The sequence below is a fragment of the Erithacus rubecula genome, assembly GCF_903797595.1.
Source record: "Erithacus rubecula genome assembly, chromosome: 24".
NCBI lineage: Eukaryota > Metazoa > Chordata > Aves > Passeriformes > Muscicapidae > Erithacus > Erithacus rubecula.
The window spans coordinates 1767030-2895211 of NC_136676.1; the positions used below are offsets into that span (position 1 = coordinate 1767030).

The 1128182-nt window shown below is 49.0% G+C and overlaps 41 protein-coding genes and 3 long non-coding RNA genes across 75 annotated transcripts in view; 17 read left to right on the forward strand and 27 right to left on the reverse strand.

Moving 5' to 3' along the window:
- Positions 1–6984: 6984 nt before the first annotated feature.
- CAMK2N1 (calcium/calmodulin dependent protein kinase II inhibitor 1) lies at positions 6985–9525 on the reverse strand. 2 transcript variants are annotated; one of them, XR_013776768.1, is made up of 3 exons: positions 9174–9525; positions 7916–8358; positions 6985–7047 (listed from the first exon to the last, which is right to left on the reverse strand). XR_013776768.1 is itself a non-coding variant. In XM_079326100.1 (2 exons), exons 1-2 carry the CDS (start codon positions 9331–9333, stop codon positions 8288–8290), a joined length of 231 nt encoding a protein of 76 aa, XP_079182226.1. In that variant the 5' UTR covers positions 9334–9525; the 3' UTR covers positions 6985–8287. The 2 variants fall into 2 exon arrangements, 1 of the variants encoding a protein (XP_079182226.1); XM_079326100.1 differs by having other exon boundaries at positions 6985–8358.
- Positions 9526–11659: 2134 nt separating this feature from the next.
- MUL1 (mitochondrial E3 ubiquitin protein ligase 1) lies at positions 11660–15306 on the reverse strand. Its single transcript, XM_079326088.1, has 4 exons — positions 15143–15306; positions 14956–15043; positions 13990–14110; positions 11660–12957 (listed from the first exon to the last, which is right to left on the reverse strand). The coding sequence occupies exons 1-4, from the start codon at positions 15260–15262 to the stop codon at positions 12237–12239; spliced, it is 1050 nt and encodes a 349-aa protein (XP_079182214.1). The 5' UTR covers positions 15263–15306; the 3' UTR covers positions 11660–12236.
- Positions 15307–16613: 1307 nt separating this feature from the next.
- On the reverse strand, positions 16614–17960 carry FAM43B (family with sequence similarity 43 member B). The gene has a single exon (XM_079326363.1). It carries the CDS (start codon positions 17617–17619, stop codon positions 16729–16731), a length of 891 nt encoding a protein of 296 aa, XP_079182489.1. The 5' UTR covers positions 17620–17960; the 3' UTR covers positions 16614–16728.
- Positions 17961–20470: 2510 nt separating this feature from the next.
- On the forward strand, positions 20471–22888 carry CDA (cytidine deaminase). The gene is made up of 4 exons (XM_079326099.1): positions 20471–20747; positions 21026–21137; positions 21399–21456; positions 22118–22888. The coding sequence occupies exons 1-4, from the start codon at positions 20573–20575 to the stop codon at positions 22229–22231; spliced, it is 459 nt and encodes a 152-aa protein (XP_079182225.1). The 5' UTR covers positions 20471–20572; the 3' UTR covers positions 22232–22888.
- Positions 22889–24222: 1334 nt separating this feature from the next.
- PINK1 (PTEN induced kinase 1) lies at positions 24223–33532 on the forward strand. Its single transcript, XM_079326076.1, has 8 exons — positions 24223–24573; positions 26228–26518; positions 27502–27605; positions 29190–29372; positions 29744–29907; positions 30847–30974; positions 31725–31961; positions 32361–33532. Exons 1-8 carry the CDS (start codon positions 24253–24255, stop codon positions 32619–32621), a joined length of 1689 nt encoding a protein of 562 aa, XP_079182202.1. The 5' UTR covers positions 24223–24252; the 3' UTR covers positions 32622–33532.
- Positions 33533–34756: 1224 nt separating this feature from the next.
- Positions 34757–39484, forward strand: AGMAT (agmatinase (putative)). Its single transcript, XM_079326079.1, has 7 exons — positions 34757–35234; positions 35794–35996; positions 37142–37190; positions 37326–37521; positions 38285–38464; positions 38692–38776; positions 38878–39484. Exons 1-7 carry the CDS (start codon positions 34864–34866, stop codon positions 38949–38951), a joined length of 1158 nt encoding a protein of 385 aa, XP_079182205.1. The 5' UTR covers positions 34757–34863; the 3' UTR covers positions 38952–39484.
- DNAJC16 (DnaJ heat shock protein family (Hsp40) member C16) lies at positions 39438–51782 on the reverse strand. 2 transcript variants are annotated; one of them, XM_079326073.1, is made up of 14 exons: positions 51540–51782; positions 50270–50336; positions 49089–49419; positions 47769–47953; positions 46532–46636; positions 45844–46002; positions 45394–45524; positions 44982–45165; positions 44630–44812; positions 44370–44446; positions 44047–44127; positions 43864–43962; positions 43259–43426; positions 39438–42849 (listed from the first exon to the last, which is right to left on the reverse strand). In XM_079326073.1, the coding sequence occupies exons 1-14, from the start codon at positions 51704–51706 to the stop codon at positions 42453–42455; spliced, it is 2334 nt and encodes a 777-aa protein (XP_079182199.1). In that variant the 5' UTR covers positions 51707–51782; the 3' UTR covers positions 39438–42452. The 2 variants fall into 2 exon arrangements, with proteins under 2 accessions (XP_079182199.1, XP_079182198.1); XM_079326072.1 differs by having other exon boundaries at positions 41772–42849; positions 43259–43429.
- A 2327-nt stretch (positions 51783–54109) lies between these two features.
- On the forward strand, positions 54110–60392 carry CASP9 (caspase 9). The gene is made up of 11 exons (XM_079326370.1): positions 54110–54161; positions 54319–54465; positions 55296–55515; positions 55945–56025; positions 56187–56218; positions 56748–56924; positions 57603–57692; positions 58284–58431; positions 58776–58955; positions 59123–59232; positions 59860–60392. The coding sequence occupies exons 2-11, from the start codon at positions 54334–54336 to the stop codon at positions 59950–59952; spliced, it is 1263 nt and encodes a 420-aa protein (XP_079182496.1). The 5' UTR covers positions 54110–54161; positions 54319–54333; the 3' UTR covers positions 59953–60392.
- A 1126-nt stretch (positions 60393–61518) lies between these two features.
- On the reverse strand, positions 61519–63544 carry LOC306812085 (chymotrypsin-C-like). The gene is made up of 8 exons (XM_079326356.1): positions 63488–63544; positions 63274–63365; positions 63099–63196; positions 62889–63014; positions 62672–62808; positions 62446–62591; positions 61679–61831; positions 61519–61581 (listed from the first exon to the last, which is right to left on the reverse strand). Exons 1-8 carry the CDS (start codon positions 63525–63527, stop codon positions 61564–61566), a joined length of 810 nt encoding a protein of 269 aa, XP_079182482.1. The 5' UTR covers positions 63528–63544; the 3' UTR covers positions 61519–61563.
- Positions 63545–67851: 4307 nt separating this feature from the next.
- Positions 67852–69440, reverse strand: LOC306811983 (chymotrypsin-C-like). Its single transcript, XM_079326167.1, has 8 exons — positions 69384–69440; positions 69170–69261; positions 68994–69091; positions 68784–68909; positions 68531–68667; positions 68297–68442; positions 68009–68161; positions 67852–67917 (listed from the first exon to the last, which is right to left on the reverse strand). Exons 1-8 carry the CDS (start codon positions 69421–69423, stop codon positions 67900–67902), a joined length of 810 nt encoding a protein of 269 aa, XP_079182293.1. The 5' UTR covers positions 69424–69440; the 3' UTR covers positions 67852–67899.
- Positions 69441–70139: 699 nt separating this feature from the next.
- EFHD2 (EF-hand domain family member D2) lies at positions 70140–75386 on the reverse strand. The gene is made up of 4 exons (XM_079326489.1): positions 75179–75386; positions 72116–72263; positions 71250–71384; positions 70140–71129 (listed from the first exon to the last, which is right to left on the reverse strand). The coding sequence occupies exons 1-4, from the start codon at positions 75373–75375 to the stop codon at positions 70995–70997; spliced, it is 615 nt and encodes a 204-aa protein (XP_079182615.1). The 5' UTR covers positions 75376–75386; the 3' UTR covers positions 70140–70994.
- A 1230-nt stretch (positions 75387–76616) lies between these two features.
- On the reverse strand, positions 76617–97274 carry FHAD1 (forkhead associated phosphopeptide binding domain 1). Of its 2 annotated transcripts, XM_079326491.1 has the most exons (28): positions 97090–97274; positions 96699–96905; positions 93960–94218; positions 92447–92526; positions 91946–92170; positions 91463–91586; positions 90935–91065; positions 90171–90236; positions 89684–89776; positions 89003–89101; positions 88545–88628; positions 88052–88204; positions 86926–87121; positions 86544–86614; positions 86099–86236; positions 85212–85319; positions 84932–85021; positions 84538–84763; positions 84007–84088; positions 83535–83650; positions 82723–82882; positions 82342–82429; positions 80003–80138; positions 79084–79205; positions 78697–78750; positions 77856–78076; positions 77290–77455; positions 76813–77029 (listed from the first exon to the last, which is right to left on the reverse strand). In XM_079326491.1, exons 1-28 carry the CDS (start codon positions 97183–97185, stop codon positions 76946–76948), a joined length of 3675 nt encoding a protein of 1224 aa, XP_079182617.1. In that variant the 5' UTR covers positions 97186–97274; the 3' UTR covers positions 76813–76945. The 2 variants fall into 2 exon arrangements, with proteins under 2 accessions (XP_079182616.1, XP_079182617.1); XM_079326490.1 differs by lacking the exons at positions 78697–78750; positions 92447–92526; positions 93960–94218; positions 96699–96905; positions 97090–97274 and having other exon boundaries at positions 76617–77029; positions 91946–92276.
- A 33551-nt stretch (positions 97275–130825) lies between these two features.
- LACTBL1 (lactamase beta like 1) lies at positions 130826–145863 on the reverse strand (the record flags this gene model as incomplete). Its single annotated transcript, XM_079326087.1, is given in 8 exon segments — positions 130826–131804; positions 134336–134441; positions 137432–137504; positions 137506–137680; positions 139039–139196; positions 139842–139951; positions 141473–141617; positions 145843–145863. Coding segments are annotated over 8 exon segments (1767 nt in total).
- A 34709-nt stretch (positions 145864–180572) lies between these two features.
- Positions 180573–185066, reverse strand: LOC306812089. Its single transcript, XR_013776794.1, has 3 exons — positions 184605–185066; positions 182236–182346; positions 180573–180859 (listed from the first exon to the last, which is right to left on the reverse strand). It is a non-coding gene; the product is annotated as an uncharacterized lncRNA (long non-coding RNA).
- Positions 185067–216508: 31442 nt separating this feature from the next.
- On the reverse strand, positions 216509–340164 carry EPHB2 (EPH receptor B2). 4 transcript variants are annotated; one of them, XM_079326068.1, is made up of 16 exons: positions 339913–340164; positions 304270–304334; positions 299755–300439; positions 263482–263637; positions 260645–260980; positions 243233–243357; positions 234234–234396; positions 233637–233745; positions 232967–233031; positions 230304–230426; positions 229664–229911; positions 228987–229202; positions 225390–225539; positions 221630–221823; positions 220677–220832; positions 216509–217800 (listed from the first exon to the last, which is right to left on the reverse strand). In XM_079326068.1, exons 1-16 carry the CDS (start codon positions 339995–339997, stop codon positions 217692–217694), a joined length of 2985 nt encoding a protein of 994 aa, XP_079182194.1. In that variant the 5' UTR covers positions 339998–340164; the 3' UTR covers positions 216509–217691. The 4 variants fall into 4 exon arrangements, with proteins under 4 accessions (XP_079182194.1, XP_079182192.1, XP_079182193.1 ...); XM_079326066.1 differs by having other exon boundaries at positions 232919–233031; XM_079326067.1 differs by having other exon boundaries at positions 232967–233034.
- A 20189-nt stretch (positions 340165–360353) lies between these two features.
- C1QB (complement C1q B chain) lies at positions 360354–362903 on the reverse strand. The gene is made up of 3 exons (XM_079326096.1): positions 362823–362903; positions 361556–361715; positions 360354–360923 (listed from the first exon to the last, which is right to left on the reverse strand). The coding sequence occupies exons 2-3, from the start codon at positions 361713–361715 to the stop codon at positions 360355–360357; spliced, it is 729 nt and encodes a 242-aa protein (XP_079182222.1). The 5' UTR covers positions 362823–362903; the 3' UTR covers position 360354.
- Positions 362904–363909: 1006 nt separating this feature from the next.
- Positions 363910–365180, reverse strand: C1QC (complement C1q C chain). Its single transcript, XM_079326090.1, has 2 exons — positions 364967–365180; positions 363910–364753 (listed from the first exon to the last, which is right to left on the reverse strand). Exons 1-2 carry the CDS (start codon positions 365163–365165, stop codon positions 364197–364199), a joined length of 756 nt encoding a protein of 251 aa, XP_079182216.1. The 5' UTR covers positions 365166–365180; the 3' UTR covers positions 363910–364196.
- Positions 365181–367470: 2290 nt separating this feature from the next.
- On the reverse strand, positions 367471–369344 carry C1QA (complement C1q A chain). Of its 3 annotated transcripts, none has more exons than XM_079326094.1 (3): positions 369187–369344; positions 368313–368501; positions 367471–368184 (listed from the first exon to the last, which is right to left on the reverse strand). In XM_079326094.1, exons 1-3 carry the CDS (start codon positions 369293–369295, stop codon positions 367616–367618), a joined length of 867 nt encoding a protein of 288 aa, XP_079182220.1. In that variant the 5' UTR covers positions 369296–369344; the 3' UTR covers positions 367471–367615. The 3 variants fall into 3 exon arrangements, with proteins under 3 accessions (XP_079182220.1, XP_079182219.1, XP_079182221.1); XM_079326093.1 differs by having other exon boundaries at positions 368313–368531; positions 369187–369314; XM_079326095.1 differs by lacking the exon at positions 369187–369344 and adding an exon at positions 368914–369061.
- A 49088-nt stretch (positions 369345–418432) lies between these two features.
- On the reverse strand, positions 418433–473187 carry EPHA8 (EPH receptor A8). The gene is made up of 17 exons (XM_079326104.1): positions 472899–473187; positions 460649–460713; positions 449703–450366; positions 436655–436810; positions 434777–435112; positions 431792–431916; positions 431509–431671; positions 429993–430089; positions 429295–429362; positions 428725–428850; positions 427826–428011; positions 427171–427232; positions 426595–426804; positions 424573–424722; positions 423561–423751; positions 421834–421989; positions 418433–420587 (listed from the first exon to the last, which is right to left on the reverse strand). The coding sequence occupies exons 1-17, from the start codon at positions 472981–472983 to the stop codon at positions 420473–420475; spliced, it is 2955 nt and encodes a 984-aa protein (XP_079182230.1). The 5' UTR covers positions 472984–473187; the 3' UTR covers positions 418433–420472.
- Positions 472252–895519, forward strand: UBIAD1 (UbiA prenyltransferase domain containing 1). 7 transcript variants are annotated; one of them, XM_079326086.1, is made up of 3 exons: positions 472252–472255; positions 890509–891061; positions 891891–895519. In XM_079326086.1, exons 2-3 carry the CDS (start codon positions 890539–890541, stop codon positions 892376–892378), a joined length of 1011 nt encoding a protein of 336 aa, XP_079182212.1. In that variant the 5' UTR covers positions 472252–472255; positions 890509–890538; the 3' UTR covers positions 892379–895519. The 7 variants fall into 7 exon arrangements, with proteins under 7 accessions (XP_079182212.1, XP_079182208.1, XP_079182209.1 ...); XM_079326082.1 differs by lacking the exon at positions 472252–472255 and adding an exon at positions 889311–889812; XM_079326083.1 differs by lacking the exon at positions 472252–472255 and adding an exon at positions 889405–889443.
- Positions 529039–538679, reverse strand: ZBTB40 (zinc finger and BTB domain containing 40; the record flags this gene model as incomplete). Its single annotated transcript, XM_079326168.1, is given in 12 exon segments — positions 529039–529193; positions 529682–529870; positions 535288–535429; position 536026; positions 536030–536055; positions 536058–536193; positions 536196–536279; positions 536283–536469; positions 536471–536562; positions 536564–536617; positions 536620–536800; positions 538660–538679. Coding segments are annotated over 11 exon segments (1080 nt in total). The 3' UTR covers positions 529039–529193; positions 529682–529713.
- WNT4 (Wnt family member 4) lies at positions 674998–690498 on the forward strand. Its single transcript, XM_079326479.1, has 5 exons — positions 674998–675230; positions 686128–686363; positions 688275–688406; positions 688725–688867; positions 689666–690498. Exons 1-5 carry the CDS (start codon positions 675154–675156, stop codon positions 690131–690133), a joined length of 1056 nt encoding a protein of 351 aa, XP_079182605.1. The 5' UTR covers positions 674998–675153; the 3' UTR covers positions 690134–690498.
- Positions 714997–739445, reverse strand: CDC42 (cell division cycle 42). Of its 2 annotated transcripts, none has more exons than XM_079326097.1 (6): positions 739346–739445; positions 728221–728362; positions 724468–724540; positions 722353–722462; positions 722060–722257; positions 714997–716411 (listed from the first exon to the last, which is right to left on the reverse strand). In XM_079326097.1, the coding sequence occupies exons 2-6, from the start codon at positions 728323–728325 to the stop codon at positions 716322–716324; spliced, it is 576 nt and encodes a 191-aa protein (XP_079182223.1). In that variant the 5' UTR covers positions 728326–728362; positions 739346–739445; the 3' UTR covers positions 714997–716321. The 2 variants fall into 2 exon arrangements, with proteins under 2 accessions (XP_079182223.1, XP_079182224.1); XM_079326098.1 differs by lacking the exon at positions 714997–716411 and adding an exon at positions 717020–717896.
- On the reverse strand, positions 742519–745610 carry LOC306811986 (uncharacterized protein C1orf50 homolog; the record flags this gene model as incomplete). The annotated part of the gene is made up of 5 exons (XM_079326169.1): positions 742519–742710; positions 743361–743492; positions 744478–744564; positions 745398–745464; positions 745576–745610. The coding sequence occupies 5 exons, from the start codon at positions 745608–745610 to the stop codon at positions 742519–742521; spliced, it is 513 nt and encodes a 170-aa protein (XP_079182295.1).
- Positions 745594–752991, forward strand: P3H1 (prolyl 3-hydroxylase 1). Of its 3 annotated transcripts, XM_079326069.1 has the most exons (15): positions 745594–746286; positions 746665–746817; positions 746982–747171; positions 747621–747752; positions 749068–749207; positions 749882–749971; positions 750082–750134; positions 750485–750606; positions 750759–750886; positions 750993–751088; positions 751196–751346; positions 751802–751919; positions 752101–752176; positions 752332–752472; positions 752543–752991. In XM_079326069.1, the coding sequence occupies exons 1-15, from the start codon at positions 745609–745611 to the stop codon at positions 752660–752662; spliced, it is 2388 nt and encodes a 795-aa protein (XP_079182195.1). In that variant the 5' UTR covers positions 745594–745608; the 3' UTR covers positions 752663–752991. The 3 variants fall into 3 exon arrangements, with proteins under 3 accessions (XP_079182195.1, XP_079182196.1, XP_079182197.1); XM_079326070.1 differs by lacking the exons at positions 752101–752176; positions 752332–752472; positions 752543–752991 and having other exon boundaries at positions 751734–751816; XM_079326071.1 differs by lacking the exons at positions 751802–751919; positions 752101–752176; positions 752332–752472; positions 752543–752991 and adding an exon at positions 751739–751758.
- Positions 753147–764601, forward strand: LOC306812113 (uncharacterized protein; the record flags this gene model as incomplete). The annotated part of the gene is given in 9 exon segments (XM_079326391.1): positions 753147–754440; positions 755299–755463; positions 761771–761892; positions 762211–762313; positions 763242–763406; positions 764078–764443; positions 764446–764502; positions 764505–764555; positions 764558–764601. Coding segments are annotated over 9 exon segments (1296 nt in total). The 5' UTR covers positions 753147–754217.
- Positions 766922–776090, reverse strand: YBX1 (Y-box binding protein 1). Of its 4 annotated transcripts, none has more exons than XM_079326058.1 (8): positions 775746–776090; positions 775350–775413; positions 772068–772101; positions 769938–770027; positions 769418–769720; positions 768987–769066; positions 768619–768896; positions 766922–767297 (listed from the first exon to the last, which is right to left on the reverse strand). In XM_079326058.1, the coding sequence occupies exons 1-7, from the start codon at positions 775900–775902 to the stop codon at positions 768650–768652; spliced, it is 975 nt and encodes a 324-aa protein (XP_079182184.1). In that variant the 5' UTR covers positions 775903–776090; the 3' UTR covers positions 766922–767297; positions 768619–768649. The 4 variants fall into 4 exon arrangements, with proteins under 4 accessions (XP_079182184.1, XP_079182186.1, XP_079182185.1 ...); XM_079326060.1 differs by having other exon boundaries at positions 768619–768884; positions 775746–775978; XM_079326059.1 differs by having other exon boundaries at positions 767049–767292.
- PPIH (peptidylprolyl isomerase H) lies at positions 779035–788448 on the reverse strand. 2 transcript variants are annotated; one of them, XM_079326217.1, is made up of 10 exons: positions 788347–788448; positions 787934–787998; positions 787405–787428; positions 786868–786912; positions 786415–786457; positions 784387–784479; positions 782801–782888; positions 782018–782058; positions 780768–780848; positions 779035–779230 (listed from the first exon to the last, which is right to left on the reverse strand). In XM_079326217.1, exons 1-9 carry the CDS (start codon positions 788410–788412, stop codon positions 780780–780782), a joined length of 534 nt encoding a protein of 177 aa, XP_079182343.1. In that variant the 5' UTR covers positions 788413–788448; the 3' UTR covers positions 779035–779230; positions 780768–780779. The 2 variants fall into 2 exon arrangements, with proteins under 2 accessions (XP_079182343.1, XP_079182344.1); XM_079326218.1 differs by lacking the exon at positions 787934–787998 and having other exon boundaries at positions 788347–788431.
- Positions 792905–794974, reverse strand: HIPK4 (homeodomain interacting protein kinase 4). Of its 2 annotated transcripts, XM_079326460.1 has the most exons (3): positions 794832–794901; positions 793395–794540; positions 792905–793225 (listed from the first exon to the last, which is right to left on the reverse strand). In XM_079326460.1, the coding sequence occupies exons 1-3, from the start codon at positions 794844–794846 to the stop codon at positions 792914–792916; spliced, it is 1473 nt and encodes a 490-aa protein (XP_079182586.1). In that variant the 5' UTR covers positions 794847–794901; the 3' UTR covers positions 792905–792913. The 2 variants fall into 2 exon arrangements, with proteins under 2 accessions (XP_079182586.1, XP_079182585.1); XM_079326459.1 differs by having other exon boundaries at positions 793395–794974.
- LOC306812153 lies at positions 795292–797283 on the forward strand. Its single transcript, XR_013776805.1, has 2 exons — positions 795292–795415; positions 796054–797283. It is a non-coding gene; the product is annotated as an uncharacterized lncRNA (long non-coding RNA).
- On the reverse strand, positions 801425–808260 carry SRM (spermidine synthase). Its single transcript, XM_079326089.1, has 8 exons — positions 807983–808260; positions 807725–807845; positions 807437–807529; positions 805902–806055; positions 805241–805324; positions 804784–804929; positions 803875–803997; positions 801425–803340 (listed from the first exon to the last, which is right to left on the reverse strand). Exons 1-8 carry the CDS (start codon positions 808252–808254, stop codon positions 803323–803325), a joined length of 1011 nt encoding a protein of 336 aa, XP_079182215.1. The 5' UTR covers positions 808255–808260; the 3' UTR covers positions 801425–803322.
- Positions 810305–825342, reverse strand: EXOSC10 (exosome component 10). 2 transcript variants are annotated; one of them, XM_079326011.1, is made up of 25 exons: positions 825113–825342; positions 824133–824269; positions 822875–822998; positions 822305–822409; positions 821748–821913; positions 820905–821016; positions 820554–820629; positions 820316–820426; positions 819686–819829; positions 819182–819372; positions 818339–818495; positions 817600–817748; positions 817273–817323; positions 816437–816548; positions 815754–815804; positions 815133–815211; positions 814849–814970; positions 814451–814546; positions 813756–813830; positions 813251–813335; positions 812978–813051; positions 812258–812438; positions 811734–811795; positions 811034–811107; positions 810305–810474 (listed from the first exon to the last, which is right to left on the reverse strand). In XM_079326011.1, exons 1-25 carry the CDS (start codon positions 825239–825241, stop codon positions 810444–810446), a joined length of 2694 nt encoding a protein of 897 aa, XP_079182137.1. In that variant the 5' UTR covers positions 825242–825342; the 3' UTR covers positions 810305–810443. The 2 variants fall into 2 exon arrangements, with proteins under 2 accessions (XP_079182137.1, XP_079182138.1); XM_079326012.1 differs by having other exon boundaries at positions 812258–812435; positions 825113–825273.
- Positions 826268–889209, reverse strand: MTOR (mechanistic target of rapamycin kinase). Of its 3 annotated transcripts, none has more exons than XM_079326062.1 (59): positions 889098–889209; positions 887899–888062; positions 887409–887517; positions 885961–886193; positions 885406–885606; positions 884584–884718; positions 883882–884157; positions 883448–883556; positions 882456–882642; positions 882143–882271; positions 881046–881290; positions 880659–880874; positions 879406–879611; positions 878812–878934; positions 878410–878499; positions 878230–878322; positions 877604–877738; positions 877148–877277; positions 876719–876969; positions 875908–875949; positions 874776–874862; positions 874045–874212; positions 872562–872674; positions 871944–872106; positions 871604–871696; positions 870802–870948; positions 869842–869984; positions 869084–869246; positions 868824–868969; positions 853590–853665; positions 851611–851750; positions 849181–849281; positions 848245–848360; positions 846831–846908; positions 846357–846464; positions 844227–844352; positions 843498–843629; positions 840487–840602; positions 839133–839250; positions 838159–838365; positions 837576–837676; positions 837151–837247; positions 836445–836543; positions 835824–835946; positions 835040–835222; positions 834332–834466; positions 833878–834052; positions 833518–833653; positions 832705–832852; positions 831939–832061; positions 831429–831511; positions 830389–830461; positions 829813–829887; positions 829192–829327; positions 828863–828928; positions 828639–828719; positions 828281–828361; positions 827751–827856; positions 826268–827265 (listed from the first exon to the last, which is right to left on the reverse strand). In XM_079326062.1, exons 2-59 carry the CDS (start codon positions 888016–888018, stop codon positions 827250–827252), a joined length of 7608 nt encoding a protein of 2535 aa, XP_079182188.1. In that variant the 5' UTR covers positions 888019–888062; positions 889098–889209; the 3' UTR covers positions 826268–827249. The 3 variants fall into 3 exon arrangements, with proteins under 3 accessions (XP_079182188.1, XP_079182189.1, XP_079182190.1); XM_079326063.1 differs by having other exon boundaries at positions 887899–888053; positions 889082–889179; XM_079326064.1 differs by lacking the exon at positions 875908–875949.
- ANGPTL7 (angiopoietin like 7) lies at positions 861975–867981 on the forward strand. 2 transcript variants are annotated; one of them, XM_079326379.1, is made up of 5 exons: positions 861975–862526; positions 864045–864148; positions 864461–864655; positions 865387–865585; positions 866444–867981. In XM_079326379.1, exons 1-5 carry the CDS (start codon positions 862154–862156, stop codon positions 866611–866613), a joined length of 1041 nt encoding a protein of 346 aa, XP_079182505.1. In that variant the 5' UTR covers positions 861975–862153; the 3' UTR covers positions 866614–867981. The 2 variants fall into 2 exon arrangements, with proteins under 2 accessions (XP_079182505.1, XP_079182506.1); XM_079326380.1 differs by having other exon boundaries at positions 862049–862526; positions 864048–864148; positions 866444–866744.
- Positions 895520–963207: 67688 nt separating the features above from the next.
- Positions 963208–1001412, forward strand: DISP3 (dispatched RND transporter family member 3). The gene is made up of 21 exons (XM_079326101.1): positions 963208–963292; positions 978944–979862; positions 981070–981289; positions 982756–982892; positions 983319–983453; positions 983689–983849; positions 984179–984318; positions 984995–985140; positions 986558–986719; positions 987433–987594; positions 988016–988138; positions 988737–988873; positions 989355–989536; positions 989985–990115; positions 990908–991080; positions 991750–991876; positions 992654–992799; positions 993130–993289; positions 993703–993816; positions 994784–994950; positions 996191–1001412. The coding sequence occupies exons 2-21, from the start codon at positions 978953–978955 to the stop codon at positions 996551–996553; spliced, it is 3996 nt and encodes a 1331-aa protein (XP_079182227.1). The 5' UTR covers positions 963208–963292; positions 978944–978952; the 3' UTR covers positions 996554–1001412.
- A 14792-nt stretch (positions 1001413–1016204) lies between these two features.
- Positions 1016205–1017990, forward strand: LOC306812167. Its single transcript, XR_013776811.1, has 3 exons — positions 1016205–1016333; positions 1016752–1016937; positions 1017393–1017990. It is a non-coding gene; the product is annotated as an uncharacterized lncRNA (long non-coding RNA).
- An 18126-nt stretch (positions 1017991–1036116) lies between these two features.
- On the reverse strand, positions 1036117–1041422 carry LOC306811879 (F-box only protein 2-like). 2 transcript variants are annotated; one of them, XR_013776756.1, is made up of 6 exons: positions 1039983–1041422; positions 1038798–1038924; positions 1038611–1038706; positions 1038137–1038272; positions 1037092–1037744; positions 1036117–1036976 (listed from the first exon to the last, which is right to left on the reverse strand). XR_013776756.1 is itself a non-coding variant. In XM_079325948.1 (5 exons), exons 1-5 carry the CDS (start codon positions 1040224–1040226, stop codon positions 1037610–1037612), a joined length of 738 nt encoding a protein of 245 aa, XP_079182074.1. In that variant the 5' UTR covers positions 1040227–1041422; the 3' UTR covers positions 1036118–1037609. The 2 variants fall into 2 exon arrangements, 1 of the variants encoding a protein (XP_079182074.1); XM_079325948.1 differs by having other exon boundaries at positions 1036118–1037744.
- Positions 1041423–1042044: 622 nt separating this feature from the next.
- Positions 1042045–1045630, forward strand: LOC306811878 (F-box only protein 6-like). Its single transcript, XM_079325947.1, has 6 exons — positions 1042045–1042114; positions 1042299–1042597; positions 1043201–1043327; positions 1043986–1044081; positions 1044413–1044548; positions 1045229–1045630. The coding sequence occupies exons 1-6, from the start codon at positions 1042101–1042103 to the stop codon at positions 1045373–1045375; spliced, it is 819 nt and encodes a 272-aa protein (XP_079182073.1). The 5' UTR covers positions 1042045–1042100; the 3' UTR covers positions 1045376–1045630.
- An 890-nt stretch (positions 1045631–1046520) lies between these two features.
- On the reverse strand, positions 1046521–1052335 carry MAD2L2 (mitotic arrest deficient 2 like 2). Of its 2 annotated transcripts, XM_079325949.1 has the most exons (9): positions 1052267–1052335; positions 1050397–1050448; positions 1050055–1050173; positions 1049652–1049723; positions 1048714–1048814; positions 1048504–1048598; positions 1048328–1048401; positions 1047289–1047381; positions 1046521–1047004 (listed from the first exon to the last, which is right to left on the reverse strand). In XM_079325949.1, exons 2-9 carry the CDS (start codon positions 1050434–1050436, stop codon positions 1046963–1046965), a joined length of 636 nt encoding a protein of 211 aa, XP_079182075.1. In that variant the 5' UTR covers positions 1050437–1050448; positions 1052267–1052335; the 3' UTR covers positions 1046521–1046962. The 2 variants fall into 2 exon arrangements, with proteins under 2 accessions (XP_079182075.1, XP_079182076.1); XM_079325950.1 differs by lacking the exons at positions 1050397–1050448; positions 1052267–1052335 and having other exon boundaries at positions 1049652–1049778.
- Positions 1052336–1052375: 40 nt separating this feature from the next.
- Positions 1052376–1065557, forward strand: DRAXIN (dorsal inhibitory axon guidance protein). Of its 2 annotated transcripts, none has more exons than XM_079325946.1 (7): positions 1052376–1052552; positions 1059361–1059836; positions 1061152–1061339; positions 1061706–1061817; positions 1062170–1062259; positions 1062491–1062580; positions 1064546–1065557. In XM_079325946.1, the coding sequence occupies exons 2-7, from the start codon at positions 1059377–1059379 to the stop codon at positions 1064656–1064658; spliced, it is 1053 nt and encodes a 350-aa protein (XP_079182072.1). In that variant the 5' UTR covers positions 1052376–1052552; positions 1059361–1059376; the 3' UTR covers positions 1064659–1065557. The 2 variants fall into 2 exon arrangements, with proteins under 2 accessions (XP_079182072.1, XP_079182071.1); XM_079325945.1 differs by lacking the exon at positions 1052376–1052552 and adding an exon at positions 1052860–1052995.
- A 6289-nt stretch (positions 1065558–1071846) lies between these two features.
- Positions 1071847–1081551, forward strand: AGTRAP (angiotensin II receptor associated protein). The gene is made up of 5 exons (XM_079326371.1): positions 1071847–1071975; positions 1077624–1077658; positions 1077867–1077978; positions 1078553–1078751; positions 1080794–1081551. Exons 1-5 carry the CDS (start codon positions 1071949–1071951, stop codon positions 1080898–1080900), a joined length of 480 nt encoding a protein of 159 aa, XP_079182497.1. The 5' UTR covers positions 1071847–1071948; the 3' UTR covers positions 1080901–1081551.
- Positions 1081552–1083464: 1913 nt separating this feature from the next.
- LOC306811956 (uncharacterized protein C1orf167) lies at positions 1083465–1100974 on the forward strand. The gene is made up of 20 exons (XM_079326105.1): positions 1083465–1083544; positions 1088370–1088413; positions 1088983–1089199; positions 1089372–1089547; positions 1090074–1090171; positions 1090530–1090716; positions 1091148–1091329; positions 1091641–1091827; positions 1092001–1092223; positions 1092799–1092968; positions 1093136–1093232; positions 1093625–1093767; positions 1094330–1094541; positions 1095273–1095417; positions 1097381–1097645; positions 1098191–1098299; positions 1098547–1098754; positions 1098852–1098987; positions 1099693–1099803; positions 1100514–1100974. The coding sequence occupies exons 4-20, from the start codon at positions 1089483–1089485 to the stop codon at positions 1100571–1100573; spliced, it is 2598 nt and encodes an 865-aa protein (XP_079182231.1). The 5' UTR covers positions 1083465–1083544; positions 1088370–1088413; positions 1088983–1089199; positions 1089372–1089482; the 3' UTR covers positions 1100574–1100974.
- A 57-nt stretch (positions 1100975–1101031) lies between these two features.
- MTHFR (methylenetetrahydrofolate reductase) lies at positions 1101032–1112352 on the reverse strand. Of its 2 annotated transcripts, XM_079326107.1 has the most exons (13): positions 1112176–1112352; positions 1109582–1109833; positions 1109389–1109475; positions 1108316–1108554; positions 1107904–1108014; positions 1107540–1107733; positions 1106837–1107087; positions 1105954–1106088; positions 1105531–1105711; positions 1104970–1105152; positions 1103536–1103637; positions 1103204–1103323; positions 1101032–1102717 (listed from the first exon to the last, which is right to left on the reverse strand). In XM_079326107.1, exons 4-13 carry the CDS (start codon positions 1108542–1108544, stop codon positions 1102520–1102522), a joined length of 1704 nt encoding a protein of 567 aa, XP_079182233.1. In that variant the 5' UTR covers positions 1108545–1108554; positions 1109389–1109475; positions 1109582–1109833; positions 1112176–1112352; the 3' UTR covers positions 1101032–1102519. The 2 variants fall into 2 exon arrangements, with proteins under 2 accessions (XP_079182233.1, XP_079182232.1); XM_079326106.1 differs by lacking the exon at positions 1109389–1109475.
- A 161-nt stretch (positions 1112353–1112513) lies between these two features.
- CLCN6 (chloride voltage-gated channel 6) overlaps positions 1112514–1128182 on the forward strand; it is a 16857-nt gene continuing 1188 nt past the window's right edge. The window contains exons 1-23 of one of the 2 annotated variants that reach the window (XM_079326219.1): positions 1112514–1112617; positions 1113308–1113367; positions 1114397–1114462; positions 1114961–1115026; positions 1115554–1115620; positions 1116010–1116116; positions 1116348–1116474; positions 1117059–1117126; positions 1117221–1117279; positions 1117911–1118043; positions 1118425–1118538; positions 1118801–1118967; positions 1119828–1119954; positions 1120300–1120426; positions 1120745–1120898; positions 1120993–1121152; positions 1121299–1121405; positions 1122008–1122194; positions 1122616–1122773; positions 1123575–1123731; positions 1124378–1124485; positions 1124882–1125007; positions 1126305–1128182. The exon at positions 1126305–1128182 is cut by the window's right edge and continues 1188 nt beyond it. In XM_079326219.1, the coding sequence (XP_079182345.1) occupies positions 1112540–1112617; positions 1113308–1113367; positions 1114397–1114462; positions 1114961–1115026; positions 1115554–1115620; positions 1116010–1116116; positions 1116348–1116474; positions 1117059–1117126; positions 1117221–1117279; positions 1117911–1118043; positions 1118425–1118538; positions 1118801–1118967; positions 1119828–1119954; positions 1120300–1120426; positions 1120745–1120898; positions 1120993–1121152; positions 1121299–1121405; positions 1122008–1122194; positions 1122616–1122773; positions 1123575–1123731; positions 1124378–1124485; positions 1124882–1125007; positions 1126305–1126385 (2604 nt within the window). In that variant the 5' untranslated portion in view covers positions 1112514–1112539 and the 3' untranslated portion in view covers positions 1126386–1128182. The remainder of the gene's footprint in view (positions 1112618–1113307; positions 1113368–1114396; positions 1114463–1114960; positions 1115027–1115553; positions 1115621–1116009; positions 1116117–1116347; positions 1116475–1117058; positions 1117127–1117220; positions 1117280–1117910; positions 1118044–1118424; positions 1118539–1118800; positions 1118968–1119827; positions 1119955–1120299; positions 1120427–1120744; positions 1120899–1120992; positions 1121153–1121298; positions 1121406–1122007; positions 1122195–1122615; positions 1122774–1123574; positions 1123732–1124377; positions 1124486–1124881; positions 1125008–1126304) is intronic. The other variant, XM_079326220.1, reaches the window with a different exon arrangement.

Below are 1128182 nucleotides of genomic sequence, written 5' to 3' on the forward strand. Positions count from 1 at the left end.
ATCCCAAGGCGTGGCTTTGGGGCCGTGGCTCCTGCTCACTTTTCCTCTCTCCTTGAGGCTGCACACGCTGCTGCCGCTTATGCAAGCGCCGGGAGCCTTGTGTAACAATGCTGCGGGCGGGGCACGGCCGCGGGGTGGGGTCGAGGGGCCCGCGGGCATCGGCACACCCGGAGCATCCCTGTACCCCTGTATCCCTGTACCCCTGTAGCCCTGTATCCCTGCATCCCTGCATCCCTGCATCCCTGCATCCCTGTATTCCTGTATCCCCGTATCCCTGCATCCCTGCATCCCTGCATCCCTGCATCCCTGCATCCCTCTATCCCTGTACCCCTGTACCCCTGTATCCCTGTACCCCTGTACCCCTGTACCCCTGTATCCCTGTACCCCTGTATCCCTGTATCCTCTATCCCTGTATCCCTGCATCCCTGCATCCCTCTATCCCTGTATCCCTGTACCCCTGCATCCCTGTATCCCTGCATCCCTGTATCCCTGTACCCCTGCATCCCTGTATCCCTGTATCCCTGCATCCCTGTATCCTCTATCCCTGTATCCCTGCATCCCTGCATCCCTGTATCCCTGTATCCCTGTACCCCTGTATCCCTGTACCCCTGTATCCCTGTACCCCTGCATCCCTGTATCCCTGTATCCCTGTATCCCTGCATCCCTACATCCCTCTATCCCTGCACCCCTGTATTCCTGCATCCCTGCATTCCTGACATCCCTGTATCCCTGCATCCCTGCATCCCTGCTTCCCTGTCTCCCTGCACCCCTGTATCCTTGTATCCCTGACATCCCTGTATCCCTGCACCTCTGTATCCCTGTGTTCCTGCATCCCTGTATCCCTGTATTCCTGCATCCCTATATCCCTGTATTCCTGCATCCCTATATCCCTATATCCCTCTATCCCTCTATCCCTCTATCCCTCTATCCCTGCATCCCTGTATCCCTGTATCCCTCTATCCCTGCATCCCTATATCCCTATATCCCTCTACCCCTCTATCCCTGTATCCCTGTATTCCTGACATCCCTGCACCCCTGTATCCCTCTATCCCTCTATCCCTGCATCCCTCTACCCCTCTACCCCTCTATCCCTCTATCCCTCTATCCCTGCATCCCTGCATCCCTGTATCCCTCTATCCCTGTATCCCTGTATCCCTGTCCAGGCTGTCCCTCAAGGTCGTTCTCCAGGGTGCATTTTCCTGGTGTTCGGGGCTGTAGGATGGATGCTCTGAGGTCCTGTGGCTGTTTGTTCCTGGCTAGAGCCAGGGAATGTTGTAGCAGAGCTCCTCAGCTGGGGATGGAACTGGGAATGCTGGTACACCTGGAATGGGTTGGCAGGGATCTGTGCTGAGCAGGGGTGGTGGGATGGGGGGCAGCTCCCCAGTCTCCCACAGCCCAGCCTGAGCCTCCCCTGGCTCCTGAGGTGCAAAGTCATTTTCTGCACCAAACCCTATTTTTGCTGCTCGTGGGGTCCCCCCAAGCTCCCTCCTCATTCCTCCTTCCCAGCACCCGCTGCCAATCTGGGACCAAACCTGTTGCTATGGAAACTGGTTATGGATGCTGAGGATGCTGCCAGGGTCTCATCCTGATCCTGCCTTTTGCCTTTCCTTACCCTGCAGCTCAGGGATGGTGCTTTAGCCTGGGATGAGGCTGGGATCTGCCTCACCCAGAGAATCCCAGGAGGTTGTTCATTGTGGGGGTTAAATCCAGCTATAAAATGTTCTACCCCTGTGCATTGTCACATCCAGTGGGAATAACCCAAGGGCAGCTTTCCTAAGGCAGTTCCTCCAGACCCAGCCATCTCTTGTGGTTTTCCACCCCTCTGAGGATGCTGTAGGATGTTGTGACTGGGACTGGATTGCACCCAGGTGGGAACTGAGTCTCATCCCAGCTCCAGCAGCACCCTCCAATGTGGTGTCCTGGAAAAATGCTTCACCCCACCCTGGGCACACCCTGCTCTGTGTTGGCTTCCCTTGTCTGTGACCCGTGGGAATTGGTGCTTCATGTTTAAAACGATGCTAAGATGAGAAAATACTAATTAATTAGAGCTAGTTGGAAAATCCCAAGTGCTTCCTTGACGTGGCATCAGCAAGAACCTCCTCTCTGTGTGTGTTTCCCCCTCCAAAAATATATATATTTAAAAAACCACTTTAAATACTTCAATGGTCCCTGGGCCTGGCTTTTGTGGGATACTGGAATGCCCAGCTCTTGTGAAACCATCAGGAATTTGGGGGGCTTGAAGGGGCTGCTGCAGGCTGAGCCCCACCACGTGTGTCTTAGTCACAGAGTATTTATTTATATTTGAGCATGTTTGGAGCAAAAATGGGAAACAGGAGCTGTGGGGGGGGGACACAAACAGGCTGCACAGGCTGCCTGGGCTGAGTCAGAGCTGGATCAGCCCCATCTCCACACCCGTGACTCACCGCCGGGTATTTCAGAGTCTTGTGTCACATGGTCTGTTTGGGGATTTATTTTTGTAGTTTGGTTCTTTTCCTTTATTTTCTTTTATTTCCCCCCATCCCTAGAAGGGGCTGATGCTTTGAGTTGTGCACACCAAGGGCTCTGAGATGTTCCCTTTTGCCCAAAAAGGGTGAGCAGGGTGGGATGCCTGTAAAGGAAAGGGTTCGTGCTGGTGTCACATTTATATCTGCAAAAATTATAGATATATTATTGTATGTATTATATAATGCTTTATGTATTACATAATATTATATGGCCTTATATAATATAATACTATATATATTAATAATGGAGGTGTTGTAGCATGGAGGGGAGCCCAAATTCCTCTGGTTTTCTTCATATTCCTTCATGTTCCTGGTGTTGCACCACCAGCACGAATTTACCAGGGCAATTGCTACCAGGCAACTCCTGCTGAAACTCAGGGGAGGAATTGTCTTGGAAAAATCCGTGGCAGGGAATCTTCTTCCAAAGCCAGTGAGGCTGGGAACTGGGGCAGCCCTGAGAAGGCAGTGGCCATTCTCACCTGCCCACCAAGGGTCTGAAAATCCCCAAATGTGAGGCAGCACAGACACCCCAACCTCCCAAAAAAATACAATGTCCCTCCCAAACACTGACCATTTCTCTGGGAGGGCTTTGGCCAGGTTGCAGAGCCTGGTGCTGTTCTCAGGTTTGGGTTTTATCTGAGCATCTGCTGCTGCATTTATCTCCGGCTGGAACTTCTCTTTTTTTTCTTTTTTTTTTTGGGTGAGGTGTCTCCCACTTGTTATTGTCATGCAACAGTTTGACACCTGGAGCGGTGTGTAAATGAAGATGTCTGATGTTTCCCTCCTAAGTGTTTAGAATATCCTAGAAAATTTTAACTCCAGGCTAAATGGAAATGAGGAGCCTGGGGAGACAGGCAGCTCCACTCCCAGGCTCCCCGAGGCAGCAGCAGCAGCAGAGATTTGGGGATTTTCTTGCAGAATATTCCCAAGGTAAGGAATGCCACGTCATGGGAGTGTCTTCTCGACCCTCTATAAAATTCCTGGTGAGCCCAGGAAGGATGCTGCATGTTGGGCAGCATTTCCCTGTCCTCTGGAGATGTTTAGCTTGGGCTAGGACACACAAAATTCCAGCCAGAGCTCAGCACAAGTCTGAGCAGCTGAGTGGCTCGACCAGATTTGGGGGAAGTGCCCCTGTTCCCTGTAGGGTCCTGGTGTGGGGATGTCCCTGGGGACACCAACAGAGCTCAGGGACAGTCCTTCTCTGCCCTGCCTTTCCCCAGTTTTGCTGCTCTGTGGATTTCCCCGTTTTAAATTTTTGGGTGCCAACATGTGTCCAATGTCCTGCCTGAATAAAGCAGCTGGGAGCACAGAGCCCCAGTGGCCTCTAGTGGCTGTGGGACAAAGATCCCAGGGAAGGGGGACCCACAGCCCCCCAAATCCCCCTGAAGAAGCAACACTGGGGGTCCATCCCATCAGAAGCCTCTCTTGCCATGGAGAAACACAAAGGTAAATCCCTCAAAAATTCTCCAAGGCCATGACTGGTGGGGGAGCATCCAGCAGGATGCTGCTGCCTCCCAAATCCCTCTTGGCAAGCCCCATTCCCTGGCAGGCATGGATGGAGATTTTTTTGGGCAGCTTCTGGGTTTTTCTCATTAAAAAGCAGGGAAAAAAGTCAGGTTTTAAGGAGGGTGAAATTTCTTTCATGTCTTTTTCAGGTTTTCATTTTTCTAAGGCTTATTTTCTGTTACATGCCACAATACACAACATAAACCCCAACGGTGAAAACAGTTGAGCAAAGAGATCAAAAAGGGTTTGATACTGTTCAAATTACTGTTTTTGTGTCTTCTCCACCAAAGGTCACTAAAGCTGCTTCCTTCTGAGTAATTGTGATTTTTTCAGCAAGAGAAGATGGAAGAACTGACCCATTTTATTCCCTAAACCCATGGCATTCAGGGGCAGGATGGAGCATCCCCTTCTGCAGTCCATGCTGTCCCTCCTCTCTCCCCCCCATGATAAATAAATTACTTTAGGAGTGCTGGCCTAGTTTAACATGCCCTAGTTTTGATGGAGGAGGGGAAAGAAAAAAAAAAAAAAAAAAGAGAATATTTATTTTGGGCAGTTGCTTCATGGGTGTCCTTTTGGGAAGAGCTTTGGGGGACTCACCCACTTCCTCTGCTCTGCTTTGCCCTGACTGCAGCACACTACCCTCAATTTTGGTTTCTTTTTCTGACTTACTGCCTCGGTGATGCAGGAAATGAGTGGTGGGGATGCTGATGCAGCCCCAAAATCGTTGTGCATCACTCTGAGCTCCTCAGGACTGGATTCATGCTGGGGGGGCTTCCAGGGGCTGATGCCTTAAAGCCTGTGGAAAATGAGCAGCTTCAAAGTGAATGAAGATCCACCCTGGATCTGGGTGTAAATGGTCAGAGTTGGCTTTGCTGCAGGAGCAGCTGTGCTAGCACCTTCCCCCCATGCCAAAATCCCTGGGAAAATGAGATTAAACCGTGTGGCTGGGCATGGCAGTGGGATTTCACAAGTGCTCTGGGTGTCACTGGGACCTTTGCATCCCGCTGGTCCCTCCCTCACCCCGCTCTTCCAAAGGTGCCAAGTTTCCTCCGGTAAATAAACCTGCAAGTGGCTCTTTTCTATACATTTTATTTTTTTCCTCCTTTTTTTTTTTTTTTTTTTTCCCACCCCTGCCAAAACAAGCAGCCCATATGGGCAGGGTTGGGTGGGGATTTTTGCAGTTTCCATGGGGATTTGGCTCCGGAGCCGCTGGGTGCTGGCTCCTGGGGTTTGGTTCGTTTTTTTTTTTTTATTTTTATTTTTTTCCCCTCTGATCCCTGTAACCGGAGCGTGGTGGTGGCACCAGGCTCCCTTCCCGGCTCCGGCATCTCCCAGCCAAGGTCACCGGGGAGACCGTAGGCAGCCGCCGCCTGCGTTGGGCCATCTGTTAAATAATGTATGCAATAAACTCCTGCCCCGGGGCCAGCTTAATCCTTAAATCCTCCTTCAGAACAGCATCTCCCGCCCGTGCGGGATGCCCGCCTTGGTCTCTTGGGCGCATCTTTCCCCTCCACCCCCGGTGGATCCCCCTCTCCTCGCCCCTCCATCCCGCACCTCCCGCTCGCCAGCTCGCCGGGCTCTCCTGCTCCATTATTTATGTGCCGTGCATGAAAGATGCATATAAAAGAGCGGTTTATAATTTAGCAGAATCTCCTCTTCTTTCAGCCTCCCTTCCCCCTCTAGCTCAGGCTTTCTCTGGTTCATTGCTGGCCTCTCCCGGGCATCCCGGTGGGTTTTGGGGGGATCCCGGGGCTGTGCCTGCTCCACATCCTCGGAGCACCCACAGATGGGTCTGGCTTTCAGCGTGGTTTAAGCGCTCAGAGGTCTTTTGATGTATGGAATAAAGTGGGAAATTTGGTTGGGCAGACTCATAGATCAGGTTTTTGCTCAAAAAAAAAAAAGAGGCTTTTTGGTAAAATTAATTAACCCAGTGCTGCATGCAGCCCATGGTTTGTGTTTAATGAGCTCCCAAGCGCCGTGTCCTCAGCACATGTGGGATGCTCTGCTCCTCTCTGGCTGTGTCTGCTCTCCCAGAGCCCTGGGCTCACCCCCAGATGCTGACTGGGGCAAAACCCATTAATTTGAGAGAAAAAAACTCCATTCTGGGAGCACCTCGTGCTTGGGAGGTGCAGCAGATCCCCCAGCACAGAAAATCCTGGGGCCAAAAATGTGTGTGCTGAGTCCAACCCACCCAGCCACGACCTCAGAGCTGAACTTGCTGGGGAAAAAATGAAAATAATTGGGGATTTTTTCAAGGGATCAGTTTAGCAAAGCTCTTCATCATATCCTGGATGTGGGAGAGCCTGTGTTGGTTAAAAATGGAGCAATAAATAGCAAAGGTGGTGGGGAGGGGAACGTTGTGCAGCCTCCACACCCCAAAAATGGGATCCCAGCTCCATGTGCCACCCCAAATTTACCCATCTGCCCCCTACATCATCCTTTACAAATCCCAGCTCAGCAGCATTCTGCTTTTATTGCAATATATTATTTTCTTTGCAATAAAATCCCACCCCTGGACCTGTTTGCCATCCGTGATTAGATTCTTGTTCCCCAGGCACGAAGGTTGGCTCGTGCCCTCGCTGGTGTGGGCAGAAGGGATAATGGCCTTTTTTAACCAGGATTTGGGTTTTTTTGGGGGAAGGAAGGCAATACTAGAATGAAAATGCCCATTTTCCACAGCTTTTCCCATCAATGAAAGGGAAGCCACCTTTTATTTCCCATCCACTACAGTCACTCCCAGGACCCAAGGTTGAATTATTCCATTTAATTTGTGCCCCTGAAGCATTTTCCTATCAAACTAAAAAAAATCCCACAAATAAATACAAATTACAATTAGTTATTCAGCATGAACAGGGGTCTGTAACAGAGAGTGGGGAGGCTTTCCTTGGTTATTTTGGGATTATTTGGGTGGACAGGGGGGGATGCTCACGGCGCTGGGCCCTGGCAGCCCACGGGAAAACACGGCAGATCCGCATTTATAATTTTTTTTTCCGTTTTGTTTCATTTTCCTTTTTATTCGGACATTGCAGAAATAGCCCTGTGTAGTGGATAAAAGTGCAACATACACAATATTTAAGAAAAGGAGGAAAGAAAAACCTGCCTTGAGGTCTGTCAGTCAATGCAAACAGAAACAAGAACCAAGCCCGGGCGCCAGAGGCGCTTTTTTGTTCCCCCACCCATTTTTTTTTTCCCCTTTTGTTTTTATGCACATCATGCAAAATAGTTAAAAAGAAAGATTAGAAAAGAGAAGTCAGAGAAAACCCCACGAGAGATCGACCGAGCCCTAGAAAGAGCAGAAAGCTCCAAGTGCTGCTCGTCTCGGGGAGGGAATCGCTGCCCTCCAGCATCTCCAAGTGTTTGGCACTCTTGTGATTACATTAAATAATTTCTTTTATAGATATGTTTTAATACAGTCTATTAAAGAGAGAAAACTGCCACAATATAAGGAAAAAAAGAAAAAAAAAACCAAGATCACCCACACTACAGACTGCATGGTAGTTAGAAAAGCTGAGCACCCCCCCCCCGCCCCCCTGTACATATAAAATCTGTCCCTTTGCTCACAGCAACCAAGAAGTACAAGCTTTAAAAAATAAACCAGCAATTCTTCCTTCAGGCCTTTCCTTTATAAAAGTTTTGGTTTTCCCCCTCGAGAACCTTAAAACGTGACTAAAATTAAATATATATATATGTCTATTTTATATAATTTCCCAACATCCAAAGACATCAACATAAAATTAAAAAAAAGAAACTCATACAGAAGGGGATAGCGTGGTACATCCAAGTGCACGGATTCATTTTTGCAAGATTAAATAATGTAAACAAGGTGCCCGCTGGGAACAACCCTGGCCGGAGGGAGACCCCAGGGGCTGCTCCCCCCCATCTCCCGCTGCCCCCTTTCCTCTTACCCCCCGATCTAGCGCGGCACAAGGTTCATCAGCCCGACAAAAGCCATCCCGACTAATTCAGAGCCGCGGCGTGACTCCTCCGTCCATTCCTCGGGGCGAGGGCTTTGAAGCGGGTGACTATTTTCCCGATTACATATATATCTCTATATTTTAATTTATTATCATTTTTGGAATTCGTGGCTGGGCTGTGCTCGCTCGCCGCCCTCCCCTCCGCGCGTTCCGGAGGGCAGGACGTGCGGGATGCGGACGCTGCTGGGCATTCCCGGCGCTCGGGCGGTCGCTGCGGTGTTTTGGGGTTATTTTGTGCCGATCACCCGTGCCATTGTAAACCGACCCCACCCCGGGCTTCAGCCCAGCGTCCCCAGGGAGGCTTTAAACACCGGGAGGGGCCTTTTCGGAGAGGTTTTGCAGCACATCATCAATTCTATCGTCTTCAATAACCACTAGAAAGCAGAAAGAAACAGAAGCGCGATGAATTTTCTGTCGCCGTGCTCCCCTCGCCCAAGGTGACCCTAGAGGGTGTTGGAGGGGTCCCACATCCCTGGTGAGGCTGCTGGCGAAGCGACACGGAGCCCGACCCGCCGCAGGGTACCTGGAGCACCGTGCCCCGTCCCCAGGGAGCGTCCCCAGCATCGCACCGGCACCGGCGCCCTGTCCCTGGGGACACCTGGCAAACGGTATGTCCCCAGGGAAGGTCCCCTCACCTCTATGCCCTGCGGATGGTCCCCAGGGAATGATGCCCTGTCCCTGTGGAAGGTTCCTGCCGCCCTGTACCCGACTAAGTGCTCAGGGAACAATGTCCTGTCCCCAGGGAAGGTCCCGGCTACCCAACACCCTGGTGACAGTCCTTGGGACGTGATGCCTGACACCCTGCAGCGAGTCTGGTGCATCATGCCCCGTCCCTGGGGACGGTTCTCGGTGCCCTGCATCCCCGAAAGGTGCTTGATGCCCCATCCCTGGGGAAGATCCACGGAACACGATGCCGAGCATCCCTCAGAGAGCCCGGTGCACCATACCCTGTCCCCGGGGGCGGTCCCCAGTGCCCTGCATCCCTGGAGAAGGTCCTCGGGACGCGGTGCCCGACATCCTCAGGGAGCCCGGTTACCATGCCCCGTCCCTGAGGATGCTCCCCGGTGCTCCGCATCCCCGGGAAGACCCCCGGCACACGATACCCAACACCCGCGGGATACCCGCTGCATCCCACCGCATCCCGGGGACCGTGCAGCTCCCTGCGCGCCCCGCTCCTTCCAGCACCCACCTCTCTTGCTGCGGCCGATCTGTCCCAGCTTGGGCGGCCGCTTGCCCTGCCCGCCGGCCAGCAGCCCGTCGCCGCCGCGGAGGCGAACGGGGAAGGGCAGCTGCCCCACGGCCGCGTCCCCCGCCAGCTGCCCCTCGCCGTAGGGCGGCCCCTCCGACATGGGGGCGGCAGGGGGGGACCCGCCGCCGCCGCCGCCCCCCGACAGCCTCCCGGGGCGCGGGGCCCGCGGGCCCGGGGCAGCGGCGCAGCGGGCGCGGGGCGGCCGCCCCGTCACATCCCGGCCCGGCCGGCGCTGCTCGCGGTCCGCGGCTGCGGCGGCGGCTCCGGCGGCGGCGGCGATAGAGGAGCGGGAGGCGGGACCGGGCGGGGCGGGGCGGGACCGGCTCGGCCCCCGCGGCACCGGCGGCGGCACCGCCCCGGCGGGCTGGTCCCGCACCCCGGGGATCCCCGGGACTGCTCCGCCGCCTGCCCCGCAGCGTCCCCGGGGAGCGCGGAGCATCCTCAGGGAGCCCGGAGCTGTCCCGGGGCATCCTCGGGGTGTTCACTGCATCCCTGGAGATCCCAGAGCCGCTTAGCAAACACCCTGCGGAGCCCGGAGCTGCCCCGCTTCATCCTCATTATTCCCCAGCCTGCCCCTCAGCATCCCTGGGGAGTCCGGAGCTGCCCTACAAGGACCCTCGGGGAGATTAGGCGGCCCCACGGCGCTTCTGGGGAGCCCAGACCACCTCACAGACACGTTTAGGGGTTCAGAGCGGGCCCCCAGCCACTCCTGGGAGGTCTGGAACGAACCCCTCCACATGCCTGGGGAGCTCAGCCCTGTTCCAGGAGCACGGGGCACGGCCCAGCAGGAATGAGTCATCCTGGGACCTCTGGCACTTTTGGCACACTCTTGGGGGGCTGCAGCGTGGGGGGGGCTGGGTGTGCTTGGCTGTGGGCCGCCAGGACCTGTCCCTGCACGAGGTTTTCGTGGGGCACTGCAGGAGGATTTGGGAGTCACTCTGAGCTTTCCATGGGTTTTTCTATGGAGAGCTGCCACAACAGTGTGGGTCATCGAGGCTATTGCCTGGCAAGGTGAGTGATGGGAAGGTTTGGGATAACATTTTGGGACAGACCACAGCTATTTTGGGGTGTTCAGGCATCTGTGGTGCATCTCCCACAAAGTGGGAGGACGGGAGGACCGTAGCAGCAGCAGCAGCAGCAGCAGCGAGCCTGTTTGTGTAAGGCTGAGTGACAGGATTTCTCTGGAATCAGGAGCCTGGCTCATTTTGGGGTTGAGCAGAATGGGGGCACAGAAAGGACGGGGTGCCTGGAGGTGCCAGGGCTGGGGTGTGCTGTCCTGGGGCTGCTTCCATCTCCATCTCGTTTGCTGAAATCCTCAGCCCCCAGAGCTGCTCAAGCCTCTCCCCCTCTCCCCTGCACCCCCACCCGCCCCCGAGCTGGCAGCTCCTTACATAAGGTTGCGGCTACGCCCGAGATATCACAGGCAAAGCTTGGAAACAGGAGGCGAAGGGTAACGGGAAAGCACAGCCCCTCCAAGGCGTATTTTTAGGCTTTGCCTGATGCTCCATTCCTGGGCAAAACGCCAAGGCTCGAGGCCATGTCCTGCTCTGGTCTGAGGGGATTGACCTCCTTGCTGTCCCCAGTGAGGGGACGAGGTTTTTTGGGGTGGTTGGTCCCCTGGAGAGGAGGATGACCTCTTCCAGCAGATGGGATTCTGTCGTTCCCATCTGGATTGTGGGTTTTTGGCTGCAGTGTGGCTTTTTGAGCTGTGTTCTGGCTGTTCCCTCTGGAATTCTGTTTCGAGGGCTACCTCACCCTGCAGGCAGCCACCGCCATCTACAGCCGGTGGGATGCGGCCCTTCCCCGGCACCGGGATCACCAGGGACCCCTCCTCCTCCTCCTCCTCCTCCTCCTCCTCCTCCTCCTCCAAACCCGCCGTGGCTTTGTGCCTCACGGCCAAAATGGTCTTCGGACACCGCCCGGCTGCTCTGGTTAATGTTTAATGAGGAAACAACCCACCATTTTCACTGTTGAATTCAGGGGGTTTTAAATGCCAGTCGACGGGAATGTTTCTTTTTTAAATGTGCCTGGGGGATGTGAATGGCTGAACAGGGGTGCCCAGAGGCTGTCTCAGTCCTGGAGTTTTCAACTGCCCCTACCTCATTCCCCAGGAATGTTTCTCTAATTGTCCTCCCCATCACGTTGTTAATTGCAGCATCACTTTGGGTCCATCAACCCTCTTGGGTGTATATGGGATTAATGGTAAAATGGGGGTGTCAGGGAAGGGAATTTTCCTTTTTTGTGTCAGTTTGGGGAGTTTGGCACCACCTGTGTCATTAGGGGACAGTGGTGATTGTCATGTCCAGTGCAGGGGAAACAGGTTCCCCCCTCAGCCAACCTCCATCATGGCTTGGGATGATCCAGGCTTAGTGTCCACCTCAGGGAGGACAAATCTCACCACTCCTGTGGAATATTAGACACAGAGACACTTTTCATCCTATTTTATTACTTCACACTCCATTTGCTATCCCAAGCCAAGCCAGGCCAAGAGCACAGCCATCAGCCACAGCATTCTCACATTCCCATCTTTATATCCTGGTGTGACAAAGCCATTTTGGGGGGATCACAGAATTACCTGTGTTCACACACCCTGCTATGAGCTCTGACAGCCCCTCCTGCTCCGTTAGGCCTTGCAGCCCTCTGGCAGCCTCACAGGAATTCTACAGCCTCTCAGAACGCTTAATACACTTTATTTTTGTTTTCCCACATTTTTAGCAGCTGGGTAAGGGGCTGCAGGCTCGGTAAGCATGACACGAGCCCTGAGAGTCCAAACCATAACAGAAGAGCTTCAGCATCTCACCCTTTGCAAGGAATCATCTCTCTCAAAAACACCTCCAGAGCACAGCGTGAGCAAGCTGCAGAGTCACCTTTTCAGACTCAGCTTTGCTCCCCTGCTGAAGCACTCACTCCCCCAAAATCCACCACCCAAGCAGCGAGGTGAAAAAACCCCTTTGCCAGTGGCAGCTTTAAATCCCCAATCTCCCCCCGGAGAATCACAAACCATTAACTATTGTACAAAGGAACCATCCTGGTGATGCCCTGCCTGCAGATTGGGCACCTTTTGGGCTCGGGCAGAGCCTGGTAGCACTCGTGGCAGGAGCAGACGTGGCCACACTCCAGGAAGACGCAGGACCTGGTGCTGCTCAAGCAGACCACGCAGGCGTTTTTGAGAATCTCTCCGCCCTCGGCGCTGGCCAGGCGCTCCTGGGCCTGCCGGAACTCCTGCTGCAGCTGCCGCAGGCGCTGCCGCTCGCGGTGCTGCCGGTACTGCCTGCGCAGCAGCAGCAGCAGCACGGTGCAGCTGGCAAAGCCGAAAATCACCGTCAGCACTTTCCAAAACCGCACGGCAGATTCCTGTTTCTGCAGCAAGGAGTCGAAATCCAAGGAGCTCAGGTAGTAGGGCATGCCCTGCTTCGGGGGCTGCAGCTTGATGGTGGCGTTGTCCAGGACCAGCTCTCCCACCCCCGTCAGGGCCGTGCCCACCTTCAGCATCTGCTCTGTCTCCTGGATGCCCTTGGGCCGCTCCCCGCTGATGTAGTGGCCGATGACGTCCGTGAAGGACTGGACAGAGGGGTGGAATTTCTCATACACCGTCTCCAGGCTGAGCTCAGTGGCCTCCAGAGGCTTCATCACCCGCACAGTGACCCCGGCGCTGTCCTCAGCAGGGGCCAGGTCAAACGGGGTGGTGTTGGTTCTCTGGTGGATGATCTTCTCGTAGTCATTCCTGGGGAGGGACAAGGGGGGAAGTGAACTGCCTTCCCCGATGGGAAACACAGCCTAGGATGGATCTGCTGGTTTTGAGGACTCTCAGTGGAGTTTCTTTGATGGGGGTCTCTGGAGAACACTTTTCCCCTCATGGTACTATCCAGGTGTGCATTAGGCCACTACACCCTCACCTCAGTGTTCCACAAGTAGTGGGGGATTCCCCCATCCCCATCTACTTCCTCCTCACCTGCTGTGGCATTCCCAGCTGTGGCCATTACAGGCCCAGGGAGAATGTTAAAGAATTTTTCCAGTCTAGCTTTCTCAGCCTCAGCTAGGATTTTTCTCAAGCTAGAGGCTCTTTCTCTACAGTAAACATAAGAGAAAGAATCATAACAAAAGATAAACACCTGCTGGATCTGTAAGAAAGCCTGGGACAAGAGGTGTCTCCTTGTCTAACCAATTAATTGTCTGTATTTTGTTTTTCATGAATTGTCTTATCTAAAGCAATAGCTTCCTTCAACAAACAGCTCTTTCTTGTTCTTTCTTACACCATGCAAGAGAGTGCCATGTTACTGTGTCCTTCCAAAACTCAGTAACCCCTATACAGTAACACCCAGCTGTCAAAACCATCCCCTGAGGAGAAGCACCAGGTGTCACACATCCCAATTGGATAAGTGTTACCAAATGCTTATCAAACAGCATCACTGGGCTCTGTTACAGCAGTTCTGGGTCCCCTGGGTGTGGGGATCACCCGAATCCAACTAATTTCTGCTCTGGAAGTGAAGTTTTATTGGAAACGCCACCCTCTGGCCACCTCTGTAACAAGGTGGGGCTGAGCAATGTTCAACCTGTGTTGGGTTACTTGATGTGCTCTTCTCCTCCAGCCCCTCTGTGAAAGCCCTAAAATCAGCCAAACATGCCCTGTTATGGCAGCTGTCACTGTGGGGCTACTTTGGGATGCAGCTCTGAGGCACTCTGGCCATGCCTGATGCCATTTCAGGGTGTCAGACCCCAGGGGCAGCAGAGGTGTCTGAGGGTACCAGGCACATACCAGAGGTGGGTGGTTCTGTTCCACACCATCTTGTGCTCCTGCAGTGTCAGCCTCTGCACCACACCCTTGCAGTTCTCCACAAACTGACTGCTCAGGGTCTCCTTCACCGAGCGCACCACACCTGCAACGGGAGAGCTTGGGGGAGGAGCTCATCAAACAAGACCATGGGGAATGGCTTCATACTGACAGGTTTTGATGGGCTGCTGGGAAGAAATCCTCCCCTGTGAGGGTGGGGAGGTGCTGGCACAAGTTCCCAGAGCAGCTGTGGCTGCCCCTGGATCCCTGGAAGTGCCCAAGGCCAGGTTGGACAGGGCTTAGAGCACCTGGGACAGTGGAAAATGTCCCTGCCATGGCAGGGGGTGGAAATGGATGAGCTTTAAGGTCTCTTTCAACCAAAACTATTCTAGAAAAGGGTTAAAAAGTGGTTAAAAGGGTTGTCAGGACCTGATGGGCACAGAAGGAGGAGCTGGGGATGAAATCCCCCAGTGAGGAGCAGCTGTGGGGTGGGATGTGCCCCTCACCCCCGTTTGGGGCACTGCTTTGGGTCCTGTTTGAAAGGAATTCAGGGATCTATCTCTATAAAGAAACTGTGGGTCTGCTGGTAGATAAAACTAGATACTGAGAGATAAAAGAAACAATGGGAAGAATCATAAATTCTGTATGAATTCCACTGACTAGCACAAGGAAGAGGAAAGGGGGGTGGGGTTGTACATTAGAAGGGGTTTTTAGGTATCAGGTGTTCTGGGAAGTCTGTACCTCTCAAGTATCTCAGCCAATGGGGAAAGAGAGAGGGAAATGTGGGCGGGAAATGAGGATAAAAAGGAGGCTGCGTCCTCTAGCAATCTGAGAAACTCCATGTGAAATGCCCGCGACCTCTTCCTTTATTCGAATAAAGCTACAGGACTCCTCTGCCTCCTTTCTGGACGCAAAGCTCCGGTGTTTGCGGATTAACCTTCCTGACCCTACCTTCTATGACCGCATAGGGCACGCATCGCCCGGGCATCTCCAGCAGCAGGGCCCGCAGGTCCCCGTCCAGCCGCACCTTCCTGGCGCCCTGCGGGGAGCGAACAGAGGCCGCGGCTCAGCCGGCGCGACCAGGCCGCGCCTCGGGGAGCGGGCCCATGCATTCCCCCGCCGCACCCCCCGCACGCACCTGGAGCCCGCGGGCCACGCGAGCCTTCTGCCGGTACACGGAGTAGAGCAGGGCGGTGATGGCGGTGCTGGCGGTCAGGAGCACGGCCTGTACGGCCGAGGGCCGCCCGCCGCCCTCCATGGCCGCCAGGCCTGCGTTGCCACGGCAACCGCGCGGCGCGCCGGCGCGTGGTGATGACGTCACGCGGGCGCTCTGGCAGCCGCAGCGCCGCCATCGAGACGGGGAGTCCGCCAAGGCCGGGCGGGGGGACGCCGCAAAGCCGTGTTGGGGTGCGGGGCTAACACACGGTGCACCCCCACAGAGGCTGCGGCCCCGCGGAGCTTTAGGGGGATCAACTCCATCCCGGCGAGCTCGGGGGGGCGGGACAGGTCGCAGCCTCCCCACCCCTTTACACCCCGCCTCCACCCTGGGGTCTTGGGGAAGACAAACTCCCAATGTCCTGCCTGAATACTGAATAAATAGCTGGGAGTACAGAGCCTCAGTGGCCTCTAGTGGCTGTGGGGCAAAGGTCCCAGGGAAGGGAGATCCAAAGCCCCCCAAAGAAGCAACATAAGAAGCCTCATCAGTATCTGAGGGGATATTAGCCCAAATCCCAGTCATCCCTTAGCATCTTGTCAGCTGGCCCCAAATCCTAATGCCCCCGAGTGTGGGAGGGAAATATCCCCCTTATCCCCCCTTCCACCTTGGGGGTGAGGGGGCAACCCAAATTTCAGCCTTCTGCTAAGTTTGGGGGAGCAGGTGTCAGACCAAAGCATGGGGATATCTCCCCACATCCCAGCCCTATAGCCCCCTGGGGAAGGGGTTCTGACCCCTCCCTGGGCTGTGGGGCAGCAGCAGCACATGTCCCCTCCACTGCGAGGGCTCAGCCTCAGGATGCAGCCCCCAGCCCCATTTTGCAGGGTCCTCTACCCCTGCCCCACAAAGGGCCATGGCAGGGTAGCAGGGACACAAGATCCCCCCCACCCCCAGCCCCAAGCATCTCCTTACCATCGCTTATTCTGGGAAAGCAGCAAAAGGGGAAGAAAAAAAATAGCAATTTTTCGTAAATTATTGATCTTCAGGTCCTTGGTGCTAATTTGGAGTGTGGCAGGGGGGTGCTCTCCAGTTCTGCTCTCCAGTGGGGTCCAAGGGGCCAGACCCCCATCACTGCTCCCCTAGAGTGGGCGGCAGAGCTCTATATTTAAAAAATCAAGTTGCCATGACTACGCAGAGCAGCTCTCCCAGCCCTCGGTGCTGCAGGAAAGCAGTATGGACCCCGCAGCCCCCCCATCCTTGGCTCGCCTTGCCTTTTGGGGGGTAAACACAGCACAAACCCCCCAAACTGCCTCATGCCGAGCTGAACTCCATCATCCGCCAGGGTCGGGCCGAGACACAGGCGCCGTCACACCGCAGAAAACACACATTCATTTTATTGATGCGGCCGCTGAGGAGGAGGCACAGGTTCGTGTGCAGGGCTGGGGGGGTCCCTGGGGTGCAAACCCACCCCCACCGTGGTTCTTCCTGCACACGGAGGCGCTGCCTTGTCCAGATGGCCGCCCGAGGAGGGTCCGGCAGCGGGCTGGGCTGCAGGGCGGGCAGCGGGGCCCTCAGCACACGGGCGGCCGGGGCCCGCGCAGGCTGCAGCCCCTCATGTCGCTGGCCAGCCGCAGCACGGCCGCTCGCCCGGGGTCCCCCGGGGGCGCCCCGCCGCCCAAGGCCTCCTCCTCCTCCTCCTCCAGGATGGAGCTGAGGCGAGGGGCGCAGCGGGCGCGCTCGGCCGGCGGGCGGTAGGGACACTTGGCGTTGAGCAGCCTGCGCAGCGGCACCAGCGGCACGATGGCGTCGCCCAGCAGCTGCTGCTGCACGTGGCGGAAATCGCTCTGTCTCTTGAGGCGCTTGAACTCGTTGAAGGCCGAGGCCGAGGTCTGGTAGAGCAGCAGGGCCATGGCGCGCGCCTTGTCGGCCTTGGACACCAGCACGGCGTGGCAGCGCAGCACCACCGCCTTGTTCTTCACCTGGTGCCGGTACACCCAGGCGAACACCTTGGGGTGCCGGCGGTCGGCGGCGCAGTAGGTGATGCGGTGCAGCAGGTACGCGTGGCCCGGCCGGCGGGCCCCCTTCTCGCAGGGCGTCATGCGGATGCCGTGAGGGCCCAGCGTCAGCTTCATCTTGGCCCCGCCGGCGCCCGCCTCGCTCTTGGCCCAGATCTTGCCCACCGCCTCCTCGGTGCAGCCCTCGCCCTTGGCGTGCAGGGTGACGGCGTTGCCCAGGTACCGCACCGTGTACGTCGGGTCCTCCTTGTTGAGCTCCACTTTCTGCCGCTTGCCGCGGAAGACGCTGCCCAGGCGCTCCAGCGGGCACTCGGGCAGCAGGTCCGGGCAGGAGCGGAGGAAGCCGGCCAGCAGCGCCGCGTAGCTCAGCCCCGGCCCCAGGCTCTTGCCTTTGCACTTACGTTCATTTTCCACCAGCACGAACTTGCTCCGGCGCCAGGGCAGCATCTCGGCTCCGCTCCGCTAATCCGCAAGCAGCGGGACCACCCCCCCCTCCCCACGCCGGTTCGGGGGTGTCCCCGCGCCCCCCGCGCAGGGGGTGAAGCCGCTACCCCGGCGGCGGGACGCGGCCGCCGTACCCGGTCCGGCTGCCCACGGAGGATGCGGAGCCGCCGCGTTCCGGGTGCCGCCTGCGCCTGATGCTGCGGGAGCGACGGCGGCGGCGGCTGCGGGAACGCGGCTCTCCGTGGGCTGCTCCACCTCCCCGAGCACGCGGGGAGCCGCCGGTGAACGGCCCCCGCCGGTGAACGGCGGTGAACGACCCCTCCGGTGAACGGCCCCACCGGTGAACGGCGGTGAGCGACCCCTCCGGTGAACGGCACCCTCCGGTGAACGGCACCCTCCGATGAACGACCTCCTCCGGTGAACGACCCACGCCGGTGAACGGCGGCGAACGGCCCCAGCGGTGAACGACCCCCACCGGTGAACGGCACCCTCCGGTGAACGGCGGTGAACGACTCCCACCGGTGAACGGCCCCTCCGATGAACGACCCCCGCCGGTGAACGACCCCGTCAGTGAATGGCCCCTCCGGTGAACGGCACCCGCCGGTGAACGGCCCCCCCAGTTCCGTGTGTGCCCCCTCCGTGCCCCAGCAGGAAGAGGAAACTGGGGGGAAAATCAAGCCCCTTATCCCCATGCATCAACCAGACCCTCAGTGCCGAATCCTGCCGGTGTGAGGGGTAATTCTCTAATTTCCCACCCGGGGGAAACGGGGGGGAGATGATTTTGGGAGGGTCAGATGATGGATTCTAACATTGGAACAACAAAAAGGTGGATTTTTTTATTCCCCCCAAATCGGTACATTGCACAAGGATGTGTGCCAGGATTTGCAGATCCTGCAGGTTTGCTGGCATTTTTTCCTCCAAACCTCCCATTTGCCTCTGTTATTTCCAAGCAAGTCAGACCATGCTTCTCCTCTCCTTTTGGGCTGAGCTGTCTTTTAACCTGTTGCTTTTATCTCTGGCCAAGGCCCTAGGACAGCTTCTCTCCAGGAGAAATGGAATGTTATTTCCTCATGGCACAGCTCAGGGGGGATTTCTGGGCAGTACTGAGGTTTCAGCCCTGCAGTGGAGTCTGAGGCTGCTCAGCATTCAGCGCCTTTGGCTCAAACCATGATTTCCTTTTTTTTTTTTTTTTTTTACCATCTGGATCCAAAGTAGGGAGACCCCCGGGCTTGGGGGTGCTCTGTTCGCCTTGGGATTGAAAAATTGGGAAGGAAAAAGGGGTAAAATAACACCACATGCTCCCACTTTTAGAATATTTGGGGAAGAAAACCAGGGTGGGGTGTTGCAGGGAACAGGAAGCCATTTCCCAGCAGCTTCCCAGATTTTCTGCAGTTTGAGTGAAGCAAATACAACCTTAAAATAGCAGCTTCACAGGCAGACAGCACCAGCCCCACTCTCACTGCCACGGCCTTGACAGCCTCATAGGTTTTTGCAGCCAAAATAATAAAAAATGCATGAATTTGTCTGTTTTTCATATTTTCTGATGCAAACATAGGCTGTGTGGCTTGCTCCTGATGCAAGGATGGTTTTGGGGAGATGGCAATTAGGGAATTAGTGCTAATGAGGAAGATTTCTATCCATGCTAACTGCTATCTTTCATAATTTCTATTCCTGCCCTCATTGACTGAGGTGAGGGCTGTATTTACTTGCTTGGTATTCAATTGAGAGGGCAGGAGTGAACCCACACTGAAAGCTTCTTTATTTACACATCCCACAAGTTGCCCTAGGACTGGTTTTCCTTTTTTCTCCCAGATTTTGGTGGGGGGGCAAAGGAGACTCTGCACCACATTTTATATAGGGGAAAACACTGAAAAATGAAAAAAAATGAGTTGTGGGCTGTTCCAGGGTTGGCAATCCCTCCTCTCACTCACTTCCCTGGCAAGCAGTGAGCTGCCATTGCTGGGTTCCAGAGGGAACAAGCATCCTCATGGTCTGTGGGAGATGAGTTTCCTGGTAACCCCTTGGACAATACAGATCTCAGCACCCCAGCTTTGGTTTCTTGGGGTGTCTGTGGTGATCCTACTGTCCCATGCTCTGTTTCAGTTCCCAGAGTTTCAGCCCCATCAGGAGTCACTCCCAGCCTGTTGTGGCTCCTCAGCAGCGACCCAGCAGCAAGATTTGCTGGGAAAACCAGCAGGTGAAATCCAAAACTTCCCCAAATCCAACAAATGGGATAAAAATCCCAGTGATAAATCTCTGGGGGCTGTGAAACCCATCCTTGCAGCTAGAAAATGGGGCAGGAAGCTCCTTGGGCAAGGGGAAAAATAGAGAAATCTTTAATTAAAAAGCAATTTGATGATCACCCAGGAGCCCTTTGCCTTGTGTGGGCTGATTCCCGTGGAGGCACCAGCCAAACTGAATTTGGGCTACAGCATGAGGGCATCTCAAAAAAGGCTTTTGACCACCTGTGTCTTCAGCCAGTTTCCCCTGCTGCCTGTAGTTAGAAGACCTGGGAAAATGTGATATATAAGATATTATTTTTTTGTGCTTTCCATCATAGTAATTTATTTCTTTTGATCTCAGTGATCAGGAACTGTTGTCCCTTCCCCCCTCAGGAATGATTTAATGACATTTTCCTGTGGAGCCACAGAACCAGTTTTGAACTGAGGAGGAAAAAAAAGCCTCTGGGACAGGGGTGGAAAAATGCTCTGCCGGGACGGAGAAAGGAGGAAGTAAATAATGAAAACAGGAGAAATTGGAAAAAAAGAAACAGCAGGCAGGGAGAAGATGTGGGAATCGCTGAGCACGATGCTTTGGGGGCCAGGGCTGTCCCTGAGGATGCTTCCCGGGGCAGAGCTGCGTGCCGGGGCGTTATCCCGCCGTTCCGGCCAGCCTGTTTTCCAGGCGAGGAAATATTTAACCGCGGCGTCAGCGGGCAGGGCAGGCGGGTGCAGGAATGGAGGGAGGCGGGCAGCAGCCGGTCCCCGGTGTCCCCTCGGGCCAGCCCCAGGGTGACCATCTCCAGCTGCTGCTGCGCCGCAGCCGGGAGGCCAAAAAATGCGCTTATTGTCCCTACAGCCGGTTCCCGGTGGGAGCCGCGCTGCTCACCAGCGGCGGGCAGATCTTCTCGGGTAAGATGGGGACCTGAGACCACCCCCCCCCGGGGATTTTGGGGAGCCCCCAGCAAGCTTTGGGTCATGTGTGAGGGTGTAGCGGGGTCATGCCGGGGTGCTGGTGGTGCGTGTCCTCCCCCGCTGCCTCTTGGCAGCCGCCATCCCGGACCAAGCCAAAGATCACAGCAGATGGGAAAATAAATAGGGGAAGCGGGAGAAGTGGCTTTTCTTCGTGAATTCCCTGAGAAATGAGCTGGTGGGGTTTGGCGTGGCTGATGCCGGGGTTGTCCCTGCAGGGTGCAACGTGGAGAACGCCTGCCACAGCCTGGGGGTGTGTGCGGAGCGCACGGCCATCCAAAAAGCCATCTCCGAGGGGCACACCAGCTTCAAAGCCATGGCCATCGCCAGGTGAGGGTGCTCCGAGAGCTGCACTGCTGAGGGGTGGGATGGGGAACCGGCAGGAGAATCCCTGCTGCTCCTCAGGGACTGCTGCTGTGGCAGCAACCCCGTCTTTTGGGGAGGGAAATAAAGTTTTTGCACGGTGGTTTTGGAGGAACTGGGGGGCAAATCTGTTGTGGCTCTGTATTTATTGGGGCGTGAAGGTCTTCTGCTGGTGTTCTTCCCTCCCCTGACCTCAGGACTGAGCTCTGTGCCCTTCTCCTTTGGCAGTGACATGGGAGACCAGTTCATCACGCCCTGTGGTGCCTGCAGACAAGTGATGAGAGAGGTGACAGCTCGTGTGGGGCTCCATGGTTCATCCCCTGACCCCAGACAGCATCCCCTGACCCCAGGCATCTCCCCCTAAAACACCAAGGAGGCTGCAATCCCCCACCCTCAGTCCCAGGGCTGGCTGCAGGCTCCTCAAATTGTGTTATCTGCTGGGAAAGGGGTATTCCAACCCTGAGTGGGTGTTCAGTGGGAATCCACCAGCTTACCCTCCCCAGGGGGGTTTATTCCTCCAGGTGCAAGGTTTCGCCCTCGAGTCCTTGCTCTGGTTCTGGCAAGCCTGAAAATGGGGGTTTTCCTGTAAAAGCTGAGCTTCCCACAGATCCTTTCCAGCTCTGTGTCCCTCTTCTACAAGAATTCCAGCACCAACAGCCCATTTTTGGGTTGCTAATATTTAATGGGTTATGGGGCTTTGCTTGAGGGTCAGGTTCAGCAGGTTCAGAGGTACCAGAGCTCATGCTGGTGGGGTAAAAACACAGGGTCTAAGCCCAAAATATCCTCTGGGGGAGGAAATGCTTGTAAGCCAACCCAAAATACATGCACTAGAAGGGGATGCTCCCTGTGAACCTGAAAAAAATGGGGTATATGAGTAATTTGGGGAAGAAATGCAGATTCTTCCCTTCTTCTCCCTCATTATGCTTGTTTCTCCTGTTCTCCTCCAGTTTGGCACAGACTGGGATGTCTACCTGACCAAAGCAGATGGCACTTACATTGTCAAGAGGCTGGAGGAGCTGCTGCCACTCTCCTTTGGCCCTGAGGACCTGAAGAGGGTCTGAGCAGCGTGGCCACCACCAGCCTTGGCCCTTAAGCACAGGGAACAATGGTTTTCCCCAATTTCCTCAGCCTGTGAGCAACTTTTTGGGAACAACACAGGGAGAAATGTGTTTGATACTGTTAAGTTGCCTGTTCCTCTGGTTGATCTTCTGATTCAGTGTTGATTCGCAGACTGCAGCTCCACCTTGCCCCAAGGAAATGGAAAAGTCAAATGATAGAAATTCCCTGTTATTAAGTAGCAAAAGCATCCAGACATCCCTGTAGGCAAGGGAGGGCATGGGTTTGATGCACAGCTCAAACAGGCTTTGGTACAGAAACCACTCCTGAATAATGCAAAATCATTGCTTGGGAAAGTACTGGATCCTTCAGCTCTGAAGAGAAGTGAAAGCAAGAAGGAAAAGGTCCACCAACCCCAGAAGTAATTAGTAATTAGTGAGCCAGTCCAGATTAGGTGGATTGTTGGAACAGGATGTTTATCACACTGAGCGTGTCCTTTGCTCGTTTCTCCCCAGCTTGTTTTCCTTGCTTTTATTCTGTCTGGGGTGAAGAAGAGGGCAAGGTGTTTTTGGGAACTTCTGGGGGTTTTGTGCCTCCAGGGTAATGCCACTTGTTGATCAATATTATATTGATTTATAATACAATGATAAATTAATTCATTACATTTCCCACCCAGTGCTGGGTTGAGCATTTCTGCCATGCCCAAGTGAAATAAAAGCACTTCTGGTTTATCTCCTGCAGTTGTAGCAAGTGATGAAACAGAGGTAGTGGAGTCCTGGGGCTGTCTTGCAGCCCTGGTGGGGCTGGGGAGAGCTGGATGTACCCTGGGAACCTCATGAGGTTCAACCAAGCCAAGTTCAGGGTGCTGTGCCTGGGTTAGGGTGACCCCCAGCACCTACACTGGCTGGAGGATGAACATTCCTGCTGGGAAAGACTTGGAGATGCTGGTGGATGAGAGGCTGGATGTGCCTTGGCTGTGGGGCTGAGCCCACAGCATGGGCAGCAGGGGAAGAAGGGATTCTGGCACAGGGTGCCCAGAGAAGCTGTGGCTGCCCCTGGATCCCTGGAAGTGTCCAAGGCCAGGTTTGCATGGGGCTTGGAGCAAGCTGGGATAGTGGAAGGTGTCCCTGCCCACGGCAGGGATGGGACAAGATGGGCTTTGAGGTCCCCTGCAGCCCAAACCAGTCTGTGATTCTGTGACTGGTGATTCCACACACTGGGCTGTGCCCTGGCTGTTGCCAGGGCAGTGCCGTGCTCCATGCCAAGGCACTCCTTCCTGTGTCCTCCTGCCCTGCATTGCACAAGGCTGCACCCTGCTCTGTGCCCTGCTCTGTGCCCGCTCCATGCCCCGTTCCATGCCCTGCTTGATGCCCCACTCCATGTCCCCTTCCAGATCCTGCTTCATGCCGTGCCACATGTCCCATTCCACGCCCCCTCTGCATCTCATTCCATGCCCCCTCCACGTGCCCTTCCATGCCCTGTTCAGTACCCCACTCCATGCCCGCTCCATGTCCCATTCCATGCCCCACTGCTGTGCTCTGCTCTCTGACAGTCCCCATGCCCCATTCCATGCCCATTTCCACACTTTGCTCAGTACCCCATTCCTTGTCCCTCTCCATGTCCGTCCCCATTCCCTCTCCACCCCGGTCTCCATGCCCCATTCCATGCCCATTTCCACACTTTGCTCCGTGCCCCATTCCCTGTCTCACTCCATGTCCCTCCCCATTCCCATTCCCATTCCCATTCCCATTCCCACTCCTATTCCCATTCCCATTCCATCCCCATGCCCATGCCCATCCTCGTCCTCGTCCCCGTCCCCGTCCCCGTCCCCGTTCCCGTTCCCGTTCCCGTTCCCGTTCCCGTCCCCGTCCCCGTCCCCGTCCCCGTTCCCGTTCCCACTCCCACTCCGTCGCCGTTCCCGTCCCGTGCCGGGGGCGTGGTCCCACCTCCCCGTGAGCGTGTTCCTGGGCGGGGTCTCTCCCCATTGGCCCGCTCGGGGCCCCGCCCCCGCCCAGTGGCGGCGGCCATGGCGGTGCGGCTGCTGCTGGCCCGGGCCCTGCGGCTCCTCCCGCGGTGCCGCCCGCCCTGCGCGCCCCGCGCCCCCCGCGCCGACCCCCGGCCCAGCCCCGGCCCCGCGCCCGCCGCTCCGCCCGCGCCATGGAGGCCCTGGCTGGCCTGGCTGCCGGCCGCCCGCCGCCTGTTCCTGCGCGGCCCGGCGGGCGGGCTGGCGGCCGCTGCGCGGCGGGGCCGCGGCGGGGTCTGCCTGGCGCTGGCTATGGCGCTGGGCCTGGTGGAGCCGCGCCTGGAGGAGCAGCGCCGGGCTGAGGCGGCGTGTCGCCACATCCAGGTGGGAAGCGGCCCGGGCGCCCCCCGTGAGGGGGAGGGGGGGCCTTGCTGAGGGGGAGACCTTCAGTCACCTCCTAGAAGGGCACAGGGGGTCGTAGCCTTCCAGACATGATGAAAGAGAGGGTGGTCCTTGATGTGTGGAGCCTCTTGAACCGCCCCCATGAACGTCACAGAGTGGCAGTGCTGCGGGGAGTCACTGGGAACCCCGTGAAGGGGAGGGGGATCCTTGCTTTGGGTAGTCCCTCAGACACCCCCCATTAGATATCGTCCATAAAGGGGAGTGGGATTATTGTGAGGAGCCCCTCAGACACCCCTCATGAGGGGAAGGGGGATCACTGCTGTGGGAGCCCCCCGGACACCTCCCACCTCACCCCAAAGGAGGGGTGCTGGCAGCAGCCCCACAGGTGCCTCTTTCTCCCCAAAACCAGGGTCCTGGGGAAGCCTCTTACTCAGCAGCCCCTCATCACCCTAAAGCAGGTACTCTGAAAGCAGGGGACCCTCACTCACTGTCCCCCCATGGAGGAAAGGTGTTGGGGCCCTGGAGATGGGGGTCTCATGTTCCAGGATTTGGATGTTGGTGCCCAGGCCCATCCCCTCTGCCCTGTGGTGCTGGGCCTGGCCGTGCTGCCAGGGCACAGGGACGGATGGTGCTGAACATATTTCCTGGGTAAAAATAGACCACTGGTGCTCAGAGCCAGCTGTCACCTGCTCCACCGACCAGCAGACACATTCCCTGAAGTTTCTCAGGATGCTTTCTCTGCTCTGTCCTTGCTGGGTTGTTCCATTTGCTGTCCCTGGGTCTGTGTCCAGTGGCACATCCCTGGGCTGTCACTGGTGCTTTGGGGCTGCAGCTGACAGAGAAAACCACTCGTTTGTATCAGTCCAGGTGACACCTGGGGCACCACCAGACCTGTAGAATCATAAACTGAGAGGGAATTCCAGAACAGCCTCCTGTGCATTGTTTTCCCACATCTCTTGATTTCCTCCCCCAGCTCCCCCCCCATTTTGGGTTTACTCTTCCTCAAACTAACCAGCCCTCACAGCTGACTGCCACAAAAAGGCCATTGCTTTTCCTGTTACTGCTTTTAATTGGATTTTCTTTTAAATACTGTTTGCCTGATGTATTTATGGAGAGGGAGAGAAGTGTAATAATGCATCTGTTTTCAGAAGTGTTCAGTTAAACTTTTCTTTACATGACCACAGAATCATGGAATAGTTTGGGCTGGAAGGGACTTTAAGGCACATCTCTTTCCAATTCTACCATGGACAGGGACATCTTCCCCTATCCCAGGTTGCTCCAAGCACTGTCCAACCTGGCCTTGGACAGTTCCAGGGATGGGGCAGCCACAGCTTCTCTGGGCAAAACATATTTGTATTCTAGGTTGGCAAATGACTCCCCCTCCTGGTTCCTCTTCTTCCCTTGAAAAGGCCACCTTTAAAAAAGACTGGTTTAGGGGTAAATTTTATTGAACAAAAATATATGGCCTGCAGATGGTCTTTCATGTGGTTACAGCGATTTGAACCCAATGGTTGGAGTCTGAGACTTTCAGATTGGACCAACCACCAGGACATGTAATGCCACTGAAACACCAAGCCCTCCTTTGCTGGGAAGTCTGGGATAACTGATCAGGTTTTTGTGTTCATATTCCTTTCAGACCGTGTTTGTTGGGAAGAACAAGCCGCAGAAAGATCCCCTGAGCTCGTTGCGCTGGCAGGGATTCAAGCTGGAGGAGTATCTCATCGGCCAGCCCATCGGGAAGGGCTGCAGTGCTGCTGTGTATGAGGCAGCTATTCCCTTCTGTCCCCGGCATGTGGAGAGCAGCCATCTCCCAGCTGTGCAGCAGGACCCTGCCTCAGCTTCCCAGGGGGCTGAAGAGGAGCCTGTAGTGAAGCACCAGCCAAAAGGGGCTTTTCCCTTAGCTATCAAAATGATGTGGAACATTTCGGTAAGGAGTCAGCGCTGAATCCCCCGTGGCTGTTCTGGGAATTCTGGCTGGAATGTTTAATCTGGAGTGTTGAAAGCACTAATTATGGAGTGCAGGATGAGTGTGTCACAACAAAGCTGTTGGTAGGTGACACTGGAGACGTTGAGTGTTAGTGAAGAGTCCCAGAGCGAGGTAATTAGCATTCATCATCCTCTGGAATCCTCACTGAGAGCTGCTGCTGCTGCTGGAGCTGGTGGGTATGGAGGTGATGCTTTGGGAAGAAAAGGTTTTCTGAGGCTGGCTCTATTGGAAAGGTCTAAGAAGGGCAAAGCCACTGCTGCCAGTGATTTAGGAATTGATGTCCTGTCAGTGTCAGGACAGAGGTGGGTTTTCTTCCTGAAGATTCAGTGGTCTCAGGGTGCACAGTGACCTGCCTGCTGTGTCCCCTTGCCATGAGGTGACTCTTTCCCAAGATGTCCAGTGTTTCCCAACCTGGGTGACTGGTGATCCAGTTCCTTAATGTGGCTCTTCTGTGTTTAAAAAAATTCCATGTAGCTTTCCCCACTGATATGAAAAATGACTGTTACAAGAGAATCTTACAAATGCCAACTTCTGGAATCCCTTGGACTCTGGAAGTACCCTGGCATTTACCTGTGGGCTCTTCCACTTGGGTTTGGAAGTTGAAAGTGAGTGCTAAGGTGTAGTTTGGATTGCTGACAGTCAAGGATGCATTTGAAGAGACAAATAGATTTCTTTCTGCCCTTGCACCCTCCCTTGGTGAACTCTTTAAGTAGTTAATTGCCTTCCTCAGTTTTCAAGGGAGGGAAGTCCTGGAATCTGGTCTCAGTTGATCCAGCTCCAGACACAGTGCCAGCATCAGGATTATCTGCCTTCAGCTGGCATTGAGGCCACAGTGCCAGCATCAGGATTATCTACCTTCAGCTGGCATTGAGGCTGGATGATTTTGGAGCTGAAACCAGCATGGGGTGTGATTGTTGTTGCAGGCTGGTTCCTCGAGTGAAGCCATCCTGGATGCCATGGGCCGAGAGCTGGTCCCAGCCACGGGCCTCGCCTTGTCTGGGGAATATGGAGCTGCCTCTGGCCACAGGTATGGAGCTGGCAAGGTGCAATTTGCACTGTTAAGAAGGTGGGCAGGGCTTTCTAGAATAACTGCTGAAAGCAGGTGAACCTGGGGATTTTTGTGTTTGTTGGCATGCAGGGAATTGCATTGCTAAATTGTGTGGTGGAGAGGAGGTTGGAAGGGTGCACCAATAATTTGGGAGCATTTGAGGTCCTACCAGGGTCTGGTGGGTAACTGTGGCTGTGTCTTTAGTTTCCCTGTGTTGAAATGTGTTGGCATTTGCTGAGGTAAAGGCTGGAGGAGCCACTAGTTCAACCATTTAAATTTTTGTTGTGATGCATTTAAATTGTGCCGCTGCAATCGGTAACAGTTTGAGTGTACTAAACATCAAATGATTTCACTCTAATACAATTGGACTGTGAGGTTTGAGAACTGGTTTGGTATAAAATGGGTGATGGACAGGGAGGTTGGAACTGTTGTAATGCAGGAAAACTGGTGAGAAGGAAAATGGAAATGACTCTGTTCCTACTCTTTGACCTGAGTGGGAAGTGAGCAAACAGCATGAAGATGGAAAATTTCATGGAAAATTCTAAATTACTTCAAGTTAGCTATCTTTTTGATCAGAAATGCATCTTTTTGTTCCATTTGAAACAATGGAGTCCACAGCCCAGATTGTCTGATTTAAATTTCAAATCACCCTGGCTGCCAATACAAATGAATAATAAATGCTGTGCCCGTGGCTGGCTGGGAATGCAGTGGAGCAGCCAAAGGGATATTTGACATTCAGGGGATGAGAGATCTGTGTTGCAGACAAATAGGTAACCTGCTTTTCAGGGTAGGGAGAGCTTCCTGCCTGTGCTATAAAATAGAGGGTCTAAATTGATATTCCCAGTGTGAAGTTGACCTTTTTTATATCTAACAAAGTAATTGCATTTGGGTGTTATTCTCTAGAGCTGCTGTAGCTCTTTTTTAATAGAGAAGCAGCCTGTGCCTGGTTCTGCCTTTGTCAGCAGTATGGAAGGGTTAGTGGGGCTTGAGTAAAGTAAAAGCTGCTTGTTATGTCTGAGGGTTTTTATCAAAGCTTTGTTTGCAGTGCAGGTAAAGCACCTTATTTCCTGTTTGGCCATTGTGAATAGGGAAATGCAGTTACAGCAGAGCCCCTGTGAGGCCTTGGCTGGCTCAGTTTGCTCTGGGAGGCAGTGGGGTGGATTCTGAGCTCTGGAGAATGTGCTGGGAGATGCCCATTGCTGCAGTGGGTCCATGTGGGCTGCAGATGCTCTGCATCCACCTGGGAAATGCAGGGCTGAGATGCTGGTTGGGAAATGGGCCATGGAACTGCTGCCCATGTTCTTGCTCAGTGAATGCATTCCAGGATGTGAATGTTTGACTCTTTGCTTAACGTGCAGTCCTGTAATCCACCCTGTGCAGCTTTAATCTCCCTCTGATGAGGCTCCCAGTGCAGAACAAACGTGTTTGCTCTCTGCTGGGGAGCCCTTTGGTGTGGAGAACAGGCCAGAATAATGACAAATAATTCCAGCAATAACAGCAGCGTGCCTGTGATCCCTCAGAACCAGCTGAGGGATTGGTGCAATCTGTGGTGTCTTTGCACAGAAAACCTGTCCTTGGGAGGAAGAAGCTGCAGCCTCATCCAAATATCATCCAGGTGATCCGGGCATTCACATCCTCTGTCCCTCTGCTGCCTGGAGCCTTTGCTGACTATCCTGATGTGCTCCCACTGAGCCTGAACCCCAGAGGGATCGGCCACAGCCGCACGCTCTTCTTGGTGATGAAGAAGTAGGTGGGGAGAGGCTGGTTAACGTGACTTGGGTGCTCTGTCCCTGCAAAGCTTGGGGCTGGGCTGCTGCCAAAGAGCAGAGTATGCTCTTGGAAATGCCTCCAGGACCTGTTCCAAGTCCTTGAGGTTCTGACTGTGCTTCCACAATGAAGACAAACCGTTCTTTTTAATAATTACCCCAAATTGAAGTGAGAAATGTGGAGTTTGTCCCCATTTGTCTGCCCTTCTAAGCCTGAACTTCACCACTAGTCTGAGCACACTGTTAGAGATGGAGTAGAATCAGTAATGAGATGAGCCAGCACTGGGGTTGAACTGCCTGTGATAAGCCTCCAGGATGCTAATTCCCATTTTTCCCCCTTGTTCTGCATAGTTACCCCTGCACACTGCGCCAGTATCTGCAGGAGAACTCTCCAGATGTTCACCTCTCCACAGTGATGATCCTGCAGCTCTTGGAAGGTGTGGACCACCTTGTTCGACATGGAATAGCACACAGAGACCTCAAGTCTGACAACATTCTAGTTGAATTTGATTCTGGTATGTAGATCCCTGAGGATAAATTCCAGTTAATTTACAGAAGTGATTTGGTCACATTGGTATTCAGGGAAGTCCCTCCCAGCTGTGTGTTTTGGGAGAGAAGCATCTAACCTTTTGAATAATCTCAGGTTTAGTTTTTAGCTCAGTGTTTGCTGTCACTGCAGCAAGTCATTGATCCTGTGTGTGCCTGAGGTTTTGGGTCATTACCATGGACATAGTGTATTGCTGAGGTGATGGATTGCATGAGCTCAGCCAGCACTGACTGGAGAATCTGAGAACACCACATTTGGGATGCTGCAGGAGCCTTTGCTTCAGGCTCTTGGCTCTGTCATCTCAAGCTAAAATGTACAGGGAACCTATTAAAATCCCACTGCATGGCCAGGTTAATAGTGCTGCACCTGGGATGAGAAAACAGGGCTTGGAGGGAAGGCTTGCAGCATTTTCATTGATGTGTTCTCCTGTCAGCCTCTAACAGCAGTTTTAATTACCTGAGCTCTTTTTTTCTACCTGAGCTCTTGAGATTCAAATTGGCAGGAAGCAATAGGAGGTGGGCAGATCTGTGTAATTAGGAGTGGAAAAATTTGGTTGAAGAGTATCAAGGAGAGAGACAGAGAGCCACTCTGCCTTCCTGGAACCCAGCCCAAGGGGCAGGCAACACAGAGGATTATCTGTTCATAGAATCATGGAATGGCCTGGGTTGGAAGGGACCTTAAAGTAAAGCTCTTCTCATTCCAACCCTCTGCCATGGACAGGGACACCTCCCACTAGACCAGGTTCCTCTGCTGAATATCTTCACCCCCAGTCTTGGTGAGGGGATTGAATGCCCCCTCAGTCAGTTTGCAGAGAACACCAAGCTGGGTGTTGATGTGATGTGGGGTTTGGTGCTGCCAGCTGCTCCCAGACTGAACCCTAACTCTGGCAGCTCTGTGTTGTTCACAGCTGGCTGTCCCTGGCTGGTCATCACTGACTTTGGCTGCTGTTTGGCAGATGAGAACATTGGCCTGAGGCTGCCCTTCACCAGCTCCTACGTGGATCGGGGTGGCAATGGCTGCCTTATGGCACCTGAGGTAAATCCCTCTGTAGCACTGCTTTGTGCTGCTGGTGTTCTGCTTCTCCTGTTGTCAGGACTAAAAGTTTTGGTGGCATAGAAGGTTTGTGTCCTGCCTTGAGTTAGGCTTGGTGAATATCTGTGCTGAACTATGTCAAATAAATACCTTGAGTTCCAACAGGTGAAACATAATAGGTGTTAAGAGGCAGAATCAACCTTTTCTTCCCACTCCCAAATTTACTCTTTAGTCTTTATTCAGGTCCCTTTCCATGTAACTGTTAAGAATTTTATGCAACAGTCCTTGTGTTGCAACAGTAGCTTTTGGCTGAAATTCAAGGCGGTTGTGAAATTATTTACAGTTCTTTTTTATTTCTCTGATGATAAGCCTAATAAAAGCCAGGACACCCTTAACTGTCTGCTGGACCTGGAGCACCTTGCCATGGTGTTGATTGTTCATCTACAGGTCTCCTGTTTCTATAATTCCTGCAGGAAATAGCCCTGGGGACTCTGGGAATGCTGGGCAGGGGCAACAGCTAAAGCCTCAGTTCAGTGTTCAGACTCCTCCCAGCAGCCCAGTGGGCTGAGCAGTGCCAGAGGCTTAGAGCATGCCAACAGGGAATATTTACACCACAGATGCAGGTGCAGCCCACCTTTGGGTCCAGTTCTAAGTTTATTACAGAGAAAATGCTGGTTTGAGCATTAAAAATAGAATTTCAGCACAGAGGCTGCACTCGAGCTGTTTATTTGAGCAGCCCCCTCTCTGTGGCAGGTGATCACAGCATCACCTGGTCCAGGCACAGTGATCAACTACAGTAAAGCTGATGCTTGGGCTGTTGGAGCAATTGCCTACGAAATCCTGGGCCTGCCTAATCCTTTCTATGGCCATGGGGACTCAGCTCTGGAAAGCAGAAGTTACCAGGAGGATCAGCTGCCAAGCCTGCCCAGCCATGTGCCCCTCGAAGTGAAGCAGGTGATAAAGATGCTGCTTCAGAGAGATCCCAACAAGGTAAGAAGCTGTTGCCTTTGAGATATCCTCTTTGGAAGTATCCCTGCTGGATTGTTTTGCCTTGGAGGGCTGTGGGTGCAGGGGTTAATCCACATCTCACCATAGGATCAAAGGACAACATAAGGGTCAAGGCCAAAAAAGTCTTTGCTGAGTGGTGCTGAATCATTTCAGGGATTTCAGGAGATGTTTGTGTCGGGACCAGACCTCACACTGGATGGTTATACACAACATTACATATATATATATATATATATATATATATATTTATGCAGTAATAGTCTCAAAGAGCTTTCTAACTCACAGGGTGGTGCCTTAGGGGGGTTTTGGAGGTGGCAATGCTCTGTGCTGGTGATGTGGCTGAGTGCAGCAGCATCAGCTGATCTCCCCTTCCTCTTGCAGAGGTTGTCTGCGAGAGTGGCTGCAAACGTGCTGCACTTGAGCCTCTGGGGTGACAGTTTTGTGACATCCAGGACCCTGAAACCTGACCAGATGGTTGCCTGGCTGCTCTGCCAGTCTGCAGCCACCCTGCTCACCAACAGGCTGGCAGAGAAGAGCCAGGTAGAAACCAAAATGAAGATGTGCTTCTTGGCAAACCTCGAGTTTGAAGACCTCTGGGCAGCAATATTCCTGTTGTTGGCTTGGAGAAGCCAGTCTGGGTGAAGGAACTACCTGGAACATGAGCATGCCACATAAATGGCACTTTTTAAAGGCACATAGGAACCTGTCCTTTCTGTCTGTCTGGAGTCCTGTAGTGCTTTAGGGAACAAGCTGCTGGCCTGTGTTTAGGAGCTTGAGTTTCTCTCTAGCAAGTGTTAACCATGCTGCTTTTCTGTCCCTGCTAGAGGAGATGCCCTTGCTTCCTTACCCTCTGGGGGGGAGGGTGTGTGGACCTTGCAGCTGTCCAGAGGTATGTGGTTGGTTTTGCTCCCATTTGGGAATTAATTGACTCAGAAATTGTGTGTTGAAGCAGATTCCTTTCAGAGGGGTGGCTGGGAGGAGGCAGTCTGGCTGCATCACAATTTAAGCAACACACAGAAATCCAAGCTGACAAAGTGACCTGCAGTCTCTGATTTTGGGTAACCAGAGTGATTTGAGACTCATTTTCTTCTGAGCTGTGAAATGACAGCCTGAAAACCTCCTGATGAGATGCTGCCTGGTGACGTGAGCATCAGCAGCACTAAAGATCTCTCAGTTGTGGGCAGGATAGTGGAAGCACATCACCTCAAATCCCACTTCTCATTGTTCTTTCATTGTAGCACTGTGGTGACAGCTGCCCCAGGGTCCAAGGCTGAGTCAGACTCTCCAGTTAGGGACAATGCTCCCAACAAACTGAGGCTGGGCAGCAGCCCCTGCTTAAAGAGCTTAATGTGATGCTCTGCTCTTTTACCTGCCTGTGTTTCCTTCAATAAATTCATATCCTTTGGTGGGGAGGATGGGAGACATCAATATTTAAATAACAACAGCCATGTTTATGAAACAGCATTCAATTTCATGGCTGTAATTGTGTTTAGAGGAACTTGGGGAGAAAATTATTTATGCTTCTTGCACAATAAATTAAAGATTAAGCTCTGTGGCTGTGTGGGTTCTCTCAATCCAATTTGGGCTGTGGAGTGTTGGTTCTGGGGTGTCATAAATGTGAGTTCAGCTCTTTCTGGTGCTAAACTGTTGAGCATGGTGTTTTACTCCAGGTGAAATTTCCCAAAGAGGAACAGACCTTGCCTTGAGGATGTGTTTTGTACTCTCCTGCATGGTAAATCACTGGCTGCTCCTGCAGTTTCCAGGTGGATGACAATGGCTGATGCCCCTGATCATCACAGGGTAACCTGTGCTTGGGATTCTGCACATTGTTCTGGTGCAGCAAAGAGCACAGAGCCTATGGAATTGGGGGAAATGAGCTCTTGGGGGGAAAAGCTGTAAGGAAAGACCTTTGTAGCATTGATCTGACCCAGCCAGAGTGTGTGCTGCTTCAATGTAACTGAGCTCTTGCAGTGTGTTTCTGCTGCCTTTGCTTTGTGTGTGCCTGGGTCTGGCAGTGAGTCCCATGGCCTGGACACTCTGGGGAGCTTTATGAGGAGTAGATGCTGTTGCTGTGTGGTAGATCTGTACTCTGAGTCCTTTTTTCTGCCATGAACATCATTCCCATGCCTTTCCTTCTCTCTCCCAGGTCCAGGCTCTATACAAGTAGGGAGTAGAATTAGGGGCTGGAGCTATCCAGTATCAAGTGTGTTTATATTTGCTCAAACAGGGTTTTATCTGCACTAATGAATTCCACTGGTTTGAAACTTGCTTCCCCTGGAAACCATTACAGTTCTGTCCTCAAAAATGGCCTAAAATGCTTGTCCTGCAGCTTGTCCCTCAGGTCCTTAAATCCCTGTTAATGCTTCCCCTGTGCCTGCATTTTGCCCTCCTGTGGTTCTGCTGAGGTCAGACTTCCCTTTTGTTTTCTTTCCCTTCTGCCTTCCGCTAACGAGACTTTTTTGTGATTCTTCAGCATTCTGGGTGCTTTTGTGGAGTGCAGGTTAAAAGTGCAGGCTGTTAATGCAACAAATGCTGCCATGCTGTCTGTCTGCAAATGCCCTAGGGGAGCAAACTGGGGCATCTCCCAGCATGTCCCTCCTGCCCTGTCCAGCTAATCCCTGCACAGGCTCTTGCCCCTCGCTGCAGTGTTTGTTCCCAGTGTTTGCCAGGACTATACCATTGGAAAAGGGGTGGCTGGGAGGGTGAATGTGGAGGCTGGGCTGGATTTCTGTCCTTCCCTGGGCAGTGGAATGTCTGGTACACTTTGATCCCTGGAGGGAGGCTTGGCAGAGATTGCTGGTGCCCTGCCCAAGCTGGGAACAGGCTCCACAGCAGCCCTCGCTGTGTTCCTGGTGGGACAGGGGGTGGGAGCCTGTGGCTCAGGATGAGGCCTCTGCTCTGGGCTGCCTGCAGCCAGCTGCTGCCCCGAGGGGCTGGGCTCTGCGCCCCCAAGCTGGCTGGGACCACTGTGGTGACCTCCTCACACCACAGCCTGCAGCCCCCGACCCTTCTGGCCACCTCCAGCTCCCCAGGCAGTGCATCTGCAGGGTTCCTGCAGCCCCTGGTGCCAGGGAGCAGAGCCCCCAGCTGCTGGAGCTCGGGGTTCAATGTGCCCCCCAGTGCCCAGCTGGTGGCCCGGCCTGTGGGGGTCTGCTCCATGATGAAGCTTCCCGTGCAGGAGTCAGCAGAGGGACTGGACGTGGCGTTTGTGGGTGTTCCGCTGGACACGGGCACGTCCAACCGGCCAGGAGCCAGGTAAGGGCAGCCACTGTGGATCCTACAGCTATCCCTGAGGAAAGCCCTTGGGATTTTGTGCCCTGACACCATGAAACCTTTCATGAGAGATGCCCCCCCTCCCTACCAAAACCCCTGTTATCATTTAGGATTTCTGTTGGTCTTTAACTTTACTAGATGATCGGTCTTTTCTCACCTAGAATCTTAAAGTAATTGGGTAGTTCTCAACTTATAATTTTACTGGTTAGAATTTCACTGCCCCTAAAATCTATAAAGACCCCTTGCTGTGCTATGTATTCGGATTTTGCTGGTAGAACCCTTCGAAGAAATAAAGCTACTTTGGGAACTTCTACAGCAGCTCCCGAAGTCTCGTTGCTAGCTAGCTGACAAGCTGACCCTCTGCCTCGGGGCCCTGGAGCTCTCCAAACCCCGCAGCAGCCCGAAGCTGGAACCACCCTAGCGCAGGCAGCTACAAGCCAGGAAAGCTGCTGCTTCCTCCTGGGCACGGAGCAGGGCTGTCCTGTGGTGAGAGCCGTGCTGGGAGCCATGGCTGCTGTTTCCCAGCCGTGCCCTCCCGCAGGTTCGGGCCGCGCCACATCCGCGCCGAGTCCGCCATGGTGCGGCGGATCCACGGCAGCACGGGGGCGGCGCCCTTCGACTCGCTGCGGGTGGCCGACATCGGGGACGTGAACGTCAACCTCTACAACCTGCCCGACAGCTGCCGCCTCATCCGACAGTCCTACCAGCGCATCGCGGCCTCGGGCTGCGTGCCCCTCACCTTGGGTAAGGAGCCTGACACTGCCTCCGGCAAACTCCCTCTGCTCCTCCTCCCATCGTTCAGTCCAGGCTTGGCAGGATGGATCTGCCCCCTGCCTGGGCTGTTGTGCTGTATCGTGGGTGAATTCCCAGGCTCTCTGCTGAACAGAAGGTTCTGTGATGCCTCTTCCTTTGGGTCAGAAATGAGGAGGATGGGTCAGTCTGTAAAAGTGGCTGAAAGCAACAACTCTTCCCAATACAAACTCTTATATAGGATTTTTACAACAAGCTAAGATGCAAGCTCAGACCTATTAGAATTCCAGTTTCTTAGCACACCAGGTTACATATAGAACTATACATACAATCTATCTTGTTCTATCTGAAAAATGTAACAATATTCTCACTATAGCTCTATTATGTCTAAGTCCTGTCTACAACTGTGGGCCTGGAGCCTCCACTGAAGATATTCAACCTTCACTAGAACACACCCTGCTACTGTGGCATTTGAAACCTTTCACTTACTAAAAGCATTAGAACTCACCCTAAAACTTACTAACTTAAATGTCTACTTTGTGTGTGAGTGGCTTAATGTACTTCAATCCATCCAAAGGCTTTAATTCAATACCTGCACTCTGACTTCTCTCTGATGAATTCAGAGAGACCCATGACTCACTGACTCCAACATGTAAATACAACCAGTGATGTGGTTTTGGTGTTCAGCACCTGTACCCAAAGCAAGGTTTTGTCCCTTGTGTCCCTCCAGCTGAGCGAGCACCAGGCTTTGCACGAGGCTTGATTTGGGTGCACGTTCAAGTTCGCAGCTGTTACTGCTTATGCTGGAGGCAGCGAGTGTGTGGAGTAAGGAGGGGCAAGTCACCAGTTACAGTGTCCTCAGAAGCTGATCAAATGTCTATTTATATGCCCAATCAAGGGTCCTGCTCCACAGGCTGTCCCTGCATATCTGGGCTTCCCTACAAGGAAGATCAGGAGAAGACAGGATCCAGGAGAGGGAGCAACCTGCACCTGGGAGTGTTAGTTTTCCTTGGCAATGAAGCCCGGCATAAATAAGTGCAGGATAAATGCCAAGAGGGAAAAATTACTTGGGAACAAAAGTAACGAGTGCTGAGCAGCTCTTGTAGTGTATTCCCCCTCTTCCCTGTGTCCTGTTGCAGGTGGAGATCACACCATAACATACCCAATCCTGCAGGCCCTGGCGGCAAAGTAAGTTTCTAATCTGGAAACGGAGAGAAAGGACCCGGCCAAGAGCCTCAGGAGGGCTCCCGATTCGCTGTCCCTGCTGTTGGCAGGGCCACCGTGCAGGGGCCGGGACTAACGCGGGCACCGTGTCCGGCCCAGGCACGGTCCCGTGGGCCTGGTGCACGTGGATGCTCACACCGACACCGGGGCCGGGGCGCTGGGCGAGAAGATCTACCACGGCAGCACGTTCCGGAGGTGCGCGGAGGAAGGGCTGCTGGACTGCGGCCGCGTGGTCCAGATCGGCATCCGAGGCTCCTCCTACGAGCCCGACCCCTACAAGTACTGCCGGGAGCAGGTAGAGTGATTCACAGCGCCCTGTGCCGCGGTACCGCCTCACTAATGGATGGCTTCAGCAGGGAAATCAGTGCGTTTTCTGCCTCTTCTTCCATGCCGCTCCCAGCTCACTCAGGAGAGGTAGAAAGTGTGGGTGGGAAGTTTCCAGGTGCATTTTGCAGCTTCGCTCTGGAATGAGGGTTGTTCCTTTAGACATTCCCCAGCAGGGAAGGGGATGCTCCTTGTTATAAGTACATGTTATATTATTTTCACAAATATTAAAATGAATGCTATATGTATAATGTTGGAAAACTTTCTTTTAGTTCTGTTATTAACAAAACTTAGAAAAGTAGTGTGATAAATATATATTTTTATTGAACTATAACATGGTGATGTAAAAACTTTTTGTTCATGTTACTAACTCAGAGAATGGTTAAAAACATAATCAGGAAGTTCTTCACATTCTTGGATTATCAGTGACGGACACCAGAACTCCAGGGAAGGAATTTAGTGATCTTCCATTACCAGGGAGTACTGGCAGGATGGAACCACAAGGAGAAATTTTAAAAAAACATTGATTTACAGATTGGGGGGGAATGATTTTGAATAATGCATAAAGATCTATGAATATGCAACATGTTGATGCATTTAAAGTATTTTCTAAGTTAATGGCTGAAGCCCAAGCACCCAGCCATGTAACCTTTTGCTTTATTGTCTGTCTCCTCTTTCATTAAAGCTTTTAACATTTAGCAGGAAAGTGAAGCTGCTTGTCTGTGCTCCCGCAGGGGTTCCGGGTGGTCCCGGCTGAGCAGTGCTGGATGAAATCCCTGGAGCCGCTGATGAGGGAGGTGAGGGAGCAGCTGGGGGACAAACCGATGTACATCAGCTTCGACATCGACGGGCTGGACCCCGCCTACGCCCCGGGCACGGGCACGCCGGAGATAGCCGGGCTCACACCCGCGCAGGTCAGTGACTCCTTCCCCTGGTTTACCCCGTTTTGCTCCCTTTAAAGGAGGTTTCACCAGCAAAATGGAAATTTAGGAAGGCCAGGAAGTGTTTCCTCATGGTGATGAGGAAGGAAATGTGGAACTGATTTAATCTGTAGAGGTTGGGTTTCCTTACTGGAATATGGGGAAAGCACCTGTCTGCTCAGTCAGATGGTTTTTTTTGATCCCAACCCCTTTTCCTCTAGGCTTTGGAGATCATTCGTGGCTGCAAAGGTCTGAACATAGTGGGGTGTGACCTTGTGGAAGTGGCACCAATATACGATGTCTCTGGTGAGTCTGAAGATGCCTCAGGGCACAGGCAGCTGTGGGTGAAAGCTGTTGGATGTACACAAATGTCTCCCTTTCTTTGTCTTGTTTTTTTTTTTCTTTAGGCAATACAGCCCTTCTGGGGGCAAACCTACTGTTTGAGATGCTGTGTGTCCTCCCAGGAGTGAAGACACTGTGAGGGCAGTTCCCACAGCCCCTGGGGCAACACTGCTTTGTGTCCTCAGCCAGGCTTCCCATGTTCCCTTCCCTTCAGCCAGCATGAAATAAACACCATTTACCACTAGAAAAGGTACTTTTAAGCTGGGAAACTGTAGGGAATGGGCTAGACACCCCATTTAACTGGGGGCTTTGGAGTTAGCCTGGGAAAGGGAGAGATGAAACTAATGCCATTTTGCCTCTGGAATGATTCACCCAGCTCACAGGGCTCCTGGAAAAACTGTCACTGGTAAAAGGTTTGTCCCATTAGGAGGTTGCAGGACAATGAATGTAGAAAAAGGGAGGACATGAGCCTCCTGCTGTGAGTAGAGAGATATTTGACTAGATTTCCTGCTGGTGGAATAACCAGAAGTTTTATATGATAGGAGCAGTTTAACACTCCTGGAATTTCTCAGAGGACATGGAGGTGAGGTTACTTTGTACATGGAGACACAGAGCCACCTCATCACACATTAAAATAGTTTATTTTGGTTGCAAACCTGTAATTGTCTTAAATGACATCAGTGCCTGTTCACAAATACAAAAACAAAACAAAACAAAAAAGCCCAAAACAAAAAAAATCCCAACCAAACAAAAATCCCCCCAAAATAAAAAAAAAAAAAAAAAAGAGACAAGTTTGCCAAATAAGTTAATTCCCTCCCCCTCCCAGTATCAAAAGTGCAAAATAGGTACCTAGTTCTCAGTCCTACTTGTCAGGCTGTGCTTGTGTCCTGGCTCCTGGTTGCTCTGGGTGAAGGGCAGACAGGGACAGGGAGGAGTTTGGAAACAACCTCCACTCTGGGGCCTGTATCCCTTTGCCTCAGCTCTGAGCACTGTGCCATCACTCAGATGTCACTAGGAAAGTGCACTAGGACCAAATCTCCTCAATCTTTGGATTACAAATCACCACGTGTGGAACAGAATTGCTCAAGTGTTTAGAAGAAGATGGGGGTGATGGCTGCTGGGAGGGCAGATCCTGGATAAGCAGCTCTGGCTGTGGTCTCAAAACAGCAAACACCTGCAGTGCCATGCTGGCACTGCAGCCAGCTAAACCAGGGGTCAGAGCAGCTTGACTTTTGCTTCAACCCAGGTAAAATTTTCCATAAAAATCCAGGAGCTGTGCTCCTGTCCAGCCACAGCTGGCACAGGTGGACTGAAGCAAGCACTCCCTCAGTTCAACTCTGGCTGAAAGGGGAGGTTACCTGTGCTAAAAGGAAAAGAAACCCAAGGATTCTGGCAGCATGTAACACACATAATGGATGTGAAGGCCATAGAGCCTTCTCCCCTTCCTCAGAGTTGGGCTGAATTCCCTTGCTATTGCATAACTAGGCACTTTTTTTCATGAGTTGAGAGTTTTCTCCTTGTTTCTAATCAGCTGAAGAGACAGCAGAGATCCAGAGAGCATTCTTCTGCTACTGCAAATGTTTAAGACATTATGTGGAGCCTTCTGCTGGGCTAAAATCTATTCCAGCCACATCCTGCATAGCAAGCTGTGGGAAAAGTGCAGGAATGCTGTGGTGATTGCTCCAGCCAGGTGGAAATAAAAGTGTAGAAGCATCAGGCTGGTGTTTCACTCCCTCTCTGCTCTCTGTCAGTGCTGCCTGTGCACCTTCACAGGACCTTCACAGGAGCTCCTGGGCAGGGAGAAGACCTCACCTTCCTTCCCTCTGCTTCAGTGCCTCATTCTGCAGCCCAGAGTGCACTGGGCTGGAATTAACTACCCTCACATAGGGATCGTTTGTAGCATGGCAGCCTTTATTTGAACCAGGTTTTACAGGGGATCTGAGGTACCTGTGGGGGTTGGAGCATGCCAGTCTGCTCTCAGGATGGGGAAATGCAATGAGGCAAGGCTATAGGAGCAATTAGGGCATGTAGGGAGGGCAGTGAATGGAGTATTCCCTCTGTGCAGGATCAGCAGTGAGCTCAGGGGTTGGCAGTTACTCCTATGAGTGGCTGCTCTGCTAAGATGGTAACTAAGGTGGCAAGGGCTGAGTCTGGAATTAACACCACATGTTCACTGAGTGCTCTGTGTTCCAAACCCTGTGGCAAAGGCCACTGGCCCCTATCCCTGTGCTTTGGCAGTGCCACAGGGCTCCAGATCCACAGGAGAAGGAGTCCTGGGTGCCAGTGTCAGCCCCAGAGGAGTGAAAAGGAAGGACAAACCTCACAGGATTTCAGTCCTGGCCACAAAGAGAAGCCCTGCTGCCTCACTTGGTCACTTGAGAAGTGTTAAGCAGCCACGAAGCTGCTGCTTGTCCTCCCTCAGCCTTACCCAGGGCCACCCTTTCCCTGTGGTGTTGGGAGCAGCTGTCAGGGCACTGCTACAGCAAAGCACAGTACAAACCCAGGACTGTGCAGCTGCTCTTACCTTACACACCCCCACTGCTTCCAAAAGATGAAATAAATACCCAAACAAACACAAAGCCAAGGGAGCAGCCTGAGTGTGGAGAAATGGAGGTTTGGGGCAAGAAGGAAATGGGTGAGAGGCTGAAACCCAACATCTCAACCCCCGACTAAACCAAAGGAGCTTCACACGCACGCAACAGTCTGATGATACAGCACTTCTGGGGCAACATTTCAAGAATACAATCATTGAAGGATGAGGTTCCTCCATACAAAGGAAGGTTGGTTTGTACTACAGCTGGAAAGGTGTTTGCAAGGAGCCCGGGTGGCTCCCTGGCAGCTACGTAGATTTTTACACATCTACTGGCTCATAGCAGCTCACGCCTACAATCTGAGGACGCAGGTAAAGTTATGGCTCTAGGATACACAGTCTAAAATCGACAGAAGCAGAAAAGGCATCTGAAAAATCAACGTGACATTTAAATGGCTCAACACTTTGACAGTATTTTACGGCCATGCCCTTTCCCTCCCTGTTATGGTTCAGCCAGTGAACCAGGTGGAACCATGACACGAGGAGCATGAAGCATGCAGATTGCCCACAAGGCTGCACCACGGGGAAGTCCCAGCTAAGGTTTGCTACAAGGGAGATCCTCCTGACTGGATTCTGCATCACTTACCATGGGGAAAGCCGACTGCCTGGTGGGAGGAGGCCTTTTGGAAGGGCAGGGCCTGGAGGGTCTGCAGGGTCTTGCCAGAGTTACACCATGCACCATGGGCTAAGCACACGGGGACGGGGAGGGAGAAGCGCGACCCGCCTGCGGCACCGGCTGCGGCTGCTCCGGACACAGGGAAGTCACGGATTTCTTCAACCGAGGTAAAACGAGGTGGGATGGGGGCGACTCGGGAAGCAGATGTGGCAGGACAAGAGGGGCAGAACAGACTCGTTGGCTCTTGGGTTTTGTGGTGTCCGAGCACGGCGGGGCGGCTCCGGACGCGGGACGTGTGTTCTAGTTGGCGGCCCCAGGAGAGTTCACCTAAAACCTAAGGTCCATTTATCACGCTTGTTTGAGTATTCCTGGAAAGAGCTGTCCCTTGTCATCTTCATAAAAAGTTTGTCCCCTTAGAATCTCTGTAAAATCCCTCAGTCTAGTGCGGGCCACGAGGGGATATAGAACCTCTGTAAGGAACCCTCTAGAAGGCGTTCCATCCAAAAGGACAATTTGTGTAATTTGTTTTTAATGGATCTAGATCCTGGGCTGGACGAGGATTTCCCTCTGGCTTCCGCATGTTGTGAAGCATCATAATCCTTGCATGATCCCAGGGTTCCCCCCTCATCCCCTGATCTGTGAGGCTTAAAGAGGCAGAAATATTTCTTGTGGCCATTCAGAGCCAGGACATAGCCTGTGTAGTCACGCTCGAGGAAATGCTTGTCGTACTGGTTTGGGATGGGGGCTGCATCCTGTGCAAACTCCAGCAGATACTCCAGCCACTCTCGGTGCTTGTCCAGGCTGAGGAAGGAGAAGTGAAGAGAGCTGCTCCTGGGGGAAGAGCAGAGAAAACAGTGGGATTAGCATGTGTCCTGGGTCTGGCTGGATTCCTACTCAACAGGTAAGGAATTGTCAACAAGGGTAGGGCTGTGCTGTGTTGTCACAGCTCCTTTTTCAGCTCAGTGTATGCAGCAGTGTCATGCTTTATATTTGTCAAAACGGATACAGCTGAAGTGGCACCAGCAACTGACCCCTCTGGCCACCATCACCAAGTCTGGCTGGGAACACCAAGTCTGGGTTTTTGGTGCCTCATTGCCACTGATGAGGACAGAGGCCACTTCACCCACCAGAAGCATTCACTCCTGGCAATGCAGCCAACCCCGCCCCTCAGGTGTCACCAGGGCAGCATCACACAAGTGGTTAACACTGCAACAGAAGCCTGGGAGAAGGCCCAGCCTACCCTGTGAATGTGTAGACTTCCAGGGCAAACTTCTGGAGCAGGGGAGTTTTGGTGGAGTTGGACAGGATCAAGACGACGTTCATGTGCCCTGGCCTCAGGCGCACCAAGTTACTGGTGTAGTTGATGTCTGTCAGCTCTGTCACCTCAACAAAGCCCTTCTTGGGAATCCTGCTGCAACAAAAAGACTGAGTGAAAGGGGGACAAGGGATGGGAGCAACTGAGAATGGAGAATATGAGCAACTGAATATGGAGAAACTGAATATGGAGAAGCCTTTAATGCCGAGCCATGCCTGTGCCCTGTAGCAGAGGCCAGTGTAACTGGTGCAATGGCTTGGTTTGCACCTCCCTCAATGGGTCAGACCTTTGCCTATCCCCTGAGGATGCTGTCTTGGGCAAACTTAGTGGGAATTGTTTAATTAGCAGATTAGTGTCCCCTGTCCTTGCTGGCAGCAGTCCTCCCTCCTTGCTGTGCCTGCACTGCCCTGCACAACAACTGTACTATGTGCAACTTCAGCACTTCTCTACTCTCCACTAACCCTCCCTGCACAGGTGCTCCCTGAGTAATGCTTCTGCAGGAAACATTCTGGAGAAGTTAGAGAGGGAACCTGTTACTCTCTTTGCTGAAGCTCGCGTCGTTCTTCTCTGTCTTTGCGGCCGTTTCTTCTTTCCCCGAGGGTGGAGTGTCCCTTGTGTCACTCGAATCACTGCAGAGGAAGGTGATTTTGTGTGTGTTTAAGGTGGGGCTGGACTGAGGAGCTGTCCCTGAGGGCATTTTGGTGTGTACTCACCTGAAAGCCTGAACAATAACAGTGCCAAAGAGAATGAAGAGTGCAGAGAAGAGCAAGGACAGGAGTGGCATCATTTCTCGCCTGAGGGGAAGATGTGCAAGCAGCAGTTAGGTCTGTGAGTTCACATTTTCTGCCTCGGTTTCGGTTCCTGCCTATGTTAGATAACATTGTGTGCCTGCCCCAGAAACTCAGCTTGTTTCTTGGGTCTTAAAGACCATCATGTTTTTGAGTGCTGTCCTGCTCCCACTCAAAAGGAGGCTAAAATTAGATCTGTTTTAAAATAAGGTGACAGTGAATACCAACAATGGATGCCCAATCCATACCAGTTACTGTGAAACAAACTGTCCCAGCAGTCTGAGATGTAGTCCAGTGTGGAGTAGAACCATCGGATAAGGAACATCTGTTCAAAAAGAATGAAAAGCAAAAAACTAAATGACAAAACTACTATAAAGAGCCTCAACAGGTTCAGAGCATGCCTTGTGTAAGCAAGAAATCTTCTAAGAGTTTTATCTTGTTATTTTAAAATATAAATAATGCCTCTGAACAACCATAATGGGACTGTCTGGAAAGGCTGTGCACTTACAGGAGCGAGCTCATCATTCAGGTCTGCCACAACGGTCTCTGATGAGAGAAGGCCAGGGTCTGTCCTCAGCTGGTCCAGGAGATCCAGCAGGATGAAGTTGTCCTCTTTGCTGCCTTGCCAGGCCTCCTCCAAGGCTTTATAGGCAATCTTCCCTGCATTATTGCGTCTCTCCAGAATGACCACCTGGATGAGCCAAGAGCAGATGTCAGAGAGAAAGGGGCTTCTGTTTTCTTCTAGACAGATGATTCATTTCAAACCACTGCCCAGAATCAGCTATCAGATCAAGGTACAGTATCAATTAAATGACAGACTAAGAGAAAAAGAGATTAAAAATATAAAAGGAAACCCTCACAGCTGATCTTCCACGATATTTCTCCTCATCCATCAGCAAGGCGTCTGCAAATTCCGGCTGCCGATCGCTGTAGACGTGCACAAACTTCAGTGTGTCTTTTGTGTTGGCCACAGCAAAAGTCAAAAAGGACTCATAAGCCTCAGCAAACTTCTCTCCTTCCCCAGTAAACAAGACCACGCAGTGCCTGGTGACACAAGAGATGCAGGATTAAGAGCCAGTCTGGAGGTGAGAGGGAATGACCAACCCCTTTCATCTTGCCAGAACAATCCCAGTGAGCCAGAAACTCCCTGACAGTGTGGGTATTGAGCATGATCCAATGCAGTCACTGCTCTTTTCCCTCAGAACCAAACCAAAAGTGACTCTAGGAGCAACCCCAGAGCCTTGGAAAACAAAACAGGAACATGTCACTTACTTCCGCTGACGGTGAGACTTCTTCACAGGACACAGCTCCTGAAACAGCCTCTGGCTGGTGAGTCTGGCCACCATGAGGAACTTATTCTGGGAAAGGAAGTCATCAATGAGCTGCTTCTTCATTTCTCGTGCCTGGCAAGGACCAAGAAAGCAGAAGTCAGAAATGAGCAGGAAAAGGAGGGCAAAGCTGTTGGATGTTCTGGAGAAGGCTGCCAGCCCAAGATGTTTTGAGGCCCCAAGACTGGGAAGTTACACATGTCCCCCCTCCCCAATAAGCTGGAGTACCCCAAGCTTCCTCCTAACACTCCATCTCCTTCTCCAGAGCCTGAGGTTAAGCTGAGAACAAACACTTCCTCCAAACTGCACCACTGCCCACCCCTGATGGGCAGCCTGGTCAGAAAAGCCCCGTGCCCGTTTTCCCTTAGCTCCTGGGCCAGGCTCTGAGTGACACCTGCACAACGTCGGCGGGCCGGTCGATGTGCTCCTTGAAGATCATCATGGTGGGAGTGTAGACGTTGATGTTGTACTGGCTGGAGAGCTGCTCAGTGCCCCGGAGTCCCACGTACACGTACCCAAAGGACAGGTGATCCCGGTAGGCAAAGGCTGTCAGCTGGGAGGGAGGAAAGCCCCAGCAGTGTTGATGTCACAGAATTAGCATTTTCTCCCCCAAGTGCCTGTGGTGACTTTGCTCCATGAACAGATCCTGCTGTTTGGATGCTGTCAAATGTGCTGTGAGAGGTACAAGCCCCTCCTCTTCCTCATTGAACCAAATTATGTGTTCTCTTAGTCATTGTGCCGGGATCCTCCATGGATCCACAGCTTTATTTGCAGCCTGACAGGTTGAAGGGCAGCAGGGACTTCTTAGGAAATGGGATTTTCAGCAACTCAAATATGCCACAAACATCTCTCATTCTCAACAAACCTGTGTTACTGCTACCTCTGAAACACACCTGCACCTTCACACCCATGAAGGGTAACTGTGTCAGGACAAAGAAACAGACTCCTGGCCACGCCATTTACAACCTGCACAAAGCACCTTGCTCTCCTCAAACCAGAGGCATTAGTCCACCTCTGCTCACAGCAGTGGTGTGTTTTAATTTGGAACATCTGGATTTATAAGTCAACAATGCAACAATTACCTTGTACAACAATGGCACAACTGGCATGTGATCAAACAGCAGCACGTGGGGCTTGTTGTCTTTTCTCCAGTCAGACAGAAAACTGATGTAGTTTTTATCTGTAATCTTCAGAGAGAAGCAGACCATTAGTTTAACCTCTAAGCTGTGAGATACCAGCAACACTCTGCAGTGAGGTGTCTAAACGAGGGCTGAGCCTGAGTCCAAGTGAAGGAAGCAGACTATGGGTTGGTCTTTCCAACATATATTCCTGATTAATGAGTGAATTAAAACTATCACTCTTGACCTCACTCAGCCCTCTTAGTTATTGCAGCCTCTGTTGATGCCATTCCAAGTCAATGCCAACAGCACTGTTATTCTCCTGTTTGTTGAGACCATATTCTATATATATATATATTTATAAAAAATGGGAAGCCAAGGATTAAAAGGCACCTGAGCCCTCCATTAAACCTGCTCTGTTTCATGTGTGATACCTCTCAGGAAGGACACAAATGGTTGCAATCACTGTAGAAAGGGAAACCATCCTTATTTTTTGGGTGAGAAGATGCCCAGAAGATACTCCAATACCCAAAAGACAAGTCACGAGTCTGTTGGGGAAGGTGACCTCTGGTAAAGATGCCAAGGGAAAATGAGGTGAGGTGAACAGAGCTACAAGCAGAGGCCAGGCAGGTGGGAGTGCTGTGGGGGCTGACCCAGTCACATCACAGGGGTGGTGGGCATTTTAGGTCTCTGTCAAAAATCACCAGAAGGCTGAAATACAGGAATTTTTTATCACTTAGGAGGTTTTACTTATGACTTTCAAAAGGCTCATGCTGCCAGCTTGTTTCAAAGGTCTGAAGGAAAACTGGACAAAACAAACAGGACTTTGTGTCAGTGAGTTTTAGCAGACGTGACCTATGAGGTAGTGAGCAGTCCCTAATTTGCTGGGTGAAATGCTGAGAAAGCAAAAGAGAAGTGAAATCCAGCAGGTTCCTGTCCTAGGGATAGCTTGGGTAGAGCCCTGGAAGCTGTGGGGTGTCACAGCTGGGGTCAGCCACCACTAGAATCAGTGGTGTGATCATGTAATAGCAGGATCAGCTCTTTTCAAGGACAAGTGATACAGAGCTGCAGGGTTTGGAGCTTTGTGCCACAGATCAGCTTGGAGCCTGAATTAAACAACTTAGCCACTCAAAGAGCCAACGAGAGGGGGATCTCCAGGCAGAGAGGAGCAGCAGCATGTGACAGCCTTGCTAGGACCTACCTTTTCAACAAGATTCCCTGGCAGGAGGTTCTCCACAAACTGCCGCAGGTTTTCACGAACCACAGCGTTGTGGAAGAAGGTTATTTTACCATTGATGAGCCCCAGCAGGGTGGGAGTGCTGTGGGCACCCAGGTGATGGGCGAGGCGCCGCTCGTACCCCGCGTGAACGACGCCGATCCCTGCTCCTGGAAAGGAGAGCACGGGATCACCTGCCACATCCTGTCTTGGGCTGCAAAAGGATGTGGCAGCAATGTGTATTGCTGTTAAAACCAGGTGGGGCAGTGATTTCTTATCTCTGTGGCACATATTATCTGCTAATGGGCCATCTTTAAACTAGCTTTAAATCATCTTTATCTCTTCCACAGCCCACCCTTCATCCAGGAGGTATCACCTGTTAATGGGCCATTGTTGAGAACGGGGTGTGGCAGCGATTCTTATCACTGTGGGAGATATCTCCTGTTAATGGGTCATGGTTAAAAACTGGGTGTGGATTGTATTCTCTGCTAATGGGCCATCTTTAAACCAGCTGGGACAATCATCTTTATATTTCCACAGCCCATCCTCCCTCCAGGAGATATCTCCTGTTCATGGCCAGTGAGTCCCAGTGCATGACTGATAAAATTCCATCATCCCACTGGGAGATGCTCCAGCCAGGGGAGGAGCCAAGCCTTTCCTATCCAGATAAAAACTGAGATTTTGGACCTTATTTCCACTGCATTCCAGAGGAAAGCCAGACCTTTCCACATCATCCCTGGAGCTTCAGAGGAAACTGCACCTTCTCCAGGAGCACTGCTCCAGCTGAACCACATCTGCCACTGCAGGAGGATGCAGCCACCATTGAATGGGACTGCTGCCACCACCCTGACTGACTGACAGGGTGTCAGCTTGGATTCTGACTCTGGCAGGGTTTGGGGATTGTTCTTTGTAATACTGCATTTCTATTTTAATTTTCCTAGTAAAGAACTGTTATTCCTATTCCTGTATCTTTGCCTGAGAGCCCCTTAATTTCAAAATTATAATAATTTGGAGGGAGGTGGTTTACATTCTCCATTTCAAAGAGAATCTCCTGCCTTTATTGGCAAACATCTGTCCTTCAAACCAGGACACACCCCCAGCAACCCAAATGCCCAGTGGAAAAACTGATGACCTGCTCCTTTGCCCAGCACCCTCCTTTGGAGTTAGGAATGTTTGGGAGAACATTAGGATAAAACCCTGAGGAAATCCATGGGGTTAAAACTGGGTCACACAAACCTGAAGGCAAACGAGTGCAGCCTTACCAGGCCAGAGACACACACCCAACCCCAATAACCTCAGCCTTACCCAGAGCCTCCAATTCCTGAGCAACTTCCTTCCACACGGGCTCGATGTGGATGCAGCTGAAGCACCAGTCTGAGGTGATTTTAATGAGGTAAGGTTTCTTGAAACTATCTGGCACGATTTCACTGATGTAGTGGGAAAAGTGGAGCAAGTACTTCTCGTCGGAGGTGTCGCGCCTCTCGGAATTGAAAGGGAAATGGAAGAAGGACTCGTCGAAGTAGAAGCCATCGTGGAAGCGATGGAACTGGCGATGCTGCTGCTGAGAGAAGCCCTGGCTCTCCCCAGCATCTCCGTAGCGATCAAAGTTTGCTCTCTTTTCCTCGTTGGAGAGAATCTGGAAAGCAAATGATGGAAAAATGATTGCCTGGAAGTATGAGGGGAAGTGCCCTGACTGTAAGCCCTCAGTAAATAAGGAATGTGCAGCCTCTGCACGTCAGACACATTAATATTTTGGAAAAAGGAAACATCACATCCTTTTTAGGCTTTTAGGTAAAAAACCTTCAAAGCCCAAAGAAAAGGAGCCCCTAAATCCAGACTGCTGTAGCTACTTTTGTCACCAACAACTCATTGGGTCTGAACATCTTGTGTTCTGAGCACAAACACTCTTTTCTGGAGTGGCTTTTGCTGGTGTTTCTTTTAATCTGGAGGGTTCAGAAAGTGCCAAAAGTTTCACTGAGCAGCCAGAAGCCCTGCAGAGAAACTGCATTTTTAGCAGGGAAATAAGGATTTATTTTGATTTCCATGGGCTTGGCTGCCACAAACTGGAGCAACCAATTGCCAGAACATGCAAATAACTACTGCTAAGAATAATTTGAGGTGACTGAATCCCTGTGATGATGAATGTTGTTTACACCACCCCCAAATGCTTTTATGTATGTGTGACACAGTCAAGACACTGCCCAGCCAGGCAGGGCTTGGGGAATACCCACTCCTTCCTCCTCTGAGGGTTTTTAGGCAGAACAGGGCAGACCTGTAGCAAAGTATTTACAGCAGAAACCATGCTGGTGACCCCAGTGGCTCTGTCAACAAAGCTGAGGAAATTTTTTGGGTGGCTAATGTCCACCTCCAAAGAGTCAATCACCTTTCCCACACAGAAATACACTGGGAAAACACAAAGCCATGGATGGAAAACTAAGGTCACTTAAAGTTAATGATAGCAAGAGTTTACAGGAAGCATGTGTTACCTCATAGGCCTTGCTAATCTGGATGAATTTGTCCTCTGCTCCCGGGTCCTTGTTTTTGTCAGGGTGCCTATGGGGCAGAACCAAAGGAAAAAGGGTCACTGGGGGAGCTGCTGGCCTCTGTTTGGAGTGAGAAGGACATGGGCAGAGAGGGCGTGCAGTGACATCCCCAAGGCTGAGATCACATTTATACCCAGCAGGTGCTGTCCCTGCCCAAACCCCATCCCAGAAGGCAGCACTGGGATGTGTGCTGTGTGCCTGGGACCTGTCCCTCAGTCTGCTCCATCCCCAGCAGCCTGAGCCCAGGACACAGAGCGTGTCTCCTTCCTAGCAATGCCTCCCTTGGCTGCTGCCCTACATAACTACTTGAATCACCTCCTGCCATGGCCTCGGGGATGTGTCACACAGAACAACATGGGCTCTAAAAGCTGCAGGTGAGCCTGCTTTATTCATTTTATTTCCATGCCATAAGCCTGCCCCTCACCACACACCAACTGCACGAGGGGCTGGTGACATTTGTGCATCCAACACATTTCCCTTCCACAGCACAGGGACAGAATGGTCCTTGCACATTGAGGTATCAAGCTGAGACTTCAAGCCTTGTCTATTAGAATTTACCAGGGAGAAATTTTTCTCCCCCAGCCAGACTCCAAGAGAACCTTTTCCCCCATCACTTCACTCTGGGAGAACTTTTCCCCCTTGTAGCCAGACTACAGGAGAACCTTTTCCTCCATCACTCGACTCCAGGAGAACTTTTCCCTGCACAGCCAGACGTTGCGAAAACTTTTCTCCCTGTAGCCTGATTCTGGGAGAACTTTTTCCCTTTGTAACCGGACTCTGGAAGAACTTTTTTCCTGCTGCTAAACTCTGTGAGAATTTTCCCCCAACAGCCACAGTTGAGGAGAACTTCCCCCCCACATCCCCGTAGCCAGACTCTGGGAGATTTTCCCATCCTAGCCAGACTCTGGGAGAACTCTTCCCCCCATAGCCTGATTTTGGGAGAACTCTCCCCCCCATAACCTGATTTTGGGAGAACTTTCTCCCCTCGCTAGCAGACTCTGAGTGCACTTCCTCGCCCTCAGCCAGACTCGGGCGTGTTTCACAGCACGCTACCGAGCACCTCGGTGTGCCAGGCTGCCAGCCGGCCTGCGGGGACAGCGGGCCGCACAGCCAGGCCAGGCGGCGCTGCCAGCGCGGGGCCTGGCGCTGTCACCGCCCCCACAGCAGCCCCCGCTGCCGGGGCCGGCCCGGGGGACGCAAGGGCAGCACGTACCATTCCCGGGCGAGCCGCTTGTAGGCCTTCTTGATGTCGGCCTGGCTGGAGCTCCGGCCGACCCCCAGCACGCGGTAAGGGTCGAACTCTCCCGGCGCGGCCGCTGCCAGCGCCGGCAGCAGCAGCAGCAGCAGCAGCAGGAGGAGGCAGCTCGGTGGCCGCTCCATGGTCCGGCGCGGCCCGCGGGCGCACGGAGCGGACGGGCCGCCCTCCCGCACCGAGCGCCGCCGCTTCCGGCGCGCCCGCCCGCCGTCCCCATGGAGACCGAGCGCTTCCGGAGCCGCCGCGCCGCGCCGGGCTGGGCCCGCCGCACGGGCACGGAGCACGGGAATGCGGCGGGGCCTGCGGTGGGATCGGGATGGGATTGGGATGGGGGTGCTGGCAGCCGGCAGCGCCAGACGGGTCCTGGCGGGCGGCGGGCCGGGGATTGTCCGCTCTGCTCTGCGCTGGCCTCAGCTGGAGTATAGAGGACAGGTGTGGGCACCGCAATATAGGAGAGATTAAAGTGCTAGAAAGCGCCCACAGGAGGGCAGTGAAGGGCCTTGAGGAGAAGAGGAGCGGCTGAGGGCACTTGGTCTGTTCAGCTGGAGCAGGCTGATCACAGTTACAACCTTTACAACCTCCTCTGGTGGGAAGAGGAGAGACAGACACTGCTCGGTGACAGGACAGCACCCAGGGAGCGGCTGGAGCTGTGCCACGGAGGGTTAGGTTGGATTCCAGGGAAAGGTTCTTCCCCAGAGGAAGCACTGAACGGGCTCCCCAGGGTATGGGCACAGCACTGAGCCTGTGTGAGTTCAAGGAGCATTTGGACAACTCTTCTGGGCACATAATGTGACTCTTGGGGTGTCCTGTGCAGGACCAGGACTTGGACTCGAGGATACGTGTGAGTCCCTTCCAACTTAGCACGTTCTGTGATTCTGTTTTGGTTTTAGGTTAAGTCGTGTTTTTCCAAAGTCAAAGACTTCTTTCTTGTCTCTTGCTCTGGCAGTGAGGAGATTCACACTGGGAGGGAGCACAGATGGGACAGGTGATCTGAACAGCCAAAGGGATATTCTGCACCACAGAGTGCCCAGTATATAAACTAGGGAGAGTGACTGGAAAGGAGCTGATCTGGTTTCAGGAAGGGGATCTGACATCAGTCAGCAATTGCATTGTGCACCACTTGTTTTCCCCTTTATTATTGTTATTATTGTTACAATTTACCATTACTACTGTATTTTACTTTATTTTCAATTATTAAACTGTTATTTTCCCAACATACAAGTTTTACTTTGATTCTCCTTCCCGTTCCATGGGGTAGGAGGGGAAGAGAAGGGGAGAGTTGAGCAAGTAGCTGTGTGGTGCCTAATTTCCAGCTCAGCTTAAGCCACAACAGTTGTCTTAGTGACTGTGTGTTGGATGAATGGCTGGTGAGGTGGATCGGGGGCTGGTTGGGTGGCAGAGCTCAGAGGGCTTGATCCACTTGGTCATCTGCAATCAGTGGCTTCCCCAAAGATCAATACTGGGCCCAGTCTTAATCAACTTGTTTATCAGTGATCTGGACAGAGTGATGGAATGTACCCTCAGAGGGTTTGGTGATGATATGGAACTCGGGAAGTGGCTGATCCACCAGAAGGCTGTGCTGCCATTCAGCAGGACTTCGAGAGGCTGGAGAATTGGGCAGAGAGAAACTTAATGGTGCTCAACAAGGGCAGATTCAGGTACTGCCCTGGGGAGGAACAACCCCAAGTACCTGCAGAGGCAGGGGTGACCTGCTGGAGCATCTCTGCACAGTCCCTGTGGTCCCACGCTCAGTGAGCTGTCCCTGAGCCAGCAGGATGTCCTGGGGGCCAAGAGGCTCAGGGTGCACTGGGAGCAGCACTGGCAGCAGGTCAGGCAGTGACCCTGCCCCTCTGCCCAGCCCTGGGACACTCCTGGAGTGCCGTGCCCAGCCTGGGCTCAGCAGTGAATGCGAGAAAGTGCCTGGAGCATCTCCCTCGCTGAGGGAGCAGGGGCTGCCCATCCTTGAGAGGGGACACAGCTGAGAGGGGCTCTGCCTGCGGGGCAATGGCACAGGAGCAACGGGCAGGAACTGATACGCAGGAAGTTTATCTGAACATGAGGAAGAACTTTGCTGCGCGGGTGACCTAGATAGAGTGTAGAATGTCCATCTCTGCAGATATTTTTTAAAAACCCAACAAAACACCGAAACACAAAAGGACGGAACTCTTTTTCGTTCGCTCTGGGCTGGCCGCTCTGGACCACGCCAGGGCTCTTCCAGCCTGACCCCGTGTGTGATTCTGGCACTCAGAGGCGGTGGCGCTTCCGGGCAGCGGGCGGCGGTTCCGGGGCTCGGCGGCGGCTCCGGGAAGGGACCGGCGGCGGGTCCGAGGCAGAGCGGCGGTCCCGGGGCGCAGTGACTCCAGGGCTGAGCGGCGGTTCCGGGGCTCGGCGGCGGCTCCGGGAAGGGACCGGCGGCGGGTCCGAGGCAGAGCGGCGGTCCCGGGGCGCAGTGACTCCAGGGCTGAGCGGCAGGTCCGGGCATGGAGCGGTGGCTCCAATAAGGGACCGGCGGAGGCTTCGGGGCTGAACGGCGGCTCCGGGTACTGAGCGGCGGTCCCGGGGCACTGAACGGCGGTGCCGGTGCTCAGCGGCGGTGCCGGGACTCATTGGCGGTGCCGGTGCTCAGCAGCGGTGCCGGGGCATTGATCGGCGGTGCTGGGGCACTGAGCGGCGGTCCCGGGGCTCATTGTCGGTCCCGGTGCTCAGTAGCGGTGCCGGGCATTGGTCGGCCCGGCAGCCCCGGCTCGGCGCCATGGAGGAGCAGCAGCGGCGGGCGCTGAGGCGCGGCCGGGCCCAGCTGGTTGCGGCGCTGCGGGTGGAGCCGCTCTGGGAGCCGCTGGAGCAGCGCGGCCTCTTCACCCGGCCCATGCTGGAGGAGCTGCAGGTGGGTCAGCGAGCGGGACACGGGGCACCGGGGCGGCCCGGAGAGGTCTGTGCTCCCTGAGAGCCGGGGCGGGCACGGCGGGGCAGCTCCTGCATCCCCTGAACCCAGGGACAGGCCCAAGGGAGGGTCCTGTGGGGTGGCCCCCAAATCCCCTCACTCTAGTGACAGACATGGGAGGGATTGCCTTGTGGCCTCTCAAGTCCAAGGGAGACTCCAAGTGCCCTCACTCTGGTGACAAGCATGTAGGGGAACTCCATGTCCCTTTAGCCCTGGCTGTTGGCCCAAAGGGATGGCTCTGTGTCCCCTCACTCTGATGACAATGCCTGGAGTTGGTCCTTGTGCAGATAAGACGTTTGAGAACCCCCCCCCACACTTGTCCCTTCTTGTCCCCAGCCCCAGGCAGTGCCAGGTGTAAGGGTTTCTCTGTTTCTCCATCCCAATATGATTACACCCTTAGGGCGTTCTTGTTACAGGTGCTTGGGAGTGCTACAGGCTTGGGGGTGCTACGGGATTGGGGGTGTTTTTACCCCATATTGCACTCTGGTGACAGCCCAGGGATGCCTGTTTGTCCCCAGGGGCCAGATTTGGGGTGCTCCCTCTCCCCCTTTACCTCTAGACTCCTTATTGGGCTGGGTGACCAGTGGTGACCATTGTTGTTGGAGGGGGTCTGGTGATTGCTGGGGGTCTCTATTTCCACTGGGTTTTGCTGTTGTTTACCCCATGTCCATGTCCTGGGTGTGGATCCCACGTTGCCCTGCTCGTTGCTCAGAGTGGTTGAAGGGCTGCCCAGGCACTCATGCACACCCACTGTGGGTTTTTCTCCTCTGCAGAGCGCTGGCAGCCGAGGGGAGCAGGCCCGGCAGCTGATCATTGACCTGGAGACTCGAGGGAAGCAGGCTTTCCCTGCCTTCCTGTCCATCCTGAGGGACACTGGGCAGGGCAGCCTGGCCGAGATGCTGACCCAGGAGTGCCAGTCCCCACCAGTGCCACCGCAGCTGCCCCACCTGCGGCCCGTGGAGCTGGAGCTGCGGGGGGAAAAACAGCAGAAAAGTCAGTGTTGAGGGTGTGGGGTTGAGGGTGTGGGGTTGAGGGTGTGGGGTTGAGGGTGTGGGGTTGAGGGTGTGGTGTGTGTTTGGCAGCACTGGGAGGTGGCAGCTGGGATCCCTCTTGCTGTGGGCAAGACTCTAGGAAGTTATGATTTTTGTTATCGTGATAGAGGGGACTGTTGGGAGGATCATGGAATCCCAGAATGGTTTGGGTTGGAAGGGACCTTAAAGCTCATCTCATTCCATCCCCTGCCATGGGCAGGGACACCTTCCACTATCCCAGGTTGCTCCAAGCCCTGTCCAACTTGGACTTGAGCACTGCCAGGGATGGGGCTCCACAGCTTCTCAGGGCAGCCTGTATGTCCTGCTTTTCAGCCGTGGAGCCTTTTGAGCTCAGACTCATCCTCTGTATTTTTGTGCCATGTCATTACAGATGTGACCCCTCATGAACGTTTGTCTATCCCAGTCCAAGCTGAGAGTGAAGAACCTCGGATACCTCCTGTGCCAGCCCGGGGTAAGCCACATTCCACTCCTAGAGCCACAGCATGCCAAAGGCTCATTTGCAGTGTGGTGGGAAGGGGAAATTCATGTGTGTTGGGAAGCACATGAACTCTAACAGTGTGGTTTTGTTGTGGAGTGTGGTGAACTGAATCCTGTGTCTGTTTTGTGTTGTAGGTTCAGCTGCTGACAAGAGGAGCCGTGACCAAGTTAGTATTTGAGAAGGCTGGAAGTGTTCCCTACTGGGCAAGAGCTCTGTGCCTCATGGGTGACTCCAGAAAGTATTTCTGGAGGAGCTGGTTCTCACTTTGTCCTACCTGAGCAATTGCTCTGTGGCTGTAACAGGACTGATGGTCCCAGAGTGGGTCAGTCATTAGCCAGATCCTCCTTAAGATTACCACAGTGATAAAAAAAATTGTTGGCTCCTTTTGGTGAGGTTTGATAATGATGCTTAAAAGAATTCCCCAGAAATTTCAGCTTGCTGTTGAACATGCTACAGAAAAACAGCAGCTGGTTTTCCACAAAGGTTTTTCCCAATTCAGTGGGTTGTTTCTTGCTCCTGGCTGATGATGAGATGTGTGTGGAGAATGGGTGCTCCTACCCATCCCTAGGACTAGAGAAATGTAAAAACTCTGAAATGAGCCACTTTAAGAACTGGCATTTTATCCTGCTGGATTAGCCAGCAAGCACTAGGAATAAAAATATAATAATAAATTAATTGTGACATGTCTCTGCCAGGAATATGAGATGAAAGCAGATCCCTGTGGACACTGCCTGATCCTCAATAATGTCAACTTCTCCAGAGACTCGGGGCTGTCCACCCGAGAGGGCTCTGACATTGACTGTGAGAAGCTGCAGAGGCGCTTCAAGGCCTTGCACTTCACCGTCCTGACCCAGAGGGATCTGAAAGCTCAGGTGAGGCTGGGTGGGTCCTGCTGACATGAGGGATGAGAGGTGAGCCCCTGGAAGTGATGGGAGGGCTTTAGGGGATGTGTCTTGTGTTAGCAGCACACCAAAAACCTCCCACAAAGAGACAATGGACCACTTGCATCCTCTTGCTTTATTGTTGTGCTACAGTTGCAGAAGGAGAGAGGACCTTGCTTATTTTTATCTCTGCATGAATGTGGAATCTTGGTTGTGATTTGTAGGGATTTGGTGAGGCTGTGTTTTTGGGATAGTTCAGACAGCTGCGTCATGTCTGTCTGTGCCATCCTTGGCTGTTACTGGAAGTTTTGAGGGGAACTTGATCAACTGAAAGTAAAATATGTTACTCTGCTCACCCACCAGCTCCCAATCAGAAGCAGAGGATTTAATCAGATAAATCATGTGGAAATATGCTTTGGTTTGTGGTGTTGTGTTGTAAAGAGTGTAGAGAGATGAGAAATCTGTGTGATTAAAGCAGCCAGTGTTAAGGGCAGAGATGCAGAAGTACTCACTCTCTGCCAGTGGCTTTTGCCAGCTGTACTTGTGGATTATGTTATCATGTGGCAGAGATTGACTGGATCTGTGGCAGTGCAATTAGAACAGGGCCTGGCAGTAACCTGTGGCTGAGATATTGTTCAAAAGACTCTCACTGTGATGTTTTCCACACAGGACATGGTGTTGGAGCTGCTGAAGCTGTCACAGCAGGACCACAGTGCTTTGGACTGCTGCATTGTGGTCATCCTTTCCCATGGCTGCCAGGTGGGTTTGTCCCATCTCCCTTTGTTCCTTAGGTGAGGGAGGGGGTTAATTGCCTGGCCTGTGGTATCACACAGGGTGAGAGGGAAGTGGTCTGTCAAAATCTTGTTCTGCCATCACAGTACATTTCAGAGAGTTACACCCTTATTCTGGTGTGGTCTGATCCAGTGGTGCCAGTGGACAAGTGTTTTCCATTTTGGAAGTTGGGGCTAATAATTTTGAATTCCTTCCTGTTCTCCAGCTCTGTCAGGGAGATGCTATTAGCAATAAAGCCTGTTTATTCCAAGACAGTTCTTGAAGGATGAGAATAGTCATTCTTAGGGAAATGGTGCATGGGATGTGCCAGTTGTACCAGAGGATGAAGAGCTCCTTTGCTGGAGGATTCAAGTTGGATAATAGAAGTTGAATTGCTGGGTTTTAGTGCATTTCCAATGTCTCCTGGATGTCCCCTCACACTGACTTGGCAACAGAGATTCCCACAAACACCAGGATTTGTTCTGCTACCTTTATGCCATGAAAACCTGATGGGAAATGGGCTCCCTCAGAAGTGGCCTTGCCTTCCATGTCACTAGCTCCTGCATTTTCCTCTTGCAGACGAGCCATATTCAGTTTCCTGGAGGCGTTTACGGAACGGATGGAAAACCCATTCCCATAGAAAAGATTGTGAACTATTTCAATGGGTCCAATTGCCCGAGTTTGAGAGGAAAACCCAAACTGTTCTTCATCCAGGCCTGTGGTGGAGGTGAATCTTTGTGTTGGCTCCAGTAGCAGAGATGTGGTCAGGCTGTGCCTTTGGCTCCCTTTCTGTTCATTGACTGCCCCTCTCTCCAGCTGTCTTCTCACACCAGCTGCCTCTTACCATGTGCTGAGAGGCTGCTCCACCTCTTCACACACAGTGAGGAATTTTGTATAAACCACCAATGACTTTGACTCAACCTGTGCAGCCCAACAGCCAAAAAGCCTTGTTTTGTTCTAGGGCTTTGTCCTTTACTTTGCCCATCTTTTCTTAACCTCAGATGATTCACAACTGGGAATCTCTTGGGTGGGATGAGTGTTAGGAGCTGTCTTGTTGCTGCTTTTTTTCAGAACAAAGAGATCAAGGCTTTATAGTGGATTGTGACTCACCTGAAGCTGAAGCTCCTGGGGGTTCTCTGGAATCGGACGCGACCCCGTTTCGGGTTCCATCGGATCATGGGGATGAGCCTGATGCCATTGCTAGTTTGCCCACACCCAGTGACATCTTGGTTTCCTACTCAACTTTTCCAGGTGAAACAGCCTGTGCAAGAGCATGAGGGAATTAACAAAACAGTCAGAGCTTCATGGCCAAATATGGGGGCAATTCAGGACAACCCAGCTCTGTGGAGCAGCAGGAACTTGTTGGGACAAGAACAGCAGGTGGGTTCTGGCACAACATTCTCCTTCTTTCTCTGAAGGTTTTGTCTCCTGGAGGGAGAGGTCGAGTGGCTCGTGGTATGTGGAAATGCTGGACAGTGTGCTGCAGCAATATGCCCATTCAGAAGACCTGCTCACCATGTTAGTGAAGGTAAATGTCCTTTTTGTTCTGCTTTTTGTTGATGAAGGAAATAGTCAGGGATGTGATCAGTTGGGGCATGGAGGCCTACCCTCAAAAATGGAGTGAGGATATTGAGTGTTGAGTTTAGGGATGGGCTAATTGGAAGTACTGCAGAGAGGTTTAATTACAAAGAAAGTGTCTGGCCTCCATCTTCCAAAAATCACTGGAGGTTTCTCCAGTGAGAAATAATCATGGCAATAGAGGATTTCCTTAATCTTTCTGAAGAAATTGCTAAAAAATATCATGGCTTGTCCTATCCAAGCTGATGGGATTTGGGTGCTCCTGTAAGCTTGTCCTGGGGGTGGAGGAGCACAATGCACAGGGTTGTGGAATGAGTCTGGCTGATCAGCATCTTCCTTTATGAGACTTGTTGACTCAATATTTCCAAAGCTACATACAAATGTAGGTGCCCCAGATACTTTTTCTCTTCTCTTCTCTGTGTATAGGAGAAAAGGCCAATGTGGAGGGAGAGAGGAACTTACAGAATCACCTTGTTTTCTGGTTGTTGTTGTGCTTCTTTGGCCACCTTGGCATGGCAGCCATTGATTTCAAGGGATGGGGAGAGCATCTCATTCCTCAGCCTCTCTTGTGTTCCAGGTGGCAGACGCTGTCTCTGCCAAGGGCAGGTACAAGCAGATCCCGGGATGTTTCAATTTCCTCCGTAAAAAATTCTTCTTCATGTGTGACTGACACTCCAAGCCCCCTGCCAAACACTGGAGATTCTTCCTGTGGCTGAATGAAACCTGTGCCCACCATGACTTGGTGTCAGTGCTCCCTGTGGTTTTGCCTGTGTGTCCAGATGTTTGTCTGGAGAAATGTGATCTGCGAGCGCTGGCTTTGCCGTGGAGTGGAGATGAGATGGAGATTGTGCTGTGCCAATGGGAAGTGTTGTGGATGGAGCAGGAAGTCCCTTTGCTGGAGAACAGAGCCAGAGAAAAGCACTTCTGGCTTGTCCTGACACAGCCACGCTCAACCTCAGAGTGTTTTTCTTTGCTGATCATGATGTTTGTGTCCTGTGCTGCCCGGGTAACTGATTGAGGGGACCGGGGTCTGATGTTCAAGTGAAATGGGATGAGTTTTGCAGTCCATGTTTCTAATAAATGCAATTAAAGAGCAAATCTTTAGCTGTATTCAGTTGGTTGTTTCATCTCCTCATTGCCGTTTCAACAGGTCCTAAAGGCTCCTCTGAAGTGGGAGGAGTAGGAACCAGCACTCATGTCTGCACTGCTTTATGTAGTGTCTTAGATTGCAATACATGATGTGACCAAAAGTATGTATTCTCTGCTAGTTTTACCCCCAGGGCAGTGCTGGAAATCCATGGTGGGGAGTTCTGGGCTTCAGCTCCTGCTGGAGAAGGGGAGAGTCTGCATGTGGTCCAGCTCCCACCCCAGCCCGTGGCTCTCCTTCCAAGATTATTTGTAGGAATTAATTTTAAGTTCTTACCTGAGTCCTATAATCTTGATTTTTATCTGCAGCAGTTCTAGAAATAATTAGCTCACAAAAAAAATTGTACTGCTCAAGCAGACAAAGTCAGAATCCAAGCTGACACCCTCAGTCAGTCAGGGTGGTGGCAGCAGTCCCATTCAATGGTGGCTGCATCCTCCTGCAGTGGCAGATGTGGTTCAGCTGGAGCAGTGCACCTGGAGAAGGGGCAGTTTCATCTGAAGGTCCAGGGGTGCCATAGAAGGGTCTGGCTTTCCTCTGGGATCCAGTGAAAAAAAGCTGCTTTGGTGTTCCAAATCTCAGTTTTTATCTGGGTAGGAAAGGCTTGGCTCCTCCCCTGGCTGGAGCATCTCCCAGTGGGATGATGGAATTTTATCAGTCATGCACTGGGACTCACTGGCCATGAACAGGAGATATCTCCTGGAGGGAGGATGTGCTGTGGAAAGATAAAGAACTTTGCCCCTCCTGGTTTTAACAGATGGCCCATTAGCAGAGAATATCTCCCACAGAGATAAGGATCACTGCCCCACCTGGTTTTATCACATAGTGATAGAACACATATTTCTGGTAACATCTTGCATTGCAACCCAAAACAGTTAAATATTACTTTTCCACATAGTAAAATACATTACTTGCTTTGTTTAGTTGCTTTCTTTTAAGAGGTAAGGTGACTCCAACTAAACCAGCTGTGATGAAACACTAATAAACACGTTTGTGAATAAAATTTTTTATTCTTTTTTTTTAAATTCTTACAGCCCCCTAATTCTTCTCCACCATGTCCCCTCGAAAGAACCACATGAGACAAGCTTAGCACTATTTCCTTTATTACACTCAGTATTTGTGCTCCATGCTGTGTCCTCAGTTGGTGCTGATTTTCTGCCAAAGAGAAGACACGGGGGAGGTGATGGTGAGACTGCTGGCAGTTGGCAGTGTGGCCAACCCCCTGCAGGGGGGCAGAGGAAGGGGCACCCACCTCGTTGATCCAGTCGATGTAGGCAGACACCCTGGTGAAGACTGTGGGTTTCTTGGCCATGTTGCATTTCAGGCCAGAGCCGAAGCTGACGATGCCCTCCACCTCCCAGACACCATCCTCACGCTGGCAGTTCAGGGGGCCACCAGAATCACCCTGTGTGCAGACAGAGTGTGAGCCATCAGCCCTGGGCAGCACACCTGACATCCCACACAGCTCCCGCCACTGTCACGGACAGGTACAAGAATTATGAAAGAAAGGCCTTATGAAATCAGGCCTCTGCTAAAATTGCCAAAGCTGGCCTGTCATTTCTTCTAAGTGCTGCTAACAAGGGACTTGCAAGTTCCCATGTGAAGCTATTTTGAGAACAAGTTCGATTAGCACAATATATTCTGAGGGTGAAAAACAAACACACCTGTATAAACAATAAGATTTGTCCCATGAGAACCCACAAAGGAAAAATATAAATATATCTAGAGAGAAAATTTGATAGACATATACCATAGCTCTTACCAATCAATGAACTGAGTTTCACTGTATTCCTGACCAATTAGGTTTTACACAGTGCCTTCTGATATTTCCTATAAATATGAGTTTTATGAATAAAGAATTGACTTTCTGCATGTCGAAAATGGAGTCTTGGCTGATTTATTTCAATGCTGTCCCCTCCCCTCTGTGCTTCCCATGTCCCCCATGGCCCTGCACTGCTCCAGCAGTGCTGTCAGTCCTGCCCTGGGCTGGGGCAGGCACCCAGCAGTGCCCACACTCACGTTGCATCCCGAGACGACGCCGTCGCCGCCGGCACACACCATGGTGGTGCGCACCATGCTGCCCCACCAGTCCCACTTGGAGCAGGTCTCGTAGTCCACCACAGGCAGCAGGGCCTGCTGCAGGGCATCAGCCAGGGGCCCGTTGGCTGCAAGGACAGTCATATCTCACACTCTGCACACCCCCTCCCCAGGGACCCCCGGGCACCCTCCTGGACCCTCTGCTTACTCCTGATGCGTCCCCAGCCGGTGACATAGCAGGGGTAGTCGCTGGCCAGGACCTTGCCAGCCTCAGGCAGGCAGGCGGCACGGACGGTGTCACTCTCCTGCACCTCCTCTGCCAGCTTGACCAGGGCAATGTCGTTCCTACAGGAGGACATGAACTATGAGGATGTGGTCCCCAGGTTTGTTGCCCTCCCACACTTACTCGTGGACATATTCCCTACAAGACAAAGATGGAGTTCCATTTCTCATGGACGATGGTCTTCTCCACACCCACAGCCACAGAGCCAGCCTCATCATCCACTGTCAGGTCCTGCTTGCCCAGCACCACACGGTAGGTCAGGGAAGAGCTGCCAGAGACAGAGGGGATGTCAGTCTCCACAGGTATCTCACCCTCTTGGTACAGACCACCTCCCCAGCACCCCAACACCCACCTGATGCAGTGGGCAGCTGTCAGCACCCACTGGGGGGCAATGAGGGTCCCACCACAAGTGTGGTACCATTCTCCAGAGCGGGTGTACTGCAGTGAGATCTGCAGGGGCAGAGGCACAGGGTCAGAGCAGGAATGTCCCCATGCCTGTCCCCATGCCCATCCCTGTGCCCCCTTACCTGCCAGGGCCAGCTGTGGGCTACGGCATCAACACCTCCCACCACGCGGGAGCTGAGCTGCGGCGGCACGGCCGGCTGGCCGCATCCGTAGGCTGTGTGACACCAGGCAAAGGGACATCAGAGGCTGCCTGTGCCTGTGCCCAGGGCGGTGCCAGGCACGTGCCCCACAGCCCTGTCCCCCTGCCCCAGCCCTTGCCCCAGCCCCTGCACCCACCGTAGCCCAGCAGCACGACGAGGCAGACGGCTCCCAGCATGGTTGTGGTGACCAAAGGTGCTGCACTGGGGCTGCTCACCCCTCTTATAGTGTGCACTCTGCTGGGGACCTTGGAGTGGCCCCTCCTGCCACTGCCAGGTGGGGACTGTCCCACGCTGTGGGCACAGGGGCTCCTCAGTCTCGTGGCCCCCTCTTATCGCATTCAGCATCCTGCCTGGGAATGGCCACATCTGCCTGTGGTGTGCTGGCTCCAGGCTGGGACGTGGCAGGGACAGCCAGCCCTGCTCTGGGAATGGGCAGGGTTCCTGCTGGGGCACAGCTGGTGGGCAGCCCCCCACCCATGATGGTGCCAGTGGGGTGCAGGTGCTACCCCCAACCCTGAACACCCACTCCCCCAGGACACTCCCTGCCCCCAGCCCCTCCATCTCTCAGGGAGAAGGTTCTCCCTTTCCTGGAATGTTCCTCACTGAGTGTCTTTGGGTCCCTTTCGGTTGTGTGCACATCCTTGGCATGTTTGGGTGCATGTTTGTGGCTGCTGCCTTAGCTGTGGCATCACCTTGGGCTCTGGTGGTACCTTCTGTGCTGGGGAAAGCCTGGGGGCATGTGTCTGTGCTTGAGGATTTGGGGGGTTTTGCTTTGCTTTTTTGTCATTTTAGATTGTTGTGTTTATGGTTTGAAGCTGCAGAAGCTTATTTGAGGGTTTTTTTGTATCTTTGTGTCAGGGCAGTGGTGGGGGCCAATGCCCACATGTGGCTGGAGAAGAGAACCTGGACATGTGTGACACTTTTGCCAGAGGGAGCCAGGGCCACCCAAACACCCCAAGGAAGTCCAGCAGGAGCAGGGATGTGGCTGGAATGGCCTTGCCTCAGCCCAGGGTTTTTTCCCAAGAGCTCTGTGGCACATGTGACCCCTTCTCCATCCCCTGTGGTGTAAGATTCTGGGTTACCCTGTCTTGTGTTGGCTACTTTTGTACAGAGCACCATGTTGTACAGGCGGTGCCAGGGCTGATCCCATCTCCCCTGGACCTGTTTTCCTTTGGGAAAGGTGACCCTGCACTCTCCCCCTTGTTAATTTCCCTGCTTCTCTCAAGGGAGCCTTGGGACTGGGGTGTCCCATGGGCTGGGGGTACAGGGAGCTGGTGCTTGACTTTGGGCAGAGATGGCTCCATCTTGTCTTTTTCCTTCTTCCATGATATGGACTGCAGTGGCTTGTCCTTCCCTGGGATATCCTTGGTGGAGGTGAGGGCAGAGCAGGAGCACTGCAGTGGCACAGGGGTGGTGTTGTGGTGTGTGGCGGAACTGGAGGACGGTGGGGGTTCAGGCAGGAATGGGGAATGCTCTTTTGGGTTTAGTCTCGGTTTGAAAGACAGGTGTTTATTAAAAAGGCTGGATTCTTTCTTGAAATGGATGATGTAAACCCCCTCCCTCCAAATTATTATAATTTTAAAATTAAGGAGCTCTCAGGCAAAGATATGGGAATAGGAATAACAGTTCTTTACTAGGAAAACTAAAATAGAAATAAAGTATTACAAAAAACCCCAACCCCAAAACACTGTCAGAGCCAGAATCCAAGCTGACACCCCGTCAGTCAGTCAGGGTGTTTGCAGCAGTCCCATTCAATGGTGGCTGCAGTCCTGGAGTGACAGATGTGGTTCTATTGAAACAGTGGTCCTGTAGAAGTGTGCAGTTTTCCTCTGATGGTCTAGTGGTGATGTGGAAAGGTCCTGTTTCCCCTGGAATCCAGTGGAAAAAAACCTGCTTTGGTGTTCCAAATCTCAGTTTTTATCTAGGTAGGAAAGGCTTGGCTCCTCCCCTGGCTGGAGCATCTCACAAAGGGGTGATGTAATTTTATCAGTCATGCACTGGCACTCAATGGCCCTTTAACAGAAGATATCTCCTGGAGGGAGGATGGGTTGTGGAAAAGATAAAGATGATTGCCCAGCTGGTTGGAACACACAGCCCATTAACAGGGGATATCCCCACAGAGGTAAGGATCACTGTCCCACCTGGTTTTTTAACAGATGGTGATTGAATACATATTTCTGGTCACATCCTGCCCTGCAAGCCAAGACAGGTTTACTCCATGGGCCCCACTGCTCTTTCCCCTCCTCGTGTTTCAGTGCTGGATGTCCCTGAGGGGAGCCCATGATGGGGACTGGTACCAAGTGTAAGGGCCATACTTCCCCATGGCTCGGTGCCATCAGCATCAGAAGGCTGCTCAGTGTCAGGAGAGTTTGTTCATGTGTCCCTGGGTGTCCCGAGCTCTCACTCCCAGGAGTGGGTAAAGATCACTTTCAAGGTGTAATTTTGATGTAAGTGATTGTATGAGTGCTTCTATTTCAACAGTTATGCACTTCACAAAGTTTTACTGCATTCTCTTAAACTTCCCCTTATTCTCCCGTATTGTTAAATATTTAGTAATGGACATATCCTATAGATAGTATATAAAATGTTACACATTTAATAAAAATAAAGCTTACACTTCTTTAGGTTAACTTGTAGATTTAATGTATCAGTTATAAATGGTGTTAACAGAACATAATGATAAATAACAACTAACATGTAAGTATAACAAATATTCCTTCAATTCTCTGCAGCCTTAGAGACTAAAAGCAGTTGAAGCTGAAGTCACTGGATTTGTTCAGCTGGAGGAGGCTGAGGTCAGACCTCACTGGAGGCTGCAGCTCTGATCTCTGCTCTCTGTTACCTCAGGGAATGGCTGCAGCTCTGTCCAAGGAAAGACTGGATGTTTGAGAAAGGTTCCTCACCCAGAGGGATCACAGCTCTGCACCACCTCCTGGGCAGGGGGACACTGGTTATTGGGGTGACATGCACTGCAGGGGGATGCCCATGCCTGGCTGGGTGGGGCAGGACTGATGCCCCAGCACAGAGGACTGTGGCATTCTGGGGCCTGGTCTGGGGCTCCTCCATCCACCAAACCCCCTCTGAGAATGGGACACAATGCACAGATACACCCACAACAGGCTGTGACACCAGGGTCCTGCACCCCCAGCCCCAACAGCCGTCCCCATGGCACATGTGGGTACACACAGAGGGGACAGGGGCACCCCACATTGCCCAGCTTCCCCTGGACAGCCTGGAGCTCTCCCTCCCAGGCAGCAGATCCTGCTGCCAATCCCATGCCTGTGTCCCAAGCACCTGGCCTCACCCTGCTGTGCAGAGTGGCCACCTCCACACATCATCTGACTGGCAGGCCTTTAACTGCCTTTGGGGTGATCCCTGCAGATCCTTTGCCACAGCACATTTCCTGTCCATCCAAACCATTTCCCACCCTGCATCCCTCTTCACCTGCTAAAATGTTGGTCAGGCTGCCAGGTGCCAGGGGGTCCCTGGAGATTCCCAGGCTGCCAGGGCTCACAAGTGCCAGGGCTCGTGGCAGTGCTCTTGGGCCCTGGTGCAGGTGCCAGTGTTGCTCTCTGGGCTGGTGATAGTGATGCTCAGTGGTCCAGTAGCACCATGACTTCTAAACCAGGCATGTCCATCATGTCCCCTGCCAAGCTTGAGGTGCTGCCACCCATCCCTGCCTGCTCTCCACCTCCTCACCCCATGGGGATCACAGCCAGGCTCCAGCAGGATGGGATGATATGTGATGGATGGCTCTGCCCGGGAGCTCACAGTGCAGCACCCACCCCCATTTTCTGGACAGCCCCTTCACACCTGTTCCCACCAACACGTTGCCTTTTCCCTGGAAAATTTCCCTCTCTCCTCCAGGGCAGCCCTGGCTCCTCCTGGGAACCCCACAGCTGGGGGTTCTGTCAGCTGCCCACACCCACCTTGTTCCTCCAGCCACCACGGAAGGAGATCCATAAGATGCTCTGCTCCTGGGCCACATCACAGGTTGCAGAGATGGAGCTGACAGTGCCATACAGCTCCCAAGGGCTCCATCTCCAACAGAGCTCCTGCAGGCACCCTGACCACTTCCCAAACCAGTCAGACTCTCTCAAGCCTCCCAAGGCAAATCCAGTTTGCTCAAGACCCCCATTTGAAAGTCAGCGCTCATCTAGGCAGTGCCAGTGAGGTCTCCTAAAGCACCCTGGGAGCTACCAACTGTTCCAGATAATCCCTAAGGGCTAGCTGGAGCTTCCCTAAACAACCTGTATGGACCCCAGCCCTTCTCCCATCCAATTACTTGTTGAGCCCTTTGGCTCAGCCATGGCCACAAGGACTGGAAGCATCTTGCAGGGTGTGCCCGACAGCTTTCCCAGAACCCTGCCAGCCCCACTGCAAAACAGGGACAAATTCCCCAGCACACAAGCAAGACCCAGCCCTGGATGTGTGTCCCCAGCTCCACCACATCCCCTCCCCCCCCAAAAAAAAAACGAAACAGCAAGACCAGCACAGCACTTTTGCTTTTGGCTTTTATCAAGAGTGCTATCTCCTCATGCCGCGTCCTCAGTTGGCGCTGATTTTCTGCCAAAAAGACACAGGGGGTCACAGTAAGACCCTCAGTGGGGCAAGAACAGCCCCTGTGTGGTGTGGGGGCAGAGGAAGGGGCACCCACCTCGTTGATCCAGTCGATGTAGGCAGACACCCTGGTGAAGACTGTGGGTTTCTTGGCCAGGTTGCAGCTCAGGCCGGAGCCGAAGCTGACGATGCCCTCCACCTCCCAGATGCCATCATCGCGCTGGCAGTTCAGGGGGCCGCCAGAATCGCCCTGTGTGCAGACACAGCGTGGGCCATGGCTCCCCACTAACTGCCCTCCTCCCTCCTGGCCACCCACCAGCACAGCTCCATCCCCTCTTCCCCAGTGCCCACGGTTCAGACCCCACTGCTGCGCTCCCACACTCACGTTGCACCCGGAGACGACGCCGTCGCCGCCGGCGCACACCATGGTGTCACGGACATTGCTGCCCCACCAGTCCCTCTGGGAGCAGGTCTCGTAGTCCACCACAGGCAGCAGAGCCTGCTGCAGGATGTCAGCCAGGGGCCCGTTGGCTGCAAGGATAAAGCCAAGCCAAACTTGTACCTCACAGCCCGTGCCTGCATCCCCTTCCCAAGGACCTGCTGGGGACATCCCACTCACTCCTGACACGTCCCCAGCCGGTGACATAGCAGGGGTAGTCGTTGGCCAGGATCTTGCCAGCCTCAGGCAGGCAGGCGGCACGGATGGTGTCACTCTCCTGCACCTCCTCTGCCAGCTTGACCAGGGCAATGTCATTGCTGCAAGGAGACACGAACCATGGTCCCTGACCATGAGAACAGGGTCTCTGGCCCCAGGGACAGGGGTCTGTGGCCACGCCACCCATGACCCACCCCCAATGCATCCCATTCCCTACATGATGAGGAAGGAGTTATATTTCTCATGGACGATGGTCTTCTCCACACCCACAGCCACAGAGCCAGCCTCATCATCCACTGTCAGGTCCTGCTTGCCCAGCACCACACGGTAGGTCAGGGAAGAGCTGCCAGAGACAGAGGGGATGTCAGTCTCCACAGGTATCTGACCCTCTTGGTACAGACCGCCCCCCCAGCACCCCAACACCAACCTGATGCAGTGGGCAGCTGTCAGCACCCACTGGGGGGCAATGAGGGTCCCACCACAAGTGTGGTACCATTCTCCATAGCGGGTGTACTGCAGTGAGATCTGCAGGGACAGAGGCACAGGGTCAGAGCAGGAATGTCCCCATCCCTGTCCCCATGCCCATCCCTGTGCCCCTTTTACCTGCCAGGGCCAGCTGTGGGCTACGGCATCAACACCTCCCACCACGCGGGAGCTGAGCTGCGGCGGCACGGCCGGCTGGCCGCATCCGTAGGCTGTGTGACACCAGGCAAAGGGACATCAGAGGCTGCCTGTGCCTGTGCCCAGGGCGGTGCCAGGCACGTGCCCCACAGCCCTGTCCCCCTGCCCCAGCCCTTGCCCCAGCCCCTGCACCCACCGTAGCCCAGCAGCACGACGAGGCAGACGGCTCCCAGCATGGTTGTGGTGACCAAAGGTGCTGCACTGGGGCTGCTCACCCCTCTTATAGTGTCCACTCTGCTGGGGACCTTGGAGTGGCCCCTCCTGCCACTGCCAGGTGGGGACTGTCCCACGCTGTGGGCACAGGGGCTCCTCAGTCTCGTGGCCCCCTCTTATCGCATTCAGCATCCTGCCTGGGAATGGCCACATCTGCCTGTGGTGTGCTGGCTCCAGGCTGGGACGTGGCAGCGACAGCCAGCCCTGCTCTGGGAATGGGCAGGGTTCCTGCTGGGGCACAGCTGGTGGGCAGCCCCCCACCCATGATGGTGCCAGTGGGGTGCTGGACAGCCCTGCTGCTCCCAACCCTGAGCACTGACTCCCCCATGACACCACCACCCCCAGGCACAAGATCTCCTTATCTCACTCTTGATGTGGGCAAGGCCAGCCCAAACCCCACAGGTGCCACAGAGTGGGACAGGCACAGGTATCAGCAGCTGATGGCCTTCGGTAGCCCCACACCCCCACACCTGGGTCATGCCCTGCTGCTTCCCATGCCAATGAGCCACAGCTCAACCCTGCTCAGTGCCACCCTCTCCAGTGGGAATCGTGTGCCCACGGTCAGAACCCACTCCCCAGATTCCTTCCCCCCATGCCAGACCCCGCCACAGACATGCCTATCCCACAGCTACACCCCAGCAAACAGCACTTAAGAAATATAATTATTAAAACTATAAAATTATATTAAGAAATATAATATTTATTTGGGACTAAATTAAAAAAAACATAACACACCCCCTATGCCGCCACTTGGGGGACACTGTGGGACAGATGTGGGTTTTTACAGCCACCCACAAAGACAAGAGCCTCAGTGACCAATGGCAACCATTTGTGGCCACCACACTCATCCTGCCAGGCTGAACACAACATGAAAAACATAATACAGCCCCATGAGCCAGCAGCTGCCTTTCTGTATGTCTTTGACCAAAATAAAGAGAGACACAGCTCCTGGGGGGCTCCTTGCCAGTGGGGTGGGCACCCACCCCCAGCACCACACACACACACACACACTCTCACAAAGCCCCTCTCACAAAGCTGGCCCTTGCCATGGCTTTTGTCACTGGTTTCACACACAGCAATACCAACAGACACCGAGGCAGCACGGCCACCACAACACCCACCATGGCCAGCTGTGCAAGCCCCCACCCTGCAAACCTCCCAGTGCACTCACAACACACAACAGTCTGGGCACAGGTGTGCCAGGGACAGACACTCTGGACACAGCTCCCCTGGGACTCAGCAGCAGCAGCCCCCAGTGCAGCTGTGGGCAGAGAATGGGGTGCTGCTCAGGGTGGGGGCACGCTGGGGAGGTGGGGGGCACGAACAACACCTACAGACACCATAGCAAGAGGGGAGGGGGGAGCTGGGGCTGACTGGGCTCTGCCAGCAAGGTGGGTGCTGTGCTGAGCCCATGCCAGGGTCCTGCCAGCAGCACAGGTGGCACAGAGCTTGGGCATCACTCCTGGCATGGCTGGCACGTGGCACAGGCAGCGCTGCCACTCTGGGCACCGCTGACCAGTCCTGCCCAGCCCTGTCACTGCGTGAAGTTGGACTGCAGCTCCTTGAAGGCTGCTTTCCTCTGCTTTAGCTCCTCTGCCTGCTTCTTCTTCTCCTCCTGCTCTGCCTTGATCTCCTCCTCAAACTTGCTGGCTTCATTGATGGCTTGTGCCTGCAGATGGAAACGTCCAGCTGTGACCTCTGCCAAGCTCTCCTACCCACCCCAACATATCCTGCTACCCAGCACCAAACTGCCCTGCTGCATTGCCATCCTGCACTGGCACCTCCTCACCTTGGCCTCAAAGAAGTTCTTGGCACCTTTCACCCCCTCTGTGGAGACATCAATCTCGGAGAGCCGGGCCAGGGCGTGCAGCCCACTGTCCTCCTGCAGCTCACCCGCTGCTGCCTTGCGGAAAATCAGCAGGAACTGCCAGGGGACACGGGAGCATTGAAACACTCGTTCTAGAAAACTAGGATTTTAGTTACCTGGCTGAAGGTAATTAAAAGTTAGAAGTTATCTGAAACTGAAATAATTGATTGTCTGTCATTTTATGTTTGCTTAGCTGCGCTTATAATGGGAAAAGACAAAACTAGTGAGCAGATCTAAAGGAATATAGACAATGCAACCAGAACCTATTCTTTGAAAAATTGGACTATCCCCAGAATTCATTTCTATTGTCATTGATAGAAAAGGTCAAGAGTTTAGGGTGAGGAAGACTCACCTTATTTCCTCCTTTTAAGACTCCTCCCCATGAAAACGACCCCAGACTTAATTTAATAAGTCAATCACACATGCTTAATAGTTATTCAAGCTAATTACCAATGGAGAGGCTGTTATTATGAATATGTATTTGTTTGAACCCTTTGTCAATAAATAGAGTCTGTGATCACCTGCGATTTTGCAGTGTGTATTAGAGGATTACCTCACGTTGCTGCCCAGTGCTGAATAAACATTCACTTTCTAACTTTAAATTGTTAGAGAGTCTCTTATCTGTCACAGTTGAGTATCAGTATTAGAACCAATACTCTTATTTTGGTAAATCAGCATTGGCTCCCAATGAAGACCCCAAAGCCACCATGGTCTCTGCCCACCTTCTCACCAGTCTGATAGTGGCTGGGGACATCTCCCTGCCAGCGTGGAGCCTCCTATCCCCTCACCTCCCGAAAGCTGAGCTTGCTGTCCAGGTCTTCATCCACCTCCTTGATCATGTTCTTCAGCCCCAGGTGTGTCTGTGGAGCCCCCAGCTTCTCCATCATCAGCTTCAGCTCCATCAGGTCAATGAAGCCATCTTTCCCTGCGTCATACCTGCAGGATGGCAGCACAATCCTGACATATCACCGTGGGGCAGAGCCCTCACAGCCCCACACTGACCCCCCAGCAGCAGACCCCTGTGTGCTCTCACACTGGCTGGGAAGCAAAGAGGGAGCAGCAAGGATTTGGGCACTGATGTGTCCGGCAGCTCTCCAGACCACAGGAAAGCTGCTGAGCCACTAACAAGCCCCTGGAGCACTATCCAGGATCGTGCCTGTGTCCGTGTGCACTTGGCAGGAGAACCTGCCAGGATGCTGCCAAGCCTGCTGCCAGCTCCCTGTGCCAGGAGCCTGAGCTCCCCTTGGCTGCAGCATGGGATAACAGGCCATGGGGCTAAGCCCAGCGGGCACTGCTGCCCATGGCACCCCCTCCTCCTCACTGTGACACCTCCAGCGACCCACCCTCACTGCCCAGAGCCTGTGCCATCCATGCTCCACCTCTGGCCAGGTGCCTGGGCTTGGCTGAGACCTTTGGGCACAGCTCTGCTGACTGATTCCTACAGAGCTGTCAGGAATGCCCCTCCTCAGACTCCCCCTGTGGCTGTGCCACAGTTCCCTCCAGTTTCCAGGAACAGCCCTGCCCGCTGCCCGCGCACTGGGGGCTGTGCCAGCTGCCGTGGCACAGCGACATCTCCACAGGGAGCCAGCAGGGAGCCACGCTTTGTACAGCTCCACACGCTGTAGGTGGGCAGCTACACACTGCACCCGTTGTGTCAGGGCTTTTTTTTGGTATCTTGTCACTGCAGCAGCCACGCAGAGTCTTGGCTCCCCCTGCTGCAGGTCCGTGACTCATCTGTACCTCCCCTGCTGCTGTCTGCTCTGTCTGTGTCTCCAGCAGCACCTCCCTGATCTGCCAGGGACACAAAATGGGGCTGGTCCTGCTCACCCCTGCTGCTGGTGCCATCACCCTCACAGTGGGGCGATGGGCACACATCCCACATGATTTTTGCTTCCAATACCCCTCTTGGAGCATAAGATCATAGAATTGTAGAATGGTTTTGGTTAGAACAGATTTCAAAGACCAACTCATTCCAACCCCCTGCCATGGGCAGGGACACCTCTCACTGTCACAGGCTGCTCCAAGCCCCGTCCAGTCTGGCCTTGGACACTTGGGGCAGCCACAGCTTCTCTGAGCACCCTGTGCTAGGACCTCACCACTCTCACAGGGATGAACTTCCTCCCAGTATCCCAACTAACCCTGTCTCCTGTCACTTTTGAAGACTTTCTTCCTTGTCCTGTCACTCCCTGCCCTTGTCTAAAGCCCTTCTCCATCCTGCATCCCACAGTTTCTCCACAAGGGGTGAGTTGCCTTGCCTGACTTGGCCACTTCACGCCACACAAGCCACCTCCCCAGATGCAGGGCACTTCCTTTCTCTCAATCCCCTCCTCCTTTTTGGGGATACCAGCATCCTGCATCTCCCAAAGGAGAGCCAAACCCCTTCCCCACATCACTTTACCCTCTACAGCCGGATTGCCACATCCCGAGGACAGCGTGGCAGGGCTTTGCTCCAGAGCATCCTTCCCTTGGGAGACCCCCCCCAGCTCCCAAACCTCCCGAGTGCCTCGCAGCCCTGGCGCTGCTCCTTTCGCTGCAGCGACACGCCGCAGCTGCCAGAGCAAACACGTCTGCTCCGCACGGCGCTCCCCGCCTGCGCGGCGCCGACCCCCGCCCTGCCATCTGCGCCCGGAGCTGCCCGGCACGGCCACCGGCACCGGGAGCTGCCACTGTCCCCGCCGCAGGTTCCCTTCTGCTGCAGGGCACGGCTGGCAGCAACCTGCGCGTCTGGCTCGCTGCCATGTGCTGGCGGTGGGTGCCAGCCCCGGGAGGACACGGGATGCTGACCCGCCAGGGATGCTGACAGGGCGCGCCCTCACCCCATGCAGCCCCCCAACCTTGTGTTTCGGCGGCCACCGCCTCCAACCCCCCCCCAGTTCCTCCACTCGGGTCCGAGCAAGAACACCCAGGACGCCGATGCGGATCCTCCCTCGGTGCCAGCGGTATTGGCATCTCAGCCCCCGCCTCGCCCGGACCCAGCCGTGCCTCCCCGCTTTCCAGGAGTCGCGCTGTCTCCACGCCTCCTGCACAAAGCACCCAGCGCGGGATCCATGGGGATGCTCCGGGCTGTCCCGCTCGCCCCTGGCTACTCCCGCGCATCTCAGCGTGACCACGGCTGGAGTCACCCCGATTTCTGTCTCCCCCTGGAAACTTCCAGGGCTGGAGGCTCGCTGCCAGCTCTCCCCCCCTTCCCAGGGGCCGGGGGCCGAGCTCGTGCTCCGAGTCACGCTCCGCCACGCGTGGTGGCACGCAGCGCGGGCAGGGATGCTGAGGACACGCCAGCCCGGCCTCTGCGGCCCCGGGAGCTGCGGGGATGTGCGATCCCTGGGTGATGCGACACAGGGAATGTGAAGGTCCCTGTCCCCTCTTTCAGACCCCTTTCTCTGGCCTCTGCACCAGGGTACCCCCTCATGGGGAACAGGAGGTTCCTTCTGCAAGAATTTAGGGGCGCTCAGGAACGGCTCCTGCAAGGAGCTGGGGGAAGGTGTCCCCAGCGCCAGTCTTTAGAGAGGTTTTGGGAGGAGAGGGGTTGGCATCCCTTCTGAGAGGGGCAGGAGGGTGATCCTTCCTTCAAGGAACTGGACGTGCCTTGGCATCCCTGCTGCGCGGAGCTGGGGCGGGGAGACTCTGACAAGGAGCCGGGGGATCCCTCCCGCAAGAGGCTGGGGTGCATGGGGGTCCCTCTCCCTTAGAATAAGGGGTCCCGCCCGCAGGCGCGGGGCGGGAGGCGCTGGGGCGGCTGGAAGCCGGGACACCGGGGATGCAGGAACCGGGATGTGCTGGGTGCCGGGGGTCCCCCGGCTGCCCCGGCGCTGCCACCCGGGGACCCCCCTCTCCCCGCGCCCCACACTCACTGTCGGAAGAGTCGCTCCATGTCACGGAGCTGCCGCCGGGAGAACTCGCGGAATTCCCCGGCGGGGCTGAAGACGCGGCGGCCGCTGCCCCCGGGCGAGCCCTCGCCCACCGCCCGCCCCGCGGGGCTGCCCGGAGCCGGTCCCGGCCGCGGTCCCCGGCCCCGCCGCCCCTCCGGCTCCTCCGCCGCCGCCGCCATGGTGCGGTGCCCGGATGGCCGCGCCGCTCCGCCCCGCTCCGCCCCGGGGCCGGGCTGCAGCCCCCCGGCTCCCGCGCCCGGCCCGGGGGGCTCGGCTGCCCGCCCCCGGACCGCCCCGCCCGGCTCCCGCAGCCATCGGGGGGAGTCCGCTCCCCGCCGCCCTCCATCCCTCCATCCCTCCATCCCTTTATCCCTCCATCACCGTCCCTTCAGATCCCCTCCACAGGCAGCATCGGCAGGGCTCATCCATCCCCCGGCGGGATCAGCCTGGGATCATCCTTAGGTCCAGCATCACCGGCGGAATCCCCCCGCGACTGTCTTTAGGGTCCTTTCAACCCAAACCAGCCCATGATTCTATGAATCCATAGACTCGAAGGAGGGTGTGGAGTCTGGTGCACTCACAGCCACCTGTGCTCTTGCCATCTCCAACCATTACTGACCCAGAGTTTGCCAAGGATGGTGTGGGAAGGATACACAGTCATGGAGCAACCCAATACCTCCAGATACACCTTGCAGAGGATGCCCACGGCATCACCTTTAACCTGCACAAGCATGTGAGGTCATGCCTTGCCCCAAAGTCAATGCCCAGGCATTCAGACAGGGAAGCATCCAGCTTCTCCCAGCACAGGGAGAAGGAAAGCCAGGCCACAACAATTAGCAGAGCCCCACAGCACTGCCATTGCCACTACGGATCGGCCACTGTGCACACATGGGTGCCTTGCATGCCCAGAGACATTGCAGCCCTGCATCTGCCAGCTGCAGCTCTCTGTGCTGCTTCCAGACCTTTTTTTATCCTATTTAAAAATAAAGACCAAAAAACCCCAGAGGGGCTTTGCTCACATCCAAATTATCCTCAGCTGAAGAGGTCTGCAGAGGACTCGGCACATGGGCTGCAGGGATGATGTGCTGGAGCTGCCTATTGCCTGCAGGGATTCCCTCCCCTCCCAGAGCACTGCTGCTGCCCAAAATCCAGGCTCTGCTCTCTCCCTTGCTAATGATAAGAATCAGTAAGGGAGCCTGTGCCATTACCCCACCCCAACAGCACATTGCTCTCATCCCCAGCTTGTCCTCATGCTGCTGCTGTACTTGTGTAACTGACACAGATCCTCTTCTTCCCCCTTCCCTGGTGGCAGGTCCAGCATTCCTGGGGTGTTCCAGGAATTCCAGAGTTCCATACTACATCGTGCCTTATGTTCCAGTTTCCCCAAGACACGATGGAGACTGGAGGACACAGGAGTTGAAAGGAATATTTCAATCCACGTTGGCTTCAGGTGCTTGAGGCCATTTCAGCAAGGACAGGGCACAAGTGCCTTCACACACACTGGGCTGTGCTCACACACACAAATACACACACATGTACACTGGACTGTGTACTCACCACCTTTTCCACTGCCATAAATCCCACCACGCTCTATGGCACATTGTACAGTCACACCAGTGAATCCAGGAGATAAACTGGAGCTCCTCAAAATGCACCCACACCTCACAGCACCTCCACCCTCACAGAGTGCACAGCAATGGCCTGTTCCACTGCAGGCCATCACCACTGAAGGTTCCTGTGCTGCTGCTCCTACGAGCTCCCTGGTTTGACAGCATTTGCCACACACTTCTTGGCCTTCAGCTTGCCTGAGCAGAGAGGCTTTGTGGCTCCAGGCTGCAGAACAGAGACAACAGACACAGCAATGAGAGCTCAGCATAACCTGCTCTTCTCCCTTGCCCTCATACATGGCACAAACTCATGGTACAGGTGTCTGCACCTCCTCCCACTTCATCAAGAGATGCTGCAGATGAGTGTTGGGGGCACAGAGCCTTCAGCCTCCTGGGATGGTCTGACTGACCACTCTGTGCATGGAGCTGGCTCCAGGTGGAGCTGGCTGTTGTATAAGGAGCAGGAGTTGGGTGTTGCCTTCTCACCTTGTGCCTTTTGGCCACTTGCTGCAGCCTCTTCTCCTGGTCCTGCTGGAGCTGCATCCTCTCCAGAGCCTCTCGCAGCAGAGCCTTCTCCTCTGCCTCCCTGTGGGCTTCATCCTCCAGCCTGGACATCTCCTCCTGGCACCTTCTCAGGGAAGCTTGGCTCTGCCTGTGCAGGACAGGAGAGGTGGATTCTGTTGGTCTTTTGTCCTTATCAGCCCCTGATCCTCAGCTGTGCTCTCCCATACCTCCCTTGGTCCTGCTGGCACCGACCCTCTGCCCCAGCTGATCCTGCTGCATTCCCAGGCTCCAACTACCCAAGACAAGAGAACTTGTCAAGGCTTTCCCAGCACTGACATTGCTCAAACAAGTGAGGCTGCAGCAGGTACCACTGCAGAAAACTGGGAGTGCCTTTCCCCACTCCTCTTGACATTTGTACCATGGTCACAGACACAGACTGGTCCCAGACAGACACAGGACTCAGCAGTGTCACATCACTCCTTGCCCCAAGCTCCCTGTCACTTGGCATCCAATTCCCAGGTCTTGTTCACATCCCTGACTTTCCATACCTGAGCTGCTCCACACTTCCCTCATAGTCTTTCAGCCTTTCTTCTTTTTTTTCCAGGCAAACCTGGAGGTTTCTGATCTTTTTGTACAACAGCTCCAGGGTGTTCTGTCTCTGCAGTCCCACTTCTGCCCCTCTCTCCTGAGCAAGGTGCTGCAGAGGCTGCATTCCTGACAGCTCCTTCATCTCCACCAGGCTTCCCAGAGCACCAATTACATCAAGGTACTGTGGGAAGAAGAGGGAATGCATTATTTACCAGGTCTGCTGCATTCCATCACACTGCTCAGCCATCTGCTCTCTGTCTGCTTTCCTGAGGAGATGAAAGTGTCCCAAGGAAAGTAGGTTTGTATTCTATTCCCAGCTGCACAGCTCACTGGGATTGGATTGCTTCCTTTACTAAGATGACTGTTTTCCCTGCTGAGTGCTTCCCTGCCTTTTTTGGAGGGGAGAGACCCCCTTACCCAACCCACCAGCTGTGTTACCCATGGACCCCTTCCCTGACAGCTCCCTACATTATTTCCCAGGCTCCCTGATGCACCATGGCATGTTCTGGGGTCCTAGGATGTCCTGGCAGACACACAGTGGACTCTGGGTCATAGAATCATAGAATAGTTTAGTTTGGAAAGGGAATTTAAAGGTCATCAAACCAAACCCCCTGCCATGGACAGGGATGTCTTCAACTGGACCACAGAGCAGTTCAACATTCCTGCAGCATCCTGATGTGACACCTCTGAAATGTGCTCAAAAACATCTGAGCTCTACACACAATGGGCATGTACACACACTTTACACATGGTTTACCACACCTATCCCTGATGTACCATCTGCTCAGCCAAGTCTCTCACCTCAGCCATTTCCAGTGTGCTGTTGGTGATCCCAAAGGAGCCCCCATTAGGAACCTGCACAGACAGGGAAAGACCCATGGAGCCCACTCTGGGCCTGGTTTTGGGTCAAGTGGCCTTGAGCCTGCCTTTCACCTCATGAAAACCCCACCCCAGTGTGGCCCCAAGCCTCCCACCCTGCCCAGCCCATGGCATCCCTGGTGCTACAGCAGGCAGTGTGCTGGTCCTGATGGAGCTGCCCCCTCTGCAGGAGCACTGCCTGCATCCACCAGGCTGCACCTCCCACCCTGATTTCTGATGTAGCACCTCTGAAAACCCATTTCTCCCCTTCCCAGGGTGGACTTTCCAAACAAAGTCCCAGGCACTACAAACCTCACATTGCCTCCCTGCCTTGCCAGCCCTCAGTTTTTCTCCCATCGCAGGTTCCAGCTCAAGACCTCTTTGCTGGACTATTTTCTCTGGTGAGTCTTTCATTTGGACCACCAGTGGCACTGAATTGCTCTTCACAGCACCTGGATGCAGAAAAAGCAGATGCCAAATTGTTCCACTCTCCACACAATTTTGAGGCTGCCCAGCTTTCCCAGCTGTTGGGAAGGATAAGGATTTGACAGGAAGGTCTCACAAATATGTATCTATAACAAAAAGATGTTTGAATGTAGAATAAAAAAAAAATGAATAAAAATGATAGCAAGTTTTGATGTGGAAGAAAAGAATTGCTGAGTCAGTTTTACTGGCTAACTAAGAAGGCAAAGAGCAAGTAAATTGGAGAGGACTTTTATAACTCTGAGAAAAAGATAAATCCATCTGAAACAAAATATGTTTTTACCAAGCAAAAAGATTTTCACAGACAAACAAGAAAAGCAATGTTGCACGTAAAAGAAAAATCTCAGAATTTTCCCCTGTAAAAAAACCTGAAAAACAGCTTTTAGCTTAAATGGTAACTTTTAGTGATTAGAAAATATTAACATGAATATGGCAATGTTAGTAGTTAAGATAAGCTATAAGTAATAGTAAAAGTGTTGATTGGTTGTTATAAGATGCACAGCAGAAAAATAAATATAATGTTTTGTAATATGAATAAAACAGCTTCAGGACACAAGGCTTGCCTATAGACAGCAGGTGGGGAGACCCTGGCACAGGGTGCCCAGAGCAGCTGTGGCTGTTTCATCCCTGGAAGTGCCCAAGGCCAGGCTGGATGGGACTGGGAGCAGCCTGGGATAATGGCAGGTGTCCCATGGCAGGGGTGGAAAAGTCTTTAAAGTCTCTTCCAACCCAAACCATTCCATAATTCCAGGAGAGCCCTGCTGACCTGAGCAGTGTCTCTTCTCCAGCACCTTCACTCTCTCCCGGAGCTCAGCCAAACCTTCTTTTTGGTGCTGGATGGTTTCCTCATGCCTCAGGCCTCGGCATCGCGCACCAAGCTCAGCCAAGTCTGGTGGTGGCTCCTGGAAGAAGACAGGCTCTTGCCCAGTCTGAAGCTCAATGTAATCAATGTAAAAAAAAACAAAATAGTGAAACTCAATGTAAACACAGCCTTGCTGCCAGGCACTGGGCACTTGGCACAAGAGAAAAGCCTGGGGAGCATCCCCATGGACTTGGTGGGGTATAAGAGACTTGTCAGAGACCTCTTTCCTGCTCTGCTGTGCCATGGTCATGATATGAACCCTGCAGATGCTCTGGAGAGCAAGGAGCGGGATGGTGCATAGCTCTGAACAGCCATGCTGGCAATTTCCCCTTGTCCTTTGCACCACCACAGAGCATTTGCCACCTACACAAAAACACCAATGCACTTCAGAGACTGTGTCGCTACACAAACTTGGACATCATCCTCTGTGTGTGCACTGCCTCTCCCAGCCCCATCCAGACTCCTCAATATGACAAACCCAAAAATCTGTGATGGGGCTTGGGCCACAGGGCTGTGCCCTGTGATGTCTGCAGACCCCAGCTCCTGTCTGGCGGCTGTTCCCCCACATCCCTGCCCATCCTGCTCCCAAAGGGCACCCCCAGCACTGGGATCTCCCATCCCCATACCAGTATGGAACAGGACAGGCAGTGCCTCCTGCCCACCTGTATTGGGTGATGTGGCCAGCAATGTGCATTCTGTCCCCATCTGCTGCAGCTGAGTGGGGCAGTGACCCTGATCTCCTGGCACACATTATCTGCTAATGGGCCATCTTTAAACCAGCTGGGGCAATAATCTTTATCTTTCCCATGACTCACCCTTCATCCAGGAGGTATCACCTGTTAATGGGCCATTGTTAAAAACTGGGTGTGGCAGCGATTCTTATCACTGTGGGAGATATCTCCTGTTAATGGGTCATTGTTAGAAACCAGGTGTGGCAGTGATCTTTATCTCCCGGCACATATTATCTGCTAATGGGCCATCTTTAAACCAGCTGGGCAATCATCTTTATCTTCCCACAGGCCATCCTCCCTCCAGGAGATATCTCCTGTTAATGGCCAGTGAGTCCCAGTGCAAGACTGATAAAATTCCATCATCCCACTGGGAGATGCTCCAGCCAGGGGAGGAGCCAAGCCTTTCCTACCCAGATAAAAACTGACATTTTGGACACCAAGGCACCTTCTTTCCACTGGATTCCAGAGGAAAGCCAGACCCTTCCACATCATCCCTGGAGCTTCAGAGGAAACTGCACCTTCTCCAGGAGCACTGCTCCAGCTGAACCACATCTGCCACTGCAGGAGGATGCAGCCACCATGGAATGGGACTGCTGCCACCACCCTGACTGACTGACGGGTGTCAGCTTGGATTCTGACTCTGGCAGTGTTTGGGATTGTTCTTTGTAATAATGTATTTTTATTTTAATTTTCCTAGTAAAGAACTGTTATTCCTAATTCCCCTATCTTTGCCTGAGATCCCCTTAATTTCAAAATTACAATAATTTGGAGGGAGGGGGTTTACATTTACCATTTCAAAGAGAAGCTTCTGCCTTTATTGGCAGACACCTGTCCTTCAAACCAGGGTGGTTTGAGTGTCACCCCCAGTGCTGGGATCTCCCCTCCCCATCCCAGTGTGGCACAGGATGGGCAGTGCCTCCTGCCCACCCATCATCTGGCTGTGAGTCAGTGCCCGGCCCCCGCAGCCAGCCGGGCTCCTGGCACGCTGCTGGCTGCCACCTCCCTGTACAGAATGTACAATTCCAACAGTCCCTCCATCTGCTGCCGCCACCACCTGTGAGTTCTTCCCTTTTCCAGCCTCGGGGAAATCAAATAGGGATTTGGCACAGGAGAATGAGAAGGGTTTCTTCCTGTGCTTTGCAACAAGCTGCCCCAACTTCTGCACATCCAAGCCTAGAACTGGTTCTGCATTACCTGCACAAAGCTCGGCAAGCTGGGAAAAGGAAGGAATGCTTGCACGTCGCTATTCCCTCTAATTGGCAATTAACACAGCCATTAGCACTCACAACACTCAGTTCCAAAGTGCAGTGCAAACATCAGCTCATTAACCAGCCTGCTGGGGGCCTGGCTGCTGGATCACAGCTTGGGAAGGGTGCTCACAATCCCATCCCCAGGCAGCTCCAGCCTTGGCTCTCACCGTGATGCCAACAAACCCTGCCTGCCATGGCTGCTCCTGCCAAACCCACACTCACTGCTCCCCATCAGGACTCACCCCTGGGAGGCTTTACCCACCTGCACTGGTGTCCTGGGAGCATCCTCTGGGCTCTCCAGGGTTTGCTGGGAAGCATCCCTCAGCAGCAGGCAGCGCCTTTGGGCTCGGCTGTGTGCAGAGACAGGATGCTGTGGGTGATGGATGAAGGTGACCCAAACAGCTTGTGGAGAGCAGACCCTGGGCACCCACTGATGACTACCACGGTGTGGGTGGGAACTTGCTTGGATACAATGCCTGAGTTACACATCTACTGGCATGAGCTGCACTAAACTCCCAGTTCCTTTGTCATGGATTCAGAGCTGAGCTCCATCCTGGTACTCTCACACAAACCCTGAACACCATCAGCTGCTGGGGACAGACAGAGTGGCATCCTTGAAGCCTTGGGTGTTGTCAGGGTGTACCTTAACTCTTTAGCTGCTGCTTTCAGGGCCTGATCTTTCTCCTCCACAAGGCTGGACATCTCGGATAGCTTCTCTCTGAGCTGGTTCACTTCCCACTCCTGGTGTTTCAGCTGCCTCTGGCTGTGCTCCAGCTCCACCTTCTGCTCTTCACTCAGCTCCCCTAAGCACAGAACAGTCCCGTGGGATGCTGGCTGACTCATCACCCAGTCCTGGGAGATCTGCAGCTGGTGCACCCTCATGGAAGCAACAATGGGCTCATCCCTGCTGAGCCCTGCCCTGCCCTGCTCTGCCTCAGATCCAGGGCCATGCCAACAAGACATCCTGCTTCACTAAATCCCAGTATCTTTGTGGAGGTATGAGCCAGGGTAATTCCTTGCTGTGGCAGTTTTCCTTCAGCTTGAAAGAGGACAGGTCACCAGCATTTTCTGGCTTGCATCTTTTGCCTCCACACATCCCCCATGGGCTCTGTTCCCATGTTCACATGTCCTGCAGGAATCCCAGCTCTCCCAGTTCACTGCCTTGGAACATCTTCAGCTCCAAGAAGTTCACCAGTGTGATTTTGAGCTCAGTTTTTTCTATCAGTCTACCTTTTTGTCTACCCTGATTACTCTGTTCTCTCATTGTCACTATTACTTAGCTAAGGATGGGGAGAAATTCATGTTCCCAAAAGGAGCAGACTGCCTGTTTTGCCCCCAGCAGGACAAAGCATTGCCTGAGAATGGTGACATCAATTTCCTGGGATGTGTGTGCTCCCACTTCACCATGACTGTTTGGAGGAGGATGGGGACCATGGCACAGTGCACATCACCCACCTCTCATGTCTGACATCCTGGCTCTGGTTTCTGACAGCTCCCTGGTGAGCCTGCTGATGATTGCCTTCTTCTCCAGGAGAGTGCCCTGTGCCACTGCCAGCCCCTCCTGCAGTTTTCTGGGAAAGATCAGTGCAGATCTCACAGCCATTGCCATGCACATCTCCCTGTGCTGCATTCCTGGTTAATACACAATCCCTTTTTGCCTTCTTTTGGTCCCCTGGGGTCACCCTGGGGTGTGGGATTGGCCACAACACTTGCTCTTACCTGGAGCCATCCATATGGGATGGCAGATCCTCGTTTGCCATCCCTTTTGCTCTATGCCCTTAGGATCAGCCCAGCAGAGGGGCTTGAGTCCTATCTCAGGCTAGAAAGGTCTTGGGGCAAGTGATGTTGGATTTCCTTAGGCTGTCTCAAGGAGTGATCTCTATCCTTCTCCAAGCTTCTCTGATCCCCATCAGCCAGTGCTGCTCACCTGACACAAACATGAGACTCTATGGCAGGACAAATCTCCAGCCAAGCTCCTGATGCTGACCTGTAGGCTTCACACTGAAATCCTACAGCACACACAAAAAAAAGGCCAATTACTCCTCTGTAACACCTATATGCTTGTTGCTTCTGCTACACAAATAATTTCTTTCCTGTGGCAGCTCTCAGGGCTGAGGACTGTCTCTGTGACATCCATGTCCCTGAGAGCCCAGTTCCAAGGCCAGCCAGACAATTCTTGACATCCAGCCTTGCTTGGGATTGCATCTGCCTTGGGGCAGCCCAAAGCACCCCAGTCTTGTCATTTTAGAGGGCAAAGAGCCCTTATCCAGTGGCAAACATGTCTGCTCTCCAAAACCACCAAACAATGAAATGGCTTCTGCAGGGTCTCACAGAGCTTGGAAAAACCTTCCTCCAACATCTTCCCAGTGTTTTCTATAGCAGCAAATTCACTGCTCCATCTCCACACACATTTCATGTTAATCCAGCTGGTCCCTGCTCCCATACAACCCTTACCTACCTTCCATTCTTTCCACAAGTGCTGCCTTTTCCTCCTCCAGCACCTTCTGCTGCTGAGTGGCCTCCAGCAGCCTGTCCTCTAAAGCCAGGATGGTCAGGGAATGCTGCTTGCTTTGCTCCCTATATCCTGCTACTTCTTCTTGCAGTTTGTGCCTCTGTAGCTCATTTTCCTCTTGCACAGCCCTGAGCTGCTGGTCCTGCTGAAGCACCTGCTGCTGTAACACTGCCTGGGAAATGAGACATGGGAGTTTGGTTGGAAGTGCTGGGGGTTTCTTTTGGGGTCACCATCAACATCATCTCTCCTGGATGGTGGTCACCAGAGTGAAGGGAAGGATTTCAGGGATGGGGCAAGCTTCTTCTCCAGCCCTGCATCCTCCCCCTGCACAGGTCAGTACCTCTTGTGCAGTGATTTTCTTCAGCTCATGCAAAGCTTCTCTCAGCTTTCCCTCTGTCAGTTCCTGCTCCTCTGCCTTCTTAGCTGTTGCCTACCAGAGGAAATTAGCAGTAATTAGGATAGCCAGGAATCCACCTTTCTTTCTGAAGACCTGCTCTCTGTGTATTTGGGGGTGTGGGGAAACCTTTCATCCACTGATTTGAGCCCCTGGAGCATCAGACTACAGCACTTTCCCTTTTCTTCATTCCAAGAGTCAGCTACTCTTCACCTGCCAAGCTCACCTCAGCCATGCTTCTTAGGTGGCTCTCCAGCTCTTGGATCTTCTTCTGTTCTTCCTCCACAGATTTCTTGCACCTGTCCTTCTCCTCGCTGACAGCTCTCTCCAGAATCTGTGAATCAACAGCCCACAGATTCACCTCAGGAAAAATGACTCAGCTCCAAGCAGGAAAGCATCAGGGAGGGTCATTGCTCTGGAGCAGAGGCAGGTGTGGGAGAAAAGGCAGGGAACCCAGCTTTCATTCCTCTTTCATGAGGTAACTCAGTGAAAGAGAGGGTGGGAGCATCTGGGGGAAAGTACAGCTGAGAGACTGGGTAGGAATTGCTTGGCTGCTTCCTGCCTGAATCCTTAGAAAACTGAACACCAGCAAACCACCTGGGTGCCCATTCCCAAGGTGGCAGACACAGGAGCAGACTGGAAATTGTCCTGCAAGGCCACCATGACCACAACACACCCATTCACACCCTGACTGTGCATCCCACCCCAGAGCCTGGTGAGGGGCTGGGGGGAGCTGCTGCCCCCCTGCTCCACAGGGATCCCCTTTTCCAGCCAAAAAGGGCCCCCAGCATGGGGAGGGAGGGATGGAGAGAAGGCTTGAGAGGAAGCAATGCAATGTTTCTCTAAGCTCATGGATCATGATGCTCCTTGCCCTCCCCTCTCTCCCAGTGACTGACTGGCAGCTGTGCCCTGATGTTACCTGCAGGTGTTCCCCAGTTCCACCATGGGAACTTTTGGGAGTTTACATCACCTGGATCCATATGGGAGGATATCTGGTCCCTTGGGATTGCACTAAGTTCAAAGCTAGATGTTCCTCTTGTTATCCAACACTTACAGATATCCATTTTTCCTGCATAACATTCCTTTCCTGAAACACCACCCATGTCACTGTACCTGCCTGCTCTCCTTGTCCTTTTCCTGGATAATTTGCTGGATTTTTATCTCTAAGTCTTGCTCATGTTTTTCTTCCAGCTCCTTTGTGTGCTCCTGCAGCAGCTCTTCCTGCAGCTCCTGGAGCTTCTCTAATTGCTCCTACAGGGAGACACGGAGGTATTAAAGGAAATGTGTCAGCAGCAGGGCAAGAAATAAACCTCCTGTGTTCATTCACTCACAATAAAATTCACAAAAGAGATCTCCTCTCCATGCTTGCTGCATTAGGGATGTGGACACACTGACTGTGGGCTCTGTGTCCCTCACCTCACATTTTCTGTAGGCTCAGGGTTCTCAGCTGCTGCACATCCCCAGTCCAGGTGCCACTGGCTGGCTTGGGACTGCCATCATATTTACCCACAGAAAGAGTCCAAATCCACCTCGTTTATGTGCACAAATATTTCTGTACCTGCAACATCTGATTCCTCTGTGCCATCTCCTGGATCCTTTCTGAGAAGCTCCTGAGAGCAGCCAACAGCCCTGCAAAAGTCAGTGGAGCCTCAGTGTGTGGGGTGCTCATACCCCATGTCATGGATATCTGGAAAACTTCTCTGTGGGAAGGATGGTCAGGCATTGGAATAGGCCCCCACTCCTGGAAGTGGGATCCCATCACCTGGGAACAGTGCTGCTTTCATGGCTGCACTCTGTGGCCTTGGAGGTATTTCCCAGCCTTAAAATCCCCCTGATTTTGTGATTTTCTCCCCAAGGAGGGGCTCATGCTGGACTTTCTCCTTTACATCTGGCTTTCCAGGACAGCCCACATTGCCAGGGATGCCCAGCAGCACACAGACCTTTGCCAGAGGTGTTCAGGTCCATCCCTGCTGTGTCCAGGAGCTGCTCTGCACCCTCCAGCCAGGACAGGACACCACGAGCCATGTCCACCACTGCTGCCCTGATGGCTGAGATGGGGGGATCCAGGCACAGCATATCCAGCTGCCCCAGCTGTTCTTGCAGGCTGGAGCTGCTGCAGGGGCTCCTCAGGCACATCTGGAACAGATGGAACCAGTGGGGAACAAGTGTCCAGTGTCACTGACCTTCAGAGACTGGCAAATGACATTTCTGATGGATGGGGCTTGGAGCAACCTCATCCAGTGGAAGGTGTCTCTGTCCATGGCAGGGAGTGGAACTGTATTGTGTTTTATTTTTTAAAATATTTTTTTATGCTAGAGTTGAGATAAAATGTTTGAGAGATGGTATTTCTTGTTTGGACTCAGATGTTTGTTAATTCTTATTTATGTTACAGTGAGTTTTACAGTACTTCTAACTAACAACTTAAAAATGGAGATGTGGGTTTTTTTTTTGTTTGTTTGTTTGGTGTTGTTTTTTTTTTTTTTTTTTTTTTTTTTGTTTGTTTTTGTTTTTTTACAGGGCATTTTAAGGTCAAGTGGTTCAATTAAGAAATGTTACCTAAATTGTTTTACTTCTAAGTAACAACCTGTGGTCTGCAATGCAGGTTTTTTATCCAATTACAAAAAAACACTTAGACCCACGAAGAAGAAAGACAAAAACCTTCACCCTAAAACTTCCATCTTGCTGTTTATATATTGCTACATTCTAAAACCTTAAATTTAAGTTTTCCACCATGTGATACCACACACTCCTATTTAAACTACACACCCGTGATCCCAGTTCTATCATTCAATTTTGGAAGCCTTCTCCATGGCTTCCAGGTCAAAAAGCAGTGCTTTAAAGGCCAGTGCCTGTCAGCACAGAATGTCCAAAACTCTCATTACCCAACAGGACAGGATGGGCTTTATGGAAAATCTGTGACAAACTCCTGGGAGCAGCCACATGAACACCCAGGGATGATGCTTTGTTTCATGGTTATATCTTCACTCTGACTTTTCCTCAGGCCAACAGAACACCCTGTGTCCCTCTCCCAGCTGCCATTTGCTCCTCAGCACTGAGAGGGCTGACCTGGAGCTCCTGCAGGGAGTTCCTGAACACCTCGATGTTTGCAGACACCTCCCTCTCCTTTGCCAGCCTGGAGCTTAATTCCTGCTGCAGACTCTTCTCTCTCTCCTGGCTCTGTTGGTTCTCTTCAGAGATCTGCCTGATCTTCTCTATCACCTGGCAAAAGTGAGTGGAGAAGGAGGATGAGGCTGTTTTCCAGCTGAGGAGCCAGGGATCATCTCAGAGCAGCAGCTGGGGTTGCTGCAGCCACATCTGACCCCTGGGCTTGTCCCTGCTGCACAGCACTGACCCCTCCGAGCTTTGGGAGGCAAAAAGGACTTTGGGAGGCAAAAAAGGACAAAAGGGCTGTGTCCCCTTCACGTCAAGGAGCAGGGCCATTAACCTGGGGCAGTCACAGTCCCATCTGGAGCAGGCACCACGGCCATTCTGCAGCAGCTGCCTGCAGCCCCTCGGGGCTCTGCAGGCTCTGAACATCTCTGGGTGTCTCCAAACTCACCTGCTGCTCTGCCACAGGTTCTCCTGTGCTGCCAGATGCTGATGGAGAGCAGGCTTGCACCACTTGGCTCTTGAAGGACTCCAGCTGCAGCAGGGATCAACACATGGGAACAAACACCAGCAATCACTGACAGCTGCTCTGCTGATCACTGCTGATCCATATCTAGCACCATGTTATCTGCAAAGGGTTGTCCCTGCCCAGGGCAGCAGCACCCAGGCACTGGGGGGGTCACTCTGGCTCCAGACAGCACAGCTAAGATCAGAGATTCCTTCTCTGTATTCTGCTGCCCACACAAATTCTGTGGATAAGCCTTTTATACTTCACCCACTGACAGGATAAGTCCCGTGCCAGGGTTTGGTGCTCAGGTTGCTGGGTTTGTTTCCACAGCACATCCTTCCCCATGGGAAGCTGCTCCCCTGTGCTGCCCACACTCCCTGGGCATTCCTGCCATTCCCTACCTGCTCCCCAACTCTCTGCACATCAGATCTCAGCAGGAGCTCCCTGTGCTCCATCTCCTGCAGCTGCTGGGACCAGGCTGCCTTCAGCTCCTCCTCTGCCTGCAAAGAGAGCTTTGGCACCTCAGAGTGACATCCAAAACCATTTCAACCACTGTTCCCATCAGACAAGTCCAAATGTGCCTCTGGAATACCAGGAGACAGAGATATAGGGATATAATTATATATTAATATATATATATATGTAATTTGGGAATGAAATGGAATGGAATGGAGTGGAATAGAATAGAATATGAATAGAAATAGAAATAGAAATAGCATAGAAATAGAAATAGAAATAGAAATAGAAATAGAATAGAATAGAATAGAATAGAATAGAATAGAATAGAATAGAATAGAATAGATCCTGCAGCAATCCTGCTGCAGGGACTGGGGTTGCAGCACTGACCCTTCACAGCACTTTCTGTCTGAATTTTGCCCCTGGGGTTGTGTCCATCCTTGACTTTCCCACCCAACACCCACACAGGGCACTCTGCCATCTATTTTTCTTCCTCCATCAGGCTCCATGGTAGAGCTCAGGACAGCTGGATGCCCTGCCCATCCAGCCTGTGCTCCCAGGGATTGCTGGTCCCCATCCCACCCCCCTGGACCTGCCCCCTGTGTGTCCCCTGCTGCCAAAGGTACCTTGGCTTTCTCAGCCAGTTGCTTTTGGACACTTTCCTGCTTCCAGATCTCCCTCTGCAGCCCCTCCAGGTCCTGTTCCAGTTCCTTGATGCTCTGCAAGAGCCCAGCGAGGGCAGGGGTCTCACTGGGGCAGCTGGGCATTGCCCCTCTGGATCACCTCCATGATCTCCACTGTTCTTTCCATCAAACTCCCTGTGTTTACCCTGGAGTTCTCTTCTAATCTGTATTTACTGTGGTTATACCAGCTCACTAGTGGAATTCAAACTGATTTCTGATCACATCCCCCCAAGCCCCCTCTCCCCCACCCTCCCCTCCACACCCAAACCAGTGTTACAGATCCAGCAGAGTTTACACTTGCCCAGGTCTTGTGCCCATCATGTGCCTTTCAGGACAGGAGCTGAGCTCCAAACAGCTCCCTCACAATGCCCAGTTAATTATTCCCTGTGTTCCTGCAGTCACTGCTAACCCCAAATGACTTTTGACTCACATTTCTGCAGGAGATCAGTTCTTGCTCTCTGAGTTCATGCTTTGCTTCTTCTTTAATTCTTGAGCACTAGAAGGAATGGCAACCAAGGAAAATAACCAACAGGGCAGAGATGCCATCACTCCTGCTGTGAATGGGACACAGACACAGGCTGCCAGGGCAGGGGATGTGTTGCCATCTCTGTAGGGATTTAAAATACACTTGGGACAGGGTTTAATGGTGGCCTTGGTGGTGCTGGGGTAATGGCTGGGATCTTACAGGTAATTTCCAAGCAATTATTGGCTTCTCAGACAATCCTTGTGATCTCTTTGCACATTTCAGCAAACACAGCCTCTCCCTTATCATGCTCCAAGTTCTGCTTGTCGAGGAGGAGCTGCACCCACAGAGGAACAAACTGCTGCAAAAGCCACTTTCTTTAAGGACAAATCCAGGCTGGGCACAGGGAGCCCCATGGCACAGTGTCAGGGTTTCCATGGCTCCTCAGGAGAATCTTGGCAGGAATATTTTGTGTGTACAAACAGCTCACAGGAGTCCAGGACACACAGTACCTGATGCAGAGCAAGGAGGGAGATGCAGCTGGGGAGGGAGACCCTGACCCATGGCATCATGGCACATCCAGACATGGACCATCACCACCATATCCCTGCCATACAACTGCTACCATCCTCACCAGAGAGAAGCACAACCCTTCTCAGCTGCTTCCCACCTTAATCCCCATGTCAGACAGGGGATCATAAATTACTGAGTCCCTCATTAGTGCTGCCAACCTTGGCTGAAACCATGGCCAGCTGATTGTCCTTCTCTTGGTTCTCCTTATTCAGTTTTTCAGTCTCTTGCTGGAGTTGCTGGATTTTCTGCTCCTTTTGCAGGAGTTCCCTTTGCATGTTGCTCACCAGACCTGAGGAAAACAACTCTGGTCAGAGATCACCCAGGTGTGACATTAAGATGGGATATTGGGAATAAATTCTTCCCTGTGAGGGTGGGGAGGTTCTGGCACAGGGTGCCCAGAGAAGCTGTGGCTGCTCCATCCCTGGCAGTGTCCAAGGGCAGGTTATCCCCCTGCTCCAGGGGCTTGGAGCAGCCTGGGATAGTGGAAGGTGTCCCTGCCATGGCAGGGGGTGCAATGAGGTGGTCTGTAGGGTCCCTTCCCACCCAAACCAGTCTGTAATTTGATGATTTCTACAAGCCACTAGGGAGGATTTGTTGCCTGTACAGTTTAGCCAATGCTTGCTCCTTATCCACAGCCAGTCCCAAACTGCTTCTTGCCCTGACCCAGAGCCCCAGGTTTACAATACCTGCACTCAAAGCCTGGTCCCTCTTCAACTTCTCACTTTCTCTCCTCAGCCTCCCGATCTCCAGGTCTCTCTCATGGAGGGACTGGCTGAAAACCTGGTTTGAGCCTTTCTGCAGGTCACTGACCTGCAAAACACAGATTTCCCTGAGCTCCTCACCAGAACATTCACTGTCTGCTACAGCCCCTTTGGAGAGAGTCAGCTGGAACTTCTGGTGTGGTGGGACTGCTCCTGAGCATCCTCAATTTCCACCTTAAATGTGCTCTGGCTGTTCCTGCTGAAATCCTAATGCCAGAGGCATTGAGGATTCCAGGATTCCAGGATTCCAGGAAGGAAGGTGGGTGAGAAGGAAAAAAACCTCCCTCCCTCATTTCCCTTGATTTCAGACACACGAACCTCTCCTGCCCAAACCTGGTGTCACACCACAAGCACAGCTGTACCTGAGAGGTGTTTTCCCTGCTTGGTACCTGTGAAAGCCTCCAGTACCTGTTCCCTCAGGGCTCTGATCTCCTCTGTCTGGGCTCCCAGCTCTTGGTAGAAGGTGAGCAGCTTCTGGCTCAGCTCAGCCTCGTTCCTCACTGCTGCCTGGGCCAGGCTCTTTGTCATGGCTGTGATCTCCTCCTGCAGCTCTCTTATCACCACATCCTTCCCCTTTAACTCTGCTTCCAAACTAAAAAGGTGACCCATTTCCTTCTCCAGCAGCTTCTCACCCTGTGGGTGGATTCAGGTGCCACTGGTCAGTCTGCAGCCACAGGAGCTCCAGGCCACCTGCCCAGGGCCACCAACTCATGGCCATCAGCAAGGAACCTGCTGTCCCCAGCTTCCCACACCCTGCAGCCACCACTGTCCCCCTCCACCCACTTTGGGACAGCCTCCACCCTCTGCTGGCACTCCTGGTGGGACACAGACATTTGGCAGGATTCACCTGCTCTGCCAAGGACCAGGACAGGGTCCTTACTCCCTCCCTCCCTCCCTCCACAGAATTACCTGGAGATCCACCTTGTGAGTCCCCAGGGAAGGGGCTGCCCCCACACTGCCTGCACCATTGCCTGAGAAGCTGGCTGAGACTGGAAGAAAGCAAATTATCAACATGAGAGGTGGTTGCAGAAATGCAGAAATGCTCCCTGCAGCATCATTTTCCCTTGTCCCAAAACTCCTCCAAGGCAGTGGCCACTATTCAGGGCATGAGTTTGCTTCACAATTGGTAGAGAATAAAAAAAAAGACACTTAGAGTGTAAACAGTCTGCACAGAAGAGAGAGTTAATTCACCTCTGCAACCAAAACAGCCTCAAAGCAGCAGAGACACAGCAGAGAGAGACTGCTCTTATTTTTCAGCACTGCCCAGACCCTAGGGAAATGTGCTTTTTGGCCTTCCCACATGGGAATAGCTCTGCTTGCTGCCATTAGAGCCTGGGCATCCTTTGGGCTGTTCCCAAAAAGAGGAGTTTGTGCTACCCTGGCTGTGTGTCCCTCCCTTTGCCCTCACTGTGGTTTCCAGTTCTGCACTTTGGCATCTCACTCTTATTGCTTGTGGCAGCTCAAAAATCCCAACCCCACAGCAGGAAAGCCACAGCCCTGTGCACCAGGCCACAACATTCATGGCAAATGTCACATTCTCCAGCTGTGCTGCTCACCCAGACCCTCACATCTGTCCTGCTCTGTCACACACTTTATTTCCAGAGGTGCATCAGATACAGGTCTATTTTAAAGTGCCTTGTGGGAAACAGAAAAGGTCTAGAACTCTCAGAAAGCTGTGTGAAAGCAAATCTCAGGATGGAGAAATGCAAGAATGCTGAAGATGCAAGGACAAAAAACAATAGGGCTGTGAGCTGTGGAGAGATAGGCCTCAGGAAAATATGTTAAGCAAGATAGTAGAAATGTGTAAGTTTAATAATGAAGCTTTATCCAGTGTTTTAAGCTACTACAAGCAAGCATTGTTCAAAGCATGATGTATGTGCAGATTTATTAATTGGCTGAGCAAACACTTGTTAGCTTTTAACATCATGCTATTGGTAGAAAGTTGTTAAAAGACTTTGTAACAAAGAGAACTTGGTCTGCTGTGCCAGCAGCTGAAGCTGTTCCATTCCCTTGCCTAGCTCTGTAAAACGAGACTGAAAATGGTGATGGAATAAAGCTTCAAGACAGCTGCTCCAGCATCCCCATCCTATCCCAAAAAAAACCCCAACAGAGTCTTCACCTCAAAGGAGGAGAAAACACCACCTCAAACAGGAGTTGGGAACAGGCAGGTAAAGTCAGTCATGGCCCTTCTGAGCAAAAAGGAAGAGGAGATGTCCCTCTACAAGGGCAGCATCCCTTGGAATGTCACAGCCCATTTCCTCCCTGCCCCAAATGCCACCCAGCACCACACACGGGCTCTGATCAGCTCCAGGGGACAATGCCTCACACCCAGTTTCTCAACACTTGTCACTTCTCTGCTGCAACCCAGTGGCTCTGTGAGGACACCAGGACACAACAGGCTGTTTTTGGCAGGGTGGAGTACCTGCTCTTGCTGCAGAGGTTTCCAGAGGGGTGGCACTGGCCGTGCTCCCGTCCCGGGCACTCGCAGGGCGCCTGGGCAGCAGCAGCTGGGGCACACACCCGGGGGCTCTGGGCACCCCACTGCCCAGGGAATTGGGGGGAAGCTGCCACTGCAGCCAGGGCAGGCACACAGGAGAGGCAGGAGTGCAGGGTTTGGGCTCTGCCACCAGCTGGAACTGCCTGCTCCACCCCGTGCGACGTTTCAAGGGGGGACAGGACACCTGTGGTAGGAAAACACCAGGTTATCTGCAAGATTTTAGGAAATGTTTTAGCTCTGGTGCACCATGTTGTGGAAAAGCCAGGCACAGATCTCAGCAGAAGCACAATTTTAGTTTTTTCCCATTTCCATTACTCAGATTTTAATCAAGGCATCCAGATGCTTTGCTGAAACAAAAGAAAATTATTGAGGTTTTCTGCTTATTGGGATTTTCTACTATTTGAGCTTTCCCCTCTCCATCTGACTGCCCTGATTCTGCACATCATTTGCACTATCCAGCAGCACTCCTGTCACAGCTCTCCTGGCTCACACATCCTCCTATCCCATTGTTTCTCCCATTCTCCCAGACAAACCAAAGCCTCTCCTTGGGTTCCTGTCTTCCCATCAGCTGGGTCTGTCACACTGGGAATGAGGACACTGTGCTGCTCTCCTGATGAGCCTTCCAGGACAGTGGGGACAGGCCACCACCAAGGTCTCAGTTACAAGAGCTGCATTAAACACCTGGGGTCTGACCTGGGAGTGGCTCCTTAAACCCAGGCTGTTAATGGGACCCCAGACCACAGTGCAGGCTCCTGCTCCTCCAGCACCTTCTCCTCTCCCAGGGCACATCCCAGACCTTCTGTTTAGCTCATGCTACTGGCTCACAGCAGGGTTGCACAGAAACCTTTCCCTGTCCCTGCCTGGGCACTGCAGGATGTGATTCCTGCTCAGCACATTCCCCTAAGGGTCCAGAGGCTCATGGAAAAATTCAGCCTGGATTTTTCCCAAGCTGTTGACTTTCTCAGAGACAAAACAAGGGAAGGAACAAAGAACAACACACATAAACACCTGGTGTAGACCACCAAGTCTGATATTTTGCAGAAAGCATGTTTTCAAAGAGGTGTTGCCTTCTTTGACCAATGAGTCTTTTCTACTTTGTTTTTCATGATCTCCCTTATATAAATACCATGGCTTTTCAATAAATTGCTTCTTCTTGCTCCTTGGAAGGAGTTGTGTTGCTGTATTCTTCCTCTGCTTCCTCACCCCTCAGCAACAATCCCTCTCCCTGTCAGACACTGCACACCCAGGTTCCCTCCCTGCAGGCAGCAGGCTCAGGCTTCAAAGCTGCCCCTCCAGAGGAGGATCACAGAGCCTGGAGTGAGGAAAAGGCTCCCCATGGGCAGGCTCTGATCACTGTGCAGACCCAGCTCTGTGCAAATCCTGCCTTGGAGAATTCACTGCTTGCTGCTCCAGCACCATCCAGCCTTACCTGGCAGCACCTTGGATTCTTCGAGTCAAAATGATAAAAATATAATAAATATATTGGGGATTATCAGTTCATTTGTTTTGTTCGAAACTCTGCTTCTCTCTTGTTAAGTGGCTTGGGAGGAAACATAAAATGTAAATAGAGGGAAAGGATATTTTCCGGGTCTTCCTTTGCTAATGCACCTCTGTGCTGTGCTTTTCCATTTTCCTATCAAACTGCCTGGGTTTCTTCAGCAGAGGGAGCTCCAGCTTCTCATTTCCTCCTCCCCCGGGACAGGAAAGATGTGTGCTAATTATCTACAAATAATTTGATGGGTGAAGGGATGGGTGTTAATGTCTTTGAAATGGGTCTTAATGGCTTTAATGACTTTGGACAGGTTTGTTGCAGAGCCCAGAGAGTTTGTCTCCTGACACAGGCAAGGGTCTGCACAAGGCTGAACTCCTGAACTTTGGAGCACAACAGTAGGTTCAAGGAGGGGATATGGGGCAGGTGGTTTGGGAAGGCTGTGCCTTCCTAGTGCCTCAGCCAGTGGGGAAAGGAAGAGGGAACCATAAGCCTGGGAGTTGAGGACAAAAGGAGTTTAGGATAAAAGGAGTTTAGGATAAAAGGAGGCTGCACCCTCTGAAATCCCTAGAGAGAAAACCCCACGGGCATGTGCCTCAGCAGACTCTCTCCCTTTATTTGAATAAAAATGAAGGACTCCTCTGTCTCCTATTTGGACATAAACATTTTCCTGACACCCACTTTTGGCAAATTTCCTCAGGACCTCTTAGACGAGCTGGGAGTGAATTTTTGCATCTGGAGCCTTCCCTGGGCAGCAGCACTCACTCACCCACCCACCTTCCCCAGGCACCTTTCCCTGAGCATCCCCACCCTTACTTAAGCATCCTCACCCTTATCTGAGCATTCCCATCCCAACCTGAGCATCTCCACCCACCTCTCCCAGAGCAACCCCACCCCTACCTGAGCACCCTTATCTTTCCCTGAGTATCCCCACCCTTACCTGGGTATCCCCATCCCTACCTGAGCACCCCCATCTTTACCTGGGAATCCCCACCCACATTTCCCTGAGCATCCCCACCCTTACCTGAGCATCCCCACCCCACCTTTCCCTGAGCATCCCCACCCACCTTTCCCTGAGCATCCCCACCCGTACCTGAATATCCCCACCCACCTTTCCCTGCCCATCCCCATCCCTACCTGGCCACCCCACCCACCTTTCCCTGGGTATCCCGTACCTGGCCATCCCCCTCCAGCCCCAGCTCGAAGGACGCTCCCGCGCTGCCGAAGCTCAGGATATCCCCCGGCCTGACCCTGACGGCCGCGTTCTGCACCTGGCAGCTGTTGACGAAGGTGCCGTGCGGGGAGTTGAAGTCCCGGAGGATGAAGCTCTTGTCCGAGGCGGAGAATTCCAGGGCTGCATGGCGAGCTGCTACCCCTGCGGACTGGAGCAGCAGGGAAGGTGCTGGAGGCGGCTCCAGGTTCATCCCTGCTTTGCCAAACCCCTTTTCTAGCCCTCAATCCCAGCACAAACTGGGATTAAACCCCACACTTTGCACAGAGGTCTCCAGCACATCCTCTTCCCTCCACCCTCCCCCCGTTTTGGGATGCTCAGCGCCTCTGCCTCACCTGCAGGACGATGTCAGCCCCTCTGTGGCTCCCGATGCTCGTGGTGCCGGATTTCAGCTGGAAAAAACCCTCTGAGCTCTTTAGGAAAGCTCGCATTGCCCAACCCCCCCACTTGCAAAACTTGCACCGAACGAATAAATCCTGAGCCAGCAATTTCCACCCCCCCAACACACAACCAGAGCCACTCAAACATTAAAATTGTACAAAATGATCCCAAAAGTGGCTCTGTCCCAGCTCAGTGTGGCTGCAGTAGCCTTGGAAACCTCAGCCACGCTGGAGTTCGCTGCTGCCTGCCTGGCTGGGTTTTTCCTCCTTGATTTGTTTAGTTGGTTTTTTTTTTCCCCTTCTTTTTCCAAGCAACTGCCCCAGCAGCACAACACAGCTCCTTGCTGCATGGCCACAATGATCCCATCCGTGGGAATGTGAGAAACGAGATTTGCAGTCTGGAAGTTTCTTTTAAAAAAGTTTAGTAAGTGAGAGGAAAGAGGGATTTGTCTTTGCAAACAAGCTGTAGATCTGTTGGTAGATAAAAAGAGCATTGAGAGATAAAAGAAACTATGGGAATGATTCCAATGATTGATGAATGGAAAATTATATTTGCCTTTACAAAAAACCTGTAGTTTTGCAGATAAATAAAATGATGAATGATGAATGATGAAAGAAACAATGACAAAACCCCATGAATTTCATAAGAATTAAGTATGGTTATATATTAGAGGGGAATCTTAGGTATCAGGTGTTCTGGGAAGTCTGTGCCTCTCAAGTACCTTAGCCCATGGGGAAAGAGAGAGGGAAATTGGGATAAAAGGAGGCTGCATCCCCCAAAAATTTGAGAAATCCCAGGGGAATGCCCCATGGCCTCTCCCTCTATTTAAATAAAGTAAAAGGACTCCTCTGTCTCCTTTACCAACATAAAACTCTGCTGTTTGTGGATTAATGCTCCTGATATAAGGGATAAAAAAAAAAAAAAAAAATTAACCAGCGCTGGGATGCCCTTGGCTTTTGGCTAAAAAGCACAAGTAAAGTGGGAGAGTGTGATCTGTAAACTGTTACATTACTGAGGTACAAACATATTCATGTTCTTCATACATTATCCAGACATTCTTGTGAGTTTTTGATATTTCAGCAACTCTTCGGTTCATTTTCTTTACAGTCTGACTTTTCTGCACTACACACTGTAAAATATGTTTTATTTCTTCTTGTGTCTGTACCCTGGTGTTCCACATCCTCTGATAAAGGGTTAACAAATTATTCTGTGATTCTTCTCCAGTGCTCTGCTTTGTCACTGTTTTCTTATCTCTTGGAGAGGTCAGTCAGCAGTTGTGGGAACCAAGAGAATTATTTCCCACCATTCTTCCAGTCATATAGAAGCACTCTAAACATTTTGTATTTTTGCTAAGGCCTACAATATAATCCATTAATCACACCACTATTTCTATAACCTATACATACTGTATAGCTCATATAACCTGTACATACTTAAACTGATAGATCATATTACATTAATGAACAGCTAAATAGAATTATACATTGATTATATATATTATATGTAACATAGATAATGATTATATATAGACAGATTATAGAGATCTGAATATCTATATATACTGATATTATATTATATGATTACATATCCAAATAAATAATTTTATATCTGTCTATCTCTATCTATCTATCCATCTATCTATCTATCTATCTATCTATCTATCTATCTATCTATCTATCTATCTATCTATCATCTATCTATCTATCTCTATATCTATCTATTTATCTATCTATAATGTTATATATATAGACAGATAATATATATCCAAATATTTATGGTCAATATTAGCATGCATAGGCTAATACATAAATGTGAAAGCCAATATTACATAGTAATTTTTAACAATCCCAAACCCCACAGGGGCCCTGCCACCTGCCAAAGCTGCCAAAGAACCTTTTGCCTTCATTTTACTATTTTTTTTTATTTCATATCATGCTCTCACACACAGAGAAACCGGTCTTGCAACCTCAGGCAAGGGGATAAACATTGTTGTCAGGTGGATGCTGTCACCCATCAGCGCTTCTCCATCAATATTCCTCTGTCCTAGGCTGCCACACCCCTTTTTCAACAGAAGAAAAAGGAAAAAAACCCCACTTGCCACCATCAACACCCAGTTTGCCCTCACCAGCCCTGCAAGATTTCATCGTGTTCCTTTTTGAGGTAGAAGCAGCACATTTGGCCGATCAGAGCTGTGAAAAAGTTCACTCTTTGGAATTTTTCCAAGTTAATAAGGGATAAAAGGGACAAGACGCAGTGCCGGGTGTTTGGTGCCTCGGGGGACACCTGCAGGCGACAGGCGGTACTGCAGCCACCCCGGCGCGCATGCGCACTGCCCCAGGCTCACGTGACAGGACACTCAAGATGGCGGCGGAGACAGGAACCGCCATCATTCCACTAGGAAGTCACATGATAGGAAGTGACGTATCACATGAGAGGAAGTTACATGTCATAACACTCACAATGGCGGACGGGAAGAAACCCGCAGCGCCACACTCAAGATGGTGTCGGTGTACCGGAAGTGACGCCAACCACTCTCAAGATGGCGGCTCGGGCGCAGGACCCAGGCTGTCCTTCCCAAGATGGCGGCCCTGGCACAGGCTCCAGGCTGTCCTTCCCAAGATGGCGGCCCCGGCACAGGACCCAGACTGTCCTTCCCAAAATGGCGGCAGGCTGCGCATGCGCTTTGGGAAAAGCCACATACAATTTCAGGCAAGCAGGAGAGCTTGTTTTACCAGTAAAAACATTTCATTTCTTTAAAATGCTCAAAAATATGAAGGCTCGAAACCATTTCTTCACAGAATCCTGGAGTGTTGAGGTTGAAAATGTGATAATTGATAAATGATTCGTGTTAATCATAGAAGTTTTGGAGTTTGTATAAATCAGTATACTTAAAATAAGAAAAGAACGTGGACCTAGATAAAGGGAAATATATGATTAAACCCATTCTGTTTAAATCCCCCTGTTATGAATACTATGTATACCAGTTTGTAAAAGAAAAAAAGGTATTTTCCATAGTCTGAAAGTTTTTTTGCAGAATCAGATTTTCTGCCTTTGTGTAATCAATCACAAACTATCTGCTAAAGATCAGACTTCCCACTTCTGTTTTTCATTTACCAAGACCAGATGACCAATTGTTCGAAGAGCTGTTTCAAGAAGTTTGGAAGGTTCTTTGACCACCACTGCTTACCTTGCAGAACTACTACAACAAAACAATAACAATTATTGATTGCTACAAGGAAAACCATCCTATAAAAAGGGAGCTGCAAACCAAGTTGGCTGGAAGTGTGGAGTGGGTGGTGACCCCTCATGTTTTCCCCAGCACTCCTTGTTCTGTCTATATAAAGTAAACCAACCTAAATTTTGCAGAATATCCAGATTTTGTTTCTCATTTATAACAGAAGGGACTGTGAGGGTGATCCAGTCCCACTTTCATCGCACTTGAGTGCCCAAGACTGTTTCCAGATGACTTTTGAACATCTCCAAGGATGGAGACTCCACAATCTTTCTGAGCAGCCCATTCCAGTTCTCAGTCACCCTTTTTTAAATCTTTTAGTTCAATCAGTGAATTTCTGACTTGCCCTCACCTAGGAAATAGAAAAACAGAAGCTTTTGCTATTTTTTTTTAAGGAAATTTCAGTGCTTTTCATGGAAAAAAAGGCAATGCTGATGGGGTTGGTGTTATCCCTGGGTAGGGCTCTGCTCCCCATGCAAATCCAAGGATCCCAGAGTGCCCAGCAAACACTGAGCACACAAAGGTGGGATTGTCCTTGGGGTAACATTTTAACCACCAGCAATAAGGTGATTTGGTTTATAAGCAATAAAAAAATCCATAAAAGCAACGGCACAGCCATGGAGAATCTGCATTAAATATTTTGCATTACTGCCATGTTCTGATAAAAGCTATCATCATTAGGATAGGAATACTCTTAAATCTTTCCAGTATCTTAACTTTTTATTTTTCCAGAAGTCTGAAACCCAGATCCCATGTTCTCCTCTGCCTGGGATATTTCACTATCAGGCACTGGAATCAGAATAAAGGTATTTTACTGCTGTTCTCATTCCTGTCACGGTGAAACACTTTTTGACCAAATCAATAAATTTTCTGTTTTGCTATTCCAGTGGATGAGGCAACACAGCGAATCCCAATATTCCTGTTAGCAAATACCCCACAGCTTGGTGTCTCCCAGCTGGGGCCTGAATTGTCACTCAGGTGATTTGCCCCAGGCAATTTTGGCTTTTTGGGTATTTCATGGTAAACATCCAACCCCTCTCCTGGGAGATACCTGGGGAAAAATGTGGAAAATCCAGTGCAGAGTGAACAAGGTGGTGATGGGTCTGTGGCACATCAGGTGGAGGGAGATTAACTTCTTTAATCTGGGAAAGGAGAGAAGAAAATTGTGAGGGGGGCAACTGAGAGGGACAGGGAGTTATTTGCAGATCCAGTAGCACATCTGTGATACTTTCAAGGATCCATGGTTTGCTTATGAACTGTCTGGCTTTTAATACCTTTGGATTTTTTTGTTTGGTCTTTTTTTTTTTTTTTTTTTTTTTTTTTTTTTTTTTTTTTTTTGTGATTTGAAACTTGTACCCAGTGCAGTGCTTATTTGTAGGTAAAAACATGTCTTGGTTTGAAAAATATTTATGTTTATTCTGAGCCTGCTAAGGCTAAGTTCCCTTTGTCTGGTATAATTGGCCTCTGTGTGCTCTAAAGCTGCTCCTTGTCTTTGATCTCTTGTTGACTCAGACCTTGGTTCTTCACAGAGCTCTGGTGATGGCTCTGAATGAGGTCGGCAGGGACAGATGTGGCTGAGCGGGCACACAAAGGCACAGAGAGCAACAGGAACTTGCAGGGATAATGAAGGTGCCACTCCAGCAATCCAAGTGCTGAACAGGTTGTTTTTGGGGAGGTTGTAAGGTCTGAACTGTGAAAAGTCAACAGCAGAGAGCTGTGAATTCACAGAACATCACACACAGAATTCTTTTATTTGTTCCAGGAAGGAAGTGAATCGTGCCAAGGGGCTGTCCCAGGGTAACTCTGGGTATCTCAGGTGTGCTGAAGATGTGACCAAAACCTGGTTTGTCATTGCAGGTCTGCAAAGGCCTCTGAGGGACATGGAGATGCTCCAAGGGCTGGAGCCCCTCCAGAGCCAGGCTGGGAGAGCTGGGGGTGCTCACCTGGAGAGGAGAAGGATCCAGGGAGAGCTGGAGAGGGACTGGGGACAGGGATGGAGGGACAGCACACAAGGAATGGCTCCCATTGCCAGAGGGCAGGGATGGATGGCATATTGGGAAGGAATTTTTCCCTGTGAGGATGGGCAGGGCTGGCACAGGGTGCCCAGAGCAGCTGTGGCTGCCCCTGGATCCCTGGCAGTGCCCAAGGCCAGGCTGGACAGGGCTGGGGGCAGCCTGGGACAGTGGAAGGTGTCCCTGCTCATGGCAGGGGGTGGAATGAGATGAGCTTTAAGATCCTTTGAACAATGATCTCAGGCACAGGATGGGATTGTTGAGGTGTCTGTGCAGGACCAGGAGTTGGACTGGATGGTCCCTTTCAGCTCAGAATATTCCACAATTCTGTGGTCCAGGTGTGAAATCCATTGCCATGAGTCCAACAGAATTTTCTCTCCTCTCCCTGTATAGGGATGTAGGAAACATTATGAAGTTCATGGGAAGGCAAGTTTAGGATCCCATTAGATTTACTATAGGATGTTCAGGGGAGGAAACAAAGATGAGGAAATGGAGAGTATGATGGAATTTAAAGAGAGACAAATACAGGGAACAAAATATAAGGCTAAAGGAACAAGAGTGGCCAGTGCTGTGTAAAGAGCTTACTGGGGAGTGATCAGCACACTGTGATATAATTTCTCATTAACCTCCATTCCTAAATCCTTTCCTGGGTCAGAAACTGTTTATTCCCTCTGCTGGGAGGTCTGAGAGCCCCCCTGGAGTGGGACTGTGGGTGAACAGCTCATGTGCCAGGGCTGGAGCTGTGTGGTGTGTGGGGATGTGATCCCAGGAGTGTCCAGCCTTGGGAGCCAGCAGTGCATGTGTGTGAGGGATAGAAAACCAGAGGATTTGGGTACCAGAGGCTCAGAGGGCCCTGGATAACTGCTGGAGAGATCTTGGAGTCTGCAGGGGTCACTGGGGAAGATCCAGGAGCAGTTACTGCATTGATGTGCAGCTACTGGAGATACACACTCAGTGCTGCTGAGCCTGGTGGGCCTGTGGCAGCCTTCCCTCTGTTGGGATCCCAGATTCTGCACCTGCCCACGAGAAGCAGCACCAAAAAAGAGTAAAATCAGTTAAATTAGTCAGGGACTGTCTTTGAGAGTCACTTGTGGGATTTGTGAGTACAGGATGTCAGGAGGTGGCTTGGAAAAGAGGCAGGACAATGAATGCAAATAAAACAGGAGCCCTGCCTTGAAGAGTTTATGGCAGGAATAATGTTTGTTCCGTGTGAAATAGGGGCAATTGCAAATTTTGATCCTGAAGCTGGATCAATCAAACCCGACAGAGGGCTGGGTATAAAACACTCTTGTTTGAGGTGAAGTTTTATGGGAGGATGTGGGTGTTCAGTCAGGTGGTATCCAGGTTATTTGGGCCTTCTCACTCACAGCCTTTCATCTTCTCCTTCATAAAAATAACAAATTCATTCCAACAACACTCTGGCAGTTGGGCTGAGGATTGTTAATGTTTGTTGCCTGATAAAGCTGTGCACAGGACTGTGACATAATCTCTGGGTCTTGCAGAAGCTGTGTCCACTGTCCCCAGGTGGGTCACAGGAATCAGCACCCCATGGACACCATGGGCACCATCCCTCCCCTTGGGGATCCTCTGGGACCCTGCTCTGGAAGGGGATGTGCACACCTGGGCCAAAGAACCTCGGGAAAGTCCCTGGGTTGGTGACAGAGGCACATGAGGCAGAGGAAAGTGAAGGAAGAGATTTGTACAGTGATATTAAAGATTTGAGTGTGGAGAGGGACAGCTCAAATCTGCTCTGTAACAGTGACAGCACCCAGGAATGGCTGGAGCTGTGTCAGGGAGGGTTAGGCTGGATTTCAGGAAAGGTTCTTCCCCAGAGGGGGCTGACACTGCCCAGGGAATGGGCACAGCCCCATCTGCCAGAGCTCCAGGAGAGTTTGGACAGGGTGGGATTGTTGGGGTGTCTGTGCAGGACCAGGAGTGGGACTGGATGGTCCTGGTGGGTCCCTTCCAGCTCAGGATATTTTGTGATTCTTTTACACCAAACACAGAGACAGAATCATGGAATGGTTTGGGTTGGAAGGGACCTCAAAACCATCTGATTCCAGCCCCTTCCATAGGCCTGGATCTCTGGGCTGACTCCAGAGCTCACGTTTGGGATGTGCAGCTCTGTGGGTGCCTCTTGCTCTCTTGGTTCAGTGTGTTAGGAGGGAAAGGGGAGAAACAGGGTGCAAGTGCCACCAGGAGCCACAGGAGATGTGTCCCTGTGAAACCAGAGCAGATCACACAGATCCACAGTGAGCTGTGAATCCACTGATCCCAGCAGATTCATAGTGAGATACAGATCTACTGATTCACATTTGGTGAGCTACAGATCTATTGACCCAGATTTGGGGGGATCTTCAGATCTAGCTATGGATAAGTAGATCCATCCATTGATACCTCTGTGTGCTGTCTTGATCCACACAGCTTTATATTGAATTACAGATTTACATTGAAATACAGATTTACATTGAAATACAGATTTACATTTTCCTACAAAAGCAGAAGCAATTCTTTCCAGGTCATTCCTGGCAGGTGCTTGTCTGATTTGTTCTTAAGGCCCTACAAACCTGGGAAATTTCACAATTTCCTCATAAATGTCCAAAGCTTCACCATATCTGTTACTGAAACCTTTTCTCTTTGAATCAACTCTTTCCTGCAGTTCCCAGAATGGGTGGATTGAAAGGAACACCTTGAGCTGATCTTGGGCAGGGACACCTTCCACTATCCCAGGCTGCTCCAAGGCCCATCCAAGCTGGCCCTGGACACTCTCAGAGATGGGGCAGATTTGTTAATTTTTATCAACTCACTATAAATCCAAGGGCTCTTTCCATCCTCACCTCAATCATGTCTATGTTCTGCTTTTTTTTTTTTTTTTTTTTTTGGTCCTGTCTTATTTGTCTGTCCCTCCAGGGACACTTGTTCTCTCTGGAATCATAGCAGCTGTTCCATGTCTTCCCTGAGGTGCAGCTCTCAGGACAGCAGGAAAGCGTTTGTCAAACTACTTATTTTATTTTATTTTATTTTATTTTATTTTATTTTATTTTATTTTATTTTATTTTATTTTATTTTATTTTATTTTATTTTATTTTATTTTAAAAATTAAAAATAATATTCTAAATTTTAAAATGCTTATTTATTTTTTCCCTGCCTTTATTTCTCTTGTAAGCCACACGAGGGCAATCTTATCCTGTCATTGTGGGAAATGAGCTCAAAATTTGAACGAAAATAATAACAAAAACTTAGAGCAACAAGGAGAGCTCAGCTCCTACTGCAGGGTTGAGTTCTTTCTGTAGAAGGAAAAGGAGAATGTAGCTCAAGGCTTTTAGAAAGATGTTCTGCCAGATCTCTGGTCTCAGAGAGAAATTCAGCTGAGTGAGGAACTGCCCTTGTGATGCAGAGTCTCTTCAGGAAATGTGGGAAATTGGTTAAAATCAGATTTTGGTGGGATAAGAAAAAGAAACATCGCCAGAGGAGGGGGAAAAACTACAACTGGTTAGAAAGGATTTTGCTGCTTATGGTCCTGAGCACAAGGTAACTGTGCTGTGCATGGAATCATGGAATTGCTGAGGTGGGAAAGGAGCCCTCAGATCCTTGAGTCCAAACATGAACCCAGAACTGAGAGAAGAGAGGAACAAGGGACCACAAAGCAGGAGGTGAGACCATTGACAGCAGTACAATTTCTGTGCTGAAATGACATTTTTGTGTGGCACTTTGGGCAGGCACAAACTCCCTGGAACAGAGAGGGACAAAGGGGAAAGGGAAAAGGCCAAAAAAGGGAGAGAGGCAGGAAAAGGCTGAGCAGTTTGGGGAAGGTTTTTGGGATGTGAGGTCTCAATGTCACACAAGAACAGGAGAGCACCACATGAAACAATGAGGTTGCAGGCTCAGAACACACCAAAGAATTTGTCTCTTCCCACAAATGATAATTAGCTGTGGATCTGTTACATGTTAGATATTTACAGGTGTTTAAAAAATGAATGAAAAAGCTCATGGAAGAACAGCCCATGGAAGGCCACAGAGAAAAATGCAATTCCATGGTCAGAACAATCACAGGATCAACTCCATACTTTTGTCTTGTTCTTTATCTTTCCTTGATGCATCAGATGGCTTTCCAGTTCTGAAAAATTCTGGAAAATATAAAAGCTAAAGGCCTGCTGTGGAGGGCAGTGATGGAGAGTTTTGGTGGGTGCCTGGAGTACAGCCAGGGTCAGCCCCCTACACATTAATTTAACTCTTTCTGTCTTTCCTGAGGAGAAATCTAGAAATCTTATTCTGATTTTTTTTTGGTGTTATTAATAAATTTCTTCTTGTACCTTTTTAAGTTTTAAGCCTGTATTGTCTTTACTCCTAAATCCTATCTCTAAAGGAAATTAAATATTTAAAATTGGCAAACCCTCTAGTCCCACTGTGACACCCAGCCACTCTTGTCATGGGCACAATGGGGATTTGGGGAAGTGGACAATGGTGTTTATTCTGCTTACCCAGCTCACAGCTGCCAGTTCTGAAGGCAGAGCTTGTTGTTATTCACATGATAAAATAATTTTAAACATCTCTTGTCAACTCACTGTTTTTTGACTTCCGTGACATCATTATCATCCCCAGTAGACTCTTCTTATTAAAAAAAAATAAAAAAGACATCTGTGTACATTTTCAGAAATGCTGAGAACTCAGAATCTGTTCTCACCTTCGGGGACCTTGACAAATGGTTTGTCATAAAATCAGTGGGTTGAATATGCACAACCTGGCGATGGGCTCTTGATGAACCCATTTCCAGGGCTTGGAGGAACTCTTAATTTGGGGGGAGCTGCCACTCCAAACTGTCAGGTTACACTTACGTGGAGCAGATGTGCTGCACATTGATTTATTCATGTGCCCAGAGTGGAACATCTTTCTAAATAAAAGTGAAATGCAATTTTAGCCCAAGGTCATTATTAGTATTCCTTATTTTGTGCTTGTTATACAAAGCCCATCAACTGCATCTCAGTGATCTCAAAACCTGCTTTGGGATTGTCTAACCTACTCCACACCTTATATTTCTTTGCTTTATTCCAATTGTTAAATTTCTACTTTTTTCCCCTCTGTTTCATGAGACAAAGCTTTTTTTTAGGGTTCATAGCAGAGCAATCCATCCCATTACAGTGGATTTTAATATTCTGACTGGATATTCCTTTTTTCCCTTGGCTTTTGGGTACCTTGGTGTTTTTTTTGTTTTTGTTTTTTTTTTTGGACATGTCCCTCAAAGGATTTCTGTAAACTTTCAGTGTAACCTGAGGTTTGGACTTAAACCCAGGCATCTCCCTCATCCTCTGGGATGACAAGTTAGGGTTAGGAGCAGAGTTAAGGCTGGGGTTAGGATTAGAGTTGGGGTCAGTATTAGGGTTGTGCTTGTGCTGTTTGGGTCAGTTTTATGGTTAGTGTTATGTTTTTTTTTCTGGTGAGGGTCAACATTAGGTCTTAGGTTAGTGTTTCGTTTCTGGTAATGTTAGTTACAGAAATATCAGTGTCCTGAAGGTGCATTCAAGGTGATCTCCATGCACCTAACAGATTTGGCAGCTGCAATCTGCATAAAACTCTCTTTTTCTTATTCATCACTGGGCTCAGCGTTCACATTTAGCCAGGATTCCTGAATTTGTGTTTTATTTTTTAACTTTAGGTGACTCTTGCCTAGGTATTCTCCAGCCTGATCACATTCAGCAGCTGTTGCATCACATTCACAGTCTTTTGTGTTCCTTTTCAGTATTTGGGATCAACCCCTTTGCATTTCAGCAAGCACTTGGGGTTTGAACCTTCTATTTACCCTGCAGAGTTTGGAAAGGAGTGGCCAGGACAGGCTGGAATCCTTCCTACCCTGGGGATGAAGGAAGGTGGGAAAGGGCAAATCCATGGCTGTGGCTGGCAAAGAGGAGCTGTGGCACTTTGGGGTGGAGGACCAGCTGTGGGTTAGAGAGGGTTAATAAATGTTTGAGAAGTATTCTCTGACCAATGTTCTCTGTTGGCATGGAGACCAAGAAGAGGAGAAGGAGAAAAAGAAGATAACCAGGGAAAAAAACCCACAGCTGTGGAAAGTCTTTTTAGAAAGGTCCTGGGAAGAATAAGGGTGGAGAACTTTCCACCTGTGATTGTTATTCTGAATAATTGTGACCAATGAAGAAAGTGTGAACTGTGTAGGGGGTATAAAAGACAGTGCAGTGTTGTAATAAACAGAAATTAGGCACAGTGTGCATTTTGTGTGTCACACCTGCCCCTGTAGTGACACAGCCATGCCTGGAGAGGTGACTGCAAACAGGTGAAGCTGCTGGGAACGTGGCAAACAAAAGCTGATGGCTGGGCTGGGGCTGTGGGGGATCCTTTCCCTGGGCATGGAGAAGGTCAGCAGCAGGTTTCTGACAGAACCAGGCAGGGTTTCCATGTCTGGGGAGAGAAGGGGGGTGAATTCATCTTGCTCTGTTTGTACCCTCACACCAACAGGTTAAACCACACAAGTGTGTTTATCACAGAATCATGGAATTATTTAAGTTGGAAAACCTCTCAGATCATCAAGTCCAACCATCACCCAGTCTCACTGTCATGTTCACCCTAACCCATGTCCCCAGCTGCCACATCCACATGTTTTATGAACACTTCCAGGAATGGTGACTCCACCAGTGCCAGTGCCTCACCAGCTGTTCTGGGAGGAAATTTTTCCAATATCCAACCTAAACCTACCCTGGCACAGCCTGAGGCTGTTTCCTCTCATCCCCCTTGTTCCCTGGAAGCAGAGCCTGTCAGGAAGTTGTGGAGTTATTATTTTATAAACCATTAAACATCTTCTTATCTGGGTCCAGGGTAAAGATTTCCTATCACAAAGCAAATGAATGCCAAACAACCCCTGAAATGTTATTTTAGCCCATTTTTAACAACATTCCCCAGACAGCCCTGTGGATGTGCCAGAAAGGGGTCCTGTGACCTGTTCAGAACTTTCCAGATGCTGCCTTGAGCTCTGGATTAATGATTTCCCTTTCTCCCATTAATTTGACTCAATTTTCCTTCTTCTGTTCAATGCAACCATAGCATTCAGGGATGGAACTTGATCCATGTGGGCCCCTCCAGCTCAGGATATTCCATGAATCTAGGATTCCATAAATGGGTGCTCACACCTGACTCTTCCCCTGCAAGCTCAGCTGCCCCAGAATTCCTTCAGAGACCCTCTGGCATTCAATAATATTTAGCAATGGATCATATAGAAGGTGTTTAATGATTAATGGTATTTGGAAAAATATCATATACCCTGAGAAGTTTCACGCTTTCTCTATTCCCATGCCAGCAAGTGAAGATTTGCAGAGTGAGGTAATTTTATTAAACCAACTGATAAAACTGGAAAAAAGAAGAGAAATGCTTTGGAAATCCACCATCTTCTTTGAGTCTTAACCAGAAACTGAAATTTCTTGCCAAGTTCTGGATGAAAATAGCTGTGTTGAGTTTCACTTAATTTTTAAAATCAGTTTGGGATTAAAGGATGGTTGGTGAAAATGTGGAGTGTGGTAATAATTATTGTGGAGTAAAAGATATTTCTGGAGCCAGGAGCAAATAGTGGGAATCCAGAGCTGGTCTGTGAATTAGCTCCAGGCTGCCCTTGGGGATCCATTGGCCCTCACTTCTGTTCAATTCCATCCCAAGGGAATGTTCCATGCTCTGAAAGGAGCATCTCTCTTGCATCTGTCCTGGGCTCCAGATTTTGGACAAGCTCTGGGAGTTCTACAAGCTGCTTCACTGCCTGTGAATCCCTGAACAAACTCCCTTCCCACACATTAATTACAGGTTTTGCTGAAGAAAGTCTAAGGAAAGACAGAAACAAATGGGAAGAGATATTTAGACATTTTAACAATCTCTTCCTGTGCCTAATGGAAGAGGGTTAAATGTTGAATTCCATAACTCTTCAAAACCTTTGGGTAAGTACTGACTGAGGCAGTTACAAGTTGCTGCATTAAGTGTGAAATTGTCCAGTCCCTGCTGGAAAGGCCTGACTTTGCCAGGGCTGGAAATCCCCAGGGTGATGCTGCTTTGGCAATGTGAAGGGGATTGAAATGCCTCTGGATCATGACACCCTGTGAGCAGGCAGGATTTTATCTGTGGGATCCACACAGAGCACAGTCACCCCAGATGGATATCAGGGTACAGATGGGTAGTTAGTTAGGAAATCAGATTAATAAAACAAATACAATTTACAGCTGTTAAAAATTAACAATGCTGTGCTCAGGATGTCCTGGACATTCCCTATGTGTGTCTGTGCTATCTAATGAATATTTGCATCTCTGTTTGGAGTCTGAAATTTGGGGATTTGGTATGATGGAGTTTTCTTTGCTGCGCTCACAAATCCCTAGACTGGGATATCTCTGATCAAAAACCTTTGAGTTAAATATTCTCCACTTCCATCAGACCTTTTGTTTTCCTTCTGCACTTCATAAACATGGAAACACATCCCAAAATCCTTGGTGTGCAAATGCTGCTCTGCAGTGATCACCACATTTTTATCCTATGGGCCTTCCATGCATGGATATGTGTTCCCTGTTTGGAAAATCAAATGGACACCAAGCCAAGGATGTCCTGGGAATGCAGAGGCATCCCTGGAGAACAGCCTGGCTTAGCAGGACCTGCCTTTAACTGGCTGTTTCAGGCAACTTTTCATCACCTTTCCTTGCCTGCAGCAGGAGATGGGAAGTCAGGCATCAGTCCCAGCAGGAAGGAACTTTTGGGCATCTCAGATATAAAGAATGTCCAGGAAAAGAGGTGTGAATTGATGATCTTCACATGGAATCATCAGATGGATTGGGTTGGGAGGGACCTTAAAGATCAGCAGGTGGGGTTTGCTCACTGCTGCACTGGCCAGAAAGGCAGAAGCAAGAAAGGGTTAATGCTGGCAGTGCCCAAGGCCAGGCTGGACAGGGCTTGGAGCACCCTGGGACAGTGGGAGGTGTCCCTGCCATGGCAGGGGGGTCTGGATGAGCCTTAAGGTCTGCCCCAGCCCTAACCACTCTGTCATTCTCTGATGTGATTCTACAGCATGAGTGTGAAATTTCATCTCAGCAACGAATTTCTCAGAGTGCCTAAACAAGAGCTGGAGGAAGAGTCTGGGAACAAACACTTATTTCTGTTTAATAGCTTTGCAAACCTTCCTCCTCATAGGGACAGGCTGGGAACCTGGAGGTGAGAGGCCAAAACACCACTGTACTCTCAGTCCAGATTGATTCAAATGTAAGAAATTCACTGATTTGTAAGAAATTCACTCATTTTCTTTAAGACATCCTGGCAGTCATTAAGCTGTTGCCACGGGTTTGGGGTAAAAAAACCCCACAAATTTTCCAGCATATTTTACTTCCTTGTCTTGCTGAGTACTCACATATTTGGACTGGACTGGATGATTTAATTAATGCACAGCTGAACATTAATTTTTGTTCAAAAATAGCAAAACCTAAGAAACTTCTCGGGCCCAAGAAACACAAATAAATTATTTAAGTGTTAGAACCCATTTGAAGAGAGCCTGAGGAGCACTTTGCCTGTTCTGTTGTTGGTGGATTTGTGGGTCTATTTATTTATTTATTTAAAAAAAGGGGCAGAAATGGAAATTTGAATTCTCTCCTGTAACTCTGGGTTTACTGATGTAAAAATCCTCCTCTCCCAGGAGATGGCAGAAGAGCCCTGATGATGGCCAAGGACAGTCACTGCTGAGTGATGGATGTTTAAACACTGGGAAAAATCTGGGAGCTGCTGAGCTCCAATCCAAATGATCAAAATCTTACAGATTTACAACCAAGGCCTTTCCTGCTGTCTGTAAATTCTCCTGCTCTGCACACTGTGATGTGTCAGGGCTGGGTTTGTGTCACAGGTCCCTGTGGCTGGAGCAAAGGGAAAATCATCTGGGAGCAGAGGAGGGTGGAAAGGGCTGCACTGGGTGTTGGGAAGATGTTGGGCCAGGAGTGATGGGATAAAAGTGTCAGGTTTGAATTTAGGACTGGGACTGGAGGACTGGATTCCTGGAAATGAGATCACCAAAATCACATTTTATAGGTCTGTGGGTGGGAGAGGATGGAAGCTGGGACTGAGGGAGCCACAAAGCTCCTGCTCCTGGCTGTGTGTGAGGCTGTGGAGCAGAGAACAGAGAATTGAGGTGGCAGCACTGTGTTGGGCTGGCTGAGAGAAAGCTGGAGCTGCTCCAGCTCAGGAGTGACACCTGCAATGTGATGTGGAGGTGCCTTGCAGGCTGCCTGGTCAGAGAATGCCAGACTGGTTTGGGTTGGAAGCACCTAAAGCCCATCCCATTCCACCCCTGCCATGGACAGGGACACCTTCCACTGTCCCAGGCTGCTCCCAGCCCTGTCCAGCCTGGCCTTGGACATTTCCAGGGTTGTGGCATCCACAGCTTCTCTGGAAACTGTGCCAGTGCCTGCCCACCCTCACAAGGCAGAATTCCTTCCCCAAACCCCCCAAACTTGCCCGCTCATCCACCAAGGAGCTGTGGCAGCAAATCCTGCCCAGCCTGTGAAGCTCTGGGGGCACCAGCTGGCCAACAACCCAAAGATTTTAGATGTTTTAGATGCCACCTCCAAGGGCAGGGACATCCTCATTTTCTGGGGTGTTTTTCTGCAGCTTTTCTGCTGCAAGAAACTCTTCAACCCCTCAATATCCTCAGCCAGCTGTCCCACCTCATGCTCACACACACTCTGCAACTTAAGGGCTGTTTTCCAGCAAGATGCTCTTGATCTCCCAGCCTGAACAGTCTTGAGCTCCATGAATATTTAACTGCTTCATAGGAAGCTGAATAACTTTAGGAGGCAGGAGAGGAAAAGGCTCGTGGTAAGAGGTTTCAGTTCTGCTGTTCAAAGGGTTTTGTGCAGGGGACCAAAGGCTGAATCTGAACAACTTTAATTGGCTTCTGCAGTTTCCTAAGTGAGTTCAGACTAATATTACAGGTCTTATAGATATTTTAGATGTCCTCAACCAAAATAAGGAGGCTGAATGCCAAGGGCATGTTTTAGACAAGTGCAGAATTCACCAGGCACCAGTGACCTAACCCTGCCCTCCAATGAGGCTGTGATGGAGGAAGAGCCAACCCAACCTTCTTCATCCCAAACTATAAAATCTGCACTCCCAGAAGTTGCTCTGTGGTTTCTTTGTTAAAAAAAAAGTCAAGGTTTAACCAGGTTACCTTATCTGCTGCATTATTTAAAAAAAAAAAGTTTATTTTGTTTTATCCCTGAGGCCTTTGCACGCCTTACTCTTCCTGCAGTTTAAATTTAATGAATTCAAGAGTTTTCCTGGGCATCAGAGGTAAAATGCACATACTGAATGATACAAAAATCTTCTTTTTTTTTTGAGGCATATAAACAGCTGCCCTTTCATTTTAACAAAGACCTTGCATCTCATTTGTCAAACAGAAGTGCAACACCACTGCAAATAAAGATCATGTGTGGAAAAAAAATCTCACTTGCCAGATCAAGAATCTAAACTATGTAACTGTTTCCAGGATTACCGTGGAAACCAAATTACCACTAAAAGGAGATGAATCTGTCTCTGACCCTGAAATGCTGTAGTGAAGGATTTTTGTTGTTACCCATTAGCTCTGCCTAGGAATTTCTTCAAGCATTTAGGAATTCAACATTAATTGCCTGTGAGGGTGAATAAGCCATGAAGTTACCTCCACAAACCCTCTCCCAGATCAAAGCAACACCCAAAACGAAGAGAAGAAAGAGATTTTTGGTATTTTCCAAGCTGCAATTTGCATGATTCAGGTGCAATTGAGTATGGGGAATATTTCTGCCAGAACATGATTGGCATCCACAGGAACCATTGTCCAGAATTTAACAACTTTGGATCGATCTCTGCTAAAAAAGTTGTTAAGTTTAAAGAAATTTAAAATACAATTGTGTTCATCTGGATCAGCTGATCACTGAGAAACAACCAAAGACCTCAGTGAAGAGAATCTTTGAGTGGGGAACAAGGACAACTGAAATATAAACTGCATAATATATAAAAAAATATCATTTTTTTCTTAGAAGTGAAACCCCCTTTCTGTATAATACTTATAGACCCTTTAAAAACATTTTGCTATTTTTTCCTGGCTGCTGTCCAGGTTAGGGGAGACTTTCAGTGGAACAGCTCAGTGGGGAGTAGAAAGGGGTGTTCAGAAAACAGAACCAAAGCATTTTGTCAGATCTTTCCCCTGTAAGCCCAGCTCTGTCTCTTGCTGCCACCAATCACTTGGGTTTTCTGCTTAGTAAAATAAGTTTCTAGATTTAATTTGGAGATTATTATTTTTTTTTAATTTCAGCTCAAAATTCTTCCCATTTTCTTGAAGTAAGAGGTCAAAGCTGTGTTCAGTGGGGAGTGGATTCTCTGATGCTTCATGAAATTTCTGTGAAGAGTGTCCTCCCTTCAGGGGGAGATAAAATGTGCACTTGGAGGAGCCTGGGCTCAGCTGATGATGCTGTGGAAGGGGAATATGTAGAACAAAGGTCACAAAAAGGTGGGACAGGACAACTGGCAGCTGGAACGGCAGGAGCTGGTTCTGTCTTTGGCAGGAATCAGTCTCTGCTGGAGCTGAGGTTAATGATCTTCTCACCCCAGCAGGAATCTGGGAGAAACCTGGTTGGGATCTGAGGGAAACACCTGGACAAGCAGCTCATTGATGTCCCTGTGTTAAAACCCCTTATTTTGTCATAATGCAGAATCCTTAGTTCCTGTGTCACTTTTGTTCTGTTTTGTTTTGTTTTGTTTCTGGGAATGACTAAATATCTGTGTTCTAATTAACTTGGAATTAGTTATTGTGAAAAGTGAAAATAGTTCCAGTGTCTGTGTGTCTGGACCATCAGCTTAGACATAGTGGTCCCACTCTGGATGTAAACTGTTCTTCAAGTGATTAAAATCCCAGGAAATTTATACTTATCATCACAACTACCATGAAAGTGATTTTCAGGAATTTCATACTTGATTGAATGGAGTAAATCAATTTATATTTGGGGATTCAAAACATAAGTACACCTGTATAAACACACACCATGTGGTGCACTGGATGGTTTTGGTTATCCATTGATTATTCATTGATTATTGAAAGAATGAATATTTTTGTTGGGTAACTCTCAGATAAATGAAAAAATGCCACAAAGTTTGTGAGCCATTTCTTGTCCATACACGAGTACAATTATAGGTGTTTGTCACAGGTGGATGGTTGTGGGTGGATCAGCAGGGGGAAATTGATGTGAAAACTCTCAAACTGTCCAGGACTAAATGAGATCCAACCCCCTGTGCAATGCAGTGCAACTGAAAATGGGGTAAGAAAAAATAATTTCAGCTTCCTGAAATAGCAGAGAGGAGCTCCAGACTCACTTCGTGGACAGACAAGTGAAAGCAGAATTATTTGTCCTACCTGTCCCACAAATGTTGAAAATTACTTTGTTAAAGGGAAAAACTAATCTACATTTAATTTTCAGTGGGACCACTTAAAATTAAATGGTGTTGAAAACACGACATTTTGTTCTTGCTCTGTCTTTGAGAAAATGAGATTTTTAGCTCCACTGTGGATTTTTCATTATTTTGCACAAAAAAACTTACAAACCACAAACAGTTCCTCTTTGGGATTATGTGTCTTCTTTCCAGCTGACCTTCCCCAAAAGCATCCTGGCACTTGTTGGAAGCAAAATAAATGAACAGAAACCCTTCTGCAGTTGGTGGTCTCTTTTCATCAGTGAAGGGAACATCAAGAAAACATCTCCAGGCATGTCCTGCAGGAGTTCTGAAACAGAGATCCACCAAACCCAAATGGCAGCTGAGTCCTCCCATGATCTGGGTTTTGGAATCCTTTCCTTCTGGATCTCACTCATCTTCTTCATCAGCCATGTGCTGCTGTAAAGACCTTGCCCTCTGCATTTCCAGCCTAAATAGAATCAAGGAAGGTTGGAAAAGACTCAGCTGAGGTTGGAAACACCTCCAAGATCATCAAGTCCAACCATTGACTCAACAATACCAGGTCCACCCTCAACTCAAGTGCCACACCCACATGGTTTTTGGATCCTTTCAGGGATGGTGATTCCACCATGGGCAGCTGTGCCAGTGCCTGACCAACCCCTTCTGTGAAGAAGCTTTTCCTGATATCCAACCTAAACTTCCCCTGGCCCAGCCTGAGGCTGTTCCCCCTTGTCCTGTCCCTGTTCCCTGGAGCAGAGCCCAACCTGGGGCTGTCCCCTCCTGTCAGGGAGTGGTGCAGAGCCAAAGTTCCCCCTGAGCCTCCTTTTCTCCAGGTTGAGCCCTTTTCCCCAGCTCCCTCAGCCTCTCCTGGGGCTCCAGTCCCTTTCCCAGCTCCATTCCCTTCTCTGATGTGATCCATGTCTCTCTTGTCCCAAGGATCTGCACCTGCCCCAGGATTTGAGGTGCAGCCACATCCCAGCTCTGCCCAACCTCAGCTGCTGATCCCTCCCAGAGCCTGGACAGCACAGACATGGGGTCACTGCTTCTTTTAGTCCCCTAAAAGTGCCCTGAGAGCCTCCCAGCCATTCATGGAGCAAGAGGACATGGAGAGGTGACTCTGCATCACTGCCCAGCACACCCTGACTCCAGACCTGTGGCTTTGTTTGCAGCAGAGGATCCTCAGCTGGGGAATCCCAAAGGACACAGCCTTAAACTGCAGCAGGGAAGGTTTAGCCTGGGAATTAGGGAGTTCTTCAAAGAAAGAATGATTGGGCACTGGAAGGGGCTGCCCAGGGGGGTGGTGGAGTCACCAGAGGGGGTTAAGGAGAGCCTGGATGTGGCATCAGTGCCATTGTCATGTTGGTGTGGTGGTGTTGGGTCAGAGGTTGGACTCAGTGATCTCAGAGGTCTTTTCCAACCTGATTGATTCTGGGATTCTGAGATTTTAGGATTCTGAGATTCTGGGATTCTGGGATTTTGGGATTCTGGGATGCTGGGATTTTGGGATTCTGAGATTCTGGGATTCTGAGATTCTGGGATTCTGGGATTCTGAGATTCTGGGATGCTGGGATTCTGAGATTCTGGGATTCTGAGATTCTGGGGTTTTGGGATTCTTTGATTCTAGGATTCTGGGCTTCTAGGATTCTGGGATGCTGTGCTCACTGGTTTAGCTCTCACACAGACCAGCTCCTCTTTGGCCTTGCTGTTGGGGGCAGGGGTCTAGCTGAGGAATTCTGGGTCATGTTTTTACAAATGCAAACAGAATATTGGATCCAACTGTCTGAGCACCTTCCAGAGGGCAGAACCTGGCACTCCCTTGGCCCCACATGTCTGTGGGTCACTCACAATGGGATCAGCAGGTCTGCAAAACAAATATGTGGAAAATCAACCAGAACCATCAGCCCCTTTTAGCAAGAATGACTCTTCACTGCAAATGAAGATGAGATCTGGTTTGGGGGGGGGTTTGTTTTCCCCACCCTCCTCTTTCCCCCTCCTCCAGGTGATGGACATTGCCAATTCTGCTACTCCTGATGGAGATTTATTCCAGAATAGCTCATCAGTGCTCACTGCTGACCATGCCTTCCATGTTTTCATCTTGGCAAGACCATCCAGGAAGGACAAACCCAGGACCTGCTCATCAAAAAGGTTGGGGTTTTATTTTTGTATTAAAATTCCAAACTGAGATTTCACCTGTGCTTCTGTCTACTGAGATAATGAATATCATTACATCTCCTCACCAGGTCCCTGAGATGACCTCCTGAAAGACAAAGACCTTGTTAAAAAAAAAAAAAATTAAAAAGGCTAACAGATATTGGAGATGTAGGTGTTTTCATTCTTGTTATTTCACAAAAGTTAGAAAATCGAAGGGAAATTGGGAAGAGCCTCCCAGGGAGCCTTGGCTCAAGCCTGTGGTGGGGCTTGCAGAAAATTGTTCCAGATGACAACATTATTATTTACATCTCTATAGTGGGGTCGTTTAAACATGGGGCTATTAAAGAGTAGAAGGAGGGAACAGAAGGTGCATTTTTATTTTGAAGAAAGGGGACAAAATGGAGATGGGAAAGGGAATGTGAATTTTTTGTGAGATGGAGATGGGAAGGGCAAGCAGCCATCCCAGGTTCAGGCTTCAAGCACCTGCTTCCTCAGCCTCTGCCAGGGCCATGAGCCTTTCTGAAAAGGGGAATCTTAAATAATTAAAATCTGAAATCTGCTCAGCGAGAGAAAGAATGAGCAGCTCTTACAAAAGATTGTATTAAACCTATATTTGAGCAGAGTTCACACTGAAGGAAAAGACCAGCTGGGGAGGGTTAAAAACCACCACAGGGACATTGTTGTGTGTGATAAATTCAAGTAATTCCAAGGGAATACTACACATCAAAATAATCCACTCATACTTAGGGAAGAAAAGATGTTCAGGCTCTTCAGATTGCCCTAAATTGTACCAAAAGTGATGAGAAGTGTTTTTGTGGCTCTGCTGCCAACTCGTGCTATCTTTAAAAACAAACCCACATGTTCTGCAATATTTTGAGCCTAAAAAAGTAACTCAGCTGTGAAAAAAGCCAGATCTGGCTGTGTGGATTGCGTACTTCCCACTTACCCATATTTGAATGTCTTTCAAGTGTAACCTTAACTGAATAATTTGAGTTTATTGTGCTTGTTTTGAGAAAATTATCTCATCACAAAGCAATCACAACATCCTTGTAAAGCTGATTGGGGAAAGCCACGTTCAGAGAGGAGTTAGGAATTGTTCCCTGTCAAACCAGGGTGTTGCATCAAGTGTGATTCTTCAGGAATCTGTGTGACCCAGCATGATCCAATATTTCCATTTAACACCTTGTATTGAACAGACTTTGCTGACATTTGCAGATGAAACCAGGCTGTGAGAGATGATTTGTACAGGGAGATGTTTCAGAGGAAGAGTTCTGGATCCTGGAGGTGCAGTCCTGTATTTTTTAAGGTATTAAACATGAACAGGTACATGCCAGGAAATCCAGCAGCAGTTCAGCTTTGCAGAAACATGGGGATTACTATGGATTATATTTTGATGTGGGATATGGAATTGAAAGAAAAAAAAAAAAAGGGCAGGGACACCTTCCACTGTCCCAGGTTGCTCCAAGCCCTGTCCAGCCTGGATTCCAGGGATCCAGGGGCAGCCAGAGCTGCTCTGGGCACCCTGTGCCAGGGCTTCCCAACCTCACAGGGAAGGATTTAATCCCAAAATCCCATCTAACCCTACCCTCTGGCAGATTTACAGCACAAAAGTTATACAGTTCCCTAGACTTCATGGGAATTACCTGCAGGAATATTTGGAGAATGCACTCAAATAGCTCATAAGGAACAGAAGGATTCAGACTTTCATTCAAAGTCAAAAAAGCACCTTGTATTCTGGGACCACTTCTTGTGTCCTCAAAATTATAAAATATAAAAAGCTATATATAAAAATTATATATATTGACGCAGCAGCAGATGACATTTGCCACAAACCTGAAGTGAAAGGAAGAAGATTGCTGGATTCTCCTCTCTGTGTTCTTTCCTGTGGATCCAGCTGCAGCACAGAGCATGAGCACAGTGCTGTGCTGGGGCTGTCTGTGAAAATCCCTGGGATTAACAGGGACACTGCTCCAAATCCAGCTCCACCCAGTGATTGGTGTCACCTTCTGTCACCCTGTGGGAAGCTGCTACTGCTCTGCTAATTCCCAGAGAAATCTGGACCCACAAATGTTCTGATGTAAATATAATCCTCAGAGAGAGATGCTGGGATAACACCCCCCTCCCACAAATCCTAATCCCAGGAGCTGAAATTCCTTAACATTGTCTTCAATGCTGGCCCTCTAAAGTGGAATAGCACACAACACTTCTGGGCTTTGAACTTTGATTTTATTTTGTTTTTTCCCCCCAAATTCCTGTGAGACATGGTCACCATGATCTGCTTCAGCTGCAGAGTCTGCAAAGCTTTTTCAACCCTTTGAGGGCTGGGTTGAAATCCTAATTTAATCCTTTGTGAGGTTACATAAGGAATGGTTCTCAGGAGAAGTGTTCATTGCTTTTTGAGGCCAGGATGAATGTGAGGGACAGGTCCCATGTGAGTTCTGGCCTCTATTGTGGTGAGGTATGAAAGACAGAGGAGTGACCTCTGGGAGCAGGAAGGTCACCTGCAGAGCCCTGAGCCTGTCACAGTCTCAGTTCATTGCAGGGCAGGGTGGGTCACTGCACACCCTGAAGGAGGAATCAGAGGATCACAGAACAGTTTGGAGGTTTGTCTTCCCCACCTTCCTCTTTCCCCCTCCTCAGGTGATGGGAATTGCCAATTCTATTACTCCTGATGGAGATTTATTCCAGAATAGCTCATCAGTGCTCACTGCTGACCATGCCTTAAGGATCATCACATTCTCACCTCCTGCTCTCAGGTGTGTCAGCACCTTCCATGTGGAGCCACAGAATGTGCTGAGTGAAGGGACACACAGGGATTGTCCAGTGCGACTCCTGGCCCTGCACAGACACCCCAAAAATCCCCCAGTCACTGGGAGCAGTGTCCAAACTCTCCTGGAGTTCTGGCAGCCCTGAGCAGTGCCTATTCCCTGGGGAGCCTGGGCAGTGCCAGCACCCTCTGGGTGATGTCTGGGTATGTTGGGTTGATGTGGCCAGCAATATGAATTCTGTCCCCATCTGCTGCAGCCGGGTGGGGCAGTGACCCTGATCTCCTGGCACATATTATCTGCTAATGGGCCATCTTTAAACCAGCTGGGGCAATCATCTTTATCTTTTCCACAGCCCATCCTCCCTCCAGGAGATATCTCCTGTTCATGGCCAGTGAGTCCCAGTGCATGACTGATAAAATTCCATCATCCCACTGGGAGATGCTCCAGCCAGGGCAGGAGCCAAGCCTTTCCTACCCAGATAAAAACTGACATTTTGGACACCAAGGTACCTTCTTTCCACTGGATTCCAGAGGAAAGCCAGACCCTTCTATGGCACCCCTGGAGCTTCAGAGGAAACTGCACCTTCTCCAGGAGCACTGCTCCAGCTGAACCACATCTGCCACTGCAGGAGGATGCAGCCACCATTGAATGGGACTGCTGCCACCACCCTGACTGACTGACGGGTGTCAGCTTGGATTCTGACTCTGGCAGTGTTTGGGATTGTTCTTTGTAATACTGTATTTCTATTTTAATTTTCCTAGTGAAGAACTGTTATTCCTATTCCCATATCTTTGCCTGAGAGCCTCTTAATTTCAAAATTATAATAATTTGGAGGGAAGGGGTTTACATTCTCCATTTCAAAGAGAAGCTTCTGCCTTTATTGGCAAACACCTGTCCTCCAAACGAGGACACTGGGTGATACCCTCAAATGATCTCTGCCTACCTGCAGCCAGAGGAGTATTTGCCATAGTTAGTTCATAAAGATTTCTCAAATAGTGATTGAGACCAGGAGCGAAATCACAAGTGGGAAATTGTGGCAATTTCAGCCACAACCTGCTGTTGTTTTATCTCTGTGGTGAACCACAAAAACAGCAGCAAAGAGATGCTTATGCCATATTCATCCAAACCACCCAAACACCTGAAACGGCATTTTCTTTGTCTTCAAGAGACTATATTTGCATATATTTACATGAATTTACAGTTTTGATATACATTTATCTCCACAAACAAAATATTTAAAAAATATATTTACTTCACAGTGTAGGGAAAAAATTAAGTTTGTTCTCAGCTTCCAAATGTAAAATAAGGATCAGAAAATGCTTTCCAGTTGTTCAAATAAAATAAGCATTAGGAAAATACAGCCTTAACAAAACAAGAAAAATACATCCTTATGCAATGTAATTGCAATTTCCCATTTTAGTATGCTTGGCTCTGTTGTCTCAGTACCTGCTTTTTTTTCTAATATTACAAAAAAAAAGGCACAGATGGCACCTGAATTTCCATTGCAATAAATCAGGAGGAAAGGCATCACTGTAAACACATCTGAGGCAGATTTTTCCCTGTGCAAAACAGGAAAATCCAGCCTTGCTGGACGCACAATCAAAGGACTCCTCAAGATTAATTCATCTCCTGTAATTTATTTGGGGTTCCACAATCCAAATTCTCTCTCTGAGGACCAGGGAAGCTGTGGCTGTCCCATCCCTGGAAGTGCCCAAGGCCCTGGACCTTAGAGAAACCTGGGATAGTGGAAGGTGTCCCTGCCCTTGGGACATCTCTACAACAGATGGAAAAATAAATTTGTTAAGATTTGTCAGGTCATAAAAAAAATAAATAGCCAATTGGGAATCCCTTCCCAGGTGCTGAGCTGTTATAAATCTTTTGAAAGATGTGAGTCAAAACTGGAAAACAAAAATTTTAAATAAAATCTGTATGAATGACAACTGGCAGTGGGAGCTGTTGGAGCTCTGTGATCATGGACACAGCTCCCAAACCACAATGTCCCAAAAATGGGCTGAGAAACCCCCAGTGTTGCTTTGCCCATGGGGACAGCACAGTCCCTTGGGCAGAAATTGGAGCTGTAGGAATTGCTTTGCCAATATTTTGGGTACAGGGAGGGAAAACAAATCAATTTTGTTACTCGGGAATCCTGTATTTTTCCTGCTCACTTTTTAAATTAAGAACTTTTAGGGAAGTTCTCCTGGGGGTCAGTGTCAGAAAACATAGAAAGTTGAAAATTCCCAGGCTTCTGGGTTCCAACAGTGTGACGGGAAAAGAATTAATCAGATGTACTCCATGATTCACCTTCCCACAGAAGGCAATACTTACATAGTGTGGATAAATTCTGCAAAGCCAAACCCCAGGTTTAGAGCCTCAGGATCCTCATGTCCTTGTCCCACTTTTCTCATCATGAAGGTCCAAGTGCTAAGGTTTTAGAAATGCTCCTGCTCTTTCCTTCAATTCCAAGTTGGGCTGATCTAACCTGGCCACAGGAATTTCTGTGGATGACAGAGCTCCCACTCACAGCATGGTTCTCTACATTAGATCAGGGTGGCTGAGCTTTTATTACCAATCCAAATATTGAATGGAATATTCAGTGAGAGGGTGGAGGTGACCTATGCAAGGGATGCAGAGAAATTTGGGGGAGAGAGCTTTTCCTAAAAGCCACCTTGAACATCCCAGGCTGCAGTTTGTGACTGTTGCCCCTTGTTGGATTGTCTGGTGCCATAAGCTCTCTTCTGTCCTCTTTGCCATTGTCCTCCAAGTAGATGCAGCTGCTGGTAAATCCATCCTTCAGCCTTCATCTGAGATCCCACCACCTCTCCTTGTACTCCCTGTGATCCAGGCATGACCATGGAAGTGCATTGCCCCTGGAAGAGCTCAAGGCCAGGCTGGATGGGGCCTGGGATAGTGGAAGGTGTCCCTGCCCAGGGCAGGGGTTTGGGAATGGGATGGGCTTTATGGTCCCTTCCAGCCAAACCATTCCATGATTCCATGTTTGTCATCCTTCAGTTCTTCAGCATCCCAGGATCTTCCTGGGCAGCAGGAAAGAGACATGGAGACACATAGTGAGTCAATGAACCAGAGAGATTTTCTCAAAGAGCTGGGAGTTTATGGTTGTGTTCTCCTGGAGCCCTGAGTCCTGAGCAGGAGGATGAATCCAGGTCAGATCCTGTGGCCTTGATCTCTTCTCCACAAGAGCTCAGCTGCTCTGCACTGGGCACACTTTGGGTGCTGGGTTATCAACAGAAAAGAATTTGCATTTCTCTGAAACAAAATTTATAGGAGGTTATGATCCCTTTCAATATTTAATATTTTTTACTCAAGGCAAGCCAGCAGTTGAAGGGGGTGGGCACTTTTATCCCACACTCCTGGATATTTTGATGCTTTGCAGAGGTCACACTGCTCCCACTAATCTTCCTTTGTGCATGGGAACAGGGCCAGTTCTGGTTCATTTATTGTGCTGTGTGTTTTTTAAAGCTGAATTGTTTATTGTGCATCGGATTTTAATTTGCTTAGTGGCTTCATGGGATTCTGAGTTACATTATTTGTCGGGAAAAGGACTTTGTAAAATTATAACTACTGGGCCCTGTGGATTCCCTGATGTAGCACTTCAGTGCTGATATGCAAAGATTACAAAATAATCAGGCAGTGCTCAAACAGAGCATTGTGAGGTGTGAGGATTTCCTCACCGTAACTGGAATAGGAAGGAATTTCTTAGGGAGAAACTGCATCCAGCTGTGAAGGGCTGAAATCCCCATCCCAGTCTTCAACTCAAGAGAAAAGTGACAGTGTCTCTCTTGATGATTTCAATGTCTGCACCAAAGCTGGGCAGAGAAATCCTCCCAAAAAGCAGCAGGTCAGGAGTTCCTGTGTCTCTTACCTCAAAAAACACATTCTGGAGAGGGAATATAGTGCTAGACAAGTTTTCAAGGACAAGGAAATGAGAAAGAGTCTGAGAAAAATCAGTCTTCAATATCTTGTTGTGTGAAGAGAGTCTGTGGGGCTGAGTGGAGACTTGGCCCAGGGACTCTGTCACACAGCTGAGGAATTTCAAAGATTGTTATTGACTTCTGAGGTCACCACTCAAATTCTGAGTGTGCTGAGGGACCAGCAGAAACACTGGGATGAGCAAGAGCATCAACCATAGGAGCATTCCCTGCCAGCTTCCCCCAGATCTAACCAGGCTGCTAATTCTGTTTTTTCATAATGAGAGCCCCTTCCTCAGAGCACCAGCAATGTCACAGCATGGTCAATGTCCCTGGTGTGGCCATGAGCACTTGGCACACACCAGGTCCTGCTGTGAGGGTCTCCAGGGTGGTTGCTGCCCTTACAGGCAGCTCTGTGCTCACCACTCAGCCCTGCTCCTCTCAGGCTGGCTCTGCCAGCCCCTCTCCCACACCTTGTGTTCAAATATTCCTCTCTTTTTTCTTCCTTCTCCCTCTCACCCTACATTGATGGAACCCCCAATTTTTATTGGATTAGTGTGCTTGTTTCAAGCATTCCTTTATTCTGAGAGGGCTCCAGGGTCTACTCTTGCAGCTGGTCATGGTGTCACAGTGACACCTCAGCACTCAGTGACTCAATCCCATCACAGGAATTGGGCTGAACCCAAACCAGCAGCAGCCAAACACTCTGGCCAAGAGAACTGGCACTGGAATGGTGAAGATTTCCCCAGATTTGCCAGGAGCTATGGCAGCTTTCTCCCATAAATTGTGGGAAACAGCTTATTTGTCACCCTGGAACTGACCTGCCCTTCCCAGCAGAGCTTGTTTCTCCCTCCTCTTGTTTGGGGGCTGCAGGGCACAACATTTTCCAAGTGCTTTTTGGGGAGCACTTTGCTCCCATCTTTCCAATTTTCGATTTAACCAACTGCTTTTCTTACATCTTCATCAGTAGATCCAATAATTAGCTGAAAGTGATTGGAATTTGTGGCTGGACATTTTTATATTCTGCTCCCTGTTGTGCTCATTCCCTCCTCCTGCTGACTCCTCTCTTCCCATGTTTTTCCACAACCTTTTGCCAGCAGGATGCTCTCACATCTCACCCACGGTGCTCAGGTGGAGTTGAAATTAAATGAAATGTGCCTGCCCATCCCTAGCAGAAATATCACCTCTTGGAGGGATAAATTGGGAACTAAACAGGAGCTGCTGCCAGGCAGAGCTGGCACCAATCCACAGTCCTGATAATTGGGTTGGAATTGGGAATGGCTGCCAGGGGAGGCTCAGCACTGCCCAGAGCAGTTACAGCCAGACCTTGAGTGGGGAGCAGGGGGAGAAGATACTCACCTGGGCTGGAGGGAACAGAGTGGGAATGAAGGAGAAGTGCAGGAATTCTGAGAGACAGACACTGCAAGAATCCCAGGATCAATTAGATTGGAAAAGAGACCATTGAGTCCAATCCATGACCTGAGACCACCCATGGCACTGAGAAGGATTGTGTGACATCCCTGTGAGAGGGTGCATGGCACAGATCACTTCAGGCTTGCAAGAGGTTTGGAGGAGCAGCAGGACTGTCCTGATGTGTAAGGGTGATAATCTGTGTGTCTTGGCTCGGGGTGAATGCCCAGAAAATGCCATGAAGGAACCTCTGTGTGTGCAATGGGCAGGCCTGGGAGACTCTCAGTGTCCATGGTAAATAATTAGACCTTTAATTACAGGTTGCATACACCATGCCAGTGATAGCTGGTGACTATACTTCAACTATGCTGTATTCCCACAATTCCTGTTTGTATCTGCAAAATCCTGCCCGGGGGGGAAAGAGATTTTTTTTTTTTTAAATTTCTGTTTTTATGTCTTTGAGTGTTTCTGAAACATCAATTTACTTTTATTGATTTTCATAATTTTTTGTCACCTTGGCTAGTGCTGGAGACTGTAATATAACAGTATTTCAACTCTGTGTAGTAATGGACCATGAAAATAATTTTTGGTCATTAGCCATGAGGGGCTGGGGTGGGTGTGCATGTTGAGGAAAAAGCACTTTTCAGGACAAGGAGTGGATAATGTGAATTTGGGAGATAGGCTCTGGAGCAGAGGGATGAAAGGATGGGCTGAAGTGACCAGAGACAGGGAGCTTGGAGCAGTGAGGGCTGGGGATGAATGGGGCACAACTGCAAAGGGAATGGGAGGAAAGTCCTCAAGAATGAGGTGCAGCTGCAAGAGAGAATGGGAGCACAGCCATCCCTTGGTGCATATCAGTATCAGTGTGACCCTCACCTGAGCTGACACTCCTGAAGGAACAGAGGAGAAGAGATTGGCACAACTGATATGGTGTTAGAACAGCACCACAGCAAGCACCACCTTGTTTTGTTTTGAGCTGTGCACCTCTTGTCTTCAGGGCAGTGGTGATGAGCAAGGTGAGAACTTTCCTTACCTGAGAGCAGATTCTGGAAGTGTTTCCCTTCCAGCTGAAGAGATGCTCATGGCAGCAGGGCCTGGGTCCAGCTGTGGGCTGGGGAAGTGTAGAGTGTGATTCATCAATTTATTCCAATTATACCCTTTGACCTGAGATGAATCCACTGCACTGACTGGAGTCATCAAAACTCACTGAGAAAGGAGTTCAAAGTTCTGAGATGTAGGTGTTTATATTTTTCCAGATTATTCTCATTCTTAGTGATCCAGAGTCTTTTAACTTGCAGACTAACTAGAGTTTAAGGGAGACTGTTACAATATTATGTGGTTTCATTAGTGCTCCTTAGGGCAGAATTTGCTCTCTTAAACCAATAAAGTAAGTTTTGTTCTTGTCTGTTTTGGATGCTGGGAATGTTAATGAAGCATTTTCTATTTGTTTGGTTCCCTGATGAGTAATTCTAAAAACATCTTTAAGCACTGTGTTTCTATAGGCTGTTGCAGACACATTGAGTCACTTTTTAAAGCACAGATTCAGTGAAAAGTCAGCAGATGGGCAGATTTTGCATGTTTGTTGTACGGATTGTGGAGCCAGTCTCTGACATGGGTGAAATAACAGTGGGATATTTTTAAATTCAGCAGCAAGTGTACACAAAGCCCAAACATTATTCATAGTGGTTACTTGGATTCTGTAAAAGTTCGAGTAAAAAAAAAAAAAAAGAAAATTTACAAACAGCTGTTAAAGCTGGTGTAAAACACCTGCTAATTGAGTCAGGTCACCTCCCTCTCCCCCCTCCTGATGACAGAGCTGGTTCTGCTCTTCTCAGGAGCTGCTGTGGCACAAAGTGACAGAAAGAAATTTGGACTCAGGGTTGTGACCCTGTCTGCTCTCCATGACTGACTGGACCACCCCAGAACTCCAGCTTGTCCTGTCTGCCATGCACAGGCTCTCCCAACCCTCTGCACAGATCTTTCAAAGTCCCCTTTTCCCCTCTGTATCAGGGAAAGGTTCTTCTGCCCACACTGAGCTCTTGTTCACCCTCCCAGGGTGAGCCAGGCTTTGGTGAGATGAGCTTTGCTGCAGCTCAGGAAATGAGTTTGACTCAGGAGTGGCAAAGAACATAATTTGCTGTTAATGAGAAGGAATTAGAGCCCCCAAAATGTTGGTGAACAAGTATGAGGGTGCCTCACTAGAAAAGACTTCTGATGGAAAATTAAAACACCTCCAGCTCTCCATCACACAGATGGAGGTTGTCCAGTGTGGTGTTACCTCCTGGCCAATAAGTGACATGGGATATAAAACCTAATTTTTTCTTGGAAGCTTTTGGGGGTAAACAATCACTTCTTTTGTTTCAAAGCAAGAAGGACAGCCCCACACAGAACCAGAATTAAACCACTCCAGGATCTTGCAATCAGACATCACATCCTTGGCTGTGTCAGGAATGTCATGGCAGTGATATTTCCTCAGGAAATCAGCAGCAAATGTGCCTGAGCTCATCCCTCTGAGCATGACCACACAGGACAGTGGCATTTCCACAGGTTTTATTGTTGCTACAGCCCAGACTAAATGTTGGAACATACAGTGATGTACAAGGTATGGGATGTGATCATCTACAAAGTCCAGAGGAAACCAACACAGCAGCAGTTCTGTAAGGCAAGTTTTGCATGGTCCCATGTGCTGATCAGGGAACTGAAATTATCTGAGAAAAGGCAGGGAATTTCTGGGCCTTCAGTGATGGTCTCTCTATTCAAAACTGAAGCTGAAGAACAGCCCACAGAGTGAAAACACTGAGAGAAACAGAGACAAGGGACAGAGAGGGTGTTTTTCTCATCCTCTCTGAGGCATATCCACATCCAAGGGTCTGTGTGGACCAGCAGCAGCAGGATATTGCTCTGCAGTGAACATGTACTTTGATTGTACAATTTTCTATAAGCCCTTGTGCAGTGCCCCTGCCACACTTCCCTCTGGATTTCATTGCTGTGCAGCCTCTGTCATGCCCTGCAGTTTGGATATTCACTTTAAGGTCACAATTATCCTACCCTGCCCCTCTGCTTGCTTTTATTTCAGCTCCACTCGGGGCTGAAACCACAATATCCCCTAATTATGAGGAGGCATTGAGGAGCCAGGACTGTGCATTTGTGATAGTCCTGTCTGCCCTCGTGTCTGACCCTGTCCCCATCACAGTGAGACAGTTCTGGCCATTGACAGCACAGAATCACTGATTTACTGAGGTTGGAACAGATCTTCAAGGTCATTGAGTCCAGCTGATCCTCCAGCACTGCCAGGGCCACCACTAGCCATGACCCCAGGTGCCACATTCCCACACCTTTTGAACACCTCCAGAGATGGTGGCTCTACCACTGCCCTGTTCCAATGCCTGAACACACTTTCTGAGAAAAAAAAAAATCCCAAGATCCAACCTAAACTTCCCTTGGTGCAATTGGGGCTGTTTCCTCTGCTACTGTCCCTGTTCCCCAGGAGCAGACCCCAACTCCCCTGTCTGTCCCCTCCTATCAGGGAGTTGTGCAGAGCCAAAGGATCCCTCCTGAGACTCCTTTTCCCAGCTCTCTCAGCTGCTCCTGGTACCCCAGACCCTTTCCCAGCTCCATTCTCTTCTCTGGACATGCTCTTCAATGCTTTTATTGCCATGAGGAGCCCAGAACTGACCCAGGATTTGAGGTGGGGCCTCCCCAGTGCCACAGGGGGACAATCACAGCCTGGTCCTGTCTCACACCATGGTTGGGACTGCCCAGCTGCTGTTGGCTTTCTTGGCACACCTGTGCTCCTGTTCAGCCACTGCCACCAGCACCTCCAGGGCCTTTTTTCATAACAAAATGCACCAGTGGCTCTGTAGGTGCAAGGGCACTGTCCCCAAGGTGGTTCTTCCCACTGATGCTCCTTCCCTCAGCATCTTCACTCCCAGCTGCAGAAAACAGCCGGTGCATTTGCATCCAGACATGCTGCCCAAAACATACAGAAAGGTTCCCGTGCATTCCTGGATTTCCACACCATGCTCGCACACTTTCCTGGATACTGAGATGGTCAGAGTTGAGTCCTGCTGGAACATCCCACCTCATGTTCCTGTGCCCCTGCTCCCAAAAGATCTTCAGCTTCTACACTGCTCCAACACTCTCTGAAGGACCAGCCAAAAAGTCAGGACAAGACCACATTGCTCTGCACTTTTCAAAGTTTATGATCCAGGAAAGAAACAAACCCTCATTTCCCAGGAATCCCAAGCAGGGCCTGGTGTCAGATTGGTGCCATTATTTAGCTTATAATGCTTTTGGAAAACCCAGGTAAGGGATCTTGTTTGTGATAGACAGGCTCTTGAAAAGTCCTGGAAAAATCCTTGGACTGATAAAGAGACATTTTCTGAGAGACCCAGGGAATTCTCAGCCCTTTGATGATAGCAGTTGATCACCACAGTGGTCATCAAACAGACAGTATAAGAGTGGACACTTCAATGCTCTGCTTTTTTTTTATGGCATCCAAACACATCCATCCAGCACATTCCCACTTCTTTTTCCTTCAGGTATGTCCAGGTGCCAGCTGTCCTGTTGTGCACTCCTGGGAGCCAGCGACAAACCAATAAACCCTTCTTAAAAACAGGAAGGATTTGTTTGGCAAACGAGTCATTTGCCTCCATCCTTCCCTTTTCAATGGAATCCACGAAGCCACACAGGCAGGAGAGTCTGGTAAGACACAGATTGGGAGGCAGCTCCCGGGGTGGCAGGAGGAGAGGGGTTCAGCTGTAGAACACGGGCTTGCGCAGCACACGCACCACGTTGTAGGTGTTGAGCCCCGGGGCGTCAAAGCCAGGGGACAAACCCTTGCGGTCGAAGGGGTAGAAGTTGAAGAGCTGCCCATTCTGTGTTTCCAGTGAGATGGAGGCAGAGCCCAGGTGCAGAACACACGGGAACTCCTTGTCAAAAACGACTTGGAAAACGCGATCTTCCAGGTGGTGGAGCTTGATTGTCCGGTACTTTTCGGGGATCAGCTGCTCCACGTGAGGCCCAAACTGCTGCATGACCAGCACCCCGCCAATCCCAACTTTGATCTCGTAGAAAGTCAGGTTGGAATAGGTGTAGTAGCCAACGTAAGGGATCGGGTTTGGAGGAGGAACCAAGCTTTTGTCGGCCTCCCTGAACGCTGTCTCCATGGCAGGGATGAGATACTCGTACGTCTGGGTCACAATGTCCCCACCCTGGGGTCTGGGCCCTGCCATCAGCACGATGAAGCTCAGGCGGAGCTTGGGGACGAGGGAGAAGGTCGCTGAGTACCCATCAAGATCCCCATCCTTCCTGATGACATCATATCCCAACTGCTCATTAATCTCCCAAGGCGTGCCTGTCTTGTTAGCGAAATATTCCACAGAACACTTGAACAGGGGCGTCAGCATCGTCTTCACCGTGTCAGGCTCCAGCAGCCGGCGGTGGTAGGTGCCCAGGAACACCATGGCCAGCTTGGCCAGGTCGGCAGCTGTGGAGTACATCTGCCCAGAGGGCCTGTACCAGCCCAGGTCGTAGAGCGGGGCGGGCTGGCGGCTGCCGTAGAAGCCCACGGCCATCTGCGCGCGCACGGGCGCCGTCATCTCGAAGCCGGTGTCCTCCATGCCCAGGCGCTCCAGGATGTTCTCCGAGACCCAGCGCTGGTACTGCCCGTCGGCGGCGTGCTGGGCCAGCACGTGGGCCAGCAGGGAGAAGGCCAGGTTGCTGTAGTGGCATCTGGGGAGGGACAGGAATAAATGGGGTGTTGAAGTGTTTCGTGTTGATGGTGTGTTTGTGGTGGTGATGTCTGCCCTCGTGTCTGACACTGTCCCCGTCGCAGTGAGACAGTTCTGGCCATTGACAGCACATGAGGTTGGAACAGATCTTCAAGGTCATTGAAGCACTGCCAAGGCCACCACTAGACATGACCCCAGGTGCCACATTCCCATGGCACATGGTTTGGTCCAAATTATTGCCTCCCACCCACCTTTTCAATTTGCCCTGAATTCTCTGTCGATCCTACCTTGTGCCAACCCCCTGCTTGGAATTGCCCCTCAGAAATCCCCTAAAACTGGACATTTCATTAGTCCATGTGGCCCAATTTCCCCCCCTACCTCCCTCATGATACTATTGTGAACCCTGCCTTTTACCCCTCCCCAGAATTTCTCTGATTTGCTGATGATTTGTACCCTCTCCATGAGCCTCCCCCACATTTCAGCTGTTGCACACTCGCATTTTTTGTCTTTTGCCCCCAAATTCCCCAGAGTTATAAAATCCCTTTTTATCCTATGCAAAAGACCTCTCCCTCCTCCTGGCCTCCTCAGAGCACAGACTGGCAGCCAAAAAGGCAATGGAGGAATTGCTCTAGCCACACCTCATGTCATCCTGCTCCCTGGGGTGTGACCCACTCTTGCTGTAATGGCAGAGCTGATGCAGCTCCAGCCAATGCATCAAATGGGATCAGCTGTCCATCAGTGATAGGCAAAATCAGTGGCTGGGTCTCTCTTCTTTAGGGAAAAAAATCACATTTTATGGAATGACAGATGAAGGGGAGACAGGGAAAAGCTTCATGTTGTTGCCATGATTTGTTGTTAAATCAAGAAAGAGAAATGTTTTATGGGAACATCAGCAGAGCTGTTCAACCCTGATGTGCAGAAATAGCTGAAGATGGAAAAGAAATATCTCCTCTATATTTGCATAGCCTGACTTGCTGTTTATAATTGTTCACCATCCATTCTTTTTAAGAGCAGCATGGAGAGTTCCAGGTGCTCACCTTAAAGGTCTCAAAATCCCGGGTAAACCTCTTTGGGGATTTGCCATTGGATAATCACTTAGATACCTAAGCTACCTTAAGATGGTAAAAGCACTTAAAGAGCACTTAAAAGCCCACAAAGCAGCATCCAGCAATGTGGAATCATTAAAGAAACCTGAGTACTCCAGTCTTTAATAACCATGAAGTGATTGAAGTCTTCACACTTGAATGAAGTTTAATGGCATGAAGATATGAAGGGGCATTTTTTAAAAATACATTTTCAAAATTAATTATATTTTCAACCCATTTTATTTTCAACAGTTTTAATTGTGTGAAGCCACACATCTCATTGAGACCTATTTCGATCATAAATTTGGTACCACTTCGACCTTTTCCAGCCCATTTAGTTGAATTAAAGCATGGTGAGCATACATATTCTTACCCTAAGAATAATCACATTCTGTATGTAAAACCCTGTATCTGAAATGGAGATGAATTTCAACATAGAAAAATATGTTAAAACATCTATATCAGTGAAAGGGAAGTTCCTTTGGGAAGAATTCTATGTTAGCTGGGAAGCACAAGCAGGAACAAGGAGAGAGAGTGGAAACTCTCAACATATCAATTAATAAGGCATTGAGAGACTATGAGGGGATGTCCTTATTTATCTTCATGGGGATCATAAAATAAAAATACCGATAGAGATAAGTTACAATAAAGGTATAAAAATACCAAAGAAGATGATGATATTAAAATCCTAAAATCCTTTAAGGAATGTCTGTTGTAGCCTCCTACATGATGTGGGACAGAACAAACACAAGTGACTGGTAGATCCTCAGCCATTCTGGGTAAATTATTTCAGACTGTAACTAATTACCAAACAATTTTGTAGTCTTAGGAAGTTTCTTCCCGGTTAACTGGAATACTTTCCCTCATCAGCTGTCCACAGATCCTGTTGGAGGCTGTGGGGAAGTGTCCAAGGCCAGGTTGGATGGGGCTTGGAGCAACCTGGGATAGTGGGAGGTGTCCCTGCCCATGGCAGAGGGGTGGAAAAAGATGATCTTTAAGGTCTCTTCCAACCCAAATCAGTCTGGGATTCTATGATTCCATGATATTTTTGAGTGTTTGCAACCCAGGTAACAGGTTACAGAAATTGAAACAAGCATTCATAGACATTTAGATCATTTAGAGACACACAACTTGCCACAGACATGATTTTAACCGAAACCTGTGATGATTTAAAATATTTAAATTAAAGTGCCTTTTCACTTTTGAAAACCTGCATCATTTAAGGCTCATTAAGTGAAGTATAGCAGTTTAATTTGGTTCATCTGGGCTTAAAATTTAAACCTAATCCTAACACCTCCAACAGTATTTTTTTCCCAGCCCCTGACAGGTGTGCGGGGAGATGCTCTTTGGGAATAACTGCATTTTATCTACTCTCCATGGAGGCTGGGGATGGGATGAGGATGGAGAACACATCTAGACCAAAAGCTCCTCAATGAATTTATCTGACCTGGTTCCTGGATCAGCCACCAGGATGTCATCTTTGAGCAGCGTGAGCGCATCCTGCGTGCTGCCCTTCCAGAGCAGGCTGGTGGATCGCAGCCTCCTGGGCAGACCTGTGCCATGGGAAAGAGAGAAATCATGGGAATGCTGGCTCTGGGGAAGAGAGAACAAAGGCAGGATTCAGTGGCAACATGGAAACACCAGGGGTGGACACGAGACACAGCAAGGACATGGCATCAAGTCATGGACTCCTGACTCTGGGTTACCCCTGTCCTACCTCAGCATCGACTCTGGGCAGCTGCATCTCAGTGGAAACACCTCCATGGGTGATGGAAATTATCCCCAAGTGTGGTTTGGAAGAGAGGGCAAATGAGGTGTTGGGAAATCCCTGTATTTCCTTGACAACAAAAGTGTGTCATAGCCCCTTTTAACAGGATTTTCTTCTTCACCACAGATGGCCTAAACTTCTCTGGACAACTCCAGACACTCCAAAAGTATTTTTATCTTCCTCCTCATCTTTAGCAACTTTTATTCAGGGTTTCTGAATATAGAAAAAAACCCAAAGTTCTTTCCACTTTTAATTATTCTCTGTTTGTACATGCAGAAAATATCTTAGTTCTTTTCACTTTTCATTCCTCACTGAACGTGGATTCCCTAAAATTTGAATTTGAATCACCTCAGCTCCTCTGCACAGGATCTATGGTTTGCCTAGGTCAGGACTTGGATCACTTTTGGAATGGAACACTTGCTGCCATTTGCAACTTGCTTTGATGTGGAGGTTTGGGAGGCAATTGGGAAATGTATGTTTTTGACAGAAAAACAACTCACAATTGTATGCTCAGTGACCATGTCTTAATCATGGATTCACTAAGGTTGGAAAAGCCCTCCAAGATCATGGACCCAACCATTAACCCAGCACTCCCACCACTTAGTGGTGGGTTAGTGTCCACCACTAACCCATGTCCCCAAGTGCCACTATCATGTTTTTTGAGCACCTCCCAGGATGGTGACTCCACCACTTCCCCGAGCAATCTTTACAACCCTTCCCCTGAGAATTTGTTCCCTAATATCTGATCTAAGCCTCCCTTTGTGCAACTTGAGGCCTTTCCTTCTTGTCCTGCATCCTGGCAAAGCTGAATGAGGCCCCATTCTTTTGTGGCACCAACACTTGTTTTTCTCAGCTGGCCTGAATTTGGCATTTGAGCTGGGGTGGGAGCACTGTTTCTGCCCCTGCTCTGGGGTTATTTGTGCAGCTGCATGACCAGATAAGAGATGCACTGACATCTTCCAGGGGACAATGGGCTCCTTTATTATGTACTTGCCCCAATGGCAGCAAAGAAAACGCTGAAGCAGTGAGAGAGTTCAGTTCTGTGACAGCAGTGCAGTGTCTCCTTGAGGTTCATTGGAAATGATAAACCAGAGCACAAAATAATCCACAGTCATTGATTTCTACCTCATGGGCTGCTAATTGAAGTGACAAGCACGTTGTTAATAATTTACAATTGCATCCCATCCTGTCATTCGTGTGGATTTGAAAATCACAGTTTTAACAAGCTGGAGCTTCCCTCCAGCAATGGGCCCATTGAGTGCTAAGGAGAAAAACCTTTGGAGTTACTTTTGAAATATGCAATGGAGAGCCCAGATAATGAGGATCTATTACAGATCAGTTTCCACTGGAAGAATTTAGATGAAACCCACATTACAATATGTCATGCAGTGGCTTTGATCCCAGTGCTAAGCAGAATTTTTTCCTTTTTGCGGTTTGACATGCAGCAAACGGAAAGTGGAACTGGAACATTCCTTTGATTTGCAGTTGGGATTTTGAACTGTGCATCTCCTTCTGCTGAGTTGTCAGGGTTTAAGGGTTGGTGTGTCCCATGGGGGTGCTCTGGGAAATTTGGGCCACATTCTAAAATCCAAAATTACACAGGAGCATAAAAGGAGCTGAGCAGGGGCACAAATCCAGCACAGTGATGGAAGCAATGGAAGGGCCACACATTACCAGCAATTATGACCAGGTACCCTTTTGATTATGCTCCTCACAACATTTCTGGGGTGCACTTCACACCTCCCTGGGTAGCAGGAGCAGTCAGAGCAGCTTCAGGTGCCCATAAGAATCAGAGGGGACCAGGCAGAATTGGTGCCCCTGAAGACAACATCAGGCTGGATGGAGCAACACCTGGTCTGCAGGGAGAGGGGCTGGGCAGGGATGTGGCCACTGGCCACTTTGGGTTGATAATCTGCTTCTTTCCAGGTTTCAGTATCATTCCATTTTGGGGAGCCCTCATTTTCATATTGGCTTGCTTCAAATGATGCTGTACCCCATCCTGAGGTCCTACAAGTTGCAGAAATGCTATTTTGATTTTACATCCTAATTTTAGAGCATTTATTCCAATCTGGAAAAATGCAAATGTTACAGAGATTAGCCAAAATACTGCTCATGATATCAGCACAGTCTCTTTGGCTGTTTTGTAATCTCCCAGTCAAGTATTAGCAGCTTTGTTTCTGAGAAAGTTTAAAGTTCTTAGTCCTGTGAGCTCCTTCTCTCTTAATATACGAGTTCCCCAATTCTTAAGGTAGCAGCAGATTAACACTTCTCTGACAGCAAATGCCAAGCTATTAATAGCTCAGGAATCCTGGATCAGGAACCACACTGACAGCTAAATTTAGCTCAGCAATCAAGATCTTTCTATTCAAAGCAAAGAGATTTGACCCTCAACTCTACATCTCAGAAAAATGAGAGCACTCTGGAGGGGAAGACACTGTTGTGCAATTGGAGGCTGATTTCATGGCATGGTATCAAAAAGAAGGGAATCTGTGTTCACCTAAAAGGAATCTGTGTTCACCTATCAGGGGAAAAAACTTCCTCATCCCAGCCCCTTTCCTGGCAGGTGTGCTGGACAAGAGTTTCCTTTGAGCATCCTCTGATGTTGCTGACTCTGCTTCCAAGGGCCCTGCCTGGTCCCTGGTAGGAGCACAGGGCAGGGTCCAGACTGGGAAAAAAATCCCCCAGCAGCTTTTTTATTCCTGGAATATGGTCTGCTCTGCCTGTGGAGTCTTTCCAGGGCAGAAGGGCCCAGGGACACTCGGGGAGCTGCCTTACCTGAGAGCTGACTGGCCATTCTGCGCAGGGTCACCAGGGATGGCTTCAGTGGCATCGAGCCTTTTTCCAAAAAAAACCAGCCCATCTCCTGTGTATCTCTGCTCTGAGTCCTTGAGCCTCCCCAGAGGGTTCTTGATAACAAAGTTCTGGGCATAACGCTCCAATGGGTCGTCAAGGGATGTGACTTTTCCTTCCTCCCACAACTTGTACAACATAATGGTGGGGAAGATTTTGGAGACGCTGGCAATTCTGTTAGGGAAGAAACATTTGGAGAAATTCAGCATTAAGAAGCCCATGAATCAAAAGGAAAGGAGAGATCACTGTGATTTTACATGACGCATTTGCTCATTCCAGAGGGAATGGCTAAAATACAGGTAGGAAGCTTGAATTAATATTTTTAAATATGAATCTTTATAGACTGCAACATAACCTCTGTCAGTCTCCAGCAGAGCAGTGGGCTGCTGATCCCTCTATTCACTTGGCATTCATAAAACGACATAAATTGTAAATCACTGGTGAGTAAATACCACAAAAACTCTCAAGCAATTTATTAGAATTCTAAGGTTAAAATCACAGAATCATTTAGGTTGTGAAAGACCTTTCAGATCACTGAGTTGCACCATTTACCCAGCAATACCAACATGTCCCTAAATCCAGTTTTCCACAGTTTCCAGTCCATCCAGGCCGTCCCTGTGGCGCAATCAGTCAGCGCGTTCGGCTGTTAACCGAAAGGTTGGTGGTTCGAGCCCACCCAGGGACGTGGACCTGATTCCTGGCCCATGCTGGGGGGTTGGAACCAGACCCTGGATGTGCCTTCCAACCCAAATTATTCAATGGATCTGGAGGAAAAATAGCACGAGGTCATTTTACCATTATACAGATAGGGAAGGCACTGATAATCACAGCTGCTGAAACTGTCAAAAATTGTTCATTCTGAAGACAAATTTTTGAAGTCAGAGTGCAGCCCATGTTTCTTAGATAACACAGTTACAATTCACTGAAAATTGATCTTTAAAGGAAGGAATCATTCCCTTCTTTTTTTTTTTTTTTTTTTTTTTTTTGGTTTTTTTTTTTTGTTTTTAGCAAACATTAAGAGCTTGATTATGTCTTAACCTAAAAAAAACCAGCCAGTATGAGTTTTGAGTTTGACTTCACTGGGATGATGAGCAACCTTATGAGTTTACTTTATGTGTTCTGTAGATATTCATCCCCAATGCCAGTTTTTATTAAACTGACATTTATTATTATTTTTTGAATCCTGTGGCACTGTGTCCTCTGTTTTCCAAATCTGTGCCAGCTCTTGGTCTTCAGGTTTGTGCCTTGGCCATGAAGCCATTTCCATGTAAGTAGTAGTATGTTTTCAGGTTCTTTAGGGTCATTGCAATTTAAAATATTGCCAGAAATAAATGACAAAACACAAGTAAATCCAAAATAACTCAGTAAGCCACCAGCATGTAACAATGTGGGAATTCACTTTGTCTCAAAGAGTTCCAATATAAACCAGCAGAGTTTCCTGCAGTTTGTGACGGCGTCTCCATTGGCAGAGATCAGCTCTCTGTAGGTGTGTGTGCCCTTTCCTGGCTGCCTCACCTGGCCAGGGGTCTCACCTGTAGATGGTGTATTCATTGGGCAGCCCTGAGGTGGGGTCAGAGCCGTTCTTCTTGCCCAGGTTGCCCGTCCAGAGCACGGTGTCGTTGTAGATGACGATGGCTGACATGGCTGGCAGCCCCGAGCTGTGCATCCTCTGCCTCAGCATCTGATCCACCTGGAGAGGGAGGGAAACCATCAGCCCCCAAAGGAAGGGTCCAACAGAAGGCCCAGACAGTCAGAGCAATGCTGCAGTATTTCCTCAGAGCACATGGAGCCTGCCAGAAGTTCAGGCAGTGCTGAAATATCAGATCCTTCTCATATTGAGGATTTAATGACAGAGTACCACACCCTGTTCCAGTCAGATGCAGGTCTTCTTCCCCTTCCCTTGAGTTATGTACAAACACATTTTTAATTTTTAAACAGGGGTGTGATGAAAGCCAGCAAAGAAAGAAAATAAGGAACTGGGCATTGGCTGATGAATTGGAACCAAGACTACCTGAGCCAGGTATCTCCAGGACATGAGGGCTGCCTAACAGAGGAGCAGATGCCAAGAGCTGTTATTTTTTGCTGGTGGAAGCTCTGATCAGACCTTCTGATGGACAAGTGATGATGTTTGTCCATCCCAGCTCACCCTCTGGGCAAGAAAACTGCTCACTGAAGGAATTTTACACATCCATTTCTAGGTTTGCTGTTCTCCCCCTCCCCAACTCCCCACCTCCTTCCCCAGGGATGTTCAATGGCAAAATCCTCCGTGTCCCCTGTACCCCTGCAGAAAAGCAGCCAGGAGCTGTGTGTCCCTCTGGCCCCCCTCCCCACAGACCTTCTCCAGTGCTTCCTTCAGGATGGGGAGGGGGTGCTCCAGTGGGACAGGCTCGGGATAGCGGGGACACATCTGCACAGCTTCTGACCTCACTTCCATCACAGATGGATCTGCAAAACAGTTTGGGGTGACACAGGTGACTTCCACAGACACAGGGACAAGCTTGAACCTCAGCCAGCAGCCACCACAAGCTTTCTTGCTTGTGCTGGGCTAAGGGACCCTTCTGCATAGGGAAGGGACAGCACTGAATTATTTCTGTCTGATGTAAAACAGGGCTGGCAGGGCTGTTATTGCTTATTCCAGCATGGGATGAACACAGGATATACTTCAGCTAACCCTGCAGCCTGGGAGAGTAAAGAGCTGGGGCTGCAGAAGACTCTGAGGTGCTGGTTTAGCCTCCCTGGAAGGGCCTGCCCATGTCTAGAGGAAAATCTGAGCTGGAGTTCAGGAGAACAATGAAAAAGAGCATTCCTTGTGCATCATAACCTCAGAAATGGGGCCAGGAGTGACCTGTGAGGGCCACTTCAAATCCAGCACTAACACTGGGTAGGTCCCACACCCACTCCATTAGTCATCTCCTGAATCAGCTGCATCCTCCATATCCCACAGACAGCTTACATTTCTGAGGCCAGCAAAGATCTTCAAACTCAGAGAGATGGGAACTCCCTTACTTGAAGACACTGTTTTCCCAGCTGATCCCAAGGTGTTCATAAACACAGCTACCCTGCTCTCTCAGCTGGGGACAAAAAGATGCCATTTTCTTGCTTACCAGGTGAACATGAAACATCAGAAATAGGGATGAGGAGAGAAATGGCACTAGGAAATCCTGGACATGGATAGGGATGGATACACACAGCCTACAGGCAGCCTGGTACTCTGAGATAAAATGTGTGGTTTGAAACCTTTTCAGACCTTGGCACAGGGTGCCCAGGGAAGCTGTGGCTGCCCCTGGATCCCTGGCAGTGCCCAAGGCCAGGCTGGATGGGGCTGGGAGCAACCTGGGACAGTGGAAGGAGTCCCTGCTCATGGCAGGGGTGGAACAGAATGGCTTTAAGGTCCCTCCAGCACAAATCATCCTATTATTCTGTGATTCTATGAGTTCTAGTGTGAAGCAGGGGTCTTTAAGCCAGGGCAAAGATTAGGGGAATAAGAAAGAAAGCAAACCCTGAAGCTGAAGCACATGGTAAGGTATAAAAAAATCCCTGTATCTAAACTAAAGTAACTGGAGTAAGAACAGGAAAAAAAAAGGAAAAGAAAAAGAAAAAGAAAAAGAAAAAGAAAAAGAAAAAGAAAAAGAAAAAGAAAAAGAAAAAGAAAAAGAAGAAAAAGAAAAAGAAAAAGAAAAAAAGAAAAAGAAAAAGAAAAAGAAAAAGAAAAAGAATCTAAAATAATGTGCCTCCTTAGCAGCTATCCAAATCTAGACCAGGCTGATGGAGCTTCTTTGGACACCAGCAGAGTGACCTGGCACCTCCATCAACCCAGCCTCGCCTCCTCTGTGGCCTTGCTTTATTACTCTCTGGGGAAATCTGTGTTTGGGGAAGTGCTCTTTGGGGAGACATGGGAAGAAAGCTTCTATTAATCTTCCAAACCTGTGTGTCATACCACGAGCAAGGTTAAAACCCTGTACTCACTGGGCTCTGCCTTGGGGAGGCTGTACTGCCACAGGAAGCAGCCGGTCATGGCCACGGACAGCAGGAAGAGGAAGAGAACCAAGAAATGGATCCACTTCACCTCCATGGCAGTGAGCTTGAGGATGCTCCGGCTGCAGGGTGCCTGCTGGGAGTGGAGAATGAATGGGAGAGAGGGAGAAAACACCTGTGTGTGTGTCAGCTCTGAGAGAAGCCCCTGTGCTGGAGAATAAAGCTGCTGCAGGGACAGGACTCAGCTGGTGTCCTGGTTACAATGCAAAGATGTGCCCAAAAGTCTCTATTCTATCACCATCTGCTGAAACCAGGTGGGGCAGAGATCCTTATCTCTGTGGAGATATCCTCTGCCAATGGGCCATTTGTAAAAAAAAGGTGGGGCAGTGTTCTTCATCTTTTCCACAGCCCATCCTCCCTCCTGGAGATATCTCCTGTTCATGGCCATTGAGTCCCAGTGCATGACTGATAAAATTCCATCATCCCACTGGGAGATGCTCCAGCCAGGGCAGGAGCCAAGCCTTTCCTACCCAGATAAAAACTGAGATTTGGAACACCAAAGCAGCTTTTTGCACTGGATTCCAGAGGATCAGAACTACCAGACCTTTCTACAGGATCACTGCTTCAACAAGACCCCTTCATCTGCACTGCTACCACCACACGAACTGACAGGGTGTCAGGTTGTGTTCTGACTCTGTCAGTGGTGTTTTTCTTTTGTACTATTGCATGTAATTTAGTTTTCTCTTTTTTCCTATTAAATTGTATTTCAGACTTGGAGATTCTCACTGGTTTTGCTTTCCAAACCCTTACATCTGGTCTGCTGGAAGTGTCCCTGCCCATGGCAGGGGTGGAATAGGATGAGCATTAAAATTTCCAATCCAAACTATTCTGGGATAATTTCAGTACCATTGCTGCACCAGCGTAGGGCAGATGAGCCCATGTTGGGGTAACTGGAACCAGAAATGCTTTCCTGGTTTTCAGTGAGCTCTGTGAGCCACTAACTCTTGTCCCCTTGTTGGTTCTTGTGGAGCACCAACCACTCTTTTGCCTTCTCCTCTCCCTGCAGATGAAGCTCATCATCCCAGCCTGGCAGGAGTCTGAGTTGCAGCTCCCACTTCCTCCCTTCTCAACCACCATGACTTATACCTGGATATCTTTCCAGCCCTTTTTTTCCAGTTCCAGAGTCCAGCATCTGTTCATGGCTGCCACCAGCCAGACCATCTGAGCAGATCCATCTTTTCTAGATGAATGATGGAATTTTTCATTCTGTGCTGCCCTTACCCTTCTCTGTTGTGCCTGTAAATTCCATTCTATCACGTACCATCTGTAAGCTTGGCATTTACAGATGCCATGTTTTGGGAAACTGCCGGATATTTGAGTGTGTGCAGCTCTCACAACACTGGAGACCATCCAGGTTGGTGAGAGAACCAGATCAATGTTGAAGAAAAACAAGGAACAGATGACAAATGAGGAGGTGCCTGAGCCTGAGCTGTGCTCCTTCACTGCCTGCAGGAGGTCAGGAGGGTGCTTTTGAAAGTTTGGCAATTAATGTTATAAAACATATGGCCTGCCATTTGCATCCAATATGCTCCACATTCCTAAGCTGTTTCAGGTTGTCTGGACTCACTTGTAGGATAGACAGATTGAAATATTCCCTTTAGATTTCCACACAGCCTTTCTCCCCCCCCTGTTTTTGAGATACAGGGTAGTTCCTGCAAAAGCTTCTGCAAATCATCTGAGCCTTGTCACTCACAGCCAGGGAATCTGCAGAGCCTCTCCCAGACTCACACATGATTCTGTGGATCCAGCTGGGTTTTCCAGCCTTCACTGAAACTTTGGGTTGCAGTTCCACTTTCTGCATAATAACACTATAATAATAACAATATATCATAATTTTTCCTGAAGGCCTTCAGCCTAGTCAGGCATTCCAATAGGAATTCTGAAAGTAGCTTATGCCAGGTTCTTCCATAACACAATTAAAATTCAAGGATGGCTTAAGACTGTGCAGGTGCCTGCAGACCCAGTCACACCTGAGCACTCCAGGTCCATATTCCAGCCTGTGACTTGTTTCTAAATAGGGGAATGTCATCCTGACACCAATCCCATTTTTCTTTGGCTGTGCCAACCTCCTTCAGGGCTTTAGCAGGCAGGAGATTCCATCACTCAAGGAAAAGCCTGTGCTGAGATCTCTGTAATCCCCTCAGGCTGGCAGGGCTCAGTGTGTGTTCAGGGATGCCACCTGAGCTGTTTTCCTGCAGTCAGGAGAGGGACAAGGCTCTCTGCCCTGGAGTGGTCATGAGGGACTTTTTTGATTTAGTCCCATCTTAATAACATTGACTCCACCAATTTTCAGTTCCTCTGCCCATTTTTCTGCCTCTTTCCTTGTTTCATGGAGAAGCCCTGATTCCTGAATCCCAGAGAACAAGGTGAAAAGTCTGTTTTCTGGTGTATTCCTCACCTCATGGACTCCAACTCCCTGGGCACTCACTGAGGACACAGAGATACCAACTTTGAGCTCATCTTTTAGTCCAAATTCTCCTTTACTTCATGTGGACCATGAATGCTCTGAATGGCTCTTTTTCCTTCTCTGCCCTGTGATCCAGTGGGAATGCAAAGAAACCCTGACTAGAGATATGGATCTCTCCTTTATTGATGCAACACCAGATACCTGAAAGTGTGAGAAATATTCATCCACTCCAGGAGATGCTCTACCCTCCCAGCTACCTTTCAGGGAAAACACCACTTTTTCTGCACCTGGGAGACTGTCAGGCAAGCAGATGGATACATCCCTATAAACACTCATCACAATTCCCACTCCAGGACCTGTCTGCTCTCACCTTCCTCTGGTTTCCCCCTCACTCCATGTCTCTGTGACTGTCACTGCTCACAGCACAGACACAGCAAGGCAGGGGGAGGGGGACACTGAGCCCTTAAACATATGCAAATGAATGCAAACACATGCAGGAATGAACATACAAAGCTTCCCATGGGGACAGCTTAGCTGTAGGATACTTTTTTCCCCCCTTGAGCTTTAGAAAATTAGGATGGAGAGAAAAATTGGGGATTCCCCATGGACCACCCAGGTCACTGTCCGGCCCCAGCAGGTCAAGGCACATCTCAGCAGGGATTAGGGAGAGCCAGAAACACCCCCAGCCCCTCACATACCACCTCCAGGAGCTGCCTCAGTCCCAAACGCTGCTGTCCCTCATCCAGGTGTGTGGGCACCTCAACAAACCCATCCTGGTCAGCCAGAGCCCCAGGCAGGGGGGAGCAGGAGGCCTCAGCATCCTCCAGAGGCAGCTCTGTGTCACGGGCAGGTGCTGCTCTGTCACTGCCTGGAGCACTGGGTTTATCTCCCCAGGAGTTCTGCTCCAGGTTTACGTCCCTGAGAGTTCTGCTCCAGGCTTATCACCCCAAGAATTCTGCTCCAGGATTTTGTCCCCAGGAATTCTGCTCCAGGTTTATCTCCCCAAGAGTCCTGCTCCAGGTTTACATCCCCAAGGGTCCTGCTCTGGCTTTATCTCCTCAGGAGTTCTGCTCCAGGTTTATCTCCCCAGGAGTTCTGCTCCAGGTTTATATCCCCAAGGGTCCTGCTCCAGGTTTATGTCCCCAGGAATTCTGCTCCAGGTTTATGTCCCTGAGAGTTCTGCTCCAGGCTTATCACCCCAAGAATTCTGCTCCAGGATTATGTCCCCAGGATTTCTGCTCCAGCTTTATGTCCCCAGGAGTTCTGCTCCAGGTTTATGTCCCCAGGAGTTCTGCTCCAGGTTTATGTTCCCAAGGGTCCTGCTCCAGGTTTATGTTCCCAAGGGTCCTGCTCCAGGTTTATCTCCCCGAGAATCCTGCTCCAGGTTTATCTCCCCAGAAGTCCTGCTGTGTGTTTCCCCATCCATTTGGCCCATGCAGGCCCTCCAGAGAGTGCTGCTGATCTCCCCTGAGAAAGCAGCTTAAGTGACAGGGACAGGATGGCGTTTGCACAGGAAAGTGCCCGAGAGATTGGATGTTAATTCTGCCTAATGCCTCTGTGCCATGTGTGTGAATCACAGCTGAAACCAGGAGGGCTTCACCATCTATTTATAGCAGCTTCATCTCCTCCTGACATCTGAACAGGAGGCGATTAAGCAGGAGAGGACCAGTCCCTGAGTGCCTCCAGCAGCCCTGGGCTCTGCTCGAGGGGAGGGGACGTGGGGAGTTAAGCTGGGAGCTCAGGCACTCTCTGGGCTTAATCCTGAACAGCCTCCTGGAGTTCCCCCACAGTGACAGACAAGGCAGTCATTCCTGGCTCACAGGACAGAGATGGAGATGGGATTTTTTCCCCCTTTATCTGCCAGGACAGTGGGAGGTGCACAGGGGGTCCTTACCCGCAGCTGTAACCCCTCCATGGCTGCTCAGCGGGCTCTTCTCATCCCTTGTGCTGCTGGTCCCCACAAACAAAGGGTTTATAAACCCCTGTGCTGGAGAGAACAGAGTTGGTGCAGGAAAAAAAGCAGTGAGAGCCAAGAGGTAACAAAGCCCCGGTTAACAAAGCCCTGCTCAGGTGAGCAGAGCTGCAGGGACAGACTGGCTTTGGATAGGGACATGGGGATGGAAAGAGGTGGCCTTTGAGGTCCCTTCAACCCAAGCCATTCTATGAAATCAACCACAGTAACCACAGCAGTCAAACCCTCAGTAACACCTCCCCTCTCCCTGCCTCTGGTCTGACAGCATCTTGTGTTTGCTCCCAAGCTCTGGCACTTCCCATTTCCCTTGACCATCCTCACCTCACCTCCAAACACAAGAAACTGAAGCTTTGAGACCTTCAGGGCTGACACATTTTCACTGTGGCTCCTCCACAGTGGGGTCCTTCCAGCCCCCCTGCAAGGTTCTGGTTCCCTCTACACAGCCAACAACACCCCCTCACCCTTGGGATCACACTCACAACCAAGGGACTGCATGACAGGATTGGGAGTGCCAGGATAATAGCACCACTACCATCTTTCCCACAAAATCTCCCATAAAATCTCCCCCATCCATCTACCTGGCAGCAGCAATTCAACCCCCAGCCCCCCAAAAATAGCTCTTACCAGCCTTGCTGCTACCTCCAGCTTCCAGCTGAGGAATTTGGGGCTGTCCTGCAGCTGCAGATGTTAAGAGCATCTGAAGCACTAATCCAGCTGCCAGCCTCTCTGAGTACAGATTAATGGGCCAGGCCTCACCCCTCCACAAGCAGCACAGCATCTGTCCAGGGATGCAGCCAGAGGGAGGATTGCTGGTGATTTCTCTGGTACTGCAGAGTGGAAAATGAGGAGCTGTGGTGTGGGTATCTGCAACATGCTGTGACCTGGAAATGAGAATAAACTGATATTATATTATATTATATTATATTATATTATATTATATTATATTATATTATATTATATTATATTATATTATATTATATTATATTATATTATATTATATTATATTATATTATATTATATTATATTATATTATATTATATTATATTATATTATATTATATTATATTATATTATATTATATTATATTATATTAGTCATGTTCCATTCCATTCCATTCCATTCCATTCCATTCCATTCCATTCCATTCCATTAAAGAGAAGGGCGTGGTTATGCTCCCAGTCCCATTCCAGATCCAGGGGCATTATGCACCTCAGAGATCTGTTCCTTCCCATCCTATTCCTTCTTCAGATCTTCATAGGTAGAGGCATTCTCCTCAGTTCCATCCATTCCATTCATTCCAGTATCTCCAAAAACAGCCCAGAATCTGACAGTGCCCAAAATATCCAGTGGAGCCACGTGCCTGTGCCCCAGAGATGTGCCCAAATTTTGGTGAATGGGGCTGCTGATGACCTCCTGGCTAATTAGAGTAGATCAGGCTCCTCATGGTTTTGTTGCTCCCCATTTCTGGGAGCTCTGATTTCATTCTGTCCCTGCTACCAGCATTCTCTATGGTGGCTTCATGCCCAGTTATCCCACACATACCAACAATCCCTTTAGCCTGGGAACGCAGTCAATGCCTCAGAAATGTGAGTCTGTGCTCTCAGAGGTCCCTTGTGGTCCCACTGCTCTGCTGGGGCTCCATCTCAGGTTATAAATGGCCAGTCTCCTCCATATGAAATATCTGTGTGCTTTTTTGACAGACCTGCTGTGCCAAAGATTCTCTTCCCAGTTTTGTAGTACCTCAGTTAAAGGCATCCCTTTCTCAGTGCTGGGTTTATTTTCACATCATTTTCCAGAACTAAAAGGAATTTAAATCCTATTCTATGCCTGCCTTGTGCTCCCCCAGCCCCCAGCATAGAGAATCTCACTCCTGTATTTTCACCAAATCTATGGATGGAATTTCAACACTCATCCTTCAGTGCCTTGGTCCTGGTTCTGACCAGCACAGGGTTGATTTTTACAGTAGCTTGGAAGGGGCATGACCAGGACCTGAGGGTTGTTCTGTACCACCTCATGGAATTGCTGAGGGCAGGGAAAGGGGCTTTTCTGGGAGAAGGTGGAAAGGAGTCCCTTTCAGTCCAGGAAGTGGTTGGGTATTGTTTATTATTGGCTGTTTTTTTTTTCCAAGCGAATAATTTCTTGCACTTTTTGTCTTTAGCTTTATTGCTGTTACTGTTCATTTTCTTATCTCATGGCTGTTTCCAGTAAATTGTTCTTGTCTCAACCTGCCATCTTTGTCATACCTCCAATTGTCCTTTTCAGTCACCCACAGGTGAGGGAAGAAGGAAGCAAGGGGCAGCCAGGGAGCACTAAATTGGAGAATTCCATTCCTAAACTGCCACAGCCTCCCAAGCCAAAGGTCCTAGGGGAACTCACACCTGGCTGGTAATGGATCTTTGGAGATGAAAGGATCAAAAGTTGTGGACTTGGGTCCCACCTGAGATGTCAAACTGCTAAAAAAGTTTTGTCACCGTTGGCTTTCTGCAGCAGAGTCTCAGATGTCCTGTTCCAGAGGAAAAAATAAATATTGGAGTGCTGCAGCAATGGGAACAGCTTGAGCTGGGTGTCTCTGCTGAGGGACTCTGAAAAAGAGATCCCTGAGCTTTTCTACCCTCACAGTTTGTGCACGTGCTCTTCATGCCTCCAGTGGTGATTTTTGGTCTGGGGTCTTCTCACACCTGGTTGGTCTCTTTCTGATTCCATGTACACAGGCCACTGACTTCTGTTATATTGTGGAGTTGCAGCTTCCACTGATGGTTGGAGCCCCCTTATCTCCTGCTCTGTGCTTCCTGGGAGCTTAGGAGCCCAAACCCTCCCTGATTTAGGGAAAGCAACAGCTCAAATATCAGTGTGTTATCAGCATTATTCTCCTACTGCATTCAAGACACTGCTCTGTACACAGCAACAAGGAAAATTACTGGGAAAATGAACTCCATTCCACCAAAAGCACATCTGGGTGAGAGTTCAGAGCTCATGACTTGAGGCTTCTGCAAATCCAGCTACTCAGACTAAGAAAGGAAAGCTAAGAAAGCAGCTAAACCACACAATGTTATAAGTCTGAGTGATCTATTCTGATTTAAAATTTGCTTCTTAAGCCAAACAACTGATATTTCTCAGCCCATCCCTGGGGGGCCTGAGAGTGGCCTGAATGGTTTTCCAGGGTCTCCCAGCTTGGAGAACCCTCAGAAGGGCAAGAAGATGCTGTGGTTTCCAGGCAGCTTCTCCCTCCTGCTCCCAGGGCATCCCTGTGACCCAGGGAGCTACAGCCAGGAGGGAACAACAAACAGGCATTGCAGGCAGAGGATTTTGTGTTTCATAACAGCAAAGGTCAATCTGTGGAATAGCTCTGACCAGGAGTGGGATAGGGAGTGACCAAAACAAACAAACAAACAAACAAACACAGACAGGTGGCTGAGGGCTGTTTGAGCTTCTCCCCCCACTCAGCACAAAGATCTGCCCAGGTCCTGAGCTGCCTGGTCTGGCTGCATCAGTTTCCACTGCCAGCCAAGGAATGCTGATCACCAGGTGTTTTGCACAGAACCACAATGCCCACCAGGCTCTCCCCATGGAAGAAATAATTCCCCATGGAATTATTTTTCCATCCCTGCTCAGAAACCAGCTTTGGCATTAAGGTAAATAATGCAGAAACTTTGCAGGAAATCAGCAGTGGGGGAAATTGCCCCCTTCCCTCCTGCAGCACCTGCCGGGCCCCCACACCTCTCCTGCTTCCAGAAACTCCTCTTTCCTCTTGAGTTCCTCTCCCATCCCATTTCCCCAGCTGAATTTGGGGATGCAGCTTGCCATCCCACGTGGGTTTTCACAGGAAGGATTTGGGGGGCTGGCCCCAGTCAGCTCCATGATCAAGACTGAGCCCACCAGGGAAGCTGATGGCTTCAATGTGAAAATGTGTGAAAGCATTTCAGAAAGGGAAGAAAGCAGCAGATGGGAGGACAAGGAGAGTGAAGTGAGGAGTGCAAGAGGAGCAGGGAGGTGGAGCAGGAGGGGCTCCATGGGGCAGGAGATTTTCCCTGCAGCCCAAGGAGGACTCGGAGCAGGGCAGATGCTCCCTGTGCTGTGGAGGGGACCCTGCCATGGCAGATTCTCATACAGCATCCCATGTGGAGCCACTCCATGGCAAATGGATATTCCTGAAGAAAACACAGCCCATGAGGGACCATGCTGCAGGTTTTCCTGAAGGGCTGCAGGCTGTGGGGCCACTGTGCTGGAGCACAGGAAAGGTGAAGAGGAAGGAACAAGAGGAAGAAACCACTTTCTGCTGATCCTGACCTGCTGCCCTCAGTGTCCCTGCCTTTTTTTGGAGGGCTGATTAGGGGAGTTTGGAGTGAAGAAGCAAAACTGAATCTGAGAGAGGACTGGGGAGTGAGGAAAACGTTGGTTTGGTATTTTTCTTTTTGTTTCCCACTACCCAAATTTTAAGGCAATAAATTACTTTTCCCCAAATTGTCTGTTTTAACCTGTGACAGTAATTGGTGACTTCCTCATCTTATCCCAGGCCATGAGTTTTCTTGACCCTTTTTTCCCCAGTTTTTTGTGGAAGTGAGCAGCTGGATGGGAGTTTTGCTGTCAGCCAAGGCTCTCTCATCACCCCAGCCATGGCAGGGGGTTGGAATGGGATGATCTTTAAGGTCCATTCTACTCCAAATCATTCTGGGATTTTATGATTCCATGATCACATAAGGAAAAGCTCTTCCCTATGGCTTTCCCCCAATACTGTTCTTCAATCTCTCTACCTTGAAGGATATTCCTGTCATTTTTTTGCCAAAATATCCTCACACAGGGCACCATTTGTTGAGTTGTGGCTTTTATTTTTAAAGCCAAGCAGATATTAGTTGCTATAAAGTTGTTTATTGCAAAGGCACATCAGTCTCGAAAGGCAAAGAGCCACAAGTGTTAAAGTCCATGCTAAAGGCTTTAATTAAATCCCTGCACTCTGATTTCTTCAGAGAGACCTTTTATTTACAGACAGGTCTTGAGGAAGGCCCCAGTTGCTGCCCAGCCCCTGTTTCAGAGCAGGTCCCTGCACAGGGAACATGGCAAGGTCAGGTTCTGCTGGCTGGAGGGGACTGATATTTCATGATCAGATTTTTTTTATTGGCAGGAAGAAAAAGCATCTCAAACAAAACAGTCTGAGCAGATGAATCAGGCCCAGATGCTTGAGCAGTTAAAGCAGGAATTAGAAAATGAGCAAGGGAGGCTCTCAGTGGTGATGCCAGGAGAGCAGTGACATGTCCCAGGGACAGGGGCTGCAGTGTCCCCCCTGCCTGGGCTGCCAGTGTCTCACAGTGACACAGGGGGCTGTGGGGGAAGGTAATTGCCAGCTCTAATTGCCCTTTGAACCAGGAGGGGTGTGAGGGGGGCTCTCCCCTCCCACAGCCCCACATTGCAGAGCCCAGCCAGGACTTTGTTGTCCCACTGGGTGTCCTTTGTGTCCTGCCAGGCACCATTGTCAGCCTTTGTGTCCTGTTACCAGCTGGTTGGTTTTATTGATGGCTTTGTGTCGTTGAAGTGAGCTTTGAAAGTCAAAAGATGGAGCAGAGTTCCAGAGGGGCTCCAGCTGCACTTTCCTGTATCCAGGATTAGTGGCAATGGCTCAGGTGGCAGGGGAGGGGTGGCCAGCAGGGCCATTTGCTGTCATTGCCCAGCTCAGAAGAGTCAGAAGCCTAAGAGCAAATATTCCATATTGGAGGCAGCCAGGACATGTTCTCAAAGGTTTCTTCAAAGCAAGTAATACAGAGGCACAATGGTTTTACTTTTTTTGGTTTTTTTTCATATGTTGTGATCCCAGACTTTGGGATTTTTTTTTTTTTTTTTTTCCTAACAGATTTGTGATAAAATCAAACAAAACAGGGAACACTGCTAAGGATTGGATATGTCTCATTTCCAGGAGGATTTTCCAAGGCCCAGGAGTACCAATGGTCTGGGCCAGCCTCAGCTGGATCCTCCCCCTCCCCTGCTGTCCCAAGGGGCTGCACTGAAGCTCCAAACCTGAGCCTTTGCTCCTTGCCTGGGATTTGCTGTAACTCTGCTGTCCCCACTCCCTGGCAGTGGATTTCACTGATGTTGGCCCTGTTGTGTGAATTGATGCTGGACCTCCTCACCATCCCCAGCCCTCTGATGAAGGAGACTCTGGACTGTCCCTCCCCAGGGGCTGCTGGAATCCCTGACTGGCCATGGCATCATCCCTGGCTCCCAATCCCTCAGGAAGCATGGAGCCCTCTGACTCCTTGACAAGAGCAAATTCCTTTCTATACATTTCATTTATTGAATGCATTTACATAAAACACTTTTTTTTTTTTTTCTTTCCCATCTTGCCCACATGTTGAGACAGAAATTCTCCATGCTCCTGGACTGCACCCAGAGAGCAAAAAGAAGTGTCCTGGATGCCACAACCTCCCTAATTATGCACACAGGAGAAAGTTCAGCCTTTGCAGCACTGAAAAGGAATGGAGGCCCTCTGGAGAGGGGCTGGGGGTGTTCACCTGGAGAGGAGAGAGATCCAAGGAGAGCTCAGAGCCCCTTGCAGAGCCTAAAGGGTCTCCAGGAGAGCTGGAGAGGGACTGGGGACAAGGGATGGAGGGACAGCACACAGGGAATGGCTTCAAATGGACCAAGGGCAGGGCTGGATGGGATATTGGGCAGGAATTGTTCCCTGTGAGGGTGGACAGCCCTGGCACAAGGTGCCCTGAGCAGCTCTGGATCCCTGGAAGTGTCCAAGGCCAGGCTGGACAGGGCTGGGAGCAACCTGGGATTGTGGAAAGTGTCCCTGCCATGGCAGGAATGGGACTGGATGAGCTCTAAGGTCCCTTCCCACCCAAACCATTCAGGAATTCTATGATTCTATGATCAATCTCTGCAGAAAACCCCCCGTTCTGGCTTCAACAGGGGCTTCCCTCAGTCTGTGCAGTGACAGCAAAGCTGCCACCACCCCACACGGGGCTGTCACAGCTGGGCCCAGCCTGGGCTCCTCTCCCCTTTCAGAGCTGCTCTGAAGCCTGCAGGGAGCTGGGCTCTCACTGAGCTGTTTCAAAGCTCTCTCATTAACTGCTTGCCAGCAGCCAGCTCTCCCATAATGGGGATCGCCTCTGGAAATTGCAGCCCCATAGCAACAAGGAGTTTAATGGTTATTATTCCTAAACGAAGGATACAGCTTTGCTAATCCACCTCGTGCCTCCAGCACAGGCCCTTGGAAATGATGATTTCCCATTGCAGGTAAGGCAGGAAAATACACTCAATCACAGGAGTGTTAAAATGACACAGCCTGGCTTGGCAGAGCAGTTTTTAATGTTTCAAAATACTAGATTTATAAATATTTTAAAATTTCTTTTTCACGGAGTCAAGTGAACATACAGGAAACCTTGATGTGTTTCAAAAATTGAAAGGTATTTATTTTCCTCACAAGAAAAAAAGGGAAACCTGTTTTCAAGGACAGGACTCACTTCACCTGGTCTGCAGCAGAGACTTTTTGCACCCTGTGTTTGTGCTTATCCACTTAAGTTTTCCTGTGTGCCCCATTGTACAGTAATACAGAACCCCAAAATCCCAAACTGCTTTGGCTTGGAAGGAACCTTAAAGCTCATTTCATCTTCCCCTGCCATGGGCAGAGACACTTTCCCCCATCCCAGATTGCTCCAAGCCCCGTCCAACCTTGTTGTTGGATGCTGCTGGGAACCAGGGAAAAAGCAGCCTTGAACCCTTGGGTTTCTCAGGCTGCTCAAGAACAAGAAATTATAACAATGATTAAACACCTGCAGGGTGTGTGAAAACTGTGATGTTTGGCACAAAGCATGTTTTCAAAGAGGTGTTGCCTTCTTGGACCAATGAGCCTTTTCTATTCTGTATTGCACGAACTACCCTATATAACTGTGGTGTTTCTTTAAATAAAGCTCTCTTTTGCTTTCCATTACACCAAGAATTATGTTGCATTATCCTTTTTGCTGTTCTCCTGTTGCACAAATACAGCACAACCTGGCCTTGGACACTGCAGGGGTGGGGCAGCCACAGCTGCTCTGGGCAGCCTGAGCTCATTGCCACTGTCCTTTCTCTGCACCCCAAAACCGGCTCCACCCTCTCTCCAGCCCTTTCAGGCTGTGGAAGGTGCAGTGAGCTCTCCCCTCATGTCTACAGCTCTCCAGCTCTGTCCTTCTTCCCCTGAGCCCACCAATCTTCCCCTGGGTCCAGCAAGGAGCCCTGCTGCAGCACCACTCATTCCCATGATCTTTATGCCACTGGCTCTCACCATTTCCTTCACCATCAACTTAAGAAAATACACAACTTGCCACTACAGAGGCCTTTTTATGCAGCTTTGCCAACATCAGGGAGGGTGAACCAGGTGAGGGGTGGGCTCTGCTTTCAGGTAACAAGTGACAGGAATAGAGGAAATGGCCTCAAGTTGTGGCATAGAGTTTTAGGTAGGATAGAAGGTAAAATTCCCTCTAGAAAGGGTGGTCAGGCACTGGCACAGGCTGTCCAGGGCAGTGGTGGAGTCACCATCCCTGCAAGGATTCAAAACTGTGTGAATGTGGCATTTGGGGACGTTGTTTAGGAGCAGACCTGGCAGCGCTGGGTTGATGGTTGAACTTGGAGATCTTAAAGAGCTTTAACTATTTAACTACACACAGTGACTCCAACTCTATCACAAGTTTGGAAGCTTTCTTCAGGGCCTCAAGTCAAGTGTTGTCAAGGGGGACAGTGCCAGAAAGCAGAAAGGTCAAAAATCCCAGGGATCCAACAGCACAGGGTTCCCCTAAGGCTGTGTGCATATTATGGGCTCTGTGCTGAGTTGGGACCCCTGGGCTGGGTTTGTGCAGCCCCTTCTCACACTGCCCACTCTGAGAAGATGCTGTGGGTGCCCTGTGCCCCAGAGAGGTGTCCCCAGGACGTGTCACCTGCAGTGTGACCTGGCTGCCATGGGCTGGGGCAGCGGCGACCTGCGCTGCCCTGCTCTGGGTACTTTAAATAGGTCAACAGCAGGTGACTGGATGAAATTACCCTTCATTTTATTGTAAGGGAGCTGCAGACGAGGCCCTTCCCCGTGGCTAACAGCAGGGATTGCCAGTGACAATGTAATGATTTTAATCCTGCAGTTTTCATTAACTCCTCACGTGCCATGGGCCTCAGCCTGGCCACAAGGCAGCACCAGCAGGGTTGGGAGGATGAAGCCACTGCTCTAAATGTGCACAGGGACACCTCCCAGACACCAGTGTGGGACAAACCCATCACTGGGCACTTGGTGTAAAGCCCAGAGCCTCTCTCTGTGCCCCTCTGGGTCAGTGCAGAGCTCAGCAGCTCTGGGACAGCAAAGTGCCAGTTCAGCCCAGCAATCAAAATATCTCAATTTCTGGAGGAAAACAGAGAACAACACAGCTCTTTGTGTGTCACTGGGTGCAACTGGACTTTTATTTGTCTTGACTTGAACATCAGGGTATGGACATGGTGCATAACAGGACAGCAGGGGAGGCAGGGGTGGGGATAGAGTGGTGGAGAAAATGATGCCAGATCATGGGTGAACATGAGGGCAGGGCTGTCCCACTGGGGAAAAAGCAGGTTGAGGGTTCAGAATGAGCCCAGAGCTGACTTGTGCTGTCAGGAGCTCAGTGAGGTGTGTGGGGCAGGTGGTTGGTGAATCCCCACAGTGTGACTGAGAGGGGCTGACTTGTCTTCATCCCCTGAATTCTGGTGTTAAACCCAGCTGCCCTTTCCCCCAGCCTCCAGCAGGCCCTTTGGAGATGCAGGGCTGACACAGGCAGCTGCTTTTCCATCAAGCAAGGTCCCCAGTGACTGTGCAGGGACCGTGCAGGGCAGCCCAGTTTGTACTGGAACCAGGGTCAGATGGTGTTTGAGGTGCCAGAACAGAGCAGGAGTGCAGCTGGGGTGATCCACTGTCTCTGCAGCTGGGGCACTCCAGATCCCAAAGGTTAACCCACAGAGCAGGGAGGAAAGGGTGAAACAAGGGCAATCCAGCCAGTGGAGCAGCTCCTGCCACCAACAAGGGGAGACATCCTCTCCTCCCGTTCATCTTCCCACCTTCCCCACTCTTTCTTGACCCCAAGCCCAGTTCCCCCAGCATCTCCTGTGCTTGTCCTTTCTGCAAGGGGTTTCAGCTGCCAGAGCCACTGCAGGAGACCCCAGCACCTCTGAGGTGTGTGCTGAGCACCTCTGGAGCAGTGGAAGGTAAGGCAAGACCTCCCCCTTGTGCTGAGATGTCACAGCAGATTCACAGCTCTAGACAAATGCTGCAGGTGTGAGATTATTAAAGGAATGCTCTTTTAAGTCCAGAGAAGAAAATTTCTTTTGCTTCAAAAGGTAGGATGAACTTACTCATGTCCTGGAACAGACTGGGGGAGACACTGCACCTCCATGAGCTGTGCCTGGGCTTTTTAATTTATTTTTCCTAGGATGTCCTTCAGAATGGAAGGATGTCCTGAGGTCAGGAAGTGATTTAGTCCAACTTACAACTCAAACAAGGCTCAGCACTGAGGTCACACCAGGCTGCCTAAGGCTCTTTCCTGTTAGGTCTTGGAAACCCAAAAATTCTTCTGGTCTTCTGACAGCACGGTGAGATTCCTGGGATTGTCCTGTAGGGCAGGAGTTGGACTCAAAGATCCTTGTGGATCCCTTCCAGCTCAGGGCATTCTGTGACTCTATGAACTGGTTTTGTATCTTAGGCTCTTTGGAAGGTTCCTTAAGGAACACAAATTGCTTGTGTCCCACTGCTCTGACCTTCAGGGACATGACTTTATATCCCATTGTTCTGTCCAGGTGATGGGCTAATGTGAGCAGTGGTTCCCAGCCCAGGAAGAGGGGGAGCACCATTGTTCATGCCCACCCTGCAGGAGTATAAACCCAGTTGCACATTATTCCTTTATTTGTGGAGCTCTTCAATGCATGACAGCATATTTATTAAAAATATAATCCTAAAAATATAAAATATAATATATATAGAAAATAAAAATAAAAATAAAAATAAAAATAAAAATAAAAATAAAAATAAAAATAAAAATAAAAATAAAAATAAAAATAAAAATAAAATATAAATATAAAAATATAAAATATACGTATATGGGGCTATATAAAAATATAGCCTTAAAAATGTGCTTATTATTTTATAGAACAACAGAATTATTAAGGTTTGAAAAGACCTCCAAGATTGTCAAGTCCAACATTTGACTGCAGCTATAAATCCTGGTTTCTGCCCTGTTCTACTTCCAGTTCCTTTTTCTGTCCTAACAAACAAAATTCCACTGGTGAGGAGCACAGGGAAAAGGTGGGATGGTGGAAAGAATTGGGAAGATGTGCAGATGGCCTTCAAAGCTGGTACTGACAGACACTGCCCAAAAAAATGTGTTTGGGTGGATTTGATTTATTGGTAAATGATGAGCAACTTAACACATTTTAATACTTTACTTTCCCAGAGCAATTCATACAAAGCTGTTTCAACAAAACAGAAGGAAGAAATAACATCCCCTACAAAATACTCACAAAGCTCACAATAAATTGTTATTTTCCTTTGGAAGAAAGAGAAATAATTTAGTGTTACTGTTTGGATGTCAGTAAGGACCACTGGTCTCAGGAGATAAGGATGAAGCCCATAACAAGGTACACTCATAAATGTTTTATTCTGACAGAATATTAACAAAAAAAGAGATCTGAATAGAAAACTAAAGAATACAAAACTATGAGCATTTCTTTGTGTGGGTGTGAGGAATGATGCTGGCAAAGAGAAGAGGTAAATTCTTAAATACAGAGAAATCTAAGGTACAAGGAAACATAAGTGTGAATATAAACACAGACACTTCTGAGCAGGGCTTGGAGAAGCCAAATACAGATTTCTGCTCACTCAGAGGTCAAATCATTGGAGGAAGAAGGATGATGGCCAGCAAACTGAACTGCAGCTGTCAGTCCCTGCCTTGCTCCTGTCCATGTGTCCCTGACAGAGGGAGGAGATGCTGATAGTGCAGGAGGGACAGCAGGAAAACCAACCAGGCAACCCCATCCAGGGCCATGGGTCCTGCCACTAGGGACCACAGCACTTCCACTGTCCCCATCCTGGCAGTCCCTCCAGCACACAGACACTGGGAGCTGCCAGGAGACTGATGGTATGTGCTGGTTTGCAGATGAATTTGCATGAATTTGCATACATCTCCCTCTCAGTTTGCATTCATTCCCTGCAATGCCTTTAAGAACAAGTAAAACATTGTCTGCTCTGAATGAATCAAATTTTCTGCTTTAGTTTTCTTTTTTTTTTTTCTTTTTGCAAATACACAAATGTGAAAAATTCAGCTACTGGTTAATTTATTTTCTTCCATTTCTATTGCTTTTCCCACCTCCCTTCCACCCTCAGCTACCATAGTGATCTATTCTTCTTTTTTTACATTATATGAAAATTGTTATCAGAAATTATTCCCATAGTTGTGCACAAAGCAAGCAATATCCCAAACTGTAGAATTCACTGTCCAATTTGCACAACACTGATGGTTCACAGGCTGATCTTAATATGCTCCACTTTTCATTTCCTTTCCTGGAAGAGCAGGTCTCAATGCTGACATCTGCTTGGAGAGAAGTTTTATTTTATATAATTCCACAAAATTAAATATTGAGGGACAATTATCCTGATGAGGAGTTGAGTGGAAGACCATGGGCTGGGAATGCTCATTCTGCAGGGAGCACTGTGGCTCTGGGGAGCAGCAGATATTTTGGGGGACATGGTCACTGTGGGAGCTGATGGAGTGAGAGCTAATGTTTTTTGGATTTTTTTCCCAATATGCCACCCTGTTGTCTCTTTGGTGTCATTCTCCAAGTGCCCTCCAACAATTTTTGGGCAGCCGCCCAGCATCATCTTGGTGTGATAGCACAAATCAGCTCCTTCCACCTGTGCTGGGGCCAGGGTCAGAGCCTGACCCCTGAGCCATCTCCTGACCCCTGACCATCCCCTGACCATCCTCTGACCCCTCAACCATCCCCTGAACCCTGAGCCCTCCCCTGACCATCCCCTGACCATCCCCTGACCATCCCCTGACCATTCCCTGACCCTTAAACCATCCCCTGACCATCCCCTGAACCCTCAACCATTCCCTGACCATCCTCTGACCCCTCAACCATCGCATGACCCCTCAACCATCCTCTGACCCCTGAGCCATCCCCTGACCCCTGACCATCCCCTGACCCCTCAGCCTTCCCTTGACCCCTTCAACCATCCCCTGACCCCTCAACCATCCCCTGAGCCATCCCCTGACCCCTGAACCATCCCCTGACCCCTCAACCATCCCCTGACCCTTTAACCATTCCCTGAGCCATCCCCTGACCCTTCAACCATCCCCTGAACCCTGAGTCCTCCCCTGACCATCCCCTGACCATCCCCTGACCATTCCCTGACCCTTGAACCATCCCCTGATGATCCCCTGACCATCCCCTGAGCCCTCAACCACCCCCTGACCATCCTCTGACCCCTCAACCATCCCCTGATCCCTCAACCATCCTCTGAACCCTGAGCCATCCCCTGACCATCCCCTGAGCCATCCCTTGACCTCTCAGCCATCCCTTGACCCCTTCAACCATCCCCTGACCCCTCAGCCATCCCCTGACCCCTGAACCATCCCCTGACCCCTCAGCCACCCCCTTCCACAACTTCTGTGTGTTTGTCTTGCTCTGGGTGTAGAAGGGGCTTTGGGGGATGGACAGGAGCAGGGGATCCCAGCACTGAGTAGAGGGATCTGGTAATTCCTCTGCTCTGGTCCCAGTCCCTGTGCAGCCCAGTTTGTGGTTTCCCTGATTTGCCATCAGAGTGCACTGTTGACTCGTGTTCCCTCTGTCCTCCTGGTCCTTCCAGGCTGATCCATCACTTCCCAGGCTGAGCTGGTCACCAGGGCTGCCCTGCCCTGGCCTGGAGCAGTTTGGGAGGTTCCTGTTGGCCCAGATCTGAAGTTTGTTGAGGTTCTTCTGGGCTACAGCTCTGCCATTCCCATGCCAGCTGCTTCCTCATCTCTGGTGTTGCCTTCAAACAGAATGAGGCTGCACCTGGATTGTCACCCAGAGAGCACTACCCCAGGCCATTGCTTAGACACTCAGATTGTCACCTGGGACTCTCAGATTGTCACCTGAAGTGAATCAACTCCAGTGTGACTGTACCCACTGCCCTTCCTTAGGGATTGTCCATTGCCACAGCCTTAATCCAAGATTTTTCACTGTATTAACTCAGGCTGTGTCAGGAGGGTTTAGGCTGGATATTAGGAAAGGTTCTTCCCCAGAGGGTGCTGGGCACTGCCCAGGGAATGGGCACAGGCCCAGGGCTGCCAGAGCTCCAGGAGAGTTTGGACACCATTCCCAGGGATGCCCAGGGAGGGATTGTTGGGTGTCTGTGCAGAACCAGGAGTTTGACTGGATGGTCCTGGTGGGTCCCTCCCAGATCAGGACATTCCATGATTATACACTCCATAATTCCATGTCTTTCCTGAAACCAGTCTTCTGTTCCACCACCTCCAAGTTCCTTCCAGCTCCTTCCATTTCTCTGCTTCCCTTCCACTCCATGAGTCCTCCTTGTTGGATGCATTTCCTGGCTGGAGTCTGACCCTCCTCTCCTGGGATCACTGACCATGATCTGGGGCTCCCTGCCCCTTCCTGTGCTTTGGGACTGTTTGTGCTGGCAGCAGATGGGATTGCCAAGCACTCCCCAAGCCCTTCCCTCCTGGGGGAATGTTTTATTTGGGAGGCTGGAATGCATTCCTGTTCTCCCTAGTGAGGTATTATCCCCCTTGTCTGCCACCTCAGGATGTCCTTGCACTGCTTTGTGTGCAGCAGGGAAAAGGCAGGAGCATTTCCAACACCTGTACACAGCTGGTTCATGACAACTATGAGAGGGAAAATCTCCTTCAGTGACCAGGAGAAGACTGTTTAGAGTCAGTGGGACAGAGATGGGGATGTTCTCTCATTTCCCCCTTTATATAACATTGTTGAGATGGAATTTTCCTGGGTTTTTTTTAAGTCACAGGTGAAATACTTCATTATTTGTAGCTGTGCCCATTATTAACTGTAAACCACAAATCTAAACAGGTACCTGAGTTGTGTAATCAAACTCCTGAGGAAAACCTGAAGATTGCTCCAAACTTGGCATATAAATAAATACCAGCAGAAAGAGGTGAGGCCCTCTGAGCCAGGATTTCCTTCTGAGCCAGGGGACTTGGCAGAGGGAGTTCTGAGCAAGGACCCACCTGAGGAGCTCAGGCTGAATTATTCCAGTCCCACAGAGGGAGGATGGGCTGGGGATGAAGCTGATGGATCAGTTACCTACTGATCCTGTTGGTAACTACTCAAGTTTTAGCTACAAACAATATATAACAGATGTTTAGAGTTACTTTGTCAAGCTGTATATTTTAATTAGCAATTTGCTCTGCTGTTTTTAAAACTCTAGGAGGGCAAACTGTAAATATGATCTCTAGCCAAGAAAAAAAAATCCCACCATAAAATCCATTCCTCTTGCTTCTCTGGAATCAGACATTTTGGGATTTGGCCTTTTTCCCCATTTCACCTGCAGGTTTGCTCAGGTTTTCAGCAGTTTGCTGTTTTTCCTTGTGCATCTCTCAGCAGGCAGTGCAGCACAAAGGGTTAAACAAGCCTGGGAGTGTGCAGGGGACGTGCTTGACTTTCATTACTGGTTATGGCACATAAGACAGAGAACCCAGCATGTCCTCTTTAAAGGAAAATTGTGTTCCTCTGCCTGCTTTAAGTGTGTCAGCAAAGCAGTTGTGAAGGATGCAATTTAGTGAGTCTTTCAAAAGCCTTTGTCAAAGTTCCTCCTGAAAGTCACAGAGAGCCAAAAGCATCTCACAAAACTGAGTCCCAGCCAGGCAGGGGCTGAACAGGGATCCCCCTGCTGTGGTCTGGGGGCTCACAGGTGAGCCAAGAAAATGAGAGGCTGCTCCTCAAATTAAATGTAAAAGAGGCTCAGGGGGATCTCCTGGGTCTCCACAACTCCCTGGCAGGAGGAAGCAGCTGGGAATAGGGGGTTGGTTGGGCTCTGATCCCAGGGAACAAGAAAAATGGTTGGATATTAAAGAAAAGTCCTTCCTGGGCACTGAAAGGGTGCTCAGGCATTGGCACAGGCTGGGGTCACCATCCCTGGAAGTGTTAAAAAAACCCAACCAGTAGAACCTTTGTGCTGTGGTTTGGTTTAATGGGAGTGAAGTCATCTGAAGGTTGATGATCTTTGGGGTCTTTTCCAATAATAATTCCCTGATTCTATGAGATCCACCCCCTCTGTGGTTTCCCCCCTGCCCTGGCTCACAGAACTGTGTGGGCTGTCCCCAGGTGAGCACAGCTGGCTAAGGGACAGCAAAAGAGAAGAGTGATGCTTGTATCAAGCCCAGGGCCCAGCAGAAACCTGTCCCCCAGCAGAAACCTGTCCCCCAGCAGCTCTGGCAGGCAAACACCAGTGTCTGTGCTGTTTCTCATCATGTTACCCCAACAAACACACCAGATCCACAAGAGGCCCCAGACAAGGAAACACAGGCAGCAGAAATCAATCTCACTCAGGCTTACTGAGGGTGGGGCAAGAAACAGTCTGAAGCAAAACATCACACTGCAATAAATGTTGACTTCTGGGTCGAAACTGCTGCCCAAAAAGCTCTTATCCTTGACAATGATGAGCACCCAGGGAGGGATTGAGATGACACACCCTTCCTGTGCTGCATTTGGGAAGGTGTCAGCTGCTGTGTCCTTACAATCCCTCCCTGGGTGCTCTGGAGGTGTGGAAAATGGATTTTGGGTAACAATTTATGGCACTGTGCTCCAGCCAGGCACTGCAGGCTGGTGTATGTGCATGTGAGGATGCAGGGGGGCAGGATCAGCTTCCCTGGAAACTTAAATTAAATCAAATTTTCTGCTGCCTGGCAGCTTCTCACAGTTTTGGTAAATTCACCACAGCCACTCCAGACTCTTCCCCTGTGGGACAGAACCTTTCTCCTGCATTCCTGCAGAAGTTCCTCAGGCTGCTCTGCATGGCTGAATAGAGATTTCCTGCACAGAGCTCCATCCCTCTGCCCTGAACCATGGGGTGTCTGTCCCAGCTTGCATGTGCATCTCAGGGAAGATGCATTTCTGCAGCTGTTTTCTGTGCACAGTGAGGGGTGAGCAGCCCTAGGGGTTAGGAAAAGGCCTGGCTGGCTGATCTGCAGGTCCCTGGCAGCACAGGGAGGAAGAATCAGTCCCTAGAGAAAAAAAAAAAAAAAAGAAATTAAAAAAGAGGAAAAAATTCTCGATTTCAAACTCCTCTTTGACTTTTTCTGCAGACAGAAAGTGCCTGGGAGAGATGGGAAACAAGGACTTGGGGAGCAGGGAGAGAGACAGAGGGCTTGGGAAGGAGGGAAACACTGCCAAAAATCTGTGTCTGCAGGCAGCAGGAAGGGACAAGTTGAGACCTGAGGATGACACATCATTTTCTGTGATAAGCTGGTAGGCTGTGAAGGGACCAAAGGCTGTAAGTCCCAGAGCTGGAGGTGCTTAATTCCCAAAGCTCCAGCAGTGCTCAGCTCCCTGGGGAGCTCAGCAGGGTTTTTGTGTGCCCTCACCACAGTGTTCATTGCTGGAGCAAACCTGAATTGGGGTTCTGGGATGGCTTGGGATTGCCTGGTGGTGCAGTGGGGCCATGGAGATCCACAGAATCCTCCCTCTGCACCCTCAAGCACACGATTTTGGGCACCTGAACCCTCCTACCTGCAAGACCCTGCATGTTCTGCTTGTTTCACATGTACAAAAAGGGCAAGGGAGCTGCTGGTTGTAGGAGATTCAGCAGAGCTGTGATTAAATTACAGACAAATCCAGCTTTGATTTCTGCTCTGCTGTGCCTTCCTCCCCTCAGGGTCAGAGGGGACCAAGGAGTGAATGGAATTCAGCTGCAGGGACAGACTGTGGCACTCCACCCAAATATCCTGTCCAGAGGCTCCAGCTGTGCCTTGTCTCCTCCAGAGAGCAAATTTCTGTGTCCCCCAGCTAGAACCAGGCACAGAGCAGCCAAGGGCAGCAGCAAGGGACATTCCTGGATGAGCACAGGGACTCTGGCAAGGGGCAGCCCAGGAGGACCTGGTGTGGAAAACTCCTCCAGAGCTGATGGAAGGAGCTCACAGAATCCGTGGAATGAAGAATGGTTTGGGTGGGAAGGGAACTTAAAGCCCATCTCATCCCACCCCTGCCATGGCAGGGACATCTTCCACCATCCCAGGTTGCTCCCAGCCCTGTGTAACCTGGCCTTGGGCACTGCCAGGGATCCAGGGGCAGCCACAGCTGCTCTGGGCACCCTGTGCCAGCCCCTCACCACCCTCACAGCCAGGAATTCCTTCCCAATATCCCATCCAGCCCTGCCCTCTGTCCATTTGAAGCCATTCCCTGTGTCCTGTCCTCCATCCCTTGTCCCCTGGAGTCCCTTTATGCTCTGCAAGGGGCTCTGAGCTCTCCCTGGTGCCTTCTCCAGGCTGCCCAACTCTCCCAGCTTTTCCTCACAGGGGTTCCAGCACTCACCTCATGTCCCCTTCCCTCTCTGGCCTTACTCCTGACCCATGGAATAACCCCAGGAGCTGGAACAAGGAGCACAGTGAGTCCCAGTTATCCCACTTCTGTCACCAAATCCTCCCCCAGGTGCACAGTGCTGAGGGGGCTGGAGGACACCATCAGAGCAGGTCAGCAATGTCAGTCTGGCTGCACATTGGGAATGTCACCTGGATTGTTCCCTGTCCTGGCACAGGTGCCCAGAGCAGCTGTGGATCCCTGGAAGGACCCAGGGTCAGGCTGGATGGGGCTTGGAGCAACCTGGGATAGTGGAAGGTGTTCCTGCCATGGTGAGGGATTGGAATGAGATTAACCTTGAAATCCCTTCCAACCCAAACCAGTCTGGGATTCTGTGATTTTATGATTCCGTGCTCCAGTCCCAAAATACCTTTTTTTTTCTGATTTTTTTACTTTTTGGGTGACTTTTGGCACATGGTGATGGTTGACCAGGGTTGGTCACCAGCTGCTCACCCAGTTTAATGAGAGCCAACACTGGCTTTTGTCTCTGTGCTGAGCTTCACTCCTGGAGTGGGAAAACACTGACCTGTCACAGGATGCTGTCACCTGGGCTTGAGGCATCTGGGAACTGCATTTTCAGGACAGGGCAGAGCACTCTGATAAAGGCCACCTCAGCCTTTCCCACTGACTCAGATGCTCCTTATTGTGAAACACGTCCCTCTTTCCCAACACTGTAGTCCCAGCCAAGAGGATCATGCAAGAGCCAGGGAAAAACACTGAGGAAAAAACAGGGTGTAAAAGAGTTTGTCTAAACAAGTTCCCATCACAAATCCTGATTCTAAGTTCAGCAACAGTGAAAAATAAAAGATGCATTTCCTCCAGAGGTGAGATGTTGGTGAATCATCCTACTGCCCCCAACCACTGAGACCAAGGCAGAACAAATCCCTTGAGGATGGAGGAGAACAGTCAACAGATCAAAATTCAGCAGTTCCCAAAGACCAGGAGGCTCAGAACAATGACCTGCAATTGAGAACAGACAAAATCGCACCCAGCCATCAGTGCTACCAGCCAACAGGGGAGACAAATAATTCCTGTTTACAGCAATAAAGAGATTGGTGCTGAGCAGGGAACTCATCCATTCACACCTGGGCTCACCCAAATGCCCCACTAGGGCCAGCTGATTGCTCCTGTTCAGGTGATTTGTTTCCCAGTCAGCTCAGAAAAGCTGCTCAGAATCGTTTTGATGTGCTTTCAATTACTTCTGGAGTCAATCGATGGGGGCTCTGGGTCACCTGGGAATCTGGGGGAATTTTAGCAGCACCACTAATGGCAGCAGAGGGGCTGGAGCTTCCACTGTGAGTGCTGCTGCTCCTCCTGACCTTTCTGGTCATTGTCCAGCTGCATTGTGTTTGTACAGGACTTCAAAATCCCCTGCCTCGTGTACAGGCCCTTTAAACATCTATTTAACCCTGAATATTCCCCCAGACCCCACTGTGTTCCTGGAACTGTGTCCCTCCCACCCCTTCCTGCCTTGCACAAATTCTAATATTCATCACAGAGCTCAGAAGTGCCTTATGGCTTAATAAAATCTGTCTCAGTCAAGGGAAAAGATTTAGACAGGAATCAGCTCACTCAGCAGAGGAAACTGTTCTCCTAACAAACTCATCAAGCCATTTCCCATAGGAAACCAGTTCCAAAGGCACGTTGGCAAGCAGCAGCCTAAGACAAAAGGAGATCAATTTGCTGAATAAATTGCATGCTGCAGACAGGAGGTGACATAATAGTGGGTTTTCTTCTTGTGGCAGGTGAATTTCACCCTGGCACAGGCTGCCCAGGCCACCTTAGATCACACAAAATCATTTGTTAAGGAAATAAAGTTTTGTGCTGGATTATCAAACCCTAGACAATGTGGAAAAGGGGGAGGATTTGCTGTCTGATGCCTCAGAGCTGCAAGGAGTTAATTTATTTATAAAAATCCCCTCTGCAAGGGACTCAGTGAAGATGTGGAAGGTTCCTCACAAATAATCCACAGAGCCTGGAGCTGCCCAGCACACCCAAGGGCTGCTGAGGTCTGGGGGTGAGGGTGGGAAGCTGTGGGGAGCACGAGGGAGCTGTGACAGCTGAGATTTTTGCCAGCACTGGGTCTCAGCCCATGTCCTTTGGTCGTTTGTAAATTGGTAATCAATACTAATGTTTACTGGAGGTTTTTGTGAGTGCAGAGGCTGCTGAGCCATCAGAGCACCCTGGAGTCCTTCTGATGGAAACTCTGCTTGGTTGGTCCTGCCCATAACTGATCTCAGGAAAATGCTGCCCTTGGCACTGATGATTTCTTTTTTTTTACTTTTACAAGGAGTTGCCCAGAGAAGCTGTGGCTGTCCCTGAAAATGTCCCAGGCCAGGCTGGACAGGGCTTGGAGCACCCTGGGACAGTGGAAGGTGTCCCTGCCTGTGGCAGGGGTGGGACTGGATGAGTTTAAGGTTCCTTCCAACCCAAACCATTCTTTATGGAAAGTTTCTAAGCATTTCTAACCATATTCCATGTTAGAAACCATTCTATCATGGAATATGTTATTTCTAGCCTTGCTGTCTCTCACATAATCAAACTGTAAGTTGAAGTCACTGCCAGAGGCACCACAGAAATTCTGTGTAAGTACCTGAAAATCAGGCACTTATCTCAACAAATTTCCCCTGTGGCTTCCTGCTCGTGCTCTGCCAGGGAAATCTTCTCTCCCTGAATTTCCCTGACACATTTTTATGTAGAGCCCCTGCTATTCCAGCTCTTCCCCTGGAGACAGATCTGCAGACTGGGGAGCTTTGATCCCCAAAACACTGAGCAGGGTTTTTTGGTGGGGAGCTGTGCCCTGCAGCCCTGATCCTCAGTGCTGCCAGCACTGCCAGGGCTGCTGGCACAGCCTCCAGCCCTGCTTGAGTGGCACTTCACTCACCAAGTCCCCAACAAAGGCAGGGTCACACATGGTCACTGTAATTAAGGTCTTTATTTTCCAACACGTTTCCCTGTCAGCCTTGCTCCTGAACTTTTGAACTTGCCTGGCATTGGGCTGGGGTTCCTGGGGATGCCTTGCTGCCACATTTTTATCCCACTGTTGTTCCCACTTATCCCCATCACCTTGCTGCTACTGGATACCCAAACCCCACAGCTGATGGCTTTGGGCAGTGAGGTGGAAGCTCTGGTGTCACACCCTGACCCCTGGAGCTGTGATTTTATATTCCTGGGATTACCCTCAGCCCTGTATGACACAGATCTGGTCTAACCCTGCATCCCTGGGATTAAAGCCCCCTACACACAGCTCACAGCTGCACCTGGGCACACCTGGTGTTCCCACTCCGGATTTTTCCCTGCCAATGACAAGGACTTGGCACTTTGCACTGAACAGGCTGTCCAGGGAAGTTGTGGATTCTCTATCCTTGGAGGTAACCAAAAGTCATCTGGAAATGGTTTTGGGCAACTAGACTTCTTTAGCTGGGGTGTCCTGGTTTGAAGCACAGGTGTCTGCCAATAAAGGCAGAAGCCTCTCTTTGAAATGGAGAATGTATAAACCCCCTCCCTCCAAATTATTATAATTTTGAAATTAAGGGGCTCTCAGGCAAAGATATGGGAATTAGGAATAACAGTTCTTTACTAGGAAAAGTAAAATAGAAATGCAGTATCCCAAAGAACAATCCCAAACACTGCCAGAGTCAGAATCCAAGCTGACACCCGTCAGTCAGTCAGGGTGGTGGCAGCAGTCCCATTCAATGGTGGCTGCATCCTCCTGCAGTGGCAAATGTGGTTCAGCTGGAGCAGTGCTCCTGGAGAAGGTGTAGTTTCCTCTGAAGGTCCAGGGATAATGTGGAAAGGTCTGGCTTTCCTCTGGGATCCAGTGGAAAGAAGGTACCTTGGTGTCCAAAATCTCAGTTTTTATCTGGGTAGGAAAGGCTTGGCTCCTCCCCTGGCTGGAGCATCTCCCAGTGGGATGATGGAATTTTATCAGTCATGCACTGGGACTCACTGGCCATGAAGAGGAGATATCTCCTGGAGGGAGGATGGGCTGTGGGAAGATAAAGATGATTGCCCCAGCTGGTTTAAAGATGGCCCATTAGCAGAGAATGTGTGCCACTGAGATCAGGGTCACTGCCACACCCAGTTTTTAACAATGGCTCATTAACAGGAGATATCTCCCACAGGGATAAGAATCGCTGCCACACCCAGTTTTTAACAATGGCCCATTAACAGATGATACCTCCTGGATGAAGGGTGGGTCATGGGAAAGATAAAGATGATTGCCCCAGCTGGTTTAAAGATGGCCCATTAGCAGATAATATGTGCCAGGAGATCAGGATCACTGCCACACCCAGCTGCAGCAGATGGGGACAGAATTCACATTGCTGGGCACATCCTTTATTGCAACCTAAGACAAGGGAACATTGGACTAAACGACCTTTAGAGATTCCTCCCTGCCCCAGCCAGTGTGAGATTCTGTGATTTTCTGCTGTTTCACTGAGGCAAAACCCAGCCCAGCCCTGTGTACAGATGTGCTGGTTGGGGCTCAGCTCAGCAGCCTTGAGTAGCCCAATGCCACACGTGGCTAATTCAGCTAATTCAGAACTCAACACCACAGGGTGCCTTTGTGCTGCAAGCTTTCTTAGCTTCAAAACCCCATTAGGTAAAAATAAGATATAAATAATACGTAAATAAATAATAATAAATGCATAATAATCTATATTAAATATATAAATAAAATATTATAAAATATTATATTGAATATATAATAAAATATATTTATATTGTTGTAATTAATAACAAATTAACATAATTTATGATAAAGGATATAAAATAAATGTATAAATTGTATAGAAAAACAAGGATTAATATATAATAATAGATTATATTTTAATTTTTTTTTAAATATGCATAAGCTGCAGATGCTGAGAGGAGGTTTAAAGAAAAGTTTTATTCTGTTCTTACATCTTGCCCAAGGCCTGCACTCCTGGTTTGGTGGGAGTTGTGTGGCCATCTGGAGAATTATTTGCAGGACAGCTGGGTTGGAAGTTGAGTCCACACTTATCACCCATCTGAAAATTAGACTTATCGGAGAAAACTAAGAAATAAAACATCTCCTTCCAAGCCAGCAGTTCAGCTGCAGCAGAGTGAGCCCCGAGATGGAGCCACATCTCCAGCTGCACACATCTGGAGCCAGCACAGCCACGTTTGGAGCTGGCACCTCCTGGACTCCAGCAGAGCCCTGGCTCTGGTGTGACAAGTCCTGCTCCCCCTTTTCATCAGGACATTCCTGGGTCAGGGCTGTTTCTCCCTGCTCAGGTTTTCAAAGGCTCCACATCAAAGTCAGCCCGTGGGTTCCTCAGTTTCTTTCATATATCCCACAATGGTCTTGTTAAATCGCAGAAACCTTTGTGGCTTTTCTCCTTTCTTTCCTTTCTTTCTCTATTATTTTTTTAAATAATCTTTTCATTTAGGGGGAATTGATAAGGAAAAGTGGTTGTTGGGGGAAGGAAATTTCTTAAAACACTCTTAAAGTGTTTCTTTAAGAGTCTTGCTTATCAAAGCACTGGAAAAGAAGCACCAAGGAAAATGCAAGCAGATGGATGAAATGCTTTCCTTTTATATATTTTTTTTCATGTAGCTTTAGAGATGTGCCTTTGATTTTCTCATTCTTCTCCTATTTGCCCCCAGTTTGAATCTACAAATTTCAGCTGGAGAACTGGCCATAATCATCCCACTGACCCACGGAATGTCCCTTTCTTTTTTTTTTTTTTTTTTTTTGCCTTAAACTCCCACATTACAGGATCAGAATAAAACACTTAAACCCCAAAGTCCCATGTTTATACTGGGTCCCTTGAGCCCACAGGAACATGATGCAGCTCCAAGAAGTCCAAATAATCCAGGGGCTCACACTTGGTTTGAAAGGTCTGAGCAATTTGGGCACACTGGGTTCTGTTAAGTCATCTGAGTGTCTGTCAATAAATCCTGCCAGCTCCCACTCACCTGTGACAACCCTGCCCAAATTCTCCAGGGTACCACCTGCTCCCAGGCAGATCTCTTTGGAATTTGCCATCATTTTTTAAACTTTCTCTGAATTTTTCTCCCTTCTGACATGAAATGAGGTCTTCTCTAAACTGTTATTACCACTGCATCTTCCACCACCTCAAGTTTTCAGTCTAAACTTAGTCTGTGAATCCATCTCTGTCTTTCCTTGCACCACTGCCATCCAACTGCTTAAAACATCTGCTCTGTAGTCTGAGTCCCCCAGAATATTTACAATCCTTCAGATCATTATTTTTCTTCTGGGTGATGTCAGTCCTGGTGTTTCAGCCCTCCCAGGGGATGTCTGCTGGGTGGGAGATGTGACTGGGTGGAAATGCTGCTGGGCTGAGCAAGTCTCCTCACCTGCACCAATGCAGATCACAAAAATAGATTGATGTGAAGCAAAGACCCCCAAAGGGCAGCACAGCCCCAGCTGTGCCAGCAAGAGCACAGCTGGAGGGATAGTGGTGTTCCCACCCTCACAGCATTCCTGGGGCTGCACCTGGACAGTGTGAGGACACTCTGGTGAGGTCAGAAAAGCCTGCAAAGTCCAGTGGAGGGTCACTGAAACGTCCCAAAGTGCTGAGTGTGTGGTGTGGGAGGGTCCTGGGGCTGCTTGGAGAAGGTCTGTGGCAAAGGTTTGATAAAAAAATATCTTTGGTCCTGGGAATTTTCAAAACTCGACTGGACAATGTAATGAGAAACCACAGAATCAGAGAAAGGCTTGGACTGGAAGAAACCTTAAAGATTGTGCAGTTCCAGCCCACTTGCCATGGCACTCCTTACACAAAGGCTGCTTCAAACTCTGTCCAGCCTGACCTTGGACACTTCCAGGGATGGGGCAGCCACAGCTGCTCTGGGCACCCTGCTTTGACTTTGAAATTAGCCCTGGGGGCAGATTAGGATGTTAAAGGTCCCTGGAGGGTTTTTCCATCTTTCTGTGGCTCCAAGAAAGGCAAAGTCAATGTTTAGGGCACACTGTACTCCTCAGCCCCTGTAAATGCACCTTCTCAGATCTTGCTCACCCCGAGTGTGCCTGGCTGCAGGTGTGACCCAGCTCTGCCCCAGAGCTGCTGTTCCATTGCAGGTGTACAGCCCCAGGCTGGCAGGAGTGCAGGGATTGCACCAGTCCTGGTCATTTCTCAACAAGTTCAGCCAAAGGAAGGCACCAGGTAATCACCCTCTGGGAACAAGATTCCCAGTTTCCTACAAGATGTGCTGTTTGCACTCCTCTCCTGAGCTCTCCCAAGGCTCCTGCCAGGGTTCCTGTGCCAGGAGGAATTGCCATATCGTGCAAGGACATCCCTAGATCTGCCTACACCCCACACCTTTGCCTGGCCCTCTTTTCCCACCTGGTAGGAGAAGCCATGCTGGGAGGAACATCCACGTTTTCCTCTGGTTCCAGCAGCCATGCCAAAAGAGGGAGCAGATGCTCTGAAAGCAAAAGTTGAAAGGGGAGATGACAGAATATTCTGTGTTCCTGTGACATCTTGGGTCAGTTCTTGTGTCTGCACACAGCAAGCAGCTGCTGGGAGGTCAGGGTGGGGGTACTCAGAGTACTCAGAGTCTGTCTGAAGGGTCTGGGTTTAAAATCAGATATCTCAGGTTGTGAGGCATTGCTGGATGTGGTGTGAGAGCAGAAAAGTGTTCACAAGCTTTCAGAGGGTGGGGGGGATGTTATCCCCTCCTCTGCTCATTCCAAACTGCCTCCAGCATCCTGGTGTTCCCACCTGCAGGAACACGGCCTCTGGCTCTGCTCTGGATCCAGACTGGCTCTGTTTTCTCAAATCTGCCCTTGAGCAATTGCTCAAAACTTGTCTTGGCTGGGGATCAAGCCCTGGGACAGCAAATCCCAATCTCACATCTCATCACAGCCCAAACCGGTCCCGGCAGCAGAGACACCTCAGTGCTCACAGCCTGCTCCCTCCCTGACAACACCCACCCAAACCCACAGTGTCTCTGGCATCCTGTTGGTATCACAGGAGACCAATTTTCTCAGAGGCACAGAGTATTTCAGTAGTGAACCACCAGAGCAGGGTTTGGCAGGAATGTCCCAGCCCACCCAGAGCTTCCTTCTCCAGGGCAAAAGCCAAGCACTGATTATCCTGCCTGGGGCTTTGTGGGCCCTCTCTTGTTGCCATTCCCAGTGGGTGCAGTTTACAGAGTCCACACAGTCATCAGCAAAGGGATTTTCAGGCTGATCCCTGCAAGGGCTCCCATGGTCCATCCCCATGCACAGCCTGGAGCAAGGACAGGCACTTTGCTGTCCTCAGGTTCTGTAAAGGAACAAGAGAGATGGAGAGAGACTGGGGACAGGGATGGAGTAACAAGGACAAGGGGAAATGGTTTCCCATTGACAGAGGGCAGGAATAGATAGGATATTATGAATAAATTCTTCCCTGGGAGGGTGGGGAGGCCCTGGTACAGGGTGCCCAGAGCAGCTGTGGCTGCCCCTGGATCCCTGGCAGTATCCCAGGCCAGGTTGCACAGGGCTTGGAGCAACCTGGGACAGTGGAAAGTGTCCCTGCCCATGGCAGGGGGTGGAACAAAATGAGCTTTAAGATCCTTTCCAAGGCAAACTACTCCATTCTATGTTTCTATGGCCCAGGAAAGTGAATTGTGTGGGATGGGAGTCACAGGAGCCTCATGGGGAATGTGGGGGTGGCACAGCCTGCTGGTTGTAAGCACAGAGATGGCTTAAATTCTTGTCTGCCTGGATTTAAGACATCCTCCTGAAGCTGCAGTTCTCTGCTGCCAGGGCTTGGCTCTGTGCCTCACTTAAGTTGAGCTGGAGGTGGGGACAGCACCCAGAGCCTTGTAGAAAAGCCCAGTGGGGAGAATATGTGAAAGTACACCAAAAACCCATGTGATTCCCCAAATGCAGAACTGCCCTTTTCCAGGAGAGTGCCCCAGCCCCAAGGAGGGTGTTCTGATGGGGCTGGGGCACAGCTCCCCTGTCAGTGTTTTGCTGGCAGGCTGAGAATTTACACTGTGCAGGGGGATACAGGAGCATGGTCCTGGGGTGGGTGAAATGTGAGTAAAAACCTTCCAGAGGCAGAAAGCACAGGAAAGAGCAGTGGGCTGGCAGCAGGATGGGAGGGTGGAGGGAAGCTCATGTAAATTCCCTTCTCCAGAGCTGGAAAACAGGCTGGCCACCCCTGCTGCTTCTGCAGACACAGCACAGAGCAGAGGAGGCTCTCCTGCCCTCAGACACCTTCCTGGGGAGAGCACCATCAAAAGCAGGGGATTTTTGTGCTCAAATAGCATTTCCTATCAAAAAGGTTTCCTTGATTATTTCCCAGCACAGTGCAAGTCTTTGCAGTAGCCCAAACATCACAGGAGGAGACTGAGGGACTGGCTGTGAGGCCAGCTTAGGGCACCCCCATCTCCTCGATGCTGAGCTTAAATTGTTCCTCTCCAGCACCAGCCAGAGCAGGAGGGAGCACTTGGGAATCACCAACACCCCCCTGCCCTCCATCCATGGTCTCCCACCCAGTAATCACCAAACACCCCTGTGTTGGGTTGATGTGGCCAGCAATGTGAATTCTGTCCCCATCTGTTGAAGCCAGGTGGGACAGTGATTCCTTATCTCCTGGCACACATTATCTGCTAATGGGCCATCTTTAAACCAGCTGGGGCAATCATCTTTATCTTTCCACAGCCCATCCTCCCTCCAGGAGATATCTCCTGTTAATGGGCCATTGAGTCCCAGTGCATGTTATTAAAGTTCTTTTTTTTTACCCTTATGATTCCCTGTGATCCTTCTGTGATAGGTGTAAGGAGCCAGGGACAGGATCCAGCAGCAGTGTGTGGGATTGCCAGTCCCAAAAGCTGCCAGAAATTAGGGAACTGGGACACTGGTTAGAGAATCAGCCAATGGAGAGACACACACAGGAGCAGGGTGAAGGAATGTGTAAGGAATGTTACCCAAAGAATTCCCTGGGAAGGACAGAGAATCAGAAAACTTAATGCCTAGCCCAGGAAATGAGGAAGAAAGGAATAACTGAACAAGAAAGAAGGAATGCTCCAAGTAAGGAGAGCCAGTCACATGCAGGGCTTGGGATACAGGGAAATCATGTTGGCTGGGGTCAATATTCCAGCAGGAGCCTGAGCAGAGCTCTGAGAATTCAGCATTTCTGATTGAGAGGAGACCAGGCTCTTCTCAGATTTGGCTTTGTCCCTCATCAGCCAGAGGGACAGAGGGAAGGGCATGGGTGGGTTCAGGGTGGGAGCCCCCTTTGCTCTGGGACCATGGGCACGGCTGGGCAATCACCTTGGCCCAGGAGCACGAGGAGCTCTCACACTCAATGTGCTTCCCCAAGGCCCCTGCCAAGGTGTCAAGGTGAATATCAAACAGTCCTGAGGAGCCCCAGGAATTGGGCTAAGGATGCAGTCACCATGGCAACAGAGTGGCTTTTGGTTACGATATTGAGTGATGTGTCACATTCATAAAGTCACAGCGCTGAGGCAGCGCCTCCGAGGAGCCTTTAAAGAACCCAGGAGGGAGCAGAGAGAGCCAGGGCTGGGCTGGGGCTACTGGGACTGACATTACTGGGACTGAGATTACTGGGACTGGGGCTAGGGCTGGGACTGCTGGGACTACTGGGACTGGGGCTGAGATTACTGGGACTGGGGCTGGGGCTGCAATTGGACTGGGGCTGGGCTGGGCTGGGGCTGGGGCTGGGACTACTGGGACTGGGACAGCTGGGACTGGGACTACTGGGACTACTGGGATGACTGGGACTGGGACTGCGACTGGGACTGGGACTGCAACTGGGACTGGGACTGGGACTGGGACTGAGACTGGGACTGAGACTGCTGGGAATGGAACTCAGACTCAGTCTAGGTCTGTGAGTGGGACTGGAGTTTGGACAGGGGTTGGAGCTGGGCCTAGGGTTGGATCTGGAGCTGGGTCTGGGGCTGCTGGCTCTGATGGTGTTTATTTCTGGGCAGAGGTGTTCTCAGTTTACCTCCTTCCCCATAAAAGTTGGAGATTTCCATTGTTATTCCACACTGTGACATGCAGAGAGGTAGGGAAGTTGAAAAGCCAATGATAGATCCAAACCACCAGGCCCTACTTTACATTCATGCCATGACCTTGTTCAAGATTAACCTTTAGGATAAACCTTCCTGAAAAGAGCTGAGCAGAGGCATTTTCTCCTGTTAACAGGAGGTGATAGAATTGTGGAATGTCCTGAAATGGAAGGGATCTACTGGGATCATTGAATTGAAGTTCTGACCCTGCACAGACACCCCAACAATCCCACCCTGAGCATCCCTGGGAGCAATGTCCAAACCCTCCTGGAGCTCTGGCTGTGCCCATTCCCTGGGGAGCCTGGGCAGTGCCAGCACCCTCTGGGGGAAGAAACTTTCCTGAAATCCAACCTAACCCTCCGTGACACAGCTCCAGCCACTCCCTGGGTGCTGTCACTGTCACAGAGCAGAGAGCAGTGTCTGGCTCTCCTCTTCCCCTCTGAGGAGGCTCTAACTGTGATCAGTCTCCTCCAGCTGAACAGACCAAATGCTCCCAGCTGCTCCTTACAAAGCTTCTCCTATACCTTTCCCCATCCTTGTGGCCTCCTTTGGACACTCTCTAAGAGCTGAAATGACACTTTAATTTACTTACCATGTTTATGTTTCTCCTCCACTCCCTGAAGGTGCAGGTGTTGGTTCCCTGAAGCCCCAGTTTCATTCACCACACCAAGTCCAGAGCCTCTCTGAGCTGCAGCAGAGCCCAGCCCTGGACAAGTGAGCTGCCCTACACAGAGATCCTGTGGCACATCCTCCACTCTCATCTTCCCTGGAGCCCAGCTGGTGCTGCTGGGCACAGATCTGGCAATGCAGAACGTGCCTTGCTCTCACCCTGCAGCACAGAACTGAGCTGAGCTCACCCCAGAGATCTCTTGTTAAGTCTCTGCCCTTTGGATGTTGTAGTTCTTTTTTTCCTTACCCAGTAAATGTCAGATGTAAAACACCTAAACAGTCAGAGCGGAACCTCAAGGCATAGTTTTTGTTTTTGTTTTTTTTTCCCAGCAGTGCTAGAGTGAAGAGATTTCCCACCTGCTTGTTCCATAACCTGTAGATTTTATGCTCAGTTTCAAAACATGCACACAATGTATTGATGCTCCTTCTCCAATTTCAAATGCTGACTGAGAGTGAGGGTGGTGGGGACAGGTACTTCTGTTCTCCCTTGCCCAAATAACTGCAGATAACTCCAGATCCCAGCAGGGATGTAGGATTTGTCCTTTGTGCCTCGAGCAGGTGCTCCCATTGCAGGATACAACACAGCTGTCCGTGTTTTATAAGAAGACAGAGGTCTAAGTGTCTAAACATAGGAATAAGTTTCATGCTCCAAATCCCAATTTCACAAGTTGCCCAAGTGCTGCTCTTGGAAAGACACGTGAACTCATGTGGAAGAAGCTCCACACAACCTGTGTCATTGCCATCTCCAGGCAGAGCCCTGTGCTCAGCATCATCCTTGGCACCAGCCCTGCTGCCTGAGCTGCTCTTTCCATTCTCACTCCAGGTCTCCCCAGCTCAGCACTGCAAATTCCATCCCTGCTCCTCAATTTGGGAGGTGCTGCACACCACAGAGCAGGAGTCCACCATGAATTTAGCCAGAAGAACGTTGTCATGATGAGGGATGAGCGTGTGGAGGAGGAAGGAGTTGAACATTAATAACAGTGGACAAGACTTGTCTGCATTGATGGATGGTTCTAGTACCAGGAAATCAAAACAGATTTAGACTGGACTCGGGATAATTTGCAAATTGGGCCAAAGCAAATGAACCCATGAGAACCTCTTTGTTTCTCTGTGCCCCCAAAACAGCATTGCAGAGACATAAAAACAAAGCTCTTTTCCCCACTTGGATCCCAAATTGCTGTTTCATAAGACAGACCCTTTGAGGTGTCTGTGGGGTGTGTGTGAGGAGGTTTTGGTGGAGAGAACTCCCTGCAGACCATGCAGGACCTGCCTTGGAGCAGATGGAGGCTCCTGGCAGGAAGCACAGCCTGCAGAGGAGGGGAATGAAAGAGAAGGAGCCTCTACATCCTGGCTGCAGCCCTGTCCTGCACTGCCTGCTCTGTGCACAAGGGCTTGGTGACCTTTGGTGGCAGCAACAGGGGCAGAACAGGACTCAGAATTAGGTCAGCCAAAGAAAGGGGGAGGAAAGGTCATTTCCCTTTGTGGGTCTTTCTGATTCCTACTACCTAAATCAATAACTTAAAATGCTTTAAATATATATATTTTGATGTTTTTATACGGAATTTGGCACTAAAATAATTTCTCCAAGCTGAGTCAGTTTAGTCCACAGCAACCAGATCTGGTGGGGGCCATCCCTCCCTGATGATCTTTGAGGTCCCTTCAAACCCAAGCCATTCCATGATTTCTAGGATGATTTCTAGGATGACTTCCATGATATTTGATCTTTATCTCAGCCTCTGAGTTTTCTCATTCCTGATCTTCCAAATCTTCTCCCCTCCTGCTGCAGGGAGCAGTGAGTGAGCAGGAGTTTTGCCACTTACAAGGACCAGTGTCCACTCCTTACCAGAGGTGTAAGTCTGCCTATAAAAATGTTTTCATTAGACTTTGTCAAATGTTATTTTCTCCTTTCTGCCTGTATCTGCTCATCAGTGTGTAATTAATTAATTACCACTCCAGCCAGTGGTTCACAGGTCTGAGCTGTGACACCCAACTTGGCTTCAGTTCTCAGCTCCCAGGGCTGACCACAAGGATGTCCAGAAGAAATTCCTACACAACTTTTATTGGAGATTTAAACTTTGAAATGCCAACTTGGTTTAAATAATAGAATCCCAGACTGGTTTGGACTGGAAGTGGAATCAAACCTCGTCCTCTTCCACCCCTGTCATGGACAGGGACACCTTCCCTTGTTCCAGGTTGCTTCAAGCCCCACCCAACCTGGCCAAAATCTGAAGTTATGAAGATTCCATTAATAACACTTGCAGGAAGTTTTTCTACCACCAGGGCTATTCTGTCAAAATCAGTTCTCTAAGAGCTCTCTATGAGAGACAAACAATCCTCTTTGCCAGCAATAATCCCATCAATGACATGGTGTTCTTCAAGCTGCTTTTTCCTGAAATACAGCACAAAACATGCACATACATACACACACACTTTTTTCATCCTTATTCAGCAATTTTCACCTCACATTTGATCTGTGTCATTACCAGAATTTTGGTTTCTAATGTACTCAAAAAATCCTTTGCTCTATTGATTGCAGCTGTGGATTTTTCACTGGGTACCTTGAACCCCTTCATCAATTTTCTGTTCTGTTAAGTGTCTCCTTCTCAGAGATTGTCAGGTATCACTCCCCTCCTCCTGTTATTTAGAGCTTTTCTTTCTCAATAGTTCAGCCCAAATCCCTGGGAGCTGGGGGCTCAAACAGCAGGAGCTACTGTTGGAATGAAAAGATGGGCCCTGAGGAAAGAGGAATGTGGGACAGACAGATGGGGCAGGATGGAGGGGGGTGGTTTGACTCAGATACCTTGAGGGTCTGGGAAGAGAGGGAATGGATGTGTGCCTGAGAGATGAGATTGCTGTTGGCAGCATCACAGGCTGGGAGTGAGGAGCTGCGACAAGCAGTTTACAAATGTGAGCCATGGGGGTGTCCCCTTGGTGTGCAGCTGTGCTCCTGAGCTGCTCCAGCCACTGGGGAGCTCTGCAGTTTATGGGGCTGGTGACAGGCTGTCACTTCACTGATGGAGGCAATGCTGGCCAGCTGCAGGCAGGGCAGGCAAAACACAGGGAAGGAGGAGAGGGAGTGGAGAAAGATGCTCAAGGAGCAGTAAAGTCAGTGGTGGACAAAGGAAACACAAAACACTCATAAAGAGGAGAGCTATCCAGAATTAAAGAAAGTGAAGTACGAGCAGCATGAGGTGTGAGAGGGTTTGGGAGAAATCACATCTCCAGCAATGGAGTCCTTCCCATCCCCCAAACATTGTTCATACTGAGAATAATGAATGCTCCCATCTAATGAGAGAACAGGTGGGGAGCTCCTGCACCATCCCTCTGCCCTTGCTGGGTTTCTGGAGCACATTCCCTTCCCCTGCCCCACAAAGGAATTGTCTTTGCAGCCCATTGTAGGCAGTGAAAAGCCTCAGCCTAAAGCCAGAGAAGCCACTGCAGCACTTTGTGCAAAATGTGGAACACATCCCTGTGGATCCCAGAACTCCAATCCCTCTATTCCCACACTCAAAGATGGAATTTATGCTCCAAGTCCAGTGGCTGTCTTCTCCTCCTCAGAGCCACAGAATCCCAGTCTGGTTTGGGCTGGGAGGGACAGAAAAGCTCATCTCATTCCATCCCCTGTCCTGGGCAGGGATACCTTCCACTATCCCAGGTTGTTCCAAAATTGTTTGATCCATCCTGGCCTTGGACACTTCCAGGGATCCAGGGGCAGCCAGAGCTGCTCTGAACATTGTGGTGGTGCTCAGATCCCCTTCCTTGGTCAACCTATGATCCTCATCCTTTTCCACCACTACCAAACATCCCTCTGCAATTTTCCTTACAACAAATTGAGAGGAGCACCAACATCTGAGCCTGTCAGAGCAGTGGTGAGCCAGCAAAGCAGCCTGTCATGGACAGCACCTCTAGCCAGGAAATCCTGCTTGGAATGTGGCATGGCTGGAACTGAGCCAGAAAACAGAACTTCCAACCAAAAACCAAAACCTGCAAGTCCAAAGTTGTTCCAGCTGCACCTGCTGCCCATTGTGCCTGGTTCTGCACAGCTCCACACACAGTAAGTTATGTAAATAATGCCTTCAGATACTTCTTTTTTATGTTTTCAGACTGTTTATACACAGCTTTAAGCATAAAATTGTGGAAATGGGGAATGTAAAAGTGTGGTTTGGTTCATGGAACATCTGGATTCTGCACATGTTGCTCCTGTGTTGTTTCTTAGGATGAGAATTTAAGGGTCAGGACAGGAGGAAGTGGCCCCAAGTTGTGGCAGAGGAGGTTCAGATTGGATAACAGGATTTTTTTTCATGGAAAGAGTGGTCAGGCACTGGCACAGACTGTCCAGGGCAGTGGTGGAGTCACCATCTCTGGGAGGGTGCAAAAAAATTTTGTAACTGTGGCACTTGGGGACCTTTAATGGTGACCATGGCAGTGCTGGGGCAATGGACTCAATCTCAGAGAGCTTTTCCAACCTCAGTGATTCCACGATTCTGCAAATTCCATGATCCAGCAAATGCAGAGGATAGCAAACCTTCCAGGTGGGCAAACCACACTCACAAAGCTGTATCCCATTTTCTGACTGGTTGGATGTGCAGGGGGCTTATTCTCCTTCTTTGGCTATTTAGTCCCAAAACTCCAGTGCATTTTGAAAAGTAGGACAAAGAAGAGACTTCTGCAGACAAAAAGTGCACCTGGAGAGAGGAAGGGAAGAGGAACATGAAAAACAGTCACCCAGTCCATAGGGGGAATAATAAAAAATGTAATTGTCCCTTGCAAGCAGAACTTCCTGGGTTTTTGAGGTCTGTATTGATTGATTCAGTTATTTTTGTGTGGATTTTGGTTGGTTGGTTAGGGTTTTTTTGTTGCCTTTGACCTGGTTTGTTTTTTTAAAACCCCCCCAATTTTTTTTTTTTTTTCCAAAAAGATGAATCTAACCTTGAAAGAATTTTCAACCTTTAAAACCAAAGCTATGGAGCTGTGAAAGGAGCTGTTAACCAGGAGTAAAAGACATTTCCACACGGGTTTTCAAGTAGTTCCTGAGGCTGCTTTTCCAGTGGACTTTGCATCAGTCCTTATATCCAAACCAGCAGCAATTACCAAGAAGATTAGAAAGTTGCCCATTGGTGTCAGGAACAGCAGTCCCAGAGAAACAGTCTAATTAAGAATCAAATAATCCAGCATTTAGATAAATGCAGAGCAGCTTGATTGGGTCAAACCATCAGAGCTGCTGAAGGGAAAAGTGTGTCTTGTTAACCTGGAAAAGTTAATAAAATCCGAGAGCAAGGTGACCCAAGTGCGTGTCATTTCCTTGGATTTTGAAAACACTTTTTATAAGGTTCCTCATAAAAGACATAAGGAAAATAAATAGGTATAGGAGAGAGGGGAATGAGTCATAATAACTGATTTCATTAAAAGATACAAATCAAAGAACTGCAATGGAAGTTTGCTCCCCAGAGGAGCAGAGGTAAGAAAAGGGTTGTGCCAGTGTTGTGTTTTGTAGTCTTTAATTAAATATTAAAACCAATGTTAATTATATTGTTAATGGAAAACATGAATTTAAAGATATAGGAAATGCCAAACATCCAACTTTTGTAACAAGGCTCTGAACTGTCCATAACTTTAAAATTAATTTCCTTGGCTCTTTTCCATAAACATCCAAAGAAACTTCTGTTAAAACCAGCAATGAACCACAGAGATTTTATCTGAAAAATGATAAGAACAAGGAGGATTTTTTTTTTTCTGTTTGCCTGCCAGATCCAACAACCTGATGCTGTTCTGGGCTGGAATAACCCTGCACAGGAAAAGTCATATCAGTCACTAAATTTGATGTCCCCTTCTGGAGCTCTGGGGAATGACAACTGTCCATGAATTCACACATTAAAAAAGTTGAAAGACACACACACACAAATGTCCTGGGTACTTCAGTTTCTTGTGGGTTCATCTAAGCAAACAGAATATTCTGAATATTGGGAAAAGAAGAAAGAAGATGTGTGATTATCTGCACTCTGGTCACTCATGGAGAAAAGGAGGACTCAAAGAGGAGCTGGTAAGTGAGTGTTTCCTTTACCTTCACTGAAGATGGTGAGATGTTGAAGCACAGCATCTTTCATGGCAAATAATAAGTCAGAATTATTTCAGGTATCCCATCCAGGTGGGTGCTGTGCAACTTTCAGAGTTCCTGGGGAAAAATACAACAAAACCAAAACAACAAAAAATAATCCCCTAATGGTTTGGGTGGGAAGGGACCTTAAAGTTCATCCCATTCCCATCCCCTGCCATGGGCAAGGACACCTTCCACTATCCCAGCTGCTCTCAGCCCCATCCAGCTTTGGGCACTCCCTGGGATCCAGGGGCAGCCACAGCTTCTCTGGGCACCCTGTGCCAGGGCCTGCCCACCCTCACAGGGAAGAATTAGGAAATGACAGATATATCTGAAATGTTTCAGTAGAAATAGTGTAAACTTGAGGCCCCTGCCTTCTCCATGGAGGTTGTCAGCACTGTAATTACCATTCAGATGTTTCCTGGGAGAGGAATAATGACAAATGGCCAATCTATTTTCATTTCATATGATAATAGACAAATCCTGGGTTGGAAAGGACCCATGGAGGTGTCGTGGTCACCTGAGCAGGTCTTTAAAGACCCATCCTGCTGCTCCAGTCATGTTTTGGCCACCCCCAGTGACAGATCCCACAGTCTGAACCCCTCTGCTGGTACCTGGCCAGAGTTTGCTTCCCCACTGGTCCTGGCAGGCTGAAATCCTGACAGGGATTTGGAGAAACCAAAAGTTCATGTGATTGCATGAAGGACCTGCTGCTCCTGTCCCTTTGCAGTGATGTTTATACACTAAGAATCATGTCTGAACTCCATCTGCAGTGTGACTGATACCAGAATGATCCCAATATCAGATGATAAAGAGGAGTTTAAATAGGATAAATAGACTGGTAACTTCCTCAAGTGCTCTCTGGAGCTTGCAGAACCAAACCCACACCAAACTAAGCTTCACATGAGAGGGAACCAAGAGAATGGAGCAACCAGCAATGAGGGAACAAAGCCTTCTACAATGGCAGGTTTTGAGACATCTCTTGAGGGATGGGCCACAGGGGACCTGGTGAGACACTGCCCTAGCACCAGGAGTCCCAGTGCCTGCCATGGAGTTTTTAATCAAGCAGCATGAAGGAGAGGTTTGTCAGATCTCCAGTGACAGTGAGGAGAGGCACAGCTGATACATCAGACTGATTAAAAGGTTCTTTTTCTCAGCTAATGATGCAGGGCTGCAGCAGTTTGGTTGAAGGAATTACACTCATGCTCACTGCTGGTTGTTTGTGGGGTGGGGATGCCTTGGAGGAGCCTGGAACCACGTTGGGATGGACACAGACACATCCAAACCACTTGGAGAGACTGGGATGTAAAGAGACAGGGAGGCAAGGGCAGTGGGAAGAGAAAGGAGACACAGAGGGAGGAAGAGTTTCCTGTCAGTCTTTCAGGCTTTCTGCTCTGAGCTGAAACCATCCAATGCTCTGCCCACCAGCTAGGGGATAACATCCCAGCTTTGAAAAAAAAAAAGCCAATTTTCCTAATTCTTTGGCCATGATTCTGGCATTTTAGGGCTTAGATCTGGTTTTTTTGCTAGTTCTGACTGGAAAAGCTGAGCATTTCTTATATTCATTCTACATCAAAATACCATTTTCATGGTCATGTTTCTGGTTCTTTGACACTGTTCATGGTGACTTCTGCAATAGAAATAAGAACAAAAACAGAGCATGAAATTGCAAAAGATGGCACAGGATTTCAGAGCTTTTCTAGAAAGCTGAGGAAAATCCAAGAGAGAAGAGGATGAAAAGATAAAAGTTCTTTAATTTTGTATGATGTTCTAAAGCCAATGGCAATTTAAGCATGGAAGTTGTCTTTCAGAGAGGATGGATGGTTGGAAAGATGGAAGAGTCCTCCTGAGAGGAAAGGCTGGGAATGCTGGGGGTATTCAGTGTGGAGAAGTGAAGGGAGAGTTTAGAGCCCCTTCCAGAGCCTAAAGGGGCTCCAGGAGAGCAGGAGAGGGACTTGGGGAGTTCCAAAATAAGAGGGAATGGCTTCCCACTGCCAGAGGGCAGAGTTAGGTGTGATACTGGGGAGAAATCCTTCCCTGTGAGGGTGGGGAGGCCCTGGCACTCACAAGAGCAGCACAACGAGATCCTTGCTTCCATGGGGTTCCAACACCTCAGCAGGGCCCCCTGAGCTCCATGAGGCCCCACTGTGTCACCCTGGAGGCTCCTTGAGGTTCCATATCCTCACTAGGGTGTCTTTGGTTCATTGGAGCTTCTCTGAGTCACATTGGAGCCCTGGTTCCACTGGGTTCCATAACCTCACAATGTTCTCCTGGGCTCCAAGAGGCCTCACTGTGTCACACTGGGGCCTTTGTTCCAAGAGATTCCACGGCCTCACCTTGTCTCCTGGGTTCCATCAGGCCCCCAGTGACCCAGGAGAGCCTTGGTTCCCTGAATGAGCAGAACCTTCCAGCATCTCCTGGGTCCCACAAGTGCCCACTGTGTCCATTAGAGCCTTGGTTCCATGAGGTTCCAAACCCTCATGGTGGTTTTGGCTCCCACAAGGGCCCCGCAGTGTGTCACTTTAGCATTTTGATTCCTTGAGATTCCATAGCATCAACATGGTCTCCTGGGCCCCATGAGGCCCCGCTGTGTCACACTGGAGCCTTGGTTCCATTGGATTCCAAACCCTCACCATGGTCTCTTGGTTCCATTGGGTTCCAAATCCTCACCATGATCCCTTGGTTCCATTGGGTTCCAAATCCTCACCATGATCCCTTGGTTCCCTGACCTTCCAAACCCTCACCATGGTCCCTTGTTTCCATTGGGTTCCAAACCCTCACCATGATCCCTTAGTTCCCTGAGGTTCCAAAGCCTCACCATGGTCCCTTGGTTCCCTGAGGCTCCTCGGTCTCACATTTCAGTTCCCTGGTTCCATCACCTCACAGCAGTCTCCTGCTCATTCCATGAGTAGCTGCTGTTTCAAATTTCAGCCTGAGTTCCATGAAATTCCATGATCTCCTTGAGGCTCCATGAGGCCTTGCTGGTGCCCAGAGCAGCTGTGGCTGCCCCTGGATCCCTGGAAGTGTCCAAGGCCAGGCTGGACAGGGCTTGGAGCTTGGGACAGTGGAATGTGTCCCTGCCCATGGCAGGAGCTGGGAATGGATGGACTTTAAGGCCATTCCAACCCAAACCATTTCATGGCCAGGACTCTCTGATTCCTGGGAGGATAAATGGGCAGAATAACCCTCAGGACACTCATGGTGTGGGCTGAGGAGCTGTTGGACCCTCAGCACAAAAATCCAATGGTGAGAAGTGAACTCAATGCTCCATGACTGATAAAGTGACACTTGGTGACAATTTAAGAAAAACTCAGTTCTGAGGACACTAAGCTGCTCAGGAGTCTGCAGCAGTCACTGCTCTGAACCCCAGAGAGGGTCATATGGATACTGGTGAGGATTGTAACTCAAAGAAAACAGAAGTGGTGGAATAAATAACAGAGATGGGCACCTGGTGTTGGTCACAGAGCAGTGTGTGAGCTATGTGATGTTTTGGTAAAAGCATGTTTTCAAGAGGTGTTGCCTTTTTTGGACCAATGAGCTTTTTCTATTCTGTATTGTGCAATCTATCCTAGAAAAGTGCAGTTGCTTTTTAATACAGCATCTCTTTTCTGCCTTGGGAAGAAGTGTGTGTTGCTATATTATTCACAGTTCCTAGTCTGATAGTGACAGGGTCATTTTGAAAGGGACCACAGTGGGATTCTCTGGGCCAAGAACACTCTGAGCAGGGTCATCTACATCACCTGGCACAGGACTGTGGCAGGTGAAATGAAAAATTCTTCACTGCAGGAGTGATTGGGCACTGGAATCATCTGCCCAGGAAATGGTGGGATCTCTGTCCTTGGACACGTTCAGAAAAAGCCTGGACTGGGCACTCAGTGCATGGTTTAGTTGATGAGGAGGTATTAGGCCATGGGCTGGACTTGATGATCTCAAAGGTCTTTTCCAACCTGGTTCACTCTGTGAAAGGCTGGAACGGAGCCATGGAAGGCTCACAGGTAATGGGAACCTCAGGGATGCTGGAAACCAGTGGATGGAGGGAGGTGGTGCCTTATGTCAGCAAGAAGAAATGGGGAAATGAAATATTGAGCTCTGGCAGGAGCACAGCAGGGCCAGGAGAAAAGGCTGGACAGGACAGGAAAGTCTCAACAGCCTACTCTGCACTCCCAGCTCCAAACTAATCATGATTAGTCCCCTACAGTTATCAAATGCATGGGCATTGATGGGAATTATGGGAGCCTTTAACATCTCAAAAATGGATTGAAAGGTAATTACAGCTAATATGGGCTCAGATATTTTAGGTGATGGATTTCTCTGCAAAAGTCAAGTGTAACACTGCTTTAAACTTTGTTCCTGTGTGGTTATGAAAGTAGTAAAATTTGAATAAAGTGCAATCTTGAGCTGCCTTTTCTCACTTTAACTTTCAAAATGGGCAAAAGTAGGTCTAGAATGAAGGTTTGGAAGCTTAGAAAGGCAAACTTTTAAATCTAAGGAAATGAATTATTGAGTCTGACTAAGCAGCTCTGGGATCTGTGAGCGGAGAAGGCACAGGTACTTAAAATTCAAAATTCAAAAGGGAGAGAGAGCAATGAGAAGAGGAATGTTTGAGAGGTTACAAACTGAAAAAGAAAATGACCAAAAACCCACCTCACATAGGAAATTAAAATTAATAATAGCAAATGGCACTTAAGCCATAGAAACTAAGGGGAGCCAAGAGAAAATTAGGACAGACCTGAGACAAAAATGGGTCAGAAGTTACTTGTTGCCAATCCTGAAAATCTTATTTACCACAATTAACAGCAGCACCAAGGTGATAGCAAGGGCATTAACAGAAATCCCAGGGTAAATAAGGGTGGGTCACGATGTCATCTGAGGAGAAGCCACAGTTTGGCCTGATTCAAGAGAAAAATAAACCACTGATTTCTACCTGGACCAGTCACAGCAGTGTCTGAACAACAGATGGAGTGACGACCATGGATAATGATTATGGAAATCAGGGATAATCCCCATAATGGGGTAACAGATTAAACACCTCTGTCAAGAAGAGGGTGAAGCATGGCTCAGGCAACTGTAGGCTCTTAGTTGGTTTCAAAGTTATGGAACAAGAACAGATAAAGCCAGGGGAGCAGGGAGAAATGTATAAAGTACAAGATGATTTAACAAAGCTAAATTGTTTCTGGATAATTTAGCAGCATTTCCTGGTAGGATCAGTGCTGCCATGCATAGGACATACATGAACTAAATCCTTTTCACTTTCTGTGAGAGCCTAATAAATTAGCCATGGATTTGGGCTCTGCAGCTGAAAGTGAATAAAAGGAGTCTGCAAGTGTTCCCACTGAAGAGGCAATTACCACAGAAGGGAATGGTGGTGCTCAGTTCTGGTTCCAACAGGACATGGAAATGTGGGGAAAAGTCTCCTGGGAGAGATCTCTGGAGAGAAAACTCCTCTTAGGGCAGAGGGAAATCTCTTTAGTATGGGATGGTGAGCAAAGACTAAAATTAGATCTGAGCTTCATGACTGGAATGTGACACCAAACTGGGAAGTGCTACCAAGACTGGCACAAGAACTGGATCTCACTCTGAAATGGATCATGTTTTGGATGAGGAGACATTGAAGAGCACAAAGCAGACTCGTGTCCTTAGAGAGTCTCAATCAAGGCTGTCTTTTTTGATACTTGCTGTAAAATAGGGGGCCAAGAGTTAAGAAATAAAAATGCATGAACTACAGGCATAAGGAAGGCGCAAAAGTTTTAAGCATTTATAGGTTGCATGTGACTTTTTATTTTTATCACTGGACCAACCAGCTCTGACATTCATTCAAGACTTGTTGTACAGTTAAAGAATCCCAGAATGGTTTGGGTTGGAGGGACCTTAAAGCCCGTCTTGTTCCATCTCCTTCCATATGAAGAGAGGAATTATGAACAAGAAGGTTGTTCTGTGCCCTGTGTTCATAATTCCTCCAGGGGGAAATGCTGATGTGACAGAATTTAAATCCCATGTGTGTGTCAGTAGGAACTGAGGGGTGGATCTGCAGTGATTGCTGGAGGTGGATCATGAGCCAGTTTGGACTGGGATTAGGAGAATCTTCCCATCTCAAGAATAAAGTTCACCATGGCTGGCAAGTCAGCATTTGTCATTGTGAGGCTAGGAACTGGCAAAAGAATAGAGCAACACCACTCCCAAGCAGCAAGAAGAGATGACTTATTGAAAAGCCATGGCATTTATATAAGAGAGATCACAAAAAACAAAGCAGAAAAGACTCATTGGTCAAAGAAGGCAACACCTCTTTGAAAACATGCTTTCTGCAAAATATCACGAGACACTCACACAGCTCAGTGCTCAACACCAGGTGTGTATCTGTGTTTTCTTTCTACCTTTCCTTGTTTTGTCTCTGAAAAAGATTCCCAGCCTGGGAAACATCCAGGCTGGAGCTGAGAAAAGTCAACAGTCTGGGTAAAAACCAGATTAGGTTCCCCATGAGCCTTCAGCAGTGTCCACAAGCATTCACCTAAAATCCAGTGTCCAGTTCATCATACCCCAGTGATGGGATCAGAGTCAGAGAATTTCCCAACTCCTCCAGCAGCTGCAGAGGTCTCAGAGCAGTCAGTGAAGCACTTGGGTGTTCCTGCAGCATGGTCTGCATTACATGACTAAAATATTATAACAGCACTGACCAAGAGGGACATCAGCCCCTGGGCAGCCCCAGTCATGGTGTGACAGGACCAGGCAGTGACTGTCCCCTGTGCTGGGCACTGGGCAGGTGAATCCTGGGTCAGTTCTGGGTCAGGAAAGACATTGAGGGGCTGGAGCATGTCCAGAGAAGGGAATGGAGCTGGGAAAAGGTCTGGGGCACCAGGAGCAGCTGAGGAAGCTCCTGGAGAAAAGGAGGCTCAGGGGGAATCTTCTGGCTCTGCACAACTCCCTGAAAGGAGGGGGCAGCCAGGAGGGTTGGGCTCTGCTCCAGGGAACAGGGACAGGATGAGAGGACATGGCCTCACACCATGCCAGGGAAGGTTTATATCGAATATTAGGGAAATTGTTTTCATTGGAAAGGGCTGTCAGGCACTGGCACAGGCTGCCTGGGGCCATTCTGGAGTCACCATCCCTGGAAGGGTTCAAAGGGTGTAGTGGCACTTGGGGACATGGTTTTGTGGTGGTGCTGACAGTGCTTGATGATGTTAGAGGTAATTTCCTGCTATTCGATGCTGCTGGGAGCCAGGAAAGAAGCAGTCTTGAAGCCTTGGGTTTCTCAGGCTTCGCAAGGACAAAAAATTATAACGATTAAACTCCTGCTGGAGGCGTGAGAGCCATGTGAGTGTCTCGTGATGTTTTGCAGAAAGCATGATTTCAAAGAGGTGTTGCCTTCCTGGACCAATGAGTCTATTCTACTTTGTTTTTCACGTACTACCCTATGTAAAGTGCAGTGTTTCTTTGAATAAAGCTCTCTCTCTCTTTTGCTTCTCCATTGCAAGAGGAGCTATGTTGCATTATCATTTTCCCTGCTCTCCTATACCCACAAATACAGCAATTTCCACCCTCAGTGACTCTGTGATGTTATGAGTTCCTCCTTAAGGGAGCCTGGCAGTAATCCTGCAGTCCCTGTGCCTTGTGGGGCACAGATGGTTTGGTTGTCCCTACCCCCTGCATCTCTTCATCCTTCTGCCCCACCTGCCTCCTGTGGAACAATTAGTGCCTCTTTTAATGAATCACAATCTTGTGGCTCAGTCATCCTCTGTGACACACATGATACCAGGGGAGCAGAGCTCCTGGTGGAACTGCTGGCAAAGATGGAATAAAAACCATTCATTTTGATATTGGAGCATTTTCTGAAGCTTTTATAAAATTCACCATCGTTGTGAAACTGCTACAGGAGCTGCTCTGCTCAACCCATCAGCCTGCAGAAAATGCTTTTCCCTCTTGAGTCACATTTGGTGTCACGAAGCAGGAGCAAATGTTTGAGTGAAAATGCTCACAATAATAGAGGCATTTTATCTACTAGAAAGAGGTACAGGGTGGTTAGGGCATTATCAAGTCCTTAATGTAAAAAATGCTTTAGATAGAGGGAAACTGGCAAAAATGGGAAAATTACTCTTTATCAAGATTATGAAATACTTTCCATTAACTGGATCCAACATATGCTCCTTGTTCTACGCAATCTATCAGATTTTAAGGAAGATTTCTTCTAAAGCTAATAAAACCATTTTTGAAATATTCACTCTTTGCTCATTTGCATTTGCTTACAGAAAATTGTGTCTACTGTAAAGACAGCAAAGCAGTAATTATTTAAATTAGTTTGATAGATGTTTAGCAATGCTTTGATTAAAATATCAATTTTAGATACCAGTAAGTTTGTGAAAAGCAGAGCGTTTAAATGATAATGAATTTTTCTTCAAGAAATAGTTTCATTCTGCACAAATGATTTGGAATGAAAAGCCCTTTTCATATAAAAATTTCAGGCACTCAAACAATGGAACCAGAGCAGAACTGAGGTCAATCTGGTGACCCAGCTGGATCATTATAAGACAGAAAAGGGGCCCATTTCTGTAAGATGAAATATGGGTGGATCCCCCTCCACAAGAGAAGAGTTTTATTATGTGGGTGATGCCCAAGTAACAGCTTGGCTGGAAAATTTTCCTGTAAGGCTGACAGAGTTTGCTCAGGGATGGAGCTGAAGGTCAGTGGCAAAAGGCAGAGCCAAACCAACACATCCATGGGGGCACCCGAGCCCAGGCCACCCCAGGGCTCCTGTTCCTGCTCCTGTTCCAGCCTGCAAGGGCCAGAGAGAAGCAATTTCTGGGGATCTATATCCTGCTGGTCCAGCTCTGTGCATTCATCTGCCTGGATAAATATTCATCTAATCTCTACATCAAAATATTCCACAATCTCCCTGCTGACTCTGACCTAAATCCTGTTATGCAAATGAAACTGAGTCGTTTCTGTCCTATCCATAATGGGTTTGGAACCAAAGCTATTTGTGTAAATCAGCTCCTCCTCTGGATAAACATCTCAAATCCCTTTTTTCCCCCCTTGTAATTCTCTATCCAACTGGTCTCCCTCTCCCCCAGCTCTCTAAACTGGCAATATCATTCCCACTGTGATCCTGCCCTTTCTGAGCACAACACAATGATCACTGCACACACTGAAAGAAAGGCAGAGAAATATTTACCCAGAGCAGCTGTGGCTGCCCCTGGATCCCTGGAAGTGTCCAGGGCCAGGCTGAACAGGGCTTGGAGAAATCTGGGATAGCCAAGGTGTCCCTGCCCATGCCTGAAGTGGAATGAGATGGATTTAAAGTTCTTTTGCAACTCAAACCACTGTGGGATTCTATGATTCCATGATTCTGTGATATATAAATGCTTTTTCCCCCTGTGTTTTTTTTTTCCAACAGCAATGTGTTCATGCACCTTAGGACCCATTCTTCTTGCCAGGTGTGTTCTACAGCATTGCCACCAAACTTCATTTTCCCTGCCCAATATTTTCTGGAATATTGATTCTTACCTGGAAAGAACAGCATGTTGAATTGATGTGTAACAAACCACACCTACATTTTTCAGGGCCTTTTCTCATCTTCTCAGGGTTTTGCTGAATTTTAAGCTTTTTTCCCCACCTTCAAAAGGAGTGGGCAGTGGAAGAAGATATCGTGACACTGGTTAGCTGGAGATGAATTCTCATTTGGAATATGTAAGGTTTTGGTGAGAGATTCAAACTGCAAATGGGCAGCCAGGGGTAGATTTGGTCTCTGGATTGAAAGGATTATGATTTAAAGTTCAGAAATGTTGTGAATGACAAACCAGGAGTGACTCCCTCCTCCAACCTGGCAATTACTTTAATGCAGAGGGACACAAGCCCTGTTACCTATTGCTGCCTGAGCAGCCAGCCTGGGAGCAGTAAATTAGATGTGGAGCTGGCCAGAAAAACAGGATTTCTATCTTTTCTCAATAAAACTGTGCTTCTGAGACAATAAATTTCTGAGTGAACAGGAGCAGTAAAGGTGATGTAGGTGTCTGCTGCACTAATGAGCAACATGCCAGGCTCTGTGCCACATCATGAACCCAGGCAGGGCTGCACCACATCCTCACCAGAGATTTAGTGCAGCAAGCCTCAGATCCTCCTAAGCAAAACCCCAAATGGAAATATTTAGAGCTTAGTAAAGGATTTTTTGCTAACGAGACTTCATTTAATTAGCAAATCTGTGAGCAGGGCTGATCTGCTATGAGAAAATCCTGTTTGGCTCTCGCTGTGCTGATGTTTGCTGTTGGGTAGGAACACCAGGGAAGTGAAGCAAGCCCACAGCCAAGCTGCAGTAATCACTGAAAACTGTCTGGAAAACTGTCTTTGCTGAATTTCATTTTCCCATTTTTTTCTCAGGCAGTCTCCCACGCCAGTTTTCAAGTGAGGGCTGAGCAATGTTTCACTGTTTGATCCTCCACAAAGCAGCACCTTCAGTATTTCTTTCACTGCACAGCTAAAGGGACCTTGCTGCATCAGATTGCACCAAACAGCTGTGGAACAGAGAGGAGCAGACAGATGCTAAAATGAAAATAATTCAGCAAAGCCATTCCCATTGCCATGAGCTCATTGTGAACCCTTGGGAATTTGTGCCAGCAGCTCACAGTCCCAACCACAACAGAGAGAGTCTCAAAAGCCATTCATAAGGAAATGGCTTTATGCTGATAAAGAGCAGATTTAGAAGGGATATTGGGGAGGAATTGTTCCTTGGGAGGGTGGGCAGGCCCTGGCACAGGGTGCCCTGAATCCCTGGCAGTGTCCAAGGCCAGGCTGGACAGGGCTTGGAGCAACCTGGGAGAGTGGAAGGTGTCCCTGCCATGTCAGGGGTGAAATGAGATGGGATTTAATGTCCCTTCCAACCCAAATCATCCTGTGATTTTGTGATTCCAAGAGATGTCAGTGCCACACCATCCTCACAAACAGCATAATCATGGAAAGTGGTAAGAGATTAATCACTGCATGTCTCAGAGATCAGCTCCCACTGACTCGTCCTGGTTTTTTTTTTTTCTAGTGAGCTTTGCACTCTCCAGAAAGATCCATGCAGATATTTTATGACCAAATCCACAGTCTCTTGTTTCAGCTGTTGTCTGAAAGAGGCAAATTGGCTTTAACAAGCTCATTATCACAGATGAGGAGAGGAAAGAAAGTCCAGCTGCTGATGGTGGAACAGACAACATATCTCCTCTTGACCTTCAGTCCCCTTCACCCCTCCACCCTCTGTCCCTGGAAAAATCCCCACCCCATCGTGCCATGGTGTGAATCAGCACCTTTCTCTGGAGCTCTCCAATTAAGATTCAGCACTGCTTGGAGAGCAGCAGTCGGCCCACACTGGACTAATTAATTTTTCCTGCCTGAGTAATTACAGTCCAGAGGTGACCATGAAAGCCAAGCAAATCAATTTGTGTTTTACTGAGATCCTCATCAGTCACGGAGCACTAACCAAGAAGAAAAAAAATGACCAGGGACAGAGCTGGCCCCTGAGCAGCAACCAACAAAGGTTGCTCTGAAACTGCTAAACTTCGGTGCTGGCAAATGTAGTCTTCAAAATGTTTTTGTTTTGTTTTGTTTTTTTCAGGTTTTTTTTTGCCCAATCACTCTGCTGCTCATAAATTTAAACTCCATCTCCCTCACTGGCACTCACATTCCCTGCAATTGGCTCATTCCAGTCAAAAACCCTTCAAAGCTCAGTTTATGAAGATGAGCACAATCGTTTTGCAATTCTCTCAGCAAGTGTGTGACTTTCCCACTTTCCAAACAGAGGCAATCTGCTGCTCTGCTGAGCCAGTGCAGTACCACCAGCAGCTGAACCTATCTCCCAGGAAAAGCTTTCCCAAATGTGCCAAGGATGTAAACAGACAGCTGTCTCCACACACCACTTGTTGATACACTTGTGAAATGTCTTGCTCAGCCATAACAGAGAACATCCCAGAGAAATCTCGTCTCCTGAAGCCAAAGATTCCATCTAAATTTCTCCACGGAGTTCAAGCAGTGTTTCACTGGTGGTATGATGGAGAAGATCAAGTTTTTTCTGCTCTGCAAAGAACTGGACCACAGGGCTCTCCCAGGGGATGTGAGGATTTGTGGACAGGAGTTGTCTCACCTGGAATGATGCAGGTGGAGTGGAAGTGCCAGCTAGGAATGACCTTTAACATCCCTTCCAACTCAAACCATTTTAGTTTGGGATGTCTCAGGATGCCTCATCCCTCAGTGGGGTCAAGGAAAGCCACAGTCAATCCCATTTGTCTTCCTCAGCACTGATCAGAGAGGAAGTTACTTTCCCTTAATTTGCAATGTTGCCCAGGCCTCATCTGCAATGGAATCAAGCTCTTGGCAGACATCCCACCTGAAATCACAGCTCCCTCAGCACGTCCTGTGATTTTTCAGCAAATCTGAGAGAATCCAGTGCTGTGAGGTGAGGGAGCTGGACTGATTCAGACTCTGGGATGTCACAGTGCATGGACACACCTGAGCAAGTGGAGAAGGCTGCTCAGGTGCATCTGGCTTTACCTTCCTCTTTAAAATAAATATCTGTGCCTGCAGACATGCCTGTGGGGGTGTGGGATGAGCCTCACTCTAAGCCCCTTGTACAGATGGTTGTCTCTGGCAGTTACGTCAAGGCTTTGAGGGTACTCAGATGTGGCATCAGCTGCCTGCTTTATTTGTGCCTTTGGAGCTGTTGTGCACACACAATGGAAATCTGCCAAAGGCTTTCCAGGATGCTCCTGTCACAAGCAATCCTGCTGCAGCCATGTCCATCAGGACTCATCAAAGGTCAGTGGCAAGGGTCTCAAAGCCAGGATCAGCCAGGAGGAGAACGGGATGGAGTGGGGAGAACACTTCTGCCCTGATATTGATCTCCACATTCCCTTGTCCAGCAGGCATTGGATGGTGGGGCAGCATTGCCCTGAGAGATATCACCCTGCTGCACCCTGCACATGGATCCTACACCCTGAACATGGACTGGTTCATGAAGAAAATGTCACTGCCTGGGGAGGAGCTCAGGTTTGTCACTGAGGTTCCATAATGGAGCTGGATGATGATCAAAGTGATCATCAGAGGCTCTCTGCCCAGATTTGCACAGTGATAGGGATTGCTCCATCCCTGGCAGTGTCCAAGGCCAGGCTGGACAGGGCTTGGAGCAACCTGGGATAGTGAAAGGTGTCCCATGGCAGGGGTGGAACAAGATGGGCTTTAAAGTCCCTTTTCAACCCAGACTGGTCTGGGATTCTGTTTAAGTCCATGGCCCATCATTCAGAGAAGCCACCTTCTACAAGAAGCTGATCCTATTAACTGCACTGCAGTTGGCATTTGGGTTTTTTGTCGTTTTGTTTTTCTCCCCGTGCACAGAAGCTGGTTGGGGTTTTATTTGGCCACCCAAAATGATGGCTTATTTCCAGAATGGACTTTTCCTGCCAACACATTTATTTTTAGACATAATTGCTCTTCAGTTCCTCCCAATGAGCGTGCTTTGAGGAAACGCTGCCTTTGGAAAGGCCCAAGCCCTGAGTTCAGCAAGAATTTGCAGAGAGGAACGTAATCGTTGGGATTTTTCGCTGTGCTCTTTCTCCATGCTTCCTCACCATCATCCCACTGCTGTCAAGGCAAAGACCTGGTTTTTTTTTGACTCTCCCAACCTCAGCAAAGCGCAAACCGAGGCAGCCCGAGGCGCTCTTACCGCGATGAATGGCGCGCCAAGAGCTCTTTGTCCTTCAACGCCACTCTGAGCGTGGCAAACCCACCCCGTGGCTCATGGAGGATGATAAAAACACCACAAATTATTTATCAACATGGTCATCTGAAAGCCAATTGGTGGTGGCAATTACCAAATTTGCACCCCAGACTAATTACCTCTCACTGTAAGATAAGAACCTCCCCAAATTTCGCCCGCCCCTCGCGCAATGGCGCCAAGAAGATGATTTCTCTTGACGTGATGAACTTTTGAACCTGATGGAAAAAATCTTTTTTTTTTTTTTTACAAGAGAGTCATCGAAAGTTCATTGCCCTTTCTCACATTTGCACCACCAAAGGGACATAAGGAAAAACATCAAGTGTAATATCCGTCAATGTTAGTGAGGCATTCAGAATATATCACCGATGCATAAATAACCCCCATGAAACTCCAGTGGCAGGGGGAGATTCTGGAAGAACTGAGATACACAACAATATTTAATTATAAATTGCATCAAAATTATTGTCTTTACTCATCAAAGGGTGTCTCACAAGCATTCCTTTGGTTCAGATGTGAGCCTGAAATCCTGGGTGCCCCCATCCAAAAGATTGGGATTTTTCTTGGTTGACTGGCTACTTTTTCCTGCCAAAGCTCATAAAAATCCAGACACCAATTTACTTAACACGAGGGGTGTGAAATCCCCACTTAGGGAAGGTGAAATTAATTGGAAAAGAAAAAAAAAATCATAAATCCAGGCCACTGAGCAGTTTGAATTGGCGAGCTCTCCTGTGACCTTGATTTGTTGTGGTTTTATTTTCCTGAAATGTTTTTCCCAACACAAGTTGGGTGGAAAAATCCACTGGAATCACCAAACATTGGGTTTTCCTACCTTTTGTACAGAGCAGCGGGTGTGTACTCTTTGTTTAAGGCAAAGGCTGATGGAAAATCTTCCTGGTAGGAGCAGCAGGAGGAAGTGGGTGGGAGGAACTCCAACTCTCTCTAGGGATTAAAGACTTGGAAGCTTTTTGTGCTTTTCAAAGCAACACCTCCCACTGTCTATTCTTGACTTGAGGCTGTCAGGGTCCTCTGATCCTCAGTGCAGACCATGGTCACCATCCCCCTGTGCTCCCCTCAGCCTCCCCAGGGCTGTGTCTGAGTCTGAATCCTGCCCCATGGGGTCTCTGCGGTGCAGAATCACAGAGTGGTTTGGGGGGACCCTGAAGATCATAATTCCTGTTCCATGAATGGCCCATGGGCCACGTCCCTGCTGCAGCTTTTTCTGAGAGTCTCCAAAATCTCCCAGCACAATGTTGGAAGCCAGGGTCCAACTATGCTTTGTTCATAAAACAATGTTTTGGAGCCTTCACAGAGACTTGCTTTTAAGAATTGTTTTCTACACTGATATCTAGGACTATGTTTTTCAGCTCTCATTGAGACTTGTTGATGTGTCTCTGAGGAACTCAGAGAGGCTTCTGTTTCAGACTCCAACATCTCCCCCTCCTCTTTTGAACCATACAGATTCTCTTAACAGATTTATTAATCATTGATTAATACAGATTAATATAGATTCCCTTAACAGATGTATTAATCATTGGAAGCTGCTGCTGCCAATACCTGTGTTAAGAAAATTCTCTGGAGCACTTCCACTGCTCCAGAATCCCAGGAATTCTGTGGGTCAGGGATGATCCATGCAAGAAAGAAGTTCAGGCTCACATGCTTGGTGTTGTCTGTGATGAGAGACTCTGGAGACTCTCAGACAAAACTGCTGCCCACAAGGCTGTGGATAGAATGGGAATGAGTCGCTTCCAATTCAAACCCCTCTGTAATCCTACATCAAAGGACCCCAGCAGGGCAGAGGTTCCAGGCACAGACAGCAATAGGGAGGCTCAGAGAAGCCCAAGAAGGATATTGGCTGTGGTCTCACACTTAGGATGAGATTATTTGTTGTTGGATGCTGCTGGGAACCAGGGAAAAAGCAGCCTTGAAGCCTTGGGTTTCATAGGCTGCACAAAGACAAGAAATTATAACAATGATTAAACACCTGCTGGAGATGTGAGAAACATGATATTTTGAAGAAAGCATGTTTTCAAAGTGGTGTTGCCTTCTTGGACCAATGAGTCTATTCTATTCTGTATTGCACAAACTACCCTATATAAGTGTAGTGTTTCTTTAAATAAAGCTCTCTTTTGCTCTCCATTACACCAAGAACTATGTTGCATTATCCTTTTTGCTGCTCTCCTATAGCACAAATGCAACAATTACTCTGACAGCCTGAAGTCTAAAACAGATGTTAATTTGGAGAGAGCTAAAGGCTCCCTAATCTTCAATCCCTGGAGAGATTCTTCCTTTCAAACACACACACATGTTAAATAATATGGGTAAAGTACCATCACATGGAGCTTGTAGGAAGCTGGAATCATTGCATCCCCATTTCTGTGCCACTGGTGAGGGACCCATTCACTGCTTCCATGTGCTCACTGCCAGCAGAGCTTCTATTCCTGCTGCTGAAAATGCACATTTGCTCTTTGAACAACAACCTCCCTCCCAGGGAGCTGTGTGGGAGCATGGGGAGAGGGAAAGGAGGAAAGAAACTGTCCCAACTGGAGATAGCCCCAAATTGCTGCCTTGCTGCCAGCTCCCAAGGTTTGTCAAAATATATCTGGATGGGGAACATTGTGTTGGGTTGATGTGGCCAGAAATGTATATTCTATCACCATCTGTGGCACATATTATCTGCTAATGGGCCATCTTTAAAACCAGCTGGGGCAATCATCTTTATCTTTCCACAGCCCATCCTCCCTCCTGGAGATATCTCCTGTTCATGGCCAGTGAGTCCCAGTGCATGACTGATAAAATTGCATCATCCCACTGGGAGATGCTCCAGCCAGGGCAGGAGCCAAGCCTTTCCTACCCAGATAAAAACTGACATTTTGGACACCAAGGTACCTTCTTTCCACTGCATTCCAGAGGAAAGCCAGACCTTTCCACATCATCCCTGCACCTTCAGAGGAAACTGCACCTTCTGCAGGAGCACTGCTCCAGCTGAACCACATCTGCCCCTGCAGGAGGATGCAGCCACCATTGAATGGGACTGCTGCCACCACCCTGACTGACTGACGGGTGTCAGCTTGGATTCTGACTCTGGCAGTGTTTGGGATTGTTCTTTGTAATATTTTAATTTTCTCAGTAAAGAACTATTATTCCTATTCCCATATCTTTGCCTGAGAGCCCCTTAATTTCAAAATTATAATTTGGAGGGAGGGTGTTTACATTTTCCATTTCAAAGAGAAGCTTCTGCCTTTATTGGCAGACACCTGTCCTCCAAACCAGGACAAACACAAAAGACAACATGGAAATCTTACCCACAAGGTGTGAACATCCCACTCTCTGGGATCCAGCCACCACCTCCATGGATCTCAGAGGGAGAGGGAAAGGGGCAGGGAACAGCTCCAAGCAATGCTGGCTGCAGGAGTAGCCCTGTGCTGGCTTGAGGATGTGATCAGAGACGTGTGGGGTCATTAAACCCTCCCTTAATCCAAGCTTTGTGTCAGTCCAGAGCAGGCAGCCCTGACAAGGATCTGCTGTGGGAAAGGAACAGGAATCAGCCTGGGACACCCAGCTGACTTTCACAGCTCCACCGTGGAGACAGGCCATGGAATAAAGGGGAAAAAAAAAACATACAAGTGCAGCAGAAAGAAATCTGAGGCTCAGTGAGGAACACTGAATTATTAGAGAATTATCTGGCAGATATGCAAGGAGCAAAGTGCTGAAATGGAGATGCTGTACTTGGATAGGAATGGACAGCAGAAGGCACGGGAAAGGGCACACAGAGCTTTGAATCAGCTTAATATTTTATATAAAGAGCAAGACACCTTAAATCATTATGTCTGATTGAGAGTGGCAAAACAACTGAGCAGCAGATTTCCTAGAGGGAAAACCAGCTTTTTTCTAAGTGATACAGAATGCAACCATTTTTTTGGTCTTTTGAAAAGCTGCAGAATTTAAGTTAAGGAGGAAATAAAGTCAGAGCAGCATCTCCTCCAGACACCAAGGCAGCAGAAAAAAGCAGAAATGTGCACAAATAATTATTTCCTATCTTCAGGTATTTCAGACATCTTTTGTTTATTGAAAAAAACAAGTGCAAACTCAAACATTCTTTCCATGTACCAGTGAAAAAACAAATTAGGTTTACATCTTTCCAGTGAAATAAATTAATTATTGTTTAATCTTCCCCCTCTTTCCCCCCTCTAATAAATAAATGCGAAAATAAATTAAAAATAATGTAAATATCAATATAAAATATTAATATAAAATTTAAAATAATAATAAATATAAAAAGGGCTATTTAATCTGATCAAAAAGAGTTTTCCATATTTATTCCCTGCTGCCATTTTCACTCCACCAGGCTGTGCTGTCCATGTGGATTTATTGTCACAGCTCACTGAGACTCGCTGCCTGTTACCAGGGTTTGGAGCATGTTTTCTTTGTAATAACCCATTGCCATTTTCTACACCATCCCTGGATTTATGACATTATTTATTCTCTATAAATTCCCATTGCTTTTTTTTTTTTCCTAATGGCAATTTCATCCTTTGTTTCCCAGACCTGAGGGCTGGGGGTGCAGAGCTGAGGGTTTGTTGCACTCAGTAAATGAAATTATTGACACACCTCCAGCACACACATCCATGTGTGTCCAGATTTGATGCTAATAACACATTTGAAAAGAAAAAACTAAGAGTCCAGGAAGGATGGAAATGAATAAAAAATTGCATTGTGTGTTGAATCCTTTCAACCAGAAAAAAACAGGATATTTTTTCAAAGTCCAACCAATCCTCCCCCAACAATTGCAAGAGAATCATCTGCCTGACCAGCCAGACCAGTGACTTGTGACATTTTCACATGGAATGATCTTACCTTTGGTTCCGAATAACATCTGTAAGATATTTACATTTGGAAAACAAAAAGAAGAAATCATACTTGGAATTTTTAATTTATTCTACACTTACTCGTGGGATACACGAATTTGTGGAACCAAAAAGGGTCATTTTCAGCCTCATTAAATTCCTCAGGGATCGTGTGCATGGTTTTAATTTTTTTTATTTGATTTAGCAAAACCAACAAAACTCAGCCAAAAAAGAAATTTCATTTTGATTTGAGCATCCTGCCCTCTCTCTATGGTTTGGTAAATGAACAATTGATTATTCCCTTTCCACTGCATGACCACTGACACTGCATTTATTTCCCTCTCTGCAAATCTTCCCATTGAGAGCATTCCCAGCTCCATAAATTCTCATGAATAATGTACTAACGAGCATAAATGTGACACTTTCATATATGTGGCCTGATCTGATTAATTGAGATCCACAACATCCTATTATCTATGTTATCTCACCCTGGCAGTTTATATATATTAGATTGACCTGAAATACACTTTTAATTGATTTTTATCAACAAATCTGAAGATCAGTGGTTTGATTTTACTGTGCTTGTAGTGAGCCTGGATCTTCACTTAAGTTGAGCTGTATTTCATACTTTGATGGATTTTCCATTAAGATCACAAGAAAGAACCTTATTTAGACATTAAAATGTTAAACAAAACATTGCATAAAGGACTAAGACAGGAGAATGCAAAACAGTAAAGTTAAAATTCTTATTAAAAAAAATATACATCAACAACGACCAAAAGAAGTTTGATACAACAGAAAATAAAATTAATAATAGAACTGTGAAACAGCTGGGCTAGGAATTAAAAAAAAAGGAAATAAGTCCAAATTCAGTGCTAATAATCAATTAAAGTGTGGAAGGAAGGTGCTTGATAGAACATTACAATTCTTAATTTGAGCCCCTCTAAAGAACAATATTTATCTCTATTTATCTGAAGGAGGAATGAAGCCTCAGAGCCTCTGGTTGGAGTTGGGAAGGGTCATTTCTGAGGGATGCTGGGGGATGGCCCCATTTGGGCTCCCAGACTCATCTGCACAAAGCCATGGCAGGCTCAGGCTCACAGCACTGGGAACATATGGGAATTCATATTCAGCATATGGTAATTGCAGATTCCCTTGCAAATGTGCCTGGGAAGACCTGAGGAGTGAAAGCTTTCAGTGTGTTTTGCCACTAAAAGTTGGGATTTGGGAAGGAGTTACAGCTCCTAAAGGTGCTGGGGGCTGTAGGAAATTCACTTGGTATGTGCCTGAGCAAAAACATCATGGAAAGGGGAGCTCCTGGTGGAAATGGCCCAGCAATGAGCCCAGATGCTTCTTGCACTTGGTTTGGCTGCTGAACGTCCTGAAAGCAAAGTAAAAAGGATAAAAAAGCCTTGATGAGCACAACCAAGTCCTTGATGGGAGAACTGAGGCTCTCACTGACTTATTTTGGTGGCAGAGGGATGAGGGAGGCTGGAAAGTACAAAATGAAGGGGGCAGACCCAGAGAGAGCTGGAGAAAACATGAAAATATTGGATGTGAGGGAGGAGTTCCTATTCCTACTCCTATTCCTATTCCTATTCCTATTCCTATTCCTATTCCTATTCCTATTCCTATTCCTATTCCTATTCCATTTCTGCATCCTATTCCTATTCCTATTCCCATTCCCACTCCCATTCCCATTCCCATCCCTATTCCTTCTCCTATTCCTATTCCTATTCCTATTCCTATTCCTATTCCTATTCCTATTCCTATACTGGATGAGTTTAAGGTCCCTTCCAAACCAGTCTCGGATTCTATGGAGGAAAAAAAATTGTCAAAACCATGGAAATCATATATAAGAAAATATACAAGAGGAGGGATAAACACACAAAAATGGAACACTGCAGACAGTGGATAAAATGCCTTAAGAAAAATGCCTTCTATCTAATAATCATTGGTAAATCAACTATTATACAGGAGTCTGCAACCCAGAAAAAGCCAAGGAAAGGAAGCACAATAGAAGCACTGCCTCAAAATATCAGATTTTATACATTTATGACACCAGCACATTCCAAAAAGGCAGGCATATTTTTTTTTTACAGCTCTGACTAGCACCAGATAAGGGAAAAAACAGGCAGAGGCAGACAAACAAGCAGGAAATTGCATGGGAAGTCAACATCAATGCTCTGGGAATGAGCAGAGCTACAAAGACTTCACTGCATTGAGCCGAGGGAGAAAGCAAACCCAGAGCTAAGCAAAGAGAAATTAAAATTTCATGCAGGGTCTAAGGCAGTATAAGACACAAATACACCAGAAAGGATATTTATCAGCCAAACAACACAGGGATTGTTACTTTCAGCAGTAAATTAAAGGAATGCTGACATGAAATCAGAGAGAAATATTCCATACAAACCCACAGGAGTGAAATGGGTAAGCAGACATAAAATATTCAGTCAGGATCATGCATCTGCCAGCAAGGGAGAAATTGTTTCTGCTACCCAGAACTGCAGATATTGGTGTAACTTCAGAGCCAAGAGCTCCAAGATGGAACTGACCTCCCACACCTCCTTTTGCACAGAGAGGACCCTGAAGGAGCTGTGGAAACTGATGGCACAGAGAGCATCAGTTGTGGCACAGGGAAACCCACCAGGAGCTTTGCTGGGGTCTTTTAGGGAACTGTGGAGGTGGGAAAGCACTGAGAGAGGTGCCCAGAGCAGCTGTGGCTGCCCATGGATCCCTGGAAGTGTCCAAGGCTGGATGGGGCTGGGAGCAGCCTGGGACAGTGGAAGGTGTCCCTGCCCATGGCAGGGGGTGGAACAAGATGGGCTTTAAAGTCCATTCCAGCCCAAACCATTCTGGCATTCTCTAATTCCATGATTATTCCATGATTATTCTCTGATTCCATAATTATTCCATGTTTATTCCATGATTATTCAACGTTTATTCCATGATTGCATGAACCACAGCACAAACACCAGGACACCTGGAGGGTTCACTGCTGGTGTTGCAGGTGAGAGCAAACACATCCCCAGATCCCAGAGACTGGGAAGAGGATCTCAGGAACTCAGGAAAAATCACTCTGGGCTGGAGGCTGACCCTCAGGGTGGGCTTGATCAGGAAAGGTCAAAGTGACCCCAGCAGTGGGTCCCTGGCCCTGGCTTTGTTCTGGGTGGAGCTGAAGTTCAGCAAATCAAGGTTCTCCTGGGGCAGAAATCCAGGTGCTTGGAAGACTGGACAGTTTTGGGGATCATGATTTACTTTGGAGCCTGAGCTCACATGGGGGTCTCAAGCAGGGGTTGCTGAGACCTAGATCTGGATCTGCTCCAATTCACTCTTTAGGACCCTGTAACTTCTGAAAATTGCAGCTCTACATTCCCAGGATAGATTCTGATTACACAGCAGTTTCCTCTCAGTGTTTTTCCACTGAGTTCTGCCTGACTTGCATCAGTGTGATGGGAGGGAATTCTCAACTACTCAGCACTCACTGCTGTGCCTTCCTGGGGTGTAGTGGATAAGCCTGGGAGGGGATTTGGGGCTGCTGTTGGCACCAGCTGGTTTTCAAAGCAGAGCAGTTACTGGGGGAATGGATGGCAGGGGCCAGAACAGCTCTGTGCTGTCACCTTCCCTTCCTGGAGCAGGAAAGGAAAAGCTTACAGCCTGGGAAATCTAAGTTTTCACACTAGACACATCCAGCTGAGATTCCTTTTTAATGGCTTGCTCTGAGAGTAAGGAAGCAGTCTGGAAACAGCCCAGGCAAGACCAGTTTCACATTTGGACAGCAGCAAATCCCCTCTCCAATGTCACAGAACCATGGAATCTTCAGAGCTGGAATGGACCCACAAGGATCACAGAGCCCAACTCCTGATCCTTGCCAAGACAACCCAAGGATCCCACCCTGTGCCCAAGAGCTTTGTCCAAACACTCCTTGATCTCTGTGCCAGATATTTTGCCTCTAGCTACATGAAAGACTCATTGCTCTGTTTTTATCACCAGGTTTGAGTGCAAGTGCTCCACCTCCCAGAATATCCAGTAAAGTGTCACCTCTCTCAGGTTTGTCAATGGTCCTGTGCTCAGGATCCTCCCTGAATTGTTTGCAGGTTCTTTCTGCACTCAGTGGAAGGTGTCCGGCACTGGGCATCACAGAGGCACTGGAGGAGAAGTGCCCTGATCTCACACAGGGCTGGGAGGTGAAATGGGGAGCTGAGAGGGTTCCTGGTGCAGCAGGAGGAGCTGCTGCCCCAGGCCAACCTGGCAGCACTACTGCTGAACCTCTGCCTTCCTTGGGAAGCTTTTCAGGTGTGCCCAGAGAAGTCCTTGGGAGCTGATCCTGACTCCTTGGATTTTAGCTTTTATATTTTTCTGAATCTCTGCAGCTTAGTGTGTAACTCTGAAACTTCATATTAGGTGTTAATGAGATTTCTTCAACTCCTTCCCAACCAGAGAATCAAGGACAACTGGTAAAAAGCAGAAACAGCAGCTAAAGGAAGGGGGCAAGGCGGGGGCTGAGACTTCATAGCCTGGAGCTGTGGTTGGATAGCTGACCCCAAGATGTGGGGTCAGTTTTTACACTTATAAAAGTGTAAAAACTCGTGACTGGGATCCATCCTGGATTTGACTTGAGTGTAGCCCCAGCCACACTCTTGCACTGCCCACAGTGGATCCTTTCAATAAATTCCTATTTTATTCTATTTTATTTCTTCTACTCTGTCCAGTCTCTGTTCCCAGGCAACAATCCTGACCCCATTATCTGTTCAATAGGTTTCCAACAGAGATCAAGTCTTACCCCAGATGAAGACAACACTGTTCCCTGAAATGGCCACTAGGGTGGGAGGTGAACTTTAATTTAAGGCAATTAATGCCTTTACTGCCTTCCTAGTCCCTGCTCTGTGCTTGCTCTGCTCATGGGTTTGGGGTCAGGGTGGGTCCCTACAGCTCAGAGCCCCCTGGTCCCTCTCAGGGATCCTTTTTTCCCAGTTCTGCTCCTGTGGCTTGTAGCCCTTGCTGCTCACCACGGGCTCTTGGGAAGAGCTGTCCCTGCAGGAAATGAGGCTCCCTCCGTCCCCAGACCCCTTCAGGTATTTCCAGGACCCCATGAAAAAGGAAAAGCGAACAATACAGCTGTGTGGTGCTAGGAGGACTGGAGCTGGTTTAATTCCAAGGCTTCCCATCCACCTTGCCTGCTGACATTTTGGGGCTGTGTGGGCTGATCCTGAGCAGAGATCAGAGCTGGAGGATCCAGGCTCTGACCCAAAGATCCAGGAGGACCCCCCAGCTCTGTGCCCTGGCTCCAAGCACACAAGTGTCTCATGACCGCAAAAATATTTGCCACAGAAACATCAAACCCAAGCTTCTCCTGACAGATCCAGGCAGAAATTCCTTTTTCCTTTGGAAAAGAAGTAGGAGGTGACAGAACCAGACACACAGATCCGTGACTATGAGCTAAATTATTGATGTTCTCTTCTTTATGAGTCAAAGTCTTTATTGCAGCTGAATGTTGGAGTATGACAGCCAATGGTCTGTGCAGACTGTTCACTGCATTATTTATATCAATCATCTGAGCTACACCTTGTTCTCTTGATGGGGGCTCTTCTAGGGTTGAAAGATCACTGCAGAGAAGAATTTGTGGATAGTAATTAAAATAAAATCAAGTTCATTATCATAGGACTTGATCCTTTCACTGATTTACAATAATCCTTTACATATGTGATTTTTTTTGGGTTTTTTGTTTTGTTTTGTTTTGGGGTTTTTTTTCTCCACTTTTTTTTTTTTTTTTTTTTTTTTTCCACAGGATTGTCAAGGGAATAATATTCCCATAAAAACAGCTGGGATTTACTCCCAACACAGGGTTCAAGCTGGGGGTTGGTTGCTTAGACACTGAAATGCCTTGAATTTCCATCTCCTCTTCACAATTGCTTGTCAATCCATTGGACATTGATACCTCCATGAATAAAGAAGGAAAATCATCACTGAAATTCTAAGCTAAAATACTCAAACACATGCACATATAAATTTACAGCATATTTTAACTAGAGAACAAGTTAGTGACAGAGTGGATAATTTATTGCTCCACTTGAGGATTAATTATTCAGACTAAATGGTTTAAGCAGGGTAACAATGATACTTGTTTCTCTTGTAGACATTTACCAGGCACTAAACAAGTTCTGGGCATGTTTTCCCTTTTTAAAGTAATCAATATCTCTCTTGTTTCTTTACCTTCATATTTACAGCCAAGCAGGATTATTTGGAAAAGGTGGGACAAAGTGTTTAGAAAGGAAAGCCACAAGCAAATGCTTCAAACTTTACAATTCACATTTATTTTGAAAAAATGTTTTGTTAAAAATACTCCTACAAAGGCATTGGAGCAGCAGGTTTCTGTTTCCTTTATAAATACATCTGATTTATTTCTTTATTTCTTTATTTATTCTCGGTAACATCGAAAGACATCTGACAAAGCCAGGGAAGCCCTGGGCTGAATGGAAGACACATCCCTGTGTAACAAGGACCTGCACGCGATCTCCTCATTCACAATTTAAAAAAATACAAATGCTGTCATGAAAAGTGTTCTGTTGTCCTCAGGGTCACGGCCAACACATGGGAAGAGCAGGAACCCAGGACTGGGCACACCCTGGAGCCTGGCTGGATCCTGGGGCTGGTGGCAGGGGAGGACAGGACACAGTGGTGACTGGACACCCTCATCTTTGGGTGGCTGAAGGACTCACCCCATTTCCCCATCCAGCTCTTTCCATAGCCACGACCTCGAATTCAGAGCCTGGCAAAGTCTCCTGTCCCTGAAAACCCTCCCTGTGCCATTGGCAGTGTGATGGGTTGATGTGACCAGAAATGTGAGCTCTGTCCCCATCTGTTAAATCCGAGTGGGGCAGTGACCCTGATCTCCTGGCACATATTCTCTGTTAATGGGCCATCTTTAAACCAGCTGGGACAATAATCTTTATCCTTTCCACAGCCCATCCTTCCTCCAGGAGATATCTCCTGTTCATGGCCAGTGAGTCCCAGTGCATGACTGATAAAATTCCATCATCCCACTGGGAGATGCTCCAGCCAGGGGAGGAGCCAAGCCTTTCCTACCCAGATAAAAACTGACATTTTGGACACCAAGGTACCTTCTTTCCACTGGATTCCAGAGGAAAGCCAGACCTTTCCACATCATTCCTGCACCTTCTGAGGAAAACTGCCCCTTCTCCAGGAGCACTGCTCCAGCTGAACCACATCTGCCACTGCAGGAGGATGCAGCCACCATGGAATGGGACTGCTGCCACCACCCTGACTGACTGACGGGTGTCAGCTTGGATTCTGACTGTCAGACAGGCAGCTTCTCCACAAACCCTCCAGGGAGGGACATCTGCCACCAGATGCTGTCACACCCTGGGAGGACCCCACAGCAGATCACAGGAACCAGTGATGGAGAATTCCCTGCCACAGCTTCCCTGTACCTCACTGCCACCTCCCTGTCACCCCTCCCTTCCCTCTGGGACATTCTTGGGATTTGGTATCAGCTGGGAAAAGATCCTCCCTCCAAGGAATCTTTTGGAATGGGAGCATGGACAGCTTCATTGGCTCTTCTGCTCCTCAGAAGCCCATGGATGGTATAGGAAGGGGGTTTGGATACCTGTGAGATAACTCTCATCCTGAGAGGGGATATCTGAGCTCCCAAACTCACCTATGTCCTGCTTCCCAGGGGCTCTCTAAGCTCCCAAATTCCTGGTTTTGCACCCCAGGGGCTCTCTAAGCTCCCAAATTCCTGGTTTTGCACCCAGGGGCTCTCTGAGCTCCCAAACTCCCGTTTCCTGCTCCCCAATGCTCTCAGACCATGGCTCAGGGAAGTGAGAAGGGCCATGCCTTTATTTGGGACATGCTTGGAAGCACCAGGCTCATTTATCCAGCAAGAACTGTGACATCTCAGGTCTGGCTTCAGGGGCTGGAACATCCCCAGGCTCCCCAGACTTAGACCAGGGTCTCAAAGCTCCCTGGGTGGACTGAGTTCACATCAATACAGACACAAGGCCAGCAAAGCCTTTCCAAAGCAATGCTGGAAACACAAATCTTGTTCTGACACTGATGGATGTGCTCCTTCACCTGTGGCCAGGGCTGGACTCTTTTCCCAGGGAAACACTGACCAGGCATCTGGACACACCAGACCTGCTTTGATACAGCTTTTTACTGCTTTATCCAGGAAGATCTGTGATGTGAGGTGGATGTTTCTAGGAAAAAAGGGAGGAAAAGGGGGGATTTTTTCATGGGAAGAGCTAAGCAGAGGTTCCCTGCAGAGATGAGCTGAGGCAGCTCCAAGGAAGGGAATCCAAACTGAACAAACCAGAGAAAGACAGAGCTGAAGGAGGAGGGCAAGCAGTGACAAAGAAAAGGGTGCAAGAGTGTGGAGAATTCACTGGAGGAGGCACCCAACAGAAATCTCCAGTGCAGGGGCTGTGGATCCACAAGAGAAGAAGCAGATGCAATTCCCCATCCCTGCAGGGTGGCAGGGGATGTGCTGTGATGAGAGGAGCACCCTGAAGAGGGGAGCAGCACAGCCAGGGCTGGGGCAGGAGAAGCTGGGTGATGCTGGAGGATGCACCAGGAACTGCTTCTGGTCAGGGCACCCACAGACCTGCAGCTCAGTCTCCAACTCCCTCACCCTCCAGGGAGGCTTTTCCTCCTCCCCTGCTCAAACCAGGCTCTTCACAGCTCAGATCCCACCTGGGGGACACAGGGATGGCCACACTGCTCTGTCCCTCTACCCATGGCTGATCTGGGCAGGGGTCACTTGCCTGGATGCCTCCACTTTTAAACAGCTTGAAAGAAAACTCTGGAAGGACGGATGGTCAGGATGGCTTCTTCAGACCTAAGGAACCCAGCCACACCTCACAGCCTCACCCTGAGCAAATCCTGGCTCCAGAACCATGGAGGATTTTGGGAACTCCTGCCATCTGAACTTTATTTCTCTGTACTTTCCCTGTGGAAAGCCTGGCTGGGCTCTAGGACACACTGGAGCTGCTCAGGTAGGGTGGGGATGGTGACAGTGGTCACTGGGAGCTGGGCTGGCCAGCACAAAACCCAGAGCCCTGAACCTTGGCTGCCTCACAGCAGGGCTGGACTGTCCTTCACCGAAAGCTGTGATTTTCCCAATGCTCCTGGAATCCTAGACACAGAGGCTGGGATTTTTAGAGGAAAAAAGACCCATCAGAAAGCTGATAAACCCTCCTCCTGGAGATCAGAGCCCAGCCTGGGCCAAGCAAGAAGCACAAGTGTACCAAACCTGTCCCTTCCCTGGTCCCTGCAGCTCCCAGGGTCTCCAGGGACCCTGCCCCACATTCCTGCAGAGGGACAAAAACCCCTGCCCATGCCAAAGAGCTTTCCACTCGTGCCACCAAGGCAGACCAAGCAACAAAGGGTTTTAATGCCTGATCTAAGCTGTCCCCAGGATATAAAGAACAAATTCAGAGCTGGGCCAGCACTCAAAACCAAACTCTGCACTTAATCCCTGCCTGGATCTTGTCCTGGAGCCCTCAACACTCAGTGCCTGCTCTGGGGCCCCTCTGGGATTTCCCTGCACTTCCCCAGCCCAGCTCTGAATTGCTCCATTCCACCAAGAACTTTTTGCCCACTTTAGAAGCTTGTCCAGTCTCCTTTCCTGCATTTTAACCCTTGAGGCAGCTCTGACACCTCCATTTGGACTCCCAAACCAGCAGCAGGTCACAGGCTGAGCCACCCAATGCAGGGGGACAAATCTCCCTGTCAGAAACCAGCCTAGAGCAGAGGAAGGACAGGCATGTGTTGCAAAGCCCTCCTAAGGCTCATGAGAGAAGGTTTGAGTTAAAAATGCTTCCACAGAGAGCTTCTACATCCAGCACATGATGGATCACCCAGCCAATCTCCCTTTTTGTGCTTTTCCAGCTGTCTGAGGCACTGATGCCCCACTGCAGCTCTGAGCCCCAGGGATGCCTTGGGATACACCAGAAATTGGGAGGAGGAAGCCAGTGGTTTCCTCTGACATGGGAAACCCTCTGGCTCCACACTGAAATCCTTCCCCAGAAAGAGTGAAAATGGAAAATCAATGATGCCTGATGGAGTCTTTGGGCTTTTAAGAGCTGTAGAATGTGTCATTCCCAAGAACACAAGGATTTCTGCAGGAATCCTGTTACACACCCTGTGCCCCCAGGCGTCTGGGACCCAGAAAAACTGCAAGAGGTAATTTTGTGTCAAGGAGATTATTCTTTAAAAAGTTTGTCCAGTCACCTGTTCAATCCCAGAATAGTTTGGGTTGGAAAGGACCTTAAAGCTCATCCCATCCTACCCTCTTTCTACTATCCCAGGTGCTCCCAGCCCCATCCAGCCTGGCCTTGGATATTTCCAGGGATCCAGGGGCAGCCACAGCTGCTCTGGGAACCTGTGCCAGCACCTCCCCACCCTCACAGGGAAGAATTCCTTCCTAAAATCCAATCTAAACTCATCTTCCTTTAGCTTAAAGTCATTTCTCCTTTTCCTATCAATCCATCCAGTGCTGTGTATCCAAGTTCCACCCTTTAATCACTGGAATATTCTGGTTCTGCTTCCCCTGACTTCAGGCTGTTCCTGTCAGGAGCAGTGGCTGCTGCTTTCTCACCTTCCTCACGTATTTACCAATTTCAGGGCATGAAAATGAATTTTTTATCATTGTGGTTTACCTCTGCCAGAGCCAAGAATCAAAATCTATTTATCTTTTATACCTCCCACAGACTTCTGGCTCTTACAGAAGCCCTGATCTGGCTGGACTTATCTATGTATTAATATCTTCATTTCTGTGTATCCCTTTTGAGTGGAGGGGAACAAAAGCATCTCCAGCATTTGCAGAGCCAGCACATCAAAAATTCACTGGCTCATGACCTTGTGTGAAGGCTCCTGAATGCCAATATTTGAGAGCAATCAGAGATTTATTCTCCACCAGCAAAGGCCAAGCCAGGCTGTGGGTTTGCCACACCATCTGTCCCAGACTGATTTTATCAACCTCCATCTCCCAACCCAGCCCACTCAACCTGGAAGTGCAGACCAAAGGCAATTTGGGAAAAGAGGAATCTGGATGCCAGCTCCATCCTCAAGTAGAGTAACTCTCCCCAGTGCTCATGGAATCCTGGGATGGTTTGGGTTGGAAAGGACCTTAAAGATCATCTTGTTCCAACTCCCTGCCATGGACAGGACTTCTCCTTGAACCCTTAACATTAGTTTTTCCTAACACAGCTGTTTGGCTTTTAAAGACAACATTTATTCCTTCCCTCCCAGACTTAGCTGGAATAAGCAAAGGATGGGTAATGACACCTGTGAAGAGCTGCAGAATGACCCCAAAGGTCTAGGGAAAAATTCCTGAAGTTTACTGGAACAAGAGAGCTGGAAATGGATCAATCAAGTTGGGTTTTTTTCATGAAGGCAAACTGGGTTCCTGATAAAAAATGAGGCATGCAAGGCAGAGCTGGGGTTTGATGCAGGGGTGGCAATGGGGGCACTGGGATGCCCCAGTGGGATCAGACAGGAGAGAGTGGCACTGCTGCTGCACTCCTGCACAGCTCACAGAGGAACTTCTTGCTGAATTTAACAAGGAGAAAAAAAGGGAGAGATACTGCTGAATAAGTTTCAAGACAGCAGGAATGCAGATTCAGGAAAAGATTTGTGGGGAGAGAGAACTTCTTGCTTCCAGTCCCAAATTTCTTCAAATAACATTTGTTAGTGGAGTTGGCAGGAGTTAACACACAGGGACAGCAAGGAGGTAAATTCCAGGAAATATTTGGAGAGTACAGGGAGTTTTCTAGGAGAGCAGTGGAAGATTGGAACACAGAAGAAAGCAAACACAGGCCAAGGTTGTGTCCTGTATTTGGGAAGGGCAAATTACAAGAAGAAAAGACATCCTGAACAAGTTCAAATAAAAAAGGCCAAAAACGTGACTGCAGATTGAAAAAAGTCGAATCCTGTAAGTGAAGAACTTGCAAATATGTAACATTTTTGAGGATGGAAAAAGACCTACATTAAATCAGCCTCAAGTCAGACATGCAGGAAAGAAGATGATTTACAGTAAAACCATAAACTCCAAAGCAAAGCAGACAGCAGTGACACTTCCAGTACTCTGGATTTGGACATCCAAGGCAGTCCCAGATTTATTGCATCATCAGAGGCTACAACTGTTAACAATGCAGCAGAGTTCAAGCCCTGACTCCAGCATTCAGATAAATCAGCCTGGCAAAGAGAACAAGAAGTTTCCCCAGCTGCTCAAACCCTCCAAGAGGTTCTGTCTACACACCAGCCTGGGTGATGATCCCTGGGAAAGAACCTTTCCTTTAACCCAGAGGGCAAGAACAGCTCCAGGGAGTGTGGGGAGAGCCCTGGAACTGCTGAAGGTGCCTCAGCCCAGCTCAGCCCAGCTCAGCTCAGCTCAGCTCAGCTCAGCTCAGCTCAGCTCAGCTCAGCTCAGCTCAGCCTAGCCCAGCCTAGCCCAGCTCAGCTCAGCTCAGCTCAGCTCAGCTCAGCTCAGCCCAGCCTAGCCCAGCTCAGCTCAGCTCAGCTCAGCTCAGCTCAGCCCAGGGAAGCAGGAGCTGCTCCAGGGAGGGAGCAGGGTCCTGGCTGGGCAAAGGGAGGCTCAGAGGAGCCAGTGGGGCCAATCCTGAAGGCAGAGCTCCCCAGATGAAGCTCTGCTGTGCCCTCAGGTCCTCTAGCCCCTGCCTCACCCTGGCCCCTGCAGAGGAGCCCTGGGATGATCCCAGTCCCCACTGGGATCACAGCACCAAAGGAACCTGCAGCAGAGGGGAGCCCTGGGACAGCCCCGTTCACCTGGAGCACACAGAAACCCCAGGCAGGGATTGCTGCCTTTGGAAGGCTGTCATGGGGAGGAGAAGCTTCTCAGCTGCTGAAAAGCACAAATCCCCACCAATTCAGGAGAGGCAGCTCTGAGGGTTTGCCAGAGAGGAGAGCAGATCCTTCAGGGGGTGTGCAGCTCACAGTGCCCTGCTCTGTATCCTCACAGCCACCAGGACAAGTGATTCCTCATGGTTCAGCTGTCTTACAGGTTTGGTTTTCCTTCCTCCTTCACACCCCTGGGCTGTAATTCCAGCAAATGGGCTGGTGGCAACAGCTCCAAATGACCCACAAAACAGATTTTAACTTTTTACTGCCCACACATGCTTTGCTTCCTCTGCTCTACCCTGTGATGCTCTGCAGATCTGAACTCATCATTGCCCAACCTGCTCAGCATTGCCATGGGATGACCCTCAGCAGGAGATGGGGAGGGGAGAAGGGAAGGGCTGGGAGGTAGCTCAAAAGGTAGAGGGGAAATGTGAAAATTGCAGCAAGCTGCCTGAAAATCCCCACGTGATGATTTTTGTTAAGTACCCACACATGCACACATGCACATGCACAACAGCATTTCACAGTGTCAATGTCAGCAAGTGCCTTTCCCCCTTTTCCCCTTGGAATTTTCCATCAGACTCCCATTCTGCAGCAGCACACTGGAGACCCATGACATAAATATGTTATTGTCACTCCAGTGCCTCTGCCCTCACTCTGCAGCATGTGCCAGAGGCATTTACAACCAGAGCACTTGACAGGAACTCTGTGCTCCCAGGAAAGCTGAGGGATGCAGAAAGCTGCAGTGTTTTCTGGACCATGTCTGTTTTAGTCCAGCTCTCCATTAGTCCTACACAGCCAAACACAGATGTCACAGCCATGTCTGGTACAAACAGATGGGAAGGTGTTACTTTCAGCACCACCACCACGGGATTTTTGGTCAGAAGAAGAGATAAGGATGTGCTTTCTCTGTCCTGCAGCTGGGGGCTGTGGCACTGGCACCTGTCCTTCACAGTGGGCTGGGTCTGGCAGGTAGATATGTCTGAAGCAGCCAGGGGGGACATTCAGTGCATTGAGACAAAAATTCTCCAAATGAAGAAGACCTGAAGTGCCCTGGGTGGCTCTGGAGGGATGCTGCCAGGGCACTGCTGCTCCTGAGTGTCTGCAGGAATGCAGGGGGTGGCAGAGAACAGTCAGGAATTGTCTGGGGAGGACAAGTGAGGGGCATCATGTGCTCCTTCCACATGGCTGCCCCATGGGAATGTGCTGGTGAGTTTTGTAGGAAGAGTTCTTGTGGCAGAGTCTGTGGCTGGGCACTGGCACAGCCCCATCCAGGCAGCTCCTGTGCCTGTGGCACAGTGACAACAGCTCCTTGTCACAGCACAGCACCCACAACGTGGGACAGACACCAGGGGAGGCTGCCACACCTCACCTGCAGCTCCTGCTGTCCCTGTGTGCCTCTGCAACACTTCCTGGGGTTACTCAACCCCAGTGATCCCTGTCCTGTCAAAGCTGAGCCATCATCTGACCAGGGGTGAATGCTTTTTATATGCAAAGGCATTCCAGGGATATTCCAAAGGCATCCCTTTGGATACACAGGCTGCACCAGGCTGGATTTAGGGCTCTGCCCACCCAGGTACCACCTGCACAGCCCTGTAGGGAGGTGCTGGGGCTCACAGGGGATGCACTGACTGAGCACAGTGACACCCAGCACACACCCCACCACACAGAGCTGCAAACACCAGCACAACACTGCTCTGGGGATTTTGGATGAACAGGGGCTGCAGGGACAATTCCTTCACTGGAAGCTCCTGCTGCTGGAGCCCCAAACCCTGGCACAGGGCAAGAGCTCAGGAAAGAAATCTTGCTTGTGCTCTGATGCCACTCACAAGGGCTTTGTTGTTGGAGCTGGTCTGGCAGTAGAAAATGCTAGAAGTATTTAATAAATGGCCTCATATTTTACAAGCAGTCTGGGGAGATGATGTCTGGCCACAGAGGTCTAGACAGCTTGGGATTTTCATCCACAGCAGACATTTTCCTCTTGGATTCTGCTCCTGGAAAATGCAGCCAGGCAGCTCCCAGTGAATGTGCCTTCAACAGCCCTGGCTGCCAAAAACAAGAGAGGCCAGGAATGATGTGGCAGTGGCAGCCAGGGGCTTGTAAGGCCATGGGCAGGAGCAGGGTGGGGAAATGCCACATGTGGGCACTACAGAGGGTGTGAGCTGGTGCTGTGCAGGGAGAACAGCCTGATTCTCACTTGCACTCCCTGTGCTGGGCTGGTGCCATTCACACACCCCAAAGACCTGCTCAGGAACCAAGAAATTGTTCTCAGTTTTTATAATCCCATTGATTGGTCATTCAGCTTCAACCACAGCACTCTGGAGAGCTGGGATTAAGAGTCTGCTGTCCCAGTTTCTCTTTGATGTGGGGGACTGAACCTGAAGCTGCATCACCCACAAAGGGACAGGGTCCCCAAGGCACAGCTGGCACCTGCAGGGACCATCCCCACCTGCAGACAGCACAACCCCCACCCCAAAATGCTGTGCCACGAGCTCCTCTGAGAGGACTGGGTTTGCCCTGCCTTTCCCTGCACCAATCCAACACCTTCCTCAGCAGCCAGACATTTCCAAAGGGCTCTGAAGCCAGCTGGAGTCATCATTCCCTCACAAAACCCAAACACTCTCCCACCTTTCCCTCCCAACCTCCCTGTGATGCTGCTCACACCCAAGCTGAGCTGGTTTTTTTTTTTTTTCCTTGGCAAACACCTGGAACCCAAACAGCCACAAACATCTGTGGTGCCACGACCAATTGGAAAGAACAAATAAGCAAACGGGAGGAAATGTGCATATAAAAAACCTTTTTCTCCTGTCATATGGTCAATAAGCTGCAATTTTTCCTTCCACAGGGAAGGGATGATATGATGCTTGGAGATGTCATTTCTTTGTCATTTAAAAAAAACCCAAAAAAACCCAAACCCTCAACCAACTGAAAATTTCCAACCCCAAACTCACAAACTGGTGTTAACAAAACAATGTAAAAGGACAAATCTCCCAACAATGACAACTGAAAAATAAAGGTACACGTCAGCATTTGTAATCAAAAACTACTACATACTGTACTTGGGAAGTCTTCTGGGAAAAGATTTCATTGGCATCTAGAAAGGACAGCACTAAAAGTCTGGAGCAATGATATGTGTGAGACACGATGCCACTGGAGGGTGGATGGACGGACCCTTAGGAAACTGTCACTCACAAAACTGTTCCATGACAAGAGAAAATAAGAGATGTAAAAAGGATTGGTTTTCCCCATCCCCACCCCCCCACCCTCCCCAGGCATTACAGATTCCTTCTCATTTGTTGGAAACAGCTTCCTCTAGTCTTAGTTTATTTGTTGTGTTTTTGTTTTGTTTTTTTTTTAAAAAAAAAAAGTCTTCAGCTTTTGAAGAAGTCCATCAGTTTGTGAGATGCACTTGGTTCCACAGCACCAAAAGCTTCAGCTCTCCCCTTGGAGCAGCTCTCAGGGGCTCTGGGGAAGGGCCTGGCTCAGCATCCCCAGAGCCCATGACAGGAAGAGATGTGCTTCTCGTGGCCTCTCCTTGCATTCCTCTTCCTGGAGAAGTCCCACTGCTCCAGAGGTCTCTGGTCCAGCTGCAGCAGCCTTGTGCAAGAGGAAACATGAAGCTGCTTTTTCTCTTCCTTTGGAGACTCCCATTGGTCTTGGAGCCCTTTTCAAGAATGCAATTGCTTTATTATTATTTAAAAATATTTTGCAGTCTGCTCGTTTTGTTGTATTTTTTTTTTCAAAATAGCTGTCTTTTTTTTTTTTTTTTGTTCCCTTTTTCCATTGCTTAAATTCTAGAAGCTCTTGGTGACTCCTCATTGCTGAGGACAGGGTGTTCCCTCCTGCTGCTGTGATTCTCAGAGCAGCTTCCAGTCTGTGCAGAACACTCAGGACCTGGAGCTTGGACACACAGGGGCAAAGGGGAGCAGGGCCTCAAGGAGGAGGAGTGGGAGGACAGGCAGCTCTCAAACCTCCACAGACTGGATTTGGTTCATCTGTGCTCTCATCACCTGGATACTGTTCAGGATTTTCTTCTGGTGTCCTGCTAAAGTGACCCCGACTCGCAGAATGTCCCTTTGGGAGGAAAGGAAACAAACACAAACATCAGCAGGGATTTTCTCACAGCACAGCAAGATCATAGATGGTATTTAAAATTAACTTTATACCCAAACCATTCTGTGATTCTGAGTCCATGAGACAGGAATGTAGGGAGCTGAAATATCCACAGATTTCCTCCATGAATACAACAAACAGATGCTGTGAAACTTTCACTCTTTAACTTTTTGTTGCTTACCCCAATCTTTGCACTTTCCACCTACCTGCAGCACCCTCAGAGTCCTGAACCTCAACAGAGAGTGTGAAATCAAGTGCCACAGGCTCTGCTCTCTGCTTCTGAGTCGATTTGTCTGACATTTTTTACTCTTGTACTGTTTTGGATTTTCTTTCATTTTGTGACACACTAACCTGTTTTTTCTACCCCTGGAGACACAGACAGGGATGTCCTGCCTCTCCTCAGTGTAGCTCTGACCCCCATATGCAGATGATGCTGCTCTTGATGCTTTTCCTTTCAGCTGGTAAGACCATGAAGTGATGAATATTTGCACTTATCCTTTTGTTAAATCATGGCAAATCTCATTTTTGGGCAGCTTCTATTTTTTATAGATGCAGACATCTGAGAGAAATAAAAGTTATGCCAAGAGCATGAGTGTGGCTCTAAATTGATCCTCTCCATATCTCCAGCTGAGTTTGCTCTCATTTTCCCCTTGGTGAATAAACCTCAGTCATGAAATCTTCAGATCTTCTTCTCCCCATCAGGGGATGGGAGGCCACAAAACCCAAATGTGACTTGAAGGAATTTCAGGTGTCTTTTGAGCTTGAGTGTTAGGAACAGATGTTTAAAGGGAAGAGTGGCAAAACCTTTGCCATGTTTAGAGTAGAGGTTATTGAGCAAAGAAGGGCAAAGAGGAGCTCCAAAGAGTGGAAAAAATTCTTCATCCTGTCTGTAAACCACAATAAGACTGTGGCTCTGCACAATTCTGTGATTCCAAACCTTCTGCCCTGAACATTAAATATTGGATTGGATATTGGGAAGGAATTATTTCCTTTTTGGCCAGGGTGGATGGGGCTGGGAGCAGCCTGGGACAGTGGAAGGTGTCCCTGCCCATGGATTTAAGATGAGCTTTAAGGTCCCTCCCAACTCAAATGGTTCTGTGATTTTTGGAATAATTGAGTGTCCCAGATGTCCCAGCCTGCAGACAAACCAGTGAGAACTCTTTCCTGCAGGTCTCTGTTGGGACCATGTGGATTTGGTGAACTGAATAAGTTTGCAGGAAACACTCACACTCTGCTGGCTCTCCAAATTTGGATGAACCAGCAGCTCCACTGACTCCCATCAACTTCTGCAAAGGCCACTGAACATCAGGGGTGGTGTCAAGTCCTGTTACACAATTTTCCAAGGAAGAAGGACTTGGGCTGTCCTCTGTGTTGTACATCCAGCCAAGCAGGTGAGGAATGTGGGATGGAAATTTGTCAAAACTGGTGGGACATGAACTGAGGATGCTCTTGGGATTGTGGTGAAGGCTCTTGGAGAAGACTTGAGGGACACTAAGGGACTGGGAGAGGTGGCATTCAAGGGATAATGAGCATGACTGTGAAAGAACTGCCAGCATTGCTGGACTGGCTGCATCCTGCTTGCTGTCAGATATTGCAAAGGCAGAACCAGGCAGGGCTGGGCTGTGGTCTGATTCCTCTCTTTGGTCAAAGTTCTTGCCTACCCTTCACATTTCATGGGCTGTCTTTCTGCTGTATAAACACAGCCAACACTGTGCCCCAGTCAACCCCAGGGCCTTGGGATTGCACTGCAGATGTCCCAAAACAGTCAGAACTGCCATGGGGACTTCTCAGCAGCAAATAAGAACTTAAAAGCAGAGAAGGTCACAGTGACTGTTTGAGTGAATGGATTCTGACTAGATTTAAGCACCAAATCCAAAAACCTCCCAGGCCACCAGGCTCAGAGACACTGCAGCCTTACACACAGCTCTGATGCTTGGCCCTTTCTGAGGGTTTCTACAATACCTGCAGCCAGCCACAAACCTTTCAGCAGAGGCATCAAGGTCTCAGCCAGCCCCAAGGGATTTCCAAACCCACCAGAAGAGGGACTTCAGCTGCCTGATTTCTCTGAAGGACTAGCTGAGAATGTGTCACTGTAGGATGGATTTTGTAGATGCAGGACATTTTTTAGTGGATGCAGCACAAACTTGAAACCAACCTCCACAAAAGGATCTTACCAAGGTGTGTGAGGGGATGTGGCAGAGGCTGGAAGAGGCTCTGCTCAGTGTGGCAGAGCAACAGGCTGAGACACAATGGCAAGAAACCAGAAAGATCCACCTGAACATGAGGAAGAACTTCTTCATTGTGTGGGTGGAACAGACTTCCCAGACAGGGTGTGAAATCTCTTCCCACAGATAAAATCCTGAGTGAGGAGCTCTAGAAATCCCTGCTGGAGCAGGAAGGTTGGACTGGAACACCTCCAGTGGTCCCTTTCAACTGTGAGCACTCTGTGATTCTGCCTTTCTCAGGCAGAACTCTTCACCATGCTTGTCTCCATCAACACATCAGCCATCCAAGAGGACTGCAGTTCAGAAAGTTCAGAAAGTTCAGAAGTGCTCTGGAGAAGTGTCTGATGCCAGCCTGAAATCTCTGTTTCATGTGGTGGTTTGGACACCAGTGGCAGAGATGTTCATTTTCACAGTGATAGTGGGGAGAGGAATTCTGCAGGTGCAGAGTGACAGATACACAGTCTGGAGACTGAATAAAAATGGCTCCACAAAGCAACAGTTCTATAAAAGTAAAACTACATCATACAATAATAACATCTAATTTAATACCAATTGATGCAAAACTGCTGGGACTTTCCCTTGTGCTTTGGGACTCAAAACCTGGGCACTTACTCTACAGTCATCTGAGATACTACATCAAAGGTGGTGAAACCAGCACTGGCAAAGCTCTCCTTGTACTGGCTCATCTTGATGGCATCCAGCCACTCATCCACAGTGTTGAAGCTGGTGTAATCTGGGATTGTGCGGTCAAGGAGGGGAAGGTTCATCCTGAAACACAGAAATGGGCAGTGAACTGACCAAGAGCTGCAAGCACAACTGCTCCTGCACCCTCCAGCAGCTGGATCAGCATCACTCACAGTGCAGGCACTGCCCTGGATTGTGGAATTCCACCCAGGAATCACTGTTGTGCCAAGGGAAGGACTGTGCAGATACCAGGGAAACCTTTTTGGATTGGTTCATGCAGGAGAGGCAGGAGCCATCAGAGATGAGGGATGCAGCTTTAAATCCTGGCTGCACAAGGGGACACAGATCATTCTCACCCAGGAGCACTGCTGGTGCAACCCACCCAGCCCAGGGAACTCCACACTGCCTCAGGGGGCTTTACCTGCTTCCAGTGCAGTGGGGCTGGAACACCAGAACAATGCCACTGCCCCAGCATCCCCTTGTTCATGAAACCAAGGTGCTCCTCTGGGTGCACTGTCCAAGAGCTGCCTGTGCTCAGCAGAGCTGCCCAAGGAGAGGGACCTTGATATCTGTGGATGCCCCAAGCCTGGCAGTGCCCAAGGCCAGCTTGGATGGGGCTTGGAGCAACCTGGGATAGTGGAAGGTGTCCCTGCCCATGGCAGGGGTGGAATGAGATGGGCTGTAGGGTCTCTTCCACCCCAAATTCTGATTATATCTTCCTTTAATGCTATATAAAGCATTATTGATCCCCATAAAGGATCAAACACCGGCCAAGCTCTACAGTAGCTCCTGAGAGGTGCAGGGACAGTGCCACCAGGACCCAGAGGACACCAGACCTGTCCAGAGGAGCCCAAGGACAAGAGGAAGACAGAAACACATACCCAGAGGAGAGAGGTGCCATGGCTTTCAGGCTGTTGGGATTTCGGATCATTTTATCCAAGGTGTTGACAATCTGCCCGAATTTGGGCCTGTGGTTTCGGTCCTTCTGCCAACAGTCCAGCATCAGCTGGTGCAGGGCATTGGGGCAATCCATGGGGGGTGGCAGCCGATAGTCCTGCTCGATGGCATTTATCACCTGCAGGAGGAGAAGGGGGCATCAGTGCAGCTGGGATAAAACCTTGACATGATGAATTCATCATGTGCCTCTCCTTGGGTCCTGAGGGTGACTGACACAACTGATTGTGTTGGGTTGATGTGGCCAGAAATGTGAATTCTGTCCCCATCTGCTGCAGCTGGGTGGGGCAGTGACCCTGATCTCCTGCACAAATTATCTGCTAATGGGCCATCTTTAAACCAGCTGGGGCAATCATCTTTATCTTCCCACAGCCCATCCTCCCTCCAGGAGATATCTCCTGTTCATGGCCAGTGAGTCCCAGTGCATGACTGATAAAATTCCATCATCCCACTGGGAGATGCTCCAGCCAGGGGAGGAGACAAGCCTTTCCTACCCAGATAAAAACTGACATTTTGGACACCAAGGAATCTTCTTTCCACTGGATTCCAGGGGAAAGCCAGACCTTTCCACATCATCCCTGGAGCTTCAGAGGAAACTGCACCTTCTGCAGGAGCACTGCTCCAGCTGAACCACATCTGCCACTGCAGGAGGATGCAGCCACCATTGAATGGGACTGCTGCCAGCACCCTGACTGACTGACGGGTGTCAGCTTGGATTCTGACTCTGGCAGTGTTTTGGGATTGTTCTTTGTAATACTGTATTTCTATTTTAATTTTCCTAGTAAAGAACTGTTATTCCTAATTCCCATCTCTTTGCCTGAGAGCCCCTTAATTTCAAAATTATAATAATTTGGAGGGAGGGGGTTTACATTCTCCATTTCAAAGAGAAGCTCCTGATTTTATTGGCAGACACCTGTCCTCCAGGTGGTCCAGGAGGACAGGGCTGTGCCATGGCCTGGGTGTGCTCAGCCAGCAGAAACAGCTGGATCTGCCTGCAGGCCAAAACTCCATGGGGAGCACTCAGACCCCAGCCAGCAGAGCCAGGCCCAGCAGAACTTAGTTGCAGTGTGTACAGAAGAGTTGTAGCACACCTTGCCAAAATCACACTGCAGCTCCAGGCTCATCCAAAAAGGGTCTGGGTCTCCTTCCTGCTCCACACAATCTGTGGAAATGCCTGTTCTGTCAATGTTCACTGGAACATGGGCTGGAGGATCCTCTTCAAGGGGAACTCCATTTCCCTGCCACTCTGCACCTGCACCCTCCATCCCCCCCAGGTGACAAAGGAGGATGCAGCTGCTCCATTCTCCCAGGACCATCTGTTCCTCTGACAGAGGCAGGCACAGGCAGGACTCTCCTGCTTCCTTGGCCAGGCACAGGCACTGAAGGAGGAGCAGAAGGAGCCTTGGACACCAGAGATGGGCTTGTGCATGGCAACAAAACCCAAAAGGAAGGACAAAAACCAGAACTGAGGATACTGCAGACATCAGGAGCAGATCTGAAAATCACCAACTGTCCATGTGAATGAAGGAAAAGGGAAAGAAGAGTGACAGAACCTCCCTCAGGGATCCTGAGGAAGAACCTGGCTATTCTCACCATGGGATCAAGGCTGCCCTGGCTTTGCCCAGCCATGTCTTGCACAATTCCAAAACAAGATCTTCCTGGTGGGATTCCCTTGGCTGAGCCCCCATCCTAGGGAAGTCTAGACATACTTGTGGTGGTGGGCATATTGCTGAGTAGGAAAGCTACACAGAGAAAATGAAGAATACTGGGAATGGGAGAGAAGCAGGGAAGAGCTGGTGGCTGATCCATGCCAAACAATGCAGAGTGTGAGGAGGGGCACCTGGCAGGGTTTGGGATGGTGGCTCCAGGCGGGGAATGGACTGGGAGGTGCTGCAGGCACTGCTGTGTGTGGCCAAGGTGCTGGGCAGGCTGATCTGAGCACTGCTGCTGCCAAAATTTGCCAGGTGGAAGAGACCTAGTCCTCCCCCAGCTCTGCTGCCCTGGCTGGACAGGGGGTGGCCCCACAGAGCCTGTGAAGGTCTGACCAGAGGTGACTCCTCCACAAATCACTGACAGGAGGGAGCTGGGGAGGGTTGGTCACTTCTCCCAGGTTACAAGTGGCAGGACTATACTAAATGGCTTCAAGTTGAAAGTTTAGACTGGATGGTAGAGAAAAATTTTTTCATGGAAAGGGTTGTCAGGCATTGAAACAGGCTGTGCAGGGGAGTGGTGGAGTCACCATCCCTGGAAGGCTTCAGCAGGGGTGTGGATGTGGCACCTGGGGACAGGTTTAGGGTGTTTAGCAATGATCCCAGAGCCTTTTCCAGCCTCAAGGATTCCATGGGCACTGAAGTGCTTTGTGCAGCTCAGGGATCCTCCCAGGGGGTGCTGAGCCCCAGAGCAGCTCCCTGGGTGCCAGGGCAGGGCAGGGCCAGGGTGGGGAGCAGCACCAGGCAAACACCAAGCACTCATCTGTGCTCCAGGGAGCCCTGCTGCCATCAGCCACATCCCAGAGCAGCCCCAGCTCTGAGTGAGCTCTCCCAGCAGCTGCCCCAGGCGTTCACACCCCAGGGTCAGGAGGGCAAGCTGCCCTCAATACCCGCCACGCTCCACACAGCAGGAGCAGCTGGGCTTAAGTGGGGACAATTTATGGGGCATCGTGTCCTGGGGCACAGAAAGGGGGAGCAGGGGCTTGGGAGAGAGCAGAGGGAGGTGCCAGGGCCCAGGCACAGCTTTGCCATCCCTGGTACAGCTCTGTTATGCCCAGCACAGCTCTGCCATCCCTATCACAGCTCTGCCATCCCTGTCACAGCTTTGCCATCCCAGCACAGCTCTGCCATCCCCAGCACAGCTCTGCCATCCCAGCACAGCTCTGCCACAGTGGTGATAAGAGCCAGGATGAGCTTTCTGCATCCCCAAGGTCCCCCACCTTGGCATCACATCCCAAAGATTCATGAGGTGAGGCAGGGCAGCTGTTCTGAGAGGCAGAGTTAGAAGAACCTTTCTGACACACACATGCAGGTGCAGCATCCTCCCAGCACTCACTGCCACCAGCCAGGGGGGTTTGAGCCCCAGGTACCACACCAAGAGGAGCAGGGAAAATGGAAATGGCCCTGCTGAGGGCAGGGGCTGCATTCCTGGGAGCAAGGACTACATGTAACTGTTTGACCTGAATTAGAGCAATGAAATATTTAAAATCCTCATGGTTTTGGTTTCCAGCTGTGTTTAAGTTACTTGGCTTCTTACAGACCACAGTCCAAGCTTCCCAGGGGAGATTTAATGACCATCTAGCAAAAGATATCCTTGACCACGACAGGGGGTTGGAAGGAGATGATCTTTAAAGGTCTCTTCCAACCCAAGCCATTGTGTGGTTTTGTTACAGACCTTCCTGGAGTGTCTGTGATCCCAGCAGATGAAGCTCTGCTCCAAAAGGTTCTCAGCTCAGGGAGGTTCTCTGCTCCTTTTCCACCCATCTTCTCCTTCCCTTTCCCACCACCTGCCAATACCCCTGGGCTGCTCCCTTAACCCTGTGCAGTGGGTACTGTGCCATCCCCAATCCCAGAATAAATCCCCAAATTATTCCAGTGCTGCTTCCACACATCTGCCCCAACAGAGAAGGCTGTGACACTCCACAGGCTGGGCCAGGCCTGGCAATGCTCCCACTGTAGTGGCTCCCCCAGAACTCACATCCTGGTTGGTCATGTCCCAGTAGGGTCTCTCTCCATAGGACATCACCTCCCACATGACAATTCCATAGCTCCAGACGTCGCTGGCCGAGGTGAACTTTCGGTACTGAATGGCCTCAGGAGCCGTCCAGCGGATTGGGATCTTCCCCCCCTGCAGACACAAACAGGCCATGGGAACAGAGACAGCAGCAGCTGAGCAACAGCAGTGTCCACAGTATCTGTGTGATATTCTGGTCAAACCCCAGGAGGGAGCACAGGGTGGGTGTGGATTGTCCAGCCACACTGGAAGCCTTCAGTGATGATGATTCTCCCCATTTAGTCCCACCCCAGCCATATTTTTGTCTATGAGTCCTTATTGTATCATCTGGTGCCACTGCAAAGAGTTTGGCTCTGTCTCTTCATTACTGCCCTGAAGGTCACTTAGAGGTGTCCCCTCAGTCTCCTCTTCATCACCTTTACCAAGGCCAGCTCCTTTCCACTGCCTCCTGCTCCAGCGACCCTCAGCATGGCAGAATGCACATGGTGCTAAAATGGTCTTTGGTACAAAGTGAATGGCCAGGAATGTAAAAAACCCAAATTGATCTCCCTCCATCCTTCTGCTGTCACCTGGCTACCTCCAAAGCAGAATAAAGGGAATTAGAACACCTTCCTCTTCAGCCTTCTACAGCTTCCACCCTTTGAAGTCAGCACTACACCATTTCTGGGTGGAGTCCTGCTGTCCCAGTCTGTCTGTGGATGTACACCTGATCCAGCAGGTTCTCACCCTTCAGTATGGGATGGGGGTCACTGGTGGGAAATGGGAGGGACTGGGTGGACACTGGGGTCTCTGCCACCCATCTCTGGAGAAATCAGGACTCTCTACTCCCACTAAGCACAGCAGTGCTTGTCCCCAGGGACTGAAGGCTCTGCTTAAGCCCTTCTTGCCTCCTGATTTTCAACCAGGGGCTTTGGACTTCAGCCATTCACTCAAGGGACTTTCTGAAAGGAAAATTTTCCCCTGTGCAGAAGAAAATAAGCAGAAGTGTCTGTGTTTTGTAGCTGTGAGAAGATTAAAAAACATTATATTTTGTCAATGAACAACTGCCATGTCTTATTAAGGGTCTCCCAGGACTTCATAGTACTCAGCCCCAGTACATGCCAGAATAATGAAAAAAGATAATGTTCCTTAATCTTCTCACAGCCACAAACCTCAGACAAAATACTATGTTTTCCATCAGAGGGAAAGGTGAAGCAACCCATACTAAAGAGGATGTCCTCTCCATCAGGCAGGCTTTTGACAGAACTCCTGGCAAGCAGTGGATTTTAAAAATGGCTACAAAAGAAACTCCTAAAGTAGAAATTAGACTTTGGAGGATTCTTGTGGGAACTCACTTCTGTGAGACCTCCCATCTCTGTGGGGTCTGAGCTGGAGTTTCACCACTCTGAAGGCTTTCCTGAGGTCCAGCATGAACCTCCCAGGCCAAAGCTTGTGGCTTCTGCCCAGCCATGGACACAGGGTCACTGGGAGAATGATGATATAAAACTATTTTGCAGAGGAAGAGACTTCTGATACAGTAGGTGCACATAGTCTGTCACTATGGATAATAAATGTCCTGCTACAGTGCCCACAGTTCAAGGAGAATAAATTAGGGATGAGTAATTTATTACTAGAGAGAAAAGCTACAGGCACAAAACCAGGGCTAGAGAACAGCAGTAAACAACATGCATTTAGTTAACAAAGGGAAATTTAATTGGCTGTAAAGAACATGTTGTGAAAAATAAATATTATTAGTGTTTGCAAAAACCATTGATGGCTGTGTAAGATGGATGAGTTGATGTCTGAAGCTACAGGGATGAGAATAAACCCACACTTTTTCAGGTGTGTGTTAACTATTCAGCTAGTGATAAAATTTACTGAGAGCTATGCCAGGCATCTCATCACTGCCAGCTTCAAAAGAGCCAGGAGAGGTGATTTCCACAGGTCATGCCCCAGCTCTATCAACACTGATTTCCAAGAATTCCTGCCGTGGGCATTGATGCTGATGTGCTGTGCAGAATGTTTCTGTGTGGCATTTATGAGGAATCCTGGCTGAGCTCTCACTGAGCAAAACCAAATAATCCTCTGGTCCTGAGGCACCTTCTGCAGGCTGGTATGAGCCACCAGGTCTTGGTGGCACTTGTGTCTATGGCACCAAGGTGTTCCTGGGGAGGTTACTGAACATGAAGTAATTTTTAGGAGTGTTTTTCTGTTTAATTTGGATACTCTCTGGAATAGCAGTATTTAGTATCTGGCATCACCCACACATCCTACACTTCAGTCTGTCCTTGCTGGGGCTGAGCCAGTGAGGTGACATGAGAAAGGACAGCAGGACAGCATGACTGGACAGTGATGGCAAAAAACCCAGACTTGCTGCCCTGGCAACAAACCTGTCAGGGCAGTATCTCATCTCAAAGGATCTCAGGTGAATCACACACAGGGAGCTGCAGAGCCTGAGGCCAACTGTAATGGGTTGATGTGATCAGAATTACGGATTCTGTCCCCATCTGTTGCAGCCGGGTGGGGCAGTGACCCTGATCTCCTGGCACATATTATCTGTTAATGGGCCATCTTTAAACCAGCTGGGACAATCATCTTTATCTTTCCCATGACCCACCCCTCATCCAGGAGGTATCACCTGTTAATGGGCCATTGTTAAAAACTGGGTGTGGCAGAGATTCTTATCACTGTGGGAGATATCTCCTGTTAATGGGTCATGGTTAAAAACTGGGTGTGGCAGTGACCCTGATCTCCCGGCACACATTATCTGCTAATGGGCCATCTTCAAATCAGCTGGGCAATCATCTTTATCTTTCCATAGCCCATCCTCCCTCCAGGAGATATCTCCTGTTCATGGCCAATGAGTCCCAGACTGATAAAATTCCATCATCCCACTGGGAGATGCTCCAGCCAGGGGAGGAGCCAAGCCTTTCCTACCCAGATAAAAACTGAGATTTTAGACACCAAGGCACCTTCTTTCCACTGGATCCCAGAGGAAAGCCAGACCTTTCCACATCATCCCTGTCCCTTCAGAGGAAAACTGCACCTTCTCCAGGAGCACTGCTCCAGCTGAACCACATCTGCCACTGCAGGAGGATGCAGCCACCATTGAATGGGACTGTGCCACCACCCTGACTGACTGACGGGTGTCAGCTTGGATTCTGACTCTGGCAGTGTTTGGGATTGTTCTGTGTAATACTGTATTTCTATTTTAATTTTCCTAGTAAAGAACTGCTATTCCTATTCCCATATCTTTGCCTGAGATCCTCTTAATTTCAAAATTATAATAGTTTGGAGGAGGGGGGTTTACACTGTCCATTTCAAAGGGAAGCTTCTGCCTTTATTGGCAGACAACTGTGCTTCAAACCAGGACTCCAACCAAGGGCTTTTCAGGGACATGTGTGTTTTCAGACATGTTTGGAGGAAGGCTCAACTACCAACAAGAACGACAGGGAAAATCTTCAGCTTATTTCATTTGTCTTTCTCATTCAGACCTTTCCACTGCTAACACCTTGAAGAATTTCAAGAGGAGATCCCTCCTTTCCCTCTCCCACTGCTCCCCTGCTGGAAGAGCAGCCTTACCAGAGCGCTGGTGTAGGTGGGGTCGGAGGTGTCGTCCTCCAGGAAGCGGGAGAGGCCGAAATCCGACACCTTGCAGACCAGGTTGCTGTTGACCAGGATGTTGCGGGCTGCCAGGTCCCGGTGCACGTAGTTCATGTCTGCCAGGTACTTCATGCCCGCGGCGATGCCCCGCAGCATCCCCACCAGCTGGATCACCGTGAACTGCCCATCGTTTTGCTGGGGGACACAGGGGCACGGTGACAGCAGCACAGCACAGCCCCTGCTGGCCAGGAGCCTCTGTCCACACCCGTGAGCACACCCCCTCCCAGGGACAGTGGGGAGTGCAGACTCACAGGGGGTGGGAGGCACCTCACACACCCCAAGGACACTGCTACCCACCCTGCACAGGAGAGCTCAGAAGGGCCAATCTATTCCTATTACCCAGCTCCAACCCAGAACCAGAAATATTTAGACAGAGCAGCTGTTACTGCTGCTCTACTAGGACAGACACATTAGAAGTGACAAACCTGGTGTGTCATCCCCAGCTCTGTTCCCAAAATACAGACCTCTGGATATTCAGCAGCTGCCCCAGTGACAGGGGATGGTAGGCAGGGAATGCCACTGGAAATGAAACCTTCCCCCCAAATCCCCTCTGTGCCAGCACAGCCTCTAAAGCTGCACACTCCCAGATCTCATACCCGCAGGAAGGAGTCCAGGGAGCCATTCTCCATGAACTCAGTGATGATCATGACTGGAGAGCTCTTGGTGACCACCCCCTCCAGGTGGATGACATTGGGGTGGTCGAACTGCCCCATGATGCTGGCCTCACTCAGGAAGTCCCTCCTCTGCTTCTCTGTGTAGCCAGACTTGAGGGTCTTGATGGCCACAAAGATCTCTCTTTTGCCTGGAAGCTTGAGATGCCCACTGCACACCTCTCCAAACTCCCCTGTGAACATACAGCAGGGCCTGTCAGCCTCCCACACCAAGGGACCCCTGGCCCCAGCTGTGCCTGCCCTGCCCATCTCTGAGCTCAGCACCCACCCCTGATCCATCCCTGAGCTCACTATCCACTCCATATCCATCCCTGAGCTCAGTACCCGCCCCTGATCCGTGTTCCCTCCCTCCCCACCCCTCCAGCTGCAGCCATCCATGAGCACTGCACAGTGGATTATGTGCACATGAGAACTGATGGCCTTGCTTCTCCCACACTGGAGTCCCCTGCTCCTTCTAGTCCAGCCTGGGGCTGAGCAAGGTCTCAGTGGCATCAGGCTAAATCCTCCCAAATGCTGGCACCATGGAGGAGCCTGTGCTGCTGAGGGTCACTCCCAGGTCACCTACCTGCCCCAATCACCTGCTCGATTTTGACACAAGAGATATCGATTTCTTTTGCAAACTCCCTGACAGCCTCATTGGGATCTTCATAGGTGAAAGGATCGATATAAATCTTCATCCCTGGAGTCACTGTGCAAAGGTGAGGGAGAGAGTCAGACAGAGGGATGCAACTGGAATGGTTGGCACCAAGGAAAAGAGAAAACTGAGTGATGGTTTTTTTTACCTCAGCAAGGTGCAGAATCAAGGCTTGAAGCAGACAGAGAGGAACAGTTTGAGAAGGAACCATACAGAACCATGTTTCACAGGACTGTTAAAGCTGATTTTAATGAACACTGGCCCACAAGTAATTGTTGGGGCTGTGGGGAGCTACATTGTGAGCCTGGACTACAAACTGCAGACAGACTCTTCTGTGGGGGATCTGTGACTCTTCCAGGAGCTGTGCAAGCAGGAGGGATAGTCCAGCCTGCCCTGTTCTGACTGCCACCACTGCCCAAGGTTGAGTTCCCTCTTGGGAGCCCCAAGACAGTAGTGGGACACACTGTGAAAGTCACAAAAGACAGGTTCCTCTTGCCAGGCTGAGCAGGAACACAGTGACAGGTCATGGCCAAGGCCCCTGGTGAGGCTGGACTGCTGCTGCACATCCCAGCCACCTGCACTGTGGCACAGCTCTGACCTGTGCTTCAGCCCTTTCCATCCTCATTTCCTGGCTCACTCCAAAAGGGGCAATTTGGAGAGCAGAGCTCACAGCTCCCCAAACAAGGAGCCCCACACAGCACCAGGCTGAGTCCCAGGACTGGTTGTACTCAGGGCACTCTGCAGTGCTCACAGGCTCCCTGGGAAATCTGCTGCACTGTCTGCACAGCCACCAGTGCTGGGCACTGAGCCCTGGACAGCTGAGCTGGGTGAGGAAGGACTCAAGGCACCCCAGGCTGTACCAGCTCTGCTGCATCCCCTGTCACCAGGTCTGCTCCAAGTGATTAAACCATCCCAGCCTGGAGCTGTCATATCCCACACCATGCCCTGGGAGAATGTGTGAATGTGTGTTTGCAGCCCAGACTGACAAACAACTGAGAGCTGCATTTACATAATGTCTCCTGAAAAGTGTCATTTTTCCTGGTAAGTGATAGCGAGGCAGCAGCAAGGCTGCTGGGGCACAGGGCTGCAGCTCTGCCTTTTGGGACATGTTTCCCAGGTAAAAGCAGGAGCAAATGAGTCCTGAGTGGAAACACTACTGGTGTTTTCCCTGCTCTGAGCAAGGCCTGGATTTGTACAGGAACAAAGTATTAAAAGGGCAGAAATCCTGAAGCTGCAAGTAGAACATGAGGAAAATCACAACTGAGATAGGAATAAAGCAAGATTAGATCAACAGGTCTCTAGTGATTCAGGGACACGAAGGCACAGTTTAATCATGGAATAGTTGGAAGGAATCTTAAATGACCTCATCTCATTCCACAGACACCTGCCACTATCCCAGGCTGCTCCAAGCCCTGCCCAATCTGCCCTTCTTCTAGGGATGGGGAAAGAGGGATGCACTGGGGTGAGGCAGGGTGGGCAGTGAGGCTGAGCAGGAATGCTGACTGTGAGGGAGTGCCTTGCACAGAGATATTGGAAGAGGGAGGCTACAAGAGAGGGCATGTTAGGTATTGTATGATATACCTATATATAGATATATCTCCTGTCTTCTGGGAATCTGGGAGCACTGGGATGGGCTCTAGCAAAGCTCTGTGGGTTCCTGCAGGGATAGGTCAGGGAAGGGGTCTCACTGCTCCCAGGAGATGGCCAAAGCTCAGGAGCTGGAGGAGCAGGACACAGCATGGTGCCAGAGGCTGCAGCACAGAACACAGGGATGCTTCAGGGGGTGCTGGCTGTCACAAAGATCTGCAGGATGTGCTCAGGCACCTGGCAGCACACAGGGCTGGGAGCAGGGCTGGGGGATCCAGAGCTGCCCTGCTGCAAGAGTCGGTCTGAAGTTTCTCTGATCTGCCTCAAAACTCTCAGAGACTGAGACCTGGGACCCCACACTCGCTCTGGAGCTGAGTTCTGGCCTGGCCCAGGTGGATGTTGGCCAAGGGCTGTCTGTAGCTGTGCCTGGTGCTTGCCCAGGGCTGTCTGTAGCTGTGCCTGGTGCTGCCAAGGCACGAGCAGGGTGCTGCTCATAGCACCCTGTTCCTGCACCTGTTCCTTGGAGCAATGATCTCTGCATACAATACTCCATAAATCTCCCCACATTTTGGCCAGAGGCCATTTGCTTTAGAACAGGATTATAAAAAGTGACTTTCTTAAAGAGACTCTGAGATCTCTTTCTCCTCAAGGGATTGAAGACACATCTATCATCGGACGACCGTGAGGATGTGTCCCGTCTGTTGGTAGCTACATCCCATCCTCTCTCTCTCTCTCTGTGTCTCTATTACAAAACTGAATTGTTTTCACTCAATAAATTGCATTGCTGCTTTCTGCTGAACAAACCCTGAGTCTCTTGCTGTTTGTCTTTGGCACCCTGGGGTTGAACAAACCATCGCGACTCCCGCTGGGGTTGAGCAGGTGGTGACACCCACCCACCCACACCCACCCACACCCACCCACCCCCACCCTGCAAGCCCTGAGTGAACAGGAGCACCAACCGAGCAGGGAGCGGCCCCCCAGGGCCGGGGGGGGCCCCCGGTACGTACTGTGGCCGCTGGTGTAGTGCTGCAGCTTGTCCGTGTACTCCGAGTCTGCCCGCTCGAAGCCCCGTCTTCTGGAAGGGAAGGGAGAGCTGAGCACAGCATGGGCCCCTCGGGCTGGGGATGGGCTGGGCACACCTCTGTCCCCTCCCTGGGACATCCCTGTCCCCCTCCCAGCACTGGGTGAAGGGGCAGCCCCAGCTCAGGGCAGATGGGAAACACCAGCAGCAGCTTTGACTCTGGGGGATTCTGGTGTCCAGCACTGCAGGACAGACTCCAAAAAGGCAGAGAATCACAGAACCAGGATGGTTTGGGTTGGAAGGGACCTTAAAGACCATCTTGTTCCATCCCCCTGACATGGGCAGGGGTGTCCCTGAGCCTGCCTGGGAGCAGCACCTCCAGCACCCTTGGTCCAAGCTCTGTGCTGAGCTATGGCCAGAAGCTCCTGGGCACCAGGAGGGCTCTACCTGCACCTCCAACTGCACATTGACCTTCCAGCTCCTCTCCCCCACCCTCCATCCCCCAGCCAGCCAATGCTGCAACCCCCTGACATGTCCCCTGAGCCAGCCTGGGAGCAGCACCTACAGCACCCTGGCTCCAAGCTCTGGGGTGGGGCTGTGTCCCAATGGAAGTGGGAGCTCCAGGAGATGGAGAGGGCTGTGCCAGCCTGTCCTACCTGCTGCACACGATGCCAATGACCACCACAGCGATGAGGAACACCAGCCCTGCTGCCGAGGAGCCGATGATGAGCGGCAGCTTCTCCTGCACGCTGGTCTGGTACTCAGCTGGCACAGGGGGAAAAGGGAACAGGTTACTGTGTGAGGTCATCCAAGTCAGAAGATGGCCCTGAGCACAGGCCATGTTTGATTCCTGGCATGGCTTTGGCTTGGGACAGTCAGGACTGTTCTCTGTGTCCCAGAAGGAAGGCTGGATGGAGCTATTCCTTTCCAATCCTGTGGATGCATGCTCTGTCTCGTCCTTGCCCCCAGGGCCAGAAAACTAGCTTGACCTGTTTTATTTAGCAGCACAAATTTAGAAAATTAAGACATGGCTCTGTGCTTGTCATCAGCAGCTGTGCAGGTAGAAAACATCAATTTTGCTTCCTCTACATCCAGCTGAGCAGACACATCCCCACAACAGAAACCTGGGCAGAAATAGGGTCCTTCTCTGCATGGAACAAGCACCCATGGGACTGACAGCAAGAGAACAGCTGTGTGTGTATCTCCACATGTCTCTAGACCCCGAATTCCTGGCGAGGCAGCTGCAGACTCACCCTCAGTCATGGTCTGGAAGTACATCTTGCCGCTGTAGCGGCCGTAGCCAGCCACGGTGCGTGCCCGCACCTGGAACACGTAGATGGTGCCAGCCTTCAGGTTCTGCACTGCCACGGTGTTGGTGGGGCTCTTCACTGTGGTGGAGTTCAGCTCGCTCAGATCCTGCCAGGAAAACACAGATCCATCATCAGGAAAGTCAGTTTAGCATCAGGAGCTGTGCTTCTGGGAGAAGGGAGGGCAGGAGGCCAGGGTGGAGAGAGCAGCAGGGTGTGAACAAACAGGTCTGAACAAACAGGGACACAGACTCAGGGATGGGACCATGGATATCCCTGGGCTGCTCAACACCTCTCAGCAAAGGCTCTAAAGAAGGCAGCAGCTACAAAACTCACAAGGCTTCTCTCAGCCTTGAGGTGGATGGAGATGGGAGCTTCTCCCCTCTTCTGTGCCTTTCTCTTGGCACTTTCCTCCTCCTCCATCCTTTTCTCCTGTGCTTTATCCAGACTCAGCATTGGCTCTTTGCTCTTCCCCAACTCCCATTTCCTTCTGCCAGGAGGTAAAGTCCACCTGAACACTGGGTTTGGGCCTCTGGAGAAGTTCTGTTCCCACCCCACTGCCCAGAGCCTCCAGGGATGAGGCACCACAGCTTCTCTGGGCACCAGGGCCTCCCCATACCATCCATCCAACCTTGAACAGAGCTCATTTCATGTCTCAAGCTGTTAGCTGAGCAGTGCTCTGGTGTGGGTGGTGGGAAGAGAGGGCTCTGGCAGGATTGTTTCTTCAAGTGCCTGGCCAAACCCAAGGGATGGAAATGCAAACCCTTCTGCAGGGAGTGCAGGGGAGCTCTGGGTTCCATGTAGGGGCATGGAGGAATAGGGAATGGCTTTAGACTGAAACAGAGCAGGGTTAGATGGGATATTGGGAAGAATTTTTTCTCTGTGAGGGTGATGAAATCCTGGCACAAGATGCCCAGAGAAGCTGTGGCTGCCCCTGGATCCCTGGCAGTGCCCAGGGCCAGGCTGGATGAGGCTTGGAGCAGCCTGGGCTATGGAAGGAGTCCCTGCCATGGCAGGGGTGGAGTGGATGGACTCTGAGGTCCCTCCCAGCCCAACCACCCTATAATTCTATTAAACACCTGGGAGACCTTCACTATCAACACTATTCAGGAACAATTTTCCCTTCTAAAAACTACAATATCTGTTCTATGCATCTGGAGCTGGTGCTGAAGGTTCCTGATTGTCACTGGGCAATCAGACTGACAGTGAAAAGCTCAATTACAGACACACAGAGACCAAGGAAAGATGACCACACAGCAAACTCATGGCCTCGTTTGTCTGATCAGGACCCAGCACTCCCTTGGACCTTTCCCAGGCAGGCAAGGAGAGAAATAGGTCAGGAAATGTTTACAGTTTTAGAGCTTGGATGAATCCTCCCAGGCCCTTGGAGGGCACTAACAACACAGTTGTTTTAAAACCATTTGTCCAACTCTTTTGGAGAACCTCATCCCTGCTCCTGCAGGACTTTAAATGGAATATAATGGCCAAGCCTACAAGGTGGTTGATAGCCTGGGAAATTGATGTGTGCTTGGCTGAGGAAGGTGTGCCTGTGATGTGCTCTCCTTTAAATCCAGACCACAAGCAAAAACCATTTACACCTCCCCACCCTCCCTTATCAAACCTCTTCTTTCTCCTTGGCATCACCTCTCCAGAACCTGCACATTCACCTCAAACAATCTCCCCTTTCCCCTCTCTGGGATTCTCCAGCAGACCAAGTGCATCCCTGGAGGTTTAAAACCCAAGTTCAAGCAGAGTATTGTGGTGTTTGGGTTTTTGTTTTTTTTTCCTTCCTGCTGATTTTGTTCTGAGTTTGGAAATCCTAATTCAAAATAACACACTAGTTTGATTTTGAGTCCTCATCTGGTTCAGTCAAATTGAAGCCGAAACCAAAGTCTGATTAACAAAGAATCTCTTGAAACATAGATAGGCTGTGAGACCCCCAAAGGATTTACAAAAATTGGTTCTAAAAAGTCACATTTTAAAAAATTAGAGAGTAAAAAAGCCAAGAAAAAAATGTCAACTGAGTGAATTTGGCAGAGTTCCCCTGAGTCTGCACAGTGGCATCTGCCATGGCCCTGGGGGCAAACACAGCAGGGCACAGCCATGCCAGGGCTGGCTACCAAACCATCACAGCTGCATTTTGGGATGCCCAAGGGAGGCAGCAGGGTCCTGTCAGCCCCACTGGGGCTGCACTGGGGCACCCACAGCACCTGAACCCTCACAGGGACCCAGCACTTGCAGGGATGTAACAGGGTGGTGTTTGCACCACTTCATTACAGGTTTGTCTGAAGTTTCTTCAGAGCCAGGATTAAAAAATAGATGAAGGAAACTAATTTTCTTGTGTTTGGGATTGGTTGTTTATTAAATCTTATCTAAAGTACAGAGAGTTCAGCAATACTCTTAGCCACCAGCTAAAAGTGAGCAAAATGGAGATGAATCCAGCTGCTACAAGGTCTTTTAAAGCTAAACAATCCAATAAAGAATTAACACCTATATTATTTATACTTTTGACCCAATAGCCAAACTCCCATGTCCCTCAGTGCAGCACTACCAGTCCAAGCAAAAATTACTGCCTGAAAGAATGAAGAGAAGGAAGATGAACACCAAAAGAGACACCACCCAAAATATTCCATCTTGTCCCATACATATTATTCTATCATAAAACCCCAAATTCCAAACCCTTCACCATGTGAAATCACACACTTCTATTCAACTACACACCACTGATTTTAACTCCATCATCCAAATTTGGAAGCCTTTTCCAAGGCCTCAGGTCAAAAGCAGTGTTCTCCTGGGGGTCAGGAAGCACAGAAAGCTCAAAAATCCCAATTTCTGGGATCCAACGTGGGGACAGCCCAAGAACATTTGTGCCCCCAGCCAGGTGTCCCATCAAGTGGGAAAAGGGGAAATGGCCAAGGATAAGTTAGATATAAGGAAACATTTCTTCATTAGAAGGGTTTTCATCTATTGGCACAGGCTGCCCAGGGCAGTGCTGGAATCCCCATCCCTGGAAGAGATCAAAAAATGAGATTTTGCTGCACTTGGCAATGTGGCTTGGTGGGCACTGAGGTGTTGGGTGAAGGCTGGACTGACTAATCTTGGAGAGTTTCTCCAACTTTAATTATTCTGAGTGTCTGAAAGCCTGTCCCAAACTGAGTCCTGCACAGTGCTCAGCCCCAGTGTGGCCCTGGGCAGGGACTGGGACTGCAGGCAGGTTACCCCAGGGCTCCCTGGCAGGGTTTCCTCTCCATCTCCTTGAACTCCCAGTTTTACTGGGACAGAGCCCCCCTCCTAGAGTGTTGGGAGTCAATGAGTCAAGGGTCTTTCTGAATTCTTCAAAGAGAAATCAAAGTGCAGGGATGGAATTAAACCCTCTAAATAAATTGAGGTATATTAAGCCACTCACACATAAAGTAAATGTTTAAGTAGAAGTTAGTAAGTTTTAGTATGAGCTGTAATGCTTTTAGTAAGTGAAAAGTTTAGATTCCACAGTAGCAGTACAAGTTCCAGTGAAGGCTGAAAAACATGCTATTGTTTCCAGGAGAGGCTCCAGGAACATAGTTGTAGACAGTACATAAACATAATAGAGCTATAGTAAAAATATTGCTTACATTGTTCAAATAAAACAAAATAAGTTGTATGTGTAGTTTATACATAACCTGGCCTACTAAGAAACTAAAATTCTAGAAAGTTAAAAAGCAGCAGTCTGAGCTTGCATCCTAACTTGTTAGAAAAATCCTATATAAGAGTAAATATTAGAGAAAGTTGGTACTTTTAGCCTTTGGCTTTTACCAAAGCTTTTAACCATCTTCTTATTGACACAGGTTCTTGCCATTGCCTTTTACTATTGCCTTTTAAATCTAATGCACTTTGTAATTGTGTTGGGTTGATGTGGGCAGCAATGTGAATTCTGTCCCCATCTACTGCAGCTGGGTGGGGCAGTGACCCTGATCTCCTGGCACATTATTATCAGCTAATGGGCCATCTTTAAACCAGCTGGGACAATCATCTTTATCTTTCCCGTGACCCACCCTTCATCCAGGAGGTATCACCTGTTAATGGGCCATTGTTAAAAACTGGGTGTGGCAGCGATTCTTATCCCTGTGGGAATTATCTCCTGTTAATGGGTCATGGTTAAAAACTGGGTGGGGCAGTGACCCTGATCTCCTGGCACATATTATCTGCTAATGGGCCATCTTTAAACCAGCTGGGACAATCATCTTTATATTTCCCACAGCCCATCCTCCCTCCAGGAGATATCTCCTGTTCATGGCCATTGAGTCCCAGTGCATGACTGATAAAATTCCATCATCCCACTGGGAGATGCTCCAGCCAGGGGAGGAGCCAAGCCTTTCCTACCCAGATAAAAACTGACATTTTGGACACCAAGGCACCTTCTTTCCACTAGATTCCAGAGCAAAGCCAGACCTTTCCACATCATCCCTGCACATTCAGAGGAAACTGCACCTTCTCCAGGAGCACTGCTCCAGCTGAACCACATCTGCCACTGCAGGAGGATGCAGCCACCATTGAATGGGACTGCTGCCACCACCCTGACTGACTGATGGGTGTCCCCTTGGATTCTGACTCTGGCAGTGTTTTGGGATTGTTCTTTGTAATACTGTATTTTTATTTTAATTTTCCTAGTAAAGAACTGTTATTCCTAATTCCCATCTCTTTGCCTGAGAGCCCCTTAATTTCAAAACCATAATAATTTGGAACAAATGAGTTGACATTCTCCATTTCAAAGAGAAGATTCTGCCTTTATTGGCAGACAACTGTCCTCCACACCAGGACAGTAATAAATAACGTTTTTAGCAACTATTAGCTGTTATGCTTATTCAAAATAAACTGACAAAATAAAAGCCAACAGGTCCAGAGTTAGTGCCTTAGAGCAGCAGAAGTCAAAATCCTCACACCAGGCTTTGGGCAGCACTGGGTGAAGGGGCAGCCCCAGCTCAGGGCAGATGGGAAACACCAGCAGCAGCTTTGGCTCTGGGGAATTCTGGTGTCCAGCACTGCAGGACAGACTCCAAAAAGGCAGAGAATCACAGAACCAGGATGGTTTGGGTTGGAAGGGACCTTAAAGACCATCTTGTTCCATCCCCCTGACATGGGCAGGGATGTCCTTGAGCCTGCCTGGGAGCAGCACCTCCAGCACCCTTGGTCCAAGCTCTGTGCTGAGCTCTGGCCAGAAGCTCCTGGGTACCAGGAGGGCTCTACCTGCACCTCCAACTGCACATTGACCTTCCAGCTCCTCTCCCCCACCCTCCATCCCCCAGCCAGCCAATGCTCCCTCTCCAGCACTGCCTGCACACATCAAACGGCTCCTTCCCCCTCTAAGATCTTGCACTGGTGACCAAACTGGGCTGAATGTCTTCACACAATAACAAATGGTGACTCTGAGCATCATCAAACCCAATCATTTTGCATAATGAGAAGGGCTAATTACTCTTTGACACTACAGTGGGTCTCCAGTTCTCACACTCTGGGAGGAGTTTGGCAACTTTGGATAAAAACTGCTACGCCCTTTCTAAATGAAGACAAGACTTTTTTAATAAGACAAATGTTGGCAGGTGCCTCTTGAAAGTGAAAAAAAAAAACCATTAAGTCGAGGGCTGCAGAGAGCAGCCACGTCAGGCAGTGTTTGTGCAACAATCTGTGCAGATCTGCTCCAACTCCACCAGAAAGAAACTCATAATGCTGCCTTTGCACAGACACTTTTAATGGCATCTAAGAATAGCAGTGTTATAAATAATCTGTGAAAGGAAAACAAAAATACACCTTTTGTTTCAGGTATTGTGAACAGCTCTTTTCTGTTGAATCAAAAATAAATGCTTCTATTTTTTAATTTAATTTTTATGTCTTTATATAGAAGAGAACTTTTTAAAAATGAAGAGCCAGGGTGCTTTTTATACTCAATGTGTATGCTGCTACTCTTCATTTCAGCTGTTGTCATGAAAATATAACATAATTTTCTGCTGGGGGAAGAAAAAATTCCACCAGAAACACCTTAACCAGCTCCAGAGATATTTGCTGAGCATTCAGAAGCACATGGGACAGTTTGTAATGAAATATTTGGAAGGAAATCACCTCTGCACAGACTGGCAGTGGAGTGAGAACACACCTGGGATGTGTCACACAGCACATCCAGCTGCTGGATTGAGGGCAAGAGCATGGCACAGCCAAAGCCCTGCATTTTGGGATTGTTCTCAGGGACCCAGTAAAGGGCTTTTGATTGCAGAACTCAGCACTGCAATGGCTGGACTGAGCTGGACTCAGCTGTGCCCAGCAGCAGAGCAGGATCCAGGGTCCCTGTGCACATACAAACATCAGGGTTGGGACATGGAGCTGGGCCTTCTTCAAACCAAGAACCAGCAAAAAAAAAAAAGATTCCCTGGGGTTGAAATGACTCTGCCCTGCTCTGGTGAGATCCCTCTGCAGGGCTGGTCCCAGCTGGAGCTGCTTCCCACTGCCAGAGGGCAGGGATGGATGGGATACTGGGCAGAAATTGTTCCCTGGGAGGGTGAGGAGGCCCTGGCACAGGGTGCCCTGAGCAGCTCTGGATCCCTGGCAGTGCCCAAGGCCAGGCTGGACAGGGCTTGAAGCAGCCTGGGATAGTGGAAGGTGTCCCTGCCCATGGCAGGGGGTGGCACTTGATGAGCTTTAAGGTCCCTTCCAACCCAAACCAGTCTGGGATGCTTCTATGGTGCTCTGAAATACCAGCACAGGGAGAAGTTCAGACCAGCTCTGCCCTCTGTGCCAGGCTTAGTGCCCCATGAACAGCACTGCCACCTGTCCCCATTCCCAGGGACACTAAATACTGAATATTCTCAGTTGGAAGAGATCCACAAGGATCATCAAGTCCAACTCTGAAGTAAATGGCCTATGCAGGGATTGAACACAACCTCAGTGATATCAGCACTATGCTCCAACCAAATGAGCTCATCTCAGGCTCCTGCTGTTCCTAACTTTGACAATGGATGAGGTGTGGCTGCCTGCAAAGACTGGCCACCAACAGCAGCACCATTTTTAAGACAAAAATTCCTTTTATTTACAGCCTCCCTCAGAAAACAGAGGAGAGAGAAGAAAGACAGAGAGTGAGAGACTAAGATCAAGTAAGAGGAGAATGCACTCCCTGAGATCTTCTGCCTCTACACTGAGGGTCCACAGGGAAATTACCCCTCTTTGCTTCCCAGATCTGTCTTGTTATCTACTCATCCATCTTGCCACATACTCTGGGATCATTTCCAAGGGTCAAAATAAATGGCTGTGATTTATGCAATATAGGTCAGGACCTATTTAACAGCTTACAAAGGAGCCCCCCCCTCCTCCCCATTCTCCCTCTGGCTCTTGGTGATGAGAAAATAGGTCACAGGCAGGCAGTGGGGGGGATTAATCATTTCTTCCGGCAACTGCTGGGAAAAATATTTTCAGTTCCATTTAATCATAAAGCTTTTTAATTAGTTAGTTTGCAATTTATGATGTATAGTTTATAAGCTCTTGTGCAAGAGGGCAGATTCCTGGAAGGAGAAGTCTCCTGCTCCCCATCTCCCCTGGGCTGCACAGATGAAGTTCAGCCTGGCAGGGACCAGGACCAACCTTCACGTGGTGCTCAGGTCTCTGAGCTGCCACTGGTGGGATGTGTTGGAGTCAGTGAGTCAGGGGTGTCTCTGAATCCTTCAGAGAGAAATCAGAGTGCAGGGATTAAATTAAAGCCTTTGGATGGATTGAAGTACATTAAGCCACTCACACACAAAGTAGACATTTAAGTTAGTAAGTTTTAGGGTGAGTTCTAATGCTTTTAGTAAGTGAAAGGTTTCAAATGCCACAGTAGCTAGGTGTGTTCTAGTGAAGGCTGAAACACACTGATATCTTCAGTGGAGGCTCCAGGCCCACAGGACTTACACATAATAAAGCTATAGTTATAATATTGTTACATTTTTCAGATAGAACAAGACAGATTGTATTATAGTTCTATATGTAACCTGGTGTGCTAAGAAACTGGAATTCTAATAGGTTAAGGAGTGGTGGTCTGAGCTTGCATTTAGCTTTTTGGAAAAATCCTATATAAGAGTTTGTATTGGGGAGAGTTGTTGATTTAGCCACTTGCTTTTAGCCATTTGCTCTTTGCCAGGTTTTTGCTCTGCTGCTGCCACTGCTTTTGCCATTGCTGTTTGCTATTGCCTGTTGAGACTGATGTGCTTTGTAATAAGATGTGCCTGGTAATAAATAACCTTTTAACTATTAGCTGCTTGCTTATTTAAGATTACCTGATGAAGTAGGAGCTAAGAGCTCTGGAGTTTGGTGCTTTAGAGCACTAGAGGTCCAGAGAACCTCCACAATGGACACCCTGAGATCAGACTGAAACCCCTCTGCTTGCCTGGACAGGGAGGTTGTGGAAGTAGCAGGTTCCTCAGGGATGAAAGAGCCAAAGCTGTGGGACCCCTTCACACTGGACCCTCCATGGAAGCAGGGGACACCTCCTCCCTGTACAACATCTGGGCTCAGGATGCTGCAGAGATGCCAAACTCACCTTTGGTGTGAATGCAGCCATGGACAGCACTCCAGAAAATCTCCAAGACTGGACATCCACTGAGTGTGCTCCAGCCTGGGACTGGATGTTCCCTGTCATTCCCATTTTCTACTGATGCCCCAATGAAAAAAATCCAAACACCCTGGAGCTTGGCTATCTTGCTCTCCCTGCAATGAGTCCACTCGCCACCAGTTCTCAGGAGAAGCTCCTGAATGACCAGTGGATTTTCTACACTTGGGCCACTGGAACCATCACTGGACCCCAAGGATTGATGGCCACTGTCACCCATGTGACCAAATGAAGCAAGAGAAATCTCCTACTGACCAACCACTGCATGCCCTTAAGTGAAGCTCTGCACCCCTTCCTCTCCCCAGAAGCTGTGGCTGACCCTGCCAAGGTCCCTCAGTACCTTCTCATAATACTGCAGCTCATAGTCCAGGATGACTCCATTGGGCTGGTCAGGCTGGGACCAGGAGAGGGTGATGCTGTCCACAGTACGGCTCACCTGGTGCATGATGGACACAGCAGAAGGGGCTGGAAGAGAAACATAGAGTGGGACAGTCAGACACCTGCACAGGTGTGTTCACCTGTTCAGAGCTTTGGAATTCACTTCCTGCACTGGGAGAGCTGCCCAGGGGTCAGGAGATGCTGGATTTTGCAGTTTGAGAGAGCAATGGGGGGAGAAAAAAATGGTTCTGCTGAATTGGTAGTTAGAGAACAGAGGAGAGTGTGACAAGCAGGAAAATGCAAAAAGAGCCCATGGTTGGAGCAGGTACAGCATTGTTCCACCAGGAAAAGCCCCACCAGCCCCATCCCAGCACTCCTCCCTGCTTGCCCTGGGGAAATCAGTGTTTTCCACTCTTCCATTTGCATGGAGCAGCTTCCCAAGGCTCAGGCAGGCTGGGCAGTGAGCTGCACAGGCCAATGAGGGGAGGTGCATCCAGCAGCCTGAGCAGGCAGCACAAAGCTGACCTGACACACTGACAATGGAGAGCAGCCTGCACACAGGACAGCCCAGCACTGCCTGTCCCATTCAGCACAAACTGCTCTGCCAGCTTCTGTCTGCCCTGCCTGCCCTGCCAGCCCTGCCTGCACACAACACAGCTCAACACTGCCTGTCCCATTCAGCACAAACTGCCCTGCCAGCTTCTATCTGCCCCTGCCTGCCCTGCCAGCCCTGCAGACAGCCCAGGCAGCTGCCATGGTCATGGCCAGGTGGGCACCACGCAGACCTGGCTGTGCCACACCTGGGAAAGCTGCCCAGGGAGCTGTGCTGACAAGCCCATGGGGCAGGGAGCAGAGTGTGGGGCTGCTGCCACCTCCCTGGGAAACTCTGAGCAGCCCTGGCCCAGTGAGCCAACAGCCCAGGGTGATTTCAGTCCTGCAGGTCAGGAAACTCATCACTCTGCAGCTGCCATCTCTGCTCTGTGACAGGACAGCACCCAGGGAATGGCTGGAGCTGTGTCAGGGAGGGTTGGGTGGAGATCAGGGAAAGGTTCTTCCCCAGAGGGTGCTGGCACTGCCCAGGGAAGGGGCACAGCCCCAGGACTGCCAGAGCTCCAGGAGCAGTCAGACAGGGTGGGGTCATTGGGGTGTCTGTGCAGGGCCAGCAGTGGGACTGGATGATCCCTGGGGGCCCATTCCAAGCTGGGATATTCTCTGATTCCAGGGTTCACAGCAGAGCAGGTGACACCCACCCACCCTCAATGCAGGGCTGACCCCCACAGGTGCCTGTGTCCCTGCTCCCCCAGTGTCTGTGCCCTCCCTCTGTGCCAGCACATCCACACCAGTGCAGGGCCATCCCACACCAGCCCTGGTGCCAGACCAGCCCTGCAGAGCTCAGGCTGCAGTGGAGGTTAGCCCTGGCACATCTGTGAGCACAGCACTGCTGCAGCAGCCCCAGGGCACAGGGGAGGCCTCAGGGGTGGGACAGGACTGCAGTGGGAGCATGAAAGCTTCTCCATCACTTGCATGCCAGGCCAAATGGATGCAGAGAGCTTTGCACTCAGATGGGCTTTTCCCAAGTCCAGCCCTTACAATATTTCATGGAAGAACAACTCATTTGACAGCTCAGAGAACAGCCAGGAGGAGCAGCACCCAAAGGAAGGCACCTCTCACCCAGCTCCAGGCTGGCTCCCCTTGGCATCAGGGGCACTGACAGGAGCTGTGCCAGCTGGGACTGCAGTGGTGAGTGTGGCCTCAGCATGTTCCTGCACATCACAGTGAATTACCACTGAGCTACTCCTCTCCAACACACCAACAAAAGCCATTTCCTGATCCACTGTCTGTCTCTTCACTGCTGCTTCTCTGACCCATAGCCCTGCAGCTCCCAGGATGCTCAATGTCTGGGTGCCAAGGGGCTGGTTGGGGTAACACAAGATCTGCCACACACTGCTGCACCATTCCCCTTCACCTGCCTGGGCTTCCCCACTCCTGAAGGGAGGTGTGATGTAGATCAGCCTCAGTAGTGTTGTTGAGCTCTAGTTTTGTCCAGGAGAACAAAACTAGAAGGACTGCAGAGAACTTCCATCCCTGGAAGTGTCCCAGGCCAGGCTGGACAGGCCCTGGAGGAACCTGGTTTGGTGGAAGGTGTCCCTGCCCATGGCAGAGGGTGGGATGGGATCTTTAATCTCCCTTCCAACCCAAACCATTCCAAGGCTGAGGTCAGCCTTCCATCCATCTCTGCTTAAGCAAAGCCCCATTACCCAACAGCCTGACACCCTCAGTGTCACCTCAGCCCTCCCCTTGCTCTGTGACACTGCTCCCCTCCCACCCTGACATCCCCATCCCACTGCTTCAGGCCACATCTTTCCAAACTCCTGGGAACAGTTTCTCCCTGGCAGGAAGATGAAACACAGGTAATGTTTCTGGAGCCTGTCAGCTCTTGCTGGAGCTTGCTGCTTCCTTGTCAACATGGATTCCATAGGACAGCTGTGGTTCCAAGACAAACATCTCTGTCTCTGGGGACAAGGCTGGGAAGGGAGATGTGACTGTGCTGCAGATGCCCTGAGGCAGGATGGCACTGGATGAGGGGAGCACACAGCCTGTGGTGTCTCTGCCACCTGCTCTGGGAACTGATCCCACACTCACACACTGAGCTTCTCCAGGACAGGGACCCTGTACAGCCAGAGCTGTCCCACCACAGCACCAGGATGAGGCAACATCCCATGGTTCAGGCACAGGTTCAGTGCCTTGCAGCTGGAGAAGCTCCTCAGCTGCAGGTTCCTCCTGGTAGGAGTGAGTCTCTGGGATGTGCTTCCAGATGCACACACTGCAGCCCAGGCTGGGAGCACAGCATTCCCCCAACACCTCCTGCCCCTCCCTGGGGAGATGAACAGGACAGCAGCTACAGCAGCACCTGTGTGACTCATGTGAACCTGCTCTGCTCTGGCTCAGCAAACGATCCTAATGGATGAGGCTGGGCTCATCTAATGAGCTTAATGAGACAAATGTGCTGCATGGTGGGAGGAGGCAGCTGAGATGAAGGACTGCAGCAACCTCAGCCCTTTCCTGCACCTGGGGCAGGGGAGTGGTTCTGGAAGGGCAGGAACCTCCCCACTGCAGCATCTGCTCCTCTTATCACAGTCACCAGGGCAGTGCAGGAATGAAATCACAGGTCAGCAGTGATCTAGGGATGTTTCTGCTCCCACAGGCTGGCAGAGTAATTTCAAAATCACATTATTTTGCTTTTGATGAGACCTAGTGAATGTGACCCCCTGGATGGGGCTCCCCCAGGCTCTCTGAGCAGCAGCCCCCAGCTGCTTTGCTCTTGTTGGGTAAGAAACTTCCCCTCACATTCCACTGGGATTTTGCTGGCTGTGTCTAGTGGATGTTTCCACTGTTCTCTCCCTCCTCCTCTGCAGCCTGCCCAGACCCAGCTCTCAGCTGCCCTCACCTCTCATGCTCCAGCCCCAGTTAACCCCATTGTCCTGCTGGACCTGCTCCAGTTTGTCCATGACTGGGAGCCCCAGATGTGGCCCCAGACTGCTGAGCAGATGGAAACAATCCCTCTCTTGTTTTTTTTGCTAACAGAGCACAGCACTGTGCAATGCCACAAAACATGGTCCTTGTCACACCCTGAGTGCCAGGTGAGAGCCTGGGGTGCACAGAGAGGCTCCCAGTCCTGGGAATCAGGGCTGGGCTGGCACTGGATGTCTGGGCTTGGAAGCAGTTTAGAGCAGCCAGGCAGACCTCAGAGTGACTTTGCTGGGTGCAGTCAGCAGGAACAGCTTCAGCTGGATCCTGACACAATGGCCAGGCAGCTGACTGTGCCCTGTGATGCACACAGCAGATCAGATGGGTACAGTCCCCACTCTCAGAGCCTTGATCACCCTGGGATGTCACCATGGAGGTTTGAACAGAGGTGGATTTATCCCCATGGGGTCTCCAGGGGCAGGTGTGTCCCAACAGTGCAGAAAACAAACAGACCTTCCTTCATTCCACAGTTGATGGAAACACTGCTCCTGACTGAATCCCTTAAGCCTCAATGCCATTTGATTTCACATATTTTGAGTTGGAAAGGATCCAAAAAGATCACTGAGTCCATCTCTGAGGTGAATGGTGTCTATATGGGGATCAAACCCACACCCTGGCATTATCAGCACTGGGCACTGAGGCAAACCCAACCACTGCAGTCCTTCAAAGGCACTTTGTGCATCCTCTTGATCAGGGATGGCCTCAGATTCCTCACACTGGAGCCCTGTGGCTTCTCTGAATTGCTGGAGAAATAAACCCCACCAAAACCACCACTGGAGTGTAAAACAAGCTTAATGAAAATCCACTCATGTACAAAGGCAGCGTGTCCCACAGGGTGACCCCTCTGGGGCTGGGGCACAGCAGGGATGCAAGTGACACTGCCATGGTCCCCACCCTGAGCCCTGCAGGGCCACAGGACACTGCTCACAGCCACACCTCTGCCAGCCTGCCCTGGGGCTCTGGCACTTTAATTTAACCCAGGGAGCTCAGCAGAATTCCCTGGCTGGGGGCAGCTCTGCAGCACACACAGGGCACTGCCTGGGCTCAGGAACTGCAGACACTGGGCAAGGATGGGCTGCAGGAGGGCCCCCCATGCTCAGGTGTGGCCAGCAGAGCTGCAGGGCCAACCCCCTCCCTGAAGGGATCAGCAATGGCAGAAACCCAACTGTGTGCTGGGAGGGGATTCTGCTCCTCTGCTGGGCTCTGGGGAGACCCCCCTGCAATGCCCTGGGGTCCCAGCACACAAAGCACAGGGAGGAGCTGCAGCCAGCCCAGGGGAGCCCATGGACATGTTCCAAGGGCTGGAGCCCCTCCAGAGCCAGGCTGGGAGAGATGGGAGTGCTCACCTGGAGAGGAGAGAGATGCAAGGAGAGCTCAGAGCCCCTGCCAGGGACTGAAGAGGCTCCAGGAGAGCTGGAGAGGGACTGAGGACAAGGGATGGAGGGACAGTGACACAGGGAATGGCTTCACTGCCACAGGACAGAGATAGATGGAAATATTGAGTAAAAATTCCTGTCTCAGAATGCCCAGAGCAGCTGTGGCTGCCCCTGGATCCCTGCAGTGCCCAAGGCCAGGCTGGATGGGGTTTGGAGCACCCTGGGCTGTGGAAGATCTCTCTGGCCATGGCAGGAGGTGGAATGGGATGGGCTTTAAGGTCTCTTTGAACCCAAACTATTCTGGGATTCTAAGACACTTCAAGACATTGTCCTTCCTGATTACCTCCAGATAAAATCCCAGTTTTTTGTCATAAAGCACATCCCTTCTCTGTAAACAAGCCCCACCATGTCCTGCCTCCCAGGCACTGTAGCTGAGGCACATCCAGCATTGAAACCATGTTTTCTAAAGGGAAAAAAAGGAAAAGAGATCACAAGTGATGGTCTGGGCCCTGATTATGAAGCTGAAGCCACTTTTCTGAAAGAGCTTTTTTTTTTTTTTTTTTTTTTTTTAAAGAGCTTTTGCTGAAGATCCCAACCAGGCACATCTCTCCTTACAGCTCCACATCTTTGACTGAAAGCATGTCCAGCTTTCCCTGTGCCTGTGACAAAAGGATAAAACCTCCCTGGGCACAGAACCAGGCAGCTCCATGGCTCCAAAGCTGCACCTCAAGGTTACTTCAGCAGTTTGTGCTGGGGGAAACCAAACCCCAGGTGGCACAAATCCATCACACAGAGGCAGCTTAACCAACTCTGACCCTCCACAAGAGGCTTTGGGGTCTGTAAATAAGGATTTGCCTCATCTCCTGCAGGGACAGAGGGAGTGCTGGTTGCACCACGAAGCCTCAGGCTTGGCATAGTCAGAATTTAATTTTCATACAAATGGTTGTTTGTTTGGGACTTGCTGGAAGCACTAAAAAGTATTAAGGGAAAGAAGGAAATGGAAGAAAACAAGAAGGAACCAAATATGAGTTTTCCAGAAGAAACAATCACTTTTTAATCACAGGAAAACCTGAAGAAGGTCACACCAAACTCAGGGCAGTGTGATGAGGCAGCACAACACCACCAGAAATTTAGCAGAGAATTGGGAAAAGCTCCATAACACTGAGGTCTGAACATCTGCACAAACCCAGGCAGAGTTAAAAATAGCTGAAACACCTGTGGGTGACCCCCTGAGTGTGCTACAGACACACCCCCTGCTTCCTTTGAGGACTTCAGACAATGCTGAGCCCACTGTGCCTCTGGGGAGGTTTTCCTCAAGCTCTCTTTGAAAATGCACCTTTTATTTTCAGGTTAAAATTTATAGACTCCAGTTTCCAACTGCAGGAACTTTTTTGGGTTTTGGAGCTAAACGAAGTCTAGGAAAATAATATTGTCCTCATGGAAGAGATGAAAGATAATGAAAATGTTTCCTTTCTGTCCACGGAGGGTTGAAACTGGAGGATTTTAAAGTCTCTTGTAACCCAAACCAGCCAATAATTCTGTGATATTTAAGTAGTTTCCTGAGCACTTCACACATTTATCAGCCTGATGACTCTCTCTCCTTTACATTTTCCATTTTTTTTGTTAATCTCCTTTCCAAAAACAAACCTCAAAACTGACTTCAGTACCCAGGGTCCATCTCTCAGAGACAGCATCCACCTCCTTGCTGAGGTCTGATATTCCTGAGTGTGTCCAAGGTGACACTTCCCTGCCTCAGCCCAGCCCTGCAGAGCTGCTCTTCCCTCTCCACTGGGATTTTCTGGCTGTGCCCCCCCAGCTCAGGGAAGGGAGGCTGTTCCTGCATTTCCTACCATCCCAGTCCTGCTGGGAGAGGGATGAGATAACCTCAATGCATCCAAAATTCCAGTAATTGGTAAAACTCTCTCTGAAGCTCAGGGAAATTCATTAGGAGAATGCTGACAAAAAGCAGCAGGGGGGCATCATACAATGAAGAATTGTTTTGGGGCAATGAGAAAGAAACAGGCCTGTTTTCCTCCTTGTTTCTATGTCTCTGATTTGAGGGTTCTTAGGCAGCTCATGTGTTTGTCTCTCCAGCCCATCCCCACCACACCACAGCTCTGAGCAGCTCCAGGACATCTCCTAGGACATCTTCCTCTTTTATTCAACAGTAGCTTCAATCTGGGAGCTGCTCCTTTCTCCCAGCTCTGCTTTTTCAACATCCTGAGGTCACCTTCCTCCTATCCCACCTCTATCTGCCTCATCCCTGGAAGTGTCCAAGGTCAGGCTGGATGGGGATGGGAGCAACCTGGGATACTGGGAGGAGCCCACTGGAGGGGATGAAATGAGATGATTTTAAAAGTCCCTTCCAACCCAACCCAGTCTGGGATTCTGTGATTTTATGATTTAGTGATTATGATATTTTGGTTCATCCCATCCCAAAGGACCCATCAGGGCATCCTTGTCTAACAGATTTTGATAGCAGAGGCCAATTTTCTGTGTCAGGTCCTGGCTCGTGGGCTGCCAGCACTGCCAGTGGTTTTTGTGCCTGGCTCCCAGTGAACCCAGCCCACATCCAGCTGCACACTGGCCAAGTGCCCATGGCCATGACCTCTAGAAGGTCACACTGTGCAGGCTGGGAAGATGGACCTCTGCTGTAAAGGAAATAAAATGGGAAAAGCCACTGCCAGGAGGCAGATCAGCCCTGCAGGGAGCAGCCCAGGGGTTCAGACTGCACTGGCAGCATCTTCTGGGAGTGTCTGTGGGACTGTGTGGCTCCAGCCTGCAAGGGGGACACAGCATCTTTCCACAGCTTGTCTTTCATAATCTTTAGGCCCATTTGGAAGGCTGACATGCAATCTGCCCCCCAGGCTGCAGCCAGCCCCCCTTCACCTGCCAGTCCCAGGGCTCAGCCCTGCTCCTTGCTGGAGGGAACTGATGAGACCCCGGGAAAATCAAAGCATCCCATTCCTGTGCTGGCTTAGCTGGGAGAGTCAGGTTTCAGGCAGCAAACCCCCTATCTCTGATCACTTTAATTCCACTAACCCATGTCATGTCAGACAGAGTCAACATTTGCTCTGGAAAACACTCAGGAGGCAGAGAAAGCAAAGCCAGCCCAGCCCGTGGCCTCTCCCCGGCAGCTCTTTGAAATGACCCAGGGGAAAAGGGAGGTGAACAGCTGGGAGCTCTCCAGCATCTCCTGGAGCCCTCCTGACAGATCTCAGGCCCTGCAGTGTCAGGTTACCCACGGGGAAACTGCTTTTATTGCAGAGGGTCAGCAGGGAATTGTGGCATTTTCAATTAGCCGAGCAGCAGCGCCGTGCTCAGGGTCAGGATTAGCTGTGTGACCTGGGGCTCAGACAGGGAAATGCACCACCATGCTGCAAGGCAGCAGCCAGAGCAGAGCCAGGGACAGCCCAGGGAATGGGACATGTGGGGGAGAAGGGTCTGTTAGAGCAGAGTTTCTGCCACAGCATCTGGCAGGGGGTGCCTGTGACTGTCCTGCCACTGTGGCAAAGGGGAGACTTGGAAAACCTTGTGGGAAGGGGAAAACTTCCCTCTCAGTGCCTTCACCCAGAGGGAGTGGGTAAAACCCAGGCAGCTCCAAATTCCCTGTGGGTCCACAGCAGGGCATTGCCCAGGACAGATCCCCACAGTGCTGCTGTGCCAGGACAGAGCTGTCACCAGCCACAGAACAAGGACACAATGCACAGGGCTCTGGGCTGGGATCCAGGCTGGCTTTGAAGTGGGGCTGAGCTCTGTGTCTCCAGCCAGGACACTGACCCACACTCCCACACACCTGGATGGCTCCTGGCTCACCTGCAGGACACCTCATCCAAAGCTCTCCCTGCCCCACTGCACCCCAGTCCCACACAGCCCCCAGCAGGTCACTGTCACTGGTACAGCAGTGTCCCCACTCCAGGTGCCACCACTGACCCCAAGGCCCCAGTGTTTTGTGCTCCTGTTCAGCTCAGAGTCCAAACACACACAGGTATCCAACTGAAAATTGTTTTCCCTGGTTAAAACCTCCCTCATTTTTTGCTTTTCTGGGTAAAACTCTCTGCTGCCATTTAAGTACCACAGCCTTTCACACCAGGGGCCCTCCTGGAGAATGCATCTGGACTCAGATGCCTTCCTGCAACACGAGACTGAATGCAGCACAGTGAGGAATACCTGGATGAGGAAGGGAAGAATGGAGGATTCTCCCAGCCTGCCCTCCATGGTGACCCTGCTCTGCATGGGAGGGGAGGCTGGAGACCTCCAGAAGCCCTTCCACCAGCACTTGTGACTCTCCTGCTGAAAGGGTTCACTATTCCTTGGACTAGTACAACATTTGTTCCCCCCACCAATTCCTTTCCCAGTTCTGTCATGCCATGCTCAGGAGCCACACACACTTTTGGAACCAGAACAGAAGGTTCTGTCCACTTTTGGATCAGAAAAACAAGGAATGACAGCACTGGGGCTCTTTAATAAGCAGCATTTGCCCTTAAAGGAGAAAAAATGCTCAGGTCTGGGATATTCCTGGACTTGCTGGAGCTCTGGAAAACTGGTGTTACACAGTGTGTGAGGTTTTTGTTCCAGGGGTTCTTGGCAAGGTGGCCCGATCAGGCTGGTACCCATGCCGTGTCAAGTGTCTGGAACACTTCCCAGTGGGGCCAGCCTGCAGTTCCTTCACTCTGTAACTACAAACGCTGGAAAATCTTAAAAACATGGCAAAGCAGCCCAAAGCTGGTGCTGGCTGCAGCCCCACTTGAATGCAGGCAGGCTTTGGTGTAGATTACAGCCTCTAAAGCAGTTGCTAATGTCACAAGCCCAGGGACTTGGCCGGGGCAGTGAGGCTTTGGCTGTGTCTGACTCTTTGTTCAGCCCCATTTGCATGTGCCACCCGGCCTGCAGGGCTTTGTTCCCACAGGAGAAGCTGCTCCAGAGCATCCTGGCACCTCCCACACTGCTGCCAGAGCAGCCTTGGGGTCACACAGTGCCAAGGGTGGCCCCACCTCCTGCACCCCTCTGCACGTGGAAAACTCACCTGCTCCAGAGCATGGCATGAACACAGTGGGACCCCCAAAACTCCAACCTGCCCTACAGATCTTCCATAAAATTATACTCTCCCAAAATGTGCCAATTAACTGCAATGATAACTATCCTTAGGAACAACCTGACTTCAACATTTCAAACACAGAAAGTTTAGAGTTACAGTCCTGGAAGAGTGGTGGCTGCTGCAGAGCAGAATGGATCACAGAATGGTTCAGGTTGGGGGGAACTTCCCACCCCCTGCCATGGCCAGGGCTACCCCAGGCTGCTCCAAACCCCAATGTCCAGCCTGGCCTTGGGCACTGCAGGGATCCAGGGGCAGCCACAGCTGCTCTGGGCACCCTGTGGGAACAATTCCTTCCCAATATCCCATCCAGCCCTGCCCTTGGCAGTGGGAGCCATTCCCTGTGTGCTGTCCCTCCATCCCTGTCCCCAGTCCCTCTCCAGCTCTCCCTGGATCCTTCTCCTCTCCAGGTGAGCACCCCCAGCTCTCCCAGCCTGGCTCTGGAGGGGCTCCAGCCCTTGGAGCACCACTAAGTGTTGCTAATTTATGACTGAGCCTCTTCCCTGGCTCTTTTGCATGGCAAACTCCACAAGGTTCCCCGTGTGGAGGGGAAAATGTTGGAAATACTGGTTTTTTTTTTTCTCTTGGGAAGAGCATTCCCTGTCCAGCCCCAGCAATGCAGCTGCCAGGGCAGGGACAGCCCCAGAGCAGCCTGTGGAGGGCCAGGCACTGTGAGCATCTTCCTGCTTCACAGTGGCACACAGAGGCTCATCCCTTCCCATAGGGACCCCACTAATCCCCAGGGACCCCAAAAATCACTGAAGGATACATCCAGGAAGCTGCAGCAACCCCTACAGCCTGCCAGCCTCCTCAGCTGCCCCAGGGCACTGCCCCAGGGCTGTGATTGCCAGGGGCAGCAGGAGAGATGAATGAACCATCTGGAACTCAGGAGGAAAAGGTGAAGCTGGAGCCTGCCCATCAGCTCCCAGCACAAAGCAGGGATGTGGCACACTGGGGGGAGCCCCTGGCTCAGCAGAAGGGACTTTCCACCCCATCCATCACAGACAGAATCTTGTCTTCTGACCAAAGGCAGCTCCAGATGCACTGGAACAGGTTTCTGAAGCCCCAGGCAGGTGTGGGAAAAAATGATCCTCAAACACAGGGTGTAATTTATGCAAGAGGGAAGCCTGGGAGTGAGCAGGAGGAGGAGCCAGAGATGGTGGCAGGCAGGGAAGGGCATCTGCTTGGGAAGCTGCAGCAGTGCAGCCCAGCCCCTGCTCTGCCAACATCCCCCCAGTGCCCACCACAGGGGCAGGAAGAGGCTCCTGAAGAGCAGCAGCTGGCAAAGCTCCTGCCATCTGCTGCAGATGGCCCCCAGTGGCACAGGAGAAGAGATTTGGGCATGGCAGGATCCCCCCTGGGCACCCACTGCCAGCTGCTGCAGGCATGGGGGGGCAGTGAAGGCAACAGTTTGGGACAACAAGAGAGGGGAGGAGGGCAGCAAATGCCACATCATGTTCTGGTGGCAGCCAGGGTGAAGATGGGAGTGTGGGTGAATGGAAAACGAGAGAGAGAAGACATGATGGAACCAGGATGGTGACATGGGGCCATGGAAAGCAAGGTCTGGGTGTTCACTGGGCTAAGAGAAGCAGCCAGGAGGATGTCAAGGGTTCAGGAGGTTTGGAGTATGGGACTAGGCTGAATTGTCAGAGAAACACATCCAGGGAAGTCCCCAAAGGATGAAATCTGGGATTTAAGTGACCTCAGGACAGCAGCCCAGCCCAGCAGACCCTCCAGCCTGCTCTGTCACACAGGGCAACTCCTCCATGTGTGAGATGCCTCCAAAGCTCAGGAAACTTCTGCTTTTCCCCCTTTGCTGTCAGTTTTCAGCACAAGAAGCACTCCACCAGGTATGGAAACATCAAGAAGTAGGAAACTACTTCTCATGGACCTCAGTCACCTCAGCTCAGCTGAGGCTTTCCCACTCAGGTCACTGTGGTCTCCCATTTATGCAGCTCCTGGAAAGACTTCACAGAACCACTTGCAGCTTGCAGTTTTCCAAATCAAATGTTTTACTGGTGTCCTGACAGACAGAGTCTCCTGTATTTCCTTAGAAAATCAGTGATTTACTTGGGAAAAAAAAGCTTGGACTTCATGGGCTGCTTGTCTCTTGATGGCTCAAGACTAATTCTCTTCCTGAAAGGTTTTTTTGGCTAAAGTCAGGACTAAATTGGAGGAAAATTCCCATCTCTAGAAGTGTCCTAGGCCAGGCTGGACAGGGCTTGGAGCAACCTGGTCTAGTGGAAGGTGTCTCTGCCCATGGCAGGACTTTAGAGTCCCTTCCAACCCAAATCATTCTGGGATTCTCTTATAAACAAATACCCAGAGCTTTGAAGCTCTGGAAAGCTCATTCCAGCCCTTTGAGGTAATTCCTGCACTTTCTCAGGTTCTGGTTTCACAGACAATAACTCTTGGCTGCAGTAGGGCCCAGCTGAGCAGCATGAGAGGGAATAGGAGGAGCCACTGCTCCAGAGCAGCACAGGCTCTGCTGGGCCTCCCTCACAAGGAGGGAGCCAGACACATCCTGTGATGCACAGTGAAAGTGAGAAGATAAAAGCAAGATTCCCTGTGCCCCAGGCAGTACAAGTCTCCTGTCCCATCCAGCCAGCAGCATCACTAATGTGACAGGCACACAGCAGGCTGGGCTGGCTGCTGAGGAGCTCTGGTCAGACCCAGCTTCACCTGAGCTGCTCCCTGACCTCTCTGTGCCCCTCTGCTTTGCCAGCAGAGCTCTGGGACCATGGCTGCAAAAATAAATCCTCCTTTCAGGTGCTCTGCACATCCCAGGATCTGTGGGTGAACTCCTCAAGGTCTGTAACAGCATCAGGGGGCTCAGTGCAGTGCTAGGAGACCCCAGCAGAGCAGGGCATGGCCCATGTCCCTGCTTTGGACTGTGGTCACTGTCCTTGAGCTCAAGGGCCCCTCCCCAAGTGACCCTGGGGCACAGCCTGGGCTGTGACAGCCTGAAATTCAAACCCCACTGATGCCTGGCATGCACCTGGGGCAGAGGGGGAACTGCACATCTTCCTGGCCAAGAGACCCAGAGAATCATGGAAGATTGGAAAAGACCTCCAAGGTCATCAAGTCTGACCTCTGATTGAATGTCACCTTGTCCCCTAACCCACATCACCATATTGTCACATACTGCTGTAAAATTCCACCCAGAATAATAATGCAAAAAAATCAACAACTTTTCTGGATCTACAGAGGGGGAGAAATCATCTTGCTGGGTTTATTAGGACAGTGATTTCCTTCCCCACACACTCCCTGTGTTCCCTCTGTAAGGGCCATTTATGGCTCTCTGTGGCTCTGTTTGCAGCCAAGAGCCTCTGACATCAGCACTAATCCTCCCTCCTTATCCCCTGTGACAAGAGCTGCTCACAAAAGGGACACATTCCCAAGAGCCTGGATGCTCTCTTTCCACCACCACTGGGAGGTCTTGAATTTCTTTCTGGATACTCCAGAGCCCAAGGCTTTTTCCTCCCTCCTCAGCAAGAAATGCCCTTCCCACTGCTATTAACTCATCCCTGCCCATGGAGCCCTTTCCCTCAGCTCTCCCAGGACACTCAGCCTGTCCCCAGTGTGGATGGAGCCTGCAAACCCTCACAGCACCCTCACCCCTCCCAAAGAACAGCCACATTTTAGTAGTCAGAGGCTGCCAGCAAGAGCTGGTGCCTGGCATGGCTCTCATTAGTCAAGTGTTGTTATCCAGAGCCCTGGGCCAGGCTCAGCTCCTTGACCCCTTGGGATGGCTCTCAGCCACCCTTTTGGCACAGCTCATCTGTTGAGGAATGGCTGGGAAAAGGCTCTTGGTGGCACCCAGGCTCTGTCACAGTCCCTTCAGACAGGACTGTGGCACATGGAGAGCCCTGGATTCACTCCTGAAGGGATGCTGAGCTTTGGGGCATGAGGTGCTGCTCAGAGTGGGAGAGGCAGGAGTGCAGGTGAGCTGAGGATGCACAGTGTGAAGCTGGAGGTTGAGGAGGGCAGAGAGAAAAGCCAGCCTGGGCTCAGAGGTGGCAGAAGGGGTTGCCCAGGAAGGCAGGATCATGTTTATGGGGATCCAGTTTGCTGGAAGGGGTCACAGCCATGGGATGATGGTCACCAAACCATCACCCACCCTGTGCCACCCACCTGGCCACACCCAGATCCTTCCCTCCCTCTGATCTAGAGGATGTGTTTTCTTACTCTCACAGCAGATTTTTCCTGGGTTCATGGAATGGTTTGGATTGCAAGGGACATAAAAGCTCCCACTCCCTGCCATGGGCTGGGACACCTTCCATTATGCCAGAGTGCTCTAAGCCCCATCCAGCCTGGTTCTGGGCAATTCCAGGGATCCAGGGGCAACCTGAGCCAGGGCCTCCTCACCCTCCATTCCCAACAGTCCATCCAACCCTGCTCTCTGGCAGGGGGGAGCCAGCCCCCCTTATTTTGGCTCTCCAGGCCCTTAAAAAAGGGGGTGCTGAAGAACTGTGACACCTGAAGGTTTGGGATGCTGCAGGTGATGAGGTCTCTCTCCTCAGTCCTGCAGCACAGAGGGTCCCCCTGAGCCCCTGGGGGAACCAGGGGGGTTTTCCTTGCTCCCTGCAGGGCTGCAGGGTGGGGTGGGCACTGTCCAGCTGTGGCAGGAGCACAACCCATCACACATCCAACAATGCAGTCCCAGCTGGCTCTCCATGCAGAGAAGGCTCATCCTCCCTCTGCTCCCTCTCCTCTCCCCCAACACCCTCCATTCTCCTGTCCCAGCTCTGCCTTTGTGTCTGCAGCTTCTGTTACCAACTGCTAATGATCTACATCAAGGCTGCCAGGCGGTGCCCAGGGTAAGCAGAAGAATTCAGAGCCTCTAATTACAGAGGAATTAGCAAGCAGACAGTTAGTGTTTAGTGCTAATGAATAGATACATTAAGAGAGACATCACACAGGCTAAGAAGTGTGAGCCCTGATAATAAAGGGAGTGTCAAACCAGGAAAACACAAGGAGGAGGATCCAGGGGACTGAAAAGGATTCGCCAGCAGCTCGGCTTGCTGGTTCTGCTCAGGTGGGAGCAGCCACGAAGGTTCAAGCACAGCAGAGAAATGCAAGTACAAAATCTGAGCATCAAATTATTAATCCATACTGCAGGGCCACGGTGGGAGGGGAGCAGAGCCCCGTTCCAGCTCCAAGTGGGATTACAGCCACCCCATCTCCATCAGGTGAAGGGAGCTGGTCATCCATCCTCTCCTTCCTGGGGGCACACCTGTCCCTGCCTGGAGCCAAACCACAGCTCAGCCTGTGCCAGACCTGCCCTCAGGGCTCCAAAAACACCCTGGGCTCACTCCCAAGGCAACTCCAGACCAGAGGGAACCATAGTGGCTCACCCAGAGGCATTTCTGCCTCTGTCCTCACCCTCTGGAAGTGATGCCCACCTGCCCTACTGCTGTTTTACTCCACACACCACCCCTGACAGCCAGAACACACCGTGGCCTCCAGGCAATTCACCCATTCACCAAATTCAGCCCTGGGGCTCAGGTAGTGTCCAGAGCAGCTTCAGAGGGAGCAGAATCTCTCCTGCTCCCAAGCAGGGCTGTGCCTCCCTGGCACCCTTCCACCTCAATCCTGTTAAGCCAAGCCCCAGCCCCAGCCTGTGCCCAGCTCCAGATGGCTTCCAGGTGGGCTGGGAAGGCAGCCCCTGGCCAGCAGCTCAGTGGGCTCCCTGCCACCAGCACAGCTGCCAGGGCACTGCTGGGAGCAGCACTAGAGCCACTCTGACCATCCCTCCCCCAGCACAGGCACCCTGCACACAGCTGGAGATGCTGGATGAAACCCTCCCTGCTCTGTGCTTCAGCTGCTTCCCCAAGTGACTCTGCAGTGGCACAGGAACTGGAGCAGATGCCCAGACCTTATCCCAAACATGCATCTCCCAGCCTCTCTTCTGTGCAGCTCTCATTTGCTTTCTCAGCCTGTCCTGGCTCTCTCTACAGTGCAAACAGGGACTACAGCTCCTGTCAAAATGCTGGAGCCTCCTCCCCTTCCCTGCCCAGGAACCAGGAGTGTGTCTGCAACACTCTGCTGGTGCCTGCAATGGCTCTGAGGCAGGACCCAGCACTGGAGAGTGATGCTGTGACACCAGGGGACAGTGCCACGAGCTGTTCTGTCCTCTGCCATCATGGGGAGGCAGCTCTGCCTTGGGGCACGTCCAGCTCTTCACTGAAATAAGGGACATTTCCACAACCAGGGCTTGAGATTCACTCAGAAATCACTGGGCTCTATCATCACCACAAGCAGCACCTCAGCTTTCCTCTTGTCCCCTTCTGTCTTGGTTTGCCATACAGGATGTACCCAGCAATGTGCATTCTGTCCCCATCTGTTAAAACCAGGTGGGGCAGTGACCCTGATATCCTGGCACATATTATCTGCAAATGGGCCATCTTTAAACCAGCTGGGACAATCATCTTTATCTTTCCCATGACCCACCCTTCATCCAGGAGGTATCACCTGTTAATGGGCCATTGTTAAAAACTGGGTGTGGCAGCGATTCTTATCCCTGTGGGAGAGATCTCCTGTTAATAGGTCATTGTTAAAAACTGGGTGGGGCAGTGACCCAGATCTCCTGTCACAAATTATCTGCTAATGGGCCATCTTTAAACCAGCTGGACAATCATCTTTATCTTTCCACAGCCCATCCTCCCTCCAGGAGATATCTCCTGTTCATGGCCATTGAGTCCCAGGGCATGACTGATAAAATTCCATCATCCCACTGGGAGATGCTCCAGCCAGGGCAGGAGCCAAACATTTCCTACCCAGAGAAAAACTGAGATTTTGGACACCAAGGCACCTTCTTTCCACTGGATCCCAGAGGAAAACCAGACCTTTCCACATCATCCCTGCACCTTCAGAGGAAACTGCACCTTCTCCAGGAGCACTGCTCCAGCTGAACCACATCTGCCACTGCAGGAGGATGCAGCCACCATGGAATGGGACTGCTGCCACCACCCTGACTGACTGACGGGTGTCAGCTTGGATTCTGACTCTGGCAGTGTTTTGGGATTGTTCTTTGTAATACTGTATTTCTATTTTAATCTTCCTAGTAAAGAACTGTTATTCCTAATTTCCCTATCTTTGCCTGAGAGCCCCTTAATTTCAAAACTATAATAATTTGGAGGGAGGGTGTTTACATTCTCCATTTCAAAGTGCAGCTCCTGCCTTTATCAGCAAACACCTATCCTCCAAACCAGAACACCTTCCATCCCACAGAGGCTGAACCACCACTACCTAGACATGATACCCACCTAAAACAATCAACACCTCACCCTTTTTTTCCCCTTCCATCCCACAGGGGCTGACCCAGCACTGCCCTAAGACAGCACCCACGGCGCCGAGCAGGCCGGGGCCTTACCGGCCTGGTTGGTGGTGATGTTGACGGAGGCGAACTGTGGCGAGAAGGGGCTCTGGTCGGTGACGCCGTTGACAGCCTGGATCTCGAAGGTGTACTGGGTGTGTGCCAGCAGGTCGCTGATGTAGACACGGGGCTCGGTGAGGCCCAGCTGGCGCGGGGTGAACTGCACGTTGTCGCCGCAGCGCGTGCAGGCCCCGCGCGCCGCCCCGCAGCTCTTGCAGATGATGTTGTACACCAGGTCCTCGCGCCCCCCCAGATCCCGAGGGGGGCTCCACTCCAGCATCAGGGATGTCTCGTTGACGCTGGAGATGACGGCTTGGGGGGCGGAGGGGATGGCTGGAAGGGGACAGATGGGGAGGGGTGAGATGGATGCATGTCCTCCTCCTCCTCTTCATCACCATCCCTATCTCCATCCCCGTCCCAATCCCCATCCCCATCCCCATCCCCATCCCCATCCCCATCCCCATCCCCATCCCCATCCCCATCCCAATCCCCATCCCCATACCATCCCAATCCCCATCCCCATCCCCATCCCCATCCCCATCTCCATCTTCATCTCCATCCCCATCCCCATCCCCATCCCCATCACCATCATCATCCCCATCACCATCATTATCCCCATCCCCAGAAACACCTAAAATCTATGAAAATTCCAAGGAAAAGCATAAGGAAAAATTCAGCACTGAAACCCAGAGAAATGCCCAAAAATTCACACTGAGAAATTAAAAAATCCCCTAGAAACTGCACAAAAGATGGCCAGAAGAACTCCTAACATCTGCACAACAAATGGCCACAAAATCCAGAAGAGACAGGAAGGTGTGAGATGGCTGCATGCCCTCCTCCTCCCCATCCCCATCCCCAAAAACATCTAAAATCTACAAAAATTCCAAGGAAAGGCATCAGGAACAATTCAGCATTAAAACCCAGAGAAATGCCCAAAAATTCACACTAAGAAATGTAAAAATCCCCCAGAAATTGCACCAAAAAATGGCCACAAAACTCGTAACATCTGCACAAAAAATGGCCACAAAATCCAGTAAGATTCCAGGAATTTTTGAGGAAAAAACTGGGAAAGTGATCATGCAAAATATCCAGAGGAAATGTGGCTTAAAATGGCCCAAAAAGCCTGGAAATCACACGAAAAATGGCCCCAAAACTCCTGAAATCCATACTAAAGCACCTTAACTCTGCCAAAATTCCAAGGATTGCTGGGAAAAGCATCAGGAAAAATCCAGGAAAAATTCAGAATCAAAATCCAGAGAAATACCCAAAAAATTCACACTGAGAAATGCAAAAATCCCTGAGAAATTGCACAGAAAAACTCCTAACATCTGCACAAAAGATGGCCCCAAAACCCAGTGAGATTCCAGGAATTTTTGAGGAAAAAATTGGGAAAGTGAGTGGACAAAATATCCAGCGGAAATGCAACTTAAAATGGCCCAAAAAGCCTGGAAATCACAGGGAAAATGGCCCCAAAATTCCTGAAATCCATACTAAAACACCTAAACTCAGCCAAAATTCCAAGGATTGCTGGGAAAAGCATCAGGAAAAATCCAGCATTAAAAGCCAGAGAAATGCCTAAAAATTCACACTAAGAAATGTAAAAATCCCTGAGAAATTGCACAAAAAAATTGCCAGAAAAACTCCTAACATCTGCACAAAAAATGGGCACAAAATCCAGAAGAGACAAGAAGGTGTGAGATGGCTGTACACCCTCCTCCTCCCCAAACCCATCCCCATACCCATCCCCATCCTCAAAAACACCTAAAATCTATGAAAATTCCAAGGAAAGGCATCAGGGAAAATTCAGCATTAAAACCCAGAGAAATGCCCAAAAATTCACAATGAGAAATGCAAAAATCCCTGAGAAACTGCACAGAAAAACTCCTAACATCTGCACAAAAAATGGCCCCAAAATCCAGTGAGAATCCAGGAATTTTTGAGGAAAAAAATTGGGAAAGTGAGTGGGCAAAATATCCAGAGGAAATGCAAGTTAATATGGACCCAAATGCCCAAAATTACTCAGCATGAGCTGAGCTGGGTGCTTGTCTCAGTGTGAGGGATGTGTGCAGCAACAATGAATGAATTAATTAATTAATTAATTAAACACTGCTCTTACCCCAGGTTAATTTGATTGTGTGACATCCCTGCCAAAATTTACCAGTTATTGTGTGTAGTGTCCCCCAAAACCCCAGTGGGACAGAAACCTTTGTCAAGCATCCTTTAGTACTTTGATTGTGGGAGTCCAGGTTTCCCTGGATGCCTTGAGACCCCTCTGGCAGAGGTCTCAGAGGACTCCTGGGGACTGGATTTAAGTCCCTGGAAAATATTACCATAATTGCAGGAAGAATTACAAGTTTTTGTTAGAAAAGTGAATTTTTAGAAATGTTTATATCAGGGAGTTTAAGGTTAAGATGGAGGATTTTGGGTGTGGTATGTCTTTTCTTTCTTCTTCTTCATGCCATCCATGTTAGTGCCAGGATGGCATCACTAGATTGGTCTGGGACAGAGTTGGACAGTGTAATAACAATGGAAAGTAATGGTAAATATTAAGTATGTAATTTGTAGTATAAAGGATAAGTCCTGCCCCAAGGACAAGCAGTGTGCCTCACATCTCCATGCTGAACAAACCACTGTTAGCTAGAGAAAGAATTTCTTAGATAAAACCCAATAAACAACCTTGCAAACCTCAGCAAGCAACCTCCTGCATCCTTTTATGGGAAAAACTGAACTTTAAACCCCTTACATGTCCTGCTGTGGGGAACTCAGGAGACCCCAAGGCAGTGCCAGTGACCCCATTTGCCCCCTGGTGCCCTCCCAGCTCCCAGCCCACGTACTGGTGCAGGGCATGTCCAGGGGGTCGGCGTCTGCCCGGTAATATCCATTCCTGCACACGCAGTTGGTGGCTCCTTCTGAGGTTGTCCTGCTGTTGATGGGGCAGTGGACACAGCCCTCATCCCCCTGGCTGGCCTTGAATGTCCCCGAGGGGCAGCCTGCAAAGGAAGGAGAGCAGGGTGAGCAGTGAGAGGATTGTTCTGCTGCCAGAATAACCCCAGGGGCTCTGCAGGGTCCAGAGGAAATGCTGACAGCTGGAGGGAGCACAGGAGAGAAGGAGCAGAGATGGTCCCCATTCACCAACCAGGAGTGCAGAACAGGGATTGCACCAGTGCAAAGGGGATTTTTAGCCACTGCCAAGATGTGGGTGACTGGGCTAGGTCAGATCATGGATATTTCCCACCAACAGTGACTGCTAGGGAGGGTTTAGCCTGGAGATCAGGAAAATTTCTTCCCCCAGAGGGTGCTGGCACTGCCCAGGGAATGGGCACAGCCCCAGGGCTGCCAGAGCTCCAGGAGAGTTTGGACACCACTCCCAGGGATGCCCAGGGTGGGATTGTTGGGTCAAGGGCTGGATTTGATCCTGTGGGTCTCTTCCAAGTCAGGATATTCTGTGATTCCACAGCCACCCAAGGAGCAGGGCATGACTCAGGTGTAGGATGTTGCCCACAACACCTCCCCACTCCTTTCTAAGAGCTCCTTGCACTCAATACCCCACGTGGGTGTTTCTCCCACTCATTTTTTCATTCCCTGCAAATGTCCTGCACCTGTTTTCTCATAAAGAGCCTGTGCTGTAACCACATGCTGCAGGAACACACTGCTGCTCTGTGCTTGAAGCCAAGCTGTCATTCCTGATGCCACCCCACATTTCCACTGCTGATGGACACTCAATCCCCATCTGCCTGGTCCATGACCTCTAGAGTTGTCCAAACCTCTGTCATGCTCCACACTGCATAACAACATTCACTATTTTATTCTCTTCTTTTTTCAGCAATGCCCACTTTTTTTTTTTTAACCACCACTGTGAAAGCCCCAAGATCTGAGTTGTGGGGGACACTGGGCCAACTCTCAGCTCATCTTCATGCAGGTCTGAGTGAATTGCTCTAGTGGAAGTTGTCCCTGCTCATAGTAGATGGTCTTTAAGGCACCTCCAAACCCAAACTATTCTGTAATTCCACCATCCCATGAACCTGGGGTTGTTTTCTCCCATCTGTAACACCTCAAGTCTTTTGAATTCCAGCTGCCTTCTCATTCCCTGGCCATGCTGTCTCTCAGGGTCCTTTTGCAACTCCACAGAGTTTTGTCATGACTTTGTAGATGTGGCACTTGGGGATATGGCAGTGCTGATGATCCTATGGGGGCATTTCCAACATTAATGATTTTCTGACTCAATGTTACAAATAAATTGCTGGTTCTGCTGAGCAGTGCCAGTGGGCTGGGCTCTCCCTCCAGGGCTCTGAGCCCTTCACAGGTGAAGAAGATGCTCCATAAGCAGCAGCCACCCAACCCCACGTGTGTCCAGTCCCACAGGGTGCCTGCAGCAGATGGTGGTGAAGGCTGGACCACACTGAGATCCATATCTAAGAGATATGGATAAAATAATAAAATCACATCCACAAAGTCCCTTCCAAGGCCAGGGGTCACCAGAGCCCAAGGAAAAGCTCAGCTCTAACCCTTCCTCCTGTGTGGTTCCTCCTGCTGTGACTTTCTGCTGCTGTTCATTCCTACCCAGCCTGAAGGGCCTGGGGGGAGGCAGGTGGTTCCTGAGCTGGAACAAGTTTAACAAACTTCACCTTCAGTTGCCTGCCAAGGCTCCCAGGAATGAGGCAGATCAGAAAACAGCCTGGGAAAAACATTCACTGGGGTTGCTGTGAGCAAGAGCCATTGCTAAGAATTTGCTATTTTTTATTTGGGAAAAAGGGGGAAAAAAAAGGTTGGATTCTTTTTTTTCCTTTTTTTCAGTTTTCATCTCCTTTCCTCCAGAATTATCCTGAGTTTTCAATGATAAAAGCTCTATAGAAAAATTCCATCATCCTTCCTGATGCATTGTCCCTTCTTCCTCAAAGGAGCTGCTGAAAACCAGAATTCTCCTCATGCTCATGGATCTGTGCATTGATCCCTCTCCCATCCCTGACCCACCTCCCTGGGACCAGCCCATCCCAGAGGGAGTGAAGCTGTTGGGAGAGGTGGCTGGGCAGTTCTGCATTCCCCAGAAGTGATGGGGACATGATAACAGGCTGCCTGCACTAATACCAGTATTTGAGACACACAAAAGACCAACACATAAAATTGCTCTCATCTGACAGCCTGGGTGAAATGCAGGGTCATTCCAGTGAGGATGGTTTCAGACAGGGGCCTCTTTCACCTTCCTGAGGTTTATTTTCAAAGTAGCTGCTTTTCTATAATGCTGCTTCTGCATCAAGACAGTGAGACATCCAAAAAGTGCCCAGGCTGTGGAGTGTAGTGACTGCTCCAAGGGATAAAAACATTCCCCACATTGGCCCTGGAACAGGTCAATGGCTGGAGAGGGATAAAAACTGAGGCTCAGTGTTTGTTTTTATAAAAATACCAAGCTGGCACACTGAAACTCTTTCCATGAGCCACCAAAACACAGCCAGGAGTTCTGGCAAGTCCCTTCCTCCCCAGTAGGTCCTGCAGGGGATAAAATAATCCTGGAAAAAATCAGAACTTCTCCAAAGTTAAATGTTCTGAAATCATGTGGAAAGACAGGAAAATTGCTGAAATTTGATGCAAAGTCCTTTTTAAAATTGATTTATATTCCTCAAGTAATGACAACTTCCAACAGTAAAATAAAAGAACATTGTGTTCAAAACTCTAGATCTTCGCCTGGGTAAGAAAACAGATTTTCTTTAGGAATCCACCCAATTTCTTGTACCCAGAGTACACAGCAAATTAAAAGTGGAATCTTCACAGAGGGGCTAAAACCCCTCCTGCCTGACCAATGGGAATGTTCTCACCATGTGCTGGAACCAGGGAACATCCTGAGCTGGGAGGGACCCACAAGGACCATCAGTACCTGAACAGACACCCCAAAAATCCCACCCTGTGCCTCTGTGCATTGTCCAAACTCTCCTGGAGCTCCGGCAGCCTTGGGGCTGTGCCCATTCCCTGGGCAGTGCCCTCTAAGGGAAAAACCTTTTCCTGACACAGACATGAGGACACCCCAGTTTCCTGCCCTGGGAGGTGACAGCAGCTTTGGGACATTGCTGCTTTTAATTAGGCTTGAAGCAAGGACATCCCTGCTTGGAAAGAGGGAATTGAAACAGCAAAAGCACAGAAATTTCTACTTTATCCAAGCATCTTTCATCCCTGGAGGGTGATTTGGGTGCCAGTGGCTCTGTCCCCATCACTGCAGTGGTTTCCAGCCCCAGGGGATGGCACCAGGGGCTCACAGGAGCTTTGAGTGCCACAGATCAGGGATGCTGGGCATGGCTCTGCAGGCAGCCTGGGGCACTGCTGTGCCTCCCTCCAGCCAGGCTGGCAGTGCCCAGCCTGCTCCTTGCTCCCATTCTCTCACCCAGGGCAGGGCCAGCTGGTTCTGCTGGGAAGGGACATGGTTTAGGAATCACAGAATAAACTGAACTGCAGGGGAGCCCAAGGATGGTGGAGGGAACTTCTGAAGGGAAGGGAATGCTGTGGGAAGGGTCCTGCCCTCTTGCAGGATGTGGGAGGCAAGGCCACCTCTGCTGCTGGCACCTCAGCAGGGAAAGGCACCCAGGGCTCAGGAAAAGCCTTTGGCCAATGTGCAGGAGGGGGGTTCCCTGCTCCTTGGTGCCTCACTGCCTCTAACCAACTCTGTAATTAATTCAGTGTGAGCTGGGCAGGCTCCAGCCAGCCTCCCCTGCATCCCAAAGTGCCTGGGAACAGCTCTGAGCAAACAGCTCCCTCCTGCAATGAAAGTCCCTCCAATGGCACCTCCAGCCCAGCCCAGGGCTCTGAGGAAGGAAGGATTCTCCTCACCCCTCTGTCTGGCCCTGTTTCTCCTGGCAGCAGGGATCCCTGAACTCAGAGAGGCATTTTTAAAGGCTGATGGAAAGCAGGCAGCCCTGGCTGTCAGGCTCTGCCAGGAGCCTTAAATCCCCATCCTTATCTCCCCTCTGGCTCCTCTCTCCTGTGGGGCCAGGGCTGGGGGCTGCCTCTGCAGCTTCCCCTTGGCCACATCCTGCTCCTGCCCTCCTCTGTGGGTCTGGGGTCCCTCCCCCTGCTTTTGGGATCTGTGCTCTTTGTGTCCCTGCTCCCACTCATCAACCCACAAACCCCATGGGGTGCCTTGGCCCCACACCACAGTGCTGCTCCCACTCCAAACCCACATCAAATGAATCCCACTGATATGATCTCAGAGAGAATAAAGTAAACAATTTCCAGGAGGAGCATGGCCAGGACACTGAGGGAGGTGTTTTCCTTTCCCTTGCCAGGCACTGGGGATGCAGCCATGGCTGGGCTAGGGTTGCCCAATTCAAGGGTGATATCCAGTGGTGGGACACCAAGATGGTCATCCAAGGGTGCAGGAGAGCTGGGAGGAGCTGGATGGGGTAACTGGGGATACTGGGTAAGGGGGGATCTAACTGCACCTGCTGAAGATTGGCTCAAACACTTCCCAGGGTGCCAGACACTGCAGCACAGGGCAAAGACCACAAGGTCAGACAGGACATTATGAAAAGCTCCTTCTCCAAAAGATGGGGCTGAGCTGGGAGAGGGGGGTAGAGTCCCATCCTTGGGGTAGATGGAGCAGAATTCCATGGCTGGTGGCAGCCCCAGTGCAAACAGGCACTGGACAAGAGAGGCCAGAGGCTCCCTGAGCAGCACTGCTGGCTCTCTGCTGGGAGTGTGTGTGGGGTATTTAATGCAACCATGGAATCACGATGGTCTGCCTTCAAAGGGACCTTAAAGCTCATCTCAGGTTCAATTACCTTCCACCATCCCAGGCTGCTCCAAGCCCCATCCAGCCCAGCCTTGGACACTGCCAGGGCAGCCACAGCTTCTCTGGCCTCCCCACCCTCAATTCTTTCCCAATTTCCCATCTAAATTTACTCTCTTCCACTTTAAAGCCATTTATGATATTCTCTGCAGAAATATGTCTAACCAACTCTGAATTTCCCCCTTTTTCCTTTCATCAGCCATATCCTGCTTGGAAGATGAGGTGGGTGCTGACATTGTCACTTTTCCCATATTTTGCTCCATTCAGTCCTTTGCACCTTGACCCTTATTTTCAATTCTGCATCCAAACAGGACTCACTTTGTCTCACTTGTAAATTTGTCCCTCCTCTGCTTGTCCCTGTCCTCTTGGTGAAAGGGTGGCCTTTGGACAACCCAAAGCAGCAATGCTGCCTTTGGATCCACTTCCAGCTGTCCTCTGGTGTCCCCAGGCTGGAGATGCTGCAGGGAGACCCAGCCAGGCCTTGAGCAGGCAGGGGGTGACACCTGAGCCTCTGGATGCTGCCAGCTTGGGAAGGGCAAGGAGCTGGGACCTGCAGGTGCCAGTTCTCTGCACTCTCCCTTCCCAGGGCTGCAGGGGTCCTCTGGTTTCCTTAGGGATAAATTTAATTAACAGCCTGTGCTGTTACCTCATCCTCAGATAAGCAATTAATGCCATTGCCAGGTGCTGTCACTGCCAACAGCTCTGACAGCATTTGGAGAGAAGGGGAGGGAAATACAGGAGGGAAAACAGGGTTAAATGAGATTAACTGGAGGAGAACCTCCATGATGTGGATTGCAGAATTGCCAATAAAGGGAATGGTCCCAATGCAAACATTCCTGTTTAACCTCACCATTCTCCATGGGACAGGAATGGAAACAAGACAGCACAGGCTGCAGAACATCCCCCTGGCTTACAGACATGTCCCAGTGCCTGGGCCAGCACCCTGCAGCTCACCAGCAGCTCCAGGAGATGCCCTGACTCCCAGCTCCTGCCACAGGCACTGGCCACTCCAAACCCCACATTGCTCTGGCCATCCAAACCCCACACTCCCTGCAGTGCTGCTCCCCACCAGCCACCCCACCCACCCCCAGCTCCATCCCAAAGTGCCCTGCCAAGGACTCCCTGCTTGTCCCCAGCTCAGTAAGTGCTCTCATCTCGTTCTCAGCATCATCTCCTGTGTCCCTTGGTCCCCAGGAAGAGGGGCAGAGCTGGAGCAGTGTGGGGCTGTGACAGGACCTTAGTGCTGGGGTGTTTTGGAGAGTAATGCCCTGTTCTGGGAACTCCCCAAAACAGAGCCCACAGACCACACTGGAAGGTTTGGCAAGGCACAAACACACCCTGACCTCTGGCCAGGCAGTGCTTGGCCCAAAGCCCCACAGAGCCAAGGATCCAGCCTGTGGACACCATGGAACAAACCAAATCCAGGCAGGTGCAGCTCCCTGCTCCCCTGAGAGCCTCCCCAGCCTCAGCCCAGCCCTGGCACCTCTCTCCCACACAGTTCTTCTATGTTAAAGCTAAAGGTGTTTGTTTTTACATTGTTGTCAAAAGATGCTGGAATTATTGGAGTGGTGAAGGTACAGGACATTTTTTGTTTTATTTGAATAGATATCACCTATATTTAGTGATTTGTTATTGCTCAGATATGAGTGAACACTTATCCAGGTGTCAATATTATGGATTATTTTATATATTATACATTATTATATATATTATACAGCAGTCTCCAAGTGCTGTGCTCCAGCAGCAGAGCTGAGCTCTCTGCTGTGAGAGGTTTCCTGGGGGCTCCCAGCACATTCCCCCTTGCAGCTTCCCGGGTTCACAAGGTCACCTCCCTCCCTTCCAGCACTGCTCAGGCATCTGGTGAGCCCAGCACACCTGTGGGCAACACACCTGTGAGTGCTGCAGGGGGAGGGACATCCATCAGTGCTGATGGGATTGGCTGTCACAGAGAAACTCCTGGAATTCCTCACCTGCTTCAGCCTCCCCAGCCTGTCACGGGCTCTTAAAGAGAAATGGTAAGTTTTCTGTCCCTGTCTGAGCATGGGGGGCTGGGATGCTGCCAGCATCCTCAGGGTACAGATGGAGAAAAGCATAATGCAGCATTTATCCTGTCAGGGCCATCCATACACAAAGGGAGAGGAATTCCCTGGCCCTGTTTGGGGTCAGGCTCCTCTCCCAGGTAACAAGCAGAAGAGGAAACAGCTTCAAATTGTACCAGGGGAGGTTTAGGTGGAATATTATGGAAAATTTTGTGATGGAAAGGATGGTCAGGTATTGGCACAGGCTACCCAGTGCAGTTGTGGAGTCACCATCCTTGGAAAAGCTCAGACAACATGTGAGTGTGGCAGCTGGGGACAGGGGTTAGTGGTGGCCCTGGCAGTGCTGGGTTTGTGGTTGGATCCAATCTTAAGGAGCTTTTCCAGCCTGAATGATTCCATGATTCTCTGGTTCTGCCCCAAGGAGACAAGGATCTGTGTGTGCCCATGCAGAGGTGGCTGCAGCCCAAAGGATCAGCTCACTGCTGACTCCCAGAGCCCCCCAAGAAACCAGGGGTGAGCTCAGAGCTGCAGTGCCAACCTCCCAGGCTTGTCTGGCACACACACAGGGGACCAGGGGCTGGACAGCAGCACTGCTGGCAGCCCTGCATGGAGCAGGGGAGTTCTGGAGCTCTGCTGTCCTCTCTGGGGCCCCAGCACAGCAAGGAGCTGCTGGAGTGAGTCCAGAGAAAGCCACAGAGAAGCTCTGAGGGATGAGCCCCTCCAGAGCCAGGCTGGGAGAGCTGGGGAGAAGGATCCAGGGAGAGCTCAGAGCCCCTCCAAAGCCTGAAGGGGCTCCAGTAGAGCTGGAGAGGGGCTGGGGACAAGGGATGGAGGGACAGGACACAGGGAATGGCTTCAGATGGACAGATGGCAGGGCTGGATGGGATTTTGGGAAGGAATTCTCCCCTGTGAGGGTGGGCAGGGCTGGCACAGGGTGCCCAGAGCAGCTGTGGCTGCCCCTGGATCCCTGGCAGTGTCCCAGGCCAGGCTGGATGGGGTTTGGAGCACCCTGGGCTATGGAAGATGTCTCTGCCCATGGCAGGGGTGGATTGGGATGGGATTTAAGGTTCTTTCCAACCCAAACCACTCCAGGAGTCCACGATTTTATATTCTTATTTTAAACATGCTGCTCAGGCCAGCAGCACATCCCTTTTCCCTTGATGTAAACACTGAAGCACTGCAGACTCACACAGTGTCTATTCCCAGCCAGCTTTCTCCAGAGTTCTCCTATTCTGTGACTTTGTTTGGTCTTGTTTAATTGTTTCCCAAAGCTCCTGCCTGGGAGAGCAGTGCCTGGGGAGGGAGGAGATGTTAACCATTACAGGAACCTTCCCAAGGACCCAACACAGGGAAAGGAACGAACCAAGCAAGCAAGTGGTGACATCAAAGTTGCACTGATGGAAAACCCCTAATCCTATAAACCCTTCCTGCTTTAATTGGTGTTAAAACAAAGATAATCTTATCTTAGCCCTATAAAAGAAGGGAGAGGATGTTCTTTCTAAAAGCCTCTCTAAAAGCCCTCGTAAACTTGACAAACATTCCATGTTCCCAGCCTGAGGAGAGCAGCTTTAATCCTGAAGGAAACAGGGAAGCAAAAAGGGAGCATTTCCTTGACAAGAGTTTGAAGTGCCAGCCCTGGCACTGTCCCTGCTGGGGACAGGAGCAGACACACCTGTGGACACCAGTGCAGGGACCAGGAAATTCCAGGTGTGGATAAACCTGGCACAGATTTGTGTCCCTACCCCAGTGCTCTGAGTGCACCTGGGGCTGCTCAGTGTTTGTACCTGACATGGGGGGTCTCTGCAGGAATCCCCCCTGACCCAGTGACCCCAGCACAGTGTGCAGCCAATGGTTCTATTCCCAATGGTTTCATTCCCACCAATGGTTCTATTCCCAATGGTTTCATTCCCACCAATGGTTCCATTCCCACCAATGGTTCTATTCCCAATGGTTCTATTCCCACCAATGGTTCTATTCCCACAATGGTTCTATTCCCAATGGTTCTATTCCCACCAATGGTTTTATTCCCACCAATGGTTCTATTCCCAATGGTTCTATTCCCAAATTGCTCTGCCTTGGCTCCCCCAGCACCAGAGCCCTCCCAGCCCACACTGCCCATCCTCAGGATACTGCTGAGAGTCAGGCTGCTCAAGGACCAGAAATTAGAACAATGATTAAACACCTGCTGGAGATGTGATGTTTTGCATAAAGCATGTTTTCAAAGAGGTGTTGCCTTCCTGGACCAATGAACCTTTTTTATTTTGTTTTGCATGAACTACCCTATATAAGTCTAGTGTTTATTCAAATAAAGCTCTCTTTTGCTCCTCTATTACACCAAGAACTATGTTGCATTATCCTTTTTGCCAAAATGCACAACCTTTCCTTCCTGCCTGCAGTGAGGGGAGCAGTTGTGGGGAGGCAGCATGGCCTAGGAAGGGCACAGAGTGCCCTCTGTGCTTCCCAAAGTGCCCTTGGAAAGGCAAAACCCAAGGAGAACCAACTCTCCTCCAAAAAAACCTCCCAAATGCACTGGCAATGAAGAGCTGCTCCAGTTTGGGGTCCCCAGCACAGAAAGGAGTCCAGGGAAGGATGCTGGAGCACATGGTGGGCAAGGAGAGGATGGGGATGGATGTGAGCCTGGAAAGAGAAGGCAAAGGAGAGACCCTGCTGCTGCCTGCAGGGTGTGAGGAAGGTGGAGCCAGACCTCAGAGGGAGGGCAAGACTCTGGCTGGCACATGGAAAATTTCAGCTCCACACAAGGATGTTTTTCACCATGAGGGAGGGACCAGAAGCACAGGAATCCACATCCTCAGAGACACTCCCTGGGAACTGAGCTGCCTTTCTGCCTACAACCAACTGAGCCTGCACTTCTCAAGGTCCTGGAATCGTTTGTAGGAGCAGACTGGGAAAAAAAATCCCTTTTCCCTTTGCTAAAGGGAATTATTTTTGCATTTGAAGCGAGGTCCCCTCCCCACAGAGGAGCCCCTGGTGCTGTCAGCAGCGTGGCTCAGGGACTGCAGTGCCAGCCTGTGACTCCAGCTCTGCTCCATCTGTCCCTGCCACCTCAGATCCCCTCAGCCCCAGCAGCCACACTCCTGCTGCTCAGGCTCAGCAGGATTTCCCCAGCAACCTGAGCTGCAGCACAGAGCTGAAGGTGGAACACTCTGCTTGTTCTTGCAAAGTGAACTGCAAGGATAACCCAAAATCCTGTATTGCAGGCACCCAACCTGCCAAAAAAGCTGGGGCTGCACTGAAACAGGCCCCTCATGGCTGGGATCAGGGCTGGAAAAACCTTCTGTGAGATCCTTGAGGCCAAATACCAACCCAGCACTGCCAGAGTCACCAAGCACAGCACCCATGGGTTCACTGAACAATCCAGGGACTGGTGATTCCAACATTGCCAGAGCCACCAAGCACAGCACCCATGGGTTCACTGAACAATCCAGGGATTGATGATTCCAACATTGCCAGAGCCACCAAGCACAGCACCCATGGATTCACTGAGCAATTCCAGGGATTGGTGATTCCAACATTGCCAGAGCCACCAAGCACAGCACCCATGGGTTCACTGAGCAATTCCAGGGATTGGTGATTCCAACATTGCCAGAGCCACCAAGCACAGCACCCATGGATTCACTGAGCAATTCCAGGGATTGGTGATTCCAGCACTGCCAATGTCTGGTCACCCTTTCTGTGAAGTTTTCCCTAATATCCAATCTAAAGCTCCCCTGGCCCAGCCTGAGGCCATTTCCCCTTGTCCTGTCCCTGTTCCCTGGAGCAGAGCCCATTCCCCCCTGGCTGTCCCCTCCTGTCAGGGAGCTGTGCAGAGCCAGAAATTCCCCCTGAGCCTCCTTTGCTCCAGGCTGAGCCCTGCCAGCTCTCTCATGAGACTTGTGCTCCAACCCCTTGACCAAGAAATTCCAAGGAGGGAAAACAAATTGCTGTAATCAGCACATGAATTTTTGACAGAAAGTAGGAACCACAATGTGATGCTGTAGAATGGACTCTGAGAAAACCACTGTCACTGCAGCTCTTCCCAAAGAGCCCCTTGAACCATCCTGGTGAGAACCACCAGTGTGGCCACATCAAGATCACCCTGTGCCAGGGATGTGTGTGTCAGCAAAGCTGAAACAGGGATTTTAGACATTATTTCCTAGGAAATCTTTTCTAAAGCCTCCCTGTGTTGCAGGAGTGTAATGACTGCCACAATTCATGGCTGAACAAACACCCAGGAGCAATTCCCACTGTCTCCATTCCCTGTGCACTCTATGTGTCATTGAGGGCTGGGAGGGATCAACATCAGAGGGAGCAGGCTGAGCCCTGGGTCCCCAGGCCCCCATTCCACTGATAACTTTCTCTAAAAGGATGCTCTGATGAAGGAAAAACAGCAGCAAATAATTATCTCTCTAAATCCATCAGGAGCAGTGCTCAGTGGAGGGATCTGAGAGCCAAGCATGCCAGAAAACAGATGGGAAGAGGCAATTTTCAACAGCTCATAATTCCCATTATTTGGGTGGGTTTTGCCTGCATCCATCAAAATGCACCTTCCACATCTGAAAACGTTCTTCCACCAGATTTCAACCTTCCAAAAACCAGATTTTCCTGCTCCCACTGGAAGGAACTTGAGATGGAAAAGATGTGAGGCCACTCCAAGAGAAGGCTGGGAGATGCTGGCTGGTGTGAATGTTGGACCCAGCCCCTGCCTCTGTGCATTTAGAAAAAATTCTGTAAATCAGGGTTTTCCCTGCATCCCACATTTCCTGGCAGCCAGCTCTGGCATGAGCATGGAACAGGTTCCCAGAGATGCCCACCAGGCCATCAAGGGCAGAGAGTACAAATGAACCACTGTGAATAATAACCAAAATATCCTCAAATAAAGTTGCTGCTGCCCCCAGGAAAAAGGCAATTCAGATTTTTACAATAAAAATTAATTCAGAACCAAAAATGACAGTGAAGGAGTAAAAATGCATCTTAAAAAGTCATGAACTGACAGCAGTGGCTTTAAATTAGTCAGCAGGAATACAGCAGTTGGAAAAAGCAGTGGAAAGAACAGGGCCCTTAAGATTAACAGCAGCAAGATGGAAATCAAGAACACAAGAAAATTGAAGCCACAGTCAAGAGATGGGCCTGTCCCCAAAATATGGGAAAATCATCCACTGTGCCACAGAAGAAAAGAGATATTTAATCACAGAGTGTGTGCATGGACAGGGATTGTTGCATAACCAACTAAAACCTTCCATTCCTCCTGAAGTAGGAGCAGTATCAGCTGTGGGATCCCAGAGCTGGATTAGAGGGGAGGGGAGAAGAGAAAGAGAAGAGGAAGAGAAAGAGAAAAGAAGAGGCTCCAGGGAAACCTCACAGCCCCCTCCAGGACCTAAAGGGGCTCAGGAGAGGGATTTGGGACAAAGGATGGAGGACAGGACATAGGGAATGGTTCCCACTGCCAGAGGGCAGGGATGGGTGGATATTGGGAATTGCTGGCTGTGAGGTGGGCAGGGCTGGCACAGGTTCCCAGAGCAGCTGTGCATCCCTGGCAGTGTCCCAGGCCAGGCTGGATGGGGTTTGGAGCAGGGCAGGATGGTGAAAGGTGTCCCTGCCCATGGGATGATGCTTTAAGATCCTCTCCTATTCAAATCATTTTGGGATCCTCTGAAGGCACAGAGTGCCCAACACCTTGGGTCAGGCCTGGGTGTGATGTGAGAACTTGCACAGCCAACACCTTCCCTCTGCAGCCATGTGAAAACACTGAGATTTTTGGGTTCTTTAGCTCTCAGACTGCCTCAGCACCAAGCTCACTTGGCTGGGAGGGTCCCAGCAGTGCCTTCCAGGGCCCTTCAGTGCCTTTCCCCAGGTCAGCCCCTCCCAGAGCCCAGGCAGGGCTGACACCAGGATTCCCTCTGTCTGCAGAGGGAAGGGGCAGCAGCTGGGATAGCTGGAAAAGGGGCTGTGCTTGGAGAAGGGTTTTCTTCAAAGCACAGAGCTCCTGGAGCAGCTCCAGGCAGAGCTGGGAGCAGCACAGATGGCAGAGCCCTGCTAATCCACACGGGCAAGCCCAGCCCAGCTCCTGGGCTGCTGCCAAGCCCAGCTCAGTGTGCACAGCCCCACTGGCTGTACAGATTAACCCAGCCCAAAAACGGCCTGTGGGGACACACTCTGAGCTCTGAGTGATGAGCAGTGTGGGACTGCAGCAGAGAGCCAGGCTGGAGCATGGGATGCATATCCCTGCTGCAGTCAGTGAGCCAGGGGTCTCTCTGAATCCTTCACAGAGAAATCACAGTGCAAGGATTGAATAAATTCTAGAGTGAGCTCTAATGCTTTTAATAAGTGAAAAGTTTCAAATGCCAGAGTAGCAGTGAGTGTTCTAGTGAAGGTTGAAACACACTGATATCTTCAGTGGAGGCTCCACTGAAGTTGTACACAGGGCTTAGACACAATAGAGCTATAGTGAGAATATTGTTACAATTTTCAGATAGAACAAGACAGATTGTATGTATAGTTCTATATGTAACTTGTGTGCTAAGAAACTGGAATTCTAATAGGTTAAGGAGTGCTGGTCTGAGCTTGCATCTTAGCTTGTTGGAAAAATCCTATAGAAGAGTTTGTATTGGGGAAGAGCTGCTGCTTTTAGCCATTGTGGCTTTAGTCACTTGCCTTTTGCCTTTCTTGCCTTTCTGCTTTGTTGCCATTGCTTTTTGAGACTGATGGGCTTTGTAATAAATAACCTTTTTAACTATTAGCTGCTTTGCTTATTTAGAAGATTACCTGAAGTAGAAGCCAAGAGCTCCAGTTTGGTGCCTGTAGAGCACTGAGGTCCAAAATAACCTCCACATAGCCCAGCCCTCTCCTGCTGGAATTCTCACCAGCAGAGTGCAAACCCCTGAAACTGCCCAGCCTGACACATCCTCATCCTTCACCCCAGCAGGAATGTGCTGCAGCACAGGGATGGAACAAGGAATTGCCTGATTTGTAGGGGAGCACCTCACTGGTCTCAGCAAGGAGTGTAAGGGTTGGGCTCTTCTCCCAGTAACAGTGATGGGACAAGAGGAAATGGCATCAAGCCATGCCAAGGAGGGTTTAGATTGGATATTGGGGAAAATTTCTTCATGGAAAGGGTATTGGAGCAGGCTGCCCTGGGCACTGGGGGATTCACCTCCCCTGCAAGTGTTCAAAGAGGAGCTCAGGGACAGGGTTTAGTGGTGGATGGACCTGGCAGTGCAGTATTAATATCTGGACCCGAGGGTCTTAGAGAACTCTTCCAACCTGCTCCTGCTTCTTTTTGGCTCCAGCTGCAATACCACAGAGCCTGGGTTTCCACAGGAAGGCAGTGCCATGGGCAAGGACACACAGAGTGACCACAGGCAGCTGGCAGGGCAGAGCTCTGCTGGGCAGGACAAGGAGCAAGAGACCTGCTGTGCCATCAGCAGCTGCCAGGGCTGAACACAAGCTCCTCCAGCACCTTCAGGGGGCTTCAACTCTTCCTGCCCTGTGACTTCTGCCCCACTCTGAAGTACCTCAGGCACTAATTCTGTTCCTGTGATGTCACAGCAAGCCATGGTTCAGTGTTCCCCCTGCTGTCCTTCCCCACAATAATCTCAGCAATGGGGTGGGAAGTGCAGGTGCCTCATGTTGCCCTCCTGCCCTGCTCCTGCTGCCTGGCTGGTGTAACACGAGGGAGGGATGATGGATGGATGGATGGATGGATGGATGGATGGATGGATGGATGGATGGATGGATGGATGGATGACGGATGAATGGATGGATGGATGGATGGATGGATGATGGATGGATGGATGATGGATGGATGGATGGATGGATGGATGGATGGATGGATGGATGGATGGATGGATGGTGGATGGATGGATGGATGGATGGATGGATGGATGGATGGATGGATGGATGGATGGAAGATAAATGGATGATGGAGGGATGGATGATGGAGGGATGGATGGATGGATAAAGGGATGGATGATGGAGGGATGGATGATGGATGGGACCTATGTGAGGAGGTACCAACAGAGTGATGAGAAAACTCACCAAATCCCAGACTGGTTTAGGTTGGAAGGGACATTAAAGACCATCACATTCCACCCCAGCCACAGCAGGGACACCTTCCACTGTCCCAGGCTGCTCCAAACCCCATCAAAGCTGCCCTTGGGCATTTCCAGGGATCCAGGGGCAGCCACAGCTGCTCTGGGCACCCCGTGGCAGTGGGAGCACTGGATGATCTTAAAGGTTCCTTCCAACCCAAACCACTCTGTGATTCTCTGAGTGGTCCCTGCAGGCAGTGAGAAGCAGCCCCAAGCAGGCAGAGCTGCTCCAGGGAAGCCCAGGGACCAGCACAGCACAGACCAGGCTGTGTGCTCACAGCAGCAGCAGCAGGGGGCTGCAGGCAGCTCCTGGTGTGTCCCCCAGGCTGGACAGGAGCCCTGGCCCAGCCCCACAGCCTGGCTGGGGCACTGCTGGGGCTGGGGACTGTCACCCTGCAACACCCACAGAGCAGGGCAGTGCCTGAGCTGCCACCACTGCCCCAGCCCACTGCTGCACAGCACTGCCATGGAACTGGAACCCAGCTCTCCCAGAACTGCTCTCACTGGTCCAGGGCTGAAAATTAAATTAAAACCGAGACAGGGACAGTTAATTAAAGCAGATTAGTGCGAGACTAATTAGGGACGCTGACACTGCAGCCATCAAGCCCTGTGATGTTAATTAGCTGTTCATTAATGTCAGCTCCCTGTTCAGCACAGAAATATGAACTGCTGATCTCCTGGGCTTCACGGGCAGCTCAGCACACGGGATCACTCGGTCACCTCCCATGGGGACACGTCCTGCATGTCAGGGACCCTGCAGGGACACTGCCACCAACAGCAGGGCCACCAACAGCACTGCCACCAACAGCACACTGAGAGCCACCAACAGCACACTGAGAGCCACCAACAGCCTCACTGCAGGGACACTGCCACCAACAGCACTGCCAACCTCTGCACACTGAGAGCCTCACTGCAGGGACCCTGCAGGGACACTGCCACCAACAGCAGGGCCACCAACAGCAGAGCCTCCCTCTGCACACTGAGAGCCACCAACAGCACTGCCACCAACAGCAGAGCCACCAACAGCACACTGAGAGCCACCAACAGCACACTGAGAGCCTCACTGCAGGGACACTGCCACCAACAGCAGAGCCACCAACAGCACTGCCACAAATAGCAGACTGAGAGCCACCAATAGCACTGTCACAAACAGCACACTGAGAGCCTCACTGCAGCAGCAGGACCCTCATCAGCATCAACAGAGACCCTCACCAGCATCAAGAGAGACCCCCCCCACCACCCAGCACACCAGTGTGCTGTCCCCAGCCTGTGCCCCATAGCTGGGAGGTGTCCCCCCCACAGCACCAGGCCACCCCTGTGTCCCTAGGAGCACTGGCCATGTCCCTCATGGCCACCATCCCCCTGCCACTGTCAGTGCTGCCCAGCACTCCCTAAAACTGGCCCCCACTGACTTCTACAAGATGGACACACCTTGCTCCTCCTCATGCAAAACCTTGAAGAAGTACTAGGAGGCAGAATTATGGAATTGTTCAGGTTGGAAAAACCCTCTAAGATCCTTGAGTCCAACTGTCACCCCAGCACTGCTGTGCTCATCACAAACCCACGTCCCCAGCTGCCACATCCACATGGTTTTTGAGCACCTCCAGGGGTGGTGACTCCATCACTGTGCCAGTGCCTGAAAACATTATTCATGCAGGAATTTTTCCAATATCCAGCCTGAATTTCCCCCAGAATAGTTTGAGGCCATTTCCTCTCCTCCTGTCCCTGCTCCTGTGACAGTGCCAGTGTCACCACAGTGCTCCTGTGCCTGTGCCAGTCCCAGTGCTGAGCTGTCACCCGAGGAAATGCAGCTGCAAAGGAGCATCTCCCAAAGATATTCCAGCCCCCAAACCTTGCTCATGCCTCAGTTCCAGCCCCATTCCCCACCACACACCCAGAACCAAGCTGCACCTTCACATCTCACTGTGGAAAATGCAGGGGGGTGCTCACACACCTTCTCTAACCCATATCCTACTCCAGAACCACAAGAAACTCTTTGGATCCAACACCAGCACCATGGGATACTGGAGGGTGTCCCTGCCCATAGCAGGGGGTGGAAGAAAATGAGATTTAAGGTCCCTTCCATGCTGTGATTGTGTGTTTTAGCCAGCTCTGGAGGAAAAAAGGTGTCTCTCTCCTGTGGCTGTGCAAACTGGGGATGGGTGGGATCCAAGAGGGGATGTCCCAACAGACCCAGTGCTCCTCCTCCCCCAGAGTGTATTTAGAGCTCTCAGAAAGAAACAAAACTTGTTTATCTTAACGCTAATCAATTTATAGCAATCAAAATAAAACCCATTAGGAGCCATTCTCCATTTGAATTTCAAAGAGGCTTCTGACCCCAGGAGGCTCCCAGCTGATTGATTAGAAATTTCTGACACTAATGTGTGTCTTCCAAGGGTCCAGTGTGGCTTTAATTCCTCCCTCCTGAGACACTGATCGTGTGTTAACATCTGTCAGCCTCTGCCTGCACTTAGGGGAGGGGAAATTCATGAGCACATGGAGTTGCCTGGCACAGCTGGGGGGAAGGCAGCACTTGCTGGCTTAAACAGCTTCCAGGAATCCCTTGGGGCAAATCATTTGCATGATCCTTTTCTCCTTGGGCAAAAAAAAAGAGCTGGAGTGCACCAAGAAATGCAAAGCGGTGATGCAGGGTGGGGGCAGTGAGTGGAGGGTTAGAGCTCAGGGCTGGGATTTGGGTTTTGCATCCCAGCTTTGCCCCTGACTCCCTGTGTCCCTTAAAGCCATAAAAAACAGAGGATGGGCTGGGCTGGAAGGAACCTTAAAAACCATCTCATTCCACCTCCTCTGCCATGGGCAAGAACACCTTCCATTCATCCCTGACTTCCTCCAGAAAAACCACAGATGGCACAAGGAAAAAAAAAAAAAAATCTCAAACCCAAGACATGCTCACATTGTTCCCAGGCTTTTGTTTTTAACCATATTCCCAGTTTAGAAACTGCAACCTTCACTTTTGGTGGGCAGGAATTTATACCCTTCAAGGGTATTCTATGACCCAAAGTGGATTTGGGGTCAGTCCTGGGCAACCCTGCTCCCCCTGGAACAGCAATGAAACAGATGGGAGAGGTGATTTCTGTCTGGAGAAGTGATTTCTGTCTGGAGAGGTGATTTCTGTCTGGAGATGGATGCACAGAGGAGCCTCCATCCTCCAGGATGGAGCATTCCTGATCCAGCAGTGGTTTGTGCAGTGATGTGCACACCTGTCCCCACCTGGGGACAGCCTTAAAGCACAGAGCTCCTGGTGTTGGCACAGGGTCCTGCCCAGCTGGGGAACATTTCCTGCACCTGTGATCCCCTGCCAGACCTCCTGCTGACCACACAGCCCTTACTGGAGCTGGACACACACTGATGGGCATTTTTTTGGTGGGGAGATTGAAATAATTGATGCAACAAGGGAGGGATTTGACCCATCACCCCAGAGCTCTGTGTGTGATGCAGGAAAGCTGAGGGTGGTGAAACAGGCTGAGGGTCCATCCATGGGGGGACAGCACAGGACAGTGCAATCCCTCACACGCTTTTTCATCTCCACAAAGGGGTGGAGAAGGGTGGCAGCAGAAGGGGTAACTCTGTCCCTGCAAGGGGAAGCAATGAGAGCAGCAGGCAGAGGCTCCCTGCTGCCTCCCCTGCCATCCATCCATCCCCTGTGCAAGGACCCAGCAGCTCTCACTTTCAACAGATTAAAGCAGCTAATCTGGCTAATGAAGGCAAATCAGCCCAGGGCTGCTGCTCTTCCCTGCAGCAGGGGGGGCACAGCAGAGCCCTGCAGCCCTGCTGGAACCTTGGCTGGTTCTGAGCCACCACCCCAGCAGAGAGCAAGGACACCTGAGAGGAGGCACTGGGCTCACAGGAGCCTTGGGCCCTGCCCCAGCTCACCCAGGAGACACTGCCAGGTGAGAAGGACACTGAGAATTGCTGTGGGTGTGCTGGGAGAGGGTCCTTGGCAGGGCAGGGCAGGGCTGGGTTGGGTTGGGGTGTTGCTGCATCACAGATGGCCCCAGAGCAAGGAACAGGATGGGTTTAATGTCCCTCCCACCCAAACCAGCCCATGACCCAAAGGATGCTGCACTGGGGATGGGCTCAGGCCAGGGGCACCTCTCCAGCAGGAACCATTGACCAGGTCACACCTTATGGACACCTCCCTCCTTCCCCAGTGTCACAGTGCTGTCACAAGGGATGGGGGCACAAAGCTCCCCTCAGTGGGTGCTGCCAGCAGGACCAGAGCAGAGAGGGCACTGCCCATGCTCCCACAGGCACTGCACAAATTTGGGGTTCAGGCTCCTTCTCCCATCCAAGTGCTGGATCCTCAGCCAAAGCACAGCACCCAGCAATGAATCCCCCCACGAGTCTGGCCTGCTCCAAAATGTGGAGAATCCCTTCTCTCATTAGCTTGCTCTAGTGGTTAACCACTTAGAAACACATGCCTAATTTTAAAAATTTGTTTACCTTCTGTTTAACCCTCCCAGTTCTTGTTATCCCTCCCTTTGGCAGATCAAAAGCCCTTTAGAGGCTCAGCTTTCCTTCTGGTAATCATCTCACCTAATCTTCATTATGAGAAGTCACTGAGCTTTTCAGTCCCCAGTGGAAGAGCATTTTCCATGGCTCTTGGAACCACATTTGTCTTTCCCTGCAGCCCCTCCAGGTTTATTTTCAATATTCCACTTGCACCTGGCAGGGCAGGGTGCTCTGCTCACCTGGAGGCATTTTTGCTCACCTGGAGGCATTTTTCTGACCTCAGGCTACAGGACAGGCAAATTTTGCATTTAATTCCTCATCTGAGATGTAGCTTGGCATGACCTCCCAAATTTCCTTACTTGCTGTTTTATCAGCAGAGATTTCCCACTCCCTACCAATCACAGCAGGTCTGGATGCACCTGACCCATGCTGGGCTCTTCCCTCATGCACCTCAAGATCATATTTAGAATATTTCAGCTTGGAAAAGCCCTCTGACATCATGGAGTCCACTTAAACCATGTCCCAGGTGCCACACCAACAGAGCCCTGGGGAGCCTCTTTCTCTTTGACAACCCTTTCAGTGACGAGATCTCCCTAATATCCAATGTAAACCTCCCCTGGCACAATCTGATTTTTTTCCCTCCATTTCATCACTTTTTACTTGAGGAGCAATCCCAGCCTGGCCCCAGCACCTTTCCAGGGTTTGCTGAGCCTGCAGAGCAGAGTGGTGCTTGGCTCAAGCTGGCATCATTGTCCTGGCACAGGAGGATCCATGGCAGCCCAGGGATGGTGGGAAGGCACCTCTGGGGTCACAGAAGGGCTCAGGGCAGCTGTGTGCAGCCAAGCCTTGGGAATTCCTGAGGAAATTCCTTCCTGCAGGACCTGGCAGCACCAGTGGGGGCTTGGCTCTTCCCTTTTATCATGGCCCCACACAGAGCTGGGGCTGTGAGATCCCTGCTTGGGTTTCCTTCCCCAGCCTCCCCCCTGCACTGAAATCCAGCCAAAGCAGCAGCAGCAGCTCAGCCAGACCCCTCCACCATTGCACACAGCATGAGAATCAGCCCTGCTGCTCAGAGCTGGGAAAGAGACACCACAGGAAGGCTCTGGCAGCCCCAGAGCACTGAGAGCTGCAAAGGAGGCCAAAAATCCCCACCCAGGCTGAAAATCAGGATATGCTGAGCTGGAATGGACTCACAGGGATCACCCAGTCCCACTGCTGGCCCTGCACAGACACCCCAACAATCCCACCCTGTCCAAACCCTCCTGGAGCTCTGGCAGCCCTGGGGCTGTGCCCATTCCCTGGGCAGTGCCAGCCCCCTCTGGGGAAGAACCTTTCCTGAAATCCAACCTAAACCTGACAGAGCTCCAGCCACCCCTGGTGCTGCCCCTGATCACAGAGAGCAGAGATCAGTGCTCTCACAAGGAAACTGAAACTGTGCTGAGTGTCCCCTCAGCCCCCTCCTCCGCAGGGACACCCACCAAGGGTGACCCCACTGCACAAAGCACAGATGGCACCCCCAGACTGGCACATGGGGGCAGATGATGCTGGACAAGCAGCTGCCCTGGGGGCTGGGGGTGACCAGTGACATGGGACAGACTCCTGGTGTCCCCAAATCAGCCAGAGCTGCCACAGAGCAATGGGAAGATCTCCAGGTGCTGAATGAGTGGGCAAGAGCACTGCAAATGAAATTCAGAAGTGACAAAAGGAAACTAATGCACTTGGGGGAAAAGAGCCCTAATTATACAAACACAATGATGGGCACTAAATTAGCTATTAACATGCAGGGAGGGGATCTCACAGCACTAGAGATAATGCTCTGAAAACAACGGTTCAAAGCTCATCCATCATCAAAAAAAATGAGAAAATGTAAGGAATGATGAAGAAAGGAGCCCAGTGCAGAGCAGGAATGTCATTAAGCCATGCTGGAGGAAGTGCTGGCAGTGGTGGTCACCTCCAGCCAAGGGTGTGAGAGAGCTGATAAAAATGATCAGGGACACAGAGCAGCCTGCACATGGAGAGTCAATCAACTCAGAGCTCCACGGGAAAAGAGGCCACTCATGGAGGGACATAAAGCCATCAGAGGGTGGGAGACAGGAATGGGAATAGATTGCTTGCAATTTCATACAGTGTGCAAGGACATATTTTAACATGGTGCATAATTAAATTGCATAACTTACTGCCACAGGCACCCTGGGCAATATGCACAGCATGGTAGGGGACAGGAGGAATCATCACTCATCCACCCCTTATTTCTCTGCTGTCTGGCCAGTGCAGAGCTCCAGGGTGCTGCTGGAAATGTCATGTTTATCCCCAATACATGGGGACTGGCCCTTAGACACCTCCTGGATGTTTCTGGGTCTGCCCAGACCAGCTGCTTGGCACCTCTGGGACCCTCCAGCTGCCAAGAGCTGCAGCCAGCAGCTGCCCAGGAGACACAAGCTGCTGGATGTCACACCCCAGCCCCACACAGCTCCTGCTGAGCCCTGTCAGCAATGCCACACTGGAGCTGAGAGTGAAGGGGCTGCCAAACAGAGACTGCAGGGCAAGGGACAGGTGCCATCTCCCCATGAGAACAGCAGGACCCCCAGAACCATGGAGATTGCACTGAGGAACCTGGCTCTGTCCCTGGAACCCCAGCATTCCACAGTGTCACACTGTGGGGTGTGAACTGTGCCCCAGACCCCCCAGCATCCCATGATATCACACTATGGAGTGTGGATTGTATCCCCAGACCCCCCAGCATCCCATGATATCACACTGTGGAGTGTAGCCTATAACCCCAGCATCCCATAATGTCCCACTATGAACCATGGACTGTGCCCCAAGGCTCCCAGAATTCCATGATGTCACATTATGGACTGTGGATTGTATCCCCAGACCCCCCAGCACTCCATGATGTCACACTATGAATCATGGACTGTGTCCCTGAGACCTCAGCATCCCATCATGTCACATTATGGACTGTGGATTGTATCCCCAGAACCCCCAGCATTTTATAATGTCCCACTATGAACCATGGACTGTGTCCCTGAGACCCCATTTCCCATGGTGTCACACTATGAACCATGCACTGTGTCCCCCATTTTCCATGCTGTCACACTCTGGAGCCTGCACTGTGTCCCCCATTTCCCCATGGTGTCACACTATGAACCATGCACTGTGTCCCCCATTTCCCATGGTGTCACACTATGAACCATGCACTGTGTCCCCCATTTCCCATGGTGTCACACTCTGCACCATGCACTGTGTCCCCCATTTTCCATGCTGTCACACTCTGGAGCATGCACTGTGTCCCCCATTTCCCCATGGTGTCACACTATGAACCATGCACTGTGTCCCCCATTTCCCCATGGTGTCACACTATGAACCATGCACTGTGTCCCCCATTTTCCCATGGTGTCACACTATGAACCATGCACTGTGTCCCCCATTTTCCATGCTGTCACACTCTGGAGCATGCACTGTGTCCCTGTCACCCCAGCACCCCCAGCCCAGCATCTCTGAGCCCTGCTCCTTGTCCCTGCCCAGTGCTCATTTCTCAGCAGGGAATGGGAGCTGCAGAATTAACTGGAGAAGACAGAGCAGTGTCAGGCTGTTAGAGGCTCAAAAAGGATCCTGGCTCCCCTGAGCCCCAAGGCTGAGCACTCACCATGCCCATTTAACAGCCCAACACTTCCAAGGCAGGCAGGGGCCTCCCCACTGGCTCTTCCTGCCTCACCTGTCCCTCAGGACACCATTAGCACCTGGAAAGGGAGAGGCCATGGCCTGGGCAGGGCTGGGGGCTGCAGCACAGCCTGGGCTCCTATTTTTGGAAACAGCATCCCAGAGGGCTGCAGTGGATGCTGCTTGTTCTCCTGCCAAGCCCTGACTGCTTGGAAAGTTTGGTTTGGAGTTATTCAAGCACAGAGAGGGGGTTATTGCTTAGGAGGGGGGGGGGGTGTTCAGATTTATTTAGTTATTTTTCTGAGTGTGTTTCAGGTGAGGAAGGCCCGATTTGGGCTGCCCTGCAGGAAGGGGATGCAGAGTCATGGCTCACCCAGCAGAGTTATTGAAAAGGGTGTGCTCAGCCAGGCAAGACACCCCTTTCTCCACAGCTCAAACACATCCATCCCCACTTTCCACCCTGTGCTCCCTCTGGCTGTCCCCACCAGGCAGGAAAACCTGGACAGGGGCAGGCAGGGCTGCTCCAGGAGCCAGCCCAGGAGGCAGGACAGCCCCTCCTGCCCCCCAGCTGCTCCCCAGCCCAGAGCTGATGATAAAGAAACCTCTGTGCAGCTCCAGGGAAGTGGGACTGCACAGGGCACAAAGCCTCCTGCAGCTGTGTGTTTGCAAACAACCCAGCTGAGCTGTGAAGAGGGGCTGAAAGCAGTAATTGTCTTTAATTAAAGGAGGTTGGAGGCATCTCAAGCTTTGACAAAAGACATTTCCAGTCTGCTAGCAGCTCCAGCACTCGGTGCTGCTGCAGCCACAGGGGTTCAAAGTGATGGTGACAGTGGGGACAGGGGGACAGCAGTGCCAGGGCAGAGCCACATGTGCCCAGGGCAGTGAGCAGGACACACCTCACTCCAAGGGGGATGCAGGCAGCCAGCAGGACTGAATACCTGGCACCCCTGGGAACCCAGATGTGGGCCAGATGTGGCTGTGTGGGGAGCCAGCCTGAGGCATCCCACCCTGCTGCTGGAGCTGGCTGTGTGCAGTGTCACCCCAGCCCTGCCCTGCACACAGCCAGGCCACAGCCCAGGCACCAAGAGCTGCTGCTGCACCTCCCCCTGGGCTAATTAACGAATCCTGCTCGTTAGGCAGCTCCCTGGGCTGGCACAGAGCTCTGCTGTGGTGTTACATCCTTCAAAGCTCATGTTGGGCTCCACAGCCTGAGCTGACACACACAGGACCCCCACCCACCAACCCTTCCCAGGGAGAAGGAGGAGAACCCCAGCCAAGCTCTGAGCACAGGGAGATTAACAGTGTCCCCTGAGGCTCAGGGTACCACAATGCCTCCCCCTCCTCCTCCTCCTCCATCCCTAGGCTGAGGCTCCCCAGGGAGGGGCTGCTGCCCACCATCCATCCTCTGCCTCCTCCTCCCACCTTTGCTTTTGGCCTTCCAGCACATCAGCATGCAGGAAAGCACTGCTCTGGTTTCCATGGAAACCCCATCACGGGGAGGGGCACCCCCAAAATGTATGGAACAGTCAGTCTGGTGTGGCTTTGGTGGTCCCACGTGTCCTGCCACCCCACCCTGGCTTGGCAACACACTGCTGGGCTCCCCACAGCCCTTCTGGGGTCAGGAAACTGGGGTGGGGGGAGGAATTCTCAGAGAAACATCACTGCCTCTCTTCTTGTTGCCCAGAGCAGCTGTGGCTGCCTCTGGATGTGTCCAAGGTCAGGCTGGACAGGGCTGGGAGAAACCTGGGACAGTGGAAGGTGTCCCTGCCATGGCAAAGGGGGCACTGGGTGAGGTTTAAAGTCCCTTCAACCCAAACCATTCCAGGATTCTTCAGGCAGGACTGAGCACAGCACATGGTTCAGTCTGATCCCTCTGCTCTGCTCTGCTCTGCTCTGCACACTCTGCTCCAGCTCTGTCCCCTTCATGCCATGCTCTCAATTCTGCCTTGCACCTGGAAATGCTGAAAACCAGCCCCTGGACAAGGGGAAACCCCCACCATGGCTCCTGCAAAGATGCAGAGAGCCAAATTCACCCAAAATCACAGCCCAGGGGACCCACCCTGTGTGCTGGGCAGGTCCCCATGTGAATATTTTTGCCTGGGAAATCCTGGAAAGAGCAGCCATGCTCTAATTCAAGAAACACAAAAACAAACTGGGATCACTTCCATCTGTGCCAGACAGCAAAACTTTCAAGAAGAAGGAAAAAAAAAAAAAAAAAAAAAAAAAAAGACCCGTGTTAATTATAGGGTATCACAAAGATACACACACTCAGATTTGTCACTGTTTCCAGATTAGCTCTGCACATGGTGACAACATGAGTGAGCACGGGGCAGAGTGACATTCCTCTGCTGCTTCTAATCCCCTTTGGGAGGCAGGAACAGCTAGCAGAGTAACCACTGACTGAGGGTGAAGCAGAGCTCCTGCCAGCTCCTTTTATAGAATCCCTGTGGCTGGAAAAGCCCTCTCAAAGCATCCAGTGCAATCATTAACCCAGCACTGTCACATCCTCCATACACACCTCCCCAGGTGCCACCTCCAGCTGCTGTTTAAACACCTCTAGGGATGGGGATTCCACACCTGCCCTGTGCCAGCCCCTGACCACCCTTCCCATGAAGAAATTTCCCAAATATCCAACTGAATCTACCCTGGCACAGCTTGAGGCTGTTTGCCCTCATTGTCTGGGAGCAGAACCTGACCCCACCTGGCTGTCCCCTCCTGGCAGGGGTTTGTGCAGAGTGAGAAATCCCCCTGAGCCTCCCTTGCTTTCCTGAGCCCCTTTCCAGCTCCCTCAGACTCATGCTCCAGACCTCTCTCCAGCTCTATTCCTGTCTCTGGACACACTCCAGGAAGGTGCTCAGGCTGGGATTTGCCTGCATGGAAAAGCAAGCTGGAGAAAACCTGGAGGTTATTTTTCCTACAACACCTCCCTCATCTCTTACTCTCCAGCTGGTGCTACAGGTTCATTCCCAGGGTGTAAACTGAGAGTAAAACATCACCATTCCTGCCTGGACCCATGGCAGAGCTGATGGTACCTGTGAAGGTGAGAGGTGGCAGTGCTGGCTGCCCCCAGAGCAGGAAGGCTTTAATCCATCACTGGGGTGCACTGCAGGGAAAGGGGAATGAGAAGCTTCTCTGTGTATGAGTCATTCCCCAAATGTTTCTTCTATTCCTGTTTTCCCTGCTTTTCCTCACTCTGTTTCATTAATGAGGCTGCACTGACAGGCTCAGAATTAATTCTGCTCAAGGAAATTGCTGCAGCAGGAGCATTTCCACTGGGACAAACCCTCCTGAGCTATCTTCAGCTCTGGGAATCCTCTGGGTGATGGCTGGCATGAGGAATCACCTCCTTCTCCTTCCTGGAGATCCCTGGAGCCACAGGTGGCTCTGTAGGATCCCAACCCATCCAGGCTGCACTGAACTAACCTGGAGGCTTTGGGCATTTTGATATTTGAATAACAAACCCTTTCTCATGTGGTCATTCACTGCTCTCTCTGCTGCTGTTCCTGTGCAGCTGCTGGTGTAACAACCACAGAGCTCTTGGGATCATGATGTTTTGGAAGGAAATTGCTGGCTGTGGTTTCAGCCTTAACAATGGTTTTGAACACAGGGTCTCTGTGAGCTCCAGAAGTGTCAGTAGTCTGAAAGTGCCAAAAAGACTCTAAAAGAAGGAGGCTGCCATCCTTAAAAGCTGTCAGCACTCAGATCCTGAAGACATTCCCCCAAAATGCAGTTTGAATTTGCTCCTGGTCATGGGTCATTTCCAGCCTGTGGATCTCCAAGGGGGCTCTCACTTGGTGGTGGTACCCACATGGAGCTGGGGGCCAGCCCAGGTGCCTGGGGAGCAGAAACCACACCCAAGCACAAGATTCCCTCTGGCCAACTGAAAACATCCATTTCTGCTGAGGCCTCCTCTCAGTTTCTGACAGCAGGAGCAAAGCCAAACCCCCTGGGTTACCTGCAACACCTGGGCAGGTGTCACTTCAACATGCTGAGGAGGAGAGATCTCACTCTCTGAGGATGCTGCTGCAGACACCTGGAAAGGCTTCACAGGCTGTCACAGTGTCACACAGGTCCCTTTTTGGGTGCCAAAACACAGAGCTGCTGGCTCCAGGTCTGACCACAACCCTTTCCTGCCTCCTCCCCCTCCCAGGCTGCTTTTCAGACCCAATGATTTTTTACTTTCCTGCTCATGCTGCTCCCTGTTCCCCCTTTTCCAGACCCCAGTTTCTGGTTCTACAACCAGTTTCCCCAGTACCTGGAGTCCAGCAGAAGCAGCTGGGCAGGGGGTGGCTGCTCTGGGGGAGGAAAACTCCAAATTCCTGCTGGAGCTCACAGCAGGGAGAAGTCAAGGATGTGGTTCAGAGTTTGGGGAGCATCCAAAGAATGAGGATGGGGAAGGGTCTGGAAGGGGGGGCAGGAGGTGTTTAAGTTCCAACCACCCACACAAGCACTGGCCATCACTCAGCAATGTCACCAAACTTAAGGTCTCCTTCAAAACATGACAATAAAAATGTCTTTTCCTTGGCCAAACCTAATTAAACCTTGTTTGAAGTTTGGTCTGTGTTAACAGAGCCACTGTATGAGCTATGAACACTTTGATTCCATTTCCCAACCTTTATGGAGACTTTTCTGTACATTCCCAGTGATAGATTATGTTTCTAAGGCATATGGGGAACAATAATGAGTTTCCCTGGAGCTAATTAAGCTAATCATGGCTTATAGATTAAATTCTCTGTAAGGTTTTTACCTTGTGTGGCTGAAATCAAAGAGCTGTGCTCTTACTGAGCACATCTGACTCATCTGACATCAGAAAAAACTTTAAATCAGCACAGACAATGTTGGAGGGTATTTCCCAAAATTAAGTGTTCAACACAATCTCTTGGCTTTGGTCCAACTTGCTGAAAATTTTCGAATGTAAAAGAAAAAAAATCCTCAGAAGCAGTATTTTCTCCAATTTTCCTCAAGTTACATATGATGAAGAATATTCTCTTCCTGCCCTATAGAAACCCAGCACTGTGAGGAATTCAAGGAAAAAAATCCTCCTTACCCCCAAGATCTCTGAGCACTTTCAATCAAAGGAAAAAGCTAACAGCAAAAACCCCACATTCCCTTCATTTTATGGCAATAATGAGTTAAAATCCTGGAATCCTGGGCCTGAATCCCAGCTATTCATTCCAGCTCCTATTAATGTTTACCACTTTCCTCAGAAAAAAAAAAAAAAAAAAAAAAAAAAAAAAAAAAAAAAAAAAAAAAAGGAGGGGGGAGCAGGGGAAAGGGAGGCCAAGGAAGGAGGGAGAGGAAGAATAAATTCTGCTCTGCCACTAGCACAGATCTCTGCTCACATGGGTGCAGCAGCAATGTGATACAAAATGCTGTTTCATCTGTAAAAAATATGTCAGGGAGAGATTTTCTCCTGGGTGACATCAGCTCCAGGGGAGTGGGGGGACAGAGGGGACTCTGCTGGCACTCACATCTCAGCACAGTGGGATGAAGGGAGCAGCCTGTCCCAAAGTGGGAAGGGGGCAGAGACCAACCCTGCAGCTCTTCAAGGTCCCTTCCAACCCAAATCACTGTGAAACCTGGAGCAGAGGGATGAGGGCTGGGGCAGACTGGCAATGCACAACTCCTCCATGGCTCTCTGAGGAATGGCCATCCCTGCCATCAGGAAAACACTGCTGGGGTTTGCTGGACATGAGATCTCCATCCTTTCCTCCATCCCAAGGGATCTGTGAGCTGCTCACACTGATAAATGAGGAGATGCTGTTGCACTCTGGGCTCCCCCAGGCTGCTCCAGGTCACCCCAGCATCCTGCTGAGATCTTTCCTGCAGCATCACAGCAGGGCTGGGAAAGCTCTGCAACCTCCTGCTCTCAAAATCCACTCTCACATCCTGGGAAACCTCATCTCCTCCCTTCCTCTGTAGAGGAAAGACTTCTGTGGAAGGTGTCAGTCCATTCCTTGTCTTGAAAGCAAAATGAGAAAGGAATTCTCCTTTCCTTTGTTTCCCAAGAAGGTGCATTTCCCATTCCAAAGTGAGTGGTGCATCTTCCCTCCTCTTGCCCCACTCCTGTGACCCTCCCTGTGAGATCAGCATCTCCTGGGGCTTCACAACAAGCAAAGCACTACCTCAGCCCCCTGTGTGACACCCCCTTGCTCTGCCCAGCTCCCCTGGTCCCATCCCCAGCCCCCAGACCCAAACCCCACCAGGAACGTGCAGAGCACCAGGCAGGTGCAGAGCAGCTCCCAGAGCAGCTGCAGCCTCCAGCCCTAATTGGATTCACAACTTGGAGAGGTCAGCAAGAAGAATCAAAGGCATGGAAAGAAAGAAGCTGTATTCTTGCTTCCCAGACAGAGAGGGAGGAGAAGGAGAAGCCCCAAAAGCAGCATCCAACAATGCCACCAAGCCCAGGCCGGCTGGGAGCATTCAAATTGTCAACAGGGCTGCAGAAAAGGCAGACAAATTCCTGTTTTGTACTTGGGAAGCAGCCAGGTGATGTCATCAGCCTCGAGGATGATGGTGGAATACTTTCCATTCCAGCAGTAACTCAAGATGTTAAATAGCAGCCACTGGAGTTGAACATTGCTCCATCAGGCTGTCAGGGCAGCACCCAGCCCCTGATGGGCTGGGGCACACTCCACACTCACTTCCCACACGCTGGGAGGCAACAGGGTGTTCCAGAGATGGAGGAAAAGCCATTTGCTAAATGAGGCAGTTGTGGCTATTTTAGGATTGCAGGGTCAGTACCCATCAAACAAAGCAGTGACAGCTCCAGGACTGGGTCAGCACAGGATTAAAGGGAGGCACTGCCAACCTGTGTGCACTTAGGGAAAACAGATTTCAGGCAAATTAGCCTTGTGGGGGTTTTTGATGCAATTACAAGATTGACTAGGGGGGGATAATGGCATTAATGTCACACACCCAAACCTCTGCAGAGCCTTTCCCTGGCCAGCACATGGGATATTTGGATTCTGAAATCAGTGGCTCCACTGACACCGTGGGACATCCTTGATGAATTAAAACTTGGCAGGCAAACACTGAGGATCTGAGCAGGGCTGCTCCTGCTGCAGCCAGCACATGTGCCTCTGGGCTCTTTAACATTTTTATCAATGACCCAGCAGAGAGCCCAGAGTGTTCCCAATGAAGTTAGCTGCTGACATGTGGTAAATACTGAGAATGAAGGGTTCCTGATGCAGCAACCCCTGGGGAGCTGGGCACGAGCATCTCACTGTCAAATCACACCTACAGGGGCAAGGATGAACTCCCAGCTCTCCCAAACCCACAAGGAAGGATGAGGATTCTTCAGAAGCACCCAGAGAAATGCCACTGCCAGAATGGTTAAACAAAGGGGGGCAGAGGGAATCTCAGCATCCCCTCCAGAGTGTCTGAGTGCCACGAGCAGCCTGTGTGTGGGGAGCTGCATCTGCCAAGGGAAAGGCTAAAGCAGTGCCAAGGGCTGGCAAGAGCCAGAAAAGTTGGCTGAAAACCTTTCCAGAGGAGCATGGGCCAAAGATGAGGCAGGCACACAGAGCACAGAGGTGTGGGGCTGGAGGGGCTCCCTGAGCTGGGAGCACAGTGCTGTAAGGAGGCAGGGAAAACCTCTGGAAGCATTTACTGGGCAGCTCTCTGTCTCTGGAAACATTTCCAGAACAATTGGCTGTATCTGCTCCAGTTCAAGCAGGAATGCTTCCTGGAAGAACTCGATTACCCCTAGAGCTTTACAATTTATTGGCTGGGCCCAGCACTATCAGAGGAGGCCCAGACCCCAAACAGGCCCAGAGCCATAAATAGCCTCTTATCATGGAAACATCACGTCCTGTGGGCCCTGGCTGCCAGCTCTGTGCTGGACAGGCCCTGCTCCAGCACACTGGGAAGCTGCTCTGAGCCCTCAGCACAGACCTGGGCCCCTCCAAATCCCCAGCACAGCTTGGCTGCTTCCCACCCACTGTGCTGGAGGGATGGCTCAGGGTCCTTGTCACACAGTTGTCACACATCTCCCACACACAGTGGGCTGGTGGCAGGTTTGCTGCTCTGGGTATCAGAATCATGGCAGGGAATGGGACCCTGCTGAGACCTGGGGCTCCACCTTGAGATGCAAAATCAGAGAATCCCAGAATGGTTTGGGTTGAAGTCTTAAAAGTCATCCAGTCCCATCCCTGCTGTGGAGGGACACCTTCCACTGTCCCAGCTGCTCCAGCCCTGTCCAGCCTGGCCCTGGACACTGCCAGGGATCCAGGGGCAGCCACAGCTGCTCTGGGCACCTCCCCACCTTCAGACAGGAATTCCTTCCCAATATCCCATCCAGCCCTGCCCTTGGTCCATCTGAAACCATTCCCTGTGTGCTGTCCCTCCATCCCTTGTCCCCAGTCCCTCTCCAGCTCTCCTGGAGCCCCTTCAGGCTCTGCAAGGTGCTCTGAGGTATCTCTGGAGCCTTCTCTTCTCCAGATGAGCACCCCCAGCTCTCCCAGCCTGGCTCTGGAGGGGCTCCAGCCCCCTGAACATCTCTGTGGCCTCCTCCTGACTCAGTCCAGCAGCTCCACATCCTTCTGATGCTGGGGAGCCCAGAGCTGGAGGCAGCATTGCAGGAGGGTCTCACAAAAGTGGACCAGAGGGGCATAGAACAGAGAAGAGAGCTGAGAGCACAGCCTGAAAGTGACCTGGCTTCTCCCCATCAGGTGACAGCTCCTTCCCTCCTCTGAAAGCCTGTGACCCCAAGGGATGATACCAGATGTCTGACAGCCAGAGAGTGTCACCACCAGCTGGTGCAGGGCAAAACCATCCCTGGCCCTCCCAGAGCAGCACCCTCAGTGCTGTGTGAACACAAAGAGAATGCAGGGAGCAGAGATACCCTGCTGGGATGGAGAGGAGCTGCAGAGGGCATGGAGGGCTGAAGTGCTGGGAGCAGAAGCCAGCAGCTGCTGTCCCTGAGCAGGCACAGCAGGGTCCATCCCTGCCCAGCCAGGCTGCAGAGCACAATGGCTCTGCCTCTGCTGGGGCTGAGAGCAGCCAATGCATACAGGAGGGAGAAACGTGTTCAGTGTGCTGCATGGGAGGGGAGGGGAGGGGGAGCCAAGACAAAGAACAGGGAGATGGAGAGAAAAGACACAGGCAGGGAGCAGAAGGTGAAGCAGGGAGGATGGGGCTGGGGGAGCCAGGGAGGAGCAGAGAGGAGCAGGGAGGAGCAGAGCCAGCCCCTCACAGGGCCCTGTGGGAGCAGCAAGCCAGGCCCAGCAAAATGAAAATCTCTTAACCACACAGAATTGTTAACTGCCCCCAAATCCTTTTGTGCTGGGGCTGTGAGCTTAGAAGAGCTTAAGCTGTTAGATGCATGAACTTCCTCCATAAATATCCCTGGTGCATGCTGCTGTGAGCAGGCTGGGGCATTATTAGCCAGATGAAAAACCACCAGAGAAAATGAGCAACTCCTCCCAGCTGCACAGAGGGGCTGGCCATTCCCTGGGATGCCCTTCTGCAGCTGGAGCCCTGGGTGGGGCAGGAGCTGGCCCCCCATGCTCCCTGCCATGTCCTGTTTAGGTGCCTGAGTGAGTGAGAGAAGTTCTCCCCCAAAGCCAGCTCGGATTTGCTTTTGTTTTGCTTCTGGAAAGGGGCCCAGATTCCCTCCCAGCCCTGGAAACACGAGCAAACCTGCCAGCCACATGGAGGAGGGTGTCCCCCAAGGCAGGCAGCTCCACTGCTGCCTCTGCAGGAGCAGGGGCAGGGAGCTGGTGGGAGAGGGTCAGGGATGCAGGGATATATCCCAGGAGGGGTCAGGGATGCAGGGATATATCCCAGGAAGGGTCAGGGATGCAGGGATATATCCCAGGAGGGGTCAGGGATACATCCTGGACATCCTTCCTGAGCACAGCAGGGGCCACCAGCCCCTTCCCAGCCCTTTGTGGGGCTCACTGGGAGGGATGGGATGGGATGGGATGGGATGGGATGGGATGGGATGGGATGGGATGGGATGGGATGGGATGGGAATGCCAACTCTGTACCTGGCTTTCCTCCCAGTCCCCACCCCTCTTCTGGGGGCTGACAGGGAGAAATGGAGGGGGTGTCCCAGACTGGCACAATCCTGGGGTCCCATCCAGCCCTGATTCCATCCCACATGAGAATGGGTATGGGAAGAAGGAATGGGGAAGGCAAAGGCAAAGAGTGAGGGGGAAGGGAAGGGAAGGGAAGGGAAGGGAAGGGAAGGGAAGGGAAGGGAAGGGAAGGGAAGGGAAGGGAAGGGAAGGGAAGGGAAGGGAAGGGAAGGGAAGGGAAGGGAAGGGAAGGGAAGGGAAGGGAAGGGAAGGGAAGGGAAGGGAAGGGAAGGGAAGGGAAGGGAAGGGAAGGGAAGGGAAGGGAAGGGAAGGGAGCCCCAGCAGACCATGGTGTGATTGATGAGGGAGGCTGCACACACAGCTGACGAGGCACTGACCTCCCAAAATCCTGCTGCTGCCCAGACAAAGAGAGAACCCGCCTCTCCCTCCTTCTCCACCCCTCCTGCTCCTGCCTGCTCTGCTCCCCCAGCCCTGCAGGGTCCTGGCAGCTCTGGGACATGCCAGGGGACTGTCCCCCCAGAGGAAGGCACGCCGAGCAGGGCTGGGTCTGCTGGGGAAAACCAGCTAAGATGGAAAAGCTGCCATGAATCACTGGGGCTTTCTGGTGATGCTAAGGATGCTTAACAGGGGAGCTGTAAAACCCCTCTGCCCTTGGAGCAGGGATTAGGCAGCTCAGTTTCAGCAGTATTTCCCTGCTGTCCCATCCCTGCTCAGGCTGGCAGACACTCGATCTGCCCCAGCTCAGTGGGAAGAGGCTTCAGTGCCTAAGTGAGGAGTAGCTGAAATCATGGATATTAAATGATCCCCACAGCACAGCAGGACCTGAATTTTGGTGCATGAGCAGCCCAGCCACCAGCAGCAGCCATGGAGCTCTCTGCACACAGCCTGGAGTCCATACTGAGCACAGCCAGACTGCCCATTCCCCTCTCCAGTGTGTCTGTGTCCCATCACCAGCACCTTCCCCACGTTTGGTTCTACCTGGCCACCCCTTCACAGCCAGCAGAGAGGAGACACAGCTCCTCCCTTGGCTCTGCAGTGACCTCTGACACATCTATAATTGATCTCAGAAGCCCTGGCTCTGCCTGGAGTGTGCTGATGCTATCAGAGGGATTTGGATGTTCAGCCAGGACAGGGGGAAAAAGATCCTGTCTGCACTCTGTGGTTTGCTCCATGCATGGCACAGCTGCAGGTACCCATCACACAGCTCTGCCCATCCCAGCAATGCCAGGAGCTCCTTTCTCAACCTTCCTGAGCCCATGTGTAACTGGACAGGAGCACAGACATCAGCCCAGGGAGGGGGTGCTGAGCATCTAGCTGTCCTGGAGCCACACTGGCTCAGCAGGCACTCACAGTCTGCTCTGAATATCTACAGCAGAGCAGCAGAATATCTACAGAGGCAGAACATCTACAGGGCAGGAAGGCTCAGGCTGTTGAGGAGCACAGGGGCCAGGCAGCCCTGAACCATGTCCCACCCTGGGCCATTTGCACCTCAGCAGGAAACACTGCAGACAAACTGCATCCTCCCACTGCAGCCTTTTGGGTGCACTCCCACTCCCCTCATACAAGAAGAGATTCAGCCCATGCCAATGCACACAGCAAAAATAACAGCACAACAGCCCCAGTATTTTGGAATTTTTGGAAGGCAACTGCAGATTTGTGACATGCACCACATGTGTGTCCCTCCAAGACCTGTAGAGAATGAGTGGCACCAGCAAGAGGTGACAGCCCTGACCCCAGTGGCCCTGGGGAGCTTGAGATGATGCACAGCCTCTGCAAAAGCTGGATGAGTTTGGGACAGGAATTGTTAGATGCATGAACCTCTGCCATAAATATCCCTCGTGCACATGAGCAGGCTGGGGCACTATTAGCCAGATAAAAAACCCAGAGGAGAAAATGAGCAACTCCTTCCAGCTGCACAGAGGGGATGTCCATTCCCTGGTGTGTTGGGTTGATGTGGCCAGAAATGTGCATTCTGTCCCCATCTGCTGCAGCTGGGTGTGGCAGTGACCCTGATCTCCTGGCACATATTATCTGCTAATGGGCCATCTTTAAACCAGCTGGGGCAATCATCTTCATCTTTCCCATGACCCACCCTTCATCCAGGAGGTATCACCTGTTAATGGGCCATTGTTAAAAACTGGGTGTGGCAGCGATTCTTATCCCTGTGGGAGATATCTCCTGTTAATGGGTCATTGTTAAAAACTGGGTGGGGCAGTGACCCTGATCTCCTGGCATACATTATCTGCTAATGGGCCATCTTTAAACCAGCTGGGCAATCATCTTTATCTTTCCACAGCCCATCCTCCCTCCAGGAGATATTTCCTGTTCATGGCCATTGAGTCCCAGTGCATGACTGATAAAATTCCATCATCCCACTGGGAGATGCTCCAGCCAGGGGAGGAGCCAAGCCTTTCCTACCCAGAGAAAAACTGAGATTTTGGACACCAAGGTACCTTCTTTCCACTGGATTCCAGAGGAAAGCCAGACCTTTCCACATCATCCCTGCACCTTCAGAGGAAACTGCACCTTCTCCAGGACCACTGCTCCAGCTGAACCACATCTGCCACTGCAGGAGGATGCAGCCACCATTGAATGGGACTGCTGCCACCACCCTGACTGACTGACGGGTGTCAGCTTGAATTCTGACTCTGGCAGTGCTTGGGATTGTTCTGTGTAATACTGTATTTCTATTTTAATTTTCCTAGTGAAGAACTGTTATTCCTATTTCCATATCTTTGCCTGAGAGTTCCATAATTTCAAAATTATAATAATTTGGAGGGAGGGGGTTTACATTGTACATTTCAAAGAGAAGCTTCTGCCTTTATTGGCAGACATCTGTCCTCCAAACCAGAACATCTGGGATGCCTTTCTCCACCTGGACCTCTGGGTGGGGCAGCACCATGGTCCCCATGCTCCCTGTGAAGACGAGTGAGGAGCTGGGAACACAACCAGCCCGTGCCACCCCTCCCAGGTGGTTCATGCAGATCCCAGATGCAAATCCCAGCAGCAGAGCTGAACCCCTGGACCGTGTTACCTCTGCAGACGGTGCCGTTCTCCACCGACTCGTAGCCAGCCCGGCACATGCAGCGGCCGATGGGCACCAGCCACTCTCCATCACCATTGCAGTACAGCTTGATGGGCACATCCACCTCCTCAGCATTGGCAATGCACGTGCCCCTGGCTGCCACCAGCGAGGTGCTCTCCGCCCCCGACAGCGTCTCCTGGAACACGGCCCCGTTCTGGATGACGCGCGGACACTTGCGGTAGAAGACGCGGACGGCGATCAGGGACATGCAGCCCCCGTAGTCCTGGAAGGCCAGGTAGAAGCCATTCCTGGAGACAGGCCCGAAGCTGCGCACCTCCGTGTTGATCTTCATCACCCGCCCGCCCAGGTCCACCTGCGAGAAGCTCTCGTCAGCAGCAATGGTGTCCACCTTCATCCAGGGGTTCTCCATCCAGCTGGGGAAAGTCTTGGTGGCCGAGTCAACGTCTGACTCGAAATAGTAGAGGTTGAAAGTCTCCTTGCAGGAGCCTGGCACGTTGGGGATGCTGCTGCAGTCCCGGACAGAGAATTTCATCTCCACGTGGATGCGGTGCGCCCCTCGCCTGCGGATGTACTTGGTGCGCAGCCAGTTGTTCTGGCTGGACTCGAAGACGTTGCACACCTGGTAGGTGCGGATGGTGTTCATGTTCTCGTCGTAGCCGCTCACCTCTTCCCACTGTGGGCAGGACGCACACACAGTCAGGGGCTGTGCTGAGCTGCTCCCCCCTCCTCACCTCCTCCCGTCCCCACTGTGTGCCCAGCAGGTTCTGCCAGCCCCAGCTGCCCCTCTCTGTGCCCAGCCCACCCCACAGGCTGCCCCAGAGTGCCCAGCACCCCCCTGCAGGTGCCCTGTACCTGCCTGGGCAGGGTTTGACCCACACACGCTGTGGGGACACCTCAGTGCCACCAGCACCATGCTCCATGCCTGGAGTCAGGGTCAAGCCTGCTGCTGCTGGGGCAGCAAGGCCACTGCTCTGCAGGAATGGTTTTGCAGGGGCTGTGCCCATGGCTGTGCTGCAGGGCTGTGCCTGTGGAGCAGGGACACGGTGCCTTTAGCACAGGGATTCGCACCAGGGCCACACACACAGCACACAGACCTGGATCCCTCACTGGCTGTGACTCTTCCCCGTCCCAGGGGCAGGATGGGACAATGGCCAACCCCACTGTGTTCCCAAAAAGGGAGGTGCTGGGTGAGTCCCTGTGGAGCCCTCGTCCCCGTCCCTTTGAGGGCCAAATGCTCTGGGGTTCCTCCAGCAGGTGTCCTGAGCTGGATCTGTGGAATGCAGACATGCCCACGAGCTGTGCCATGACAGCAACATCCTTCTCACAGGATAGCTCAGAGCTGACAGGCTTCCCCATGGGAAGCTCCCCCAGCTGACTGACTGCCAGTTCTGGAGGAAGCTCTGCAGAATTACAGAAGAGAATATCCTGAGCTGGAAGGGACCCACAAGGATCATCAAACCCCACTCCTGGCCCTGCACAGACACCCCAACAACCCCCCCTGTGCTTGAGAGTGGTGAACAAACACTCTTGGAGCTCTGGCAGCCCTGGGGCTGTGCCTGGGCAGTGCCCAGCTCCCTCTAGGGAAAGAACATTTTATATCCAGTCTAAACCTCCCTGACACAGTTCCAGCTGTCCCCTTGGGTCCCCACAGTGCTCAGGGTGCTGTGACATCTCCTGGTCTTCTCCAGCTCTCTGCCCTTTTCCCAGGCTGTTTTTCCCCAAATCCTCCAGTGCTTGTTGTCTCTGTGGAGGATGGGGATGCTTCAGAGTGGGAGATGCAGGGCATGAGCTGCAGCCTGTAACCAGCCACTCTGTGGGGAGCACCAACAGAGAAGGGTCTTTGTGGGGGGAGAGCCCTCAGCTCACAGAGCATCTCCCCCTGCCCAGAGTGATCTCCCTGCAGCCCCATCCCCACCCAGAGCTGCTGGCAGCAGGGCCCAGAGTCCTGCTGGCATGTAACACAGTCCTGGCCAGCTGGAACTGCTCCTTCTGAATTTGTCCATAAACCTGCTCAAGTGGAAGCTGAGCTGTTTCCCATGGATGTTACACCCCCAGCACTGCCCTGCCCTGGATGCAGGATCACAGCAGCCAGGGCAGGGCAGAAGCACAGCCCAGATCCAGTGCCAGGACCAAACCCAGGGACAATCCTGCAGGAGCAGGGCACCTCCAGCCCCTCGGGGTGTCAATGGCCTCACAAGGGCACCCAGGACTGGGGAGGGAGGCTCAGGAGATGGGAGGCAGATTGCTCAGGCACAGCAAGGCTCTCAGCCCAACAGAAGGCTGCCAGGGAAGATCCCCAGCAGCTCCAACCACCTCAGATTGGCAGTGCCTGTAAATCTGCTGCCAGGGCTGGGGGAGAAGAGCATCCTCACAAAACACAGCCAGAGCATTTGCTTTGTGGACAAGAAATCCATTTGGTGTGTTAGTGGGAAATTGCAGGATCTCCCTGCTTTTCAGAGGACTGGCTGGGAGGGGAGTGAGGGAATCAAGGACAAGGCATGCAGAAGCAATTCCTCCCCTTGCCCTGCTCTGATGTGGCTCTCCCTCCCCTGGACCACTCCAGACACTCACCTTGGCAGCCACCAAGAGCAATGGACCCAACACACACCTGCCCAGCCCCCAGGGAGGGTAAGAGCCCAGAGAGCCCAGCCTTGCTCAGGCAGGAGCAGCATATGGTGGAATGAGGGTCTCCAAGGCTTGGGATGACCAGGAGATGCTGGGACAGGGCTTGGGGACATCCATGAATGGCACAAGAGCTTCAGAGCCAGACATACAGCAACTGTTTGGGCTTTGGGGTCTCTAACAATCCCCAAAAAGGAGCACACAGAAATCTTCCAGGTGATGCTGGCTGCACCCAGCCAGGCCAGTCACCTGTGAGTGGGATGCAGGCCACAAGAGCACTGCAGAATTGTCACCCATGATGAGCACAGGGCAGGGTGTGATGTGCCCATATCCCCCCTAGGGCCCAGCCCAGAGGTGCAAACAGGTGACTCCACTGCACTGCACTGTCCAGGTGGGCATCTCCACCCTGGTGGGGGAGCTAGGAGCACCCTGGGGAACCCAGCATCCTCCCACACCCCACAGCACCCTCCCACACCCCATAGAATCCTCCCACACCCCATAGAATCCTCCCACATCCCTCCAGACCTCCCTTTTCCCAGATGGGAGAGAAAGTCACCCCTGTGCACCAGCCCCTGTGCTTCCTCCACGCTTAATTAGGAGCCTCTCCCTTTCTCCTGGCTCTCTAATTAACATGCCTGGAGCTCAAAAGAAGGCAGCAGCACAATAAACCCAGGGAGAGGCTTCCAGCAGGCCCTGGCCTCATTAGGGCTGGGCTGGGGAGCAGGAGCAGGGCGTGCTTCACATATGGAAACACCACAAACAAGAAAGGCTGGGCCAGGAGAGAAAAAGACTTGACCTCTGCTCCCCCCCTTTGTGTGCCCTTCATCCCCCTGGGCAGGCACTGGGGCAGCTCTGCCCTTTATCATGGTGATGGGCACTGCAGCCAGGCTGCTCCTGCTCTGTGTCACCTCCCTCCCCACACCAGGCTTTTCTTGGCTGCTTCTTTTCTTCTGCCAAGTCAGCTCAGACTGGGGGCATGCTGTCAGCTGGGGGTGAGGTCCAAGGAAATGTCTTCATCCAGCTCCTGCAGAGGGTGGGTGGAAGGCAGGATGGAGCCTGAGCCAGCTACAAGGGCACGGGGAGCATCTCCAGGGTTTGGATTGAGCCACCCCAGTGCAAGGGAGCAGCTCTGGGGCTGGGCACTGTGGCTGCTGCTGGGCACTGCAGGGTGCTCTGTAGCACCTTGATGCCTCATGTGGGACACACAGATGGCTGTGTTTGAATAGCTACAAAAAAACCTTTGGTTTTCTCCCATGAGCAGAAGGGTGCAGAATTCACAGAATTACAGAATGTTCTGAGTTGGAAGGGATACACAGGGATCACTGGGTCCAACTCTTGACCCTTCCCAAAAATCCCACCCTGGGCATCCCTGAGAGCTTTGTCCAAACTCTGCTGGAGCTCTGGCTGTGCCCATTCCTGGCCCTGGCAAAGAAGACAAACCCACCTCTCTGTGGGATGCCAGGGATGCTGGACAGTCCTGTCAGGACCAGAGCCCAATGCCCTCATCCTGCTACAGGTGACAGGCAATGGAATAACAAGTGAGACTATGGGGACAAATGATGGTGGCCTTGGCAGGTTGTTTCTTGCCCTCCTCATTTTTAGGTGGCTGCAGGCCAGCTCTATGGACAGTAGGATCCCTCCAGCACCACACTGGTTTGACTCTGTGGGGTGGGAATTACACCCCACCAACACCAGGGTATTTTTTGAAGTATCCTCTCCTAGAAAACTACTGGAAACCTCAACTACCACCTCCTCTTGTGCTCTTCTCACATGGCCAAGGCACTCTGCATCAGTGCCTGACTATTTCTGGGCCAAGCCTGCCACACTCATGAGCAGCAGAGAGCCCAGAGCAGCTGCAGGTGCCAGCAGGTGCTGCCTTACCCCTGATGGAGGATGCACTGTCCAGCCCAGCTCTGCTGTCGCTGTTGTGGAGTCCATCAGTGTCTCTGTGGAAAGAAGGTGAAACATCTCATCACTGGATGCTGATGAAAGGACTGGAGATGGAGAGGAGCTAGCCCAGGGCTGCAGGGCTAGAGCCCATCCCACCCTGAGCCTTTTGGCCACAGCTCAGCCAGGGCATCCAGGTACTGATCCCTCCACCCACTGCCCACTTCTCCCCAGCCCCACCCAGAACCATGCAACCACAGAAGGTCAAGGCTGGAAATGACCTCCAAGATCACCCAGTGCAACCATCAGCCCAGCTCATCACTAAACCACGTTCACAAGTGACACATCCACACATTTTCTGAACATCTCCAGGGATGGGGATTCCACCACTGCCCTGTTCAATGCCTGACCACCCTTTCCATGAAGGAATTTTCCCTAATATCCAATCCAAACCTCCCCTGGCACAGCTTGAAGCTGTTTCCTCCTGTTCTGTCTCTCCTTGGCAGCAGAACCCAACCCCCCAGATGTCCCTTCTGTGCAGAGCCACAAGGTTCCCCCTGAGTTCCTTTTCTCCCTCCAGCTCCCCCAGCCACCCCTGGTGCTCCAGCCCCTTCCCCAGCTCTGTTCCCTTCTCTGCAAATGCCCCTCAATCTCTTAATTTTCATTAGGGGCTCAAAAGTGACCCCAGGATTTGAGGTGGGACACAGGCAATGTCTCTTCCATCCATCAGCCAAACTGGATTTTCCTCCTCTCAATCCCAAATCCAGGCACCCCAGCCCAGTTCTATCCTCGAGAAGGGATCATCCATCATCTTCTGGTTTCCTTTGCCAAAAGCAGAATGTTTTTTTTCTCAGCATTTTGCACAGTGGGGAGAATCCTCAGAGATGAGTAGGATGTGGGAAAGAACAGCACTTTCAGGCTTTAAAACTACTAAAAAATTAAACCACTGTTAAAGCTGGTTTTCCAGATGATTTGGGTTGAAACAGGTCAGGTGATGCTACCACTGACCAGCACAGACCAACAAAGCCTCTTCACCTTTCCTGCAGCTCATGATCCTTCCAGCACTGGAATTCTGCTCATCCCAAACAGCTGTGGGCTGGTTTAACTGCACTGATGGCAAAGGAGGATGCTCAGGTTATACCTGGGCCAACATGAGCAGGTGAAGGTGCCAGTCCCATCAGAAATCAGTGGGACAGAACCTTAGAATCATGGATGGAAAAGTCATATCATTGATTCCAATCATTACTGCAGCACTAAACCACATCTCTAAGCATCTACACACTTCTTTAACCCTTCCAGGGACTGCTCAAGTCTTTTTTGGACCATCCCATGAGTGGTTTCCACATCTGGGTGACTCTCTGTCCTCCAGGTCTGCAGCCACATGCCCATTGCAACACAGGGATTTTTCTGCACCACAGCCAAGGCTGGCAGTTTAAGAAAACAGGACAATATTCCTGAGTTTAGGAAATGCAGTTTAGAAATTCCACCTAAATGCCCCAAAACACCAAGGCTGGACACGAGGGGAGTGTGGTGGGACAGAATGCACAGGGCAGCACATGGCTCTGTGCTGAGAGCATGGTGATGCCCAGAGAGGAAATCCTGACAATCCTGATTTCAGCACATGCCCTGGGGATGCCAATTGCACTGGCAGGGATATTGGGAAGTGCCAGAATGGTTGGGGTTGGGTGGGACCTTCCAGCCCACCCAGTCCCACCTTTCTGCCATGGGCAGGACACCTTCCAGTAGCCCAAGCCCTGTCCAGCCTGGTTTGGACACTGCCAAGGTGGTCCCAGGATGGGAATGGAGTTGCTGGATGTAACCATGTCCTGCTGTCCTTCTCCCCACCAGAAAAACCAGAATTCTGCCACAAACCTCCCAAGAGCATCTCCACCTTCTCCACTTCATCCCACTGAACAAAAACAAAGCAAGGAAAGCTCAGCCTGGAGCAGATCCAAGGCTGGATGCAGAGGTGACAACTGCTCAGTGTGTGTGAGCTCCCCCTTCCCCAGTGGCACCCCAAAAAGTGCCTTGGCAGCACTGTGCTCCCTGCACCTTCTCCTGGCAGTAAATCCTCCTCAGACTGTGGCTTGCTCATTACTCCTGGTTCAAGCCAGTGGTTTCCAGTTCACAGGAAACCAGGATTTCAAAATTTGGTTTTAGTCCAAGAGTAAAAAGCAAAAAAATAGTTCTTTTCAAATTTTTCCCACTAGGAAGAGTTCTGGAAAACAGCTAATCCTGCAATGTTGTGGGTCAGATTTACAAAATTTCTTTTTAAACTGAGTATTTGTTTACATAGGTCAATAATAGTGTTTACTTTATCAGAGGATCTGGTTTTTTCATTAAAACACCAGTGGCATTTGATCTGAAAGGAAAACAGTATTTTTCACCCAGTGCTAGCAAGAAGCTTTAAAAAAACCCCCTGAATTTGTTACTTTATCTTAACTACCACTGACAGTGGTGCACAGTAAGTACATTAATAGCAGTGACTAAAATGGAAAAGAAGATATATTCTAAGTCATTACAAACAATTCCCCAAATAAACTTCATATTCTGCAGCATTTTGCATTTCTAAAAGCCTTTTATTTAATGAAAGCCCTGTGCAGTGGGAATGTGCTCAGTACAGCACTGCCCCCACCCCTCACCCTCAGCTCAAGGATCCCCCTGGAGCTCTGCATCCACTCTGGCTGGCCCAGGCACAAGGAGGAGAAGAAATTTGCAGGGTTTAAGCAAGTTTTTCCAATGGCAAATTATCTTCCCATAAAAAACACCAGATATTCCATTAATTTTAGTCTGGATTTACACCATTCAGCTGCCAGCTATTGGATTTCCTTTTCCTTCTACAAAGACTCTGCAGTCCAAACCCTTTCCCTCTTGTGGTGCTCACGGGTGGCAAATGATCCATCTCCAAGACAGCTAAATTAGCTCAGCTTCCTCCTCCTCTTCCTCCCCAAACCAGGTTCCTGTCTCTGTTTATCACCCTCCAGGTGCAGGGGGTGCCAGCTCTGTGGTCCCCATCACACACAGCTGTATCACTCCAGTGTGTCCCTTTTGGGGCAGTTTTTGCACCAAGCTGCTGAAATCCTTTTGGGGATGGGGTTACACTGAGCACAGAGTGCCTGGGTTATAGAAAATTGGGGATAACTGTGAAGCACAGTGACCCTGAGCAGGGTCAGCACAAGTGGGTGTGATCAGAATTTTGGGACCTTAAAGCTCATCCAGTGTCACCCCCTGCCATGGGCAGGGACACTTTCCTCTGTCCCAGGTTGCTCCAAACCCTGTCCAAGCTGGCCTTGGGCACTACAGGGATGGGGAGTCTGGGCCAACCTCTCTGGGCAACCTGTTCAGATGCTCAAGGACTTTCCTGAGTGACAGGTGACAGACCCAGGGACATCATTTGGACAAAGTTCTGAGCCCCACACAAAATGTGACAAACCCCAAGGCACAGGAACCATCACCCTCCTCTGTGCTGGGCTGTCAGCAGCAGCTCCCCTGCCCTACCTGGGGACACTCACACAGCTGCATGGGCACACAGCAGGACCAGCTCCTGGGCTGGGGACAACAAGCACAGAGCAATTCCAGCATGGAAAAGCTCAGCTGTTCATGCCTTGACCACCTTGGCACCTTCACTGGCTGTCACACCTTCACAGTGCCATCCTGCTGGCTTGGCAGCACCAGGTAACAGGGTGATTGCTGGGAAGGATGGATCAGGAAAACCTTAAAAATATGATTGCCTAGCAAAAGATTTTGAGAATATGGAAACCATGAGCAAGAATGAAATGAAAGCCACCTTTGAGATACTAAACCTAAATACTAAGTAACTAGAAGACAATATGATGGCCAGGAAAGTAATCACCTCTTGATAGAACAATGGCCCAAAGGTCAGAGAAGACCCTGCTGGATTGGCAGAAGGGTCCAAAGAGTCATTTTTAGGGTTTAAAGTATAATACATGATGTGATGTAATGATTCTTACAGGCTGTATGGAAATGCTGTAGGATTTGTATCTTGTATTAGATTGGTTAGTAGAAATTAAAATATTCAACACAGAAAAAGATTTATTGTATTGTAAATGGAAAAATCACTCTCTTACCTCTCTTAGACTCTCTTACCTTGCCCCCCACTCTCTGTCTGCCCTGCTCCCAGCAGGGCCCTTTTTACCCAGCCCTATGCAATAAACCCCAAGTTTCAAGACCTGGCTTATAGAAATCTCTGTCTGTCACAACCATCCTGACCACTGTCACATTGTACAGTCTCCTCCAGGTGATGCCCTGGCAGCCCATGAAGCCCCTCATGCAGCCAGGACATGCAGCAAAGCCACCAGAGTGGCAGGGTGGCAGCCTGGCTGTGATAGCTGCAGCCTCTCCTCAGTGCTGTGCTTCTCCTCTCCCCTCCTGTGTGTTTATCTGCAGCTTCACATGCTGCCCACAGCATTAGGAATGAATCTGCAGCTGCTCCAAACCAGCAGACTCAACTGTGGCTGCTTCCCACCAGAGCCATGCTCCCCCAGCACACTCAGGGGTCAGTGCTTCTCACCTGGAGATGTTTTCTCTGAGCAGCTCCCTGCCAGCCCTGGGGGCTGTCCCCAGCTCTGGGGGCTGTCCCCAGCCCTGCTGCCTGTCCCTGGTGGACAGAACTGGGAGGGGAGGACAAGTCTGGGATGATGCTGGGTGGCCAGGAGTGGGGATGGGGAGTGGCAGGAGCAAGGACAGTGGCAGAGGGTGGAAGGGATGAAGAGAGGAGCAGTGCATGCTGCAGACACACTTCCCTCCGTCCAGAAAAATGACTTGCAGGGAGTTTTGCCAATCCAGACCAATTTAGAGCATCTGGACCCGAGTTTCTCAGAAGTCCTGGCAAATGCTTTGCATTCACAGGCTCCAAGCTCATCCAGATAAAGAAACAGCTGGACAAATAAATAGCCCCACAGATAGCTGGAGCCTCCACCCTCATTTTTCCACCCACAACTTTTTCCCTTTCCCTCCTCAGGCCAGCTCCTCTCTCAGGGTAGGACACTTGCCAGGATTTTAATATTATCAACACAGGGTGCAAGCTTCACAACCACATCAGCTGTGGCCAGTGCTGGATGTGCAAAGCAGGCAAGAAACCTCCAGAGACAGAGGGAGATCATTCCTTGTCACCTGTTGGGAATGCTGTGGGAGGAGATGACTGCCTGTTTCAGGGGAACCTGAGATACCAACATTAAAGCTCACAGATGCAAATGTAAAGTCAAATGTCCCTTACATGACCTGGCAGCCACCTAAAGCACCTCATCAGCTCCAGGCTGGAAAGACACAGGGTGCCAGAGCCCAGGCAGGTGGAGCAGGAGCAGGACAGGTGAGAATGAGCTCCTCCACATTGAAACTCTGCTCCTGGAGCCATGTACCTGCTCCAGGCACAGCCAGCACAGCCAGGACATGATGAGAAACTCCTGTGTCCCCACCCAAGCAGCCCTTGCCACAGGATCCCTTCACCCTTCCCCGAGCTGAAAGGCCCCTCTCTGCCTCCTGTGCTTCCCTGGAGCCTGCTGATATTTGTGCCAGGGGGAGCAGAGGGGGCTGAGCAAGGCATGGCCCTTCCCTGCAGCCCCAGCTTTGCTTTGCCTGGCCAGGGGCCAGCGGAACAGGCTGAAACCCAATCCCCCAGCAGAGCTGGAACAGCTCCCTGCTTTGTGAGCAGCTACAGGACTCTGGGCTCTGCACTCAGGGATCCCCTCAGCTCCAGCAGGGACACTGAGTGATGGGGGGCTGAGCTGGGATGGGGACCCAGAGCCCAAAGGCCACCCCCAGGTCATGGCAGTGAGCACAGCACTGAGGGACCTGCTCACCCACAGCCTTTCCATTACCTACAGGGCCTTTCCATGAAAAAAATAGGTGCAGCCAGACTCAGAGACACAGGAATTAGGATGATGACCATCATCTTCATCACACAGAATGCCTCTGACCTGCCCAGCAGGACCATGGAGCAGGGGGAGCTGATACTGCACAGCACTGGCAGGGGAAAGATGAAAGGTGTCCTCACTCTGGGGTGGCATGGAGCATTCCTGGCTCCTCAGCTCCCAGGACATCAGTCACAGCTCCTGCAAGCCCTGTGAGCAGGGGCAGCCCAGAGGCAGCAGGGGATGGAAGCTGCTGGGGCTCAGCAGAAGCTGCTGGCTCACTCTCACCCAGCTGCTCCTGACACTTGGGGTCAGCACTGGTGTCAAACAAGGGCATGGCCCCAGAGCTCTGCCCTTGGGACAGCATTTCAGCAACTCCAGGTGAAACTCCCCCTGCATTTCAATGAGGGAAATGCCATGAGCTGGGCTATGCTTTCCCATTCCCACCAAAATCCCTCCCTTACTCTGATTGCCTGCCCTTGTCTGGACCATCCTCAGGGACCAAACCCAGGGATGGCATCACTGTGCAGAAAGAAACCACTGATCCCAGCCTTGTTAGACCAGAAAACACACCAAACTGGGCTTGGAGAGAGCTGTACCTGGCCATGGGGACCAGGGCAATGCCAATGAGGGAGCCAGGGCTCAAACCCAGCAGTCTCTTCCCACTCCTCCTCTCCCTGTGCCAGCTGTGCTGACTGCTCCACTGCTGGAAGCTCAAAGCAAGGAGAAGACAAACTCAGCAACAGCCCATGGGGCTCTGCAGGTCACCCCAGCACGTGTCCTGCTTCCCCAGCACTCAGCTGACCCTCAGCCAGTCCAGGATTCAGCCAGTCCTCAGTCCCTGCTAAAGAAGCAGGTGAGGCTGGATGTGAGGCAGGTTCCACCTGGCTGCCACATTATCCCTCTCAGGGCTGTGGATGCATCCTGCCTGTCCCAGCTCCCCACAGCAGCTGCTCCAGGGCTCAGCAGAAGCAGGACAACCCCACCAAAGCTCTCTGGGAACCAGGGACACACTGGGGCATCAGCCCCAAAAGGAGCTGAATCTGTAGGTGGTCTGAGTTCAGGGCAGGCTGCTGGGAAGAGACAATGCAGATGCCAAAAGGCAGAGAACAGAGCCCCTCCTGCTGCTGCTGGGAATGCAGGAATGAGCAGACAGGCAGGAATTTAACAGCCACTGCCACTGCTGATGTCTCTGTGGTGGCACTGACCCCATCAGCTGTGAGACACCCTCAGGGAGGGAGTCCCAGGGTAAACATCCATCTCATCCAGGCCCAGCAGAGACTGAATTCCCCACTAAGGCTTTTTCCAAGAGGATGGAACAGGGCCATGTCCCTCCTGAGAGGCTCCAGGTCTCTCTGGCTCCCCTGGGATGGGGTGCTCTGGGAGGTTGGAGTGCCATGCCCTCCAGAAACTCCCTCCAGAGCTGCCCCAGCCCCAAAGGAACCATCAGCCTCCACCATGCCCTGGTCCAGCATGGCACAGTCCCCCCATGGGGAATGTCACTGACACTGGGGTGTCACACTGGTGCCCAAACTGAGCCACTGCCTCTGGTGTGCAGCAGCAGGGGCCATGTGCAGCTCCTGGCTGCAGCAGGCTGCCAAAAAGCTGCTGTATGACACCATAACCTGCTCCCACCCTGTGGTACAGGGTGTGACACTGCCCAGTCCCCTCTGATAGCCACAGCCACTCTCCTGCATCCATCCACTGTCCCCAGACTGTCCTGTGTCCCCAGGGTCACCCAGGAGATGTGGGATGCAGCAGGAAGCCTGGAGGCTGCACAGCATCACTGGGTAAGGAGGACACACTTGGCTCTTGGACATTTCCTCACTAACCCCTGCCCATCCTTGGAGGGGACCAGGAGGGGTGACACGAGCCCAGGGCATGGCAGTGTGGCCACCTCTGTCCCTCCTCCCCTTGGGGCCACCCCTTCCCCACAGTGGGGACAGTGAGCACAGCCAGTGCCACCTCCCAGCACTGCTGGCACTAAATGAGGTTTTGTCACCCTGCTTGGTGGCACAGGCTGTAAGCAACTCACTCCCAGCAGGCTCCAGAGTCCTGCTCAGAATCCCAACTGAGCTACCCTTAATGGGCTTCAATTTTAATTTTCTTTTATTGGAAAACACAGATGGTGACCCCCCCCCTCTCTCTCTGGCCTGAACATACACAGGATAATAACATTTACAGGGAAAGATGTTATCTGCAAGCCAAAGCTGCAGCAGAAGCCCCAGAGCCCTGCAGTGACACACAGCTGTGCCCCACAGCCTGCCCAGCCCACCCAGAGCCACCAGTGGGGGGAAACAGGACCAGGAGCCAGACAAGAAGCATCAAAGAGCAGGATGAGTCCCTGGTGCAGCCAGGGAGGGACCTGGGCACCCTCCTCTGTGACTGGATGGCCAAAGCTGCTGCCAGCACTGCTGCCCCAGAGCCAGCCCCTGCCTGCAGCCCAGCCAGCTGCTCCAGTGCCCCTGAATGCAGGCACCCTGCAAGAAATACATGCAGAGCTCAGCATGGTGTGGGGAGGTGATGGCAGTGTGGGGACAGGCAGGGACAGGCAGGGACACATAGAGACAGGACAGGCAGGGACAAACAGGGACAGGCAGGGACAGGCAGAAACAGACAGGGACAGGAACAGGCAGGGACAGGCAGGGACAGGAACAGGCAGGGACAGGACAGGCAGGGACAGGCAGGGACAGGCAGGGACAGGCAGCGACAGTGACAGGCAGCGACAGGACAGGCAGGGACAGGACAGGCAGGAACAGACAGGGACAGGCAGGGACAGGACAGGCAGGGACAGGCAGTGCTACAGGCACCAGGCTACACCTGCACCAGGGATCCAGGATTAGGGTCCCCCAGCAAACAAGAAACACCAAACACCTCAGGGCTTGTGCCACATGGACACCCAAACACCAGAGCCTGTGGATGCTCCTGCTCCTCTGGCACTGCTGCCCCCCTCGTGCACCCCCACACACCCAAGAATGGGGTCAGCAGAGATGCTCTGTCACACACCTTGGTTCTGTGCATCTACCTGACATTCCAAGTTTTGTCTGTTGTTACTGACAAGATGGGAATGTGCTCCTGGTTGGCAGCTCCAAGCAGGAGCTGCTGCCTTGCTTTTGTCAAGCATGGCAGGGATCCTCTGGTCAGCAGGGGGCTTCAGCTCAGGCTCCTGCCTGGAGGAAGCTCCTCCCCAGGACAGATGCAGGGAAGCCCAGAAATCCCTCAAGGAGCTTGGCTTCTCTCCAGTCCCTCCCAAGGCCAAGGCATCTCCCCACTGCCATCCTTTTCTGTCTCCAGGGCTCTGCCAGGAATGCAAACCCTGCATTCCCCCCAACCCCACCATGGCACATGAAGCACCAGAGGAGCCAGCAGCTGTGCCTGGTGGGAGGTTCTAGTGAGAGGCAAATGTTTCCTTCCTTGGGAAAACCCCATTTCCAACACCTCACCATGGAGAGGGCTCCCCTCCTCCCCTCTTGCACACTCCTGCACCCTCAGAAGCACTGGGCTGAACTGAGGGATGCTCTGTTGGTGGGTGTCACTGTGCAGGTGATCCCACACAGGAAAGGGATGTGCTGCATCCCTCCTTTCCATCCATCCATCCATCCATCCATCCATCCATCCATCCATCCATCCATCATCCATTCATCATCCATCCATCATCCATCCATCCATCCATCATCCATTCATCATCCATCCATCATCCATCCATCATCCATCCATCATCCATCATCCATCCATCATCCATCCATCCATCCATCCATCATCCATTCATCATCCATCCATCCATCCATCATCCATCCATCATCCATCCATCATCCATCCATCATCCATCATCCATCATCCATCCATCATCCATCCATCCATCCATCCAATCCATCATCCATCAATCCATCATCCATCCATCCATCCATCCATCATCCATCCATCCATCCATCCATCCATCCATCCATCCATCCATCCATCCATCCATCCATCCATCCATCATCCATCCATCCATCATCCATCCATCCATCATCCATCCATCATCCATCCATCCATCCATCCATCCATCCATCCATCCATCCATCATCCATCCATCATCCCTCCATCCCTCCATCCCATGGCTGTGAGCACAGATGATTTACCTGCTGTACAGGTACACACATCCCCAATCTGCTCCCATGGCTGTGGGAAGGGATTTCTGCACACATCAAACACAAACACACCCGGAGGTGGAAAAAGGGCAATTTCCACAAGTTGAAAGGGATTATTAGGAAAAATTGATCGGGAGGGAAATGTAAACAAAAACAATGAAGAGTAATTACGGCTTATGGCGGCTTTGCCAAAAATCTCATAAATCTGGGATCATAAAAGGAGGCGTCTTGAGTTTAAAATTATCTTGGCTTGGAATAAAAGGAAAAAAATTGCAGTAAAAATAAACATATTGTATAAATTAAACCCAGGGGAAGTTGGCAGCAGTGAATTAGCAGCTCTGAGATGCAGACAGTTGCGAAAGGATGTATCAATGAAAAAACTGACTGCCAGGAGACAGAAAAAAGGGAAGAAAAAAAAAAAAGTAATTATAAATGCACCAAAATCAGAGCTGTGGAAAGGCCAGTCCATGGGGATGCTCAAGTGTGAAGGCAGCAAACACAGACACACCAACCCAAACAAGGGCACAGCCAGAGGGATGAGCAGCCGTGGGGACCTGCAGGAGCCAGAGATGCCAGGAGACACAGACACACCTGAGAGCCCTGGCTGGCAGGAGAGGGCAGGTGCTGAGGTCAGCACAGCAACTCTGAGTCATTTCCTGATGGCAGCATCAGCCCCAGGACAAACATTTGCTCTCCAGCAGCAAGGTATGGTCAGCAGAGCCCTGAGCCCCACAGGGCAAGGACAGCCCAGCACCAAGAGCTGCCCTGTCCCCTTCCAGCAGCCTGCGCTGTGCACCAAGCAGGGACAGAGCACTCCCAGGATGGGGAATGGGTTTGGAGCATCACACAGGGCTGGTGGAAGGGAGCTCAGGGGTCTTGGTTCAACCCCATCTCCACCAGCAAACTGGGACAGCTGTGGCTCTGGGATGAAGTCCTCATGCCTCAAGGACTGGCTCCCACATCCAGCTGCTCACAAAGACTTCCTGGACCTGGAGCACCCTAAAGCAGCAAGTGCTGCTTTCAAAGAGGCCATGGTGGCTGTACAAGCACTGCTGCAGAGTCCATCCTGGTCCCTCAGGAATGACCACAAAATCCTGGGGGGAGGAACAGCCCAACAGGTCCCTGAAAATCACAGCAATCGCCCAGACAACTCAGCCAAGAGTGAAACCAGAGAGATGGCCAGGACACAGGAGAGCAGAATGAGCAGCAGGGAGGGTGAGTGAATGCTGAGAGCTCTGTAGGCCAAAATCTCAGTGGTTCACAGCCTGCACTGGGACCTCCCTGCTCTGCATCTCAAGTGCTTTGTGGAGGTACAGCAATAGAGCCACATCCTGAACCAGCCTTGAGGATCAGGCAGCAGAAATATCAGATGTAGCCATGAAGCTGTGGCTGCACTGCATGGCTGGGGACACCCCCAACAGCCCCACAGACACAGGACAGCAAGGACAGGCCACCAGGAGTGTCCCCAACAGCCCCACAGACACAGGACAGCAAGGACAGGCCACCAGGAGTGTCCCCAACAGCCCCACAGACACAGGACAGCAGGGATCCAGCAGTGTCCTATGGGCAGGGACTGAGCTGGGGAGGGACAGACCTTTCTCTGCCTTTTCCCATCTCTGCCAGCAGCAGGGATTGCTCTTCTCCAGAGGCTGCCAGTGGAACTGAGACAGAGCCCCTGGCACTGCAGGGACACTGAGCATGGCAGTGCCCAGAGACACCCCAGCACTTGCAGCTCCTGCTGTGACAGTCCTGGAGCCAGGCTGTGGTTGTCCCTCTCCCTGGCACCCCAAATCCCCAACACTCTTTGCATGGATGCAGCTTGAGGAGCCTGGAAGGATCCTCCAGTTGCATTCCCACTCTGCAGAGAGCATCCCTGCATCTTCTGAGGATGCAAAGGATTCACAGACAAGCCCTAACAGCTTTGCAGGATTTAGGGTTTGCTGCCTGAGCCTCATAAAGGGACCACACTTGCAAAATTTAGTTTGCAGGGTGACTGAGGTGTTACCTGACATCAGCCTTGACATGGGAAATCAGGTGAAAAGTGCTGTGCAGTGAGTGCCCCATCCCCCAAATTCCCTACTCAGCATGAAGCAACCTCTATAAATCAATGTCTGCAGGAGGAAAACACGTGAGGGAGCAGCAAGTTCATCCTCCCCTTGCTGCTGCACTCCCAGTGATCCCTGAACCCCCCAAGTGTGATGGGAAGGATCTCTCCTGATGTCCATCCACTGCTCAGGGAGGGACTGTGACCTGTGGGAAGTGCTTGGGTACCCAGGGATGCACCCAAATCTCAGAGAGCAATAAAAGAAGAGCAATAAAATAATATTAAAACACTAATAAGAGCAATAAAAGAAGAGGACACTGCTCCTCTCCCATTGCCCAGCACCACACTCAGCCCTCTGGCACCTCAGCACCCCCATCCTCTCCCAGCACAGGGAGCCCCCAGGTGCTGCTGCTGCTGCACAATGATCTGAGCCATGGGGGCCAAGCCATGGGAACCCCAGCACTGCTGCAGTGGGAATTTGTGGCAGGAACATGGGCTGAGTGGCCACTCTGATGTCCTCAAGACCAGGCAGAGCAGGAGGTGGCACTCTGTGCATCACTGGCACATCACAAAAACAGCGATGAGCCACCAGGGCCAAGGGGAGCCCAGAAGCTGCCGTGTACCCAGAGCTCAGGTGTGACCCAGGGCAGGGTGCTGAGCACCTTGGGGCTTCCAGTGCTGCCAACCCTGCAGGAGGTGCCTGTTCCCATAACCCAAATGCACAGGGCAAGGCACCCCAAACCCCATGTGCTTGGCAGGCAGGGAAGGGGGTACCAGCCTGTGCCCACCCTGCCAGGAGGGTTAATTTAATCAGATATTAAGAAGAAATTCTTAATAAAACCCTGTGAGGGTGAGGAAGCCCTGGCACAGGCTGCCCAGGGAAGCTGTGGCTGTTCCTGGATCCCTGGAAGTGTCCAAGGCCACTGGAGGACAGGAGTGGACAGGGCTTGGAGCACCTGGGGCAGTGGAAGATGTCCCTGCCATGGCAGGGGTGGCACTGGATGAGCTTTGAGGTCCCTTCCAACCCAAACTCTGTGACTCCAGGTCTGCACCCCATGGTACTGCAGCAGCCTGGGCAGGGCAGAACATGCCCATGGGGTGAAAAACACCTCCCTGATGCAGGAGCAGCACCTGCCCCTCCTGCAGGAGATGTCTCCTTGTCTCCTGCCTCATCCTGCCTGCAGAGCACAGGCCAGGGGATGCTCTGGGCTGCTGGCCCCATCCACCCCCTCACACTGCCCAGCATTCAGAGCTGGAGAAAAACCCCTTGGCTGAGCCTTTGTCTACTTTGCTCAGAGAAAATAATTAACTCTTCATGTAGTTCTGGGCTTCAATATTCCATCCAACCCAAACCACCCTGGGATTCTGTGATTTAAGGAACTTGGTGAACCCTTACACCCCACTCCAAGCATGGCACATGTTATAATACACACATGATAATACAACAGAGTAGTGCCAAGCCTCAGCTCCACACCCTCACTGTCCCCAGGCCATGGTGTCCCCAGGCTGGGACTGAGCAGGAGCCTGGGAAAGGAGCCACAGAGTGATGGGAGGGCTGGGGGCAGGGGAGCATCCCTGCAGGAGTCAGCTGTGGTGCTGGGAGGGTGTCCAACAGCACCACCAGCCCTCTGGCACCTCTCACCCCTGGCAGCTTTTATTACCTGCAGACATCATGGATTTGCTCAAGGTCACTCGTGTGACAAAGCTCCCAAAGCAAAATAGAACACAGGTGACAGGATGGACACCCAGAGAGCTCTGCCACCAGCAGCCAGGTGGGTACTGAGAGGTGGCACATCCAGCTGGGATGGAGCTGAGCAGCTGCTGCCCAGAAATAGAGCATTCCCTGCAGGGGTGGCACAAGGCTGGCAAATTCCCACTCAGAGCTGAGGGAAATGCCTGCTTTGGCCAGCCCACCCCAAAACCAAGATGTCTCTACTCCCTGCAGAGCACAGAAACATCAGACCCTGGAAAACACCACCCAAACACACAGGGACTGAACAGTTTTACCCCTCTGTGGTCCAGGGCACTGAGCCCCCCAGGCAGGGCAACAGGGCTGGCTGTTCCTGGCCAGTGGCAGGGAACAAAGGCCAGCTCCTGGCTCCAGGACCCTGAGCTCAGATGGGTGACAGGGGAACATCTGCTCTGACCCTGGGTGAGGTTTTCCCCAGGGTTGGTCAGGCAGGGTGGATGTCCAGAGGAAAGTAGCATGGAAAACCCCAGTTTGTGCCATGGGAAGGGACCAGGGGCAGCACAGGGGAATGCCAGTGATTCTGACAGCCAAGATGGTTGTAGGAAGATGCCAGAAGGATAACCCAGACCTTGTGTCCAGGTATCTTTCCACTCAAGGTGTCCAAGGCCAGGTGGGACAGGGCTTGGAGCAGCCTGCTGTGGTGGAAGAAGTGTCACCCTTGGCAAAGCTGTCACCCCAGCCAGAACGTGCCTGGGATGGCTGGATTAGCCAGAGGGAAGAGCCCTGGGGGCACAACCAGTTTATGAGAAATCAGCCACCTTTGATCTACAGATTGGAGCAATAGTCAATCAACTCCACCCCTGGGTGATCTGCTGTACAGTTAATTAGACACGTTATTAAAAATACACTCTCTACCAGGCTGAGTTAGTCCAGCTTCCAAGCCACAGAGTCCTGCCCTGCCTAATTAAACAGCCTTTCCAGATTAACAGTCCTTCCTCCAGGCCAGCAGACAAGGCAGCAGACACTCCTCATCTCCTCAGCAGGGCCAGCAGTGGGCAGGATTCCACACCTTGAGTCACCACCATTAAAATGATTTATTTTTATTTTGATTCTCCTTCGGCTGTGGACACCACAAACAGATCCAGGGCTGGTACCACAAAGCCAGGACATGCAGGTGTGTCCCAGCTCACCAGCCCAGGCCCTGACCAGCTCTTTCACTCCAGGAATATCCCATTTCCAAGGTGTTTTCAGAGCTAGAGGTTCCCTGGTTATGCCCATAGCTGTGCTCCCATACACAGAGTGACCATGCTCAGACCCACTTCTGCTCCCTGATGTGCTGAATTCCCTCAGGTGTAACCAATCCATCCCCTCCAGCCTTTGCTGCTCTCCCAGCACTGGGATTTGCTGCAGATGGGAATCTCCCACTTGGAATACTTTATTTTGACCAACCTGTAAATCCATCTTTTGCTGGAGCACGTGGGAATCCCTCCTTGCTCCTAATGCTGCAGAACTGCACATTAAAGGTGTGAACCCTCTGCTTTCCTCTTGGGGTGACTCATCTGTTGCCTGGTTTGGAAGCACCAGGTGCTGCCCATGTGTTTTTCTCCAGCCCTGTGCATCCCCCCTCTCCAGGGAACCCCCTTCCCTGCAGCCAGCCTGAGCTGCAGCTCCATCCTCAGGGCAGCTCTGTGTCCCATGGTGATGTACTGCTGCTGCCCTGTGTCCCCAAATTCCACATCTGAGCTCAAGAGAATGGCTGAGGCTGTGTCAGGGAGGGTTAGTTTGGATTTCAGGAAATGTTTTTTCCCCAGAGGGTGCCTGCACTGCCCAGGCTCCCAAGGAATGAGCACACCCAGAGCTCCAGGCACAGGGTAGGAATTGCTGGGGTGCCCTGAGCAGAGCCAGGATGTCCTTGTGGGTCCCTTCCAGCTCAGGAAATTCACAGAATATGAACCCCACATTTCCCCTGGCAGCACAGAGAAGCACAGCTCCCCTTGGAGAGCACTGCTGAGAATTTATCCTTCCCCTTGGCTCACAGCCCTGTGGGGTTCCAGAGCTGCTCCCAAGCCAGCAGCTCCAGCTCACAGGAGACTGCCCAAGAGCCTGGAGGGGACCCTGCAGGCTGAGCCCCCCTCCCCACACCCTGACCCTGCCAGCTGGGAGCCTCCCCTCATCCAGAGGCTTTTATTAGAAACACGCAGGCTGCCGGTGGAATCCATTACACAGCGTTTAGGACGAATCATTTGTATTTCACAGCCCTCAATCCCTCTGATTTCACAGGGAAACGGCTGTTAAAGACCAGCAGGGAGGGGCCAGGGGGGAGCAGGGGCTGGGGGAGCATCCCCAGATCCGGGATGGAGCTGCTCCCACACCTGGTCACCATCCACAGCATCCTCCGTGTGTGAGATGCTCTGGAATGAGGGAGGAGGCAGCTCTGCTACCTGCAAACAATCACCCCATCTGAGCCAGTTGGAAGCTGGGATGGGATTGCAAATCACTGCTCCAAGGAAAATCCCCGAATCATTTGGATTGGGAGAAACCTTAAAGCTCATCCTGTTCCACCCCCTGCCATGGGCAGGGACACTTTCCACTGTCCCAGGCTGCTCCCAACCCTGTCCTTGGGCACTGCCAGGGATCCAGGGGCAGCCACAGCTGCTCTGGGAATCTGTGCCAGGCTCTCACCACCTTCACACTGGAGAATTTCTTCCCAATATCCAACCTAATCCTTCCTTCTGGCAATGGCATTCCCCCTTGTCCTGTGACTCCATGCCCTTGTGAACAGAACCTCTGATGATTCCAGTGTTTATTGTAGTATTCTGGATGTGTGCACACAGGAAGGCTGTGAGCCATCCCAAAATAAACTTATGGATTAGCTCCTTTCCCACCTCCTCCCAGGTGCTCCTTTCCCCAGCCTCTGGGGACAGGATCTCTGGGGCAATGGGGATCCATGGCCAAATGGAATTGGCACCATCAGGCAAAGTTATTTGTGTACCACCAACACCTGGGGCAGAATGAGAACCAAACCCATGGTTTAAACCATTCCCAGAGAGATGCAATTTCATAAAGAAAAAGCTGGAAGTAATGAAGGGAAAACACAGCCCTCACCCACGCTCAGCTACGTAGAAGGGATCTCATCCCATAAAACAAGAACAGTGACTCATCCCATAAAATGAGAACAGCAAGTCACTCCAGGGTGGACATCCTGACCCATGAGAGACCATTTTAAAGCACAAATCGTGACTTGGGATGCTCAGGTTGAATATTAAGAGATGATTTAGGACACTGCTTCCCCAGGGGGGCTGCCCAGCCCTGAGCCTGGCCACCAGGGACCTGGGGCATCTCCAGCACTGGAGGATTCCTGAAACTGCCCAAACCCACCTTGATCACCACTGCAGCTGGGACAGGCAACCAGAGCTGGGCATCTGATCACAGATGGAGCTGGTAAATCCTGCTCTTCTAGAAGGTGAACACAGCAGGATCCCAAATCACTGCTACATCATGATCCCAGGCACTATCTCCTTCAAACACCCAGTGCTCCCTTTTTCTGGCAAATGGAACTACATCTGCAGTTCTACATTTTGCCCCCAGGAAGGTCTTCTGAGAACATCATTCCACACATCTCCACATTAACAGCACCTCAGCCTAATCCAGGGTGTTAATCTGTTGAGTATTAGAACTTTGGTGGGAGGATAAAATAGCATTTCTTCCTTTTTATTGTGCTTTGGAGCAAAAATCCAGCAGATGCATTAAGCCAGCAAGGCAGGAGGAAGGCAGGGGCTCCCTAGACTAACAGGCTCAGGGACACCAGCACTGTGCCTTGGCATTCCACCCCAAAAACCCAGAGGCTCAGCCACCCTTCAGTGGTGCCAAAAGGACTCTCCCTCCTTGAACTGCAGCAATGCAATGAAACAGCAGGACCTGCACAGCCCAAAACCAAGAGACATCTGCAAACATCTGGCAGGTGCCACCTTCACAGTGAAGGTTTTGCCAGGGCAGTGGGACCTTCTCCAGCAGCTGATAAAGGACTGTGTATCCTTTCAAATGTCCTCTTAAATCCACCATCAGTGCTCCTTCCTCAGTCCTAAAACACCCTGTTAGCTCACCTGATACCATGTTTTACCCAGGGCTGAGGAAGTCCTGGACTCCCCTCTCCATTTGAGCAGGAAATCTGGGCAGGGCTCCTGAGGAGGATGGTGAGAGCCACCAGAGCACATCTCCTCCATCCCTGCAAAGGATGGGATCCAGCCACACCATCACTGCCATCAATCCATCAGCTGGGACTGCTCTGCACTGCAGCCTGGAGCAGATGGGGAGCTGGGAAGGGGCTCAGCCTGGAGAAAAGGGGATCAGGGGGGCCCTTGTGGCTCTGCACAACTCCCTGACAGGAGGGGACAGCCCCAGGTTGGACTCTGCTCCAGGAACAGGGACAGGGGGAGAGGGGACAGCCTCAGGCTGGGCCAGGGGAGGCTCAGGCTGGATATGGGGAAAAATTCTTTATGGAAAGGGTGGTCACACATTGGCACAGGCAGTGGTAGAGTCACTGCCCCAGAAGTGCCCAAAAACCACGTGGATGTGGCACCTGGGGACATGGGTTGGTGGTGAACAAAGCAGAGCTGGGTTAACAATTAACTCTGATGACCTGGAGAGCTTTCCCAACCTCAGCCACTCTGTCATTCTGTCAATTGGGAAGTTCAGCAGCACAGGATGCTGGAAAAGACCCCTCAGCTCACAGTGGCTCAGCTGAGGCCCCACTGCATCAATATGAACCACAAAGATGCTGAGGACATGCCTGTCACATGTGGTGGAAAGCCAGCACATGATGCCACAGTGCCTGACCCAGCTCTCACCAGCCTCTCCCCTGCCTGCAGCCACTGGTACCTGTCAATATCTGTCACTGCCCCACTGGATCACACCCTGCCAGCTGTGAGGAAAGGCTCATTACATAATTTTAATGCACTTTGTGCATTAAAGACCCTGAGGTCTCCAATTCTGGAGCTCATAATGACACAGAGTGCTGAATCACTGGACTGGAAGCACAGAGCTGCCCCAGCACTGCAGTGTGTGTGGGACAAAGGGAGAACACACCAAACCTGAAATGGCTTTGCCTGTTGAGCCAAATGTATCAATTTCCAAAGTCCCATCAAATTTACAACCAGAGTCAAGCAGGAAACAGGAGCAAAAAGTACAAATGGAAAACAGAAGGGTATGGGACTAGATCTTGAAGGTCCCTTCCAAGCCAAACCATTCTAAGATAGCATAAAAAAATTTTAAACTACAAATAGTTTGGGGTTTTTTAAATATATATATAAAGGCAATCTAGGAAAACAACTTCAACCAAAACCAGCCTCAGAGCAACAAAGTGTTTGTGACAACCACACTCACAAAAGCAGTGCATGAGAAACGGAAGGAGAATAAGAACAATCCATATTTTATTGTGACTGGCAGGAAGCGAATAAAAGAAACCTCTGGAAAAGCCACATCTGAAAACAAGAAAAAGTAATGATGATGTTCTTATCAGCACATAGAAAAAATGGTAAGTAAAAATTTTAAAATTCATAGAAACACAGAGAAAAGCATTGAGACAGCCCAGGGCTGGAGGTGCTGTCACTGACTGGAGCCCTGCTCAGTCCTGTTGCACCCCCAGGGTGATGAAGGGGTTATTTTATTGCACTTACAGGCAGAGCTTCCCCCACTGCAGCTCCTGGGCTGGGATGTGTTGGGTTGATGTGGCCAGAAATGTGCATTCTGTCCCCATCTGCTGCAGCTGGGTGGGGCAGTGACCCTGATCTCCTGGCACACATTATCTGCAAATGGACCATCTTTAAACCAGCTGGGCAATCATCTTTATCTTTCCCATGACACACCCTTCATCCAGAAGGTATCACCTGTTAATGGGCCATTGTTAAAAACTGGGTGTGGCAGCGATTCTTATCCCTGTGGGAGATATCTCCTGTTAATGGGTCATTGTTAAAAACTGGGTAGGGCAGTGACCCTGATCTCCTGGCACAAATTATCTGCTAATGGGCCATCTTTAAACCAGCTGGGCAATCATCTTTATCTTTCCATAGCCCATCCTCCCTCCAGGAGATATCTCCTGTTCATGGCCAGTAAGTCCCAGTGCATGACTGATAAAATTCCATCATCCCACTGGGAGATGCTCCAGCCAGGGCAGGAGCCAAGCCTTTCCTACCCAGATAAAAACTGACATTTTGGACACCAAGGAAACTTCTTTCCACTGGATCCCAGAGGAAAGCCAGACCTTTCCACATCACCCCTGGAGCTTCAGAGGAAACTGCACCTTCTCCAGGAGCACTGCTCCAGCTGAACCACATCTGCCACTGCAGGAGGATGCAGCCACCATTGAATGGGACTGCTGCCACCACCCTGACTGACTGACAGGTGTCAGCTTGGATTCTGACTCTGGCAGTGTTTTGGGATTATTCTTTGCAATACTGCATTTGCATTTTAATTTTCCTAGTAAAGAACTGTTATTCCTAATTCCCATATCTTTGCCTGAAAGCCTTTTAATTTCAAAACTATAATAATTTGGAGGGAGGGAGTTTACATTCTCCATTTCAAAGAGAAGCTTCTGCCTTTATTTGCAGATACCTGTCCTTCAAACCAGGACACGTGGTCAGGCAGTTTGTGTCTTCATTAGGAGAGTGGGATGTTGTTCCACAGCCCTCCAGAGGACAGGGCTGCTTCCTCCCCTGAGCAACCAGGATTCCTGAGCTCATACATAACCAACGAGCCAGGGAACGTCTGGCTGGGATTCCTTCAAAAATCACACACGTTTCCAAGCATTTAGCAAATAACTGAGACTTTGGAACAGATGTGATGGGGCCACGTGGTGCCCAAACAACTCCGGCTGTTTTCTGCACAGACAATGGCCTTGTGGAGGTGGGAGAAGCCCCAGCCATCGTTTATCTTCATTTCTGGCCATTTCAGTGATGACACTTCCATAAACAAGCCCAAGAAACCGTGACCACATCAAATTCCTGTGTGACACCTCCACAACAGACATGAAAAATCAAATTCTTGGACAAGGCACTATCAAAAACCACAAGGAAACTTCCCAGCCTGGTTCCTGTACTGGTCAAAGTTTGCAGTGGTAACTGAGCAGTGGAATAAACCTGGGTAGGTCTTTCCAGCACTGTTTGCAGAGAGTGTCACTGGAATACTCCTGTCTGAGTGACCACCACCGACAGAGGTAAAGTCACAGACCTCACAAACTCAGTGCTCATTTTCTGGATATTTTATGGACACTACAGGGATGGGCCATAGACTGAGGGATCAGAGAATCACCAGGGTTGGAAAAGCCCTCCAAGATCATGGACTCCAACCCCAAATCTAGTACTGCAGGCTCCCCACTAACCCATGTCCCAAGTGCCACATGCACATGCCTTTGAGCACTCAAGGGATGGTGACTACACCTCTGCCCTGGGCAGCCTGTGCCTGGGAATGCTCTCTGTGCATTCCATCTGTGTGGGGATGAGCTCCAGCTGGGGTTAAACCACGACAAAAGAGAGAGAACTAAAAAAACCCAACACATTTCACAGTGCCAGACCCAAGAGACTCCAAGGAGTAGGAAGCAAGAGCCCAGGAGGGGATGCCTGGAGAAGAAGAAAGCCCTTGAAGACACTAATGCAGAGCATCTCAGAGCAGAAGGATCACGTCTGGTGGATACACCAGGATTACAACGTGAGGGAATGGCAGCACTCAAGGTCTCGCTCGCTTTGAAATCACTTCTGGGGAAATAATGAAAAAAGCTGATGTAATTCTAATCATAAAGAATTAAAGAACAGGAGTATAATTAGCACCAGTCAACATACTTCTACAAGAAACAGGTCTTGTCAAACAAATCTGATTTCATTCTTCACTGAGATTACAAGTCTGATTGGTGAGAGGAGCCGTGTTGGAGGCAGGGGAGTGTCTGAGTGCTGGAATCAGGAGATGGCAGGGCAGCCTGGGGAACAGAGCCACTGTGCCAGCCACTGCCTGCACTCCAGACCTAAAGACATGCTAAAAAAGGGGTTAAGAACTGATGAGAAGTCAGAATCCAAGCAACAGTTCCTAGTGCTGGACCTCGGTGGGTTCCACAGGAACCAGCCCTGGATTAATTTCATAGGCAGCATGATGGGGAGGGATGAAAGAAACCACTGCTCAGGTGGGAGATGCCCCTGCAGCCCTGCAGAGCCTTCTCAAGTGAAGGATATGGGATTCACCTCCCTTGGCATTCACCATATGAAATAATAATGCTCCTGCTTTCATGCAGCTGTTAATTTTCTCCAGATAGTAACAACAGAGAGAAAAAGGCCTCTGAGGACAGGCTGATGATTGAGACCAGCCAGCCAGGGAGGTGAGCTGAATTGCCCTCAGCAGGATACTGGGGGGGGGGATTGCTTCCAGCTTACATTAGAAATCCCACTTTTGTGATAATCATTAAATTGTTCAAATTATCTTCAAAGCAAATTCAGGGGGGTAAAAACCTTAAAATGAATTAAACTCAGTGGTGAAAAGCACTGGAAAGCCTGGTGTCCTCCAGCAACTGCCCCTGGAGCTAGTGTGGCTGAACAGATGAAAGCAGCAGGCAGGAAAAGCTGCAGATGGCCCCAGTGACAGGGTGGCACTGATCAGGGACAGCCCCTGTGCCCTGCTCTGGTACCACAGCATGGATGCAGCTCCCACCCAACAGATGTTTGCTGGGGAAGAAACAACTGGATGGCTCCAGTCCCTCTGCAAACAGGCTGGTGTCACCTACAGGACTGCCACCACAGCTGGGACATGCTGGCAGACAGGAGGGTCAGGGCTCTTCCTTCCAAGAGATGACTGTCCCAGGCAGGAGCATTTACACTGTCCCCAAGGAATGACCAAGGTGTGCACACCCACCTCAGGGATGCAGCAACCAGGATAAAGAACATCCTCAGCACCACCAGTCTCCCACCTGGGTATCCATCCACTCCCTGCCCCTCAAAATTCAAAGCACCTCAAGAAAGTCCCATGGATGATGTTAAACTAGGAGGTTCTCCATGGGTGATATGAAGGCCATGGTGAGGAAGGTGAAGGAGGAGGTGAAGCTGAAGCTGAAGGTCAGATCACACCTGTAGCTACAAAGACACCACTTGGTCTCCAGACTGAGCTTTAGGTTTTTAAAAAGGTTTTGGGAGTTTTAAGTCTGGAGCATTACTAAGCTACAGCAGAGACAACACAGTGTGCTAGGAGATGGGAGATGGGAGAAGGAGTTCCAGGTCCCTGCCTGCCCCAGGATTAGGGGAAATTCTCAGACACCTCAGCAAACAGCAAAAGGCCTCAGTGCTGGGGAGGGAGCAGCTGTCACTGCCTCCTGGGCTCTGACATCCAACACTGCCTCTGCCAAGCCAGCCCAGTTGGGTTCCCCCACTAAAGCAAGCAAAAACCCCATTCTTTGGGGGCTGCTTTATGTCACTGCCTCCCCCCAAAAAGGCTTAGTCAAAGCAAATGCCAGAGCCATTAAGTGTGAAGGACCTCACAGCCAACACAGGAATGCTGGGGCTTGATGGACTGTTTATAGAGTCTTTTATAGGAAGGATGGGTAACCTAATCCCAACTACAACATTTTTTATGTTGCTCTGTGAGGGTTCAGCTGTGATTAAACTGTTGGCACAGTCCCATGGCACATAAAACCATGGAGACCAGCATGTCTCATCCCCACCAGAGCCCTGTGAATGCAGGCAGCAGAAGTACTGCAAGTATTAAAGGCTGGTGAGCCCTGCTTGGGGTATCCCTGCTCACACCTCCACTGGCCTCCTGAGCATGAGACAGCAAAATAAAATATCTCCAGTGAATATTTACTCTGACCACAGCCCAGAGCAGGGCAAAGGGTAACCATCCCTGCAGGGCTTGGTCTGGGTGCAGGAGATGCAGCAAAACCACACTCTCAGCTGCAGGCTTTGGTGTTTGCCTCTCCCAGAAGCAGCCCCAGGATGAGCAGGGAGCCCCCCTAAAACACTGGAGAAATCCCACAGCAACATTTGCTGCTGGGCTCAAAACACTTGACTCTGAGCCAGCCTCACTGAACTGAGATGTTCCAAGTTGTGGATCTCCCACAGGACACCAAACACCCCAGCAGACACCAAACCAAGCCCACCCAGACCAAAGCACAGGGCATGCCCATTTAACTGTCCCAGAGAAAAAGAAAGATGTGGAGGCAGAGAGATGGGAAGGGTGGGAAATGCCAGCCCAGGGTCACAGGCAGGTGCAGCAAAGCCAGGCTCTGCCCCAGAGCCTCTTCTCAGCTGGAAAGGGAAAAGCCTGGGGGCTGGGGCAAGGCCAGAGCTGTGCCACACTGCTGAGCACAGGGATGTGCATCCTCAGAGTGTGACTGCTTGATGCTGGACCAGCAGGGTCTCCCCAGCACTGCTGGTGGGTGGGATTTCTTCAGGCAATGTGAGCATGAAGTTTGTTTCATTTCATTTTTATGGAATTGGAAGAGAAGCCAGGTTTGCCTTTTCCTTATTTCTATTTTTTGGCTCTGTTGACTCATCCATCAGTTTGTTCACCCTCATGACACTTCCCTGAGATGATGCAGCATCCCCACACCCACCCTAGGTGGGCTCTCACCCCCAGCCCTCCCAGAAGTTACAGCTCTGCAGCAATGTGCTCTCCCTGGCTTTTCCTCTGGGATGGGACTTGGGCAGCAGTTTTATTTTAGTCCTGGGTGAGTGCATGGCACATTCCTGCCACCAAAGGGAAGGAGGCTGCAGAGCAATCCCAGGTGCATCACCTGAGCCTGTGCACTCCCAGGGCTCCCTCTGCCAGCACGGAGCTGACATGCCAGCAGGCACATGGGCAGCTGGGTGGTGGCACAGGGTGGCCATGTCCCCACTGGCACCCCCCATGGAGGGCTGAGCCCTTCTCCACCCCTCTGGCTACTGAGCAGTTCAGGGCTGCTGGATGACACACCCAGGGTTGACCTCACAAATCTCATTTTTTTTCCCTTCTCCCTCTGTAGCCCACACACTGAGGACCTCCCAAACACACAGCTCAGCTTTTCAAGGGCTCAGCACCCACAAGCAGGAGGAGCTCAGGTCCTATTTAGGCCACCCAAATTACAGGGCAAGGTTTCTGCTGGAGGGTGACCTGCTGTGCCTCCCTCAGCACAAAACCCCATGGGCAGCCTTTGCCATCCCATCCAAGACACCACAGGGACCTCTGGGCTCCACTGGTCCCTCCTGTTGGTCCCAAATGTGCCACTCCCAAACCCACCCAACCCCTGGCAGTGTCCCCTTACACAACCCCTACTTCCAGTCCAAAATTCAGCTCCCCTCCCTGCAGCCACACCTTTTCTGGTGCCCAAGGGAAAGTGGGGGAGAAGCAGAGTGTGGGAGGCAGCCAGGGGAGGCTGACCTTCACCCCCAGCCCCAGATAAGGAAGGATGGGCTCCTGGAGCAGCCAGGGATCAAAGGCAACGCCGCAACCGTCGGCTGGCTCAGCTCCTGCCTTGTGCCCATTTCCCTGCCATGTGCACAGCCACCAGCTCTGTGCTGCTGCAGGGCACAGCCCCCTGCTCAGCAGCCTGGAAAAGCCTCACCTGCACCTGTCTGCACCTTCCTCCTGGTGCCATAAACCAAAAGAGCTCGGGGAGCCAGCCAGGCACTGCTCCTGAGTGCTGCAAGCTTTAGGCAAAGCTGGGAAAGGGACCAGCTGAGACATGGGAGTAGCTGACAGTAAACTCAGCATTTCCAGAGGATTTGTTTCTATCCAAAGCTGCTGCTCTGAAGAGAGAACAGGTGTCAGTCACACCAAAATCTCATGGCAGCTATTCAATGTGATGGCATAAGTTTGACATCAGATTAAAAAAAAACCTAAAAGCAATGTGAGCAGCTTCTCTACTCTCTATTTCACCTACAGCCATGGAAAAAGAAAGGTGAGGAGGCAAAAAGAGGAGAAGAGCAGTGTATCAGGGCTGGTTCTGTGCAGTCACACAAAGCAGCAGCTCCCCATCACTGGGGATGCTCCAGCAGCCCCAGGACAAAGCCACATCACAACTCTGCCCCAGGTGGGCTCAAAGCAGCACCCACCCACCCCTGGATGGCTCCAGCAGCCCTGCCTGGCCTTGTCCCCCCTGCAGACCTGTGAGCTGCCTGCTGCCCTGGGCTTTGTAGTGAGTGTGACAGGAACAGAGCCCTGCTGCCTCTCCAACACCTCCCACCAGCCAGACACCAACCCCTGCTAATGCTGCCAACATCCTAATTAGCACCTTCCCTGCCCTCCCTGCCCCTCACTGCTCTGCAGCTGCCCACACTCTGAGCCTGGCCAGAGGTGACAGGGGATGGGGACAAGCCCTGGAGGTGCCCTGTAGCCCTGTGGGTCTGTGTCCAGGGATTCCCACACAGCATCACACACATGCCTGAATTTACCCTTCCTGAGGGTGGGACAATCCATCCCCCTGCAAGGCAGGCAGGAGCAGTGGGGCTGTCTCCAAGTTTCATCGAATCACAGGATGGTTTGGTCTGGAAAGGACTTTCCAACCATCTCCTTTCAACCTTGCTATGGGCAGGGACACCTTCCACCAGACCAGATTGCTCCAAGCCCTTCCAGCCTGGCCTTGAACAATTCCAGGGAGTGGACAGGGCATGGCCAGGGCAGCTCCAGGCTCTGCCAGGGGAGTGCACTTGCCCACCCACCCATGCACTTGCCCACCCATGCAGCTATTTGCAGCTATTTCCATGGCTGGAAACTATCCCTGGTGGGGCTGCAGCCCTGGGTGATCAATCCCCTGCCACCAGCCATTCCCCATGTCCAGACAGCAGCTGTCTCTGCTCCCCAGGCAGTGAGAACACATCCCCAGCTTGCTTTCCCTCCCAAGCAATGCCCAGGGAGCCACAGACCTGCTCTGTTCACCACAGAGGTGCCACAATGTGCATGCAAAGGCTGGAAAGGTGGAACCAGCCTCACACACCTACAAGGGCACTATGCAAGCAGTGCTGGGATCCTGCAGGAGGGATCCCTCCGAAGAGATGCACAGGAAATGCTTTCCCAAGGCTGCCAGCCCCCATCCCAGCTCCCAGCCTGGACATCTTGTTTCACTCCATCCTCGCTGCCCCCAGGTCAGGCATTTCTCCTGCTTGCTCTGTCCCCTGATACCAGATGGGATTAACAGTAAAACAAGGCTGAGATTTATGAAGTGAGGCTGCCTGTGAAGGTTTCCCAGTGGCACTTGTGGAGGCTGGAAACAGGATTACAAGCAAAGCAAATGACAGAAGGCAATGTAACCTCAGCATGGTGAGACTGCCCCTGCCCTGCCCCAGCCCAGCTCATTCCCAGAGCTGTGCACTGCCTGGGGGCTGCCTGGCCACCACAAACCCCCTCCTGATAGCCCAGGGCTTTCCTGAGCCCCCTCCACAGCACCCAGCCCTGATCCTCAGCAGCTTTTCTGCCTTGCCTCAAACCAGCTGCACAGGCATTTGTCAGACCAGAGCACTTCCAACTCTCCTGCAAGAGCACAAACAGCTGCTTTGGACACATCTCATCATTCCATGGGGACTTTATTGCAGTGCCTAAAGGAGCTCCAAGAGAACTGGAGAAGGACTTGGGTCAAGGGATGGAGGGACAGGATAATGAGGAATGCCTTCCCACTGACAGAAGACAGGGACAGGCTGAATATCAGGAAGACACTCCTCTCTGAGAGGATGCTGGGGACGTGGCACAGGTGCCCAGAGCAGCTGTGGCTGCCCCTGGATCCCTGGCAGTGCCCAGGGTCAGCTTGGACAGGGCTGGGGGCAGCCTGGGATAATGGAAGGTGTCCCTGCTCAAGGCAAGAATGGGACTGGATGGGCTTTAAGATCCCTTCCAACCCAAACCAGCAATGGTTCTATGATTCTAGGACCAAGCTCCCCTCCTGGGCCATCACTGCCACTCTACTGCCAAGGCAAAGCTTGCAAGAAGACAGATCTCATGAGAAAGGTTTGGAGCCAAACTCACAGAGGCATCACCTGGGGACAGTGACCTGCAGGAGATGGGAGCCAGCAGCAGGGGATGATGATGGCAGCTCCACCCAGGAGCAGCAGCACGTCCCTGGAGTGGGGAGCATGGAAACAGGCAGATGTGGGTCCTGGCAGGACACACTCCCCCATACCCACACCTGTCCTGTGTGAAACCAGCCCCACACCTGGAGGCACCTCACAGCCCACTCCTGCCTGGTCTGTGCTCAGACACACCCTGTCCCACCCCCAGCAAACAGCCCAAAGTGTTGGGTTCAGTGGCCCCTTTGCAGGAATCAGTGGCCTCCTGGAGGCTCAGAGAACAGACCAAGGAGCATCCATGGACTGCCTGTCCTCTGCTCCAATCAGTCCTGCCCTGCCCTGACAGACTCTGGGACAGGCAGAACCTGCATGTCCCACCCCAGTGCTCCTCACCCACAGCCTGTGCACCAGGTCTGCACAGGAGGGAGATGCCTTCTGTCTCCTGAACCCCTCTGCTGAACCTGTGCAGGCTCACAGAGGGTCCTGACAGGAGATGTGGAGGGTCCAGCCTCCTCTCTGACCCTCCTCACCTTCCCAGGCTCTCCTCCCCTCTGTCTCAGGTCCCTCCAAGCCATGACATGGACACAAACCAGAGCTCAGCAGGCTCCAGCAGGGCTCCACACACTTTGGGGACACATTTAGGGAGCAGGGAGGACACCTGGCACGGGGCAGGGCTCAGCTGCTGGCCATGGCCAGGACACAGCTTGTCCTTCAGCCTGCTGCAGCTGGGTGTCCCCATGTCCCCAAAGCTTGGCTGGGGGCAGAGGGGATCCCAGAGCTTGTGGCTGCCCCTCCCCTCCCGGGCTGGGGGCTCAGAGGCAGCTGCAGGAGCCCAGCAGCCCAGCCCATTGTTCCATTGTCTGGCCCTGGGAGCACCAGCCTGGCTCACAGTGTCCCCTGTGCCCAGGGAGGGGCCACCCTGGCCACCCCCAGCCCAGCCAACAGCCCCCCAGGGGAACCCAGGGCTCAAGGAAACTCCTCTCCTCCCCAATCCCAGCCAGATATCTTGGATCTGAAACTCTGAGGAAGATGAAGGCAAGCACCAACAGTTTTCCAAGAGACCTTCCCCTTGCCTGGCCATAGCCAGATCCAGATCCAGGAGCCCCAGACACAGAAGGTTCAGCAAGGCCATGAGCACCCAGAGCCAGGTGGATCTCCCAGCACCTGGCCCTGGAAGCTGCAGATGATCCTAAAAGCCAAACTGGGAGCTGGGGGCCAGTGGGACCCCCCAATCCCAGGGAAAGCACCTTCCCCTCGTGTCAAACTTCCCCTGCCATGGGAGGCTGAGCCAAAGGCACTCCTGGTTCCCATCCCACCTCCAGCAGTGCACCAGGATGCTCAGGGGGCACCCCAGAACCAGGGTACCCCATATCCCTGTATTCACCCCACCCTGCCTCCACTATCCACTGCTCCTGCTGGGAAACCTCCTGCTTGAGCACTCCAGAGGGAAAAAATATAAAATAAAGGATCATCACCCTCTTCTTTACACCCCCACAGCCCAAAGCACCTCTGTGCCCCCTCCCTCCCCAGGCTGCATCTCTCCTGCCCCCCTCCCCTGCCCTTCTCCTGTACAAGCATCTCCACTCCCTTTCCCAGTCTTTCCCAGTTCAGAGCTGATGCTTTCAAAGAGCCATCCACAATGACTTTAAGATCTCTTTCTCAAAATGCTAATAAGTAATTTAAAGACTGCCACTGTGCATGCATGGGTTTAGGGTAATTTTTTCCATCTGAATCCCTTTTCATTCATCCCTGACTACATTTAATCTGCCACTTTATAGCCAGGCTATCCAGTGTCATGAGAGCCTTTTGCAATATTTTCAAGACAACTGTTGTTTTTATCATCCTGAATAATTTTGTATAATCTGCAAACACTCTTTGCTTTCCCATTCTCACCCCTCTCTACTTTATGAATACATCACCCAGCACAAGCCTCACGTTGACCCCGTCCAGTGGGAAAACTGACTCTTTGTTTCCCCTCCTTTAAGCAGATTTTAATCCATAAGAGAGCCCTTCCTCTAAAATTACTGCTCTGGAGTCTCCTGGATCACCCAGGGAGATCTTCTTAAAGGATGCTCGTCCCATTTACTCTGGCTCAAATATTCATTTTATTGACTTTTTGTAAAATGTGAGTGCTCCTGCCATCACTTCAGAACAGTGTCCCAGCCCTGCCCCACTCCTTGGCAGGAGTCCCTTTGGCCACTTGGGGTGGCACTGAAGCCATCCCCCTCCTCCCCAAGGGCTCCATCCTGCACATTTAACTTCCCAATACTCATTTGTTGAAGGGAAACTTGGGGGATAAGCAGTTTCTTTTCTCAAGTTATTTTTCGAATTCCTCTCAGCCTGCCTTATATGGCTTCACATTCAATTCCTGATTTTTTTATTTTCTCCTTTTAGATACACTTCCATTTTCTGAAGAACCTTTTTTTTTTTTTTTTTACCTCCAATGACCTCCTCCAATTTACCATTTAATCAAGGTTGGTTGGTTTTAGGTTATTTTTAGGAAACTCATGTTAAGTGGCCACATGAATTTATTCTGAGGTTTAATTTAATTTCCTACATCGTGGGCAAGTATTTTCCTATTTTAGCTTCTCCCTTCAGCCAGCTCCTTCACTTCGCTTTACTCACAGACCATTACTATGTGGTGTTTTTAAGTGCTGGCTGCTTTATGGATGCCATGGTCTGACTCTGAGAGAGGGAAGGTGGAGAGAACATCATTTATTGGATCAACTGATAAAGCTTCACCAACTTTTAGAGCTCCCCAGCCCCTCCTCATGCCCGTTGGGAGACTGAATCTGCTCCCATGGAGCACATCTGATGTCTTATGTGTGGTTGCTTGGGTTTAAATCCAGAGTTCTTCCTCCTGTGAGCTCTCCAAAGAGCCACATCTGCTCTCAGCCACTGAAACTATCATTTCTGAACGTGACATTTAGGGAGGCACAGAGCAGCCCCAGTCACAGTTGTGTTTTCTGCCCCTGTGGCCTGCTCCATCCTCCTTTAATGCCTGGAAATAGGTGCCACACTCCCTGCCAGACCTGATCCTGCTTCTTTCATCCCCAGCAAGGAAATTCAGGGCGGGGCAAACAGCTTGGCATGATCCTCACTCACTCCTTCCCCTCATGCTGATAATCTCACATGCTGATTGTCTCAGGGGGCTGCATGTCCTGCACAGCCCCCCTGTGCCTGCACCTTGGCACAACCTGCCATCCACCCTGCACACACTGTATAAAGACATTAACAACATGGCAATCCCTGCACTCCTCTTCTTCCTCACACCTCCCTCCTGCTGCCTCCTGGCCTCCAAGGGGTCCCTGCCCACCTCCAGCACTCCCAGTGCTCCCAGTATCCCTGGCTCCAGAGCCCCCTGTGAACCCCCCTCTGCTCTGCTCCCTCCAGCCCACGCTGCACTCATCCCTTATCACAGGAGGCCCCATCCTTTCCCTTATCTAAGGCTGAACTTTTGCCTCTGAGGATCTCCCTGCTCCCCCCATCCCAACCCGATCCAACTGGCAGCTGTGCTTCACCCCATAAACCACTCTCCATAAACCACATCCAGGTATGGGAGGGACTGCAAACCTTGATGAGGCTTTTCCTTGGTGAAAATGGGATTTTGGCAGGGTGGGAACCCCTCATCACCCTCCCAGCAGAGCTGGTGTGTTTTGGGGCAGGAGGGTCAGGCTCTTGTTCATCCCTCACCCCAAAGCACTCAGGGAGCTGTGACAGCCTCCACTATTTACCCAGCTCCTCGGGCAGTTTCAGAGTGCCCACCCCTCTCTGCAGCAGCTCAGGTATGTGCACACAAAGGGCCCTGACTAGTGCAGGCAGGTCCTTAGTCTGTCTCCAAGGGGACTGCTGCTCCCATCCCTGGGGACAGCCCCAAACCTGGGCAGCATCCCCTTCCACCCTCTGCGGGGTGAGCTGGGGGACAGCAGTGGCCAAACCAACCCTGAGCCCTGTCCCCTACAGCCCTGTCCCCTACAGCATCTCCTCCCCATGCTTTTGTCACCCAGAGAAGCTGGAAAATCAGCAGGGATTGAGAGGATTGCTGCTCCTGCCTGGAAAAGCCACAGAACAGAGCAGCAAGGGCAGCAGAGTGAATGTTTAAATGAGGCACCGATTTATTTGGTCTCCAAAAGGAGCTTTCCCTTTTGCTGCCCCTATAATGCAAAGGGCAGGTGGGTGCAAGGAACGTTCCTTGTCAAAAATTAACCCAGGAAATGGAGGGGAGGAGAAAGCAGCAGGAGGGAGATGAGTGGCACAGGGCCAGGCCAAAACCACAGGCTCTGCTCTGCTCCTCAGTCCCACTTATCCCAAAACATTTGCTCCTCTGCTGCTCTTGGGAGAGTGCTGCAGATCTGCAGCTCAAGCTCACAGGATCAGACCCTGTGTTTTTCCCTGGACCTGCTGTTTTCCAGAGCATGTCAGGTTTGCTGGGAGGCTCCTGCAGCCCCCCCTGGTCCTGGCACACCTGGATCCACCTGCATGGAGCACCAAGGTCAAAGCAATGCTCTGTGTGATGGAACCCTGAAGGGATGGCTCAATCCTTCCTCTGTGGAGACCAAAAAGATGGATATCCAAACCATCCTGTGTCCCTGGCATCTCCCCACAGCCCATGTGGAGGTGCTCAACATTGGTACAGGAGAACAGAATATGTTTTAATATTGCAATATGTTACAGCATGAGTGAAATTAAATATAGCATATACTACAGAATCACAGAATATCCCAAGTTGGAAGGGACACACAAGGATCATTCAGTCCAAATCCTGATCCTGCATAGGACTCCAAACAATCCCACCATGTGTCTGAGAGTGCTGTAAATATTACATTTATTATAATTCACTATTAAATACACAGAAGCACTGCAGTCCTGTCTCCAGCTTGCTTGGAGGATGAGCAGGGACGTCCATGTCCAGCACCTCAGCCACACCACACCCTGGGAACACCCACCCCAGGAGTGGGCACAGCCCTCCTGCCCCAAGACTGGGCTCAGGATTAGAACTGCCCAGCACAGCTGATGCTCCAAATCGAGTCCCCTGACCATAATCCTGTTTCCCAGCACAACTCCATCACCCATGGAGCCTGCTGGCTCCGTGCTGCCCACACCCTCACTGATAGCAGGGCCATCCCCTGTCTCCTTTTGCATTTTTGGCACAGGGCTGGCTCTCCTCCAGCCCATGGCAGCTTGCCAGCACCACAAGGTTTGTGAAAAGTTAACTCCACGGGGGTGAGGAGCGTGGTGGGGTTGCTTTTCCCTGCTGGCAGGTGAGCTGGGCAGGCTGCTGGTTTGGAAACGCCTCAGTGTCCTGCCCAGCTGCCCCAAGGAGCCGGCAGCCCCTGCAGCCACGCCGCAGGAATACAAAGCGGGGCCGGCCCCACCAGCCGGGGTGGGATCCAGACCCTTCCAGGACTCCTTTGTTCTTGACTTTCTGCTTTGGGGTTTTTTTTTTTTTTTTTTTTTTTTTTTTTTGAAAAACACACAAAAAACTTTCCTTTGAGAAGCCTGAACTTTCTCAGCTGCGGACATGTTACCTTCCAACCGCCTTCACAACTATAGGCAATTCCTAACCTCTGCTTTATGTATGTTGTCATCCACCTCCCTGTTTTCCATATTGATTTATGTTTTACGTTCTTTTCACATTTCCTTTTAACAGAGCCGGCTTTAACCAAACAGCCTTCCCTCCCAAGCCCTAGCCATGCATTCTGCTGGCCAGTGAGCAATCAACTTCCAATTTCCATGCACACTCCTGTTTATATTTCCTTCCCTATCGGCTTTGTTTCTAATTAAGGATTGTTAAATGCAAGTGAATATATAGCGTGCAGAGAAATATAAAGCATGTAGATAAATAAACACCCCACACACAGCCACACTGACTAAGGCTGTGCTTTCAACCACGGATCCCAAAGCACTTTGTCATGTTCATTAACAAAACCTCGCGGCTCCCTTGGGAAAGACGCTTGGATTATTTTACGCCTTGTAATTAGGAAAACTGAGGCACAGAGGAGACAAGTGAAATTACCCGCAGTACAGAAATGCTCTGTGACAGAGCTGAGAACAGGACTCAAGAGGCAGGATCCTCCAGAAGGGTGGTTTTCCCCTAAATACGCCTTTCTGCCCCCATTTTGGCCCTGGGAATGTGCTGGGGCTGGTGATGGAGGAATCGCCGCCGTGGAGATTCCCTGCAGCTGGGAACACGGTGGGTCCAGCCACCACTCCATGGCCAGTGACCACTGGGTCCATCTGTCCACACCAAAGGGATCCAGAGCATTCAGAGATGCAGGTGGACACCACACCAGGCACTTGGGAAGAGGCAGCTCCAGAAAGAAAGGGGCAGAGGCACGCCCAAGGAGCTGCATCCCACACGTTTTCACCTCGCCAGCTCTCCACAAGCCTTTTCCTGGAAGGCTGGATTTCAGGGAGCTGAGAGTGACCATCACAGCCCCACCAAACACAAAGGGGAAGAGGCAACAGTGGGGGAACCACACCAAACCAACATAGTCAGCCCTGCTGGAAGCCCACTGACCATCTCCCCTTGGAGCCTCCACCTCAGGTGGGTGAACCCCCACTTGCACTGGCCAGCTCCTCGTTCCTACTTACACTCCCCATCCCTTGGTGTCTGCCTCGCCTGCCAGGACCATGGCAAAGCCGCTCATGTTCCAAAAACACTCACAGGAGCCCCGGGAGCTGGGCACTGACCCGCAGCACCTCTGGGGCAGCAGGAGGAGCGGGGTGGGCTGCAGGTGCCACCCCATCCCTGCCCATGGCACCTGGCACAGCACACTGGGCAGTGCCACTCGTGGGCCCGCTGGCCAAGCCCAGAGCCCGCTGGAAGTGTCAGGGCCACCAGAGGACGGGGCCAGACGTCCTGCACGGACACGTATGCTCTCACAAACACGCTCATCACCCCAACCCTCCCCCCCATAATTAAAACCATGCTAGGCTCATTTGAATAGCAGAGCTGGCGAGCACTCTCCGCTGCAACGTAAATAGTCCTATTTATGCCAAGCTCCCATATTGTAAATATCACGATGTATAGCTGGCCAACCCATGAGTCATCTCCCAAAACTCCAACTTAATAAATGGTGCCTCATCCATGTTCCAGACGGTCCGAGTGGCTCCCACCGCCCGGCACACGCAGGGCCAGCAGTGGCCACCCAGCCGGCCCAGCAGGGCCAGCGGAGCCACCCAGCTCCTCCAGCACAACCCTCCACAATGGACGGGCATCCCTGGAGCAGCCGGTTTTTGGCCTGACACCTGGCCCTCGCCCCTGCCCATCCTGGCTCGGTGGCAGTACCCAGGGTGTGCACGCAGCGGGCAGGAAGGGCTGGGATGCTCGGGGGATGCAGAACGAGTCCCCCCTCGCACGGAGCCCACCGCGGGGCTCCCACCCAGCCCCGGCTCCCCACCTGCCGCCTCGCACCGCTTTGTCTGAGCACCGGGGAGCTCGGCGGGGAGGGAGCTGGGCTCCTCCCGGGAGCGCTGCGAACGCTCCGGGGAGCCCGGCCGGCAGCTCCGGAACGCCGGTAAGGCCTGGCGGGCGGAGGGCACCGCAGAGACCCCGCCGGGAGCGGCGGCGGGCACGGGGCGGTGGATGCCGGGCATCCCCCGGGACCCCCGGCGGTACCCAGGGATGGAGGGATGGGGGGAGCAGCGCGGCCGGGCACCGGGAGGGTCTGGGGGCGCGCAGGAGGGGCACACACCGCACACCGGCGACACCTCCAGCAGGGCTAGCACTTCCCCAAACTTCGCCTCCCCTCGCAAGGGCGTGCGGCGGGGAGGGGTGGGGGGCAAAAAGGAGAAGTGCCATCCCCCCTCCCCAAAAAAAAAAAAACCGGGGGAAACCCAGAGGGGGCTCGCCCTACCCGCAGGGCCCCCGCCCCCCGCGCTCCCCCTCCTCCCTTACCTTCCACGGCGGCGAGCAGGGGCAGCAGGGCGAGCGGCAGGCAGCAGAGCCACAGCGGCCCCATGGTGCGCGCCGGGCCGGGCATCAGAGGCGGCGCGGCGGCCGGCGCTCCATGGAGGCGGCGGAGCGCGGAGCCCAGAGCCCAGAGCCGAGCCCCTCGCTGGGGCCGCCGCCGGCGCGGGCACGGCCGCGGGCACGGAGCGCTCCGCCGGCCCCGCCGCCGCGGCCGGGCCGAGCCACCGCCGCCGCCGCGCGGGGGACGCGCCGCCCGCCCCGCCACGCCCCGCCACGCCCCGCCCGGGGCCGCGCTGCCCGCGGGGCTCGGGGGGCGGCGGCAGCGGGGGGCGGCGGCGGCGGCACCGGGGGCGGCGGGGCGGCGAGCGGGCGGCGGGCGGCGCGGCGGCGAGCGGGCGGCGGATCCCCCCGGGCCGGCGATGGTTCGTCCCGGAGCTGTCGATCATGCAGAGAAAGCCGTGATTTCAGCCCAAATCCGCCGCGGCGGGGCTCGCTGCGCCGCCGGCACCGGCCAGGGGGCGGAGGGGAGGGGACGCGAGGGGGTCCCGGGGGATGCCCCCAGCGCCGCCGCGCCCGGAGCGCCGCCGGGATGAGCCCCCCGCGGGATGGGCGCACCGCAGCCGCGGCGCTGGGGAGAGTCCCTTCCGGAGACACGGCAGGATAAAATCAAAGAAAGAAAAACCCGAGGAGTTGGTAAACGCTTGTTGTGGGCAGCCCTGAGCCCCCGCAACCTTCTCCTGCCCCATCCCCCTGGAGCCGGGCCCGGTGAGGAGAGAACAGAAATCCACCCAGTTCCCACGTGGAGCAGTTGTGAGTGGGTCACAAGCCCCGTTGACACTGCTGGGCTCAGGCAGGACCTTCCCAGAGGGTGGAAGGTGAGACTCAGCTCCAATTCTGCATCACTCAACAAGCCCTGATGCCTGGGAACCACCTCTGCCAACATGTGTGGGCACCACATGATCCACACCTTCTTCAGGACACGGTGGGGGGATTAGTCCCTTCCAACCCAAACCGTTCTGTGAATCTATGATGTGACTGCTTTGCCCCAGGTGGTCCCTCTGCTATCTCCTCACCCCTCTAGTATCCACGTTACTCTCAGCAGTGCCCTCTGCTCACCACCCAAAGCTGTGTCCCAATTATTGCTGGCTGGGCAGAAGGTTCAGGTGCATCCTGCAGGAAGCATTTCTGTCCTGGAAGATCTTCCCAGGCAGGTCACACCCTGCACAGGGATCTCTACACAAACTGTGCCAAGTTCATAGGCCAGGAGCTGAACACCCTCTGGACTTCAAGGATGGATTCCTGTCCCTCAACTCATCGAGGAATGATGCGAAAAAAACAGTCTGGGCTCCACTCTGCTCTTCCTTATCCCTTTGTTCATCAGCAGCTTGAGCACCTTGTGTTCTCTGCCTTGACCACCACAGGAAATGATTCCACAGCAGTGGTTAGTGGAGGGCACAGCTCTGTGATGGTGCTGGCCACATTCATGAGCCATGAGTCCAGTGCAGCCAGCCACAGGCTCTGATCTGCACTGGGAGCTCCTGGCACTGCAGGTGTTGCTGCTCATCCAGGTTGGCCCCACATCCAACACGAGAACCTGTGGCCCAGCTCCATCGTGTGTGGAGAAGCTCTCATCTTCAGAAATTCTTTTGGGATCACCCTTGCATTGAGGAAGGAGGCTGAAGGCCAGGACAGCCAGTGGCCTTGCTGCTCCTTCCTTTTCCTTCAGATGTGCTCCTCTCCAGGGCAGGAACCCCAAGGATCCCCAGCAGTTACCAACCATTCCAGCACTGTGTCAGCCTCCCACACTCCCTGCTCTGGAGCAGCAGCATTTCCTATCAGATGTCTGAAAGCACTCACCATTCCAAACTCCTCATATCCTCACTTCAATCCTCCCAACCTCAGAGCTGTTGTGTCCTCCATATCCCAGAGGTTCCATCCATTCTCCAGAATGGAAGCCTGGAGTCCAAGAGCAGCAGCCCTGTGTTTGCCAGTGCCCACCCACACCCTCAGGGTTTTCTTGAAGCTCTCCAGGACTGCACTTCCAGACACAATGGGAATTTTGACCTTCTCTCTTCCCTTTTGAACTCCCCTTAGGCTGTGGTTGATGGAGATGGATCTTGGACTATGCAGACCTGTCTGGCTGCAGCACCAGCTTTGAAGTTCTTACATTCTCCTGGAGTCTGCTTTGTGCCCTGAAGATGCTCTTCAGGGCCAGTCATGAACTTGTGAGCTCTGGTCCCACCTCACACCTTCACTCTGCTCCCAGTAAGAGCTTTCTATGACTGTTGCATCCTTTTGGCACCCATGGGAAGCCTGCCAAGGTTCCACTGCCACCCTCACAAACTTCTGTTCCCACCAGTTGTCACCAGTACCCACCTTCTGACCTGAGCTGCCCTGGTCACCATGCCACAATATTGACCAGCACCAAGTGACTCCAATGAGCTCCTCCAGTGTCCTTCTCTGCCCCTTCCACTCACTCTGCACCAGGTTTAGGGGTCTCAGTGGAGGCTGGCTATGGAGCAGAGAGCACTGTGAGTCTCACTGCTGTCCTCAGCCACACTGGGAGCTGATGCTCTCCTTGCTGCCATCTGGTGACAGTGTCACACGGGCATGGCCACCACCAGGCAGCCTGGAAGTCTGGTCACACTGGTTTTGCTGGTCCTTGCTGCCCACTTGGGCAGCTCTGCCACAGGACACTCAAGCCCTGCTGCGAGGAGCATCAGATACACCTTGATGGGGGTCACAAAAATGGCACAACCACCCCTCCAGCTACACCCACATGTTCTACATCAAAAGATGGTTCCCAGGCCAACAGAGCCAGGAGTGATGACATCTAGGGGATATTAAAACAGCTTCGATGGTGGCACATTTTACACTGCATTTGCAGTTCCTGATGCAGAAAGAAAAAGGTCATTGGCATGTGAAGCCCTTGGCTCATCACATCTGGGGGAAGTGGCTCCCCCTCACCCTCTGTGGGGTTAAAGATGTGCAGCAGGTGACAGCTGGGAGTCAAGGGAGGCACAAAGGAAAGCAGCAAGGGGTGACACAGAACTGCCAGGCAGAGTCGAGGCTCAGTGCAGTTGTCTTTGGTGATTCCAGGGAGCCTCAACACCAGAAAGATTCAGGAGGTGCTTCTTTGGTCCAAGGAAGCTGCTTGGTCAATCTCAGTGCCCCAGCTGGAGAGGGAGGTTTCCTTGGGATGGCAGAGATAGGGAGTGAGTCCCATGCTGGCACCAGGAGTAAATCTGCCTGTAAGTCCCACCAAGAGCAGACAGGGAGCTGGTCCAGGGCCACTGAGAGATGCCCTGCAGAGAATCTGCCTTGGTTCTGAATTGGCACCCTTGCTCCTGAATCAGCACCCTTGCTCACACCTCTGCATGCAGGAGGAAAGATTTCCAGCTCCTGGCTGCATCCCTGGGGCTCCAAGGAGCCTCGAGCTTCCAGGGGCAGGTTGGGAGGAGGAAAACACGAGCATATTTGTACAGAAATTGGAGTCTCCCTGCAGCAGAAAATCCCATAAAAGCAAAACCCAAGTGAAAAGCAGCTTCAGCTGTTCTGGCTCTGGCTGTGATGGGCTTGGCCCCGGGCCAGTGAGTTAATTCTGCCTATTAACTAATAGTATAGTATTGTCGGTAAAGATTCATTGCTAAACTTATGTTTTTAAGATATCACTTATCATTTAAACACTTAACTCCTGATCCCCAACATGTACAGGCACCATGTAGCCCTGCAGCCATGCTGCAGATAACCAAAGCCACCGCTGGCTGGGGAGGCCGGGCAGCGTTTAACCCTTTTCCCCCTCTTTGTTTGAATGATAAATTGTTTGGAGTAACACTTTCCAGAGGAGAGCAGGCCCTCCCACTCAGGGACCGCTTATTATCACCTACTTAATGTTCCCCAGCTCAGCAGGGATGGAGGAACTGTTTCCAATAGGGGATTTTTCTAACCTCTGTGAAGGGTGTGTGAACAGCCAGAAACCCCATGGATATCTCTGATTGCAGCCTGTCACCACCCAGGGCCTCCCTCTGTCCTTCCTTGCCTTCCCCAGCCACCCCAAGTGCTCTGCAGGCTGGGGACAGGCGGGTCTGGTGCTTCAGGAGGAAAGGTGGGAGCAGCAGGGCTCCTGACCTGCAGGCTGAGCTCTCAGTGCTGCCCAGCACCTTCCAGCTCAGCATCCTCACTCTGCTCTGTGCCACAAATCCACAATTCCCAGGGATCCAGACTCATCCCGGAGCAATCCAGCTCCTTTCCCAGTTACACCACTCACTGCAACCCCACCGGGATTGGGGGGTTTCTCTGCACAGATTAAATAAAGATTAACCTTTTACATCCCTGTTTGCTGGCTGAGGGTGCCTGTCCCTGCAGTTTCGTGCTGAAACGCGACACTGGACAGCCCCACCTCACTCAACCTGTTTGTCCTGTTGCAGGAGGGGGAACCAGCAGCTCCTTCTCTCCTCTGGCATTTCTGAGCTCTGTGCACGGGGGATCCCTGGGGTACAAACCCTGGTACCCTGAGTGGGGTGAAACAAAGTCAGAGGATGGCACTGAGCATCCCAGGAACGAGGCAGAGCACAGAAAAACTCCCAGGATTTAATCCCAGCTGCAGAAAGGATGGAGGATCAAGGTGTGCAAGGTAACCCTATTTCTATTGCAACATCTATAAATCTGAGGATTTAGAGCCTTCAGCTAAATTAAGAAGGAAAAGTCAACTGGTAGATGGCAATAATGATTTGGAGAGTTCTCCCCTCAGAAAATGAATGAAACTTTTGAATGGTAGCCATGGGAACAAATTAAGGAGAAGAGGCACTTTTGAAGCATTTAAAATTGATTTTAGAAATGTAGAATTGAGCAGGAAATTTGGGATGTTTTGTTCAACAGATTGTTTGAACCCAGGTTGAGTATTAAAAGTAACTTTTGGGGAAAAATGAGTTCATAAAAGTATCTTCTTGGGGGCTGCAAAGATGTCAGATCTTATTGAAAAATTTGTTTTGGTGAATAAGTAGGACCATATAGAGGCAGGAAGGAAAACAATTATAAAAAGAAGGCAAATTTAAACAAAACATTATATATTTATTTTAAAATAAAAACAAGAATTTCCAGATTTATAGATTTATATAATCATTAAGGTTGGAAATTACCTCCAAGATCATCAAGTCCAACCTTCAACTGAGTACCACTACTTTTCCAGAACATAGAGAAATGTGCCAAACAAATATATGAACTATTACTCTATGTTTCAAAAAAGTACATTTTAAAAGTCTATTTAGATATACAGCAAAGAAAAGGTGAAACCATCACCAGAATATCATGTTATATATAGAAACTTAATCCAAAATACTTTACAGCCATGAGGCATGACTGGCAGAAGATGGGGTTTGTATTCTGGAAAATATTTCCATTTTAGTTCTTGGTTATAGCCAGAAATAACACTGTTAAGAGAATAAATCTGCCCAGGGATAACCTGTGATGAAAAACTGCCAGGCATTACCTACTGACAGGGGTAACAACATAAAAGGATGCTCAATTTAATTGCTGTCATTTGTAAAGGTTTGTAAAAGAAAAGGATGTAACCCAAGCTCTTTTGTGGCAGGGAACCCAAGGTCCAGAAGTCTTCCAGAAAATTGTTTTAAGGTTGTTCAAAGGAAGGTGGAAAAGCTGAAAAGTCAAACTCAGGTCTGTGTTTAATACTGTAAAATTACAGGGTGGCATCCTTGAAATTGAGAATGCTGAAATGGCATTTAATAGGAAACTGGGGAAACCGGGGAGAAAACTACCTGGGTTTTGTCAGTGCTGGTGTTAAATAAAGGAGCTTTGCAAGTGCTTATGGACACTATGAAAAAATGCAACATTATGTGTTCCATTTAAGGCACTTGTGAGCAAAATCCCCCAGTGCTCTGAGGTGACAAATACAGGATCAGAGTGGGGAACTGCTCTTTCCTTCTCAGAGGTGCTGCACAAAGACCCGAAGGAGGCAACCACATCTCCTTCCCCAGCACAGGGGTGGGAAACACACAGGTTGGATGGGGGAGCCCTGGGTGGAAGATGTCCTGTCCATGGCAGGGGGGCTGGAGCTGGGTGATCTCTAGGATTCCTTCCAGCCCAAACAATCTGTGACTCTGCCCAGGTCTTTCCAAAGGGAAGCAAGCTGCAGGAGATGTGGTGGCACAGAGAAAGCAGAGCTGTGTGCAGCCAAACCCTCCCCAGGGTCTGGGGAGGAAAGGTCAGGAGTCAGCAGGAGCAGGGCTCGTGCTCTGTGATTAGCATTTCCCATTCTCCCTTTGGGTCTGGGTTATCCATATCATTAAGGTCTGGGAAATGTGGCTGAACTGGAACAATTCCTGCAGAGGGATACCAAATGCATGCACAGACTCCTGATGCTGATATTGACTGGCTTGCCCTTTCTTTTATTGAAGATTTGTGAGGATAATAGTCTAACAGCAAGGTATGATAGAATAATGGAATTATAGAATGGGGTGGATTCTCATAAGCACATGGGGCTGCTGATTCCTTCTGCACACCCTCCCTGAGGTGTCCCTGCTCCTGCAGCAGGGCTGAGCCCTCACCCTCCTGTCCTGGCACCAGGAGGGGATGGGGTGCCTGAGGGGTGCTGTGGGGGCCATAAAAAGAGACAAACCCCCTGTGTTAGAGGGCAGCTGAGCACCCCTGGTAAGTGCTGTCTTCCAGGGGGCTCCTCCAAAGGGGAATCCTGCTCCACAGCCCTTCAGAGCCCTGCAGAGTGACCAAAACACATGGTCAGTGCCATCTGTTCCTGGCATCTGCTGGGCCTTCCAAAGGCTTTCCTTTAAGTTCCTTGCCAAAAGTTTTTAAGGAAAGCAGGAAGCCTGGGGGAGTCCAGGGAGTTCCTTGTCATTTTAATTGCATAAGAGATGGTTGCAGAGAGGGGTTAACAGAAGGAGGTCACCAGCCTGTCCTGCAGGGTCTGCGTTGTCATGTCCAACAACCCCAGAAGTGGCAGCAATAGGGATGAACAAGGAGGTGACACAGGATAAGTGATGCCATAGGGAAAACAGCCATAACTTCACTTGCACAGTGACAAGGCTGCTCCCTCCTTCTCTCTCTTCTCCCTGGAATAAACCAAAGCCATCAAATGACACTTGTGTGCTGTCCAGAGCCAGGGTCTAAAAGATTGGGGTTTGGGATCAAAGGAGGTGATTCTTCACACAAAGACCTTTGAGCTTCTCAGCAGAGCTGGGACAAAACTCACAGGGATTCCAAGTGCAGGCTGGAAAAGTCCTTGGAATGGAGATCCTGGAATTCAGAACACACAGGGAAATCCATGGAAATTACAATAGCTGGGAAGTCATCAGTGCAGATCTTCCTGGACTCCTACAGCCCCCAGCCTTTCTTCTGTTAAAATTCTTCCTGGTTCCTCAGGAGATGTTTTGGATGCTGGAGACTTGTTCCAGGGGCTGCACCACCCTCTGCACTGAGCTATGGCACAAGTGCAGCGTGGGGACCTCCAGCACACCCCTGTCTGTCACATCCATGCACCCAAGAGCTCGTTAATTCGGGTTTGCTTTGTTTTCTTCTTTCTCGAGGTGTGTTCTGTTCTGTCTGCAGAGCTGGGAATGTCAAGACCCGGAGTTTCTATGCCAGTGCTGGGGTGGGGACCTCAGCAGGAGCTGGGGGAGCTGGCACAGCACCCTGTGAGAGGGAGCAGAGCGGAGCAGGAGGCAGCAGGAGGGGAGTGGATGGATTTTTGTGGGTGCACAGCAAGCACTGAACCTCCCAGCACTGGCATATGGAGGCAGGGATGTGTTGGGCTGGTGCTGTGCTGAATGCACTGCTCAGCAGGAGTACTGGGGAGGAAATAAATCAGCCCCTGATTTACCTGGGAGGACAGATACTTCTTCTCAACTGGTTTTTAATTTGGACTCAATTTCCAAGCGGCTGTTCAGATGTCTCTGAGATAAGTGATCTGTGTAACGTCTGAGTCAAACAGGATTTTCCTTCTTTTCAGACAGCAAAGCTGTGCTCTGTAAGTGGATGTTCCAGCTAATGAGGTGTTAAGTGTAGAGAGAATCACAAGTACTTGAGGGCAGGATCCAGCTGGTAGTGAAACCAACAACCTGCACCAAGATTGTCCTCAACTTCAGGAACAACTTCTGAGGGCAGGAGCAAGGGAAAACCTGGGAAATAGGTTCAAAAATACAAAAACACAGCCATAGGTCATGCTACAACTGCATCGTGTGGCTGCACATGTTCCCTTTCCTTGGGCCAAGGGAGGAGGACAAGGGAGAGGCAGCAACAATGGCTTTTAGCTGGCAACCAGGGGCCAAGTGGGAACAGCCCCAAGAATCCTGAAATCCTGAAGAAATGTCCACAGAATATGTGAATCCTGTCAGGGATGTTTGGCACAGATCTTGCTCCCTGAAGGGATGCTCTCTGGGCCTGAGCTGCTGTGCTTGCAGTGTCTGCAGTGCTGAGAGGAGCAGGGTGAATCTTGAAGCCAAATTTATCATCTGCCTGCTCTGTTTGCCTTTGGAGCACCCCAAAAAGCCCAGCTGGTGTCTGTCCCTCCACAGCAAAGCCACCTCCATCTGTTCTTGTGCCTGGGAGCAGCAGGACCTCCTGGCATAGGGCTCCACAGTGACCTGGCCTTCAGGACAATTCCACACCCCAGAAGCAAAAATCACAGTGATATTCTCTGAAAGGGACTTTGCTGGTGTTCTGCTGTGGACACAGGCTCAGCTGGCACATCAGATGGACACCAGGGTTAGGGAGTAAGCCCAGGAGGAGGCTGAAGGAGAGCAGATGGGGCAGAGAAGGGTGGATGTCCTACAAATGCAGTGTCAGGACACACAGATGTCTTAGCAAGGGAGCTGAGCAGGGAGGATCAGAAACATGCAGGTGAAACACAGCAAGTTCCCTAAAACAGCAATAGGTGGCAGATGTTCTGCTTTGGACATTCCAAGTAGTGCTGAGAGTTCCACAGGACCTCATGGTGGGTGGCAGAACACTGTCAGCTCCAACACTCAATGCCAGGAATCCTGGGGTTGCAGGAAATCCCCCTGGAGGCTTTTTAGGACCTGCCACATCCACCCTGACCTAGTGCTGATGACACTGCAGGAGGCTGGACCAGAGCCCTCACAGAGGTTCCCACCTCCAGAATTTATGAGTGTCTCCTGAACTGATTTACTCTGGGACACAGGTTGTGCAGCAGCAAAAGGAACAACCTGCAGTCCCTGAAGTGATATGGATATGGATATGGGGATATGGATATGGGTATGGGTATGAATGTGGATGTGGATGTGGATATGGATATGGATATGGATATGGATATGAATACATGGATATGGGTATGGGTGTGGATGTGGATGTGCATATGGATATGGGTGTGGATGTGGATGTGGATATGGTTTAGTGGGCATGGTATTCAGTCAAAAGTTGGATCTTGGAAGTTTTTTCCCATCTTAATGATTCTGTGATTCTATTGCTGTCCCACTGCAGGAGGTAGATAAAGATGTGTCTCTGGAGCAGGGCAGATCTCAGGAGCAGGGATGGCATCAAGGTTCCAGCACTGCTGTTGGCTGAGCAAGGTCACCAGGGCATGGAATAACACAGGACTGGCAGCAAGCCAGCACCTCTCACAGCACTGGGGTTTATCTTTAACAGCAACAAGGGCAGCAAGCCCACTTTGCTGGGAAATACCTGCCCGGTGCTGGGATCCTACATCCTCAGGCAGAGCATCCTGCGGGAGCTGAGCCGTGTTATCTGCCCGAGGGGGATTACGCTGTGCAAACGGCTCGTTGGGGATTGTATATTAACAGGATATGCTCGGCTGGTTGACAGGAAGCAATAAAGTAATTTGAAAGAGACTGGGAGAGAGTGTGTGAGTTCCTGCGTCTGTGTTAAATCATGGCTCTAGATAAGCAAACAGAGGCCCCGGAGCGGCAGGAGCGCTGCCAACAGGGACACGGCGCTGCCAGAAACCTCCGGGAGCTGCCGCAAGCCCGGCTCGGGAGCAGGGGAACAAACCATGGGATTGCAGCTGGAGCTGTGCTGTGCCCTGCTTGGGATCAGCATGGAAACGATGGGATTGCAGCTACAGCTGTGCCATGCCCCGGTCCGTCCTGCAGGATGCTGCCCCTGTGCAGGGATGCAGGAGTGCGAGGAGAGCATCCCTCGGCAGAGCACAGACCTGTACTGCTGCAGGAGCCCGTCTCGCCCAGCTTCAGGAGCTCCGGGAAGGGGCTGCTCCTCCCAGCAGCTCCAGGGCTGCCGGAGGAAGGGGAGGAGAGCCGAGAGCACAAGTACGAGCAGCTGCAGGGAGCGACACTGGGCGAGCTGCTGAGACAAGGATGGGGCAGAGGCCGAGGGGAGCAGGGGATGTCAGGGTGCCAGGGTGTCAGGATGTCAGGGTGTCAGGATGCCAGGATGCCAGGGTGCCAGGGTGCCAGGATATCAAATGCCAGGGTGCCAGGGTGTCAGGATGCCAGGGTGCCAGAGTTCCAGGATACTGGGATGCCAGGATGTTAAGATGTCAGGGTACCAGGATGCCAGGGTACCAGGGTGTCAGGGTGCCAGGATGCCAGGATGTCAGGATGCCAGGGTGCCAGGGTGCCAGGATATCAAATGCCAGGGTGCCAGGATGCCAGGGTGCCAGGATGTCAGGATATCAAATGCCAGGGTGCCAGGATGTCAGGGTGCCAGGGTGCCAGGATGTCAGTGTGCCAGGATGCCAGGATGTCAGGATGTCAGGATGTCAGGGTGCCAGGGTGCCAGGATGTCAGGATGTCAGGATGCCAGGGTGCCAGGATGTCAGTGTGCCAGGGTGCCAGGATGTCAGGATGTCAGGGTGCCAGGGTGCCAGGGTGCCAGGATGTCAGTGTGCCAGGGTGCCAGGATGTCAGGGTGCCAGGATGCCAGGATGTCAGGATGCCAGGATGTCAGGATGTCAGGGTGCCAGGGTGCCAGGATGTCAGGGTGCCAGGATGTCAGGGTGTCAGGAAGCACCAGGCACTCTGCATTTGTCACCTGGCCTAGTTCAGAGTCCCTGCTGTGTGTGTCAGCAGCACAGCACCTGGCACGGTGCTCAGCCTCCCACATCCTGCTGGAACCTCCACAGCTACATGTCAGCAGCATTTATTGCTCTCAGGGAGGCTCTGCTAGCCTCCAACAGGGGATGTTTGAGGTCTTCTGACGCAATTTTGGATCTTTTTTTGTTAGGGATACACTTTCACACACGGTGTGACTGCCCAGAACTCCCTGTCACAGGATGTGAGCTCTGTGGGATCAACAAAATATGTCTGCATTTGGTAGGGACTGAAGACACTCAAAGCACTCTCTTCAGAATAATAGAAACAAATAGAATAGAATAGAGAATATATTAAATAGAATAATAGAAATAAAAGATCACACATGCTGCCTTCCACCAGAGGCAAAAAGATCCAGCCCAGGGCCTGGATGAGTGTTGAACCTTTTTTCCCATGTGCCAAGTGCTCCTAGCTGGGTGATGGGCAGGAAGTGGGATGGAGCAGCCTGGTCTGGTAGAAAATGTCCCTGCCCATGGCAGGGGAGATGGAACATGATGACCATGAAGGTCCCATTGAACCCAAACCATCCTGTGATTCTATGAAAGTTCCTTGGTTTGTGTCAAAAGCTGTATCTCTCTCTGAAGCTCCTCAGCCTGCCCTTGCCAGAGAGGATCTCCTGGTTCACAGAGCAGTGCACAGTGTACCTTGGGCACCTGACCAGCACCTTCTCAGGCCATGAGCCCTCACACTCCTGCTCTGCTATGAGGAGGCTTCCCTGGAAGCTGAGGCCATGCATGCCAAAGTGAGTCCATGCCAGCACTTTTCACAAATGTTTGTTGCATTCCTTGGGGCATCACAAGCCCTCCTGGCTGAGGAGAAAGGGGTGGCTGAGACAAGGCTAAAGCAGATGTGTCAGTCAGAGACTGTGAGGCAGTGCCATGTCCTCCACATGTTCCTCATTTGCTTTTTCAGCATTCCCTCCCTGATCCCTGCACTAATTCTGGATCCCCAGGGGAGTCACTGGTGATGTTCTTGCACCCCTCCTTTCTCCCACGCACCTCACGAAATTTTTGGAATATCCAGGCGGGACAAACACAACTTGTTCCTGCCTGTGCAAGAACTGCTCCAGCTGGCTCTTCCAAATGCAGCCAGGCCAGGCACAGCTCAGAGTTATCTGATGGTCACACAGCAGCCAAACCCCTGAGCCCTTCCCACAGACCTTTCCTGCTGTAACTGGAAGCTCTGGCTGTGCTGGGGAGCCAGCTGGCACCTGGCTGAGTGCGTGGGCAGTCCCCAGAGCTGAGGTGTCACCAGCAGCTCAGGTGATGTGCTCTGCAGCCCTTCCCACAGCATCACTCAGCAGGCTGGTGTGGGTGGCCCGTGGTGGCCTTACCCTGCACCCTGCTCTGCCTGGCTCTGTCACTGTCTCGCCTTGCAGAGCCTGGCTCAGACTGCCTGACCTTCATCACCAGCTTGGCACCAGGAGTTACCTGACCTGCTCCTGAGTCATCTCTGTGCTCAGCAGGGAGCAGCAGCCTCCAGAAAATGGATGTGCCTGCTGCTCTCCAGCCCAATCACAGGGCTTGGGAGCTGCTTTGGAGCTCCCCGGGTGGGAATTGGCTGCCACCACTTCAGTCCTGCAGGCTTTCCTCAGCCACGTGCTTGAGAGCCTGAGGGACCCTGGTGGGGCTGCCCAAAGCCACATCCCAACCTCAGCCCCACTCCTGAGGCGACCTGGGACACTCTGATCCCCTTGGCCTCTCCAGCATTTTGTTCTCCTTCCCTGACACCCCCACCCAGCTGCAGGAAAGACACGATCTCCCAGTTGCATGACCCAACCACCTCACAGCAGAATTGGAAGGGGTCCTGGAGCCAGGCCACTGGAGAGGAAGGACCACTCCCTGCACTGGACCTGCTCCAGGCTGGAAGGAGACACAAGCTGCCTTGGCTGCAGTAATTAAATCCTTTGCCCAAACGAGAGAGAACATCCCATCCTCCCCACTCCCCCCACAGTGCTGCAGTGTGCAATCCTTGGCATTGCTAGGCGAGTGCATCAGTCATTCCCCAGGTGGGTTAGGCTGGGCTTAAGTTGTTTGGGCTCTGTCCTTGCTATGTCTGAGACTAAGCAGGGCTCCCAGCTCCTCTGGGCCAGCTGTCCAAACACTCCTAGCACATTGACCCAACCTTTTGGATCTGCTATCCCACAGCTGAGCACCTCAGTCTGGCTCTCTGAGCCTGGGGAAGCAGGGAGACAATTTCTGGTGCAGACTGATCTGGTTTAGACACATCCTTGTGCTTACCATTGCACAAAGGCTGCAGGATGGGCAGGAAAAAGAAGAGGCAAACCCACGGGAGGTAGGACATTTGCCATTCTGCAGCACCAAGAGCTGGGTATCAATGTGTGCTATTACTGAGTCAGCACCTCCTGCTGGGAAGGGACAGGTGTTTCCTCCAGCCCAGACTGAAATATCCTTGGCTTTCCCCTGTTTTGGGAAGACACTCTGGTCCTGTTAGCTTGGCTCAGCTCGTGTGGGACCAAGCACCACTGTGAGCTCACTGGCTGCCCACCTGGCCAGGTCACCTCCATCCTCCTGCAGCCCCAGCAGTGCTCCCAGCAGGTCTCCACTGCTGAAGGAACTCCGTGGAAGATGTTCCTCCGTGCCCAGGCTGCCAGCACGGCTCTCCTCCCCACCAGCCTCTCTCCCTGCCCACCTTCCTCCCATCTCATCGCCGGGTACCCAGGGGGGCTCAGCAGCCCCGCAGCCCCCTCCCCCAGCAGGCAGAGCCTCTTTCCCCCCTCCTCTACCCGGCCATGGCTGGTCCTTTCTTCCTTTTCATGCCTTTCTCCCTCCCTGAATGCGCTCTGCTTGCTTTGGCGGCGGGGGGCAGCGAGAGCCGAGCCCCCCCTCGCTGCCGGGGATCCCCCGGCAGATGGGGCCGGGCTGTGAATGTGCACAGGGCTGGGATGTGAATGTGCACAGGGCTGGGATGTGAATGTGCACGGGGCCGGGGTGTGAATGTGCACACAGTGAAGCCCCTAAGAGGATTTGCTGGTGCCCCTTTCATTGCGAGCCTTTGTGTGCTGCTCGCTGCGGTGGGACGCCCCCCGAGTTCTCCCCCGGCTCGTCTCTCTTCCACTCCAGAAGAAAAGAAAGTGCCTATAAAGGCCTTGTTTGTGCGACTTGTTTGAGAGGAACATATTGCTGTAGGTGCCGCGGGTCCCGGCGTGACAGCGTCGCCCCTTTGAGAGCCGGGGACGTGCGGCTCCCTCCTGGGAAGGTCCGAGCGGGCGGCTTAGCCAGGCGCTGGGAAAAAAGGTTTCAGTTGCATTTCAATGTCCATTGAACCCTGAATCCCCGGCGATGGGTTGTTTTGTTGGTTTTTTGTTGTTGTTGTGGTTTTTTTTTTCCCCCAAAAGATCTGCAGACAGACAAAGCCACTGAGGAGGAGGAGGCTGGGAAGATGCTTCGTGTCCAGCAGTGGGTGAAGGACCTGCTACACCCCAAAATCTCATCTCGGAGCGATGCACTGAGCTGGCAATGCTGCTTTTCCAATGACATCTAGTGGTAAAGCCGGGGAAGGAGGAAAACGCCGGCTGGATTTTCCTGGCTGGAGCGCGGCGCCTCCCGCTGCGGCATTTTGCCCTTTGTATGGCAGCAGACAGCCCCCAGTGAAGAGGGAAGCACAAACAGCGGCACAACAGCCTCGGCAGCGCCGGGATGTCAACCAGCCCACCCTGAAACTGCTCCCTGCGCCTCGTCTGGCATTTCCAGGGGCCCTGGAGGAGATGTCTGGGCTGGAAATGGAGGCACGCAGACAGCAGCACACCCATCTTGTCCTCTCTGTGCTCCAGCACATCCCCGTGCGTGCTGCCAGCGGCTCAGAGGGAGCTGTGTGACACACAGACACACAGGGCTGGCCTGGGGATGTCCCCAGAGCAGGCAGAGTGCTCACAGCAGTGAGCAGAGGCAGTGGCCCTGAAGCACAGAAAGCTCCAGGGATGCTCACAGGGCAGCTCACCCCAGCTGAGGTGGCCCCTGGGAGCTGTGGTGGTCCTGACAGGGGGGTGGCAGAGGCTAAATACCAGCTGCTCACTGCTTAACCAAAGTGTGTTAGTATGTCAGGAAGAGCCTCCATACCTCAGCAGACACTGCAAAACCCACTCTGGAGAGGTTGGTCATTAAAGTCTCCAATATAGCCATTTCTTACGGCTCACTGCACAGCAGAGCACCCACTCTGCTGGACCATGAACTGCTGCTGGGTGTTGTCCCAAGGCAAAACAAACAGCCTCTTCTTTCACAGCCTCTTCTGCAGCAGATCACCTTGGCTTCCCTGGCACAGGGTGCCCAGAGAAGCTGTGGCTGTCCCATTCCTGGCAGTGTCCAAGGCTGGCTTGGATGGAGCTTGGAGCAGCCTGGGATGGTGGAAGGTGTGCCCATGGCAGGAGTGGAACAAGTTCTCCTGCAACACAAATCACTTGGCACACAGGGCATGCAGGAAAGATGCACCTGAGGATGCAGGAGGGAGTGAGAACTTCAGGACTACACAGACAACAGAGCAAAGAGACCAGAAATACAGAGACAGGAGGTGGCTTTGGTGGTCCTGCAGGGAGGAAGAGTGGCTGTAGCCTCTATGGATTCTCACAGCTTGTGCCCAGAGCCTGTGCCACATGTGAGCAGCCAGATGTGCAGCTGAACCCAGCCCATTGGGATGGAGGGTGCTGTTCAGCTAGAGGATGAAAATTGCAAAAGGAAACCCAGGAGGACATTCCCTGTCTCCTGTGACAGTGGCTCCAGCTCCTCTGAGCAGTACTGTACAAAAGAGATGCCACAGAAAAACCAGTATCAAGCTCCATCCCAGGGGTGTGCAGGGCTGTCCAGCTCTGTCCCAGGGATGTGCAGGGCTGTCCAGCTCCCTTCCAGGGCTGTCCAGCTCCATCCCAGGGCTGTCCAGCTCCCTTCCAGGGCTGTCCAGCTCCATCCCAGGGGTGTGCAGGGTTGTCCAGCTCCATCCCAGGGGTGTACAGGTTTGTCCAACTCCATCCCAGGGGTGTGCAGGGTTGTCCAGCTCCCTTACAGGGATGTCCAGCTCTCTCCTGGCTCCCCTGGAAATGCCACCCATGACCCATTGCTGTTCCCATCACCCTGATGACCACACATGCCAGCATCTCCAGACAAATTCTCTGCTGGCACTTCATGGGAACAGAAGGGAGCACTGGGCAGTCCCACACAGCCCCTGGGGAGCTGCCACCCAAGCCCTCCTCCCAGACCACCTTCCCTGCTCTTTCTGAGGAAGCCAGGACAGCAGGCTCACAGATATTCCTTGTTTACAAACCAGATGGGAACTCCAGGTATGTGTCCATGCATGCCACATGCATTTTCATGGGGACCCTTCTCACACAAGGCAGTGTCTTGCTGTGCTGTGGGCTTAAAGCTGCCTTACTTGATTTTTTTTTTTCCTTAGAAGCAAGATTTTATGGCAGAGTGAGGCTGCTGAGTGCAATCCTGGCCTCTTCCACATCCCACCTGGCACTGCCTGCTGGGATGTGCTGTGGGTGCTCTGCATGGTGCTTGTGTGTTTTGTGTGAGAATACATGTGAGCCTCCATCCCACCCTGGGTGAGGCACGTGGGTCCATTTGTGACAGAATGGGGCTGGGGGCTCATCTCAGCCTCAGGCAAACCCACACAGGGCTGCAGCAGGATGGGCTATGGACCAGAGCAGGGCTGCTGCCCTGCAGGGAAACTGAGGCACCTGGGCCAGGCTGTGGGTGTGTCACTGGTTTGTCCCCAGACACTGATTTGTCCTAGGACACTGCCAGCAGCCAGCAGTGGAAGAAAAAAACCTTTTCCTCTCCTTTTTCTTGGAGAAAACCTCTGGAGAGCAGAGCAGAGCTGTGCAATGCTCTGCCAGAGCTGCCTTGTCACAGCCCAGCTCTGGTCTGGGGATTTTGCCAAGAGCTGGTCCTGCACAACAGCAGAGGATGGCAGAGCATCCCCATCACACAGAGCATCCCCAGAGTGACAGGGGATCCCAATGGCATCCCCAGAGTGACAGGGGATCCCAATGGCATTCCCAGAGTGACAGGGGATCTCAATCACATCCCCAGAGTGACAGGGGATCCCAATGGCATTCCCAGAGTGACAGGGGATCCCATTGACATTCCCAGAGTGACAGGGGATCCCAGTCACATTCCCAGTGACAGGAGATGGCAGTGACATCCCCAGAGTGACAGGGGATCGCAGTGTCATTCCCAGTACAGGGGATCCCAATGGCATCCCCAGAGTGATAGGAGATCCCAATGGCATCCCCAGAGTGATAGGAGATCCCAATAGCATTCCCAGAGTGATAGGGGATCTCAATCACATTCCCAGTGACAGGGGACCCTCAGCACAGCAGAGCATCCCGCTTGCCTCCTGCTCTCAGTGGGTGGGGACAAACCTGAATTCACTGCAGTGCATCCCTCAAGGGGTTAAGGACACGCACGGGGCCAGGCCGTGCTCCCACCCGTCCATCCCGCATCCCTCCCTCACCCCTCCTTCATCCCTCCAGCATCCCTCCCGCACCCTTCCTTAATCCCTCCAGCATCCCTCCGTCACCCCTCCAGCATTCTTCCCGCATCCCTCCCTCATCCCCTCCCGCATCCCTCCCTCATCCCCTCCCGCATCCCTCCCGCATCTCCCGCCGGGGCCCCGGGCGATGCCCTCGGCGCCGGGCGCAGGGCAGCGGAGTGGAAGGAGCCGAGCCCCGACGTTCGGGCGGTCTGTGCCTGGAGCTGAAGCAGGCCAGGCTTCTCATCCCGCACATCCCCATGGAAACCTCGGCCCCGCCTCGCACCCGCGCCGGGCTGCAGGTCACCGGTGGCCGAGCAGGTCCGGGGGACCGGGGGGATGTCCGGGGGAAAAGGAGCGCCCCGATACCCGGGGGAACCTGCCGAGGCTGCCAAAGCAGGGATTGAGCCCTTCCTCCCACCCCCACCCGCAGCCACCCCTCTCCGCAGCGTTAGGAATTCCCCGCGTATCCCCAGGCAGCATTCCCGGGAATCCATTCCTGGGGATCCATCCCCAGCCAGCATTCCCGGGGATCCATCCCCAGAGATCCATTCCTGGGGATCCATCCCCGGGGATCCATCCCCAGCCAGCATTCCCGGGGATCCATCCCCAGGGATCCATTCCTGGGGATCCATCCCCGGGGATCCATCCCCAGCCAGCATTCCCGGGGATCCACCCCCAGGGATCCATTCCTGGGTATCCATCGCCAGGTAGCATTCCCAGGGATCTATCCCCAGGGATCCATCCCCGGGGATCCATCGCCAGGTAGCATTCCCAGGGATCCACCCCCAGGGATCCATTCCCGGGGATCCATTCCCCGGGATTCATTCCCAGGGATCCGTTCCCGGGGATTCGTTCCCGGGGATCCACCCCCGGCAGCATCCCCATGATCCATTCCCTGGGGTCACCCCCAGGCAGCATTCCCGGGGATCCATCGCTAGGTAGCATTCCCGGGGATCCATTCCCGGGGATCATTCCTGGGGATCCATTCCCGGGAATCACCCCAGGCACCATCCCCACCCCCCCTGCTCCAGCCCTGGAGCATCCCAGCCCCCTGGTCCAGCCCAAATCATCCCATCCCCTCGGGGTGCGTGGGTGCCCCCAAGGGGGGCTGCAGCCCAGGATCGCCCCCACCCCGGTTCTGTGCCCCTTCCTCTCCCGCCCAGCGCTCGAATGGAGTCCCCTGAACGCTCCATTTGAAGCTAATTCCGGCTGAAATCTGGTTTGCTTTCCAGCGTTGCTGCTTTAAATCGGAGAGCTCGCCCTTGCAGCAGGAGGTGACATGCAGATGCACATCACAGCCCGTCGGGGCGGGGGCTGGGGGCGCGGAGCCGCCTCGGGGACACGCCGGCTATTTTATGAGTAATTTAATATCTGGAACACAGACTTTTCATTCCCAGAGATCTGCTGGGGAAAGAAAGAGCCTTTCTGCAGCCCCGCGAAGGCTGTTCCTCATAAGGAAGCAGAGCAGGAAAAAAAAAAAAGGGCTGGGATTTAACTCCTTGGTGGCCAGCCAGAGCAGAGCCTCCGGGCTCCCGGTCCCTGCAGAGAGCCAGGAAAAGCAGGAATTCCCTGCGCACCTCTGGGAAGGAGACAAGCCAGGCTGTGTCGATCCAGGCAAAAGAAGCAATTGCTCCTTCCCATTCAAATTCAAATGCAAGCCTGGGTGAGGGTGGGGGGAACAAACTTAACCGCAGCCCTGAAGAGATTTGGGGTTGGAGCTGATGTCTGAACTCAACCTGCCCACTGCCTTCTCCCAGAGCTTGTGGGCACAGCTGAGTCCCCGTGCTGCCCGTCCCCCGGAGCTGTGCCCGCCCAGCCGGTGGAGCTGGATGAGGGTGAGGATGAGGATGAGGATGAGGGTGAGGATGCTGCTGCTGCCAGGTGAGGGCTGAGCCGGTCTCCAGTGCCACCTGCCGGCAAATCGCCCTGAGCCGGAGCCTCCGAGGGGGTGACACCAGCCTCGGTCACTGTCCTGTGCTGGGGAGGGGACATCTGACAAGCCCGGAGCTGGGGGGCCTAGAGAGCTCAGGGGTGACCCTCCATTAAATCCTGTCCATATCACACTCACCTCCCCAAAACCTTTTATCATCATCCTTTTTATCCAGACCTTTCCAAATCCCTGACTCACACAAAAATTCCTGAATGTCCCGTGTCCACCCCCAAGGGATGGGCTGGGGGCTGCAGACAACCCCACCCTGGGGCTCCTCAGCTTTAATTCATCTGCACATTTCACATCTCTGCTATTGGTAAGAGCAGGCTGGGAGGGCTTGGCTGTGCTCCAGGATGTGTGGGTTCAGTGCTGGGTTTTGGGGGTGTCCTCCACACCACCCCCATCACAGCATTCCACTGCTTGGCCCACACTCACCTGCCTTGCCTTGTCACAACCTTTGACAATCTTCTGTGGGTATTTCTGTCACCACCCCCCCCCCCCCAAAAAAAAAAAAGCCTAAGAGAGGTTGGTGTCCCCAGATCCTGCTGCTGTCAGGACTCTCCAGTTCAGCACCATCCCCAGCATCTCCCCAGTGGCCCCAGTTTTCCCACTATGTCATTTTCCTGACCCCTGCTGAGGGCTGAGCTGCTTCTCCCTGTTTTCCTAACCCTGGGCTGGGACCCTTTGGGTGTCTCTGGACAGAGATGCTCGGCCTGATCTGCAGCAGGAACTGTGTGATTTGTCTTCCTCTGCTCAGCAGTGATGAGATGCTAATGAGCCTGGGCTGCACCCAAGGGGACAAGAATCAGCACCCTGGTTATGTGAAAATTATTGAGGAGGCAAAGGGAAAATCCTATCCAGAAAGGAACCAGTTGTGCGAAGAGCAGTCATTTATTGTGGAAGAATGACAAAAGAGTTTCCAGGGATGCAGAGGCTGACCACAGCAGGCTAAGCCTGAGGGAAGATGAGGAAGCCCGAGAAGATGCTGTCAGAACCTTCCAGCCCCACCAAGGAGTTCTTCTCCGTGGGCTCCAGCCACACAGACTCATTCGCGGCCATCTGCAGCACCACGCCGCCCGTGGTCACCTGGAAACTGCTGTGCACAAAGTCACAGAAAGTCACCACCCTGTCCCCCCTGCTGGAGCCCCGGCCCTTCTTGAGGCTGAGGCACAGGTTTCCGCGGGAGGTGACGTGGTAGGTGAAGAAGTAGGTGCCGGGCAGGCGGCAGGTGAAGCGGCCGTAGCGGCTCTCGTAGTGCCCGTTGGCGTTGGCGAGGACGCGGTCGAAGCGCACGGGCTGCTCCCGCCGCGGGTAGGAGCTGATGCTCCTGGCGGCTGAGAACGCTGACTTGAAGGTCACCTTGTAGTCACCAGGCTCTCCCATGGGGCCAGGCATCCCCATCATACCTGGCATGCCAGCTGGACCTGGGGGGCCAGCGGGACCGACTTTTCCAGGTGGGCCTGGGATTCCTGGGTCTCCTTTCTCTCCTCTCTCTGCTCCACCCTGGCCAGGGGGTCCTAGGAAAGAGGAGGAAGTGTTGGATGCTGTTGGGAGCCAGGGAAAAAGCAGCCTTGAAGCCTTGCCTCTCTCAGCCTTCACAAGGACAAGAAATTATAACAATGATTGAACACCTGCAGGGTGCATGAGAGCCCTGTGCGTGTCTCATGATATTTTGCAGAAAGCATGTTTTCAAAGAGGTATTGCCTTCTTGGACCAATGAGGCTTTTCTATTTTGTTTTTCATGTACTACCCTATATAAAGTTCTCTCTCTCTCTTTCTTCTCCATTACACAAAGAACTATGTTGCATTATCCTTTTCACCGCTCACCTATAGCATAAAATCCAACAAGGGAGAGTCTTTGTGGTCACAGCCAAGCTCCATTTCTCTGCAGAGATGGAGCCTGAACAAAAATACCTGTTCAGGGTGTGGGTCAGTGGAGATCCCTGCCCAACAGGCAGGTGTGACACCCCTTTCTGTCATCCCCCTCCTCCCCCAAATTCCTTGGGGTGCTCCCTCATCCCCACCTGACAACACCTCAAAGAACGGCTGGAAAGGGGTTGCTTTCCCAGAGCCATGTGCCTGGCACTGCCTTTCCCTGCTCTTGGCATTCACAAGACAATGTTTTACCCACCTGCAGCCTCTTCCTTACCTTGTTCACCCTTTGGGCCATTCTCTCCATCCCTGCCATCGCTGCCAGGATGTCCTGGTATTCCTGGGATGCCTGGGATGGTGCCATAGGTCTTGCAGAGTGTGGCACTGGCAAACTGCTCTCCAGCCAGGCAGACCAGCATGGCCCATAAGGTCCACATCTGTGGGAGCATGGAATGGTGTCAGGGTGCTTTTCTGGCTGGTGGGGGGGCTGGGGAAGGCACTCTGAGCTGCTCCGAAAGACGGTGACTGCAAGCAAGTCTGGGTAACACCATCAGGGAGGGAAAACATCCTACTGCAGAGCCAAATCCACTCTGCTGCTAGTCCTGGAGAAAAGGACCAGAACTCTTGGGCAAGGCAAGGCTTGTCAGTCTCTCTTAAATCCCCAGTTTACAAGTGCCCACAGCTTCAGCCACACAAATATTTGGGACAGGTTATCTCAGAGATCTAGTGTCCAACACGGCTATGCTGCTCCCTTGTGGGATAAATTCTCCATCTCATCTCAGGACCAGGGTAAAAATCCTTGCAGGGTAAAGTCCTTACCCATGCAGAGCAGTTTCATCATCTGCAGGGGAATGGGTCTTGCCTTCTACCAGCATGTCTGAGGGATATGCTGATCCTTGAAGATGACAGTGGGCCCCCAAACCTCCCTCCTCCATCCCACAGCTTCCCCTTGTGTCCTGTCACACAGCTGCTCAATCCCAGAGGCATTTCTGTATCCAACAAACCTTACTGGGACAGTTATCTGGGCCTCCATCCCTGGGATCTTACCTTCTTCCTGCCCTCCCTGCCCAGCTCCTTCCCCCAGGTCCAGGTGTGGGGTAAGCCCCAGCCATATGGGGGCTGTATCTGCACATCCCAGCCACAGCTCCCCCACCTCAGGTGGATTTTCCCAGTGCTGGAGCTCTGGTGCCACCAGAATAGAACGTTGGTGAGCTGGATCCTTCAGGCACAGCTGTTCTGCCTTGGGTGTGGCAGGCACAAGGGCTGATCCACAGCTCCCAGCCCATCAGAAGACAAGAGCAGCAGAGCACCCCCAGACTGATGCACCTTTCAGTCCCTGATCACCCCTCTGGATCTCTGCCATCTCTACTTTCATGTTTTCCTTCTTCCAGGTGGAGCCCAGCCCAGCACCTCCACCTCCCATTCCCTCTCTGCCCCAGAGCACAGGGCAGTGCCAGCAGTGCAGGTGACTGTCACCCTGCCACAGCTGGGTTCCCTCCCTGCTCCTTCCTGCAGGGGAACCTTGGGCTCAGCCTGGCTCTTACCTTGAGCTCCTCGTTGGTCAGGTGGGGAGATGGAGCAGGACACCCCAGCAGGACACCCCGGCGTCCTGCTCAGAAATGCCCTCAGGGAGAAGCAGAAGTTTGCTGCAAGGATTATTGTGAAAGGATCTGGGGCACATCCCCTTTTTATCTTTAGCTCCTCTGCTTTTTCGTGGCAGTTTCAGATCCTCCATGAATGCAGTTGTCAGCTGAGCAGAACAAGCTATCCTCAAATAGCACCCTGAACCCCTGAAGCCACAGCCCTGCCCTGGAGGTCCCTGGGTTCTGCTCAGGGAATTCCCCTGCTATGGGGAATGCTGTTGGGAGCTCCAGATGGGTTTAGGGTGACCCCTCTGCAGAAAGGTGCATGCACTCAGCCAAGCCCCCTCAGGCTGCTCTGCAGGCCCAGGGGATGCTGCAGGGTGTCAGCATCCATCACCTTGAGCCCATGCCCCTGACTCTCCTGAATATTGTGCTTGGGAAGTGATTTTACCCTGGGAAAAGCATTCCCAGTCCTGCTTTGGCTGCTGCCTTGTGGAGGTGAAGCACAAGATGTTCAGAGAGGTGACTGCCTGTTCCACCCTGCAATGTGTGACACCAGGAAAAATCCCTCTTGGGTTTTGGTGGGCTCTGCAGCCTCCACAGCCATGAGCTCCTTTGGTCTGGCTCAGGAAAGCCAGAGTGCTTCCCCTGCCCCGTCCTGGTAGGGAGCCCAGGGATGTCCCATGGTTTTTGGGTTTCCTTTTCAGCCTGTGCCCCTGTGAAGCTTTGGAGGGAAGGGGAGAATCAGGGCCCTGCTTGGAGGAGTGTTGGTGCCCTCTAGGTAGGGACTGTGTGGGGACATGGGAACCATCCTGTTCCTGCAGCAGGGTCCAACCAAAGCCAGGTGTGGGTGGAGTGTGAGGGTCTGTGATGCCAGTGAGGCTTGGGGACATGCTGATGCCACACAGATGGCCAGATGTGCACACCACAGAGAGGGAGGACACGAAGGAAACAACACACTCCACCAGGTGCACTGAGGAAGGTTTTATTGACACTCTCCACAGCCAGATCATGGCAAAGTGATTGCTGCAGGACACCTGGATGAACCTGAGGCAGCCCAGCTGGAGAGGGGATAAACACAAGAGACCTCAGAGGAAATGTGGGGTTAGCAGGGGGGATTGACATGGCACTGCCAGTGGAACCAGGAGCTCAGCACCATCACTCTGGCTGCAGATGCATCCAGATGTGCCAGCTGCCAGTGCTCAGCCCCCAGAGCAGAGTGGGTCTGGCTGCTGTGCTCGATGCCCTCCCTGCAGAGAAACTGAGCATCAGGACGAGCCCAGCAATGAGCAGTGTGCTCAGGGCAGGGAGAAGACCTCAGGGTGTGCTGGTGCTCTAGTCTGGGAAGAGCAGGAAGCCTGAGAAGATGCTGTCAGAGTTGGCAATGCCCACCATGCCGTTGTAGTCGTTGACCCCCAGCCACACCTCGTCTGCAGCAGCCAGGTGCAGCAGCGTGCCCCCAGAGCTGACCTGCATGCTGTTGGTCTTGTGGTCGCAGAAACTGGCCATCTTCCTCTGGTTTTTGAGCAGGATGACACACAGGTTGGCTGTGTGGGAGCTGTGGAAGACGAAGTAGTAGAGCCCGGGGAGCCTGCAGGTGAACTTGCCCGTGGTGGTGTCGTAGTCGTTGTTGGTGTTGGTGATAACGTGGTTGAAAACCACAGGGACGTTCTTCAGGGGGTACTGGCTGGTCTGCCTGGTCACTGAGAATGCTGACTGCTGCTTCTGCTTGAAGCTGCCTGGCAGTCCTGGGGGTCCAGCAACTCCTGGAACCCCAGGGATTCCCATTGCACCTGGGTGCCCACGGGGGCCAGGCTTGCCTGGGGGGCCAGGGACTCCTCGTTGCCCTTTCATGCCCTTGGGCCCCTGCTGTGTAGAAGAAGCTGAGATACCTGTGGGGTGGTGGGGGTGAAAGGGAGTGAGTATCAATGGCAGGATATGGAGAGAGACTTCTCCAGCCTCTTCCCATGGTCAGGAGGGCGCTGCTGCCTCTCCCACTGACCACAGAGGATGCTCTGCACATCCTGCAAGCCAGGACACACCAGCCATGCAGTACTCAGTGCCCCCTGCAAGAGCCCAGGTGGTTTCCCTCCTTGCTCACTCACCTGGTTCCCCTTTGGCTCCCTTCAGCCCATCCCGGCCATCCCTGCCTGGCAAACCTGGCATGCCTGGCAGCCCTGGAGCTCCATAGCAGCTGGGAGGGTTTTCTGCAGCCACAGCAGAGCTCAGATGCAGGAAGAGGAGGGTGAGGGACAGAGAGAGCTGCACCCAGAAACTCTTCTCCATTTTGGTGTTCTGTAGCATGGAAAGAGAAAGAAAGTGCTGGAGTGAGGGGCCAGGGCAGGGTGGCTTGCAGGGCATGGGGAGAAGGAGACTGGATGTACCAGGAACACCTGGATGCCATGGGTGTGCCCTCAAGGTCCCACCTACACACACTGCAGGGCAGTGGGGAGCTGGATGTGTGGAGATGGGCCCCAGGCTCATCTCCAACCCCTGATGGCACAGCAGGAGCTGGACTGTCAGTCTGGATGGAGCCATGAGGTCTGAGGTGCCCATGGCCAGCCCCAAGCCCTCTGAGTCCAGCGTCCCCAGACCCTGGAGATGCACACACTGCTGCAGACTGTCACCCCTGCACACAGCTGATGTCCCTCCTCCTCCAGCAGCATCCTGAGTGTCCTGGCTCTGTGCAGCAGGGTCAATCCTTCCATCAGCTGCTGTGTCCTGTCTCCATCACACCTGCACAGCCCCTCAGTGCCTCCATCTCCTTCCTCTCCTCCTCCTCTCTCATCCACGATACCCTGTCCCTCTCCAGCAGTGTGCCATGCTGCTGGACCCCCAGCCCCACCCCCCAGACCCTGCAGCACTCTTACCTCAGGGGGGAGCAGGCAGTGCTGGTCCTGCTGGGTGTGCAGTGCTGCCAGTGCAGCGCTGGGCGCGGCTCCCTGAGGGGAACTCTCAGCTGGGGAAGGGCAAAGGGCCCTTGGGAACACAGAACTCCCACCCCAATTTCACATCCTCCTGCCTGGTGGCTTCTGCTGAGCCAGCACGCTCTGGGCTGCCCAGCAAAACCTGTACTGGTGCCACTGGGACAGGAAGGGCTGCAAGGACAGAGGTGGGGCACAGCTCAGAGAGATGGGCACAGCCCCCAGCCTCTGCAGGGAACAGCCCTCCCCAAATCCCCTGCTTGTCCTCTTACTTCCCTTGTTTCTGAGCAGAGGGCAGCCTGGGAGCAGAGCCTCAGGCCAGCTCCAGCAGGTTGGAGATGACTGTGGCACTGAGGGGCTGCTGCAAGCTCCCTGCCTGCCTTTGATGGAAGATGCTGCACCCCTAAATAGGACTGGAAAATGTTTCCCTGTGAGAATTTCTGATCTGCACCTTTCCCCATTGTTGATCTTGGTGGAACCTTCAAGTGTTCCTGTATACAGGTTACAGAGAGGTGAAAAGAGCATGGCACTCTCTTGCATGCAGCAAGAAAGAGCAAGACACAGCAATTTATTGAAGGAAGCCATGGCTGTAAATAAGAGACTTCGTGCATAACAAAATATACAGTTCATTGGTCAGAGAAGGAGACACCTCTTGTCCCAGGCTTCCTTACAGATCCAGCAGGTGTTTATCTTTTGTTAGGATTCTTTCTCTTATGTTTACAGTAGAGAAAGTGCCTCTAGCTTAAGAAAAATCCTAGCTGAGGCTGAGAAAGCTAGACTGGAAAAATTCTTTAAGATTCTCCCTGGGCCTGTAGTGGCCACACCCCATGACCCACCAAGTTCTGCTGAGTGCTGGACTCAGTGAGGCCCCAGGATCCCTCCCTGGGGTGCTGCTCCTCACAGGTGACCCATGAGGGTCTCCTCCTCCTCCTCACTGCTCCAGGAATGGGGATACTGAGTGCCCAGTGTTTGTGGAGCAGCTCCCCTGAGGAGCAGTCCCAGGCACCTGATGCTTCCTGACCAGCCCAGCCTGCTGCATCTCCCTTTCACATCCCCTAAACCCTCACAGCTCCATCACCATCACCCCACAGCCCCACCAGTGTTCCAGTGTCCCTGTCCCTCCTTGCTGTCATGCCACAGGACCACAGCTGCCCTCTGCCTTCCTGGGAGAGCTTGGCTGCCAGCTTGGGACTGTGTGGGTGAGTTGCAGGATCTTCTGCCCCTGTTTTCCCCTGCAGGACAGCTGCCTTGGGCTCAGCAGAGGACACATAATCCTGTCCCAAATGTTTTTTTCCTTCCTGGAAGTGTCAACTCTGATTGGACACTCCATTCCCTCCTGTCCTGCCTTTGCAGTGCCTGGGACAAGCTGGAATCAATTCTCTCCCTGGACAGCTTGGGAAGGGGTCCAGGATGGTTTGGGGAAGATGCACGAGTACAAAAGAAAACCCAAGGAGTTATGGTAAAATAAGCCTTTATTTATATTGATGGGGAGGTTGTGACAGGATGTGCCCCAGTGCCAGCAAGGCTTTTGCAGTGGTTAGTGGAGCAGAAGCAGTGGCAGGCAGTGATTTCCCACTCAGGGGCAAAGAGCCAAAGCTGGTGACAGCTGGCAGTGGAGCTTGAGTGCCCAGGAGGAGAAAGGGGTGAGAGCCCAGAGCCTCCAGGACAGTGTGGGCAGTCACAGCCTGGCCAGCTGTGACACTGCTGGACACACACAACACTTCTGGATGCTGTTTGGAACCACCCCATGTGCTGTGGCACTAAAGCACCCCACACACCCAGAGGGGAGCTGCCAGGCTGGCAGACACCCCAGGGTGCTGTGAGAGTCCCTCAGGCCGATTCTGGGGACACCAGGAACCCGCTGAAAACACTGTCAACCTCAGAACCACTGTAAATGGAGCTGCCCCGGGCAGGGTCAGTGCTCAGGGACACCTGGTCACCCCGGGCCAGGCTGAGCACGCTGCTGCCCGAGTTGACCTGCAGGATGCCCTGGCTGTTGTTGTCACAGAAGCTGACCACGCTCTGCCCGTTCTTGGTGATGCTCAGACACAGGTCCCCGCTGGACACCACCTGGAAGGTGAAGTAGTAGAGCCCGGGAATGCTGCAGGTGAATTTCCCAGTCTGGGGGCTGTAGGAGTTCTCCTGGTTGGTGATGATCCTGTCAAACACCACAGTGGTGCCGGCGCGGGGCGGGGACAGCCTGGAGGCAGAGAAGGCAGGACGAGGGTGCTCCAGAACATCACCAGCTATGCCTTGCAGCCCTGGGGGCCCTGGGGGCCCTGGCAAGCCCAAAAGGCCAGGATTGCCAGGGGGGCCTTGCATGCCTGGGGGGCCAGGAAAGCCTGGGTCCCCTGCATCCCCTTTGGGTCCCTTGGTGCCCGTGCTAGGCGCTGCTCTCCCTGCAGAGAAGGGGAGGAGAAGGAGTTCAGGCACATCTGGCATCTCCTGAGCTGCTCCCACAGCCTGGGATGCTCCCACCAAGAGGCTCCCAGGCCTCCTGCACCCAACATCCCCAGCTGCCTCTTACCTGGCTCTCCAGTGTCACCCTTCTGGCCTGGCCTCCCATCTCGGCCAGGGACTCCAGGGGAGCCGTTCTTGCCATCTGGAGCCTTGCACACTCCCTCCTCCAGCAGGGCCATGCCCAGCACTGCTGCCAGGGTGCTGGCTGCCAGCAAGAGCCCAGGCTGCATCCTGCCTCCTACAGCACAGGGATGAACTGGGGATGGAGGCAAACACACAGATAAACCTTGGTCACAGACACGCAGGTGCCACAGATCTACTGAACTGTCCAGCATGAATAACCACACACCACGTGCAGTGGTGGAAATAAATTCCTGGAAGGGTTTTGAGGCTGTGTGACTCACTAATGTCACTGGAAATCTCTAGAATGCCCATGGCAGAGCTTTAGCATTGAAAAGCCCAGGACATGGAGCATGGCACAAACCCTTTCCTCCATGTCCTGGGCATGGGTAGGGGCACTCAGATGCCTGTAGAGAATGTTTATTCCAGTTTGGGGAAGGAGCACTGCTGTGTGAGGCAGTGGGATAGAAAGCACAAGGGAGAAAAGGATGCAAAGACACACGACAGTGATAAACAGGAAAGGAAAGAAAAGCAAATGGGATCCAAACCTCCAACATTCAGAGCTGGGAGAGAGGACAAGGACCTATCCCAAAACCTGAGCTTCTCAGCTTGGGACAAGCCTGCAGAGCCCAGTGATGTCCAGAGTCACACAGAGCAAGGACAGATTCCTGCAGATTCCTCTTCCCCCCACGTCCTCGTCTCTGTTTTTCTACTTTTAACCCTTGTGGAGGGGGAAGTGAAGAACGAAGGAGGACAGGGAGCAAGGACTGGAAAGTGGTGGCAGAAGAGGGGAATGTCCCCAGGTGTTTGTGGTGACTTACCCTGGTGCAGGGGCTTCAGACAGCAGCGTGAGCAGCAGCTGTGTTTGCTGGAAGTTCTTCTCTGGGAGTGGGGAGGAAGAGCAGAGGGGTGGGAAGCATGAACTTGCATGCACTGTAGTTTTGCCTGGTTGAAGAAGGGATGTGTTGAGTTTCACTTTCTAAGAGAAGCTTGTTCCCCTTTCCATGCTCGACTTTGGCTTTACTGGAAACATTCTGGTTTCAGTGCAGGAAGAGTGCAGTGCCACAGGGTGCCCAGCCTGGCCCAGCACAGGGGCTGGTGGGGACTGGGCACAAAGCAACGTGACTGGAGGATGCCCACAGGTTGCTGGGGTGGCAGGAGGGGCCAGGTGATGGAGTGCCAGGTGTCACAGCCACCCACAGGATCCCCAGGGCAGCACAGGAACCCCTTGGAGGTTCTGCCCTGTGGGGTGATGGGCAGTGTCTCACTGGCAGCCAGCTGTGCCATGGTGCTGACCCTCCTGGTGCCCACCTTGGCACTGCACTCAGATGGAGCAGGACCCAGCAGAGGATCAGCACTGCCTGCATGGATCAGCTGGGCTTTGGGGAATTTGGTTGGATACCAGGGAAAGGTTCTCCCCCCATATGCCAGAGCTGCAGGAGTGTTTACACAAGGCTCTGAGGGACAGGATGGGATTGTTGGGGTGTCTGTGCAGGGCCAGGAGTGGGACTGATGATCCCTGGGGGTTTCCTCCAACTCAGGATAGTCCATGGTCCAATGATCTCCTTCCTGCTGCCCTCACTTCAGTGCTTTGGGACCTGGTGGCTGGAGTAGAGTGGGAAAAGATGAGGGTGTCTGGCACTGATGATGCTCTCAGACCCCTTTGGGTGGCTGTGCCTTGCACCAACCACCTCTGGGCAGCCCCAGGAGCTGTGTGTGCCCTTGAGATCTGCCAAGTGAAGCACCAGCATCTCCCATCACTGAGTGCAGGGAATGAGCCCAGGGCTGCACATCCAGCTCTGCTAAAAAAGAGCCCCAAAATGCCACCAGTCCCCAAACCCCATCACATCAGGGATGGGAGGTGCCACAGTGACTCCAGCAGGTGAACATCCTTGGGACCACCCAGACCCCCCATGGGGGACACAGTGGGCAGTGAGAAGGGTCCCTCTCATCCCCTTGAGTGTCCTTTGAGAGTCCTGTGGCAGCTGCCCCGTCCTGGGGCTGGAGCTCAGGGAAGGATATCCAAGGAAAGAGGGTGGTAAGCAGACCTGGGATTAGGGTGGCTCCAAACTCAAGGCGGGTTGACAAGCCCCCTACCCCCCTGCTTTTGCTCCCTGCATTCCCAGGAGAGGTGTTGCATCATTTCCCAAAGAGCTGAAAAAGGCAATGCCCAAACTCAGTCCAGAGACCTTTGCCAGCAGAGATCTGTCACTGAGCTGGTCTTTAATTCATTGACTAGATGACTGCTTTATGCAATATGCTACACATTTTTAATCACAATTACAACCCATAATAAATCAGATGCCCAGAAGAAATGTGATTTTATTTTATCAGCAGAGTTCCCCAATCAACCTGACCTGTAACCATGTCAAGACAAGATGACAGGTGAGTTGAAAGGACCCCCATTCAGCAAACAGTGTTTCTGGACAGTAATTGTATTTCTGTCCTATTGCTCTTTCTTAATATACAGCCCAAATTAGACCACTCCATCATTCCATCCAGCATTGATTGATGGCTGTGTCCTCATGCTCTGTGTCCTTTCTCTGCTGTCCCCTCAATCCCATCTCAAGGCTGAATTATTGGCTGTGGGTTTCCAGCATCTCCTGGAAGCTGGTGTTGGTCTGGGTGTTCCCTCCCCCAGGTCCTGGGGATTTCTGAGAAGTGTTTAGCCCCACTCACTTGACTTTCAGAGTTGCTGTGTCCAAGCCAAGCCTTACTCTCCCATTCTCTGAGCATCTCCTCCTCCTTCTCTGGATCTGCAGCTGAGACATCCCAGACTGGTTTGGGTTGGAAGGGACCTTAAAGCTCATCTTGTTCCACTCCCTGCCATGGGCAGGGACACCTTCCATGTCCAACCTCAGACATCTCCAGGGATGGGGCAGCCACAGCTTCTCTGTGCCAGCACCTCTCCACCCTCAGAGGGAAGGGATTTGTTCCCAGTGTCCCACCTGTCCCTGCTCTCTGGCAATGAAAGCCATTTACAGTGACAGCCATGGCTCCAGAGTGCTGGCCACAGGCAGCCAGCACAAGCTGTTGCCATCCCAGAGGCTTTGCAAACTCACAGAATTTACAGAGTTCACAGAATCACAGAGTTCACAGAGTTCACATAATTCACAGAGTTCACAGAATCACACAACCACGAGGTTGGAAGAGACTTCCAAGATGATCAAGTCCAACCCAGCCCTAACACCTCAACTAACCCATGGCACCCAGTGCCACATCCAGTCTGTTTATAAACACATCCAGGCATGGTGACTCCACCATCCCAGGGCAGACCATTCCAGTACTTTATTATTCCTTCTATGAAAAACCTTTTCCTAATATCCAACCTAAATTTCCCTTGGTGCAGCTTGAGACTCTGCCCTCTCATTCTGTCAGTGCTGCCTGGAGAAGGAGACCAACCCCCACCTGAGCACAGCCACCTTTCAGGGAGCTGTAGAGAGTGATGAGATCACCTCTGAGTCTCCTTTTCTCCAGGTTCCTCACAGGGTTTGTGTTCCAAGCTCCTCGCCAGCCTCGTTGCCTCTGCTGGACACACTGAAGTGTCTCAATGCCCTTCCTAAACTTAGGAGATAGAACTGGGCACAGCACTCGAGGTGTGGCCTCAGCAGTGCTGAGTACAGAGAAAAGCTGTGACTGCCAGCACAAAAATGTCCCCAGCCTGGGACCCTGTGGTTCTCTTTGGCTAGGAGAGGGGATGGATGTGCAGGGAGAGGGGATGGATGTGCAGGGAGAGGGGATGGATGTGCAGGGGATGGGTGTGCAGGGGATGGATGGGCAAGGAACAGGGGATGGGTGTGCAGGGAGCAGGGATGGATGTGCAGGGAGAGGGGATGGATGTGCAGGGGATGGATGTACAGAGAGCAGGGATGGATGTGCAGGGAGAGGGGATGGATGTGCAGGGGATGGATGTACAGAGAGCAGGGATGGATGTGCAGGGAGCAGGGATGGATGTGCAGGGGATGGATGTACAGAGAGCAGGGATGGATGTGCCGCGAGATGGCACTGCTGCCTCAGCCACGGCGGTGTCACCTTCCGGCGTCGCGGTGTCACCTGCCAGCACCGCCCGCCTCTACCCGCAGTGGGGACAGGATCACCCCGGTGTCCCCAAGGGTCCCACGGCATGTCCAGCTGCACAATGTCCACTCGGACACCTCTGCCAGGCACCCCGCTTGGCACATCAGAGCCAGGATAACCCATCTGCTATAAATACTTATTATGGTGTTGGCTTTTTGCAAATATTAAAGTGAACACTATGTTAAAATGTTTTTTTAAATATAGTTTTCTTTCAGAATAACATAAACTAATAAAGTGTATTTATAGTAAGTAAACTATATGCTTGGTAGTTGCTTTATTAATTGAACAACACCCAGTAAAGACACCCACTACTGATACACCAGTTACCAACACTGACCATCTATAAAATTTTAAGATCACAACCCAAATAAAAAAACTAATAAAAAAAATACATTTAAATCACAACCAAAATCCACACATGCTCTAAAAAAGGAAACCCAAAAATTAGCCGTGTTCCTAAAATATGAAAAATAATTTATAAAAAAAAAAAGAAAATGTACATTAATATCCAACAAACAAATAAATTTCAAAAGTGTCTCCAAAATAAGTGTGCTCTTAGCTAAATGCCAAGCACCTGGCTGTTATAACCTTTTACTTTATTGTTTGTCTCTTACTGTCTTTTATTAAACCTTTTAAAATCTACCAAAAAAAAAAAAAAAATTTGAAATAAACCTCGTTTTTCACACCATCTTCCCCATCACCATCTCCCCAGGGTGGGGGTGGTTTGGCTCTCCCCAGGACTGGGGGCCAAGAGGGGTTTGCTGGGTGAGGAGCAGCCCGTGGTGGAGGTGTGGGGGCAGGAACAGCCCTGCTGGGCTGCCCTGTGGGGCAAGTGCATCAGATTTCCCCAGCATGGGGCAGGGGCTGAGATGATGTCGGGGACCCCTGGATGACCTGGAATGGGGCCAGGCCCAGTGCAGAGATCACTGGAACAGCCAGAGGATGTAGATGCTCCAGGTGTCACAAAACCACCCCCAGAGAGGATGGTGCCTTGGTATTTGGGGAACCTGAGCACTCAGATGAGCATCCACACAATTTAGGGCACTCTTGGCTCTGCTGCACACCCAGGAACTCTGCTCCAGATGATTTTTACCCCGAGAACCCCTCCTCCTTTCCACATGGAGCAACTCCTTCCCCTCTGGCTGCCCCCCCAGCTGGGGGTGCCAGGTGAGGGGGGTCAGTGCTCCCCCAGCCCTGCAGCCCCTGTGGAAGGGACTTGGCCCCTGCAGAGCCTCCCCAGGTCCCCAGTGCCTGCAGGCACACACAGGCTGCTGACAGCACACAACAGGAGGGATGTGCTGTGCTGCCTTCCCTGCTGGGGATCCCTGGGGTGCTGAGCACTGACAGCAGGAGCTGCCAGGGGAGTAGGAATCAGGCAGCTGGCACGTACCTGTCACTCAGTGGGAGGCAGTGATGGAGATCAGCAGTGCTGGCAGGTGTGGACACTGCTGAAGGCTTGTGGAGAACCTAATCTGTTTTTTACCCAGGTTGTTGGCTTTCCTCAGCTCCAGCCTGGATCTTTCCCAGGCTGGCAATCTTTCTCAGAGACAAAACAAGGAAAGGTAGAAAGAAAACACAGATAGACACCTGGTGCTGAGCACTGAGCAGTGTGAGTGTCCTGTGATATTTTGCAGAGAGCATGTTTTCAAAGAGGTGTTGCCTTCTTTGACCAATGAGTCTTTTCTGCTTTATTTTTTGTGATCTCCCTTATATAAATGCCATGGCTTTTCAATAAATCATCTCTTCTTGCTGTTTGGAGGAGGAATGCTGTTGCTGTATTATTTTGCCATTTCCTAGCCCCGCAGTGACAGGCAGGTACCTCACCACCCTTTGCTGCCAGTCACCAGCATCCCAGTCGGCCTCCTGCACCCACTGGGAGGGGAGGACACACAGCATCCACCTTTCTGCAGCCACTGGTGGCTTAATGGTGCCTGAATAACCACCCAGATGGATGCTGCAGCTGTTGAGCTAGGCTGTCCCAAAATAGAATCAGAGAATCATGGAAGCAGAAAGTTTGGAAAGATCTTGGGGTCCAAACATTAACCCACCAGGTTAATGCCAGCTCCATCACTGAGCCATGGCCCTAAGTGTCACCTCCAGGGATGGTGACACCACCACTGCCCTGGGCAGCTGTGCCAGTGCCTGACAGCCCTTTCAGTGAAGGAATTTTCACTAATATCCAACCTAAACCTCCCCTGGTACAACTTGAGTACATTTCCTCTAGTCCTGTCACTTGTTACCTGGGAGAAGAAACCGATCCCCAGCTGGATCCATCCCCCTGTCAGGAACTTGCAGAGAAAGATGGTGCCCTGGAAGGATTTTGTGAGATGTCAGGTGAAAATCAGGCTGCAAAGGGACTTGTCACACTGAGTAACACTGGGTGTAACACTGGGTGCCACACTGGGTATCACTGGGTGCCACACTGTGTCACACTGGGTGTCACACTGTGTCACACTGGGTGTCACATTGGGTGCCACTCTGGCTGTCACACTGTATAACACAGGATGCCACACTGGGTATCACTGGGTGTCACACTGAGTAACATTGGGTGTCACACTGTGTCACACTGGGTGTCACACTGTATAACACTGGATGCTACACTGGGTATCACTGGGTGCCATGCTGTGTAACACTGGGTGCCACACTGTGTCACACTGGGTGTCACAGTGTGACACTGGGTGCTACACTATATAACACTGGGTGTTACACTGTGTATCACTGGGTGTCACACTGTGTCACACTGGGTGTCACACTGTCACACGTGGCTCCCCTGCTGTCCCAGGGGGTGAGTTATTCCTATGAGGGATGCTGGCACAGAGCAGGTGTGAGGAACAAACACAGGTATGTGGTTCAAGAGCCAGGATTTCACACTCCAGCCCTTGCTGGCTGTCTCCTGTCATTGAAGCACATCTCTGCTGGCTCATGGGACAAGAGCAGATAGATGAGTGCTGAGCAGCCCTGGGCAATGCTGGGAAAGCTTGTCCCATCCCTCTCTCTCTTGTTCTCTGTTAAGGATGTCAAGGCTTGTCATTATTCGACATCTATTGGTTAATTTGGCTGATTGTTCCCCATTCTTTAACGTATCCATTATTTATTTATTCTCTGGTGTAACAAGCAGTTGCAGATTGATCACTCTGGCATGTAAATGAGCTGCTCTAGTGCTTGTCACTGGAATTTGTAGATTGGAGGAGTTTGCAATCAAACACAGCCAGAATCTAAATTACAGCATTTTAGGCAATAATAGCAGGGAGAAGACAGGAAGGATGTGCCATAAATAAGGTGGTATCAGAGCAGGGTGCCCCGAGCTGTGCTGACAGCATGCCAGGAGCCCCAGGGTGAGCAGCAGGAGTCCCTGCCCTGCTGAGCTGGGCTGGCCTGGCAGGGCTGGCTCCTTCCCCAGGGAAAAGGGCAAACAGAGGAAGCAAAAGGCTTTTGGGAGTGGTGGGGCCTGGCTAAAAACCAAGGACTGCTCACAGTGGTCCTGAAGAGCCCAGCGCAGGGTAAGTAAGTAAGGGAACCTCAGAACTCTTGAATAGGATAGTTATTTGATTGCCACCAATGGATCATTTTTGGCATCTTCCCACCTCCATCAAAAGTCAGTGGATGCACCCAGGATGAGACTCTGTCCATCCCAAGGTCAGTAAGAAAGATCACAGCAGGTAGGTAAGGGATCAAAGCTCCCCAGGCCCTCCTGCAGGCAGTGGGCACAGCTGGGGTGGGATCAGGGAGCCAAGCTGGACTTTTGCAACAGGGGAGAGGAGCCTGTACCCACCCATGCCAGGGCATACCTGGAAGTCCTGCCAGAGAGGAGTGGTGTCCAGCAGGCACAGTGCTGTGGATCCCAGCAGAGCTGCAGAAAGGGCCTCAGGGGTCCCCAGCTCAGCTCTCTGCTCATGGCAGAACTATTCCAGCATTAGATCAGGATGTGGGTTTGCCTGCTTGAGTCTGGAAACCCCTCAAGGACAGAGATCCCCATGGCTCCAGTGACCTGTCTTAGAGCTGGACCACACTCAGGTGAAAAAATGTTTCCTGATGTCCACCCCAAATCTCTGAAGGTCCCCTGAGTGCCCACCATCCCTAGTTACACCATTTGGCATCACTGGGATGTGTTTGGCTCTGTTTCCTTGCAATTATTCCCAAACAGCTGCAGCAGAGATCAGCTCCCACCTCACCCCCCTTCCCCTGGCTGACAGTGAGGTGGCCTTGCTGCTGCTGATCATAAGGATGAACAATTTCCCCTGAATTTGCCACACTCCCCCCAGTGCTGCAGTTCAGCTCATAGCAGTTTATGCTTTGTTCACACTCAGTCTGGTGCCCACTGATTCCCACCGCAACCCTTTCCCTGCTCCAGCAATGAGCCCTGAGGCTGTTCACCCCTTAAGGAGAGTCCTTGGTATCTCCTAAATATGCCTAAAGGTTAAAAAATAGCTTGAAGTGCCATTTTTACAAGACAATGAAAAAGAATCAGTTATTGTCCTTCCTTTCCCTCTTGGCTTTATGCTATGGTTTCAGGAAACGAGGCTCTGAGAGACATCCTGGTCATGGTGGGGCTCCCTTCAAAACCCATAGGATGGCCATACTGGAGGGGAGGCACAGCCCCCTCACTGGGCTGTGAGCTTTGGTGCTCAGTTCTGGTTCTGTGGGGTTTGGACTCTTTGGGGCCATTAGGCCATGATGAGACCACCAGGAATCTCTCCACCAGGCAGGGATGTGCTCATCCCAGTGGATTGGGAACCACCAGGCATTTGTTTGCAGCACAGTTGTGCTCCCCCACTGGACTGGGATGACCAGCATTGATCCTTGCTGCACCCTGTGCTCAGATCTAAAAGCTACTGGAACATCATGCCCCTTGCCAGACTTATCTCCATGCTGTGACCTGCTTTCCCTGACATCAGGCCTTGAAAATGCAGTGGAAGTTTCCTGCAGGTGAGTGTCAGTGTTAACTGGATCATGGCAGCTGGAGGTCTGTGCTGGCTGCAGCCAATTACACCTCATTTCTGTTCCAACTCACTTTGCACAGGGGCTTTTCTGGGAACTCAGCTCCCCTCTACCTGACCTTGGCTGCTGGATCAATGTGAACTCCCAGGCGCATTTGCCTCCTCTGGCCCATTGGGGGGTGGCTGATTGCTGCTCCTGAGGCTCTGATTGCCCATAGTCAGCAGAGCCCCAGGGTGTGCCTCGGGCTCCATCAGCCACCCCAGCCCAGCCCAGCTTTGCCAAGGACTATCCACAGTGCTGAGCACACTGGGATGGATGGCACAGCTGGGATGGATGTTTCCAAGGCACTCAGCCTGCATTCAGCCTCCCCGTTTGTCTTGGGTTGATGTGGCCAGAAATGTGTATTCTATCACCATCTGCTGCAGCCAGGAGGGGCAGTGACCCTGATCTCCTGACACACATAATCTGCTAATGGGCCACCTTTAAACCAGCTGGGCAATCATCTTTATCTTTCCCATGACCCACCCTTCATCCAGGAGGTATCACCTGTTAATGGGCCATTGGTAAAACTGGGTGTGGCAGCGATTCTTATCCCTGTGGGAGATATCTCCTGTTAATGGGTCATTGTTAAAAACTGAGTGGGGCAATGACCCTGATCTCCTGGCACATATTATCTGCTAATGGGCCATCTTTAAACCAGCTGGGACAATCATCTTTATCTTTCCACAGCCCATCCTCCCTCCAGGAGATATCTCCTGTTCATGGCCATTGAGTCCCAGTGCATGACTGATAAAATTCCATCATCCCACTGGGAGATGCTCCAGCCAGGGGAGGAACCAAGCCTTTCCTACCCAGATAAAAACTGACATTCTGGACATCAAGGTACCTTCGTTATACTGGATTCCAGAGGAAAGCCAGACCTTTCCACATCATCCCTGCACCTTCAGAGGAAACTGCACCTTCTCCAGGAGCACTGCTCCAGCTGAACCACATCTGCCCCTGCAGGAGGATGCAGCCACCATTGAATGGGACTGCTGCCACCACCCTGACTGACTGATGGGTGTCAGCTTGGATTCTGACTCTGGCAGTGTTTTGGGATTGTTCTTTGTAATACTGTATTTCTATTTTAATTTTCCTAGTAAAGAACTGTTATTCCTAATTCCCATATCTTTGCCTGAGAGTCCCTTAATTTCAAAATTATAATAATTTGGAGGGAGGGAGTTTACATTTTCCATTTCAAAGAGAAGCTTCTGCCTTTATTGGCAGACACCTGTCCTCCAAACCAGGACACCGTTCCTGTGCTCTGAAATATGCACACCTCAATGGAGGGAGTGTCTGCTCATGGCAGAGGGTTGGAATAAGGTGGTCTCTAGGGCTGCTTCCAATTCGAGCCATTCTGGGTTTTGATGATCCTGGCCTGATGAACACAGACCTTCAGCAACTCTGACTTGGGTGGCTCTCTGGCTCTATTCCCCAAGCAGAGGGCAGCAGTACCTGTTTCCTCAATCCTGGGGTGTTCCACATGCTTCCCACATCCTCTGAGGCACTTCCATTATCCTGCCTCCATAGACACATCCCAAACTCTGTGCTCCTGCCATGAGCCCACCCTCCACTGCTTCCCACAAGCACACAGCCCCTTCCCAGCTTGGACAGGAACTTCCATTTGCATCAGTCACCCAGAATTCACCCCCGTCCACATCCTCTTTGGACCCATGTCCTTGCTGCCAACTCAGAAGTAAATCAACCAACACCTCAGAGGCAACTCCACACTTTTCTTTGTTGGGCAATTGTGTGGCAGCCCCAGCACTGACTCCTTGGCCTGGAGTTATTCTTCACCTGGACTTTTAATTTCAGAGCTGCAATGAGGGATGGGAAGAATCACAGCTTCTAATTGATTACTGACTTGCCTGTAATTGATGCAATTTACTGCCAGTGTGCCTGGTTTATTGCACTGTGGGGAAGGTCACTCTGAACACTGGTTTTCCAAACACTCCAGTGAGGAGGGCAAAGTCCTGAAACAGCTCCACATTCCAGATCCAGAGGGAAGTTTACACTGAAATATCACTGATGTTGGAGACAGGAATGCCACAACACCCCACAGTGGGGTCATGCAGCTGAGATTTATTGATGTTCACCCCCTTTTTTAAGAACTTCATATAGGAGCTTTTATATCCCTTTTATAGGGGGTCCCAATTTCCTGTGCCTACAAATGTGATTGGCCAAGGGTCTGAGCTCTGCCCAGCTCACTGGCCAATCATGTGGGGCATTCCTGGCTCAAAGGGATTGGCTGGGGGCCCTTGTCTGGGTTTGAATTCAGCCAATCACGTTCATTCCTGGGCAGTTGTTTATTTCTGTTATCCAACGGCTGGGCTGGTCAGTCGGTGTGTGCCATGCCAAACTCTCTGTGGCTGCCACAGTGGGGGGGGGGGGGGGGCTGTAATCCTATATATAATCCTATATATATATAATATAATATAATATAATATAATATAATATAATATAATATAATATAATATAATATAATATAATATAATATAATATAATATAATATAATATAATATAATATAATATAATATAATATAATATAATATAAATAAATATATGTGTTTATAAATATAAAATCCTACATTATGTTACCAGAGTGGACAACAACAAAGCATCCTGGAATAGCTGCCTCTGGACAGCAGGTCCTGCTCCTCTGGGTATTGGGAAGGAATTGTGCCCTGTGAGGGTGGGCACAGGGTGCCCAGAGCAGCTGTGGCTGCCCCTGGATCCCTGGATGTGTCCAAGGCCGGGCTGGACAGGGCTTGGAGCACCCTGGGGTAGTGGAAGGTGACCCTGCTCATAGCAGGGAATGGGGCTGGATGAGCTTTAAGGTCCTTCCAACCCAAACCAGTCTGGGATTCTGTGATTTCATGATCTGATCTTGTGGACATAGAGGTCCCAGCATGAGGCCAAGCACAAGGTGATGCATGCAGGGCCCTACAGCTGGGCTTCATGTGGGATTTCACATGACAAAAAGAGTCCTTTTTTATTTCCAGGTCAGATTTACCCTATAATGGGATGATTTTGATTTCAGTAGCCTTCATGAGGGCGATTCAGGGCTGGGCAGTGGGATCTCTAAGCTGCTCAAATCCTTCCAGTAATGCCTAAATTTTTTTGATTTAATTTATCTGGCGAAGTCAAATGAAACTTCTCATTTGCCACAATGATACAAGGAGATCACAATTTATGCCTCCCATTCTCAGTCCTGAGGTGGATGGATTCCCAAAAATCCTGCATTATTGGGATATGTGTCTCTTCTCAAGTGTCTCCTACTCTGCTCTGATGTAGCATCCCCTGGGTAGAGCCATATCCTTGCACTTGGAGATGGATGTGCCTCACCAGGGCTTAAGAGGGGATTTACAGAGACTTTCAAATTATCCCCTCACTAATTAACGAGAAGGTTTCAGGTTCGGAGCATGCACTTAAATAAACTGCAAAAGTGCATTTCATTAATCTTAATTAAGGATTTGAATACGTGGAAGCCTCTGCTCAGGCCCTGTGATTGATGGCAGCTCTGTCACCCTTGTTGGCTTCCCTGCCACTACATGGGGACAGGGACAAGGACCTGTCTCTCTGCCTGCTGCCTCCACATCCAGCCTTGGTGCCATTCTGGAAGGTTTGAAGTGCTGGATCAGAATGTGAATGAGTGACAATTCTTGCTCTAGACAGGACAACTCCCCTGAATTTAAACTCTGTGTGTTTGGGTGTGCAGTCACTGCAGCAGAGCGTGCCGATAGCCAGGGCTGGCAGAAAACAGGCTTTGCAGAGAACTGAGGGGAAGAACTGGGCAAAGTGGGCAAGAATTGCACTTTAGGCAGTGCAAAGCACCATCCACATCCCTGCAGGGCTTGGGCAGCTCAATTTAGAGAGCAGAGGCTGTGATAAAAGCTCGTTTGTGCATCCACAAAGGTGCATGAAGGGACAATGGCAGGAGGGGGAGCTCAAACACCACCCTGGGGCTACCCCGGGACTCCTCAGAGGAGAACCATCGAATGTGCAGAAATCATGGGGGCACAGACTGAGGTTCCTCCCGAGGAACAACCAACCTGTCCATGGCCCCTTCCAGAGCTGTCCCAGCTGAACCATCTGTTCCAGTGTGGGGCTGTGAATATCATCACTGGAAGTGGCTCCCCATGTCACCTTTGGACCAAGGACGTTTCTGCCCTTTGAGACAGGTGTGAGACACAACGTGGGATGTGGGGGAAGAACATTTTTTTTACTTATTATGGATAAATTTGGTGTCTGAGCCCCGCTGCTGGAAGGATCAACATTGCACACACCTGTATGTGTATTTATATTCTCCCCACTACACCTGCACCCTGCTCAGCCACAGGAGCAGCAGGATGAGGCAGTTTGGTGGTGCTGATGTTCATGTGGGTGCTCCTGGTGTGTCTGTGAGCTGTGAGGCCAGGCAGGTGTCCAGGTGTACACAGGTATAGAGCTGTGCATGCAGTACAGGTGTGTGCTGTACACATCTTCAGCCTCACTACTGACACAGAACAGGGCACAGGCAGCTGCAGCAGCCTCACATCCCTCAGCTGTGCTCCCACTAACAAAAAGCACTGAACCCAACAATTTAGTGAATAAAAGATTGGGAATCAGCAAAGGAGCTGCCCACACTTGTCCCTGCTGCAGACCCTGAAGTGCTGCATCTCTGGGTGTACGGGCAGGGAGAGGAAACAAGAATCTTTTTAGAGAGAAGAGCAAGAAGCTGTGCCCATGGTGTTCTTCCAGGAGACAAGCATTCTGCTGCTCCTCTGGGATGGCCCAGCTCAGAGCGTGGCACGCACAGCCTCTCTCAGGCACTCTGTGCTCTGGAGCTGACACTGCTGCAGTGTGCACTCACACCTGCCTCCTCCACAGGAAAATCCTTGCTCTCTCTCTGGCCATTCCCCTCTCCCAGACAAGAATTAGGAAGGGATGCTCCCTTGCTTTCAGGAGCTCTGATAAAAATGTGTTTGTTAAAGCTCCACTTCCCTGAGTGATGACATTAAGCATAATACTCAGTTTCTGCCTAAAGAGGTATATTTTTTTCTCATCTAGTGAAGGAAGAACCTCAAAACCATTATTAAAAGGCTCCTGCCAGTTTAGACATAAAAGCTGGGAGTGGCAATCCAAAATCAATAATGGTTTTTAATTTAGACCTGATCTGAAGCTGGAATAGATTTGGGGCAGAGCACACTTACCAGCACCCCCAGGGTGATGCTGAGAAGCATTTCTAAATTTCTGGGAGACTCATGGACACTGGACTATGGATGTCGTGTAGGGTGGCAGCATTTCCCTGGTGGCTCTGGGCTCCAGAATGTCCTAAAGAGCAGCTGTGACCTTCTGTCAGCCCTGTCCTCTGGCTGTCTGGGGATGGGGCCCCTTCCCTTGTGCTCTGCCTCAGGGCTGTGGCTTTGACAGCCTGGCCCCTGGGCTCTGCTGCAGCTCCTCAGCCTTTATTAAATATCACACTTTGCTTCAGATGCTGATTAATTTCTAATCAAACCTCTTTGCCAGTGGCCATCTTCAATCCTCCAGGGCTGCACTGCTGAGGATTCTCTGTCTCTGTCACTCTGAGGTGACATTGCTGCTGTGCCCATGTGCTTCAGCCTTTCTCTCAGCAGAGCTCTCTGAGAGTTACAGGGTCCCAGACTGGTTGGGGCTGGAGGCAAACCTAAAATTCATCCCATTCCACCCCTGCCATGGGCAGAGACACCTTCCACTGCCCCAGGTGCTCCAGCCCCATCCAATCTGGCCTTGGGCATTTCCAGGGATCCAGGGGCCCCTGGATGTGTCCAAGGCCAGGCTGGACAGGGCTTGGAGCACCCTGGGCTGGTGAAGGTGTCCCTGCCATGGCAGGAATGGGACTGGCTGAGCTTTAAGCCCACACCAGTCTGGGATTCTGTGATCCCTGCAAATCCAAACCCTTCCTGGAAGCAGGCTGTGGGAAGAGGAGCTGTTGCTGCCTGTTGGTGCTCAGGGAGTGTGTTTGAATCAGATTGAGGACAGATAAATCATCTACATGCAAAGAGCTTTCCTTGTGCACAGCTGGCTCACCTGACAGATTTGGGAATCAGGGAGCTGGGGGAGGTTTGTTCTACCTGAGATTAGAGAAGGGTCTGACAGTGCTCACTCTGCCACCAGCAGTGAAGGATCCCTGTGAGTGAGGAAAGGCACTGCTGGGACCTGCCCTCCTTGCAGAGCCCAGAACCTGGCAGCACCCATGGGCCAGGGAGGAGCAGGAGGATGAGGATGGTGTCTGTGACACACAGCCCTCCCCAGATGGGCTGTGCTGGCCATGCTGGTTGGTGATCTAATATATGTTATGAAATAATTCGTGTTAGTTTGTAATTAATGTGAAATAAATCATGTTTGTATAAATAAAGAAAATAACAAAGAAACTTTCGAGCATAAAGCTGCAGAGGGAGGAACAGGGATTGCTTCATTGCAACACTGCAGCTGCCAACAGAAGCTGAAGAACCTAAAATTAGCAAGTTAACAGAAGTGGCTCCGGTGGAGATTGCTCTTTCAGAAACTGTCCAGGGAACACCCAGGCGATGAGCACCCAAATATCGATGATTAACATAACCGGAGTCATCAGGGAAAACGACATCTCAGTGCTTGGTTTCCCTACGCCAAAATCTGCATTCACCAAAATCTGCATTCGCCAAAATCTGCATTCGCCAAAATCTGCATTCATCAAAATCTACATTCACCAAAAACTGCATTCACCAAAATCTGCATTCACCAAAATTTATCTCTTCCCAGAAATGTTTTTTTCCAGCCCAACGCAGAGAAAGAAAACAACATGAATATGCGAAACTACGAGAAGAACGAAGAACTTCTGCTCCAGGCTGGGAAAAACGATAAAAACAGGACAGACCAAGACGGCTGTGTGAACAGTGGGGGATCCGATGCGATATTTAACTGGGCTTGATCTCTTTATTATTTATAACAGTGGCATGCACAGGGCTGGGCCCCTCTCTGTGTCTTCCCAAACCTCCTGAGCTGCTGCTCGCACCCAGCCCTGCACAGAACTCCTGTGACAGATGCAGGCAGGGAGGAGCTGGAAACAGCCTTTTGTTAACCATTTTTAGCAGTTCTTTTCAAGGTGCGTTTTGCCAGCAGAAACTTCAGCGTGCTGTTTATCCCTCCGAGGGGAAGGCTGCTCTTAGTGCAGAAGGAATCAGCGTGGATGCAGCTCCTCCGAGCCTTCAAAATGCCATTATTAATTCATGATCACATTCATTGGGAGAACACCTGCAAGTGTGGCAAATTTGGCTGCTTTAGTCATTTGGTGCTAAGCTGTGGGGAAGGAGATTTGTGAGTGCAGATCCAGGCTTGGCCTGCACAGACAGAATGGAATGGCACTGGGAGCCTGGCAGGGATGGGTTCACATCCCACACCTTGCAGTCATTGGGCACAGAGGTGGAGTCAGGTAAATATAAATATAAATATAAATATAAATATAAATATAAATATAAATATAAATATAAATATAAATATAAATATAAATATAAATATAAATATAAATATAAATATACATAAATAGAAATAGAAATAGAAATAGAAATAGAAATAGAAATAGAAATAGAAATAGAAATAGAAATAGAAATAGAAATAGAAATAGAAATAGAAATAAAATATATTTACACTCTATAAATATGGGTACAGCATGGACAGGCACCCACTCCCAAGCATAAATACACCACTTACTGATCTCTCTGCATTTGTCACTGAGGATTACAACTCAGAGAGGATTTTTGGTTTTTTAACAAAAAATGAGCCATGGGGAAATGTGCCTGTGACACTGAGAGTGTTTCGAGTATTTTGGCAGTTGACACACAGCTTGTCTTCCTGCCTGATTCCTGGCTGCTCTGCCAGCAATCCCTGATGGACAAGCTTTGGAGAGAATATGCAGTGGAGGCTTCCCAACACTGGAACTGGATGAGGGGCAGATTTTGGATGGTAGCAGGAGGGTGTCCATGCCCACCCTCTCCAGCTGTGGAGCTCCATGTGCTCCATGCTTTGCCCTTTTTGCCTGGAGTGATGATCCAGCCTGGTCCCCACTGCCAGCAGCAAACCAGCCCTCCACAGGGAAAGGGAGCAGTAGCTGCAAGATTTTCCCAAGTGGTGGTGCCCAGCAGGAGCAGGGTGGGTTAAGTGACAGCAGAGCTGTCACAGGGAAGGGACAGCACATCCCAGCCAAGCCCAGAGTGATGCAGCTGAGGAGGAGGGAGTGGGAACATCCTGCATTCCACTGAGGCTTAAACCTGCAGCCCCACAGACACAGGAAACATGCATGAGCCACATGAGAGGGGAAAAAAGAGGAGGGAGGTTGGTCAGAAAGGCTCAGAGCTGCAGCTGCAGCAGCACAGGGCACCGGGAGATGCCCTGGACCCAGCAGAGCCAGGCTGGGAGGATGGCAAAGCACAGGCTGATTGGAATATTTGCTTTGTTGTGCTGGTACTAATGAAGGGCTTTGAGGCACAGCAGCAGTGACAGTGTCTCCTCAGCTGGAGGGGGCTGGTGTTGCTTGCTCAGTGCTGTGATCCATTATTTACAGCACAGTTTGTGCACAGCCTCACCAGCAGGCATTTAACAGGGCCAAGGCAAGGTGACACACAGGGAGAGGAGGTCACACCTGTCAGAGGGGCTGTGTCCTGCACAGCAAGGGGTCAGCAGGGCAGCACACACCACAGAGCTGCTGCTGAGGTGTCACAGAGGGGAGTGAGCTCCCTGCCCTGTGTCTGAGCCCAGGAAGATGTGATGTGGCCAGTGCTCTCCCAGTGTCCAGCAGAGGATGTTTTTGGTGCTGCAGGCAGATGGGCTGCTGCAGGTCAGGCATGAGTGATACAAAGACAGACCCTGCAGATAGATGCCAGGCACTGGCTGAGGTGTCATTCAGGTGTCACAGAAGGGTGATCTGAGACACTGCCCAGTGTCCCATCACACCAGCACAGCCAGAGCACAGCAGGGCTCATTCATAAAATGGCATCAAAACATGCTCAGGAAGAGGCTCAAGGACCTGAAATGTGCCCAGGGGAACCAAACATACTATGTAAATATGGATATTCTGATCTTCAGATCCATTTGCTCCTGTGTCCACTCAGCCACTGTCACAGGTGATGTGAGCTACTTTTGATCCCACTGCTCCTGCTCCAGGTGCTGCCACCATACCAGTTCAGGGGGTTCTGAGACCAGTAAAAGGAGGATATGGACCTGCTGAACAATGGGAAAGAACACAAAGATGTTCAGAGGGCTGGAGCCCCTCTGCTCTAGAGCCAGGCTGGGAGAGCTGTGGGTGTTCACCTGGACAGGAGAAGGATCCAGGGAGAGTTCAGAGCCTCTTCCAGAACCTAAAGGGGCTCCAGGAGAGCTGGAGAGGGACTGGGGACATGGATGGAGGAACAGCACACAGGGAATGGCTTCAAATGGCTTCAAATGGATCAATGGATGGGATATTGGGAAGAAATTCTCCCCTGTGAGGGTGAGGAGGTCCCAGCACAGGCTGCCCAGAGAAGCTGTGGCTACCCCTGGATCCCTGGCAGTGCCCAAGGCCAGGCTGGGCAGGGTTTGGAAGAGCCTGGGATGGTGGAAGTTGTCCCTGCCATGGCAGGATGTATTTTAAGGTCCCTCCCAACCCAAACCAGTCTGGGATTCTGTATTCCTGCTCCAGCTCAGAGTGGACAGGATGGGTGATGGGAGGAGGCAGGAGCAAGGACAGGGGACAGCATCACTTGATCCCTGTGGCTGGATGGATGCAGGAATGCAGGAAAACCCTTCCTAACCCTTGATGTTCCCTGTGCAGTGGGAGGCTGTGCTGGGTGCAAGGAAACCACCCATGTGCTGTTTGTGCCTGGAGCCAGCAATCAGGACCAGGATGTCACCCCTGGGGAGGTGGGGGTGACACTGATCAGTGACTGGGGAGCTCTGGCTTGGCCTGAGGGTTGGCCTGAGGCAGCTGGAGCTGCAAGCACCATGTAGAGCCCCACGGGATCTGATCCCTCCTGTGACACCCCTGAGCAGGTCTCTCCTCTCTCCTGTTGCTGCCTGAGCTGAGCAGAGCTCCAGGTCTCTCTGCATAGCACAGCTCTGCTGCTTTCATGGTGAGCTAATTCTGGAGTCACTAATTTAATGATGATTAATGACAGGTACACCACCTTTTCCTTCCTCCTTTTATCGATTGGGGAAAAGAAACTGGAGCAGAGCCGGATATTAATTAATTCTCTCAAGTGGAGGGGAAAGTAATCAGACTGAAATCAGATTGAATTTAGGACTCGTGGGTGAGCAGGACAATGTGCTGAGTGATGGAAATGAGAGATGCCCCAGTCTGGCTGGGCTGGGAGGGACAAGGCTGAGATTTCCCAGAAAGGGCTGGCAAAAGTGGGTGCAAGGGACAGGACCTGCCCACCTGGGGCACACAGCCGGACCCCAGGAGTGGGGTCTGAGCAGGAGTGGGGATGGTGGGAGTTGGGTGCAAAGCTAGTACAGGTTGGCCTGGGTGGGTTTATCTCAGCCCTGCTCCCCTTTGGCTCTCTTTCCTGCAGGCTGGGATAGTGGAAGGTGTCCCTGCCCATGGTCCTTCCCAACCCAAACCAGCCTGAGATTCTGTGACTGCCTGAGCATCAAACCAGCTGAGCTGCCACAGAAAGTCACATTTTGCAAATCTCTGTGATGGTAGATTGGGTTTGTTTCACCTGGGAATGCCAGAACAGGGCTAATCAAGGCTGGGGAGTCAATCAACCAAGCATCTAAGTGTTTTAAAACCACATATCCTCCAAGAACATCCATTTCACCTTGAGAAAACACCTCCTTCCCTGCAAGTCAGTTCCCTGGCAGGGCAGGGCTGAGCCTCACAGCTCACTGAGGCTCCAGCAATCTCCCAAGTATTTCAGCATGACTAATGGCTTGTGCCTACCATACAAGGGATTTAAAACCTGTATCCTATTCAAGCAGATCAGACCCACAAGTGCCTCATTTCCAATAGCATGCACTCCCAGCCATCAGGCAGGAGACATTCCAGAGTGCCCCTTCCCTCTGCAGTCCAGTCTAGTGTCACCTCACATTAGGGCTGGGACCATGAATCCTAAACCTGTGACCCCAGTGGAGCAGTCAGCGAGGCTGTGTCAAAATCTTTTGACATGATGCTTCAAAAAAGAATCTTGAAGAAAATGAACCAAATTAAATAAATGCAATTAAACAATTTTTCGTCAGAAGAGAGGTTGCTGGCTGCACTCACTCCAGGGTGTGAGCAGCCATGTGTTCATAAGGAACCAGAGAGAGTTTTCTGCTGAAATCTCCAGTTGGGCAAGGCTGTGTGGGTCAGGTTGGGTTGGACTGAGCCAGCAGTGAGGGCTGTGCTCAGCTGGGCTCCCTCCAGCTCTAGGGGGGAGTGCAAGGCAAACAGAGTCTTTGGGATGGTTAGGAAGAGAGACAGGAGCAAACCTGTCTCCTGCACAGGCAGTAGAGACTCATTTAAAAGAATCACAGAATGTCCTGAGCTGGAAGGGACTCACAGGGATCATCCAGTCCCACTCCTGGCTCTGCACAGACACCCCAACAACCCACCCTGAGCATCCCTGGGAGTTTTGTCCAAACTCTCCTGGAGCTCTGGCAGCCCTGGGGCTGTGCCCATTCCCTGGGCAGTGCCAGCACCCTCTGGGGGAAGAACCTTTCCTGAAATCCAACCTAACCCTGCTCTGACGGCACTAGGGGGGACAGATAAGACCCTTCTGCTGCCTCCTGCAGCCTGGTGTGGTGGAAATGTCCCTGTGCCAAGGTGTGTTGGAAGCCTGTACTATAGGTCAGATTTGTCATCTTGTCAGATGTGACAAGGGGTCACACGTGCCACCAGTGCTCCCATTGGACAACACAAAAAAAACAAAACCAGCTTTGACACTTGACACAGCTGATGCTTCCATCCTTGTGAGAATCTGTACAAAAACTTTCATTGGTTCTTGGTCTAGGGTTATCATGCTGACCAAGTGCTGTTGAACTCGTGGTGACAAGGCAAAAAGCTCTGGTTGGTGATTCCATCTTCTCCACTGTTTTCCCCACCTGGAAATAACATTTTTAGTCTTAGATGTTGAACTGGCTCGTTGTTTTTAGGGGTTCTTATCACTGAGTGGTATCCCATGAGCACTTGCTGTCATGCACCATTTTGGAGGGGGCAGTGGAGGTGGGTGTGAGAGTGGGTATGGGATGGGGTGAGGGACAAACAGCTAAGAGTTAATTGTTAATTAACAATTTACAAAGACATAAAACATCAACAACCAATAGCCAACACAAACATCAACAATTATGGTCGACTGGGTGGACACACATCAACACAAACATCAACAATTCATGAACAATGCATGCATAACTTCACTATATTAACCAATATAACCATAACTATATCAATGTTATAACACTATAACTATGTTGTTATATATAATATATAACTATATTAACCAATATAACTATATTAACCAACATAACCAATAACTTATCAATCCATGCCCAACATCAACCCATTTATAACACCTTGTCCCCAGCAGGAGCCAACAGGAGCAGCCCTGCCCTGTCCCCAGGAGCCAGCACAGCCTGTCCCACAGCTCCATTGCTCTGCTCAGGGCTGGGTACCTTGGACCTGGTTTGTGATTTATTATTGATTGTCAGGAGTGGGGAGGGCTCTGCAGGACACAGAGGATGCAGGCTGTGCTCCTGCAGCAGCTCTGCTTTGTGATAAAACTTTAATAAATTGAAAGACAGAGTTTCCATTTCATTGGTAATTAACTTCTGCTGCTGTGTTCCCTCCTAATTGTCTCTATTACTCCAGATAAAGCTGAGATCAATAGAAACCAAAGTCTGGAGGCTGGGAAAGTTGCAATCAATTAATTATCTCTCTCTTGCATGCATCCTCCATCTGCTGGTAATCAAACATGATGGGCTGCTCCTCACAGGGATCCTGGGCCCCCCTGGCTGCTGCAGTCCTGGGGGGACTTTGCAGTGTCCTGGGGCAGGGAGGGCACAAGAACAGCTCTCACTGTGCCACTGCATCTCTCCTGAGCCTCTCCAGGGTGGATTCCATGAGGATTCCATCATCCCACTCCACTTCTGCCAGGGCAGGCTGCCTGTCATTCCCTCAGGCTCTGCAGTTTGTGCTGGGACACAGCCACCAGGAAAGACCTGGAAGGCAATGATGTGACACATCTGCAGGGCTGAGGAGAGCCAGTGCTGCTCTCATGGTCTCTGAGAGCCTCCAGCAGCCTTTGGCTTGCTCCATGGGCTGAGCCACCCAGGGCCAGCTCATCTCTGCATCCTCTGCAAAGGCTGGAGGATTTCTCACTCTCCTGTTTCTGCTGCATGCAGAAAGTGCTTTTCTGGGATGCTGTCAGCTCTCCCAGCAAAAGCTGTGCCTGCTGGAGTGTGTCCAGAGATGGAACAGAGCTGGGGAAGGGTCTGGAGCACCAGCAGCCATTGAGAGAGCTGAGGGAGCTCCTGGAGGAAAGGAGGCTCAGGGGAACTTCTGGTTCTGCAGAACCCCCTGACAGGAGGGAGTGGCTCTGCTCCCAGGGGACAGGAACAGGAGGACAGGGAGTGGCCTCAGGCTGTGCCAGGGGAGGTTTAGGTTGGATTTAAGGGATTTCACACATTGGCACAGGCTGCCCAGGGCAGTGGTGGAGTCACTGTTCAAAAACAATGTTCAAAACCCAGTGGATGTGGTTTATTGGTGAACATATCAATGCTGAGTTAATGGCTGGGCTTGATCTTAGAGGGCTTTTCTGTCATTCTTTATGATTTTATCCCCAGCAAGCTCCTGCTGTGAGCCAGGACAGCAGCAAGTCACATCTGCAGCCTGTGCTGTGCTGGTGGCCAGGCCCCTCCTGTGACCTGTGTCCCTCGGGGCTCTCACAGAAAACAGCTGTGGACACTTGGAAAGGATTTATATTCATTTATCCCAGTGCTTAGAGGAAATGATGCCTTGCCCATGGAGGGGGCACAGCAGCCCTGGGACTGCTGGCACAGACACAGGGCTGGCTCCTGCTGCTCCCTGCCAGCAGCTCCCTGCAGCTGGAGAGTTTCTCCCCATCGTGTGCTGGTGGGTGCTGCCACATTTGCAGAGTCCCTGATGACAACAGGTTTGGAGTGAGATGATCTTTAAGGTCCCTACTGACCCAAACCCATCTGGAATTCTGTGATTTTATCTTTCCCCATGCTTTGGGTTGTGTTTCAGGGTGTGAGGGAATCCCTGCAGGAGGGCTGATGCTGATGATGGGTCCCTGTGTCCCCACAGCCCATCAATATTCCCCTTGCAGAATTCCCCTCTCTGCTTTTCAGATCCCATTTTCCCATTTGCTGGCATGTGGGTGCTGCTAAATTGAGAATTTAAGGAGAAGCACTCAGGTGTGCTGCACTGAATTTCAACACAGCCTTCCCCCTTCCCAGCCCTCATCTGCCAGAGGAGCTTTGCAGGCACAAAGCTGCCCTGGGATCCTTCCCAGCACAGCCTGCACACTCCCATGGGTGAGCAGAAAGGTTCAGCACTGCCCTGGCTTCCATCACTCTCCAGGGGACAATCTGTGGTCTTGTCCTACCTTTTTAGGCAAAATGAGTCTTTGGGTCACCCTAATCTCTTCATTTTCCTCTGGCAATGTTTCCCCAGCAGTATCAAGGGGATCCTTCCTGGCCTTGTGGGTTTATTTTATATTATTATATTATTTATATTTTGTATTATTATTTTATTTTGGTGTCTCATGAAGGTGTGGGATGCAGGGAGGAGCTGGCTGGAGTTTCAGTGTGCTCAGCCAAGTTTTGCACTTCTCCAGCTTTTCCCTTGGCACCTTTCCTCTTCTTTAGCCCTTGAGCGTTTTCCACATTTTGGATTGCAGAAACTATCCCTACTCCACCTGTGGATGTGACTCCTCCTCTCTTCTTGTGCACCTACTCATCCCTGATTGCTTCATCTAGGCCCCCCCAAAATCATCCTTTGCCCTCAGAGGTTCCTACTGCCCTCTGAGAAGGAAACAAGGGGTCAAACCACAAAAAAACAGGGGTCAAGGAGAGACTGGATCACCTGAGCTCAGCCCAGTTCTCTGCAGTCAAGGCAATCCCAGAATACCAGAATGATTTGGGTTGGAAGGGAACTTAGAAATCATCTCCTTCCACCCCCCTCCAATGGGCAGGGACACCTTCCACTGGACCAGGCTACTCCTCATGGATGTTTGCTCCAAAAACACATTCACTGCACTTGGACTGGTAAAATGTGAAGGAAAAGAAGGTATTTCTGCCAAGCTTGACAGGTATCAAGGAAGAGAACTGACAGCAGGCAATTTCTCTGGGGAAAATTCCAGCTAATCCCAAGAGAAAGTGTACAAAACCTATAGTACAGAGGGAAAATAACAGCATTTCTGGCTGGGGGAGCTTCATCCATACCTCACTTACAATGACAGATGTGTCAGGCCTGACTGATCTTAACCTGTGCATCATTCCAGCTGTTTCAGTGCTCAGGCAGGGAAGAGAACCAAGAGACTGTGTTAGGGGAAAGAAAAAAAAATTATAATGGAAGAGATGGTTTCTGGCCCTGCAGGTGGCCAGCAGGAGCTGACAAAGAGATGCTGGCAGGCAGTGATGGACCATCCCTTTGAGCCTCTCCAGGGGATGCTGTTATTCTGTGTGTGATGCAAACCAGCATTTCCAGCACCAGGTTGACTCCTTCCTTGACCCTTTGCTTTGGAATTAATCCCAAACCTCTTTGTCCCATTCTCCCTGCTTGGGAACCCATTCCTCTTTGTGTGTTTGTGAATCTCTTAATTTCCCATGTCTCTATCTGGTCACGGGCAGTTTATGCAGATTTCGTGTGCTGACAGAATTGTCTCTGAAATGGGATAATCCCTTTCCATATTTAAGAGATGGGGATCTCCTTTCTGGACCCTTGCTGTGTCAGACCAAGGTCCCTGTGCTCCTCTGCTTCCCAAATCCTCCCAGCACTGCTGCCAAGTGCCAGAGCTGGAGATAATGATGTGAGTAAGATCTTAACAGTGCCTTGTACGTCCTGCAAACTGTCTGGTGCATTGTGTGCCCGAATTAGCCACAGACTATTGGGAATCAAATTAGATTAGGGGAAGAAAGAGATATCAACTACCCTTGATCTCTGAGGTTTGAGACCAATTGTTTGTGACTAAGATCTTCACCAAGCCTGATTTGAGAGGCACATATAATTTGCCTGGAGTGAAACAAATTAATGGAAAAGCCTCTCAAATGAGGTAAATCCATTTTGGGGTCTTGGTCATGGTTGTTAGTCCATAACTGCCTCTGCTATCTTTCAATATGATAAACCACACTTTCAGGGCAGGATACTTTATAAACCTAGAAATGGAAGGAGTGTTTAAAAATCTGTAAAACTTCTGCACTGCTGCATGTTAACAGGAAAAATGCTCTTTTAAACACTGCACCACAGCATTGCCAGCTTTGAAACATCTACCATGTTAAAACTGCAAAGTGAATCAGTTTCACAGAAATTAAAAGAAAATAAGGTCCAAATGCAGAAAATAAAATTTTGCCCAGAGTTGGGCAAATTGAGTGTCAAATCATTATGAATGGGATTAAATACTTTTAAGAGCAGCTTGTTGGCAGCTTCACAACTAAGGATGTAACTCCCTCCACACATTAGGAGGTCAGATGGTCAGGAGTGTCACCTCTCCTTAGTGACATTGGTCAGGAGTGTCTCCTCTCCTTGGTGACATTGATCAGGAGTGTCACCTCTCCTTGGTGACACTCTGTTAGAGGACAGTGGGAGCACAGAAAAATAAAGTTAAACCTTTGCATGATGTTCTGAACACCCTCTGATCAAGGAGATTCCTGCACCAGATTTTTCCAGGGGATAAACACAAGGAGGTGTTGGAGCAAAATGCTCCTGAAGAGTCCCAAACAGCCAGGACTCTGTGGGACTCAGGAATTCCAGAAGAATCAAATCAGCTACAAACTCCAATGTGTAACCTGAAATGGGTGTTGAAGGTGACAGTGTGACACTGAACCACACAAAATTCCCTGTGGCCACCTAGACAGCAGATCACCAGCAGGTCTAAGTGCCACACCAAACAACTGGGACAACTGCAGGAGCTGAATAGACACCTTGACAAACAGAATTTATTAAGAAAGTGCCTGGGATTTTCTGTGCAGGTCTCTCAGACCTTGGAGAGATCTCTGAAAAGGAATATAGAGGACTCTGTGGACAGCACCATGTCCTTGGGTCTCTGTGCCAAGGGGCCTCAGAAGAGGCTCCTGAGCTAAGGGACTCAGCTTTGAGCACTGATAATGAGCTCAGAGCAGAGAAAAGCAGAACTGGGATGAGATGTCCAGTTCCATGATGGAAGGAAGAGCTCACCATCAGGGTCCTGGCAGAGTCCCAGGCTTGGCAGTGTGTTTGTAACACCAAAGAGAAAGCTGAGGCAGCGATACAGATCTATTGAGAATGTTCAGATCTGAAAGGGAATATAAAAAGCTGCAAAGAAAGGCAAAATAATGATTGGCAGGGAGATAAAATGGCCCTGAGTCCATGGCCCAGCCACAAAGTCATTCAGATGGAAAGGAAACACCAGCTGAATGCAATAACAGGCTCCAAACTAGAAAAAGAATTCAGAAAGAATCTTGCAGCTATGTTAAGCTCCCTGATGGTACCTTGAAAATGTCCAGTAGCAAAGGGAAAGGGAAATTAATGAAGTAAAATATTGAGAGTAACAGGAAAACTTTGCTACAGCTCCAGTGACCTGAACAGCACAGGCAGTTCTGGCCTTGGCACCAAAAACTGAGTTCTTGCAGCAGAAATGGGGCCAAAGGAGAGAGGTGGGGTGGTGGGAGAGGCAGAGCAGGTACATGAGGAGAGGTGGAAGGGGTGGGGAGATAGGCTGAGGGATGGTTTGGAGTCTGTGCAGCCCTGCTGGGTGTGATGGTGAAGCTGGGATTGGGAAGGGATGTGTTTTGATTTGCTCTGGGGGTTCCTGTCCTGCCACGAGCTGTGGTGCTGTGGCCACCTGCAGTGTGCTCCCTGCTGGTCCAGGATTTAACTTCTGCATGCTGGACAGGCTGGGCAGGTAGCCACAGGCTCCTCAGTGCCCCACCAAGAGCTGCAAAGGGACTGGAAAAAAACCACACACCGTGAGCAGGCAGCAGTCCAGGCAAATCCAGCCACTGAGTTTGCTGGAAAATTGATTCCCTGAATTGCTCCTTGCTGCAGATAATGAAAATGAGAGAAGGGATTGTAAACTGCTAGCAGGAGAGAAGGGCTGATTTGCTCTGCCTTGGGTTTGATGGAGTTTGTCAAACCTCTGGGGTGACACTGGGGTGCAGTGGCACCATCCCAGACTGGAGAAGATGTTTGCAGGGCTCCACATGAGAGGGGTCTGATCTGCTCAGAGCTGCTGCTGCCACAGGACAACTTCTCACAGGCTGAAGAGATCCCTCAAGAACCTTCTTCATGGATCCTGATCTCCCCTGGAGCCAGGGCTCACCCACTGGGACACAGGACAGAAATAATCTTCTGTCCCTGCTGTGCCCCCAGACCAGAGCTGGCCAGGACAAGGTGCCAGAGTGGCACAAGGGGTGCTCCAAAATTTGGGCATCCCCAATGGCCTGTACAAACCTGCCCCATTTCTGACTCTGTGCCCTCACACGAGCAGCAGCTCCATGTGCTTTAAGTCATGATTGTGGATTTACTTTAATTCTTAATTTGAAATCCTGTATCTTTTGTGCTCCTGGCTCCCATCCCTTCTGCCAGCTGTAGCCCATCCCTGCTCAGCCCCTCTGCTCTCCTGGGCATGTTGCTGTCTGCCTGTGCCCCTGGAACCTGCTCTGCTTTATCCAATGCCCCATCTCACCTCTGCAGGCTCTGCCAGGCACTCCACCTTCTCTGAAGCAGAAATTCACTCTCACAGCCATTTTCAACTCTGCTCTACCTTTGCTGTTCCCTTCCTGCCTTTGCACTCACCCCCTCCTGCCCATCTGCTGCCAGCCCCTGAGTCCTCCTTGTTCTCTGTTCCCCCAATCCCTGTGGGCATTCCCTTCCTTTGCCTCCCACCTGAATCACAAACCCCTAATTGCTCCCACTGTGCTCCCCTCTGATCTCCCTGTACTACACCCTGCCCATGCCTTCTTCTCTTTCTTCCTAACACTGTCTCCTCCTCCTCTCATACTCTTCCTCCCCATTGCTCCTGATGAAAAAAATCCAAAAAACCCCCCAAAAAACTCCACACCCACAGCCCTGTCAGGAAACACCCTATAGGGAACAGGCTGGGACTCTGCAGCTGAGCTGCTGGCAAATACACAGTGGACTGTGGAAGCAGCAAAACCATTTTTTTTTCGTTTCAGTGCCATAAATTGATTCCACTTAGGGGCCTTTTGTCTCCCTTTCCCAGCACCCCCAGCACCTCCCGGGGTGTTTGTGGAGCCCTGAGGAGCAGCATGGTCACTGACCTGCGTGGGGAATGCCATGGCATCCCCCAAGGACCTGAGCTTAGAGTGAAGCAATTAATTTTCACAGCTGAAAACCCTTCACATTTCATCTCACTCTGAAAAAAAAAAAAAAAAAAAGTGCTGATAAAGCCACAAATTCCACCAGGAGAAGGGTTATCTTGACAGTCAGCCTTGTTTGCTCTCCTTCCATGCAGCTTCCCCCTCTGGCAGGGCAGAGCTGCATCTCCCCTGGCACAGAACTGCACCCAGAGGATGCTGAGCATGGGGTGGGCAGCAGGTCCTGGTCCCACTGACAGCTCTCTGACATTTCCCCCCAGTGCTGGAAAGCTGCAGCTCAGCCCACCAACCCCTCCCCTGCTGCCAGGAAAGATGAAACCTGTTTGTTCACAAATACTGTGTTTGCCAGGGAGCTGAGTGGGGGAGTGGGGATGGGAGTACTTGAAAAGCAAATGAACTTATGTTTTGTGCTTTTTAAGATGTCTAACAGAGTACAAAAGTTCATCTTTAATAGGAGGGCAGCACAGAGTGCTCAGAGCTGCGGTTTGACACAGATACAGAGCTCAAATGCCTTTGAAGTATCTTCTGATTCCTCATTCTGCCTGAAGTAACTTTAGATTTATGCAGCAGATGGGAAATAGTCCCTCGTTACGTGGCTCTCCACTTCAGCACTGACTCCAAGATAAGGCAGCCTCTGCATCCTCAGAAGCGTGCTCAGTGCTTTAGTCTTCAGGGGCTGAGTTGGTAGTTTGCATATTTTTCCCCCCACTGTTTTTTCTCTAAAATTAGTCTTGATAACTCCAACATGTTGTTAGACTCTTCAAAGGAGAGCGAGGAGGAGAAAAGTTTGTCAGTGGAATAGAGGTGATTCATTTCAATGAGTTTCCAAACAGCTCTGTGTGTTTTGGGGGAAGAGCGCTGGGGAGCGGCCTCGCCGTGACCCCAGCCCGGCACAGCCGCCTTTGAAGAGTCACGAAAAAAGGGTTTTCAGCACTAAAACCACACCCTGAGCGTCAGGCGGGGCCCGGCGAGGGGAGCAGCTCCCCGAGGGGGCGGCAGGGAGAGGCCAGAGTGTGCCGGGATGAGGGGGGATGCGGGATGGAGGATTTGGGATGGAGGATTTGGGGTGGATGGGGGATGTGGGATGTGGGATGGAGGATGGAGGATGTAGGATTTGGGATGGATGGGGGATGTGGGATGGGGAATGGGGGATGTGGGATGGGGGATGGAGGATTTGGGATGGATGGGGGGTGTGGGATGGAGAATGGGGGATGTGGAATGGGGGATGGAGGATTTGGGATGGATGGGGGGTGTGGGATGGAGAATGGGGGATGTGGAATGGGGGATGGAGGATTTGGGATGGCTGGGGGGTGTGGGATGGAGAATGGGGGAAGTGAAATGGGGGATGGAGGATTTGGGATGGATGGGGGATGTGGGATGGAGAATGGGGGATATGGGATGGGGGATGGAGAATGGGGGATGGAGGATGGGGATGGAGGTTGGAAGATTTGGGATGTGAGATGGGTGATTTGGGATGTGGGATATAGGATGCAGTGTGTGGGATGGGGGATGGAGGATGGAGGATGTGGGGTGTGGGATGGGGGATGAGGGATATGGGATGGAGGATGGAGGATGGAGGATGTGGGATGTGGGATGTGGGATGTGGGATGTGGCACTCAGGTTCTCTCTCACAGATGCTTTAGGACACTCAAGTGCCCTCCCAGAGTTGTTTTAGACCTCTCACTGCTCCCAGTGTTGTTTTAGGGCACTCAGGTTCTCCCCAGAGTTGTTTAGGGCACTCAGGTGCTCCCCAGAGCTCGGATCAGGTTGTGCCTGGCAGGTGCTGGCTGGGGCAGAGCAGTGATGCCATGGCAGCTGTCCCCAGGAAAGCTTGTCTATTGTATCACAAATACCTGCAGTCATTGAGATTGTCCAAACACTGATTATCCTGGCAGGACTTGCAGCTGTGATGGAATTGGCTTTGTTTCCATCTTTGAAGTTTTCCCCACTGACCATATGCTGAGGGTTGGGATGTTTACCCTCCTGCATAAAAGCCTCCTTTCACAAACAGCTTGGCATTTCTGCTTCTTGCAAGATTCCTGGAGTGCACCATTCTGGAGCATTGCCCTCCTCAGACCCTGCCCAGAAACTTCTGAGGTTTATTTATATTGATATATTATATTTGTATTAAATATAAACATTATATATGTACACACACATATGGCATGACATCGTGCTCAGCTGCATGCCCTGGGCCACATGACCAATCATAGAATACCAGAATGGTTTGGATTAGAAAGAACCTTAAAGTTCATTCCCTTCCACTGTCCCAGGGTGCTCCAAGCCCTGTCCAGCCTGGCCTTGGACACTGCCAGGGATCCACAGCTGCTCTGGGTAACCTCTGCCAGGGAATCCCCACCCTCAGAAGAGAGAATTTCTTCCCAATATCCAGTCCTGATATCCATCCTCATACCTAACATCCTAATTCCTAGTATCTGGGATGGGCACTTTGCCTGTTTACTGCTGCCCTGTTGCAGCCAGACTGCTCCTGCCTTCTGGTTAAAATCCATCTCAGCCCAGTACCCCAGGCACCCCTGAAATTGCCTGTGTGGGTGGGGAGGAGATGAGGGTGTTCCTGTAATGGGGACAGCTCCTCTCTCAGTCCCTCTCCTGTGCTGTTCATCTCTTTGTGTCGGGTGTGCAGAGCTGGCTGATCGACACACTATTTATGACTTGTTTGTACAATAATTGCTGCTTAAGATAAATGATTCATAAAGTCCTACCACAGTCTTGGAAATGGTGTAAACAGTGAGAGCAGCTGGAGGACAGCAGTGGGATGCTAATGAGGGACCACCGTGGGGAAGGAAATGCAAAAGGACTGGGGAGGAGGGGGATTAATGCAGCCCCTGGTGCTGAAGAGCATCCAGTGCTCATCCTCAGCTCAGGGCAGAGCCCAGGCTGGAATCCTGAAACAAGAGGGCCTGCAAGAGTCACTGTGAGCCAGGAGGGCAGGAAGGATCCAGCACCAGAGCAGGAGGGCAGGGAGGATCCAGCACCAGAGCAGGAGGGCAGGGAGGATCCAGCACCAGAGCAGGAGCCAATGTGACAGCTCTGGGATAGAGCAAGGACACCGGGGACAGGGCCCCAGGACAGCTGGCACTGGGACCAGAGAGCCACCTCAGCTGGAATGGGGCGTGTGAAGAGCAGCAAAGGTCACCTGCTCACTGCTCACCTATTCACCTGTTCACTGCTCACTGCTTACCTATTCACCTGTTCAACTGTTCACTGCTCACCTATTCACCTATTCACCTGTTCACCTGTTTACCTGCTCACAGCTCACTGCTCACCTGTTCACCTATTCACCTGTTCACTGCTCACTGCTTACCTATTCACTTGTTCACCTGTTCACCTATTCACCTGTTCACCTGCTCACCTGTTCACTGCTCACTTCTCACCTATTCACCTGTTTACCTATTCATCTGCCCACTGCTCACTGCTCACTTACTCACTGCTCACCTATTCACCTATTCACCTGCTCACCTGTGTACTGCTCACCTGTTCACTGCTCACCTGCTCACCTATTCACCTGTTCACCTGTGCACTGCTCACCTATTCACCTGCTCACCTACTCACTGCTCACTGCTCACCTATTCATCTGTTCACCTGTGCACTGCTCACCTATTCACCTGCTCACTGCTCACCTTCTCACCTGCTCTGCTCCACCCACTCTGCCTGGCTCCAGGTGTATCATCTGCATTGACAGGACACAGCAGATGGGCTGGAGAGGTAAAGAGTAGGGACAGCCCTGCCCAGGTGCCCAGGGCAGCAGTGGAGCCCCAGCCTCTGGAAATGCTCACAAACCATGTGGGTGTGGCACTTGGGGACACGGTTTAGTGGAGAACAGGGCAGTGTTGGGGAATGCTTGGAGTTGATGCTCTTGGAGGGCTTTTACAGCACTAACAATTGCATGATCCTATGAACACAGCTGCTCCCTGCAGGCTGCATCCCCTGCCAGCTCTCTGTGCCACCAGAGCGAGTGTCAGGAGAGGACAGGAGGTGGCAGCAGCTCTCAGCACTGCCAGCATCCCTGTGGGAAGGCCAGACATCCCAGCCAGGCTGTCCCAGCACCCTGGAGCAAAGGGGGGGCTGCTGTGAGGGTCACACTGCTGGGGTTCCATGGCATGGCAGTGCCATGTCCCTGTGCCTTTGGAAGCACTGCAGCTGATGCTGAGCTGGAGGAGCAGCTCTGACCTGCAAATCCAGGGTTTAGCTGAGCTCCCAGGGAGCCAGAGAGCACAGCCAGCCACCATCATTTACCCAGAGCAGAAGGGACTGAGCATCAGCCTAGTGCTGCCTCTGCTGAGCCCCAGGAGCTGTGGGACAAATGAAGAAAATGACAGACTAGAGGGAAATTAATAGAGCAGAAAATTTGAAATGATGTGGAAATAATTCGCCCAGTTTAAGGAGAACTCCTTGTATGTTTAATTTCAGAATGCAACTGTTTTCGTGTTGCTAAATTACAGTATCAAAGCGAGGGGCCCTGCCTGGAGCTGATGGGACATGGGGACATTCCCATGCCTGTGGTGAGCTCTCCCACCTGGAGCAAAGGAAGGGCTGGGGTGACCTGTGTTTGCCATGGGCTAGGGGGCCAGGAGCTGTCGTGGCAGTTTTGGAGAAGCCCAAGTGCTGCTTGTCACCTCCATGCAGATTTGTCCCGTTAACCTTTCATCCCTAATTTGGCAGCTGAGGGGGAGGGCAGGGGGTGTGGGGGCTGGGAGGTGCCTGCTGTCTCCTTTCCCCCACTCCCCCACTCTGCTCCCTCTCTGTGTGGGGATTTCTGTCCCCTCTGCTGTGCACAGCGAGGCTGGGGAGCTGCAGGAGCCAAGAGGGGTGGAAAGGGAGGAGAGGGACACTCCTGAATCCAGCTGTTGTGGGGGTCTGGCCCCAGCTGATCTGAAAAGTTCTCCCATCTCCTGCATCCACCTGAGGGTGGATCTCTCCATCTCCTGCATCCACCATCCTGAGTGCTGAGCCAAAAAGGGAAGAGCACCCAGGACCCAACTGCTTCTGCCAGAACCTGGAGGACTGGAGTGAAACTCTCCCTGGCTGGGGATTTGAGGTCACTGGGGCAGGGGCCACAGAAAGCAGAGACTGCAATGAGCCAGTGAAGAGACAGATCCATGATAATGGTGCTCCCTGCATCCCAGCCCAGCTCAGATCCCCTGCCCAGGCCATGGGCTTACACTGCCTGGGAAAAGGGGACATGGGGAAGGGGACATGGGGAAGATGCTTTTCAAATGCTGGAAATCTATTGGGAAGTCCCCAAGGAGCCTCAGGGAGTGAAGAATCAGCTTCTTTCCTGACAAAAGAAGTTCTCAAGGTGTCCTTTAGGCTTCAGAGCGCAGAGTGAGATTGATCTCTGCTCAGTCCCCCAGAGAAAATCACCAGTCTGGATTTTCTCTTTCCTCACACATAAATGGGCAGGAGCTGCCTACATGTCCCTGCCAGGGGAACCAGGAGCAGGAAAGAGGGAGAAGGGGCAGAGGGGGGCATCAGTGCCACATCCAGCTGTGTCCCCCCTCTCTCTGCAGCAAGCACAGCTGGCTGCAGGCTCCTGCCATGCACCTTTTGTAATCAAGAGGGGTGGAAGTTTCAGCCCTCCTGGGAAACAGCCAGGCTTGCCAAGGCTGCAGGCACAGCCCAGTGCAGCCCTGCCTGCTCCAGTTTCCTCCTGCTCAGTGCTGGGTGTTCCCCCAGCACAGGGAGCTCAGTGCAAGATGTGGAAATTGCACTTTTATTACAGCAGATGGAGTCAGAACCCTGGGAGAGGAGAGGAGAGGAGAGGAGAGGAGAGGAGAGGAGAGGAGAGGAGGGAGGAGTAGGAGAGGAGAGGAGAGAGAGGAGAGGAGAAGGAGAGGAGGGAGAGGAGAGGAGAGGAGAGAGTCGGAGAGGAGAGGAGAGGAGAGGACGAGGAGAGGAGAGGAGAGGAGAGGAGAGGAGAGGAGAGGAGAGGAGAGGAGAGGAGGGAGAGGAGAGGAGGAGAGGAGAGGAGAGGAGAGGAGAGGAGAGGAGAGGAGAGGAGAGGAGAGGAGAGGAGAGGAGAGGAGCCATCCTCTGCAGCCAGACATCCCCTCTGACCACAGCAGGGCACAGAGGGAGTGTCCTGCATGTCCCCAGGGTGAATATCTCTGCTCTGATTGCCTGGACATGGGTAACCAAAGGTTCCCCAAGTCACCCCCTTGCACACACCAGCTGTTTCCCCTTTGGTACACAAACCCCTGAATTTCCTACCTGGATGGAACCTCTGGTGCATCTCCTGGGCTGGGGTGGCTGTTGCTGGTGCTGCCTCACCAGTGTCTGCTGTCTTTCACTTCCAGCATTTGTAGCATGGAGAGGTGGCCCCTGATAGTCTCTCACTCTGTCTGCAGGGGCCCTGTCTCTCTTCCCTGGGATTCTGAGCCCCTAACTGAGCTTGCTGGGGAGCCCTGGCTGAGTGTGGTGCATGGCCAACACGTGCAGATGAACTGCACCTCAAATGCATAGAGATAAAAAGAGACAGTGAGCCCTCTGTGCATGGAAACGTCCCCAAACTGAAGTGCAGGAGATGGAAAACAGTCTTGGATTTGGCAATACCTTATGACAGAGTCTTGTAGCCCTTGAGGGGGTCTGGGGGAATGGGTGAGGGACCACAAGGAGCTGCAGCTCCCAGGGCAGAACTATTGAACCCAATGATCCTGACCCAGAGCTGTCAGCTGCTGTCAGCTGGAGCTGGAAGAAGACAGGCAGACCCTAAAGCCTGGCCACAAGATCCAAGAATGACAAATTCCAATTGAAAAAGGATCTCTGAACCTGGTGAGGCGGGATTGCTGTGGTTGGGACAGACTTCTCCCACAGTGATCCAGTCCAGGAGCTGGCTGGGAGGAGGACAAGCCCGGGAGAGCAGGGTGTGTGCCTGCGTGTGTGTGTGTGCCAGAGCAGCCCCTGGCCGCTCGCTGTGTTGTGGCAGCAATAGCGTGTAAAGCGCTGTCTGTGCGAGCAGAATCGCGTGTCAAGCGCTCCCCGGGGCCGCGGGATCGCTGCTGCCCGTGCGGGGCGGGGGCACAGCAGCGGAAAGGGCTGGGAGAGCATCCCTGCAGGCAGCACACACACCGGGCAGCGAGCACTCTGCTCCCAAAATCCATCCTGCAACACAGGGGCTGGGGGAGCATCCCTGCAGGCAGCACACCCACCGGGCAGCGAGCACTCTGCTCCCAAAATCCATCCTGCAACACAGGGGCTGGGGGAGCATCCCTGCAGGCAGCACACCCACCGGGCAGTGAGCACTCTGCTCCCAAAATCCATCCTGCAATACAGGGGCTGGGGGAGCATCCCTGCAGGCAGCACACACACTGGGCAAGGAGCAGGCACTGCCAGGCTCCCCAGATTGGTGACATGCTCCCAAAATCCACCCTGCAATACAGAAGCTGGGAGCAGCATCCCTGCAGGCAGCACACACACTGGGCAGGGAGCAGCACTGCCAGGCTCCCTAAATTAGTGACATGCTCCCAAAATCCACCCCACTAAGACAGGGGAGACAGGGACTGGGAGCAGCATCCCTGCAGGCAGCACACACACTGAGAAAGGAGAAATCACTGCCAAGCTCCCCAGATTGGTGACATGCTCCCAAAATCCACCCTGCTGAGACAGGGGAGGCAGGGGGAGCTGGGGTAAGGAGTGGGTCAGTGCATTTAGGCTGCACATCTCAGCTCTCCTCCTGTCATGACTCAGTTTATTCCAGCAGACTGGCTTGGAGCTGCAGTGTGCTGGAGGTCATTCCTGCTCCTACACATCCCCTCCTGTCAGTGTGGGCAGGAGGCCATGGAAACCCCTGTGCCCTTGGGGGGCATGGAGAGCTGGGGGACACAATCCCCACCTGTTACAGGTGTCTTTGCCATCTCTGGGGGTAGGGCAAAGGAAGGACTGGCAGGAGAGGCCACCAAGCTGGGGCTGATCAGGGATTGCCACGAGGCCGGGGCACCCCTCACCCTCCTCCCCGGCCCACAGAGGGTGCTGAAAGGTTCAGGGGTAGGGGCTGAAAAGGTGATTGAACCCTCCAGACTCTCCCCCACAGGTGTGGAGTGTCAGGCAGCAGCCAAGGAACACAGCACTTGCAGGCAGACAGAAAAATCATCACTGCAGCCGAGTGACAGTCTCTGAATTGGCACTTGTTGAAGGTCAACCTGTAAGAAAGGCCAGAGCTTTTCCCAGAGCAAAGAAACCCTGGAGAGGATGGGACTGGATTGTTCCAGCAGGGAAAGGGCAAAATCACAAAATCACACAGTCCAGGGGGTTTGTGGGGCTGGGGCTGTCATGAAACAAGATTCAGCCAAGGATTTTTGTTGGAAGGGCTCCCAGGAGATCCACAGTCCAGCCCCTAGCTCTAAGCACAGCTACTTCAAAACTAGATCAAGATTTCCCTTGAGCTGAAAATCTTCACCAGTGCAGATTTCTTTGCCCTCATCAGCACTGCCTTGGAAATTTTACACATGCACACAATTAACAGCAGAGCTGCCATTCAGGGGGTCAAAAGGCAGAGGAAAGTTTTCACCTCACCTGCAAAATTACCCACCCCTTTTCAGACACTTGAGCATTTACATTTTGGCAAAGTTCTGGTGCTTTGGATGCCTCCTGCAGCTGATTGCTCTGGAAGAAAATCAAGATCCTGCCAAGCATGAGCCATGTTCTCAGGTGTGTGGATGGATTTAGGAAGGAATGGCTGCTCCTGCACAAGAAAAGCTGAGGAGAGCTGGGATGGAGAGTCTTAAAACTAAAGGTGCACAACATCTCCAAGGTTGCACAGGGACAGAGAGAGGCACAAAGCACTGAAGGCTCTGCTGTATCCCCTTCTCTCAGCCCCCCAGAGCAGCTCTGGGAAGCTGTTAGCACTCACATTGTCCCAGATAAGTGAAAATTTGAACAGTAGGAACGTCCTTGCTAGGTACAATTAGCTGCCTGAAATAGCCCAGCAGAATTCTCCAGAGCCAGGCATGGTCATTAGGAAAATCATCAGGATCTTAGTGAAGAGAGAGCATTTGTCAGCCTGTTTGGGAGCCCACCTGTGAGGGTTTTGGACCTCTGGTGCTCAGGCAGCACTAACTTTGGAGCTTTTAGGCTCTCACTTCATTGGGTTATCTTTTAAACAAGCAAAGCAGCTAATAGCTAAAAAGGTTATTTATTACAAAGCACATTTTATTACAAAGCACATTAATTTCAAAAGGCAATCGCAAACAGCAATGGCAAAACAGTGGCAAGTGCAGTGGCAATAAGCAAATGGCTAAAAGCAACAATTCTCCCCAATACAAACTTTTATATAAATTCTTTCAACAAGCCAAGATGCAAACTTGGACCACCACTCCTTAACTTATTAGAATTCTAATTTCTTAGCACACCAGGTTATGTATAGAACTATGCATACACTTTATTTTATCTGAAAAATGTAAGCGACTTTCTTACTATATCTCTATTTTATCTAAGTCTTGTTTACAACTGTGGGCCTGGAGACTCTTGCTGAAGATATCAGTGTGTTTCAACCTCAACTAGAACTCCTCCTACTACTGTGGCATTTGAAACCTTTCACTTACTAAAAGCATTAGAACTCACCCTAAAATGTCTGCTTTGTGTGTGAGTGGCTTAATGTGCTTCAATCCATCCAAAGGCTTTAATTCAATCCCTGCACTCTGATTTCTCTCTGAGGAATTCAGAGAGACCCATGACTCCCTGACTGCAGCAGCCACGCTGTGTCCCTGGGGCAGGAGCAGGGACAGCAGTGTCCTTTGGTGCAGGGGGTGTCTGGCTGCACACCTTGAGCTCATCCCCACTCCAGGCAGGTGCAGCCAGCTCTTCCCAGCAGATCCCACCGTGCCCAGCCCCAGCCCTGGGGTGGGAATGAGCCCTGAGTGCCAGCTTGGGGAGGGGGAGGCAGGCAGATGCCAGCTCACTCCAGAGCTGCAGGACATGGCAGGGTGTCACAATACAATGCAAGACTCTCTTTTCTTCTTCAATTCTTTATTCACATAATGCATTTTTATCCACTTCTTACACGCCTTGTGTTTGACTCCAATTAGCTATTTTCTTCCTACTTCATTTATTGGTCAGAAGCTGATTTTGTGTGTACCTGCTGAGGTTCAAGTGCTTACATTTTTCTTTTGTGTGTTCTCATGGGACAAACATTCCTGCTTACCCAGGTGCACTGTTTTTTCACTCAGGAATAGTTTGCTGTGTTAACCAACTTCTTCTTGGTTTTGCCTGGGACCTTGCGAGCTGCACTTACGAGTGACAGGCTAACTTTTAATTTAGCAGAGCATGCCTGATTTTATGAGGCCTTTCTTTTATAATTTGTCCACTTGTTAGGGCAGCAGGGGCTGCTGGTGGCTGGGGCAGGGCAGGGGCAGGAGCAGCAGAGGCTGGCTGGATGCAGCAGCAGCAGCAGCAGCGGGTGGTTAATCAGCCAGCTGCTTCCGTGACTGAGCTCTGAGCTCACAGCAAAGAGCTCCAGAGAGGAAAAAAGCCTCTCCCTGCTCTCTCTGACTCATGAAAGAAACATCAGGGCTAATCGAATCCGGGGCAGCACGCCACAGCCAGGGCGCCTCATTCATGTTTCATGCTCTGCTCCGCTCTGCCACGTAAAGGAGGGTGCAAAATCAGGGGAGCCCTGGTTGGCATGGGGAGAAGCTCAGGAGAGTGAGGAATGGCCAGGGGACAGGAGAGCCAAGGGCTGGGGCTGTGGGAGGGACCTGCCAGCCAGTCAGGGATGGCCCAGGTGAGTCATTGCTCACCCTTTCCAGATTGTGGCTTCTGCAGGTCAACAAGGCAAGTGGGAGACTGGAGCTGCTTTTCCTGGGCTCTGGATTTGGGCAGCTGCTCCTCAGTGCTGCTAGAGGTGGGTGAGAGCCAAAGAAGATGAAGGCTAGCAAGGTGAGGAGAAGGCAGCACCTGTGACAGACAGTGGCTGAGAGGTGTTTGCCTCTCTTTAGGGGCTTTACCCTTGTCTGGAACAGGGATCCTACTGGTGTGAGGTGTGGTGTGGGGCACAGATCCCATCAGCAGGGACACTGCTGCTGCTGGAGGGGCAGATGCAGGCAGGACATGAATGAGACCCTTGACTGGAGCTGGGCTCAGGTGCTGGAGCATATCCAGAGCTAGGGAAGGGCTGGAGCACAAATCTGAATAGAAACAGCTGAGGGAGCTTGGGCACTCAGTCTGGAGGAAAGGAGGCTCAGGGGGATCTCATCACTCTCTGCATCTACCTGAAAGGAGCTTGGAGCCAGGTGGGGTCAGGCTCTGCTCACAGGTACCTGTGCCAGAGGAAGTTCTGCTTGGATATTGGAGATTTCTTCACTGAAAGGGCTGTCACATTGGCTCAGAGGTGGTCACCAACTCTGGAAGTTCTCAAAAACTTGACAGATGTGGCACTTACAGGGTGCAGGGGTGGCCCTGGCATTGCTGGGTTTAATGGCTGGAATCAGTGATTTTGCAGGGCTTTTCCAACCTCAGTGTTTCAATGATTCCAAGGTTTCTGCTGTGCAGCAGCAGAGCAGTTTCTGTGTGAGGAGCTCCAAACTGCAGGAGTGGTGGGGGAGGCTGATGAGCAGGGAGAGGTAAAGCAGGGTGAAAGGACAAGCTGGAAGTTAGACAAAGGGACAGGGAGCCATCCCCACTCCTCTTGGAGCTGTGGCAAAGGCACAGAGCACCAAGACAGGGAATTCCCATTTGTGGTGCTCCTCCCCAGCCTGCTCAGACCTGTGCAGCAGCTGCTGAGCCTGTCCCTGGGAGAGCCTGCTGTTCCAGGTTCCCATCCCCCAGCAGCACTTTCTGCTTTGCCCTTTCATGGAATCACAGAATCATTAATGCTGGAAAAGCCCTCTAAGACCATCAAGTCCAGCCATTAACCAGCACTACCAGCTCCTCCACTAAATCATGTCCCCATGATTCACTCATCTTTTAAATCCCACCATGGATTCTGACTGTGCCAATGCCTATCCACCCTTTCAGGGAAGAAATTGGGGAAATCCCAATATCCAACATGGCCCTTTCTTCTTGTCCTGTCTTATCCTTCCACGTGGCTCAGGGATGCCATGGAGATGAGTGCAGAAGCAGCTGGTTTTGGTGCAATGTCACTGGTGCTGGCCCAGACCTGTCTGCAGGACATTCCATCCATCCCACCTCCCTTCCAGCACTGCCTTGCTTCCACCCTTTGTGCTGGAGCACAAAACCCAGCAGGCAGTGGCAGCTGGTGGGTCCTGTCCTCCCCAAGGTGTGTCTTGGCCCTCAGCCAGGTGTCCTGAGCCCTTGGGCTGGGCTCTGGGGGGAATCAGGTCCTTGCTGTGGCCAGACATGGGCTGGAAGCTCCAAGAGCAGTGTGAATGCACCAGTGAAAAGCCTGGACACCCCTGAGCAATCCTGCTGCCTCTCTGCTTTCAGCCAGGTGCCACCTCCTGGGCTCCCAAAGCTTTCCATCCAAAACTGATCATTCCTTTTGGCACCAAGGGCACTATCAGGAAGAGACACAGGGACACTGAGACAGACAAACAGACACTGAGACAGAAACAGGGACACACAGACACAGAGACAGCCACAGCAAGATCAGCACAGGTGCCTCCCATGGACACTGAACATCCTTTAAAAACTGTGTCACCCCAGCTGTAATGCTGGCCCTTGAAAACCTGCCCCAGGTGCCAACCCTGTGTACCAGTGCACCCTTTCCTAAATTCCACAGTGTCCCTCAAGCCCCTCAACACCCCTTGAAAAGTTGTGGGATGTAGAAAGGCTTGAAAAGTAAATGTGGATATAGACATGTAGTGGATGTGAATATAGACATGGTGGTGGACCTGGAAAATTGAGAACTAATGATGCAGGAGTGGAGAGAAGCAGTGGGTATTGACCCTCTTGTCTCCCCAAGACTGTTTCTCCAGGCTGGTGGGGAAAATGCCTTAAAGCTCATTCCATCCCACCCCAGCCATGGCAGGGACACCTCCCACTGTCCCAGGTACTCCAAGCCCTGTCCAGCCTGGCCTTGGGCACTGCCAGGGATCCAGGGGCAGCCACAGCTGCTCTGGACACCTGTGCCAGCACCTCCCCACCCTCACAGGGGAGAATTTATTCCCAATACTCCATAAAACCTTCCCTCTTTCAGTTTGAAGTTACTCCCCTTTGTCCTGTCACTCTCTGCCCATGTAAAAGTTAATATCTCTCTTCTTTGTAAGCCACCTTTAAGGCCACAATGAGATGTCCCAGTTCCAGGCTGTGAGAATAAAGGTGTTTTCAGACTGCACTGGAGCTCTGGGGCAGGACAGGGTCCAGCTTTGGATTCCCAGCAGGGGCAGGATGGGCAGGGATCAAGGACAGGATCAGTCCCTGCTCCAAAGCAGCCATGTCAGGTCTCTGCTGCTGAAACGAGGATGTGTGGAAGCTGAGGATGAGATTTTGTCAGTGCTGGGGAGAGGATCAGACTGAGGGCAGAGCTTTGCAAGGGAGCTGGTGACTGTCAGTGCTGCAGGGCTCATCAAAGCTCCCCGAGCTCCCAGAAGCAAATCCTGAGCATTGCTCAGCCCAGCCACGTCTGTCTGTCCATCCCATCCTCCCAGAGGTGGGCATCTCTGACAGGCTCTCTGCAGAGAGAAAACAAAACACAGCTCCCCCAGCCCAGGCCCCCTCCTGGATACATGTGTGGGGAATTCCAAATGTGCTGCAGCTCTGCTTTTCCCAGGAAGGAGCTCTGTGCTGCCATCCTCCTGCAGGCAGTGTGCTGTCCCTGCCACAGCTGGGCTCCTGCCTGCTCTCAGGACACTCCCAGGGAGCTGAAACAAGTCTCAGAATGTGGGACTGGGAGAGATCCTGCCATGGCAGGGACACCTTCCACCATCCCAGGCTGCTCCAAGCCCTGTCCAGCCTGGTCTGGGACACTGCCAGGGATCCAGGAACAGCCAGAGCTGCTCTGGGCACCTGTGCCAGGGTCTGTCCACCCTCACAGGGGAGAATTTCTTCCAAATATCTAGTCCTACTATCCTAATATCTATCAGCATATCTAACATTCTAATTGGGATGTTAGATATCTGGAATGGAATAGAATAGAATAGAATAGAATAGAATAGAATAGAATAGAATAGAATAGAATAGAATAGAATAGAATAGAATAGAATAGAATAGAATAGATATAATATCTGGAACGGGCACTTTGCCTAACCCTGCCTTCTTTCATTTTAAATCCATTCCCCTCTTTTTCTATCACTCCATAAGCACCATGGAATCCCTGAGCAGCCCAAGATGTTTCACTGCTCTCAGTGGGCTGTGAGGAAGATGAAGGAGAGGGGGTGTGAGCCTTTCAGGGTCAGGAGAGCAGGGGCAAGGGAAGGGAATGGAAACCAGAGCAGGTGAGCTATGAAAGGTCTCATGCTCACTTTCTCCCAGGACAGCACCTGCAGCTCACTGCAAGCTGGAAGCAGAGCTCTGCCCGCAGGAGCCATCCCAGCCCCCTGCTCCCTTTCCCCTGGCTGTGAGCAGACACAAGCTGAGGCTGCCACCCTCTTGTGTGCAGGGGCACTGCTGCCTCAGGGCTGTCACTGTCACCCTGCAGCCTGCACAACCCCCTGGCTGCTCCAGGGGTGCAGGACAGGAACAGCTCAGGGTATAGCCCAGGGGGACATGCTGCCCTACTGCTGAAGGGCCAAGACCCTACTGCTCAAAAGTGTGCAAAAAGCTGTGTGATAACATTTAGGTGCTTTATGTGCAACATTTATCAACGAATTCTGCTGCTTGGAGAGGTTTCATTGCCTGGAAATTTCCTAGGATGGAGCAGGGCTGGTGAAAGGTTTGAGTCTGGAGGTTCCTGTGCAGTGTCATGTTTATGGTGTGGTTGTCACTTGTCACAGGTCAGGCTGTCCTGCAGCACTGTGTGTCCCATCCATGTCCTGGATGGTTCTGCAGCCTGTCCTCACTGCAGACTCTCCTGCTGCCTCTCCTCACTGCAGACTCTCCTGCTGCCTCTCCACTGGCAGCCCCAGCTCCCATCTGAGCAATCCCAGCCCAAGCACAGCTGTGTGCTGGTCACTGCCAGGCAGTGCAGGACATGGAGGAACAGAGCTGAGCTTCTGCCTCAGGAAACAGCAGGAAACAGAGGCAGGAGCAGCACTGAGGGGATTCACACCTGCCCTCAGGCTGGATGTCCCTTACCCTGACAAAGCCTGAGAGGGGCTGTGCTGGCAGTGACAAACCATGCCTGTGCCTGTTCCCTTCAGTACCAGAGCCCTGATAAATGGAAGGGCCTGGAAAAGCAAGGATTGAGGGAGGAAGGGCAGGTATTGATAGGAGCAAGGGCTGGGAGTTTATTGCTTGGTGAGGACATGCACAGAAATGTGCCCATGGCCAGAGAAGGGGCCACACACCAGCAAGTCCCAGCAGAGCAGACAAAGGTTTCACCAGAGTTTTTGTTTCCTTTGCAAAGCCTATGCTCAATAAACTTTTGCCTCTGCTTACAAAAAGCCCTTTCCACACCAGGCACATCTTATTTCAGCTACCGCCCCACCCAGGCTTACCTTGACTTCCCTGTGCTCCTTATCTCCCATTCCTCCTCCTGCCTCACCCATTTCACCCAAACCTGTCCTGTCCACCTTCCCTTTCCCACCACCCATCTCTCCACCTCCCCTGAAGAGCTCCACTCCCTGGGTAAGGTGTTTCTGTGTGATGTTTGCACCTCTCAGTGACAGAACTGCAGCAATGGGGGTGGCAGAATTGTGTCTCCTCTGAAGCATCAGGAGTCAAGGAGGCAGCTGCTCTGCTCCTGAGACCCTGCAGAGCCCAGAGATTTGCAGGTCCCCAGGTTCACCTCTCCCCACACTCCAGCAGAGTCACATCAAAGAGCACAGCCTTTTGTTTAGGCCCTGTTTGAAGTTTGCTGCTAATTTTTGGTATGCACGGGGTGGTGTTTGGCTCCTGCTTGTTCCCAGAATAAATGCTCATTGCATTGCTCTTAAATGATTGGAGACCTCCAATTTTAATCTTTTATTCATAATCTCCTTCCAGCTCAGACACAGAAAAAACATGTAAATTCAAAACCTGCGAGAATTGAAAATTTCATAAGTGCTGCTGACCCTTCGCTGGCAGCTCTGAATGTGAGAGAAATAAAGGAATTGTAATGAGGAGCCTCATTTTTGATAACAGGTTTAGAGAACCCGGGCATTAAATGGGGTTTCACACATTCCTGCTGTGTGTCCATGAGATGTCATCAGTCCTGCTGCTCCTGCTTCTTCTTCATCTCCTGCCTCTCCATCTCCTGCCTCTCCATCATCTCCTGCCTCTCCATCTCTCCTGCCTCTCCATCTCTCCTGCCTCTCCATCATCTCCTGCCCCATCATCTCCTGCCTCTCCATCTCTCCTGCCTCTCCATCATTTCCTGCCTCTCCATCATCTCCTGCCTCTCCATCATCTCTTGCTTCTCCATCTCCTGCCTCTCCATCTCCTCCTGTTTCTTCATCATCTCCTGCCCCATCATCTCCTGCTTCTCCATCATCTCCTGCCTCTCCATCTCTTCTGCTTCTCCATCTCTCCTGCCTCTCCATCATCTCCTGCCTCTCCATCTCCTGCCTCTCCATCTCCTGCCTCTCCATCATTTCCTGCCTCTCCATCATCTCCTGCCCCATCATCTCCTGCCTCTCCATCATTTCCTGCCTCTCCATCATTTCCTGCCTCTCCATCATCTCCTGCCTCTCCATCATCTCCTGCCTCTCCATCATTTCCTGCCTCTCCATCATCTCCTGCCTCTCCATCATCTCCTGCCTCTCCATCATTTCCTGCCTCTCCATCATCTCCTGCCTCTCCATCATCTCCTGCCTCTCCATCATTTCCTGCCTCTCCATCATCTCCTGCCTCTCCATCATCTCCTGCCTCTCCTGCCTCTCCATCATTTCCTGCCTCTCCATCATCTCCTGTCTCTCCATCATCTCCTGCCTCTCCATCATCCTCCATCATCTCCTGCCTCTCCATCTCATCACCTCTGCACTGAGGTGTGAGCTCACCTGGCGATCACCTGCTCACTTTGGGACATATCCTGCCTGTGTTGCCACAGTTGATCCCCAAACTCATGTTCCATTGGTCACCAAGCCCATCCACTCAGTCTCTGTCCTCCCATGTCCCCTCAGCTCCCATTCAGGCATGAAGCCACTGCTCCCCATGGCCTGCACCACATCCCTCACCTCTCCTCAGAATCATGCAATCATAGAATCATGGAACACTCTCAGCTGGAAGGGACCCACAGGGATCATCCAGTTCAACTCTTGGCCCTGCACAGACACCCCAACAATCCCACCCTGTCCAAACTCTCCTGGAGCTCTGGCAGCCCTGGGGCTGTGCCCATTCCCTGGGGAGCCTGGGCAGTGCCAGCCCCCTCTGGGGGAAGAGCCTTTCCCTGATCTCCAGCCTAAACCTCCCCAAGCACACCTTCTGCCATTCCTTTAGTCCTTGGTTCACCCACGCTCTGCACCATTCTGTGCTTGGGAAGGAAGATTACCTGCTGTTACCTGCTCAGTGCCACCCCCCTGCCCCCTCTATCCACTGCCCTCTCCCTGCAAGGACCACTTTTCAGGCATTGTGAGAGGAGGTTTGGAAGGCAGGGAGAGAATGAGACATATGATGAGTAATAAGAAATCTTTAAAAGACTCCAGGGTCAGGCAGACAACAATGAGTGCTGGGAACTATTTCAAAACCTTCTTTCAGCATTAGCAAAATGAAAATAACTTGTCATGGCTGGGATTTGAGATCAACAAGTTCCAAAGCCCTTTTCACAAGTTTCCCACGTGGTGTGCAACCCCTTTGTCCTTTAAACTCAATTTAAAAATTATTGCTTTTTAAATTTTTTCTTCCTGGAATAAGCAAGGCAGTGTGTAGGGAAGTACTAGCAGCTCTGGATCCAGAAACTTTTTTGGCACTTGCAGACTGCCTGCAATTCTGTTCTGGAAGGACCATCATAAGCAGGAGATGTGCACTGGGATTTCCCAAAACACATCTGCCAGGAGTTTTTACTCAGGAAATTTAAGAGCTTTGTTGTTTGACTGGATATTGGGGATTTTTGACAGCCTGTTTAGAAGAGGTTTCTGTGGGAGGGACCCAACAAACTGCTGAGGGTGCAGAGATGAGGATCCTGCTCAAACCTTCCCACCCCAGGCCCCAGGGGATAGGAGATGATCCCTGAGGAGCTGGGTGTCCCCTGGCACTCTCCTCGGAGTGGGATGCTTCAGGGAGCATCCCATGGACCAGTGTGCTGGACATCTCATGGCTGGAGGTTCTGATGGGCTCTTTAGTGCAGATTTACACCCAGAGGAGAGAGGGGGTCCCCCACAGGCAGGGCATGAAGTGCCTTTGCCTTTCCTGTGACAGCAGGTGACAGCTCTGACAGCCTGACAGTGTGGGACCTGCCTCTCTGCCCTGAGCCCTGCCCCATATTCCCAGCTCTGCAGAAGCCAGGGCAGCTGCAGTCCTGGCTCATCTCTCCCCAAGCCTGGCTGGCTTGAGGTGGGGAGACACTGGGCACTTCTGTCATCCTGGGATGAGCTGTGCTGTTATCTCAATCCTTGGTGGTGGATTTCAAGACATGACCTATGGGACACTTCAAAAGCCATGCAGAACTTAACCCATAATCCTTCCAAGAGTTAAAGCAGCAGCTGGGGCTGATATTTCTATCTTACATCAGATTATCCTAAGTCATTTACTTGGACATGATTCTAAACAACTGTGCTAAAAGCAAGGAGAGTAGGTGGTGTGGGAATACAGCCTTCCTTGGCAGACTGGGCTGGTATGTGATCAGACAGGAATCATATCAGGAAATCCAAAGCTGAGTGCACCATCTGTTCCTGCCAGCCCTGGGGTGGATCTGACCCCTGAAACCTGCTCAGGGCTGGCACAGCCAGGGTGTGGGGGAGAGCTCAGGCAGGGCTCTGCAGGTGCTCTGCAGGTCCAGACTGCCACCTCCAGGCACACAGAGCTCACAGAGCATCATTCCTGATGGTACAGCACACAGAGCACACAGAACACACAGAGAACAGAGCACACAGCACACAGAGCACACAGAACACACAGAGAACAGAGCACACACAGCACACACAGCACACACAGCACACACAGCACACACAGCACAGAGCACAGAGCACACAGAGCACACAGAGCACACACAGCACAGAGCACACAGCACAGAGCACACAGAGCACACAGAGCACACAGAGCACACAGAGCACAGAGCACACACAGCACACAGAGCACACACAGCACAGAGCACACAGAGCACACAAAGCACAGAGCACACAGAGCACACAGCTCACAGAGCACACAGAGCACACAGAGCACACAGAGCACACACAGCACAGAGCACACAGAGCACACAGAGCACACAGAGCACACAGAGCACAGAGCACACAGAGCACACAGAGCACACAGCTCACAGAGCACACAGAGCACACAGCACAGAGCACACAGAGCACACACAGCACACAGAGCACACACAGCACACACAGCACACAGAGCACACACAGCACACAGAGCACACAGAGCACAGAGCTCACAGAGCACACACAGCACACAGAGCACACAGAGCTCACACAGCACACAGAGCACACAGCACAGAGCACACACAGCACACAGAGCACACAGAGCACACAGAGCACACAGAGCTCACAGAGCACACAGAGCACAGAGCTCACAGAGCACACACAGCACACAGAGCACACAGAGCTCACAGAGCTCACAGAGCACACAGAGCACAGAGCACACAGAGCTCACAGAGCTCACAGAGCACACAGAGCACACAGAGCATCATTCCTAATGCACAGCACACAGAGAACAGAGCACACAGAGAACACACAGCACACACAGCACACAGAGCACACAGAGAACACACAGCTCACAGAGAAGACAGAGCATCATTCCTAATGCACAGCACACAGAGCACACAGAGCACACACAGCACGCAGAGTTCCCAATGCCACAGCCAAAACAGGAAATGCTGCAAGGGAAATGCTTCTGAATGAGTTACTGGAAGCCTGGGGTCATGCTGGTGTAAGTAGAAAAGAAAAGCTGTTTTATCAGGGAAAGACCAGCTCTCAGAGGTGCAAGATGGGATAAAATCCTCTTGGGGGGATATTTAAAATCTTGAGGGTTCTTTGGGTACAGGAAAGAGTATATTTGCTGGTATGGATGAACCAGGATGTCCATCACCTCTCCTTGGATGGAAGACCCTTCCCCAGGATCCTCTTCCCAAGGGGTTTCCACAGAGCCAGTTTCTCTCAGCCATCAGCATCCCTGGGTGCCAGCCTGGCCAGATGGGAGTGCAGGAGGTCTGAAAACTTGGCTCTGTGTGCTGGAGAAGTGATGGGCCTTTGCCAGGACTGCCATTTCATGGCAACTTCTTTAAAAATGACTCAACTGTGCCTTATCTTCCTGAGGCTGTGAGCAGGGTGATGCCCTGGGCATGATGCTCACAGGTTTTGACAAAGTGATGCTGTAGTGGCTGTGGGCCCCTCCCCACACAAAGCCATGCACAGCAGCCTGGCTGAGTGCCCCTGTCCCTGTCCCTGTCCCTGCCAGGTGCCAGCACCCTCCATCCTTCCAAATGTTTGGTCTGGGACAGTGACAGGTCCCAGCCTGCCCAGGCTGTCCCTCTGTGCACAGGATCATCACTGCACCACCAGCAAGGTGTGATGCAGTTGCTGCCATGTCTGCATGATGAGATGTGAGGGTCTGAGCAGAACCTGCACAGGTGTATACACTGCATAGGCACCTGGAGATGACATTCAGAGATTCCTTCTGACCATATTTATCACAAGATGGTTTGGATTGGAAGGAACCTTAAAGCCCATCTTGTTCCCCACCCTGTGCCATGGGCAGGGACACCTTCCACTGTCCCAGGCTGCTCCCATCCCACCCTATGCTTTTTGCTTTTATAGGGCATCTTCTGAAAATGGTGCTTTTTTGAGCAACTCATTTGCTGGTAAATCCTTCACTAAACTTAGCTGAACAATCCTTAGCTGGAACACTATTAAACATTTGCAGGAAGAATTTTGGAAGCAGACCTACAGCATGCTTCAGCTCAGACTTTGGGGGAGGGGGGCTGAGACTTTACTGGTTTGATTAAAAAAAAAAATAAAAAAAAAAATCTGCATTTCCAGAAGGAGGTAAGGCTGAGTCTGGGAAAACCTGCAAGACACCCCTGAGGTTCAGAGGAGCCTTTGCACATGAGATATCTTGTTCTTGCCTCACATCCTGCACGAGACACTCCTACACAGCAATGACCTTTTGGTTTTGGGGAGTCCCCTGCCAGCATCCCTCCTCCAGGAGCCTACAAAACCCTCTTGGACCTTCCCTGTCCCTGCCAGGGGTACTCCTGCTTTGCAGGGAAGCATCCTCCACTCCTGGGAGGCTTTCTGGGGCAAGAGAGGGGGTGACAAGCTGAGCATCTCAGTGCTGGCCCCCTGGAGCAGCTGGGGTGTCCCCTGTCCTCACTGCACATGGTGACAGCTCTGTGCAGCCCAGTGACAACAACAGGCAAGGAGATGAGTCACAGAAAGAGGGATTTTTATTGTCCAGGAGGAAGTGCACACTCTGAACATAAAAGACAAACCCTGCCCCACCATCCCCAGAGCCAGGAGCAGCCCAGTGACCCCACGCTGCAGGATGTGACTCAAGAACCACCCAGAAAGGGGCAATCTGGCAGCTCCCAGCTCAAATCCTGCAGCTCACCTGGCTGGGGTTGCCTGGCAAACCCCAAGAACACAGGTGTGGCACTGCTCTGACCTCTGCTCTCACCAGTGTGTGCATGACAGAGTCCCAAATGTTGGGAAGAGAGGGCAGGGCCAGCACCCAGCCCCCTGTGCTGCAGGGTGGGGTGAGCTCCCTCACCTGCTGGCTGTGGGGGGGAGTGTGCCAGGGCTGGGTGCAGGACACAGGGTGCAATACAAATGAAACAACACATTGCTTCTGTCCCCTTTACAAAAAGCTTCCATAGGAAGAAGTAAAGTGCCCGCCATAGTCAGAGAATCCATCAGGACACGAGTGCCCTGCATGGACAGCCAAGCCAGCCTTGCACAGGCTGCTTTAGCCAGGATTATTGCAGCTGAGAAATGGCTTTAACCCACCCCCCACCCCCCCAGTGCCCAAACAGGGCTGGCAGGAGCAGCCTCAGGCTGCATCCCACCTGCACCCGCATTGCAGTGATGCTGGGGTTGCTGTGCCCGTGGCAAGGACAGGGTGCTGAGGGCCAGGCTGGACCTGGCAGGGAGTGTGGCTCCCCTCCAGTCCCCTCCTGTCACCCCCCACCCCAGCCATGCTCCCAGCAGATTTTTTTTTCTTTTTCTTTTTTTTTTTTTTTGCAGTGAGTTCAGCCCCACGACTGAGGCTTCTGTGCTTTGAGACCATTTTGTGTACTTAACATCCTACTTCAGTAAAACAGTTCCCAAACCCATAGAAATTTGTATTTACACCAAAAGGAGCTCCCAGCTCACAGCCTGCCCTGCTCCCCAGTTCATCTGCAGCTCAGTCTCTGGGCCAGCTCACCCAGACAGATGCTCCTGTGGAGGACAGAGCACCCTCCCAGACACTGGGGTCACCAGCAGTGAGATCATCTGTTCCCAGAGCCTCTGTCCCCAGCCACAGGATGCTGTGATTGCATCTGGAAATGCTGCCAGGACCCCTTGTGTGCAGGTGACCTGGCAGCCAGGTGATGGCACAGCTCTTGGGTTTCTCTGGCATAACACAAAAACAAAGAATTGTGTCTCTGTCCCTCTGGGAGCACACTCTCCCATTCCTCCCTGTTCTGGGGGAGGCCAGAACATTTCTGCTGGCAGAGAAACCTGAGCTTGTGGCCATAGGAAATATATCTGACTGCCTGGAGGGCTGTGCTGGATCCGTGGAGGAACAGGGCTGGTGGGTTAAAGAGGTGGAGAGTGTCGTGCAGCACTCCAGCACTCAGATCTCCAGGACAACTCTCCTCTGAGCTGGGAAGTAGGGTCTGAAGGCAGAGCCAGCTGTTCCTGGCACTGTCACCTTGCATTCTGTCCCCTGCCCTCCTGCTCGTGGCAGAGGTGCCCATGAAGTCACCCTTGGGCTGGTGCAGTTCAGGAGGTGCAGGCTGGAGCAGGCTGGGAGGGGTGGGAAGCAGGGCTGTCCCTGCTGTGTGTGCAGCCCTGCTCAGCTCAGAGGAGCTGCTCACTGCCTGATCCAAAGGAGCTGTGCCACAGCAAGCCCAGCCTGCTGCTCCTGGTTATTGCTGATGTGCCTGGTGCCCCTCACCTGCAGGAGCAGCTGGACCATCCCACTGGGTGAAGGAGTTGTCTCCTGTCCTGCATAGCTGTGGGGAGACACCCAGCGCACAGGGGAATGGCAGAGTCATGATGTGTCCTCTTGGAAGGCTGCTCCCCCCTTCAGGTGGGGCAAGGAGGCAACAGGACCACCAAGGTATCTGGAATACCAGTGCTGAAATCAGAGATGCTGGCAGGGCTCCAGATCCTGGTGCCCCTGTTCCTGCTCACCACCCTGATGCCCCTTTGCCAGGGTGAGTGTTGAGGAATGCCTGATGCAGCCCTGCAGAGCCTGTGATCAGAGATGCCTCCTGGGGCCATTTGTGTTCAGCAGCTGGGATCTCATGGCCTGGATGCTGTTCAAGATCTTCTTCTGGTGGCCCATCATGGTGATGCCCAGACTCCGAACATCCCTGCAGAACAAGGACACTGTCAAGGACCCCTGTGCCACTCCCAGGGTCACCCAGGAACCTGTGCCTGGCTCCTTTCATTGCCCAGCAGCACAGGGCTGGTCCTGCCAAGGGTCCATGGGTGTCCTCCCAGGCACAGAGAGGCTGCCACTCCCGTGGGCATGTCCTGCTGACACAGCCACTGTGACAGCCTGGGGACCAGGGCAGCATCACTCCTGACAGGCTGGGAGGTGACAAGATCAATGCTGTGAAATTGGATTCAGTTTTAGTGACATGCCCTCAGATAACCCAGTCAGAGAGAAGGATGGATGATGAGCCTTCCCCATTCAAAAGATTCTCTGATGTGCATGAGAAGCAAGGATCAGTATCAGCTCAATCCCAGAGCAAAGGCCCAATGTACAGCCCCGATCAATGCAGTGACAACCCTCTGTCTGTGTCTCTGTGCCTTCCCTGTCACTGCCACAGGAACCCCTGTCCAGCAGCTCCATGCCTTGGGACAGGGAACAAGGCTCCTCAGAGGTGCACAGGCTGCTGCCAGCCCTGTCACTACTGCTAACAGCAAGGGATGAGGGCTGCAAGCAGGTATTAGGGCAGGAGCTGGCACAGTTGCCTTCTTTTCTGGTACTGCTTGGATGCTCCACCTTGGGAACTCCCTAGGCAGGTGGGAGATCTAGTTCCTTACAGCAGTAGGGTGGTGGGACAGATCTTCTCTGACTCTCCTTGCTTAACCCACCCTTGGCCATGTGTTAATGACCTGCCAGTGGTGTCTCCCTCCTGGCTGTACTGAGCAGGGAGCAGGAGTGCACAAAAGCACAAGGCTCCAAGGTGATGCCCAGCTATGGTTGTTTCCCAGAGATCCTAGAGAAGCTGTGCAGAATAGCACAGCCACACTCTAGTCCAGAGATGCCTTCTGCAGGGAAAACAAAGATGAGGGGCACCAGGAGACAGCAACCTCCTACCCGACCCTGCTGTGACCAGGAGGTTGTGCTAGGTGACCCTTGGAGCACTTTGCAAGCTAAATTACCTCCTGTGGGCCTGTGGTGACATTGGGGAGCCACCACAGAGCTCACAGCCTCTCAGTACAACTCTCACACCTTCCCTTAAAGCTCACTGTCCCAAGCCTCAACACTAGAGAGACACCTCTGGCACAGGGAGCAGCTAGAAGGAGCCAGCTGAGGCAGGGTGGTCACGGTGTGAGCTGGGGTGGTGCAGGACAGGCAGCCAGAGGTGTTTGCTCCCTGCTACTCACTCGAGGTTCATGTGCATCACCATGCCCAGGGAGGAGTACCCGGCCATGGCGAAGTTGTCGCGGTAGTGCCCCAGGCGGATGGAGTCCAGCCAGTCCTCCACACTCAGGCAGCTGCTCACCTCCAGCACACCCCTGTCTAGGCGTGCCTGGGAGAACCTGGGGGCAGAGCACAAGGGGTTAAATGGAAGACCTGGATGGAGATGGAGGCTTCAGAGGGCTCTGAAATGCTGTTCATTGCACAGGTTACAGCAGTTGTGTGTCATGAGCTGCTGGCTGCTCTGTTCTATTGATGTTACAAAGCATTTATTTCTTTCTCTGCTGTGCATCTTATTACATTAAAACCAATAATGACCTTTACCATTACCTATAGCCTATCCTACTACTAACATCACCATATGGATGTTACTATTTGTCGCTGTATGCTGAGAGTGGTGTATAATAAGGACAAACAACTTCTTAAGCAAGAGAAAGAAAAGAAAGATTTTATGGAAAAACCAAACCATATTTATAGAGTGGTTTGCAGGTCTCGAACAGGACAGTAATTCATTGGACAAGAGGAGAAAACATCTCCTGTCATGTACATCACAAACTGTCCCTCAGTCAACACCAGCTAATCTCTGTTCATTAATTCCTTTCTGTTTACCAGAAAGCCTGGGAAAAACCACCCAGCCTGAGAAAGAAAAAAAGAACTCAGAACCTGAGAAAAGGCCTGGCAAAAATCTGCCTAGGCCTTCAGCAGTGTCCACAACTATTTTCCAATCACCAAAGTTAGTGTGTTACAGTTTAAGCTAGTAGTTGTTTTTCAGTTCTCTTGCAGTGGAAAATTCTGAGATCTTTTCTCTACTTGCAACGTGGCATTTTTGTTTGTCTGTGAAAATCCTTCTGCTTGGTAAAAAATTGTCTGTTATAAGCCACTGTTATATATGTGATTGGTGCTAATCAAAGTACAACTATATTAGCAAAATTGTTGCTTTATAATCAATAGAAAAATTGTACTTAATTGTTACAAAGCTAAAAGGATAATGGTTAAACAAAGCAGATGGAATCATCCTCCAAATGTTTAGTGGGAGTGAGGATAGTAAGGGTATAGATCTAAGACCAACATCTAGAAATAAAACTTTCAACCTTGAATTGGGCCAATTGAGACCATTCTAGGCAGTAGACACTGAACAAAGGCATGTTGTGGGAACATATATTTAATTATATAACTTTAAGTTTAGTGTCCCTGCGCTACCTGCAAGTTCACACAGCGAACACTGAGGAAGACCCAGAGCCTTCATTGGAAACAAGACCCTGAAAGGAGGAGAGACCCCTCACCACTGGTGAAGCATGGCAACACAACACAGTGATGTGGATTTTAGGAATAGAAACGAGGAGGAGCTTTCTAGAAGATTCTGTATGAATATGTATTAGTAAAGAGTATATAAGTGAGATTTTAGCTTGATTTGGTACGATGTGAGAGGAATGGTCCTCAGAGGTCGGGATATCCCTGGTCAGTTTTCCTTATGCTTTATTCACTAATTCAATTACAGTAAATCACTCACTGCCAAATTTTGTATTCACTTAGATCTATGTAACTAATGATTATGATTGCATTCATTTATATACAACAACTGTTATTAATAAATCGCTGCTAAATTCAACCCTGTTGTTTTGATTCACTGGACAAAACAAACATACCCACATATTTATACCACCACCACGCCCTGCCCAGCAGGTAGCCTGACCTGTAGGTGGTGCCCGTGCTCTTGAGGCTGTCGGGGTTGCGGATCAGCTTGTCCAGGATGCCCACGATGTGTGCGAAGCGGGGCCGCTCGCCGCGCTCCTTGTGCCAGCAGTCCAGCATCAGCTGGTGCAGGCTGCTGGGGCAGCCCATGGGGGCAGGCAGGCGGTACCCTTCCTCCACAGAGTTTATCACCTGCAGGGGAGACACCAGCTGATGGGTGGATGGAGCTGCACCGCCACGCTGCTCCCAGCCCCGCCAGTCCCTTGCTTCTTCACAGGAAATTCTTTGTGGCTTGGGTTGCAATAGAGGATGTGGCCAAAAATGTGTATTCTGTCCCTGTCTGTTAAAACCAGGTGGGGCAGTGACCTTGATCTCCTGGCATATATTATCTGCTAATGGGCCATCTTTAAACCAGCTGTGCAATCATCTTTATCTTTCCACAGCCCATCCTCCCTCCAGGAGATATCTCCTGTTCATGGCCATTGAGTCCCAGTGCATGACTGATAAAATTCCATCATCCCACTGGGAGATGCTCCAGCCAGGGCAGGAGCCAAGCCTTTCCTACCCAGATAAAAACTGAGATTTGGAACAGCAAGGTACCTTCTTTCTACTGGATCCCAGAGGAAAGCCAGACCTTTCCACATCATCCCTGGACTTTCAGAGGAAACTGCACCTTCTCCAGGAGCACTGCTCCAGCTGAACCACATCTGCCACAGTAGGAGGATGCAGCCACCATTGAATGGGACTGCTGCCACCACCCTGACAGGTGTCAGCTTGGATTCTGACTCTGGCAGTGTTTTATGATTGTTATTTGTAATATTTAAATTTTTATTTTAATTTTCCTAGTAAAGAGCTGTTATTCCTAATTCCCATATCTTTGCCTGAGAGCCCCTTAATTTCAAAATTATAATAATTTGGAGGGAGGGTGTTGACATTCTCCATTTCAAAGAGAAGCTTCTGCCTTTACTGGCAGACACCCGTCCTCCAAAGCAGGACGGTGTGGCAGCACTCACATCCCGGTTGGTCATGTTCCAGTAGGGTCTCTCTCCGTAGGCCAGCACCTCCCACATGACAATTCCATAGCTCCAGACGTCGCTGGCCGAGGAGAACTTGCGGTAGGCGATGGCCTCGGGAGCCGTCCAGCGGATCGGGATCTTCCCTCCCTGCAAAAACAATCAGTCAGGGCTCAGCATCCCCAGCTCTGCAGCTGGGACAGCTGTTGGACAAGGGAAAAGCTGGGGTGGCATCTTCTAAAAAGGATTGAGGAGGTAATCTGCACGAGGTAAGCCCAGGGGTGTACGTGAAGGACACTGCAAGGTGTTCCCAGCAGAGCAAGGAGAGCGCTGTGCTCTTTTACAAGATCTTCATGCACAATTTGGTCCCCCAGTGCTCAAGAGAGGAGGAATTCACAGTGATGAGGATGAGCCCTGGGCTACACAAGCACAGAGCTGATTGTGTGTGCAAGCAGAGAGCCTGACCTGAGCAGACAGGGAGAGTGATGGGATGTGCTCCCTGTCCTCCCCTGCTTGCACAGGCAAGGACTGAAAAGGCAGATGCATTCAATTAAAGGACCATGCTGACAAAAATCAGCAATATATGGACTAAGAGTGCTTTTAAGCTGGAAATGTGGCTGCCAGCCACCTGGAGAGGGAAGTTGCAGTGTAGGGGACATCAGGTGGGCATCCCAGAGCACCTGGGGCAGGAATGCCACCACCATTCAGGGACACCTGTATAGGGAGAGCTGCCTCTACCCAGCTGAGTCCTGCCTGCTCTGGCACGTGCCTTGATAAGGACTGAGAATGAACAATCTGTCTTTTGGGAGAGTTCCTTGGGGGAAGCAATCTCCTGAGCATGTTGAAGACAACACAGGAGGAGCATAAGTTTCTGAACACAAAAGAAATCTCATTTGCAGGATACCCTGACTGAGACCAAACAGAGATCCTGACTCTGCATCCTTGTGGTTCAGCTCTACCCACACTATGCTCTATCCAATCGTCACTGCACCAAGGTACCTCAAAGCACCAGAAACCAAGCAGTAGGAACCTTCCTCAGAGTTAAATTCTCTGGAAAGACATGCTATTTCTTGAGATGCCAGGAGGAGCAGATGAATGCAGACACACACACACACAGTGAGCTCTTCTGGCTCAGCTGCTCCACTTTGCTGAAGCCAAGCAAAGACCATGATGGCCATGGGTCATGGTGCACTCATCCCCCAGAGCTCAGCTCTGGTGGGACGTGTTTAGCACCAGCTACCCCAATGGAGCTGAAGCTCTTTCTGCTTCTGTAGGCTTGGTCTTTCTGGGGAATGATGCTTGGACTCCTCTACAGCTCCAAACTACCCTCCATCAGGAACAATCTGTCCACAGATGTATTTCAGGGGAGCACACTAATTCTCATGGCCAGAGAAGAGCTCATTTTATTTAACATATTCTATGTATTTCAGGGAAATATATTTCATTTTGCTTCTGATGATCTCCCATGGAGGAGGACATCAAGAAACAGAGCTTCCAGGTTGGCCATAAAAATCATGTGGTTTCATGAACAAGTGTGTTTTGCATGAAATAAAACAATAGGCTGCAGAATGAATTCTCCCTTGTTCCATATCCATGAATGAGGCAGAAAATTGCAAAACCAGTGTGCATCCACAATACTGGAGGCTGGATCAGAACACCCTGCTATGGATTGATGGCTCCAGGACAGCTGAGGAGTGGCTGAAGCTACACAGTGAAAGACTCCAGTGGAGACAGAAGCCACACACCCCCATGGGAGCAGCTGGCTGGGGATGCTTGATAACTCCCTGCCCTCCCACCCCACTGCTCTTTGTCCACTGCATGCTCAGTTCTGGGATGTCCCTGTGTGAAGGATAAGGCATTCAGGCTCAGCAGCTCTTTGGGTTCAAGCTGCTGGCCCAGATATCAGCAAGAACTGACAGCACCATTCCTACCCTACCTATTTGGACTTGAGACTCTCTGACTTTTCCATGTGTCAGTGGCCTGGGGCAACAACCACCAGCAGAGCTGATGTGAGCCACCCACCGTGGTGGTGTATGCAGCATCGGGGTCGTCCTCCAGGATTCGGGAGAGGCCAAAATCTGACACCTTGCAGACCAGGTTGCTGTTGACCAGGATGTTGCGGGCTGCCAGGTCCCGGTGCACGTAGCCCAGGTCAGACAGGTACCTCATGCCAGCCCCAATGCCCCTCAGCATCCCCACCAGCTGGATGATGGTGAATTGCCCGTCGTGTTTCTGGAAAGGAAAATACCCCAGAGTTTGCTGGTGGTGCTCAGCACCATCCTGTTGGTGCTGCTGTCATTAAACCAGCCCCCCAGTGCCTCTCATCTTTGGCTTAGTACCTCCTCTGACCCCAGTTCTTGTGCCCCTGCCCACGTCCTGCCCTCTCAGTACCTCTGACACTGCTCAGGCAGCTGTCCCTGCCTTGGCAGTGTCACTGCAGGGAGCCAGATGTGATGCCTGGAGCCTGGGTCTGTTGGAGAGCTGAGCCCAGCACCCACAGCTCTCTCTGACACAGGGGTTTCAGTGGCTGTGAGGCTGAGGAGCAGGAACCAGCCCCAGGGCACGTGCAGTGAATGAAAACACAAACTCTCTCCTTACCCTGAGGAAGGTGTCTAGCGAGCCGTTCTCCATATATTCAGTAACAATCATTACCAATTTGCCTGCAGAAGACAAGGGAGGTCAAGTTAGCAGAGAAGTCACCTTTTTCCAGGAAGCCCAGTGCCAGGTCTTTACTGGGAGAGACATGGATTCAGGTCTGTGGGTCTTCTGCAGCCCCTCAGACTGGTGTCAGAGAGCACTGGGCAGGACTGGCCCAAGGATGGGGATGTGGCAGCAACCCAGACAGGAACCCCTCCCTCCAGGTGCTATTGATATGGCTGGGACAGTTTCGTTACCCTGCTGGAATGTGCATGCCATTAGTGTAAGGCTTTGCATCAGAATGTGCCTTTTTGGAGGAAGACTTCAAATTATGATTCAATACAGGCAGCCTTTAAAGTAAATGCCTTTGAGTAGGACATCTCCCAAACCAACAGTGATCTGGAGCACACTGCAGAGCATGATGTGGAACTGCCACAGGGAAGTTTGTCCTGGAAGAGAAGGCAAGGTGGCTGCTCCAGGTAAATGCACAATTCTGAAAAGCCAGTGGGGCAGTGCAGGATGGAGTTTGCCCAAAGTGAGCCCTGACCCCCATCTCCCAGGGTACCCACAGGGAGATGCATCCCAGCAAACACTCCCTCCCCTGCCAGCCACATACTCCGGGTGACCACCCCCTCCAGGTGGATGACGTTGGGGTGGTCGAACTGTGCCATGATGCTGGCCTCACTCAGGAAGTCCCTCCTCTGCTTCTCTGTGTAGCCTGCCTTGAGTGCTTTGATGGCCACAGGGATCTCCCTCTTCCCTGGCAGCTTCAGGCGGCCGTAGCACACCTCTCCAGACTCCCCTGCAAGGCAAGGGAAAGTGGGAGCCTGGAGCACTCACCCACCAACACCATGAATCATCCAGTCTGTCAGCATGCCCACTGCATGCCCCAGCCCCTCTGGGTTTCAATCCCCTCCAATCCCTCCAGGATTCAATCCCCTGAAAGGATTGATCAGCTCTGGCTTCCAGTTCAGGGAACATCAAAACCCACCTCTCTCTGGTGGCTGTCACTGAAGGCAGTGGGCCAAGGGTAGTGATTACAGTGGCACTTGCTTTACTGCTTTTAATGATCAAATTTGAGAGTCTCAGAGCAGACAGGATGACCTTCATCATTCCTTTGGGTTAAGCCCTCAGGGTGCTGCTGGTGAAGTCCCAGCTCCAGCTCTGTGCTGTGCTTCCCCAAAATCCCTTGTTCCTATGCAAAGTTCCCTTTTGTTCTGAAAATGTACCATTTCACTTGCAACTCCATTTGCATCTTGACACCCTGGGTCTTTTCATGGGTGCATGCAGGGACACCCATGGGGACAGGCTGAGCCATCTGCTGTGTCAGATGAGCCACCAGTGCCACACCTGCTGGCTGCTCCAGAGGGTTTATTTCACTCCCCAAACCCCACTCTACCCAAGGATAAGGAGCAGATGAAGCCCTGCTCTTATCCAGGGGCACAGCACACCCTCAGATCATGGATTTCCCTGGGCAGACACGATGCAAAGAGGCAGCTGGGCCCCAGGACTCACCAGACCCAATGACCTTCTCAATCTTGATGCGGGAAGCCTCTATTTCACGGGTGAACTCGTGCACAGCCTGACACGGGTCCTCGTACGTGTGCGGGTCCACGTAGAACTTGGACTCAGGGAACTTCACTGCTGGGTTTAAACGTGGAGAGGGGAGATCAGCACTCTGAGGCAGCCCTGCTGGGAGCAGGGACACCCAGCAGCAGGGCAGAGGATGGGCAAGGGTAGCACAGGCTAGCACAGCACAAGGAACACCGAGTCACTCTTGGGGCAGCACTGTCCTCAGAGCAGTCCAGGACTTCACTGCCCGGGTGTTCTCCACATGATTGTCCCACTCCATCCCACTCTGCCCCTGGTCTGCTGCTCTCTGGGATGATCCTGCTGCACTCTCAGTGCACACTGTGTAACCTTCCAGCCCCATTACCTGGGATCAGATCACCCACTCAAGTCTCTTAATTCATGTTCCCAGAAGGAGGCAAAACCCTTCCCCCTGGACACCACAACACTGTCAGGGGGAATCAGCCCATCTCTGCCCATCCATGGGGCTGGGGTCCTTCCCAGAGAGTGTCCTACCTTGTCCATTCTGATAATGCATCTTCTCCTCATCAGAGTCCTGGAAAGCCTTGCTATACCCACAGTGCCTGCCATGAGAGGACAAGGGTCAGAAGAGAAGCCCCCATCCCTCACTCCCACAAACATTCCAAAAGCAGGGCAGAAGGCAGTGCATGCTGGGGCTGTGGGCTGCCACAGAAACCACTTGGCCATCCACCAGCTGCACCCCTGCATCTCACTGGCCTGACACTTTGGTCTGGATCAAAGCACTCCCCAGGTGCTCCCCAAGGCTTGGCAGTGCTAACAGCATGTGTGCTGCACGTGCCTGGCTCAGCCATGCTCATACAGAGCACACAGTCTCCCCTGGATCTGTCTGCTGTAGAAAAGATCCCTCCACTCCTGACCTACCCACCAGTCCATCCAGACAGCTCTTGTACTGGTAGTAGTTTTGGTACTGGTATTGCTCATGCTACTGATATTCCACATATATTCTGATTTATTACTATTCTGCCTGCTGGCACGAGGGGAAGATCTGGAGACTGGCTCTGCCTCAGGGAAACTGGTGACCCTTAAATGAAGTCTCTTGGTTGCTTATTAATCCTGGACTTATGGATGATCTGGACAAACTAAAAGGAGAAAAGTTGTGCCCAAGTTCTCCCACCCCTCCTGTCCTGATGTAGATCTCCAGAAAGTCCCAGTAGCCTCCACAAAACCCTTACCTCTTCTTGCAGATCAGAACCACCAGCAAGGCAACGAGGCCAGTGATGAGGGTTAGGCAGATCCAGACAATGGTCATCGTGTCATACCGGAGAGACACTGGGAAAAGCAGGGTGGGAAGGGGCTGAGCTGGAGTGGGAATGCACTGCTCAGCCCAGGAATGGACCTACCCCATGGTCTTCAAAGATAAAGCCTTGGGCTGACAATGGGGTCATGGTCTTCAGAGATGAAGCACTCTCTTACCTATTCCCAGTTTTGAGGCTCTGCCAGTGCACAGGGACCATTTGCATGTGGGGAAACCAAGGAGAGATCTGAGAAAGCCATGGTGACACAGCAAACAACTGTTTGGTGACACAAACTTCTCTCTACAGAGAGAAGACTGGAGCCTCAGGACCTCTCCAGGTTCTCCCTGCCCTAACTGCTACATCCTTCCTCCCTCTTCTTCCTAATGTATAAGAATAGAATCATGGAATCATTAGGGTTGGAAAAGACCTCTAAGACCACAGAGTCCAACCATTAATCCAGCATTGCCAAGGCCATCACTTAAACATGTCCCCAAGTGCCACATCAACAGATTCGTCGAGCACTTCCAGGCATGGTGACTCCACCACTGTCCTGGGCAGCCACTTCTTTCAGTGAAGAAATATTTCCTATTATCCTAAACTCTGTTTTAACTTGAGCCTGTTTCCTCTTGTTCCAACCACATCAGGAATGCAACCTCAAGCAATCCCTGCAGGTTGAAACCACAGGGGATTTGCCTCCAGACCCTCTCCCTGCGTGGCAGAGGGACAGTGGCCATGGAGAAGCACATCACTAGACTCCATGCTCCCTGCTGTTGGGAAGGATGGATCAGGAAAACCTTATAAATATGATTACTTAGCAAAAGATTTTGAGAATATGGAAACCATAAGTGAGATTGAAATGAAAGCCTTCTTTGAGATACCAAACCTGAGTAACTAAAGAACTAGAAGACAATAGGATGGCTGACGCAAAGTAATCCCCTCTTGATAGAACAATGTCTTATGCTGGAGAGCAGCTCCAAAGGTCAGAGAAGACCTTGCTAGCTTGGCAGAAGGGGTCCAAAGAGTAGTTTTTAGGGTTTAAAGTATAACACTTTATGGTAATGTAATAATTCTTATAGGCTGTATGTAAATGCTATAGGATTTCTATCTTGTATTAGATCGGTTAGTGGAAATTAGGATATTCAACACAGAAGAATATTTATTGTATTGTAAATGGGAAAATTGCTCTCTTACTTCTCTCTCTTACTCCCTTCTCTTATTTCCCTCTCTTACCACTCTCTTACCTCTTAGAACTCTTACTACCCCCCACTCTCTGTCTGCCCTGCTCCCAGCAGGGCCCTTTTTACCCACGCCCTATGCAATAAACCACAGTTTCAAGACCAGAACATATAGAGTGCCTGAGTTTGTCCTGATCACCATCCTCACCACCATCCCATTGTACAGTCCCCTACACCCTGCCCCACTCTTCCCACAGCCCTCACCTGCACACACCCACCTGGCTTCCCCGTTTCCACCTCCACAGTCTGGCTGAACCTCCCGCAGCCCGCGGAGGTGCGAGCCCGCACCTGGAAGATGTAGCGGGTTGCAGGCTTGAGCCCAGAGATGGTGGCAGTGGTGCTCTTGGATTTCAGGGTCGAGTAGCTCTGCATTTCCTTGTCCTGGGGAAGATCAACAATAAAAACCTCCTCTGCATCAGCACAGTGACCACAAAGCCTCCCACAGAAGCCCCTGGTGCAAGGGTGGCTGACGGAGGGGTCTCTCTGAGAAATAAGTGTTACCTTCTCGTAGTACTTGATCTCGTACTCCAGGATGATGCCATTGGGCTGGTCTGGCTCTTGCCACAGCAAGGTGACACTGTTCTGGCCCGTGCTCTCCTGATGCACCACCACCACCTGTGACGGGGCTGGGGACCAGACACAGTGGGTTAGGTGCCTGCTGGGGTGGGGGGCAGCAGGAGACAGCAGTAGGGAAAGGTGGAAACAGAGCCCCAGGCAGGACTCCTGGCTTAAACCAGGCTTCTGGTTTAATAAAAGCCCATGTAGAGATGAGGATGGAGATGTGTGATGGGGATTGCAAACAGGCTTTTCCTTGTTTGGGCTGCATCAATCTGTTTGCCATGGAGTAAAGTAGCTCTGGGAAGATGAGAGAGGAGGGTGTTGTTGGATACTGCTGGGAATCAGGGAAAAAGCTGCCTTGAAGCCTTGGATTTCTCAGGCTGCTCAAGGACGAGAAATTATAACAATGATTGAACACCTGCTGGAGATGTGATGTTTTGCAGGAAGCATGTTTTCAAAGAGGTGTTGCCTTCTTGGACCAAAGAGTCTTTTCTATTTTTTCTGTTTCTGTTTTGCATGAACTACTCTATATAAGGGTAATTTTTTGTTAAATAAAGCTCTCTTTTGCTTCTCCATTACATGAAGGACTATGTTGCATAATCCTTTTTGCTGCTCTCTTCCAGCTCAAATGCAAGAGGAGGGCACTGTCCCAGCACAGGCAGCAGGGGACACTGGTGATTTGCTGTGATCTGGAGCCAGAAAGGAGAAGGACCAGTGTGGCTGCAGGTCATGGAGAACCCTCTGTCCCCTCTTGTTCTACCTGGGGTAAAGGGACATGAGCAGGGGAAGAGAGAAAGGGGAGACCATAAGGGTGGTCAGGGTCTGAGCACCAGTCTAAAAGTGCCCTGGGGGTGCTCTACTGCCCTGGGATATTTGTCATCTCCCAAATCCTGAGTTGGGAGCCTGTGAATCAGTTCTTATACCTGTAGCTGTCACTGAACTGTAGCTGTCACAGCTGGAGGAACCAACTCACCAGCCCCTTTTCCTACTGGGAAAATATCCACTGGAAGTTCCCCAGAGTGTAGCAGGTGCAGGGATGGCCATGTGCAGCCATTGGGTCTGGCTCATGGGAAGGTTCCAGGCCCCACTTGTGAGCTTCACTGTCAGCTGAAAATTGGGATGTGGCAGCTCTGGGGAAGACAGAGCTGCTGTGGCCATGGCTGCAGTGCAGGGATGTCACCAGAGCAGCACAGAGACCAAAACAGGCCACAGGGGCTGCAACAGCAGTGAGGCACCCAGGGCTGAAAGGCAGCAGTTGTAGCTCTTTGGGGCTGGCTCCTCTGAGAAGCAGAAAATGCTGCTGGCACAGAACACCTTGGGGAGATGGGACAGGGTGGGATGGTGGGAATCAGTTAAACATGAGCATGTTTTACTCCAAACAGCCCAGGGAATCTGTGCTGCATCTGCCTACCACACTCAGCCATTGGGGCTGGGGGGACAAGGATGACCAGCAGGTCCCCCATGTCAGGGTCCCTCATCCTCCTGGAGGGCAGGGGGCTCTGCCATATGCAGCAGCTGGAGCACAGTAGCTGAACTACCAAATTCCCTACCCTGCTGCTTTCACAGCACCTGCTCAGAACCCATTTTACAGCTGAGTGGCTAAAATAGGAATATTCAGCACTTCCTGAGAGCATCTCCATCTGAGGCATCAGGCTGAGGCAGCTCATCAGCACTTGGAGGGATTGTGAGGGATCAAGCCAGCAGGACTGAGCCATTTCCACATGCTGCAGAAGTGCTTCAGGCTGGCATCAGTGACAGAGGGACCTGTTCTCATGCCAGCCATGAGCTATCCAGCAAGGCTCCCCAGGTTTCTCCCACTGGTACCCCTGCCACGAGAGCAGAGGGGGCTCAGCATCACAGGAAGTTCTTGTGGGCTCATTTCATACTGGGAGGACTGACAAGGAGGGTCAGTCCCTGCTCTGATCTCTACCCACAGAGTGCTCTATCATGGAGCAGAGTCCTGTCCTACCTGGGCTAGGGCACTGCTTGGAGGAATTTCCTGGGGAAAGGTCATTTTGCAGTGAGGAATTTGCAAAGGTGAGACATGCACGGGAGAGACTTTTCCCAGCAAACATTGCTGACACTTGCCAGTGCCAGGCATTGGTGTGAGATAAGAGCAGAGTATGAACTGCTGCCTGGCCCTTTGGGAAGGGTCAAAAGGCAGGAGGATCAGCCTGAAACATTCATGCTCCACTTAGTGTTCCTGTCAATAAACAAGTGTTCTCTGTGCCCCCTGTCTCCTGCAGAAAAGGAGCCTCCAAAGGTGGCTGCAAGCTGAATGAAGGGAACAGAGAAGGAGAAAGGACACCATGAAGCAGAAGCAGAGAAAAGCAAGAGTTACTTTGGGCAGAAAGTTGTACCCAGCCCATCCCAGCTCCCTGAACCCACCTCCAGCAGCAGAGAGGACAGGGGCCCCATTTCCCAGCCATTCCAACCCATCACCACACCACCCTTGTGGACACCACTGAAGGCTCAGGCAGGGTTTGCTAGGCCTTTTTCAGGATCTGAGCTCTTTTTCTCACACTGGGAAACCTTTTTCCCAGGCTGATACAGTTTCTCAGCTCCGGCCTGAGCCTTTCCCAAGATAATAACTTTCGGAAAAAACAGAAAGGAATTAATAACAGAGATTAGCACCTGGTGTTGTCTGAGAAACAGTTCTCGTGCTACATGACAACATGTTTTCTCCTATTGTCCAATAGACTGCTGTCCTGTTTGAAACTTGTGAACCACACTGCAAATATGGTTCAGACTTTCAATAAAATACTTCTTTAGCCTCACAGCTCAAGAAGTCTTAGCCGTTATTATACACAACTCCTAGCTTATACTACAACAAGTCTTTGACTACTAGAGCAGGTTCTGGCTCTTTCAGACCCCAGCTGGAGCAACATCAGCATTCCCACCCAAGGAGGGTGGGTCAGCTCCTCCTACCTGCCTGGTTTGTGGTGATGTTGGCCACCGCGGCTCTGCGGGACTCCAGGCTGAGGTCGGAGACGCCGTTGACGGCCTCCACCCAGAAGGAGTAGTTGGTGTGCGCCAGGAGGTTGGTGACGGTGAGCGCTCCCTGCACCAGGCTCATCTGCTGGGGCACGAAGCGGATGCTGCTGCCGCAGGCCTGGCACGGCCCCGCCGCGCCCGCGCAGCGCCGGCACCGCACGTTGTACACCACGTCCGCGCGGCCGCCCTTGTCCAGCGGCGGGCCCCACTCCAGCGTCACCGAGGTGCCGTTCACGCTGGAGATCAGGTTCACCGGGGCAGAGGGAGGACCTGGAAGGGAAGAGGGGATTGATGCTGAGTGTTGGGAATGGTGGAGGGTGGGGTCCTAGGTTACAATGCAAAGATCTGCCTGATAGGCCAAAAAAACTTAATAACTCGTGAGAAATGAAGAGTTATAGTGTGTTGGGTTGATGTGGCCAGAAATATCTATTCTATCCTCATCTGTTGAAACCGGGTGTGGCAGTGACCTTGATCTCCTGGCATGTATTCTCTGCTAATGGGCCATCTTTAAACCAGCTGGGGCAATCATCTTTATCTTTCCACAGCCCATCCTCCCTCCAGGAGATATCTCCTGTTCATGGCCATTGAGTCCCAGTGCATGACTGATAAAATTCCATCATCCCACTGGGAGATGCTCCAGCCAGGGGAGGAGCCAAGCCTTTCCTACCCAGATAAAAACTGACATTTTGGACACCAAGGTACCTTCTTTCCACTGGATTCCAGAGGAAAGCCAGACCTTTCCACATCATCCCTGGAGCTTCAGAGGAAACTGCACCTTCTCCAGGAGCACTGCTCCAGCTGAACCACATTTGCCACTGCAGGAGGATGCAGCCACCATTGAATGGGACTGCTGCCACCACCCTGACTGACTGACAGGTGTCAGCTTGGATTCTGACTCTGGCAGTGTTTGGGATTGTTCTGTGTAATACTGTATTTCTATTTTAATTTTCCTAGTAAAGAACTGTTATTCCTATTCCCATATCTTTGCCTGAGAGCCCCTTAATTTCAAAATTATAATAATAATTTGGAGGGAGGGTGTTTACATTCTCCATTTCAAAGAGAAGCTCCTGCCTTTATTGGTAGACGCCTGTCCTTCACACCAATACAAGTAGGTATGCATTTATTTAGTGCTGAGGTGCATGTGGGATAGCTCTTCTCAAAGCACCTCAAAACTTGAAACTACTGCTCTATTTATTTTTTAAAAGCTTAGCTGTAGTCTCCGATCCTTCCTAACCAGGCTATTAGGAAAAGGCTACACTTAACTCGGCAATTTTATGTAGAAAGAAAATCTGACCCGATTGTTTGGAAACTAAAAATGTTTAATACTAGAAAACAACAAACACTAAGCTGAACAGTTTGTACTGAACAAACAGGGAAAGATGGTACAGGAGAGGCAAGTTCCAATCATGAGGGCAAATGGACAAAATCAGGTGTTAGGCAAGTCAGAGGCATTTATAAACTTGGTGGAGGGGAGGAATTAGGGCGAAGTTTAGGGAGGAGGTCCAATAGGTACTCAGGGGATACTCTGGGGGTACTCTGGGGGTGCTCAGGGGATACTCAGGGGGTACTCAGGGATACTCAGAGGATACTCAGGGGATACTCAGGGGATACTCAGGGGATACTCAGGGGATACTCAGGAGGCGCTAAGGGGATACTCAGACGGTGCTCAGGAGGTGCTCAGGGGATACTCAGAGGATACTCAGAGGGTACTCAGGGAGTGCTCAGGGGGTGCTCAGGAGGTGCTCAGGAGATGCTCAGGAGATGCTCAGGGGATACTCAGGGGGTGCTCAGGGGCTACTCTGGGGTACTCACGTGTGCAGGCGGCCGAGGGAGGGTCCTGCACGGCGCGGTAGAAGCTGCTGTCACAGCGGCACACGCGAGCTGCCCGGCTCTCCGAGTGGCTGTGCAGGGGACACTTGGCACACAGCTGGTCCCCAGGGGCTGATTTGTAAAATCCCAGCTGGCAGGCTGCAGAGAGAAAGGCACAGGTCAGAGGGATGTGCCTGGATGAGGATCATCCCACCAGCACAAAGCTCAGCTGTGTTCTCATGTGGTGCACAGGAAACCAGCACCTGGACCTGGGTGAGTCCCCTCCAGCTGTTCATCTGGAAACTGGGCTCTATGGAAAATTGTGTTCCCCCAGCTGCATTACTGCCATCCTGACACCCATTCCCCACTGATTCATCACCAAACTTGTGTGTCTCTGCTGTCCAGGAGCTGCCTGCAAAGCTCCAGGTGTTCCTGTGCCTGCTGTCCACAGGACAGAGGCACTGCAAGGATTAGACCATGCAGCCCTGGAAATCTATTGGCAGCTACTCCAAATGCATTTATGGGACAAATTTACAACACAGTCCTCACTTCATAGTGGTTGCCACAAACACTGTCTGTGCCCAGGTTCCTGAAAGCTTCTGTGTGGGAGGTCTCAGAAATCAAATCTCCACATCTGGGACATGATACATGTCCCTCTGCAGGACCTTGGGGTGCTGCCACACAGAGCAGCTAAGCACAAAACAATAGGGAAAGAGCCTCGCTTGTTGCATAGCACAGCAAAAAGGCTCTGCACACCCCCTGCCCTCTTTTTAGAACGTTCAGACCAAATGACACAGCCTTGGAAAAAGTTTTTTTCTGACAATGCAACCTGCCTTCAGTTCCTCTGCCCCCTCCTGCTTCAGGAGCTCATCCCACGCCAGGTCTGGCATTGCTGTGCTCCATCCTACCCCCTTCTCCCAGCAGCCCCTCGGGTGGATCATTTGTCACACAAACAAACAGCTTGTCTCTTGTTAAAAAATCGATTTGTTCAAGAGTGACATGTGGCATGTCAGGTGTCTGTCTGGGGGTGGGAGGATCTGCCCTCTACTGCAGACTTAGATTCTAAATAAGGGAAAGCAGGCTCTGTCTGGGTCCCTGTACTCATGAGGTACTTTTATGACCAGTTCCAGTGTTTCAATGATTATTCCTGACTCTGACTCATCTCTTTTTTTTCCCCACTGAGGTAGTAATACCTTCATTTTCTCATCTTTACCTCCAGTGGCCAGATCTGCATACAGCCTCAATCTTTGCTTTCAGGCATGTAAAAGGGTTTTTCTTGTGATCCAGCATCCTCAGTGGGCTGGGTCCCTCCATGCTGTTTGTTCTGTTTCAAGGTGCTGATTTGTTTTTGTATTAATAACACTCCTTTCCTTGCCACAGATCTCCCAGGACTGATGCTGCCAGCACATTCCACCGATCACACACTGCACAAGGGCTTTTCATAACTGAGCTACTCCAGCAATGGCAGCTGAAGACAGTGCTCCTGTCACACATCCCTGTGTGGGGAGCACTTGCTGGTCCCTCTCCAGGCTCTGTCACCAGTTTCTGTGGCACTTTTGCACCAAATGCTCTGTTAACAGCAGGGGACTGATATCACTGTCAGGACAGACCCTGCTGCATGTGCCAGAGGTGGTACCACAGGCTGCTGTCATAGGTTAGTGTCAAACCTTGGTACAGCAAAAGCCAACAGTTCCAGACTTTGCTCCTAAATTTCTGCTTCTACATTTCCCAAAGGACATCAGGGCAAGGAGCAGAAACGCCCAAACTTGGGGATGCAAGGGAAGGCAGATGTGAAATTGCAGCTGGTTTTTCCCCCCAGCTCTTTGGGCACCTTTCACCTCTCAAGAGCATCAGGAGAGAGCACAGGGGGTGCAGATTTCAGGGGAGATTTGCTGTCCATTTCCAGCTGCACCAAGGAGAGCCTGAGGCATTTGGCAGGTTCTGGTGATGACTGGTCCTGATGCTATCAAGAGATTCAGGGACTCTACCCTTGCCAAGCAGCCTCCAGTCTGGTTTTGGGTGTAAGAATGAGATGAGCACAGACACACCCTGCTCTCAGGTGGGGACAAATCTGGGGGGCAGCCAGCTGGTGAAAAAAAAAAACCCAACCAAACTCCAAAATAAATCAGAAGAAAGAAAATTTCCCAGCTTTTCTGTATAGGAAGGGATGAAGACACTGCATGAGCAGGGATGGGAGCTGAGAAATGGAGCAGACCCAGTCAGTGTTGGGCAGGAACTGCTGCCTTTACCTTGTGTAAATGTCTCCTGGAGCTGCAAACCACCATCATCTCCACCCATGCAGCAACCAGAGGCACTGGAGTGGTTCCCTCCACCACTATTTAATTAAGGGCAGAGAAATCAGTGCTACCTCAGGTACAGAGAGACAGGCAGCAGGAAGGATGGGAACACGAGCACAGCAGATTTGCATGGAGCAATTGTAATCACTTAGCATTTAATGCTGTAAAAATCCCATTAATTACCTGTAGCAATGAGTCACAATTATTTTAGATGCACTCGAGGGGAAAATTGCACTAAATGACAAATTACAGGTGAATTTGTGCACCAGGGCAGAGCCATGGGGAGCCAGCTCCTGGCATGGGGACAGCATGGGCAGGCAGGGAGGACTGGGGAGCACCTGGGGCTGGGACAGGCACTGATCTGAGGGTCATGCACCCCTGAGTGTCTCAGTGCCCAACGCAGAGGGAAGCAGGACACACAAAGCAGTGCAAAGCCTTCCACAGCACGGGAGAGGCACCAGCTGGAACCTGCATATGGTGTGAAATAGCTTCAGTACAGGATGCCAGGCATGTGCTGCTCTGGGATTGAGCTCTCTCATGCCACACCAGTGACATGGCCAGGACCTCCCAGGCTAGTTCTGGGAACAGCAAGCAGCAGAGAAGTGACCAGCAGCAAAAATTCAATCAAATGCACCAGGTCTAAAATGCACTGGGCTCCACAGCCGTGGTTGTAGCACACCCAGAAGCCTCCCAAACCTGCAGCCACCCAGCAGAGAGGTGCAGAGTGGTTTGTTCTGCTGTCCTCATGGCAGGCAGCTACAGCCACCTGCCAGAAATGTCCTGCCTGGAGCCCTGGGGAAGGTGAGGGTTTCTTTTATCCCCATTATTTTATGTGATTGACACCCTTGCTCTAAGCCTGAGGATCTCAGGTCCTGCCTCTTGGTGCTGCTGTGTCCCCAGTGCCACCCTGTAACAGCCAGCCCTGGCTGCCTGTCCCTGCAGTTTGGTCTCACATGCACAGAGGGGTTCTGCATGCATGTGGGACAGGAGCAGCCCTTCACCTGCATTCAGCTCAACACTTGCACATTCTCAACACCCACATTCTCCCTGCAGACACTGGGGTGACCCCAGTGCCACCAGCAGAGCCTACAGAACCCAGCCCTGCACCTGTGCTGGCCAGAGCACATCTCTAGACCTGCATCACACAGGTGAGTCCCCAGTGATCACCCCAGGCTCTCTGGGTCTGTCCCATGGGGCTTTACCCTGCACTGTGACACCTTCCCTGTTTTCCCAGCCCACCAGCCCCACTCTCATGCCCAAAGGAGCCTGGAGCAGGGTTTGTCTCAAGTTTGTCTCAGGAACAGTGAACTGGAGGGATCTGCCAGCCACCAGGAGTTTGGTCCATTTGTTTCACTCCCTCTCCACCCTCTGGGGACAGGACAACATCTGCTAACAAGCTGGCAGAGCTCAGGAATGATGGATGGACCTGTCAAGGATACACCAGCAGGGAAGGAGCTGCTCCTGTCCCTCTCCAGGCTGCCTGGGAGCAGGGCTCTGCAGGTGGGACCACCCAGGGCAGCTCCAGTGGGGCTGCAAATGCCAGCACTGCCCCCATGTCACTCTTTCTTGGCTCTGTCCTCAGCCCAGGAGGTCTGGGCAGGGTGAGGGCATGGCTGGGGGGACATGGGGCAGCTCTGTGACAGTGGTGCCCCCCTCCCTGACCGTTCAACAGATCTGGGCATCTGCAGGCAGCACAAGAGCAGTCATGTACCTCCCTTTGGCCATGCTGGGAAGAGATAGAGATGGAAATAAAGGTGTCACAGCCACTGTGACAGCCAGAGACAGGCACCAGTCCCAGAGCCCCCAGGCTGCACAACCAGCACAGAAAGTCCCAGCCTCCTTTCAATCCAGCTTCAGCATGATGCCTCAAATCTCAGCTCCCATCTGACACAGACACTGAAACACAAGTAGGTTGTTCTCAGTCATGTCTTAAGATGAGGCATTTGCCTCACTGCCCAAAATCTCCTGTTTAAGCAGGGCTGTGCTCCCCTTTCCCTGCAATCCCAGGTCAGCCCAGGCTCTGGGCTGCTGCTCTCATTAATCTCCTGGTCCTGAGGTCATGCCTCACCCCACAGCCCTGCTGGCACTCACACACCCTCCTTGTGCTGCTTGTCCTGCCCTGCCTCAGCCCTGCTCTCCTCTGGCCCCTGAGCACCTCATCAGCCTGTCCTCAGCCCCACTCCCACCCTGCAGCCCTTTTGCACAGTTCACAGCTCTTCCCACCCCCAACACAACCCAGCACACCACTACACGCCCCTGAACTTGTCTCCTATCACCCACACTCTACCTCACATCACTTCCCCACTTTTTGGCCCTTCTTCCCAAAATTAACCCACTTCACACCCCATTGTACCCCTGAGTCTTTCAGAGGGGGGGACAGGAGGAGTTTTTTTGCCCATGAATGCTTTACAAAGCCAACAGGACCCTGTTCTTGGGGCTCCCAGCAAATGGCACACACAGCAAAGGACACCCTGATCCTTCCTGGTGACACCCAGATTTCACTGCCACCAGAACAGTTTGTATTTGGGCGGGTCCTGCCCTTCCAAGTGGAGTAATTCCACTTGTAGGGCTGGGAAAACTGGAACCAAAGTTGTACAAACTGACTGCATCCCAAATTGGAAAATCTGCATGATGCTGCCATAGAAAAATCAGCAGGTCTTAGAGCCACAGAATCACTTAGAGTCACACCTCTAGCCTTGGAATTCCAGAATCCCAGAATGGTTTGGTTTGCTTTGGTTTAGTTTGGTTTGGAAGGGACCTCAAAGATCATCCAGCTCCTCCCATTAGACCAGGCTGATCACATCCCCATTCAGTCTGATTTCAGTGCTATTGGACACACACTCAACTCCCTTTTACACTTCCCCACATCTTTAAAAAAAAGAAAAAATAAAAGCAGGAAACACCCAAATCCCAGTTTGGTACAAGTGCTGCTCTGCTGCCTGGCACAGACACCCCTCTGTGGGAGTGGAGGTGATGCTGTGCAGACTTGTGTAGGTGAGACAGCCTGGCAAGCTCAGAGCAAAGGCTTTTTTGTAAAGCTGATCCAGGGGAATGCTACAGCTTGCTGGAGTAGGATGGAAGCAGGCAGCCTAGTGCCAGAATTAGAAAAAAGCTGTTTCCCAAACTCAGTCTTGTCAAAGAGATTTAGACAGAAGTATCGAAAGCTTCTGGAAAAAACCCCAAAGATTTCATCAAACCACAACCAAACCCAGAAAACACAGCCTGGAGGAAGGGGTGGGGCTGAATGGGACACCCCTGAAGGTGACAGGGGTGGAGTGTCCCTTTGTGAGGCACAAAAGAGGGAAGGATACACAGAGAACCAAGAACTTCATCCCATGGCTGGCAGGAGATGGAATGCAGTTTGGGGGGCATTTGAGCCTTCCCAGCACATCCATATGGCCGTGGATGGATGTGTAGAGAGGCTGAGCTGTGAGATGAGGTGCCCAGATATCCCAGGGCACAGCTGAGCCCCATCAGCCTCAGATCCCTTTCTCCTTCCTGGACCAGTGTCAGCAGCAGCAGCTTGTTTTCAGAAGGGGAAGATGCCCTCACACAAACAGGGACATGAGTGGCACCTGCAGCTCCTGCCAAGGGCAAAACAAGTTTGTGGCAGGGTGTGTTGGGTTGATGTGGCCAGAAATGTGGATTCTGTCCCCATCTGTTGCAGCCGGGTGGGGCAGTGACCCTGATCTCCTGGCACATATTATCTGTTAATGGGCCATCTTTAAACCAGCTGGGGCAATCATCTTTATCTTTCCCATGGCCCACCCTTCATCCAGGATGTGTCACCTGTTAATGGGCCATTGTTAAAAACTGGGTGTGGCAGCGATTCTTATCACTGTGAGAGATATCTCCTGTTAATGGGTCATTGTTAAAAACTGGGTGGGGAAGTGATCTTTATCTCCTGGCACACGTTATCTGCTAATGGGCCATCTTTAAACCAGCTGGGCAATCATCTTTATCTTTCCACAGCCCATCTTCCCTCCAGGAGATATCTCCTGTTCATGGCCAGTGAGTCCCAGTGCATGACTGATAAAATTCCATCATCCCACTGGGAGATGCTCTAGCCAGGGGAGGAGCCAAGCCTTTCCTACCCAGATAAAAACTGACATTTTGGACACCAAGGCACCTTCTTTCCACTGGGTTCCAGAGGAAAACCAGACCTTTCCACATCATCCCTGGACCTTCAGAGGAAACTGCACCTTCTCCAGGAGCACTGCTCCAGCTGAACCACATCTGCCCCTGCAGGAGGATGCAGCCACCATTGAATGGGACTGTGCCACCACCCTGACTGATTGATGGGTGTCAGCTTGGATTCTGACTCTGGCAGTGTTTGGGATTGTTCTTTGTAATACTGCATTTCTATTTTAATTTTCCCAGTAAAAGAACTGTTATTCCTAATTCCCATATCTTTGCCTGAGAGCCCCTTAATTTCAAAATTATAATAATAATAATTTGGAGGGAGGGTGTTTACATTCTCAATTTCAAAGAGAAGCTTCTGCCTTTACTGGCAGACACCTGTCCCCCAAACCAAGACACAGGGCTCTACTGCTCTGTGGTATGAGGAGAATCTTCTACATGTAAGGCAATCTCACCAAGCCTCTGAATGTGCTGGGGGGAATTTGAGCTCCCCACCCCTCAGTGTGTTACACAATCTCCTGGTGCAAAATTCAAGGTCTTTCTTGAGCTCTGTGTCCAAACTTCCCAACAACAGCTTCCCAGGCACCTGCACACTGGAAATCCTGAGCCACAACCTGTGTTCAGCACCCAAAGGCAGCCAAGTTCTGTGGAAGAGTTCAAAACAAAAATCACTCCCCAAAAAACTACATTCCCAAACTGGCAAACGTCTTCATCCATCACAGCCCAGCTGCTCTTTACCACTTCTCAGAGGGCCACAGAGACCTGCTAAGCACAAATAAAATTTAATTAATCCCCATCACTACCCTGAACTTCAGCTTCCTATCATTCTCACCCTTCATTTCTGCCAGCACCAAAACTCAGAGGAAAAGTGGCAAACAAAATACTCAGCCAAGGGCAAACCCCATTTTGTTGTGTTGGTGAGACACAGTGCTGCTCTGCAGGCACCTCCATCCATTTTGCTCCTCAGCAGAGAAAGAAATAAATGGGTTTAGGTGCTGTGGTTCTGCTTTGTTTTGTTTTCCAAACAAATGCAATTAGCCACTGGATTTTAGAGGCGGGAGTGATGCTGGAGGTGCTGGGCTCACCCTGTCCTGCCTCCTGCCTCCTCCAGTGACCTCCCTGGGCTGAATCAGCCACACACCCAGAGCCCAGCAGCCAGGTCTGTGACAGTGAACTGGTCCTGGTATGAGACAAGTGTGGATCCAAGGATCCCACCCCAAGGCTGGATAAGCCTCTAGGGGAGGAAGTCTTTCCTAATGAAAAAGGAAAGAGAGCAGATTTTGATGGGATACTGGGAGAAATTCTTCCCTGTGAGGGTGGGCAGGCCCTGGCACAAGGTGCCCAGAGCAGCTGTGGCTGCCCCTGGATCCCTGGGATTGTTCAAGTCCAGGCTGGACAGGGCTTGGAGCAACCTGGGGCAATGGAAGGTGTCCCTGCCCATGGCATGGGGTTGGAAGGAGATGAGCTTTAAAGTTCCCTCCAGCCCAAACCTTTCTGTGATTCTCTGTTCCTAGGTAGTCACAGCTTATGCATCTTGGAAAACAAACTGGTTTTTTCTTTATTTCTTTTCTTGGGAAAATGCAGAGCTTTGGGATAACCAGGAGTTGACATGATCTCACCAGCATTCCCTGAATTTTACAGAGCAGCTGATGGCCTTGCAAACCACAATGAAAATCTTGTGAGTCACCAACTTTTTTTTATTCCCTTGTCTGGCATCACAGAAAGGACTTTTGCAAAGCCCCCACAGCACCACTTTGGAATTGTTTCTTCCCCTGCTCTTGGAAGCCTTGGCTTGGTGCAGCCCTGGCAGAGCCGTTGTGTGGGGACACCTGGGGCATTGGTGCCAGCAATGAGTGGCACAGCCGAGTCCCCAGACTGCAGGCAGAGGATGCTGCAAGCAGGCAAGGCTGTGGCTGGGACTTGCACAGAAATTCCTCTTGAAACCCATACCAGGAAAACTGAAACATCTTCCAAGATATTTGCATGGAGCTGCAATAACAAGGTATTCTCACAGAACCATGGAAACACCAAATAGTTTGGATTGGAAGGGACCTCAAAGCCCATTTCATTAATGGCAGAGATTCCTTCCACTAGACCAGCTCCAGGCCCCTTCCAGTGGCTTCATCTGGGATGTTTTTCCCCAGGTGATTGCAGGGCATTCCCTGCCCTGTGCCAGGCTCTGCCCCCAGCACAGCACATGGGGTGCAGCTGGATGGGGTCTCCCCTCCTCTCACACAGCCCCCCTTTGCCCCACCAGCTGTGGGACGTTCTTCCTAAACGTCCATGGATACAAAGCTGAATTCACAAGCACATAATTACCAAGCTGGGTATTTTCTCCTCTTAATTAGCAATGCCGTGGTGCTTTAATTGCTCGATTAAAGTTGCCCACGAGGAAGGTTTAAGGTACATTAAATCTGCTGATTGGTTCATCAGCATGAATCCCACCAACTGGAAAAAATTAACTGGCTTCCAGATTGCTAACCAGACTCTCCAGATCCCTTTCCACCAGCTGTGTCCCACAGGAGTCAGCACTCCTTCCTCTATTCCCACCTCTCCTTCACTTTGGGGGCTGCAGGGGAAAGGGTCCCAGCAGTGGCACTGTCCCTCTCTTCTGTTTTCTAGAGCAAAAAAGGACATTTTCTTGCTGAAGCAGAGCTGGGTAAAGTCTAACCCAGGGCCAGATCCTCGTTCAGCCACACACAGCAAACCTGTGTTTGGTGGCTACAGACACCCATCCTGTACAAATGGGCTCCTGGAGCAGGAATTAGGAATTGCTCAGTTGCTGCTCCCTCATCACCCTTTTCCATCTAAAGGGAGCAGCCAAACTGAAGGTGCCAAGAGCAGCAGAGGGAGAGCAACCAGAACATCCAGAGGATCAGAGGTTCCCAAACTTCAGACAGAAATGTCTGAACAGTTCCTGAAAGCCAAGGATACCCAACAACACTCTTTGGGAGGGGCATTTCTGCCAAAAACAAAATCCCTTCCTGGGAGATCCTGTGCTTCCAGGGGTCCCCCATGGCTGGATGCTGGATGGGTTTGTGTCAGAGCAGCACCATGATCCATGGCACTGCTGCTGCTGCTCCAAACCACCTCCCTCTCTGTGTACAACCAGCTGAACAGATTCTAGCCCAACCTGAAGTTTTGCTCACTGATAGTTGGTGAGAGATGCAGCCCTAGAAATTAATCAGACTTGACTCAAAAGGGGCACCCTGATGCAAGGACCATGGAATTACATGGTCCAAACCCAAGGTCTGCCCACCAAGGACCACCATCAAAACCCAAGGTGTTGGTGGCTCAGGAGCCTGCAGAGGGGGACTGAGTGGGGCTGGTAGGAGGGTTGTGGTTGAAAAGCCACTGTCCCCACCTGCCTGAGCCTCTGTGTCCACCTGTCCATCCATTCACACACAGGACAGGGTGCTCATGTCCCAGCTCTCAGCCTCTGGGGAGGTGGATTAGGTGCCCTTCCCTGCCCAGAGAAGCACAACTCTCCCCTTTCCCACATCCCTCTAATTGCACTGACCTTATTGAAATGGGTCTCTATTTGTCCTGCACAGCAGCTGCATATCAATAAGGTGAATTATGCTGATTGTCTCCTTATCTGATAAATTGCTGGGGCAGATCCTTTTCCCTCCTGCTCTTGCTTATTCTGCTGTTTAGGCAGAGCAGTTGCTATTTGCTGTGTGTAAGAGATGTTAATGTGTCATGTGTGGACTGTTGCATTTCAAGGAGGAAAGAGCAGTCAGAGGCTGTGGGTGAGGGGGTGAGGGAAGAAAAGTCCTTCAGAACCTTGAAAACAGAGGTGAAAACAAGTGGGGTATGCTGTTCCATGAGGGGTTTTATCTTTGGAGTGGCTGTGGCACAAGATGCTGTGGGACTAAGTGCTGGCAATTTCAGGAGAGGGCAGAACCCAGGATGCCATCAGCAGATGTGGGAATTCCAGCTGCAATCCCATTTCTACCCAGTTAATACTGCAGCACATGCCCAGCTCCAGATGGAGAAGGGGGTTCTCTGGAGAGGAGTCAGGCACAGATATGGGTACAAATGTCTGGGGTGTGGGGGCTGTGACACAGTAGATGCCAAGCCAGCTGGCATCCTCAGATGATCCAGATCCCAGTGCCCCTGGGCTGAGATCTGCCCCCTCAATCCCATGGAAACTGCCCCTCACATTCTTATGGCAAACAGCAGCACACCAAAGCAAGGCAAAACATGTGGATCCTGCTGGGATGAATGCAGGAGTCAGACCCCTCCTGCCCCAAAAAAGGGCAGCAAAGGATCCAACATGATGGATGACAGCATCCCATCCCTGCAAGTGTCCAAGGCCAGGCTGGACAGGGCTTGGAGCAGCCTGGCCAAGCAGAGCTGGTCAAGTGTCCCCTGCCCATGGCAGAGGGTGGAATAGGATAAGCTTTAAGATCCCTTTCAACCCAAACCAGCCTGGAATTCTACAACTTTGTAATGGGGATAAGAGGCAAAGAAGTTCCTGATGTTCCTACACATCTCACATCCCACCTCACCCCTTCCTTCCCAGGTCTGTGGCACTGCCTTACTCCTCTGCAGGGCTGGGAACAGCTCTGGCTATGTTCTGGTTTCCTGAGCTGTCTTCCATCACTCTGGCAGGCCCTTAGAAAAATGAATCTTAAAGAGGAGGGGGAGAAACCTCCACTGTTCAAATATCTTTAGCTTTGACAAATAAGGCGTCCGGCTGTGAAAGGCAGAAGGAAATTAATTTGGAATCATATTTTAAACACTGCCATAGAGGCAAAGTATCTTCTCTAATTTCTCCCCCTCCACACCTCCTCTCCCCAAGCAAAAAAAAAAAAATGAATTTCCCTGATATTTATAGAAAGATTATTAGGGCCACAAGGAGTGATTTATATCATCTCATCCCTGTGACCAAGAATGAAAAATTGCTGGGGCGACAGGCACTGGAATCCTGCTTTTGTCCACCTGACAATTAAAGTGGCTAATTTCCAACTCCAGCAGATCCAGTGGGCTTATGAATCATCCCCAAAAGGCACTTCTCAGCCTGAAAAATGAACTCTGCCCCAATCAGGCACAAGATCAGGGATTTGCATCTGTTTGCCCTCCTGTGTAAATAAATGTTCTGCTGCCCCACTGAAGGAGATCAGGAGAGGAGGTGCTGCCCCTGTCAGGTCATCAAACTGTGCTGGAGGCAGAGAAAGGGAACAGGGAAAGCAGGAGGGTGAGACAACACTGAGGTCAGAGGAATCCAGTGATGTTCTGTCCTGTTTCTGATTCCACAAGGCTTGGAGAGTTTTACCAAAAAGCATTGCTGAGTGCTGAGCCACACTTCCCCCTGTGCCACACCTGGGGAAGGAGAAATCCCACCAGAAATGGGCAGGAGGTCAGAGAAGGAACTCTGCCCCAGCTTTGCTGGCAGGAGAGAGCACCTATCCAAGGAATCACACAAAAGTGAAACCAGCAGCAATGCCACAGCCCTGCTCAGCCTGCTGCCCTTGGGGTGGGGATGTCCTGGGGCAGAGTACAGGAGCACAGTGCAGAGTCCTGTGCAGTACAGGATTGATGGAAGGGCTACTTGGTCTGTCTGAGCCAACTTGGGGCTGGCACAGCCAGCCAGGAGACCCATGCCAGAGCCCCTTCTGGCATGGCCCCACATACAGCCTGCACTCACTCTTTAACACGATGCAAGACCTTTTCTGAGTTATTAGATCTATCCCAGGACAGCTTTCAGATCGACTGTCACAGACAGGAGGAGTTTCAGATAAAAGCATTTATTCTGCCCATCCTTCCCACTCTGCAGCTGGAGACCTGCAGGAGCCAGCCTGGTCCCAGCAGCCCCTGGATCCATTCCAGTCTGGTGCTGGACGTCCTAACCTTGAGCCAAGTCTCCCTAAGACAAATGCTCCACTTGATGTCGCCACAAAACTCAAACAAAGGCCCTGCACTCGTATTTGTGCTGCTCCCCCTCGACACGTCCCATGAAGAAACAGAGAGCAAACAAATGTGTGTGGAGGGTTCTCCCAGGGAGCCTGTGCTCTGTACACACACATCCCTGTGCCTGCTGCTGGTCACCCCATTTCCTTATCACAGTTTGTTCAGTTGGCAGCTCAAAGCTGCCCAGTGGCACTGGGGGCCCCTGGGAGGGCTCCCCACACCCCCAGATGAGGAGGGGCTCTGCAGCAGCCCTGGGAGGTGAGGGATGGACACAATGACCTTGTTCCATGAAAGCTTTGTTTTCCTCGTTGCTTTCCTCCCTTCTAAATCCCTCCCAGCTGTGGGTGATTTGGAGAGGCCAAGCAGTGCTTTGCTGGAGCACACCAAAAATCAGAACTGCTGGGAACACTGAGCTGGGATGTCTGGGCCATGGCACAGAAAGATGGAGCCAGAGCAGCCCCTGTCCTGGTGCCATCCCAAATCCATGCCCTGTGCACCAGGACCTGTCAGAGCCACAGGAACTCCCAGGGGAGTTTGTCAGTGGTACCAGCCACACATTTTGGAAGCATGAAGCCAGCCAGCAAAGGCATGGACAGCTCTGGTCCTCCACAGAAACTGGCTGTCCCAGTTTCTGTGAGCAGCCTTCAGCCCTTCCCCAAAGAGCCCCTCGCAGGTACTGCAGGCAAGCAGGGACTCACCCATGCAGGAATCACGCTGCTCTTCGTAGCCAGCACTGCACACACACTTCCCAATGGGCACCAGCCACTCCCCCTCAGCACTGCAGTACATTTTGGGGGTGTCCCTCTCCTCCGAATGGCCCACGCACTCTCCCCGCACTTCCACCAGCGAGGAGGAGTCGGCGCCGGTCACCGCCTCGGAGAAGGACGCCAGGTTCCTGACTGTGGCCGGGCACTTCTTGTAGTACACACGTACAGAGACGATGGCAATGCAGGCCCCAATGTCCTGGAAGGCCAGGTAGAACCCCCTCTTGCTCAGGGGCCCCACACCCCGCACCTCCGTGTTCAGCTTGAGCCGCCGCACGCCCAGGTCCACGCTGGTGAAGCTCTCGTCCGCTGCGATGGTGTCGATCTTCAGGAACTGGCTCTCCCGCGTGCTGCTGCCCAGGTCCCGGTCTGACTCCATGTAGTAGAGGTTGAAGGTCTCCTTGCAGGTGCCCAGCACGCCTGGCATGCTGTTACAGTCCCGGAGGGTGAATTTGATCTCGGCGTAGACGCGCCGCGCGCCGTCCCGCTGCACCCAGTTGGTGCGCAGCCAGTTGTTCTGGTTGGGGCTCATGACGTTACACACCTGGTAGGTGTGGATGGGGCTGAAGAACTCATCCATTTCATTGATGGAATCCCACTGTGGGACAGAGAAAACAGGTGACTCCAGATGTTCCCAATCCCACTGTGGGACAGAGAAAACAGGTCACCCAGATGTTCCCAATCCCACCGTGGGACAGAGAAAACAGGTCACCCAGATGTTCCCAATCCCACCGTGGGACAGAGAAAGCAGGTCACCCAGATGTTCCCAACCCCACTGTGGGACAGAGAAAACAGGTGACTCCAGATGTTCCCAATCCCAGCGTGGGACAAAGAAAACAGGTGATTCCAGATATTCCCAGTCCCACCATGGGACAGAGAAAACAGGTCACCCCAGATGTTTACAATCCCACTGCAGGACAGAGAAAACAGATCACCCCAGATGTTCCCAACCCCAGCGTGGGACATTAAAAACAGGTCACCCCAGATGTAGAGAAAACAGGTGACTCCAGATGTTCCCCATCCCACTCTGGGACAGAGAAAACAGGTCACCTCAGATGTTACCAATCCCACTGGAGGACAGAGAAAACAGGTCACTCCAAATGTAGATGAAACAGGTGACTCCAGATGTTCCCAACCCCACTGCAGGACAGAGCGAACAGGTCACCCCAAATGTTCCCAATCCCACCGTGGGACAGAGAGAACATGTCTCTCCAGATGTTCCCATCCACTGGGGAACAGAGAAAACAGGTGACTCCAAATGCTCCCAGTCCCACTGTGGGACAAAGAGAACATGTCACCCCAGATGTTCCCAATCCCACCATGGGACAGAGAGAACACGTCTCTCCAGATGTTCCCATCCACTGGGGGACAGAGAAAACACATCACCCCAGATGTTCCCAGCCCCTGGGGAGCAGGGAGCATGCAAGACTCTGTGCCAGCTCCCACCCCTCTGCTCCTTAATTAATTTGGGCAGTGACACCCAGCACTATGGGTGCTGCAGACAGGAACACTTGCTGAGGAGCTGGCAGAGGCTGATGTGTGTGTTTGGGAGGGCTCCAAATCCCCCAGGTCATGTCTGTGAGTCCCCTTTCTTGGTGGCCAGCCTGACATTTCCAGCAGAAGAAGAAATTACTTGGATCTCCACTGGCTCATGCACTGCCCATGTACAAACCAAACTGGGCACTTTCCATCTGGAGAAGAAAATCCAGGGTGGATACCAGAGGGTGAAAGGGAAGCACATACTGAGCACAGGACTGTCAGCAAGAAATGTGGACCCATGGGGGCTCAGAGGTCCCTTCTTCCCTGCAAGGTGATGCCAGCGTGGCTCCCCAGTGTGAGTCCACAGAGCTCAACCCAGTTGAGGGGCTGGATCAGGCTGGCTCTGGGAACCAGGGGTGAAAATTCCATATACCCATGGCTGCAGGGACAACCTTGGGAGAATATACTGGCAAAAGCAGGTTGCAGCAAGCAGGATTGCAATGAAGGATGGTCTGGGTGAGTTTAGAGGGACAGGGACATGGATGTCACATAAGGGAGGGATGTAAGGTGGGTATAAGTTATAAAAAGTGAGAAGAAGTAGTGATATTGTGGATATGAGTTCCACAGGTGAGGGACAAGTAGAACTCAGCTGTTGGGGGCTACGTGACACTTCTGGGGGCTCAGTCTTGCCTTGTGTCTCCCTCTCCACTCTCAGCAAATCCCTCACCAGCACCCACAGACCTTCACTGCACTGGGAGCTTCCCACCACCTCTTCAGCTCACATTTCTGCTCAAACCAGGCACTCCAATCACACCCCCATGGATGGGTTTGAGAGAGAAGGGGAGGAGGAAAAGGAGCAGAGTAGAACTTCAAACCATCTGGCTTTTCCCCAAACTTAGAAACAGGCTCTGAAGTCCCACCCCTATGCCCAAGTCCAGCTGTAAGGGACAGCTTGGATGCAGTGCTGCAGAAACTGGGCAAGGCACTGGCACTGCTGCTCCTTTTCCTTCCAAACCATCCCCACCTTCCTCACCCCAGCCTCAGCATTCCCCTCCTGCACCTTCCTGGGGTGTCCTGGCTGTGCCTGGAACCTGGCAGGGAGCAGTCCCCACCTTGGCACCTGTGTGTACCCAGCTGCCTGTGGGACTTGAGGGAGCCAAGGAAATCCCCAGCCGTGCTGCACAGAGCAGGAAAACAAATCTTTTAGGCAGCATTATAAATACATGAAAATAAACCTCTAGGATTGCTCTGACAGGGCAAAAATGGGTTTTTCTTATGCAAGTGGTAACTTGTGTTTTGTTAGACACAAAACCAAGAGAGAATCCCAACAGTAATCCTGAGAGAAGGATATTCCTGCATTTCAGAGAAAACTCTGCTTCTCTGTCCCAAAGAGCTTAAAGCAACCTGGAAAAGTCAGCAGGTGCAAACTACAATGGAAGCTCATTTTATGGGAAATATGCTGGCAAAGGAGGTGAAAATCAAACCATTCCCAGGGCAGAAAAATATTTTGTGATGCATTTTTAAAAATTGTCTTCTGAATTCCAGAAATTCCCAGGTTTGTCCCGGGATCACTGGGAACATGCCCTGCACACCAGGTAGGCAATGTGGAAAGGGGCCAGGCTAAGGTGTGCATGCCATGGCTCTGAACCTGTGGAGCCAGAACCATTGGGTGTACCCCACACTTCTGCATTGCTGGAGCCAGAACCATTGGGTGTACCCCACACTTCTTTGCTGGAGCCAGAAATATCAGCTTTATCTGACACTTCTTCTAGAGCCAAAAAAATGTGCTTGGCTGGAGGGATGAGCTTCCCAAGGCCAGGGACGAGCCTGTCAAAGGTGCTGTGACAGCCAGGACACTGTCCTGTGGTGGGACAGGGGGCTGGAAGGGTATGCAGCCCCTCAGAGAGCAGAACAGAGCAGAGCAGAGCAGCTCCTCACTCCCACACCCACTGTGCCCTGGCTGCTGCGGCGCTTCCGAGGGGTGGAAGTCGCTGTCGAAATTAATTGAGCACAAATTAACACAACAGCTGCTTCCTGCCTTTGCCCTGCTGAGTTTCCCGGGGGAAGTGAAGCAGAGCTGTGCACAGGAGAGGCAGGGGGTGAGGGCAGAGCTGTGGGGTGACAGGGATGTCCCCAGGATATAGAGGGATGTCCCCAGGATGTCCCCAGGATGTCCCCAGGATGCAGAGGGATGTCTCCAGGGTGCACAGGGATGTCCCCAGGATGTCCCCCAGATCCACAGGGATGTCTTCAGAGTGCACAGGGATGTCCCCAGGGTGCACAGGGATGTCCCCAGGATGTCCCCCCGGGTGTACAGGGATGTCCCCCAGGATGTCCCCAGGGTGCACAGGGATGTCCCCAGGATGTCCCCAGGGTGCACAGGGATGTCCCCCAGGATGTGCCCAGGATGTCCCCAGGGTGCACAGGGATGTTCCCCAGGATGTCCCCAGGATGTCCCCAGGATGCACGGGGATGTCCCCAGGATGTCCCCAGGGTGTACAGGGATATCCCCAGGATGCATGGAGATGTCCCCAGGATGTCCCCAGGGTGCACAGGGATGTCCCCAGATGTCCCCCAGCTCCCCTCAGCACTGCCTGTGTGCTCTGGGCTCTCCACCAGGCTCTGCCAGGGCAAAGATCAGGTTATTGTGAGCACCAAACTGCTCTGGCTGCAGCTCTCCCAAATCTGGCAGAGGAGGTGGAGGTCACTGCTGCCATGTCCCTACTCACCTGTGGCAGTGCCAGAGCTGGAAGGTTCCTCCCCACTGACAGAGCAGGAGACAAATCCCAGCTCCAAGCACCAGCAGCAGTTGGGACAGCCACACGTCCAGCCCCAGGGTGAATTTGGTGAGTTTGCATTTGCACCATCACTCTTTCAAACTTGGTGCTTTTTTTGCACAGCAGCTGAACTATCAGCTCTGTCCCAGGGTCTCTGGGGATCCCAGTCTGGGACCAGCCCAAAATACCACACCTGGCCTGCAGGGAAAGCTCTCAGAATGGGGCAGGCAGGTACCTGAGCCACAGATTGACCTGTCACAGGCAGCTCAGGTCCCACAGGCTCTTCCAGGTCCCAGCAGTTTCAGGGCCTGTGGGATCACAGAACCCAAGAATGGTCTGGGTTGGAAGTGACCATCCTGTTCCACCCCTGCCATGGGCAGGGACAGTTTCCACTGTCCCAGGCTGCTCCAAGCCCCATCCAACCTGGCCTTGGGCACTGCCAGGGATAGGGCAGCCACAGCTTCCCTGTGCCAGGGCCTCACCACCCTCACAGGGAAGAATTCTTCCCAATATCCAATCCAAATATACCCTCCTTCAGCTTAAAGCCATTATTCCTTATTCCATCACTGCTTAACCTCCTAAAAAATCCCCTTCCAGCTTTCCTGTGGGCTCTTTTAGGTACCAGAAAGGGGATGGAAGGACCTGCTTCAGCAATCCCCATGACTGGAGGGGTTTTTCTGTTCCACTGTTTCTGTTTTCCAGGCTCTGTGGGCAGGAGGGGACGTCTGTGACACTGGGTACCACTGGATCAAGAACACAGGCACTGCTGGCTCTCAGCCCATGGGCTGAAGTGGTTTTATGAACCAAAGCTCAGCTCAGCCCCACCAGTGTGATAAGATCCCCCAGTGAGATGGAAATGAGGACATCATAATTAAGGTGGTGAGCGCATGCACTGGGGGGTGACGTGATTGCATCTGCATTCAGGAGTTTGCCTAATAGTTTAAATTAAAGTCAACACCAGTTATAAAAAAAAAAGAAACCTGCCAGATTATGAAAGGCAAGAGATGCAAACACCAGATATCTGGGCAGCTGACTAAAGTCTTATAAGTCTCCCAGGCACAGTAGAGGAGGAGGGACAGAGGAGGGACTGTGTCCCCCTGGGGCAGCAGCTCAGCCTCCCACCATCCCTACAGAGCAAAGGAATGAGGGTCCCCAGCCCTGGGACAGCTGCCAGGAGGGATGCCAGGTCTGCCTGGCATAGCAGAGCTTTTGTGGCCACTGAGACATGCAGCACTTTCCTTCCCAGCCTTCCATGGCACCTCCTCTCACCATTGTCACTGGGAGAGGAAAAAAAGAGAGGGCTGTTATTGCAGCTATAAATCATTAGATGGGAGGCCTTAATGGAGATAATCCCCATGAAATCAGTCACTGCTGGGGCTAAGGAGGGATTTGTCAGGCAGTTAACTACCCTGAGCTTCACTGCAGGTGATTAACTCCTGGTAGTGACCAGCATCTGGGGAATTAGCAATAACCCAGCATTTACTGAACAAGCACTAGGAGATGAGCTTTTATCTCAATTACCAGTCTAAATCTTTATTTTCCAATGTTCTGTTCCTACACATTTAATTTTTTTTTCAAAGAAAATTAATTTCACCACAGCTTGAGCTGTAACTTGCCTGGATCCAGGTAGAGAAAGCCAAGAAATACAACAAGGACATCAAACTAAGGGATGGCCAAGCACATGGGAGAGCCCAAATATATCTTGGTGCTCTGAGAAGGAGAGATGAACATGAAGGGAGGTGGAATAGCAAGGACACAGCACAGCTGGGACTGGGGATGGGGTTTTACAGAGTGGGCTTGGGGCAAAGAGAGACCCTGCTCCATGACAGAAGAGGCTCATCCCAGCCATGAGCTGCTTGTTGGCTGCAGGACCAGACCCAGGCAAAAAAAGCCCCCCAGGTGTGTAGGCATGATGCAAATAGCTCAGTCCCAGGGCTGAAATCCCCTTTTTGGTGCACAAATACTGCTGGGATGCCATCCTGAGGCCATGCCTGTGCTTTCAGCAGATCTGGTGCCTTTCTGGCAGTGTTCTCTGTGGGCACTGCAGGATGAAGGGGGAGCACCCTTGGCAAACTGTGCCCAGGAGTCTCAGGACACATCCCTGAGGAGCAAAGGGGCAGGGATGGAGAGCTCCAAACCCCTCTGAGGGATTTTCCTGGTCCCCACCAACATGGAGCATGCCAGGGGGATTGCTGAGGGTTGAATAGGACCCTTGTGGGTACTCCCAGCTCAGCACATTCCCTGACAGGTGTTGGGGGGCAATGCCCAGGCATTGGTCTGGGCTGACCCCAGCCCTTGCAGCAAGGGGGAAACTGTGGGGCCAGTACAGAAGGTGCTGGTGGGGGTGGATGGGGGGGTCATGGGCAGCATGGGGGGTCTTCCTCCAGTTCCCATCCTAATTAGCTCTTGCAAGGCATCATCCAAGCTCCTCAGATACCCCGTGTCTGAGCAAAACAATTTCCTGTTTGACTTTGTAAATCAAAGTAGATGATACAATAATTATTAATAATGTGTTGACTTATCTCATCAGTGTTTTAATTAGTCAGGAGAAAGGCAATTTGCAAAGGGGCTCCCTCTGATCCAGCAGGTCAGGTGCTGAGCAAGGAGAAGGGACAGAAGGGCACTGGGGTGTTGTGCTGGGAGAACTGGGATACAGGAGGCACAGCAAGGGAAGGCTGACCACGGTGATAAGAGTTTAATTTTCAATGCAAAGGGAATTGTTCTGGGAAAGGAGCTAGCTGCAGAGCTCCTGGGAGCCCTTTGAAGTTCTAATTGAGAGGAGCCTGCAGGACAGGGATGCTCCAGTGACCCCTCTGCTTCCTGCACGTGTCTCTGGGCTGGAGCTGAGGGGGGATGCAATTAAACCCCTGAGCAGCAATTACAGCCAATTACCCCTGCGTTAATTGTCTGGCAAGAGAAAATGTCAAAACAGGCCAGGCAGGGCTCCCTGATGGCCTGACACTGCTCAGGGCTCACAGCACTGCTGACCCTCACTGTGCCCACTGCTCCCAGCTCCTGCCCCTCTGCTCCTGCTGGCCAGGGCAAGAGGGAAGTCACCTCCAGGTGAGGCAAGCTCACCTTGCCCACAGGTGTGATGAAAATTCGGGATTTTGCAAGCTGCACCCATCCAGGCAGCTCTGGCATCTCCCAGCTGAGGAAGGAGCCTCTGAGGCTGCTGCCTTTCCCCTGGATTCCCAGGTGTGACAGGTCCTGGCAGTGAGCCTCCAGGCACCTCCTGAAGCTCCTCAGGCTGAACCTCTGTGCTGCTCAGTGCCAGGAAAAGACCCATGTGGTGACCCTGGGGGAATGGAGGGGTGGGTAAAGCAAAACAAACATGATTTCAGCTGCAGTGCTGTCCCCTGGCAGGAGGATGCTGCCTGTATCTGCCCAGGGCTGGAGCAGGCAGGACAGTGGCAGGCAGCAGGGATGGGGGGCACTGCCACCAATCTTCCATCTCAATTAAGGAAATGGCAGCAAAAACAAATTACCTCAACAGAAATCTGGTTTCACAGCACAGTGCCTCTACATAACCCCAGCCCAAGATTTCCAAAGCTACAGCAGAGGGCAGGGACAGCCCCAGGGACACCAGGGATCACACCAGAGCTCCCCCAGCCTGAGCTGCACTGGAGGGGCTGCTTGGGAGCCAAACCAGAGCCAAACAGAGAGCAAGAATTGAACCCCAGCTCCCCTGAGACACCCTCATCCACCTCTAGCACAGCAAACACACCCCAGGGCAAACTCACTGCTCAGAAAGGGGCTGGGGCTGGAGGAGCAGCAGGGAGCCAAAGCAATGAGATGTGCTTTCTGGATTATGGGATACAGTGGCCCATGGAGGAAAAAACATGGTCCAGACAAGTGTTTAGAGGAGCTATTAAAACACCCAGCTGGAAAAAAATGATATGCAAAGCTGAGGGTGTTCAGGACAGTTTCCACACAGGTGTGTGGTCATTCTGTCAGGAACAGGGCCAAAATTTGGGCAAAAGCACAGGGTAAGTGCACAGTGGGGTTACCCCACCACAGGGCCTGTAGGACTCAGCAGCACAGCCAAGAGGTGGCTCTGGGGTTGGGTGTTGCCCTAATGTTGCCTTTTTGGTTTTCTTTCACTTTTTTGGCATCCAGTATTATAATTTCATTTTATTCTTTATTATATTTACTATTTACTCTTTAAAAAATACTATTTTATTTAATGTATTATATATTATGCAATTTATTACATAGGTTATTTATTGTTTCATTATATATTTTAAACAAGCATCACCAATAGAGAATATATGTAGAATATATGTAGAATATGGAGAATTCAGCTGGATTGGTGTTCAAGAGCTGTTGGTGAAGGACTGCTGGGCATCTGCTGCAGAAAGCCCTGAGACTCCCAGTCCCTGTGGTCACCTGAGAGTCACAGTGACACTCCAAATGGAGTTCTGGGTTCATGCCTGGGTTTGTGAAGTCCATGGTGTGGTGAGAATGAGGGTCCTTTAGGCTCAGCCCTTTTGTGTGCTTTGGGAGGGCAAGGCTCATTCAAGGATTGATCCTCACCCTTCACTCAGTGATGCCAGGGATCCCACCTGCATTCCTGACAGGGGGCAGGGCCTGGGGACATCCACAAGCAGAGTCCTGGGCAGCTGTGAGCAGCAGATGGTCTGACTATGGGGAGGAACTGCCCAGGGAGGGATTAAGGACAGAGCACTGGATGTGGACAATGGAAAACTCCCAGAAAACCCCAGAAACATTCTCCCTTGCAGGGGAGCAGAGGGAGCCCTGCTCCCTGATTCCCTGTCAGGCTCCTCCAGGATGGCAGGATGTGGCAGAGGGCTGGGATGAGATGACAGCTGCTCAGTGGCAGGACAGCAGTGACAGCCAAGGGCAGAGGAGGAGGACAGCATCAGAGGCACAGGAAGGTCCCTGGCTGGAGGCTGGAGCCAGCAAAGCCTTGCAGTGATGGCTCTTTAACAGGGGCCTGTTAACAGCAGCACCACAGGACCTGGAGGATTTACCAGCACCAGCAATTTTGCAGCCAAGGATGTTTTTTCCTCAAAGCTGGGCTGCTCTGAGAGCTGAATTAATTGACAGGTCTGAAGGCCTGTATTTATGCAGGAGATCACATCACATTAGTTCCACAGTCCCCTCTGACCTTGTACCTCTCAATCTCTTACATTCCCAGGATACTCATCATTGCAACAACTAACTGCTAAAATTAGAGCTGAGTTAACGATTTAATATATTTACATACATGATAAAGTCTGATAGAAATCTGATCATTGGTATTATTATGAATTCACTGTTCTGATCACTCCTGCTCCAGCAGTGCAGGGACTGAAAGTCTCAAGCAACAGATCAATGAAAATTATTAGAGGCCTGGGAAGATTTCTGTGGGAGGTGGAATTGAAAAGATTAGGACCATTTAGTTCAGAGAGAGGATAAAAAGAATGGACATGAAAAATCAACACAGCAGCAAAAGCCAGGTAGGCACCCCAATTTTGCAGGTTTTGTTCCTGCAGAAAGCCCCACTGTGCCTTGCAGTTGGTCCTGTGGGTATTTATGGGATTGTTTCTGTTCACTAAATGAGCAAAATCCTTCCAGCCAGGTCACCCTGACATCTGAAACTCAACATTTCCAGAAAGCCACTGTGTTGGGAAAACCTGGGCATGGAAATGCAAGTGAAGGGAGGGTGTGGAAAGGATCCAGGCACTGGAAAGATCCAGCAGTGGAAGGATCCAGGCACTGGAAGGATCCAGGCACTGGAAGGATCCAGCAGTGGAAGGATCCAGGCACTGGAAGGATGCAGGCAGTGGAAGGATGCAGGCACTGGAAGGATGCAGGCACTGGAAGGATCCAGGCACTGGAAGGATCCAGCAGTGGAAGGATGCAGGCACTGGAAGGATCCAGGCACTGGAAGGATGCAGGCAGTGGGAAGGATCCAGGCACTGGAAGGATCCAGGCACTGGAAGGATCCAGGCAGTGGGAAGGATCCAGGCAGTGGAAGGATCCAGCAGTGGAAGGATCCAGGCAGTGGGAAGGATGCAGGCACTGGAATGATCCAGGCACTGGAAGGATCCAGGCACTGGAAGGATCCAGGCACTGGGAAGGATCCAGCAGTGGAAGGATCCAGCAGTGGAAGGATCCAGGCAGTGGAGCTGACAGGCTCACATGGGGATCCCCCTGTTACCCCTCCTGGACACTGCAGGGCTCTGAGTTTGCATCCCCTTCCCATAGGTGTGATCCACAGGGTAGACTCCCCTGCCCCTCTTGCCCAGTTCCCACAGAAATTCCTTGGATTACAGGTGGTTGGGAGCTTTCTGGTGCTTTGGGGCTGTTCTCCCAATGCTCACCCAGTGCAGTGAGGAATGAGACATTCTAAGTATGTCCCAGTTCTTGAGTCCCATCGGAGTTCAGGACCTGGTGACAGCTGGTCCCTTCCAGGGGACATGGAGGGTTAAATGGCATTTCCAAACCAGCTGTATCCCTCTGCCAGGCTGGCATTTTCCCAACTGACATGGTCTGTCTGCCTCATCACTGCCTTGGGGCTGAGATGTCCATTCCCCACCCACCCCCTGACCCTGCCACAGTGACCCACAGTGACCCATCCCACTGGTCCCCCCGTGCCAGCAGCCCCTTCATACTCACCCCATGTGAGGGGTAAGTCATCCAGCCCCAGTCTCCCAGGATTGTTGACGTGTCCAGCAAGTTCACTGGAAAACACAGGAGCAAAAAGTTGTGTTAGAAAGCTTTGTCCCCATCCCCAAGGAGTCAGGAGCAGAGCCCTCTTCACATGCCACTTCCTTGGAAATGCCCCCCACCCATCAATCTTTCACCAGGGGCTGCCTGGCTGGATGTGAGGCAGGTATGGCAACAAGTGATGCTCCCCAGAGCTGCAGAGGGTAGAGGTGATCCTGGCCCCAGAGCAGTTTTGGGAGGAGAGGAGCTGCAAACAGCAGGTTGGAGGGAAGGCAAAGCAAGGAAGGGCTGTGGAAACAAACTCCCAGTTGTCCCACTATGGGCAAGGAGTGATGGAGGAGCATCCTTCCTCAGCTGGACACTTCTCCTCTGGAAGCCCTTTAGGCTCAGCTCCCTCTCAGCCTCACAGGTTTGAAGCCTGCACTCCAGCAGCTGCTGTAATTGCACAGTGCAGTGCCCAGCCCCAGCACAAAGACTCCCCGTGGTCCTGGCTGACACCCCACTGCAGAAGCCCATCAAAGCCAACCCCTCCAAATCCCTGGCACCACCAGGAGCCCGGCTTAAAGAGGAGACAGAGGCCAACACTGCAGGCAGAGGAGCAGATTGCAGGGGGAGAGTGGGGGTGCCTCCAACGTGCTCAGAAGCTTCCTGGGGAAACCTGTGCCGTGGCAGCAGTGGAGGGAAGCAGGATGCCATGGCACTGCTGCCTCTGAGCCATCTGAGCCCACACCCAGATCCCACAGCAGCAGGCACAGAGAGCCCTGCCCTGCCTGATAACCCCGAGCTGCTCAGCACCTGGGGAAGGAGCCAAACGCTCCTTCCAGCCCCACCCAGCCCCATGGTGCAGATTCCAGAGGGATGGAGGCTTGTGAGAGCTGCCAACAAGGTGCCCTTACCCTTGGGAATAAGTGCAGGGGGCACCAGGACCCTGATGCCTCAGGACCCCCAGTGCCTCCAGCTTTCCCCATTCCCCTTATCCTGAAGCCACACAGTGAGGTCAATATCTCAGGAGGTTTCATCCTTGCTGGCTGCCTTTCCTCACCCTTGAGGAGCCCAGACTGCACCTGGAGGCACCTTGTCACAGCATCCCCCTGCCACCAGGGCTGGCTGGTCCCTGGGCTCGGGAGGGAGCGTGGGCTCGTGGCCAGGAGCAGCTTGTCACAGCTTCCCTGCTCACAGTGCAGGGCATATCAGGACAGCAGCTCCAGGGCTGGCAGAGCCTGGCTCAGCGTGAGGCTGATCCCTGCAGCCCCAGGAAGGGGTGCCACTTTCATTTACTATTACCAGGCAGGGAAGGAGAGGGGGGAGAGAGGAGCGGAGACGTGAGCTGGCTGTGAAACACCCGGACGTCATGCTCCTGACAGAGCAGATTAGGAGCTTTTGAGGCATTTATTAATGTTAGCAGAACAATTTGAAAGAATTTCCAGGGTTTCTTGTGTGGTTCCATTGGCCCAACAGCAGGCCAAGCCCCTCCACTCCCTGCTCCCACTGCTAAAGAGGCCCCTTGCCCTCAGCACGCAGTAATTACCTCGGAGATCTCAAATCCATTTTTATTTGTTATTGTTAATCTGAAGATTTTCTGCCTATTTTCCCTGGGTAATTCACCCAGCAGGAGCCCAGGCTTGGGAGTTTCCCTGTTGACAGTGCAGGAGCACAGTCGCAGTGACCCTCAGCAGGCAGGGTGCAGGGAGGGGACAGGCTCCACAGCCCCTGGCTCCCCCCCAGCCGGGGCTCTGCACCCTCTTTCCCACGCTGGGATGCTCAGCAATGCTCTGCAGGCAGCAGGAGCAGGGCATTGTGAGCAGTGCTGAGAGCACACGGTGTGGTGTACCCCATTGGGGTGTGGGACCTGCAGCCAGCTTGCTACACCCCATCCCACCACCCTGACCATGGGCTCATCACCCAGTCTCACAGAGATGTTGTCACAACCTGCAGGAGTCTTCTCCTTTCAGTTGCTTTGGTTCACAGTATGTTTCAACCTTCACTAGAACTCGCTCTGCTACTCTGGAATCTAAACCCTTTCACTTACTAAAAGCATTAGAGCTCACCCTAAAACTTACTAACTTATTTCTACTTAAATATCTACTTTATGTGTGTGAGTGGCTTAATATACTTCAATCCATCCAAAGGCTTTAATTCAATCCCTGCACTCTGATTTCTTCAGAGAGACCCCAGACTCACTGACTCGAACACCCAGACAACCCACATCACTTTGCATCCTACCCATGGTCAGACTCCTCCAGTGTCCCCAAACCCATCTGGTGCCTGCCCAGCCCCAAAGGGAAGGTGCCACACCTGGTGTGACAGGTGCAGTGCAGGTGAGTGCTGGCTGTGCTGCTCTCTGGGATGATGCTCAGAGCCTGCTGCAGGGTGAGCAGGGCCACCACAAAGGACTCCTTTCAGCTGAAACATTTTTTTCAGCAAATGTGCCGGTTTGGGAGACCTCTCTCCTACAGCTGGGCAATTCTCTTTGATGCCATGGACTGTCTGCACGTATCAGTCTCAAAGCCTGAGCTCCATTTTGTTTCCCTTAGCACCATTTTGTCGTTTCCCTATTCTGCGCCTTGGCCCTGCCTCGGCGCATTGAGCCAAAACACCAGGAGGTGTCAGGGGAAATTCTCACCCTGGTGGAAAAGCTGTCAAGCCTGATTGCCCCTTCAGATGTGAGCACCTAGGAGCGAGCAGGTCGCTCCCCAGCACAACTGGGGGCTGCGGCAGAGCCTCACGAAGGCAGAGCCTCCTGCTGCACCAAGCTGTGAGATGGTGCACGAGACAGGCTGGGCAGGAGTGTGCAAATCATGGAATATGTGTATATTGTATTTATACCTGTGTCTCTGCTTTTGGAGCTCTATCTGTATCCATTTCCATACCCAAACCCTAAACCCTGCTTGGGGTGAGTGAGGGAGCTGAGACTGGGACTGGCATCCAGAGGATGTGCATTTTTCTGGGGACCCTATATCTCTTATCATATATCTCTATCTATACCTGTAGATCTCTATCTTTTATATATATATATATGTATATATTTATATTCAGATATATATATCTGTACCATATATATTTATCCATATATCTTTATCTATATCTATAAATCTATATCAATATATCTATAAATAAAAATCTATATCTATATAATTTATATATATGAATATAATATCTATCTATATCTATATAATATCTATTTATCTATCTATATCTACATCTACATCTACATCTATATATCTATATCTATATCTATATCTATATCTATATCTATATCTATATCTATATCTATATCTATATCTATATCTATATCTATATCTATATCTATATCTATCTATCTATCTATATAATCTATAAAGAGTGAGTGCTTCTGACCCTTCCCAACAGCTGCACTGGTGGCCACAGCTCCTGCAGGGATGCACTGCATCCCTACAAACAGATGTGGGAGCACCTTGGGGTCTCACATCCAAGCACCCCGGGCTCAGGAATGGCCTCCTGGTACTCAGGGGAGCCTGTGCACGCTCAGCCCAGCCCAGGTCCATGGTGGGGTGGTGGGACAAGCCCGGGGGTGACATTCTGCTGGATGCACTGAGTCCCAGCCTCTGGAAGAACAGTGAGGGACCAAAGAGGGCTCTGAGCACCCTCACTAATTGTTAACCCACTGTGGTCCTTGCTCTAATTACTCCACCATCTCCCTCTGAGGCAGGGGCTTTGTAGCACAGGCGTGGGGAGGCAGGGTCAGTGGGAGCAGCCCTGTCCCCTTGGGCTTCAGCTCCTCTCCATCACAACTTCAAAGGCCTCCCAAGATTCACAGCAAGGCTCTCCCCCATGCAACGCCTTTTGCATGGATAATTAAACCCTCACCAGCACACTTGGGCTGCTCCCTGCTACCCAAAGAGCAGCAGGCTCAGCTCCACAGCTCCAGGCAGGTCTGCACAGCAGCCCCACAGCCCCTCTTCACTGGGGAATGGCACAGGGAGGGTTATCCACAGCAGGAAGAGTCTGGGAGAGGGGCAGCGAGAGGGGAACAAGAGCCAGTGTCATTCATTTCCCATAATCTGGGGCAGAACTTGGAAGGGGCAGTGGGGCCAGGACCAGCTATTTGTGTCCATCCCTTAATCCAAGGGCTGGCTGAATAGGCAGCTGTGACCTTTCCAGCTCGAGAGGCAGAGCTGAGACACAGAGTCCTGCCTTGCTGGCATTGGAACACAGTGAGGACAGGATGGGAAGCTTCACTTTCAGCTTCCTGATCCCCAGGACAGAATTTATCTTGAAGGAATGAAAAATAGGCATTTATTGCCCGGGTGGGGCTCAGAAGGAGGAGCAGCACACCTGCAGAGCAGCTCAGCTCTCCCCTTCCCTGTGCAGGGATGTTCCCATGGATCCAGGTCAGCAGTGGGTGATGCTCTGCCAGACCAGGATTTGATTTGTCCAGCAGCTGCTGATCCACAGGGCTGAAAAAAACAGCAGGGATGGGGCTGCCCTGGGCACCCACAGGCTGCCCAAAGGAGGAGTGCAGAAAAGCACCGAGGGTACAGTCAGGAAATACCAAATCCGGCAGGAATTTTGGATTTCCACGCTTCTGGATATGCCAGAATCAGGCTGGAGAACAAAATAAAACCAAATAAAACCAAAAAAAAAAAAAAAAAAGGGAAAAAAAAATCAGGGAAGAAAAATACCAACTGACCAAAGGGGAAAAAAAAACAAAAACAAAAAAGCAAAAAACCAAGCTAAAAAGAAACATTTTCAAACAAAAGCAGTGCTGCTTTTTGGCTGTGCCCTAATTCCCATTTCAGGATTTCTTCTCAGACCTCCAGATTGTTGCTGTGAACTTTCTGTATTTAATTTTATATCATTTTGTAATGCATCAGGAGCAGCAATGCCCATAAGGACTGCCCAGAGGGTCACCCCTTTTCACTATACCCAGAGCAGGAAATACTTTGATGTAGGAAGAAAGCTTGTTTGTTCAATCAGTGCTAACAAAAAGCCTCAGTTCAGGTTTTAAAAATAAAATTATCAACCTGATCCTTCCAGCCCCTGCATGATATCATGTAAGATAATGTGCAGCACAAGAGCATAACCTGTGGTAGAAGTGAGCTGTTGTGAAATAATGCAAAAAATGAAACAAAACAAAACAAAACACCCTGAATAAAGTATTTCTAAGGCTAAAAACCTTGAAATTATAGGGCAGGTTTTTCTTCCCAGAAAAAAAAAAAAAAGCACATCAAAAGCCAAACAACAAAAAGATGTTCCCTCTCACAACTACAGGTGAGAAAATAGAGATGTAAAATGGTCATGTTTCCTGCTCACTTTGAGACTCCCAGTGCTTGTGTGCAGTGGGACAGACAGGGAGAACTGGTGTGGGAGACTCAAATTAAATATACACCACTGGGCAGGGTGTGAAAGCACTGGTTTATGTCCCAGTACAGGTGTGCACCATCCCCAGCACAGGTGTGCATCATCCCCAGCACAGGTGTGACCCATCCCCAGTACAGGTGTATGTCCCAGTACAGGTGCTCAGCCCAGCACTGCAGCACTCACTGGTTCCAGTGAGTGGAACTGGAAATGTCAGAACCCCCTGGGCTGTGCCAGGGCTCAAGGATGAGTGTGCAGGGCTGGGCAGGGCTCAGGGTGAGGGTGAGCCCTCACTGCCATGCCCCAGTCCCAGAGCCAGTGGGAAAGGAACTGTTCCAGGCTCTAGGGGGGACTGGGCTCATTGGAATTCAGGGCAGAAGCCAGAGGAGGAGGTGGGAAGGCTCTGGGGATGGGGGGCAAGAAAGGTCAGGAATTCAAGAAATTCCATGGAAACATCCAGTGTGAGCAGGGGAAGAAGCAGGACTGTAGTGAGGCTGGGGAAGGTGCCCTGGGGTTCCTGTGGCCCTTGGGGGAGGCACAGCTGGTGCCCCAGGTCTGGATTTGGCCAAATGGGAGTCACACGATGTCCCCACAATGTCCCCAGGCTGAGGGATGGCACAAGGACACAGCCCTGTCCACCAGCAGAGAGGAGCCAAGCCTGGCACAGCCACCCCTTGATACCTCACCTGGAACAGATCCCTTCACCTCCCACAGCACCCAAGGGCAGCTGGAGGAGCAGGAATGGACCTGCACCCACATGGGGATTTCCTGCTGCAGTCCAGGGACAGGAGCAGCCTAAACACCCCATGGTACCAGTAATGCAGTCCATGACAGCCTTTTAAAATCACACAAACCATTCCTAACATAAAATAAATGTCTTCTGCTTGCAGTCAGCAACACCTCTGTGGTACAGACTCCAAGAAACAGGATGGGTTTGTCCCAGTGTCCTCACACTAGTCCTGACTCCCTCTTCTTTTTTTCTCACATTTGTTTGGTATAATAAAACAGACACAAATGCATTTTTACCTTTAGTCACCAAGGTTTCCAACCTCTGCTGCATTTTTTGAAGCCCATGCCAGGTAAGCTGTCCCAAGTCCTTTTCCCAGAATGTCTCAACCCCACAGGGAAGCTGCATGCCCACTCTGTTATCTCTGCCTGTCTGAGATTTGGGACATTTCTTATCCCACACTGCCACTTCCCATGTCACCCACAGGGACTCACTGGCACTGGAGGTCTGTGCCTGTAGCAGAGCCAAGGCAAACCTTGCAGCACCCTGAAAATGCCACTCTGCCATTCCCACCCTCCTGGCAAAGCTTGGAGTGTTATCCTCTCTGGAATCCTCACTAGGGAAACATGGGGTTATAAATGTGCCCGCTTATCTGGATTATCTGGAGGGGCTTTGCATGACAATTTTTCAGGCTGTCATATGCTTTTTCCCTAATTTCTCTGAGGACATCTTTGCTCTCACACCAGTTGGCCACCCTAAACTGTGCTGAGCTGTTTGTACCCTGGTGACATTTTTAAAGCAAGATAATTTCTTTTAAAGGCTTTTGCCTTTGCTCTCTTAAAAATAGCTTTCTAAAATTGAACATTTTCACAGACAAAAAATACCAATACTAACCGTGTTTGAGGGGACAGGCTGAATATCTCATACCACTGGTAATTAAATATCACAGAAGTCCTTAATAATTGTATGGAAGGTGCATAACACACAAAGTATTTCATCCAAGGAAAGACCCAGGAACTTGATGCTGGGATGGAGCTGGGATAGAACTCATTTATCCAGCTGCAGCCAGCACCGTTGCCACTCACTAATGTGGTTAAATCAGCATTTTAAATATGAGAAATAGAACATAGAGCAGAAGATACCACAGGCACAGCCATGATAACCACAGCTGGAGGTAAAGAAAAATCACAGAAGCGAACCTGCAGAGCCAAATCTGCCACAAGGGCTGCAAGGTGCACAGGCTGAATTTACCACTGCCACAGCCAAAAAATATGGGCTCTTTAACCCTGCAGGAAAAGCCTAACAAGAACAAATGGCTGGAAGGTGAAGACAGGAAAATTTGTTTTAGGGAAAAAGGGGCCTGATTTTTAAAGGCTGGGGCTGATGAGCCCTTGGAAGGGATTAGTAAAAACAGCGCTGCCTTTACCAGTATCTTCAGATAAATGACAAATACTTTTCTGGACACTATCACTGGGCCAAACACATTTCATTAGGTTTTATTGGTGTGCCTGGATCTGATCCATTCAGGAGTTAGATCCTTTAATTGTTTAAAAACAATCCACAGTTGTTTATGGCACCGAGGATCGCGCATCGACACGGGCAGGACGGACAGGAGGGTTTTATTTCATTTTTAGGTAAAACAAGTCCATTATCAAAGCTCTCCCTTTGGGACTGGCAAGGCTGAAGGGGTTAATCATCTCTGTGACAGAGGAATCATTTTGAGTGTTGGCCAGGCAAACAGGCTGGGTTAGAAGAATGAACTATCAAAAACTGTCAGGGTATGAATAGAGTTATCATATGAATGGATGTGCCCCTGGAGATAAAGGCAGCACCAAAGGCTGCCAGTGAGGCCAGCAGGGACAGGCAAAACACAGAACAAAGAGCAGAGGTGTCAGGATGGCTCCCTGAAACCCGTGCTCCCCCAAGTCCTGCCAGGGATGTGTGGGATGAGCTTCCACCCTTCCTGAGCATCCTTGGGGGTTGGGGTTCACTGCTGGATTTTTTTCTTATTTTAAATTTTTTTATTATTTTTTTTTTGTAAAATATTTTGCTAACCATCTTTCAGCAATCAAAAAAATAAAATAAAATTTAAAAAATAAAGGGGAATCTTTTCCTCCCCGAAGCAATTCATCGCGTTTTTCAGTTGTGCTTAAATTCGGCTTCGTCAGATGCTCCCACCATCACCAAAATGGGTGCTCATTTATTGTCACTAGAAACAACCCCTTGCAATTTTAGGAAACGAGAATTCAAGGAGAATGCAAAACCCTGCCAAAGTAGGTGTGTTTTGTGCACAGGTGTGTTATTTTCCTGCAAATTTTGGAGGTTGATTTTCCGGAAGTTTTATAAGCTATTAATCCAAGAGGGATGGAAACGAAGATGGCACCAGAAACACATCCCCACAAGCCTAGCTAAAATTATGCAAATATTTGCTTTATATCAACATTTAGGGAGCGATCAAAAAATTAAACACCCCTCAATTTTTTTTTTTTTTAATTTTAATTAATGTAGCCTAAATCAGCTCCCTGTTTTAAACCAATGCTTTTCCCTTCCTCATCACCAAAACTCCCCAAGCTGAAACGCTCTTGTTCCCTATCCTTGGGAGGAACACACACCCCCACAGCCTTTTTAAATCGGAAAAGGAGATTTCCTCTCCCTTTCAGCGCCTCGTCCTCCCGCAGCCCCGACTTCGGCACCGCTGCAGAGAAGTAGGAAAGGAGCATTGAATAAACATGCAGATTAGTTTTTACCTTTTTTTTTTTTTTTTTTTTTTTTTTTTCTGTTTGAGCAGAGGGGCAATTAATGAGATTACAATGAGAGATTAGCGGGGGGACCCCCATGGACCCTTCCTGTGGTCCCCATTTCAGCCAGCAGCTGGGTCTGCCCAAGGATTCCCGTGTTTTCCCGCATCCCATCATGTTGAGTGGAGGAACAAAACCCCACCAAGCGTGGCACAAGGGAAAGATGAGCGTTCTGCATCCTGCCCTGGACATCACCCCATCCCCATCACCCGCTGGTTGTCTCAGTGCCCCAAAATGTGGGGGAAATGCCCCCAAATTTCCCTTCCCTGCTTCACCAGGATCCCACATGGATCCCTCTAAGCTCGCCCGTGGGGTCCACGCTGTGATGGGGAGGAAGCTCTCCCACCTCATGGATCGAGGGCAGAGCTGGGGGCATCCCTGGGAGGGAGCAGACCCCCAGCAGCAGCGTTTGAAGCACCATTTTTGACAGAAAATACAATTTTGTTACCCCCTACCCACGCTCCAAATGCGGTAATTTCTGCTGGTCTGCTCTTCTTTCAATTTAACAAAGATATTTTGTATTTTATTATTTACCTTCAATTTGTGCTATAATATAAAATATAAAATAAATATTAAAAAAAAAAATAAAGTAAATAAAATAAAAATATAAAATATATAAGATATATAAAATATAAAATATAAGATATATAAGATATATAAGATATATAAGATATATAAGATATATAAGATATATAAGATATATAAGATATATAAAATATATAAAATATAAAATATAAAATATCCGCTTCAGTATTTGCACCTATGCAACTCGGTCTGCAATAGTGTAAATATTTTTAGTCTCTCTTACTTCATATTATTGAAGATAACTTATCTACCTCCCTGCTCTAAAACAATTTAATAATTTCAGATAATTCTGTTTTCAGTGCTCCAAATAGAAATCTTCCACATCCTGCAAATTTTTACCCCTCTTTAAAAAAAAAAATAAATCTGAGTTTTGGCTTTCAATGCATTTGGCAATGGCTGCTGCGCTGAAATGGGGGATTTCCCATGGAATGGCGATTCCCTTTTCCTCCTATTTCTCGGGCACGCCTGCACACAAGACTGAAAGGAATAAAAAATATAAGCTTAAAACTTCTTGGAACAAATATTTAGGAAAGAGAAAGGCACTGGGAGCTCGTGGGAAGAAAAAAAACAGGGGTTGAAGTTGGTTTTTTTGGTTAATAAATGTTTTTATATACCAACTGCCTCCCAATGCACGCACGCAGAGCGCAGCACACCCTGGCCTGAAATTTGCTTTGCGGTTGTAATTTTCTGCCTTGCAGTTCCCAAACCAGCACTGGGAAATGCAGGGCACAGAGAGGGGCAGGCAGAGGTGATGGGCACACCCTGACACCGTGCCCGTAGTCACCACATGCTCTGGGAATGGGGTAGCCAAGCCTGGCACAACGGGAAGGTGGCACAACGGGAAGGTGGCACAACGGGAGGGTGGCACAACGGAAGGGTGGCACGCACCAGGGCCGGGCTGTGCTCTGCACCATGTCCCACATTTCCAGTCCCATCCCGTGCCAGGGTGCTCAGGGACTGGCACCACAGCCCATCCCAGCCTGGATGCTGCTCCCAGCCCATCCCAGCACACTGGACACATCCCAATGTCACCGCTCGTGTTGGGGACCCAGTGCCACCGCTCTTTTTGGGGACCAGCTGGCACTGAGTGCCCTGTGCCAGGGCACAGCAGAGCCCCAGGATCTGCAGGGCCATGAGCATCATCGTGGCAGTGCATGGAGCACCAGCAGCTCTCTGCAGGCTCCCACACCGTTTTTCTTGGTGCCTCTCCTGTCGGGTCTAATCGAGATCCAACCCGCTTGGTTTGCCCCAACCTCCCCACCAAGGCTGTGATGGAGGACAGCTTTTTTTTCTGAAAAGCAGGAAAGCCAGGTTTCTCCCAGCTGGCAATAGGCTAGCTGTCAATGCAGATGCCATAAAACCCAACCCAGCACCCAGGATCTATTTGCAGAGGACAGCAAGGGCCTCACTCATCAATGTCCAGGGTGCACCAAGTCCAGGCAGGGCTGTTTGGCTTTGTGGGGCTGCAGCACCGAGAACCTGGTGCAGCATCCTGCACCACACCCTGCCCAAGGCATGGGGCAAAGGGCAGCTACTGCATCCCAGAGCAAAAACCGAGCTAGAGCTGGGAGTGTCGGGCTGCTGGGACCCCATTCTGCACCCTCAGAGCCCATCACCAGCAGTGAGACCCCAACGCATCCCAATGCTGCACAGGCAGCAAAGCAGATGGGAAATGGAGCAGGAAGAGGGCCGGGAAGCAGGCACTGGGCAGAAAACAGGGCTAGGACCAGCAAATAGCTGGGAATTGGGAACAGAAGGGAGGGAGATGCTGGTGGGTGTTGGATGATGGCTGTAAGCACAGGGACCCAGCCCAGCAGGGTGCAGCCCTTGGGCCTCAGCGGGTGGAAGGATGGCAGAGACGCAGGAGCAGGAGAAGGGAAAGATGCCGCGGCCTCCATGGGGCAGGGACAGCGGCCTGGGGCTCGCTGCAGAGGCTGGGCTGTGCTGGCCATGGCTCTGAAGCACAGCAGAAGGGAGGAAGGATGCTGCTGCCGTGCCAAGGACACGCTCGGGAGTGGGAGCGGGAGCGGCGGGGCTGGCGATGGCGATCAGCAGCCCGGGAAGCAGCCGTGCTGCTGCTGCCAGCATGCAGGGACACGGGCAGGGCGGGTGGCAGGAGCAGCACTGCCAAAACAGAGAGTGGCCTGAGACACGGGGCAGGGACACGGACAGGGGATGAGGACAGCCGGGCAGAGCGGCTGGAGAGAACAGGCCTGACGTGGCTGACACCAAGATGTCCGGAGAGCATCCTCAGCTGCATCCCTGCTTCCTACTTCAGAAGTTTCCAGCCCTTCCTCTAACGAGAAGTTTCCCACCTGAGTGCCCTTCCCAGCTGCCCTGATCCCCTGCACACCTTGCTGTGCCCACCCACCGGCTCCATCGCAGTCCACGCTGCTCGGCCACCGTGCAGGCTCCGGTGATGGGGAGCATGGCTGAGCTGGTGCCGGTGTCCCTGTCCCCTCTGCAGCCACCCCTGCGTGCTGCAGCAGAGCAGGGCAGCGGAGGGAGGCAGAGCTGCCGCTATTGCTGCAGAGCCAGTTTCTCCTGGCCAGCTCCGAAGTTTTGCCTCTGGTGCAAAAGCTCCAGGATTAGCAAACTCAGGCAGGCAGGAACCTGGAGCTGCGCTCCCCTGGGAGCACGGAGGAGCAAAGGCCGGCAGGGCAGAGCCCGTGCAGACACATCCGAGCACCCACAGCCACCCCAAGGGTGCCCCCAACACTGCCCCGTCACTCCGGGGCCACCCGCTCCCTACCTTCGCTGGTGGTGGCCGACAGGCAGGCAGCCAAGCTGATGACGATGGAGAGCGAGGATGTCAGACCCCCCTGTGCCCATGCCATGGTCCGGCGGGGGCCACCAGCCGCAGGACAGGGCCACCTGGGTTGTCCCGGCACGTCTGCGAGCTCGCTGGCTGTGCCCAGAGCTCCGGCAGCGGCCGGCGAGCGCAGAGGCACTTAGCGCACATTGCTCGCACACACGGGCTGCGAGCAGGGAGGGACAGCCCGCCCGTCACCGCCCGCAAGCCAATGGGCTGGGTGGGCTCTGCAGCGAGCCCCCCTCTCCGCGCACACACGCTGTACCCAGAGCCGGCGGCACTGGGGCTCCCACTGCCCCTGTCCCCCACCCCCGGCCAGCTCCAGCCGTGCCCGCTGCTCCCTGTGCCCCGCTGCCCCCTGTGCCCCCCAGCCCGCCCTGCTGCACCCTGTGCCCCCCAGCACCCGGTGCCCCGCTGCCCCCTGTGCCCCCCAGCCCGCCCCGTTGCACCCTGTGCCCCAGCACCCTGTGCCCCCCAGCACTCTGTGCCCTCCAGCACCCTGTGCCCTGTTGCACCCTGTGCCCCCCAGCACTTTGTGCCCTCCAGCACCCTGTGCACCCCAGCACTCTGTGCCCTCCAGTACCCTGTGCACCCCTGAACCCTGTGCCCCCCAGCACTTTGTGCTGCTTCCTGTGCCCCCCAGTACTCTATGCCCCACAGCACCCTGTGCCCCCCAGCACCCTGTGCCCTCCAGCACCCTGTGCCCCCCAGCCTGCTCCGCTGCACCCTGTGCCCCCCAGCACCCTGTGCCCCCCAGCACCCTGTGCCCCCCAGCCTGCTCCGCTGCACCCTGTGCCCTCCAACACCCTGTGCTCCGCTGCACCCTGTGCCCCCCAGCACTCTGTGCCCTCCAGTACCCTGTGCACCCCTGCACCCTGTGCCCCCCAGCACTCTGTGCCCTCCAGTACCCTGTGCACCCCTGCATCCTGTGCCCCCCAGCACTCTGTGCCCTCCAGTACCCTGTGCACCCCTGCACCCTGTGCCCCCCAGCACATTGTGCTGCTTCCTGTGCCCTCCAGTACTCTATGCCCCACAGCACCCTGTGCCCCCCAGCACCCTGTGCCCCCCAGCCTGCTCCGCTGCACCCTGTGCCCTCCAACACCCTGTGCCCTCCAGCACCCTGTGCCCCCCAGCCTGCTCCGCTGCACCCTGTGCCCCCCAGCACCCTGTGCCCCCCAGCACCCTGTGCCCCCCAGCCTGCTCCGCTGCACCCTGTGCCCTCCAACACCCTGTGCTCCGCTGCACCCTGTGCCCCCCAGCACTCTGTGCCCTCCAGTACCCTGTGCACCCCTGCACCCTGTGCCCCCCAGCACTCTGTGCCCTCCAGTACCCTGTGCACCCCTGCATCCTGTGCCCCCCAGCACTCTGTGCCCTCCAGTACCCTGTGCACCCCTGCACCCTGTGCCCCCCAGCACATTGTGCTGCTTCCTGTGCCCCCCAGTACTCTATGCCCCACAGCACCCTGTGCCCCCCAGCACCCTGTGCCCTCCAGCACCCTGTGCCCTCCAGCCTGCTCCGCTGCACCCTGTGCCCTCCAACACCCTGTGCTCCGCTGCACCCTGTGCCCCCCAGCACCCTGTGCCCCCCAGCCTGCTCCGCTGTACCCTGTGCCCCCCAGCACCCTGTGCCCCCCAGCACCCTGTGCCCCCCAGCCTGCTCCGCTGTACCCTGTGCCCCCCAGCACCCTGTGCCCCCCAGCACCCTGTGCCCCCCAGCCCACCCCGCTGCACCCTGTGCCCCCCAGCACCCTGTGCCCCCCAGCCTGCTCCGCTGCACCCTGTGCCCCCCAGCACCCTGTACCCCCAGCCCTCTGTGCCCCCCAGCCCTCCCCACTGCACCCTGTACCCCCAGCCTGCCCCGCTGCTCTGCAGACACGGTGAAACTTGGAGCCCTGCGCTCGGTCAGGGTCAGCTGTGGAGGGAATGGGGTTACCCATGAGGAAAACCCCTTGTAACCCTTTGTAACTCCCCTTGCATGGCTGAAGGAGGCAGGCAGGACACCCCCATCGAAATGCTTTCCTTGCCACTCACCCTGCTCACAACTGACCTGTGACACTGGGAGCAGGGACAGCACAGTCAGGGCTCACAGCGCCCTGTTTAGTGCCACCTTGTCACCTGGCAGAGGGTCAGCCCTTCCCAAAGCAGTTTGGGAGGACACAGCAGCTGTGCCAAGGCAGAAGGGCTGGGCACTGGGCAAGGGTGTCCTGTCACAGGGGCCTAGGGCTGCCTGGGGAGCACAGAGCATCCTTCCCACAGCCTCTGCATCCCTCCTGCTTGGAGCCACCAGGATCACCGAGCCAGGTGAGCGCCTTGCTCAGCATTAAACACTCGACAGCTGTCAACAGACCCCCTACAGCCACTGCTGCTTCCCCATCTAAATGCTGAACAATCACTTATACCTTCCCGTGCTTACCACAGATGCTGACTCCCATCTACACCACGTGCAGTGATTATTTGCTCCTTCTTGCACTCGTGGCCAGTGCATTGTGGCTGCAGCTCTGCCTGCCCCAAAAGCTGCCCTGGCACAAGGCACACATGGCAGGATAGGCACCTCTCTCTCATCTGTCAGGCCATCCCTTGGAAAAAGCTTGGAAAAAGAGGGGATAGGGAGGGAGAGGGGGTGCTGCACACCCTCCATTCCACCCTGTGTTCCCTGGAGATGCTGAGCCCCGTGCTGGGGCACCCCACAGTGCTACCAGCAGCTCTCTGCCTGCAGGGGTGAGAGAAGCTCCCTGCCCAACTCCCAGCACGCAGCAGCAACAATTCCTCATTCAGCAGGGCTGAGCACTGTACCTGCAGGGAAATGTCTGCACCACTCATCACCAGGACCTGGGAACAGCACTGAGCCCCGGGTCCCTCCAGGATTTTCCCCCTGGCTGCCTGGGAAGCCGTCAGTCAGTGCTGGAGAGATCCTGTCATCAGGGGTATCACAGGATGGGCTGGCAGGGAGGCTGAGCAGGGGCACAGCTGGGGCTCAGGAGGACACCAGTCGCTCCCAAGGCAGCTGGCAGAGCCTGAGCAGTGCTGTTGGATGGGGGTGCAGCTACACAGTGACCTTTGCAGCAGATCTTGGAACAAAGGGGTCAGGACTGATGGTCTCCAAAATCACAGCAAGCCACCAGGAAGGCTCAGATGATGCCACAGTAGCTGCACCCCTGCAGCTGGTGGGAAAACAAATCTTCAGCCAGCTATCACATTGCTACTCTGACCCAGACATTTCCATTTGCTGAAAGGGCTTGTCACAGCTCAGAGCTGGATCCCTCAGCTCTCTGTCCCCCTGTGCCCAAGCAGAGCCAGGCATTTCAGAGGGACACTGTTCACACTGCCACCATCGTCTGCTTGGCTCTTGTGGAACCCCCTGCAGAGCTCCCTCCAGCTCTGGTGTCCACCTGGAGAGGAGAAGGTTCTGGGGAGACCTTAGAGCCCCTTCCAGGAGCTAAAGGGTCTCCAGGAGAGGGACTGTGGACAAGGGATGGAGTGAGAGCATAAGAGGAAATGGCTTCACACTCATACAGGGCAGGGATAGACGGGGTATTGGGAAGGAATTATTCCCTCTGAGGGTGGGGAGGCTCTGGCACAGGGTGCCCAGGAAAGCTGTGGCTGCCCCTGGATCCCTGAGAGTGTTCAAGGCCAGGCTGGAGAGGGCTTGAAGCACCCTGGTCTTTTGGATACGGGGTAGAACAAGATGGTCTTTAAGGTCCCTTCCAACACAGACAGTTCCATAATTCTGTGATGTCAGTCCCAAACTCTGCAAAAAGCTCTGGGGAGGCAGAAGCCAGCTTTGGCCTCCCAGCACTGAGTGATTCCATCCCAGTGCCGTGCTCCTAACCCTGCAGACCTTCAGCACAGCCCAGCTGCCCTCATGGGCTCTCCAGTGCCCTGGTGCCATCCCACCCCCCTGTGTGACACCACTGTAGGTCCTCTGGGTCTTGCAGAGGTGCCCAGAGCTACCAGTTAGTGCATGTCCCACAGATTTTGGCTTTGCTGGGCACAAGGATGGCAGAGAACTGGAGCGGTCCCCTGTGCTGGCTGAGCACTGCTACACACTGTACAGCAGCTTGGCAAGAGCCAGTCCAGAAACGACCCAAAATCCTTTCCAGGGAAGGGGAGGCCCCTCAGGCACCCTCTCAGACCTGGGAGAGGGGATGATGTTGTCTTGTGTTGCAATACAGGACATGGCCTGCAATGTGATCTCCTGGCACATGTTCCCTGCTAATGGGCCATCTTTAAACCAGCTGGGCAATCATCTTTATCTTCCCACAGCCCATCCTTCCTCCAGGAGATATCTCCTGTTCATGGCTAGTGAGTCCCAGTGCATGACTGATAAAATTCCATCATCCCACTGGGAGATGCTCCAGCCAGGGGAGGAGACAAGCCTTTCCTATCCAGATAAAAACTGAGATTTTGGACACCAAGGCACCTTCTTTCCACTGGGTTCCAGAGGAAAACCAGACCTTTCCACATCATCCCTGGACCTTCAGAGGAAACTGTACCTTCTCCAGGAGCACTGCTCCAGCTGAACCACATCTGCCACTGCAGGAGGATGCAGCCACCATTGAATGGGACTGTGCCACTATCCTGACTGACTGATGGGTGACAGCTTGGATTCTGACTCTGGCAGTGTTTGGGGTTGTTCTGTGTAATACTGTATTTCTATTTTAATTTTCCCAGTAAATAAGTGTTATTCCTATTCCCCTATGTTTTCCTGAGAGCCCCTTAATTTGAAAATTATAATAATTTGGAGGGAGGGAGTTTACATTCTCCATTTCAAAGAGAATCTTCTGCCTTTTTTGGCAGACACCTGTCCTTCAAACCAGGACAGATGTGTAATGGGATGGCTGCAAACAGTGGTGGGTGCAGGGGTCAGTGTGAGCTCTGTGCACACACACTGGGCACAGAAGGGCTGTGGGGGTAGGGGCAGACACTCTGATTTCCCTGGACACTCGGTTTTGTGGTCAGGATGTGCCTTGAGTGCATAAGCAATGGGTGTGCACCAAGGCTGGGCACTGTCAGGGGTGCTGGAGCTGGTACAGGGTCAAACACTTCTGGGATGCTGCTGGCTGGGAATACAGACCCCTCCCACACTAGAATCCATGTGCAACCACAAGATGTGGTCACAAGGCATCCCAGAAACCCCAGACAGACCAGGAAACAGAAGCATGGAGGGCATCACCCCAGGACCCCTGTTCCCCTCCCCACTCAGTGATCTCTGGCCTGAGCCCAGCTGCCTCTCCCTTCCTACTGGGTGCTGCTGCCTCCACCTCTTGCTGAGCCTCTTGCATGTCCCTCAGCCATGGTCCTGCACCTGGCTGTCACTGAGATGGGGAGGATATTTATAGATGCAGCAGAGAGAGGAGAGAGCAGCTCTCCAGGGAGATAGCAAGGCAGGGCAGCAAGCCTGGGTGTCCCCCCTTTTAGCAGCACCCACAGCACTGTGCTTTCAGCAGGGAGGCCACAGCCTCCCTGTTATCTCAGTAGCCCAAACCTGAGTGGTTGTTGCCCTTTGCACCCAGAGATTACCCAGTGTAGCCCTGAAAGAGCAAATTTGTGCCTGCACTGTCAGTCACCAAGGGAATGCCCCATCTCCACACCCCTGTCACTCTGTGTTGGGACAGAGCCAGAGCTCCCTGCCCCAGCCCCTGTGGAGAGGGGGATGCTCAGGGCAGGGCAGAGCCATGCTGCAGGTCTCTAACACCTGGCACCTGCTCACACACCTGTTCCCTGCTGTACATCCCTTTCCCAGGAGGAGCAGACAGGATGGGACATGGATACCCTCTCCCAAATCCACTGTTCTTCCCTGTCCTCCTCATCAGGCGTCTGCAGGAGGAGGACAAGCAGCAGCAGCACTGCACAGAGGTCCAGAATCCTCCCCACTGATCATTATGGGGAGGGGACAGGACTGCTGGGGGACTTTCTCCACCCAAATAACCTTAAACTATGCTCCATCCACATCTTGACCAGGCAACAGCCCTGAATGCAAGGAGCTTTAACAAGTCAGATTCCTACTGCCTTCCCCCCTACCCTGAGCCCTCCTGGCTCTACAGCAGAGCCCAGAGGTCACAGGACAGGAGGAGGCTGCTGGATCCATGCAGGTGGGATGGATCTACTCTTCTACACTTCCAGGGGCTTTGGCATCCCCCAGCAAAGTTTGCATTTGGAGCCTGAGCTGTCAGCAGGAGTTTTCAGGGAGCTCCAGTGTGCCCCACTGGCTGCCTGTGGACAGCCCTTTAAACTGGCATCTGCCACATAAACATGCAGACAGGCTATCTCCATCCACATAACAATTCACCTGGAGCAATCTGGGTGCTAAATCACTGCAATTCCTTGTGCTGTGTCAGGGCTGGCACATACTGCTCAGCTCAGGATCACAGGGACCACATCACCTCCTCCCTGCCTCCTGGGCAGACTGGCAGGCTTTTTTCCCTCCCCAGTGCCTTGGGGTTGTTCTTTTCCACTGTGCCAAGACCCTTTTTCAGCCAGGTGCCTTCCCTGCTTGCCCAGTCCTCCCTGGGGCTCAGTATTCCCATCATTGCCTCTTACCCAGGGGAGCCAGGGTAACCCAGCCAGGATCTTCCATGAGCTGCCATGGCTGAAAATCCCCTCCAGTGAAGGTGCTGCTCCCTCCTCATTATCCCAAGCAGGTGCCCAGGCTGTTCCACGAGTGCCAGCCAAGAGGGACAACCCTTGGCATCACTGGTGATGAGGTACAACTGTGGGAACCATTGGGCAGCTGAGCAATCAGCACCCAATTAATTCAGGTCAAGGCTGGCCATGCCTCTCCTCCTTGTCATTATCAGAAATGCTGTGTATTAATATCCTTTATATAAAAAAAATAATCTTATCATAATTTTCCCCATTGAAAGAGACAGTTTGGAGATGGAATTGAGACAAACACAAGCCAGTAGAACCTGCAGCAGAAGGGGAGAGTTTAAGAAAGGTCTTTTGGTAATATCCATCGTTCCCTTATCAGTGAGGATATTAAATGTATTGAAATGCTAAGCAGCTCTTTAAGGGCTGTCTCTGATTTTCATTAAACAAGCAGGGGATGAGCAGGAGGGAAGGGGATGCAGCACTGTTCTCTAAGAAATTCTGATTGCTGGATATTAACAGCGTTAATGTGCTTTTATCCAAGAGTGTCAGGGTTGCACTTGCCTTCTTGCCTATTCTTGCTGAAGTGGAACTGAGTCTCTGCTGTCTAACATGGGCAGGACAGAGATGCACAGCAGGGCTGAGATGGGTCCCTGTGTGTCCCAGCCCCACCACGTTCCTGCTGCCCCAAAATGAGATGTTAGCTCATTTTGAGCCTTGGCAGGGCAGCCTGGTCCTGGGAGGAGGTGGGGATGAGCAGTCACAAGTTTAAATCAAGTGAAATGGCCCCAACAGCCCCAGGTCCAAGGCTGAGGGATGGTGAGGGAATGGAGTACACCCTGGAAATGTGTCTGGCATTGAGTCCTGGGGATCCCCAGACATCTCCAGATGGAGAAAAATGCTTCTGTGCCTGAAGAGACGCCTGGGGAAAACCTCTGCCCCACTCTGGGCACACTCAGTGCTGTAATGACTTCAGAGATAATCCCTGAGCTTCCCAAACTGCTGTGGGAATGCTGGAGGGAGCAGCTACAGCAGGGCTGGGACTACACAGGGCCACAGCAGAGGGTTTGGGGTGCTCTGCAGAGGGTCTCAAGCTGTCTGCAGAGCTGGCATGGCCAGCTGAGCACTCACAGGAGCTCCAGCCAGCTCTCCAGCCCTGACACCCAGGCAGGGCTGTGACAGCCCCTGGATTTCTCTGCCCTCAGGCAAAAGCCATGAATGAGGTGCTAAAATGGCACAAGCACATCTCAGTGCTCAATATATTTTCTTTGCCCACCAGTTTCCAACCTTGGCATGCTCCTGGCTGTGCTCTGAGTGGTCAGAGAAGGCAAAGGCTCTGCTGCTATAACCACAGGCTGTGCAAGCACCTCAGAATAACCAGGCTGCCCGTGGCATTTGTGAGAGACAGCAGCTGTGGAGGAAGGCAGGCAAACCCCACTCAGTGCACATGCATTTGGAAAAGAAAGGGACACAGGGACAGCCCCGGAGCTCTCTAGAGAAGGGCTGGTGCAAACAAACAGAAATTAGCTGGAGCTGATAAAACAGAGGCTGCCACAAGCCCAGGCATGTGTTTAACCCCAGTCTCCAGAGCCCAGCAGCTTGGATATTGCCGAAGGGAATGGCTTTGTGGGCTGAGCAGGTGGTTTGAAATGCTCAGACTTTGGGGAAACACAGGGTCCCTGCAGGACAGCTGAGTCAGCAACCAGCTCACCAGCCCTCCCAACAGGACCCTGCATCACCCTGCCCTGGGCCAGCCCTCCTGTGTCTCTGGACCCAGCTTGTGCATCTTTCCTCCCAATTTATTCAGCACTTTTCTTCACTCCCTTCTGTCCTTGCTCTTTCCTTTCTTGTGCATGGTTTGTTCTGTCCTGTCTCTGGGGCTTTATCCCACATGGACAGATGAACAGCTTTGTGGCTGCCAGATGGCTGTGGCACCTCCATCCCCATCCCTGCCACCCATCACTGCCTCCTCTGCTCACAGAGCTGCTTCCAGAGAATCCCAGAATAGTTTGGCTTGGGAGGGACCTTCAAGCTCATCTCATTCCAGGCCCTGCCATGGGCAGGGACACCTTCCCCTGGACTGAGGTGCTCAGAGGTTGCTCACTCTGCCTGCACCACCTTCTCCAGCAGCCAAGGGTTCTCCAAGGCACCCAAACCTCTGATATTTGTGCTGTGGGATGCAAATTCTCCTCTGGATCAAATGGGGCACTTCCATGGTTGTTTCTTCTTGTGGTTTCTCCACCAAAATAATCAAGCCAGACCCTGTCATGAGATGGAAAGGAAAGCAGGACAACCTCAACAGCCTCCTGCAGTCCTGCAGCCTTGGCTTGGAAGTACATTGCAGCAAAAGTCACCCTTTGGCATTCCCAGCTAAAGGTCTCTGTTTGGCCCCAAATCACTGGTGCTAAGGGGCAAAGACACAAAACAGGCAGAAAACACCTCCAGCCCCATCTCAGGCAACCCTTGCACAGCCAAGTGAGTGCTCTGCTGCTGAAACTGTCAGCTTCACTTCAAGCACATTGTTTCTGCTGCAAGTGGAAATCTCAAAGAGACTTAATTACAGAGCTGGGCAGACCCAGACATAATCCTTTAGAAAGCTGACAATGAGATGCTGTCCAAAAAGAATTTTGATGCTATAAAAACAACCAAACAAAGCTGCATTTAAAATGGGATGAGTAATGGGGAAACAAGAGCAAAACATAAGGGAGCACCCACAGGCACTTCAGAGCCCAGGCAGGGTTTCCCTGAGCACAGGAAGGTCCCACAGAGTGGTACCCAGTCCTGCTTACCTGGGCTGTACTTTCCCAGAGCTCTGTCTGTGCTGTCTGCCACTTTAGGGAATTTGGGAAGAGGCCATCAGCGTGCAAAGGTGGGGCTGGCAATGGTAAAGGACAAGATTTTCTCCTCTGTTTTGGTTACACATCCTGGGATCCCCAGCTATAGCTTCAGGTTTAATATGTGCTGTGTCCAATGACAAAGTTCAGCTGTAGCATGGACCATGCCACCAGCTGGGTCTATTTATCACCCAGCATAGGCCTCTGTGTACACAGTGTGGAGCCAGCCTCCTGCCCAGGAGCATTTCTTCATGTGGGATAATGGATGCAGGAATATTTAGGAAGTTCTGGAGCTGTTCACCCAGCCCTGGCTATTACAGAAAGTTATAAATAACCAGGTTACCTTGGGTAACCTTTCAGAATTGCAGCCTAATTTCTTCAAACATCCACCCCTCCACCTCATGTCTCTGAGATTTAACTCCCTGTGGGGTTTGAGGGGTCAGTGAAAAGCCCTTCATCAGTTCGAGGGTCAGAAGAAGATGATAAAACAAATTGAAATTTCTTTTAAAAGTGTATTCAATTAATACTGTCTCAGGAAATAATTAACAGATTCACTTGGAAATTGTCCAGAATATAACCTGTGCTTTAACAGCAAGTGGGAAAGGGTCAGGGAGGACACAAGTATTTCACACAGAGAGGGCTCAGGTGTAGACAAAGCCCAGCCTTTGTCCTGGAGCTGAGTCTTTGTTTGCTCCTGGAATCACCATGTGTGAGCACACTGTCACAGAGCAGAAGCATACATCTCCTGTGGAACCCTTCTGCTCAGGCCAGCAGCAGGCTGCTGGCTGCTCCCAAAGCTCAGGGCAGGCACTCCCAGCTGCACAGAGGACCAGGAGCTATTCAGCCAGGGCTGGCAGAATCTGGGACCCCAGAGCTCCTCTCTGCTCAACCTGCCCCATCCTGCTCACTCACAGCCCCAGGGTTAGACCCCAGCCTTGCCCCTGGAGAGGCTGCAAGGGCTTGGCCAGAGTGTTGTGCTGCTGAGGACAGCCAAGGAGCCAGGATCACATTGCCAGATTCTAGCAGCACTTTTCCCCTTGCCATGTTTTCAAACATCCTGAGGTTTTCCTAGCCTGCAGCATGGGGGAAGCTTATTTCACCCCTGGTTTGGGGAATTTGGGCTAAATTGAAGTCAAGTGGCTTCAGATGAGAATGTCATCAAACTCCAGATATTGCAAGGCCTGAGATGAATGCCCAGAATAGGCAGGACAGACACTCCCCAGCCATCTTCCTCTTGCTCTGACTGACAGCAAGCTGTCTCTAATTTCTAAACACATACATTTTTTCCCATTCTATCTTTAGATCTCCATAAGGCAAAGTAAACAGAGCTCCAAGAAGAGTTGATTTAGACACTCCAGCTTCCCCATGGCTGTTCTCCTCTCCAGTGCCTATCCTGGGGACACTGCAGCCAAACTCCTCAGTCCCTGGCACAGACCCTGCTGTGCTGTGTCAGGTCCTACAGGGCACAAGCACTGCCAAGAGCCACCCAGGGCTTTGTTCTGCCTACAAGGCAAGATTCTCTCCAGCTTAGACAGCTCAGCCCACCAGGGCAGCACCCCTGGATCCGTATCTTCTTTCTAAGCTCTCATTGCAAATACTTCCCAGCATAGCAACTCTCCTTCCCACAGTGTGCCCAGGGTCTTGAGGTGCCCTGATTCAGGCAATAGGTTCCCTTTGAAGGCAGCTCTGATGGAAGTTGCACTTCTGACTGTGTGGTGCCCTGAGGGTCTCTTATCCCAGTCCAGCCACTGAAAGCTTTGCAGCAGGCTCCATGCCCTGTGTTTCTGTCATCTGGCTGTGCAGGAGGACATTCCCTAACACATCTCATTCCTTTGGTCCTCCAGTTACAGCACTCAGGTGCTGATGTTAGCAGAAATAGGTTCTTATCTGGTCAGTGGCACACTCAGGTGATGCTCACACAGAGCACAGACAAGTCTCTTCACCCCTCTCAGAGGCAGCTCCTTTTGTAGAGATATTTTCTGTTTTCTCTCAAATATCTGTACTCAGAGTAAAGCAAGTTGCCTTGACCTGGATATTTAGAGTCCATTTGCCTTCTGCAGCAGCTCTTTCCTTCCCTGCTTTGAAGAACTCACCTGAGCTAATAGCATGGGCAATTTCATCTTTATCCTGCCCGTGCATCTGCTGGTGATTTTCTTGCATTTGCTGCCTCTCCCGAGTGCGGGCGCTTTGCTCTCAGCTTATCAGAGCAGCATTCAGCTGCTGTGCTGGCTTCACCCTGCTCTCAGATCTGCTCTCATCCCTGCCACGGGTCACTCTGCTGCTCTCAAGTACTTTCAGGGGTTTATGAAGGTTCCACACTGCTCACCCTTCAAAGGTGTCACTCTGGACAGGGCGACTTCCGCCTGGCAAATTCTAATTGCTGTGCCCAGCGTTAGTTCTACAACCAGACCTTGCTCACTGCCTCTGCCTCCCTCTCAGTTGCCTGTTCTCCAGCCACACATCAGTCACCAGCTCTTCTGAGGTTTCCCTTTCTTCCTGTCCTCTTTGATTAAAGCATGTCTTTTATATGTTTCGTTTTTTCCCATGGTGTTCCCACATGCCTCGGGTTTCTGAGCCACACTCCCATAATTAGCCCCTCAGCCTCAGTCAGCTGAATGCTACCAGAGAAATCAAATGCTGCAGAACCAGACAGTGTCAAAAATAAGGACTTGACACCTTTGTTTTTTACCACAACTTACTACTTACAGTGAGAAACTTGCTTGAAGCTTTCTTCCCATGCCAGGGAACTCCAGCATCCTCCCACAACCCCAGGAGCCAGAGAAGGAGGTCAGGAGAATAAACACTGCAGGCACAGGTGACCAGCAAACTCACCTGTGCTGTGGGGCAGAAGTGCCATATCTCCCTCTGCCTAAGAGGATCCCACCTCCACCTTTTCCCTCTCCAGACTGTGCCCCAGCCTTTGCAGATGGTGGTGGCTGAACTCCATGGGGAGATGTGAGCCTTGAGCACAGAGCCTGTGCAGCAGCTCAGCCTTCTGCAGGGCTTGGAGACACAGATTTTGTCCCAACAAGGTCCCTGGAAGGTCAGGTGTGAGAATCAAACTCAGAAGACCACCCTGGAGTTAGGATCATGCCTTAGGAAGAGTAGAATTTTTGGCTTCTCTGCTTTTCCCAAGCTCCAGAAAACACCAGGATGTCTTGGCTCTATTGCATGTGTCTTGGGCTGGAAAGGTGGGTTACACCAACCAGGCTGGTTTTGTGGGGCCAAAATCCCATTAAAGATGTTCCCTCCAGAGCTGAGGCACACGAGAGTGAACTGTACCAGGCTCCAACCAGCCAAGTAAAAAAACTTATCTCCCTGCTTGACTGGGAAGCTGTGTCTTGCACAGCAGACCATCCATGACATGATCAAGGCTGAAGACTTCCAGACCATGTTCTTCCTCTACCCAGAAGAAAAGGTTGCTGCTCCTGAAGTTATTAAAAGAAATTACTGAAGAGGAGAGAAGGGGACAGAGAGGACAGAACTGCCTTTGCACAGCAGATAGAGACCTGGGTCCTGTTCTTTCCTCTGCAGCTTTACTCCCCAAGTCTTGACTTGTCTTAAAGCCCAGGCAGCAGATGTCCTGGCCAGGCTACTAAATCTCAAATTCTTCCACATGCACATTGCATGGAATGCCCTTGTTCTGCCCCATAGGGTTGGAAAATTATTTTATACACTCCCAAAGTCTCTGTGAGTACTTCCCATGCAGCAGAAGAGGGCAGATGAGGACAGCTTACATCCAAGAGTGGCAGGTATCCTAAAGAGTGGGCTCCAGCCTGGCACCAGGGTCTCCCACAGAGGGGAATTTCCTCAGTGGACATGTCTGAGGAGACAAACCTCAACCTAAGACAGAACATCTCTCCTGTCTAAATGATTTGGTGAATGTTGATTAGACATACACATCACCAAGGAAAGTTTCCAAAATCAATGAATAAATTTAAGGACTGGGCCAGATTCTTTCTGCATGTCTTCTGGATCCAGTGACCACATCCCCTTCCCTGCAGGAGACCTGATGTCCCAGTTACCCTCCCAGCACAGTGTGAGGGCACTATGCATAGGAGCAGCAACACAGAGCAAACAGCTTTGAACTACAGTCAGAATTGTGACTTGAAATCAGAATTATCAGAATTTGTTATCTTCAGCCTGTCCCGCTCTGGCACAAAGCCTTCCCACAGAGGCATTCACTGCTCCAGCAGGGTGGGGAGTAAGGACAGGAGCTGCTGGGGCTCTTTGGAGGCACCTCACAGATTTTCTGGGAAAGCAGAGCAGCATCCTCACTCCTCAGAGCAGTGTCTGCAGAGAGCAGAGGTCCCTGCAGATGCTGGCAGGTGATGCTGGAGGTGTGTGTTGGGTTGATGTGGCCAGAAATGTGTGTTCTGTCCCCATCTGCTGCAGCTGGGTGGGGCAGTGACCCTGATCTCCTGGCATGCATTATCTGCTAATGGACCATCTTTAAACCAGCTGGGCAATCATCTTTATCTGTCCCATGACCCACCCTTCATCCAGGACATATCTCCTGTTAATGGGTCATTGTTAAAATCTGGGTGTGGCAGTGACCCTGATCTCCTGGCACACATTATCTGCTAATGGGCCATCTTTAAACCAGCTGGGCAATCATCTTTGTCTTTCCACAGCCCATCCTCCCTCCAGGAGATATCTCCTGTTCATGGCCACTGAGTCCCAGTGCATGACTGATAAAATTCCATCATCCCACTGGGAGATGCTCCAGCCAGGGGAGGAGCCAAGCCTTTCCTACCCAGATAAAAACTGACATTTTGGACACCAAGGGACCTTCTTTCCACTGGATCCCAGAGGAAAGCCAGACCTTTCCACATCATCCCTGGACCTTCAGAGGAAACTGCACCTTCTCCAGGAGCACTGCTCCAGCTGAACCACATCTGCCACTGCAGGAGGATGCAGCCACCATTGAATGGGACTGCTGCCACCACCCTGACTGACTGACGGGTGTCCCCTTGGATTCTGACTCTGGCAGTGTTTTGGGATTGTTCTTTGTAATACTGTATTTCTATTTTAATTTTCCCAGTGAAGAACTGTTATTCCTAATTCCCCTATGTTTTCCTGAGAGCCCCTTAATTTCAAAATTATAATAATTTGGAGGGAGGGTGTTTACATTCTCCATTTCAAAGAGAATCTTCTGCCTTTTCTGGCAGACACCTGTCCTCCAAAGCAGGACAAGGTGATGCTGGAAGTGATGCTGGCAGGAGGAAGGCTCACACCAGGTCACTGTGGGCTGGTTTTGCTGAGCTGAGTCTGAGCTGAGCTCTCAGCAGCCCCAGGCTCAGGTGAGCTGTCGGGCAGGAGCTCCAAGCACTGCAGTGAGACCCCACAGCTGCCTCCCATGGAATGGCTGTCAGGGATCCCCAGCACGGAGCTGTCAGAGGCTGGGCTGATGGAGCAGACCCCCGGGGCCAGTTCCATCCTGCCCTTGCTGGCCCGGGGCTGGGAGCAGCCCCCAGCGCTGTCAGCAGCACATCAATGCAGCAGGGCTGGGGCTGCTGCTGGCTGGATATCCCTGCTCTCAGTGAAAAACAACTTCTGGTCCTGCAGAGGGATGAGGTGCCTGCACAGGGGTGCAGTCCACACCTACCTGGGGTGTGATGTCACCTGCACTCACCTGCCCTGCCCCTGCCCTTTGCCACAGGTGCTGAAGGGCAGCTCAGCACCCACCTGTAACTGGGTTAGCTGCACCACTTGGTTAGTGGCTTGTCTTCATTTTCTTCTGTCTTCACTCAGAGTCAGGACTGAAAACACAAAGGACACAAATTTTCCTGGGTTTGGACTTGATTGTTTATTAAATTGTTTATTAAATAAAGTACAGAGAGTTCTGCAACACCTCTAGATACCAGCTAAAAGAAAACAAAAGGGAAGAAATCCAGCTAGTTACAAGGTCTTTTAAAGCTAAACAGTCCCATAAAGAACTAACACCTATATTATTTATACTTTTGACCCAATAACCAAACCTCTGTGACCCACAGTGCAGCACTAACTGTCCAACCACAAGCTATTACCTGAAATCATGAAGAAGGAATAAGAAGACAGAAAGGAGGCAACACCCAAAATCCTCCATCGTGTCCCATACCTATTACTATATTCTAAAAATCTCAAATTCAAAACCCTTCACCATGTGATATCACACATTTATTTTTAACAGCACACCAGTGATTCCAGCTTCATCACTCCAATCTGTAAACCTTCTCCAAGGCCTCAGGTCAAAAGCAGTGTTCTTTTGAGGGTCAGTGCCAGAAAGCACAGAAAGCTCAGAACTCCCGGGCTTCAGGGTTCCAACTCTCACCCACTGACAGGTTTGGCCACCCCTGGGGCAGCCCAGGAGCTGGGAAGCCTTGGTGGAGCTCCCTGGAAGGTGACAGGTCTCCAGCTTGGGTTAGGGGAAAACCCTTGTGCTCTTCACTGCTCCACCCAGCAATGGAGGAGTTTAATTGGGTTTAAACTGAGAGAGGGAAGGATTGGATTAGATAATGTGAAGAAATCCTTCTGTGTGAGGGTAAGGTTTCCCAGAGCAGCTGTGGCTGCCCCTGGATCCCTGCAAGTGTCCAAGTCCAGGCTGGATGGGGTTTGGGATAGTGTAAGGTGTCTCTGCACATGGCAGGGGATGGAACTGGATGGGCTTTTAGGTCCCTTTCATTCCCAATATTGTTGGGAAGTTCTGGGTGTTCATTCTGAAGTTCCATAATAATTATAAGTGATAATTTATTCCTTACTGCTTAATCTGTTTACTTTGTCTAAGCCTGTTCCCCCTGAGCAGGAAGACTGGGGGCAAAATGACACCCCCATAATGAAAGGGTTAATGGTCAGCAAACCACACCCGAGAGACACACGTGTGTCTGTGGGGTCAGATGGGGTCTGAGGGACTGGTGGGAGTGCTCACAGAGCCACCTTCCATCATTTATCAGCACTCCTGGTGCAGCTGGGAGCTCCCAGCTGTCCCAAAGTGCTCCCCAGGGCTCAGTAGTGGGTCCAGTCCTGTCTAAACCTTCACCAATGGTTTGGATGAGGAGATTGAGTGCACCCTCAATAAGTTCACAGCCAGCACAGGCTGGGTGGGAGTGTGGATGTGCTGCAGGGCAGGAAGGCTCTGCAGAGAGATCAGGACACACTGGATTGATGGGCCCAGCCCAATTGCACAAGGTTCAACAAAACCAAGTGCCAGGTCCTGAGCTTGGGTCACACCAAACTCAGACACTGCTCCAGGCATGCAGAGAAGTCTGGAAAGCTGCTGGGCAGAGAAGAACCTGGGGGTGCTGAACATGAGCCAGTGGCAAAGCAGGACCAGGCAGTGACTGTTCCTCTGTGCTGGGCACTGGGCAGGTGAATCCTGGGTCAGTTCTGGGTCAGGAAAGACATTGAGGGGCTGAAGCATGTCCAGAGAAGGGAATGGAGCTGGGAAAGGGTCTGGAGCACCAAGAGCAGCTGAGGGAGCTCCTGGAGAAAAGGGGGCTCAGGGGAATCTTCTGGCTCTGCACAACTCCCTGACAGGAGGGTCAGGCTCTGCTCCCAAGGAACAGGGAGAGAATAAGATGAAATGGCCTCAATCTGTGCCATGAGAGGTTTGGATTGGATGTAAGGGGAAATTTCTTCGCTGAGAGGCTGTTCAGATATTGGGACAGACTGCCATGGCAGGGGTGGAGTCACTACCCCCAGAATTGTTAAATAATGTGGAGAACGTGGTTTAATGGTAAATATGGTGGTGCTGAGTTGATGGTTGGACTCAATGATCTTAAAGACATTTACCAACTTAACTCTGAATGATTCTATGATCCTAATTAGAAAACAAGGAACCAGCTGCCTGTCCTGGGTAGTCTCTCTTTTCCATCTGCTGAGCAGGAAAGGAGCTGCAGGAGTTCTGCCCTCCCAGTGCAGTGATGCAGGAATAAGGGGCTGGGATGGAGCAAAGGACTCTGGCTGAGTCAGGGCAGCCCTCAGCAGGACTGTGCATCACAGAGGGGCCTGGGAGGCACCTAATTCATTGCAGAGGGATCAGAGAATCCCACAGTGGTTTGGGTTGGGAAGGCCTTAAAGGTGTCATCTCTTTCCACCCCTGTCATGGGCAGGGACACCTTCCTCTATCCCAGGTTGCTCCAAGCCTCATCCAGCCTGGCCTTGGACACTGCCAGGAGTGTGGTTACAGCTTCTCTGGGCACCCCTCCATGTTCTGTCACTGTCTTCCTGTGCAAAAACTCTGATTTCCTCCTTTTTATGAGATCAGCTTATCAAAGCTGCAGCTGCTTTGGGATTAGCAAACAGGAGAGGCTGAGACAGACCCTCCCCATCAGCAACAGGGCCAGTGGCTGGCACAAGGGGAGTCCTGAACCCTGAGCCAGGGCAGGAAAGCAACCAGAGCCCATATGGAATGGAATGGAATGGAATGGAATGGAATGGAATGGAATGGAATGGAATGGAATGGAATGGAATGGAATGGAATGGAATGGAATGGAATGGAATGGAATGGAATGGAATACAACGAAAAAGAATAGAATAGAATAGAATAGAATAGAATAGAATAGAATAGAATAGAATAGAATAGAATAGAATAGAATAGAATAGAATAGAATAGAATAGAATAGAATAGAATAGAATAGAATAGAATAGAATAGAATAGAATAATCCTGAGGTGAGAGGGGTCCACAAGGATCTTGGAAGTCTTCTGGCCCTGCACAGACAATCCTATCTCCCTCTCCATGAACAAAGAGCTGTTCCAAAGCAGTGGTGCCTGAGGCAATGCTAAGATTCCTTTCTCTTTCTCCTTCTCCTTCTCCTTCTCCTTCTCCTTCTCCTTCTCCTTCTCCTTCTCCTTCTCCTTCTCCTTCTCCTTCTCCTTCTCCTCACCTCTTGTCCGCTCACCTGCAGGTGGCCCTGCAAGGAGAGGAAGAGGAGGGAGATCTGGTTGCAGCAGAGCTTCAGGAGCAGGGCTTAGGGCAGCTGCCAGTGCCTGCAGCTCCTGCCAGGGCACTGCAGTGGAGCTGCACACAGCTGCCTGCACTGCCAGGCCTCCTGCTGGGCACCAATCTTCATCTCTTTGAAATCCACATTAAAATACATGAGCCACACTCTCTGGCCAGGGCTCCCAGCACTGGATAATTGCCTTTTAAGTGCTTTCTAAATGCAAACTGCATGTCATTCTCACCACCATTGCCACCTCCCCTGCACTAAGTCTTTGATCTGCTACATGTCATGACAATATTGCAATTACACTGTCAGTGTGGGGAAGTGCAGCACTCCTGGTGGAAAGCACAGGGATGTGCTGGACACTGGGATCTGCCTCCCCCCGACCCTGCAGGCTGAGCCCCAGCCTTTGGTGGGTCCAGAGGGGGTCACCAGTGACAGATCCCCTCAGGTGAGGGGTGACCTGCTGCAGGCTGAGCTGGAAATGCAGTGTGTCCCTGATTGTGCAATGATGGTGTGATGAATCCCCTTGCAACAACTGCTGTGTGCAACTTCCTGGTTTTGTGCATTCCTTCCTCTGCAAAATCCATGGCTTTTAAAACTCAGCCACATCCCTGTCTATACATCCTTTTCCTCAGGCCCATGAGCCTGCATGCTGCATGCTGAAACTGCAAAAATCACTCAATTCACCCCAAAACCAACTTACAGTCACAGAATACTACAATTACTGGGGTTGGGAAAGCCCTCTAAGATCATCAAATCCAGCTGTTAACCCAGCACTGCCAGATCCACCAGTACCCCATGGCCCTAAGCACCACATCTACACATTTTTAACCCTTTCAGAGACTTTTTATGACTTCTTGATTTGTGGGAAATGCTGAAGGAGAGAAAGGAAAAAAAAAATAGGGGAAAAGATACAAGTACCATTCTGGACTGGTCCCAGGTGTTGATTTAAAGGTTCAGCAAAGCTGAACTGACCACCCACCTCATCCTGGGAGGACACAGCTCTGAAGGCAGCAGCACTCAGGCTTCTCCACAGCTCACTCCAAATTCTGTGCCAGCATCATTCCAAGGTGCTGGGGGCCAGAGCATGGGGCAGGACAGATCCTCTGCACAGAGCTGAGACAAGGCAGTGCTGTGGCCATGCAGGTGCAGTGAGGAGCCCTGAGGTCTTTTCCTTCCCCATCTGCTCCATCTGGCCTAAGCAGGGTGGGGTGGGACACAGGTGATCCCCAGCAGGGGACACTGACTGGGATGGAAACACTTTCTAAAGAACCTGCCAGTGGCAGCAGAGCCCTTTGGACTGTCCTGTCAGCAGACCCAGGAAAAATGCCCCAAATGATCCTAATGCAGCTCTGTGGGAGTGACATGCACCCTGTCCCTGTGCACAGCATCCCCCTGCTCTGTCACTGGGCAGGGTCAGGGGGACAGGCTGTGCACTGGCTCCACCAGCTCCCAGCCTGGCAGAGCAGTGCCCAGGGAGAGGCACAGGGAGCTGGCTGCTCCCCTCTCACAGGAAAGGGCAGAGCAGCTCCTCATCCATGGGAAGCATCATTGCTGTCTGACCCTATAGAAAGGGGAAAAAGCAACAACAAAAGGCAAAAGTATTAATGCTGTTTTAATTCCCTATTCACTCTGGATGGGTAACTCCCTTCTGACTGTTCCTAAATCCCACAGGGACCCTCTGAATATCAATTTCTCCATCACATGCACCTCTGAGTCTCAGTACAATGCTGCTCCCCCACAGTTGTCTCCCCCTCACCCACCCCCTTTACTCTGGAGTGCCCAACTACATCTCAGGCAGGATTTACATTTCCAGAGCTCCTTGCCCATTCATACACGAGTCACACTGAGTGGCCAGGACTCAGCAGGGAACTGTCTTTGAGCTCACCCCAACTTGCATTCACTGCCTTGGGGTGTAGCACGGCTGGGAATGTGCAGCTGGGACATTGGCATCCAATCCCCACTGTGTCTGCACTACACTGCCATTGCAGGAGGCATTTGGTGCTCAGCACTGGCTGGGAGCTGCTGCATTCCACACCTGGCTGACTTGTCTGCAATGTGCCAGGGCCCTGTGGCAATGTCTTTGTGCCTATGACTGTCCACAGCCATGATCTGCTTGGTGTGACACCAGAGGGAAGCACCACACTGGGAGCTGCTGGGCATCCCTTTGGAAGGAGGCAGAGCAGAGCAGAGATCCTGCCTTGCTCAGTGCAGCTGGGAAGGTGGAGAGATGTGGAGGCACTGCAGGCAGAAAGGAGCTGGCACTCTGTCCTCTGCTTCCTGCTGCCTTGGATCCCACTTGAACCCTTCTGCCCCAAAGTCCATAGATAGATCACTTGAACCCCAAGAAAGCTCTTTCCTGCCTCCATTTGCAAGAAGGGCCCTTTCAGCTCCCCAGGTGCCTCTTGCTTTCTTGAGGATGGCTGGTGGATGCATCTTCCCTGTCCCATTCATTATTCCATCCATCTCATCCTTTCATTCATCCCTCCTCAAACTAAATAGCTCCTTTCTCCTCTCTTCTCATGCGGAAATCGCTCTCCACCCATTATCATTTTCATGATTTCCCTTTCTGCTGTATCCACTGTGATGAGACAGGAGGACACAGCAGCTCTCGGTGCATTTCTGTGTGCATGGAACATCTGCCTTCACACCAGCCTGTCTTGTCTCAATGCATGTGGAAAAACTCATTTCCTTCCTTTTAGCAGCAATACCATCCCCTGGTGAGAGTCATTGTTCTCTGTTCCCAGGCCCTGTCTCCATGCAGGAGCATTGGAAGCACATCTGAGAATCTCGTTCCCAGCTTCAAATGATCTTCCTCTCAGCATTGCTATCTTTAATTTCCTTCTTTCCATCCTCCCATGCTGCTTCAGAAAGATGCACCATGTGCCTCTCCATGATTCTTCACCAGTTTGCTCCTGGATATCAGGAGCAGGGCACCATGGCCATCCCTTCAGAGGGGTGCAGTTCCTTGGAGGCATTTCCAACTGTGGGTCATGGGTGCTCTGGTCCTGTCCCAGCCAGAACTGCCAGCACTGTGCAAAGAGCAGCGGCCAGGCCAGGCTCTCACTGCTTGGCTCAGCCTCTCTGTTACACTGTCTTGGGTTGCCATACAGGATGTGGCCAGAAATGTGGATTCTGTCCCCATCTGTTGCAGCCGGGTGGGGCAGTGACCTTGATCTCCTGGCACATATTATCTGCTAATGGGCCATCTTTAAACCAGCTGGGGCAATCATCTTTATCTGTCCCATGACCTACCCTTCATCCAGGAGGTATCTCCTGTTAATGGGCCATTGTTAAAAACTGGGTGGGGCAGCGATTCTTATCACTGTGGGAGATATCTCCTGTTAATGGGTCATTGTTAAAAACTGGGTGGGGCAGTGACCCTGATCTCCTGGCACACATTCTCTGCTAATGGGCATCTTTAAACCAGCTGGGGCAATCATCTTTATCTTTCCACAGCCCATCCTCCCTCCAGGAGATATCTCCTGTTCATGGCCAGTGAGTCCCAGTGTATGACTGATAAAATTCCATCATCCCACTGGGAGATGCTCCAGCCAGGGGAGGAGCCAAGCCTTTCCTACCCAAATAAAAACTGACATTTTGGACACCAAGGTACCTTCTTTCCACTGGATTCCAAAAGAACACTGGACCTTTCCACATCATCCCTGGACCTTCAGAGGAAAACTACACTTTTCTCCAGGAGCACTGCTCCAGCTGAACCACATCTGCCACTGCAGGAGGATGCAGCCACCATTGAATGGGACTGCTGCCACCACCCTGACTGACTGACGGGTGTCAGCTTGGATTCTGACTCTGGCAGTGTTTTGGGATTGTTCTTTGTAATACTGTATTTCTATTTTAATTTTCCCAGTAAAGAACTGTTATTCCTATTTCCCATCTCTTTTCCTGAGAGCCTCTTAATTTCAAAATTATAATAATTCAGAGGGAGAGGATTTACATTGTCCATTTCAAAGAGGACCTCCTGCCTTTATTTGCAGACACCTGTCCTTCAGGACATACACCCAACAGAGCAGTGCTGGGACCAGTGCAGGCAGCCCCTCTGCAGCTGGGATCCAGCATCCAGCCCCCCCAGCCTGGCCACTCCCAGAGTCATCTGCTCAGAGAGCTGAACAAACACTTGGGCTGGTACATCCCTGATAAGCCTTTTTTTTATTCTGCTAAACAATGTCACACTTCTTATCTGACACAAATCCACAGTGTTGCTCCAGTAGCTCTCCAAAGCAGCAATTTAACCCCAGACACATTGGTGAGGACTCGGGTAATTACAGCTGGAGCTGCCTCCAGCTCTGCCAGGGCTGTGGGTGTTACAGGTGCTCTGTCTCAGCAAAGTGAGCAGGATTAGAGACATCATCCTCCCAGGAGATGGTAGCCTCAGTCCTGGAATATAAATCAGCCTCTTCTCCAGGCTGATGTGTCATTTTGCTGACCCCCAGAGCATGGTGCAATGCTTTACACCAGTTCCCCAGTGGCAAACCAAAGCATTAGCAATGGCAGCTGGGCTCTGCAGCCTGCCCATCCATGGCCAAGTGGTTTTTGGGGGTGGTTTCCAGATGATGACCAGGTGTCACACCAAGCCTGACCAGCACCACCAGCAGAATCTGGAATGGAGTGACTCAGGGTGGCTTCTCCTGCCACTCCCCTACTCTCAGCAAAATTCAAGACTGAAAGCACAGGTGAACCCTTCCCAGCCTGCCCATTTCCTGTAGAGCCAGGCCAGGTAAGGAAAGGCCACCCCCAAGGACCAGCACAGAGGGGAAGTGCCAGCCTTGAGGACAGCCCAGGGAGATGCTGCCCTGCCCCTGTGCCTGCTGGGCACAGGGATGAAGGGCACACCTTACAGTGGGAGGATCCTGGCACTTCACAGCTGACCAGAGAGCCTAGTGCTCCTCCACAAGGTGGGAACAACCTTTGTGCTGTTTGTTCCTGATGCCTGAGGCTGAAACCACCATGGGCAAGTGACCTGGGCTGGGCACTGTGAGGAAGAGGAGCAGATTCACCCCACGGTCCTTGAGGTGAGTGACATCTGCAGGGAAATCCACAGTGGCACTGCCCCACTTGGGTCCCAGCTTGAGCCCCTGGGTGACTGGAGTGGGGCCACACTGGCTCTGCCCAGAGTGCCAAGGCCACCTGGGCAGAAGGGACAGGATGACCATGACACCACAGTGACATTTGCAACCTGATCCCAGGACATTCTCAAACCCTGACACATCCCATAGCCACTGTCTGGTGGCAGACCTTGCTGCTGGAGAGAAAACCCGCTCATCCCTGGGGCTGTGGGAGAGAAATGGGAATTTCCCAGGGTCGAGAACAAAAGGATGCGTAAGTACCGGAGCATCAGCATTGTGCACAGGGCTGGGACAAATTTCAGGTCTGATCTCTGCATGTCTAATGGAAGAGAAGCCTCCCCACACAGGCTGTTCCACTGCAGCAGGGACAGGCTCAGATGCACGCCGAGGGAGGCATGCAGATGCCAGCATAATTAGCCACAAAATAGACTTTTCAGTATCACACAATGACAAAGGGGGGAAAAAAATAAAAAAAGCTCTGCGTGCTGATAATTCCTCAATGCGCCTCGGTGACAAGGAACTGGGACAGACCTGAGCTTCCACTGAGCCAGAGGAAAAGGTATTTTTAAAAAGCAGATTATCTGGTTAAACAGAGGGCAGGGGGCTGAGCCGGGAGATAATGGGGGTGTCTGTGACAGCTTTATTAGGAAGTGCCTAACGTCGGAGTGATTTCACAGAGGCTTTCAGAGCAGAGGCTGACTCTGAGAGCTGGATCCCCACCAGGGAGTCTTGGCAGTGCTGTCACACCAGCTTAGATGCAACTGGCCCCAGCTCTGTGCATCAGGGGACAATGGGAGTGGCAGGGGTGGAGGGGGTCCCCACCTGCGTGTCCCCCTGAGGGTGGCAATGGGCGAGTGCTGTGTCCCTGAGCCAGCAGCAGCAGGAGTACCTCTACTGAGGTGAAAGAGGGGAATGCTCAGAAACACTGGGAATGCCATTGCCTCCACCATCAGGACTGGCAGTCCTGGTCCAAATCCTCCCACGGGCAGCAGGGGCAGGATAAAACCCTTCCTTGGCCTTGCAGCTGCCACTCTGGACATGTTCACCTCCCCTTTGCAGGGTTTCCTTCTTGCTTCTGCCTTGTTCCTTGCTGTGTCATGTTCCCACATGATGCAAAGGCCCCTCAAAGGAATGGTCACAGCCCCAAGGCTGCCAGAGCTCCAGGACTGTTTGGACAATGCTCTCACGCAAGGTTGTTGGGGTTTTCATGCAGGGCCACAATTTGGACTCAGTGATCTTTCTGAGGATATTCCATAATTCTACGATTCTCATCACATCTCCAGCACCTTTTGCATCCAGGACCTGCAGAGAGTTACTGTCTCCAGCTCTCAGGGTCCTGCTGCCCACCCTGGCAGCACCCCATGTCTCACACAGGCACCTCCTGTAGTGCTGGACTTCCAGAGTGGAATGCACAGCTCCAGAGTGCATGGGCAATACATTGATGGGATGGGTGCATGGGGATGGGGCACATCCTTTCCTTCTCCAGACTCTTCTAGCTGGATACTCACCACTGAGAAACCCAAGCTGTGATCATCCCATTGCCAGGGACCAGCCAACAATGCAGGGTACCAGAGAAAAACAAAAACAAGGCTTTGCTAGTTTGACTCCTGGCCTGGGCCTGTGGGAGCAGCTGTAGCTGGGAGCAGGGCACTTGACCCTGTCTCTAATACCAGATTTTACATGAGCTGAACAGGTCCTGCCACTTGCCTGCGGCTTACAGTGGGATTGACAGCTGCTCCCATGCTGCCCACATGCCCTGGCCAGCCAGAGCTGCCCCAAGTGGCTCCTGTCATCCAGGCCAGGGCTTCCCTGTGAGAGAAGGGCAAGCTCAGATGCTGGGACTGGCCTCGAACATGCCCGGCCATGGCTCTGTCCACAGGCATCAGAGGGAAGATGCAAATCCGGGTCCCTGGGAACAAAAGGCTGCAGAGCCTCTGCCCCCAAAGCTGCCAGCTCAGCGTGAGAGGACTCCCAGGGCTCAGGGGAGGCAGCAATGAAGCTGTCTCTGACAAGGAAAGCTAAAGATGTAAGAGGCAGCATGAAATCAGGGGTGACAACCATAGCAGGCGTGTGAGGGGGAGCTGGAGCTGGGCTGCATCCACTGGGAGGCACAGCCACCTGTGCAGCCAGGGGTGACGTGTGCTGGGTGCAGGACTGGCACAGCAGGACATGCAGACAGCCCTGCACTGGCCCATGGCCTGGTGATGCTCTGTCCTGTCTCACCAGCACACAGGTGACATCGTGTCCCAGCCCTGGCCATGATTCCAGCTGCTGGATGCTGCTGCCCAGTGCTGCAATGTGAATGAAATGTGTTTAACACAAAGGGGATGGCAGCACCCAGGGTGCTTCACCGTGACTGGGCTGCCAGCCTGAGTGCCCAGCTAGGACAGAAAACACCTGCTGATTTCCTTGTGAAAGTATTTCTGTTCCATTAGCAGTTTAACCCAGAGTCAGTGCACCAGACCCTGGGGCTGCAGAACACACTGCCTGTGCAGGCAGAGAGTCACCTGTGCTGGGATGTCACTTGTGCTGGGGTGTTACCTGTGCTGGGATGTCACCTGTGCTGGGATGTCACCTGTGCTGGGGTGTTTGTTACCTGTGCTGGAATGTCACCTGTGCTCTGATGTTACCTTTGCTGGGGTGTCACCTGTGCAGAGGTGCTGTCTGGTGTCCAGCTGCTCCCATCACCTCCTCCCAACACCAGCCCCACGTTTCCCCTCTGTTTGCCCCTGCACAAGGGCACCAGAATTTAGCCACCCTCTCTTTCAACTTTCCCCCTTTCTCCTTTCCCCCACTCTGTAACAAATCAGTGAAAAGAGGGAAGAGAAGAGGCTCCAATGACAGATGGAGCTGGCACTATCATCTCTCTTAACTGTCACGGAGAAAATCACACGGCAGCCACTGAAATTCAAATTAGAGTTTTGCTGAAGCTGCTAAAACTCATCAAAAGATATCTTTGAAGTCCACTGGCAGGCTGGTCATTTCTTTTAAATTAGTCCCTGTTGAAAATGAAATTGCAGGGAGTTGGTGTATTAGCATATTGGAGTGAGAGAGACAGCATAATGCTGCCTTTGCAGGGAGCAGAGGCAGCTCGCTCCCGCACAAAGCCTGCACTCAAACCGGGCTCTTACTGCATTACTTTAAATGAGTGACTCATTTCAAAGCTCTCATTAACAGGGCCGGGCTGGTGCTCACAGGGAAGGAGGCAAAGTCAGCTCAGGGCTGTTCCCTGTCTGTGCCCTGGGGCTGAGCTCCGGCCACAGAGCTGCTGCCCGTGCCAGTGAGGAGCTGCCGAAGTGAAATCCAGAGCAGAGGAGACCCCAGTGCCCACAAGGAGCTGCCGAAGTGAAATCCAGGGCAGAGGAGCCCCCAATGCTAGTGAGGAGCTGCCAACGTGAAATCCAGGGCAGAGGAGCCCCCCATGCCAGTGAGGATAGAGGAGCCCCCCATGCCAATGAGGAGCTCCCAAATTCATACCCAGGGCAGAGGAGCCCCCCATACCCACAAGGAGCTGCCAAATTGATACCCAGGGCAGAGGAGCCCCCCCATGCCAATGAGGAGCTGCCAAACTGAAATCCAGGGGAGAGGAGCCCCCCATGCCAGTGAGGAGCTGCCAAATTCATACCTGGGGGAGAGGGCCCCCCCCCATGCCAATGAGAAGCTGCTAAATTGATACCCAGGATAGAGGAGCCCCCCATGCTAATGAGAATAGAGGAATCCCCCCATGCCAATGAGGAGCTGCCAAACTGAAATCCAGGGCAGAAGAGCCCCCCATGTCAATGAGGAGCTGCCAAATTGATGCCCAGGGCAGAGGAGCCCCCTGTGCCAATGAGGAGCTGCCAAGTGATACCCAGAGGACAGGGGCCCTCCCCAGTCCCAGTACAGGGACCAGCCTTTCCCAGAGCTGGTGTTCAGGACATGCAGCTCATCACAGCCCTCTGGGGGGATGCAGAGCCAGGATCAGTCCCACAAAAGCAGGGACAGTCCCCTCCCCTGGCTTCTTCCACATTGTGCTTTATTCCAGCACCTTCCAGACAGACCACAGTCAGCATCCTGCTGTTCCAGAGGTAGCTGAGCCCCAAGGAAGAGCCCTGAAAAACCCCAGACCACCCTTGGAAAGCTGCAGCAGCAGGAGCCCCAGGCAGATCTTCTCTGAAAATCTGGCCCTGAAAAAGAGGGTCAATGCCAGCAGTGGCTTCTCCTCACCTGAACCCCAGGTGCCTTGCATCCCAAAGGTGCCTGTTTGAGGTGGGTGAAATCATTCATGGCCCTTGTGAGCCACAGGTGGTGGTGGGACTCCCCTGGGACACTGGAATCCAGTGGGATGGTGGGCAGTAGCCCCAAGAACAGCTGCACAATCTCCCATTAGCAGATTTTTTCAACACAGACAAAATTGGTCTGTCAACCTGCTCCAGCTAAGTCCAGCAAGGATTTCCCCAGAAATACTGATTTTAAGCATGAGTACCAGCCCCCTTTTAATCTCCCAGACCCTGCACCACACCACCCTCCCCTCTCCTGGGAGGCTGAGCACAGCATCCCTGCTCTTCAGGAGGATCCAAACACTGCTGCTTCTTCTCCCAGCTCCAGCCCAGGACATATCATTTCCTTTGCCTGCCCTGAATCTGTGAGCTGAGGTTTCTCTGCCAGCCTGAATCCTTAGGCAGGCAGCTGCTGTTGGATAGAGCTGTTTCATTCATTCCCTGGCTGATGTGATGGGATTTAGAGTGGCACTAGTCACACTCTGGTGTCTTGACACAGAATGTCTTCGAGCCAAGAGCTATTGGCTACAGATTTCACAGGGCTCTGAGAGGGGCTCGGAGCAGGTCAGAGGAAGAGAGTGTGGCCAATTTCCCCCTGAGCTGCAGGAGACAGAGCAGAACTTGCCCCAGAGCATGTAACCTGTGACATTTTCCTAAGCAAATGCAAATTGCTCCAACGCAGGCAGAGGAGCTCCTGCTGTCACCAGCAGACTTGGCACAGGCTGAGCAGAGGCTTTTGCTGAGGGTTTTGTCAGAAAGGTCACACAGTCCAGGGCTGAGCCTGTCCTCCAAATTGTTAGCTCCTTACTGTGATTTTCACTGGATTTCTGACAAAGAAGCACAAGGAGGCACAGATCCAATCTAGCAAATACACCATCAGAGTGCACAGTGAGAAGGTTTTTCTCCACCACCTTGGCTAGCTCATGGCATTTAACTGCATTTTCCAGCCCTGGCTGGGCTGAACACTGAAGTGTTGGGTGGGTTTGGGGCTCTCTGAAGGTCATGCAGCCTGTGCTGTGGTACAGCCCAGCACTCCAACACGCCAGGCAGGGGCAGCAAGCAGGGAAGCCAGTGCCAGGGCTCTAAGTGTGTGCTTCTGACATGTAACCCCAATTCCCATGCATGGGAGGAGGCTTGAAGCAGTAACTGCTGTTTGGCCAAGGTCACCAACCTCCAACGTGCAAGGAAAAGTAACCCCAGGGATCACTGGGAATATCCACCATGGCTGCTTCTCATAGTATCTTGGAACCATGGAATATCCTGAGCTGGAAGGAACCCACAAGGATCATCAAAGCTAACCCCTGGCCCTGCACAGACACCCCAATAATCCCACCCTGTCCCTGACAGGGTTGTTTAAATGCTCCTGGAGCTCTGGCAGCCTTGAGGCTGTGGCCATTCCCTGGGGAACCTCCTCAGTGCCTGATCACCACTGGGGGAAGAAACTTTTCCTGACACCCAGCCGAAACTTCCCAAGCTTTGATAATCAGGTGGCCAGTTGGTCTGCAGCTGGTGGGATCATGTCCTGGTCACCTTCTGCAGGGCACTGCCTGTGCTGGAAATTCAAACCTCCAATCCCAGTTTTCAGGGTCTCAACTCGACCCCATGCACTTCCCCAGAAATCCTGTCACTTACTACCAGGAAAAGTAGTAGGATGGCCAGAAAGCCATGACAGAAACAAAACTTCTTCAACTCTGGGCTGTTAGTTGTTCTCTCTCTAAAATAATGCCAGAAGCTGGGATGTTGTAGGCCCCAACTGCTTTGCTTTCCCCCAGCAGCTCTTCATCCCCCACAGGCACCAGCAGTGCCAACACGCGGGCAAGGGTAGCAGCCTCCTGCCCACCTGAGCCAGGTGCCTCCATCACTCACCCCAGCACCAAACCCCATCAGTACCTGCTTGTTGGATACTGCTGGGAACCAGGGAAAAAGCAGCCTTGAAGTCTTGGGTTTCTCAGGCTGCTCAAGAACATGAAATTATAACAATGATTAAACACCTGCTGGAGATGTGAGAGACGTGATGTTTGGCATAAAGCATGTTTTCAAAGAGGTGTTGCCTCTTGGACCAATGAGTCTTTTTTATTCTGTTTTGCACAAACTACCCTATATATAAATTTCTTTAAATAAGCAGGGCCTGACCCAACAGTCCAGATGTGACATTAACAAGGAGCAGAGAGGATGGCAGGGAAGGGCAGAGCCCATAACCTGCAGAGCATGGCCACCCTCATTAATTTCTCATTGTGGCTGTTCCCAGGTCAGGGCACGAAGGCAGGATGGCTACAGGGGCAGAAGTCCAGGTCATGATCTGTTTCCAGGGCAGAGATCTGGTCTGTGCTCTGTGGGGAAGGAAGAACTAATCTGAATTTCTGCAGGTCAATGAGGATTTATCTGCTGCTCCAGGGGGACCTTCACACCAACACACACAAACTGCAGAGCATCCCCTCAATGTCTTGCCCAAAGGAAAGATCTGTCAGAGAGGCCAGTTTCAAGTTCATCAACAGCTTTATCATCCTTTTGGATTTGTCATCAGCCTTTATGCCTGGTGAATAATCCAAGGTCCACTGAGGCAGCTGGAAAGATAGAAATGGAGTGACTGCCCCACAGACACAGACAGGAAGTAGGAAAGTAGGAAACCAAGATATTTTTTGTGTGATTACAGGGGTTGGAAGGAACCTTAAAGCTCATCCAGTCCCACTCCCTGCCATGGCAGGGACACCTTCCACTGTCCCAGGCTGCTCCAAATCCTGTCCAGCCTGGCCTTGGACACTGCCAGGGATCCTGGGGCAGCTACAGCTGCTATGGGCACCCTGTTCCAGCACCTCCCCACGCAGCCAGCCAGGAATTCCTTCCTCTATCTATTCTAAATCTGCCCTCTTTCAATTTAAGGCCATAGTGAAAGAAAGGAGGCACATTCTCTGGAAGGATTAATGGCAGGAGCAGCTTGGTCTGTGCTGGGCTGAGGGAATCACTCTCTCCTCTTTCTGCTGGGGTCTGGCATTCTGTCTGCACAGGGACAGTTGGGTCTGGGTGATGGATGGGCTCACAGTGAGCTTCCAGAGCTACGTGCTCTTTGGGCTGGATCCCTGTAATGAGGTCTGGCAGCATTGCTCAGGTCTGCTCTGCTGCTCAGAATTATCTTAATGAGGGGGCAGATGAAAGAGAAAACTACATATATCTTATTTTCCCATTCAAGAGATAAACAGCACACAAATGTGAGTGGGCAGAGTTTGGAGAGGCTGGAACAGAGTTTAGAAACAGAGCTGGTACTGCACACACTGGTGCAGGACATCCCAGTTCTTCTCACTGGAACTGGATCACTGTTCTTCCAGAAACAGAAAAAACATCTGCAAAGAACCTGGGCCATGAATGCACATGAATGAGTGTGAAGGAGTTTTGCATGTCCAGGCAGGAGCAGAGGAATCAGTTTTAGTTTTTGAATCTCTGAACAAAGAGATTCTGATCTTCTCCAATCCTATGGCTTCCAAAGTGGCCACGTTAGAAAACTGGAACCTCCCAAATCCCAAATTTTTTTTCCAAAAAGGTATTTTTGCCTAAGATAATTTTTAATGTCTTCAAGATTAGCAAAACAGTATTTTATGTGGGGAAAAAACCCCAAACTGTCCAGCCCCAGTCACCTCTTGCATCCTTGATCCCTCTAAAGACACTATCAAACCCAGCAGACACAAAGCTTGAAGTGGAGGTCTCCCCAACATATCCTATAGCCTCTAGTAATAGGAGTTGGGGAAATTCCTTAAATTATAAAGTTCCTTAAAATTATACTTGTCCTGCAGATAGCTACTAATGGTTTGGGAAGGCTTTGTCACTCATCCTTAGCTAAGTAGTCAATGGAACCATGAACAAACTGCAAATAACCAAAGCAATGTATATATGTAAGCTCAGATAGAATCTTATGGATAATGCCCACCATGAAAAATCAATGAATTCACACTGTGGTATCAACAATATATTCAGAATCATTAATACATGGACAGTAATCATCCTAAGAAGTCAAGATTATGTTTTTCCACACATCTATGACAATAAAACAAAACACAAGCAAGAAAGAAAGCACTAGACAGTTTACAATTAATAAAAGCCATTATTTGAAATTGTTACTCATTCCTCTGTGCTATCTGTGGAAGATAAAACAGTAAAGATTGTTATGAATAATTATGTTAATTGATCAATGTGGAATGTTTATACCCATAGAATTTTTTATAAAAATCAGGATCTAATAAACTGCATCCTCACATATTTTTACACAATTTATTATCTTATATTCTTAAACATTTGGTTGCTAAATTCTTCATCATAATTGTTTCAGTTGGCTCCATCTTATCTCTATAACAAAAGAACTGTCTTGTAATTTAAATGAGCATATTTCAACAGATCTCAAACTTAATGTCACTCAAACATAATTTAAACATAACAACACAACTTAAACATAACAAAAAGTACACCTAACAAAACTTAAAGTTAATATTACTGAAACTGAGCAGAAATTAATCTTAATAGAATTTAAACTTAATAGAGCTGAAAATAAGACTTAAACTGAACAACACTTAAACTTAACTTCACTTAAACTTTACAACACTTGAACTTGGCAGAAATTCAATTTAACAGAACTTAAGCTTAACAGAACTTAAAATTAACAGAACGTAAACCTGACATCCCTTAAATTTAACAAAACTTAAGTCAGAGTTGAGAGCATTCCTTTGAAAGTTTCAGATACAACAGAATTTAACTCATTTTGACTCCATCATTACAAGAAAGCTCTAGAAAACTTGTCATACCACGGTTAAATCTCAATGAGCAATAGCAGGCAAACAACTGATTTGTAACTGAAATAGCAGCAACATGGATTTTCTGGAGAGATTGTAAAGGTGTGGCAAATGCCTTGTGATTTTATACAATTTAGTTTTGAGAATAGCTCATGGTAAGTGCAAATATTATTGAAAATACTGTTCATAGTCAGGACTTCACTGGTTTAAGTTTGCCAGGGCTTATTCTTTACTCAGAAAAAATTAAAAAAAAAAAAAAAAGACAAATGTTGAGAGAAAATAGAGTTAGATGGGACAGGTAAACTGCACCTACATGAAAAGCCTGGAACGGACTCCCCCCTGCACCCATGAGCAGCCAGAAGCAAAATGTGTTGATTCTGATTAAATTGCAGAAAATAGTTTAAATTCAACAGAGGTCCTTTGCACTATCCAAAATGTAAAAACCAGTTTTGGACACCAGGTCTCCAGACCACCTTCTGCTGGAGAAGCAGAGGCATCTTCCAGCTCCAGAAGATCCTCAGCTGCAGGGAAAGGGACCTGGAAGCCTGTGATGCTGGATCTCAGCCCCTCTGGATCTCAGCCCCTCTGGGCTGGCTGCAGAGTGAGGAAGAGGGAGAGCAACATGTAATTAGCAGATTAACTTTGTGCCAGAGCAGAAAAACCCCTGAAGCAGCTGCTGGGCCACAGCTGGAGCAGAAACCCTGCCCTGAGCAAGGCAGACCTTGCTGCTGTGCAGGACATCATTTGACACTCCCTGGCTGCCCTGTCTCCCCCCTCATTTCAAGAGACAAAAAGAGGAGATGGTTTCTTCCTCCTGAAAGATGAATGCCTCCAGATTGTAGCCACTCAACAGGTCCACTGAAATTCATCAGTTCTGACTCGAAATGAAAGCTGTAATAAATCTCCCTGTTGAATGGGAGATCAAAGGCAGATCATTAGAGCTCTTGGATTACCCAGTGAGAGTGCACTTCCATCAGCCACTGTGCTGCCAGCTCCCCAAGCCCAGAATGACCCTTTTGACAGTGCAGCTCTGACTCCAAAGGACAGTTTTCCTGTGAGAAGGTCTGGGTTGTGCCCCTCTCCTGTGCCCACCTGCTCCCTGACCACTGTCAGACAGCTCTGTGTGGCTCCTTGGCAGCCACAAGAAGGGAGTGGGATATTGCTCCACCCCACAGGCACAGCAGAAGAATTCAGTGCTGGCCCAGCCCTTAGGGAAAGCCTTTCCCCACATCAAAAACCTCCTGCAACTTCTTTCCAGGGAAGGGAAGTGCTCCTCAAGATTTGGGAACTATCCCAGCTCAGCTGCTCTCCTTTAATTAAAGACAGAGCTCAAAAGTGCAAGGTAGAGCCCTGCAGCCCTTCAGTGGGACCAGGTGTCCATGTCACTGTTTCTGGAGGGATGCAGGATGCTGTACTGATTTTCCACTCTGTTCTGTAGATTCCCAGCAGGAATCAAGAGCAATCTCTATCTCAGCCTCTCAAATCATATTTGTTGGCAGCAGCCTATGATATGGCCTCGGTCTCAATAGGCTCCACAGGGAAAATGTCCCCCTTTCCCAAATCTGTGTGGGTTAACCCCTTCTCTCTGCTTGGGCCATGAGATCCCAAACTCAGCCAGTCCCCTGGGCTTCCTGCTTCTCATTTCAACCTCAGTGGCCATGCTCACACATCCAGGCTGGCATCTGCATGTGGGTGCAGGGGAAGGGTGTGCAGGAAGAGCATAAGGTGAGGAGGTTCAAGCTGCAGGTGGTGGCATCCTATCAGCAATTCAGCTGCTGGTCTCCCTTGCTGCTGCTTTGGTCCTGCTGGGCAGGATCTTCTCCCAGCCTAACACTGATCTGGTGAGACAGCTGTGCCTAAGCCAGATGGAGGATGCTGGATAGCGAATTCTCTAAATAGTTTATTTCTCTAACAGCATAAGGCAAGTGGGTCTTTTCCAATGCCCTAGCCTGTGAATTGCTAGATTTTCACCAGAACAAGCTGGCAAACATCATCTGACATCCCTGGCTCAGCACAGCTGGGACACAGCCCTTATTCCAGGTTCAGCAGAGCTTGATCTGAGCTCTGTGCTGCACACCCAGCAGTGCCTGGGGACAGTGAGGGGACCAGGCCCTGCAGAAGCCACACAGAGGGAACTTTATCTCCATGCAAAACGTGTTGCACATGACAGAGTGAATTTCATCCCTAGAGAGAATTTTTTTCCCCTGAGACCAGGTTTGCTGAGCTTAGGTCTGAAGTGAGGGACCATAATAAGTCCATTAGCTTCAGAGGAGTTATCCTGAGCACACAGTTCAGCCTGTGATCCCTCATTTTACAAAGGGCTAAACACAGAGAGGATGCAGCACTGGAAGGGAGAGAACCTCTGCCATTTTTCACGGCTGTGATGTGCAAATCAGTGCTGGGGTGAAAGTGGGGTTATGTGGGACTTATTTCACTGACTGAAACGTGTGATCCTGGTAACTAAGCTTCTCATGCTGTAGCTGCTCTTGTGTTCTGCAGGATGGGGCGTGGGGTGTCTGGGGACATGGAGTATGTGTGCTGGGGGTGTCCTGTGGCGGGGGGAGTCCTGCAGCTGGGTGTCCTGTGATACACCCAACCACACAAGGTGTCCTCAGCTGCAGGGTATCCCAGAGAATGGACGACACAGGTATTGATACAAGGCACTTCAGGTGGATTTTTGCTGAGTACCAGCCTGGCTGGCTGCAGGGAAATGTCTGCAGCTGGGCAAAAAGCAACAAAAAAGGTCCCAGCACTGGGGCTCTGATAATAAAGAAACAACCCTGCAATTTGTAGCTGAGCCCAGAGTTTTGGAAGCCCATCTTGTGGCTTTTGAAGTGCAAACCAGCACAAACCCCCCATTACCCAGCTCATCCTGGGAACAGCCCTTTATGTCACCTCCAGCACAGAAGGCTTCCTGGACCCCCGAGCACAGCCCCCACTGGACACTGGTGCAGATGAAACTGCTGAGCAAGATCAAACACAAACCATTCCCCAGGCTCCCCCCTGCCTGCTCCAGCTGCCTGATAATCCCTCCACTGAAAGGGAACCTGAACCCTGAGTGGTTTCGTGCACTGGGAAATGGAGCTGAGCCCCCAAACCCTCTTTGTGCTGGGATAAATGTGCTGGTGCCCTTCATTCCCACACTGTCCCAATCCCCACTGGCACTGCCCAGCCAGGAAGATGAACTCTGGAGCTGTCACCACTCTGAGCTTCAATCCAGCATAAACCAAACTTTTTGTTTAAAATAGTAGTTAAAAAAAAAAAAAAAAAAAAAAAAAAAAAGAAAGAAAATTTAAAAAAAAAAAAAAAAGCAGCAAAAAAAAAAAAAAGCAGCATATGTCTTTGATCTTGAATAAAGCTTTTATCACAGTGCCTTCAGTCCCGGTGAGCAAAGGGGATTATCTTTCTCTTGCACAAAAGTTCACCTCCTGGTGCAGGTCACAGGAGGAAGATTTTGCTGGAGTGGGAGGCGTGTTCTCCGGGGCATTCACCTCAAGTCCGGCAGGCAGCTGCTCCCAGGGAAACCTTTTTATGAGCTAACCTACTGCCTCAAATCCTTTCACATGCAAAGGGAACAAAAATAACAACCCTCCAAAAGAAAGAAGACACAAACTCCCTGGCAATCACTGCCAGCCTCATTTAGCAGCAGAGACCTCAGCTCAAGATCCTGCCAGCTCTCCTAAGTGCCAGTGACCAGCCAGGACTCAGGGTGTCACCTGAGGCTGTGTCCTGGCCCAAATCCAGCCCCATGCAGCCAGAGTATGGACTGGGTTTAGCCCTGGTCTGGGTTTGGCCAAGGGTGTCCCTGTGATGCTGCTCCCCATGTCAGGCAGGCTGGGTCCATGAGGATCATCCCTTGACCTCAACAGGTTAATGCCAGAGGTGTTTGTAGTGAGACTCACTCATCACCTGCCCTCACCTGCCCTGCCTACACAGCAAACAGGCAGTGCCAGATAATGGGATTTACTGAGAGTGCCTCAGAACTGCTGCCTGTTCCCAGGGTCTGGCAAGAGGAGGCAGGAGGCAGCATCAGCAGCACACTGTGCTCTGCCCTGGGAGCACACAGCTATGGCAGGGCTGCCTGACCCTAGCACCCACCTCCACTCTCCTACAGCTGCTGGGAGCCTGCTGCTAGTCTCCTGGCCAAGGAAGGGTGCTGTGGTGGTTGAGGCCCAAGTCTTCCCTCTCCCAGGACATTAATGGAAGTGACAAATATGCTTTGACATCAATTATGTTGCTTTCTTGTTCAGCAAAGGAGTAATTCGCTTAAGTGAAGCAATTAGGTAAACTTATCAAGTGAAGTTTGCAGTGCCTTAAACAAACAGCTAATCAGGCTGGGAGATAAAAAGGAGATAGGATGAAACTCCCTGAAGGGGTCTGGGGGTCCCCAGGGGCTGAGGCTGCTGCAGGCATCAGTTCAAGGGGGAGATTCTGCAATGGGGATGTCTGGAGTGAAACATCCCTCCTTCCATCTGTAGCCCTGAAATTGTCCCTCCTGCTCTTCTCAGGACACAGGCAAGAAGAAAAGACACAGCCCCAGGGGTCTGCTAAGAGCAGTGGCAAGAGATGAAGTTTTCAATGGGGGCCCCCACTGTGTACAAGATTCTGTACAAGCAGGCCTCAAAGCATTTGCTGATAATAACAGGTGAGGCAGAGGATGGACATGGACATTCAGTGATGGATTCCCTGCAGGGACAGCAAAGACACAAGTGGCTGTGTCTCATTCTCAGCCTTCTCCACTAGAGGAGCAACAAGGGCTGGGGTGTTCTGCTGGGACAGATGGTCACAGGGCACTGTCCCGTGGAAAGCTGGGACAGAGGCATGGCCCAGAAATACTTCTGGAAATCCCTGTGCTCCTAAGACCCCATCACTTTAGAAAAGACCTAAAGCTCTGAAAAAGTTCCCTGAAGAATGACAGAGTGAGCACAGCCATGCCAGGTCTGAGTGGATGGTGTGTCCCCAGCCAGTGCCACTCCCTTGGGCAGCTGGTGCCACCAGCTCTGGGGGACAGTCATTGTTCAAAGACCCTTTCAGATTATTTTCTCAATGGTGCTAAATTTTGAGATCTGCAAATTTCGAGATCTAATTACCAGATTTCAGAAGAATCCGTGGCACAATCTGCTTTTTAAAGGCTGCTAAGTTGTCGAATCAAAATGCAATACTATAAATCATTAATGCACCCCTGTGCTGCAATGAAGCTGGAATATTTTAATCACTGAATAATGAAGTCAATACTCACAAATCTCAGCTGTCATTACAAGATTCACATGCCCCTGTGCACCCTGCTGGAGAGGAAATTTTGCAAGTGGACTGGATTTGCCCAGAGGAAGTGCAGGCAGGAGCACTGCAGCAGTGGTGGGACATGAGTGGGTGGGTTTTGCAGCTCAGTTTTGTGACCAGCAATGAGTCAGCAGGCTGCTCTGAGAAGCATGATGGACATTTTGCAAGGGCATGTAGTGATAGGACAAGGGGGAAAAGCTTTAAACTGAAAGACACAAAATCTAGATTAGCTGTTAGGAAGAAATTCTTCCCTGAGAGGTTGGTGAGGCCCTGGCACAGGTTGCCAAAGCAGCTGTGGCTGCCCCATCCATGGAAGTGTCCAAGCCAGGTTGGACAGGGCTTGGAACAAAGTCGGATAGTGGAAGGTGAATGTAGAGGGTGGAATGGGATTAGCTTTGAGGTCCTTCAAGCCCTTCTTTGGGATTCTGTGATTGCTAAAAGAAAGAAACTCGAGCTAACCCATGACCTGGCTCCTGGTGGGAATAACAGATCATTTAGAGCTTGGATGAGCACTGGGGTTTTGAAGTGAACACTGCCACCTTGGTATTGCTCACCTGGGTACCAGGAGAGTTTTATCCACTCCCAGTGAGGACAGCCCAGAGTGGAAATGTCCTGACATCATCCTAGAGCTGGAAAACTCCTGGAGCCAACAGTGTGGAGAGAACCAGAAAGGGCAGTTCTGGGAGCTGGTGAGCAGAAGGCAGAAGGGCAAAGTTAGAACAGCTCAGTGAGTGCTGGGACATGCCTGCAGGCAGCAGGAGCCACTGTGTCCCTGGCACAGATGGAGCATGTGGCTGGGAGCTGCAGCAACCACACGGGTGGGAGGAGGGTTGGCCCTGCCAGGGAAAAGGGGAGCAGGCACCAGGCACTACGAGTAACTCTGGCTTCCTCAGAGAAAGGAAACCCTGGAAACACAGAGAGCAGCAGGATGGCAAACAGCCACAGCCAGCACAGAGGCTGAACACAGAGAGAAGTGCTGGTGTCTCTGCCTGAACGTTGGATGTTCACAATGATGCACTGCTGAGTTGTGTGTCCCACCACTTCTAGGACACTCCTCGTGCTGTCTTGCACTGTGACAACCAGCTTGAGGCCCCAGCACTGCAACGAGGCTGCCATGGAACCTGCATGGTCAGATGGACATCACCAGGACAAGAGGGTGTGTGGGGTTGATGTGGCCAGAAATGTGTATTCTGTCCCCATCTGCTGCAGGCAGGTGGGGCAGTGACCCTGATCCCCTGCACATATTATCTGCTAATGGGCCATCTTTAAACCAGCTGGGCAATCATCTTTATCTTTCCCATGACCCACCCTTCATCCAGAAGGTATCACCTGTTAATGGGCCATTGTTAAAAACTGGGTGTGGCAGCGATTCTTATCCCTGTGGGAGATATCTGCTGTTAATGGGCCATTGTTAAAAACTGGGTGTGGCAACGATTCTTATCACTGTGGGAGATATCTCCTGTTAATGGGTCATTGTTAAAAACTGGGTGGGGCAGTGACCCTGATCTCCTGGCACACATTATTTGCTCATGGGCCATCTTTAAACCAGCTGGGGCAATCATCTTTATCTTCCCACAGCCCATCCTCCCTCCAGCAGACATCTCCTGTTCATGGCCATTGAGTCCCAGAGCATGACTGATAAAATTCCATCATCCCACTGGGAGATGCTCCAGCCAGGGGAGGAGCCAAGCATTTCCTACCCAGAGAAAAACTGACATTTTGGACACCAAGGAAACTTCTTTCCACTGGATTCCAGAGGAAAGCCAGACCCTTCCACATCATCCCTGGAGCTTCAGAGGAAACTGCACCTTCTCCAGGAGCACTGCTCCAGCTGAACCACATCTGCCACTGCAGGAGGATGCAGCCACCATTGAATGGGACTGCTGCCACCACCCTGACTGACTGATGGGTGTCAGGGCTTGGAGCATCCTGGACTATGGAAGGTGTCCCTGCCCATGGCAGGAGTGGAATTGGATGGGCTTTTAGATCCCTTCCAACCCAAAGCATTGTAAGCTTCTATGATAGTTCCCTGTCTCAGTTAGAGAAATACATCTAAAGCCATGGATTCAATCCTGGGGGGAAATTGAAAAGATCTGACAACAATTTGCAATCACAGAATCACACAGTAAGTGGAGGTTGACAGAAACTCTCAAAATCACCTAGTTCACCACAGCCCCCTGGTCATATAATTGCAGTTCCATTTTCTCCCAACTTCACTGAGCCCCCAGAGATGGCACTCTGGTGGGGCTGGTCACATCTCAGGGTGTGACAGCACAGAGGCACAGCAGGACACACAGCTGGCATCTTTCTATGGCTGATATCAACATCAGCAGTCCCCATGAGATATCACTACTGTTTCATTCTTTTTGAGGTCCTGATTTAACAGCTGGAACTTCCTGGAACTACTCCCCTAGATAAGAGGGGCCTGGAACAAGTCCTGCCAATGAATCCCCAAATTAATTCACAACAATGCCATAGACTTTGCAGCAGTGGAACAGGGTTTGGCCCTCCAACAGTGATAACCAAAATATTTACTTAAAATCTGAGGGGATGCAGTGCTCCCCTCAGGATCTCAGGGAAAGGGATTTCTTTCTGCAGAAGTGTTCATGTGGGCAGCAGAGGATTTTCACCTTTAGTGCATGAGACCATCACCTCTGAAGAGGGGACCCCGAGGGAGCTGGACCAGCACAGCAAATCCCATTTCCTCATCGATTTTCTCCAAGGATGCTCTGGAAGTAGCTGAGTGTATGTATCTGTGTGAGCAGGGGATATTAGAGACTCATGCCGTGAGATTATAACCAACACCAAAGGTTGTTCTCTCTAAACCCCTCTTTTAAGGTGTTAACGACTTTTAAAAAACCCAACTCTTTGTGCTGGAGATGTCTCAATCTTCATCACAGATGAAAGGTTTTTCGGGGGGAACCTGAGCCAAAATCTCTGTGGCTGTGTTCTGCATTATCAGAAAAAAGAAAAAAAAAAAAAGAAAAAAAAAGTGAGGCGGGGGAAGAGCTCCCTGGTAATACTGTTTGTCATAATCCTCTTCTTCCATCATCCTGCCCAGCAACAGCTGTGTGGGTCTGGCCCTGCTCCTGCTCTGAGAATAGCCTTGTTGTGCACCTTCCTGCTCCCCCTTTCCCACAGGAGACATCCTGTGCCCTGATCCACCTGTGCCTGGCTAGAGGATGCTCCCCTAGACAATCCCTTGGGCAGCAGCTGGAAAACTCTTATGTCCCCATCACCTCCTGCTGCCTCCAGGGCAGAGTGACTGTGCTGGCTCCATCTCTGTGCCATCAGCAGTGCCAGGACAAGGCAGGAAGCAAGGAGGGTCAGTGGAATAATGCAGTGCAGAGTGTGGAGGAACCCTCAGCAGGAGAGCTCACTGAAGGCAGCGGAGGGATGGGGCAGAGGAAAACTGAACAACCCCTCAATGAGCAGAACCTGCCCCAAACACACAAGAGCTCCCGTCAGAGCAGGGAGGAGACTGAGCCCTCATCACTGCCCCAAATTAAACAGCTTCTGCAAGTGGAACAAAGATTTTTCCAGGGTCCCCAGCAGTGTGGTTCCCTGCAAGGCACTGCTATCAGTGCTGGGGCTCAGCAGGGCAGGGCAGCAGAGGTTCTCTGGGCATCAGAGATGGATGGAGATGCAATGTCTGAGCCCCCAGGGGATGAGAAGGTCCTACAGTCCCTGTTGAAGCCTGTTACCACCTTGGGGCTCTATTCATCCCCCTGACCTGCAGCTATTGATTCCAGCTGCTTTGGATTCTTTTTGCTTCCCATCACGGCAGACAGAAGTTTCCATATTTTCACCAACACCAGTTAGTCCCCCCTGAAATTACTGGTCTGAGTAATCCCCCCAGCCCAGGGGAAGGGATTGTTCCCAACAGGAGACCTCTCCCTGCAAGCACCTGGCCTGAGCACAGCCCCAGGGATGAGCTTGTGACACAGAAAAAGAAAATTGTGTTCGATCGCCCTGGCAGGATGAGCTGCCTGCTCCCTGAGGGGAAGGGCAACCACAGGATCCCTGCTGGTGATGAGGGGTTTTGGAAGGGGGAGAGCATAAGGGCAAGCTCAGGGACAGGAGCACACACAGGGGGGTGTGGGGCTGTCCCAGAGCTGGGTCCCACAGCCCTGCATGGGCCAGGACTGACACATGGAGCAGTGCAGGAACCTGAGCACCCTGTCCCTTCCCAGAGCTGCTCCAACACACTCAAAATAATCTCTGAAGCATCTGCAATTCTTTGCCAAGTGCTGAATCATCCTCCTGCAATGTTTGCATTAGGAATGCAGGAGTGGTAGAGCCCTTTGCAGAGAGCCAGGGAGGAGGGGACAGGTAAGGCACCGAGCAAGGAGAGAACCAGCAGCAATGTGCTCTCTGTGCTACCTGCTCTGCTGGCCCTGCTGAGTGCCAAACACCTGGGCACATCCCCGAGGGACACAGGCTGAGGGTTTGCTTTCATCACCATGAAATGAGGCACTGTGAGCCCCCAAAGCAAGCCCAGCCTGTCCTCATCCTCCACTAGAGCAGCAGGGAGACACAACCTCACCTGTGTAAAACTCCTGGAATCCCAAATCCAATCCCCTACCATGGATTCCCATCAGCTGCATCATCTCCTGGACAGCTGTACCACCAATGATCTGAACCAGCTCATCAGGGGAACTGCAAAGCTTCACCTTTAAAACAGAAAAACCCTTGGAACCACAGGGAAATGGATGAGTAAAGGGGTGTGTTTATCTAGACTTTGACAGAAACTTTGATAGAATCTTACACTGGGGGATTTGAAATCTTTCAGCATATGCTGGTTACACACAAGGACACAAGAACTCGTGTGTGCTTAATAGATCTACTGAGATGTGGCAGATAGCAAAGGATTATCTGGGTTAGACTGTATGAGAAGCTGGAAAGAGCTGTGGAGGGAATTCACTGCTCACAGAGACTGGCTGTGTGGCAAAGGGAATGTAGTGTTGATAACTGGGAGCTCATTCACCATGGGGATCATCTGACCTGCTCCTGGGTACCACCAAACTCACCATCACCTATAACCCTGCTGGAGACAGCTCAGTAATAACAGCTTTACATGCTCAGAGACAGAAGAAACAGGTCTGAAGTGTAATGTACTAAACCAAGGTGATGTTAGCATGGCATTAAGGATCAACTGATGGGGCACCTCCACTCTAAGCAATGTCTCATGGACCCTCTGAGCTGGAAAAAATCAAAAGAACACAAGTTGGGTAAAGGGAACAACTCCCACATTTGTGATTGCCAAGGGGCCCTTCCAGCATCCCATCCATCTTTACCCAGCACAGAGCCCTCCTCGTGGCTCCTGCAGAAAGCCAGAGAGGGATCTGTTTACCTGCAGCTGTAGACCTTCCAGATGCACCTCTACATGTCTACAGAGAGCAGAGCACAGGCAGACACATGCAGAGAGGGGCCAGCTCTGCTTTGGGAAGGAGGTCTGGGTGATGGCAGGTAGGGGAAGGTGGATGCAGGGCTGGGGTGAGCAGGCAGAGTGAAGGATCTAGGCCAGGTGAAGGACAGCAGAGTGGGGGGACAGGGGTGGCTGGCAAGGGCTGGAGTTTAACTCTTCCTTACCAAAGTGGTGGCCATAAGGGCAAGGTCATCAAGAAGGTGACATATGGCCTTGGTCTCCTTGGGCAGAAAATCCAGATTCACATGTCAGGGAAAGACATCATCACAGCCATCAGCAGGTCCAGCACAGCTGGAGGGGCACGGATTATCTCCCCAGGCAGCCTGAAACCTGGGGCAGGGCTCTGCTCACCTTATTCCAGCCAAAAGGAGGAGGGCAAACTCCATCTCCAGTGGGTGGGAAACCTGTGAGCTGAGACCATTCTGCACAGTCCTAAACTAGATCTAATCTGTCCAGACAGACCCATTTGCTGGCAGCTCCTTTGTCTGCTGGGTGTGCACACCAGCCCATCCTGGCCAGCCCTCCCCATCAGCAGGAGGCTCTGGGGCCAGCAGGAAAGGTCTGAGAGGCACAGAGAAGAGATTTCCATATGCTGCAGGGGTCTAAGCATCCCTGATCCATGGCATGGAGGAACATAGGCCAACAAACTTGACCCTGAGCTCCCTGGGAGCAGTACAGGGGCTGAGTACTCTTGTTAGAAATGGAAAGGTCTGATCTGCAATGCTGGGCATGTCTCCAGGGTGTCCACGACAAGGGAAATACCAATCTAAACATTTGTGCTCTGCACAGATGGGCCCTGACTGGTGCTGATGCTCTTCAGCACTTGCCAGAGAGCAGAGATGGCAGTGAGCACCAGCACAGGGATGAAGGCAGTCACCAGTTTACCCCTCAGCCATGCCAAGCAGTGCCAGCTCCTTCACTCTTGTACCCTGTGGCAGATTTCTCCTCTTGACTGTGCTGGAAGTTGTTTCCTGCACAGCCTCCAGTTTGTCATTTCCATGTTCCATGCTGCTGTGGATGAGCAGCTGCAGGCAATGGCATGAGCATCAAGGCTCAGAGCAGGGGCAGCAGGGAGCACCTTCTGACCTGCCAAAAGCAGCTCCTGAAGCTGCAAACACCTCTCAGGACTGTGCACACCTCCAGCTGTGACCAGCAACCCTCAGGATGCAGTCACACAGCCCCTGCATCCCCTGCAGCCAGCATTGCTTCTTCCCAGTGACACTGAGCAGTGCTGAGCTGCTCAGCTGTGCCCATGTGCTGGGCAATTCAGATCCTGCAGCTCCTTACTGCTCCTCTTCAGGGCTTTCTGTTTCCTTGCAGGTCACAGAAACCAGACCCATGGGTGTCCCCACTCCCATTGTGGATGAGAGCTGTCACAGAGCATCCACTGTCTGCTCTCACATGGACTAGTTTACTGTAACATGATCAGAAGCCTGGGTAGATTTCCTGCTTTGAGTAATCATAAATGGTGCAGGGAAAAGAAAAGTGAGAGCTTTTGCTTCAAATAAAAGGAATTGCTGTGTTAATACAGGAAATCAGGAATTGTGGTGACTTAATGAAGGGCAGCTGATGGTCCTGGAGGCTCAGACACATAAACTGAGTGCCCAGCAGCCAGCCTGCTGCTCTCCAGGACAGGTTACTGAGCCCATCTCCTGGGGACATCTCACTGTCTGCAGAAACCACCAAAATTTGGGAAAGCCCCTCTGGCTGCTCAGGTTTGCTGAGCTGGATGGAGGCCACTGGAGACAACACTTCCCTTTTCCAGTGCCCAAATTCACTGGGGACATGCTGGCAGCCTGCCACAGCAACAACAAAATTTGCCAAGGTATCAGCATCAGCTGGGGCTGCCAGGGCTTGTCCAAATCACAAGGAGGGTTTTCAGAGCACTGGTATCCATTCTCCTCCTGCTCTCCCCTACAAGAGGATTCAAGGAAGATCCAAACTGCCTCTGTGCTCTCCTCACCTCAATTTTGGGCAAGCAGCAGATTTTCACACCTAATGACACACAGGTTGGATTTAAAAATAATAAAAACCTTCACCCCAAAACAAAGCCTAGAGCACTGAATTTGCATATACTGTGTTAAAATAACACCTGGGGGCTGTGAAATTACATTTTGCATGGGAAATATCAAGTGATGGCTGCTCAGGGCCAGTGCTGTACCAGGGCACTCTGCCTTCTTCCAGAGGATCCCAAAGCAACAGGACAGACACTGGGTCAAAAATGGGAGTTGAGCAGAAAACAGACATTTCCTAATGGTCACAGGTTTATTCCTGCACCCTAAATGCAAGGAGATTGTGCTGGTTTTGGCTGGGGTGGAGTTAACTGTCTTCACAGTGGCTGATGTGGGGCTGTGTTTTGAATTTTGCTGAGTGCAGGGTTGATAATATAGAGATGTTTTTGTCACTGCTGAATGGGGCTCACACAGGGCCAAGGCCTTTTCTGCTTTTCCTAAGGCCATGCTGGGAAGAGGTTGGGAGGAGGCACAGCCAGGACAGGTGACTCAGACTGAGCAGAGGGACATTGCAGCCCACAGGACATCATGCTCAGTGTGTAAAGCTGCAGGGAAGAAGGAGGAAAGGGGGACATTTGGAGTGATGGTGCTTTGTCTCCCCAAGCTGCTGTTCCATAGGATGGGGCCCTGGAGGGTTGAGTACCTGCCTGCCCATGGAAAGCAGTGAATTAATTATGTTTTTCTTTGCCTGTGTGTTTGGTTTTGGTTTCCCTATTGAACTGTCTTTATCTCAACCCATGAGTTCTCCAGATTTTGCCCTTCCAGTTCCCTCTCTGATGCCACTGGTGGGAGAGTTGTGTGAGTGGCTGTGAGGGGTTTGGCTGCTGGCTGGGGTTAAACCAGGACAGAGATGAAAAATCAGAATCATAGAATGGTTTGGGTTGGAAAGGACCTCAAAGCTCATCCAGTCCCACTCCTGCCATAGACAGGGACACTTTCCACTGTCCCAGGTTGCTCCAAGCCCCATCCAACCTGGCCTTGGACACTGCCAGGGATGAGGCACCCACAGCTGCTCTGGGTAACTTCCCCCACAGAGAAGAATTCCATCCTAATATCCATTCCAAATCGACCTTCTTTCAGCTTAAAGCCATTCCCCTCTGTCCTGTCACTCCACCATTACCAGGTCTGACATCCTCCATGGGATGTCACTTCCCAGTTTGTTGCAGGCACTCTGCTATTTCCCCAAAAGCATCTGGCAGCTGCAGCAGGAGGACACAGTGAAGGGCAGGATGGGCTCATGGTCCAGCCTGATGTTAAACAGCTTCTCTGCTTCCTTAGAGGATGGCACCAAGGTCAAGAGGGGCACAGGATCCCCCCAGAACCCAACAGATCACCCAGTACACAGGACAAGACTTGAAAAAAATCATCTTTTCAAAAATGTAGGATTTTTCCTTCCAGAGAATTGCTTCACATTCTGCAGCTACATCTCTCCTTTTCCATATTTTATTTGTACAGAGAAAAGAAAAAATAAATTGCAGCATAACAACAAATCACCAGCAATCAGTATTTCCAGTGTGGTAACACCAGACCAGGACATGTCCTGGGAAATTCATCTCCCTCCTGGGTAAAACTGAGGTGCTGCTAAGGCTGCAATTTGCTCTGCTGTGTGAATCTCATCCATCAAGAAGGAACTGGGGTGGGGGGATGTGAGTTATTATCTCCTCATAATGGTATGGGACATGCTCAGTGGGCTCTGTAAAGCTGCAGAGCTCTTGCTGGGTGTGTGCTGCTGGCAGGACTCTGCTGAGGGAACACCCACATGGGCAGAAGGGCAGGAGAGGGTCCCAAATGGGACAGTGAGCCTGAACCACACCTGCTGTAACACCTGCACTGTCCTCTTTCAGCTGGGACAGCATTCCAGCAGCAAGGGGCAGAGGGATCACAGCCCACAGCCCCATGCTCATGTTCTGCCCTAAGCTACCTCTGCACAGGACAGGGCTAGAAATAAAGAAATTTCTCCTCAAGCCCTGCTGAATCTTTTTTTCCTCTCCACAGTTTTCCAGGAACAAAAAGAGATCAGCTTCACTGTAATGTTCCCTGCAGATAGTGGCTCCCATGTAAAGGCCAGGACACCTGTAAAGCATTGTCTGGACAATCCATCCCCACTCCCACAGCTTGTGCAGGACTTTCACAGCTGCCAGCCCCCACAAGGTCAGGAAACAGGGAACAGCTTCCAACTCCACCAGCCTGTGGGACAAAATCCACTGCTTTCCTCCCAGCACATCTGTTCTGAAGCCACCAAGGCAGAGTAGTCATTGTCCCATTGCTCACCCAAGGTGTCCAGGCAGGCAGGAGATGGGCTCCAGCAACTCCCCCTCTGCTCCTGGCCAAGGGTTTTCACCTCTTCACCTCATTGACAGGTGCATTTCACACCCTCCACAGGTGGCCAAGACCCAGCTTCAGGCTCTTTAAACAGTGATATTCAGGGTTTGGAGGTGACCTGCCCAGGGCTTGGAGTTTTCTTTTCAGCCAGGCAGTGGGTGTGGGTTTCTCCAGGAGCTGGAGAGGCTCAGAGGAGCTTTCCACAAAGGTGCCGAGGCACCTGGGCACCAGCACTAATCCTCAAGGCCTTGAGCACCATCTCCTGGTCATTCATGGATTTAGAGGCAGCTTAACCTCTTTGCTTCCTCCATGCCACCATCCCCACAAAGCTGGAAGGGACAAAATTATATGGGAGCCCTTCAAGACATGCATCACCTCAGGGTCACTTGCTGAAGTGACACACACAGAATGCCACCAGCTCTGCCAGCCTCTCTCCTGGGAACTCTGCTCTCCTCCCCTTTCCAAGTTTTAACAGGAACAAACTCTCACAGGTGCACAGCCAGGCTCCTGTGCCACCATCCCTGCCTGGTGGCACTGAGCAGCCAGCACAGGATGGTTCTGGAAAGCTCCAATCTGTTCCCTGCCCTGGCTCTGGGCAGCAGGATGCAGCAGGATGCAGCAGGATGCAGCAGGATGCAGCAGGCACTGCTCCCAGGGTGTCCCCAGCCTCCAGGATCTGTGTGTAAATATCTCAGTGCCACAGTTCAACCTTCTGGCATGAGGAAAAGGAAGATAAATGCTACCAGTCCCCTCAGAGCCACAGGAACCCTGCATCTATCTAATTGCACTTCATAATGGATTCAGCAAGCCATTAATTATCAGATTATATTTTAGGAAGCTGCAGATAAAAAAGCTTTAGGAAATTTAGTCTTAAAGGAACTGGTGTGGACAATGCTGTTGCATCAGGCCAGAACCAGAGAATCAAAGTTTACAGCAGGCACTGAGTGCATTTTACAAGGTTTACAGGGGAAGGCTCACATGCAAGGGACACTGGCACACAGGCACAGCTCCTTCCCTTTTTTCAGCATGCCCCTGGGGAATTAGAAAGTGGTGGAGGTCTCAGGCTGTTTGCTTGCAGAGAGGATGATACACCCAGACCTGCCTGGGACCCTCCTTCCTAACAGACCCACAGAAAAAACACAGATGGGATCAGACAAGGTGCCATCCAAACAGTGCTGAAGTCATTTTGCACAACTCCCAGGAAGTTTCTACAGGAGAAGAGAGGCCCAAAGGTCAGTTCTTCAGCTCTGTGCTGGAACAGTTCTCCAGCTGCTCAATGATTCAGGTGAGAGCAGAAGGAACAAAGCAGCCCTTACACCCTGCAGAAGAAGATACCTGTGAGCACATCACTGATTCAGCCATAAAAATCTCCAACCTGATTCTCAGGACAGCTTTTTTGGTTTCCTGTATCCATGAGCCCCAGCTTTGTCCTGTACCATTCCTCTGCTCTCTGTTCACAGCAGTGGAGGGTCACACCTGACTCCCATCTTTTCCTCTGCTGCTTTATTTCTTATGTGTTGGGGGAGATGAGTTCTCCCAGCAGGGAGAATTCTCAGGCAGTGAATTTATATGAACCTCTCCTGTGTGTGGTCATGCTGTTCTTGCTGCATACCTGGGATTACTTTCCCAAAGAAGCCCCAAATCTCCCAGCTGGAGCAGCACACTGAGATCCTGAACCAACCTAGTGGATACCCAGTGCCAGGCACAGGCACCCTCCCCTGTCCCTCCCTTGATTTCTTCAGAGTGGCTGTCATCAAACAAATCCTCCAGAGTCACTGTCACCAGGTCAGAGACAGCTTGGCTCACTTGGGATTTGGACAACATCACAAGTTTGGCATCATCCAAAGAGATGATGTGCTGTCTGAGCCACCTGTGTGTTAGGAAGGTGACCCCAGAGTCAGAGCACAGCATCACTTTCCCCTGGATCCCTTTGCTGCTCACACCTTTTCCAGCCCCAGCTCAGGTAATAACATTCAGCTTCACACCACAGGTCTGAAATTACAGCAGGCATGAGACTAATAGGAAACACCAAACCACACACACCAGTGATGCAAAAGGAGACAGGAGAGTAATTTAAATATTTCTCTCCACAAATTGCTATAATTTAGCTCCACAAGGAGTTGTAGACAGTAAACACTCTGTGATTATCCACTGGAGGAATGCCATCCCAGGGAATCTTGCACACTGGGCACCCAAAGGTACCACCAGTTAATCCATCAGCTGCCAGAAGATTCAAATCATCCCCTGAGGGAAAACAGAAAAAGTATAAAACTCTCAGAAAGCAAATCTCAAGATGGAGAAATGCAAGAATGCTGAAGATGCAAGGACAAGAAACAATAGGGCAATGAGCTGTGGAGGGATAGGCCCCATCCTATTGTTTGTATATATATATTACATATGCAAAAATAAGATTTTAAAAAAAATCCCAAAACCAACAATCCCCCCTCCCTTTTCATTTTCATCATAAGAAATATTTACACCCTGTTTGTTCAAGCTGCAATTTGGGGAAATTCAGTTCTGTGTAATTAAGGAATGTCCCTCCTTGGAATGGGTATTACCACGAGATAATTACCCATGCTGGGAATCTGGTGTTTTGAGAAAGCAATCGTGCTTAGCAAATGACAAAGCCAAGTGCCTGTCAGGAATGTTTGCTACAGAGGAAATTATCAGCATTATGAGCACAGTTTTGCTTTCTATTAAATCCTCATTTACATTTAACTGCATGTTAATTTTGGTTTAAATTTTATGTGACTTCAGAGTCTCTTGATCTGAATAGTTCAGGGTGGGCTTAAACCCACCTAAACTTGGAAGGTTGTCCCACCAGGCAAAAGATGGGGGCTCCTGAGTCCCTGAGACATCACAGGCAGGCAGCAAACAATAAAATCCCACCCAAACAAGCATGAGGAGTGGCTTGGCCACCCAGCAGATGATGTTTAATGGGGACACTCAGTGTAGGATTGCCATCAGCACACTCTGCTCCACACAGGAGACCACGAGCCAGCGACCAACACAAGCAGAAATGTTACCTAGATCAGGGAAAGAACAGCCAAAATTAATTTACCCACCATCTCCCTCAATCACAAGGAATTCCAAGTAAGACACTGTTTGTATTTAATGTCATCTCCAGCTTAGGGGAAATTTTAGCTATTTGTTTTCAAAGGCAGTCACTATTATACAGTAAAGTCACCAATGGAAGTTTAGTTTACTCATACCTTTATCATCAGAGATGTTGGCTGTTGCCAGCAAGTTGTCTGGCAGAAGATGGAGTCCAGGGAAAGATGATTTCACAGCCCCCAGGAGTTTTTCTCTTAATCCACCTTCCTGAGCAGAGTGTCCAAGGCTTCCCTCTGACAGCTGCATCCACAACAATCCAAAACTGCCTGTAACAAAGAAACAGCCACAAAACTGCCTGAGACAGCTTTCCACAAACTCCTGGATCTGAGCAGAGATCAGAAAACAGGAACAGCATCACAGCACTGCACTGGACCCCTACCCACTGCCCACACAATTTAACAGAAGAGGCTGTGGGGTGGCAGTCACAGAACACCCAAATACAGCTGAGGTGACAGATGTGTCACCTTGAGAACAAACCTGCTGGGCTCTTCCACCAAGTCCAGCTCTTGGAAGTGGCTGATGAGCAAAAACTGATCTTTAAAAGAAAACAGAAGTAGACTAAAGGAGAGTGTCCAAAACAATATTTCATGTAATATTTTTAGCCAATACTTTTGAAACTGACAGTCTCATTTCCCTTGTCACTGCAATTTTTCTGCTTGCCATCAAAAAATTGATGGCCAGAAGAAAATACTCTTATTGTTGAAATAAGCACCTATTAACTGAATTATTATTTCTGTGATGAGGCCACGTGAAACATCCCTTATGTGAGATGCATCCATGGTAGCTTGGAAAAGCTCAAGGATTCCAATAAAACACCTCCAAGGCTCCTACAAGAGAGAAGCACTTGGCAAATACAGGCTGACCTCCTTTCCACCAACACTGAGCAGAACCTCTGCAGGGCACCAGCCCAGTTCCCTGATGACAATAAGCACTACACAGTCCTATCAATAAAATTATTAAGATCTGTCCTAATACTAGTTACATTTTTGCTCCCTTTCCCCTGGTTGGTAAGCACTTCCACAGCCTCATTCCCCTGCTGATTCTTCTAATTTCCAGCTGAAATTTATTCATGGCCAGTGTATGTCTGTTTGTTCATGTGCCAGCATTATCTTTTAGCTTAAAAAGCCTTTTAAACTCTCTGAGGTGTTTACCCTACATCTCCTCTCTGATTTCATTATAAGAGCATAATCATATTCCCTCTCAGTCTCCATTTCCCTGTCTGAATAAGGCAGCTCCTCTTATAAAACAGCTTCTACACTCCCCTGGACTTCCCACTGCAGATCTGTCTAGTTCCAATACGAATTCACCTTTTTTTGAACCAGAAATTTTGGCTGAGGTATTAACTCTTAGTTCTCATTACTGCACCCAGTGCACACCCTTCACTTCATACCACCACACCAGCCAGTTCTCAGTACTCAGTTCTCCAGCCATGGAACTCTCAGAGAATCATAGAATCATTTAGGCTGGAAAAGTCCCCTAGAACCATCCAGATCACCCAGCACCACCACCCATGTCCTCAAGTTCCACACCCACACATCTTGTAAATCTCTCCAGGGATGGTGACTCCACCACTGCCTAGGGCAGTCTAGGGAGTGTTTGATAACCTTCACAGTGAAGAAATTTTTCCTAATACCCAATGTAAGCCTGTCCTGGCACATTGAGACTATTTCATCTTATCCTGTTACTTGTCACATGGGAGAAGAAATGTGATTTTCCTTCAGCTGCAGGAAATTTCTGTTTCTGTGTTTTCTGTGGCTCAGGCTCCAGGCTAAGCCATGAATTTGCAGGTCATCTCTTCTCCTTATTCTTTTTCTTTGTCAGACAATATCTGCTGCGATTCCCAGCAGCCTGATGTGCCACAAGGCTCTCCACAGCTCTGCAATACATTGGTTTGCCTGACAGACATTTCAGCCATTCCCTGAACATCCTAAAGCTTTTCCTCAAGTTATTCACTCACTCAGGTCTGTAACTTCTCATATCAGATTTTCTCCCTCATTCAGGATGCAAACTTCAGACAGTTCCCCTACCTTTAACATAAAAGAAACTAATCCAACAGCTCCTCCTGCATTCTAATGAGCACCTGAATTCCTTAATTAGTTTCTCTAATTTCTAAAGATCTGTCCTTTTATAGACCAAACTGTTAGTGAACCTGCTGATGTATTCTCCCCTTCAATTCACACTGAACTAACTCTAGATCCCTTAGTCTGAAGTCCTCTTCTGAGAAAACACAAAAAGAGGTACAAGAGCAGCATCCTCTGGGGAGCTCCTGCTGTAACCTACCACTGCTCCCAGGCAGAAATGTCCCTGGCAGTGGGAGATGCAGTGGTGACATTTTAAGACTTACTTTGGCACTACCAGGTGAGATATTAGAAAACATCTCCCAGTTCTGCTTGCAGTAGGATTTTTCCTTCCTCAGCTGTCCTGGTTTGAAGGACAGGCGTCTGCCAATAAAGGTAGAAGTTTCTCTTTGAAATGGAGAATGTAAACATCCTCCCTCCAAATTATTATAAATTTGAAATTAAGGGATTCTCAGGCAAGGATAGGGGAATTAGGAATAACAGTTATTCACTAGGAAAATTAAAATAGAAATACAATATTACACAGAACAACCCCAAACACTGCCAGAGTCAGAATCCAAGCTGACACCCGTCAGTCAGTCAGGGTGGTGGCAGCAGTCCCATTCAATGGTGGCTGCATCCTCCTGCAGTGGCAGATGTGGTTCAGCTGGAGCAGTGCTCCTGCAGAAGGTGCAGTTTCCTCTGAAGGTCCAGGGATGATGTGGAAAGGTCTGGCTTTCCTCTGGAATCCAGTGGAAAGAAGTTCCCTTGGTGTCCAAAATGTCAGTTTTTCTCTGGGTAGGAAAGGCTTGGCTCCTGCCCTGGCTGGAGCATCTCCCAGATGGGGACAGAATTCACATTGCTGGCCACATCCTGTATTGCAACCCAAGCCACCAGTGTACCCAGTTAAGATTCCTGCAGTGCCCAACAATCTGCTTGTTCCATCCCTGGTACCTGAGCTCTGAATCAGCTCAGTTTGAGCATCGAGGGCTGCAGGCACTGGAGTCAAAGGGGAGAGGAACCACACAGCTCAGAACACCCAGGTGCCTTCTAGAAGACAGCCTGAACAGATGCAAAGGGCTGGTGTCTCTACTGCCTACTCTGATTTTCTGTGTCACTCTGAACTATGCAAAAACCTAAGCAGTGTGGGGTACCATGCAGAAGTTTCCCACTCTTGCTTTGTATCCACTTTACTTCCCTTAAGTGATAACCTATTTCAAACCCTCCACTCCTTCCCAATTATACAAACACCAAAAAAGCCACAGAAGTTAAGCACTGAATAAAGGGAAAGGCTAGATTCAAAAATTACCCAGAAAAAACCAGAAATTTACAAAGACACTTCATGAAACATGTTCTGGTTTTCCAGCAAAGAAAATCAAATTTGCTCCATTTCACATCTTGGACCAGGAACAGAAAGAACCCAGATGCCAAGAAAAAAGGCTGTTCCATGAGAAACTCGTGCTTGTCTTCTGAATAAGTGTGTAGAAATGATGTAGTGACAATGAGAAGAAAAAGGACAACCTCATCTTCGTGAACCTTTGTAGAACTAGATCACATCCCTGCCAGCTCAGAGCTCCAGTGCAGAACTGGATGAACTGGGTAAGATGAAACCTTCAGAGGTGGCTGCTAATTCCATGTTTGTTTTCCCAGTCCTACACCTGAGACACCAGAGATCCCACCTGCACACACGCCACAGGCCCATCATTTTTATCAGTTTAACTTCTGGAATAATTAAACACTTTCCCACTTGTACGTGGGGGAGGAATTAAATAAACCTCCCCAAGGTCAGTCTACACTTGACAATTTCTCTCATGTTTTCTTGTGCCACAGCAGGACAGAGCTCTGCCCACAGCCCCAAATAGATCTGTCATTTGAGGGAAATTGTGGGCTCAAACAAGGGCTCAAAGGGATCCCATAGAGAGGAATAGGATTTCATATTCGGAGCAGGGTTTGGAGGCTCTGTAGCAAACAGAGCACACAGTGACTGGTGAGGATGAAAAGAAATACTGTTCCTCCACCAAACGAGGCAGGAGCTCTGCAGTACATAATGATGCAGTTACAGGCTGTATCCTGTGCCCAAGGAGCAGAATTGTGATGGCAGAATGGTTTGGGTTTATTATTGAGGAGCTGTGTTTGTCTTTTTCAATGTGAAGGGAGGTAAAAAAATTGCTGAGTTTTAACCACCTAATTCTATGAAGACAAAGAGTAGAGAGCAGGGAAAAGATGAAGCCTTTAAAAGAAAGAGTGCACTGCAACACAAACAGGCATATGTGAAAATCCTCCTCTCCCCACTGCTGAGGGAGCTGCAGCTCCAGGCTCCCCACATGGGTCTCTGCTGGCACCCACAGTGTCCCCAGCAGGTGCCAAGTCCTTTGCTGTGCTCATACTCTGCTTTCTCCTCCCACATCTCCATTCCAGGCTCAGCTATGTGTTTTGAGAGGCAAACATTAATCAGTCACCAGTCACCCCATCCCATGAGGACAGGACAGATGCCTCTGTGGGTAATACTTTTTAGGTGCCTATTCCAGCCTGTATCTGTTCTCAGGGATGCTCCATGCTGGATGTGGGACCATGAGACCTTAATTGAGGGTTTTAGGAGCTGGGCAGAGGTTCTCAGCCCACCTGTTGTGGCCCTGGCCAGGCTTACTCAGGCAGAATGCAGAGATCATTCATGCCACTGAGCACAACTTTCCATTCACTATAATCCTGTGTCAGGGGAGCCTAATGATGTGACAAACTAGGACAGGAGGTCAAGCTGTGTCCTGATCACAGCATGTGAGGGCACCCTGTAAGTTCCAGCTGCACAGGGTACAGCCAGCTCCCCTCAAAGACAAAGGAAAGCAGCTTAAAAACTGCATTTTGTCCTGCAAATCAGCATACAAGTGCAGTTGCTTACAGAAAAGGAAAGCAACAGTCCTCCCCACCACTGCCTGCAACACATAAAAATTAAAACCAAATTATTTAGTAGATGTGCTAGTCTTGCAGGCAGCTGTGTGGTAAGAGTTGCAAAAATGGCATAAAGCTGGGAGACAGCTGAAAGGGAAGGTGATGACCAGGAACTGACAAGGAAGTAGCAGAGAGGTATTAGTGGTTCTGCTCAAACTCCCCTCTAGAGCCTTGTCCTCATTCTCAAAAAGGCATTTTCAGGGTATGAGGAGTACCAGGCCCCTCCTCTGGCCCAGCTCCCCTTGCAGGGCTAGTCTTACACTGATACTGTTCTCCAGGTTGTCTCCACTGCTCAGTTTTCACTCTTCCCACAGTTCAGCACAGAAGGATCTGGGATCACACCCATGTGCAGTGTGTAGGAGGCAGGTGGAGGTGCCAGTGAGGTTTGCCCATCACCTGGTAAAACCTGTGTGATGTTACCTTGAACACACACACCCCACCCTGGCCACACAGTTTGCCTGCTTCAGATTTGTTTATCTGCTTCTCTGAGGCAGTGAGGAATCCCTCTTCTCCCACCCCCAGAGCTCTGTGATGGGGCTCAGTTCTGGATCAGCTCCTCCCTGCAGCACAGCAAGCGAGCGGTCAGCGCCTCTTCCTCGGCTCTGCTCTCTGGGGGGAAAAAGATTCAGGAACACAAGAGAAGAAATAAGTCAGTCTGAAGAGACTGACAGGTTCCTGAAGCGAGGGAGACTCTCTGAAAGATCTAAGTGAATAGCAAAGCTCATCCCAAGCACGAGCAGCAGAGGAAAATCACTTTACTATTCTCTTTAAACTCTGTGAAAGGAAAACGTCTCATTTATCTAACAGACCACAAAGCCATAAAGCAAGCTGGAGGTTAACACAAGGTTTGAAAGGCCACTGTTTTGTGTCAAACTCGAGTAGAAAAGAAGTTTTCAATCCCAAGCCTCAGCTGTGCTCACGCTGGCTGCCAGCCATTGATCCAGCCCTCCAGGCAGCAGTGGGGAGAGCCCTGCACAGCTACACCTCCTGCTGCAGGCAGAAATGCTCCAGGATCTTGGCCAGCACGTGATAAACCTCTCACATCTCTCTGTAAGGTTGTCCACTCACTTTGCCAGAGGTTGCACCCAATTTCCTACCTACTTGCTGTGGGGCTTCTCCACTGCCCTGTTCAGGATTTGTCTTGAACCAGCTTCAGAAAAGACACAAGGCTCTGAGTGTCCAGGGGCTGAGTGTCCTGATTGTCACTATCCTGGGTGTGAGCATCCTTCACTTGGCCCAGCAGCTTCTTGAGCACTGACTGCTCCTCTGCCTTGGCCAGAAAGAGCCTAGAGCAGAAGAGAAATGCAGGAAGGTTTAGAGAACAGTCAACTGCCCTGTACAGACAGACACAACAAGCAGAACTCTGGAGATTAGGTCAGGGGAAAAAAAAAAAAATTAATCAGAACAAAAAATAACCACACAGACACACACCACAGAACCCAAGCTCTGGCCTGTGGCCACCCACCCTGGAAAGAAGGGCAACAATTCCTGCTTCCTGCTCTTATCCATACAGCAAATCCCACAGACTGGAGCTGGTTCCAGCACCAAGCATTTCTGCATGTTCAAATAGCCAAAAACCACTAAAACCTGGTAAAATGTGAATTTAACACTGCTACCTTGGAAGGCAAAGCTAGGGCAAGAGATACTGAATTTCACTGCAGAACAAGGAGGGTACACTTGCACAGCAAGCAGAGAGCATTTCAAGTGGAACTTTTAGGAACCTCCTTTCTCAAGTACAATGGAATTGTCTCCTAGGGAAAACTCTGGAGAGGAGGCACCCAAACTCTGAGTGCTGTGGGCTCTCAGCACACCTGACAACCAAACCCAGAGGCCCAAAATCTACTTCAGTGACCTGAAACAGCAACCAGAGGCAGATGTACCTGTACAGTTATGGAAATAAAAGACAAAGAAATAAGCTGGAACTCTTATTCCTATTTCCCCAGAGCCTTTTAATGCTGTAAATATTGCCCCTGAAGACATTTGCTCCCCAGCTCTCCAGGAGAGATGCCAGCCTTTCAGAGCAGGCAGCCTTTATTGGAGACTCCAAGGATTCCATAAAGGCACCTTTGAAGTGGGAAGCTCAGCTCAGCTCCAGGGAGAACAGCCATTTTCTGCTGTCATTGTCATTTTTATTCTGATGATAAAAAGGCAGAATGCAACTGCTTGGGGCCAAACCAGGGGCTGGTGGACTGGCTTTTCCTGGCAGGTGTAAATGCTCACACATTAGGGCAGTGTGGCAGTGCCATGACCTATTGCAGAGGGGAAACTGCATCAGTCCCAGCTCTTCACACTCACAGCAGTCTGCCTGCTGAACAGGGCATGTGGACATGAAGGGCTCTGGTGTCAAGAAAACACAGATGTGCTGAAGAACAAAGTAATTTTTAATGCAAATATTAATTTGTACTGAGACTTGATAACAAAATCATGTTTGTTGTCAAGGTTTACATGCCTGGCCCCTTCCAGATCAAAATGAGTATATAGAATACACAATATCTTCACTCTCACCACCCTAAAGGTGCTCAGATCCTGCCAAATCCATGCTTGCACTAATATGGATGAAAATTTTAATTAAAAACAGCACAGCATTCCTACCCAGAGCCCCAGGTAACATCCCTTCATCAGTGCGTGGATTTGGTAATAAGAATGAGTGTTCAGTAACTGAAATATTCTGCTATTTATAGGCTCTTTCCAGAAGACATTTCCTTGGATGTATTGCTCAGTGGGAACAGCAGCCTTTTAGTATTGTTGTGAAAGAGCACACAATATATTTCAGACTTACTTCGAAGCACTAATAATTCACAAAGATCCTGGAAAAAATGGAGAAATACTGATAAACAGCAGGAATCCCAGCTTCCACTTAGTCATAATGTGTCCCCACATCACAGCCTGATCCACCAGGCTCTCACTGTCTCGGACACTGCAAAACCCTTTGTGGCCAAGCTGGCACAAATTAGCACATCTCCAGTTTCCTCATGGGAGGAAGAAACTGCCTCTGCACCAGGAAACTGCATCACCAAGACCTGGCTTGAGTGTGGTCAGTGCCACCAAACAGACTCCATGGCACCCAGAGGTTTGGTCCCTGTTGAGGATATCAGTTCTAGTGGCCAAAACATTCCCACCTCAGCACCATGGAACAGGTCACAGACCATGGAACAGCCTTCCCAGCTCATCTCAAACATCCCCATGTCCACAGCAGCCCCCTGGCAAGCTGTCTTGGGCTGCAATACAGCATGTGGCCAGAAATGTGAATTCTGTCCCCATCTGTTGTAGCCAGGTGTGGCAGTGACCCTGATCTCCTGGCACACATTATCTGCTCATGGGCATCTTTAAACCAGCTGGGGCAATCATCTTTATCTTTCCACAGCCCATCCTCCCTCCAGGAGATATCTCCTGTTCATGGCCACTGAGTCCAGAGCATGACTGATAAAATTCCATCATCCCACTGGGAGATGCTCCAGCCAGGGCAGGAGCCAAGCCTTTCCTACCCAGAGAAAAACTGAGATTTTGGACACCAAGGAAACTTCTTTCCACTGGATTCCAGAGGAAAGCCAGACCTTTCCACATCATTCCTGCACCTTCAGAGGAAAACTGCACCTTCTCCAGGAGCACTGCTCCAGCTGAACCACATCTGCCACTGCAGGAGGATGCAGCCACCATTGAATGGGATTACTGCCACCACCCTGACTGACTGATGGGTGTCAGCTTGGATTCTGACTCTGGCAGGGTTTGGGGATTGTTCTTTGTAATACTGTATTTCTATTTTAATTTGCCCAGTAAAGAGCTGTTATTCCTAATTCCCATATCTTTGCCTGAGAGCCTGCACTGTGCATGACTCATGAGGGAGACCCCAGGAAGGCTCTGTGGAAAGCACTGCCTGCTTGATCCACACAACAAGAAAAAAAGCTCAGCCCAAACTTCTACAGAAATACACCAGAACAGAGGAAAAAAGTTCTTTAGCTCTGTCACCATGAAAAAAAACCTGCCAAACCCTCACAAGCTCTCTCTCCTAATCAGGATGCAGAAGATAACAGGAAACTTCTTTCTTCTGCCTCATCCAGAAATCCCTGCAGCTGCAAATGAAGGGCGACAGTGACTGGACAGGCCCACAGGCAATGGAAATGATCCACAAACACAGTGACATTTATTCTACGTGGGAGAATCAATGCTCCCCCACTTCATCTGAACCTGGTAGTAGAGGGAACAAATGAGCTGTGCAATAATTTGAATTGAGTTTCTCTAAGAGAGCACAGGAAGATAAGACTTGACATTGGCAAAGCTCTTCTACGCTTTCCTAAATTACTGCAATTTCAGTCTTGTTCTCGTTTCCAAGCAGGTTTCATCCAAGCCAAAACCAAATTAGATAGGAATAGTTTATGTGAAATATACAGAGAAACTATAAAACAGAAACAACCCCAAAAATCACATCTCCCTAAACTGAAAAGCAATTCATCTGCATTTTTCAGTCTGGGGAGCAGAACAGAACATCAAACTCAGAGAGAAGCAGTAGCTCTCACAAAAGCCAGCCCTGCACCACAAACCTTGTTGGGGAAAAAACCCCACAAACAAATGAGACTGGAGTGCTGCACAGAACAAGATACAAGAACAAGATGCAGGGATGAGTTCACCAGCAAAGGGAAAGAAACAAAGAGCCATCCAAGGCCAAATTCCACTGAATTCCACCACAGGAGCCTGAGCACCAGGACAGCCTTGGTGCCAATAGGCAGGCTGGCAAAAGTCCACATAACTCCTGTGCTGCCCAGAACTACCCCTGCTTTCCTAGAGAGACCAGCTGCTTCCAAAAGGCTCCTGAGGAATGGGACAGCAGGGCAAGCACACCCAGCAAAAATGCTCTGTACAAAGAAACAGCTCACCAGCTGCCAGACACAGTTATACCTGCCCTGAGGCACTCAAGACTTCAAATGACTAGCAAAAGAATACAAAGAAAGGGAGGGGGGAAAAAACTAGGGGGAAAAAAAATCCATTGACATCTACCACTGGCACAACCTTAGCCTGGGTTACACATCCCAGCTCGGCTCTTTGGAGCTGAACTTGCACTTCAAGCATGACTTTAAAAATACACCATTGTGTTTTCACCCCCCCCCCCCTCAAAGGAAACACCAGGCTCCTTTGGGGAAAAGCTGCTCTGTGTGCTGGAAACAGACTCAGTGCTGAGGTGCACAAGTCCTGCTGGTCCCAGAGGGGAGCTCAGAGAGGGGCAGATCTGGCTGAGCCCTTGCTTATAACAGGCTGCAGCCTGTTTTCCCACTGCCCTGGGGCTGACACTTTTCATGCTTGTCACAGTTGAAAAGTGATTTTTCAGGAAGGCTTAAAGAAAATCCATTTCTCATTTATTCAGCATTTATTTATAGCTGCAGAAAAATTGTCCAGCTACCACTTTGCAGTCAGCCACCCAAACTGGCTCTGAGCTCCACAACCTCTCCCTTGGCTCCTGCTGTAACAGCTCATTTGGGAGCACAAAAGGCCAGGAATGGATCTGTGAACCTTCTCTACAGGGTCTGAAGTTATATGTTATATTCCGCATTCCACAACATCAGGAGAACCAGCTGCTAAGGGAACACGAGCTTCCCTCCATGAACATTTAAGGGCTCAGCAGAAAACAATCCTGCACTCCCCAACCCAAGGGAATTCTCCTCCCTACTGTCACAGGTTTTGGGTATTTTTCTATAAATATGTGGTCTTGGGCTTTTATAAGGAATGCCACAATGGTCAAAATGTACAATGTTCTGTGATCACACTGCTGCTGGAGGGACTTGGATCCAGCTTCCAGCCAGCAACTACATGGGAACCTAGAGAGCATGGCAGCCCCATGGAACAGCACTGCTCAGTTCCCAAAGCTTGGATAACCAGGGAGCACGGAGAGCCAGCAGTGAAACAGGAATACCTCTTCCCCTTCAGAAAGGCATGCAGGGCAGTTCATGCAGCTTGCTGTGAAAAATGATCCACCAGAAAAGGCTGGGCTGAGGGCAGCAAGCACAGTCCCATCCTTGCCTTACACTGGCCACAGCTTTTGTGCAGCCAGCTCAAGCACCCACCTAGACCCACCACAACCATCCACAAGCTGTGTCCTCCTGCTCCAGTGTCACACCAGCACAGACATCCCATTCTGTTTGTGTTGCCCTCAAGCTGGGACAATGGATGGCACCTGGCTACCACAGCTCAGAGCCCAGAGAACCCTTCAGCCCAGCAGCACTCAGTCACCCCCTCCAGCAGGAAAACAGGAATTGAGCATCATTTACCAGCTCCAACTGCTCTTCAAGCAGCACGTTGGCAGGAGAAGCACCAAGGAGCAGCACCCAGCTCCCCTGGCAGCCCTGTCCCAGCCCTGCCCTACAGAGAGCAGCAGATGCTCCACAGCAAGGCAGAGCCCAAGGGCTGTGGAAATCTATTCTGGGATCTCATATGTCAGTCGTTTACAAGTCAATGCAACTCCTGGAGCACATGCCATGAACAGGAGGAGAGAAATCTGTGCTGGAGCTCTCCTACAACACAAGGATGTCTTTAGGGCAGGACATTCTTTTTTACCTGCATGCCTGAGCAACTTGCACTTACAGATGCTTCTCTCTAGGGTGTTGCACATGTTGCCCTTCAAATAACCAGGCACCAGTTTCTCATGGACAAGGCACAAACTATTACAGCCCTTAGCACGGTGAAGAAAAAACTTGCATGATTTATTGAAGTAAACACACCTGCCTCCTTTTGAGAGGCATCAATTTCTCTGAACTCCTCAAGTCTTTTCAGCACAGCCTGGGCATCACAAAAAGCCTCAGAGAAAACACTTTCATATTGAACAAAGAAATCCAGTTTACAGCTTTTGCTCTCTGCTGCTGTGTGAGAGAAAAAAGATGAGTTATTTGCTAATTGAATGGATTCACAGAAATCATGATGTGATTGAAAGGCATCAGTTTGTAACCAGCACATTGGCTATAACAGGAAAACTGTGACTTATAAATCTCTTCTGAAGGCATCACACATCCTGGAGGGAAAACCAACAGTTTATTTAACACCAGTTATAAATGGAACATTTATTTTAAAGCCAGTACAGCCTCTGTTTTCCTCCCATGCTGAACAGGAGTTTAAAGGATAAAGTAGCATTAGCAAGCAACTCTGTTCACTTGCTGTTAGACATATTGTCTAATCAGCCCCATGTCCTGCAGTAACACAGATCCCACTGCATGACAATCACATGCCTGGGCAGTAAAAGTTTTGCTCACTACAGCTCTGGCAAAGAAATGAGCATGAAACAACTACAAAAGATAAAGGAAGAAAATCTCTGCAGAACAGGGGGATATGTTGCTGTTGCTCCCAACCCAGGGCAAACTAAAAAGATCAAACACAGAGTTTGTTGCCCCAAACAGGCAAATGTGAGCTAAGGTGTTGCAAATAAAGAGGCAATGCTGTGCCCAGACCTGTGAGGTCTCACCTCAATCCCTCAATTGTCCTTTCCCCCTGGAGGCTCAGCAAGCTCCTCTTCCCTCCAGCCACTGCACTCAGCATGGGCGGGATGGTCAGAGCCAGAGCCTGAACCCTCCTGGAAGGACCTGGACTCACCTGGAATTGTGTCCTGGTGAACCCAGGTCTGATTCACAGAACAGGAGGAGAAACACCTGCTTCAATTTCTGCTTCTACAGGGCCAGGTAAAGGAGAAACTCTCTGAGTGAGGATGATAAATGTTTTTTATTCATCAGGTCTTCCAGACTGGGGCAGGTAATTAGCTGCAGCTTGGTTTCCAGATGAATCTGCTTCCTGGCTGGAGACTCCTCTCACTACCTGGTCCTTAGCAGAACAACTTATGAGATCCCTGAGGAGGTTTTTGCAACTAACAGCCACATCAAACATCTGCAGACTATCTGCCACAGAGATAAGTGGTGAAATTGTGTTTCCCCAGTGGGAGTTTGCCACTGTACCTCATCTCAAGTAGGAGTGCAAACTCCTCAGGAGTCAGCACAGAAGCATCAATGGGAGATGGTGTCTGTGCTGTCCAGCAGGAATTTAAACAGCAGGCTGGCAGCAGCCTAAAAACCACCTTGTGTGCTCTGAAATGCACATTCCCAAAGAAGATGGTGCAGTCACAGAGGTGCTGCTCCTTGCAGAGAGTGCAGAGCTCATGGCACCTGCTGGCCTCCTCCTGCCTTGGTCTCCACACTTTCACAAAGCCCAGATAAGGAAAAGGAAATGGATCCTGGTAGCATTCCTCTCTACAAGACAGAAAGAAAAAGAAAATTATTTTTCAGTTACATGTTTTAGTAGTTTACTATACTTCAATTCTTTGGTTACAGAAAGATTCTCATTCTGAATTCACCCTCCTCAAATTCAGCAACTTATTCTGGGACCTGAAGAGTCTAGACAGTGTTCAAACCTAAATGAATAGGTATGGACTGAGTACTGAAAGTAGAGGAGCTATAAAAGGGAGCAGTGGCTCCCTGCTGTGCCATACATCTCAGGGAGGTGTGAGTGCCCATCAGACCAGGCTGTGCCTGCAGCCAGGGGCTGAAGGGGATGCTGAACTCAGCAGCTGGTTTCTGAAAGGGCAGGTGGGGAAGCAGGGCAAGAATACCTGTTCAGATCATCTACCAAACACAGAGGAGAATCTGAGGTGTTGGTTTGGGCCTGCAAAGCATTAAATGACTAGAAACCAGTCCATTTTCTCCCCCAAATCACTGGTAAGATGAGCAGGGCTATGTGAACATCAGGGATAGGGGTCTGCTTGCAGCCCAGAGCCTTCAGCACCCTCTTCCCAGCACACCATGGTCTCAGCTCATTGATTTATGAGTCTTTTCCCCTAAAAGGTAATTTCTGGCAAAAGTCCATAACTCTAATCCCATCTACCAGAACCCCCCTTTAACTTCGCCCCCTCCCCACCCCATTACAGGAGGGAGAACAGATAAGACATCTGCTAACAGAATTTTTATCAGTGGGACACCTGGAGTTTTTCTCTAAGACAAGATAAAGATGTTTCTGCCTTGTCCACACACCAGGATGCCTGACACTGGTGTGGGCCACCAAGAAGTATGAGCATTAGGGAAAGAGCACCTGGATGGACATGAATTACATGACCTTCAACACTTCACATCTTCTCACTCAGCTTCCTGCTCTCTGGCAGAGAACCTGAGCTCTAACAAGCCAGAGCACACACACCAATCTCAGAGCTCTGCCTTGCATGAAATCAGGCTCAGAGCAACTCCCAGCTTGTACCAAATCACAACATAAGCAGGTGCTGGATGCAGGCTCAGCTGGCACCTCACTTCTTCAAGGCACCAACCCCTCTGGAGCTCAGCTTCTGTGGGAAGCTTGCACTATTCTATTCTGTCCCCAGCAGCCCTTCTGTGTGACACTGCCTGTGCTGGCTGTGGGAAGACAGGAGAATAGAAGAGACATCACTGCATCTCAGAGCTACAGAAGGCTGAACAACAGGTTGGTGGATCCCAGAAATGCAGGAGAGCTCTCCTGTGCGGCCAAGGGCTCCCTCAGGTTTTTAAGGTGAAGTGCTATGGAACTTGTTCTCAAGCCCCAGGAGAAGACTACAGATGGTTTTGACATCACCTCAGAGCAGAGGTGTTACACTCCTCAGTACTTCTGAAGCAAGAGTACAGGGCTGGTGGATCTCTGGAAGGCAGAGAAACCTGAGTGGGCTCACAGCCACCCTGCTGCTCCCCAGAGCCAGAGTTTCTCCAGGCACATCACTACCAAAGGCTGGCTGATCTGCAACTCATCTTTCTGAGTATCAGATCCATCCTTCCCCCAAGCACAGGGCCAGCCACCTGCACTCCCAGTCGATCCAACAGGCAGGCTCTGCTCTCCTCCCACTCCATTTTAAATCACAAGGAAGCAAGCTGCCATCAGCAGAGCTGCTGCTGGTCATGACAGTAGAGACAGACCCAATTCTTCTGCCAGACTCCATGAATTTGCAGTTTTAGTCCACCCACTCCTTCCCTGGAGCTGAAGGACTTCCAGTATCTGAGCTGAAATTGGGTCTGCTGGTTAAATAGTAATAATAGCTATTCCTACAAAAGGGTAGGCAGGAAGCATCCATATCCTGGAAGAGATGTCTGCTCACTTTTTCATAGCCTCCTGCATGAAACCTATTTCTTGCACCACAGCAAGCTGGAGGAGGAAGCAGCACCGTCTGCTCCCTCCATTCCTGGCAGGAATACAGAAGACATATTTGCTCATGAGAGCTCAAAACAGTGCAGCTCTAAGCAGCCTACCAGCATATCCCCTTCCTCATTGCAGCAACTCAGAGCACTGCAAAAGGTTTCCTGAGTAATTAGCACAGACATATTTGTTTAAATACATTTTTTTTTTTTAATTACAGGGACCCAAACCATCCAGCATCACCAAAGAGAACAGGCATTTATAACAAGGGGTGTTGGCCAAGACCAGCCTAAAGGCAATTGCACCCTACTCAGAGGACACTTCTTTTATTTGAGCCTAGAGCCAGAATTTCATCAGCAATCTGATTGCTCATCCATCACTGCCTCCCAGATTTCCAGGCTCAGTAACTTGGGTTTGGCTAAAGTCTCTCTCCCAGTAAGGAGCCCAACCATGATAACTGATTTTTAGGTGGAGGACCCTGCAGCACCACACTGTTAAATTACATCTCATTTCTCAGCTGAGTTTGTGTGACTGTGTCTCCCAGCCATCCTATAGATGAATTTTGGGAGATTTGGCTGAGGGACTGGGCAGAACTGGGAATCTCTGAGAGCAGGTAACTGATATTTCAGCAGTCATGAGTGCTGACAGAGCCTGCACTGCCTGCCTCTGCCAACACCACTGGTAGGAAAAAGCCAATTGTCTCTTCTTCAATTTAAAGCTGCTTCTCTGGCTCCTCTCAGGACTCAGGCCCACTGGGGACTTCAAACTTAAGGAAAAACATGGCTAAGCAGACTGCTCCTGGGACATCTGAAACCTGAGCAACATGAGAACTGCCCTCTTCCAAAATGCCACTCCCTGGAGTCAGAAAGGGGACAAAGGAGATGGCATTTGCCCAGCCAAGCTGCACAACAAACAGGCCTTGCAAAATCAATCCTTTGAGGGCACAGCTTTCCTGGGGAAGCACCAAGGTGGCTGAGGAGTTTTCCTTCCACTGACTTCCCAGGAAATTGTGAGATCAATCCATTTAAGCCAAATTTTCAACAGTGCCTACAATTTCTAAGGCTCCATTCAATAATACTTTGATAAATGTCCCTGTGACTGCTCTCAGGACACCCACTTCAGCAAAGATGACCCTTTTCCTTCTGAATCTATGAAGAATAGGAGCTCCAGAACATGTCTGCAGAAAACATCACCCTCCACTATCCAGTTTCAGCTCTTAATGCTTTTCCACTTATTTCTGTCCTCCCACACATCCACAGTTTGAGACTGTCATATTGCTTTATTTAAGCTACATTAAAACAGGAAAAAGATCTCTTGATAGCAACATCCTTTCTTGGGGGAAGTTGAAGGAAGAATAAAGGAGGGAAGGGGATACCCAATTCTATCCACAGAACTGAAAAGTGTGCCCAAATTAAATCACTTCTCTTCATTATTCACATAATTACTTCCATCTAGATGCAACAGACTCAAAAGCCATGCACATCACCAGGTTCATCAAAAGATAATTGAAATTTAGGACCGAGCACTTTAGCAATCAGACTCTACAGAGACAGGTGCTCCAAAGGATGAGACCATCCCTCACCTGCAGTTCCTGTGCCACAGTACCCACACCTTCAGAACATCCATCACAAGGCACAGAAAGAATTGCAATGCCTCTAAGGTTGAGAAAAAGGATTCTGTATATCCCTTGCTATAAAATTACGGACTTTTACAAGGTGTGGTCAACACAGATGCTGCCATTAATATCATTAATATTATTAATATCACAAAAGCTCTTCCTGTATTCATCCTGGTGGCTGGCTTGAGGATGTGCTCCATGCCTGAAATTCTCATCAGAGATGCACATGGAGCAGGCTTTTTGCAGCTTAAAAAAATAACAAAAAAACCCAAAAAAAACCTCCCAAAAATTATTGCCACATTGCCAAAAGATGAAGCCCTCCAAGCATAGTGGTTCTGTGTGGCACAGACCCACAGCCTGCTGCTCTGCTGCAGCCATGCAGAGACAGGGAATTTGCAGTGCTCACATGGATAATGAAGCTGTATGAAATCACCCTTCACACCCAGGGCAAAACTAGAAAAAATGAAGTCCTATGCAAGCTCTAAAAAGGTAAAATTAGGAAGGCAGGGGGGGAAAAAAGGTAGACAGAAAGAGATAAGCAAAATGGAAGAATCCAATTTCTCTGTCCTCAGTTAATGCCACTTCTGTTGGAGCTGACCAGAGGGGCTCACAGGAGCACCCCACACTCAGCTCTGTGCTTGGGGAGCTAAAATCCAAAGTGGTTATTGCAGGAGGCTCCCTGCCCAGTGAGAGGAGCTCACCCCATCCCAGCCCATTTGCACTCAATCAAAGGCTCATTTCCCAGTCCTCATGGAAATGAGTGAACAGAGCAGACCAGAAAGCTGGGATCCATCTCTTGTGCTGCTCAGCCCTGCAGTCCCTTGGGCATGGCAGTGGCCTCTGAGTGAGGGGCAATGTTCTGTTTTTAGCTCTGGGTAGTTAAGACCACTGGCAGCCTTAAATCACAATCTGAATACTTTCTGTGCCTGTTTACCAGTTTCCTGTTTTCTTGTTACCAAGATGATGATCTTACACTGGGGGTTATTGGAAAGACAGAAAATCAAGGACTGCAATTCAATTTTCTTACCTCTCCCACAAAAAGTAATTCTGCCTTTGAAGTGCTGAAAGAGGCTGAGGGGTCATTACTTGTCTCTGGGGTGCTTCAAAGGGGCAGAGCAGGCAGAGGATAATGTGAAATCCAGCACAAGGAAGCAGGGCACACCAATTTGTTTTTCAATCTATTTTGCTGCAGTTCAGAGCATCAGTGCAGACTGGTAACAGAGGAAAATAAGCAACACTTTGACTAAATTCAGCACTCCACAGGCTCTAAAGGCAGCAGAATATACCACTCAAACCCCACACATTTTGGCTGTCTGTCTGCACTGATGCTCTGAATAGAAATACAACAGATCGAAAAACAAACAGCTCTGCTGCAACTCTTTAAGCAAGTTTTCTTCAAACCAAGAGCTGTCCCAAAAAAGCAAGCAAAATCATGCAGTGGAAAACCTGCACAAACCCAAAGAAACAGCCAAAGTTTGCTCTAGTCACTGCTCAGCCATGGATCACTGTGCCCAACACTGAAAAGGCTAATTATATTCTGCAGGTTCCCTTAACATCCTCAAAAAACAAAAGCTGAGCATATGAACTGCTTTTTGTCAGGTAGGTTTGCATCACAAGGGGCAGTTTGTTGCAATGTCTTATTGACTTGTTAAAAAAATGAAACTACACTGCATTGACCAGTTTTTGTGACCAATTTTGCATCAGCAAAAGTACAGGAGCCATTTGTTCCCACAGCCAAGGCTCTGTGTTTCAAGGATGTTGTGTCTGTATTTTGGGAGCTCCTAAAACAGGTAAAACCACTGAGGGACTTTCTTGGGCTGCAATACAGGATGTGGCCAGCAATGTGAATTCTGTCCCCATCTGTTGCAGCCGGATGGCGCAGTGACCCTGATCTCCTGGCACATATTATCTGCTAATGGGCCATCTTTAAACCAGCTGGGGCAAACATCTTTATCTGTCCCACGACCCACCCTTCACCCAGGAGGTATCACCTGTTAATGGGCCATTGTTAAAAACTTGGTGGGGCAGTGACCCTGATCTCCTGGGACATATTATCTGCTAACGGGCCATCTTTAAACCAGCTGGGCAATCATCTTTATCTTTCCACAACCCATCCTCCCTCCAGGAGATATCTCCTGTTCATGGCCAGTGAGTCCCAGTGCATGACTGATAAAATTCCATCATCCCACTGGGAGATGCTCCAGCCAGGGGAGCAGCCAAGCCTTTCTTACCTAGAGAAAAACTGAGATTTTGGACACCAAGGTACCTTCTTTCCACTGGATTTCATTCTTTCCAGCCTGTGTGAAGCCCCCTGGTTGAATGCCACTATGCTTACCCATGTTTTGTGCATGCCAGTCTGTGTGCAACAGGGTGCAGGATGGGACCAGGCTGTTCTCACAGCCCATGTGCCAGCATCCTGCTCTTGGGGCAGGGGTGACAAGGCTCACATCTGTATTTCTGTCATTGCAGAGGTGCTCCTTGTTCCTTCCCAAGACCCCAGTCTGTATTTCTGCCATAGCAGAGGTACTCCCAGTTCCTCCCTGAGACCCCAATCAGTATTTCTGCCATAGCAGAGGTACTCCCAGTTCTTCCCTGAGACCCCAGTCTATATTTTTGCCATTGCAGGAGAGCTCCTTGTTCCTCCCTGAGACCTCACTGTGTTTCTGTTCCCTGTCCCTTTGTCAGTAACCTGACCCAGCCCGTGGCATTTTTTCAGCAGCTCTGAGAGCTTCCAGATGGCCCCAGTGAGTGGGACTGGCCCTGCTATCATCAGCCAGGGCAGTGAAGGCCACCGAGTGTCCCCACTGGGCTCCCTGAGGCACAGCTGTGTGGGACAGTGCCCTGGCCAGCTCAGAGACCCCTCTCCTGTGTGCCAAAGTTAGGCAGGCATTCTCTGCTCTCTGTAGGGTCACACACCTGAGAGCTGCTGGTCCCTCTGAGCACAGCTCTAACAGAGCTCTGGGAAAGTTTTGTCTGACTCGTGTCTTTGGAGAAGCTGAAAGATTTTGGCTGTAATTTAAGTGAAAAATAAACAAAAAAAAAAAAAAAAAAAAAAAAAAAAAAAAAAAAAACAAAAAAAAAACAAAAAAAAACCAACAAAAACAAAACCAAAAACAAAAACAAAAAAAAAACAAAAACAAAAAAAACCCCCACCAAACAAACAAAAAAAACCAACACTATTTGGCCAGGCAGTGCATGGACCAGCAGAGTTTCCACTCATATTCCCAGGCCTGGAAGTTTTATCTACTCCATCTATTGATAGATTGCAGGGGAGAGCTAATGAACTGGCCCATTTGCATAAACAGGTGCTAATTGCAGGATAGGTGTGCAGAGGTGTGGAGAGTGACACCCTGGGCTGTGTGTGACCTGGTGGCCAGCAGCAGCAGGCAGTAGGGCTGGGACTGGGAGTCCTGGTGGCTGCCAAGCCCTGTCCCCAGGGGAGAAGATGAAATTCTGGGGCTGGCATGTGGTCAAGCAGATCAGCTTGCAGACAAATTGGTATTAATTAGAAAGCCATAATTTCGTGATGAGACCTGTTCTACTCTGGGCCTCTGTGCTCTGCCAGGGAAATGTGTCCTGGCCAGGCCTGTCAGCCTAGAGTGGCTGGCAACAATTCTGCCATTACAATAGGAATGGAAGCACAGCAGCAGGTGTCAAGATCACTTTTGGGGAATGCAACCAGAGCAGGACAGGCTGTTTTCTTGTGGAGGTGTGGAGAGAGGGTCATGGGGACCTGCTCAGGCTGTGGTCCTTTGCCAGTCTCCTGCAAAGAGTTGTCTTTGCTACAGCTATCAGTCCACCAGTTTTCTCCCGAGTGCTCCTATTTGTTGAAGGGATCCCTGTGAGAGATCCAGACCCAGATCTGGTTATTTTTACCCCCAGGCTGGTAATCACAGCAAGGTGACACTGACAAGTCACCAGTGGCTCTTGCTCTGTGGCTGCTGACAGCAGCTGACCTGGAGGTGTGAGAATGACCTGCCCAGGCTGCTGGGGGACAGGGGGGCATTTCTGAGGAATATTGGTGAGATGAAGGGCAGTGGCTGCTGCATCCCCATCACTGTCAGATGTACATTTGCTGCAGGGCCATCATGTCTGAGGCATGCTGAGACACAGCAGAGCAGGAGCTGTGTGTTGCAGTAGGTGCTTTTCTACAGAAGCAAAACTCCTGCAAGGCCATCCTTAATGGCAAAGAAGAGTCCTGATGTCTCTGATACCCTGAAAATTGTTCCTTGTACAAGCAACTTGCAGCTCTGGCACTAAAACAAGTGAGGTTTTGGCTATGGGTTTGTGAACCTGCCTGTTTGGCATTGTGATACCACTTCCTGAGAGCACCTGGAGCAGGCACCTGTGGGTGGCTTCTGTCCAGAATTAGGGAGAAGAAGCAGTTGAATGTCCCTGCCCAGATCAAGGCAGTGCAGCAGAAGGTCATGAAGGGCTGGCTCTTTGCTCTGGAACTGAAATTGGTGTTTTCTGGGTGGTGTCTGTGATTCAGGGGGGCCACATGGGATGACAGCAGCCTGCTGGAAGAGCACCTGTGGGCTCCTACCTTGGAGGGGATGGAGGGAGGTGTGTGAAGGTGACAGGACAGTGGCATGATGAGCAGTGATGGAGGAGAGCACACATGCCTTCAGAGAAGCCACACAGACTTTTCTGCAAAGGCTAGGGTAAGGTGGTCAGAGGCACCATGACACTCTGGCTACAGGGACAAAAACAGACTTGGAAGTTCCTGTCCCCATCTGCCTGTTTTTTTTCCACTCTCCTGCTTAACTCACTGGGATTTGTGCCCATGTAAATGAAACCAACACCATGATCCAGGACTAATGTCCCCAAATAAGAGAAAGTGTGAGGGAACAGGGGACCTGAAGAGGTTACCAGTGTAGTTTTGTCAATTCCCAGGACAGAAACACTCAACTATCCATTGAAAACATCTTAATTCTTGTACAGCAATTCCTGCTGTGAGTGGAGCTGTACCACTGAGTGCTTCCCTTTCCCAAAGTGTAGGACTGCAGGATAAAGCTCTACCAGGTCACTCTCCAAGGAACCCACAGGGAAAGCCCTGAGTGAGGTGAGCTGGTTTTGAGTTCAGCGTCCTGCCAGGGATCACCTGAGTGTCCACAAAGCCCAGGGGACCATGTGCCATGTCTCCAGCTGCCATTCTCACTGGGAGCAGGCAGAAGTCCCACAGATCCAAACAGGCTTTGTCTCCTTGAAAGCGCCCCTCTTGCTGAGACACCCAGCTCACTGGGAACAGCCCTCTGAAGCTCTGCCAAAACAGCCTCCATACAGCTTGGAAAGCTCATTGCAGGGAGCCAGATGGGGTGAAACCCACCCTCCCCTCTGGAGCTGGGACACTGAGAGGCAGTCCTCTCCTCTCCAGAGGTCATGTCTTCTGAAGGAATGGATCCAGGCTGGGTGGCATCACTGCAGGGGCCAAATCCAAACTGTGCTGTTTCCACAAGCTTGTGATGTGTGCATCTTCTCCAGGCAGTACAGACCTTAAATCTGTTTGTGATGCTCTTGGAGCATCTCTCAGTGACAGACAGGCACAGATCTGCCCGTTTGGGGAAGAGAAGTAGGAAAGGACAGAGGCATTTCACCTTAGCTCAGGCAGGGACAGCAGTGAGTCACGCCTAAGGCTGTGCAGCCACCTCTGCTCCACGTTCTCCAGCTTCCCCTGCCTCCATCCCTGCTTGTGGCATCTCCTTTCAGCACTTGAGGGCACTGTTGGAGTTTGGAAAGAGGCAGATTCCCAGGATGAAAGATTTGTTTGGTGCTGTACTGTGCAGAGGCACATCAGTTTTGTGGCTCCTGTTCACGGGGGTTTGTAACTTTGGCCTGAATGCTCCATCTTGGGGAAAACCTTTCACAGAAAATATCAGGTCATGAGGATTTCTTTTATTTTAATTTTTTCTGTAAACATTTCTCCCATCTTTTTAACAGCAAGGCTTCTCTCATGAGGGTCAGATCTCAGGGAAAAGGCTGGGCTGCACAGTGAGTTCTTGAGGGGAAGCAAAGAGTTTGATCACATGGAATTATGCTTCACCTGCACAGATGTTTTAATTTTCTAAAGCACTGTTGATGCAAGGACATGCAGCCTGCCCACATGTGAACACAAATCTCCTGCTCTCCAGCACAGGCAGCAGCACAGTCAGTGCTGCACTGGCTCCAAAGGGCTGCACTCAGCTCTCAGCTGGGAACCTGTGCCAGAATAATTATTTACATGTGCTGGCATAAAGTAATTGCTAATGGAGCAGAACACCATGCACGACCCCTCTGAGCTGTCCCCCAGGACACTCTGGGAGTTACCAAGCACAGCACACTCTCCATGTACCAAACAGATTTCCTCCACCACAGTCCTCCTCCCTCCTGCCACTGCAGCAGCCAGTTCATGGCACAGCAGTTTCTGCCTCCCTTTGCCCCAGCCTCTTGTCTTTGCCAGCACATTCCAGGCTTGCACTCAGAGACTCTAAGTTGCCATGTTATTCCATCTAAATTGCCCTCAAAATTGGGTTGGATGGTGTCTTGGGGAAGTCCCTCTCCCATGAAGAAGCAGAGACTGTAAATGGGTTTGAAATATTTCACTTCTGGGTTTCTCCAGCTAAAGTGAAGTTTCCCTGAAGAGGTGAAATGCTGGCACCCAGACTGACTTTGTAATGCCCTCTTCAGCTTCCTTGGCTTTTGACTTGATTACTTTTTATTGCAGTGATTCCCAGGAGAGACCTTCTCCATGGCATTTGCCATTCCTGCATCTTTCTGTGGGATATGTGGGGAAAGAAGCCCTTTGTCCAGCTTCTCACAGGATACTGAACTGTGTTCACATTGTTGCTGAGTGTGGTGGTCCAATCTGAGCAGAACATGTTGAAATCAGGCTTTCCAAAGGCCATCTTCTTCTTCTCCATCAGATTCTGACTCCTGTGGCCTCTACAAAGTCCAGTTCCCAGGCTCTGTAGTTGCTGTTGCAGCTATCACATATCTGTGATCCGTTACTGAATGTGATCAGGTTTCTTCCAGTCTTTCCACAGACAGGTTGGAGTTTCAGAAGGCTGCAGAGATTCGTTTCAGGATGGGGCACAGCACTTGTCTTCAACTAAGCATCAATATCCAGCCTTGGCACCACTCCAGGCATGCCTTCATCCTCCACTCAGCATGCCTAGGCATCTGTCCATGATGTCAGCTCTCCAGTCCCCTGCTATTAGTGCCTGGCCTCTTTTAAGAAAACCCCACCTTAAATGTGGCACAGAGTTCACCTCTTATCTGCTAGTGGCAGGTGGGAGCTATTGGTACCTCTCATGTTGTTGTTTTTGTGATCTCACCAGCCTTGCTGTACCAATATTGTCCTGCCTCAGTACCTGTGTCTGTTGGGATCTTTCAAACATCCCTTGGGCCTCTCCTTCCAGCCACACCAGTTCTATCGCAAGCCAGCAGACTGAAGATTTATCTGCACATGGTAAAAGGGATGCCCAGCTCAACTTGAGCTCTTTCTGTTTTCCAAGGCTCCTCAGAAGGGGCTTCACAGTGAGCAGGGATGGCTCAGCATCTGTGCTGCAGTGACCTGGGCAGCTCTCCCCTGCCAGGGGCAGAGTCAAAGCTCTGTTCTGTGTGAGCACAGCCTATCTCCTCTCTGTCACTGCTGCTAGCAGAGCAGACTCCTGGCTTGGCAGGATCCCTGCTCCAAGATCTGCAAGCTGCAGACTGCCCTGGGCACCCAGCACATGCACTTCTTGCACTGCTGTATTCCCTTTGCAGGCCCTTGCTGCTGCAGAGTTTCCTGCTTCAGAACCAAGTATCTATTTCTCCTCCCGTGCCTTGGCTTTAGGTAAAAAACAGTATCTCCATACTCTCATTTTTTCTGGTGACAGCCCCCATCAACACCTCTCTCAGCTGTTCTAGTGCTTCAAACACCATTCCTGGGCTGAAGAGTCTGTTCTTCCAGAAATCGTATCCCCATTCAGATAATAAAGTTTTCATTTTCCTGCCTTTGCTCTGGGTGGCCAGCTCTTCTCTCAGCCTGTTTCCTTCCATGCACATGCTTGGGTTTGTCTGGGATCCAGCATCCCTGGTGGTCTGGATCCCTATGTGTTGTCCATTTGCTCTGTTTCTAGGTGCTGATTTGTTTTCCTATTAATCTCCCTCCCTCCCTTGCTCGGCTCTCCCTGGACTGACTGCTGCCAACATGTTTCATGTATCCTGTGCTGCGTAATAGCCCAAGGGAAGGGGACTCCATGCCTGGACCCTGGGGCTCTGTGAAAGCTATTTCCAGAGGTGGCAGGTGCTGGCAGGGCTCCAGCCATGCGTTCCCTCGCTGATTTAGTTGCTCTCCCTCCAAACTGCCCCCCATGGCACATGTCCTTCTGCACGTCCCAACCTGGCTGTTGCATGGACCATGTTCCTCCTGGGGCAGGGCACTGCTGATCCCTTTTTGGCCCTCAGCACAGGGAGGCAGCTGCACACCAGTGCCTGCTGCTGGCTGGGAGTGGGGAGCATGCTCAGCTTGCCTGTGACTGTGTTTTGCTTTTTCTGCTGCAGGAGCAGAGGGTGGAATCACCTGCAGTCCCCTGATGGTTCCAAGGCAGGGATCAAAGCTCCTTTCTGGGCAGCAGTGTTGGGCTGCAGAACAGAGAAGGGCTTGATCATGGAATCACAGGATGGGTTGGGTTGGAAGGGACCTTAAAGCTCATTCTGTTCCACTTCCATGGGCAGGAACTATCCCAACTCCATCTAGCCTTGCCTTGAATACTTCCAGGGATGAGACAGCCACAGCTTCTCTGGGCACCCTGTGCCACCCTCATAGGGAAGAATCTCTTCCTGTCATCCTACCTAAATCTGTATCTTCCTTCAGCTCAAAGCTATTCCCTCTTGTCCTGTCAAGGGGGATGTTCTCCATCACTCAGCCACACAGGTAAACCTGTGCACCTGCCTGGGGACCATCAAGCCTCCAGGCCTCCATCACAGAGGAGTAGTGCCTCAAACCCTTCACAAGGGTCCTTTCTTGTGGACGGGGACCTGTCCTGTTACAGGATGAATGGAGGCCAAGTGGGAGAGGTCCCAATGGGTGACAAAGTGAGATCTAGCAAAGCCAGGTCCATCCTTAACTGCTGCAGACAGAGCAGCATGCACCCCATATATCATCCCTTGGCTATCCCAGTCCAAATTCCCAGTCAGACATTTTGGGAAGTGCTGTTGCAGAGCAAGTTTATTTAAAAATCAGTTGATGGGGTTGCTGATGATTCTCTCTCCATCCTCAACCACTGTCCCTGTTGTCTGCTGACTCCTTTGTTTGGGCTAAAGATTGAGTCCTGGGGATGACTGGAGGGCAGGGAAGGGGTAAATATAATCCCTGTCTGCTTTCTACAGCAGTCACAGTCAGCTGGATGGGAACAGTGCAGAGGATGCAAGGCATGAGAGAGAGGAGAGAAATTAGTAAAATCATCTTTGTCCTCCAAGAAAACATGTTCCTGGTAAGGGGAAAGCTGACTTGAAACCTGGATGGGGGAGGATGGGGTCAGTCTCCTGTGACCACAGTTACTCCTTCTGCTATCACAGAGGAGCCCCCAGCTCTTTCTGATGTGGGAAACCAGCCAACCTCACTGGGCAACTTCATCCTGGCTGCATTGGCACTGAATTCCCTCAGAAGTTCACAGTGTTTTCATATGGGAAATTCAGGCTCTCTGTGAGCTACTGCTGCCCAGCAGCCTCCCTGAACAGTCCAAACCTCCTCCTCAATGCCCCCTGCTCCTCTGGGATCAGCCAAATGAGGGACACTGTCCCTGCCCACAGCAGCCCTGCCCAACCTGGGTCCCAGATAAATCACCAGGGCATGGAAGTCACAGCATTTAAAATATTAATCCTGTCTTTGGGGAAGTTCACCATTTTGGAGAGGGAGGTTTTTCTAAATAGCATTAAATAGAGTTGCTGGAATTATTCTTGGCTCTGTCAACAGCACAGATCTGTGTGGCTGCCCTGTGTGTGGGGCTGAGTGCTCTGGCCTGGGCCCACTCCCTGCTCCTGCTTGTCTCCCTTGGGGCTTCAGGCCTCTTGGTTATTTATTTTGGGATCTCTCCCAGCAGGGCAGACATGGAAAAGGTTTGTCTGTCACAGGGCTCTTTGCAAGGGAAGTGTTTTAGGCCTCTGGATGTTTTAGCTCTGTCCCCACACATTGGGGACAGGTTGTGCATGACCACCCACCCCTTCAGAGCTGGCACAGGGCAGCTCTAACCCTGTGCTGTCTTATACATGGGACCCAGCAACAGCCATCCTCTGGGAAAAACTCCACTGGCATCTCCTCTGTACCTCACAGGCACCTGCAGCACTAGGAAAAATGGACAGGAGACTCAGAACTAAGATGGTGAAAGGTTTCCAGCAAGTTTGCAAGGCTCCAGGTGGGTTATGTGGATTAAGCATTTCTTATCAAGCCTCTGGAGGTCTTTTACCCTAGGACAAAGAATGGCACATTCTGGTGGGCTGGAACACTACTCTTGGATGTGAAAGGTCAAAAGTAGAGACCTTGATTAGCCTGATCTCCTGGGATGGGAACTTCCAGAAAGAGGAAGTGGCGCAGTCACGGTAAAATGATTTCAAATTCAACTCGATTTCAACATTTCAAATTCATGTAATCTCTCAGCAAGAGTGCTGGACATCTCTCTAGCAGCAATTCCTTAAATATATGGGTAAGGCTGCCCTGTCTGGGACACAGTAGAGATCAGACAGATAACCATAATGGGTTATAAATAAGAATAAACTAAACCTGTGCTCATTTTTCTGGGCAGCTTGGGAGGGTGCTGTGCATCAGAGGTCATCCTCTCTACAAATGTTCAAAGGTGTTTTGCTCTTTGCCCTCATCTGGCAGCTGAGGACATTTCCTCCTGAGACTGACCTACAGGAAAGGACAGGCACAGGGACAACAGACCAGATGGATGGGGAGCATTGGGTCATCCTCCCAGGAGAGCCTCCAGCCCAGCCAGCCCCAGGGGCAACACAGAGCTTCTCCATGTTCCTGCAGTCTGGTGAGGATTTGGGGCAGTAAAGGGTCAGGCAGTAAGGGCTGGCAGGTGCCAGGACAGCACAGGGGCTCAGGGACTGCAGGAATCCCAGAGATCCCACTGCTGAACTCAAACAGGTCAGTATGAGCCAGCCTGTCCTCCCTCCTCAGCACACTGGGTTTGCTGCTCCAACAATGCTGGAGCACAGCTGGGCTGAAGAGGCCCCATTCCTGAGACCAGCAGGACAAATGAAGAGCCAATCCTGCACTCTCTTGGAGTGGATCCTCTGCTTTCATCCCAAGGGAAGAACAGTTTCTCACAACAAGCACAGGGACCTGTTGGAAGAACACTGTCCTGGGTGACTGCATCTCTTGAGGGGTGAGAGATCTCTGGTGAGATGGGCTTTGGAGCACAGGGTGCACTGGAAATCCTAAGGCAAGGTGAGCCACACTTAACAGGCAGCCAGAGCAAGTTCTGGTCTGTCACACACCTATCCTGGTCACTTCTTGCTGAGATCTGCCCCTTTCACCACCTGGGCAAGGCTCTGCATCCCTCCTTGAGGAGGAAGGCAAACTGCTCTGTGTGTCTCCACATACCCCATTCCAGAGGGGTGAGCAGAAAGGCGGGTCTGCAGCAGGCAGGTGCCCACTGGTCCTGTGTGTGGCCAGCCTAGAGCAGAGCACTCCTCAGCCTGCAGCCCTGGGCTGGAGCTGTGCAGCTGCAAGTGGAACAGCCAGACAGCTTCTATTCCAGGCTGCTTCCTCCTGGAAGCTGTCACTGGGGCTGAAATGGGGCTCCTGAGCCACCCTGCCCTGCCCAGGGAGCAGGTAGCCAGGCAATCCCTGTGTGCAGAGCTCTGTTGCACACATCAGCAGCCAAACCATAAACCCATTTGTAATTTGTCAGACACTTCTGTGATCCCTGCTGCTCACCTGTGCAAGGCTGAGCCTCCTGCCCCAGGGAGAGGATCCCCGTGCATGGGGATATTTTGAGTTGGCAGAACAGACTGACTCGTGGCAATGGAAATTCAGCCTTGGAGTGAGTCAGACTCATGAGTCAGCAGGTCCCAGAGTACAGGCTGCACCCAACCTCGTGCAGGGAGAGGTCAGCATCCTGCTGGGGCAAGCAGAGTCTGTGGGAGCAGCCAGGGCAGGCCTGGGTCTGTGCACAGGGGACACAGAAGTGTCTGAGCAGGGGAACAGGCCAGGTGGGTACCTGCTCACCCACCATGCTCTGCTCCATGGGATCTGTGGCTGTGTGTCCTGGTTTGAAGGACAGGTGTCTGCCAAAAAAGGCAGAAGTTTCTCTTTGAAATGGAGAATGTAAACACCCTCCCTACAAATTATTATTATAATTTTGAAATTAAGAGGCTCTCAGGCAAAGTTAGAGGAATTAGGGACAACAGTTCTTTGCTAAGAAAATTAAAATAGAAATACAGTATTACAAAGAACAATCCCAAAACACTGCCAGAGTCAGAATCCAAGCTGACACCCATCAGTCAGTCAGGGTGGTGGCAGCAGTCCCATTCAATGGTGGCTGCATCCTCCTGCAGTGGCAGATGTGGTTCAGCTGGAGCAGTGCTCCTGGAGAAGGTGCAGTTTCCTCTGAAGGTCCAGGGATGATGTGGAAAGGTCTGGCTTTCCTCTGGAATCCAGTGGAAAGAAGGTACCTTGGTGTCCAAAATGTCAGTTTTTATCTGGGTAGGAAAGGCTTGACTCCTCCCCTGGCTGGAGCATCTCCCAGTGGGATGATGGAATTTTGTCAGTCATGCACTGGGACTCAATGGCCATGAACAGGAGATATTTCCTGGAGGGAGGATGGGCTGTGGGAAAGCCAAAGATGATTGCCCCAGTTGGTTTAAAGATGTCCCATGAGCAGATAATATGTGCCAGGAGATCAGGGTCACTGGCACACCCAGTTTTTAACGATGGCCCATTAACAGGAGATATCTCCCACAGGGATAAGAATCACTGCCACACCCAGTTTTAACAATGGTCCATTAACAGGTGATACCTCCTGGATGAAGGGTGGGTCATGGGAAAGATAAAGATGATTGCCCCAGCTGGTTTAAAGATGGCCCATTAGCAGATAATATGTGCCAGGAGATCAGGGTCACTGCCCCACCCGGCTGCAGCAGATGGGGACAGAATATACATTGCTGGCCACATCCTGTATTGCAACCTAGCACACTGTGCAAAGGGGATCTGCAGGAGTTATGACACGGGTGAGCAAGACACCTGCCCTGGGAGGGGAGAGCCCCAGGTCATTGCTTACCTGCCATGGCTGAGTGTGGAGGACAGAACACTTGATGGCAGAGGCCCTTCACTGCAGTCCCTGTGCCATGTCCTTGCACTCTGCAGCTGCTCTCTGCTGCTTGCACATTTGTGTTTGTGCAAAGAGCAGCAGTTGAACTGCCATCTCTGCCCCACAGTGTCCTGCATGCACTGTGCTGGGTGCAGGGGACAGGGACATGATGGCATCTGTGTCCAGCCACCAGAATCCTCACTGGAGAGCTGCCGCTGTGGACACCAGGAGCCTAGTGCAAGCTCTAGCTGGGTTTGCTGGGAAGAAGCCATGAGATCAGAGGGGCTGTGGGATGAACATAAAGCCAGGGAGATGCTTAGCTTGATGCCATTCTCAGGATGACCTTACCCCATCATCTGTGATTTCAGAGAAGCTGAAACAGATGTAACATGAGAATTAGGTTTTATTCATTCTCTTGGCACTGAGCATTTCAGGAAAACAGAAACTTTACAAATGAATGTCTCCATCTTCTCTGTCCCAAAGCCCTTCTTATGGACCATGACAGCCACAGTTACAGTGCTGGTGAACCAAAGCTCTGTTCTTTAACCCTGACCCTGGAAAAGCATCTTCCTTTGACACAGCCTAACCTTTGTAGTGAGCCTTGAGAATCCTAACCACAGCAGTGCTTCTGCAGAGCAAAATCTTGGGATCTTCAGACAGCCCTGGAGGCAGGGTGAGACACATCAACCATTCTCCTGCAAATACTGCAAGACCACATGCAGTCCAGGGTTAAATAAATGCATGTTTATGGTAAACCACCAGGGACATTGGCCTGTGAGATGTTTGATCTAAGGTTTCCATCACAATTTTGCTGTTCCTCACCTTGAGGTTAAACCACAAAAGCCTTTTCTTTCTGCAGAGCTGAGAGAATTTCTCACATTTGCTGTAGCAGTAGGTCACTTGCATCTGCAACTACTAATGCAGGTTGCTGGAGCAAGAGCAAAACCCTCCAAAGAAACTCTAAATTCAGGACTGTAGCCAACCCCATGAACAAGGCATTTGATATTTTTAGGATATATTTTCACTCACCACAGTTAGAGCCCCAAGAGAAGATCCTCCAGATCTCCTCTGAAATTAAACAGAGGATAGAAACAAACATGAAGGCTCTGATTTTCATATACTAAGGGTGGTTCAGTTAATAATTAAAATGATCAAGAGGCTGGAGGGGTTGTCTTGTGAAAAGCACTGAAAAGGTTGGGATTCATTAGTTTGAAGAGAAGAAAACTGGGAGGGATGTGACTGAAGTGTCTGAAGGGAATGAATCAGGTGAAACTGAAATCAATCCCAAGAGCTGGGGCAGTCAGTGACACTGGCAGGATATCACTCTGAAACAGAGAAAAGGAAAGATTTCTTCATGCAGTGAGTAAAACCTCAAGAATTTGCTGCCACAAGAGGCTGTCAGCATGGGTGGAAAGGGATTAGAGCAGCTGATGAAGGGCAGATCCATAAGGGAATATCAAGGGCACAGTCAGACATGTGCCTTCTGCTGTCCCAAGCCCATTGATCATGGATGCTGAAGCAGGAGGTGCTTAGGCTGCAGGAGGCTCCCCCAAAACAGCATCTCCTACTGCCTCTGCTAGCTGCAGGCAGGACCAGCTGTAGCTCTGACCCACTAAGATTCCTATTCCCTTTCCTGTTCCAATTTTCTTTTGCAGGATTTTTCCATTAATTAGCACTCAGCTAATGGGGCATCTCAGCAACAGGACTGAGCCCATGGGGATAACCTCCACCCTCCTCATGGTGAGGACAAGCTCCTATTGATAGGGATGGAACAGATGGGAAGCATGTGCAGTGCCCATGTCCAGGCATGAGACCATCCACACTCAGCTACAAACACGTAATGCCCTTGGCAGCTCCATCCTCTCCTGCTCAGCCCCCAGCTGCCTTCGTGCTGCAGCCAGAGCCTTGCTGTGCTTCTCTTCTGGAGATGCAAGCCCAGGGTGGGCCCCAAGCACATCCTGAAAAAGAAAATGCAGGCACTGTTTGAAGTTGTCCTGGTCCAGACAAGATCTGTACCACTATGGTCCATGCCGTTGTTGCCCAAATCCTGCACACCCATCAGCAGAGCTGTGGGCCACACACCCTACAGACTCATGCAGGCCATGCAGTTTTAATTTTTTCTCTTCAGGGTCTTTGCAGAGGCAAATAACCCATCTGTTTCTCCAACATACTTCTCCTAAATTATTTGGACCACTTTGGATGGGGCTTGGAACAACCTGATCTGGTAGAAGGTGTCCCTGCCCATGGCAGAGGGTTGAAATAAAAGGGTCTTCAAAGTTCCATCCAGCATAAACCATTCCTGAGACTCTGTGAGTCTCCTGAACAGCAGGCGTGGTGAGATGTTCAGACAGACCTAGAACATCATAATAATGAACCATCTTCCCAGCCAAGCTCCAGGACAAGAAAATGCTCATAAGGTTATGTAGGAAGCAAATAGGGATGGGTAAAATGGGTTTGGTTTGATTAGGAAGAAGGCTCTGTCTTCATCTCTTAGTTTTCAACATATTCCTAGTTTCACAGAGGAAGTAATTTTTAGATTTGTAAGTCCTTCCCAGGGCACAGAAACTTGTGTGTAAGGATTCAGCTGTGTCTCTTCACATCTGTATCAGGACTCAGGACTCCTCACAGCCTCAGTAACATGTTTAGGTGAAACTTGTCTGCAGCAATGAGCTGAGGGGTGCAGTTCAAGCCCAAGATTTCAGTTTGACCAAGGTGCCCACTCTGGTTTCAAAATGTGATTGGTCAGGGATAAAAGCTGCCATTATTCAGTGAGACAAAGCTGCTGATGAATTTCCCTCTCTTCTGAATCCTTCCCAGGTTATCTCAGTTCCTGGCAGTGACTCCCTCAGTCAGGAGTCTTGCTCAAGTAACTTGGACAAACAGTACTTAACCTCAAACTATTTTGAGAATATTTTTTGCTTATTTGCTGTTCATTCACCACACTGCCTGACTGGGCTGCTTGGCCACATGTGGTGGCTTCTGATCCTGGACTGGGTGAGCCTGAACCTCCACAAGCAGAAGGAAGGTGGGTGCAGGCAGCACAGACGTGTGTTTGTTCTGTCCTCCAGCCAGTGCCAGCACCCACAGCTGCTGTTTGCACCAGCCTTGGTGCTGGGCACAGCACCAGCAGAGTGGCCAGCTTGGGGAGCCTGAAATTTAAGTGGCATCAGTGTCAGATGCCATGATGCTTGTCTGGGTTCTCCCACATCAGAGAAAGGGTGTTTGGGATGCAAAGATCACCTACACAAACCTTCATCTGACTGACCAGAACACATCTTTTTGTGGCAGTGATGCAGCCTTCTTAGAAACACAAGATACAGAGCAGAGACCCATCCCCACTGAGCAGAGCTGCATTATCTGTCTGCTGTGGTTGCTGTAATATCATCCAACAATTCCTGCAGGGTCTCCCAGTCTCCCTAATTCAGAAACTCTGATTTGTTGTGATGCCACAGAAGGTTCTTGGGGAAGTGATGAGTCCACTGACTCCTCCTGAATTTCATAAAAGGCTTCTGCTGTGCCAGCTGCAGCCCAGCAGTTTTCATCACCACACTCATGGAAGATGTATTTTCCCTTTCTAAAGGCAGAAGGACACAATCCCCAAATGAAAATATCACTAACCTCCAGCATAAGTGGGAAGATGGAATTTCTGAACAGTGTGTGTCCTGAGTGTCTGCAAGACCCAACATCCCCTCCGCTGACCCTTGAGCAGACAATGTCAAGAGAAGTTCAGGCTGAACTCATTTAATATTTTCATTAAGAAAATTTCTTTTCAGTTTTGTTCTGAGAAGCCTACCCTGTTGCTCTCCTAGAATGAAGTATGATTCTGTTGTTCTAGATCTGCCTTTTAGGAGAATTAGAGAAATTTTCAAATGAGGCAACTCAATGAGTTTGGGAGTAATGAGTCCAGAAGTGCCTGGGAAATTAATTGTATTGCATGCTGAGGGAAAGGACTCTCCCTTCCAAGGTTCATCAGCCAGGATCCTCTCCAAAGGTGACACTCTGCACATTCATTAAATCCTGACCTGGATACCTTCCTGTTATCAACCTTGTCAGGCTGGGCTGAGCTGTGTGACACCAATTCACTCCTGTAACTTGGGCTGGGTGCAAGAAGGAACAACTGAACTGCCACAAGTCCCAGCCACAGCACTCCTGTTTCACCAATTTTTTCACCAAGTTGTTCTATACAACTTCCCAGGAGCTTTCTCCTGATGAAAATACATTTCCAAAATATATTTTCAAAATATCAGTCAGCTGCAGAGAGGTATTCATTCACATTTGAACAAGCAGTCATGAGCACTGCATTGATGAACAGAAGAAAGGATTACAAGGAAGGTTCAGTAGCAGACATCCTGCAGGCTCAGGCATTCTTGGTGCACAGGAGGAGCAGCTTTGTGCTTGTCTGCCTTTGCCAATGCCAGTGGGAGCTAAGCCTGGCCCTGACACCATCTCAGCAGGATGGCGATGGAATATCTCTCTCACACCACCATGGGTCATTTCAGGTTTTCTTAGCTGAAAATTCACATTTTTAATTTCACCAAGACCAACAGCTTGTGATTCAGTTCACATCCACAGAAAAGTGGCCAGTCTACGTTCCAAGGCTGAATGGGATGAAGAGTTTACCACGTTCTCTGGCCTCCTTGTTCCAATGGTCAGTTATTCCCACTGTTAAAAATAGTTCCTTTATCTCAAGCCCAACAACCACCAGCTTTGCTTTCCAATCCCTGGATCTTTTTCTGTCTTTATCTGCCCTCTTAAAGAGCCTTTGCACTCCAAGTATTCCCCCAGATCAGTTCTCACAGACCATGATTAAATCACCTCTTAAAAACCAGATAAACTAAACAGATCATATTCCATTTGTCTCTCACTGAGAATGATTTCTAGCCCTGGGATAATTTTCTCGTTCTTTCCTGAGTCTTTTCCAAGTTTTCAGTGTCACTCTCAAGCATAAGCACCAGACCTTGAATGTGCCATTTCAATGATGATGTCACTAAAATCACATGCAGGAGCAGTGATATTCCATGATATCTTAGTTATGCATGTCAAGGTCCTGTCCAGCCTTGCAGGGCAGTGGGACTGTCTGTTCTTGGGTTTCAGCTGAAGCCTGACCCCCTCTAGGAGTCCCATTCTCCCTGTTCCATCATGGCAGAGTGGCTGCACATCTCATATCAAGCCATCATTAAATGTTGACTGAAATGTCCCTGATTTTCTGTATTCCACTGCCTATGAGCCCCTCATCCCTCCAGCTTGATTTCTTCCTGTGCCACCAAGTCTGTGTTTTTCTTTAGATAAGGTTTTATCCCATCCCAGACAACCATTCTGTGCTGTCAGTAATCCCATAAACAAGCTTTTCCCATGATGTTCTCGTGCTTGCAGCATATCAGTCGCTTCCAAGAGGGAAAGAAAATCCATACTATCCCTTTACAGTACAGACCAGGTGATTTCTATAGCATTAAGTTAGGTATTTCTAAAATGAGAATGTTTTAGGAATCATCAAAGGCAATCCAGTGTTTACATTCTGGGAAGGGTATCATGGGCTTGACAGTGCATCCCACTCTGAAAAAGCAACTGAACTACTGAAAGGAGTTTCCATTTGGAAGGATCCATGTTTCTTCTCCAGCTGCAGAGAATCCCAGAGAACTCCTAGATTAGACAGTAAAGTGACACAAAGCCAAATGACAAAGTCAAATGTTTCAATTAGCAAACAGGATTAACAGAATTAGAGAATCAGAGAATATCCTGAGCTGGAAGGGAGCCACAGGGATCATCCTGGAACTACACAGTCACCCCAACAATCCCACATATTGTGCAGATGCTCCTGGAGCTCTGGCAGCTTTGGGGCTGTGACCCTTGCACATCTCACAGGACTCCTTCCCACCTTGCTGTCAAGGCTCTTTGTTAACAAACTATTTAAGAGGTTTTGGTGCCTCTTAATAATGCACTTAGAAATATCTTTGATGTTAAGAGGTGTCAGTGAAGCACTTTGCCATAGGAGGAGCATGGAAAGGTCAGCTGGGCTGTACCTGTTTGAGCCCTATTGCTCAGGGGACAGTGTCAAACCCAAGCTCTGGGAAGCCAGAGGCAACCTGCAAGATTTCAGCAGAGAAGCTGGATCTGCACGTGGCCAGGAGAGGGGTGAGGCTGTGTAAATTGAGGTTCTGTGAACTGGGGCTGTGGGAACTGCTTGGTGCACCATAAATTGTCTTGAATCTATCTCAGCCATGAACAGCACAGGGCAGTCTGTGCCCCATGTCCTCACATGGGCAGCCTGGGCAGAGGCTGGTGGATTTCTGATGAAATAGTTTAAAAAGACTATTTGAAGGAAGGGGAGAGTGAAGTCAGCTGAGAAAAAGGAATTTTGTTCCCAGGCTTTAAGGATAATGGAATGGGGAACCACCACAGGCTGTGAGATCCCCACTGCAGAGTAAACCCAGATCTTCACTCCAGGCAGAGAGGAGCACCCCAGCGTGGGTTTCTTGTTGCATTTGTGCTATAGGAAAGCTGCAAAAAGGATAATACAACATAGTTCTTTGTGTAATGGAGAAACCAAAGAGAGAAAGTTTTATTTGAAGAAGCACTAGACTTATATAGGGTAGTTTGTGCAAAACAGAATAGAAGAGGCTCATTGGTCCAGGAAGGCGACACCTCTTTGAAAACATGCTTTGTGCCAAACATCACGAGACACTCACACGGCTCTTACACACCCTGCAGGTGCATAATCATTGTTATAATTTCTTGTCCATGTGCAGCCTAAGAAACCCAAGGCTTCAAGGCTTTTTCCCTCGTTCCCAGCAGCATCCAATGACAGATCCACATGGGTATGAGCTAAAGAGGTGGTAGTCTGCACTCCTCTGACCAGCTCAGACCAAGGGATGAGGTCTCAGGATCTGAGAAAGGCTTTATTTTCAGAGGAACAGGCTTACAGAGGGGTCTCTTTGGAGACAAGATGAATCCCTGGTTCTTTCCTGGCACCATCTCATCAAAACTGTGATTTCCCCAAGCACCAGGAAGATGCATTCAGCTCCTGCTGCTTGTGTGACTGTACCAAAACATTCTGCACCTCTCCCTGCTCTCACCATCCATCCACAAAAACCCAGCAACTGAGAAACAATGAAATAACCAGCTCTGGAGCAGCTGTGTCTCTGAGGGCAAAAGCTGGCAAGAAGCTTCTAGCTTTTCTGGATGGCTTTTGAAAAGTGAAAGAAAAGAAAATGTAAAGAAAGAAAGTGTATTTCTTTCAGTCCTTTGCAAAGTGCCCGTTCCTGACCCAGGACCTGACCTTTTGGCCCCAGGCCACTCTGCAGCCCCCACACCAACTCACACAAGCCCTGCAAGGAGGAGAACCTGGCAAGAAGACTGGGAAATATTGTCACTTCAGCTGAGGTCACTCTGCAGCCCCTCTTGTACCCAAGAGACCTCGAATGAAGACACTGGAAAATAACACTGGAACAAATTCAGATGTTACTCTCCAGCCTGTCATTACCCTGAGTCAGACAGAGACAAGTGAAGAGCCTCTACCCAGGCTGGACTGTAATTGGAGTGATGGAAAAGACCATTAGGTCATCTGGGCCATCTACCCCGGCCAACACACGCCCGTTCTCTGCTTCGTGTTATCTAGTGCTCAGCTTGGAGTGACTCAAGTGATGCAGCTTCCAGTTTCCCATGGGAGACTTCTCCTAATAAAACTAATAGCTGAGATGGAAACGTTTCACGATATCCTGCCTAAATATGCTGTTGCTCACATTCATCCCATTACTCTTGCTGCTCCTCCCTCTGAAAGCACATCTCTCCTTGGAGTTTATGCCCATCACCCTCTTGCTGACAGTTGCAGTCAGATTTTCCATGGGCTGCCATCTAGACAAGCTGTATTTTACTGTTTGGTGGTAATGACTCCAGAGATAAGGCTGCAAATAGCTTTCTTTGTGCTTGGAGCCTTTGGACCTCTCCTAAGAAGCTAAATTCCCCAGATATTCTCCAAAGAGAAATATTCTGAAGAGATTTTTGTGGAAAATTTAGGATGAGGCTTGGAGAGATGGACAATTGAGTCAAGATTCTCGTGATAATTCTTCATCTTTTGTTCTGATCTAGTTTTCTGTCTTTAAAATTCATTCTCTGATTTCTCCAGGGGTCTCCATCCTGTTTCCACACTTAATTAGAGCTTGAAATCCCAGCAAGGCATTCCTGGAGGAACAAGTCCAGGTGACTTAAAGGTATTCAGTTTGTAAAGACACTCTGGCATCTCCTTGCAAGGTAGAAGATGGAAAAAAAAGGAAGATAGGAATTAGTCAGAGACACACACAAGGTGTGTCATATCACATGTTTTTCCCCATGGACCTGGCTTTCAAAACACTTCTTACCAGTAACTTCTAATAAAAAAAAAACTTGACATGTAAAATCCTGCCACCTCAGTGCCACCAGCCTGGAATGCCATTGTCCCTGAGGGGAGCAGGGTCTTGCAGTGAGCAGGATGAGCCACAATCCAAGATGGAGCCTCTGTGTAGAACAGATAAACAGAGCTGTGCCTGCAACAGGAAATTACCTTAAATTTAGAAGAAATAATTTTTTCCCTTGGTTGAATGAGATGGGAGATCCTCCTTCTGTTCTTCATTAAGCAACAAAGGGTGAAACCAACAGCAAATTGTATGCAAACCACCCAGCCACGGCCCTGAACTCCTGAAACATCTTTATTCACTTAATCTGGGATTCAGGAAATTCTCATCCAAGCCAGTTTTATTGGGTGGTTTGCATTGAGCTCTCAGCCTCCCAATCAGTAACAGATGAACAATTTTGCATAACATTTTTCTCCCGGATTTTTGGCTCTGCTCCTCCTTTCTAACGGCTGAGCTGATGAACCAGGCCTGTTGTTCACCCTTTCAGACATCAGCCTTGCTCTGATTTTGGGAATGGACACAGGCTGCCCTGGGTCCTGATCAAGGTCAAACCCTACCTTTATTTCTGCATTCACCTCCATTGGTGGCTCATCTCCCCATCTCCTGCATCCCCACCTCCTTCCTGGTTCCTTCCTCCTGCTGCTTCCAGGGCTGGCATGGGTACTGAGCCATCCCAAACCAGGTCCCAGCTGCTGAAGGGCAGCAGAAGATGCTGAAAAGCTGCAGCAGCCTGTGTGGGCATCTGCTGAACAAACACAGCAGGCACGGGTCCAGCTGTGGCTGGAGCTGCATGAGGGATGCTCAGGGGGATGAGCTGCCCCTCAGCCCTTCTCCAGGCAGGTGGCTGCTCCTCTGTTGTGGCTGGGAGCAGAGCACAGAGGGGGTTCTGTGCCATTGGGGTGTCCCCAGCCCTGGTGTCCCCAGCCCTGGTGTCCATGCTGGTCCTTTACCCCATCCTTGGCTGTGGGACACGCTGTGCCTGCGCACCTGTGTGAGGACACTGCCAGAAGTGCTGGGGATCACTCAGTGTGTGCACCCCACTCATCCCCGTGGCTAAGGTGGTGCCAATCCACAAGGCTCCTCTGCCCCACAGCATTTGGACCACTGAGAGAAAGCAAAAACAAAAGGGCCTGGAGAAATGCCAGCTCTGTGGCAAGGGGCTGTTGATGTGTGCACCCCACGTGTGTTACTTGTGAGCATCTCTGCCCCCACCCCTGTGCCTTGGCTGCCCACAGCTGCCAGGACACAGCTGCAGGCCAGGAAATGAAATAGGTGTTATGTACCTTGTGTCCCCTCATGGGTGGGCTCCCTCACCTGCCCATCACCCCTCACCCTTGCAGACCCTCTGGCAGCCCATTTCACAGGAGGATGTTGCTGCCTTGATGTTTCAGCACTGCCAGTTCCCACAGTAACTGGGTCCAGGGGCTGGGGAAAAACACTTTGCTCAGCTGATGTGTTTGCTCAGACGCTTCAGCACAGGCTTTTAATATTATAATGCCTCTGAGATCTGGGACTTAGAGGGGGATTTGCTGCCATGTGCCTGACAAAGAGGAGTGACCTCAGCGACATCACAGAGCAGAAATGAGATGATACATAAAACCTTCCTGGGCTCTGTGTAGGAGTGCTGCTTCCCTTTTTTGGCTGCTCTCAGCTCCATCTGCTCTCTCCACACGTGGATAGACCCTGATGGACCCTCTTGGGTGGAGAGACAACCAGGCAGGAGATGAGTGCTCACACAAATGGGCTTCTTATTATTTGCAGAGCTCCCAGTATCCTGCCCTGAATTTTAAGCACAAGAATGATTCCTCTCATTCCATTAGGTCTCCATCCTTCCTCTCCATCCTCCAATCCATCTGCATGAAGTGCTTTCCCCATGCACTGGCTCTCCAAGGGTGAAGGAGTTCCTTTCCCCCTCCCTCTGGTTGCCCACAGGGACCTGATTCTGACTCTATTTTTCACCCAGGTCTCTCCAGTGATCACCGCTGTGTTACGAAGTTGGAACTGTGTCAAATCAACATGTCAAAGATCGTATTAGACATTCCTTCATTCACCCTGTGAAATATTGGCCATTTTCTGCCACATGGAGAAAAGTAAGTTGCAAACCCAATGGGAAAGGCAGGAAAAACAGTCATTAATAACTGTACTTAATTACAAACTAATTTCTTGAAAAATGTGTTTGAAAGCAGCTGGCAACAAGTTGAACTGTGTGGAAAGTTTGAAGAACACCAGACCAGACATTAATAAGTCAACAGCCTCCAGAAAAGGTCAAGCTCTGGAAATATTTAAAGGCCCCTTAATAAAATGAATTTTAATTCCAATGCTGAATTAAAACTTCATTGCAAATCCCCAGAAAATAGACTCCCTCCCCACAGACATGCTGCATGTGTTTGAAGGAGGTTTGCTTTCCACACACCACAAGCTCCCCAAGGGGGTTCCCAAACCATCTCTTCTACTGACTTCCTTCTGGTTGGAAATGCCACAAAAGCACCTTCTTTCTATCAAGGGCTATTGTCAGCACGAGACCAACCTCTCCAAATTATCAACTGGCATCTGTAGTGCAGCAAAAGCTCCCTAGAGCCTGGTGCCATTGGTGAACTCTCATCTGACCCAGCCCTGGGCATGGAGAGAGACAATCTCTGGGCAAGACCTGCAGAGAGGCTGTGGCCATGTGCAGCTGCTGATTCTGAGTGGACACCAGAACCAGCTAGGTGATCCCTGTGCTTGGAAATATTGCTTTCAGATCAAGTATCTCCTTATGCCAGACAGTTTGATCCATTTTGGGGGACACTTTACAAGAAAGGGAAACTCTCCTGTAAGCCAAGGAAAAGAGATGCTGGAAATACACAGGAGAAATTCTGACTCAAATCTCTGGGATCCAAGGCAGCAAACTAGTGACACTTTTTGTCCTTTTTGAGGTAATTTTTAGATCAGACAGAAACAGCAGAATGGCATCTGGCCATCTTCAAACAAGCCCTAGACCCAAGGGGCTTCACCAAAGCAGAGCACACCCACAGGAAAACCTGTGTCTGATGACAAAAGTGAAGGTGACTGCAGAAGAAACATGAAGTGTCTTTCCAGGAATTGCTGTAGATTTCAATCCTTGGCCTCCATATATTTACAGCTAAGGTACATCTCACATCCACCTGGAGAAGAGCTGTACTGCTCCATGCCATGAATAAAGGAGGGGAAGGGGAGAGGGAGAGGGAGAGGGAGAGGGAGAGGGAGAGGGAGAGGGAGAGGGAGAGGGAGAGGGAGAGGGAGAGGGAGAGGGAGAGGGAGAGGGAGAGGGAGAGGGAGAGGGAGAGGGAGAGGGAGAGGGAGAGGGAGGGAGAGGGAGAGGGAGAGGGAGAGGAGAGGGAGAGGGAGGGGGAGGGGGGGAGGAGAGGGGAGGGGGGGGGAGGGAGGGGAGAGGAGAGGAGAGGAGAGGAGAGGAGAGGAGAGGAGAGGAGAGGAGAGGAGAGGAGGAGGAGAGGAGAGGAGAGGACGAGGAGAGGAGGAGGAGAGGAGAGGAGAGGAGAGGAGAGGAGAGGAGAGGAGAGGAGAGGAGAGGAGAGGAGAGGAGAGGAGAGGAGAGGAGAGGAGAGGAAAGAGGCCCCTCTTAGGTGTCACTCTGCACAAACTGTTCCCTGTGGTCCTGCCTGAATGGCTGCACAACAAACCATAAAAGCCACCAAGGATGTGCACCCTGCAGGGATGTCCTGCTTTTCAGGGGCTCCAGGGAAAGTGTGGCTGCTCTAAGCCCACAACAGAGGCTTTATTCCCCCTCATGCTTTCCACCTGGAGGGATGAGGAGACAGCAGTGATCACCAGGTCCTGGGAAATCACCTCTTTGTCTTCCTCTGGCCTCACTAGTGGATGGAGGCAGGAATGGGACACATGACAGACAGAGGGCTAGGACATCCTGCCACATTGCCAGCTGTTTGTGTGAGTCTGCCCCTGACCCACAAGCCAAGCACTGGTAGCCAGTGTTCTGCTGCCAGCCACTGTGTTCATGAATCAACAGATCAGTATTTTATGACTGGGGCTGAGGTGATCAGTCCCCTGCAGCTGGGGTGAGTCACCTCCCTGCCCCTGGGTCCTGCTGGTTGCAGGGTGACAAATGGCAATGATGTCCTGAAGTAACTGCTCTTGAGGGCTTTCCGTGCAAAGCCAGCTTGCTCAAGCCTTACTCGAGTCCAAATCTCAGAGCTCATGGGGAATGCTGCAGGCAGCCTGCAAGCAGCTCTGCAGTACCACAAACAGCCCAGGCTGCAGAAAGGCATCACTGATTTCAGCTGATAGCAGGCAAAAAACCTCCTGGGCCCCACCTTCATCAGTGGAAAGTGAATCTGTTTTCTGGGAAAGGAGATGATCTCTGGGCTGTGTCAGGGAGCCTGCCCTTGACATCTTGGCATCAGCTGGGACAGTCCCAGCTCAGTCCTGTGGGCTGCCCCCCAGAAAAGCCAGTGTGCCATGTCCCCACCTCCTCTGCCCAAGGCCAGTACAGAGCATCCCTGGGGCTGCCAAGTATCTTCCTCACCTTGACCTTAAATCCCTGTTCCCCACTGGGCAGTGACTGCTCTCAGCTGTCAGTGCAGCAGAACTGGGTGAGGAGTAAGTCAAGGGCTTGGAAGTTTTTTCCTGTGTGCAGTGATTCATGGCTCATGCTTGTCAGTAGATGGGAGTGTTTGGAGAGGAGCCAAGTCATCATGAAACATTTACAAATCCCAGACGTTTTGTGGATTTCACCACAAATTATCTTCTGTCCAACACAGCTAACCCACACGTTCATGGACATTTCTGAGCTGCAGTTTATTAATCCTCAGTTTCCAGCAATGGTGTGAAGATAGCAATGGCCAGCAAGAGGGGACACGCCACTGGAGCTGTGCCAGCTGGACAGGAGGGGTAGTGCCTGAAATCCCAATGACTCCTCTCTTCTCCATGGCTGCTTCACCTTGCCCAGCAGTCAAAGAAATATGGATCAATACTTCCCTGGGGGAGAAAGAAGAAAAGATTGTTCCTAAGAGGGCAAAGGCAATGCCAGCTCCTTCAAAAGACTGTCTGAGAGCATCTATGGAGAGGTGCAGTAGAAACATATAGTCTAAATGAGGGGTCAAAGCCCAGGAAAAAGTGTCAAAATGGGACAGAAGAGTATCAGGCATTGATGGCACCAAGGCCATTCAGATTGCAGAACATCTGTGAGTAGCTTTTCAGGACCCACATACTGGGAAAATAAGAGCAGCCCAAAACAAAGAACAGCATAAAACTAAGGACAGACGATGCTGAGGGAAAAGGAGTCTAAAAGAGTCTTTAAAAAAAATGAGGCAAAAGTGATACCCATGGGACCTACATGAAAACACAGTTCAGCTCCAAAATGTATCCAAAGCCAGGGGCAGTAGCTGAGAGCCCAGGAGATGTGAGGACTCACCAGCTGACATCCTTTCTCCTCCCTAGTCTATGCAGGACATCTGTCCAGGCGGGTGTGAGACACTGAGTGTCTGAAAACAGTTTTGTTCAAAATAAAATAACTTTTTCCTTCACTTTGCCTCTCACAGATATGGGGAAATATGTGGGAATATAGGAAAACATGTGAGAAGATCTGTGGAAACATTTGCATGTTATGGGGGCAAGTCTCAGCTGGCTATTCTGAAGAGGGCAAAAATCCATTATTTTTAGTTTTGGGCTGATCCCTCAAAGAAGGGACATACCCCACTTAACATGATATTTTGGGATGTAGCAGCAGATTTTTTTTCCCCCTACTTTACAGTGCAGGCTGTTCCTCCATTCCAAGGTGGAAAGGAAATCTGGTGTGCTGGAGAATTTACTCATGGCCTCTCCACTTACAGTGACTCTCTGGGACAGGACACAGCTCAGCTTTCCTGCCCACTGAGCATGGGAAACAGATCCAGGAAGGTCATGGGAAGCTGTGCATACCTCTCTGAGAAAGGGAGGTCCTGGGGGCACCTCTCATTATTCACTGGGCAATGAAGGCAAGAAGGTGAACCCTGAGAAGGACTGGTCCTGAGGAGGTTCATCTGAGAGAGACAGACCCTTTCAGTGAGCTTGAAGGGAACAGTCTAGGGAAAACTAGGGAACAGTCCCTAGTTTTACTATGCCCAGGTATCTCCAGTTAGTTCATTCTATCTCAGATTCAGATTTTCCCTCTTGCCTCTGGCAGCAGCTACAGCTGACACCACCAAGATGTTCTGCTGTGCATCCTTGTGCAGCCTCCTGGCTGCCTCCAACCTTCAGTTTTGGAGATGAAAGTTTATCTCTGATGTTTTAATGTCCATCAGCTCCTACACCTTGCCAGTGTGGGTAGATTGAGAAGTACAGCAGGGAGAGATTTACTACCACCCTCCATGGGAGCCCAGGGAGAAGCCTGAAACCAGACAGCAGCACACCTGGTGTCAGGTGCAAAGCCTGGCCCATACCTGGACAGGTGGGCTTGCTTTGGCCACCCCTCCTCCCCATGCTGTGGCCATCCCCACCAGGCAATGTCAGATTTTTCTCCTGTGCACTGGAATTGCTGCCAGGACCCAGTTGAGCCCAGGGTGCATCTTCAGGAACAGGCAGCAGGTCACGTTGCACCTTTTGGTGCCAAGCACTGAGCAATGTCCATGCCAGTGCCCAAGGTGTCCCCAGGTGTTTCATAGACACAGGATGGGATCCCAGGCCTGCCATCCCATAGCTGAAAGCCAAGACCTCCAGACTGTTTCAGGACCCTCAAAATTCATGCTGATTCCAGCTAATAAGAATGTGTAAATCACGAGAAAAAAATTACCTAATCCAGACTCCTGGGTATCTTAGGCCTTTGATATTTGCCTTGATTTTTCTATATCAGGGCTAATAATTTGGCTCAAGCTTCTCTTCCAGATAGCAATGCTACTGGATTGCACCAGCACTGCTTCATTGAAGAAAACCTTGCCTCACTGCTCAGTTGGGATTTCATGGTGCTGACAGCAGGGCCATTAATAATGAACCTATTTTTTGATGTATTTTTTAACACAGAATGATTTACCAGGATTTTCACAACTGTTATGACAATGAGCTTCCCTCAGGGCAGTGTGGGAAGCTGCAGGAACAACCAAGTCCCAAAACACAAGGAGATGGGACAACCCAGTCAAGCTCATCCAGGGCAGGGGTCTGCCAGATCACAGGGGGACAGGGCAAGGTAGAAGACAGTCTCACCCCTCTAAAAAAGGGACAGTGTGGCTGGGAGAAAAATTTAAATGACCATGTTCCCTCAGCACAAGTGCCAGGATGTCCTTAGTGACTGAAGGACAGGGGATGGATCCTTCCCTGGAGCACCCCCATTTACCAAGCAGAGTAACCACAGTAAAATTAGATAAGAAGTGTTGGCTAGGGGATCAAATCTCCTGATCCAGGCTTTCAAGTGGCTCTCTGGGGTTAGCAGGAAAGCAGCTTGCTTGCATGGATGGATTTTGCTCAGCCTCCCTCCAGCTGGCCACTCCCTTGCCCAGCTCAGGGGAAAGCACTGCAGCCCCTCTCTCTGACCCCCAGACCAGCACAGGGGGGAGCCCAGCCCCCACCTTGCCAGTGAATGAATTTGAAAAAACTTAAAAGCTCAGTTATTTCTTTTCTCCCGTTCTCAGAGTCCTTCTGAATATCTGCTCCAGCTCCTCAGGCTCCAGGGATTTGGCTCTGGCAAATAAGCTCAGGCAAGCAGGAGCTGACTGTTACATGACCCTTCTTGTAATTTTCTGGAAATCTCGTCTGTAGGATAAACAGACCAATGTTAACCTTTATATAGTAAATAAAACTCCAGTGAATATGGCCACTTAACATGTCTAAAAGATGTATTTTTACTCCTAATATTAACACATTTTTAAAGAAATCTTTCTTTGGCAAAAGCCAAAAAAATATTTGTTTCCTGTTTCAGTAAATAGTCACCATGGCAGAGCAATTCCATCTGATACTTACTCCCTGCTCCATACAGATGATCCCCCTTTATCTCTGTTTACTGCAGAGATACTATTAAATACCTTCAGCCACTCCTGCTTGCAGATTTCCAGAGAGCCCATATCCTGTTTATAGCATCTCTGCCAAGGCTGCTTATGGGGGAGCTCCAAATAGGAGAGAGGAAGGGTTCAGGGGGAGATGCTGAAAGGAGGAGGTGGAGAAATGTCTGCTGCCACCTCCAAGCACATTCCACTGAGAGCAACAGGGAAGCTCAGAATCAAAAAGGTTTGGGGTGGAAGGAACCTTAAAGCAGGACACTTTCCACTGTCCCAGGTTGCTTCAGCCCCTGTCCAACCTGGCCTTGGACACTTCCAGGGATGGGGAATCCACAACCTCTCTGGGAAACCTGTGCCAGGGTTTCATCACCCTCACAGGGAAGAATTTCTTCAGACTTCAACATAGCCAAGTATACCCTGCAACCATCCTGAGTGCACCCATGGAATCCCAGATTCTGGTCTCCAGAGCAACTGGGCTGCACTGGTGAAGGAGGGACCCACCCCAGGCTGTGGCTGCTGCAGTGCTGCCCCTTCCCCCTGCCATTCCTGCACTGCTCACCAGCTCTCCCTGAGCATCACAAGTCCCCACAGCCCCTGTGAAGCCCCAGATGCACCCACTGCTCAGAGCCTGGAGCTCTCAGCACACCCAGCACACAAGCAGGGGAGTCTTTGCAGTCTGATTTATTTTGCTCTTCCCAGCTGTTGTGTGCAGATGGAGCAAGGCTCTTCCCTTTGGAAAGGGCTGCACCCACTCAGCCATCTGCAGGCTGCTGCTGGGGATCTGTGTGGCCATGAGCTGTGGGAGCTGTGCCAGGTACCTGCAGACACACCTCTGCTACATCTGCACACCTCTGGGAAAATCCTGTGGTACCTGCTGGGGAATCCAGCCCTTTATCCCTTCATTAGACACTCACAGGGATTCCTCACTTCCCCTCAGCCTAAAATGGATCTGGGCTTTTTTAAGCCACGTGTTTTCTCTGCAAGAGACTTATGAGAGCAATAAAAGGCAGAATGATGATTAAGGGAGACAGGGAAGGGTTTGCACATCTTGCTGAGAGCAATCTTGGTTTTGTTTTTGGGCCAATCTGACTGACATGTGATGTTTCACGTCACATCTGGCTTGCATTCAGAAGGAATGCAAATGCTTCCAGCATCAGCTTGGTCTCCTACAATGGGATGAGCCTCCATGGACACCATCAGAGGTTTGTAGGACACCAGATATGGGGAGGATGACTTGTCCTTGTGTTTTTGCAGCAGGATGATTGGGAAGATTGAACCTCACAGAAAGGATTGTCAGGAATTGGAAGAGGTTGCCCAGAGCAGCTGTAGAGTTACTACCCCTTGTAGTACTCACAAAACATGTGGATTTGGGGACATGGTTTAGCAGTGGGCCTGGCAGTGATGGTTGGAATTGGTGATCCTGCAGAGCTTTACCAAGCTGAATAATTCCACAATACTGTGAAACCAGCTGAAGCCAACAGGCAGACTGGGTTTCAGAGTCAAGGAGGGGGTTTGCTGCAATGCTCTGCAGGGTCTGGGTTGTTGTGTGCACCAAGAGATGAATTTGCAAGGCTGGAATACCCCTGTGGTGGACAGGGCAGCTGGGGAGGGGGCCAGGGCAGCTTCCCAATATCCTGCACTGGGAGGGTTGGACCTGAGCCCATTGATGAGCAAGGCAGAGTCCCAAAGCACAGGCAGGGATTGGGCAGGGAGGCCCTGGAGGCTTTGGCTCTCAGCTGAGGCATGGAAGCCCTGACATGGGAAATCCTCCTCTCCATGGAAGTCCTCTCCTAGGTGGATTGCACATTGCATTTGACAGCCCCTGGCTGAAGAGCAGAAATGTTGTAGGGTCTCTGATGTGAGTAATTTCCATCCCATGGGGAGTGCAGCCTGCATTCAGGCACTGCTGGGTGAGGGGATTTCTGTGGAACCACTTCCAGCTTGGTGTCTCCTGGGGAACAAAAGAGCAAAGATAGTATGAAGACTAATAGCCTCTCCAGTGCTTCCTCAGTGGATACCTCCCAAAATGAGTTACCCTCCATCCCTCACAAACCCAGTTTCAGTCCTGAGACTACCATTCACCTCCCAGCCCAACCCGTCTGACCCAAAAGTCAGTCTTGGTGTGACCATCCCAGCTCAGGGCTTGCTGTGGAGGAGCACAGAGATAGGGGAACACCAACCCTCCCAGCAGGCCAGGCCAGCAGCTCAGAGACAGGAGAGCAGCTCCTAAAACCAGCCCAGCACAAGCCTCACTATGGCACTGCCCTGAGCAAGCCTTGCAGACAGGACAGGACCATGCCAAGCAGACCTGGAGGCACGAGCAGGGCTGGCAGCCACCTGCCCAGAGCTGTGCTCCCCTCTGCCCCCCCAGACAAGTGTGTTTAGTCGGGGGTGTGTGCAGGATGTGGCTGGGTGACCCCTCTGGGCCAGAGGCAGCTGCAGAAAGCTCTCTTTGTGCAGGGAGAGGTGTCAGGTACTCGCCGTGCAGGAGCTGAATCGGGGCTTTTCATCGTGTCTCAGGCTGCCTGGCTGAGGAATGCTGGCCCCAGGCTGCAGCTGGCAGGGAGCTGGGTGCCATGGACTCAGCTCCCTGCCTGGGGGACAGGGCAGCAGGAGCTGTCCCCCAACAGGGATGGGGTTATTTATAAATGAGAACCCTCCAGGGAGAAGCTGCCTTGGTGTTTTGGGGCAGGATGAGGCACTCTGAACATGCCAGCCCAAGCTGCACCCAGGCTGGGGATGCTTCACAAACACTCAGCAGACCTGCAGCATCCAGAGAGAAATGCTTTAGGTTTAGTTTCTCACCACAGCACACACAGGATATTTTTGCTTTAAGACACACATTTCAGCCCTGGAGTATAAGTGTGCTTTCAAGCTGACTCTGGTTTGAAGAGCTGGGGAATCTGCAGTATTTGGGGGAATGTCTGCTGCTTCAAGCCTCATTTTCATGTCTATTTCGGAGGCAAGGAATGCATAACCCATCTGACAAAACAGCTTTGATTTCTAAATTAAGCTTCTGTGTGCCTCAAAACTGACTGTAATGTCTGTTATTAAAATCGACATTTCCCCCACAATAACTGCAACTGCTGTACCAAGCATTTGGATTCTAGTTCAGGCAGGGATGACTGATAAGAACTAGACAGCAACACACACAGTTATGGCTACTGCCCAGGTTGTTTATTTGGGTTTTTTTTTAACAGGTATTTTGTCATTTCTGCCCCAAAGTCACAAGGATGTTTTACCCCAAGAAGCTGCCAGTGATGAGCCATTAACTTCCAGTGACCACCACGCTATTAGCCAGAGTCACTGGGAAAAATTCTGCCTCCAAAACTGCTGGAGGCTGCTCAGTGTTAGAAAGTGGGAACTTGCTTCAAAATAAATAAATGAGGAGAGTTCATTTAAAGGGCCCTAAAGGCAAATTCATTTCAGGCCGTAGCTTTGGTATGGAAGCTGTGGATGTGCCCATCAGTGAGGGTCTGAAGGCTGCACAACTTCAGAGAAAAAGCAGAAAGGCCCATGTGGGAAAGAAAATCAACAACATTTGCTGAAATGACAGGGTTTCATTGCGTATTTGAGCTGAGCAGGGCACCTCAGAAAAAGGAAATCCAGCCTTAGCACAGGCAATAGAGACAATATAAAGCATGCCAAGGATTACCTAACAAGGGAATTAGGATGGGATTTCAACAGAGCAAACGGCAAAAAATGTTATAAAGTAAAAAGGTACAAAAATAAGCAATGAAAAGACATAAGGATACATAAAATCTGATGTTTGTGAGCAGCAGAATCCTGGGAGGGAAACATAGCGTGATGGCAAGAAGTAGGAATGGGAAGCTGAGGGGTTTCTTTGGATTGTTCAGGCCCATGGAGGGTGGGGGTAGGAAGCTGCTCTGGATCAGCTCATTTCAGGTTTTAAAATGAGCAGTGGGGGTATCAGAAGAAGATGCTGGAATGAGTTGACATGCTGAAGAGCAATAAGTCACCAAGCACTGATGAGGCATCCAAGACTTGTGTAGGAACATAAGAATGAAATGACTGAACTACTGACAGAAATATGCACACCAAGATCTGTGCTCAGCAGCAATCAAAAATAACCAGGGAAATGATAGGACACAGCAGGGATGGGGACGGGTGGAATCTGGAATCCATTATAAAGCCATCACAGAGGCAGCAGGGTGCCCTCCTCCCCAGCTGCACCCTCTCCTGCAGCCCTTCCCATGGGATATGGGGCAGCAGAGGGGCAGAAAGGCTGGGAGGGAACATGGGCTGCTCCAGGAACACCAGGAGGGAGGAGGGTTTGGTGGGGCAAGCAGGCAAGGAGGAGATGTTGGGATGGGGATACCCCCACAACTCAGCATCCTCCACCTCACCCTCTTCTGTCTCCCAAAACTGAGGTGTCAGGGAGTAACTCACTCGAGGTGCTGTGGGACTCCCTGATGGGCTGCAGTGCAGCAGCTCTTATCTCAGCAGCAGTCTGTACCAGCTCACAGACACAGCCTGCCCAGGGCTCCAAGTGCAAGGGAAGGTTGTAAAGAATTTGGGCTGCTGGCAATGAGGAAGATGTCCTCCTCACATGTCAGCTGCAAGGTCCTGGAAGATCTCAAGACACCACTAGGGCTCAGGGAGGAGGAGGAGGGGTGTGAGCAGCAGGGGAGTGGGACCTATGGGGCAGGAAACCTTTCCCTTCCAGGGGGCAGAGAAAGAGAGGAGAGGAATTCCCTTTGGGTCTGTCTTTTTGGATGAGTGTTTTTACTCATGTCTGAACAGGCTGAAGGCCTTTCACAGCATTTTCCAGTCCTAGAGGATCTGTTCATGGTGGTATCCCAGCATCCTTGTCTTGGTCCTTTTGTGTCCCCAGAGAGATGCAGCAGGGGACAAAACAAGGAGATGAGCATAATTCCTACCACCTGTTTGGCATGGCCCTGTCAGGGCAGGAGGTGTCTCACCTCACTGTGTCCTTGGAAGCAGCTCCTGCTCACAATCCAGCCAGCCCAGCTTCCCTGGGAGTCAAGGCTCAGTGAAGGAGAGGGTCTCCAGCAGATGATGATTCATGGTTGATCACTTTTAGCCAGAGCTGGATTGAATCAACTCCTCTCTCCCATGGCTCTGCCAGGTCTCATGGCCCAGGGAGGGGAGGAGAGAGGAGAAATAATGAATTTTCCCATCCAGAATCGAGGGGGATTTATAGCTGTTGTGATAACCTCGGCCATTAGCGAGGCTCGCACAAGAAACCATGCTGATTTCCAAATTCCTGATTTACTAAACAACAAAATGAAAAGTCAACATAAATCACTCCTGCTCACACAAGTGGCAGCTGTGGGGAGCCTGCCACAGGGATATCCAAGGGCTGTGCCCCATTGTCCTGGCTCTGGGGTCTCTCTGAGCTCTGCCCAGCCCAGGCGCTTCACCCTGCCAGGACATGCAAGGGAAACTGGTGGTGTCAGGGCAGTGGCTCCATCCTGGGGCTGTGGCTCCAGTAGGTCCAGGCAGAGCATTGAGAAACTCTGGGACAGGTCCCCAGAGAGGGGCAGGATGGATTTTCCAGGGTTTGTCCAGGCAAAGCCATGGCCACATGAAAGGCTGGAGTCAGTCCTGCTGCTGGTGGGAGGCTGGTCTGGAGACCCTGTGTCCCCTTCACCAGCCTGTTGAGATCTGGATTTACAGCAGAACTTTTGCCCCAGCATTGCTCTACCAGCCCAGGATGTTCCTGCTTTCTCTTACATGCGGCCCCTTTAGTCTAAGGATCCTTCCCAAGAAGGTACACCTGCCTTCCCAAACCAGATGGCAATGTTCTCATCCTACAGAAATATCTGTATTTCCAGTGCTGCTACTAAAAGTGACACAGTGATGGGAGTTTATTTAAAAAATAAAGTTAAAAACCCAATAATTTGGATGGTAACAGGGTATGTGACAGTGTGTCCTGTGACAGCAGGGCATGGATGGTGCTGGGTGCACCAAACCAGTGCCAGGCTCCTGAGAACCTGAACAGCTCTCAGGACATGCATGGAGTGAGTCAGGACAATGCTTGGTGTAACTGTGTGTCCCAGGATCACTTTCCAAGTGAAGGGGAACAACAGGGCAGATCATGAAAAATCATGGACAAAACCTGGACTTGTACTGCTCTGTCTTATCATAAAAGACAACAGAAGGCCACAAGTTGTTTAAGCAAAAGGCCTGAAAACACCTGTAAGGTTAGAAGCAAATTAAAGTGGTGAGAAGGGAAGCAGGCAAGTTGAACACACTGATGTGTATGTGTGGACATATCACATCACAGCAGAGAGAAGCCACTATCCTGATAAGAGAAAGTGAAGAGAACCTGACACACTGCCAGCACCAAATGGTACAGGAGAAGTTTCAAATGGCTGAATGTGCTCAGTACTAAGGATAGAAAGAAATAATATTAATTTGCAGAATGAAACCATGCAGCAGACCTCTACAGAAATAAAAGGATGTTTTGTTGGGGCAGAACTAGGCAGTTATCAACTCAGGAAAACACAGAATCTAAGGCAGAGAAGTAAATAGAAGGTGCTTGGACTCAGTACAATTCACTGACCTCTTGGAGATCCATCACTGCTACAGGCAGCAGGAAGGGAGACTGGACATGGCTCCAGGGGGATTTGGTGTCCCAGGTCTGTGACTCCCTGAACTCCAAAGCAGGGTCATGTTCCCAGCATCAGCCTCAACCTGGGAAACAAACAAAAACTCTGGACAAAACCCCTAAAAGATGACTTAATCATTTCTTTCCCCATCCATGTCCCTGCAGCCATTCCTGGGAGAAGCTCATTCCCTGGGTTTGCCAGGATCCTTTCTATGTCCTTGTTATTGCAGAGTGGCATCTGTAAAATAGAAACTGCATTGCACCAGGAGGTTAGCTAGACTTACCTTACTGGCTACTCTTCCTGAGCAAACTAGCCTGCAGACCCCAACATCATGCAGAATCTGGTCCCACAAAATGTCCCCCTACAGAGACTTCCATAAAATTTAAATATTTCATCCTTATTCATGGGTTAGGCTGGAGGATGTGTTGCTCTTTGCTGAGCAGGGGAGTGCACACTGCACAGTGATGATTGCTTTGAGGCTTGCACAGAGGAAAATGTTGTTTCTGGATAAATAATCCCATCACATAACCCACAGCACATGTTCAGCATCCAGTGAGCAGAGTTCCAGCAGCCAGCTCATTTTCATCTGTTCTATGCACAGTGTTGTTTCATCCAAAGCACAGTCCTGGCTCTTGAGAGTCAAGAGACATCAGTGCAGACCTGGATTATTGGACCAGGGTTAGTGGCCATTGATTTCAGAGTTAATCTTAAAGAGTCCTCAGCTTTGAGGTACTGTGGAACTCAGCATGACAAAATGTGTGGGGCAAAGCAGTGCCCTAAGGCTTGGGCACTGAGCAGGGCTCTGTGCAGGGTACCAGGACTCAGATCCTCTGGTGGTTCCTTGTCTGAGCTCCAGTGCAGGTTACACCTTCATCCCCACAGTCTGCCTGGGCTAGTCACCAATCCAGCCTTGCTGTCATCACAGGAGGAAAATTCCCCTGAGATAGAAAAAATTTAGCATTAAATTCTGCCCAGATGATCACTGCCCAGGACACAGAAACACAGGGGTCCTGCAGAGTCCTCCAGGACACCCAGGTCGTCTGGGGGTCTGGCTGTACCTCACCAGGCCTAACAGGAGTGGATTGTCTGCCCCAGGATAAGCCAAATCTTCCTGCCTGATAATTAAAGTCTGGTCAAAACAATCAAGACATTTTTGTCTCCCAGACAAACTCTCCTGCCACAGTTTACTGTAGTGGGGACTCCCCAACTCTCATACAAAGCCCCAGGGCAGGAGGACTTTCCAAACCTGTATCCTTATCATTCTTTGCCCAATCCCTGAAATTTCTTCAATAAAGAGCTAAATTGTACACAGGCTTTCTGTGATGTGGGTCATAAACACCATCTGGCCTCACTGATAATGTGCTGAGACCAGCTTGTTACTGCTCAGCTCTCATCAGCTGCCAGGATTTCACATTCTTTACACAGTCACAGAGTGGTTTGTGTTGAAGGGACCTTAAAGTTCATCCCATTCCCACCCTCTTCCATGGCAGGGACACCTTCCACTGTCCCAGGTTGTTCCAAGCCCTGTCCAGCCTGGCCTTGGGCACTGCCAGTGATCCAGGGGCAGCCACAGCTGGGCCAGGACACAGGAAAGAATTTCTTCATTCCCTCCTTCATTCACATCTAATCTAAATATCTCCTCTATTAGTTTAAAATCTTCACCCTTATCCTATCCTTGTCTGCTCATGTAAAAATCTCTCTCCCTCTTTTTTATAACCCTCTTTGTCAATTGTAAAAATTTAGGTGAAGACTTTTTGATTGGATGGGATGCATTCTCCATGCAAGAATCCCTACACTGACCTTAGGAACTACTTGCAAGCAAGGAATGAGGAGGCCAGCACTGAGAAACAGGTGATGGGATAAGATAGAGCAGGATGGCATGGCATGAAATTCCATGGCACAGGGATGGAGGGCAGAGGTGCCATGCCAGTGATGTGACCTGCATGTCCCATCCTCACTTGTTGGAGTTTCTTACAGCAGATACAAATGGGCACAAATTTTTATGTGGGGTTTTTCTTTGCAGTAAAAGAAAAATATTTTAACAGGTTTTGTATCTCATTGCCTCTTTGCTGCCATTTTCAGTCCACATTTTTGCAGTGAAATACCTCAAGCAACTGAATACCACTTCTCTAGGTTTCCCCTACTTGACACAAGGCTGTTGAGAAATCTCAGATTCTCATTGAGGCTGCCTGTTTGTGGGGGCAGTAGAGGGGGGAAAAAATCCCAAAAAACATGCAAAAGCACTGGAGATGGAGCAGGGCCCATGCAGGGTCCCAAACCCCACTGAGAAACCCTTGTTTGGTAATAAAAATATTCCAAGCCATTTAATAAAACTTGACAAATGGCATGAAAGTGTTTCACAGCTCTGGTCATTTTCCCATCTGTGGCGACCCAGGAACCAAACAGAGCTGAGTTTGTAAAGGACTGGGGGGGAAGCAGTGCTTATTAGATTACAAAGAACATGACTTGTTGTGAGAAAACCCAAAAAGTCATGTTTTTTGTCATGAAAGTCTAGGCTGTGACAAATTCAATGTGTTAATCATGATGGATTTTTACTGGAAATCGTCAGTGCAGAGCAGGGTCATTACAGCACAAGGCTCACACCCCACTTGAGCCCTCCTGCCTTGGCTGTGGGTGAGCAGGGACAAAGCTGCACCCTGGGATTATCCTTCAGAGAGCCAAGGACACAAACTGGGACAATCACCCCCAAAAAAGAGACTGGGACTCCTCTCTCCCACAACAGCCTCCCTTGTGTCCTTGCTGGACCATTTTCTCTGGCCAGATCTGTGTTTCCCATCTCTGCCTGCCTGACCCATCCCTTGTTCCTGCAGATAAATCACCCTCTTGTCCTCCTTGGGAAGCATGGTCTGTGATCACAAACGAACCTTTCTCCACAGGGCACACTTTTGTCAATCCACAGCTTTATTTTTTTCACTTCTTCCATTTTTTTCCCCCTTTCTCCTCCCTTTGTGAGGCTTTTTCAAACAGATCCCCTTCCTGTTTGGCCCAGAGATTCCTGTTTTTTGAACTTGCAGACAGCACACCTCATCCTGGGCTGGGAGGTGGAGTGAGAAATAATTCCAAGGGGGGATGGGGAGTATTTGTGGGAGTTTTTGTGGAAATTTGTGGAATTTTAGCTGTTGTCCTCCCACTGCCAAGGCAGTGCTTGAACTGCAGCCAGAGCTTTGGAGAGGGTGGTCCCATGGGAAGAAAGGCCAGAGGGATGAGCTGGTGTGCTCAGTGATGGGGATGGAGAATGGGCACTGCAGAAGGGGTGGTGAGAGAAGGGCAGTAGCTGGCAGGGGTAGAGTGAAGGTCTGTGATGGGCTGGTGTGCAGGAGTCAGCACCTTGTTGGAAGAGTATGAGGAACAAATGAGAGGGAATCACACCTGGGATGAAACAAGAGAGGTGGTTGGAAAGGGAGAGAGAACATGAAGAAGGACTGCATCAGCAGTTTTAGAATCACAGAATGAAGTAGGTTGGAAAAGATCTTTGAAATCATCAAGTCCAGCCCATGACCTAACCCAGCACCTCCTCATCAACAAACCATGGCACTGAATGGCACATCCAGTTTTTTCTAAGCACACCCAGGATGGTGACTCCATGTCCCTGGGCAGACCATTCCATTGCCCAGCCATTCCCCTGTTCAATCTTGTGCTGGGAGGAGGGAGGCAGAGCAGCCCATGCCAGTAGGATATGAGTATTTTAAGCCAGCAAAGGAGGATGCTCAGCCAAGCAAACCTGCAAATCACAGTATCCCTTCCATAGAAAAGTGCTTCAGGGTTGCTCTACAGACTCCCTTAGAGCCATGGCATGGAGGAGCCATCCAGAGCCCCTTTCCCAGCAGAAGCATCCCAGCATCCTGCTGCCCAACAGAAGGTGCCACGTACACCAGAAAAAAGGGCAATGGGAGCCCTCCCTCCCTCCTCTGCCACTGCTCCCTCCTCTGTCTCTCTGACCCTCCCTATCTTGGCTTTTCTCCTTTTCATGCTTGCTGGTCCCTTCCTTCTTATTAACTCTCCAAACCTGCCTGAGGAAAGTGCTCCCCACTACAGATCTGCACTGAGGATTTATGAGCCCAGCTCTCAGGGGAAGGAGCCTGGGCATAAATCACAGAATATTTAAGAACGTGATCTGCATTTATTACACTTAATACTATATTTAGCATGTCCAAGAGGACCTTATAAATCAGAGACAGTGCAGATCTCAGTCCGGGGTCCTGGGGGAGCCCGTCCACTCGGTCAACATGTGCAAAGCCTGAAATCAGCAAGAGCAAATTTATGTTTGAATTCTTTACTAAGTTTATTCGCCTAATTAGGGCTGCATATCATGCTGATGGTTTCCTGAATTGGGCTGGGAATTTGGGGCCCAGGCTCACTGCTTCTCTCCACACACACACTGGCCACACTGGTCCATCCTCCAGGACCATGCCAGCAAGATCTGTGAGCATCTGTCACCTGAGGAATGACAGCACTGGTGGGTGATCATTAGCCTTCTAATCCCAGGCTAATGCACTGTGCTCTTGCTGCAGGCTCTGAAAAGAGACAGAAAGTCCTCTTGTGTTTCATAGAGACCCCCAACTCCCCTTGGGCCTGTCTCCTTTCCTGTTTGCTGGCATTTAATGCTCCATCATCCCAGGCCAGAGCTCTGCCTCCTCACCAACTGTGCTGGACTTGCCTTCATCTTCTACAAAATAGGCAAAATAGGCAGTTTGCTGGTCTCTTTTTGATCTCAGAGCCTTTGCCAGAAGTTTGGACTCAGGCAAAGGATAAGTTGATATCCTGGAGATGAAGTGCAAGGAAAAGGGAGTGTGAAACAAGGACTGGGGTCCATGGGCCTTGTTGTTGTTCAAAACTGATGGCAATGGAGGTCAGTCAGGAAGTGAGAGTCTGGTCCCTTCAGCAGCAGGACAGGACTTCTCCAGCCATGCTGAAACAGTCATTCCCATTCTGCTTCTGTTTCCACCTGCCTGAAATGCCCAGATTTCTGAATCTGGGCCTGAAATTCAAGCCAGCAGATAAAAATGAAAGAGAAGAGCATGATGCTTTTTTCCAGCTGGACAAGTGAGCACTTGGCAGGGCAAAGGCATGAACCAGCTCTCTGCAGCCCCAGCTGATAGAGGATATAGGATCCATGCCTATGCAGCTCCAGGATGGGTGGTGGCAGCTCATCACAGTGACCAGGTCACCCCCCACCAGCTCCCAGCTGAATCTGGCTGAGCATCCTTCCCAAAATAACTGAGGGAGAGGCGTGGGCTGCTGACAGGAGCAACTCCCTGTCCTCCTGGCACTCTGATAAACCCAGGTGGATGGAGTTGTTCTCATTGCTGTTCTCCTGGCTCAGGGGTTTATGCAGTGACCCCATAAATCATCCCCACAGCCTGTGGGTCAGCCCTGGCTCCGCAGAGGGACCCTTCCATCTCCAGGCACACCAGAGATACCGTGACAGCGCCGACTGACGCGGGGTCTTGTGCAGTGCTGGGGTCAGCAGGGACATTTCCTCGCTTGCTGCGGTTCGGTGGCCCATCAGAGGCACAGCTGCCCTGCCCTCCTTCCCGCGGAGCTGCTGCCCCTGGAGCCGTGCCGGCGCTGTGCCGGTACCTGTTCTGTGCCGGTGCCGGTTCTGTGCCGGTGCCTGTTCTGTGCCGGTGCCGTGCCGTGCCGGTCCGGCCGCCGCCTCGCACGAGTTTCCAGGAAAGCCGCTGTGATTTACGAGCCGTGGACAGTGCTAGCTGAGTGCTCAGGAGGGCTTGATTACAGTTTCCCAGAGGAAGCTGTCTGTTTGGAGATGGCAAGGTGACAGGGTTTATACAGTGCAGCACAATGTGTCTAAGCAAAGCTGTCAGCCGGAGAAGGATGAAGTGACTGAGAAAGCCCATTACTTCATTCACACCTCAACAGGCAAACAATAAAACACTTACACACTCCGGCAGAGCAGGGGGAGTGCTCGCCAGCCCCCGAAAAAATGCACCAAGCTGCTGCAGAGGCATTTGCTGCAGGCTCCTGGCTCAGCAGGATGGGGAAAAGGAAAGGACAGAGGAGACAAGCAGTGTGGAGGGAAAATGTGTCAGGCATTTGTCCCCAAGGTGATGTGTCACCTTGTTTTGTCAGGTTATAACAAACCCCTGACAACCCTAACAACTCCTAACCCAGAACAGCAGCAGCAGCAAAGGCCAGGCTGACCAAGGGACCCATCCTGGATCCTGCAGCCCATGAAACATCCTCCAGCTGGCTGGAGCTCACACTCCTGGGGACAAGAGGTGGCATGGCCCTGGGTGGGGACCCACAGGACAGCATGGCAATGTGCTTTGCCATTCAGCCCACCTGTGAGCAGTACCTGGCTTTGCACAGAAGCCACGAGAGTGAAGGCAGAGCTGTTCTCTCAGCATGCAGCAGCCCCTCCCTGCTGACCTGCTGCCCCCAGCCAGCCCACCTGCACCAGGAGCTGCTCAGGGCACAGGCTGTCAATGAAGAGCAGTCAGCACAAAAAGACTTGGCAAAAATGTGTGTTTTCCTTTCATCAAATCGCCTCACACAGCACTGCAGGTCAGTGATCCTAGCACGTGGAGAAAGCTGTAAGCCCAGTCCCTCGGGATGACTACTGCAACAATGAGAGGGGCAGAAGGACCCCCAGCCTGCCCCCCACACCCCCCAGGCAGCAGCCCCGTGCTCAGTGCAATAACAGGACAATAAAATCAGCAGGGCTCACGCTGGGACACACTCACTGCATGTCCTTGGCTGACACTCAAGTATCTGAAAGTAATGACTCAGGATGCAATTTCTGTTAGGAAGCCTGTTTTGCTTTTACTGCTGCCTCCCAGCTGAACAGGCCCCTAGGAGAAGGTACATCCATCTCTCCTTGGGTTCAGCGGAAGCTGAGCTCTGCTAATGCTCCTGCCTTGAACTCTTTGCCAGACTAAGCTCTCCTCAAAAGCAGAAAATTAATTACCTGGCGGGTTTATGGGCTTTTTGCAGGAAAGAGAAACCCCTGATGTTCTCACTTGAAGTGCTGGGGATGGAAAGCACCAGCACTGAGCTTATTTATCCCTGAGAGGTGCCAACACCAAGCTCGCGTGCTGAAATCTTCTAGGAAACTTTGTAATGCCCAGCCAAACAACCCAGTCAAATTTGAAGTTCAGCCTACAAACTGTGCCATGCAAAGCACAGGCAGTCAGCCACAGAGACCCTGGCCATTGCCATGAGCATGGGAAAGCAATCCCACACCAGTTTAAAGATCCTCCATGAGCATGGGAAAGCAATCCCACACCAGTTTAAGAATCCTCCATGAGATTGGGAAAGCAATCCCACACCAGTTTAAGGATCCCTCCTCCCAGTGTGGGAGAAGCTAGCCTAGGAGAAAGAGGTTTTCTGATTTTCCTTTCCTGGAAAATATTCCTAATATAGTTTCTGTGCATTAGGCAAGAGTGCAGCTCATGCTGTGGTGGGTGCTGATGCTTTGGCTGGGATGGATTTTGTTTTTCCATGGGGTTTTCCCTGCTCTATTACAGCATTACTGCCTATATAGAATCTTGGAATGGTTTGGGCTGGAAGGAACCTTAAAACTCATCTCCTTACCCACTTTGCCATGGGCAGGGACACCTTCCACTGTCCCAGGTTGTTCCAATCCCTGTCCAGCCTGGCCTTGGACACTGCCAGGGATCCAGGGGCAGCCACAGCTTCTCTGGGCACCCTGTGTCAGGGCCTCAGATAAATGAACCAAGGTTACTCATCACACCAAGCTCTATAGCAGAAGACATATTGCTCTTTCCATTCTCTATGATGGAGTTTTCTGGGCCAGTTTCAGACTAAGGAGACAAAAAAAAAAACTTTTAAAAAAATCATAATTTTTGGAAAAAATCCTAGTCAAACTTGGCCACAGAAAAAACAATATTTCATAAAAATGGGACGTTTTGAAAGAAGGCCCTTTATTTCCAAGGAAAACAGCACTTGTTCATAATAATTGTGTGGGATTGCTCCTGGCCACATTAGACCAGGACAGCCTTGCCTGGGAATAGGAGCTGGCACAGCCACCCAGCACAGCACAGCCCTCACTCCCCACCACAGCAGGGCCTTATGTGCACACACCACAGGTGCTTTATTAATGAAAAGTGTACTGAAACATGAAAAATCATCTCTCCCCATCCCTCCCTCTCCATGCCAGCATCCAACACTTTGCACGTGCCTTGACATCCACAGTATCAGGGGCATTGCAGCTGCAGATTTTGCCCAGTTTCAGCAGGAAATGAGGACTTTCCCAGTTTAATTGTTATCAGGTTTTTTTTAGCTTGGCAGCCCTGGCAAGTGGGGTCAGCTGTTGGGTGAGTGGCTGGAGTGTGACTGCCATGGACAGCTTTGTGTTTTGCTGCCAAGGATTGTGCAACCTGTGTCCCAGCAAGGAGGGAGCAGCCAGCACAGCCCTCCTGGGGCAGGGGGACACACCTGGACCTGCTGGGACCACTCAAGGTGCCTTTGCCTCACCAGGCTTTGCTGGAGTGTTTTGGAGTTCACAGGGAGGAGGGATAGCTTCCAACCAGATTTTTCTTTAAGCTGGTGTCATGCTCTTAAAGAGTAATGTGTCATAATGAAACCCACAGAGAAAGAAACCACTCCAGAATCTCACTTTTTGACACCTCAGAATCCCTTTCAGACAAACCCCTCACCTGCAGACAGTGTTATTTTGCAGATTTGCAGAAATCCTCTTCTTAGTGTCAACTGCTGCCCAGCTCTTCTACCTGCAAATGTTACAGAAAACCCCACATGGGCTTTTCCTGCATAGCCAGGTGATTTTTTTTTTTTGCACCTAGTGTGCTTTGCAGTGCAACCCTGTGTGCCCCCCAAAAGGAAAATGGTCCTGTATTAAGTGATGTTGTGTTTTGGGTCAGCCTCAGGGGAACACATCACACCTGTGCCTTTAGCTCACTGCAGGTGAGAGTTGACCCTTTGTTACCCACTCTGACTCAATTTGCCCCAGGGTGAGATGTTTCTAATGTCTCTCCCTGTAGCAGCTTTAATTTTGGGGCAAATGGGTGGCAATTTGCCTTATTTCATAGTTTGTGACTAAATCCTGGCTCCCTGCTGGAAAAATATTTCTGGAGAGGCAAAGAAGAACTTTCACAGAGCTGCAAGGCAGAGTTGCAGCCAGGGTCAAACCACGCAGCCCAATCCAAACATGCACCCTAGGGAAAAGGAGTGAAACTGGGACACATCCCACCATCTCTCACCTCTCAGGGACACTGGGGGAGCTTCCATTTCTCTTGGACATGAGCACCTGGGGTGTTGCAGGACAGGCAATACCCCTCTGGCCTCACCTGACACAGGTTGGGGCAGGAAGCTGGGAGGGTGTGGGATGTGCAGGCTCCATGTACTGTTGTAGAAATCAGTGTTACAAAACCTCCAGTGCCGTGTTCTGGTGCTGTTCCAGCAGGACATTTGGATAATGGGAAACTGCAGAAATAAATCTGAGTCTTGGCTCTGCAGAGCCTGGGATCTGCCCAGCTGGATCCAAGATCTGGGCTGGCCTTACAGCACCACAGCCCAATGGGACCAGGAGCAGGGGCTAGCTGCTACCTTTTGCTTCTCTGCCCCATCTGCCTTCCCAAAAATAAACCCAGATTCTTGGAAGATAAACCCCTTCAAGGTCCTTGAACTTTAGTTTTATGATTGGGTTGTTGTTTTGGGTTTTTTTCTCCTTTTAAGTTTGCTGTTTCCAGAGGTTTCAGCTGTTTCTTTGGATCTGAAAGTGATGAAAGAAAGGAAACAAACACCAGACAGCACTTGCAGCCAGTGAAGCACCAGTCTGGGTGTAGAGTATAATTCAGCCTCAGCACCCTGTACACACACACACTCCCCTGCAGCTCCCCTGCCCTGCTCACCAACTGGAGCTGAGCACAAGGTGAAGCTCCTGGAAGATTTCCTGCCCCTCTCTGAGCCCCCAGGCAGAACCTAAGAACAGATCTCAGCCCTAGGAGCAGATTTAGGCCCTGCATGTCCATGACACATAGGAAAGCACTCAGGTTTGGTAGCATATGGTGCTGGGGCACAGCTGGGAGCACCAAAGGCAGGACAGTGCTGGAGCTGTTTCTCAGCTGTTCCCAGAACTTCTGGCCAAACCACAAGGAGACTGATCAGGGCTGAGGCACAGGCACCCATCCTTTCTCTACCAGTCAGGGAGGGCTGCATCCCTTTGAGCACCTCTCCAGCACACAGGGTCTCACTTTGGTATCAGTTGCTTGACCTCCTTAGGCAAGGATCCTCATTTTTCATAGAATTAGAGAACCGTAGATTAATTCAGGTTGAAAGGGGTCTTAAAGTCCATCCAGTGCCACCCCCTGCCATGGCAGGGACACCTTCCACTCTCCCTGGGTGCTCCAAGCCCTGTCCAGCCTTGGACACCTCCAGGGATCCAGGGGGAGCCACAGCTGCTCTGGACAAACTGTGCCAGGGTGTCACTACTCTCACAGGCAAGAATTTCTTTCTAATAACCAATCTAAATCTGCCCTCCTCAGCTTCATCATCTACATTCATCAATCTACCCTTCATCAGCCTTCCATTAGTTTTTGCTTCTCTTCAATAAAGCTTCCCAGATACCTATGCAAGCTGCAAGGGAGGCCCTTCCAAAGTGTTTCTTGTGGTTCCAGCAGCCTCAAAATCCCATTTTTCTGCCAGGAGCCTCCCATGCACAGACTGCTCAGTGTCACCCCTGCTCAGTGGTGGGTGAGACAGAGCTTATATGGCCCTGGGCCAGGCTGACCTGTGGTGAGACAACCAACTGCAGATATCCACCTCAAACACTCATCAACCTTTTGTAGAATCCAACCCTTGTGACTACCAGACCACAAAATGTTCCCAGACCAAAGAGCACCCTGGTGTGCTGGCAGTCCCCAGCAGGTGGGGGCTTGGGGGACACACAACCAGCACTTGAGCTGAGTGTCACTCCACATGCAGGAAAGATGTTGGGCAGGTAGCTCTGTTTTGAAAATAAGCCATACTTAGGGTTGTTTTGTTGTTTTGTTGTTTTGTTGTTTTTTTTTTTTTGCCAGCTGCAGCCCAGCAATCAGTGCTGTATTTCCCATAAAGATGGAACTGAGGGATTTTTTAATCAGAAAATACAAAAGAAAGATGTTTCATGAGTTACATGAGGCTAACAAGCCCATCCATCAAAACTGGAAACTAATAACTTGGGATTAAGGGCCAAATGAGTCACCTACCACAAGACCAGATGTTGTCATGCACTGGGCATCCAAACTGGGACTCAGTGGTGGCCCAGCATCAACAGGGTCACATCCAGGGGGACAGATGTGGGCAGAAGGTGGCAGGAGCTGAAAGGTCTCACCAGGTCTCTGCAGAGCACCAGGACCAGAAATTTGACTGAATTTTTCAGCAGCTCAAGGGAATGCACTTTTAAATTTGAATGGAGTTGCATCCCAAATCTTTGATTCACTGGTAAGATACCTGACATTTCACAGGAAATGGAGAACAAGGTGTGCTCCCTGCAGAGCTGTTATGGGAGCTTTTCCTGGCACACAGTGTTTAATGGGTGATGGTTGGTTGGAAAGCCACAAAAGTCACACTGCTGGAGATGTTCCATGGCTGCAGCTGTATATCAAACACCTCCAACGGCATATCCCTGGAAACAAAGAGAAGAGAAAAACTTGGGCAGACTGTGGGTTATTTACCCAGCCAAAGCACTGCAGAGGCAAACCATCTCCATGTGGAGGAGGACAGAGAAAAGTGACAGCAGCAGAAAACTCTCCCTGTGCAACAGCAGAGAAATGCAAGATGCTCTGGGGCCAAACCTTGCAGGTTTTTAGGATACCTGTGGGAGCATGATGCTGGGTAAGGAGCAACAGGGAATAGAACTGAACAGGGTGTGAAATGCTGCTTTTGGCAGCAGTGGGGACCAGACTCCCAAGAGCCTGTGAGAGACTGGAATGTTCATGGTTAATGACCCAAAACAATTGGCCACTTGCAAAAGCAGCAAGTGCTTTGGTGACTATGCCCAAAGGAATAGCCCAGGGGCAGAAGGGGTGCACACAGACACACACAGACACACAAAACCTTCTAAATTATCAATAATGAGCAGATTATTCCAGGCAGAATATTTATTTTTATCATGTCCTCCCTTACATAATTGGCTCAGGTGTGAAAACTCCCTTCCAGGGGAGTACTGGGGACATTCACATATAAACCTGAAGTTATTAATCCCTTTCTGATGGGCCATAACTGGCTCAGCTAAGATAACAAGAGAGGCAGCTGTCATGTCTTCAAAGGTGTCATAAATTACAAAGACCCTCAAATTTCCCCTGATCCTGTATGACCTGTTAAATCATAGAGCACAGAACTCTCTGCCCCAGGGGGAGATACCTGTCTGTTCCCACCCAGCCTGAGCATATATTAATTAATTAACCCATTCAATATTGCATTTTGCAGGCTTCCTCCATCCCAGAAATATCAAGATTGTGAGCATGACTTTGACCAACGTGCATCAAAATTGGAACAACCAGGTTATGTCACTGGACCCACTGGTGGGTAATAACTATACAGCCATTTATTCTTATCCCTTCTTTCTCTTTATTTTCCCTTATACTTCTTAATTGTTATTTTCATGCTTTTGTATTATTATAGATAATAACCAAATCAGCTACACAGCCATTTTCCATTGAAACCAAACTGTTCTAAAATAAGCCCTACATATACATGTATTTATAAGCACAGATCATTCAGTGTTATTTCACCCTAATCCACCCCAAGGAATTTATTAATCTGGGTTACCTTCTGCTTCTGGGGTGGGTTGTAACAGAGCTAACATTCTCCCTGTGAGAATGGGATGAAGGAAGAGGCAAATAAATCCCTTTTTCTCTGGCCAGGTGGTTTCCCTCTGACAAACGATGGCTGTGGTTCAGGCAGATCTGGTTTTACAGCCCCCCTGTGCCAGCCTGACATGCCCATAACTCTGTTATGGCAGATCACTGGAACAATTGCTCATTCTGCAAGGAAAGCCAGGGGCTAATTACAGTGAGGCTTGTAACATGATTCCAGCAAAGGAAGAGGTCTCCAGGGCTGGCTTTCCACACACTGCCCAAGGGTGCATCTCAGTGCCCTCTTTTACATGCACACACTTCCCTCTGCACATTCCAGGTGGCCTGGGAAGAGCCTGAGACTGTCCCAGCATCCTGCACTCAGAATCTCTTGGGATGCACACACTGAGACTGTCCCAGCATCCTGCACTCAGAATCTCTTGGGGTGCACACACTGAGACTGTCCCAGCATCCCTGCACTCAGAATCTCTTGGGATGCTCACACTGAGACTGTCCCAGCATCCTGCACTCAGAATCTCTTGGGATGCTCACACTGAGACTGTCCCAGCATCCCTGCACTCAGAATCTCTTGGGATGCTCACACTGAGACTGTCCCAGCATCCCTGCACTCAGAATCTCTTGGGATACTCACACTGAGACTGTCCCAGCATCCTGCACTCAGAATCTCTTGGGATGCACACACTGAGACTGTCCCAGCATCCTGCACTCAGAATCTCTTGGGATGCTCACACAGCTGACTGGGGGATCTGGAGAATGCTGATGGCAGGGACACTGCCCAGGTGATGGTGAGGGGTGGCTAAGGAGTGAGGAGGACATTCTCTCCTGTACTGAAGCATCTCTCAGTGGCACCACAGTTCTCTGGTGCATCACAACGAGGGCCAGAGCAGCTCCTCATTCAGAGGTGAGCTCTGGAGTGTGGCTGAGGTACTGGCAAAGGACTAATAGATGGAAAGCATCTCTGGGGTGCTGCAGATCTCAGTATGGAAGGAAAATGTTAAATGATGGGCATGCAGAGCACAGGCTGCCCCAGCCCAGCCACCTGCCTGCTTCTTGCCAGCTGATTTTTGGATGCAGATCAAGGTGGCCCATGCAGGGCAGGGGGAGAGATCCTCCATGTCAGGAATCACAGATTGTTTCTTGGGATCTGGGAGCTCCTTATGGCAGAAGCAAGATCTCCTAAGGCCCAGATGAGAGCCATGCCAAAGGAGGAAGGAGTCCCATGGAAAGAGCCATGCTCCACATCATATCCCAGCTGAGCCAGGGAAGCTCCCCAGGAATTGATGCTGGACAGGACATCCAGCATTCAGCAGTTGTCTCCAGCCCAAGGAGGAGCAGTGAGGGGTGGTCTTCAGAGCCCTGATACTAACAGGAGCTCAGCCAGGCTCTCAGCTCTGGAACAGAGTGCTGGCTGGGCAGAATGGGCTTCTGTGGGAGCAGAACAAACAGCAGCACCTATCCCTACCGTGCTGCAGGGGGCTGGGGGGGAGCAGGGCCAGCTCAGAGGCCACAGTGTCCCTGACTGGTGGAGACAGATCCGTTCTCCACCACTGCTCAGGAATGCAGCTCGAGGTGGAGCAGCAGGTGCTGGAAGGAGGCTTGCAACCAGTCTCACCCTCCAAGAAAAATACCAGCCCTGCTCACCAAGGGAAAGGAGCAGAAGCAGCCCCTGCACAGCAAGATTTATGGGCCCCAGCAGGCTGGAAAAAATCCAGTGAACATTTCAGCAAATGCAGCCTCTGTCAGAAGTTACAGAGTGATAGGTGTAGGTCCCAGCCAGACCTGCAGCTGCTGCCTCTCCTGAGCCAGCCCCAGTGAAGTCACCCTTGCACCTCAGGCTGTGGGGATGGCAGGTGGCTGCACCACTGGCACCATCCTGGAGGTGTTTCTGCAACAGGACAAGCACTGGGGGAATATCACACTGAATGCAGGAGACTGTTCTAGAGAAGCTCTGATGAACATATTTACAGAAAAAGACAGGGAAGGGCCAGGGTTGATCCCAGCATCCCTTTCCAGGTCCCAAGCTGGGTCACCTTCTCTGGTATCACCTTCCAGGACTCACACCCTGTGTGCAAACATTTCCTGTTGCCCACAAGGACCCTGGCCACAAACCCTACACAGACAGCTTTGCCTTCATGCAGGAGAGTGCTGCCCCTTCCAAAGATCTCACATGGTCACCAAGCCTTGAACAGATGAACAAGAGGAGATAAAAACAGAGGTGATTCCCTTAAAAGTCATTAACATCTCTGTTAGTATTGACTAATGCCAGACATCAGCCCTCACCATCCTCTTGTCCTCGCCTGCAGGTTTTTTGGGACAAGGCCAGTCTCATTGACTTTGGAAAATACCTGCCACACTGAGGGTGATAAAATCATCAGCTTTCTGCAGCTGGGAGGAGTAGTGCTTCTCATCCATCCTTCCATCAGCCCCATTCACCTGCTTCCTGCTGTATCCCTGGGAAACACTCACCACACTCCCCAAATTTGCAGGGCTTTTTGGACAGCAAAAACAGTCCTCATCTTGAGATAATGCCTCTGTCCCAGTATCCACATGGGAAGGGATAGGAGACAAACCTCTTTTGCAGAACCAGAACTGCTGTGTGCCCTTCCCACCTGTTCTGCTGCAGAGGAGGTGTCTGAATTCCCCAAAACCTCAGTGGTCTCCAATGAGGGGATGAATCTCGACCCTCCTGCCAGATCTTTGACATCTGAGACACATAATAATCCAGCTGCTGCCCCCAGCTCCTCAGAAACTCCAGCAGCTGTCTGGAGATGAGGCTCAGCATACCAGGTGTCCTGGGATACAATGCAAAGATGTGCCCAAAAGTTTGTATTTGATCACTATCTGCTGAAACCAGGTGGGGCAGTGATTCTTATCTCTGTGGGGTATCTCCTGTTAATGGGCCAACTGTTAAAACCAGCTGGGCAATCATCTTTATCTTTCCACAGCCCATCCTCCCTCCAGGAGATATCTCCTGTCCATGGCCATTGAGTCCCAGTGCATGAGTGATAAAATTCCATCATCCCACTGAGAGATGCTCCAGCCAGGGGAGGAGCCAAGCCTTTCCTACCCAGATAAAAACTGAGATTTTGAACACCAAAGCAGCCTTTTCCACTGGATTCCAGAGGATGAGAGCTACCAGACCTTTCTACAGGATCACTGCTTCAAGAAGACCACTTCATCTGGACTGCTACCACCACACTAACTGACAGGGTCAGGTTGTATTCTGAGTTCTGACAGTGGTTTTTCATTTTTACTATTGCATGTATTTATTTTTTTCTTTTTTTTTTCCTATTAAATTGTATTTCTGACTTGGAGTCTCTCACTGGTTTTGATTACAAAACCATTACACCAGATTTTTGCCTGTTCTTCCCATAAGCTGGTTCTCCCTCCCAAAGGACACAATTTGAGGGTCACTTGTGGTCCTTTAGCTCCACAGATAAGTCAGCTTCTCCCTCCAGCATCTCTGAAGCTGGGCAAGCCAAGATGCTGGGGCTGTGGTAGATTTGGGATAGAGACGTAGCAGCTTCTCTGCATCCTCATGCCTCTCACACAGGACCAAATCCTCCCTGTCCCATCCCAGCTCTCTGACCTGGACCACAGGGCTGACTCAGCAGGGCAGTTCAAGGGCTTTTGCAGATTTTACAGTGCTTTTTTCCATAGCTCCAAAGCAGACTGCTCCCAGCCAGGACAGCCCCTTCCAGAGCATCCATCCATTTTCCTAATGCAGCAGAAGTCATGGGATAGCACTCTGTGCTTCTGTGTATCTCACTCAGCCCTCTAAAAGCTTGTCCAGCTTCATCTCCAAACACCCAGTGCAGTTCCTGGGTTGATGGTCCTGGATATTTTTGGGAGGAGGATGGAGGATCTGCCTTCACACGACTGTAGGATGAGTGGGGAAGTTCAGATCTTACTCTACAACGGATCCCCACAGAGGCTGTTCCCCCAGGCACAAATCACCAGGAATTCCATCTCTAGTCTTTTTGCTCTTCCTAAATGAAATTCTTCAGTCAAATTTCTCAAACTATCCCTGCAGGGAGCCCTGCTTCAGCTTCTTGCTGTGGGAGCAGCAGAGATTCAGGGACTCAGGAATGGAGATGCATCTTCTGTGAACTACAGCATGGGACTGTCCTTCCCCCCTGTGAGAGCTGCTCATGAGCCTCTTTAGAGCCTCACTCCCCAAACCAGCCTCCCTGCCTTCAAAACAGTGCCTAGTGCCAAGTGTGAGCAGCAGGAACAGAGACAAGAGGGTTTTTCTGTCCTAGGAAGGGACAGCTGCTGGGTTGGGTCTTGCAGACATCAATGCTTCCCTAGGAGGGGAGGCTGCTGCCTAGAGCCTCGTGTGCCAAAGCAATGGTCCTGAGACAGATCATGAAAACATATTACAAAAATCCCCTTGATTTTCTGTATCCTGAAGCTTTCCACGGTCACAATCAGAATATCTGCAGTATTTTTATTTGGGGAAACACATTTCAGATCAATTGAGCAAAGAGGGAGAGTCATAAACTGATTGGCCCCATCTCATTGTCTTCCTACTGACATTTCCCTGGGGAACAGGAACCCTAGAGAATTCCCCAAAATGAACATGGATCCCCTTGTGCTGTCCATGTCCAAGGGTCAGTGTTCAGTGGGATGTGGAGGTAACAGTGACAGCAGCAATGTGGTACTTGCAGCAGTCAGGGGCTGTCAGGCAAAGGTTGCACACTTCAAGATCTGACCATCACTGAAATTAGTGAAACAGCCAGGTAAAACAACAAGGCCTTGTTGCATTTTTTTCTTTCCTTAAAAAAAAAATCTAATTTAAAAGCTCATTACCTTCTGTAAAAAAAGGGGGTTGAAGTCTTTGATTTCTCCCTCTGGGCAATCTGTAATCCCTCAGATAAATCAGAAGTCCTTTAATTAAGACCTCAGTCATTTGAATTGTTAATGAAGATCCATTGGAGGACCATCATTCTCATTCCTGATCTCATCTTGTGCTCGTTAGGGACTCCTGATTAAAATTCATAATCTCAGAAGATATTTATAACTCTCTAACTATCCCTAGACCTCATTAATTCAAAACCACCTGTTTGGAAAGAGATGAGGGGACCTAAATGGCACCTATGGGATCTGGAGCTGAGGGAACACTGTGGACTGACAGATGACAGTCCTGGCCTCACTGTGGAGAGAAGAGAAGAGAGAAGAGAGGAAGAGAAGAGGAAGAGGCCAGCAGCCAGATAAGCCAAGGAGCAGGCAGACCCCTCTTACACCAGTTTCCTGAAGGTACAAGGGTATGAAAAGTTGGAAATGTTGTACTATAGGGCACCCCATGACTCGTCCTGTGTCCCCTGGCCAGACACACCCTGCCTGTCTCAGCACCCACCAGGGACACTGGGTCACACTGGATGATCCCTCCACACTGCCCAACACTGAATTCCTGCCCTGAGCCCCAGTGAAGCTGAGCCAGCCTCACAGACCTCACCCCTGGGGATCATAGGGGTCACAACCATCAGAGTTTCCCTGGAGTCATTTGTCCCCTTGACCCAAAAGGACCCTTTCCTTTGGGACACTCAATGTTTTTGGTTAGCTTCATGTTCTCCTGCTTTGGGTCAGGCTTTAAATAAAAACACCCTGTGAAAATAGGAGAAGAGCTTTGTTTCAAGGATGTCTAATGAAAGACTCCAGCATTTCTGAAACAATACATTTTACCTTGGAACCATCTAGCAGGACTATGCTGACAATTCCACCTACATCCAAATGACTGAAACTTGAACTTACAGTTCCTCTTGGTCCTGTTGAAACCCCATTTTTGGTGAATTACTTCACATAAGTGTTCCAGCTGGCCGCTGCCACCCTTGCCTGGGTCTCACTGCCCCCAGCCCAGGTGAGTTTTGGGACAGCTCATCCCTGGCCCCTTACACCTTGGATCACCACCAAAGCTGGGACAGCAGTGTGCAGCTCTCCAGCTGTATTCTGAGGTGTGAGGCTGAGGAGAGCCCTCCTTCCTCACCCAGTGGTGTTTGCACCAGTCACCACAGCACAAAGTAGGGAAAAATCCCTGGGATGCTGTGGACAACAAAAAAGGATGATAAATGCACTTTGAATCTCTTTGCCTCTAGACAGACCCATTTAACAGTGACCTGCAAGGGACCTTCCCCTTTTGGTCTCAAATAATAGAAGCTCTGAATGAATTTTAACACTGGGTTTATTGCCCTTGTGCCTTTTTGTTCCTGTTAGAAATTCAGGTCCCTGTGCAGGCCCCTGGATGAGTGAGTGCAATGAGGATGCAACAGGAGGGAAGAGTGAACACAAGTGAATGAAAAATGGTTTTTAAACACTTTCCAAATTGCCCAGCTTTTATCCTGCTGGAGTGGGAGAGGACAGTGTTTAATGCAGTTTGCTTTGTGCTTGACAGATTTATTTAACTCCAGCAATTGTGTGGCAGTTCAGAGAAAGGAAGCCTTTGTTGGAGACACAGCTCTCCATGGCAAGCAGCCTCCATGCCCTTGCTAGAGTGAGGCCACTTTGCATGGAAGAATGAGCTGCTTATTTGGGATGGGTGACCCCAGAGCCCAGTGCTGGGGGCACAGCCTGGGATGGTCCATCTGACAGCAGCTTCAAGCTTTGACTCTGTGGTAGCCAGGAAAGCACCACAGCTGTGGTTCTTCTGAGCAATAGAAACATTCAGGGGCTGGGATAAAAATCCCTGGCTGCTGTGGAGTTCTCTTGAACTTGCCAAAGGGGCTTGCTTACATTCGAAGCTTTCCAGGCAGCATTTGAGTAAATTATGTGTGATGAACCTGTTGTTTTGCTATCAGAACAAAGGATGATCCAGCTGGGATAGCCACACTACCTCAGGCCTACAGTCTTGGCAAGTTTCATGGGGGCAAAGCTGTCACTGGAGCCTGTCTGCCTGGAGTATTTGGAACCAGAGCTGTTCTCCTGGACCCATGGCTGTGGGGCAGAGTTTCTGCACCTACAGGACTCTTCTACCTTCCCCGGGTCCATGAAACAGCACCAGGTGTAAGGATCAGCTTGGTGCATAAATAAAAGAGTCCCTTAGCCTTTCCCTTTGGGCTCATCTGCTCCACAACAGATTGTCTGGAAAGATTTGAAGGTTTGGAGAGAGAATCACAGGTTGGGTCAGGTTAAAAAGGATCACAGTGGGATCGTGTAGTGCCACCTCCCTGTCCCAGCAGTTCATCCTAGAGCACATGGCAGGCGATTGTGTGCAGATGGTTCTGGAATATCCCCAGTGAGGCAGCACCAGGAGAAGCCTCTGCCAGCCCTAGCAGAGAACAGAAATCTCACTCAGGTCAAAAACATATTTCACCAACACTTTTTGACACAAATAAATGCCATCAAGGCAAGACCATGCTATCCCTTGGCTCTTCCCTTGCAGGACAAGGTGTGCCATGAATGTACCTCAGACATCCCATCCCATCCCATCCCATCCCATCCCACCCCACCCTGATCCTGCCACAGAGCCTCATGGGGGGCTCTTTCAGCCAAACCCAGTGGGCTCCCACAGCCAGATCCTGCTCTCTGTGTGACTGCAGAGACTGGGGCTGGGCTAAATGAGGGGAGAAGTGGACATGCAATGGTGCCAGAACCTCAGTCTTGGGTCATCTGGCACAGGCTGCCTGACCCTGGGGTTGGGGAAGAGTTGGATCTGTCACAGGCAGGGCAAGATCAAAGAATCAGAATATGCTGAGCTGGAAGGGATCCACAAGGACCATCCAGTCCAACTCCTGACCCTGCACAGACACCCCAACAATTCCCCCTGTGCCTGAGAGCAGTGTTCAAACTCTCCTGGAACTCTGGCAGCCCTGGGGCTGTGCCCATTCCCTGGGGAGCCTGGGCAGTGCCAGCACCCTCTGGGAAAATAATTGTTTCATAATATCCAGCTTAAATGTTCCCAAGTTCATACCATTCTCTATCTCTGAGGCCCAGAGAGCAGAGATTGGTGCTTGGCCCTTCACTGCCTCAGGAAGAAGCTGTGAGCCCCCAGACCCTTGAGATTATCAGTGTTGGCTGAGACAGGAGAAGAAACCTTAACCAGTGCAAACAGCAAGCCACAGAGCATCTGGGAGCAGACAGCAGTGAGGAACAGAGCAGCATCTCCACAGCATCCACTGCCTACTCAGCACTGTGGTTCCCATCTGAAAAACTCAGGTTTCTCCAAGCCCTGGGAGCTTCCAAGCCTTTGGAAGAACATCAGAGTCCCCACATGGAACTGGAAGGGAAAAGGGAATGGAGAGCCAAGGGAGATATTAAAATCCCCTGCAGGGGCATGATGGGTGGCAGGATAATCCCAGCTGCTCCCAGAGACACTGAGATAGCCCCAAGGGATGTTTTAAGAGGCCTGAAGATAAAAAAGAAAAAGGCTGAAAAGAAATAGTCAGGGGAACTGAATGAGAATATGCAAACTCAGCTAAGAACTGCAAGGAAATGATAAAGGCCAGGGTAAAACAGAGAAAAATAACACTGCCAAGAAGGCTACTGGGAATAAGAAGGAATTCTGCAAATTGCAGCAAAGGGAAAGCAAATACAGTGTGAGTCAGCCCATTAATAAATGAGAAGGGAACGCCAATTAATGAGAATTCAGAAGCAGCTGAGGTACTGACCTGCTTTCAGATTTTCTGTTTCATTCCCAACACAGCTGAGTTCTGGGAGGCATTAACCCTTTCCTCTGTGCCCTGCAGGACTGGGCACTGTGGGTTCACAAAGTCTTGCAGTGCAGGGTCCTGCTTCAAACTCCTTCATGCACTTGTGCAAAGCTTCCTCCCAGCTGGAGCACATCTGTGATGGAAACCTCAGCCATGGGTCAGTCCTCATTCCCCTGGGCTCATACAGGACCCTGCAGGTCTTCTCTCACATGTCCCACCCCTCTCCTTCATTCTCCTGTTCTGCTTATTTTTATTGATCCTACTTGATTTGAAACAGTTTTTTTCCAGACTGCTAGGGTAGAGACCAGATTTTCTTTTTACTCCTGCTGGGAACTGTGGATGTTAACCAGTATAAACCAGTGCAGCTCCATTATGGCCATCAGAGGGGATTTCTGATCCACAGCACCCTTTGGCCAAAAGCAAGAGGGTCAAGGCACTGATCATTCATAACACAGACTGGTCAGATGTCTGCTCCATTTTTCACTGTCTCTTTGGGAGGTCCCAGCACACCCTCTCAGCCAAGTGGCAGCAGTTTGTTTTATGGATCAGCTCCTGTTTGATGATGTATTGATGTGTCCATGATGCATTCATTGATCTTTGCCACCACCAACCTCTGAATTCCTCATTCCCAAGCTGAGCTGCATCACTCCAGGATGCACCAGTGCCAGTCTGAGTTTTCACCCCTGCTCCCAGCAGCATAATTTGCAGGGCAAGGTCCTGCAGCCTCTGAGTCACATTGATTTTTACCCTTCACAGCAATCATCCTGCCAGGAGACACTTTAGAATTTTCATGTCCTGATTTTGCAAGGAGAAGCAAAATCCACAGGCAGCAGAGTTAGGGAAGCCTGTAGTCAAAGCTCTGCTGGCCTGTGACAGACATTCAGTGTCCCAGCTGCACTTTCCCAGGCTGGATTCCTGCATACACTGAGTGGCTGAAGAGCATTTGCAGTTAAACCTCCACTGCTGACAGGGAATGAAAATATGGCTTTGAAACCACTGAAGGGCTCTGCAAGGCAAGAGTCAGAGCTGCCATGGAGATGTGCATGGTCTTCATGGGGATTTTTCTTCTTGTCTAAGTGCTTAAATAAATGTGCATCTGTCTCCTGAAGGACCTGGAAGTTGCACTTTCAAATTATTTTTATAGATCCCTACTCCAACCCTCTCCAAACTGGAATATGGGCAGGCAGACACAAGTTCACCTTCCCTGAGTGTCCCTCTTGTCATGTGCACTTTCACAAGCTCTTGACCTGCTGTTGGAATTGTCACTGGCTTAAGCCCTTCTTCAGAGTCTGAGCTCTGAGTAAATACTAAATGTCAAGGATCATGACCCAAAAAGGGGCAGGTGGGGACACTGAACTCAGTCCTCATCCCTCTCTTCTCTCAGTTTTTCCAGTCCAAAGCACCCAGGAGGGTTTTTTGCCAGTTTCTCCTGAAGGTTTGTCTGTTCTGCATGTCCTATTTCAGCTCCTCATCCAAGACCTTCCTGTGCTGTCCTCATGGCAGCTCCAGAGCTGCTGCTCTTGCTGCTGAGCCCTTCCCCTCCTCTTCCTCACTGAGCTTCCACAGGGGTTCAGTGTCTGTGGGGTACTGGAGGGGCAATGGATGCAAACACCTGGTCTGGGAGTGTCAAGGGATCTCCCTGGGGCCAAAATGAGCAGTCAGACTGTCCTGGTTTGGAGGACAGGTGTCTGCCAATAAAGGCAGAAGCTTCTCTTTGAAATACAGAATGTAAACATCCTCCCTCCAAATTATTATAATTTTGAAATTAAGGGGCTCTCAAGCAAAGATATGGGAATTAGGAATAACAGTTCTTTACTAGGAAAATTAAAATAGACATACAGTATTACAAAGAAGAGGGAGAAGATCCCCCCTGAGCCTCCTTTTCTCCAGGCTGAGCCCCCACAGCTCCCTGAGCTGCTCCTCACCAGATTTATGCTCCAGACCTAGAAAGGTGTCCCAAAAGTGTTTTGTTTTTGTGGGTTTTTTTTTTAGTGTACAAGATGCAGAGGTGGAGTTAGGCAGCAGAGAAAATGATGGCTTTTCCTTTGCTCATATCACCTTCACCCCAGCCATAGCCAAGTTAGACACAGAGCATGATTAGAATTCAAAATACTTGCAATCTTGTTTAAATATTATCTTTGTTAATCTCCTTTATAGGCCTTCTGCTTTTGGGGGTGCTTAAACTGCTTTCCAAACAGTCTGTCAACCCTTTTCTTCTGCAACTGGGAGGACTAGAAAAGGATTTTTATTTTCAAATAAAATCTCAGAGTTGTAAGTATCACAAACTTCAGCCTCTCAGGTTATTGGGGAAACAACTCCTGGCTGAAATAATGTCCACTGGCAGCACCTCAGCACACCCAGCACTTGTGTGCTCATGTTTGGAGGTTTGTGTGATCTTCCAGCTGTATTCTGGCACCTGCAGGATTGCCAAAGAGGGGAAACAATTCAGCAATCTCTAAAACACCAGGCTTCAAAAATCATGAGGCTGCCTTAATAATCATAATTCTCTAATAGGTGCATTTGGCTGCAGAAGGAAATGCTTCAAAAATCATGAGGCTGCCTTAATAATCATAATTCTCTAATAGGTGCATTTGGCTGCAGAAGGAAATGCTTTTAAAAACACTAATTTTAGAGACACTTGCAGTACTGTCACACAGGTTGGCAGAGTTATATCTAATAGAGCCAGGAAGGCAGTCACAGCTCCATTCTTGGGTTTTAACACTTTTCACATCCTCCAGAAAAATTAATCTTTGGATGAAAACTTTTCAGTTTTGCCATAGCTGCTGTTTTTGATGTTTCTACTTAAGTTAAATGCAAAATAAATCTGGACAAAGCTAATTTTCTCCCATTCTCCTCATTTTCTCCTATTTTCTCCCACTCTGGTAATTTTTTTCCCATTTTCCCACACTAAGCAATGGGATGCAGTTGTCCAACAGAATTCTGCACTTTCCCAGGCACTCTTGGGGGATAGCACCCCTCAGATGTCCCCGAAGAACATCTCATTCCAGGACAAATCTTGCTTTTCTGTTCTCCAAAATCAATTTATCACTACCAGGACATTTGGGAGATTTGTAAAAGTGTAGCTGAGCACCCAGCTTGGCCCAGACCTGCCCTGGGGATGTAAGTGAGAGCTGCACTGTCACAGGTGGGTCTCACAGCAAGCACTGGTGTTAAGGCAGTGTTTCCTCTCATAAAACACTGCTTTCAGTCACTTAGATTTCATCAGACTTTAACCACTGGGCAATTTTCCACCTCAGCCTGCCTCTGTCTGCCTTTATAGCCTCCAGAGGGAAAGGGGGGTTCTAGGGGAAAAGTCACACCATGCTGAGGCAGTTTCTTGGCATTATTGACACTGAATTACTCCACAGTTACCTCTCCCATGGACACCCGGTGATCCAGGTGATGATCCAATGCATCCCACCCCCATTTTGGGCTGGATTGTCTGAAGGGAAATCTAGACCAGAAGGATTGGGCCAAAGAGAAACAGTGCTTGGTCTCTGTTTAAAGAATTTGTGTGTATGTGAGTGTCTGTATCTCAAGGTTACCATGGCTTCTGCCAAGTCATGAGCATCTTAAAAACTGGTGTTCACACAGAACAAGAGGACCTGTGCTCTTCATTCTTTTTGCACAGTTCATGGAGAGATTTTAGCTAGTGAAGGGCGTCTTAGAGTATTTTCAGCCACTGGCACTATGCCCCTAAGGGTAATAGACATCATACTTGAGAAGAATGCATCTGGGATTTATGCAAACACTCCACTTGCTCCACATAATCCAGCAATGGAACAGTAGGAGGGAGAAGAAGCTGAAAGAAATGGACCAGAATTAAAAAAAAACAATGTGAGGTGGGAGTCAATTTAATGTAGGTGACACAGCATGGTGATACAGGACCCTGCTATCAGCACTGGGGTTTGGGAAGGGCCACAGCTGTAGGTTAAGTAGCAAAGGGCAGGAGGCCAAGGGGATTTCAGGAAGGGAAGGTGTCCTGTGGATGTTCCTGGATGGTGATGGCAGCTGGAATCAAGATTTAGCTGAATATGGCTGTCAGGCATCCATAGCTGTACCAGGGCCTGCCTGAAGTCCTAGTGAAATCATGGTCCAGCCAGAAAAGGTTTAAATGTCAGATGAGAGAGAAAGTGCACATTTCTCTCTCCATTCTATCCACTGGAGAAGGAAGGAAAAATGGCAGAGAGGAAGAAAGGAGAAATGGATGGAGAACAGCACAGCTAACTCCAGCTGTGGAATTCCCCAAAGACAGGACTTGCCCTCCATGGGCACCAAAGACCAACACTCAGAACCAGCAAGACACAGTTTCCTCACAAGTGAAAGGGGACCCTGGCTGAAGGCAGGTGGAGGGCACAGCCTCTGACACCTGATGCAGATGTTTGTGAGAAAGCTGTGCTGGAATAGAGAGCTCAGCTGCCTGCTGGATGCAGCCTAAAGCCACCCCAGGCTCTCCAGCTGACCTGACACCTCTGATCTGTCTCCAGATTTGGATGCCAGAGCTGGAACAGAGATCTACAAGGTGGAGAAGGGAAATAATGGCCAGGACCAGAAGAATTACTTGTGAAAGTGGCTAAAACTACAACAAGTGCCTCTCTGTGCTTCTCACATCCATTGAGTGCAGGAGAGGAGAGGCACTGGAAACCCAACACAGCAGCACCAAATGGGAAGGAGGTACTGGGAGACACAGCTACCACCCTGGAGGTGACAGTGAAAAAACAGAACCAACCAGTTCCAGCCCTAATTTTCACCAAAATGTCACTGTGTGAGCCAGGTTGGGTTGCTCAGATACAAACCTCACCATGAGCTATATCCCAAGGTGTGAAAGCAGCACTGCACTGGTGATGTTAATCAGCCAGCAGCTGCTCTAGAGGGGATGGAAAGGGATGGAAAGGGGATGGAAAGGGGATGGAAAGGGGATGGAAAGGGGATGGGAAGAGATGAAAAAGGGATGGGAAGGGGTGGAAAGGGGATGGGAAGAGGATGTAAAGGGATGGAAAGGAGATGAAAAGGGGATGGGAAGGGGATGGAAAGGGGATGGGAAGGAGTTGAAAGGGGATGGGAAGGGGATGGGAAGGGGATGGGAAGAGGATGGACAGGGGTGGAAAGGGGATGGAAAGGAGTTGAAAGGGGATTGAAAGGGGACGGGAAGGGGATGGAAAGGGCTGGAAAGCCCCTGGAGGTGCAGTTGGGGTGGGGGAGCTCCCCAGTGAGCTCTGTATTTCGGACCAGCACGGCTAGATGGCACTGTGTACTCTTCCAGCAGTGCCACACCACCAGCTCCCATGGCCAGATTTGACATGCCCTGTGCTGCTGAAGCTCTGCTCTGAAACACAGCTAATCTGAGGATGGCGTGGGCTGCCAGGAGTTTGTCATGGCCAGAGAGCAGGAGACCTTCTCAGGCAGAAGTTTCTGTTTCAGGGTTATTTTAACAAAGGCGTGTATGTGTTTGAAGCAAGAAAAAAAAATGGCATTTCCATAGAACTGTGAACAGCAGAGACAGACCTTGAGGAGTCAGGCCTGGAGTGGACTTACAGCATCACACCTGTGGGGATCATCATGTTCATGTCCTGTTTATCCACACCCTGGGGGAAGATGGACACAATGTGCTATAATGCCAGTGCTGCTGTAGAAGACAAGGAGCTGGATTTGAGGCTGCCAAATTCTGAGACACAGTCTCAGCTTGCTCTGTGCAGTAGGAAATCCGGACACACACCAGCTCTGCCTCAGAAGGAACCCACTGGGATCTTCTGCAGCCCTGGAAGACATTTGGTCCCCCAGGCAATGTGCAAAGATGAGAAAAAGGCAGGGGAGGGTGGAATTAGATATGAATGGATGAGTGGATGGGCAGGATTAGACAGCACAGAGGAGGAACATGAACCCTACCACTGCCTTTTAGAGCCTTGACACTAATTCATGGCTCAGTTTGAGACGAGAACCCAGAAGCAATCTTCACAAAAGGCAGAGCAGCCTGGCCCTCCTCCTCCTCCTCCCCAGCTGGACTCAAGCTGGGGCTGGAAGGCACCAGCCCAGCGTGGTGGCCCAGCTGGAGCCACCGTCCTGCCCCACGGGCCTTGGGAGGGTCTCACAGCCAGGAGCCAGGCTCCCATGCTCTCCTCTTGCTGCCAGCTGGTCAGGCAGGCTGCCAGGGGTGTGCTGCCAGGAAACCAGGCACTTCTCCATCAGGATTTCATCCGCACTGACAGATCCCCGGGGAATATTTCCGTCCTGCTGAGTCAGCAGTCTGAGGTGGGAGATGGGCTGATTGTTGGAGGGGTTCATGTGCAGCACTCAAGACAGGTGTCCCCACGTCAGGTAGGTGCCAGCTAACCCAATCCCCCCCCAAATCCAACCCTCCTGGAGCCTCTCCTCAATCTGTTACAGTCAGGTTTGCCCTGGATCTGGTATCTCCTCCAAGCAGGGTGTCAGAATTAAATGTTATCACTCTGGATATTCTTGTTAGCCATGCAAATGTCCAGCACCAGGCTGGAATCTGGCTTCCCTCTCCAGCTTCAGCAACATCCTGTGGCAAATTGCTGTGTGCAGAGACACTTGTGTTTATCATCCCCAGCAACCAGCTGTTCTTCTCTTGGTTCCTGGCTTATCCCACAGGCACTGCAGCTCTGCCCTGCACTCTTCCCTACTTGACACCACCAAATTCTGGCTTGGCCCTTTATTGAAAAAAATTTTGTGGTGAGCTGGGAAAGGTGTAGTGGGATGTTGATTCCCTTTCCAAGTCACCCTGGTGAGACATTACAGTGTTAGTGTCTGTTTGTGGCAGAATCCATTGGTGTCCACAAGAAAGAAAAGCCATCCCATGTGGATCAGGTCTGCAGCCCAAGCCCCTCACAGCCAGCACAGCCCTAGGGTCAAACCCCCTCTCCAACAGGTAAATGTGCTGGGTCAGGGTTAGAGGTGGTTTTCTACTCTGCATGAAGTTCCAATTTATCACGTGGGAAGCAGGTGTAGAGCTCAAATGGAGAGCAAATGGCAAGGGGACAGAAAAATGTTAACAAGTCAAAAATCAGCAAGTGCTGCACTGAGTTCTGTAGTGTGATTAATAAAACAAACATGTGAAAAAAACCCCTCCATTTCAGCACATGGCCAGAAATGCAGAGTGTTGTGTTATCAGGGCTATTCTGCCCTCTGAATACCAACCTCTCTGTTTGGGTTCACACCAAAATACTCTAACATGCTTTCATTTTTTTTTTTTTAATTTTTATTTTATTTTTACAAATGCTCAAACTTTCCTGCCACAAATTATTTTTGGCTCGGTTACAAGTAAAATGGCTGTGTATAGCCATTTCTTAAAAAAAAAAAAAAAAAAAAAAAAAGACAAACTCAAAAAAAACACCCAAGTTTATGAGATATTTTGATTGAATGAGGTTTTTTTCTACATGAACACACGGTGAAAGTTCAGGAGTTTTCATTTTTTTCCACCCAAAAGCTCCTTTTAAGGTCAAGCATCAGCATCCTCAACATGATCTCACCTTTACAGACCAGCCCCTTGGAAAGATTATTGCTGCTAACACAGCCTGGGACCATCTCCTTCTCTTTCACCCCAAAACTGCTGTCTGGGACTGCTGTAAGGACAGGCTGTCACTGACAGCCCCAACCACGATAAGTCACAACTCATCCCACTGCAAAATTATGACTTTGGCAAGAAAATCATTATTAAATCAGTAATAGACAAGCAAATCTTATTTGCCTGTGGTCCCAGGTGCTCTCAGGCTGGAGTTTTGAACTACAAAGGAGAGAAACTTTTGAGGACAGGCTGTGAAATAAAAGTTTGCAAGCACACAATGCCACTAAGATGATAATTTAGGGAAAATAATGAACATTATCAGGAGTCATAAAGAGCCTTGCTGGAGAACTGGCACCTTCAGCAGTTCCACAAAAATATCCCCACATCATGGGAGTTCATGGGCAGTTTTGGGATAATTAACCCCCAAGCACATTAAGTCCAAGAAAAACTAATTACTTTCACAGAACAAAACAGATTGTTTTACAGGCAATGTTGTTCTTTGGGCTGTCTTTTCTGGAAAATGGCACCAGTTAAACCAAATCAATTTTATTAACTGAGAGTGCTGTGAAAAGATTTATGGAACAGGACTGTTTGATGAGCTTTTAATAACAGACCTGATGCCCATTAGCAAGGCTGACAAGATGCACATGCTGGACAAGAGAGATCATCTGAGCTGGAGACCTCTCCCAGTCTGCTCAGAGAGGGTTTTTTCCATGCTTCTTCCTCTAGTGAGTCCTAAATCAAACATTTAGCATTAGTCACAGGACTTTAATGGCACAGGCCTGATACCCAGAGAGGTAACTCTGTTTGGTGCAATAGTTCTGGGCTCCATTCAATCAAAGGTTTGTTTGCAGTGCTGTTTGTGACTGCCATCCCCACTCACACTGGAACAGAACAAGCCTGTAGCAGCCTGGTGTTTGCCTCAGTTGGCCCAGAAGCTGTGCTGAGTCCTGCAGGGACAGATTGCCTCCCTGCCCTGGAGATGGGGAGGTCTCAGCTTGCTGGAGATTGTTTGGGTAGCTGGTGATGGATCGTGCCCCCATGTCGGGAGTTGAGGCTGAAAAACTTAACACTGAAAATGTTTTAAAGAAAAGGGAACATCAAAAGATCTCCAGGAAACAGCAAACACCCAGAGTTCAGCAATCTCTGAAACAGATCCCCCTCCTCCCATCTCCATGTCTGGATAAGAGAGACTCCCAAGAAAAAGGGCAATCAAGATCAGAGAAGATGGTAAGCCATAAATCAACCACCTCTCTCTTTTCACCTCCTTCTCTGTGCCCTCCAGTCTTAGGAAACTTAGGAGCAGCAAGACATGAACTCAAAGAGCAGGGTGGCTCCTCCTGCCTCCTTCTCAAGGGACTTGCCCCAGCGCAGCCCCCAGCCTTGCTCCCAGAGCTGCTGGCTGGGGAGCACCAACATTCTCTCCAGCACTGCAGATTTTATCTGACATGACAGATTTAGACTCTTAGAAGAGTCAAATCAGCCTTAGAACCCTCTGTCAGAGTCGCTGTCTATTTTTCTATAAATCTGAGAGGTTGAACACAAGGTTAGGAGGCTCAAAGCCCTGAGCACACATTTTACAGGAGCAGGTACCCACTGCACTTCCAGAGCTGCACTCTGGCACGGGGCAGACCCCTCTTCTGATGGCCAGGCAGGTGGGGGTGAGCAGGCCCTGGCTTTTAACACCCAGATGCATTTCTCAGTGGGTGGATTTGGGGCATTCCCAATAGTGGATGTGCCTCCCAGTGATAACAAGGCCAAGCTGAGCCCCTTCCCCTCCATATCCAGAGTCTGCTTCACCTCTGAGCATCCCACTGCAATGTGGGGTGCAGTGTGGAGGCAGGAGAGGAGGAGGCATGTCTGGAATAAGGCAGGAGCACAGGTTCTGCCCTTCAGCCCATGGTAAAGCAGCAATGCAGAGAGTGCAGCTCATCCCTGCTGAAAGGGGATCTGGCCTCAGAGGGTGCTGGCTCTGCTTCAGGAGGATGTTTTATGCACACACATGCATTAGTGCAGTTGCCAGGTTACTGGGCAGACAAACTATGTTCAGCTTTTCTGAGTGAGGTCTCCTGCCTGGGAGGCTGGGTCAGGAGCAGCAGCAAGCCCAGTCTGTGTGTCAGCATTCAAAGGGCCTCAAGCCACAGAGCAGGAGCCCAAAGACAAAGAGAGGAAGAAAAGGGAACAAGGGATGCTGGGGGGGCACTAACACCCCCTGTTAATTCCATACCTGGGGTACCCCTGACCTGAGCAGATTGACCCTCCCCAGCTCCATCAATTTCCAGCATCCCCTATGGCAAAGACAAGCTGCCACAAGGAGAGAATCTCATTTTTAGCATTTGTGCAGCAAATCAGTTCTCACATTCCTCCATTTCCAGGGGAAGGCAAAAGCTTTGCTGTGCTCCATCTCCCCACTTCAGCAACACAGGTGGCTCCTGGCTTGGACCTTTTTGGTTTTATGACCTGGAGAGCCCCTGCTGCTTAGGACAATCTGCACTTTGTGACTGTCCTTACTCAAAGGAAATATTCTGGACTGGGTTCCCAGGTCCCATTAGTGAGATCTAACTCCTAAATCCCATTAACTTCCTTCTCATCACCTGCAGTTAGTTTCAGGAGAAGCAATAGCCAGACTGTTGGGGTGTGTGAATTAAAACATTTAGGGAATTGTGCAGGCAATACCTAGCAAACAGTCCCTGGAGCTTGCCTGGAACTTACACTTATGGGGGAATTGCTGAACTAACATGCTCTCAAAAAGTCACATTTGGTGGTGGATAAACCAGGGACCACAGAGGGAAATGGAGGAGAGGGAGTCATTGGGAGAAAGGTGTGGAATGAGTTGGCAGCAGTGCCTGCTGAGCTAGAGTAGGAGCAAATAGGGTCAGGATTTGGGGCTGGGAGGGCACCAGGAAGGATTAAGCCCTAAAATGAGGCTGGACTGGAGGGGAAAAACTAATATTGGGTGCTGCTAGCAGAGAAAATTTGGGGCAGGCAGGGAAAAGCTGTGGACAGAGTTCCTTAGATGTGACAGAGACTTGCAGGGGGATACACAGGGCATGAAGGTGTCCAGGTCAGAGTCACACAAAAGGTCCCTGAAGCACAGGGGGAAACACAGCAATTGTGGCAGCAGGTTCCTCATGAGAAGGGGGATCCTGGGGGCTCAGAGTGGCTGCACAGAGGCAGCTGAGCAGGGCACAAGCTCCAGGCAGGCAGCTGTGGGGCTGGGGACCCCTGCATGCCCAGCTCCTGGGTGGAGAGGGGCTCACTGCGAGGTGTTTCCCGGGCACCAAGCCACCAGGGGCTCCCCTGGGGGCTGTAACTCCAGCTCAGCCTCCATCCTGCTGTCAGGCCCTGTGCCCAGAGCTTGTTATTGCAGGTGCAGGGCAGCATTCCCCCCAGCCTGTCCCTGTCCCCTCCACTGTACCATGTCCCCTCCACACTCCAGCCACCTGGGGCTGCCCCATCCTGCCAGGGCCCCTGCTTCTTTCCCCTGCTTCTTTCCCCCTCTTCTTCCCCCTCTTCTTTCCCTTTCTTCTTTCCCCTGCTTCTTTCCCCTTTTCTTTCCCCTCTTCTTTTCCCTGCTTCTTTCCCCTACTCCTTTCCCCTCTTCTTTCCCCCTCTTCTTTCCCCCTCTTCTTTCCCCCTCTTCTTCCCCTCTTCTTCCCCCTGCTTCTTTCCCCTCTTCTTTCCTCCTCTTCTTCCCCCTGCTTCTTTCCCTCTTCTTTCCCCCTCTTCTTTCCCCCTCTTCTTTCCCCCTCTTCTTCCCCTCTTCTTCCCCCTGCTTCTTTCCCCCTCTTCTTCCCCTCTTCTTCCCCCTGCTTCTTTCCCCCTCTTCTTCCCCCTGCTTCTTTCCCCTCTTCTTTCCCCCTCTTCTTCCCCCTGCTTCTTTCCCCCTCTTCTTCCTCCTCTTCTTTCCCCTGCTTCTTTCCCCTTTCTTCTTTCCCTTCTTCTTTTCCCTTTCTTCTTTCCCCTCTTTTTTCCCCTTTCTTCTTACCCCTGCATTTTCTTCCCTCCCCAGCTGGTTTCTGTCTCCTCATCCAGGCTTTGTGTCCACATAGAGTCCATTGTGCCAAGCTGCCAGCACAGACAGGTCACCCCACAGGGTCTGTGGGCAAAAGTTTGAGTGGCTTTGGCCACCAAGGATCACCACCAGCATTCTGATGTCCTTCCACAGTGCAGGAGGAATTCCCCTTACCCCTGCCATGCACCTCTCTGATTTTTGCCTCCCCCTCTGCTCTCCTGCACCTCCCCAGGTGTGCAGACCAGCCCTGCCACCATCCCCTGTTATCCCACCCTCCATCTCCCCCAGCCTCCTGTTTTGGGTTCCAGGGCCCCTCTGCTGCATTTGAGAGCTGACCAGCACTCCCCAGCTCCCAGAGCCTCTGAGCTGCAGCCAAAGCTGCTCCAAACCTGGCTCCAGCCACCTTCCACCTTGCAGCATCACCTTGGATCTATGTGGGCTGAAAAAATTCAGGGACTGTTCAGTCCCTCCAAAACACCTCTGTGGTACCCCCAGCCCTCCAGTGCTGGATCTGTATCACACAGCTTGTGATTTTAATGCATTTCGAGCAGAGTCAGGCATCAAACTGAACATCCCATCCTGTTAAAAGCAGCTTTTTGACATCTTTAATGAGCTCAGCCAAGAGAGGCAGTGGTTTGTGATAGCAGAGTGCCATTAGCATCCCAGCCAAGCAATGCTGGTCCTCTCCTGGCTCTGTGAACTCCTCTTGCAGCTCTTCCTGCTGGGTTTGCCCATGAGGGGCTGCTTCCATGCATGGGTACCACATCTTATCATGTGTGAAGTGTCTGCAAAGCCCTCGACCCTTTGTCATGCTTTTCCCAGGGCTGGAGCTCAGTTCCTCCCCTTCACCTTTCTTCTTGGGGGAGTGCAGGCAATTAAAGGCACAGCCTGGTAAAGCCCAGCATTCCCATGCCCTGGCCTTGGCCTTGCTTAAACACCTTGAAGCATTCCAGCACTGAATTCAAAAGGAAAAATAGTCCCATGGTGAGTTCAGGGCTTGCAAACCTGAACCTGCAGGTATTTGAAGAACAGGTCTACAAATGTTTTTTTAAATATGGGAACAGCTGTGAGCAGTTTCAAAATAAAAAGTGAGCATTAGAACAAGCTCCTCCTAAAAAAACCCAGAGCAGAAGTGTCTGCATCTGCTGCTGGTGGTGGTGGCAGAACCCCTGTCCAGGGAAGGGGCTCCCAGCACAGCTCTGAAATAAGGTGACACTCTGGATATGTTGGGCAGGCTCAGAATGACTCAGAATTAAGAAGTAGGAAGTTCATAAAGGCCCTCCCAGGGTTTGGTGTCCAGACCCCCTTCATCTGGGTGGTGAGGAATAGGGTGGAAGGTGTTGAACACACGTGGTGCTGGAGTGGTGGAAGGTGCTGAATGGGCTGCAGAAATCTGGGAAGGGCAGAAATGTTTGGATTTGAATTAATGCCCTGATGTACAAATACTGGGGTCTGGGCATGCAGGAATCCAAGAAAAGAGTCCTGTTCCAGCTTTAATCATCTCCAGAGCACCTACCTGTGGGTGCTCATCAGTGGTGGAGGGGATCTCTTGTGCTGATTTACCCTCATGTTACTTGAAAAAGGAAAAAAAAAGAAGAGCAGATTTTTCTTCCCCAGTGAAAACATGGCACACTGATCCTAAGGGAGTAAGACAGAGTTGAAGGGTGGAGAAAAATGTGATTAGGACCAAAATTATCTCCAGGAAAGGAGAATATGGCTGAGAAAAGCTGTGAATATGCTGAGAGAAGCAGGGAACAGACTGAGTGCCTGGCCTCAGAGACAACAGCAGAGCAAGATTTCTTAGGGGTAACAGAGAGGGATTGGCACAAGGTGACTGAGTGCTACAGGAAGGGTAGAGAGGCCACAGAGAGAAGGGCCTACAGACCAAAATATTTTTTTTTAATCTTCTTTAATTTATTGTTCTGTATTTTCTTTCTCTAACCCTTGCAATTTATGTCCTAAAAACACCTTGTGACTTGACCTGGAGAAGACCTGGCTTGATCCAAGAGGTCTGGTGAGCACATGGTCCCACCTTTGCTGGACACTGCTGGCCTTATGCTTTCTGAAGCAACTGAAATAACAGCCCCAGAACCCCATCAGGCTTATTCCTCCAACCCTTTACCACTTGATTCATGTCTGAGCAAAGATTTAGGAGAAAGAGTATCTGAGTGTCATCTGAACCTTTTGGTCAAGGCCCAAAATGGAGCACTGACCTTTGGTACGTGAGTTCTGTGGAAAAAGTCCTGTGAGGTTTTCACAGTGCTCCTGAGGTGCTTTGCACCTCCTGGTCCAACAGAACTGATGCACAGCACAGTCCAGCCCAGCAGCTCATGGCCTGAGACAGAATGTCCCTCAGTTTGTTGTTCAGGAGCAATGCAAAAGCTGCTTGGCATTGTCACAGGGCAGTGTCCCAGCAGCCAGGCTCAGTGAATCCTGTCCCCACAGTCAGCTGAGTCTGGACAAAGCCATTGAATTTCACAGCAGTTTTTTCATCTCCAAAGGTCCATCTGCAGGTGGTTCAGGAGATGGCTTCAGTTACTCTTGATGGTTTGGGAATTTTTTTTTTTTTTTCTATCCACACACTTCTCTGAGCTCCTTGAATTTTCTCCAGTAGTGGTCTCATCTTCCTAATCCCCTGTATGAACTCAGACCCCCTTCCTCATGAGGAGTTGGCCCCTTTTTCCTGCTTCAACCCTGATGCTGCTGCTTACTGACCCTGCTTGGCATGACCTGCTTGACACAACTGGAGATGTCCCACGTCTGAGGCTCTTTTTCCACCACTTGATCTGCTTGGAGGATCAAAGAGTCGTGAAATATGTTGAGTTGGAGCTCACAAGGCTCACTGAGTGTGCTGTGCCTAGGACACCCCAACAATCCCACCCTGAGCCTGAGGGTGCTGTTCAAACCCCCTGGGCTCTGTCAGATTTGGTGCTGTGGGTGCTTTGAGGATTTAGGAAATGTCTGTCAGGGGAAAGAAGGAAAGAATTATCCTGCAGAAATACCTTATGACCCTTTTCAGACCTCTCCCAGCACCATATCAATCCCCATGCCAGTGAGCTCCCTGTGCTCTTGCTGCTGTGACCTTCTTGCTGCAGCCCTGGCACAACTTGGTTGTTCTTGCTGGCTCTTCAACAAGGGCCATTGCCATCACTGCCTTTATTTGCAAGCAAGCATCAATCTTTCTTGGGGTTTGTGATGGAGGTTATTCAGTAGCAGGATTATTTTTTGACACATAATGGATGGCAGCATCTGGAGGCCATCCAGACCAACACTTTATCATGCAAGGAGCTGTATGAACAACACCATGGGGGAGATTGATGTTTGTGCAGGTGAGTCAGCAATAGATTAGATAGATTGTGGCTACCAAACAGGTGGAGGTCTCTAGAGAAGGGGTGCAGCTTGTGGACACTCCCTCAACAGACTGGCAGATTTTAAAGCACTGCTTTGTGAGGCAAAGAGAGGCTCATATGTTGGGGGTTGTTTCATTTTCTGCCTTTTTTTTTGCTACCAAATTTTGAGAAGGAATAGTTCAGAGGGTCACCACCCTTGTCCTCTCACACTCTGCTCCTCAACCCCTACAAAGCAGCAAGATTTCAGCTACGTCTTTCTGACTTTGTGTTCTTCTGCTGGAGAAAATAAAATAAGAGCATGGAAAGAAGGACAAATGTTGTTGGATGCTGCTGGGAACCAGGGAAAAAGCAGCCTTGAAGCCTTGGGTTTCTCAGGCTGCTCAAGGACAAGAAATTATAACAATGATTAAACATCTGCTGGAGACGTGATGTTTTGCAAAAAGCATGTTTTCAAAGAGGTGTTGCCTTCTTGAACCAATGAGCCTTTTCTATTCTGTTTTGCACAAACTACCCTATATAAGTGTAGTGTTTCTTTAAATAAAGCTCTCTTTTGCTCTCCATTACATGAAAGACTTTGTTACATTGTCCTTTCCACCACTCCTATAGCCAAAATGCAACAAAGAACAGAATTTTAAATGAATTATAAATGCAGGGCTCAGCTTGCCCTGCCATGAAATTTCATGTGCAGGATGTAATGAAGTCTCTCCTTTATGGTGTTTGTAGCAAGGCTTTGCCTCTGTCACCAGCAGACCTCAGTCTCCTCTCTGCCCACCCTGCCAGAATGGGATTTGCTCTGTGGTTTTTTTGCCTCTCACCTTCCTGCCCAGCTTCCCAGTCATCCCATTTTCTCCACTCTCTTGTCTGTACGTCCTATTCCATAACAAGCTCCAATAATCTTCAGCTCAAGGGTTTTAGGGCCATAGAGACCAGTCCCAGCAAATCTCCCCTTCACTTTCCATACTTCATTCTCCCCCCAGGCCTTGGCTGTCCAAGCATCCCTTGTCTGGTTTGCATTGAGGTTCACAGCCCAGCAGTTCCCTCCAGCTGAGAGCAGCAGTGAGAGGGCACATGCCACTGGCCCCTTGTGTGCTGTGCTTGGCATCAACAGAAAAGTTTTGCCCCCAATCTGCAAAACATGATGAAATAATTATAAATAAGACATAAGCAACTCAGTCAGTGGGAACGGTGTGAGAGCAGATGGTGACAGATTTAGAAAGACAAATATCTGGTTCTAGAAGGATGTCTTCAGCCAAATCTTCCATGAACTTCAGTGTCCAACAAGCAGAGCCCCCAGCCTTGGTGATTCTTAGCAAACTCAGATTTTGGGTTTGCAAAGCAAGCCCAGGAGCTTTCAGAGGGCTCAGATATGCCCTGTCAGAAAGAAGGCACCCAGGTTTGCAAAGAAATATTATCCAAGGAGAGGAATTTATCCAGAGTGCTTCCAATGTGGACTCCAGCAGGGTGTAATCTGGGGGCTCTGTGGAAGCACAGAGTCTCATGGGTCAGGTAAGACTTTGGAGAGCAAGGCAGGCTGCAGGGCCTGGTGGAGAAGAGAATTGCCAGGAGCAGGGCTGAATCCACCCCAGTGATGCTGCAGGAACACTGCCCAGCTCAGGAGAAACAGGCACTTCACCCTCTGGGAGCCATCCCAGCTGCTCCCAACAGCTGTGTGGGGTGAGCAGAGCTCTGCACAGGCAGCACATCCCCTCCCTTGGACACTCAGGTGTGCCAGTATTGCTTTCACCATGATTTGGACCCAGGCCTAAAAAATCTCCAAATTCCCCACTATGGAGCCAGGCTCTGGCACACAGCCCTCAGGAAGGTGGGAGGCTGGAAGAGTTCAGGCACATCTCCTTTGGCCCTCTGGCTGCTTCCCATCAGAAATGCAGAAAACTGAACTGTCTGCCCAAAAACTTTTCAATTTTGATGAGTCAGCGCAGGTGTTGGCAGGTTTTGTGACTTGCCTGCAAGTGAATGCTTGTTGATTCTCACCCTCCTCCAGGAGGTCCAAGCTGACCTTGGGCTCTGCTTTGCCCACAAACATGTTACATCATGCAGGTTCTGGTCCAGTGTCACACCTAGATGAGGGCTGGAACTTTACAGCAGAAAATCTAGGGTTAAAATGGATTTCATGCTAATATTGTCTATAAACTCATGTGAGAGATGAAAGCAAGTGCTGCAGTGACAGGAAGCTGCCTTTATCACTCCATACTGATAGTGTGTCAGGAGGCAGCCTCTGTTCCTTTACCAGCCTGGGAAAAGAGGGAATTTCACAGCCCGTGGGAGGTTGTGCTGGGGGCTGTGCCCTGCCTGCACAGAGTATGGGACAGACAGGCTGGTGCCACCCAGGGCTGCATGGCTGTCACAGCATCCCCTGTGCAGGCAGCAGGGCCACCAGCCTCCTGCTAAGCCACATCTGGAAAGCAGAAGAGGCTGCTTGTGTTGGTGACACCAATGGGCAGAGCTGTGCCCTTCAGCTTGCCCATCTCCCCCTGTGCTTTGCCAGGGAGGAGAGCAGCCCCAGCCTGGTGCACAGCTCAGCTGGGCAGAACAGAGGTTGCTCTGTTGATGAGTGCAAGCTCTGTGCTGGTGGAATGCTGTGCCCATCCTGCTGACACTGTGTCCTGGACATCAGCATTCCCTGTTGGAGGAGGTGCTGCTGTCACATATGGGAGGGTTTTCCATGGGACAGAACAGGGGAAGGGGCAGAGCAGCCCATGTCCACATGTGGCCCCAGCACTCCAGCACAAGCTCCTCAAGCTGGTGGGTGAGCAGCCAGGCCAGTGCCTTGCTTGACCAGCCACCCACAAAATGTTTGGGACCATCCTGGAGTGCTGGGGTACAGGCATGCTGCCCCTCTCCAAACTCAGCTGTTTCCAAAGGAACTTCCCTCTGCTTGGAATCTCATACCCACACTTCCCTGTGGCCACCATGCCCAGCAAGACCAGCATCATCTCTCCCCACATCCATTCCCAAGCTATCTCCTGGCTTCCAGCACCAGGGCCTGCCATCCCACAGCCATCCCACCCGGCACATCCTGCATGATTAAACCCAGCTGGTGCTGCTGTCTTCCTCCCACACCCATCCTGGGCACACGCCTTCTCGGGCCAGAGCAGGCAGCCCAGCTCCCAGGGCTTTGGAAAGGGTCTGTCATGGAAGATAAGGGCTGTGTGCCACTGTGGTGGCAGGGAGGAGCCCTGCCAGACTCTGCTTTATCCCAAACCAAACAGCCTGGCCGGTTTCAGGAGTTATAAACAGATGCTGAGGCAAGTCTCTGGCTCTGGGAGGGTCTGGGAAGAGAAGAGCATTTGGTATCTGGCTTCCTGGAGAGCCACAGCCCCGGGGAATTTGCTAAGCCTCCCACGGCAACACCCCAAATAGTCCTGGGAGGAAACAGCTGCCCTGGGGCGGCTGCAGGGATGGGCACAGGAGGAGCCAGCTGATGGTGGGATCAGTGACACGGGGTTCAGGCCATGGTGGCCCTGCTGGAGCTGCCCAGGGGGTGAGGACAGCAATGACACCCCACCCTCTTGCCCCTGCCAGGTGCTGCTGAACCCATTTTCCAATGGATTTGCAAACCTGGGGTGGGCAGTGGAGCACCGAAGCTCCACACCAAAGACCACAGGCAGAGTGAGAGGCTCCTGGCCCCTCACCATACACCAGCTATGCAGAAAAGCTTTCCTTTCACCTTTATTTTGTCCTCTTGCCTTTATTTACCAACAGCACGAGAACTTGGAAAACTCAGGATATTAAAGTGAGGTCTACACTACAAAAAACCTGTTCCACTTGAGCCCTGAGGATCTCTGCTGCTCCAGACACCAGCCTCTGCCACCAAGATGCTGAAGCAGAGAATAATTTAACAACATTTAATTAGAAGTGGGGCAGGTACAGGACTCACAAGGGATTTACCCTGTAGGCTTATGCTTCCCCTTCCTTTCTGATACTTGGGGAAAGAGTGGCAGACACTTGCAATTCATGAAGAGAGAATTCTACCTAATTTTCCCACTAGAAATGTTAGTAGAAATGGAGCCACCTGGATAAGGAAGGCTTAGGGATTTAAAGAGGAATAAGGGGATGCTGCATGTTGTGTCTTCACAGCTCTGTGACAAGGAGGGACAATCTGTCCTTCAAGGTTCACTTTAGTCAAAATATTAATCAAGGCTCTGAAGTTCACAGAAACCTCAGATAAAGGAGTCTGGGAAAGTTAGTTCCTGCTGAGTACCTTAGATTTCATCCCCTTGTGCTCAGCAGTGTCAGTGTTTTACATCCCTTGTCATCATCCAGCCTCCCAGCCTAAACAAGGACTGAGATGTGAATGCAAACATCCAGTTGTTGGGGAAAACAGCCCAAGAAAACAGAGTGGAGCAGCAGCTTTCAGACCAGCTGCTCCTGCCACAACAGACCAAGGTGGGATGGCAGCCAAGGCTGTTTTGTTCCCTTGCAGGTCCTTCACCTACCCCTCCAGGCTGTGTTCTCCTCTGCCCTTCCTTTCCAGCCTCACCCTGGCAATGTTGTGTCCAGGAGCCACCACACTGCTCCCTCCTGAGATTTTTCAGCACAGTGGACCATGAGTTTTCCATCTACATCCATGTACATACCATTGTCTCCTACCCTGCTGCCAGACCACACTGCAGATTTATTCTCTGTCTTCAGTTTTTTGTGTTCCAGCTCTTTCTGCTCCCAGGTTTCTTTCTCTGCATCCCACAGTGATCCCACACCACCCTACCAGAACCTGGTTGCATTGTGAGTCTGTGTGAGCTCCTCTGTGCTTTTAAAATAGGAGCTGGTGTGCCTCATCTAGGGAACAAAACAACTCCTTTGGAGAGCTGGTGTTTAGGAATTGACCAGGCAAATTAGGGCAGGGAATACACAGCTAAGACAGGCACCCTTACAGGCAGCCACTGTGCATTACTGGTGATAAAGGCAGGTTACAATGGCAGAGGGAGATGCACCTTGGAGAGAACCTCCAACATCAGTAAAAAACCAGAATCACAGAACAAGCAGAGCTGGAAAGGATCCACAAGCATCACTGAGTCCAACCTCCCCATGGTTTCAGAAAGCTTCAGTTTTCTGTTCACTGGTGGTTTCCCAAGTTCTGCACTAAAAGTAAATTTGGGATCCTGGTTCAATCACCACACGGGATAGGGGTACTCATTTATGTATCCCTCTGACAGTGTCTCCCTGGGGAAGCCCAGGCCCCATCCCAAGGGCTCTGTGGTGGTACACAGCTCTGTCCCTCTGTGCCTCTCCTGTGAGCAGGCTGCACACTCTGCTGCAGAAGTTGAGCCTTAAAGTTTTAACAAGAGTGCTGGGCTCCATGAGGAGAGCTTTACACTGGTCAGCCAGTGCTCACAGCTTCCCCTGGCTGCTGGATGATCAGGTCCTGCTCTGTGCCACTAACAAAAGTGAAAAATGAGCAGCCAGGCTGCTGCCTCCAGGTGCTAACCCTGCCTCACACCCCAAGGAGCTGCTGGAGGGAGTAGGGCAGTATCTGGCAGCCCTCTCCAAACAAGCAGCTTTTATCATCATGTGTGAGAACTGAGAGCTTCCTGCAGCAGGATTTATAGGGGGGCTTTCCAGCTGCAAGGCAGAGTGACCCAGCACGAGAACCACAGACCTGCCCTGCACACAGGGAGTTACAAGAGGCATCCAGGGACCCTGGTCTGAGCCCAGCCTGTCCTGACCTTGGCACCAGCATTGCTCCCCACTGTCATCATTTAATCCTGCACATGCTAGCATACACCCAAACCCCCAACACCTCTCCTCTTACAAAACTCTCCATGCCTGAGTCTCATTTTGGAAAGATCCCCAGATCCCTGGGGGACTGTGGGGCAGCCCTGAGCGTGGGTGGGAGGGTTGGCAGGGACCCCTTTGCTCCCAGAGGGCCCCAGGGATCCAGAGGAGGCCCAGACTGATCAGTGGGTGTCCATTTGTGTCCCTGGGGCTGTGGCAGGGAAGGGATGTGCTGCAGTAATTGAGGCTGCAGGAATGACAGGTATGTTCTGAAGCAGCAGGGGGGTGCTGGGGGCTGTGCTGGGATCAGTCCCATCCAGGACCCACAGTGATTTCCCAAATTCACCCTCCTCCCCAGCCCACCCTGAGCCTCACAAGCCCTAGGAAGAGCCTCCCAAGAACAACCAGTCCTTTGAGAAACTTAAACTACTTTCTCCAACACCTCTGAACTCTGTCAGGAACATCCTTCGTCAGAAAGCTACAAGTGCCAAGCTGTTTTTGCTCGAGGGCAAATCTCCCTCGTGCTGTCAGGAGCAAAGCTGCCTGGGTTCACATTGCTGCTGGAGGTGAATGCATGGTGTGTTTTACCAACTAATTGTGAAATTGCAGACTGCTTCAGACGCAAAGGAGAAGCATTTTATTGTGAGCAGGAGAATTAATCATACCTGGGGCAGTACAGATGTCAGCAAAAAACAATGCAGAAAGGATTTCTCAGGAAGACTTCTTGACATGAATAGGAAGGTCTTTTTTAGGTCTTTTTGGATATGAATGAAAGATTCTTGGTGGTTGTTGTGACCCCTGATTTTACCCCTGCTGTCCAGATCCAAGAGAGGGATGTGTGTGCTAAAGCTACAAAACTATAAGGGGAAGGAGTTTTATTCAAGAAGTGGAAACCTCCCAAGCCAAGGCGTCTGCTGCAGCACCAATTCATGACATGTCCCATATAGTTTATGGCAGAGATTAAAGAATACAAAGGATAAAATATTTCAAAAATGGCATTTAACTGGGGAAACAAGAACAGACTAGACTCCAACCCATCCGTTGTGCAATGTTGAGCTGTTGAGCTCTCAGCCCCAGCATTCAGGTCCTGCTCAAGGAAATACCACAGGTTGATGTTTGCATGTGTGCAACCCAGCATTTCGTCACACCTTTTTGTTTGTTGTGGAGTGAATCCCCTTGGTAACATGGCCACCCCCTTTTCCTCCCTTTGTGATTTTTCTCTGCCTCAGACTTGTTACCCTGGTCCCAAGGGATACACTTTTCCATTTGGAGGCTGCAGAGATGTACTGGTGGAAGAAGAGAGCAATTCAATCTTCTGATTCACTGCAGTCTTTCCCTATATTTTTAAAAGATATTCATTATGATTTATATCCTGACTCTGAGCTTGCCTCCACCAGCTCAGCCCATCCTGTAAGGCAGAGGAGGCAATGGCAGGTCTGGGATGTAGCACTTGGGATGCAGCATCCTCCTGGCAGAGCTGGAACTGTTACTGCAGCCAGGTAGGGAAAGAAGAAATACTGATATGTGCAAGGATAGGAGTTTAAAAAAAACAAAGATTAAAGTCTGAAATGTTAGGTGAAACCAAGCAACATATAGCAAAGGTGAGGATAAAAAGAGAAATAGAGGCAACACTGAGAGGGGCTGTACAGAAACTGAAATAACAGCACTTCCTAATCTTATTTGGTGATATATTCCCAAATATAAATTTGCTATGAAACCTCTCCCCACAGTTCCATTTAAACTCAAGTGGCCACAAACTTATTGCTGAGAAAAACCCAAGTCCTCCACCATCCTCATGATTCCCTTCCATGTCCCCAAATATGCCCAACATCAGGGTTACCTGATGCAGATAAACTTGACCTGAAATCAGTAAAACTTCTTCAAATAAAAAGCAGTAGCAATGTGAAGAAGTTAGGAAACAGCCAAGAGCAATGGCAGGACATGTCAGGGTTACAAAACTCCCCCAGAGTTATGCCCTGACCAGCAGGTGAAGGTGCATGTTGACAGTGTAGCATTTTCTCCTCCAAGTTTTCTCACCAAGCCTCACTTTTGCTTTTCTGGAGGCTCTGCCCGCGCTCTGTGAGATGAGATAAGGATGCCAAAGTCAGTCCAAACTACAGAGGTGACATGATCATAAGAAATCTGACCTTTCTCTCTTTATTATCCTTATTTGCCACATCCAGATGACGCTGGACATGACATGAGTTCACAGTGATGTCGTTTACCTGCACACATTTCCATACCAATGCTGATGACATCAGTCTTGGAGTTTGCTCACGGGACCCACTACCAGGAAATGACTTCTCTTAAAACACGAGGAAAGCTCGGTGCAGCTTTGTAGCTTCCAGTCAAGCAAGCCTGTAATATTCACAGGAATGAGACTCAAATTTCTAATTATTGGCTGAGTTATTTGTAGCTTCATATGTTTTAGGGCCAGAAGGGACCATCATCTAGTCTGGCCTCCTTAAATGGAAAGCTCCATAAGCAAGAAGCCCAATTCCCTGAGCTCCATTCCAGTAATGAGCTCAGGAGCCCTGCCGGCTCGCACTGCTGGACCCTGCCATGCCAAACACAGCTGCTCAGATCTGCCTGCAGCTCCAGAGGGAAGCCTAAGAGCTCCTCCTGAAAAGGCAATAAATCAAATACCAACATTCATGGTGATGGGGAATGCTGAGTGCCTGCACACAATGGCTCAGCCTGCCTAACAGAGAGCAAAGTCCTGGGTGCCTCTTCCAGGGGCAGGATGTGCATGCAGACAGCAGGCTGGGATGGAGGGACTTTTCCATCACGTTATTGCCCCTTTGGGGGTGTGTGTTGGGTTGATGTGGCCAGAAATATGAATTCTGTCCCCATCTGCTGCAACCGGGTGGGGCAGTGACCCTGATCTCCTGGCACACATTATCTGCTAATGGGCCATCTTTAAACCAGCTGGGGCAATCATCTTTATCTTTGCCATGACCCACCCTTCATCCAGAAGGTATCACCTGTTAAGGGGCCATTGTTAAAAACTGAGTGGGGCAGCGATTCTTATCACTGTGGGAGATATCTCCTGTTAATGGGTCATTGTTAAAAACTGGGTGTGGCAGTGACCCTGGCCTCCTGGCACAAATTATCTGCTAATGGGACATCTTTAAACCAGCTGGGCAATCATCTTTATCTTTCCACAGCCCATCCTCCCTCCAGGAGATATCTCCTGTTCATGGCCATTGAGTCCCAGTGCACGACTGATAAAATTCCATCATCCCACTGGGAGATGCTCCAGCCAGGGGAGGAGCCAAGCCTTTCCTACCCAGAGAAAAACTGACATTTTGGACACCAAGGGACCTTCTTTCCACTGGATTCCAGAGAAAGCCAGACCTTTCCACATCATCCCTGCACCTTCAGAGGAAAACTGCACCTTCTCCAGGAGCACTGCTCCAGCTGAACCACATCTGCCACTGCAGGAGGATGCAGCCACCATTGAATGGGACTGCTGCCAGCACCCTGACTGACTGATGGGTGTCAGCTTGGATTTTGACTCTGGCAGTGTTTTGGGATGGTTCTTTGTAATACTGCATTTCTATTTTAATTTTCCCGGTAAAAAACTGTTATTCCTAATTCCCATATCTTTGCCTGGGAGCCCCTTAATTTCAAAATTCTAATAATAATTTGGTGGGAGGGGATTTTCATTCTCCAATTCAAAGAGATCCTTCTGCCTTTATTGCCAGGACAAACCTTCAAACCAGGACAGTGTGTTATTTTGAGGAAGGGAGAGGGAACCGCTGACACCTGACTGTTTTAACACACCACTGGCCAGTTCATTTCACCCCACTGGGATTGTTTCAAGGCAAGCAGTGCTGGCAGCCAGAGACCCAGTGGGGCAGTGTAGCAGCTCTGGCAGGATCTGTCCCTGTCTGGGCTCTTTGGAACAAACAGCATTGTGAAGAATGTGGCAGCTGCTCTCCTGTGTGCCATGTGCCAGAAGCACACACTGAAAAACTACCCAGGACCTCCCAGTACCTTCACTGCCTCCCTCCTCCATGGGACAAGGGAAGGTACTGCCACAGAACCCTGGGAGGATCAGCCCAGGATTCATAGGAAACCACTTGGCTCTGATACAGGAAGAGATCTCTGAACCAGGACATGATTTGGGAATTTTCAGGAGTAAGCCACTCATCTTGTCCTGCTGCCCCTCTCCCAGCTCCAGGCTGGGAGTCCTGTGGCCAGCAGATTCTCACCCTCAGGCACCAGGTTGGACATTTTAACAATTCCTGGAATGGAGAAGTGTTGGTGCAGGATTTGGAGCTCATCCAGCTGTACAATACACAGTGGGAAGGCAGCCCCAAACCCACACCCTCAGGGTGCTCCAGGAGCCACCAGCCAAGGGCAGAAGCTCCTGCTTGCACTGGGGAGGGAAAGCTTGGCAGACAGAACTCTACCAGTCATGCTAGGCTGGTGTTTGCACCTCCTTCCTTTCCAGCCACTATGATAATTTTCTTTTTCAGAGGCATTAGTGGCTCAAGAGATTACCTTTGGGTCTTTCTGCTTCCCATTCAAACCTCCTCCTTATAGGATCAAGTGTCACTGTCACAGCTAATAACCACCAGCAGCAACCACAGCTATGGCAGATGGAGGATGGGATGGGGCACACACAGGTTCATGAAAACAGAAAGCCACCCACCCTTTGACCAGTTAATGGAGGAAGAAGCAGGAAGGAGGTGCTCCAAGTTCTTGGTCAGGACATTAACCACAGACTGCCTGCAGCACGACAGAGGGAAAGAGGCAGGAAAACAACAAGCCAGAAAAACCAGAGCTTTGGACATGTTCCCTGGAGGCAGCCATAAATACAATCAGCAGAAGAGCACTCATCCCATCAATCAGCAAGGCTTCTCCAAGCACCATGGGCAATTCCCACACACCAACTTGGACCACGCTGGCTGTGACACCCTCTGAGTCACTGCCCTAGGGTCTACCTGGGGGATGAGTTGGCTGCTGGTCACACTGCACAGCACAGGTTGCTTACTGGCATTGTCAGGGTTACCACCCATCCTCCCCTGCTGCCATGGTGTTTGTGGTGATAACAGAGGCAGCTCAAGGCTTCTCCTTCCTGCAGGTAAGAAGTAATTTAGTGTCTGCAGAGGAGTGGGTTCTGGGGAGGAGAAGGGCTGGGCTAGAGGGATGGCAGAGAAAACATGGAATTTTGGAAAGCTATGCTTATTCATGCCCTGAGTTGGACCAGACAACACCCTGTGTGCCCTTAGATGTGCTATCACCTCTTGTGGGTGAGGCACAGAGATGGGCCATGCCAGATGACTGGCACAGTGAGACATCTGCTGCTCATCCCATTCCTGCTGAGATGACTCAGTCCTACCTCAGGAGCCTGAACAAAGACTTGTGTGGCATCCAGAGCCCTGCAAAACCCAGCCCAGTACCTGAAGGCCCATAAGAAGCATCGCCATGGACAGGATTGCTGTGTGGAGATGGAAGATACAGACAGGCAGGGCTTTCCCCCAGCCTGGTCCCCTTCAGAGGCTGGCAGAGCACATTACAAGGGCTAGAGGGTCTGTAGCAGCCTGGGCACCCTTTACACTCTCATCCCAGTGGCCACAGGCAGGAGTCTGGCAGCTGTGCAAGGTGTAAAGTTCTGCTGCTCTCAGCAGCACTGTGTAAAAGTCTGGGCAGGGGGAGAGCAGAGCAGCAAATAAAAGTAATTCTCTCTATTACCTGAGCAAAGCATCCTACCTTCATCATCCATACCTTGGAAAAGGTGTCCAAAGGAAATCCATAATACAGGAGAAGGTCTGCAATAGAGATGCACAAACACCTATGCAGAAACCTGGCTCCTGGAGCCCTGCTGGATGGACACGGAGCCTTTGCCAGTGCAGTTACCCTGAACTGGTCCTTCAGGACCTGCTTCAGCAGCCTTTATGCTCAGCTGGTGCTTTTCTGTAGCAGGGAATATCAACAAAATCTGGAAAATGAGTTTCAGTGGCACACAAGGCTGGATTTAGAAGGCATCTCATCACAGCTTCAGTTTGCACCAGCATCCTCATTGAGCCTAGCTGCTCTCACATGAGTCATGGCTTCACCATGAGGCTCAGCCAGACCATCTTTCTCTGCATGAGGAGAAGACAGATATTTGTCTAAGACCTTTGTCTTGAGTAAAGAGCATGAAACAGGTTGGGTAAAATGGACCTTCTCCTGTAAGGTACAATGAACCACACACACCCCAAAGTGCCAAGGTCTCATTGCCCAGCAGGGCAGTGACAAAGTGCAAGTGCCCAGCAGGACAGTGAGGACAGCTGAGCTGGTCTGGCCTGAGAGCTCAGGACCGTGGGGAAAGAGCAGCCTCCTCCACCCCAGTCCACACAAAGTGTAGGTGGCCACCTAACCACCTACCCATGGGAAAGAGGAGACTTGCTCTCTGGAAACAGGGGCTGGGCAGCCACAGGCAGCTGATTGACTTATTACAGACTCCTGGGGTGATAAATCGAGGCTAATTGTGGGCAGGTGACAAAGCAGACTAAGGGAAAAGGAGTAGGGAACGTTCATTCCCTGGCAGCTGCTGCCCAGCCCAGCCCCTTTCTTTTACTGCTCCTTTCAGGCCACTTGAATTGTGTAAAGTGCTCTCCAAAACCTGCTGAACCTCCCCCCAAAGGCTCCTGCCTGTCTCCTTCCCACTGCCTCCCCCGCTGCCTGCTCTCACTCCTGTGTCTGGGACAGGAATAGGGTCAGGGGTGGGGGGCAGAGCCCACAGCCACCCAGAGGAAGGCACCCCTGCCCTTGTGATTGCACAGCACAGGGCTCTGAGGATGTTTTCTATCCCCATGAGATCCATGTGTCTTCTCCAGGTTGTGCTCCCAGCCCTGAAGCAGGTGGCTCACCTGGAGAGAAGACACAGTACCGTGTTCTGAATATGGATTTCTTAAACAACCCACCTAAGGAGACACCATGTTAAGCAGCCCTGATGTGGCTCTGATTTGGACACCAATGAAAGGGAAAAGCCACTTGGATCTCAGGTCACAGTAGGGCTAATTTGAAAGCAGAGACTGTGAGGGGAGGATCCAAGGGATCCTTGAGGAAATGAGCTTTGCCCAGCACACACTGAAAGGCCAGGAGGCAGCAGGTGCTCACCAGTCCCTGCTGGACCCTACATGGATGATCCAAACTGCCTGGCCTTTTCCCACGCTTCTACTACCTATTTCCTCCTTGCTCCATGTACCCTGAGACAGAAAAACAGATGCTAATGGGGACACACCAGCAGCAGAGTTTTCACCAAGCCCTGGCTTTCCAGAAACTCCTCTGGGAAGAGCCAAATCAGGGTTTATCACGAACTGGATGAATCCCATGGGTGGGATAGGGAAGCTGATGACTCTTATAAGACTGGATAACAAGCAGGATAGCATCAAGCAAGGTCCCTGGCTCAGCTGAGCCTACTCTAAGAGCCCAGTGCTCCTGTGGGGTCTGGATATATTCAGGACTGGATCTATGAACAGGTTGGGTAGGTCAATCAGGGCAGACACTTCCTACCCAGCCCACTCCAGTCTGGTTTTGTGAGGGGTGTTCTCAATTCCTCTGTGCAGTGTTTGAAGTCAATATTTGGCGATTTTCCACTTCTCACTTCCCCTCGCTCACACTTGCCTGCTTCTTCACAGCTTGTCAGAAAATGATACCCACTCTGGAAAAGCAGTTTAAAATCAAGTCTTAGCAGGCAGCTGAAAAGTAGCAAAGTGTATGTTAGGAAAAAGAACTAAAATTAACTCTTTCCTCCAATCTAGAGGGTCTGCTTCACTGTGTGCACCCACCACCCACCCTAAGCCACTGACCATTTGGACTCACACCAATAGTCTGACAGCAATTAGTTGGAGAGAAGCAGCTGGCAACCATCAGCTACTTGTAACCATGCATTAACTGGATTTATCACAGGCTTGGAAATTATGAGTATTTGCCTGTAAATACAGCATTTCCATTTCACTCAGCCACATATACCCATAAGTTAAAAGCCCGTATCTAAGTACATCCCTCAGCTCCCTTTATAGACAGTGGTGGCTCTTTTAAGTATCTGGCTTGGGATGAGCTGGATCACCCTGTGGAGGGCTGTATTCCTTACTGCTGACTTACAGAAGTGTGTGGTGAACACCCGAATTGACACCAAATTGTCTCATGGAAAGCAAGTACTCTTTGCATGATAGAGATTTTCCTCAAGTTCTTCCCAACAAGATTTCAACATTTAGCAGCTGCTTGCTAGGAGCTGGGTATGGGCATGTTCCAGGGAGATAAGACATGCATCCAGGTTTAATCCAACATGCTGAGCCCCAGGGTGCACTACTAGTTACTGACCTCCAACTAGACTTGGTTCCCCTGGTCATGACTCATAGGACTGGCCATTCAGCCAGTTTTCAATCCACCTCACTGCCTGCTCATTCACCATGTACATCCACAGCTTGACTATATGGATCTTGTGGGAATAAAGAGCCACAGGTCTTGCTGAAGTCCAGGCAAAGTCCACTTCTCTCCACACATCTATTTGACCAGTCTTCCATCATTGAAGTTAATCATGCTGATCAAGCATGACATCCTGTCCTGATGATTTTCTTGTCTATATGTGCCTGATATGTGTCCTTTGTAACCTCAGGTTTTTCCATGTTGTCTTGGTTTGAAAGACAGGTGTCTGCCAAGCAAGGCAGGAACTCCCCTTGGAATGGAAAATATTATCCCCTTCCCTCTGAATTGCTGTGACTTTGAAATTGCAAGGCTTTCAGGCAAAGAACTGGGGAAAGGAATAACAGTTCTTCACTAGTATTCCCATGTGTAAGAAGACAGACAGACAGCAATCAGAGCAGAGCCCAGCCCCGTGCAGCCCCTCCCCTGGTGCAGTTCCAGACACGGCCAGCGGGGGCGCTGGGGGCTCCCGGCCGGGCAGGGCAGGCGCTGATTCCCCCGCGCCTGCACGGCGATGGCGGGAGAGAGAGAGACAGAGAGAGATGGGGAATCCCTTCAATAACTCGAGCAGCTGGTCTCAGTATCTGTTGAGGGTTGGGGTTTGTTCTCTTGTCCTAGTTTAAAGAATTTTCCCCATGATTATGCTAAAGGAGCCTGCTGGGTTACACCCAGGCTCTTTTCAGGACTCTAAACAAAGGGGTGGGTGGGGGCTGCCTTCCAGGGGCTGCTCTCTCACCGGTGGGGTCTGAGGGAAGAGGACCTGCCCCGTCTCCAGCCCACGCAGTCCGTGGCGGGGGAGCCAGGCTCTCTGCTGTGGAACACTGATCTGCATCTGCTCTGCTCCAGCCTCCTACCTCTGAGACCACAGCCGACCACCAAAAACCCAAACGGTGAGTGGAGAGCCCTTCCTCCACCTTTTCTCCTGCATGGGACACAGCTGCCACCTCTGCCCCCCTCTCTTCTGCCACCTCCACAGCAGTGCAGGCCCTGCCACGCCTTCCACCCCGGGACCAAGCACAGGGGCAGTGTGTCTGCAGCTGGGAGAAGGACTGGAACTGAGTTATTTGTTCTGTTTGGTTGTTAATTTTCATAGCTGCTGTTGTTCTGTTTGTCCAATTAGATATATTAGTAAAGATCTGTTATTCCTACCCCCTTATCTCTGCCTAAGAGCCCCTGATTCAAAAATTATAATACTTGGGAGGGAGGGGGCTTACATTTTCTATTTCAAAGAGGAGCTTCTGCCTTTATTGGCAGACACCTGTCCTTCAAACCAGGACAGTATCCTTTGGGAATGGACTGCAGCAGGAACCCTCAGAAGCAACAAGCTGGAACAGCAGAGTTGGGCACACCAGGATGATAAAGTGCAGCAGAAAACTCTTGGCCCTGCCAGATCTGAGATCCCAAGCAGCAGAGAAGCTGCTAGTGTTGGGCAGCTGGTGAGTTCTAGCCACAGTGCCAAAGGAAAAGAACAAAAAAGGGGCAAAAACCACACAGCAGCAAGTCTCTCAAATCAGAGAGATGGCATCGTGTGGCTGTGGAGAGGATTCACCTCACTGGAAAAACGCAACTGCCCCTTGTCCCCCCTTCAGCTCTAGGCTGGCTCTCACCCATTGCAACACTCCCAGAGCCAGGGTCAGGGAGGACTAGGGGGCAGCAACTACACTGGACATAAAAACAAAAATGGGTATGGGATAAAAAAATCATCCCCAGGACACATGCCTTTTGCAAGCAGGTTTCCCAATGTTGAATGTTGACCACATTACATGCTCTTCCTTCTATTGCCTACATACTTACAGAAGTCCATCCTGTTGTTTTTGAATTCTCAACCAGATTCAATTTCACTTGGGCTTTGGCTTTTCTGACTTCAATCCTGGATGTTTTGACACTCCTTCTGTATTTGTCCCAGTTATCCAACCCTACATCTCTGTATGCTTCTTTTTTGTGTTTTAGTTGAGCTAGGATCTCTTCTTTCATCCACACAGACTTCTTGGCATTTTTGCCTGACATTTGTTGGAATGGAAGTCTCTTGAGCTTGCGAAAGGAACTCGAAGAATTTTGTCCATCAGAAATATTTCTCAGTTAGTCCTGGTGTCTCAGGAGAGTTTTCTTCCAAAGCTGGATGTGATTGGATGAAGCAAAAACAAGATTTAAGCCTGCCCAGAGTAACATGACTGCAGGTAAGGATACATCCCCATGATACAGCACCTATCTCTATCTCTGCTTGCAGGGATAACCACCCTGGGACAGAATCCTTTCACCTCCAGGGATGGAAAGTGCCATGCACCAGGAAAAGAGACAGATCCTGCTTCCAAATCTATGCTTGTTTTCTCTGGTATCCTGTGACTGCCTGCACAACTGTAGATGGCCAGACATCATCCCTCCTACTGCCACAGTGCTGCAATCCCTAGTCCTGGGAGAGAGCTGTGACCTGACCCCTCTCCTTCCATAGCTCATTCCCTTATTTAACCACCTTCATTACAAGGATTGCGGGGATAGAGCAAAAGTCCTTCCAGGGAGCTCGAGCACCATTGGAATGATCCCCTTGGCTGGCTGTGCTCCCCACAGCCTCACGCTGGGGTCACAGCAGCTGCTGCAAGCAGCCCAGCCAGCCCCAGCCCTGCCAGAGCATCCAGCTCCTGCCAGCCCCCAGCACCAGGGGCTGGGTGTTTGTCTGCCTTGCTCCCTCCAGAGGAGTTTCCATAGGAACAGCCAGGCCAGCAGCTCTCTGCAGTGTGGTTCTGGTGTATTACCCAGCGTGAAAGCACACAGCTGCCCTGCATTGTCCAGCAGCTGTTCCCCCAGCCCCGAGCACAGGCCAGGCTGCCACAGTGGAGCATTATAAGGTCACTCAGCCGTGGAGGTTGTGGGGCTCTGTCAGCCAAACTCAGAGCTGGAGATGTGTTTGCTCGCCAGGTCTGTTGCCACTCGTTCACCTGCAGCACCTGAGTGCCTCCCAGCAGTGCCATAAGGCAGAAACCATCCCCTGTGCTGTTCCCCACCCCACTGCCCTGCCAAGGTCCTGGAAGGGACAGCCACAAACCCCACAGCCCAGCTGGCTGCCCACTATGACCTCAAAAGCATTCCAGACCCCCGGGGTGAGGAGACAATGCCAGTGTCCATGCCCAGCATCCCCTCCCAGCTGCAGGGACAAGGAGTTGGCTCTCTGGGACCCGTCTGTGTGTGTGGCAGCAGCCCAGTGCTGCAGCACAGTAGCAAAAGGAGCTGCATGGGGGGCCTGGATCAGGCTGGGTCTGGCCAGAGAAGGAGGCACAGTGCATTTCCCAGACCAGTGCTGCCAGCAGAACTACTGTTGGGGTCCAGCCAAAACCTCAAGGCTCGTTCCCAGCTGGGAGCTGCAGAGCACATCCCCTGACACCCGTCTGCAGCTGCCTGTCCCAGCACTGAAGGGCCCTGGAGGAGCCCTGGCTGGTGCAGTGCTGTGAGGAGGATGAGCCCAGGCTCAGACCCTCAACCAGCTCTCACAGAGCTGTGTGTGCCCACTGCAGCTCATCTGACCCTGGGCTGGGAATGCCTCGCTGGAGGGAGTCTCCACAGGCCATCTTTAGGATGGGGTCTCATCCTTCCAGGAGGTTTTTCAGCTGGAAGGAAATTCCTTTAGTTGGCAATTCCTTCCAAATCCCTTATTATTCCTGTAAGCCAGGTGTTCCCCTGCAGCTTCTGAAGAGACAGGAGCTGCAGGTCACTCTTGTTTTTCTTTCCCCACCAGTTCAACCTGTTTCTTCCCTTCTTCCCTCACATTACATCCCTGTGATGATCATGGGGGATGAGGAGAAAGGAGACTGTGAGGGTGAGGGACAAGGTTTCATGAGAGAGAGCAGAGGGTGGTGGGTCACACTGGGAAGAAAGGGATGGAGGGCATAGGGGAAGGGCAGGGGAGGAGTAAGGGACAGGGGAAGGATGCACTTTATAATTCACTGCTCCACTAACCCCCTAACTAAAGTCACCCTGGCCTGGACAGGACAGACACTGGAGGTTTGCAAGCACTTTCTCCTGCCAGCAGTAGGGAGGCAGATGGGGGCCCTGGCTGTCCCCACACTGCTGCACCCCACATGGGGCTGTGCCCTGCCACGTTGGTTCTGGGGCAAAGTCTGCAAGCCTCCAGCCCCCTGGACTCTGATTTTCACTGGTGTGGGTCAGGAGCACAGGGCAGGGAGCAGGATCAGGCCCAAACCTGCTTTCCCTCAGCTCTGCTGGATCCAGGTCCTGTTGTTTTGATGGGCTGAGCTGTAGAATGACCCAAGCCATGGGGTGAGGGGGTGGGAAGTGGGGGTGCATATACCTGCAGCAGATCATGGGGACTGTCCTGTGCATGGCCCAGGAGATCCCAGCTCTGTGCCTCTTGCAGATTGAGAGCTTTTCCCCATCCAATCCCACCCTGCTGGGCTTAATATACCCACAGTGCTCTGGAGTCTCATCCAGGTCCTTTCCTGGCTCATAGAGTGACATTCTGGATACCCCCAGGAGTCATCCCCAACTGCTGTACATTTCAATGGGCTAGAAAGTGAGCAGAAATCAGTTTAAAGATCTCACCATTCAGAGCTGAAAGGTCAGATCAGGACATACTGTTCCTCTGACACCCAGAGGTGAATGTGAAAGGGCACTGGCTAACACTGGGACCACTGCTGTGACTTGAACTGAGTTTTGAGCTTCATCTCAGCCCCAGAGATGTTGAAGCAAAATCTTTCTGGACATCCTTGAAAGGGAAAGGTGACCTTTTCTTTCTTTTTTTTTTTCAAAAACAGCTGCCCTGGCTCATCCTCTGCCATGACCACCAGTGCTGGTCACAACAACCCTGCAGGTCTCCAAGAAACCTTTCTCTTTGTTCTTCTTGCTTTCAAACCCCAAATACTTGCTCCAAGGAACAGCTGGGAGCAGCAGAGTGGGCAGGCTTATGTTGGGACCTTGTGTGGCATCCCCTTGGCATGTGTACCATGCTTCTCTCCTACTCTCACACCCACTGGGACAGAATCTGGCAGAGGAGCTAATGCTGGTGCCCCAAAGCAGAGAAATAGCTGAAGGACTGAACAAGAGGGAAGTTTTGTACCTTGTTCCTTGAATAGCTTATATAGAAAAACCGGTCAGAAATCATGCACCAAATGGAGATTTTCAAGACACAATCAGATTTTCACCTGAATGAGTTCTTTTCATTAAAATATCTGCTTTCAGAGAAAATTTTCAGCATTTTATCTGAAAGAAAGAAAGAGCAATGAATTCAAAAACACCATTGCAACATCTCCTAACAAAGGGAAAGCTGGGTTGAGCCTGCCATGGAGATGAAGAGTGAAACCCAGAAGCCCTGAAGGGCCAAGAGAGCTGAAAGAAGAGCAATAGACAGATTGCCAATTTTTGGCAAATAGCTCAAACATCCCCGTGAAACCAATGTCCTGACTGTACTCATGTGCCACTGGCCATTGAATTGTTGTGGACCAGGCAGCAGTGACAGGGATTTCTGTTCTGTTAGTTGTCCCTATACATGACAGCACTCTGCAAGAACCTTTTAAGACTTAGAAGCATGAAAATAAACAAGGCCAGGGGCACCCAGGGAGAAGAGCTCACCCAGCATCCCAGCCTGACCAGGGCACAAGGCATCTTGCCTTGCCCCTTCCATCCCAGTGCTGGCCTCCTACATCCTCTGCCCCTGAGCTCAGCCAAAGCTCATTAACTGGCAGGTAACTCATTAGTGTGGCACAGCCCCAAAGCCTGGCAGGGAGACAGGGCATAAAAGCAAAGCTCTTGACATGGACCAGAAGGACAATCCTGGCAGACTGCACCTGGCAGGGACCCAGAGATGCTGCTGCAGCCAACATCCCCAGCCACCACCCCAGCAAGGCCAGGTTGGGTGCCAGGAGATGTGGTTTGCATGGAGTTATTGTTCCATGGGAAACTGGCTGTCTTCCTGCTCTTCATCTGTCAGCAGGATTTTCAGAGAATATGTTCCCAAATATGAAGTGAATGTGGCAGGCTGGGCTGGAGCCCTTTGCTAGAAAACCTGGACGTCAGAGTGTGTCCGGTTTAATCCCAGAGTCTGTGAGAATCAGTGTAAAGTAGCATATCAAGTGAACTTTTCACTCTGTGGCAGAAGGGATTACCACATCCCCTTTGTTTGTTGTGCACTTCGTAACTGAAAACACTTTAACCCTTTCTTGCAGCCCTTTGGCACTAAGTACCCATGAAAATTCCTAGGAAAACTGCAGCTGTTCCAATCTCCGCTGCCTGGGGGGTGATGGGTACACTCATTTTCCATAAACCATTGCTCCTAGCCTCCCTCTTGGCTGGGGAAATGGGTCCTGCTTTAAAATGCCTCTCCACAGAACTCCTTGGGAAGGTTTTGCATCAGGCAGTGCAAGCAGCACCAGGTGCTCCCAACTTCTCATAGCCCTGGCCTGGCAAAACCTTGGAGGAAGCTCCACTGGTTCCATGTCCAAGTGAGTTTTGCAGCTATAGAGCAGCAGTTTCAGCCTTTTCAGCACCCACTCGACTCACCAATCCATCATCTTTTACTGCCCTGCATTAGTGCAGTTCCAAGGAGAAAAAAAAATGCACAGGAAAATCCTGCCAAAATATTAAAGTGAGATCATTTCTATTAGAAAATGTTCCCCGTGAAGAAGCAAATCTTGATGTGAAACAAATCAGAAGAGTTATTTTTATTCAAGATGAATGAAAATGCAAATGCTGGCCTCTGAGATGTTTATTTCTAATAAATCATTTGTTTCATTCCTCCCTCCTTCTTACTTGGTTCTTTTCCAGTTGAAATTTCATCAGTGCTGGACAAGTCATCAGGTGACATGGTGTCATGATTTTAATGCTCCTATTTCTACTTGATAACTTTCCTACAGTTGGAGAAAACAAAGGGGAAATAAAATGCAGAACAGGCAGTAAAGCCAGACTCCAGGACATGAGTCATCTCAGTGCCCTCAGCAGCAAACTGAGATGAAAGACAGAAAACTTCCTATTTCCAGTTTTAAAGAAAGGCTTTGAAATGCAACCTGAAAAGATGAGTTTGAAATTGGACTTTCTATCTTATCCTGTAAATTCCACTGACTATTGGAGACAAGAAAAATTACTCTTTGTTTTTCTTTTTCCTGAAAAGCATTAAAATAAAACTTTCTAGGTGGGGGACTTTCTCCTTTAGGAAGCAGTTTTCATCAGTTTTGAGTTTTGAGGCCCCCACATGCATCCATTTGCTTCTCAGGATGCAGTTTTTACTCTCTCCATTCTGCACTGTGTCCATCACCTCCAGTCACTCCTCACCTGGTACTCAACAATGACAAACCTGCTTGGTCACAACAATCCTTCCCTCCCTCCTCTGGAAATGCCCAAGGGAAAGCAGCTGGGCAACCCTCCACTCATCCACTGAAAAAACCCTTTAATGTCATCTCAGGAGCTTTCTGGGGGCAATTTTAGTTATTTCATGTATTTGTTGCAGAAGGGGCACAACATGTTGTTCATGACCAGCACTAAAGGTGGGCACTGCAATGCTTTCAGTCCAGGCATCCACTCCAGCACAGCACCCAAGATCTCCAGATAAGACACTGTGTGTTCACCAGGAGATAAGGACCAAATCTGGATCCTGGACCTTCCTCATGATACTCCTTCTTGCTCCTCATTTGGGTGTTAGGTGCTAATGGGCTGAATTAATGACTCCTCCAACCATGGCAACAAAGGAAACTTCCTGGTTTCCCAATCCTCTTTGCCAGGTGCTAGAAATCACCATCTTTTCCTTTCCCCCCATGGTCCCTTCATGGCCTGGGCTCAGTGCCATCAAGCTCTGCACCCTCCTGCTACCAAGGGGCTGCAAAGCATCCACATCTAAGCCAAATCCTCAGCACAGCTGGACAGATGCTGCTCCTGGACCCAAAATGCCTCTGGGTGAGAAGGAATGAACTCTCCTTGGGAGTGCTGGGCAGGTACTGCCCAGATAATTGACCACAAATATTCAATTACACTTTGAAATGCATTTGTGCCAACCTGCTGTCTTAAGAATGCACTTTCCTTGGCAAACACTCACAGAAATCACCTTGTAAGGAATTTGATCATTCTTAGGAGGGTTCCAATTCCTCTCACTGGTTTCTCCCCTTCTCTTCTGGAGAAGGGGATATTGTGTTTGCACATCAGATGCTGTTGGTTAATAGCAACAGGCACAGTAGTGAGATCTTCTATGGATCCGTTCTGAGTTAGCAGCAGGTCATTCCTCCCTGTCCATTCAGGGGACACCTCTCACACTCCTGTGATTCATGTTTTGACAAAATCCTGTTACTTTTGTCTATTCCACCTTTTTCTGCTTCCCTTGTCCTAAGTGTGACTGTGCTCCCTCTGGGTTTGCACATCTTCCTGTCTAGATGGCAAAGAACTGGTTACAAAGCAGGAATGGTGCTCAGGGGACCCTCAATCCACCCATCCTCTACTCTCTGTTGGGTCAAGTGATCCAAAGTGTTCCCAGAGATGGCCAAGCCTGCTGGTTCACAGGGATGCCTTCTGCTCACAGCTGCTCCATGGGTTCTAAAATATGTGACAAACCACAACAGAACTCATAGATCTCTTGGTGGAAGCAGATTTCACCTCTCCCATTTCTATCAAAGGCTTCTTCACACTGAGATGATACCAAGCCCAAATGTGTTCTTGCATTTAGCAGCTCAAGCTGTGACAAAACTCCTTTTAACAAAGGGTTTGAACTGGAGCACCACTCTCATGGTGGGATTGTCCCTGGGGACCAACATGCCCAACACTCAAGGAGTCATGGAAGAATGGCTTTAGAGAAAAGGTGTGAGCCCCCAGACTACAGCATGAGCAGGCTGGTCATGCAGAGCTGAGACAGAATTTGGGGCAGTGCATGTGAGGGAGGGTGATGAGACTGTGGTGGGCAAACTGTGAGCCCCTGTGAGTTTATATGAGTGAGATGTGCATGCATGGGAAATGGATGCAGACATGCTGAAGCCTGGAGGGGTATTCATGTGTGTTGAGAGTGCATCAATGGGCTGCACATAAAGTGAGTTGGGCTATAAAGATATGCAGGAAGTGCATGGCCCCACAGTAATCTGGGTGGGCTCTCTGGGGCACTGCCTATGCCATAAAACACAGAGGGATGGGATGTGCATGGAGGGGCTTGTGTCAAGGAGAAACAAGGATGGTGCAAGTTCATCAGGCAGGACATGAGCACACACTGGGAGCTGAGATGGGAGCACACATGGGAAGGCAGGGGGGAGAGGAGGAGGAGGAGGATGCCGCACACAGATAATGCTCAGAGACAGTGTGGATTACTGCTGTTAATACCTCTGGTAAGAACAGAAGTCTGCTGGCTGGGAGCAGGAGCTGAAAGCTGAGCCCCTTGTTATATTTCCCTGTTCCCGCCTGCACTAATCCCTTTGAGCCCCAGGAAAAAACTGCAGAGAAATCAAACAGGCTGTTCATGCTGCCCCAGTGTCCCCGGGATTAATTAATTTGGGATTTGTGGGAGTCACAAGGTCACGTTCCCCCCACTGGCAGGGCTGGCTCCACGAGGCAGAGGCAGGGCTTGGCTCTGAGTCTTTCCATCCAGGGAAATGCCCCATCAGCCAGCACCTGGAGCAGGTACCTCAGGCAGCCAGCCTGGGAAGGTTTGGGTGACCCAGGCTGACCCAGGGTGCCAGGGCATGGAAAGGCACCAGCCTGGGAAGGTTTGGGTGACCCAGGCTGATCCAGGGTGCCAGGGCATGGAAAGGCACCAGCCTGGGAAGGTTTGGGTGACCCAGGCTGACCCAGGGTGCCAGGGCATGGAAAGGCACCAGCCTGGGAAGGTTTGGGTGACCCAGGCTGACCCAGGGTGCCAGGGCATGGAAAGGCACCAGGCTGGGGGACTGAAAAGCAAAAAGTGTGTCCATGGCTTGGAGGCAGCCCCTTGGATGGATCCTGCCTGCATCTGGCCCTGTGCTCCTTGTCTCATCATCAGTACACATGGCCTCCTGTTTGGGCCAGCACAGAAGCAGAAACACATCCAAAAAGGACAGAGACTCCCAAGACATGGTTTCATCTCAGGCATGACCCTTTCCATCCTATGGAAGAGGATGAGGAGCAGAGGTTGAAGACCAGGCATGATGAGCTGTTTGACCCACTTATCCATTCCAAGAAGGGAGCTCTGCCTCTTGAAGATTCTGTCTTGGGTGCCAGATCCCCAGTTTCCTCCAGTAGTGGTTACTTAAATGATTCAGAAATTCCTTTTCAGAGAGCAATTGAGCTTACAATGTGGTTTTCCTGAGTGTTTGCCTAGAAAAGTGCATTCTTAAGAGAGTAGGTTGGCACAAATGCATTTCAAAGTGTAATTGAATATTTGTGGTCAATTATCTGGGCAGTACCTGCCCAGCACTCCCAAGGAGAGTTCATTCCTTCTCACCCAGAGGCACTTTGGGTCCAGGAGCAGCATCTGTCCAGCTGTGCTGAGGATGTGGCTTAGATGTGGATGCTTTGCAGCCCCTTGGTAGCAGGAGGGTGCAGAGCTTGATGGCACTGAGCCCAGGGCCATGAAAGGACCATGGAGGAAAGGAAAAGATGGTGATTTCTAGCACCTGGCAAAGAGGAGTGGGAAACCAGGAAGTTTCCTTTGTTGCCATGGTTGGAGGAGTCATTAATTCAGCCCATTAGCACCTAACACCCAAATGAGGAGCAAGAAGGAGTATCATGAAGAGGGTCCAGGATTCAAACCTGGTGAATTTCTCCTTGCCACAGTAAAATTTAATCCCTCAAGTACAAACACCTTGAAACTGTCCAAACTGAAGTGCAAGATCATAGCTGTCTACCTGCCAGCCTGCTCCAGGAGATTCCTCCTGAAGCTTTCAAGATCTCGAAGGAAATGGGCTGCCCCAGTCACTGGCACCACAAAGCTGGACCTTATTCCTCAAATCCTGCAATTCCTGCAATCCAGCCTTGCAGTCACCCTGGCTCCTATGTCTGTGCTTCCTTCTGTTCCATCCCTGCTCCAAGCCTCCATGGAGCAGCTGAAAACTCATGTATGAACAGCCTGAGACTGTGTGGAGAGGATGGCAGCTCCCTGTCTAGTGCTAAGGAGTTTATAATCAGAGAAGACTCTGGTAGCAGGGGAAAGCCCTCATCAGATAATGACAGAGTGCCCAGTTGATGAGACCCTGGTCCCTGACCTTCCCTTGGTTATCCCAGGTTATCCCAAAGTGAAATGGTGCTGCACAGTGGGACTGGAAAAACTAGCCAAGGCTTGGTGCAGACTGCCTGTCTGCAGAGCCCATCCAGAGAGAACCTGGGGGGACAGAGACATATCAGCTTCCCCCTAGCTGAACTCTGCCTGCTTTGATGCAATCTGTCCTCTTAAAACCAAAGACCTGCTTCCCAGTGGTCACAGAGGTTTGTGTTTCCTGTAGCCTGTCCAAACTGAGAACACTGCAGCCACCAAAGTGTTCCCCACACACAGGTGGAGTGGGTGGCAGAGAAAGCCTTTGCCTTCTTGGCATGGCATATCTCTCATTCAAACCCAAATTCATCCCTCCTGAGCTTGCCAGGACACATGGTAAGGGTTACATGTCATGTGAAGGGTCCTGTGCAATATCAAAAGGTGAGGGAATTACAAACCAGGTCAACAGCAGGTCCATTCCCCACTGCTCAGGACTCAATGGAAAGCTGGGCTTACAAGGGCTGTGCATGGAATGTGGCCAAATGACTCAAGGAAGGATGACTGGAGGTCACAGGTACAAGGCTGGGTCTTTTCTCTTGGAAAAAGGGCCTTAGCAATTGTGGAAACAACTTGAGCTGGGCATAAACTTCCTGCACAAAGGAGAGCTTAGGTGGCAAACATTCTTAGGGGCTTTAGTAGAGGGGCAGTGAGCAGAGGGGAAGCAGCCTAGCCCTGATCATGGCAGGGGCAAGTCCACAGCTACCAAATGGGCACAGCTCCATTGCTGGCACTCCAATGACTTTGTTGTCAACATGGAGAAATGAAGCACAGGGCACAAGCACAAATTGAGGTCTAAAAAAGCTGCCTCCAAGCAAGAGGCAGCAGCAGTTTGGGTTATCAGATATGCTCAAGGTGTTCTGCTCACGTGCAAGGAGGTGTTTGAGAGCAAGTGGGTTTTGGTTCTGCAGAGAGCAGGTGCAGCAGGGAAAGCAATAAAATATAGCAACAAGTGACTTGGGGACCAGGTGAACACTGCTCCTGTGGGTTCAAGGCTGACTATCCCACTTTCAAAGCCCTGTCCTGAGTTTGGCCATAGAGCTGTTTGCAGCAGGGGATGCACTACCACAATCCTACAGCCAGTTCCTGGCAGAGGGACAGACCAGAGCTGTCCCTCTGTGCCACAGTCTCTACCTTTCACAGAGCAGGGAACAAATAGTTCAGGAGAGTGTGCAAGGCACACACTGATGGGTTGTTGTTTTTTTTTTTTTTTTCAGACAGAGCCTTAGATAAAGAACAGGGTCAGGATTAATGCAGCTGCTGCCCCCAGGCCAACTGCACTACAGGCTTGTCTGCTGGAGCAAAGCATTCAAGCCTGCCCACCTTTGTCTGGCAACTGATCTAAAGGCTTATTCCTCCCCAGATACTTGGCCCCTGAATTTGTGTCTTCTGCAGCCCCTGCCATTCATCTGAGCACATCTCTGGTGGCTGCTTTTGAGGGTCTGAAACCCCTCCTGCTGTGGCAGGGTCTGGGCTGCTGCTCTGACCCTACAGCCATCTCCCCAACACTGTTATCAACCTGCTGTGGCCTCAGGTTTTGCCAAGGCCACTGCTGTTCATCAGGGTTTGGTGGGTCAGCAGCACTGCCAGTGCTCAAGGGGCATCCATCTTCCTGGGAATTTTCCCTCACCCCCACAGCATCCCCAGGTCTTCAGGGCCTGAGACCCTGTGCTGTCACCCTGAGCTCTTCCAGGGGTGCCCTGAGTATCACCCAAGGCTGCTCCCTTCTCTTCCTTGTGTGCACACCCTGCCCTGCCCCAGCAGCATCCAGGAGCACTCCAGCAGCACAGGGATGATGCCTCTGCATCCAACCCTGAGATTAACCATAAGCAAAATGGCTCTTGGAGAAACAAATGCCAAGAAAAGCCCAAGAACATCAGAATACAACTGGTGGAGTTATGGGGCACAAAGAAAAATTGAGGTCACTCATCCTACATCCTCCTCACAACCAGTGGGACATGACAGGGGTCAGCACAAACCACAGAAACTGAAATGCATATCTCAGTTGTGTTTTGGATACCTCCCAGCTGACAGACTCTGGATATTGGATTAATTTGTCCCCCATGGCTTTATCTGCTTGCTTTTCAGAGCCTTTAATGCACCTGGCTTTCACCAGCCCTGCATGGCAGTGAGTGCTGCTGTTTAGTTATACACAGTAGAATAACCCTTCCTTTGGCTGGATTTACACCTGCTGACACCTCCCCCTGGCAAATCAGCTTCTTCACTTGTTCTAACTTACACAATTTCATTCTTGCTCAGGCTGTGACAAAATGAGACCCTTTTAGTGATGGAGCTTTTAGAAAACCAAGGACACTTTTCTAAGTGACTCTGCCTGAATCACATGTGTTTTTTCCTTCATCCTAATGCCCTGGAGATGCACCACCCCTGCAACAAGTAGTCATAAAAACCTTCCAGGTGAATATGCACATGTCTATTCATACAAGTTGCTATTATAATATTGATAATTTGCTCAGTGACTTTTAGTTTCCTAGGCCTTTATTTCAAAATCTTAGTATCATATTTACATACCTTCTGTAACAGAAATTTAGACAGCAGGGCCCACTTGAACACCTAACTTGGCTCCAGCCATGGTGAGTTACACATGCTCTGGTGATTTTCTGTGCAGTTTATCAGCTTGTTTTGAAACTTTCCCTTGGCACCAGGCAACTTCTTGTCTCTGTTTTCCTGGCAGTGCTGCAAACTCCAGAGGCAGACAGGGGTTTTCCACACACCTGTGATCACTTTTTCCAGTGGTGGGCATAGGGCACCTCCCTGCCCAGGCAGCATCACTGCTGGGATGCCTAAAGCCTTTCCCTTGGGTTGACTGTGGGAGCAGGAGCCATCCCACAGAGCAGGAACAGGTTTCTACCCAGTCTGGGGAGCAGGATACACCTCAACAAAGAAAAAGACAATTTGCAGGTGCAGATTTCAGCATTTCCCCTGCTCCAGAGGCCAGTCTGTTCATATACCCTGCTCACCCCATCCCACCAGGCACTCTGCAGTATTTCAGGGTGCTAAGGCAGGAGCTCACCTATGCACACAGCTGACCCTACAGACGAATCTGGGTGTGCAAGGTGTGCCTGTGACCCATCACCTCTGGATTTCACAGTGATATGGACAGGGAATTATCCAGGTGCAGCCCCTGCTCACACCTTTCCATGGCTATTACCTGAGCAAAGTGAGTTTTTCCCATGCCAGGACCAACATCAGCCTGCAGAAAACCCTTCCCCACGGGCAGGGGCTTAGCACTGGCCCACCAGCTCCCAAGGAGTAGGGCAGGTGAAGCCAAATACTTTTACTAATCCCAGCTCCGAAGAGCTGCTCTCAGGTTACAGACAATGTGAATAGAATCTATGTTCCAGGCTGATCAGACTTCCTGGAATTTCTGCAGGACCCGTTATCTGTTCCTGTAACCATCTGCAGCTGAATGTGCTGGGATGGCCCAAGTCCAAAATGCCTCCATCTCCTCAGCACCCCATCTGAGGTCTGTGAGTGAAGCAAGGCTGGCAGCAGAAAATCTGCCCTGCAGCTTCACACAGAGCACCTCAGAAACCTGATCCCTGCAGCCTCCATGGCCCAGCCCAGAGCAGACAAAGAGCTCTTGGCCACCACACATGCTGAGTGTGACTCCCCAGCTCGTATCCACAACCTGACGCTGACTGTGTGGATTCATTTGGGGTTGCCTCAGCTCTGCAGCATCACTTAGAGCTTGCAGCACTCCTGAAATGTCCCTGAGCTGGCCTGTCCCTGGAGGAGTGTCTTAGCTCAGGAGGAATCCTCACGTTGCAGCCTGTTCTTTCCTAGCTGGTCTGGGATTTCATGAAGTGCAGTGAGCAAACAGCTCAAGCCATGTGAATCCAGACATTAATAACTATCCACAGCCCTTGCAGAAGATACTGCACTCTCCAGTGCAGTGCAGACTACAGTGTTTTCTCCCAGTCACTACTCAGAAATGTCTTAGGGCTTGCAGGCATCCCTGCAGGACCTGGGGAGCATTCAGGCTGCCATATGCACCCTGCATATATATCCCCAAAAGGCAGCTTTCAAGCCTCCCTATTTGCCAGCCACCCATGTAGGGCAGCAGAGATGAGCAGAGGTGCTGTGTGTCCTGTTAGGCACCAGCAGCTGCAGTTCTGCCAGCTGAAGGGCACCACTGCATGTGCATGAAAAATGCACCAGGCAGCACCTGTGGAATCACACTGCCTGGCTCACAGGCAGGAGGATGGAGCTGAGCCTGGTTCACAGGGTGGCTCACCCCTGCAGTCACTAGCACCAGCAGCACTACCCTTCTGACCCCAACCTGGGGCGTGCTGTGTGTCCCTCCTGCCATCAGTCACCTCCATGAAAGCCACAGTGCTACTCCATTCCCTGCCCAGCTCATCCACATCAGCTCGTCTTGAATTGCTTCCCTACAAAAGCCTCTGCTTGCCCATGAATTCACTCTCTGCTTTCCAGCCTGAGACACTGCAGGAAGAATGAACTACTAGGGAACCATGGAGGAAACATCCTCTTTATCACATTTTCCACCATCCTGCTGCCTGACACTACATTCCTCCAGCCTTTTCAGCCATCACATACAGGGTGATCTACATCCCTACTTTTTCCTCTGGGTATCCTTGGATCAGCCTAAGTAGTTGCCTGACAGCACAGCCAACCTGTCCTCTCATGGAAAATGCTGCTCAGGGCTTCACACATCAATAGACAGCAATTAACCACATGAAAAACAGCAGCAGAAAAGTCTGTGGACAGACAGTCATTTTGATCTGTGCTCCTCAGCAAAGTATGTTCTTTGCCAGGCTTTGCAGGGGAGAGCACACTTGTGTGTGCAAGGAGCTGAGCTGGCAAGAGTAGCCTCAGCAGCATGAGACAGAAATCTGATGGCAGGAAAACATCCTGCAAGGGCTCTGTCTGCTGCTCCTGGGACAAAATCCCACAGAAGGAGCTGGAAACACTTCATCAGAGCTTTCCAAGAAGAAAAGAGGGGGTTCAGCTCCCCTGCCAGCCCTGGTGCTTGCTGTGGACCCTGGTCCTCAGTGTCTGAGTGGGTTTCTAGGGGAGCACCATCCTCACCACTGCAATCTGGCTCCTGGGGAGTGGTCTGTGTCCTGAGGAATGTGGCTCTTGAACTGAGCTCCAAAGGCTTTGGCAAGGCTTTCAATCCCAAACACAGGGGCTGGGAAGGGGGTGAGTGCCCCCTGAGGAGGGGAGAGCAGTGGGCTGGGATTAGAGCTGGCACTAACGCCCTGCTCTCCACAGCCTGAGCCTGAGCAGCACAGGGAGAGGTCAGGATTAGGGAAATCCTTTCAGACTAAAGGGGAGTTAAGCTGCTCTCTCCTTGCACACACTGAGAGGTTGCCCAAACCTCCACCCTGGAAAAGGCCGTGCTGGGAGCAGAAGGCAAGGGGCAGCCTTTGTCCCTTTGATTCAAAGCAGAGAGCAATTAGGTGATGGACTTAGAGCCCAGGGAGCACCACTCCCTGCCTCCACAGGCATCTCTCTCTGTTTCTTTGCTTTCTTTCATTCTCCAGCCCAGCTCCTAAATCCATCTGCACTAGGCCTTTAATTGAATTAGCCCAGCACCTTTCACTGGGAACAACTTAAGACGGTTTCAATGCAGTGATTGCTTTTTACAGCCCCAGGACAGGTTTGACAGCAACCACAGGGAGTGGTTTAACACAGAGAAATTTATCCTGGGTGCCTGTTACACCTAAAGTACTGTAGGTGGTCTTTAAAACAGCCTCTGGAGCCCTGTAGCAAGCTGGAATCACAGGTTTCATAAAAAAACACATCCATATTTTGTGAAAAGACAGAGCTTGAAGACAGGAGTGCCAAAGGGACAACTCAGAGCCTCCCATCTCTGCAGCTCTGAGGACCTGATGTTTGCAGCACTGAACATCATTTACAGGCTGCTTGGACACAGTTTTGGACACCCAGACACACCTCAAGCCCAAGAGACACAGGTGAGCCAGGCAAGCATAGTGGGTAATGCAGCCCCTTGGGGACTGGGAAGGTGCTGCTCTCCCCATATCCTCCTCCATCCTTCTCCACTCCTGTAGAGCTGCAGGCACAAACTGCTGCCAGGTCTTTGGGAAGGTGGTATCAAACCAGCCTTTCACTGCCTCCTCCTTGTTTCCTGTGTTCCTTGCCTGGCAGTGTTTAATAAAGAATGCACCACTACCTGTGATGGGCATGGGCACTCCATGGCAGTGAGCAGCCTTGCTCTGCTCAGATTCCCAATTTTTGCCGAAATTTGATCAAGGATGGGAGTTCTTCCCCTGCCTGGGAAAGGCCACAGAGCTACTCCATGTCCATCTCCATTTTCAGGTCAGCTCTGAGAGGCCAGAAGCCTTGCAGGGGCAAAGGAAAATGCTCCAAATAGCTCACAAGAAGCAGTCTCATCTTCACCTAGAGATTTCACCCCCAGTGCTGTTTGCACTCGTCCCATGAGCTGGTTACATGGAAGCACCCAGGAAATTTTTAACAAGAGAAAAGCAAGGAACAGGCAGAGCTGTGCAACTGATCATCCCTTTGACAGGCTGAAAACATAATTTCTTTATCCCAGCCTGGAGCTGTTTGGTGTAAACCTCTTCCATCTCTGCTCAGGCTCCACTGTGTGGTCCCACACCTTGGACCCTTGTCCCAATGTCCCAGAGGGGACAGTGCTGAAAGGTGAGTGAGGCAATGGGACTTGGAAGAATTTGCAAGTGTGACCATAGAGGGATGCTGTGTTAAGACAGGGAGTGGCACATGGATCATTTGCACCTAGGGATTGAGAAGACCCCCCAACCCAGTCATTCCTGGGGTGAGCTGGTACAGGCAGTGGAGTGAGCAGGGTGCAGGCACTGGGTGAGCTGGATAAAGGCAGCAGGGAGCTGGTGGCAGGGACCCACAGCTGGGCAGCCACAGCTGAGAGCTGTCAGCAGCTGCCTGCAGGGGTGGGCTGGCCAGCCCCTCTGGCAGGGACATCAAGGGTGGAGAGTGGGAGGAGGACAATAGTCTTTTTTGGACTGAGCAGGGAGGATCTTTTGGAGGAGAGTGACTGAGCAGAGAACAACAGAGCCTGCTGGAGGAAGAGGGAGGTTTGCAAGGAGGAAGAGCCTGTGTCATGCAGCAGAGGATGTATTACAATGTTGGGGGAATCTAGGCTCTTCTTCACCAGTCTGGTAACCACAGGACACTTCCCACACATTTTCAGGACAGGACAACATGAGGCACTGAAACTTTATCATGCCATACCAGGCTGTTGTTGTGCAGAGTGGGGTAACCCCAAGGAGGCTGGGGCTGGCCAGGACTAAGGTTCCACAAATAACCTCAGAAACCAAGGAGGCAGCTAAAACGTGAAGTGTAATCACAGATAAACACATAATCTACTCAGGTTACACTGGGGGGAAACCACAAACCACAAGCAGACAGGAGAAGAGAGGAACAACAAGCAAAATGGAGAAAGGAAAATCCACCAGGAGAGACGAAAGCAGGTCAGTAAAACACGAGGGCTGCTGCTCTTCTCCTGACCTCTCCTTGGCTTCCCTGCCTGGGAAACTTCATCCCTGCAAATTTTGTAAGGAGCAGCTCAGACACTGGTAGTATGAAGCTCAGCCAGGAGCTCCATCAAGAATCTGCCTCTGACAGACACCTCTGCTGAGGTGGATGGAGAAGTGCATGGAGATTTACTGTGGGGCACCCAGGGCACAGAGATGGTGGCCAAGCTCTGCACTCCAGCATGAGCCCTGCAGCTCACTTCAGTTGCAAAAAACAAGGGTCTTGGAAATGCTGTGGAAATATCCATACTGGTGGAGAGGATCAGATCCCCCTGCAAATCAGAGTTTACACAGAAAGGAGCCAGAAGGATGCCATGAGCCAGACTGAGTGGAGACCACCCCTCTCATCCAGGCAAAACTTTTCAGAGCACGTTGGACTGAAGATGTGCAGATGGTCTGCAGTAAAAAAAAAAACCTGCAGGCATTTCCTCCTTTCCTGCCAGCACCTCCTGCCCAGCCCTGTGCTGGTCTGCAGGAGCCGATTCACAGATGAGTGCAGGCACAGGAATGCAGTGGGAGTAGAGACTTCTTTGAAGATTCCAGCCACGGCATGGCCAGTGGGAATGCATAGTTGGAGAGGCTGAGCTGGGAGATAGCCACTGCTATGAGATCTGCCATGAAATCAGCTCCTGGGAACATTCTGCCAACCAGCCACGGCTTTCCCGGCAGGGGTAAACATCCACACAAACAAAAGATTTTGCTTTTCTTTCAGAGACATGGAAGGAAATGCAACACAAGTAATATCTTCACACATTGTGCTGCTGCTCCAGCCCTCCATGGCTGGGTGAGTTTCAGCAGGTCTTGTTGGGGGTTGCCTCCTGGAGAAGTCCTTCCCAAAAAAAAAGAGCGTCTGGCACTTAACATCCCATTTTCTGGGGGTTCCCTTAACCCTTTCCATGGTGCACATGTCTTCAGGCTGCCAGCACATTGCATTATCCCAACAGCAGCACCTCAGTGAAACATGTCACAGTTCTGCTTTTCCCAGTACCTGGCAATACCAAAACACAGACCCACTGGAGAGTTAGGCTTAGCTTTTTAGGGACCCACCTGAGACAAAAAGGTGGTAAGTAAAATTATGTGAAATTGCTGATTCTTTTGGCAATTGAGGGCCAGGTGTAACCCAGTCAGCTACAGCCCAGACAGCAGAGCAGGAGGCTCAATACTCACAATAAAACATCCTCTCACCCTGGAAAGCCAGGCAGGGTCTGGTGCTGCCATTGGGTGCATAGTCCTGTCCCCCTACATGCCACAGTGGGATCCTTGAACCACAGAGGAATAGAATATCCTGACTTGGGAGGGACACATAAGAATTGAGTCCAACTTCTGGCCCTGCACAGGACAGCCCCATGAATCCCACCACGTGCCTGACAGCAATGTCCAAATGCTCCCTGAGCTCTGGCAGGCTGGGCTCTGGACTGCCCTTCCATCCAAAGGGAAGCACTCAGTCCCAGGTGCTCCAGAGGAAGGCAGAACATTCTCCCTCTCAGGAAAAGGGGTGACCTGCATGGAAGCAAGTCATGCTCTCCTGAGACCCAGCTCCAGCTCTGCAGCAAGGCTGCTCACACCCACTTCCTCTGCTGTGCTAACAGGTAGACAAAAAAAACCCACCAGAATACACAAAATATTCCTGAGCCACCAGGCAAACATCCTCCTGCTAAAGGCATGACCTCTCTGCATTTCCAGCTTTCTGTAGAGACCACACATAATGCCCGTGGATAAATCTCCCCTCTCCGGTTTCCCTCTCCATGAGGCCAAACTGCTGGCTCACACCTTCCCCTGCTCTGCACAGGGCATGGTGCCCTGAGTGAAGAAAACAAACCACCTGCTGCTCTGCTTCCCTGCCAGCACAAGGACAGGGAGCACAGCCTCAGCCCCCCCTGCAGCCTGGGCAGTGCTGGGGAGCTCCAGCACCCACCTGTGAGCAGCAGGATGGGGAGGGGATTGGGAAAGGAGAAGCAGATCCTTTTTGCCTGTCTCTGGAAAAACAGGGCTTTCCCCAACATGTCCATAAGTGCAGGCTTCTTGTCCTTTTCCTGAAGGCTTCCTTGACCTCCAGCCCACATGTAACCATCCATGGGATAGAAGATCAGAGCATGCAGCCAGAATCACCCCAGGTAGGTCTGAACCCTGTGGGAAATGGGAAATTTATAAGGAAAGAGAATGTGGAAGGATGTCAGATACTGGGGTAGGTGAGTGGGTGCACCTGATCAGGAAACTGGGGATGTGGGGAGAGTTGTGTGTGTGGACAGGAGGACACAGAGGAGATGGGAGCCCCTGGCTGGTGAAGGGATGGGGGTTACTGTGCAAACACAAGAGGAGCTGTTGGCAGAGCTGTAGGAGGGGGTTCCAGGGTTTCCAGGGCCTGTGGCTGGAAAAAGAGCTGCCATGTCCCCAACTCACAGGAGGGCAGGCAGCTCCCAGTCACACAGACAGCAGCACAGGATTGCATGGAAATATCTCCTGAACAAGGGTTGTGAGGCCAGGGAGAGCTTCCTGTGTTCATCACCTGTCTCAGCCAAACTGACCAGAAATAGATGAAACACACCTTCAAATAACCAGGTTGAGTGTCTTCACAGCCTAAATCCTGAGCAGAGGGGCTGCAGAGACCATGAGTCAGCTCTGTATTAATAGCAAAACAGAAGCCAGGCAGGTGTCAGGGGCTAACAAGGGCACAATAGACACCATGCTGAGGAGCCTGAGGAGCAATTATTGCTCCAAGGAGTTAATATTTCCCATGCTCCAGCATTCCCTACCTCCTTCCTTGCTGGGGGATTCTGCTCTCCCCAGCAACTCCTATCTGCTGCACCAGATGGATGTGACTCCTCAAAGGAAGGCACCCAAGGCCACTGGCAGCATCCCAGGGAGTGGAACAGCTTGAGGAAGGCTGAGGAGCTAGCTCCTAAAGCAAACTGTGAGGCAGGAGAGCTTCCTAAATGCACACTCCCCAGTCTGCCCCATGCATCCAGTGCATCCCACAGAGGCTGTGGTGGAGGGCAGGGGAAGGCTGGGCTCACACATGCTGCCCAGAGCAGACTCCAGCTCACTTTCACCTGTTTCTGATAAGCTCACTAATCCATCCCCATAATGATTCTTTATTAATGGAGGCTGCTGTCTTCATTACATGCCTTAATTAGTGTTTTGTGAGCAAATTCAAGGGGATAAGAAGCATGTCACATTTTCCAGTGGGGGCTTTGCACACAGCTACCAAAATAACTTTGTCTGTGAGGCTGGAGTTCCTGTTTCACCCTGCCCATGAGCTGTCGTCGTGAGAGCTGTTGCTGCCTAATCTGGCAAGCAGGCAGGGCTGCTCCTGCCCAGCCCCTCCTCCCTGCCTGGCCTCACTGAGATCCCACAAGCCAAGATGGATTTCAGTCATGCATAGACTTGAAGAGAGATTTGTCACTGGGAGTCAGAAAAAAAAAAAATAAAGAAAAGCCTGGACCATCACTGCCATGTTCACTGGGCTGCTCTCCCCACACTGTGCTGCCTGCCTGGGGATGGAGCTGAGGGACCCTGCTGACCCAGCTGGCCACTTAAAGTTTGAGGAAATTTCTTGAGATATCCTTGGCATCCTTGGAGAAATGGCAAAACCCCTCCAGAGTCCCTGGACCAGAGGTGGAAATGAGCTGGGATGGCACCAGCAAGGAGCCCCATAACCAGCAGAGCAGCACTGGCCACCAGCAGCATTTCTGGGCAGAGAAGGACTGGCAGGAGCCAGTTCCATGCAGGCAGTACCACCAGGATGGCACCTGAAGCAGCCAGACCTCAGCTCAGCCCAAGAGGGAAACAAGCCAGAGCAGCTGGTTCGTGTGACCAGCAGCACTCCAGGTGTCCCCCTGGCACAGAATGTTCCACACCCAGCATCTACTGAGCCCAGCACAGTCCCTGTCCCTCTTGGGCACTTTACAGCCCCTGCCCCTCTGAAACCACAAACAGGGACACAGCAGAGGTGCCTCCATCACCCTGCCCTGTGTCCTGGGGCTGGCCACCATCCCACCAGCACAGCACAGCAGATCTGGAGACCCACACCTTCACACAGCCCTGACCCAGATCTGCAAACCCTCTTATCTGGATTCAATGGGTGCATGGATGCCAGGCCTTAGTGTCAGAAATTTCCTGAATCTAATTTCATTAAAAAAAAAAAAAAAAAAAAAAAAAAAAAAAAAAAAAGAAGAAGAACAAAACATAATTTTTGCTTGCCATTTGTGCCTGAGCTGTTTGCAGTAACAGCTTGAGGCTCCCCCTGGCCTCTGCTTGCCCCAAGGGTCCTTATGCCAGGAAAAGGCAGAGGATCCTGCTCCTGGGGGAGTTCTCTGCCATGATGCAAGCAGGGATCCTGAGTCTGGTGCATACCTGCATTACAGGTGGGATCATCTCCCCAGGTGCTGCAGTGGTTCCCCTGCATTAACCCCTTGACATTCCTGCCAACCCATTTCACTTCCCATCAGGGCTTTTCCCACTTTCCCCAAGAGTGAAATGAACCAAAACTTGCCCCTCCGTCATGGCTCTGAGGAGAATTTAATTCCAGGGTTCAAAGCTTCTCCATCCCTTCCCAGATAAAAGGGTGATCAGCAAAAGGGGATGAGCTGGTTAATAAAAGCCAAAGAAGAAAGCAAGACTGAAGGGCTGTGCCTATAGAGCAAAACCCAGCAGGAGAGAAGCAGCTTTTCTCCAGGCAAGCATTTCCCCAGTTAATAATTACAAGCCAGGCCTGCTAGTTCCAACCCACTGCTCCACAAGAAAAGGCAATTAATTTGAGACTAATAGGATTTTAAATTCAAAATAATCCCAGGCGGGTTTGTGTGGCAGGCTGCAGCAGCAGGCGGGGTGGGGGCTGGATTTGGCAGAGCAGATGGAGGAATTAAGGGCCAGGAGAGGAAATCCCATTGCTGCAGGCACCAGGCTGGTGATGGCAGGTACCCATTCAGAGGGGGCTCTCCTCAATGGGAGGGTGGCAGGAGTTGTCTCACTGAGCTGCTGCTAGTGGCAGCCACCAAAGAGAAGCCACAAGCCCATGCTGAGCCCAGACCACCTCAGGCACTGGGAGCAAGGGATTCCAAAACCCATCCCCATCACAGACAGCTGTGTGTTGGCCCAGGAACCATGAGCATCTCCTGTCTCCTCACAGCAGGCTCCATGAGGTGTGAGCATGCCCCAGTCCCCCTTGTTCTGACCTGGCATGGACTGAGTGTCCCAGGGAAGGCAGGGTAGGCTTTGGGCTCTTCAGAGACCTGCTGCTCAGCCTTACCTGCCATGAGTGACCAGCAGCACTCCAGGTGTCCTCCCCTGGCACAGAATGTTCCACACCCAGCATCCTACTGAAGCCAGCACAGTCCCTGCTCCTCACACATCTGAAACCACAAGCAGGGACACAGCAGAGGTGCCTCCACATCTGACATGCTGTCAGCCCTGCAGACTCCTCATGGCTGGCTTTCCACCTCCCACCACAGATGGGTTGGTACCAAAGCTCCTACAGTCCCATGGGGACTCTCCAGCAGCTCCCAGCCAGGCTGAGCTCAGAAAGAGGGAGAGCTGCCAGCCTGTGTCTGAGCAGAGGGCTGGGGGGGCAGGAGCAGGGGGCTCATCTGTTGTGATGCTGGGGAAGGGACAGCACAGGGGCCCTGCCCAATCCCAGCCTTGGCAGCCAGAGCTCTGCTGAGTCACCAGCCTGTGCTGGGAGAAGCTGGAGATGAAATCCATGTGGAGCCACAGCACTAGCAGTGTGTCTAGAAACAAGAGAGCAAAGTGCAAGACAAGGAGCTGTGTCTAGAAACAAGAGAGCAAAGTGCAGGACAAGGGGCTGTGTCTAGAAACAAGAGAGCAAAGTGCAGGACTATGGGATGTGTCTAGAAACAAGAGAGCAAAGTGCAGGACTATGGGATGTGTCTAGAAACAAGAGAGCAAAGTGCAGGACTATGGGATGTGTCTAGAAACAAGAGAACAAAGTGCAGGACTATGGGCTGTGTCTAGAAACAAGAGAGCAAAGTGCAGGACTATGGGCTGTGTCTAGAAACAAGAGAGCAAAGTGCAGGACTATGGGATGTGTCTAGAAACAAGAGAACAAAGTGCAGGACTATGGGCTGTGTCTAGAAACAAGAGAGCAAAGTGCAGGACAAGGGGCTGTGCTGGCACTTTGGGATCTGCAGCCACACTGGCAGAGCCACGAATGGTGTTTGACCCAAGTCACTGCCTCTTCACACTATAATCCCAAAAGATCTGCCATTTACCATTTTTTCAAGGCAAGACTCCTCTAAATCTGACTGAAACAGCCTCTCCTGAAGTATTTTAGCATGAACATGTCACTTCACTGCAGAGTAGCTGGAGGTATGGGCTCAGCATGTCCAAATACCCCTGTGAGTCTGGTTTTTGGCATCTGCTGCCACTACAGCAATTCCTGCTGTGTCTGTGGGGACTCTGGGGACACAAGGATCATCCCATGGATCTTTGGTGCCATCAGCCCTCCTGGAAGCATCTTGCAGTGCATTTGCAAGCAGGAAAAGGAAGGCTGCATTTAGGAATGCACACCTGTTCTGCAGGTGTTTGAGGAACATTTTAAGGAAGTCCCCATGCAGGAGGATTGGTATTAAATCCTCACAAGGTCCCAGGAAGCTCTGCCTGGTAAATAAGGACTAAATAAGGTGTGTGTGCAGTGTCCTTAACCACCCTCCATCTCCCTGGGCAGTGAAGAACCACAGCCCTGAACTGCAGCCACCCTGTCCCTGCAGGTCCCTGAGGGAGCACTGGGGGTGAGGACACATCTCACCCACTTTATCCATCTCCAAGACAGACACCAGGCATGGAAAATGTTCAAGAGGAGGATGTAGAAGAGCTTCCCAACACCAGAATGTTCCTTCTTCAACTTTTCCTCAGTCACAGGCACCAAGCCTGCTCCTAACCTGTGTCACACAGTACATTTCTCCTGGCCTTATTCTGAGACATTATTCTTACCCAATATCCCACTTTCTCTAGGAAAACAAACCCCAAACACCATCCTAGGGACAATTCCAGCCTCAGCTATGAGAGTTGGCAGGGTTGCAAGACATTCAATGGCAAGTCTTTCATTGTGGGAAACACTGAGTGACCTTTGTGTGCTGGGTGGAGTTTCTGCAGGCAAACAGGAGGGATTTATGGACCTGGCCACAGCCCAGGGGAAAGCTCCCATGAAATGTCTTTCTCACTAGCTACAGGAAGGACATGACCTGTGGCACTGGCCTCACAGGCCAGGAGTCTGCATGGAGATCCTGCATGATGATCCCACATGAATGAGATGAAAAAACAGGGATGTTGCTACCATTAAATGAGTTTTAGCTAGACACATTTAGCAGGGAGATGGAGGAATGGAGAAGGCTGAGACCTCAAACACACAAGACTGTGACTATGGAGGAAGATGAAGGTAGGCTGGTTTGACCCCACTAGAAAAAGTTGCTTGTCCCTGCAAAGCTGATGAAGAAAGCTGGGAGGTGGAAGTAGGTCAGCAGACAAGAAAGAAGATCCTGAGGGCCTGAGGAACTGTCAAAGCTCCCCATAGAAAAACACCTCTGGGAGGAGGAAAATGCAGTGGCTTGTAAGAAATTCACAGAGAAAAGCCCACATGGTTCTAGTAGAGGAAGGAAAATAAAGTCTGTGTAAAGTCTTGATTAGCAGGGAGTGAAGCATCATTCTACTAATCCAGAGCCAACAGCCAGACAAGGGATCCCTGGTATGGTTGTTGTTGATGGAAAAACTATTAGCTGTTCCTCCTCCTCTGCAGGAGTGAAGTTTTGTCCCAAAGCCAAACAGGCACAGTGGGCAGAGGGTGACAATCCTGTCTGGGACTGGGCATGAAGAAACTTTGGAGAAAACACAGATGCAATGTTGATTGGAGCAGGAGGAGGAGCTCAGAGCCCAAGTGCAGACACAGACCAGAGTTATTAGAAAGCATCACCCAGCAGAGGACAGCAGGAGCTCTTTTATGCCACTGTGGGGAAAACAAAAAGCTAGCAATGAAGGCAGAAAGAAAACCCAGGGTGGTTCCAAGAGGCAGAGAAGCAGGAGTTGATGGCTGGTGAGGAGAAGCCTGTGGGGATGTGATGCAGAGCCCTGCTGCTGTCCTGGGGTCAGCCAAACCGAGCAGCCCCTTCTGCTGGGTCAATAACCCACTGGGGCTGGGATGCTCAGAGGACCAGTGACAAATGCTGGCTACCAGCCATTCAAATAAACAGTAGGCAGCCAGTTGGCCAGTGGCCACTCAAATAACCATCCCCAAGCTAAAAAAATACAGTAAGCTAGTAAATTTAGTAACCTAAAGAGAAACATTCCACTACCAACCAGCATGCAAATAAGCCAGAAGGGGATATAGAGCTGACACAGTCCCCTGTTTGGCTTTTGATATTCAGTGGCCCTTATCCAACTGGCTGCCAGTTGGTTATTTGCATTGGAACAGGAAACAAATTTTTCTCCTATTTATACTGCTTACCTCAGGAATAAACTAATTACTGTTATAAAATCCCATTCCCACAGTGTCCAGCACACATCTGTAACCTCTGGAAGGGACAAATGCACGCAACTTGCCAGCTGGACTGTTCCATTGAAATGGCCAAATCCCAACTTGCTTTTTTTGTTGGCTCTCCTGACTGGATGATGAAGCAAAGCCTTCCCTGCAAATACCCCTGCTGCATCAGCTGTTTACCTTGCTCATAAACAGATCACTGCTACAAATTTCTCTTCCAAAGCTGTCCAGCATACAGCAAGACAGCCTGAGGGCAGAGCAGAGGAGCAGGGAGCAGTGTGCTGGTGTTTCAGTTCCTGTGGCCAAGGACAGGGCCAGCTGGCTGTTCCAAGTGTCCAGGCTGTGGAGTAGCTGGAATGGAGGTGGTCTGGCCATGCTGATCCACACATGCAGCTAGATGGAGTTTGACAGTGAGACAGCCCCACGTCCCTGTCTGGCTGCTGGGATGGTCTCCACTGGAGATGGTCTCTGACTGGGATGGAAAAAGGGCATTTCTGAGGTCCAGCCCTGGCAAAGGACTTCAAGTCCCATCACAGTGGAAGCCATCCCATCCTGTGCACACATGCAAGTGTCACACAATGTGCTCTTGGCAGACAGACCCTGCAGTGCCCAACATTTCCTAGCATGGAAAGCCTACCCAGTACCTTCCCACCAGCTCACACACCTACATCAACTCCTGCCCTGTGTGCATGAAGGGACCCAAGAGCCACAGCCACACCCAGAGCCCCCAGCTGGGATGAGCCAAACAGTGCCCAGCGGTGCAGGAATAAACCAGGCATCCAAGGACACTACAGCCTGGCCAACTCCCAGGGCTCATTTTGGAAGACTTGCTGTTTTCTTCAAGACCCAGCTCCTGGAATCAGGGGATTACCAAAGGAAGGCTGAGTTCTTCCTCTGCATCAACCCCACAGAGACTTTTTTAAAGCAAGTCCCTGGCAGATGGCATCTACAGAGCATGTAGAGTGTTTCTTTGCTTTCATCTCATTTTTACAGCCAGACTTGCCAGGCCCTGACACATGAACACATTGCAACACTCCTGACACATGCTAAAGCCACTTTACTCACTGCAAATCCCTGCTGCCTTTGGCTTCCTTCCCATATAGACCTTGGCAGAGAGAAGATGTGCTGTGCTTCTCCCTTGCCAGACCACTTACCTGAGCCAGCAGACCCCCAAGTCCCTGTTGTGGTGCCATGGCATTCCCTCTGCAGATCTTTGCAGACCTCCACGTGGATTTGAGGGCTGGGAAGAAATGATGGGTGATTCTCAGTTCCCTGGCTGAGTTCCTATGGGTTCTGGCACATGTGGCCACCAGGCACTGCCTGAAGAGCTGCCCACAGGGCTGGGGACAGGTGTGATGAGGTGCAAGTGGCAGGGAGACAAGTTCACACGGAATCCTGACCTCTGTCTTCCTTGGGATGGACCTCATCTGGCATTCTCCATGAAGCTTGTGAAGGCAGGAACAGACCAGCAAAGATGAGAAGATGAAGAGGAAGGAAAATGGGGGGATAAGGAACACAGTGCTAGCTAGATATGGCATCCCTAGGCTTGTCTTCTGGGATGTGAATGGACAGCAAGGATAGTCCTCCTTCAGGCTCACCTGCTTACTGAGAGCTGGTGATTTCCTCCACTTTGGCATTTAAGTACTCTGGCACTCTTTGCATGCCAGATGTGGCCAGGCAGAAGTGCACAAGCATCTTCAAAAAGTGGCTACACAGATAGGGACAAGTATGATTTTATCCAAAGTGTGCATGGCTGCAAAGGGCACAATGGGACTTCCTTTTTATCTTTTTGTGAGGGTGGAGTACTCCCTTCACCCATTTAGAAAACAGGTTTGTATTCATAGATCTGGAGATGCCAGGAGGAGCTACATCAGGAGAGATCACATTGTCATGCAGAGTAGCCTTTTGATATCAGATATGACAATTTCTGAAAACATTCAATTTCTCTTTCCACTCCCAAGTGTGGCTGTTTTCCATCCCCACTCTCATCTGGCATGTTTATCTGTCTGCCTACATCTATCCTCCTGCTACTATGGCTCACAGCATGAGCAGGAGAATCAGAAAATCTTATCCAGTTTGGATGAAATACCAGTGAGCCTGGTATGGATAAACCCCCCAGCACTCCATGACTCCAATAATGTACAGTCAGTCCAGAAAGGTGCCCTGCCAGTGGTCCTCACAGTGAATATCAGATCCAGAAGAAGGCTTGGGCAACATGTTCCTAAACAAATTCATGTGGAGCTTCACCTCAGGGGTTTTAGGACCCACAGAGGGTCTTGGAGAGCAGCTCCAAGTGATAAGGGTGAGAAGATGCTAAAGTTCATCACCCAGACCCTGCTGGAGATCCCATAAAAGGCTGACAGCACCTGAAGGGTCTGTCCTGCTCCTCCTTGGAGCTTTTGGAATTCCAGAGCTGAAATAGGAGAGCAGAGCTCACAGCTGCAGAGAAGGATTGCCCCTTGCAGCTGGGCAGAGCACAGGGAAGGACAAGCCTGAGTGGTGGAGTGAGAGCAAGAGCAACCTGTGCTGGACAAGAGAGGCAGGAGAACATGGAGATGTTCAGACCCAGCTGAAGATAAATGGAGATTTGTCATTGCAGGTGTAGAGATGGGTGCACACCTGGCCCTGCAGGAGGACAGCAGTAGGTGAAGATGGTGTTGGGATGGGTGATGGATCAGAATCTTCCTGGGTCCATTCCCCAGTGAGGTGCTTCTCTATTATCCCTCCTATCTCATGTCCACCATGATGTAGTTTCTGGTCATAAGCTGGGCTGGATAAGAAGGGCAGCTCCCATGACACAGGAGGCTGGAGGATCTCTGCCATGCATGCACCAGCACAGGAGGTTCCCTGATTGGCAGCAGCTCTGTGCTTCAAGTTTTGAGCTGTTTCTGAGATGGCAAGAACAACCCAACAGAAGACAAACCCCTCTCACCACCTGCAGATCTCAAATCCAGACAATTTTCCTGGGATCTGAGCAGAGACAGCATCTTCCCAGGGGCTCAAGTCCACCCCAAATGGAGAAAGAACCTCTCAGGCTGGGTGAAAGTCAGTGATGCCCCCCAAGGATTTTTCCACTGCAGCCATCTTCTTCATGCAACATCTCTTCACAATGATGCTCCCCTGAGAGAACCTTGAGCATCCCCCAGGATTATTCATGAGAGACAGCTGAACTCAGACTCAGAGCTCAAGGCCCTCTCAGGTAATCCTAAACAAAAAGACAGAAAGCTGGAAATCTGAGCAGGGAGTTTGCTTTTAGAAGACAGTCAGTATGGACAAGGTACACAATGGCCTTTCCTCTCCCCTGCACATGAAGAGGGGCACAAAAGCCTTTTCCCTCAGCACACTGAATGGAAAGAAATGTCTACATTGCCAAAAGACATTTTTGGAAGGGTCCTCATGCAACATTTTGGCAGAAGAAGACCCAAATGGCTCTCAACAAGAGGGAGATGCAAAGAGGAACTGGTGTGACCAGGACAAAAGGTGCTCAGAGGGACAGCTCAGTCTCAGAACATCTGATGGGTCTGCAGCCAGCCCTGAACAAAGCAGAATGGAGCCAGGCTCCTCTGCACTGGCCATGGAGACACACCTGGAGAGCAGGCTGGGCAGTCACATGAGAATATCCCACTTTTGTGTTCCACAGCCCTTACCATGGCTGTGGAGATGGTGGAGTGTGTGACCTGGTCCCTTTCCACTTGTGACCTCAGCCTTGTGCCATTCCTGCCCATCCACACACTGGGGCACTGCCCCACAAGAGTGTGACCTTCTCTTCAGGCTCACCCTCCCACAGCAGCACCAGCCCTTCCTCACCAACTCCTCTTTGCTGGCCAAGTGTCTCCTCACACATATCTGGAGGCAAGTCACCACCATGTGGAACAGGCAGGGCCCAGGACAGAGAGGCACTCAGAGATTAGATTTGAAATTGGGTTAATTGCGCCTTTCCATCATTTATTTAGCTTGGGATAGGTCCAAAACATATGAATGAAATCCCCCCATGCACACTGGGCTGCTGACAAGCGGATATTGCATCTGGTTTGAATATGGCAAGTGGCTGCAGAAGCAGAGACAGTGTGGAGGTGCTTGAAATACAACACACACCTCCTCGTGCTCCCAGCCCCCCTGGACCATGTGCCCTGCAGTTACATCATGCTCAAAGACCCCACCCTGCATCCCCAAACTTCCTCCACCATCCTCACATGCCATCATCTCAGGCCACTGCCAACCTGAGCCATTCCCTGACACTGCTGAGGAGGAGGAGGAGGAGGAGGAGGAGGAGGAGGAGGAGGAGGAGGAGGAGGAGGAGGAGGAGGAGAACAACCCCTCAGAGCAGCATGGGGTAACATCCATGGGTTGGGCTGTTATGGCTGGGGATAACACAGATGAAATGGTGACCTTCCCTGGAAATGAGAAAGGTTGGGAGGGGAGATAGAAAGGGAAAAGAAAGCAGGGTGGATGCCAAAGTTTTATTTCTCTTACCCTCCCCAGAGCCCCGTCAGCCCATGAGCAGTGATGTGTGATCACTGTGGGGGCTGCATGAAAGCACTGGGGCCAATCTATCTCCAGGGTGCTGGGGCTGGCTTAGGGGCAGGTGGAGCCAATGCCAAGAGAATTTCAACAGAGGAAAATCACCTTTGGTCTGATGTCAGTGGTGCAAGGTGCTGGGGGAATGCTCTGGGGCAGCACCAAAGAACAGAAGATGCCCCTAATTCCCCCTGTATCCTGCAGCCAGCACAGGTTAGGGATCTTGTAGGGGCTCCAGTGAAGCAAGAGACCCAGCAGGGTTCTGCAAGGCTGCAGGAACACAGGGGAGTTTGCAAGAGCTGCCTACACAGAGCCCTTTGGCTCATGGTGCCAAGGAGGTGCAAGGAAGGATGCTTGGTGAATGGGAAGAAGGATGCTTGGTGAAAGGGAAGAAGGATATTTGGTGAAAGGGAAGAAGGATGCTTGGTGAAAGAGAAGAAGGATATTTGGTGAGGGGGCACATACCAGCTACATGCAATGCTTCTCTTTCTTGGCTTTTCAGGAGAAAGATGGGAAAACACTGACCTGTGTTTGGGTGTCCCATACATATTCTCACTGTAGCCCATCTCCCAGGGGAACAAGTCCCAGGTGGTCACTTTGCTGGTCCCTGTAGCAGCACTGTGCCCAGGGGACCAGGCTGGAAGCAGGGTGCAGCCATGGAGATGATGGATGAGCACTGGTTTCCCTCCCAAGCTCTGTTTCTGGCGTGTGCCCCTGGTCCCCAAAACCTGGCTGCCTCCTCCCAGCTGCTCTCACCATGAGCACCTACAGAAGAGGGAGGTGGAGGAGCCAGAACCTTCCAGCCCAGTGCTGTGTGTCCCCAGCACTGCTTGGGGGTCAAACAGATTCCAGCAGTTGCCATTAGCACCCAGGGCTGAGTTTTCTCCAGTTCCCACCATGGCACAGAGAGATGCCAAGGCTGGGAGAGCCACGTTGGACCCTTCTTCCTCCTCCTCCTCCTCCTCCTCCTCCTTGCAGAACAGCAGAGCCCTGATTTGCACAGGTGTTGAGCACCATCCATCCCCAGCAGCCTTCAGGGCTGTCACAATCACTCAGCACCTCCCAGGATCTGGCCTTTTTTCCCCTATTCTTTTATAAAGACGTTATTTTACAGCTTGTTAATTTGTACTTTTTCGAGTTTTTAACAAGGATCAGGGGCCAAGTCCCCAGGCAGTCCACTGGCCGTGAGAAATCCCATTTGGTATCATATAAATTATTGCAGATATTACTAATATTGCATCTATTGTGTAAATACTGACTAAATGTTTGAAAAACACAAATAAATACGAGCTGAGCTGATGGCTGGAGCAGCTGCCTATGAGCTATTCTGGGCCCCCGGGGGGAAAGAATCCACATTTTAAACTAATGTGTAAATATGTAACCTGCCTCCATCCCCCGCCACATCATCGTGAGCAGTCCTTGGAAGCAGCCCAGTCCCTCAGCTGCACGGCTGTGATTTAACAACAGCTATAAATACATCTCATCCACTGGGCAACTGCACAAACAAGGGCTCACCTGGCAGGGAGAGGTCACCAAAAAGGCTCCCACGTGGGAGCACTGTGCATGGAGGGGTGCATGGGCAGGGGAGATGCTCAGGGCTGGTCCTCAGAGCCTCCCCTGGGTCCTGGATCTGCCCAGCCCAGGCCAGGGAGCTCAGTGCTCCATGCCAGAGCCAGGTATGAGCTAATGGGCCACCAGCAGCAATGCAGGTCCTGCCTCCAAGCACTGAGCTGCCTTTCCTGGGCCAAATGCCTTCTCTCATTTGAAAGCTCTTTATTCCTCATGGTTGCAAGACAGTCCTCCATAGCCATAGTCCTTCAGCACCAGCCAAAATTCTGCCCTCTGGCAGCCTGCCCCTTGCCAGAGGGCAGAGGAGACACAAGGATTGGTCCCCACATTCCAGTGTGGCTTCAGGGGCTGGGAGCCTCCAGCCCTTCCTTGTAAGCCTCAGTCACCCAGAGCTGTGTCTGGGTGGAATGAGGAACCCACCCTGCTAAACCCTTCCCCACCCAACCCAGAGGCACTGGGAATTGTTCTCCTGGCACAGCAAACACCAGGGCACCACAGACTGCAGGTGGCAGAGAGGAGACAGATCACACCCCTGGGCACTGCCTTCGATGGACATGGGATGATCCTGCTTGTTACCTAGCATTGTTTATTGTTTATTTGCCAATCTTTTAAACTGGATTTAACTCACATCCACTCTCAGAGGGGTACAAACACCTCTGGGTTAGTCCAGAGCTGCAGCAGAGGCCAAGAGCTGCTGGGTTGGGCACAAGTGACAGCATGGGGAGGATTTTCTCTCAGAGGATGAGCAGCAGCACAGCAGCTGTGGCTGCCATGGGTCCTGTCACCCCAGGCTGCAGAAGGTCCTGGCAGCAATAAGTCAGGGCAATAAGGTCATTGCATGGAGCCAGTCATGGCTCTGGTGGGCAGACACCTGTGCCCAAAGGCAGAACATGGGATTTAAAGGTATTTCTCTGGGGACAGGTGAAGATCAGAGCATGGACAGCCATCTCCAAAGCTTCAGGTGCTCTTCAGCCATGGAATCAGTGCCAGCTCCAGGCTTGGTCACAAAGAGCAAAGCTAAACTCACATAATCCCCACAGGACCAAAAGCTGCAGAGAGGCTTTTCCAAACTTCTGCCTCCCACCCCCTCTCTGTCTGCCACATCCAGAGAGATGATTCCTTGCTGATTTTCTTAATTTTTTCCCAAGTCTTGCATCCTAGTGCAGTGTACACTTTTGAGCTTGAAATCCCCCAGGGCCTACCATGGCCACTGACTCCTCCAAGCCCCTGCAGAGATGCCCAGACTCAGCCTGGCAGAAGCAAAGCCCACCCCACCAACCCCTCTAAATAACACTTTTTGGCTCTTACATGCCACATCTCTAAGTGGCCTGTGCATAGCACATAGTGCATCAATGCATCAGGCAAGCAGATGAGGGACTGGGGGAGGGCAGCACAGGATTGAGTTGTGCATCAGGGCTCAGCTTCTTCCCTGTAACTACAGATTAAAACAATAAACTCAGAAGGATCCAGCCTTTGGCAGGGACTATGAAGAACCAGTGTTTGACTGGCCCACAGTTCACAGGCACACCCAAATAAATAGCATTGTTTATAAGGACTGAAAATTAAAAATTAAGGGCTGTGATTTTCAAAGCTCCCCAAGGAGCCCTGACATTGAACTCCCATAAAAATTAATGGTATGAAATCCCAGCCCTGCATTTCTCTGGAACGATAAAAAGAGTATTCATTGTGCAATCAATTGCTGAAATTCATAATAATTTATACTAAAGAAATCCTAAGTAATTTCAGTGCTATGGACAGTTTCAGCTAGCAATAAATATACTAAATAAAATACCTACCATTTGAGTACAAGAAATGACTGTAAGATTCAGCAAATTAGCTAAAACAATGCAAAGTAATTTCTTTTTTTTTTTTTTTTTTGCTGGAACTTGAAGACACCCATTTAAATTCACATATTCTAGTCTGAAGCTTAAGTTATTTTTCCTTTCAGATGCAAACCAAGATTTGTCTGACTGATTGAAAAACCTCTAAGGAACATACAGGTGTTCCCATGTTTATTGACAAAATCATGATCTGTCAGTCAAACTTCACACACCACTGCTTCTTGCAACAGCCTTGGGTTTGGCCAGAAACTTATCCAGGGGAGATGCCAAGAGTTTGGCCTTCCCTGGACATCTTTGCTGCATTTCTGCATGTTTGTGTGCAGCTGCAGGTGCCAGGATCCCCTGCATTGCCCCTCACATGTGAGGGAATCATTCCATTTTCTATCAGTCAGCCTTATCAGACCTTCTGTGTCTCAGGTCCTCTTGTGTGGTTTGCTGAGGATGAGGTGCACAGGACTAGATGTGGTAGGTGAATCTCCTGCACCAGAGCCATGCCATGGAGCCAGTGGATCCCATCCAAACACACTCATGTGCTTTGTTAGTCCCACACCCACCCACAGCTGCCTTGTCCACGCTGTTGGTGCTCAACAGGAGGGCACCAAAGCCACAGATGCCCCACTGGCACTCACAAGCAGCCAAAAGGGACACTTTTGATCCTCAGACCTTCACCTGTGCTGAACAAACATCAAGACACCCTGTGCATCAAGTTCCATGGCTGCAGCCTGCATTCCTCTCTGAACATTCCACTCTTCTCCCCACTGTATGTCTACACTGGGATCACACCTCTCCTTCACTCAGCAGATGGACCTTGCACACATGCAAAGAATTCCCTCATTTCCAGACAAACAGAAGATCATCATCATCATTTGTTGTCATTTTCATTCTCTTTTTTGGAGGAATTTGATCCTCAACACTGCAGCTTTCAAAGTCAGCTGAAGAATTAAGCACTGATCACATTACAACTTAGTAAAATCCTGTTCCATCCTCCTTTAGATTCCTCTGCCCCACCTTCAGGGCTCCACAGAGGAGTACACCAGGATGAAAGCAGCTGTGCCATTAGAAGATACTGCAGCTGAGAGCCCTCAGGAGCAGCTCTGTAGGCAAACAGAAGCAGGAGGCTGCAGGTCATGAAACCAGACATGCATACAGTCTGGTTATCCCAAATTAGTGACACCTTTCTAAAGAGATGCCATAGGAAGAGGAAAGATAAAGACAAGCTCAACAAACTCTTCCTCTCATTTGAGCAATTTTTGGGTCTTCCCCACAGCTCATATTCCACCACACCTTATGCCCAATCCACACACTGAGCAGAGCCAATGCAGAGCTCCCAGGATTTTCAGATGTGGAAAACACCAACCAACCTCTGGAGTAGGACCAGAGATGAGTGGCTAGAGCAGAGTGAGGTGACACCTCCCACACAGAGCCACTGGTGCCACCACCAGAAGGGGCAGGGATGGGATGTGCACGTTCCCTGGTGGGTGGGAGCTGGCTGGAAGCTCTGCAGCTGATGGAGGCCACAGGGGCTGAGCTGCTGCTGGTGCTCGCTGGCCACTGGCCATGGGCCACCCAGTCCACCCACGGGCCCACGCTCGTGGCCGTGGCCACGTCCTGTTACACGGGGCTGTGTCCCCCTCTAGTGGCGTGTGCCAGCCAGCACGGCCTGGCCAGCGTGGGGAGAGGGGAGCCTGGCACATGGATCCTGGGACAGGGATCCTGGGACATGGTCACCATTAACCCCCTGTGCCATGGATCCTGGGACATGGATCCTGAGCCATGGATCCTGTGCCATGGTCACCATGAACTCCCTGTGCCATGGATCCTGTGCCATGGATCCCGTGCCATGGTCACCATGAACTCCCTGTGCCATGGATCCTGTGCCATGGATCCTGTGCCATGGATCCTGTGCCATGGTCACCCTGAACTCCCTGTGCCATGGATCCTGTGCCATGGACTCCTGAGCCATGGATCCTGTGCTATGGACTCCTGTGCCATGGATCCTGTGCCATGGTCACCATTAACTCCCTGTGCCATGGATCCTGTGCCATGGATCCTGTGCCATGGTCACCCTGAACTCCCTGTGCCATGGATCCTGTGCCATGGACTCCTGAGCCATGGATCCTGTGCTATGGACTCCTGTGCCATGGATCCTGTGCCATGGTCACCATTAACTCCCTGTGCCATGGATCCTGTGCCATGGATCCCGTGCCATGGTCACCATGAACTCCCTGTGCCATGGATCCTGTGCCATGGATCCTGTGCCATGGATCCTGTGTCATGGTCACCATGAACTCCCTGTGCCATGGATCCTGTGCCATGGATCCTGTGCCATGGTCACCATGAACTCCCTGTGCCATGGATCCTGTGCCATGGTCACCCTGAACTCCCTGTGCCATGGATCCTGTGCCATGAGCTCCTGTGCCATGGATCCTGGGACATGGACCCTGTGCCATGGGTCCTGTGCCACAAATTCCCTGTGCCATGGGCTCCCTGTGCATGAACTCTCTGTGCCATGCTCACCATGAACTCCTGCTGCCCTGTCTCGTTCCTGTGCTGGTGGCAGCACACCCAAGGAGGATCTCCAAGAGAACATGCTGCTGCTGCTGCTGCTGCTGCTGCTGCTGCTGCTGCTGCTGCTGCTGCTCTGCATTGGTGCCATCCTCCACCAGCCATGGCAGGGCAAGGTGCTCCTGTAGAGACACACTGGTCCATGAAAGCAAGCAGGATGTTCCCAAGTCCCCTAGACTTCTCCAGAGCTGGACTAGGAGGGAGTGGAGGATGGCTTGAGACAGCAGGACAATGTTACAGACACCAGCCAGAGGTACACAACCTTGTAGTGCTCCCCTGCCTCTCTGAAGGCTTTTTTCTGGGATGATAAAATGTAATTCCCTTCCAGCAGGTGCTGCCAGCAGATGGAGGGATGAGTGCCTGCTGCAAAGTTAGCAAGATGCCTCCTCATCCCAGCAAGGATGTAGCGTCATTATCACTGTTAAATTGAATATATTTACTCAGCAGCTCTGGTTTCATGATCCCCTATCCACAGCATCACAACAGGGGCAGGATTAAAATTTACATCCTTGCTGCATTTATGGCTGACAATTGTGTTTAGTCCTGAAACACACATCAGGCCTGGCTCCCTGTGAGTTGTGTGTGCTGTGGGACATCTCTGTTCCTACTTTCCTAAAGGAGTAGGAAATCTAGTATTTTTTTTTTTTTTCTGGCTGATTCTCTTTAAAAAACTCTAATTATTTCACAGCTTCATGTTTTCATATATCCTGGTAGAGTAAAAAAAAAATGAAAATTGCCCTGGTTTGCCCAAGAGAGTTGAACTGTGTGGTGTTTCCTTTGGTGGGAGGGTAGACCCACTTTTGGCCTTGAAATGGTGCTAAAGCAAGTGACTATAACAGCCCTAAGAGAAGATGGGACAGCCTGGGCATCTGCTGAGCAGCCTGATCATTAAAAATTCAACTCACAAAAACGTGTTTCAAATATTTCTCAATTTTCTTAAAAAACAGAAATCCCCCAAGTACCAGAAATCAGTAATCTGAAAGATGAAGAAATAAAATTTAAAAAAAAAAAAAAAAAAGTTTTGTGCATTTTGCATTTTCCTACTCATTTCAGCAGGCTGGGTCCATGCACACTGGTCACTCTGTACTGCTCATCTCAGCTTGGTAGAAAGCCAGGGAGATGGTTAAACATCTTCCCTCTGGTTTTCCCTCGATGCCAGATGTGCCCCAAGGTATTTTCTGAGTCATGTAATATTTGTGGGCTGTATGAAGCCTGTAACTTTGTTCTAGGACTGGAGATGACCCATAAATCAATGTCAGCATCTACAGCTGGGAGTCTTTTGAGACTTCTGAGTCACCCACAACTGCATTGACAAATTCTGGCATTAGTGACAGCAGCTGTGTGGGCCTGGGTCTCTGGGTCCTGCTGCTCTAATTTCCCCATCAGTGGGAAAATGCCTCTGATCAGCAAGTGGTTCACAAATCTTGTTGTTTTTGAGTCCTCCTCATAAGGGCTGACAGGAGTGAGTTCATCTCACCCACTCATACACACCAAAAAAAAAAAAAAAAAAAATCCAGTCTTTGGAACTTGTTTAGTCTTCTCTACAGCTTTGCCAAGCCTTGCCACAGCCTCTGCAAGAATAATGCATGGGGGAGAGATGAAGCATTTCACCATGGGTTAGGAAGGGACCTTGCCTGATTCCCTTACAGTTCACATCCATTTTCAGGTAATTACACCTCTGGAAGATGTGTCAAACCCTTTGTGGTGGGCTGCCCTGCATGAACTGCCCACAGTGTGCTGGGGATCTGTATTTTGCAGGATATGCATCCTCAGATCCCAGCAGAGGACCCATCTGAGGATCTCTAAAGGATCCAGCAGCTCCTCCAGGCTGTGGGGTGTTCCAAAGGCAACTGTGGCACGTTGCACATCTTAGCTTGGCATTCACACCTGAGAACTCAGTATCCCCAAGGCCTTCCTTCCCCTACCCTGCTAATTCTCCCTCTCCAGGAGAAGGAATAGGAGCCTACTGGGGTCCAAAGTTGAAGGACACTGAAGAAACCCTGGGGGAAGGAACATGGCAGCTCTCAGCTTCAGTTACAAGGCTGTTCACTGCCCAGGGGTCAGGACACAGCACATTTATTTCCCTTGAAGCTTATCTGTGTTAGGGTGCCCATAACATCCCTCTGAGGCACTACCAGACACCTAAGGGTGATGGGAAGATCACATCCTCCATCTCCACTGCTGGGTTTTGTGCCATGCCTCTGTGCTCCTGGCATCCCTTCCTCATCAGCTGTGACTCCAGAGCAGCTCTGCTGCTGTGCTCTGACTTGCCAGTCCCATCCTGGCAGGGCTCCTGCATTTCAGCAGCCAGTGGTCCACCCTGTGGCTTGGGCACCTTGCCACTGTGGGAGCCCACAGTGCTCATCACGCATCCAGGGCACAAATTCCAGATGGTGCCCCTTGGGTGGGAGAGGACACTGGGTCTAGCAGGCCTAAAGAGTGTCCAGTTCCTCCTCAGCAGCCACCCTTCCACTGGCATTTGCCTAAAAAGGAGTTTTCCAGAGCTGCAGCTCCCCTCAAGGGGACAAGGTGCTGCTCCACCATCCATTACCATCCATCATCAGGTCACTGAGTGCAAGAAACACAGTGCAGCTCCATGGACAACACAATCTGTCACTTTTCATCTCCTCTCCACTTCCATCTGCCCATGGCTTGTCCCCAAACATGTGGCACTCCCCTGCTCTTTTCTCCAGCAGTTTTATTCTTTCTCACTAACCTGAGACTGTGAACATGTGCCTTTCTGATCCCATCTCCTCCCCAAATTTCCTGTGTCTGAGCCCCTCTGCATTTTCTTTCCCTGCCTCTCTGGTATTTATGACCCATCTCTTTGTTCTTCTCTGAAGGAATCCCCGTGCTGCAGAACTCAGCTGGACAAGCTCCCTGTGCTGCACGACCACATTGGCTCCAGAAGCATTTCCAGGAGCAGGGGGCAGGTCATGGATTCAGCACTGCCACTGCAGGATTTCCCATGGGACATTTTCCTGAAGTCCAAGCTGGATTCACAGATACACACGCTGAGATAGACAGAGATTTATTGAGATATATATGCATCATCACAAGCCAAACACATATAGCTCCCCACAGCCACAATTCACCTCACCAGCCCCATTCCTGGTGATTTCTTTTAAGAGTTTTTCTGGAGCACACCTGCCTTAGGAGCTTAAGAACCCCTCTAAGTTCAACATGTGAAATGACACACATCTGACTGATTACCTGTCTCCCATGTATCTCTTGCATCTGCACTTTTGAACTCCTGATCAGCAAATCCCTCCTTATGTGGGGTCCACAGAAAGTAACTCATCAACCTGGAGTCTGTTATCAGTACAGTTAAGTTCCTTTAGAAGGGTCTGCATTGCCACAGGAAAATTTTTCAGACTCAGCAAACCGAAGCAGGTTGAAAACCACTGACCAGAGTTTTGGGGATTCTAGGGAATGTCTGAGATTATTTAAAGGCTCTGCAGCTCTAGAGCTGAAATGTTAATAAGAAACTATTGACATTAGTTGGGATGAACACTGCTATATTGACAAGAGAAGGAAGCACAGACCCAGGGGGGGAAAAAAGTCAGTGTTTGACAGGTGGGATAATAAATGGTGATTTTATGACCAATGCAAAATGCAGTGGTTGCTATATACAGTGCAGCAGGTAAACGGAACCACTGCGTTTCCTTTATTTCAATTAGCTGTGAGTAATTTGCTGAGATATTCAGGGTAATGTGTAACTGAGAGGTTCTTGAGGGCTGTTCCCAGCCTACAGCTACAGAACCTGACACCTCTAAGCAATGTGGAACATTTTTAGCCTCTGCTGGAGGCAAAAACTGAAAGTTAGACAGCACAACCCTAATTCCTCCCCAAATTGCTGGGATGGTTTCTGCCAGGTCCTTGCCCCACAGCCTGGGTGGGAGCTGGGTAACCAGGCTGGGCTACACCTCACAACCAAGGCAGGAAAACAAGCAGATCACGTTGGCATGGAAAGTGTGTGCCATTGTCTGTGAGCACAGAGTGCCTCTGTCACATGGGAGAGCAGCAGCTGCCTTCCCACATGGGTGTTAGGAGCTTTTGTGGCCAGTCTTCTGCACACCTCCACAGAGCCATAAAACTCTGCCTTTCCTCCCTGCCATGGACATTTCAAGCTTCACTGATTAGGTTTGCATTGTATGTAGCTATTAAAGCCAAACATTTACAGTCCTTCCAGTTTTGCAGGATAATTTCAGAAGCAAGAGCCCCAAAGAAGTAATTTTCGTAGTTGAATAACCTGATTTGTACAAATATTTTAGCAAAAAATCTGGGCTATTCTGATTTCTGTGTGGTTTCCCTCCCTTCCTAAGAATAATTGCACCAAATCCTCCAAGACACAAGATAAACACAGTGGTTTCACTTTATTATAACAAATGATAGATTTTTTCAACGCTGCCTCACCAGGTCTCTCATTTGCCTTTGTCTCCAAAAGGTTTTGTTTTCATCATTTTACCACCATATTTACGTAGAAATGCACTGGACAGCTGAGGGGATTTTACTGTCTCTTACATTTCCTGTTCTATAGTTTAATTAGTCATTTCTGAGAAGAACATTACTTAAAATAAGAGATTTCCCCCCAAAAAAAATCAAATAGATGAGCCCCAGACAGCTCAATGCTTCTGCAGGAGCTTCACTCTTGATGTGCTTCAGGAGAAACAAGGATTGGTTCAGGAATCAGGTCCAATTATCAATTTCATTTCATCAAAGCAGCAGGTTCAAACTTGGTATGAATGCAACAACTTCTCCCTTGGGTATCTTCAAAGCCCAGCTCTGCTTCTTCCTCCCAGCCAGGAGAGAATTCCCTATCCACACACCTTCACTGGACACCAGCATGAAAACATTCTGCAGCCAACACTTTGCTCCAAGTGCATCTTGACAGAAGGAACAGATCTCTCATATCTCAGGCTCCCATTTCCTCCACTTGGTGGATGCAGACTGAGCCAATGGAAAAGATGGTTCAACAGAAACCCTGGCACCTCTTGGAGATGGGTGTGGAGGGAGAATGCTGTTCCCATTTAAAACACTCCCCAGTCAGGGCAGGGAAATGCAGCTCTGTGTCCTGCAAACAGCCATGGTCTGCTCTAACACCAGTGTCTTGTCATTTATCTGAGAGCCAAAGACAGGGAAATATTCTGTCCTTATTGATACTCCACATGGCTTTCAAAGGGCTTGGCCAATGCAGCCCTGCATCCTCTCTGCCAAATGAAAGAGGAGGAATTTACACAGGCAGAAGCAGAACTCTTGGATGAAAAGCAGCAGAGACTTTGGTCCTGGGCTTCTCCACTGGCCCAGACAAGCTCATTTGTCCCTGTCAGCTCTTCTCATGGGACAAAGCTTGGAAGTTCTTTCCAGGCACAGTTTTTCTTGCTGCCAGAGATTTAGAAGATTTTCTCCATCAGTATTTTATTCACTACCACTAGACCAAATAATCCCAATCAGCACCTGTTTTTTTCCTTGATTTTCTTCTGTATCCCCAAAAGGCCATGTCTGCATGACAAAACAAAGCAGGGAATGGTGGCACTGAGGGTGAAATGATGTGGAGCTGCCAGGGAACACAGAGCAAAGCCTAAAACAAACCAGCCTAACCTTTCCTATGGCTTGGGACAAAACCTCCTTGCTCTTTGCTTTGCCACTGCCTGCAAGGCACATGCTGAGCCAAAACCACAGCAGCAAGAGCACCAAGAGGTTGAGTGGTGCAAGAAGAGAGGGGAGAAAGACACAGTCTCATGACCCCCTTGGTCACACACAGGAAGGGAGGTGTGGACATCACTTAGGGTGAGCACCCTGGCAATGGTAAAACCACCTGGGTTAGGTCTCATCACTCTGGAGAAATTCTATTGCAGCCTTCCAGTACTTCCAGGGGCTTATAACAACAAAAAGAATAATCTTTTAACACAAGCAGATAGTGAAATGACAAGGGGGAGCAGTTTTAAACTAGAAGAGACTCGTTTAGATATTAGAAAGAAATTCTTTACTAAGAGGGTGGTGAAGCCTGGATCTGATTGTCCAGAGAAGCTGTGGCTGCCCCTGGATCCCTGGAAGTGTCCCAGGCCAGGTTGGACAGAGCTCGGAGCAACCTGGTCTAGTGGAAGAGGTCCCTGCCATGGCATGGGGTGAAATGAGATGAGCTTTGTCCTTTTCAACCCAAACTGGTCTGGAATTCCATCATCTGCCACATCTGAATGTAAAGAAAAGCTGAAGACAACTCCACCACAAGTCATGAATAGTCTGAGGTGCTCACCCCTGCCTGGAAGAGCCTTTGCAGTCTGGTTGCCTCCATCCCTCCTTCCATCCTGCTCAGCTGAGTGTGGCTCTCCCACTCCCACAGGGGGGGATGAGTTCTCAGTGCTCTTCAATTCCTGGAGGAATAATGAGCACTACAAAGGAGTGAATCAGGGTGTTGTGTATCCAAACCAGCCTGAAATCTCATTTTCTGGCTGGACAGAATGACTAGGGCAAAAGTTGCTGCCACTCCAGTGCCAGCTGTCTGCATGAGCACTGCCAGGTAGGGCCACTTGTCCAGCACCTGGATCAAGATTTGTTTCAGCACTGCCACACACTTGGTGTGAATGGCACCCAGGTAAGTGGGGAAATCAGCTGGGATATATTTTAAACCAGAATCTAGAACTGTGATAATGGTTTGAAGGTCTCCACAAGATTTGGGGATGCTCTTAACTTCCCTCATGGACAGCATCCATAAGTTCACCACAGCCACTCATTTTTCCCAGAGAAATTTTGATGGTGTGTCCAGAGACAACATCCAAAAGAAAATTCCCTAAATCCCAAGCCACTCTGTATTTTTTTCAGTGCCCTATTTGACAATACAATTGGAGGAGTGAATTTTGCCAGCCTCAGTGCCAGGTTTCAGGTGATGCCACTGAAGATTTGTTAGAACTGAACACCTGCTTCTGAGGACTCATACAAATAAATGCACATTCCCAAACAGGCTCTGGGATTCATATGGGGCTAAAGGCATCCTGCTGCAGCTAAAACAAGGCTGGTCTTGATGTTCCAGTGGCCACTGTGATGTGTTGAGCTGCCCAGGTAAGCGTGGGTTACAGCAACTGCTCCTCCCTGATTGTCATGGACTGGACACAGCTCTTTTGTCAGAGCAATTTTCATGTTTGCAAAGCTACTTCTGTTTGTGAACTGCAGTTCTATACAGTCCCTGCTCTGTCATCAGTGCCACTCAGAAATGTTTGGGTAGTTTGAAATAAATTTCATCAGAAAAACCACAGGTTTCTGTAAAGGAGTACAACTGCCCTGTATTTTCTGGCATGGAGGCTCCCAGAACAGCTTCTCCTTTCTCCAGGACAGGATTAATACAGGTACTGTTGCTGAACTGTCCAATGGTTATGTTTCATTAAATCCAAAACAGAATTTATTTCTATTCAGAGCCAACTCCCACAGCCTCAGATTCACCCATGAGTTCTCCTTTCCTTTTTCTTCCAGCTTTTCTCCCCATCACATGGTGGAGACTCTCCTCTAGGTTGTAGGGTACCTACTTTCAATCCCATTTGGTAAACCCATGGGGCATCAGAAACCTGAAAAGAACCTGTAAAATATTTCTCACAGCCTCCATGACTGATAGCATCAGTCAGACCCAGAAGCTGAGGACTGCTACCTGCCTGCACTTGCCCTTCAGTGTAGTTTGCATTTACATCACTTATATCCAGAGCCTGGCTCCATTTTGCATGGACTTTTGCATTATTTGTTGTATTCACGTTGTTCTCTGAGCTGAAAACCCCTTCCTGTTACCACTGCTGGCCCTTTTCCCTGCCTGTGGTAATTTCACTTTGAATAAAGACACACCTGGGCAAGCCTATGAAACTCCTAAGGTTCATTTCATTCCTCTTCCCATCCACTGAAATATTTGCACATCAAAGGGAGTCTCCTTATCTAACAGGAGTTTGATGTTCATTAAAGGAGCACACAGGCAGTAACAGAGGGATGTCCTGCAGCCTGGGGTGGTCAGCAGGCTCTGGGGGTGACAAGGGACCTTCACCAGCTGCTGTCCTGGCAGGGATACAGGAGGGGCCCTGCTCTGCACTCCCCTGGAACTGAGCCTTTCTCTCTTCCAATTCAGCTGGGCTTTAGGATTTTAAAGCACTCTGGCACCTTCTGAATCAGAGGCCAAGAGAACTCAGCTTCCAGAAAGCTGTAGGTAATGACCAAGCAGTGTTTCCTGGGCATCTTTGAAACCCACACCCCTGCAGTGAGTGCCCATTTCCATATTCTGTCCTCTGTTCACACTCATCACCTCCTCCACCCCAGAGACTGTAAAATAAACTCTCTCCTGCCCTGCTGCACTGCTATCATCTCCACAGGCAGCTCACACTGCACTCCCTATCAGGTGACTTACTCCAGATGTGTTTGCATCTGCCTCCCCTCAGCCATGGGGTACCCCTCATCACTCCATGGGCACTCTAGTCCCAGTGCATCCTGTGGGTGTGATCCCAGGCTGTGACTGCTGCAATGGCCTGGCATTCATGTCCTCCTGCTGGCTCAGCCAGGACAGTCCCCTCTGTTCCACCTGCTGCAATGGAAGCTGCTCCAGAAGTTGGTGGGCATAATCTAAAACTCCTCACCCAGGCCAAGAAATGTCAAGAGCTCTTCCAGCTCGTGTCAAGCACCCACTGCACCATCCTGCCACCACAGCCAACCCAAAAAGAGCTGCAGGGTGCCCTGAGCCTGCAGCACTGCCAGTCCTGGCACCCAGAGCATTTCAGCCAGGAGTGCTCCATGGGCTGCACATGTCCATGCCAACAGGACCACAGGCTCCTGCCCACCCTTCTGGCTTCTGTTGAACTCCCTGCTGTTTCTCCTTGGACGGGAATAACACATGGGAGGCCCAAAAGTATGGCATTCCCATGGACCCACGTGGCTCTGGCCAGCCAGCCACAGCCCTCTAACCTCTCATTCCCCTCAGCCTCTCAATTAGTTCTTGCCTTCCTGACAAGTTCACTCAACACCCTGAGCAATTAGAAGACAGAAGGCATCAGCTTTGTCTCAAATGATGAGCCAGATTAATCAGCTCCAGTTGCACTGAATTACCCAGATGGGGCTCACAGCCACAACCTCCAATTCAGCAGCAGAGCAGCCAGCATCCCGCTTTCACCCAGGATAATCAGCAAGGAAGTGAAAGCCAGATGAATGACTAGGTGAGGGTGGGCTGCTGCCTGTCAGGAGCTGGAATATAAGTCAAAGCACTTTGAAATTAAATCCTCACTTTGACAGGGAACTAATGCAGAGATTTTAAAGTAGGTGTAATAAAGTTAGACAGGCATATGTGCAGCCCAGCACAAGCTGCAGTGCTTTGAATAAGTGTGCCCCAGCTACAGGAAAACGGAGTTGAAAAGACAAAGGGAATTTTGAATAGCTCCAAACCAGCTTGGCAAGATTTTAGAGATGGTAGCAAGAGGTTTTAGTAATGGACCTAAGTAACAACATTGTCAGGAGGAGATTTGGTGCACAGTTGTGGCTGCCTGGGATCTTGGATTTCACACCAAGCAGCCAGCTCATGTTGCTCCTGGCTTTAAATTAAGTCATTTGTGCCCATATGAATAGACAGAGGCATGGTGGATGGAGCACACAGAGGGATCCCCACCACATCTCTTGGCCTCGGGGTGGCTAAGCCATGCTCCTTGCATTTCCCAAGAGTTGGCTTTTCCAGAGGTGAATTTAAGCCTTGATATCTGGTGAAGCATCACCATCTGCACATGCCACTAGTCATTGTGGCTGCAGCTCTCCCCGGGCAGCCCTTGCTGAGATGCCAAAGGGGTTTGCAAACCCGTCCCTGTTCTGGCTCCAAATGCTGTTCTCCTGACAGAACCCGCCCAGAACCTTCTCCTTAGCTGCCAATTTTCAAACGCACTTGGGCATTTACAGCGAATCCTCAGCAACGGGAATCTCAGAAATCACTCCCAGCCAAAGGGGTGCTCATAGAGGAGGGCGAAGCATTCCAGCAGCGCCAGGACATCCCAGCGCTCTCCTTCTTCACAAAAACCACCGTGCGCGGGGCTCGCCCGTCTCTCCCCGGAGTCTCCCGGCGGCGCCGCCGGGCGGGCGCAGCACCAAGGCGGGGAGCGCCGCTGGGTTCCCTAATTCCGGAAACTCCTGATCCCGGTGCCCTCCCCGCCCCGGGGGTGTCCCCGGCAGCCGGTCCCGCCCATGGAGCGGTGGAGCCGGGGCTGCCCCCGCCCCCGGCCCGCCCCCGGCCCCGCCGCTCCATCCCGGGACGGGCCGGCCGCGCTGACAGTCGGGCTCGGCGGCGGCCGCGGGAGCATCCAGCGGGCAGCGCCCGCCGCTCCTGCCCGCGCCCGGCTGCGGTGCCCGGGGCGGCGGGGGCGCTGCGGGCCGGCTCACCCCGCCTGCCCTCCAGGATGAGCCCGGAGTATTCTCTGCGCTCCTTGCTGCTCATCATCCTCGCCACCTTCTCGGCCAACGCCAGCAACTGGCTGTGAGTAGCCGCGGGGCGCTGGGGGAAGGCGGGCGTGCTGCCACTTGTTGGTGGTGGCCGGGGTCGCGGAGCAGGTGCCGCGGGGTCGGGCACTGCCGGGTGCGATCGGCGCTGCGGCGATGCTGCTCGGTCCTGGCGGGCACGGCCAGCCCGTGGCTATCGCCGGTGCCTGGCCCCGCCGTGGCTGCAGCCCCGCAGGCAGGTGGGCGACAGGGGATGCGGAGTGTCGCCAGCCGCTCCGTGCCCGCGTGTTTTACCGCGGCTGATGCGCTGTTTATCCAGCCCCCGTCCCATTTTTTTTTTTTTTTCTCCGGATCGCACCGGGGTCGCGGGTGAAATTCGGGGCATGGGGTCGGAACGGGGCCTGGGTGTTGGCGAGATGCCCCGCCAGGGCCAGCGGTCCGGGGGTGGTTTGGCAGGGCTGGGGCGGCCAGAGGCGCTGGGCTCGGGGATCTGCGGCGAGCGGGGTGCCCGGCCTCGGCCCCCCGTTCCCAGGGGGAGGACGGGGGTCGGGGGGCTGCTGCGCCCCGCAGAGGAGCCCGGTGACATCGGGAACCCGCTGAACAAACACTGAAATAATGTGTAAGGTAAACAGGGGCGGAAATCGTTCTGGAAAATTCCTACGTGTTTGCCAAGGTGGTGGGACTACTTTCTGAAGAGGACACCCCCCCGCTCCCCCTCCCCGGGTCAGAGGGGATGGAGCATGACAGCGCTTTCCCACCCAACTTTGAAGGCATCGGTTCTTGCTGCTAACCCCGCTGTGGTGGGAGATGGTGCTCGCCCTGCACCCGGCTGCGGGAACTGCTCGGTTCCCGTGCACGCACCCGGCTGAGCCGCTCTCCGGCTCCGTCTCACCTCGGTGGGTTTCCATCGGCAGGGGCAGGTAACCGCACAGGATAAGGATTCCCGGGGCTGTCAGCATGAGAGATCCCGAGTGCCGTGTGCCTTTCCCAGCACAGGTGCTCAGGTGGGCACACGGCCCCCGCGCAAGGACTCCTCTCTCATCCGGATACAGCTCCTGCCTTGAGATTTTGACTCGCTGGAGGGATGTGGGTGGTTTTTGGAGGATGCTCCCCAATGCTGGGGGAAGTGCCAGGTCAGGGGCACTCTCAGTGTCCTGCTGTAGGAAAAGGCGGCTGCCTGGGATGCGTTAGTGCTTAGTGCTCCCCTCCTCCTTTGCCAGATGGAGCCACTTGCGTGCCACACGTCTCCAGCAACTGGTGGGTGGATCATAGCAGCTATCAAGGTGGTCTTTTAAGCTGTCGTGCTTCTGGTGAAGGTATATTGGGAACTGTGGGAGTGTTTTTCCTGCAGGAAGAAAGTTCTGCTGAGGAAGCTGTGTGAGAGATGATGGCAGATCTCTGGAGAGAGGAGGAGCAGCTTGGGCTGCGCTGGGACGGGCACGGCGGAGTTGAGTGGGGATTTCATGAGAGGGATGCGCAGAGGTGGGACTGCCCCGCAAGCAGCTGGGGCAGGGTTGGGGAGGAGAGGCGCAGGGAAGGTTCTGTGCAGCAGGGAGGGTTTCTGTGTGTGCAGCCGCCCGTGCTGCCAGAGCCGGGGTGGGCGCGGGGGGGCTCGGCAGCGCACAGCGGAGCGCTCATTCCTGCCAACAGGGGAGGAAAAGCAGATGCGTTTCAGTGCGTTTCAAAGGAAGGGGGTCAGCTTTTTTTGATGTTGCGAATGTATCATGATAAAAGGATCGTCCCCCGCTCGGTGCTTTTTATTCTTTGCCTTTAGGATTAAGACAATTCCCATTGTTTATCTTCTCACATCAGAAACAAAGGCTGCCAGAGGCAATAAACAGAGTTAGAAGGATCCCAGGAATTATCAGATATTCGAGGAATGAGTGTGCCTCGTATGTCTTCACGTGTGTGGGCTCGGCACGCTCAGTATCCCAGGGCACTGCCATGGGAGGGACCCAGCCTGGCCAGCACACAGCTCGGAGAGGTGTGCACGGAATGGCAGCCCACGGTGAAGTTTGCTTTTCCAGAAACCTGCTGGATTAGTGATTAAGCTCAGTTGTGAGTTGTTTTCTTTTTTTTTTTTTTTTTTTTTTCTCTCCCCCTAAAGCTCTAAAGCTTCTTTTAACCTGTACAGACTCGCAGTGCCCCGGCGCTTTGGGGAGATGCTGCTTGCAGTGCTTGAGCTGAGTTTCTGTAAGCCTGGCTTTGTGGGGAGGGTGCTCCTCCTCCTCCTGGCCATGCAGGGGTGTCTGCTGAGTGCCCCATGCACTGTGAAAAGGAGATGATGTAGGGATCACTCTGCTACAAGTGGCTGTTGAGCTGGAAGGGATTTCCCAAATCTTTTCATTAAACAAACCAAGCTACTTTCTCCCTGGTTAGGAAGCAAACCTCAGGTGTTTTTTCTCAGTGCCTTGAGTTTGGGGAGTTGCTGCTTGCCTTGTTGCCTATCCAAAAAGCCTCTATACTCCAAATCTGGAGAGATGCTCTGTTCCCACTTCTTGTGAAAGCCTCAGGTTTGCTCTTCCTTCTGAGGCTCAGATTTGCCTCCTGCCTCTTCAGGCAGAGGTTTGTAAATTAAATAAAGGGCTGTAGATAGAGCCTCGTGTATCTTGTTGGCTGTGCACAGGAAGGTCCCTCTGGCTTCTGCTTTATCTCTGAAGGAGTTCAGGGCCATGCTTCATACAGGGAAAGCAGATGAGTTACTTTTCAAAGCACCTTGCACTTTGTAGACTCTTGAACCCACACGTGCAGTGATGTGGTAGAATTTGGAAGTGAGGCCTCTTCTGCTCCAAACCCATCCTGATGCTGAGGGTGTTTCCTAGAGACCTCCAGCCAAACAAGCATCATTCCACAGCTGGCACAGGAGTGCCAGGCTCTGGTTTCAGTCCAATTGTTTAGTTAGTTAGTTATTCATTTATTTACCTGTTTTGGAGAGAAGTGAAGTAGAAAATGTGCAAAATGAGTTGTGGATGTAAGCATCCACTAAATGTGGCATGAGGCACTGGGCCCACTGCCTTGCTGTTCAGAGGGTTTGAATGATGAGAGGAAAGAAACAGAAAACATCCAATACAACAGGGTAGGGTCCTTTAGGGCTGAGACCCCTGGTTATCAAACTATCTGGGAATCATTACAGTCTCTCTCCATTTTCCTGCAGCTAAAACTGGCTCTGGAGGAGGCTCTCCATATGGACATGCTTGGTCTGAGATGTGGTTATGCCATTTTAGAGCTGGGTGTACCACCAGCAGCTCTGTATATCCGTTCTTTACAGAGATTTAAAATTTCTGTCTGGGCTTGGGACTTGGCTTAAAGGGCCAGGAGCACAGATGGGCTTTAAAAACATTTAAAAAAAATGAATTTGAGTGCTCTGGGAAAGCTTGAAGACTCTGTGAGGGTCCAACAAGCCTGGCTAAGCAGCTGCCCTCTAACCACCACTGAGGGCTGGTGAGGAAGGGATAAAAGGAGTTTGGATTTCCTTGGCCTCCTTTCATCTGAACATCACCAGGTGCTTTGCAAATAGGATGCCCAATTCTCTGTGCCCATCTCTGCCAGCTTAGGAGTGGGGATGTTGCAAAAGCAGCTCATTTGGTTTGGGTCATTGTGCAGTGCAGAGGATTTCAGAGGAAGCATGTCTGGATCCTGCCTTTGCATCCTTCTGGTTTGTTATGGGCTGATGGTTAGTTAGACATGGTTTTAAACCAGGCTTTATGTTTCCAGGTGAGTCTCCACAGCTTTGATAGTGGGGAGAGATCACTTCACCTGGAGCCTGGCATGGTTTAATTTTGTACAAGATTCTTGGCATTGTCATTGCATTGTCCTGTCCTGCAGCTGGTGAGGGGCCCATCAGCATTTCCCTTCAGATGCCATGGCAGTGCAGCTGGTAATGCAGAGCTGTTCTCTGCTCCCCTCTCCTTGCTCTTGGTTTTTGGACAATGTCAGGGTGGCTCCCCAGTCACAGCTGTCCCAGCAGCCAGGCTGCTGGGTTGCACCTTTTGGGCTTGATGAGGAATTTCAAGGTGTGCTGTGGGTTGGATAAGTGGCTCTCCACTCTCACATTTCCTTGCTCTGGGGATCCTGTCACATCCAAAAGGTTGGTGCATGAACCCATGGAACCCATTATCAAGGCTGTGAGGTGGGAAATTGAAGCTGTTGGAAATATATTTTCATTTTTATTTATTTGTAAATAAGTAAAACTCCACTTCTGACAGTACCAGCTGATTTTAGTTCAGTGGTGAAAATGGACTGGTTGTAGGTTGCACCCAGTGGCCCTGGCACTGGACTTCCAGACAAGTTTGGCTTGTCTGTGAGCAGTGGTGCTGTCCTGACTGCAGACACCCCTCAGGGCTGTGTTTGCCAGGGTGTTGAGGGTTCTCTGCTCATCAGTGGTGATGAGCATTTCTGTCCTTTCCTAAGAAAGCCTCAAGCAAAATTACACCCCTGCCTTTCACAGCAGAACCTAACTCTAGGGAGGATGGACAGGAGGGAGATAAAACCACTCTGCACACCAGGCTCTGAAGAACTGGATGAGCTCCAAACATGAGCAGCAGCAAGGGGCAGGTTTGTTTTTTGCAATGGCTTGATGTGACTCCATGAATCAGAACTGAACTTCTGCATTGAGGCAAAAAAGGTTCATGCAACTCTGCTGAGAGCTGCTGTCTGCTTGATTCATCCTTGTAGATGTAGAGAAATGCATTACAGCCACTTTCTTAAAATTATGAAATTGCTGAGTAATCCTGGAGTTCAGCAGTTTCTAGGAGATTCTACTGTATTTCCTTACAAGTGCAATGACACTGGCTCTTACAATAATTGGTGATTTTTTTTCTTAAAGCTTGAAATCCTTGTGAATCCACAAAACTTGCAGTCATCCAAGGCTGCTTGAATGGCAGACTCTGCTCTGGGCACTCAGGTAACCTCTGCCTTGCCCACCTGGCACCTGTGGGTGAGCCCTGGCAGTATCCTCCAGGCTGTTGGAGCTTTGGGCTGTTGCACTTCACAGCCAGGGAGCAGCATCTGGCTGGCTCAGCAGAACTGCAGCCAGTATTGTGCTTTCATGAAAATTACCTGGGGAAAAGTAATTGAGTCTCTTGGCCTATGGAGAGCAGCCTGGGGCCTGTTGGAAGTTGGGTGAGATCAAATTAATCCTGTAGAAGGCTTTTTTTTTTTTTTTTTTTTTTTTTTTTTTTGCCACATATTTGCAAATTCTGATCAAACCTTAAAACTCATCAGGTTTTCAGCAGCCAGGTTTAGCCTGAAGCACTGCAGGCGTTGGCCTGCACTTGCCTCCTCTTGCAGCAAGGTTTAGGTGTTGTACCTGAATCCAGGAATAGCTTCCATTGGCTTTTAAAGGAAGCAAAGGAAATCTGCACATTCAAAGCAGATTTCCAAAACAGATGCTGCTCAGGCTCTTCCCAATTACAAAGTGGAGATTTTGCCCCCAGAAAGGCAAAAAGCAGCAGTGGCTGAGGGGCAGCAGCTGAGACCTGTGTTGGGGGAATGGGGCATGGCTGTTTGCTGGGGTGGGGGTTAGATGGGGGCTCCAGGGGATGGGGACAGGACTGGAAGTGCAGGCTCACCCCTGAGCTGAGGGTGGAGGTGCAGCAGAGCACTGCCTCCTCCTGATGGCTCTTTTGGCAGCTGCTAGCTGGAGAGTAGGTGTGAAAAGCAGGTTTCAGCCAAGAGGGTGCCCTAGCTGTGGCAGGGAGCACTGAGGCAGACCAGCTGTGTGTCTTCCAACAAAGAGACCAGGCAGGTTCTCAGGTGATGACTTATAAATCACAGTTCTCACTTAGGCAGGATGTCTGATCCCAGGAGGGGGACACCTGGTCCCTGGGAGGGACAAATCTGACAAGGGCAGCCTTGCAGGTCTCTCACAAATCCTGCAGGAGTGTGCCCAAGCTTGAGGAGCCATGGATGTGGTGAGCCCTGCCAGCCTGCTGCTGGCACAGGGACACTGGCACTGAGCCCAGTGTGGGACACCAGGAGCTCTCTGCCAGCCTGACACTTCTTTCCATGTCTTCACTCACCCTGCTTGGTAGGAGAGAGCAAAGGCAAAGATAAAACTCTCCTGCACATCTGCAGGATAGCTCTGGTCAGTACCTGTCCCTGCATGGATCCATCTGGGGACAGACAGATGGATGCCAGGGGGTTTTCCATGGATTCCTGGCATTGTCATTGCATTGTCCTGTCCTGCAGCTGGTGAGGGGCCCATCAGCATTTCCCTTCAGATGCCATGGCAGTGCAGCTGGTAATGCAGGGCTGTTCTCTGCTCCCCTCTCCTTGCTCTTGGTTTTTGGACAATGTCAGGGTGGCTCCCCAGTCACAGCTGTCCCAGCAGCCAGGCTGCTGGGTTGCACCTTTGGGGTTTGATGATGAATTTCAAGGTGTGCTGTGGGTTGGATGAGTGGCTCTCCACTTTCACTTTTCATTGCTTTGGAGATCCTGTCACATCCAAAAGGTTTTCCATGGATTTTTCACATTATGAACAAGCCTTTAGTTCTTCCCCAGAAGAAACCTGCCTGCCTGAGCAGTCTCCATCCTCAAGACAATCCAAAGTCACTGCTGACTGTCCCTGAGTTCTCAGGAGGTAGAGATGTGCTTGCTGACCCCTCCACAAGCAGGGGGTGTTTGCTGCCTCTCAGGCAGGAGCAGAGCTGAATTATTTTGAGTTTAAGGCTTGGACAAGCCTTTTGTGGCCTTGACCACTCAACTTTGTGGGAAGGTTGAGTGTTTGCTGAGCAGGCTGAAGCTTCTGAGCCTGATTTCAGAACATCTATTGAGTGGTTTATCAGGGATGCCACTGACCTGGGTCTGAAAGTTCTCATCTTCAGGAAAATATTCCCAGAATGAGACAAAACAAAGAGTTGACACTTGAAACTCCTTTGTTTAAAAAAAGAAACCCCAGAGATCTCTGCTTTCCCCAGGGTATGTTCTCTGACCTGCCTCAGTAGAGTATTTGTCCATGACTGAAATTTCCACACCTTTGCACGGCAGGGAATCTTCTCCCCACTCCTGACTCTCTCTGGCAGTCACTGTGGCTCTTTCAATGTCTCCTTGTCATTTCACTAATTATTCCTCGTGAAAATATTGGGGTTTTTTTTGTTTGTTTGGGTTTTTTTGTTTGTTTGTTTGTTTGCTTGGGTTTTTTTGTTTTTTGGGTTTTTTTAAGCAGTGCTTTCTGGCATCCCCTACCTTTCCAAATCTCCCTGGATTTGAGATTTATTTATTTGCCATCTTGCAGAGTGCATTGGCTGCTTAAATTATGGGGCTTCAATCCTGATCTCAGTATCTCAGATGGGAAAAAAGGAAAGCCTTTCTGTCAGTTTTCTCCTAAATCAATGACTCTTAAGAGGGAGTCTTCTGCAAGTGACTTGCCTGGATTTAAAGGGAAAAGAACTGTACAGGGCCATGATGAAGCAAGAAGACACAACTTGAAAAATTATGTGGACAGCAGCTCTCCTCCTGAAACTTCCTTTGCCCAGTCTTGGAAAAGGAAGAAAATACACCATTGTTTGAGTTTGTTTTCCACTAGTTTTGGGGCTGCATGTGAGACTTAAATTATAATCTAGAGCTGTGCATAGCAATCCCAATGTGATGTCATGATGGAGATCTGCATTGAGACTCTGTGGAGGGCAGGAGTTGTGTGCTGCAGTCCTGCTGTGCCTGTCCAGCTCTCTGTGCAGGTATACAAAGGCTGTGGATTCCACCACTTCAGCCCAGGGAAACAAAGTTTGGAGCAAAGCTCCTGTTAAGGAGCAGGCAAAGCACTAGAGGCAGGTTTCCATGGGGACTGTGGGATGCTGCAGATGGGTTTGGCTCCTGACAGCCCTGAGGAACATGAGGTGGAAGCATCTCTGAGTGCTGATGAGGGCAGGGAGTGTTTCTCAGCTCTTACCTCACTCCTCATCTGCCCCAGAGAGGGGAAGGGGGTGGCACCTCCCTGGTGCTCCTGAGTGTGGTGTGATGAGATGCCAAGTGAAAGTTTCCTGTCACTGAGGTCCTTCAGCAAAGCTCCTTCCTTAAACCCTGGCCTCAACCTCTGCATCCTGAACCAGGGATCAGGGTGGGAGCCTCCTCCCCCAATAAAAACCATGTCTTTTGGAAAGCAGTGATGGTTCTCCTGGACCAGAAACAAACTGGTAGCATGATGGGGCCACAACACTTTCAGCACAGCTGCCTCCATCTCCACAGAGGGGCTGGCAAGCAGAGGCTGAGGAGGGGTGATAGGACACAGGACCTGTCAGGGGGGAGAGAGGCCAGAGCACTGTTCTGGATAGTTTCATCTTATTTGTCTCCCTTGCAAAACTAATTAGCAGACCTGTTCTTGGAAGGCTGTACCTATCTTTGAAGCATCCTTGGCCTTTGTTTAATAATCCCAAACAACATTAAATGTGAATTGGGAAGACACCTTATCAGGTGCATCTCCTTGGAAAAGCTTGAAAGGCTTTTGTCACACTTTCCTTTATGCATGCTTTGAATTTATTATTCCACATTGCCCAGAGAGTCTCAAGCTGGAAAATATATTAGAAGAGGAGATGATGCCTGAGCAGAGCTGATAATAATGTGAGTGCTGTGTCACAGAACCCTTCTGCCAGTGTGTCTGCACTCAAAGCAGGCTCTGACTCCTCTGTAGGACCAGTGTCATGGCTTTGAAGGAGCTGCTTGCCTGGAATGACAAATGCCACTGGAGCTGCTGGCAGAGGGGGAAGCCAAATCAGCACTAGGGGTTGGTGCTGGAGATTCTGATTTTCTTGGCTTCCAGGCTCAAAGCTGATCCATAACGCACATTGTCTTGAGCTGAATCTTACCAGTTTGCTGTGTATCATCTTCCCCATGCCCAGACTGGAATGATGGCTGGACCTGGGAGGAGACAGCTGTTAGAGGCACTCTGTGTGCTCAGCATTCAGCATCCTCAGAGCTGCCAGAGGTGGTTTGGTGTCCTCTCCCCAGGTCAGGCAAGTGCAGCAGCACGTGAGAACAGCAGTTCCTGCACTCCATGTCTGGGGCTGCAGGGCAGGGTGACAGTGAAAACCCACAGAGGGTTTTCAAGCCACCTGTGTCCATCAGGTCCTGTTCTGCAAACTGGGCTGTCCCTTGGAGGAGAGGAAGCCTTGGGCAAGGATGATTTGCTGGGATAAAGGCTGTAACAGCACTTGGCTCTGGAAGCCCAGCAGCCTGCTGCTGCCCACTGTCAGAGCAGCACTGAGCACACACAGGGAGCACTGGATGCTTTTGACATCTTGCCATCAGACTCCCCAGGGACACCAGCAGCCAAGACAGCTCTCCCTGGCTCCCACGGCCCCCCAGCTGTGAGCACAAAACCAAGCTGTGAATAATTCTGCTGATGCACAGAAGAGAAAATCCTCTTCTCTCCTCCTGAGGCAGGCTGGCAAGGTTAATGAGAGGAAGAGGCTGTGACAATTTGATTTTTGTGGCTGAAGTCAGCAAATCTGGCTCCTGGGACACATGGGAACAGGCAGGGGGCAGGAGCCACTTTTGCACAGTCACTTCTTGGAGACGAGCAAGGCTTCAAAAGAAAAATCCTTTGCAGGATGTTGCAACTTGGGAGGAGGAGTTAAAAAAACACACAAACAAAAAAAAAAAAAAAAACCCACAAGTTCTGTAGGGCTGAGAAATGCAGAGTCAAGGAATGAAGTTTCCAAAAAGCTCAGTACTTGCTTTTACCACTTCCCTTAGTGCAGGCAAGGAAAATCTCAGCAGCATGAGACAATGCTGGCAATTCCCAAGGACACCAAAGCTCAGTGTGTTTAGTGGATGGGTGCAAGTGTGAGTTACACCTGTCCCATGCAGGGGACACCTCCAGAGCAGGTCAGGGCTTCCCCATGGCAGCAGCATCTGACACCATGCAGATACCAGCAGCCACAGGAAGGAGGGAGGGATACACACACACACACACCTACCAACAGTCACTAATAGTTGTAGGGGATATTGGATTATCACATGGCCTTGTTGGAAAATCTGACTGGGTCTGTTTTATGCCCCTTCTGTGATCCAGAGGTTGGGGCAGGAGGATGGAACTGGGAAATGGGCAAGCGATGCCCACAACACAAGGGGTGGGAGGTTGAGTTACTGGGATGTGCAGCAGGGACCATCATGGCCACACACTGCACAAGGAAATGCTGAGAGCTTTTGAGGTGCTTGCTCCCTCATTCCCCTAGAGCTGACACCCTGGAGCAGCTCTGTAACTCTTTCTTCTGAGGATGGCACTGTGGAAAGCAGAACACATGGTCCCCTCCACACAGGAACAGTCTTTTCCAGATCAGCAAAGACCTCATGGCCCTGTTCACAAGCTGGGCTGCTGGAGGAGGTGCCCAGCCTGTGCAATTTTGCCCTGGCATGCTCCTGATTCTGCTTCCCTGCTTGAATCCCAAATGCCAGGGAACCTGGCAGCTCCCAGAGGCCATCCCTGCCTGCTGGGGTCTGGGGCAGCTAAAAGCAGCCTCCAGGAGGGAAGTGGTTTGGAGGGCAGTGTTTGCTGGTGATGAGCACACAGCCACGCTGTGGGAGCACTGTGGCAGATGGAGCTGGCAGCCAAGTGCCTGTCCTGCTTGTTTTGGCTGACTTCAGAGACCTCTGGCTTTTCCTAGTAGCACTTGGATATGCCAATACTCAGGAGACCTGACCAGGCACATTCAGGCAGCGCTGAAAATATCTTCCTTGCAGGCAACAGAGGCAAAGGGGAGCCAACAGCTGGACTCCCCAAGAGACAGGGACTAGGCTGCTGATTGTTGGTTGTTTTGCTTGGGCTTGTTCTCTGTCAGCCAAAAGTGCATCCTGCAGAGCCCCTGCTGTGGTACATTTAAAGGTGACCCCTTTGGGCAGCAGGTCTCAGCTTTGGAGGGGCTGAGAGGTTTCTGCAAGGCTAAACGTGGGCTCCCCCAGCCCTCTCCTCCTAACGCCCTGTGCTGGTGTCATGGCAGGTACCTGGCAAAGCTGTCTTCAGTGGGGAGCATCTCTGAGGAGGAGACCTGTGAGAAGCTGAAGGGTCTGATCCAGAGGCAGGTGCAGATGTGCAAGAGGAACCTGGAGGTGATGGACTCGGTGCGGCGCGGGGCGCAGCTGGCCATCGAGGAGTGCCAGTACCAGTTCCGCAACCGCCGCTGGAACTGCTCCACCCTCGACACCCTGCCTGTCTTTGGCAAGGTGGTGACACAAGGTGAGCTGGGAGCACGTGTCTGGGATGGCCAGAAAAGCAGCCAGGTGGGCTGCAGGTGGGATTTTGGCTGCTTGCCCCTGTTCTGGTGGCTGGGGAGGGTCAGGAATGGCCCGTGCAGTGCTGGATCGTGGGGTGGGTGCACTCCAGCAGGGCTCTGTTCACTGTCATGGGTACAGCATATCCAGACTGCTGCTGCTCCTCAGCTCTTCTGAACCTTTCTCACACCCATTGACAAGGACATGCCAGGTTTGAACAAAGGTCCTAAAGTCACCCTGTGGTCTCATCTCTTCCCCACCAAAGCCAGGAGCTCCCCACCATAAAGCCATGGGTGCATTTGCTCAGTCTCTGTCTGGGCAGTGCTGAAGCAGTGGCTGCTGCCAGGCTGGCATGTGGCCACTCTTGAGCAGAGCATCCATGGGGACACTGGCAGGAGGGTGGCTCAGTGCCACCTGGCATGGCAGGAACACATGGCAGCATCATTTCCTTCCACCAGCCTTCAGGGCTGGGTATGGCCAGGGCAGCCCCCAGCCCCTCTGGTCCCAGCTGCACCCTGACTTCCCAGGAGCACAGGACTGTAATCAAACCAGAGCACAGAGTGAGGATACAGAGGGGAAAACCCTTCTGCAGCCCCTTCAGATCACTGAAGCATCCCTTGCCTCCCCTCAGGTGCTCTCTCTGAGGCACTATCCCACCTCCCATCCCAGGACCCCTTGACCAAAGCATCCCCCTGGCTCTTTCTTTGACTTTCTTCCCCTCGATGCAGGGGTGAAGATCTCTCCTTGTGAAGGTTCAGGGATTGGAAATACCAGAAATACCAGAAACTAAGTCGTCTCTTTTTAGGCAGCCACAGCACAAACCGACCAACATGATCCTACTATTAACCTCGATTAACTTGGAGGCAGTTCAGTCCCCACACTGGCTGGTTCCTCCCCAGCCACTGCCAGCTGGGCCACCAAAGTCTGGGATGCGACCACCAAAGTAGCTGCCCTCTCTCTGACCAGCAAGCTGAGTGATGCCTGCTCACAAGGCATCCCCCCTCTGTACCAAGCTTGGGACCACCCCAAACACCAGCCCTCCTTGCTCAGAAATGGAGGATTTGTGTCCTCAGCCAGCCTCAGAGGATACTGGGGATTTGTGTGTTGCTAAAGGTGATCCCTGCCCCTGTGTATTCACTCCCAACTTCCCAAAAAAGCTTTTCTCAATCATGTGGCATCACATAGGTAGACACAAGAGCTGGGACTGCATTGCACCCTGGACACCAGTGGGGTTTTGTGAGGTGCTCTGGGAGCAGAGCAGTTTTTGCAGGGTGGTTTGGGAGGCATTGTGAGCTACAGGACCCTGTGACAGAGGATAGCAAGGATCTGCAGCTGCAGGGAATGACACCCACATGCAGGAGGATGTGGAAAGCAGACAGCTATTTCAGATGCAGGAAGGATTTCATGGCAGACATGCCCTGCAAGCACAAGCAAGGCAGTCTTCCATATAAGCTCTGGAGACCTTTGCCCACATTGGCAGTGCAGCCTCTGTCTCTCCTGTTGCCACGTTTTATCATTCACCCATCATTCATGTTTTTAATGTCGTGTTCTTCACTATTGCAGGAATGGGCCCTCTCTTCTGCAAAACATCTCCCATCACCCAGGGGGTCTCTGATGAGTCAAGTCCAGGCTTGGCACTAAGCAAACAGCATTCCTGGGGTGAGGACAGTGAGGGTGCTGTATGTGCTGTCTCCTCATAGGAGGGTTTATCCTGATCCCTCTGTACAGCACGTTTTTCCAGACCAGCTTTTCGGGGGGTTTATCTGCCCCAGCAGAGCTGAGAGGAGAGAGGAGAAGAGACACATGAGGCAGTCCTCTAAGAACTGTGCTGTTCCTGGGCCTGAGTGCCACCTTTCCCTGTGCTTTGTGCCTGCAGGGACACGGGAGGCAGCCTTTGTCTATGCCATCTCCTCGGCAGGCGTGGCCTTTGCCGTGACCCGCGCCTGCAGCAGCGGCGAGCTGGACAAGTGCGGCTGCGACCGCACCGTGCAGGGGGGCAGCCCCCAGGGTGAGTGTCTCCACACGGGGAGGGGGAGTAGCCAGAGGAGCTGCCATTCAAACCCACTCTCTGGAGCTAGCCAGAAAGGAGGGAAAAGTTTAAAAAAATAAAAATCTGGTTAGGCCACGTGACTGCCTCAAAAAGGCACCTGGGTGCGTTGGGCACAGGACAGAAAGCGTCTTGTCCATGCATTCCCTGTCTTCCCCTTTATACACTGCAGGCAGAAGGCAGAGGGGGCAGGTCAGCTGGATTTTAGCCAGGGCAGGGCTGGAGGGTGCCAGCACTGCAGGGTGGCAGTACCTGTCTCACGTGTGCTCTCTGCCTCAGGCTTCCAGTGGTCGGGCTGCTCGGACAACATCGCCTACGGCGTGGCCTTCTCACAGTCCTTCGTGGACATCCGGGAGAGGAGCAAAGGGGCCTCTTCCAACAGGGCCTTAATGAACCTCCACAACAACGAGGCAGGGAGGAAGGTAATGGCAAGAGGGAGACCTAGGCAGCTGGCTGGCCTCTGCAGTGTCCCAGGCAGGCTCTGCAGTGTCCCAGGCAGGCTCTGCAGTACCCCAGGCAGGCTCTGCAGTGTCCCAGGCAGGCTCTGCAGTGTCCCAGGCAGGCTCTGCAGTACCCCAGGCAGGCTCTGCACTATCCCAGGCAGGCCCTGCAGTACCCCAGGCAGGCTCTGCAGTACCCCAGGCAGGCTCTGCAGTGTCCCAGGCAGGCTCTGCACTACCCCAGGCAGGCTCTGCAGTACCCCAGGCAGGCTCTGCACTACCCCAGGCAGGCTCTGCAGTGTCCCAGGCAGGCTCTGCAGTGTCCCAGGCAGGCTCTGCACTACCCCAGGCAGGCTCTGCAGTGTCCCAGGCAGGCTCTGCACTATCCCAGGCAGGCTCTGCAGTGTCCCAGGCAGGCTCTGCACTATCCCAGGCAGGCTCTGCAGTGTCCCAGGCAGGCTCTGCAGTGTCCCAGGCAGGCTCTGCAGTACCCCAGGCAGGCTCTGCAGTGTCCCAGCCATCTCTGCAATATCCCAGGCAGGCTCTGCACTGTCCCAGCCCAACTCTGCACTACCCCAGTCAGGCTCTGCACTATCCTAGCCCAGCTCTGCACTCTCCCAGCCATCTCTGCATTATCCCAGCTGGGCTCTGCATCCATGCCTCGAGCCATTTGTTCTCCTTTCAATCCCGAACCCACCCAGCAGTGTATTCAGCCCATCCCTTGTGCCCTCCCCGTGTGTCCATCCTGCTGCCCATCCCACCTGGTGTCTGTTCCTGCAGGCCATCCTGAACAACATGCGTGTGGAGTGCAAGTGCCACGGCGTGTCGGGCTCGTGCGAGTTCAAGACGTGCTGGAAGGCCATGCCCCCCTTCCGCAAGGTGGGCAACGTCCTCAAGGAGAAATTCGACGGCGCCACCGAGGTGGAACAGAGCGAGATCGGCTCCACCAAAGTGCTGGTGCCCAAAAACTCCCAGTTCAAGCCACACACGGACGAGGATCTCGTCTACCTGGACTCCAGCCCCGACTTCTGCGAGCACGACCTGAAGAACGGGGTGCTGGGCACCAGCGGGCGGCAGTGCAACAAAACCTCCAAGGCCATCGACGGCTGCGAGCTGATGTGCTGCGGCCGCGGCTTCCACACGGACCAGCTGGAGGTGGTGGAGAGGTGCAGCTGCAAATTCCACTGGTGCTGCTCTGTCAAGTGCAAACCCTGCCATCGGCTGCTGGAGATCCACACCTGCCGGTGATGCTCTTGCACTGACCCTGCTCCTCCCTTGCCCCACAGCCAGGACTGAGGAAGTGACCCAGATGCTGAAGGGAGAGCAAAGCTCTTTACAGAGACAGAACCACAGAGAAAAACAGATTTTAAAGAAAAAAATATTTAAAGTTTAAAAAAAAAAAAACCTGTTCACTGTTGGGTTTGTTTTTTGTTTGTTTTTTTTTTTGTCTTCTTTGCTGTATTTATTGCTGAAGCCAGAGCCCCTTGGTGTTCTGGGCCAGCAGACACGTTTGTTCTCTGGCTGTCTGGGGACCTGTGTGATGCCAGCTCCTGTAGGATGGGCTCCTGCTGCTTTTGGAGTGCTGCAGGCAAGAAGTGTTTAAGCATTTGAAATCTTCTATCACAGTTATTTTTGTTTGTTTGAACACATCCTGGAGCACTGCTGCCCTGGCTGAGCCTCAGGAGGAGAAGGAGCACAGGCAGCCTGTGCAGCCAGGTGCATGGCAAGGGACAGGCAGGTGGTGACAGGGTGGCACTGTCCTCCAAGAATTAAGTTCCAGGGTGAGCAGTTTGTGAGGGTAGTGTGAGACACTCCTGCACCTTCTTGTTGTGGGATGCTCAAAGGCCTCCTGGGCAATGGGTGGATTTTGGAGCAGCTCCAGTGGCTGCTCTGATTTACAGAAGCTCCTCAGTGGCTGCCTAGGGCTGCTGGAGAGCACAGTGGTTCCACCATGCTCCCTTTCCCCCATCTCTTCTCCAGCACCCAGTTCCACTGGAGACAGTGAAAGGCAGTGGTACCTGCAATCCACTGACTCTTAATGCAGCTGGGAGCTGATGGGAGAAAAAACAAGTTGACTTCTTCTCCTCTGTCCCATAATTGCCCCCACCTCACATGCATCCCACAACAGGTCTCCTCTTTCTCCTCCACATGCCTGTTCTCACTCAGGAAGGCACTGGGGGACAGTCCCTGTCCTGCTGAATGCTGATAAAAGCAAAAGTACAAAGTGGAGAGCAGCTGGGGGTGGAGGAATGCTGGTGCTCTGCTGCTGTTACTGTCTGACCCTTTGAAGGCACAGGAGATCTCAGCCAGAGGATGCTGCCATGTGTGCTCTGGTCACAGAGATTTAGTGCAGCAGGGTCCCAGCTGTCCTGTCCTGCTCCCTGGGACACTGCCATGGGATGAGGGGCTGTCCTGCCTGCTCTGGCTGCCCTCTGCCTGGAACTGGGTTAGTGCAGAGTCCTTGCTGTTGGGCTGCAGTATGAAGTATTTGGAGAACTAATAAGCAGAGGGGCACTGTGAGGGAAGGTGGAAAGGGAACCAGTTCCTCTCTCCTTCACCCACTGGTCTATGAGTTAAGAAGTAAAAGAGAAGCAGAGAAAACCTCAAAATGGCACCTCAAGCCAACAGGTGAGGGGTCAGCATTGCTGAGTCCTGTGGAGCAGGGAGCTCCCTGCAGGGTCCAGGAAAGCCCAGAGCTGTGGCCAAGAAGGGAGACCCTGCAAAACCTGCAGTCCTGTTCTGCCTTGAGAGGGGAAAGGCTGGGGGAATGCTCAGGCATATGTGAAGTGCCATCTGTGCCATGGCAGTGATGGGCTGGGGAGAGCCTGTGGTCACTGGGAGGGCTCCAGGCACCATCTGCTGACAGCTGACTTGGAGCAGTGCAGGGTGAGGGAGGTTTGCATCAGGGCAAACCCCAGCACACCCAGCTGCCTCCCTCCTGCCTGCTCAGCACCAGGTCCAATAAACCTCCAGCAAAACGTGCCAGATGGTGGGAGGGACACCCCAGAGGCTCCTGAGGTGGAGCACTGTGAGTTGATCCATCTCAGTGCAAACCAGAGATCTCTTCACTAGAGCAAGGTTTGTCTCTCTTGGCTCAGTTGGCCAAAGGTGCAGCATTAAATCTCTGGGGGGAAGAGAATCTAAGCTTTGCCTCCCCTGCTTCCATCTCTTCAGACCCCCAATGCTGCAGATCCTCCAATACCTCAGAGACAGTTCTTCCCTCCCCAGCTCATGCAGAGGAGGTCCCAGAGCTCAGGCCATTGGCCAAGTCTTCTATTCCTTGTTCATCTAGGATGGGGGCCAAAGCTGAGCAAGACAATCCAACTCAGCATGGAGATAATCTCTGCACATGGGATTTTTTTCAAGCTGCAATGAAAGCTAAACCCTGCAAATGCCACCCAGAGATAGTTTGGCCCTGCAGCACTCTGGCTCTTCTCATAACTATAAGTTTCAACACCAGAGGGGGGTTTAGAAATGTGTTTTCATATTTACTTTGTCTGTTAAATAATGAGTTTGTGCTGAACCAGCCATGGGGTTTTCCTGTTCTGAAATCAGCTCCACTGGGCTGTGTAAAACCATAGTGTGCTGCAAACCCCTTATGACTGCTGGTGTCCTCCCAAGAGTCCTTAGCTGGGAGGAGAGGTGCAAAAAGAACAATAAAGCTCTGTCCCTCCTCCAGACTCTCCTCAGGAGATGCTGCTGTTTGGATCACAGTCAGCATCCCTGCTTTCCCTTCAGTGGAAGTTGCTTCTGCCTTAACCTTGACACAGCACTGGCTTAAGAATTCTAGAATTTCAGATTTCAGTAAATCTGTGACTTCCTCCTGTGCAGAGGGCATCAATATCTCTGTGCTTGGAGCAGTGCTGGCCATGCCCACAGCCAAGGAGCCACAGCTACCTTGTGTGCTGCTGGCAGCCTCCTGCCAGTGGGCTGGAGGTGCATTTGAGCAGGGAGGGGGGCAAGAGCTGCCCACAGATGCTGAGCCAGGGACCTGCTGCCTTTGGCCTCCATCACTGTGCTGCAGTTTGCTGCATTTGGTGGATGCAGTGCCCCATACCCAGCTGTGCTCCAAGCTGCCCACAGTGCATTTTGCTTGTCCCTTGTCCTTCCCCCAAGCCAGGAACATTGGCTGCATCCTTTTCACACTGTTCCTGCAGTCTGGAGCTTCTTGCTTCAGCAGGGGTTGCTGCTGGGTCCAGCTGTACCCTCTCCTTTCTTTAGCTGCAGCTCTCCATTTGTGTGCTCTCAAAGCTCAATTTTTCATAGACTCATGTGAAACCAGTGTCTTCTCTCCCTTTGGCCTCTGTGGTGGCAGGGATTGGGGGATGTTTTGTTAAGTTTAACTTGTTGCAGAGAGAGGATGGTAGATAGGGAGAAAATGATGCCTGAGCCTCCCAAAAACCTTCACTTCCAACAGCTTCTCTCTTCCCCTGGTGGATCCCACTCCTCCAGCACTTTTTTTCCTCACTCCAGCTTCAGCCTCAGGTAAGGAATTGTCTCCAGTGGGAAAAAAAAGATGCCTCACTCTTCTCCTGAAACAAGGTGTAGGGAGAGACTGGCTTCTCTCTGACCATAGACAGAGCAGGATCTTTGTGTTCTCCTCTTCCAGTGCCCTCTGGCCATCCCCTGCATCCCACACACAACAGACCACATCACACTGTGCCTCTCCACCACTCATCCTGCCACGTGCTTGGCCCCATTCCAGTCCCCAGGCCCAGCCAAGTCCTCCTCCTCAGTCCTCCACCACCTTCTCCTTGGTAAGCCCATCCCTCCTCTGGTAACTCACAGGCTGACATCTCCACCCAGCCTCTGCTCCTCATAAACCTTCCTGGGTATCCCACTGCCAACTTGAGATCATCAGAGCAAATACAGGACATCACCTCCAAGTCCTCTCCACCCTCCTCCAAAGGGTAAATTCATTATTTTTTTCCCATTCCTCAAACTCCAAACTCTACCACCATGTTTTGCTTCTTCTGTTTTCTTCACCTTTTCTACTGGAAAATTCACCTAGGTCTCAGGTACCTTCAGCCTCAGCTGTTTCAAGCTCTGTATTTCACATTTCCCAGCTCTCCATCCCATCTCCATCCCTGGATCTTGGATCCACTCCAAGCCCAGCACAGCCAAGCACATGGGCAGAGCTGATATTTTTCCCAGCTGTTTTCACCACATCACCCTTTGCCCTTTGCTGGCCAAGGACACTTCCATTACTCCCAACTATCTCATTCTCCCTCCCTGGGCATGTTCAGCCTCACCCACTGCTCCCTGCAAAGCAATTCCATCACTGTGGGTGACATTAATGATGCTGACAGAGCATAAGTTAGCACTCACATCCTTTCCCTCCCTCACACCATCAGTGAGCATTACAGCAAATCCCTCTGCAATTCCTTCTGCAATGAGCACAGTAATTCTCCTGCATCTCACTTTATCCACATGACTTTTACCAGCTGGCTGTAGGGAAGCAAAATGATGCTTGGAAGAAGGAAAGCAGGAAGGAAGTGTCTAGGACCAGCAAAGAGATAATTCAAGGACAGGATGGTGTCTCACTGCATGGGCAGGTAAAGAAGAGGATCAGTGTTCTCAGAGTTGCCACACCACAGGTCGTGGCACCGTGGCCTCACATCAGGAGGTGACCATCCCTTCCACCTGCACTTGCTGAAGATGTCAGTGGTGCCCTGGCCCTGCAGTGTGTCCTTCAGCAGCTCAGGGCCATGCAGAAGGCCAGGCAGGCAGCAGAGCTCTGACAGCAGCAGGATACCGTGACAGCAGGAGGGAGCCCAGCCAGAGCTCCTCAGAGAGGCCTCCCGACCCTGGCTGCCAAAATCCTGCTTTAAGCACAGCAAAATAAATTGTGCAACCTGCCTTGGACTCAATTGTAGCTATCAGTGTGGGTGGAGGGGGGAAAGAGGCAGGAGCTGGGCAGAGGATCAGGCCCTGCATCACAGAGTTTAGGCTGGACCACAGCTGGAGCTCCAGCAGCACCTGGGCTGGGCCCTCCTCATCCTCACAGGTGTGCCCAGGGTGCTCCTGCAGCCACCAGGCTCCTTACCAGGGATCCAGAGAGGCAAGCCCCATCCTGTGCTGAGCCCTCAGGAGCTGTGGTCTCTCCTAGTCTGGATTCCAGATCTGACTGCATATTCCTTCTCCCATCCCACATCTGTCCATCAGTATTTCCTCAGGTGCACGTGCAGGGAGTGTTGTCTGGGTAAGCTCCATACACTGTGGATCCCCAAACTGCTCTGGCAGTGTCTCAGCACTAGATGTTTGGTCCAAAGGAGCTCAGTGATCCACCAGGATCCTCTCCTTCCAGCTCTTCATCACCACAAATGAAAGCATAAATTGCAAGCCTTAATTAGAGTCATTTGCTCAACACTGCAAAAAAATAACCCACCCAACCCCTTCAGTGGCTGTTGAGGCTACTTGTCCCTCTGGGCTCTGGTCTAGGACAGTTGCTGCACTGTCACAGCTTTGCTCCCATAATTTACATGGGCAGACAGATGAGACCACAGGAAACAATTTTAAACTAAAAGAGGTGAGATTAGATTGGATGTTAGGAAGAAATTCTTTACCCAGAGAGTTGTGAGGTTACTACAGCAAGGCTTAATAAGAGGTGGGAAAATGCAATGGCCTGTCTGTTCAGGTGTCTGAGCTGTGGGGAGCCAAACTCAGTCCATGAGAAAGTCTCACCAGCACCTCAAGTCCTTTCCAAAAGAAGACAATCAAGCAGAGTGGCAGCTGAAACTGTGAAACTATACTGGAGCTGAAACTATGATGTCTGGTCACCTCTCACCTATCTTATCACCCCATGTGGCCAGAGGTGATCTCTCAGAGGTACATAAACCACTGCCATGCTTTAGGAACTGTGTGCCTGCTGCTTGCTCACCAAGGCAGAGCTCAATGGACTGTGAATTCTTCCCTATGGCATCACCTGAGAAGCCACCAGCTTCTCCAGCTCCCATCCTTTGGTCTGCAAGATGATTCCAACTACCTGCATGTACATCATTGTTTTGCTGGTTTAAGAAACAAGAGATGCACAACCCCACCACATGTCAAGGAACTGTCAGAAAAATTGCTGTGGCCAGGAAAGGATGTAGGAACCAGAAGTGCTGCTGCATCTTCCCTACAGCTTCCACTAAAGACACCCAGGAGAGCAGCACCTGACAGCATCAAATTTAAAGCCTCAAAGTCTCCATTTTTCTGAAGGGTGGAAGAAGGTGTATAGAAGTTTATCAGCAAGTAGCTCCTGAACTCAAGAATTAGAACTTTTAAAAGGGAGTTTTCAGGCTGCTTCTAAGAAAAGGCATCCTGTTGTACAGCAGAATTGCTTGAGCTACTGTCCAGGAAGCAGAAAATTGTGCAGAAAATTAAATGCAGCAGAGTTTCTTGGGTTGCAATGCAGGATGTGAACAGAAGTATCTATTCTATCACCAACTGTTAAAACCAGGTGGGGCAGTTATCTTTATCTTTTCCATCCTCCCTCCAGGAGATATCTCCTGTTCATGGCCATTGAGTCCCAGTGCATGACTGATAAAATTCCATCATCCCACTGGGAGATGCTCCAGCCAGGGGAGGAGCCAAGCCTTTCCTACCCAGATAAAAACTGAGATTTTGAACATCAGAGCAGTCTTTCCCACTGGATTCCAGAGGAAAACCAGACCCTTCTACATCATCCCTGGACCTTCAGAGGAAACTGCACCTTCTCCAGGAGCACTGCTCCAGCTGAACCACATTTGCCACTGCAGGAGGATGCAGCCACCATTGAATGGGACTGCTGCCACCACCCTGACTGACTGATGGGTGTCAGCTTGGATTCTGACTCTGGCAGGGTTTTGGTTTCTTTTGTATTATTGTATTTTTATTTTAATTTTCCTAGTAAAGAACTGTTATTCCTACTCTGCTACATGGTCAGCTGAAAAATATGCAACCATTTAATTTCCATCAAGAAACCTAGTATATCTGGCAGGGCCTCAGAGCTGAGTTAGATGCAAATTAAATCAGTCCTTTGTGACTTTTTTTTCTCAATAAAGTCACTTCATCATCTCAATTTTCTATGTGACACATTTAGGAAATGTCAGGCTGATAAAAAATGCCACTGGGATTGTGGTGACTTGGAGCTCCTCTTCTGGGGACCCTGCAGGTTCAGAAAGTCAAGGCATCAATTACACAAGGGCCTTAGATCTTTTCCTTTACCTTCTCTTGGTTAGAGAAGGCTGTACCTGTAAACCCCATAAAGGCTGGAACACAGTGCTGGTCTCCTTGGTGAGAACCATGAGAAGAAAGGTAATAATGGAATGGAACCATCTCCCAACACCACAGCTGTGAGAGAGCTGCCATCCAAGGCTCTGCCAGGTGAAGGTGCTGCAGGCAACAACAAACCATTGAGGGGACAGAGGAGAGGGTGAAGATGGGGCTGAGGAGGCAAACAGAGATGCCAGAGCTGTCCAGGCAGAAGGCTCCAGGTACAGGCAGTGCTGGAGGTGTTGCCTCTTCCCCAAGCACTCTCTGAGTTTCTCAGCCAGCATGAGCTGGAAATGTCCCAGAACCAATCAAACAGCCCAGGAGTTGATCTCTGGGCTAGTGGGGATGGTGCCTGCAGAGCAGGTGGATACAAGGTTGTAGAAGCCAATTCAGAGTGAGGGCAGTGGGATACATCTATTTCAAACCTTCCTGCATGGCTCTGCCACAGTTTAAGAGCAGCCCTTCAGAAGTGCCCAAGCTCTCCTGGCAGAGCAGTTTCCCAGCTGCATCCCATGCACATCCCATGGTGCCAGGAGCCTTTCACCCACATTTCCCCAGGCAGAAAACCTCCTAGTGCTATGGCAGCAAGAGCAGAGGCACCTGTTTGGGCAGATGAAGAGTTGTTCCATCATGCTGAAGAAGAGCTGAGCCCACTGGAGATGTTGGGGAACCCAATTCTGTCATGGGGCTGAGCACTCACAGCCCACTGAGGAGAAATGAAGGATGCAGCTCTCAGTCAGGAGCAGCACTGGGTGTTCCACAGCTCATCTGAGCACAAGGGCTGCTCAGGGGAGTCTGAGCACACAACACACTGCATGTTCCTGCAGCCAAGCCCAGCTCAGCAGGCTCTGTTCTGCATCCCCATACAGCACAGGCCCTGAGCTTAACTCTGAAAGTACAATAAGAAGCCCCTCTAATAGACAAATTCAAGTGGTCCTAATGATACCAACCCCTTTTTTTACCTTTGCAGTAACCAATAGGAAAGCCACCTCAAGCTGGTTTTGCCCCATCCTATTTCTGTCTCCATCTCTCATTTCCTTCTATCCAATATTACCTTCCAAATTCCTACTCTGATCCTTGGATAATTCAAACATATTGCATTGCTTTACAAACTGTGTTATTTTATCCCTTTCACCTGCCACTTTTCTTTTATATAAACACTCGTAACTCCCAACATATCACTTTAACTCTTTGACTGTCACTGGAAATTGAACCCCTTTTCACAGGGGAAACTCTTTCTTCTCTTCTTCTCTGTTTTGTGTGTTAAGCCAAACAAAGTTTTACTTGCCTTAGCACTGTCTTCAGATCATTTTACTTAAACTCTGCCTAATAGTTTTCCCAACTCCTGGCCCTATTGTATCTGTCTAGGTCTCACTTGTGGTAAAGCTGTCTTAATCACAGTTCCTTATTGAGACCTACTTATTTCTTGCCCCAGCCATCACCTCTCAGGATGTGAAGGCACTGAGCTGTGCACAGATACATGCACACCCCCAGCATATCTCACACCACTTTCCCATCCCAATGCAGTGAGCATGGACAGCACCATGAGCAGGAGCAAAACCCTCCCAGATGAGGAGCAGTTTCCTGATGCTCCTCTCACACCACTGCCATCACCAAAAGTCCAGGCCTGCCTCATCCTTGATGTTGGATCTGAGCCCAAAGATGCTCAGCATCACATCTTGCAAATCAGCAGAGTCCAGGCAAGCCAGAAACAAGCCATGGCAGAGCTGGACCAATAAGCACAGCAAGCAAAAGGGAAAAGTTGCAAGCTACATTTCCCCTACAAACAAAAAACAGCAGCACTTCACTGCTCATCCTCACATCCATCACCCAGGGATCCCTGTCCAGTTCTTGGGCTTAGCTGTGCCTGCACTCCTCAAGACCCAGATCCACGTCCTGTAACCACAGGATCAGCTAAATCATCTCAAATCCTTCAAAACATCTAATCCACTCAGTCTTCCCAACCTTAATCTGTTTAGTTTCCCCTAACTTCCTTCAGGATCAAAGAGGGGTTTTGCTGGACTTTGCTAAAGCAGGGTTTTGCTTTTGCCTGCAAAACATCCTGCTGGATATCCCCCTCTGGCCAAGTGCTCTCACTGCTGGGCCCCCAGAGCCAGCAGCCTGCTCCTCTGCCTCCCATGCACTGCTACCCTGTCCCCAGACTGCCATCCCAGTCCCAAGGGGCTACAGAAATATCTCATGTACAAGGCAGGTGAGGTGTGTGGAGAGAAGGGATGTGAGCACAACTTTTGTGCTCCCATGAGAAGACATCTCCTGACATCTATCAGTGGATGCTGTCACCTTCTTCCAGGACTGCCTTCAGCAATCTTTGGTCAACATTTTGAGGAAAAGGACCACAGCATGAAGGTCTTGGGAGGTCCCACACTAACTATGGACCTCCTGGCCAGAGTGCTGTGCCATGAAACCCACACACTGCATCACCTTCTCACCAGCAGCACTCCAAACCAGACCTCAGGAGCTCACAGTGGGACCAGATGGACTACAGCTGTGCCTTGAGGGATGGTTGTGTGGAAACAGCTCACAAATCAGGGGGATACCACAGCCCTCAGAAAGCTGCAGCTGGCTGCTCTGCCAGGAGCCTCAAAAGGCTGCCCAGAGGTGCCTGGGTTAACAGGGCTGCTGCAGGGAGATCTCTGCCTCGGGCAGGGTCACTGCTGGTGTGTTGCAATGCCTCTCTGAGTCATCTGTTTCCTTCCAGTCACTGCAAATGGCCTCAAAGTTTGTACAGATGGTGCTTAATCCCTGCTTGGACAATAGGTGTTTGGACTTTTACAGGGCTGTTACTGAAGGAAAGCAGGGGCAGGGAGAGAAGGGTGGGAGAGGGCACAGGCAGGACAGCAGGATGCAGGCCAGCAGGGCAGTGAGCCAGGCAGGGCTCAGCATGCAGCAGGGATGGAACCACAGCACAGGCATCCTGCTCTGGCCCACAGAGGCTCAAAGCAACTGCCAATGCTGAATATCAGAGGCATGAGGACCAAAGGATCATGTCCATCCCAGAGAGATGAGTCTGCCTGGGGTTTTCAGTCCTCTGCCTGCACATTGCCCTGGGGTCAGTAGCATGGTCCTGGCTGCATGAAAGATGGTGCTAGGGCTGGTGGCCTCTTCCCAAGGCCAGGGTAGTACCTGGTAACACTTCTTCCTGCCCTAGATCCCACCCAGCTCTGGGAAAGGACATCCCCTCCCACCTGGATGGACAGCTACAGGAAACAAGGTGAAGCTGACCTGCTCAAAGAGGAATGATGGTGTGTCCAGCCTGCAAAGGTAAGCACTCAGCAGCCCACAGCCAGCATGCAGGGTTTGGGTGCCAGCATGTCTGGAGGTCCCAGAAATGCTCTTTACAACACCCAGGGTGGTGCTTTCAAGGCCTCTCCACTCCTGCTTGCCCTCAGCTGTGCTCATATCAAGGTGAGTGAACTCTCCCACCACCCCAACACTGAAGCAATGGCAGGGACCACATACAGTGGAAGGACAGGAATGGAGGGAGAAGCTCTTCTGTGAGGCAAAATCCTCCATTCCCACCAGTCAGAGCAGTGTGAGAAAAACCAGCATGAGAGCAAGCCTGGGTGAGCCAATGCAGGAAGAACCAGCAGGGCTTAGCAGGGGGATTTGGGGCTGGGAAAGCCTCTTGCCCACCAGTTCTCCCTCTCCATCCTAGAAGAGATGATGTGCAGCAGGGAAGGGAGTGTCTCTCCCCTAAAACAGAGCATCACATCTCCATACTGGGGCTGCTGAGAAACAGGGTCACAGCCAGGACACCTCCACTCCCAAATTCACTGGCTGATGCAGCCAGCAGAGGTGAGATAGCAAAGCTCTGAGCAGAGCAGCCTGGGGCCAGCCCTCCTCCCCCAGCCATGCCTGCTGTCCCTATCCTGCATCCCTTTGACACAGCCCCACACTTCTGAAGCAATTAGCAGCTGAACTGAACGAATTCCCAGCCTGGTGGGTCCAACACAAACAGCACAGGCTGGCCTATGCCCCACACCTCCAAGCCTTTTGGAGGGCCTGGGTGTCCCTGCCAAGAGCAACACAAATAACCCACTGCTTCTCCAGGTTAAGAAGCAGCCCTGAGGACTGGAGTGTGATGTCTGGGGCTGAGCTCTGCTGCAGGCTGCTATGCCAAGAGAAAAGCAGCCTGTGCTGAGCAGGTCAGGAGGGAGGCAAGGACAAGGGTTCGTGTATGCACTGCCTGTCCCAGAGGCTGAGGAGGAGGCTGAGGGCAGGGGCAGGCAGCAAGGGAACCCTGAGCCAGGGCATGGGGTATTCCATGGAGAAGGGACTTGCAAGCAGCACCTGCAGGGTGTTTATCAGCCCTGCCAAGCCTCCAGCAGCTGAAATAACAACTTGGGGAAAGGGGGGAAATGCTGCTGGGCCCCCTTGCCCAGCCCTGCTTGGCTAGGTGCTGCTGGGATGCAGAGCCTGGTGGGTCACCACAAAGATCCACCCATCCCCTCTGGAGCCAGGGATGTTCCTGGGCTTGGTGACAGCCCCTGGCAGGGGTTTGAGACTCAGCAGACTCCTGCTCATGTCAGAATCACTCAATGCAGCAGCAGAAGCAGGGTGGACAGGTTTTTCTGAGGCACATCAAGATTTTGGAAAAGCAGGCACCTCCTCTCCAGGGACATCATCTCAGGACAACAAAGGGCCCCAAGCTGCTGTCCAGGAGGACAGGAGGCACGATGGCAGCAAACCCTGCCCCTGCATGCCAGCCTGCATCAGGCCAGCTGTGCTTGGAGCTGGCTGGCACCAGGCACTGCACAGCTGCTGCCAGGCCAAGAGGGCACTGAGGCAGCCCCAGCAGCCAGGGCTGCCTGTCTGATCATGAGCTGAGACAGCCAGAACACACCAGTGTTGGGAGAGTGTGGGAGAGAAGTCAGTGGGGTTATGGTGCTGAGAACTGCCTTGCCTGGGATCCCAGGTGGCATCAGAGAAGGTGGGATCCCAGTGCCAGCTCCTCCTCACCTTTCCCTATACTGGAGCTGTACTTATCCCACCCAGCATCCATGCCAGGACACAGCCAGGATCATGCTGCACTCATCTGCTGGAGGACAGATGAGAGCTATGTCACCAAGGAGTGTCCTCAAATTCACATTTCCCATGTATGGCCAGGAACAAACCCCTCCTTCTGTGGGGTCCCCACAGCAGGGAAGGGCAGGTCCTGCTTGACCAACTTTCTCTCCTTTTATGACCACTAGGGAATGAGGGGAAGGCTGTAGATCTCTACCTGGACTTCAGCAAAGCCTCTGACACAGTCTCCCATGGCATACTCCTGGAAAAGCTGGCAGCTCACAGCTTGGACAAGTTCATCTGCACTGGGGGAAGATGAGCTGGTGAGTGGTGGAGAATGGAACAGCACCCAGCTGGTGGCCAGTCACTGATGGTGTCCCCCAGAGATCAGTGCTCAGCCCTGTTTCAGATATTTACTGATGATCCAGATGAGGTGATAAAGTACCCTCAGTAAATTCATGGACAACTCCAGGCTGGGTCAGAATGTTTATCTGCTGGAGGGTAGGAAGGCCCTGCAGAGGGACCTGGATGGGCTGAGATCACTGGCATGGGGTTCAACAAGACTCAGTGCTGGGTCCTGCACCTTGGCCACAAATAACCACATGCAGCACTACAGCCTGGGGCAGAGTGGCTGGAAAGTGGCCCAGTGAAATCAGATATGGGGGTGCTGGTCAACAGCAGCTGAAATTGGGCCAGCATGTGCCCAAGAAGGCCAAGAAAACAAATGACATTCTGGCCTGTGTCAGGAACAGTGTGGCCAGGAGGAAGGGAAGTGATTCTCCCCCTGGACTGGCACTGAGGGCACACCTCAGGTGCTGTGTGCCTCCATTCACAAAGGACATTGAGGGCTGGAGTAGCTCCAGAGAAGCAATGAAGAACACATGTCCTGTGAGGAGCAGCTGAGGGATCTGGTGGGCTCAGCCTGCAGAGAAGGAGGCTCAGAGGGAACCTTCTTGCCCTACAACTCCCTGACAGGAGGGTGCAGCCAGGTGGGGGGTCAGGCTCTGCTCCCAGGTGTTTAAGGGACTCAGTGCCACGGTCCAGGTGACATGATGGTGTTCATAGGTTGGAATCAATCATCCCAGAGGTTTTTCCAACCCAGCTGATTTTATGGTTCAGTGTCTCCTCAGTGTATTCCAGTGTGCCCAGTGGCTGGGACTGGGCTGCTGCCATATCCCCAGGTATTATCCTCAGCTGGACAGGAGGATGAAGGAAGCCATAAATTCAAACATGGCTGGAGATGGTGTATACCAATGCCACAGCAGGGGCAGCTTATTTTGGGAATGTTGTGCAGGCAGCTGATCTAGGACATGTACCCTTCACATTCACACCCTTCCCATGCAAGGACTTCACAGACAAGGAAAGAGCCAGGGATGCAGAGGGATAAACCTCCAAAAGCCATGACTGAACAGAGTCTGCCCCAAACTCCAGGCCAGCTGGGGCTGACCCACACACCATGGCACAGCCCTGCCACAAGGCAGACTAACCCAGCATTGCCACAGCTGCAGCAGAATGATTCCTTAGGAATTAAAGACCTGCTGCAACCACTGCTCAAGCTGGTGAGAGTTTAGAAAAAACAGTATTTCCCTTGATTCCCCAGATGCCAGCTCCTCCCCAAAATAGAAGAGAACCTCCCAGCCAGAGATGTCAATACACAGCCAGCCAGCCGGTGTCAACCCCTGCTATTGGCTTTCTTGGGGGTGTCTGGTCCTTCAAGCCTTGACAGCACCTATAATGACCAAAATGATCCTTGTTGTCACTGCAGTGACATCAGGACAGATTCATTCTGCCTCCAACCAGGAAGGAGGAGGGAAGCACACAAGGAGCCAGAGCTGGCAAGCTCAGTGAGCAGATTCAGGGGCTTTTTGGATGGGACAGTGTCAAAAGACTGACAGACCCAGCTGCATACTAGAGCTCTGGTTCCCTGAGCTGTTCCCAGGAATGAAAACACAACACAGACCTTCCCAAATCAGCACTCTGGTCCCAAGACATGCCCATGGGTCATTGGAGTCAGCAGTAGCTCCTCTAGTGTCACTTGTTTTAATTTGACACTACTTACTTACCTTACTCACCCTCATTTCCCAAGACTCCAGGACCCAGTGTTGGCCTTTGGATACATGCATCACCTTGGGGGCTGCTGCAGAGAGACAAGGGGGTCTGGCAATGGAATCAGAGCAAACTGAACCTCCCCTACAGCTCCAGCTGTGGCAGGACCTGCAGGGTGCACCATGCTTTCCAGCACTTCCTGGACTGCTTTTCCAGCAGCTCCTAACTTCACCCAAGACAGTAATAAAAGGCATCTGGCACATTGTCCTGGTTTAACCCCAGCCAGCAGCCACTCACTCACTCCCCCACCAGTGGCATCAAAGAGGGAACTGGAAGGGTAAAATCTGGAGAACTCGTGGGTTGAGATAAAGACAGTTCAATAGGGAAACCAAAACCAAACACACAGGCAAAGTAAAACAGAATTAATTCACTGCTTTCCATGGGCAGGCAGGTACTCAACCCTCCAGGGCCATGGAACAGCAGCTTGGGGAGACAAAGCACCATCACTCCAAATGTCCCCCTTTCCTCCTTCTTCCCTGCAGCTTTACACACTGAGCATGATGTCCTGTGGGCTGCAATGTCCCTCTGCTCAGTCTGAGTCACCTGTCCTGGCTGTGCCTCCTCCCAACCTCTTCCCAGCATGGCCTTAGGAAAAGCAGAAAAGGCCTTGGCCCTGTGTGAGCCCCATTCAGCAGTGACAAAAACATCTCTATATTATCAACTCTGCACTCAGCAAAATTCAAAACACAGCCCCACATCAGCCAAAACCAGCACACAAAGACATGGCTGTAGCTCAGGGGATCCATTATTAGCACACAAATAAATGTCCCTCCTCAGAAGCAGAGGACAGGCAAGAAATGGACTGGAAATTTGGCTTCAGGCATAACACCTATGCAGAGCACACCTGGAACAAAGACAGAGCACTGGGGCTGGGCTGGGATTCTGCCAGGCAAGGCAAAGGTGGGAGCCAGACTCCAACACAAGCAGCACCTTGGCATCACTGCATCAGCAATGAACCTCTAGGTACACCAACAAGTCAGATTTACAGCTGGGAAAGGGCACTGGACATCACTGCTGGATCCAGTAAGGGAATCATAGTTGGCTCAAAATGTGGCAGCTGCCACTGCCCTGGAACTCCCCTCAAGAGTCAGTGCTCCATCCCCTTCCCACCCTGAAACTGCCCTAGAGGCAGAGAGTGTCCTGTGCTTTGGGGAGGGAGGGACAGCCTCAGCTAACCCTCAGCACACACAGGGGTGTCTGCCACTCCCTGCTCTCTCAGCCCCACACAGGACAGGAGCAGCAGGCTGAGCAGCAGCACTCCCAGCTCACAGTGTGCTGGGAGAAGTTTGAAACATCACAACAGAAAACTGCACCTTCTGCAGATCTGGAGCCCCCTGTGCAAACTTTGTTATCTTTACAACCAAAGCTCCAATCTTCCTGAGAATGAAATCAGGTCTCTTAGACCAGGACTATTGTTCTCTAACCTAAATTGCTGCAGGTCACAGGAGGCAGAGATCTATGAGCATCCATTGTCTGGGTGGGTTTGTTAGAAATAGTTTGACAGATTAACCATGTTGGAGCCAGGCTGAAGCCAAGGCAGGATGAAACCAGAGGGAAGCAGAGTAAAGAGATGACAGTCAAATGAGGGGAGGTTGAGCCAGGAATCAAACTGCAGAAGCAGAGCCAGCACCATGCACTGGACAGGGACCCCAGGAATGACCAGGGCAAAATGGCTTTAAACTGAAAGACAGTAGGTTTAGATTAGATAGGGAGAAATTCTTCCCATGAGGGTGGGGAGGCTCTGGAACAGGTTTCCCAGAGAAGCTGTGGCTGTCCCATCCCTGGAAATGCTCATGGCCAGGGATTGGAGCAAGCTGATCTAGTGGAAGGTGTCCCTGCCCATGGCAGGGGAGTGGAGTAAGATGAGCTTTAAGGCTCCTTCCAGTCCACATCAGTCTGGATTATTGTGAAAAAGCAGATGGCCATAGCACCATGTGAATCTGAACATACACCTCAGCCAGGCCACCCCAGACAAACCCTGTTCTGCCTCCATACAGGACTGAGGAACAGGACAGGCTTGACCAGGGCACTTCTAAAGGCCCATCAAGCACCATAATCCCATCTCCAAAGCAATACTGCTCTCTGATCATGGCAGCTGAGCTCCAGCCAGACACCACAGCCAGGTTTGCAAAGGTATTTCAGTTCCTCATCATTCCCTGGAGAGCCTGCTCAGTGTCCCACCACCCTGTGGGGGAAGAATCCTTACCTAACATCCAGCCTCAATCTCCCCTGCTGTTCCGTCAGGACCTGCCACTGGTCACCAGAGAGCAGAAATTGCATTTTAAGGCTATAAGAGTGGTGAAAAGGATAATGCAACACAGTTCCTCCAGTAATGGAAAAGCAAGATAGAAAGAGCTTTATTTAAAGAAACACAACACATATATAAAGGGTAGTTTGTGCAAAACAAAATAGAAAAGACTTACTGGTTAAAGAAGGCAACACCTTGTCAAAAACACTTTTGCAAAACATCACATCTCTCAGGCACCCTGCAGGTGTATAATCATTGTTATAATTCCTTGGCCTTGTAAAGGCCTAAGAAAGGCAAGGCCTTAAGGCTCCTTTTTCCCTGGTTCCCAGTAGTATCCAACAACACTGCCCCTTGTGAGGAAGCTGTGGGCTGCAATAAGGTTTTTGGAGGGGGGATTGTGCAAATAAAACACTTCATGGGGACACAGCATCAGGGCAAACAGTCACTGAGGATCTGTTTGCTTAGGGAAACCCAAACTGCTCAGCATAGTCAGTGGAACAAACCACCCCACTAACCCCCCAAGCCTCTGTGCTCTTCCTCCTGGTCCTCTGTCAATGAGGGCTGGGTTCATCTGAAAGAAGCCAAAAGCAACAGCAGCAGCCACAGCAGCACAGCTGGATGTGGCTTGCTCAGCCCAGGCTGCAGCTCCAGCACAGCTGTAAACAGCTCAGCAGTTTGTGCACACCCCACTATTGATGTTATACAAAGGAGATGGAAATGGAAATGATCACACTGGAGCCACAGCCGGTGGCTGCTGGTGCAGACAGCACCAGCAAAAGAAATCCAGCTCCTCCAGCCCTCTCTTGGCACTGGAGCAATGACTGGGCTGGCCAGGAACGAGCAAAGCCTTTACATGTTTGCCATCTAGTGGGCTGGGGACAGCCTGACACTGGCTGTCCTGCAGGAATTCACCTCTGCCTGGGGCACAGGCAGCTGCCTCCAGCCCCTAAAGCTCTGCAGTGCAGGAAGACAGCGAGCAGCACCTGCAAAGAATCCTGCAGAGAGAGCCCAGCTCTGGGAGAGCATGGCTGGGGCCAACTTCAGGGCAAGGGGCTGTGCTTGTGTGGTGAGAACCCAAAAACCCACCCCAGGCAGCCAGGGTGGTGCCATCACAGCCAGCACAGGCTGGGTGGGAGTGTGGATGTGCTGCAGGGCAGGAAGGCTCTGCAGAGGGATCAGGACACACTGGATTGATGGGTCCAGCCCAATTGCACAAGGTTCAACAAAACCAAGTGCCAGGTCCTGAGCTTGGGTCACACCAAACTCAGGCACTGCTCCAGGCATGCAGAGAAGTCTGGAAAGCTGCTGGGCAGAGAAGAACCTGGGGGTGCTGGACATGAGCCAGTGGCAAAGCAGGACCAGGCAGTGACTGTTCCTCTGTGCTGGGCACTGGGGAGGTGAATCCTGGGTCAGTTCTGGGCTCCCCATGGCAGGAAAGACACTGAGGGGCTGGAGCATGTCCAGAGAAGGGAATGGAGCTGGCAAAGGGTCTGAGGGAGCTGGAAAGGGGCTCAGCCTGGAGAAAAGGAGCTCAGAGGTGGTGCAGTCATCCTGCACATGACAGGAGAATGGAAAACTACCAATCCAAATGCTGGTTCCAGGTAAAGCCCCATCCCAGAGGAGAGAACCCCATGATGAAGTTGTCTGCACAGGTCCCAACAATGCATGTGCTGAGCAGCAGTGAGAAATTCCAGAATATTCCTTGCAGCCAACTCCATCTCCACCTGTTCTCCCACTGCACAAGTGACAAATTCCCATGTAATCCAAGAGCATCCCAAATCAGTAACCAGTATATCAAACAACAAAAGATGCTGTGCAAAAAATTTTCAAGTTTTTTTTTAAACAGGCTTTAGCTATCAGCCAGCACCTTTTGGTTTGCCCTAGGAGACTTATTTTTCTTCAGTCTTCCCTTTTTCATTATTTTAAAGGAAGTAAAAAAGGCCTGCAGCCTCACAGCATCCCTGGAGCTTGGGTACCACCACCAGAATCTGTGCAGAAACCCAGATTTATCTGCCTGAGCCAAAACATAGAGCCAGCCAGCCTCACTAGGGCTTGGTGGGCTCATTTCTTCATCCTGAAATCCAAAAAGCACCTGAATGGAAATACCATGCCTACATCAACACCTACCTGGTTTTCTGGTGGAGCTCCAGATGAGCTGGGAAATGCAGCTTCATGGAAAAGGCTTTTTGCTTGTGCTTCAGAGGCAGAGCCCTGGAAAGCTGCAGTTAGTGCTGTACATTTCTGTGAGCTGAGCTGAAAGGAGGCAACACAGGACAAGACTGTCCCACCCACAGCAAACCCCAACAGTGAGCAAAGGGTCCCATGTCACACCAGTTGTGCTCACAAATCTCTGATTTTCTCTACAGGAGCCACTGAGTTCCTGTCACAGCAGTCCTGGGAAACTGAGCAGGCCTTATCTTCCACCAGGATCCAACCCCAGCCAGCCATGGCTGAGTCAATACTTGTTCCCTCACCCTTTGCTGGCACAGGGGACTCCAGCTCTCAAGTAGGGCTAAAAGCCTCCAGAGATGTGGAAAAGCTCTGGCTGCCCCATTCCTGGAAGTGTTGAAGGTCAGGCTGGACAGGACAAACCTGGTCCCTGGCAGGGGATTGGAACTAAATTTTCTTTAAGGTTTCTTCAAACTCAAACCATTTTAGGATTCTATGACCTGCCATAACAACACCCTCAGTTCCTGAGTATCTCCTGATAAGAGCAGTGACTTCAGCAGCCACCTGCATGTCCCAGCACTGTCACCACAAGAATGAAGCCAGGGATGCTGTGCTCCAGAGTGGGCTGCCACTTAAAACCCCATGTTGGATAAAAGTAGAGAACCAGGCAGCCCTATCACAGCACATCACCCTACTCTCCTGCCTCTACCTGCTCTGCTTTCCAGAAAATGGAGTGGCTTCTCCTCTGCAGAACCACTCAGACATGGCCAGAGCTCAGAGCTCACCAGGCTCACAGGAACCAAGCCTCTTGGCTGCCAGGATGATGCCTCAGCAGTTTCTAAAAGTGGTGCCCAGTTCAGACTCTCCACAGGAGAAGAAGCAAGACAGATTTCCAGGACAAGCCTTTCTCATGCTGTAAGCTCCCACATATATCCAAGCATCTTCTGTGGACTCAGCAGAGCTCTGCACCTCTGCAGCACACACAGGCTGGAAGGAAGGAGCTGGTTGTGCAGCCAGGCCATGGCTCAGGGGGCTGAAACACTCCTTGAGGGCCAAAGCAGTCACTTACCTTGCCTGGAAGACATCAGGTCTCAACTCTTGCAAGCTCTCTTTATCATTTGATGTTTGTAGTTTTGCCCTCATTAGTCTCAGCTGCATTTAAAGGGAATTCACCCTACACTGACCCTGGGATATAAGGAAGCCACAGCCCAGAATGGCACAGGCAGGTGACAGACAGCTAACAACTCAGAAACCATCAAGGAGGAGCCCACCTCACTATGAGCTCTGGGAAGTGTGCAGCATTGTACAAGCATCTCCAGTTCCCCTTGGACAGCCAACAGTGAAAGGTAGGAGGGAGGAGATTTGGGAAACATGATCTAAGCCAACTAGCTGCAGATCAGGAGCACAGAGCATTCTGAAGGTTCCCCCTGATGGGAGGAGGAACACCAATAAACCAGCAGAGAATTATGAAGGAGGGGGCAAGACATCCATGGGCATCACTGCTGCCACAGCATCTGGCAAGGGAACCTCTGCTCCAATCCAATCCTCCCAAAACATCCATGAAGGGCCAAGAGGTGTGTTTCTCCTGGGGCAAGCTCCCTCCAGCTGTAACTATGTCACTGGGAGCACAGGGAGGTTGTCACAGCCTGGGACAGCAGCCCAGACCTAAGTGCTATACCAAATTCAAGGAAGATGTGTGCAGCACTCTGCTTCCAACACCCCCATCCTTCCAGAGCTGGGTGTTGGATAAAGTAAACAACCTTTCTCCTCTGTGGAAAGAAACACTCTCTCCTCCCATGCAATGACAGGCAGACAGGGTCAGTACATCCCTTATATTATGGGATTTAGGCTTCTCCTTCACACACTGAGAACATCATTTACACAGCCACTTCAGGCTGGGAATTGCAGCAGGAAGAGGCAAGGGGGGTGAGCAGATGCTCACACACAGCCCATGTGTGCAGTCACCTTCAAAACCAAGGAAAAGCTGGAAATTCAAAACAGAAGTATTTCCCATATGCATCAAGACCAAAGGAACTCAATACAGATCTGGTTTAATTTTATGTAGTTTATTCCAGCACTAATACTGATGGCAAGAAATTAAAGGTGATAGCAAACCTGTGCTTCAGAGATCAAGCCCATTTCACACCAGAGCCCATGCAAATGTGCAGAGATTTTAGCCTGCATTTTCCTGCTCCAGAACTCCACTCCCTCAGCTTGGAACACCAGGCCACTTCCCATGCAGGAACCAAGCTGTATGACCCCTACAGTCGATTCAGGCTTTACTGGCAGCACTGCAGGGCACCAGAGGCTGCTGGAGTGGAGCCTGCAGTGTCCCACCCTGAGGGTTCTGCTCCAAGGAAGTTCCTGTGGGCTGCAGAGGCTCTCACAACGTCAGGAACAGGGGCCAAATTCCAACCTCAGCCCTTCTGTCACACACCAGCAGAGGGCAGCTGGGAACACACCACGGACAGGCACAGGCACACACACAGAAACAGACACAAACACACAGGGGGATGTTCCACTGCTGAGCACTGCCCTTGTCCAGCTACTGCACAGCAACAGCTGAAAGGACAGCCCAGCACACACACTGCCCTGCAAGGACAGCCCAGCACACACACACTGCCCTGCAGGGACAGCCCAGCACACACACACTGCCCTGCAAGGACAGCACAGCACAGACACTGCCCTGCAGGGACAGCCCAGCACACACACACTGCCCTGCAAGGACAGCCCAGCACAGACACACTGCCCTGCAGGGACAGCCCAGCACACACACACTGCCCTGCAAGGACAGCCCAGCACACACACACTGCCCTGCAGGGACAGGAGCTGAAAGGACAGCCCAGCACACACACACTGCCCTGCAGGGACAGCCCAGCACACACACACTGCCCTGCAGGGACAGCCCAGCACACACACACTGTCCTGCAGGGACAGCCCAACACACACACACTGCCCTGCAGGGACAGCCCAGCACACACACACTGTCCTGCAGGGACAGCCCAACACACACACACTGCCCTGCAGGGACAGCCCAGCACACACACACTGCCCTGCAGGGACAGCCCAGCACACACACACTGCCTGCAGGGACAGCCCAGCACAGACACACTGCCCTGCAGGGACAGCCCAGCACACACACTGCCTGCAAGGACAGCCCAGCACACACACACTGCCCTGCAGCTGCCCCCCATCCTGCCCCAGGGAAGCTCTGCCTACAGCCAAGGGCCTGACAGCACACAGGGCAGTGTCCAGCTGCTTCCATGTCCAGCTAGTCCTTAGCTCACAGGGCTCACACTGACAAATCAAGCCAAAAACCTCTCTGGGATAATTAGTAAATTTACTAATGTCCAGGGAGCACTGCATTGAGGGTGATCAGATAAATGTATCCCCTTGCTAACTCTGACCCTCTGCCAGAGCTCAGCAGTGAGCAGAGGGCAGCAGCATCAGGATAGATGTAAAAAGATTCACAGTCTATACTCAAAAGAACCCACAAAATCAGATCAGGATTTCTCCTGTCCCTCATCCAAGCTCCTCCATCTCATCTACAATCAATTTATCTTGCATTCAGGCTTTTTTCCTAAGCCCATGGTAAGCTGTATTTTCATCTCACCTCGCTGCAGTGAGGATTTGGTCAGTCAGGAACAAGAGGGAGGAGCCCTGGAGTTGCCAGTGTGTTGGTGGCAGATCCCTAGCTAAGATAACCTTGTTGTTGAGCTCCAGCCTGAGCCAATGCTGCCAGGTTCTTGCACAATCCTGGACAAGTCATTTAGGGCAGAAGTTCACAGAGAGCTCCAGCCAACTCCCAGACCATGGCTGCTTTTTTCCCAGGCTCGATTTCAGGAACTGATTCAGCCCATGAAAGGACAGATCACCAATGGGACCAAGGTGACAAAACTAGTAGAAATTCACAAGGGTATTTCAGTAGCTAGAACTTGTTTATTCATAATTTAATCAGTTCAGGATTACTCTTTGCAGTTTTTGAAGCAGTAACTTCCTCTGTCATGCTTGATCTTTTTAAAGAGGAACAACAATGAGGAATGTTTTTCAGAGGACACAGAGTGTGGGCAGCCAGGGGAAGCAAAGTAAAACATCTTCCAAGCACAGCACCCCAGAAGCACCCCAAGGGAAAGAGCCAGGCAGGGAGAGAGAGGCTGGTTCACACAATATAAGGCAGCAGGAAGGCTGGGTCAGGTCAGTGCTGACAATGCTCTTGCAAGTGCCCTCAGAGTCTGGTTTTAAAAGGAGGCAGCTGCTGCCATGTCCCAGTTGAGACCTAGATGGTGGCCCAGTACCAGAGGACACTGCTGTCCCTTGGGAACATGACAAAATCATTGGTCTGTGTTTAGCTGTGTGCAGCAGCAAGCAGCAGAGGCAGCAGGAGCAGATCCACCAAGCAAAACCAACTCAACAGCAGCACTGAGATTTTGGGAGCCCTTCAAACTTCCTCCAGCCAGGCCCCAATGAACCAAATTCCATTCTCTACTGGAGGGCAACACCCACTTACATTTCACCTAGTGCAAATCCCACTAGCACACTCCAAAACCACTCTGGGATGTGAAATAGAGCACAGAAAGGACAGAAAACTCAGGAGACTTGTACATCAATCCAATGTAATACTAAAGCAGCTGCATAGGTGCATTCTGTCAAATCTCCTTTTTGAGAACCCTTAGGACAGGAAGGACAGACACACATGGGGGTGGAACAAGATGGACTTTCAGGTGCCTCCCAACCTAAACCAGTTTGGGAGTCTGGGATTTTATGTAGCAGCCAGTCCAAACCTCATGTTTTATTTGTGCTCATGAGCTGCTGCAGGTACCTCAGTAGCCCTCACAGGTGAGAGGACAACAGCCCTGAGCCACAAGTCCATCTGCAGAGGCAAATCCTGTGTCAGTAAAGTGAGGAAATCCCAGCTCAGGCTAGTTTGCCATAACAGGATGAAACAAGTGCCACATATTCCCACCTGCCTTCAAGCCCTGTGCTCCCAACCCCACCAGCTGAAAGTGGCAGTTCCAGAAAGGGAAGCAAGTGGTGGATTTGCCTGCTTTTGAGTTTTTCATGCTTTCATACAGGAAGGAAGAGAGCCAGCACAGAGCTCATTCAAGAACCTGGCAAGAGAGAGCACATCTCCCACACCTGGCCTCAGACAAAGCTCTACCTCACTCCAGCAAAAACCAGGCACAGTGTGAAACAGCATGAGAGCTATTTGAGCTTGTTTAACCAGTCAGGCCTGGGACAGCTATGGCCTAGCAGATCCAGGGAGCTAGGAGACTTCTGCAAGGCTAATGCAACAGCAGGAAGAAGGAAACAGCACCACTCCTTGAAAAGTATGCTTTCCCATCATCTAGTGCCTCCTGGATTCCCTCCAGAGCCAAGTTTAACCTTGTGGCCCTGATTCAACAGCACAGAGTTTATTGCTTAGCTGAAAGGACTGGCAGAGATCACTGCCATGAAGATGTATGCACTTCAGGGCATATCCAAGACAGAAAAGGCTTGACAGGAGAACTCTGAAGAAGCCATAAAGAGTTCTCCCTCCACTCCAAAGGCAGTTTCCTGCAGCCAATCCCTTGGTCTTGCTGCTGTCTTTAGACACAGGAATTAGGATTAGCTGTTACAATGTGAAGAAACTAAGAACAGCCACCAACATGTACCAGCATAACCTTCTCCAGGAAGCCCAGAGTTCCAGCCAAACCTCCCCACAGAAGGCAGCAATTAAAAATGAATTGCAAAGTTGAACAGCAGCACTAATTACTATGAAAAGTGAAAATCCACACATTTTACACTAAGATTTGGGATTAAAGTACACAAAAATCAGCTGCTTAAAAGAAAAGGGAGGCTCTTTCTAATGTATTTTAATAATAAAAACAAGTTATTATTAACAGTGTAAGAATTCACTATTCTTCTGGAGCATGAACAAAAAGTTGTGATGACGTGTGCGCACTTTTGGGACAGGTATGTCATTTGTCCCTTTAGGCTTTCTGCTATCTGCCCATGAGCAGGGAACAACAGGAGACTTCTTGACAGAAGAGGCACAGGAGCCCCCTAAGCCCCAAAAACCAGCTTTTACTATTTGGGAGCAGGCACACTGAGTATTTTGTTAAGAATGACCAAACCCTCTCTTCATAGGGGTCTGACAGCAAAGATGTTGCATCAAAGATTAGAGCAATTTTGACAGGACTGAGGCCAGAAGCAGACTGACAAGGATTAGACATCAAGGAAAGACCCAAGCCAGCTCAGAGGGAGGAGAAGGGGACTCACAAGGGATAAAAGCCATATTTACAAGTCCTTCACACTCAGGAGAAAGACAAAGGAAATAACTACCCTCAGGCAGGCTTGTGAAGATACTTTAATACATCTGAAAAGAATGCATATACAAAGAACTTAGACATGAAAAAGCATTGGTTCAACACTAATGGGTCTACAAGAAATTGAAATTTTGGAAGATGGAGAAGATTCCCTAAGTCTTAAAATTTTTTTGAATTTGCAAACCGAAATATATTTTTGGTAAAATCCTTGCAATACCACAGATGGTCTGTGCAGAGACACTGTACATGATCCTTAGGGGTTGGAGCCCCTCTTACAGGTTCAAGGTGACTCATGAGAAAAAGGGGTTCCCTCAACTGGTCCCAGTATGGTGTCACACCAAACACCAGAAGCCTCTCCCTGCACTTCCTTTCAACTGAGACAGGTTTCTCTTTCTGCCCCTCCTGAAGGCATCCAGCAAGAGATGCACCATCAGAGCCAGCTCAAAAACCCACTGTAGCATATCCCAGCTCCCTTCAGGGTGTCCAAGCAGCAGGGTATGTGCTGGTCACTGTAAGCATATCTCTAAAAATTAAGGATTGGCTGAAGGTAGATTCATTAAAAGCCAACTGACCCAGCTAGGCATGTTTCCAAAGGTGCAGTTATTTCTTCAACATGAGCCAAAAGATTATGATGGTAAAGATTAAGGAAGAGACCAGCAAGTTAGTTTCAAGTCTGATGGTGCATCCAGAAAAAAAAAAAAAAAAAAAAAAAAAAATTCTCCTGTTCCTAAGGCTTTGTAACTTAGAGGATGGGGTATAAATTTATGACCTGCACAGTTAAAAAGCCAGGGGGAAAAAGATACAAGGCAACTTCAGAGAAGATGTATTTTCTACAATCCTTCTTAGAGAAGCACCAGCTTGGGACATTTTGCTCTCCTGACTAAAGTCTGCTCATACCCAGGCTGCTGGCTGGCTGCAGAACAGCCCTAAAAGGTTTAGAAACCAGAACCAAGTCTTGCCACACCAGCATAAGGCGCAAGACTTCAGTTAAACAGCCTAAAATTAGTCTATTACAGAAAAAGTCATTGAAAATGCCTTGGTGTTAAACAAAAAAAAAAAATTAGAAACAATAAACAAAATAAAAAACTAGTAATGATCAGTGTCTTCTGATAATACATAATTACTCAAAATTAACTAGTTTAACTGAATTCAGAGGGCTTTGGGGAATAAACACTAACATTCTCATCTCACACAGGGAATGTGTGGGGGAGATGGGAGTGCAGGGCATTTGTCATTATTGCAAAAAAAAAACAAATTTTAAAATTTGTATCTTTAGTTTGATTTTTTTAACATTGCTTTTAGTAGGACATCAAACACCAGCTTTGCAGAAGGGGCTGTGGAGGGACGTTCATAGCAGCACACACCTGCGAGTCTTCTTCGGCTCCGGGGGCTCCAGGGCAGCCAGTATCGCCTCGTCAAATACATTCTTTAGGCCTTTCTGAAAAGGGGCAAAGAGAGAAAGGGCCAGGCTCGTTTTTGAGTTTTCACACAAACAAAACCCACCCCCAGAAAGGCAAGTGGAAGCCACACCCCTCTAAGGACAGGTGGAGATGTGCCATCCTCAAAGTCTCCTTACCATCGCTCTCAGCAGCTCCTGAGCACAGCATCTCATTTTCAGAACAAGAAAACTAATCCTCAGAGAGCAGAGCAGTGGACTTCACAAAGAGCAACACATGCACACCAAAGTAATTTCCTTAAGGCAACTTTTATGAGTAACTGGCTACTCACATATTTCACATGCTAATGATAAAGTAGAAAGTGCTGCATTCAGATGGAAGAGCTCAATCTGGAGCACACCTGGGACAACACACATCCCTGTGTCAGTGGAGGAGAGACAAGGCAAGCATGCAATGATCACCTGGTCCAGAACATGCTCTGGTGGGGCATCCAGCCCCAAACACCCCAGGGTTAGAAGCAGCCAGGCAGAGCCCAGAAACTGCCATGGCAGCAGAGAAGTCAAGCTGAGAGTAGTACAGAGGGGTACCATACACTCTGTTAAGGATTAAACTGGAGCCAGGAAATGCAACTTGAATAAAGCTTCATCAGTCATTTATACAAACAACTGCAATTTTTAATTTCAAAATTTAAAGACAAGCTACAATTGATATTTTTTCCTTAAAACAATAAAAATCAGAAATACGATAGTAAGCAGCAGCTTTACATCTTACAGTAACAGGCTTTAAGGATCTATTATTGAAATTAAGAGCTCTACCATGTTAGTGAAAGCAAGAATTTTAACAGTTCATAAAGCAGTAGCAAGTACATCAATATTTCCTTCCCCCCAAGGACTGACAGATACTCCACTATAGCACAGACAGCCAAAGCAACAGCAACAGAAAACATCTCACTGCACACAGGAGAACCAGAAAACCCTTCACGTTACAGCATCATTTGCAGATCACCAGTTCAGGTACTTTTGTCATGCAAATACAGTTAAGAGCCACAAGTAGAAATGGAAAACACACGCATTGTTTCTTCCAGTTGGATTCAGGAAGATCAAACATCATCTCTTTTTTTTTTTTTTTTTTTTTTTTGGTCGTTCTTTAAATAACGATGTAACCAAATCCTTTCCCCCAACAGCCTGAATTATAAAGCTAGCCACACCTGGCAACCCAAGCAGCAGGGAGTTAAGCGAGTCCAGTTCACGTTCCACAGTCACAATGTTTTACTAAAGATCTCAAGTACTGTTTTCAGTCCAAGAGCTAATACAGAGGTTGCTCTAAGATGGCAAGCAGGCACAACAGCTTTCAATCAAGGTGGTTTGATTCATTTTTAACCAGGTTTCTACAGTAGTGGGACAGAGGAAGCAGCAGCAAGAGGGGAAGAAGAAAGTTTAGAATATACAGCACTTCCTTTTGGGCTGAGTTTCCGGAGGCTCGAGGGCAGCTAGGATAGCCTCATCAAACACATTCTTCAGACCTCTCTACAAGACAGAGGGGAGGAGAAAAAAACAGCAGCCAGGTTAGAGGATTAGAGAAAAACAAGCAGATACAAAGAGCATTCAGGAGCAGGCTGAATTCACAGAGGCAGTAAACAGATTTACTTTGCAAAAAAACAAAGTAGATCCCAGGAGAAAATATCACTTAAGATTACCCAGAAGTCAATGACAGAGACAGACAGAACATGTGACAGGCCAAATCTGACAAAATCAACACTCAGAAGGGCAGAGGCACAAACACAGCAAGAACATGGGGGTGGGGGCCACACAAAGGGTTATGGTTTCCACTCCACTGCTGTACCACATTGAGGGAGTTTACATAGGAATAATTCAAACACACAGCAGCTTGCCCCACCACAGGGACCCAAAAGGTCAGTTAAACCTTTTGTCATCACCCACTGTGGATGAGTGAACACCTTGGATGCACAGACTACTCATCCCAACTCCTCAGGTGGCAGCAGGTCTAGAGCAAAGACTCCAAACAACTCCTCTGCTTTGTGAATTCAGCCCCTGAATAACTGAAGGTCTCCAAATGGCTGGGAACACACAGGCTGGGATGGAAGCAGGACCACCCTGGTAAGCCATCATCACTGGCAGTCACTAGCTCTCAGTCTTTACAAGTGATGCAATACCTTACCAGTGCTACTCTGACACTGGGAGCCAGCATGGAAATGGTGCATTTCAGTTATTCAGTCTAGTTGCCAAAGCAAGTGTAACCACAGAAAGACAGGAACAGCGTTAGGAGTGCAACCACTGGGATCCAAGAGCAGCCAAGCAGTGACAGAGCTGCAGGACTCTGCAGGGTCACACCAGAGTATGCTGGAAGCACAACAGGAACAGGGCAGGGCCACTCCCACCCAGCTCTGCCAACTTACACACCACACCAGAAGTGAAACCTGGCTCACTTTAGGCTAACTGGACTCGCCTAAATTTACTGTCATGAGTGCACCCTCCAAAAATTCACAACTGCTTTATGACAGCTGAAGGTAAACAGAAAAACTTCAATTACATCCTGTAAACAAATGTAGTCTGTGCAAAACTTAGACTTCTTTTAAGATCATTCAAATGTAACTGGTTTCTCCCTTACAGGTTATACTGGATATATCCCTTTTAGAAGGTCTTTAATCTTATTTTACTGAAACACATACATGGGAGATCTCTAAGGCAGTGCCATCTGGAAGCATTTAAGGCCATCACATTACATGCAAGATTATACTTGAAAGAACAATAGTTAAAGGAAACTGCAGTGTGCATTCTGTACATCCTCCCCAGCAATTTTTCTTTTTCTTTAAATGAGTTGCAACTCAGGCTCACAAAAGAGCTAAAGACTTCAGATAAACAATGCCTCTGAAGCCTAAATAGTAATTAGCTTTCCTTTCTCTGTGAGAATCAAGCTGTAGCATAAAATCAATTATATACTGTTAGACAGATTAAGAACCCAGGCAGGACAAGAGTCAAGAAAACAATTTTACTTAAATTCTCCTATTCAGGGACTCCTCTTATTTTTCTATCGCCTGGGAGAAATTTGTTCAGGAGTGCAGAATTTGGGATTTGTTTCAAAGGATCTAGCAAAAAGGGGAAGAGGATTAAAAAAAAAGGACTGAGACAAAACTGTTGTGAAAATGGAGCAGGGTTAGAAGCTGGATGATCAAGAGTAACAACATTAAGTTCAATATCACAGGCACACAGCCTGTTCAAATCATGACTTCTTTGTTACACTGGGAACAGGCTGAGATCAGGCTTCCTTTACTCCCTCTGTTAATGGCTGCTTACAGAACTTTATAAATCTCTCTCAAAACTGGCAACCCACCAGCAGGAGGAAAAAGAAACCAAATCCAGCATTCTCTGGTGCTGAGTACTAGGAGTGGGCTTCACAAAGTCCAGACACTTGTACCCAAGAGAAACAGAAGTAACCAGCACTGTAGTTGCAATCTGCAGTCACCCTTCCCTAACAGCAAAGCCTCATCTACTTGTCACAGTGGCACTGGGCCCTGTTTTGGGGTGAAAGGTTAGAGACAGACACTGAAAATGCCTTCATCACAAAAAGGGATTCACAGCCTGAGGAAAGGGGGATAGAAGTGGTTCTCTATTAGAGCAGTCATCCAAATTTGGGAGAAGATACTGTGTCTTTACAGAAAAAACTCAGCCTCTCATGATTCACACAGTACAAAAACAAATAATGTCAGTACAAATAATGCCAATGATTCTATGAGTGTTTGCTACTGTGATGTCAAAGTAATTTATAAATTAGTTGGGAAGAAAAAAACCACTCTGGACTGCTGAGGTGAACTGCACAGACAGCATGTGAGATAAAGAGAGAGTGAATACCCAGCTGAGTCTCACTTCAACTGAAATCAGCTGCTACAGCATTGCCTTGCAGGTAGGAAAACAACCCTCCTGGCCAGGGAAGCAGTTGGCTTCTGTGTTCAGCAAGCTGCCAGTGAGAGCACTGCAGGAGCTCCACACAACCCTTCCCAGGTCAGCTACACTGCTGTTCACCAGTAACAGACCCAGGAGAAAAGTGTTCTGTGAGTCAGCAGCAAATGAAGGGAAAATAACAGAGGAGATGCAAACCAACTAATTGTCCAGGTGAGAAGGTCCTGAATCCTCCTCCCATGTCACTCCTGACTCCTAAAAATCATCATTTGGTATACAAGCACTAATGCTCTGGAGAAAATTCAGGCTGAGCCACCAAGTGCATAAAGTTGTTCACTGCAACAGACACAGATTAATCTATCTGGAAATAGAAATAATGGAGAAACACCAACATTTTTTTGTCTTATCAACTCTTGCTCTGGTAAATCTAAGTGATTCCATGCAATTTGAGCAGACAAAAGCTCAAGTCCAGAGCTACAGAGGAAAGGGTCTCAGAGAGCAATACAGGACAAAGGCCCTGGCAGATATTTACCCATCTTGCAGGTTCTACAGCCTAATTAGGAGCAGCATTCAGGCTGTGCCATACATCATCTAAAACAGTATTTTGGAGCTGAACAGATCCAAGAAAAATTCCAGTTCAAGGATAAACAGCCCTCAGCTTGCCTGTGGGCAGTTAGGAAGCATGGCCAAGACCACCTTCTGCTCAGGGATTCCCAGGATGAACAGCAACAGTGACAGTGCCAGTGTCCTGCACAACTCCAGCAAAGCCACTTCCTTCACAGGAGACAGCCAGGAGAACCTTTGTTACAAAAAAAGCCTGAGGATTTTAAATGGAAAAGTCAATGTGCAATTAGGGCAAAAGGGGAAAGGTAATTAGAACTTCAGGCTTTGTGAAGTTTGTGGTAATAAAGTTTTGTGCTCGAGGAGCTACAACATAACAGGAAAGAGTGAGGGGCTTGATGCTGTACACCCCTGGTTCCATGCACATCAGAGAGGAACAAATTCTTTACAGAGCAGCATTAAGGAAGTTGTTATAAAAATGAGTTATAGTCAATTCTGCAAGAGTAAGAACCTAGGATTAAGTTCCCAGAGCATCCAAAGTCAAGGCAACAGGTCAGGCAGTCAGAAAATAGCTCCCACTCTAGTATCCCTAACAGAAAGGGAAAAGATAATTGAGTTTCTTGCTCTCAAGTCAGCTTTAGTTGGCTTTTGACTCACATTCACAAGTCATAAACATGATGTAAGAACTGTCTTAAGAACTATTTAACTGTTAATTTCTGTTTCAACAGAGCTTCTATCTGAAGGAAGGACACAGGAAACAGCTCACCACCAGCACAGGAAGAGCAGGCAGCTCTTGACTATGAAGGTTTCCAATCTTAAAAGTGCCAGCAATAACTTTCATGAGAGGCTTTTTTTGCCCTTTGTCTGCTTGTTTCAGCAGTGAGATGCACTCTGTGTCCCAACCCAATTATTACTGTTTGTAATGTACCTTCTAAGTTTTCAACAGTTATTTTTCTCCAGCACAGAAGCAAACACAGTAAGCACATCCTCCTCCATCACCCCTCTACACAGACCTAACCCACACAGGCTGATTTTCTTTGTACCACTGCCAACTCTCTGTGCCTTAGAACAACATGACAAAGAAAAAGCTACAGTGTAAATAGCAGAAGCAGAGCTTACACCCCTTCACATCCACATTGAGCTGTTTTTCCCTGGAAATGAAAAAATAATGGAATAAAAGCAAGCAAAAATGGTCCAAGACCAAGCCTTACCTGTGTAAGTGCAGAGCACTCCACGTATTTTACAGCCTTCAGGTCCCGGGCCAGCTTTTCAGCAGTCTCTGGAGTTATGGGCTTCTGCTTGTTCTTGGCAAGTTTCTCAATTGTTGAGGGATCATCTCTTAAATCAATCTGGGTCCCAACAAGCAGAAAAGGAGTCTTTGGACAGTGGTGAGTGATTTCAGGTACCCACTAAAGACAGAAGAGACACAGCATTTGTTACCAACCACCTAAGATAACTCCTGACATGCTTCAGCAGCTCCCTTCTCAAGCAGAGTTCAACCAACCTTTTCTTTCACATTTTCAAAAGAAGAAGGAGAGACCACTGAAAAACAGACCAGAAATACATCTGTCTGTGGATAGCTGAGGGGTCGTAATCTATCATAGTCTTCCTGACCTGGAGAGGAAATAAACACTGTGTTAGACCCAGACAACAAAATCCTGCCCTTCACAGGAGTCAGAATGCACATTTCATCACAATAACACTGCTGTGACTAATTCTAACTCTTAAGCAAAGAGCCAAGCATACAGTGAATTCAAACATTTGAAAAAAATCTGTGTTTCAAATCCAGAATTCGTTCAGTTGCTACGTAACCATGAGCTGCTGAAAGTCACAGGAAAGCTGGGAAGTCTCCAATACATTTTGAGATCAAACACCTTCAGATTGCATAACACTCTTTTCATGCATAAAGGAAAGATGCAGAATGTGGATCCAGTTATAGATGAGGTCCTCTGCACCAAGTCCATTCATTTCAAGTATTATCCCACCAAATTTCATTGTCCTGCAGAAAAAAAAAAACCCTTGCTCTTTGGAGGGGAGAAAATTTATTCTAAATCTAAAACACCTTGTTGCAATTAACAGACTAGTCCAAAAGTCTGTCTTCCAAGTACAAGCTCAAAATAAAGACTTGGGTTTTAACTGAGAACTAGCAATAGGGGTTTCATACATTGCTAAATTTTGTCACCTGTGCTGGCTGCTATTAAAAAAAAAATAAAAAGCAGGCATAAAGCAGGCAACCATTAAGAATAAATACTTTCCCCTCAGATCTGGACAGAAAGCCTTTACATTCACAAATGCACAAAGTCACCTACATGCATTAAAGTCACTTGGTAATTTCTCAAAATTACTAGTTGGATCACTGCTCATGCTGATAATAGATGAATGTGTGCAATTATACACACAACACTTCTCAGAGGTGAGAAACCAGGAAGGACTCAACACAACTCCCCCCACAGGGACCACCAAGACCCCACATGATACAACATGGGTCAGGAAGGAGTCCCTCTTTCCCACCTTATCCACTAGGGAGCTACAATAATGTGAGCATGAGTCACATTTGGGAGGAGAACAGGGTGAAGCCATGTGAAGGATCCACTCAGCACAGACAGCTCAGGGTGCAGATGCAGTGCCAGCTGCAGGTTGAGCTCTGGGAGCCCCAGGTGAGCTGGCACTGACCCTCTGCACAACAAAGGGCCCAGGGACCTGTGGCACAGCCAACTGAGGGACATTCAGAGATACAGCAGGAGCCAAGGACTCAGGCTGTGAAGGATATCAAAGTTTGCTTTGTTCAGGGTCTGTTCCCAGAAGCACAGCTCAAGTTATTTTGGTTTTGCACCACCATTAAATTTTAAGGATCTGGATGCCTGGAGACATGTATGGGAAGCCTGGGGCTGAGGCAAGACCTTGTCTGACTGTCACAGGGGGTGCACACTGAGAACCAAGCTCCACTGGGTCACTGCAGCTGCTGCTATGAACAGCCTTCAGCCCCAGCTCAGCTGGTGAAATGTGACCACAGGGCCAAACAGCAAAGTTTCTTTAATAGCTACAGGGTTTAACTGGAAGTCTAAGATTGTCTCATTAATCAAATCAGACGCTAATGATGCATGCAAGAACACAGCTGGAAACAGATTAAATTATATCAGACAATTTCAGATAAGATTTTATGAACTAAGCTCTCTAAAGGGCTCTTTAGAAGAGTTTGCAATAGCACATCACTTCAGTATTATCAGGCAGTAAGGACTGTGTATCCAGCAGCTGAACCAGTTTCTACCCTTTCTTGTTAACTTTTCCCACATGCAAAGCAATGTTTAGATATTTCATCCCTGCACATTTCTCCAGTCTAAAACTGAGATGCAGCTTAAACAAGAGGCCAGGGGATTTCTAATTTTTAAAAGTATACAGGCTTATGAAATCTACACCCTGACTTCATCCACTTTAAGGATGCAGAGACATACACACATTTAAGAGGTTCTAATATTAGTCACTCTGACTTAATAGAATCAAGAGACATTTTCCCTTCCTATTAAAAACAATCTCAATAACAAAAAAAAAAATTGTACATCTTCATGTTCAACATCACCTCAGATAAATCTTGGTCAAGTACAATCACTTGGTTTCTCACCTGCAGTATCAAAGAGGCCAAGGGTGTAAGGCTCTCCTCCAATCATCACTGTTACAGCATAGTTATCAAAAACCTGGCAAGAAAAGAGACAGGAATAAGCCATCTCTCAAACCATCATCCTACCCACCTTGCCAGAGCAGCTCTGATTTGAACATGAGATACCTTTACAGGAAAACAGAACCATCAGGCTTACAGTGCTGTTACCACTAATAGCATTACCAGAACAATTCCATATTGGGATTATTATTCCCAGTAGGGATACTCCAGCTGTTTCCATTACACTCTAAAGCAAAGGCATATGAGGTACACCACTGAGTAACACATGGTAAAAACCACTGGGCAAAACACCTACAACAGTATTTGCCTGTTACTGCAAGGAGGTTTCCCACAGTGCCACAGAAATTCCAAACTTCAGCCTCAGGGTGACACAGTAAACACATCCCCACAAGGACAGAATGGGTAATGTGAGCCCTGCCCTTCAAGGGCTCACAGTGATGGGGCTGCATCTCACAGCACCCAAATCCTCTGAAGTCTGAATTTCTGAATATCTAGGGAACTCTATTATAGAGTCCATCCCTTCAAGAGGGATTTATCCTCCATCTCTGAAGGAAACAGTATCTGGTATAAATCAGTCTGTGTCAAATTCAATCTAAAAGGAGAGTCTGGCTCCAGATACCAAGTTCTATTTCCTGTGCAGCAGCACTTGGTACAATAATAGTACTGCCCTCCAGGCCATGGCACAGATTAAAACCAGCACTAACCAGTGTTTTACCCACTAAGTGGTTTACAGAACATCTGAGCACAAGGACCTACCAAAAGCTCACCTCCAACAGACACCCACCCAGCAGAGCCCTGTCTGAGGTCAGCATCCTTCATTCCAATAACTATGTTATCTTCAGAACCACAAAAGGCAGAACTGCAGAAATTACCTGTGGCAAAAGATCCTTCCCACTGCAAAAACCCCAAACCCACCACCTGTCCCTGCAAGCTGCTGCATGGTCACTTGGGGCCAGTCAGGGTCTGAATGATGATGGGGAAGTTCTGCTTCCTCACAGAACTGCAGCTCTCACAGCTGAAGCAAACCCAACAGGAAAGAGGCCAGCAGCCACCTCAAAGGCTTTTCATGCAAATGAGCAGGGTGGGATGTGCAAAATAAAGTCACATGCATCTATTGTTAATATAGTAAGAGCTTAGGTCTTTGAAAAAAAAAAAAAGCCAAGAAAAAGTGAGGTAAGAGCAGTGAGACTGCACTTCAAAGCTGCACTCCAGAGTTCAGATGTCTCCTTCCCACCTGACACCACCCTAATTTTTTCAACTGTTCACAACTTAAAATGACTGAGAAAGCAATTACGGCCACTGCACATCCCCATAATATCACCCAGAAGCAGAAATTCACTTCTTACACTATTTTGAATTAGCACATTCAAGATTTTAAAGCACTGCAAGAGACTTCACCACTCATCCCCACTACCTGCAGCCCAATCCATCACACACTGCACTGGGTTTGCCTTGCTGAACACACAAGAAAGTGCCAGCTCCAAATCACACCTTGAGGCTGAGGGAGGGTGGAAAGTTTTTCACAGGGCACATTCAACCTGCTGTGACTGTACTGCTTCAGGACCCCAAAAGACAGATCAGGATGAGAGCTCCTCTGTTCCTAGGAACAGAACATGGAACCTGAATGATGAAGGTCAGAGCATTTGCTCTTCCACATGTCAGAAGATGGTAAACAGCTCAATTCCCTCAGTTTTGTTCAGCTGCCCTTTCAGGGTAATTAGCATATCTCCTTTCTCTCCTTTTTTTTTTTTTTTTTTTTTTTTTTTTTTTTTTTTTTTTTTTTAAAGCTCCCTATCTGCAGAATGGGATTTTCAAATTTAACTATTTTTAAGGAACAGCTTCTATTGAAATGTGTGGGGTAGAAAGCCCTAAGAAGGCCAGGATTATGAGGCTGGCCACCACAGAAACCAGGGCACTATGGTCTCATAGCACAATTCACAGACCATTTCACCCTCAGTTGTACCAAAATGGCTAAAAAACCAGAGCCCTAAGAAGTTTCAGTTCCTGGCAATGCCAGACAGCCCACGGCAGCAGCTGGCAGGAGCTCTCATGGGACAGGAACACACTTGAGCTGTCACAACCCAAACACTGCCAGTGCCTTTCTGAGGATGTGTCCCTCACTGCCTTGATTTCTGAGAATGGCAACAACATCAAAAACACACAGGTAACAAACCACGTGCAGTACCACCATGAAATCCATCTTCCACTGGGAAATTTCCTCCAGGAAGAGAAAGGATTGCAAATCACAAAGCCAACTGAACAGAACTATTTATGGCTCTGAAATGGTGTGCTCTCCATCCACACTGTGGCCAGGCCACTGCACAAGCACAGCAATATCCCTTCTATTTCTCTGTCCATTTATTACTAGAAGCATTAACTGGAATATAAGAGGTTAGGTACCAGTTTCCAGAGTCTGAAAAATGCCTCTAGGCTATTCACAGAATTAGGAATGGGCCTCTGATATCTCCAGAACAGCAAGTTCATCAAGCCATGAAGTTCAGAGGTAAGTAACATTTTGGAAACATGAGGCAGATTTAAAAAGCACTATAAAGGAGCCTTAGCACACCTTGAACACTCTTCACTGGCAACTAACTTTTTGGCAAGTTTTCCACATTCCTTGTTAGAAGAGATTTACAGCCAGTACTACTGTGTGCAAGACAGAAGACAAACTTGAAGGTTTTCAAAACATACATCTGGCACCTCAGAGGAGCTACTTGGTTTTGTAACACAGAGAATATTACCATTTCACAGGCACATGTTCTCTGTGGTGCATTTCCAGGTCCATATTTGTTTGGAATACATAGATAAACTCTTCAACTTGTATATTAACAGACTATGGCTTTTTCATGTCCATAACAGAGAAAATTAGTAAAAAGAGCTTCCAGCTGTCAGTCACTTGCAGTAACCTCACTAAAAACTGACCCAGCTCAGTGGCAGTACACTGACCTTGCACATGCAATATTAAGGAGAAAAGCAATTTTCTAACATGAAAACTGTGCACATGGCTCACAGGCAGCCAAACTGCTCTCAACTTGAACTTTGCATAAGTCAAGGGATTCAGTATTTCAGAAAACTGAGTCTGTGTTAAAGAGGTTACTTCAGCATAGTTAAGGATTACACATACATTTGGAGCCACAAAAGAATGTGACTGCATCTAAACACACTCCTCATACTTAGCTGAAGTTGACCAGTCACCCTCCATAATTCACTACACCTCTGGATCTTTCAGAGTTGCAAAAGAAAAATGACCTTCAGAAAATATTAACTGTAATCACTGATTATTCTAGCAACATGAAACACTCCCCTAAAAACGAAGATGTAGCAGAAGTGAGCACAACTGGGAGAGCAGCTGTTCCTGCTGCTTGCTCTCCACTGGTCTGCAGTTGTTCACACTGCTTATCTCACTCACAAAATCCATCTCACAAAGCAAGCAGAGATTCTGCAGAGCAGACAAGTAGCCAGAAGTGACCAAAGTGAACTGCCCAGCAGCAGCAAATGATACAGAAGGCAGCAGCAGGCTAGCAGACTGTATAAAAGGTATATATTTACTTCTCCATGCTCTGTCAGTCACTCTCCAGAGGAAAGGAGGCTGTAAGAACACATATTAGGGCATGCAGGCTATGAAGGTTGGTTCAAAAGAGAACTCATGCCACCCCACCATGCCCAGAGAAGAAGCAGAGCCACCCTCACACTTACCGTTGGTACATATTCCGATGGGAATTTATTTGTTGTATAAGAAATTAAGAGACAGGTTTTACCAACAGCACCATCACCCACTACTACACACTTGATCGTCTGCATAGCTGAAATCTACTAGAGTATCAGCTCCAAAGAGAACCTGGAAGAAAAAAGAAAAGATACATGTATTTAGATGTTTGCTGTATGTACTAGATAGCCATGCACATCACCTTTCACTGGAGCCCAAAGCACTAACAGCACATGTGAGATAGGAAAACATTTCTAAATGAGCTGGTGAATCCTATTCCTCCACCACACACACAAAGCTGCTCACATTCATAAACCAAAGAATTTCTGCCTAGTTACCCAGAGGTGGGTAAAAACATCTTTGGGCTTTTCCAGACTCAATGTTTTATGCATGGAAGCATCACTCAGATGCACTGAAAGCTGGAAGTGTAAGCTAAGGTGAGGAACACACCTGTCTCCAGAGAGCTCCCTCTGGAGAGCAGCTCAGCATGAGAACACACCAGAATAAAAATGTACATGTATAGACAGAAAAAAAATATATTTTCTTTTTTCCCTGCCTCTTTTAAGACCTAAACACCATTTTACAATTTTCTGGTTAAAGTTGCTAGTTAACACACATCTTTATGCCCACAGTGAGAGCTCAGCAGAGCATTCAGATCCCAAGGGGATTACTCTTCAGACATCACAAAATCCAAATGCACCCAGCTACTCCCACACAATGTCTCAGCAAAAACTTTAATAAATGAACTAAACCAGTATGTATCACCAATACCTTCTCCAAACACTTCCTGGCTATCTCCAATGTTGCACAGCTGCCCTTCATTTGTGTATTATTTTAATTAAAGGCATGCCAGGCTTCTGGTCATGCCTTCACATAGATCTGTGAAATCCTGACCCCAGGAAATTAGTGCCAAAGCTCTCACTAACTGTCAGCATAATATCATCACTTTTATTTACAGTAACAAAGATTTGCTACAAAGTCTTTGTAAAGTCCTCATAGGGGGCAGGGGGTGTTACAAGCAGCAAATTTGTCATTATAGGAACAGCAGAACTTTACTGGCATAGCTCTCAGGTCTGGCTAACTGCAGGTCAAGGTAACTTCATTAAAAATCCAAATCAATCCCTCCTGAACCATGCATTTGGTCACTTCCTGGGGATTTAATTTCTTACAGTATTGTAAATAAAGTACAGTGCAAATCGAGATTTTTGAGGCTTTAGTCCCAGCCAGCAACATGACTTGATACTGTATATCACACCATCATGCCTGCAAGGAAAGGAAATCACTAGGGATACAAAAGAAACCTACCACCCCCAGCTCTTCTTCAGATACTGCAGGGATGCTCCAAGACTCCAAGAAAGACAGCTACCTTCATAATAAACATCCTCAACAATCCCTAAGAACAGTATTTGCAGGGAATACCAGTCACCACCCTTCCCACAAGACCTGGACTAAACTACAAGCAGTTTTAGGAAATGGCAGCAAAGATTCTCAGAGCATGAGCCAGCACCTGGTACACCAGGCACTCACAGTGCCATCCTCATCCAGAAATCTTCTTTCAGCAAGCACAAAGAATGATGTGTGTATGCATCAGGTGTTGCCACCAGTCCTCTACTTGGTGCTCCATCTCAATATCAATGGAACCTATTGATTTATGCAGATCTCAATTTCCCAGCAGACATCCAGCAGGATGCACAGTGCAACAGTATCAACAGCCCCTTCACTAATGCAACAAAAACTCTGCAATTTGGCCCTGAAGCAAACACATATTTACTCAAAAGGACAAAGCAACTATTTACATTTCAAAAGACATCTTCTGTGTTCAGGCCAGTTCAACTGTTTATATCCAAGTACTATCATTCAATATTGCCTCAGCTGCAAAGTGCTCCCACAGTTCTGCCTTGCCATGCTGTCAGCACTGACTGATCCCAGAGAAAGGACAAAAAAAAAAAAAAACCACAATCAGTGGAACAGCACAGCTCAGAAAGTTTTTATGCTCAGAGCACACAGTCACCCACTCATAGACAATTCCACCTTTAGCCTGGGCAAAGCCAAAGCACTCAGCTCTGCCACTGCTCTGTGCAGGTAAGCTGCTGCCCCCAGGAATTCCTCTCAGAGTTAGTAAATGAAATACAAAACAAATCTCCACGCTGCTTCTCCTATGTTTTTTCCAGTTTCCCCTGGAATTTGTTACACTGCCCAGCCAGTCTCTGGAACCCCTGCTCCAAGCTGTCCCTGCCCATCCCAGGCTGGCACAAGTGGAGGAACATCCCTCTCAAGTACAGAAACACTCCTTCCACCCAGCTCTCCCCTGGGCAGACCAGAACTCCTCCATCACCACCTCCCCAGTTATTTGCATTTCCTTGTTCACCTGTAATTTGCAAATTGGACATCTGCTTCAGACCACCTGTCCAGAGGCCAGAAATCACACTAGAGATAAAATCCTTGTTCTGAACCACTCCCTGTGCTCACTGCAATGGACCAATCCATGACCCTCTATAAACCCACATTTTGCATATCACCAGAAAAACTTACATACTCTTTGCAAAAAGGAAAAGCATGGGTTTATTACTTTTTTAAAAGACTATTACTCTTGAAAGTTCATTCCTTCAGAGAGCACCAAGCAAGCCACAGTACTGGAAATCATCTCAGGTCACAGAGTGTGCTGCAAACCTTCACTTCCTCCCTGTCCTTGGCCACAGCCAAGTCCCCAGGCTGGCACTGGGACAGAAGCTGCTGTTCTCTGGCAAGGGCTCAGGTCAGGGCTGCAGCTGACACAGCACCAGCTGCACACACACACACACACACACCTTGTACCCAGCACAGCTCCCACTCTGGCAGTCAGCTAGCAAACCTACCCACAGGTTCTCTCCCAGAGAGCACCAGCACTGCAAATTAAGAGCACTGCTCATCCCCTCTGCACCTCCAATTCCCTTCTGAAGTGAAGCATTGGCATGGTACAGATCAGTGACCCAAACACACACAGCACTGCACTGGTGAAGCAGCACACATTACCTTTTTCTACCAGGTGACCTGATCCTTTCAGTTTTCTAGCAGTGGGAACAAAACAGAGAGCAAATTACCCAAAGCCTTGCTCTGGAGCCTAAAGAAGAATGTGAATGGCACAGAATTTTTTCTTTTTTGTTTTTTTTTTCCTAAAACACAAAACTAACAGCATTTATCATGAAAACAACTGAACTGGACCACTGAAGTTCCTTATGAAACACAAAAGCACCACTGCTCTCACACAAATTGTTCAATTGTGGTTCCCCTCACCACAATTAGACACTTCAAGATTACACATTAAAAGGAACAAAACAAATTTGAGCACATCTCTTGGGTAAAGAGATACCCCCACTTTTTTTAAAGAATGTATAACTTTGTTTAAATACTGAAATAAGATAAATAAGATGGTGTAAGTTCTAAACAGATTTAGAGTGTTCAGCATATGCCTCCAAAGTCTTAGCAGTGGCAAAGTGGAGTTGTTGAATAAATTATTTCCCTTGGATTAGTAGGCTTTCCAGATTAGCTGGATGAGCTACTTCATGTTTTGCACTTCTTAGAAGTCCACAGATCACAGCTGAAAACAAGCCCATTTCTAAGGAGCTTAGATTGACTATCCTGGGACCTACTCTTCCATAGGAATAGCTTTAAGGACATATACATTATTGACTTGTGGTTTAAAAGCAATTTAATCCAATTTGAGATTAACCACAGAATAACTCATCCCCAGAGTGCAAGGACAAGGGAAATAGAAACAAAGAAGTTACAGAGGCTTTGGGCTTGTTTCCCCCCAGAAGTCACCACCTAACAAAAGGAAGTCTGTATATACAACACCCAGCAGAGAGAGCACTCCAAGCAGTTTTAAATATCTGAGGGAATTGAAACAGACTGGAAAGCACTGAAGTCATCCCAGCCTGAGTGCAGTGAGTGGATTTTGAGCCATGTAATTTGTGAGCCATCTGGCCAAGCCCAGACAGGAGGGCTGATGAAGCCTGGGAATGCAATGCAGGTCAATATAACTTAGCTTTGTTCAAGGAGTTCTCAAGACTTCTTAAAAACACATAAAATTATAAAAATAAAATAAACAGATCATTGCACTGATTTGATCTCTCAAGCCTCTCTGTAGTGTAAGGAAAAACTTCAGCAATTCAGTCAAGTACATGTTAACTAAAGATACTTGAAGTATTTGCTGGATTTTAACCTGCTCAGTATGTGACCACAACAGCAGGATTTCAGAGAACTCAACACTGTCCTAGAGAATTGGGATCTGGCATCTGGAAACTGTGGAGAACACTGCCATGTAAACTCTGTCAAATTCATAGACCCATTTTAGAGAATTCTGCTTTAAAGCTCAATTACACTTTTGTGGAAGACAGATGATCTGCATTTAGGATTAATGCCAAAAGTGTTAACAGAGATGTGAGCAATACAACAAACAAGGAACTGAAGTCTCCAGTGAGACACTCTGGAGTTCAGTAATCCTTCCTGGTGCAAAGGAAATTCTGGAGTGATGCACTTTGGTCACACAGGGCTGCTGAAGCACCAGGACACTGACTGACCCCAAGAAATCCACAGCACCTATGGCAGGTTCCCACTGACTGAGCACAAGCCATCCCATCCCAAAGCTCCTGCTCAAGTCTCACCTTCCCATCCTAAAGGCAAGGCAAGCATATGAGACATGGTGGTACTATAGCAGCACTTCATTTTCACAAACTCTCCATAACTTCAGAGCAGCTGCAATCTGTTCCAGTACCTATGTGCATTACTAACTGGTGAGTTAAGTTCAATTTTGTGGGGTTTTGTACACAATCAGTGCTCCCAGAGTTAAGAATCTGCATGATCTCACCTTGCTGTAAGTGTAATCTGAAGGAGAAACCACAAACCTTCAAGCTTGTTAAAATTCCTCTAACTTTTAAGCTACTGAAGTTTGTTTTCAGGTTAAAATGTGTACATTCTCCCAGCCAAAGGAAACTGTGCTGTCAGATCTGTCTGCATGTCCTGAACTCGCTTCCTGCCTCAGCAGCACCACTTCCTCTGTCAGGCAGGACTGAAAGTGCTGCCATTTCAGCAGCAGCAGCAGCTCACTGCAAGGCACTGCCAACCAAAATCCAATTTGTGCTGCTCTCTGGGACACACCAGCAGCTTACAAATTGAACCTTAACTAGTCCATCACAGCTTTCAGATCCTGTTTGGGCACCTGCTCCACACTCCAAGAAAATAAACAGCCATTTCTGAAATTTTTTTTTTTTTTCCCCATCCAATGTCATTTTACAGTTAACAGTTTATTCATCCAACTCAAAGCACTCAGGAGTCCCCACTGAAAGGAACAATATTCACAGGACTTTAGTCATGATCTCTGGACTACTTTTGCCCTTTCATATCCTATAAAGCCACAGAGTTCTAAATAAAGTCCTCCTTTGTACTTCATAATTTCTTCCTAAATTAATCCAATCCATTTCAAGGTCCTTGCCCTCAGCTTCTTGGTACAGCCACAAACCTGTGATACAAAACACAAAGAGAAGCCACTCTGATATAAGAACCACACTACAGAAAGACAAACTGGCACAGGAGGCAAAACTGTTTTCAAGAGCAGTGTCACCATGGCCAGAACTCTCCTGTGCACATGTGCAGCAATCATCTACAGACACTACAAAAATCCTCCAGCCCAAAGCTCACCTTCCAGCTTGCTAGGAATCATCTTCTTCATGAAGATCTCACCCCAGAACTAAACACATCTGCTACTTTTATGCTATTAACATAGTAAATGACATGTAAAAGAATATATTAGGTTCTAAATCACCTGGTGCCCAAGCTCAACTGCCCAACCTGCCCACAGCTTAGGCTGCTGCAGTTAAGCTCTATACAAACATACACTTGTTCCCAGAGGTTCCAAGTCAAGCTTATGATTTTGGTCTTCAGTTTCTGAGGTGGGGCTTAAACTGGCTGTTTAACTACAAACCAGCACAACACTGGAGTTCCACTCCTCTAGAGCAAAAAAAATCATGAAGTCCAAGCTAAAACGTGCAAAAGCACATGGGACAGACTTGAGACACAATCTTGTACTCCATCAGTTCAGGATCTTGAAAAGCAATCCTGCTTTGAGCATTGTTTGGGGTTAACCATCACTAACAGATCAGACACAATCCTTTAAACACTTGCAGTTGTCCCTGCAGAGTACCAATTCTGTCTCCAAAACCCAGTGCTGCTGTTCCCTTTATGAGCACGTCCAGTTGTGAGACAGAGCCACAAAAGTTCAGTTGCACTAGAATCTGTGTCAAGATAAACACAAGAATTCAGGTGAGAACTTGGATCTGCAGTGGGTGGGTTCTTATCTGAAGCTGGAGAGACCAACAGCAGCAGAGCATCCTGCTGGACTCCATCCCACATGCCTGCTCACACCAACAGTCTCAGCCTGGTGCTGATGGCAGCATGAGAAACTTGTGGGTAGGCACACAAAACAAGCAGAGGGAAGAGCCACAGGATCACCATCACCAACAGAGCTGGATCAATACCATGACAGCTCTGATTTAGGCTCCTGTTGTTCTTGAAACCCACAAAGTTTGCTATCATTATGGGAATGCCTGTTGGGAGATAAGCATGTGTCTGAGGTCCTTGAGCATCCCTTAATCTGCCACTCAACAGAGCCTGTACAGCTCTGCAGGTTTGAAGCTCCCATTCTGGACAAGTTACTATGAATTGCCAAAGAAGAGGTAAGAGAGCTCTTCTCAAAATGCAACTGTCAAAGGAGCTGCCATAGAATAGAATCTGCTGAGTTGAAAGGGACCCCACTGTTTGAGGTCAACTGATATCTTCTATAATTAATGCAATTTTCTAATTCTGTAACATTTAAGACTCATTTTGGACATCTTCCTAAAGACTCCTCACAACCACTTGGTACACACATGAACAAGACAGGAAGTGAAGACAGCTGGGCAGGGGAATAAATCCACACAACCAGAAAGCTCCCAGGAAGATGTGCTGTGTTCAGGGGGAACAGCTCAGGCTGTGTACCAACATGCTGTTTGAAGACTCCAAAGATAAAGCTTAGTTAAAAAGCACTGCAAAACCAACTTTTCCTGGACTCTGTTAAAATAAAGTAGCTGGAAGGCTCAGCAACACTGTGGCAGCAGAATTAACCAGAGCAGCTGGAACCACCCCACTTTGCCCAGCCCAAGATGAGCCCCAGCAGCCCTCTGCCCCTGCTGGGCACCTGGCACTTGTTCAGCCACTGGCAGATGCACAAGAGGCTCACAAAGAAGTAACAGCACTCCAAGACATGCAAGACAGCCACACTTCACATGCACCAATCCCTGAAGTACCACTGACCTCAAGGTAACTGCTCAAACACAGTGATGCTGTCAGATGCAGGCCCCACACAAGCCCCTCTGCATTCAGCCACTCTCTGGTGCACAAATTCAGCTCATGGAATGGCACAGGCCCTCCTGATTTACATCCAAAGCTGCAGGAGCATTTTTGTCATTATTTCCTCAAACAGAACACTCATCATTGGCCAGCAACACAGCACAGCATCCCTCAGCTCGAGGAGAGCTGAGCAATTCAAGGCAGCTTGTTCCAAAGCAAGACAATTGTGGCAGCCCCAGCTGCTGCTGTGAGTCCAGCACTGCATGCCACAGCAATCCTCTGCAGCTCCCCCAGGGTCTCTACTGCTCCACAGCAGCTAAAGCTTCCTCTAACACCACATCAGCTTGGTGAAAACCTTCACCTGCCAGAGTTTGTGCTGAAAAACACATGCTGATCCCACACAATCTGATCACAGGCACAGGCAACTTGGCAAAAATGACCCAGTACCCACACACCTGCTCCAGACAAAGACCCCAAGGAAACCCCCATGTTACTTTATTAAAAAAGGTTCAGTATTGGTTTTTCATGAGACAAGAAAAGAGTGCATGGACCAATGCTCCTGGGAGGAATTATGCCACAACACTCTAAAGTAATGGGAAGAATTGGCAGCACAAGAGCTTAAAATAGAAAAAACAGCTTTTAAAAGCTTTTGAAAACAAATGGGTTGTTTTCTCTTTACAAAATATTGTTTAGAAGAAAAATCAACACATCTCAAGGAAAGAACAGCTGCTCTACTGAAAAAGGCCTATTAGTATTTTGAAGTTTTACACCTCTTTAGGTCAGAGTTGTTCCCTGAAACTCCAAGGGAAGATTACAGAGATGAATTACACAAACTTTGCCTCTTGCTCTCACTGTTTGCAGTTTTCTGCATGTCCAGGGCCAGGTAAACAAACCCAGTTCATCCATTCAAAAACAACCTAAAGGATCCCCCAGCAGAAGGTGGGAATTGTTTGCCTTAATGCCATTCCTGTCACTCACCTCAGGCAGTGCCATCCACACCAGGGGCTGCAAGGGGCAGCTGGGGAGGCCAGACACCCAAAGGGAAGGAGGATTTTTGTGCCAAGCTTCAGCCCTTGCAGAAACTCTGGAAAAAGGGCTTTCTTTACCTACCATTCCTAATGGCAGTCCTTCCTGATGGATATACCCTTAGCTTGTAAAGTGTAAAACCATAATGAAGTGTAAAATGTAGGGTTTGGAGGAAGACAGCAAATTAAAGTGACAGGCTGCAGAAATGTAAAGATAGTTTCAATTTCTTTTAAAACTTTGCATAAAAGTTTATTTGGTCAATAAGTTGTTTTATTTGTCATATGTTAAGTATTGAAAATAGGGTGCTTTGACCTGCATTTAATGTAAGAGAGTGAAAGGAGCTAAGAAAGAAGACTAAGTGATTAAAGAGAGCTTCTTGCTACCTGAAGCACCAGAAACCAATTTCACTTCCATTTGATTTGACAGCACCTTCATCTTCTAAAAGGAAAAAGATGTCATCCTTTCCTAAAGGGCAAGGATAACTACACCCCCTACAATTCCTCCTAACTGTCTCCTGCTCTAGAAACTCAAATCATAAATTCCTGATGGACTCACAGGACAGCAGGAAAGCTCAGCTGACCACAATGTGCAGGATAAAACACACAAGCCCACAGAATCTGTGAGCACTCACATGGGCATCAAGCAGATTACACACATGTTACACACACCTCAGCTCTAGCACTGCATGTTTGTTTATTGTCCAAACCTTCCAGAGCCAGCAGCAGAGTTGGAACCCAGCTACACCAACCCACCATGGGAAGGAGAGAGCTGTTGAAAAGGTTTTAATTGAAAGCTCCAGCTATCTGTGCTCATAAGACTTGGAAAATTACTTTAGTACTACAGTACTGCATTTTAACCAGAAAGGAAACTTTACATCAAGATTAGTGGCCAGCTTCATGCTGCACTTTCCATCAGCCTCACACACAGCTCACAGCAAGGAAAGGCCACTGCACACCTAAAAGAGAAATCACTAAGAATTTCACAGGGGCTCCATTTTTGTTTACTGTTGGTTTCTAGCAGAACTACAGTTTCCATTTTAGGTACTTCACACTCTAGAGCTTCCCGAGCTTTTCTGTTTAAACAGTAAAACCATTATGAAGTCCCCAGGCCGGCCATCAGTTTCAGGCAAACAAACAACCCTAAAGCAGAGCACTTAATGAATTCAGAGCATCAGTTGCAGGTCATGAATAACCAAGTTCAAAGTATGCAAATCTAGTGATTAAAATTTCTGCCTAGGATATGTTACCAAACTGAAAACATGTTTTATCTTGCACCACAGTAATTTTTTATTCCTTGCCAAGACTCAAAAATCCTTTTTTTTGTTACTGAAGCATAAACAAGAACACCAAACCACTTTTACAGTCAGCAATATACTGATTCAAACCTCACATGCATGTCTAAGACCTGACTCAAATCTACATTTGTCCATGCTATCTTCCTCAGAACCTTACACCTGACAGAGTTGACAAAGCAGAAGTTTACAACAAAAGGGAAGTTTACAACAGCTTCCCTTGCGTACAGCCTGCTGAATATAATTTTCTTACCAAAAAAGAGAAGCTGTAATGCTTTATTGAGTTATCACAATCAGCAACAGAAAGAACTTGATCCAGATTTTAAAACCCCCCTTCCAAAAAAACAGAAAAAAGGAAAAGTGTGTGGGGCACTGCAACTCAATACTTGGAACAGCCCACACCACCTTCCCTGGAAGGGAAGCACAGATGAATACGAGACAAAGACAATCACAGATGGCCAGACAAGCCACTTCTGATCACCCAGTTGCCACCTAACATGGCCTCCTCCCAGAGCTGCTGGCAAGGGGGGAGCTCTGCTGCCCTGGCCACGGCAGAAAGGACACCAGGAGCCCTGAGCATTCTTTGCTAAGCACGGTTTTCAATGCTGGCTGTTAAACTCGCATCTACCTGGCTCTGCGACTGCCTCCTACTGCTGCCACCGGCTGCAGGCTCTTTCTACTTACAGATACACAAGTCCAGATCACTAACACAGAGCTTGAAAACACAGACAGGTGTTACGCTGCTGCAGAATATACATTTTTATGAGATTTCTAAGGAGAATGAGAAACATATGTCAACGCCAAGTCTCGCAGCAGAGCTGCTGCCGCAGCTCCCGGCGGTGGCATCGCGCAGTAACGAGAGCGGTGGGACAGCTCAGGACAGCCCCAGTCTGCGGCTCCTCACCGAGCGCTGCCTGTACGGGGCTCACAGCTGGAGCTCAGCCCCGCCGAGCCCGCTCCCCGCTGCGGCTCGGGGCTCCCGCGGCACGGCACACCCGGCCCGGCCCGGCCCGGCGCAGCCCCCGGGGCTCCCGCACAGCCCCGGCAGCGAGAGCCGCGGCGGGGCCGGCCAGGGCGGGGCCGGGCCGGGCCAAGGAAGTGCGGCCGGGCCCCGCCATGGCCGCGGGAACGCTTCCTGCGCCGCTCCGAGGGGCCAGCGCGCCCGCCGCCCGGCAAGGGGACACGGCCCGGGGGGAGAAGCGGCGGCCGTGCCCACCGCCTCAACAGAGCGGCCCCACAAAGGCAGCGCCCGCCAGCAGCCGGGAGGCCCCGCACACAGAGCGGGCCCGCAGGGCGGCTCCCGCACAGCGGGCGCTCGGAGCGCGGTGAGGGCCGGGGCTCTGTGGGTCGGTCGCGGTGCTCGGCCGGGGGTCCCGGTGCTCGGCCGGGGGTCCCGCTCCCGGCCCCGTCTCCGCCCCCTCCCCCCCCACTCTCACCTCGGACGCTCCGCCGGGCGTTGGCAGCTCACTGCGGGGTCTCCTCGGCGCAGGCACAGGGGCGGCCGATTGACGTCACCGCGCAGCGTGCCGGAGGGGGCGTGGCGGCTGCAGCGCCCCCTGCCGGCCGCGGGGCGGCGCGCGGGCACGGCCGTGAGGGCAGCGCCCAAACTCCCTCTAGATTTGCTTTTTTATTTTTATTTTTTGTCTTTTCAGCTCTTCCCGCCTGGGAGACTACACCGCAGAGCAGTGGGTGCCCATTTAACTTATGGTTAAATCCCCCTAACCCCCACCTACCCTTCAGGAACAAGAGGCCAGGAAGAAAATCTCCAGGCACGGCTGCTTTGAAAAGCAAAGCAAAAATCTGTCCTGATTCAGAAAACTCCAGAGTAATTCAAATTTTAAAAGCTGGAAAGAGCTGCAAGTACCAGTGCCAGCAGCATAAGTCACCAAACACTGGCTCTGGGGAGCAGCTGGAATGGGTTAAACCCTCAGAGCATCTTTGTGTTGGGGCTCTTAAATGAGCCCTGGTTCATCTGCATGGCCAAAGATGCAACAAAACCCACCCTGCCCAATGAAAAGGTGCAACAAGCACATTTGTGCCACCTTCTGCAAATATTGGCCATCCCTGAGGATTCTGGAAAGAGACATTGCCTTCCAAATAAGCTCACCGTTGCCCTGAGCACTCACAAAAGAGCAAAGGAAGAGGAATATTTCCAAAAGAATTTTCAAGATGAAATGGTGAATGGATGTCAGTGTCTCACTGTCTCTTCCAGCTGATTTTGGATGAAATCCCTGCCCTGTCAAGCACAAAGGCACCAGCTGGGTAGAGGCTGAGCCAAGTGGATGAGATCATGAACCTGGAGAGACCCTGGAGCCTCCACCTCGCCCTGCTGCCACCAGCTTCATCCTTGTCTGTGTGCCAATTATGGGTTGCTTTAGCTCTAAAGCACCTTCCAGTATTTCTGATGATGCCTCAGTTATTTGGCTGTAATTAGCTCCCAACAGTGCATAAGCAGTTTTGGGGGAATGGTTCCCCCTTTCCATCACCTCCTCATTCCATGACTATGAGTTCATCACCTCCATATCCTGTCTCTTGAGACCTCCTTTGTGTTTTCATACAAAGCCATAGTGGTTTTGCTTTTTGGGGGCAAATCCAAGAGAAAGACTTGAGAGTGCCTGGAGGAACTGCAGAAAACTGGTGAGTTATGGGGTATGGAGGGGCAGACACAAGTGGACACTTGTCCACTGCTGGACACAAATGACATCCCACCAAAGGCTACAGAAGTCCACAACCACCACCCCCAGTCCTCTGGTGCATGCCATGGTACAGATATTAATGATGGAAACAGATAAAACCAGGGCAGGAATCCCCACTTCCCAGAGGAGCATAAATCAACACAACTAAAGATTTGGTGTTGCTGTAATTAGCACCACACAAAGCCCATGCAGTAATTAACTTTCTCCCTTTCAAGCTAAGATTTAATAGTATGCAGTAAAATCAGACCCAAGGCAATGAAACAAGCAGACAAAAACCCTGTCAAGTAAGACTTGATAAGGAATTAATTATAGCCTGGTCTAATACCACCACTAATAATAATAAACTGCTGTTAATATGTCCTTGTGCTCCAAGTGAGGAAAGACATTGAGAAAAATGTCCCATATTGAATCCAAGGAGCAGGTTTCTGCCAAACAGATGCTTAGCCATGCATGTAGGTGAGCTACTGCACTGGACAGAGCTGGGAGAAGAAAATCTGGGACAAAAAAAAATTCTGGTTTGCTAGGGAGCTGCCCCAAACCTCCCAATCCTCTGTAATGCCAGAAGGAAACAGCTGTTCCCATGAGGAATTGTCACTGCCAGCAGCCTTGAGCATCTCCCAAGATAACTGCCAGTGTTGGGGATGAGGACAGAGGGACACTAGAGACTGGAGGCAAGGCTGTGTCCTGCAAAGGGAGAATAACTCCAGCAATGGCAAAACATAGTGACAGAGCTGGTCCCCAAGGGTGTCATTTCTGCAGATGCCCTCACATTTGGGCTCCACCAAGAAGCACCAACTCCATCCATAGTGGGCCCAGACCCCAGGGGCAGAATTCAGCTCCTACAACTGGTCCCCAACCCTCCCATGCTGCTGTGGAGGTGGCAAGGCCATTGTGTCCATGTAATGCCTGGAGCACTATATAAGATCACCTTGCCATGTCAGCAAAGTGAGCAAGTCATGGGAGAATCTGACCAGATCTAATGTTACATGCCAGGATCCAACCTGGACATCCTGTCAATAAATTCCAACTTTGGCTCCTCACAGAAGAGCAGGCTGAAGTTCCTGAAGCCCTGTGCAGCTAGTTTTTCCTAGGTGGAAAAAAGTGCTGGAGGAGTCCTACCAGCTCCACATGCCACTAAGTCTCCCTGGCAAAGCTAAAGGTATTTTTGCCAAGCAGGAAGAACACAGGCCTGTCTTGAAGGTACAAGTGAGATCAAAGTTGATTTATTTTAATCTCCCCACTGCTCTGGCATAAAGTCATCCAGTATCACGTCTCTACCTGGCAGTTCATGCACTCAAACCCAAGGGGATGTGAAACACACATCATCTGAAGAGCACCTGAAGCCTGCCTGGCACTTTTGAGGATGCTCTTTCCAGAGAAGAGAGCTTCAGGTCACCCCATGTTAAGGGGTGTGAATCCCAGCTAAGGGATTCAGACTTGCTAGGACAGAGACCAGAGGAAGGGTCATCACAGCAGACCCTTTGCACAGGCTTTTGACCACCTTCCCAGACCACAGAGCTCTCTAAACATGTGCATTTAAATAAGGGGCAAAATCCACTCCTGAGATCATTACCTGACACAAGCACTCACACTGAGGTACACCAGAGCCAGGCAGAGGAGATACTATTTTACAGCATTATCACATCAGTCCCAAGCATTTCTGCTTTTTGTTCCAAACACTCTTGGAACTCTCACCTCTTGGTATCACCTGCCTCTTGCTACAGCTTGGCATAGATCAATGAAGTAAATTATTCAATTACCAGAAAATCCAGTAAGACTGAATGCAGAATTAGTCTCCATAAAGCACAAAGCAATCAGCATTTTTGTTTCTTGGTCTCTTTCTTTGCCTGCCTTTGGCAGCATACAGGCACCGTGTCCCCTGGCCCAGGGGCTCTGCTCAGGCAGTCCTGTGGTCACTTGTGTGACTTGGTCAGGCCCTGGAAGTTGGGCTCTGTGCACTGGGGCAGTGCTGCCTGCCTGTTCAGCAGCTTCTCCAGGACAGTGATTTCAGCATCTCGTCTCTCGATGTCCTCAAACGGAGTCCAGGACATGTCATACTCAAGCTTATAGGCACCAAGAAATTCATGGGGAGTGGTGCCCCATTCCTGGTGGAGAAAAGAGAGATTTCATCAGTGGTCAGTTTCCCTTGGAGCTGGGCTGTGCTGTCCCTCAGCCCTATACCTTCAAAGCAGTCCCAGTTACATGACCATCCTATTTTCTAACCTAAAAAGAGGCTCAGCTACCCCAAGTCCACAATCATGTCAAGCTCCAGCACTACTGACAGAGGCAGGCTTGTGGACACAAGATCTCCCTGCCCTGCCCAGAGCTTTGCCCTGAAGCCTTCACCCTGCATGTAAGAAAAAGGGCAGTCTGGAAGGAGGAGACCTCCAAGACCATCCTGTCAGCTGCAGGCAAACTCAGTCCCTGGGCTGAAGAGACTGTCCTGCCAGGTAGCCACACCAGCCAGGGAAGGCTCAGAGCATGTTTACTTCCAAAGAACCACAGGTACCAAAAGACAAAATTCAGGTCCATGCCCCAAAGGGCTTCTTGCCATTCTCCACCAAGAGCCAGAGAACTCCCTAAGATGTCTCTGGCCCCAGCAGACTAACCCAGAGCAAGGGCAAACACCAAAACTGAGCAGAGACCAATAACTGCCCCCACCAAACTGGTGCTTTGCCTGAGCTCCTTAGTTCCCAAGCACCAGAAACATCACTTTTCCCCCCTCCCTGCTTCTTCATGGGCTGTAACCACCCACCTTAGGAGACAGGATGGAGAAGTAGCGCTGGCCACTCTCCCGCCTGTACATGTAGTAAATATTTCCTGGCTTCTTCACAAGGTTGCAGGCCACTTGGTGCAGATCAGCATCCCTGTTGGCTTCATCCAAGACCTGGAATACACAAAACATCTTTACACTTGAAATAAAATGACAACATGCTACTGCCTATCAGCCATAGCCCAAGACACATCACTTGACCTATGGGTCATGAAGCCTTGATCTCCCTGGCATACAGGAAGGAGATGCTTTCCAAAGTGATGCAGCTTTTTCCAATTCTTCCCTGTCAGCAGGACTTCAGAGAACCTCTCCACAGAGGTGGAAATACCTCTGTATCTCACCCCAGATTCTATCACATACTGGGCTTATTCCTCATCTCCACACAGCTGCTGGAGTGAGGCCTTCCTGCTGTGCCCTGCAAAGGAAGGGGCAGCAAACAAAGGAGAATTCATCTCCCCAGCTCCACCACCTGACTGCTCCACTGCTCCAGCTCCACCAGTTAATGATTACATGATGTAATGGCCTCAATGGCAGTGAGCCAGTTGCAGTGACTGGCAGATCCTTCTCCACTCTGGCTCCAGATTTCACCCTTAAGGGTGAAGGCTGGATTGATGAGCACAGCCAAGCCTTGCTCTGTGCTGCTGGGACCATCCTCACCAGCAAATGAACCAGCATAAACAGGAAAGCCAAGCTTATCATCAGGTAAGAGCTCATCTCTCCCAGGGCCTCAGATCCAGCTAGGGCCACATTATCCCTTCACCAGATCCTTCCAAGAGCACAGTGCACACACAAGTCACCTGTTCCAAAACCAGTTATCTCTCTCTGTCCTGACACCTGAGCTGTTTTGGACCCCCTGCCCTTGCTCCCCTACTGTATTCAAAGTCCTTCCTGGTGTGCTCAGGATGCAAGGAAAGCACCAGAATCAACCTTCCCCCATCTCCCTTGACAATAAACCTCCTTATTTATCCATTGAATTTTCTCTACTCAGCTTCTGGCCCCAACTCACATTTGGGCCACAGCTCCTCCCAAATGCCCAGCAGTGGCAGCAGATGCTCATCTCCCCAGGCAAGGCAATGAGCCTGGTGCCATCCTCACTCACCTTCCGTGCCTGCTCCTGCAGGAGCCGGATCTGCTCAGCAATGATTGTCAGTTTGTTGCAGGCATTTGCTCGGACAAACTCATTGGCCTGGGAGAGAAAATCAGGGCTGGTCAGGACAGGAAGAACTGCAGCCTTCTGGACTGTGCTGAGCCAGCTGTGGTCAAGCTCAAGGCATCAACAGAGCTGGGGGTGCAGAGCTGTCCTGGCACTCCCAGGCAGGAGCAAGGATCAGGATCTGTCTGGATAGGCTGAGGGGCAGTGAGAGGGAGCAGCAGGACATACTGGGAGGCAGTGGGTTGGACTGGGAGGTAGTGTGGTACACAGGGACGGGGCAGTAGGACATACACTAAGTGTTTAGGTGAACTGAGAAGCTCTGGGGGACACCACTGAAGATCAGCAGGATGTACTATGAGGCACAGGGGAATAGTGTAACATACTGGAGTGCACTGGGAGAACCAGTAGGACATTTCAGGAAAAACTGGGGTGGACTGAGAACCGGGATGGACTGGGAATCACTGAAGGCATCTGCACACGCTGCTGAGCTAAAGATAGTGGGACACACTGGAGGCAGCAGGGCACACTGGCAGGGGACTTCAGTGGAATGCTCTAGGAGTCACTGTGGGACAGCAAGGCACAGCGGGAGGCACTGAAGTGCAGTGGGAGGTTCTTGAAACACCAACAGCGTGGGAACTCGGGGAGATACTGCAGGGCGCTGCGAAATACTAGAAGGGGACAGTGGGAGCTGGTGGGAAACATCACAGGACACACAGGAGGCCTCCGGGGCCACCGGAGAGCAGCGGGACGTGCTGGGAAGCACCAATGCCGCCGCCGGCTGAGAAGGTCCCGGAGACAGCGGGAGGCAGCGGGCCAGCGAGCCCAGCCCTGCCCCCGCAGCCGCGCCGCTGGGAGCCGGCCCTCACCTGCTGCACCTGCCGGGCCAGGGCCACCAGGTCCCCGGGGTCCCCGACGCGGCCGGAACGGCCGGCTCTGCCCTCGACCAGGGCCAGCTCGGCACCGGCACCGGGATCAGGAGCAGGAGCAGGAGCAAGACCGGCACCGGGATCAGGAGCAGGAGCAGGAGCGGGACCGGGACCGGACCCATCGTCCCCCGGCCCCACGCCGCCCTCCGCCATGGCCAGCCAGCACGCCCCGCTTCCGCCCGGCGGGCAGGTTTCCGCTGAGGCGTCAGCACGCACCGTGAGGGGCGTGGCCACGGGGCTGTGCTGCTCTGATTGGGCGGTGGGCGGGGCGCCGGGGGCGGAGCCGGTGTGGCTCCGGTGCCCGGGGCGGGTGGTGCCGCGGCCCGTCCGCCGTTCGGACATGGCGCCGCCGCCGCCGCTGCTTCTGCTCTTGGTGCTGCCGCCGCTGTTGATGGCGCCGCTGACGGGGGCGGCCACGCCACCGGACCTGGTCCCGGTCCCGACCCTGGCACCGGCAGACCCGCCGTTGCCGTCGCAGTCGGCGGACGCGCTGTTCGCCGCCGGTGCTGAGGCGTACTCGCGGGGGGACTGGCCCGCCGTAGTGCTGCAGATGGAGCGGGCGCTGCGGGCGCGGGCCGCCGTGCGCTCCCGCCTGGTGCGGTGCCGCCTGCGCTGCGCCAACGCCACAGCGGGGCCGGCGGAGGGCACCGAGTCCCAGCCCGACCCGGTGCTCCGGGACCTGTGGTTCTTTCGGACGCTGCTTCGCCGTGCCGCCTGCCTGCGGGGCTGCGGGCCCCCCGCGCCCTCCCGGTACCGCCTGGGCGAGGAGGTGGACCGGGAGTTCGGCCGGCGCAGCCCCTACAACTATCTCCAGGTCGCCTATTTCAAGGTGCGGCACCGGCAGCGGGGAAGGGCAGGGAAGGGAAGGGGTGTCCCGCTACCACGGGTTTTGGGACGGGCGGGATGCACGGACGATCCCGGAATCAGGCGGGAGGATGGACGGGGTGGTACCGGGTGAACCGGGCGGTGGCGATGCCGGTCCCGGGTCGCCGGGAGGGTTCGGAGTCTGTCGCGGCCAAGTGGGGCTGCCGCCGGCAGTCCCGGCCTTGCTCCCCCCGCCCCCTTCGCGCTCCCCCCACCCGTGCCACGTCGGAGCTCGGCGGAGCCGCCCCTGTCACCGCCCTCCATGCCGGCGCCGGGATGCCCGGGCACGGCTGTCCCTCCGCTCCGCGGGGAAGCTGCGCTGCCTCACCCCCGTCCCGCGCAGATGAACCGGCCGGCGCAGGCGGCGGCAGCCGCTCACACCTTCTTCGTGGCCAACCCCGGGCACCAGGAGATGAGGCAGAACCTGGAGTACTACCAGGCCATGGTGGGAGTCCACGAGGATGACTTCACTGACCTGGAGGCCAAACCCCACCTGGTGAGACCCTCCCCTCCCAAAGCCCCTGTCTGCTGTGAACCCAGGGCCGCCACACCACACCTGCTGCCTCAGAGCTCATGAGATGCCATTGTGCTGGGGATGAGGTGATCCCTCAGGGGGAGTGGAGCACTGAGATCCCTTCATCGTTTCTCCTCCCTCCACAGAGGGAGTTCCAGCTGGGCGTCCGCTTTTACACAGACGAGCAGCCAGCTGCTGCCATCCTGCACCTGGAGAAGGCACTGCAGGAGTATTTTGTGGCAGACACCGAGTGCCGCGCTCTCTGCGAGGGACCCTACGACTACGAGGGCTACAACTACCTGGAGTACAAGGCAGACCTGTTCCAGGCCATTACAGGTGGGAGCCATGCTGTGTCCTGTCACAAGAGCTGAGTGCAGTTCTTGGGGAGTTGGTCCACAAAGACTTGGGGTGGGGTAGGGGGTCCCTGAAGAGTAGAAACCCCATCCTAGCTTTCACTAGGGAAGGTGTGGCCTGTAAGTGGCAGGAGGTGTTTACCTGCACTTAGCACTAGGAGTGCCCAGGAATCCTCCATATTCCAGAGGAATGCAGAAAGACAGAAGAGAGACCAGTAGAGGGTCACCAGAATGTGATGGGACATTGAGGATGGCTACTCTTGTCCTGAGAGAGCACCACTGATCAACTCAGAGGTGGACTGCCCCCATCCCTGAGGGTTTTCAAAAAGCTTGCAACCCCCCAGTATGAGCAGGAGGTTGGACACCCCTCAGGGTCCTGCCCAGCAGCCCATGGGTGACTGTGAGCAGTAACACAGAGTTTTTCTTTGCCAGATCACTCCATGCAGGTGCTGAGCTGCAAGCAGGGCTGTGTCACAGAGCTGGCCTCACAGCCTGGCCTGGAAAAGCCTCTGGAGGATTTCCTGCCCTCACACTTCAACTACCTGCAGTTTGCCTACTACAACAGTAAGCAGCTCCTCACCCCATCCTCTGTGGTTGTCAGCACTGGGCACTCAACTCTGCATGGGCTGAAATCGTGGATCCTCAGAGTGGTTTGGGTGGGAAAAGGACCTTCAGAAATAATCTCATCAGTCCAGCCAAAGATGAAGGGACATCATTGGTCACTCAGATCTCCCAGAGCCCCATCCAACCCAGTCTTTAACACTCTGGGCAGTCTGTGCCAGGGCCTCACTACTCTCATCAGGGAAAATTCTCTCCTTAACCAACCTAATGGTGTCCTTCTTCAGTTTAAGACAATTCCCCTTGTCCTGTAACTTGTCTTTATCTCTCTTGTGGCTGCTCTTGGTATGGGAAGGCCAGAAGATTTCTCATGTCCAGGTTCAATAAGCCACATTCTCTCAGCCTTTCTTCACAGAGGGGCTCCAGTCCTCTGACCATTTTTGTGGCCCTCTCTAATATCCTTTTGCTGGACAACCCAGAGGTGCAGGCAGCACTGCAAGTGGCATCTCACCAGAGGGGCAGAATCCCTCCCTTATCTGTTGCCTGTACTTTAGAAGAGTATAAAATGTTTCTGTGTGAATTTCTTCAAAAGGGGGAAAAATATGAACTCCAAGAGGATGGAAATCCTCAAGAAGAGACAGCTGTGAGGGGACCTCATCAATATTTGTCAGTATCTGCAGGGAGGTGCTGGAGGATGGAGTCAGGCTCTGCTCTGTGCTGCTGAGCAATAGGACAAGAAGCAGAAATTGATGCCTAGGAAGTTCCACCTGGATGTGAGGAAGTGTGCAGTGACTGAGCACTGAAGAGATTGTCCAGAGAGGATGTCAGATCCCTCTCACTGGGGATATTCCAGACAATCTGGACACAATCCTGTGCCATGTGCTCTTGGAGGACCCTGCTCAAGCTGAGAGGTTGGACCAGATGACCCACTGTGGTCCTTTCCAACCTGACTCATTCTGTGATTGTGTGATTCTGTGAAAGGCCACATCAAAGTGGGGTAGAATGCTTCAGTGGCTGGAAACTGCAGCTTTGCCAGTAAATGGTTGGGTCTGGTACTTCTAAATAGGCTTTGTAATGTTTTCCAAGTGAGGAAAGTAGCCAAGCTACTGATTGCTGTTGTGATGGTTTCTGGAGACAGGAGAGCACCACAGTCTGAACTTTGCCTTTGTGGCTGCAGTTATCCTTGCTCCAGGGGATCTGCCCTACTCATGGCACTGTTTGGAACACAAGGACTATGTCTCTCATCTCTCCTCCACACCTGTGTTTGTTGTGCCTCCAGTGACCCTGGACATGCCATTAACAGCCCCATTTCTCATTGCAGATGGGAATTATGAAAAAGCCATTGAATGTGCCAAAACCTATTTGCTCTTCTTCCCACATGATGAGGTGATGAACCAAAATTTGGCCTATTACACTGCTGTGCTGGGAGAAAACCTGGCTAGACCCATCCAACCACGAGAGGTGAGCAATCAGTGGGATGAACAGCTGCAGGGACATCTCTCCTCAGTGGAGACCTTTGCAGAAGTTGTAGAGTCTCCTTCGTGCCAGCTACTGAAGGTGGACAGAAATGGGTGGATTTAAGACTGGACAAGCTGGAAAATAGCTGAAAAACATCACTGGCAAAATGTCTTAGGCCAAGTGAAGCTGAATGACTGGCACACAAGGACTCCTGAGAGGGAGGGCTGTGAGAGGCAGGTGGACAATCTTTTAGGAGGATCTGAGCCTACCTCTGTTGCATTTTCCACAACTGAAGTGAAATTGCTTAAAAAAGAGAGGATTTGGCTTCAAAATAGCCAGATCTGGATGGCCAGATCCTGCCTGGGATGTGATAGGCATGGACAGGAGTCTTCCCCACATCAGTTGGAGTAGGGGAAGGGAAGCTGCTCCTAAAGAGCCTCCTGCAGAAGGGGCACACATGTACCTCTGCTCAACTGTCACCTTGCCAAGGCTTGTCCACAGAGAAGTTCAGATAGGATGGGAAAAGCCACTTCCTTCCCAGCTGCCAGATGAAGCAGGAAATCAGGCTGCAAGTCTGGAGCAAGGACCACAGGAATGGTGTAAACCTGCACCTTCCTGCCCACATTTGGGGTCTTTCTTTGCTGTACCTGACCCTGTCCCTCTGCCCCTTGCCACAGGAGATCCAGGTGTATCACCAGCGGAGCCTGATGGAGAAGGAGCTGCTCTTCTTCAGCTACGACGTCTTTGGCATCCCTTTTGTGGACCCGGTGGGTGGTGTGAGACCAGGGGGATGGGATGGCCAGATGGATTGCAGATGAGGGGTCTGTGACCCGGCCAGATCCTTGTCCAGCTCCTGATGTTACTCTTCTGGCTGCAGGACACGTGGACACCTGAAGAGGTGATACCAAAAAGACTACGAGAGAAACAGAAGTGAGTGCTGTCCCCAGCTGAGCTGGGGGTCTAACAGGACAAACCCTTCTTGCTCTGTGGGCTTTGGGCCAAAGGCCATGGCATAGAGCTTCTGCCAGGGGAACTTTTGATTTTGGAACTGGAAGAGGCTGCTGGAGGGCAGAACTTTACTTCACATCAGTCCATGGGATGATGGGCACATGTGGGTCACCCCAAGCACCCCCAAGTGAGGGATGCATTGAGGTGACTCTCTCCAGTCTAGGTGCCAGCTCTGTTATTGGCACCTGAGACAACTTGTCCCTTGTCATAGTGTCCCTCCTTTCTGATGTGGGGCTAGTGGGTGGTGGTGCTGATGGCTGCTGCATGCCCAGGGTGGAGCGGGAGACAGCAGCACGCATCTCGGAGGAAATCGGCAACCTCATGAAGGAGATCGAGACCCTGGTGGAGGAGAAGGCCAAGGAGTCTGCTGACATGAGCAAGTTCATCCGAGAAGGTGGAGCAGGCCAGGAGGGGAGGTGGGATGGGGACCCACTGCTGCCAGCTCACGGTCCCTCCACACATAGGTGGCAGCAGGAGCAAAACCACAACTTCCCCCAGCCACCCCAGAGTTGGTGGCATCTATCCCCATGTCCCTTTGTGCCACAGGTGGCTCTCTGATGTATGAAGGAGCCAGTGTCACCATGAACTCCAAGGCCCTGAATGGCTCCCAGCGTGTTGTGGTGGATGGAGTCCTTTCTGCTGAGGAGTGCCAAGAACTGCAGAGACTCACTAATGTGAGTGCAAGGACAGGTGGAGCAGGCAGGGATGGGTAGAGGATGCTGGGGGGGTCCCATCCTTCAGCTCAGACTTCAGACCAGTAACACTGATGGGGTTTTGCAGGCAGCTGCCTCGGCTGGAGATGGCTATCGGGGGAAGACCTCTCCTCACACTCCCAGTGAGACCTTCTATGGCGTGACTGTCCTCAAGGCCCTCAAGGTCGGGGTGGCTGTGCGGAGAAACAGGCTGTGGGGACAAGGGAGGGTAGTTTTGGGGCAGGTGGTTGCTGGGCTGGGCTGAGCCCCTGTGCTGTCTGTCCCCCACAGCTGGGCCAGGAGGGCAAGGTGCCCCTGCACAGTGCCTACTTGTACTACAATGTGACAGAGAAGGTGCGGCACATGATGGAGTCCTACTTCCGCCTGGAGGTGCCGCTGCACTTCTCCTACTCACACCTGGTGTGCCGCACGGCCATCGACGGTGAGTGTGCCACAGAGGCAGCTCTTGTCCTGCCTGCATCTCCTCTAACAGCTGGAGTGGTCTTGGGCTTTTCTTTGGAGACCTCCTTGCTACTCCCTCACCCACTCTTCCCAGAGGGTGTAGCAAGTTTGTAGCAAGCCCAGTTTGGGAAGATGAGCAGCAGCTCTGCTGGTTGCCTCTAATGGGGTAGATGGCTTCATGCCATACAGGATTTCGTCACTCTGAGGCATTTTGGGATGGGTGCTGAGAGAGGCTGTGCCTGGAAGCCATGGAAATGCTGTGGGACAAGTCAACAGTGTTTTATGCCACCTAAATGGCCTTGCTCGATTCACACTCCAGCAAGTGGAAGTGCTTTAGGCTACACATGACTTTCTTGTCATCTCCAAGCACAGGATAATTGGGGATGGACCCTGTTCTTGCACAGAGGAGTCCTGACATGCCCTGTTCTACCCTAGAGAAGCAAGAAGGTCGGAGTGACAACAGCCACGAGGTGCATGTGGACAACTGCATTCTCAATGCAGAGGCACGGGTGTGCGTGAAGGAGCCCCCAGCCTACACTTTCCGGGATTACAGGTACTGCTGGTGGCTGGTAGCTGCAGCTCCCCACCTAAGAGTACCATGATTTGGCACCTGGGTTGGGAGGAGCAAGGTAGGACATCAAACCTGGGCTTTCCTGCCTCTGGCTCCTGCTATGGTGTTGGGGAGCTCTGGTGATGGTTGCTTGTCACCTCCACTTGTCCCCTGCTTCCTTTAGTGCAATTCTCTACCTCAATGGGGACTTTGAAGGAGGAGCTTTCTACTTCACCGAGCTGGATGCCAAAACTGAGACTGTGAGTAGCTCAGCTCTGAGGGTCCATGTACAGCACCAAATCCAGCTCCTGCCTGCTGCCCCTGTCCCCTGGGAGCATCCCCTGAGCCACTGCAAAAGGTGAATCTGGGTTGAGGGGAACCAACTCACCCCTGACTGGGCTCCCACCCTTGACAGGCGGAGGTGCAGCCGCAGTGTGGCCGTGCCGTGGGCTTCTCCTCTGGCTCAGAGAACCCCCATGGGGTGAAGGCTGTGACCAAGGGCCAGCGCTGTGCCATTGCCCTCTGGTTCACCCTGGACCCTCGGCACAGCGAGCGGGTAAGCTCCCTCCCAGCAGCACCGAGGGGTTTTGGTGGGACTGTGCTCACCACCATGGCTCTGCCCACAGGAGCGTGTGCAGGCAGATGACCTGGTGAAGATGCTTTTCAGCATGGAGGAGGGAGATTTGGAGCCAGAGATGGAGAAGGAATTACCCGCTGCTGTTGTAGTGGGGAAGGACGAGCTGTGACATCCCATGGCAACCAGGATGTCTCTGCTGGGACTAGTCGTGTCAGCATTGTGGCTTCTGGCTGCAGAGTCACAAGGGTGACATGTGGGACTCCTCTGCTCCCAACCCAGTTGGAATGGGGCTTTGGGGAATGCCTTGTACTACCCCTGAAGCATCCAGCATCCCTCTGCAGAGCTGACCTGGGGTGGGTAACATGAGGACAAAGGAGGGATGCTGTGTTAGGGGTAGAGCCCTGGTGCCAATGGGTGCAGATGTGTGCCTTTCCTGAACTTGCAGCTATTTAAGTGCCTTCTACAGAAAATGGGTGAATAAAGGTAATTTTTTCCTAAGCTGTTGCTTTCTAAGTGGGGACTGAAGGCTGGTGCCTTTGGCTGTTTTAAGTGTTGGGGTGCAACCTCCCCTCCTGGCAAATACCTACCCAAGAGTACTGTAGCCTCACAAAGGTGTTTGGGGGGACAAGGTGCCCCAGGGGCAGTAGGGACAATGCAATCTCCAGCTGAGCATCCCCTGGACCCTGCTGCCATAGCGTGGGAAGGAACCCACCATTCCAGGGAGGAGGGAACCGTCCTTGAACAAGAAGGACATTGAGCACCCTGGCAGCCCCAGACAGGGCATTGAATTGTTCCCGAAGATGTCTGGCCATTACCATAACCATCCCGGGAATGTGGGCAAATAACTCCTGCCCCGTGTGCAGCCACCCAGCACCCCCATCCCACTTGGAGGGCCATTCAGCATCGGGGTGGGCGAGGGGGGTGTGGAGGATGATTTCTCCAGGATGAACACACGGTCGCAGTGGAGGCTGCCCACCACCCGAGCATCCACCCGCGGCTGCCCGAGCGCGTGAGCGGACTGCTGATGAGGCCTGGCTGTTAACCATTGCCAGGTCCTGGGGCTGCAATGGGCCTGGTGTCACCGGGGTGGTGACACGTGTTCCCCACACCCCCTGTCCCTCTCCTGCGGGCGTGCTGCACTGACAATGGCTTCTCTTGTTGCTGCCATGGTGGCATGAGGTGCCTGAATTCGCTCACGGAATGAACGGCTTCCTTGCTCCCTGTTGGATTCCTGGAGTGACCCTGGGGCTCCCAGCCCAGGGCAGGGGTCCGGGATGGCAACTTCCCACACACCGCCGGCTGTTGGGGAGCCCCGTTTTCCCATTATCCCTCCACCGTTGTCTGAGGGGTTCTCGTCTCCCTCAACACCTATATCTCTCCTGTAGGACCTAAATACCCTCCATGCCCCAAGTCTTTCCACTAAGACCATATTCTTCCCTCTAGGAATTACCTCCAACCCCACCTCACTCTCCTCATACTCACACCTCTCCCCCTCAGACCCCATGCGCTTCCCAGCGCCCCCGCTCCTAATTCCCGCCTCCCGGCACCCAATTCCCCGTTATCCACAACCCTCCCACTCGAGACACAAATTCCCCCCTCCACAGACCTAAACCTCTGCCTTCCCCTCAGCTCCTCCCCCGGCGCTGCTCCCGCCCTGCCTTTCCCCTCAGAGCCCCCCTCAGGCGGCCTTTCCCTCCCCTCAGGCGGGCCGGGCGGCGGCGGCGATGGGCGGCGGGGCTCGGGAGCTGGCCGGGTACCTGGCGGCTCTGGCCGGCTGGGTGGCAGCGCTGGCGGCCGCCGTGCTGCCGCAGTGGAGGCAGAGCTCGTACGCCGGGGACGCCATCATCACGGCCGTGGGGCTCCATGAGGGGCTGTGGATGAGCTGCGCTGCCCAGAGCACCGGGCAGGTCCAGTGCCGCCTGCACGACTCGCTGCTCTCGCTCGAAGGTGGGTACGGGGTGATCCCGCTTCCTTGCCTGGCTCTAGTGCCCCCTCCCCGCCTTGGGTCTGAGCTCCCCCGGGATCCGGAGCTGCTTTGCCCCCCTGTGAGTCTGAGCCCCGCTGTGGGTTTGACCCTCCCCTATATTTTATAGCTCTGAGCCCCCTCTGTGTTTGAACCCACCTGTATGGGTTTGAGCACACATCCCCAACAGGTCTGGATGCTCCCTTCCCCTGTGGATCTGAGCTCCCCTGGCCCTTCCTGGAGCCTGAGTCACCTTCAGGTCCAAGTCCTTCTTGCCCCCACCCTACTGTAGGTCTGAACCCCTCAGAAGGGTCTGAGTCCACTTATCCACTGAGCTGATCCTCGACGTGTGTCCCAGTTTCCCTCTCCACCTGTGAGTCTTGCTTCCCAACCTCCCCATCCCAGGACTGAGCCTCTCTTGTCCTGTGGGTTTGACCCCTCTGTGTGGCTGGGGACACTCCTGGCCCCAGCAGGTTTCAGCTCCAATGTGGGCATCACATCTAGATACCAGCAGTGCCCCATGGGGACATCCAAACCCCCCATTCCCTGTGCGTCACCCTTTTGGCATTTGGTGACTGTGGTGCTGCTCCAGGCAAGGTGTTTCCCAGCCCAGCCCAGTCATGACCAAGATGAGGTGGGCAGGGAGGAAGGTCAGGGAAGGGATGAGCTGAGCTGAGGTCTCTGTATATACCCAGGTGGGGAGGATATGACACAGGAGCTACACAGCAAGGACAGGGTTAAGGACAGGTCCATCACCAGCATGGAACACAGTGACCTTGTTTCCAGTGCCCAGCTGTGGCCAAAGGCACCTGCTGGGAGCAGTTTTTCTTCCCCCCTTGCAGTTCACATCCAGACATGCCGGGCTCTCATGGTCATTTCTCTCCTCCTGGGTTTCTTTGGCATCATCGTGAGTGTGGTGGGCATGAAGTGCACTAAAGTTGGGGAGGAGGATCCTGTCACCAAGGGCCGCATAGCTGTTGCTGGAGGTGTCCTCTTCATTCTCTCTGGTAAGGCAGCTCGAGCCTTTGTCCATCCCTGCTGCAGGAATCCTCCAAAACCTTTTGACACTGACAGAGGGAGGGGAGCAGTTTGGTGAGGGCTGGATGTCACTGACAGTCAATGTTTGATGTCTAATGGAACTGCTAGACAACCCTCTCACTGCAGGGGCTTTGGAATAGGTGAACTGTAAAGGTGCCTTCCAACCCAACACATTCTGTGACTCCATGATTCTGTGCCCAGGTCTGTGCACATTGGCTGCTGTGTCCTTGTATGCAACACAGGTGACCTATGAGTTCTTCAGAGAGAGCACCATCCCCATCAATGCTAGGTAAGAGTCTGGCTCTGAATCCTGTCTTGTCCTTGCATTTCCCACTGGACCTTCCCTTGCTGGTTCTGGGCCAGTGTGCCCCACAGGTGGGACCTCTGCCAGCCCTTGCTGCCACCTTGCAGTAGGTGAAAAAGCTTTAGTTGTTAGCAGCTGGGACAGGGTAGTGGTGCACATGTGGAATTTCAGCCCAGGGGAGGATTAAAAGATGGGGACGCACGGGGGCTGGATACAGCCAACAGGAAAGATGAGGATGGAGAGGAAAAACCAAAATCTGCTTAGGCATCATTATCACCTCATCAGGGCTTCGAGCACCCTATTGCCCAGCTCAGTTTGCACCTCTGCCTCTCTGCCCCTCCCTGATGCTCCCTCGCCCCTCTCACCGCAGGTACGAATTCGGCTCTGCTCTCTTCGTGGGCTGGGGGGCCGCCAGCCTCTCCCTGCTGGGGGGGTCCCTCCTGTGCTGCTCCTGCCCTGCCAAGGAGCGCCGAGGACAGCAGTACCACCGGCAGCCACAGCCCTCCACGGCCCGGGAGTATGTGTGAGCCCAGCCCTGCCCTCCTGCTGCACAGTGCCTCCCTTCCCCCCAAAAACAGACCCTGCTGCTCCCACCCTGAATGCCCCGTGACACCTTTCTCCTCCTGATCTTCCAGGTTTCAGCAGAGTTTTCAGTGCCAGCCTCTGAAATAGAGGCTTTGAGTGTCGCACCTCAGTGTTCTCCTCAGCTGGGCAGGGTGGCACCCCCAGCCTGGCATTGTGGTCAGGCTGTGTCTGTCTGTCTGTCTGTCTGTCCCAGGGGTGCTGTGGGGGTGAGCAGGGAGGCTGATGCCTGTGCCACAGGGGCACAGGGCCAAGCCCACGGGGGTGTGCTGCACAGAAGTGCTTTGTACCATGGCCACCCCTCTCCCACACCCTGTTCTCAGGGGCAGGCAGGGAGGAAAGCCAGTGCTTGGTTTTCCTGGGATGAGGTTTTCACTTCTAACAGCACCAGCCCAGCTCAGGGTTCAAGCATACCCTTGGCAGAGGGATGTTTTCAGGGTGCAGCACTCCCCTGCCTCATTGCTACTGAAAAGCAGCACTTTTAAAATGATTATTGATTATTATTGATTCCTGCCTGAAGGCCAGCTGCTTCAGCTGAGCTCTGCCAGCCCAAACCTGCCTTGGGCTTGTTCCTGTCCAGGACCAGGCTGTGCCTTGTTAAACAAGAATAAATGGGTTTAGGCAAATTAAAGCAGCTAAAAGGGGCTGTGAACACAAAGGATTTGTTTTTAGTTTTGGTGCCCAACACAACTATTTTGAGTGGCAGGTGGACAGAGCCCTGAATTTTGGTGCCTCCCTGCTGGGTCCAAATCCCTCTTCCCCACCAGGATCCCCCAGAGGTGGCAGTGAAGGTTGCAAACACAACCTGCTAATTGCCTCCACCACTTTGTACCTCTATTCTACTGCTACTAATTGTTTTGCAACTGCCAAAGCTCCAATTTCATCTGTAAATCCTCCAAACTCCCTGTACTCCATCCCTGCTGCAGGTGTTGTGCCAACCAACCCACAGGGAAGGACACTGGAAATTATACAAACAGCTTCACTATCTATTTTTTTACTATTTTATTTTTAAACCCAAATGCGAAGAGAGAACTGTTTTTGCTTTATTTTATTTTATTTTATTTTAGTCTGCTTTATTTGGTTCTATTTTATTTTACTCTATTTTTCTCAATTTTATTTCCTTTCCCTCTATTTGATGTTATGCCCATGCCCAGTTCTGGGTCCCTGCCTGTGCTGGAAGAGAAGCAATGCTATTTTTTTCCCCAGGGGAAAAAATCTCTCTCCCTGGCATTAAACTGCCTTTTTCTCTTTTAAATTGCAGCCCCCCCTGTAAAACTGTGTCCTGCACCCCTCAGGGGACAGCAGTGCTTGTAGGCTGGCATCACCCATCAGGGGCTGAACCCAGATTTTGGGGTTCCCCTCAAAAAACACCAGCCAAAGCCACTGCAGTGAGGATTGAAAAGGAACCTTGTGCTTTAAAACAATCAAACCCAACAACAACAAATCAAAACCAACTATAAGGGCTTTTTTATATTTCAGTGTAAAAAATGTTTTTATTTTATTAATATAAAATCCATTAACTTTTCTATGGGATGCATGGCCTTGGAAATGGGACAGGGGGATTTTTAAATGCTTTTTTTTTTTTTTTTTTTTTTTACTAAAAATTGTGACTCTGTGGTATTAAAATATTGTCAATCATGGGCATCTTTCTGGAACTGTCTCTTTGATCTCCCCTCACTCCCCATCTGGAGCAGTCCCCTCCCCTTCTGCAGTGTGGCAGGAGCCTCTCCCCCATCCTCAGCAGTTCTTCCCCTCCTGAATATATTGTGTTTTCTGCCACATGTTGCTCTCCAAGGTGGTGATGTGACCTCACAAAATCTCTTAAATTAAAGTTAAACCCCTGGGAATCCAGCTTGGCCCTCCACAAGTCTCTTGCCAAGGTTCAAGTGCCACCAGCATCTTCCACTTCTGGACCCTCTTATGAGCCCTCATAGCTAAAGTCTCCCATTTTTCTCCCATTTCCCATGAATGCAGAGCTGACTTGTGCCTAATTGGGTATTTGCTAATTTAAACTGATTTTTACTTCTTCAGAGATCATGTTTCCCAGCCAGGTATTTGCATGGCTGCTGTGTTGTCTCAGCACCCTCATCCTGCACCTGTACATCCCATCCCACCCCAAACCCAGGGATCTGCTGTCCTTGGTGGTTGCTGTGACATCTCCAGGAGTCACCTGGGGATGGACACCCAGACTAGGAGCACATCAAAGAGGGGATCTGCCTTTGTTCACAGCACAGGCAGGCTAAAGCAGAGTTTCCTCCCTCCAACACACATCTTTTGGTCATTAAACCAGTTTAATGAGCAGTATTGAGCTTTTGGGTCATATCTCTGATTTCAGCCAAATCCCTGGGAAATAACAGAATTTTAAACAGGCAAAAATGAGGGAAAAGGGAAAATGATCCCCACACAAAGGCATTCAAAAGGGCATTGCTCACCCCTCTGAGATATGGCTGTTTGAATTTGGTGTTGTTTTTAATAATTCTTATTTACTGTCCTGCCCCTACAGCATTTACCAAGTCCTCTCAAGTTCTCTGAGATGATCCCATCTAAGAAAACATCTTTCTTTTTTTTCCCCTTCCAGTCCCAGCTGGTTTTTTAGTACAATATTTGCTGAAGTTCAAGGTTTGGGTCTTGTCAGCACTTTTTTAACACATGGTTTTGACAAACCTTATGGTAGCCAAGATCTGATTCTCACTGTCATTAACCCAGGAAAGGAGCTTAGTCATTTGACTACTGCTAGTTCTTCTTTTCCTGCCTCTTTTCACCCCCAAAAAGGTTTCATTTGGGGGTTGGCAAGGCAGCTGAGTTTGATATATCATAAACTGAGTGTTTAGATGGGCAGAAAATATAAATACACCTATTTTATAGATGTTGCAACGATCATGGAGGTACAGTTTTATGTCACTTGGAGTCACACATGCATTTCATGTGTCACATGTGTCCAAGAACCATAAATTCCTGAGCTGTAATGAAGGTTCATGAACCCTTCTGAACATTTTTGGCCCTAATGCACTGCTACATTCCAAAGCATTAGACCTGCCATGTGCCAGAATTCTGGGAAAATAGGATAACTCAGAGTCCCAGGAATCTCACACATCAGGCACCTGGGCGTCCCTGCAGGGCTGAAGGATTTGCCAAGATTGGTGTTTTGCCAAAATGCCCACAGCAAAATGCTGCAGAGGATTACCTAGAGGGGAAAAAAATCCAAAACCACAACAAAAACCAAAGCCACCTAAAAACCCAAGAGCACCTCTATGACCCACAGAATGGAAATGTGTTTTCTGTGGGTCTGAGAGATGAGGCTGAGCCATGAGGCACAGCTGAGCCCAGGGATGCTCAGAGGATGCTGTGACACAGATCCTGTGAAATGCCCACAGAGGAGGGGATTAGAGAACAAACCCCAAAGTTTTTAGGGCAGCTGCAAGTGCCAGACAGCTGAGTGCTGCTGCCCAGAGTCACAGGCACCTCCCTGGGGCTGACCAGGCTACCTGAGCCATTACCACTGCGGTGGTTTGCACTTGTTTTCTGCTTAATGGGGGAAAAAGAAAGGTCTTAATTAGCAGCCAAAGAGGTTCATCATCACCCTGGCACTCCAGCTCCTTTCTTTAGCTCCTTCCAGCCCTCTGAACTCTGGTACCACTCCTGAACCTTAGGCCACTTCAGTGTCTTAGGCCACTCATTCTTAGGCAGTAATTGAAAGGTCTAATTAAAAAACAGGGATTATTTATCGAGGACACACAGTCCCCCACCTGGGGAGAGTTCCCAGCAGGTTTCCACCGATTTCCCCATGTGACATTTTTGGGGAGGCTCCATTGGCAGCCTATGACTGCTCTAACTGCAGGGATGCCCATCACATCTCAGAGCACAAAACCCAGCTGACAAACCTTAAATAGCTCAGTGCAAGCTCCAGCTGGTGCTGAGCACCCCTGACTCCATCACATGAATCAGGATCCAGCCCCATCAGCACTTCCAGATCTACATCCCTATCCCAAATCAGCAGCAGCAAAGAGATTCTGTCATCATCCCACTGCAACAAGGATGAGCCTGCAGTGAAGGTAATGCTCCCATGAGCCCCTTTTGTTATCAACAGGGTTTTAAACTGATCTTTCCCAGCTTAAGAATTTTTTTTCTCTTCCTTTCTTTTCTTGCTTATATAACTGAAATGGCTGGACAGATTTTTTTCAAAGACTTCAAAAAAGCTGGGGTCTAGAGGAAACAAATAAGGTGCTGGGGAGTTAGCTCAGAAGGGAGCCTGGGGAATTTTTAGAAATTACTGTAAATTGGGGTATGAGAGACTGCCCACTTGGAGTGAAGCTGATGGAAATGCCCAGAGATGATGGGAGAGTGATGCCTCTAACTCCCAGTGAGATACCAAGAGGGGATATGGGGAGAGATGGGGCACACTGGGTGTGGGGACCACGACCCTCTTTCCCAGCTCTGCCCACAGGGAACCTGTGCCATGCCAGGGTGGGCAGCTTCTGGCTGGAGGTGCTAAACCTGGTGATAATGAGCTATCATATCATGGTAATTAACCCATGTAGCTCAAACTCATCTGGACACATTTCTATGAACCCCTGTCCAAAGGGCTGTTGCAGTGGTTGCAACTTCAGGCAGGAAAGTGTTTGGCATTTTGGGCTGCAAAACATGACAAAGTGGGATTCCTGCCCAAGGTTTGGAGACACAATGTCCCCTTCTCATACCTTGAGCACAGCTCCCCTGTCTGCAGAGTCCCTTCATCAAGGAATGGAAAACATCCATCTAGGATGGAAAACAAATGGTGCCATCCCTTCTGCTCTGTGGAAAGCCTTGGCAGCTCCTCAGGGCACCCACACCATGCCCCAGCCTTTTTCCCCTTGGAATGGGAGATATGTCTGTGGCCTTGTGCTAAAGATTAGGACACCTCCCTGGGACACTTCTTGTGCTCCAGCCTGGACATTCAACACCTCAGAGCTTTCCTTGTCAAAAATAAAAGCAAGAAAAGGCAGGGGATGTACCCACCAAGTGATATGGCAGGGATGGAGTCTCTAGAGGTTCTCTGGGGGTGTGCTTAGGTCACAGGTTTTTATAGCAGCAGTTATTTGACAGTGGTTTCCAGCAGCTCTGGATTCCCAAAGGGCAAGTACTGATGGTTGGCAGCTTCTATTTGGAATAGAGGGAACCAGTGTGGGAATGTCTCCACCGCAAAATTACTGGGTCTAAAAGCTCTCTCTACCTGTAAACCTGGTGGCCCAACCTTGGCTGAGCATTTTGACAGCAAGTGGGCACAGTGAGACAGGACCCAGATGACTCCTAGGGATCCAGAGGATGCCTGGCCTTGGTGGCACTTTGTCCTTGGAAGATTTGGTCTGGAAGTAGGCAGAGCAGAGTTGGTGAACATGTGTGTGCCCTTGCAGGTCACCCCATGAGTGCAGCCCTGCAGGTGACAGCATTTGGGCTCGCTCTTCTCTCAACACTCTTCCTGCTCCTGGCCACGTGCACGGACTGCTGGATGGTCAATGCTGATGACAGCTTGGAGGTGAGCACAGAAATCACCTGGAAGGTGAGCAGGCTAGCCACCTTTAAGATGAGCATCATCCTCAAGGTGAGAGCAAGGTGGGTGCCTTGCCATCCATGAGGTTGCACCATGTTTCCACAGGCTTGGAAAAGGGACACAGTGGGACAAACCCACTGCTTTTTGAGTTGAAGCATTAGACAGTTACAGAGATAGAGGGATGGAGCAGGAGAAAACAGAGAGCAGGTCTGGGCAGGGAGCCTGAAACCTGCTCTGCTGTGCTGGGAGATCCATGGGAAGCTGGGGAGACTCTGGTGCTTTTTGCCTTTCTCCTGCTTGCAGGTGAGTCACAAGTGCCGGGGCCTTTGGAGAGAGTGTGTCACCAACATGCAGGATGGGGTCAGGACCTGTGACCAGTATGACTCCATTCTGGCTGACCATCCAGGTGAGATCACCTGGCCTGCAGGCATTTCTTAAGTTCACAGCTCAGAGTCTTCTGGAAAGGGAAGTGGGACAGTGATTTTCATTGCACCAAGCTGCCCTTTGTCAGTAGCCACACCAGCCTAGGGCTGCTCTTGGTCTCTTGCCCCAGCAGCCTTGGCAGCAGCTCAGGGCTCAGTCAGACCTGCCATGGGGTCATCAGGCAGGAAAGAGGCTGTGCAGCTGTGCCACCTCATGACAAACATGTTCCAGCACTCAGAGCCAAGGATTGGCAGCCCACTGTGCTTCAGGCAGAGCAAGGACCATTCCCACTGGCCAAGGACCCATGCCCACAGCTAAGGGACAGTCACATCAGGGTAGGGACAGTTCTGACCTGCACAGGGCACATCAAGCCCTGCAGAGGGAACCCTTGTGTTGGGTCATGACATGGAACAGCACAGATTCAGGCAGTGGAGAAGGAAAATATTTGGTATGGACTAAGGGGGGCTGCCAGCTTGCTCTGGGGAGAATGGAGCTTTGCAGGGCACAGTCCCATCACAGCTGGTGATGTGATCCATGCCAGCTCTTGTTTTTCATTGCTATATTGACATTTGCTGTTGGAGGAAACTTGGAGGAAAAAACTAGTGTGGACAGCAATGTCTTCTGCTCCAGAATGGCTTGAGCAGGTGACCACATACCAGGTGCTGATGGGTATACCTTGAGCTGTTTGGTTTCCTGAGCTGGTCTAATCATGGATTTAAGTCCTTATTAAATTTCTGATGAGCATGTTGAGCACCTTCCCTTGGCCCATGGCAGGGATGGAATAGGTGGGCTCCAGTGAGATGGCCACTGGTGAGCTGAGTGACTGAAAAGGACACGGGCAGAAATCTGGAGTGGAGAGACCTGTTTGTTCCTCATTCCCATTTCTGGTTGTTTTTACCTTCCCTGCCCAGTGAAGATCGTGGTGACACGGACCCTGATGATCACAGCAGATCTCCTGGCTGGCCTGGCTTTGGCTACACTGGTCCTTGGGCTCGACTGCATCACCTTCTTCAAGGAAGATCCTGGTGTCAAACTGAAGATGTGCTATGGAGCTGGGGCCATACTGGGCGCTGGCAGTGCGTGGCTGGGAACAGACACCTTGTGTCCCACAGGGAGCTGGGGAGAATGGGGAGCCAGGAGCCCTCACAGGGGTTTGGGGAGTGTGAGAGCATGGGGAGCCAGGAGCCCTCACAGGGGTTTGGGGAGTGTGAGAGCATGGGGAGCCAGGAGCCCTCACAGGGGTTTGGGGAGTGTGAGAGAATGGGGAGCCAGGAGCCCTCACAGGGGTTTGGGGAGTGTGAGAGCATGGGGAGCCAGGAGCCCTCACAGGGGTTTGGGGAGTGTGAGAGAATGGGGAGCCAGGAGCCCTCACAGGGGTTTGGGGAGTGTGAGAGCATGGGGAGCCAGGAGCCCTCACAGGGGTTTGGGGGAGTGTGAGAGCATGGGGAGCCAGGAGCCCTCACAGGGGTTTGGGGAGTGTGAGAGCATGGGGAGCCAGGAGCCCTCACAGGGGTTTGGGGAGTGTGAGAGCATGGGGAGCCAGGAGCCCTCACAGGGGTTTGGGGAGTGTGAGAGAATGGGGAGCCAGGAGCCCTCACAGGGGCCTGGGGAGTGTGAGAGCATGGGGAGCCAGGAGCTCTCACAGGGGTTTGGGGAGTGTGGGAGAATGGGGAGCCAGGAGCTCTCACAGGGGCCTGGGGAGTGTGGGGGTTCTGTGGTTCTTTTTAACAAGCCCCATTCCTCCTAGGCATGCTGGGGCTCACAGGCTCTGTGTGGTATGCAGTGGATGTCTACGTGGAGAGGGCCATGCTGGTGTCACACAATATATTCCTGGGAGTCCACTATGACTTTGGGTGGTCCTGCTGGCTGGGAATGGCTGGCTCCACTGGCTGCTTTGTGGCATCTGTCCTGCTGACCTGCTGCCTCTATGCCTGCACAGGTCAGTCTGTCTCATCCCACCCCATCCTATCTCAAGCAGCTTTTTGCCCTGCAGGTGTAAGGGGTGAAGGACCAGCTCAGGGGGCACAGGGGCTTCTTGCAGGGTCCAGTCTAACCAAGGGGGACCCCTCTGTGCCCAGCCTGTGTCCCTTGGGTGAGGAGGCTACACAAGGCAGAAAGGGCTGAGTCAGGGGCCCCATAAACCCTGTAAGGGCAAGAAGAGGGTGCAGGGGTCCATCACATCTGTGGGCCTCTAGGACCTGGTGAAGGTGTGCTGATGTTCCCTCAAAGCAGAGCTGTGCTGGAGCTGAATCCCTGTCAGCCCAAGCCTGAGCCAGTGGCTGCAGGGATGTGCTGGTTGAGAAACATCCCCAGCACCAGGGACACTGGGCAGGTGATGCCTCCCCAGATGTCACTTCCATCCTTGTGCCTGGTCCCGTGGGAGGGAAGTTAACCCTGCTGGCTGTCCATTTCTCCTGCTGTGTCCCCAGGCTGTGGCAGTCCCAAGTGACCCTGTAACTGCCAGCCCTGACACAGCCCCACCTGTTTCCTGCCAGCCCCCAGCAGCCACTGTCAGCCCCAGAGGCACCCCCAGCCCCAAACAGGCACCAGCAAGATGTATGCCATGGACTCCCGTGTGTGATGGGCAGCAGCACCTCCTGCAGCTGAGAGGGGACATCTCCCTGCCAGTCTGACCCCATTGAAGCACCAGCACCTGTACTGAGGCATTTCTGCTTCCAGGCTCTGACACAGCCAGCTGGCTGCTAAAAGCCAGGGTACTGCAGCAGCCAGACAGGGAAGGGATTTTCCTCACTTCCAGCCATGTTTCATGAAAATAAATTCCAGAAAGTGTTGCTTTTAAGAAAAGTTCCTGCTCCTTGGGAAAGCTGTCAGGGCACTGAGGGCAGGTGCTCCTCTGCCATTGCTCAGCCCATGCTCTGGGGAATTCAGTGGGAAGCCTTTTCTGCACGGAGCAGCACTGACTCCATGTGGCTGGTTCCTTGGTTCCTCCCACACCAACCCCACTGGAAACAAAGGGTGGTACAAGGTTTGTGCTCAAAAACTGGGTAAAACCAGGAGTCTGGAACACTTAGTTACCAATGTTTTCATGAGGGTCATGAAGGAACACCAAAGCCATACACAGAAACACAAGGAGGTGAGTCAGTCTGAAGCCCAATGGAGATGCTCTACCAGCAGAGTGGGATTTTTAAATTCACATAAAATGTAAATTCTGTTTTCCAACTGAATTATGTTTCAGCACTTAGGTAAACTATTATGAAAACAAACCAGAACCTGAAACCACCAACAACTCAATCCCCACCACCCTCAATTACTGAGTGCTCATTCCCCCTCCTCTCACCCCCAGCTAAGCACACAGACACCATCTCACACAGGGAAACCCAGCAGAAGCTCCTCACACTGTCACCCTGAGAGGCAGAAGGCCCAAGCAGATGGTGCTGCAGGGGCACAGCCAGTACCCAAAACAGGTGTGAAGACTGCAGACCCCCTCCTGCAGCCCAGCCAGGCTGCCAAGCACCTGCATGCAGAACCTGGAGGAGCTCTAAGGGTCCTCTTGAGCCATCTGCCCCTTCACATGAAGCCAAAGGCAGCAGAGCTGTTTATTGCAGGTTCTCACACTTCTGCCAGCCAGCATGTCCAGGGCAAATCTGTCCCTGTCATCAGCAACAGCCCAGGGACCTGGGGAAGGAGAAAATCCAAACACTGAGTGACAGAATGGAGCAGAGATGAGATTTTGACAGTGTCTGGAGGGCAGGATGGTCACAGATGGCACAGCCAGGGGATGGGCAGCTGGGAGCATTAGAAGGTGCTTGGAGAGAGCAAAGCCTGGAGCACTGGGCCTGGGGTGATTGGGACACTGGAGGCCACAGGAAAATCATTAAGAGCACAGAGCTCACTAGCATGTGCAAAGGTCCCAAAAGCTGCCATTGCACAGCCACCCTCTCCTGCAGGGGCTCTGAGGGGGGTTGTGCTGTCAGCATGGCACAGCTGGGCACAGACAAAGCTGAGCCCCAGGAGGGGCAGCCCCCACTCACCAGTTTTTACCATGGCACTGGGGTGCAGCCCAAGCCAGTTTTGGCATGAGCACAGCACAGCTCCATGCTGCTGCACCCCTGGGGCACAGCTGGCCCTGCACTGCACTCATGAGCAATTGTGCTATAGCACAGTGACAAGTTTGGGATTTTTTGGAATCTAGAACCTGGCACAAGTTCCCCAGAGCAGCTGCCCCTGGATGTGTTCAGGCCAGCCTGGACAGGCCTTGGAGCAGCCTGGGACAGTGGAAGGTGTCCCTGCCCCACAGACAGGGGATGGGATGAGGGGAGCTTTAAGTTCCTCCCTCCAGCCCAAACCAGTGTGGGATTCTACCATTGTTGTGCTCTATTCCAGCAGGGACACAGCCAAGAGCTCCTGGAGCACTGGGCAGGCACCAGGCACTCCCACCCCCCTGTGCCTGTCCCTCCTTCTCCAGTGGGACTCAATTGCATCTTCATTGGTTTTTTACTTCAATTTTTGTTTTACCCCAGCACCCTGTATGCCCAAAGAGTAAAGCAGTCATTTTTCTTCCCAAACTTTTTACAAATACTTAAAAAGCCTTTCACACAAAAGTAGGTTTAAAACACTTAAGCACACGTGGTAACTCTTTAAGACCTTTATTAACAGATGCTTGCAGTTTGACTTGAAAAAATCAGGCGTATATTTCATACAAATTAAAAATGAGGTTCTTAAAAATCTCAACGTGACCAGATATGAAACAATTTACAAACTTTTAAAGGTATATTGAGAAAAAACAGACTTTTAAAAAACGTGTTTATCATTTCCAAAAAGAGAATTCTTTAGGTAAAAATAATAAAAACCCCATGCTGCATAGATAATGCAGATAGTTCTAGTAATCTGGTCAACAGCAAAAAGCAAGCACTTAAGGTCTTCAGTTCCAATTCTTTTGTTCATTTCTTATTGCTGGAATTTCATTTTCTTCTTCATTTCTTAAAGTCTTTTCTTTGATGACTAAACTGAAAAAGAGGAGAAAAAAAAAAAAAAGGCTGATCAGAGAGGTGCCACAGGGTTACAGGAGTGCTTTGCCTACCAAGAGTCACCTGCAACACAAAAATTCACCCTAAGCTGCCTGTCCTAAGCTCACAAGCCACTTCTAACCAGCCACTGCTCCTTGTCAGCCCCAGCCCAGCCCCCTGCAACCACAGCAGCCACCCTCCCACAGGAGCAATGCCAAGGACTCCAAAGAGAGCAGCCAGCAGCTCAAACCCAAAGGGATCCCTGTGCTGCTGGGCAGGGCTGCTGCCACCAGGCTCTGCTGACATTCAGCCACTGCTCAGAGCACAGAAATCAAACCCACTATTCTCCAGTGCTACCAGGCAGCAAGAGGAATCAAGGTGCCATTGTGGCATCCTTTTGAAACCCATGTTCTAAGAATTCATCCAGGAGGTGTTGACCACAAAGGTGAATACCAGGGTGCAACAAATGTTCACCCAAAGTGCAGAGATCACTGCAGCACAGCCTGGACAGTGAGTGAATGATCCATCTGCAACATGAAGCACTCCATGCAGAGCAAGTCCCCAAACTCCACAGTTGGGAGAGGCTGCAGCTGCTGCCAATACTGAGCCTTCTCCCAGCCCAACTCCTCCAGCCCTGTCCATGCCAGCAGTGTGAGCACTCAGCCTGCTCCCACTACAGCCTAAATGCCTCCTCCACTTTCCTGCCCTCCAGGTAATGAGCAAGGGACAAAAGGAATGGGATACACACACAGGTGACAATACAGAACAAGTAGAGTCCTGGCAATGAAAATATTCCCAAATTAGCAGAACTGTCCCTCAAGTCAACAAAGAAGTCCCAACTGCAGACAGGCTTCCTTGCAACTAACCCAGCCTTTGGCCCCTGCCCTGCACACAACCCTCCTGAGCCCACACCTCAGTACCATTCTCTACCAGCTTTTTCAGCACTTTGATTAGATAAAAAGCTGCTCCTGAGACACTCCTGCTAATTCCACGTCACCTTTATAGAAATGGATGCTGAGGTCTCAGTGCCATCCCCTCCCTCTGTAGGGACTCAGCTCAGCACTGATGGAGCCAGGTAAATCCCAGCACGTGCCTCTCCTGACTACTCTCAAGCCTTTACTTGCACCGCTTCAATTTCTGAGTGAGCAGAGACTGCTGTACACCTGAACTATCACACACAGCCAAGATTTAAAGTGTAACAGCATTCCAACAATGACAATTAAAGTTTGTAACTAATCTGCACTCACACACCAATTACAGCACCCAAGAGCCCAAAGACAAAGGAGCAGAAGCAGAGGCAGCCCTGGCCCTGCTGACCCACCCGGATGATGGTAGAGATGTTAAGCCGGTGTTTACTCAGCCCCGCCCTGCTCAGCCTCGGGAGCGGACGTGTTCTCAGCTGCTGGTTCGGCTGTCTTCGTCTCTTTGCCATCCTGTGGTTTAGGGTTCTCTGGGCGTCTGCGTCGGTAGTTGAAATTACGGCGGTACCGACGTTGAGGTGGCTGCTGACTTTGGGTTTCATCCCCTTGGTTCTCTTTATCTTCTTCATTTCCATCCTCTCTGGGCTGTCTTTGACGAGGAGGACCCCTGAAAGTCAAGCTGGGCTTTAACCATGCAGCACCTGAGCATGGCCGTGTCGCGGCTCTGCTGCTCAACCAGGCCGAGAGCGGCAGCTCGCCTGCAGCCTACCTGCGGAACCTTGGTCTGTAACCCCGGTACATGTTTTGCCTGACTGGTCTGCCGTCTCCTGCACCCTGGTTGTCAGCACCCTGCAAGACATCAGGCCACAGACCCCCTCAGCCCCAAGCAGGAATGTGCCAACTCCACAGCTTGTCACGCTGTGAGGGAGGAGCTGGAAGGTTGTCAGTTCAGTCAAGGCGGACAGCAGTTCTAGGGAACAGGCGGGCACACGATGGACAATCCTCCAGTTAATCACACAAACTGAAACACTCTGCTTTTTAGAAGCTGTAACACAAAGACCTTCAGCTACTTCATTTCACACTACTGCCAAACCTTACCAAAATCATCTGGAGTACCTACAAGAAGCGTCAAAAGGTGCATCCCATCACCCTGCTCCAAAGCAACCAAGCCCGTTTAGCAGCACCCGTCAGGAATGTTACCTCCACTATCTCTCCCTGAACGGGAGGGTTGGTATACTGTGGACGACGCCCGTAGGGCCTACGCATATAGTAAGGTGGGTACCGCCGCCTGCGATAGGGACGGCGCTGCTGCCCTTGGCCTTCTGGGATGTTCTCTGCTCCTTCGTTCTTCTCCCCACTCTCACTGTTCTGATAGTTTTGCTGGTAGTTGCGTGGAGGACCCCTACGACGTGGGTATCGTCTGTAATGGTTACGATCTGCTGCGTATTTACTGCCCTGCACTGGAACTCCACCAGGTCCTGTGACATTGGCTGCCTCCGCGCCCTGAGGAGTGGAAACGGCGTTAGGGAAACAGTCACCATCCCGCAGCTACAGCACAGCACTCTCCTACTGAGCAACATTCACATGCACATTGGGAAGAAATGAAAAACCATTCACCTCCTTGGATGTCATGAGGCATCAACTCAAACCACAGGCACCACACCAAAGCCTGCAATCTGAGTTTTCCATGAGCGCTCTGACACCCAAAAGATGTGTTTACCTTTTCTCCCTCAACCACATCAAACTCCACGGTCTCTCCATCTCCTACGCTGCGGAGGTACTTCCTGGGGTTATTCTTCTTTATGGCAGTCTAACAACACAACAGTGCAGGCACAGCGTAAGAACACAAAGGAAGAATTGAATTTTTTTTTTTTAAGATTACTAAATGTTCAGTTTCTTTATCTTAGGAGAAAGATCTGTGATCCTGAAAAAGCAAGTGAATCATTGGGATAATCCAGGAAGTCATAAAATGTACCAGTATTACAGTCTGCACTACCTGAAATGTGCAACAGCTTCACCATTGACTGGAAGCACCTCTCAACATGCTGTCTGCAGGCTACAAAGGCAGCTTGAAAACACAGAGCAAAACACTCCCACACCACACACTGGCTAAAGGATTCCTAATCAGTTTAAGATTAACATCACTATGATAGTTATGCATTCCTCTGAAGCCTATACACCAATGTATCAGCCTTTCCATTCATCCTTTTGGATTTCCAGCCATTAATTCCCACACAGCACAGGACATAGCAGCTTCTGTGTTCTATATTCTGTAAACATAAAAATGGCCATGTATCAACAGATTTCCTCCTCCAAGGCTTTCAACACCATAGTTTCTACCACAGGATTAACCAATCAATCCTGAATCTACTCCAGCTGTGCTGTGCACAATAAGGATTGGCCTTTTCCAAGTGTCAGCACCAGACAATCCTCTGTATCAGTGGCTACCTGTCAAACACCATTACTAGAACAGACTCAGTTTCAGTGCTCTGCAGCACTGATGAGATCTTCAATAGACAAGTTAATACTCAATACACACCATGCTCAGCCATGCTCTGCTTATCAAACATTTTAACTGAAGGGGAACAGAAGTGTAACTTTAATATAAATACCTGCCACACAATTTTATTAGATCTTTTGCTCCTAAACTGAACAAAATCGCTGCAAAAACATGCCCACAAATATCAGTAAATTTAAGGAAAGCCCCATTACAATAGCAGCCAGTCCAACAGCTTTTTGTGACACCTGAGCTATGTAACAGGGATGGAGAAAAGCATACACAGCTGTATTTTCTCCAGCAACCTGGTTTTTTTTTCCAGATTAGAGCCCTATACTGTTTTATTGTAAAAAATATTACCCTAAAACAAATCATGACCAAACTGTTATTTCAGAAACAGACAGTAGCTCCATGGCAAGTCCTGTAACACATCCAGTAAATCAAGGTCACTCACAGGTGACTCTACTTGCCAATTGGGTGTGAAAACTTCCCCTCAGGCTATGTATAACCTCTCACAAAGCAGTGCCTCTACAAGCTGGTGATTCAGACAAAGAACAAGCAAGGAGCTGAGAGATGATAAACACAAAACACTTTCCAGGCATTGCTTTTCCCTTGTGTTAACATCAGCAGCACATCCCTAACCTGAGACAAAGAATGACCCATGGACTCCCTAAATACCAAGTGTAAACCAGGCTCAACTAAGAATTCTTTGGAGGTTGCTTACTGAGATACTGAGCCAGAAGGGGCAAAAAGCAAATTGCTGACCACAGAGAGCCTTGCAATTCAGACAAGGAACTAAACTAAGGCAAACCTGCTCCATGAAGAAAGACACAGGTGTGATGTGCAGTCTTGGTCTATTTTCCAGAGGCTTGTCTGTTTGTCACACATTACATCTAAGGATATATATGAGGTAAATTGAAAAGCCTAAAATGTTTGTAGACTTCCACTGAAAGCCTAGAGCAATAAAATACAGAATTTTGCCTAGGAAAAAAAGAGCTTCATTGGCACTTCATCCCTCAGTTCAATTAACTTCTCTCCCTACTGCAACCTTTTCATTGAACTTTATTTCCAGATGTTTAACCACTGCATGAATCCACAAGGTGACTGGATCCAAGCAGTTATCCCCAAGCCATGCTGGCAGCCAGTGCAATTCTCATCACTGTACACCATCAGCCCACTCAGCCAATGTGCAAAACCCAAAAATGCAAGCAGGCTCTACTTGCAATTCAACCAACAATCAGTTGTGTGTCCATGTAACAGTGAAAATGCAAGGCTCTTCCACAACTTTAATTCTACTTAAATGGGTCAGGCATAGTCAATTTGGAATATGTTTCAGTTTCAAGGAAATCTTACCTGATGGACAAAAACATCTTCCTTGGTGTCATTCCTGCAAGACAACAGGAAATTGAAATTCGTGAATAAAATGCACAGTAAATTAAAAATGCAATTGTTTGGTACAGAGCCAAAGTGCAGATGTATCAAAACAGGCTTTGAGCATTATTCCTCAACATGCTCTCAACTAGTTCCCATCAGCTTACTGTGTGTAGGAAGGAGATCAGCAGGCAGCTTACACAAAGTGCAAAGCACATGCTGAAGGTTCAGTAAGGCACTCACTGCTGCACACCTCTCTATCCCTCACATCCCATCAATGGAGATGTCTGAACACCTGACAGGGACCACACACTCCTTCCCTGCAGTGTTCTGTGGGAGACTGGCTACTGCAGCTTTTGGAAGCAGCTCTGCCCCTGCCATTGGAGCCTGTCATTCCCTGAGCCTCAATGTTTCACTCACCTGAGGAACAGCAACACCAGCTGCCCATGAAGGCAGCTCAGTCAATCCAGCCTTGGTCTCCTCCCTCAAGAAACAGGAACAGCTCAGGTGTGTATCTGTAAGGACCCAGGAGCACCCAGCCTCCAGCACGACCCTGGCAGAGCTTCCACAACTGCCAGGAGCCCCAACAACCACAGCTCAGCACCAGCCTCACTCAGAAGTTTCTACTCTGCTCTGAAGAGGTCCAAAGGAGACACCCTTGCACTGCTTAGAGCTGCACAAGCCATGTTCCCCACTCCTGGAGCATGGACATCCCAGCTCCCATCACACCAACCCACCCTCACTGCACTGCTAAGTTTCATTACTGCATGGAAAAGTTTGAATCAACAGCAAAGTGGCTTTTATTTCTTAGAATGACTGGTTATAGACAGAAGCAAGCTTGTGTGAAAATATGCTCTGAACTGGAGTGCTAGTGCTAACAGAATACTTGGGTTGGTTTTTTAATAAGATAAAGCCAGGTGCTCCTCACCCCAGCTTTAAAAAGTAAGAACTGACAATTAAACCTCTTCAAGAAATTCCACCCAAGCTCCAGCCATTCTCTCAGACATCACCAGCACAAGCAAGTCCCCTTGTTCCCTCTTGAATTGATGCCTATAGACTCAAAGGTTACTGGAAAAGGCAGCCAAAAGGCAGCAGGGCAGAGACATTCTGATCTCATCTCCAAAGCTCCAGGATGCAGCAGCCAGAAGCCCTTGCAAAGCCAAAGCTGAAAGACTCTTCTTCAAAACACCACGTCCAAAACTTTGACAAGAGAACAGTAACATGTTTCCAGTAAAAATGCTGAGCACCTTCCTTCATCCTCAGCTGAAAAACACTGGCAGGAAATGCTCATCCACAAGTGTGAATGCCTTGCACTTCTGCCCAAGTTCAATTCTGGACAACCAGACCAGACACTTGTTTTTAAAATCCTTTTTCAAAACGGTTTCCATTCAAGAGGACATGGGAGTTTTGTGACTGGGTCACAGAGAGCTCAGTGAGTCAAGTGAAAAACACACCAGGCCCTTTCACAGCCTCACACACCAGGACACCACTCCCAATGCTGTTTTCCAGCAAGCACATCTGGAAGCAGCAAGCATGCAGTCATTTGGACAGGACCATCGCTTTTTCAAATAAAATTTGGAAGGGTACAAGAGAAACACCCATTCTGAAGGCTGAACAAATCACTTAGCTTTGTACTACACCACTCTTCCATTCACATCTTTTATCCACCAGAATATATTGGACAAAGGAAAAGAGACAAGCAGACACATTAAGAAGATGCCAAGTCCAGCAGGGCACAAATTCCACACCAGACAGTGCAGCTCCAGTTCTGGTACAGACCAAGCCAGCAGCTTTTGCACATCTACTTGTCATTTTGGCAAACGTGAGAAACAACCATCAAAGACCCAGAATTCAAACTCCTTCCTATTTTGGAACACAATCCCACTTCTAACATTAAAAACACACAGAAAATACCTGAAGTGAGCATGCACCTACATCAAAGCTCATTTCAATTCCAAAGCCTCATTTTATCTGAAAGCACACCTGGCTAAAGCAGAGCCATGCAAGGGCAGGAGCTCGTGCACAGCTTCCCTGCAGCCAGGCAAAGATTCCAGAGCTGAGGAAATGTCCTCCCCTTCAGTTACCAGCCTCTAATCTCTTGATAATACGAGATCATGCTGGGTTTCTCATTACAAATGGCAACCTCGGGGATTAAACAGCTGCCAAAGTAATGACTGGGGAAGCTACTCGGATGTCTCAACTAGCTGCTGATGCTTCCCTGCTCGACTGACATCACAGAACATTTTCACTACTGAGGGAACAGGAAAAGCCTTCCCTCGAGGTGGGGTTTGTGGCTGGGACTTGGGAGGCGTTTCCAAGGCCAGAGACACGACAGCTCCCGGCACTGGTGACTGCACAACACCGGGAGCTGAAGCACGGTGTGAACAATGCAAACTGGGCAGACTGGGAGGCAAGTTTGTAAAGCTGCAGACAAAAAAAACCAATTCAGGAGCTTGACAGATAATTCACGCTAGTTCACAAAGTAACAGGCAGTTCAAAAAGGCAATGTTTAAACCAAATACAAACAAAAAGGTCAAATAATAACACTACACTTGCAAGCCTAAAGGGAGATTCCCCAGTTTTTGGCCACATTGTGAGACTGGGGAGTTTAAGCACCACCAATTAAGGGAAACAGCTCTGGCAACACTATGGAGAGGCCTCCCCAACCAATGGAGCCATAAATTGCCTATTTTTAAAAAACTTGTTTGCAGAGCACTTCCCCTCCCTGACAGGCCTACTTTAGGTATTGACACAACTCCCAAAGCACTCAAATTATTCTTTCACATCAACTACTATCATAAAAAGACCCTTCTAGGCACTTGTTTCATGAGGCCCATCCACACACCTCAGTGTGGCATCAGACCGTGTCAATTGTGCTCCTTTTGCTGCTCCCACATGTTGAGGGTGTCCTCATTACCAAGTGCTCAAAAGCCATTGTTGCTCGCATTGACCGAACTTCACACAGGAGTTTAAATAAATATTGTGTGTGCTGACAGCCACCACACTTAAGAAAGGAAAAAAACCCAACCCAAAACACCATGAAAGAAAGGACCATAATGTAAGACGCCTCGAGAGCGCGGCTCTTACCAGATTAAAGGGCTCAAAATCCAACCAGGGGCCAGAAACCCCCGGGGTGGAGAGAGGGAGCAGCTCAGCAGCTCCTTCTGCCGAGCGGGGCTGAGGCGCCGAGGCCCGGCCGCCCCCCGCCCGCCTGTCACCCGCGCCGCGCCCCCTCCCCGCGGCCCCGCCGCGCCGGGCGCTCACCTGTTGATGAAGCCGTAACCGTTCCTCACGTTGAACCATTTCACTGTTCCCAAAACCTTCGTTGCTGCGGGAGAGGGGCACAGGGGGAAGCAGGGGAGGGAGCGGCGCGTCAGGGGCACGTGGCGGGGCGCGCGCACAAAGGCCCCGCGTGGCGGACATCTTGCGCCGCCCCGCCCCCACCCCGGCACGCGGGGCCGGCGGCGCGCGGGGAGCGCGGCGGAGGGGGGCGAGTAACGGCCGCGGCGCGCGCCGCCGGGAACGCGCGCGGGGGGCGCGCGCCGCCCCTCGGGGAATAGGGGGAGGGGGAAAGGGAGCGCGCGCCACCCTCAGCCACGGCGGGGGAGGGGCGGGGGATCGGGGCTTCCCACCCACCCCGAGACCCCAGGCTGCCCTCACCGATGACCTTCTTGTCCCCGCCAGCGGGAGGCGCCGCCGAGGCCAGGCCGCTGCCCCCGTTCCCGGTCCCGCCGTTTGGCTTGGAGTCGGCGGGGGCGGCGGGGGCCGCCGCGGGGACGGGGGCGGCGGGCGGCTGGGTCTCGGCCTCGCTGCTCATGGCGGCGGCTGTTCGGTGCGGACGGTGGTGGTGACTGCTGTTTGCGCCGCCTCCCGCGGTGTGATGGTGACTGAGGCCGGCCGTGGGGGGGGGGGGGCTGCTCCCTGCTCCGGGCTCGCTGAGCTCCGCTCTCCGCTCCCGATACCGATCGAACTGGCCACAATGGCGGCGCGCACCGGCTAGCCACCCCGCGCGCCCCGCCCGCGCGCGCCGCAATTCGCCGCCCGGCCCGCCCGTTAAACGGAGAGCGACCCCATTGGCCTTTGCCCAACGCGCCTCCGCCCCTCGCCGCAAATCCATTGGCGGCCGAATCCGCCCGTCCCGCAGCGCGCGCGCCCATTGGCCGTTCCGCCCGCGGCTGCCAGGCTCGCCGCTCTCACCGGCCGGCCCCGGTCCCGCCCCCGGCGCTGATTGGCCGCGGCCCCGCCGCTCCCGCCCCCAACGGGCACGATCGGGGAAGTGCGCGCGGCCATGTGGCGGCGGTGCTGCCCGAGCCGCCCCGAGCGCCTTCCGCTCGTGGGGAGCGCCGGGCAGAGCGAGCGCGGCGCCCGCTGCCCCCGGGACAGCCAGAAAGGGCCCGCGACCGTTAAACAGCAGCGGGAAATGACGGGTTTGGAGCCGTGTCAGAGCTCCCTAACCCACGGGACTGAGCTGACCCGCGGGGAATCAGCTTTCCCTACGCATCCCATCCTTCCATTCCCGGAGGGTAGAGAGGTTCAGGCTCCTCACGCTGAGCCTTTCTACCCCCCAGGCTGTCGGGAAAGCATTTCTGCTGGGTCCTTTTCCTGCTGGTGCTGTTCTCCAACCAGCACTTGTCAGCTCCTCTGTGCCTCTCCTTGCCCCTGTGTTCACCTTACAGCGGCCTGGAGATACCCGGCATCTCTCACTGGATTCCCCAGGGGGAAGGTCCAGATGAAAACCCTGTGTCCAACACGTTAATTTTTCTTTAGGCACTTGAAAAATGTAGCTGGTGGCCACAGATTCCTAGCCCTGCCTTGGCTATGTCATTCATCTGACATAAGAGGAGGGAAAGTTCATCAGCAACCCCCCAGAAGGTCTCTGGAAGGGGAGATGACCCACCACTCAATTTTTGCAACCAACATTTATTCCCTTAGGATCAGCCCCTTCAGCATTGCACACAAATCACTGACACTTCACCTGGTTCCCCACATTCCACCCTGGCCAGGTGAGGGACTCCAGTGAGGCCAAGCTCAACCCAACACATCAGCCCATTGGGAACACTGGTCTCATCCAGCTCACTTGGGAACTCTTCCACCTGATCTTCAACTCAGCCAACAAAGGGAAGGGCTTGAAAACAGTAACACAACCCCACAAAGATCTGCACCAGGATGATGAACTGGATAAAGAAACTAGAATGATGTCAAAATTGGATGCTGCTTAGTGAGACACCTGAAAAATAATCTTAAAATAGAATGGGAATTTGGGAATACACCAGGCAGGGAGCCATGAGGGAGAAAATGGTGGAGTAAACTCCAGCTCTGGGAGGAAATGGGGATTTCAGGGCCATGCACCTACAGCTGAAACTGTGGGCCCCAGCAATGTCTTTGGGGGGTAACACTGTGGGGTCCAGAGGCAACTCAGACCCTCAGGGCAATGCTCAGGCCAGCAGAAACACCATCTCCAGCTGCAGCATCCACAGCTGGAGGAAGCTGAGAGGAGCTCCATCATCTCCTCTACGGGACATTCCAGGATTTGCTACATACAATACAAGGGTGACATCACCATGTGGGAATTCAACCAAAAAATGTGGTCTTTGAGAAGAATCTCAGGCAGCAGCTAAGGAAGAAGGCACACAAGATGGAAAGCTGGAACCCTGCACGTTCCACGTTGAAGGGAAATACAATGGGATGTAATTAGCCATTGAAACAACAAAGAGGTGGTAATGCAATTGCCACTCTTAATTAATCTGGGGAAGCTCTGTGACCCCTGTATGCAGGAAGTGAGACCAGCTAATGGCAATGATAAAAATACATTAGGCTGAAAAAGTGCTGCTAAGCCTGGGCTACAAATAAACTGGTTTCCCTGGTGAAAAAATGGTGAATTTGGGTACCAGCAGCCAGAAGTGCAAACCCCAGCACAACACTGCCAGGCACAGCTCCCTGAACTAGTCTGTTGAGAATCTTCAACCCTCCTCTTACAGGAGAGCTTGCCCTCCTGTATTTGTGGGGCTGGGGAAGAAAGGACTGAGGTGTCTGTGCTCCTTTTATCACCTGATGTTCTGCAGGTATAAAGTGATATTCCTCAAGCTGGAGAGGAGTGTCCTCAGTTGCTGTGCTAGGAATGAGGATATAGGAATATATAGGAATCCTGACAGCCAGAGCCAGTATTTCTAAGAGCCATGAGAGAAAAGAGCACAGCCAAGCTGTGGGAGCTTCCTCCAGCATGTCAGTGCTGGGCAAAAACCAGCTCAGGAAGAGAGTGCACCCCACAGCTGCTGCCCAGGGAGGGATGGGATCTTTCTGCAGCACCTGCATGTGACAGAACTGACTCTGTCCTAACTTTACACAGCTCCTTTATCTTTAAACAACTGCACGAGCTCCTGCTGGAACCCAGCCCTGTGCAGGGTGCTGGCTTGTTCCCTGCCAGGTGGGTGAGCTCCCAGCCCTGCTCTGGGACAAGAAAGGCATCCTCAGCTGTGCTCTCATCACTACACAGGACAAGCAGCCCCAATTTCATTCCTACAGCATCACCACTCTGTGTTTCCCAGGACAGGCCTGCTCCAACACCCAGGTGAACAATGCACATAGCAGCTCCATGGCCTGGTGCCACCATGTGCTAGGGGAAGGCTGAAAGACACTTGTTTCCATCAGAACTTTCCTCAGAGCACAGCACTCACAGTGATGGAGTCTGTGCTACACCAATTCCTCCTGCCTCAGTAAGGCTGATTCCCAACATGCTAAGAACCCTTCTGCCAGCCAGGCATTCATAGTTACCTGCTGAGGGAAAGAGCTGGTGCAGCAAAGCTCTGCCAAGCTCCTTTCACCCCTTCTTTCTCTCAATACCACACAGTAAATGTTCCTGACTGAACCAGCCAGGCATGTTGCTCCCAGCTCTTCTCACCTGGAGAAGAATCCATGCCCACAAATGTTAATTGATGTGCAACGTACATGTTTTAAAAAATTCTTTATTTACATTTCAAAATGTTTAAAAAAAAAAAAAAAAAAGGATGCCCATTATTAAATAATTTCAAGAGAACCTCAAGAGCATGGGTCTTGAGGAGAAGTCAAGAAGTCTGGGGCAGTGGGTGAGCTGGCTGGAATTGGAATTGCATGGAGCCAGCACAGGTCTAATCACCAGTAAAGGAACACTGAAAGGAAGAAGAAACAGGAGTGAAATGCTGGACAGGCATTCCTAACAGATCCTCCAACAGCCAGGCTGTGCAGTGACACTGGGGGGACACACAGTGATTTTAAGTGCATGCCAGTAGCTCCACACACCAGCTCTCATCATCCAGTGAACTCAGGAGCTCTCCTGGGTCTGCCTGCCAGGCAACCACATCTACTCCTGCAGTTAAAAGCAACAGTGCCTGTTCCTCTCAGCTGATTTTCAAGGATCTTGACAAGTAGCTGATGTGGCTGCCTGGCATCAGGCAATGCAAAAGCTGTTCTCATCCCCAGTCAGATGAGAGACATGAGGGTGCAGCAAGGCTGCTCCTAAAACCTGGCTGGGAAATAAGGGAGGTGGCACCTCCTTGTATCTATGAATGAAAAGCTTTCCAGGCCCAAGCTGGGCATTGGCCAGAGATCCTGTACTCCAATGATACTAAAATGATAAGAAAGTCTGGGCCTGAGGACCACCCTAAAGGGAACCCAACCCTTTAAGACAGCTCTGCAAGAAAAGGGACAGCCTTGCTAGCAGGCTTTTTTCAAAAATACCACCAGAAGTACCAGAGGGATGGAAGAATGATTACATTCCCTGTTATCACTTCATCAAATAGCAAGAGCTCCCAAGAGTCTGAAGTGCTGCAGGTCTCCAAGACTTTATTACAAAAGAGGGAACATTGTGGGCAACTCCAGTCTCCTTTGGATATCATTTAATGGAAGGTCAAAAAATGTGGGTGTGTGCTTTTGTCAGACTGCCTCCTGAAATTTGGAAAAAATCAGCACTCAAAAGGTTAATACAGCAGATTTTTGACAAGCTGCAGCCCAACACACTGAATTCTAGATAAATTTATGTTAACCTGAGACTACTGCTTTAATCAAAATGAAGCCTGAATAACAGTAAACAGTGGAAACATCTCCCTTCAGATAAGGACACTGGTACTTTTTTTCAAGTTTAGTAAGACTGTGTAAAATGGTAATTCCTTGGTCCTTCAGTGGTGTCAGTCCTACAGCTGTACTGAGCAAGGAGGCTCAAGTCCTCCCTCTTTCTTCCCTTTTCTTGATCTCTGCCTGTCCCACCCATGGATACTCTGCTTTTTGTAGCTGTTGGAAAGTTCTCCACTCTGCAGGTCAAAGTGAGGCCTCCCACCAACCAGACTGCCTGGGTAATGCCAGATGGATTTCTGCTGCAATTCCCTTTCATCCACTTTAAAGAACTGAGGCTTCAAGGCAGCCTAACCCAACCCAAGAAAAAGCTCCCACAAACCCATCTCCCCACAAGTGCAGCTGCAAAATCTTATCTCTGCTGTGCTGCCTCTGGTGTTTGTGCAGTTTGGAGGGAAGCCAATTTTGGGACTTCAGCTGGCAAAAAAGGAATGCTGTTAGAGAAGCACTTCCTGGTGTTTCACTGAGCTGAGACAGCTCTCTGCAGGTTCAAAGGAATGTGAAAGTAAGTCAAAAGAAAAGTAAGAAGCAGAACAGCCCAGAGTTCATGGTACTGTGCCTGTGAAGACTGAGACTTACCACATTGCTCCTTCACATTTCTCCACACTGAGAAATCACAACTGGCAACTTGGGTTTGTTATTGGGACCCGTAGGCACATTCTGGGGACAAACAAATACAGAACATCACAACTTATAAAAGCAGTGACAGGTACTAGAAGATTGGCTAAGAGGTATCTCTGTAACATGAGGAGCAGGGAATCCCAGCACAGCTCTGAGGAACAGAAAAGCACCATTACACATCTGGCAACAGGCCCAACCATAAGCTGGTGAGTTCTCCCTGTAAGCAGAGGTTTGGGACACAGACCAGAGGCTGGTCCTTTGAACTGGAGGGAAGCAGCAGAGCAAAAACTGGAGAGCTCCTCATGAAGATACTTGAGGCTGCCCTGGCTTTGATACTAAAAGCAGCTGCCACAAGCAAAATCAACTTGTGTTCATACAGGAAGGAAAGAGACAGTGCCAAAGCAACCTTCATTCTGAACCTCCTGCTGTGCTGGACTCAGCTGTTCTCTGAATCTCTAATTTTCTTTACTTTGGTCTCACTGCACTGATACTCAAAGCAGGCTCACCACAACCCTCCAGCAGACTATACCATGCTGTACAACTCCTTCCATGTGACCTTTTCTCAAAGCCCAACAGCTCTGTGTTTTTCCTGCTTTTAGATTAGAGGTCCTTATGCACATTATTTCACATGTGTCATGGAGTCAGTGCTGGATATCTCACAGAACTTGCTGCTATTTGTTAAATCTACTCATTATCCTGCCATGACACCCAGGCCTAATGCTGGCAGCAATTATCACCCGGACTCTATTTATCTTCAGATCCTGGAAGCCCATCAGGAGATTAGTTTAATTTTTCTTATTAAACATGCTGATCATGGATCAGCAGAACTGATGATTTTGCATCCACTGAATAATCCCAGGCAATAGCAAAGAAGTGAGATGCTTTACACTCTTGTCTGAGCTGCTGATGGAACAACTTTTTAATTCAGCCTCCTGAACAAATGCAAAGCAAATAAAGCCAAGAACGCAATCCCCGCTCAGAGACCATCCCAGTCACAAGATCCCAGCATTTCCAAAGCCAGCTCATATGACAGCCTGTGCTTCAACAGATTTCCTGCTACATTATAACGATGACAACCAGTTATCAACACTGGTATTCCCTGCTATCCTGTAAACAGACAGCAGGAGAGAACAGGACAAGCCTACTTCATCCTGCACATGACTTTCCAAAGCAGACATTCACAGGGAAGTAGCCATATGAAAACTTACTTCAATTTTTCTCATGACCAAGAGCCCATCGACAATTTTACCTAGAATGAGAAAATTTATCCACTTCAACATGGCTATTTTTAACCTTTGTTCCCCCCCACTCATCACAGGTACATGCATTTTTGTCCTTCCTGAAAAGTCCTCTGCATTGTGTAGCTTTTGGCCACTTCAGAGTTTGTTACTGATCTGTAAACTCATAAAGGAAACAATCCCTCTTCAAACATTCTCCACACTCAGCACAGATGAAGTGCCTTCTCCCATCACAAGGGTGGTGTGTGTAGAAATTTGGAGTTTGAGACCACCAGCTTAAGACTGGCTTGGAACTCCTACAGTTCAACCAGCAGTAAATGCAAGTTAGCAGATATCTGCTGATAGTGGAGAAGAAATGAACTTTTCATTTGTCTGTGCCTTCTGCACTGGCACAAGGATTTGTGTACAAATACAGGACACTGAACACTGATCTGGATTAAAGTTAACCTGTGGAAAAATGATTCATTTCAACAGTGATCCATCACAGTATCAGACTGCCCAGATCCCTCAGACAGCACAAGGAGGAGGGAAGAAGGAGCACTGAGCAAGCACCCCAGGGAACAATCACAGCCCCAAGGCTGCCAGAGCTCCAGGAGAATTTTGACAATGTTCTCAGGAACAGAAGTTGGTCCTGATGATCCCTCTGGTCCCCTCCCAGTTCAGGAGATTCTGATTGTCACTATTTATTTGAACAGCTGCCCTGCAGGGATGTCTGTGAGCTGGCACTCCAGGACTTTTACTGCAGGTACTCACCAAACACAACGTGTTTCCCATCCAGCCAATCACACTTGGAGCACGTGATGAAGAACTGGCAGCCGTTGGTACTGGGACCACTGTTTGCCTGGGGGTGGAGAATGGCAAAATAGAACAAGTTTACAATTTCACACTGGCCAAAACTGAAAGCAAAACACATAAAGAAAAAGTTTTGCTCAAGACTGTAATATTTTTAGTTGATTTCTAGACAAACCAAAGGAAACAAAATATATCTGCAGGAGAGCACCCTGTGCTGGGATGCAGCATGTCACCACCTCTGGTCATACCAGAATGCACAAGAGCCACGTCACCAACTATTATTTTCTATAAAGGTGTGTTCAATACAAGGCTGTGCCAAAGTCCAGGCTCTAGAGCACACTCCTGAAAAAAGGCTAAACTTTTTGGTGATGAGTCTTTATTGGCTGCAGCATTACCCTGAGGAAAATTGAATGCCAGAAATCAGGGCAAGGAAAAAACCCAGCTGATTTCTGGTTTTGGGAAGGTTTCCTCAGAATAAAAATTTAAAATTTTCAATGATCATGGTGAGAAAAGTAAAAGCTGTATTGGTACAGGGCTCACAGGAACTGTGGGATGCAGATGTGAAATTTTATTCACACCCAAGTAGAAAACCCAGAGCATTTGCACTCTGTTAAGAAACCATCACTGCAACATTGAAGGCCACTTGTGATATTGAAAACCAAGAGCTACTAAAGCAAGTTTGTCCTGATGAGTGAACTGGCCAAGTTTTGCAGCTGAAGGACTGTAAAGGACCTTTTGGCTTTCTAGTTATTGTGAGCCATTCAAAAGGATCCAGCTGGGATCCATGGCTCCTGGGATCTGTGCTTTGACCCAGTATAATGATTTCAGAGCCATGCCACTTTAACACAAAGTGGCAACACTGGAGTGAATCCCTTCCCTCACAACACAGAACACTAGCTGCTTTGCTGGGCCATGACACCTCTTTTTGGGCCATGTTTTCAACATGGATGAATAACTCAAATGATGAAATGTCCTAAGCAAGTGGTTTTAAGGGCAGAGCAGCTGAAAGAGAAGAGGAAGAAGCAGTTGTGGATAGGAACACTGAAGCACTGGCTCCATTTGCTTTCCATTCCAAAAGTCAGGGTATTGTTCCTACCAGACAATGTGCAATGGTTGCAGTTTCTCCTACTATGTTGAAATGGAAGGTCTGTTTTAAAAGATACCATGGTAACAGTGCTGTGGCTTTGGAACTCCCAAATCTCTCTGTCTCATCCTTGCCAAGGTCAGTGTTTGATAAGAGTATCAGGAAAGAAGAAAACACCACCAACTCACCACTGTATGAAAACTGTTAGAATTAAGCTCTTTTGAAAGCAATCAAGCCAAGCCTGTCCCAGAGCTCCAACAGGCAGCACAGAAAGGGTGCTGCAGGACCAGGACTATTGTGTTACTCTACACACTGACCCATAAGTAACTGCTTGACTAGCAGTTACAAAGCAGACCTTATACCCAATAGCAGAGATTCTGCTGTCCAGCAAATACTGCATACCCTTAGGAAAAGGGCACAGAAAAAGTACCAAAAGCTTTTTAGTCCATTATTTTATACTCACCATAGAAAGCAGGCCAGGAGCAGAGTGTTTCAGCTTGAAGTTTTCATCTGCAAAAGGACCCCTATATATACTGGCTACACCAGTGCCATCTCCCTGCATGAGAGAGGTACCCAGTCAGCCACAGCACTTGTCCTGTAGCAACTCCTACAGAACAATTCAATTTAAAAATTAATTTAAAATCTCCAAGCAAGAGGAAAAGGCAAAATGGATGTTCTGTATTGCCTTTTACTTACACCAGCAGTGAACAGATTCAGTGTTTCATTTCTGAACAGGAACAGCAACTGGTTTCTAACTACAGTTCACCATTCCTATGTTGGCAGAAGCCCATGGAGATGGTAAGTTTAAGTCCAAGCCTCCCAGAGTGAAGTGGAGGCTACAGATTGCTTGGTACAGATCCATCAGGACTTGGAAGGGAACAGGGAGGAGACACAGAAGTATGGGCTGGTGTGAAAAAGAAAGCAGAAGTGGTTGCATGGCAAAAGTTGGCTTTCAGTGGGTTTATGTATTTCACCCTATTTTCTATGACTTTACCAGAAATAAGAGAGCAATCTCTGTCCTGCAAGGACAGTTTCTAAAAATAAAGATTTTCTAGTTTGTGCTGTACTTTCTACTAAGTCCAGACATCTTGTGTTTAACTACAAGGCTAAGCACTCAGATCTCAGGACACTAACAGTGAAAGCAGCAGGGGCTGTGACAGCCCCCAAGTTCAGAACTCTGCAGAGCCTGGCAGATGGTTCACATCAGGCACACTGACTTGGGGGACTGCTGAAAGGCCACCCTGCCCCTGGGTCCAGCCTTGCAGAGATGCTCCTGTATGATGACAAAAGGACTGAGCAGGGACCCTTCATCAGGGTCCTTAAATAAGCTGCAGTGAGGAACCCTCCAGGAGAGCTGTAGAATCAAATGAGGATCTCTGGTATAATCACTTAAATTTACTTTTGTGAGTTAATTCCATTTCTGTGTTGAGCTTCCCTTTCTGTGTCACTTCAGACTCATTTCTTCTCCCTTGTTACAACTTGTCTCCCTTCACTGCCTTTCTGCTTAACATATATGATCTTTATAGGCCAAACTTAACAGAACAATAAGATAACAGTAATATACCACATGCAGCTCCACATCTTTTCCTCTACTTGCCCAGCTCTTGTTTGTTTTCCTCCTGCTCTCTGTAGTTTACTTAAACTTTTGGCTCTGAGACAGAAACTTGCACTCTGTCTCAGGGGTCAGTGTGACTGTGCTTGCTCCCCAAGTGGCTCTGTAATAAATATAACTTATAAATTCCAAATACTGGAGCAATCTGTAAAGCTTGTTGAGGTGAGTGGAAGTAATACACTGGGACATCTCAGCAGTGTCACAATTAGCAACTACCCCAGAGTCTGGTGTTGCTGTGTCATTACTTCTCTCAAATTCTTTCATAGAACCAAATTTCATATTGAAGAAGCTTTATCACTTCCCTCATATTTTGAAACACTTCCAAAAATAAAGTAATTTTACTGGGTCCTAGAACAGTGAAGAGATCCTGTGGCCCTTCAGCCTTACTCATACATTCTGCTCATCCCCATGTCAGAGCATGACCACCATTGTGGGTGCAAAGTCTTTTCTATTTTGGGACAATTTAGTAACAACAGGCTAGTTTTGACTCAAATGATGTCTTACATTACACACTGGGTACTGTACTTAGGGTCTGTCTACAATGTGAATTGAAATTCACAGAGGTTTTTGTCTGGAGGAGGATAACAGAAGGAGGAAGGAAAAAAGGGCAAAAAAACATTTTCAAGTTTTGAAAGCTCCCAGGGTATTGCCAGGCTATTGTAGAGAGAAACATTTTGGGAAGAATGTGTTCACCCAAGGCTCCAGATTTGTTGTTGAGTGGTCTGTTGCAGTAAGATGGCAGCAATGCTATGAGGACACCTCCAGTTACTACTGGAAACATCAATAAAGAGAGAGATCCCACAAATCAGCAGAGACCCCTGGAAACAGCAGATGTTACAGCACAGAGGAAAAGGACAAAAGCAGTTCTGGAGTACTTACATTTACAAAGTCACCTCCTTGGATCATGAAATCCTTTATTACCCTAAAGGAGTAAAACAACACTTAGTTCTCAGTGGCCAAAGGCCTCAAGAAGCTCAGTGTAAGGTGAAAAGGGGTTCTGCCTTGCTGTGCAACACTGGTTAACAGTATGTGAATGCTGCAGCCTAATATCTACAACAAATATTAATTAGTGGTTGATATGAGGTCATTTAGAACTCATTGCTTTTGACCAGGGATAGTGATTAGGTGATAGATGCCATATCTGCCATGGCACACCAGGAACAGGATTCCTCCCAGTGGGGAGGGCAGCATCCCCTGGTCCCCCAAAGCTCCAAAATTACATTAGCCATGATCCAGAAATGTCTCCAACACCACTAATAACTCAAGGCAGATCACAAAACCCAATATGGCTCAGGCTGCTATTTAGTGTCTAAACAACAATAGATGGTTTACCTGTGGAAAGTGCTTCCTTTATAACCTATAGGGACACCATCTTTCCTGTAAGGAAATGAAAAGGAGAATTGTTGCAACCTGATGGATATCCCAACACAGAATTTTCCCAACAATTCAGAGTCCCCAAAGGGTTGCCCTATATATCAGCAGCTGCCTTCAGATACAACCAAGTGCTGCAGCCTCTCAGCTGCTGCTGTTGGAGGCAAAAAAGAAGCCTCAGTGGGCTCTGCACAAGAAATGACTGTTCCCTGCAACACCCACACCATCATCTTCACAGGATCCCATTGCAATGTGCAGAATGAGCAGGTGGGCTTTGCAGACAGGGCTTTTTAGAGCCAGCTGGGCACAAAAAAAATCATATCAAACAGGAAAACCTGCCATCTCTGTGAGTCTCCAAGCCCCTCACAAGTTCCTAAGAATGGATTTATCTTCCATTTTGTATTGCTACAACATGAAAACGTTCAAGATGAACCCTTTCTACCTCATCCAGCCCTGTTCCTCCAGTGGGACACTTAAAAGACATGATAATTCACTTACCTGAATTCACCTGTACAAAACTGCCTGGCAAACAAAGAGAGAGCAGAGTGTTAGGTTCATGTGAATTCTGAGGGCACCAACTGGTGCACAGGATTTCCCTTATTGTGTCAGAGATGTTCCCAGAGAAACAGGAATAGGAAGTGCCAGTTCCTTCCCAGTGCCATTTCAAAACATTTTCTGTGCTCTTTGTGGTGAGGAGGTGGGAGAATTAACACCAAGGTTGTGAGAGAGTGAATGTGGGGCAGGCACTGTGTTTGACAGAGAGCAGGGTATGTCCATCCCTCTGATGGAGGTGGGATTTCACATGGTGCATCCCCCAGCTGAGGGCAGGAGAACTGGGGGGCCAGGAGACCTCCACCACGGCACAAAAATGGAGAAAATCAGGAGGCTCCAGAGAGGAAGCAAAGGGGGAGCCCTTCCAGCCAGAGAGACCAGGGGGCCACAGCATCCCTGAGAACAAACACCCGGGACAGGTGTCAGCAAAAAGCCATTCCTGCACCAGAAAGCTCCAGTGCGAGCTGCTCCTTACCTGAAGTTCTCTGCTGTTTTGGGTACAACATCTGCGAACAGCTCGATCTTCATGCGGCCGACCTCCTGAGGAGACGGGGCCAGGTGAGTGTTCCAGGCTCCCTCACGCACAAACACACAAACACACACACAAACACACACACAAACACACACAAACACACACACAAACACACAGGGCCCACTCGCACAGACCCAGTGTCACCCACCCGCGCTCATCCCCATCGCCACAGCCGCTCCGGTGCAGCGCTGCTCCTCCCGGCCGCAGTGACCCCACAGCCCCGCTCTCCGCCCGCCCCTCACGGCGCTCCCACACGCCGAGCCCCGCACCGCCCGCGCCCCCTCATCCCCTCAACGCCCCGGCACCCCCAGCCACCCCCGCAGCGCCTCCCTGTCCCTGTCCCGGGCCACCCGCACCTGCCCGCCGATGGTGACATCGAAGAAAACCACGGGGTTGTTGGGATTCGCGGCCAGCGCCGACATCGCGGGGAGCGCGGCAGGAAGCGGAAATGGCGGCGGGAGGCGGGACGGGCGGGACGGGCGGGCGGCCTGAGGGGCCGGGGGGGTGGGAGGCGGGCGGAGGGTCCGGGTGTGTCCAAGGTGTGTCCGTGATGTGTCCAGGCTGTGTCCAGGGTGTGCCCGGGCTGTGTCCAGGGTGTGTCCGGGCGTGTCCAGGCTGTGTCCGGGTGTGTCCGGGGTGTGTCCAAGGTGTGTCCAGGGTGTGACCATGATGTGTCCAGGCTGTGTCCTGTCTGTGTCCAAGCTGTGTCTGGGTGTGTCCAGGGTGTGTCCGGGCTGTGTCCATGGTGTGTCCATGGTGTGTCCAGGTGTGTCCAGGCTGTGTCCAGGCTGTGTCCATGATGTGTCCAAGCTGTGTCCAAGCTGTGTCCAGGTGTGTCTGGGCTGTGTCCAGGCTGTGTCCATGGTGTGTCCAGGCTGTGTCCAGGCTGTGTCCTGTCTGTGTCCAGGCTGTGTCCAGGCTGTGTCCTGTCTGTGTCCAAGCTGTGTCTGGGTGTGTTCAGGGTGTGTCCAGGCTGTGTCCGTGTGTCCCGATCTCCATCCCACTGAGGGAGCTCAGGCTCCCCAGAGCAGGGCACTGCCGGCTGACAAGACCTGCCCGTTCATCTCACTGACACCAGCTGAACGTGAGCCCAGCTGGGCTGTACCAGCCACAGTGCAACCAGGGCAGTGACCACCCACCTGTGGTGAGGCACCTCCAGTCCTGGGTGCTTCACTACAAAAAAACCAAACCAAACCAAAACATTGCGGGGCTGGAGCATTTCCAGAGAAGAGAATAGAGCTGGGGAAGGGTCTGGAGCACCTGGAGCAGCTGAGGGAGCTGGGAGGGCTCAGCCTGGAGAAAAGGAGGCTCCAGGGGAGTTTCTTGCTATCCACAACTCCCTGGCAGGAGGATGCATGTGAGGGCCAGGCTCTGCTCCCAGGGGACAAAGGCCAGGACAAGAGGGACTGGCCTCAAGTTGTTGGAGGAGAGAGTCGGGTTAGACATCACTAAGAATCTGTGTGGAAGGGCTCATCCAGCCCTGGCAGAAGAGTGTTCAGAGTAGTGGTGGAGTCTCCATCCCTAAAAGGGTTTAAAAGCCATGTAGATGTGGCACCTGGGGACATGATGTCTTGGGCAGTGGTGGGGGAACAATGGTCTCAATCTTCAGGGTCTTTTCCACTAATTCCATGATTGCAACAGTTAGATCTGTGCTTGTTTTCAAGGTTTGATCAGTTGAACATTGCCTTTGAGAGGTTTACAGGACATCCTTCAATGTCCTGACTGTGCTTGAGCAGAAGTCATGCTTTCTCTGGCAGAAGGATGAGCAAGGTGTGTAAACGAGTGCATTGCAACTTTTCTGTTTGCAAAGAAACCTTTCCTGGACAGGAATCCTGATTGGAAATTGTTATGTCTGCACACAATATCTGAGTTCAGCTGTCTGAGCACAGTCAGTGCTGTAGCTGTGCCCTGCCCTTTCCTTGTGGCAGCAGAAGGCTTCAGTGTGATCAGCCCTGACTTGGCTCATACAGAGCTGGGCTGGCCCAGAGCACTTTTCTGCCACTGAAAGGCCAAAATGGCAATGCCTGATTTTGGTGAACAAATTATCTACTTCTACACCTGCAGCCTGTCATTGGTGACACAGTTTTCTCAGGGCATTTCCTAAAGCTATAAAGACAATTGTTGAGTCTGTTGTTGCTTCCTGAAGGTGAAACTCTACTCAGTGATTTGTGTTGGTGAATTGTGCCCTTCAGGGTGTCCCAGCTGTGGTTTTGCTTTAAAAACTCTGCAGTTCATCTGAAGAGACCTTCTTTTACAGGCCAGGGATGGGCTGTGGTACAAGGTGAATGATGCCTCAAGGCATCTTTGCCAAAATACATATTTACTTTTCTGTGCCAGGTGGGAACAAGTGTGAAAGGATGTTCAGAATATATTCTCTCTCCTGTTACTGATCCTTTTGCTGTTCTTCTCTGGTGGGTTTTGTTTTTTGTCAAGGAGGGAATGACTGTTTGTCAGTGAGTTGTATCTGTCTTGCAGATTGACAGGCCCTTTCTCCTCTCTCACTGTCTGGCACTAAACTGGGATTGTGTAAATTGCCAGGTGTGAGCTCTCTGAGAAGGGTGAGCTGTGAAAAGGGGCAAAATGGACATCTGAGAGAGTATGAAGATAAGTCACTGCTTGAAAAGGGACAGACATGGCTGTGATCTATTTCCCAAAGCCTCGTGCTGCTTCAGTCACATATCATGTCAAATGTGCCAGAAAACAACAACCCTGAAGCCACAAGGGGACTGCAAGGAACCAAGGAGGTGCAGAAAGACCACTGAGGAGGGGGAGAAGCTGCACAGAAGCCAGCCAGATATTCCACCTCTGGGACATGCAGGGCACCCTCAGCACCAGCTGGGACATGGGAACCTGCTCAGCTGTTCCACAGCAGAGAAAGAGCCTCCTGCTGACTGCAGCTCAGGGGAGGATGGGGCAAAAATGGAGAAAGGAACTCCAGAGAGGAGGAATAAAAAGTAGCAACATTTGCAACAGTTGCCTCACTCTTTGCCACCCATTTCAGTGCATGGCTTCAGTAGGGACCTGTTCAGTATTTGTCACCAAGCTTCTCAAAATAACCTGCCACTGACCCTCAAAGGCTGCAGATATCTCAGAAGAGTGTTGGCCATTAAACCTGACATTTATGATTGAAACAATAAAACCATCAAACCAAACCCAGTCCCAGGTGGTGCTTCTAATTGTAATAGAGAGTTTAGCCATGCAAGAAACAACAGACAGGATTTTTTGAGGTTTGTTTAACTCAAGACTTCCTTTATGAACACTCCCCTGTGATGCAAAAAGGTGAGAACTTTGTACACCTTTATTGAAAGAGCATGCAGACATCTCAGGGAGAAAAAAATCTCAGGAAAAATGTCTCCAGGGCTGCTGGATCAGATGCTCAGCTCCCCTGTTTGTAGCTCATGTCCCAAGAGCAACATCCAGGGAGAGATGTCTGCAAGAGAGACAGGGGAACCAAGAGACTGCAAACATGGGCACTGGCAGTCCCCATCAGCAGGGCTGTTTGGTGGAGCAGGTAGATTTCCACTGTTTTATTCCTCCTTTTACTAAAGAAAGTGGTTTCCTGGCAGTCTCCATTTGGAGATCCCAGGGGTGCTGGGGAGGGGGGTGTCTCTGTCCTATTGGGGGGATTCTGGGGGTCTTTGTCTCTTCTAGGGAGCCTCAGATGTGAAGGGGTTCCCTGCCCTGATTTTGGGGGTCCCACAGGTGGTGGGGGGAGGTTTGCCCCTTGCTGCATTTCAGGGTGCTGTGTGGGGATATTGCTGGGGGGTGTCCTGAAAGCCTGTGTCACCTCCACTCTGGATTTTGCTTGGGGTCATTGCTTCTGGGTGAGTCACCACCAGCTGCTGCTGACAGTAGCTTTGGGGCAGTTCTTGGGTTGTTTTTGTCCTTCCTCAAAAATCTCCTTGCAGGGATATCCATCTGCTTTTGGGACTATTTTGTACAGCCAGCAAGCTCAGTGCAGGTGGTGGTGAAGCTGAGGGGGGCCACACCATGGCACCAACAGCACCCAAGAGAAGCCACAGGTTTGTGAGCAGCTCCCTTCAAGGCAAGGAACAGACCACTGAGGAACCACTGGGTGAGTAGATTTAGTCAAGCCCTGCCACTTAAATTTAATAAATTCTTCTGGCCCACAAGTTCTAAGGATAGCATATTAGGTCTATTTATAAAATGAGTTATTTGTTAAACAGACAGGTGATAACATGAAAGATTTTAATCAGAGTTACTATTCAGTATAAAATTAAAAAAAACTACTAGTAGATTATATAGAACAGTGCAAGATATCAAGGTACCCACATTAAAGGTAGCAAAGAAATAGTACTAATTATGAGTCAAATGTAACTTACAACTGAGATGATGAGAATATATACAGAGTTCTTTTACTCTGCCTCCAGAGGAGTAATTGGAAAGCAGGCATCCCTGTTCTGGGGAGAAACTACACACATTTCCAGAAAATTGTGTAGAAGATTTTTGATTAGTAAAAATTTGGTGTAGCTTTTATAGTTTGTCCAGTGATGTGTTTGTCAGTCACAAATTCAGCTTATCTTGCCAAATTTCACTTCAATAGTAAGGTGTTTTTTTGGCAATTGGGAGATACCAGACTGATGTTAACCCCATGGCACCAAAATAATTCATACAAGACAGCTTGTCCTGTTTATCTGACCAGTTAACAGTTTTTGTGGGGTGTGTGATTCCCTGATACAGAGGAAAAGACAGATAACCCAAGTTTTCTGGAGTTTATGTTGCTATTGAACCTGGGGGTGGGGTCCTCCATGCTGTGATGGTAGAAAGTGCCAGGCCTTTGCCAAGTGCTGTGCCAGCCTCATGTGAGAAGCTGAGACACTCCTCAAGCCTTGGCAGTACCAAACTCCCCTGGCAAATAATCAGTTTAATTGCTCAGTTTTTGGCAGAACTGTTTATTGGGGGTCAGTGTGAGAAGCAGAGCCGGCAGCACCTGGCACAGTCTGTTCTGTTGCACCTCTGGCTGTGGTCTCCACCAGCAAGGCGCTGGGTTTTGGCTGTTGGGGTGCTTGAGGGTGAGGAAGAAGAAGGTCTCTTGCAAGCTCTGGGCTGCTGGAGCAATTGCAGGGGTTGCTGTAGGGTCTCAGTGGTGCTGGGAGTGCCACTGGCTCTGTGGTAGAAGCATTCTGAGCACCGCAGGGGGGTCTCAGCCCAGCCTCTGAAGCCCATTCTCCAAATCCCTGGAGGCTTGGGGTTGTGCCACATCACCAGAGCTGTCTGTGGTGGGGAACAGGGGGAGAGCATGGGGAGGGGGTGAGTGTTACCTCCTTTTCTGTGAGGACCTGGGGCACCCAGGGACATGTGGCACCAGGAAACCCAGGTATGTAAGGGACCCCAAACAGCCTTTGTCCCAGAGTGCCCGTGCCCAGGAGTCCCCTCCCTGTACCTTGGCACAGGATGAGCTGTAGCATCTTCCAGGCAGGTTGTGTTCCATGATGCCACCAAGGACTGGGCTGCCATACCAGTGGCTGTGCCATTTCCTTCTGCTGGGAGACCCCAGCACGGTCAAGTGACCCTTGGTGGTCTCCATCTGGGGACACCAGTGATGCTGACAGTACTGGCTTCCACAGAGCCTGGGGCTGGGGGCTTGGCAGAGGTCCTGCTGACACTTGTCACTAGTGTACCCAACTGGCTCAGCCAGGCTGAGCCCATCCATCTGGGCAGTAGCCTTCTGGATGCCCCCCTGGCTGGCAGGGATGAAAGCACCTTTCTCTGTGCTGGGGAAGATCTTGGCTATGCTGGAATCCTTACAGGATGCCCTCAGGTCTTCCTGACTGAGCTGGTAGTACCGGGTGGCCTCGAAGCTGGCCTTCACCTCCTGCATGGAGATGAAGGGATGGTGAAGGGCAGCACTGGGTGTGATTCGCTCATGGGAGTCCCAGGTGAGCATCCTCTTGAGCAGCTCCACCATCCTGTACAGATCACAGCGCCTGGCCAGCTCCTCCTGGTCAGGATCAGCCACGTGGCAGACATTCACCACTGCCAGCTGATCCAGTGAGGAAAAGATATGCTCCCTCCTCTCCATGGGCTTTGCCATCACCTTCCTGGGGGGTTTGAGCTGCCAGGTTCCACTGGAACATGGCACACGTTGGAAGAAGGACCGTGTCTTCTGAGCAGCATAGAGCAGCTCAGCCCGGGGTAGCCCCAAGGTGGAGCAGATGTAGCATATCTGGTCATACTCATCATTGCCAGGGTAGAGGGGCCAACCCAAGTGAAGCTCAGCCATCACACATCCCAGAGACCAGATATCCACCTTCTCACAGAAGGGCAAGCCCAGCAAGATCTCGGGTGCCCGGTAGAAGCGGGTTTGGATGTAGGGCTCCTGCACGTGGCACACCTCAGGGAGCAGGATGGCTGAGCCAAAATCAACCAGCTTGATGCGGAAGGGATAACGGGCGTGGTCCACCAGCATGATGTTCTCTGGCTTAAGGTCAGCGTGGATGATGGAGAGCTCCTTGAGCTTCAGCAGGGCCAGCAGCACCTGCGCCGCGATGGCGCGGATGTGCCGCACCGGCAGAGGGGAGAAGTTGTTCTGCTTTTGGAAGTCAAAGAGGTTTTGCTGCAGCAGCTCGAAGACCAGGTAGGTCCAGACCGTGTCACTGAAGGACTCGAGGAAATGGATGATGTGGGAGTCCTTTGTGTCCCCCTCCCTCAAGGCCTGCAGCAGCCTCAGTTCATTCTTCACTATTTGGCCATTGTGATCAGAGTTCTTCAGGATCTTGATGGCCACCATCTCCCCAGTGCTCCTGCACTGCCCCTGCATCACCTGTCCAAAGGTCCCCTTCCCCACCATGGCCATTAGGTCATAGCACTTGGCACCTACCACTAGTGTCACCATGGTGGGTTGGCTCCTGACCAAGGACTCAGGATCCTCCAGTTCAGCACCCACTGGGGACTGGAGACACCAAACTGTCCCAAACCAGCCTCACAACACTGTGGGTTCCAACATTACCATGACAGCACATGATGCCACAACACAAGCAACCTGGCTGGAGGAACCCCCTGAAATGCAACAATGGCCCCCCTGAATTCAGCCCTGCTCTCCCCAAATCCATCCCAAACCCAAGAACACAATCCTGGTCCTCCCAAAATGGGGATGGGGAACCTGTTTGCAGGCAATGGAGAGTGCAAATGGAGATATTCCAATCTCTGCAGTGGTAGATTTTAATATGTTAAGGCCTCTTTTGAGAGGAGCTCCAGCTATGCTAAAAAAAAATCATATAGTGGGGAGACAAATCAAGAGATGTAATTTATAATGAAGCTTTACAAGATCCACAAGCCCCAAGGAGACCTATTCCTACATGGGTAGAATTCCTGCATGATATTGTAAACCATGTGAGAGAGATGGGCTGGAAACATCATAAAAGAAGCCCAGGTGTGGAAATGCAGAAACCCCCTAAAAAACAGGTGAGAACTGTTAAACATAATAGACCTGAGAGAAATTAATTATGGAGAATGGTTTTGGCTTTAGGAATACCCAGAAGTGCTTTTAGGAAGCAACCAAGGTAATAGCAGAGTTAATCCAGACCATGAAAAGTGTGTGTGGGAAAATGGCAGATTCAAACCCAAACCTTTTGCAAAGGAAAAAAACCCAAAACTTAAGTGCTGGGTGAACTTTGGGCCTCACCTGGTATATTGCTGCATATCAATGATTTTCTGATAAAGATGGCCCCTATGTTTATTTGACTGTGGGAGTAAAGAGACAACCTTTAACATTCTTAATTGACACTAGAGCTCAAAATCAATTTGATTACCTGTAAAGAAGCCAAAAAACTAAAAAAAAAAAAATTTAAAAAATAATTAACAGAAAAAGTATTCATATTTAATTAATAATTAAATAACTTAAGTTTAATTAATTTAATTAAGTTTAATGCTTAAACTTAAGTATTCCTGCATTCACTTGAGGTTCTGCAGTTAAAGTCTAATTTACTTCCACCTCAGCCACGTTGATGGTATATGAATGTACAGAGCAGTTGCTCTTGAAACAAAGAAATCCACTCACCAGCAATGGGTAGCACTGTTAAGCAGGCATTCTTTATTTACAGGGCTGGGGCCACACCAGGAGTGCTCCCAAGCACTGGATGAATTAATGCAGTTCATATTTATAAGGCTGTTACATATTAATTACACAGAGAAAGAAATCAACAACATGAAACAAGCCTATTTAAAAAAATTATTATGAGATAATAATTTCTCAGTCTTTGCTGCCATCTACTGTCCTTTCATGAGAACAGTCCCTCTTGTGCTCTTGGGTGATTTGTTCTTTAATTGCATTCTGAACTGGTGCATGCTCAGTCTCTGTTATCTTGTTTTCAAAGTACAAAACTAAAGTGGGATCTGCTTCCAAAATTTGGCACATCCTAGGGTTGTTCCCAGAAGAAAGCTGCCAGCACCAATAGGTCTGGCTGGCCTTGGTTTTCCAGATGCCCCTGGAGGCCAGGCTTCCCTTCCTGTGGAAATGTGATGTATTTTGCAGCCAGCCCATGGCTGGACTTTGGATTCCTCATCCCAAAGCTGCCATGGTCTGAGGATTGATGAACAGTGACAGAACCAAAGGTCTGCCTGGGCTTGGCCTCCCAGGAGGATGGCTCTTAGCTGCCTCCATGACCCTGTGGTGCCAGCAATAATTTCCTGTGGAAAAGAGCTGATCTTCTTGTCCAGATACCCACAGCCCAAATTTGGGATGCTGGGATGGCATCCACTGTCAGCTGCCTGTGAGATGCAGAGGCTGAGCTGAAATCCCATCTCATCACCAGCCCTTTCTCCAGCAGCTCTCACCCCACAGCAAGTCCTTCCCTGACCCTAACAACACATGACAGTCAAAAGGTAAATCATTCTCCTAATTTAGCACAAAAAAATCCTACAGAGAGATGACTTGGCCAGGGGATGCTGTGGCAGAACCAAGAACAGAAGGCAGAAAAACCTGTTTGTCAGTTCTACCTCTTAGCAGTATTGCAGTTCCTGGAAACAGCAGAATGGAAATTTGCCTGCAAATAATCCAGCTCCTACTGCCAGTTATCCCACCCCAGATGCTCTTGAGGGAAAAGATGCTATCACTTCCATGTACATTGTAAAAGAAATGCTGGAATCTGTCACTGCAAGATAGAAAAAACCTTCTCTGAATCAGAGTCTTGTGGGGACAAATAACATTCTAGCAGTTTCCAGATATGAATTTACTTCAGAAAACTTTACAAACCACCTTGTTTCTCCTCTCCATGTGAGAGCTGGCTTCCATGCACCATATCCAGATCAAACATTACCTGTTTCCTTTTCAACTGATCATACTAGTTTATCAGGATTGCTGTGCTACCCCTGTGTGATGGATTCTGTCCAACACTTCCCAGTGTGGGCTTGAGGAAGAGCAGTGAAGCACCAGGCTCCAGTGAGCAGACAAACCACAGGGATGCACCAAATGACCCACAGCCAGTTTACTTCAGGAGAGGAAAAAGTGGGAGAAGACCAGATGGAGAAAGCACAGCTGGCTGCCAGCAGTGAAGGGCAGCAGAGATGAGTGAGTGGGAGATGTGCTTGTGCCAGGCAGGCACTGCTGCAGTGCAGGTTCCATGCTGGGGCCCTTCTGCTCCACCCTCACTGCTTGTTCCAATAAACACAGCTTTGTCTGCCCCTTGCTGTCAGAATGGGATGTTTTCTATCATGCCCCATTTGAGCCAACGGGGTGACAGTGTGACAATGCTCCTGTCAAAGAGCAGAGGATGTGCTGAGCCAGAGATCAGCTTTTGGGGAAACCCACAGGGATGAAAATGGGGATCAGGCTGCTGTGAATCTGTCCTGGAAACAAAGGGCAGTAATAAAATAACTGTTGCCTTGTGAGCAGGGAGTTTGGAGAGAGTTTCTGCCCACTAAGCACCAGCACAGCCAGAACATGCACATCTGGGCAAAGCTGAGCATCTCTTCCCAGCTGGGAGGGAGTGAACAGGGTCACATCAATGCACTGACATCCCAGTGCCCACAGGAAGGGATCTCTACATCCAAACAAGCTCCCATGAGCTCTGCTACAGCTTCTCAATATCAGGCACCTCTTTTCCAGATTCCTCCATGTTCTCTGGTGCCCTTCCCTTTCCTCACACTCCCTCTGCTGCTTCCCCTATGTTACTCTGTCCTCCAGCCCCTTCACAGATGCTGCTGATCACCTCCCATATATAAGATATAGCATAATCTCCTTCTCCAAAGGAAGTAAAATAACTCTCTGGTGATAAAACTTGCTCTTTTTTTCATCTCATAGAGTTGAATGTATAGCACCAGGATTGTTCTTCATTGCTACCTCTCCTCTTCCATGTGCATTAGTTGTCAGACCTTTAAGAAGGATTATATATGCTTTTTTTTTTTTTTTTTTTTTTGCTAACTCTTAAATGCTTATAATCCTGTACAGGAAATGGTAAAGGTCTTTCAAACACTTTGCCTCTCCAAGGGTTTTGTCACAGTTAGCATGGCTCCAGCAGAAATGCAGCAGAATGTGCTTCCACAGTCCCTGGAGAGAACCTGCATCTTTTTGTGATGGAGGCTGCACATGCAACATGCAGTGGGAGAGATTTTGCCACTCAAGAAAGAGGCTTCTGACCTCTCCTGAGTGTGTCTGTGCAGCAGCAGGGGCTGGGCATTGCAGGAACACAGGAGCTCTGTGTCTGCCACCCAATGCCACATTAAGGAATGAGAGAATTTCTCAATTGCTCTCCTCTATGACCTGGATATTTGCTGTCTTTTGCCTGGTCTGGGTTCAGGTCACCATGTTCTGAAGCACATAGAATCACACCAGGCCTCCAGAAGTTTCTGGTTCCCAAAGGTAAGGCACTCAACTGCAGCAGAAGGAGGAGCTAAAATTCCTTCCTGTCATTGGAACCCTTGCTCTCTGCCCTCAGGTTACAAAGGCAAGTGCAATAAATAAAGCAATAGTAGCTGACAGTTGTGAGCCTTCCCAGAAGGGGAAACCAATTCATTCACAGGCCTGAAATCACAACCCATTGAACAGGCAGGTTTGCAGTTTGCCTGGCACTGCTCTCCCCAGGGCCCTGAGGAGTTTGCAGATGGCTCTTTGAGCTTTTCACTGGCACTAACCTAGCAAACCCAGGGAAGAGAAGGCAGGAGCCTGCTCAGAGCAGGTGCAAGGAGGAGGAGGAGGATGTCTTGGTTTGAGATGAGGGACCATGGGGATGTTTCACAGCATGCACAAGCCTGTCACAGTTCTCTGGGGAGGGGGAGTTGTGCCCCTTCCCTGTATGCCAACCCCAAAGGGGCTGCAGGAGGATGAGGGCAGGGCAAGCAAGATGCTTCACTTCTGTGCTCAAAGCCTTCTGTTATTTGAGTGCACACAGTGAAACATTTCAATTATTCCTCAAAAATAACTGCTCACTATGATGATGTGTTTTGCAATTAAACTTTGCCTGGCTCCAGGCAGGAGGCATTTCAGGCAGTGCAGTCTGGGGTTATTGCACTCATGACCTCTGCTACACCAGACTTGTCCCATTGGTGGCAAGATTGGCTGGAAAAGAGTTTGTCAGAAACATTCCTTTACCATTTGGATTACCTGAGGAAATGCACTACACCTCGTGGGAATTCCAAGCCCTCCCCAGGGGTGTTAACCATGCCTCCTGCATGGTGCCTGAGGAGTCCCTGCTCCAGCAGCCTTTGGCACCTCCAGCCCCATCTTGTCCTTGGAAGGCCTGCCCTGGGATCCCCAACATTTGTAATAACACCCCCACATTTATCTGCTTTACACATCACTGTAATTCCCTGTCTCCAGTTCTTCATCTTCTGCATGTTTTAAAAGCAATAAACTCCATCCAAGAGCCACCAGGAAAGAGCATTCCTCAAAAGACTTCTCAGAATTTAACTTGGTTACATTTCTTACCTTATTTTGTAACACTATTTTGTCTGGCTCTTCTGCTAGACCTGAGGTGTCATTTCGTGTTGTCCACACTTTTTCTTCCCCCATCATTTTAACAAGGGAACTTTCCTCTACCTGAACCTGTGGCACATTTTGTACTTTTTTGACTGCTTGCTGAGATTGCTGTTCTGATTCATGTCATTTTTCAGGAGCCTCTTGCTCCAGCCAAGCTCCATCAATAATTCACCCAGGCCTCAACAACATGAGCTCTGGGTGAATATGACACTTATGCCAATTAACTGACTGAAAGGGCTCAAAATATGCAGGCAAGAGGTTTCTCTCAATTTTTTGAAAATCTTAACTTCTAAAAATTTAGTTAGTTTGATGAGTAAAGCTCAGAGCAGTTTGACACAGTTCAAAAGGTGCCAAGTGACTTAAGCAATGGCTCCATTCCTTGCTTGTCTCCACCTGCTCTGACATTACATTTTACATTACCTGGGACAAACCTATCCCTGTGCATATGCTCCTGGCTTAAAGAGATGCTGGAACATGACTGCAGCATGTCTAGACAAACATCACCTTTGTGACTCTTTGCTTATTAACAATCTTGCTTAACTAGCCTTAGGCAAAAGGCAGCTAAAGCTCTGAAAAAGATTAGTATTTTACTTGCCCACCTAGAGACACTGCACAAGCACTCAGTGCTCAGTTCTACTGGAAATCCCAATTTCCTCCTGTTAAGCATTACCCAAATTTCCAGTGTCTCTTCAGCCCCCAGCATCCCTTGGCCACCACATCCTGCAGCATAAGAGCTCAGACACAAATGTGGAAGGGATGATGGATCTGCAGACACAACTGCCTCCCAGGTGCCAAACCCCATCCCAGCAGCTCACAGGGCACACACACCTGTGGCAGGGCTCAGCACACAGGTGATTTTTTAACTCCTGAACTCAGAACTGCTCAGGTGGAATCAGCTCCTGCTGCACTCATTTAATGAGTGCTTGATTCAGGCACTGACCTCATCTCACACTGAAGTGTTTGGAACTGTCTGTGGGGAACAGTGACTTGGAATCACTCAGAAACTATATATAAATTATATAGAGGGCTTGTGGACAGAGTATGTGTGACCTGGATGGGAAAATGTCTTTCTTCTGTTCTCCTCACTGGCCACTTGCTGAACTCACATATTTGGAGAGAGTTTAAAGAACCAGAAGGAATAATTAGCTGTGTGGAGGCCAACAGCAGGTTTGAGGAAGCTCTTTCCCTCCTGGGCATTGTTGTACTCACCAAGAATGGGTGAAAGGCTTGAACTTGTTACTAGCTGGCTGCTGCTCTAAGACCTTCCTGGACTATAGTCCTGGTCTTGATTCCCATCCCAGGGGAAAGTGCCAGAGCTAATTTTCTGTCAAGGATAAAGGGCTGAGTGAGGTTCAGAATCCCACAGGAATTTAAACAGGAGGATCAAGAACCAGCCTCCATTACTGCCCTGCTCCTTATAAAAATACATGAGTTGAGCAATGAAAATGTCTCATTAACCCAAACTAATTGTGTGAGAAAGAAGACAGTTACCCAGACAATTAAAAGAAAAATAGGTGTTATCCTCTCAACACAAGAATACAGAGATCTAGACCCAGCTCTGCAATGCTTTGCAAACCTTTGCAACCACAAAGAAACTCTACCACTACTGGTGGTAGAAGGAGACACTGGGAAAGAAGTGCTAAATCTTACCAAAAACAGGAGAAAGCAGGAAAATACTGATCTTTTTCTGTGGGCACAGAATTGCTGGACCACCCACACTGTTTGTAGGGCCACTATTATGGCAAAGCTCAAGCCCAACCCTAGCTAATGTCTGCTTCTTCTAGTTCTCTCTTACCAAGCTAAAAAAGCCTCTCAGAAGGAGCATTTTTGTCTTTTCCTGATCCTTTTTCCCAGCCTGCTCAGCTGGAGCTCAGTGGTTCAGCCCTCAGAGCCCCTGCCTGAGCCACCACCATTTCTGCAGAGGAAAAAAGGGTGCAGCTCACTGGGACCAGGACTGACAGGAGCCACCTGATAGCAGCAGGGAGATGGGCAGCTGGAAAACACCTGGAAAACTGTAACATTTGGACTGGAGAACAGCTTGGGTAGCAGGTACTGAGTCTGCAGCACAGGATACAAGCTGGAGGAGCTATTGGGCAGCCACACAACACAAAATGTGCAATGGGATCACTCTTCAGTGCTCTATTTTGATAATGACTTGTCATCCCTAAAGATAAGTGAGAGAAGTCAGACCAACCAGAGGGTGCACCTGGCAGCACAGCAAACCTTCAGGATCTCAGTTTTCAACCTCTCCCCAAAGAGCACTGACCCACAATGATGCCACCTTAACCAGAGCTGAGTGTTTAATGGAGTGCAAGGGAGTGACAGTGACACTGTGGTTGTGCTGGGAGGGTGATTCCCACGGTGCAGGGCTATGGAATCTTCAGAACAGAAGGAAAGAAGTGAAGGCAGACCCATCTTACAGAGTACAATGAAAAACCACTTATGCATCTGGGGGCAGCATTGGAAATAATGATGCCTCCTAAGGACTTGCAAATACCCAGGCCTGAGACATCTCAGCATGGCTGAGATGAGAGATTTGTCAGCACAACCCCAGCATCAGTACTGAACATCAGGCAATGGAGCTATGGTTTGCTTCATATACATATATATACATATATATGCATAAAGCACCTATCACCATATTGATAAACATTCTTTGGAGCCTCTCTGAGGACAGAGGTAAGAACAGGAATCAGCCTCTTGGCACCTCAGCATCTCTGTTTCTAACCAATTAAAAAAAATTAACAACCAAAAAAGACTGCTGCCAGCCTGCCTGGCTAGTGTTTAATACTGCTACTCCATCAGGGGTGGAGGGAGACCTGTTGTGAATGGCAACAGTTTGCACTGTGACTTCTCCAGCTGTGCTGCAGGGCAGTGCAGGAGTCACAGGAGGGCAGTGGGACACAAGGCTCAGACCTGTCACCAGTCAAAATGTGTCAGCAGCAGGGAGCTCCTGTGAGGAGAGAGTGAGCTAACTGTGCACAAAGCTCTCCTTCTCTCTCTCTGTGCTTAAGGCTGAGTCAGGGACCCCTTGGACTCTTCCCAGACAGAAATATGTGTCAGTTATAAATACATCAGTCAGCTGGAGGGTGGGGGGTGTGGTTGGGATGGGGGAATTTAGAACAGGTGCAAGGAGGAGAGAAAGGAAAAAGACATCTTACATTTCCAGCACTGGAAAGAACAGTTTTGACCTCACACAATAAGTCACTGGACCTTTTCAATAGTCTTATCTGGCTTATGCCCCATCATCTTTAACACATCAGAGGGAATGTTGGCTGGCCAAGGGTTAAACAATCCCACACAGTGGAGAGCAAATCTGCAGTCTGCTGAGAAGATCCCAGCCACATCACTGATGATCTCAGAGTCCAGCTTGAAGGAAGGAAGCAGCATCTGGGTCTCACACATCACTCAGGGCCTGAAGAAACAAACACAAACTGTCAGGATGGAGCTGCCACAGCAGAAACATGAATCACCAGCTCTGCAATACAGTTATGGGATTTTCCTTCATCCCTACAACACTCTAAGGAGTTTTTTTCTTGAAACTGTAGCTGCAGCCCAGTGGTGAGATGATGGAATAATGTGGAAATACAGACTATCCTTCAAGAAGCAAGACTGAACTATGCTGGAGCACCCCTTCCTTACCCTTTGGTTTGCACTAGAAATCACAGGCACATTTTATCTAAGACTTTTGGAGCTTCCCAGTGGGAACCATCAGTTCTGCAGGCTCTTGGACTTGGCTTTGGTAGGTGAAGTAGGAGTAATCTGCCATCAAGGCATGGGACATCAGCCCAAAGAACAGTTCCTAAATAAATTCTCGTCTTCCCTGACTGATTCATACTCTGCTCTGTCCTGCTCTGACTTGCCCACAGAACTTTGGGACTGCAAGAAATCCTCAGTCCTGTCTAGTCCCACTCCTAGCTCCCCCTTGAGGGGGCAGAGCCTGCCTTACCTTCCGTGCAAACTCTGGCAGGATGAATGCAGCCCTGTGAATATCAGAGTTGTAATATTTCAGACTCCTCTCCTCCACCTGCTGCTGCGACAGCTGCTGCACGGGCTCCCGGAAATTTGTGTTCTGCAAAAACAAAGTCAGGTAGTTCTGATCATTTGGGGAAAGAGCCAAAGGCTGTGATGGGCACCCTGATGCATGGCAGAGTGCTGAGATGACTCACAGGAAAACAAATAACTTTTTGTTCTACTATGAGGTCAAAGGTTCTGTGCAGCCCCAGTACCAAGGGCTGGGGTTGATGCTCAGCTCTGTGACCAGCACTTATGCACAGATGTCAGTGCATGAGGTCATGTGCCAGATGAAGCTGTGAGAGTGCTCAAGCATCCAAGAAGCAAGGCTTTGCTCTTCAAAGGAGAATCCACGTTTGTGTTAAGTTTGGCAGCCTGCCTGCTGCCAGCATCCCAGAATAATCATGTACAGCAGCAGCAATGCTGGCACCCCACACCCATCTGACAGTCACATTGAAGCAGACTGGGAAAAGAGTGAACTTCAGTGGTGTGGCAGAGTTACCAGCCCACAGCCTAGCACTGACCCTCACTTGGAGGCCTCTGTGAGCAGATTACCAGTGACAGCAGGTGCCCACTCTAACAGTCAGCATCAACAAGCCAAAGCCCCAACATGCTCTGGAAATTGGTAGTGACTTCCTCCCTCCCAAGTTTGTTGTACTAGACAAAAGTTATGACCATTTCTAAAGCAATTGAACAATTCTGCATTTATTCAGCACTGAGCAGGCTGCACTGCAGCCAGGCCCCACAGCTGGGAGAGTTCAGTGCCATAGCTCAAGACCTGCAATGGGCAGCCTCAGGCAGCTTCTAGGGAATGAAAGGGGCACTGGAGGTGCCTGAAACTCACGGGGTTCTTGCTGCAGAGCATGAAGCCAATCTGCCCACTGGGGTAGGTGGGGATGGTGCAATAGGCGTATTCCACCACCGGGAACAGCGACTTGCAGAACTGACGCATCTCCTTAATGAGATCCAGGTGCAGCCACTGGCACTCACCTGCAGGGAGAAAGAAGGCAAGAGGCAAGTGAGAGCTGCCCCTCTTCCCTGCACAGAACTGTGCCAGCTTAACTGTGCTTCCAAGTCTCAACCTGCACAGCTCACGTCGTTTCAAAGACAAAACCCTTGTGCCAGTTTTGCTAAGCCCAGTCCAATAATTAATGAGCTGACAGATCAAAACCACTGCTTTACCTGGGAGATCACATCTTTCAGTCCCTGCATCACATCTCCCCAAGAAGAGTCCCCTCTGTGCCTCACACTTGGTTTGTAAAGGTCTGGCATCAGCCTCTGCCCAGGGACAGCATCCTCACCTTGGCAGCAGAGAATCCCATCTTCTCTCAGGGCTGTCTTCATCAGCTGGTAATAAGATTCTTTGAACAAGCTTTCTGCAGGACCTGAGAGAAAGGTGAATAAAGAAAAGTTTTGAGCCTAGGTGAACCCCCAGCCTGCACCTAGCAGGGCAAAGCAGTCAGGATTTTAGCTTTGCTAAACAGCAAGCCCAGGTCCTCCATTAAACAAAGTCTTAGCAGCTGCCTCTTGCTTCATGGAGCATTTTTAAAACAGAACTCCTGCTCCAGATTAATTTGGTCCATCTCTACCTCAGTTTCCCATTTCAGGAAAACAGCAGCCTCACCACAGTTCTCTTCAGGGTAGGGGCTGCACCAACAGTGTGTGAGCCATGGTGCTGTATCCCCCAGGGACTGCTGGACTCAGGGAACAACTCTGCCACAAGAAATAGTTGCTGGAGTCTGAATTTGGAGAGAGAAATGTAACAGCTGCCTTGAAGGCCTGCTAATACAATTTTATGGTTTCCATCCTTCTCTTTCCCTACTAAAAGAACCAAGTTGGCAACAGTTTTTTTCACTTGAAAGGATCCTGAGCAGGCTGGCATAACTTCCAAGAGCTAGGTAGAAGAAAGCAAATGAAGGAGGTATTTGGAAAGCAGTGCCCTTTTATGGCTAGAATTCTTACCCATGGGGTCAGACGAGTCCGTGATAATCACATCAAAGGCTTCTTGATTTTGCTTCATGAACTCAAAACCATCTCCCACATGCAAGGTCAGCTTAGCACTGGAATACCCCACTGCCATCCCTGGGAGGTATTTTTTAGATACCTGGATCACATCCTGCAACACAGAGAGCACAAATGGATCAGAGAAGAAGCTGTTGCTCAGCCCACTGTGCAGTTGTGACTAGAACAGCACAATGAGTCATTTCCTTCCATACCTTCAGCTCAAGTCTGACTTGCCAGTGAAATCCACAAGAGCTGCCAGCATCTCCAGCCAGCAAGCTCCTCTCAGCCTTTTCCTACAGCCTCAGGGCTCAGTGACACTGTTGGTCTGCCTATGCCAAACTCCACAAAAACCTGGAGCTTCAAAAGCTCCTTGAGGAACTGAGCAAATATGATTACAGGTCAGACTGCTCTGTGGTTCTTTTCCCTATGGAACACCACTTGTATAGGTGATGATCAGCTAAATCAATTTATTTTGCTTCCTAAGTAAAACCATGCCAGCAGGTTTCTGAATGCAAGATGAGAAATACCCCCCTGTCTGCATTATAGCCATTATATCAACCCTCCCATAAGATATTCTCTCTAAAATCATTAGACAGCCACTGCTCTGGGCCCAGCAATTGTACTGAACACTACCAGCTTCTCACAGCTGGCAAAAACAAAAAAATATGCTGGTGTCAGGCAGTGCTTGTTAAAACCAGGGATGTTTGCCTACTTAGCTGGCAGACAGAGCACACAATCTCATATAGCAGAATTTCCTGTTCTTAATAGAGCTTTGATCTGAGCAAAACTTTCTGAGAAAGTAAAATATCAGGCTGAGTAAAGTAAAATAAAACTTGCTGAGAGAAGGACTGGGAAAAGAGTGAACTTCAGTGGTGTGGCAGAGTTACCAGCCCACAGCCTAGCACTGACCCTCACTTGGAGGCCTCTGTGAGCAGATTACCAGTCACAGGCTGATTCTTAGCAGGTACCCATCTAACAGCATCAATAAGCCAAAGCCTCAACATGCTCTGGAAATTGGTAGTGATTTCTTCCCTCCAGGTTTGTTGTACTAAACAGAAATTATGACCATTTCTAAAGCAACTGGCTCGTCTACCACAGAAGCAAATCTCTGCTGCTTATTTCCTGATTTTAGTTGCGAGAAACTGCTCAACAAAGCAACCATGGTCCTCGGCCAGGAGCACTCTGGTCGGCAGCGAGAGAGGGAAAAGCAGCACCTCCACAAAGCCAGGGCACTCCTCCAGATCCCGTGCTTGGCTCGCGTTTGCCTGGAAGGGCCTCAATCGCATGTGTGTGAAAGGAATCACATGGAAGAGGCAGCCAGCTGCCACGTAGATGACTTGTAAGGCAAAGAGGTGGCGCTGTCATTGTCACGCCAGCAGAACCAGCAAACGCGGCCGGTGCTGACGAGAGCCAGCAGGTGAAAGCGCAGCTCCCGGGGATGCTGCGAGCTCGGGCTGGTTTTGCCGGGCAGCCCAGCCCCGAGCCCAACGCACCTCATCGATCTCGCACTGCACCACGGACTCCACGGTCGGGTGTTTGACCACCTCCCGCAGCACTCCCCCGTCGCCGCCGCCGATGATCAGCACCTGGCGGAGAGGAGGGCAGAGAGAACACGGGCTGTCAGCGGGGCCGGCTCGGGGCTGTGCGGCCGGAGGAGAGCGGAGCCGAAGCGCAGCGGCCCGAGAGCGGAGCTGAGCCGCGGCCCCGCGCTGCCCGGCAGGGCCCGGCCGGCTGCCGACCCCGGCTGCACGGACCCCGAGCTGCGGCCGGGAACGGCTCACCTTGCGGGGGTCGGGGTGGCTGCAGAGGGGCAGGTTGGCGATCATTTCCTGGTAGGAGAACTCGTCGCGCTCCGTGCACTGGATCACCCCGTCCAGGACCAGGACGTTGCCGTACGTGGTGCTGGGCAGAGCGGGGAAGCGGGGTTGGAGCCGGCCTGGGGCCGCGCTCCCCCGCCCCCTCTCCGCGCCGCCAGGCCCCAGCGCATGGCGCTGAGCGGGCCCGCCATCCACCCACCGCCCCGGGCCGCCCTCCCGCACCTGCGGAAGACGAGGATCTCCTGGTAGCGGGAGCGCTGGTGGTGCAGGAGCTCCTCCACCTGCAGCGACATGGCCTGGCCGGGCCACAGCCGGCACGTCTCGCGGAACCAGCCCTCGCGGATCAGCGCCGCCGCGCCGCGCTCCATGCCGCCGCGGAGCGGAGCCGGCGCTGCCGGGAGCGGCTCCACCTGCGCTGCGCTCCCGCCGCCGCCGCCGCCTGACCGCACCGGCGGGAGCCGCGCGCAGGGCCCCGCGCCGCCCCGCGCCGCCATTGGCCCGCCCGCCGTGACGCGCGGCCACGTGGGGGCGGGGGCGGGGCCGCCGCGGGAAAGGGCGCGCCCGGAGCGGAGCGGAGCGGCCCCGAGCGCCGCCCGCCCGCGGCACAGCGCGGGCTCTCGGTGAGCTGCTCGAGGGCGGCGTGTAACGAGCACGGGTCCTGGTGCAGCTCGCAGGGCCACTGCGGAGAGCATCTGGCAGGAAGAAAGGCTGAGGCGCTGGGCCTGCTCGGCCTCGAGAAGAGCCGGGTGAGAGCGCTCCTCATTGACGGGAGGAAATATCTAAATATGCCAGGAAGAGGAAACCAGGCTCTGCTCAGTGGTGCCAACCACTGAGACACAAGGCAACAGGCAAAACTGATGCACGTGAAGTCCCAGCTGAACGTTAGGAAGAACTTTGCTGTGTGGGTGACCAAGGACAGGATTGGATTGCCCAGAGAGGGTGTGCAGTTTTTTCACTGGCCATATTGCAGACCCATCTGGGCACAGTCCTGTGCCATGTGCTCTAAGATGACCCCAGATGACTTGCTGTGGTCCCTACCAACCTCACCCTTCCTGTGATTCTGTGGATATCACAAAAGTGATATCAGTTCTGGTGGGTTCAGTGGCCTTGCAGAAGGTGCTGTGAGGAGCAGCCTTCGGGAGAAATGCACCAAGGCTCTACTGAGAGCTGGTCTCCATTTAGGTTACACAAACACCTCCAATAACTGCTGCACCACAGTACAACAACCTCACAGTAGGGACCCCAGTGCTACAACTTCACAGGCACAACCAAGGGAATAAAACATGTATATAGTTGTTAATCACTTCCATCTTAAGACATTTTCAAAACATTTTGCAACTCATAAAGAAAAACAGAAAAACACTAGAATAAGAATCATCCTTGAAATGTCCCTTTGCTTGGAATTTGAAGCAGAGGATTTAAACCACAGAGATTTTAATATCTCCAGGCAACTTTGGGCTTTTGCTAATACTTACTTGTTCTTCAAGTTAAAGAAATAACAAGGACTGGTAAAGCTGACAAGGAAGGAATTGGCAGCCCCTGCAAATGCACTTGGAGACATTTGCTATTTAGCTGCCTCTTTACAAAACCATTCTCCAATATTCAGCCATGCAAACAGACTTTATAAGCAGAAAGAGACTCTGTTCTACCATTGCAATGCTGCTTTAGTCAGCACTGTTCACACTAAGATACCTAAGGAGGAAAACCCTCCTCTCTTCTTTCCACTCCCTATTTCCCAGAAACAGGGAGAAAAATTGGAAACAAACTAAATCTCAAGCCTCTTCCCAGTCTTTGTAAAATAAAGCCCAGGTAAAATGTCATGCTCCCTACCTCCCCACAGCAATACTACCAGAGTCTACATTAGAATGAACTCTGTCACTGGCCCATCAGACACTGATGATGCTGTTTCTGATATTCTCTACAAAGACCTAAGGATAACTCCCCGTGGGTGTTTAAAACTTGGACATGTCAGTTTAGCTGTAGAGGTTCAGCTGCAGCACAGAACCCTCTGCCTTTCCCCACCACAACAACACCAATCCACATTTTTCCCCTCTGCCTAATGCTCTCACTTTCACTCTGGAACTTCATGGTGAAATCATTGGTCTCCTATACCTCTCTTTTTTTTTTTTTTTTTTTTTCCTTAAAATAGATCTTCCCAATAAAATACACAAACACTGTGAGGTAAACATGCTCTTTTTCTGTATCACCTTGTTTTGTAAGCAAGGTCTAGCATGAAAGACACTCTGGCCTCGTTTTCTTCTCTGAGCTGCTGGGGATTGAGTCACATCCACTGCATCTCTATTATTTCTGTGCTACCTTTAGAGATGCCAAGAGATTCCTCCCATACTCCAATGACATGCTGGTTCTGCATTTCAGGCAGCTCCAAGAAGTGACAAGTTTAGCCTAATTGTGTTTGAGGACACAGGATAAATTTTCAAAATTACAAACAAAGCAACACTGTGAGTATAATTAAAAAAAAAAAAAAAGCAGTGTGATATAACAAAACTGACATCAATTAAGATTTTTTTTTTTCCTTTTTGGAAAAAAAAAAAAAGGATTTAATGGTTTTAAAAACTTTCCTGTACAAAAACCGATCAATTACTGGCATTTGCTTTCCCAGGCTGGCAACACTTAAAACCATTGTTTCATTCCACAGCAACTCCCACAGGTCCTGTAACAAAGATTATCTCTTGGGCCAGTGGTGTGTCGAACCCCTGCAAAAGAGTTAAACAAACACTTCAACTCTTGCTGTAAATTCACTCAAGATTGAAAACTGACCATGTTACAATGATTCTATCAATAAGTAACAGCACCCTTTCCCTCCAATGCCGCCCTTAGGTAGTGTTGCTCTTTTAGGACTAAGTAACACACAACAATCAATTCCTGTACGCTAAATACTAAGTATCTATTCAGAACAAGAATGTTCACACTCCAGTGCTGTTATTCCTCCCAAGGTAGGCAGATGTTCTTTCCACTTCCACCTATCTCTGATCAAAGAAAGCAACGCCCACTCTTTAACACTTTAAGACTTTTACCTCAGCATTTCACACCTTCCACCCAGACTTGACTTTGATTGCATTAATCCTAAACTGTTGGAGTTTTGTTTCTTTTTTTTTCCCCCCTTTAAACCGATATCAGGCTGTGATGCAACCTCTACCATTAAACATGTGTTAATCTCCACAGCAGTAGAGGACAATAGTTAAGCTCTGCCCATGGCTCTGGGGCAGGGGTGTGCCAACACTGCGGCTGGATGGGAGCAGGATAAAATCACACCTTTCAGCTTTGCCTGCCAGGTAGGACATGCTCCGGTTTCCAGACTGTTGAAGTTTGTTAGTTCCAGCGGATTTCTGCACAAACAAACAAAACACCACCACAGTGAGGTTCCTCCCAAGTATATTCCATGAGATTGATGTGCTGCCAGATCCTTCCAATCTCACAGAAATCTGCTCATTGACTTCCCTATGCTGGTCAGACTTCCCTAAGTATCCATAAAAAAGCAGCACAAAACATGGTTGTCACCAAGCCTCGGTTTGACTGTCTCTAGGTTTTTTCTTCTTTCCAATCTCAATTAGCAATAAGCTAAGTAAAAAAATCTCTGAGTTGAGACTGTTCATAACAGCAGTACTTGGAGGGGTACACGGGCAACCTGACATGCTCTGGAACCACAGGAATGCCTGTGATTTTTGAGAATTTAATTTGCTGGTTTGCTATGGTCCAAATGCCATCCTGGTGATGTACAGAGGCATAGTGTGAGCAGTGTATGAACAGAGTCTGAGGGACTCCAAGGAGGCTCCTCCTGAGTGGGAAGAAATAATAATCCAAAGCATGAACTTGTGAATGGAAACTGCATCTCAGCAGCTGTTAGGGAATATTCTGCAGATGCAGAAAATATCATGTGCCCTCCCAGAGAGCCCCTGGCTGGCTACATACAATCACCCACAATTCTGTTCCTCCTTTCATGATATGTCCATACCTTGCCTGTGTGAGCTTGCTTGGCAGGATCAAACTGTTGGGACTGTTTTGATTTGCTGCTTCCTAACAGAGAGAGGAGAGAAGCTGTGACTAAAATTTTCTATAAAGAACAATGCATACCACAGTGTTCCTCTGATAATATGGAGGTTCCACTACAGTCTCCCACAGGGTAAAATCCAGAACAATCTTTTAAAGGCAGGAGATGTTTTTGAATAGGTGCTTTTTTACAAAGGAGTCAAATCTCCTTTTGCCTCTTGGTTCCTGGCTCCAATTAAACAGATAAAGAGAAAAGAAACAAAACCCAAATCCACAACCCACTTGGCCAATTGTTTCAGGACTGGTTCCAAATCAGAAAAGGCATATTACATTCCTCAAGTTAATTTCTTGAAGTATTTCCCCACTGTAAGGTAAAAGCACATGGTAACAGTCTGTATTGCATCTGCACCCACACTCACACAGCCCTCTCAAGGCTCAGGTGGTAACATTTTCCACAGTAGAGCACTCCAGCAAGGGCTCAGAGCTTACCTGCAAACACTTTGAAGTTGGAATTGCTGTAATCATAGGGGGTGAACTGCCTCGGTGCTTCCAGCTCCTCTGCTTGCTTGGGGGTTTTTTGCCGTTTCTTTTCTTGTGTTGGCAACTCTGCTCCTGTTTCTGTTCCTATTTCATTTGTGTCTCTCTCCCTTTTCCTATTAGCTTGCTCCTGCTAGGAAAACAACCCACAGAACAGAAAAAAGGGTAAGTTGAAGAAAGGAGAATGAAACATCTCATTGGGCAAATTCACTGCCCAATGCAGCCATGCTCCAGTGACTGCTCTTGCCTTTGTCAATAACAGCATGGGGAGAAAGCTCTCTGCTCTTCCTGGGGCCTAATCTGCTGTATTTTTTTTTCTCCTCATAGAAGGGACTTCTATGAAAAGCCAAATTGTCTTTTCAGGATATGGGAAGGTGAGATCTGCTGTGACCCCACTGGCATATTTGGGAAAACCTAAGCAGAACAACCTTAAAGGAAGTGAAGAGCAGAGGTGCATCAGTGGAAAACATTCCCCACTGAACACATGGAGGGATGTGACAATGTGCACAGCACAATCAGCAGGAGCCTGTTGTTACACCCAGGGCAGCACCACAGGAATACTATCATCAAAACACTGTCATTCAGGTATTTCAGTTACAGGGCTCAGAGTTTCATTCTGAACTATAACAGTCACCATGAGCACTGGCTGGAAGGAGGAATTCCAGGACATACCATGGCTTGCTGCCGGATAGATACAACATCCTGTGCTGCCTTTTTCTGCACCTTCTCTGTCTGGACAAGGGCAGCTATGGAGACAAACAAGCATTACTGGAAAAAGCAGGAGGAAGTTAGCCAGGGGCTTAGAAAAAGCAAGCAAAGCAGCTTGGATCAAGTCTCAAACTAAGGAGAGTACAAATGTTAACAAATAATGTCATTCATCAGGAAATCCATCATCTACAGGAAGCATGCTGGCACACACACCAAGGAAGGCAAGAATGGCTGTACCTGACTGCTGGGCTGTTTTCTTACTGGTTTCATTCTTGGACTTCTGTACTGGTGCCTGACTCATCAACTTCCATCGATTACTGATCTGCAATGAAAAAATATCACCTGGAAACACTTTCCTTAAAGTGTTATGGCAAACTTGCTAACACATGCTGGTCTTCATTAAGAGTACAAAAGATCAAATTTGACTGTAAAAGAGATTAAGATCTGCTGGACCACATGAAGTAAAACCAAATGTTTAAGAAGTTCAAAGCTACAAACAAGCTTTGAAAACAAATGCAGATACTTTCAGTAGTTTCCAGCTTTGACAGACAGGGTCTATGCAGCAGAATGTCTCCAATCCCCGGGTCTTCAAAGGATACAAATGTCACAAAAACATGTTAAATTTCTCAAGAAGTATCCAAGGAGATTAAAAAATCTACATTGCTGAGGCTCCTGATGGAAAATAAACTACTATTTTCTTTCTCTTGTACTACTTGGTAGGAAATTTTAGCACCAGTCTTACTTCATAAATTTTTGATGATGGGTCAAACTTTGCAGATTGTGAGACATAGGCAGAATTCTCCTCTGGAGGTAGATACTGTAGAGAGAAAAAAAAAAATTTGCTTTAAACAGCATGTGACATTTAGCTCATTGCTAAAATGCTACTTGCCCTAAATCAGTGAGTTCATCTGAAGAAATATTCTACAGATAGAACACCTTGTGAAAAAAAAGAAGTCATCACAACTACTGCCAAGAGAAATAATAAAGAAAAAAACAATTAAAAACCCCTCCCCACAAAACCAAAAAAACCCCAAAAGACCCAGACCAACTGTCAGCTGCATACCAGAAACAATTTTTTGTATTATTTTCTAGTAATTTACCACTCCAAATGTATAACAGCATTCTATTGTTCTGATTCATTACAAGAGTAGAATCAGTTCACTAATCCAACACATAAAGGACAGATGAAAAAACCTATAATTAGTTTTAAAAAACATGGAGAATGGTCTGTTTACTATGTAGAAAGACTTTTATCCAAGAGGTATTGAAATGTGCTTTGAAACCAAGTCCACACATGTGTCTTTGCAAGGACAATCCCTGATTCCAGTCAGGCAGTAGCAGCTGATGTTCTATCAAGCTTTTTTGATATTCCTGGAAAACCAGCTCAGGGCATCCTCTGCCCTGGGTAATTTGTGTCCCCCCATTGGGAGATTTTACCATTTTAAATGGATTTTCAAAGGACTCCATTATCAGCTGAGCTTTTCTCTGTGCAGTGGTTAAAGTCCTCTTATTTCCTTCATTTTCATCACATTCCTTTGAAGAAAGAAAAAAAAAGGAAAAAATATTAACACAAATATTCTTTTGGTTTGGCTACTGCCATTCCATGCCATGCTGCTTCTCACTCTGAAATCTCACTGACAGAAGTGACCCTCCAGAGACATGGAATTAACTTTGCTGGCCTCCTCTCCCAGTTGCCTTGCTTAGGCCTGTCAAATCAGAACCACTGCCATGCATTCCCACCTTATTTCTTTCAACATTTCCACACATTTTTCTCAGATTATTAAGTCTGTTTTCTAATATTTCAGTACTGACACTGTCACAAACACACTGCTTACACTGAATATGCTGACAGTGGTAGTAGCAATGAGACATGTTGACTCTGGCTGACCATTTTGAATATCCATTGTCTTCTCACTGTCTGAAAAGAGACAAACATCTTCCAAAACTGGTGCAGGGTCTGCATGAAAAGGAGACAAAATTGTTATTAGAGTCTTGTGTATTTTACTGCTCTTTTGTGTCATGTGTTTCCCTGAAAGTCTTTTTAGGACTGCTGATTTTCCCTGTGTCAAAACTCCATCACTGCATTATTAGCACAGCTTTTAGGTTAATTCTGAATTACCCAAGGCAGAGTTATTCTGAAAACCATCCATAGGAATTCGTGAACTGTCATGTGGTCCAAAGAGGGCATTCTCCAGCTTCTGCAGAGAGATTCAAATGATGAACACCATTAATACACCATGAATCTATTATTTTCACATACTGCAGAGACACTTGAATGAAAATTCCCAAAAAAGGGATGAAATTCAGAGATGGAATATTCTTATTATAGCTCATGTGCCAGAGCAGATTGCATCTGGCATCAAAGGGCCCCCTGTGCAAACACCCATGAGCTAATAAGATGCTGTACTTCATACACATGATGAGAGAGAACAAGCCAGCCTTACAAACTGATGTGAAACCTCTCTCTTTACAGCTCAGTCAATATATTCCAACATACATTGAACTGTCCAGCAGCCACAGTGTTTGCTGATGAAACCTGAAGTGCTGCTTTATGGTGGTTTGTAAAATATCAGTTTACAGCTGGTAATATTATGAGTCTGGCACAGAAAATTATCATTAAGCTAAAGCAAAGTGACTTATAAAATGGATGAGGGAAGCAATTTACTAGCAGGTAGAATTCTGATCCAAATTTTCCCAAGTTTAAGGCTTAAGACAGGAGGTAAAAACATGCAAACAATACCTCAGGGTTGGGGAGAGGTGCTCTCTTTTTGGCTGCTGAAGTAATCTCTGACTGGAATGGGAGAGAAAGGTAAGTCACTTAAAAGCCCATTTCTTTTAGGATGGCCACCTTATCAATGTTTTCAACACATTTCTTACAAGCTAGCAGGTTAATGAAATTACTTTCTTCTCCTGCAGTGTTTGCACTTGGCTGTACATCTAAACACCTCACAAAGAAAGGCCACGTTCTTGGTCACAAATAATTTTTTTTCACTACAGGATGAAAGCTATAATAATATCAACATGCTGATGATATATTTCAACTAATGAACTTCTTATACCTGGGTTGTTTTTTGGCCTCACCATAGCTGTAAAACATTTATGAGTCATTTACATGGCCAGCAAATTCCTTAAGATGCAGTTCTTCCTCACACAGGCAAATGTGATGTACAGTATAAGACAAACTGCATTCTATTCAAGCAGTGTCTGTTTATTTACTGCTCCAGTTTTCCAGGATACTGCACTGTGTGTAAGCAACTACACAGCAGAGAGTCAAGAAATCATTCTGCTCTACTCCAGAACAATACATTCAGTGTTCTAAAAGCAAACTTCAGCATAGATATCATCACAGGCCACCTTCAGCTCCAGGGCCTGGCTCAGGGAATGCCAGTGACAGGTCTCCTGTGTGCTACAAGCCACTCCTACCTTGACAAGGGGCATCTCCCGGGCCTGCTGAATGAGCAGATGCAATTCATTAACCTGCTGCCGGACAAGGGGGGGGACAGGGTTACAGCAAGCAATGATCCCCTGGCATTCTCTAAGGAGAGAGGAGCAAAATTCAGTCTGCTGCATTTATGGCTGGTATGTTGGGCATTTGCATTCAAAGGATGCACAGTTGGGTATAACCCTATTCTGATTGTGATAGAGCAAGACAACTCAGATTCATCTCTGTGATTAAATTCTGCACCAGGTTTGTGCAGATGAGGAGAAGCTATCAGGTCAGCTCTCCTCTCATTTAACTTTTATGTGGTCTGTCTGTCCTCATCATCATTTAATTCAGTATTCACCTATGAAAGCTGATCCTAGCAGTAGACCTGCTTTTAAAGATACATTTTTATTATTCTCAAGTATGGTTGTTAGGTGATGAGTGCCAAATGTTTGAGAAAACTATTGTATAAATTGGGTGTTTTAAAGGATCTGTCCCTTGCCTTCCCCATTTCTTTAGGAACTGCAATAAAAATCCAAACAAGTTTTGGGGGCACTCATTCTTCTCTTGCTCTGTAAAAGTGCACAATCTCAGAGGGAACATGTGACACAGAGCAATGCAAAGGAATGTGGTTATTAGTGCAATACAATCCAAGTAATGTATCCCAGAAGTCTGGAGCCTTCTGAAGGAGTACTGCTATTTATTTCTCTTCCAAACTGAACAACTATAGAGAAGAACAGCATTGACAGCTGGAAGGAAGGGAACAACTGCAGAAGTAATTACACACTTGGATATTAAGATCAAGTAAGACTCCTTCAGTGTGAACAAAACTTACTTGGGCAGCTCCTCTGCAATCTTCAACAGCATATGATTTGGCAGCACATACCTACAACACAAAGAGGGGGTATGAATGTAACAGAATGTTAAAAACAATTAAAAACACCTTCAAAAGTACTGATCTCTGCCCCCACTACAAGATCTGAGATGATGAAATCAATTAAAAAGAAAATAAACATAACAGAACTTCTGTGTAACAAGCAGCCTGATGTAGCACAGTAATTTCTACAGGTAACAAAGTAGTTTCATCTCAGGGGTAGAAGGGGCCTAATCCAAGAGCTTTACTGGAGTATTACACCAGTGTCCATAAGAAAAGACTTCCTACCCTGTGCTCTCGTCCTCTTGACGTGCTATCTTGTCTCTCCATGCAAACAGCAGCCTAAATGCTGCCAGCTGCTGGGTATCAAGGTGTTTTTTCTGCTTCCTGTAGAGATCAAGGTAGGATTCATCTGTAAAGAGGGGCTTGATGTATTTCTGGACAGGAAAAAAAGCACTCGTGAGCTTTCTTGTTTTGCCTCTCTCAGACATAGAACCTCACATGGACATGGAGGGAATGGATACACTCTGGTACAATGTGTCTTTCAGCTTTTTATCCTGAACTACTGGCAGGAGCCTATTCCTGAAAAACACACATCTCATCCATTGTTAGGGGAAATCCAGGAGCATCAAATCCAGGAGCAGCTTTACTATCTTCAAGCTTCACCACATCACACAAAGCCTACTTTCATAGATAGTGTTTTCCACAGGCATAATATAGTTATCTCAGAATGCAACTCCTGTGAGGCTTTGAACTTCTAGGAACATCCAGCAGAACCAGAAATGTAACATCTCTCTTAGAAAAGACACACCTGAATGCATTGTGAGGCCAAGGAATACCAGCACTCAAAAAAGAGCAGGAAGGCATCTGAATTCAAGGACTTTAGCTGGTGAAAGTGACTGCACATGACTGAGTCAGAGTTTACACAGATGTTTTCAGATGCACAAAAAGGAAAAAGACAAGGAATAGGCAAATCTCTCCTAATCCCACAGTGTGATGCAGGTAATAGAACCAGGTGAAGCTTTACCTTCAGGCAGATGTCCCTGCTGCGCTGCCACACAACCTGCAGCTGTGTGGGCTGCTCCTTCCCTCTCTCCCACAGCAACTCCCTCATTTTGTCATAGATGTAGAGCAAGTAGTGAGTGTCATCACGGGCATACCGGGTCATTTCTTCTGGCAAAGGGCTGGAAAAGAGCCACAGTTACACTAAAACATTCCAGCTGTCCCACCAAACTGTCACTTTTCTCTTAAAAAGCATATTAGGGTAAAATGCAAGCGAGACATGCCAAGAACTAACAAGGAAATTCTGTGTTCTTACTGAAGGACTGGTTGGGCAACAGCAGTAAAATGCTGTGCACCCTGCAATTCAGATTCTTGTTCATGTGCTGGAGAGCAGGACTGCTCTGTAGCTAAGTCACATGGCAGAACTGCTTGCTGTGGCATTTGTCATGCTCTCTTCTCTCACCAGAGCTACAGAAGTAGACTTGAGATTTCTGCAGTGTGCAGGGTGCACCTGCATAGCCAAGATCACTGCTCCAACACCATCTGTTCTACCTTGCACAAGTGATTAAATGTTTTTATGGACTCACTAGAGAAGAGCAAATACTGTCTCCATAACTCTGCAGTGATTAAGAACTGTTTCTAAAAAGTGAACTTCCAGATTTTCATTGCTTTATCTTTGCAGATCCTTCCAAAACCAACTAATTTTCTAAAGAATATGGGAAAATGTAGCACTCAAAAACTTAGGGCACAGCCAGGTAAATGCTGTGCTCATTCACTTTGAGACTAACCTCTACCTATGGGTCCTACAAGCAGAAGCTCTAGCAAAGCAAACAAGGAGAATGCTCCCAGCTCAGGGGTCAGTTCTTACCGTATCCTCCAGTCAGCCAGCTGGTACTTCTTGTCAGCATCTACATTGCAATACAGCTTCAGCAGGTGGTCCAAAGAATGTCTGCCAAGATTGAGGAGACGAGCAGCTTGGTGAGTGTCAAACACATTCACCAAGTACAGACCAAAGTCTCTTTGCAGCCATTCCACGTCTGAATCAGCACCATGAAGGACCTTGAGAAAAAGCATAAAAATTTGGGAATCATGTGAAGAACATTTCTACTGCAGGCTATTTTTGCTGTGCTTTCATACTCATGTCTAGGACCAGATTTCTTTCCTCTGGTTTTTACTGTTAATTATAGAACTATTAAATAAGTGCATCTGGCAAGCAATTCATCATTAACATCAAGGAAACAGGCTCCTGAACAAATTACAGTGAAAGCAGAATCAAGTCACCAAGACAGAGCACACAGTGTGATTTTAGCTCTAAGAAAGCTTAAATTAAAACAACATTTTTTTTGGAAATCTGGTGAATATGGCAGCTGACCTTCACAATTGCAGGGTCTGTGAAGGTCTCATTGAGGATGTTCATGTCACTGCGCAGTTCCAGTGTATCAATAATGAAATCTTCTGTTCGGGTGGAAATCTGCATCAGGCATGTCAAGCCAAGGAAGCTCCTGTAGGAGTGGTGCTGAAAACAGGGAAGAGAGATGTAAGCTAGGAATCATTACAGAAACAATACTATAAATAATAATATAAATATTGCTTAAATTAAATATAAACAATACTAACAATACTATAAAACAAACAGCATTCCAAATGAGGGAAGAAAGAGCAACAAGGACTTCTTTGAGGAAAAAAGATAACTGGATGAGCAAACTTTCTCTTTGCAGTTACTAAGATGACATAAAAAAAAACCAGGATCAATTGAAAGAAGAGCAAATTCAGTAAGAAATGCACAGCCAGCCCTGCCATTGGAAAACTTCTAATAATGACAAAGTTTAATTTAACCTTATAGATAATATCTGACACATCAGGAACTGTCTTTTCATGTCAGGGAGTACAAAAACCAGGAGAAAACCACCCCCCCACCCCACCCACCAGAAGAACAGACAATAGCCTCTCAGCTCCTAAAAGTACATGTGTAACTTTTAAAAAGAAAAGGCAATTGGATTACCTCTAAGTCCAAGGCAAATTCTTTACAAGTCATAAGCTTTTCATTTAGTTCTGCCAACTCATCCAGTGTGGTGATAAAATGACAGGGTGTTTCCTCAATGGGCCTGTACATCTGCCAGAGCAAATGAATTAGGCATGGTATATTCACTGTCAACTCCCAATCCCAACCTCCCCTCAAACCTGAAATTTGTCAAGATGGCTCTAAATGTACTGCTCTGTAGTTTAAAGTGGGCACAAACCTGGAGTTCAGGTTTCTTGAGAACTCCATCTGGTGGAGAAAAATGCTCCAGTTCATACTGGTAAGGGTGAGCAAACCTGTGGAAAATTAGGAAGAGACAAGCACAGACTAAATTCCAGTCCTCTTTCTGAGGACAGAGCACAGAGGCTTTGAGAGCTATGGTAGTTTCCCTGTCCTGTCTCTTGTTAAGCAGAGGTTTAACATAACTGCAGAGGTCTAAAGCAAATCACACACAAGGTAGTGTGGACACAAACACATGCAGAACTGTTATACATGATGAGCACCAGCACATCTGACCACACAGGTTCACCCAGGGGACTCCAAGCACCCTGCTGGCAGGTTAGTTTCTTACATGTCTTGCTCAGTTTTCTGTGTCCTCTGCTGATGTATGAAGTCTGCCAAAGCAGCTGGCACATCCAAGTCTTCAGGGCGCTCCTTTCTCTGCCGTCCACTTTTTGTGAGGGCTGAACAACCAATATGGAATAACTGGACTGGGTCCCCCACATAACATGTTCTCAGCTTACTATTATCTCCCCCTCCACCCACCATGAGAGTTTATGAAGTATCAATAATCTTAACAATTTAGTGCTGCTGCTTTTGCTGTCATTTTGGACCTGAAGTAATTCAGTTACTTGGCTGTTTTTAGGCAAGACACAAGATGGCTTTGCTCAAAAGCTTGGGTGGGAATTGAAAAATCTTCAGAAAAACTTTTCAATCATTCCTGGTTACTGAAAGCACAACTGCATCAGTGCAGAATACAAATGAACTGGCAGCAGCAGAATGTGTTACTGAGACAGGATGTTACCAGCAGCTTTGATAAAGCACCAAAACCAAAGGTAGATCTCCCAACACACCTCCTGCAGCTCATCCATCTGGAAGAATATCTGTAAAGCCAACTAGACTAGTCAAGACTTCTCATGCAAAAGTGACTCTCTTGTATGTTCAAGGTGTTAAAAAGCAGCAGCAGATTATCTGTTTGGAACAGATTATTTGCTGTATATCAGCAAGAAGATGCTGTTTGCTGACCTACCCTGACATCATACATATGGAAAAAACATTGTCACCAAGATCACTACAAATGTTCAACATCTCCTGCTATTTGTTTTAATAGTCAGCGACTTCTCTTGACTGTGAGGACAGGTTTGTATCAAATACTTGCAACAAATTACCCAGAAAAACTCCCAAACCTTCTTACCTTCAGGCAAAGGCTTCAAAGCATTTGGTTTGATAAAAAGTTTAGGTACAAAGGGAGTGTTGGAATTGTCAATCTTTTCACGAAACTTAAGCTGTGGTCGGGAAATATTCTTGGCATGAAGCAGTCGGAATGTTTCAGACTGAGCTCTCTTGTGGAATTCTCCTGCCTATTTAAAAAACCAGAGGTAAAAGCAACATGACTTATCAGACACTCAGAGTTTCTTTTACCCAGTCTGATCCAACATTCAGAGGAGGAGTTATACCTCACACTCATAATAGAGTAACTTTTCCAGTCAGGAACGAAAGTGTTGGGACTCAAGACACTGAATTCATAAGCACAGGAAAGGCTGTTGAACATGTAAAACTGAAATGGCAATTGAAAGCACAAGGATTTCAAAATCAAGTTTGAATGAAGAGGAAAAAGAAAAAAAGAAAGAGGTACTTAGAATGTGTGAAAAATCATGAGAGGACATATAACTACTCCACTGGAGAAGTGGCAGTGCAATGGCTGGGACAGCAGCTGAGCTAACACAGCCAAACTGAGCATGGAGGCCTCACCTTACGGTTCCAGCTAGAAACAATCATCTGTGGGGGCTGTAACCCAGCTGGCAGGACTGGCTGCTGGTTTCTATTCACTCCTGATGCTTCATCCAATAAAATACCCTAAAATCCAGAAAAACAAGGTGAAACAATGTTAAATCACCACAGTCAGACTAAGTAAGAAAGTCATGTAGGTAGGTACCTTCACAGCCATATCCCCCAAATTCTGTGCAACACAAGACAGACAAACATGGAGTATGCTGAGCATCATGAGTAGGAAGAGATTCTCCAGAGAAGCACTCTAAAATGTACAGACATGTTCTCAGGCTGTGAGGATTTTATGTCAAACTGTGTTTAGTTTCCTCACACATCCCATATTACCTTCCCTCCCTTTGGCCCAGCTACCTTAGCTGCTGGGATCTCTGGCCTAGCATTTGGAAGGGTTTTTAGAATAAAAAGAGAATACATCAGATTGAGGAAATAGTGACTAATTGTGAAAGCACTGCCACTAAAATTCTTGCAACGAGAAAGAAAGCTTGTGGCAAGTGAAGACTTTATAAGAACCACATCCAGAAGGAATTTGCTTACCACTCTTTCTAGAATGACATCATTGGAGTCAACCAGCATATCAAACTTATCTTCCAGCCCTGTCACTTTGCTGGAATCTTTCGTGAAGCTCCGGCAGCCATGGTACTGCATCACCTGGCTCATGCTTGCAAGAGAACAGCACAGCTGTCAGCAATCTAAACACTAAACCACCCAATTCTCTTTGACTTTCTACACTTCAAATAAATCAAATTATAGACATCACATACAGACATCACATATATAGATATCATATATATCATAGATGTAAATATCATGTATCACAATAGATGTAGATATCTATTTATTGCAGTAAATAGAAAAAGCACCTTTAAGTGTTAAAATTAGCTTCTCACAAACATGACTTTTAAAATGGACAGCTGAATGTGTCCAGTATCAGGTGCTCCTCTCTGCACAGCTCTTCATGGCAATCACTATGAAAGGCCCTCTTAAAGCTCATCACTCCAGCTGCCAAGTGCTAGAGAAGCAGCTGAAATTCGATGTGTGAAATAAACCACCTTTTTACTTCCAGCAAGTTTGGAGCTGCCAAAGAAGGGGGCTGTGGGAGTACAGGGCGTACCCCTGGCCTCCTTGGGGGTCTCAAAACCCCCTGAGAAGGGTCTCAAAGACTCCTGAGTGAGACCCTGGTGTCACAGGTGCTGAATTCTAACCCCTGGGGGAAGTTGTCAGCACAAAGAGAATGGAAACAAGCTACCAAAATTAGTGAAGTGTAAATTAGATTGTTAGAACGTAGATAAATAGGTTTTTTTGAATGTTTATGATAAGGGACATGCGGCCAAGATGGAGAATTTGGGGGGTGGACACCTTTTCCTCCTTCTTCTCCATGTCATCCATGTTGGGTGACACGTTGACACTCTTGGATTGGATGGGGTCAGGGCTGGACCATTTAATAAAATTGTATTGTATTGGGAAAATTTTATAAACATGTAATACGTAGTACAAACTATATAAGCTAAGCCCTGCCTTCACCAGGCAGATTCCACCATGGATGCCAGGCTGAGCAGACCCTGCTGGCCAGGCAAAAAGTCCCAGAGATATGAAACAATAAACAATCATTGGAAAAAAAGAAAACCATCTCCAGCAATCTCTCTTTGGCTGCTTCAGAGAGAACCAGGGTTTGAACCACTTCATGTCCCTCTGGGGTGATCTCAGGGCAAAGGAGAAACCTCAGACTGGAACAGGGGGCTGCCTTGTGGTTTGGGTTGAGAGCAGCAGCCCAGGGATGCAAAAGGAGCCTTACCAGCGGAGCAGGCGGTCCCCCTGTGTTCTGCAGTAGGCACGGAAGCCGGGGAAGCTGCAGTAGAAATCGTACTCATCACCTGGCTGGGGGAGCCCATTGGAAGCCTTTGTTGCAGCCACCACTGTGCCGAGAGCGTACTGTGCAAGAACACCAGCAGCAGCATTTTATCAGTATTTTCTTTCTGTTTACTCAGGATGTTCTTTAACAGAAATACTTTGCCTGGATGGTTGGAACGGCTGTGTGGTACTGTGGGGCTTTTCACCGAGAGTAACTTCACATAGGTCATTAGAAAGCTTTAAATGATCAAAGCCTAGAAAGCAGTGATCAGGCACTGAAGAGGCTCCCCAGGGAATGGTCACAGCCCCAAGGCTGCCAGAGCTCCAAGAGCACCAGGACAGTGCTCTCAGGCACAAGGTGGGATTGTAAATGGTGTCTGTGCACGGCCAGGAGCTGGACTCGAGGATCCTTGTGCCTTCCAACTCAAGAATATTCTACAATTCTAAATCAGCAGGAAAGCAGGTAATGACTTCACTACTTTAACAAACCACCCCAAATCCCTGCAACGCCCCCTATTTGGGACGTGGCAGCCACTCTCTCTCTGGTAGCAGCATCGTGCACAGGTGAAACACACGGAGGCTGACACTGCGATTAATAACGCCAGGGGCAATTCCCATCGCGACAGGCCCTCACAAGGGTCACGACTCCTTGGCATTGCCAGGAATCCCCGCTGGCTGACAGGGCCAGGGCCCGACCAGGCCGCTCACAGGCCCCGATGCACCTTCCTGGCCTCCGCCGCCTCCGGCCGGGCCCGCACCCTCCCTCTGGCATTGGGGACACCCCACAGGTGCCACCCGCTCAGGCCGGGATCCCCACGCGGCCCCCGCGGGACAGAACTACAGCTCCCGGCATGGCCCGAGCGCACACGGCACGCCGGGAGCGGTAGTGCCTCCCCCGCTCCCCCCGCCCCTCCGCGACCGCACCTTGACAAAGGCGTCGGGGCTGTCGAAGCCGGGCAGGACCGACATGGTGCTGCTTCCTTCAGTATCCGCGGGCGCCCCGGAGCAGCCCGCCCGCCCCGCCGGGCTCCCCTCACGGGCGGCAGCCGCCATGCTGGTGCGCGGCGCTCTCGCGAGAATGGGGCAGTGCCGCGAGAGCGCAGCGCGGGCAGGAAGCGGCGGGAGCGGCGGCGCCCCCAGCGGCGGCGCGGGGCAGGACAGCCCCGCTGGGGATGGCGCCCTGAGGGGAGCCGCGCTGGCATTCCGTGCGGCACATTCGGCCTTTTCCCCCACAAACAGCCAGCTGTGGGACCCACAGAATCACAGCAGGTCTCGACCCTGCACAGACACCCCAACACTCACGTTGCACCACCCAAACTCTCCTGGAGCTCGGGCAGTGGCCATTCCCTGCGGAGCCTGTTCAGTGCTTCCTGTGGGGGAAGAACCTTTCCCTGATACCCAGCCCGAAACTCCCCTGACACAGCTCCAGCCGTTCCCTGGGTGCTGTCCCTGCTTACACAAAGATCAATGCCTGCCCGTCCTCTTCCCCTCAGGAGCAAGTTGCACAGTTGTAGTCTGTGATGAGTTTCCCTCAGTCTCCTCCAGGCTGAACAGACCAAGTGCCCTCAGTGGCTCCTCTTCCCCTCTTCATTATCTTCGTGTCCCTCTGGACACTCTCTAGCAGCTTAATATTTCTTATATTGTGGTGCTCAGTCCCCTTGATAGCCACACCAGTGCCTAGAAAAGGGCTAGGACCAATACCCAAATTCGTGGCCACCTCCCCAATTCCTATTTTTTTTTGAGTGCAGAATTTGCCCAAGCAGCTGGGGAAGCCCAGGGAATCCTGTCCAACACTCCATGCTGTGGCTGGAGCTGTGGCTGTGACCCCGAGCCCAAGGAAACTGATGTTCTTATCACACAGGTGACATCACATCTCATGGAAAACAAGAATTTAGGGGTTGCATGGTCACAGTTTTTTATACAAGTGACAGACTTGATTCAGCTGCTGTCAGAAGGGAAATAAAGCCAACGACCCGAACTGATGCACAAAAAGACAAATCAATGGCAACAGGAACTTTAAAAAAATCCCTGTACCTGCCTAAGAAAGACTTAGGAGTAAAGAGGAACACAGGCAAAGTGTTTACATTTTGATGTAATTTATTGGCACAAAAATATGCAAATACAACATGGCATCTAAACATGGCTACTCTGTTGTATTTTGTGCATTGTTTTTAATATTTTTAATTCATAAATCATAACTTTATCTTCACTCTCATGTTTAACAACCATCATTTTCTGGTTCAAGTTACAACCAGTTCTCCCTCCCACCTGCCTCCTGTGCCAAACCCTAACTTTCCCTAGTTATTTCCCAACACTGCTTTTTAACTCAGACACTGCAGGAGGCTCCCAAGTGGTAAATACCACCAAGTGGTATTTATTTGTACCCTGCATGGAGTTTGCCACTGATCACTCTGCACAGAGCCATCCTGACTTTGCTCAGCTCAAGGTTTTCATATCTTGGATGTGTTCAAAACCCTGATCTAGTCAGAACACAAATCCTGAACTAGTGTAATGAGTGGATAGACAATTTCCAATTCTGGGGCAAGAATCAAGTTTGATAAGAAGGTACAGGAGGAAATAATGGTAAAATTCTACTTCTCTTTCCTTCCAGTTATGCAGCTCCCCCCAAATCTAAATGAAGCCTCCTGCACAAGTGCATTTAGCTCACTGCACCCACATCAACAGGAATGACCAGGGCAATAATTAATCTGCAAGTTACTTAGTTACATTGCCAAGTGAGTGAAAACCCGTATAGTTATTTTCAATGGATCTCCAGTTCCCCAAAGACAAAGTGGAACCATAGACATCTGTGGTACAATCAGTCTTCACTGTCCTGGAAACCCAAATCAAGTGTTGTGTTTCAGACAGCTTGTTTTTCCAACAGCAGCTATACATTGGCTTACACCAACTTTTAATATACAATAACTCTGTTCATTTACATTTAAAAATATTTGACAAAGGCTGTATTTCAGTCCAACGTTCAATTTGTGTTTGTAGAAGAGCAAGTTTGGAGTGAAAAAGCCTCCAGAATAAAAGGCTGTGCATACTCTGGAATCTCCTGTTACCAGAAAGGACACCTAAAGAAAATAAAGATATAATGTTGATTTGCATGTAGTTTCACAAAGGCAACACTGAGAAGGACTGAGATTCCATACAGAACTAGGCACCATTTGAGCACAGGTGAAGTTGCCAGATATCTTTACCACTTTTAAACATTTGCAGGAAAGAGATCTATTTCCTGAAGCATAGCTCTAAGTCACCTAACTCTCAAAATGACACTAAATCAACTTTGTTTTGTTCTTCAGTATAACTGAAAGCACTGACCACCACATTCCTTTTTTTCAAACACTAAAAATGTAAAATCCTTGTTATTACTTATAACAGCAAATTCCCTAGAGGACTGCCTATGGCACTGCCATGGGCTTGCAGAATCTACCAGATCAGATGCAGTATGTGGTAAGGCTCCTACAAATAACTAACCACACAACTGAGGCTCTCTTTAGCAGTTTTCTGCTCAGACTATTCCACAAGTTTTGCAAGGTTAGCTGAGTGACAAACTCACCATCCAATGTAGCACTGGCACAGGTTCTCATGAGAAGTTGCTTGTTTAATGAGCAGTTCTACTTGTGTGGGGACATCAAGAGTTTCATCATGAGAGAAGTCTCGACCTTTGAAATTAAAGGATTAAAAAAGTCATTAAAGGAGTCATGAATCCTGGTCCTAATCCCTTATAGTACATTATCTGGCAGGTGGGGAGTAGTTTCTTATAAACTTTAAAAGTGTAAAATTTTGCAATTAAATGCTTAAAAACTAGATGCCAGGACAGTAGAAATTCACCTTCCACTAACAAGCTAATGCATGCAAAATATTAAGTCTTTGTAATTACAAACACCTGCGTACTTTTCAGATCAGACTTACTTGTATCTAAATGCAGGCACAGTACTTAGGTTTTGGACAAAACCAGGAAAATTGCCTCATCCACTTAATCAAAATATGTTAAATTAAAGGATTAACATAAAATACAAACACTAAGGATAATGCTGATCCATCAGATTTGATGTTTCTTTTATATAAACATAACTACATGCTCACCAGTGAGCTTGTCTCGAACCCTGTTGATGATCTGAATTGCCTTCTTATTTAGAGCTTCTGGCTTCACCAGACCATCTCCTACTAAAAGACAGAAATAGGACACAGAATTAGGTCTTCATCTGAACAATAAAAACATATGTACTGCTGTTAGATGTGCCCTTTCCAAGTACCATTTTGAGTGCAAACCTAGATGCACTTTTTATAGATACAACTCTTTGTGGGAGTTGAGAACACAGATAATTTTATGCTGACAAAAGCTCTGTCTGTCCCATCTCATATTAATGCATTGAGATCATGATAAAATTTTCTTATCTAAGAACAGTTTCTGAATCAGTATAGAAACAACAGTGAAACTTACTGAAGGAATGGATGGATTCAGGCACTGTGGTTCCAGTTTTTTTATGGGATGTCTCACCCAATTCCACACTGTCCAACATTTCTATTGAAATAAAACATGGAAGCAAAAAAGCATAAATGTGAAGCTAAAAAGCAGGTGAAAAATTCTTCTGGAAACATTAGCAAGAGTGTTAATCAGCTAATTTGAAAAGCATATTTGTGACATTTATCATCTTTTCTACTCACCTACTGACTGACTGGCTGAGTAGGAGTCTGTCCTTGTTCGTGAGCGTTTATTGCCCTTTGTATTTGCTGCAAGAAAAAAGGAGTGGGAAAGCATGAACTGGAGTTTTCAGTGTTTCAGAGCAAATTTGTCCACAAACAATCATCTGAAAATAATTTCCATCTCCTGATCACTGCTGTAATTTCATATTAAAATCCCTAAAACTGTGTGCACACAGAAATAGCACCTCAAACGAACAGTTTGATCAGACTGTTTGAAGACTGGATTTCAGGCTTCTGGATTTCTTTTATGAATATTCTGTTGCTGTCAGTATTTTATCAGGATCACTTACTGTCCATCAACCTCCAATTCAATAAGGGATCATACACAAAGGCTTCCAGCACAGCCATGACACTGTCCTTGTGTTCACGCAGCACTTCCATCACTGTGTGACAGGTGATTCTGTAGTTCCCATCAAGGCCTGTCACCTTTGGAAGAAAAAAAAGAAGTGAATCAACAACTGCTTTGTTCACTCTGCAACTCCAACTCAACACTCAGTAAGTAGCTTTGAACTAGAGTTGACTACACTTTGTTCATTAAGAGAACGAGACACACATTAATTACAAACTAATAAACTCTCTTCTCCATGAGGAAGATCTTTGTAAATCACTATGCAACTGACTCTGTCTGGTTGATACAAACAGCTAATTGAAATGGGAAACTAAAGGAAGGCCTAAGAAATTGGAGGAATTTCAGGGCAGTTTATTTCCTAACTAAAAAGTTGCTTTCTACTGTAATGTACTGCAGGTATTACAGGAGATATTTTAACTTGCAGAAAATGAAGCTGAAATATTAACACCCCTGGTTCTTAAAGAGTGGTAAAGTTTAGCCACACCAAAAAATACAGGAGAACAGAGAAATGGTTGCAATTTTCTCTAGGAACAGTCCCATCCATATCAGAGGGAAAGCTTACCTCCATAGCATTTGTCAGCATCCTTGTTAATCTAAATGGAATTTTCTCAGGGAACTTTTCTCTTGTCATTGCAACCTAAACACATGATGATGGAGAATAAGTAAATTAATAGCTAACTTACTTTTAAAAAGTTATTAAGTACTGGGATCTTTTCCCTACAATCTTGAAGATTTTATTCCAAATAGGAAATAAACTCACAGCTTTATATTCCTCAGTTTTCACAAATTACTGAGAGAAGCTAAATTATTAACTTGGTAATAAAGAGAAAACTCAAGCATGTGGCCAGCAACATAGACTGCCTATCAGCAGCTTAAACTGCTCCAATAAATTTCATGGAAATGATGTTAACACTTCTTTGCTGGTTCCAGTGGTCAGCTAATCCCCAAGATATACTTTCAAGATAAAGTGTCTATTAAAGTGCCTGTAGGCAAAGGGAGGCTCAAAAGAGAGCCAAATGATTTGCCCAGGATTAGACTCCAAGGTCAGTTTGTCCTGGCTTATAGATTAATTTCTGTTCCTTCTGATACTCCATGTGAAGTATCACTGAGAATGTCAGGTCCAAATGCAAAGGCTTACCTCAAAACAGTCCCCAAAGTCAATATGCAGGATCTTTCCACTCAATCTGTCTAACATCAGATTGGAAGGGTGTCTTTGGTGAGGGAGTGGGAGAAAAAACAGATTATCAGAGACAGACCATTACAAAAAACCACAGTCAATCACAGCAGCTCCAGTCTGAAAATACATTTATCTTCATGAACAAGAACAGCCAGTGCTAACTTGCTTGTCTGAGATCTTCAGTCTCAGGATGAACAGGAAACCTTCCTGACAATGCATCTGTCACATTACATTTGTAATAACCCCTCAGGAGTTAGAGATCTTCTCACCTTGGAAGATAAATATCTCCTGGACAAGAATGATCAGTACAGTTCTTGGGATATGATTGTTCATGAATGTTTATTTTTCAGTTAGAATAAATTTTTCCACTTGTTTTATGTTTTTTTCACTTCTTTTAGTGTAGAAAAATGTAATGCACTATGCTGCACTTGAAGTAACACAAATCTTTTTACCAGTAACAGAGAAAAAAAATCAGACCAGCAAAACTACAGTGCTTTATTCATGCTTATATTTCCCAAATTTGTTCAATTCAATTTTCAAAGGTTTATAATTTCATGTTAGAGACTTTAAAGTTCAGAAATAAGAGCTCTTGTTATTAAAACATTTAAGGGTTTAGCTGTTTTTGCATTACAGATTTAAAATCTAATATACATTGTCTTCAGAAGTATTTTGGAAGTTATATTGTTAATAAAATGGATGGAGATAGATTTCCCATTTTGTGAAACAGCAAAATTAGAACTAGTGGTCTTTAATGTAGTTCCATATGTATTAATTTCAAAAAGGAAGAAAGTCTAATTTATACTCAAGGTACACAAACTGCATCTCTTACCTGCCCTGCTGAGAATAACAGCAGCATAATTATGACCTGAAAGATGGTACCACTGCAACCCAGCAGTAACCACAATGGAAGATGCTATCACAAGAACACATTCAAGGAATGAACTGACAGGCCTTCACAGTCTGTGCTTTTAAACAAAAGAAACCTTTACAGCTTTTCTTACCTGTCCCCAAGGCCCAAAATGTACCCAACCATTGACATCACAGCCAGGGAACGGGTGTAATTTGTTCTTCTGTCAAACCATACCTGCAAGTGGAGACAAAACAGAAAAAGCCAGGCAGGTATATTATATTTCAGTTTATATTATAATTGATGCATTAACCAGTTGCACTTTGCCCAAAGCAGAACTATGATATGCTTAAGTCTAGTACTTTGTAAGTTTGAGGTGGTTCAAACACTCTGTGCCTTTGAATTAGATGTCCAAGTTATTAAGAGAATATATCCTGGGGCTTCTGCTTTTCTCTCCCCTGCAGAGTATATGGAGACTAAAATCTCCAGTCTTGTGCTTTGCCCTTGTGCTCTGAGCCTTGTAAGCCCCTCACATGGGGATACATGTTCAGATTCATGCTCTGCAGTGATTCAGCTGGGGTTTAGGACAAATAAACTCCATCTCTCACTCATTCTGCAGAGAAGATAATTGCACACTCTGCTCTTCAACTTGTATTGAACTCACCTCTGAGCTTGGACTTTTCAACCACAGCAGTTTGGCAAGGTCATCCCCAGCTGTGTTATTGACAGCATGCTCAAATACTTCTACTTTTTGCATCAGAGTCAGGTGGTCATAGTCTGGAGCCATCTATAATTCAGAAGGGATATTCAGCAAATTAAAAATCCACCTCCAGTAGCCTCTGGTTGTACTGTGAAAAACACAGTAATCATAAATAATTTCATATCAAGCTTATACTTAAATTAAAATTATTTGTAAACTGACCAGTATGTTTCAAACACAGTGAGATACTCAAGCAAAAGTGAAGAATTCTTTTTAAATGGGACAGGAAATGATTTAACATCCAGCCATTTAACTAAAAAACTGCAAAGGTAAGTATTTTTCAAAAACCATTATCCAAGTAAGTCTTCTGGGCTGGCAAACACTTTCCTTTTTGGCAGGAAAATTCCAAATTTTTTAGTAGTGTTCAGTTTCCCCAGTCTAATTCTGTCCCTGCTGCTTAGACACAGCAGCACAACACCTTGTATGAGACACATCACAGTCATGCAAAATTCCAAACACATATCAGTCACCAGATGGCAACAACCTGTGGTCACTGCTAAAACTGGAAAGGAGAACCAAACATATGACGAGCTATAACTCTTATCTAATATTTTTAATTTATTGTAACAATCAGAAAAGAGGCAGAGGAGGAAGCCTTGCACCATTTCCCTTCATTAAGACACAGGTGTGGTAAAAGAAAGAAGCAGAAGCTCTGCAGCTTGCCCCTCACCCTCAGCATGATGCGGTGCTCGATGTTGAGCAGGATCTTTTTCTTCTCCCTGTAGTCTCTGATGAGGGCATGCAGTGTGTCACAGTGGGGCACCCAGCCAATTAAGCCTGAATTTGTAGACAGTGGAATAACAGCATATCTCTGGATGCTATGGGAAAAATGGAGAATCACAGCTCAAACTGTTGTATATTGTAACTTACCAGATTTTAAGATGCTTAAAACAACTACTGTTAAATCTGATTCTGGTCCAAATTGTCAATAGTTGCTTTGCTTGTCTTTTCAAACAGACTGCAAACACCTTTTTTTGCAGAGATTGTTGCCAGATAATCTACAGACAAGCTCAAAGTTTACATGGTTTTCACTAAAAGGCTGTTTTCAGTAGGTACATGTTATATCACCCATGGTGATCTGTTATTTGCACATGATATTTGATGTGTTCTTGCTTGAAAGGCACTGCCAGAATTGCACTCTGACTTTCACCAAGCTGTTTAGTGACTATAATAAAAAGTCTCTAGCAAAAACCCATTCTCAGGCATCTAAGGCAATGCTCAAGGTGTATTGAAATAGGCATTGCTTCAAAGACCAGAACAATTACAAGATAGGACTTCAATTAAATAAAACAAACAATCCACTCAGATACATTTCCTCCATGTTTGAATTATATGAATGCTGTTTTCTTTCTAATTAACTTAGCTCCAAGATTTGCCATTTCTTCACAAAAGAACTGCTTGTGTCAGGTTTACTTGCAAAGCTGCACCTGTGTAAGGAGTCACACATGGGGAAGCACTTTCAGTGATTACCCAGAGCACACACCTGAGGTTTTTACGAAGGGAAGTTGGGTCATTTGCCAACAGAGTGTTGACCAACCCAAAGAGCTGCATCACTCTTTCATCTTGGCGAAGGTCTTCATGACCTTTCAGAAGGAATACAAACTCATGCCCATTGCTTCCTGCAAAAGAGTTAGTGCACAAAAGTTTATTTTTATTGAACAAACAGACAAGAGTAAACACACATGAACCCAAAACCTGGGAAACGTGGCAGTCAGACCGACTAACAAAAACCTCACCTGAAAGGAAAGGCTGGAGATGATTCACCAGGTAAATATATACTTTGAACTAAGAGCAACAACTGTTGAAATACTGGAATAAGAAAGTGAAAACTGCTCTGTCTCACCCATTAATGTCAGCTTCCTGGGCCGCTGCTTGGAGGTGATGACCTGCAGGGAGGGTGCAATGGACTGAATCCGTATGATGGGCTGGTTGGGATCGTACGTCCCTGGCACTGCCAACTCCAGATCCCGGCACATCAGGAGTTTTGGTGACACATACTGTAGTTCCAAAGAAGTGAGCTACCAAAACCAAAAGAAATATAATACATTAGAATTTCAGTTCAATCTCACAGAAGCATCTGAAGAGTTCATGCTGTCAAGGCACCTAAAACAGTTCAGGCAGTTTCCAGTACTTCAGGTACTTGCAGGAAGTGCTGCATGAACACCAAATTTGCAGCAAACCCTGTGTAGTTATTTCCAGAATACTGAGCTAACATGTTTTGAATAACCAGAAAACACAAAGGCTGGTATTGACAACTTGCACTGTAAGACCCACAAAGGTTTGAATCTCCCCTTCACCTGTGGCAGCTGCTTTGAGATCCGTCGGAACACGTGATAATAGAGATCCCAAGCCTGAGTCAGGTCTTTGACATTTCCTGATTTCATATACTTCCTGCACCACTCTTGAGCTTCCATGAGATCTCTGCCATAGGCCTAGGGATTAAAACAACAGAAAAAAGAATTTCAATATGTAGTGTAACGGGTTAACCACTTAACACAAAGAGCATCAAAGTATTTTTTCAAATTGCACTACAAATACTTGATCTCACATTTTTATAGCAGATCAGAATTAAAGATCCAGAAATTCTTGGATCTAAGATCTGCATTGAATTTATCAAACAACACTGCTCACAAGCAGATTTCATTATAGGAGGCAACTGAATGCTTAGAATCACCCTTCAACAGGAGGCTTACAAGTTCAGTGGATTCTCTGTTATCTCTGCTAGTGCTTACTGTGAAGAAAGCAGAATAATTAACTGCAGAGCAGTCACTGTTTTCCAGTCCTTATCTGACATCCTGATAGAGGTGTCTGGGCAATTGGGACTACCATGGCCTCTTATAGTCACCAAAAGTGACACAGATCTGAAGATAAACACCAATAATGAATCTGCAGCTAACACAATGAGTCCCAAGACATTCACTTTTTGTGTTAAATGGCAAAGGTTCTTGTAACACATCTGGCAGGTGGCTGTCCTGAAGAACAGCCTCTTGGCCATTTGCTGATACCTGATTGAAGGATGTCTCCTTTAAAGTCTGAGGCCCTCTCTCCATCATTGCATGAAGTGGTTCCAGAACCTCAAACATTCCCTTTACATTTCTTTCTCCAAAATACAGACGAGATGCTTCTTCCAGCCCTTCATGCCACATCTCGTGCCATAGGATGGCCACACGAATTAGCTCTTCACTCACCTGTTTTAGAACAGAAAAAAAAGATTAAATGCCTAAAGAAATCCCTGGGACTATGTCCTGACTTAAAACTGCAAAATTCCTTTCTTCTCTAATGCTTTGAAATACATGTTTCTGGCAGCCAGAGGGAGCCACAAGAGCTACCACAGTGATGGCACATTTTTTTCTGTAGAAGCTGACCAGGCTTTTCTCAGCTTATTTGTTACCTCTGAAATTTTCTACATCCTTGTGCAGCTTGGCCTGAAAGCATTATTTTTCATTTATTCATAAAATCCTTTATGAAATTAATTACATTACTCTTTCCATGCTATGCTCAGTGAGTTTTGTTTCTACTTTCCATTAAGCAAAAACATGTCTTTATGGAACAAAGGTTTTCCATGTATTTCTTCTCTAAATTTATTCATAAGGAAATACAAAAGCTCAGTGTGTGAAATATTTAAAAATGAAAGCATTCTCTGAAAATTATACTAATACAGTAACTTGTACTAGTTGCAAATACCCCAAATAAATTACACTTGAACAGAAACAACAGTGAATTTTGTACTATTATAAATGACATACAACCATCCAGCACAACACACTTAATGCTGCACTGAGCACTCACCATCATTGCCTGCTGCACCAGAGTGTTGCTGTGCTCACACATGTTTTTCAGGATCTTATTTGCAGCATTGTGCCGAGCAGTGGTCGTAGATTTAGAAGCCACAGTCAAAGGATAGATCAAAGCCTGCAAGGGATAGCAACCAATAATATTTTAGAACCCCACAGTAGAGGTACATGAATTAAAATAATTAGCAAAGCATTATCAAACAGCAGCCTTAGGGATAACAGATAGAAATCCACTACTGAAAGTCTTCTGATCCAAAAGGCTGGCAAGGCTTCAATTCACTGAATAGCAGAATGACATTGAGAGCCTCTTTCAAACTAGAAGAACAAAAATAGGTTTTAGGATTTTGTGATATTCCACATTGTGGAAAGAATTTTAGATAAAACCTGTAGTGTAGGTTCTTAGTTGTCACATAAAGACATTTAAGGCAATTTGCACTACCCAGCAGACATTAAATCCATTAGACAAAGAGTTCTTCCCAGGCTGCATGGCTCATTCACCTCTTCCCATTTTTATGTGAACAGCAGCAACAGAAATTGTTCCATCCTCACTGTCATCACTGGCTGTGACCTCCAGTGCAGGCAGGAGTGACAATTCCAGCTCTAAGGCAACACTCACCTGGGGATGGTAGCGCCCAATGTCCGTGAGCAGCTGATGAATGAGACGTCCCACCAGAGGCCGAGGGGTGTCAATCCTGGCAATGAGCTGAGGGATAACCTAGGAGTAAGGAAAAGGAGAATAAACACTCCTGTCACCTCATGTGTTCAGTGCACCAGCTCTTCTGTCCTCTCCTAGAGACCTCACAGCCTCCAAGAAGCCCACCACTCATTGCTGAGTTGGTCAGAGGGTAACACAAGGTTCCAAACAGAAGTGTACAACAGCTCAATCAGCTCATAAGTATTCTGTGCTAAACTGTCACATGATCCTACTATATAAATATGCATCTTGAAGTATAATGCTTAAGTAAGAAATAAAGTGTTTTTAAATTTAATTACAAGAATCATTCTACAAGGCAATCCTCAATCAGATCCTGAACTACATTAGAGCAGGACAGTGGTGTTTTATACTTGATCACCACTGAATGCACATAATTTTAATTTAAAAATTTTCATTCTTTCTTATTAATATGCTCAAATCTGCATATAAATATATAAACATCTCTCATTTTTCTGCTCAAGATACTTGTTATATCAGTTATAGACTGTACTGCACACTGTTCTCAGCACTCACCTACAGAGGATTGTTTGGCAAGGGATCATAATGGATATCATGCAGCAAATCCCTAAAGTCCCCCAGAACTGGGATTTCTCTTTGAGTTATTTACCTGCAGCCAAGTGTCTATTTGGATTGCCTTGACTCCTTCTACCAAGGCCTCATTCACATCAGGCCAATGACCATAGTCAAACCACAGAGTAAGGACTCTGAAAAAGAGAAATACCTTTGCTAGGAACAAAGAAATGAACATACAATCAAAACATAACAAAATACACCAACCAACCAATAAAACCCCACCACAAAAACCCCAAACAAACAAACAGACAAACATTCCAACCCAAAATCCATTTACAAACAACTTTTCTTCCCAGAGCCCTCAGACAGCAGGGATAATCCAGCTAACAAAAATTAGCCTGGACCAAAGCACTCACTTAATTCAACCATAACAACAAGGAGCAGAAATGTGTTCTGCCTAATCTGAAACCATGTGCTCTTATCAGCTGGATTTCATCTCCTGGGTGCTTTATGATGTACCTTAGAGTGTCTTGTAGGTTGTTTCCTCGAGACAGAGAAATGGATCTGAAGAAACCCTGGACAGCAGGGACTGTGTACATCAAGAGGGTCTTGGATAAATCCTTTTGGAATTAAAATTGCTCCATTAGTTCTATGCAAGCACATCAGCCCACATGAATGCTAAACTCAAGAAGGGGAAATAGGAAGAAATATGTGGAAATATAGACCTAATCCTCATTGTAGCTGATTTCTGCTCCTACTCTTCACCAGATATGTTGCTCCTAGAATTTTGTTTTGCTTGACTACACAAAGGTCTTTCCTGGAAGGGAAAATGCTGTGAAGTGGTTTTATACTTTGGTTTGTTTGCAAAGCTATGGACAACAAACAGACTAAAAACTACCACCTTACTATAACTGGTAAATAAAAGAGATTCCTCAGTCTTCCATGAGGGGCCTGAACAGCAGAATTTATTAATGCACTATATCACCCATGACAGCCACTTCAGTCTCCACTTCAGCTCACAGCTAATAACCATTTGCATTAATCCAGCCCACACCATTTTTCTGTGTGTAAGCAGTAAGGTGAAGAGGCAGGAGGGAGGTACCTCAGTGACTTTTTTCTGCACTGGGGATGGGATGGGGCTGTTCTCAGTGCTCTCTGCATCACTCTCACTGTTGCTGCCCTCGGTGTTGGCGCTGGTGATGCTGGCTCCGCTCGCGTGACGCAGCTTCTTCTTCTCATCTCTGGCCTGGTTCTGATGTTTATAGTGAAGCACTGCTTCAAAGTTCATCACTGCCCAGGCATGCCAGGCCTGCCAACAGCAAAGAGCAGAAGTCAGAAGGAAGATGACTCCTTTCTGCACCAGGCACTTCCTAATTGTTAGATATAATCCAACCTTTCTGTGTCTGCAAACAACAGCAGTAGGTAATACCCTGCAGATAACACAATGCCTTGATTTCTCTAATGGCTTGTAATTTGAACTGTCTTATTATCTTAAATAATATCATGTTCAGTTCTTGGCCTGGAACTCCTTGTTGAATATTAAAGCAAATGAGCTTCCTACCAAATATTAAATTACATTTGCATATACCTTAATTTTTCAAAGGCTAAAATAAAAATTAGTATTTAAGGACTCGGGGATGTGTAATGGGAAAAAATCTAGGAGATGGCTGCCCCAGAGAAGATCTGGCACCAAATATTAATTGAAGTATCACAACTCTGAAATCAAAGGCTCTTTGGAGAATTAGCAGCAGGGCTACTTTCCTTGTTCAAGTATACTGACTGAGAACAAGTTAAATTTTTTCATTTTCTTTCTCCTTCATTGCTAACTGATAACAGGAGAGAGTCTCAAAAGCAAGAACAGAAACTGAATTGTGGCCTAGTTTTACCAACCACATAAAATTCTAAACAAGAATCTCATGGTTGCATTGGGGCACTTTCTCTGTTTTTTGGTTCTGTTTTCTTTTATTAACCCTGCTGGAAGTAACAGGGTAGACAGTAATAGATCTTCCAATGAACACCTTCCTCTCCTGCAGTATGGCATTTGATAAAATTTATCTGGGAATTTTTCTGCACAACCTTGTACCAGTTGCGGTCGTGCTCCGTTGCAGCACTGTAGTATTGCAGGACTTTGGGGATGGTGCTCTCATTGATGCCTTGCAGGTTCAGCTGCCACTCACCCAGTTTCAGGAAACACCTAGTTAAGCAAAGAGATTATTAATTCAAAACCTAAAATGAAGACAAAGCCTCTGGATTAAAAGGTCAACTTGCTATCTGGAGTCTAAAAGATATTTCATATGGTGAATCCAGTCAGGAAGCCTCTCCTGCAGGCTGGATTCAAGATTAAAAACACCTTCATCTTGCTTGTAGTGTGGAACTAACTAGATGAAGGTTTAATTTAAGAGGAAAGGTGGGGATCGAACTTTTTTCCTCATCTGTATGAGTTATAAAATAAATGTAAGAAGTAGGTAACAGCAACACTGAAAGACTTTATCAATGTGTGCTGATAAAATGCACACACGTGCTGGTGAGCTGCACTGAGCACCATATGAATGAACCTTCTGGGGAGAACACTGACAAACAATGGAAACACAGAGGAGCTGTTCTTCCCCCAGCCAGAACCCCATTAAGTCATTCCCTCCTAGAGGAAAGGAAAAACAACATATTTTTACTGCAGCAGGGTGGGGCTGCACAAAACTTAATACTCTGCTCGCTCAGCAGGCTTTAAATGCCACAGTTACATGGCTGTCCTTTCTGTACTTTGAGTTTTCCAGAAAGCATTGTGCAAGACAAATACTGTATGCAAATCATTACCAATTTGTTATCCATTATAGTCACTGAAAAAATAAGACAGTGCCTCATAAAAGCAAATCAAGTGCACACCTTCCTTCTAAAAAAGCAAACCTTCAATAGAAAGCACTATGCAATTTTTAATTTAAACTGAAAAAAAACCAAATCTGGCACCTAGAGATACACAAAGAAAAATGGAGAAAGGGTTTTTAATGCAACAGTATTATAAGAGACCATCCCATGCCAGGCACCTCCTGCCCAAAGCAGTGCTGTTGTGCTTGGCAGCCTGTGTACTTAACACAGATGTGCCAGGCATGTGGGAAGTGTTTCTTTCCTAGGGACCAAATCTCCTGAAAAGCAAAGAAACAGACAAGCTGAGAGCTCTACCTTCTGCCAGCCAGCCACAGGGCTGGAAAAATACAACCAGGAACCAGCAATAAATACAAGCTTGTTTAGGCTGATGTATAACACTTATAACATACATAACAATGACATTTACTGAACATTACATGGTAGATAAGAATGTAATACCAAAGCTAAATGAGAAATCCTGTTTAATCAAAGCATGGGCTTTGTCTGAAAGCTGCAGGGAAAGCCTTCAGTTTCAGTAAGAGCTAAAGGGTGCCCAGGAGCCTGTACTGACCGTGCCATGAGCTTATGGAGCTCCTGCTTGTGCTGCTGGTCCTCAGTGGCAATGGCATGCTGAGCCTGCTGCTGCATGGTCTGCACAAAGTGCTGCATGTGCTGGAATGCATCAATCTGCAAAGGGATGATGGAGGCAGTGAGGGCCACAGGGCTTAAATAGAACTTCTCAAGGGAGGAAAAGAACGTGGAAATTATTTTCAAAGAAATAAAAAGATATGATTTTGTTTTCTTTCAAAGCATTTTAGCTACTGACATCCCTTTAAAGCTACTTTACACTTTAAATATATCCAAATAAATGAAGAGGTTAGAGATTCTTGTTGTCTCTGAAATTGCTAAACTGAGGAACTAATAATTGCATCCTTCTGATACCAGGCACACATTCACTGTCATACAGACAGAGAGCCAAAGGTATGACTGACCATAACACAAATTAATTCTGCCAAAGCAACAAGGTCACCTGTACAGGGAGAAAACTTCAACACAGAGAATGTGCTGTTACTGTCCACACAGTGTGAGATACAGAGATATCTCATTGCAGCTGAGCATCAACCAAAACTGGCAATTGCAACAATCAAATGTTTACAGCTTACTATAAACTGTATCTGACCAGGACAATATAATATGCTATGACCAGACCAAAAAAAAAAAAAAAAAGAGACAATTTGACTAAATAGTGCCTGAAGGAAAACTTGCAGCTTCCTGATCTTCCCTCCTAACCTTTCAGCTTTGGCTAGGCTTGAAGTATACACCATGGGACATTGAGTTGTTTCAACAAATCAAAATCTACATTTTTCCTAAGGTTATTGAAGAAGTACAAATGTGCATTAATCTTTTGCCAGGATATTACACAAGGTAGTAGTGCTAAAACAACTTGCACTACGAAATTCTGAGGGAAAAAAAATCTTTTTAAAATTCCTTGGAAAGAATTCTGGGGTAGGAAAACTGAAGCATAAAGATTTAAGAAAACAGTATGCACGCTTCACTGGAAAGAATTAAAGAGTAAAGCTCCTGCAATCTGCAAGGTCATTTCAGGTTAGGAACTGCAGAATATGCTGCTAGAAGCCTAATTTACTTCTGTGTATCTACAGGAATGAGCTATGTTAGAGACAAGAACCACCTGAGCTCAAATGCCTCATCTATCCTGTTCAAATGTCAGCATGCACAACTCAGTGGTGAGGAAAAAAGAGTATTAGCCCAGGGTGAAATAAAAGAAAGGATCACACTCATAACATTCATGTGGTGCATTCCACAGCTGGTAACCTAGACAGAAGGGACTGGGGGGGCTGTGTGTGTAAATAACAATCTTATAAACAGCTATGCTAGATATCTATTAAAAATAGACAAAATATATTGCCAAACAGTATCAGTACAGAATGTTATAATTTTATTATGTGCCCCTCTCATATCTAGACACACCCAACAATCTGCTTTTCAGTTTCCATTAATATTGAAAACTGATAGCCATAAACTGACAGATGGAGCACTTAAGACTGAAAACAGTAAGTTTTCCAGAACAACTGAATTCCTAAGTTTGTATGCATCCTTTTTATGGGATATGGCTTAGAATGCAGCTGCTGGCAAGGGTCCTTGTTAAAAGAAATGTAATAGGGTTTACTTATCCATTTTTATTTGTTTTTTAAGAGAAGACTGTTGTGGAGCTCTGCAAGTACAGTATGGCTGGCTTCTTTCTAGATGCCAGCTTCTTTCCTGCTGGATGTGACAAGTGCCAAAACAGCAGTATTGAAAATATTTTAGGTCAACAAAGGAACCTTGAACTGCTGAGCTAGAAAAAATGATCATTTCCCACATACCAGCCTTCATCAACAGCTTATTACTCAGGATAACAAACCAAGTGAGCACACAGTTACATAAAACTACACACATCACCAGGTGTACCTATGTATTATTTCTCTACTTTGGTATCAGTTTTCCCCCATCTCCATGGGCTCCCCTTATTCTTGCATCAGTTAATTTTGGAGTTCTCTCACTCCCTTAATCTTTGTCCCTGCCCTCATTCTGCTTTCCACCACTGCACCAGTGTCCTGCATCATGTTGATTTATTTCTTGAACCCAAGTCTCTGTGTTTTCCTCACAGAGACAAGCAGAGACCCCACATACTTCTGGAGTCATTTACTGAAGATGGTAAGAGGCAATTTCACTGTGTTACAGTGCCAACAGAACAGGGCCTCAGCAACAGCTCCTTCCTTCTTTCTTTTTATGCAAATAAAGAATAGTTAGTTGTGGCAATGTTCCCACAGCAGTGGCTCTGCTCCAGTGCTGGCAATCCCAAAGGCAGAAATAGAAAAAGAACAAAAAAGATGTGGCAGAATATGAGGATAAATGGAGGCTTTAATGTATATTAAAAAAAAGGATAACTTATCCAGTCTGGAGCTTATTGGATTTGATTATGTAAATTCTCCCTGTGTTGCAATGTCAAAAACATTCACCCTGGGCTCTCTTGAGCCAAATTGTTCCCATGACAAAACTCCTGACTTTCAGTTAGAAATTTCTGATAATCTCTTGAGTAAAAATCAGTTCTGCTCAGCAACTAAGTGCAAACTGCTCAAGACACTTCTAAAACTGGTAATAACCCCCCCTTTACTTCCCTCTTTCAGCATGTAACCCTGACCACAGGTACAGTGTAGAGACCTGCCAATCCAAACAGTGGATGAAAAGTCAAGTAGCAAACCTACACAGGACAAAAGACCTACTATTCACTATTAATCTTGGCTGCATCCTTTGGGTACCAGCTACTGGTTTGGCAAAAATAATCTTTCCATACATGAAATAAAATTAGGCCCAGGTTTTCTCTGCCTTACAGAGTTTTAAAGGAAATAAAAAAATTATTATCTGAATAACAATAAGGAAAGGAATTAATTACTCTCTTTTAGAGGTGCAAAAATAAAACCTCCAGCCTTGCCCTTGTAGTGTGGGGGACATGAAGAGTTAACATGTGGCATTGCACAGAGGCTGAGCAGGGAAGGCAAGCCCTGCCTTGCTGTCCTGTACCTTCCGGGCACTCTTCCACATGTGCTTCATGTAGGCATAAGTCACTTGGGGGTGCACTGTTGGCAGTGGGTGATCCAGCTGTCGAGAGGGATCTACTCCCAAGAGCAGCACAAGGGTCTTGTGGGCCAAAGCCTGGGAAGTGGAAAAGAGAAGAAGTAAGTTAAAACAAGCTCGTTGTTATTTCCAGCTTATATTGCTTCAGAATTGCCCAATATTGAAAAAATGCATCTGACCCTTCAGATAGAATACAGACACAGCAGGACTCATAGGAACACCACATGATAAACCATATGTCTTCCTTCGGATCAGAGCATTAGATTCTCATTTCAGAAGTCACAGAAAGTGTAAAGTCTCTGTTTCAAGTATTTGGTGATAAATTTTGTGGTGTTATGCTCAACAGCAACATCACATTTTAGATTTGACTCCTTGCTCTAGCAGAGAGAGCTGTTACTAATAATCTCCAGTACTGCATACAAACTTCCAGTTATAGCATGCAATAAAAAATTGGTCCAGGGGCTCTCAGGTATACCATCAATCCCACAAAAATAACCTTGGCTACGAGCATGAACTTTTTTAGCATTTCAACAATTTCTGGCTACTTTCTTCCTCAGAGGAGAGCCCATCCCACTTGGGCAATGAAAGCATTTAGGAATGCCCAAGGCTGAAGCAGCACACCAAAGCAAATCATCTGAAAACCTGCAGAAGAGGACAGAGCCTGACAATGCTCACCAGCCTCCCACTCTTGCCACACAAGCTGGCATACTTGAGCCAAGTTCTCATGTCCTCATGAGGATTCACAACAAGAGACCGGACCATCAATATCCTCTGCCAGTCCTCCACGATTCTCTGACAGCCCTGAGAGGAAAAACAGGGGACAGCTTGTTAGGGTTTGGTCTGCAATGTACTGGACAGTCTTGATTCAGAATCTGAAGGGACTTCCATCAAGATGGAGACTTCTGTGCCCATAATTCACAGCAGACTGATATCAGGGACTGTCTATTTGTTTAACACTGCAGTGCATGAAGAAGGTTCAGTCCCTGACTCACAATCTGCAGGCAGCTTAGTGCTTGCAGTCTAACAATATCATCTAATAGAAAAAGGAGAAAAGCTCCTAAGCTGAAATGCATCCAAGAATCAAAAAAACTCTCCATACAATTCCAAAGTGAGTCAAAGTGTCTTTCAAAGTGCCTTTCAAAGTGCCTTCTCCACCTATTTTTGGTTTAAATCTCAACATGGAAAAGGTAGAAAACCAAATGGTTGCAAATATATTTCTGTTATTGCCCTTTTTCTTTTCCTTGCATGTATTGCTTTTGGAGGCTGGCACCTCTAAACTGATTTTCTGCCAGAAACTGCAGCTCCAACTGCTGTGCTGCTTGTGCAAGCACTGTCTGGTTCTTGTAGAGGCACAACCCTGTCAGAGCAGGATGAGTCTATATTTCAAACATTCAAGGACACTACACAGAAGTAGAATTGTGGAAGGAACCATTACAACTAAATCCATGGTGCTTGATATGGTGGCCAAGCAGAGGGTAACAGTGATGCTCCAGAGTTTCTGCTCAGCCAGAGACTACTTGCTTTTGAGGTAAACAAAACATTTCCCAATGGCAGCAAGTACCTTAGCACCAAAAAAGTTATTCTTTCCCCTTTTCTCCTAAGTTGAGGATTGGGAATTTAGGCAGAGCTTGTTCCTTAATACCCAAATAAACTTCTTCCAACAGGCATAAAAAAACACCTATAAAACATTCAAGAACTGCATGTACTGCCTTCAGGACTATAAAAAGCTGTATTCAGACATCATGCTTCCTGCCACTTCAGTTTCTCTATCCCAGTGGAATGGTCTTGAGCTTTTCCAGTCAGGAATGCAGATGGGAGATGAAAAGCTTTGTCACAGTTTCCCAAACAGCTAAAAAATATACACCAGGCTTTTATAAGGTGGCAGATTATAGCAGTGCCTGTGAAGAACTCTGCACAGGGAAAAGTTCTTCCTTTGGGCAGCATTTGACCTTAATTATGTCCTTTTTTCTTGCCCTTCTCTTGCAGGAATCACCCACCTCTTTAAACAGCATTCCTATATGTACTACTGCATGTGAGGATATTCACTTTCACTGTAGGGATGCTTCTTGTAAGGAAATAGTGACAAATATTTGTCTGATTTAAATTTTCAGAGGTACCTGATGTTTAGAGTAAGACAGGCACAAACTTCTCTTTTAATACAGGAAAATCAACATTGCTAAAGGTCTCCTCTGAAAGGTCAAGGTTAATCATAGCATCATTTAGATTGGAAAAGACCTTTACAATTATCAAGTCCAACCATAAACCTAACACTGCCAATTCCACCACTAAGTAATGTCCCTAAATGTTACCAATTAGCTGGAAATGTTCTTGTAAGAGGTCCAAAAGGAACAGGATAACCTTTTATTTTACAAGCATGTGAATCCTCTGACCAGTTTTCCAACATTTGGAGAGAATTCATTTCTTAAAATGCAGCCAGCCAGGTAAAGAGTTCAAACTAGCCTGATCTAAACCAGTATTTCCAGATGTAATCCAATATTGAGATAAGCAGCCTTGGGGATGTTCCTAGTGTCTCTCTGCTGTACATATCTATTTCAAGGCTTAGTTCACCCTTTGAAAGTGTCTTTTGAGCTGAGACCTCAGGAACATTAACCTGAAAAAAAAAGCCCAAACCAAAACCCCAGACAACCAGGACAAACCCAAAGGAGATGGAGCATGCAGCCATGTGAGCATGGATGTTTCTGGGGTGGAGAGAGACATGGAAAGATGTGCTGAACCACCTCTCTAAAGGAAGCTGGTCATGGCAGCCCATCAGCATCTCCATCCCTGCCCTTCCCAGGGATGTACCTGCAGCCTTTCCCACCAGATCTGGCGGATGATCTCACGGCGCTCTGGGACAAGTTTGTACTGGATAACCTCTTCCAGCTCTGACAGCATCTGGCAGGATACCATAGCCTGAAGGGAAAAATCACATTCCATCCCAATCACTACAGAACAAATTCTGTAATTAAGGAACAGTATTTTGGCATCAAAATCTTAACTACATAGGCTGCCCAAGAGATAAAGGACCAACTGCTATATACTGTTAAATGACCTGCTGATCCAAACTCCTTAAAGATCAATTCTCATTTCTTTTGAGGGGCTGGACCTCACTCTACTTTTATTTTGTCCTAAAGTTGTATTTCTTACCTGAAAAAAGGCATTTAGCTGGTGGGCCTACAGGTGCTGTGTTTGAGACAAGCACTACTCTGAAGTTTTATGCACTTTTAGAGACAGTCTGAAGCAGCAATGAGGGAAATGAAGGCTGAGAGCTGCACTCACCCCATAGGCTCGACTGTAACTCTCCCCTGCCATGGCAGTCAGCTCAGCATCCAGCAGGTCTCTGGCTTTGTCAATGCACTGAAATACAACAAGATATTGGAGCAAAGGTAGTGTGCTTTATCTAGAGTCAACTGTTGGAACTGTTCAGCTGTTCCATCTCATGAACAAAGCTGGCATTGTTCTCATTCTCCAATAAGAACTAGGAAAGGATCTTATAAATAGAGAGATTTGACAAGAAAAGTGTCCAGGGCATATACAAGGGAAGTCAAGGGAGCTTCATTCATCACTTGCACAGTTGGAAGTTTGTCTTCCTAGAAAATCAAAGTTTGCAGTATTTCTAATCCTACTGTAATTGTAGAGATCATCATTAACAATGTTTGTAGAGAAAACACTAAAAATATTTTAGTGCAAGAGAGTTGGTTACAAAAAAGAGCCTAAAAATGTCTCTTGATACCACACAAGGAAAGAAAATAGCTTTCAGTGTTTTACATAACCCAGCAAGATTTTATGAATTTTACAGGACAGCAAATTTCATTTCTCATCCTCAAACTAAGACAGGCTCTTCAAGCATGAAATAAATCCTGCTCTAGTTCTAGTCATTATATAATCTCTCACCTATAGCTTTTCATGTTCAAAATGTTAAAGGTTAATCACAAACTCTACCCTTCTGAATGCCTGGTTAATTTTACTGTGCACATCATCCAAAAATCTATGTACGGGTTTTGACAGCACAGATTGAATTACTCCTTTATCTAAGCTGGCAAGCCAGCACAGAATTCTGAGAAATGGGACTGGAGCTTCCTTGGAAAGTAAACAACACATTTGACATCTACAGAGTTGCTCTGCAAATCTCCTCTGTGACAAACAAGCATTACAAATACTCTGTTTAAAATAATCATTCCTTGCCTTGGTATCTCAATCTAAGATCTGAGATTTATGAGTGCTACCAGAAAAATTAAGATTGTTGTACATGATATATGTGAGTACTTCACTAAAAAAGCTGTAAGAGACAGAAGTGCACAAAAAATCCATTAGGAATCTTCCAAGTGTCTCAGGCATTCCTGGCAATTTACAATCAGTGTCTTGTAGAACAGAACTTCTGCTGGGATAATCCTTGTGTCCTGCCTGTCTAGAATAGAGGCACAGAAGTAAAAAAAAAAGCCAAAAAATGACTAAGGCATTCTTATGTTATACAGCACTGGACCACTACTGTCTGTTAATACATTCACTGCTGTTTCTGGAAATAGAGGTTAAGATCTTATCACCCAGGACTAATATACCCATGGAAAAAAACATTATTGGGCAATTCATAGGTTATAGCCAACTGCTTTACTACAGTCTGTTTTTCCATGAAACTCTGGAGCTTAGAACATCTTAAACCAGGTTTTGGGATACCACCAAGGAAGATAATTACTTGCTGAGCCAGTGAGAAAAGGTCTTGATGCAGTGCCAGTACAGCCCTGTAGAATGCACCATCATGGGTGTCCCTGGGGATCATGCAGGTATATTCCTCCATGCTGTCCCACTGACCTGCAGAGACACAGATACCTCAGTAGCACCACAGCCTTCCCTGCTGCTGTGGGAACACAACAGAGCTATGATGTGGTGCTCAGATAATCAGTGCCTAGGCCTCAGTGCTGTGTGGTACTTCTGCATTTAAGTCAGTTCTCCAACAGCTTGTCTTTGGGTAGGGACACTATTACATACATTAACATACACATAGCTACAGATAAGAAAAACAGGCATTTTTCACCTAGACAAATTGTTATCCTTGTGGAAAAGGTTCTTTCATTGTTTGTGATGAAACAATTAATATTCTGACATTTGAATGAATTTGTGCCCTACAAAGCAAAAGATGAATTTTTCTCAGCACAGGCTGGCACACAGCAAGGAATTAATCAGCTTCTCTAGTAAATATCTCACTAACAACACAAATGGATATTTGGACCACTATAGATTTACTCCACTTAAGATTGTTTACTCAGCAAACACAACCTCTAAAATTCTAAACAAATACTGCTCTCTTTACAAATAACAGTCTGCCACAAATCTGAGAAAGTCTTTTTATCTCATTTTCAGCCTGGGCTCTGTTCAGTGTAAAGCCAAGCAAAAGTGAGCATTTAAGCATCAGCTCAGATCACTCTGTTACTGGAGACCACTCTGGGAGACTAGATGTAAACACAGGTTTTCCAAAGGATTTCAATATGGAATGACACTGCATTTCCAAATGGAAACCATGTGGTTATTTGATGTTGCTGTTTTCTTGTATTCTGTGGTTCTGAAGTAAGTTAAAACTATCAGTGCTTGCCCCTGATGGGCTGTCACATGCCAGCACAGGAGGAAACCTTACCTAGACCCCAAGCAGCAGCAGCAGCCATCCTGGCCATCTTAGCTTGAGTTTCATCATTCACCTGGGTCCACTTTTCACAGCATTGCTGGTGGAGCTGCCCCCTAAGAAGAATCCACAATTTCTGATCAGCAAAGAGCCTCTTCCAAGAAGTCTGTCTCATTAAACAACCACTTCCCACTGATAAAACAATGACCAGCCCCATCATTCTTTTTATACTGAGTGCAGAATAGGATTTGATTCCTCTGGCCAACTCAACCATCCTATTCTGATGACAAATATCCTATTACCAGAAAATAATTTTAAGGCACACCATGTTTTGAAAATACACATCCAAAGAGAAGTTTGTCCCTCAGCAGTTGTTAATATCTACTTTAAAATTGGAGTGATAATGCCAGTCTGTAAATACAGAAAAAAAAAAATCAAGAAAACAAACAAATCACCACCAAAAAAAGGATGCTTAAAATTTTTGCAAGTGTCAATAGAAGAAACATGATCTGGATAGCTTGGGCATGGCTCCTACTAGCAAACACTTTGAATTAACACATCAAGTCTGAAGACAAAGACTGCAGAATGAATGCTGCTGTAACCTCAGATGAAGACTTGTCTCAGCAAGATCTCAGAGGGCATCTGAATCTTTCATCTCCAGCGGAGAGGAAGCATCAGGATTTTTTATATTATTTCTTTCAAATCAACTGTGAATGCTGCACTAATCAAACCAATTACCCTGGGTGTTGCAGTTCCAGGATTTCTCAGGCTGGATACTCTGTAGCAGTGAAACAGCTGCCAACTGTGAGGGAGAACAACTTGCCTTCCCTAGTGTCATCCCCTCCCAAAAGGAAGATGAGTTATCCAAACAGAACCAATGGGCTGCCACAGGCAAGATAGTCATTCTGACAGCTTAATGAGCCAGGAGGGGGAAAAAACCAACCACAAAACAAATGAAAATCCAAGCCAAACCTAGCAACAGCAGTAAATCAGGACCTCAGAGATGCTGATAAAACACTATGGGTCCTACATGAGGAGACAAATGCCTAATAATGTTTTGACTGTACTCTTAAAGTATCACAGCAGGGTACTGAAATAGTGATGCTGCACAATATAATTCTAGATTATCTGCCTTATCCTGTCAAGCAGACTCCAGCAGCACAGTCAGTCAAGGTGAATGCTACTGAAGAGTGTCAGCAGCCAAATGATGGAATCCTCAGCCTCAGGATGACATCTCTAGAGTCAGCTGCAAGGCAGCAGACAGCACTTTGCAAAAGCACTTCTGAATTGTAAAAACACCTGCACAGAGTTGGAACCCAGTTCCACAAGAGAACTTGAAGGCTCTGATTGCTCTTGTCACTACAGACTACCAACAGTTACAGGATATCTCACTTCAACAGAAGAAAATTGTGCTTTTGTTGTTCCATACATGAATAAGTAGAAGGCTCAGAAGGGTCACTTAACATGAATACATATCCTGCAGGAGGAAAAAATTCTTCAAATCCCTTGTAAGAATTGCCTACTTGCATAAAAGCTGACTGAGGAAAGCTCATTGAGAGGATTTTTTTCCCTACTGAAAAAGCTGCACCCTATATGTCTCACCCTTGTTTAGAAACACAAAGGGCAGAAAAATGCAGCCAGAATTAAGTTTCTCAACAGCTCTGTTTCTAGCAGTAAAATGATTTTAGTGAAGAAGAATCTCCTTGCTGTGGTGCCATCCCCTGGGTTCATGTCAGGACCCATCAGGAGAGAGCCTGTCACATGCAAAGCTCAGGAGAAAGGTGGAACCTGGAGGAAGCCACACCTGCCCCTGGGTAGAACTGCACGCCACAGTGAGCAGGGTGCCTTCTCCAATTAGCTTCTTGGAACTGAACAGCCAGAAAAAACAGAAGCCCCCAGTTACACAGCAAGCTGGAAGTCACCAGCAGCTCATCCTGTCACAAACACTGGTTCCAATCAGTTATGTGTTGACAGCAGATATTTGGCACAAAACTTGAAATACTAAATGTCCACAATGACAAGGCTTAAGAAATGCTGGAAAAGACTGATATGGAAAATCTCATCCTTTTACTCTGAATCAACACAAGAATCTCTCATGCTTTAATCAGAGTTTAAAAATGAGGGTCACAATGAGCTCCTTTTATGGCAAGTTCTGCTCTATTAATGTTTCCTCCATCTACAATGTTATAAATGGGGTTGACCTGATTGTAAGACTGCAAATTCTCTTCCAGAGAGACCTTAACTGACCAGATGGCCTGTCCCAAAAGGCTTAGAGATGTTATTACCAATTCTGACTTCAATGAATGAAGTGAAATGCCACACAAATACTCACAGGAGTGAGCAGGAGTAAATAGGAATTCAGGCAAAAAAAAAAAAGTGCACCTGAATGTCAGCATCCAGAGAACAGACACAATTTCCCCCAGTCTTCAGGCATTCCCCTCTTACCATTCCCCAAGTGCTTCCAGGCAACGCATTCGTCCCAGCATCAGCTCTGGATCATCTTTGTTTGTGTCCATCTTCTTGTCATAGGCCACCAGAGCATCTTCCCATTCATGAAGCTTCTCATACCAGGTAGCTTGAATTTCCTAAGGGAAGGGGAAAAAAAGTAAAAATAAACAGTAGGATTAACATTGATCATTCTCTATTAACCAGCATAGCTTTTCCTAAAAAAATCTCTGTGTGTTGGTCACTTCACCCTTTTATCATTCTAAATAACCACATGGATTTCTGCGATACAGACAAGAGCCTTGATCTTGGAATCCTGGAATTGCTGCACCTGACCAGCAATGAACTCAGGTTTACCAGAGGGATTAATCCAACATCACCCCCTTACTCAGTGCCACTGAAATACCAGCTCATGCATTTTTTTGGGAGAGGTGGAGTGAGTGGAACAGCAAAAAGGGTAAATCTGTAACATATTCCACTTCCAGCTGTTGCACATACCTGCATTCAAACAAGACAAACAGCCTTGTGTTCAGGAATGGAATGACTAACTAGGAAAAAAGCCCAAACTTTGCATCTGGCTACTGGCAGGCAAATCCTTAATACAGCAGTTAGTGTGAGGCTGGGGTCCCTTCACAAGGGAAGGCAATGGTTTGTAACAAAGCCATTAAAAGTTAGCCAAGCAGTGATCCTTATCAGCTAAACACTTTTGTTTAGTCTTTCTTTCCAGATTTTGTTTTTCATTTTCAAGAAATAAAATGCCTTAATATATTTCCATACTTTTCTCTGCCAGTGTTTTTCTGCTCAGTCCTTGGCAGCTCAAGTCTTGGCATAGGCTGCAGAGCAGATTCTTTTCCCAGACCTGTGGGTAGGATCACTTTAAACCATGCTTTGCATGCCAGGTCTTCCACTTAGCCCTTTAACTTTTCAGCTATGTCATATTTCAATTAAGTCCCTGAAAGTAGAGCTCACAGCTCCTCTTAATTTCTTTTCATTGCCAATTCTGGCACACTCTGTGCTTTGAACTACATTTACTGCTAGACTATAGTGCTGCTAAAGAGTGAAGTCAGAATTAGGTAATGCAGAATTTTGTTCAATCCACCCAAGGAATTATAAGAAGCTGCAAAGATGTTCTGAAGTCTGTACTTCTCCCAGAAAGAACTTATTTTGCAGTCTAGTTCAAAACCACACATAATCCCACACTAGAGGATTTCCACCATTTTGTGCTTATAGCTGGCTCTCACTTTCTAGTTGTTACTAGTTAAAATAACTAGTCTACTAGTCTAACTGGTCTACTGTGCTTCCACAGCTGCCTTCCTTTTCCTAATCATCCTAAAACACTGCAACAATTACCACTAAAAAATTATCTTTTTACCAGTAGAACTGTCAGGAGAGTATAGGTGGTTTGGTCCTTGAACACAAATTAAATTACTCATAAAATGAGAAGAAATAATTAATGGTACAGAACAAATACATAATAGGGTTATTTGGTTTTGGTGAGAAGTCTAAATTGTAAGGGACTGGTTAACTTGCTATTCTAAATAAAACCTGTGAATACCTTTGAGAGACACTAGAGATTAACTTCCATTAAATCCTTACCTGGAAAGTGCTGATGTAGTTTCTCAAATCCTTCAAGCTTAGAATAGGAACTTATTCCCTCCCTTCCCAGCTTATCCTAAATAAAAGGACTTATGTTGTCAAGTTGCTATTTGCTCACAGCTGCATTTAGTATCAACAGCAGCTACAAAATACTCCTCCAAATCAGGTTCTTGCAGCCCTCCCTGTACCCAGCATTTGCTGCAAAGTGCCCACTGAATGTCCCTATAGGCAGCAAGGGCCTTCTTTATGAACAATGAAATATTCTAAGTAGGGATAAAACCTCAATGTGATTGAGAAAACACATCACCACCCACCAAAAAAATGAATTACAGAAACCATAAAAACATAAGACACGAAGAAATGGATTATCCAGCAGGACTCACCAGCTCTCCAAAGTGCTTCATGGCATATTCCAGCACCCCAGCAGCTGCCTCTGGCTGTTGGAGTTTATTGTTAATGCTGCAAAGGGAGGAAAAGAAAGATGATTTAACACAATTGGCATATTAGGAGTTGGTAGAAGCTGCTACTTGATCATACCAAGCTCTATCATTTAGAAATACCAATGGAACACTCTTTTTGTTTAGACTTACACATAAACAATTAAACTATAAGACACACCATGACCATGTACTTTGAAAAAAATAGTGCAGATGTTCTCTGCACATAGTCTGAAGACTTGTTACACAAAACAGAGATGGAATATGATTATCAATTCTATGGAACAGCCTGCATATAGAGAAGAATAGTTTCCAATAATTTTAAAGGCATGATTTTTCAAACAGCTGTACTTAAGAGCTTTTAGTATTAACCTTTTTCCTCCCCGTTCTCTTAAACAGACCACCAACTACTCTAAAATTAGAGATTTTAATGATGCAGGAAACAGTCTGTATCATTAAAACAGCTGACAAATGTCACCAGGAAATTACATAAAAAGTGTGCAACCCTAATTTCAGCCTCACATTTTATACAAAGCCTCTACATTGGTACTAACCAGCACTGGCACTTTCCTTTTGCTGGTTTTCAAGAACTGCTGCCATCACAAGCAATCCTCAGTCTGTACCAGGGAGGCAAGTTTGTTTTGCAAGTAGATTTTATGAAGCACAAGCAAATAGGTTACTCTTGAACCTGATTGTCTAGTTCATGAGGTACAGCTATTCTCTTCAAGAATTTCCATTTCACATTGGTTTTCTTATCTTACTATCAGAAATGGGGTACTCAGTAGGAGTAGCACTACTCCTAAACCCCAATTTAATGAGGAAATTAACTTTTTATTAAGCTTCTGCTATTTTATAAAGCTTGTTTATGAACAGCCCTCCTCTTTCCCTACTGACTCTGGAGAACCAGAAGTGCCAATTGTTCAAAGCAACATCATAACACCTGAGCACCTACAACACATCCTATAGCCCAGAATGAGCATTAATTAATGTTTGGAATGGGAGCAGCATAACTAACAAAACAAAAGATCAGTGCAAAGAGACCTTCAGTGCTCTTTGAACAGGACCACAGACACAGGCAGCTTCCAGAAATGCTCTTTTTTGCCTGCCATCATCAGAATGGCTGCATGATTTCCTCCTTATAAGATGGAAGGGGATCAGTAAGAGAAGCAAATCTAAAGCATTAAAGGGAGTAATACACAGAGAAAAAAGGGGAAGTTTTTCAAATTAATGCAACATTCCTTCTGTCTCTGGAAGCCTCCTTTCCTGACAATGAACCTCAGACATACTCTGGGTACCTGTTAAATAAAATACTCTTGGAAATTGGGCCTTCAGATTTAGCCAGACCAAGAAAACACAGTTCAAGATGACTGGCACCCAACAATGGGAAGCACTTGAAACAGACCCATGCCTTTTTTTTTAACAAGGTAGTCAAAGGCAGCACTAAAGGGAAAGCTTGGCAGCACCTCATGAAAGTGATAAATGGCTGTCACATTTCATGACCTGATGATTTAAAGAGTCATTGCCAGACACATTCCAGCATGTCAGACAGTTAATTTCTTCCAAGTTATCTTTTTTGACAACACTTCCTGACAAAATTGACCCTTTTCTTTTATTATCTGACAATTATTACTGCTCTTCTGCCACTCCCTGGTGCACACATTACTCCTTTTGTTTCTTATGGCTGTCCAAAGCAGAATTAAGTGTCTCAAATCTATTTATGGTTAGGTTTAAGCAAAGGAAGGAAGAGATGGGGAGGGAAAGGAGAAAGACCTTGACTTACAAGAATACATAGCAGATGTTAATAATCATAAAACACACTCCTGAAATAAATGATCTAGGGAAAACAGTGAGCAGTGACAGGTGATTTTGTGGACTAGGATAAGCCTCTGACTGGGATATGCCTCTCCTGGCAGCTGCTCTTCCCTGTGCTTAGGAGCATTTCTGTGAAAGCAGTAAATGTTGTGACTCCCTTCTCCCAGCCCATTTTGTGTCCACACTGTTTTAACCTGATACATCCAAAACACACATTAAGAAAATCCAACATTCTGTGTTTTCCTTCTCTTTCACCTTCCTTCCATGAAGGCACTGCTCCTCTTCCTGCAAAGCTGAGGAGTCTGTGCTCAGACAGAATCTTCCTAAATGTTATAACACTCTTAAAAGCAGCACAAAGCTGTTTTCAGCCATTACACTGGAGAGTGAACAGAAACAAAAACACTGCAGAAAAGCACCCAGGCATTCAGAAAAGGCCCTGAGGGCTGATATTCCAGCCAGGCAGAGCTGCCAGGGGTATTTAGCCAAAGTGTTGTGCTGGAAATCAGGGCACTTTACTGGATTAGAATCAAGGGGATGGATTTCTCCTTGTATCTGGAAAAAGAGAATTACAAAATCTCTCTGGATGAAAGGAGAAGGTGGGGAAACATCTCTCAAGATATGAGAGCCAATGATTTTGGCTAACTAGCCAGACAGTAACTTAATCTTTGTTTACTGGCAGATGTCCTTGCAATTATTCCTAGTTCAGAATAATTTTAAGTTAAAGGAAATGAAAGGAAATGAAAGGAAAAGATCAGATGTTCTCCATATCCACTAAGAGAAGAACATATTAATCAGCTCATTTTTGTTAAAAAGCTAGAAAAAACCTCACCACTATCTCCTACTTGAAGGCTTGGCAGGAGGGCATAAAATAACATTTTTGGGCATTTAGAACATTTTAGGAGTTTTTAGGTACAGGTTTGGTGGGTCACAGGTAACATCTCATCTCCCAGGAAAGGGACAAATATTCAGCTCTACTGCCTGCTATGGGCTGGCAGAGCCTCCTGGTACTAAAGCTCAATGAAAAGATTTCAAAATTATGTGTTTTCAGTGCTAACATACCTACCCAAAATATTCTGAAGCTGTTTCAAGACAGAGGTGACCCATGCTTGCAAGTGGGAGACCACAGAAATAACAAGACTTCCTAAATCAGATCAACCAGACCTTTACATACTTTGAACTAATGCACTAATTTCAGTGCTTAATACCAACCATTTCACTTCACATTTTAGTCAATAAACAAAGTGATTAGCAAAAACAACAAAACAAGAAGACCATTATAATTTCCCTCTAAATGAGCATAAGTCAGTTGCAAAACTCATTCTTATCAATAAAGTTAGGTATGAGCTCAGCCCATCTGGGTTTGCTGCATCATTAGATTATGCAGAACAATATAATTTAAATTTCCCACCCTGTTTATTAAACAGTAGCTGTACTTTAGCTAGAATAATGTCCAACCCTGACCCATTTGGAGCACCTGATCATGAGTGGGATATTAAAATGTAAACAAGCCTTCTGATGAAAAACATTTTCTAACTGCTATGTCACTCTATCTCTACAAAAAGACTACCCTTGGCAAACTTCCTAACATAAAAATCTTGGTGAAAAGTCTTAATTCTTCAAATTTTATTAGTAGTGAAAAGCTACATAAACCTACTGCTTGATTATTAAGATATCAAAACTGTAGATTTTGCATGTACACTGAGCTAGAATAACAAAAAAGAACAATATTTAAGAGAAATATACTCCTATTGCTTGCATATTTTAAAGTTTATTTAAACATAAATCAGACATGAACTGGGAATCAAAACCAACTTTACTGTCTTCACTGGGAAGAGAACTTTAATTATAGATCTTTCTCCCCAACAAACCCAAGGCATGAATGAGTAATGTTTACTAGAAATGTCCTCTTTTATACAGCCCTGGGAGCTTTCCAGTCTTCCATTATCTTTGATATTCACAATATTCTCTGTCACTCAAAATATATTAAATTTTCAAGAACTCAGAAGCGACCAGACTTCCCTCATCTTCTCATAAAATTTATAAAAAGAAAAGCCTTTATTTTAATAGAGCCTTTTCAAGCAGTCCCAAACTTATCTGTGAGGGAACACACACATTTCCTATTGCCAGAACACATTCCAAAACATAATAAGAGAAATTTATTTTTGCAATAAAGCAGCTTGTATGCAGAATCTAGACAAGTAGACATACTCTTTTTTTTTTTTTCTTTCAATCTCCTCAAATTTGTTTAGACACATTCTCTACATGACAGATTTTACCAGCCTCAATCAAGCTTGTTTTTCCTTCTGGAGAAGTGTTGAGAGCTGCTTCTGGGATTGGAAAGCACTTTGTGGAGACTTGGGGGAACAGATAATCCTCTGGCAAAAGGAACTGGCTTTGATGGTCACTTTCCCCAGTTCTGTGATTCATTTGTCTTCAGGCATCCCCCAGCCCTTGACTCAAGAAAATCTCAAAAAACAACCCACAGTCCCCAAAACAACTCAGAAAACCAATGCATGTCCATCATGCCACTAAAAATTATTCCCATTCCAGGAATAAATATGTTTGAGGAACTGATACCAGGAAAGAACTGGTTTCAATAAAGAATTGTGATTGTTGAGTGTTTCTAGGCCAGAGCAGCTCCTTCAGCTTCCAAAAAGGAGACACCACACTGCTCACAGGCATCAAAACTGGCCAAATTCCCAATCTTGATAGAAAGGCTTGCAAATCAAAAAAAAACATTCATCAGCTTTGAAAGAAAAATCAGTGAAAAATGTTACAACAAATTTCATGGCCAGCCCTGCTGCTTAGGCTGCGAAAGGTTTTGTGTCACCCATTTTTTTATTAACCAGAAAGAAGGAAAAAAAATTGCTAAGCAGGATATTTAACAAAAAAAAAAAAAAAGGTGAAACAAAGAGCCAATCTTTGTGTATTGGTTATGCAAAGAGGGGATGCCTTAAATAAAAAAGAAATCACAAATGACAGCAGGAAGGAACAGTGTTTTGCTTCTCATCAACCTCTCCCCTGTTCCACCTGTCCCATATAATTTCAGAGATTTACAACACTCCTGACCATAAAGCTGAAGTAGAGTGAATGCTGGAGCATTTATGAGCATCTCCAAAGCAAAAGATGAAGAGTTTCACACTTCCTGGGAGGGAAAAGCACACTGAGAGCTCCAGCACAGTGTGGACTCAACAATGGGCCAGCTGAGAGCTGATGAGAGCTTTGCCACCTCGGCAAGCACCAGGAATTTCAGATTCTAAGCATTTGCCAGATGCATATTAAGGGGTTTGCAGTGAATGGCTACCAAATAAATAGCCACAGGGCACTGAGCTTTTCTTCTTGTCTCAGCTTTGCATACACCTGCCAGAACAGCTTCCCAGAAAAGGCAATCATTTAAACTCACCTCTAATTTAATCTGGCCCTCCAGGGACAGGAGATAACTAGTTCTAATCAAATAATATGAATATATTTGAATTTAGTACCATCAATCAACATTATAAACATATGGCACATACAAATTGAAACCATGTTTAGCCTCAGCTCTCCCAACCACTTCAGAACTACATCATGAATGAAGTCAAAAAGAATTTGTTTTATGCTATTTGGGATCTTGTCTTTTTAGCTATCATGTCCCACACTATTTCCACATAAAAAATAGAATGGAGGAAAACTAGGGTGATGGATTTCAGGCCAAATGATACTCAATTTCTCCATCAGTATTGGGGAAAGGAAAGAACAGGATCCACTCAGTAATCACTGAACTCCCCAGCTATGCCCCAAATTTTACCTCTAAAAAATATACCAGCTTCCTGAATTGAAATCATTAGAACAGTTCAGAACATCAGAAGAGCTTTTGTCAGCTCCAACTACTGACCTAACCTGGCCATTGCTACCATCTGTAGCTATGGTGCCTCAGTGACCACATTCAGTGACCACATTCCATGAAACTGGGAAGGACCCATCTTCCCATCTTTCAAATACTCATCAAGAAGTCAAATTCCACTAAGGCTTATATCTCTGCCAAGGGATGTCTCTGCCCAAACCTCCTTTATCAGAAGTAATGACAGGTGGGAAGATTTGTGCTTTTCCATTTCTGCTTAATATGTCTGTTGCCCTCTTACATAGAACAAAATATTCTCTTTTAAAATAGGTAAATCAAAGTACCCAGAAGAAAGATGGTTTGCATTTGGATATACAAGTTAGAAGCTGAATCCAAAATAAAACCCTGGCTGTCTCATTTCCAATTAAATAGTCCAGTTTAGAGAAGGGATTTGGAGGACTTTTGGTGGTGTTTTGTAACATGAGTGTTCAATTGAATCTTGGATCCTTTCAAAATCTGTATAAAGAGGGAGTGCATGGACCAACAAGTGGCTCCCCTCTTCTACATCTGTCCAAGACAGGAGAGTCATGGTGAGTGGGACCAGCAGAGAATGGATTGAAGTTCTGTCTAACACAATGGGGGTGTTAGCAGGGTGGTTTTTGGGGTAGAGAAGCAGAGTCTGGCCTGTCCCAGTCTCTATTCTAACTTTGACAAAAACATGTTTCTCATCACAGGAAGCCAGTGAAGAATTTGCCCCTGGGAATGACAGAAGCTCCAGCTGGAAGAGGGCTCAGACAGGATTAGAGGCAGAACAAAAAGGTCAGGCTTTCATCTGTGTGCAGTGGCACTTTCTGGTCTGAAATATAAAAAGCAATTTTGCTATGGAAGGTTTCTGGAATGTCCATGACAAAAATTGACTGAAGCCTATGGTCTGCCATGGAGGTACCCTCCTTGCTTTAAACAAATTGTACTTGCATATCTCTGGCAATATCTCAGCTCACCAATCCCACACAGTGGCCTTGCCAGCTGACACAACAGAGCCAGTGGTTTTCTCTTGAGCACAGCACACAGCCACCCACAACACAACTTGTTTGGAGAGCTCTAATTCTGACCTCCTCCTAAAGATTCCCTCTTCCTTCTCTATGAAAAATCAGGTTTATGAGACACCTGTATTCATATTCCACTCCTGCAGTGCTTTGATGACTTCATCTCCCAAAAATCTTCAACACTCTTGTGGGTCTATTTTGGAGAAAAACTATTAGCCAGCCCCAGTGCAAATCAGAGGCAATAACAAAGCATCAAGCAACAAGTGTATCAGAGCTGAGAAGGGAGAGAAACTGCAACAAGCAGTTGTGCTTTCTATTTCTTTAAAAGCAAATGTCAGGTCAGCAAGGCTTTTCTAATGGTTCTTAATCAAGCAGAAATCCTGCAGCCACTTTGGATCAGCAAAAGAAGCCAAGATGGGATAGTGTGTGTCAGGTGGGATTGTCCAAATGTCCTTTGTAAGAGGTGCAAGATTAGCTTTCTTTTGTTTCTTTGGACATCAAGAAGCTTTCCCAATCTTTATGCAAGAAGCAGATACATGAGGCATTTAATCTTTTATTTAATCTTATTTCTGCCCATTATCATAATCAGAAATTTTGCAGGAAGATGCAAGAACCCACATGTTAGGCAATTAAAGAGCAGCTGGCCTGAGGAGAAACAACTTATCCTGAAGGATCTAGAAGCCTGCAGACCTTTTGCAAAAGGCTGCACCTCTGCTGAAATGGTTTTATTTGGAGATCAAACTGCTATAATAAAATTCTGAAATAATAAGAGGAGAGGAAGTTGGCATGTCAGCCAGCTGAGACTGGACTAATACTCTGAATGTCTAAAAATTTAAGATTTACTCTAAAATCTACTATTTATGTAACTGTGGATGTTTTAATTAACCATAAATTTTCCTCTCAAAATCCTATTAATAAACTGGCTTCTCTAACACTGGAGTTAGATCACACTGCCTGTAAAAACAACCACCCTGTATCAATTTTACATAGACTCACCATTACTTAATGTCCTTTCACTTTCACTATGAATAAACAGTGAGTTTTCACTTACACATTCTGCAGATTTCATTTCATCCCAGCCTCAGATAACACACTTTTAAAAGAACAGTAGTGGATTTTACAACTTTATAGTGCAGAGACCCCAGTGTCCAGAGAGAAGAGAATTAGATGCTTAACTAATTAATTTGCTAAAATATTGTCTAAATTAAGAAATAATGCAATCATAGAGTTACCCCCTACAACTTCTGGGGCAGTAGTAGGACTTGTAGCAGCCAGGGCTACCTTCCAGGGAGTTACCTTCCTTGAACTTCTATAAAGTCACCCATTTTGAACAGGCTTTTCACATTCTGGATCTCTAATGCTCTCATGTTATTTAAGTGCCAGAACTAGTCACCAACAGGGCTCCAATCCAATAGGCAATAATTGCTGGAAATTCTTATTTCCTAGCCCTTCCTACACCCCTTCAAGACAGAACTGAGGAAAGTCTCTCCTGCTCTCCCCAACCTTTTTTGGCTGAAACCTGTTCCAATTTCACCCTGTAAACACCTGATATGAACAGATGAACTGGGAGGGGCCAGCAAGCTCTTCACAGTTTCAGGGGGGTGGAGGTAAACAGAAAAATAGTATATAAGATGCTTTGAGACAGACTTCCAAAGTCATAGACTCCGACAGGAGGGGTCTGAAAAAAAGCCACTTCTTCAGGCTCCACCTTCAGAGACTCACTTCATTGGAAGCAAGGAAGGTACCAGGCTGCTGCAAGAAATTTTATACCTATCCCAGCTGCATTCAGACTACTGCAGTCAGCTGGAAGGTTTCTGTTGCTGTAAGCAAAAATGCCACTGAGACCCAGGGTTGAGCTGGCGTGGCTCTGCATTGCCGCTGTGTCCGTGGTGATCTACCCAGCCCTGCTGCAGAAACCTGCCAAGAGGAGAACGAGCAACGCACAGCCCAAGGTGCCAGGCTGCTGTGAGGAGATCGGGGAGCTCAAGCTGCAGGTGGCCAACCTGAGCAGGATGCTGCAGGAGCTGAGCAAGAAGCAGGAAGGGGACTGGGTGAACGTGGTGATGCAGGTGATGGAGCTGGAAGGCAGCACCAAGCAGATGGAGTCGCGCCTCATCGACGCCGAGAGCAAATACTCGGAGATGAACAACCAGATAGACATCATGCAGCTGCAGGCAGCCCAGACAGTCACACAGACATCAGCTGGTAAGGAGGGGGCCACCAAGCTCCCACATTCACCTCTCAATACACAATTAATGACTAGCTCCCAGTGCCAGCACGTCCTGCATGCACACCCAGTGCTGCTGCTTAGGCAGCGAGCCTGAGAAAACTACTTGGAATTTCTTCATTTGTGTTTTATATCTGTGGCTGTTTTTAAGGAGTGCAGAAATTGGTGCTGCATTTCTACAGTGAGGAATTCGGTTTAATAGTTCATTTTCTGAGCACTACAGTACCAATCCTAAAAGAATGGGAGCTGGCTTGGTAAGAGAATAGCTCTGGCAGTAAATAGCCTCTGAGTTCACAGTGCTGACAGGGGACTAGAAATTGTTAGAACAATTACAAATGCTCTTCAGGAATTATTAAAGATTTTAATTGTATTTTTATGACTATGTCTGAACCAGAGTATAAAAGAGTGACCCATTATTTTTGAATGATAATTCTTAAAAATTCAAGGCTGTAGATGAAGCAAGATACAAACTGTGATATACACCTAGCCAGACCACAGTTAAATTCTTCAAAACTCTCTTCCCTGAGGGAAAATTTCACTGCACACAGTGATTGCACAGGCCTGTACTAAATGTGGAATGCAGGTGCATTTTTAGGTCAGCTACCTGTAAAGGCACTTCTAGAAAAAAACATCCTCTCTATTGACTTTCACTGCAAAGAGCTTAAATTGTCTCTGTCTCAACTTTGTTTGCCAAGAGACTTCACTTGGATGCTTTTTTTTAACATTAAGGAAAAACTTCTAAATCTATTTACTTAATTCTTCCTCTAAAATAGTTCCACCTGGTTAGTTTTGACACATCACTATTTACATTAGGCCTTAAAAAAAAGTTGCACAACAAGTCTCCTTGAAGCTGGAGAAAAAAAAGTTACACAGAGCAGAAACTGGCCCAGAAGGTATTTAAGACAGATGTGTCTCACCTTACCAGGTAAGAGACATTTTTGAAAACTGTCAGATATTATAAAGCCTTGCTTCAGCTCATTTATCCTCCTCAGAATAGTTATGCATTTTACCATCTTCAATCAGTTTCTGCACCAGGAGGAAAAGAAGCTTTCACAGGGCTGGATAAATATCCCACATCCATAAACTTGGCCAACCTGTTCACACACTCAAAACACACACCTGGCAGCAGGCCTGGTCATCCCACTGGATGAGTCTTTATTACTTAGAAGGGGGTCAGCAAATATTATATATTATATTTTTATACTTTCCAGCACAGACACACAGTGGCAATGTGATGAGAAAGCAGAGATGTCTTTTTGTGCAGCAGAGATTAAAAAAATATTAATATAAATAAATTAATAAAAATCACAAAATCTCAGTGTTACAACACCTTTTGCAAATGCATACACTACTCAAAACTAATTTCAGGGAAACATTAGACTTGTGGAAAGCCTTCTTCATTACTCCTTGTATTACAAACTAAACTTTGCAGAATTCACCTTCACAAAAGAGGAGTTCTTGCTGCTCACATTCTCATTTTCTGGTTCTGATTCAAGTAGATGCTGTTTATGACTGCTCATCACTTTACCAGAGGAACTACCGAATTTCTGGTGTTTACAAGCTACCTCCTGATGAATTTTTGGGAATTCCAGATCTGGAGGTAAGGATATTCAGTACACAATGCATATTACATGTCATTTAAAATATAATCAAGAAATATTTCTCTACAGAGATGAAAAAAGCACACAGTTTTGGTACCCTGCACTTGTCATCAGCATCTTTATGTAAGCAAACTTCAAGGATGGAAAGAATGTACATTTAAGAGAGAAAATAGAAAAAGGTTTATCTAATAATTTTTTGCCATAAAAAATTTCTTCATGTAGTGAAGCATTGGAACAATGTCTTGTGTTAAGAGAAGTGAATCTTCCTAAGACTACTGACAAGAAACCACTGCCATTTTTTCCTATTCCAGGTGTTCTGTGACATGGAGACAGATGGAGGTGGCTGGACTGTCATCCAAAGACGTAAAGTTGGTTTGACATCCTTCAACAGGGACTGGAAACAATACAGGGAAGGATTTGGCAATATTAGGGGAGACTTTTGGCTGGGAAATGAAAACATCTACCGACTTTCAAGACGCCCCACTGTTCTGAGAGTAGAGTTGGAGGTAATCAATAAGCTTTTAATTTTGGTTCAGATTCCCCAGTACCAGACACCATCTCCCATCTCAATAGGAGGCCCAAAAAATTTAAATGCTTTAATTACATGAGAAGGGAGTAGGATCAACCTAGGAATACATTCAAACACAAGATAGAATGATGTTTTCCCCTGTGCAAAGTCAGTGGCACAACCTTCTGTCTGCACACAGAATGTATGGGATTCTTGGAAATCCTGCAGAAGCTGCTGCAGAGATCAAACAGATTGATCAGCAATTTAAAAATTAAAAAAAGAGATGTCCCATAAAGTTTGCAAGCCTCTGAGTCTTTTCATTTTGCAGCACATCCTTCTGGGCTGGGTACAAGAATTTGCATTGTTTTACCCTCCATTTCTTCAGTCTGTTAAAGGCTTGGGTTTGACTAGTTTATAGTTGGTATAATAGCTTTGAGGGATGGGATATGTATAAACTGAAAGGCTTAATATCTAAAAGTCACTGTTTCAGAGAGGAAACAAATTACTTGAGACAGCACATTGACATAAGGATACTGAATGTAAGAGCTGCACATCTGCTTTCCTACATATTGCACAATACCAGACTTGGAAGTTTCATTTTGCTCTGCAAAGTTCCTTTGCCTTAACTGAGCAGTTTCTGCAGTGTGAGACAGCAAAAATACAGGTACATAATCATGGGCTGTTGGAGTAAACTGACAGGAGTGATTTCCTCTCCCCTGCTGTGTGCAGGACTGGGAAGGCAACACCCGCTACGCCCAGTACAGGCAGTTCACGCTGAGCAATGAGATCAACAGCTACCGGCTGTTTGTGGGCAACTACAGCGGCAACACGGGCCGGGACTCGCTGCGCTACCACAACAACACAGCCTTCAGCACGAAGGACAAGGACAACGACAAGTGCGTGGATGATTGTGCCCAGTTCCGTAAAGGTACAGCACACAGACTGCTCTGTCCCCGGGGAGCGGCGGGGACACAATGTTCCCTCTTTCTGTGCAACTTGTAACATCTGAATGGAAAATCAAAAGGGAGAGGTGGCCAGTAGAGAAAATGCACCTATGTGGGAAATCTGGCTTTACAGGGTCAGACTGTATTACAGACATCAGCACCCTTAAGTAACTGTGTGCTCTCTGCCAGATTATCTCACATGCTGATACAATACAGTGATACAGCAAATTATTCCTTAATATCTATCAGGTTCTTATTTTTTCTTTTATTTTGGTAAGTTTTCAAGTCCTAGTATTAGGCACCTGGAATTCTCCTGTATTCAACTCCATTCAGCTTGATTTGTGATCTTTATTCCCTATTACAAGCCTCTAATAAGGTTACACTCTTCATTTAATTTAGAATCTTTGAGTTCTGTTATAGTAATCTTCATTACATCTTGCTCTTTAATTTCCCCATTGTGTCTCATACAACACATAAAAACTGTTGATCTCGGTCTCAGTAAATACTTAGAGAGTTCAGGGACTTTTTAAACACTTCAAGATGCTCTAGCAAATTACCCAGGTTCATTTCCTTGCTAATTCACTGAGTCAGAAACACGTCAAGGAAATATTCTAAGAGGAATGAGCAACTAAATGAAAAGCTACTGAATTAATTTGACTATAGAGCTGCAATGCCTTTAAGTTCCTAAATCTCTATGTTAAGTTTTAAATTTACCTACAACCTCAACTATCAAAGCCATAGCCTCCAGTGATTAAATGCTGCATTCTGCTCACTCTCCTCTGGAAAATGCAGTAATCATTAATACAAATGACTCACTAGGAATGTACTAATTTGTTTCCAAGGTGGATATTGGTACAACTGCTGCACAGATTCCAACCTGAACGGGGTGTACTACCGCAAAGGAGAGCACACCAAGAGCATGGATGGCATCACCTGGTACGGGTGGCACGGCTCCACCTACTCGCTCAAGAGGGTGGAGATGAAGATCCGCCCAGAGGAGTTCAAACCATAGAAGGAATCAGCAGTGGATTGCACAGCTACATGATGTCACCATGCAAAAGGTGGGCAATGAACAGCCAAGTAATTTTTCATTTCATCCAATACATGCAACAGCAATGTACTGGTGATGTACAGAAACACTGCGACACCAATCCCTGCCACCAGGATTATCAGGGCACAGGCTTGTTTCCATCTCTTCAGGCTCTTTCCAAAGGGAAAAATATTGTGTTAGAGTAGATTAGAACTGAATGCACTTATAGCACCTTCAGAAAACCTAAGGGTGTGTTTTCACTAGCAGTGTGATTACTGGTAGTGCCTTAGTATTATTAACCAGATAGGCAGTGGCTGAAAAGCAAAAGCCTCTTGGCTTCCTTTCCTTCAGTGTCTGGAGCAAGCACTGCTAAGAAACTCCTTTCAAGAAGTACCCAAACCACAAAAGTTATAGACTCATTTCAAGCCAAAGGAATCAATCAGAGTGTCCCTGATGCATATTTCTTTAGTGTATAGTAAGTGGCTTACTTTCCCACAGAGAAAAAACAAAGCTCAAAGTGTTGTGTTAAATTCACATTGTCCAGATTCTGCCCTGAAGTTTTACTGCCACCTCCTGATGCTGCCTCAAATAATCCCCACTGAAGGTTGCCCTAACAGACAGTAACACTGGAGGAGGATTTGTCCCATGGGCCCTCCAATGCTTACTTCTATCCACACAGATCACCTAAATGTTGATAAACTAGAACAGCAACTTTCTGGGCTGTCCCCAAATTATGTTCAGGTTAGAAGATAAAAATGCTGTATGTCAGTAAGGCTGAGAGTGAACAGCAGGTTAGCCAAAAGAGTCCAGACCCAGCCAAAAAACTCAACTCCAACACTTAAGACCACTGTATTCATGAGCAGAACACTAGTACACAGCAGAGAATCCCTAAGTGCCAAAAGTTATTTCAACATAAGGGAATAATTGCTAGCACAGCACACTGAGGAGTATCAAAATCTGTTTTGAAAACTACCCCAGCTGGAAGTTACCTAGAGACAGTCTGTCAAAAATAGCACACTTCTCCCTCACATAAGACAGTGTTATAGATAACAGTTAAAAAAGAATGAGACTCCTCCTATAACCCTACCATTGTTTGAATATGTTGGAAAAGATCCTTATCATTAATGTATCTATTTTTATTCACCTTGAAGAGACTTCAAATCTAGATTAGGTTGTTCAGTCCTGTGTGAAATGGAAGATAAAGGTGTCTTGGAATTTACATATGTTCAAATATTCCTACTGCAAATTTCAACTGTGTGGAACTGTAGTTGGAACTATTTTAATTGTGGTCTATAATGGATTTTTAAAGGTTTCTAAAACTTTTTCATTTCTAATAAATTGTTTCATTTTTAAGTGTGCTTTATGTCAATTCTTTGCTCCTTAACTTGCTTTTTGATACACAAAAGAACAACTGTGTGAGCAACTGAGACCAAGAAAATAAGATACTGAATTCTGTATTTTCCTCAATAACATGAGGCAGAACAAAGGGTGAAAAAATAAAAGAGGACAAAAAAAAAATCTAAAAACACAATTCCAAGGAAGTAGGAGGGTTGAAAAATTCACTGCATGAAGACAAAATTAAGTTTTTGCTCAACCAAAATCAATTTGTTCATCTCAAATAGCTGAGCTAACATTTCTGTGATATGGAACAGAGATTCACATTTTAAAACGTGTAGTTTAGCACCAAATCCTGTGCAGGTATTTCAGGCTAACATCTGTGTTACTGACAAAGCTCAGAAACAACACATACTGCATAATATCTCCTATTTGACACATGAGCAATGACACCTATCTAAGCTAGATCAGCACAATGTGATGAGAAATTTCAATTAAGAACTTCAACTCTTCTGACTTATTTATATGCAGGTGCAGAAATCTGTCTCATTGAACCTGCAGTGATTTCATGATATTCCATAATGAACTTTAAGGGTGAGAGAGGAAAATTAGAACCTTTTCCTACAATTCTTTCTGCAAAACTTCCCGGGGCTTCTATCATAGTTTTAACCACAGTTGAAAGTTTTAACCACACAGTAGAAGGACAGAACTCAGCAGTTAAAACTGAACATTTGCAAGTAGTTTATCAACATCTTGTGACAGAGCAAGTCCTAAGCATTACCTAGATTCATCCTAGTGGTATCTTACTTAAATTGTGGCTACTGCAAGAGCAGAAATCTCACCAGTTGTGGTCCTACCTGATGAGAGACTCTAGAATAGCTGGGGTGGGACCCTTTTGAAATTCCAGCTCTTTGTAGTGAAGGGCCTTAGCATATGCTCGGCATTTGGCAGCTCTTTCCCCCAGAAGGACAATGCCATTGTCATCTCTCAAAGGCAGTGGGCCCTGGGAAGGAGCACACACATCAAAAGCAGGATAAATATTACAAAATAGTCATGAATTCCACACAGAGCAGACACCAGGCTAGCACCAGAAGGAGCTGCCCAACAGCATCTCTACCTTGTCACTGTGCTCCATGAATTCTGCCAAGTTCAGCAGAGTTTGAGTGACTTCTGCAATATCCTGAGAAGTCAAGGCCAACTCAATGCTTCGGATCAGCTCGTCCTGCTGGTCTTCATTCAGTTCAGACCAGCATGAAACAAAAGCAGCATTGAAGAGGTCTCTGGGGAGGAACACAAAAGACAGTGTGAGGTGGGGATTAATGAGAAAAAGTCTGTTTGACAGGGCTCACCTTATTCAGAGAAAGAGAGCCAAAAAATACACTTACATGCTTACCTGCAATAAATAGTGATTAGTTTTTACAAAGCTAACTTCTGTGAAACCTTAATTTAAGAATAGAATAGGCTGGTATACTACAATAATAGAAATATTGTACTATCATGTGCTATCAAAGTTTCTCCAGACATGCTGGTTGTAAAAAAGCACTGCAGATTATTCAACTCAGAGGTATTTTTATTCCCTACAGTAAATACTCAAAACTATTTCATACTCTGCTGTTTTTCCAGCCTCACTTATGTGCCTTATCTTATTTCTGGACTAATATGCAGAATTTTAATGAAAGATTTTGTGCACATCATGAAGCAGCCAACTAGGAAAGGTGGAAATGAAATCAAGCTGTTGGCTCTTTGATTTGTGCCAAAGCATGAGCTATCTCTATTTATGAAACCTCATAGCTTCTAAATAACCTTCTTTTTCCCTTATAATATCTGGCTTCCATCTGCTATTTCAAGTGAGACAAAAATCCAGAAGTACTGTACCGAGCCATGGGGTTATAGGCCTGAGCCAGGGCCCAACATGAGCGCAGGGATGGTGAGGAAGAATCTTTCAGCAGCTCCAAACTCAGTCTCCTCAACCATTCCAACCAGTCATCCTTGGAAACTCTTCTTGCTGCTCCCCAGGCCTGCAGCACAAAGGAAGACAATTCACCTACCAAACAAAGCACTATCCAAGAGCAGAAATCCATCAGCAGGCAGCATTATTTCTTTACAGCTCCAAACCACATGCTAAGAATTCCTTTTCAATTTCCTGAAATCCATTAGTTTTACCAGATAATCTGCAGTACTTAAGTCTCATGTCTAAGAAATTTTTCCTAAATGTATTCCTGTCATGATATGGTAAGTATTTAATATGAACAATCATTTCTCTACAAAAATACATGAAGAGCTGAAGCCACTATTGAAAAATCAGCTTAAAAACACTTCTGGAATTTAGCATTTAGCATTACATTTTTAAGTCCAGCATTTTCAAACCAATCCATCCTATTACTGAACTGTGTACTGCATACATGTACTGTTCAAACTAGCTGGTGCTTAGCTATTAAGTTCTGCCTTCAAGAAAGTATAGAACTAAGACACAAGAGGAGCAAAACAAAAATATTAAAAAGGCAGAGGCTCTTTAATAGATGTCTCTAACAGCAAGAGACTATTCATTGTGATTTAGAAAGTCTTGTTCATAATTAACACAACAAGCAAGTGTAAAGACTATTTCACAGCCATTAACAGTCTAAGAGTTCAAGATCTCCTATTTTTAAAGGTGTTCAGCCCCTTCTAATTTTAAAGTCTCAGGCACTACTTTGACCTCAGTTTTGTACAGAATAAAAAAGCAACATAAAAGCAATATAAAGAAATGCAGTTCAGATATACCAGACAAAACTCCTTCAGTGTGACACATTAAGTCCCTTCAGCAGCAAATTCATGCTGTGAAGGCCCCAGTCTTACCTTCTGCAGGTTGATGGTGCTCACATGTAATTTCTTCATGGGACCTGTTTCCACAGGACCAGTGGACAAAGTTTCTCCCTGGTTGCTTCTCAACATTCGATGCTGATAAATCAGGGGATCCTCCTCTTCATCAGCAAGAGTGTAACCCTACAATAATTGGTTTACAGTGAAGATCACACCCACACATACAGAAACAATTCTCAATAAGCCAAAAAAGTCAGAGGACTTGTAGCAAAATCTTACAGTAAAATCTGTGAAGCAAATAACCATGTTTCATTATAATGATTATACATTATAAGCCAAGAATTCGAAACTATACCCCTTTGCTACTCAAGGTAATTGTCAATAACTCTTAGCTCCAAGTATAAAAAGCCAAAATTATGTACATTGAAAAAGCACTCTTGCCTATTAGACTTGCTAGTTGTTTGTTTACAATTTACAAATTGTAAACCAATTACTAAATTTTTAAAATGTAAGACATTCCACAGAAAATACTAAGATAACAAGATCTCCTCCAGTCCTGAAACCATGGAAAAAATAGGATAAATCCACATTTAAGAACTACCAAGAAGAAGAATAGTAATGACACTGGCTAGTGTCATTACCCTAGAATTTGCAATGATTCTTCTATAAAATTTCCCATTGCAACCTCACACTCTCCTTAAAAAGCTGCACTTAACACAGAAACAGAGCAACAACCACTCCTCATTTTATGAGTAAATCCAAATGAAGGTTCCAGCTACATCCATTTCAACATGACAACATCCCAAAAATGCACACAACTGTACACTTGTGAGCTTACCTTTACAATTCTGCAGATGAGAACATCATAGCGCTGATGGTTAATTCTGTGTCGCACCAGGACTTTGTTCACCATTGGGATAAAAATTTGATACTGTGAAAGGAAATGCATCATAAACTTCTCACTCAGTGACACCAAAAGCATTAAATTTTCAACACAATTTTTCATTGATGAGAAACCAATTCTGACTGTTTGATTTCACTAACTCTCAACTCCAGAAACAACTAAGAGAAGAAAAATCAGTTCTCTTGGAAATCCTTTACAAAACTTAAAACTTTAAAGCCTTGATCTTTGGGACAGTCACACCTTCTGTGAGCTCTCAACTGAAGAACAGTGTTACCTTCTTTCCCAGTTGGAACACCAGAGAGGAGAGGGTGTCCATGGCAGTTGTTCTCAGCTCAGGGCTCTGATCTAGTGTTCGTACAATGGGATGAATTATCCTTGATGCATAATCTGTGAAATCCAGGGACTCTGTCAAGCGGTCCACTGTTTCTAGAGCAGCTCTTAAGTCAGAGAAAAAAGAGGGAAGAACTTATCTCTCAGTGTTAAGAAAGAAGAAATAAGACTGAAAAATACTTAAGTGCTCAGTCCTCCTACAATTACTAATAATAGGAAAAACAGGCTACCAGAACTCTGTAAATGCAGCTAGTAGTTGCAGGACAGTTTGCAAGTGACTAAAATACTGGGAGGTGAGAATCAGGAAATTTTAAAAATCCCGAAGAAACAAAACCAAAACAAATAAACAAACAAAAACCCAACCAAAATCTACCAACAAACCCAAAAAGCTAGTAACACTGCTGTGGTGTCTAAATAAAAATAACCTCCCACAAGATTTAACACAGAAAAGATAAGGAAGGGACTAAAAGTGATATTTCATTGTAAACATTGAGCCACTGCAGAACTTGGATATCACAGGTAAAACTGTAGAGAGAGAGGCTGCAAAGCCACCAGCACTTACTTGCGAGCCACCAGAGGGACATCTGGGGCATCAAATAGCTTTACAATGGGAGGTAGTAACAAATGAAGGTAGTCATCCAGGTTAGCTCCAAAGAGCTGGATTGCATTAAGCAGCTGCAGAGAAAAATCATAGAAGTGTAGAATGTCAAATGGTTTGAATGGATCATAAAGATCATCTAGTCACAACCTCTCCTGCCATGGGAAGGGATACCTTCCACTAGATCAGGTTGCTCAAGGCAATATCCAACCTGAATCTGAACCTTGCCAAGGTTGGGGCATCCACAACGTCCACACACAACCTGCTCCAGTGTCTCACCACCTTTGCTTTACTGCAAATTTCTTCTCAATATCTAACCTAAATGTATCTTTCAATTTGTACCTGTTACTCCTTTTCCTGTCACTACAGTTCCTGACAAAGAATGTCTCTCTGGCCCTGTAGTTCCTTTCATATAGTGGGTCTCCATACAAAGCTTTTCTTCTCCACAACTTTCTAAGCCTATCTTCACAGGGGAGGTGCTCCAGTCCTTATCAACTTTGTGGCCTTCTCTGGACCTGCTCCAACAGTTTCATGTCCATCTTACATTGAGGACACCAGAACTGTACATAATGCTCCAAGTGGGGCCTCACAAGAGTAGAATAGAGGGGGAGAATAAAATCCTTCAACCAAAAGAACCCAGTGTGACTCAAAGTCATGGATGAGATCCATTTTAAACAAGTGAAAATCCTGTGAAAAGTTTCTTTAACTGCACTTTAAACAACTGTCTGCATCATTTCACACCAAGCCACTGCCAAACTGCACCTGTCCCATTTGATACAACACACAAACAAGGAGACCTGCTGAGCTGGGCTCACACCTGCCTGGGCAGTGTCCAGAGCCCAGCAGCTGCTGCAGCCCCACTGTCCTAGGTTACAATGCAAAGATGTGCCCAGAAATATGTATTCTACCACAATCTGCTGAAACCAGGTGGAGCAGTGATTCTTATCTCTGTGGGAGATATCCTCTGTTAATGGGCCATCTGTTAAAAACCACATGGGGCAATGTTCTTTATCTTTCCCATCACCCACCCTCCCTCCAGGAGATATCTCCTGTTCATGGCCATTGAGTCCCAGTGCATGACTGATAAAATTCCATCATCCCACTGGGAGATGCTCCAGCCAGGGGAGGAGCCAAACATTTCCTACCTAGATAAAAACTGAGATTTGGAACACCAAGGCACCCCTTACCCACTGGTTTCTAGAGGAGAAGAGCTACCAGGATCACTCCCAGAATTTCTACAGGATCACTGTTTCAAGAAGACCACCTCATCTGGACTGCTGCCACCATGCTAACTAATGGGGTGTCAGGTTTTATTCTGACTCTGTCAGTGGTTTTTACTTTTGTACTATTGCATGTATTTTATTTTTCTCTTTTTTTCCTATTAAATTGTATTTCTGACTTGAAGTCTCTCACTGGTTTTGCTTTCAAAACCATCACACACACTCACCTTCACAGAAACAATGCGACCCTGACTGTTGTCATGCATGAAGACCCGTAACATGTGAGGAATGAGCTGAGGCAGGTACAGCTTGAATTCACCTCCTAGAGCTACCACAATCTGCTCGATGAGTAGGATAATTGTGCTCTGTATGGAGTTGTTCATAACCCAGAAATCCTACAGAAGAAAGAAAAAAAGGGGGGGAAAAGTCCAGCAGTTCTTCAGCTGAGCTGTACCAATTACAAGAAAAGCAAACTGTAGGAGACAGTCTGTAGATAAATTCAAGGGGAATTGCAGGGAAGGACTACACTTTTTGTTTTTAAAACACTCTGCACTTCCAGTACATTTATAGTTGTTGAAAATAACCTCTGAAAAACTGATTTTTTCCTAATCCTTCTACAACTTCACAAACATTTAGTGAAAATTATTTGAAATACCACCTATTTATGAACTCCAGATCCCTCTTGCTAAAACTATGTTTCTGGAAGTAGTAAGTGCACAAAATCCAAGCACTGAAAAGAACTCAAGTTACTAACAGAACCTGAAGCTAAATTTACTTGTTACTACCAATAACATAGATTGTAACTTCAAATAAATGGTATTCACAATACAATTATTACTTCACATATATACAACTCTGCACTTCATATGAACTTAGGAAGTAATTAATACATTTGATAATGTATTTGATAAACACTGTCCATCTTTCTGTGACAGTAAAGATTAAAGATTGCACTCACTCTCATCAGGGTGACAATTTCATCCATATATGGCCGAATATGACTTCTCACAAAGGACACCAACATTCCTAGCTGCTGGAACAGGAACTGGAAGGAAGAAATGTGTAATAATCAGTGTAGCTTACCCAAATATCAAAGCCACTGGGTAAAGAGTGGCACAGGCAATTGCAAGCTCATTTACTAAACAAATAGCATGCAGAGCTCCTACGTGCTCAAAATTTGGGACTAAATTCTTGGCAGCTTCAGCTCAGCAGTTTGGGTTTAGTTAATTTTTATTGGTTTGGTTTTTTTTTTAAGATGAGAGTGAGGAAGAAAAGTGATTTTGGGTTTATTGCTTCGTTTTGCCCCCAGCTTGCACCAAAAAAAATTATGAGCTCAAAGCCTCAGACACTCAAGCACACATCAGAGGTTTATAAAGTGCCAGCAAATCTACAGTGTCAGAAGAGACTTGCAAGCACAGACACCTCAATCACTGAGCATTGTCATTTAGGTTTGAATGATGCTTCCAAAAATTTAGCCCCTAGTCTTTTCCCCCTGGCTAGAAACCAAACTGACAGACATTTTAAGATACTTCTGTACTCTTTCCCATCCCCACTAAGGTATATTGGTGAAAAGTTACTGGGGAATGCAGTTAGGTCCTTGCCAGAAACACCACATTTTTTTAAAGATGGTTGATTACACCATCCATTCTTCACCATCAAGAAAAATTTTGACTTGAACAGTTTTCTTTGAATACACTATGACAGTTTTGCATGTCCTTTCACCACAATACATCTAATTGTGACAATGAATTTACTCTTTAAATTGGTATGAAATCACATGGGCTAAATTGCTTTGATGTAATTTATTTTCTCTATAAAAAATAGGAAAATGTAAATCATCATCTATTAAATTTCATTTCTTCATGCAGTTTATGAAGACTACAGTGACAAAAAACAACATGGAGAGATTTCTTCTTATTTAGTTCTCATGAGAATGTTATCTCAGCTTCTTTAGTGAGAACTGTACACATACAATTACCAAAAATGAACTCTGAGCTATTGTACTGTGCCTATTTTTTGGTGTAGTGAGAGGATGCTTACATACAGGACAAGGACCTTCCTCTTTTAGGCTTTATGTCACGCATACCCACCTCAGCTCTTCTCCCCAGTACACTTTCACCATCTTCTTTTACCTGAAAATTTTTAAACAGAGTGTGCACAACTGCATAGCTTTCAAGCAAGTTAGACCAGTCAGGTCTAGAACCTCAGCCAACCCAGATGTGAGATGCTTTCCTTACAGTCTGAGTGTAGTTCAGGCTGGGAGAAAACACAAACTGCCCTTCACACCCCAGAGCACTTGGCTGCCTGAAGAAAAGCCTGGGCAAACAGAACCATCTCTGGTTAGGTTAACCTTAAGCCCATCATCATCTTCACACAATCATCATTTCCTTCTATAACAGTAACTTAAGTGGGAAGGAAGAGAAAGCACTGCTGTGGAATTCACCACCCATGCCTCTCTAAATGCTAGCAGACTGTAAAATTGAGTTTTCCTTCTCAGAGATGAGCCAAAGTACATGATTGCACCAGAAATTTGAAGAGTCTACCCCTATTATTTAATAATACTGTTTGCCACAGAGCATTAACACAGAGATCACTGAAAGATCTGGAAGCTGCATGGCTGTTTTCCTGAACAAGAACAGCTCAATGAAAACACAGAATCAAATGCTGGCCTTCCAAGGATTATGCTCAGAAGCAGCTGTTTCAATAAAAAGCAGGAGAATTGTTTGCACTGGACATTCCAGTAAATGCTCACAGAAGGGAAAAAGCAAAGCTGAACCTCACTTCTGCAGCATGCTTGGCATCAACACATAGCACAGCAATGCCCAAAGCCAGACACAGTCTCTTCAAGGAAATGGATTCTTAATTTTATACAGGAGGAAAGGATGGTCCCTAGCAACTCACCTCTCGGATGGCACCATCACACACCCTTATTACATTAAGGAATGTTGGCATGACCTGGGGCAGGAACTGCACACACTTCAGTCCAAGGGATTTGAAAATAAAGGTGATGGCCTGAACTACCATAGTGTGGTGCTGGGACAAGGATTGGTCTCGGAAAATTCTCATCAGTGCCACCATAGAGACAGCTGGATAGAACTCATCCAGAGGGAGGTTGCCCATGTTCACCAACATCTCACTGGTGCTGTAGTCAGCTAGGAGAAAGAAGGCAGTGTCATGAGCTAGGTATTAAATATGGATTAAGGAACATCTAAGTGTTAGTTGAAAACACGTACAATGATTCTTTAAGAGCAGACAAACTGGTAACAAAACAGTCAAGATCTGTTTGTAGATCATAAAGTTTATCTATCTGAAAGAAATGGAGATGCTTACAAGAATCCTGGCTGGATTTGGACTCTGAGAGGCTAACAGCTGAAGCATCTCGTGATTGATCAATCATGCCAATGTTCACTTTGTGTTTGTAAGGGTCCAAAGCACCCAGCAGCCCTAACACACGGATAGCCTGAAAAGATATAAAAGAAAATTCACCAGAACTTCATCACTAAGGCCAAAGACAACACTCCAACCCCCATATTTGAAAAGATCCTGATAATTGAAGAGGGAAGATCTGCAACTGAAGTGATTGCCTGGAAAAAAAACAGTGCTTTCCATCCAGCTTCAGTGACTTAACACATGCATTCTCTTAATTCTGATTATTGTACTTTTCTTAGCCACAACAACAGTGATCTCTCCCTCCCTGCCTCAAATCCATGCAGGCACATTTATCTGGCAGCTCTCTCTTCCCAAAAAGCTTTTCTAAGTGGTTGTGTGACAGTTTCATGTTCATACCTCTCTGCGGGTGCCCTGGTTTTGCTCAGTTTTCAGGAAGTTCAGAAGCACCTCCAGCAAAGTTGGATATTTCCTGTATGGTTCTACCACATAACCAGTGCTAGCCACAAGCTGCCCCAGTGTCCAAAGAGCCACCTACAAAGATAAAGCCCAGAGAAGATTAGTTTTGACCAGGGAATTTATTATGCCTTATGATGCATCAGTCATTTAACTTTTTCAAAGTTTCTTTGCATTTTCTATTTTAGGATCACATTGCAAACCACAGCCCATGACTGGAAAGCCTCTATAAAGAACATTTTTTTATAAGCAATAGTTAAGAAAGCAATAATCAACAATATCTTAGGCTCTCACTCAGAGGTACAATTCAAATAAACATTCAATTCAGAGAGTTTAAGCCTTCCAATAGAAACAGCTTTTTTTTCTCCTTCTTATTTTTCCTCTAACAGCTCTGAGCTATGTCACAACAGGCACTGTAATCCCTCACCTGTGTACCCTGACTGTAACTCCACTAGAGAGATTTCAGTGATCTAAAGGTACATTTTAGCAGCTATGATGGGATGTGTGGATATTTTGTTACAGCTCTGATCACAGCAGCTGTCAAATTTAGTACAGTTGTAAGCACTTACTTGTCTTTTAGCCAGCAGGGAGGAGTCCTGAAGCATGTCCATAATTATAATGAAGAGCTCATCCACCCACTTCCTCATCTCCAGCCCACTGACCTATTGAAAGACAAAATTTCATCCTTCATCTAACATTCCCTAAACCTTAATAAGAATGGCAAAGAGGCATCTGCAGTATATCCCTACCTGTGCAAGCTCCCCTATGGTAGCCAGGACATTGTTAATCACACCTGGATTGGGATCTGGATCAGGATCTTTCAGTTTCACAATCAGTGCCTGGGGGGTGAGAGTGAGACAAATTAGAATGTGTTTAAAAAGTACTCAAAATTATCTTTTATTTTGTTTGCACCTGCAATTGACCTCACAATCATAGTAAGAATTTCAACAATGAAAGAAACTTGGGTGTCACAAACATTTTGCAAATCTGGAATTAAACGGGGCTAAATTGTGTGCTCCTGTGGGAAACATCTACACCAATTTGATTTTTTCCTACTATGATGAAGCAAAAGAACTGCAGCTCCTGAGGGTCATGCAACCACTTGCTGTGTCACCTCATTCCAAAGTCACCAGGAAGTTTAGAGACTCTACCTTAAGGATAGGCTCCATGTAGGGGCGGATGAGGCGTGGAGCATTAGAGACCAGGTGACCCAACATCCTGGCACTTTGCTCTTTAATTCTGCCAACACCACTGTGCTCCAGCTCTGTTAGAATCTGCACAAGAGACAATGGAAGCAAGCAAATCAGGAAAGTAAAGGTAGGTAAAAATTATTTGCAATTCCTTCTGTCACACCTCAGCACTTGTAAAGGTTATTCTACATTTCACTAATTTAATTAGCATAAAAGGATGGCTCCAAAATCTATGTTTACAAAGAGGTACCACACATTCACCTAAAAGCACCATAGAACATTCTTCCTCAACAGAGATGAAAAGCACTATGGCATGGTGACTAGGGGTGAAATAACAACTGCTATCCTTCCTTTCTCTTCTAATATACCCATAGAGCTTCACTCCAAACATCCACATGAGAAAGATCTGCTGAAACTATAGCTGGGCTATAACTGTTTTCCAAAAGACTGATTCCCCCACTATCCATGCATTTACAGCTAGATAGCCCAGGTCTTTAACAGCACCTCAGTCTCAGTATGATTACAGTTTCCCCTGCAGGCATCCCTCCCCCTCACCTGGATTAACATCTTCCTAAGGAAAGGCATGACAAAGGCAGGGTTCATGCTGCTCAGGCGCCCCACGGTGCAGATGGCCAGCTCTCGAATTTCAAACACTTGATCGTTCAGGGCCACAAAAAGAGCTTGCAAGTTTTCAGCCTGGGCAAGGTGAGCATCAAATCGCTCATCCAGAGAAGCCAACACACAGAAACGTATGTCAGGGTCTGCAAGAATATATTTATTTAAATGAACAAAATTCTTGTTCCTTTTTTTGCCTTTGTTCACAAGACAGCCTCAAAAATTCTTCACAAGAGCTTCCCCAGAGCAAAACACTGTATCAGTGTTTCACACACAAAAAAAGGACAGTCAGCCCAGGAATCTCTGTGCCACTCAACGTGCCCCAATAACCAAATCAGTACAGTGCCAACCTCTTGCACCTACAAGTGTCACTTTTGAATGCTATGTGGCAACTGGAGATGAGTTCAACTGAAAGAATAAAAAAAATCAAGTACAAAGTTTCAATAAGAAGGACCAATTCCTTCCCAAACTACAAAATTTAAGGCCATGACCCAGAACTGCAGCAAAAGAGGTCTCAGTGTTCTACTTAGTTCAAAAGGGCACAGAGCATTTTTAACTAGTGTTCAATTAATACCTCAAAAATCAAGATGTAGAAAAATAATTTGGGAGACTTTTTTCTAATTTACCAAAAGTGACAGCTTAAGTTTAGTGGCAAATACATTCAAATTCTATTACAAATTCTATTTCTATTCTCAATATCATCACCTGCTCATATGATAAAATTAACATGTGGTAGGAGAATAGTTTGTAAGCATAGTGCAGAAGGCAATTTTCCTCATTGAATTACAGCTCTACTGATTGCCAAGAAGTGGAGACAGACTTGCCTGCTCAATGAGGATGGGTGTTATAAAAGAGTGGGCTAGTTAGCCAAGAGTAAGCTGGAGTTGGAGCTTAAGACCCAGAGTCTGCTGGTTGTGAGGAGGGAAGGGACAGATAAAGTAAGAAGATGTTGTGTGAGGGACAGACAGGGTTAGGTGGCCAGGTAAGGGACAGCATGGGGTTAGCCAGTCATGAAGAAGGAAACTTGCAGAGGAGAGGAGTCAGTGCTGTGTGGAGCTGCCTGTGAGGAAAGGAACCAGAGTTGCCTGAAAGAAGTCATGAAAAGTTTTTAATGAAGGATTGGTGTTGGTGCCAGTCGTGCCTGTCTCGACACAATTACTACAAGAACCCTTCTCTCAGAATCCCACACTAACCTGGGTCAGTTATTCCAACTACAAGCAGCTTGCTGAGGACATCAGCCACGACCTGCACTGCTGTCTGGCTGACCACATGGGCATGGCCACTGATGAGGTGGATGGAGGGTGTGAGCAGGCGGGAGCAGGTGCGGGCTGCCTCCATCCGGATCTCCTTGTGCTCGCTGTTCAGGAAGTGATCCGCGCAGTGCCGGACAAACTGAGTCAGGGAGTGGCCTGAAGAGAGGCAGAGGGTGCTTCAACACAGCTTCACACCTCAATCTCCACTTTTACCAGGGAACAGGAGTTTAAAGAACACACTCCCAGAGTTTTCCTGCTGCTTGTACTCTACTCCAATGCCCCAGCTGTTTATATCCCATATGCCCCTGCTACCTTAGTTCATCTTACCTTCAAACTCAAAGCTACCAAGTGTTCGAAGGGCAAGGGTGATGCTCCCCACATCACTGGCCTCTGGGATGTTGGTGAGACTGGGGGAGGCCAGCTGGTGGGCAAGGCCCTTTGGCATGCCTGGGTGTCGCAGGGGCTTGTGCATCAGAACAAGAGAGAGCATTTTCAGCAGCCCATCCTGGATATCCTTCTTCAGCTGTGGGATCTGACGGCTCAAGTCGTACAGCACAGCTGTTAGAGCAGGGCTGAGGGCAAGAAGCAAGCAAAAGCCATTAGAAAAGAAACAATAACGTGCACATTTCACCTTTTTGTTTATTTATGCCTTTGCCAATCAGAATATTATTGTGGGCATTCACACATGAGAGCAACACCTGCAAGCAGAGCACAGGGTCTTTGTGTGAACTAAGGCCATAGATGACTTTCCTGTATAAACTGGGTGAGCAAAGGCCCAGGACCGTTGCACACATCACTACATTAGCCAGTGTTGTTATAACACTGTTACAAATCTAAATGAATTCTCATACAAGTACTTTTTAAACAAAAAGCAACTAAATTCAATTCCAGGTGACAATATAATTCAAACACCCTTGTGCTACTTGAAACTTTTCTCCTTACCTTTCCATACTAAATTCCAAACTTAATTAATGCCTCCAGTAAGAACTGTCAGCTACAAAGGTGGAAAGAAGCCAGGAGCAAATACTCAGCACTTCAGCCCTCCTCTGCCAGTTTGATATGGCACAAATCTGCTGGCTGTCAGATGTTTTCAAAAATTTTGCAGGTTGCTGCCAAGTGTATTTGAATAGTGGAAAATAAAGGAGACTGCTTTTGGACTAGTTATTCTACAACATGATTTCTTTACTGAGATATGAATGCTCATTAACTCAACAGACAAATTAGGAGTTAAAACCATATAATCTATATAAACCATATAAAGTTAATACCATTCTTCTGAAACATCTATAGTGATCTTCTGAAAGAGAACTTATGTCAACTTAAAAGGAAAAATCTTCCCTCTCAATCTGAAAACCTTAAAGATCTCACTCTTTATGGTTGACAATGGCATTCTGCAGCTAACAGCAAAACAGATTTCTGCTTACCTCAGGCCCACAGCCAGCATAGGTTCCAAAAGCTCTTTGATGTCCTGCTGGATACTGGGTCCCATGGCTCGTGCCAGCATACTAATGCAGGTGAAGACTGTGGCATCAACCTGCACAGACTTCTGTCTCCTGGAAAGGGAACACATAATTACAAGGAGTTGCTATTTTTCAAACATCTTTTCTCATTCCACTTCTGTGTTATCATTCTTACAGAAACACTTCTGATTTTTATACAAGGATTTGATCCCACATTACAAAAATTATATAAAGAGCAAGTGTTTCCATTTCTTCCTCTAACTTTTCACATACTTACTTGTGGGCAAAGTCCTTTGGGGGAAGAGCTGCTTTTATGATTTCAAGGACTTTTGGAAGGTAAGCTTGAAACTCAGACCTCACAGCCACAGAAAGCAAACCCAAGGCCTGGAAGGCTGCTGTGCGCTCCTTCTCCTTCTTCACACAGCTGAGAACATGATTCATGGTGTCTGGAAGATACTGATCAGCTGCCCAAAAGACAAAACAATATAGATATTAGAATTCATTTAGGTTTATACAGCTGCATGACATTTCCAACTAAACTTTTACAAGCGTAGAACCAGAGAACAGACATAGTCATAGTAAATTTGCTGACATGACCAGTGGCAAACATGTCACCACATACTAAAGATTTTAAACTACAGAAGGCTTTGTTTTTAAAAAGAAAAATCACCAGAATTAAAAGAGCTATAAAATACTCCCATTGCAACAGGTTTTATACACATGTAAGATCCAAGCATCTTGGTTTCATAGTGATTGATTTGAAATTTGAAATAATTAACACAAAAATTGTTCTAACCCACTAAGAGCAGCTTGATGACTTGCCTCCAACTCTTGATACTCTCCTAAACTTGCTTGACTGCTTTAAAGCTGGCAGGTATTTCCTAGCATATACAACAGAGAAAAAGGAAGAGAACTCTAATAATATTTGGGATATACTGAGTTAGAGCAAGAGAGAATTCTCCTCTAAGTCTGACATACTGAGGAGAAAACAAAAAAAGAAGGGTTTTATGTCTTATGGTATTGATCACCAAATTCTGACACTAGGTTTCAATCTATTTTCTTCATCAGAGCAGCATTTTGGCATCAGCTATCAAGTCACACTTATCCAGAAAAAAAGACTGTCCTCCCACAGAGGAATGTGCTCATCAGACAAGCACCACATTTGGAGTGCTGCACTGCTTGCACAAGTTCATCTGGACCAAAGAGAGCTGGATAACTTCCAGACCAAATTCAGCAACATTTCTAACATCCAAGCATGTGTCTTGTCACCTGTGAATGCTGAAGGACGGAAAGCTGCCAAACGTGGCAGCAGATTCAGAACTGTCATCTGGATCAAAGAATTTTTGCTGGTTCTGCACTTGAGAACCCACTGGCAGACCTGAAAAGAAATAGATTAGGCTTTAAAGGATGGCAGCTGTCAGCAACACACAAATGTTTATTCCCTGGGTGCTTTTAGGCATTCTACTGACATTTGGCTTAAGAGTCCATGAAAGAAAAGGATAACCAAGACTGCTCCCAAAAGAAATAAATCACTTGCCCTGAGGCAGAAAATGACAAAGACATGATAAATGTAAATACTGAGTTTTGAAGGCTCAGTTCAATACTAGCCAGTATTGCATGCTAAGTAAAAACACAGAGGACAATTCCTCTGCAAGAACAGATGTTGAGAATGTTGGGAGACCAGTTGAAGAACAAACACATACTTGATCAAATTTCTCTTCCATTAGATCCCTGCAGCATCGACTTTCTACCAAAGTAGATTTTGCTGGGACAGGTGAGGTTGCAAAACCCATAATTCCTTGGTGAGCACTGTACCCCAGGAGACCAGCCAAAGCATTTGACTGAGAGGGCTGAAGAGACTGGAAGCTTGTGAAGGGAGTGATGTGGCGAGGCTTGGTACTGAAGCCCATCAGGTCTTTGCAGTACTTGTCATGCACAAGCTGCTGCTGAGTGATCTCTTCCATCTCCTCTCTAAGGCGCTGGACAAAGTAGAGAAGCATTAAAAAATAAAAATAACTGAGTAAGATACTCCCAGTACAGTGCTACCCAAATCTCCTGGACAGCATACTGTATCATCAATATCCAAACAGCTGTAAAACATCAATGAAGAAAATCCAGCAAAAATATTTGTATATCTAACATGCAAGATAGTCCTCATTCCACAGAAAAAAAAATCTTTTTCATTGTATTTAATCCAGTTAATAGCCTTTCCATCAGAGCTTATTACCTCCTCAGCCCAAACTTGTCCTTTTTATTTCTCTGACACACTTTAATGCTCAACTCCATATTTAGATGAGCTTTCCACCCAACAACCCCATTGCAACACTATGGGATATTTCCAGACTGCAAAGTTGCTATACACTCTCAATCAATCCCCATAACCCCCACCTTGTTCCTCTGCTCACCTCTCCCTCCATACTGCTGATTCTCACTAGCTCATTGAGGATCAGTAAGGCACCGTGGATTCGGTCATCACGATTCATTCCTTTCTCTTTGGCCAAAGTCTCATCAAAGCCCTTCTCAGCCTCTTCATATGTATGCTTGGGGGGAAAGGAAAAGAATCTCAGTGACAATGCAGAAACAAAGCCTGTGGAAATGAAATAGAACTGCCAGTCAAGAGTTACTAATGTTCTGAATTTTCCAGGAGTAGCCACAAACCTCAATTGAGTAATAAAAGAAGTATAAGACAATAAAATTTGGATTCACCCAGAAGCTGTAGACTCTGCTGCACAGTATCAGCTTTATCACTATCTGCAGCACTTACTGGATTACAAGAAATCCAAGTTCATAACATTTGACTGTCACTGTCACTTGGTATCACAAAGCTTGAATTCATGTGACAAGGGCAGCAAAGCAAAGATTGAGACAAAAGAATTCTTACCTTTTGCACTTATATTTTATCTACACTTATAAAACCCTTTACTATTAATGGATGACACTAGATAATTGCATGGGTATAGAACTAGGTCAAGTTCAACAGCTGAAGATGAAGCACAGACAGAACAATGTAATCTTGAAGGAGTTAAGTCTTGCTTACTTTTACAGTAGTAGACTAAAGAACTAGTCACTTTGGAAACCATTATATTTTCAACCCTTTCAAGGAGAGGCAGTTTATTACTGACAAAGGTGACACAGGCACTTAGCTTAGACAGCTCTTCTGAAAACTGGCACTTCAACATCTGCATTGCATTATGATGGGCTGCTTCAAAACAAAATTATTTTCTTACTCTGTACCACTGGGGCTTCTGCATCTCTTTTGGCTCTCGTTGTGTGGTGAGGATAAGGCAGGCTCTTAAGGCAGAGACGGCTCCCTCTCGGATGGCCTGCTTGGGATCCCACACAGCCACAAATATATTGTCAAAGAATGGCTGCACTTGTTGGAAGAAGAAGGTAGGCACGCTGATTGCCAGCTCACGCAAGACAAGAACCTGGAGGTGGGGAGGGAAACAGTAGCAATCTGGAAGATGAGCACACAGAGACAAACCTCATAACTTTTACAGTGTAGTACCATTTGTTTAGACTGTCAATGTCTGTGAGCTGTTTCCATCCCCACGCTCTGACAATTCCCAGCATAACAGTGTCTTGGTCTTCATTAGTCACTGGGCTAATGGAGATTTAATGAAGCAGCAGTCTGTCTGCCATGAGAGCATTACAGATCCTCAGACATGGACTGGAAACCATTCCCATCCTGACCAAAGCTATTCTGCAGATTCCTGTACATATTTCCTGCCACTGTTCACTAATCCCAACTACCCCACGACAACAACAAAAGCATCACTTACAGCTGCATGTCTACGACCTTCATTCCTGTCAGCTCCCAGCCATTCCAGAGCTCGTTTCACCTCAAACTCCACATACTCAGCTGTGAAGGTGTCACCAGCCATGGCAAGCCGCCCAATAGCCTTGGAAGCCATCTCCATTACCACAGGGTCATTGGATGGCAAGAGGTTCCTCAGGTAGTTGGCAAACCTGCCAATACGGGTGGCATTGCCTCCTTCCACACCAATAAGGCTTGCTGCAGAAAAAAGAGCAATGCTGCAGTTCTCCCCAAGAGGCAGTCAGGCAGACAGTAGGTAATTCCTGGATGAGAGTTAGTATTCCCTACACATTCCTTAAAGATTCACATTAAGTCATCCTAAACTGTAAATCCATAGGAAAAAAAAAATCAGGCAACAGGAAAGGGCCACCATTTTTTTGAGCCTGAGATTTTTAAGTAAGTAGAAAAATGCCTCATAGATTTTCCTCAATTTTAGTTTTAAAAGAATAAAAAATAATTTACCCTGGGATCACAGACATTTATCTGCATGCAACTACTATAGCCAATCCACCTCACAAGAAAAAGTCAAAGAACAAGGAAATGTCTTCTCAATACTAGAGGCAGCCAGGGTGGAGACAACTCATCAGGCACCAGCATAGCAGAGGCTTTTGTTGCCAGTGCCTGGGCTGTATCTGCTCTGCAGATAAAGAGGCCATCAGTGTCCAGGGCTGTCAAGCTGACACCTTGCAACATCACTACATTCATAAAACAATTTAAGAGTTGTAATGTCAGCCTAAGATATGATGTTACCAATAAAAATTTCTCTAAGGGATTTACACTGCTTTCAAGCATGTTGGGACTGGAAGATTATGTCTATGAGCCTAAACCATAAACATCTCTTTGGCTATTCAAGAAGTAACTGCTACAATACAGGTCACTTGCCTGAAAGGCCAAGTATTTATGCAAATTGATTCCCCAAGAGTGGGAATTCAGGCAGCTCTGCAATCTCACAGAGAACACAGCCAGAGCTAATGGAGAGGCTGATCAGAATCAAAGCAGAAGCTATGTGAGCCTCTCTTGGGGATGGAAGTTGCTGTCATGGAGCCATGTAAATTTAAATACCAACAATCAATCTTGAGAGAGTTATCCTACTCTGACACATGTAAAGGAATAGCACAAAGTGTTCTCAGCTGAGCTCCAGAACAGAATTTTCATGTGCTCAGCATTCACATTTGATGCTCAACTCCCAGAAGAGCTCAGGGCCCATTAAGTGCCAGGTTTCCAGCCACTCATAGTAGCTCCCATGCTGACACTTCACAGATTTTCAGAGCCCAGCAATGAGAACACACCCAGTGTACTGAGCTGTCAGGCATCAGGCCCTGAGAATAAAAGCTCATTCCCTTTGAAAATCTGTCCCTAAATATGACTGCATGAAGAGAAAACTCAGCAGAGGCATCATGCACTTTCACTCACCTATAGCCAGAATACCACCCTTCCTTTCATTTGCATCAGAGCTAGAGACCAGCTCAAATATGTGATGGTTCAGCTGATCGTAAAACCTGGTAGATTCTTCCTGACTCATCTGTAAAAGCAAAAAGTTCAAATCAGCTTTCAGCATTCTCTCTCTCTCCCTCCTGCTCCAAAACCTCTATAAAGACAATGCTGCTTATGCCACTTAAACAGAAAGAAATTAAATCAATCATACATTATAAGCTCAAAGTAGTTTCTGATTTGTGCCTTTTATGCAGCAAGTTTACTTATTCTGGTACTTGACTACTCATTTGTGTCACCAACTTGCTCACCTCTCCCACATGCCAGGGGGCAAAGATAAGCTCCCTGCTGTGCCACATCTCCTCTCTAAGACCAGCTTCCATATTCCAAAAATCTCCATTGTAAAGGCACCCAGGCCACACCCTACACTCAATGATCCACAAGGATAAACAATCCCATTTGTAGCACTCACCTCCCGCAGCTCCATGGTGACATAATGCTGCAAGTCCTTGGCAGCTTTTGCCCTCGTCTCTTCGCTGCGACTCTTCAAGCCATTGGCAAATTGTTGGAGGATGGACACGGTGCCCGACATGGTGGTGGCACACTGGGGCTCAGGGGCATCAAGTCCTGTAAATTCTTCAGAGAAACGCATTTTTTTACTGCTTGAACTGAAATCTCTGAACTTCTTTCTTAAGGCTAGCCCTCCTGACTGCTCCCAAAATACCCATAATGATGCTGTTGGCAGACTATAAAATTACAAATAGTGACTATATTCCTTAGGCATTGCACTCCATGATAAAACTGTATCGCCACATATCTTGACCCTCAGCCTATTTGCTCTCTAGTTCCTCAAATACCAAAATACATTGCAGCAGGCCAGGTGCCCTAGGGAGATACAATCCTAAATCAAGGGTAATGCAACAGCAAACCAGCAGGGTTAAACTAGGGTTTGCAAGTACTTATAATAAGGAAGCACAACCATTCCCAGATATCACTATCATATCTGATTTGCTCCTGAACACTTTCATCCAAGTTTCTCCACAGAAATCTCAGTGTTACACCAACACAAGGAAGACTCGGCACTGACAAGTATTACATCCTCCAATAGATTTTAGAGATGGGAAGCCCAGTTATAGCAACATCAACCATTGCAACAGGGGGTTTCCTAGCGTAACACATAAACTTTCTCAGGAGCCTTTATTCATGTCAAAAACATTCCAGACTCTTGACGCTCTCCCGATATGCAGATTATATAAACACTGGTTTGGTAAATGTAAATGGCTCAACTGCTTCTCCCCAAACATTCCACAGGCGGTCACGGACATCCAGCGGGACCATAGGTGAAGTGGCTGCTGGCAGGAGCCAGGAGAAGCTTCCCGGATCAAAGAGCAGCGGGGCGCTGCTGTTGCCCATCAGCCCAGCCCGGTGTCAGCTCCTGGGATTCCCTGACAGCCACAGAACCCGGCAGACAGGAGCCGACAGGCCCGAGTCCGGGTGAGCTCCATAGGCCGAGTGAGGGAGGGGTGAGGCGGGGAAAGGAGAGCGCGGCCGGCGGGGCCGCAGGCGGCAGCGCCGCGCGGCCGGGGCTCGGGCGGGTCGGGCCGGGCAGGGAGCGGGAGCTGAGGGGAAGGGGAGCCAATGACGATGGGAGGCACCGCCGCTCTCACTCACCCGCCGCCGCCGGCTCCCCGACTCCGGGCCCCGGGCCCCGTGTCCGCCCCGCCGCCGCGCCTGCAGCGCCGGCGAGCCGCTGCTGCCCAATGGGCTGCCAGGAACGCCGTGATCGGCATCGCGGCTGACCAGTAGGAAAAGAGAAAGGGGGAAGACTCGCCCAAAGCTCCGCCCCTTCCCAAGGAATCGCAAGGACGGTCGCTTTCTGACCAATCACCAAGGCAGTAACGATTGAGTGGCAGCACGTCTGACCAATAGAATGGCTGGGCTTGCCCAGCAGGCCCACCCTCCCGATGCCGCTTCCGCCCTTCCGTGAGGCGCCGGCTGTGGCCGGGCTGCAGCATGGGTGGGTAGGGGAGAGCAACCGGCATCATCTGCTTGGGATGGAGTGAAGCGTTCGGCACCGTTCCGCGTGACATCCTGGTCCCTAAACTGGGGAGACGTGGATTTGGTGAATGGACCACTCGGTGGATAAGAACTAGCTGGATAGCCGCCCGTAAAGTGTTGCGGTCAGCGGCTCATTGTCTACACGGAGGCCAAGGACGAGTGGTGTCCCTCACGGGTGGTACGGGGGTGATAACATTCATTAACTTTGTCGGTGGCATTGGCAATGGGATTGAGACACCCTCAGCAAGTGACACCGAGCTGTGTGGTGTTGTTACATGTGGAGCGACGGGATGGGGACTAACGCACCCCCTCTGTGGAAGAAGAGAAGGTGGTGTGGAGATCTCAGAGTGGCCTTCCAGGATCTGGAGTGGCCTACAAGGACGGACTCTTCACGAGGAACAAGGGGGTTCAGACTACAAGAGGGGAAATTTAATTTAGATGTTAAGAAAATGATTCTGGTACAGGTTGCCAGGAGAAGCTGCGGCTGCCCCATTCCTGGAAGTGTCCAAGGCCAGGCTGGACAGGATCTGGAGCAGCCTGGCACAGTGGAAGCTGTTCCTGCCCATGGGAAGGGGTGAAACGAGCTCTAAGGTCCTTCCAGCGCAAACCGCGCTACCCTCTGTGCGCCGTGCGCATGCGCACAGGGAGCAGGGCGCTGCCTGCCCGGTGTGCTCCGCTGAAATGTGTCCGGCTGCCCGTGGCAGCAGCACCGGCGGCTGTGTCCGCGCCGGGCTCCGGGCGCTCCGTGGCGGCTATGGCGTGAACCGCGGTGCTGGCGCGTGCTGCGGGGTGACTCCCTGGCCGCCGCGCGTGACGCCGCGGGCCGCTTAATTTTCCTTTTAATTTGTCCGCCGGGAGGTGCCGGCGGCTGCGGAACCCTTGGCGCAGGGCCGCGGGGGTGGCGAGGCCGGGCAGGCTGGCGGCGGTCGGGCGGGTAATGGCGGCGCTCTCGCGTCCCCCGCACGCCGCCATGGCGGCGGCGCCCCTCGCGGCCCCCGCTAACGCGCGGCCCTTCCCCTTCTAGGTGCTGCTGCTGCGGGACGGCGGGGCGAGCATGGGGCCGGCAGAGCTGGTGCAGAAGATCAGTATCAGCGCGGAGAGCCCCCGCGGGAGCGAGAGGAACGGCAGCGGCTCGGCGCTGGCGGGCGCTGACGGGCCCGCCCCCGGCAGCTGGAGGCAGAAGTGCGCGGCCTATGTGCTGGCGCTGCGGCCCTGGAGCTTCAGCGCCTCGCTCACCCCTGTGGCGCTGGGCAGCGCCCTGGCCTACCGGGCTGAGGGCACGCTCGACCCGGGGCTGCTGCTGGGCAGCGCCGTCACCGTCCTGGCTGTGCACGGCGCCGGCAACTTGGTGAACACCTACTATGACTTTTCCAAAGGCATCGATCACAAGAAGAGTGATGACAGGACATTGGTGGACCAGATTTTGCAGCCGCAGGATGTAGTCCGGTTTGGAGTTTTTCTCTACACTGTGGGTTGTATCTGTGCTGCTGGGCTCTACGCTGTCTCCACGCTCAAGCTGGAACACCTGGCCCTGATTTACTTTGGAGGACTTTCCAGCTCCTTCCTTTATACCGGAGGTAAGTGCTGCATCCCGTTTGTTGTAAATCTTAGTAGTATGTATGCGGAATGTAGAAGTGATAGAATCAGCTGAATCGTCAAAAGGTGTCTAGTGTACTGCCATAATTTCCTGAAGTACTGGTAGGTAAACTTATATTCTTTGCAATTGAAGGTTGTGGGAAGAGTCATACTAAGATCTTCAGTTGGGTAGTGGTGTTGAGGCGTTATTATTTATATATATGGCTTTAGATGCTTATCAGAACTATTGCTGAATCTTTTCGTGGTGTTTACCTCATATTCTTTAGTAGTGTAGCTAATGGCGTTTTTTCTTTCCTTTGGAAGGAATTGTACTTTGTTTTGGAATGTTTTGTTGTTATTCTTTAGATGGAGCTTCACTGTGAGTGCTGTACAGTTTGTGGTTGTTCTTAAGACAAGGATATTTTAGTGTCTTCTTGTGTTATTTACTAGGAGAAGAAAAAACAACTTAGTTTCAAACTGTCAGACTTTCAGTTATGTGGGTTTCCCTGAAAGCATCTTGTCAGTTTTCCATTTTGTTCTGAGCCTTCCTGTATTCAGGACCAGGATCTAGTATGCATGATCACACTGAAAAATATTTTGTTTCTATAGGTATCTGCAGAGGCAGGTACTTCTAGATGGGTATTAAAACCTGCCCCTTAGTTTTTGTTACATTGTTTGCCTTAAGGAGAAATCATTATCTTAAAAAAAGAAAAAAGAGATAGCATGTTTCTTGTCCATAGCTGCAATATTCATATAGGAAAGGGCTGAACTGTAATGTCACCCATTTGAATTATTGAATGATGCTTGGTTTTGTTCTTGTGTCTCACGCAGGGATTGGCTTTAAGTACGTTGCCCTTGGTGACGTGGTGATCCTGATCACCTTTGGGCCCCTGGCTGTGATGTTTGCCCACGCAGTGCAGGTTGGTTACCTGTCCGTGTCCCCCCTGCTCTACGCCGTGCCCCTGGCGCTCAGCACCGAGGCCATCCTGCACAGCAACAACACCCGGGACATGGAGTCCGACCGGCAGGCGGGGATTGTCACCCTGGCCATCCTCATCGGCCCCACCTTCTCCTATATCCTCTACACGGTGCTGCTCTTCTTGCCCTACCTGATTTTCTGTGTGCTGGCCACACGCTACACCATCAGCATGGCCCTGCCCCTGCTCACCATCCCCATGGCCTTCTCACTGGAGAGACAGTTCCGCACTCGCAGCTTCTGCAAAATTCCTCAGCGGACAGCCAAGCTCAATCTCCTGCTGGGGCTTTTCTATGTCTTTGGCATCACATTGGCACCAGCTGGGGCTCTGCCCAAACTCTGAAAAGAGCTCTAGGGTCAGGCCTTGTAATCCACTGTTCATGTCAGTTAGCAGTGGATGTGAGGAGTAAATGACCTGTTGTGGACAGTGAGAAGAATGGAAAGACCACCTTGCACTGTTGATAGTGAATGTTATAATTTCTGCTCTTGGATAGCTTCTACAACAGACTTCAAAAAAGTGATTTGTCAGTTCTTCAGAAAGGGAGAACTGTGTGGCTTTGATTTCAGGAACAAGGTGACATAAGGTCAAGGAAATGTTTAAAGAACCTTATCCTTCTGCCACCTATTTTTTCACTGTCAGTTCAATGAAGGATAGAGCCTCAAATGCACTCTCTGTTTGCTTCACAAGCACAATGATTTCTCTTATCACTTCCTTTGTTATAGTGCTGAAGGAGTTCAGTGGTTCCCATATGGGAATCAGAAAACACTGCCAAATGTTTAGCATCACAACATAGGTGCCATTAATTCCCTCCCTTGTAAGTGTATTTCATTTGTTGTACATCTTTTGTTTTGCTTTTCCTAGCCAAGTTTTGAGCTTTTATTTTCAAGCCCCCTGAAATTCACTAGATACTGATTCATGAACTATTGCTTCTGCTTGTCCCACATATAGTCTAGAAATTCCAAAGCTGTAAATCTCTGTGGGTTGTGGTGCTAAAATGGAGCACAAATAGCCCACTGCACAAACTTGATGCCAAAACCAGTAAATCTGTATTTTGCTACAAAAGCTGAAGCTGTAAATGCAAACCATGCAATTGGAAGGCCCTCAATGGATAGAAGAACACATGTTTTCCATTTTTGTATTTGCTTAGAATTTACTCTCTGAAATTACAGTTTTTGAGTTAAGGGGGAGCTGACAGTGTCACATTTCTCTGAATAGCTATGGATTAATAGATACATAATGGAAAACAAATTCTTGATTTTAAAAAGCATTTTAAATTTTTTTTCTCTTTATTTAGAGTATTATTCACAGTATTATAGTGAAATGTCTTACTATAAGAAGCCTAGTTCAGCAAAGAAGAAATATATTGTGTTAGAAAAAACAAATCTGGATTATTGCATTGGCTCTGCCTGAAAATTAGGAGTGGAAATGGAAAGAAACCAATTTTGCTAACAAGATTTTTCCTGATGGAGTCCAGAATTGATGTTACAATTAAGTGATCTCTGAAGGAAAGTTCCCCAACTCTCTTTCCCCCCCTCTGTACCTTACAGTGTTGCTTTGTTTTTTCCTGCAGATCTTGCCACTTGCTGTTCATGTGGCCCTTTGGAGAGTTGATTGTTTCAGCCATTATGTGAAAACCATGCCAAACACAGTGGGGAGAATATGTGCCTTCCAGTGCAAAGATGGGTTTGATCCAGAACATGTTACTTAGTGGCAACTGGATTTTCTTCTGTGTTATTCAGTACCTGTACACAGGTTTTTGTGAAAAGCTTGTTTGCAGGAGCTGTGGAAAGCTCAGAGGAGTTGACACAGGTGCTGAACTGGAGCTCCTGGTGCCAGGTCACAGCCTGACTTTTGAACAAGTGTGTGTGTGAACCACTGTATGAAGGGCTTTTACACATGAGCAATAAACTAGCAATAATCTCACATGGTGTTACCCTGCATCTGTCATGGGTAAATTATACCCTCATGGTATCAACCTGAAAGAGCCCAGTGTCCCTTTAGTGGGTTGTTCTGACAGCAGTAAAGCTGAGTTGATGGTCCCAGGTTACATGGTACAGCTATTTAGAGACTGGTTTTATGGCTTCATGTTATCCAGTGGTACCTAGCAGTTATTTCTGAGCTGAAATTAATGGAAAGGAGTCTTTGCAGGCCTGTTCAATGAGCCACAGTTTTATCTTTTATTTATTAAAATGGACAAATTATCACTCTAATCTGGCTAGGCACAGGACAAGAAGAGATGCTTTTTACAGCAAAATACTTGTTAGGATTAAAAGCACAAAGAGAAAATGCAAAAGTTCAGCTCAGATGGATGGAGGGGGATATCCACAAGGTTTTGGGAACTATTTTCAATGCAGATATACACATCAGAGTTTGTACTGTGGCTTCTTTGTGGGCTTATGGAAGGAAGAAGAGCCTGGTTCCAATACCCATATGACATTTCTGCAAACCAAAAGCTTTTGTAGGGATAAATAAGGGCTGAGCTGACAAATCTGTTAACCTTGCAATTGGGGATATGCAGGTTTAGGTTAATCCTGCCCTTTGTAGCAGCTCTGTGCTTCATTTTAGGATAACTTGGTTTTCAACAGCTTTAAGTTTGAAAGAATGGTTAGTTATCTTTTCTGTACTTCTTTTACAAAAACTAGAGTACTCCTGCTAAATTCCTTAAAGTGACTTGTATCTTTGAGAACTGTAATTGTAATAATGGGAAGATCATTGTTGCCATGGAGTCTGTAACTCTTCCTCTATCTTGACTACCCTTTCCTGGGTAGGATGTCTACTTAGGGCTGGAAAGGACCAGTGCTTTTTCTTACTAAGATAAAACAGCTCATTATTACAAAAATATGTGTGTGGAACACTTTACAAGGTAGGGAGGATTCAAAGTATTTTAATAGCAAAACTGAGGTGAAAATTTGGTAATTCCTTACTAGCAGATGCTGGTTGCCTCAATTCCCTCTCTTTGTCTTAAGGATATTAGCAGTAATTAACACATTCTTCACCATGGTTTTGAGGAAGTAATTTAACTTCTCTGTCTCAGAAAACAGCTAATTTTTGCCTACCTTACAGGGATGCTGAGCTGACATCATTGTCATAGACAGCTTTGAAAGTAAAAAGTGCTTTATCTCTGTGTGCTTTCCAAAAAGCTTCTTAGTACTAGAAATAAACATAAAGGGTGACTTAAGCAATGTAATTGGCCAAAATAATCTTCACATATAATCAGTGAGTAATAAGAGGGTTCATTTATTGATTTGCTTTGTGATGAAAATGCTGAGTCTCTTTCCTTACCCACTTTTGTCTGTCCCATGCTACTTTCCCTGAATAGAAACTTTAGAACTTTCTTTCAGGTCACTCTTGATGAGCTGTATTGCAGTGTGATGAGTGTGCACTGGTAAATAAATAGATCTGTGGCCCATCTGTTACTGTGTCCTGAAGCACCTCCTGGTCTTTTTTCTTACCCAATAAACTGTCTGAATGTTACTCAGTTAATTATGCTATGTTTGATTCTTTTATATTACTCAAGTTGTATTTTTGCACATGGATTAAAACATGGTCACGAAAGGAAGGTCTTCATCTGCTGTGTTTATACTACAAAGTGCCTGAAAAATCAATATTTTTTTTGGTGTAGAAGTCCTTTTATGAATCACATAATCCTGTCCTTCCCTATCACAAGGCAAACAGTTCTGTAGCAGTGATCATTTCCTACTAATGGCAGACTTGGAATAGTTCTGGTATATTAATCAATGTGCAGAAGTTTCTCTGATGCAGGTTTCTGTGGCATATACTGTTCAGTATTTGTGAGAGGATTTCAGCTGAAGTTTAATACCTTTATTAAAGATGAACTTTTTCATCCTCACCAGTATGTTCTGCCAGTTTTCCAGTGCTGTGGTCACTGCTCCATAGACCTGTGACAGCATAATACCTCCCCCCTGTGTGTCATAAATGAGCCTAAAGCATAGTTTGAAATTTTCCTGCCTTGGCCAGTGGCACAGTGTGCTCCACAAACACATTTGGAGATAGTTAGAAAGGATAAAATGCAGGATAGCATGACATCAATACAGGGGCTGATCTTTCCAAATAATGAGGCTTCAATTCCAAGTGTCTGCAGATGGCAGCATTGCTCTTCCATTGCTGCTGCAGCACTTTTTCTCTACAGGAACCTCTGAGCTGTGTTTGCAAAGGATTTGTTTGTGTTTGTTTGGATCTCACTGGGACTGCTCTGGTGTAAGGAAGCTTGAAAGATAAGTGGCTGCAGACAAATTTCTGTTATGCAGGTTATTACTGGACAGATGCTCCTGGCCTAGGCAGGTACTGGCAGAAACAGACATTTGAAGAAAGCCAGATATGTTGCAGGTAGTTTGTCAGGAAGCAAGGAAAGCAGTGAACCTCACTAAAACACTGAATCTGAAATCCTGCTCTAGGAGCTTGAAAGTGTAGAGAGCTTAGAAACAAGAGATTGGGGTCTGCCTCCTGGGTGGCACCTTTCAAATGTCTTGTCCTGGGCTTGAGTAGCACTGGGCAGGTCTGCTGGCACCTGCTCTTTGTGCTAATGCTAGATCCATGGCCAGTTTGTTAACTGGGAAATGCAGAATAGCACAGCAATTTTAATAAAGCCTAGAGTCTTTAGAGTTGGTAGAGTGGAAAGTTCTTTTAGGGAGTGGTTTGGTTCGTGTGCCCTGTCACTGATGTAGTACAAAGATGCTGCATGCTTATGGTGTGCCATCAACCCAAAAAACAAAGTCTGTGCCCCAAATGGGCTGGCATACTGCTTAAAACTAATTTAAGGGAGAAGAAAACCAGATGAAGAGTGGTATGGCACAGTACCAAGTATACTCTTAAGGCTTTATTGAGCTGTAGAACACACACAGCCCCCCACAAAACAGCACATGAATCTCTAGCATGCTCTTCCCAAACTATTTTATTTCTATTGACTGGATCTAAGGTTTATACAGCATTACAGCTATCCCCCACAGCTTAAAATATGACTTAACTGTGGCATACAGAGGCCTCACACCATACAGAAAATAATTTATACTCTGTCTGAAGTCATTTCATCAGCCCTTGAGACAATAGCTAACGAGAGTGGGAAGATGGTTTATTAGACTCTCTTTCCATTAGGTCAAAGTCTGAGAAGCTGCTTAATTCCCACAGCATGATGATTTGTGCAGATGTGTTTGCAACCATCTGTGTGAGGTGTAAATTGCCTGAATTTGCCCCTTGTATCAAACCATTGGTTTATTCCCTTACCACTACCCAGCCAAGGGTCTGGGCTGCAGAAGTTTGTATCCAGCCCTGCTTAGGCAGGAGCAGGCTCCTCCATAAGAGCTAGGCTACCATCACCCTTTGGAAAATGGACTTTATTATCCTTGTGTTTGTGGATGTTGTGAGCTGTTGTTTTATCTGGGAGAAAAGTGTATCCCACTCTTGTTCCAGTGGGAACACATGACAGAGCTAAGCTATCGGACCCTGACTTCCTTGTACCAGTAAAATCTTCTTTTTTTTTTTTTTTCCTGAGATGATTTACAAGTTGTTACCTTGCAGGCAATGCAAAAGCCTGTGCTGAATCCTGTCATAAAAGCCTAATTGGGCACCTTCTATCCCAGCACAGTAAACTGAGATCATGACCTATTCAGGGATTAGGAATCCAATTATCTGGAGAAACAGTTCCAGATTGAAATGCCCTTCTAACCTCTTATTGCTTAGTATTCCAAATGTGTACTGGAAATTTCAAAAGTCACCTAATAGAAAAGGTTGGAATTACCCTTAAAGAACTTCCATGAAGGTTATTATTATCAAGTGATAATTCCATCTCTGAGCCTGTTTTGAGTATTTTCTGGATGTAGATGAATCAGAGAGAACTGATGATTTTAAAAGATTACACTTATTCACAGGCTCTCCAGGGTGACACAGAGAGCTTGTGAGACTAACTACATTTCAGATACCTGAATTTGCTTCTTTCAGGAAGCAAACACCCTATGAATTGTTCTCTTTAAGTTTTTAAAACAACTCAGACATTTATTGTTTTCAAGACAGAAAATATTAGCACAACAGGCAATGTACAATCAGTTGTTCCTTAATCTGGCCATTGCTGGTTCTCTGTAGGATTCTGGTACATAATGGAAAATTTACCACCAAAGGAGTTAGGAGCATACACAGTTTGTTTTTTCTGGGGTTTGACTCCAGATGTTGCTATGACTGTTGTTTTTTATTAGTTTAGTATATGTTGAAGTCTGCAAATATATGCTGGGACCCAGGTGGGACAGATGAGATGTGACAAAGTTCTTGGATGATTGATAATGAGCAGGGAAAATCAATTGTGTTAATTTCTGGCTTGTCACTGAGATGGAGAATTAATGAGAAAGTCCCTCTAACTTAATGGCATTTGCACATTATACAGGCTGTGATGAAATGGTCCTCATGCTTGGCATCACAATTACAGGATTATTGTAGATCTAGAGGCAGGAAGAGAAATCCACAAGCACAAAAACTCCTTTTACCAACAGCCACCAAGTGAAGACAGACCAGCTAAGAGAGCTGAAGAGAAAACAAAGAGATCTTTTCTGCTTGTACTGTGCATTTAGGAACATATTGTAGGGGCTGTGGCATTGGTGTGATGATTCATATTGTGAGTGCTACTGATAAACACTGTCCTGTGGGAATCCTTCCCTCCAGGGCTCTTACAGCACTCTAGGCATCAAGGAGGATAGTTTACAGTGCAGGGGGTTCTAGAAAGCTGTTGAAAACACTTGAAAGGTTTTAATCCCCATCTTCCTCTGAGCTCAGGAATGGCTGGCAATTATGCCCACTGAGCATGAAGTTTGTGCCAGACCAGGCACAGTGTAATGGCACAGAGGGTGAAGCAGTGGTGCCAGCTTCCCTGCACTGACCTGCCAAACAAGCCAGGCAGGGAAGCAGCAGATGGCCAGTGGACCTCTGGAGCCATTTGTGATGCTTTCAGTAACTCCTTTGCAGAACTGAGCACACATGTACCTGCTTGGACCACTGGGGAGTGTTGGTCTTGATCATGACTGACAGAAAAGCAGATCCATCCCTGCAGCTGCCTCCTGTCTGCCAGGAGTTCATCCAGCTGAGACAGCAGCAGTGTAATTGATGGTGTACTGCTGGGTAAGGCATCCATAAACCTCGTGTACTCAGAGCACCTGCTTGTCTCTTGCTTTCCTTGTCAACCTCCCTGTCCTTGCTGGTGTACTTCATATGCCCTCCCAGTCTCCAATCTACATTGCTGAGTGCTTAAAAAAATCCCAGAAGTTCCCAGGGCTGTCAAAGATAGAATAAAAGGAGATGCTGTATAAAGAGTGACAGGAAATTTGTTTAGTATTTTCTCTCTAAAGATTTGATGCAGGTTCTTTTGTTTCTCTCAACATGTCAAGGCTTTAGTTGTGATGGAAAGTTTTGGAAGAGAATGTTTAAAAGTTTCTCTTTCTGACAGGCAGACAGCTACAAGGTTTAGTCAGAGGAATAGACAGACCTCAAATACCCCCAGAGCTGAACTCTGCAGGTTCTTTGGCTGCCTGGACTGCTTATATATATATGTGTGTGTGTGTGTGTGTGTGTGTGTGTGTGTAGGCTGCCTCTATAGCCTACAGGTTCTGTTGGAAAACATACCACTTAAAAAAAAAATATATATATATAACTTTAGCTAGGTTTGTTCACCTATGCCCTGGGGAAAGAGAACTGAAGTTTCTTTCCAGGGCATTGTTTCTCTAGGTGAGGCTTAGAGCTAAGGAAAGCAATTAGGGATTATCCTTTGCCAAAATGCTCTGAGAAGTCTCTAAGCCCAAAGGTGTTTGGTCCTGTACTGTTCCCATTGCTTGTAACTCCTCACAGAGGAAATAGCTGTTCAGAGTTGCTTTGAACACCTGGCCAAGGTGCTTGGATTTAAAGAAAGCATGTTTTATCTCCTTCTGAAAGTAATGGAAATGAATCCTTACAAAGGCAAATGATGTGGCCACTGTGGCAGCCAACTGTAATTACAGAATGCCCAGAGGAAAAAGAAAGTGAAATCCCAAGCATTCTTAGTTGTCATGGTTTCTTACAAGTTTGTGGAAAGCTGGATCCTTAATGTCCAGGCTGTATTCTGCTTGGAGTCCCCTGTTCTCATGAGCTCCTGCTATGCCTGTTTCATACAAACACAGACAGGCAGATCAGAGAGCAGATTGTGCTGTGCCTGCATGCTCTGACATTACAGATGTGCTGCCTCACAGTGCTTAGGATGTGTTTGGATGGCCCCAAACTGGATCACCTGGGTGAGGTGAAGACAGGAATTATGAGGAATTATGAGATCAATCAGTATTGATGCATGTTCTGCTGGGCTGATGCTCTGAATGTTGCTGCTACTGTCAGTGAAAACTACTCTGATATGTGTGGGACAGGATTCTCAGCACTGAAAGCCTCTGATAGCAAAACTCAGTGCAGGTCTAAGCCCACTGCATGTCCTGGGAAGAGGAGCAGGGTGTTATGAGGTGTAAGAGATAAATTATAGAAGCAGCTGGTGGCTAAGACATTAGTCTACAGGCTCATGCTAAATTCTTTGCTCAGTCACAGGTTTTGTGTATAATAGTGGATCCCATATTTCCCTTTTGGTCTCAGTTCCAGGTCTGTAAAATAGAGATAATAGTTCTCATCTTGCTGGACACTGTTGGGATGAAAGCTTCTGTCAGTAATTAAGTTGAGAGTTTAGATGTTTTCCTGGGTGATGTCCTGACACCTGGTTCTGGGGAAGGACTTGCTGACACAAGGCTGAATCAAGAATTCCTTTCTTTTGTTCTGCTCTTGGTTGCAGGGGAATTCTACCTTCTGTTTGGGGCCTAATCACTGGAAATGCTGCAGTGCATGATAAGACTGTGAAGAAAAAGAGATAAAAAAGCAAAAGGAATCCTATCTAAGAGGCTCATCCACTGTGTGCTCTGGAGATTTGCACAAACTGAAGCCTCTTGGAGACACTGAATATGTCTCTATATTCTGACAAGGAATAATCTCTGTATCTCTAAGATTCAGCAGCTGTCAGGACCCTGGACAGCAATTACTTTCTTCAGACCATGGCCTGGAGGGAACATTGAAGATACAACATGGAAAGCTGGAAGCTTGAACTGGAAAATCAAGGTTGTAAGTAATAGAGTATATTTGTAGAGTTAACTTCTTTTTCTTTTTTTTTTTTTTTTTTTTTTTTTTTTTTTTTTTTTTTTTTTTTTTTTTTTTTTTTTGGAAGCCATGACAAGATTTCCTTTGATTTGTTGAGTTTTGTTCTTTTGAAAAGACCTTAAATACTGTGGACTGATCATGAGCCTGTCTTGTGAAATATTGCAGGCAGCTTCACCCTTCCCATGCCAGCTCTCCTTTGGAAAGTGAGCAGGACTTAGACTAAGCACTACTCAACTCTGAGAATCTACAGGAGGGAAACCTGTGGTCTGCTCAGCATGGAGTTTGTGTTGTTCCATGGTCACTGAAAGATTTCCTTGAAATTAATAGTATGAATTGCTTAGGAATTCAGAATGAGTGGTGAGAGGAGGAAAGGAGAGCATGGAAATAAGTCCAGAAGAAAAATCTTGTGTTAAAGAATAGTCGGTAGTCAAATCTCAGCATTCTTTTTGCTGCACAAGAATTATACTTAAATGAGTCTTCAATTCACTCTTATTTGGCTGAACTGAATGCTGACAATGTATAAGTAGGTAATTTCTGTTGATAATCATCCTGAATTTACTTTCCGGGTGCACTGGCAATTTAGCCAGTGCTAAACCCACAACATAAATTGGTGCATTGGCTGGGAAATTTCAAATTGATGAACCAAAACCACTACACTAAATTGGTGTTTCCATCCTGTTGAACCAAAACTTGGTGACTGGTGATAATAGTCCCGAATTTACATTCAGGAAAAGTTACCTTTGCTTAGTTCTTTAAGGGCTGAGGAACCTGTGAAGATTCATTATCTGGTTTCAGAGGTTCCCTTCATCCAACTTGACTCCTGTCTTAACAAGGGATTGATGTGTCATCTGCCTGGCTTCTAAGTTATGATAGAAAAGTGAAAAATTATGAATATGATGGAGTAGAAAAACTTGATGTTCATCTTCATGAAGCAGATATTAAAATTCTTCAACAAAAAGGAATCTATGCTTTAAAAGTCTGAACTGGCTGAGGGTTGATCAGATGCAACAATAGGAATAAGGGGAAGGTTTATTAGCAATATCTCAAGAACTCAGAGTAGCTGAATAACTCATAAATCTTTCATGAATTTTACAAAAATGAGTGATGAAATCCTAAACACCGTAGACAGATATATCGAGAGATATATTTCTTTTGCTTGCTAGTTTCTTGGTAAATTATTATCTCTTGAAATTAAGAAACTATCTGCTTTGGTTTATATTATTTTCCTGCAGTCTGAGTATCTGTTCAGCACTGTCTCAGAGTACTCTGAGATCTCCCTTCCACCAAATCCTGGTCACACTGGAACTGTCCTCTCCTCATGGTGCTGTGCTTTTCACATCAGTGTTACCTGCAGCTATGAAGGGAGCCAGATATGCAAGGGAAAAAACCTCTTTATTCTTCTCTGATATCTTTTTATGGGCTTCTGATGCTCAATTTTAACAAGTTCTGATGGAAATATTCGTGCTGGCAGTAGAGGAAGCCCAAGTGCTCTGCTGCTACAGGTGATGAGAAATCAGTTTTTCTGAGTCTGCTCTGTCAGAGTGGTTCAATAAAATCCACAAGATCCTTTCTGCAGCACCATTCTGTGTGTGATGCTGAAGAGGCACTGTTCCAAAAGGATGAACTCCTGACAGATGTATCAGGAAGGCACATCTGGGGTGGGGAATGTCTCACTGCAGTTTCCAGCACCATGGATATGAAGCTGCTGGGCCATGGTCTCTGGTTTTGTTCTAGCCTTCTGCCTGGCTGCCCAGCTGACTGCACTGCCTGTGCCACACAGCACCTCTGGTAGTTACTGCTTTCTTTAAAGAAATTTCAATATGCAGAAAGGCTTTTTATCCCAGTGTTGTTCAATCCCAAATCCCGTGTGTCTAGCACAAAATACCTTGCATGCACTATGAAGATTGGCTGGGGGTAAGCTTCACTCACATCACCAGATGGAGCTCACAACACAGGAAATACTTGACTTAAAAGAGCCAAATGCCGTTATTGACTAAACTGTCTGGTTTAGAAGGAGCTGCTGTGAGAAGAGTGGCAAATTAACATTTGGGGAAAAGATGGAATGTGAAGTGAATGGACTGGAGCATGGAGGGTACTAAAAATGGGGGATGAGGAAGCACAGAGTTGAGAACTGTTACTTTGGGGTTGCAATTCAGTGAGACACTGCTCTGAGGACCTGCTGCATCCCATATTTCTGGGCAGTCTGGGCACCTGTTGTGGGACTATTACTGGTAAGGGCAGCTGCTGCAGGACAATGACATCGAGCACAGCTGTATGTGAGCATATTGTCTCTTCAAGTACATACTTGTGACAGAATAAATAGACAAATAGTCTGTTTACATCTGTTTATTTTGGCCTTTCTTGCACTCCAAATTGTCTTACTGACATTACTGTGGAGAACATTGCTTTATGAGGAAGGTGTTCAGATTCCTTTTTGTCCACTTCCTGTAACATTCATACCATGCAATCTTACTAGGCAGGAGGAAAAGAAGTGTTGTATTCAATTTCTGTCAGTATCAACATCAGAATCAATCAGAGAACTCATCATTTGTCAAGTCACGGAGCAAAAATAATTCCAAATGACAATTGTAATGAGGGAACCTAGCGTGACTAGTGAGCAGGAATGAAAATGAAATTAGTGAAACATTTTAGTAACTGATTACAAATCTGTTAGGCAGGAAAAATCTCCCTCTCTCCAGAGACTTTTTGCAAAAGAAGGAAGAGAAACTTACAGAAAGTTATTTGTTGTGATTTGATGGCTAAACTTTGTGGCAGGGATCATTACAGGCCTCATTCTCTATGGTTGCACTGCATTAAGCACATGGATTGCCCTCTGCCATTATGAGTATGCAAAAAAATATATTCAAATGAATAAAAATGGACTATAACCAGATGAATGTATTGCACAAACATCTTAACATGTCTTATGTCTCAAGATTACATGTTAGGGTTTGGTATTAGGCACTTGCATCATGAGAAATGTTTAGCAAAATCTCCAACTCATTTATTAATGAACAGATTTTTCATGGCTGGTAATCACATTATTAATGCACTTCTAAAATAAACAGTGATGAAATGTTGATGTGAGCAGCACCAGGATAATTGAGCCAAAGCTCAGCATCCTGATGGACTCTGCACAAAACCCAGCCCATGCCTGGGATGTGTGACTGGAGTTGACTTCACATTTGAATAATATTATCTTTGCTAGATATAAATCAAGATGGAAACCTTGTGGACCAAAATAATTTTTGTCATGCTTGAAATGACTCAAGCAGAATCATACAAAGGATGAATTTGCTCTTTTCTGCTATCTCTCAGCATTCCAGGGACTTTAAAGCCAACATGGGAGAGATGGTATCTGTTATTTCCTCATATCTGTTTGGAGTTGGCATCTTTCTGAAGCCTTGGGATTAACATCCTCCTCCACAGCCAGGCAGTAACAGCAAGCAGCATGTAGTGGAATGGTTCTATGGTATCATTCTTTAGTTTCTTCAGCAGACTATAATCACCAGCTCTGTTACCATATCACTGACACAGAACGTTACTAATTATGATGATTAATGGCTTTAATTTGCTTAGAAAGAATAATGTGCAATAATTCTATTTTCAAAGCTGAAAATCTGGAGCTTCAGCTTCAGATGCTGTCAGTACTGTTGTTACAAACCCTTTTGTGCTAAGCAGAAGTCATTCAGAGATGTTATTTCCCACATGTTTTAGAATACAAGCTGCCTTGGGAATTTTCCTTTCCAGTGATAAGCCTGCTTTGCCATGAAAAAAGCTTTTAGGAAAATCATGCCTTATTTTTTCTTTATTGTGCTTAAAATTTTCTGTAATGATGCTTTTATAAGCAGTAAGAAATATTTATTATCTGTTGTGTGGAAGTAGAGGAGTCTGCTGGGGTTTTTTGTGGTGGTAGGTGAGAGACAGCTCTTGGTGGTATAGAAAATTAATATCTGCTCACTTGAGGCTGGACAGGCTCTGCAGTGCTTTGTTTTCTGGCTCCCAGGCTACCTGGGACTGCCTAATGCAGGTCTGCCAGTCTCCTAAGCTTGAAGGAGCAAAACTGGAAGGAATTCTTACACTGGGAGGGATTCATGCTATCCCTGTTGATCTGCAGTTTGAAAAAATCATTACAATTGCTTGCAGTATCAAAGTCTCTGAAGATGATTTGGCTCCAGTTGAGCTGTCTCAAAGGTGGTGTAGTCCCTGTACACTTCATATCTCTAAGACAACCTGGCTGCTTTCCCAGTTTTTTCTCACTACCTAGGTTTGGCTGGCTGTGATTTTCATGCACCAGTTAAGTTCCTTAGATCAGCAAGATCAGTTCTTTGCTCAGTAAGCAAGGCAGAAGGGTTCAGATTCAATGCAGCATTATCTGTGATTCAGGAATCTTTGTCTCTCTTGATTTAATAATATCTTCTTGTGAGCAAGAAACATTTGCCAGGGGTAAAATAATAAAAATTTTTCTACATTTCCTTTCCCAGCTGTCATTCTGAGATCCAGGGACTCTGTGCTCACAGCAGCTACAAACAAGCTGTAGTTAAACCCTGGGGACTATTGTGATCTAGTGAGTTACACAGCTTTAATTTGTTTATCTCTCTTCTTTAGGATCACATTTTGTGATCTGTGCTCATGTCAGTACTTTGCAGCAGGGTCTGGCAAAGAAACAGCTCACATGTCCATAGCACTGTCTGTTAAACCTTAATGATGCTGAAGCACCAACCAATTAATTGTCCTGTGATTGAGGGGAAATTAAGGCAGGGAAATGTTATCCAAGGCTTCCCAGCTGATTGTTGACAGGAATAGCAGCATGGCCCCCTTGGGCATTGAATGCAGCTTAAACCTTGTCTAATCTGTGCTGTACATGACATAGGTGTTTGACCTTTCTTCCAAAATCTCCTCATAAACTGCTGTCCAGAGCAGTTGCCCTTTAATATTGATACACATGAAGGTCACAGTTGCTTGATCATGATCCTTTGATAGGAAGATGGTATTTTTCAGGTACACTTGAAGAAGGAAAACAGAGTTATTTAAAATATTTAGCAAGGAGTTGTCAGAAAGCTCTGAGTTTTCCAGCCAAGCCCAAGTCTCACTGAAGCCTATACTTAATTTTTCTGGCTTCAACAAGAGTTGTATGAAGTTGTTATACTGCCAGCTGTGGTGTGGTGAGATGCTTAATGCATTTAAATAAGTTTCATTTCTCCCTGCTTCCTGCCCCTTGACAGAGCAGTAGCAGAGGCTTGTTGAGGTGAGGGCTGTGTATGAGGTGCCTGATGTCCTCTGGAAGGCACCTCTACCTCTTTTTCTCTGTTTTTAGGTAAAGTCTTTGAGATGTTGATGCAGAAGGGACACAGTGGAGCGGGGTCCTGGTTTAATCTGAGATCTTTAAGAATGCTGTAATATTCAAGGGGATATTTCATGGCAGAAAAGAGGATGATGTTGAACTCTGTGTGATTGCCTACTCAGCTCCTATTCAAGTATCCACTAAATCTGTCTCTCCTCAAATGAAGCAGAATCTTCATCCTTTTCCTCATGCTCCACTGAAAGAGTTAATAGATAATGTTGCTGTTTATAGTCCTGCCAGGATGTTTTTAATTACCTGCATTGTTTTATTACATAATGTGATATTTGCTCCGTTACGCTATTGGCATCTTTGCAGGAAGCAAACAAACCTGCTGGCATCCATCAGGCTGAGTAATTACAGAGATTTTGTTTATTTTTTACAGGTTTCCTAATCAATACTGGCACTGTCTCTGCAGCCTGGGCTCCAAGCCTGGCTGCTCATGCAGCCAGCTTATCCTGCTACCTTAGCAGTCAGTTATTTGGGAGATGATGAGGGTTTGATCATCCTGACAAAACAGGAGTGGGAGAGATAAATGCTATCGGATCATCCCCAAGAGCCTAGGCACAGGCAGTGAATAGCCACACTGTGCCCTGATCTCCTTCTGTAGGATTTTACAGCTCATGGAGTCTAGTCTTCTGTACCACAGGGAGCTGGGAGGTGCCTCTGTCTGGCTGTGTTTATTGTCGTTTCTGGGTATTTATTCAGTGAAGCCCCTGGGGGTTTCATGTGAACGTGTTTTATGTACATCCCTCATTATAGGAAGCCAGGTCCCCTCACCCAGCTCCTGCCTTTCAGGTCTATGTTTAGAAAAGAAGTCTGAAAAATGAGAGCCCAGCTTCACATGCTCAATTATACTTGTCCAAATCAGGTGTGAAATGCTGCCTAGCAGAAAGGAAGATTTTTGTGTTGTACCAATAAGGTGCTAAGTGGGAACATCCTAATCCAAGGCATGGATGCAATGCCACTCTCTTTTTCAATGCTTGCAGTGCATTGCTGGGGATTTGTGCCAGCCCTCCCTTTTTAGCTGTGAAATACTTCAATGACAGACCAAATGCATCCCTAGGAGTGGAAGAGATAGACAGCATCCTTGAAAAGGAGTGTGTCTGCACTCCTTTCATGGTCTGTTCATACACATGTTACAGAGTGGTGACTGCTGGGCTGTGGAGACTGGTAGAAGCAGAAGACCCTGTTCAGGAGATGGAAGAGGCTAGGGACAGCAGAAGGTTCAGACTCCTTTTCTAGTAAGGGTAGAAAGGGAAATAAAGGACCAGACATTGAACTAAGTGGTTTCTATGGTAGAAAGAAACTTCTGTGTGCAGAGACAGAACCTTTTCCATCTGTGTTAGTGTTTAACTGGCAGTTCTTGGATTGTGTAGCCTGACCTTCAGCTGGAATGTGTTCATTACAGGAGAGCACAGTGTCATCACTGTTTGAGCAGAGAGATGTGGTGTAGCCTAATAATGATTTCCTGGAGGGAAAGGAAGATGCAGTGAGCTCTGAAAGGAGGTGGGGAGACCGAGCAAGGATGGCAAAGGAAGAAAATAATTCATATAAATGGCAGTGTTTAACCCTCCTCTCTAAGGTGTGATGAGGCTGATGCCCTGATACAGAAACATGTCTGTGGAAATAACTATGAAAAGTCATTTATTCCCCCTCTCAGTGGCTGCCTCCTTTCCTCCCCACAATGAGAGCCTGTGGGAAGGGGAACAAGGCCCTATGTGCTGATTTGCTGTTGATTCGAAAAGTGCTGTGTCTTGGAAAGTTAGAGCAAAGGTTCAGAAATGAATCCAGAAGGGGAAGGAACCCAGCTTGAAGGCTGATTGGGATTCAGTTCTGGTGAAAAGTGCTTAAAAAAAAAATTACTAATTTCTCCTTCTACAAAGAGCAGGAATGTGACAGTGATCACAGTATCAAGTCACAAGAAAACCAAAAAAAGCTCCATGAAAATAGATGCTAAGACTCTGGAGGGTTCAGCAGGGTAAGATTGTATTAAGATAAAGTAGGTTATAACACAGGTGGACATTAAACGTTGCCATTGTATGGTAAATCATATCAGGAAGTCACAATAGCTGCTCTTTACACAGCCAGGGATAGAACACTCTGATACAGCACTTGATTTATTCTCTGCCCCTGTTACACCATCACTAGCAAATGTAGGTTGAAAGAGGAGAGGAAGGAGGGAGAGACTTGTGAGCTAGTCTGGATTTCTGAGCTGTGGTTTTGGGGAACTTGGGTGGGCCTGAGGTGATTCCAGACACATTCTTCCTTCCCCTTCTGCCAGATGCTGGGGCTCTGCAAATGTCCTGCATTGCAGAAGCATGGATTGAAGCTTTCCCCAAAACTCTTCTCCCCTGTGAGGTACAGCAATGAACTGAGCAGGATCCACATGGATCTAGAGCTGGATGTGCCACAGGGAGAGCCTTGTGCTCCCCTTGCTGATGGAGATTCCCAGCTGGGCTAATCCACACTGTCTCATTGCCCCCAGCACCTCAGCAGCAGCTGCCAGCCCCAAATATGAGCACATCCAGCCTGGAACATTCCCCAGCCCAATCTGTAGCATCCCAAAAGTGTCCCAAGCACAAATACAGACCTCTTAGCTGTCCAAATACTTTTGAAACTTGCCCTCTCCCTTCTCTACCCAAAGTAAATTGCCAAAATCTCTTTATTCCTTGCTTAGAAGTTACAATCCAGGAACAATGCAAGAACCTATTAAAATCTGACAGAAATCCAGTACAGATAAACTCAGTAAATAGCTCTGAATAATGACTCCATTCTGGAAACTCTGTTTTTCCATCATGGTAGGATCACAATTTGTGTATATTTATTCTTATACAACTTTCTGAAATGTGGCATTGCCAAGAAATTGCATCTGGTTTATACAAAGAAAGCTAAAGAGGTGACTTGATCACAGTCTGTAAGTACAAGGAAAATATTTCTGATAATAGAAAGCTCATTAATCTAGCAGACAATGTTCACAGTGAGATCCAGTGCCAGGAAACTGAATAACTGGTGTATATAGTCTGACTCATACTGGGAATAAAATGTGAAGAAGGAGATGATTGGGTACTGGTGCAATTTGCCTCAGATTGTGGTGGATTGCTTCTTATTAGGAGTCTTTGAATTAGGCTGGGAGTTCTTCCAAAAAGATCTCTTAGGTGATTTCTTGGTTTGCTGGAGGAATGTGGTTGTCTTTCAGCTGTAGCAGCAGGGAGCCTTGCTTTTGTTTCCACATCCCTTCTTGTGGCATTACTCAGGGTGTTGTAGGGAGACTGTGGGTAACATCCCACAACAACCTTAAAATCCGTGCTGGGTTGGTCATCATCAAAGGAATCAGGATTTTGCTCCTTGTTTTATTGATTAATTTGGTTCCCCTGCCCTTTGCTATGGCACAAGAGTCCTGGCAGGGGAGCTGTACCCTGTGCCTCTGTTGGACACTAGAAGATTTGCTTCCCAGAGTGTGTGGTTCAGGTAGGGAAGACAGGCAGTGGACAGGTGGAGAAATAAAGCTGTACACTGACCTGTTTGCCCGTTTTATCTCACCTTGGGTGGCTGCAGGGTGGTTATTCCAGCTCAGCTGTTGCATGTTATATTGTTAAGCTGCAGTTCATTACATGCCTCAATGCTGCAAAGCATTGACTGGGAACCTGAGGCTGATGAGGTGCTCACAGTAACACCTAAGCACATACCTGATTATTGCAGCCCTCCTGAGAAGAGCTAGCCATGAAAGGGACATGTCAGATCCTGCTCAAAGGGCAGAAGGTATGAGTCAGCACTTGCAAACAGAAAAACTAATAATTAATAACTCTTTTTAATAACTGATAGCTAATAATTAATAAGTCTAAACCTAAAAATAATAACTCTTTATTAGTTTTTATTAGGCTGCAATAATCAGGTATGTTCCTGGGTGTTACCATGAGCACCTCATCAACCTCATTTCTGAGTAGCAAGTTTTGGTAACTCCCATTCTTGGTAGCTCTGAAGGAAGGAGATAGTGTTCAAGTATTTCCCTCTCCTGTGCCCAGTTTTGATTTAGGAGGAAGGAGTAGGAAATAACAGTTGTATGAGAGACAGGTAATGCCATTGTGATGATATAAAACTAACATCAGGCACATCCTGAGTGACAGAATGAGGTTCAGCTGTGTCTGCAGTGTGGCAGAATGGTGCCTAACTTTCCATTTGCCTCCCTTTCCTCAGAGTGGGATGTGCTCTAGGGAGCTGGAGCACCAGCAAGGGGGTGACAGGTCTGGGAAGGAAATAAATGTACCTGTACAGAGTGCTGCCCCCGGGAATGGCTGGCTATTAATAACAGTAATAACATATGCCAGGATGTGGAAGAAGCATATTTTGTAAAGTGCTGATCACTGCCACTATCTGGGGTAGAAACAAATTGAAAAAAACACCCCAGTTTCATTATTTTGTAATGCACACTTTTGTTTTTCTTTATTGTTTTCTTGTGTTTAAATTTTGTGTGTAGGAGAGCTGTTTGTTTTTAGGAAGCCATGCTCAAAGTAAAGTGGAGCCATAGCTCACCTGCATGTGCTTTGCATATTTAAAACAGCTGAGAACACTGGATGTGTTGTCTGTGATGGGGCAGTTGTTTTGCTGAATCTTTGCACCTTGTGTAGCCCAGAGGAGCCTTGGCTCACTGATTAATGCTGCTGCTGCTCCCACAGTGTGAACAGCAGTATTTCACCAAACCACAGCTATTTTTGTTTGTCTGAGCAGCATATTTCAGAATAAACTTGGGTCTGGGGGAAGGAAAAGTGTCAGTGCTTCATTTCTCTTGACCCACCATTTAATCTTCCTGGTTATGAGCCAGACACCCCCTTGTCCACTGTTAAGAGGGACAACAAGGCCATCCAGCCTTCAGTGCCTTTGTCTCATTCCATTTCTTTAAGCTGTGAGCAGCATGGGACTTTGTGTAAGGTCTTAATGATGCCCAAGCTAAGGTTGACTTAAAAAATTCCTTTGTGATCTGTGCTGTAGATGGAGTAACAAATGGATAATAAAAGAGACTGGAGACTAAAGGCAAATCCTCCCCTTAGATTAAGGGAAATTAAATCCCTTGGGGGATGTGTAATGTATGAGGCTTCATTATTCTTCTTGGTACAAACAGCATATGATCCCTTGGTCAGAGAGATAAAAGGATCATAAACTCAAATGGCTCCATGCAGTCTGTGTGACTCAGATGGCACTAGGGAGTGTGCTGGAGGTAACTAGCTGCAGCTCAGCCTGCCCTGGGCTGGGAAAACAGTTCCTGTCACACTGGAAATCCTATTGTCCCCATGCTGTCCTGTGTTTTCAGGCAAGGAGGTTCATCCTGTCTGCATGGATGGCTGAGGTAGGGAGAGGGTCTTCTGGAGGCAAGTCAGGGGCCCCAAAAGAGACACATGTCAGAAATAAACATGGGTTAGGAGGTCTGTGAAATCTTCTTCCCAGTCTTAGATACTTGCTCTTCTGCTGTGCAGTCATTCCAGCTGTTCCAGCTCATGCCCAGCTCTGCTTTCCTGACCCTCACCTCCATTTCTCTTCTACCTACTGAGTCTTATCCACCTTGTGATGTACAAATACGTTTGTTGTCTCTGCTTCCAGGTTCTGAATCCTTTTGTTCATTTGATATTTGTTTTTTGCCAATTTTTCTTCTGTTCTGAGATATCCTCCATCTTTCCTGAGCTTTGGGAGCACATGCTTTACCTGTGCTCAGCATGATTCAAAATAACAACAGTGTCTATCCATAAAGCAAAAGAAATAATGTGCTTTGTTCTGCTGCTCCCTATTCAAAGATAGACAGCTTTTCTTTCCTCTAAGAGCAGAAGCTCACCTCTTTACCTTACCTCACACCATGATGCCTAACACAGACTTAAGACAAATCATATCCTCTTTTTGTTTTTTTTGGGGTTTTTTTTGACAGTTTGGGATGGAGAAAAGTTGTGTTACTGGGAACCTGATTTATCTGCTATCACTGAGTTGTAGATCAAAGACAGACAATGTAAGCTCTTGTATTCATACTGGCACTGCACAGAGGAGTGGGTGTCTGCATCTTCTATGTTTCTTCCATACCTGTGGATTCCAGACACTTAATCTCTGTGTTTGCCCCTTTTCTTTGTGTATGCTGACCTGTTGCACCTGTATTTTCCTGAATTTGGGTGTCTCTATAAGCTTAATGAAAGGTCTTGTGTCCTTGTTGGTCTGGGGTACTTGTATTCACCTGCATTTTTGGGAGGAACAGCTTGACTCTTGCTGAGGTGTCAGCTTTAGGCTGTACAGGGACCTGCTTGCAGCTTGTTTTATATTTCTTGAACTACAGGGCATCACCTTTCTCCTCTGTAGTAGAGCTAGGCTTGTTTCCTTCTGCCAATGACAGCTTCTGAACAAAAAAATATCCCTGCCTTCAAAACCATGCATTTGTCCTACCTGGAATTGAAGCCAATGGAAAAGCAATTCCTGAATTCTGCTGACACTGGAAAGCCCAAGTTCAACTGTGTGATGCATTGTAATTTGTGGCTTTGAAGCAGGACCACCTCAATTACTAAAGACCAAAAAAATACATCCGTCATTTTGCTTTACTTCCAGGCTTTGAAGTTCTGACAAATCCTGGGTGGATTGTTGTCATAGGTTACAATACAGGCTGTGGCCAAAAGTTTATATTCTATCACCATCTGCTGAAACCGGGTGGGGCAGTGACCCTGATCTCCTGGCACATATTATCTGCTAATGGGCCATCTTTAAACCAGCTGGGGCAATCATCTTTCCCATGACCCACCCTTCATCCAGGAGGTATCACCTGTTAATGGGCCATTGTTAAAAACTGGGTGTGGCAGCGATTCTTATCACTGTGGGGATATCTCCTGTTAATTGGTCATTGTTAAAAACTGGGTGGGGCAGTGATCTTTATCTCCTGGCACATATTATCTGCTAATGGGCCATCTTTGAACCAGCTGGGACAATCATCTTTGTCTTTCCACAGCCCATCCTCCCTCCAGGAGATATCTCCTGTTCATGTCCATTGAGTCCCAGTGCATGACTGATAAAATTCCATCATCCCACTGGGAGATGCTCCAGCCAGGGGAGGAGCCAAGCCTTTCCTACCCAGAGAAAAACTGAGATTTTGGACACCAAGGTACCTTCTTTCCACTGGATTCCAGAGGAAAGCCAGACCTTTCTACATCATCCCTGCACCTTCAGAGGAAACTGCACCTTCTCCAGGAGCACTGCTCCAGCTGAACCACATCTGCCACTGCAGGAGGATGCAGCCACCATTGAATGGGACTGCTGCCACCACCCTGACTGACTGACAGGTGTCAGCTTGGATTCTCACTCTGGCAGGGTTTGGGATTGTTCTTTGTAATACTGTATTTCTATTTTAATTTTCCTAGTAAAGAGCTGTTATTCCTAATTCCCATCTCTTTTCCTGAGAGCCCCTTAATTTGAAAATTATAATAATTTGGAGGGAGGGGGTTTACACTGTGCATTTCATAGAGGAGCTCCTGCCTTTCTTAGCAGACACCTGTCTTTCAAACCAAGACAATTGTCCACTCTCTACTCACTCTGTCTCCATCTTTTTCATTTGTTTCTCTTTCTGCCTCTGCAAAGATGTCACCAAGCTCTTGATGGATTCCTGGCTGACTCTCAGCTGGTGCTGATGGATTGCTGAACTCTTTGCTGCATGCTCCACTTGTCTCTGCAGTTCAGTCTGCTGGACTGACAGGGTCCATAAATCATTCTGGGAAGGGAAGGTGCTCTGGGAGCTCTGGCCCCATTTGGGATGTGCTCATGTGGCACAGCCTCACATACACCACTGGCACGTGGACAGTGGCAGAGCTGTGGGATCTCAGATCTGGCTGCCAGGCTTTTCTATGCCCCAATTTGGTTTTGAGAAGGCTGGGTTAGAAGGGTTGGGAACTTGCTGTTTCTCCTTCTGCTGTTTCCTTTCTGTGTACAGAGTTGAAAAAGCAGCTGTGAGCTGAAGAAATTGTAGAGGAGAATTGGGTCAGTGGCTTATATGTCATGCAGGCAGCTGTGGAACCTTTCCACAGAGGTTTTGGACAGCAAGCAAGGAAAGGGAAGAGTTTGGATAGTGGTGCTACCTTTTGCTTAGTCCTCCCTTTTTCTTTCTTTTCTTTTTTTTTTTTCCTTTTCTTCTTTTGTATATGTGTGTGTATATGTGGAATAAAAGGAGCTCAAGGAGCTGATAAGCACAAGAAGAAAGAGCCTTGGGGGAAAGAAAAAGGGAATCCTGGCAACCCAAGCAGGTGAAGCTGCACTTCCCAGAATACAAGAGATGCTTGATCATTGACTATGTCAGGAATTAGCCAAGGGTGTCCTTGAAGGCATCTGCAGCAGAGGTACTTCCTTCTCCTGGTACACCATGGGGATGGCACAGTTATCATCAATTGTTCCTCTAAAGCATCCAAACATATTCCCTGCAAATCCTGAAGTTATTTAGTGGAAATTCCCTGGTTTCTTTACCTCTGTGTCTCATCAGGGTAATGATGGCCTCATGTAACCATCATACCAGCTGTGGTCTTGTGAACACCTGGAGTGGTCCCCAACAATACAGGGCCAACATTTTCCACAGGGTGGCAGCAGCATTTCAATTTCCATGCTGAGGGATCCCACTTGGGTGCTTCTCTGTCAATGTTCTGGCTGGGATTAAACCTGAAAAGAGAAATGTTTCTAGAAGGGAGAGAAAGAATTTGCACACACTCCATGCAGGCAGCATACATCCCCAGATGAAGCATCCTGACAACATTAGAAGTCAGCAGGCAGAGCTACAATGAAGGATGTTCCCTCTTCTTTCCAATGCAGCATGAACTTGCCTTCCATATTAACCCTAGTTTGTTCCACCCTGTACAGACACCCCTCAGGGCAGGAAGGAGATTTAATTTTTCAGGGCTTGAAACTGTGAAATGACAGCAGAAATTTTTATTTTTATGGCTGGGTTTGAAATGATGGCAAAAATTCTCAACAAAAATACCTCATGAATATTCAATTACAGTGCCAGCAATATTTTGCAGTCATGGATTATTTATGTATGAAATAACCAAAGTTTCATAAATAATAAAGTAGCAGCAATCTCCACCGTGTTTTACATTCCCCATATCCAGCACGGGGGTGGGAAGGATGTGTCTGTAGCAGATTTAAATGCTGTCTCAGCCCCTTGCAGGCTGGGCACTGTTGGGAGGACAGAGGCAGCAGAACAAAGTGTGCAGGTGAGGAAACTGGAGGTATACAAGAAAATATTTTCTTTGCTGCAGTGTTTATGGGTGCCCCTAGCTGCAGAGAATTTATAGTATAGCAAGAAATATAACTGATTTTGGGAGCATAGGTGTTAGCATGTGCAGAGGGAGAAAACTTTCAGCCAGGACATGTTACTTGTGGGCAAGCAGATCAAGAATTTGGCTGCCTTTGGCTTGGTGTAGCTTAATTGCAGTTATCTGCATGGCCATAAACATACAGAATATCTCCCTAAGGGACTGCTAGCAGTAGCAGGATATCAAGTGGTTTAAGGAAAGTTAGCCCTCATTTCTCATACTTGGCCCTAATTGATCCATGCTCAATGGTTTCACATCATCCCAAATGCTCCATGTTGGCAGAGCTAATGATCCCCTCTTGGGGAAGGCTGGGTTGTCCTAGATGGGCATGGGTAAAGGACAGGGCATCCCTCTAGCCACAGCAGCACCACCTACATGCTTGTCCCATTTAAGTAAAGCTGTGCTTTAATTCCCAGGACAAATCCCTCCCTCCCATTTTCCAGATGAGTAATGAGCATGTGCTGTGCAGCTTGTTATACCAGAAAGAAGCATGACTCTGAGTAATGTATAATGGAGCTGCTCTTCTCCAGCCCAATCCCACTGTTCAGTCAATAACAAAGCAGAATAAAACTGATTTCCTTATCACCAGGCAGCAACGTGAGCACCTGATCTTTGCAGACTCCACTGCTCTCAGGAGAAAGGTTCTTCTGCCCAGACACCTTTACTGGGTAATTCCCAATCCTCTGGGAATGAAGAGCCCTCCATTCCCATCATCTTCTCTCCTTTCCTGGAAGTTTTTGCTGAAATCCTTCTCCCTGTTGCTCCCATTAGAAAGGACTGCCAAATCACTGAGGGATGATTCATCACTCTGGTTTGGTGGCAGCATATTTATCCCCCCACCAGCCCACCCAGCAAAAAAAAATAGATAAATTGCTGTCATCTCTTTTTATGGGGCATATAATCAGGTGATAATGTGGAGCGTTGCCTCAGCTCAAAGTAATTCAGGATGAATTATTCATTCCCTTAAAATGTCCTTAAAAGAAAAGGAAACTGTCTGACTGTCACAGTATCTCTTCCTGGCATTGCTGCAGTTGGGCTTTGGTTGAGGATCTGATGCTCAGGGGAATGGAGAGCTCCCCATCGGGACCTTCTGCAGCTCTCTAAGGGCTGACAGCACTTCTGCACTGCTCCCAGGGACAAAGATGATTCCCCCTGATTCAGGTTTGGGAACAGGCTTAGATGTTTCTCAGCATCCTCCTGAGGGCTTGTCAAGGGGGCTTGGAGAGCATCTGGGCTGAATCCTTGCACGTGGGAGAATTTCACCTTCTCTTTAGGTCTTTTTGTTAATTATCCCCATAGGAAGATGAAAGCTGTCCCATGAAAGTTGTCCCCTCCACAAAAAAAATCTCCTACAGTAAGCTCAAGAAGGCCATGGTTCTCTGAGAGAAAAGACCAGGATAAGCTTTTCTGAGGTAGGCTGTGTTGGTTTTGCACAGACTGGTTTTTGGTAGTGGGGGGCCATAGAGGTGCCTTCTGTGAGAAGCTGCTGGAAGCTCCCAGCACGTCTGGCAGAGCTAGTCCCTGATGGCTCTGAAGATGGACATGGTGCTGGCCAAGCTGGGCCAATTCCAGATGCTGGGAATGCCTCTGTGGTGATATATTTAAGAAAGAAATCAAAACAAAAGCAGAGGTGCAGTTTTAGCTCTAGCCAGAGAAGAGGAGGAGGTGACAACATGTGAGGGAAACAACATGGGGACACCAAGGTCAGTGGAGAGGGAGGGGCAGGAGGTGCTCCAGGGGCCAGAGCTGAGATTCCTCTGCAGGCAGAGAGCAGGGAGCAGCTGTGGCCCTGCAGCTCACAGGGATAGAGATCCACCCACAGCCCCTGGGGATCCACAGGGATGCAGAGACCCACCCACAGCCCCTGGGGATCCACAGGGATGCAGAGACCCACCCACAGCCCGTGGGGATCCACAGGGATGCAGAGATCCACCCACAGCCCCTGGGGATCCACAGGGATGCAGAGATCCACCCACAGCCCCTGGGGATCCACAGGGATGCAGAGATCCACCCACAGCCCGTGGGGATCCACAGGGATGCAGAGACCCACCCACAGCCTGTGGGGATCCACAGGGATGCAGAGATCCACCCACAGCCCCTGGGGACCCACAGGGATGCAGAGATCCACCCACAGCCCCTGGGGATCCACAGGGATGCAGAGATCCACCCACAGCCCGTGGGGATCCACAGGGATGCAGAGATCCACCCACAGCCCCTGGGGATCCACAGGGATTCAGGGATCCACCCACAGCCCCTGGGGATCCACAGGGATTCAGGGATGCAGAGACCCACCCACAGCCCCTGGGGATCCACAGGGATTCAGGGATGCAGAGATCCATCTTACACAGTTATTTCTTGAGGAAGGAAAGGTTTCTATAATATCCCTGGAAGAACAACAAGCAGCTTGGAAGCTTGTCTGAGGCTTCTGAGTCACTGGAGAGGAATCATACATCTCCCATGGACTAGGTTTTCTGATGAGTGTTATTTGTTTTGCCAAAAAATTTGACCCAAGATTTTTTTCTCTGTATTTTCAGCATTATGGTGAAAAGTATGGGGTTTTTTGCCACTGGAAAATGACTATTAATTAAGAACTTCCTAAAAAATGTTGATAATTGACAAACACAGACTTTTCATTATTCTCCATCTGGTTATTTGGAGAAATAGCCAGCTTTCTATGTTTACCAAAACAGAAGTTTTCAGGGTAAAACATGGTTTTTGTTTGTTTGCATATTGAAAAACATTGATTGTGATTCTGTACAAAGTTTTGAAAGAACTGTAGATCAGCTTTTTCATTTTCCTTTCTCAGCTAGCAAGGAAGAAGAAAAATGCTCTTTATACAGAGAGAAATCCTCTCTATCCACTTTTTCCATGTAATGGATTTGATATGCATCTTTTTCTAGAGGAATTACATTGGGAAGTTGCTGGGAAGAAGAAAGATTCTGTATCAGTATCATTTGGAGCAGGAAGAGAAAAAGAATCTACATATATTCCAGTGGCTTTCAGGTAGGAGAGCAGGTGTTTTTGGGATTTCATCATGGTTTAGTTTGTGCTGTTCATTCTTTTTGGGAGTGGGCATTTTTCAAATTTGCTTTCCACTCATTTTTCCTCACTTTACATCCAATAATAGGGAAAAAAAAATTTTTCTCCTAAGAGAAAGGGCAGGTGTCTGAGTTACACTCAACAGCCCACAGAACTATGGCAGTTCCCCTTTGCCACACAGGTAATTCAATTTTACAGTGAGTTTGCAAGGAAATGATGAATGAAATATGAACTTTCTATGCCCATGGAGTAATCAGTTCTCAAAAAATCACTGCTGAAAGAAGTAGGGAAGGAAAAACAAGCAAAGCAAAGTGAGAAATTGTCATTGGATACTACTGAGAACCAGGGAAAAAGCAGCCTTGAAGCCTTGAATTTCTCAGGCTTCACAAGGATAAGAAATTATAACAATGATTGAACACCTGCAGGGTGTGTGAGAGCTGTGTGTCTCATGATGTTTTGCAGAAAGCATGATTTCAAAGAGGTGTTGCCTTCTTGGACCAATGAGTCTTTTCTATTCTGTTTTTCACATACTACTCTATATAAAGTGTAGTGTTTCTTTAAATAAAGCTCTCTTTCTCTTTTTCTTCTCCATTGCATGAGGAACTATGTTGCATTATCCTTTTTGCTGCTCTCCTATAGCCTAAAATGCAACAAAAAATATTGAAATATTGTAAAATATTGAGCTGGGCTTCTCTATTTCAGTGTTTGGAACTGTCTCTGCTATAAATGGTATTTATTGATTCAGAAACTTATCTGAGCTACCTGCTGCTATCAGTTACTTTTCACTTACTGCTTTCTTTACCTGCTGGGCAATTGATGGTCTGAGAGAAATGAAACCCCAAGTCTTCTTAACCTAGAGCTCACAAGAGCTGGAAAGCAGAAAAAGTAATTTCCACTATTGCTCTTTCCTACTGGAAAGAGAAATAACCCATGTGGCTCACATGGGTGGGCTTTTTCTAATGTCTTGAATTGGAATGGGAGAAATCTGTAGCCTGCAATTCCTGACCCTTCCTTCAGACACTCTGATGAGGAAATGATTGTCTCATTTTGCTGATTTTTTTTATATAGATCTCCCTCTATATTAAAAAGAGAAAAATAAAGCAAAGTCTAGCTTATTTTTTCCAAATTCAGACCTCCAGTGTCAGAGCAACCCACAGGATTTTCTTGGCTACAATCCAGTAAAATGAAAATGGACATTCAAGTTGTTGAAAAGGCTGTGAAAACCTCAGTCTAAACCTTTAAAAGTCCAATTACATTCTCACTGCCCTGACTTCAGGTCAGCCTGGGCTCTTGACTTCACTAACTGCTTTAGCACTACCTTGAATTTCTCATCTCTTCTATCCCATAGGAGTTCTCTTTCTCTGCCTTTTTTCTCTGACCCTTCATAAATCCTTTTTTTCCCCTTTCTTGCACAAAACCAGACAGGCAGAGATGCAGGGCAAGGGTAAGGTGAGGGTGTGCCTGGTCCAGAAATGTGTCCCTGGTGTGTTCTGCATCCACATCACCTCAAACTATTGTCAGTTCTTGTGTACTAAGCAAAATTGGGTTAAGTGGTAGATGCTGAAAGCCACCTGATTTTGCAGGTGACAATGTTGGGAACCTGTGAGCTTTGCACCAGGCTCTTAAGTGTGACACCAATTAGCTTGGTCCCAATGTTGCATGTGGTATGGGAGATCAGTTGAGGAACCAGTGATTTTGCTCAAAGGTTGCCCTTTTCTATCATATTTATAGTGAACTTTGCATGATTTCCTCTTCTGGAGATCCTAGAGGAACAACATGCCACAAGATATTTTGTTATGCTGACAAGTCAATTCCAGTCTCACAGCTGCAGTGAAAAGCTTGAGCATTTCACCCAGGTGTGCTTATAAAAGTTTCTTGTTTTCTAAGCCAATTTCATGAGTTATAAAGTGTTTGACTTAGATATGAATTCAAGAGACTTAAAGCAGCTCTAAAAAAACCTGGATGTCAGCAGTCCCTGTGTCTGTATTTATTGAGTGACCTTGGTGCCCAGACACTGATACCATAAAGAGACAGGTACTGAGCTGAGTGCTTTCTAGAAATTAATCCCTCAAAGACATTTGTCAGTAGGATCCTAAACTGCTGGACATGTTTAAAAGATCAGGGTTTCTACTGACTATAGGAGTACTAGTGTCAGTGATATTTTGGAGGATGCTTCATGAGCTGGAAAATGTGATATAACTGGTTGGGCCTGACTGAAGCATTGCCTGGCAGGCTCCTGGAATATGCAGATGGAGCACCCTTAGCAGGACTGTGCAATTTTATTCTTGCCCTGGCAGGCCAGACATCTCAGGGCATTTTTGCTTTTAGGGCACTGTTTTTAATTTCTTTTGTTGTGACCATAGTTCAATATGGCATGAAGGCACTTGGAGTCCTGAATTCTTCTCCTTTTAGCTGAATATGTGGGTCTTGTCACATCTAGGTAAAACCTTACAAAAGAAAGGCCTTGTAAAATCATGCTTCAGGCCTTGTTACTTTGGCTAAATACAGCTAACAGCTAACCTGGTAAGTTCCCATGAGAAAAGACTTGTACCAGTGAGAATCAGCTTGCATCTCAATTTATTCCTGTGGGGACTGATTGCAGCTGTGAGGAGAAAGACTTACATGTGAGAAATTCTTTACCCAGGAGACAAATAGGTAAACATTGTCAGAGAGAAGTTTTGATAGACACATGTACTAGCCATTGCCTAGTTAGTAATGAACTGAGCTACAGTAAGTTGCTGACCAGTTGAAATTAAGAATTCCACAGTGGCTTCTGATAACCAGGTAAATCTGAGCTGTGTGCAATAAAGATTGGGCATGTTGCATCAAGAAATGAGTGTCTTTGTCTGTCTCTACTGAGACATTTACTTTTTTCCTGGTCTTTTGTACAAAGGGCTCTTGTGCTATTTTCAGCAGTAGAGACAGCTGTACTGTATTTACATGGACAAAAAGAGACTTTTTAATTTAAAAAGCTTAACATGACTTTATTTTGCAAAGAGGTATTTGACATGCTAAAAAAAAGCAGTCTTATTCTGGGCTGATAGTAATTTATATTAATTTGTTAAGAGTGCAATATGAACTTGTTAATTTGATAGTGTATATGAGTGTTATCTTTCTATTTTAAGTTGTGACAAATTCACCCCCAGACATGCTCAACATCTTTGCATCTTAAAATGTCATTGTGGCAGAGGAGATTTGACTCAGATCTGTCTGGTACAAAATTAATCACTCTTCATACACGATGCTAAAGGAATTTGCTGAGGTCCTTTATGAGCAGGGCACAGGTACAGACTGCATCACTGATTAATATCTCTGAATCTGCCTGTCAGGGAGCAATGAAATTCTCATGGGGAGCAATACACTGGCACATGCACAGGTCTTCTGCCAGTTCATTATCTTGGGGTGTATATCTCTCAACTGCCACATTAAAATTGTAATGCCTGTAACAAGTCCTGAAATTACAACCACAGACTGTATTCCTTTCATCTTCTCAGGGCTCTGTTTGCATTCATTCCCTCTGTCAGTGTAGCCAGGCAGCCAGGATGTAAATAAATGCTCCCCACCTGGCAGGTGCAGAAAGGGTAGATTTGCATAAAGGGGCCAGTGTAGATTTCTCCTGTTTGTATTCATCTCTTCTCTCCAACTGGGAATTTCAAGGCAGAGATAAATGTCAGCTGGAAATAGCACTTCAGTGTCACCAGTTAATCTCTTCCTGCTATGTCTCTTTGTGCTGCTTTTTACCACATGGATCAGCCAATCTCCTCTTGTGGGAGCCTCTCATTACTTGCTCTTCTGTTCTTGCTTTGCTTACAATCTTGACTTTCCTTTTATGTTTTCCATTTGTAAATTAAACTGTTCTCATCTGGTAAGTCACTCTACTGAAAGGGTTGTGCTGAAACAGCCTGCTACCAGTTTCATTTAATTTATGGTTCAGTTTGTCTCTGCCCTCTGTTCCTGAGCCTGCATGGGTGAAGAATCCCAGAGATTGTCTTTTATGTGATTCATCATACAGCAGTCTTGCTCAGGAACTGTTGGCTAACTGGGATGCTTCTGCTGAAAAGAAAAATGAGTGCCTCATGGGTGGATCAAGGCTTTTGAGTCTTTGATCTGGACACCCACTCAAGGATCTGCTGCTGGTGCATTCTGTTGTCATGGCACAAGCTGGGCCAGGCAATTAATTCAGCCATAGATAAGAAATTCAGTTCGATTTGCCTGGTTCAATACACAAGCCCCTAGGTGAAGAATGAATGGATATATTCAAACCTAAACAGAGATTTCACCCAATGATGTTCCATCCTCAGCTGCAGACACCTCACTGGTCAGTCCAAACTCCCAGCCAGTCAGCTGTCATGAGCCAGGAAATTAAAATCCTCTATTTAAGAAGGGTTCAGAAGAATGAAGAGTCTTTTGTCATATGGATCACTGAAGGGTTGTGTCTCTGTCTCCAACCACGACCCCAATTAATGTAATATTCTGTTACACATTAGGCTCTAATGGTGGAAAACACTTCAGTCAGTGAGGGCAGGGACTCCCCAGTCTCCTTCCCCACTTCCTCTGCTTTTATGTCCCCCTGGCTGTTAGTGCCTTGTAGGAGGCAAAGGTCTCTAAAAACTCTTTTCTCCATTACCATTTCTTTGACATTTTTTCAAGTTTCCCCTGCTTATTCTCTCTGTTCTTGATAATCTGCTGTAGCTCTGATTGTTTTTTTCTTCCTCATCTTCTTTTCCCCCACTTCTTTTTCACAGACACACAGCCATTGGTCTACAGTAAAGCTGTGCCATAGCTCAATTCAGATCAACCCTTGTCTTTGTAATTTGAACAGCCTACATTGCTTTGTTTGTACCAAAGACATGTTTAAGTGTTCCTTGATTTAGCCTGACTCAGAGACAGCTGCTCTTCTCACTACTTCCAATGAGATTTAAACCAGCCCATAACAACAAGGCCCATATTGCCATCTCCCTTCTGCTTTGCCCATGTGCCACAGGGATCCTGTCTTCCAAGCAGCCACCTGGCCCCTGTTTTTTCCAGCTGCCTCAGTCTGTTCTCAGTAGAGTCTCCAACTCCTCAAGAGTTGTCTCTTGGCTCTTCTGTACCCTTGGAATAAATTGTACAATTGTTTTGGCACTTCTCCAAGAACAGTTTAGCCCCTTCATATCAGCCTGTGATGGGGAATGGCTTTCTGCTCTCTTTCTCCCCTTCTGTAATGTGTTAAAAATATGCTGTTTCAGGCAGCCTCTCCAGGGCTGCTATTGCTGCTTTCAGTAAGAGGGAGGAGATGAAAGAAATAGATCAGTAATTTGGTTCTAAATCACTTCCCCAACAAAGCCAGTGCTGAAGGTCACTTGTAATGAAGCTGTCATATGGGTAAGGCCTCACAATCAAGCAGAGGAAAAGGAAAATGAGGCTGGAGATGAGTTCATGGCAATCTTGATTCAATTTCATTGAGGTGCAGGTGTTTGGATTGGAGTTTGGAATATTAGCAGGAAGGTCAGGACAGAGGAACTGCTTGTGCAGAGTAAATCTGCTGTGCTAGGAAAGACTGCAGAGCCCTTTTGTGAATCCCAGCCCAGACTGTACAGAAACCTGTGAGCAGGGTTGCTCATTACAGGAAGAGTGAGATTGTGCCCTGCCTGCAAAGCATCTGGGCATAGATTCACACCCTCTGAGAATTACAGCAGGACTTGCACAGAGGTTTGAAGCTCCAGATCCCTTCCCATAGCAGTGTGTTAATGTGCTGAAAAGGAGCCATGATTTGCAGCAAAATAAGCAAATATGATTTCTTAATAAAAAATATTATAAATCATGAAAAATACATTTTCATTTTGCATTTAGAATTTATACTGTTATAAAAGAAATTAGTTTATCAAAAAAAGTAAACACATTGTGCTGGTTTGAAGTTAAACCAGCGGGAGAAATTAACCCCACACAATTACCTTGCAAGAGATTTCAGGTTGGAATGACAATCAATTAGAGAGATGTACTGGTTTGAAGGCAAAACCAGTGAGAGACTCCAAGTCAGAAATACAATTTAATAGAAAAAAAAAAAATAGAGAAAAATAAAATACATGCAATAGACAAAAGAAAAACCACTTACAGAGTCAGAATACAACCTGACACCCTGTCAGTTAGTGTGGTGGTAGCAATGCAGATGAAGTGGTCTTCTTGAAGCAGTGATCCTGTAGAAATCTTGGTAGCTCTTGTCTTCTGGAAACCAGTGGGTAAGGGCTGCCTTGGTGTTCCAAATCTCAGTTTTTATCTAGGTAGGAAAGGCTTGGCTTCTCCCCCTGGCTGGAGCATCTCCCAGTGGGATGATGGAATTTTATCAGTCATGCACTGGGACTCAATGGCCCATGAACAGGAGATATCTCCTGGAGGGAGGATGAGTGGTGGAAACACTGAAGAACATTGCCCCATCTGGTTTTTAACAGCTGGCCCATTAGCAGAGGATATCTCTACAGAGATAAGAATCACTGTTCCACCTCGTTTCAGCAGATGGTGATAGAATACAGACTTTTGGGCACACCTTTGCATTGTAACCTAGGACAAGAGATTACAATAAATGCAACAATTCAGAAAAAACTAGTTTAAAGCCACAAAGTCAAAGTGCAGCCTGGCCCCTGTTGGTCAGGGTGGTGTTCACAGCCCAATTAAGCAGCGGTTGCAGTCCTGTTGAAGTGATGGTTGCAGTCCTGTTGAAAGTGGTGGTCATGTTGAAGGTCTGGTGGTCCTGTAGAAGGTTTGGTTCCTCCTCTGGATGTCCAGTGGTACAGTTCTGGTCCCCAAAGTGCTCAGATTATATACAGGCAGGGATGTTCAAGAAGTGTTCAGTACCTCCCCCAGGGTGGACAATTTGACAATAGAATGTATTTCTATGAGTCAGGATATTTTGGGAAGTCCTTGATGACCTGGTTTGCTATATCTGCCAGCTGGGGCAGGTTATTGATTGATCCAACCTAATTGATTTTTTTTTTTTTTTTTTTTTTTTTAGACAGGAAATTTAGGTTCAGGAAGGGTTTTTTTGTGGCATTTCTATCTTGTTTCAGTATGGCAATTATTGTTTGTCAAGTTTGACATTCTCTGGCTTCCATCTCAGACTAGCACTGTTTCTGGCTGTGGGCTGCCTAGCTTTGGTGTTCTGATTAAATTTGTTGACTGTTTTTAGAATTATTTCCCCTGGGTTTTCCCAGAAAAGCAGTGAAGCAGAGAGGAGTGGGAGCGAGGAAAGGAAAAACAAACAAGGTTGCCCTCCAACATACAGCCTTGAGAGTTACAGAGATGTTCAAGAGAGTGTGATGGGATATCTGTCTTTCTGGTGGCCCTGCAGGGTGCATCAGAATAACTGTTCATTGAAACCCATAGGAGGAGGTGTGAAATTCAGTGTGAAATTTACTGTGAAAGTATTTCCTGTTGGTGTTCCTGGATCAAATCCCTGCTCCTTCTCACCTGCCATCACAGATTTCTTGTGATCTCTGGAGAAGCCAGATCCCCACAGCAGTGTTATTTTAACTTGGCACTTAGCCCTTAATTCAGGGTGATGTTTATACTGACAGTAGTAGGAAGAGAAATAATGCACTTCCTGGCTTTACAGTGCCTGCTATGTTTGTCATAGTGGAAGTTCATAGGAAAGAGAAGCAGTAAGTAAATATCTTCCTTCTCTGGGGAGGCCATTTGGATTGTGAGACACTTCCACTGCTAAGTCCAGAGGAACTTTTTGAACTGCCAGGCAAGGAAATTTTATAGCATAACCATGGATTTCAGGAGGTATCCTCAGCAAACAATAGTGTGTCTTTTGGGTGCAGGGAAAACATGGATAACAGCCTGCAGGAGAGTATTTCCTTAAAGGGCTGTGCCTAGCTGGAGTCAGAACTGAGGGAGAGGCAAGAGGGGCTCCTGTGATGATGTTGGAGATCTTTGTGAAGCTGTGTGGAAATGTCTTCTTTTAACCTGTCTTTCTGCTGTCACAGAAGCCACTCCAGCACAAGCTCTACATGTGGCAAGCTGGGCTGGGAGGAGGAGCAGAGGGAGAGGGATATGCAATGATCTATTCCATCCTGTGGGAACACACTGGTGTGGCTGTGCTGCAGAATGAAAGGCTGGCAGGCAGAGCATCAGCCTCAACTAAGAGGAAAAAAACTGTCTTTGTTCTTCTTGGGACACCACACCTATTGTGAATGAGATATCCAATGAAGGTACCACTGCTGTGTGCAAATGGGAGAGGAGAGGTGTGGAGAGAGCTGCACCTCCTTGGATAATTGGGTTCTCCTTGGTGAACCCACATGCAGAGAGGCTGAGCAGCTGGAGGCTGACAGGCAGCATTTGCTTCTGCTGAGCAATTGTGTTTATCTGTAGAGCTCACAGAGATGTTTATGGCTGAGAAAGGTGTAAATCTCATTGGATTCAAGGCCTTGGTGGATAATTAGTCCCTCCTTTTTCTGTCCCCTCTCCCCATGCCCTCCTGCCTTGTGTATGAGACGTGCTTCAGAGGCTATAAATGGATGCAATGCTATGCTTAATGTGCAGAGACACCTTATAATCAGGTGAGGCAGACAGAGGGAGGCAGCTTGCCAATTCCTGCTCCTTCCCTCTACAGTCAGTCCCTGAGTCTCCTATCACACTCATCTGTGGGAAGCTTATTCCTTCCATTTCCCCTTAAAATGACTTGTAGCCTATAAAGCCTGGAGCAGGACAGCTGCGTGCTCAGAATCCCAAGGTTCCCAACAGGGCAGGGAGGCAGGATGCAGGGAGGGAGTCCATGCCACTCTAATTCCACATCACTCCACATGCAGCTTAGGAGGCTATCAAAGCTCTCACTTAATTACCTAGCAATCAATCTCTCTTCCTGTTCCTTATGCTTCCAGGCAGGCTGAGCAGTATTTTTATTCTTGAGGCCTCTGGAGAATTTCCAACTCAGAAGAAATCACAGCCAACCCACAGATGTGATACAGGCTGTGTGCAGGGCTGCATTCCTGCTGCAGGAAGAGTGTGAGGCAGTAAAGCTGGGGCCTTGCAAGGTTTTGTTGGGTTTGAAAGTTCATTGAAAGGTCCCTGAGCCCAGAGAGGCAGACAGGGACCATCACTGACTGACCATGACCAGCTGAGCTGGCAGAACCCTGGCAGGGGCAGTTGCTGTCCCAAGGCATTACAACAGGGCTGAACAAACATTCTGAGTCATTATGGTATTATGTCTTCATTATCACTAAGTGCTGTTGTAGCATGGGAAGGAGCACAGGGAGAAAGAGAGGAAGGAAATGGCTCATTAACTGCCCAAAGGAATCAAGCTGAACATCTCTTTTTCTCAGAAGAGGCTCTGTCAGCACCCAAAAAGGACAAATCTATTAGAAATAAGGCTTGGCTCAGGGAGCCTGTGACCTATATATACCCCTACACCAACTAACACATATGTAATGCACATCTTAGATGCTTCCATAGAGCAAGAAAAATCATCTTTCCTTCCATCACTGTCCATTTAAATTTAGAAACACATGTACCAGAACATGCTCTGGATCTGCAGACCAGTTCATCTGCTTTATAGGCACTGTTTGCAGCCACACTCAGCTCTGTTAATCTGACAATCCCTCCCTCCTAGCAGAAATTAGGCACAGCAGTTGTACAAGCTTGCTCCCTATGGACAGGGAGCTGGGTCTCTCCTGCATGCATTCCTCTGTGCTCACACTGTGCATTCTGTCCCCCAGCTGTGAAATCTGCTTCTATGCACATGCATTCACAAGTATGTTCTTGCATTTCACTTCCTTCCAATTACCCTTTTCTCAAGTTTCCATGAGTTCTGCTGGCACACACTGCAGCTCCTGCATGTTATAAATACATATGATATTGGTTTTTCACAAATATTAGGGTGGATAGTATATGTGTGGTGTTGATTTTTAAGATATAATTTTCTTTAGGAGTAACATGAGCTGATAAATTGTCTTTGTAGTAAATGAACTGCCTGCTTGGTTGGATAACACCCAGTGAAGACACCTGCTACTGATACACCAGTTACCAGCACTGCAGAAATTAAAGACCACAGCCCAAATTAAGACTGATAAGAAAAATAAATTAAAGCCAAGAAACCCACACATACATGCTCTAAAAAGGCAGACTCAAGGAGTGGACATGTAAAACAGTTCTTGGAATATGGAAAATAGTTTATACAAAAGTTTGAAAATGTATGATGGGTCTATGAATATACAATGGACTGATGAATTTAAGGGTGTCTCCAAACCAGCAGAAGTGCTCTTGGCTGAATGCCAAGCACCTGCCATTATAACCTTTTGCTTTTTTGTTTGTCCCTTATTGTCTTTTATTAAACCTTTTAAAATCTACCAGAAAAGTGAACCTTGTTTTTCACACACAATTTCCCCCCATCATGGTTCCTGGTGAGAACCAGACCCTTGCAGCAAGCACAAGTTTTGGCAGAGAGACACTAGGGTGACATTTCTTGAATAAAACCCCTTCCTTGGGGGTCAGGAAGCTTTGCAGCTCACGTGTTATTCTGGATGAAACATGGGAAACAAACTCCCAGAGGTGTCTCAGCTCACCCAGCAGCTGCTGGATCTGCCTGCAGTGACTGCAGCACTCTCTATCCCTGCTGCCCTTCCTTTTCAGGCACGGATCAGGAAGGTATTAACTTGTTTACTCTATGCAGGCCACAGCCTCACAGACATCTTGCTGGACAATATTTCAACAAAAGGCATTTGACAAGATTTACGGGGCTGTTGCTGCCAACTGTGGACTGTGGAAAGTAAAAAATCTCCTTTCTTAGGTAATAAAATATAAAATGGAACCCAATTCCTCTCCAGGGTAGGAATCATTATGTTTGACAATGCTGTAAAATGCATGGTGCTACAGCATGGGGGTGAGAGCCAGAGTGAATGCTGCCTTTGGAAATCTCCATTGCAAATCTGGGATGTGTGAGTCATTGCAGAATAAGAGAGGAAGGGCTTTGGGTGGAGAGAGTCTCTCTTCAGCCTTTCTCTTCTCTGAAAGAACCGGAAAACCCTTTACAAGCTTTGCAAAGATTTTCTGAAACTGATTTTAAATTCATTCAACTAAATTGGAGCAAGTACTATGGGTATATACAGCAAGATTGGTTTGCTCCTTTATTAAATCAATTTAGCTTAATTGGCTCACAGAATGTTTAACCTGATGAAAGACTTTTCACTAGTTCAATTGCACAAATTAGAAATCAGGCCTGATGAACCTGAATCCTCTTTGTGCCAGAGACTCTGGGCTTTGTACAAAGATTGTATAAGGGAGAAAAAAAAAAATAATAGCTCTCAGATGATGATTTGCCCCTTATGTGCCTGCCTGTTTATCCTTTGATTTGTCTATACCAATCTTTTTTCTTTTTTCTTTTTTCTTTTTTTTTTTTCTGGTCTGTGTACACTGTGCATCTCTGGCAATGTTACCATAGTGAAAAGCTAGCTACAAGATTTTGATTTAAGTTACACTGTGCTAGGGAAGACCTGTATTTCCAAAATCTATCCTAGGCAAGGGAAAGAGGAGGTGTTATGTCAGGCAGGAATAGAAAATGAAGGAGAGATGAGAGAGATGTAGCTGTAGGGCTCAGACATCCCCCTAGAGTGTCAAAGGTGGGTAAAAAGGTGTTCACAGCAGAGCCACAGTGCAAAGTGCATTGTCTCCTCCCCTGTGTGGTGTGCTCAGAGCCCACGTGCTCAGCAAAGTTCTGTCAGCTCACTGGGAAAAGCATCTTTTAATTCCATGTCAACATTTGCAGTACTTAATAAAATCCGATTGCCTCAGGACTGAGAACTCTTGATTCTGTGTTTCAGGAAATTCAGTGTAAATGGAAAAGGCAGTGAGATCACCTTATGCCAAGACAGGGGGGCTTTTGGCTTACCTTGTCTTGCCTTGTATGAGCAGAAGAGAGAACATTCCAGAGAGTGGCTCCTTTGACTGTATTAGTAGATGCAGACATTTATTCATTTGGGGCACTGTAATCACTGACAGCTCCCAATACCAAAGTAATCCAGTTTTGCACAATTACTCTTTTGGATCACTGGTTTACTAGTTACCACCACTAGACCAGAGTCTCCCTTTGCTTTTGCCCTGCTCCTTCCTCAATCTGTGCTTTGGAGATCACAGACAATTTTGTAAACATGCAGCAACACCAGTCCCCACTGGCTCTAAAACATCCTTAACATTTTAATACAGCAACTGCTGCAGAATAGTGAGTGGCATTCACATAAAGCATTCACTGCCAGGCAAAGGCACTGTGTGACAGAAAAAGCAAAGAATTCTTAAAAACAAAGGAAAAACAGGTGAAAAGGTCACATTGAGGGTAGTAGTTTCTTGTTTGGCCAAAAACTGGTTTTAGTGAAAAATCCTGTTATTTCCCCTGGTTCTCCTTATCACCTCCCACATGGCATCTCCCTCCCTGATAAGCAACCTGCTCTGGGGTTTATTCTTTACTGTGCAAGCTTGTCATGTCTGTGTTTAATGAAGTTTAATTATCTTCTGAGATTCAATGAATAATTATAAATCTCTTCAAGATGCAATCACAAGCACTTCATGGTTCATTAACAGTGGAAAATCAATTGTAATTCACCTAATCCCTCTCTCCTGACCAGCCATGTGCTTGTCACTCCTGTGCACCTTGTTGTTTTTCCCTTGTTTCAACAACAGGGAATGCATTAATCTGTTTTTCTATGAAACAAGGTATAGTTTAGGGTGGGGAAAATAATTGTAGAATTAGAGAAGTGGGAGCTTAGACAGCAATGTTATATAAGCCTACCAGTGAGCTTTGTCTCATGCTGAGGGTGCTTTGGAGATGTCAAAAGCTCCAGTGTCCTCAGTATGGAGACACCTCTGACAGTGTAGTGGCCCCCCACTGGAAATCATCTGACTGCATACATCTGACTTTCTTCTTGATCTGGTCTTCAATTTGAACTCAAATTACAATTTCTCCTGTTGAAAGCCTCCTGAGATCTGTGAACCTTTGCACTATTTAAAGAGTAAGTGTTGTTAGGATACTACTGGGAGCCAAGAAAGCAGCCTTTTCTCAGGCTGCTCAAGGACAAGGAATTATAACAATGATTAAACACCTGCTGGAGACATGAGAGATGTGATGTTTTGCAGAAAGCATGTTTTCAAAAAGGTGTTGCCTCCTTGGACCAATGAGCCTTTTCCACTCTGTATTGCACGAACTACTCTATATAAGTGTGGTGTTTCTTTAAATAAAAGTTCTCTTTTGCTCCTCCATTACACGAAGGACATTGTTGCATTATTCTTTCAGCTGCTCCTATAGCCAAAATGCAACAGAGTAAGGTCTGAAAATTTATTTTTGTTGGGACTAAAAAAGCTGAGATGTCAGCCCTGGCACAGGAAGTATCTCAGTGCTATCTTTAACTTTCCAAACAGCAGGCAGCATGTGAATTCAGCTGCACAATCGTCCTGGAGTGACCTTTCTAATTGACATCTTTAACCTTTCTGCACAGTTACAGATACAGATTTTTACTGAATGCAGAAAAGGTGGTTGTTTTAAATTTTTTAATAAAGGTTAAAAGATTGAAAAATAAAAGAGAAAGTGAGACAGAGGGATGGAAATTAAAGCAGTTGAGTTGCAGTTTCCAGCAGCCCCAGGAGAGTTCTGCAATGAAGATGACATTTCCATACAATTGACATTTCCTGGCTGGAGCAGTCTTCTAATTTGCAGCTGCTTGTGTGCAGAGACCATCATGAAGAGGATCATTAGTTTTTCATATTCATCAAATGGGACTTAATTTCCCCCCATCCCCACATATCCCACATCTCCTTCCCAGAACAGGCACAAGCTCTGAACTCTGCCTTTTCTTCATCTTTTTTAGGGGTGATCTTAGCCCACATCCTGATTTTTCAGCTCTCTGTGGAGTTTAGTGGAGACAAGAACTTGTTTTTTACTGGGAAGATGGATGACAACAATGCCTCTTGTGATTACAGCTTCCAGTTTGGGGAGAGAGGTTTTTTGTGCTTTTCCATTTATTTCTATGTTTGCTCTTTGTATTTGTGTGTACAGCTTTTCTTGGCAGAAGCTGCTGTACAGGCACTACAAGAACTCCTGGCAGAGCAAGGTTTTGTGACTTTCAGGGTCTGCAGGTTCATAATTGGCTTCCAGCATCTTACACTCAAGTCCTTCATGGGTGAGACTTCCTCCTAGTCACAGGTTGCTGTGGAGCAGAGCAGCTTGTCTTCCAGATTGTAGAATTCTTTCCAAAGTGCATGTAAACTGGAGATGAATGCTCCATGACACTTCATCACTTTCAATCTGCTTGATTCAATTTCGATGAATAGAATACGCATCTTCAGCTGAATTATTCCTCTTCAATAAATATGTTGCTGCAGTAATCAATTGGCACATAACTAAAAAACAATAACTATCTTATTAAATTGGAATGAAATGCAAATGCAATCTGGATTTGTTTAGATCTGCAGTGATGGGTTCTTTGCTTCCCTTTCAGCCATTGCTCCTCTCGTGGCTGTCTCTGGGTACAATTATTGACTTGCTGCCCTTTAGGGTAGAGTTGAATCAATGTTTCATGTGTGCCTGGAGCCTGCACAGCAAGTCACCGTGAGCAAAGCTGGATCCATTCAGGCACCAGCTGGTGGCCAAAAGGCACAAGTGCTTTAATTACCCTCTAATCCTGGAGCTTTCCTACAGGGGCACTTCAGAAAGCACAGAGATCAAGGCCAGCCCTTTCTATTCACTCCTTGCCACCAACACTGTGTCTTCTGTCTTTGCCCAAAGCCATTCCCAGCCTTTGTCCCATTTTCATGCTGCATCACATCCCTGGATTAAGGCACAGTGCTGTGTGTAACTCTGTCCTGTCAGTGCACTGTAGCTCTGTCCTTCACTGCAGCTGTTCTTGCCTGGCTGGGGCCCTGAGGATGGATGGATGGATGGATGGATGGATGGATGGATGGATGGATGGATGGATGGATGGATGGATGGATGGATGGATGGATGGATGGATGGAAACTAGAAATGTCAGCAATTGGCTTCGCCAGCAGTTGGATAATATTATTGTCCTGTTCAGTTGCACTGTGGAATAGGATGTTGGATTAGATAACAGGGATGAAAGACAACATCTAAGTCACAGTTGTCCTGAATTGCTGTGTAACACTGACATGCAGTGATCAGTTTCAGCTGGGAAATGGTTGGGATGACTGTGTTCCCCTGGGAGGGACCCTGTGGCACAGCAGAGGAAAGACTCCTCTCCCTGAGTGAACAAAAAAAAAAAGATCTGGAGTAACAAAACAAATAGTCTTCAGACTATTCACACTGTTTTAAATTAACTGATGGTTCCATTTTTTACTCTTTCAGGTGTGAGGTAAGTTAGTCAAGAGAACATCTCAGGTATTTTGCTGTTTCTGGCCATACCAGAAGTGGTTATATTTTTCCATGTAAGAGGGTTAAAAAGAGAGACTTTCCTTCATCATAACTTGATGACACTCTGGACTATATATTCCTCCAAGGAGAGCAGCTCTGAACCCATTTCTTTATTACTTTTTACCTGCTTTCACCATTTTTAGCAGGGTGAGGTAAGTGTAAGACAGTCTCACTCACAGTGGTGACAGTTCACACCTGCTTTGTGCTGTTATAAACTGGGATGTAGAAACAAGGTGAAGAGCTTACAAGGGCAGTGCTGGTAGAAGTTTGCTGTACATCCTGAGAGCTGCCTGTCCTGCAATTCCCATCCTGTGGGGAGAGGGGGCAAGGGATGGCTTGTGTTACAAGAAGGAATCATCTCTATTACAAAGCACCTGAGATACCAGTAGATCAATTGATTCTTAAGTAATTAATGCATTCCCCTCCCCTTGGGCAACTCACAATCTATAGCTCGGGAATTAGATAACACAGCTCAGATATGTTCAGCTGAGAAAACAGGTATTTGTGTTCCTCATGGCACTGCATGTACTATGAGGAGCATCATCTGTTCTACTGCAGAGACATTCCTGTCTTGTGTTGGAATCCCTGGCAATTAACTTCTGTGTGAAATGAAGCATCTCCTTCTGGAATTGTTGGAGAATTCTCATTTGAGCTGTTTAAATGGATGAATCACCAGCATGCCCCCTCAAATAGAGCAGCTGCCCTACCTTTCCCCCTTTAGCCCAGTGCTGTTATGCTCAGTGCAGAGTGAGAGAGCAAGAGATGCTTCAGATCATCACCAGTGCCACTGAGATCAGAATTAATCCTCTGCAGTGTTACAGCAAATGCCCTGCAGGACTTTCAAAGGTAGCAGAGGGTGGTGTATCCCTCTTTAGAGACCAAGGCACATTATCAGAGGTGGGCTTGAGCTCTGTGTGGGTTTCTGTATCTTTCAGTGCAGCATCAGGACTCTCCAGATGTGCACCCAGGAACAACTTTTCCCAGGCTATAACACTTCTGATATCAGAGGAAAAATAAGGTTTTCTTTCAATTTCTGGTCATAAACAACCTGCTCACAGAAGTGGTCCTGTATGAGAACAGATGAGCTGCATAGAACAGCAGCCCTGAAATGTGGCCCAGTGGGTGGTGTGGCTCCTGGGAATTCGAGTGGTTTTCTCTCTGCTGCAAGGGATTGTTAAATTAAAGAGATACAAGGACATTCAAAAACATAGTCTGAGTTATTGCAGCTTTTCAATCTTCTAATATCCTGAAATACTGTTTCAAACTAGCTGGGCATGCAGTGGGGATTGAGCCCTGGGCATGCACTGGACACAAAGGAACCAGATTCTTAAAATTTCTAAGGCCTAAAGGCATATTATTATTTTATTTATTGTTAGCAGTCACTTCAAACACTAATTAGCAGCCTCCAAGGGGAATTTGCTAGCTATGCATCCTGCTGGGCTTGATATCCACTGCATTCATTTTAAGTTGATGTCTTAATTAAACTGCCCCCTAATTATTTTAATTAGCTTTTAAGTAATAACTTTCCATGGAACCACTCAGATCAGAAACTAATTGGCTCCCTTCTATTTACACAGGGCTGGCTCAGGAAAATGTGGCAACAGAATGGCAGGTAGGTTTGGGAAGGGAATACACTCCCTTGCACACCCTGTGCTTCTGCTGCTTGCTTTCAGGACAAGGAGTCACCTGCCAGGGTGAGGTGGAGATGGCCACACTGCCAAGTGCTTCACCATTTATTCATGTGCTGTGCAGGATGAGGGTACTCTGTGCTCATGTTTCAAGAAGTTGCTCCATCTTCTGATCACTGGCCCAATGACAAGCTGTGCTGTTCTGGTTTTCATACATTTGGGCAACTCACAGCATCTGGTCAATGATTACCTTGACCCTGGCTGGGAGCAGGGTGAGTCCTTGGCACAAACAGTGGCATTATTAATGTATGCAGTGGCTGCTGCAAACTGTGCAGGTCATCACACAAGCTCAAGAGTTCAGGGCTTGCTGTGCCTTATACTGAGTAAGGAAAAGCAACATATCCACAATTCCAGGAATCCCTCATCATGCATTTTCAGCCTCCCATGGGTCAGCATTTCCTGTGCTGGGGGAAGGCTGGTGTTCCCTGCAACCCACAACACCCATCCCAGAGACTTCAGTGGTGCCATGTCGTTGGATACTACTGAGAACCAGGGAAAAAGCAGCCTTGAAGCCTTGAGTTTCAGGCCTTCACAAGGACAAGAAATTATAACAATGATTACACACCTGCAGGGTGTGTGAGAGACATGATATTTTGCAGAAAGTATGTTTTCAAAGAGGTGTTGCCTTCTTGGACCAATGAATATTTTCTATTTTGTTTTTCACATACTACCCTATATAAAAGTCTAGTGTTTCTTTAAATAAAGTTATCTTTCTGTTTATCTTCTCCATTACATGAGGAACTATTGCATTACCCTTTTCACTGCTCTCCTATATCATAAAGTGCAGCAGTGCCAGCAACTCTCCTCCCCACCGCTGCCCAGCTGGGCTGGGATGAGCCTGAAGTGGGGACATGGCACCTGATGCAGTGGAACAGCAAATGTGGTTTTGGTTGAAGGTGTGTGCTGGGCTTTGGGGCTGTGTGTGCTGTTGGATCACTGCCTGCACGTTCCTGCCAGCCCCACTGCTCAGCACATGTGCATTAGATTCTGAGCTCTGCAGTCATGTTATTTAAATGTTATCTCCTGAACAGCATTCCTGAGGTTCTTATCTATATATTTTAGCTCATGCAGTTTGTCAATCTGATATTTCCTTCTTGTTTCCCTGGTTTATTTAAAACCTTCACCACAAAATCAAAAAATCATGATGAGAAGAAAAGTATCCCAGAGGTAGCAGGTGAATGTGTATAATCATTCATTGTCACCAATGGAAAACCACCCTAGATACCATCAGCTCTATTTGGAGGTGTGTGCTAATTAGGCTTTTATTACAATGTATATTTGAAAACAATTAGAATTGCAGTGCCAGCATGTGGCTAATTCAACCTCACAATGTTAATTTGGTGAAGTCAGCAACTGGTGACTTAGTTTGATTGCCAGACTGTGTGTGTGTGTAGCCTTGGATCAGGTGCCAGTGCAGCTACCTGTCACCAGAGAGGGACACATACTCTGCTGGAGTACCATATCTCTGTTACCTTTCTTTTCAGCCAAAATTGCAGAAGTGTTTCACAAGGAACAGCACTACAATCACTGCCTTGTGCTTGTTTCTGTGGTTTCCTGTAGCTGCAACAAGAATGAGACAGGACCAAGAGCACCAATTTCTCAGCCTTGGGGCAGTGGTCACTGCTGGCCAGCTCCAGCTGTTACCTGAAAGAGAAGGGCTTTCCCTTCTTTGCCCTTTGCCTGATTCACCTGGCATTGCTCCAAAGATCCCTGTTCCAGAGGATGCTGAGTGGAACTTATTCCTGGAGCTAAGTGATTCTTCCCCCTTGAGGAATTTGCACTCAGCAGTCCTCATCTACTTCTATTAATTTCCATGTCACGAGGCAAAATAAAGGCCTCATGTTGTACATTTGCAAACAGCAGAGTTTTGCCTGCCTTATAGGAGAAGCCTCATTTTGCCATGATCACCATCTGTTTCCAAATGAATTCTCTGGAAGTCAGGCTTGGTTTTGATTAAAAGGGAAGACTTGCAGTTTTTCTAAAAATCTCTGTGTAAAGGCAGCACTGTTTCACATCATAATTTTGACAGGTTTAACTTCTACAGCTGGACTTTCATGCTTTACATGCTATATGCATTTTTTCTAACCTGTGGTGGTTAAATCTGGAGCTCAGGAAACGGGGGAGCAGGAAAACAGTAGCAATTATTTATGTTGATGGTGTCCCTGGCCTCCTCTGTGGGATGCACTGGCAGTGCCACCTTTGACAGACTCTGCCTGGTTTCCAGGCTCAGTGTGGATTAATGCAATGGTAACATGGGTTTTAAACTCCTTGCATGCACATCAGTGGCTGTAGTTGTCGCTTAAAATTTACTATTGGAATAATAGAAACACCCTTGAATGTATAAAAAACTAAAGTTGGAGATAAGGAGCTAGTTCATATTGACTTTAATTCCAAGACTGGAAAAAGAACATAGTTTTTTGCCATTTGAGCAAAGTCTTTATGCACCAGAAAGGGCAAAAAGGCAGAAAGAGATACAAAGACTGATGAATGAACCAGAGGAAAGTGAGGAGGGTACACAGAAAATGGAGTGGTGAAAGGGATGGTTTCAATTCTGTATTAACAGACATTAAGTTGCTTCTTCTAAGGGCACCTTCACAATTCCACTGCAGTGCAGAGATGAGCACAATGGCCCTTCAGCATTTTGCTGGCACCTAAGGGGAGCCTGTGGGCCTTGTTTAACAACACACACAGATGTCTGATGTCTGATGAGAGATCTACCAACTTCTGCATGCAGGCAAGAAAATGGATGGGATGAGCTCTGTTCCCCCTTTGTGCATCTTCAGCAGAGCAGAGTGAGAAGCATCTTTTTCAGTGGGGTCTTTTTTGTCAAGGGTAGGAGGAAACATGAGGCTGTGATCTGCTTGGTGAGCTGTCCCAGAGCACAGAGTACAGCCCAGAGCTGGCACTTGACAGCCAGGGTACATTGTTTTACTTTGAGTAAAACAGACTCAAGCACTGAAATTCCCAAACATTTTGGCACCAGATTCAACAGCATGGGGGTTTCACCTTAGCAGTCTCTCTGAAAGGCACACTTTTAACTAACCACAAGCTCTTGGACTCTGTGCAGCAATGTCTGGCTGAAATGCACAGAGCACGTGAATTATTTCACGTCTTGGTTGCTAATAAAGACCATGAAGGGATGTAAATAGAATAGAAACCACCTTACAAAAAAATGGGTTGAAAAAATTCCACAGTTATATCCTTTCTTTGAGTCATAAGCTCAACTCCCAGTCTGGCAATGGTTTAAAGCTTGATGTTTCTAAGAAAGACAGGAATTAGAAGTAAAAACCCTGTGTTTTGATGGTGGAGTTGGCACCAACACTTGCACCAGCTCAGCTTCAAACCATGCAGTGTCTTTCTGTGGTTTTGTTTCTCTGTGTGTGGAAAACCACTGTCATATTGCTTTTTACTTCATTCTCTCAGGGTAATTCCTTCTCTCAAGTGTTTGTGGTATTTTATTCAGTGCACTAGTAAAGCTGTAGCATGCAGAACTGTTTTAGAGGCTGAACTACAGTGGAGATGATTGGGTAATGTCTTGCTGTTTTTTAATCTTTTATTCAGGACTCCAGAGTGAAGCATCTACTATTTCCTCTGCCATACTCTTGTCTCTTCATTTGGTTTATCAATTAAATATTTCTTTCTTTACTTTGCTATTCCAGATTTTTAGTTGTCTCTCACATAGAGGACTGAGAAAAATATTTAATTCATTGCCTCCTACATATGCTGGTTCTTGAGGAATTCCTTCTGAAAGTGCCAGACTTCTTTGGTCCTTTGTTGAGTATCAGTTTCTGAGGAGTTTCATATTTATTCTATAAGCCAAAGGCAATTTTTTATTCAACTGGAAGAAAAAAAAAATAATAAGCAGCTGGGAAGCTTTAGATGTGCTTGGTTTATTTGGTCTCAAATCTGCAGTTGTTAAAAACTGCTGCATGAGTATTTAACAATCATTTTTTCCCTCATGCATGCCTATTTATGAGAGGAAAAATAGACACTGATTGCATTGTGTAGCTGATTAGTTAAACAAATGCTCTGCAAGCCTCAGCCATCCTGGAGCTTTCCATACTGACCCTGGGTTCTATTTCTCTGCACATAACACATATCAGAGTGGTCTATATTTGCAGTTGCCATAAATTGTCTTAGCAAGTGCTGCTGATTTATGCCACCTAAAGATGTATTTACCCTGCTAATAACAAGGGATTTTATCAAAACTCCTGATGCTAGGAGCAGAGCAGATTGTAATGAGAACAAGATTGGCTGGGATCAATAGCATTTTGATTCCCTTAGGTCTACAGTCCTGTAGCAAGCACATTTTTTCCCATTATTATTCTTTCAGAGCAGTGTCCAACAGCCAGAGTGGTTCCACGTGCTGCACTGAGCTGTCTGAGGTATAAAGCTGTCTCCTGGTTACTGACAATGGCATGTGGGTCTCTGGTGGGACTGTACAAATTCACTGCAGGCCTGAAAAATGGATAAAAGACTCCCTGAATACATTTCCCTAATTCAGAAATGAATTCAGTAGAGTCAGAAGCAACAAGAGAAAACAGATTCTGCTGAGTCCTAACAAAGTTTTGCCTTTCCCATATCCCTGGGGATGTCATATTCTAATTATATGTAATTATTGAAGCAATGGTTCCTGTAACAAATTATCCCCAAAGGGATGGGAGCAGGCACAGCATGACTGGGTGAGGGTGTTACTCTTTTCTTTTTACAGTGGAGACAAATACAGAGGAAGCAGTGGGGGAGATGCAATGCTGCCATCCCCAACTGCTGCAGCTTCTAGACACATCTTTAAAAGATATTGCAAGGACACAATTAGATAATCCTGTCAAGAACATCCTGGTAGCCAAGTGCATTGTGTGCAAGGAGCTGAATATGCTTCTGTCCATGGCAGGGACTGGGCTGAAAACCATCTGTTCTCCTTTCTACCCTTGAAACAATCTGTAAAATCCAGTCCCATAAAATCCAAACAGGGAAACTAAGGAGAATCATGTTGATGGAAGGGTCCTTAATACAAAGGATTTTGGGCAGGATAAAGGGTTTGTTGAATCTGGAGTCTGCATCTTTCATTTAGGACATTTGCCATTTCCTAGGTATCAATAGCAGGTGGGAGCAGTGGGGTGCAGGCACAGAAAAGGGCAATGGAGCTGTAAGGATGTAAATGCAAAGGTAAGGATTCAAACCCAAGTGCAGCACAGACTGAAATCTGTGCTTCTGGTGTGACTCTGAAATTGTTTGGAGCTGGTTGAGGTACTCACACTACAGGCAGACTCCAGCTGCATGGCAGGTGAAGGTAATGGGATAAATCAGTTGCTAGTACTAACTTTTATAGGATAAGGGAATGTGGAATCCCACAATGATCACATCCAGTGGGGATAATGTCAATGTGTAGGCAGGGCTATGAGTCTTTTCCAGCTGATATCACCAGGAGGTTGGAGATAGCTGTGTCTCAGGGGAGAAATTGAGCAAGGCAAAATTTAGCCATGCTCTTACATTTTACTTTTCTCTCTCTCCTCTCCCTTGTCTCAGAGAGATGATAAAAATAAAGACATATAAACTCAAAAAGAAGGAATAACGGTTTCATCCTGCTGAGGGACTATATTTAGAGATTTTGGCTAGTTTTCTTCCTAAGTGCTGCTGTCTTGAGGAAATTCTTTTGATCATCTAAGCCTTGGCTAGAGTTAAGTTGCCAAATCCCTTTAGATACCTTGGGATTTACAACAGATGCTGAATGAAAGATTTATCTGTGGCCCACAGCCCTCCATGGCCATTCAGAGCTCTGCTTTCCCCAGAGGCAAAGGCCAGCAGAGGAATCACCTTTAATCTGTCATCTATTGTGCAGAGAAGGTGTGGGGGTCACCTGATCCTACCCAGGGCACCAGGGCACAGTGATAATTTCTAGTGAAAGGAGGTCTTGAACAAGGACAGCATTCTTTGGAGATTGGTCTTCCCCAGAGGATCTGGGTATATGAAAAAGGAATTAAGTCTAGGCCACACTCTGCAAGATTTGTTTGCATTACTTTGTTTTTTCTCCTCCTGTCCACGCTTTTGACATCACACAAAGGTTTGGGATCAGTGGGAATAGCTTATATTTTATTAATACATGTAACAAGTGGCCAGGCTAATCCAGCTTTATGAAGTCAGCTCTGTTTCATGCCCTCTTCTCACTTTCTGTGCCTTAACTTTTCTGTTCTGTTTGTCTGAAATTAACAGATGTGAAGTGACTTTCTGCCTCTTCCTGTTTTGAGCTCAAGACCTACAGGGAGAGCAGAGGATTGCTGTCTTTGCCTTACAATTTATGGCTCCAGTGCAGTGCAGCCTCTCCCTTTCAAGGGCCAGCATGTCCAGAACCCTTCTCTCCCATTCCAAACCCAACAGGCACTCACTGCCACCCTGCTTTCCTGCTCTGGCTATCCCCAGACTTTGTTCACTCTTCTTCTACAAGCTCCAATCTGTCAGATATTGGAAGCTCCCTGGGAATTCCAGCAGTGTACAAGACTTCACACAGGGAGCCCAGATGTGATAAGTGAACTAACAGTTTTGTGCTTCCTCACTCACACCCAGAGGGACCTTGGGATCCTTGCTCAGCCTCCAGCAACAGCAAACAGGCTACAAAGAGGAAAGGACAGTGACATCCAATCTGCTGAGGCCTTTTCCCCTGGGATGCAGCTGTAGCTTGCATTGCAATGGTAAAGCAGACACACAACATCCCCAAACTCCCCTGAGAGGAGATTTTAGAGCATTTCTGCTGGTGAGGGAGGCAGGAGCTGTGCCTGGAGTCAGCCAGCAGTGGGAAGCCAGCACACATTGGGATTGCAGGAAGAATACCCACTGAGTGTGTCTCCTCCTGCTCTTTGATGGGTGAGGAATTGTTCTGGCTCTAAAAGCTTCCAACTGGTACAGCTCATTCTTCCTGCTTAGCTCCATGTGTTTTCAAACACAAGCCTGGAATTTAGTGGGTGGTAATTACACTTCAACATTAATATTTAAACCACAAACACAGTTAGCACACTAATACTATCCCCAAAGGCTACTGCTCATTCAAGTTTCATCCTTATGAGACTTAATTATTGTCAGGGATGAATCCTAAAAGGCAAGAAATATTACAGCTCAAAGACTAAACATTCCCTTGATCATTAGAGTTACAGGATTTGGGCACAGACTATGCAAAGGGCCTTGGCTCTAGTGGTAACACTAATACTGTTACTAAAATCCACTGAGTTTTTAAATGCTAATTTTAAATAGCCACTGAGATTTATTTGCAATTACAATTATACAGACATCTCAGCGTTCAGTTAGTTTTAGCCAAAGAATGCCTTTGCCAAACTGAACTGTCATTGCCTGTTGTGCAGATGGAGACACAACAATGTTTTGGGGGCCTGATCTCAGGCAGCATCAGGGCTCCTTGGTCTGAGGTGGTGTCTGATGCTTCAATGTTCCACTGAACTCCAGCTTACTCCAATATTTTACAAATCTTTTCAAGCCTCTAGCTCAGCCTGGGGTGAATTTCAAATCTGATCACAAGTATGTGATTTCCTATTTCAAGATGTCATTATTGACATTTTGCATTGTTCAGATAAAAATCATGACAGAAAGATGAATTCTGTTTTTCCTTCTTTCTCCCTCCCCCTTTTTCTCAGTTTCTGTGCTGTGCTGGCTGCTTAGTAATGCTGTCATATGTGGTGGGAAACTCACACCTCATGGAAGGAAAGAAGTTTTTTCACATGCATCTTTAGATTAATTACTAATTTCTTTAACAAAGGGTGGTTCAGACTCTACCACTTGTATCCAAACAAGTCTCCTTCCTCAGCCTAAAACTAATGAGTGCATTAACTTCAGAGGGAGATTCTTAAACTTTCACTGCCTGAGGATGCTATGCTTGATGTTTAAAGAGTAGCCTCTAGAGATTGCTTTAGCCAACTGCACTCCATTTCCTTTAGAAAAATCCATGAGAAGGTTCCCATTATTCACAAAAAGTTGTGTGGTTTTTCCAGGAGTGATGGCTGTGGTATAGCAGATTAAATCCATCATTTTCCCTGCTCAGGAAGCAGGACTGGAAAGATCACTCTGACCACTCTGACAGATGGTTTAAAAATTAACAAATACAGGCACAGTGGATGTGAATTCTGTGTTGTCCTGCACAAATATGATGTGTGTAGGATGCTGGAGCACCAGTGGCTATTTGCCCATTATTTGCTACCCAACTGCATGTCAACAGATGGCTGGGTAACATTTTGCTAATATTTGGGACCAATGGTGGCTGGTGCAAGAGTATCAACAATGACACAGCCTATAAAATTGAAAATGACACAGAATGGTTTTAAAGCTTGATTTGTAAGAGACATGGCACATGAGGGGGAGAGGTTAGTTTTTTCCCTCAGATGAGGGTGCCTAGTGCTTTAAATATTGATCATTTTCCAAGACTCACTTCTGTCCATGGGTGAGAGGTGCCCTGGGAATGCTGATGATCAGACAGCTCAACAGAGGCCCCAGCTCTGTCTACACACCTGAGTCTATTTGAACAGCTAGATTTGTTGTGACATAAAAATCCTACTGATGATTCAGAGAGACACTTGTCAAGAGATACTAAAGAATAAAAGTGGAAGAGCATTCATCTGCAATTACCTTAGATGCTTTTAGTAACAAAAGAATGAATTTTGCATGCAAGTGAAGCTACACAGAGATCAATCTGGCCTGCAGCTATACTTTTTTGTCAGTTCTCTGTGCATTTTTCTTTTCAAAGTCTGTTTTTCTGCTCACTATTTGCAAAGAGACATTGACCATGGCATGGAATAAGCATGGCAGTTTTACAAGTAGCCTGACATGGCCTGTTTATCCTTTCATTTCAAAAGCACACCAGACAGATCTATCTCATCCTCCTGTAATTCCCTCCTTTTCTTGCTTTTTTCCCTCTTCTTGAAAACTGTAGTAGCAAAATTGAATGGGAGCTGAGATCTTCTTGGCAAAATTGGAGCTCAGCAGTAAGCTTTCTGTGCAAAGACTTGAGAAAGAAAACCTCAGAGGGAAGGAAATAGGGAGTTAAGATGGAAGTGCTGATATGACCTTAACTGGAGTGTCATCCACAGCAATGCTTTAATTTATTCAATCAATTGCAGGGCCCTTAGGCTGGGAAAGGATAACTCTGGGATATTAAATCTGTCTCTCTCTCCAATCTGTCACTGGTGTGTCAGAATACATTGATTCTTCTAGTCCTGCTTTTATTAACTGTCTCCTCAACGTGGCCTCTCAATCTATCACACACTAACCTGCAATTGCTTGCTGAGTGCAAGACCCCTGCAAAACCTCTGGATTCTCTGCTGACCCCATATTTTATCACTGTCAGTGCAGATGTAATGACCTGCTATTACTGTATGTTATTCATCCCCACACACCTGGGGAATGCCATGGAAGGCTAGACTGGAATCCTGTTGTGTCTTCTGCCCTCTCACAGCCTGTGTGCATCACCAAAGATGTACCACACCTGTGCTGGAAATCCTGTGGCATCCTAAAGGGTGGCCTGGGGGATCCAGATCCTCACAGATGCCCCTTGATGGCTGGTTTAACTGCCCTTGCCATTCCTGCAGATGGCATTTCCATTTCCAGCTGGAAGCTGCCTGGGACAATCTCTGTCAGGCAAGTGTTTGCCCAGGGCAGGAGGAGGTTTCAGAGCTGCTCACAGTGCAAACAGCTTGGAGCTGAAGGGCTGACACTTCCCAGGTGAACTCAAGTGTCAAAGCCTGACTCTCTAAACTAACTCTGATCTTAACAGTATTATAAAAAGGGCTAAACCCATCCCTCCTATAGTGTTGGATTCAATTCCTTTTTAGAGGCTAAGGCTGCTTGTAAGCATCCTGTGGATCCAAAGTGGTTGGTGTCAGTAGTTTTGTGGATGTTTACTTGGTGACCAAAGCTGGTACACATTTATGGCTCTGCACAGCTTTGCCTCAGTGATTACTGACCCCCAATATCACAGTGAAACACACAGATATGAACATTAAAACTGGAAGCAGCATTTTGATCACCCACTTCTGCCTTACCCAAGCTCAAGACTCCAAGCCAGGCTGCCTGCCTCCTCAATTTGGACTGACTTAATAATTTTGGTTCTGGAAACTGTCAAAACTGGAAAATCTGCATCTTTTGTACAAGTTGAAATGAATCTGATAATCAGAGAAATAAACTGCCCAGGAGCTCAGCAGAGTGTGGGAGCTCCATGAGCTGCACACCCCTAGTCACAGCATGAGTGAGAGGCTGAGAAAATCCTGCCCAAAATCCACTGCCACAATCCTTCCTCTGGCTCTCATACCCCTGCAGGATTTGCAGAGAGGTTGTTTAAGGTTCCCATCATCACCTTCCCAGCTGTAGCATCCAAATCCACTCGCAGCTTTGAAAATATCATCCCTCTGGCTATACCCTGACTTCATTATCACAGTCCCAGAGTGCTTTAATTAAAGACTTTCCCAGTACTTTAACCACTGCAAAGCTGGGCACTGGCAGTGGGTGGCTTTGAAAATTTTTACTGAGAAGTCTCTGTTGTAAAAACAGGTGCATTTCCCCTCTGCAGTCTGGGTAGTTGAGACACTTCTCTTTCCTGATTTATTTGCCCATAAAATTCTAGGTGGTTTTGGCACTGCTTCTTTCCCTTGTAGCATGAGCAAATATTGAGCAGCAAATCCTCACCTTAATTTCATTAATTATCTACTAAGACTGGAAGCCTCAGAAATAATGTCTGATTTTAACAGAGATCTCAAAAGCAAAATAAGCTCACAGTCCCTCCACTGTTTTCAAAACTCTTTTTCTCCTTTTCATTTGAATCTGATTTTAATTCACCTTCCCCTCCCAAAGATTTTCAGGCTTCTTTGTTCTTATCTGAGATGGAGAAGAATAGGTGATTGTGTTTCATTACCATGGGCAATGCATTTGCAATAAGTTTCTCACTCCCACAAATAAAGAATGAAATAAAGTCCTTAATTCATCCAAGAGATTTTTTAATTTTTTTTTTTTTTTTAGTGCCTGCATGCATACTCACTGTGTCTCAGGTTCAAAAGGAAGAAACCATCTTGCTGTTCTGTAAATATCCCAGCAGGAATAATACAGAGTGCAGAAAGGAAGTGGGAAAGATACAGCTGACAAAAGTCTTCTGAAATGATCCTGATCAGAATGCAGACTCCTATTAGCTAAAGATCTGGCCAGGGACCCTAAAGCAGCTGAATAATCAAGATGTCTTTATTTCCTAGAGAAGGCTCTACTGCCTGGGTTTCTTCTGAAGCTGAATCTCACTTTGATAACCTGATGTGTTCTGCTACCCCTTACTTCCCTCCTGCTGCTGCAACAGCACAAGAGCCATGAAGAAACTGTCAAAATAAAAACTCTCCCAGTTGTTTCATGAAAAATTAAATATTTGTGGCCTGAAGGATGGTGCTGAGTGTCCAGATCTCCTCCAGCTTACTGACAGATACACCTACACTCCCAGCTAACAGGCACAGAGGTGAGCTGGGGCTTCTCCTTCATTGCCCAGGCTGAGGAGCAGTGCTCTGTATTTACAGGCATCTTTGGGGTAGGTACAGGAGCCTGTTCAAGGCTCTGCCAGGTTGCCAGATAGTTGGTGGCTATCATAGCAAATCAATCTCCTGCACATAAAATATCACTTTGAACAGGAAACACATTTCTCATCTAGTCACTCTTTCATCTGGGACAAGCTGGCTGTTCAGAAGTTCCAGGAGAATTAAATTCATCTTGCAGAGGATAGATTGATGTGCACATTTATGGGGAAGAGCAGAGTGTGGACAGTGTGCAAGTGTAAAGGGCTCACAGCTGCTATCAGATATTCTCAAAATTCTATTAAAAGAGGAGTTTCTGGGGAAGGATCTGTGAGAAGAGGGATAAGGGAACCAGAGAAAGGGAGTAAGGTAAGTTTAATTGAGCAAATTTTCTTATTATCACTCCTCAGAGCAGTGTGTGATATATATCAAGATGTCATAGATTGGTGTGTTAGTGAATTTTAAGTGGAAACAATCACTTTTGTAGGAAATTTTTTAAAACAAGATTTAAGCCACTGTGAACATAAAGAACACAACCATTTGCAGAGCATTTGTAACCAGTAAAATATCCAGGGAAAGGAAAGTTGGTCAGGATGGTAATCCCAGAACTGGAAGAATTCAGTTTAAGATGTCATGGAAAAATCACTTAGAAGAACCCCAGAACAATTAGGGGTCAAATTGAGAGACAAGCAAATGTCTCTCATTTTCATTCCTAAATATATTTGTTGGCTTGACTTTTTAATCTGAATTTCATTTTCCATACATTTAGAAGGGGGTATTAGCAGAGAACCTTTGGAGAGTAAATTTATCAGGCATCCACAAGGGAAGCAGCACTGGGTGCACCAAGAGGTGAGTAGCTGGTGTTAACTTGGTGGATGGATAAAGACAAGCAGCCAGGCAAAAAAAATCACTTTGTGCTGCCTTGTTTGCTTCTATAGCTTATCAGAGACTCACTGTGGCAACTCATTCTTTGATTTCTGCTCTCTTTGGGAAATGAGCCTGTGGTTTGGGACCAAGACATCATCACACTGACATTTAAAGGCAGCAGTGAAACTGGCTATTTGCCTGTTTGTGCTTGGTTGGAAATTCCTTCCAAACCTGGCAACTCTTCTCAAAAATTGCAGCAGTTGTTGCAATCAACTAATAGAAGCACAGATTTCTGAAGAAGTTAGTTGCAGAGGAGAACAGCACACCTCAGGTGAAAAAAATAAGGGCTAACATCTTTTTTAAGCCCCAAGTTGAATTCCTAGTTAGGTCATCTCTGTGTCTCCTAATCATGTGTGACATTAAACACTTATTCAATGAAACTCCACTCTTTGCACTAATTATTAAGCATGAAAAATTGATATTGAGTGAGGCCATTGAGCCAAGACGGTTCAATAACTAGCAGGGAGGAGAGATTATTCCAATAAAATAAGTTTGCTTGAGCCAGATGGAGTTCCCAGGATGCACTGAGACAATGACACATGAAATTGTCCTCTGACTTGTGTGACAGCTCTAACTGTGCTATTAAAAAGCCATCAATGAGCTGGAGTGAGGTGATGCAAGAAAGGACACAATGAGGGGGAAATTGAGGGTGTTTTAGACCAAATGTAGGTAAATGGTGAATATAAAATGTAGCAAGGCATGGCTGGGAGTCTTGGAATACCTCTATGATCCTCGGTGACTGAGATTAAAGAAAAGTGCTGTATTCTTGCAGGATTCCCAGGCAGATGTTATGTGACCTGCCCCTGCCCACTGGGACAGACTTGTCCTCACAGTGAATTTCTATCTGAAAGACTTGTGCAGCATCTCACAATTAAAGAAGAAAATGCTTAGTGTTTGCTAGAAAAAAAAAAAAAATCCCTAATTAATCAGTTTTTCCTTCTCTTCCTCCTTTTCTCTCCTCTTTGATTTCCTTCTTTCCCTTTCATTTCCTCATCTCATTCTTGCTCTATATGCTCTTTCACCTTCTCTGTTACTAACCTGACCCTGAGAGTTTGGAATGAGAACTTCTTGGAGGCAGCACCTCTCTGTCCTTACTTTTTCCTCTATACATCATGGAAGCTGTGCCTTGTGCTCTCTGTCCTGGGATGCAGCTGACAGCATCATTATGGAAGGAAATACCATCCCATAACAGGTTGGGTGGTATGTGACATCCAATTATCCAAGCAGAATATAATGTAATTTCACCCATGGGCAGTGCTGAAAGGAATGAATTTCCTCTGAGTGTGATGTATGAGGCTGCCTCTGCTATCTCAGCTTGCTGAGCCTCTTGCCTCATTCCCAGCTTCCCAACAAATCTCTAAAGCTCAGAAAACACTGGAGCACAGCACGTTTCACAGCTGAGGAACCAAGATAAACCAGAGACACAGAGGCTTTGTTGTTTAAACCCCAGAGCAAACAGAAGCAAATTAATGGGTCTATCTATATCCCTCCCTTTCACTCTTCTGTTTGTCTTTTCCTTTCTTGTTTTCTTCTCTTTCCCTTTTCCTTTGTTCTCTCCCCTCTTTGTTTCTTGTTATGATAAACATGATTCATGGCACAAGGGCATTGAGCCTTTGAAACTTTGCTTTACATCAGGGGAAAGGCTAAGGGCAAGGGACTTCAGTTCAGTTTAACTTGTGTTAAACTTATTTTTTCCAGGGATGAGGTGCTGGTCAGAAAGGAGAACAGAGCTGTGCCAAGATGTTTTAGTTAAGTCCCAAAGGGAAGGGCCAGAAAAGGTGCTGGGTTTGTTCCAATCTTACATCTTACAGGTTATTAATATATTCTTTACTTAATAACTACCCTCCAGTGACAGTCTGTAGCATTTCTGACTGGCTCTGCTTTGGAACAAGTGTTCAAAGGTATGGAGGCATCTATAGAAAGAGAAACATCCAAGCAGTTTGGGTGTTTTGGTAAGTTATTGGTAGGGTTATCTAATTTTGAAGGTTTGGAAGAGGATGAGTCTTCCCTTTGCAACACTGTGAGACATTTAAGAAAGGCTATGCAGGAGTGAAAGGCAAGAAACATGAAAGGAAAAGTTGTGTTAACCCTTCTGGGCTGGCCTGTGCTGATTGATTTAATTGTAGGATTGCACACAACTTCCTGCACCATGGAATACAGCAAACAGCATGTCTGCCAACTCCAGCTGTATTCTCATGAGTTACTGCCTTCATGTTTATTTGAAAGAGCTGACTGTGAAGCTTTGCCTAGAAGTACATCCAATGAAAAATGACAGCAAGTGGTGCTGAAAGCAATTGTGCAAATCCCAAAGGTCCAAATTAAAGGGGAACCCTTTTCCTATGGGATCAGCATGGAGAGGATTCAGGAGAGACAGGTCTGCCAGCCCTTTTGATGTTTCTCTTTTTCTCTCCTCTGCCTTTCTCCTTGCTGTTTAAGGTAAACACCAATGGGTTGCTGGAGGCATCCTTGGCCCTCTGAAGTGGTGATGCCTATTTGATCTGCCATTTGAAAGTGCATTGTAGTGGTTTGGCATGTGAATGTCTTTCCTGCTTCCTTGCTGTGTCTTTGTCAGGGGTATAATTTGAGACTAATTAGTTCTCAGCTCTCAGGCCACACAAAGGAGCATCAGCACCTGGTAGACTTGCTGAAGCCTTTATGAAATGGGAACACATTGCTCTTTCATCTTATTGTACAAATAATTAGAATAACTTAGCCAAAGTCCCCTGGGATGCAGCTTGTGTTAAAAACACTTCCCTGCAGTGACTGGCAGCAGGTATAGAAAACTGGAGGGGCTGAGACCTCTTGCCTGGGGACACTTCCAGCCTTTCATCTGTATCCCTGTGGGCTCCAATCCTTTCTAATCCAATCCCTCTAATCCTTTCCTGTGTTTCAGAACTGTCTCTCCCAGAGATCAGCTGAAAGGGGAGTGACCTGCAGGCCTGGAAGAGGCAGGGTGGATGGCATATTGAATATCTCAATGCAGTAGGTTCTCCAAAGGTTCTCCAAAGGTTCTTCCAGCTTTGTGATCTGGTACATAGTGCATGCCCTAGGGGACATGCCAGACCCTTCTCTGTGTGGTTTTTTGGGTCACCCCAACAACAGAGAAGCTCACACATGTGTGTGCACTCTCTTGAGCTCTGGAAGGTCTTAGCATCTTTAAAGCCAGTGGAGTTAACAATAAAAGTAACACCACCTCAGTAAAGTGATTCTGCATATTGCAAGGTTGAATTCGATTTTTGTCTATAAAGATTGAGATCTTTGAGACAGCTGCTTTTTTTTGGTGACATCTTGTCACAAACAGACATGAAATGTTTCACATCTGTGGGATTCCAACCAGTAGCATAATTCCCTCACACATATTCTATTGCTGCGTTGGGTGTTAATTTCCCTGCCTCTAATGTATGTGCACATTAACGTTGAGTTACTGTTGCTGTGGGAACTATAACTTCAAGTTTTATGATTCAAAATGAAAAAAAAAGGAGTATATTTATATGCTTTATTTTGCTTATGGATCAACATGGTAATAATGATATAAAGGGAGAAGAAAGAGAAACTTCTAAATAGAAAGTGTAACATCAAATACTGCTCTGTTTATTTTCCCTTCCGTAATGTTCCTCTCATGGGCAAAAACTCCACTATGAAGAAAAAATATAAACTAGGAAGCAGAGAAAAGGGAAAAAAGAAAGCAACAGATAACTGAGATGTCAAATGAAGTTGTTCAGAGAGAACATGTTTGCACTTAGCAGACACATGCCAGGAACCTTAGTGTAAAACCAGGCAATAACTTGAGATACTGAGACTGGCAAATCTAGGACTTAGTGTAGGTAATTCCAGTCACACTTCTGCTTTTCAGAGGATGTGGTGATGCAGAGAAGCAAAGCAGACACTGAAAAGCACGTAGGGGAGACTTAAAATCTATTTATGGTGTTTATGGTGTCTCTCCCACTGCCCTGGGAGAGCTCACAGGTTTGTGAATTTAAAGCAGAAAGGTTTGTTCCTCACAGGAACTCAGGAGAATTGGAAAATGTTTGTGGGAGGCTCGAGTAGAAGACTGCATTAAACTCTCTTTTTCAGTGTCTCAGAATGAGGAATCTGGTTTTGGTCTCATACTGGTATTAAGTCAGAAGGAACCTTCTTCAAGTTCATGGTGTTATGTGGAATAAATCAGGAGTAATGGGGCTGTGTAGTACCCAGGGAAACACTTCCCAGCAGTGCCAATATTACTTTCTAGTCATGAGTTAATATGATGTAGGATCTAAAGTACAGTGTGCTTACCCAGTACCTTCCCAGCATGGCTACTTTTGATGAAGCTACAAAGTTATCTCTTCTCAATTTATCTCTAATTTTAAAAAATGCAAACTTTTTTTTTTTCTCACAGTGAAAGGCCACTTTTCCCTAGTCACACTGCCTACTGTGATTTAATTTGTTATTGATTTTTGCTGAGATGCTGTCCATAACAGAAGTGGAGCAATCCAAATCACAAATCACTAATGAAAATTGTGACCAGCCTCTTACCAGCCTGCAAAGCTGATAATTAAAAAGGGCTGAAAAGGCAAAATCAATCAGGCCCCTTCACAAAATTGTTTGTGAAGAGGCCCAATTGATGTACAAAAACAAAAAGCAAAGATTAGCAAATATTAAAAACTGATTATTTCAAAAGCTTCAGATGGTTTCCTGTGTGACAGAAATAGCTTTGTTTCCTGAACACAGAATAGGGATTTATTTCCTCAGCAGTGGTGGGTGAGGTGTGTCAGATAAATAATGTGAGTTTCTAACATTGTTTTGCATTCCAAAGTTCACAAAAGTTACAGATTTAACATTTGAGATCCCAGATGGCTGCTGTAGGAGAGAAATTAACTCTGGTGCATCAGTGGATTCCTGAGAGATGCAGGTCCCTGCTTGGCTGGGCTTGGAGCCTGCTGTGCTGAAGGCACTCAGAACACTCTGTGGAGGCTCCTGCATCATCCCAGCACCAGCCCCAGCTCCTGGTGGGGCCAAGCATGGTTTCAGTGATGTATTCACAGGGCTGCTGTTATTCTAGGAGCATAGCACATGGATATTGGTGGATGTAACTGTCACTGTCTGATTAGGAACAGGGAATAATACAGCAACACACATAGGAGCTCTTCCAAAGTAGCAAGAAAAGGTTTATTGAAAGGCCACGGCACTTATATAGGATAGATCGTGCAATACAGAATGGAAAAGGCTCATTGGTCCAAGAAGGCAACACCTCTTTGAAAACATGCTTTCTGCAAAACATCACAAAGCACACACACTGCTCTGTGATCAACAACAGGTGTTAACCTGTGTTCTTCATTCTTCCTTCTCTTGTTTGTCTCTGAGAAAAGTTCCCAACCTGAGAAAGATTTGAACTGGAACTGAGAAAGTCAACAGGCTGGAAAAAATCCGAATTGGATTTTTCCTTGAGCCTTCAGCAATGTCCACATGTAACCTCAGAGAAACCTTGGGAAGCAGTGAAGGATCATTGCACACCTGGGCATTAAGTGACATGCCTGGTGCAGCCCAGTGTCTCACCCAGCACTCACTGTCAAAGTCCTCAGTGAGGATAAACTGCTCTAAACCCTTCAGATTCACTGCCACTACAGTGACTGATCTATACCATGAGAGCTGTCTCAGATGGAGTTGGGGGGGTTGCAGAATGAGAAATATCTCTCATTAAGCTCAACTGGATGATGGGGTCTGTTGACTGAGCAAGTGGATGCAAGGGGAGAAGTCCAGCAAGATCTCTGCATCTTCTCTTCTAAGGCATAAGTGAGCTTTGGGAAGACCTTTTCTGTTCTTCTCTGTCAAGTGTGCTAGCTCTGCATATCCATCCCATCAGTTATGCACACTGCAAGTTTTTGATTTCAGGGAAATATGAAAAGACAGGAAACGACTTCACCCTGTCTCAGGATGGACTGGATGTGCATCAGAGTAAAGGAGATGAACAGAGAGCTGCAGGAGCAGCTTTTATGGCCTGTGGATAAAATGGCATGAAAATGTAGAGACTGTAATTGGCTCCCACAGAATAACCAAGCTGCCAGAAGACCCAGGTGTCCTGGCTAATTGTTGTAGACAATTAATAACTCAGATTCTACTAATTCCATATTGAGCTGGGCAGCTCTTTACAGGACCAGAGAGTCAGATTCTTTGCAAAAGCTGCTTGGAGGTAGGGAGTGTTGGGGGATGCAGGCTTAGGGGCAGAGAAGGTCACACCTGGGCTGGCACTGCTCTTGGCTCAAATGGCAGCAAAATCCCAGCCACAGCAGGAGCAGTGACAGTCTGTCAGCTTTTGGCTGAGATCTGCAGTCACAGGAGGGAGAGCTCTCACCCACTTGCTCCTCCCTGGAAACAGGAGCTGGGTAATGAGCCTGTGGGTTTAGTAAAGCCTAAAAAAACACATCCTTGTTCTGAGACTCAGCTTACATATAGACTTTCTCGTGCTGCCACCAGCCATGCTCTGCATGCTGTGAGAATGCTGGCATCTGGCTGGAGCCAGACTGTTCTGTAAGGATTCTGAGAAGTGATGGACCCTGGTTTTCAGAGCTTACTAAGGCTCACTTTTGCTGAGTTTAATGCACTTGTCACAGCAGCATCCATCAGAAGCCAAACAGCACTTGAGAGTGAGCACCCAAAAAATAGATGGTGCTCCAAGCCAAGACTTTGAAGGCAGCATGCACCACATCTAGAAGCAACTGATATTTTTATGGAGTTCCAAGTTCCTCCATTAGCTATCTCTTCCTTTCCCTTCCTCAGGTCCTTGGGCTTGCAGGGGCTGTAACTGCACAACTTCAGGGGCTGTCTCCTATTCTTGTTTTAACTTCCTCTTTTTTTCTTTCTATTAATACTTTTCCTGGAGTTCAACACTAAATGTAAGGAAGTTCCTTCTCTGCAACTTTTCTATCCATCTTGCAGAAGTTCTGTAACAGAAATTATAAGTACCAGTCCTACGTTGTAGAACTGGTTTTCTAAAACTTGTTGTACTATTTTTAATTCCCTCACCTGTCTCCTTAACATTTTTACTCTTCTGAGTATTCTCCTTCCTGTACCTACATATTTCCCTGCTTTTTCACTTTCCTTCCTGTTGTTTCAGACAGAATCATGGCAGAAGAGGTTCTGCAATACCAGAGTCCTGTTTCTGGCTGCAAGGGCTTCAGTGTCCCAGTGCCTGATGCCTGGGCTTGGATTACAAAGGGGATCCTGGAATTGATCTTGGATGCTCTGCTTTGAGTCAAGGTCATGTGAGCTACATTGGATCCTTACAGGTATCTAAATAATGGCAATTCTAAAATATAACTGCAGGGGGAAATAGGAAATAATTATAAATGAATGAATGTAGCAGACTGCTGATGGGCACTGGTGGAATCTCAGGGCTGTATTGAACTCATCCATGCCACCCACCAGCTCTGGCCATTTTCACTGCTTTGCCATCTGCTGCAGGATGGCTGGATGAACAACATTTCCATAATTTGCACAATGTTCTCATGTGAAGCTCAGTAGGAAGGCTGCTGATAGTTTCTGATTTTATGACTCTGAGAAGAAAAAGCTGGACTTCCACTATAGGGAAGAGGCCTGACCACTTCTCATGTAACTCTTTTTCTTTGGAGTTTCAGAACCTGAAGAAGTTTTCCAGAATTTTGTGAAATGGTCCCCATTTTTTCCCAGGGACAATGAATTTCCAAAACATCCCACTTCAGCAAAACAATTCTCTGCCAGCACCTGAGGCAGTCAGGGAAGCAAAACTAACAAGTAAAACACAAGCCACACACACTACTTGAGCTTAATGCAAATGAATCACAGAAGTATTAAGCTCATCTCTAAACCTCTCTCTGCACCTTCCTATCTTTCAGACTGTTACTTACCTAAGAATATTTTATCAATCTGCCAGTCTGGCTTTTTCCTGGCTGTGTACTGTCTGTCTGCTCCTCTGCTTATACTTCCCACTTTACCTTTTTTCTAACAACACTGTGTTGGTAAATAAGGGCACATTACCAAAAGCAACTGCAAAAGACATTTCTCCAGCCTCATCTCTCAGGGGACACTTGTCTCCATTTTTTGTTTTATAGAAACTGTTTGCTTTCTGGTAATTTTCTGAACTTGAATCACTTCTGCAAGCTCTCCTTGCTCAGTTCTGCAACATTTGAAGAGATTAATAACATTTCCAAAGTGATAGTGGGTATGCACTCACTCTTCAGTGTGTGAATAGGTTGCTTTGAGTTCCTGTCCTCCTCCTTATTTTCCTTATTTTGTTCTGCCTTCCTGGAGCAGGTATTTCTCCCACCTCATTTTCAGAAGCACTTTTTTACTGCTGCTACCAGTATGCAAAATCTTCTGATTGTCCACACTGCATATCTGGTGGAGAAGGAGTTGAAAATGATGCTTTGCTTAAGTACATTTTAATTGCTTCAAAGAGGAATATCTAAACTCTAAATATTTCAGCCTAAACTAAATAGCCTAAACTAATATATTTTTGTTCCAGTCAGTGCTTCTTAAAGATTTGTGTTTCCAGAGAAGAGCTGAAATGTTCTGCTGGTAATGTAGAACATTTTCTGAGAAGTTTTTATGTAAATAGGAAAATTTACATATCTGGAAATAAATGACCAAGTTTTAAAAGCCTTGGGTACTCACAAATTATGTTCCATGTAATTGGAGCTTCAGATTTGATGCTTAGAGGTTTAAATATTGATTTGAAAACCTACCTTTTGGCTTCTGGGGTTGAAGTTTTGGGAGTTTTATTATTGGAATGCCCTGACTTTTCCTCAGTGTGACTGCTTCAGGATGTGTTCCCCCATTGGGATCTTGCATTCCTTAGAGAAATAATTTCTGAAATGCATCAGAAGACTCTGAGTGATTTGTATCTGTGACACAGAAGAGCTGAGGGGACCTGAAACTTCTGCTACCTGAAGGTGGGCAGCTACTGGGGCATTTCTGCTTGTGAAAACACAGCCAAGGAACTCAGTTAACAGCTCTGACTCCATGGCTGATGGGGAGCTCAGGGGGCTGGCAATGGAATATGGCACTCTTTGCCTCTGCTTTACCAGCAGTAAAGACCCCTTCATCTGCACTGCTAGCACCACACTAACAACTCAGGTTATGTTCTGACTCTGTCAGTGGTGTTCCTTTTGTACTATCACATGTATTTTATTTTTCTTCTTCTTTTTTTTCCTATTAAATTGTATTTCTGATTTGGAGTCTCTCGCTGGTTTTGCTTTCAAAACCATCAAGAATAGGAAAAAAAGTAGGAAAGGTTGCCACAAGAAGGCCCTGTTGAGCCCTGAAAACAGCTGCTGTATTAGTTGTGCTGTCCTCTGTCTCAGGGTGGTCTGTAGTGGATAACCTCACCAGGAGGTACAGAAATGGCCTCATCTCCCCCCTTCCCCTGTGTACTCTGATGAACACCCCACCACAGAGGAAGGGATGCCTTGTTCAAGGTCACACAATGAGTTTGTGGTAGAAGAGAGTTGGGACAAGAGCTTCCCCAGCCCCTGGCCTGCATCCACTGTGCATCCCTGGCATGGAGGCAGCTCTGCAAATCTCACATTCATTACAATACAATAAGGCTTTGTTGTATGGCTCTGTTTTTCTGGGGTTTTTTACAATGTCTCTCAGAAACCCAAGACTGATTTGCATTTTAAACACCACCAGTTACAGCTCAGGAAAATGCTATTCAGCAGCTCTGGGAGCTCAGGAGTAAAGAACATTTCTCGGTTTTACTCTCCCAGTTTTTTTGCCTGAAATATATTTTTGTCCTAATAGCACGATACTTATTGCTAATGTTTGTGTTGTGAATATTCATTACTACCTGGGGCTTCATGACTCCAGTAGGAAGGAGAGCACAGGAGACACTGTGATACTCCTGATATCCCTACACTCCACAGACAGAGTAGAGGCATCAGGGTGAGAAGGCTTTTTTGGCAAGGATGTGAACTGTGGGATACTAATGCAGTCTGGAAGCCTTTGGGGAATGCTGGTGAAACTCCATTAAATAGTGCACTGAAGGCCTTTTCAGCAAATAACTTCCATAAAACCATTAGCTTCTCTTAACTGCAAGGAAAAAGCTGCACACACAGCAGGGGTTTAGGACACACACTGTCTCAACATCTCTTTTTTTCTCTATGACAATCTGCAGAATTTCCCAGCAAGCTTCAAGACTGGGGATACTCTTCCTGCCCCCCAAATTGTAGTGTTTTACCTGTCAGCAGTGGTGATTTAGGTTTCTACATGTGAATTTAATTAAAAGAGCCTTGCTGTCATGAGTGCCCACAGCAGCATGGGGTTAACTGCTTGCAGGGCTGGGACACCCTTCCCTTGTCCTGATGTGGCTGGAGGCTCCTGAGCTCACTGCTGTTCAGATGGTGCCATCTGGCTCTCATGAAATATATGAGAAATGTTACCCAATAAAAGAAGGGGGCTGGCTGTGTGTGTGCCATTACCTCTGCTCTTTGGGGAAGAGATTGTTTCTGCATCTGGGAAATGTTTAACAGAATCTTTGAGTACTAATGTTGCCTGAGCAAGAGATAATGGGCTGGTAATTAGAATTCAGTGGCCTGAATCAGTGGTAACTAGAAGATATTTTCCTTGGTCAGAACAGGGCTGAGGTTTATATAAATATACAACACATAGAAATTTTATTCTGCATTGATGAGCATTCAGCATTTCAGAGAGGGACCATAAATATAAGCAAGAGGAGTGGCCAGTGGTGCCTGATCTTGGTGTGGAAGGTGCCTGTGCTGAGGCTGTGAGACATGAATAAAGGGGAAGGGTTTTTCCTTCAGTTTCCCAACTCCAGAAGGCATCCTTTAGCCATGAATGGTTTTAGGGACAGTAGGAATCTCTTTGCTCCCTGCCTGTGACTCTGTGGACAGGTGGATTTGCAGCTGCCACCCAGGAGTGCCATACAGTGCTGATGTCCCCTGGTGTGTGTGTTTCTACCTGTGCAGCTGAGGACAGCAGTGTGCAGCACCTCAGCCCCTGTGCTGTTTGACTGGGCATGTGTGCCATTAGTAAGAGCCACAGATAATGCAAATTCTTTGTAGATGCATTTGCACTGTTAGTGGAATCTGCACTGACACCTTTGTGTAGAGTTATGTGCAAGTAATGAGGTACAGTTGGACACAGTTCATGTTCATGTGTTGCTCACACAGTTTCAACTTGTGTCTGAGTAAAACATTCTCAGTATTGCAGATTTAAACATGTAATGAACTGTGTCCTCATTTTGGCAGCACATGCCTTGTTTTATTGAACACTTCTATGAGGCCTGAGGGAGGAAAGTGATAGCAGTTACAAACTGATGCTCTATGAACACAGAGGGACATGGAAGGTAATGTTAAACCAGGTATGAAGATTTCTCCTGGGCACTATATTGGCCCTCTCATCCTCAAATATTTGAAATGTTTTATTTCTTTCCAATGCAGAATGAGAAGAGATTGAAATCACAGAAGTTGCCATAGTGCAGGATTGTCAGCCCTTTACATCCAGGTGAGCATTCTACCATGGGGCTTTCTGAGTGCTGTGCAGAGGTGTTCATGTAGTGACACTTCATGCTGCATGTGGCAGTTGGAGTGTCTCTATGTTGAATGGAAAGGCATATTCTTCATGTACATATTGTAGGTGCTAGCACAAAAAGAGAAAATTCTAGTTCAGCTAAGGGCTAGTGTAGCTCTGTGCTGTGCCTGTGAAGGAAGGTGCTGTGGTTTTAATTCTTAGGAAACCATGTAAATGTTTTAAACAGTGCAGTGGTTGAGTTGATTTGTGCAGAGAGGAGATAGGAAGGGTTTGTCTTTGTGCAGGTGTGCCAGCAGCACTCTGTGACTGTTCCCCCCTGTGTACATCACACAACCTGGGGAGCATCTGCCCAAAGGTGAGTGGGGACAGCTCACAAGGTGTGTTCTTATCTGAAGAGGCCCTTGAGCCTATTAGGGGAATTTTTAGGGGAATACCCTGGAAAAATCTGGCACAGTCTTGGAGAATGCCTCACTATCTGAAAAGGCTTCTCTTGTGGTCCTCTGCAGCACTATGTTTATCTCTCCCTATTCCCTACAGGTCACTGCCCTTTGCCCTGCCCTTGTGCCAGCCCTGTGCCCTCAGACCATTGTCCCCTGACCCCATACTTAACCCAGACACTGCAGTGATTTCTGTCTTTAGTCCCTGGACTCCTTCAGTGTGGCTTGGCAATGAACCTTGCTGGAGCTCTATACAGGAGAACCTTCTCATCTTTCTTCACTGACTTCTCTGTGCTGTGTGTAACTGTGAATTCAGTGACTGCCTGTGCCTGTCTGAGCTTTCTCACAAGATGCTAGGAGAGGTAGCACACTCACCATCCAGTTCCACACTGCTACATCTATGTGCACCTGGAAGGCTGTCAGGGTCAGGAACCGTGCTGAGGAGAGTTGGGGTGTGTGTCTGCAGCACATGGAGCTGTCAGGGTCAGGAATAGTTCTGAGGAGGGTTGGGGTGTGTGTCTGCAGCACATGGAGCTGTCAGGGTCAGGAACACTGCTGAGGAGGATTGGGGTGTGTGTCTGCAGCACATGGAGCTGTCAGGGTCAGGAATAGTTCTGAGGAGAGTTGGGGTGTGTGTCTGCAGCACCTGGAGCTGTCAGGGTCAGGAATAGTTCTGAGGAGGGTCGTGTTACTGAGTGCTCAGAAGCAGGGCTGCTGATAACTCCTGCACTCTGCTGGGCTCTGCTGAGTGATTGATTGAGCACTGTCTTTCACATCAGCGTGGGCTGTGCTTGCAACATCAGCAAAGTTAGGAAAAGCAATTTTTCCCTTTACTGTACACTTGCAGTTTTCAATAAATTGCAAACCCCACACCGGTCACCTTCTCTGCAGACACCTTTATCACTGGCAGAAGTGTACAAAGCTGGTGGAATGCATTTTTACTTCAGAAGCCTCATTAAATTTGCATTCCTTGGAGCCCCACAAGGAAGATGATGGTCTGGCTTTGTCTGCTTCACTTCCTGTTCGCTTCAGGTGATGCATCAGAAAGAGCTTTTGACACAGCCTGCTTGGAGACAGACTCAGGTGATGGGCTTGTTTTACTGCACTGCTTTCTGTTTCATACCGACTTGACAAATCTGCCTGAAAATAGGTATTTTTCTGAAGCACCATCAACACTTACGTAAGTGAGAATATAGGACAAAACAAGTTTAGGCTACATTACATTTGTAACCTGATTAAGAGCCATTACCACTGGGTAGTTGTTCAGCAATTTACTAACATAATCCTGCTCTTGCAGGAGTCCACATTACAGTGAAAGGTCACTCCAGTACACAGGCCAAGGATGGGGGAGACTATTGCTCTTTTTCTCTGCCTCCAAAGCCAGAAGAGCACTAAATAAATAAATACAAAACCACTGTATCCAGCACAGTAATTAGAGACCACTAAGCAAAGCTCCTGTACTCAGAGATGTCTTTATCATAGAGGGGACTGCATCTCCTGAAAGCCAAGGCAAGGGCAGGGCAAGCTAGATGATCAGTTGTGCAGAATGCCTTGCTCCATGAGAGGCAAGTATGAATGTATAAACAATTTGCCCCAGCACCCTAATTAATAATTGCTGCCTCCCGTTTAATGATTTCTACTTAATTCAGGGATTGTTACTGCATATTTCTGCCACTTGACGCATATGGATACATCCTGTATAGAGCATTTATCTAGCAGTGCATCAGAGAGATTCATGACGAGTCTTTCCCAAAGTCCTGGCTCTAGGACGGGCTGGACCTGCAGCACCGACCAGCTGCTGCACAAGTTTCCGTCCCAAGCCGCGCCAGGTCTCGGGTGGCGGCAGTGCCAGAGCCGGACCCCATGCCAGCCTGCCATCAGTCACACGAGCCATTGCCATCCCTGTCCGAACCAAGGGCTCCCTCTGCGGGCGGGCACCGCACGGTCCCGCATCCCGGAGGGGACACCCGCAGCTCCGTTACCGGCCCTCGCCCTCGGAGTGCCCCCGGCTCGGGGCCGTATCGGGGGGACCGAGCTGTCCCGCCTGTACCGGGCCCTCCCGACGGTACCGAGCTCTCCTGGCGGTACCGACCCCTCCTGGCGGTACCGAGCCCTGTCGGCGGTACCGGGCCCTGCGGTGCCGCTGCCTTCCCACCGGGGCTGCTGCTCAGCGCCACCGCAGCGGGGCCGATGGGGCGGGGGCCGCGCACAGGGCACGGTTCATATCCGTGGTTTATATCCGTGGTTTATATCCGCGGTTTATACACACGGTTTATATCCGCGATTCATAGCGCGGCCACAGCGCCGCCCGCAGCCCGGCGGGGCGGCGGCAGCCCCAGAGCTCCGCACCGCACCGCACAGCATCACTCTGCTCTGCTCCGCATCACTCTGCTCCCCGCACCGCACAGCATCACTCTGCTCTGCTCCGCATCACTCTGCTCCCCGCACCGCACAGCATCACTCTGCTCTGCTCCGCATCACTCTGCTCCCCGCACCGCACAGCATCACTCTGCTCCCCGCACCGCACCGTATCACTCTGCTCTGCTCCGCATCACTCTGCTCTGCTGCGCATCATTCTGCTCCGCACCGCACCGCTCCCCGCACCGCATCACTCTGCTCCGCATCACTCTGCTCCCCGCACCGCTCCGCTCCGCACCATTCTGCTCTGCTCCGCACCTTTCCGAACCGCACCGCACCACTCTGCTCCCCTCCCCGCTCCGCTCCGCTCCCCGGTACAGCGCCGCTCGCCCGCCCGCCCTTCCGCCCACGGCGCTCGGCGGAGCGGCGGCAAAAGGCGGCGTCGGGGCCGGGTCAGGGCTGCGGGAGCGGAACCGCGGCTGTCGCTGCAGCGAGCCCCGGTACGGCGGGAGCCGGCGCTGCCCGGCATCGCTGCGAGCCCGCTGCTGCTGCCGCCCGGCGCGGCCGAGGTGAGTGATGCGCTCCGCGGCCGCGGGCAGTGATGCGCTCCGCGGCCGAGGTGAGTGATGCGCTCCGCGGCCGAGGTGAGTGATGCGCTCCGCGGCCGCGGGCAGTGATGCGCTCCGCGGCCGAGGTGAGTGATGCGCTCCGCGGCCGCGGGCAGTGATGCGCTCCGCGGCCGCGGGCAGTGATGCGCTCCGCGGCCGAGGCGAGTGATGCGCTCCGCGGCCGCGGGCAGTGATGCGCTCCGCGGCCCCGGGGGTCTGCGGGGTTTGGGGAGTCTCTGAGCACACCCCTCTGCCGTGATGCCATCTCCTCAGCGCTCGGCTCTGCCCGGGGGGTGACCCGAAGTATCGGTCGGGCTCCCGTGTCCCGCAGTGCTTAGAGACAACACCGCTTTTTTCCGCCTTTTTTGTTTGTTTGTTGGTTTTGTTTTGGTTTTTTTTTAAATCCCCCCTTCACTCCCCTTTCCATTTTTTCTTTCCCCCTGGGAATCCAGCAGCTAAATCCCTCGGTTGTGTGTTTAGCCAACTCTCCCTGGAAGCTGTGGATAGTTCATGAATATGCACAGGGAGATCGTTTCCCGGGAGGCTGCCTCTATAATGAGCTGATTGAGCTGTGCCTGCAGCAGGGCTGTTCTCCTGGGGGAAAAGTTGGGTGCCAGAACTGAGCAGCTTTGTGTCCCTGGCTTCACGGAGGCTTGGCCAGCCTCCCTGAGGAGGAGCAGAATCAGGTGTTAGCAGGTCCAGCCTGACAGGATCCCCATCTGCTGTGCGTCCAAAAGATATAAAGAGCATCACGTAACTAGCACACATAAGGTAACCTTTCTGTTTTATACCAGCTCGTGTAGAAATGGACTTTTCCTGTCTAAAAACACCACACCACTTAATAAGGACATTTCATTGCTTAGCAACAGTCCCAAATCAGCTTGATCCCCGTGGTGGTCTCCAAAGATGTGCCAGTAAAACAGCCACTGTCCTGGAGGAAAGGATCTCCTCTGTTTTCCCCTTGGTGATGTGATGACCAACCCAAAAGACCAGGGCTGGTTGCTACTGCCCAAGTATTTAAGAGCACTTGAGACGCTGGGAGCTAAGTGTAACTAAAAAACTCCATGCCAGACAGAGTAAGCTGGAAGTGGAAGCCTCAGGCATGAGTGGGACCTTGCAGCTGCCGTGCTGCTGCATCCTGTGTCTTGGCACCTTTGTTTTGTGCACAGGTACAGCAGCATGCTGCTTAACAGCTTTCAGTTATGCAATTATTAGAACTAATGTTTTGACAGCTGTGCAGAGTCTGCTGGTGTTTAATGTAATAGACAAATAAATAAGTTCCTTTAAAATAAGCCTTTTAAAGGATGCATGCCCTCCTCTGCTGCGGTAAGACAGACTAGTTAAGTGGGGTGAGGATTTGTGCTTTGGAAGAGCAATTCAAATGACAAATAAACACACAGACTTTTTGCTTACAAAGCCACATCCTGGTACACATAAATTTGCTACCCTAGAAACTTAGGCTTTTAAGAAGAATTTCCCCATGAAAATTTCTGTAAGCTTTTGAAACAAGCTGTCTGTTCTCATCAGAACAACTTTGCTTGGGGACAATATTTCTCCCTCTTTCTCACCAGTAACCTTGTGAAGTGCTGATAAAGATAGAATCCACAGCATCAGCTCCCTTTAATTGCTCTTTTAGACTGTGTATCTAGATGGAAACCTAGCAACACAACTGTATAGGAGAGAGATGTTTCAATAGCTACACTTCTTTTATCACCCTGGATGCACCTTTAGAGTTTAGATTCATCAAGCTAGTCTCTTTACCCCTTGGAGCCTTATAGCTTGATTTCCTATGCCTGGAATAAACCAGAACTGAGCTAGTGAAAAAGGCAACAAAGATGGAATGGAAATGCTTAATATGATAAAAGATCCATTCTTCCTTTCTTCCTGCTGCCCCTGTGAGTTCCTGCAGTATTCCCGTGGGGAAGATATTCCTCTACAGAGAGAGATTGCTTGTCTAACAGGAAAATGATTCAAGGAGAAACTACCCATCAGTGTTTGTGTTTCACCTAGAGGCTCAAGGGGAAGCTGAGGGAGCAGTGGCCCAGACCAGCATGTCTGGACCAGCCCAGACAGTGTCATGTGTGAGAACTGGACTGAATTTGGGGAGAAGCATCAGCAGTCATCCAATCTCTGATTGCCCACGGTGGTGACAACTGTGATTCAGTTTCTGCAATGTACAGGGCAAATTCATCCTCAGGGGTGAAAACAACTCCAGCCACAAGTTGAAGTCACTGATACTCTGTCCAGATTTCCCTGACTGGCTATAGTGTAGTGTTTTTAGCTTTATTGACATCCTTGTTGTGCACAGTCTCCTTGCCATAGAATAGGGCACTTACAGGGAGTCAGGATGGAAATATCTGACTGACTCTGTGTGATTTGGGGACACATAAATGAGGGATTTCACACTGGTGAAATCGCTGTTAGTTTTTAGATGTTTGGGGGAAATGTGTTTGCTAGGTGCTAAAAATTCCCTCAATACCTAGTGTGTCCTTGGCAGTGCCTCCCAAGATCTTGTATTTTTTCAGCATTAATGAATTAAACATCACAAATGCCTTTGTCACACCAACAGAGCAAGCAGTTAAGTTACAGGAAAACTGACCCATTCTGTATCTGTCATTCCTGAACTGCAAATGAAGTGTTAACAATCCTGCAGGAGTTTCTGGGGTGGCTGTGATGTGTGTGTTTGTGTAATCAAACCACATGAGAGTGATAGGATGGTGCATTTCTGTTTGGCACAGGGAGAGGGTATGCACACTGTGTTAACATTTTGCTTCCAAAAAAGCCACAGCACATCTGTAATTCTCTCCTGATGCCAGTGCTCCGAGATAAGAGCTGCTTATACAGAGACTTGCCTGCTGGGTATGGGTACTTAATAAATAAGCTTGAGTGAAACTAGAGCAGGATAGAACTTCATACCCTGGTGCATACAGAAAATCTGGATAAGCTGTGATTTTTATTCCTGAAGTTTGAACGGGTTCTTCTGTGAGTCCCAGGGTCTCTGGGTAATGCTGCTGTGGTCTCTGTGCATGCCAACATGCAGAAAATCCTCGCAAGACTCTCTTCAGCACCTAGGATTTAGCATACAATTGGTTTAATCCTCTAATCTTATCAAGCACTAACGTAAATGAGAACTGAACAGACGAGTTAATTCTAAAAAATCAAATCCCATTATATTTCTCAGTGTAGTGCAAAATATTTCTCCTTTTACTTTCCTGATTGGCTTATTTTTTTAATCCATTGTTTGTTTAGAGGTATCAGCCTGTAGATTTGGGTTTAGCGGTGAAAGGTTCAGGTAATCGGCTCTCCTGTGATGCGAGTTTATCTGCGCTTTGAACAGCTGGAGGGGATTTCAGGATCAGAGCAAGTAGTGTGGCCTGAGAGCCTGGTTACTGCGATCTTGGCAGAGGAAGGAATTTCTGAGTGTTTCTTACCCCGGCCGCAGCAGTCCGGGCAGTTTTTATCGCTTTTGTACCAGTCAAGAATAGCAGATGTCCTTCGGTTTTTTCCTTTCCGCACACCTCGCCGCTTCTCTCTCTTTAGAGAGGTAAGCAATCCTCACAAGGCATGTGTGAAAACCATCCTTCGGCTCTGGGAATGTGTTCTCAGACCTCGTGAAGAAGCTGAGCAATGAAATATTAGTTTCTAGAACTCAATCTCCTGCGGTGATGCCGCAGAACAGGCTATCTCTTTAAATGATTGATTTCACACAGATTTACCTGAGTTCGTTTATCTTCTTGTAGCTTTACTCGGGTGATTTTTTTTTTTCTCAGTTTTGTCCTTACCAATACCTTTGCTAAGGGCTGGATCCTGGATCCTGCCACCTCTCCTCTCCTCATTTCATGGATAGCTCTGCTGCATTCAGTGACACTGTTACAGGCTGTGCTGCCTGTGACTCAGACTAATGCAAGTCAATTTAAAGGACAGATTAAGCGCAGTGTGAGTATGGATTGCAGTGTCTAGCCCGTAATGAATAATTCAGGAGTATGGAGGAGACAGAGTAAGAGTTAAGTGCTTAATCCAGCTCTAGGTGAAGTCAGCAAAAGACTTTCCATTGACCCCCATCCAGGATACATTTCAGCAAAGCTTAACTATGTGTGAGTTTGTAAATTGTCCCATTGATAGCAGAGTGCTGCAGGCGTGAGCTTCAGCAGCTCTCTGCATTAGCACCCAGCTGAATGTTATTTACGACTCTCTTGCCTGCTATACTGTCATTAACCAAAGGAAGCTTGCTGAGGTCTGAGCACGGCTACTGAGTCACGCTTTTGTAGTATTGAAAACCAGAAACGATTAATAACTGGAGTGGCACACAATTAACAGAAGAAAATATAGACATAAAAAGGTGGTAAAACAAGTTTCAGAGGTGAATTTTGGTTGGTTAGAGCCAGGAATTCTGCCCTCCTTCTGCAGGAACAAGGTGATGGGGATCCCACCACAACTGGACACTGAGCCTTTCACAGCTCAGGAGTCAACTTGAACCTGCTCTGGGTGTGATCCACCTTCCTGGGGTGAATTGAACCCCCAGGGACTGAACTGCCCCTGGAAGACCTCATGTGGGAATGGCAGAGCAGTTCTGCTGGAGGGAACTAGAGGATGCTCTGCACCTGCAGCTCTTGTGATCAGGTATGGGTCGGTAGCACCTGGGAATTCTGTCCTTCCAGCTGCTCCAGAGGGATTTACTGTCCCATAAAAGTTCAGTTCAGCACAGCCACCAGCAGTGCTGGTTTCTTTTCATGGCAGCGGCATCATTGACTTGGAGAGGCAGGGCATCTCCTCCTTCTGCTTGTAACTCAGCCTATAAAATTCCAATGGAGGCTGTGCCTTTGTTCTGAGCTGCAGATTGTGGCAGTACTACAGCTTTGCTCTCCGGTGGGAAGGCAAGCACACCCACAGCAGAGCAGGGCACCCCAGACAGAGGCTGGCTCCTGCACTGAAATTAAGGCTCCACAGATACCTCACCCTTTTTTTCCTGTTTTTGAGTTCTCTTTGCTTGCTGGGAGAAGTGGTTTGGGGGACAAGGCTGGGATATTTTCCCTGCCATCTGCCTTGAAGGCAGCAAGCTTGAAAGTTGGCACAGTTACTTCCTGATCTCTGCCAAGCTCTGTTAATACAGAACAGCTTCTCCTGAATAGAAGGCAGTTCATGTTTCATAAAGAATGGAGAAAGGGGAGAGGCCAGTGTGTTTAAAGGGGTTGAAAGACACACTGGCAGTCATCTGATTCTTGAGCTGCTGCTGGCCTTGACTCTCTGCTGCTTTATGGGGGGAGATTTAAGGGTGAGCATCATTTTTCCTCCTGGACTTGAAGGTGTGAATGCTTTTGGGGCCTGGTTCTGCAGCTGCATCTCACTTGCAGTCATGTCACTGAAGTGATTTGCATTTATTACTGAGAATATTACCTGGGATCTCCCTGCTAAGCTAACTACATGGATAAGCTTCTGTGGGCTTCAAGGGCATCCTGTCTGATGCTGCCACAGACTTTCTTCCCTTCTCACTTTTGCATAGCAGAAATCTCTTTGACTTGAACAAAGAGGAATGTTCTGGGAGATCTCTAGTTTTACTCTGAGATCACTGGGCTGATGTTGGGCTAGCAAGTCACAGGGTCTCTGAGTCACTGTTAAATGGCTAAATGGTACCACTGCTGCTCCTCATTTGGCAGCTAAAGCTGAATGATGTTAGCTGTAACTTGCTTGGTCTGTATTTAACTTCTGTGAAAGTCAGCAAAAGTAACAGATGAATTCCATCAGAGATGAATCTTGACTTCATCTGGAACCTTGCTTAATTCATTTGTGGACTTGCATATAATGCCACCTATTTCCCTAGAGGAATAAGGAATTGGATCTGGTAGGTGTTTGCAAAGGGTTTATGCAATCCCTGATCTATGATGCACAAAGCACTCTTTGCTCCTAGGGGCATGTTGACTTGTTTCTTGGCTCTGTGTTACACCCAGGAGCTGAGAATGAACTGCTTTGGAGGTGTATTTAAATCTTTGGAGACGATTTGGGAAAAAAACCCCACAAAACAACATCTAATCCTTCTACCACTTGGGGTACTGCTGCAAATGCAGCACACTTGATTCCCTGAATCCAACAAGTTCTCTCTGTTCCTCCTTTCAACAAGGGAAATGAATTACTGGAGAAAATGGGGCTGCAGACTCAGGTTTGAATTAGAGCCCAGTGGGGCATTTTAAACATGTTTGAGAAATGCCCAAAGCAACCCTGACTCCTTCTTATAAATCAAACCTGACCAAATCCTCTGTCTTCATATTTCCATAGCCACCACTTCCCCTCCACCTCCTCCCTTGCACATCCTCCCACTTGCTCTGCAGCTGAAACTCATGCACCAGGTTTAATATCCAAGCCAATTTTTATAGCTGAGTTGAAATGGGGAGGTGGACAGGCCCACAAAAGCATGAAAGTGACTCAGTAACACAATGGGCTCCAGTTAAACTGGGAATCTGGACAATATAGACATCAGCTTGTTTTTAAAGCTAAATTTACTTTGCCTGAAAGTTCAGACTAGTTTTTGGATTTTACTGCTAGACAGTCTGAGTACATAAATTATTGAAGGGGCTTTTATAGGGTTAGGGTGCCTTAGAAAATGAACCAATTATATTAAGGATTGAAAACTATCCAACTACTTAAAGGTTTTAAGTAAGAAGTGACCAATTACTTAAAGAATTGAGAAAGGAAAATTTAGAGCATAAAGAGAAAATGTGGAGGTCTGCAGAAGAGGGTGAGATACTTCTAGCATTGGTTATTCTAAGGAATCAATTTCTTATCTAAGGGATGATTTTCCAGAGAGGCCCTGAAAGAGATTCAGCTCCCCCACGCTTGGACCATGCTGAAAGCTGCTCCTTCTGCTGGACTTGCCATCCAGACTGGACTGGACATCCAGAGTGTCCAGTCTCTGGAGGTGTTTCTCAGTGGAGTGTCTCACAGTGTATATGCTGCAAGCCACTTCTTTCCACATCCAAACTGAGTGTTGTGTCCATCCCTTCTCTGTCTCTCCATCCTAACCCTTGGATCTCAGCTCTGCCCCTTCACACAGGGCTCAGAGGTGGGCAGCAAGCTGGCAGCTGAGCTCTGGTGGTCTTTGGGCCAATATTGCATGCTTGTCTCAGCTGTCAATGTACTTGTGCACAGACCATGGCAGAAAAGCTGCAGCATCGTGGGGAGCTATAAAACACCAGTCTGTGACAACTGCAAACAAGATATATCAGCAGGTAAATGTTTCATCCCCTGTGGCAGTGCTTATGCCAAAGAAGCAAAGCTTCATTCCTGTGAATCTGCTGTCTGGAACCAATTCCTTGGTGCAAGTTTCCTCACAGTAACTGCAGAGTTCATAGCATGGGTTTGTGTGTAAAGTGGCACAGGAAAGCATCTGGCCTTGATTAGATTCCAATAACAGAGAGCTCTGCTGTAAGTAGCAGACAAATAAGATTTTGATGACGTTTCCTTTACAGACCACCTGCAGTTCCTTGGATTTCTGACATGCTGTGGGAGACAGAATTCCTTCTGGATCCAAATCTTGGCTTATATGCAGCTAAATTCATTCCTGCATGCACACCAACCTGCCTACACACTCATTCATTTGGTTATGTTGCAGATCCTGGTACTGCTTGTGTTTCCATTTCTTTGGCTGATTTGGGAAGTGCTTGCAGTGACTTTCCTCTTGTACTCAGCTAACAGCCTGGTTTCCAGAGGGCCAGACACAGTTCCACATCCACACAGGGCTGCAGAGCGAGTCCCTTTGAAAATCAATTTACAAATGTCTTTGCAAAAATAGCCTGTGTTTCCTTGTGAAGGGGAATCCCAGGAGTCTTCTGAACAAGGCATGTTGTAAAAGGATGGAAGTCTCAAACTCCAAAATAGAGAGCAATTCAGACCAGATGATGTGCTTTGCCTCAGGAAAGCTGGAAAAACTAACAGTAGAGCCACAAATATTTCTTTCATTTTTGTGTTTTAACTGCAGGTCTTGGTCCTTAGAGATAGCACAAGTAGCATCTCAGCCTGTGAACATCTGTCTGAAAGTGGGATGCAGTAAGAAACTGGGAACAATTGGCTGAAATGCTTTGATTTGGCAGTTCTTGTCCATTTGGGTTGGCTTGTTGCCACTCCTGAGCAGCTCCTGTGGCTGTGAAAATCTGCATCTTTGGTGGTAGAAGGGTAATAAGGACAAGGGTGATGTTTGCTTCTTTCTGAACTGCTTCAGATCACAGACTCCAGGCCTGTGCTGGGGAGGAGGAGAAGAGAGCAGAGCAGAGGGACATTACTGCTGCCTCAGCTCAGTTCTGGTGGCCTCAATCTGTATCCTGGAGATGTGGCTTCCCTGGCAGCTTCTGGCAGCTTTTGCAAGCAACATTTCCCTCCTTTGCACAGTGACTAATAGGAACCAGCTCATGGTATCTCTTGTTTGTGAAGGAAGCATCCTGGACTTTCTCTGAGATGAATGTGTCATTAAAGCCTGTTTGCTTATTCTGAGACCCTGCCCCATCCTCTGCTAATGGTCTACAGGGCAGTGCTCATTGAGCTGTAATAATATTTAATGTGAGTTTCTGCATGGCTGGTGCAGCTGGCAGTATTGAACTCATTGTACTGGCAGGGGATCTGCCAACCTGCTGCTCAGGCACTGAGGCAGCTTGTTCTGCCTGCACATCTTCCCCTCCAGAAGTTTTCCTTCTGTTCTGAAATGCCTTGTGCTTGCCCAGGTCCTGCTCCACACCACTGAGCTGTGTGGCACCTGGGGCTCTTCAGCCTCTGGATATTGCACATCTGCTTCCACATTTCTCACTGATTCTTGGAGGATGAAATAGCAGTGCTAATTAACCTAATTGCACAAGCACTGGGTTTTCATGTGAGGAGAGCAGGTAGCTGCATCTGTTTGGGAGAGGAGAAATGTGGGAGGAAAGAAAGACACAGCTGCTCAAATCCCCTTTTCAGGCTGCTGAAAGCCCCCCAGCCACAAGCTGCTTTGTGAGTCTTCCCTGATCCAGTAATAAATTCTTCATGGGTCACTAGAAAGCATGGTTTGCTGCAGTTATCCTCACTCATCTGTAGTGATGAGAATTCTCACTCAGTAATTCCCCCCAGAATTCACCCTCATGTTCTGAGGAATAGGAGTCTGTGTCTGTGCCACAATGAGCTCAGCTCAGTTAATGGAGCTGGAATGGTGCACAGGTATTTCAGTATTCCTGCTGCTCCCTCATTTGGGAGAGTGCTACAAATCCCCCACTCTTCTCATGCTGGTGGAAAAAGCCCTGCTGAAAAAGTGAATGTGACTGAAATACTGTGAGAGCTGTGTCCTCACCACACATTGAGCCTTACAGCCCTCCTCTTCCAAACCTGGCATTTTCTGATGTCAGTAAATTGTGGCAGTGAAAAATATGACCTTTAGATCCATTAGATCAAAGTGGGTGACACCTGGAGTGAGACACTGTGACCTGCATGACTCCACACGTCCAGATGGGACTTTGTGCCTGTTCCTCCTCTTTCTGGAAGGTCAGAGCATAACAAGCAGAGCTGGCTAAGTGCACTCTTGATGGAGCACTTGTAAAATTTTCTTTTAACCTCACAGTACTTTTTAAGTTAGAGTGGCAAGAACTGGAGCTGAAGCAGCTGCCTGTGCTGTGGTTGGCAAGGAAGTCTGGCAGCACAGGTTGGAATTCCTGCCTTACCTCTCATATTGCTGCCAACAGAACCACAACCAGCAAAGCCTCCTCTGCACAAACTGCTGCTGAGGGAGCCAGCTCAGATGGAAGGTGAGGAAGAAGCTTTCCTCCTCTTTCTCAGCAATTAACCAGCAGCTTATGTGAGTAATGTGACTTTAGGAGAGGGTGTTTTGATCAGTCCCAGAAGCAGTGTGCACACCAGCAGGGAGCTGCTGGAGAGCTGCACGTGGATGATGCTGCACAAACAGCCTTGTCTGTCCTTCCTCCCATTGCAAGGGGTGGGTGTGGGAAAGGGTCCAGAGTCTGCAAGGGAATCCTGCAGATGAGCACAGAGTGTGTCAGTCCTGGTGGGCAACATAAACTGGGGACGCTGAGCACAGGGTAGAATCATAAATGAATAAATGGTAGGCACTGCCAGCAGGATCTGGCTTTCCTTTTCAGGGTGGCAGTGATGTGTAAAGCTGGAGTGGATCTGTAAAACAGCAGCACACAAGCTTTGGGATTGGCAGTTTATTCCATTGGCTTGGGAACTGGTGATTCCCTTCTGTGGTCTGACACTCCTTGCTGGAGTGACACTTCATGGGATTGTAATGCAAGGCCCTGGCTTGTGGCAGCCATCTATATTCAATGATCTGTAAAGGCCTTTCTCTCAGCACAGGTGCTTAGGGGGAGATGCTGGAGTGTGGGAATCCACATAACTTTGACAAGCTTGTTTCTCTGGGCCTTGGCAGGTGGGATCCAGGGTGCTTTTGAAATCTGTCAAGGCATCCAAAGACACCTCTCTGAGCCAGAAACAGTCCCTTTATTTACCAGCAGCAACTGGCTGAGGTTCAGACAAAATCTAAGTAATTTTTGTAGTGGTTAGGTAAGTCATATCTGAAGCATATCACAGCCTCAGCTTGCTTGGTACCTGTTTGCAGAAACTTGGAAGTGCTACATGTCTGAGTGACAGCAGAGCTTATCACCAGCAAAAGCAAGGAACTTGAGAATTAAACATGGCACAGGGCTGAGAGGCATGTTCTGTGAGATTATAACCAAGACGCTGCTTCTGACACCTACAATCATTAGTTACAATAACCAGAAGCAAATTATTTTATCAGGAAATTAATTTTCTTTGGCAGTGACAAGCATGTTAGGGAAGTGCTCATGCAGGTATGCCTCTGCAGCAATGTCAGTGAGAATCTCCAGTATTACAAAATTTGTCTTTCCCTCCCTTCTAGTCTTGAGCTTTCTTTCATTTTTTTCTTTCTAGCTTGCTGTTGCAGAATGCTTCCTTTTTCCTGTGGGAAAGAACAACTGGGTAATTGAAATGGAACAGTAGTGAAATTTTTTTAATGTGGAAGTCAGCATTAATTAGTCGGGTCGGGTGTAATTGGCTTCCTCGTCTGTCACTGCTTTTCTCCAAGTTACCAATAACTTTCTTCTATCCCAGATGTCACTGAAAAAGAACTGTCTTGTGGGAGCTGCATGGGTGTTTTTCCTGGTAGAGGTGCAAGTGAGTGACAATCCCAGTGGGGATGTTGGGGCTTGAGCTGGATCCAAACTGCAGGAAGCTTGTTTGCTTTGGAAATGGCAGAGGGAAGCCCAAGAAATTGAAATGCCTACCCAAACCAGCACCTCTTCTCTAAAGAAACAGACTCAGGGCTTCAAGGAATGCTCTAATCCTCTGCCTCTTTCAACCTGGCATAGGCTGAGCTTGCACAGAAGTGAGGCACAGATTTAATGAAAGCTGCAGGATTAAGTTCTCTGAGTATATCCTGTAGCTAAAAAATAATTGGGCCATGAGTCAGTGCTGGAAGTCTCTGGATAGTATGAGAAGTGATGGAAGGAAAACAGGCCAGCCCCCAAGTAAAATGCAAGACAAAATATATTAGAATATATATAAGAATAGATAAGAAAAAATTAATTTCAATTCCCTTCTGGATGATTTGAGGGTTTATATCCCCCACCAATTCTATTTACCATGTTTTGGGTTGGGTAGGCTTTCATCCTGACCTGGGCAGGATCTGAGGGAGGTTACAAACCCAGATGAGTTCCAAGGGCAATTCCAGGTGTGCCATGTCTGGCTTTGGAGCTGAATCAACTCTCCAGGAGGGTTCCAGAGCTGTGGGTGCAGGTATTTGTGTCCCCTGTGTGCAGAGGGAGGCTGGCACTGCTGGGAGAGCCCAAGTGCCACCCACCCTGCCTTGCCTCTGTCCCAGACCAAATCATCATCCTTCCCTGACTCAGCTCTCATGTGAGTTTGTACAGGGGCTTCTGCAGAAATTTCTGTGCTGGAGCTCACACCAGTGCCAGTTTGTGCCAGTCTGCAACTGAAGTGTAACACATGTTGGTCACCAGACATTATAGGTGCCCATGTTACAAACTGAGGTTTGCAGTCACCATGACAATTGATGGAAAAGTCAGAGGGAGATACCTGAGATCTAATCCCATCCTTAAATTGAGGATGTAGCTTTTGGTTAAGAAAGAAGATGGTGTGATCCCTTTTCTGCTTATTATTATGCTCTCTCTCATTTCCCTTTCTTGTCACATGCAGGCTATTCTGTCTCAGGATAAGAATCTTTTCCCTTTTTCTTCTTAGTAACTCAATAAAATGGGAAATTAATATGGTTCTTTACCTCTCTTTCTAAAGAGAGAATACATATACTTTTTCAGATCTCACAGTAACTATTCTGTTGAAGGAGAGCCAGGCCAGTGGGAGAAAAGTCAGGGGTGGAGGGGAGGTAACTGCAGGTACACACCAACCTGCCCAAGTAGGATAAGTGAGGTTCACACCTGAGTTCCTGCAGCATCAATCCACACTAATGTGAACTGGAGTCATGGCTTGGCTGTCCCTTAGAGCTGAAGGGTGACAGTCCCTGTCAGCTGAGTGATGGATGGGGGTCACACAGCAGCCCAAGATGTGCCTGGCAAAGGTGAGCAGTGTAGGGTGAGCTGTGAGCTGGGGCTGACAAGGTGTGTGGGGAGGGAGCTGGCATGCCAGCAGGGTTTGGACACCTTATCTTGTCATATTGGATGGGATTATGGCTGTGTTTGGGAGTGTAAATGTGTCAGAGAAGGCAGGACTGTGCTAAGAACCCTCCAGGAGAGGATTAATTTGTGGATTCAGAGATTTGGGAAAGCCTCCTCCCTGTCATGATGCAAATAAGGCTCTGCAAGCAACAACTCAGGAGTCTGTGGGTCTGTGTTCCATGAAGCTGAGCAGTGCCTGAACTCCAATGCCTGTCCTGGGCAACAGCATTTTTACACTCTTGCTTTGCCCCAGTGCCAAGGGCTCACACAGGGATCCATGGGTATTTAGGGAAACTTTCAGGCACTCCTTGGCTGTTTAGGATTATGCATATTGAATACTAAAGAAATCTCAATGGATGCTAAAACCAGCTAGATTACTCCTAACCTTTCCAGAGGATTGAAGAGAACACCCTCCCCACTGTCCACCCCCATGATTTCCTCTTGCTGTCTCAGTCCTTCATGTGAAGGGGATAACAACAACTGTAATGATTTTGAAAGCAAAACCACTGAGAGACTCCAAGTCAGAAATAAAACTTATTAGAAAAAAAAAAAAAAAGAAAAATAAAATACATGCAATAGTACAAAAGAAAAAACACTGACAGAGCCAGAATATAACCTGACAACCCACCAGTTAGTGTGGTAGCAGCAGTCCCATTAAATGGTGGCTCCATCCTCCTGCAGTGGCAGATGTGGTTCAGCTGGAGCAGTGCTCCTGGAGAAGGTGCAGTTTCCTCTGAAAGTCCAGGGATGATGTGGAAAGGTTTTGTTCTGGAATCCAATTGAAAAAGGCAGTTTTGGTGTTCAAAATCTCAGTTTTTCTCTGGGTAGGAAAGGCTTGGCTCCTCCCCTGGCTGGAGCATCTCCCAGTGGGATGATGGAATTTTATCAGTCATGCCCTGGGACTCAATGGCCATGAACAGGAGATATCTCCTGGAGGGAGGATGGGCTGTGGAAAGATAAAGAACACTGTCCTATCTGATATTAACAGATGACCCATTAACAGGAGATATCTCTCACAGATATAGAGATATTGACCTGGTTTCAGCAGATGGTAATAAAATACAGACTTCTGGGCATCAAACCTTTCTACAAAATCACTACTTCTATAAAACTACTCCATCTGAACTGCTACCACCACCGTAACTAACGGAGTATCAAGTTGTATTCCAACTCTCTCAGTAGTTTTTCTTTTCTACTATTACACGTCTTTTATTTTTTCTCTTTTTTTTCCTATTAAATTGTATTTCTGACTTAAAGTCTCTCACTGGTTTTGCTTTCAAACCATTACAAATATCATTATATTATTATATCCCAAACAGGGATTTCACCCAATTGTGTTGAGCTGCAGACACCATTGGTGAGGGAGCTGGGAGGTACCAAACCAGACCAGTCAGATCTGGATGAGAGACTTTTTAATCTGCTATATAAGAGGGAACTGTACAATAAACCATGCTGTTTGCTGCAAGGGAGTGTGTCCTCCCTGTCACTGACCCCTTCTCCCCCTCAGGTTACAGATCCCCTGATAATAATAATATTATAATAATTGATTTTATATATATTGTAATCACAATAGTATTATAATAATATTATAATACATAATTATTATATTTATAATATAATAACAATAATCCCCTGAGTTATCTGTGAGCAAAGCCCCTGGCATTGCTCAGGCTAGCAGAGTCACAGAGGTTGATCCTTGCTGCTTTGTCCCAATGCTCCTCTGCCATGGAGCATTTTTGTCCCATTGCCTTTTCTCTTGGTTGAAGTTCATGCAGCTCCTTTGCCTTCTGAGAACACAGAGTTAAGAGGTAATTTATCTTTCTGCTGATATAAGACCTGTTAAAATAGAAACACTGGTTAGGAGCAAAGCTCGTAAATTTTTTCTGGTCTGTGTATAAATTGCTTTCAAGTCCCAGGGTCAGGTAACAAACTGAAATTGTTGGTTCATTCATTCAGTGACATTCATTCAGGGAGCTACTAGCTCTGCTGCCTGAAGGCAGGAAAGGGAGTGACACTTGCAGGGTCAGGGCTTTGCTCTGAGGGACCACCACCAGTGCATCCCTGGCTTGGGAGGCCACTATGAGACAGCCAGGGTGAGTCTGGGAACCTGGGAGACCCCTGCTGAGGGGAACACCTCCCAGGGATTATCCATTTATTTCCTGGCCAGGGAAAGATGATCGGGGAGGATTTCCTCCTTCATTCCATGAAAGCAGTAATTTGCTTTTTCTTCCTGGTTGTTCTGTAGGAATGGGGAAAATGCACTTCACTAACAATATCCTGCAGGAGTGGAAGGCAGGTTGTACTTCCAGCCCTTGCCCTTTCCCTTCCCATGCAGTCAGTGGATATCCCTTCAGGAGCTCGAGCAGGGTCACAGTGAGTTCCTGGAAGGGTTGATGTGTGCCTCTGCAGGTGAGGGGGTGTGTGCTTCTGGTTCTTCTTCTCTCACATGCACACTTTGTGGGAAAGATGAATGCTGCTATAAATAGCTGGGGGAAATCTATTATCAGCTCTAAGGAGAGGAAGTTAATGCTCCCTTGAATTTTGTGTCTGGTAGTATGAACCATTGCTGGGTGTGAGAAGCAGGTTAGCTAATTAAATGTTCCTGCTGCTGCAGTGTGAGCAGCATATTGTGAATCCCTGCAGTCTCCTGGAGCCACGCAGAGCCTTCCTCTGCCACAGCACTGGGTTCTGGGGCTCTCACTTGAGGTTCTCCCTCTCTGGTTCCTCTGCCAGACAGAGTGTGGGATACCTCATGGCAAGGTGGTTGCTTCAGTGGCTGCAGCAGATCTGTGGGGTTTGGAGGGAGTGATCCTTTCCTCCTGAGGGAACTGGAGCATGTCTCTGTCCTGGCTGTGCTGCTGTGAGTCTGTGGATTCACAGCTGTGCCTGTGACACCAGTGCTGGCTCTTGCTCACTGCTCTTTATCTGTGTGCAGGTGCTGGACATGGACACAGAGGATGACCCATTGTTACAGGACGCCTGGCTAGAGGAGGAAGATGAAGAGGTAGCCTTCAGCTCCCAGAAGAGGAGAGAGGGTGCTCTGCTGTGTGGAAAAAGCCCGTGCAGAGTCAGACCCGTGTGTGTCACACTGCCTGTGTCTGGCTTCTGGAATATCGTTGGCTGGGTGTTCACCAACCCTTACTGTGCTGGCTTCATCCTTTTCCTGGGCTGTGCCATCCCTGCTGTGCTTGCTGTCATCATGTTCCTCCACTACCCTGCCCTGGACATCGACATCTCCTACAATGCTTTCGAGATCCGCAACCACGAGTCCTCGCAGCGCTTCGACGCCCTCGCCTTGGCCCTCAAATCCCAGTTTGGCTCCTGGGGGAGGAACCGCCGGGACCTGGCTGACTTTACCTCAGAAACCCTGCAGAGGCTCATCTTCCAGCAGCTCCAGCAGCTCCACCTCAACGCTTCGCAGCTCGGGGCCAGCGCGCGGGTCAGGCGCAGCTCCCCGGAGGGCAGGACGGGCTCGCTGCAGCCCCAGGGGAACCAGAGTGCCCGGGTGGGGAGAGCCCCACGCTGGGACTACTCCAGCTCTTACATCAGTGCCAACACACAGACTCACGCTCACTGGCGCATCGAGCTCATCTTCCTGGCCCGGGGGGACTCTGAGAACAACATCTTCACCACCGAGCGCCTGGTCACCATCCACGAGGTTGAGCGCAAGATCATGGACCACCCTCGCTTCAGGGAGTTCTGCTGGAAGCCCCATGAGGTGCTGAAGGACCTGCCCCTGGGTTCTTATTCCTACTGCTCCCCTCCCAGCTCCCTCATGACCTACTTCTTCCCCACTGAGAGAGGAGGGAAGATTTACTATGATGGCATGGGACAAGATCTTGCTGACATCCAAGGTGAGCTGAGGGCATGGGAGAGGGCTGTCATGCTCAAGGAATGCCTCTCCTCAGGTTCAGGCAGTCACTGGTGTGCAGTTGAGTGACTGCCCTGTATGGAGAGAAAGATGCTGCTGGGATGTGCCTTGAGGAATTGTCTTTTCTGCACCAGGGCCCCTTTTCAAACCTGCAGTTCCAGTCACAGGTCACACAGACCCCCCACAGGCAAGTGAGAGGAACAGGTGAGGGGTGTCCTGCGTGGTACAGATGTCTTCTACTGACCCCTGTCCCCTGTAGAAGCCTGTGGTTAACTACAGCAACACCAGGGCTTTGCTGGCTACACAAATAGGGATGAGCTTCCCTGCACCATAGAGCAGATTGAAGAGGTCTGTGAGCTGCTCCAGCAGCTTGTGAGTCACCAACCAGAAAGATTCCTGCAAAGAGAGGAGGAGAAAGGCCCTCCCTCCTCTTCCCAGCTCTGTACCCTTTACTGTGCACCTCTAGCAGAACAGAGGCTCTGGGTGGTGACAAGGAGATGACTCATGAGGGGTCTGTGGGTGTGACGTGGCTGTGGGATGTAGCCTCCATCTGTTTCCCAAGCCTGGCTGCAGAGGGTAGCTGTCCAGGAGCTAGGCAGGGAGCAAGCAAAGAATTACATCCATCTGCTCCAGTAACAGTTCTGCTACCAAAACAGGAAAAAGCACAGTTTCTGGTACAAACTCTAGGGAACTGGATTTTGGGGATAGATAGGCAGTCTCTTAGAACTAGCTGAATGCATCCATCCCTGCATCCCTCACACCATCAGATGGCAGAGATACCAGGTCATAGCAGAGCCAGAACTCCTCCTCCATGGGCATTGTTTAGTTCTTGTGCTTCCAATGTAATGGAGAAAATATTGTCCCAGTGTAAGAGAAGGAAGAGCATCCAGCAGTGGAAGTACTGATGAGGATGTTGTTGGTTGGAGGTGCTGTGGTTCAGGTCAGCCAGGTGGAGGATATGTCCCTGATGGGGAAGTGCATGTGGGCAGCAACACAAGCAGTCACACAACAGAAGCAGGATGTGAGCCTTTGCAATCCAAGTTTCCCTGGCCCTCCTTGCTCTCTAGAAGGCAGCAGCAGTCTGATGAAGGACAGGCTGACTCCCAGTTTCCCTGTGGCAGACTAGACCCTGTGCCTTGCTAAGACAATTAAGCAGGATCTAACAAAAGTGGCGCCGCTTTCTCCTGCAGGGTCCCTGGAGCTGGCCATGACCCACCCCGAATTCTACTGGTATGTGGATGAGGGCTTGTCTGCTGAGAACAAGAAGAGCTCCCTGCTGAGGAGTGAGATCCTCTTTGGGGCTCCACTGCCCAACTACTACTCGGTGGAGGATCGCTGGGAGGAGCAGCGCCGCAAGTTCCAGAACTTCGTGGTCACCTACGTGGCCATGCTGGCCAAGCAGTCCACGAGGTGAGGCTGTGTGCAGGAAGGGCAGGTGGGAGTGCACAAGAGCAGGGAAGGGCAGAGGATGGAATAGAGCTTTCAAAAGCTCTGCCTCAAGGTTCACAGCAGGGCAGAAGTGCCTGTTCCACCCTGACAGCCATGCGCCGTTTGGCTCCACTGGGAAGGCACCAGGCACAGAAGGCTGGATGTGCTAGATTGGACTGCTGGTCAGACTTAAACAGTGGTTATGGCATAATGTTCCAGATGAAGGAGAAGAAGCATTTCCACTGAAGCTGGGCTCAGGCATGGAGCTGTGAGTGATGGTGGGGAGCATATGGCAGAAAACTAATCATATATTCCCCTTTACTGCCACTTCCTACTGCAGCAACATGCCAGACACCCATAGAGACAATGAAAAGGGGACAAAGTTTAAATCTACTGCCTGCCTTTCTACTGAGTCCTTGTCTGGCATTAGATCTTTTGCTTCCATCTTACATATCCAGTTTCACTGGCTCAAACAGAACTGCATTTCTGCTCTGAATTTGGCCACCACTGGTCTGATGCAGGGGATGAAATGGTCTTTACTCAAGGCTGCTCAGCCTGTGGAACCAATTCTGCTTTTGCTTTTTTGTACAAAGAGGTGGGGAATAAGAGGGGAGGCAGGATAAGTTTCAGGAATTGCAGGCTTTTTTCACCACCAGGTCTGTATGACTTGGTAGAACAGAGCTTTGCTCAGTGCTGGTGGGAGAGATGATAAAATAGAGCTAAAAAGGCTAAAAGAGCATCCCAGTAGTCAGGCAGCTGACAGAAGGCTGTGAGTCCCAGTCTCTGTACTTTCTTAGACTCCAGATTTCTACTGCCCTGAGCATTTCCCAGAAGGAAGGGATGCTGATCCTCAAAAGCAGGTTGGAATGCAGGCAGTCACAGAGCACTCTCAGCAATGGGCTGGGAAAGCAGACTGTGATTTCTGACAAGCCAAAAGGGAATTGAGGCCAAGGCTCAGTTCCAAAGCTCAGTTCCCTGACAGCCTCCTATGGTGCAGCATTATTGTAGTCCTGGTTAAATTATGTTGGATTACTTCTACTCTGAGCCTGCTTCCAGAGGCAGAAGCTGGTAAATCATATGGTTTCTGATTAAGCTCTCACTCTCCCTGCATCCGCTGTGCTAATATAATAAGCAGTGATTAGGATTCCAGATGGAATTAGCTTTGAAGGTTCCAGGAACTGTCTATTAGTGCCTAAGACCCACCATGCAGGGGAGGAATTTTAAAAATATTAGACCTGCTCTTTATTTTTCTCCTTCTCTGTGTGAATTTCACCTCCAGCAGCAACTTTGTTCAACCTGCTCTCACTGCTCTGTTTTTTCAGAAAACTGCCAGGTAATTAAAGCAGTGACCTCCTTTGGCTATGGAGAGGATAACTGTCCTTCAAACCACCTGGCTCTGCTCCTTTTGTGCTCAACTATTCCTCTTTTTTCACATCTCCCCACCCTAGCAAAGTCCAGGTGCTGTATGGAGGGACAGATTTGTTTGACTACGAAGTGAGGAGGACTTTCAACAATGACATGTTGCTGGCCTTCATCAGCAGTAGCTGCATAGCTGTCTTGGTCTACATCCTCACCTCCTGCTCAGGTAGGCTGGAGTCACAGCTACCCTGTCCTAACACAAATCCAAATGTGCTGTGTCTCTCTGTGTCTGTGCAAACCCAGGGAGAGACTCTGAGCCCTGGCACCAGTGTGGCTTTATGGCACAGCAGCATGCAGAAGGGCAAACCAGTCTGATTAACCAGAGCAGAGATTTATGGGCAGGGTGAGGGAGACTCACAGATCAGGAATGAGATGCAAATGCCCATCTTGCTAACACTGGCATAAATCTGATGTAATTTTTGCAAGAGCCTCATGGGAAAGAGTCTGCAAGCAGTACTGCTGTACCCCTGAGCTCTTCTCTGTCACCAACACATGCATGGGAACCAGTATCCCAACAGGGCAGGTGGGAGGTGTCTGTTCTCCTGGGGGTGGCCAGAGATACTATTTTTTCCGTGTTTCTTTTCTGCTGTAGTGTTTCTGTCATTCTTTGGCATTGCCAGCATTGGGCTCAGCTGCCTGGTGGCTCTGTTCCTGTACCATGTCGTATTTGGGATCCAGTATCTGGGTATACTCAATGGTGTGGCTGCCTTTGTCATCATGGGGATTGGTAAGCTCATCTTTACTCAAACCCTGTGCTTTACCTGTGCTGCCTTGCCCTGCCTTCTGTCTGCAGGAGAGAAGAAGGTGATGGTGGCAAATGCAGATTGAATTTTCAGGCCCTTTTCCATTACCTGTAAGTTTAATATTTGCAGGTCAAACGTCAAAGGGGAAGTCAGATTTTTTTTTTTTGCAGGTGTCAGTTCTGTGAGCAGAGTATCAACACCTCTGCTGTCTGTTTCCAGGAGTTGATGATGTCTTTGTTTTCATCAACACCTACCGCCAAGCCACGCACCTCAAGGACGTGCGGCTGCGCATGATCCACACAGTGCAGACAGCAGGGAAGGCCACCTTCTTCACCTCCCTGACCACAGCTGCAGCCTATGCTGCCAACATCTTCTCTCAGGTACCCTGCAGTTTGGGATTTGGGGTTTCATTTCTGCCAAAGGGCCCGATAGATCAGGAACCTGCCAACATAAGCACAGTGCGCTGCCAGACCTGCTTCTTACAGGGCTGTCTCTTACCTGCTGCCAGGCAGTGGATTATCCAAGGAAATACTTCTGTGTCACTGATCAAACAGGCTCTGTCTCAGTGCTTTACCTACCAGGTTTGCTGATTATCATGACTGAGGTCAGGGTGTGCTATTCTCAGGTTCCTCCAGACATCCTTGCCTGCTGTCTCTCCAGCAATCCTGCCCCAGCTGATCCCAACCCTGTGTTCTCTCTCTTCATGTAGATCCCAGCCGTGCATGACTTTGGACTCTTCATGTCACTGATTGTGTCCTGCTGCTGGGTAGCTGTGCTCTTCACCATGCCAGCTGCTCTTGGAATATGGACCCTTTACATGTCCCCATTAGAGAGCTCCTGCCAAGCCAGGTGAGCACTGGAGCTTGTGGGTGGAAAGTTGTGGAATTTGCAGTCAAGGAGGTTTGCAAATTCCTTCTCTGTCATCTCAGTTTATCCTCATTCCCCTCAGGCAGCTTGGCTTTGGCTCTGACAGAAGGAAAATTTAAATTCTGCTATTCCAGATTGGAGCAAAATGGAAGGGTCAAGTCTCAGTCTCATTGTCTCTGTCAACCCTCTTGGTTGGATCCCATGGAGTGTTGGACCATTTGTTTACTTGGTGCACTTAATGCACAGCTTTAAGCAGTGGAGAGACAAGCCCTGTAAGACAGACAGGTCACCATTTCTCCTGCCTGTCAGCACAAGCAGGACATGGAGATTTGTGTTTGAAAATCTGCACATTTCCTTTCCCCCTGCTCTTTAGCACTGCAGATGACCTGGCCAGATTTTATTCATTAGCAGGGAGATGAGCTGCTGAAACCCCATCACTCAGCACCCCGAGTCCATGGCTCAGCCCTGCTCTGTGTATCCAGCCCAGCCCTTGCCCTCTCAGCACTCAGCAATGGAATTTGCTCCTGGCAGTGCCCATTGTCTCCCCAAGTAATTGGAGAAGGTTGTTGCTGCTCTCCTTGCCTCAAAAGGAGCCCACTGGTAACTCTTCACAGGGCTTAAAATTCTTGCCTTTGTCTCCTTTCCTGCTTCAATCCAGCTGCAGTCAGAAGTGCACCAAGAAGAGTGCCTTGCAGCTGGCTGAAGATCTCCTCATTGCCTCAGAGGCCACCTCCAGAGCAGGCAGAGACACCCTTCCCTACCTTGACGATGACATCCCACTGCTCAGCGTGGAGGAGGAGCCTGGTACGTGTCTGCTGTGGGCTGCCTTTAGGGGGTCACACTGCCCTCCTCATCCTCCAGTCCTGCCCACCCCTGATGTTCCTTGCATCAGTTCCCTGAATTTTAAGCTGAAGATGGTGCCAGCATGGGAAGTTGTAGCAGTCAGAACTCAGTATTCTTTCAAAGTTTGCTTTGAGATCTTCAGTGGGTGTCAGTGTATGTTTTCTTAACTGCTTTGCTAATTCTCTTGGGTCCACTGTGGTCTCCTTTCTGTCTGGAATCACTGAGTGTGACATGAATGTAGCCATGAAACATCTAATTCATAACACCAGGACAGCTCACCATGGAGTGAAGTTTTCTCCTCTTCCCTGCCATTTGGAACACTGTATTTGGGAAGCAGGAGAAAGAACAATTGCTCTCCAGCATCAGCCCCCTGGAGCAGCTCCTTCATCATGGGATGAAGAGGGCAATGACTTGCCTAGAAAAAAAGTCCAGAAATTCCCTATCTGTTGTTAGCAGGAGATAATCCTTTGAGCCCTGATCCCAAGAAAAAGATGCTTACTGGGTCATGCTCTCTTGTACTTGGCTTTTAAAACTTGCTGGAATCTCTTCCTTTTAAAACCCCCAACAGCAGTGGTCAGGGCAGTGAGTATCTTTCAGGCAAACTGGAACTGGAGATAACTGAATTAATTCCATGGCATGTGCAGAGCTCTTGCTGCAGAATAGGCTCTGAGATGCCTCTGGCAGGCAGAGAAGCTCTGGTTCTTTGCTACAAGTTCTCCTTAGTATGCCAGAGCCACATGCAGTGGTGATGTACAGAAATAATCCCTCTCTTCCCTGCAAACAGCAGAATGTTTTCCTCCAGGGCCCCTGGGCATCAGGGAACTGTGAAGAATCAAAGCAGCTTGTTCCAGTCACTGACCAAGCATGGTTTGTAGGTTGGCTGTACAGTGTGCTGGGCATGCTCCATCCCCCTACAGCAAGTGCTCTCACACACAGAAAAAGGGCCAGTTCCCTTGGCATCCCTGATCTGGAGATCAGAGAATCAGGCAGGAGCCAGGCTGCAGTCAGGAAGAGGTCAGCTGTCTGCAATTAGCAGTAAGACATATTTAGTGAGACAGGGACAAACTATAATCTAATGTAACCTTGTCCCAAGAAGCATGCAGTGTCCCTGGGACAGTGTTTGTGGGGATTGGTAGAGCAAGGAATAGCCTGAAGCACAGATTTGGACTGAGCTACAGGTTTATATGTGTAGATGTTGCATGGCAGTGACTGGACAAAGATGGCTCTTAAAACATCCTCTGCAGGGAGCTTGTTCCATCTCTTTAGCCTCAGCGAGTTTGATAAAGACAGATAGAGATAAAGATTTGATAAAGGACAGCAGAGACCTCTGAGAGACACACATGACACTAAGACTGCTTTTGATTTCTCTCTATTCTAGTCTCCCTGGAAATGGGGGATGTCCCCTTGGTGTCTGTGATGCCAGAAAACCTGCAGCTCTCTGCAGAGAACAGCATCCGGGGTCACTTGATAACTCATCTGCAAGAGCTGCTGGAGCACTGGGTGCTGTGGTCTGCAGTGAAGAGCAGATGGGTGATTGTGGGTAAGGAAGGTTGCATCTCCATGGATTTTAGAGGGTTTCATGACATTTCAATCAGTCTCCAAGCCTTGATTATCAGTGATGGGAAAAGGGACACGGTAAATGGCTTCTAACACAGTGGAAGAGTGCTTCCAGAACAGTTATCCCTAAGGGACTTACATGCCTTTCTTCTCACTCAGATCTAAAGTGGCAAATCCTAATGGAGTTTTTTTCCAAGCATGGGGTTTATTACAAGAAAGCCCAGCTGCCAGGGTGTTTTAGGGCTTGTTGCATTTTAGGCTATAGGAGAGCAGCAAAAAGGATAATACAACATAGTTCCTTGTGTAATGGAGAAGCAAAAGAGAAAGAGAGCTTTATTTAAAGACCACTACACTATATAGGGTAGTACATGCAAAACAAAATAGAAAAGACTCATTGGTTCAAGATGGTAACACCTCTTTGAAAACATGCTTTCTGCAAAATATCATGAGATACTCACAGGGCTCTCGTGCACCCTACAGGTGCATAATCATTGTTATAACTTCTTGTCCTTGTGAAGGCTGAGAAACTCAAGGCTTCAAGGCTGCTTTTTCCTGGTTCCCAGCAGCATCCAACAACAGTGGCTGTTCTTTATCCAGCTGAAAATACCACCTTTCTACCACATGCCTGCTCTCTGAGCATGTCTGAAGTGTGGAGTGCATGTAGGATCCCACACTTACCCAGGTTTCTCCTTGCAGGGCTCTTTCTCCTTGTTCTGCTCCTGTCCATATTCTTTGCCAGCCGCCTCCATCCAGCCAGCCGTGCTCCTGTCTTGTTCCGGCCAGACACAAACATCCAGGTGCTGCTGGACCTGAAATACAACCTGAGTGCTGAAGGTATCTCCTGCATCACCTGCTCAGGTGAGAACACTGGTCCTCAAACCACGATGGGTGCACCCCAGCCTGGCCTAAGCCCTTGAGTGGAGGAGCTGAGATGTGAGGCAGACATCTACAATGTTCACTGGGCATTGGATGGACCCCGTGGAAAGGAGGCACAATTGGGAATGGGATGGTTGAGTTGCCTGTAGGAGTGGAACATTCATAAAAGTATTTCCTGCTTTAGCCATGAACTGCCTAAGTATTTCTTCTGGAGTAATCCTATCACAGGCCATGAAAACTGACTGGTTTTACTCATAAGTGCTGGTCTCATCTCAGTGCCCAGCTGAGGGTCTGTGGCACTGTGTTGCCTGCTCAGGGTTTGGTATTCAGCAGCAGAGTCTGTGGTATGCACAGGCCTTTTCTCATGTTCACCCTTTCCTCCCTGACTAACCTTGTGGGACAGGTTTGTTTCAGGAAAAGCCCCACAGTTTGCAGAACAACATCCGAACCTCTCTGGAAAAAAAGAAGAGGGGCTCAGGGTCACCTTGGGGAAGCAAAGGCAGCACGAGTGATACAGGGCAGCAAGGTGAGTGGGGCATGAAGACTCTGGCCAGGGCCCAAGGATCCACTGGGGAGCAAACTAAACCACACACTCTCTGAATAGCTGATGGGGAATCATTCTCTTCCTCAGAGACTGCCCCATTGAGCCCTAGGTTGGTGTTGGATGTGTGGGGCATCTTTAAAATCCCCCTTTCCCTGAATACCTACTGCTCTCTGGGACATGGTCCTATAACCCAGGGGGCACTATTTTGTGTCTACTGTCACATCCCTCTAATCTGAGTACAGGACTAGGAACTCCAACTTTTCCCATCCCAGTCCTGTTCACAACCTTGTCGGCAGGTCACGAGGAGAGTAAATTCAGTTTGCAGGGGATTTTGAGGATAAAACAGTTATTGGGCCAGGTCCCAGGATGACATGAATCAATAAGCCATCAGGAATTACTGCAGCTCAGGATGTATTTGTGGCAGCCTTTGAAATGTGTGCTGTGCTGCCAGAAGGCAGAGGCTGTGCCTGGTGTCCCAGAGCAGACAGCAGACCACAGGAACCCTCCTTTGCCCTGGCTGTGTCTGTAGGATTTGCTGATTGAGAATACCACCAAACCTCATGCCCTCTGTTTTCTCCAGAGCTCCAGGGAACTGTGTATATCTCCAAGTCCAGGAGCAAGGGAAGACCAGCCATCTACAGATTCTCCCTCAATGCCAGTGTCCCTGCACCCTGGCAGATGGTGTCACCGGGAGACGGGGAGGTGCCTTCATTCCAGGTGAGTCAGTCCAGAATGGGCCCCTCTAGCAAGAGGGCAGCAGCCAGCAGGTGAGCACAAGAGCCTCCTCCTGTCTCTCCATGGGGCCCTGTGTAGCTTTGGGTGACATTGCACTAGGGTAGTTAGCACAGAAGGCATTGTGCTTGGCACCTTGAAGTGCAGCAAGACTTCACCTGTTGCTGTTTTGAGGTGACTGTCAGTGATGGGAGCAAAGCTGTGGGTGTCACTAGGGCAGATGCCCCTCACTCTGGGCAGAGCAGCCACCATTTAGCCAAGGCCACTGGGAATGGGGATTTAGGGGCCTGTCATGCACTGGCCATCGCTGGGAGGGACAGTTGGGGGCTGGCTGGGGCTGTGCCTGCAGTGCTCATTCTGTGTGGCTGTGGCAGTGCTCAGGGAGGAGGGGAGAGTGTGATGCTAATGTGCAACAGGCTGCAACCCCGTGGAGTTAAGTGTCTGTTTTCATTAATCCATTGCTTAGGTGTATAGAGTGCCTTTCGGTAACTTCACCAGGAAGCTGACAGCTTGTGTGTCCACAGTAGGGCTGCTTAAGCAGATGAGCCCCAGGAAGTGGATGATGACCACCTTGTCCTGTGACACCAAGAAGGGCTGGAAGTTCGATTTCAGTTTCTACGTGGCCTCCAAGGAGCAGCAGCGAACACGGTAACCTTCCCAAATCCCTCAAAGACCTGATACAGAAACAGCACAACTGAGAGGCTGATGTGGATGCCCAATGGCCAGTGCTAGTCCTGCCCTCAATCAGTGACAGCCATGGCTCTAGAATTTGCTTTGCTGCATATATGTCTCATCTCTGCAGTCACTCTGCAGGAGTAATGATGCACACAGCATCATTAACATGCAAAAGGCTTGAGAGACTGTGACTGGGGCTTCTTTGGGTGGCAGAAAGATGTTGCTGATCTGGTTCTTGCCCTTACCCACCCGAACTCTTGGGCTGAACGGGCAACACAGAATATGCAATGGCTGGGAATACAGGTCTGCAGGTGCTCACCTTTCCCTTTGCTTCTGTCCCTGAGAATGTCTGGTGCCATGTAATACATGTTTCATCATCTCTACCTCTGTTCCCCTGTAACAAACCTTCTTTGCCACACAGGAAGCTGTATTTTGCCCAGTCACACAAGCCCCCCTACCACGGCCGAGTGTGTGTGGCCCCTCCAGGCTGTCTGCTCAGCTCGAGCCCAGACGGACCCACCAAAGGCATCCTGTACGTTCCCAGTGAGAAAGGTGAGCTGAGCCCCATCCAAGCACACCAAGACCCAGAGAACCAGACTTTAAATGTTGTGGACACTGCTGAAGGCCTAGGCAAATTTCAGCCAGGTCTTTTCTCAGGTTCTGAGTCTTTTTCTTAGGCCGTGACACTTTCTCAGCTCCGGTCAGGATTTTTCCCAGGGGGATAGCTTTCTTGCAAATAGAAAGGAATTAATAAGCATAAGATTAGCACCAGGTGTGGACTGTGGGATGTGGACACTGCTGAAGACCTAGCCACATTTTAGCCAGGCCTTTTTCAGGTCATGAAACTTTCTTAGCTCTAGCCAGGATTTTTCCCAGGCTGGAGACTCTTTCTCTACTGTAAACACAAGAGAAAGAATCATAATAGAGATAAACACCTGCAAGGTCCACAGGAAAGCCAGGGAGAAAAGGTGCCTCCTTCTCTGACCAATGATCTGTTTGTCTTTTGTTTTGCACAAATTGCCTTATTCAAGGCAATGCTTCCTTCAAAAAATTGCTCTTTCTTACACCAAGCAAGAGAGTGTCTTGTTGCTGTGTTCTCTCACCACTCCATAATTTTTCTTACAGCAACAGTGGGACACTGCATGATGTAGGTGACATGGGACATTCTCTCCTATTGCCCAACGAACTGCTGTCCCATTTAAGATCCACAAACAGTTCTATAAATATAGGTCAAGTTTCACCAAAGAGCTTTTATCCTCTTACCCAAGAAGCGCGCCGCTATTATTTGCCTCTCGTAGTGAACAACAGTAACGCAACCCACCTTCACTGTGTGTTTTCCAGCAGCACCCAGGGCAAAGCTGTCAGCCACGTCAGGCTTTAACCCCTGCGTGAACGCGGGCTGCGGGAAGCCGGCGGTGCGGCCGCTGGTGGACACGGGAGCCATGGTGTTCGTGGTGTTCGGCATCAGAGGCGTCAACCGCACCCGGCGCGCCGACAACCACGTCATCGGAGACATGGTACACACGGGCTGGCTGCTCTGGGGCTGCCAGGCTGGCAGGCTTTCTTATTTGATAAATAGCAACAGCCCGGGGTGCTCCAGCACTCTGGGTTGTAGCACTGTGAGGAGCGAATTCTGTTTTAGGGAATTGAGAAAATAATGTCGATTATTTTGAAAATAATTGTTTTTGAGATCAGGGAGTCCCTTACTGAAAAAAACACTTCAGGCTTTTCAGTGTAATATATAACCTTCTAATTTTGAGTCTAAACCTGGCTTTCTTGAGGATTTTAGAAACTAACCCATCTCAAGCACAGTATAAAATCTCACTACAAATTCAAGACTGAGGGAACTGATATTTTTCTATTATATATCTTGTTGTGAAGTATTAACAAAAATTAAAAATCAATTACTCTAGGGAAAGGTGACTAAATGTGATTTTTCTAGAAACAACTTATCTCTGAGATCTCATACCTTGACAGATGACAGTCTTTCCCTAGAAAAATTATCCTTAGTTTGGCTGATGCACTTCAGCTTCCTGAAGTGAACTGGGGGTGCTGTTCAGAATCAGCCTTTGCCTGTTCGCTCCAAAGGGGCAGTGAGAAATGCAGAGCAGGCAGAGGCTGGAGTGCCAGTTGCTGTGTGTATGTCTCACGTGTGGTGCTCTTGTCATTGTGTCTCCTTGTGAAAGGGCAGTGTTATCTACGATGACAGCTTTGACCTCTTCAAAGAGATTGGCAACCTGTGCCGCCTCTGCAAAGCCATTGCCAGCAACTCTGAGCTGGTGAAGCCTGGAGGGGCTCAGTGCCTGCCCTCGGGTAGGTTAGACTAACTCCTACCTGTGCTTGCTTCAGCTGAGGTCCTCAACAGCAAACCAGAAAGAATGACTGCTTCTTGCTGTCTCCTTTTCTTCCCAAGGCAGCTTGACCCTTCTAGAACATGTCACTGGTTGTGCTTTTTGGGGATAGAATATATATTCTTTGAGATTTAATCCAGAAAGATAAGAACACAATTGCATTTGTTCTTTCCAGTCATGGGCATAGCTAGAGATACAATCTTTTGATTCAGTAAATATCTTCTTAGTAGCTCCTGAATAACAATTAACTCACACCTGACCTCATTGCAGTGAGATTGCACTCTCTCTGTGGCTTTGCATACCTGACCAGTGACCATCTCTCCCAACCTCAGAGGTCACAAGCTTGTGGAGCTGAGCCTGGGAATGTACACTGGCTTCAGGCTAAAAGCCAGTTTACTATCTGGAACAAATCCCTGCCAGGCCAGGCAGACAGCCCTCAGCACTTGCTCTTTGTGCTGCTCCCTGACAGCTGGGGACAAACAGCAGTGGCACTGTCCTGTCCCATGCTGATGACAGAGGATGTCCTTTCAAGCTACAGCTGAGAGCTGTGATGTCAAGACCTTGAGGGCTTTGGGCAAACCAGAGTGGCAAGGGGGAAGCAGCTGTGGACAAATGAGTCCTGGAGCTCTCTTGGGGTTCTCATTTTGGGTTGTTGGTTGGGGTTTTTATCATCCCCTTGCTCCAATGTGCTTCCTTTCCCTTTTCTGCCCTCCATCTTTTGCTCTTTCTGTCTCTCCAGGTTACAGCATCTCCTCCTTTCTGCAGATGTTGCACCCAGAGTGCAAGAATATCCCTGAGCCAAACCTGCTGCCTGGACAGCTCTCTCATGGGGCTGTGGGGGTGAAGGATGGCAAGGTGCAGTGGATCTCCATGGCATTTGAATCGGTGAGCACATGGCATCATCACTGGTGACACTGTCATTCTGGAGAGTTTCATCTTGTGACTTGTGGGGGTTTAGCTCTGCTCTTTCTGCACTGGTCACTTCCATTTGCAGCCATAATTTAGTTTGTTGCAGACAGATGCCTGCACTCACAAGTTGGTAGAAGTGGCTGCTTGCACCACAATTAGCTCAGGCAAACAGCTGGTGGCAGATTTGCTCAAATGCCACTGCCAGTTCTGCCTGGGGCTGCCACCTGAGCTTGTTCTGCCCTTTTTCTTGCCATGCATACTCTGCCCAAAGAGCAGGACATGAGTGATGTGTTTACCTTGTTACAGACAACCTACAAGGGGAAATCCTCCTTCCAGACATATGCTGACTATCTGAAATGGGAGACATTCCTGCAGCAGCAACTCCAGATCTTCCCAGAGGGCTCTGCTCTCCGACATGGTTTCCAGACCTGTGAGCACTGGAAGCAGATTTTCATGGAGATTATAGGCAAGTGACTGCCATGTTTCTCTCCCTGGGGAACTCATGCTCTCTGATACATCTTCACAGCACACTCCATCCATATGGTGGGCATGGGTTGTATCTGCAGTCCTTTACCACTGCTGTGCAAACTCCTAAAGCCTGTTCCTGCCCTAAGCAATGTGTATAGAAGATGTTACACCCCTAAAAACAGCTACAAATGTGTATTGTCAGAATCAGGCAAAGCCCAAGGAGACAGGGAAGGGACTCAGCCCTGCTGATGCAAGATTCAAGAAACCAGCCACCTCTTTTCCACTTTCATCCTCCCTTTCCTGTCTTCCCCAGTGTGAGTCCCTGCCTGTAGTTGCCAGCAGGAACATGGTGCCTTTCTTACCACAGCTGTCACCTTCCAGGACTCATATCAGCTGGCTGTTTCCTTCCAGGAGTGCAGAGTGCTCTGTATGGTCTTGTCCTCTCGCTGGTCATCTGTGTGGCTGCTGTGGCAGTGTTCACCACACACATCCTCCTCCTGCTGCCAGTGCTGCTCAGCATCTTAGGTAAAAACACCAATTCCAATGTGTCAGGCTTTCACTTTTTCTGAAATTGGTGGATTGTGGCACTGCTGATCCTCTGGTGGTTTGAACTGAATTGCTCATATTCTATGTAAACCCTTTTGGCTTTCCAGGAGCCAGTCCTGGAGAGCAGACTGGCTAAGTGAACAGAAGAAACCCAACAAATGCACAGGAGAGTCATTGGGAAAGCAGATTTGTGTGTCTAACTCCCAGTGTGTTTTATCTACACAATCCCTTCTATTTGTTTAAATAAGAGTTTTAGCTACACAAATGCCATCCCTACCTGTTATGTATAATAATGTGATTAAGTCCCACAAGCTCTGAATAACAATTGCACTATCCAAGAACCTGCACCATGGCTGCTGTTTCCAAGCAGTGGGAGGTGTTAAAAGCTGAGTATTTTAGCAGTTTTTTAGTATTTGAAGCAAAACTGTAAATAGTTTCCTCTCCCTGGCTGGTGATTTGATAATATTCAGGTCTAAGCATGTTGCTAAACTTTTTAGTTTAAAAATCAAATCTAACACTTTGAAATCACTTAGTCTCCTACATATGACTCACTAACTAACAGTACTGTTTGCCTTCAAAACAGCTTGTTCAGCCTCTGAGTAACTCTAAAGCAAAACAACAGGCTCACTTCCTTTGTGTGCACACATGGACCCTTGTCTGGGCTTGGATTAATTTAGCAAGAATTAGTTTAGGTTGGCATCAGTCTGTCAGTTTGCCTGATTTTTAACTAGGTGTTCCACTAGGCCCAGCAGGTCTGGTCACCTTCTGGAATGGTCCCTGTGCTAAGGGAAGGTGAGGGGAGTGTTTGTGGCAGGGGCAGTTTGTACCAGATTCAGGCTGAGTGCCACACAGACCTGTGGGCTATGATCACAAACTCCTCAGGGATTGACTTGTGCACCAGTCCCAGAGTCCTTTCCATTTGTCTAACAACACCTTCCTCACACAGGGGTCGTGTGCCTTGTGGTGACCATCATGTACTGGTCTGGCTGGGAAATGGGAGCTGTGGAAGCCATTTCCCTCTCCATCCTCGTTGGCTCCTCTGTTGATTACTGTGTGCACCTGGTGGAGGGTTACCTGCTGGCAGGGGAGAACCTGCCACTCCACCAGGCAGAGGTGAGCTTTGTTCTTCCTAGAGCCTTGCATTCATTCCCCTTGTGCCCCCCATGCCACTCAGGTGTGAAGTAGGATGGGGGGATGTGTCCTGGCATCCCAGAGCATCCCTGGGGTGTGGTACTCACTGATTGTCCTGCTGAGTGCTCCAGACTGTGAGCTTGTGTACCTGAGTACAATAAACTCAGATGAGGGTTTCCAACCCACATGGTTGTCCCTTTCTTGCTGGCCACAGCTGTGTCCAAAGCAATCCATTTTCATGTCCAAGTGAAGAGTCTGTGCTGGAACAGCTCTACACTAATTTTGTAACCTCTGAATATTGCTGGACCACCCACCTGCTCACCTCTGGCCTTGTTAACACCTTCTGTCTCATTGGGAAGATGGAGACCACAAAAGCCTGGAATCTCTGATGCCAGCTGTAATGCCTGCATGCAGTGCCTGTGTGGTGTAGGCCCAGCAATCAGTCTGATGTGGTGGTGTAATGGTTTGAAAGCAAAACCAGTGAGAGACTCCAAGTCAGAAATAAAATTTAATAGGAAAAAAGAGAAAAATAAAATACATGCAATAGTACAAAAGAAAAACCACTGACAGAGTCAGAATACAACCTGACCCTGTCAGTTAGTGTGGTGGTAGCAGTCCAGATGAAGGGGTCTTGTTGAAGCAGTGATCCTGTAGAAAGGTCTGGTAGCTCTCATCCTCTGGAAACCAGTGGGTAAGGGCTGCCTTGGTGTTCCAAATCTCAGTTTTTATCTAGGTTATGAAAGGCTTGGCTTCTCCCTTGGGGTGGAGCATCTTCCAGTGGGATGATGTAATTTTATCAGTTATGCACTGGGACTCAATGGCCACTAACAGGAGATATCTCCTGGAGGGAGGATGAGTAGTGGAAAAGATAAAGAACATTGTGACAGCTGGTTTAAAGATGGCCCATTAGCAGAGGATATCTCTGACAGAGATAAGGATCACTGCCCCACCTGGTTTCAGCACACAGTGATCAAATACAGACTTTTGGCCACATCTTTACATTGTAACCCAGGACAGGTGGAAAGAGGCACAAAATCCAGCAGCCTCTTCTGGGTTTTAACCCTATGGCTCTTTGCTCAGCGTGCACAAGCTGTCAGAGCTGCACTCAGGCAGCCTCTCTGTCCTGGACCAGGATTCTGGCAGCTAAGCCACCCTCTCAAAGCCTAAACCACCAGCATAGCCACACGTGTCTGTCACAGTAACCGTGCTGTCCCTCCACCAGGACCCCACAGCGTGCAGGCAGTGGAGGACAGTGGAGGCCGTCCGGCACGTGGGAGTGGCCATCGTCTCCAGCGCCGTCACCACCGTCATCGCCACCGTCCCGCTCTTCTTCTGCATCATCGCCCCCTTCGCCAAGTTTGGCAAGATCGTGGCGCTCAACACGGGAGTGTCCATCCTGTACACGCTGACTGTCAGCACAGCCCTGCTCAGCACCATGGGCCCCGGCACCTTCACCCGCAGCAGGACTTCCTGCCTCAAGGCCGTGCTGGGGGTGCTCCTGGCTGCCCTGCTGGGTCTCTGCATCTGCCTTGCCCTGCTCAAGAGTGGATTTAAAATCCCCCTCCCCAACGGGACAGCTCTGTAGACCCCAAGCTGAGAGCAACGTGCTCTGTCCCCTTGCTCCTTTTCTTCTTTTTTCGTTTCTTTTTAAAGAATATTTTTGGTAAGAAAAAAAAGAGGAAAAAAAAAGTCCCTTTTTTCATGAAGTTTTTCAACTCTACAGATGCACTTTATTTTCTAATGGGTTTTGCTCTAAACTTGTATTTATTTTGGGTAGTGATGGATGGATGACGGACAGTGAGGGCTGCCCAGGGAATACCTCAGCCCATGAAGAGAAGAGGAGGAAGTTTCCTTCTCTCAGTTTTCTTCCTGCTTTATCTTTTTCTTTTCTTGTTCTTTTAATTTATTTTTAACAAGCAGGACTTTCTGGACCCACAAAGCTAAAATGGGAGAATTTGGGGAGGTCATCTGATCCTTTCAAAACCCCTTCCCCTCCACTTGCCCGGGGTCAGCACTGCAACGATGACTTGAGGTGATGTCCTACTCCCACACCAAGCCTGTGCCTTGTTCCTTGAGCCTTCAAGAACAGCAGTGAGCTGTTGGACAGGCCTGGGGAAAGCATTGTCTGGCTCCCTTTGCCAGGCCCTGTACCCAAGCCAGACCAGCAGTGACCTTGCTGCACAGGAGTTCTTGTGAGTGTCACTTTGGGATCCAAACTAGAGCTGTGGGTGGCACCAGCTGCAGTGGACCTGCTTTCACGATTCAGGGAGGGTGTTGGGACACAGGACATTCCCCTTCTTTCTGGAGGGACAGTGCACCTTGTACTGGGATCTTGTGTGCCTGTGAACAGCCATCAGGAAGCAGATGGAGCCCTCAGCAGCCTGCCCTCCTCTCCCTCATCTCAGTAGTGAGGTCAGGGCAGTTCCAATGCCCAGTCCCCCCTGGTCACCTCACCAGTCACTGCCTCTGCTCTTCCTGGTGGAGAGAAAAGAGCCCTGAGGTGCCTGCAGAGCTCTTTGGCCAGAGCAGTCAGCTCTTAGCTTGAGGACAAGATAACCCCTGGTAGAGCCCATACATGTGGTATGCACAGAATCCTCAGTGGCAGCTCAGAGACACCCTCCTGTGTGGAGACCTGAGGGCAGCAGAGCTGCAGCTGCTGTCTGCTCTGAGCAGATGGTTTATATTAAAGTAAAATGAAACTGCAAACTGGTGCCATTAGCAAGTACATTTTAAGCATCACTGATTCTATCCTATTTTAAAAATTGAAATAGCTAAGTGTGCATTAATGTACAGCACATCTGATCCTTGGGAGAAGGGGAGGGCCCCTGGGAGATGCATTAGCAGTATTTACAAGTGTGCCAATAGAGCAATGTGGCCAGGAAGCAGCCTGACAATTTCTTTGCAGATTCCATGTCCTGGTGGCTTTGTGTTCTCTGTCTGGATCAACCCCTCTTTTTAAGATGAAAATTCCAGGAAGTCCAACCCCACTGCCAGCCAATTTGTGGGGCCTGCACTGCTGAGAGACTGAGCTGCTTCTACTTGGCTCAGTCCATCCCTGCTCTGATCCCTGCCAGTCCTACACCTTCACATTTTGTCATCCCTGTGAAACTGGATCAAATTCTTGTTTCTCAAGTAGGTTCCCCAAGGTTTCCCCAAGCTGGAGAGAGGAGTTCTTATTGTTTCCAGAGCAATCCTGCTGCAGGCAGTGAGGCTTGTGGGGAACATGAGTAGCCTGGTTTCTCCTTGCTATCCCATGGAGTTACCCTTTCTGCAAAGTGTTAAATGTTCCTTGGCACCTACCTCTAATCTGCACCAGCCCCTTCCTAATGAGCCCTGTGCCCATGAATAAATTGTTCTGGAAAGGATTTTTGACTATCCTTAAGCTGTGCTGCTTTGATGCCTGCTGTGCACAGTTCAGCCCCCTCCCTGATCTGTAAGCCATGCTGTTCCCTCTGTCTGTGCTCCAGGTTTAACCCTTGGTGGTCCCTGAACACTCCTAAGTGGCAGTGACAGGAAAAGGCAAGAGTGCTCATGAAACACAGCCCTGTGTGGCTGAGCAGGTGCTGCAGGGACAGCAAGGTGTCCCCAGGGCTGTGGCCAAGGATGCTCTGGCTGGGAGCTTGACTTGAACTTAGCAAACACCTCCAGCCTCTTTTGGGTGGATATTTCCAGGTCAGCAGACAAGGGAATAAGGTGATGAGGACACCCTTACAGGAAGTTCCTCCTTCTGTTAGTATGAAAAAACCTTTAAAGGCCTTTAAGAAAAGGCACAGATGTGCTTTGAATCCTGCAAAGTTGAAAGCCTGTGTAAGCCCCTGCTATCCTATGTTCGTGCTCGCTATATGGAGGTCACATAAACCCCCCACCTCCAGTGTGATTCTGGACATGCCATGCTGGGAACACTCATTCAGCTGCTGTGGGGAGGCAAAGATTAATTTTAAAATAGAGGAAAAATCTTTTATGTTTCTTGGGTCTGATCTGCAGACAGAAATAACAAGATTTCTTGGTACCTGACAGGATCCATTCGGTTTCCTAAAGTAGGGAAAAGGACAAGCTGTCATTTTCCTTCCTCCTCTCCTGCCAGCCCAAGCTCCTTAGTGCAGAAGGACTGGATGGCACCAGCAGGATCAGGGCATCACCTTGGCTTTCATTTCCCAGAGTGATACTGGGAATGCAATGGAACAACTCAGAAGGAGGAGGGGAGACCAAGATAAGTGCAAATTAATCACAAAGGCATGGTGAGGAGATTGTGCCCCTCCAGGAAGGAAACTGAGGTGAGGAGGAGGAACTTACACCAGATCTAGCAGGATGGCAGAAGAGCCAGTAGAGGATTCTAGGTGATGTTTTATTCTGCAAGGACTCACTGAATGTTGTAATCTGAGATCCTGATTAAACAGTCATGACACTTGTCTCAGATCTAACTAGACATTTGCCCCATCTCTGCTTCACCCTGTACAGCTCTGTGCTCAGCCTGCTTTCCCCACATGCAGTGGAGTGACAGAGACTCAAAGTTGAGTCCCAGCCTTCTGCAAAACACATCCTGATCTCCCCAGGCATCAGGGGACAGCAAATGAGTGGCAGATGTACACACCCATGTCCATGTAGGCAGTGTCATCCTTGTGATTACAGAATACTCATGAAATTACAGAGGCAAGGGAAGGGATGGCTTTATCTGAGCAAGTGTGGAGATGGAGCTGACAGCCCTGCTGGGAACTGGAGCTCCAAGGCAGATGCTCATAGCAATAAAAAGCAAAGCCTCACCTATCTGGTTCTGTTCCAGGAGCAGATGTTCACCCTAAACAATTCCTCCCACATCTTTGTCCATTTTCTTTCTCTGATGACTCCTCTGTTTCACAGGCCATCTCCTGGGCCCTCTTGTCTTGCTGAGCAAGGTTCAGCCTTCTCCCTGGTAGGTGTTTGTGCCTGAGGTGCTCACAGAGTCTGGACTGGAAGTGTCTGGAGGTCTTGAGAATTTCCTTAGGCAGAGGAAGCCAGGGAGTTAAACAGCTTTGCACAAAGTTTTCAGTTTCAATTCTAAATAGAACACATCAGATCAGCCTTACTTGGAAGAAAATGTTCTGATTTTCCATTTCAAAATTATCTTGATAGACTAAAAAGCATACAGGAATTTTCAGTTAGGACATGGCAATGGAATGTGCCAGTCAACTGCCCACTCCTTTATTTCTAGTAAATCCTGGTCTGAGGCTTAACCTCTGAATAGTTAAGTTAATGTTTCAGGAGAGGCTCATTCTGGAATTATGCAGTCTCCTACAAAACAGAGTGGGTCTTGTCCTGCCCAGAAGTTCTCTCCCTTCCAGCACAGGTCAGTAGCAGAAGGACACTGCTCCTTGGTGCTGAAGCTCTGAGATTCATGCACAGGGCTGGTGTGGCTGCTCTTTACCTTCAGTAGAGCTACTGAGTCCAGGAAAGATCCATGACTCCTCACTCTGTTTGTTTCTTTATGCTGTGCTGCCTCTTGAGGTGCTGATTTGGGGGCATCAGATTTGGCCACTGACCTCAGCAATTGCTAAGGCTGCAGATTCTGAAAGGCTGAGCTGGGCTGTGTATCTCAATTCCTGCTGGATCTGAAACTTTGCCAGAGCAAAGGCAGCCTGAGAAATATCCCTGAGAAGGACATGCTGACACTTGGAGAGCTACAGGACCATTGGTAGTCATCTGGAGGCAATGGTCTCCAGTGAGCCTGGCTTTGCCTCCACTGGAGCAAACTGGGATGTTGATTTATGTCTAAGTCTTTTAGCTTGTCCTGCATTGAATTTCTGTAGCAGAGCAGCCTGCCCTTCTGGAAGATTTTAAAAGGCTTTTTGTTTAACCCCATGACACATATTATCCTCCCACACTGTCTACCAAGGAAGCTGCAGACTGAATTGCAGCCAGGCAGGACAAATTCAGTGTCTTGGTTTCTCCTTCCAAAATCACTGCTCACCCCAGATAGTGTGCAAGCCATCTGTACATTTTACAGATATTTCAAAGACTTCTGCTAATTACTGTGCCCTGGGTTAGTACCCAGAGTCCCAGAGCTAGACATCTTTCAATGCCTGTCTCCATCCTGAGGACAGAGGTTTTTGGCTTTTTCTTCTCTGCTCCTCCTTTGGGCAATTGCTGAAGGGAGATGAGGGGCAGTGACCAGGGCCAGAGGCAGAGCAACAAGCAGATGAGCAGAAAGGTTTGGAGCCAGAAGCAGAACAAATGGGAGGGAGGATGGTTCAGAATTCAAGGGGAGAAGAGGGGTGAGCACCCCATGGAGAGTGGGAGGGGGACACTGCCATTCCACCACGCTGTGTGCAGACCTTAGAGTGTCAGTTCTCAGAGTGATGTAGCACAATTCCTGATGTATGCGTGTCACTTTTGTAAGTTGTCTCCTACCCTCACTATTTTCAGTGTTCCTTGATTTTTGGAGACTGTTGTAAATAAAGAGATTTTGACATTCGCACGTTTGGATCCCTCACTCATCACCAGTTACTGTTCATGGGGACAGTGACAGCCAGAGTGGCACTGACAGGACCTGTGCTGTGTGAGGAATGCAGGGAGATGAAGCAGCTCCTAACATGCACAGGCTGTCTGCTCCTGCTGCTGAGATTTGGCCTCTTGAAGCCAACTCAGCACATGCAGGAGAGCTGGAAATCTGGAAAAGGCAGTGCAGGAACCCACACAGGTCTGTAAGAGGAGTGGCTCGAGCAAGAGCTTTAGCCATGGTTTGTGGAAGCTTTTTACTCCTCCATTTCCTGCTTCTGGCAGTGTGTGAAGGTGAGGATGGGGTTCAGCTGCCTGCTCCTGCTGCATCACAGTTTCCCACATCACACAATGAACTCCTGCTGGAGGTTTTGTCTCTCTGCCCTGTGCTGCAGCACCAAAGGGTTGTTCTGCACCTCCCAAGACCCCACTGAGCTGGTGCAGGAGAACAGTGTGGGGCAGGAGGAAGAGCCCCTCTCCTGGAAGTGCAGACACTGCACTCAGGTACAACAGCACTGACAGCATCACAGCAAGAACCTCCTGGGATCTCCAGCCCTCCTTTCTGTGATGAGGCCAAAATTTCTGGTGGAATCTCTGCTGTTATCAAGTACAGGTCACAGCCTGACATGTACAAAAAATGCAGTATCCACAGGAAGGAGGAATGTATTTCCTTTAATGAGAAGCTGGGGATTGCAGGGATGGTTTATGCTCAGCCTTGCTGCTGAGAATTTGCCAAGGCTGGAAATGGGTTGGTTTTGGTGACAAATTCAGTCCCTTGCCCCAAGATCAGGTGTGATGGGCACTCCCTAACACAGGCAGAGCTGGGTGAGAGCTGTGGCCACAGAGGAGGCACAGGCTGCCCTTCACAGGACTGTGGGACCCTGGCAGTGGTGAGTGCCCAGGGCTGCCAAACATAGGAATGAGGGCACAGGGATGGGCTAGGACAGCTGCAGGCATGGCAGGGCTCCCACAGCTCTTCAGAAAACACCTGCTGCACTGAGGAAGGGTTTGGGACAGGGGATTACACAGGGTGACAGCAGAAGTTGGTGGCTGATTTTTTAAAAAATTAACTCTTGCAGTTTCCCTGAAGGTTCTAGTTTGTCAGAGACATATGTGTGAATGCCCCCTGCCCCCTGTATTCATGTAACTCTTAAAGGAGCTGCTGTAAAGGAACCAAAGGCTGTTATGAATGCCTGGAATGACAGTGATGGTAAATCATGCTATCTTGCCAGTGCTTTGTGTCTGTATGACTTTAAGCTTCATTTTTCCTGATGTAAAAATGGAAGTGACACCTGTGTCTAATGTGTGAGGCTGTGACCTCAGTGAAATCTGATGGATGTGGCCAGAAGAGCCTCATGCATCATCTAAGGCTGCTCTGCCCTTGCTCAGCTGACCTGTGCAGGCACCCTCACCATGCCCAGGGCTCTTTCTGCTGGCTGGGAATAAGGGAATGCTGCTGTTTCCTTGGTGCTTGGCTTACACTGGCCACAGTGGAGTTTATGTGGGGAGAGGAAGCATGCTGTCAGCTGCCCCACTGTGTGTTCAGGCATCTCCTGTGGTGACAGATATCAGTGTGCAGTTACCATCTTCCAGCTGCTGCCAGAGGTGCAGGTTTGCTGGGCATTTGCTGATCTGGAACCTCAGGGTTAAGCAGTCTGTGCAGCTGGTAATAACCCTGAGAGGAGAGCATGGCTTAGCACTGGAAAGCAGAGAGAGCTTTCAGAGACACCCAGCTAAGCATTAATTTTGTCCTTCACAGGTTATCATTGTGTGCTACTGGAGAAGTCTGCCAGTGCCATCCCAGAATTTTTTCTCTCTGCTGTCTGTTTTGCTGAGGCCATTTCTAATAATGCTATCTACAGAAAATCAGATTCAGCTTGCTCACAATGCATGGAGACAAGTAATTTTTTTCTCCAGCACTGCTACTCTGAGCTGATTAAACTGCCTGACTCTGATAACAAACTCTGTCTGCTCATGTGGCAACTGGATTTTGGGGACACTCTGGGATGGTCACTGCTTTGTGGCAGCTCCCAGCAGGGCTAACTGGCATGGGGGCACATTGGGACAGAGCTGGGATGGCTTGGCAGGCAGAGCCATGCTCCCTGTGCTGTGTTGAAGGGCATCAGTGGCTGCAGCCCTGGCTGGGAGCTGCTCCAGGAACCTGGCTGGGGGAGGCTGGTGGTGACCAGCTGCTAACCTCGTGTGCACTTGCAGCCTGCTGTCCCATTTATTAGCAGTTAAAACATGCTGTCTCTGCTCCAAATGGAGTGTTTACAGCATTGACATGAACAGCTGTCCTAGTCAGCCAGATCATAACAAATGGGAGCTGTGGCTGCAGTGTTATTTTGCTGCAAGGGGACAATACGTCTTATTACTAAACAGTGAAGGTCGTGATGGATGGTGATGAGTCAGTTTGCTGTCTTGCTTGATGATCACACTGAAAAATAAACATAAAATCAAAGATGTTTCCAGGGAGCTTGGCAAGGCCTTGCATTGTACCTGGGAAGAGACAATATTGAGGTTCTCTGGTGTCTTATCTGCAACATCCCTTGCATCAGGCGATTGGTTATGCTACCTCCTCTCAAGGAAGGATGTATTAGCTGGGAAAGAAAATTTGGGGAAGAGACAGGTTGCTTGTCAGAAGCTTCTTCTCCCATGGGGACACTGTAGAGGTCTTGTCCTGGGTAATGTTGTCTGATTATAAGACAGTGTGGGCTGAACAGTGCTGTTTTTATCCAGCCTGAAGCAGGGTTCTATTATAGTGAGAGCTTAGAACTCAAATTCAGGACAAGGGGAGACTGGAAACAAGGTACTACAGGAGGCTGTGGAGGAAAATTATTATTTAGGTCCTCCTGAGGGCCAGGCATATCATCCTAGTGCTTCAAGTGACTTGTGTGGAGGACTGTAAACCACAGCCTCTCTGAGCAGAAAGCTAGAGCAAATGAAATGCTTGTTTAATGCCAGCACAAAATTGGAGGAAACGTGTTTGATGGAAAGGAGGTGAGTTAGTCTGATCAGCCTCTCTGCACCTGTACAGCTGCAGCAGCAAAGCCCAGCCCTGTGCAGGTTTGTTCCCTACAGCTCAGGCACTGCTGGACACTGATGGGCTCTTGGTCCAGCTCTGAAGGAGCTGCAGACACAGCAGTGTGGGCTGGCTAATGATGTGTGACTCACTGATCTCTGCAGTGCCTGCACCCACACATCTTCCCCTCCTGTTCTCAGCAGCAGACAGTACAAGGACTGCTGGATTTCCTTATTGGCTCTCATCCACCCTAAGGGTGTTTTCTTTTAAATGGGAACTTGGACGTGATCAGAACAAGTGGTGCTGTGATTTCACATGAGAATAAATACATTCAGGGCACAAGTGGGGCATGCAGAACAGCCCCAAAGCAGCCAGTGCCTCCTCTGTTTGGGCAGAGGGGGCTGGCAGCAGTGAGGGCTGGTGCAGGTGTGCAAGTGGCACAGGCAGTGTTGGGAAAATAATTAAAGCTCATTTACACTATTGGCATATCAGCAGACTGTCACAGCACAGCTAATCTCTAGCTGGGCAAATAATTTGGCCATAAATAAGAAACCCAGCTGGGCTAGCCTAGTTCAATAAACAGGTCCCTGGGTGAACAAGCACAGGTTGGATTCAAGCCTGCACAGGGACCCTCAGCCAATCCCATTCAGCCCTAAATGCAGATGTATCCCTGGCCAGGGAGCTGGGAGGTGTTAAACCTCAACCAGCCACGTGTGTAAGCCTGGTAAATTCAAACCTTCTATAGAAGGGGTGCTGTTTGTTGAGGACCCTTAGTAAATTCCTGTTGTCTCTGTCTCCAACCCATCATAATAGCAGGCAAGAATTGTTCCAGCTGCATTGGTTTCTCTAAAGGATTGGGCAACAGGGCCAGCATCCATCTGGCAGCTTTTCTTTGAGCACCCTTGCATTCATCATTTTCCCTGTCTGTGCATGGCAGGGATCTGCTGGGGGAGCAGCAGAGGGGCTTGGCTATCCCTGCAGAAAGGGATCCCAGCACTGCACTCTGCAGCAGAAGCTGTGGCAGGGAATGGCAATGGAGCAGGGATGAGCTCTCAGCTGGAAGCTATGGAAGCCAAAAACAAAGCCAAGACAAAGATGAAGGACAGGGAAGCTTTTAAAAATCCCCATCTTCTTTTCCCCTAACACATTCTCCTGGCTATATATTTATATTTTCTATGTATTTAGCACAGAGGAGGGGAGAGCTGTCTGGGAAGGGCCTTTGTTGGGAGAGGATGGGTTTGTAATTCAGACAGATTCAAAGACTAACTTAACTAGAGCATTAAGGGAAGAGGGAAACTTTGAGATTGCAGCTTTCTATCTTGGCAAAAAAGAACGAGCTTTCTGTGCATGCCAGTTGCTGCTGCAGTGCAGGGGTGGTTGGACCCTGCACAAAGAAGTTTTCATTTATGTGCACACAAGCACTCCTGAGGGCATCTGTGCTGGTTGGGGGAATTTTTGGAACAAGTCTTAAAAAGGTCAGGAGGAGAGGGAGTGGGGCTGGCTAACCATGCCTTGAGTGTGTGCACCATGGTGGAACCAGCAGTAATGTCAGATCTGGGGCTCACTTGCCTTTCTCCAGACTGAAAGCAGACTGGCCTGATGACCTGCAAGTTGCTGCAGGACTCACCTGGGAAAAATCTTGTGGCTTTGTCTTTCTTCCCAGGTGGAAACCGAGGCTTTGAAGCTCTGCTGAGCAGTGCCTGTCCCTGTTTCCAGGTTGGTTCTGCTGAGTTCCCATTACCTAGCTCCTGTCTTTTCCCTAAAATCACACTGAAATTGGAAAGTCCAGTGCTGAAAGATTTGCTGAACATCAGACAGTAGCTGAAATAATTTTTCTTTTTTATTCTTGCCAAGGTTGTGATGCATCTGGAGATTTTATTTCTGGCTGTTCAGTACAGATGAGTACTGGGCCAAGAAACTCATCTGCACCAGATCTGTGCCCAGGGATTGCAGGGTGCAGGTTCCGTGGGTGCATTTGCTCTTTGGGTCAGTCAAACCCTGATTTCTTTGCATTTATATATTTGTTGATAAATGCTGATACTGGAAAATTTCAGTCATGTTGCCTGGTTACCATGGAGTAGAGAAATTATATGGACTTGACTTCTGTGGGTGGCTGTGGATGGTGTGTGAGCAATTCCCAAGCAGCTGTCTGGGGTAGGAGGGAAATTCAGGATCTGTGGTGTGGCATGAGACACCAAGAATACAGATCCAGCAGGAGTGAGAGACTGAAACAGAAGTTAGGGGATGAGATACTTAACTTCTGTGGACCTGTGTACGTGATACTACAAGAAAATAATCTGAAGAAGTCTCTACACTCCTGCACTAGTAGTAGGTAGGAAAAGTTATTCTCTAATATCTCCATATCAGCAAAGAAATCACAATGTGGTCCCAGGACACAGACTCTGAATCATTTCCTACAAATGCTTTGGCCAGTGAGTCTGTCACTCAAATATTTGCTGAGAGATGAGTTCTTAGCTCAGTCAGTGCCTGGCTGAGTCCTTGCCAAGGAGGGATGAGGATGATGGAAGAGGTGACCTGGGCTGATGTTGGTTTCTGTACTCAGAGGAAATTTGCTTCTGAATAATGCAAATGTGGTTGGAACCAATTTTGTTCAAGAATGTGAACAGACACTCAAAGGACCTTTTTTCAATCTCTGTGAGACTTCTTCTCTAATTGCTGGGATGAATGCAAAAACCCTTATACTGAAGTGTTCACAAGAGACGGTTTATTCATTTTACTCTTTTTCTTGGCATAAAAGTTGTCTTATTAAGCAGGTTTTAATGTTTGCTCATCAAGAGACATGGATTATAAAGCTTTGGAAGTAACTTGCATCTGGAAAAGCCAATTAATAAAACAAAAATTCTGATGTCATATTCTCATAAATTAAGAATTTATCAATAACTTACAGTGATGTCATTAGGCAAATGGACTTTAAATTGATTTCAAATTAGTGGGTTAATGATTTCCCATGGGTACTTTTCAAGGGGCAGCTTATGCAAGGTGTTTTTCCAGCAAAAGGGTAGGTGGGCAGGAGGGCACCTGTGTCTGTAATTGAGGCAGTAATTGGAGTGGTGGTCACATTCAAGTGCAGTATTGATCTGTGAAAAAAGTGCTGACTGTCTCCATCACTGTAGCAAAGTGGGGATAGGAAAAGCTCTGGGAAAGAATGCAGTCTTTGCATATTTCTTGTATTATAACTTTTTTTTTGGTACACTAACTCCAGGTGCAACATTAAGGTAGCATATTGATTTGGTCTTGTTAAATAGCATGGAGTTCATAGTACTGTAAAAAAGTCCTCATCTGAATTCTTATTATAGTTTTAAGAGAGGAATATATCCCCAAATCAATTAAAACTGGGGTGATGTTTGCATGGAGTCTGAGGCCAACCTGAGGGGGAGCTGAAGTGCTCTTGCCACTGCTGTGAGCCCAGGAGGCAGTCTCCAGTCTCTGTGACTTTTTTCACTCTTTGTTTTTCTTTTTCTGTCATTTCACTGTGCCTGCAAATGCTGTGAATACTTTAAGGGACACCCTGACTGTTGCTGTCTGATTAGGAATGGTGAATAACACAGCAACATACACACAACTTTTTCTAAAGCAGTAAGAAGAGGTGATTTATTGAAAAGCCACCACACTTATATAGGATAGATCGTGCAATACAGAATGGAAAAGGCTCATTGGTCCAAGAAGGCAACACCTCTTTGAAAACATGCTTTCTGTAAAATATCATGCAGCAAATGCATGGCTCTGTGATCAACAACTGGTTGATCATTCTTCCTTCTCTTGTTTATCTTTGAGAAAAATCCCCAGCCTGGGAAAAATCCGAGCTAGAGCTGAGAAAGACAACAGCCTGGGAGCCTTCAGCAGTGTCCACCCCTGACTGGTTTGTGTATATTGGCACAGGGGGTGCAGCTCAGAGACTGAGGTATCAACACAAGACAGTGATTGGTCAGTGGTCAGCTTGGTCAGTGGTCAGCTGCCAGGAGGTCCAAACTGGTATCACATTGGAGCAGCTCCACTGCCTTGGTTAGCATTTCCATAGGCCTCTGATGGCATGGATAATTTGATGATCTGGGCTTTTTGTGTCACATCATCCTAAGGCATGAGGACAGAGAACACTGCCCAAACCAGCACCACCCAGAGCAATGGCCTGGGTGCTGTTCCCCAGTGCCACACATGGGCAGGCTGAGTGCCTGGAGCATTATGTTTTGAGCATGATAGACAATAACTTGTGATTTAAAAGGCCATGGAAATGGATTTTGTTGGCAGTGCTTGTGGAGTGCAGTCTCCAGTCTGTGGCTGGCTGTTTACGTGAGCTATTGCTTCCAAGCTTTGCAAAATTAACTTCCTCCTTGCCATTAAAAATTTATTTTGCATGTAAAGATCAGAGTTTCAAAACTTGGTGAGAGTATCTCCCTCCCTGCACCATACATACCTCATTTAGACGTGCCTTCCCTGCAAATGCCAGCTGATGATTCAAATAATTCAAGATAAAGCTATAATTATCCTCTATCAGTGCTCTTTACAAAGTGGAAAGGTGCCCTTAAATAGTGGGTGATCATTGTAAAGATGAAATGTATACTAATTGAGAAGTTATTGCATCCCTTAGCCTCACCTGTGCTTCCAGAGACGTTGAATAGAACCCAGGGAGAGAGATTTATGGGAAAGCATCTTTCCACAACATATTATCTTGAACTGAAGGACACTGAATTTGTTATTTATTGCACAGAGCTACTTGTGTCAGTACACAATTCAGCTCATAATTATATCCTTTCATCTTATTAACATATATAAGAGTTTATATAAATTTTATCCAAATATTTTTTAATTCATTAGGTATTCTCCTTATATCTGCTGTGCCTTGGGGCTAAGAAACACTCTGCAGTTGTTGTTGGTGAAAATTAGACCTGAAAGATGCACATAAACCTGCAGATGTGCTTCTACCATTTAAAAATGATGCTTTGAATGAAGGGAATAAGAATTTAAATCCCCATCTCTAGGAAATGTACTTTATTTTGTTTATATTTTGCAGGGAAGCAGATATAGCAGCACATCTTGTGATGAGTTGGGGAAGACAGGTGGAATGAGGGGTGAGAAACATAAGGGGAAGTGGGCTGATGGTGACAGTGGAAGCAAGCAGTAGCTTGAAGGTAAAGACAGAAAACCAGAGCAGGGGTGGGAGGGTGGCAAGAGAGGAGAAGGCTGGTGATAGGAAAGATGTGTGCTAATGTCTTTACAAAAAAATTCCATGGGTGAGGGTATGGGTGTTAATGTCTTTGAAATGAGTTTTAATGTCTCTACATACATTAAGCTGCAGAACTCATAGAGTTTGATTCCTGGAACAGACAACTGGATCTGCACAAGCCTGACTTTCTGAACTTTGGTCTGAAATTACATGTTTAAGGGGGGTATAGGTGGTAGGTGGCTCAGGAATGTTGCATTTTAGGCTAAGGGAGAGGGGCAAAAAGGATAATGCAACATAGTTCCTCATGTAAAGGAGAAGCCAAAGAGAGAGAGCTTTATTTAAAGAAATACTACATTTTATATAGGGTAGTACATGAAAAACAAAATAGAAAAGACTCATTGGTCCAAGAAGGCAACACCTCTTTGAAAACATGCTTTGTGCCAAACATCATGAGACACTCACACGGCTCTCACACACCCTGCAGGTGGATAATCATCATTATAATTTCTTGTCCTTGAGCAGGCTAAGAAAAGCAAGGCAGTCTGCTTTTTCCCTGGCTCCCAGTAGTATCCAAAGACACAGGAAGGCTTTACCTTCCTAGTACCTCAGCCAATGGGGAAAGGAAGAGGGCAATGTGCAGCTGGGAGTTTAGGATAAAAGGAGGCTGCACCCTCCAAAACTTTCAGAGAGAAAACCCTGTGGGTGTGTGCCCCTGTGGACTCTCTCCCTTTATTTCAAATAAAGTTGCAGGACTCCTCTGTATCCTTTTTGGACACTGACTTTCCATTGTGTGATTGTTCACACAAGATGGTGCCTTGTCTGGGATCCTTGCACCGACTGTGTCTGGCACATGGCAAGAGGAGCTGGAAGCATGCCAGCTTCACTTAAAAACACCCAGTTTATAGGACCAACTACATCTCTTTGACCATCCCTGGATGTGTTTAAAAAAAGACTGGATGTGGCATTCACTGCCATGGTCTAGTTGAGGTGTTAGAGCATGGGTTGGATTCAGTGATCTGGTGATTCTGTGATCTTGGCTATATGAAAACTCCACCCAGGCTCAGCTGTTAATACCTGTCTTTCCCCTGAAGAAGTTTCTCCCATAAGCTAATATTTTACCAGACTGATGGTTTTTACTTAGGAAAGTAGCTTAACAGGGGAGACACCACTCCTAATGTTTTTCTTTCACGTCTAAGTTATGTAAAGTCTTTTCATTAATATTGCCTTTCTGAAAAGCTTGGTTTTCTGCTTTCCTTGGTCGTCTTTGCCTCATCTGGTTCTTGCTGATGCAACCGAGCTGACTAATAGCCAAAATTCACAATATAATTCTTCTCACCACTCTCTGTGGTGGGAATCTAATAAAACGTTTTTGAGGTGATCACTGCATCATTGCAGGTGATAATGGTACCAGTGTGTGCCCTGTACCCCTGCCAAGGTTCCATCAAGAACAACAGCCTCTCATTTATCCAGCAATCCCCAAGAGCCAGCAGTGTGCCTTATTCAGGCTCCTTTCACAGCACTGCAATTACCAATGCACGAAAGCCACGGCTGCCCATGCTTTAACAGCATTGCAAATTACACTCATAAATTCAGAGTGCAGCTAATTGTTGTTTCATGGAGTAGATGTTCTTTTGGGGGAAAAAAAAATTAATCTGTAAACACTCTGATGCCCTGCTGAGCAGAGGGCTATTTATCTTGGGTGAGGAATAACCTTCCAGAGCAATGTAAGGTGGATCAGTCTTTTCAAGGGCACCTGCATTTCCCTGATGTGGTTCTGGGCAAGTGTGATCTGCAAGAGGTTTTTTATAATGTGGGGTTTCACCTGCTGCTAGAGTAATATGCCTTGTGATTACAGTGTTATTACCTTTTCTGGAGATTCATCTGGCCTGGCTGAGATCAGGGCTCCCCTGTGCCACCCACTGCCCTTGTGAAGGGGAAGGGTGCAGTTGGTTTGAAGGATTACACTCAAAGTGAATGTGACTGGCAGGGCACAGAAGTATCCAGATCATTCTGCAGGGGACAGAAATGCTGGGCAGACTCTGCTTTGTTTACCAAGGTATTGCTGTGTGGCATTTGTCACCATTAGCAAGTGCCATGAGAAGGTTTCTGCTCTTCATCTATCTTGATCCTGTCCTGAAGATTGATGGGAGAGCCAGAAATTATCTGCTTTGGAGACTTGGCCCACAGCCCTGAGCATCAGTGGCCTCACACTGCACATGGGCAAATGGGTGGTGAAGCAGCCTTCCCACTTTCTTGGGAGCTGTTCAGGCTTCCACTGCTGGAATGACCCTAGTTAGGTCCCAGCATTTAGATCCTAACACTTTTAGGTCAGCCAAAACCTGCCAATTCTTGTGGTGACAGTCCCACTCTCAGACACTGCTCCCCTATCCTGCCAGTACCATGTTCTGAATGCAAATGTAGCCTTTTTAAAAGGCCAATTGCTGAGCCCTTCTTCTACTCCTAATTGGATCTTCTATACTCAACCATCTTCATCTGTAGAAATGTTATATGGATGAGTTTTCAGCCCTCTTTTCTTATGATAGTTTATTGTATTTTAATTTTTGCTTCAGTGTGTACTGACTTGGCAGGATATATGATTTGCCAGGAGGCAGAGTGGGAGGCTTTATAAATAAAAAACCTGCATCTGTTCCATCTCTCCTCACAACCAGGGGCTGATCTTCATTGCACTAGGACAAACCTGGAAAGCTTTTCTCTAAAATTTAGGGTAGCAACAGCAAGGTGTGGGTGTAGCAGAGATGAGAATGAGTGCATATAAATTGTCATGGCTGTGGCTGTTGGAGCTCTAAAGAGCCAGTGTATGTGTATTTTAATAACTGGAGCCTTTACAGCAAGCACAGTTTCTGCTGAATGTGCAGAATGTAAACCTGCAATATAATAGCTGTGAAAGTTATTTGTGGTAGATCTTGACACACAGTTTGGTTTGGGCTTTGCTTAGCTCCAGGAAGCTGTGAGGAGACTTTGGAAGATGAGAATTCAGCAAGTAACACTTTTTTAAAGGTCCTTGTTTGGTAAGGTAAGAGATGTCTCTAAAAACAACACTTTCACTGGTTAGACCTACGTAAGAGGATGATCTTACACTGTGCTGGGACACTGTAATTACAAATAATAACTGTGCTTTGAGCTTTGCAAATGCTCTTTATAATCAAAAAGCTTTTGTCCCTTCTTTGTAGTGCTGAGGTGAAGCATGTTAAGGACAAGGAGGTTTTTCCTTCCAGTGCATGGAGTCAGCTCTGGGAACTGTACTGAAAATGGTGTCTTTTGCCCAAGTCCAGCTCCAGAAAAGGACTTGGATGCTGTGAGGAGTTTTGGTGTAACTTCCAAGGTTGGCATATGTCTAGTGCTACAGTGAATGCTGCTGTACAGCTGCTCTAAGATCTGCCAGCTACCATGCCAAGTGGGACCTAGTGGGAATCAGACTTTAAGCACATCATCTGCTTTATCTGTCACCAGGGGGATCCTATTGTAACACTACTCATTTAAAGGGGAAAAGTGAGCACAAGCATTTTAAATGCAAGGGTTGAGCCAGGCTGCCATGTAAACAATGTGCCCTTCCCCTTCAGTGTGTGGAGGCTTGTATGGAGTGCCCACTCGGCTGACAGCCCTGGAAACCCACCCAAACTTCTTCTCACAAACCTTCCTTTCCCAGATCTTCCTCTCCCAAACTATCCCCACCCAAACCACATGTGCCCAAATCACCTCTTCCCAAATTATCCCCACCCAAATCATCCCTTCCCACACTTCCCTGCTGAAACATTCGATTACCAAACCTTCTTTCGCAAACCATTCCCACCCAAATCATCCCTTTACCAAACCCTCCCTACCCAAACAGCCCCACCCAAATATTCTATTCTTATCGCGAGGAGAGGTGCTCTCTGTCAGGGTTCTTAATCTCTAAGGCTGTGCAGGTAAAACTACAGACCTGGGAAAACAGGCAAGGAGGATGTGGATAGTCAGAGAGAGAGGTGGATACTGAAGAAGGAGCAATAAGAGGTAAGTGGGGGAGGGGGAGAGAGGTTAGGAGAGGGTGAGCTGTGTCACCTTTTTCATTTGTATTACTTGTCCTATTCTTCCAAAATGTGAATTGGAACAGAGTAAGCAGAAATTTGGTCTTTCAGCAGAAGCATCAGAAGCTGGTGTACAGGAATTCAACCATATGGTGTTTTTATTATTTTATTTTACAGTGCACTGTGACTGAGATTTAGCTTGGAATAGCTTTTCTGAAACACATGCAAGGTAACAGCTGTAGCATTACCCAGAGTGCAGGGGAGCTGTGCTCGGATCAGTGTATGGCTGTTCCAGGCTTTTCAAGTATATTGCAGGGATTTTACTTTGTGAAGAGATGTGTAGTTAAATCCTCTTCAGCTGTTTTATGACTGCTGCTGCTCATGGAAGTTACTTCTCTTCTGACAGCTCTGGTCCTTATGTTACAGGAGAGGAATGCCCATAGCTTCACAGGGTGCTGAGAGCTGAGCTGCCTTTGCTGGTTATTCTGCAGGATTTGGCTTGCAGGATGAAATGGGCTAGGCAGCCTCTTCCAGAGTGCCAACAGCAGTGGCAGTGGTCTGGATCTGAGCTGGGAGAGCTGGTCTCCTATTCCTGGCAGGTCCACAGGCTGTGTACTTACTAGGTGGGTATGTGGGAAGATATTTTTTTGAGGATCCTCAACCATACTCACTCCTTACTGATCCAAGGTGAGGGTAATTGAGAGCAGCACTTCTCTAAAGCATGGTTCTTCAATGGGTTCTTCTGTGAGCAGCTTGTGCTTTCAGAGCCCAGAGTTTAGTGAATTGCTGACAAAAGAAGGCAAAGGACAGATCTTTGCATGGAAACCCAAGGGAAGGTTTACTGGATACCCAACAAGCTCCAGTAACAAAGACAAGATGAAGGTGAGGGCACAGGATTAAATATGTGGAAGAAGAGGCGGATCTGAGGTCAAGGGCCAATGGGAACAGGGAAAATGGTGCAGAGGCGGGGCAGCCAAGGAGGGGAACCAATGGGGTAAGAGGGGTGGAGCACTGCAGCAAACCAGGACCAATGGGGATCAGGAGAGAGAAGAACATTCCAGAGAAGGTACATATATGGTAAACAGGGGCTGAACTGGGTGACATCAACTGTAATAACCAATGGAACTCAAGGAATTAACATGTGCCTGTAAAGGCTTATGGGAGGGAGCACTTCTTGCCATGACTTTGAGGGTGTTTTTCCTTGGCTGCTCTTGCCCCTCCAGGGATAAAGAATCTACACTTCTTATCTGTGATGCTTGTAGCAGAATGTATGTGGGACTTTGTGATTTCTGATAGGCAAGGTTTTGAGCTTGAGGTGTGTAGCAAGAATTAAATGCAGTTTGTCGGGACATAGATTTAGATGAATTGGTTCATTTATAAAATCAATTTCTTCAGGCTACTCAGCCTTTTGATGTCTCACCAGTACTTAATTGTTTTATCTTGGCCTTAATAGAATTATTAGGTTTTGTATCTCCGTAGGTCTTGATATATTTCCCTGCTCTCAATCTATTGGCCTGTGGCAACACTTCTGCTTAGCTTTGATTTGTAGGGAGGGAAAGTTATTAGACTAGCAAGTTTTTTCTGAATTATTAAAGGGGACTGTTCTTAAGCCAATCATGTTTTGTGATGTAGATTAAGCAAAACTATGGCAATACTTACCAAACTGAGTGCACTGGATGTTATCTTGATGAGTTAATTATTCTCCTTTCCCATCTTGGGATGATCTCTATCCCTCAATATTACATATCTGAGTATGAGAAAAAAAATCTTTTTCAAGCATACCTGCAAAATGAAGTTTTGAGCCAAAGTTGATGACAGGAGGGTGAAGTGAGGCAGGAAGATAAATATTTTAAATTTCAGAATTTGTGTTTTTCTGAAATACTTAGATATATTTTAAAAACAAGTCTTTTATTTTTGTTCTGTTTAATACAAACCAGGATTTTTTGGACTTAAACCAAGAGGAAATTTCACTTTTCAGATCTTTCTTGGTCAATTACTAAGTTAAAGAAAACAATTAAATGAACTCACTGAATCAAGTCCTTCCCTAGGCTGCCAAAGTTTTGGCTGAGAAAGGAGAGATTAGCCCTGTATCCTTGGGGATCCTGGAGCTTTTAGAGAAGAGGGTGACTAGCAGCAGATTGGGGAAGGCATCTTGGCACACCAATGAATTTAGCTCAAAATAACAGCTGGGGTCTGTGACAGCTCTGTCTGTAGCTGATAAGTAAAAGACCAAGCTCAGAACTGCAGGTCAAGAAACAGCAGCTGACATTACCATAGAAGCCCTGATAACATAATCCTCTAATAATACCAACATAATTCCAGCAGCTGAGGGCAGGGGAGGGAGGGGAAAGCTGGGAAACCTGGCCCTGCATTTGGTGTGGATTGACAGGAGAGGGGACAGGCTGTGCCCAGGTGGCTGGGGCACAGTACAGGTGAGGGTGGGTCTCTCTGAGCACAGGAGGTGGCTTTGCTAGGAAGGATGCACACCTCAATTATTTTTTAATTACTGCTGGTTTTAACTTTTTCCCTGTTCCAAAGGGAGCAGTAGGATTCGTGCTCCTATTCATGCCCTGAACTAACACTGCAGATGCCTGCTGAGAGAGGAGGAATCCCCTTTGGAGCTGGGAATCTTCACACTTGAAGACCTTGGGATGAGAGGGCTGTGGTCTTTGCAGAGGAGGTCTGTGTCCTCAGGCATTGCAGCTTTTCCAAAGTGGGGAGTTTGTGCAGAGCTTTGAAAAATAATGCAAAAAGTGTAGCTTGGCTCTTACTGGATATGCTTGTCCTTCTGCCCCCACTTAGGAAAATACTGCCCTCCAAATTCAATCCTGTAGCCCATTATTCATGAGGTCATTACTGTTTAATTTAATCACCAAATGTCAGCTGAATCCCATTTATTCTGCCAGCACACTAGAGATTTACCTATTTATTTTACATTTCAAATGAATTGCTCATTATTCTGTCATTCTGGGATTTTATTCTGTAATTTATTTTGTGGGCCCTGACAAGTTGAAAATGAGCCCTGGTTCTCTCCTGTCTTGCATGTTAATTGTCAGGTCCATGGCTCAAGTGTTTGCTTGCAGGACCAAGGGACCTGACCCTATATCCAGGGAGGGAGGGGAGCCAGGCTTTGTAATCCCACAGCTGCTGGTGGTGAATCAACTGTGGCAAGAAGGAAATACTTTTTCCTCCCTACTACACCTCTTCAATGTCAAAGGACAAGTTATTCTGTGCAACTTGCCCCTGAAATATATTACAGCAAATCAGAGGTGTGTAGTGCCCCTTATGGTGTGTGGGCATGGGTGTAGGTGTGTGGTTGAAGTCCTGAGAGAAAGGCTGTAAAAAGAAATGTTGGAGAGAAAACAACATTTGGGGTATAAATTCCAATCTTCTTTTAATGAGATTAGGGTGAAATGGTCCTCAGTGAGAAATAGTCCTTATATCAGCTATTTCTAGCTGCAGTTTTCTCTTCTTTGCTCTTGTTTTTGGCTAGTGTTGGTGCTGGAGAAGACAGACCAGTGCTCTGTTCTGGCCAGCCAGGTCCCAGGCTCCTGTGGTGTCCCTTCACCTGGATGAGGTGTGGCAATCTCTAGTAGGTCCAGGGATCCTGTCCAGCTCACAGATCAGATCTTTGCAGACAGGCTGTGTTTATCTGTTTGATGGTGTACCATGATTGCTCTGTACAATCTGAGCCCATTCAGCCTCTTATGTTTTCCTTTTGCAGAATGCACAATATTATGGAAAACCAATTTTCTGTTGGGATTACATCTTCATCTGCAAATTGAGTGATTTGTGCCTTTTCTCAGTTGCTCTGTAAGCTGCTGGGACCTATGGGCCCTGCAATTCACCCTGTTATTATCCAGAAGAGCAGCTCTTCTGAGCTGGAGAGGAGACTTGTTAAGGAAATACACAAAAGGCCAAAGACACTGGCATGCACTAGAAAAAGCAGGAGGAGGAATTTGGAGGATATGAAGGGGTACTTCAATCTTCAGGCTCATTTATTGGTTGGATATAAACTGAGCATCTTCTCAGCTTGCTTTGAGCAAATAGCTGAAAAAAACAGTAAAAATCCACTGTGTTTGTCTTTCCCTGTCACTGACACAAATCCAAATCACCTCATTGATTTTCTGCTTTGCCCAGCCTGACATCAGCAGTGTGACATTGCTCCTGTTTGCTGGGCTGAGTTACTGCCTGCTGCTTCTATGTCAACCTGTTTGGCTCTTCTTCTGAGATGTTCTTGGACATGGTGTTTTCCCACCCATACTCAAGGGCATGTTATGGAAGCCAGTGTTTACAAGATTGGGAAAAGCTTTCTTGCATCTGCCTCACTGTGTGGAGCAGGCAGTATTCCTGTAGCTCTGCTGGTGTGCTGATAGCCAGGGCAGTGGCTAATGGATGTTTTGGGGCAGGTGGCTCTGCCAGCCAGGCTGATCCAGCTGGGGTTTCCATGGTCCCATGGGCTCTGTGCAGATCTGTGCTGGCTGTGGGGTGGGTGAGTGATGAGAAAATCCTCTCTGCCTCCTGGTGTGTCGTGGTCTAAGCTGGTTCAAGCAAGGAGCACTTTTCAGTCCCTTTATCAGCAGCAGCAGGCTGCTTTTAGACATGGCTGGGGTTTGAGCAATTGAAAAAGCACCTAAAATATGTGTGATTTGATAAGATGTTGTTGTGTGGGTTTCCTCTCTCTTCCTGTGGTCTGGTTTGACCTTCTGTGTCTTCAGTGAGGAGGAAGGCTCCCAGCTGGTGGGTGGGGAATGGCCTGGCTTGCACTTGCCCAGTGCAGGGAGTAGTGGGGTGGCCAAGTGCTCAGCACTGCTCTTGTGAACAATGGCTTGGGAAGCATAATTATCAATCCAGATGTCAGGCATGTTTATTTCTGGATACTTAAGTGCTCTTGACTTGGCCCTAACTGAATTTGTGTCCTAGCATTTTTCTTAATAGGGTTCTCTGATTCCTCCATGTCAGTGTTTAATTGCAAAAAAACCGTGGTACACATCCTGCTGGAGTAAATGAATCATCTGCTTGTCTCCTCCATGCTCCTGGTAGGCTCAGGGGAGGAGCCTAGTTAAATTTTGGGCTGTCTTCTCCTTTCAAGGTTATGGTCTCTGCTTCCTTCTCTGCTGCCTTGTTGATGCCAGGGAGGATTTTTGAGTCTCTGGGTTGGTACCAGGGTGGCTGTGCTGAGAAATGTGATGGTCTGAGCCTCCTTTAGGCCCTGCAGCTTGGCTCTTTGGGGGGCATGGGGAGGGGTGTTAGGTCATCAGCAGGTGTTTGGGTTGGATGCTGGCAGAAGAAAGACTCTGGAGTGCTGCTGAGCACTCCTGGCTCTGCCTTCAGCTGAGCAGGAGATGATGAATAGAGGTTATTGCTGCAAATGCTCCTTCCACCCATTAGCAAGCAGTTAATGGTACAGAGATGCAATAACAATCCCTCAGACTGGCTCCAGAGCTTGCATGGCATTGTCCCTGCCAAACAGCATCTCTTCATTTGTCCTGTGTCTGGGACAGCAGTGAGGGGATGAGGAAACCATGAGGAGAAGCTTGAGCTCCTCACTGTCCTCCACAAGGTGAGTGTAACCATGACTAGCACAGATGGAGGGGCTGCTGTGGCTCTGGGAGCCAGGGAATGCAGGTTTCAGTCACTGGCAGTGCTGCAGACAAGCATTTGTTTTCACCCCATTTCCCCCAGAGCTCAGTGTTCCCACAGTTCAGGGAAGGCAAGGAGAAGACTTTGCTCAGTTCAGTGGCCTGTGCAAGTAAGGTTGGGGTAGCTGGCTGATGTTATAGAGCTCTGTGGACCTCTTAACAGTAAAAACTCTGCTCCTTTTGAAGCTCCATAAGCAGTCCTATTACTGAGAGTACTAAGTAGAAAATAAGAGCCCATCCAACATCTTCCCTGCTAGTAGCATGTTGTGAAAAGCTTCCTTTCCTTTAAAAAGGAGCTAACAGCCTTGCTTTACTGTCAATAGAAGATGCATTTCTCTGGCAAATGGCATAAAATAAATCAATTTAAATACAGGTAGTTTGGTGCAAAGGAATTGATTTTGCTATAATGGGATGTTGGATAACAGTAATTTCTTTCTTTCTTTTTTTTTTTTTTTTTTTTTTTTTATTTAACAAAAGGCTGTGTGGCAGGTGCACAGTTTGTTCCTGCACACAGCTGTACAGCTGTTTCCTTCCATGTTTTTGCAGACTGTCTCACAGGGTTGTTGCTATGTGTCCCTCCTGATAGGTTTTGCTTTTCTGTCCTATTTAGCATGAGAAATGCCTGGCTAGTTAGTCCAGCCCCATACTGCAGAAATGCTCATTTTGAGTGATCCCATGTTTAGAGGAGATGGAGGGTGGCATAGAAATGGCAGTAGTAAGCCTTTAGACACCCCATAGCCCTTGGCAGAAGATGCAGGGACTCAGAGCATCTGGTGATTGCTGCACTGGTTACCTGCAGCTGGGCACTAAATGTGAGATGTCTAAGGAAAATGCATATTTGCTCAGCTTAGGTTGTTGAGCTATAGGGTTGGCTTATTTTGTCTCAGCTCTTTCCATCTTTATCCATAGGGTGCTGCTGGGTTTAACCCCAGCTGGCACCTAAGCACCACATTCACTGTGGCATGATCCCCCCAGTGGGACAGGGAAAGAATCAGAAAAGGTAGAACCCATGGGTTGAGATAAAAACAGCTTAATAATTGAAATAAGGCAAAATGCTATATTAATTGAAGTTAAAAAAAATACAAAGAGAGAGAGAGAGAAATAAACCTCAGGAGAATCAAGTGATACACAGTACAGTTGCTATATTCCAGCCCTTCCCAGCTTGGGCAGAGGCTTTGTCTTTTGGCCCAGTGGACACTGTCTGGAGTGAGGGTGCAGAGAGCAGAGCCCTGGCAGGTGTTGTGGTGACACAATGGGGATAGTGGGTAGGGATGGAGCTGAACTCCATCTGTCTCCTTTCCCTGGTGCCTTCAGTCATAAAATCCATCAGACTTTTGAGGGTAGGGGTAAGATGTGAGGGGTAGGATTGAATTATGGCAGGAAAACCACCAGATTTCTCAGTTTTTATTGGGAATCTGATGTTGAGATTTGCCTTTGTGGCCTGGCTAGTCTAACAATGAATTGATTTCTCTGTGCCTCAGCATGGTTACAGAAAGTCTGTCAATATAACACTCTTGATTTAATCAGTGGAAAATGGGCTGGAGACTTCGGACTGGAATTTAATCATTGCGACATCACTGGTGATATTTCAAGTGACAGATTCCCCATTAACCTGGGGTACCCTGTTCAGCTGGTTCCTGCAGTGCCCTCTGATCAGCTGATGTGGGGAGGGAAAGCCCTACACTGACCCTGCTGTTTGTGACAGAGCTGAGCAGTGATGGGGAAGAGGGACACATCAGGATGGTTCTCTGTAACTATATCCTATTGTCATGCTGCACACTTAATAATGTTTGGCAGCAATTAATTACCACTGTGACAATTGTTTTCTGCCAGGAAATTGCACAGAGACAGCAGATTGGGATGCTCTGCCCTGCTGGAGGGAGGCTGGGGCTTTGACCCCAATCAGTAACAGCAATGCTGCCATGCACCCCCAAAGGTGAGGGAAGAAATCCCCTTGCTCCTGAGGAAAGGTCAGCACTTGCAGAGGGTGCAGCCTGCAGGCACAATGGGGAGGTGTAAGGCATGGAAGGATAAGTGAACTGTCTGTTTCCCTTGCTCACATTTTTCAAAAGCACTGTGAGACACATAATTTAGTGTATGTAGTGTATTCCCTGTGTGTGGTCAGTGTATATGGGGGGCTCTGACCACTCCAACTGCATCTCAGTTCTGGCAGAGCTGCTGTTCAGGCTGGGGTTGATTTGGACATGGAGGCAGGGTAGTTCTGCAGAGTTAGTGGTTATTCTGCTGTGGTGGGTCTCCTGCCAAGCCACTGAAGTTTGTGGAAACCTGAGACTACAGCAGGCTCCAGAGTGTGGGGGTGTCCAGGAAAACACACTTCTCCATCTCCCATCAGAGCCAAATGGCTTTGAGGCACTGAGATTCTCCCACAAGGACATGTGCTGCCCTTGTTATGTCATCTGGGTAGGGAGCTGTTTCTTGCTTCTGTTCATCAGTGAAGAGAGTATTTCCCTCTGGCTTGGGGCTGCCTCTGTGAGGCTCATTCCAGCCCTATTCTCCACACTGTCACTGCTCCCTTGGCTGCAGAGGGATGAGATCTCTGTTGGTCCAGTGGAGCTGAAGTGCTGTCAGCTTGTCCTGGGCCAGGAGCAGCAGTTGCTGACATTGTGCCAGCTCTGTCTTTCAGAGGAGCCTTTTCTTCTCAGCAGGGCAGATGGAAAACCCATGACCCCCTCTGCTGGCTGTCATCTCCTGTTGAAATATAATTTCAAGACAATACAAAATTCATTCACCTCATCAGTGTGAAATGAAGAGGGAGGGGGTTTCCTTGTTTTTCCCATTAAGAATAAACCTGCCCTCTGAGACAGCCCCCTTACAGCCTTGTGTGCAGCAGGATCATTGAGCATGAGTCCTGCTTGCTGAGCACCATCCTACAACACTGTTCCTCCTGCTTGTAGGGCTGCTGGGCCTCCCTCCCTGGGACTGGCAGTATTTCAGCCCTGCTGCTGACACGGGGAGTTTTGTTCAGCTGGGGCAGGCAGATGGTGCCAGGACATAATGTTAAGACTGGCTGAGACTTCAGAAAGAATTTTTTTTGTCATTGTTTTAGTGAAGACAATTATTCTGCTAATTTAACTCGGGGCTCTCGAGGCTATGGGTTGGACTATTTGTGCATTAGCTGAGGCAGAGGGAGCTGGTGGTGTGAGGTCTGACATAGGAGCACCTGCATGGGACAAGCTGCAGGACTGTAAAACACTTCTCATCCATCTCCTCTGCACTGGGATGAGTTTGGGATTGGAATGTATGGTTCTTTACAGAGAAACTTCAGAATCTTTGAGTTTATTTAAAATAACTTATTCCTGAGGATAATTTGTAGCATGCTATGGCAGTGAGATGAAAGCATCTTCCAAGCCTCTCTGAACAGGGAGCTACTTGCTTCTCCTCACTGGATCTGTTTTGTAATTGAAGGAAGAGAGTAATGGAGCTTGAAATGTAATTATATGTCTTGTAGCATGGGGCTGTTCCACAGCAAGACCTCTGCTCTGTGCCTGGTGGTGAGGAGCAGGGCTCAGCTGCAGGATTTCCACAAGGTTTATTTTTCTTCCCTTTTTTTTTTTTTTTTTTTTTTTTTTTTTTTTTTTTTTTTTTTTTTTTTTTTTTTTTTTTTTTTTTTACTTTAAACTCCTGGCATCCATTTCTCTCATTGGCAGAAGAAAAGGGTGTTATTGAAGCCCTTTCTCCTTAGAGGGCATTTTCTCCTGGAATTGTCTCAAAACTGAGGCACTATGGAAACTGGATAATATCCTGGGCTGGCACTGCTTGGCTGTAAAACACTCTTCTCTGACATGGCCAGGATTATGAAGGAGGATGATGCATGTTTATACACCAGCTGTGCTTCTGATCCAGTAACTAGGAAGTAGGGGGTTTGTTTGGTGGGGGTTTTTTGTTGTTGTTGTTGAAGGATGGAATTGGTCCAGTTTGGGCTGTACAAAGCAGCTTTTTTAAGCTGGTCCTTCTGTGTGAGTTGAAAATGTGTGGAAATAAAAAGAAGACTTCATAAAGAGGAGATCTTGAAAACTTTATCCTAACTGTATGGATGTTTTCTGCATTAAAGCATTACCATAATGAAAATGTGTCAAAGGCTTTGCTGGAAAAGCCATTAAAACAGATTAGTGCATCTATCTGCACTACAAAAAGGTCCTTTCAGTAGGACTGCCCATAATTCCAGCTGTCACAAAACAAGAGACTCTGAAATTCCCTGTGAGCAGCCATTAAAACTGGAGAAGACTCAGCCACATGATCTTGCTTTGATTTCAGTTCAAAAAGTACTTTGACCTTTGGGCTGTCATTGCTGGGGAACATCTGCCTGGAGGAATTAATGAACCTTCATTATACCAAGATAATAGTCAGCTCATTTCCCAGCCAGCTGCAGGGAGGAGGAGGAGGGCAGTACTGTGGGATGGGCTGTATCATGTGGCTGTCCCTTGATCCCCTGACCTGTCCCCACCTCCCTGAATACAAATGTGAGCTGGTCACACAAAGGCTGATGTGACCCAGGGCCTGAGAAGGGGCAAGCTCCAGCAAAGCTGGGGAAAAGGAGCTTGAGGAGATCCACATAGAATCAGGGGCAGCAGTAAAGCTGGGATGAGAAACTTTGGAGCTATTACAGTGAAAAGTCTTCTCACTGGAACAACTTTGATGTCTATCCAAGCCCCTTTTGCTGGTCTGGACCTGTCTCTTGGTTCTCTGTTTTAAGCCAGCTTGGTGGTGCTATGTTTCTCCTCCAAGGCTCTGCTATTCCCCACTGAGCTCTGATAGAGAGAATTACAGAGCCCTTCTACCCTCCAGCAGATTGACACTCGCTCCCAGCTTGGTGTCATCTGCAGATTTGCTGATTGTGAGCTCCATCCCCTCATCCAGATCATCAATAATGATCTCTGGGGGGCACCATCAGTGACTGGCCATCAACTGGGTGCAGCTCCATTCACCACCTCTCTCTGGGCCTGGCCATCAGCCAGCTCATCTTCCCCCAGTGCAGATGTACATGTCCAAGCTGTGGGCTGCCAGCTTTTCCAGGAGTATGCCATGGACAGGGAAAGGCTTTGTTGAAGTCCAGGCAGACACATCCACAGCTTTCCCTGCATCTACCAGGCAGCTTGCCTGGTCATAAAGGGAGATCAGGTTGGTCAGGCAGGACCTGCCCCTCCTAAATCCATGTTGCCTGGCTCTGATCCCTCATTCATCCTGCAGGTGCCCTGTGATGGCTCTCAAGGTGATCTGTTCCATCACCTTGCTGGGCACTGAGGTCAGGCTGACAGGCCTGGAGTTCCCCAGATCCTCCTCCAGCCCTTCTTGGGGATGGGCTCACATTGGCACCTCCAGTGCTCTGGGACCTCCCTGGTGAGCCAGGACTGATGAGAAATGATGCAGAGCAGCTGGGGGAGCTCATCCAGCAGCTCCCGCATCCCCTAGGATGGATCCCACCTGGTCCCACAGACTTGTGAGTGTCCAAGTGCTTCTTCCTGGATTACAGGGGATTTGTTCTGCTCTTTGTGCCCATCTCCCAGCTCAGGAGGCCAGTTGTCCTGAGGACAACCTGTCTTACTGCTGAAAACTGAGGCAAAAATGGTGTTAAGTACCTCAGCCTTTTCTTCATCTTTGGCAACTTGTTATTTGTTGAGAATGGACCACGGAGTAATGCAGCTCAGCCATATGGAGTTTTCAGACCTTTCTCACAGGGTGGGAGATCTCACTAGAAGGACCTGGCTAGCTGAGCTGGAGAGAGCAGATGTCTGGCACACAGTAGGACATGTCAGCAGACACTCATCTGCCTGAGTCCTCTCACTGTATTCCATGATTGTGCCCTTAAATGGGTTTATTTCCTCCAGTGCTTGATTTGGATAAGATCAGGTGGTAGAGTTGTTTCAAGGTCTGTAAGTGGGCATTGGAGATCTTGAACATGAAATGGCATGTTCAAGAGCCATGCAGGGACACCATGCAGAGCAACTTTTTTTTTTTTCTTTTTTTTTTTTTCTTTTTTTTTAATAATATTTATTATTTACTTACTTCTAAGAGAGAAAACCCTATGCTAGTCCTGGAGGGTAGGGTGGTGGGGGCACAGAGGAGGGTACAGGAGGCAGGAAAGCATTTTTATTTATTGTTTTACCTTGTAGCAAGTGTGAATTATTAGTGGAGCTCCACTGACTCAGTGCAGGGGGATAAGATTTCATATTCATTATTTACTGATCTCTTCAGGAACATAAACTGGAATCTCTCTAGGAACAGAAGAAGTTTTGCCCCCTGGACTTTCAAGGAGTCCTTTGTCATGTACCTTTGTTATTTATTCTTTATCATGAAGCTTCTAGAATTAATTCCTAAGAAAAACGGTGTAAAGAAACATCCCTGTCATTAAACAGTCTTCAGAGCTGTGCTTAAAAGATTTCCAGGTGGCAAATCAATGCCTCAGTGGACTCTAAGTCAATTGACTCATGATTGATGGTGTCTGCTCGTGTATTGAAGCTGTCCTTGATGTCCATCACTGGTTCCTTCTCTGGTTGTGAACATGGGATGAGAAGGCTGCAGTGGGATGCACAAAAGCCCTGGTGACCACTCTGGGAAGAAGCCCAGCAGCTCAGCCTGGGACTGGGTCTCTTTTGAGATTACCAATCCCCAAAGTACCAAGGATATTGAAGTAGCACCATCAGATTTTTTGCATTCCTGTATGTGCCAGGAGGAGCACTGAGTTTGTCTTTCACTGGAGTTTTGCTCTTTTCTCTCTCTTTTCCCAGCTCTAGCACTCTGTACAAATACAGGCATTGCAAGCCCTGTGTGTTGTTTTTTTTAATGGGACATTTACCATTTTCTAAATGTTCTGTTCATCCTTCCTAGTTGTAGTTACACACAGGATAATTTCTCCAGGTCTCTTTCTGGGTAAGATTGTGATGGTATGAAGTATTTAACTGGGCTGTGTGGTCTCTGAGACCAATCTCAGAGTGATTCCCTGTGCAGGTGAGCCAGGTGCTGCTGTGCATATCAGTGAAGATGAGCTTCCAGTGGGAGCCAGCCAGGATGGGTTGGGATGATGAGCAAGGAAGAACAGACCCAGAGAGGGGAGTTGTTGCATTTGGGCTACGGGAGAGGCAAAAAGAATATAGCAACAAACTTCTTCATGCAATGGAGAAGCAAAAAGCCCTTTATTTAAACAAACACTACACTTATATAGAGTAGTTTGTGGTAGCAAAGATAGAAATTATTTGATTGGTGCAAGGGAGGTGACACCCTTAGTAAACCTGCTTTCATGAAAACAATCATGTCTCTCACTCCCTCTGCAGGTGCACAATCATTGCATGCAGGCAAAAAGCACAGTAAGTGAAAGGATCAGGTGCAGTATGCATGAAGGGAGAGCTCTTGTCCTGATCAATAATTTAAAATTCCCAGACAAGTGAGTGTTAGTACTGCATGTACAAGACACTTGAACAGACTTCCCAAGAAATTATTCAAAAGACTAGTTTATTGAGATTCACTGTTTGCTGTTGAGCTGAAGGTCAGATTCAAATGTAATAGAAACTTATGCATGCATAATAATCCAGTTCTTTCTATTCAAAGTGCCTTAAACTCTGCTTTTAGTATGATGACATGAGGGAGAATAAAAAACTGAGCTAGTCCTGTCTGCTTAGAAGGATTGTCTCTATCATACTGAAGTCATAAAAATTGAAATACTTTTTTCTGAATGCTTGCTTACTGTGACCAAACTTCCATTCTAAGTGGCCTTGTGCTGTGTTGGAGGCTGTACAAAGCAGTGAGAGAGGCTTGAATGGGGAGGGAGTGTGATTCAGGACACAGGTCTGTAGCTGTACTCAAAGCCTTCCTGGGCAATAAGCTTATGTCTCTGCCTTCAATAGGGATTAATAAATATCCCTTAAATAGGATAATGGCTCATAGAAGGCAATAAAACATGCTAATGATTCAGAAACTCATAGGTGTTTCATGTCTCACATTCTTGGAGCAAGCACTGTCTAGATATAGGTCAGGGGTTAATGCATCCCTTGCTTTTTTTTTTCTTTCTTTTAATAAGTATGATCTTGCCTTTTAGACTTATGTGCCTGTATCAGAGCTCCTCTCTTCACCTTTTTTTCATCCATACTGAATCCCAAGCTCTCTGCTGAGAAAAGAAGCACTGACCTTCATGACAGTCTGTGAGAGGCATCTCCTTTACTGTAATGAACGTGTCAAACCATAAGTAGTGCAGCTTCTCATTTCTTTCTGCTGAAGCACTCAATGGCAAGAAATCAGTACAATTTCCTTTGTTTTATCTGGCTTTCCTCATAAATGCTACCATTAAAATCTAGAGAAATCCTGTGCCACATTTTCAGCACCCCCTTCCCCAGCTGTTGTAGGCAATGCCATGAGTGCATCAGGAAGGATTAGTGTTCCCTGCCCTCTGTGAAAGGCTGATTCGAAGGGTCTTACCTCAGATATTCCAGCAAATAGCCCCAAAGTGACATCAAGGAGCTCGTGTTGCCTCTAGGGATCCCCACATCCAGGTGTGCCAGTTGATCTGCACCAAGCAAAGTGTCAGAGCCTCGACAGTGAAGGATCAACTGGTCTGTGCTGGTAGAGACCCCTCCCAGACAGGGTGGCATCCTGCAAGTTTGGCCCAAGACTGTCCTGGTTTGGAGGACAGGTATCTGCCAATAAAGGCAGGAGATTCTCTTTGAAATGAACAATGTAAACCCCCTCCCTCCAAATTATTATAATTTTCAAATTAAGGGGCTCTCAGGCAAAGAGATGAGAATTAGGAATAACAGCTCTTTACTAGGAAAATTAAAATAGAAATACAGTATTACAAAGAACAATCCCAAACCCTGCCAGAGTCAGAATCCAAGCTGACACCCATCAGTCAGTCAGGGTAGTGGCACAGTCCCATTCAATGGTGGCTGCATCCTCCTGCAGTGGCAGATGTGGCTCAGCTGGAGCAGTGCTCTTGGAGAAGGTGCAGTTTCCTCTGAAGGTCCTGGGATGATGTGGAAAGGTCTGGCTTTCCTCTGGGATCCAGTGGAAAGAAAGTAACTTGCTGTTCCAAATCTCAGTTTTTCTCTGGGTAGGAAAGGCTTGGCTCCTCCCCTGGCTGGAGCATCTCCCAGTGGGATGATGGAATTTTATCAGTCATGCACTGGGACTCAATGGCCATGAACAGGAGATATCTCCTGGAGGGAGGATGGGCTGTGGGAAGATAAAGATGATTGTCCCAGCTGGTTTAAAGATGATCCATGAGCAGATAATGTGTGCCAGGAGATCAGGGTCACTGCCACACCCAGTTTTTAACAATGACCCATTAACAGGAGATATCTCCCACAGGGATAAGAATCGCTGCCACACCCAGTTTGTAACAATGGCCCATTAACAGGTGATACCTCCTGGGTGAAGGGTGGGTCATGGGAAAGATAAAGATGATTGCCCAGCTGGTTTAAAGATGGCCCATTAGCAGGAGATATCTCCACGGAGATAAGGATCACTGTCCCACCTAATTTATAAAATATGACCCATGAACAGGAGATATCTCCTGGAGGGAGGATGGGCTGTGGAAAGATAAAGATGATTGCCCCAGCTGGTTTAAAGATGGCCCATTAGCAGATAATATGTGTCAGGAGATCAAGGTCACTGCCCCACCCAGCTGCAACAGATGGTGACAGAATTCACATTGCTGGCCACATCCTGTATTGCAACCCAACACAGACACAACCAGGAGTGCTTTCATATTTATCACAGTGATTTTGGCTCAGTGAGTTATCCCCTGTCTTTATCCCCTTCTACCTGGCCTTGTCACACCCGCGTGCAGTGTTTCATGATGTTGTGCCCATGGTGGTGTTTGCTTATCAGCAAGAGTTGCCTTGGACAGGTCATGATGCATCTGCCACTGCTGAGTGCCTTGAATCTGATGTGGTCCCTGAAGGCACAGTGGGAACTGTGGGCTGGAGCTGTGCTCTGTGCTCTGCCCAGCCCACTGATAGTGGGTGACTGGGGACACGAGCATCTGACAGGGGTAATTGGGAATGCTGCTTGATTTCTTAAAAATTGCCTAGAAACCAAACTCAATATTGCTGAACTTCACCAGGTCTGCAGTGCAGAACTTGCTGTAGAGAGAAAAGGACTTTTTGTTTTTATTATTTTCTGCTTCTTTTTTTTTTTTTTTCTCTCTTACAAGGAATAACTCACTTTTCAACTGTTGGAGAACGTAGTAATTGATCTAGAGCTTTGCAGTTTGCCTTCCGGAATGGTTTTATTCTTGATGTAGGAATAAAATTCTGTTAGGTCAAATACACAGCAATAAATACAAAAAGCACATTAACTTTAATATATTGGATTATTCCACTTGGTGGTGATGGGGAAAAAAACAAGATTTAATTCCCCTGGCAATGCAGGCAAAGAAAATCGCTTTCCCTGCCCATGTTTTTTTTCTGTTAAGTCATTTTTGTCTGTCAATGCTGGTGCTGCAGGCTTTGGCAGGGTTTAATTTTACTTTTATTTTTTTAACCTGGTGTAAAAGTAAGGAGTATTTTCTCCAAGTAAATTGTTCAAAAATTCTCTCAATGCTTTTCATTTCTAGCTGTTGCCATCAGGTCTCATAGTCAGTCCTTGTACTGAGTCTTCCCTCATTTTTCTGGGAGAGCAGTGACATTAGAAACATTTCCCACAATCCTTGCCTTTTCACAGGTTTCTGTTTTATATTGGAAAAATGACAGATGAGAAGAGGCAGGAATTACTCTCTTGCTTGTCATCATGGCAGATAGGTAGAAGATAGCTCTGCTATGGACCAGACAAATAGCAGAAAGACTGCAACAGGGATCTTGTCTGGTGTGATGGAGGACTATAACAAAGGATTTGCAAGGGTAAAGCTTTTCCAGCCAGAAAGCTTTGATAAAAGGCGGGATGAATCTGTGTCAGGAGAGATGTACAGGTGGGAAGGGATCTAAGACAGAAGAAAGGGACTTGGAGCAGGCAGGCTTGAGTTGTATGGTTGGAAGTGTGTGTTGGTTCCAAAGCATCTCTCTCCTGTGTGCAAATTGGCAAGAGAGACTGGGGAAAAGCAAGGTAGGAGTGTCTGTGTGGGTAACTGAGTGCTTGCAGTGTTTTTATCTGTCCAGGCAGAGTTATCAATAAGCTGGCCTCCTGCACCAGCACACAGACTCCGTCTGATTGTATTTGTCTGAGAGAAGAAAGACTTCACAATAATCCTGCTGACAATTAATTGGCTTTCGTTCAGCAAGAGTGAACAAGATCTCATCTTAATCTGTTTCATTATTTCGCCTTGTATAGCACAGTCAACACAAGATTAGGTTTAATTTTCAAACAAAATGCGAAGTCATTACTCATATCTGGATCAGGATTTTATCTGCTTCATTTTGCAGTGCTTTGTGTGTCAATATTCACAAGAGGAGCTGCACCATGTGTAGTGAGGTAGAAATAGCACTGCTTGACTTCAGGACCTTCTGCAAGGATTGCAAGTAGCAGAGCTCTGATACCATACTTTCTCTACCCTCAGCTCTTCAGAGAGGCTTCGTGCACAGGGAAACTCAGATATAAATATCCCACTGCATTTCAGTGCCTCTGAACATTGTAGATCTGAAATGCTCTGTGGGAAGCTTGTCTCTGCAAAGCTCCCTCCCCTCCCTGTCCGTGCCCAGCCCCTGCTCCTGCTGCAGTGAGATGTTTCCCCAGCATCCATCAGCCCAACGAGCGCTCTTACGGCTTTATTGCAGCCTCTCTGGGAGCACTGATTGCACTGTGGTTAATGGGTCTGCACAGATACCAGCTCCACATGAGTTGTTCTAAGTGCCTGCAGGGCAGGTCAGCCAAGGGCATGTGTGATGTATCTGGGACTCCTGCCTGGCTGGGGAGGGCTGCAGAGCTCTGCATGCAGAGAGGGAGTGCCTGGAGCGCTGGGAGACAGACTGCTGCTGCTCTGGGTGAGCCTCTTCTGGGTCTAGGGGGCTGCATTAAGGTTAGAAAATACTGTGCAAGGAAAGGCATGTTACTAATTGGAGTGATACTTCTAGAATAGTGTTGAGCAAATTGTGCTTACACTTGAATTTGAAAGGCCTTGGTCTATATTCAGGCAGCTTTTATTGCTCTGATTACTCATTGCAGTTTAAAAGGCTGCCTGCATCCTATAGAGGTGTGTTGTGTCTGCTGCCCAAGAGGCAACAGTCCTCCCAAAATGTGGAAGGTGGTGTCCCAGACAGGTGTCCCAGATGGCAGGGATAAGCATTATGGTCTGTGCAGCAGAGGCTGCACTGCAAACCACATCAGCAGGCACTGCAAGAGGAGAAGAAAACACACATTTGAGCCTAAGCTGCAGCCGGAAGAAACGAGGTGCAGGGCTCAGCAGCAGCCCCAAACAGCAGCATTCAGAGCAGTACAATGGGTGTGAATTACAATTCCATCTCCTGGCGTGGGGAGAGCCGGGCAGCGAGCGGCTCCCGGCTGCAGCCCGAGTGCCCTCTGCTGTCACCGCCCGGGCACCAGGCTGAGAGTGACACAGCCCCAGCTGGGCCTGGCTGCTCTCGGACATCGCTTCCTCACCTGCCAGCCTTGACCATGAATATGCTGTTCTGGTTGTCTGTTGTGAGAAACCATTGCTCAATTTAAAATTTTAAAGGTTTATTAAACCTCAACAAATGCAACAAAGGACTGAACAAGGAAAAGGGAACGGCACTGGGAGCACCGCTGACTGCCAGAGGCTCATCCACAAAAATGGCTGCTCTGCCTTTTATACCCCTGGTGTTGTATCAGCCAACCCTGGCCCCTCCCAAAATCTGTCAGTCAAATTTTCTTTGCCGTCCATTGGTGGTGGCTACTTTCTTGCAATTTGATTGGAGGCCAGGTGTTGTCATGCCACGCCCCCCAGCAGCAGGCCTGCCCTCTGCCCAACTGCCCCACACAAGGGGTTGCAATGCAGGGTGCGACCAAAAGTATCTATTCTATCACCATCTGAAAAAAACCAGCTGGGGCAGTTTTCTTTATCTTGTCCACAGCCCATCCTTCCTTCAGGAGATATCTCCTGTTAATGGGCCATTGAGTCCCAGTGCATGACTGATAAAATTCCATCATCCCACTGGGAGATGTTCCAGCCAGGGCAGGAGCCAAGCCTTTCCTACCCAGATAAAAACTGAGATTTTGGACACCAAGGCACCTTCTTTCCACTGGATTCCAGAGGAAAGCCAGACCTTTCCACATCATCCCTGGACCTTCAGAGGAAACTGCACCTTCTCCAGGAGCACTGCTCCATCTGAGCCACATCTGTCACTGCAGTGTTTGTTTGTTTTGGTAATACTACATTTCTATTTTAATTTTCCTAGTAAAGAACTGTCATTCCTATTCCCATATCTTTGCCTGAGAGCCCCTTAATTTCCAAATTATAATAATTTGGAGGGAGAGGGTTTACATTTTCATTTCAAGAGAGGCTCCTGCCTTTAGCAGACACTTATCTTCCAAACCAAGACAAAGGGGCACAGGTAGCCCCCCCCTCTCTCCACATGTCCCTGACAACCCCGACAACCAAGGCTGGTGGCAACAATACAGAGTGGGGGGGAAAAGGGACTATGGGAGAACAGGTGTCCAAACTACAATAACATAACCACACATCAACAAAACTTCTGGTAATGTACACACAATATTCATCCCTTAATTGAAAGCCAATCATCATATTACCCATCTATAATATCTGTGAAGCTTTGCTCTACACACAGGCTGTGTGTAAGGAGCTCAGCTGTCTGAGCTATCCATATGCTTGTCAGGTGCTGTGAGACTTTCCAACTGAACTCACTGTACCTGTTCTTCCTGCAATTCCAAAGTGTATCCCCATTAAGAAAGCATCTTTATGTCTTTATTTCCTTTCTAGGTAAGGAGATTGAGGCCAGGGAAGTCACTCTCTGAGGAACATCAGAAGGAATTAACTAGATGGAAGGAGAAGCAGAGGTCAGGTTAGCTCAGTGCCAAGGCTGCTGACATGTGCATCACTTTGTCCCCTGAGGCACCTGAAGGATGTGGGACAGCAGTGAAGGAGGTGTGGGAGTGGCTGCAAAGAGAGATGTGTGCCTCAGGGAGTGTTTCTTCACCAGTCCAGTGCTTTCAAGTTCTTGGGAGGGTTTCTGCTCTTGACAGGCAAGGATAAGTCCCTGGTTTTCCATCCCACCACCTGTGACCCTGCTGATACCTGACCCTGAGATTATCTCATTTAGTTATAGAGTGTGGTGCTAATAACACACAACACCAAAGTTGTAAATTCAACCCCTGTAAGGGCCATTTACTTAAGAGCTGGACTCAGTGATCATTTAGGGTCCCTTCCAATTCAGAACAATCTGTCAATCTCTTAATCTCTGCTGCAGCTTTCAGGTGAATTTCTCTGCTGCAGCAGTTGATGCTCTGCTATCCTGTCTTTCAGGAAGTGCCATTCCCAGCCTCTCTAAGCTGATTTAGAAGGAATCAAGTTCTTAAACTACCCTTCCTTTTACAACTGACTAGAACAGCTGGGCTGTAAGCAACAGGGAATTGTTAGATAGATTACCTTTATTTTCTCCCCCAACTGTCCCATCTCCAGTCTTGAATTGCCTAGTGGGGAAGAAAACTCCTCAATCTGTCCACAACCCCCCAGGTGGGTAATAATAGATGTTTCATATAGAAAAATTCAATTAGACTTGACAGGAGATGTATGATAGTGCTTCTTGCCAGCACCCCATATTGTTCTGTTCTGTTCCTCTGCAAGAGACTTGCTGTAGAAGTTAATATGAAAAAATCAACCAGCCAACCAACCAACCAAAAAGAAAAATACCTCAAAACCCCCCAAAACAAAACCAAAACCCAACCAACCAACCAAAAAACCAAAATCAACACAAAAAACCCCACCAAAACCACCACCACCAACAAAACAAACAAAACCCTAAAAACCCCAAGCAGGGGAAAAAAATCAAAGCAGAAAACAAACTAACAAACCTCTTATAACTATAATGGCATTTATATCTAATATTAACTGTGATGGGCTTTGTAGAAAAGAAAATTGCAGTGATATCTTGTACAAGTGCAGACACCAAGTACAATCAGCTACCCAGGACATCAGGTGCCAGCCTGTAAGAGCAGGGCAGGCTTGTTGTGCTGTACTAGGGCTTTTCTTGGTGCCTCTGAGTATAAAACCAGCTGCAAGAGGGCTAAGAGGTGCTCATGTGGTGTCTTGGCAAAGAGTGGAAGGGTCTTGTCTTAAACCCTCCAGTCTCATCATCCATCCCACTGTGGGTGTTTGGAGAACACTTCTGTGTTCAGTGTAGCTCAGCTGCTGGGGTGCCTTGTGGGCATGATGTGCAAAGCAGCACGAGCCCTTTCTGCAGCTCTTGTTGCCATGATCAGGACTGGGAAGGGACCCTTTTATGTCATTTTGGCTTTTTGGTATTTTTTTTTTTTTCTTCATCATGAATGTTTCAGCAAGACTTAACTTTTGTATTTTAATGCTCAGATTTCTAAATACTCTGAGTGTGGGGGATGCAAATATCTGATATAAATCACCTGGGCAGACCTCTCTGTATCACAGCACATCTGCATTGGTCACTAGTGTTCCCAGAAGCTACTGTGTATTGTCACAGCTGCTTGCTGGTGTTGGCACAGCAGAAAACAGAAGGAAGTTGCACTGAAGTGGTGGATGACAGAGCCCTGCAGCAGCTGGCAGATTTAATATATGTAAGGCCTTTTGCCACAGTTATATTTAGTTTCTGTAATCCTATAAAATTGCATTGCCTCAATTTCCATGAAATCTGTAAGGTGTGAGAAGCCATTACCTTCCTGCACTCCGTTTGTCTCTGACAGGTGAATTGACATCACCTTGGAATTGGCTGTACATGGATGATGCAGCGTGTTCAGACTTAGTGTTTGATCAAAATTCAAAAGGCATCTGGAACAAAGTATTTATAATGTGAGCAGTACTTTTTTTACCCCATGTACTCAGACACTCAGTTGCTGTGGGAGTCTAGGACTGACATGGCTAAATGTGAGGAGTAATTGCTCCCCTGAGGTCAGCAGTGGCTTTTTGTGAGCAGCTCTGTGAAGCAGAGGTAGCTGTTCTCTGTACTGAGGCTGCAGGCACTGAGTGTCTGGGAAAACACCTCTTGGAGGGGAGCAGGAAGGTCAGGACAAGCTTTGCAGGTTGCTGTGACAGCCAGTGTGAGCATGGGGAGAGCCAGGAGAAAAGGCTTCAGGCAGCTGTGTTCACTGGAACAGAGCTGCTGGGGAGGCTGTGTGTGTCCATGCTTCAGCCTAGATGAACCCAAAGTTGGACCATGGTCTACTTCATATGTACAATATCTGAAGGCTTAATCCTGAGGTTTATCCTGACTGTAAGATGGTCAATTAGGAGGGGTTCAGTTTAACAATTGCATTGAGGTGTGTAATATTGTTCCCCTCACTATACTAATTCTTAGGGACAAATGGAGGGATTATTTCTTCTGTGGGGCAGGGAGTTGGGAGTGAGCTGAATATTAACCAACAGCTGCATTAAAGGCTGAGGGTGGGTAAAGCAGCAGAGTATGACAGTGTGCAAGGGTAAGGGAAGGGAAACAAATTTTGAACTGATTCTGGTGCCTCCTGGGTCAGAACTAAGGTTGGACTCACAGTAGAGCTAGTGACAAATGACCTGGAGTGTGTACAGCAGGGCTGGACTCTGTAGAAACCTCCCTGTACCTTCTCTGTGCCTTGAATGAATTCCCACCATGTTTGAAATGCACTTCTGCTTGCTGTGACACTGCAGAACCATTGCACATTAAGTGCTTCCCATGGGTCCAGGGGAACAGAGCAGGTTCTCTTTCAGGGACACCCATGGTATCACACACAGTGCAGTGACTCCTGATTTTGGAGAGAACTGGCTGACACACTCCACACTATCAGAAGATGGATGCTTGAGCATAGGGGACAAATACCCAGTACACAAGAGGAAACCCACACACAGTTGTGTCACTTTATTATGTTTGCCTGGTCTCTGGTGGGTGTGTGGCACCCAGGTGCAGCTGTGCAGGAAGCCTGAGGAAGTAGCATGCAGTGTCCAGGTGGGAAGCTCTTTCCTTTGGCTGCAGGCAGTAGCTGTCACTGCACGTGTAAGAAAGCACTTAAAGGGCAGCCCAGGGAGGGAAAACAGACATATGGACACAAAAATATAAATAATTTCTCTAGACAACACCAGCTCTGTTAGGGGATGCTCTTCTGAGTGGAATAACTAGCAGGGACAGTCTTGGTTCAGGAAAGCTCAAGGGGTCTGTTCAGGATGAGGCTCACAGCCCTGAGTGATATCAAGAAGCACAAGGCACAAGTGGGAGACTGAAGTGCTGTCTTGTCAGCAAGCAATGGCAGATGTGTATTTCTTACAGACACAGTCAGTAGAGGTGGAGCAAGGCCAGCAGCTTTCTGTTCCTGCTAGCAGAATCACAGTGGCTGACCAGGATGCTTGTTACATGAAGCACACAGAGACCAGGAAGGGTTAAATGAGTTTTTCATTTATTCCTGGATCCTATCCCAAATTTTTTCTTAACTCATTTCCTTAAGTTGTTTTCATCTCTCTCTCTCTCCCCCACCAATTAATCTCAGATGCCATCTATCTGAGGGAGACAAATGAAGCCCCAGAGTTGGACATCAGACAGGTTCCTCTTCCCAGCATTTTCCTTGATAAACAGATGCTGGGAACAGTGTAAGAGAAAAGGATTCAATCTCTCTTGCTTTGAATTATCACTAAAAATTTAACTAATAGCATTGACAGCCAAGCTAGAGCCCCTCTGTGGTAAACAATGTTACCTGTTTATAAATGGGAGAACTCAAGGTTCTCACTGCAGATCATGGAACCAGCTGGGGACAGGACTCTGGGTTTCCCTGGTATGTTTTGAGACACAGGTTCTGTGGTTTTCTTTATTCTTTTCTTCCCACTCCGACTTCCAGAAAATATACTTAAAGTATCCCTTCAAGTTAAGGAGTGCCCAAGTCAGGGAAGCAGGCAGGAGAGATACCTGATGAGAGGATTAGAGACTTAAGAGGGGAGATCTGCAGGGTTTTTAGGTGATCTCCTATATGATGGAGAACATCAGTGCAAGAGGTGAGGCTGAGTCTTGTGATGCATTCAGAAATTCATTCTCATTCTTTGCATAGTTCCTCTTGAGGAAGGCTGGGTGGTGGCTCCTGGCACCTTGCACGCGTGTTCCTATGCAGACAGGCCATATGCTCTATAGCCAGAGGCAGCACCATGCAGAAACCACCCAAAGGCTCGGGGATGCCCTGAGGGAAGTCAGCTCCAGCATGCAGATCCTGGATAAGCACAGCTATGGCTCCACTGTCACACTGCTGTTGGTGACACGGACACCATACCAGCCCTTCCAGAACAGCGTGTCCTGCCCACCGTGCTCAAAGCGCACAAATCGGACCCCAGGACCATAGCTGGAAAAGGTGTGGCAGATCTTTGGGACAAGAGACAAAACAGCTGTTAGTAAGTGCCAAACCATCACAAACTATCATTGTTAAGTACACAGACTTCAGCCCCACTGGCCACAGTCAGACCTACCAGGCTGGGTAACAGTGGGGACATTTACAGTGGGAGAAGCTATGATCCCATTGTTCTGAGGCCACTTAATCAGTCCCACTTGGGCATCTCCTTCCCCTTACACCTGCTAGTGGTGACTCAGCAGGCTTCCAAGTGTCCTGTAAAGCAGCCTCCCTTTTCCTTTCTCAATCATAGGATCATGGCTCCATGACAGAGCTTTCTCCTCCCCTTAGAGAATTCTTCTGCTTAAAAATATTCCTGATTCATGTAGGTTGAGTGTCACCTGCTGAGCCCATTCCTGTAACTCACCTCAGTCCAGCTGGCATCATTATCCTGTGGGATGGTGACAGTCTCACTTTTGTACTCAGCCAGCACATCCTCGTTCTCAGAGAGCAGCTTCACACACAGCTCATAGAGGCAGCCAGCATCACTGCGTCCTGCATACCTGCAGGGAGAGCCAGGCTGTTGGCATCACCTGCAAGAGCTCTGCAAAGGCTCCACCACATTCACCAAATTACTGCAGCCTTGGTTTGAGATGGAAATCTGCAATGGTTCTTAGCCCAGCCCACCACCTCCCCTCATTCACCACAGGAGCCCAAGGTTTGGAGCTCATGTGCTCCAACAGTTTAAAGCCTGTGGGAGCTGCCTGTGAGCCCTGTCCCACATCCAGGATCCTGGCAGCTGAGGTTTTAAGGCCCAATATATATGAGGTCTATGCCTTCCCTGCTCTTTCTTAACTTTATTAATCCTCTGCCTGTCCTCAGAGCCTTCCTTAATACTTACCAGTCTCTTACCATGATTTTAGGCTGGGTTGTATCCATCAGCTCTTCCCAGTAGCCCTCAGCCCTGAGGTCAATGACCTGAGCTTTTCGACACCACCTGAAACACAAGATGCTAATTGGTATCATAGTCTTTCCTGGGACTGGAGTAACCAAAAATGCCCCTTGCCTGAATAAGAGAGCAGCCTTACTCATAAGATGTAACAAAGTATTTATGGACTTCTTCACTAGGAAATTCTTTTCCAAAGTCCCCTGGGAGCTCTTCAATTTTCCAGCCATCACCTCCATTCTCTACCTCTCCCCAGTGCTCCAAGTCTTCTGCAAATGGAAAAGAGACTTGGATGAGTCCTGTGGATGTGGGGAACTTGACCATCTCCTACTGGAACCTTCCTATGGTTTGTGAAAGTTTGGTATTGAGACACAGCACTGATTTTGTATGTAGACTATGGATATGTTTGTTAACTAGAGGTCAGGCAAAAACCTTTAGTCTGACTGAGCCTGATCACACCAAACTTTAACATTGCCCAGCAAAGTGGCTGTGTACATGTGGGTTTAAGAAAATCCACCAGGGAAAGGATTTAGGTATTCTAAAGTGTGTCAGCATTTTCAGCGTCACAGCACACAAAGACAGATGCTGATTGCTTTATTTCTAAGTTTTCTAAAGCACTAAGAGGCATTTCCTGAAGCAGTAAGACCTTGAACATTGGGGTTTTCTAGAGAGAAACCAGGATGTTGGAGGAGCTTGCAGAAAGTAAAGATTTCTGTAAACAAAATGAGGAAGCTGTGCTGACACTGCTTAGGTCTATGATGATTGAAATTGTTGCTGCTTGGGTTGTGAGGCTTGGTTACTGCTGCTTATTGCTAAGCAGATTGTAGCTCTGGCAAGTGAAGTTCATAGATTGAGAATAATGGCACAGGGTGTGTGTGTCCAGTCTCTAACAAGGGCTGTGGTGAGGAGGGTAAAAACATGATTGGCCTGAGCTGCTCCAAGGAAAGAAGCCTGAAGGGGTTGGTGAGCTGAGGGCAGACTTTCCCCTGAGCTCTCCTTCACGGCTTGGCAAGAAGCAATACAGAAACAAATGCCAGGGCCATGTGTTAGATGGTTTCTGCAAGGGACATCTTTGTGTCTCAATCATGATTTAGATCCCTGCAGACGTTATATAAAGTTAATATAATGTAAAGCCCTTTGCAAAGGCTGATTATCAAAGGCCTTTGTGTTCATTAAAGAATTTGGCTGCACAGATTGAGTGACATGACTCTTGGGCAGGGAGAAAATTTTGCAACATGACAGCAACATCTATTTTCAAAGACTAGAGATATGCAGTTCTCAGTGACTGGCCACCTCTGACACCTTGAGGCTTGTTGTGATGTCTCACCTTCACCACATGGGTTCTTGATGAGATTCTTCCTTTTCTTACTCAGGAAGTAGAAGTTTTGCCAGTTCTCTGCATCTGACTCTGCTCTGGTGAGGCCTTCCTGCTGACACTTCAGCATCCAAAGTGCAGCTCCATCCACCAGGTCCTTCCACTGGCAGCAGACCAGGCGGCACACGAGCAGCAGCTCCACCGCAGGGATGGAGGCCAGGATTCGGATCAGGACTGCTTCAGGGAGGGACTCCATCCCTGGGCCAGGCTGGTACAACTGTCTGAGAGAGGGTGGAAAGGAGTGGTGAGAGTTTCCCACCCTCTAATGTCAGACATGGATGCAGTAGAAAAAAAGGGATAAGAAATATGTTAGCTGAAGGCATGATTTTGCTTCCTGGTCTCCTGTTTGTTATTAAGTTAATATCCTGAAGCAGATTCCTATATTTATATTTTAAAAGCCCTGAATTAAATCTGCCCACAAAATATGTGTATTTGACAACTGCAATTGTGGGCAGCTTGTTCATTTTCCAGTCTGGAATCAGTCCTTCCAGAATCTCTGCTGCTGCAAAAATCAGCTTCTTAGTAAAGATTTCCTCTGCAGAGGGAGGCACATGGGTGTTTGTTGTGCCTTTAAGAACATCCCTGATAACAAATGCTGCAAAGCAGCACTCAAATATCAGTGCTAAGCATCTTGCCAGCCACCTTTGCAGTGGTTCATTCTCTATCTGACAGGCTTTCCCTCAGAGTGCTGGCACTTATTTGCCTTAGTCAGAAGTCTGTATAAAGTAAAGGCCTGAGCATAACTGAAAATAATTCAGCTAATACTCTATATTCTATTATCTATGGCCTCATAACTGGAGGAATTAAGTCAGAAGTGTTTGCTCTACTCCATGTGCTAATTCAGAACTCCCAAAGCTCTGTGCTGCCCTGAGTTCCAGGTCCAGGTGCTGCAGGACTATAGAAAGATGAGTGTGCAGATGCAGAGCCCACGTCATCCCTGAGGGATGCACTGTGACACTGCTTTTATGTCAGCTGAGTCCTGGTGCTTGGAAGCTGCTGAGATTGCAGCAAACTGCAGTAGATGCAGCTGAACTCCTCAGGAATAACTTATTATGCCTGGGAGAGCATTAAGAACAGAGATTAAACACCCTGGCATGCAACTTAACTGAGTACAGTAGTGCCAAACCTGGCAAGGAACAGAAGGAATTGGGAGTGACTGCTGTAACAGCATCCTAAATCTCGATGTTTAGATGTGTCCTCTATCTGCACTGCACCCAGAAAGGGCAACCCGTAATTTAAGATTCCCTGGCTTTTGTAGAGACAGCATTAGCGATTTCCCATTCTCCTCACACTTCAACCCTCAGCCACAGTCCCGAAAGCTATAATGTAATTTTTAAAAAGCAGGCGGGAGGAATCTTACTGGTACAGAAATTTCAGAAGCCTCTCCTGCTGCCTGCCGATGGAGCACTGTTAGCCAGGCTAACACTCGGCAGAGGGACGGAGGTACCTTTCATTACCTTTCCCCTGTCAGGCATCCCAGCTGTGAACAGCTCCGCAGCACGGCCGTGCTCCCATTCCCGGCAGCGCGCATCCCGCACCGCGCTCGGAGCACACGCGTGTCCCTCCTCCCCCCGCAGGGACTCGGGGGAGGCACCGAGCGCTCTTACCTGAGCCGCTTCTGCCCCCACCGAGGTCCGCGTGTCTGGGAAGAACCGCCCGGGCTTTGGCGATAGAGGAGTGCGGCCCCGCCGCGGCCCGGCCCAGCCCAGCCCACAGCGCCCCGGCCCAGCCCAGCTCGGCCCGGCTCTGCCCACAGCGCCCCGGTCCCGCCTCAGCCCAGCCCAGCCCAGCCCAGCCCCGCCTCAGCCCAGCCCAGCCCAGCCCAGCCCAGCCCAGCCCAGCCCACAGCGCCCCGGCCCCGCCTCAGCCCAGCCCAGCCCAGCCCCAGCCCAGCCCAGCCCAGCCCAGCCCAGCCCAGCCCAGCCCAGCCCAGCCCAGCCCAGCCCAGCCCAGCCCAGCCCAGCCCACAGCGCCCCGGCCCCGCCTCAGCCCCAGCCCCGGCTCTGCCCACAGCCTCGTCCCGCCCCGCGGAAGGGCCGCGGCCCCGCACATCCGTGTCCGGAGGCGCCGATGGGCGGAGCCAGGTGCGGCCGGGCCGGGCCGGGCTGGGCTGGGGCCGGGCTGGGCTGGGCTGGGCTGGGCCGGGGCCGGGGCCGGGGCCGGGGCCGGGGCCGGGCTGGGCTGGGCCGCGCCGCGCCGGGCGGGCAGCGGGCCTGGGGCTGTCCGGGCTCTGTTGCTAACTAGGGATCCTCCCGTTGCTTCCGGCAGCTCGGCCCGTGTCGGCGGGGATTCCCCCCCGCGCTCTGCCATGACAACCATCGGCGAGCTGCCCGAGGACGTGCTGGTGGAGCTGCTGTCGCTGCTGCCCGCCCGGGAGCTGCTCCGCTCCTGCCGCCTGGTGTGCTCGCAGTGGCGCTACGTGGTGGACCTGACCACCCTGTGGAAGCGAAAGTGCCAGCGCGACGGCTTCTATCGTCAGAGCCTGGACAGAAGCGTCTCTGACTGGAAGACCTTCTATATCCTCTGCCACATGAAGAGAAACTTAATCAAAAACCCTTGTGCTGAAGGTTTGTTTCATTATTTATAAGAAAGGACTAAGAGAGCAGTCAGAATGAGTCAGTTCCTGCATGTCTCATCTATTGCTGGTGCTGTGGGACTGGGTGTAGCTCTGCTAGGTCAGATTTACAGCTCAACTCCTACAATAAAACTTCTGTAGGTAGTATTTATATATGTATGTATTTACCAATACTTTGTGATTTTAGACAGAAAAATCTGGAGTCATAAGGCCTCATATAGCATGCAGTGACCATTAATTTACTCTGCAAGTACAATATCATATGAAATGGTCAGGTATTGGGATTAAACATTTGGGCAGCTGGAGGACTTTTGTTACCAAAGACTTGACTAATATGACTACAGTAATCCTACTTTATTGCTGGTTATGATTTTCTGATGAGGTCAGAAATCTGCTACCTACTGTCCTAGATGCTGACAACCACATTAAAGATAATGGCAGCATAATGACAGGAGTCACTTACAGCTGTAGGAAAAAGACAGTGGATCTGAAAACAAGTAGCTTCCTAGAATTCTCCTATTGCTAATTTTAACAAAAGCTAAGATCCTGCTGGTAGCTGAAGTGAGGTCCTAACCTTGGACACCTGTGTTTCTAGAGAACTTCCAGCACTGGTCACTTGATATAAATGAAGGAGATAAGTGGAAAATTGAGAATCTGCCTGGAGCTCATGGAAATCTTATGCCAGACACCACAGTACACAAGTACTTCGTCACTTCATATGGGTAAGAACTGGATTCCAGTAATCTGGGACTGGGAAACCTGCTTCCTCCCATCTGTCTCCAAAGGCACCAGGGTTAGAAGGGTTGTGGCAGGTTACTGAACCTTAGACCACCTGTGGGAAAAGGAAGGAGCTTAATTCACTCTTTATGCCAGTTAATCTAAAGAGATGGGTAGTGCTGAGAGAATTGGTCACAGCAGGTGCTAAATTTCTCTGCCCACCAGGAACTTCTGTAATTTTTATAGTTAGGGTAATCCACATGGGATCCCTGCTTCTCCTCTCCCAGAGGTGGTAGGGAAATGTTAAGGGTCTGGCAAACTTAATTGCACTTACATGACAAGGTTAAACCTCCAGGAGTGGTAGGTGTGTCACACTAATGACTTGTAATAAAAGCTGTCACCAGAAGAGGATCAACAGCTTTTACAAGCACTAGCCACTGGTTTCCTGTTACCAATACAAAAGTTCAGAGAGCCTCTTCATCCATCTTGTAGGTAGCTATTATTTTTTTTTTTTGGGTGAAACTATGGATAAGGCAGGATTTAGCCAGATCAGTTTTGAGGGCCTTCAGAACCTGGGTGGATATTAAAGCTGTCAGGGAAAGGACAGCAAGAGGGGAAAAGATGTGTTCTATGAACCTGTGAGTATTTCTATATCTATTTCAGGCCATGCCTCAAGTCTCAACTCATTACCCTGAAGAAAGAAGGCTACTGGAATCAGCTAATGGATGAGAAACGGCCTGAAATTACAGTCAAGGACTGGTGAGTGGAAACACTGAAAATTAGAATTTCTGGCATTGGTCTAGAGGAAAGTTAGGCTGCTGGAGCTTTTCATGCTCTAAAATCAGTTCTTTACTCTTTGGGGGTTGTAATTCTTGAGTAAAGAATAAGCTAAATCTACTCAGTGGACTACAAGCTGGCAATCCTCTGAAGGGTGGGATAGCTGTTAAGTTCTAGATCTTCTCTATAGCTATGGGGATGACATTCCTTTTCCTCTGCAGACAGGGATCCCCTTGGAGACTGCTTTTGAAAAATAAAGAGAACTGAGTGCAGTAGGTAGAGCCCTGCTCCTTGATTGCTCCTGCCCCTGCAGGTACGCTGCCAGGTTTGACTGCGGCTGCCGCTATGAGCTCACCGTGAGGCTGCTCTCCGAAGATTACATTGTCCTGGAGGAATTCCACCCTGAGCCAGTGGTCATTGAGCAGTGGAGTGATGCCAAGTGGACAGAGGTGAGCAGCAGCCCTGGAGGCAGGAGCTTTACAGCAGTGCTATGACAGTTGTGTGTTGCAAGTGTTACTTGGTCAAAAGTGCCAGTGACTTTCTCTGCTCTTCAGCCTCCTCTGCTCTATACAGAAGGTGTGTCAGTCCTTGCTATTGATGATGCTGAAGAACCAGAAGTGTCCTGAATGAGACAGGTGCAATTTTTAGGTGCCCAGCATTTTTAGAGAGTATCCTGTGGGATTCTGTGTTATTTTAGTGCAGTTTTTTAATTGTTTCTTGATTTTATGTAAGATTCTGTCTAAATAATTAAAAAACAAGAGCAGATTTCAGAGGGGATTTTGATAAACTGTTTTAAAACTACTGCATGGATAGCCAAGTATTGCAGATTTAACTTAAACTGTTACAAGTGTTTAATTGGTTTGATATGCTGTACATTCTGCATTAGATGTTACTTTTACATACACTTAGGAACCAAACTTAATGTTAGTTTAACTTAGGAGTTTTGGGGAGAAGGCTGAATGAGAAAGGCCAAAAACCCTCCAAAAAATTTGGCAGGGTGCACTTTCAATGAAAGCTGTCTGGGCTCAGGAAGAGCTCACTGTAAGACACACACACTGTCGTTTTCTGAGCTTCTAGGTGAGCACTGGTTTATTTAGGGAAATTAAGAGGAATTCTCCTTTCTGCCCAGATTTCTCACACCTTCCAGAATTACCCCAAAGGAGTTCGTCACATCTGGTTTCAGCACGGGGGCCAGGACACGCAGTTCTGGGCAGGATGGTACGGGATCCGTGTCACCAACAGCAGCGTCACCATCGGGCCCCAGACATCTCTATGAAGCACAGTGCAAGGTTGGCTTTCACTTCAGGACTGTAACCAAGTGGCCTCAGATGCACTATTTGCCTGTACTCTCTGGGTGTGTCCTAGCTTTGTCTTGCAGCTCTTGTTCACAGCAGAACTTCTGCAGGCCCAGCCCTTTGGAAGGGTTTCTGTCTTCATCTTCCATCCTCTTCTACCATGGATGCTACTCCAATTACTGCTGCCCTTCCAGAGAAAAACTGGGACAATTAAATATGAGATCTAGTCTTTTCTAGTTAATGCATTCTTATGCTAACACACTTTCTTGTATATGGAACTTAAGAAAGATAAGGCTGAAATGTTTAATTTCAGATTACCAATGGTATCTACAAGGACTCTGCCACAGATTGTTTTATATGATATTTTCTTTCCTGTTTCAGTTTTAAGATTCAATTCATATTTATGATCTGTATCAGACCCTTCATAGCATCAGGAGACTGTCACCCCTTGTTCCTAAGTGCTGTGTCACTAGTAGTCAATTCCTTACCCTTTCTCTAAATATGTATGATCAATATAGTACCTGCTTTCTATCTATAACAGTCCCTTGGTGTTTGAATAAACAGGTAGAAAAAGAAGAGGTAAGGAGTCCCTTCAGGCAGCTGCCTAACACAAGTGCCTTCTGATTGTGCTGGGCTTTTCCCCCATCACCTTTGGTTTGTACTGAGCAGTGTAGCCCAATATAAAATGTTAAAGCAGTGCCCAGCCTTGATCTATAATGTTCCTACAGTTGTTACTTGAAGGAAACAGGAGGTGCTAGACAGACTAGTGTACCAAATTCTCTGGCAAACAAGCTCAGCTCACTATGACCTGTGTCTGCCACCCTTCTATACCCAGAACTAATGCTAAGGCCATGTTCCATCTCCTCTGACAGGTGTAGGATTTACAGTGCTTTCCTTGCCTATTCTCTGTTAGAGTAGGATACTTGGCAGGTGTCCTTGCTGGACAGACAAATTCCACATTGCTAATGCCATCCCCGAGGGAAAGGGGAGAGACCAAGGTTGCACAGCCTTTCATAGGAATTGACAGAGTCCACATATGGGCCAGAAAAGCAGTGCAAGCTCCACAGAAAATAAAAATATTTCCTCACTGAAGAAGGGAGCCTGGTTTTGACAGAACTCAGCCCAGTTCAACTGGGGTAAAACTTAGTATTTATTGAAGACTACTTGGGATGGTCACAGTGGACAGACACTCCATAAGGCCTCACTCCCCCTTAGCACAAATGTTGCTCTCATGGATTGTGTGACAGCTCCTTGCTGTCTTATCACTGCCTGTGTGCAATGGAACTGCCCTTTCCAGGTGAGAACTGGACTGGTAATAAAGCACTGACTCCCCAAGGACGAACTGTATCAACACCTGTGCTCTCCCACACAAGTCAGCATGGGAACAGGCTCTGGCTCCCCATTCCAAGTCACTTCTTTACACATAAGAGCACTTGAAATAAAGAGGCAGCAGCTGCTCTACATTCACCCAGAAGGCCAGCTGAAGAGATGGTTATCAAGTTACAGTTTGTGACAGATCTTACTCCACTGGAAGATCAGACGAAGCTTGAAGGCAAGAAGATTTGAAATCAGGTGCCTTTGTGAGCTCGTTCTTCTACATAGAGCTGCATCTGGAGAGAAACAAGCAACAATCCTGTTGGTACACAGGTAGGTGAGTGGGAAAAAAAGCCTGCAACAGGCTGAATAGGAAGTGCTTATACCTTCCCCAGGTTTCTTATTTTACTATGAGGAGTCTTGCCCTGCTTTGATTACTGGCACAGACACCTGCAAGACTAAGCTCAGCAATATTTTTTAAAGTTGTTATACCACAGAAAACTGAAGAGCTTGTGTCAGAGCATTCAAAGTTCAGAACTACAGCAGGTTCAGCACCTCTTGATCAGAATGCTTTGCTCACCTTTAAGATGTCAGATGTCATGGTTTTCAGGGGAATAAGTCGGGGGTCGTGCATGTGCATGTCCTGCTCATCAGCAAGGATCCAAGGGAAGTCCTGGGGGCAGGAACACAAGGTGTTACTGGCAGTGCTGTAAGGTGAGCTCCTCCTCAGCACTTGTGTTAAGTTGAAAGAGAGGCAGAGTGGTTGAGGGAAGGAACAGCTATTTCAAACCTTCCACAACAACAAAACTTGTCTCTGATGCTCAGTATAATTATAATCAGTTACAGCATCAAACTCTGAGGTCAACCCACTTCACTTACTGCAAAGGTGACATCTCACTTCTTTAAAAGATGCACTCAGCTGTCCTGAGCTACCCTGCCCAGTTCATTACACCAAGATTTAACTGCAACTCCAGAATCCTTAGGCCATGGGTTTCCATCCTATCTTGGAAGTCTAAAGGTGGGTCTACTACACCACAAGTTTCCATTTCGAAGCAGTGCAGAACAGAATTTCATTTTGAAACAATTTTATACTTCACTAGCTTTAATTGTTGTGCCTTAGGACACCTAAAATAACTTGACTCAGGAAAAAAATGTTTCCTGGTATCCATGCAAGGATTCTTGAGAAATAATCTTCCTTCAGAAAGTGTTCTGCACACAGTTTCCTGTGACATAAAATGCATTTCTGCCCCTAAATCTACTCATTACTTGAATCTTAGTCTTTCTTGCTCTTTATACAAAATCAGCCACCACAGAATGGATGGTGGGTAAGGGCTGCTTATTTGCTTGATTAGATTCAAGTACCCATTCTACACACCTGAGTATTTCTAAGTGTCTGAGCAAGCAGTGGGCAGTGAATATTGTTAAAATCTATTTCAAGGCTTGGAGTTGTTCTGCAGTTGTGGTTGTGTGTGCCAAATGTGCTGTCAGCTCACCTGCACAAACCATTTCAAGTACAGTCATGATGTGCCTCATGTGATACCAACCTACATGTTTAAAATATCCCTCAGCCTTAACCTTAGAGATGCCAAAACTCTGCACTGTCCAAGGATATCACTCACCTTTATCACCTGGATCTTTTCCATGTTGCGTGTGGCAGCCTCCCGTGTATGAACCAGAACTGTGAAGGTGCAACCTACAAGAAGTGTCAGGTTCCAGCTCAGGGGACAGCTCCCAGAGCATCAGCCAAGCCAAGCAGTGCCAGCCATTAGGCTGTTTGGATCCAAGGGCCATTTACCTGGGGGGTTGTTGTCCAGCACAGCATCACACACGCTGATTTTCAGGATGAAGGCACGCAGTAACTGCTCCACGTGGGACAGCAGGGACTCAGAACTGTGGAGGAGACAGCAGTTGTTACTAGCATGCAGCAAAGGCCTGAAGTTGCTCCCAGAATATCTCCCAGGGCTGGGTGTTGGATGCCCTGGGCAAGTAGGAGTGGAAACCTCACCTAATGGAAAGAAGAGGTGGCTGGGTGATCTCAAAGACAAATCTCTCCACGGGGTGGTGCTCTTTATCCAGGATTACAACCACAACTTTCTCCACATCGTTCTGCAGGAGCCAAGACAGAAAAATCCTTTCCTTAACATGAGCTGGCTGCTGTCCACAGTGTGCTTCACATACTTTGATGCAGTGGAGTACACTCAGTTGTTTGGGCTCACAGCACAAGCCCTTATCCAAAACCTGAATTCAGATTATTCTTAGCAATCAGAAAAAATGTTTTTGCAAAGCCAGGTGTTAAGCTGCCAGCTTGTGGCTAAGGCTGAGGCAGATGAAGTGTGTTAAATTGTGCACTCCTCTAGACCCTGTTTTGGAACAAAGGAGGAAATGCACAACCATCTCACTGCATCACTCTAGGATGGATACCAATAAAGTTAAGATACATTCAGACTATTGACCAAACAGAGCAGCTTTGTACAACCATGATTTTAAACAGACCTAATTCCATTTTCCACATGTGCATTAAAATTGTCTGTAAAGAGCAAGGCATACAAAACCTGCCAGCAGCCTCCTGGAATGTTTCATTGGTCACACCCTTTCTCACAAAACCTGGAGTCCTGATCTACCTTTGCTTGCTGGTTCACAGCAAAGCATTTAAACTGTTCTGCCACAACAGATTCTCAAACTGGGATGGATTGTAAAGCAGAATGGTAGGATGGAAATGTACAGACATGTGTCCTGTGTGGTACTTGAAACAAGCAAGGCACAGTCTTAACTGCCAGGAAAGGTTATGATGTTTTTAGTTTTGTTAGGAACTTTTATCAGTTAGTATATTGTGTATGGTAAATTTGTAAGCAAATGTTGCTTGAGATAAGAATATTTATGTTCTCTTACATTCTCTCAAATGCACTTGCAGTACTTTTGCCCAGGTCCCTGGTCTGAGCTCACCTTCTCCAGCAGTGGCTTTACACAGTGCAGCGTGTCCTGGATGTACTGGTTCAGCTCTGGGTGGCAGGACATCTGCAGCAAACACAGGGAAGAGTCAGAGCTGTGTTTGATATGAGCCAGGACAATGCTAAAAGGAGAAGATTTAAACAGAAGCACCAGTGTATAGAAGGCATACAAGTCATGCTTCAAATACTGCTAAAAAATGCTGAGTTGCCCATTCAAACCAGCAATTCTTTCAGGGAAGGGTTAATCAGCTGAGGCAGATCACTGCACCAAGACAGTTGTTGTATGTCTGTGCATTAAACAATCACTTCCAGAGTATAAGTTTCTTCTGGTGAGTGTTGACTGATCCTTGCTATTTTGCTTGTCCATGTGGCTGTCAGCTTCCAGCAAAATCTCCTACCTGGACAGGTACATTGTATTTTTTCCTCTTCTGAAAGATCCCAATAGGGTAAACTTCTCTGACATACAAGATGAGGTGAACAGCTACTTCCAGGAATTCTGACAGAACATCTGCAACAACTGAAAAACAGAAGTAAGGGATGCTGGAATATGGTGTATGAAAGTAGAGCAATACTATAGACTCAGGGGAACTTTTTTTACAGGTTATGTTTTTCTGCATAAATTTCAATCTTAGCTGGAGAAAGTTCAGGGACAGAGCAACCCTACAACAACACTCCCCTAAGCTCAGTGGCCAGGAGAAGCCTCACAAGGACACCAGTTACAGCTTAGTACAACACATTACCTTGCCCAAAGTTAAGGTCCTGCCTTGTGAGAGTGGTCATCTTCCCCAGGCCCTGGAAGTAACCACAAAGGGAATGGTTATCCTCTGGCTCCTGTATTATTCATCTAGTCAGGGTCTAGAAGATCTGTGAGAGGTGTGAACACTCCCCAGAAGCACATCCACAAGGATTACCAGCAGTGCACAAGACAGTGCTCACACCTCAGGATGAGAGATTATTAATAATTTAATTACTGGGGGTTTTAGTCTCTCTCCCTTTCTGGGATATAGGAAAGTTGAGACAAATACTTTTTAGTAATATAAGAAGCACTGTTTTTTTAAAGCTTCATACTACTTTCCTTTTCTAAGCCCTATCTCCTACTATAACACAAGAACTTCTTGGGGTTTTGAGTTTATTCTAACACCACCACAAACCACTGCTTGTCCAAGCTCAGAGCTGCATCTTCCACTGACACACCATCACACAGGTTCTCATCTGCTGCCACTGCCAACAGCTGCCAACAGTTCCTCTCTGCAGTCCCAAGGAACCCAAACCCTGCAGAGCTGCATAATTAAATCAATTTTGTGACACAGGATTATGGAATACCTCAGGTTGGAAGGCACCCATAAGGATCATGGAGTTCAACTCTGTTCCTCATAGGACCACCTAAACCTAAACTATGTGACTTAGAGCATCATTCAGCTGCTCCTTGAACTCTGACAGGCTTGGGCCATGATTACCCCCCTGGGGAGCCTGAAATTTGTGAGCTACAAAGGGCAGCACATTATTGTGACAAACTGAGTTTCATGTGCCAACAATCAAACAAGAGATGCTGGAGTTCAGCTTTCCCTGCACAGCAGACTCCATGCCTTACACAATCTAAGCCACAGTGTACATAATTATCTATTAGAAACTTTAATTTGTTTCATTATTTTATCCACACACTCTGCATGCAAGCAAATTCTAACAGCAGCACTGTTCATGAATTGTAAAGGTTTTTAAATGCCTCTGGCTCCACCAGTAACTCAGGTGTCCTGCAAAGACTTTTGACAAACCACAGATGCTCCAATCAGCTCTTTAGACACTGATTTAAAGCTGTTTCATCTGCAACAAAACATGTTTTTCAGACTTACAAAGAATTCTTTCAACCTGCACAAAACAATGAGCTACTCTCATCCACAGATTTTGAAACAGTTATACCACTGTATACAAGGACTACCTGGAATTAGTGATCTGCTACACTAAATAAAATTAAGATAGTTAAGCATCTCTCTAGCACCCCAGCCACAGTGTCTCTCAAATTAGTACAAAAGATCTATAGAGCATCATATACAATCTGTATTTTTAGAGATTTAGGTTCACATCCTCACTTAAAACTTCATCCCTCCTTAAAGAGAGGCCCAAGCAACCCAAGGAATCCACCCTTCCCTGCAGTCACAAAGTAGGAACAGGCACTGCACGCTCATACCCGTGTCCCCCCGCCTCAGCACGGCCCCGGTCTGTCCCGCCATACCCGTGTCCCCCCGCCCTGCTGTCCCCTCTCTCGGTCTGTCCCGCCATACCCGTGTCCCCCCGCCCTGCTGTCCCTTCTCTCGGTCTGTCCCGCCATACCCGTGTCCCCGCTGTCCCCTCTCTCGGTGTGTCCCCGCTGTCCCCTCTCTCGGTGTTCCCGCTGTTCCCTCTCTCGGTGTCCCCGCCATACCCGTGTCCCCGCTGTCCCCTCTCTCGGTCTGTCCCGCCATACCCGTGTCCCCGCTGTCCCCTCTCTCGGTGTCCCCGCCATACTCGTGTCCCCGCTGTCCCCTCTCTCGGTGTCCCCGCCATACCCGTGTCCCCGCTGTTCCCTCTCTCGGTGTCCCCGCTGTTCCCTCTCTCGGTGCTCCGCTCCCTCACCGGGCCCGCCGTCCGTCACGTCCGCCCAGCGCGCGGGGAGCGGCGGCGGCGCGTGCGGATGACGTCACGCGGGGCCGGCGAGCGCCCCCCGGCGGGCGGGAGGAGCGGGCGCGGGGCCGGTCCCGCTGCCCCAGCGGGGTCCCGGTACCCTCACGGCTGCCCGGGCACGGCGGGGCCGGGGCTCGGGGCGGGGAGCGGGGCACGCTGAGCCGCCTGAGGCTCTCCCGCCCCGTGACCGGAACGCGGGGAAGCCCCGCGGGAGCGCGGAGCCCGCCCCGCCGCGCAGGTGAGCGGAGCTCACCGGCTCAGCCGCTCCCCGGGCTGCCACGCCTTTGTCTCCGCTCTTTGTCTGCCCCGTCCGTGCCCGGGCCGGGGAGCGCTGCTGCCACCGGCACCCTGCGCTCTCACCCACCTCCTCCTGAGCGCCGGGCACCCCGCACCCCTCTGCTCTGCCATGCCCCTGTGCCCCCGCTCGCCCGGAGCCCCGGAGCCCCTCCCAGCCCCACCTCCTCCCGCACCATGCACCCCAGTCCCCCGGGATTCCCGACGCCCCCGGTTTCTCTCCACATTCCCCCACTGCCTTCCCCCTGTCTCCTCCTCCTCCCCTCCCCTCCCCTCCTCTCCTCTCGGGTTTGAACACCCCTTGCCCCCCGCAGACCTGCTCCCGTCCGCCGCTCGCACAGCTCTGCCCTGCGAGCCGGGCTCCGCTCACCGGCACCTCCGGGACAGGTAAGGCAGCGCTGCTCCCCGCGCCGGGCCGGGGCTGGGCGCTCCGTGCCTGATTCCCCTCTGCTGCCGCGGGGACCGGGGAGGAGTGGGGAACCCCTTCCCACTTTGCGTGCGCCCCGGAGGAGACAAAGGGGTGACGGGGATCCCCGGTCCTGCCGCCGCCGGGATGCGCGCGGAGCTGCGGTCAGGGCGGCATCGCTCAGCGCTCGGACAGCGCCGGTGCTGGGGCGCGGTGCCTTCGGCCGGTCCTATTGTCACCCGTGCTGGGCAGCGGGCTCCGGACCCTAGGCGGTTCTGCCACACGGAGCCTCCGTGCCCTGCACCGTGCACCGTGCGCGGTGCGGGCTCGGGACTCACCGCCCCACTGGGGGTCACTTCTGTGAGCGAACTCCCGGGTCGCTCTTGGAAGCAAAGTCGCCTCGGACAGAGGCACCGTCCCTCCCGCACCCGGGGGTATGTCCCGGCTCCGAGCCAGGGATGCCGAGGGGTGACGGAAGCTTTTCTTATCGAGTCATTGTGTTTACAGAGCCGTGCACGGAGCCCCTGGGTACCCGCGGCTTGTTGTCTGCTCTTCCTCTGTTGATAAAAGTGAGATATCATTTCTGAATTAAATCAGTTTGGCATCAGTTAATGGCTTATTGCAGCTAGTGATTAATCATGTGGAATTTAAGTGACACTTATCCAATTCACACGTGAAGTTTTCTGTCAGCTGGAGGGTTTAATGGAAGTGGTTTTGTACTCCCATCTCCTCTCCCTTGAAGAAGGAGGCATTAATTCTATATGCATGGTTAAAGTGAGAATGTCATGCAAGGAAGAATATTGAAGGCACAGCCTAACTGTTCTGCCAGTCAGGACACATCCATGTCTCTCTCCCAGTGAAGATCAGGGCAAATCTGCCCCATTCTTCCCTCTAACACTGGCGAGTACTTTCCAGCTGGGTGAACAAAGACTTTCCTATTGATTGTGTCCCATTTGTTACCTGGCATGGCACATGAAACTGAAGTCTTCTCTGCCATTCTGACAGCAAGCAACTATATCTTGGATGCTGATCTCAGGCTCATTGCTGTTTTATCCATTATTGGGTAGAGTGGACTCTGTTGGATAGCAGGTCACCTGTGATGGCTGCATCAGCCACACTGTGGAGTCCCAGAGGGAAGCAGAGCAGAGGGTACTGCATATTCATTCCTGGGCCCTTCTTCCCCTTCAGGGCAGTGACTTGCTGGGCTGACCTGTCCCTGGCAGATGTGCTGGGAAGCTCTCCTGGGCTCAGGGGAAAGGGTGCCACAGCTGTGCCTAAGGGCATGTAGTGACTTGAAGGTATCCAGTGTCAATCAAAACACTGGACTGGAGCTCCTGGTGCTGGACTCGGGCAGCTCACAAGCCTGGGCTGCAGGAGAGGGAGTTCCCTGGGTTGTGCTGTGTGAACAGATGACTTCTGTCCTGATAGGAAGGTAGAGCACAAACTGTCAGCCAGATCTGTTGGGTGAGGGGATTCCTAGCTTCAGCCCTATACTAATATTGAGTGAATCAAGTTTCAAGTGATCACTGGATACAAATTGCCCCAGGGAGAGGCTTTGTGAAGGCACAGGGGCAACTACAACTACTACTTAATGCCTTGCAAGCCTGAATCCTTATGTCCTGTCTCTTGTGCCACTAGTGCAATTGGTATATTACTGCATTTAGCCCTTTCTACTCTGGAGCGCTGTCTGGGGATAGCAAAAGTGAGAGAAAACAGCACAGGTAAAGGAACCAGATGGTTTCAAAGGGCACAGGGAGGGGGGTGGGTGGGTGTGTTCAGATAGCCTGAATATCTGCAGAGAGGAAATGTCTTGCATCACAGTCATGAGGGACAAAGAAACTTGGGAGTAAATGTGAAAGGCAAGGTAGGGAGGAATAGTGATGATGGAAACAGAAAACCTAAAAAGCAGGGCAGCTCTGAGAAGGAACACAAAAGGTCTGAAGATCTGTGAGCAGGGAATTCTGCTGTTCTGTCATCCCAAGGATGTCTGGGACAACAGCAAAACCATTTAAAATTCTTTACTAATTAAGTATGCAGGAAGTGTTGGAGAGAATAAAAGTGCTAGTACTTTTGTTCTGGAGAGGAAAAGAGAAGGGCAGATATTACCTACCTGCTTTGGGAGACCCTAGAAAGCTGGGATTCAGCTTTTAGAAATGGGAAAGTCTCTTGGCAGATTGTTTATGAACCTTCCCCGCATTTGCCTCCAGAAACAGAAAAACAGATGGAAAGAGACCCAGCAGGGAAGTGAAATCTCATTTATCTGCACAATGCCATCCTCATGGCTCCAGCCAGCTCTCTGCATGTCAGCCACCATAGAGCCTGCCCCATCCATTCTGCTCCAGGCCTCCTCAAGCCCATCCATCACCCCATGGCTTCTTATTTACAGGGAGCCTGGCACACAAAGCTGGGTTCATTGTCTGTCATCCCTGCCACACAGGCATATACACACAACACACATGAAGATGCCCATACACTTTGTGTATTGCTGCAGACTGGGATTGTCTGGAGCCCAGGAAATCTTTACACATGCCTGCCAAAGTCTGAGCTTATCAGAGCCAAAAAGAAATCTGGCCCAACGTGGGGATGCTTGGGTCCAGCTTGGTTCAGCCCTTGAGCATACTAAATGCATCAAGGATCTTGACAATCTCTTGGTTCAAGGGTTTTGTTCCTCTTGGCTGTGACATGAAGAACATATGTGAAAAGTTAAAGCTAGGACTGCCAGATACTATGTTTTAACTGAGATATGTGAATGAATGTAGATGATCTGATGTTCCTGCTTTGTCAAATACAAAACAAACACACCAGGGACAGTTTCAGAGTCTATTTCAGAGTCAAGGTGACACAGCTGTATATATTGTGGGAAAACATGCATGAATTTCTGTGTACCTGCTCAGTGCATGGCTGCCTTGCAGGATTACAAGCAGAGCAGAGAAATAGCAATTATATTGGTGAATCCAGAGAAGAGTTCCCACAGGGAAAGTTATCCAAGATGCAACCCTCCCCCAATTTCAATTCCAGTTACAGGATTGTAACCATTCCCTACTAACCCAAAATGGATCAGTTGTGGCTGGAAAACAGCACTGCAATTCACTCTGCAGCCCTGAGTCTGTACTCTGGACAACTCTGCTGGACATGTGTTCATGTGAGAGGCAGATTTGCTACCTCTGGTAATCTTGGGGGTCTATAAGGCAGTGCAGGAAGAGGGGTGGAGCAGTAAGGATATAGGTCTGGTGTTTTGAAGAACTACAGGGGCAGCTTAACCTTGCAAATACTCCATCTATTTCCTTTACTAATATATGACCCCTAAGAAAAGGATGAATTCTGGGTTTTGTTGTAATGTGTGTTTGTTTATAGCAGTTTAGGAAAGGCAACTCCTTACAAGGCCAGACTTCTTTCTGTCTGGTGTGTGTCTCAGGCAGAATTTCATCCTTTGCAGGCTGCATCAGCAGGGTGAGAACCTTGCTGTCACCTACATCAATGAGCCCAGGATAGCATGGGGTTCTTTTGTGGACTGTGATCCTGCTAAAAAAGAGGGTGAAGTTTACTTTGGTGCTTAGCCATTGAGGAACCTGAGCACTGGGAATCAGGGATGCTGTTGTGTTTTCTTGCTGTCTTTCCTAAGTGTGAATTCTATAGGGTAAGAAAAATGAAGGAGGTACAAAGAGGTTTCTGGAATTAAAGATAGATCAGGACATGGAAACAGGTGGTTAGGAGGAGGCTGGCACTGCTTTGCCTCTAGCACAGCAGTGTTGCATTAAGCCAAAACTTGTCCATGCACTGGTTTGGTTTAACAAACAGCTCAGATCTCCCCTGACAACAGGGGACAGTAGCACAGGTATTTATCTGCATTATTAATGCAAGATTCCCAGTGACTGTAACACACATTAACCTGCCAGCAGAGGTGAGGCAATCTCTGCTTCTCCCTACATTTTCATCCTGGCTCATGTTGACAAGACAGCTGGGCAGCTTAAATAAATGCCCCCTATGCTTTGAAGCAGACCTTCTGTTTAATTGCCCTGCAGCATTTAGCAGCCTCCCAGCTCCCACTGAAAATGAGAATGTGTCTGTCAGGTTCACCATCAAAGGGCCACGTCTGTGAGTGTGAGATTGGAAAAACCCTTGCATTCTCTTTGCACTTCTTCTCTCTTCTTGGTATTTTGCCTACAGATGAAGAGGTAAGATGCTCTTTCTAGCTCTTTCAGTTGTTCTGAGTGATGTCTTAATCCAGCTTGTTTGCTCTGGTTCTTCAAGAGAAAATCCTAGGAAAAAAACAAAGATCCCATGGTTTGGAGAAAAAGCAAATGACCCCATGCAGAGCTGTGTGTTGCTATTTGTTCTAGCAGTTTTGAAGAAGAGCTTCAAATGCCTTTTTTAATAGATTTAGCTGTCAGTCTGGTTTTCCTTTTTTCCAGATAGTTGCCAATAAAATAGTATTTCTAGCATTATGCCTTAGCAAGTGAGCTTCCCAGTGCCTCCTAAATCCATCCTCAAGGAACAGTTTATTATCTTTAATAGCCAGTAGAAAGACCTGCTTTTTGAAAACTGCATGAAAAGAAGGTCCCTGTGCTGCCTGCCTCTTTCCAGAGAATGGAACTGAAAACACATTCCCAGGCTATGAACAGCACAGAGAGGAATCTTGGAAAGGCAGGATTGGCTGGTGAGTGCACAAGCAGGATTTTTTCAATTAACAGGATGAAGGCATCTCTCAGCTCCAGGATGCTGGGCTGCTGTGATGGCAGTGTTTTCACTGACTTAAAATTCTCCACATCTGTGTCTCAGTCTGAAAAAATAGGGGAAAGGAAGAGCCCAGGCAGGCAAGGCTTGCCACAGCTGGCTGGGGATGGCCACAGCACCTCACTACCCCTGGAAAAACTGCACTGGTGCTGTTTTGATTTTCTTCTTAAATATCATCCAGAGGCATTACCAGCCTTTCCAGTTGGGCCAGCAGCATGTCCATGTTCAGAGCCATCAGAGACTGGCTCTGTTGGACATGGTGGAAGCTTCTAGCAGCTTCTCACAGAAGCCACCTCTGTGGCCATGTCCCCTCTAACCAAAAACCAGGCTGTGCCAAATCAGCACACTGGTCAAGCAGAACATCACCTGGATGAGGGAGTATGAGCCCTTGTGATTAAGCAGCAAAGTGGTTCTCCTGGTGAACAGATGGAAATCAGGTGCAGCCAAGGTTGAGTGAAAAGCTGTGGCTGTAACTCTCAGTTTGAGTATTTCTCAAATGCAAGCACAGGCCTGGTTTTCTGGCAGTCAGTATCCCAGGGAAATCTGTTTTTAAGCATGTTTTCATGCTGCCCAGAGAGAAAGGGACAGTCTGGAAAAGATGCACTAGAAATGCTGCAAATCTCTTTCCCCATTTTGTGGGAAAGGAGAAGGGAGAATCATTGAATAACTTAATTAGAGAATGCTGTGACTTGTGCAATGTCCCAAGGCCATGTCTTGTAACACAAACACAAGGATTAAAGAAGACCCTCAAAATATGAGAGTGAAGCAGAATGAATGAGAACAGTCTGCAGCTACTGTGCTGGTGGACTCAAGGAAACTTGGTCTCAATGTTCTTGGGACTTAAATTACCATTCCAGTGACAGCCTTGCCTTGTGACCTGTGCAGGATCAAGGAGGAAAAGTGGGACAAGATAAAGAAATCTCAGTCTGCCTCTCTGCCCCTTGGTCCTTAGACCAGCATCCCCTGCTCTACTGACAGCCTTTTGATTTCCTTGCTATGCCATGAAGTATCAGCATGAAATCTCCAGTGTTTTTTCTTTCTTTCACCAATTTCAGCCACCCTGAAGCAGTATGCAAACACGTGTGGAAGTCTCTGTCTTGAGCTGTTCAGGGCTGTTGCTAGTCCTGTGAGGCCACCATCTGGCCCCAGTTCTGTTCATTTTGACATCTTCATTGCAAGGAAACCAGCTGTGAGGAGGGGCCAGTGCCCCCAGCCCAGGATGCCAACCTGGCAGCAGACAGCCCTGGCTGGGCAGCTGGTCTTGTGCCAGGCTTAGGAGCTGTGGGCAGGAGCCAGCCCCTCAGATGGTGGGCTGTGAATAGCAGGGTAGGGGGGCTAGTGAGGAATCAAAGGGAAGTGTCCTACTGATTGATGGCCTCATTTGCACATGAAACTGGGACCTCTCAGCCCTGCAGGCCCTGCACATGTGTCTCAGCTGCTGTAATCAGGGCTGGGAGAAGAGCAGATAAGTAAAGAGGGAATAACTTGCTTCCAGCTCAGGACACCATAATGGTTTTAATCTAAGTGTCCTAGGACTGAATCTTGATGGCCTGTACAGTTCCTAAATATTGATTGCCTTGTTTTTTGTTATTTGGTTTTTTTTTAATTGCAGGTGAGACAGAGCACCCATGATTATGGAAACTTCCTCCACCTTCTCCTCTTTCCTTTTCCTGTGCGTGCTGGTTCTTTCTGACATCAGTCTTGCAGTCTCCCTGAACCCTGGCACAAAGCTCAAAAATGCCCCAGAGAACAACCACCTTCAAAACCAAGAGATGTGGCTGCAGCAGCCCAGAACTGGGCGGCATCACAGGCAAGGCTTGGCCAAGAAGGAGAGGATCCATGCCATGCCTTCAAGGGGGCAGCTGGCTGGGGAAGACACCCTCAAGATGGGCAGTGGAGCTTCAGCTGTGGAAGAGCTGGTGGCAGAGGGACAGCCAGCAGCCCTGAAACAGAATAAGGATGTGTTCCTGGGGTTTGAATTGTCGTATCCTGAGAGGGAAAACCAGTCCCCAGGCTCTGAGAAAGGAAAGAAGCAGAACCGAGAGCATCGTCGGCACAGCCGCAGGGACAGGCTCAAACACCACCGAGGTACCTGGGCTCCAGGGGAACCTGGGGCTGCTGGAAATGAGCATCTCTTGTGTGAGGGCAAGGACACAGCTGTGGTACAGCCACAGGGGTGTCTGGAGGGTGTGGAGCGTGTGCCTGCTCTGGGGAGAAATCTGCCAAACAAAAGAGGCACAAGAAAAATGGGGAACTGCACAGAATTTTAGTGCTGGCTGCAATTTTGTGAAAATGACCTGGTTTGTCTTACAGAGGGAGTTCTGAAAGTCCATAAGACTTGAAGGGCTGTTTTGGGTGGCCTGCTTTATTTTTACTTCTTCTCAAATGGCCTAGTTTAGAAATAAATATGTCCAAGCTATACTCAATTTCTCCACTGACTTAAAAAATGATGAGAATTAGAAAAAACACAACTCTCTTATTTTCCTTTGAAGACCAGTTTCTTCTTACCAGAGCTTTTATTCTTCTATGTTTATGTTGAACAACCAAAAAAAAAAACAAAAACAGTTCTTGCATATGTGAAATTGCACTGATAACTTTAAAGTGTTGTTTGATTTTGACAGGGACTGCTTTCCTTTGCAGGTCCAGTTGTGGGTGTGTGTCTCTGTGGTATGAGCTCAGTGTGGCAAACCTTGAGCTCTGTTAAAGTGAGGCAATTTGTGTCAATCTACACTATGTGACACGCTGAGTGTCACGTCCTTGAGTTCCATCTATCACTCCTCCCTGCCTCAGTAAGAAGAGCTCTATTGTTTTTTCAGGGGACCGACTAAACAGCTTGTGTTAGCAATATAGAAGAGTATGCAACAAAGCTGGTTTGAAGCAATATTTGCAGACTGCAAACGGCTTATTTCTTGAGGTTAACTTACGGTCTATATTTAAATAAATACTTATGAAGAAGAGGGATATATCTGTGAAGATAATTTCAAGTTAGGTAAGTCCTGACTTGAGCTAAATTGAAATAACTCACTACTAAAATCAAATAAGAATGTATTCACAGGTATTTGCAACAGCTTAACCCATTGGTTTAAAAATGGTTAAACAGGTGCATTTTGTGCTCTTGAGACCAGAAAAAGATATGTTTTGCTTCTTATGCAAGAGACAGACATATCTTCAGGAAGGTGTGATTATGTATGTCTTAAGCCTGCAAAAATCAAGCTGCATATACTCTGGACCTGATTTATCAGTGTAATAGCTCATTACTGTTTTTCAGTGGTCTAAACACTGGCCCAGGGCCATGGAACAGTGGTCGGTGACTGGATGAAACATGAGTTCCTTTGATTCAGATCTGTCACATGGAGAAAAGGGATGAGAAAGGTAATGCCACTGTACCTGTTGCCCTCTGCAGGGAAGACTCCTGATGCTGGGCCAAGCTCCCTGTACAAGAAACCCAAAGGCTTTGAAGAACAGTTTCAAAGTCTTCAGGCAGAGGTAGCTACAAGTCTGGTTCCCACCATGCTGCTCATTTCTGCATTGGACACAGCAGTTTCCACAGAAGAGCCTCCTGTTCTTCCAGCCACTTCACCACGGTCACAGGTAAAGAGACAGATGGGAACTGTTCTCTACCTCCAAGCTTTTCCTCTCCCTCAGCTGTCCAACTTCACTGAGTTTCAAGGACCAGAGAGCCCTTGGCTGAAGAGGCAGGATGTCCCAATGCTCATTGCTCACCTTTTGTTCTCACACAGATGCAATGGAAACTTCCCTCTTGGCTTCAGCCTCAACAAGGGAAAGCTCTTTGCTTTTGAAAATGAGATGCCAGGAATCCCCAGTGAATAAGACAGGAGAGGAGGGGGAATCACAAAGCCTTTTTAATATATAAAAGCACCATGAAAATTTGCAAGTACTTAAATGTCTCTACAGAAATGTCATCTGTTGTCTGTCTGTTTTTTTTATGGTTTGCAGGCCCGTCTCAGGCAAGATGGGGATGTGATGCCCACCTTGGATATGGCACTCTTTGACTGGACTGATTATGAGGATCTCAAACCAGAAATGTGGCCAGCTGCTAAAAAGAAAGGTGCTAAACCTCTTTCCCAAAAATCATCCTGTAAGGCTTGTCTGCAGCTAGTATTCATAGGTGTGCTGAAGGACATGAGATCATAGTGGTGGGAAAAGAGAGAAGCTGCATAATTCCAATTGAGTTTTGTGCTCAGTTTCAGAATGTTTCTTATTTTGAATGCATGTTTGGAGAGCAGAGGAAAAATTATAAATGAGAAATAGGGAGGAGGTTAGACTCTGAAGGCTTAGAGTTCAAACACTTGACATTTTAGGCTGTTTTTACCCTGGAACAATATATTTTTCAAAATGAAAACATTAGCGTGACATTTTCTATCAGCTTTTTTTTTTTATTTTTCCTTTTTTTTCCATAGAAAAACGCCGCAGTAAGAGCCCCAACAGTGGAAATGAAACCATGACAGCTGAAGGAGAGCCATGTGATCACCACCTTGACTGCCTCCCAGGTCAGGATCAGCTTGGCAGAGTCATTTCTCCAAACATAAGATGTTTGAAATCTAGCCCAGGTTTTAAGACATGCATCCTGATTTCTACTACTGATAGGAAGTGCTATGCAAGGGAAGGGCAGAGGCTCTCTAGGCATGTTGTGGGACCAGATGATGTCTGTACAATGGAGCTGCCATGGGTGTCAGTGCAGCTAAGGGGATGCCTGAGCTGTGCTGCTCCATGTGTTGCAGGCTCTTGCTGTGACTTGCGTGAACACCTCTGCAAACCACACAACCGAGGCCTTAACAACAAGTGTTATGATGACTGCATGTGCACTGAAGGTGAGTCCAGCTCTTTGCTCCCTGATTTGGTTTAAAAGACAGGTGTCTGCCAAGGAAGGTGGAAACCTCCCTTGGAGTGGAAAATATTATCCCCTTCCCTCCAAATTATTATTGATTTAAAATTGCGGGGCAAATTTTAAGTTTTAAATTAAACAGGCAAAGATCTGTGAAAAGGAATGCCACTGATTCATAGTGTGACTATTGAGTCTTCTAGGATATCTTGTTTTCTCTCTTGAAAACAAAGATCCTGATGTCTACCAACCTAACAGAATAAACCACAATGTATTAACATTTCAGTGGCACTTTCAAGTATCACAGACTATGAAAACACTGTTTTGTATGACCTTGTGCCTAACATGACTTTTCTAAGTTAATTCCAACTGAGCTTGTAGCAATTTAGTAGATGTGGGAAGGACTCAGGCTTTTGTTTCTTAAAACTATTTCTGAAGAGTCCACAGCAGCCCTGATTATTAAGGTGTTAAAAGGCACTCTTCTAGTCTAAACATGTTCAGGATCAGCTCCAGGCACTGAGTCTTGCCTGCCAGAACAAAACTCTGTTTGCCAAGTTTTGTGGCCTGCATTAGGTACCCAGTGATTTGACCAGGCTGCTCACCTACTTTTTACCAGGCTTTCCTGGAGCTGCAGTGTTAAATGATAGCCTTCACCTTGGGTGTGTTATGTAACACTGCAAGGTCCTAATCAGAGATGACCTTCTGATAGTTTAGCCTAGAAATGTGTTTCTGCAATCCCTAATGAGGCTGCCTTAGGCCCTGCTTTATCTTTAAGCTGGTAATAAGTTGATAGCAAGTGTGCACCCTGTGTAGCATAAGAAAGATCCCCAGAGATGGAAGACCCAGGTAAGATAGACAAGAAGCTTAGATAAGAGCAGAGCTCTGATCTTGCATGCTCCCCCTGTAGGAGGCCAGATTGCCCTGGGGAGATTGGTCATGAGGGGCACAAATCCAACTTTTTAAGGTAGCTGGTCTCAATGTAGCCCAGGGACATAATTCCAAAGTCTGTTCTGTGAAATCCTCTGGATCTCCAGTGTACAACCAAGGACAGTTTTGAGCTGTCATATTACAAATGCTGTAAAACTTCTGCTGCCTGCTCTGGAAGTTAAAAGAGCTGCTGTTTCTAGAATGATGAAATCAGCTCCTACCAACCCCAATGACAAGATCCTGCACTACTGAAAAGCAGGGTTTTCATGAGAATTATTTATCCATAGGCTGTACCCTGTCTGGTCCAACTAGCTATGCATTCTGGTGTAACAAAGTCAGACAAGCACCATAAGATCAACCTCTTGGGGCCAGAAACCAAGTAGGTACCATGACCAGAGGCTCCCATTACCTTCCACTGCCTTGGGAGAAAATGTACTCATGGTTTTCACAAACAAAATGCCTTTTCCCCACTTCATACTCATCTATGCTATATTAGCTAGCTTCTTTCAGGCCCTGCACATTGAGCATCTAAAACAGAACAATTAAAGGAGATGAGCAGTGGGCTTTGGATTGGACCTCCCAGTAAGCACTTCAAAGTTTCTCCTCTTCTCTCTTGAAGCTTCAGGGAAATAAATAGCAAGAGGAGGTCCCTAGCCATTGCTGCTGCACATTAAGACTATAGTAATTTCTCAATGGAGAGATTACTTAGACAGTAATGGGAAGTAATAGGGAGAGACCAAGCAGAGCTTCCATAAAATCACTGGAAACAATTAGAATAATCCATTGGTATTTCAAGAAGTCAGTGAAACCTGCCTGAACAATTAATCCCAAACCAGAACAGTGAGCCAAGCAGGATTCCAGTGCCCAGACAGCAATATGCCTTGTCTGTGTGAGGCATTTCTCTGCCACCCTGCTTGACACAGCACTGGAACTGTCCCCAGCGCAGCAGTATCTGAGGCAGAGAGATTTGGTGTTGCTGCTGTAGTGAGCCCTGGTCCCTCCTCACTTTTCCATGTTTTCTGCACAGGGCTACGCTGCTATGCCAAGTTCCACCGGAACCGCAGGGTGACGCGCAGGAAAGGGCGCTGCGTGGAGCCGGAGTCTGCCAACGGACAGCAGGGATCTTTCATCAGTGTTTAGGAGGGGGGACTCCTGCCTACACACACTCTTTGTACCTAGCAATGGGAATTAGAGGAAAATGTTGAGCAAATGATGGAAGCTGCAGGCTCTGAATGTGCCAGGTCCCAGCTAGACTGGAACTCATGTTCATTATCAATACAGTGGCATCAGCCTTTTCCATAGCAGGACTACACTCCCTGTCCCTTCCCTCTGCACATTCCTGCCACTGAATTGAGTCCCTCTCTCCTAGTTAGTAAGCAGTATCATGACTCCCATTCTGATGGTGCTGGCAGGAAAAGGCTCTACAGTTTCATCCTCTCCTCTCAAGAGAGCTAAGATGTGGAAGATCCTTCAGGTCAAAGGGGATATGAGCTTAAACTTTATCCCTTAATTATTACTTGAGAATAAAGGTAGAGAGATCCTCCTTAAGGACTGGAAGTTCCTAGAGGAGAGGAAATTTGTAGTATCCAGGTGGAATCAAAGATGGGAAATGGATCAGCAGGAAGCTGCTTGCCTAGGTGAGAGAGGACCCTCTGGCAGACCTCTTGCTCTCTCCCTTTTTTACTGCTCTAGACACATTCCCTAGCTGTTACACACTACCACTTCCTACCTGTCATCTTTGGCACCATCAAATCCCACTCCTTCCTTCCTTCCTTTCTTGCTTTCAGAGAACCACATGGTTTCTGTAAGGATGTATCAAAACATCCCAGCCTGTAGCTCTCACTCATTTAGCTATCCTGCCAGGTCTGTTATTTTTAATGATTATTTTTAGAAGCTTTCTGGGGAAGTGATAGTTTTCCTAGTGAGCCTGAAATAAAGGTTTTGGTAACAGGAGATAGGGACAGGCTGTTCCATTGTAGTAAAACCTGTGACATGTGCATGTGTGTTTCCGTGATATGTAAATAAAGATATGATGGATACCCTTTGTGCCACTCCTCTGCTTTTTTGACTGCACCCAAGGATTTGGAGGAGCCAGAAAAGCCTATAAGGAAGTTGGTCAGCAGGTAACACTGATTACTTGTAATGACACAGAATAGTTGTGCCACTGGTAGAAAACCTCTGCCCGAGGTTGCCTGTATTCTCACTCAAATTGGAGATAACTGTTTCTGCCTAGTGCAGCCAGCCAGATGCTCTAAGCTTCTTTATATTAATACTTAATTACAGTGATACATTGAAGCAACAAAGGCTACCTGTATTAATCAGGAGTAGTGGTACCTGGTGAAGACATTCTTTACTACTGCTAGCACCCCTATACCCTGACTTCTGTGGGGAGGCAGCTATGAAGTCTTTTATATCCAAGAGCCTGGAAATGTATAGCACTTTCTTTGGGAATAGAAACATTAATCGTGGTGCTGTGGGCAGATTCCTCTTTGCACAGCTTCCCTAAGCCCCTTGTGTTCCATTTAGTTATTCAGACTTCCAATTTCCAGTCCTGTTTATGCTGTGGTGCCACTTTGCATTGTGTATTCACTCAAAGACTATGAGCTTTACATCTCTGAGTGCCCACTCATGGCCACAGAGAGATGCTGTGAATACAATGTCACTTCTGACCTGTGCACACCTGCTAAAGGAGGAATTTGTATGGGAGCACTTAAGCAAAACCTTCCACGGGGTTGGATGTAGCTGTTTAGATTTCTGTTTACAGCACAACAGTCTTGGCACAAAAGACAGAAGTAAAGAAAGGTGGTTTGCCTTCAGCTCGATGCCAAGGATTCAATTTGTTAACCCAGGGAGAACAATGCAGCCCCTCCTTCAGCCCAGATGCAGAATAGTGGGTGGTGCTGCCAGTGCCATTGTCAGTGGAAGCATAAAGGGAAAAAAGGCTCCTAATTGATCACATTCAATTGCAGAGCTCTCAGCCTCTGGCCTGTGTGACACTGATGAGAACCACATGCACAGGCACTATCAGAACCAGGTTTGATGTCACACTGCTTTTTAGTGTAGGAGCCAAGATCTGCAACTCAGTGCAAATGAAAGCGAGCAGGAAATTTTGCAGGGGTCTTTATCCTCGGTGATGCAGGTATTCCTTACATCTTACACTACAAATGGGATCCTTGTAGGATCATGGACAGTGTTTGAGGCAAGACTGGGTTGCAAATCATGTGAAATACAAGCAAGTCTGAATTTTGTCAGAGCTTTTAGACTCTAAAAGGAGACTTAGTCCTTAAGTTCTTGCTTTTTCAGCCTTCAGTCTGCTATTAACTCTGAATATAAAAAACAGATTATTTTTAATTGGTGGGATTAGTTAAGGTCAGTGAAAATTCAGCTAACTATTATCAGTCAAGTCAGGGATTACTGGATTGATTGCTTACATTGGAGTTTCAGAAAGAGAGCCTGTGACCAAGTGTCACTGCTGCTGGAGTGGAGCAGGAAGGGTGAGCAGTGATACAGGAACATGCTGCACAGCCACAGCAGTGTGACAAGAATCAGCCTGAATTATAAATGAGCCAGCTCAACTACTGACTTCACAATTGCAAAGGAAAGCTGTTGAGTAAATAACCTGCAAAAGTGTGGAATGCAAGGGCAGCCTGCAATATAAAACCCCAGGGCAACATTTGTACAAGTCCAACCCATTTGTGAGCACAGCAAAGCTTTTTAGTGCTACTCTGTGCTGTCTCAAAGGCATGGCAGCAGCTGCAGAGCATCACCATCATGGGTTACTTTTAGCAGCTTTCCCCTTCCTTCCCTGTATCTCCTAGTCACATCAGTGACAGTTTTGCCTTTGGAGGCATTAGGTCTGAGCAAGAGAGAGATACAAATGTCAAGCAAGACTTGATTTATATGTTCTTCTCAACTAATTGTTTAAGAAACTCAAATTAAGAATTCACACAAGCTCAGCTTCTCTGCTGCCCCCAGAGAATTTAAGTCAGAACTCTTGCAAGATTGTCTATTGTCTTGAAAGGACTTTGGACCAGGCCCAAAGCAGCCATAGCAGAGCTCTGTGCAATAATTTCTAAAGCTAATCACAGAGTATGCATGCAAGAAAGGTGAGTAACAAAGTCCCACCTAAAGTCCTGTTCTACAGCTACTGCTCTTAGTATCCTCTAAGAATGCAAGGCCTATGCATCACTTTAAACAGCTTCTCCAAGGGTGAGAATCATTAAACATGGAAAAGAAAGAACAGCATGCTGATTTGACATAATCATTTCAGCAGCTGCCTGCTCTGCAAATGCTGTTGAATCTTGGGGATGTTGCTGGTAGTTGCCAAAATTATGACTGCTGGAGAGGCAAGGAGTGGAAGCACAAATTAAAACACTTGGGAATCATTCTGTCTCAGGTCTCTAATAGTCTGCATTCATTTTCACTTGGAGGTGTTTTATTGAAACCCTCTCTCTCCCCTCCCTCCCCCAGTAATTGCCCTGTTGTAAATTCACAGTGTGTGAAAGTGCTTCAATTTGAAACCCATGCTATACCAAATTGTTCACATCCATGCCAGTCATTCTCTGCTACATGAAGCCTGGAAAAAGCATTGCTTTCATATTTTTTTATCAGAAAAAAACCCGAGGGCTGTTGTTTTCTTGGAATATTCTGAGTGAGCATATGTACTCCATAAAACCACTTCTGGTGTGTCAGTTCATTTTCTGGAGTGTCAGTGAATCTTGAAGAGTGGTCTCTTAATGATATCTCAAAGCTTCAGTTAGATTTTAGAAAATCAGAGGAGCAGCTTGTTGCTGCTGAGGTAGGGAAGGACTTCCAAGTGCATTTGTCAAAACACCACATTAATGTGACCTCTCCACTCCCCAAATCACCTTGCCATAGTCTGTTTTGCAGTGCAATTGCAGGAGGAGGCTTTCCACCAGCATTACAAAATGCCTTCAATTTTCCTTCCAATCCAGATAATGATTCTGTTTGCTGATTTCCCACTGGGATTTAAAAGGGAATTTGTAGAGCCAGGCAACTTCTATATGCCCCTCCTCACTACTTATTCAGAAAGGCTCTGTGTCTAATATATATGTATGTGTGCTGAGCTGGTGCCTTCATTGCTCTCAACTCCATAGCCAGGGGCAAAACTCAGATACTGGTGTCAGCTGCAGCTTTTAGTTATCCTCAGAATAAACCCCTAGAGAGGAGAAGAAGGGCAGAACTATGAAGGGTGGGCTTGTCTCCACCTCCATGGGCCAGATAAGGACAGAAGGAGCAATAGTATTAACTCATTCCCTTCCCTACAGAATTGCTATCACCTTACCAAGGGCACCAAGGGTACAATATCCTGAAAATGTAAAGAAAAGCATTTCTGCCTTATTAGCCCCACTTTTATGCTATCAGGAGGGGATCTAGCTGTGTATTAGTCTTTTACTCAGTCTGCACAAGGCAAACCAATAGATTTTTTAAAATAATAGATATTGCATAAAGCAGCTAATTGCTGGGTATTGGTTACAGTGAGCTGAACTCACCTGAAACAGTCTTCTAGACACAAAAATCTCTGTATCCAGTCTCCTGGGTCACCTGCTTCTCCCTGCAGGTCTTATTTAACTTGCTGCTTTTCTTCCTCGCTGTGCTGTGTTGCTTTATCAAACCTAGGGAAGGGAAGAGAGACAGTGGGTTACACAGACAGGCAATTTACAAGGTACAAGCAGCACAAAGAAGAAATAAAAAACAAGCTCCCCCCAGATCACATAGGTGTGAGAGACATACAAATGCATAATGTCGGTCATGGCTCTCATTGTTTTCATATCTATGAGATCATTAAGACATTTCTAAGTCCCTGGAGCCCATGATATGCAAGCCCAGGATACAATAAGCAGGGATGAATTAACTGCATGATACATTGATGAACAAAATGAAATAATTTTATTGTACAAGGGGAAATCCTCTGCATTAAACAGCAGACACATCAATTGAAATTACGGCTCACGCTGCATAAATGATAATGAGAATGCTGAAGGGAGCAAAGACACCCACGTGCTGCTGCATCCAAACAGAGCTTATCTTTCAACTGGGACTGTGGAATTTGTCTTCATAGCAAACAGCTCTCCTTTGACAGATACCTGTCTTGGCAGAAGAGCATCCTAGTGCACTTCACACACAGCACTGTGCCAGCAATATGGCTATTCAGTCTCCCCAGCTTCCCATCCCAAGTGTCACTTATTTTTGTCATTTATGTCAAAATCAAGTCATGCCTTGACATTACTGGAACCACTAGTACTGACCTTTTTTGGTACTACTACCTCTGTAGACAGAGGCAGGACTTTCCTCTAAGACACAATAATGGAAGTGAAATCACAGCTCACGTGTCATGTGGCAATAGATTAGTTATATTTCAATCTTTCATTTGAAACTGAAACATTCAGAAATTCCTGAGGGAACTTTCACAGCCTTTTTGGTTTTCTTGCTGTTTTTCTGAGTTATGCAGCCAGTCAGTTTTATCCTGATGCTTCCTAGCATTTTCTAGGTAATTTCATTTTGGCATTTCATGCTTTGCCTTGGGAAATCTTGAAGTGTGCTGCATACCAGCAGTCAATAGCAGGACACGGTCAAGGACAGGCTGGATGGAATGACATTTGTGTCTTGTTTGAGAATGTCTGATGGTAGGTTCAGCATTGCACAATTCTCACTGCTTGAACTGGAAATGAAACTGAAGAATGACTCATGCATTTCCACATCCAACTTCAGCAATGAACCTCTGACCCAGCTAATGTCTTACAGGCTCCATCTTTGCTGTAATAAGGAATAATGACAAGAAAGGAACTGACCTGGTATGACATTGCAGTCTTACACTGCAGACAGCACACATTAGGCAAGGATGGCAGGGTTTGAGAAATGTCATCCTGACCTCTGGGTTCTGTTATTTCATTTGCCAGACTTGGGGAGAAGGCTGCTGCTATGAACTGGATGGGAAATGGTAACTTATAGCTGAATTGTGTGGTGTTGAATTGGTCACTTACCAACTCCTCTAGCTCTAAAATGAAACCAGCTTTCTTTCGGAATAATAAATTAATAACCTGTTATTTGTACCAGGTTTTTAGGCAAAGGGTTCAGTCATCTAGTTCTAGGGAAAAATCCAGGGCCAAAGGAAGCAAAGAAGTACCTGCCAGCCATCCTAGTACCTGGCTCAGCCCCTAAGACTGACTTTGACTTAGGTGTTGAATGACATAGCTGAGCACAGTTAGCACCTTAAAATAACCTTTTTATTGGTGTCTATCTTCTGTCACTCCTCACTCTTTGGTCACACCACTGATATATGCACAAAAACTCTTCCTGCAGAAAGCTGCTAAGTCCTTCGCACACATTAGCTTTCCCAGACACTGATTACAAAGTATAATGTCCAACCTTGTCTCACTACATTGCATGTGCAAGCAGCAGGGAGAGTTTGGCTGGGTTTTTGGAGCCAGCAAACTGATCTGTGCACATTTTGGCTGGGTGTTTGCAGCCAAGAAACTGATCTGTGCATATTTTTAACTTAGCGGTGGCTTTGGAAACAAAATCACAGAATTGTTAGGGCTGGAAGGGGCCTCTGGAGACCATCCAGTCCAACTCCCTGCCGTCCCCTCACCTGCAGCAGCTGGCACAGGAACGTGTCCAGTTGGGTTTGCAATCACTTTTGCTGCCTTTTGGGCAGCCTGTCCCAGTGCTCTGCCACCCTCAGCGTAAAGAGGTTGTCTCTCATGTTGAGCTGGAACTTCTGGTGTTTTAGTTTATGCCCATTGTCTGTGACTGGGCACCACTGAGGAGAGTCTGGCACCATCCTCGTGGCACCCGCCTTGGAGGCATTAATGAGATCAGAAGCCGTGCTGTTCACATCAGGCGGGCAGAGCACCGGCACTGCCTCCATCGCTGGGACACGTCTGACCCGATCCCGGTCCGCGAACTCTAACAGGGGCCCCACAGCGGAGCCCGGCACCCTCAGAGCCGCCGGGCCGAGCGGGGCCGAACAGGGCCGAACAGGGCCGAGTGGAACCGAGCAGGGCCGAGTGGAACCGAGGGGAGCCGAGTGGAACCGAGCAGGGCCGAGTGAGGCCGAGGGGAGCCGAGTGGAACCGAACAGGGCCGAGTGGGGCCGGGCAGGACCGAGTGGAACCGAGCAGGGTCGAGCGGGGCCGGGCAGGACCGAGTGGAACCGAGCAGGGCCGAGTGGGGCCGGGCAGGACCGAGTGGGGCCGAGCAGGGCCGGGCAGAGCTAACCGGGGAACAGCAGGGTCGAGAGGGGAACAGCAGGGCAGCGGGCAGGGCCGGGCGGGGCCGAGCAAGGAACAGCAGGGCGGGGCCGGGGCCGGGGCCGGGGGCGGTGTCCCGGTCCCCCCGCCCTTCGCAGTCCCCGGGCCCGGCCCCGCCGCACGTGAGCGGCCCCACGGCCGTCCCGGGGCTGCCGCGATGGAGCTGCCGGCCGTCAACCTCAAGGTAGGGGCTTGTGCTGCCCACGGGGGAGCGGGAGGGCGGCTGAGGGCTGCGGAGGGGGGCGGGCCGGGCCGAGCCGGGCCGGGCCGGGCCGGGCCGAGCCGAGCCGAGCCGAGCCGGGCCGAGCCGGGCCGGGCCGAGCCGAGCCGGGCCGGGCCGGGCCGTGCCGAGCCGGGCCGGGCCGGGCCGTGCCGAGCCGGGCCGGGCCGGGCCGTGCCGTGCCGGGCCGGGCCGGGCCGTGCCGAGCCGGGCCGGGCCGGGCCGTGCCGGGCCGGGCCGGGCCGGGCCGTGCCGAGCCGGGCCGGGCCGTGCCGAGCCGGGCCGGGCCGAGCCGGGCCGGGCCGAGCCGAGCCGAGGCGAGCCGGGCCGAGCCGGGCCGAGCCGGGCCGAGCCGAGCCGGGCCGGGCCGAGCCGAGCCGGGCCGAGCCGAGCCGAGGCGAGCCGAGCCGAGCCGGGCCGGGCCGAGCCGAGCCGGGCCGAGCCGAGCCGGGCCGAGCCGAGCCGAGCCGAGCCGAGCCGAGCCGAGCCGGGCCGGGCCGAGCCGAGCCGAGGCGCGGGGGCTCGGACCGGCCCTCGCTGTAGCCCTGCTCTCCTCTGGCACGGTCTCCAGCCCTGTGCCTGGTCCCGCTCCTGGCTGAGGCCCTGCTCGGAGCTGCGGAGCGCTCTGAGGAGGAAACACTGAAGTTCCTACTTTCCTTATCACATGGGCAAAGGCTGCAGAAGTTCTGAACGCCGTGAGTCCGAGTCGGGGGAGGTCTAGGTTGGATATCAGGAAAACGTTTTCCCAGAGGGTGATGAGGCACTGAACAGGGTCACAGCACCAAGCCTGTCTGAGTTCAAGGAGCATTTGGACAAGCACAGGCTGGAATTCTTGGGGTGTTTTGTTCAGGGCCAGGAGTTGGTGATCCTGATGGGTCCCTTCCAGCTCAGTGTATTCCGTGATTCTTGGTTAAACCCACCAGGTGATGACTCCAAAGTTTGTTCTTACTTCAGGGGTATTGCTAAAGTGGCCAAGGACTGAGCAGAGACAAGAGCTGGCTATTAACTCGTGTCCATGCTGGTTCCAGCTCAGCTGACCAGAGCTAAGCCAAGATAAACACTGCACAAGATTCTGAGGAGAAAAAGTTTTTGCTTTTCAAGCAAAGTATCTTAGAAAAATAAGCCTGCTTCCTTGGGGGTTATCATCTGACAGATAAGTGCAATTGCTTCTCTGCGGGGAGGGCAGGCTCCACTTGAGTGTACTTGGGAAATTTCAGTGAATATCTGATAACCAGAGAAAGGAGATATAACAAACTTAACCAGTAACGTTACATTTTTCACTTTTGGAAGAAGCACTTCCTTGCTGACAAGCCAGTGGATGTTAAAATCACACGTTGCTTTTGATGTTGATGTTTGATTCTGATGTCTTCTGTGCTGCCAGACATGTTACATTTTCTTCAATTTTTTTTGTCTTTCACTTTTTCAGAGCCCTGAGATTTCTAGGTGTGTGCGTCCTTTCCCAGCTTCTCTACTTTGTGATTTTATTTAATATAGCATGGTTCAGGTGCTTTCTTTGTGCCCAGAGAGTGAGAGCATCATGGATCACACCAGGGTTTTTTTTTTAATGGTGATTCGTTAAGCTGACGTGAGCAGTGGCCTTGGACCAGGCTCTGCCTATGGGTTGGATGAGAGAATAGTATTATCTCAGCTACCTTTATTAATTCAGCTTTGTACAGGACAGCTTTCATGTGGCTGTGTTAAAGGATTGATGTTCATATAATGAGGAATACCCCTCTTACTAGTTCACCAAGAAAAGCAACCTCCCTTGTTAGAGGCAAGTAGGCAAATGGATTTTTCAAGGCCCGTCATGTGGATTATATTACACTCTGGAAACCAGCTGATACTTTGCTCTGACAAGTTTGGACTATTCTGTGATTGCCAGGGCACTAGGAAGATTAAAAGATCTTGCCTTCTGCTTTGTTTTTTAGCTTGGCTTGATTTTTTTTTTTCCCATGCTAAAACAACAGTGAAAACTAAGGACATTTAATTAAAAAGTTTGCCAACACGAAATCCATGTTCTACCATGGGAAATGGAGATAGGAGAGCTGAAAAACACTGACTGTTAAATGAATGAATCTCAAAGACAACAAAACTGAAGTGTTGCCTTTCTTCTCTCGTTTCACACAACCATTCCCCCATCTCTTACAAGTTAAGAGTCATTTTGTCCTGGGCAAACTGTTTTCAGCATTAAGAAATTCCTTGTTACCAAATCTGCTGCTTCTGCTTTGAGCTGCAAAGACAGGAATGGGGATTTAATAGTAGTACCTACACTTCATACTGTTCCTGAGTTAGGGCCTGATTCCCTGGAATATACCACAAAGGTGGGGAAGATTCTTACTCAGGAGGGCCTGGAAATAACACACTGCTACTATTTATTGGCATGATCTGCTTACTTGTTCTGTGAGATTATAAAGATGAGCCTCGTGATAGAAGTAGTTCCAAGAAATCTGCATGGCTGAGCTGTGTTTGTGCCAGAACCTAGCAGTATCTTAGCCTCAGGGTCTCTCTTTAAGCTACTTGCAGAGCTATAAAATAAATGGAGCAGGGTTTGTCCTGGAGTGGGTGAGGAACATGCTCATTGAACAGGATCTACTGGCTCAGTTCTAACAGCCATGCTCAGCAAATCACGGGGCAAGCTGCACAGCCATACTTCTGCCATGACAGCTTGGCACCTCTGATTATTGAAATAATCATGCAGAGCCTCAAAATACAAAGTTTGACTTTGATCCAGCCTGGACAATGCCCTACAGTCCACGTGCCTGGAAACAGACATTTTGTACTTAGGCATTTTTTAATGCTAAGTCACAGAATCAAGGAATAATAGAGATGTCTGTAATGCCATGTGATTAAACCTCCTGCTCAAAGCAAAACTGCAAAGTTAGATCAAATAGCTCAACTCAAAAATCAGCTGAGTTTAAAATAAGAACAGAGCCATGACAGCCCCATTGGATAGCCTGTCCCACTGCTTAAGCACTCTCATTATTATCACTCTGTTATAATAATGAGGTGCATCCTCACAGGTGGCCACTCAGATTCATATTTTTGGTTTTGTGTGTTCTCAGGTGAATGTCACTATAAAGTAGGTGAGCTCACTCTAAAATAAAAAAAAAAAATAAAATAAAATAAAATAAAGTAAAATTTAGATACAACAAGAAAACAGTTTTAATTTGGAACTGTTCCATTTTTAACTTGGTCAAAATTCAGCCTTATGCTAAGTTCTGTGCTGATGCATGTTTAAAGGAGTTCCTGTTCTAAAGAGTTTCCCATCTAATGAGACCCTGGCAGACCTAGGCTCTTTTTATGCTTGGCAATTAGTTCCAGCACATGCTGGGATTTGCAAAGGATGTATGAATTCTCCTTAGCTCTGCCCAGTTTCCAGTGGGATACATTTAATTGCATGGCCATCCTTTTTTCCCAGAAGAGATGGGGACAAAGGACCCACCTTTCTTATTTTCTGCACTCACCACTGGTTCAAGTCTTAGGAGTTGTTTTCTCAAAAGAAGAAATGTGTGTTTGTCTTAGCTACAGATTTAAGTCCTTGGACAGATGGAAAAAAATTTAATTCTTCTGCTGTTTTATCAGGAGACTGCCTGCAAATTAACTAATCTCACACAGTAACTGTGGCTGTTCATTAACACTATTTTCTATGCTAAAGCATACCAACCCCACCAGCCAATTCCTTAGTGCACGGAAGAACTGTCAGGTAAATTGGGCTAATAACTAAAAAGGGAATATCTTGGTTTTATTTCAGCAGTCTCTCATAGTATCAGCCCTAGTTTACCTGACTTTCTGCTGATGACTACCAATACTTCATAATTTAGTAACTGCAGTATTGATCTAGACATCTTTAAAAAAAACCTACCCTGCCTAATTATTTGAACTTGTGAACCTTGAGGGGTCTTGCAGGTATGTAACATGCAATTAAATACTACCTAATTAATATTTTTCCTGGTGTTGTGAGAGTCTCTTGAGTAAATGCTATTTGCATGCCTCCATTCTTATCCAGCATTTTACTGATTAGCAGTTTTTCCATTGTGCCTGTGAGAGGAGGAAGCATGAGAGGTGGTGAAGCATTTTGTAAGCTTTCATGAAGAACCAAAAAGATTAATAAAAATCTGTCTAAGTTAGAGCAAAGCCTAGTGAGTGCTCAGCAGCTGTGATGTGCTGCAGTTGAGGAGGAGCAGGAGTAAGTCATTTGCACTGTGGTGTCCTGGGGAGCACTGTGAGCCACAGCAGCTGGGCCACCCCTGTGCTCTGCTGATTGTGCTTCACTTATGGCACAGCTTCACTCTCTTCTCCAGCAACTAGTTGTGTTTTAAGTTAGAGCATGGAGAGATGTTTTAAATCAAGGAATCTAGCAGGGTGTCAGTAGATCTTCATTTCTTTTTTGTGTCTTAATGCTCCTATCTGCATACAGCTTTCCTGTGTCCACGGATAACTTAGGCTTTTGGTATGTACTCATTTCCCAATTTTCTTTTTTTTTTTTCCTTTGGGGGGGAGTGTGCTTCAGAGGAGTTTTGGTAATGTGGGTTTGGTTTTTTTAATACCAAGGCCAGCAGAAATGCCAATTTGAAGCCTTTCTCACAGCTAGGAAAAAATTCAACCGTGCCTTTATCCCATGGATCCTCTGATGTGTCCAGGCTTCAGCCTTTCTTTAGTGAGGCTGTTAATAGAGCCTGTCTTCCATATTCTTGTTTTCACAAATATTGAGAGAGCAAATATGAGTGATGTCCCTTTGTTGGAGTGACCAGCAGGCTATAGATGTAGAAAAGCCTGAAGTGAAATATTGTTGTTCCCATTTGCTCTCTGAATAAACATGGAGGGTATGTTTCCTTGGTTACAAAAATGGCAAGTGGTGGTAAAGAGAATCCTTCTATCAGTTGTTACAGTAAGATCCTTTCTTCTTGAATTTGTCCCATTAAGCACAAGGACCAGGATCATTAAGAACACTTGCAAAGTGCAGAATTTGTGACAATATTATCCTATTACTGCTCAGGGCACTGTTGGCATTTGGACCTGATGGCTTCACTGGGAGTGAAAAGAGCTGTGTGTTCTGGCAGGATCAGAGTTCACAGAGTCCTGGAAGAAGCCTTCAGGTCTGTTAATACTGCAGTGAGGTTGGACCACTGCTCTGAACAGACTAGAAGGAGGTAAAAGAAGGATTGGCTGAGGACTGGAGTAAAATTCTGGGAGCTGCAGGCATGGCTGTCCATGGGCTTTTTGATGATGGGATGCCAGATTGGTCATGTATAAACTGTGCTAGCACAACATGAATCAGATTGCCTGGCTTTCTGTGCAAACTTTTCTGGAGTTCCAAAATTAATAACCTATTTAGAAAAGGCTAAATGGTCCAGGAATCAGCTGTTGACAGGGATGACAAGAAGAATGAATGACTACAGTGTAGCACCACAGGACATACTCAGCAACAGATGTGGAGAAAAATGGCTTTGTCTTCACTGTCTCAATTGCCTCACCATCTTTCTGTAGTGGTTCATGTGTCCAGGCCACTCTTCCACCCATCCCTTGGGGACGAGATGGTGCTGTTTCATGTTGATCCTGCCAGAGTTCTCCCAACATGCTGACCTGTCTTCCTGTTTTGTTTTTTTCCACAGGCTATCATTCTGGTACATTGGCTGCTCACAGTGTGGTAAGTTATTAGTGTCTGGCCTGGGGGAGAAGAGGGTATTCCTTCAAACTATGGGATGTTCCTTGGCAATCAGCACTCTCTGTTTGTGCCTGTGTGCAAGAAGATCCTAAATCTAAGAGTGAGGTGTTTGTGTGGGAACAGGGATGAAACCAAACTGTTGCAGGCTTATTGTGAATGTGAGCTGGATTTTTTTTGTCACTTTTGACAGGGGATGCATGAGTTACATGTTGCCAGTCTCCTATGCCTGGGGAAATTTCAGTGTCCTTGCAATGGGAATCTGGGCCATTGTGCAGCGAGATTCCCTTGATGCCATAACAATGGTGAGTGCAAGAGTATTGGTCTCTCCCAGGCTGCTCAGGAGGAGGGTGGAGGGCAGTCTTTGAACCAGTGATGATTTTCAGCTGTTCCCAATACAGCAGTTCCCTATTTGGGTGGGTTTGGGGCTTTTTTTTTGAGAGAGCATATAAATTTATGAGCTCTTTAAACCAGAGTGAAAAGCATTCATTCTCAATTATTTTCCTTTTCAGAGATGAGACATACTTGATTCTTCCTTTTTTTACCTGCTGTTGTGCTAGATGAGGACTCCAAGTGTTTAATATGCTTGAGTTGGAGGGGCTTTGTAAAACCCTTTTCTGAACATTGAATAGATTGGTAAACAAAAATAAACAATCCTAGAATATATTATGAGAAGATATCAGACAGGAAAAGGCACGAAATACAAGGTCATTCATCCAGGAGTATCTGTCTGCCTGGGGCAGTACCAAGAGTGCTGTGTGATACTGGGGTGAAGGAGGATTGTGCAACATAGATCTCACAGGAAACAGAGGCTGACTGTTACTGTCAGTGGTTAAACCCTTGTTCTCTTCATGTCCCATTCTCTGTCCTTGTTTCCAGTTCTTGACTGGCCTGCTGCTCACAGTGCTCACAGACATCATTCACATCTCTATCTTCTACCCTGCCCATGAGTTCCTCAGTGATGCCCAGCGGTTCAGCATTGGCATGGCCATCTTCAGCCTCCTGCTCAAACCTGTCTCCTGCTATTTGGTGTATCGAATGTACCGGGAGCGTGGAGGAGAGTGCACCTTTAACATAGGTAGGATGATTTTTCTGCTTCCATGTCAGTGTGAGCCCCCTCCTCAGGACTGACTGCACTTCAGACCCTGAATTCAGCCTCAGCTCTGTGCAACTGGATTCTGCCCTCCTTTCCAGGCAGACAGGGTGCTTGCTCTGCTTGCTCATGTTTGTTCTCCCATTCTGTCCTTCTGCTGTGTCTTTGGCCTTAAATTTATATTCTTCCTCTCTTTCTTTGCTGACCTGAAGTTTTTGACAGCCATTTTGCCCACAGTGGTGTTGAGGGCTTTTCCTCTCTTCCTCCTCCTGCATTTGTGTGTGTTTTTTGGAAACTTTTGTGTGTCCTTTTTTTTGTCAACCCTTTCTTCTGGGGGAAAGTAGTGGCAGTATTTCCTCTGGTTGGATTATGAACAAGAGGGAAATAAAGCTGGACTTCTAACTGCTTTCTTTGGGCCTCACATGCCCAATTTACCTTGATTGCTTTGGACTTTGTTCCTTACATGGAAAATGGGACTAATATTTACCTGATGGGAGGTAGTTTGGAGACATTTTATTTTTCCCCTGATTGTATTTGATATTGATAATGTGGAAGATTTGCCAGAGAGGATGGGCTGGGGCTAGATGTTCTGGGTCTTGGTCAGCTTTGCCAAGCATTCCTGGTACTAACTCACGCCTGGGCCGATGCCAGGGATTTATTGTTTGCCAGGGATTGTTGTTTGAATTCAAGCTGGCAAAACCTACAGCCTGTCACGGTTCTGTTTGTCATCCTAAGAGGGCTGTGCAGGACAAAAGATGGTGTATTTGCATTACAGTGTCTGGAATCCTCTCTTATTCTGCTTTGGTGGTAGCAAAGATCACACTCCTTTGAGAAGAGGTGGAAAGCTGCAGAGGAGGAGAAGCCATGAAAGGAAGGAAGGAAGCCTAATTGCCTTAGGGCACTGTGTGCTATTTGCACCTCTCTGCTAATGGAGTGTGGATGTTATCTCTGCCAGCTGCTTGTGAAAATCCAGATGAGTAGATCTTACCTGGGTCAGGAGGCATGTGAGTCACATGCTGCACCTTTTTTGTGTCAGTTTTTATTAGCTGCTCACTGTGCTTGTCATTGGGATTCAACATGTGTATCCCATAGGAAGTATAGATATCACTGAGGAGTTTATCCCTTTGCTTGGAATTTGGCAGCACTTCTTTTCAACTACACTATCCCAAACCAAGAGCCTCCTCTCAGGCACAGGTGGGAATTCAGACACTGTAGCTTCATATCCTCTCCTGAACTGTCTTTCTTACAAGATTTTCAGTACTGTATCTTGTTTTGTGCTGAATGTGCTTGACAAATTTCCTCTCATTTTCCTGCTCTCTGGCATTTTCATTTGAACACAGCAGTGTTTAAATTTTCCTCAACTTTTCTGTCTTGTTTTCTTTCTATACAAAGTCCCTCTTTGTTGCTTGGGAACATCCTTGCTGCTTAGAACAAATCCCTCATAGTCTGGTGACTATCTGTGATTCCCCATGACAAATGCCTGGCCCATAGATGAAGAGCTGTCCATGCACATTCTCTGCCTCCTCTTTCCCTGCTCATCCCCTGGATAGTAACATGATTTTGCACAGACAAGTTGTTAATAGTGCAGTTAGGAGCACTGTTAGATTCAAATTTGGTGCCACTCTTAAGGCATAGCTGCATTGTTGGGAAGAGTGGTTCATGCCTTTAAATCTATGTCAGGCAGCCACAGTTCCTGCAACTTCTGCCTGTCTGGTCATTTTTCCATGAGTTCTCATACACTTTATCTTACTGAAATACACTGTCACAGGAACCTGTTGTGCTGCCATGGGGTATTGTGGGTCTTGCTTTCCACACAGCCATGTGGCTAAGAAAGTGGTTCTCAAAGAAAGAACAGGCATGTTGGAAGGATGACTGTTCTTCCCTCCTGCCTGTTCAGTGAGGATCACAGACCACAGGTGCTGGGAGCTGGTAAAACGTGTGCCCCTGAGCTGTTGGTTTCCTCTAGAGCATTCAGCTCTGGTGCTTTTGCCTTTGTCCCAAGCCTGTTGTGTCCCATCTCCCCTCAGGTGTGGCCGGCGTGGGCCAGGAGCGCAGCGCCTACGAGCGCATCGATCAGCCAGAGGCGCCTCCGCAGTGGCCTGCCCAGAGCAAGGCAGCCCAGGCACCCTACTGAGCACCCTGCACAGACACTGCCCTCAGCCTGCCATGCAGCAGCACCTGCTACTGGGCAAACAGGAGAAGAGCTGGTCATTCTTCTGCCTGCCTGAAGGTTAGGCAGATGGGCTCTGCACCAAGTCCAGAAGATCTTGGAGGTGTCATGTTAAGCACTGTGACTCACTGTAATCCCAGTACTCTCCTTTCCTCCCTCCCCCTAAATCTCTGTACATGTGACTGGATGCACCTTCTGCAGACTTTTAGTGTTTCATTGTGTTTCTTCTTTGTTATAAAAGAACCACTCAAAGTACTTCTGGACAAGCAGTCTAAAAAAATGCTTATGGACTGCCCTAAAACAATACAGTGTAGCCTGATTTTATGCAGATATATTTCCAGGAAACATTTAGGAGTTCCTAAGAGCTGTTTTTGATGGTATTATTTAACTGCTTGTGTTCCCAGTATCTGGTATTGGGTTTTATTAACTTATGCTTTTACACAAGTTGAATATCCTTCAGGATACTTCAAATGACTCTTGAATGTAGATTATAGATCCTTTGTGCCTTGAAATATCCTTTTGCCTTCATCTGCTTGTCTTAATAGAACTTGAAATATTACATTTTTCTAAGAAAACTATAAAATGAACACAGTTTTTCTGTGTTAGAAAAAGTTACACTGGTCACTTTTGTCTCATTTGAAAATGTAGCTTTTCCTGAGGGTTTGGGACTGCAGCCAGCCATTCTGGGAGGGTCATTATGAGGGAAGGTCTACAGGGCTCTGATGGCTTTTAGCCTAAGCTTTACTGTGAGAAGTCAAAGATACTACTTATAGTTGTGTGGGTGGGAATATGGGCCAGTAAAATGGGGATTGAGGAAAGATGGACTTATTTACACTGTAGATGTTCCATTGGGTGTGTTGTTATGCACGATAAATTCATCCTGCTGTGGCTTTCAGGTAAGATTCTAAAAAAAGAAAACAGACCAAACAAAACCCCAGAATCAAACAAACAAACAGATTTTATCAGGATTCATTTACAGAAGAAAACGAGCATGTTAGCTTAGGCAGAATTCTAGTGCTAGGAAGATAGGTATTTTCCTGAAGCAAGTTCATTTTCAAAGTCTATATTGATATTTTACAACTGCATTTGTCTTGACAAGACCTGCTGCTGTGTTGATTCTTCAGTAGCTAAGACCCCTGTTGACTTTGCTCTAACCTCCAGAAGCATGCCATTTGTATTTTTAAAATCAAGCCCTTTTCTCCCAACTTTGATCCCTTTGAACATAAAACAGATGCTTCCTCTACTCTGCTGCACAAGCACTACAGTGATCTTTTGGTGTACCTGAACCAAGCACATGGTGAATGCCACAGAAATGTTGTGCTTTCTTTTTACAGGCTTTATGTATAATAGGGCACAAGAATACGAATTGGTCTTTTCTTGTGATTAGATGGCAAAGAAGGAAAGAGTAGATAGAAGTTGCTGGGGCTTGTGGAGTTCCAGAGCCTTTATGTGAATGGGTTTTCTCAGCTCTTTAGAACTGTACAGTGACAGCACAGATCCCTGAACAAGACATTTAAATGCTCAGGGTTCTTTTTACCTAGACCCATGGACCACAGACAGAAAAATCACTGTTTTTAATGCTGTGGGGTTTGGGTGTTGGCACAGTCAGTTGTATCTAGGGAGGCCTTCCCAGATGTTATAAATTGGAAATACCCACTTAGCTGACCTGCCATGTGTTTTTCTGTAGAAAATCTGGTACCTTTGGGAGCTCCAGGAAGCAGAGCAAGGCACGAGTAACACTCATCTTACCGTGCCTCAAGGATACCTATTTTGGGCAGTAAATCAGAGGTGATGCTAAAAACAAACCCCTCTCCTGGCTGAGGAGGAAGAGAGTTTATATAGTTCAGGAGGGCATGAGGGGATTCCCCAGAGCATGGAGGGCCTCGCTGGCTTCACCGTGGGGCTCTCGTGGGGTCTCCTCACCAAACACCTGCGATGCTCCATTCAGCTTTTGTTTTTAGGTTTTGTTCTGCTTCTTAAAATCCTCAAGTGCTGCTGTGCCTGGGGTTTTGGTGGTGAGCGGGCAGGTCCCTCAGTCCTGGCAGGTTCAGGGAGGAAGAGGAAGACATGGCCCCTTGTCCTGAGGCACTGCCCAGGACAGGCACGGCTCCCACCCGGGATAAGCCCTCCTCTCCCCGGCCGAGCCCCGGCTTTAATTAGCCATAGCCCAGAGCGGCTTTCCCCGGCCATCTGTAGCCGCGGTGACCGAGCTAATCGCGGGGATAAGCCGCTTATGGAGCCGCAGCTGGAGCGGCCGCGGGCCTGAGGGGGCCGAGGGCGGCTGCGGCCGCGGAGGAAGCGGCGGCTCTGAGGCGTGTGGGCAGCGCCCGGGGCCCAGCGGTACCCGGGAGTGGGTAAGTGGGGCCCAGCGGTGCCTCCCGCAGTGGGTAAGTGCTGCCTCCCGCAGTGGGTGAATGGGGCTTAGTGGTGTCTCTCGGAGTGGGTGAGTGCAGCCCAGTGCTGCCTCTCACAGTGGGTGAGTGAAGCTGAATGCTGCCTCTCGCAGTGGGTAACTGGGGCTCAGTGCTGCCTCCCGCAGTGGGTGAGTGAAGCTGAGTGCAGCCTCTCACAGTGGGTGAATGGGGCCCAGTGCAGCCTCTCACAGTGGGTAAGTACAGCCCAGAGGTGCCTCTCACAGTGGGTGAGTGCAGCCCAGAGGTGCCTCTCACAGTGGGTGTGTGCAGCCTCTCACAGTGGGTGAGTACAGCCCAGTGCTGCCTCTCACAGTGGGTAAGTACAGCCCAGTGGTGCCTCTCACAGTGGGTGTGTGCAGCCCAGTGCAGCCTCTCACAGTGGGTGAGTACAGCCCAGAGGTGCCTCTCACAGTGGGTAAGTACAGCCCAGAGGTGTCTCTCACAGTGGGTGAGTGCAGCCCAGTGCTGCCTCTCACAGTAGGTGTGTGCAGCCTCTCACAGTGGGTGTGTGCAGCAGTCGGGGGTGCTGAGCAGAGCCTGGCCCTGGGTGAGGAGCTGCTCGCTCCCTGCTGCACCCTGGACACCAGCGGGTGCTCGATGGCAGTGCTGGGGAGGGAGGACACCTGTGCCTGCCTGCCATGGTTTGTCTGGATTGTAATGCTGAGCAGTGTTTGGGAAAAACCTGCTTTCTAAGGCAGCTGCAGTGTGATCTCAGAGTGATAATCACTGTCCCCTACTTGGAATATGAAATGGATCAGCCTTGGTCTTCAGGGATCAGGAAATAAGCACTGTGTGTTATTGCCATATTGCTGAAATGGCATTTGCTTGAAAGAGCTCGATTTACTTTTCATGAACTGTGCTATTTATTTCCTTTTGCTTATAACAACAGAAATCACTTGATAATCTAAATTTTTTATTTGCTTAATTGAATTTATTTCAGGTTTTAATGCATTTGTGTGTTGCTGCAAAGTGTGTGTATAGTAATTATGTGTTAAATGCTTTAGTTGGAGTAATAAAAACAAATATAAAATGCATCGGTCGTGGATTTTGCAATCCATAAAATTTGCAATTTGCTTTGAGTATCTCTTTTGGCCTCAGAAAAAGTTATTAAAAAGATCTTCATAAAATCTTCTTGTGAGTGAGATTAACCCTTCTGCTTAAAAGTTCTTCTGTTAAATTCCTGAGTAGCAATTTCAGAAGGCAGACAAACATGATTTTGAAAGGATGCTATTCCTTCCAGAACTAAAATAACCATGGTGATATGTTGAGAACCTGGTACCTAGCAGAAAGAACTGAAATGGAGAGCTAAAAATATCACAAGTTATCAAGAAAATAGATAATGTCCAGACTCTTGAGCATAAGATAGTCCAGAGCCAGGTTTTGGGTGTTCACGGAGCAAAACAACACTGAAAACCATGGTGGGTTAATGTCCTTTTGCGATTTAAATTGTAACATCCTTTTGTGATACATTGCTTGTCCATTGGGTATTTCTGGGATGCAAGGAGTGTTTCCATGGAGCACCAGTCCTCTGCATTTTGTGGTTATACTTAATGCAGTGATAGACACCCTAAGGAAGGCAGCTGTGCTTTGTCTGTTCACTCTGCAGTTGCCAACTTCAACTTGTCTGGAAAAAATAATGGGATCTTTCCGTTCCATGGCACCCTTGGTGATATATGAAAGGCAGTAGCAGCAGTTCCCAGGGATAATTGCAGCACAGCCTGACTGTCTCCTGCTGCTTTAGGAACTGTGTTTGCTCCCCAGATTGTGGTGATTACTGAAGGAGTTTGCATGTGAGAGGGGAAAAATGAGCTGTTACAAACAGGGACAACTAAGCCTCAAATGCTCTCTTAGAAGAGAATGAGATAAACACAGCTTAGAAACAGTGCAATTTGACAGGAGGCTTTCTGGGATTAAAATGTGTTTGAAAAAGACAATGGGCATTGATTTCATTGCTGTCTCTTCTCAGATTGACTGGGGGGTTTTAAGATGATAGAGGTGTGTGTCTATACAATACCATTTTCATTTTTTAAAAGAGAGGTGGAAAATAATGGTGGTTAGAATGACAGTGATTGACAACTTGCTTTTAAAATCTGAGGGAATGAAAGCACAGTCCTCTTAAATTGTACTTACCTGTTAGTAGCAACTTAAGAATCCATTCTCAGCATGAGTCTTACATGAGTAACCATCAGACTTAGTGGCTAGACTGCAAAGTAGGTCTCCCAGCTGTGCTGCAAATCTTCCAGATTAGGGGACAGTGTGGCTTTTATGGATATGCAAACATGGTTTCAACCTTTAGTGAAGACAAGAAGAAAAAAGTCTGTGTAGCCTTGAATTTGGCATAATTCAGCCTTGCTAGCAACAAATTCTGAGGCAGCAGGGGTATAATGCTGGAAGTCTTTGTTTTCCAGGTTTTTAGTTGAGAACTGAATCTGTCCTTTTCAGTCATTTCTGCTGTGCTAGATATGATTGTCTGCTGAAAAACAGGAAGAGAGTAGTGTCCATAACACTTTCAGGACTGAGGCTGGTGAATGAGAGATGAAAAATTCACAAGGAAAGTACCCAAGGGCTTTGACAAACTAGGCAAGATGAGATAGAAATATGCGGGGTCCCTTGCTTATATTTCTTCTTCTTTTTCTTCAGAGCAAAGAAACATTCAGAAGAACAGAATTTCAGTCTGTATTTGGGCACTAGAAGTCAAGTAGACATTTCTCATCCCTGGCCTGAGGCTGCAGCACTTGGTGTAAGCCCAGAGACAGCAGCACAGGGCTAGCTGTGTACCACACCTCTGTCAGATGGGAGGAGATCCCAGTCTGAGACAGACTAATCTCTCCTGCCCTTCTCAGCCATTCTCCAGTTCCTGCTTGCTGCAGCAGAATAATCTGTGCTCTAGGCTGCAGCAGCACAGCTCTAAGTGTGTGGTTCACAGAATCCCTGTCTTGCTTTGTCAGTGCTCCCTGCTGGGAATCTCCCCCAGAGGCACTTACACCTTGAGATTTGTGTTTTAGAAGGGAGAAGGAGTGACAGTATTGACTTTCCTCAACACCATCAGGAAGCAAAAGCAGCTGGTAGCTGCTCCATATCCACAGCTCACCATCACTATTCAGAAAGAAGGAACAAGAACTGTGACTGTCAAACCAATAGTGGAAAACCAACAGCATCAGCCTTCTGCTGCTTCTCATATGGATCCTGTGAACCCTTTACTAGTCAATGCACATTTGCCATCTCATGCTGCAGATTCCCCTCTTAGGCATGAATTAGTGGTGGGTCCTTTAAGAAGCTCAAGTGAAAGTGTGAACACTTGTCACAGTTCAGCCCTGACCCTGGGAAATCTTGATCCATCAAATTTGGATTCTTTTCAACCTCTTTTGCAATCCTCACAGATTTCTGGTAGCTTGCACTGTTCAGTCCAGAGGCTTAAGCAAGAGAGTGCTTTGATGGGGATAAGGGGTTCCCTCCCTCTGGAGCCCAAGTCTTCTCCAGTCATTGGCCATTCATGCTTTTCTCCTGATGATTTAGGTCCCAGTATCCTGACCATGGGAGAGCAGCTAGCTGCAGTTAAATCCAATGCTGCTCAGGCAAGATTGAAATGGGGTGTCCCATTTGCTAAAGACTGGAGCCTTAGTGCAGTGACAAGGGACTTCAGTCCTGCTGAGCCTCTCTCTGTCTCTCACAGATATGGATACATTGGCTCAAACACATGGAGAACCAAAATTTCAGGTGGCATCCAACCACAAACCCTTGCTTCTGGAGTGGGTTCTGGCAGGCTAGTGGATACAGAAGTAGATTCTTCCTTCAATTGCTCCCTTTTCTCCAAAAGCCAGTCCCTGGTAAGGCCATCTCTGGAAACTGATAGTCTTTATGCACACAGAAAAAGTAATTATCCTAGAAAGGTTGTTAAAGCAGAACAAACATCTCATGGGGCATCTCCATGTGTTAAATCTTGGAAGAAAGACCTTTCAGCCAGTCTGGATCCAGAGGGTCTGCAGGTGTTACTGGAGACAGATTTGGCAGGGCCTCAGATGAATGTTGGTGTAGCCATGTGTGGGACTCCTACAGAAGTGTGTGTGAGCATTGCCTCTCACCCTGGAGATAAAGAGTTTAGACCAGGCCATCAGCTCAGTGTTAAATCTGTACAAGTCAACAACTCTCATGTTAAGTGTAGCAGGGAATCAGAAGAGCTGTGTGATTCCAGGTCACAAGCAGCCAGGAGAATGGCTGCACTGGACAGCAGCCAGTCCAATCCTTTGGGTACACTGGCTGAAGAAGGCTTTAATGAGCATTCTGATGTAGATTGTATGAACATGAGCAGAGATGGAAGGAGAAACAATACTCCTATCAAATACAAATACTCCTATCAAAGCAGCCAGAGGAATTTGGAAGTTGATGGCAATCTCAAGCAGTCTGAAGAATGTTCTGTAGGAAGGAATACCAATGAACCACGGTGCTGTGAAGAAGGGAGCCAGACACAGAAAACTGTGCCCAGAGAGGTGAGGGTGTGCTCACTGTGAAGCATCTCTGATCACAGGATTACTTGTGCTTGTTTCTGCCACTTGCTAGAGGTGCAGACTTGAGGTACAAGTGATGGGGATGCTTGTCCTACATTTTTTTCTTGTCACTGAATGGCCAGAATCTCATCTCTTACAGTTGTTCTTCACCCCAATGTATGCATCTTTCCATCTCCCATGCTTCTTTCTAAAGACCAGCTTGTCAACTTGGTTGTTTTGGGAATGTAAACACCTGTTTATATTCTCTGCTCTGCATGTCAAGGGAAAGCATTAAACTGGTTTTTACTCTGCTCATTGTTGCAGGGCCCTGAGATTTCAGGCTTTTTGTTCCTTTCCATGTCTAAGTTTGTAAGAATATTCACAGAGCAATAGTGTGGGAGCAGTGTCGAAGGCATCCCACAAGACAGTCCTGCTCTGGTCTCCATCCAAAATGATGAGTGCCACAAAGACAAATTCTTCAACAGAGTGGAGCAGTGTGAATTATTGTGCATTACTGTCTCTTGTCTGTTTGCAGATCTCAGAGCACAGCTTCTGGCCATTGAAGGTGAATAAGCAAAGGTAAGAAGACTGCATTTAAGTATGAGTGTGCTGGTAGTTAACAGAAGAACACCTCTGTAAAGTGGCTGAGGAGCCATGTCCCTAGGAACATTTGGGTTTAGCCTACATTAATTTGCTGTGGTTGGCTGAGGGGCTGCATCCACTTCTTTTCAAAGGGTTGTCATTTAAAATGGAACATGATCTGAAAAATAATTTCTGTATCTTTTCAATGCAATCTTCTAAATTCAGCCTTGGTTGTTGCTAGCAATGAAGAAGTGCTGGTACCATCAGTGCTGCTCTTCAATGCAGCAAACTCCAGTGTGCTCACTGCACAGTTAGAGAAGATCAAGAGCTAGACTTATCCATGAGGTAGAATTCAATGTTGTGGATAAGATGTGAATGAGGTAGCTACCAGTTTAGCAACAGTGACTTCTTAATTTGGTGTGAGATTGAATGTTTTCCATTCTTTAGAGAGAATGATTTGAAATAACCTCTTTACAGCTTGATGGCTGAACTCTGATTGCCACCTCCTGGCTGGTTTAACATTCCTTTCTGTTAACAGGAACTCACCTCTGTTTTTTGTTTTTAAGTTTCTGTAACTTGTGCAACAAACAAATCCTAACAAGGTGTTTCCAAGCCTGGAGGAGACATATCCTTTGGAAGAGAGCAGCCAGGCAGCTCTACAGACACCAGCTGCTTCAGAAGGGCTTTGGTGCTCTCCAGTGGACTTTGCACCAAAGGAGGACACAACTGGAGGTGGCCCAGCAGAGACATGCTTCAACTCTGCTAGCTGCCAGCTTCCAGAGGGTGAGCACTGGCTAGGGACAGTGGTGCCATGACCTTTCTGCTGTGCAGTCAGAGAAGGCACAAATCCTATTTGGATAGGGAGGAAGAGGTATCCTGTGTGAAATTCCATTATGTAGACCCTGGTACAATACTCTGCCTGCTGATTGTTCTAATAATGTGATTTCTTCTTCAGTGGAAGGAAGCTGTGGCAAAACAGAGCAAGAAGGAAGCTCTGCAGCCTGAGCCTTACTCCTATACTCAAAGTTCATCAGCAGGGATATTTGGAATAGGAAGATTAGCAACTATGACAACCTCAGCTCAGCATAAGCTTGCAACAGGATACTCAAAGGAAGTGGAGCAGGCTTGTAGGTAAGCAGAAAGCACTCTCTTTCTGTTGTCTGGGACAAAGGGAAGTTTACAAACACAGGGAAATTTTTTTCTCAAATGATGGCAGACTTGTTTACATGGCCTTGGATGTATTGCTGTAGATAAACACTGCAAGAATTAGTAGTTCAGTGTTAAGAACTAAACAATCCTATTTCAGAGCACCAGAGTTTGCAGTCTGATTTAAGTGTCTAACAGAAATGCTCCTGTATGAATTCTTTTTCTCAGCTATCACCTGCATTTTTCATACAGATGTAAATGAGGTTAGAGTGAGACAATACTGGTCTCTAACAGTACTAGTGTCTCTACTGTGTGTGGAGTGAGGCAATACTGTCATCTCTAGCAGTAGTTTGACAGTGGAGGTCTCAAAAGAAAATCCTTTCATTGAGGCTTCTAATTCGGAAGGCAGAAGAACAAGTTGAAACAAAAAGAGAGAGGAAAGCCATGAGTTCTGTTCTGTGAGTGCCTCTTTGGCCAGCTGGATGTTAAGGTGTGCTTGGGGCTCTTTCAGAATGGAGGGAGAGCTGTGGACACAGCTTCGTCACAGGCAGAGAGGAGACAAGTTCTGCTGGAGAGCTGAAGCAATCAGAGACATGAGACAGCTGGCTGGTAAGCATCATTCCATAGCCTGGGAGCAGCTTGGAGGTGCTCACTGCTTCACCAGTTTTTGTGCTTTGAGTCTAGTTGTTGCATTGAGCTCTTTCAGAATGTGATCCTATAAGTAGCTGGGTCAGTATCTGTGATGGTGAAGGATGGCCACTCACCATGTCATACAAGTTTTGCCTAATTCCTTGTATGAATTCAGCTGCACCATATGTTGCTCTAGCACTGTGAGCTGCCTTCCTTAAGTGTCCTTCCTTTGGCAGTTTGGAGTTAAGCCAGGAAATGTTTGCTGTGTGACACTAAGTTGTTTGAAGCTCTTCTGTTTTTTCTCTTCCTGTCAATCTCTTGTGGCCCTTTGACACAGCAGCTTTCAGACTGTGGCGCCTGCAGAAGGAGCTGCTGAGCAAAGAGGAAGCCAGGCTTTTGGAAGCATGTGCTCTGCTGGAAAAGAAGAAGCTACGAAACATTTTCTGCATGTGGCATTCCCAAAGCTTGGAAATGAAAAAGATTCTAACGCTGACAACTCAAATCCAAAGAAACTTGGTCTCCCGGTGAGTTGATGAGATCTGGTTTTCATGTGGAAAATCTGTTTGCTGTGAAAGTCCAAGGAATAACAGAGCCAACCCAGACAGTAATAGTTGTTCCATATTAAAGCCATCTATCCTTTTGTTTTAGGAGTTAATAAAGATGAAAGTAGGCGTAGAAACATGAAAAGGAACTGCTGTGGTCAGAGATGTTATGACTTGACTCCTGTCCACTGCCAAAACTTTTTTGTCCTGACTTTTGATGTCCTGAAAGACCAAAGCCAAGAGCAGCCACTGTACTGCTGTGCTCTAAGCATGACAGTGGCTTTTTACTGAAATAAACAAATAGAAGCACAGGGGACAGCTTCTGTCTGTCTTTCCTGAGCTAAACCCAGTCTAAGAAAGACTCATAAGTTTAAATATAAATGTATTTTAACATTTTCCTTTGGTATTATCAGGTGCTTTAGTACATGGAAGGAGACTTTTGAGCAGAAGGCACTTGACAGGTGCAACCTGGCCCATCTCAGAGCAGTATCACTGAGGAAGCACTTCCAGCAGTGGGTTGAGGTGCTGCAGGTCAGAGGAGGTGATAAGCAGTCAGTGGTGAACCTCTTCCTGCTACGATGGAGGCGGCATTGTGGTGAGCAGTTGGGGTCTGTGCAGAATCTGACCTTCAGAGGTGCTTATGCTCCTTCTTCCTTCTCTTGGATACACTGGAAACAGCCTGAAAACAGAGGGGCTCAGATGATGCAGGATATGAACAAACCAGAGTGGGCAGAGCACTGGTTCTGGGTATGTCAGTGAAGCTACAGGGAGGTTTGTTGTTCTGCTTCATAAACCTAACATAAACTCATAAACCTTGCTAAAAAAAAGTAATTTGAGGGTTGGGCTGGACTGAGTTGTAAGGCCATGAGACAAACAATCTCTTGTTCCTTTATGTAACTGGTTAAGGAGCAGTTATAAGCTCAGTAGCTGACAAGACTGTGACCAAGAGGCATGAAGGTCAGACATCATGGGCTGGAGAGAGACAGTTTCTGGAGAAAACAGACTGCTCTTTTGATGACTTCTGCCAAAAACTGAAGCTGCAGAGAGTATATCTGCTGTGGAAAACAAGGCTGTGTGAGCATCACAGAGCTGAGTGAGTGCAGAAAAGCAAGTCCCTGGAACCCTGCCCCCATTAGTAGTGTCCACTTGAATTTCTGAACCTTTTGCAAGAATTCCTTTCACCCTATCTATTGTCCATCATGTCTGTGCTAGTCACCCCTTCTGGTGTTCTTCTGTAACTTTCTGTCTCATTATTTTCTGTCTCAGTTCTTTCTCTCAGACTTTGAAGCAGTGTAAACTCAGAAAAATTCTAAAATCATGGCACCAGAAGTATCTCATGCTGAAGACAATTGAGCAAAGTTGTAAGCACTTGCATAGAGCTGTCTATGAGGAGCCTCTTGCCACACTGTCCTCTGAGGACCTCTCAACATCATCTGGCTTTGACAGCAGTGCACCAGCTACTCTGACCTCTCAAAGCTCATTGGAAAAGGTGAGAAGGTCTTGGTACACCTGGACTGCTCTGAGGTATTAAATTGCTGGGGTTTTTCAGGGGAAACTTTCTGCTTCAACATGATATTGTCATCAGCAAGTTGTGCTTCAAATATAGTGCTGTGGGGTCCTGAAGCTGAAATGAAATCTGAAGGTGTAAAGTCAATGCTCCCTGGGCCTTTTCTGGCTCATCATTTAGAGATGTGGGAAGGTGCTGAACCAGTGAGGTTCTCTTGTACACTTGCTTCTATTTGTGGCTGCAAGGTGGAAGGGATGAGATATAATGAACTTCCTCACTGAGACAGTGCATATGCCCATTTCCCCTTTCCTCAGTATAGAAATACATGTATTTCTGGATTCTGTATGGAAATTATTAGTATAGGAATAACTTTCCCATCACTTACATGTTTACTCTCCAGAAGTGTCGTGGCTAGCCTGCAGTTCCTTTGGATGCATTCTGAATTTGCCTGAATCCTTGATAAAAAAGGAGTAAATGGCATAATCAGAGCTGTTAGCTGAGTTCTTGCATTGTGAGGACACTCACCTGACAGCATGTTCCTCCCTTCATACCTGCAGGAATGCAGTCTTAGTGACAGCAGCCAGCATGGCTTCTCCTCCCTTCTGCCTGCTGAGGATGTCACACATGTGTCATGTCACAGTTCTTTCCTGCAACTCCACCAGTGCACAGAGCTGCCAGCTGAGCTGGGTGGGGAGCTGTGCTTGCAGACCTCCTTCCCTGAATCTGGGTGAGTTAGAGACTGGTTTTTTTGGGATGCTGGTCAGAGTGACCCCTTGCGTGGACTGGCTGAATTCCTTCCTTCTGGATAGTTCCTCATGTCATGTCACACCATCCTTCCAGGGGACTTTATTTTCTTCCTATTGTCCCTCCTCACCCAACACTTTTGTCTTGCAGAAGAAATTGGTCTGTGGGAAATCCATTCCAGACTTTGGTGCTGCAGAGTCCAGATAATAATTCCCAGCCTCTCACCTGTTACTCTGCATGGGAAGAGGTGAGGCTAGAAAGTCTTGTGTCAAATGTGAATATACAAGTGTTTGATACATATTCAAATTTAGCAAAGAGCCTTTGGGTTTTTATATCAACATATGGAAGGTCTCACTGCTATTTTGTCTTTTTTGTTCTCTCTCAAGATTTGGGAGATTGAGGCTTTTCTTGGGGTAACTCTTCCCTATCATTTGTCAGCTTAGTGGAAGTAGGGCAGGTGTCAAGGATTCAAAAGGGATGTGTTAGACCTTTGTGTCTGGGTGTTGATGTGGGGTGTGTGGGTTAGCAACAGAGCTGGGCAATGACAGAAATCACAGTGGCAAGGAGAGGAGGCTGAGCTGTGTGGAGTAACTGATGTAACAGCAGTTCAAGGCCCTTTTTTGCCTTTCTGGATCACAGGGCTGCAGTTCTGGGAAGGAGATGAAGAGTTGCTGGCAGCAAGCAGAGAAATACTGCCTGCAGAGGTGCTTCATTGTCTGGTCAGCTCAAACTCAGCATCATGTGAAGGCCCAGCAGCACTGCAGGCACATTCAGCTCTCTCGGTAGGGATTGTGCTCTCCAGAAGTTTCCTAAAGCTCTCTGTTTTGAAAGCTTTACACTTGCTTTATTTAAAAAAAAAAAAAAAAAAAAAAAAAAAAAAAGGAAAAAAATCTTCCTCTAGCTATTTTTTTCTTTCAGTGAGAGTTTTGCAGCACATTATTTTGAGGTTTTTCCAGCTTCAAAATTACTATGCAAGAACACAATAATTTCTGGTTTGATGGGATGGCTCATAAATTAGAGCAAGCCTAGCTCTGCTGATAACAAGTCCTGGTAACTTCCTATCCACTGAACTGGCCTTGCTCTCTACTGATTCCAAAGCTGAAGAGCACAACAGGCTTGGCACAGCCAGGACAGAAGACTTTCCTCCCAACAGCTTGTCCTGTTCATCATTTCCCCTGACATTTAATGGGGAAAGGATGTTGACAGATTAGACAGATCTGTTTTGGACACAGATGTGTTTCCAAAACTCCCTCCTGTGTATGTTTGTTGTTAAATTTTCCATCACAAAGGTCTGTATCTGTGAGTTGTTCCTACAGTCAGTGCAGCAACCTTTGTCCTTCTCAGAGCCTTTCTCAGCTGGCACCACTGGGTCATGGAAAATAAGAACCAAAAAGCAGCAGCAGCAGCCCTGAAACATGGAGTTCATTGTTGCCAGATGGCTTTCAGCCTGTGGAAAAGGAGACTGGCCCAGAAAGTGGAAGTTGAAAGAAGATTCAGGTGTCATGTTCACCAGATGACTGCTGATGCTCTGTGGCATTGGCATTCCTGCTGGCAAAGTGAGTTACCCCATCCCACTGCATCCCTTGTTCCTATAGAAGAGAGAAGCTCTGGGAATGGTTGGGATGGAGAAAGTCACACTTTTGGCTGTAATTCTGTGCACTGCTCCTCTGGAAAGGGACACACTAGTCCAGGAGTCAGGTGTCACTGCATCCTTCTGGCTATCAGCAGGACATGTGCCCTGCTGTTTTGTACTGCTTTATATTAGGGAAAATGCTCCTTTTGCACTTCTACCTGCACTACCAAAAGAGTGTTCAAGCACTGTATTTTAGCAGCTGGAGAGTAAAATGGAGTTCATGCAGATTCCAAGTTTGAACATGTTTCCTCAGACCAAGCAGTCAGGTTTTGCTTCAATGGGAACAGGGTGTATCTTTTGGGGGGGGTTTAGCAATCCTGTTCCCTCAAGGAATTCCATATGCTCTAAGTGCTTATGCTGTGCCAGGGAAGAAAAACTCCCAATTTTTAATGGAAAAATGCCTTGCAGATAAGAGTGGAAGTAATCTGTGATTTCTTACAGGGAAGATTTGAAAGAAGGTCTGACTGCCTTGCAGACAAAAAAACTACAAAATGAATTGAAAAGTCTCTTTAGCTCCTAAAGAGAGGACAGGAAATCTTAGCAAGTTTGGTCCCATTTGGTGTTTGGAGCTGATGTATTCTTTGTTCTTGTCTGGACTCTGCAATGGAGAAACAGTCATTGGGCTGAGCTCAGGAAGGTGTCTCTCTCTCCCAGGGAAGCGTGCTCTGAGAGATCTGCAGCAGCAATGGGCTTGGCACAGCTGCCAGGAGAAGAAAAGGCTGGTCCTGCAGACATGGTATTGCCAAACAAGGAAGCAGAAATATGCTGTTTTATTCTGGGAACGTTTTCTCCTGCACAGGTTTGTTTCTTGCTCTCAAAGCATTTCCAAGGGAAGCTCTGCATGAAAAGCAATTTTTGTAGTAGTATCCACTGTATTAAGAGCAGAGCTTGGGTTTGAAAGTATGGATAGCTCCTGTATAAATGGAGCTTCTGTAGGAGCACTTGTCTGAGGATGTGTCTATATTAAGGGGTCTCTTACCTAAAGCCTCACACCCCACCTCATTTTTCCTCACAGAACTTATATTCAGGCTTAGCTATGCAGGGTGGTATTTGTGCACTAATTGAGGGAGATATAAAAAAAAAAAATTGTGTAGTTTAAAAACTGAAAGCCTCATTTGCATTTCAGTATTTGCTGAAAGGAATAGTGGGCAGAGATGTTACAGAGATCTGATGTTTACAAATCTGAATCTTTTAGGATTCTGGACACAGTGTGTTGATTTTAATTTAATGTGAAAAAATTGAGTTCAATTTGTTCCTGCAGCAAAGCAGTATAAAGCTTATGAAGGGAGAACCATGACACTCAACTCATCTTGGTGTTATTACAATATAGGTGAAGCTGTAGTCTGTCTTTGAGTCTTAAGGCATGAGAAGTGCAGGTTTGGCCCTAGCAGGTTTTCTTTTGAATTGCAGGTTCAGATTGAGAGGACACAAAGATCTGCAGAGGAAAAAGCAACTAAAAACCCACTGAAACTTTGGTGGCTGTGATGTTTAGACTCTGCACTTACCCCACTCAATTGCACTTGCCTCTGCAAATCCATCTGTGTAGCTCCCTCATGGGAATTGTATTTGGGAGAAGCCTTTAATGTTACTCCTTCCTGTAGAGTATGTCTCCACCATTAATCTTCCTTCTGAGCCTCCTTTGATGAGAGAGTGCTTCTGATTTCTCACCTGGATATGGTACAGGCTGAGCTCTGTCTCTTCTGAGGGGGGCATTTTTCATGCTAGGATAACCTGCAATAGCTTCCCTTGATCTTCCAGGAAGCCTGCCAGGCACAGGATATTTACACCCCTGCCCTGTGGTGCAGTGGGGTGATTTGCATAATGAAGGTCCAAATGGAGCAAGGAGCCAAAATGATAAACCAGGATTTAAAAGCAGATTGGATTCTCTGGTTGCAGAGGGAGCCTGGCCTCCTGTGCATCAGCCTGCAAGATACAGAGAGATTATTGTGGGTGCAGATTTACAGTGCTGGTAATAGTAACTCCTGAAGTTGTATATTTTTTGGTATAAAATTGTCTTCATAAAGATTCTAGTTGTACATCCCACATACACAGGGCCTTAGATTGTGACAGCCAAGAAAGAAAATCTGAATCTTGCCAACAAGTAGCTGTCATAAATGCTGCAAGCAGACTTTGGGAATCTGCTGGGTTCCATGCTGAAGGGGGTTTTAGCAGTTTTACTGTCATCCCATAAAGAAAAAATGAAAAAGCCTTCATCAAGCACTATCTTTCTGGTCAGCTGGTAGCAAAGAGATAGATTGAAGACTGACTAATTAATTATTTTCTTTTTGGTGGGGGGGATCCAGTATGTGCAAGGCAGCCTAGGAAAAACATTTGTTTTGTGGGCAAAGGAAAAGCACAGTATAAGATTGGATTCAGTTTGCAGAGGCCTTTGAAGAGGAGTAAATGCTAAAATGGCCAGAGGGAAGGAGAGTCTCTTGTGCTTTGAGTAAGTGAGAGCTAACAGTGCTGGGAACCTGAAGTAAAATGAGAGCAGGTTTTCAGCAGAAAGATAGTTGAAGAGTCTGACCTTGCACCTTCCAAAGATGAGGCACTGGAAAAATACATGGCATGGAGGTCAATGCATAAATCTTGATTGCAGAAGGAATAATAGGACCAGGCTTTTTTCTTGTTGGATGCTCTTTGGCTTGCTTTGGCCATTTGTGTGGGACACTGCAGGGCAGGTGAGAAGGTGAAATATGGTCTGACATGAAATTGTTACTTTAGGCACCTGCTTCTTTTCTGTGCTTGTAACTGTTTTTCAGGTGCCTTGTCACTTGGGCCCAGGTCACTGCATGCACACTGAGGCAGCAGGAAGCCCTCTCTTGTTTTAAAAGTGTCAGAGAGCACCGTCTGCTGGCTGTGAGCTTTACTAAGTGGAGGGACAAACTCCTGAGAGCTGAACAAGTGCCAGGAGGGAGAAAGCACAAGTGTCAGGAGCCCTCTCCAGGTAAAGCCTGTCACCGCTGGCGAGTGGCTGCAAGAGGACAGCAAGCCCTGCGCCTGGGGTCTGCAGCTACTGTCAAACAAGTAAGAGAAGATAAAGGTCCCTATGAGACAGTTAATAATAACTCAGTGAGTCATGAGGCACTGAGATAGTGTGACAAGGCTTGTATAAAAACCTGGTTTGATTTGTGGTGACTGCTTAGTCCCTGCTGTGAGATTCTTCACAGACTGTGCACACAACTTCATCACCATAATCTGGCACTGATTGCAACAACCATATGGAGCACAGCAATAAGGAAAGGGGACATTTTGACCAGAGAGATGAGAGCACTCCTTCCTTTCTGCTCAAAGATAAGATGGGATAATCACTGTTCCTGCAGAGCAGAGTGAGCTGTCAGAGTTGCAGCTTTTTTCAAAAGACTCACAGCTAGCAAACTACAAAGAGGTCGATTGATTTGGAAGGGCTGAGTCAGTCCTGCTGGGATCTCATCTGTGCAGTTTCCAGCCTGGGGTCTAACACATTAAGCTACCTGCAGAGCTGTGAGCCTGTCTCTCCAAGACTGGTTTGTGTGAGTGCTTGTGTGCATTGTGCTTACTCTTGGCTGCAGCTCTGTTATTTCTGTTTGCAGGCCTGCAACTACTGGACCAGAGCAGCTGCCTTTTCCCAGTGCTTACGGCAGCGCAGCACCCTCATAGGTGCCAGGAAAAGCAGGAAGATGTCTCTCTCTTGGTCCATGAGTAAGATTCTCCCTCCTCTCTTCCTTTCACAGACCCATGTGGGGAGTGTGAGTGATGGGGGAAGGGTGTGAGGAATTAGTGTTTACCAGATTAATTACTGGGATTCCTCTGGGGAGCAGGAGCTCATGGCAGTCAAACTCAGTGGATTTCTTCTGTGTTCAGGAGTTGAAGGACTAAGGGCTCCTGGCAGTTCTGATGTCTCTCTCTCTAGCTCCAAGGTTAGCTCCTGTGTTCTTTTGTTTCTTAGAAAGAAGAAGAGGCAGAGAAGAAGATTCATTACCAACTGGACTTTTCCCCAGTGCCATTCAGCACTGGCTGGTGATCTACAGGAGCCAAAACAGGGCTGAAAGGCTGCTGGAGAGGCCTGGTGTAGTAGGACCCCCTCGTGCACATGCAGGGATCCAGGAGAACACAGCAGAGGTGGACTTGGAGGAGTGGGCTAAGAAGTGGCTTGGGTAAGGGGAGAGGAGGGCTCTGAGCTTCCTCTTGCTGATACCAGGGAAGGGCTCCCTTGTATGGCTGGTAAAGCTTATTTGCATCTTTTTCCTGCAGGAGGAAATATCTGAGGTGGTGGCATCACACAGTGGTTCTGCGCCGGTGCCAGCACCACAGGAAACTGCTCAGTCTGGCAAGGGGATGGCAGCAGTGGAGGGAAGCCAGCAGGGTGGTGAAACTGGCTCAGGTGTTGGTGAGTGTCCAGTGCCACTGGGCTGGCAGTGATGGGTGTTACTGGGCAAGCCTGCTCTGCCTGTAGCTTCACATCCTGGGAGATGAGACCTGGGGGTTTAACAAGTACCAGTATGCACCAGAAATCCTGGTTTATTGTGTGACTAGTTTTTCCATTGTTCTTTTTGAAATGACAGCTTGACTTGCATACCCACAGATTTAGTGTCCTTTGCTCTTACAGATGGGAAGCTGAAACAGGATTAGTCTAGATTGTCTGTAGACTGGAAAAAGTTCACAGAAATTAATGAGAGTCTTTGTCCTTACCTGTGTTCCTGATACATCCCACTGGTGTCCACAGCTTACCAAGAGCTGTCATTTGTCTTCCTCTTCTGCTCATACTCATGTTCTGCCTGGTTCCTGGTTATTAGCTGTGTGAGATGTGCTTTGGCCTGCCCAGATAACAAGATGATGCCTGTACAGTGTGAGCATATTCATAGTCACTGAGGAGCTGTGCTGGAGCACAATGGGGCATTGTCCTTTCCTAGGGCACTGGGATTTAGCCACACTGTGCTGGAGCTCTGTTATTAGTCTGCTCTGTTTGTTACCAATGCAAGGTCTTTCAAGAGGGACTCAGGAAAGCAACTGGAACAAAGTGGGACTGGAGGGAAGTAAGGTGATTTGCCTGCCAGAGCCCAGTTAATCTGTGTGCTGCCTCTTTTCCTGGCAGGACCAGCAGCGGCTGATAGAAAAGGCCTGGAGGGTGTGGAGACAAAGATATTTGCAAAGCTGTGTGGTGCAGAATCTTTTAAAGGAGGAAGCCAGGAGCCTCCTGTCTCAGGTAAACATTTATGCCTTCTTCAATTCAGTGGACCTCAGTGGTACAAAAAGCACCCCAAAGACACAACTGGTGTTCTCTGTATCTCTCTCTCTGCACAATGCATTTGCTTAGGGAGAAGTTAAATACATCAAGGAATGGGACTTGCCAGGAAAAAGGAAAAAAAAGCTTCCAGATTTACATGGGTTCATCTATGGGTGTTTTTTAAAGCTTTGTGTCAGGAGTCAATTTCCCTGACATGTGCCCCCTTCACTGCTGTTATTAGTGATGTTAATCCCCTAATCCCCTGCCTCTTGAGGCCTCACTCAGGGAAGAAACAGGCTCCACTTTGGTGCAGGAGGACTGTGCTGACTTGCACCCAGGGGCAAGCAAATCACTATGAATTGGAGCAAGCAGGCAAAACCTTAGAACTCATATCCAGTTTGCTCCTCTGCCTGCCTCCCAAAGATTCATGTAAGATTAGGTCCTCCTTAAAGGACACAGGAGCAGGTACTGAAATTAAGAGGGCAGAGGGTCTCTCTTCTCTCACATTGATTTGTACTCTGAATGCCTCATATTGGCTCCAGGAGGGACAGGGAAGGGTTTTGAGTGAAGGGTGATGCAGCTGGCAGAGCCATTGCTAGAAGGAAAGCTGTGTTTATGGGTTCTGTGAGAATGGCTGCAGCCCCTCAAGAGTAACCTGAGTGTTTGATTTGTCCACTTGTCCCTTTCAGGCCTTTGGGAGGTGGTGGCAGCTCACAGCATTCCGGCACAAGGACAAAGGATCCTGCTGAATGGAGGGGGCCTGCCTGCAGCTGCTGCTCATTTCAGGACACGGGGAGGATGTGGAGCCTGTCACAACAAAGAGCTGGTCCTGTGCCATCAACAAAGAGCACACTCTGCTCTTACAATAAAAGCAGTGCTGCTGGCCAGAAGGATGACAGCCAAACAACCAGGAAGAGATGCACCAAGTGAAAGGTCCTCTTTACAGAACTTGTATCCTACCCCCTTAGCAGCACAAATGGAGAAGTTACAGTTCTGAGGTTGCATTCTCTTCTCTGGACCCTGCTTTTGCTGGAGTTCTGATTAAAGGTCAAAAAAAACCCCTTACAGGCTTTCCTTTTTACTCAGTGTTTTTCCCCTGCACAGGAGCTTGGTGTCAAGGGGGGAAGTATGCAAATAGTCTTAAGAGACGAGCAGGAGTTTGTGGGTGCTGGATCCCATTGATTCCAAAGTATGGATTGGATAGGATCAAACATAGGTCTTTATTTTTAGATCTGCCTTTTACCCCAGGGGGGTGGGGGTGGCAGATTTCCACATGGCTCCCACCTCCTCCCCCTGTCTAGGTCCATCAGCTCTTCATTAAGCCTTTCAGTGGGTGGCCAACCTCCTGACTGCTTCCTGCTGGTTCATTTCTGTGCTGAATGGGCAAGGTATGAAGAAACCTGCTGGGAACAGCTGAGCACCAAAAGCTTTGTTGAGCTGAGACAGGCGTGTCTGATCCCCAGCCTTCCCATTACTTGCCTCTATGATTGATGCCTTGTAATTACCCTGGATATACCAGCCTGGTCTCAGACAGCTGTAACAAGAGGGTCTGAAGAATCTGGAAAAGGCTTTTCTTCCTTGCTTGTTTGAAAGAGATGCTCACAGCATGGTGGGGATCTTGAAATCCCACTGGGAAGTGATCCAAGGTCATTTTCCTAGCCTGTGGCAGCTTTGCAGGATTGTTAAATACACAAAGCAGCCTCAGCAGCTTCCCCAGCCCCTTATTGCAATGCCATGGGGCCTAAGGCTGTTAGGAGTCACTAGGGCAGGAAAGATAGGTTATCTTTCCTGATCTAAACTTATCTTTCCCTACAGGTACTAGAAAATAATATTGTGGCCTTGCAGAATTGAGTGAAATAGTGTAGCTGGTTACTTCTGGTAAATTCTAGGATTTAAGCTCTCTCTGCTCTACCATGGAGTTTGGGCCACACCCAGGACATGCACTGAAAGAGAAGGCAGAACTGCCCCAGCAACAATTGATTTTCTTAAAGTTTTCCCTTGTTCCAGGTGATTAATTAGCAAACAACATGAGTCTCTGCTAGAGCACAGCCTAGTACAAGAGACATTTGTATGTATGTATTTTATTATATGTAATCTAGGAAATAGTGTGATTCCTACTTAGTCTTATCCAGAATGGAAATTCCTATAGTCCTATTAAAAAGAAAACAGGAAATACAATACAAGGAGAAAAGTCAGGAAGAAAATTTGAACCTTCCTCTGGAGTGAGTGCAAAAGTGCCTGATGATCAACTGTGAAGAAATACATTTTAGGAGTGCAATATAAAAACAATTTGACCTTCTTTTCCGGGTTGGTAACTGCTGCTATAATCCCCTTGCATAGGTACAGCTGACAGGAGTATTTCTGTCCTCCTGCCAGCATTTCTGGTATGGGAAAGTTACCAGAATCTGCCGTTCTCCTGTTACTTAGCATAACCATGATTAGCAGCTCTTCATCCTGCAGACCCCAGCCTTTGGGCTTAGTCTGGAACCTCAGCTCAGAGGTGCAGGTAGTTCTGGCTATTGTTCAGTGAGAATGGCTCAGGGAGCCTTTGTGTTGGGGATAGAAGAGCACAGTGTGGGTACATTAGAGCACCACCCTGATCATGGCTTAGGAGTGTGTTCATTGTCAGCACAGGAACTGCTGCTTTCCCTGAAGTCAGTGGAAGGGAGGAGGAAGTAAGAGATTAGAAGAATTTTCACTGCTGAGTTGGAGAGTTCAACAGCTCAAAAGTATCCTCCACAACCTGCCAGAGGCAGTTTTCTAGTGGGAAGTCATTGTCCACCAGGTTGACCAAGTAATAGTTGTCATGGATGTACTGGATGATCATACGAGAGGGCGACTCCTCCTCATAGAGCTTGGCCCATTGTTCAATCCACAGTGCAAAGGCCTCGTCCTGCCACGGGAACAAAAACAATTGGCAGCTGTGAAACATCTTCATCTTAATTAATTTAGGATACCCAGTGTTAGACACGACTGGCCAGACTGTGGCTTGTTTCTTCTCAGTAAAAGGGGCAAGAGTTGAGCAAGGAGCATTGTGCTTTCCAGTCAGCCAACGGGAAGTGCCCAGAGCTGAAAGGAGACACATCTGCAGTGCAATGGATGGCTCAATGCTGCCCCTGTGTGTGCAAGGGAGGAGAGCAGCCACTGTCCAGCACTCCAGGCTAGGTACAGGGCCAGCAGTGGCTCTCAATCCCCATTACTGGGTGCTTTGTGTCTGAGAACAGCTCTTGCTGGAGTTGATGGAGCAGGAGGAATAAGACCTGTATCTCTGCAAGCCAATATAGCAACAGACCTCAACTGTGAGGAGGGTCAGAGACTAAAACTAAACCAGACACTCAGAACTTCCACAGCAATGTATCCAACAGAAGGGAGAACTCACCTTCCAAGAGAGGAAGCTTACAGGATCCACTACAGTGGGCTGGATAATCTCCCTTCCAGGGAAGATACCCCAGGTGACAGCATTGGGCTGCAGATCTGGAGCATTGGTGATATTCTGGCCCTGCCAAAGGAAGGAAAACCTTTCTGAAGCAGCTGCTGGAGGAGAGACTGAGTTGGAAAAAGTGTATTTACCCTCTCCTTGTTAAGGGACCAGACAGCTGCTACACACCACAGCTGCCTTGCTTTACTTTCCCTTCCCTTCATCAGCCCTCATGTCTGACTATTTGGTATTTGTTTCTCTCCCAAGGTGGTGAAAGTGAATGATGGCCTTACCTTGACATTGACAATGTGGTAGTTCACTCGTAACTCATACTTCTTCAGCACTTTGAGCAGTGCTGTGACAATTTCACTGGAGGTGAAGAACTCCAGGTATGCCTGCAGGGAGGGATGGAGAAGGGGGAAGAGAATCAGAGCCTTAAATCATGGCAGAACTGGACAAATACAACAAAATCTGTTGGGCTGCTCTGGGCTGCCTTGTGTGTTCATCCCCAGAAAAACTTACTACAGAGGCTAGAGCAAAGGACAGAGTAAATTAGTAAGTGAGCTAGGGAAAAAAAAAAAACTGGGGAGAGCAGAGGGAACAGCCCAGGAACAGTGCACTCAAGAAAGCTACATGCTTCCTGTTTTGCATCCACACAAGCAGATAAGTGGGAATGAACTCAAGTGTTACACAACTGCTGCACAGGAAGCAGTCTGCCAGAATGCTTGGAAGAAGCCTGAGCTTAATCTTTATTTTACAGCAGTGTCTTGCCAAGGCAGCCCAGCCTGGTGAGAGCACAGCTTAGGGGTCAAAGATGGGCTCTCCCAAGCACCACTCCCTGTCCTCATCTTTTGTTCACAATTCTCCCCATGTGCTTATACAGCCAAATTCTGTGCTTGGCTGCTCCCAACAACTGCTTCCCCTCCCCCCATTTCCTGGCTATTTTGTGAGATGATGGATTTCCCTCACCTCAGGGGAATTTTTTCCTTTGAAAACACAACTGCATTTGCCATCTGCTGATCTCTGGCTTTACTGGTTTGGAACCCTTTTGAACAAGGATGCTTTGTTTTCCAGTATGAGCTGCTTGCCTGGCATTCACCTTGATGGGATATTCCTATCACAGCCATTAGGCAAGGCTCTAGGGCCTGAAATGCCTGACAGGGGGAGACAGGCATGGCAGGCATGTGTCTGCAGGCCAGGGAAGGAAGGTGACAGTTGTCTAAACAGCATAGCACAGTGCATGGCCTGGGGGCAACTGCAGAAAACTCTGCCATACAGAAGGACAGAGGAAATTTTTTAAAACCCCTTTATCATCATGAGATGCTGGGTGGTAGAGATACTACCTAATTGATTCCCCTTTTGTGAAAAATCTCAGTGCTTTGTGCATCACTGAATCAGCTGCAGGGGGCAGGCACGTGTGTATATATAAAATGTCACAGCCCTGCTCTAGAAGGAGTTACCAATAATTACTTGCTGAGAATAAAACCATGAAACTCTACAGATGTTCAGTAGATGTTCTGAGGTGGGAGGAGCACAGCTGTGAAGTCAGCCATAGAGATGGCATTATGCCTCAAGACACCAAAGGAGCTTTGCCTCATCTCACCAAGAACACATTAAGATAAGGCAAAGGCAGAAGGATTATGTAGATGTAAGCCTGAGACCTTCCAGCCTCACAGAGACTAAACTAGATCAAACTCTTTACTGCCTAGCCCAGGGTAATACAGTACCTTTTGGAAAACATAGCCTCCACTGGGCCCCCAGCCTACAATGGGATCTGTGGATGGCTTGCCATTGATGTTTGGCTGGGAGTTGATGGTCAGGATTCCTCGTCTGTTAACCCTCTCCAGCTCATCCTTCAGAAGGTTGGTTTCAGTAGCAAGAGGGTCATCATTCCAAGGCATGCATGTAACCTACCATGAGGAGAAAGGATAGCTCACAATGGATGTAACAAAGCTTTGATTACTGTCTGGGTGTTGAAGGAACTAGGCAGTGCCCTAATAGTCTCAAACACACCTGCTTCAGGAGAGAATTCCCAGGTTTGGTTCAAGGGTTAGGATATGCTCAACTGTAAGAATAACTGATGAAGTCAATCAGTACTGGTCCTGTCATACTGTAGCACCTTTCCTTTTATGTTGAGCCTTATCTCTGGCTGCTGGACCCCCTTCAACCAGTGTGCCAGCAAATCCTTTTGGATAGAGGATTGCCAATTCTTCTTTAGAAAAACATGATAGCAGGAGCCAGAGGAAATGTGCACTATTGCTTGTGCCACACCATGGGCTCTGACTCACCTTGTACCCATTCTTGTTGGGTTCTCCAGTGATGTAACATGTGAACACCTCAAAGACACTTTCCTCACTGGTCAGTTCTTCTCCCCACATCTTCAGAAGCTCCTCCCGGGGAGACTTGCTCTTCAGATAGAAGAGGTAATAGTCCTTCAGCTCCCCAAAAGCTGGAGAGGAGGAGTTACCCCTGTAAGGGGAGATGACACAGAGCTGAAGTCAGCAAGGAAGATGAGTTGATTTAGTGATGCAGGAAGACAGCCAACCAGCAAGAGAAGTACACAAAACCCCACCAAAAGTCCCAACATCTCTGTGCCATTCGCTTCACCTCGCTCAAATCCAAACAACCACATTGTTCCAAAGGCACCTCAGGTGTGCCCAGGACACCAGGCTTTCCTAGCAGAGCTCTGCCTGACTGCAGTGACAGCTCACCATCGGCCGTTGGGGAAGTCATCCCACTCCTGAGTGCGGTAGATGTAGCTCTTTGGCCTGGAGGCCCAGAAGATTGGCCGGACATCTTCCACTCTTCTCTTGGGGTGGGCACTGACTGCCCAGGGCAGAGGCCTCCTGCAGGGGGTGAGCAGATGTTAACACAGGGCCTCTGCTGACTTTCCACTAAAGGCTGGAAACCTTTCCCATGGTGCAATTTGCCCCTGGGGAGAAGTAACAGGCTGAGAAGAGTTCTGTTTGTCAAGAAATAGGACAGGAAACTCTATTCTTCCTTTATGGAAAATATTTCCTGCTCAGTTCTCTCACAGGATGCTCAATAGGGTGTATTTAATGTCAAGGTACAGGACTGACACCTGAAATTGGAAAAGGTAAGGGCAAAGCACTACAGGAAATTACTTCAAGGAAAAATAAAAAACAGATATGTCAATTTTCCTTTGTTTCTTCTTGTCTGTGCTGAAGCCTCTGGACTCAGAAGTCCACATTCCCTTTCTCAGCTGCAGAGAACCATAGAAATCCACAATGGGAGCATACCCCTAACCTGCAAGGGGTTGTGATGGGCATCAAAAACATGCTTCTTCCAAGTGACAGCTCTAAGCTCTGTGTTTTTCAAGTCCCAGAATGCCTACTCTAAATCTAATTGAGTAAAACAAATTCCTCTTTTGGCCATCCCTTCTATTCCTCCCAGCTTTTGTTAGAGATCTGCAGGAAGGGCGAGCTACTGAACGCACAAAAGGTGATAAAAGAAAAAAACAAAAAACAAAAAAGGAGAGTAAAGATATTGACCCATTTTTACCTTCAGTAGATGGGATGGATGGATGGATGGATGGAAAAGTGGAACTAACAGAAGCCAACATATTCTGCTTACCTTGGGTCCTCTCTCCACAAGCCCAGGCGCTTCAGGACCTCGGTGGTGGCCACCTCCCTGTTGAGGGTGTAGAAGTGCAGCCCGTGCACCATCCCACTGTCCAGCAGCTCCCGGCACATGGACACTGCCAGCTCCACCCCATAGTTCCGGATAGCTGCGTCATTGTCCTTGATGGGCTCAATCACATCTTTGATTTCCTGAGGAACTTCCAGCTTGGAGAGCTTCACCAGCTGGCGCAGGGAGTGGTAACCCTGGAGGAGGATGCAGATGGTCATTTTTCCAAAGCCCTTTCTTGCCATCCCAGTAACAAAGGCACTTGATCTCAATTTTGTGGCAGGAGATTTAGAATCTACTCCCAGGCCCCATCTCTAGGATAGTAACACAGTCCAGGTCATATCACTTTAGGTAATTTCTCCCCATGTCCTTGCCTGAGCCCAGCATGCTGACAGCGACCTCAGGACTCGCAGGCCATTGTTCTTTATATCCTTTTTTTGCCATATGGGAACAAGAAACCTTTTCAGCTTGTTATTAGCTGTCTAGGAGTTTAATTTGGCAAACCACCTACGGATTTATTATATTCAGCAGTCTCTCTTCCCTGAAATTTTGTGGAGGATATTTACAGACCTCTCTCAGGCCCTGACCCACAAACACCTGACATTCTAGATCCTTATTCCCTCCCCAAATCCAAATTACTGGATTTCACCTGTATAGGGAAGATGCCAGGAATAATGGGGCAGGTAATGCCAATAGCTTGACAATCCTTCATAAACTTGAGAAAGGTTTCTGGTCGGAAGAAAAGCTGTGTAATGATGAAGTCTGCTCCAGCAAAGACTTTCTCCTTCAGGTGCCTCAGGTCTGCCTCATAGCTCTCTGCTTCAGGATGACCCTTGGGGTAGCCTTTGGGGACAAGGGAAAAAAACCAAGAAAAATGTGGTCAGGAAAACAGCAGAAATGAGGAAGTATCCAATCTTTGTACTGTCACAGCCCAGGTCCAAGGAGACACTGCTGAGCTGATTTCCCTGTCTCAGACCCCACCACACTCTCTGCAACAGAGAGCATTTATTTACCTGCCACACAGATGTCGAAGTAATCATCAAATTCACTGCGAATATGCTTAACCAGATCAACAGCATAGTTGAAACCATCTACTTCTTCCTCCCATTCCTCACCAGAAGGATCTGAAAAGAGAACAAATCCACAGTTCACTCCAACTGTTTGCTGAGATCTGTTAGTTCTGTAAAAATCTCCTGGTATCAAAAGAAAGACAGAGATGAACTCCCAAATCTGCAGTTTTACCTATGGACTGGTTTTGTCTGCCCTTGAGCTGAAGGGGCTACTAACAAAAGGCTCAGGTGAAACACAGCCTCAGCATTTAATTCCTGCAAAAGGAGCCCCTAAATCTTTTCTGTTTTTACTCTGGAATTGGACATGACAGCAGCACAGCCTCTGTACTAAACATCACAGAACAGAAGGATTCACCTCCACGCAGTGCCATGATGTTCTTCAACCCGAGCCTCTTGGCCTTCTGCAGATGCCCTGTGATGTCATCCTTGGTCTGGTTGCAGCATGTCATGTGCAGGATGGTCTCCAGGCCACAGTAGTTCACTGCAGTGTTGGCAATAATCATGGAAGAGGTTTCCTTGTCAGATCCTGGGTCCCCTGCAGGGTGCCATGTCACATCAATGAAGAGGGGACCACCTGCTCCCATGCGGTCAAACCTGTGGGGTTTAGAGCTGTGTTAGCCTACACCAGGTAGCCAAACCCCCTCCCTGTGCCTCAAGTATCTTCCTCACTGCTGGAATTCCAGCAGAAGGCAGAGAGAGCTTCCATGACAGTAACAGGATAGACCACAAAAGCATTGCACTAAGAGTTTATTGAGTGGCCAATGTAAATAATGAAAGCCATCCTTGAAGGCTCCATGGGGAAGAGCTTATAATTTCTTAGAAGAGGTGACTGAGGTATTCTCTGTACAACAAACTTTCTCCCTGCATGCTCTAATAGACTGATGCAGCTTCTGACAGACAGCAATGCAAGTCCCATTCCTTTTGAGATGGGAGACTGTGCTGCAGCCCCCTGTTGCCAGCTTGAACTGTAGAGGCAATGAGGGCTTCCCTAACTTATCTCTCCCCTGATCCAAGGTGAAGCAGACCCTTCTGCTTAATACATGGCATTGGCATACAGCAATTACAAAAAGAATTATGAAATACCCTCTTCTCCTCCAGCTAAGGCAATGGTGAGTCCTGGGGCTCCAGAATAACTCCTAGCTCTGCTGAGACCTATCAGCTTTTATGTGGACACCTATGTCAGAAGCTGAAATTAATATTGACAACACAAACCATAGTGGCTGGATGAATGTTGAAAGGAAATGGGAATCTGTTTCAGAGATTTTGGCACACTGTCCATCAAGCGATATTTTCTGCTTTTACTAGGTCTGTTTCTGCCCCAGCATTGTGCTTCAGACCAGAACATGACATTGGGGTTACTCCATCTTCCCAGGGCATGGGAGAGGGGAAACAACCTGGCCCCTCAGTAATCCCACCGTGACACTTAACTCTTCAGGGCCTCCAAGGAAGACAAGTTACTTGGTGTCCATTACCCTCCTCAGCAGGAAAGCACAGCCCCATTACCTGCTTCGTCACCTGGAAGGGGAGACAGAGCATGGGGCAGAGCCTGCCTCGTTAGCTACTTCCCTGCCCTCCACCACAGACACATCCCTTGTCCCCTCTCCCACCCTGCAGCGCTCACCTGGAGATGAGGTTGACAGCAGCATTGGCTGTGCGTGGAGGGAAGAACTCCAGGGAGAACCACCTGTCCCCAGCGTCCTGCCGGCGCCGCATCTTCTCGCGCAGCCGCTCGTGCCGGTCCGAGTCAAGGACGGGAGTGGAGCAGCGCGAGTTGTCCTTGGAGCTCTCGCTGCCACTGCTGCTGCCTCCATCAGACCTGGAGCTGGAGCTGGCACTGCAGGTGTGCTGGGTCTCATTAACCATGGTGACAGCTCTGGAGAGGGGAGCAGGAGGAGTGTGGTCAGTACATGCACAGAGCACGTACTGCTGGGGTGGGCAGCAGATGATTAAAGAAGCCTGTGCCAAGACCCAGCATCCATCACCATCAAGGAGCCTTTTTGCCAGTTTTCACTGTAAACTGTACTGGAAGATTTGGTGAAAACCCAATAAAAAGCATATGTAGATAGTGCTAAGAGAAATAACACAGCACTTGGCTTCAGGCCACTTCGATGCAGCTCTTCTGTGCTGCTGGGTCAAATTTGGTTTTCAGAAGAGTCAGGTCAACATCACTTTTGTCCTGACTAAACTCAGCAAGCCAAGATGCCCATGTGAATTAGGTGATGGCCTCTGTTATCTCGTGGCCTTGGGCTGGGCATGCCAGCATATTTTTTTTTTGTCTATTCTAGCTGCTTCTTGGACTGTATCCATCTTCAGAGTTTCCATCCTGCTTGTTCCCAAAAAGCAGCACTGCTTTACAGTATAGGTAGGAAAATCAGTGCTAATGGGGCAGGTACTCAAGAATACACAAACTATTGCTATATCAGAAACAAAGTACAGAATGACCTCTGACCAGGCCATCCCCACAAACTGTCCTTTGTTTTCTTTGCTGGCATCACACCTGCATTTCCAAACATTAGCCTTCTCCACAAGACACACCATCTCCACAGACAACTGCTCCCTGTGCCACTCCTATTGCACACACTCAACTCTTTGCCAGATACACTGTTCCCTTTGTCAACAGTTGTGGCTGCTTGGAAACAACACCAGCAGGGACTATCCTCATCTCACTGCCTTGCAACAAGATCAGCTGTGCCTGCTTGGCTTCACAGAAAGCAAAACAGCACTGCAAGTCAGTGGCACAAGTAGGTTTAGGATACCCACCTCCACTTAGCTCTGTAAAATGTTCCATCCTGGGCCTTTAAAATGAGGTAGGGATTACAGACAGTTAAGGAGGAGCTACCACAAAATTTGGATTTGTGGTATTTCCTTTAGTACCTGCCAAAATTTAAAATTGTCACTGGGAAGCAGCATGTTGTCCAAGCATTACATAACTTTGGAGTCTGTTTTGGAGGAAGCAGTTGTGTGAGCCAGTGCACTCAGTCCTTATGATAAACTCTGTGAGTTTAGTTTAGCCAAGAAGACTTTGAACTCATCTACTGTTTACACTTGAGTTGCCAATCAAACAAAACCCTTTGGGAGAAAGTCTACTTTTACCACCTGAGGAAACTCTCCAGCTGGCAGGAGATGTGAGAAAAAGCACCAGCCTTCTGTTCCAAGGGGAACCTTAGATCCTTTGTGTACCAACATAGCAGCTGTGGTAAAAATCAGCAGCACAGACTTACTGACAAGTGAAGCAAACCCAACTGGGTGCACAGTCACAACCTTGACCAAGCTCAGAGGACTTTGTTTGATATCCACATGCACTAATCTGGGAGTATTATCCCCAAGCACGCATTGGTGATCAAGCTAGCAGCTCACAATCACGTGCTGTCAACTCCCAAAATCTCATTCCTAGCAAGCCTGGCACAGCACTGCAGGCAAATCAAAGGAGCTTTGTTTTGGAATTTGAGATTTAACACCCATCACACGGAAAAAGGGTTCATATCTTCATGTCTCTATGAGAATTGCTGTTGAGGAAAGGTCCTTATCTTACTAGCAGTATCAAATGAAGACATGAGCTCACTTAGATTTTTGTCCACAGGCAGCATTTGAAACAATTTCCTTACCACGATATGCATCACAGATTTGCTGGCAGATACTTCTAGTTATTGCAAAGAGAAAAAAAAAAGATATGCCTAAACAACAAGAACAGCAGCAAAGACAATTTTTAACACCTGTCAACACTCCTGCTCCTGTCTTTGTCACATCGCAGAGCTCAAAGATCTATTGCTCACCACACTGCTGATGCTCAGCATGGATGTACCTGCTGTGTTTTCATGATGCTCCTTCCAGCCCTGAGCGGACACCAACAGAGCGTGCAGTCTGCATCGCCCTAAGCTCAGTTTTACCGTAAAGATAAACTCGGCTGCAGCAGGCGCAGCTTCCCACGGGTGCACACGCTGCACGGGCCTGCTGCTCCGGGGCCATCGGGCTGACAGCGGGCGGGCAACCCGGGCAGCGGCTGCAGCCACCGCCGGAACGGGACAGCCGAGGGGCAGCGGCAGCACCTGTGTCCCGAGCGCCGCGGGAGGGTCGGGCCAGGCGGTCACCGCAGCCCGATCGCCCCTTCTCCTCAGCTGACCCCGACGGGAGCACGGCCCGCAGCAGCCGGAGCCGCCGCGGGGAATGCCCAGCGCTGGGGCCGCGATAGGACCCCCGTCCCCGGGCCCCGCTCACCTGCGGCCGGTGCCGGGCGCTGCCCGGGCCGCCCGCCCGCCCGCCGCACTTTAAGGGCGGCCGCGGCCGGGCGGGTCATGTGGGGCCCCGCGGCTGCCCTCAGTGGACATGGCGAGCGAGGCGGGGCTGCGGGCGAGGCGGGAGCGCTGCCGGACAGGGTCGGGGCCGCAGCCAGGCCGGTTATGGCAGCGCGGCCGTGAGCAGGCTCGGCCCGGCGGGGCGGCGGGGCGCGGCCGGGCCGGTTATGGCAGCGCGGCCGTGAGCAGGCTCGGCCCGGCGGGGCGGCGGGGCGCGGCCATGCCGTGGGGCGCGGGGCCGGCGCGCGGAGTGACGCGGGGCGGGCGGGGCGCGGCGGCGGCGGAAGATGGCGCGGTGCGGGTGCGGGGCCCGGCTGTGCTGCTGCTGCTGCGGCGAGCGGGAGAGCCGCACACCCGAGGAGCTGGTACGGCCATCGCCCCGCGCTCCCACAGCCGCCCCTGATCCCCCGTCCCTCCGGATCCACGCGTGCTGGCGGAGCCCCTCACCCCGCGTCTCCGCCCGGCCCCGCTCGGCTCGGGGAGCGCCTGAGGGCGGGCGGGGAGCGGGGCTGCGGTGTTGGGCCCAGCGCCTCTCGGCCCGCTGTCCGCGCCTCGGGGTGCTGCTCCTCCCGCTCTCGATCCGATGCCCGTTCCCGCCCGTTTCGCTGCCGGGCCTGCTGCTTCGCCGCCCGTGCTGTCCCTGTCCCGGCCCGCGTTCTTTGTCTGGGCCTCGTGTCCCGGCCCATGAAGCCGCTGCCCCTCGCACTGTGAGGGGAGTGATGCTGGCAGGGGCTGTCTCTGACTCCAGCACTGCAGAGTGCTCTCTTCAGAATTGTCCTACGCTCCCCTGTAACCTGTTGCTGTGAGGGAAACGGGATGTGCGTTAGGACTTTGCTGTCGAGATCTCCTATATAGAAGTGATGTGTTTTCTGGCTCTAAAGTAAGAAACTTTGGCATTACTGCAATTTAAGTGGTGGTCTGGTAATCCAAACACTCAATTTACAAGCAACAATGATATAGCACTTTTGTAATTTTGGCTTTGCTGCCAGTGTTCATGAACAGCTGTAGATGCATTCATTCTGTCATGATTTTCCTCTCCTGCACTTGTTTTGCAGACGATCCTTGGAGAAACTCATGAAGAGGAGGATGAGATCCTTCCACGCAAAGACTATGAGGTGGGGAAATAACTTATAGCAACTTCTGATATTAATGTGATGGGACCTGTAGGCTGGTTTTGATCTGTTAGAGTTTGTAACAGGGCAGATGCTCAATATAGATCATTAGGTTGCATTGGCATTAGTAGAAATACCAAGAGTTGCTTTGCTTGCAAAGAACTGTTCCTCATCTTTGGATGTTTCTGGGATAAAGCCCTGTGGGCAGGTTGAATGTCTGCTCTCAAGTCAGACTGCTGTTGAGAAAAATTCTTTTTCAGAGTCTGGTGCATTTTCCCATTTCTTCAATTTGAGATTTACAGGCTCTGAAGGCCTTGCTTTCTGGTGACTATAGAAAGCATCTGTAGTTATTTGGTCACAGTTTCCTTTCTGCTGTCTTTGTTGTCATGCTGCCTCACAGCAGATCTTCCCATGTATCACATTCTGCTACTTACAGGAGGTGTTTGCTTTTTGCATCACTGTATGGTGGCCCTGAAGTATTTAGAGCAGTTGCTGTCAGTATGGGTGTCACCAACCCAGTTACTGCTTGGCTTGAAAAGGTGAAGATGTGGCTAGAGCTAGTGAAGTTTTGTGAGTGTGACTGTGAAACTATTGCTGTTAACTCCTGCTGTGATAAACTGAATAATTGATGCTGTTCATCTGGAGTTCTAGCTAGTGTTCCTGTTGTAGTGAGAGGGTGAATATAAAGATCCAGTGTTATCTCCTGCACTGTTAAAGTGGAGACACTTAAAAAAGTCTAAAACTGTAAAATGTGACTTCTCTATAGAAAGATGTATAAATCAGTTGTGCTTCTGTTTGTTTCACTGTCTCTCTCAGCTTGAGCAGGGAAATTGTTCTGTTCCTTCCCTTTGTGATTTTCAGGGTGTGACTGATCAAAATACTTAAATTGTTTCCAGGAGTATTTTCTCCTACAAAATCTGCTGTGGGGGTAGTAATAACTTCTGTAGTCATTAAAAAGGTCTTCTGGATGTAATTTTTTTTTTCACAACCTGTTGCAGTTGATTCTCCTAAATTGACCTTTTGGCATTTCAGAGCTTGGATTATGATCGCTGTATCAATGACCCATACTTGGAAATTTTGGAGAGCATGGACAACAAGGTAGGACCTTGTTCTTTCATGACCTAAAACTGTGGAAATCATCCAGAGAAACTGTGGATTGGAAGTGTTCAAAGTCTTTTTGGATGTGGCTTTGACCAGCCTGGAAGGAAAAGGCATCCTGTCCATGGAAAGGGGGGTGGAATGAGATGCGTCCCTTTCAAACCAGATAATTCTGTTATTCTAAATATGCTCCTCTGCGGGACATTTTATGTTTTTTTTCTTCTTTATTATAGAAATTCTATGTATTTCTCTATGTTTTAGTTGTTATGTTGTGGAGATTATAGCTCCCAGCATCTCTTGTGATCCTCAGGTTTAAAGTGTGCAAGATGTTGAGTCTTTCAGTTTACTATTTTCAGTTTGCTGTTGTCACTATCTTCTGTTGATTTATCCATCTGGCTGCTGAGCTGTGGAGCCTAAACCCACCTTCCAGAAAATCCCTGTTTCTGTGTTGCTTTTATTTTACTTTTTTTTTTTTTTTTCAATCCTCTTTCCAAACAGAAAGCCCAGAGATATGAAGCAGTGAAGTGGGTGCTGGTTTTTGCTATTGGAGTCTGTACAGGACTGGTAAGGATCATGCTGTTTGGGGAATTAGGAAAATTCAGGAGACTAAGCAGAAGTAATGGCTAAGGAATAAAGTAGAGGAAGCATTCTCTTTCATGGTGATGAGAGCTTAGTAAGTGGAGTTGTCTTTTGGGAATTATAGCAGGTTGTTATAGAATGTTTTTCAAGAAGCCTTTTGTTTTTCTTTCAGAACATGCTGGGTTTTCTTTATAAAGTAGTCTGGCAGGAAAATTTGTCCAAAGCAAACAACTTAATAAAAAAGGGTAGCAGTTTATGGCTGAACTGTGAAAATGAGCTCAGCTGAGTGTATGCCTCAATTAAATACCATTTTTCTTCTGTACCCTTAAGTATGTTGAGGGTGTTAAAAATACTGCCAGAATAGTATTTTAATGGGTGCTAATCAGGTGCAGAATTGCATCTCTTCAGGAATAATTCTAGGATAGATCTGTCCCAGTGAGAGAAGGAAGAAATCTGAGTTTCCAAAGCTGCTTTACTCTGAATTATGCTTCTTTATGTCTTCTTTTTCCCAGGTGGGTCTCTTTGTGGATTTCTTCGTGCGGCTCTTTACCCAGCTCAAGTTTCAGGTGGTACAAAGCTGTATCTTTTACCTTGGGCCTTGCTAGACTCAAGTGACCTTTTCCTTTCTGTTCCCATGTTTTGCTCAGAACAGCTGACTCTCACAATTCTGCCACTGAGCGTTTTGTTCATGATTAAGCAAGTTTTTGACTTGCTTATGTAATTCAGCCCTTGAAAGCAAGAAATGTTTCCAGTGTCAGGTACATAAGCAGGAAGAATTAGTGGTTTCCCTTCATCCTAATTCAGTGTTGAGCTTTGCAAAGGAAGCCTGGCTTTCTGACAGGTTTTGTTAGCTGCTCTGGCTGGATTAGGAAGCACAGGTTTGGCTCTTGATGCCTGGGTGGCCCAGACATTACCAAGGGATTGTGTGTTGGTGTGGGGAATGATGTTTTCCTTGACCATCCCTGCAGCGGTGGAGGAATGCACTGAGAAAGGCTGCCTTGCACTGTCCTTGTTGGAGCTGCTGGGGTTCAACCTGACCTTTGTTTTTCTTGCCAGTCTTCTGGTCCTGATACAAGTAAGACTTCAATTTATTGCTGCTCCTTACACAACCTTCCTTTCTTCTCACACAGGTCCTTGATATGAAATATCCTCGGTAGAAACACTTTGTGCCCCAAAATATCAAACTAGCTTCACAGTGCTATTTGATTTAGCTAAGCAGGGTCTCTTGGTCCCTTGCTCCCTGATGAGATGATGTTGATCAGGTATGAAATCAGTGCACCACAGCATCAGTGTTTCTTTCCCACAGCCTGTAGCAGCTGGCTCAGGAATTCCTGAAATTAAGTGCTACCTCAATGGAGTGAAGGTTCCAGGGGTTGTGCGTCTGCGGACAGTGGTGTGCAAAGCTACTGGAGTGCTCTTCAGTGTGGCAGGAGGTAAGGAGGGCTCTGCTGTGTTCATCTTGTTGGGGAGGGAGTCAGTGAAGGGGAAACAATGCTTTCTCTGATTACATAGGGCACAGAAGGCCCTGCTTTCCAATAAAATAATTTTAGTGATTTGAAGCAGAGTCATGAGCCCTGAGTGCATTATAGAGTAGAGAATAAACAAAAGTATCAGGACTATCAGGGAAACAGGTGATTTTTTTGAGTGGGTTAGTCAGATGTGACTCTTTGTGACAGAATCCAAGAGAGAGACCTGAGAATGTTCCAGGACACATTGTCAGGAGCAGCCTGAAGGCAGCAGGGCAGAATAACCCAGAGAGTTCAGAGTCCTTGTAACAGTTGTTTTTCAATTATTTCACCCACTTGGAGTGCAGAATCTGTGGAATCTGTGCAAGTCTTCACAAACATTTGGGGTTGTTGAGGCAGTAGGAGGTGAGCACCTCCCTGTGAGGAGCTGCAGGCTCAGCACAGAGAGCTGTGCCATGGCATGGGAGTGCTGAGCTGATTTGTTCTGGCTTTGTCAGCAAGGGGGGTGATGGTGGGGAAAGTGTGTTCCCTCATGAGCCCTGCTTTTCCAGGTCTTTTTGTCGGGAAGGAGGGTCCAATGATTCACAGTGGTGCTGTCGTGGGTGCTGGCTTGCCACAGGTTAGTTGCTGGCCTGAGTCACTGTGGTCAAGCCATTGTTTTGTAAGAATAAGTTTCCATCTCCTGTGTTTCTAAATCTTTACTTTGTTTATAGTTCCAGAGCATCTCTTTGAGGAAGATCCAGTTTAACTTTCCCTATTTCCGCAGTGACAGGTACTGTACCCAGGATGTGGAGGAGGGGAGAGGAGGATGAGTGAGCAGCCTTCCCTGGGAGGAGGGTAGAGGGCTGGGGTGAACCAGTCAGTGGTTTTATCAGTTTCTTTCTGGTGTCCTGCAGTTTCTTTCTGCAGCAAGACAACAACAAGATGTCACTTTCCAAGCTGCTCTGTTCTTCATGTTCATGGATGCTCTCTTGTGCTGCTCAGAAGATCTCTACCCATTTCAAACCTTTAATGTGGATGGTTGAAAGCTCAGTTACTCACCCCTTATGATTAGGATATACTTAAGAAAAGGCTAGGTCTCCTCAATGTGAACAAATTCTTGCCCTTTTGTCTCTGTAAGTCTTTCAAGTGATGCTGGAGTCCATGGTTTGTGGTGGTTCCTCACACACTGAGCTGTTGTGTAGTACCAGAATTCTGCTCTGTATTTGTGCTCTACAGAAAGAGCACAATGCTGCAATTTAATGAGCAAATGGCAGTGTCTGCCATGGCCAGCTCTGCTCCCAGCTCTCATTGCTGAATCCCTGGGATGTATCCATAAATGGGGATGATCTCTTACTTTGCAGGACCTAAGATCTCCAGAGCTCTAATTTGCTAAACTGAGGTTATTTTTCTCTTCATTTCAGGGATAAAAGGGATTTTGTATCTGCTGGAGCAGCTGCAGGGGTTGCAGCTGCCTTTGGAGCCCCAATTGGAGGCACTCTTTTTAGTTTGGAAGAAGGTTCCTCCTTCTGGAACCAGGGACTTACATGGAAAGTGGTGAGTGATGGTTCTGACTTTGTGACTCTTCCTTGAGAAGAGGGCTCCCCTTAGGGTTTGTCCATGAGGGCATTCAAATTGTCCTGTCTCTTCCTGAGCTCTCTTGGCAGGAGGGAAGTTGCCTGCTCTGTCAGTGTTCCAGAACTACTACAGATCAAGGGCAGAGATGAGCCTGATATTATCTGGAGTGTGGAACAGCTCTAGGCAGCAGATTTAGTGTACCTGGGAGAGAGGGCTTTTCTGCATGGGCTCTCTGCAGTTTGATCCCTTCCATAGTCAGTTCCTTTCCTCAGGCATGAGTTTCAAGGAAGAACTGACTGTGCCAATCTTAATTTTGGGAACCTTTGCTTCACCCTTTTTTTTTTCCCTCTACTTCCACAGCTTTTCTGTTCCATGGCTGCCACCTTCACTCTAAATTTTTTCCGCTCTGGGATTCAGTTTGGAAGCTGGGGGTCTTTCCAGCTCCCTGGGCTGCTGAACTTTGGGGAGTTTAAGGTAAGATTTATTGTTATTTCTCCCCTCTCCAGTCTCTTGTTAGTTCTGTGCTTCTGTCTGTTAGTTTGGAGGTTTCTTTTGACACATGCTTATATTTCAGTGGAAGGCACTTGATAGTTAGCTGCAATACATTGATACCCTCAGACAGAATTGTTCCCCTTTGATCTTAGCTACTCAAAATCTCTAGCTATGGAAATAGAAGTGTTGGTAGGAAATTGCAGCAACTGCTATAATGCTTTTTTTTTTATACTTTTCTGTACAGTGCTCTGAGTCTGATAAGAAATGCCACCTCTGGACAGCTGTGGACTTGGGCTTCTTCATTCTGATGGGGATTGTAGGAGGCCTTCTTGGAGCCACCTTTAACTGCCTGAACAAGAGACTTGCCAAGTACCGCATGCGCAATGTGCATCCCAAGCCAAAGCTGGTCAGGTATGTGCTCTCTTGAGTTTGTTTGTTTTGAGTTTGCTCCCAAATCAAAAGCATCAGTCTAGAAGAATCCTGTGAGTAGGATTGGAGGAAGTCCTAGACTGGTTATTTTAAAAATCACAAAATGAAGCCTCTATAGGACTTAGAAGTGAACACCAGAAACCAAATGTTACAGTCCCTGTAATTTTTGGTAACTTCGATGGCACAGAGAGAGTTGCAATCCTTCTTAAAAGGGCAGTGGAGGGAGCTCTTTATCATAAAGGTTGAACAAACCAGAGCTTTGTCTCCATGCAGGATATTTTTTTGTATCCTTGTCCAAGCTGATGTGGAAGGAATAGCTGATCTCACTTTTTAAAATAATGTTGGTTAAGTAAATCCACAATATCTGTACTATTTAGAGAGGGAACTTCTGTGTTATTCTGAAAGTAGCTATTTGTTTGCTCTAGACAGCTCCGAAACACAAAGCCCAGGTTTAAAAAAAAGTGTATTTCAGCAGCTAGAAAAGAGATTGAGAGACTGTGCATCACCCTTCCCAGTCCTGTCTACCCTTTTACCCTGTAAGGATGTGCAGAACATTCTTTCCATGTGAACAGCCTCATTGAACCCTGGGGCTTTTCATGTGTGACTGCTGTGTGTTCTCTGGGCAAAAATAGCTTATTTTTGGGGCAAGCAGTTAAAAAGGGCAGCTAAGGCAGTCCCTGGGAGCCAAGTCGTAATTCAACTTGATTTGCAGCGTCCTTTGTTCTGATGCTAAGCTATGGTGACTGCTGCTTTTTGCAGCTTATCAAAGTCATTTGCAGAGCTGGGACTAGGTTACAGTGCTGAGTGTGGCTTCAGTGTTTGGTTTCTGTTGTGTCTTTCAGAGTCCTGGAGAGCTTGCTTGTGTCATTGACCACCACTGTGGTGGTCTTTGTGGCCTCCATGGTTCTGGGGGAATGCCGGCAGATGTCTTCCAGCAGGCACAGTGGCAATGACACCCTGAGCCTGCAGGTGAGGGATTCCTATGTGATTATATTCCCTGGCATATTGTTCACCCTGCAGAGCAGCATAGGCATGTAATGAGCTTTTTTACTGGCAAAACTGCAGTGAGAGTCTGAGGAGGGTTACAGGAGCTTAGGGTAATAATAAAAGCTACATTGTACTTTCGTACAAAACAACTCAGGCTCCGAGTCAAGGAGCCCATTGATGTTGTAGGCCCCATCTCTGCTATTGGTGTTTGATCTGAACTTTCCAAAGCATGGCTAACAGTAACAGAAATGTTATTCCCATTCTGCCCAAAGGCTAATGTAGGAGACAATAAATTCTAACTTTTGTTTCTCTTGTGTCCTGCATTAGGATGTATCAGAGGATGTAAATTCAAGCATCAAAACCTTTTTTTGCCCAAATGAAACATATAATGACATGGCCACGCTTTTCTTCAACCCTCAGGAGTCAGCTATCCTGCAGCTCTTCCACCAGGAGGGTGAGTAGTTAGGAGACTGCCTCATCCCACACTTAAACTTCAGAGCTTCTTAGCTGGAATAGCACCACAAGGCTAGGAGCATCTTCAGGCCTTTATGGCTCTGAAGGACTGCTAGTACAACTGGTGAATGTCTCCTTAATGGGAAGAAAGGCCTGCTTTTCCTCTCTTTCACTTACTCATTGTCTTCATGTGTGTTTGGACTGGGAGGCTCAGCAGCTGTTGTGAGATGAGCCTGCTGTGAGCTGAGGGGTGGATGGTGCATGACTCTATCTTGGACAGACCTGTGCTTCTTTAGTCATGATTCTTCTTGTGTTGCAGGTACTTTCAGCCCAGTCACCCTATCCCTGTTCTTCCTTCTCTATTTCTTACTCTCCTGCTGGACATATGGGATCTCTGTGCCCAGTGGTCTGTTTGTACCATCACTGCTTTGTGGGGCTGCCTTCGGACGCCTGGTCGCCAACCTCCTCAAAAGGTGCATCACGTGTGTGTGTGAGGGATGTGCTGCAGGTGCACCCTGAGCCCTCAGGCAGCCTTTTCTAACCTGAGGGCTCTGTGCTTTGCTCTAGTTACATCGGCCTCGATCACATCTACTCAGGAACCTTTGCACTGATCGGGGCAGCAGCGTTCCTGGGAGGAGTGGTCCGCATGACCATCAGCCTGACCGTCATCCTCATCGAGTCCACCAACGAGATCACCTATGGGCTCCCCATAATGATCACCCTCATGGTGAGTGCAGGGCCTTAGCTCTGGCTTTCTGCAGCCTGCTTGAACTTGTGCTGGCCCCTGAATCTTTGTTACTTTCAGGGCTTTCATAAGCCAAGGTGTCTCATACTTGGAACAACTACTCAGTAGATCTTGTGTTTGCTATGCAGGTAGCCAAGTGGACAGGAGACTTTTTCAACAAAGGCATCTATGACATCCACGTGAACTTGAGAGGAGTGCCTCTTCTGGAGTGGGAAACTGGGGTGGAAATGGATAAGTAAGGCTGCACCTCTTGACCAGATTGTGGGTTATTTGTGGTGGGGATTCTTGCTCAGAAATGTTTTAATGCAGGGGGATGATGCTTCATCTTCAACAAACCTAGTTGCTCTGAGGAGCAACTGTGAGGGCTATGAAAGAAGTTGTGCACCAGGCCTGCAGCTAGAAAGAGATGCTGAAGCCCTTTCTGAGGGGGTGGATGGATGGAAATTTGCTGGGTGGATTTGGGAGGTTCAGCAAGAACTTTATGAAAACATTCCATTGGACTTTGCTTCTTGTGGAATGTCATCTTCTTTCCACCTGTTGTCTCTTCCCAGTAGTGTATAGAAACTTTATTATAAGTTAGAACATTCTACCTTTCCTCTAGTGCATCATTGTTACAATGTTTTGTTATTAAAAAGTAAATTAAAACATCAGGTATGCCATCACTGTTTCACTGGTACCACAGTGAAGGTAAGCACACAGGCAAAAGGAGCTAGCAGAGCTTAGCTGCAGCAGACTCCAGGATCTTGTTAGAGACTGTTTTGTTTCCATGTTTGTTCATCACTAGGCTTCTTTCACTGATGTGATGCATGCATCAATTTTGGATTTCTGTTTCTTCAGACTACGAGCCAGTGACATCATGGAACCCAACCTGACGTACGTGTACCCGCACACCCGGATCCAGTCCCTTGTCAGCATCCTGCGCACGACTGTCCATCATGCCTTCCCTGTGGTGACAGAGAATCGGGGCAATGAGAGGGAGTTCATGAAGGGAAATCAGCTGATAAGCAACAACATCAAATTCAAGGTAAAGAGTTCCTTGTGTGGTCGAAGGGGAGAGAGCTTTGTTTTGCATACAGAATGGCCTTGCTTTAGTTATTTAGGCTTTTGGGCAGAATTCAGGTCAGAGATAAGCACCTACTGCAACACAAAATTTTTGAGATCTCCATTTCATTCCATTCTCTGGGTAGTGGTACAGACAAAATAGTGGGTTGCATTCCTAGAGGCTAAAGTTAAGAGACAAAGTAATCTGTTTAATATAGACATGGAAACTTTTGGATTTGTTACTCAATTGCACAGTCCTATTGGCTATTCTTAAGTCCTGAAGCAGCAGTTGCTAATGAACGTGTTATGTGGTAGCACAGAGCTATCATTTAGTATTTCACAGTCACTCTTGAATAACTGTTGATTTGTTTAGTGAGTATCTGAAAATGGTTTGTTGTATCCAGAAATCCAGCATTCTCACCCGAGCTGGAGAGCAGCGCAAGCGCAGCCAGTCCATGAAGTCCTACCCTTCAAGTGAGCTGCGTAACATGTGTGATGAGCACATAGCAACAGAGGAGCCTCCTGAAAAGGAGGATCTGCTGCAGCAGATGCTGGAGAGAAGGTGAGCTCCTGGTAGGCACAAATGTATGGAAACAGGTTTTTTCCATGTGTTGAGATGTGATGTAAAGAATGTTTCATATAGTCTCCGTCACTGCATATGTGAGCAGAAATAGTGCTGTATCCATATTTTAGAAGTGGCTTGTCAGGTCTGAGGAGCCAATGCTGTGGCTCACACCTGTGACCAAGTCCCAGGGAAGTGGGTTGATTATGTCCAACTTCTCACATTTCCTTCAAACACCTATATAGACATACTTCCTGGAGAGGATGGAGTACCTGGGAAGATCTCTATAGAAATCAATGTCGTCTTGTCTGCAAAAATGTGAGAGCTCTAGAAAGCTCATTTATCTTTGCCAATGACCTGGTGCTGTGATACTGGTATCACCTTTCTGGTAACTGGCCTGAGTCACCAGGCTTGTGTTGCTCTTACTTCCAAGCAGAAGCCCAGCCTAGTGAATAATTTTCTAAGTCAGTGATCATGACTTTCATGAATGGCGTTCTACCCTGACATTTTTCCAGATGCTTCAGCTTTTATAAGAACCTGAGTAATTTGGCACTGAAAATTGCTTTAATAGCAAGTGGTTTGAAGTTGAGTTAGGAAATGTCCCGTTCTGCTGCTCTGACCATATAATGGCTCTTGACCCCTCTCCTATTTTTTTCTTTGTGGAGTGAAGACTTGCTTGTCCCTAGCAAGAGTCCCTGTAATGTTCAGGAGGAGGTTGCAAAGAACTGAGAACTGAACTAGCTGCTCTTTTGGGAGTTGGAGTACGTGAAGCTTTAACATGTGGTGTTAAATTCATTACAGATACACTCCTTACCCCAACCTGTACCCTGACCAGTCTCCCAGTGAGGAGTGGACCATGGAGGAGCGTTTCAGACCCTTGACCTTCCATGGCTTGATCCTGCGCTCACAGCTGGTCACCCTTCTTGACCGTGGGGTTTGCTACTCTGAGAGCCAGTCGGTGAGTCCTCTCTTCAGGAGCTTGGCAACAATATTCATGGGCTGCCAAAAAGATTACATCTGTTTTTACACTTTAACGGATGTTTGTGTGTTCTAAAAGTTGCAGACAGGTAATGTGAATTCTCCCTTGCAACTCTTAGAGTAAAGGAATTGAAAATATCCCCAGGAAAAAGACAGCCACTGTTTAAAAAATAATCCAACAGATTCATTTGTTGCATAAAGATAAGGAGAATATATGATATATGACATAAAGATATGCAGAACTGGAGAACAGAGGGCAGATATTAAATGCAAATAGAGCACCCAGCAGTATGTACTGTGTGTGGAGGTCTTGGTAGAACATTGTCAGCTGTGTCACTGAGACCAGTGAGAGTATCTGAAGCCCAGCTCCCACAGGGCTGGTTTCCTGCTGCCCTCCAGTGTTGAGTACAGATTTGTCTGAGGTTGAGGAGCAGGTCCATTCTCTGTCAGCTAAAGGCCTGCATAGGTTTGGGTAACAGCACCTCTGCAGAAGGTGGATGTGTGGGTGTGGGAGCAGAAGGAGATCTGGGGGGGCAGTTAAGGGGCATGGCTAGCTGTGCTTCTTGCAGCCCCTGTGTTGTCTGGAATGGTGGCACTTGGGTTCAGTGGGATTTCTTTCATTGCAGAGTGCGAGTCAGCCCCGCCTGTCCCATGCAGAGATGTCAGAGGATTATCCCCGCTACCCAGACATCCATGATCTGGACCTGACATTGCTCAACCCTCGGATGATAGTGGTAAGATACATGTTTCAGTGTGGCAGTGTCTCCTGATACATAGTTACAGCTGTCCAAAGCCTTTAGAAAACGTTGAGAACATGTTTAATACATTCTTTGGTGCAGTGGCCAACATCTCATGCTCCTCAAGCACTCAGCCTTCTCTGCATGTAGAAACCCCCTGCTATGAGGCAACAGTGTCCATTGGTGCTTTACTTCTAGAATAATGTGTTGCCTGTCCAGTTTAATTTCTCAACAAACCAAACTGTACTCATATTTGCACAGAAATAGAAGATGACCCCAGTTAAATACTCTGTCTGGGCATCAGTGCAATGGAGGACTTGTAGGAACTGCTTGTTAGTGATTCCCAGAATGAAAATGCCTCTAGTAAATAACATGATTATTTTTCATTCTTAGGATGTCACCCCATATATGAACCCATCACCCTTTACTGTCTCTCCAAATACTCATGTGTCACAAGTCTTCAACCTGTTCAGGACAATGGGACTCAGGCATTTACCTGTTGTGAATGCAGTTGGAGAGGTGAGTCCTTGTCTTGTCTTAGCTGAGCAAAGAAGCCACAGTGTTTGTACAACATTTCCCATCTTTGGGACAATTAAAATCTCTTTTAACATTAAACAGAAATGCTGTAAAGAGATCAGAATGTGGGGTTTTTTTAGAGTCCTGAAGGCTTGATTTCTGTGACTTTGTTGTCATCTTTAATGTCCTAGCCTGCTTCCCCCTTACCTGCAAAGAGCAGGACATGCTTCTCTCCCATCTCAGGTGTGCAGCCTTTAGAAGCTCTTTATTTTTGTATCTGTTAAGAGCCTTGAGTTCATCAGAGGCCACTAATTTGCCTCTCCTTTCACAGCTTTATTCAAAGCCAAGAGCAAAATTTCCAATATACTGAGGCAAGATGTTTTCCTGTAGGAAGGGAGTTGTATTCTATTCCTACTCACAGGAGCAGCAAAGCAAAGCAGTGTTTAAATGGTCTGTGCTTGACTCAGTGGCCTTGTCTCTTTGCTGTCTACAGTGCTTAGGAACAGTCAGTAGATGTCAGCAACCTCCTATAACCACAGTGAGAAACTTTCCCTTAAACCTGACCTGGTCTGTGTGAGGCAGCACTGCTTCTGCTGCCTCATGGTTCCCCATAGTTAGACTCTGCAGGGCCTGTGAGTTGCAAACAAGAGATGTTGGCTTGTTCCATTTTAGTACAAGATGCTCTTGAAGTACTAGAGAGCAGCCTAGTTCTAAACTGTTTCTGTGTGTAAAATCAGTGAGATGTTTCACCAGCTGAAATGTGTGGTTTTGTCACCTGCCAATGTGCTGTAACATCTTAGCTAGTCTAGACAATTTCTCTGTTTTGGCCTTTAGAGCTTCCTTGAATTTATCTCATAGGAGCTTTCTGAAGTCATGCCATGTGGAATACCAGAAATGTCTTGAATAAAGTCCTGAAAGACAGCTTTGTTATTTCCAGTTGAAGTTTTTACTTCCCACATTTTAAGGATTTTACATCCTTATACCATCTGACTTGGAAAGGATTTCCCTTCCTAGGCAGGGGGTCCTGCTGGTGCCAGACATCACAGCAATGGTTAAGCTGTTTGTTTGGTGTAGTTAAATCAGCATTCTTGCCTGCAGAGTAAGTGTTGGCAGAGGGAGGCACATTGTTTCTGTGAATTTCAACTTGAATCCACTCTAACTCAGCATTGATCAAGAGCTGCTTTCAGGTTACCTGTTTTTGGGGTGTTGAACAGAACAACCACTTTATTATGGATGTCTCATAGTGGCACACCTCTGAAAATGACTTGTGTCTTTTCTTTCTCTTCTCTTCCCCTTTAAGGTTGTTGGGATAATCACTCGGCACAACCTGACCCATGAATTCCTGCAGGCAAGACTGAGGCAGCACTATCAGACCATCTGATGGCCCTGCCCTGTCAGTGTGGCTTCCTCCCTCCTCCAAGCCTGCACACATGCTCCTGTTCTGCTGGGGCCACACAAGGCCCAGCTCCTGCCCTTTGGCTTCTCACATGCATATCAAGCCTGGGGAACTGGAAAACATCTTGCTAGCCAGAGAATTAGAGGAGCTGCCTGAGCCCAGAGCTGTTGAATAGCCTCAGGCACTTGGTTTGGCAACTCTTGATCCAGGTGTTTTCTTCCCCTGTCCCCATTATCTCCTTCCATCAGATGTTGTCCTGACACTCTGTGTTCTGCCATTTTGTTTTGGGATTTTCCAAAGAACTGGAAAAAAGAACCATTTCTCTCCATTGTGTCCTGGGCAAAGAACTGCAGCATCTTTCCCTTCCTCCTGTATGATTCCCTTTTCCTCTTCCTCCCTTGATCCTGCAACTGTTGCCTTATTTGTGTGAGAAGGGAGTTGCTGAGAGGAGATACTGAAGTTTGCAGGTATCAAATAGCTGCTCTGGAGGGTGGTTTCTTGCAAAACCAGTATTTAAAAATCCAGCATTTTGAGAATATACCTGTCTTTGCAAGTGTTCCCCTTTGGCCATGTTTTTTCACTCTGGCTTAATTTGTTCTTCATTTCTCTCCTTTCATGGGGAAGTGTTTCTGCTGTAATGTTTTTGACAGCAGATGACTTTTGGGAGCAGCTCAGCAGATTTGGAGTTCAAAATGGTTACATTTCAGATACTGTTTGGGTTTATAAATATTTAATACATTTGCACAGCATCTCAAGGAAGGGAGATCTCTCTTTCCTGTTAGCTGTTGCTATTTATTTCCCTGTAAGAGACTCTTCAAAGATACTTGGTGGCACTCCACTTTGACATTCTTGCATTTTTTGCAATTGTAGGCACTTTGTCCTTGCACTGCTCAAACAATGAGAGCCTGGGGCACGTTTCCAGGTGGAGTCAGAGGCCAGGGAGCTCCACATCCTCAGAGCATGGAGAAGTGTTGCTTTCTGGAGGCAAATAGAACTGATGGTCTCTGAGCTTGGTTAAATTATGTGTCATGAGAGGAGCTGCTGTAGTTTCAGGCTGCCATAAGGAGGGATACTTAGTACTGCTGACTAAGGCAGGATCTCCTGCAGGTGGTATGTGGGGCTGTCTGTGCTCTAAAAACACTTGGGATAATGTTTGCAACTGCAGCAATCTGTGAGGGCAAAATCAGCACTTAGGAGCCAGTTGCAGCCAGTTCAGTGCTTTAGCAGGTACCATCCTGGCCAGCACCTGTATTGTTCCAGCAGGCACTGCCCTCCTGAGTTCTCTGTGCAGATAACCCTCAGTGGGAAGCCAGTGCTGTGCCTCAGGGACTGCAGAGCTGATTGGCTTGATAAAGCACAGAGCATTCTCCTAGCCAAGTTACATGGGGAATGGATTCCAGAAAAGCTACACAGTCTCTGAGCCCTCCAGTTAACCTGTTGTCTGCCATAAGGAGCTGGCTAGGTGGGAACTGGGGCAGAAGAAAGGCAGACTTTGTTGATTTTCTGTATTTCCTTAGAGCATAGAAGTTGGCATCAGCTACTGCTCTTGATTTGCCAGTTCCTTCCCTGTAAGTAGAATAAGGATGTTTGTTCTGTCTGGATAGTCTCTGCAGGTGTTGTCCAAAATGCCTGTGTTCCCTGACCTCTGGTCTTCCACTGAGCTCTCCCAGGAAACTTCCAGTGCCCATTTGCACTCACTGAAGCTGGACTCTAGGCTTGAAATATGCTTATGCTAGGCTGCCTTTCATTTAAAGGATCTGTGCTCCTGGGTAGTTAAGAATC

Coding starts and splice junctions, on each gene's coding strand:
- HIPK4 (XM_079326459.1), bottom strand. CDS start 794,846: ATGGTGACACTAGTGGTAGGTGCCAAGTGCTATGACCTAATGGCCATG. Junction 793,226..793,394: donor ACAGCTCATCCTGTGCCAAG/GTACAGGGAGGG, acceptor TCCCCACCACAG/ACAGCTCTGGTGATGTGGCA.
- CASP9 (XM_079326370.1), top strand. CDS start 54,334: ATGGAGGAGCAGCAGCGGCGGGCGCTGAGGCGCGGCCGGGCCCAGCTG. Junction 55,516..55,944: donor GGGGGAAAAACAGCAGAAAA/GTCAGTGTTGAG, acceptor ATGTCATTACAG/ATGTGACCCCTCATGAACGT. Junction 56,026..56,186: donor ACCTCCTGTGCCAGCCCGGG/GTAAGCCACATT, acceptor TTTGTGTTGTAG/GTTCAGCTGCTGACAAGAGG.
- C1QB (XM_079326096.1), bottom strand. CDS start 361,715: ATGTGGACCTTATGGGCCATGCTGGTCTGCCTGGCTGGAGAGCAGTTT. Junction 360,924..361,555: donor TGGCCCAAAGGGTGAACAAG/GTAAGGAAGAGG, acceptor CCTCTTTCCTAG/GACCCCCTGGCCAGGGTGGA.
- EPHB2 (XM_079326065.1), bottom strand. CDS start 339,997: ATGCCCGGCCCGGCGCGCACCATGGGGCCGCTGTGGCTCTGCTGCCTG. Junction 304,335..339,912: donor CCTGCTCGCCGCCGTGGAAG/GTAAGGGAGGAG, acceptor TTCTTTCCACAG/AGACACTGATGGACTCCACA. Junction 233,035..233,636: donor ATTGGCATCGTGTGCAGCAG/GTAGGACAGGCT, acceptor CTTCCCTTCCAG/AAGACGGGGCTTCGAGCGGG.
- EXOSC10 (XM_079326011.1), bottom strand. CDS start 825,241: ATGGCGGCTGCCGCCCGTGAGGGGAGCCCGGCGGGGCGGGCGGGCTGC. Junction 821,914..822,304: donor TTTCTAGCTGGAACCGTAAG/GTGAGGCCTCCA, acceptor TTTTTTAAATAG/GCAGGAGAATTCCACAAGAG. Junction 814,547..814,848: donor CCACTGTCAGCATATTCAGT/GTAAGCAGTGTG, acceptor CTTTCTTCAAAG/GAATGTGATGAAAATGAAGG.
- CDC42 (XM_079326097.1), bottom strand. CDS start 728,325: ATGCAGACGATCAAGTGTGTAGTAGTGGGTGATGGTGCTGTTGGTAAA. Junction 722,258..722,352: donor TTGAAAATGTGAAAGAAAAG/GTTGGTTGAACT, acceptor TTCTGTCTTTAG/TGGGTACCTGAAATCACTCA. Junction 716,412..722,059: donor AGTGCTCTGCACTTACACAG/GTAAGGCTTGGT, acceptor GCCCCTTTTCAG/AAAGGCCTAAAGAATGTATT.
- ANGPTL7 (XM_079326379.1), top strand. CDS start 862,154: ATGCCACTGAGACCCAGGGTTGAGCTGGCGTGGCTCTGCATTGCCGCT. Junction 862,527..864,044: donor AGTCACACAGACATCAGCTG/GTAAGGAGGGGG, acceptor TTCTGATTCAAG/TAGATGCTGTTTATGACTGC. Junction 864,149..864,460: donor TGGGAATTCCAGATCTGGAG/GTAAGGATATTC, acceptor TTCCTATTCCAG/GTGTTCTGTGACATGGAGAC.
- C1QA (XM_079326093.1), bottom strand. CDS start 369,295: ATGCAAGTTCATGCTTCCCACCCCTCTGCTCTTCCTCCCCACTCCCAG. Junction 368,532..369,186: donor TCTGAAGCCCCTGCACCAGG/GTAAGTCACCAC, acceptor TCTGTGACCAAG/GTTTATCTGTGTGTTTGCCT. Junction 368,185..368,312: donor GGGTGACACTGGAGAGCCAG/GTAAGAGGCAGC, acceptor CCTTCTCTGCAG/GGAGAGCAGCGCCTAGCACG.
- WNT4 (XM_079326479.1), top strand. CDS start 675,154: ATGAGCCCGGAGTATTCTCTGCGCTCCTTGCTGCTCATCATCCTCGCC. Junction 686,364..688,274: donor TGGCAAGGTGGTGACACAAG/GTGAGCTGGGAG, acceptor TTGTGCCTGCAG/GGACACGGGAGGCAGCCTTT. Junction 688,407..688,724: donor GCAGGGGGGCAGCCCCCAGG/GTGAGTGTCTCC, acceptor TCTCTGCCTCAG/GCTTCCAGTGGTCGGGCTGC.
- CAMK2N1 (XM_079326100.1), bottom strand. CDS start 9,333: ATGTCGGAGGGGCCGCCCTACGGCGAGGGGCAGCTGGCGGGGGACGCG. Junction 8,359..9,173: donor GATCGGCCGCAGCAAGAGAG/GTGGGTGCTGGA, acceptor TCTGCTTTCTAG/TGGTTATTGAAGACGATAGA.
- DRAXIN (XM_079325946.1), top strand. CDS start 1,059,377: ATGATTATGGAAACTTCCTCCACCTTCTCCTCTTTCCTTTTCCTGTGC. Junction 1,061,818..1,062,169: donor GCCAGCTGCTAAAAAGAAAG/GTGCTAAACCTC, acceptor TTTTTTCCATAG/AAAAACGCCGCAGTAAGAGC. Junction 1,062,581..1,064,545: donor TGACTGCATGTGCACTGAAG/GTGAGTCCAGCT, acceptor TTTTCTGCACAG/GGCTACGCTGCTATGCCAAG.
- C1QC (XM_079326090.1), bottom strand. CDS start 365,165: ATGCTACAGAACACCAAAATGGAGAAGAGTTTCTGGGTGCAGCTCTCT. Junction 364,754..364,966: donor GGGAGCCAAAGGGGAACCAG/GTGAGTGAGCAA, acceptor ACCACCCCACAG/GTATCTCAGCTTCTTCTACA.
- SRM (XM_079326089.1), bottom strand. CDS start 808,254: ATGGCGGCGCGGGGCGGCGCGGGGCCCTGCGCGCGGCTCCCGCCGGTG. Junction 807,530..807,724: donor GCCACCCCGACCCCCGCAAG/GTGAGCCGTTCC, acceptor CCTCTCCGCCAG/GTGCTGATCATCGGCGGCGG. Junction 804,930..805,240: donor TGGGATTCTCTGCTGCCAAG/GTGAGGATGCTG, acceptor TTCTCCCTGCAG/GTGAGTGCCAGTGGCTGCAC.
- DISP3 (XM_079326101.1), top strand. CDS start 978,953: ATGGACACAGAGGATGACCCATTGTTACAGGACGCCTGGCTAGAGGAG. Junction 985,141..986,557: donor CAGCGTGGAGGAGGAGCCTG/GTACGTGTCTGC, acceptor TCTCTATTCTAG/TCTCCCTGGAAATGGGGGAT. Junction 988,874..989,354: donor GGGAGGTGCCTTCATTCCAG/GTGAGTCAGTCC, acceptor TCCATTGCTTAG/GTGTATAGAGTGCCTTTCGG.
- AGMAT (XM_079326079.1), top strand. CDS start 34,864: ATGAGGCCTCTGCTCTGGGCTGCCTGCAGCCAGCTGCTGCCCCGAGGG. Junction 37,191..37,325: donor CTGCAGGCCCTGGCGGCAAA/GTAAGTTTCTAA, acceptor TGTCCGGCCCAG/GCACGGTCCCGTGGGCCTGG. Junction 38,777..38,877: donor ACCAATATACGATGTCTCTG/GTGAGTCTGAAG, acceptor TTTTTTCTTTAG/GCAATACAGCCCTTCTGGGG.
- EPHA8 (XM_079326104.1), bottom strand. CDS start 472,983: ATGGCATGGGCACAGGGGGGTCTGACATCCTCGCTCTCCATCGTCATC. Junction 435,113..436,654: donor TCCCTCGGCCGCCTGCACAC/GTGAGTACCCCA, acceptor CTTCCCTTCCAG/GTCCTCCCTCTGCCCCGGTG. Junction 431,917..434,776: donor CATCACCACAAACCAGGCAG/GTAGGAGGAGCT, acceptor TCTGGTCCCCAG/CCCCGTCACAGGTGGTGGTG.
- MAD2L2 (XM_079325949.1), bottom strand. CDS start 1,050,436: ATGACCACTCTCACAAGGCAGGACCTTAACTTTGGGCAAG. Junction 1,050,174..1,050,396: donor GGACCTTAACTTTGGGCAAG/GTAATGTGTTGT, acceptor TCTGTTTTTCAG/TTGTTGCAGATGTTCTGTCA. Junction 1,049,724..1,050,054: donor AATACAATGTACCTGTCCAG/GTAGGAGATTTT, acceptor TGTTTGCTGCAG/ATGTCCTGCCACCCAGAGCT.
- LOC306812085 (XM_079326356.1), bottom strand. CDS start 63,527: ATGCTGGGAGCCGTCTGCCTCGTCGTGCTGCTGGGCTACG. Junction 63,366..63,487: donor CGTCGTGCTGCTGGGCTACG/GTGGGTGCAGGG, acceptor GGTGTCACACAG/CCTACGGATGCGGCCAGCCG. Junction 61,832..62,445: donor GCGTCGTCTCGGGATGCAAC/GTGAGTGTGGGC, acceptor GTCTGCACACAG/GGTGATTCTGGTGGCCCCCT.
- P3H1 (XM_079326069.1), top strand. CDS start 745,609: ATGGCCAGCCAGCACGCCCCGCTTCCGCCCGGCGGGCAGGTTTCCGCT. Junction 749,208..749,881: donor GACCCATCCAACCACGAGAG/GTGAGCAATCAG, acceptor CCCTTGCCACAG/GAGATCCAGGTGTATCACCA. Junction 751,089..751,195: donor CTGTCCTCAAGGCCCTCAAG/GTCGGGGTGGCT, acceptor TGTCCCCCACAG/CTGGGCCAGGAGGGCAAGGT.
- PINK1 (XM_079326076.1), top strand. CDS start 24,253: ATGGCGGTGCGGCTGCTGCTGGCCCGGGCCCTGCGGCTCCTCCCGCGG. Junction 24,574..26,227: donor CGGCGTGTCGCCACATCCAG/GTGGGAAGCGGC, acceptor TATTCCTTTCAG/ACCGTGTTTGTTGGGAAGAA. Junction 26,519..27,501: donor AAATGATGTGGAACATTTCG/GTAAGGAGTCAG, acceptor TTGTTGTTGCAG/GCTGGTTCCTCGAGTGAAGC.
- AGTRAP (XM_079326371.1), top strand. CDS start 1,071,949: ATGGAGCTGCCGGCCGTCAACCTCAAG. Junction 1,077,979..1,078,552: donor CCCTTGATGCCATAACAATG/GTGAGTGCAAGA, acceptor CCTTGTTTCCAG/TTCTTGACTGGCCTGCTGCT. Junction 1,078,752..1,080,793: donor AGAGTGCACCTTTAACATAG/GTAGGATGATTT, acceptor ATCTCCCCTCAG/GTGTGGCCGGCGTGGGCCAG.
- UBIAD1 (XM_079326080.1), top strand. CDS start 890,166: ATGTGTCCGGCTGCCCGTGGCAGCAGCACCGGCGGCTGTGTCCGCGCC. Junction 890,274..890,508: donor GTGCTGGCGCGTGCTGCGGG/GTGACTCCCTGG, acceptor TTCCCCTTCTAG/GTGCTGCTGCTGCGGGACGG. Junction 891,062..891,890: donor CTCCTTCCTTTATACCGGAG/GTAAGTGCTGCA, acceptor TGTCTCACGCAG/GGATTGGCTTTAAGTACGTT.
- MTOR (XM_079326062.1), bottom strand. CDS start 888,018: ATGTCGGGCACCGTGTCCATCCTCCAACAATTTGCCAATGGCTTGAAG. Junction 877,739..878,229: donor CCCTGCTGGCTAAAAGACAA/GTAAGTGCTTAC, acceptor TTATCTTTGTAG/GTGGCTCTTTGGACACTGGG. Junction 849,282..851,610: donor CTGGAAGCACTTGGGGAATG/GTAAGAGGGGAA, acceptor GATTCTTCTTAG/GGGGCAGCTCCACCAGCAAT.
- LOC306811956 (XM_079326105.1), top strand. CDS start 1,089,483: ATGACAACCTCAGCTCAGCATAAGCTTGCAACAGGATACTCAAAGGAA. Junction 1,093,233..1,093,624: donor GTTACTCTGCATGGGAAGAG/GTGAGGCTAGAA, acceptor TCTGGATCACAG/GGCTGCAGTTCTGGGAAGGA. Junction 1,099,804..1,100,513: donor CCAGGAGCCTCCTGTCTCAG/GTAAACATTTAT, acceptor TGTCCCTTTCAG/GCCTTTGGGAGGTGGTGGCA.
- MUL1 (XM_079326088.1), bottom strand. CDS start 15,262: ATGGAGGGCGGCGGGCGGCCCTCGGCCGTACAGGCCGTGCTCCTGACC. Junction 15,044..15,142: donor GCGTGGCCCGCGGGCTCCAG/GTGCGTGCGGGG, acceptor CGCTCCCCGCAG/GGCGCCAGGAAGGTGCGGCT. Junction 12,958..13,989: donor AACAGAACCACCCACCTCTG/GTATGTGCCTGG, acceptor GTCCCTCCCCAG/GAATGACTACGAGAAGATCA.
- FAM43B (XM_079326363.1), bottom strand. CDS start 17,619: ATGCTGCCCTGGCGCCGGAGCAAGTTCGTGCTGGTGGAAAATGAACGT.
- CDA (XM_079326099.1), top strand. CDS start 20,573: ATGGAGGGAGGCGGGCAGCAGCCGGTCCCCGGTGTCCCCTCGGGCCAG. Junction 20,748..21,025: donor CGGCGGGCAGATCTTCTCGG/GTAAGATGGGGA, acceptor TTGTCCCTGCAG/GGTGCAACGTGGAGAACGCC. Junction 21,457..22,117: donor GCAGACAAGTGATGAGAGAG/GTGACAGCTCGT, acceptor GTTCTCCTCCAG/TTTGGCACAGACTGGGATGT.
- FHAD1 (XM_079326491.1), bottom strand. CDS start 97,185: ATGCGAGCTTTCCTAAAGAGCTCAGAGGGTTTTTTCCAGCTGAAATCC. Junction 96,906..97,089: donor GGGCTGACATCGTCCTGCAG/GTGAGGCAGAGG, acceptor CTGCTGCTCCAG/TCCGCAGGGGTAGCAGCTCG. Junction 85,320..86,098: donor AGGACAAGGAGAGCAGGCAG/GTACAGTGACAT, acceptor GTTGATTCACAG/ATTCTGGAGAGAGCTGTCAG.
- PPIH (XM_079326217.1), bottom strand. CDS start 788,412: ATGTCGGCGCTGGCCGCGAATCCCAACAACCCCGTGGTTTTCTTCGAT. Junction 786,458..786,867: donor AAAGGAAGCACTTTCCACAG/GTAAACCATCTA, acceptor TTACTCCTTTAG/GGTAATAAAGGATTTCATGA. Junction 782,889..784,386: donor CTCCTGGCCTGCTTTCTATG/GTGAGTATAAAA, acceptor CTCCACCCCCAG/GCAAACAGTGGTCCCAGTAC.
- LOC306811983 (XM_079326167.1), bottom strand. CDS start 69,423: ATGCTGGGAGCCGTCTGCCTCGTCGTGCTGCTGGGCTACG. Junction 69,092..69,169: donor CCCACAGCTGGCCCTGGCAG/GTAAAAGGGGCA, acceptor CTGTCCCTGCAG/ATCTCACTGCAGTACACCCG. Junction 68,443..68,530: donor CGGCTGGGGACGTGTCAGGA/GTGAGTGGGATG, acceptor TTATCCTTGCAG/CCAACGGGCCCCTGGCTGAC.
- LOC306811879 (XM_079325948.1), bottom strand. CDS start 1,040,226: ATGGAGTCCCTCCCTGAAGCAGTCCTGATCCGAATCCTGGCCTCCATC. Junction 1,038,707..1,038,797: donor TACTTTGTTACATCTTATGA/GTAAGGCTGCTC, acceptor CTTGTGTTTCAG/GTGGTGTCGAAAAGCTCAGG. Junction 1,037,745..1,038,136: donor ATGATGCCAGCTGGACTGAG/GTGAGTTACAGG, acceptor CTTGTCCCAAAG/ATCTGCCACACCTTTTCCAG.
- EFHD2 (XM_079326489.1), bottom strand. CDS start 75,375: ATGGCGGCGGCGGCGGAGGAGCCGGAGGGGCGGCGGGGCCGGGGACCG. Junction 71,385..72,115: donor GCAAGCTCAGCTTTCGGGAG/GTGAGGGGATAG, acceptor GTCCCCTGGCAG/TTCCTGCTGATTTTCCGCAA. Junction 71,130..71,249: donor AGAACTTCTTTGAGGCCAAG/GTGAGGAGGTGC, acceptor TTCCATCTGCAG/GCACAAGCCATCAATGAAGC.
- DNAJC16 (XM_079326072.1), bottom strand. CDS start 51,706: ATGGAGCGGCCACCGAGCTGCCTCCTCCTGCTGCTGCTGCTGCTGCTG. Junction 47,954..49,088: donor TCAGGAATTGGAGGCTCTGG/GTAAGGCTGAGG, acceptor TCTCCTTTCCAG/GAGCAGGGATCGGCGTCGTT. Junction 43,430..43,863: donor TTCAGCAAAGAGAGTAACAG/GTTCCCTCTCTA, acceptor TTTTTGTTGCAG/CAGGATTCCCAAGAAGGGCT.
- YBX1 (XM_079326058.1), bottom strand. CDS start 775,902: ATGAGCAGCGAGGCCGAGACCCAGCCGCCCGCCGCCCCCGTCCCCGCG. Junction 772,102..775,349: donor GGTTACGGCTTCATCAACAG/GTGAGCGCCCGG, acceptor GTTGTCTTGCAG/GAATGACACCAAGGAAGATG. Junction 768,897..768,986: donor TACAGACCAAGGTTCCGCAG/GTAGGCTGCAGG, acceptor GTTAAAGCCCAG/CTTGACTTTCAGGGGTCCTC.
- MTHFR (XM_079326106.1), bottom strand. CDS start 1,109,823: ATGGTTAATGAGACCCAGCACACCTGCAGTGCCAGCTCCAGCTCCAGG. Junction 1,107,734..1,107,903: donor CTTCGACATCTGTGTGGCAG/GTAAATAAATGC, acceptor TTGTCCCCAAAG/GCTACCCCAAGGGTCATCCT. Junction 1,106,089..1,106,836: donor TTGTGGAGAGAGGACCCAAG/GTAAGCAGAATA, acceptor CACCCCCTGCAG/GAGGCCTCTGCCCTGGGCAG.
- LOC306811878 (XM_079325947.1), top strand. Junction 1,042,598..1,043,200: donor CAAAAACCCTTGTGCTGAAG/GTTTGTTTCATT, acceptor CTGTGTTTCTAG/AGAACTTCCAGCACTGGTCA. Junction 1,044,082..1,044,412: donor GAAATTACAGTCAAGGACTG/GTGAGTGGAAAC, acceptor CTGCCCCTGCAG/GTACGCTGCCAGGTTTGACT.